Source organism: Typopeltis vanoorti, chromosome 2 (genome assembly GCF_054136105.1).
Source record: "Typopeltis vanoorti isolate ZY-2024b chromosome 2, IOZ_Tvanoo_1.0, whole genome shotgun sequence".
In the NCBI taxonomy this organism is placed as follows: domain Eukaryota; kingdom Metazoa; phylum Arthropoda; class Arachnida; order Uropygi; family Thelyphonidae; genus Typopeltis; species Typopeltis vanoorti.
Window position 1 is genome coordinate 83,857,549 of NC_143550.1, and position 1,153,433 is coordinate 85,010,981.

The 1,153,433-nt window shown below is 35.5% G+C and overlaps 2 protein-coding genes and 1 pseudogene across 2 annotated transcripts; all 3 read right to left on the minus strand.

Annotated features, from left to right (window-relative positions):
• Window positions 1-204,720: 204,720 nt before the first annotated feature.
• On the minus strand, window positions 204,721-876,822 carry LOC150109219 (uncharacterized). Its single transcript, XM_090401856.1, has 36 exons — window positions 876,731-876,822; window positions 876,416-876,473; window positions 841,271-841,360; window positions 811,731-811,788; window positions 811,535-811,641; window positions 802,288-802,374; window positions 786,661-786,698; window positions 772,613-772,753; window positions 753,299-753,367; window positions 711,597-711,702; window positions 702,479-702,646; window positions 694,556-694,693; window positions 685,056-685,142; window positions 662,087-662,169; window positions 632,202-632,295; window positions 616,364-616,417; window positions 612,697-612,798; window positions 590,128-590,256; window positions 577,471-577,605; window positions 556,353-556,481; window positions 535,666-535,767; window positions 535,486-535,551; window positions 521,358-521,465; window positions 502,032-502,139; window positions 488,603-488,650; window positions 462,515-462,751; window positions 446,246-446,404; window positions 430,904-430,993; window positions 391,700-391,831; window positions 367,936-368,031; window positions 351,424-351,513; window positions 315,359-315,542; window positions 276,751-276,805; window positions 240,677-240,797; window positions 222,422-222,520; window positions 204,721-206,459 (listed from the first exon to the last, which is right to left on the minus strand). The coding sequence occupies exons 1-36, from the start codon at window positions 876,820-876,822 to the stop codon at window positions 206,337-206,339; spliced, it is 3,783 nt and encodes a 1,260-aa protein (XP_090257982.1). The 3' UTR covers window positions 204,721-206,336.
• Window positions 762,798-762,967, minus strand: LOC150109220 (U2 spliceosomal RNA; annotated as a pseudogene).
• Window positions 876,823-891,154: 14,332 nt separating the features above from the next.
• Window positions 891,155-963,896, minus strand: LOC150109221 (early endosome antigen 1-like). Its single transcript, XM_090401866.1, has 4 exons — window positions 963,798-963,896; window positions 933,345-933,401; window positions 919,827-920,030; window positions 891,155-891,196 (listed from the first exon to the last, which is right to left on the minus strand). The coding sequence occupies exons 1-4, from the start codon at window positions 963,837-963,839 to the stop codon at window positions 891,155-891,157; spliced, it is 345 nt and encodes a 114-aa protein (XP_090257992.1). The 5' UTR covers window positions 963,840-963,896.
• Between the last annotated feature and the right edge of the window lie 189,537 nt (window positions 963,897-1,153,433).

Genomic DNA, 1,153,433 nt, shown 5'->3' on the forward strand with positions numbered 1-1,153,433 from the left:
AATCCACACTCATTCTGCAGATGTGTCCAAATAAATGCATATTCTGTTGTATAATCTTCTGCATTAGATTCTCCTTTGGTTGTATCTTCCGATAGAGCTCTTCATTTGTGATTTTCTGTACCCATCCCTTTCTTAGACTCTTCCTATAACAAGTTCTTTCAAATGCCAAAATTATTTTTCTTGATACCTTATTTATTATCCACGTTTCAGATCCATACAGTACACCGCTGATGATGCATGTTTCCAGTACTCTTGGTTTTGTTTGCAGGCTGATCACTTTACTTTTTCAGATGTTATCCATGGTCTTCAGATTTGTTCTTCTCTTTGCAATCCTTATCTTTATTTCTTTTTTACAGTCCAAATCATATGTCATTTTACTTCCCAAATGTGTGAATTGTTCTACATCATTTTCTATATCAATTCCATCCACTTGTATCTTTTGTTTCATATTCTTCTCACCAAATACCATTGTCTTTGTTTTTTCCAAGTTCATAAGAAGCCCAAATCTCTTCTCTTCTTCATTTAACAGTTTCAATGTTTTTTGTAGTTCTCTTTTGTCTCCTTCACTAATAACAGTGTCATCTTCAAATCTCAGATTGTTAATTCTCATCCCATGTACTGATATTCCTTTTGCATCTTCTTTCATTTTATCCATTGCTCTTTCTAAATGTGCAGTGAAAATGCTTGGTGATATTATAAACCATTTCCCCCAGTCATCACCTATTCTAACTGTTGCAACTGCATTCTTTTACACATCTTTTAATATAGCTATTAGTTTTCTATCAATTCCATAGGATTCTAGCACCGCTAGTGTTACTTTCTGGTCGATACTATCAAATGCCTTCTGAAAATTAACAAAGCAAGTATATATGTTGTTGTTTTTCCTCCTAGCTTTCTCTGCTATTAACCACATTGTCAAAATCTGTTGAATTGTAGTTCTATCTTTCCTAAATCCTGCTTGCTCATCTGCTTTGAATTGGGTTCTCAATCTTTCTGTCAATATCATCTTCACCTTACCGAGGTGACTTGTCAAAGCAATTGTTCTATAATTTTTACATTCTAGCTTATTTCCTTTCCTGTATAATGTTACTAATATCGATTTCCCTTCTGGCATTTTCCCTTCTTTCCATAAAATATTACATAGTTGGGGCATTTCTGTAACCATTCTTCTGCCACCATATTTAATCATTTCTCCAATGATGTTATCATTACCAGGACTCTTGTTAAGTTTTAGCCATCCTATTGCTTTTTCTGTCTCTCCTCTTACATGTCCATATCATACACATTACCTGGTGATGATATCTGCTTCAGTTCTTCAGCCAGTTTCCCAACAATCTAGTTTTCAGATACTTTTCCACTGCTGTACAATTTTATCTTTATTCATCAATACTTAGCCTTTCTCATCTTTAATTGTGGTCTGTTTTGGTTGCCACCTTTTATTAATGGTTCTAATAATTTTGTACACATCCCTAGTTTTATGCTATCTATAGTGCTGTTCTGTATTATTGCATTGGGCTTCTAACCTTTTCATCTTATCCATTCTGACTGCTTTTTTCACCTCATTACACTTTCTTCTATATTGCTCTATTTGTTTTGATGTATCCCTTCTTATCTTCAACATTCTCTTCTCCTGTACTAATTTCAATCTTTCTTGTCTAATCCACTTCTTCTTCTGGTACTGTTTCTTCAACAGCGTCTTCTATTGCCTTCGATACTCATTTCACTCTTGGATTCAAATTTTTTTTCTTTGTCTACACTTTTAAGTTTCTCTTCTAACACTGTTCTGTACCTTCCTCCTATTTCTGTTTCACTTATTCTTGCTGTATCTCTTCGTTTCTGATGATGGAGTTTATATTTTCTTTTTAATTTCAACTTAATGTTTGCAATCACTAAACTATTACCCGAATCTATATTCATTCCTTGAAAAGTTCAACACTGCTGTACTGATGTTATCTTCTTTTAATCATAATCATATTGATCATGTTCTTGGTTTCTCATCATTTGATTGCCACATCCATTTTTTACACTCCTTTTGCTAGAATCTTGTGTTTCAGATCATCATCTCACGGTCCACAGCAAATTCTGACATTTTTTCACCTCATTCATTTCTTTCTCCAAAACCATATTTTCCCATTATGCTTTCCCAACCATCATTATCTATTCCAACTTTGGCATTCCAATCTCCTTCAATAATTAGTACATCTTGTTTTGGTATTGTTTCTATTGTCTCTGTCAGATTTTTGTAAAATAAGTCAATATACTCATCTGTGCTGCAGATGTGGGTGCATATATCTGGACTATTGATATATTAAATGGTTTTTCTTGAAATCCTTCTACTATGATTCGTTCATTGACAGGTTTGTAGTCTAAAGTTTTTTTTAAGATGGAAATCAACTCCTGTTTCGTTCTTGGTGTCATACCCTGACCATATGATTTTGCATCCATTTATCTCTCCTGATGATGTCCATTGCATCTCCGCCACTTCTAGTATATCACACTGATATCTCTTCATTTCCTTGTGAAGTAATTCTAGTTTTCCCGACATCCAAAGTGTGTACATTCCATGTTCCTACTGATAACAGTTCTGTTAGTTTCAGTTTCTGTTTCCTTTCGGGATCCAATCTCGATCTCTCGATTGGTGTCGCAGACCTTGTTCATCCAGGCAACATCTGAGCAGGCATGTTTTAGCTGTTGATCGTAAAGGCATCAGATAACGGTTGTATTTTTTTCTTTATGGGCAGAGCAGTGACACTCATCTGACAAACCCTTCTCCTTTATCCAGGCTTGGGACTGGCATGAGACCCCAAAGGATCCCATGTCGGGATAGTACCATGTCAGTTTTTTAAATTACATGTTACATTCAGGTAGTGAAAATGAAATAAATATTCAAGTCCACTCTATTTTGTTTCTTACATGACAACACACAAAGTATATGATAAAATTAATATAATAGTAATATTGTATATCATTTGTTATCACCTCTCCTCCTCTGGTTGTAAACATGCAGAAATTAAAAGGAATAAGTGAAGAAGAAAATATTTCCAAGATTTTAGAACTTGATAAGGAGCATACAACCATTACAAAAATAATAATTAAAAAAAAGAAAATCACTTTATTATAGATACATATGTATCTATAATACTACAAATGATATTTATAGATACATATCATCTGGTAATATTTATTTGTACAAAAAAAAAAAAAAACTTCCAAAAAAATTCTTGCTATTCAATTTTTATGTTTTCAGCAAGACATGGATGCTCTCCATGTCTTGTCATCTGTTACTATGAAATCCTTACAAATTGCCTGTTTTTCTGTGAGGACTACTATTTCTGAAACTTGTTTTTAAATATAAAATATTTAATTTCGCCATTGTACCATCATATACAATGACAGAATTATCATCAACATTTGTTGTGCTCAATACTTACTTTTTAGCTGCTAATCACGTTTAAAAAATGTACTTTTCAATGTTGTAAAAAATACAGTTGTCTCTCACTATAGCATACTCATAGGGTTCACAGAAATAGTTTACTTTAGTGAATGTGTTGCTACAGTTAACTTTTTAGCATAGCATTAAGCTTCTGGGACTTTGGTTGGTACTTTTCAGTAGTTTCTAACTACTGAAATTTATCAACTGAAAATTCTATAGTGAGAATTAGCTGTACTTGTATTAACATGATTTTTTTTTATAAAGTTTGAATACATTCAAAAAGTTAGGCAACTAAGTCATATGTTTGACTTGGTTACAGAGGCATTTGCCATTTCTTTGACAGTTGTCAATAATCAAATGACTATTTTTTTTATAAAAAAAAATCCACATTTCCTTCTTAATTTTCTGTGTACATATACAAATATTATGATTTTAGGGATAACTGGCATGCAACAGCTGAATTATTATGGGGGATTTGTTTGGAAGTCCCTTGCCTTCAGGGCATTACAATAATGGAACACTGGAAATTGTAAACTTAAATCTTGCATTAAATTAAATTACACATTAAGAGTACACAATACTGGCTCCATATTTTGCAGGAAATTTCATTTCCTGCAGAGAAAAAAAAAAAGACCTAGAAATGTTATGGACCAAAAAAAAAAAAACGTTTTCTTCTCAGTGTGCACATGTTTATGCCACATATTTTGGATAGAAAAATAATTTATAGATGCAAAATATATTTATTATTATTAATATTAAGAGAGACCTCCAGAGAGTCAGAGACTCATCAAGAGGAAACCACATACTACATGCTCCAGCTATCATTCTTATTCTTGAATTCATTTGCACTGCTTGCACACAACATCCAATGGCAATCTATTCCAATCATGCACCACTCTATAAGAGAAAAATCTAGCCCCTCACTCCTTCTTAGTGGCATATCATACTTGTTCTTGAATTCATTCATACTGCTTGCACATACAACATCCAATGGCAATCTATACAAACCATGCACAACTATATGAGAGAAAAATCTAGATTTCATCCCCTTCTTAATGGCCTTCATTCTCAGCTTCCAAGGATGCCTTCTTGTCCTTTCCCCACCCTCCATAAAATGAAAAATTCCATCAATTGAAATCCTGTAATGACCCTTTTAGAAGTTGTAAGTCTCAATCATATCACCCCTCTTTCTTCTGTTTATCAGTGTCTGCAGTTTAGAAATTTTCAATCTATCTTCATGATCAGTATTCCACAATCCTGATATCATTTTTAACACTTTGGTTGCACTCTTTCCAATATATCAGAATCACAACGGAAACCAGGAGACCAGACTTGCGCACAATTTATTAAATCTTCTATGTTACAACTTGCAAATAGTTAGTTTTACATAGTGTTATTTGTTTTTTTGCAATGTCAGTTATATCCTCAGTTTAATTTTTAGCTATTTCATTTTTAATTGATATAATTTCAAATGATGATAAATAGCCAACTGTAATATGTTTTATTGCAATGTCCATATGTATGATTTTATTTTGTAGTAATTTACTGATAATACTAGACTACTACTACTTCAGAGTAATTCATATGAATCTAGGTTCATATGTGGAAACATACCACAGAATTGATTGGAAAAATACCATGTCCCTACACCGCACCAAAACCTGGTTCAAGAGGAAATTCAAAGAAGCATGTGAAATGCTCAAACATAACCAAAATCTGAACAAAAATGATGGCCTAACCATTCCAAGAATGTGGAGGACCCATCTGCAACCTTCATAGCAGAACAAGCCAAAGAAAAATCCCCATACAAAAAGACCTTGGTGAAGTGTTTGTGTTTTTTTTCTTCTTAATATTCCATAGCAACTTGAACTGTAAAGGCCTGAAGAAAATCATAGTATAACAATCGGAACTGTACAAATCCAGAAGAATCTTAGTACATGAGGACTTTAGCAGAGTTAATTGTAGTTTTTTATTTATTTTATTTATTAATTATAATTTTTTTATTTATTTATATATATATATATATATATATATATATATATTATTTATTTATTTATTATTATTTTCTCAACTTTTATTTTATTTTATTTAATTATTGCTAGAGGTCAGGATAAGAAAAAGATTAATTAACAGCTTAGATTTAATTTACCAGTACAGAGGTGCAAGAGCATGTAGCTTGGTTCCCTATACACATGTATCCTTCTGATGATGACCTCAATACAGGGATTGAAACGCCAAATTGTTATTTTATTAATAATAAGTAAAATAATCATTTCAACATGTGTGTTTTGTGTCTCTAAATTTGGAAATATGAATGCTGATCACCGTGTAACCTTAAAAGAAAGAGTCATCATAATCCATGAGATGTGACCCACAAGCAGTGCAGCCTCTATGGTAAGCTAAAGATACATGTTTCCTTGTTAATCAATCTACTAGCCTTTTTGAAACGATGTAGAGACAGCAACTTAAAATCCAACTGCAATACAGGGATTGAAACGGCAAATTGTTATTTTATTAATAATAAGTAAAATAATCATTTCAACATGTGTGTTTTGTGTCTCTAAATTTGGAAATATGAATGCTGATCACCGTGTAACCTTAAAAGAAAGAGTCATCATAATCCATGAGATGTGACCCACAAGCAGTGCAGCCTCTATGGTAAGCTAAAGATACATGTTTCCTTGTTAATCAATCTACTAGCCTTTTTGAAACGATGTAGAGACAGCAACTTAAAATCCAACTGCAATACAGGGATTGAAACGCCAAATTGTTATTTTATTAATAATAAGTAAAATAATCATTTCAACATGTGTTTATGAGATGTGACCCACAAGCAGTGCAGCCTCTATGGTAAGCTAAAGATACATGTTTCCTTGTTAATCAATTTACTAGCCTTTTTGAAATGATGTAGAGACAGCAACTTAAAATCCAACTGCATTAAACTAAAGAAGAAGTTTAAATCAGCTAAAGAGCTCCATATCTATGCCTGGTTGGAAAAAGCTTTGTTAAGAGAACAGATCCACGAGGCACGAAAAAACCTAGCTTCAACCCAAGCCAAAGTTCTTCAACTTAAATTAGAACTATCCGACTACTACATTAATCCAGAAATTTGGGATATTTTAGACAGGATCGCTGATGACTTGACCAAACACCTATTACTGAAAAACAAGGAAAAACTAATAAAGAAGTTTCGATCGCTACAACAACATGAAAGCACAAGACGATCAGGACGACGCCATAACGAAAGGAACAGCCATCACCCACAAGCAAAGCCAGGAGCAACCAACCTCCATCGGACCAGGGCTTGGTTATCAACCAATCAAACTACAATCTCACCCAAGGTGAACTCTCAGTGCAGGAGAAAGGTCTAAACTACGCCATTGCACCCAGGTCAGTAAACAAACTTGATATCATTTATTATATCGAGAGAGATTTAAGATCCCTCCCTGCCAATTTAGCTGATAAAATATGCATGGATACATCCTGTATTCTATATTCAAACAAAAAACTAAGTAGCAACATAAACAAAATGGAAAAAGGCTCTAAAATCCTTAAACTACCTACATAGAGAAAATGAACCACTTGATATCGCACCACAACACCTACCAAATGGTAAATTACAACCCCACGAAACGTATCAAAAAGAAAACAACTGAATTAATTAAATCCATTAACACATGGCTGGAAGAAACAACAAAAAAACTAATACCTCATTATGGCCTGCCCAAAATACACAAAACAAGCACACCACTACGTCCGATTGTTGAAGGAATCGACAGCCAAAAAATTAGCGGCCACACTCAAGGAATTGGTAAGCCAGTCCCCTTCCTACATAAAAAACACACATTTCATAAACAAAATTAAAAACATTACACTCAACAACCAAGATTTATTAGTCAGCTTTGACATAACTTCCCTTTTCACCAATGTCCCGATCAGTGATACTATCTTACTCCTACAGAACATATTTCCACACGACATCATGGCCCTCTTTGCCCACGTACTCTGCTCCGCATATTTCGTGTGGCAAAACAATTTTTACCTTCAAAAAGACGATGCAGCCATGCCCTCCCCCCCAATTGTTAACTTTTATATGGAGGACTTTGAGCAACAAGCTCTAGAGTCATCGTGCCTAAAGCCCAAAATTTGGCTCAGATATGTTGACGATATTTTTGCCATTTGGCCCCATGGCTGTGAAGCACTAAATACATTCCTTAGCCACCTGAACAAACAACACAAATGTATCCAATTCACCATTGAAATTGAAAAAAAACAACTCTCTTCCATTCCTAGACACTCGTCTTACTCCTTACTTCCCTCAGGCTGTCTCTCCTTCTCAGTCTACCGCAAACTTACACACACACACACACACACACACACACACACACACACACACACACACACACACACACACACAGGCCAGTACATACACAAAATTTCTTATCACCACCCAACACAAAACTAGGTGTCATAAGCACCCTTAAACACAGAGCTCAAACTATCTGTTCAAATGAACAAGCTCTAAACCTGGAATACAAGATCATCAACCATACATTTATAAAAAATGGATACGGTAAAAAAAACTATTCACAAGATCCTTCATAGAGATACTAGTAAAAACAAAAAAGATTTCAAGAATGCATATGTTAGAGGCATCTCCAAAAAAAATAGACAGAACACTACACAAATACAACCTCAAAACCACCTTTAAACCCCCAACAAAATTAAGACACCTACTCAGTTCTTCCAGAGATCCTCTTCCACACCTAGCCCACCCAGGGGTATACAAAATACAATGCACATGTAACCTACCATACATAGGGGAAGCAGGGCAAACCATCCCAATTAGGAAGGACGAACACAACGACACATTAAATATCTCAATTTTGGAAAAACCGGCCTTTCTGACCATGCACTCCAAACATACCACAGAATTGATTGGAAAAATATCAAGTCTTTACACTGCACCAAAACCTGGTTCGAGAGGAAATTCAAAGAAGCATGTGAAATGTTCAAACATAACCCAAATCTGAACAAAAATGATGGCCTAACATAACCCAAATCTGAACAAAAATGATGGCCTAACCATTCCAAGAATCTGTAAGACCTGTCTCAGTGGCGTAGCTAGGGGGAGGGATGGGGGGCATCTGCCCAGGGCGGCACTTTGAACCTTTTTGAATTTTTTAGTTAATTCTAAAATACAGTCTCGAGAACTCAGTTCCAAACATTGTAATACTACTGGAAATTTTCTTCACAGTTGCTGTAAGTGTTACTAGTTGTGAGAAGAGTTTTTCTAAATAAAACTGATTAAGAATTACCTACATTGCTATGAAATAAATTTCACTAATATCGTTGACGATTTTGTTAACAGAAAAGCAAGAAAAATAAGATTTTAGAATGTTGAAATTAAAGTTTTACTTCAAAAATAAACATAACGTTTTAATTTATTTCGCTATATGTCGTTTTGACTTTTTGTAGTATTTTTGGTGTGTGTTAAGAGGGGCGGCAACCTAAGAGACCACCCCGGACAGCAACAGCTATAGCTACATTACCGACCCATCTGCAACCTTCATAGCAACCAGAACAAGCCAAAGAAAAATCCCAATACAAGAAGACCTTGGTGAAGTGTTTTTTTTTTTTTTTTTTTTTTTTTCCTTAACATTCCATACCAACTTGAACTGTAAAAGGCCTGAAGAAAATCATAGTATAACAATCGGAACTGTACAAATCAAGAAGAATCTTAGTACACGAGGACTTCAGCAGAGTTTATTGTAGTTTTTTATTTATTTTATTTATTAATTATAATTTTTTTTTATTTTTATATATATATATATATTTTATTTATTTATTTATTATTATTTTCTCAACTTTTATTTTATTTCATTTTATTTAATTATCTCTAGAGGTCAGGCTAAGAAAAAGATTAATTAATAGCTTAGATTTAATTTACCAGTACAGAGTGCAAGAGCATGTAGCTTGGTTCCCTATACACATGTATCCTTCTGATGATGACCTCAGTACAGGGATCGAAACATCAAATTGTTATTTTATTAATAATAAGTAAAATAATCATTTCAACACATGTGTTTTGTGTCCCTAAATTCGGAAATAGGAATATATGAATATACGAAGGCATATATGAATTTTTTATATTTACATTCTGTACCCATCTCTAAGTGTGGAGCCCTATGCACACCCATGAAGCAAGAACAAAGAAGCACATGCACAGAATTGAAACAAGAACTAGCATCTGCACTAAAAAGCTAGAACAAATATAATATATATATATTGATGAACACCATTAGTATATGTACTAAATTACAAAATGAAGTATAAAAGCTAATGCACTTAATTCTTAATTTTAAAATATGATATAATATGAAATCGTTGAAATGTACAACTCATTCTGCTACTTCTGAAGCTTATTAACCCTTAAGTACTGTGCTATTGAGTTGCAGAACAACATTATGAAATTTCATTTTTTAAACACATTAATCAACTTCTGGAAATTATCAGTATGGATAAGGTTTGACTAATGAATGCTTGTATGCTGCATATCATGACTGCAGAACGTCCTTCTAAGGTTACCATCTCTGTATGATAGTAACCTTTATAAGGACTTTTCATTTGACTTTTCATTGCAAGGTTGTTAGCTGGTTTCCTCTTGGAATCTGGTATTTCATCACGTATAACATGCTCCAGCTAGGGAAAACACACTTTGCAGATGTAATACATCATAGCCTTGAGTGCTTTGTTTAAATAACTAACCAACAGGAAGAACATTTTGTTTTAAGGTTTTTAACTTAACATAACTTCTGCACTTTTATGACCTTATACACTGGTCTGTTGAAGAATAGCTTTGGACACCCTGGAATTGCTGCCTTGCCAAGGATTTACGAGGCTAGTCTGAAAAGTTCTCGGCCTTCACCACAGATTGCAACACTGTCGGCAAGATTTTTTTTTCTAAGTTGGTACATCTGTCATAATCATCTATGTGAAATTGCAAGTCATTCTATCAAGTAGTTTGTTTTATACAGCTGTCTGAAGCAAAAGTGTTGTCTGTATCCCTTGAAATGGATAAAATTGAGTATCGTGCAGTTATAAATTTCTTTGTAAAAGAAATTCATTCTAAGTTCATAAAAGTTTATGGCCACTCTTCTCCTTCATTTTCGACAATTAAGAAATGGTGCAGGACACCAGAGTGTACAGAGGATTTGAAATTGGAAGTGATCATTATTTAATCTTGAGCAGGATAAAATTGAATTTCATATTGAAAAGAATAACATGTAAGAAAGTTTTAAAGCAAATAAAAGTTGAGCAGCTTTCAGATGTGAACTGTAGACTAAAATACACAAAGATTATTGAAGAAAAAATGAAAGAGTTTGAGAACAAGAACCAAACCTTGGAGATTCAGTGGCAAGCCTTGAAGAAAACTCTGATTGATTCAGCCAGAGAGGCATGTGGTGAGGTTGTCTGCAAGGATAAAAAATCAGAACTCCATGGTGGACACAGGAAGTTAAAGAGGCAGTAAAAGTAAAGAAGAAAGCATATCCAAAGTTCCTGGCAAATAAGTCAGCTTTTGTTCTTAGAGAATACAGAGACAAATGTAAGAAAGCGAAAGACTGTGTAAAACTAGCTAAACAAAAGTCATGGGAGGACTTTGGTAAGAACATAGAAAATAAATATCAAGAAGGTGGTAAGATATTCTGGAGGTTGTTGAAGAAGCTAGAAATGGAGGAAAGAGTGCTGTAAAAGGAGTTAGAGATGATAGTAATTCCAGTTATGTATGACCAACGTATAAGCCTTGCTATACGTTGGTCATACATAACTGGTAATTAGCTTATGGAATTAACAACGCATATAAAGGATATTAATTAAAGGCAACTTTAATTAACTTCAATATTTCAGCAGCGTCATGTTGCAACTTTAATTAACTTCAATATTTCAGCAGCGTCACGTTGCCATCTTCAGGAACATAAAAATATGGTATGTGCATGCAGGCACTAACAAAAGCAAATGAGGAAGAAGGCAAGAAACTAATATTGTTCCTAAAGCCCTAATGGTGCCCTCTGGTGGGATAACTGGGTTGTATTGGCCGTTAGGCTGAAGTTCTCATAATGTAAGTCTCCCAAATTTGGGGTAGTTTCGTGCACCCAAATTTGTTGAGGTTTGGAATGTTTTTTAGAGCTGCTGATGATTCCTTGAATAATCTTTCGTACTTGAACTTGCTGCGGTGTATTATTTTAGTTTTCTTCCAACGAATTCTATGGCAGGTATCTAAGGCATCGTCTGCTAGCCCAGAGGGGCTGTACAGGTGAAACCGGATGTAGTCTTTGTGTTCTGAAATCCTGATATTTGCTGTCCTGCCTGTTTGGACAAACAGGCAGGACAGCCCTCACAACAATACGGGGTTATAAAAACACTATATAAGTGGGCAAAATTAATCTGCTCAGATGATGATGTCCTAACCACTGAACTAAACCACATCCTCAACACTTTCTTAGCCAATGGCTATAATCCTCCAAAAAAAAAATCCAGAAAATACTAAAACCAAACCCCCCCCCTCCACAATAAAGATTACACTAAATCTATCACCATCCCCTACATCCGGGGCACCTCTGAGAAAATAACCAAAAAATATGACCTGACTTCTTATTGTAGACCATATAAAAAGTTGGCATCCCTTATCCACTCTACCAAAGACCAACCACTTTCCCTAGACCTACCTGGTGTATACCAGGTCCCTTGCAGCTGCAAATTGTCCTACTTTGGCCAAACAAGTAGGACAGCAAATATCAGGATTTCAGAACACAAAGACTACATCCGGTTTCACCAGTACAGCCACTCTGGGCTGGCAGACGATGCCTTAGATACTCGCCATAGAATTCGTTGGAAGAAAACTAAAATAATACACCGCAGCAAGTTCAAGTACGAAAGATTAGTCCTTGAATAATCATCAGCAGCTTTAAAAAACATTCCAAACCTCAACAAATTTGGGTGCATGAAACTACCCCAAATTTGGGAGACTTACATTATGAGAACTTCAGCCCAACGGCCAAGACAACCCAATTAGCCCGCCAGAGGGCACCATTAGGACTTTAGGAACAATATTAGTTTCTTGCCTTCTTCCTCATTTGCTTTTGTTAGTGCTTGCATGCACATACCATATTTTTATGTTCCTGAAGATGGCAACATGACGTTGCCGAAATATTGAAGTTATTCATTAAAGTTGCCTTTAATTAATATCCTTTATATGCGTTGTTAATTCCGTAAGCTAATTACCAGTTAGAGATGATAAAGGTGACATGACAATGGGAGAAAAAGATATCCTTGAAGTATGGAGTAATTATTTCGAAAAATTGCTAAATGTGAAACAAGCAGTGATAGCACAGTGGTAAAAAACACTCAACAGGAACACATTTCCATGCTTGAAGTAGAAAAAGCCATCAAAGGCTTGAAATGTGAAAAAGCAGCAGGAGTAGATGATATTCGACCAGAAATGCTGAAGTATGGTGGTATAAAAGTCTTACAGTGACTGCACTGCATGGTTCAGAAAGACTGGACAGAGGGACGAATTCCCGATGATTGGAGTAGAGCTCTAATAGCGCTCTACTCTGAATGTGAGAATTACAGAGGTATTTCCTTACTGAGTGTTCCTGGCAAGGTCTATGCAAGTATACTTGAGAAACGGTTGAGAAGAATGGTGGAAGAAAAGCTTGGTGAAGAACAAGATGGATTCAGGCCAAATAGAGGCTGCCAGGATCAGATCTTCACTTTACGACAAATAGTCGAGAAAGCATGGGAATATAACAAAGATCTGTATTTAAGTTTTGTCGATCTGGAAAAGGCATATGACAAGGTGCCAAGAGAGAAGCTATTCAATACGCTACAGTTATATGGTGTCAATGGAGCATTATATCAAGCAATACTTAGTCTTTATTTGAGTTGTAAGTCAGCAGTTAGAATTGAAGGAAGTACAGGAAGATTGTTTAATGTTAAATCTGGTGTGAGACAAGAATGTACATTATCCCTTCTGTTATTCATTATCTATATGGATCACATTATGAAGGAAAGTGATATTAAACATGATATCTGAATTGGAGATGTTAATGTCAGCTCTTTGATTTATGCAGACGATGTTATACTTCTAAATAAATCCACTACAAGTTTGCAATATTCACTGACTAAATTGAATAACTGTTGTAATAGATATGGTATGAAGGTCAGCAATAAAAAGACAAAGACAATGAAAATAGGTAGAATTGTTGAAAATATCAACTGTGTTGTGAATGGGTAACCTGTGGAACAAGTAAAACATTTCAGCTACTTAGGCACGATTTTTACTGAAGATGGCAAATTAAATATGGAAATAGACAACAGAATCAACAAAGCTGGTATGGTAGGAAGTCAATTGAATAAATTCATATGGAATAAGAGAGAAATTATTCGGAACACTAAATTAACTGTATATAAGACAGTGTTCAAACCAGTTTTAACTTATGGATCTGAGAGCTGGGTCAGAAGTAAAAAACACTTGACAAAAGACTAGAGACTGTAGATATGAGAGTCCTGAGAAAGATTAGAGGCGTGAACAGATGGCATCAATGGCAATATTATATTAAAAAATAAGGATATTAGGAAAGAACTCGACATTGTTAGTATCCAGAAATGCGTTAGCAGAGCTAATCTCTGGTGGTATGGTCATTTAAACAGAATGGGCATGGAAAGATTAGCAAAAAAAGTGTTCTCTGCCAGTTTGGCAGGAAAACGACTCAGAGGAAGACCAGGATATAGGTGGATTGATACGATACAACGTGCCTTAAATGATAAAAATATAAGATCTGATAATGTTGGAGTTTACAAGTAACAGACTGATTTGGAGGAAAATTGAAGATAGGAAGTTAGTGATGTAAATTTTTCATGTAGTACTATCATATCCTGTACACCCCTTGAGGGTACATGTCAGGAATTTGATGATGATGAAGAAATGGGCTGCCGAGTTTAAATGTGGCTGTACCAGCTTTGAAGATGATCCATGGGAAGGACGTCCAAGAAGTGTACTAACACCAGTAATCATTGATCAAGTGCACGATATAGTATTTGATGACTATAGGCATTTCAAAAGAACATGTAGGATATATTTTACATTAAGAATTGCAAATCAAAAAGGCATTCGCATGAAAATCTCTGCACAGTGCTTGGAGCGTTTTAACAAGAATAAAACTGATTTTGTGTGTTGATTTAATACTATGGATGAGACTTGGATTCACCATTACACACCAGAATCAAAACCATGGACAGAAGCCAGTTGTTCAGCGCCAAAGAAGACAAAGTCGGTTCCATCAGCAGGAAAGGCATGATATCGGTGTTTTGGGATGCTAAAGGCATTTTTTTTATTAATTATCTTGAAAAAGGTAAAACAATAACCTAACTGGTGAATATTATTCTGATCTTTTAACCAGACTAGATGAAAAAATTCATGAGAAAAGACCCAGTTTGCAGAAGAAAAAAATCATCTTTCATCAGGACAATGCACCTGCCCACAAAGGTGTTTTGGCCTAAGTTAAGGGATCTGCACTATGAATTGTTGGAACATCCACCCTATTCCCCACATTTGACTCCCTCTGACTTCTGTCTCTTCCCAAAACTAAAACTCTTCCTTGCCTGTCAGCGTTTTCTTCGAATCAAGAGGTGATTGCAGCTGTAGAGGGATATTTTGCAGATCTTACTGAGAACCACTGTAGGGATGGGATAATGCACTGGAGCATTGCTGGAATAAGGGTGATTGTTGAAAAATAAAAATACTTTTGAAATTATAAATTCGTTTTTTCATTGTTATACTGAGAACTTTTCAGACCACCCTTGTAATTTGCCAATGTCTTCATGAAGTGATGTTGAAGACTTATGGGCATACCCAGCACACAAAAGGTTACAAAACCTTATCAGTGTCATTTGGGGAGGTAGTTAAGGAGAAAGAAGAAACTGTTGATATATATTGAACAACTGGAGATTATTGTTTTGGGGGAAAATGTGAACACAGTTGTTCCAAGGAATAGAGATAGAAGTAAAGATACTAAAATTAAAGAAAAAATAGCTTTTCAAAATAGAAATATTTGGTATATATAATATATAAATATGTAAAAAACCTTTGGTTGGTATTTAAAAATCTTAAATGTAGATTTAAAAAAAAAAAAAAAAAATCTTTTGGTCTTGATGTATCTCCCCAAATGTAGTCCAAGGTTGTACTCAGAAAAACTTAAACATCTGTCCTATGTAATCTTTGCATATTTTAAACTCAACTGCATTTATTCCAATACATGAAGACATGGATATATTCAACCTATTCCAAAAATATCTGCCATCAAAAACAACTACTACCCCATTGCACTCAGCTCAGTCCTCTTTAAAATTAATGCAGAAAGTCATTAACAACTTCTTCACTTTCTTGAAGGGCTACCAGTTAACTATTGACCAACAGTATAGATTTTGCCTCTCTAGATCGACAACATCTTTCTTAGCCTACATTATCTACTACTATACATGTGATTGAAAGACTTGAATAAATATATGCTAATGCTCTTTACATTTAAATAGCATTTGATCATGTTTGGTATCAAGGCCTAATCAGGTGACCATTTTTTGAACCATCTTCAATAATTGGATAACTTTCTCTGTTTGAGTATCTCTGCCAATTTAGGAATGTGTCTGGTCTGTCACCCTATCTGCTTTCCTCTATCCATAAATGTCCTCCTCTCATTGACCAATAATCTTATCTACAGTTTTTCTGATGATAGTACAAATGATGGTGACACTGATAGTACTTTCCATTCCTCCTACTCATTCAACAAACTCTTCACAACCCGAGAGCTTTCTTCTGAAACCAGTGCCTTAAACACTAATATTCATGCCATACTTCAGCAGGATGAAGATAACGTCATTTTCAATGCTATCAAAATGCAGTCCTGCCTTATTTCTTGCAAAATGATTTCAACAACTTGTCTTCCATTGCCTTCAGTAATACACAAATCACAAGACAGAATTAGATCTCTCTCCCCTTGGGCTGATATTTAGCCTTTGCTGGCATAAACACACATCAGTAGTTTCCTTGGCCTCTGAAAACTAGATGTCCTTTTGTGTTCAAGATGTTGCTTTACTTTTCATCCATCTCCAGTTACTAACTCTATGCAAATCTACCCATTGTTAGAATGGATGGATTTGCATAGAGTTAGCATCTGTTTATGTGTTGGGATGGTGCACCAAAACCTCCTTAAAGCTTTTTAATGCTGTCCAGAGGAGTGACTTCGATGATAATGATCCTTATCTAATTCACCTCAGCTGTCTTTCCTACAGGCACGTTCATGGACAGTACTTCACCAAAATGATAGTTCATTTCTCTGCTTTTCATTGGACAGATACTGCTTATTAAAACATGAGCACATCTGTCCAATATCCCTTTATAACCCAACTACAAATGCACTACTAGCTTCGGTTCTTCTTTTCCCCCCATTGTTTTTGTTCTTTGCAAGTCCTTCTAGTGAAGTGTTCTGAAATAATTATAACCTCTTGCTTTTCAAGAAATCGATATGTTCCTTCTTTCTCAACTGTGGGCTCTGGTGCCAAGGTGCTATAGATTTCTCCTCTCCTGTATGGGTTGATATTAAAAAAAAAAAAAAAATTATAAATGTGCAGTGAAAATAATACACTATTAACTAGCGGTAATGGTATTAGTACAAAACAATATATAGTACATAGACCAGAATAAAATAAAGCTAAGCCATACATACAAATACACTAACTATATTTACATGCTTGGGTAATATAATAATTATTCTACTATACTAGCAGAATTCCTTTGATTAATATGCACATATATACAGGTGGTCCTTGACTTACAACGATTTGCACTTACGACGGCCAAAAATTATTATTAAAAATTCTCTGATTACTTTGCCGCTTGCATATACATACATATATCACATTGCAGAATTCTATTGCTGCTTGACAATACTCCAGGACATTCTCTTCATATCAGTGATTTGAATGAAAATATAAATGTGATGTATCCACCGACCAATACAACAGCTGTGATTCAACCTATAGATCAAGGTCCGATTGCTACATTCAAGACATATTATCTGAAAACTACATTTTCTCAAGCAATAACAGCAATGGACAATAATGCTATAACATTACGCTAGTTTTGGAAAAATTACGATATTAACCAGTGTATCCAGAACATTGGAACTTCATGGAAGGAAGTATCGGAATAATATATGCGAGGAATTTGGAAGACGTTACTACCGCAGGAGACACTCGAAGAGTACAATGAGCATAGTATGTTAGAACAAATTGGTGAAGAAATCGTTGTTATTGCAAAACTGGATGTAGAAATCAATATTACCAATATAGAAGAATTAGCATATCATGAAGAAGGTGAACTGACTGATCAAGACTTGATTTCCCAAAATGAAAGAGTTGTAGTAAAAGAAAGGAATAATGAGGAAGATGAAGAAGAGAAATCATTAAAAAATTTACTGTAAAAGGATTAGCTGAAGTATTTTCTAAATTAATCAAGGACTTCAGCTACTCGAAAATATGGATCAAGACACTGATCGCTTTGCCAAAGCCGAAAAGCAAATTCATTAAGCAGTCAGATGTTATTGCAAAATATATGAAGAAAAAAAGAAAAACCCAACAGACAACATTAACCAATTTTCTGATTAAAAAAGCTACTCCCAATCGCAAGAAATAACGTATCGTCCAAATGAGTAACAGTTACTTAAAGACACTGTTTAATAAATTTAGTTTAATCCTTTATCCAAGTGTGAGCAAACAAAGTTTGCGCCTGAAAGTATCTTCAGGACTGGGTTAAGGTGGTACACACCAGGGCAACTCGTTGCAAAGGTGGAGCAAGCTACCAACACTCCTATCTCAGTATCTCCTATAATGCAAAACACATCTCCTTGCGGATATGTCTAATGTTATGCATTAAGGGAAGGGCCACTACCCAGACTAGTTTCGACCTTTATTGAGGTCTCTTCAGTGGGAGCCAGGCCCAAGTGGAGATATCAGGCAGAAGCATTAGCAGGTCATCTCTACCTATAGGAATTGCCAATTGGTGTGCCACCCTTTTTTAAAAATTTACTCTGGATTTAGAGAAAGATGTTGAAAGTTTATTTTTCACTTGGTTAGAGTATAATAAATTTAGTTTAATCCTAAGGTAGTGGCCCTTCCCTTAATGCATAACATTAGACATAACACATCTCCTTGCGGATATGCAAAACACATCTCCTTGCGGATATGTCTAATGTTATGCATTAAGGGAAGGGCCACTACCCAGACTAGTTTCGACCTTTATTGAGGTCTCTTCAGTGGGAGCCAGGCTCAAGTGGAGATATCAGGCAGAAGCATTAGCAGGTCATCTCTACCTATAGGAATTGCCAATTGGTGTGCCACCCTTTTTTAAAAATTTACTCTGGATTTAGAGAAAGATGTTGAAAGTTTATTTTTCACTTGGTTAGAGTATAATAAATTTAGTTTAATCCTAAGGTAGTGGCCCTTCCCTTAATGCATAACATTAGACATATCCGCAAGGAGATGTGTTTTGCATTATAGGAGATACTGAGATAGGATTGTTGGTAGCTTGCTCCACCTTTGCAACGAGTTGCCCTGGTGTGTACCACCTTAACCCAGTCCTGAAGATACTTTCAGGCGCAAACTTTGTTTGCTCACACTTGGATAAAGGATTAAACTAAATTTATTATACTCTAACCAAGTGAAAAATAAACTTTCAACATAAAGACACTGTTAATAAGTTTTTTGCTTATGTTAACTAATATTTAAAGGAATTTCAAATTAAAGTAAGTGCACCATTTTTGATATGTGTTTATGTATTTTTTGCTTAAATTATTCTTTCTTAATTTTGTATTTATGTATTTATATAGTATATGTGCTAATAAATAATTTATAAATGTTTATGTAAATTTATACATTTTTAACCATTTTAAGTTAAATGAAACCTAATTTATGAAAATATTATAAGAGAAATCAAACAAATCAAGAATTTAAAAAAGTCCTTACCTTATGTCAGAATTGACTTATGACGGAGACGTTGGAATCGAATCCCGTTGTAAGTCGAGGACTACCTGTATATTAAATCTTAGATATGCTAATACTCTGAGAAGTGGGGAGAGAATGAAGAAGGAGGTTAACATAGGTGAGCACTCAAATGGAGAACATAGTGCTCATTACATTATAAACAAGTAGCAAATGTAGTATTTTTATTATTATACTGTTCTTTGAGCAGTTGTTAGCAGCATCATCATCATTATTATTACAGATTATGTGCATAACTAAAATGTATAATATATTAATTCATTCATAATGTAACAGTGAACTATTTTAAAGGAAAATGAATTATGTATTGTAGTTCTACAAGATTCTACAAGAATATTTTCTCTTATTTTCTGCACATTTTTTTTTATCCCAATTCTTTATGTAAATCTAGGAATTTTTCTGTTTTTATAATTTTTTTTTTCTTGCTTCAAAAAATTTTTTTTTTTGGATATTTCCAAAATTATTATCAAATGCAGTAGTTTTTGCAAAGATTTATTAGGGGGAAAAAAATAAATTTCTAGTGTGCTTAATTTGAAAAACAAAAATTCTAAAGACACACACACACACACACACACACAGTCCATTCCATAATGTGCATGCCAAATAAATCAGTAGCTAGCCTGCCTCTTTCTTTCTTCTCAGCTATTCAGTTTTTTCTGAATGGTGGATTATGTACAGCATTCATTGAAAAGGATTTGGGGATTAAGTCCCTATCCATCTGTCTAAGAATAAAATTTATTAAGAATAATACTAAACATTTCAGTCTCCATGTTCAGACTGTCTTCATGTATATACCATCATCAATTCTTGATAGATGTACAAGATACTGTGATAGTGCTACATTATTACTACTTCCTATCATAAGTTTTCTTCCAAATTAATCTGTTGCTTCTCAGGTCCCTCATACTGTCATATCTTGCATTTCAGTATTCTAAGGCACTGTTAACTGTATCCATCCACCTAGATCTTGGTCAAAAAAAAAAACTACTATTTACTAACCTTTTTTTCCTTCCTTTTTTTTATTTTTTATTTTACATGACACCTACAGGTAGTCCAAAGACTTATCGAGAGATGGCACCACACAATCCACCAACTACAGCGAATCGCATCATCCACACCAATGCCATCTACTGCCCACCACCACTAGTATTTTCACAGACAATCGCAAACATCTATGCCCATGGCGAGATTTGCAGCCTTTTGGCTTCTTGTAGAAGGGCTTATACGTTGGTAACACATGACTATTAAATTATTTAAGGAATTTACAATGTGTACTGGAATATTAATTAAAAGAAACTTTAATAAATACTACCTATATTTTGGCAATGTCACATTGCCATCTTCGATGGGAATATACAACTATGACACGTGCACGCAGGCACTATAAAAAGCAGATGAGGTAGAAGAGAGAAACTACTGTTGTTCCTAGAGTCCTGTGGGGCAGAGTTTAAGGCTTTCTCTTCAAAAGTTTCCATAAAGAAGTTGGCCAGGGGTGGGGAGAGTGGTGAACCCACTGTCATCCCCTCTATCTGTTTGTAGAATTTTCCTTGTGAAACGAAATCGTCTGAGTTCATTGTGAACTGAAATAGGACAGATATTGGGAGGACCACAAAAACCCACTGTTTGGCTTTGTTACGTTGATGATGTGTTCACTATTTGGCCACATGGCTCAGATACATTCCACTCCTTCTTAACACACTTAAACAACCAACACCCCAGAATCCAGTTCATCTTGGAAAAAGAGGAAAATAACAGTCTCACTTTCCTAGACACTTTAATCACTCACCGGCCTGATGGATCCTTGGTATTCTCTGTTTACAGAAAACCCACTCATACAGGCAGATACATTCACCAGCCCCCCCCCCCCACACACACACACACAACAATATGGGATTATAAAAACACTATATAACAGGGCAAAATTAATCTGTTCAGATGACAATGTCCTAACCACTGAACTAAACCACATCCTTAATACTTTCTTAGCCAATGGCTACAACTGCCAAAAAATATTAAAACCAGATAACCATACCCCCCCCCCCCCCCTTCATAACAAAGATTACACTAAATCCATCACCATTCCCTATATCTGGGACACCTGAAAAAATAACCAAAATCTTAAAAAAAAAAAAAAAAAAGACCTAACTTCTTGTTACAAACCATATAAAAAATTGGCATCCCTTATCGGCTCCACCAACCACTTCCCATAGACCTACCTGGGGTATACCAGGTCCCTTGCAGCTGTAAACTGTCCTACTTTGGCCAAACAGGCAGGACAGCAAATATCAGGATTTTAGAACATAAAGACTACATCCGGTTTCACCAGTACAGCCACTCTGGGCTTGCAGACCATGCTCTGGATACCCGCCACAGAACACATTCGAAGAAAGGCACGTTAATACACCACAGCAAGTTTAAATATGAAAGATTGTTCATAGAATCAGCCTCAGCTCTGAAAAACTTTCCAAACCTCAATAAATTTGGGTGCATGAGACTTCCCCAAATTTGGGAAGCTTGCATCACGAGCACATCAGCCCAACAGCCAAGACAACCCAATATAGCCAGCTAGTTGGCACCATTAGGACTCTAGGAACAACAGTAGTTTCTCTCTTCTGCCTCATTTGCTTTTTATAGTGCCTACGTGCATGTATCATAGTTGTATGTTCCCATTAAAGATGGCAATGTGACATTGCCGAAATATAGTAAATATTTATTCTTCTTCTTCATTTAGCTTCCTAAGTGAGAGGGTGCAGCACCATGTCCTTCCAGTTCTCTCTGTTGGTGGCTTTTCTTTTTGTTTCTGCATAGCCATGTGAACCTGTCCATGATCTTATATCTTCAAGCCATGTCCTTCATTTTTTGCCTCTTGATCCTTTTCCCATAATTTTTCCTTCTAAAACTGTTAATATCCTCTGTCCTGCTGAACCTCTCAGTACATGTCCTGCCAATCTCATCTTTCTCTGGATCATTTCCTGTAATAAAGATTTCTGTGTTCTCATTCTCTGTAGGACATCTGCATTTGTCGCATGTTCTGTCCATGGGATTTTCAGAGCTCTCCTACAGCACCACATTTCAAAGGCCATTATCTGTTGCCTTACTCTCTTCTTGAATATCCAGATCTCACTTCCATACGTGAAAATTGGCCACACTAATGCTCTTATCATTCTTTTCTTTGTCTTGATACTCACAGAACTTCTGAGCAGATCTTTATTTTTCCAGAATGCATCTTTAGCTATGGCTGTTCTTATTTTTATTTCTTTATCTTGCTTTCCATCCGCAGTAAAGTAGGTGCCTAAATATTTGTATTCTGTTGTATGTTCAATTTTCATATTGTTTATGAATATTTCTGGTTCAGATCTGCTTTTGAGATTTCATAAATTTCGTCTTTTTTGCATTAATATCTAATCGAAATTCTTTACCTTCTTCAATTAGTAGCTGCAGTAATTTGATTAATTTGTTTTCTGCTATTAAAATGTATCATCAGCATATCTAAGATTGTCGTATTTTATACCATTGATTCCTGTTTTTTGTTTTTCAGTCTTTTTCATCACTGTCTCACTATAGATATTAAATAGATTTGGTGAAAGGATACAACCTTGTCTAACTCCTTTTTATTTTCACTTCAGAAGTCTCAGAGTTGAACAGCTGCATTTTCTGTTTGGCATAAATCATTTTTATAATCTTAAGTACATGATTTTCTATGTCTAATTTATCTAATATATTATGCATTTTATTATGTTTTACCTGGTCAAAAGCCTTCTAAGTCTATGAAGCATATGTAAATGTTCCTATTTTTTTCAAGTGATCTTTCTATTGGTATTTTTAGTTCCAGGATAGCATTAATGGTTCCCATTCCTTTTCTGAAGCCTTTCTGTTGTTCACTCAATTCACTGCTTATGGCTCTTTCAATTTGTTTGTTAACGAAGGTAAAATAATTTTAGATGCATGGGATATTAGGCTCACAGTTCTGTAATCCTCGCAATTTTGTGCATTATGTTTCTTTGGAATTGGTATGCAGATAGATGTTGTAAAAACTTCAGGTAATTGTTATGTTTTATAGATGTCCTGAATGGATTCCACTGAATAGTTATTATTGCCAGTAAAAGCTTTCAGCAGCTCAGCCGGAATATTATCACGCCAGGGGATTTATTATTAGGAAGATTCATAATTATATGTTCTACTTCCTTTCTTGTGGGTAGAGAGGTATCTGTTGTTACGTTTAACTTAAGGTGTCGTGAATCATCCAACATGTTACCATTATCATCATCATAGAGATCTGATAAGTACTCCACCCATCTTCCGTTTAACTTTTCCTTATCAATGAGTGTGTTTCCATCTTTGTCCTTGATGTTATTAGACTGTGTGCATTTCTTTTTTCCATTAAGTTCTTCTGAAATTCTATTAAAGTCGATCTCCTCCATGTATTTTTAGGAAGGCTACACCTCTTTCCTTGTGGATTCCATTCCAGGACTGTGTGACAGATTTCTTCATGATCTATAAAAAAGCAACAGTTATTTATTAAAGTTATTATTTATTAAAGTTTCTTTTAATTAATATTCCAGTATACATTGTAAATTCCTTAAATAATTTAATAGCCTTTTGGTTGGAGAGCAGATGCTCTAACCAGTTGTGCAATATTCTTAGTATTGCTCTGCTCAGAGGCTTAGTATCTGATTTTTTTAGTCAGCAAAACTGTTCTTCTGAAATTCTATTAAAGTTGATCTCCTCCATGTATTTTTAGGAAGACTACACCTCTTTCCTTGTGGATTCCATTCCAGGACTGTGTGACAGATTTCTTCATGATCTATAAAAAGCAACAGTTATCACTTAGATATGATTCTCTATCAACAACCACAGTGGCCTTGGATTTCAGTTGAGCAGCAGTCTGTTGAGATATTTCAACAGACTGCTTTGACATTAAATTCATTTATTTCACAAAAATATATGTAATTATTATTGAGCCATGCCACATAGATGATAATACGATACCAAATTTCATCATATTTTGCTATTGTGACAAATTCTGCATACATGCATGATTACTTGAAGATTTATTAAGGAATTAATAGGGCTGCAATTTCAGGCGTTCTTTCTTTATAATTACTTTCAATAACAATTTATGACTTATGTGAAATTAATTAGAAAAATTCTTGCCCACATATCAGTCGTTGCTAGTACAAAAAAAGGGAACCAAATAACATGCATAACTTACAATGAAATTCAATCTTGTGCCATGAAAACTTTAATAAGGTAATAAATGGTCCAGTAATTCCTAGAAGGAAAAAAAAAATGATTAGCAGATTATAGAAAGATAAACTAGGCATTCAGATTGAGATGATGCAATATTGCTTCATACCTTCATAATGAATCTACTCTTGTGCAGCAGTTTTGTGTTCATTGAAAGGACTGTGTTTAGTGAAGTTTTTTTTTTTTTTAATATGGAAAACCCATCCATGTTACTATAGTACTAGTACCAAGAATGGACAAGAAGGAACTTATTCACGTTTATCTTGAAAAGCTGTGGATTATATTCCTTGAGAAACACATAAGATGGCCAACTATTCCAGAGGGTAGCAGTGGACGGGATGAACAAAGAGGAGGAGAAATTTGTTCTGTGAGTTTGGAGATGCATTCTGAGGGAGAGTTGGTTAATTACTGCATGCATTTGAACTGATTTGACAGAGAGTGGGAGTATTATTGATGCTAATTCTAATGAACGGCTAAGAATTTGTAGGAGATGCAAGCAGAGGAAAGTGAGTGATGGAATCATTGATCAGTCTGACTAGTAGCACACTCAGGATTTAATATTAGGGAAGGGGTGAGTTGAATAGATGATTTGAGAATACACACTATGCATCGCATACAACCTATGACTGAGCATCTGCAATGATTGCTAATTCATAAGTAGTATAGAAATAGAAGACACAACATAAAAATAAAAAAATGAATTTTAATTAAGAAAAGATTTTTGGAAAGTTTTCTAGTGTTTTTTCCTTTTTCTTTAGGGGGAAAGGCCCCCTCTGAGTGTGCCACTGAGTCTGACTGCCTTTTTCTGTACAGAGTCCAGTATCTTTAGGGAACTCTTGGGAACAGTATTCAATGGTCATGCAGATTTGTGATTTGTATAAAGTTTGGAGTTGTTTGGAGGCTTCAAGCGATAAAGGAAATGGAATTTTTTTGGAGGCAATGTTTGTAATATGTTTGTCAAGAGAGATTTGAGGTTAATGTTATCCCAAGAAGATAAATTTCATCATGCATAGGGATTTGGGTGTTGTCAAAAGTAAAGGTGAAAAAGTTTTTTTTGTGTGTGTGTGTGTATGTAATATAAGATAGAGTTGTGTTTTTCTTAGATTGAAATTGACCAGATTATCCGAACTCCACCGATGAATGCTTGGGAGATCTGTATTGAAGGTGGTAATGGTTAGGCTCTGGAGATTGTGATGATTTGTGCATTGCTGGATTTGTCAAATGAAAGGGAGGAATGCAATGTGCTGTCATCAGCAGAACTGTGTATTGGGTTGGTAGTCTTCTGGAGTAAGTCATTTTATATGTAGAAGAAATAGAGTGAGTGAGAGAGCAGAGCCTTGTGCATTGAACTCCTGCATTGGTTGTATACGTAGATGATGAGCAACTGTTCACCACCAACCGAAGTGAGAATCCAGTTAGAAAGCTGGCAGTCCAAGCAAAAGTCAGGGGATAGACCAGATAATCAGAGTTTGCTTAACACTTTGTGCCAGATTCGATCAAAGGCCTTGGAGATATCAAAGGTCACTTAGGACTTGCCAGACTTTCCATGGTATTTGTCCAGATGTGGCTGAGATAAGTGAATAGATCAATCACCTGTTGACTGTCAGTGACAGAACCCATATTAGTAGTCATTCATTAGCTGAGAGTCTTTGAGATAGCATAACAGTTGGGTATTGATAGTTCTTTCCATTACTTTAAAAAGAACTGAAGTAAGAGAAATCGGATGGTACTTTGAGGGTATTGATTTGTCTCCTTTTTTAGGGATAGGTTGAATATGAACTAATTTCCATACTGCATTGGAGATAAAAAGATGACACAGAATGGGAGTCAACTGTGGAGCACAAATCTTTAGGACAATTGGAGGAATACCATCAGCACCAGGAGATGTCTGGTATCTAATTTGAGCAAAATTCTCCTGATCTCTTTTTGCTGAAAGGACACACTGGGCTTTGTAGAGTGCTTGGGATGTTTGGGGATATTTACCAACATCAGCAGTACAAGAATTGGAGGAGAATTTGGAATCCAGGAGATTGGCTTTTTCTGTGGATGATGATGCAATAGTGGTGGGAGCAGTGTTGGGCAGAAGTTGCAACTAATGGCTTTGGTTAGAGATAAAATGCATGGCTGCCATGTGGGCAGGATGCAAGTTTCCTGCTTTTAGCTTATTCAAAGTCATTTTCTGATAGTTTGGATAGTTTTTTCCAACTATTCTGGGCTTTTATAGACTGTATAGGTGGATGGATTTTTTGGATGCCAGCCAATTACAGTATGCACAACTCTTCTCTTATATAGCTTTGGCACACCTTTGGGAGAACCGAGGCTTAGCTAGAGAATGGGAACTTAGGGTGGAATGGGGAGTAAATGTTTACATGCTGATAAGAATTGTTTTGGGTGATACGTTCAATACATAGGTTTGGGTTAGATAGCTAGAAGCAATAATTGATCCAAGGAAATATGGCATAGTAGTTGCATAGATCATCCCACCTGGCTTTCTTGTAATGCCATACAGTGCATGGATGCGAGTGACTGTATTCGTGTTGTTTCATAGGAGAAGAAATTAGCACAAGATTGTAGTCTGAGCTACCTAGGAGACAGACTGCATTAATAGTGTATTTGGATAGGTCATTAGTGAGGAAGTGGTCCAAGGTATTTGGAGAGTGGTTGGGGGTTGTCTGGTATTCAAGTAGGCATGTGTACTATTTGTGTAAGGTTGTTGGTGATGGCAGATGACAGCCTTTCTACCCGCTTGATATGTATATAATTGGAGTAGGAGAGGTCAAGACACCAAATGAATTTGATAGAATAGGACTGTTTATGACATATGCTATTTATGATCATCATTCTATTAACAAGTTCACCAAATTCTGTCTCACTCCTGCAACCCATAGACCAGAGTGTTATTGCTGCCTTCAAGATGTATTATTTAAGAAATACTTTTGCTCAGGCTATTTTCGCTACCAAAGACAAAAGTCTCAGAGACTTTTGGAAGGATATATTTTCCATCGCATGAAGAATGTGGGTGCTACATGGAGTGAGGTGACAGCAGAGTATATAAATGTCATTCAGAAGATGCTGGAAATATATGTTCATACATTCCCAGGATTGACAAAGGCAAAACTTACAAGTTTATGATAGTGCTAACTGAAGATTTGGAGATTGACAGGGAAGAGAGGTTGTGAAAGGTATGGATAAAGAGGTTGCAAATGAAGACTATATTGAACTAGAAGCACATAAAGGTTGCAGAAGAAAGAAGCTGAGTCTCCAAAAGTTTTTTCCCACTCAGATTAAAAATGAAGAGATTTAACAAAGTAGACAATGATGTAGGCTACATTCACTAGCTATAGAGAAATTTATACAGAAAAGAAAAGGCAAAGTGTGTCAACTGAGTAGGATGTAATATACAAATTTTTAAAGAAGCCCACTCCTGCTGTCAGCTCACCTCCTGAAAGTGAACCTAGACCTACAAGTTATGCATCTGGTGAGCCATCCTCAGAATACTTTGTTGCATTTCCTGAATTAGAAGAATTTGTTATTGATGACTTAGACTCCCTTACCTCCTCTAGTGAATTGTCCAATTAATAAAGCAGCAGCTTTAGAATTATTCTTTTTCTATGGGTGTTTCTAGCTGATTATTTCACTCTCAGCATACACAAGCACCATGCACATTCATGTTTCGTTATTTATTATGATACTATGTGGTAAGTTTATGGTATGATTTGTACATTGTATTATTTTACCATAAACAAAGAGTAAAATCAGTTAAATATAACAAAATAGACCTACACTTACGGCATGTTTATTATTACCATATCCTTATGTAGAAATAGAACATTTCTTCACTTGGTTAGAAAGTAAATTATAGCCAAAAATTATATTCTTGTTTAATTCTTTATCCAAGTGTAATTAAAGTTTGCAAGCCTCATGACTAGGCTACTTGTATATAGAGGCTGATGACTTCATATCAGTTCCCTTGGCATCCCATAATTCAAAACACACTCCTTTCAGAAGTGCATAATACTATGCATGAAAGGAGGGTCATTACCCAGACTGGTTTGCTTAGACTTGAATAAAGGATTAAAAAGAATATAATTTATTGCCAAGTAGAATTTACTTCCTAATCAAGTGAAAAAAACTTTATACAGATATCTTTGAGCCAAAATATTTTATAATAAGGCAGAATACTTTTTTTTTGCTACTTCTACGTGAGAAATATATCACTTCAACTTTAATGTAGCCTTGGTATCTGACCACAAATGTATTAGTATTCCACAAGTGACGATCTTTTCTTGAGTGTTTGTGAGAAACAGTAGCTACTTAATGGGCAAGCAGTAATTTAAATTATGAAAAATCTTAATATAGACGACTTAGTTCAAAAGTTGGACAAAAATCTAGCACTCATTCTCCTTAAAAAACTATTAAAGAAATTTGAAGTCAAGTGGCCGAATTACTATAACCTATATTCTGTGACAAGTAGTGACCTTGAAGGTGATGACATGGGAGCAGAGAGGGAAAAGATGGGCCTGGTGGTCTCGCCACCTAAAGAATTCCAGGAAAAACATGCACATAAAAAACATAGAACTTGAAGAGGTATGTAGAGATGACAAAATGGATGACAGCATTCCTGAAACAAATACTTATAAGGAGAAGATGCCGCCAGTCATTCTGTGATAAGGGCAAATGGACATCAATCATGAATGACCACAATATTGCCTGCTCATGGGCAAAAAATACAGATGACAAAGATCCAGCCCATCTTTTGGAGACTATCATCATCTAACCAAAGTAATGGATAATCTGGCCATACAATACCATACACATGCTCCCTCAGTTCTGAAAAAACCTAAAAGTTGTTCTGAGGAGATAGCCGCAGATCTCAGCTATCATGGTTTGCCTCCTGTTAAAGTGAGCAGGATGCACAGAACTGACAAGAGACCGATGGCGCTTGTGTTGGTGGAAATTCACAACACCCATAAAAATATCTCTGAATTAACATCGACCTATGGGCTCAAGATAACATCTGAACCTTTAAGAAAAGAACAGGAGGGCAATGCCACAGATGTCAGAAATATGGTCATGCTCAGAAATTATACAGAGCTGAAAACCATGCAACTGACACCTGTGCCAAACCTAGAACCATACCAGCCAGATGTGCCAATTGCAACGGCCCTCATCCTGCAAATTATAAAGGATGTAGCTTCGACCCAAAAAATAGATGGATAGTGAGAAATAAACAGACTTCCTCTCAATCTCCCACCAAAATCCCATGGCAAACAGGAACCAAATATCTTGGGTTACTACTAGTAAATTGTGTTTCAATAATCATATCAGGCACATCTGTGCAAAAGTATCCAAAACTATTGTTGTACTCTATACCTTGATTAGTCGACACAGCAAAATAAACACAAACTATTACTCTATCAGATTGTGATTCATCTTTTAATTACCTATGCCTCTCCAGCTTGGCGCCATATACCTCCAAAGTTGACATACTAAAATTACGAGTGCAAAACAAGTGCTTGAGGTGTGATGATATTAGCTCCATGGTTCATCAGAAATGGACATATTCATCGTGATACCAATATTCCACATATCTCCTCATTCCTTCACTCTCCAGCAGTAAAGTTCTTTTCAAATGTGGCCACTCACCCTAATCAACTGATCCAACAAGCTACATATTACAATGAATATGATCTCTACAAACACAAAAGAACTAAAGCCATTTTACTTTCCAGATATCATTTAATCTCTCAGTCCACCACAGGGTCAGCTTAATGCTCATAAATTACTCTGAACAACACATCCGTTTCAGATAACTAGGAGTATAAAAAGTGGTATGCTTCATCCTTTTGCAACAGTATCATGCATTATGTCTTGGTATCTGTCAACTGGACAAAACTAAAGACTTCTCTACATAAATCTATTTGTCCAGCTCCTTCAATTTTTTCCTTTGAGGAAAAAATCGACGACTCAGTTTTGAGCTAAGAAAAGCAAATAGCAGATAACTGCAAGTTTGCACATGCAAACTTTGACCAACTTCTGGATGAGATTAAAAACCTGATCCATGAAAAGAACAGAGCCATGTGCCAACACTACAAAACACACTGGCCCTAAGGCACTGAGAAGCACTCAATTGAGCTACAAAGGAAGTTCGACATTCACTTAAAAACAATTGAAATTGACATTGGAAGACAAATCTGCAGTCCTTAAACACGACGGGCCAGACTCTCTGGAAAATGACCAAACCTCTATGCACAGACTATAACCCCCCCCCCCCAATAATCCATGGTGAACATGGTCTGGTTTACTATGATGTAGACAAAATTGAAGCATGTGCTGAAGGTCTAGAGAAGCAGTGTAGTCTAAACTACACCCATGTGGATCTAGACTTCATCAGTAAAGTACACACCTAAGTACGCTGTATGCTAAAATGCACAGAGTACATACCCCCCCCCCCAATCCAACTGACATTACCTGCTGAGGTACATTAAATCATAACCAAACTTAAGAACAGGAAAGCACCAGGCCCAGATGGAATTTCGAAAAAAATCAAATGTCTGCCACCTAAAGCTGTAATGCACATTTTTGCTATTATTAATACCGTATTGATATATCACTACTTTCCTGAATAATGGAAAGTAGCAGATATAATCCTAATCTCAAAACCAGGAAAAGTAGCACAGCTTCCCTAAAACTGTCACCCAATCAAGGAATAACAGCTGAGAGGATAATACTAGCAAGACTGCAGAAAATCACTAAAGAATTAAATCTCATCCCAAATGAGCAATTTGGATTCTTGGAGAACACTCCACTGAACAAGTTCTCAGAATCGTAGATAACATCAGTGTAGGGTTCAACTGGAAGCAGCACATGAGAAATCTTCCTAGACATTGCCAAAGCATTCGACAAAATATGGCACAATGGACTTCTTTTCAAACTGCTTCAGGCCAAATTTCCACTTGGACTTAACGAATCATACCTCAGCAATCACAAACTCCAGAGGAAATTAGATTGTCTAAACACAACACAACATCACTGCCAGCATTCCCCAGGGCTCCCTACTACAGTGGCGGATTTAGGCATTAAGGGGCCCCAGACGTTTGCGATTTTCGGGGCCCTTTACATTATTAAATTACAAACAATTCATTTTAATTTTTTTTAAATATTTTATGTATAATTGCACAATGTATATACATACATAACAATAATTACTTCACAACAAAAATTATAAAATGTTTTGTATACATATAAATATGAAAATAGGTAGATAAATTTAATTGTATATTACCTATAAGAAAATCGATGATATTATAATCAGATTCAGGTACAGTCTGTATTTTGTACATAAGTATTTTATGAAATTATACTTGCACTTTTCTACTTTTTGCAGCAGCAAATTTGTCAATTATTAAATCAAATTCTAATTCTTGTAATAATAAATTTTCAATAAGCATCAGTGACAAATTTGATAGTCGATCTTGTCCCATTGAATTTCTTAAATGATTCTTGACACGCGTAAGGACGGAAAAAGATCTCTTTCTGCAGAAGCATTATAAATAGGCATTGTTAAAATTTTTTTGAGTATTGTTTCTACATTTGGAAAAGTTGATTGCAATCCGTTAATGATTGTTTTGTACATTTGAAATGGACATGTGATTTTTTCCATGTACACCCCTTGAGGGTACATGGCAGGAATTTGATGATGATGTGATATTCTTTTATGTATTTTAAGAAATGATGTACTTCGTCATTGAAATAGCTAATTTCAATATCATTCTTATATATATTTCCCAATTTAGAAATGCAATCGTTTATGTCGTCTTTACTCATATCGTGATCAAAAAATAATTGAAAATGACTTAACACATTAGAATACATATTGATTTTGGTGAAAATTTCGGTACTCAATCTATCACAAATCATATTATGAGTTTCTACGATGAACAATTTGCTACCTGTTAGAATTGTCTCGTTCGTGTTATTTGATGCTGTATTTAATTCATCAAAATGTCTTTTTTGTTTCTTTATCCGGTTTATTTCATAATTTGTTTAATCAGTTAATAGATTTGCTTGTCGTTCTATGGTTTCAAAATCATTTCGTACATCCATTATAAAATTATGCAAAGATTTTAAAAGTTTTACACATTGCAACAAATGTGTTTGAACTTCTTGAAGTGAAAGACTTGTGTTATTTATTCTTTGCAATAATCTATCCCATAATATTTTTAACACTGCAATTTCGTATTTATCGAATTATTTTAACAATGTTTTGGCTTGCAATCTATTATCTGGTTTTTCAAGTTCATTTTCGTCTATTTTAATAAGAACAGTTTTAATATGTTTATAATTTAATCTTAAAGCATATACGGCATCAGCTCATGATGACCATCTTGTGTCACTGATTCTTTTAAAATGTTTGGAATTTGTATCGGCAAAACTGTCTGTAAGTATATTCCATCGTTGCGTACATTTAGAAAAAAATTATATACGTTCTGTACGAAATCGAAATAACAAACAGCCTCTGAACAAGCTTCTGCAGCAGAGTTTCCAATAATGTTAAGTGTGTGAGAGTGGAATATGGAATGAAAATTGCTGATTCGTTCAACATCTTAACTCTTGCTTGTAGACCATTATATTTGCCGCATTGTCGTATGTTTGGCCACGACAATTTTTTATATCTAAAGATAGAGCATTTAAATTTTAAAAAGGAGTTCCTCTAAATTTTTTGCGTAATGGTTATTTAATTGCAGAAACCAAAAAACCGTTCCAGCACATCTCCTTTACTATTTACATATCTCAGTATAAAACTTAACTTGTCTGTATGGCTCACATCGGGTGTGGAATCGACGATCAACGAATAATACAGAGCATCTCTAACTTCCAAATTTAATTTCTCCTTTACTTCAGTCCCCATTAAAGCAATAAATTCATCACATATCGTATGAGATAAGTAATTAACCTTCCCGCTTCCGATATCATATCTTGTTAAATGATTTTTAATAAACTCATCAAACTGTGATAAATACAAGTTATAAAATTTCCTCTTTTGTTAACACCACCACACTTTCATCTTCTCTGTGCCCCCGAAATCCTAAACCCAAACTTGCTAACAACTTTACTGTTGCTACAATTCTTTTTAAAATATCGCGCTAATATTTTTGTTCAATATTAATCTGATTAATCAAATGAGAATCAATTGCATGTTTAAGATTTTTCATGAATCTAATGCATGTTTAAGATTTTTCCAATCATTGTATCCTGTACTAAATTCAGTAATAGAACGTGCAGTGGTGGCCCATGCATAAGCACTGCGACACTGCAGTACCCTCAAGGAAAAAATGAAAAAATTAAAATTTGTTTTGTGTTTATAAATAATAACAATGCTTACAACATTATATAAATGCAGTACAACATGTTAAAGGTTACAGCTTATGTTTTGACATTGATTGAATAGTTAATAATTGGAATTGTTCGCTTTAGATTACGAAACAAATGCACTGCGATCTAACGCCGATAGTTTGTCATTGCACATTACGTCATTCCCAACTGTAACTGCTCAAATGGCAGTGTATTTTTAGTATGCTTATGCGCCTTATTTCTGTGAGATATGAAACGTTTATTATTGGTACACGTGCGTGGTGAACTATTTTTTGTAAATCTTATTTTATTTTGTTAAAATAACATATAATTATTTATTTATTATAGATACAAGGCTGAATTATGACGAGTGCCACTGTTGAAAATATGAAAAGAGCAATATTTTTTCAATTTTCGTTACATGAAACAAATGCACTACGATCTAACGCCAATATTCGTTTGCCTTGTCGTTGCACGTTACGTCATTAGATACACTGCCGCTTGGGCAGTGTATCTTATGCCTGTGCTCGTTATTTCTGTGAGATATGAAACGTTTATTATTGGCGCGTGTTCGTGGTGAACTATTTTTTGTAAATTTTATTTTGTTAAAATAACATATAATTATTTATTTATTATAGATACAAGGCTGAATTATGACGAATGTCACTGTTGAAAATATGAAAAGAATTAGTTTTTAATTATCGTTACACGAAACAAATGCACTGCGATCTAATGCCGATATTCGTTTGCACTTGTCATTGCTATTGATACGAAACTTTTATTCTTAGTGTTTGTTCATGTTCAGGAAATATTTTTAATAAAGCAATTTTTACTATGTAAATTTATTTATTAATAAATTCGTTTTTACTGATTAGGAAAAAAAGTTTATATATATATATATATATATATATATATATATATATGCATCACACCGGCCGCTACTGAGAACGTGTAAAAAGTTTGCAAACATAGCAGTAAATCATTTTGTTACTTTCTGAAAAAATAAGCCATTCTCGATATTCTTTTGTGCCATTTGCTTTTTCACAGTAAAAATGAACACGTGAAATATTTCTGTAGTACGTCTGATTTCTGTCATTATATTCAACTTTTAAAGATGTTATGTCTCCGATATTGCCCGGTTTGTTATTTATAAAGTAATTTACCATTTTCTCCGATATTTGGCACGGCCATAAAGCGATACCTTTTGGAAAATTATCGGAGTCTGGTTGTTTATGTTGATCTGCATCAGCATCTCGTTCTTTTTCTTCTTCGGCATTTTCCTCTGTGTCTTGCACATCTCGTTCAAGTTCAGCATTGTCGATTGTTTCGTCATATTTGGCACCTTCTTCCTTCGCAGAATTTTCTTCATTTCGTTCCCGTTTTCTATTATGTTATAATTTTTTAGACTATCTTCTTTTTTTTTTTTTTTTTCGTCTCGTTCATCACGTGTTGGTTGACGATCTTCGTTGCTCTGAAATTTAGATGAAGATGAAGTCAAAAAAACCTCCAAGAGTTTTTTGAGCGAACGATAATTTTCCTTTTTCCTTTAGTCGTTTTCTTTTTTCTGCCCCGGATAAGTACGTTCGTTTCATGGCTAAAATATTAAATATGCATATATATTCAAAACAATTATTTTATAAAAACAATTATTTTATAATTACAATTACAACAACCGAACCACAGCAAAGGATAAAGGATACTGAAGGTTACAAGAATTTCATTGGTTCCTTAACCGTTTATACGCCTTTATTTGAAGCGGTCGATTTGGAAAACAAAAATGAAAATATAATTTATTTTATTATATAGTTACGATTAAATAACAGTACAGACAGTAGTTCCAAGAATTAAGACAAAATTGAAAAAAATGGAATATTTTTCAAATTTTTACTAAAAAAAAATATATATATATATGTATAGTGCGGGGCGGCCCTAGCCTTGCTGGGCCCGAGGCTTCCTCCTCCTCCGCCTGTGCCTAAATCCGCCACTGCCCTACTATCACCTCACCTCTGCTCCTTGCTATGTGGCTGACATCCCACGTACAGTTGCCACTCCAATGGCCCTATATGCAGATGATATTGCAATAATGGTCTGTTACTTGCAACCTAGAAAACTGCAAAATGCCGTCTCAATAATTGAACAGTGGTTCATAAAATGGAAAATTGATGATAATGCAGACAGAAGCACTACAGAGCTATTCACAAGAAGACTGGTGTCCCCAGAGGGCAAAGTTGTCATGTTTGGCACCCTGATTCCATGGCAACCAGTAGCCAAATATTTAGGGGTACAACTAAATAAAGGGCTTCGCTTTACAATTAATTACAATCATGTCTGCCCAAAGCAAATATGACAATGGGGCAGCTGAATCGTCATAGCCAGCTACGCACAGAACTTAAACTGTTGCTATACAAGACACTGATCAGGCTAGTCCTGATATTTGACTCATCTCCATTCAATCACACAGTGGATTCAAAAGTTAGCAAACTACCGACAATCCAAAGCAAGTGTTTACAATAGCATTTAATGTACCATGGTTTGTAAGAAACGTACAGCTTCACTAAGAAACTGATATCTCTGATATGAAAACTTTTCTACACAAAAGGGCTGCAAGATCTTTGCAAATGCTGCTATCTACTCTAAACCATTAATCTGTGGACTAGTGAGTATGTTTCTGCAAAATACAAACATTCCAAAACCATACTGAACAGATAAATTTTTTAAAACGCAGTGCCAGAAGCTCAAAATGGGAGAGCCAAAGGCTCAATAAAATAATATTTCTAGCCTGTTGCAGGCTATCACATAGCAGTAGATTAAAACAAATATCTCAGGATAAACATCCCAATAAACTATATCAAACTGTTTTTTTTTTTTTTTAAGGGGTGGGGAACTCACTTATAGTCAGTAGCCCACAATGGCAAGCATTGTTGACGATTAAATAATATTTGTCTTTGAGCTTGCATGTTCAGAGTAGTGTGATTCTGCTTGGTGGAATGTATTTTTGCTTGTTACTGAATGGATCCACTACTGAGTCCTGTCCTGAATCAGGTGAGAAGTGATGAATTTAGTAATCCTTTTGGGTTGTAGATCATTCATAGTTTTTGGAGAGGTATCCCTCACACTTTAACCATATCTCAATAAAAGTCAAAACCTATCTAGCTAGTGATCCTCTCTTAATGCATAGTATTATGCACTTCTGAAATGTTTGCATTATGGGAATATGGGCTTGCATCTTGGGAGTAGAGTGGTTCTGCTCTGTGGAATGTTTCTTGCCTGTTACTGAATGGATCCACTACTGAGTCCTGTTCTGAATCAGGTGAGGAGTGATCCTTTTGGATCACTCAGTGATATTTAGTGATCTTGTAGATTACTCATAATTTTTGGAGAGGTACTCCATACTTTAACCATACCTCGATAAGTCAAAACCTATCTGGCTAGTGATCCTCTCTTAATGCATAGCATTATAGACTTCTGAAATACTAAAGCAATTGATATGAAGTCATCATCCTCCAATATACAAGTATACTAATTGCAAAGATACTTCATGCACAAACTTTCTCTGCTTACACTTAGATGGAAGATTAAACAAGACTTATTTTTTTGACAAGTATATAATTTAACATATCCTTATGGTTCATATAGTGATTTCCAACAGGATCTCAGAAACATAAACCACTTGAGGACTGGCTAATTCAGATTTCGACTCATGTCACATGTTATTCTGTTTTATTTTTTGCACTTATGATGCCTGTGATACATGGACAAAAAATTATTATTATTATTATTCAGGCCTCCACGGAGTCAAGAGACTCATCATGGGAGGGCCTTCCTAGGAAACACAGAATCTATCATACCACTCATTGATCGTTCTTGCTCTCACCACTCTATCATGTAATGCATTCCACGGTTCAGCCACCCTCCGCACAAAGAAACTACTCTTCATCCTCTTGCTCACAGCTTCCTTTCGTAACTTAAAGGGATGGCCCCTTGTCTCCTTCCCATTGTTCCATCAAGTGAAAGAACTCCCCAGTGTCAACCCTGTAACTGCCTCTCAGCAGCTTAAAAGTCTCGATCATATCATTTCTCCTTCTTCTATTCACCAAACTCTATAGTCCAAATTTCTCAGCTGATCCTCATAACTAACATTGTACAGTCCTGAAACCATCTTTGTTATCTGCCTGTTATCTGTACCCTTTCCACAGTTAATTTATCCCCTTCGAATCCTGGGGACCAAATTTGAGAACAATAGTGTAAGTATTGTCTGATCATAGTCTTATACAATAGAATGATAACTTTTATCTCTGTAGGTGTCAGCGTCCTTCTCAGTATTGCAGCAATCCTCTGGGTTACCTTCACCACCTTTGCAATATGCTCCCTGAATTTCAGTTTTCTATCAATCATCACCACCAGATCTCTCTTGTCTCCATTACTTCCTCCAGTACAGCTCCTCCAAGTGAGTATGCAGCCTTCCATCAATGTATCCCAAACTTCAAGACTTTACATGTTGCTGCATTAAACCCATACCCCCATTCATTTGCCTATCTGTCTAGTTTATTCAAATCCTCTTGTAGGGCTGCCACATCTGCACTATTACTAATAACTAAAAAATAACTAATAACATCTGCACTAATAACTAATACTAAAATGTAAAAAAAAAAAAAAAAATCAGCTAACCCCTTTTTATTCCCGTATACGGGAGTAGGCGAGGCCAAAGTATTAATAAATAATCTTTTGTAATTGTTATTTAATATTTAATCTAATTATGTTTACTTATGTAATAGTTGTATTTTAAAACAAACATCGTGACATTGAACATCGTCTAGAGAGGAGTTGGAGGTTATCTAACACTTAATCTACTGACAGTAATAAATGTGCTGTAAGTTACTAGCCCTTCTTTCTCATTATTGACATAACAAAAAAAAAGAAAAAAGAAATGTTTGTTTCCTTTTTCCTCCTTTCTTCTTCGTTTAGCTTTTATTTTTATTTTATTTATTTTTTTGCTTTATTATTGGGTACAGTGCCACCTGTAATGATTATTTGTAATATATTTGATATTTTTAATTATTGTTTTTTTTTTTTTTTTTTTTCAATTTGAATGCATTTGACATCATATCCACTTGTGTGATTGGAAAATGCAGTAATATGATATATCACAACAGTTTTAAAATGTGTGTCAGATGCAAGAAGTGACCACAGAAGTCTTGTATCAAGTAATGGGTGGATTTCAGGTCCTGTTAAGTTTTCCTGAAGTGGAGGCGTGTAAACAATTTTTGATTTATTATACAGTGATATTAGTCATTATTACCAGTGTCAGCTGCAGAGGATTAAGTTAGTGTATCTCATTGTTCTTTGATATATGGCATTTTTCCTAGTTCTCTGCAAGAGTTTAACAGTGATCTTGGTAGTTGGTGTATAGTGCAGAGGTATTAGGTAATGCACACACCCACACATTAGAACCTTCAGTGAAACTCTATCTTTGGCTATTCAAATGGGTATTATCTTAAAGGGGAGATAATAAACTCTGATAATAAACTGTAATCTTTAGCTGACCTTCATTAATTTCATTCATACTTAAATAACAAATTAAGTGTTTAAGTAGGTGGTGTCCCAAAAGTCAGTACAAGAATAATTAATAATTACCCAATATATATTAATAATAAAAATATAATTAATAATTTATTAAATTCATTATGTTTATTAGATCGCACGGTTAGCGTAGTGGCTATGCGCTTCGCAACCATATGCCTGGGGAAGGAGTGTCCTAGCTTCGATTCGCGTGAGTGACATGAGGAGCTGAAGGAGCCAAGTTAGCTGGTCTTGGGAGTGGACAGTATGTTTTTTCCCCAGTTTACTCTGGGGTTTTTGATCCCGCAAAGCAGGCAAACCGGCCTTGAGAACTCAACACTATGGACAGAGGATACACCAGGGCTTAGGGCTGACCACCTTATTTTGTGAACGGTTTGAGGTCTGATGATCAACAAACCCTCGACATCACAGACATCACACCGCAAGGTAAAAGAGGGAAAAGGAAGATGAGATGAGATTATGTTTATTAAATAATTTATTCTAATCTTTCAAAAGTGGAGAAATCTGTTTTTTCTTTCTCATCCAGGTATTTCATTATTCTTACCTGCTAATCTATCTCTGGTCCTAGAAAGTCTTGCAACTCATATATTAAATTATTCTCTGTAAATTTATTGAACACTAATGCTGGATTTGAAAGCGAATTTTAACTTTGTTACTTCACACACACACACACACACACACACACACACACACACACACACACACACACACACACACACACACACACACACACACACACACTCTCTCTCTCTCTCTCTCTCTCTCTCTCTCTCTCTCACTCACAATATTCTGTATATCATTTTAAAATAATGACCAGGGACATGTGTACTGTATCTTTTCTGGATGAAGTCTTTTAAACCAACCCAAACTGCTCACCAAAAGTAGAGCTTTACTTCATGCAACCCTGTAGCGGTGTGTGTGTATGTTCAGATTGTATGGGAAGGTTTCAGAGAGCATGGGTTATTCCTACCAATATCTAGATAAAGCTGCCTGCTTTGTGTATTCTAACACATTACATAATTTGGGGGAGGCATCTAGGCAGTACTGGTGTTTTGTGAAGTAAATAAGTAGTCATTTTCTAAACTTCTAATTCTCTCAATTAGAGAGCTGCCATCTAGTTTGAATTCACTGCTCTTAGTACTTGCCTATGATGTTAGCAAGATTTATTTAATATATTGGATATTGATTTTTTATCAGGTTCTTATTAGTTATAAAGCAGATAAATTGTTTTTTTTTCCTTTTAAGACACATTATGTAATATATATAATAAACTGCAAAAACATAATGTTATAAGCAGTGCTTTTTTTCTAGAAAAAAAGGTGCTAGTATTCACCATGATGATGTTATTACAGCAACTTCCACACTTTTAACATATCCTCCGATATACCTTCGTCGTCTCTAGATCGCTTCTTGCTTTTGGTATCAACTGCTGAATGACGACCTCGGAGCACCATGAGTCCACATATTTGCTAGGGTTGAACTGAGTGAGAGGAGGTCCTACTATCCTGATGAGCATCGGTGCAGAAGTTGTCTGTACAAGCTTCACATTCACATTCACTGGAAGATATTGCAATTGTGCCCAAAGTGTGCTTTAGAGAAAGTAGTATGTCCAGGACTTAATATTTTCTTGAAGATATTCACGGAAACCACGAACTGCTTCTCTTTCATTTAAGCGAAATTTGTGCTAGCTTTTTAATTTCAGCCTCACCAAATGTCAGATGCTTCCCAGGATTTTCTGGCTAATACTTAGAATCTAAAATCCTGGGAAGCATCTGACATTTGGTCAGATGCTTCCTTGCTTTGTACAAGTCAATATTTCTCTTGTAAATCTAGACTGTTGTTTTCTTTTGCTTCCAGAAAGTGATGGACGAGGGCTTCAAAGTCTTGCCACACTGCAGAAAGTGCGAAAGCTAGATGGAACCCAGCGAGTGCTTAAAATTCTGCCAATTTTAAGAAGTTGAAGTTCTGGAGTCGTTGCACATTCCTGTAGTTCCCTAGCATTCTTATCCATGAAATTCTTAAAGCGATTCACTCCTGCCACATTGTTCACTGTGTCACTAACAGACAATTCAAGGCGATGGCTAGCACAATGCCAGAAAATAACACTAGGAAACTTCTCTTGCATTAGCCTCCTTACACAACATGGCTGCACCATCACAAGATACAGACAATAAATACTCCTTTAAGTAACTTCAGATAATCCTAAACTCTCAAGATGACTAATCAAAGAGTTTAGAATTCCTCTAGCAGTTACATCTGATAATTCGATCAAATCTAAGAAAAGACTCATAGGAGCCGAAAGCTCAGGAAGAACTACACGAACAATAACAATCAATGTTGTTGTGTTACTCACAGTTGTCGATTCATCAATAAGTAACAATATTTTGTTCTTGGAGTTCACTATATTGTCTATTAATGTTTTTCTGATTTCATTTACGATATGGCTCACAATGTTAATGCAAGTATTTCAGAATGAAGAATATATCCCATGTCCAGGTCATTACGTTCCTGTAAATTTATTGTCTTCAAAGTTATTAAATGATTGATTTCTCCTTGCAACTTTGTAAGCGGTTCGAAACACTTTTCCTGTTATTACGTCTTTATTATGAGACAAAGTATTTAGGAAAACTTTCTCTAATGTTTCGTTTTTGCTTCAGATTTTATTTTTTGGCACGCTTCGTGCGCTGCACTCTCCATATCGTAAATATTTTTTTCTTAATGACATTAACTGTTGTTTGCGAGATTCTCCAAAATAGCAGGAGAAATAGGATTGCCCATTGCTGTTCCTTCGATTTGTTGATATAACTTGTTTTTAAAGGAAAAATAACCAGAATGTACTACAAAATGAAATATTTTAACAATGTCAAGGAAATTCTTGTTGCAGTAATTCAATGCTGTCAGATAAAGGAACATTAGTAAATGTTCTTGACCGATAGCATGGTTAACGGAATACCTGGATTATGAACTTTTGGAAGACCATACAATCTAGGTGGACGACCGAAGAAGGTTTTAAGTTTTTTGTTTTGAACTTCATCTCATGTAGATACATTATCTATACGATCATTTAGTTTTTTTAATTGACTCCCGGTAGGATCCGATGTGAGGGGCTTGTAAATTGAATAGTCGCGGAGTAATAGAGACATTTTTCTCTCATATTTTCTTCTACCTTGAATAACTACATCCTTCCCTTTGTCAGCTTTCGTAATAATTAAATTATTATTATTATTATTATTCAATGATTTTAGTGCTTTAAATTCAGTAAGATAGATTAGGAGGAGGAGGTTTGGCTTTAAAAATTTTTTTTTGCACATTCAAAACGCTTCCTGTTGGCTGTTTTTGGGATAAGCATCGAATACCTGTCTATTTTATGAAAAAAAATCCATCAGGGGTACCTTATTCGGAACAACGGCGAAATTATGTCCTTTTGATAAAACAAAATGTTAACTGTCTGTTAGTGGACGACCGGAATTGATAACTACTTTATCTGTATCTCAGACATTAGTAATGGATCTAGGGGAGGCTCACCAGTGAATCAAACATACGCTTTAACTTATCACGAGAAGCATTAAAAATCTTTAGATATGAAGTCGGTGATATGCGCAAAATAGTGTTAAGAGATTCAGCCACTAATACAGATATTAATTATTTGCCAGTTGTTGTTTAATTAGTTTTTTAGATGTACTGAAGGCCTGTGATACTTAGGCGAAAATTAGTGAATTAATTCCGTTATTATAATTTTAATTATAAATAAAGATGTTTGTGAATGTCTTTAGGGAGGGAAATGAATTTCATTGCCCAGAATGAGATCGCCATGCCTATCAGAAGCCTGAAGTTGAAAAAGTTCCATGTTTAGTCCTTACAGTTGAGTTTTAGATTATGCAAAAAAAAAAAAAAAATCTTATCTAAAATGTTCTGTTAGCCTTTTGATGGGAGTATGTATACGTCTGGTATCATTTCAAGAAATATTTTGTAGGTGTAGATTTGCTCCACAGCCTAATAAGGAAGATGCACAAGTAAGAGAAGTTTTTCAAACTTCTCTTACTTAATTCCACTCCACCCTGCATTATATCTTGCAAAGGGTCATGCAAAATATGTAGCTGTCACTGCACATCACTTCTTGCTTTATACCTAGGAAAATGGATCCTCCTTCCTCTCTCTCTCTCTCTCTCTCTCTCTTATATCTTATGCAATATAACGTATTTAACCTTGTAAGTCATTTGCATTATGTAGCTCAACAATCTGTGTCAATTCATTCCTATGTTCTAGTGTTATACTTTACAATCTTTTCTAATACACACATTTGATACTCGCTTATTTCCTATAACCCTTGCAAGTGAAATTTCATATATAGCATATCAGTGCCGTCATTCTCATCATTCTAGCATTGATATCACTGGCTTCTGCTCTCCCAGTCTCATCTGCAGTAGTGCCCAGATCTTACTTGCTCTGTAATAAATTTATCATTTCTCAGTCTTATTAACTCATCTTCGATTTTATTATTTTATTTAATCCACTTTCATTAGATCTCATTTTTGGCAGTGTTTACAAAGTCATTCTTGCTTCCCCGAGCATTAATGGATCTTTCTGCGTTTTCTCTGAACGCGCGCTCACGCATACGTTCCCGTCTCTTGTCCGATATACCCACTTAAAACAACATTTTCTAAATGCCTCCAATGTTTACTCCTGGCAAACCAAAGTATCTCCCAATGATCACATTGCAAGCCAGCTGAAGTCTGGTGTGTGAGAGAATGATCAGTATCGATTGTTATCTTAAACACACGTTCATTCGTTCATATTGAAATAACAATCGAACCAAGTAACAGGCTGAACTATTAGAAATACACAGAAAATACACTGTAATCAAAATATAAAATAATAATGTCACATACAAAAATCTAAAAAGAAAAAAACTTTGTCAGGAAATTTTTATTAATTTCTTTTTTTTTTTTTTTTAATTTGTTGGATTATTAAGAAAACATGTAGCTCTGTGGAAATGAACATCCATAGTACTAGGCTCCCAAAAGAAATACCATTGTAAGTTCGATTCTAGTCGCTGATCTCTGGCTACCTTTTATACTCCAAAAAAATAGGTGCCAGAGAATTTAACTTAAAGATTTCCTTTTGGAGAATAAAAGGTGTCAAAGGATTTTTATTTTATTATTTATTATTATTATTTTTAAATTTAGGGCTTGTGTACAGTGCTGAGCTTTTGAGACCAAGAATCTATTAAAATCAGTCTTGTTTTAGTAATCTAGTCAGATATTATCATAAAGTAATAGAAGTGATCGATGAAAGATGTCTGTACTGCGATATTCTTGGATTTTTCAAAAAGTATATGAGGCTAGTGCAATGACAAATTCTGGTTGAATTTCTATTCAATGATTGGATCGAGATATTATGTTAATGAATTTGATAGGCAAGCTGGCATATATATCAAAGAGATGTGTATTTGAGAGCACAGTTAAAGTGATAAGTTTCGACAGGACTTCTTATTTTATAGCAAGAATTTTTCTTGCTATAAAAGGCATATTTTACTTTGTTAATTCTTTCTTTTATTTCCATGTCACATTTTCCATTTTCTTGTATTATACTACCAAGGTATTTGTATTGTCTCACTTGCTCTACACTTTCTCCATTCATCATCACCTTGATACTTCCTGGTTTCCTGGAGACTCTCATCACTTTTGTTTTCTTTGCGTTAATTTTCATACCATATTTCTTGCATATATTTTCAAATTTTTGCATTAGGTGCTGTAATTCATCTTCGGTATTAGCTAATATTACTTAATCATCTGCAAATCTAATATTTTGTATTGTTCTTCCTCCAATAGTGATTCCTCTTTCCTCTTCATAAAATGCTTCTTTTATCATTTCTTCTGCAAATATATTGAAGAGCGTCAGTGACAGGCAGCATCCCTGTCTTACACCTCTGCCAATCACACATTTTTTAGTTTTTCCTACTTTTGTCTTTATTATGGCCGTCTGGTTCATATATAATTCAGCTATTAACCTTCGGTCTCTCCAATCTAAACATATTTTGCGTAATATTTCCATCAGATTTTCCTATTTCACCATGTCAAATCCTTTTTCAAGGTCGATGAAACAAATATAAACTTCTTTATTTACTTCTATATTCCTTTCGCATATGGTCCTCATTACTCCAATTGCATCTCTGGTTGCTCTGTCTTTTCTAAATCCAAATTGATCATCCCCCAGAAAATACTCCACTCTATTATACAATCTTTGATTTAATATTCTTAGCAGTACTTTGGAAGCATGTGAGAGTATGCTTATAGTTCTGTAGTCACTGCACTTAGCAGGATTGCTTTTCTTTTCAATTGGTATAAGAATACTCTCTGTGAAATCTTTAGGCCATACTCCTGTTTTGTAAATGAGGTTGCAGAGTTTCCATGTTTCTGTTATACCTTTGTTCTCCAGTTGTTTTAGGATTTCACTAGGTATTCCAACTACTCCTTCCATCTTTGCACTTTTTAATTACTTAATTGCTGTTTCTACTTCTCTCTTTAGTATTTCAGGACCTCTTTCTTCTGTTGAGATTTCATTTTGCTCTTCCAATTAAATTTTTGTTGGTCTTTAATTTTTTGCGTAAAGTTCTTCGATGTATTCCTTCCATCTTTCACCCTGTATTTCAATATCATAAATCAGTTTTCCTTGCTTATCTTCTAATGGCAGATTTCTTATGCTTTTTTTTAATATTTGTAATTTCTTTTGCTTTTACCAACATTTTATCATATTGCCCCCTTTTTTCCATTTCTTCAATTTCTTTGCATTCTGTTTTCAATCATTCCTCTCTTGCTTTACCAGTTTCTCTTCTCAGTTCATTATTTAATACTTTGTATTTTCGTCTTCCCTCTTCAGTGTTTACATTTTTCCATCTTCTTCTTTCTTCCATGTTTCTTATCATTTCATTTGTAATCCATGACTTTTTAATTCTTTTCCCTTCCACAAACCTATCTCTTCAGCAGCTGTTTCATATATCAAGTTTTTCAGTTGATTCCATTTTGCATTAACATCCATAGTTTCTTCAGATATATTCTCTTTTTTCCTTATTATATTTTCCAGTTCTTCTCTGAATTTCCTACCTGCATCTCCTTTGAGTTTTTCTAAGTTCCACCTTTTCTTGCTTTTACCTTTGTTTATTTTCTTCTATCGTATTCTTAATTCCATAACAAGCAAATTATGGTCTGAGTCAATATCAGCTCCTGGATATGTTGATATCCTTTTTACACTGTTTCTGTACCTGTTTTGTATTAACATATAATCAGTCTGGTATCTTGCGATATCACCTGGCATTTTCCATGTATATCTTCTCTTTCGAAGTTTAAACCAAGTATTACCAATGATTATTAGTTTGTGTCTTTTACAAAACTATATAAGTCTTTCACCTCTCTCATTCCTTTTTCCAAGGCCATAGCTTCCTGTTATTTCCTTCTTTACCTTTTCACCTAACACCGCATTCCAGTCTCCCATCCAGATGGTACACCTTTTAGTTCTGTCTTCTTCCATTATCTCCTCTATTTGATTATATATCTCTTCTAGTTCATTTTCATCATGGTCACTTGTGGGCATATATATCTGTATAATCATTATGTCCACAGGCTTTGCTTTCAGTTTAATCATAATCACCCTGTCACTTTTATATATTATTTTTTCTACTGAATTTTTAACCTTTTCATTCAAAACAAACGCTACTCCAAATCCCCCCCCCGTATTCTACAGGAATATATAATTCTATAACCATCACTTTCAAAATCTCCTATATATTCCCATCTGACTTCACTTAGACCAACCACATCCAATTTATTCCTCTCCATTTCTTTCTTCAACTGCTCTAATTTACCAACTCTTAACATTGTTCTTACATTCCAAATTGCAACATGTATGGTTTCTATCTCATTCTCTCTTGGATGTCTTATTTTCTTCCTATTTTCCTCAATACTTAGGGTCCCATCCTCATTGTCCATTTGAGGATTTCGTTGGTTAACGACCTGAGAAGCCTTATTTCTTCTTCTGCCGGGCATGACATCCATCGTTTGCCGATATACCCCATTTTTGACAGTTTGGAAACTAAATTTGCCGAGTTCACCATATTTTCTTGGAAATAATACTGAGGTGGTTTCCCGTTGCCTTCCTCAGGAAACCATTATGGTATGGTTTCAAACCTGGGAGAGCAGCAGACTCCCACTGCTTAGAATAGGCTACTCCTCTCACTACTAAAGGTAGAAAATAAAGTAAATAGAAAAGATTCACCTCTAGCCCTCGAATTACTCTAATAGCATCGGGGGGGGGGGGACAACAAGAAGAGAGGAAGTATAAAGAAAGAACACAGGGACCAGTCTACAGATAATATAACAGACGTACATTACATGAAGTAAGGCATGGTCCAGCATCAGGTACCTCGGGTTTCCCATTCCCGTACTCACTAGAGTGAGCCCTTGAGGACTCCTATATATTTCGCTCAATATGTCACGAGCTTCTTTCAGAGAGAAGACAGAAAAACTGGTGTAACAACATATATAAAGGTAATAAATTATATTTTGTTTTCTCTTATGTCTACAAAGTCGTTATTCAAAAAAAAAAAATCAGTATGTCTAACACGCATGTCTCTATTAGACAACCAGTAAGGGTTGTACAGTCTAAAAGGACAGTTGAGAAACCTTTCTTTTACAGATCATGAAGGCTGAGCAGTACGGTCTTAACAGTATTGTATGTCCCTGGGCAAAGCGATGCATTGAGGCTCTCCACCTGCGGGAATAAAAAATGTAATTTATACACTCGTTTTTTTATTCTTTAATGACACTTTGTGATATAATGATTATTAAATATATACACGTTACACAAGAATAATATACAATTTGACAAATATTTCGGTCTGAATATTACAGACTACCTTCAGTGGCTACATAGGAATTGTTTTTTTAAAAAAAAACCAAGGTGAATAATTGATCATTCGAACAATTCGAGCAATACGAACAATTGATCATTCACACATAGAACGAGCCGCGTGATGTCATATCGCAAAGTATTAGAAGAGTAAACATTTTAAAGTCATAATTAAAGATATTAATTCAGAAATTCATGTAATAATCATAAATAACATTAGACTAATATAGGAAATTTACATTAAAAAAATTAATGTGTTATCCTGATTAAACTTTCCCAAATTTTTGATATAGGTATACAGTGATTACGATTCAAGTTAGGACGTTGAAGTAAGGCCTCCACACTTTCTTTAAATAAACGCTCAAATTTGTAGCGACATCTGTGTAGGAGGAAAGTCTTGGACCAAAGGATGTTGTGGCTTGTTTCTAATCCATGCTGAGCTAATCCAGATTTCTCGGGTTTGTGGTGTTGAATTGATAATTGATGCTCTTGAATTCTTTTTTCCTATAGAACGTCCAGTTTGTCCAAAGTAGGAAAGATTACAGTTGCAAGGAACTTGATACACACCAGGCAGAGACAAGGTTGAGCGTTTATCTTTAGATGAAGGAAAATGGGTGGATAATTTGTTAATAGGTGTATAAGTGGCTGTTAAATCATATTTCTTTAGAATTCTTGAAATTGGTTCTGAAATCCAGGAAATATAAGGAATTGAACTCGACGTATTGAATCTTTGCTGCTCTTTATTGGATTGTAAGAATCGAAAAGATGTTGTGTACTATTTTCGGAGAAGCCATTTAGTTTCATGTGATGTTTGATAGTCGAAAGTTCTTTCGGTAATAAATGAGAGGTTGAACAATTAGTTTTGGCTCGTCGGATTAAACATTTTATGATTCCTGTTTTTTGACAAGGATGATGAGCAGATTCTTTGAGAATATAACGACTTGTGCAAGTTGGTTTACTCTAAACTGTGGTTGTAAGAATACCTGAAGGTGAACGGATGAGAGGGACGTCTAAAAATGATAACTTGTTGTCTTTTTCAATCTCCATGGTAAACTTTATACGAGAATGTAAGGAATTGATACTGCTTAAAAAAGGAAGGTAAGGAGTCTCTGTTGTGAGGCCATACACTAAAGATATCGTCTATATATCTAACCCAAAAGGATGGTTGAGGGAATATAGATGAGAACAGGACTTCTTCTGGATGTTCCAAATAAAAGTTGGCAAGAGCAGGAGAGAGTGGACTTCCCATGGCTGTTCCTTCCACTTGGTTGTAAAATTTGTTTTGACATAAGAAATATCCAGAGTGCATTACGAGATCAAATAACTTTATAATGTCTTGAGGGAAGATGTCAGCAAGTAATTCTAGTCTCTTTGAGAGGTACATTCGTATATAAAGATTCTATATCAAGGCTAACCATAAGATCTGTAGGTTGTAAAGCGATGTTTTTCAATTTATTTAAGAAATCAGAAGAGTTTTTCAAAAACGAGCGTGAGTTGCCAATGTGCGATTTCAATAATTTAGATATTTGGCTATGCGATAAGTAGGAGAATCAATACAATCCACTGTAGGGCGAAGAGGAATATCTGTCTTGTGTATTTTAGATAGACCATAAAACCTAGGAGGCCTTTCAAAATGAGTTTTTTGTCTTTCAATAGTGTCTACATCCAAACGTATGACCTCATCTAGCAGGGAATTTAATTTCTTCAGTTGTCTGTTGGTTGGATCGTAATTGAGTTCTTGGTATGTTGAGCGATCTAGAAGTAAAAAGGAAAGTTTTTTCCTATAGTTTGATGAGTCCATAATTACTGTCGCTTTCCCCTTGTCAGCTTTAGTAATGATGAGCTGACTGTTGTTTCTTAAGGAATGTATAGCTTTCTTTTCAGAAGGAGATATGTTCGAAGGAAGACGCTTGGGTTTAAGTAGCGAAGAAGCAACTTCTAGACGCAGAGCATTAGCTTTTTCACTTGAAAGATGAATGAGGTTCCGTTCGATGTTAACTAGAAAATCTAGATATGGAATCTTTTTAGGGACTATAGAGAAATCATGTCCATTTGAGAGGATGAGTGTTTCACTATTAGTTAAAGGCCGACTGGATACGTTGACGATCCACTTATCTGGAACTTGGAACGGCTTCATTTGTCTAGAAACAAGAACATCATATTTGTGGTATAGATTTTGATTCTGTTTTTTATACGAACGTTGTATAGAGCATTTAGCTACATTCAGAACTATGTTTGAAAGATGTGGTTCTAAGTTTGTGGAGATATAGGTACGGAGATCAGAAACTTGATGAATGTTAATAGCCATATCATGTTTAGCTGCTCTGAGTTGATTACGAATTAAAGATAAACTGGTGTTCCATGAGCTCCAGGATATTTAATGGTTTCTTTAATCTTAGCGAAATTAGGAATTATCTTGTTGTCGTGGCATGTTTTTAAAAAGATGATCCTCTCGCACCTTTCCTTGAGTTTTTAGGTTTTATGGCCTATCTAAAATACACAAGACAGATATTCCTCTTCGACCTACAGTGGATTGTATTGATTCTCCTACTTATCGCATAGCCAAATATCTATCTAAATTATTGAAATCGCACATTGGCAACTCACGCTCGTTTTTGAAAAACTCTTCTGATTTCTTAAATAAATTGAAAAACATCGCTTTACAACCTACAGATCTTATGGTTAGCCTTGATATAGAATCTTTATATATGAATATACCTCTCAAAGAGACTTTAGAATTACTTGCTGACATCTTCCCACAAGACATTATAAAGTTATTTGATTTCATAATGCACTCTGGATATTTCTTATGTCAAAACAAATTTTACAACCAAGTGGAAGGAACAGCTATGGGAAGTCCACTCTCTCTCCTGCTCTTGCCAACTTTTATTTGGAACATCCAGAAGAAGTCCTGTTCTCATCTATATTCCCTCAACCACTGATATATAGATGACATCTTTGCTGTATGGCCTCACAACAGAGACTCCTTACCTTCCTTTTTAAGCAGTATCAATTCCTTACATTCTCGTATAAAGTTTACCATGGAGATTGAAAAAGACAACAAGTTATCATTTTTAGACGTCCAACTCATCCGTTCACCTTCAGGTATTCTTACAACAACAGTTTACAGAAAACCAACTTTCACAAGTCGTTATATTCTCAAAGAATCTGCTCATCATCCTTGTCAAAAAACAGGAATTATAAAATGTTTAATCCGACGGGCCAAACTAATTGTTCAACAGAAAGAACTTTCGACTATCAAACATCACATGAAACTTAATGGCTTCTCCGAAAATAGTACACAACATCTTTTCGATTCTTACAATCCAATAAAGAGCAGCAAAGATTCAACACGTCGAGTTCAATTCCTTATATTTCCTGGATTTCAGAACCAATTTCAAGAATTCTAAAGAAATATGATTTAACAGCCACTTATACACCTATTAACAAATTATCCACCCATTTTCCTTCATCTAAAGATAAACGCTCAACCTTGTCTCTTCCTGGTGTGTATCAAGTTCCTTGCAACTGTAATCTTTCCTACTTTGGACAAACTGGACGTTCTATAGGAAAAAAGAATTCAAGAGCATCAATCATCAATTCAACACCACAAACCCGAGAAATCTGGATTAGCTCAGCATGGATTAGAAACAAGCCACAACATCCTTTGGTCCAAGACTTTCCTCCTACACAGATGTCGCTACAAATTTGAGCGTTTATTTAAAGAAAGTGTGGAGGCCTTACTTCAACGTCCTAACTTGAATCGTAATGACTGTATACCTATATCAAAAATTTGGGAAAGTTTAATCAGGATAACACATTAATTTTTTTTAATGTAAATTTCCTATATTAGTCTAATGTTATTTAAGATTATTACATGAATGTCTGAATTAATATCTTTAATTATGACTTTAAAATATTTACTCTTCTAATACTTAGCGATATAACATCACGCGGCTCATTCTATGTGTGAATGATCAATTGTTCGTATTCCACCTCGCTTTTTTTTTAAACTATTCCAATGTGGCCACTGAAGATGGTCTGTAATATTCAGACCGAAATATTTGTCAAATTAAATATTATTCTTGTGTAAACGTGTATATATTTAATAATTTGTGCACTCTGCCAAGAGATCTCTCATGAACAATATGATAGCTTGGGACCCCTGGACAATTGCTTAGTGCCTTAAGACGGTCTTTAAGCTGAGGTGTATCAAAAGTAAGGATGATGTTCCTGTTTTGGATCAGATGACCATCCCTACTGATTCGAATGTGCCTCACCTTTCACTTCTTGACCTTAAAGATAGGAATATCACTTCAGCAACATCAAATAGATTCCATTATGAAATTTTTGCTAAAATATTATGGCAAAAAGGAAGATGTGTTGAGTGTTTTATGAGGTGTTACTGTAATTGGTATTCTACTCGTTGATGTTACTCTGTGCAGTTTTCAAGAATGTTGTAGACATCATGTTTCTACAAGGATATCATCAGAACGCAGTTTCTTGACAGTTTTCTGAGAACATGCTATTCCTTCTCAACCCTTTTTGAATAAAGAATGATGACATTTTCCCTATTCACTTTCACCAGTTGTATGAATGATCACAAAACCTTTTACTTTTGTACTATTTTCACATGTCTATTATTTCTTTCTTTTGTTATAAATGATGTATTTTCGGTATCATTACTTGGGTGGGAACTTGTTACGGTTCCTGCAACATTCGAGGATGTAGAATTCATGCTCAAGGGGGTTTTTATATTCGGCGCCAAAGCTCCGCACTGACTGCAAGCAATGACATTCGGGAGTGGAACGTCAGGGCTACCCTGGACGCCATACCAGAAGTACAGCAAGCTTGTGGTCCCTACCCAGGATCATGGAGTGAGCGACTTCTGCAACACCGTTTATCCTTATCGGCAACCCACTAAGCTGACTGATCCGGGCTAGGCAATCAAGGTTTGCCAGTCTTTCTGAAGCAGAAGTCAAAGTATTTCAATATTACCAGGTTCCCTCTTTGCAGTTGTCCAAGGATCGCATCGCACAGCAAACACGATTGCGGGGTATTGGTTCCTAGTGATGGTGGTCTGAAAGAAAAGATAGAACTTTTTTGATGTTCATGATACCAATAAATGAATTTACTTTTTCGTAATTTCTTATAGTTTGTGCTTTAAACTGTTAGTTATCGTTACCCCTGAAGATGTTACTCTGACGACTAACGAAATTTGTCGGGGTCGTTTTTTAGTACTTGTTTAGTTTTAAAAAACAGTCTTTTTTAATAAAAAAAAATGTGGTCACAAAACCGGAATGATTCGATTTTGCATTACTTATTTTTAGGAAGTTGCTTTTTTTTTTAATATCCGAAATAAAAACTGTTCTTATTAAAAATAATAATAAAATAAACCAAGTTTAATATAGAGGAGAAGCAAGATAATTTTTTTTTTTTTTTTGTGAGGGAAGAGATGTAAAACGCTTCTTAATAAGTCTTCTCGAGTTAGCCAATTTCCCCCCCCCCCCTTCACAATAGTATCTTTATCTAAACTATTTTGCTTATAGAAAAGTTAGCGAATCTGTGTTGCTTGCCAGTTATAAATCCAATGGCTTTGAGACTACAGCGAATATGTCACCTGTATTTATGATGCAAAACTGAATTCTTATAAGAATCCTTCATATGGAAACATATATTGCCGAAACACAAGGATATTTATTTACAATGAACGCATCAAGTCTTTGTTCGAAAGCCAAGATGCATTTATAAACAAAAGCTGTTCATCGGAATGTAAATGCATGATTGTTCTCCAGAGAATCTGTAGGAAAATCAGAATTAATAAACTCCAAAAAAATCTGTCAAAACCATTGTAAATCACGATTTGCAAAGGTTAGTGTTTACAAAATAAATTAATAGTAAATAATAATAATAAAATTGCAAGAATTATCGAAACAAGGTGTTGTTCTGTATAAGAGAAGGTTTTAAATTTTCAGCCTACATTTCAAGATTTCAGTTTGTGTTTTTGGCAAGCTTCGGATCGCTAACGAGTTCCTTGAACTCTGCTCAAGTTACCAAATAAGGTATTCGCATATGTGCCGAGACCCCGTAGTTTAGTCAGGTTCAACTATGCCTTTTAGTTAGAAAGATCCAGGCTCAAATCTCATCTAATACACGATGATGATCCTGTATTAAGGTTTTTCAACTAAAGGTGAGTTTATTGGAAACTCTGGTTTTTCAGAATTAGTATCTGAAATTAGAATTAGTATATATGTACGTTTTAACCACCCCCTTAGATATCGTATACAACCGTTGGCCCATACGTATGACGCCCAAATTAGGTCCCACATTACATCCAAAGTATAACAGGTATTCTTTCTTGGTTCAGAGAACTAAATATTTGTTTTTCAGATTTTAATCTCACTACGCGCACGCACGCACGCACGCACGCACGCACGCACGCACACACACACACACACACACACACACACACACACACACACACACACACACACACACACACACACACACACACACACACACACACACACACACACACACACACACACACACACACACACAATGTTTGGAAATATAAGTCTGCTCATACAATTATGAGACAGAGCAATTGTAACTTTAAACAGCAGTCCAAACCACCCAATCTGTCCTTTGGATCATAGTAACAACAACAACAAATGATCACTACATCGAAATGCACTCCACGAAATTATTTTAAAGGCACAACAGGTTAAGCAAAAAGAAATGCTCAATTACATGGCCAGAAAACCTGGAGTGGCCCTAAGAATGGTAGCAGCAGATCTTTCTGCTTTTATTCTTCATGCAAGTGCGATCACGGTAATGAACAGAGCTACATCATTGAACACTCAATGCAAATGAACTATGATTTTACATAATCCTTGAGCCATTGATATGCTTTGGATAGCCCCTCCCCCTTCCGGGGAAGGCAAAGATTATTTGAATTAAAATTGCCTATTTTTATAAATGTAATGGCTGGCAACTTTAATGAATTAAAACATTTTTTTTTCATTTTTAAGCTTTTATATGTGTTAGGATGAGTTATCTAAATTTTAACTATCCAGGGATGCTCGTAAATTTTTAACAACTCGCTCTCTAATGAAAGAAAAGAAAAGAAAAAAAAAAGAAAAATCGCTGCGGATACTACTCCCTTTTTTGAGAATTACACTCCCTATTCCTTCGAAAGTCTAAACCAATTTCATTATCAGCAAACATCGGCTTAATTTTTCCTTGGAGAAAGGAGTGGAGAAAAGGAGCACAAAGGACAGCGCGTACCCCTCAGCTGGATTTTGCTTTTCACCGTATTCAAGCGCACGGCCCAAATTTCGCTAGCCATAGTGGTTGAAGCATGTACTGCTGTATACAGTTAACAACTATCTCGCAAAATTCTTGAAAATTTAACAAGCGGCTCGCGCAAGCCGGCACAGCACACCCCTGAATACATCTACTACAGTGATGGCGAACCTATGACACGCGTGTCAACGGTGACACGCCAGCGTTTACCAACACCCGACAACAACAATTCTCTCTGTTTGAGTTCATTTCAGCTTTTGCATTGGTGTGAATAAGAAGTGCGTTGAATTATTTTGTGCCAGTTTAACAACACTGCTGCAGAGGTAAGAACTTTTAGCATCCTTAAAAATCTAGCAATACTATTTAACTCTACATACTCTTGCGAGATCTTATTCTCGGCGTTAAACAACATTAGAGCGACAAAAAAACGGACTGACAGATGAAATTAGTTTGAATACTTGAATTGTTATTGGACCTGTTTTTGTTACTTGAATTCTGTTTGACAGTAATTCCTGAACCGGCGTGTAGCTTTGCAATGATGGAGTATAATTTGTCTAATAATATTCGATGGTCGAGAGCAGGGCCGCCGAGAGGGGATGACATCTGAAACTTTTGTCACGGTTCTGGCATCGAAAAGTGCCCGACCGTCGCGCCCCGACGTGGCACATAACTGTGTTTATAATGCATGGTTTTAATTCTCGTAATAATACAACAATGATAAAGGATAATGGCATATCGAGAATGATACTGTATTTTGTTTTAGACAGACGGCTACGCGCTCTTTAGCTCGCCGTGAGTGTCCGGAAGACATTGTTTCTCTCGGCGCGGATCGCTGTAGTTATAGCGGGTGATGACGTCAATAGGCGTTCGTGCAAGGTTGTTGCAGTTCGCTGCGCTAGCTAGTAATTGCATTCACAGTAATGTTCCCTGCCAGAACGCTTCATTCTTGTTAGTATTTTGATAGACGAAGGTTTTGTGATTGTTTGTAAAGTGTGCAACAGTATAGTGTAGGCCGTGCGCTAAAAAATAAAAGTAAGTATTCTTATTAATTTGATTTTTTAATTATTAAAATTATATTTTTAATAATAAAAATTTGACCAACAGAAATGTATCATCATAAATCTGGAAATCAAAAACGAAAGGAGAAAAGGGATTGTGAGAAGGTAAAAGAAGATTTAAAAAACAAGCATTTACTACTGAAATATTTGAAGATGGAAGAACACCAAGATATTGAAATTTCAAGTAAACAATGTGCATAGTTTAACTGCTGACTTTTTTTATTAAACAAAAGTGATGCGCTTTTTTAAGTGGGGCCTGGACTTGTCACGGACCCGAAAATTTCTCTCGGCGGCCCTGGTCGAGAGTATCGAATGCTTTTTTTTTATGTCGTCCGTAATATCTTCTAGTAATGCGGTAGTTTTTTTTTTTTTTTTTGAATCCGTATTATTATTTTTGTGAGATATATATTGTATTTTTTCAAGTAATTTTAGTCTAGTATGGATTATTTTTTCTAGAATTTTTGAGACGACAGATAAATTGGCAATGGGATTACAGTTTTGTATGTCATTTTTTTAACCTGGTTTTCAATTGGGTGTGATTTGACTTATGTCTCTCTCTCTCTCTCTCTCTTGATTAGTGGAATTTAGTTTACAAAGCTTTGGTTGGATAATTTTGCTAGGTGTTGTGGTTCCGTGTCATTGGATCATCCGAACAGTAAACTGTTCCAACCTGTGTGTTTTTATGAAGTCGTCTATGATATTTTTTACTATGTTGGTCGAGTCTGGTTTGCTATATAGAGTTCCGTTGCTAGGGTTTGTGGATCACTTGGCGGTTGTGCTGTGTAAAGTGGTAACTGTTAGGTAATTATGCGCTATTTTTAATATTCATTTTAATTTAAATGCTATTTTTAATAATAATAATAATAATAATAATTCCCATGCAATATTTCTTAAGACTTTATGCTACACATTAGCAGAGCGACTGAACAAGAAGTATCTAAGTAATAACAGCGTGAGTTGTATAATCTTCTGTAGGAAATTCGATCTTCCTGGAGAAGCTACTTTCCCGACTAACTCGGGTACCAGTCGAAGAAAGGCATAAAAAGGTGCCTCTAGTCGGAGACTGTAATCGATCTTGTACAAGTGAGTTTTTCATCTGGATAACTATCCCTATGGATACAAATGTTAATTCCTGGACTACGTAAGCTTCCAAAGCTTAGAAAATGTACAAAATGTTTCAGTTACTGAAGCTGATTTAAAACGTTTTGTCCAATTCATGTTAAATGAGTGGAAACGAAATGTAATTATGCTATTTTCGCTTTTCGTTATAGCAGCTTGTACCTGAGTTTTGTATAAATAGGAAAACCTTAGAAGTAATCTTAACATGTAGTGTAGAAAAGAAAGAATAAATTCATACATGACATGGTATTAGCATTCAGTTTATTATTATAATATTTTTATTCCTTGTTCGTAATCATTTGCCATAATTTAAAATCGTTTGCTTTCCGCTTCTAGAATTCTCCGATAGTCAAAGAGAGTGTTTCAATTCTGGAATTTTTCTGCTTCTTTTTATCTAGAAGAAAAATAAAAAACAAAGTGTTAGTAAATAATTTTAGAAAGAAAAGCCATTTTCTTTCTACAGCCTCATTGCTGTGTGGAGGCACATGTATTTATACAGCTTATTTATTTGTTGCTTTATTACATCTAGTTAATTTTTTCCTCTGATATTTAGGTTTTCAACTTTAAAATCTAGTTTAAAATCTAGTTAGGGAAATGTAGTAATCAATCTGTATTAAATGCCAAAAAGTGCACGGAGTTTCAATTTATATTCAGTATCATCAGAAACAAAATTCTATCTCATTTGTTTATATAAGATTGTTTTCCTTATTTCAAAAACGTGTAAATTTTTGTAGCGTTAAACTCGCCTGAGAAATGTGCTAAATAAATATATATATATATATATATATATATATATATATATATATATATATATATATATATATATATATATATATATATATATATATATATATATATATATATATATATATATACGGCTTCATTGCATTAGTGTAATTTGTACTATGCAGTCTAGAGGAGTCATCAAATGACAAACCAAAGTATTCTTCACAAATCATGGTTGAGTCCTGCTTACTCAATAATCTCTATGTAAAGTCCAGTTTTTACATTTTTAACACACGTCAGCATCCATAGAGCTAGGTTGCCGAAGAAAGACCGTTCTAAATTCGACTGTAGTCGACAAGTAGTGGAACTTTTTTAATACGGTCTTTCACTGGTTCTTGAGTTAATCCAAATGTGAAACTAAACTAGTTTTTTCTCATGGAAATTTTTTTTTTTTTTGTTCTATACACTCAAGAAACTTGACCGTGGAATCCACACTATTTTGGACAATAAAATATTGTTGGGGGTAAGGAACCATGAGATCTCAGCACTTGTCAGGTTTCTCTTCACCAGATGCTGTTTATAATTATTGATAGCCTTGGACCAGCAGCCTCTGATATGCTGACGATGGAATTGGACTGCTCCTTTCATGTTCGAAAACTTAGATAGGCTAAAACGGCCTCGCCTACTTCCTATGAGAATAAGTGTAAATGGATTTGTTTTTTTACAGGTTTTTGTATGATATTGGTATTTTTTGATCATTTGTATTCGCATATATATTTTTTCGTATGCTATTTACATAATAAAAACTTTCAATCAGCGATGTAAGAAAGGCGAGTTAATTAAAATTTAAGTATGGTATGATTCTGAATTTCCCTAATATCTGTTGAAGGCTATGTAGCTATGACTATAGTGATAAATAAAATAAATACACCCTCTAACACTTTTCATTACCTAAAGGAGAACTCCTTTAGTGTCATCTAACATTTTTGAAGACATGCATCATCGCTAAGGTTTTCATGGATAGTGATAATTTCGTCATTTCTTTCGCAGCGATAAGTATGATTGCTAAATATAAATTCACTTCATGTATCTTTTTAATAGCATGCAAGCACAACAGCATATATCGGATGTTGTATGCGAGGATGCAACATCTAGTATAACTATATCTCCATACTTCAACAGTATGGAGGAACACTGACAGAAACTTATTTCATACAATTAGCTGTTCCAAGAATATGAAGATTAGGTGATAGCAAGATTGTTCTAATTTAGCTTAGAAGTTGAACTATTTTAGAGTTTAAATTTGGTTAGAGGTGTAGTAGATCGAAAGATGGTTCTGATTTGATTTATAGCTGCGCTTTGTCATCGTAACTCTTTAAGATCGTTAACGTTTTATGAATGCTTCTACAAAATGAGACGCTAAATGCTTTCCGATACTTTATGGTTTCTATAATATTGTAGAGAGAGAGAGAGAGAGAGAGGTGCAACATTTTTTCATTTGTTTTTCATTGCAGCCATTCCTTGTGAGTGCATCTTTTACTACATGAAGAAAGATCTCAGTGATTTCTTTACAATTAACAACGCACAGTACTTCAAATTTTTTGCTGTACTTTTCTGACGTAAGGTAGTTTGACTTCTCCTGTAAATACCGCTGGGTGGTCATAGCTTTGCAAAGAATGGAAAGTAATCCCTCTCAATTCTTCCTCATTGAAATACAGAAAACGAATATCTTCTCTTTCACATGCATTGGTTACTAGATGGTTGGATAACAACTGCTCAGAACGTCAACAAAGTTTATTACTAGCATAATATTAATATAATATCATCGTAACACGGTATCCAAATCGTAATTTCTGTGGCAAATCTAACATTCGAGATTCGAAAACCGGAGAAACTGATATAACGTCCAATCTCAAATGAAAAATGGAAGAGGAAGACTTTTTTTTTATTTTTCTGAACTCGCTTCTTTTATCTGGAAAGCAGTCAAACTGGCCAGAATGACACGATAATACAGGCATCGCAGCCTTAGTTGCTTCAGCTTCACCTTAAAAACAACCCTAACAGTGTCCTGAACGAGAATGTTGATAAAAAGTTAGATAAACTGTAAGCTACAAGAAGAGTTTTGTAATCGTCAATTTTTGTATTGTGGAGAAAACAGCCTTCGATATTTTTTTTGTTTTGCTTTATTATTATTATTTTTTAATATAAAGGATTCATTCTTGTTCATATGAAGTTAAAGAAGTGTTTTGTCACCAGATAACAAGCTCTCTCTTCCTCTTTATATGGGAAGGTAGGGTTAGGTGTCAGTCGAGAAGAAGATGACGTTTCACACGCTGTTTTTCATAAACAGTCAGCATCATGAAAAACAATATAAAGAGACTGCGAAATATATCTTCTCCTCTGCCACCAGAGATCTTTCTCCCTCTCCGCTGTCCTAAGAATGACAACAGCGCATGTCATGCACATCTCACCACCTTCTACAGAGCTGCCCTGCAAAGGCAGGAAAAGCCTCGACTATAACGCACAGCAAAAGTAGCTTAATTTCAGGAAATACTCATGGAGACCCTCTTTCACAATAACATGATAAGACGTTCCACCACTAACCAATAGCGTTTCTTGCCTGCATGGAGTGGGCAAAGAGTGAGAGTCACAGCGGATATTTTATCCCCAAATCTCACTAGGCGTTGTCCTGAATCGCTAACTGCATATGAGAAACAAGTTGAACAGATGGATGCCATCAAATCTTCGCTTCGGATAGCCATGCCAGATATTGCATCTGAAACAGGCCTTCAAGAACCAACAGCAGAAAAATCCAACGCCTGCATATCTTTTGAAAACAAGCAGTACGGTGTTGGCGCTCGACACATCCAACATGCGCAAAACGTATGAATTTTTAATCGGAAGAACACAGCAATCAACTTCACAAGGGAAGCTTTCTTCATCTCACCAAACTTCCATTAAATGGGTGCCTTACCGAAGAAGAGCCATTAGACCTGACGCCGACATACAGTGGAGAATGTGGCACAGTGCCCTCCCCATCCTTAATAGACTATACAGACTTTACTTTGAATCATCAGAGAATTGCAACAGTACCGGAACAGTTTGTCACATCTACCTTGAATGTCCAGTAAAGACTTAAAGAGTTACAACAAACTGATCCGTTCTTCTCGGGAAACTGCAATTCTATTCTGCCGCAGGGTACACTCAGAGGAAGAATACTTCGACATTATCCATACACAGTCTATAAACCACCCGGTTTGTAACTATCTCTTTATCACTGCTTTCGCAGTGATATATAACTTCAATCTCCGACATACCAGTGTAAAAACTCGATGTAGCTTAAAAATACCAAAGCGCTTTACATCGATTTTTACATAGATCAAGTCCCATGAGAACTGTAAATAACCTTGTTTGTTTCTATGTTTTTTATGCTAAATATTTTTGTAAGTAACCCTATGAGAATTAATTGTATTTACTCCTTTAACTAAAGTTTCTAGAATGTCAAAAACAAAGGCAATGCTTTGCCATCGGAACCTTGTGTAACAGCTATGTATAAAGAGCACAGTTGTTTTTCGATAAAGTGTGTGTGTAAGAGGTGGTTGCAGGCTCTGAACATAAACATCTTCGGAGTTTGTATCAAAGAGATCCGCTAGTTTCAGAAAAGTTTCCGCTGCCTGACAAAACAAAGAAAAAGAGAGCACGGACGAGATGAAAGAACGGTCCGGCCTTATCAAAAGGATAAAGGAGAAATGCCAATTTTCTTCGGGGTTTACAACCATTAGTGCAAGGTCCCGCTATTGCAAAATAAAAGGGGACTGAGCCGAACATCGAGAGGCAGAGGCAAGGTCCCAGTTACAGAGGAGAGGTAGTCGTCGGCAGAGAGTCATCAGAAGTCGGCAAAAGAGGAGAGGAAGGCCCCAGTTACTAAAGAGAGAGGCAGTTGGAACCACAACAGAGGACAGTCGGAACCAGAGCGGAGTCCGAACCAGAGTCAGTCAGCAGAGAACCAGAAGTTATGGCGAACCCGAGCCAAGAGTGTCGGATGTTCTTTTTGCCGTGGAAGTCAACCGGAGTCAAAAGCCGCAGAACGATCTTCAAGCCTGTATGCTGAAACTTCTTGCCTGAGCTTTTTGAATACCGGAAAAGCTGCAGTCCAAGGCCCCAGTAATCCGACGAACCCCCTTGAAGCAAGACTCTCCAGATGAAAGTCAAGGCCTGAGGAAAGAAAAAGGCATAAAAACTTTAATGCAAAACCATTCGAAGAATGTGTGACAAAGAGCCTCTGTAAGTTCAATCTCTAATGTAGATTCTTTTTTGTAATCTAGGAGATATGTCAGTCCATCTATGACATAACTCCTAGATTCTATCTATAAGAAATAGAAATAAGAAATAGCTAATCTTTAGAGGTCTCTGATTTGATGTTAACTGGAAAATAAATTTGTAAGATAACTTGCCATAGCTAGCTAATCTCTTTATGAGAAAATTGATCTCTGCAATTTGATTTTATTTTAGCAGAGAAGTACCAGAGTAATTATATTGTAAAGTCAATTAATATTGAAAGAGGAAGTTTGTTTCTTTATACCAAAAGCATAAAGGATAGGTAGAGAAGAGTAACCTCCCTATCGCTAATTTAATGTACTTTATTTAAAATGTAAATAAATGTGTTTTAATTATATGTCAATTGAGTGCCGCTTGATTGTTTATTTTACGACGCACTGTTCCTATAAACAATATCGGACTTGTGAGCGGGAAACCAAGTGAGATAGCCGAAGCGTAAAGTTAAGTGCAAAATAGACCACGACTGTTTGTGTAAAGTTTTACTGAAGGAATTTGTGTTAGAGAAAGAGAAATCAACCGGCCGTGTTACTGAGTTTTATGCCAATTAAAAGATATTAGTGGCACAGTCTCAACAAAAGATATTAGTGGCACAATTTCGGCAAAAAACTTCCATGTGGTGAAAACAAAAATCGAGCAGTGGCGTACTTTTCAATACCCTTTGCGTTTCTTTTTTCTTGCCCTTTGTCATCCACGCGGGTGGTTGTACAGGGATGTTATTATCCGATATACAACACTTACTTTTCCCAGGACTACTTCCGTAGGTACTAACATTTCCATGCTCGACGTCTGTGAAAGATTTCGCGTTTTTAGAATTGTCGAAACCTGATACGGATATTACTCTGAGAAGAAATGGCCCAGGTAAAAATTGCAGATATTTACTTTACTGGGAATGAATTTGTTTACACCTTCGAGGTGGGGGTGAACACTAATTCTCACAAAGGGAAGAGAACCTGGAGCATTTTTTAAGACTGAGTCGAAAAGAATGGAGTGCTACATGATTTTTTCCCCTTTTCATTAAAGTTGTCAGCCAGGACAACAACAACATGCCTGAACAGCCACTGTATTATTCTATTCTTCTTCTTCAGCTCATCCCTTAGGACGGGTAGAGGCTCCTCATTAATGGTCACGACGAAATAGCGCAGCATCTAAGAGCAAGTATCTATGGCATATAAATTTTCTAGTATCCATATGCATAAGACTTGTAGTGCGAAAGGTAGATAAACATAGTACGCGATAGCATAAGCAAGAAAGATTACGAGAGAAATGCGCGCACTGCTAAATAAAATATAAAGAATAGAGGAAAGATAATAACAACATATGCCAAAATAACACGATATTCGTTTACACCAGAGCAGACGTAAGAATGCCTTTACTTAGAGAAGCAAGTGAGTCTCAGCCTTTAAAGAAAAAGTGAGAAGCTGTCTTCTCCACGACTCTCATCATCACCGTGAAAACAACACTCTTGTCCTCTTCCGATAACGCTGGAATAAGAAGACCCACTTCCTGACTGGGCTACAGAATAAGAAGAGGGAGAAAGAGATTTTCCCGCACTTTAATGGCCTAGAACCAAGCAAAGAACTGATCCAAAAAACTGACTTTACTATTTTCACCAATTTGGTAAATATTACATTTAATATTTATGCAGAGAAATCCAGTGTAAATAATCAGGTTGATCTTTTGTACATCAGATTGCTTTATTTAATAAATAAAAAAATAATGGTATCCGTGAACACAGATCTACAGCCATAGATACTTGCTCTTAGATGCTGCGCTATTTCGTCGTGACCATTAATGAGGAGTCTCTACCCGTCCTAAGGGATGAGCTGAAGAAGAAGAATAGAATAATACAGTGGCTGTTCAGGCATGTTGTTGTTGTCCTGGCTGACAACTTTAATGAAAAGGGGAAAAAATCATGTAGCACTCCATTCTTTTCGACTCAGTCTTAAAAAATGCTCCAGGTTCTCTTCCCTTTGTGAGAATTAGTGTTCACCCCCACCTCGAAGGTGTAAACAAATTCATTCCCAGTAAAGTAAATATCTGCAATTTTTACCTGGGCCATTTCTTCTCAGAGTAATATCCGTATCAGGTTTCGACAATTCTAAAAACGCGAAATCTTTCACAGACGTCGAGCATGGAAATGTTAGTACCTACGGAAGTAGTCCTGGGAAAAGTAAGTGTTGTATATCGGATAATAACATCCCTGTACAACCACCCGCGTGGATGACAAAGGGCAAGAAAAAAGAAACGCAAAGGGTATTGAAAAGTACGCCACTGCTCGATTTTTGTTTTCACCACATGTAAGTTTTTTGCCGAAATTTGGCTAGCTATAGTAGATTGAAGTGAGTACCGTTGTATACAGTTTATAGCTATTGGTGGTTTAACAACTAGCTCGTGTGAGCCAGCTTCAGCACAATACTGGATATATCTAATAATGGGTATTAAAGGGTGTCCCAAAATTCACGCGAGAAGTAATTTTGATAGAAAACACAGGTTTTTAATTAAAAATTGTAATTTCTTATTGATTCATAAAGTATGCAGTATAGGGTTATGCATGGAATAGCATATCGGGTAAATGGCCTCCACGGCTTTGCTGGCACATACGCCCTCTTTTGAGGAAATTTTCCATGACCGTTTTGCATAAATATGGCTGAATTTCGTTGATACAGCGCTCAATTTCCTGCTTCAAAGCGTGGGTGGTCGTGGGCTTGTTGGCATAAACCTTAGACTTCAAAAAACCCCAAAGAAAAAAGTTCAACGGCGTTAAGTCACATGATCTGGGCGGCCAATTCTGATCACCAAAACGGGAAATTACACGACCAGGAAATGACCCATGCAGTAAATGAATTGTTTCTCGGGCTGTATGGCATGTGGCACCGTCTTGTTGAAAGCACATGTCGTCCACATCCATATCTTGCAATTTAGGCACAAAAAACTGGATTATCATGTCGTGATAGCGAGCACCATTAACTGTTATTGCTTTACCAGCCGCATTTTCGAAGAAGAATGGAACCGATGATGCCTCCAGCCCAAACTCCGCACCAAACAGTGACACGTTGTGGATGCATTTGTTTCTCAACAATCACTCGTGGATTTTCTGAACCCCAAATGCGACAATTTTGTCGATTAACGAAGCCATCAAGATGAAAATGAGCCTCATCGCTGAAGATGATTTTGTTCGAAAAATAAGCATCCGCTTGTTGTTGTTCCATAATCCATTCAACGAACTCTCTTCGCTGTGTGTGGTCAGTAGGCTTCAGTTCTTGAGTCAATTGAACTTTGTAAGCATAAAGATGCAAATCTTTCGTGAGAATACGCTGTAGAGAGCTTCTCGAAATGCCCAATTCAAGACCACGGTGCTGAATTGATGTTCCTGGACTCTCAGCAACACTCTCACGAACTGCTTCGATGTTTTCTGTTGAACGACTTGTTGAAGGACGGCCAGAGTGTATAAGATCACTAATTGATCCAGTTTCCTTGAATTTTTTAATAATTAATCTTTTCACAGTTGATGAAGTTAAATCACTATTCCGACCATATTTTGTACGAAAATTGCGAACTGTAGCTGCCAAACCGTCATTATTTTTAAAATATTGCTCAACAATGAAAACGCGTTGTTCTTTAGTATAGCGCTCCATTTTTAATAACCCTGAATTGTCATCTGTCACGCTGTCTTTTTTTTTCTCGTTGGCAACACTTTACCGCACAAATGGCGCTAAATTTAAATCTTGCGTGAATTTTGGGACATCCTGTATAATATTATTAGTTTGACGGGGAAAGTGGAATTTGATTTAAATAGCAATTAAAATTCAAATATTATTATATATAATGAGATAAAAAAAAAAACCTTTATTTTGGACAGTGTTTTGTTATACACTTCTTCATTTTGCTTCCAAATCCGACTTCTTGTAAGACTCCCTAGAGAAATAAAAATGGTATTTGATTAAACGAATCAGGTTGAAATCAGAATCTATTTTCATACTCGCATAATGCACATATTCAAAGAGTTACTTAAGGGTCAAAACTTGAAGGAGCCATTTACACAATCTCTAAGGAATGCAAATAACCGATTGGAGCTTTGACCCAAGGTACAACAAATAATCAAATAAGGTATAATCAAATATACAAAGAAAAAATGAAAGAGATTGCACCCAAGGACGAAATCTTAGAGAGAGGCAATAAAATATTTCTTATAGATTCGATATTTGGAATTATTATAATATTTATTAAATATTATATATTAAATATTGAAAATAGTCAGTATAAAATATTAGTTGTACATTTTTACAATAAATCGAACTTTTCCAAAATACTAGTTTCAAGTGGTTTTATATAATTATTTTATAATTGTTTAGGAAAAAAAAAATATTTTTTGTTTCATTTGAACTTTAAAATTGAACACAAATGAACAATGAAAACAGTATAATGAACTGTATTTTTTTATATATATCTTTACTTTTAATAAAATAAAGTTTTTTATTATTAAAAATTTTATTAATTTTTAATAATAAAAATTTTATTAATTAAAAATTAATAAAATTTTTAATATCTTGAAAAAAACCCTTTTCAAGATAATTAATAAACAAACTGCCTTTAGCATCCTAAATGCTATCATTGTTCATTTGTGTTCATTTTAGTGTTTGAATGTTTAGAGGAAGTGTGTACATCAAGATTACGGTAGGGGGAGCTGTTGTCGCAAAAAAGTTTGGGGACCGCTGCGTTACAGGGATTATTTTTTTTTTAATTTATTGACAAGAAAGTGACTTATTTATTATTTAATTATTATATTTAACGATAGAGAAATTTATTATTTTTTATGCGGATTTATTCGCTCAGGAAAGATTGTAACTTTTATCACACTGGCACAGTGGACCACCATGGATTAGTTTATCTGTAAACTCTGTTTAAAGATAAAAGATGGTCTTTGATGCCACTTACCCCATTAATACTGGAGTGATACTCGTGTTGCTTCACTGATATGCACTAAAGAAATTGATCCTTCTCTAATCTTTAGATGAAGATTTCGTTCCTTATTGAGAAAGTATATTTGTGACACGTATATAACGTAAATACTAGAAAAAAAATCAACTCACCGGTTTATCCGCCATGCATTTCATTAACTGGAAATAGAAAGGTAAAGTGAATGATCACTGAATTGTACTGAAACACAGATGTTTTATTGAAGTTTATGAATGAAAACTAATTCTAATGTACAGTAATGAACATTTAATATCATTGGACTATTGGTATTAAAATATTTACGCGAAAATAATCCAACTCGGTCGAAAAATTAATGAAAAGAAAAACATGCATGGCAACTGGAATCAGGAACTCGATTGAATTACATGGAGTTCCTGATTCCAGGAACTAAATGGAAATTGCATGAAGAATTACATTCTTCATGCAAAATATTGCGTTTTTGATCTGATGTGAGCAAGCTTTGCGCAAGATCGGTGCCACGCTTGATCACAGCAGATCAAAAACGCATTCATGAAAACCTCTGAACAGTGTTTGGAGTTTTCTCAAAAAAAACTGATTTTGTGAGTCTATTTATTACTATGGATAAGACTTGGATTTCACAATTAGACACCAGAATCCAAAAGCAGTCAAAACAGTGGAGAGAAGCCGGTTGTTTAGCGCCAAATAATTTTTTCGTGTAGTCTGGTTAAAAGATCAGAATAATGTTCTCCGGTTATTGTTTTACCCTTTTCAAGATAATTAATAAACAAACTGCCTTTAGCATCCTAAAACACCGATGTCATGACCTTTCCTGCTGATGGAACCGACTTTGTCTTCTTTGGCGCCGAGCAACCCGCTTCTGGCCACTGTTTTAACTGCTGTTTGAATTCTGGTGTGTAATGGCGAATCCACGTTAATCCATAGTAATAAATCAACGCACAAAATCAGTTTTATTCGTGTTGGAACGCTCCAAGCACTGCTCAGAGATTTTCAAGCAAGTGAGCAAGCGAGACACCCATCTTGCGCAAAGCTTGCTCACAGCAGATCAAAAACGCAATATTTTGCATGAAGAATGCAATATATCGTACAGGTTCTTTTGAAATGCCTGTAGTCATTTCAAAAGGATTTCATTGCCATCTGTGGTCGAGGACGAGAAATTTTCAGACCACCCTCGTATGTCATTCTATCAGGCTTCTTTCTGCTCGTCTGTTACTTACGTCTGGACGATTTTATCTTTACTTTTTTCTTCCTCTAAGCATCTCCTTTCAATCATTTCTTTTGCTTTGTTTCCTTCGCTCCATGAGTCTGCTAACTTTTGTGTTCCTACCCCGTTCTCTAATTGTCAGTTAGTTTCCACCTTAATTCTTTCTTCAGCTATTTTAATCATTCATCCTATTGACATGTCCAAATGATCGTAGTCGTTTGATTTTTAACACGCTCCTCTCCAGATATACTGTAAATGCCCCACTCTCATTAGTTTCCTTGGGATGACAACTATGACTTACACTTTTACTTTCCACTACTGTTTCTGTTTTTCTTATCCAAACAAGTGCGGAAAAACAGAAATAATCTTCACTGGTAACTGCGCTATTGCAAACCAAGCTGACATTCGGCCAATTCCAATTTTTTAAAGCACTTTATTATGTCTTGCATGCATTATAAAATTATAGAACTTACAAAATTTAAAAATTCTAAAAATTACATAAATATAATAATAATAATAATAGTAATTTTTTAAATTAAATTATTTTTATTATTAAAATTATGATTGCATATTACGCATTTACAAAACATGTTGTTATATATATATGTATATATATATATATATATTTTTTTTTTTAACAATGAATTTCATACAAATTTTCCTTTTTTTTGTATAATATGTTATTAATAGTTACTATAGATGGTAATTTATACTTTGTAATTGAATAAGATTACATTTTTAACACCATTTATAGTATAACAATATGTTATATTTTACACTTTTTGCTTTTAATGTATTTAAACGCTGTTAAATATTCGGATAGGAAGATTGGTGTGTTATCTTGCAATGCGTTCAAGACCTTGGCAACTGTTTTTTTTTTTTTTTTTTCTGTCTGCTGGCTTTTATGATATTATCTCTTGTGGACTTGCTTGCAAGGCGAACTATGACTGGTGTAAGTCGAGGCAAGCAGTGTTTTTTAAAGCTCTTCCTAGGAATCCGATTTACGGTCTGAATGTCGTTAAGCTGTAAGGGGATATCAGTTGCATGGCCTGATTTTAAAACTACGTCTCTGAGGTTTTCTGTAGGTGCAGTTTCAGGAAGACCGTTTACGACAAGATCTTCTTTATGTTATTGCTGATTTAAACGTTCGTATTGTAGTTTTAGAGAATGAAGTTCTTGACGGAGTTCGGATGTCTCTTTCATCAAATTGTGTTGCCTGTCATTTAGTACGTGAATGCTCATTTTAATGTCTTTTACTATTTGCAACACTTCTATTCGTTAGATTTTTTGGTTATTTGTTCGTTCTGTTTGTCAAAGAGTTCTTGCACAAGATCTACTAAGCTGGCTTTTATAGTTTTCTATTAGTATATTTAAGGAGTTCTAATAATAATAATAATAATAATAATAATAATAATAATAATAATAATAATAATAATAATAATAATAATAATAATAATAATAATAATAATAATAATGAAATTCCTAAATATAATATTAAAATTTCCCATCTGTTGTATATGGATGACTTGAGGTTATATGGAAAATCGGTCCAGCAAATAGACTCTTTACTGAACACAGTTCGCATTTTCAGTCAGGACATCAAAATGGAATTTGGTTTAGATAAATGCACAATTTTATCTAATAAATGAGGAAAAAATAATTACACTAGCAATTTTAATTTTAATCAAGAGAAATATATAAAAGCAATTTCAGCTGAGGAACGCTATAAATACCTAGGAATATTAGAAGCCAATGATATTCTCCACTCGAAAGTTAAACCACAGGCAGCATCCGAATACATTAAAAGAGTCAGAAATATTCTGAAAACAAAACTAAACGGATTAAACACAATTAGAGCAATGAATTCTTGGGCTACACCGGTGATCCGATACACAGCTGGCATAATAAATTGGACAAAAGAAGACCTGGACAAACTGGACCGCTAAACTGGACCGAAAACTAATGCACTGCATCATGCATTACATTCACGAAGTGTTGTTGACCAGTTGAACCTCAGGAGAATAAGTGGACGGGGTATGCTGCAAGTGAGACAGACCATGGAAGAAGAAGAAATTACCTTATAAAGTTTCAACGACAATAGCTCTGAGCAAATGATTCAAGCACTTACACAGGAGGGTCTTCTGAAAGCAACAGGAAACAAATCCGATTACAAAAAGGAACAGCAAAATAACCGATATATGCGCTGGAAAAATAAACCTTCCTTAGTATTTTTTCCCTAATATAAATCAGGTCCCCTTGCGGAGATGTATGATGCTATGCATTAATGGCAATGGTCACTACCCATACCGGTTTCGACATTTATTGAGGTCTCGTCAGTGGGAGCCAGACCTGAAAATGCTAAGGTTGAAGTAATGCAGAGCTTATGAATTTTACCTAAACAAGTTGCCACAAGGTGCTTTGACTTATTAAATAAAATCTCAGGATGAGAGATAGATGTTCTACATCTATCTGCACGATATGCAATTGGATGACCGGCGAGCCAAAGTGCGTGAAATTGCTGACCTACAGGCATTTCAAAAGACCGTGCAGAATATATTTTGCATGAAGAATTGCAAATTAAAAAGATTTGTTCAAGATGGGTTCCTCACTCGCACAAAAACGCATAAATTTGTGCGCGTCGGTCTCCACCTTTGTTATCATTATTACCAACAATTGTGCATTTCTTTCGACGTGCCAGACAAATCCTCCTAATCCACATGAAACTCCTTGAAACGTTTCCCCAGTCAGTGAAAAGAATCGAATTTACTCCAACGGTGTCTTCATCATGCACTTTATCGCTAAGCAATGCAGCAATTTTTGAATCATTTATTGAATATTAAATAACTATTAATAAGAATATGAATAGCTTTGTTTTTTTTTATCATTAACTAATTTCCAATACCTTAACCGCTTCGCTAGTGTCTTCTTTATAACAAAAGTCGTCCATAATATCTTCATAAGGTTTGTTTTGAGAACACTCCGGGAAAAATTTAGCACCCTGCATAGAAATAATGAATCAGTTATTGGTAAAATGAAATAATTTACATCATTTGTGACATTATGTTATAAAGTAAAGTAAGAAAAGAATTTATCGTTCATGCTCCTTTTGGGAGCATGAGATGGCAGCACTTGTCTGCTTCTCTTCGGATGCCATTTAATATTAGTGATATTCTTGGGCCAGCTATCTATATTGTGTACGGTGGAGACTGACTTCCATTCAGTCTCCAAATTTAAAACGGCCTACTAATTGGATGAAAGGTTTCTTTCTTTCTTTTTTTTTTGTTATCCTTTTGCTCCTTGATTACTTTCTTTTCTTATTTATTTATTTATCATTACTATGTAATTCATTAATAAATAAATAAAGGTATAATTAATATGAAAATGGATATGAAAATGTTATTAATGTGAAAAAAGGGAAAAAAAGAACTTAAGATGACAGGCTTATCATATTCTATGCAAAGACTACATGAACAGTTTAAAATATATAGCTATGTCAAATTTAGGGACAGTAAAACACACACACACACACACACACACACACACACACACACACACACACACACACACACACACACACACACACACACACACACACACACACACACACACACACACACACACACACACACACACACACACACACACACACACTGCACTAAGAAATAAAGAAATAATGAAAGTAATAGAAATAGAAAAAAATAATTAAATACATTTCGATGGAATATATCGATGTAGGTAGAGTATAAAATGAAATTAAAAAAAAAAAAAACTCATTCCATAAAAGGCCAAAAGCCACTAACTGTGGTGATGATAATGATGAATTTCTTCATTTTAAATATATTGACTTCATGACAATTGTAGATGACTGTCTTTCCACCATTTTTAGATCTAGTGCTATCAAGAATAACTTTTAGTTCACCGACAGCTTCTTCGTAATTCACACTGTATCTAACAATAGAGGAGGAGACCTGGATGGAAAACCATGTTTCTGGAGTTCTAGAGGTCCCGTTTTAGTGATCATAATGATTATCATCATTTCCTGATTTGTAGAGGATATTGTGACAAATCAACGTAATTATGTTTATGCTATCACTAGTTTCCTATCAACAAATTTCTTTAATCTATAATTTGTTAGATTTTTCCAATATGGGAAAATATAACATTTTGATCTTCTAAAGTACTAATATTTGTATCACTCCACTCACATCTGGTTATCATTCAAGTCTTTCGTTCTTTCATTTTTTTTCTGCACTTCAGGCATATTTTTTTTTTTTTTTTTAGTTTTGTCATCAAACACTTGTTTTCTTCTAACTTCTTATTGCCTATTCCAAAGGACGAAAAACCCGAGAATCCGGATGAAAAAAAACTTTACCTCCACATGAGACCGACTAACTCACCTTTAGTAGAAAGAGACCAAATAAACATTTCTCACGTCTCTGGCGGAATTCGAACCGAGGTCTTTCCGACCAAAGGGCTTCGTCTATACCGCCTGAGCTACGGAGGGTTTACCTGCCCTTACTCCCTCAGGGTAATTCTAGTATTGAAAGAAAACAGGCCATTGTTGATGATGATGATGATGTCAAGTTGTTTTCTAATTATTTCCTTTTTTGATATATTTCTACAAATGATTCCACCTAATCATTGATCTTATTTTTCTCAAAGCTTTCATATCTGTTGTATCACACTTAAAATTTATTCAACTTAAATTAATACTTTGATAGTCCGCGCGGTTAGCCTAGTAGCTTTGCGCTTCGCAACCATATGTCTGGGGAAGGAGTGTCCTAGGTTCGATTCCCGTCGCCGACGTGAGGAGTTTAAGGATCTTCCTCAGCCATAGCCAAGTTAGCCGGTCTTGGGCGTGGACAACAGGGTTCCCCACCCCCCCAGTTTATCTGGGGTTTTTCATCCCGCAAGCAGGCAAACCGACCCCTTGAACACCCACAGATCTACAGCCATAAATATTTAACCCCCCATCGGGGAGAGGGCTCAACTCGTCTCAATAGGGACGGGGGAGAAAAGGGAGGGAACTCCATGCGAATAAATAAATAAATACTTTAATTGTTATTTATCGATAATCAATAATTATTTTATATTATATTGAAAGCTGGCCGCTAGCATGCCCTTATTAAGGGTTGTCGTACACGTGTTGCTGAGATAGGGCATTATTTTTTAGTAGATATCGGCAATATGGTTAAATATAATTGTTGGTATTTTGTTTATTTCTGACGGTGGTGTTATTAAGTCTTGACTGTTATTAGGCGATACTCATTCGAAAACGTTCTTTTTTATGGCAAGATGCGTACGAGAAAAATAACAACCAAGACATCCATGTTCACTAATATCAACGTGTGGGATGGCATGAGATAGGAGAGCGAGAACTGTATACACTCTGATACTGCCTCACTGAAACAATCTTCATCACTTCCCATGCACTAATGACATTCATTCCGTGTAGTATTTTATGACATGGTCCTGTTCCAAGTTGTCTTCTAAGTTTGTGGTTCTGCATAAACCATTTGGTGACTGAAAACTTCGACATGTTGAGCACTCTCCTAGGACAAGATTGCATGGGCACTTTCCCCAATCGGAGGTGGAGTTAGTACTACAATTATACATTGATCTTTTGATACTATTACCCGATCCAGCACTCTCAAACCCATGGTCTCTTTCATCACCTGCTATTGCAGGCAATTATCTCTTAGTAACTTATAAATTCCATTTCAGTTTTTCCATATGTCATTTATTCCTTCCAGTCTATATCATCATAGCTGAAGTCTCTCATGATAATTGCTCGGCTTGTACTCGTTGTGCTAATGTGCTAATATATGTCGTCCACATTTTCTTTTTTGGACTCTCAGGTTTATAGCAGCAACCAACAACATATTTTGTCTTATTTGCTTCTATCTCACACTAGACAGCCTCACGTGAACCATTTCCATTAGATCTACAATTTTCTTTAATTTCTATTTTTCTTGGTTGAAGTTCTTCAGCAATCATTAATAATACTTCTCCTCCTGCTCTGTTTCCTCAATCTTCTCTGAAAACGCAGTATCCGTTACGTTCTATCCCTGTAACAACAGCATTATCTGACCAGCAGGTCTCGCTGATGCCAATAATGCTGGGCCAAATTGAGCTGACAAATGCCAAAAACTCCTCTCTTTTATTTCTGATACTTCGAGCAGTCGTACACATGCATATTCAACATCCCGTTAGGCTAGGCCAGTGATGGCGAACCTATGACACGCGTGTCAGCACTGACACACTTGAGGATTTCAGGTGACACACCTTGGATGTTGAAAAATATTGGTATTCTGATGGAAAAAACTGCGATAAATCGTGTAAGATCGCTCTCAGTTCAGGCGAAGTAGGTTTGTTCATTGAAAGAACTTTCTACCAGTAGTCAGCAACAGAAAAGTCATTAAATGTAATGTAAGTTTGTAATTTCAGTTTATTAAATTAATTGCATAATATGAATTCATGAATTTTATATCAATGTCCTATTAAATAAATAGTCTAATATGATCGTATAAGTCACCATCTATGATTATGCAGTTACATTTATAATGCATGTATGCAAGTGGCACATCAACAACGTCAATATTTAAAAAAAAAAAGTTTGACACGCACCTGGGTAAAAAGGTTCGCCATCACTGGGCAAGGCTGACCATACGTACCGTTTTGAACGGGACAGTACCGGTTTTTTTTTTTCATATTTCCCGGCGGTCATCGTTTTTTAATAAAAATGCCAATTTTGTTCCGTTTTTAATAAAACCTATAAATATACTTTAATATTGGTCAATCATAAATTATTATTCATAACCTTTAATCGTATATCGATATCATGGATATACCAGTAATTTGTATAACCATGGAGTCGCATTGTTCGATACTTAATATCGACCAATGCGACTCCATTGGCCACATTCGCGTGACTCAGACGCGGCGTCTGTTCTGCTGTAGCGTAGCGTTAGTTTTTGTTTCGTCTCTATGCCAACCAGTGACTTTGTTATTCAATGCCGGTGGTTTAAATTTCGTATTTTTTTAAAGATTTAAGTCTATCTTTGCAATGTCAAAGAGTCGAAACTGCAGTTTTAATGAGGATCTCCAGAAAGAATTCAAATTTATTAAACTGGACAAGCTGTGTAGTGATAGAATAAAAGTGGTATGCCAACATTCCATTTTTCAGTTGCTTATGGATATCAACCAACATCTACGTAGCCAGAAACATAAGGATGCTGAAAACACTCTAGCTTCAGTTTAAAAAAAAAAAATAATTAATTTAAAAATTAAAAAAAAACATTAGCTTGTTTATGGTGAGACGTGATAGCGAAAGTGATAAAATTGCAGCAAGAGAAGCTCTTGTTGCTTATCATACTGTAGTTGCAGCCAAAGTTTTCGTGCAAATGACTGCTTGTCGACATTGATCAATAAAATTTATGAACCAAAATTTTTCTTCAGCACGTATACCAAATCAGAAACAATAATTACCAACATTTTATCACCATACATATTGGGCAAAGTAAAACTTTTTTTTTAATCGTCTTACTATTTCATGAATATAAAATATTACAGTTTTAACATTACAGAAACAATCATTCCTGCACTCACACTCATTTATTCCAAGGGTAGCTAAACACATGTTCGATTGTTTTCTCCCTAACATAGTTTCCCTGGTTTTGCACTTCCAAACTCTACTTGAACAACCCTTTCTCCAAAGCACCTACATTCAAAACTATTTAAGTGCAGTTCATCAGGCATACATAGGTCACAAGTTCCATCAAATTCACTCTGAACATCTATAAACTGCACACTATTCCTCCTGCATAATCGTCTCATTGACTCATTGGCTCTTCTCAATTCTATCCTATCATACTGAGCCAGCAGACTCACACTCTTTACTTTCCTACTCCTCATTCTTGCTTCTTCCAACTGTTTCTCTCATTGAATATTTCTCACCTTTCAAATCGTTTGTGCCTGCCAAAACAATTCACTCTTTTTTTTTTCTTCTGCAAACGTACAGCTTCACTAACATCGTTCATCTTCGCATCTGGAAAATACGCTTTCATCACTTTCTCAATATTTCCTACCGCTTATCACGGAATCCTCACACACTACTGTCTCTTTTCTCCCAGTTTCTTGCACTTTTATGCTTTTACCATTCACGCTTTCTTTCATTCTCTATCCTTCTGTAAAACACGTCAATGGTTTTTCCAGTCACTCGAGTTCTCGTATTGTCCTGTGAAGGAGTCTGCGCAATTGTGAAATTTCTTTCCGCACTGGCATCTTATCATCCATTTTATTACTTTCGACTATTTCAAACTCTCGTATTTCATGTGGTATCATTCACTACTGCCGCTACATTCCCCACAACTTTGACAATCCTTCCTTATACCATAATATCAGTAACTTCATTTTTTTCCCCACTTTCGACACGACTCGCATTTCTTATGCTCGCTTAAGAAACATTTCCTACAAATATTTTCTCCATTCTCGTTCCGAGAGTGAATGGTTTGTTGTATCACCCACAAACCATTCACTCTCGGGAACAAATACATTAAACACACGCTACATCGCAGTAAATCCGTAGGTTGATGTCAGTCAACACGGATGTCTTGGTCGCCATTTTTCTCCTACGCATAATTATCATAACGGAGAACGTTTTTGAAAGAATATCGCATAATAATAGTTGAATAAAGAACCCTACCTACTAACAAAATTAGAAGTTAAAGAGGATATTAGGTCTGAAGGAGATAGTTCATTCGAGGCAGTCTTGTGTGAGATAGAGGCAAATAGAACAAAATACATTTTGGGTGCTGCTATAAGACCAGGAGTCCACAGGAAGATGCAGATGACATGTATTGGCAGATCTCCACAACGAATATAGGCCGAACAATTATTATGGAAGATTTTAACTATGGGGACATCGAATGGACGGAGGAAAGGGGCATAGCAAGATGGAAGTGAGATGTATAAAGCATATTACATGAAACAACATGTTACAGAGAGGACAAGGGGGTTTGAGAATGATGGATCTGATAATAGCATCACAAGATATATTCATACCCAAAGTAGATACTCTGCTTCCAACTGGGGAGAGTGACCATGCGGTCTTGTTCTGGGTAGTTGCCAATCATGTAGCGTTTTCTGTCAAGAAGGAGGTTTTTATGTTCATTTATAAAGCTGGTGATTATGAGAGACTCAGGAGTGAGAGACTGCTTGAGAGTAGCAGTCTGCATGCCCAAGGCTCAAACCAAGTTGGAATTAAGTGGATGATTAGGGATATACAGAAGAGCTGAAAAAAAAAAGAGAGAGAGAAGACAGAAAACTTGACGAAATATAAAGTAGAAAGTGCTCAGCATACAAAGCGCAAGGAAGATGGGTGATTATTATGGTAATGGAAGCCAAATGAGGCTATGGGAGAGAATTAGCCAAACAGGCCAAAGTAAACCCTAAAGAGTTTTTTTTGTTATGTTGCTTGCAAGCAAGAAGAAAAATAACTATGGCAGAATGACTTTAAGCCATTCTCATGATTGGAAGATGACTGAACCAAAAGAAAAAGTTGAGTTTCTGAGCGTCATTTTGCAAAGGTGTATCATCCAGGTGGTGATTTCACAGTTGCTGATGTTACAGAGATGTACACCAACATTGAAGTAGATGAACAGGAGGTTTTCAGCATATTTTTTAATATGAACACAGCACAGCAGTAGGACTGGATGGCATATTAGCCCATGTACGATGCTAATGTACAAGAGAATTGCCTCTGATGAAGTTGTTCGATATAAGCCTAGGCTCTGATAGGGTTCCAATGAAGTGGAAAGAGGGTAAGGGAGTACAATTACATAAAATTAGCTCAAAGACAAAATTTGTAAATTACGGACCAATTAATATACCAGGAGTGGTTGTTCAAGTATTGGAAAAGTTGGTGAAAGGTAAAATACAACAAGCTTAACCATTTGAACACACACATGCACGCACGCACGCACACACACACACACACACACACACACACACACACACACACACACACACACACACACACACACACACACACACACACACACACACACACACACACACACACACACACACACACACACACACACACACACACACACACACACAGTACTGAGTGTGGTATAGGTTTTGAAGTCTCTCTCTCGTAAAATCCTGGCCCAAAATTACCCTGTTTTGTTATGATGTAATCCAGTTTTGATAATGAAGTGAGTGACTCCACTCCTATTTCTTGTTTGAGACGTCAAAGTTCTGCACTTTAGAATAAATGGAATGATTAGAAGAATAAGTTCTTCGAAATACGGTTCAAAAAGTGAAATATTTGAAATGGAAGAAAATACTTCATTTTTTTCATTTGTTTTAAATGAAAAAAAGTGAAATGCCACTAAATGGTTGCTAGGGAGTGCTTATTTTCTTTACATAATGTAAACGTTAAGGGTGAAATCTTGTCACTTACCGTTGGATGCTTTTCCACGGCGCATTCACAGAACAAATTTATTTTTTCTGGAGGACAAGCGCCCTGTTCTGCGAAAAAAAAAAAAAAAAGAGAGTATTTTTTTTTTTTTAAATTGTACTATGCTAAAAAGGATAGATCATCCATATGTAACACATTTTATTTAGTAATTATAAACAGAACTTTAAATTAGACTAATTTCATTTTTGGCGATTATAAATGAATCAGTAGATTTGAAGGATGAGGGATGCATCAACATGAATTAAAACTAAAATTTTATTTAATCAACGTTCTGTTGTTATTAGTGACTTTTTTGAACGATTTTCTAAGCCGTTTCTGTTTCTTTTTACTGAAAAAAAAAAGTATTCCGGAATATTAAAAGAAATCAAAAAAATATAATTTAAACAAGTACATGTCCGCTCGGTTAGCCTAGTGACTTCGCACTTCGCAACCATATGCCTGGGGAAGGAGTGTCCTAAGTTCGATTCCCGTCAACGACGTGAGGAGATTAAGGATCTTCCTCAGCCATATTCAAGTTAGCCGATCTTGGGCGTGGGCAGCAAGGTTTCTCTCCCCAGTTTATCTGGGATTTTTCGTCCCGCAAACAGGCAAACTGCCTCCCCCTCCCCCCTGAACGCACATGGAGTACAGTCATGAATACGTCCCAGCCATATGCCGGTCCTGAGCTCGGATAAAATGGGGAGCTTGGGGAAAGCAATGGTGAACTACCCTGTAAAAATCTCACCAGGAATACCTTGAGGGCAATGCCTACAAAGTAACCTACGGTCCGAAACGAATGAAATGGGAAAATCAGTCAAACAAATATATTAAGTTATCAACGAAATCATGTCCCTTGTCAAGTCAAATAGCATTCTGTTTGTCATCTGATTGTAGTCGTTTAGTTCAATTTTGTAACCTCAGATACAAAATGCCTTGCACATTTTGTATCTGAGGTTACTTTTCCACACATCATAATTTTAAGAGTTACATGTTATAGAATAACCTCCGTGGACTCCATAAATACTTCGTAATATAGAATTCATTTATTATTCCAGTCCATATCATCTGCATTCCATATTATGAATTTGGAATATTCCTAATATTCTATATTCATATATATGAATATGAATAATCATATTAATTCTGCAAGTACTGCACATCAACCACATTCCTGATTATCATACCTGTCATTCAATCATCAGCAAATAACTGTATGTCGCCTGTCAAATCCTTCCCGATATCATTAATGCACGGATTGAATAACAGTGAACCAAGGACTGATTCTTATAGACCATTAGTTAAATGTTCTATAAGAATCTTGCAGACTCACATTCCTTGTATACCACTTTTTGAAATCTGTCAGTTAGCTATCTTCTTATCCTCGCCAATTCTTCAATTTATGCAACAGTCTATCATCCATTCTGTCAAAAGCCTTAGCAAAATCCAAACGTATCATGGTGTATCCCTTGTCTAGCTCAATGGTAACATTATTATAGAATGAGAGCAAATTGCTAAAACCTGACCTTCCGTTAGTAAACTTATGTAATTCATTCAAAGTAGAGATTCACTGTCAATCCATTTCTGATTGAGAACCCTAACCAGCTTTTTCAAAATCTTCACCGCCATTAGTGAGATACGGATTGGTCGATAGTAGGATATATCAGTCTTTGCACCATCTTTGTGCAATGGGACTACCATACTTTCTTTCTACACTTGTAGAATCTTCCTTATTTTGAGATTAAAATTATATAGCCTGTTTAAAGGAACAGCCAGTTTAGCTGAACACCCTTTTAGCACACTTCCTGATATCCCATCAGCTCCTATTACTGAATTTTTATTCAGTTTGTGCAACAGCTCTAATATCTTTTTTTCATACACCTCATATTCTTCATTCGATGAAGGGGGTAGCAGTGAACTCAATGTTGCATACATCAGGTTGATAGCATTTAGCAAAATGGGTACTCATTTGTTGGGCAATCCCTTCTGCATCTGTAACTCTCACGTCATGTGGAATTAGAAGAGTTATTTTTACATATTCATTCTTTCTTTTACTTGCAGGATATCGATAGAATTTTTATGGATTGTCTTTAACTTTCAGAGCAAGGTTTTTTTTTTTTTTTTTTTTTTTCATACTCAGACTTTGCTTTCTGTACAATACTTGTGGCTCTTCCGGCCTGCTGCTTATAATTTTCGTAACGGACATCATCCTTATGCACACGGTATTCCTTCCACGTCATCTTTTTCTTACGAATCTCTTTCTTGATAAGACTACACATCGATTTGACTTATTTATTTATTTTTCGAACTCTTGGGATACATTCTGATATTGTATATTCAAGTACATTTTAAATGCTTCCCATCCAGCTACCGATGCCATTACGTTGAACTCAGTATACTCTTCAGTTGTTCATAATTTCCTGCTTTGTTGTTCAGCATGTAACCTTTTCTGAATGGAACATTCATAAACTTTCCCAAGTAGTATCGCATAACCACTGTGTATTCTTGTATACCTGAAGTTATTTATTATCACAATACTCTAAACTAGAACCGTTTTTGAACTCCAGTAGATGTCAATGTCTTTTGTTCAAGTTTGTCAGTAGAAATGAATCAATTTAAACCAAAACTGAGTTTAATCCACACATTTCAGTAAAGACTTCACATAACAAATTTTTAATGTCCAGCCATAGATGATTTTATTTTATTTATTTATTTTTTGTATATAGACAGATAAAAAAAGAGAAAAATTACAATTGAAAGATTACAGTCAAGAGGAGTTGCTGAACTATTTTACTTGGCAACACATAATCATTTTTTTTTTTTACCCGTCGTGAGTTTCATGCTTATGTACAGTAGGAAAAGCTTACCTCTTATAATATGACCATAACCATATTGTCTAACAGGCACTTAAGCGCCTCCGACCTTCCAAGTATCCTTAATTTCGTAACCATAATTCTAACATAAGGCACTTTGCTCTATGCCTGTAAATATCATTTGTGTGTCAATTGTGTGTTCGCCTGGTTCAGAAGTCTTAGAAATCAGAAATTTTTCTTTAAAGCGACTTTAAAGATAAAGGAACTACTTCAAAAAGAAACAATAAAAAATAAAATAAAATAAATAAATAAAACAATCCTGAAGAAATTAGTTCCATAACATACAGCAAAAGTATTAAAAAACAAACCAAAAAAACCTTTATTAGGTTGTTTTAATGAAAGATATTTGAAATACCACAATCTGTACGAATAAGTTTCATATTACATTCCAAGAAGTTTGAAAATATTCAAAATCGTCTAAAAAAACTGTTCTGAAATAAAGCATGAGATTAAAAAACATTAACAACGATATTATAAAAGAAATATTACATGTAGAGGAGGACAATTTTGCAACAAAAATAAACTTTAATTCAACTCTTACTGAAGATGTATGGGATGAAAATATTGAACATTGGTGATAATTGTGATGAGACCGTTATTACTGTTATCGAAAATTTTAAATACTGCAAAAAAAAAAAAAAGAAAAAAAAACTTTCACGAGGTTATCGGTTTAAAACAAACTCAATTTGCATACACCATCACACAATGTTCACTTTAAGCCTATAAATATGTATTAACCTTATCTTCAAGCCAGGCACCTTATGAGATAATCTTTCTGAAACTAAAATACCATCTTAACAGACTGAGAAAGTGTCTTAGAGTCACATTGTGAACCCTCGTGTTAATTAGTCCCATAAGGGGAAAAAAACATTCATTAGAATCATTTAACAAAGAAATCAAAGAAATAGCGTCAAAAGGCATTTTTCTAAAAATAAAAATAAATTACAATATATATTAATATTTTAAAATAATGTATAAATACTCATATAACGAGGTGTAAACACTCGTTTCTTGTTTGGCGTATTTGGCATCTAACCAAGAGGCTACCAGTTGGAAACCCGTTGTAGATTAGGATTATCTCTAAGTAGGAAATGAATCCTATTCTCATGCGTAAGAAATACGTTCCATTTATTAAAAGCTTGAAGGGGCTTGAAAAAAAGTTTTACGTTTGGTCAGTACAGCAAGGTGTCCATTATTATTTTTTTCTTTTTAAAAAACGGCTACCGTATGTGATGGAAAAAATCCATTAATATCTTTTATTTCTTATGGCAGTGGCGTAGCTAGAGCTGTTGCCTCCCGAGGCGGTCCCTGAGTTTGCCGCCCCTCTCAATACACACCAAAAATACTACAAAAAATCAAAACGACGTAGAGGGAAATAAATTAAAACACTATGTTTATTTTTGAAGTAAAACTTTAATTTCAACATTCTAAAATGTTATTTTTCTTGCTTTTCTGTTAGCAAAATCATTGATGGCATTGGCGAGGTCTATTTCATAGTAATGTAGGTAATTCTTAATCTATTTTATTTAGAAAACTCCTCTCACAACTAGCAACACTTACAGCAATTCTGAGGAAAATTCGGAGTAGTATTACAATATTTGGAACCGAGTTCTCGAGACTGTATTTTAGAATTAACTAAAAATTTCAAAAAGGTTCAAAGTGCCGCCCGGGGCGGAACTCCCCCTCCGCATCCCCCTAGCTACGCCACTGCTTATAGGAGGTAGGCGAGGCCGTTTTAGCGCTGTGTAGCTTCAAGAGACTTAGGGAAAATTTCAGTCGCCACTGGTAGCCAATCAGAGAAAGCTGGCCAAACCGAAAACTATGATTAATTTTGAGCAGTTTTCTGTGGAAGTTTCGATGAAAACGTCACTTCCACTGAGCCACACAGGCCATCATGCGAGGGAAATTATAATTTAATTTACAATAAATTCTTATATATGTTCATCATCTCGCAGTTCCTAACCCCAATACAATATGTCATTGTCTTCATTTTACCTGATTGATAAACAAGCTACAATGATCAAAATATATAGAAGTTTATATTAAATTCGAATTTCTCTTTCTTGTTTTTTAAATATATGACTATTTTCAACAGTTTTTGTACTTACAAAAATATAAAATTGATAAAAATAGAACAAATATTTGTATTATATATAATTAAAAAATACCGTATGGAGTGATAGACTAATTTGGAAGAACATTATCGATAGGACAGTAACAATAATGTAATCGTGTTGTACTGTCATTGTTGATGATGATAAAAAAAAAATGTTTTTATAAAAATATAATAAATAAATCCCTTTGTCCGCTCACACTATTAATGTATTATAGGGTTCAAAACCTTTCGTGAAAAAAACGTATCATATTAATTATGATAATATCATGCGAAAATGAATTAATCAAAGAAGCAATAAGGATTAGTGTCGAAAAGCATTTTTAATGTAAACATAGACCATTCTGAAGTAATTTCTTGGGCCTTTGTTTTCCTAGTCGCACAAGACAAGACAGTTTCATTAAAAGCTTTTAGAAGATATAAATGACATCGATTTTTAACATAATTTTTTTTTAATTGCATAAATAACAAATCTTCGACATTTCCATTTACTAAAAGTAAATTTAAGAATTGAGAAACAGTGCGAGCAGTTTTATTCTGTTACTTTACAAGTGAGAACGTACTGCTTTATTATTATTATTATTATTACGTGACATCGCCACAAGGACTCATCGTGGGAGGGCACACTATTCCAATAAACCCAACTCGCCGTCTTTCTTACTTAATCTTCAAACTACAACACCACCACCACTAATATGTATTGTTCGTCAATTGTGAGTTATCACGTCCGATTTATCTGCATGCAGGATGAAAAACCCGAGGTTTTCGGGATAAAAAATTCTAATATCTCAGTGTGAGATCGGCTAATTCACCTCAGTAGCGTGCGTCAGTAGTGTCTGGCGCCTGTGTGCAAAACTTTAGTTGGCGCCCCTATCCCCCCCCCCCAATAAAAAATCACTTTATATAAACGTATCAGCGAGTAAAATTGAAATATATTAATTATAAGTTTATTGAACAAAAAGCAGAAATTACAAAAAAAATGTATAAAAAACAATAAACATACAAGAAGGGTATAAAAACAAAAAAAAATAATAATTTGGAAAAAAATAAAGTAATTTATGTTATTTGCCAAGAAAATCATTTGTGAATTGCACCTTATACTGTATATAATAAGATGTTAAGGAATAATAACAAATAAGTGATTATAAATAATTTGTTTAAGACAAATCTATAAAATAGAATTAAAATTTAAACAAAAATGTAATTTATTTTGATATAATTTATGAATAATATTTTTTTAAAGTATTTCCTCCTAGCCTGAAATCTTTGGCGCCTGTGTGAGTCACACAAATTGCACACTGTGCCGGCGCGCCCCTGACTCACCTACGACTGAAAGCGCCCATCGAAAGATTCCTCTCGTGATGACGAGAATCGAACACTTGCCTTTTCCAGTCGAAGGGAACAATGGCTCATTTTTCGTCAATTGCGCGACTGAGACGCTTATTCTTATAAAACTTTATATAAATCAATAGGAATAATTTTCCATTAGGTCTACTTGTGTTGTACACAGAGGATCAAGATATATATAAAAAAAATCAGCTAATCTCCTTTTATTCCCTTATAGGGAGTAGGCGAGGCCTTTATACACTATCTAGCTTTTGGAGACTGAGTGGGCAGTTCAATTTCCACCGGTAGCCAATCAGAGATAGCTGGCCCATGTCTCTCAATAATTATAGCAGCTACCGATGAAGTGGCTGGCAAACAAGTGCTGCCATTTCTTGGTACCTAACCCTAACAAGATATGTTACTGTCTGAAATAATGTGGGTACTAAGGTCGATTTTCTTGAGTTTACGGGATAAAAAATCCCGAGTTTCCAGGAGGAAAAACCGGCTTGCCCGTACCAGAGATCGATTAACTCGGGAATCGGTAGGAGAAAGGCTTAGAAAAAGTTCCTTATATATATATATATAAATCTATCCTCCTACGTCTCGAGGAACACCAGAGAGACATTGCTTACAAGAGAACCAGAGCTACTGCCCTATCAGACCATGTCCTGTTTTCAATAAACGCGAACAACGAAAGCCGCCAACATGAAGTAAATTGGACAACAACTCCAAACCTACACAATTACCACGATGAGGTAGAACGCCGCATTGTGGAGTCAAAAGAAATCACATTGGACCCGCTTCATATGAACAATAATCTCAGCTATAATTTGCCTGACTCTTTCAGCTCTACTATCAGATACTGGAGATCGCGTGGTTCCACACACGCACAAGTGTACAACAATAGAACTTTAACACGGACTATAGCTCAAGTTCATAATAACTGTAATTCACAGTCGAATATTATAACTTTATAATTGTATAGCTTTAGAGTGTCTCAATGTTATTTTCAGTGTCTTTTAATAGCTTTCTATGTTCTTAACGCCTGATGAAGTCAATCCCGACGAAACATGTTGCGTTTGCAAATAAATCTCAATTTGTTATAATTCTCGGATTTTTAGTCAGTTTATATTAAAATGAATATATATATATATATATATATATTTATTTATTTATTTTTTTCTTCTAAACCAGCGATCTGAGAACCTACAGAAATAATCTTCTTCATTTGACTCTTGGTGGGACAGTCCAATCATAAGGCCTTGTTACTTACAACTGTTCGAGAATGTTATCACTTATCTGAGAACCGTAGTTTTAAAATGTTATGGACAGCACGTAAATTCCGCCAATGACTCAGCCCTTCAGAGATTTCTAGCATGATTTAACTCATTTGTGAATGAAACCGTTTCAAATAGTTCCTAAAATAATTACTAAAAATCATATCAATAGCAATATTTTCCTAAGTAGTACAAAAAATAACAAATAAAGTGAGAAAGCGTTTAAAATTGTTTTGACTTATTAGAGTAGAATGATCAAAATATTCGTCAAGAATACTTACTGAGGCACATGCCCTTAATTATTTTCAAAGCAGATTGCAGCATTCCGTCGGAAAGACCCCCCCTTTTTTTAGCTTGTGCAAAATAAATGACACAAAGCAACAAGAAAGTAGATTTTATAACGCAGTTCATTTTTAACAGATTCTTGTGTGTTGTTCTTGACAGGATTCGAATCGTTTCACATAACCTTATATACAGCACAGCAGCCTCTGCACCGGATATGACTGCGTAACGTCATCAGCAAAAAAGGAAACAGGTGAGTTGATAGGACGGTCAAAACAAACTGCATTTTTTTCCCCCCCTTTTCTTTCTTTTCTTTTTTTTTTTTTTTTTTTTTTTCCCTCTGTGCGACAGAAGCTTTTGCGTTCAAATATCTTCTGGATCAGTATCGAACACAGGAGACATTAAAAAGATTACACTTTTTATTTTAGAAGAGATTGAATTATGCGTACTATTTTTATTGTTTTAAAATCCGATTTATATATTCACAGAAAAGGAAAAATTCAAGATCACCAATTTTTACTGATTTCAATTCAATTTTTTAGAATCTATACTAATTTATTTTTTATTACTTTAAAATTAAAACGGGAAGTTCAAAATCACCGATTTATAGTTAAATATCAATAATATATTAATATAAATTTCTGTGTTCGATACACACTCAGTCAGTCCTTTCCCTCCCGGTGCGAAAGAAGCTTTTGTGTTCAAATATATTCTGTATCGAGCAGAGCAACGTTTAAAGGCCGGCCTGGTTGGCCGAGAGGTTAGCGCACCGTTCTCCAACTAACAGTCCTCCAACTATCGAATCCCGCCGTGGGCATGGATGTTACGATTGTCTTTAGGTGGGAGATGAATTTGACCGTCTGATGTGAGACCACCATCCCTCTTATTGGAGGACTGAAATGGCTTGAAACAGTTCCAGGTTTTGTCTCTAGAGCAGGGTTTCGGATTATGTAAAAGTAAAAATAAAAAAAAATTAAAAAAAATTATAAGAATCTCATAAAAAATGCAGTTTACAAAACAACAAAGTAGTACCATCTTTATTAGTTACTTTTTGCCAGGTTATCCAGGGCCGGCTCTACCGACGGTGCAGAACGTGCATTTGCACGGGGCGACAGTTTTTGAGGGCGGCAAAATTCGCATAAACTATACAAAAAATAAGGGGGAAGGGGCGGCAAAATATGCTATTGCACGGGGCGGCAAAATTCCTAAGGGCAGCCCTGAGGTTATCGTATTTCGGCTTTCCCTTTAGTGGCAGGCCTGGTTGGCCTAGCGGTTAGCGCATTAGCTCTCCAGCGAAAAGAGGATGCGGGTTCGAATCCCGTCATGGGTATGGATGTTTACGAGTGCCCTTCTAACTCTGTGTGAAAAGGACATTTTTGAATCTATCGCTTCTTCCAGCAGAGAGCTTCATTCTCTCTAAATCCTATGAGGTACGGAAGCGACAATACGAGGTCACCTTGACATTACATGTGAATAAATAACTTTTTAGCGGCTTATAACCTCTTCCTATTAATCTAAACATCATCTCTAAGAATGTATATATCGGCTGCCTTCTTTTTTCTTTTTTATTTTCCCTTTTAGTATGTTTATAATCCATTCGTTATATCTCTATGCCTATCCGAGGAATTTCATTTTTCTTTCGATTATTGTCTTGGTCAATGCTTGGCTGAATTGAAGTGAATGAAAAATCACTGATTTTTCATTCACTTCAATTTACTCCAAACAATACTCTTCAACAGTATATTTTGAAAGCTTCAATTCTTTTCACTGTCGTTGTCCAAATCTCACAACCATATAATAATATGCTCCAAACAAATGTTTTTATAAATCTTTTCCGTAGATCTTTATTTATCTTATCGTAATATATCGTAATAAACGGTCTATTTTTTTAATACTTCTTTTGTTATGTTATATAGCGATAAACCATTAGCAGTTAATATATACGAACAGTTTTTCTTGTTCAATATTCTTACGTCTAATTACTCTTTTATATTTCTTTTTTGTTCCTCTTTATATTAACACTAAGTTTTATTTATTTATTTATTTTGTTCCTTTGAAATACTTTTGAAATACATAATGCATCATCAGTCCTACATAACATTTGTGTAAAATCCTATTCATTATCACCTAATAAAGCTATATCGTTGGTAAAGCTTATCACATGTATTGTGGACATGTGCACAGAATGGAGAATTAGAGATATCAGAGGAAGGACTGGTAATCAAGAGAAGAAGAAAACACCCATTAGAAGACCTATGTAGACATGGAAAGATAATCCTAAACTACTGAAAGAGAAAAGTAGGATGAAGCAATGCGAAGGTAGAGATCGGAAGAAGTAGGGTACTCTTTGTGTTGTCACTATTCTATGAGGTATTTCAGATCGATTAAATATGTAAATAAAGTATGGAAGTTTTCGAGTAATCATTACATGCTATGTTATACTGTATATGATATGTTGTGCATTATGTATTAGTTATGTTTTGTTTCATGTGAAAAATTATCATAAATACACTCGTATGAGAAATGATATCCAATGCAGTCTATGATTTTATGTTGACCACACACACACACACACACACGCACACGCACACACACACACACGCACACGCACACGCACACGCACACACACACGCACACACACGCACACACGCACACACACACACGCACACACACACACACACACACGCACACACACACACACACGTTCTCCTTTCTCTCTATTCTTATTTTCCTTTCTTTTTATTCTTACTTTGATTATTTTTTTTCATTCTTTATATTATCACATGCATGGTACTTATAACTGTATTATTTATCATCATTTGTATATAGAATTTGTTGCAGGTCATATCAAATACGATTCTGCAATAGTTTAAAACTGGGCGAATTGTTCATTTATCTGGCTGTTGTTTACACGGCTATGTACAGACTCCTTTCTCCTGATCAGTTAATGCTGCTGTACTACATACTTTATCGGCACTTTTTTTATCCCAATAAAAAAAAAAAAAAAAAAAAAAACAGAGGAAGGGGATGTTTCATCTATGTTTTGGCTTTTGCAATGAGAAATTAAAAAAAAAATCGAAAGTGATAAAACGCAATACTGATATTATGACTGATCGAGATATAATGATTTCTGGCTTTTGATTTAAAATATGTGGAAATATTCTTCTTCTTCTTATTATTATTAAGAAAGACCTCAGGGAGTCAGGGACTCATCGAGCGAGGTCACGCACTACACACACCAGCTATCATACTTATTCTTGAATTCATTCACACTGCTTGCACTCACAAGATCCAATGGCAATCCATTCCAATCACACACCACCCTCTGAGAGAAAAATCTAGCCCTCACCGTAAACTTCTTAGTGGCATTCATTCTCAGCTTCCCAGAAGAACGCTCTCTTGTCCTTTTCCCACCCTCCATAAATTGCAAAATTCCATCAACTGAAATCCTGAATGACCCTTTCAGAAGTTTGTAAGTCTCAATCATATCATCCCTCTTTCTCCTATTTGCTAGTGTCTGCAATCTACGAATTCTCAACCTGTCTTCATAATCAGTATTCTACAATCCTGATATCATTTTTAACGCTCTCCTTTGTACTCTCTCCAATATATCAGAATCACGATACGAAATTGGATATCTAATCACGCCAGGAGACCAGATCTGTGCACAATAATCCAAGTGAGGTCTTATCAACGTCTAAAGAGGCAAAATAACATCCTTATCTTTATATGCGAAAAGTTCGTTTCAACGTTACAAATATCTTTTGAGTTGTATTTGCAATCTTTGCTACATGGCCCCTGAACTTCAACTTGCTATTTGCAAACACTCTAAGATCCCTAGCCTCATCAGTTTCTTCTAGCCTAATCCCACCAATATAATACGACATTGAATATCTAATCAAGCCGAAGTGTATGAACTTTACGTTTACTGATATTGAACTGACATCCATTTTCACAATTCCAGCCTATTCAAGTCATTCCGCAAGTACTGCATATCAGCAAGATTCCTGAGTATCCTACGTATCTTTGCATTATCAGCAAAATAGCTGTATGTCTCTTGTTAAATCCTTCCAAATATCATTAATGTATAGATTGAATAACAATGGACCAAGCACTGATCCTTGTACACCACTGCTTACCTTAAATCTTGCAGACTCACATCTCCCATAAACTACTTTTTGATCCTCCTATCCACGCTAATATTCTATAATCCAAACTCATACTCTCCAATTTATGCAGCCGTCTACCATGCTGCCCTCTGTCAAAAACCTTAGCAAAATCCAAAAGTAAGATGGTGTTTCCATTTCCTTTGTCTAGTTCAATGGTAACATTGTTATAGAATGTGAGCAAGTTGCTAAAACATGTCTTACCTTAGTAAACCCATGTTGCTCACCGCAAATTAGAGATTCGCTGTCAACCTATTTCTGAATGCAAGCCCTAACCAATTTTTCCAAAATCTTCACCACTACTCTTGAGATACTAATTGGTCGATAGTTGGGTATATCGGTTTTTGCACCACCCATTCTTTTGCAATGGAATTACCATACATTCTTTCCATTCCTGTGGAATCTTCCCTGTTCTAAGACTCATATTAAACATCCTAGTCAAAAGGAATAGCTAGTTCAGCTGAACACTCTTTTAGCACACATGCTGATATCTCATCAGTCCCTATTGCTGATTATTCAGTTTGTGCAATAGCTCTAATACTTCGTCTTCATACACCTGAATTGATTCATCCATTGAAATGGTATCAGTGAGCTCAATGCAGCATACAGCCGGTTGATAGCTTTTAACAAAATAGGCACTCATTAGTTCAATAACCTCTTCTGTATTTAGAAGAGTTATTCTTTCACATTCAATCTTTCTTTTACTTTCAGCATATAGATAGAATTCTGGTGTGTTCTTTTTAGCACGCAGTTCCAGTTTCTTTTCATACTCAGATTTCCATAGTTGTGACTATTCTAGCCTGCTGCTTATAATTTTCATTATGCACATTATCCTTATGCACACGGTGTTCCTTCCACATCCTCCTTTTCTTACGAATCTCTAGCTTAATAAGATTACACATTCATTTGACTCCTATCCAAGGGTAGGAGTCAAATGGATTTATTATTTATTTATAGTATTTATTCTTCAAACTCTGGGGAATCACTCTAATAGTGCATCACTTAAGTATTGTTTAAATGCTTCCCATGCACTCTTGATATTCTTCCCATCCAGCAACAGATCCCATTTCACTGAACTCAGTATACACTCTCTCACTTGGTCACAATTTTCTGCTTTGTAGTTCAGCAAGTAACCTTTTCTGAATGGAGCATTCATAAACTTAGTCACTTCCCAAGTGAGTACAGCATGATCACTGTCAACAATCGGAGGCAGAATAGTTACGTCTTTAACTGAAATGCCCTCTGACACTATAATCAATTCTAACACTCTTTGACCTCGAGTTACTTCTGTCACATGCTGCTTGAGAAAGTTATCCCGCCATAAATAGCATAAATGCATTTTCATTCTTCTCATGAGATTCTACTGCTACAATTCAATATTTGGATAATTAAAGTCTGCCATTATGATTACTCTTTTCGTGCTAATCTTGTCTATTTGGACAAGATTATCTATACAGACCTGATGGATCGGTTTGTAACAACACCCCACTATGTAATTGATCATGTTAGATTCCACCTCACATCAGATGGCTTCAAACTCATTGCCACATGAAATACTGTTAGTATTAGTACTACAATCATAGGTCTCAACTCTAACTGGATTCACGTCATCCGACATCATTAGCAGCACGTCCTCTCTTCTCCTATCCTTCCTAAAAATTGGGTACCATTTACACTTGATACCAGTTAGTATGTCTGATTCTGATAGCCAGGTCTTTCTATTGTCTATTGCCTAATTTGAGATCCAACATATTCATTAAGGCAACAAGCTCTACCCTTTGTTTCTGACACTCCTAGCATTCGTGTACAGACATAATAATCTACTTGCGTGTTCTTTTGTATACTGTTCTCTGCAGTCTGCATGAGACAGTTGGGAAACTTGCAGATCTCTATTCTTCTCTAGTGTCTTATACAAGTAGACATATTTGCACACAAATGATGGGTCTGAACCAGACGAACATAAACCCGAAATCGTTCTCTCCTCGTCAACATTTCCATGACAAAGCCCATTCCCGTCATTAACACAGTTATATACTGCTGTCTCTCTTACACTCACATTCACACCATTCCGCCCTTTATCATTTAGTTTCCCTGACTCTCTGTGTTAGGTCTCATACCAGTTATTAGTTTTTCTAGACACCTTATACCAAACGCATTCAGGTGTAGGTCATCCCTCTTATACAAATCAAACTAATAATAAAAAAAAATGCAAATTCAAACAGTCAGGATGTTAATATTGGCTCTTTGAATATTTGCAATACTGGATACTACTTCTGTTTTCTCTCAATCCCCAATTTATTGTCAGATTTGTCATAACTGATTTCCTTAACCATAGTATACCTTTTTCAGCAAGTGATCTACGCAAAGAATATCCTGAATTTTTCCTACCCTCCCCATTACTTTGTTTTTAATACTAAGACTGGGCTATAAAATAAATTTCCGCTTTATGTGACCAGTTACCGGTTAAGAATTAATAGGACAGCATTAATCGTAATGATTTTGTAGTGTTTCTAACGTACAGATACACAGAAGTATCCATAATCCAACATCAATATACCAGACAAAAAGTCAACATTGTCCACAATTATGATCATTCACAGCGATGACTATTCCATCCTAAAAATATATATATATATATATATATATATATAGTCCACAATGGTATCTGCTTCGACTATTTTAATTTCATAATGATGAGCTGCAAATACAAATCACTTTTGATATACGTTCACGCCGTGTGTGTTGTTGTGGCCGGTACGTTTGGTTGTACGGAGTGAAAAACCCAGTCACCATTGGAGATCGGCTCAAGATATTAAGCCGAAATTTAACTTGCATTTTGTAGTGATGACTTCCAGGAAGACAAACTATTCTTTAAGAATGGTTTCACTTACCAAGTGAGTACCAATTTTCTGACCTACTGAATATTCTTAATCTCATGTACTTCGTATTTTCCTAATAGCTGATAAGCCTGCCTTAACAAGATCCAAGTTCCAGGTCCAGTGTTCTTCAGCATAAGAAGTTCCTGACATTGTTTCCTGCAATTAAAGCTTCGTGAAATCTGCATGTCCCTGAGCAAGACAACCACAAGGTCTACTGATATCATAGTGTTTTCTGCAGTATTCGATAGTTCTTCATTCAAAACAGGTATCGAGTAGAAAACATTTATTATGCTGTTGAGTTATTATTTACTGAAGTTAAGTGAGGATTATTAAAAAACGAACAAACTCTTAAACCAATTTTGCCGATCTCTTTGGTAGAGTGATTATTAATTTCCGCTCTTTTCCGGCTACAGACTATGAGTTCGAATCTCACTATGTCACCGAGATTTGTGAATATTGTTAGGTGATCGATGATTTTTATGATATTCCGAGTGCTTATAATAGTTGGCCCCTAGGATTTTCAAATTATCCAATGCTCAGCAGATTCACAGTACTAATGCATTATACATTAATAAACTTTAATACATATGATTCACATAAAAATCTCTCATAATGCGATTTCCAATTAGTTTCTCCCCATATTTTCTCATTATTCTCCTTTAAAAGAAATATTTGTAAATCGACGTGAACTAACAGATGTGGCCTATATCAACCTATCCGTGAGTTTTTGAAAGACTTAGCAAGAACAGTACATAGGAAAAAAAAAGTTATGTTATTTATGGCGAGCCCTTTGTAACGACTAGGCTTAAAAGTTAAAATTAATAGCTTTTTTAATTGAATGATATTAATTAACGTACTTGTGTAAAAGTCTTGAAGGTAAAGATAGTGTAAACTTTATAAAATACTTGATTAGAACCGAGACGGTATTTAAAGACGGTAATTAAAAGTGTTGAGCACAAAATAGAGGCAACTGAATGATGCAGAAAACACACTAAGATCAACAAAGGCATAAAAACACCAATGACGAAAAAGTTAACACCAAAAAAGAATTAGGTAAATTTTGGATTTTGAACTGAAAAAAAGATGATGATAAAAACTGAGAATAAAAAACCTTAACAGGTTTTTTATTCTCAATTTTTATTCTCAGGTGAAAAAAAACTTGAGAAAAGCCGAAAACCCTGTGAGCTAGTGACCTGGTATTTTGTAAAATGTGTTGGGAGGAGTTTGGTTTGTTCGAGAGTATTCGGAAAATGAGCTGGTTTGAGAGAATATGGAGTAATTTATTTATTTATTTATTTATTGCCATGAAGGGGATAGTAAACACGGCCCTTCTGTGTTTATGGCACATCGAATGGTTTTTCTTGCTAGCGATTCAGAACAACGCAATTTGGATTCATTTTCTTGGAAATTGATGATGATGATGATGATAACATTTGATTTCAGGAGTATCTTTACATTGTATTGCATGCAAGGATATTTCAGTACTAAGACTTAATAGAATGAATGGTTCTATCTTTCAATTAAAATCTTATTAAATTTAACTTTTAAGCCTAGTGGTTAGAAAGGGCCTGCTCCATCACCACATATAGCATATTGTTTACCTATATACTGTAAACATTTTAGGAGCATCATGATTTTTTCAGGAAGTTTATAGTATTGATAAATTGTTTCTTTGCTGTCTTCATATCTCCTTTTACCTAGACTATCTTGCAATTTCTAACACAAAAAGCTCTGCAGAAAATTTTAGTATGAGTTTGCCGTTCCTTGCTATCACTTGCATAAACCAATGCAAAGAGCACCATACTAACATGAGTTTAACAGATTCCAAGCAGAAACAACCAGTAGCGGATTATGTTCCTTTGAGGCTCTAGGAGCAATTTTGTTACAAGGCCCTTTAATTAAACGTTCACTAAATTTTTAGAGGTATATAATCTTTTTGCTATGTAATTTTTGAGGTCCCTCGAATCGACGAGGCCCTAAGCGCACCTAGTGCGCCTAATTGGGTATTCCGCCACCGGAAACAACATATCCAATTTTTAAACAAATGCCTTTCCCATCACGTCATATCAAAGTTTGCAAAAGAACAAGAAAATAAATCCATCCCTCGTAATAATAAAATTTGCTTCCATGCCTCTATATCTCTCATAAATCAAGCACTCAACTATAGATACAACATAAAAATACGAACATATAGTATATCCAGAGGAATAAAAATTGGATAAAATATTTAGAAAAGAATGGGGGAGGAGTGTTATTGATGATAGCGGATGAACTGCAGCCAAAGAAAATAGAAGTTCAATTTCAGGATAGTGAAAATAGCACATTTGAAGCTATCTGGTGTGAGATTGAGGTCAGCAGAAAAAATTTACAGTTGAGTGCTGATATAGACCAGGCGATGGCATAGATGATGGAGACAATATGCATAGGCAAATAGACTCAATGAGTGGAGGACAGGTAATTATTATGGGAGGATTTCAACTATGGTAACATTGATTGGAGGGAGGAGAGGACAAATGGAAGGAAGGAAATTAATTTTATGCAGTTACTAAGGGATAACTACCTGAGACAGCATATAATGGAATATACTAGGGGTTCAAGCGTGCTTGATCTAGCAATTGCATCTGACAAATTGACTATTATGAATATGACCATATTGCCACCAATTGGTGAGAGAGAGATCATAAGGTCTTGACCTGGGAAGTGGCTAAATGTGTGGAATTTTCAATTAAGACGGTACATGTGTAATTACCGGGCTGGTAAGTATGACGAGCTTAGGAGATTGCTTGGATCAGTGCCATGGCATGTTAAACTGCAAGGGCTGGATGTTGATAGTGCATGGGAAGTGGTTAAGGAGCGTTTGATGGAGGTAATGGCTGACTGTATACCTAGAGTGCGAATAATAAATCAAGTGTTAGTTAAATGGATGAATAACACCATTAAGCTTGAGCTGCAAAAAAGAAACAATTGTGGATGAAATTTAAGGAGAAAGGTGACTTGCAGGCACAGGCAAGAAGGATAACTAGTGTGGTAAGAAAAGCTAAAGCAGATTATGAAAGTAAATTAGCAATGCAAGCTAAAGTGAATCCCAAACAGTTCTTTCGATATGCTGCAAATAAAAGAAAAAATGTATACGGCAAAATGATTCTAAAGAATGCCGATGGCAGGGAGGTAACTGAATCAGATGAAATAGTAGAATTACTAAGCGAACACTTTGCAAGAGTATATCATTCAAGCTGTGATATCGCAGGAATGAGAGAACGAACGCTGATACAGGAATTGAAATGAATGAAATGGATGTGAATAGTGTATATCAGAACCTTAATGTAAATACATCTGTGGGATTGGATGGTATACCCGCTCGAGTATTAAGTGAAGCGGCAAAGGAATTGTCAGTTCCCTTGACCATATTGTTTAATTTAAGTCTCAGCTCTGGGTTAGTCCCGAGAGGAGAAAATAGTTCTATTGCATAATGGAGGTTCCAAGACTGCTGTTGCAAATTACCGACCGATCAGCATATCAGGAATCATTGTAAAGGTTTTGTAGATATTAGTCAAGAGCAAGAGCAAAATACAGGAATGGATAGATGAAAATGGGATACTGTATGGAGGACAGCTTGGTTTTGTGAAGGTTAGATCATGCCTTAGTAACATGCTCACGTTTGATAACACAGTGATGGCTGAACTGGATAAGGGTAATAGATTTACAGTGATACTGTTGGACTTTTCTAAGGCCTTTGACAGGATACCACATGGAATTCTAATCAGTAAGCTGCAGCGCATGGGGATGGATATATGGTTGTGGGATGGATAGGAGGATGGTTGATGGAGAGATATCAGAGAGTAGTTTATTCAGAAGTGGAATCCAAAGGAAGGCCTATTACTAGTGGTGTGCCGCAGGGGTCTGTTCTTGGACCAATGCTATTTAATTTGTTCATTAATGATATGGGAAAGTATCTGAGAGGAACTGTTTATTTATTTGCTGATGATGAAAAGTTAGGTAGAGCAAGAGTGAATGCACATGATGTCAAAATTTTGCAGGATGATTTGGATAGATTGTTAGTCTGGGCTAATAGAATGGATGTCAGTTTAATGTAGCAAAGTGTAAGGTTATGCATTTTGGGGTGAAAAAATTAGCAGCAGTATATCACATTGGTGGAACTGTACTCCAGGAGGTTGACGAAGCCATAGATTTGGGTGTTGGTGGATAGGGAGTTGACGTTTAGGGGCACATAGCAAAAGGGGCTACATCAGCTCATCAGACCACTTGGTTACTAAAGAATACTTTGACGAGCAGAGATAAGCAAGTTATTATTCCTCTTTATCGAGCTTTGATGAGACCCCATCTTGACTACTGGACCCCTGGGTTTCTTCTTGATGAGGAGGAGGTAGAGAGGATCCAGAGGAGAGTGACCAAGATGATAGCTGTTCTATGGAATGAACCTTACGAGAACAGATTGAAGATCTGTGTGTTACAGAAATTGGTTGTTAGGTAGAAAAGGGGTGATATGATTGAGACATTCAAATTAGTGAGTGGTTTTTACAAGATTAATTCAGAGGAAAGTTTTCAGAACAGGGTCTGGTGATGGGAGAACTAGGGACTATCCTAGTGGGATAAGCTGCCAGAGTTTGTTGTGGATGCCATGAATGTGAATGAGTTCAAAGCAAAGTATGATAGATACTGTGCGAATGCCGAATTGTTGTTCTTGTTATGATGTTTAGGGCCTCCCTTGATTAGTCTAAAGACAGCTTAGTCTAATACAACTCCAAGGATTCGCCGTAATAATAATAATAATAATAATAATAATAATAATAATAATAATAATAATAATAATAATATCTTTCAGGCCCCAAGAATGGCGAAATTTTTCCAATAAATTACAATAATTAATTAATAGTGGTTCTTACTTAATAGAAGAACGTCATAATAAAAATTAGAAAAGTCTTACAAATGCATCAACACAAACTAGCATATCCTATCCTCCCCCCCCCCTAAACACTCACTTCCTCCACACCCAAAGAAAATAAACATAATACCTTTAGCTTATTAATAAAGTTATCAAACTATACACTTTCTTCGGACGAAATATTAAATAAAGGTCAACAGTTTGCTATCTCCCCAAAAAAACTTTTCCTTAGAAAACAATACATCATTGAAGCCCAAACTAAACTGGAAAATGATCCAAGCAAAGATATGTTTTTCGAAAAAAAGATTAATCAATATCATCAACAGTAAAATAATTCCTACAAAAAATCCGTCACCACAACTTTCACATGCTATAAAAATTTCACCTTCTGTCACCCTTACAGTGTCAAAAAATCGATCATATTAACATAATTTATTAATGCCTACAAATACCCATATTCGAAGATATGGGTATTTGTAGGCGTGAATTGCTGAAGATAACTACATTGAAGTTATCTTCAGCAATGTAGACTAGCTTACTTTCTTGCTGGAACTTGCTGGTAGTTCCCAAAGCAAACAAAGAATTTTTTTTACAAATCATTTGAGTGTTTATCAATAACAAGCAACAATACTAAGTACTCAATTTTAAACGCATATTATAGAAAATTACTCTAATTTACAATAAATTTGGAGTTGTGGTGTTATGCTCTATGTTCTTAGTGGAACACTTCAATTCCTTGGTACCAAAGAATGGCTGTATGAGTCCATCTGCAGTGGGCAGATAAATATGAATGGAAGACACTGGGATCATTTAAGTGAACATGCTAAAGATTTATTGAGAAAGATGCTACTGTTAGACCCACTAAAAAGAATTACTGTTGAGGAAGCACTGAATCATCCATGTCTTAGGGAAAAAGAAATCTATGCACCAAAAGTCCATCTTCAAGAGACTGTAGATGAGCTTCGTAAGTTTAATTCAAGACGAAAGTTAAAAGGTGCTGTTTTGGCTGCTGTTCCAAGTCCTAAATGGAATAATTTTTACAGTGATCCAAGTGGTATTTGTGACTTGGGATTAGATGATGATGTAACATCTGCAGACCTAAAGCAAGAAGCAGCAACCTGCCACATGCTGAAACATCCTCACATTGTAGAGCTACTAGAAACATATAGTTCTGAAGGAATGCTGTACATGGTGTTTGAGTATATGGAAGGAGCAGATTTATTTTATGAAATAGTGAAGAGGGCAACTGCTGGATTTGTTTATAGTGAAGCTGTAGCCAGTCATTATGTGCGGAAAATCTTAGAAGCCGTACGATACTGCCATGACAACGATATCATTCATCGAGACATTAAACCTCACTGTGTATTACTGGCTACAAAAGAAAATTCAGCACCAGTCAAACTCGGAGGATTTGGTGTTGCAATTCAGTCAGGAGAGACTGTTTTGAATGGTGAAAAAGTTATCTCCACATACTCTAATTGTCTTACCTCATTACGTCTCAATTATTTTCGGAATGCATTCGTGTGCCATTATAGATAGTCTTTTTTTTTTTAGTGACTGTATCGCGTATATTGTATTTTAACAGTAACTAGTATGGCTATGGCCCTTGGTTACACATACTGTACAGTACTTTCTAATCTATTTACTGTCTGCTAGATAGCCTGAATAGCTTAGCTTTTTTCCATCTACTGCAAACATTTTTTTAGGAGCATAACGTTTTTTTTTTTTTTTCAGAAAATGTAGATGATTAACAAGAACATTTTTTAAATGAAAGTAATTTTAGATTCACAAAAGGGTGCTTGTATATAATCCTCAGTGGAACATTTTGGTCACGAGTTTGATATTACACATTTAGTAAAGCAGCTAAGGCGTCTGAAGACGTCTTTTATTTACAGTTTTTTGTTGTCCGGAGCAACTCATATTTTGTGTAAAATAAAAACTACTTTCATCCCCCCCCTCCATCTGAGACCGGCTAATTCAGTCTTGTTTGAAAAAGGACATGAAAAAATCCTTAATTTTTTTTTTTTGTTTACTTGGTTCTTGATTTATTACAAGGTTCAATCGTGTAATAAATCCCAATAAATAAAGAAATAAATGACAATTGCTATTTCTTTATTTTCATTCTATTCGTCAGTGCCTGTCGGCGAAATGAGTTAATCTTCAAAAAAACAAACCAACTAAAAACAAAAATCATTTCTTTTTTTTAGTATTACAGTGAGTGTTGAACAAAACTATATTTGAAAGAAAGGGGTCGCGTGTCTTGGCTGAAAACATTCCGTAATCTCAACCTGGAAGTACATTTCTATTTTTTTAGAAAAGCATTGTTCATTCGTAAAAGAGTGTGCGTGCAGAACTGTGAAATATTTGACGGAAAATCCTTGTGTAATCTTTTACCAGCGAGTTGTACAACATAATGGGAAAGATTACTGAGCGTGATTTACTGAAAACCACTAAAATTTACTCAGCTGCACAGGTGGGAGTTGCATACATAAAGTACGTCAATGTTCATGGATAAGCAGTTTTTTTCTGTGAACAGTTTAACAAATATTATTTTGTCTCGTAGAAAGGGCATCTCTGCCGTTGGACAGCGGAAGATGATGTGGAATCAAAGTCCGTTTTATTAAGTATTCAAAGTGGAGCGAGAGGAAAGAAGGGAGCGAAGAGCGAGCCCTTATTGACATCCTTTATTAACAGGATGTAATTAAGGCTTGTGTGGCCAATATATATTTTCTGTTAATTGAGAATATTTTAATACTTTTGAAATTGAATTTATTAAGACTCGAAGAAGTAGCATAAACGATAACATAATACACTAGTGTTGCTGTTACAGCAATACAAGTGATAATGATAGATAGAAAAAAAAAGTAAAAACTGAATAAGAATTCTGCAATAAGAACTGATGGGATTAGCACGTATGCTAAAAGAGTGTTCAACTGAACTGGCTTTTCCTTTTACTAGGCTATAATTTGAGTCTCAGAACAGGGAAGATTCCGCAAGAGTGGAAAGAATGTATATCCCATTGCACAAGTAATCCCATTGTACAAGGGTGGGTGGGTGGGTGGGTGGGTGGTGCAAAGACTGATGTGTCCAACTATCGACCAAGTAGTATCTCAGAAATGGTAGTGAAGATTTTGGAAAAATTGGTTAGGGCTAGCATTCGGAAATGGGTTGACAGTGAATCTCTACTTTGCAATAAATAACGTGGGTTTACTAAGCGATGGTCATGTTTTAGCAACTTGCTCACATTCTATAATAACGTTGCTATTGAACTAGACAGGGGGAATGGATATACCAAGATACGTTTGGATTTGACAAAAGACAGCATGGAACACAGTTGCATAAATTGGAGAATATAGCATTGTATTGTGGACTATTGGTATGAATAAAATGATGGCTGACTGACAGATATCAAAAAGACGTATTCGGAGGATGTGAGTCTGCAAGGTTTAAAGTAACTAGTAGTGTACACTTGTTCCACTGCTATTCAGTCTGTAAATTCACGGCATTGTGCATGATTTGATAATGATATACAGCTATTTGCTTGTGATGCAAAGATAGGAAGGATAATCAGAAATGCTGCTGATATTCAATACTTTCAGAATGATTTGAATGGGCCGGAATTGTCGGCATGGGAAAATGGATAAATGTAAATGTAAACTCATGCATTTTGGTTGATTAGCTATCCAATGTCGTATTATATTGGTGGGATTATGCTAGAAGAAACTGATCAGGGTAGGGATATTGGAGCATTAGTAAATAGGAAGTTGACGTTCAGGGGCCATGTAGCAAAGATTGCAAATACAACTCAATTGCAATGCTGAAACGAACTTTGACATGTAAAAATAAGAAAGTCACTTTGCTTCCTTACTGGGCCTTGATGACACCTCACTTGGACTATTGTGCGCAGGTCTTGTCTCCTGGTTTCCGTTGTTATTCTGATATATTGGAGAGAGTGCAAAAGAGAGTATTAAAAATGATATCAGGATTGTGGAATACTGATTATGAAGACAGATTGAGAATTTGTAGACTTCAGACACCAGAAAACAGGAGAACAGATAGAAACTTCTGAAAGGATCATACAGAGATTTCAGTTGATGGAATTTTTCAATTTATGGAAGGTCGGAAAAGGACAAGAGGGCATCTATGGAAGTTAATAATGAATGCTGTCAAGATGAGTTCAGTACTAGATCTTTCTCTCATAGAGTAGTGAGTGATTGGAATGGATTTCCTTTGGATGTTGTGTGTGTGTGTGTGTGTGTGTGTGTGTGCAAGTAGCGTGAATGAATTCAAGAACAGGTATGATAGCTGGTGCGAATAGAATGGCTGACGTCGATGAGTTCCTGACTTCCTGAAGGCCTCTCTTAATAATAATAATAATAATAATAATAATAATAATAATAATAATTTATTACATAGGATACATACATTACATAGTTTTAATTACATATGAAACAACATTACTTACATTTGTTTACGTATGATACAATAAGACATACATTTCTTTACATTTGATACATTCATGTATTCTGATAATAATAATAATAATTTTTTTCGCAATAATAATTATAATAATTTATAACATATGATACATACATTACATACTTATCATTACATATGATACAACATTACATACATTTGTTTACATGTGATACGTACATTACATGCATTTGATTACACACGATGCATTTATGTTTTTATTTATTTATTTATTTATTTTTATTTATTTATTTATTTTATTTATTTATTTTTTTTATCTTCAGATTTATGTCATGTCATATTTGTTTGGGCTATGCTTGCATTTTTATGGATGGATATTATCGCTGTATCGTCTGCGTATTGGAATATCTTACCTTTGAGTGGTAGCTGATTAATATCGTGCGTGTAAATGTTGAATAGAGTTGGGGAGAGTACAGCTCCCTGTGGTACTCCACAGGTTACTGGTAGCTCTCTGCTTCGGTTTCACCCGATACGTGTGATATGCTATTTTGGAGGTAGTTTGTAAACCACTCAGCTTTTCTAAGAAGGTTTGATGCATGAGTGTATCGAATGCTTTAGTTAGATCAATAAAGACTACCATGGCAATTTTGTTTTTGTCTAAGGCGGTATTAATTACGTCTGTAAAGTCTTCCAAGAGAGATATTGTTCCCTTATTTTTCTGAAAACCATATTGTGTTTTGGGGATAATATGAAATAATAATAATAATAATAATAATAATAATTATTATTATTATTATATAATAATATATATATATATATATATATATATATATATAATATAACCACTTGAACAGTAATGTAGAGAATGAGATGCTAAGGAAAATACGACACTAAGCAGGAAAAGGAACCGTACAGTGGGTGTAACCAAGGGACGTAGCTGTACTGGTTACTAGAAAAATTAAATTTAGGCGTACAACCACTACAAAATGAGATGACTGCATCTGTGAGGTGTCACGTTACATATAGTATAGACTTAGTCATAATCTGTGAAAATTATATATAACATAAATATATAACACTTATAGTGAAGACTTATGATATACCGATATTATTTCTGGGACAACTCCAATGTTACTCCTTTTAAAAAACTATTTTTTTTTTTTACACCAAGCCGACACGTCATAGCATCCAGTTTCTCCATGAGTTCATATGACGACCTACACGGTCGAAACGGCACGCACCCCGTCAACCCTCTCCTCGGCTCCCTTTTCCTATAAACCCTTCCCCCTTCCTCTAAAAAACAGTTGCTATTTTCAGCCCCCTTTTTCATCTTTTTCCCACCCTACAAAAAAAGCGCTCCGCCACCCTTAAAAATAATATATTATACAAAAAAAAAAAAAAAGACATACTGACTACAAACTGGTGAATACCAGTTTGTAGTCAGTATGTCGGAAGATGTATTTGTGGTTTAGTATGTGTTCTGGATGTATCGCAGTTTGATAACTTTTTGTGTTGGGAAGTTTGTTTTGGTTGTTGGGTTGTTTTGACGGATTTTTGCTGTCCGTTTGCATAATTTATTAGCTGTGTGGGATAGTTGCGATTTTTAAAAATCTGTGTTAGTTTTTTTATTTCTGTGTTGAGATAATTATGGTTAGTTGAAAACTTGTAAGCATTTATGAATTGTGATAGGATGACCGATTTTTTAACAGAATATGGATGGCATGGAATGAGTAGGAATGGAGGTAGTTTCCGATATGCGTGGGTTTGATATATTTTCGTGGCTATTTTGTTGTTTTTTCTGGTTAATGTCAAGTTTAAGAAATTGATGGATTTGTTCTGTTCGGTTTCTATGGTGAATTTCAGTCTGTTGCTGTAACTGTTTAAGGACGCTTGCAAGGTGGTGATGTGTGTGTAGGTTCTGCAATGCACAGAATATCGTCCACGTATCTGCCATAAAAGGTGATGCCGTGGGGGGGGGGGGTGGAATAGGAGTGATTCTATGTGTGCTAGAAATTATACCACTAGTTGTCCGCTGATGTTTTGGCCCATACGGAAATTTGAATATACTTGTTGTTGTTGTTGTTGAACTTGAAGAAGTTTGCCGAGATTATTAGTTTGATTAAGTTCATAATATCTCTTCTTCTTCTCCTTCTTCTCTTCCGTCTAAGTATCTAACTACTTTCTTGAGTAGGCTCTTCCAGCCTTCTTTATTCCTTGCTGTTCGAAAAAGTTCCTTATATGTTCTTCATCCCTTAATGATCTTTATTAATTTCAGAGAGGTAATTCTTGGTCTTCCGGGTCTTCTTTTTTCAGTTGGAAAAGTATTGATTACGACGTTAGGAAGTCTGTCTGCGTACAGTGTGGCCAAACCATCTCAGTTGTTGTTTTCTAATTTTTCTATTATTGTCTTTTTATACAATAATTCTTGTCTGACTGTGCTGTTTGTTTTCTTTTCTATCCAACTTGTTCTATTTATTTTTCTTAAGCATTTCATTTCAAATGCCAGCAGTTTTTTCTCCTCTCTTTTCTTATCTGTTCACGTTTCTGCTCCATAGATGACTGTTGGTATAATTATTGATTCACATAATTTGATTTTGTCTTGCTTAGATATCTTGTTTGTTTCCAGATTTTTTTTTGTAATTTTCCCATGGTGGTCCATCGTATTGGTATTCTATGTTTGATTGTTTCGAGTTCATCTATTGTTTATGTGAGTTTTGATCCAAGATATATGAAGTTGTCTACTTGTTCTCCATTTAGAGTGGCTGAAATTAGTTCTGTTCCTCCCTATTTTCATCACTTTTGTCTTTTGTATATATTTTGTCATGTCATATGTTTTACAGGTTTCGTTGAGCTTGTTTATCAATCTTTGTAGTTCATTTGGGGTTTTTGCAATAAGGACGAGATCATCCGCATATTTGATATTATTTCAATCAATATCAATGGTTTGAACATTGACGTTGATTCCAGGCTCATTGTCTATTGCCTTCTTTACAACTTCGTCTAGATATATGTTGAATATGCATAGGGATAATGGGCATCCTTGCATTACTCCTTTTTGGATCTCTATGGGTTCTGCTGTGAGTGTGTCCTTTTTAGTTATTGCATTTGTCTTAGAGTAATATTTTATCATAAACTGTATTATATATTTTTCTATTGCTTTTTCTAGTAGAACTTTAAGAAGGATTTTTCTATTGATGCTATCAAAAGCTTGTTTAAAGTCCACAAAACAACAGTATAGTTCTTTATGGTCTTCCCAGCTGAGCTCTGCTAGTTGGTGCAATGTGAAAATCTGGTCTATTGTTGAATAGTTTCCACGGAAACCAGCTTGTTCTATGCCTATCAGTTCTTCATAGGTGTTTTTTAATCTATTTTGTATAATTCTTACGAATATTTTAAAAGTGAGAGACAGTAAATTGATTGGTCTGTAATTTCTGCAGTCTCTTTTGTCTCCTTTCTTGTATATTGGGATGATCTTTCCAGTTCTTCAGTCATCTGGGATCTCTCCTGTTTGTAGTATTTTATTGAATAGGGTTGTTAAATATTCTATTCATGTGCTGTCTCCATATGACCACAGTGCAATAGGGATAGTATCAATGCCTGGTGTTTTATTGTTTTTTCATCTGTTTTATTGTGTATCTAACTACTTCCTGTAAAATTTTTGGGTGTCATTATTTTCTTCTATTGTTGGCATTGCAGTTTTGTTTCCTTGGTAAAAGATAGTCTTAAAATGGTTTCACCAGATTTTTCTTATATATTCAATATTCCCAGTTTCAGTAATCTTGTTGTTTATTATTGTTACTGCTTTTGCTGAAAATTCCTTTGTAATTTCTCTTATAGTGTCATGGAAGACTTTTAGTTTATTTTGCTGGTATGCCTCTTAGCATTTCTTAGCTTTTTCTTCTAACCATTTTTCTTCGGCTTTTTTGCACAGGTTATCAACTTTATTTTTTAGTGCTCTGTATTTTTCTCTATTCTATTCATTGTTGTGTTGGTTTACAAGTATCTTGGCCTCTCTCATTTCTTCTATTGTAGCTAAGATTTCTTGGGTTATCCACTGTTTGTTTGTTTATTATAATATCATTAGGTGTTAATTTTGTACAAGAGTGTAGGGTGTGGTCTTCTGTGAATAGTGTGTGTACGATATAATATCATTAGGTGTTAATTTTGTACGAGAGTGTAAGGTGTTGTCTTCTGTGAGTAGTGTGTGTACGATGTGACACATCTTACACACACACTACTCACAGAAGACCACACCCTACACTCTCGTACAAAATTAACACCTAATGATATTATAAACGTAATCAAACTAATAATCTCGGCAAACTTCTTCGAGTTCGACAACAACATGTATATTCAAATTTTCTGACTCCCTATGGGCCAAAACACAAGCGGAAAACTAGCGGAATTATTCCTAACACACATAGAATCACTCCTACTAGAGCCGGAAAGTTTTTTTGGGGCTGCAAAGTTGGCATAAACTATACGAAAAATAAGGGAGAAGGGGCGGCAAAATATGCTACTGCACAGGGCGGCAAAATTCCTAGGGGCGACCCTGACTCCCCCCCCCCCCGGCATCACCTTTTATGGCAGATACATGGACGATATTCTGTGCATTGGAGAATCTGCACACATCACCACCTTGCAAGCCTCCCTAAACAGTTACAGCAACAGACTAAAATTCACCATAGAAACCGAACAGAACAAATCCATCAATTTCTTAAACTTGACATTAATCAGAAAAAACAACAAAAAATAGCAGTTCACGCCCTTGAACAGAAACATACCCCGCAAATCGACAAGGCCATCATAATAGACAGACAAGACAACGAAACAATGCTTAGAATATCGGAAATGATAGCCATAAAATGTGACGAGAACTCAATCAACGTCCACCGACCCTACATAATCTCCGCGTGTTGGAAGCTTCTCAACATAAAACTTAGGTCACAACTCCTACCAATAGGCGATAACACAAACACTTCAAAGGCAGAAACACCAAGCCGACACGACACAGCATCCACTTCCACCATGAGTTCAGACGACGACCTACACGGTCGAAACGGCTCGCCCCGTCAACCCTCTCCCCGGCCCCTTTTCCTATAAACCCTTCCCCCTTCCTCTAAAAAACAGTTGCTATTTTCAGCCCCCTTTTTTCATCTTTTTCCCACCCTACAAAAAAAAAGCGCTCCGCCCACGCTTAAAAATAATATATGTATATATTATACAAAAAATCCAGGTTTTTTCAAATTAATTCTCCCACATTGCCTAAGCGCGCCACCCCCGTACTCCCCTTTCAACACCATAACTGCAGAAGTATGCACACATCAGAAAGAAGACAGGCTACAACATTCCAAGAAAAGGTATGTGCGAATTTTCTTCTATTATGCTACACATATTTGTCTCTAAAATACATCTGCAATTCCCTAAGAATTCTTGAGTAAAAAGCCAATGGCATTAAAACAGGGCACTCCTAAAGAAATGCAGGCAAAATAGCTGTAAAAATAATACATGATATACATTTAAAATAATAGCCAACGCTATTTAGATCAATGTGGTAGTCTCTCAATCTTTTGCTTGTTTGTTTGTTTGTTGTTGTTTTCTAAAAGCATATTCTGCGGTTACTGACTTTATTTCATTTGGCCGTATATTATAGCCGCTGGTTGCTAGGTATTCAAAGAGTTTATTAATTTTTTTTGTTTGCCTTGTAACCACCAGCAAGTTCTGGCTACAGCATAAACCATTGTCTATGTTATATATGGAAAATTATTTTACAACAGTTTTATTTCTTACATATAACATTCAACAATAAAGATGGAGTTTCTCGTAAAATATTATGAATCGCAAACTGGTCATTGGTTGAATATGCGAAGTTAGTAATGACTATACGCCTATTCTATTTTTTTATTCGTATCAAAGGAAGCAGATTGTAGTGGTAATCACTACCCTAACAGCTGATACCATATTGTAGTGAGGAATTTACCCCATAATAGCATAAGCATCTTAAGAAATGCTGCATTTATAATTTTTTAACATAATATATTCTGTTAATTAGGAAATTCAACTTATTTGTTAAAAACGAGATATGGGAATTCCATTTTAGATTGTTGTCGATATGGCGACCCAAATACCTGACTGATTTTTTATTTTTTTTTTGACTAAGCTACGGCTACTATTTTGAATATCTACATTTCATTTGACCCTTTTATAGTTATATTGTGAGCTTATCTTTCAACGTCCGACAATACTTGCTATTTATGAAGGCGAAAAACTCGATTTTCCAGCAGGAAAAAAACTCAGTCTACTATGATACCTTATAATTCGCCTTTAGTTGAAAAGTCCTAATAAAAGGATCTCATATACTAGACACGATTCGAACTCAGGTCTTTCAAACCAAAGAACAGCTATGACATCATCCTCGTAACTGCGCAAACGAAGTGCTTCCTAAATCTGATACCCTACAAGGCAATCATTCGCATTCGCGTAAACAAACGTGACTGTATAGCTTTGCACACAAAGTGCAAGTTGTCCAATAACTGAAGTTAGAAGAGAAGACTTCATTCTTGACAAGCTGCATTGGATCGAAATGGATCCTGGCTTCCTTCCAGGCAGTCTGAGAAAAGCAATCCACACAACGCACTCTAAAAAACTCACTGAACCGACTGTGTGTGTGCAGTGATTGACTCTTCGGAGTAAGGAATGATGTTATTTTGATCCCATCTATTTAAGAGATGATGTGTTTATCATTTGGTATATAAATTATCTGTTTATCTTTTTTTTCTTTATCACTATGCATATTTCTCATGTACTGGATACGTTTTTTTAATTCTTTTAATTGTTTATGTTTTAATTTTAATAGTTTTTTAATTTTAATTTTAAAGCATATAAAAGTTTGTGAAATTTTAGCAGAAATCCAACTTTCAAACAACTTCATTTTATTATTTATGACAATTATCAAAATATCGGTTGTTCGGTAATGCAGATGGAAGCTTGCCGGAGATATGGAGAAAAAAAAAGTTAGCATTTATTAAAAGTTCTTCAACTGTAATTTCATTTCGCTGCATATAATTTCTTTAATATATAATTCCAATTTTAGTTTGATCTCTCTGAGCTTTCCTCAGGTAACTGAAATTAGGATATGATGCATACTTCTACCTTGCAGCGTACCACATTTCTCGATCCCATCCACTTTCCATTGCGTAATGATGCTGTGCGGATGTTTGCTTTAGGGTTGATTTGTTCAGCTGAATTGCTGCTAGATGATTTTTGTAGCAATCACGTTTATGAAAGTTTCTAAACTTACATTACTAAAATTATTCTCGCTGGAATGAATTTCTTATGTCGCTTTAATCTTGTGTTTTATCCAGACAAAATGGCGTTGAAGAAAAGGACGAAATCGATACAAAATGAAAGTAAAAATATAGCTTTTTACCTTCCAACATATTTCTACTCCGTCCTATTATTTTTACACTGAATCACGCCATAATTCCAAATAGGTTTTCAAGAAATTCCAAACGGATTTTAAAGAAGCTAAAATTACATATTTGTAATGTTCAAATTGCAGTCCTGTATTTTTTGGCTAGAATTATGGTGCTGGATTGCTTTTGTCACTTAACGGTTATTTCATTCATTGCTAGAGAAGAAGAAACTCTCCTGGCACTTACATCTCTTCTTACATATTGACTTTCCAAGTAAATAACATCCTATCCAGCACAATCCATTTCTAGTCCTTTATCCATCCATCGAGCTGAGGGGAAAAATAATGCATTCTACTTTTACTTTATTTGTAATTTTCTTTCTTTGGTTTTAACTTGCAGCTATAATTTCTCATTTCTGAGAAAGAAGAGCATTATTCTTTCCGCCTCACAGATTTACAATGAACAATAGGAGTTTCATGAAGCCTTCAGTCATCTTCTTAAATACCAGACTTCATAATTTTCTAGTACTTAACATTGCCAACAACTTTGATGTGGCTAACATTGCACTCCTATTAAGCCTCTCTCCCTCTCTTTCCCAAAAAAATTACCATAACTTATTTCTCTTTGAAAATACTCTGATGTTTATAGCCCAGCGTAGCCGCATGTAAAAGTTTTACATCTCCATACTTGCACATTTCTGGTCGAATATCATTTACTCCAGCTACCTTTGCATTTAGGCTTTTGATAGCTTTTTTCTACGTCAAGTATTGATAGGTACTCCTGTCCTGTTTGCATTCCTCTTGAATGTTTTCTCTTACTTTTTTATTACTTCATGTTTCATTTAGCAATATTTCAAACTAATTATCCCATGGACGCCTAGAATATATTCGTCTTCAGTTTTCAAAATTATTATTTCTGATTCCTTTTGTAGTATTATATCCTCCGCATTTTACCTGTTCCAACATCCTTCAGAACATCTTGTCCCTTTCTTAATACAGCAAGTCCCCGACTAACACGAATTTGAGACCCCCGAATTCGAAGATACGTGGTTGCTGTACTTCGGCTCCGACTGGCAAATTTCGAAACTTTTAAGTTTTTGCACTTGGCTATAATATATAAATGGATCCATAATATCCTTCATTTTAATATCTTACTTATACCAAATTGAGCCCTTTATGGCAAAATACTTTAGTAAATAACAGATAACTTTTCTTCGATCGTAAAAGAACTGAGCTCGACTCTCGTCATGAGCTGATCTCATACGAAGGTAGTTTTCCCTCCCGGAAACTCAGGTTTTTCGTCCCGCATACAGGCAAATCAGCCCAAGAACACACGCAATTTACAAACAAAAATACTATGGATGGTAGTGATGGTGTGCGGTAGTAGACATTTTGTGTTGATGGTAGAGTTCAAATGGAGAATTAAGTAGGGAAGATGGTAAGTTTTGTGTAAGGAAGTAGAGTGAATCCATATTCGTAATGAATATGCAATACATTTAACACTGTACGTGTTAAATGAATATTCATTTAACATTCAATATATGTAGCACTGTGTGTGTGTGTGTGTGTGTGTGTGTGTGTGTGTTACATATCCATTATGAATATGTAACATGTACAACATTGCATATTTACGAGTATAATAAATATGCAATACCACGTGTAATATTTTGTATTATTTTTTTTTGCAATTACATATGCTTTTATGTTTATGTACTCAATAGGATACTGAATAAACTTTAATTTTCTCAAAAATTTATTTTCATAAACGGAACCTACTTAGCTTTAATTATCCTTTGAAACGAATATGTTGAAATATATGTTTATATGTTGAAAATGCATAGTTTTAAGCACCATTCGTTTTACGTATTATTCAACTTACACCAAAGCCCTTTGAAACGAATTAACCGCATAAGTCAAGGACTTACTGTATTTATCTTCTGTATTCTATTCTCATAGGTCTTCCCATGACTTTTTAAAACACCTTTAAACGTTGATTTGCTTTCTTATATTCTTATAAAGCGCATGGCCGCCCCTAGGAATTTTGCCGCCCCGTGCAGTAGCATATTTTGCCGCCCCTTCCCCCTTATTTTTTGTATAGTTTATGCGAATTTTGCCTCCCTCAAAAACTGTCGCCCAGTGCAAATGCACGTCTTGCACCGTCGGTAGAGCCGGCCCTGATAAAGCGCATGCTGACTTACTTGCTAGAAACTTCCGTTGTGCCAAGACTGTTTCTTTTACTTACTAATTCCATCGTGAAGTACCGAATTTTCTGTTCTTATAAAAAACTTCATTAAATTCTTTCCTGGTTGAATCGATCAATGTTACCTTCAGAGCCTGTCACTCCATCACCATGGTCTGATTCTTGTTACCAAACTCATTCCTTCTTTCTTGAATAATATTTGTATATTTGATTCTACAATCGATTCGCCTCTGATCGCTGTTGGACACCGATTATTTTTTTAAATTTCTTACATACTTTTATTTTATTTTTTTTTAAATATGCTATTTAATTTTATTCTGCGCAAAACTAAATGGTGATCCCATTCTCTTTAAAAGCACTTCGATACTCTTCTGTCCTAAACCAGCGTGAAGACATGAAGATAACATTATTAACAATAAAATACCCAACGAACTTTTTTTTTTATTTCTTGTGTCTTCTCTTCATATAAATTTGCGCACAGAAATTTATCAGGTACATATCGTTGTTATTAACTTTTGTTTATTTCTCCAAATTTCCCAGAAACATTTCTACAGGGTGGCCCATAAATCATGGAGTTTAAAAACATTTAATAACTTTTTTATTTATTGATTATTTCGATTGTCATTTTTTGTTATAATAAAATACAGAACCTGGAGTTTTTTAAAAATTAGTTATGAAAAATATATCAAGTAAAGGCCATTCATTTCGGCTTCAAGAGACGGACCCTTTCTACAGCATATTCCATGACAGCTGTTAATGTTTCTTTCTGGCTGCAGCGGCCTAATTTCTGCAGGATGTTCTCCTTCAGCTGCTGGATTGTCTGAGACTTGTTCACATACACCCTTTTCTACAGGTAACCCCATGGGAAGAAGTCCAGAGCCGTCAGATCTAGAGAACCTGATGGCCAATTAATTGTAGATCGTAAAATTATTTGTTCGCCAAAAACATGCTGATTTTCAAAATGAAATTGCAAGATTTTGGCTTCTTGTTGGATTGTGAACTTTTGCATTAGTAATTTCCCAAATTTCCCCTAGAATAGTTGAAAAAAATAAAATGAACAAAAATTAATAATCAAAACAGTAAGTTACATTTGAAACCATTTCTTGACTTATGGGCCACCCTTGTATGTACAGGGTGGCCATAAAATAACTTTCCCTCTTTGGAGGCATCTGTAGCTAAAACCAATAAATGGAATGAGACCAAATGAGACAGTTTAAGACCTTAAACAGTGCAATACCATAGCGGCCCTCCGGGAATTTAGGTCTTCATAACCAGCGTACAGGTCCTATGTCAGATGTAGCATTGAGAGCTATGATTAAGAAGTTTGAAGAAACTGGATCACTAGGAGTTAGACCTGGCAGAGGATGGAAAGCAGTGCAAGAAGAGACAGTAACAGACGCTCAGCTGTAGTGCATGTCGCACACCGGATGCAATTTGTTGTACACAAGAAAGGTCAGCACATTGAAAATCACGTATGTGGTCCAGGGGACTCTGATTCTGATGAATGAAACATTATTTCATTCATCAGAATCAGGGTAATATTACAATGATAATAATAATAATAATAATTAAACCAAAACAACAACTTGCAAGAGACACAGAAATCATTACATTAATTTCTGTGTCTCTTGCAAGTTGTTGTTTTGGTTTAATTATTATTATTCTTATTATCATTGTAACGCGCCACATATCCAGCTGGAATGAATGACGCGGCTGTCGCTTACACCGTCGAAATGTTATTGTTCCATTTTATCTGCCTTTAATTTTATCAGCTTGTTTTGGCTCCTCCAGCGCCAAAATTTCCCCTATCGGCGACTTTTGGTACTAAATCTTTTTTTCACGGAAATCATCTCCCCATTCCCTCAAAAGTCTCAATATAAAATTTGGTCTCATTCCGTTTATTGGTTTTAGCTACAGATGCTTCCAAAGAGGGAAAGTTATTTTATGACCACCCTGTATATCTCTGGTATTCCTATCCTGTTTGCTATTAACATATGCAACACCGACCAACCTATCTTTTCCCTCTCATATTAGTTGCCTTCGCTAATGACTCAAAAAATTTCTGTGGAATCATTAGTAGAATAAATCTCTCATTATTCAATTTCCTACTTTGTCTTTTCCCACACCACTCTACTTGAAATTGCTTGCCTTCCAAAAAGATTATCCTGTATTTAGTGTTGATTAGTGTAGTTATTTCTTCCTCTTTCTTATCATTATTGCATGAATACAACGTTCATACTTAGGTTGATGGTGCTATCTTTAATGCTGCTAGCATTGAGTTGGAATTTGTTCTAATAACTGACTTTTCGCTGTTTGCCCTAGTTCTCTGACAAACAATGTGTGTTAATATAACTCAGTTAAACGACTTCTTTTTTGTTTGTTTAAGCTGATACAAAATACAATTTAGTTAAATATAGAATTCTCAGCTCATAGTGGTTCGTTTAGTATCCAGATATCGTACATATTTAGTGTGGGCGCATTATGGAAAAATGAGAACTGGACGTTAGATCAGAACTTGAAGTAGGTTCTCTGCTTTCTTTAAAAGTGCTATGTGAAGATCTTCTCTCAGTTATCTAGATTAACCCTTAAACAACTCTTTTCAATTACGCTTTTTAAAACAAAACATTAAATTATTTTATAATTCAAGGCAAACAGTTTTTACTGTTCTTTATCCGTCACCCTTTGAAACTGAAGAGGTTGTGATCTAGAACCTTGCTTCGATGAAGATTAGTAGCAGTATAATATTTTGCAAAAAAAAAAGTTCTAAGGCTAAGAGAAACCAAATAATCATGCGACTAAAAATTTCAGTATAATCACATACACATAATTGGCTGAGAAATAAAAAGATATTTGACGACCTTCAAATTATTTAGTTTTTTTTTTTTTCAGATTTGTTTCATTGATTTGCTATTTAGAGAGAGGGGAGGTTGGGATGACACAAATTAATATATTCATTTAATGTATAAAATGTGGGTTTTATTTGCCAACAAGCATGAACAGATTCCAATAATTCAAATTGCTAAAATGCCAAATTTTATGCAAAAATATCAAGTGATATCAATGAATATACTTCTATACTACATTTTATAGAAGAGCGTTTAATAAGCTTCTCTAGTTAGCACTGGAATTGAACTTATACAGTCCTTTACTTTCTTTAAGTGGCCTAGTGCTATGGAGGCAAAAGTCATATCCTCAGGGAAAACTTTTTTCTTATACATAAAATCGATTAGGCCATTATCTTTTCCTACATAAATGGAAACAACTTGGAAATAATATTTTCTAGCAAAAAAAAAAAAAAAAAAAAGAGAGAGAATGCCAATATTTGGGCATTCTGTAACAATTTGGATTTTCAGAAAATTTTGGAAAACATCAATTTTTTTTTTTTACATGAGTAAAACCCCTATTTTGTATACTTTTATGCAGTAAATTTTATATACCTCAAAAAAATCCAGAATTTTATGAAACAATGTCAATATTTTAAAGCTTCAAATGTGAAAATGCCAATTTATATAAAATTTCAATAATCATATGTAAAATTATCTCTTAAACTCACATCCCAGAATGGTCTCATTTGTTATTATAGATCATGCGAGTGTAAAATCCCTTTTTCAAAAATTTAGTCAATGATGGCTTTAATCTTATCAGCACTTACAGGAGCATCTCGTATTTTATTCCTCAAACATTAGGCAAGTTAATCAGGAAACGCATTAGCTGAATTAAATATCATGTAATCCTCGATAATTGATAAATAAATGATATATAATTGTAAAAATTACCACATCGATTGTAAATTTTATTATCTATGCAATGATATAAATTTCAAAGTTTCAAACTATATATATATATACAGTAAACTCTTGCCGAACGGGGGGTTACGTCATTAATACATTGCGAGCACGACAAAATCGCATTCCGCAAAGTTAACTTTCTATGGAAAAAAATGTGTTTTTTAGGTATAGTTCAAATTAAGAAAGTATGTATGTATAATTTAACTTAACCTAAATATTGTTGTAATTAAAAGGGAAAAATGAAACAAATGTTAATTGAAAGGATTTTTATTACTGCTTAATAAGTAGGTACATGATACAATTATTTTTTTAAAAAGCTAGCGATTTTTGCTTGGGACAATGACTGACGCAACTCTTTAAAAGTTTCGCGGTAAGGAGCGCAGAGTTTTTCAATGCCTTTCATAAAGTGTCCTCTTCTTTCTTCATTTGGGTCAATCTCCATTGCAAAATCAGACAGTTCCTGTGCCTTTTTTAACAATTCGCCTTTAAGCGCCTTTAACTTCTTGTAAGTTAAAGGCATTTTATTTTCTTCACTATCGCTGCTTTCACTGTCGGCTGGTGTTACAAGATCATCTAATTCTTCATTCGTTATTTCTCGATCGTCATCATTCTCGATTAATTCTTTGACTTCTCCTTCTTCCATATCAGAAAATCCTTCGCCGCCAATTGCTTTTGCAATTTGTACGATTAATTTGTACAATTCAAGCTATTAATATATTTTACGTCTTTTCCAATTCTGGAATTCTTCTTGAAACTTGAGCAACCTTTGCCGAAGTATCGCCTGAAGCTTTGACACTAGACCGAATCTTTTCTTCATTCTCCCGTATTGTTCTTATGCTTGATTCGTTTATAGCTAGTTCTCTTGCAAGCGATGAAACACGTCTACCATTTTTCAACTTATCTAAAATTTCAATTTTCTGAGATAATGTCAAAACTTCGCGTCTTTTTGTTGCTTTATCATCTTCATTCTTCCTCTTAGATGTCATATTGAATTTTTGAAATTAAAAGAAATACAAATACAAAAGGAGAAGAGGATAAACACTGATAAATACGTGATTACAGCTCTGCTAACGTAAGTGAAATAGGTCAATCAGCCAGCGCCAAGCAAGGTTGCCGACCAACGCTCTGCAGTGTACCGCGTATGAATGAAATTTTAGCGTTGGACAAATTAAATGGAAACAATTAAGATAACGCGTATGTGCAAAATCACGTTCTGCAAATCCGCTCTCGGCAAGGGTTTATTGTATATGTCATCATCATCATCATCATTATCATCATGAAATTCCTGCCATGTACCCTCAAGGGGTGTACAGGATATGACAGTACTACATGAAAAAATTACATCATTACTAACTTCCTATCTACAATTTTCCTCCAAATCAGTCTGTTACTTGTCAAGACTCCAACATTATCAGATCTTATATTTCTATCGTCTAAGGCACTTTGTACCGTATCAATCCACCTATATCTTGGTCTTCCTCTGGGTCGTTTTCTTGCCAACCTGGCAGAGAACACTTGTTTTGCTAATCTTTCCTCTCCCATTCTATTTAAGTGACCATACCATCTGAGATTAGCTCTGCTAACGCATTCCTGGATGCTGACAATGTCAAGTTCTTTCCTAATATCCTCATTTTTAATATGATATTGCCATTGATGCCATCTGTTCACGCCTCTAATCTTTCTCAGGACTCTCATATCTGCGGTCTCTAGTCTTTGGTCAAGTGTTTTACTTCTGACCCAGCTCTCAGATCCATAAGTTAAAATTGGTTTGAACACAGTCTTGTATACAGCTAATTTAGTGTGACGACTAATTTCTTTCTTATTCCATATGAATTTATTCAATTGACTTCCCACGATACCAGCTTTGCTGATTCTGTTGTCTATTTCTATATTTAGTTTACCATCTTCAGTAAAAATTGTGCCTAAGTAGCTGAAATGTTTTACTTGTTCCACAGGTTCTCCATTCACAACACAGTTGACATTTTCAATGATTCTGCCTATTTTCATTGTCTTTGTCTTTTTATTGCTGACCGTCATACCATATCTATTACAACAGCTATTCAATTTAGTCAGAGAATCTTGCAGACTTGTAGCGGATTTATTTAGAAGTATAACATCATCCGCAAAAAGCAAAGAGCTGACATTAACATCTCCAATTTTGATATCAGGTTTAATACCACTTTCCTTCATAATGTCATCCATATAGATAATGAATAACAGAGGGGATAATGTATATCCTTGTCTCACACCAGATTTAACATTAAACCATCTTCCTGTACTTATTTCAATTCTAACTGCTGACTCACAATTCAAATAAAGACTAAGTATTGCTTGATATAATGCCCCATTGACACCATATAACTGTAGCGTATTGAATAGCTTCTCTCTTGGCACCTTGTCATATGCCTTTTCCAAATCGACAAAACTTAAATACAAATCTTTGTTATATTCCCATGCTTTCTCGACTATTTGTCGTAAAGTGAAGATCTGATCCTGACAGCCTCTATTTGGCCTGAATCCAGCTTGTTCTTCACCAAGCTTTTCTTCCACAATTCTTCTCAACCGTTTCTCAGGTATACTTGCATAGATCTTGCCAGGAACACTTAGTAGGGAAATAACTCTGTAATTCTCACATTCAGTTTTATTTCCCTTTTTATATATGGGTACTATGAGAGCTCTACTCCAATCATCGGGAATTCGTCCCTCTGTCCAGGCTTTCTGAACTATGCAGTGCAGCCACTGTAAGACTCTTATACCACCATACTTCAGCATTTCTGGTCGAATATCATCTACTCCTGCTGCCTTTCCACATTTCAATCCTTTGATGGCTTTTTCTACTTCAAGTATGGATATGTATTCCTGACTGAATGCCTGGTCAGTGTTTTTTATCACTGTGCTGTCATCACTGCTTGTTTCATTTAGCAGTTTTTCAAAGTAATTACTCCATACTTCAAGGATATCTTTTTCTCCTGTTTTCATTTCACCTTTATCATCTCTAATTCCGTTTACAGCACTCTTTCCTCCATTCCTAAGCTTCTTCAACAACCTCCAGAATATTTTGCCACCTTCTTGATATTTATTTTCTATATTCTTACCAAAGTCCTCCCATGACTTTTGTTTAGCTAGTTTTACACACTGTTTAGCTTTCTTACATTTGTCTCTGTATTCTGTAAGAGTAAAAGCTGACTTATTTGCCAGGAACTTTTGATATGCTTTCTTCTTTTCCTTCACTGCTTCTTTAACTTCCTGTGTCCACCAGGGAGTTCTGATTTTTTTATCCTTGCACACAACCTCACCACATGCCTCTCTGGCAGAATCAATCAATGTTTCCTTCAGAGTTTGCCACTGAATCTCCAAGGTTTGATTCCTGTTCTCAAACTCTTTCATTTTCTTTTCAATAATATTTCTGTATTTTAGTCTACAGTTCACATTTGAGAGCTGCTCAACTTTTATTCGCTTTAAAACTTTCTTACATGTTATTCTTTTCAATATGAAATTCAATTTTATCCTGCTCAAGACTAAATAGTGATCACTTCCAATTTCAAATCCTCTGTACACTCTGGTGTCCTGCACCAGGGAGAAAACATCACTATCAACAATAACATAGTCAATGAGACTTTTCTTATTCCTAGCCTCTTCTCTCCATGTGAATTTGTGCACATTTTTATGTTGGAACATGGTGTTAGTAATAACCAGTCCATGTCCTGAGCAGAAATCCAACAGATATTTGCCATTATTATTAGCTTTGCTCTTTTCTCCAAATTTTCCCAAAATATTTTTGTATGTCTCACAATCATTTCCTACTCTACTATTTAGATCCCCAACAAGGACCAACTTTTCCTTTTTCATTGTGTCAGTTGCTTTTTCTAAAGCCTCAAAAAATTTCTCCACTTCTACCTTAGTAGAATCTTCTGTGGGACCATAGGCACAAATAAGTCTCATTGTCCAGTTCCCCATTCTCATATTTGCCCACATTACTCTACTTGAGACTGACTGCCATTCAAGAAGATTAGCCTTGTATTTTGTGTTGAATACTATGGCTACTCCTTCTTTTCCTTGATTGTCATTGCCTGAATATAACATTTTGTATTTATTGCTCAGAAAGATCTCATCAGTTTTGGTCTTTTTTGTTTCAGTCACCCCTATTATGTCGATCTGGTACTTATCTAATTCCTCAGCTAGCTCCATTTCTTTGCCATTCAGGCTTCTTACGTTGATAGTACCGATCTTTAACTCTGGTGATGTTGAGTTGGGGTTTGTTTTCAGATTTGTTCCAGTAGCTGACTTTTTGCTGTTCGCCCTGGTTCCCTGGCGAAAACAACGGGGGCCTTGTTTAACCGGGTGGCGCCCCAGCCGGCATGAAATTTTGTCATGTTGTACCATCATTTTTTATTTTGGTTTAACCAATAAGAATACAATTTGATCGGCTAAATCCCAAATTGCAAGCCCATCCTCGTTCGTTCAGTATCAAAGTAGATACCCAACAGGGTGCACCACGAGAAGGTGAGGATTGGACATTAGGTCAGAAGCCCTGGTCGGTTCTCCGCATTCCTTTAAAGGCTATGTGGAGGTCTCCTCTCAGTTATACAGCTTTGACCCTTAAGCACCTATATATATAAAGCAGCTAACGTCTTTTATTCTCCTATAGGGAGTACAAGACGCCAATATTAACCCTATCTAACTTTTGGAGACTGAGAGAAAGTTTAATCTCTACTGGTAGCCAATCAAAGATAACAGACCCAAGGCTATTGCTAATGATACATAGCATCGGTGAAGAAAGGCGGCTGACAAGCACCGCCATCTCGTGGTCCCTAATCCCAAGACTATGTTTAATTTCTGAAAAGGGTTTTACAGTCGATTTTATGGAGTTGACGGGACGAAATACCCAAGTTTCCGGGAGAAAAAAACCCCCTTTCTCCTGCCAAATATCGACTAATTTCTTCATAGGTTTGCTTTAAGCAATATCCCTAATAGACGTGTCCGAATATTTGACGAATGAGCAATTATACTTGTGAGGTTCCGTCACTCTGCTCTGGTGACATGAACTTATATCACCTGTTGCGTAATTTTATTACGCAACAGCCTTTGCGTAATAAAACCAGTCTGCTGTTTACATAATATATTCATATACAATATTATGCTAAAAGTTGCAAAAATGATATTTTTTAGCGAATGTGTATAAAATGTATAAAATGAATGCGTATAAAATGTAAAATGCAAGTGTTAATTTTCACTAATCTTTTGATGGTATCTGTTTAAGGATTCTATCTATTGCAATAGTCTAAACTTTTTTTGATTTATTCTACCCAAATGACATGCAGTCACATTCACCAATTATATTTGCTTGCTGTACAGAAAGATATATGTTGTTTGGCTAAATACTGTGATGTTAATAATATAGATTATTACTACTATAAGGAGAAAAAAAACAAACAGACAATGAACACTATTTTGTATGCAATTTATTTATCATTTATAATCACATTCATAATGATAGTCTTCACTTTTATTTGTAAAACATTTTGCACCAACACAGAAATATATGAATTATTTGAAATATTTGAAATATTTTTATTTATTTGCATTCTTCCAAGCGGAAACTGGGTCCAAACAAGATCTGGGGTTGTTCTCCAAAACTTACCCTAATCCACCTATTCCACTCTTCGCTAAAAATCAAAAATATTCATTTTATGAAACAAACAAGTATTCAACCAAGATTCAAGAGAATGTCAATATTTAAAGCAAATTTTTGGAAAACTTCCATTATAGAAACACAAAATATTGTGAAATAAAGTATTAAAATTTCATTTTTGTTTCTAATTTGAATTCAGCGTATTGATATATAGTTTATATTGATATATAGCCAAGTTAATATATAGATATTAACTTGGCTCCTAGCACGTGAACTTCAATACTTTCGTAGTAACTGTACTTACAGATGCTATAGTTTAGCCATTCAGTTATTTCAGTGAAATTAGTTTTGGGGGTGATACTTTGATCGAGTATTACTAAAACTGATTACCAAATGTAACGGGATTCTCAAGGGATTGATAATCAAAGTTAAATTAGAAATTCTTCATATAATCGGAAACAAAACGCAAATAATCTGTTTTCTAATAATTCACACTTTTCAAATACTAAAAAACACGAACTAGATGATTTCTATTATTTTAAAAGAAAATCAGTACAGATATTCTACTGAAGAATAAAAGTTAGGCGGGCGGTTAATATACAAGTTTGAAAGTTAATCAGAAGTTTTTCTTAAATGAGACCCCAATTAAGGGATATAAGGAATAAAATTCTAGAAAACTATTTTATGGTAGGAACAGATATAATCTAGACCAATCTCCAGCTACAAACAAATCAAGGTTCTAAGTAAATCTGGAAAATTTCCGAAAGCAGTACCTCAATATTCCATTTCAAATATTAAAATTTAATTTAAAAAAAAATGGAAAATTTCTGATTGTAAATATAATTTGATTACTAATATATCGTTGGACTACAAATTTAGATGCCTTGCATAAGTCCAACCCTACGTCCGAGGAATTTGCCCACGTGCAAGGCGGAAGTGGCAAGAAGTAAGGGATTGCTTTGTACGGTGAAGCGCCAATACGGTAGCATGAATTTTATTTCATCTTCCAACTGTCTATTGGTGCTAATAGATAGTGAAATATCACTGATTTAAGCGGTACAGTGACGAGACTGATCAAAAGTGCCACCATCTCGTGGTCCCTAAACCTATTTTTAATGATTGAAATAGTGTGGATTCCACGGTCGATTTTCTTCAGTTTACGGGATGAAAAACCCTCTTGCTTGTGCCATAATAGGCAAGAGGAATAGGTCGCAAAAAAGGCATACAAAAAGTTCCTCCAGTCGGGACTAGAATCGAAGTGACGACGCTCTTTCTTCGGATAGTCTAGCACACTGAGGAGTGCAAACACCACTTCCATTTCGAAAAAATATCAGAATTTGAAAGAAATATAATCTCTGCATTGATTCCAAAACCTCATATGAAGAAAGTTGCTCTTATCCACTCTCCTAAAGATTTACCCCCCTCCCCGTTCTGTTCCAGGTGTGTGTATAAGGTTCCTAGTTCTTGCAACTTCTCATATTATGGACAACCGAGAGATCTGCCAACATCAACTTTGAAGAACACAACAAATACATCTGCCACTGTAGCTACAGGTGGAGATTGAACTCCAAAAGTTAGAGTTAAAAGGTCTCGCTTATGGGAATAAAAGGCATTAGCTGAAAAAAGATAAGCGAAATTTGAAACGTTTTTTGTCTTACCGGCTCTTACAGGCTTACCAGCGCGAAACTCGGGGGGGGGGGGGCAGATCCCTTCCCTAGTATATATATAACGAATAAGAGTGAAGACAACATACAGAGCTTAGCTTTACACGCTTATGAGGAGATTGCATGTTGATGTTACATTAAGCATCTTCCTCTTCCTCCAATTCTAATAGCTAATCTGCACTTTAGTACAACTATATATTACTCTGCATAATGTCCCATTTACAGGTATTTAGCATCTTGAGGTGGGGGGGGGTTCCCGGTACCTCATCCTTTTCTATATCTACAACAGTAAAACACAGGTCCTTGATGTATTTCCATGATTCTGGATCATTTACCTTACCGTAAATGACGAAGGAAAATAGGTGCACTGCAATCAGCAAGACTCTGAACGGAAAATTTAAAATTTAACGTCCCGAGAAGACACTTCTGCATTCGAGGGAGAAACTCCAAACTGAGAGAGCGAGAGAGAGAGAGAGAGAGAGAGAGAGAGAGACGGGGGGGGGATCTGGCAAAAGTTTACAAAGAAAGCAAGACACAGGTCCGCAGTTCTTGCTGAGCATTGCCTAAATTGCTCTAGAAATATTAAATGTACTCGTAATTGTATAATTTTCTAAAACCTTTCTATGACATGTACTTAGAGATGGGTGATGTAAGTAAACATATTTCATACAGATATGGTGACGAAATAAATACTTTTTATCGAATTATAAATTCGTTGCATAGACGCACTTGAAACATTTGTTGGATAATCTCTAAAACATTCCAACAAATTATCTTTCGAGGTATGTCTTAAGTATCCCTGCGCTGAATTTTCGTGAAAATAATACTTAGTAAATTGCTAAGATGAAACAATTATTTTTAATTTAAATATCTCACAAGTTAGATAGGGCTAAATGGCCTTGCTTACTCCCGTATACGGGAATAAAAAGGCGTTAGCTGATTTTTTTTTTTTTTTTGATATCTCACAACTATTTCAAATACCCGATTTAAACTTCTGCATGAAATTAAGCATTCTTTCAGTTGACGAACTCCAAATGAATGGATCGAAATGTCTACCTATGAACCGCAACGAGTATCGAAATATAACGAATATCAGCCTGTTATTTGATCTCCTCGATTATTGTAGGTTTCTAGGTGGACTTCACCACTGTTTTCATACGCATGAACATTACTGACGAAACATTTGGTAGGAATTTAAATTTAAACATACGTAATCATATTACTTTCTGCTGACCCTGTGGACTGTGTAATTTTCTCCTGTTGCTATAAATTTGCCTCACAGTGATACGATCATTGATGGGTTCAGTAGATGAATCCTAAATTCTTTCTTCTTGAGGAGTGTTTTTTTCCTACAACAATCTACGTATGAACTATTATCCAGGATTCCTGTTTTAGAGCCTAAACATGTAACATTTCAAACCACTTCAGTACGGACTCCAATAAGCAGAGTAGAAGTCCCATACAATGACAGATAAAAATTCAACCAGGACGTATTTTTCTTGATTTCCGAACCTGATTTGTGTACTAAAATGATAATCAATAAATAAATGGAGGAAGATGAATCTATAGCATAAGTAAAATATAAATATGAAGTACATTTATGATTACCTGTCTTTGGACATACTTGCAGACAATCTAGCAGAGGGCCTCCGTTTTCATATAATTTTGACATTTCCTGGAAAAAAATAATACAGTTAAGGTACATACTGGTTAACTTTTGAAACCGAATGCACGTTTCAAGTATGTTACCAAGTAGTATAATACTTCATTAATAATAATGAGTTTTTCTGAGAGGGAAAAAAAAAGAATATGAAGCAGTCTTCAGAAACTACAGCTTTTTCAATGTTAGTATCTGTTTTATACCATAAGAGGTTTTGGTGACTAACCCGGAATTACTTAACAATGTGTTTCATGAATCCCAGAAAATGCAACGAGAGATTTTTCCTCCTCATCATCTTTTTCATTTAAGAGAATCTGTGAACTTCTGCGCTTTTTTATGAATGTATCATCGAGGGATGGAAAAGATACACACTATGCTGAAATAAGTATTAATATTCATCATTATCATCATCATCATCATCATTAATTTCCTGATATGTACCCCCCAAGGGGTGTTCAGGTAACTATGACAGCACTACATGATTGAGTTTATATTATTATTAATCTCCTATATACAATTTTCTTCCAAATCAGTCTGTTACTTCTCAGCCCTCCAATATTGTCATATCTAACATTTTGTTCTTCTAAGGCATTTCTGACTGAATCACTCCACCTAAATCTTGGTCGTCCTTTAGTTCTCTTTCCTGTCATCTTGGTATCAAACATCTGATTTTCTGAGCTTTCCTCATCCAATCTATTTAAGTGGCCATACAACTTGAGATTAGCTCTGCTCACACATTCACGAATGCTAACAATGGCAAGTTCTTTGCAAACATTTTCATTTTTATGATTCTACTCCCCTAATTTTTCTCAGAACCCTCATATCTGTGGTCTCTAGTCTTTGATCAAGTGCTTTATTTCTAACGTAACTCTCAGATCTATAACATAAAACTGGTTTGAACACTGTCTTGTATATCTGTTGTATACTGTACTGTCTTGAAAACTGCTAGTTTGGTACGTGTTGTGGCTCGTATTTTGGCTAATTTCTCTATTATTCCATAAAAATTTATTCATCTGGCTACTCACCATACCAGCTGTGCTTATTCTGTTGTCTATTTCCATATTTAACCTGCCATCTTCAATAAAAACTGTGTCGAAATAGCAGAAATATTTTACTCGTTCTATAAGATATTCATTCATAATGCAGCTTACGGTTCGATATTTCTACCTATTTCCATAGTTTTTGTCTTTTTATTGCTGATTTTCATGCCAAATTTGTTATAACTGTTATTCAATTTCGTTATTTCGTTAGAGAATCCTGGTGTTTAGGAGTAAAACATCATCTTCATAAAGAAAAGAGCTAAATTTGACCTCTACAATTCTAATATCAGGCAAAATGGCACTTTCTTTCATAATGTGATCCACATAAATGATGAATAAGAGTGGAGATAATGGGCATCGTTGGGATACATCTGATTTTACATCAAACCGTCTTCCGTATTTCCTTCAATTCTAACTGCTAATTGACAACTGTGTATTGTTCTATATAATGTTCCATTCGTCTCCCACATAATTACAGTGTTTTGAAAAACTTTTTCTAGGCACCTTGTCGTATGTCTTTTCTACATCTGCAAAACTTTCGTTGTCATATTCCCACGATTTCTCCACTATTTTCTTAAAGTGAAAATCTGATGACGATAACCTCTATTTGTCCTGAATGCAGCTTGTGCTTCTCCAAGTTTCTCTTCCACAATCTTTCTCAATCTCTTTTCTGATATGATTGCATAAATCTTACCTGGAACACTCAGCAGATAAATTCTCCTGTAATTCTCACATTCAGCTTTATTCCCTTTTTTACAGATGGATACAATGAGAGATCTTCTCCAATCATTTGGAATTCCACCTTCTGTCCAGGCCCTCTGAATTGTGCAGTGTAAAAATGTACTGAATTGTGCACTGCATACCTCTCTAGGTGAATTAAACAACATCTTCTTCAGAGTTTGCGACTGAGACTCTAAGGTTTGGTTCTTGATTTCGAACTGCTTCAAATTTTCTTGAATAATGTTTGCATAGTTGAGTCTACAATTTACCTGTAAAAGCTGCTCAACTTTAATTCTGCTTAAAACTTTCTTACATATTGTTCTTTTCAATTTGATATCCATTTTTATCCTGCTTAGTACTAAGTAATGGTCACTTCCAATTTCGAATCCTCTCGTACACTCTTGTACCCTGCACCAGCGTTATGATATCACTATCAACAATGACGTAGTCAATGTGGCTTTTCGTATTTCTTGTATCTTCTCTCCATGTGAATTTGTAGACATCTTTATATAGAAACATGGTGTTAGTAATGACTAGTCTGTTTCTTGAGAGTCCAGTAAATACTTATAATTATTATTAGCTTTGCCCTTTTCTCCAAATGTTGCTAAAATGTTCCTATATGTCTGGTGGGATTCATTTCCTACTCTGCTGTTCAGATCTCAAACAAGTACCACTTTTTCCATTTTCTTTATGTCAGCTACCTGTTCTAATGACTCAAAAAATTCCACCACTTCTTTAGAAAAAACTTCTGTAAATAAAAATAAGTTTCATTGTACCACGTGAATTATATCCACGTAGTACTTTTCCAATTCTTCTGAAAGTTCGAATTCCTTTTCATTAATATTCCTTGTATTGATGGTTCATCTTCTGATGTTGGGTTTATTCTTCTTCTTCTAGGTGATGAGTTGGAACTTGTTCCAATAGCTGACTTTCCACTGTTCTCCCTGGTTCCCTGACGAAAACAGCGGATGTGTTGTTTAACCGGGAGACGCCCAGCCGGTATGAAATTTCATCATGTTGTACCATCACATGCAGTTATGGATTAAGCCATTAAAAAGCACAACGTGGTTGTCTAAGTCCTAAATTGCCAGCCCATCCTCGTTCGTTCAGTATCCAGTAGATATCTTCTAACGGGGCGCATCACGTGAAGGTGAGAATTGGATCTTAGGACAGAAGTCCCATTCGGTTCTTCGCATTCCTGAAAGGCAATATGGATTCCTACTCCCCAATTATTTAGCTTTGATTCATAAACAACCCCTTCTTTTGCTTGCCTGTATAAAATATAATAATGAAGTACATTTATGATTACCAGTGTTCGGATAGATATACTTTCAGAGGCTCTAACATAGGATCTACTTCATTTTCATATATTTTTGCAATTTTATGAAAAAATATAAACTTAATGAGCAGACTGGTTACTTTTGAAACCGAATTTATGTTTCAAGTATGTTACCACGTAGTATAATGCTTCATAAATTTTTTTTTTTTAAAAATCAGCTAACATCTTCAATTTAAATTCGAAACCAAGAAGTCTTCCTTTGTGCAGTCAAGCGCCGTGGAATGCAAACGCCACATCCACTGAGTTACACAGGCATAATGCTTCATTAATAATAATAAGTTTCTCTGAGAGTTAAAAAAAAAGATGATTATGAAACAGTCTACAGGAGCTGCAGTTTGTCATATGTTACAGTAGTATATCTGTGTTATACATGAGGGGTTTTGGTGACTAATCCGGAATCACTTAACGATGTGTTTCATGAATTCTAGAAGAGTTCGGTTCAACACAGAAATCTTTTCTGGTCTTTGGATTGATAAACGTACGTTAAAAATGCACCGTAACGAATCTCCGATACCAGTTCTCTCCTTTGTTGAAGAATGAAGAGTTCTTTGAAATAGTAATAGAGGTGCTTAAAAAATTCCTCTTTTTTTAAAATCACATGCACCACACAAAGGATTTTTTTTAATATGAGAAGCAGACCAGAAATCTGACTAATCTGATAAACCATACTGTGCTACGTACAGTTTATTACATAGCGGTTCGTGATTTCATTTTTCGAGTTAAGTGTACCTTGATTTGATGTTGTTATTTAAACAAAAATGCAAGGAGGTAATTTAGATCTTCTTTTTAAGAGCATCCGTAAACTTCCGCGCTTTAATATATATATACTGTATATATATATATATATATATATATATATATACCGGGTGATTATAAAATAACGCCAAGTGTTCAGTGCCCTGTAGCGAGTAATGTATTGGACGAAACACACCAATATTCGGTAGACGTACACAGTGGAACATGGGGATTCGATTTAACGAAAAAAAATAGTACCAAAAGTCGCCAACAGGGGAAATTTTGGCGCTGCCAAAATAATTTTAGTAGGTGTGACTAATGAATGACTAAATGGCAAATGAGACAGTACACATCAATTTCATGACGTTTATTGTTAATTACAAATGAGGTTCAATATGGCCACCATTCTGATGTTCCAGGAACTGCATACGGTGCACGACATTTTCCACAGTGGCTCGCAACATATCGGAATTGATTTGTCTCACGTGTAACGTTATTCGATCTTTCAAAGTTGGAATATCGGGTACATGTCCTTGATACACAATGCTGTTAAGAAATCTTCACAGACATAAGTCACAAGGATTGAGATCAGGTAATCTCGGTGGCCATAGCGTGGGAAATGCACGACTAACGATTCTTCTGTCAGAGAAATGTTGTCGCAAAACACACTGTATCTGAAGTCCGAGGTGGGGTGGTGCACCATCCTGCATGAAGATGGTCGAATCGAGACATCCTCTTTGCTGCAGTTGTGGAACCGCAAAGTTCAGAAGCATATTGGCATACCTGTTAGCATTGACGGAACAGGTCACTGGTCCATTTTGGCGATTTTGGCGAGTGGATAGGCATCTAATGCGACAGTTGCGTGTGTTAACATCGCCGTTCAAATAAAAGTGCGCTTCGTCACTCCATAAAATCTGCCACGGCCATGCATCATCCACGTCCATGCGCGCTAAGGATCTCAAAGATAAGTCGATTCGTGTGATCGCATAACCAGGGCGCAATTCTGAACACGACTGATTTTATATGGGTAAAATTTCAACATCTGATGTAGGATTTTCCACACCGTTGTGTATGCGATATCCGATTGCCGGGATATTGCTCGTGCACTGCTGGTACCCTGCACATTCGTCATCTCTTGTTCCACAATAGCAGTTGCAACTTGTTGGTGATTGATTGGTTTGCGTCCCCTGCCTACCTGCAGTGATAGAGTTTCAGTAGTTTCAAATCGCCGAATCAGTTTTCGTAAGTTTGTTACGCTAATCGATCCTTTTCGTAAATTTTTCATACGCCGAAAATCACGAAGACAAGCACTGGCATTATTGTTCCGCTGATAATAGTTTGACTAACAAAGCACGCTCGCGTAAGGTAAGAGGCATCGAAAAGCAATTCGTCTACGAATGTTAAGAAATCTCACAGGCTTTCCTTTTATTGCATGATCGCTCACAAGAAACGCGATAATGCAAATTAATGCATTTTACTCGGTAAACGGCGCCAGAGTTTCCCCTATTGGCGACTTTTGGTACTATTTTTTTTCATTAAATCGAATCCCCATGTTCCACTGTGTACATCTACCGAATATTGGCGTGTTTCGTCTAATACATTACCCGCTAGAGGGCTCTGAACACTTGACATTATTTCATAATCACCCGGTATATACATGTAACCCAAAAAAAACCTAACACTAGGTTTAATAGGTCGTAACAGATATTTAATTAAATCAACTAGTTTCGTTACCTTGGCTTTGTCTTTAGGAAGACCAAACAAATATACAATAAGCGATAAACGCGAACCAGTACATAACTAAAAGCCGAACACACACACACACACACACACACACACACACACACACACACACACACACACACACACACACACACACACACACACACACACACACACACACACACACACACACACACACACAAAGAGAAAAAAAACAGAAATAAATACGCGGAGCATGGAGGCTGGCAGGGGTCAGTTATCGTTCAGCAGGGGTGCACGAAAGCTGGTAGAAAAGTTAAACTCTGATATGTTGAAAGATCTAATAAGTGACTTCCAAATGTTACACAAACTCATCTCTTGGTTTCTGTTGAGAGTGCCTTGTGAGTGGATTACCAGTGTGGCCTCTTTGATCTTGTGGGAGCTGAAGTTGTCTTCTATATACGGCATGGAGCTCTTGTCCCATTCAGTGTTGTGGTGAGTGTGTGAGAAATAGAATGCCAGAACTGAGCTATCTTCTTTGTAGTTACTGACGTCTCCAATATGCTCCTTTTGACTAATTTCCAAACTTCTAGAAGTTTGGAATTTAGAAATTAGGCAAAAGTGTTAGTTATTTTTTTTTTACAAGTACTAATATTTTTATTACAAAATGAAACATACTGATATGTATGTTTGTTGTACAAGTGGCAACATTTTATATAGTACCATATTCCCAGTGATGATGATGATGATATGTAAAACAAACAGATATATCCTAGATTTGCATGATAATCTGTATACGGTTAATGCACGAGGACAAATATTTTCAGACTTCTAAATAGATGTGTTTATCAAAGAATACCATATTTCGTCTATTTATTGGTAATACTGGTTTCTATTTATTGGTAAAAACTGCACTGGGCATAATCAACGGTAGGCAACATTATCAGTTGATGGATATATATATATATATATATATATATATATATCCATCAACATCTACTGAAGAAAGCTGAATGCACAAACCAAATATCAACCATGGCATTCAACAGAAGAGTCTACCATGGTGTCAAAGCGGTATGGAGCCACAGTCCACACTACGCTATTTCCTAATCGGATGGAGGGAGCGCGAGTGCGACGATGCATGGAAACCTTCTCATTCTTCGAATGCATAATCCAAACTGTGATCATTGAGAGAGAGAGAGAGAGAGAGAGAGAGAGAGAGAGAGAGAGAGAGAGAGAGAGAGAGAGAGAGAGAGAGAGAGATGGCAACAATTTTACCCCCCCCCCCCCCGCAGAGGAGATTCGGATTTTATATCCGCAAAACACAACCAGAAGAAGACGAAGAAAAGTAATCTACTCATCTTTAATAGACATAATACACTAGCCTTATAGATTTAGTTACGCTGGCCATGATTCCAAAGAATCCAGCTGAACTCTGAGATTTGGTGGAGGTGTAATTGTCTGTTTCTCCTGATATTGACTTGATAACATTTGGAACGAACTAGAATATCAAGCACGATCAAACCAATAACAGCATACAATTCCTACTACCAAATATAGTTTCAATACTTATTTCAACACAGTGTCCTTAAAAAGTACATCAATAAACCGAATTATTATTGTAGGCTATCAGAATTATATTATGACAATACACTACCCTAAGAAACCTGATCCCTCATCATAAGGGACTCTAAAATTAAAACAATTCAATTAATTTGCATTGTTTAATTAGTTAATGAAAACTAATTTGTAAACAATTAATTAATTTTATTTACATATTTTAATTAATTAGATAAACTTTTTATGATGTTTATAATTTAATTTATAATTCATTTAAAATTAATTTGGAGAGGATGATGTTTAGTTAAGAAAGCTTACTTTTTAAGTGCAATGAATCCATTATATAAAATTTTCAAACGAAGCTTGCTTCTTTAATTTCGAAAATAATTAATTTAAAATATTCTGTAAACAACCATTCTTGGTCCGTTTTAAATTCCTTTTGAACAAAAGCATGAAGTTTATGTTGATTCGTCTAAGTGTTTTATTTTTATTTTATATTAAACATGAATAATTAATATTGAATAAAAATAAGGCAAGTTATAAAATAGAAAACGTAGACTTACCGGAAGGCTACCGTTTGCTAAGATACACGAAAACTATAAAGAAAGAGAGTAAAAACAATTTTGTAGGTATTTATATATGTAAGATATTTGAAATGATTATTTTAAATTTTTGTTGTTGTTTTAAAAATTCTATTTTTAAAAATTTTTACTTTATAAAAAAGATGCTGTTAAACTATGCTTTTTGACAACGTAGCTAAGTAATAATAATAATAATAATATTAATAATAATAATAATTTTTTTTCCTGCATTTCCCCACTTATGAGCCTTCGTAACTACGTTTTTCAATGATGTCCTTTCGTTGGGAAGATCCTTTATCCAGATTTTTCATTTCAAGATGAGTGTTAACTGGTTTCCCCCTTTAGGAATCTCGGATTTTTCGGTCCACAAAACAGGCAGATTGGCCATAAATCTACACAATATACAGACATGGGCGACTACGCTAATAAGGGTTAACCACTTTATTCCGTTGAATCTGGTTTCGATGCCTGCATGGTATGGTGTGGGTGTACACATTTGCGTATAACTGAAAGATATATTGACCCTACCTACATCTTTCTCGTTCTCTAGATATTTTGTCTGTCCTCTTTTTGAATCAAACAGTTATTCAGAAAATCTTTCATCTTACGTTGTTTAATGTGGGCCTATTTCCACGCTGTAGGATACACACCAGTGGAATTAAATGAGCCTAAATAGATGAGATAAAGCTGGCGTCAACTCAGGAGCACAAACTTTTAGAACGATCAAAGAAATATCATCAGGTCTAGATGACCTTTTGGTATCCAGTTGGAATAAAAAGTTTCTGATATCTTTCTGGCGAAAAGTCTTTGGAGGCAGCTTGCTAAGATCATCTGTGCAAGAATTTGAGAAGTAAACAGTTTTTGAGATTGGCTTTTTTTTTTCTGTGGGTACGATAGAATCATACGAATTGAATAGGACTGCGAGCAATGCTCGACGTAAGTTACGGTCAGTAGTTTTGACAGCAGAGCAGAAAGCATGACTGCCATTTGTATAGGATGCAAGTTTCCTGCTTTTTTATCGCTTTCGAAAACGGTTGTATACGTGTTGATAATTTGCTTTCAGCTGTTTAGGATTTTCTATAAGCAGTAAAGGAAGATAGAGTTTTAGAAGAAATGCAGTTACACCATGTTCGATTTTTCTCTCGTTCAGCTTTGGGTACACCTTTTGGAGAACGAAGGTCAGAGTATGGAAATTTAGAGGAACGAGGAATAAATGAATTTCTTTGATAGGTTCAGTACATATGCTTGTGGTAGAAGGACGGAAACAATCATCTAAGCAAGGGAATGTGATATAGAAGTTATTACGAAGACTATTTTATCATTCTTATAATGCCATACGACACGTGGATGAGAGGAAGGTTGTGTATGTGCTGCTTTGTGGAGGAAAACGACCAGCCCTAGATTGTGGTATGAATTATCTAGAGAACATCCGCAGAATCTTAGGTGGGTAGGGAAGAGCTCTAGATTGTTTGGAGAGAGTGGTTAGGATTGACTGGTATTCTAGTAGCAATGTGAGTAATTTGTGTAAGATTATTGGCGATGGCAAATGTCTGTGCACCTCTTATCTACTTGATCTGTGAGTTAAGGGGAAAAGGTAATTATTGAGAGAGAGAGAGAGAGAGAGAGAAATGGTATGTGTAATATCTAATATACGAGTATACCAAATCGAACATTCAAAATGATTACGAGAAAGAATTAAAGGATCATCAATTCCTTTTTTCAAACTTACACATTTCTAGTATTTATTTTTTGTTTCTCTTACCTTATCCATACGTTCGGGGGGTCCGTAACATAGAAAATTCAGACACTGAACGCAGTTTTCATCCTCCTTTTCATCCTTGAAATGTTCCATCTTCTTACAGGCTGTTAGAAATTCATCAATCGCCTGAGGAATTATTTGAAGTATAAAAGGCATCAGTCTTTTTTTTTTTTTTTTGCTAATTATGATATTCGTTACATACAAAATACTGTAAGGTATAATATGTTAATACCTAATACTGTATAAACATCAACCAACATTAGATAACAATTGTAACTGGAAATTGCTATTAAAAAGGATATACTTTTTGAAGCTTAAATAAATAAACTGAAATGCTGAAGCAGCCTTAGATTTTGCTAGAGTACAGCATTTTAGGTGAATATAACAGTTTAAGTCGACTGGAACACGTAAGGCCCCCCTTGGTAACCTTCTTGCTCTAAAGTCAGTCCTCCGAAAATGTATCTAATAAAAATGATTGCAGTGTTGCAACTATTATGCGTTTCAACACATAATATATTCTTTATATGAAACCTTTATAAATCTGAATTTTTTTAAAAAAAAATAATTTTTCACACATAAAAAAATGCCTTAGTTCAAGGAAAAATACACGAAAAAAAAAAATGCAACAGTACCATTCATAATAGAAAATCTTGCCCTTTTTTTCACCCAGAAAGTCACATTAGAAAGCTAAAGCTAATAAATATCATTCTTGCAAACTGGAATGACTATGTAATTAATAACTTTGTGCTTTCAGATTGCTCCATTTTATGCACCTTTTTTTTGTCTTCAAAAATGTTATTATGGATGAGTTGCTCGATTGAGTCTTTTGGTTTGGAGGGAGGGATGGTCTTTTTTAATTATATTATTCACTTATTTAGGTGGAAGAGTTATCGTAATCTCTGATATGCTCCATGGCTCAAAAGCCGTCTAGAATTTAAACTGCGTTGATTCCATTTTCAGCAATCTTGGCATTCATTTTATAAAGGATATTGTTTCTCTCTCTCTCTCTCTCTGTGTGTGTTTGTGTGTGTGTATGTGTGTGTGGTTAGCGCGCATGTGCGCAATCTCATGTGTAATGGTGGTGTAGTGGTATCTCGTAGAGGAATATCTTGTGAAATTCCTCCACGATCATTTCAATGAGGCAATTAGTCAAATACATCAAGAAATCAGTGCTTCGTAATCAATTCATGATCGCCTACACTTACATACAAATTTCCCACAAACCTTCAATAAGAAATGATGCTCTTAACAAATCTGTTTTTATATCATAGAGAGCTTCCCTCCTCTCCTTAGTTATATTACAAAATTCAGCTAATAGCCTTGAACTATCGAAAACCCATACCCCAAAGTACAACATAATTTGATTTTTATTCATTAAATAATTCTGCGATTGCATACTTAATGATATATCAGGGACAGATTTTGAAATGTTCCTCCTCAAAACACGAAAAAAAATCCTTATAAAGCCAAATAAATATCATACTGTTGACCAGGGTCGATTCCGCGCTCACGCACGCACACACACACACACACGCGCGCGCGCGCGCGCAATATCATTTGCGGAGTAAGCACCAGGATAAATAATTGCGAAGTCATCTAAACAAGACCAACTCTAACATGCTTGCTTTTCAGAGCTACAGAGTTTGCGGAGTTCCCCTCGTACAGGCATAGCAAAATACAGTATAAATAATAAGAATGATTCCAAACTAAAAGAAATAACTGAGCTAATCCATCCATATAGAATATTATATGTACGTAAAAGAGATAAATCTGAAAACATATCAAAAATCTCTCTCTCTATCTATCTCTCTCTCTCCTTCCCCACTGTGGGCATAGAATTAAGATCCATTTCTTATCTCCAATATGGTTCACCCAATGCGCGACAATATAAAAATTACATTGGACATCTCAAACATGATCACTATCATCACCAGGGCAAATATTCGATCCTCTTGCACAGTTAGTTCCATCATGTGTATGTTTTGGATACTGACTGACATACCTATGTACATAGCGTTGTATGTGCGTGTGTATGCATTCATGCTTGTGCGTATCCATCCTTTTATTTAATCCAAACTGTACTCCTGCTGCCTTGCATTTTGCTAAAACATGGCTACAGTAGTTTATGATTTTTGCTGATCTCAGTTTGAAGATGTTAAAGACAAAATAAGTGAAGTTCGTTTTTTTTTTTAATTGAGATCTTCCGCTTCCCTTCTTCCTCCTCTTTCCTAAACTTTTCTATTCCATCCCCTCTTTCCTTCCTCCCTTTTTTTCCATTCCTGAGTCCTTTAGACCAAGAGTTTACTCACACTAACTCCATCAATGGGTCCTCCTGTACGAAGAAAGATAAAGCACAGATGAGCACCCATTCCTTCATTCATGTAACTTTCAATCAAAATCATTCAATGTATGGGTGCTTGAAGATTAATCAAAAATAAAATAGTCTTGCTTGTAATGTGCCTGAGAAAATCTGAGTATGGTGATCCTACTTGAGTCTACGAAAAACTACAGGAAATTGTCAAGCAAATTTGTTAATATGTTACGTTGTTTCAGTTGTAGATACAACTTCTGTACGGAAAAATAGATCAGGGTTCTTCTAGAGATTGAAATGTAACAATTTCATATAATCCTATGACAAAAAATATATTTATAGAACATGATCATGTAATTCTCTCATATTTATTATTTTCTTTTCTTCTCCATTATTTCGCCTTCATGGGGAATTTTAATACTTATTTATCTGCCTAATAGATATGTTAAGCATTACAAATCTCTTTCAATTAATTATTTTTTATTGATTATTCGTGACACTTCCAAGGAGTCCGTAGACTCATCGGGGGAAGAAACCTACAACTCCCGTCTTCACCACCACACCAACCTCTACATCAACGCCATCCACCGCCCACCACTAACCATAACTAGTATTTTTTGTCTGTAAATTGCGTGTGTTCTGAAGGGCCGATTTGTCTGTATGTAGGAAATATCATCTTCTTCAACTCACTCGTTCCTCTAGAACGAGTACCCTGACACAGAGAATTCATGCATATTGTAGATCTCTGTGTGTGTGTGTATGTGTGTGTGTGTGTGTGTGTGTGTGTGTGTGTGTGTGTGTGTGTGTGTGTGTGTGTGTACCAAAGCCGGTTTGCCTGTTTTAAGGGACTAAAAACCCCGTATTTCAGGTAGAAAAAGCCCTTCACCTCCACACGAGACTGACTAACTCAAATTTGATTGAAAGGGGGGACCTAATAATTATTTGCGTCAGAAATGAGATTCGAAACTGGGTCTTTCCAATCAGAGGGCTCGTCTATATCAAATGAGTTAGTCAGTCTCGTGTGGAGGTTAGGTTAGGTTAGCAACATACGAATATTTCCTCAAGAGAACTACTTGAACTAAAACTGCAGATAAATGCTCCTTAAGATATAAAGTTGGTCGTAGGAACAAGTCGAAACAGAGGCTTAGTCTCATTTTTCACCAACATATTATGTCCTGTTACGCTAAGAACCTTAACATAACTAATAGTACATGAGCATAAATTAAAGGATAGAAAATATGCATTCTCCTGTGCAGTTTTTCTTTGAATGTCAGTTGTATGCTCCAAAATATTTTTACTAGTCAACGAACTAACAACTTCTAAAGAATGATCAAAGAATATACCAAGATATTATTAGTAATATTTACCTCATATATTGTATTCTATACTTACTTCCTTAGGATATTTTTTGAAGGCGCAGTCGCATATTTCTTTCTTTTTTTCCTCAGAGCAAGTATCTTTATCTAAAAGCACATCGGCACAGATTTAGTACACGAATAACTCTCTCTCTCTCTCTCTCTCTCTCTCTCTCTCACACACACACACACACACACACACACACACACACACACACACACACACACACACACACACACACACACACACACACACACACACACACACACACACACACGGTTTAATAACACCTAAAATTATTCAAATTAAATCATGTTTTTAATCTTTGAAACAACAATGAAAATAGAAAGTAAAAATCCGAAACGCAGCTTTCATTATTGCTCCGTCAAAAGAAAATCAAACAGATTAAACGAATAATGTAATAATTTTAGTAGAAAATAGAATACTTATTTCTGCAGTTGAAGAACAGAAATTCCATTATTAAAAAATATAAGCCAATCTTGAAAGTAAGTTCATTTGGCCATTGAAGGATGACAAATATTTCCCATCAGATTTCCATCCAGCTGCTCAGCTTATATATTTTCTCAAGCAAAGGCAAACTCCACGAAGTCTACTTCTACGCTACTTGGAAGGCTTTCAACCAATAAACGACGTCAGGTATCTATGAAACAAACCAAATAGTGCCTTACTTCATCTTTCTATCAAGTGTCTCCCGTCGAATAGATGAATAGGGTGACTTTCTTGCTTATGTGATCCATCTTTCCATAAATGCCATAGAAATATTTGGAGAAATTTTAGTGGTTACTCTTAATATCTCTCTTAGCACAGTGACAATAAGATGGGAGCTTACTAAAGATAACTCATCTTATATTTCTCAGAATCCATGATGTGGATCCTGACCTCTGCAATGTGATGCCAGTTTTTTCACTGGCGGCACATTATATTTGAATGGTTCTTTATCTTAACTCTTTACAAGTAATTCTGGAATGCTACATTACTCCGTTCTTCCACTTACTCTTTTATTTTTTTATATTAAAGATCTTCTCCGTTGACAAATTCAATCCATTTTGCTGATAATATGCTGCATTCCACTTTTGCAATGATATATTTAGCACTACACAACAAATCGCCACAAGTCATTGTTATTATTATTATCGTCATCATCATCAAACCACCATTGAGTCAAATGACTAATCGCGGGAGGTCCCCCTATTACACACAGTTTATCATACCGTGCCTTAAATATATTCACTGTCTTCACATTTTCAAGACTCAAGCAATGCATTCCAATCATTATCCATGCAAAATCTGCTCCTCACGCCCTTGCTCACATATTCCTTTTACAGCTTCTACAAATGACCTCTTGTTTTCCCTTTGTTCTTTCCCATTCTATGTAAAATATCATCCACATTAATCTGGTAACATCCCCTTAATAACTTATATGTCTCAATCACATTCCCTCTCCTTCTCCTCCTATCCACTAGTCTACAATTTACATTTCCTCAATCTGTCTTCATACCCAACAGTCCAGAGAACAGAAACCACTTTAGTCCATGTCTCTGGTCCTTTTCCAGTATCTCCTAATCCTTTTGAAAACCAGGTGACCAAATCTGTACACAGTAATCCATATGTGACCTAATCAAAGCCATATATAGTGGAACTATAACATCCTGATTTCTACACGTTAGGGTCTTCCGCATTATTGTCATAATCCGTTGTCCTGTCTTCAAGATTCTAGCAATGTGTCCTCGAAATTTTAGGTCCTTATCCACAATCACTCCCAGAACTCTCACCTCCACCACATCCTCCAAGATAGTGCCGCCAATTGTATACTCTGAATCCATCTTTGCTAACCAAAATTTTCAACTGTTCAACATTGATCTGGTAACCCCCACTTGCGTATTTAGCCAGCGCATTCAAGCCCTCTTGCAAAGCCACAACATCAGCTTCATTTCCGAATGATCTTCCCAACTTTTCATCATCTGCAAACAACTAAATATCATCATTTAGACCTCCTCCCAATATCGTTGAGATACAAGTCAAACAACAACAATAGCCCCGAAACAGACCATTGGGGTGCACTGTTAGTAACTTCCCACTTCTGGGATATCGCTTCTTCATAAACAACTTGTCGATACTTATCAGACAGTCAATCCCTTATCCAACGTACTAACCCAATATCCAACCCCATGCTTTCCAGTTTAATCACCAGCTTATCATGTGACAATCTATCAAAGACCCTTGCAACATCTAAATATACCACTGTGTATGCATCACAGTATATTAATTTAGGTTTATATTTGATAGGTATCTATGAAATGATATAATCTTTAGTACTGGAAAGTAATATAAATGTAAAATTAATCTAACACTGAAATTAAGAGATACTGACAATAATTAATTTTATTATAATTTAAATATATAGATATATATATTATATAAAAATGTGTATTTTAATAACCCGTTTTTATGCGTTTTTTAATGGTTTGAAAATTATTTTTATCTCCAGTTTCTTTGGAGATAAAAATAACATGGAGATAAAAATAAAATAGCATGGGCCTTTTCCTATCCACCACTATCGTTTACAGACTTTTTTTGGGGGTTGGGGTGGGGATCAGGGCTTATAAACTTTATTATTTATAAACTGGCAACACAAAATTTACAGTCATACACCAATAGTTTTCAATACTTTGTTGTACGCATAAACAACTGCCAGTGGCATACTAGAGAAATTTTAGGAAAGATTTCTAATACCAATGAACCTCCGTAGCGCATTCAGTATACACGACGTTCTTTGGTCAAAAGAAGACCTGGGATGGACCTTGAAACTGGGTTCGAATCCAGTCTAGAACGCAAAGAACCTTCAAAAGGACTTTTCAACTGAAAGTGAATTAGCCAGTCGCATACGAGGAGAAAATGCTTTGTGTTGACTACTTATTATGCAGCATTTCTCTATGACATAAAACACTTTCCTTTGAGATGGATGTGACGCGATGTTTTCAAGGAACAAGCTGCTTCTTTTTATATGGTAAAGTTGTCGGTGTATGTTTTATTGAAAATCAGCAAGGTGTCAGAGGATGAGATGTACAGCATTAGTTCATCTCTTTCTGTATTCTTTCGTTTTTTTAATGTAAACAATTAAGTAAAGAATTGAACTAATGCTGTACATCTCATCCTCTGACACCTTGCTGATTTTCAATAAAACATACACCGACAACTTTAATGTGTTGTCGGTGTATGTTTTCTCTAGTGAAAGGGACGAACATCCCACTAATAATACTATAGAATAATCGTATAAGGCCTTTTTCTGTTTGAAATTACTCTAAAGGCATCCAGCTTTTATATTACAAATATGGTTATCCCGGTGGATAGCACACCCACTCTCCAACCAATACGTTGTGGGTTCGAATCCCGCTACTAGCATACATCTTTGTGATATCTCTCATAGCACCATTGAAAGCTTACTGGGAGGTTAAAGTGGCCTGACAAAGTTCCATATTTGGCCTCTAGAAACAATTTAAGACTCAATGGACCTTTAAATACTGTATTAGCTTCCGGATGGAGGACGTTTGTATCGAGTGTCCTTTTTTTCGTTGAAGATTTTGATTGCATTATTTCCGATGAGCTTTTTTCCTTTTTCTTTTCTTTTTTTCTGACAGTCTAGAAATATGGAACAAGCTACATAAGTCTTAATTATGCACGTGTATGTGCAAAACGTTCTTCAATTTATAAGTTAGAATTTAAACTGAAAAAAAAAAAAAAAACACCACAGACATGATTTCAGAATTTTTTTTTCAACTTTAATATCATATATTAGGATTCCAGATAAATCCGATAATATCTCTCGCTTAAGGAAAAGTTTATGTTCTTAAAAGCTTTAAGATATTTGACAAAACAGTTAATTTCGAGTTTACATGTATATTATAAAATGACCAACGCATAAAAGGATACAAAGTTTTCAGTCATGATTCATTTCTGTACGTCTGAAATAATGGATTACTGTCTTGCGTCGATGAACCCTTGTGACAGGAGTTTTATAAACAAAACTCGTCATTATAAGTATTTAAACTAAAATTAATGGCTTCCCCATTTTGTCCAGCAAATAGGTTATATCATTTAAAAGAGAACTTATCTTTGGAACAATACTTGACAAGACACGATGACCAAGGAACAAATTATTCTTTGAGTTTGTTCAAATGGCATTGATGTTTGAACAAATGCAAACGCGGCGTCTGCCACAGATTTGAAAGATACGCTTTTATGCAATTTTGAGTTAAATGTCGAACTTGGTTATAATATTCACATTTTGTGACTTCGAAATTTCGTTAAGCGAGAAATTCCTGTTATCTAGATGAAAATATGAAATTAATAAAATATAAAAATATACTTAAAGTAGTATTACTGACCAGGGCAAAATGGTCGTAGTACATTTCCAAAGCCTTTCTTTTTAACGTCCATTATTCCAAAAGAACATATTAGAGATGCGTAGTAAATGATGCAGAAGATCTGACAAATTAATCGAACCTCGTGATTCATATTGACGACGATCATCTACTTGATTTCTCTGTTGGTGTTCAAGTAATGCACCATACGACATTATATATAAATCCTCTGACAAAATGCTGAAATCATCAATCAACAAAAAAAAAAAAAAAAAAGCAGATGTGATAACAAAGAATAGACGTGGTTGTAATTGGTTGGATTTAGCAGGAAAGAAACGAAATGACACTGTTATTGGCTGTCGATATATATATTATTATTTGCTTCTAAGCGAATCAACTCCTTTCGTAATTTTGGAATGTAGTTTCTTTCTGGATCCAGTTACAGTTGTAATATTGTTTTAACTTTGAAGATGTATTTTGAGATTGAATAAAATCTTCTAATTTTGATTAAACTGCTAAATACAGGATATATATTTTTTAAAATAATAAAACTATGCATTTTATATTCCAGTGCGTTTACAATGTAGGATAAGTTCAATGAGAAAACATTTCGGAATGAATTCCCGCCACAGATTTCGATAACTTTCTTCAGCGATAGAGACACTTAAGCCAGATACTGTAATACTCAACTTCAGCTCATGTTGAGCATTATTTGGCTTACAACTTTTATTTGACAGAGGTATTCGACATAATACAACTTACAAAAATTGGAGCATTAGATCCAATTAATTTTAAAATAATAAAATATTTTTAAAAATAGCAAAAGCATGTAGGAAAAAAAACATTTTCAAAAATTGTGTTCCATAATTGTTTGTTGTATTGCTGAAGTTCACCTATGAAATTTAGGCTAATCGAACTAAAAGAGAGAAGAGGGAGATGGAGAATTTCGAGGAGGGATATCTACTTCCTCAAGTAGACATCTCTTCAGGGCGAACCTTTTGAATAAACTTGTAACATAGTTGTTCCATGTGTTATTTTTGCTCCAAGGAGAATTTCAGGCCAATCGGAGAGAAACAGAGACACTGTGAAGACAGATATTTCTGCAGGTCATCGTTAAATCGATGACTGAATTTGGCTAAATGTGTGCGCAACTAAAAGTGTTACGTAATAGTTATCGAAAAATTTGGATAAAATGAAAATCAAATTGTAAACAAGAGAAAGAGAGAGAGAGAGAGAGAGAGAAGAAAGGAAAATGCCACTCTTACACTGCTACTGATCGCACTGTTCAACTTTGGATCGGTTTTTCGTATGCTGTTTTATCATCGTCATCAGTAAAATAAGTGAGATATACTTAAAAATAAAATAAAACATATGATGTAAATTGAGAAGTACTGTGACAGCAGAACATTGGCTGCATTCTGCTTGAAATAATGATGTTAGTTACTTAAAAAAAAAAAAAACAGCTGTTCAAAATATAAATCCCATTCTGAAATTCGAGTAGTACCATAACTGCACCCAACAAACAACAGTACCACTAATTAGGTAGTCGCTTCTAAATTGCAGCCATTCCTCCGCTTTCTTAGTAGGTTTCTGATTATTATTATTATTATTATTATTATTATTATTATTATTATTATTATTATTATTATTATTATTATTATTATTTTAAATGAGTGTTGTTTCGCTCATTCTGAACAGATTAATTTCCAAGATTCTCTATATTATTAAGATAAGAAGGAATAAAGAAAGGATTTGATTGAATGCAAAATATTTGGGAATTGACGAACAGTATTGTAATCCGCATTGACATTAAAGAGTTTACTGGTCACATTTCCTAAAAAACAAGCGGTTTTACTGGCCTGTTACTTTTTTTCTGGACTCTTGGAGTAGGCAAATCGTTCTACCCTATTAAACAAATACACTCTTCGATATTTCTGCAGGAAAAAATTAGGGAACACTCATATTATAGAGATTTATTGTGTAAAGACAAATAAAACTAAAGAATAATCAGAGTGATCAAATTAATTGGAAATTCTTGTTCGTTAATAACATAACTTCAAAGTCAAAATATGTTTTATCAATGATCGACATTGATTAAATTTAAATGTGATTTGGTGTATCTGCGTCTTTGAATCATAAATTCTCAGGAGCGATACTCGTAAGTTAAATTTTTGTATTAGATGTAGCATTTGGCTACTGGATTTTCATCACCAGCGAATTCCTATATAACAGTAAATTTGTGCTCCATACTTTATTAACATTTAAAGTGATTTTTTTTTCTTTTTTCAAGGAGATTAATTAATCGACTTAGAAGAAGGAATAAAGAAAGGATTTGATTGAATGCAAAATATTTGGGAATTGACGAACAGTATTGTAATCCGCATTGACATTAAAGAGTTTACTGGTCACATTTCCTAAAAAACAAGCGGTTTTACTGGCCTGTTACTTTTTTTCTGGACTCTTGGAGTAGGCAAATCGTTCTACCCTATTAAACAAATACACTCTTCGATATTTCTGCAGGAAAAAATTAGGGAACACTCATATTATAGAGATTTATTGTGTAAAGACAAATAAAACTAAAGAATAATCAGAGTGATCAAATTAATTGGAAATTCTTGTTCGTTAATAACATAACTTCAAAGTCAAAATATGTTTTATCAATGATCGACATTGATTAAATTTAAATGTGATTTGGTGTATCTGCGTCTTTGAATCATAAATTCTCAGGAGCGATACTCGTAAGTTAAATTTTTGTATTAGATGTAGCATTTGGCTACTGGATTTTCATCACCAGCGAATTCCTATATAACAGTAAATTTGTGCTCCATACTTTATTAACATTTAAAGTGATTTTTTTTTTCTTTTTTCAAGGAGATTAATTAATCGACTTAGGAGAATACTATCTTTGGCTCCATGGTATCAGTTACCGAATGGGGAAAAATGTCAGCAATGCATGGGAATCATTGAAAAAGTGCTTAAATGAGGCGGTATCTGGATATATCCCCTAGTGTTCGAAGAATAAACAGGTTGGAAGTGAAATGGAAGTGCTAACTTATTAAGTAAGAGATCCACAAGAAGAAGATTATGTGGAAAGAGTGAGAGGAGTTATATACGAGTATATATAATGCTCTGGCCAGAAAAGTAGCGACTATTGTGCGGAAGGCTAAAACAAAAAAAAAATGAAATATTAAAAGAAATTGGCTTTGCAGGCTAAAGGCAATCCGAAAGAATTTTATCGTTATGCTGCAAGCAAAAAAAAAAAAAAAAGAATGAATGTGGAAAAATAACTACTGAATGCAGATGGTACTCTAGTCTAGGAAACTAATGAGATTGTTCAATTAATGAGTGCTCACTTTACTAATATCAACCAGGTGTATGTAACATGGTGCACAGTACTACAAAATACATTGGATGAAGAGTTAGAGATGTAGGAAAATGTGGTTGAATAACTGTTACATAACATGGATAAGAATTTGTCAATACGGACAGATGGAATATCAGCCCGTTTTCTAAAGGAATGTTCATCTGAATTGGCTAGGCCTTTCACGTGTTTGTATAACTTGAGTCTCAGCTCAGGAATGATACCACTGGAATGGAAGGAATGGATGATAGTTCCATTGTACAAGGGTGCTGCAAAAACTGATGCGTCTAACTGCCGACCTATCAGTATCTCTGGCGTGGTTGTGAAGATTTTAGAAAAGTTAGTAAGAACTCGCATACAGAAAATGAATGCACAAACAAGCCATACTCTGCAAGGAGCAACATGGGTTTACTAAAAGAAGATTTCTAGAAGTTCGTAGTCTCAATATTAAGACTCAGTTTCGTGTTTATGTTCTTAGGCATTTCCTTCGTTAAAAAAAATTCTTGAACATTTTTTGATGAAGCCATCTTAAGTTCCAAATCGGTACTAGTTTCTTGATTGAGGAAAAGTTCTCAACTAATTTTGCCAATTGAAATTTTAACTTCGGACATTTTTCATCAGCAACGAACCCTATTAAAGAGAATATCCCAGTAAGTTAAATGCTAAGACGTGGTCTGCTACGATGCAGAAATTCCTGAAAGCTTACGAAATTAAACTTTTTGTATGAGTTACCTTCGCATTTGTTACTTAAAATTCAGTCTATTTTTTTTTTAATTGAAGGGGGTTATTGGCAGGAAAGCTGCCTTAAAGATTTTCAGAGACTAGGTCAGTGATTAGTAAAACAATAGTCTGGATAAGTGCTTATGATTAACCACGCAGGGTAAACCCTCAATCATAAGTGGAAGACCTTTAATAAGACTTAAGTGTTTATTCTAAACATCACCTAATATACAGGAAAAACATAACAAGCATAGGAACATGGAATGTAAGAACTCTTCACCAGGAAGGAGCATTGGAAATACTACTGCATGAATTAGACAACTACCGATGAGAAGTGATTGGACTCTGCGAAACCAGATGGACTGGAAAAGGAGAATTCCACCATGGACAGTACATAATCTTAACTTCAGGCAGGGAGGACAACAAACACCAAGAAGGAGTAGCACTTATATTAAAACCAAAAGCTCAAAACTCTCTATTGTCCTACAATCCTATCTCACCTAGGATAATTAAAGCAAGATTTAAAACATCGATCGGATATCACTAACTATTATTCAAGTATACTCACCAACTTCGACTTCAGAAGAAGACATTGAGGAGTTCTGTATAGATTTGCAAAAAGCAGTACAGCAGACATCAAGTCAAGATCTCCTAATTGAATTGGAGGAACTTAACGCAAAAGTAGGCAAAGACTGGGATAGCTGGCCAAGAGTAACGGAAAGTTAGGGTATGGAGAAAGCAATGAACGTGGCGAAAGACTGCTAAACTTCTGTTCAAATGATAGACTAACAATAACCAACACTCTATTTAAACATTCAAAACCCCAAAGAAAATAGACTTGGATATCACCAGACAGACAAATCAAGAATATGATAGACTATATTATTGTAAACCAAAGATGGAAATCAAGTATCCTAAATTGCAGATCCTTCTCTGCAGATTGTGGATCAGACCATAAGCTAGTATTAGCAAACCTAAGAATAAAGTTAAAATCTGGAAGCACTTTTAGAGTCAAAAGGAGAATGAATGTAAAACAACTACAAGACAACAATATTCTAAGAAAATATCAACTAGAACTAGATAAAAACCTGAAGGAACTACCCAAACAGAATATAAACATCGAAGAACATTGGTGCAAATTAAAGCAAATAACTAAATTCGGTAGAAAAAACAATAGGTTACACAGAAAGAGAAAGTAAAAAGGATTGGATCTCGAATGAAGTAAAAAGGTTAAGCGAGCAAAGGAAAAGCATGAAACTAAAACAGAACTATAACAGAAATGAATATAATAGATTAACCAGAGAAATTAGAAAACTAGTCAAAAGAGACAAAAATAACTGGTTAGAAGAAAAATGCAAAATGGCAGAAAAGCTATCAAAAGAAAATAACCTTCATGGATTATATAAATAAATAGACCAAATTAGTAAGACAACAACAAAAATTATAATGATCAAAAACAAAGAGGGACAACTAATTGAAAGTAAAACAAAAAGAATGGCCAGATGGGAAGAATACTTCATAGATTTATATAATAAAAACAGCTCTCAGGATATTACGATTCCAGCCATTGAAATGGAAGAGGAAACAAATATCTTTACCAAAGAAATAACAGCACACAGCATAGAAAAATCCAAAACTAGGAAAGCATCTGGCATTGATCAAATACATGAAGAATTCTTAAAAGCAGGATAGAAACAACTTTTGGAACCATTAAAAACATTATTTGAAAGGATCTACAAAAACGAAGCAGTGACTACTGATTGGACTAAATCAGTCATAACTCTTATATACAAAAAAGGAGACAAAACAGAATGCAATAATTACAGAGGCATTAGCCTCCTAAGTATTCCAAGTAAGGTTTTACGAAAGTACTCCAAAAACAAATTAAGCCATACATAGAACTGGCACTAAGAGAAGAACAAGCAGGTTTCAGACCAAGGCGAAGCACAATTGATCAAATATTCACCTTAAGACAGCTAATAGAAAAGACACTAGAGTACAACCGAAGATGCTACATAAATTTCATAGACTTTCGTCAGGCATTTGATTCAATCCGTAGAAGAGAACTATGGAAAACTATGGAAGAATTTGGAATTCCCAACAAAACCATAAGAATAATAAAGAATCTGTATGAGAAATCTGAAAGTGCAGCACGAATGGAGGACACCTTGACGAACTGGTTCCACACAGAGAGCGGAGTAAGACAGGGATGCAATCTGTCACCAGACCTGTTCAAACTTACACTGGAAAAAGCAACCAATAAGGTCTTAAACAATGGAGATTCCAGAATCAAAATATATGGGGAAAATGTGAAAAATTTAAAATTTGCAGACGACATTGCATTACTTGCAAGCAGAAGAAAATCTACAGCGAATTTCTGATAAAATAAAGGAGGAGTGTATAAAATCTGGATTAAACATAAATATAGACAAAACAAAACTTATGCAAATAGGAAAAAGAAGCACCAATCTGAAAATTGAAATTGATAGTAAGAATTTAGAGAAGGTAGAAAACTTCACCTACCTTGGAGAGTTATTGAGTACAATGGTGAAATTATAAAAGATATAAACAGACGAATCAATCAAGCATCCCAAACTTTTGGATGACTTAATAAAATATGGAAGTCAAGAGACATCAAACAAGTAACAAAAGTAAGAATCTAAGAAACAATGGTTCTCCCAATACTCCTCTATGGAAGTGAATGCTGGAATCTCAAAAAGGCTGAAGAGAAAAAATTATTAGTTACTGAAATGGATTGGCTAAGAAGATTACTTGGAGTATCTCTGCTGGATCGACTAAGAAACGAAGACATAAGGAAACAACTAAAACAAGAAATAACAATAATAGACAAAATCCAAGAAAGAAGACTGCGATGGTTTGGCCATGTGACCAGAATGGGAACAGAAAGCCTACCATCTAAATGGTAGTCTTTCTGAATACACGATGGAAGGTAAAGGATCCAAAGGACGGCCAAGAATTAGATGGATAGACAAAATAAAAGAGGATCTGAAAACCAAATCACAACAAGCGACACCAAACTGGACAGAATTGTTCGGACTCTCCCGGGACAGACAGAAGTGGAAAGAGTTCATTCTGCCTTTTCATCATCCACATAGATGATGGAAGAGAGAAGAAGAAGAAGAAGTTTATTCTAATAAGTTATGAAAACTACACAAGGTTTTCCTTTTCATAATACATAAATCCTTAAGCATACAGTATTTGAATAAGAAATGTAACTTTATGCAAAATCTTGTAGCAAGTGGGATTTAACTAGTCGATCGCCATTTAAATATCTACTCGAAGAAATAAGTTAACTCATGAACACACACTTGTGCCCATCCGACTGTGTTGCCGAGTTGGATAAAGGGAATGGATACACTATGATAATGTTGGATTTTTCTAAGGCATTTGATAGGACACAACACGAAAGGCTGTTGCATAAACTGGAGATATGGGATCAGAGAAAGGATATGGGACTGGAACATAATCTATTGACTTGGATCAGTGGATGGTTAACAGACAGAAATCAAAATGTGGTGTAGGGTGGGTGTGAATCTTCCATATTTAATGCGACCCGTAGTGTTACCTCAGGGTTCAGTCTTTTTGCCATTGTTGTTTAATCAATATATTAATGTAGATTAATATTAATAGTTATTAATATTAATATTAATTAATAATAGTAATCGCTGCATTGAGGGCCACTACTCAACTATACTGCGTTTCGTATCGTTCAGTGTTAGTTGTTCTCTGAGTCGCTGATCGTTTCTGGCGCCACTTATATACTTTTTTATATAATTTTTACTTTTTATTTTTTATGTGACTCTCACCCATGCAAGGAATTTTTGTGCTATTTTTCTTATTAATTTTAGATTTTTCTCCCCATTTTAATTTATATATATAGTCCGATGCGTATATAGTTCCATATATATATGTGGAACTCTTTCCAGCTGCTTCAGGCCTCCAGTAAGCGAGGCGTTAGTCTCACATCGCTCGATGAAATTCATCTCCCACCTTAAGACGATCACAAATATTCGTGCTGATAGTGGGATATGAAGCAACAGAGGATTGTCAACAAGCTTCGCCGGCTTGTCGACGATCCACACGAGAAGCAAATCCAGTCAAAGAAAACTGTTTCGTTCGAACTGACACTTGTTAAAAATGTGCTGGTTTTATTGGATGTTTGGAATTAATTCCACGAGGTATTACTTTGCTAACATCCATGAATTACACGCATTTCTGAGATAAGTTTGTCTATTTACAGATGACAACCATCTCTTTTGAAAAATATGCATAAAAACTTTCTGATGTAGTCATTAGTAGCGCTTGTGTATTTGTAGATTAGACTTCAGTGCGAATCATATTGCATAATTAGATGGTAGTTGTTCCTAGTGAAAATCGCTGTTAATGATTCAAATAGAGAACAAATAGGAAGATATAGGAAAAAAAAAAGATTTATCCTACCCCAAAATAGCGAATTTCAAGTTTTTTACACTAGGTATTTACTTTTGAAAATATAAAAGCATTCAGAAGCACCGATATATACCTAGACCATGATTTAAGTGCAATCTTGGATTTAAATGAAGTGATTTTTTTGGGAGAGGGGGGTATACTTTAATCGGAAAACTGTTTCAGAAACATTTAAAAGGCATTGTGAACAAGCATTCACAGTAACGTAACTGTTCACAAGAGTTTCCATACAGTCAAAAAAGAGGACCGGGCAGGAATGGACTGAATAAAAAGCGTCGAATTTTACCATTACCTTTCCCTCTTTTTTTTTTTTTTGCTGAAAACCTTGCAAGGTAAAACAGACTTGTAAAAAAGAGAAAGGACAGGAAGTGCATGCCAATACTGACTGACTGACTATGCGTGTGTGTGTGTTCAGTTACCAGCACATCACGCATTGTTTGTTTTTCTGCCATTATACACATAAAATCTTCCAAACATTTTGTACGGAATATTTTTTTTTATTCAGGAAGAGACACGTAAAACTATTGATTTTGTTAAAAGTGCGTGATATCAAGAACTAACATTGATGTTACAGCCACCAGTTATCTTCAAACACAACGCTGCGATTTCTTCATTGTAGCAATTTTTATTTTCAAACTTAACTGCATGTTAAGTTTGAAAATAAAAAATTATGACTGCAGAAAATCGCCAGTATTCTGAAATTATGAAGACAATTATGATTAGGTCAACATATACCATCTAGCGATATACTAGAAACAGCAGCGTTAAGAGAAGGTACGGTGTATTGAGAAGATTGTGAGAATTATCTGATATTCTGGTGATTTGTGTTGGGGGGAATCCCCCCAACACTAATCGCCTATTTGTGTAAATAGGCGATTTGTGTTGGGGGGAAAAATGAGTTAATATCCTAACTGCAGACGAAATACTAGTGGAATATGATTCTGAAAAGGCAGCAAGAAAAAAAAAAGAAAGAAAAGAGAAATGTCTGGAGATCAGGAGACTCTTCTTAATATAAAGTCTCTTATTATTATCTTAATTGGGTCTGTCTTTTCTCTCTTCCTAGAAAGAAATCAAATAAAGTATTAAATAAAGTGAGAACTTTATTTAATACTTTATTAAATAAATCATGCTTTTTGCAGTGACTATCTTGTCTATTATTGAACTCCAGGAGGCTGTTATCAGAGCAGCAGTTTATTTACTGGTTCATCTGGAATATTCCTAAAGCATTACCATTAAATCGAAGTTTACAAAATAACTACTGACTATTTTAACCTTAATGATATGATTATTGCCAGAAGCAAATACACTATACTGCAAAAATAATCAGTTCAGCTCAGTGTTTTACAAACATTAACACACTGCTGACCTACCTTTCACTGTTATTACAGATGCGACTACCATTCTTTGTAGATTTTTCTACTAAATGTAGTTAAAATTACATAGGTATTTTTAACCATTCTTTTTATCATAATGGCTGGGAGTTTAGCAAATGTTGATATCTTGGTATTGCCCTCACTCGATATTCTGTCCTCAAAGACAATCTGCAGGATTAAGATCAAGGCTCTGTATAGGCCAGTCTGATTTTTTTTGTTCACATCTCAAATCTCAAACTTGGTGTAGCCCTACATGTGAATTGGCACATATTATTATTATTATTATTATTATTATTATTAGTAGTAGTAGTAGTAGTAGTAGTAGTATTAAGAGAGACCTTCAGGGAGTCAGAACCTCGTCGAGGGAGGACACACACACACACACACACACACACACACACACACACACACACACACACACACACACACACACACACACACACACACACACACACACACACACACACACACACACACACACACACACACACACACACACACACACACACACACACACACACACACCAACTATCATACTTATTCTTGAATTCATTCATACTGCTTGCACTCACAATATCCAATGGCAATCCATTCCAATCACACACCACCCTATGAGAGAAAAATCTAGTCCTCACCCCCTTCTTAGCAGCTTTCCTTCTCAGCTTCCAAGGATGCCCTCTCGTCCTTCCCCACCCTCCAAAAATTGAAAAATTTCATCAGTTGAAATCCTGTATGACTCTTTCAGAAGTTTATATGTCTCAATCATATCTCCCCTCTTTCTCCTGTCTGCCAGTGTCTGCAGTCTACAAATTCTCAGTCTGTCTTCATACTCAGTATTGCGCAAACCTGATATCATTTCTAACACCTTCCTTTGCACTCTTTATCAGAATCACAACAGAAACCAGGAGAGCAGACCTGCGCGCAATGTCCACGTGACGGCTAATTAACGACTTATAAGGAGGCAAAATAACATTCTTATCTTTACATGTGAACGTTCGTTTTCCCATTGTAATTATCTTTTGAGTTGTATTTGCAATTTTCGCCATATGACCCCCGAACTTCCTTATCTATTAAAAGCCCAAAATCCGTAGCCTCATCAGTTTCTTCTAGCCTAGTCCCACCAATATAATGAGACATTGGATATCTAATCACGCCAAAGTGAATGACTTTATATTTACTAACATTGAACTGACACCCATTTTCCCATGCCCACAATTCCAGCCTATTCAAATCATTCTGCAAGTACTGCATATCAGCAGCATTACTAACTACCCTACCTATCTTAGAAACATCAGCAAATAGCTGTATGTCGCTTGTGAAATCCTTCCCAATGTCATTAATGTACAGATTGAATAACAGTGGACCAAGCACTGATTCTTGTGGTGCACCCTAGTTACCTTAAATCTTGCAGACTCACATCCCCCGTATGTCTCTTTTTGATATCTGTCAGTCAGTTATCCTCTTATCCATGCTAATATTCTATAACCCAAACTCATTTTCTCCAATATATGCAGCAGTCTGCATATGCTGTATTCTGTCAAAAGCCTTAGCAAAAATCCAAAAATATGATGGTGTATCAATTTCCCTTGTCTAGTTCAATGGTAACATTGTTATAGATTGTGAACAAGTTGCTAAAACATGATCTTCCCTTAGTAAACATATATTGTTCATTGCAAAGTAGAGATTCACTGTCAACTCATTTCTGAATGCGAGCCCTGACCAATTTTTCCAAAATCTTCACCACCACTCCTGAGATACTAATCGGTCGATAGTTGGATACATCGGTTCTCAGACTCATATTAAAGATCCTGGTCAAAGGAATGGCCAGTTCAGCTGAACACTCTTTTAGCACACGTGTTGATATCCCATCAGTCCCTATTACTGAATTCTTATTCAATTTGTGCCACAGCTCTGTTACCTCGCCCTCATAAACCTGGGTTTCGTCATCTAGTGAAGAGGTAACAGTGAGCTCAATGTTGATAGCTTTTAACAAAATGGGCACCATTAACTGAACAACCTCTTCAGCATTTGTAAACCTCATGCCATTTGGATTTAGAAGTTATTCTTTCATCTTCATTCTTTCTTTTACTTGCAGCGTATCGACAGAATTCTTGTGGGTTGTCTTTAGCACGCTGAGCCAGTTTCTTTTCATACTCAAACTTTGCTTTCCGTACAACAGTTGTGACTATTCTAGCCTGCTGCTTATAATGTTCATAACGGACATCATTATTATGCACACCGTATTCCTTCCACATCGTCCTTTTCTTAAGAATCACTTGCTTAATAAGATTACACATCCAGTTGGCTCCTACTCTGTTTATTTTTCTTACTCTCTGGACATATTTAAAAATGCATCATTCAAGTATAGATTAAATGCTTCCCATGCACTCTTGATATTGTTTCCATCCAACAACCGATCCCAATTCACTGAATTCAGTATACTCCTCAGTTGGTCATAATTTCCTGCTTTGTACTTCAGCATGTAACCTTTTCTGAATGGAACATTCATAAACTTAGTCACTTCCCAAATGAGTACCGCATGACCACTGTCAACAACCGGAGGCAGAATAGTTACATCTTTAACTGAAACGCCCTCTGACACTATAATCAAATCTAACACTCTCTGACCTTGAGTTACTTCTGTCACATGCTGCTTGAAGTAGTTGTCCCGCAACAGCTCAATAAATGCATTTTCATTCTTCTCATGAGATTCTACTGCTACCCAATCAACATTTTCATAATTAAAGTCTCCCATTATGATTACTGTTTTCGCGCTCATCTTTTCTATTTGGTAACGTATTTCTTCATCTCTAGCAACCTATCCATCAGTTCTGTAACAACACCCCCACTATGTAATTGATCTTGTTAGATTCCACCTCACACCAGATGTCTTCAAGCTCACTGCCACATGAAATATTTTAGTAGTATTATTACTACAATCTTAGGTGTCAACTCTATCTGGATTCAAGTCATCTCATGTCATTATAAGCACGCCCTCCCCCTCTTCTCCTATCCTCTCTATCCTTCCTAAAAATACTGTACCCTTGACACTCGATACTAGTTAGTAGGTCTTATTCTGATAGCCAGATGTCAGCAATACCTGCAATCTGAGGTTGCAACATATTGACTAAGGCAACAAACTTTATCCCCCCTCCCCCCCTTTGTTTCTGATACTCCTAGCACTCGTGTACAGACATAATAATCTACCTGCATGTTCTTTTGTATACTCTTGTCTGCAGTCTGCCTGACATAGTTGGACAACTTGCAGATCTCTATTCTTTTCTAATGCCTTATACATGCAGACATCTTACAAACACAAACGCGAAATTGTTCTCTTCTCGTCAACATTTCCATGGCAAAGCCCATTCCCATCATTAACACAGTTATATAACATTGTCGCACTTACACTGATATTCACACTATTCCTCCCTTTATAATTTATAACCCGACTCTCTGTGTTAGGTCTCATTCCAGTATCTGCTGTTAATTAACATTGTTTAGCTCACCAGACCCCAAAGCCTCTTATTTGATATGGAAAGTATATATTCTGATTCATCATGCTACGCCACCGGTTTCTGGCAAGCTCCTGTCCAGTCAAGATAAGCTTTTCCCCACGTGCATCAAACACATGTAGGATTATGCTTGGCTTATCTTCATGAGATCATGAAGTTCAGTAGAGTACTGTCTCTTATCACCTTATCATTTTCCATCCGTTTATATTTCTACCTGGTTATATCTTTATGTTAGACACAGTTGATATCGAAGATGATCTAATCATGCTGCAAGTGAACGAATAATATAGTTTTGACTATATTTCTTTACAATTTCGAAAACACACTCTATTTCAAGAACTGTAAAGAAAGATTGTGATTTTAGCGTGCACCCTTGCGTTTATATCTTGCTGTGCAAACCTTGTACGTTATATTCAAGAAATATAACGTGTGTGTGCGTGTGCGTGCGTGTGCGTGTGTGTGTGTGTGTAGTATTCCAACAAACACGTACATGTATACGCTATGTATATTATTATTATTATTATTATTATTTCAAGACCTCGATAGAGTTATTAGATTTACACCTCTTTCAATGTCAGAGCTCAAAACTCATTGACTCAAAAACATTTCGCTCACTTATTGTTCTCTACGGCAGTGATCCTTAAATTTTATAAAAATGTGGACTCCTACATAAATATACTCGTATTTCTTTTTTTCTTTTGCTAGGAACCTCAATATGAATATTTTTACGAAAAATTATTGGAAAGGAATTATGACAGTGAACTGGTACTGCAAAATGCTTTAATCAAGAAAGCATATGAAACATAATATTACAAATAATAAAATAACCGAAGTCTTCCAGAAATAAGTCAGTTTAATAAAAATGAGAATTATCCATATTCTCCGAAGTTTTTTTATTTTAATTTTATTTTTATTTATTTATTTTTTTAGGAGGTGCATGTAATAAAAGCTGTAAATGTGTTTATGCTGTGGGGAACCAGTACAAATGTTTGCGAAAAATAGAATTTAAGAAACCTTCTGGGACACTTCTGATCAACTAACTTGGATTTTGTTCTTTCTCTGAGCCTTTTTCTTCATTTCTAGCATAAAACCTGCTTTGCTAACCTTTCCCTTCTGTTTGTGAACGTACCGCCTTAGATCAGCTCTGCTCGGACATTCTTGAATGATAACAATATCCAGTGCCTTCATAATATCATAATTTTTACAATGATTCTGTCATTAATTGCATCCATTAATCCCTCCTCCTCCTTTTTTTCCTCATTCAGAACTCACATCTGTGGTCACCAGTCTTCGATCGAGTGTTTCATTTCTAACCCATAAGATTCATAAGTTAAAATTACTTTCCAAGCTGGCTCGCATACAACTAGCTATATTTGACTAATTTCTCCTTTATTTCATATAAATTTATTCCGTTGACTCCGTATCATATCAGCTTTGCTTATTTAATTTCCATATTTAAATTTGCCATCTTTACTAAAATTTATTTAGTGAATATGACAAATTAAAGAAGGATTAAAGAATTGAAAAATAGAACCTATAGAACAAGTAAAACATTTTACTTGCTCTATAGATTTCTTTTTCAACATGCAGCTCATGTTTTCAGTACCTGTCTACTTTCATAGTCTGTATTTTTTATTGCTAAGTTTCATGTCATTGTTAAAACAGTTAATCGGTTTAGTCACGGATTCCTACAGACTTTCACTGGATTTATTAGAAGTATAACATCATCTGCATAAGAGCTGAGATTAACATCTCGAATTTTGGTATTATCTGGTTTAGTACCAGTTTCTTTCATAATCCACATATATGATGAATAACAGTGGAGATCATCTGTACCATTGTCTCATACTTGATATGACATCGAACCATCTTGCTGTGTTTCCTTCATTTCAAATATGGACTATGTATTATTTAATATAATGGCCTATTTTTACCATATAACTGTAGCTTTTCGAACAGCTTTCTCTTGTCGTATGCCTTCTCCCGATCTATTTGTCTTAACGATCTACAACTATTCTTAACGTGAAAATTTCATCCTGACTACCTCTGTTCGGCCAGAACCCAGCTTGTATTTTTTAGCGTCTGCCTGTACGAGTATATACATTGTCTGTTAACTGCGTCGTAAGTTTTCTGTCACATGTGTTTCCTCTGCAGAATAGCTTTTTCTTTGGTACTTCGTTATGAGATCCCAGTAACTCAGTGAGCTAGGGAGGCTTGATTCCATTAGGTGTCATTTTTTTTTTAACTGAAATTTATTCCTTTCATACTTTTTGGAATATTTTAATATGAGTTGGTCAATAGTAATATTGAAAATTGAAATTATTGCCATGTAATTGTCCTTTATTATTATTTTGTAACCTGTTGTGAGGAGTGTAGTGGCAGTTTCTAATGATTGCATATCCGATTGTTCAATAAATACTGTATTATGAAAGTTAGAAACTATAAAACAAGAGGGAGACAGTTTTTGTTATATGTGTAGTTTGTGTGCAAGTGTTGAAGCAGCAACTTTATTTGAGCGGTAAAGACTGCAACCCAAATATTGTATTGGGTCTGAATTGAGGATTAAGATAAAAGCATGCTTCTCTTTACTACTGCACGTCCTGTAAAATCATTTGACTGTGGATCCGAAAAAAAGGACCAGTTTTGGTGCCAGTTATTTAAAGGATAACCAAAGCACAAGTAATTAATAACTTACGTTTTATGTTTATTTTTCATCTGGTACGAAAAACAAACACTCAGTTTGGTACCCAAATTTTAACTTTGGTGAATAACAAAACTTGATAAGTTAAAAAGAAAAGTTCCTGTGTTTTAATCCTAGTTACAAAATCAAGTTTGAACAATGTTATCGTTGTTAACATTATTCTTTGAGTAAAAAAATACAAATTATCTTTCTTCAAGGGAGTAAGCAGAGCGAGTTTCTTTAGCCTTAACTAACGTTTTGAAGATCGATTGGAAGCCAGTCGTCATCCTTCGGCCATCACTAATAATGAGAGTCTATCAATGAATCAAAGGTTTCAGAAGAAAAATTACTGCAGACATATAATGACGCCATTATTTAGGTCTCGTGGACCTAAACTCTAACAGGTATATACCATGTTTAAAATACCTTGAATTTAACGGTAGATTTTTTGAGCTGTGTGGTTAAAAACGGGAATTTCCGGGAGGAGGAGAACCTTCATTTGTTTGTGCTGAAGATCGACTAACTCGGGAACCGATTGAATAAAGGCCTAGGAAAAGTTCTCTCATTCAGTGACTAGAATCGAATTTATGCCGGTCATTCGGTGGAGGAATTTTCACTACGAAAGCAAACGTCCTTTCCAGATACCAGTTACCAGATAGTCTATGAATTATATATTGCAAATTAAAAGTTCCTTTAAAAAGAAAGAAAGAGAAAGACTAAATTTTGGTTGCAGATGAAGTGATATATTTGATATGTCTGTACCGAGAGAGATTTGAAATTTGAATTATTCTGGATACAATCACACCTTCTGAGGGATCAACTATTTACAAAACTCATATCTGCCGGACTTAAGAATACACTATCAAAAAAAAAAAAAAAAAAAAAAAAGTTGAATAATACATGTAACTTCTCTTTTTTTTTTTTTTTTTTTTTAAATTGGGAACTTCTAAATATAAACTGGGGTATGCATTTTTTTTTCTCTCTTAAAATTCACTCCATCCTCATCCATGGTCCAGGATTGCCAAGGCTAGCCCAATTGCTACTTATAAGACATCCTGGTTTGTGTATTTACTTCCTTGTCTTAGAACAGTGTTTCCCAAATTGTGTTCCGTGGAAAATAGGTAAGTGTTCCGTGATGTCAGTGACCAAGCCGTGTATTTTTAAACATGGAAGTAATTTATGAAAGGGAATACCGCTGTTTATGACCGGTCATAAAAATTGCCTACAAGCCGATTACAATGGGCGGCGTATCGTCTGTTCTCAAAACTGAACGAAATAACATTTGTGTTGCAAATGTTAGTGACCAATCAGCAAGGAAGTAAAAAGAAAATTTTTCCACTGAAGTTGAAGATCAAGGTAGTCAGTATCCGGTTCTCAAATCTAGTAATACTGAATACTTTCTTCGCAAGTTCGTATTGTAGGGTGAAAGTGCTTGTTTCGAAACCGTAGTGCCGTGATTTTTTAAAAGTAATAGGTCTGCAGATTTTAATTTTAATATGAATAAGAGACAAGGGACTTTGTTTATTTTTGGTGTTAAGAAATCTCTTATTGAAGGTGTTTGTGAAGCAACAGCTAGTGAGTCATCCACCTCCAGCCTACAAAGCGATCTCCAGGATGTACAAACGAGGGGAAAACTACCAGAACAGAGGAAAGCAGTCTGCATTCACTCGTAAGTACTTATATTATAAATTTTTGGTGATCAAAATGGGATATGCCAATGAAAATCAGCACAAATTATTTTAATGATGTTGGCCTGAAGAAACTACAATATGCTACAAGATTTCATTAGTCCAGTGATTGATAACTGATTTAAATGTAATTTTATATTTGTCAACATGCCACACCATATACATAAGTATACTAATATTCTTTATAATTATGCCATAATTAATTATTAATACATTACCAAATAACCAAGGTGTTCCGTGAAAATTTCAGGATTGTGAAGTGTTCCGTCGTAGGAAAAATCTGGGAAACGCTGGCTTAGAACCACGAAAGTAGTAGCATCTACAGGAACAACAGGCAACAATGTGGGATTGCAATATGATAGCCATTCTGAAAAACTGATAAAAGCAGCTGTAATTCTGTGGCGATCTCTTCTTTATCGTCGCTGATGAGTGTACGCTCACGGGTTCCTATAGCAGAAATAATACCAAACTTTTGAGGTTGATAATGATGGGACTGAGCATGAAGATATCTGTTAGTGCAGGCATTCTATAGATGACGATTTTTAGTTTTTCAGACGAACGAGTACGTTTTTTGATGAAGTAATTAATACTTCCTAAAGAAAAGGACGTTAATTGTTAACTTCAAGTTCTGTTGCAAATTTTATCCTATGATGTTGCCAGCCTGGTTGACCGAGTGATTAGCGTATCCACTCTCCAGCCAAAAGGCTCCGGGTTCGAATCCCACCGTGGGCATGGTTGTTTGTAATTGTCTACGAAAATCCTAGTGGTGGCGGTGATGGGCGATAGATGGCGTTGGTGTAGTTGCTGTTCGTTGTAGTTGGTAGAGACAGAGAGTTGGAGAGTAGGTACCCTCCCTCGATGAGTCTTTAGACTCCTTAGAGGTGTCACGTAATAATAATAATGTTGATTGCTAAGATACTCAAGAACTCTTGGAGTGAATTTGGACCATGGCTCCAAATCAAGAAAATATATCTTTTCCGTAATCTTGGCTTTCAATGGAAAGGAGTTTATTACTTTTTCTTCGAAAGCTTCTAAGTACAGTCATCCCTCGACTTACGTCCGGATTCCATTCCATCTGGCAGGACGTCAATCGATACATTAAATCAACAGAGTTATAGGGGTTAGGGACTTAACTGTAATAGGTATACTGTCATTTAATTTTTAAACCTTATTATAAAGCTGTGCTGCGCGTTACTGCCACTATAAAACAGGAGAATAATCGCCCAAATCTTTCTCCACAATCAAATCTTCATTACCTTCCTGTGTGAACGATCGGGCTGTGGGTCTTCTGGTGTAACCTTTGTTTTTTGAAGAAAATATTTTTGAAGTTTTTTGAAGAAAATTGCAATGTGCTTTGCTTATTCCTCTTCTTCTTTTCATCATAAATTTGTTTATGGCAAACAAACGCATCATGTACTTTCCTTTCTACTAATAAGTAGAGTTCAACATTGGGATCCATGTTATTAACCATTTTGAGAACATCATTAACTGCAGAGAACATTTCTGCAAGACCCCTTCACTGTGAATTGTTTAACTACCTCTTCTTTTTTTTTCTCTTTTCCCTCATCCGTTTTTCGTTTTTCCTCTTGTTCCTCCAGTTCGACCAATTCTTCGTCGGTCAACTCTTCAGGGGCAATTTCTATGAGTTGAATTATGTTGTCATTATTCACTCCGACATTCAGATTGTTTGCTAGGCCCACTTACAAACTTCCAAAATCGTGCACAAACCTTTTCAATGTCTTTTTCCATATACCACTCATACATTGAGGTCACTTCATCCCAAACAACAATAATAGTTTTAACCACCTTACCGGCCATTATGGATCATATACGCATCCTCATACGTTTCGTATCCATCATATATTTCAATATAATATCAATGGGATTACAATTTTTATATGCACTTCGCATCCATGATAACTTCGACGTCTATAGAAGTCTTGGCCAGTAGCATGGTTAATAGCATGATAAATATTGAATGTTTTCCAGAATTGCATAAAAGGCTGATCATTTCCTTTAGTAGCAGAAATGGCTTGTGAAAACGTTCTCCGTAGCCTTAAACACTGCAAGAACTCCCTGATCTATCGGTTGGATCAATGAAGTAATGTTTGGAGGAAGAAACATGACCTTGAACTTGATGAAAATCACCTGTATAAGACGTACGACCTGTAACATTATCTAGAATTAATAAAATTTTAAATTCTACATTTTCTTTCACACAATAGCTTTCCATTTCACTCGCATAACAGTTGATTAAGGCATCCGCAAATAATTGTTGAGTCATTCACGACTTCTTATTGCTCCGATAATGAACTGGAAGAATATGCTTCCTAATGTTTTTGAAGGCTCGTGAATTCTCACTTGCCGTTTCACAAATGGTTTCAGTTTATTTCCAGCCACATTACCCCCTAACAGAATCGTAATACGGTCTTTAAGAACTTTAAAACCAGGCATAGATTTTAGCTTTTTGTGAATGAATATCCGCTCTGGCATTATTTTTTCCGAAAAAAGGAAGGAGATCTCATCCATATTAAATATTTGCTGTAGCAAATAATCTTTCTTCGCAATAATTTTATCCAATTTCTCCACAAACTCTTTGGCAGGCCTCTCATCGGCACTTGCAGATTCACCGTACATTTTCACATTATGCAGCGCAAAAGTCTGCTTGCATCTCATGAATCGACCGGAAGAAGCGCTGGATTCGAAGTCGCAATCGGGCCCTGCTATCTCCTTCAACATGTTGAAGAGACTTTGTGTCTTGGTGGTTATGGTCACAGTGCTAAGGAGTATGCGCTTTTGCTTCAGGTCCTCTGTTCATGATGCAAATAGCTTTTCCATATTTTGCAACTTCGTTTCAAAATGAACTGCTCGCCTCTTTTTCTGGTCTTTCGATTGTGGGCCTTCTGGGACCATGTTTCACAAAACATTCCGAAATATTTAACGATAAATACACAAATAACCCATTTCTCAAACCAAAATCAATAGAGGAACTTATCGAGACACGTTCCGACTGCCGATGTAGGTTGCCGCTGAAAGCGCTGTAGCCAATGTACATACTCTGCCTTACGATCGCTTGCGTCTTGTTCGAAAGTGTTATTTACCTCTTTACTGATGTACCTACAGAGAAGGTTTTAATTCTTTTTAATTCTTATCGTTTTAATAGAAAAAAAAAGTGTCACTCCTAATCCACTGCATAAATTTATAAAATGCGCGTACACACACAACTATATATATATATATATTACATAATAACCTATGGAAAACAGTATAATTCGTTCCTCAAATTTCTTTTTTTAACCTTAATTTTTTCATAAAAGAATTAAGGGATGTCTCAGAGCCTAGTTAAAGGAAAATAATGAAGCTGAAAGACAATAAAACATATTTAGAATATAAATTTTATTATTCTACTTCTTAACAAAGAATTGAGCTAACGTAGTTTGGCGGGCATTTTGTTTCTTTTTTTCATACAACCGACGGTATGGCCCTATTGCCTCTTCTACTCTTCTGCAAATTTTGCTGCTTCTCTCTTCATCATCGAATCTTTTTCACACATCCACTTTTTTGCTCACTAATTCTTTTTCTCATGATTAAAGCTTGGGAAAATACTTCAAAATAAAAAAAGTAAGGAAAACACACTCATATAATTGCAAAGGAGGAACGAGATAGATACGACCATCAAACAGCTATGTAATTATAGTACGTCCACACTTTTGTACAGCTTCGCTTGTCTTGGTGCAAAGAATAGTCGATTCATGCTGAAGAGGAGAAAGAAATGAAGGACGTATGAATCGGTCGCCAACACGCGAAATCACGTGCTTTATAGATAAAATTATTATTATTATTATTATTCGTGACACCTCCAAGGAGTCCGAAGACTCATCGCTGGAGGACACCTACTATTTATACAACTTCTCTCAACCATTACACCGAACCTCTACTACCAATCATCTCCATCAACGCCATCTACCGCCCACCTCCACAACTAGTATTTTTTTGTCTGTAAATTGCCAACTGTTATATAAGCAAAATAGTTATCACTTTAAAAACTACAATGATCATAAAAGAGAAGTTAATTTTCCGACGTGTAATAATAAACAACTCATCCCAGAAGACGGATTGATTACCCTGTTATCGGAATGGATTCTCCTTTTTGTGACATGCGCAGAAGTCGAAGGGTCTCGAATCTGTGGGCGTTCTATAGCAGACGACCTAAATATTGGCGGTAAATTTTGTAACATAGTATACATAGTATACATGGAAGCAGTGTAGTATGCCATTAAAAATAACTTTGTAAAATGTTTTAAATCGGTAACTAAATTATTTCATTCTAGTGAGTGATTTTTTAAAATAGTTAGTCATAAAAATGTATAGATAGAAAATTTTTTAAATCTGTAACATTTATTTTTAAGATGTATATAGGCGCACTAATCGAATTTTAGAGGCGCACTAATCGAATTTTAGATGCGCACTAATCGAATTTGGGTATCGAAAAAAAAACGACGCACTAATCGAAAACGCACTAATCGAGGAATTACTATATTACATTACTGTACTTGTAGGCAACTGTAATTTCATCCCATTTCATTTCAGGAAGTTCACAGAGTAGCGTTATTTCTGAGGCTAATGTTCTGTTATTTCCTGAAGTGCCGTTACTTCGTAAAGTGAGCTCCCAGGTCAGTGCATCTAAAATATTTTGTCACTGAGTACCTGATAGATTAAATGGGAAATCTTTCAATTATTTATATTTAGAAATAGCTCGGTACGCATTGGTTTCTGAATAAGAATAATCATGGTAAGGTTAACATTCGTTAACCTTACCATGGTTAACATTTGACAAGCAACTTGAAGTATGGTACGAAACACAGATATTAATATCAACGCCTAGCAACAATTGCGTTTCTCTGATTGGCTTACCTATTTCGTGGAACTCGGAAGTCTCACAGAAGGAGGAAATTGGTGATATTGTCTGTTTTCGTTCATGTCTCATATCTCTGTGATTGCAATTAGGAATGTGCGTGTGTGTGATAAAAAAAAAGAAGAAAAAAGGAAACAAAATTTCAGTGCAGATTAAATTATCCTTTAAGTTCGAATGAATAATTTATGAAGAACCTGGAGTTTTCTTCTTCTTCTCTATGCCCTTCCTTTATGTTTATTCTGGAAAGTTAATTTATTTCTCTGATAGCTATCTACTTCTCTATCGCTTTTCTTTTCTTTATTTTTTTTTCCTTTAATTTTTTTTTTTTTAAGTGCACCATTTCATGAACTTGAAGGAAACCTAGATAAACACTACATGTGGATAATAACGAATCTACTTGACTGCGAGAAGGTTAGCGAATGAAACACACAAATATATAACAATTGAACCACTTCATCAAGTTTAAAAGGCATGTTTATTTACTTTTTCAGTGGTGTAGCACGCCTAATTTTTCCATAGTGTTTTCGATATCATATTTGACGATACAGAAGTATTACCGATTTATCTTTTTAATATACGATATAATATATCGTACCTCTATAATATACATCTATACGAGAGAAGGCCGGCTAGACTTCAAAAGAGGATATTAGATGGATAATGAGACAGGAACAGACCAATATGGTTTATATCCGTAATTAGCGTTATGATGAGATTATAATAATATTTGGTTACATTTTTGTCCTTTTTTATGTAGTTAGGAATTTTCTTATTTTATTCAGTTTTTTACATTTAGCAAAGTTTCAAATTGTAATAATGTTTCAAATCCAAAATAGAATAATGCAAACTTTTTAAAGAAACTTCCGCCTTTTTTTTTTTTGTAAAAAACTTCTTGCACCCACTATACTATTCATTAAAAAGTAGAACTATATTCTTATCAAGTACTTGACGGAGCTGCGGTCGAAATTAAACAAGAATACTGAGTATTGCTTTGTGCTCTCCAAAAAAGGATCTCCTTCCCATTGATGGGGGAAGTTCTGCAGTTTGAAAACCACTGGAGTAATGTAAATTACTCCAGTTGGCTGCCCATTGTCTTCTAATTCCATCAATGTATATTCAATTTTACAATCAAATCCATCGTTTTGGCTTCCTGAAAAAGATGAAGATGCTAATCTGAAAAACATTTGGACGACTGTGGTTGTTATTCAAAAGCCAGTTATCACCATGCCCGAAAAAGGAAAGTATTCTCGCTATACTGACATATAGCTCTGACACATGAAAAATCAATGAAAGGAAACTCAAAAACAATTTAATATCGTAAGATGCATGCTAAGTATCACAAAATACATTGCAAAAGAAGTCGTTCAATAAGAAACCAGTCCAAGATCTGTGACCTATAAGAAAGATTGAAACTTCTGAAATGGCAAAAGACTACTCCTATTGTTCAAAGACAAGAACGACGGACAAAAAAGTGGTGGATTCGATACCACAGAAAAATCACGAGTGACCAATGCATTGCTGAAGTCGTTAGATATGGAGAGATATGAGGAAGAAAAGCCTTTGACAGTTCTTGTTGGTCACCTAGGAAAGGCTTTTATTTATTCAGTGAATCAAGGACTTCTGCTGCTGAATAAAATTAATACCAAACAAAAAAAACAAAAAAACATAACGGGTAAATATGAATAACATAAAATATGCAGATGATATGGTTCTAACAGCATGTTCAACGAAGATATTAATAGAGCGTATTTTTTTAACATTTCTATAAAATTTTCATTTCATTTTAAAATTAAGCCCAGAAAGTCCAAAATTCAACCGAAATATAAATGCTCAAAAGATTCAAGTTTTCTAGAAAACTACTTTAAATTGCAGTAAATAACTTTAATTATTTAAGAACAGAGCAGGTGAAATAATGTCTGTTGATGAGTGAATTATAAACTATTAGTAGGATAAAGAAATTTTAATAGCTTAATTAAACATGGGGATGATTAATATATTTGAATGTAATAATAAAGCTAACGACTTTTAACCCTATCTAGCTTCTGGAGACTGAGTGGGCACTTCAGTCTACACCGGTAGCCAATCAGAGACAGCTGGCCCGTGACTATCACTATTTATAAACAGCCGCTGATGAAGAGACCGGTAAGCAAGCGCTGCCATCTCTTGGTACCTAACCCTAACAGGATATGTTATTGTCTGAATTCATGTGGGTTCTACGGTCGAGAATGTTAAGCTATATAATTCAAATCTAATGCCAACATTTTATGGCTAAGAAGCATGTATGCAATAAAAAAAGAAGCAAAACTAAACTAATTACGAACGTATGAAATGAATTGTTTCAGAAATAGCGAATTATATACCGTATATCATCATCATCATCACGAACCATGAGCGAAGCGCCCGTAGGTGTCTGATGCCATGTTGACTCTGTTGTCCCAGTGACGTTTGTTCATTGCAGCATGACTTAACCACACCAGTCTTTAATATTGTCGGTCCACTCACGATGAGGACGACCTCTGACATTTGTTCTGCTTATTAGGCCAAACACCAATGACTTCAAATTTCTGTCACTTGACATTCTACAAATAGGTCCAAAGAGTTTTAATTTTCTTTGTATGACTTTTTGAAACAGAATCTCTTTTAATTGTATCCGTCTGTACACTTCATCAAAGATCTCAAGAACGTTTAGTTTGATTTTTAAGCTGATATTTCTACTCTTCCAAATTTTGACCATAGATTTTAGGGCTGTTAAAGCCTTTGTAGTGCTAATTTTAATTTCTTTTTTTTTTTTTTTTTTTACAGTTTAGACCAGGGGTCGCCAAAGTCATTTGCCCGTCGACCCCTTCAAGCGTTTCTTGACTTTTTATCGACCCCCTCTATTTTACTATTACGTAATTATAATAGGACAAGCAAAAAAAGACGCTTATGTGAGTTTTTAGATTGTTTATTTTATAGTTACAGTGTTTATTGTATGTATAATATAGTATATATTATTATATTACTATTACTACTACTATTACTATCACTAGTAATATCACTGGTATTACTACCAGCGCTGCTCAACTCTTCAACATAGAGAAGTTTAGTTCGTGAATGAATAACGATTGAATTATAATAAGTATATTGATGAATTTTAGAACATTAACGCTCACTTGTATGTCGATGCGCAAAAATGAGACTGGGATCGAATACTTGTAAGTATCAGTAAATAAGAACCACGCACGTGTTGCAATCTTGCTCCCGCTGCGCCGGGCGGCAGGAAACAACAACAACAACATCCGTTTATTGGTAAATACGTCATTTTGGCCTACTTGATTGGCCTCAGTAACTATTTTCATGACCTCACTCCATCTTACAGGTCCTAATCATGGAACTGTAAGATGGAGGTACTGATCCCATGATTCACTCTTAATTGCGTTGTCATTACCTCCATGTCTTTTGTCATGGAGGTAATCCAAGTTAACCGAATTAAATATTATCTATACAATGATGTATTATATTTTTCTGTCGACCCCTGAGCCCGAATCGACCCCTAACAATGTCATATCGACCCCTTTGGCGACCATTGGTTTAGACCATGTACAAATGAAACTTGACAAATGTATCATTTGTCAAGTTTCATTTCGTCTTCTTCAAGGGAAACAATGTCGTCTGCAAAAAGGTTGAGTCTTATTCCACCAATGGAGATTCCTGTGTCCTAATTTCTGATTCTGTCCAACAATCTCTCTCTCCAGGTATGAGATGAAGATACTTGGTGATATTAGATCTCCCTGTCTTGTGCCTCTATTAATGGTGAACTCCAAGTCTGCTTGCTATCTTGACAGACGCCCGTGCATTCGAGCTGATTTCTTTCAATAGGAGAATTAGCCTGGCATCAGTGGCGCACCCAGAGGAAAGAAAACACTAAAAGAATTTCCAAAAATCTTTTCCTAATTAAAATTCATTTTTTTTAAAAATTGATGTTGTGTCATGTCTTCCATTTTTATACTACTTATGATCATTGCTGATGGTCAGTCATAGGTGGTATGCGATGCGTAGTGCGTATTCTCAAATCGCCTTCCCCCCCCCCCCCCAGATTAAATCCTGAGTGCGCTACTGCCTGACATCAATACCGCACGATTCCAATATAGCACAGGTGATGTTTTGTTCAATGCTATGGAAGGCTTTTTGAAAGTCCACGAAGCCTGTAAATACTTTTTTTTTTTTTTAATTTCTTTCTTCGTGCCTTTTCTGCGATGAGTCGAAGGGCTAATAATCTGTTGTATGGTAGTACTCCTATCTTTTCGGAACTCTGCTTGTTCATCTGCCAGATATTTTTCAATCTGACTTTCAGCTAGTATAATCATCAAAACTTTACACAAGGTTCTGCAATTGTCGCATTCCAAAGCATTTCCATTTTTATATGTCTACCAGCATTGACTTTTTCCATTCTTCTGGGATGCATCCGATCTTCCATACATGGTTGCAGATTTTATGTATTACCTGTACAAGGGTATCGCCTTTTTTTTAATCATTTCTCACGTTACACCATCATTTCCAGGACTTTTGTTGTCTTTTAATTTCATTATTGCCTTTCTTACTTCGTTTTCTAAGATATTCTTCTCGAAATCTGTGATTGGCGGTGATATTTCCTGTAACTCATTGGTTACCTGTGTTATAGTGTTTGGGTCAGTTTGTGTTTTATGTAGGTCACTGCAGTATCTTGTCCATCTCTGTAAAATTTCTTCAATGTTCATTAAGGTCGTGCCTCTTTCATCATTGATAGCCGTAAGTCTGGGTTGCCATTTTCTGTTGATATTTTTGATCATCTTATATACTTCTCGTCTTATATTCGCCATAGTATTTCTCAATGCCGTTACATTGGTTTTCCAACCAATTGTTTTTTGTCTATCCTTGCTGCTCTTCTCACCTCATTACACTTCCTTCTATATGCTCTTTCTGCTGCCTCAGAGTTGTCACGTTTCAGCCTTCATTTCCTTTTTTCTTGTACCAATTTTAGGGTGTCTTGAGTAATTTATTTTTCTTTTTTTTTAGGAATTGTTGTATTTACTGTTTCCAGTATTATTTCAGTTAGTTGTTCAAATTTTTTCTTTATGTTTCTTCCAGGTCTTTTAATTTTTTGTCAAGTGTTATTCTATACATTCTGATATTGTCATAAGAGAGTTTTAATATTGGCTACCTTCAGGGGCATGTTCCTATGAATCGTTTTGAGTTTCAGGTTTACATTAGCCATAACCAATCTGTGATTTAATGGATATCTGCTCCTTGAAAAGGTTCTGCATTTTTGTACTGATGTGGTCCATCTTTTATCGATTAAGAACAGATCTATCATATGCTTAGTTTCCATCTGGGGAGCACCCTGTCCATTTATGGCAGTCTTTCTGTTGAAATCTGGTGTTACAGATTATTAATTCATTATCCACAATAAATTCCGGTAATCTTTCTGTGCGCTGATTTCTATTTCCATGTCCAAATCTTCCCATGACATGCTCCCATCATGTATTATCACTCCCTATCTTTACATTCCAATCGTCGGTAACAATGAGGATGTCTTTTTTTGGAGTTTCATCGATTTTGGATTGGACGGTTTCATAGAATTTGTCTACTTGTTCTTCTGAATTATCACTTGTGGGTGCATATACTTAAATATACTGTATATAGCGAATTTATATTTGCTCGTTTGTAATGAACTTCGAGATGCAAAGCATGATTATTCTATTAAAATATGCCGCATGGATGATTTTCAGCTATTACGCAGTTGATAGTTATAACGGTTGCAAATCCCCCCCCCCCTCCCTCTCCGATGTTCATTTACACAAGCGGCGTTTAGTTAGCAAATTCAATGTTCTTGTTGCGAACATTGAATCAACATCCTATTGTTCCAGATAACTGGGTAGTACATATCTCAGGAAGCCCTTTAACTGAAAATGAAATTCTTATTATATAAAAAGGAGATGAATTTGCTATACTTCTTAAGATTTCGTCTATAATACTGAACATAATATGTCAGCTCTCTCTAGTGAGGACGCCAACAAGCTTTATCTGAAAGTCTCTTCTGTACTACTGAAAGCTGTACTCTCTGCTTCAATATTCCTTTAGTAGAGATTAATGCCCTACAATCTCTCGCAAGTCATCTCATTATTACAAAGCCCACTGTGGTTATGAACTCTGCAGAATACAAAATACAAACGCAAAATTTGTATTTTGCGCTTGTATTTTGTCGCTTACTAAGCAAGAGATCTACTTACCAGGAATTTGTCTATAATCTCACCAATAATCAACTCAGAAAATTACATTTAGTATTAGATGAAGTCACAAGCCTTGATGGGAATACTATAAGTAAACATAAAACTTAATTTGCCACGCATCTGTGTTTTGCCAAAGATCCACAGGAAAGACATTCTCCTATGCTCTATTGTGGATTGTATAGAATCTCCTACAATTATCAATTAGCTAAGTTATTAGCACCTTTATGGCTTACACTGGTGACTCATTCTGTCATAAAAATTTCTTCCAACTTTTTAGATGAAGTATTGAAAAATCAATATTGATTCCCTATTAACTACCGTATCTCTGGAAGATTCCCTTCACCTGCTCTCACAAGCTTTCTTCTGGATATAGTCAAATTATTCGACTTTGTCATTCACTCAGGTTGTTTTCTTCTTCTTCTTCTTCTAGAATACAAGAAATGCTTTTCTCATCCACATACCCTGTCTTTGATTTGGATACATTACATAGATGACGGATTTTTCGACTCTCCCCCCCCCGTCCCAATGAAATATATTACCTACCTTTTTAGCAAACATAAAGAATTTACACTTACAAATTAATTTCCAATGGAAATAGAAAAAGAAAGCAAATTAGCTTTCATAGATATATATTCTCCCGCTCTTCACATGACCCAATTACTTCCATTTACCGAAACCTACCTTTCTCGAAGCAATATTCGACAGCAATCTGCTCACCATACTTCTCATAAGATTGGAATTATAAAAAACTCTTACTTTATGCTCAGGTTATATACTCCAAACCAAATACAATACAACTGAGTATTCTTAACTTCAGGATTTTATTGGGAAAGGTGTAAAGTCAAATGGAACTCTCCGTTTGTTGAAGTTTGCTGAACACAACCTTGTCTTCTCCAATGCATTTATTCTTCAAAGAGAACAAATTCAAGACATCATAGGCACATACCTAACTAGTCACTGGCATCTCATGAATTGTCATTATCCATGCTTGTCGTAATTATGTACTTCTTACAAGTGATGCCGATTTTTGAAAAGTAAATCACACAGGCAGACTAAATGATGCACTGAAAGATTTTGCAAAGTGCATTCTTCAATAATTGTTCAATGATAAGTTACTGAATTTCATGAAAGTGTTGAGCAGGAATGAAGTCAATTAAGTCTGCAATAATTATCTGCTAAGAAACATGAGACTCCTTTGATGAAAATGCAGGAATATCTAGCTTCTGATCGATAAGAAACGATATTTCCACGTGTGGCAGAATGATCTCAAGTGTCTTTTAAAGAAAAAAATGCATGACAAAGAATAAAGCAGAAGTACAAAGAATGTGATATTTAAAAAAAAAACCAGTAGTGTTCGCAAAAAAGCTAAGGAAATGTAATGGCTCATATTAGATGGACACTCAGGTATTTTTCAGGCAATCAAAGTGGAGCTCCTGCTCATGGCTCAAATTGCAAGTGTAAGGAATCGATCACACCTCATCAAGAATTGTTACCAATCCGTCTAGTGAAGCAACAATTCTAAACATCTCCTCAATCTGAATACCATTATTCGTTATTTATTTCGCAACATTCTCCAAGAGCCAATGATGCCCTATGTTATACCCTACCTTTGACTGAAGTTGAACATCTATTAAGCATATGAAATTTATCCAACTGATAATTCCTCGTGATGAAATTTTCAAGGAAGAAAGCGTGGAATTCCAGCATCACTTCCAGTCTGTTGTTCAGGCTTTGGTTGTTTCAGATTTAATGCTGAAGCAATCAAGCCAGCATATTATGTATCAACAGCCGGTGCTCCTTCTGGCTTGTTTACCTTCTTTGTAACTTGAAGAATCTGTGAAAAACCATGCTGCCTCTTTGTGAGACCAGCTGACTTACCTGTTTTTTTTTTTTTTTTGTCCACTGCAGTCTTTTGGTTAGCAAGCAGATATATTAACCACTTGGCCAACCAGGCTGGTGGTTGAAAAGCACTTAGGAAGGTTTTCATGTCCTAAATTGTTGTAAACGTATATCTTTTCAACCAAAGAGCATCATTGATATGGATAGAGCAATTGGATTTGGAATACAGAATATATATTTCTTCTTGCTGACCTTAAAGATGCTTTGCGATTGTAACCATCTTCAAAAAGGTGAAAGGTCAAACTGCAGTTACTGAGGCATCTATTATGGATTAATGGAAACACCCTTGCTTGCATTCTAGCTACTAGACTGCTTCTTCTTACCAAAATAATGTTTTCAGAATCTTAGTAAGGCACTATACTATAGAACAGACATGATCTTCGCCGAGACCTCAGCCCCAAGAGAAATGTCTTGAGGTTGAGGTGGATGAATATCTTACTTTTCATTGTCTTTATCTATTCAAACTATTTGACCTGTCAACTGGGAACCTCTCTGAAAAATTTATTTATAAATATATTTATAAATATATTTATATATATATATATATTTTTTTTTTTGCTTGTTAGTGATTGGGAAAAGATATTGAGGGTGGATATTTAGTAAAATTATGTTAGTGAAAGCATCGCGTAGTGGCGAAATTGCAAAACACATTATGATGTGTAACATTTATTTATTTTCTAAAAGAGACTTCTGAAATCTAGAAAGTATTTTTTTTTAATGTTTAAGTTTTTAATATATAAGTTTATAAGCTGGTTTTGCAATGGAAATTAAAAACATATTCATGAAAATACTTCAAAATGTTTTTGTGTTAAGTGAAATGTCCATAAGTCATTTTGTTGTTGTCGTTTTTGGGAAAGATTTTGAGAGTTGATGTTTAGTAAAATTGTGTTGGTGAAAGGATCGCTTAGTGTCGCAATTGCAAAATCACTTTATGGTGATTAACATTTATTTATTTATAAGAGATTTCTGAATCTAGAAAGTAATTTTTTTTTTAAATAGCGATAATCAGTCATTCGGTTTGTTAGTGGTGGCATTGTGCATGATCATGCACCAGTTATTATCGAAGTTGATTTGACAGATTCATCTGTAAGTGAAAATGAACAACACACAGGTCATGGCATTAATCCACATGTTTCTCTTGCTGGTGTGGCTAGAAGTAGTCATGACCCCACAATTTTTACATTCTGAATGTGAAACTAAAAGCTCTTCTACCACTACTGACCCCTCACTCTACAGGAATTTTTATACTGTTTCAGTGAGCCGATCACGTAATTCTATCAAATATCAAACTCGTTAAATGAAGTATCAAATTAGATTTCATGATCTTGAACTCCTCCCACCAGAGCCTTTTTTTTTTTTTGGAATGTTTTGAGATATGCTTAATGAGATCATTCAGCATTTATCGAGTTTAGGAAATTTTTCTCACGTTCGGTCGGGCATTAGCGCATCCACTTTACAGAACAACAATAACCTACCCTTTATGCTGCTCACTGAATTAACTATCCAAAGGATAGTTGATGCATTTTATGCTGTCGCCCAATCGAAATGAGAGTTTCTTTTGGCAAATGATCTGGTTATCGATGTTGTACTTATCCATATAAGTAACAGTGGTGGTAGTGATAGAAAAACCAATGTAAAAAGAAGAACACTGCTTAGCCTGGATGAATTTGCAAAAATAAAAAAGCTATTGTGGAAATTAACAACAAAGACAATCTTTGCATGGCCTGAGCACTTGTTCTGGGTGTTTCTGCACACACACACTGATGATACCCAAACATACAGACAAGTGTGGTTAGATTGTAAAAAGATACAAACAAAGAGGGATTTAACTCTCCACAAAATTGCAGGGGTTCTGGTCACTTCTTGTGTTATTCCAGAAGCAGCTCTCTTTCAAAAGCATTTGACTCCGGAATACCAAATTGTAATTTTTTTCGGTAGATGCTGATTTTTCTGTGGTGTTTCAGGGACCAAATGCAAATAAACAGATCTGTCTTTTATACCACAGCTCTTATTATGATTTAGTGCATAGGGTGCCAGTTCTGTTTGGGAATAGCTATTATTTCCCCAGCTGTTTAAAATTCAAACAATCTATCAAATTGCAAATGCATAGATGCTGAATTGTGTGCATCCACTGCCACACAAACGCCAATCTGCAGAACCTTCTTATGTGTGAGTCATGCAATAGACTTTTCTACAGCAATGAATGTCTGAATTTTCACATACAAAATAATATTTGTTCAAAATTCCATCATTGTGGACAGTGTTTGGCTACTTTCTCTTCAGATAAAAAACACATCTGTCCACCTGAAAATGATTGCCGACACTGCAAATCAGAACATTTTCAGCAGATGTGTTTTGTGCAAAAAAATCAGAGGTCTCAAATAAGCAGGTTTCTATTATTTTTTTGACACAGAAACTATTCCTAAAAGCCATCGTCATGTTCCAGTATTATATATAGCTGATTTTGGTAGTCACAAACACGAGTTCTGGGATGAAAACTGTGTGGGTCAGTTTCTAGATGGGTTGTTTTCTGTCAAGAATATCATGAAAGGGGAACAAGATGGTAGGATCCTTTGGACTATCAAACCAAAATACAAAAATGTCTGTGTGATTGCACACAGTTTTTGTGGTTTTGATGGGTACTTTATTTTGGAATATCTTTTTGCCAACAATTTCCAACCCCATGTAGTGTTTGATGGATCAAAGATACTTGCTATCTATTATGACCCATTAAACATCATATATCTCGATAGTTTTCCTACATTAGTGTCCCTCTAAGGAAACTACCACCCATGATCGATGTCCCAGAAGTTTGTTAGGATTTCTTTCCTTATAAGTTTCACACATCCAATTCTCTGGATTATCGTGGGATCATCCCCGAAAAATCATATTTCCAGATGGAATTTATGAACAAAGAAACTCGTACAGATTTCGAGACTTGGTACAAAAATCGGCTAGACAGTGAATACTGTCTGAAAGCGGAACTTTTAGCTTATATGAAAGATGATGTGCATGTTTTGAGTGACAGTTGCAATACTTTTTGCACTCTCTTCCTACAGCTCACCAAGATTGATCCCTTTCTCCATGACATTACAATTGAAGGAGTATGTTTGAGAACATTTCTCCAAAACTTTTTGAAACCTAACACTTTGGCAATACTTCCTGCTTGGGGTTACATAGGGGCAAACATGCAATGTCGAAAAGGCTTTGGCTTGGCTCAAATGGCAAGAACAACAGAACAACATAACCATACAATATGCACGTTCTGTGGTGGGGAGGAGTCCACATTGGACCTTATTTTGTCGATGGGAAATGTGGAAGCTTTTTATATGAATTCTACAGCTGCTTCCACCATGGATGTCAGGAATGTTATAGAGTAAATACTTTCCAACCATACAGAAACACAAACATGATCACCCTTTTTGAGCAAACAAAGGATCGCAAAAACTATTTTCGTAGCCTCGGATTCGATATGATCTCAATTTGAGAATGTCAATTTAATACAGAAATTTCAGAAAACACAGACATGAAAAACTTTATTGCTGCTCTTAAAATTCCAGATCCCATTTTACCTCACAGTGCTCTGCATGGTGGCAGAACCGACTGCTACAAAATGTATCACAAAACTCAGTCAAAAGGGGAAGTTATTCGCTATTTGGACTTCAATAGCCTTTATCCATGGGTGATGAAATACAAGGTATTTCCTAAGGGGCATCTCGAAGTTATTCTCGATAATTTCGACTATTCTCCTGGGGAATACTTTGGTATTTGCCAAGCAAAAGTGGAAGCACCTGCTGAAATCTTTTTACCTGTTTTGCCCATCACAGTGAACGAAAAATTGATCTTCTCCCTATGGAATCTGTGCTTCCAAAATGGCACTATTGTGCTCTCATACAGACTGATCTTTTACAGGTTTTTGGTGCACTCAAGAATGAGATTTAGCACATGCTCGCAGTTATAAAGTTATTGAATTTTACGAGGTGTGGCATTTTCCTCAAAAATTTGAAGGGGAAGAAAACTTCTTTGCTCACTACATTGATACCTTTCTCAAGCTGAAACAGGAAGCACCAGGATAGCCTGAAGGTAAAAACCGACAGTCTTATCTGGATGAGTTTTTGCTAAGGGAAAGTGTTATGTTAAATAGTGAACACATTAATAAAAATCCTGGTAAATGTTCAGTTGTTAAGCTTTGAATTCCCTATGGGGAAGGCTTGGTATGAGAATGTTGAGAACTCAGACTCAGGTGTTGAACTCTGAATGGTCTTGGCTTATAGTATCAGCAAATCATTCAGAATTCAACAAGCATAACACAGCAAACTAAATATTTAAAAGAAGAAAACACTTGCATTTCGTCAAAACCAAATTAGAATGTATTAAATGTGTTAAATTATATAAGGTAATGAAATATAAAACTAAGAATGTATCAGATTATAAAATGGTAAAGAAGTATAACAGTGTAGCAATGTAATGTGTTATTCAAATTTTATTTGAGTGAAGTGAAGAACAAAATTTTCTATTATACCATTCAGCTAAGGTTAACTTGAATATTCCACTGAACAAATTGTAAGAGTGGGTCCAAAGGTCTCGTATGTGCTGGCATAAGCACCCAAGGCTGTGTAATACAAGGAAATAGATCTGCATAATAGCATTTCCATGAATCCTACCACAGAAGAAAATGCTGACATCATTGGAGATCGAGAATAGCATAGTGCCGTATAGGGGTTTCAGGAGAAAATAGGGGGTGCTATGTAATGAAAAATATAAGTGATTACAGGGGGAGAGAAAAGGGTTTTTTTCCCCCTGGGATTCGAAGTTGTGTGGACGTACCCGATCGCGAATTTTCTGCATAGACAGCTTACAGGATATATTTTAGTTACTTTACTAATTCTGGTTGTATTTTTACTAACTTGTCATTTCATTTATTTTACTAACCTTTAACATTTGCTGGTAGCGATTTATAGCACTATGGTATTACTTTTAGAGTCTTCGGACTCTAATTCTTTTTATTCTTTTTTATATAAACACAGAGACCAAGAATAAGTTGAGTGATCCCTGTTCCCCCCCCCCCCAGGACCTGTACCTTAGGAGTGGAGATTCCAGGGTTAGAGAACCCCAGAGTCCTAACCAAAGTCCTTAAGGAGCTAGTAGGAGCTCAGAACATCTTCTACTTCACCACCTACAGAGGAGGACGATTTCTGTTCATCGTGAACAATGTGACGATGAGAGATAAACTTTTAGAGGGTTTCCAACTCCAGGGGAAGCAGGTGACCTCCCACCATGGTTGGGTCCCAAGTGTGCCAGTTAAGAATCAGCTGCTTCCCCATGGAGTACATCGAAGCTGGAGACAACGTGCTCATTCAAACATTCAATAAGTGGGAGAAAGTGAGCAACATAAAGAAGACCATCTCCCAGGAAGACCCCGCCTCGTTCTCCAGTGAAGTCACCTTCACCATGGACATGTGACAGCCTGTGCCAAATCTTGTTACCATCGACACGTCGCGTGTAATGGTGAACTATCCCGGAGTGCAAAGACAGTGTCTGCAATGTGGCTCAGTGGAACATCTGGGTAGTGACTGCACCCAAGTCAAGTGTTTCACCTGTGTTGGCATCAGGCACATCTCAAATCAGTGCCCACACACCCCTGCCGAAAGTGCTCCAGCACAGAGCAGAAAATAACATCTTGCTCTCTGTGCACATTTGCAGAGAGGGCAGGGGCACTGATTAAACCCTTGAACCCACAGCCTGCAAAAGATGCCAGTGAATTTCCGATATTACCCACCACCACCATGGGGAAAAGATTTTCCCAAACCATTCTGGGAAAATTTAAAAAGCACCCAATTGCAACAACACCAGCAGAAGAGACTGTTCCCCCCAGCAACAACATCCACTGAGGAAGCAGTCCCCCCCACACATTCGACCACTTCCATCGTTCCAACTAACAATGGAAGAACAACATCCAGCTGAGGGTATTACAGAAGAAGCAATGGATAACACAACAACAGCTATCTCCCCTTCAACAACATCCGAGGAAGCTACTTTTGTGGATGCTGCACTGACCTCCCCTGCAGTAGCCAGCATCCTCCCCCCTGCAGAAGAGTTGAACACCAGAGAGGGGGAGCAACATCTTCCACCCCCCAAAGACTGCCCTAAGAAAAGAAAAGAGGCAGCTTCTCCAAAGCTGGAGAAAAAACATAAACGAAGTTGCCCAAGGGAGGTCTGGACTCAACAACATCAGAGTCAGAGATGGAGGTGGAAACCTCCTCTCACCACAGACACAGTGTCAACTCAAAAATACAAAAACTCACTGGCTCCCAGTTCAACTTGTAGGACTATGAAGTGAAAGACAATAAGATCATCAGCTTCAAAATTATAAACACCCAGTATGAGTTCGAGGTTCTCTCGAGCTCATGTACAAGGCTAGAAGCCAGTATGCAGGACGGGGGATATTCTACCCCCCCCCTATAGATCGAAGATCTCACTAAGTACATAAGGAAATTACGTATTAAAGATTTAGGCTGGATCTAACTACACCATAATGTTGCCACCCCTCCTGTGTTGCCTCCCTCAACACCAGAGGACTCCGCTCACCATCTAAGCAAGAGGAGGGGTAGAAGTTCATGCTAGCATTTAACATCCAGCTTTTGTTCCTGCAGAAAACCCACTTTTTCCATTATAGGGACATGCACAAACTAAGCCATAAGTACCTCATAACATCTTTCTGGAGCTTCAGCACAAGTCACATCGCTGGGGTCGGAGTACTTATGCTATCCCCCTCCTCGGAGCCTTGCATAACATCCAGAGGGACACAGAAGGGAGAGTCCTCGCCATCGACTGGAAGTACCGGGGCTGTACCACCAGGTACATTAACATCTATGCCCAGCAGACTGACCATCTAGGCCAAGATTCTTCCAGTCGCTACACAACAACTATATGGTGCCCATCATGTCATCCTGATGGGGGACTTTAACTGTGTGGCAGATCCGGCCTACGATAAAGTAGGGGCAATCCCAACACAGGTACAGCTGGCTACAGGGAATTGGAAATTCACCTTAGGAATCTCCAGGAGGGCTCACAACCCCTACTGTCGGGATTATACTTGGACAGGCCAAGGCATCAGCACACAGATCGATTGCCTCTATTTATCACCTTTCGTTGTCTCCAGAGCAGAGACAGTAAGGCACGTTCCAATCAACTATGCCATCTCAGACCATAAATTAGTCATGCTCAGGTATCATCCCTTAGAAGCTGTAGATGTTGGTCTGGGCCCCTGGAAGTTACCACCTGACTTCCCATCCCTGTTCTTGGCCAAGCTTAATCAACTGTGCTCCACCTGGAGCACCTCTGGCTGGGACTGGGATGCCTGGGTATGACTGAAAATTAACATCAAAGACAGCTTGAAAAAATGGGGCCAGGAACGTGCCTTCCTCAGAATAGCTCGGCTGCAGGATCTTTACAAGGAGAGGAGCTGGTTCGTGGTTTGCCAATGCCAAGGCTTTCCATGTCACAATGCCATTTGTGACATTAATCTCGACATTGAATTGGAGAAACAAAAGCAGGTGGAAGAAAAGAACATTAAGATCTGTCTCCACCTCTGCTCGGTAGACAGGCATTCGGCCACGTTTTACAACCGGCGATACGTCAACTTCTGGCAGGAGCGAACCATTATTAATATCACTGAGGCGGGTGTAACCATACCACTACACCTAACATCATGAATGCCTTCTGGGGGTACTACAGTCCTCTACCAAGACAACAGTGCACCCAGGATTACTCCTGTTGGAACGTTGACCCCTTCCCTGCATACGTCCAAGCAGGGATGGACGCACCTTTTACAGTGGCCGAAATAACATCAGCCTTCAAACAATGCCATACAAAGAAAGCACCTGGGCCAGATGGATTAAGCACGGAACTCTACCGAGAGTCCTGGGACCACATCCTCCCCATTCTTGTGGCAATATTCAACACCTTCCTTACCACCAGAAACATGCCATGGGAATTAATGGAATGCCATACCGTATTCATCCCGAAAACCAACAGGGACCCTTCCAACATCAAGAACTGGCACCCCATCAGTCTGTCAAACATGGACTATAAGATCCTCGCCCATGTTCTCAACAACAGACTGAAGATTGGGATGAGGTATGTTATCAAAAGTACACAAGTGTATGGTGTTCTGGTCGATCGATGGAGTTCACTCTCATCCTCATCAGAGAAATGCTACATCTGGTTAACATCAAGAACTACTCTATGGCATTGTTGACTATTGATCTCAACCGAGCGCTCGGTATTCCTTTCTCTTCAACATCTTGGAGAAAGTAGGGGTCAGCAGTAGACTCCTCATAATCATCAGAGGAGGCTACAACAGCTCCACTTACCTCCTCATTAACAGACACCTATCCGACCCCATCACCATCCAGAAAGGGGTTAAACAAGGGTGTGTCCCCTTAGTCCGCTGCTCTTTGCACTAGCCCTTGAACTGTTCCTGTGGGCTGTCAACAACTCTCATGTGGTTAGAAGAATTCTACTATCTTTCACCATGGATGATTCCAAGGGCCTACGCAGATGATGTGGTGGGCACTCTTAGGGACAATGACTCCATACTAAATTTCTACATCCTAGAGAAGTTTAAAGTGTTGGGGCTACATCAAACAAAACCAAGATCAAAACATATGGAGTCTGGGACCTGAACAACAACCCTACAGGTCTCATCCCTACTGCTGACTCCTCACCATCCTGGGGGTCCTGCTTGAAGAACAGTCCGTGCTCAACATACAACATCTCAACAACAACATCGTCGAGAAACTCAAGGACTGGAAAAATGGACAGCCGTCACTCTCCTCCAGGGCCTCTCTCATCAAGACCATCATATGCCCTGCACTTCAGCACATCCTGAACATTACCAACATCAGCGAAGATCAGGAAATCTGGCTTTACAGGAAGCCCCTGAAGTTCTTCTGGGGCAGTCTATGCCACGAAGTTGACATTAAGATCCTTCAACTTCCAGAGAAGCTGTGGGGCTTCGCCTCCCCTCCCTTAACATCAGATACCTAAGTAATACCACTTTCCATCTAAACATGGTACTGCAGACCACACATCCCTGCAGCTATCCTGTGCAGTATTTCTTAGGTTTCAAGCTTCCCCTTTTTGGGATCCCAGTCCACCAGGGTCCCAAGGCAGACATTGTTCCAGAAGATTACAACAGACCATGCCAGCTTATGCAACAACTCCGCTCGTCGGGTGTGTACAACGCCAGGATCTGGAACAGCTACATATGGTATGAAAATTTCTTTAACATCCTTCGTACCGATGTTCCGGATCTGGGGATCAACAACAACGAGATCCTCTTCAGCCACCTCTCCAAACATCAAGGCTACCTGTCGAGAAAGGACTTGGCATGGAGGATTGCGTATGGACACCTTCCAGTCAACATCAACATCTGGCATTTCCACAACACCCGGAACCCCTATTGTGACTTCTGCAGGAGCCCGGACACCATAGAGCACTGTTTCTACTGGTGTCCAGTTTCCATCTTCATCTGGAGGAGGCTAAGTGACATGCTCCACATCCCCTCCTACTGCAGGAGCAAGTCATCTTCCTGCAGTTTGCTCTCAGTAAACAACAAGCAGAAGTTAGTGGTATTTATAATTAATGAGCTTAAGTACCACATCTGGAAGGTAAGAAAGAAATTTTCTAATCCTACTAATCCTCCCAATCTGTTGGATCTCTCTCGGATCGTTCTCTACAAGTTCTATGGTTCCTTAAGGAGATTACTACATCTTGAAAAGGAGGCTCAGGGTGACACCACATTTAAGAACAAGTGGTGTTCACCTCCAATCCTGTGCAATGTCAGACACAACATCATCAAATTCTGCCTGCTGCTGCTTTAAGATATCCATCTGCAGCAGCAGCTCCACTTCTAGTAATTTCCTTGGTCTCTGCATATACCCCCTGAGGTCTGCTTTGTTCCCTGGTCTCCCATGGAGGTAGTTCAGAGGAAAAACCCAGGCAGCTCAGGCCTACTCGAGGCGGGTCACCTGGGCACTGGCTACCTCCGTGGTCCTTTCGATCTTGTGAGCCAGGAGGTCGATCGGGGTGAAAAGATATCATCTGATAGCGTGGAGCTAGCAAGATGTGAGATATCAGCTGAGGCCTACACTTCCTTTTCCTACTCCCCCCCCACCCGCCCTTCCCATCCTATTCCCCTCTCCCACCCCCCCCCTCAACCTCTCTGTTACTTCCCTTCCTTCTTTCTTTTTCCTACTGGGGCACTCTGATCCCGCCTTTTTTTTCCAGTAGACCAATGATGAGACCTCCCTTTACTTTCATCCCATCGAGGTAGTGGTTTTCAGGCCGTGCAGCAGGCGAGAATGAGTGGCAGCGGGAAATTTGAATCAAGCAGTCCGTGAAGCTATGGACAGAGTTCCAGAGCAACGCAGCTAACGCTTTCATTGCAAGCGGGTGCTATGTCGTGGATGTTCCCCTAAAATTCTCACATGACAAAGGTAGCCATAGAGCGGATAGAGAATAGCCCACATAGCAGGAATCTGACGCCACAAGTGATCCAGGCATGGAATCAAACCTTGGGAACTACTAAAGCAGTATTAACCAGTAGACCCATTCCATGACAGTGAAGAAAATGTAAACTTTTGTTGCTAAAATTTTGAAGCCTATTGGTATGAAGAACTTTAGATACAGGAAGTGTATAATGTCAGGACAATTCAAACCTGTGAATTCTTAAGTGACTAATGCAGTAGGCTATAGCCAAATGTCCAGATTACTTAAATGGTTTTAATAGCATTGTAAAGAGAGAAACTAAGAACCATATATTGAGGTTAATTTAACTTAATGTCCCCAAGATTATAAAGGGGGATTTCAGATGAATGAATTGTATTAATGAAGTCTGTATTTAGCACTTTGGAATATATTAACTTTTCCTATCTTAACCTTATGTATGATTTTAACCTTTAGTAAGTGTGATTTTATATTATTGTGTATTGTACTTAACGTTGTAAATAAACATGTATTGTTTACCTCAAACTGAGTTTTGCCTGACTAAGAGCGTCAACCCACCGCTAAAATTTACGAACTTGTCGAGGGAGGATAAAATTTAGTTGAGGGATTTGGCCACGACTGTCTGAAAGAGTGAGGGAATAAATATGTGTTGGATTATTGGAAATGTCTCCCTGAATAGTGTATTAAATTATCATAGGGCATAGACTGGCGCAGTCAATAAAAAATATAAATTCGTTTATGTCTAAAAAGGAGATATGACCAAATATAAATGTCGTTTATTTATATTTGCATAAATAAACGACACAACACAGGTGATTTCCTCTTATGAAGACCTCGTAGAACTATTTTTAGATAATAGTAAAGTTATCCAAGATGCCAGGTTAGTTTTAGAAGAGCAGATGATGGTTGCCTACTCTCCTATTGAAGGCGCCGAGCCTGAAAATAGGAAAGGAATGCTGTCATCTCCTCATTTGTAGCTACCTACGGTAGAATAAAGTTATGACATATGGAACCTTTGCAAAGATGGCCTTTATACACAGATACCAATTCTGTCATTTTCAGTGAAAAACTGGGCGAATACTCACCGTCCACTGATCACTACCTTTACACTGGCCAGTAGTTTGTCGCCTAGCTCGACGGTGACTTCATAGTTGAGTTTGTTACCACAGGCCCAAATCTTATTCCTACAGAATGCGGAGGGGGGATAAGATTGTGACCTAATGCAAAGGCATTACTTTAAATTCCCGCGCGGCCACTGATATTAATCTGGAACCCATGATAGCAGCAGTAAGGGGTAAGCCACAAAACATCCAAATTCCTGTACCATTTTTTGTCCATAGAGACAAATGGAGCTGTCAACTGAAAACGACTTCAGTAACAAAAAGATTTTGATACACTTTTGCGAAGCACATAGTGTCAACAGACACATGCACTTTTCCCTATGGGTATTTTAAAGGATAATTCTTACACTCACAACCCCATAAGCAAAAGATGCCATCTATGGGAAAGAAAACTAAAGAATATTCTACCTGGTAGGTAAAAATCCATGATTGTTTCCCAACACGATAATTTACAGTGTCGCCCTTCTCTTGTGCAGTTTTCACATCAATGTTACTGTTACTATTATTCCACAATAGCTTCTTTTTTTTTTTTTTCCTTAGAATTTAAAAAGAAAAAAATGCGTCTTGGTATGATTACATCGTGACTGTGATAAAAAAAAATCTTGATGGGGAGATTTTTTTGATATCAAAAACAAGTATCTATCTGTTTTTACATGATCTCTGATTATATAAAAATAATCGCAGTCCAATTGTTATAATTTTCGCTATGTTCATACATCTATTTACATTATTTTGGGAGCTATGCAGTCAGGAAAAACAACATTCATGTTGTCTCTCATACAACATTGTGATCAACTAATGAAACCACCACCGGAGCGAATCGTTACTGTTACAGTGAAAATCAGGATAAATTTAAAAAATTTACGAACATAGAATTCGTGAATGGTTTGAAGTTACCTGAATTTGATTCAAATGTGAGAAATTTATTCATAATCGATGATTTGGGTTCACCAAGCTAAGGACAGCATGGAAATAGCTGATGTTTTCATAAAAGGTTCACATCAGTGTAACCTCAGTGTCATTCTACTGACACGACATTTATTCTGTAAAGGAACACATTTTCGGAATTTCAATTTCTCTCAATAGCCATTATGTTATTGCTTTTAAAAATCCCCGAGACTCTTCAGAGTTTTCTCATTTAGCTTCCCAAGTATTTCCAGGACAAACGAACGTATTAGTTCAGATTTATAAAAATGCAACACGGGAACCCCACTCCTATTTAATTTTAAACTTTAGACAGGAAACACCTGATATTTTACGCTTAACGTCACGGATTTTGCCAGGAGAAGAACCTAACATAGTGTTTATCCCTGAATGGCTGATAGACTCAAACGCTCAAATATCTCATCCCTCTCCCAAACAAGCAAATGATGCTTTAAAACATTGCACCTCCAGTTAAATCACCACCCTCTGTGAAATTTGCAAAAATGTTTTATGTGGAAATATTCCACTAAAAAACCACCAGAAGTCATGCCTACGAAGGAAAAAAAAATTATAAGAGCACTAAGCAACAAATTGCTTCCCTTCATTACTAGAAGGAAGCTGGTTTTACAGCACAGGGGGAGCACTCTTCCTATTATTAGGCAGTATCATTGTTCCTTTATTGAGTTTACTTATTAGAAAATGAAGCATATGTTTGAAAAATTTACGCTCCTCCAATCACCAGAGGAGCGTGAACTGTACACACTAGATGATGAAATGAGTGCCATTTTAAAAATAAGAAATAAACATGCAGATGAAAGAGTAAAAACATATTTAAATGTTCTGCAAAAGTATTTAGGTTTGAAAAATCTAAATACTTTTGGCTCATACTGAAGGAGAGCAACAGGAACATAGACTGTCACATCCAGAACCTACACTGAACAAACCGAATACCCAGAATCATTCCCGTCAACCATCAACGTCAGCCAGTCCACTCCCCATGAGGAAAATGCTTCCAGTGCACTCGCCGACCGCAGGAGAGAGCGAAGAACCAATAGCAACTTCGTCTTTTTATCTCCCCGAAAGCTGCATGGGAATAAGAAACTGGTGTGGAAAAAATGGTAAGTGAATAAAACATTTTTTAAAATTATTTTTAACTTTCAGTAAATGATCTGTAAAAGCATAAGTTACTACAATATTATTTAACCACAAATCCTTAGAATAACATTTGCTAATAATATTTTGCATAGAAAGACCACATCTCAATATTAAAAAATATACAGCGCAAACCACACGCGACAGAATCATTAGCTTGTACAGTTACACTATTATAATGCCATATATTAGTGTTGATATTCAGAAAGATAACAATATCGCTTTCAGATGGATGACCGAAGATATTGAAAAAAATCAGCGTTTGTCTTTGATATAGATAGCTTGCCAATGTTGTCCTGGCAACCAAGTCAGATCTGTGGCAATTCATCACGAGCACATCTCAATACTCCTAAATCCACTTTTCTTGTGGTGGGTTCTAACTCTAGTATGCTTACTAATTGTTCAGTGTTCATAGTCCAGTAACACAGAACGATCCTTTGTTATGGATAACGTACACTCAAATTCTGCATAAAGAACCACTGTAATGTTTTCAGAAAGAGGTTGAGCAAATTTAACTTCAAGGGGCACACTTCCTCTTCTTAACCAACTGACATGGGGGGAAACTGCATTTTGATCTGGCGATAAGTCATCCATAGAGAACGTTTCCCTTTATGTATTCCTCATAAGAAATGTCATTATCACAGTCTCTGTTCCATTTGCCTAGTGATATGAACAGTGACATCTAACATCTGCTGTAATGCCTTTCTTTGAAGTTTGGAGTCAAAGGTTGCGAGGGATACTGAATACCTTCAGCTGTCACCACAAGAAAATTCCGATTGAAATGATGAAAATTAAATGGTTTTCTGTTGAAAGTGCCATTAAATCCATCACTAGTGACCAGCCCAATAATCAATCTAGATGGTATTTCGCCTAGATACAGATTGTCTCGTGTGGCATCTGCCATACCCTTGGGAATCGAAAAATAAGACACTTGCACTCGATTGATGGGATATACCATGTTTGACTTGTCTAACACAGACAGGTGAGCCAGTTGAATCGTTGGGTTTATTTTGACTTTGCAGACAAAAAGTGTAGCCTCTTCAATTTGCACTTTACCCTTAGCATCAGCATTTGCAGTCAGTAAACAAAATTCGGGAGAACTGTGAACCAAACGAACACGGACAGATACCTTGTTGATCAAGTACGGTCGTGATGCATGTCAGCGTGTATTCGCCCAAGCATCTCGACACTCTTCGATTGGTTTATTAGAGCTTGTCGTCTACGCATCCCACATTCACTTTTGGTAAACACATCACCAACATCAGCCACGGCATCTTTAATAAATAGTTCATTTGTCAGTTGACTGTTTTTAGCATCTGTCATAATTTAGTAGGTTTTCAATATAAGCCCTATAAGGATACGTGTCTGATGCCACATTCACTAGTTTATCTTGGAGAAAAAAAGTCAATTTGAGTAAACAGGGAATGGAAAAATTTGTTCACGACACCAACTTAAGAATCTTCGATAGGTTTACCATCATTGTCAGTGATGCGCACACGAATGCGTAAGTATGATTTTCTCAAATCCAAGTATTCTTCAGATTTACCTGGTATGCAAAATTCTACAGGACTTCCACTGTCAGTACTGGATATTGGTTGGTAGGTGACATAAGAACTTCTTTCCACACACACGTTGACACGAGGTTGGGAAAAAAGATCTAACTCTGACATCATATCCTCAGCAAAAGGTGTCATCTCGCTTGCGCTTTTTAGTATTCGTTTTTTAATTTCTTGCTTCCTTGACCTCTCTGAAGTAATCGACTCTGAACCTTTTCAGCAATGGTTTTTCCAGCTTCTGATGCTCTGTTTATAAAGGCTCGATGTACAGGTACCCCTTCCAATACATCTATCATATGCTGACCGGCTTTTAAGGCTTGACGACCGACAAATTGGGCTGCAGGTTTTAAAAGTAGACTTAGAAAGGAGAAGGCACTTCTGAAAATGCTACCTAATCCGTACCCACGCTGTATTGCAGGCCCCGTAAATACTTGAGCCCCACCTGCCTGCAGTTTGTAATATCTGAGATAATCAGTCATCCTTCACTTGTCAGAAGTGTAATTTAACTATTGTCTTGCCTCCACGAAAATGAAACAATTCGTCGCTGTCAGAATGAATTTCGATGCTGATTGACTGAAATGTTTGTTTTCATAACGGATAATAATCAGGGTGAGCAAAAACGAAGGAACACTTGGTGCTGCACCGTACAACTCGTAACAATGGTGCACATGTATCACCAACTATCTGCTCTTGAATTAAATCAGAATAAACAAAATATGCGGCTACACCCCTATTTATATCAACTGGATATTTCCCAGTGATTGTACCTTTCAGTTCAACACCAATCTGATTAAAACCCAGTAGAAGGCCCAAACCGGGGCTTCCCTGGGAAATAACAGGTTGTAATCTTTTGGTACTGTCAGAGAAATGGTGTTGTTTTGGTTCTTTTTTCCGGTAATCACAGAACTCACACCAAACTGCTTGAAGAAGTTCAGAGGGTGAATTGTAACTGCCATGGGGAATCTTGTACACTTTGTAAAATCCTTCTTTAGACTTTTCAAAGGCAACTGGAACGATGTTATTAAATTCTCCTGGAAGATGAATTTCAGCAAGAGCAACTTCCCATTTACCTTTGTCTGATCTCATAATTCCACTTGAAATTTCGTTTGCATGTTAGTAGGAAACATTTTCATACTGTCATTACTGGGAAGGGTTAAGTAAAACATCTTCGCTACGAACCCAAGAATTATACGATGAGGGATAACCGAGCCACTTAACAAAATACTGAAGCTTTCCTTTCTGCTTGCGCTGTTTAAGTACTTGTTCGATTAGATACACGTCTTCTGGAAGTTCATTTGGTATATCAGCCATTTGCAGTTGAGGTTCATAGAAAGTTCCCTCCACTATCTCTCCGTCCGGACCACGAACTCTATATACCATATACTACAGGGTTTCTATTAATAACCTGAGCAATAGTGAACAGTTCTCGTGTCTCCAGTTACCCCAAAACCCTTTTCTAAATTGTGGGTATCATCACTTAAAACCATACTATCACCTACGTGAAATTTTGGTTTGGTAGTCTCCTCTTGGGTTCCATACAAGTGTTTGCACGATCCTCGTTGTGAAGGTTAACTTGCAAAGGAGCCATACCGATGGTGTGGTGTGAGGTTATAAGTATGTACACGGGTCGGCAAAATATTCGTATAACTTTTATATTTAGTATACGTCATCCATTTATAGATCTTTGTTTTTAATGTTCTGATAAATCTTTCTGCAATGGGTGCTTTCATTTCGCTCCTGGTCGTATAGAAATGAATATTATGGTTCTTAAACAGTGCACTTCTTTAAAAATAGACTCGAAAGCATTAACAACAGAGCCTGCTGATTTCTTCTTCAGTGTTCGAACCCATACAAATCGGGAAAAACAATCAATGCATACAAGAAGGAAACACATGCCCCCATTCTCTTTTGCATGGGATGACATATCTGCCAAATCACATTGAAATGTGTGTAAAAGTGTCGGACTTTGATTTGATTGCGTTTAAACTTTCTTCTAATGGGTTTTTGTCTCACATAAGTAGGCTGTGTTGCTAACCAACTTTTCACAGTTTCATGTGGAAAATTTGTATGTTTCTGTAAAGCTTTGATACTTCCAAAACTAACTACTGTATTAGGATTATAGTAATCTGCTAACTTTTCCATCACTAAAGATTTTTTTTTTTTCTTTGCAGGTGAAAATCAAGAACGATGGCAAAAGTAGCAGATACTTGCTTTTATAGCAGTGCTGCTAATATTAGCGTATGTGGAAATTGCCATACTCATCTGGGAAGCAGTATTAAAATCAGCCAATCGTACATGCCTCATCAAAGGAATGTTACGACAAGAAAAATACCACATGCATTGGTGATATCTGTAAATTCCTATTTCTGCATATTACATTGTAAATAATATCTGTGAAATAAAATGTGTAAACTTAAATGAACAAATGGTTTCGTTGATGTGCTATGCATATTTAAGTAAGATCACTTTTGAAATCACAGTGAATTCACACACTATTTATTTATTGAACTTGAAGATCTTAAATTTAGACAAATCAAAATATTCGGATAAGTTATGAATAAAATATGAATTAGAATATGAATAAAATATGGATGAGTTATGAAATAAAAAACTGTGTGTTCGAGGGACACCAGTATATAATTAAATTATTCAGAAAAGCTTAAACGCTGTTGCCATCTAGACTTGACTATATTCTAAGAATTCCCAGTCTTTTAACAGGAAAGAAATACCCCAAACTGTATTGGAAAATTAGTACTGCCATCTATAGACAAAACTTGACAATGACAGATGTTTGTCACCCTGGAAAATTCCAAGATATCTTATCTCAAAAACATCACCCACAATTCCATAGGCAATCCAAACACACCACATGATGTCCCTGACAGAAGGGGGCCCCCAGCGAAATTCCAAACTCTATCTTATCACTATCCCTCACCCATAATGCCATATGCAAACAATTTGCTTATCTACAGCTCATAACAGCACACATCCACGACAGTGACGTCACTTCCCCCATTCACCCTACCCCTATTTGGTTTAAAATATCCCACCAATCACAACACGAATCCTTATCCACTAATAATCTTCCTTTTCCATTCAAAACAACGTCACTAATCTTCATCTGATAACAACACACATCCACAACACCATCCTTATCTTATCTTGTTCAAAGTGCCCCACCAATCATGATACGAATCCTTATTCCCTAATATATCTTCCTTTTCCATTCAAAACAATAACGTCACTTATTTACAACTAACAAATTATGTCACTTATCTACATCTGATAACATGCATCCACAATGTGATTCCTTATCTTGATCTTGTTCAAAGTGTCCCACCAATCACGAACGAATCCTTATCTCCATCACCCATAATTCCATATGCAAACAAAACAATGTGACGTCACACACAGATGTTCCCCAGAATATTCCAAACTCATGACGTCACACACACACAATGACATCATCTCTACAACCAATCACGTCACGATTCCTTATCTTGTTCAAAGCGCCTACCATACTACTGGGTGCCTATGTGTCCCTGTGAAAATGGAGTGGACGTCTATAGTAAGGTTGCCTGAAAATATACCATTATAGGTTTGATCCGAGTTTACAATTAGAGGAACTTTTTCTTAGTCTTTCTTCAGTCCGAATTACTTAATCCTTGTCATGGGATAGGGAGTTTCTCCTCCTTATCCCAGAGTTCTTTCATTATGTGGCAAGTAAGAGGAAGAATGACTATAGAAGATTAATAAGTGATGATGGTCAAAAGGTGGCAAAAGCAGATAAAATAGTCGTTACTGAGTGGTGTATTTTGAATGCACACCTGGGCTATTAATGTGAATGCAATGGAATGTTTACATGTCATCGCATTCATGTAATGCGATGACATGTAAATATGTTTGAGTGAACATATCACCTTAGTTTAATTCAATGCTAACAATGTCAAGTTCCTTCCTAATATCTTTAATATCTAACATACGATTCTGCCAATGATGCTATCTGTTCATTCCTTTATTTTCCACTCCTAATTGTGCAAGAGCATTGTTAATAAAGGTCTGTAAAGTAGATATTTTGCAGGGAGAGTGGTGAATGACTGGAAAGCATTGCCAGAGTTAGTTGTGAGTGCCCTGAAAGTGAAAGAGTTTATAGAGAGGTATAATAGACAGGTATTGTATCATGATGACCTTTATTTGCTTCCTTATCCAATTATTCTTCTTTAACAGTCTAATTCCCAAAATGGCTCTTTCCATGTTTCACTGTGTGGCTTTCAATTTCTCCAGCTGCTTTTTTTTTTAGTCAGGCTCTAGGTTTCACTACCATAGATCACTGTTGGGGATATACACTGGTTGTTGTTATTATTAATATTATTGTTGTTGTACGAGCACCTCCATGGAGTCCAAAGACTCATCGTGGGAGACCCAATTTATCTACAAAAGTGATCATACCTCTACTTGAACCCATACTAACCATGCCTTTATTCAACTTCCAGGGATGACCCCCCTTGTTCTGGCTCTGTGCAGTGTTGAAATATCTCCCCTCTTTTTCTCCTATAAACCAACTTCTGCAATCCACACACTCTCAATCTATCCTCATAGGTAACATTCCAAAGACCACTCACCATCTTGGTCACTCGCCTCCAAATATTCTTCACAGTTTCCTTATTCCCAAGAAGCTCAGGAAACCAGACTTGAGCATAGTAATTCAAATGTGGACGTATCAAAGTCTTATAAAGAGGAATAACAACTTCCTTATCTCGACTTGTTGAGTTCTTCATTTGCCAAATAATCTTATAGGCTACCATAGATATATTTCTTCTAAACTTTAACTCTCTTTCTACCACCATCCCTAAATCTCTGGATTCATCTATTTCCTGGAGTACAGTGCCATTATTGTGATACAGAGCTTGTAATCTATTTATCCCAAAATGTTTAGATTTCTCCACATTAAACTGACACCCATTATCTTTTGCCCATAGTGACATCCTATTTAAATATATCGTCCTGCAAGTTCTCCACATTGCCTTGATTAACTATTACTCTACCTAATTTTGAATCATCAGCAAACAATTGAATTTCCTTTCAGGTTATTTCCTATATCTTTTATGTACAAATTAAAACAAATTTTATGTACAAGGTTTGGTGCTTTTTCCAGCACCAAACCTTGCAGTACACCATTAGTTACCTGTTTTCACTAAAATTCTCCCCTCTATATATCACATTTTGATATCTGTTCAGCAGTCGCCCCCTAATCCACGTAACCAGTGTCACATCCATCCCCATTTATTCTAATTTGTGTAACAGAGTACCAAGTAATATTCTGTCGAATGTCTTTGCAAAATCCAGCAGAATCATTGTGTAGCCATTTCCTTTATCCAACTCTGCTGTTACTCTATTAGAAAAAAATAGCGAATTACTAAGGCATGACCAACCCTTCACAAAGTCATGTTTCCCCCTCATATAGTAACATATTTTTATCTGCCCATTCTTGAATTCTTTTTTCACCCAATTTTTCCAGTACTTTTACCACCATCTGAGATACTGGTTGGTCTATAATTTGCTATTACAGTCTTAGAACTTCCTTTATATTTTGCCATTTTTCCACTCCCTTAGAACTCTAACACAGCTGAGACTTAAATTAAAGAACCTAGTTGGAGGCACTGCCAGTTCCCTTGCACATTTTCGCAAATCCGAGCTGATATCTCATCTAATCCCACAGCTGTATTTACATTGAGATTTTGCAATATCCTAAGAATCTCCAATTCATCCACCACCATTCCCACATTAGTGTCTCTCATATATGTTAAAGCAGTAAACTCAATAAGATGATTTACTGTTGCAAAATGGTCACTCAGTAACTCAACTATTTTATCTGTTTCTGTCACCTCGTGACCATCATAATCACTTGTTAAAGTTAATCTTTCATAGTAATTCTTCCTCTCATTTGCCACATAATGAAAGAACTCTTCGGGATTTCCTTTGGCCTGCTTGGTTAGATTTTTCTCATAATCTGATTTTGCCTTCCTTGTCATGCCAGAGTCTTGTACTGTTCATGAGTTTGATGGTCACCTTTCTTGCCGAGTCTTATACTGTTCATGAGTTTGGTCACCTTTCTCATTATATATACCCTCTATGCAAATTCTGCTTAATGATATTACTCAACCATCGAATTCCTACCTGATTTAATATTGCTCCCTCTAGATGACCCTTAACTATCTCCCATGCATTACTAACATCCTTATCCTGTAGTGTTTTATGCCATGGTACAGATTTAAGCTTCTTCCTTTTGGCTTCAAATCATCCACTAAAATCAGCAATACTCCATTCTATCTTCTCTATAATTGCCTTCCTTGTAGTTCCACATATACCCTTTCTTGACAGAATATTCCTGATGTTTAACAATCTCCCAAGTCAAGACCACATGGTTACCAATTGGAGGCAATGTGGTCACCTTGGTTATGGATAGCTCTTTTGATCCTATGACCAGGTCCAATATTCTCACACTATTATTCCTCTCCATCACATGCTGCCTCAAATAATTACCTCCTAGTAGGTGTATAAATTCCATTTCTTTCCTGCCATGTGATCTTGTTAAATCTTGAATGAAGATATTTCCCTAAGAGCTATCTCATGCAGGATTTAACAAGTTTAAAACACAAAAGGAATATACTTGTATCTAGGTAAAAATTTGAATAACTTAAAATTCTGTAAAGTAACGTGTTCTGACAATTTTTGATAAGTATATACATTGAAATTACTACCTAATTTTGTAATGTTAGCAATGGAAGAAAGTTTTGTAAATTATGTATAACCAAGTAGTAATACAAGTTCAAAGTTCGCGAGCCAGACACCGAGATTAGTGAAATAGCCTCAAGCAGTCACATACGCACAGAGCACATAGCACGCGTGGGGGTTCTCGGAAAACGCTACAAGAGAAGGCAAGACCTGCGCGCAGAAGAATTCAGTACCATGTGGAACTATGTGATGCAGAAAGGGTGCCATTAGGGGGTTAATATAAAAGAGCCAGAATCCCCCAGCAGTGCTCTCTCTCTTGCACTCGGGTTCGACATAGGTGCCCATCATTCAAGGGTCGCTACCGGAGCCATTCACGATGGCAAGCGGATGAAAGGTTCAACATAGTGGTGTACAGATGGAGAAGTAGTGGCCAGGTAGTGAGCTAAATGAGTGCAGTTTCATCAGCATGCTGAGAAAGTCTGTGTGTAAGCTGATTGATGTGCAGTAACATGTGGACCAACCTAGGCTAAACTATTCCCATCTACACCAGAGATGAAAGATCGTTATACTGAGATCCAAGCCAGGCCCAGGAGAATCAACAGTCCGGACAAAGAGTTAATATGCTGAAGACAAGAAATTAAAAGTTGAGAGACAAGCATGATGAAATCACGGATCTGGTAAAGTACAAACCTTTAGTTATTGTTTTGTATGGAAAGAAGAATAGTTGTGTTAGAGACCAAGAACACTCATTAATAGAACTCTAGTTAATTTAAAGGCAGGATCATATATATATTCAAATAGATGAATGCTTCAGATCTACTAATGTGTTTCAGTGTATGTTGTGAATGTTAATTATGTTTGATGTGTTATAGCATAACCATAAGCACAGATAATTAAACTAATGCCTGAAGGAAATTGTAGATAAAGGAATTGAAAGGGCAAACTACTAAAGTTTAATAATATTGTTTCTAGATAAGGTCTTACTGTATAGATTACAGTTTGTTACATGTTAATTTCTATAATCTCAGAATACGTTATCTTAATTAAGTGTAAATATTTTGCTAAAGTGTATAATATGAATTTATTAATAAACCCTTGTGCACCTAATTAGTTGCCTGATTTAATGAATCCAATGCACCACTCAAAAATTCGAACCTAAGCGGAAATTAATTGTTTAGTTAAGACCACGACTGCAAACGAGGTTAGATACAGAAGGTATTGATATGTGGAAACCAGATATACATGTAGAACGATCAAGTGCCTGTCTGAGAGTTCACTCCTTGACTGAGAAGTTTTACATATCTATGGGCTCTGGGTGGCGCAGCGGAACAAATAAATTTTCTCAGGACCTTAAGAGGAGGTAACTCCAGACTTTTGCAACTAAGGAATTGGCTCTACTCAGAGACAATCTCTTTGTTAATTTAATTTGCACCTGTGACAATCTAAGCGGCAGTAGTACCATAGATCTCCATATAACCAAATTGCAAATTATAATTAAGGACAACCAAAGAAACAAATAGATAAAATTAAGACAAAAAAAAAATAAAGAGTTGATAACAATCTTTCTTCCTTCCAGTCTACATCTCCATAGTTGAAATTCCCCATAATAATCACTCAACCTGTACTCATTGTACTAATTTAGCAATGCATGTCTTCCAGATCATTCATGGAGCTTAATCTCATTAAGCCAGACTGCTTCAAATGAACAGCCACTCTCATGCCCATCTCCTATTCTTTTTAGCCACAAATCATCCATTTAAATCAGGCAGTAATCCATCCTATCTTCTCCATCTTCCCTGAAAATACAACACCCTTCACATTCAATTCCTATAACTACATCATCTGCTGTTATCCAAAGTCTCACTAATGCCTATAAATATTGGTGAAGTTGCACTGTCCAATGCCCCAAACTTCTTCCTCTTGTTCCTGATACTTCTGGCATTACTATATAGAAACTGCAGCATCCCTTTATGCCCCACCTACCTTTACTTCTTGAACTGACTACCCTATTCAATATTTTTGCTTGAGAGACTAGATTCCACACTTGGTCATTCTCACACTCACCCACTTCATGGGCACCTTCACACAAACGCCCCTGCTTCTTCCCTAATTGCTTAAGTTTGCCTGTATTTTTGTCATTCAACTATATCGATAGATGTTGAAAGTTTATTTTTCACTTGGTTAGAGTATAATAAAATTAGTTTAATCCTTAATCCAAGTGTGAGCAAACAAAGTTTGCGCCTGAAAGTATCTTCAGGACTGGGGTAAGGTGGTACAACACCAGGGCAACTCGTTGCAAAGGTGGAGCAAGCTACCAACATTCCTATCTCAGTATCTCCTATAATGCAAAACACATCTCCTTGCGGATATGTCTAATGTTATGCATTAAGGGAAGGGCCACTACCCAGACTAGTTTCGACCTTTATTGAGGTCTCTTCAGTGGGAGCCAGGCCCAAGTGGAGATACCAAGCAGAAGCATTAGCAGGTCATCTCTACATAGGAGTGTTGGTATCTTGTTCCACCTTTGCAATGAGTTGCCCTGGTGTTGTACCACCTTACCCCAGTCCTGAAGATACTTTCAGGCGCAAACTTTGTTTGCTCACACTTGGATAAAGGATTAAACTAATTTTATTATACTCTAACCAAGTGAAAAATAAACTTTCAACATCTTTCTCTAAATCCAGAGTAATTTATTAAAAAAGGGTGGCACACCATTTGGCAACTCCTATAGGTAGAGATGACCTGCTAATGCTTCTGCCTGGTATCTCCACTTGGGCCTGGCTCCCACTGAAGAGACCTCAATAAAGGTTGAAACTAGTCTAGGTAGTGGCCCTTCCCTTAATGCATAACATTAGACACATCCGCAAGGAGATGTCTTTTGCATTATAGGAGATACTGAGATAGGATTGTTGGTAGCTTGCTCCACCTTTGCAACGAGTTGCACCACCTTACCCCAGTCCTGAAGATACTTTCAGGTGCAAACTTTGTTTGCTCACACTTGAATAAATGATTAAACTAATTTTATTATATCGATAGAGGCTTCAGCATGCTTGGAACAAGTCTAGACAGAGCTTTGTTCCGAGCATGCTGAAGCTAGACATTTAACACTAAAACCATTTAGATGCAGTCCATCAGCATTGTACAAATCCTTTTTTTCGTCAAACACAGACCAATGATCCACAAATCCTACATCATTCCTTCTGCACAACCTATGTATAGACTCATTCGCTAGCATTGCCCTCTTCCTCAGTTTGACTCTTCTAACAACTCCTTTACATCCTCCCTCATAGAATACTTCTTGTCTCTCAAATCATTTATGCCAACCAAGTAAATAATTTCTGTCACCTTACCTTTTTTGCATCTTGATGGCATGACTAATATCATGAATACTTGCAAGGAAACATGATTCTGTCACAGTTTCATTAAGTACTCCCCTGATTACTGAGTCTCTATACATACTTTTCTCCAGTACTGTCGACAGGGTATAGAACAGAGGCAGCCTGCATCATGGCGCGGCTCAATAAGGATGCTCTTTCAGTCATTTTGCAGTAGGCAGAGTAGCAAGCGCGTTTTTTAAGCTTAAACTGATTAAAAATTATTTGTGAACAGCAATGACCCAAGAAAGACTAGTTGGTCTAGTAACTATATCGATAGAGGCGGACATAGCTTATAATTTAAATTTGGAAGAGCTTATAAACAGTTTTGTTGTGTGATATTCCTGTAGAGCAAACTTTTAATATTATTATGTAATCGTTTTTCATTAATGTTTCTCTTGTAATAAAAACAAAATAGCAATTGGAGATTTTCTTATATTTTTGTATTATAATCCATCAGAAGCGATATTTAATTGTTTGCCTCAGGGTGCGATCTAATCTGGCGATGGCTCTGCTTTTCTCCTTAACTTGTTCTTCTTGTTTGTTTGCTTGGTCTTTATTATTACTTCAGACCACTTTCTTCTTTCTCTTTTCTTCAGCCCTGCTAATCTCTTGCCGCTTCGGCAATTTTCAATTTCACGCTTTGTCTTGTGAAGAATAACATTCAGGCATGCTATTTCATTATTGATGTCCTTTTCGTTTTCCTCTATTTTCATGGCCACAAGTTTGACATTAATAACATCATTTTCCATCCTACTGTCCACTCTACTAACATTTGCTGCATTCTTGTCAGGTAATAGGCACTTACTTTTGAAACATTAATGCACTCTCTCTCTCTCTACAGTTTCAATTTCTTTCCACATATCCTTTAATTTTCCTGATGAATACATTTCATACACACTGAACTGCAGAAAATCCTGCAAATTTTTTTTAAGAAGTTTGGTAAATTGCTTTTAAATATATCTCAATAATGGGTTACAAACTTCCCACCCACTGTTATTCCAGCTGAAATTTTATCAAGTTTATGCTTGTTTGTTATGATCTGTCCTAGATATTTGTAGGAAGATACCATGGAGATACATGAATAATAATAATAATAGCAATAATTTTTTTTATTAAAAGCTCAGAAGCCATATTTGAATATGGCTTGTGAGCTTTTACATTTTTTGCAGAATGGTAATTTTTTCTCCAAGGACTGGTATTGGGATACAGACTACATATCAAGAAATGTTAATCTATATAATGCTGGAATAATACACTTAACTATCAACAAATTCCATCTCATTCTTCAATCTTTGAATCATCTATGGCAATTTTATTGTATTAAAAGGTTGTGAAACAACATTTTCTGTGTAAAATTAATTGCTGTTAAAAAAATCATACTGTAACAAATTGGAAATTGGATTTTTGAAAAGAAAGAAGACACATTTTATAAAGCCAAAAATAAAACACCAGACACAGTGAAAGAAAACTATGTATATAATGTTGGCACAGGTACATATAATCTTTATAAAACTGTAATACAAGCATTAACATAAAATGCATGAAACATTTTACACTATTAACATTTTTTACATCAGCATAGTTTATGACAAACACAAAACATGAAAGGCCAATTACTTCAAAAGCAGTGCTAGCATAAAATAATACATTGAACATAAAACCTATCTCTGAAATTATAATAAATAGACTATACAAATATAGTGAGGTATTTCAACAAATTTCTAATATAAAACTATATAGATTTACATATATCTTCCATATCAGCAATTTTCACTGTTTTATAATGGAAGAAAACATATCTCAATTAAAACACAGTAACAAATATACACTTCTAGAAATAATGTCTCCTTAAAGCACCATTAAAGGAATTTAGTTTAGAAAAATAGATCATTCAATCTACTTGGAATGACTAATCTATTTAATCTGTGTGTTTGTGTGTGTGTGTGCGCACCACAAATAAATATAATGATGTTGCTTTAAGATAACATTTCAGCTGCAAAAATAAGTCTAGTTTCTTTAAATTTATAATTAATCTGATGTCACTTTCTATACAAAATTTTTCTAGGCCATTCAGTAATCAGAGAACTGAAAAATTTGTCATTTGATATTTATATATATAAAAAGTAAATTAGATAAATATTATTAGTAATATATGCATTGTGATTTGTGTATAAAATTACTATCTAATCTCTCTTTATTCAGAGGCTTGGTAATTTATTTAGGCATATTCCTTCTTCTCTAACATGGAAGGAACATGGCTTAATAAAGTGCATGACAGCTTATTTTTCCATAATCATACTTAATGCAGATGAAAGAGGGTAACAGCTGAAGATGAGTAGGCTGATGAATTATTGAGTGATGATTTTGTTGGGGCTACTGTCTGTGTGGAACTAACATGGCATCTGATTATACAGATAAGAGGATAGAGGCACATGAGTGAGACATATAATACCACAACATCTTGACAGAAGTAGTAAGGTAAAGGTATTAAGGGAATGCATGCATTAATGCATAATGTTTGACCTTGCTGTTTACGTTTTAACATAAGCAAGTTCTGAAGTAATGGACAAAGGGCAAGGTAGTCTTGCTGCACAAGATTAGTGTAAAAGAACAGGTATGAAGTTATGAGTCAATCAGCATCTGTGAATTAATAGATAATTTAGGAAATGATAAGAGTTCAAATTCAGAAATGGGTGAACAAAGTGTCGATTCTATGTAAGGAACAGCACAATTTTGCTAAGAAAGAGTCTTGTCTTGATAAATAGTTAGTGTGGGTGTCCCACAATGAGTCTCTGCACTCCATGGAGATACCATATAATAATTATAATAATCTACTCTCATTTTACAATAATTATAATTAAGTAGGAAAGGGGAAATGGATACAACATAATATTACTGGACTTTGTTAAAGGCATTCAATAGAATGCTACATGGAAAATAAACTAATGGAATGGATAAGAGGATAGCTTATCAGCAGCGACATATCAGAAAATATATGGAGGAAAAGAGCCAAAGAGATTGAGGACTCCAGTGGTTGTACTAGATTATGTCCATGGATCATTATTGTTCAATTTGTACATTAAGAACATTGGAGTGGCTTAAAGGAAATAATCATTTGTTTGCTAATGATGCAAACTGGATATGGTGATAAAGAATGTTTCTGATATGATGCCTGTAACAGGACCTGAATATATTGGTGCTATGCTCAAATGAATAATGGATGCTAATTCATTGTTGTCAAATACTGTCATGTATTTTGGGTTGAAGAGATTCCAGTTTTTTTTTTTTTTTTTGTTTTTTAATTATTAGTTAAAAATAAAATATCTGGATCAATGGCATATCATATTACTGGGATTAAAAAACAACAACATAAGGCTAGATCTCACGGTGATTGTGTACAACTAACTATACAACTTGATAAAAGGATTCTATTATAAGCTCAAAAAATAGTGTGGCTAGGAAGAGTGTGCAGGGTAATTTTTATTTTTTTTTGTGATGAATGAGCAGACTAGGTTAGTAGTGGATATGTTAACTTACTCAAAGAGTTATTGGACTCCTCCGAGATTCTCTTATAATAAATAAAATCTAGTTTCAAGAGCCTATTACAAAAAACATACGTAGAAGAGGAATGAAAGCAAATCAAGTTATTTCTAAATGAGAAATTCATGGACAGGAAGAGAAAGAATATGTGGAAGCCCATATGTTTTAATGTTTTATGTGCATATTTCAGCATAAATTAGAATCTACAGTTTTATTTTTTATAGCTAAAAAAAAAAAAAAAAAATTCTAATTTATTCTTGAATATACACACTTGACCATATAATATTAATTTCATAAGATTAAAAAGAAGAAGCACTAATCCCATGCAAAGCAGAACTGAGCTCACATATATAAATATAAAACATAATTGCACTTCGAATTGACAAGAAGAATTTCAGTCAGTTACTATTTTTGGAGAATGAATTCACTGAATACTCTTATATGGCAATAGCTATTTTCATATATAGTCATTGACAACTATTAAAACCAGAGATCAAGAAAAGAAAAAAGTAAGGAAAAATTAAAAACATATTTTCATCTCCCTAGTTATATCAATCTCCTAATATAATTATAATTATATTGGTCTCTTTAGGAACACTAAATCTAATTAGTCTCTTAAGGAACACTTAAGAGACTAATCCATTTATTGATGCATAAAGAATGCATCTCTATCTCTGGGGAAGTTTGTCAGTTTGTCTGAGTCTTAGTCCAATTCAGTACTGATGTGTCAGTTTAGTTTATTGATAATTTCCAGCAAGATTATCATAAAACAAACAAATAAAAACTAGCAACTGTGAATGAGAGAATTTCATGACGTGTTTTAATTCCATATAAGATTTGAACACTGAAATCTGTTATCAGTTTTGAATGATACAGTATTAAACTGTAATAAAAATAAATATATTTTTATTTTAATAGATTTTGTAATTTCCCATACATATGTGGAGTTAATTATGAAAAAAAAAAAAAAAAAAAATATATATATATATATATATATATATATATATGAAACAGCTTTCTAGTTGGTGTAACAAAAAGCTAAATGATGATATAAATTACATTCAATTAAAATTTTAATGGTATGAGGCAAATGGAAAATTTGAGTTTCAGGAACCTGAGGAAAACTACAAAACATCTCTTGTAAAAGTAAGGAAGATTAAACTTAAATGAGTGCAATCTTAGGGTAGGTGATTTTCATTACCAGGCAATGACATAACCACCTTGTAGGGCATATAAGCATAGTCATGTCTGTTCTTCACAACAGGATTTTGCTAACCCTTGGTCCATTCATGATACTAAAGTACTATAACCTATCACTGGTAAGATGGGGATAAAAAAAGAAAATGAATTAAAGGGGGAACTGCCCTTTTCTCCCATTTATTTTAATTATAAATTGTTTACTGTGACATTCTATGAATAAATATTTCATTTTTTTTTATAGTATAAACAGGTTTGCAAATGAAAACATAACAGAGAAAATGTCTTTCTGATAGTGTATTGACAATGAGTGTAAAATGATCACTGCATTATTACATATCGATATGCATACATATATTTACAGTATAAAAATTTTCTGGGCTACAAGTTAAGATGTATGAAGCTCTAAATTGAAATAACTGCATAGCTTCAGTATGCAAAAGTGTTTAATGAAATTTATGAAATGTTTCTTAAAAGTTTTGGTCAAAGTTCTTGTTTACAAAATGACATTATATACTATTCATTTTACATTTACAATCCCCACTTGAGATGACTGAACATAATAGTATCACACATTTTATTTTACAACAGAACAGTATTCAAGAAACTAGACCACTAAATATCCTAATCTTCACACACAATTCTGCTTATATGGTTGGACTTGGACTTATCATATGAACACTTAATAAATAATTGCACATCTCCTGAAAATAGGCAAATAATTGTCTTGATGATCATCGCATCTATTTTATCAACAGAAATTGTTAAGTTTATAAGATTCTATTACATGATGTCCTTGGTCAATCTTAACTTGTTAAGATTGACTTGACAGACTAGAATTTTCAAAAAAAAAAGTAACAACAACAAAAGAATCAATATTATACAGGCTTTAACCAACTTACTGGGAGACTTGATTATTAGATAATATCTCAGATTATAATAACTAAATAAGCAATGGCCACTGTTAATGATATTTTGTAAGAAATGATGAACTGCTGCAAAATAAAGCTGGTTAATCAAAGCCAAAAAAAGAAAAACATATGCAAAAGATCATGTTCATGTAATATACCACTACTGTTCACCTATCTTACTAATTTTTGAAATAAAAAAACATTAAGGATATAAATATTTTCATAAATTATAGCAATTTTTTGATGTTCAATGAAAACATATATTATACTAGGAAGAAATAATTTTGAATCCAATGTTAATGGCTTATACTTTTAGAGGCTGCATGTCACAAATATTCTGTAAGAAAAGTATATGTTAGATTAATGACATAGGTTTAATCATTTGTCACTAAGAAATATAAACTATACTATGATTTCCAATAAATTATCCTTCTGTAAGTGTTTTTTTTTTTTTTTTTTTTTTTTTTTGTAGAGCTTTGCATAGAAAGCAAGGCATAGCCTATATGATATAATGGGCAGAATAGAAATGGCAGAAACATGTACATTTATTTAGTGACTTCACCATAACATGGATCACAGACTCTTGCAGGCTTCTTTGATGATGCTATTGTGGCAGTTCTCGCAGAACACTCATTGCAAAAAATATTACCACAGTTGCGGCAATGATGCTGAAACAAAAATAACATGATGAATGAAATAAAGTAGGAATTTAATATTTAATAATAATTATTATTACTATTATTCAGGCACTTCAATAGAGACCTGGACCCTCAGTGAAGGAAGTCCATACTAACTCATTACTTTTCCTTAAACTCATTCACTGACAATACACTTACCACTACTTTACAGAAGCCATTCTATTAATTTCCTCCACTCCCTATATGAAAATTCTAATCGTCACATCTTGTTAACAACATAGACAATTTCCAGAGATCTTGTTCTGTATTGAAATCTTTCTCATAGAAACATATAAATTGCTACACAAATCTTAATAGGATACCTATTAAGATTTGTGTAGCAATTTATATGTTTCTAACATATCTCGTCACATCTTGTTAACAACATAGACAATTTCCAGAGATCTTGTTCTGTATTGAAATCTTTCTCATAGAAACATATAAATTGCTACACAAATCTTAATAGGATACCTATTAAGATTTGTGTAGCAATTTATATGTTTCTAACATATCTCGTTACCCTTGCTCTATTATGCTAATTACATTCCAGAAACTATTTCATTGTCCACTACTGAATTATTTTTACTCCTTCCTCTTCTTCATAAAATACAGAAACCAAGTCTTAGCACACAGCAGTCCGGATGTCCTGATTAAGAGGAACAATAGCTTTGCTACTGCCCTCCACAGCTTACAACTAAATATCCCTGTGTAGGTTTCATGAGGCATTTGAGTAAAACAAAACAGTATGGTTAACTAGAAGGAGGGAAGGGTTTGATATGATTGAGACATAAATGATTAAGAGTTTGTATTAGATTATTGTAGATACGATTTTCACAGAATAGAAAGAGACAAGTAAAACAAAACAGTCCTTGGAATTTTTATAAGGAAGGTGAAAATGTTGAAAAAGTTTTAACATGGAGAGAAGCACCTAAAGAATGCATTATCTGAGTCTGTGGTAAGGTCAAGCAAGTGAATGTGATTATGGTTTAAGGAGCATTCTACATGATACTGAGGACAACTCATAACAAAGCTTTGGCTTTACAGATGTCTGATTATGATAATAAGTATCAGTCTCCATGTGGTTTATCATAATTTTGTTTTTTAGCAACATTTCAAGGATCATTCATGTAAAGAATTACATTGAAAGAAGTACAAATATTCAACTGAAATTAATAATTAATGTAATAGGTTAGACACCACATGCCAGTACTTTCTATACTGTTATACTCAAATACCAATACAGTCACATCACATTTTTTCATCTTGGAGAACAGGCAAACCTATTAGAAGAATACGCACACAATTAGCAGTCATAATGCATTATTGGCTTCGTAGCTTGGTCTTAATTTCAAAACACATCGCATCAACAGTCATCAGCCGTATTGTTATCACATCTTCAGATATGATCTAATTTTGTTTTAAAATGCGGCTGTTTCACAAGAAAGTCAAGACAAATTACATGAGTCCAGCATCTAAGACTATGCTTTTAGAAGTCTAAAATGCTGATGGACTGATGTTCAGGCATTAACAATGTGGTATATGCTAAACTTCTGTGAAGTTCCAGTTTACAGCAACTAAATCCTTACAGGATGTAACAAAGAGGTTAAGCTTGTTGATTTGGGGAATATGTTGTGGCATAAGACTTAGTGAATACATTGTGGCCTAGCATTATTGACCTTAGTGAAACTTGGCTTTCAGAGTCAGTAGTACCTAAGATCAAGTGTAAAGGGTATACTATTTTAAAGGACAGAAGAGAAATGAGATCAAGGGGATATTACTTATGATATAATATTATTTCAGTCCAGTTAGGGGAGAAACTCAGGAAAGCATTAATAAAAATAACCTTTTATGTAGCAGGCAAGTTTGAGGCTATCTGGCACGAAGTGGAGGTTAACAGCATGAAATATATGTGTTTGGGTATTGCTACATACCCAACCATATTAATTACATTAACTCAATGACGAAATGCATTGCCATATTACCCTGATGGATACTAGATGGGTAATCATTATGGGTGATTTAAATTATCTAAACACTGATTGGATAGCAGATAAATCTCACGACAAGCACAAAGTACAATTTATTGTCCTTGTGAGACAACTTTCTCATGAAAGAAGAAACTCAGGGTCAAAGAGTGTTAAATTTGATCATAGTATCAGAAGAGATCTCAGTTAACGATGTGACTGTCTTGCCATCAGTTGGTGACAGTAATCATTCTGTAATAACCTCAGAAGCAGCTAAATATATGGATGTTCCAATCAGGAAAAGGTTCCATGCTGAATTATTAAGCTGCAAATTATGATATGACAAAGGTTTGTCCAGCTGTGCATGGAAAGCTTTAAAAAGATACTTAAATAATATACTATCTGAAAGTTTCTTAAGAGGTAGAATAACAAATATGGTGAGAATGAAATGTAACTTTATTAACAAGAGATCCATAAGAAGAGGAAGATGATTTAGAAGGAATGTCATTAAAATCAGTCTGAGAGATTTTCTAAAATATATAAAGTGCACCAGAACATTATAAAATATATAAAGCTCTGGTGTCATAAAAGTTTTGAGTATTGTATGGAAAACTAAGTGAGAGTTTAAAAAAAGAAATATAAACACGTTAACACAAGAATATTTTAATATTTGCCAAATATTTCAGTCTGTCCTCAGTGGTTTGATAGGAACAGTTTTTTTACAAGGTGGAATACTAACAATTGATCATTCAAAAGCAGAAAGAGCAGCATGACGTTACATTGCTAAGCACTAAAGAGAGGTAAATTTCATCAGAGTGATGAACAAATTATAGGTATTAATTCACAATTTCATATAATAATCTTAATTTATAAATTCAATTAAAGATAACATTAGACTAATGCAGGACTTAGAAGGTCTCAATAAAAAAAATTGAAAAAATCTAGAGTGTTATCCTGATTAAACTTTCCCATAATTTTTGACAAGGATAGGCAATCATTTCGATTCAAGTTAGGGCATTGAAGTAAGGCCTGAGCACTCTCTTTGAATAGGCATTAGAATTTATAGTGACATCTGTGTAGAAGGCGAGTAGTCCTGGACCAGAAATGTTGGGACTTGTCTCTATCCTGTGCTGCACCAATCCAGACTTATCGGATTTGTTGTGACGAAGGTATGATTGATGTTCTTGTATTCTTTTTTTCTATAGAGCATCCGGTTTGTCCAAAGTATGACAGATTGCATTTATAAGGAACTTGATATACACCAGGCAGAGACATAGTTGAGCGTTTATCTTTAGAAGATGGTAAATATGTGGATATTTTGTTAATACGGATATAAGTGGCTGTTAAATCATATTTCTTCAGAATTCGTGAAATCAGTTCTGAGAATTGGAGCTCGACGTATTGATTTGTTGTTGTTCTGGATAGGATTGTAGGAATTGAACAGATGTTGTGTTAAGAAGCAACAGTCACCTTGTAATCATTGAAGCAGACAAAGGAAAAGCGACAGTAATTATGGATTCCTCAAATTACAGAAGAAAAATTTTTCTTTTACTCCGAGATCGCTCAACATACCAAGAACTTCAACCAACAACAGACAACTGAAGAAATAAAATTCCCTTCTAGATGAAGTTACAACTTTAGATGCAGACACTATAGACAGGTCAAAAACACATTTTGCAAACCTCCTAGATTTTATGGTCTTCCAAAAATTCACAAGACTGACATTCCTCTCCCTCCTATAGTTGACTGTATTGATCACCTATTTGCCGCATTGCCAAATATTTAGCGAAATTATTGAAATCACATATAGGCAAAGCATGCTCTTTTTTGAAAAACTCTTCTGATTTCTTAAACAAATTAAAAAATCTCATTACAATCTACTGATCTTATGGTGAGCTTCGATGTAGAATCTCTATTTACCAATGTACCTCTCAAAGAGACTTTACATTTACTGGCTGACATCTTCCCACAAGATATAGTAAAATTATTCAATTTCATGATGCACTCTGGATATTTCTTGTGTCAAAACAAATTCCACAAACAAGTGGAAGGAATGTAATGGGAGGTCCACTTTCACCTGCTCTAGCCAACTTTTATTTGGAACATCTAGAAGACATTTTTTTTTCATCTATATACCCTCAACCATCCTTTTGGGTTAGATATACAAACGACATTTTTTCAGTGTGGCCTCACAGCAGAGATTCTTACCTTCCTTTTTAGCCAAAATCAATTCTCTACACCCTTGTATTAAGTTTACCATGAAGACTGAAAAAGACAACGAGTTATCCTTTTTAGACATCCTTCTCATGTGCTCAACTTCAGGTATTCTGACAACAGTTTACAGAAAACTCACTTTTATTGGACGTTGCATTCTTAAACAATCTTCCCATCATCCTTATCAAAAAACAGGAATTATAAAATGTTTAATTCAACAAGATAGAACTAACTGCTCAACTCCCCACAAATTACAGAAAGAACTTTCAACTATCAAACATCACATGAAATTAAATGGCTTCTCCGAAAAGACTTGGGAATATATTTCCATATATTCCATACAATCTTATCCAGAACAACAAAGAATCAATACTTCGAGTTCAAATTCCATATATTTCCAGAATCTCAGAAAGAACCAATTTCAAGAATTCTGAAGAAATATGATTTAACAGCCGCTTATATCTGTATTAACAAAATATCCACATATTTACCATCTTCTAAAGATAAACGCTCAACTATGTCTCTGCCTGGTGTATATCAAGTTCCTTGTAACTACAATCTGTCGTACTTTGGACAAACCTGATGCTCTATAGAAAAAAGAATACAAGAACATCAATCGTATATTCTTCACAACAAATCTGATAAGTCTGGATTGGTGCAGCACGGGATAGAGACAAGCCACAACTTTCTCTGGTCCAATGCTCGTCTTCTACACAGATGTCACTATAAATTTGAATGCCCTAACTTGAATCAACATGATTACCTATCCTTGCCAAAAATATGGGAAAGTTTAATCCGGATAACACACTAGGTTTTTTTTTTTTTTTTTAATTGAGATCTTCTAATTCCTACATTAGTCTAATGTTATCTTTAATTGAATTTATAAATTAAGATTATTATATGAAGTTGTGAATTAATACCTATAATTTGTTCATGGAATTAACACTGTGATGAAATTTGCTACTCTTTAGTGCTTAGTAATGTAACATCAAGTGGCTCATTTTACTTTTGAATGATCAATTGTTTGTATTCCACTTTGTAAAAAACTGTTCCTATCAAGCAACTGAGAAGGGTCTGTTAATTTCAGACTGAAATATTTGGCAAATATTAAAATATTCTTGTGTTAATGTGTTTATATTTCTTAATTAAATGTCACAAGTATCTCTCAAGAATAGAAAAGTTTAAAAAGAAATTGGCTCTGCAGGCTACAGGTAACTTGAAATAAATTTACCATAATGCTACAAATAAAAGAAAGCATGCATGTATAATAACTTTATTGGGTTCAGACAGTACTCTTGTGTCAGATGCAATTTTTTAAATAATGAGCAGATCATGCTGTTCAAATAATGAGTACTCACTTCACTAAGATTCTATCAGCCTTTACAATTGTATAATATATTGTTGGAGGTGGAAGAAATAAGAGATCTGGTGGTGATAGTGCATAAGGATCTAAAATTTAGGGGACACATTGCCAAAATTGTGAAGACAACACAAAGGCTTCTGGGAATGATGCGGAGGACACTGACGTGTAGAAGTAGGGAGATTCTTGTTCCACTGTATAAGGCTTTGATTAGGCCACACGTGGACTATTGTGCCCAGATTTGGTCACCTGGTTTTCAGAAGGATGAAGAGATGTTGGAAAGGGTCCAAAGGCAATTGACTAAGGTAGTTTCTGACCTCTGGAATGTCGAGTATGAGGAAAGATTGAGAAGATGTAATTTGCAGAGTCTGATTGGCAGGAGGAAGAGGGGAGATATGATAGAGACCTACAAGTTGGTAAGGGGTTGTTATAGGATCAATGCTGGAGAAGTTCTACAGAAAATAGTGGAGATCGGGGGGGGGGGGGGGAACCAGAGGTCATCCCTGGAAATTGTACAAAGAGGGTATAAGTAGGGGAGTGAGAGGCAGGTTTTTTTCGTGCAGAGTTGTAAATGATTGAAATGCCTTGCCTGAGAGTATGGTGTCTGCAGGGAGTTTGAATGTGCTGAAGGCACGGTATGATGAGCTGTGTGTGTGTGGTAAAAGGACCTCCCAGATGAGTCTTTGACTCCATGAGGTCTTGGGGTATAATAATAATAATAATAACCTACAGTATGTAACAGTGTACAGTGTTATTATTACATTAGAAGAATAAATAGTAGAAAAGAGAGTGCATAAGAAGGAGTTTCTAGAGCTGTTGAATAACATGGATAAGAATTTGGCAATAAGAACAGATGGGATATCATCATGTTTGTTAAAGGAATATTCAGCCAAATTGGTTAGGCCTTAACATGCTTGTATAATTTGAGTCTTGGCTCAGGAATAATGGAAAGAATGCATGATAGTCTTATTGTACATGGATGTTGCAATAAAAAATGAGTCATCACTACTGACCTATCAGTATCTCTGTAGTGATGGTGAAGATTTTAGAGAAGTCAGGAAAAACTCACATGCAGAAATGGGTTGAGAGAAAAGCTTTCTTATTTTATAATAAAGCTGTAGAGTGAGATGGATAAACCATGCTACTGTTGAGGATATCAGATGAAAGGCAGTTGCATAAATTGGCAGATAAACTACAAGCAGGTGGCTGATGGACAGGTATCAGATCAGAAAGTGGTATCAGCCATATTTAAGGTGATCAATGACCAGTGGTGTACCCCAGGGATTAGTTCTTGAACCATTATTGTTCAATCTATACATTAAAGATTGGGAAGGATCTGACTTCACCATGACAGGTGATATTCAATTGTTTGGTGATGATGCAAAGATGGGAAGGGCAATCAGGGATGCAACTGATATACAGCATTTACAGATTGCTGTATATCATTTGCCCATATATTTATATAGGCAAATAATAATGGCTGCCAATTTAATATTACAAAGTGTAAATAATGCACTTTGGTGGAATGATGAGATTTCTAATAATATATATACTAGTGGGATTGTGCTCAGAGAAACTGATGAGGCTAGGGATCTTAAAGTTATGGTGGGTGGGGAGTTGAATTTCAAAGGTTATATAGTTGCAAATACAACTCAGAGAACAACTGCATTGCTGAAACAGATACTGACATATAAGGACAAGAAAGACATTATCCTTTACAAGGCCTTGATATGAACACACTTGAATTACTGGGTGCAGAAATGTTCTTCTGGATTCTAAGGGAATAAAGAAGATATCCTCCATACTTCGAGGATATCTTTTTCTCCAGTTTTCATTATCACCTTTATCATCTCTAATTCCTTTTACAGCACTCTTTCCTCCATTTCTGAGCTTCTTCAACAACCTCCAGAATATCTTGCCACCTTCTTGATATTTATTTTCTATGTTCTTACCAAAGTCTTCCCATGACTTTTGTTTAGCTAGTTTTATGTTGTGTTTAGCTTTCTTACATTTGTCTCTATATTCTCTAAGAGCACTAGCTGACTTATTTGCCAGGAACATTTGATATGCTTTCTTCTTTTCCTTCACTGCCTCTTTAACTTCCTATGTCCACCAGGAAGTTCTGATTTTTCTATCCTTGCAGACAACCTCACCACATGCCTCTCTGGCAGAATCAATCAATGTTTTCTACAGAGCTTGCCACTGAATCTCCAAGGTTTGATTCCTGTTCTCAAACTCTTTCATTTTTTCTTGAAAAATGTTTGTATATTTTAGTCTACAGTTCACATCTGAGAGCTGCTCAACTTTTATTTGTTTTAAAACTTTCTTACATGTTCTTCTTTTCAATATGAAATTCAATTTTATCCGGCTTAAGACTAATGGTGATCACTTCCAATTTCAAATCCTCTGTACACTCTGGTGTCCTGCACCAGAGAGAAAACATCACTATCAACAATAACATAGTCAATGAGACTTTTCTTATTCCTAGCCTCTTCTCTCCATGTGAATTTGTGCACATTTTTATGTTGGAACATGGTGTTAGTAATAACCAGTCCATGTCCTGAGCAGAAATCCAACAAATATTTGCATTATTATGAGCTTTGCTCTTTTCTCCAAATTTTCCCAAAATATTTTTGTATGTCTGACAATCATTTCCTACTCTGCTATTTAGATCCCCAACAAGGACCAACTTTTCATTTTTCATTGTGTCAGTTGCTTTTTCTAAAGCCTCAAAAAATTCCTCCATTTCTATCTTAGGAGAACCTTCTGTGGGACCATAGGCACAAATAAGCCTCATTGTCCAGTTCCCCATTCTCATATTTGCCCACATCACTCTACTTGAAATTGCCTGCCATTCAAGAAGATTAGCCTCGTATTTAGTGTTGAATACTATGGCTTCTCCTTCTTTTCCTTGATTATCATTGCCTGAATATAACATTTTGTATTTATTGCTCAGCAAGAGCTCACCAGTTTTGGTCTCTTTTGTTTCAGTCACCCCTATTATGTCGATCTGGTACTTATCTAATTCCTCAGCTAGCTCCATTTCTTTGCCATTCAGGCTTCTTATGTTGATAGAACCAATCTTCAATTCTGGTGATATTGAGTTGAGGTGTGTTTTAGGATTTGTTCCAGTAGCTGACTTTCACCCTGGTTCCCTGGCAAAAACAGCTTGGGCCTTGTTAAACCGGGTGACACCCCAGCCGGTATGAAATTCTATCATGTTGTACCATCATTTAATATTGTGGTTTAAGCCAATAAGAATACAATTTGTTTGGCTAAATCCCAAATTGCCAGCCCATCCTCGTTTGTTCAGTATCCAGGTAGATACCTAACAGGGTGCACCATGAGAAGGTGACGAATGTCATTATTCTAGCTTGAAACATTTATGAATATGGAACTGATTGCTGTATATTATACTTGTAAAGAAATTACATTTTGGTTTAATCCTTTACCTAAATGTAAGTAAACAAAGTTTGCATGTGTTTGTTAACATTTGGGTAAAGGATCAAACAAGAATCTAATTATAATTTTTTGGCAAGTTTAATTTACTTTGTAACCAACTGACCAAACAGTGAAAAAAAATTTTACAACTATCTCTGATTGCTGTATCTTTTACCTTTTGAATTTTGTCTATCACATAACTTCTAATGGGCAGTTAGTTTGTCCAAAAATTCTGATTTTAGATTTTATCACTTCGTTTTTTGTCTATGCATGTTCAGATCTACATTAGCCAAATCTTTGGTTTACACCTTTATACTGATAAGCCTGTTAGCAGACTGGATGTATTCCCTAGTGAACAGACATTAAACCGTCAAACTTGAGGGAACTATTAGAGGCAAAGTCTGCTGCACTATTGTCAAAACATAGTTTTTGGTTACTTCAAGCTTCTGATAACCACGTCTGGACAGAGATAAAAATAACTGATTTACTTTATACCCATTTTTATATGTGATATGAGTGATGTTTTCAGAGTTATGTCAGAAATCATGAAGAGAGCTAAGATTTCTTCTTACAAGGGTAAAACTTTAAAATAGTTATTCTGCAGATTGACTACTAAACAGTGTATTGAAGAATCTAAGGTTTCCAGGTGAGGTGGTGAAGTAGAAAACTTCTTATTCTATCACTGTTTTGGCAAGTGTGTGCTGGGCAGATGGCTGAGTAATGATATCTAAGGTGAGAGAAAGCAAGAACATAATTTGCTGAGGAGCTGGGTGAAATTTTCTAAGGCTATGGCTTAGCAAAAGAAACCATTACTATATATTACATGTCTCTAGCTATTTCAGCTTACTTTAAACTGCAACCATGATTGAAAAGTCAAGCAAAAAGAAAGAGATGATATGGCTTAAAGGCAAACTATTAAAAACATTCTGGATTCACTTTCTCAAATATACTTGGTCTTAGTTCCGCCAAGGTTTAATAGCAGAAACTGAAATTTTAGCTTCTTCAAGCACCATTGTCTCAGTTTTCCCAATTACACCCTTATTGATACTTTTCATATCAAAGGTGGCATTCATGCAAATATGCACCTTGATCTACCATGTCAGAGAGTTTCCAACTAGAATCTTCCTCTTTTTGATCTTCTTTAGTTAAAAGATCTATCTGTTTCATTCTATCATTCATTTACTCTTTCTATCAATCAATGGTTGATGACCTAATGATGTCATCAACCATTCTGAGCTTAAATTAAAGATGCCAAGAAATTATATTTTTGGTTCAATCCCCTATTCAATCGTAGGCAAAAAAAATTTGCATGTGAAGTATCTTCAAGACTGGGATACTTGTATATAGAGGCTAATGACTTCACATCAACTGCCCCAGTATCCCATAATGCAAAGCACTTCTCTTTTGGACATGTATGGGAAGTGGACCTCCCATAATGGCTGTGCATTATGGGAAATCCACCCACATAGACTGCTTTGGACCCCAATGAGGTATGTTAAAGTGTGGGGATACCTCTCCAAAAACTCTGAGTGGTCTACAAGATTACTCTAAATCTCACTGAATGACCCTAAAGGATCACTACTAAACTCATCACTCCCGACCTTAATTGCTCCAGGACAGGAAACTCAGCAGTGGCTCCACTCAGTGACAGTCAAAAACCAGTCACTGAGCAGAACTCCTAAAGCAAGCTACCATCAGTGGGCCAGACCCAGCAAAGGATACTAAGGTTGAAATAATGCAACAGTCATATATTTCCCATATACAAGTAATGAAAAGGTATATCACTTTATTATTAAAACTAATCACTTAATTACAGTTTATACTACTGTTTCAATAGAGCCAAATCATGTGTTCAGAGGATGAGTCAACATATCACAGTATGGCAGCTGCTCTTCTAAGCAGAGTATCACACCTAGAGTGTCTGTGGACATGTGGTGCCTGCATGTCACACCTAAATGGTGCAGCATTGGAAGCAGTGGCCACATCACCAGAGTGATCATAATGAAACAGTGTGAAAACAACTATAGCTAGTGTTGCTTTTCAAAGAATGAGGCAAGGCTTTCCTTACCCACATTAGTCTATTGACTAGAGGCCATTCACTTTGGAGACCTGCCGTCGATTTGGGTAGAGTCTGTCATGAAGATTGCTTTCTGACTGACAGTGCACCAGACACCTAAGGAGGCAAAATGCTTTACTTTAAGGCTGACAAAGGTCATGCAGTTATTGTTCAGGATAAGAACAATTACTTCAAAAAACTTAATTTTCTACTTTGAGATCATACTATGTACAGAAGCATTGATAAAGGCCCAATTCCTAATAAAAAAATATTGGAAGAATACCAAATGAACAGAAAGTAACAGCTAAAGAACTTTCTAATATTCTTCAAATACCTGCAAATTTTGTATCTGAAGTACAAGTAAGAAAACACACACATTCAAAATTCATTTTGAATCTGATTATGCTTTAAAAAAGGCAAGAAAAGTAAATATTTAATTATTATTTGTTTGTCATTATTTTATTATTACTTTCCATCAGAAAAAACCTGAAGATGGCCCAGAGCTTCCTGAACTTGTGCACCCAGTATCTTGGAAAGAGGTACAGGAAGCCTTAAAAGTCACCAAGAATGGAAAGGCTGCAGGAGTGGAGGGTATCCTCCCTGAGTTCCTAAAACATCTTGGCCAACAAGGTCATACATGGCTGGCCACCCTTTTCTCAAAATTTATAACAACTGGAAAACTACCAAATCTGTGGTGGGAAGCCAAAATAATTGCAGTGTCCAAACCAGGGAAAGATCCAAATGATGTCAAAAATCTATGACCTATCTCCTTGCTTTGCTCTACCTTTAAGCTCATTGAAAGAATTCTTAAAAGAATTTCACCACTCATTGAAAGAGCACTCCAGATTGAACAAGCTGGCCTCAGGTTGGGAAGAAGTTGCTGTGACCAGGTCCTGGCCCTGACAACACAGATCGAAGAAGGCTTCCAGAAAAAACTTAAATTTGGAGTTACTTTCATTGACTTAACATCAGCTTATGATACAATCTGGATCAGGGGCCTCCTCCTAAACCTAGGCAATATTATAAGGTGCAAAAAAACTTTCCAGCTTTTTGAATCCATTCTCTCCAACAGAAAGATCGGGATCCATATTGGCGGAAAAAAAAAGCAAGTCCAGATTCCCCGACAAAGGTTAAAGAGTAAAGGGGCTAACACAGAACCCCTTTACTATATAACATCTACGTGTCCGACTTACCACATACCAGCTGAAGCAAATATATATATACCGATGACCTAGTGATCCTACACCAATCTACCTCCTTTGCCAAACTGGAATCAACCTTGAACACAGACCTGAACATCCTGGAAGAGTACTTCAGGAAGTGGTACCTGAAGCCAAATAAAAAAAAAACTGTGTTCATGGTATTCTACCTAAACAATGCAGAGGCAAACCGATACCTCAACCTCTCTTTATGTGGCAAAATGGTAGAACACGAGCCTCACCCGAAATACCTTCGAGTAAGCCTGGACAGAAGCCTAACCTATAAAAGGCATACCAACCTGCCCAAGAAAATTAAAATGAGGAATAATATCATTTCAAGGCTTGCTGGAACAACCTGGGAAGAAGTGCTAAGGTCATCTGCACTAGCCCTCACATTCTCTGCAGCAGAATACTGTGCTCCCATCTGGGGAAGAAGGGCGCACACTAACATTATAGATACCCAGCTGAACTCTACCATGCACACAATTAGTGGGACACTGAGAAGCACCCTCTCCCCTAGTTGCCTGTCCTATCTAACATTGCTCCACCAAATATACAATTTTTTGACATCCTCTTTCCTGTTCTTCTCATTCATTCACTCACTCAACTTACACACACAGCCCTGTTTACTGAATTATTGAGATTCTTTTTTGCAGATTTTATAAATAATAGAATATAAATGCATTAAACATTCATATTAAGTTTTCAATAGTACTGACTCACAGTAATTCTAATTCTGCAAGAAAAAAATAGATAAGCATCTTATTCATTTTGCTACATAAATATTAAATCATTCCAGTGTCTTGGATTCCTGCTAATATTTTGTGCTCCCTGTTCTGTGACAAGAGTACAAAATTGTCTTGTCACAGAACAGAAGAAATCAAGTAATTAAAAAAAAAAAAAAAATTCAAAATTGGAATGGACAAAATGCTCTCTAGGATTTAAAGTAGTCATCATCCATTGCACTGTGAAATAGTCTTAAAATGACTATCTCACAAATTTTTGATAAATTAATGCATTTATACTTTTTGATGTTCTAGGAATTCATTATTGTAGTCCTAGAACCTCATTAGTGAACTCTAAAAACAGTCTGTCAACTTGTAATGGCTTCCATGTACTACTGCAATTTTCTTATTCTATCTTGCTACAATAATGATAACATATGTATTTATCAATATGACCACATTGCCACCAACTGGTGAGAGTTGTTATATGGTCTTGATCTAGGAGGTGGCTAAATGTGTGGAATTTTCAGTTAAAGGGGGGGGGAATTACAGGACTCTTAAGTATTACAAGCTTAGGAGACTGCTTGGATCAGTGCCATGACATGTGAAACTGCAAGGGCTAGATGTTCACAATGCATGGAAGTGGTTAGGAGTGTTAAAGGGAAGTAATAGCAGACTGCATAAATGAATGAAAATCATCATTAAGCTGGAGCTACAATAAAAGAAAAATTTGTGGAGGGAATTCAAGAAGAAAAGTGACCAGTAGGCACATGAGCAGTACACAGCACATGCCAGAAGGATAACCAGTGTGGTAAGAAAGGCAAAAGAAGAATATGAAAGGAAATTAGCAGTGTAGGCCAAAGATAATCCCAAAGAATTCTTTCAGTATGTTGCAAGTAAAAGGAGAATTTTATGGCAGAATGATTTTAATGAATGCTGATGGCAGAAAGGAAGCTAAATCAGGCAAAATAGTAGAATTACTAAGTGAATACTTTGCAAGATATATCATCCAGGTGGAGATATTGCAGTAATGAGAGGCTTATATGGAAACTGAGGTAAATGAAATGGAGGTGCATAGCATATTACAGAGCCTTGATATGCATACAGCTATGACATTAGATGGTATACCAGCTCGAGTTTTACGAGAAGGTGCTACAGAATTGTCAGTGCTGTTGACCATGTTTCATCTAAGTCTCGGCTCTAGGTTACTCCCAAGAGGCAAAATGAGGGAAAAATAGTTCCATTACATAAAGGAGGCTCCAGGACTGATGTAGCAAATCAGTATATCAGGAGTCATTGTCAAGTTACTGGAGAAGTTGATCAAGAGCAAAATACATGAGTGGATAGACAGAAATGGGATACTATATGGGGGACAACACAGTTTGGTGACAGGTAGGTCTTGCCTCAGTAACTTTTTAACATTTTATAATACAGTAACTGCTAAGCTGGATAAAGGTAATGGGTTTACAGTAATACTGCTGGACTTTGCAAAAGCATTTGGCAGGATAACAGCAAGGCCATTCTTACACCATCCCGATGCAGGCAGTGTCTGAGGCATTAAAGTGCTCTGGGGCCTCTCCCCTCATTGTTTGGGGCTCTAGAGCCTTGTGTGCATGGGCATAAGTACAGCTCATAGGGATGGATATAAAGTTGGTGAAGTGGATAAGAGGGTGGTTGATGGAGAGATATCAGAGAGTAGTATTCAGAAATAGAGTCCAGAAGAATGCCTGTGACTAGTGGTGTACCACAGGGCTCTGTTCTTGGGCCACTACTATTTAATTTGTACATTATTGATATAGGAAAGGATCTGAAAGGTCCTGCAAACAACTATTCAGTTGTTTGCCGATAGTGCTAAATTGGGTAGGGCAATATTAATACAGATGATGTTAAAATTTTGCAGGATGATTGGATAGACTGGAAGTCTGGGCAAAGGAAAATGGATACCAGTTTAATGTGACAAATGTAAGGCTATGTATTTTGGGGTGAAAAGATTATTAGCTCTTTACCACACTGATGGAACTGTACTCATGGAAACTGACGAAACGAGGATTTGGGAATTTAGTGGATAGGGAGTTAAAGTTTAGATAAAGCATTGCAAAAGTGGATAAAGTAGCTCATCAGATTAATTGGTTACTGAAGAACACCCAAACAAGCACAGATGAGCAGGTTTATACCTCTTTATAAGGTACAGGTAAGATCATCTCCCCCCCCCCATCTTAACTACTGTGCAAAGATCTGGTCACCTGGATTTCTTGGGGATGAGATGGAGACGATCCAGAGGCAAGTGACCAAGATGGTGGCAGATCTATGGTATGAACTTTATGAGGACAGGCTGAAGATTTGTGAGTTATGGAAATTGGTTGATAGGCAGAAAAGGGATGGGAGGATGATTGAGACAGAAATTACTGAAGGGTTTTTACAAGTTTAATACAGAGGAAATTTTTGAGAACAGGCCTGGTGTGGGAGAACTGAGGGCCATCCTTAGAAACTGAGCAAAAGTAGTTAGCAAGGGTATTAGAACTAGATTTTTTGCTTGGGGAGTTGTGACTGAGTGAAATGGGTGCTAGAGTCTGTTGTAGGTGCCATGGCTGTGAATGAGTTCAAAGCAAAGTATGATAGATACTGCACAAATATTGGATGATGGCATGATGCTTAGAGCCTGCCTAGATGAGTCTGACTCCATGGAGTAGCCCGTAATAATAATAATATTTTTTTTTTTTTTTGAAAATGTAAGAAATTTTTATGTAAGAAATATTTATGAAAATGTTTAACAAATTACTGATTCCAAATTTACCAACAGATATGTTGGTAATTTCGGAATCAGTAAATTAGTAAAGAACAAACTTTATTAAGTAAAAGAGCTACTCAAAAATAATTATTCTATTTTAATTATTGAGTTAATTTTTATATGAAACAGAGTGTTTTGAGGATTAATGAACTGATTACATATAAATATTGAAATACTAAACTGCTTGATAAGAAACTAAAACTTACCTTTCTGATAGTAACAGTAAACTGCTTACCACATGCTGTACAATGAGTAACAACAGCATCATTTGCCCATTTCCTACTTAAATGCTTTGTATTTTCTATCTAAAATAAGATTAATTATTAAAAAACTTTAAATCTGCTACTGTATAAAAAAACAAGAATTTTATGAATATAGAATTTTATATTTTTTAAATAAAAACTATAATGAAAAACAATGTCTATGCCAATTTAATAAACTAGATTTGCCTGAAACTATTAAGAGTTTTTAAGATTTTGATAATATATGGGAAAACAGCAATTTCATGAGTGACTTCAGTATCATACACAAATAAAAGACACAAACATTTCTAATAATCCATATGTTGATTTTATCACTGAATTAATTAAATTTCTGTTCTTTATTTGAAGATTATATGGAAAACTGAGATAACGAATTTCCATAATCAGATTTCTGTAGCTGTTGTAGTGATTCAGGTTGAAGTTTCTGAAAGTCAAACTATGTAGAAACAGAAAATAAAATAAATCATTTACTAACTAAATTAAATTAAATATTCACAAATTCACAACTTGAAGTTTCACCAGTTCAGTTAGCATTATCAAAGGTACTTTGAAGGCAAACAGTAAGCGAAGACTGAAAACAAAATCTTTTTGTCATTTTGTATTTTATTTTCAGTCTTTACTCAGTGTATGTCTTACTCAGTTGGGGGTATAGCTCAGATGGTAGAGCACTCGCTTACTATGCAGGAGATACCAGGATCGATGACTGGTGCCTCCAAAGGTGTTAAATTTTGCGAGCCTGGTTGGCCGAGTGGTTAGCATATCCACTCTCCAGCCAAAAGGATGCGGGTTCAAATCCTGCCATGGGAATGGATGATTGTGATTGTCTGTGAAAATACTAGTGGTGGTGGACAGTAGATGGCATTTGTGTAGATGATGATGGTAGTTGCGGTTCATTGTATAGTTGGTGGATTGAGTGGTGGAGATGGAGAGTTGTAGAGTAGGTGCCTTCCTCAATGAGTCTTTGAACTCCTTGGAGGTGTCACATAATAATAATAATGCTAGCTTGAGTTGGTGAAATGTTAAGTTGCATATATTAATTTAGTTGGTAAATCATTTATTTCCATTCCTACTTCTACATAGTTTTTATTCCAGAAACTTCATCAATGAGATATAATGAAAGTTTTTATTATTATTATTATTACTACAGGCGACTCCAAGGAGTCCTTAGACTCATTGAGGGAGGCCCTAAACATCATGTCCACAAAACTATTCGACATTCTCACAGTATCTATCATACCTTGCCTTGAACTCATTCACTGTCATAGCACCCACAACAGACTCTGGCAGCTTATTCCACTCATTTACCACTCTAAAAGTAAAGAACCCAGCGCTCACACCCTTACTAATCACACTCTTGCCCAGCTTCCATAGATGTCCCCTAGTCCTCCCACCACCAGTCCTGATCTCAAAAATATCCTCTGAATTAATCCTGTAGAAACCCCTTCAGCAATTTGAATGTCTCCTCTTTTCTGCCTATCAACCAATTTCTGCAACCCACAAATCTTCGACCTGTTCTCATAAGGTTCATTCCACAGACCTGCTATCATCTTGGTCACTCGCCTCTAGATCCTCTCCACCTCCTCTCCATCAAGAAGAAACCTAGGTGACCAAATCTGGGCACAGTAGTCGAGATGAGGTCTTATCAAGGCTCAGTACAGAGGAACAATAACTTGCTTATCTCTGCTCGTCGAAGTATTCTTCAGCAACCAAGTGATTTGATGAGCTGATTTAGCCACTTTTGCAATGTGCCCCGTAAACTTCATCTCCCTATCCACCCTTTCATCATTTATCACAGTTGTCTCCTTAAGTAGTGAATATAAAGTAGTGACTGAAATTGTGAATATAAAGAAGAACCAGAAGGGTTTATTTGATGATAAAAATCTATGAAAAGGCAGAAAAAAGCAAACACTCTACCCCAATCATCAGGTGAATTAAATTAGTCTATAGTTTTTAATGACACTTGTGATAGTAATGATTATTAGACACATAAATTCACAAGAAGAGAGAATAATACTTTTATTACTACAAATATTTTGGCCAGAAACTAATGGGCCATCATCAGTGTATCAGTAACCAAAAGGTGAAGCCAGAACAAAGAATGAGGAAGTGTGAATGAGGTAGCATGTGATTTGCAAGTGTTGCTAAAGACAGTGAAGCAAAAGAGTGTGAGAGAGCTGAGCAATGATCACAAATGGCATGATAGCTAGAATGTGCAGGAAGAGAGGACTTGAGTTTGTTGATGTGTAGGATAAATTTGAAGGTAGGAGAGCTGTTTGCTGCAGATGGTTTGCATTTGAGTGAGAGCAGTAGTGTAAAGCTGGGTAGATTGCTGATGAGAGGAGGAGAGTATGTAGCTAGTAAGGGAAACAGAAACTAGATGGTGGGACCTTGAGTGTAAGATACCAAAATTGGTGTAAGACATGGGACAAAGACAAGATAGGAATGTAGGGATGGCTTCAATGGGACCAGAGTCAAATTACTTGAATAGTGAGATAAGGAATTGTGAGAAGGAAAGGGGAAGTGAAGCCTTTCCTTTCCACAAATAAGGATGCAGAGTTTGTGGCCTTGATACAATTAGTCAGCCTGCGAATCATTAGTATCAGTGGGACATGGTTAGAGGAGGACGATGTGCTCACAGGAATAGCTTGTGATAGTTATATAATTTTTTGAAAAAAAAAAAAAAGGAGGTATTATTGATGATTTCAGAACAGTTATGTCCTCTCAATGTGAAACTCAAAGAAAACAACGATGATAATGGATTTGAGAATATTTGGTGTGAGGTTAAAGTTAACACAATATTTTAAATATTTAGTGGGATGTTGCTACAAGCTAGGGAATGTAGAGGGAGATATTCTAAAATGTTAGACTGATGAGACTAGTGAGTGACAGGAGGGTGATAATAACTATGGCAGTATTAACTGGAAGCAGGAATATCATGTCTGAGTAACACTGAATTTTTTTGAACTACTCAAGGACAATTATCATATGCAGCATGTAAGTTGAAGCAACACGTGGGACTCAAGTTAATAATTTAACACTCGATTTAATAATATCATCTTGCACAGTGAGGACAGAAGATTTCATATTGAGAGGGGAAAAAAACAACAACAACAACGTGAGACTCAAGTTAATAATTTTGGATAGGAAGTTGAAGTTTAGTGGATACATCACAAAAGTGGCAAAATCAGCTCATCAAATCACTTGATGAGTTGGTTGCTGAAAAACACCTTAACGAGCAGAGACAAACAGGTTATTGTTCCTCTGTATCGAGCCTTGATAAGACCCCATCTACACTACTGTGCCCAGATATGGGCGCCAGGGTTTATTCTCGATGGGGAAGAGGTGAAGAGGATCCAGAGACGAGTGACCAAGATAATAGCAGGACTATGGAATGAACCTTATCAGAACAGTTTGAAGATCTGTGGGCAGCAGAAATTGGTTGATATGTGGAAAAGGGGTGATATGACTGAGACATTCAAATTACTGAAGGGTTTCTATAAGATTAATTCAGAAGATATTTTTGAGAATAGGACTGGTAGTAGGAGGACTAGGGCCATCCATGGAAGCTTGGTAAGAGTGTGGTTAGCAAGAGTGTTAGAGCTAGGTTTTTTACTTGGAGAGTGGTAAATGAGTGGAATAAGCTGCCAGAGTCTGTTGTGGGTGCCATGACTGTAAATGAGTTCAAGATGAAGTATGACAGATACTGTGTGAATGTTGAATAGTTGTTCTTGACATGTTGTTGGGTCTCCCTCAATGAGTCTAAGGACTCCTTGGAGCTGCCCATAATAATAATAATAATAATAATAATAATAATAATTTAACACTCGATTTAATAATATTATCTTGTACAGTGAGAACGGAAGATTTCATATAGAAAAAAAAACAACAGAAAAAAAAAATTTAAAACAAAGAAAGTTTTAAAATGTGTGTAAGAAAGTTTTAAAATGAATCAAAGGTGAGCAGCTTTCAGAAGGTGAGCTGTAGACCCAAATACACAAACATAATGGAACAAAAAATGAAAGAGTTTGAAAACAAGAACCAAACCTTGGAGAATTAGTGGCAAACCCTGAAAACCACATTCATTGATTCAGACAGAGAGGCATGGTGAGGTTGTTTGTAAAGAGAGAAAAATCAGAACTCCATTGTGGAAGAAGCTACAGAAGAAAGGGGAAAAAAAAAAAGAACGTATATGGAAAGTTCCTGACTGGCTTGTGTGCTCTTAGAGAATACAGAGAAAAATGTAAGAAAGTGAAGAACTACGTACAGCTAGCTAAACGAAAGTCAGAAAATCATGGGAAGACTTTTATGAACAGAAAATAAATATCAGGAAGGTGACAAAATATTCTAGGCTATTAAAAAAGCTTAGAAATGAACAAAAAAAAAGTACTGTAAAAGGAATCAGAGATGATAAAGGTGACAGGAAAACAAGATAAAGATATTCTAGATGTTTGGAGTAATTACTTTGAAAGATTGCTAAATGAACAATCAGTATCAGCATGGTGGTAGAAAACTTCAAACAAGAATACATATCCACACTTGAATTAGAAAAAGTCATGAAAAATCTGAAAGGTGGAAAGGCAGCTGAAGATGATATTCGAACAGAAATGCTAAAATAAATATTTATAATAGTTTTACAGTGGCTACACTGCATAATTCAGAAGGCCTAGTCAGAGAGTAGAATTCTGGACGATTGAAGGAGAGCTCTCATAGCACTTATCTATAAGACGGTGGTCTGAAAAGTTCTTGGCCTCGACCATAGATGGCAACACCATCGGCAAGATTTTTTTTTTAAGTTGGTACATCTGTCATAAGCATCCATGTGAAGCTGCAAGTCATTCTATCTAGTAGTTTGTTTTAAACGGTTGTCTGAAACAAAAGTTTTGTCTGTATCCCTTGAAATGGATAAAATTGAGTATCATGCAGTTATAAAATTCTTTGTTAAAAAAGGTTTAATGACAAAACAAATTCATTCGAAGTTCATAAAAGTTTATGGATACTCTTCTCCTTTGTTTTCAACAATTAAGAAATGGGCTGCCGAGTTTAAACATAGCCGTATCAGCCTTGAAGATGATCCACATGAAGGACATCCAAAAAGCGTAATACCACCAGAAATCATTGATCAAGTGAATGATATGGTATTGGACAGTCAAAGTGGATGAAACTGCTCAGACTATAGGCATTTCAAAAGAATGTGTGGGATATATTTTCATGAAGAATTGCATATGAAAAAGCTTTGCGCAAGATGGGTGCCACGCTTTCTCACAGCAGATCAAAAACGCACTCGCATGAAAATCTCTGAACAGTGCTTGGAGCATTTTAACAAGAATAAAACTGATTTTGTGCTTAGATTTATTACTATAGATGAGATTTGGATTCACCATTACACACCAGAATCCAAACAGCAGTCAAAACAGTGGAACAGAAGCTGGTTGTTCAGTGCCAAAGAAGACAAAGTCGGTTCCATCAGCAGGAAAGGTCATGGCATCTGTGTTTTGGTATGCTAAAGGCATTTTGTTTATTAATTATCTTGAGAAGAGTAAAACAACAACTGGGAAATATTATTCTGATCTTTTATCCAGACTAGACGAAAAAATTCGTGAGAAAAGACCCAGTTTGCAGAAGAAAAAATTCATCTTTCATCATGACAATGCACCTGCCCACAAAGGTGTTTTTGACAATGGGAAAATTAAGGGATCTGCACTATGAATTGTTGGAACATCCACCTGATTTCCCCATATTTGGCTCCCTCTGACTTGTATCTTTTACCAAAATTAAAACTCTTCCTTGCTGGTCAGTGTTTTCCTTCTAATCAAGAGGTGATCACAGCTGTAGAGGGATATTTTTCAGACTTACTGAAAACCAATACAGGGATGGGATAATGGAGTTGGAGCATCACTGGAATAAACGTATTAGTCTTAAGGGGGATTATGTTGAAAAATAAAAATAATTTTGAAATTATAAATTCGTTTTTTCATTGTTAGGCTGAAATACTCAGAATTCTCTACTGAGTATCCCTGGTAAGATTTATGCAAGTATACTTGAGAATCTAAGAAAAATTGTGGAAGGGAAGTATGGTGAAGAACAAGCTGAATCCAGGACACAATGTTGTCAGGATCAGATTTTTACTTTAAGAAAAATAGTTGAGAAATCTTGGGAATATAACAATGATTTTTAAGTTTTGTTGATCTGGAAATGGCATATGAGAAGGTGCCAAGAAGAAGAATGCTCTTCAAAACGCTACAGTTATATGGTGTAAATAACGAGTGGGTAAGAAAAGCAAAAAAGGATTATGAAAGAACATTGGCCATGCAGGCTAAAGAGAATCCCAAACAGTTTTTTCAATATGTTGCAAGTAAAAGAAAAAATGTATATGGCAGAATGATTTTAAAGAACACCGATAGTAGGGAGGTAACCGAATCAGTTGATATAGTTGAATTACTGAGCGAGCACTTTGCAAGAATATATCATCTAGGTGGTGACATTGCAGAAATGAATGAACCAATAGACTATATGGGAATTGTGGTGAATGAAGTGGAGGTGAGTAGTCTATTGCACAACCTCAATGTCAATACATCTGTGGGATTGGATGGTATACCAGCTCGTGTCATACACGAAGCGGCTAAAGAATTGTAAGTACCCTTGACCATTTTGTTTAATTTGAGTCTCGGGTCTGGGTTAGTCCTGAGGAGGTGGAAAGAGGGGAAAATAGTTCCACTGCATAAAGGAGGTTCCAAGACTGCTGTTGTAAATTACCGACCGATTAGTTGTTGTCAGGAATAGTTGTCAAGGTCTTGGAGAAATTAGTCAAGAGAAGAATACAGGATTGGATAGATGAAAATGGATACTGTATGGGGTACAACATGGTTTTGTGAGGGGTAGATCATGCTTCAGTAACTTGCTCACGTTTTATAACACAGTGACGGATGAACTGGATAAGGGTAGTGGGTTTACAGTGATTCTACTGGACCTTGCCAAGGCCTTTGACAGGATACCACATGGAACTCTAATCAGTAAACTGGAGTAGATGGGGATGGATATAGGGTTGGTGAGATGGATAGGAGGGTGGTTGATGGAGAGATACCAGAGAGTGGTTTATTCAGGAGTTGAGTCCGAAAGATGGCTTGTGACTAGTGGTGTGCCGCAGGGTTCTGTTCTTGGACCACTACTTTTCAATTTGTTCATTAACGATATAGGAAAGGATCTGAGAGGAAGTGTTCACTTGTTTACTGATGATGCAAAGTTGGGTAAAGCAATTGTGAATGCACAGGATGTCAAAATTTTGCAAGATGATTTGGATAGTTTTGGAGGACTGGGCTAAGGAAAATAAATGTCAATTTAATGTGGCAAAGTGTATGGTTATGCATTTTGGGGTGAAAAGATTAGCAGCAGTATATCACATTGGTGGTGTTATATCGTCGAGTGCTCCCTTTATTATTATTATTTTAACCTTTTTTGCTTTATCTCCGTTATACACTCAATCGGGTAACACGTGGTACCTCTGAGGGACAATGGAATTTCCTCGAGATCAAGGCAGTACCAGAGTATCAGAGTGTCTGAGATTTATCTCTCGTAAAACACCAAGAGATTTATTTTTTTCGCTGCGCCACTTAGCGCTATTAGATTATTAATATTAACAACCAAGAGGTAATCTCAGGACAGTACTTAATGATACCAATCAACACTGCAGACGTGGCCTAAATATACCCTTTTCTAATATCCCGCATAGGTTCGCATTAATATTTTATAAGAGGTGCATCGGATTCCAGAAATCACAGAAAATCTTTGTTAGAATCAAAAGCAAGGTTTATTAATTCTCAAAAGTAGATACACTTAATAACATTAATTCAAATCCCATCTTAAGGGAGATCCATACAAAGCATAAAGCATCCAAACACTACTATTATACTTATAACATATTATGTAGCAGCTATCTAAAGTAAGAACTATATTAACTCTCTAATGCATTATATATGTATTATTATCACAGTTATTCCAAAACTCCGTAGCTCTCTCAGACTACTCAAGATAACATTCATATCTTTCACAATCTCTTTATAATTTGTCAATTCTTCACTCTAAACATATCCTTAATTTCATTCAATATAAAAGCAAACTTTAACACATCAACAGAGAATAAGAATAAATTCAATATCCTTCTAAAGTGATAGCAATACAACCTTATCCTATAGCATTAATGTTCATTTTTATAACATATTAACGTGGCATAAATCTTTCATTCATATTCAGTGAAACACAAACAAAGTCTACTTATCTTCCTTTATGTTTCTTTATGGCATCATAGGTTCACAGGAAACTGGCCTTCTGTGGACAGCCGGACTTGCTTTTTCCCGCGGAGATACTGCCGCCGAGACCCGTGACTGCCTTAATCGGAATCCCTCCGGTACGGGGGGGGGCACTGGCACCCTTCGCCACCACGAGAGGGGAACACACAGGAGATCCAGGAACAAAAAAGTCTTGTTTCAGGGTCACATGACCCTTATATTTCCCTTTTTCTTCTTGGTGTTTCTCGCCCTTTTCGATGTCCAGCGAACTCTCACGTATTACTATGTCATGGCGTCCATCCTCTTCCCCGCTTATCGCACATACGCTGACGTCACGTTGTTTGCTTGGGGCGAGCCGCTCCCTCGCGTACGGCTCCGTGACCTTTGGACTTCACTCCCCCCCCCCCCCCAACTGTTGAATTTGTGCTTACATTCCATAATTCTTTTATACATGTTAATTTATAAAGCTCTGGTAATGTTTTACATTTTCAATATTAATTTAACCTCATTCTCGAATGGCACAAAATATATACTTATTTAATCTTTTCATAACAGAACATACTTGATATACATATACATATTACTTATTTTACACTTAGAGGCAATTTACTGTATTTATCTCCCTTTTTTGTTTGGAAAAGCATGTTAGATTGTGATAAGATAGGAGTTCATAAAATTCCACTCTATCATAATCCAACAGTGGAACCATACTCCAGGAGATTGATGAGGCCAGGGATTTGGGAGTGTTGGTGGATAGAAAGTTGAAGTTTAGGGGGCACATCTCAAAAGTGGCTAAATCAGCTCATCAAATCATTTGGCTTCTGAAAAATACTTTAACAGGCAGAGACAAACAAGTTATTGTTCCTCTGTATCGAGCATTGATAAGACCCCATCTAGACTACTGTGCCCAGATATGGGCCCCAGGGTTTCTTCTTGATGGGGAGGAAGTGGAGAGGATTTAGAGACAAGTGACCAAGATGATAGCAGGTCTGTGGAATGAACCTTATGAGAACAGGTGGTTGAAGATTTGTGGGTTGCTAAAATTGGTTGATAGGCAGAAAAGGGGTGATATGATTGAGACATTCAAATTACTGAAGGGTTTCTATAAGATTAATCCAGATATTTTTGAGAATAGGACTGGTGGTGGAGGACTAGGGGGCCATACATGGAAGCTGGGCAAGAATGTGGTTAGCAGGGATGTTAGAGCTAGGTTTTTTACTAGGAGAGTGGTGAATGAGTGGAATAAGCTGCCAGAGTCTGTTGTGGGTGCTATGCCGTGAATGAGTTAAAGGCGAGGTATGATAGATACTGTGTGAATGTCGAATAGTTGTTCTTGACATGATGTTAGGGCCTCCCTCGATGAGTCTGTCGACTCCTTGGAGTTGCCCGAAATAACAATAATAATAAAATAAAATAATAATAAACGGGACATTATTATTATTATTGCACCATCCATGGAGTCATCAGACTCACTGTGGGAGGTTCATTCAACTGCAACAACATATTCATCATATAGAATTTTAAAATCCTTAACACTTCTTGCATTAGCAAATATTCTGGTAATGCATTCCATTCACTGAAAATTCTCCATGTAAAATACCTACTCCTCACACTCCTCTTCACCACACTTTTACATAACTTCCAGGGATAACCTCTGGTTCTTCCCCTCTCACCTTCTACTCTTTTTATAATCCCTTCTGGATGAATCTGATAAAATCCTCTCACTAACTTAAATGTCTCTATCATATCAACTCTTTTCCTCCTATCCACCAAACTCTGTAATCCACATCTCTTCAATCATAGCCAGCATTCCAAAATCCTGACATTGTCTTAGTCACTTGCCTCTGCCTCTGAATCCTCTCCAATGTCTCCACATCACACTGAAAACCAGGCGACCAGATCTAAGCACAACAGTCTAAGTGTGGTGTGACCAGTGCTTTATACAGTGTCACAACCACTTCCTTACCCTTATATGTTAGAGTACTTATCATACAGCACTACGATGTGCAGCCTTTGCAACACTAGCAATATGTCCTCTAAACTTCAGTTTACTATCATCACGCCCAAATCTCTAATCTCATCCACTTCCTACAACACGGCACCATCAATATAGTACACAGCTTTATATTTCTGCATTCCAAAATGCAACACCTTGCACTTATCGATATTAAAACTACAACTCCACTCTCCTTTGTCCCAGTAAAAAGTGTATCCAGATCTTCCTGAAGGGAATTAATATCAGCAGTGCTACTTATAATTCTTCTCAATGTTACATCATCAGCAAACAACTGAAGATCCGCAGTTAGTCCACATGATATATCATTTACAAACAAGTTAAACAGCAGGGGTCCAAGAAAAGAACCCTGGGATATGCCACTGGTTACCCTCATTTTTTGACACTGCTCCATCACACACAACTTGCTGGTATCGTCCAGAGATCCAAATCTCCAATCCATGCCTTCTATTCTCATCCTCTGCAGCTTGTACACCAACTTATTATGTGGTAATCTATCAAACACTTTTGCAAAGTCCAAGAATATCACTGTATATCATTCTCCCTTATCTAATGCATTTGTTACCTTATCATAAAATGCAAGTATATTGCTAAAACAGAACCTACCCTTTACAAATCTGCCAAATACATGCTGATCATCATAAAGAATGCTAGATCCATCAAGCTAATCCTGTATTCTATTCCTTACCAATCTCTCCAACACCTTGACCACAGCAGCAGTTATACAGACTGGTCTATAGTTGAAGACTTCTGTCCTTATATCGAGCAATACATAGTCTCTATTTAAGATGTAAGTCAGCAGTTTGAATTGTACAGGAAGATGGTTTAATGTTAATCTGGGTGTACTACAAGGATGCGCATTATGAAGTAAAGTGGGATTAAATCTGATATCTAAACTGGTGATGTAAATCTTAGCTCTTTACTTTATGCAGGTGATGTTACTTCTGGATACACAAGATAAGTCTTCAAGATTCCGTGACTAAATTGAATAACTGTTGTAACAAATTTGGTATGAACATCAGCAATAAAAACAGAAAGGCAATGAAAATGGCAGAAATATTGAAAATCTCAACTATCCTGAATGGTGAACCAATAGAACAAGTAAAACATTTCAGCTATTTAGGCACAATTTTTAGTGAAGATGGCAAATTAAATATGGAAATAGACAACAGAATTAGTAAAAAACTGGGTGAGAAATAAAACACTTGATCAAAGACTGGAAACCTGTGATATGAGAGTTCTGAGAAAGATTAGTGGAGTGAACTAGATGACTTCAATAGGAGTATCACATTAAAAATGAGGATATTAGGAAAGAACTTGCTTTAGCATTCAGGCATGTGTTTGTAGATCTAATCTGAGGTGGTATGGTTATTTAAATAGAATGGAAGAAGAAAGATTAGCAAAAGAAGTGCTCTTTTCCAGGTTGGCAAGAAAAAGATCCTGAGGAAGACCAAGATGTAGATGGATTGATACAGTAAAAAGTGCCTTAAAAGACAGAAATATAGGGTCTGATAATGTTGGAATTTTGACAGATAACTTAATTTGGAGGAAAATTGTTGATTGGAAGTTAGTAATGGTGTAATTATTCATGTAGTACTATTATAAGATCCTGTTCACTGCCTGAGGGTATATCTGAGGAATTTAATGATGAATGTTCTGTATTAACTTTAAGACGATAATGTTCAGGTATATTTTTTCCCCTTCTTCTTATTGATATTCATAAAAGTGATTATCATGAATATACATTTCAACAAAAAAAAAAACGAAAAAAAAAAAGTGAAAGATTTATTTTGTTTTGCTGCAATGGTTACAATTTTAATTTTGTAGTGCTTAAGTTAACTTTCCCAGCACTAGATTGCAAAGTACTGTGGTCAGTATAACTATGAAATTCACATCACAACACTTTCAGAATAAAATGTCGGTTTTAATGGTTGACTAAATTATTATGACTTTAGCATATAATTGTAATGCAGACTGTTTCTTTGTACATACAGATGATGACCTTGATATGAAGGTCAAAATGTCAAGTGATTATTTTGATTTATATTAAACTGAAGTTTTACTATAACATGGTAGTTGTTTGAATAATTAATTATTAATTATGAAAGCTGATCACTGTGTATTTGTATTTTGGTTTAAGCCAATAAGAATACAATTTGGTTGGCTAAATCCCAAATTGCCAGCCCATCCTCGTTTGTTCAATATCCAGGTAGATACCTAACAGGGTGCACCACGAGAAGGTGAGGATTGGACATTAGGTCAGATGCCCTGGTTGGTTCTCTGCATTCCTTTAAAGGTTATGTGGAAGTCTCCTCTCAGTTATATAGCTCTGACCCTTAAATAGAGTAGGAAATGATTGTCAGACATACAAAAATATTTTGGGAAAATTTGGAGAAAAGAGCAAAGCTAAAATAATGGCAAATACCTGTTGGATTTCTGCTCAGGACATGGACTGGTTATTACTAACACCAATGTCCAACATAAAAATGTGCACAAATTCACATGGAGAGAAGAGGCAAGGAATAACAAAAGTCTCTTTGACAATATTATTGTTGATAGTGATGTTTTCTCTCTAGAGTGTACAGAGGATTTGAAATTGGAAGTGATCACTATTTTGTCTTGAGCAGGATAAAATTGAATTTCATATTGAAAAGAATAACATGTAAGAAAGTTTTAAAGCGAATAAAAGTCGAGCAGCTCTCAGATGTGAACTGTAGACTAAAATACACAAAGATTATTTAAGAAAAAATGAAAGAGTTTGAGAACAGGAACCCCCCCCCCCCACTTCCTCCTGTCCACCAGACTCTACAAATTACATCTTCTCAATCTTTCCTCATAGTCATCATTCCAGAGGTTAGAAACTACTTTAGTCAGTCATCTCTGGATCCTTTCCAACATCTCTTCGTCCTTCTGAAAACCAGGTGACCAAATCTGAGCACAATAGTCCATGTGTGGACTATTGTGCCCAGATTATACTTCTACAAGTCAGTGTCCTCCGCATCATTCCCAGAAGCCTTTGTGTCGTCTTCACAATTTTGGTTATGTGTCCCCTAAATTTGATCATTATCCACTATCACCCTCAGATCTCTTATTTCCTCTGCCTCCAACAATATATCCTCACCAAGCATAAACTTTGCATCCCATGTTTGTTTTTCAAATTTTAAAACCTTACATTTTGCAACATCCCCATTTCTGTGCCCAATCACTCAAGTTATTCAAGTCTTCTTGTAAGGCCACAACATCTTCTCTACTCTTCATGGTTCGTCCTAACTTTGCATCATCCGCAAACAACTTAATATCTCCATCCAGATCTTCACAAATATCATTAATATACAAGTTAAACAGTAATGGCCCTAAAAAAGACTCCTGAGGCACTCCACTAGTGACTTTCCTGGATATCGCTCCCTCATACACAACTTGTTGATACCTATCAGATAGTCAGTCTCCAATCCAATGCACTAATCTAGTATCCAACCACATCTGCTCTAGTTTGACTGTCAACTTATCATGAGGTAATCTATCAAAAGCCTTCGTGAAATCCAAGTATATTACTGTGTATCCTTCTCCTCTGTCCAAGGAAGCAATCACTTTATTGTAATAAGTAAGTAGATTACTAAAACATGACCTACCTTCAGCAAATCTATGCTGTCCATCAAAGATAATATGATTGTTGTCAACCCAATTAAGGATCCTAAGTTCTCACATGCTTCTCCAACAACTTAACCACAACACGTGCCACACACAGATAGGCCTATAGTTTCATGCTTGAGTTTGATCACCTCCTTTATGAAGTGGCACAATCTTGCCCTCCTTAGAAACTTGACCCAGTGCAAGACTCGTATTAAAAAAATATGTCAAGGCAGGTGTCAACTCCCTGGCACATTCCTTCAGAATATGTGGTGATATATTATCAAGCCCCACAGCCTTATCAACATCTAGTTTGCTCAACTCCTCATACACCTCTTGCTCACTTACAGTCAGTCTCTCCTCCCCATCATCAACTGCTCTCATGAAGTCACATTCACAAGATAGAAAGATCTTTATGAACTGCTTGTGAAGTATCTCCACCACACATTTTGCAACAGCTGTCTTTATACCATTTTCTCCAATCAATGTCATCCTTCCATAATCATTCTTTCTTTTGCTGGCTACATATCGAAAGGACTCCTTAGGATTCTTTTTGGCTTCATTAGCTAACTGCTGTTCATACCTCACTTTAGCTACCCTCACCAACCAAGTCACCCACCTTGCCTGGTCTTTGTAAACCTCATGGAATTGGTTATTTCCACTTCTCTTATGCTGCCTCCATAATGCCCTTTTTCTCTGTATCACATGCTTAATCTCTTTATTCATCCATCTCACACCTACCTTATTTAACCTTCTCACCCTTGGAATGCATTTAGACATTGCATCTACTAGATAGTTTTTGAAAATCCCAAACTGCATTGATCTCTTTTCCAGCTAACTCCTCATTCCGTGCTACACCCGCAAGCTGTCTCCTGAGCTCTTCATAATCACCCTCCTTGTAGTTCCACATATACCCTTTTCTCACAGAGGTCCTCACACTGCTGGCAACCACCCAGGTAATCACCTCATGGTTACTCTCACCAATTGGTGAATGATTTGATGCCTCATTTATAATTACATCCTCTGATGAGATGAATAAATCTAAGACCCTCAATCCTTGCGTGCCCTCTGTTACATACTGTCTGAGGTAGTTATCTCAAAAATTAGAGAAACTCATTTTCTTTACTTCCAGTTGCTATCTCATCATTCCAGTCTATATTGCCATAATTAAAATCACCTTTTCTCATTTTATTACTATTATTATTTTTACTATTATTACGGGCAACTCCAGGGAGTCATTAGACTCATCGAGGGAGGCCCCAAATCATATTCATCACAACTATTTGACATTCATACAGTATCTATCATACCTCGTCTTAAACTCATTCACTGTCACAGCATCCACCACAGACTCAGGGAGCGCATTCCACTCATTCACTATTCTAAAAGTAAAGAACCCAGCTCTAACACCTTTACTAACCACACTTTTGCCCAGTTTCCATGGATGTCCCCTAGTCCTCCCACAACCAGCCCTGTTTTCAAAAATATCTTCTGAATTAATTTTATAGAAACCCTTCAGTAATTTGAATGTCTCAATCATATCTCCCCTCCTCCGCCTATCAACCAATTTTTGCAACCCACAAATCCTCAACCTGTTCTCCTACGGTTCATTCCACAGACCTGCTATCATCTTGGTCACTCGCCTCTGGATCCTCTCCACCTCCTCCCCATCAAGAAGAAACCTAGGTGACCAAATCTGAGCACAGTAGTCGAGATGGGGTCTTATCAAGGCTCGATACAGAGGAACAATAACCTGCTTGTCTCTGCTTGTCAACTTATTCTTCAGCAACCAAGTGATTTGATGAGCTGATTTGGCCACTTTTGCAATGTGTCCCCTAAATTTCAATTCCTTATCCACCAACACTCCTAAATCTCGTGCCTCATCAATTTCCTGGAGCACTGTTCCACCAATGCAGTAAACTGCCTCCAATCTTTTCACCCCAAAATGCATAACCTTACATTTTGCCACATTAAATTGACATCCATTCTCCCTAGCCCAGACCTCCAATCTATCCAAATCATCCTGCAAAATTTTGACGTCATCTGCATTCACTATTGCCCTACCCAACTTCGCATCATCTGCAAACAAATGAACTGTTCCTCTCAGATCCTTTCCTATATCATTTATGAACAAATTAAACAGCAGTGGTCCAAGAACAGATCCTTGTGGCACACCACTAGTCACAGAGGTCCTCACACTGCTGGCAACCACCCAGGTAATCACCTCATGGTCACTCTCACCAATTGGTGGATGATTTGATGCCTCATTTATAATCTATCCAATCTATCTTGGCTAATATGATCATACATTTCATTATCACCACGATCCACATTACCTGGTCTATAACAGCATCCAACCAAGTATTTGATTCCATTCACCTCTATCTCACACCATACTGCCTCAAAACCACTGGCACTATTTCCCTCTTGCATCTCTACTTTATATGGGCATAACTCTTTCTCTATCATCAACAGCACTCCCCCCCTCCCTTTTTACCCCTTCTATCCTCACGAAACACATCATACTCCATCTTTATTCCTGTCAGGAGGTCATCCTCTTCCAACCATGTCTCACTTATTTCAACAATCCTTGGGTGAACAGACACAATTAGTGCAACCATTTCATCTGCCTGTTTCTTATACTTCTAGCATTGGTATACAAACATAACAACTCATTTCTGGATCTACAGCTAGTTCCACTGATACCACTCACTCGATGTGATCTCTCCATGCTGGACTGGGGCCATTTCCCTTTCTGCTTCTTCATTTTAGAACCCTTTGCAATTCCATCTGTTTCCTCTTGATCCCTGGTCATCCCATTACTTTCCTGCTTACACGTGTTCTCACCTCCTCTTGGAGCATCCACCTTTCTCACGCTGTGTACCCCTGTCCACCCTGAGCCTTTCCGTTTCCCTGTTCCTCTTGCACACCCATTCTCTCATTTTCTATACTCATGCCACTCACTTCCACATTCATAACCACCTCTTCAATCTCTCCTGTCTTACTCATCACTTCCCACTTGATCTGATTCATTCTCTCTACTCACTTCTCTGCCTTCCAGCAGCAGTCTCTCCAAGCGACTCACACCATAACCACTCAAATGCAGTCCATCTCTCCCATACAGTTCACTTCGTCCTTCAAACTCATTCCACATATTAACAAACTGTACTCCTCCTCCTCACATATTTCAGCCAACATATCATTCATAATCCTTGTTCTCCGCCTTATCTCACGGCAGTCATACCTAGGCAACACGCTTACAAACCTTGGTTGTAAGCGTGTTGCCTAGGTATGACTGCGGTGAGTTCCTTCCATCCACAAATCATTTATGTAATCAAAAGAATACATGTAGCACACCTCACACTTAATGAAATGACTGAAGTCTAAGTTAAAGTCATGGAATGACAAAGTAGCCAGCCGCCATGTTTCCTCTGCCGGTTACTACTCTAAGGGTTAATAATAATGAATTAGTAATTAAGTTTAGGCAAAATATCCCGTACACTAATAATACTAGTAGTACTAGTGATTTCATGACTAGCTTATCTCAGTCCGGAGCTCTTCTTACACACATCCACCATGCTTGCCTCCCGAGCACCTTCTCAATTATGGAAGAAAGCTTGGGGAAGAACAAGCTGGATTCAGGCCAGGATCAGGTCCTCACTTTATGACAAATAGTTGAGAAATCATGGGAATATAACAAAGATCTGTATTTAAGTTTTGTAGATCTGGAACCCAAAACAATATGATTGTTGAGCTTGTATAAGTAACAGTGTAGACATGTTGAAAAGGAAATTTTGTGAGAGTGAATTTTGGTAGGTTATCTATTGCTATGTTGTATTGGTTTGTGTTTCTAAGGAGCTACATGAATATTTTTTTCCGAAATATAGTGACTTTATGTCTAGGTAATTCTGCTTTTAAGTTTGAAAAAATGTCTGCATGCAAGTTATTTGGTTAGCAAATGAATTATTACATTGATAAGCATGATATAGCTATTCTTATAGATGCTCTGATTTTTAAAAACAGATGACATACTGTTACTGTGAAATTTATTGATTAAGTGATGTATTCCATTATTACCAACAGGTTGGATGGATTATCAACTTTTACAGTAGTTTCACAGAGAGTAGAACAGGAAAACTCCTATTCTCTCTTCTTGGAATGAATAATATACATATCATAGCTAAGTGAAAGAAAACAAAATAACAAAAATATGGTGAATTCTTTATATTAAGTCAATAAGGTTGATTTATTTAAATTTCAAAACAACATACTAACTTGCAAAGTCTGATTTTCCCTTCCAAGTTCATGTAATGCAGCTACAGCATCATCTAGTTTTCTCCTTAAGTCGCCTGTAGTAGATCGTAATTTTTCACATTCTCCTTCACTTTTCAAACACCTAAATTAAAAGTAGTTCAAAATATTAATTGAAACTAGAAATATTAATCAAAATTAGTACAAATTAGTCTAAAAACAACAGATTACATGATAAACACAATAATTAAATTTAATAAATGAAAGTACAGATATTTCCTTTCATACTGAATATAACAGTACATCATCATCGCATAGAAACAAGCAAATCAAAGAAGCGAGAATACAAGGTACATACAACAATCATTTTAGACAAATTATGGAAAATACAATTGTGGTAGAAATAATTACTTTAATTTCCTGACATTTTGACCTTCATATTAAGGTCATCATCTGGAGTATATATATATATACTACACACACACACACACACAGAAACAAGCTATATTACATTTCTAACAGTACCAAAGAGACAATGATTTGATCAAATGTTATTCTACTAGCCTGATATCTAGTGAAAAAAAAAAAACCTACATCAAAGCTATATTCTAATTATAACAACATCAGAGAACAAATTCATATCGATAGTTTTATTACAGCAAAAGTGGTGTCCTAATTTAACATGAGAGTTGTTATATTAGAGTTAAGATCCTGGATTACTTGAAGTCCTATTTATGATTAACTCTCAGACAAAAAAAAAGTTATGTGCCTTTCATATTCTTGGGATTTTTAGACCATCATTATTGTTAAGATTAGGGTGGTTGATAATTTCACAGGCCAGCTTAAATTTACGTTCATACCACATTTTGGTGTGATCAAATACAGGTGCCTTTCCAGTCAATTCTATGTAGAGTATTCAGGGCATGATCAGAAATGCCAGATTTACCAAAGTTATTAAATTTAATACGTTGTTTATGTTCCTTTTTTTCAGATAGAAATTGTGGGTCCTGATTTACCTATAAATGCAAATTACAGGTGCAATGAATACAGTATACTCTAGGGTGGACCAGAGAAGAAGTGAATTCTTGGATGAGTTGAATAAGTTCTTTAATTTTGGAGGTGGTTTAAAGGTGGCATTAAGGTTGTATTTCTGTAGTATTCTATTTATTTTTCTAATATTCCTTTAATGTATGGAATGGTTATAGCTTTATTGTAATGTAGTTTATTTTTGTAATTTGCCGTATATAAGGGTGGTCTGAAAAGTTCTCGGCCTAACAATGAAAAAATGAATTTGTAATTTCAAAATTATTTTTATTTTTCAACATAGTCTCCCTTAAGACTAATACATTTATTCCAGTGAATGCTCCAGCATCATTATCCCATCCCTGTAGTGGTTCTCAGTAAGATCTGTAAAATACCCCTCTACAGCTGCAATCACCTCTTCATTAGAAGAAAAACTCTGACCAGTGAGGAAGAGTTTTAGTTTTTGGGAAGAGATAGAAGTCAGAAGGAGCCAAATCTGGGGAATAGAGTGGATGTTCCAACAATTCACAGTGCAGATCCCTTACTTTTTCCACTGCCAAAACAGCTTTGTGGGCAGGTGCACTCTCCTGATGAAATATGTTTTTTTTTCCTACAAACCGGGTCTTTTCTCACGAATTTTTTTTGTCTAGTCTGGTTAAAAGATCGGAATAATATTCCCTGGTTATTGTTTTACCCTTTTCAAGATAATAAACAAAATTACTTTAGCATACCAAAACACCAATGCCATGACCTTTCCTGCTGATGGAACCGATTTGTCTTCTTTGGCACTGAACAACTGGCTTCTGTCCACTGTTTTGATTCTGGTGTGTAATGGCGAATCCAAGTATCATCCATAGTAATAAATCTAAGCACAAAATCAGTTTCATTCTTGTTAAAATGCTCCAAGCACTGTTCAGAGATTTTCATGTGGGTGCGTTTTTGATCTGCTGTGAGCAAATGCAGCACCCATCTTATGCAAAGCTTTTTCATATGCAATTCTTCATGCAAAATATATCCTATACATTCTTTTGAAATGCGTATAGTCTCAGCAATATCATGCACTTTGACTCGCCAGTCATCCAATACCATATTGTGCACTTGATCAATGATTTCTGGTGTTGTTACACTTTTTGGACGTCCTTCACGTGGATGATCTTCAAGGCTGGTATGGCCAGGTTTAAATTCGGCAGCCCATTTCTTAATTGTCAAAAATGAAGGAGGAGAGTGCCCATAAACTTTTATGAACTTCAAATGAATTTCTTTTGATGTTAAAGCTTCTTGTACAAAGAATTTTATAGCTTCACAATACACAATTTTATCTAATTTCAAGGGATACAAATAACACTTTTGCTTCAGACAGCTGTATAAAACAAACTACTTGATAGAATGACTTGCAATTTTACATGGATGCTTATGACAAATGTACCAACTTAGGAAAAAAAAATCGTGCAATAGTGTTGCCATGGTCGAGGCCGAGAACTCTTCAGACCACTCTCGTAAGTAGGAACATAAATGGCACATTAAATTTAATAACTATTATAAATCCTGCCTTTCCGATCATACCTTGAATACTCTACATAGAATTGTAGAGTATTCAAGGTATGATGGAAAGGCACCTGTTGTTTATACACACCAAAATGTGGTATGAATGTAAATTTAAGGAGGCCTGTGAAATTCTCATCAACCACCCTAATCTTAACAATAATGATGGTCTAAAAATTCCAAGAATATGGAAGCACATATTCTACTTACATAATCTTTCCATCCAAGAGTTAATTATAAATTACTGCAAGTAATCCAGGATCTTAACTCTAATATAACAACTATTGTGTTAAATTTAGGCACCCACTTTTGCTGTAATAAAACTATCTATATGAATTATTCTCTGATGACATAAATAGAATATAGCTTTCATGTAGTTTTTTTTTCACTAGATGTCAGGCTAGTAGAATAATAGTTGATCAAACATTGCCTCTTTGGCATAGTGTTTGAAATGTTATATAGCTTGTCTCTGAATTTGTGTGTGTGTGTATACTCCAGATGATGACTTTAATATGAAGGTCGAAACATCAGGAAATTAAAGTAATTATTTCTAACACAGTTGTAGTCTCCATAATTTGTCCGAAATGAATGCTGATCACCGTGTAACACTAAAGGAAAACATATATACAACAATTGTTTTACCAATTAAAAATCATTGCTGTGTGCTAGAAATTCATATATTAATAAATATTAAAACTATTTTTGAGGTTTACATTGAATGAAAATCTCCCAAACATTTTTTTTTTTTGGGTGGGGGGGACAGAGAGAGAGAGAGAGACAATCATTCTGATTCAGATTGCGCTGATGTAAAAGGGCTTTGCAACTTTTTTTGAAAAGGCATTCATATTTAAAACTGCTTCTGTGGAGAAGACAAGCTTCATCGCACCAGATACTGTTTTTAGTGTCAATGCTATGTTGTTCCAGACCCCTTTTGAGGTTTGATGCATTCAATATAATACTGATGTTCATTAAATTATTTTTTTCCACAGAATGCCTGTCTGCCCAAAGTATGTCAAATTACATTCACAGGGTATCTAGTAAACACCATCTAATGATAGAGGTGACAGTTTGTGTTTTGTAGATGGTAACAGATGAGAAATTTTGTTGATAGAAAAATATGTATGAATAAGGTGATACTTCTTCAAAATTCTACCATAGGTTCAAAGATGTCAGAAACATAAGGGATTGGAACTCTATGGTCTGTAGAAAATCCTTAGGCACTGGAATGCAGGAATCATTTATCTGCTGGATTTGATGAGGGTTGTAACCATTAAATTCCATTCAAGTTTTGATAATGAGAAGTTCTTGTTGTAAGCTTGAGGGAAAGGAGCATACATTATGTGCTCTATTAATTAAAGACTTAATATCACCAATTTTTTGAAAGGTGCGATGAGCAGACGTCTGATGAATGCATCTGCCAGTAAAGGTAAAGAAGCAAAGAAGGATGTCCAAGAATGGTAAACTACCAGCATTTTCTTTTTCCATGGTGAAATGAATGTGTAGATGAAGACTACTGATACGTTGTAGGAAAGTGGTAAATTCATTTTCAGAATGAGGCAAAATAGCAAAAACATCATCAACATAATGAAAGCAATGAGAGGGTTGTGGATGAATGGATGAGAACAAGGTATCTTCCAGATGGTTCAAAAAATAGTTTGCCAAAGGTGGAAACAGAAGGCTTACCCATGGCAGTGCATTCAGCCTGTCTATAGATCTTGTTTTTCCAGCCGAAATATCCAGATTCTATAACAAATTCAGAAATCTTCACGATATCAGGAGGGGTAATCATCATATAGTAAATTAACAGTGTCGGATAACAGAATGTTAGTAAAGAAAGAAACATCAAACGTCAAAGCTGACTAACAAATCTGAACATCTGAATATTTGTATTTGAATATCTTTGATTTTCTCAAGAAAATGTGTGGAATTCTTGATGAATGATCTGGATTGTCCAATACGGGCAGTTAATAAACATGAAAGAAATTTAGAAATAGTCCTATATCACATGCTTTGGCTGATTATTTTATGGAGCATTTAGAGGATCAGATTTCTAACACCATTTCTCTTTGACCTCACATTTGACTACATTTTTTGGATGATATCTTTGCAATGTAGTCTCACTCATAAACAGAACTACTTCAATTTCAGGATAAAATTAACTCCTAATATACTCGCATCAAGTTCATTATTGAATGTGAATACAACACCCCCCCCCCCCCCTCTTTTAGGATACTTTAATACATCATAACTCTGCTGGCGGTACTAAATTTTCTGTTTACAGGAAGCCATCCTTTACAGGCAGATATATTAACACATCTTGACATCATCATCCTTCACAAAAAATAAGTATTATCAAAAGCCTTGTACAAGGAGCACACACAATTTGTTCTTCTGAGAAGAATTCTATGAGAAGAATTAAATAAAATAAAACTTTGTTACTTAATGGATACAGTGAGACCTTGATGCAGAAAATATTAGATAACCCATATTGCAATCTGATGTTAAAAGGATCAGCATACCCTACCTTAAAGGAACATCTGAACAAACAGCAAGGACTCTTTGCAGATATAATTTGTATACCACCTTCAAACCAGCCTGGAAGTTGTCTTCTTTCTTACCATCTATCCAAGATCTACTATTACATCTATCTTTGCCTGATGTTTATCAAATATTCTTGTCATCTTTGCTACTTTGGACAGACTGGCCATTCTGCTACAATTAGAATCCAAGAACATCAACATTATATAAGATTTTTGGCTCAGGAAGGTTCAGGCTTTGCTTCTCATGCCATTGACACTAGACAGAGTTCACTGGAACCATAACCAAGATGGTACACTACAGTAAGTTCAAATCTGATCATCTAATTTTTGAATTATGTGAAGCCCTACACCACTGTCTTAATCTTAATCGGACAGACTGTATGCCTATCACTAAGATTTGGGAAGTGATTGCTATGAACTGTTTATATATTTTTTAATTAATTAATTAATTAATTATACATATATATCCGCATCTCTGAACGCTTATAGTGCTCCCACTGTACAGCTGCAACTGAGACATGTGATACCACATGCATGCTGATGACTCATTTTTGTATTCAGAATTTAAAGGTTGTTATCATTTTATCAGCCTTCTTGCTGAATGAAGCTCATGACATATTGAGTGAAATATACAGGAATAATAAATAATTCTATTTAGTCAAATTAAGTGGATATTGAATCCAACATTATTTCAAAGTCGAATTGAGAAACTACATGAGTTTCAGAGAAACTACAAGAGTTTCATGCGAATATAGAGACTATAAAAGTTTCGGCAGATACAAGCATAATAATTGAATAATTTTACATTATTCAATTATTATGCTTGAATTCAATAATTATTCAATTATTACATGAAGCCTTTTGGCTCTCTTTTTCAGTAATTCTTGGTGCCTTTTGCAATGTGATACCTTTTTTTAGCAATCCGTATGGTAAAGTATAAGTTCTGCATCACTGCATCCTGAGTATTCTTGGTCTGGCTCCCACTGATGAGACCTCAAAAGAGGTCAAAACTGGTCTGGGTAGTGACCTCCCCCCATAATGTATAACATCATACAGCTCTCAGGAGATGTGTTTTACATTATGGGAAAATACTGTGGACCGTGATCGGAGCTTACTCCTCCTTTACAAAGAGTTGCCCTGTCATGAAAGGTGTATCCACCAAAACTTTTATGGTCTCTATATTCGACATATAACGCTTAGTAGTTTCTCTGAAACTCATGTAGTTTCTCTATTCTGCTTTGAAATAATGTTTAATTCAATATCCACTTAATTTGAATAATTTTACATTGTCGAAGTGAAGCCTTTTGGCTCTCTTTTTCAGTAATTCTATTTAGTTTTCTCTTACATGTGTGAAGTTGCTGTTTAAAACATCATACTATGTCTAACGTACATATCTCTATTAAACCTCTAGTATCTGCAATTTAAGCACAGGATTAGAACTGTCCACCTGATCTCAAGTCATTTTCTGATTTCTACTGTAGTGTGAAAGAGGTACAAATAACTACTTGATTCCTTAAAAATCTTTATGTTCTTAAAAATATATCTTTGTTTGATTAATCAATAGTGAACAGCTTATGCGTCTGAAAATTTGGTGTAACAATGAACAATTTTATGTATCTTAAAGGGCAGTTACTTAGTTTTTGTTCATTTGTTTATTGTTCCATTAATTTTTCAAACATGCAACTCTTTCATAGCTGCTGCATTTGACTCTCATTAACATGATTACTGTCAAATTTTTTGTGTTGCCCATTCATGAAAGATGATAAAACCCATAGTTCATCAGCACTGTAGGTAGGCTAAACATTTTTTTTCATAATATTTTAGTTTTATTTATTTTTTGTATTTTTAAATTTAATCTTTATAATCTGCTCTAGAGATTGAATATGGAAGTTTTCAAGCCAATTCAGAGGTGTAAAAAGCAGGGCAGTTGTCTCACACTGGATGATGAAATTCAATTCACTAAATCACAAACATCCATTCCCATGGCAGGATTTCAATCCACAGCCTGTTGGTTGGACAGCAGGTATGTCAACCACTTAGCCAACCAGGCTGGAAAGTTCAAATACAGTACATCCCTTCTTTATAACTGCTCCCTTTATGAACTCCTGATTTTATGACCAGTCTAAATTCTGTTACGACAGTATGAAATGCTGGGCCACATAAATGAGTTGATTGAGATGCATATGTTTTTACAGTAGGTTGCTGACTTGAATGACTGATACCACAGAGTAGAATTGAGAATAAAACTTGATATGTATGCATGAGTTCTGATAACTGAATCAATGTGGTTTACTTTTCCAAACAACTAAGCATTATATCATAAAATATTGTCTACATATTTGCAATAAAAAATTGCTATGGATTACTGTGTGCAGATCACTTCACAGGTGAAGAGGAGAATTTGAGGACAGTTGTATCAGTATAATTTCATATCATTTGCCATGAAGTACGTATTTCAGCCCTCATAAAATCTGGAAAGAGGTAAAGTGAATATGTGCAATGCAAAATATAGTATAAAGAATATTACAAAGACTTACAAACACTTTTGTAAAAAGTGATTCTGGTCCAAGAAATTTGTAAAGTTCAAAATTTAGAAAATTTTGAATGGAACTCAGAGATGGTTAGGAATGCTTTGTCATTTTATAGAGAAATTTGTCAAGTTCAGAAAAAACCAGAAGCCATTTTTTTTGTTAATTTTTATTTTAAGCTAAAAAGCAGTAAATTCCATAACATTTTTAAGTTTTCACTTTTACATAATTAAAAAATTTATTTATACATCATTTCATTATGATGTATAACTTGGTTTGATGGCCATTTCAGTGTGATATATTATAGTTCAACTGTATTTATTATTATTATATTCCTGATCCCCATGGAGTCACAAGACTCATTGCAGGAGGTAAACACTAATGAACACCAAGTCTATCTCATACCATTTCTTAAAATCATCCAGAGTCTGCACATTTACCACCCTCTCAGGCAATGCATTCCATTCTCCTACTACTCTCCATGCAAAAAACATAATTCTTACCCTTTTACTCACCACCTCATTTTGCAACTTTCAGGGATGGCCTCTTGTCCTTGTTGCTTTCCCTCGTTCTATCATATGAAAAATCTCCTCAGTGTTAATATGATAATAACCCTAATTATTTACTATATGATAATAATATAGTATAGTAAAGGTATGTAAGTTCTTTTCCCTTAAACCTTGTTATCTTCCAGGTCTACCTACTCACTGATGAGACCTCAAAAAAGGTTGAAACCAGTCTGGGTAGTGACCTCTCCTCATAATGTAATTACAGTATTACATCTCCTAGGGGCTGTGTTTTTACATTATGAGAAAATATCAAGGATAGTGAGGGAGCTTGCTCCACCTTTGCTTTGAGTTGCCTTGGTGTTGTACTACCAAGTGGTCATTTACACTTGGATTCGTCGATAGTTTTTCGGTATATATGAAACTCATAGATTCGTAGTTCTCGATCTTAGAGTTTTGCTTACTGGCAGTTGAACAACAAGGGATTTGTATCCCCTTAATTATGATAATAACCCTTCAACAGCTTAACTGCCTCGATCATACCTCCCCTTTGCCTCCTACTCACCAAACTCTGCAGTCCACATGCCCTCAGTCTAACCTCATAATCAACATTGTACAATCCTGACATCATTTTTGTTATCTGTCTCTGTACCCTCTCCAGTTGCTTCATCTCCTTCAAATCCCAGTGGTCAGATCTCAGCACAGAAATACAGATGTGGCCTGATCAAAACTTTGTACAATGAGACCAGCACACTTTTATCTCTTGTAGTCAATGCTCTGATTAGTCAGATTTAGTCAAAATTCTCAGCACTGCAATTCTCTGAGATGTATTCACAACTTTTGCAATATGACCTCAGAACTTGAAACCTCTATCTATAATCACTCCAAGATCCCTTGCTTCCTCCACTTCTTCCAGTATAACTCCACCAAGTAAGTATGAAGCATTTCATCTGTGGAACCCAAATTTTAAAACCTTACATTTATTTACATTAAATTGATATCCCTATGCCTTTGCCCATCCTTCCAGCTTATTCAAATCTTCTTGAAGAGCCTAAATATCAGCACTATTACTAATAACTTTTCCAAAGCTTCTGATCTTTTGCAAACAACTGAACATCTCCTTGTAGTATTGTGACAATATCGTTGACATAAAGATTGAACAGTAATGGTCCCAGACAAACTCCACTTGTAATCTTCCTACTCCCTGATACTGCAGCCCAATATACAAATCTCTGACATCTATCAGAGAAGCAATCACCAATCCGATCCACTAACCTGATATCCAAACCCATATGATACAATTTAAAAATCACCTTATCATGTGACACACTGTCAAATGCTTTGGAAATATACAAAACAGTGTATGCCTTACCTTCATCCACTGCTCTTATTTCTCTATTGTAAAAGGTAACCAGATTACTAAAACAAGAGTATCCTTTAACAAATCCATGGTGGCCAGCATAAATAATATTACCCTCATCTGCCCAATTCTGTATACGAGTTCTTACCAATTTCTCCAAAATCTTAACAACTACAGCAGAAATACAAACAGGCCTTTAGTTTGATACCTCCATTCTATGAGAACCCTTATGCTATGGTACTATCTTACCCTCCTTTCACTCTCTAGGAACCTGCCTCATTACAAGACTCATTAAACAGCCAAGTTTAATGAGTGCATTTTTTATAGTGCATTCCCTTAACACGTTCATTGCCAATCACACGATGCGAGTTCTCACCAAACGGCCGATCACGCGTTATCGCGTGGACATCGCTAACTAAATACAAAATTAAAAAAAATTTGGCCACCACACGAAATTCCAATTTTCAGCTTGGCAATGAAAGTGTTAAAACATGTGATGAAATTCCATCTAGTTCTCCTGTCTTATTGACATTTAGTGTACTCAGTATTCAGAATACATCATTCACTTCTAACACTTGACCAATCATTATCCTTCTAGAAATGGAGCCTGTAGTATCAGGATGGAACACTCTAATAAAGTGATTATTAAATAGCTCAACTATGTCATCTGATTTGGTCATCCAATTCCCATCACCACCCAGCAAGATAATCTGTCCACTATCCTTACTCACCACATAGTGAAAAAACTCCTTGGATTGCAGTGCCAGTATCCTTTTATATTCTAATTTTTCTCCCCTTACAATACTAGTCACTTTCCTAGGCTGAGCCTTATATTCTTCATGCAACTGTTCTCCACCTCTCTCTTTATTTGCCTTCCATAATCTCTTTTTTCTTCTGCAATTCTACTTTTATTCCTTTTGTCATCTATTTGACTCCAAATTGCTTTATAGTCTTCACTCGAGGTATACCATCTGTCACTGCTGTCAACAATTTTTTTCTCAAGTATCTCGATGCACTAACGATCTCTCTTCTTTTAAATTCTTTCATTCATTGTACTGCTGCAAGCTGGTTTCTAAGTCTATGATAATCACCTCCCACATAACTTCCTTTTGTTTTGATACCTCCACATGCCTATTCATCCTCCAAGTCAGGACTACATGGTCACTCTCACCAATGGGGGGGGGGGGAGTGCAAGTATTTTTGGATTTCTTGAGAGACAACTATCTTAGGCAGCATGTGGTGGAGGGAACACAAGGATCGAGAGTTATGACTGACATGACATGTCAGTCACAACTGGATCCTCTGATGATATGACCAGATTCAGAACTCTCGATCCTTGTGTTCCCTCCACCACATGTTGCCTAAGATAGTTCTCTCAAGAAATCGAAAAATTCAATTTCCTTATAACTGCATTCCTCTGCCCAGTTTATATCACTATATTTGAAGTCTACCATAATGATTGCTCGCTTTGAGCTTGCCAAAATAATTTGCCTAAACATTTCCTATTCCTCACCATCTATATTCCCTGATCTGTAGCCACCTCCCACTAAATATCTTGTCCTATAAACATCCATCTTAAATCATATATACTCTCAAAGTCATTAGTATTATTTCCTCTCTCCACTCTGACAGTGCACAATTCACCTCTTATCATGAGTAACACTCCACTGCTATGTTTATCTTCCCTATCCTGCCAAAATATGCTATATCCTTCAATTTCTAACCCTGTCAGAACATCCTCTTCAGTTAACCAAGTTTAACTGATGCCAACAACCTTAGGAGAGACTAAGTCAATCAATGCCACAAACTGATTCCATTTATTCCTAAGGCTCCTAGCATTTGTATACGGAAAAACCAGTGTATTGCCAGCCTTCTTATAGCCATTACTACTCCCCTCATACTCCACCTGGCTCTGTAATATACAGTGCACACCCTTCATTTCTCAAGCCACTATTCCCCATATGAGGCCATCCCCTGCAACATTCCACCAGCTTACAGACTGTTACTCGAGCAGAAAGAATAGATCTATAACCCCCTCCCCCCAACAAAAAAAAAACAAATGATTATGTAATATATATGCGCCTTTTCTTTTAAATAATTCAAATCTTTTTTTTTTCAAGATTACTGTATCAAATTATTTATAATTTTTCGATAATAAAAATGAAACTGATCACTATAAATTAAGAAATCATTTTGGTATAACTGTTGTATCAGCTTGTAAAAGATATGTCAGTATATCTGTGTTAGGATGTCTGTAATGAATAATGGAAAACAAAACAAGACATTCTTGATGTATTCTGCAGTAGCTAGGCAATTTAGTGTGATTTCTGGGGAAACTTTCACTCTTGTCTTTCTCGATAGCAGTGAGAGTAATCCAAGTGCAGCTTTTCCTCCAGCTAAGAGGATTATTATGGAGTATTTCAAAGACATAGTAATATTTAGAATTAAAAAAAATAAATAAATAAATAAATATCAAAAATAACACTACTGAAATTTCAGCAGACTGCTGAACAACTGATTTCAGATTGCAAAGAAATAGTAAAGAATTAGAAGCTTTGATGGCACACCAATATTATTGCTTTATTTTTTTTATTTTATTTTATTTTTGTCAAAATGGCAAAGTGAAGTAACAGATTTTGAATGCTGTGTGAAAGCTTTCAAACCAATAGAAATTTAAAGTAATTATGTAATTGAGTTCCAGGAGAGGGGAAGGGAGGTAGATGCAGTAGAAAATCTTCAAAATGACATAAATTTTGAATTATTTCATATAGGATATCCTTCATATTATATTTTCAGCATATCTACAGTGGTTACACTGCATATTATAGTAATGCGGATCCTAAAAAAAAAAAAATCTGTTGGTTTTAAGCAAAAGACAAAGGTGAAGAGTCTCTGATAAAATACCATTGGATATAAATTTTTGTTATTAAAAACTCACAATCCCCGAGTAATGCAGTTTAACATCATTTGTTGTTCATAAAAAAATAATCGTTCCTACAATTGAAATGTGCAACCCATATAATCTTATTTTGCAAGGAAAGAAAGCAAAATGTCATTTATTTCAATAAATGTTATTTAAAAAATATAAATATTTGACATATTTCCAATGCAAACAAACACTTTGATTATTTATTTTTGCACATGTGAAATTCGTTTTTATTTTGGGAAGAGACACAATAAATAAATTGTGCAGCAAAAAAGGGTCAAATATCATAGCACGGTAAAGGAAATTCCAAGTAATATAGTGCACATAAAGACAATAATCCGTTAACAGCAGGGGAAGGGGGGGGGGGGTATTTGCATTTTAACAGATAGAATGCTGATGAAGTTTCATCAGCATTCTATTTGCTTAACAGCAGGGGAAGGGGGAGGGGTATTTGCATTTTAACAGATAGAATGCTGATGAAACTTCATCAGCATTCTATCTTTTTATTAGGTCAAAGGGATTTTGAGTATATTTGTGAACAGATATATCAAACATAACTTAGCCAGTTTTGTTGTAAAAAGTGCTGCATTTGAAGAAATATTAGCGGCATAATAATAAAATAGCAAAATTCATAATGTTTCAGAATAACTTGATAATTTTGATAATACCAAAACAAGATGAGACATCTGTAGAAATCTATTATTATTAGTCCTTTTAATTATGAACTCTATAAAGATATACTTAATAAATTGGTTGTATTTTTGTGTTTTTACTTAAATAAACTAGTTTCATTTTGTCACAGATGGTTTTCGCTTCTGGACAACCTGGACTTTTTGACTATTGTTCTTATCAATATTACTAAATTCCAATCTCCTTCGCTGGAAATTTTCTCTTAGTAAATGTTTGACGTGTTGACCAACCACTGAGTGACTTAGCAGTTTAATCCAGAGATTAAATATATGGTTGGTTTAATCCATAACGTTCTTAAGAATATTTCACCCTGTGATTTCTCAGAATCCTGTTAAGAAAGAACAGATTGCTGAGTATTGAACATGCGATCATTTTGAAACACGTTCCTCAGACAACAGAGGGTTTTTTGTGTGCTGATGCTATTTGTATTAATTAGTTGGGTAAGAGCAGTTTCTATATCATATAAACAGAGCATTTGACTTTCAAGTTTATTATTTATAAATTAAATTGTTTTTTCGTTTCATTTTTTTGTACATCAAGATTCTAGGTATTTTAGGATAAAATGTCGAGTAAAAAGTGGATGTTAGTGAGCATAGCAAGTTATCGTTACTACTTATTGCCTCTACGTTTTAAATAAAGCTGAAATTATTATGCTTATTACTGCAACTTAAAAAAATCAAAGCTGGAGTTGAATAAATCTTAATTGTGCGATAAAGTTGGAACTGAATTAATCCTCTATATATATATATATATTTTTTTTTTATTTTATTTTTTTAAAAAAAACTGTTATATATATATATTTAAAAAAAAAAAAAAAAAAGACCGATGAAGGCTATTAAAGCCGAAACTAGTCGTGTTTTTATATTAAAACCTTTTTACTTAAATCTCGGTTCTAGTCATTCAATTCTTTTTAAAAAGTATGTATTTTAACCGAGTTCATGATCATTCTTTCACACACACACACACACACACACACACACACACACACACACACACACACACACACACACACACACACACAGGACCAGTGCTAGGCTGGACATCACCCGACTGCAAAGCTGAAATGGGCGCCCCCAAACAAATGACGATTTATTTATTTTTATTTTTGTCTTCATACTAACACTTCAAAATGGCACCCACCTTGTAGTGGTGCCCACCTGCAATGCAGGCCTGCTACTTCCAGCCCTGTATATATAAATATATATATATTATATGCTTTTATGTGAATCCCAGGCCTCCAGTCAGTAAGGCAACAAAATTTACCTTTCACCTAAAGTTGGATGGTTGGAAAGTAGATACATTAACCATTCTGTCAACCGGGGAGGCATATGCATGTTACTGCAAACTGAAACGTTTTATATTTATATTTAGATCCATGTTGTAAATCTAAATATGACGATTTTTGCTACAATTTTTATTACACAATTTCAACATTTTTACCTTGATTAGTAAGCTTAATTTGATTGCATTTAAATTCTTAAATGAAAAAAAAAAATTTGTTTTTTTATCGCTTTACTAAATTATTACCATACCTTTTAATATTTTTTGGTATTTAGAATTTTTGTAGCAACTATGATGCTTATCAACGAAGCTTGTGAAACAAAATCAACCTCCTCAAAATCAACAATCAACACTGAAATTGAAATCTTTCACAGAAAAATTTTAATTACATCTTTCTTTAAATTAATTACGATTCAATTACATGGAATATTTAAAAGTGAAAATATAATATATATTTAGAATTACATTAAAAGATTTTAAACTATTTAGAAAATTTAATATTAAATATAAAGTGTCGTAGAAGTTGCATAATTATTTATAATCCATTGATATAAGTTAGTTATTTATTTATATAAACTGACTTACAACGTTGCTGGTTTAATATTACTAAGATTTTTTTAATATTAATATTTATTGTATACATGTGAAATTCGTTTTTATTTTTGGGAAGAGAGACAATAAATAAAAGGAAATTCCAAATAACGGTAACTAAACTGATAGTTTAGTTACCGTTATTTGGCTAGTATTTGTAAAACAGTATACAAGTGTATATACCTAATTATATGGTTAAAGTAGTTGCCACAGTCGGTAAGAATATATTTTTCAATTAATTTATTATTCTTATTTTACTGTTGCTCGTTTATTTTAACAAAACCAAGATACTACTGTTTCTATTTTTTTTAGCTTTTAACGTAATTGTTTATTTCATTTATGTTTATTTAAAAAAAAAAAAAAATCTTGGATTTAATAAATATTTATTTTGCTTTTGATAAATTAGTACACATAATATATATATTTAGAATTACATTAAAAGATTTTAAACTATTTAGAAAATTTAATATTAAATATTAAATTAAATATTTAATATTAATATTAAATAGTGCAGGAAGGGAGAAAACGAGGGGCCATCCCTGGAGATTATGTAAGTGTGTGGTTAACAAGGGTGTTATGACTAGATTTTTTATTTGGAGGGTTGTGAAGGGGTGGAATGCATTGCCAGAGGTGGTTGTGAATGCTTTGTCTGTGAATGAATTTAAGGAGAAGTATCATAGGTATTGTGTAAATAATGGCTAGTGTGTCAACGTGGAGTCTCCCGCGATGAGTCTTTTGACTCCATGGAGACACTGTTATAATAATAATGACAAGAAAATTTGAATCCGGAGCTAGTAAAAGAAAACGACTCAGAGAAAATGAAAAACAGCTAAAAGTCAAAAGGGGGAAATTTGGTCTTTCTTGTGTTCTGAAAATGAAGAATTTCGTAGAACTGAAGTGTACTTCACACTTCTCGGAATGAAAGCGAAATATTGGTATCATTATCAGGAGGAGATGAAAGTGAAAATGAAGAACATCAAAATGATGTGGAAAACACAGAAGGAGAGAAAGAAGTAAATGAAACACAAGAGGGTTCTGAAGAAATTTTTAATCGGAGTCTATACTTACCAGCAAGCAAGCTTTCTCGTATCCTATCGATATAGCAGTGTGGCCACTTACTATTAATGAACAGTTTATCGGGCATATTTTAATAAATATCCCTCAGAATGTTGGTAAAATTGAAAATTTAAAAAAGAATACACAGAAAGCAATAGAATATATGTCAGATATGTAAATGAATCACATTTTTACTGTAAAAAGGTGAATGGAACAAAGGAGAAACAAGAGTGGCTAATTTTTTATCAGAATCCAGAAAAGCAATTTACTGCTTTGTTTGTAAATTGTTTTCTAAGTCAAATAATAGCTTAATGAAGGGATTTAATGTCTGGGGATATATAACACGAACCTTATGTGATCACGAGCATTCTACTGAGTATATACGAGCGATGTGCACATTTCGCAAAAGAAATCAAGTTCTGTAAATAGTCGAATTGATCAAACAAATACAATCTGAAGAAAATTATTGGAGAGAGGTTTTAAAAAGAATTATAGCTACCATTAAGTTACTGAGTAAAATAGAGCTAGCATTTAGAGGAAATACAAATGATATTTTTTCTGATTTTTGCGGAAATTATTTATCGTGTTTATATTATTTAAGTGAATTTGATGATTTTTTAAAACATCACATGAAAATGTATGCCAACTGTGATTCTGGCAGATCAAATCATCTTTCTTACCACATTTGTGATGAATTCATTGCATTAATAGCTAAAAAAACAAGAGCAATATTAATATCAGAAATTAAGGAAGCTGCTTATTTTGCAATAATACTTGATTCATCATCTTTCTTACCACATTTGTGATGAATTCATTGCGTTAATAGCTAAAAAAACAAGAGCAATATTAATATCAGAAATTAAGGAAGCTGCTTATTTTGCAATAATACTTGATTCAACACCAGACACTACCCATAATGACCAATTAGCTATGATATTTAGGTATATTGCCGCAAATTCTGACATTTGAGAAAAAAGACACAAAAAATCTTCTGGCCCCAATGGCATTCCTCCAATTGTCCTGAAGGTTTGTGCATCAGAACTGACTGCTATCCTATGCTACCTGTACATACTCTCTTACTCCACTGGTATCTATCCCACTGCCTAGAAAGTAGCCTATATTCAACCCATTCCCAAGAGGGGCAATAAATCACTGCCATCCAACTACAGCTATCTAAAGTGATGGAGAAAACCATCAATTCCCAACTCCTACACTACCTTGAAGGCATCCAGCTATTAAATGACTATCAGTATGGATTCAGTCACTGTCGATCAACAAGAGATCTACTGTCATATATCAGCCATCTCTGGACAAATGCCATAGAGAAATCTGGCAAATCTCAAGTGATATCTCCAAAGCTTTTGAACGGCTCTGGCACAAAGACTTGCTAAGCAAACACTTCCATCATTTGGACTCAGGCCTTCTGCAGTTGGATTGCCAGCTTTCCGTGATGGTAGAGGATTCCTTATCCTTTCACCATCCAACTAATGCTGGGATTCAACAAGGTTCTGTTCACTCACTAACTCTCTTCCTTCTGTATATCAATGATCTACTTCAGTTGACCTTCAACCCAATACACAGTTTTGCAGGTGATAGCACATTGCATTCCTCCCTTTCATTTGATAAACCATATTCTACACACCTCATCTCAACCTACAGAACATCAACCACCACCGTCCTCAATTCTGATCTCCAACCCATCTTCCAATGGGGCTCAGATAACCTCGTCAATTTCAGTGCTGGTAAAACCAATTCTGTCTTATTTCTCACAAAAAAGAACCATTTTCCCCCAGTATTACTTTTGATAACACTCAAATTTCCACACAAGATGAGATTTCTCTTCTTGGAATTACCCTGACATTAAGCTTCTTCTGGTATAAACATATCACAACCATTGCATTCCCAGCTTCCAAAAAACTAGAATTTCTCTTTCACTCAAGACATTACTCCACCTCTGAACTGCTGTTAACCTTATCATCATCATCATTCATGATCGGCTCAACAGCCCTGTGTGGGTCCTGGCCTTCTTCAGAAACTTCTGCCAGCCTTCCTTATTCAATGCCAAACTCCTCAAATTTTTGACTCGTAAAACATTAATATCTTGCATCACTCCATTTTCCCATCTCAATTTAGGTTTTCCAATTTTTCTTTTCCCTTCCGATTTAGCATTAAACATCATCTTAACTATTCTATTATTATCCATGCATATGTGTCCAGCCAAACTTAATCTATTTATTTTTATGCATTTAATAATGTCTGGCTCATTAAATAATCTGTATAGTTCATGGTTATATATTTTCCTCCACACACCATTCTCTTGTACTGCTCCAGTACAAGAGAATGGTATGCGGAGGAAAATATATAACCTCTAAATATATCTGACAACGCTTCTTTCAAAACAGACCTAGCAATCTTTCATCTGCAATTAATAATACCTACTTTTCAGAAGCATAAGTTAATGCTCGTCTTACCAGTACTTTGTACATCATTATCTTTGTTTTTCTTGAGATCAGATGTGACTTTAGGTGTTTCCCAAGTCCACAGAAGCATCTATTTGCAGAAAGCATATGTTAATATTCTTTCACATATTGAAAGAATATTAACTGCTTTCACACGTAGAGTGGGAGCTCCTAAAAGCAACATTAAATGCTTGATTCAATACAGAGGAGAGCAATTAGATTGATAAATGAATCATCTCTTACCAACTCACTCTCCCCCGCTTTCACACAGATGTTCAGTCTCTACAACTTGTGTATTCTATAAATATTTCCATGGCAAATGTTCATCTGAAATAGTATCAATAATTCCCCCATTCAGTACTAAGCTCATTGGAACATGTACAGCTGCTGCCCAACATCCTTTCACAGTACACCTTGAACTCCACAGGACAAGTTTCTTTTCCTCCTCCTTCATCCCTGCTACTACTGTATTGTGGAACAGTCTTTCCCCCTGATGTATTTCCCAAGGAATACAATCCACAGGCTTTTAAATCAAATGTAAACAAGTTTCTCCTTTCCCAACCCACTACCCATATACAGTACTAATGTACTATATGTTGAGCAACACTCTATAGGTAAACACATCCATCCAGATGGCAATGTAAAAACCCTAGTCCACAGGGCTGAACTGATTTGTTTTGATAACACTGCATTCACCACAGAACCACATACAAAACTCCTTTTAAGCCAATGGCTACACCACCTACAAGATAAGAATATTAACAAATCCATCACCATTCCATTATGTCCATGGCCTCTCTGAAAAGGTGATTAAGATCTTCAAAAAAGTACAAGCTTGTGACCACTTACAAACTACATAGAAAGTTAGCAACTCTCCTAAAGACCAACTGCAACTTCTAAACACATTCCTGAAGTAGACATAACTGCAAATGTGGTGAAGGACTTATGAAATTCTTAGAGATTATGAAGACATCATACGTATAAGAATAGCGACCATTCTCATTCATTCAAAGCCTCCTGCTAGAAATATCTTTGCTGAATACAAAGCAGCGAGAAATCTTCAAAATAATTCAAACATCTTGATACTGAAAATAGACAAATGAAACTGTAGTACTGGATTGAGATATGTACAAAAAGAAGATAAACGAGATACTCAGTGATGTCAACATTTATAGACAGACAGTGACCCCACATGAATTATTCATAACAAAACCATTGCTTTCATAAAAGATCATTTCAACTGGCTTAAGGAAATCACAGAACAGATCACTTCAAAACATTCCATCATCCAGCATATTTATGAAGTTCCAAAAATACACAAGAATGGTATTCTGCCAATCAGATGTATAGTGACTGCCAGACATTCACCAACATATTACATTTGTATATATTTATCCACTCTTATGTCTCCACATATAGAAAAAACATTGACATATATAAAAAAACTCCAAAGGCTATATAAAAAATCAACAAAAAAGACATTAAAATGGATTCCACAGACATAACGGTGAGTATGGATTTCACAAGTCCATTTATCAATGTTCCAAGAGAAGACACTATCAATCTTAGAAGATATTTTCCCACCTGCTACCATGAAACTCTTTAAATTTTATATAGAGAACACTTTCTTCAAGTTTCAAGACCTTTATTAGGAACAGAAATGAGGCCTAGCCATGGGTGCATCCATCTCACCACACTTGGCAAATACGCACATGTAGATATTTGAATAAACAGCCAACCATATGTATAATGCAAAACCAAGACTGGCTTAGGTATGTCAATGACATCTTTATCATTTGGTCAGTTTAAACCAAAAAATCCAATTCACATTGGAAGTAGAAAAGGATAGATCCCATCCTTTCCTGGATGTTCCCATCTCAGTAGAAAATTATAGCAATCATTAATTTGAAGTCTACAGGAAAAGCTCAATACCAGACAATATCTACATGCCACATGACACCACTACATGGTGCAAAAACAAGGTATCATCAAAACTCTTAAAGATGGGACATTCACAATATCAAGTGATGATTACAAAAAAAGAAAAAGAAATAAGATATCTTAAAGACATTCTCCTAAAAAAATGAATACAATGTCAGAACCATCAATAGCATCTTAAATTGCCCATCACACATTCCAGAGCATATACAACAGCAAGACAACTACAAAAGTGCTGCTTCTTTACTTTACATTAAAAATGTTACAAATAAAATAATGAAAGTTTTAAAAAAATCAAACTTAAAAAATGCCTTTTGACCACTGCCAAAAATATCAACAATGTTAAGATTGCTGAAACAACCTCACCCATCACTTAAATGACCAGGAGTGTACAAAATTTACTTATGGAATCTGCTATGTTGGACAGATAGGTCGATCTGCAGAATGTTAAAGATGTAGAAATAAAACGGGCACACAAATCAGGACTGGCATTTCACACAACCAAAGAAAAACACTAAGTGAACTCCCAACTCACTAAACTGCCATACATAGAATTCAAGAGTTATGCATGCAGATTGAAATAATCAAGCAAAATGATATGATGTACTATTCAATATAGTAAAAACCAAGGTTTCATCTTTTATTATTATTATTATTTGACACACCTCCAGGGAGTCCAAAGACTCATCGAGGAAGGTCATCTACTCTACATGTCTCCATTTCCACCACTCAATCCACCAACTGACTGCAACTACCATCTACTGCCGACCACCACAACTACCATTTTCACAGACAATTACAAACATCCATGCCCACGGCGGGATTCGAACCTGCAGCCCTTTGGCTGGAGAGCGGATACGCTAACCACTCGGCCAGCCAGGTCTTAAATCGATTATGGGCAGCATATATAACAGATCTGCATATTAATGAACTGGGCTATGAGAGAAATTATACAGCACATTGCAACAATGAGCCACATGTTTGACATCTTGCTACACTTTTCAACATGTACTTCAAGAATAATAACAGTTATTAATTCAGAAATCTCTGTGTGAATAGCTTTTTTCTATTTGTTTTTTAATCTAAGGAAGTACACAAAAATATTGTACGTAACTAGTAATTAAATAATTTCTTAAAAAAGTTGCATGTTGTATTTGCCAGACACAAAAGCATGGAAATATCAAACCACAGTATCAAGCCATTGTTTACCTCTAGATTTACCTGGGTCTACCAGGCATCTTGTGGCTACATCAGTTTATACTATGGCCACACAGACTAGACAGCCAACATCAGAATATCAGAACACCAAGAACCACCACAACTGCAGCCACTTGGGTTTAGCTGACCATACCCAGGATGCATGCCACAGGGTCTGATGGATGAAAAAAACTTTCTCTACCAAAACAATTTTAAATGATTCAAGGCTTTTCTTCAAATCTGCTTCTGCCTCTCATATGGCAAACTTCATCTGCAAACAATCAGCCCAATGGCCAAGAACCCAATAAAAGCACATAATTTTAGGACTACAGGCTTTCCAATATTTTTCATGTTCATAATCTTTTATTAAAGTGTGCTGCATGCACATATTGAACCAAGTGTAGTAATTCCCTGAAGTCTAATTAAACTTTGGTGAAATATTGGAAACATGTGATTTTTTTAATTATTATTTAATTATTTAGTCTATGTTGTCAATTTCCTGAAACAACATTCTGTATTCAATTTCAATAGTTATATACTAAAAAATTTCCTCTGTATCAATCCAATAAAATCCTTTCAATAACTTATGTCTTTAAAATCATATCACTATTTTTCTTCATCACATGGTTTCTGTAATCCACAAATCTTTGATCTATCCTCACAAGGAGTATTCATTAGATCTGCCACAATGTTTATCACTTGCCTCTTGATCATTTATTTATTGTATCACCTTATCTACAGCTTGTAGGGAATATTTTGCTTGTGTTACCCAATATTATCATTTGAATTCATAACCGAAGCATAAGCAAATAAGTTTGTGTGTGAATTTCTTTGCAACTAGTTTATTTGTATACAGAGGCTGTTACTGAACACTTAGGCAACCGATATGAAGTTAATGGCCACTATACAAATGACGAACATAAATCGCCCTCACGTATATCTTGAACACCCCTGATTTTACTTTACGGAAAAAGAAATGAAAAATTTTGCATATAGTTCACACACGAAAAAAGTCTAAAACTTTAAGAAACAGATAGTGAATGTTGTTATGGCAGTTTTGAATATTTTGGAATTCGGTTGAAGAGAATTAGCATTTCAACTCCAGAACTGAATTAATTACAGAAGCATAGTTACTAAAAAATTCAAATATATTGTGTAATGAAGGTGAGCAGCTGATCATGTAAATAACATTAATAATTAAAATTTAAATGCATTAATTTTATAAATAATATGGGCAATTATAAATTATAATGAATAGCGAGGATTTAATTATAAACGTCAATTTTGTTTTTTCCTGAAAAACTTTGGTTTCCGAAAATCTCTGCATATATCTTGCAGCACAATTTTTTAACTTTAATTTGGGGGGAAAAAAAAGTGCGAGTTATATTCAAGTAAATACAGTAGTTGTGAAATACTTGATGTGCAAACTTTGTATGATTATGCTTTATCCAAGAATAAGCAAAGAAACTAGAATATACCGTATTTGCCAGTGTATAGGATGCACTGTTTTTCTTTGAAAATAAGTCTGAAAAACAGGGTGTGTCTTATACGCCGATATTCAGTTTTTTATTGCTCTTCATTTCTGGAAATTTTCTCTGTTCTGAGTTATGCGATTTCTTTCTTGCTTCCTTGCAGTGTGTGAGAGTATTCCAGTTACACAGAGTTCAGCGGATGCCCATGCGCTGTCACAGCTGTGTTCCTGTTCATTTAAACTTTCCAATTGTTGTCGCGGTTGTTGTGAATGGTGATAAATTTCTGCTGTTAATTTTTCTCTAATTTCTTGGCAAATTATGGATGAAAAACGTCAGCATTACTAAAATATTGCATACAAGCTACGTGTGGTTGTGTATGCTAAAGAACATAGAAACAGGACTGCAGAGAGGCATTTTGGACTACCCCCAAGTGAGAAACTGATAAGAACTTGACGGAATCAGGAAGTGGATCTAAAAAAAGCAACTCACAATAAACATAATCTACGAAGTGGAACTGCAAAATGGCCAGAACTTGAGACAGAACTGAATACTTGGATTTCAGACCACAGAAAAGCGGGACTTTCAGTGTCTACAAATTGAATTTCATCGATTCATCATTAACGCAAGGAAACGAGAAAATTTTGAACTTGCGCAAATAGGAAACATGAACGAGGTTCCGCTGACTTTCGATGTGCCCTCAAACAAAACTGTAGATTCCAAGGGCACAAAAAGTGTTACTGTTAAAAGTTCTGGGCACGAAAAAACTCACTACACGGTTGTTTTATCCTGCTGTGTTGATGGGATAAAATTGCACATCACTATTGATTTTTAAAAGGAAGACGCTACCCAAAGAAAAAACTGCTTAAAGGAGTGTTTGTACATGTTCATGCAAAAGGCTAGATGGATGGAGAAGGAATAAAGTTATGGATAGATAAAACTTGGTCTAGGCACCCTATAGGACTGTTGAAGAAGCCTGCTCTGTTAGTATGGGATCAGTTTCGTTCTCACAGAACAGAAGATGTTAAAAACTTAGTTAGCTGCAATTCCAGGAGGTCTAACTAATCAGTTTCAACCTTTAGATGTCTGTATTAATAAACCATTTTAGGGATTTATGAAGGGGAAGTAGAACAGCTGGATGTAGTCTTCAGATTTTGAGGTCACGGCATCAGGAAGAAGTAAGAGGCCTAGCAGTTCGCAAGTTTGTGAGTGGGTCAAAGCTTCATGGGATGCTGAGAAAACTGAGACAGTGGGTAAATCATTTAAGAAGTGTGGAATTAGTAATGCACTGGCTGGTACAGAGGACAATTTGTTGTACGAGGACTCAGATTCTGATTTAGAAGAGGTTTCAAGTGTCTCTTCATTTAGCTCTGGAGATGAATTTCTGGGTTTTGACGAAGAAGATTAAAAGATGGGACTCTTTCCTAGTTAGATTAGATATTTGTTGAAAGTAGACCTTATTATTTTATATTTGAAATACTGTAAATTCATTATAATATTCAGTGATAAAGTTTTTTTTCCCAAAAAAATGTGTACAAAAAAGGGATTGCGTCTTATATGCCGGCAAATACGGTAATTTCCTGTCCCATATCCTGTCCAACCACAGATATGAAACCTCAGCTGGCAATGTGCCAAGAAGAGTCAATTCATGTTAAAGGGGAGAAAGAAATAAGGTGATGTATGAATTTGTCATCAACACGTGAAATCACGTGCTTTATACGTAAAATTTTCTAACTGTTGTACAAACAAAATAGTTACCACTTTAAAAACTAGAATTTTCATAAAAGAAAAGCTAATTTTTCCGATGTATAATAATAAAAACTCATCCCACGAAATGCATTGATTATCCCATTAGGAATGGATTCGTCTTCTTCTGCCATTTGCAGAAGTGTAGGGATCTCACATCTGTGGTCGCACAGTAAAATAGAGTTATCTTTTTTTTTTTTTACAGCCTAAATCATGTTGCTTCCTAGGTATGTGAAGGGTGTGATCTCTTCTAGCTCATCCACTGACCTTTATTTGCTTCTTTCTCTTATCCCCGACTATCACTGTTTTAGTCCCCCCCCCCCCGCTTTTACTCTTTCATATTCCCTCTTTTCTCCCACCGTCTCTTTTATTTCTATTCTCTGCTACATGCTAGACATGTCTACCATTGTTCAAAGTAATGCTTAGCTTACACCAAATTCCAGACTTCATGAAAGAACTCTGTTTTGTGCATGAAGTCTGGAATTCTGTATGTTACTGAAACATGTCATTATTCTCATCTTCTATCATTTCTTTCATGTATCATTTTTCTGATATCATATCACAAAACTAAATAATTTTTTTTTCTGAATTTCTGATCTAACCACATACTATACCAGCAATCAACTAAAACCAAACCCCTTGAAGACCCAGACTGGCCTTTTCCACCTTAACAATAAGGAAGTCAACAGGAAGCTAGAGATTTCTTGGGAAGGCTCTAATATAGAATATTCCTGGAACCCAATTTACCTTGGTGTGACTCTTGATCGCACCCTCTCATATAAAACCCACATAGAAAAAACAAAGGCAAAAGTAAATGCAAGAAAAAATATACTAAGAAAGCTTACCTCCTCCAAATGGGGTGCAGACCCTAGCACACTGAGATCTTCTGCTGAATATGTCTGCACAGTATGGTCCAGATCCTGCCATGCTGAAAAACTTGTTCCAGCATTGAATGAAAGCTGCTGCTTAATTACAGTATGCCTGAAACCAGTTTTTCAGCATGGCAGGATCTGGATCTATGTCGGGATCATAGTCTTTGGCTGGTATTGCATTCCCTTCAATTCGAAGATCTGCATTCTCAGCTGATGAAAGAAGCAGACAAATGAATGATGAATGCCACCCACTATTCGGCCAGACCTCAGTGCCCCCAAAGACTAAGATCCCGACATAGCTTCCTGGCAACTGTTGAACCACCTAAAAACCTCCCAGAGACAAGACTTCAACAATGGCTTACACTATATCCTGAAAATAATACTGGTATTCCAACAGCCGAACATCTTCCACGTGGTGCCCACTTGGACTGGAATATTTGGAAAAGCCTCAACAGACTTCGAATGACAGGATGCTGCAAAAAACCCTCATCAAGTGGGGGTTACCTCACTGGCCCAGACAATTGTGAGTGTGGGACAACCCAGTCCATGGAACACCTTCTTTCTTGTCCCTTTCTTCCATCACCTTGTACAAAAGAGGACCTTATATCCTGTACAGAAAGAGCAGTTGATTGTGCATGATACTGGAGGAACATCTGACCATATTTATTGTATATAAGTTATGCATAGTTTCTTTTTTTCATATTTAATTATTATTCCCTGTATAATTCATCTACCAAATCTAAGCCGATCTCATTGTAATGTATCCTAATTTGGTGTAAATCATGTACCACTACTGTACTTACTACTGTACTACTTGTGTTTGGATACGAAATAAATAAAATCTAATAAGGAGAAACTTGGAGAGGCCCAAGGGCTATGGACATTAAATTTCCCCAAGTTTGAGAAGAAATTCTGATAAGCACTTAATATTAGTATTTATTTATTTTTTACAATTTTTATCTTTTGTGTTTCTAATCTAATCATGTGGCTTCTGCTTTAAGAGGGTTACAGCTGATGAAAAGTCCGTTTACATGCCTCTCTATCTCTTGCTTCTGTAAGATTCTTGCCCGTCCAATCCTTGATGTTGTCCTTCCATTGCAGTTGGGGTCTTCCTCTCTTTCCCTCCACCATCCCCTGCAATACTATTCTGGGAAGCTCTCCAGAAGAACCCCTCATCAAATTTCCTGCAAACGCTATTTTTCTTCTTTGAATACTAGCCATATAGTCTTTTTCATTTTGAATCATTTAAGAACTTCTTCATTGCTCACTCTTTCAGTCCAGCTGAAATGATTCATTTTATTTTCTTTTATTCCTATTTTATGCAAAATATCAAATAATACAGAGCGGTTAACATTATCGGTAGCTTTTTCATAGTCCACAAAGCATGGATATAAATCTTTATTGCACTCGATCATTCTTTCCCCCAATATCCGTAGTGTTGTGATAGCTTCCCTGGTTCCTCTGTTTCTTCTGAAACCAAACTGTGCTCCATTTAATTCCTTCACTATCATCTGTTCCATTCTTCTATATATTATGTTGATTAGGACTTTTGCAATGTGGCTAATCAAGCTGATAGTTCTGTGCTTGTTGCAGTCCATTGTTCCTGTAGTTTTGGGAATAGGAATAAAAATAGATCTTACGAAGTCTTTAGGTATTATATCCTCCTCCAGACTTCTATTAAAGATGATGGATAGAAGTTTTATTCTTTCCTTTCCCAAGGCCTTCAGCAACTCTCCTTGAATATCATCCACTCCTGGAACTTTCCTATCGTTTATTCTTTTGTGTTTACACACATAATAATTCCTCAATTTATTCTCAGATGTTGGGAAATTGATTTCATCTAACAATGAAAAAACAAATTCATAATTTCAAAATTATGAATTTGTTTCCCCCAATATCCGTAGTGTTGGGGGAAACCTAATCTCCCTTAAGACTAATACATTTATTCCAGTGATGCTCCAGTGCCATTATTCCATCCCTGTAATGGTTCTCAGTAAGATCTGCAAAATGCCCCTCTACAGCTGCAATCACCTCCTGATACTAAGAAAAACACTGACCAGAGAGGAAGAATTTGTTTTGGGAAGAGATAGATGATAGAGGGTGTCAAATCTGAGGAATATGGTTGATTTTCCGACAATTCCTAGTGCAGATCCCTTAATTTTCCCACTGCCAAAACACCTTTGTGGGCAGGTGCACAGTCTTGATGAAAGATGATTTTTTTCTTCTGCAAACAGGGTCTTTTTCTCATGAATTTTTTTGTCTAGTCTGGTTATAAGATCTGAATAATATTTCACAGTTTACCCTTTTCAAGATAATTAATAAACAAAATACCTTTAACATCTCAAAACACCAATGCCATGACCTTTCCTTCCAATGGAACAGACTTAGTCTTCTTTGGAGCTGAACAACCGGCTTCTGTCCACTGTTTTGACTGCTATTTGGATTCCGGTGTGTAATGGTGAATCCAGTAATAAAATCGATGCACAATATCAACTAAATCTCATTTAACAAATTAATAAGTTTTATTCTTGTTAAAATGCTCCAAGCACTGTTCAGAGATTTTCATGCCAGTGTGTTTTTGATCTGCTGTGAGCAAGCGTAGCACCCTTCTTGCACAAAGTCTTTTCATATGCAATTCTTCATGCAAAATATATATATACACTACATCTTCTTTTGAAATGCCTATAATCTCAGCAATTTTACACACTCTGACTCGCCGGTCATCCAATACCATATTGTACACTTGATCAATGATTTCTGGTGTTGTTTACACTTTTTGGAAGTCCTTCACGTGGATCATCTTCAAGGCCATGTTTAAACTTGGCAACTCATCTTAATTGTCAAAAACGAAGGAGAAGAGTGCCCATCAACTTTTATGAACTTTGAATGAATTTGTTTTGGTGTTAAACCTTCTTTTACAAAGAATTTTATAACTGCATGATACTCAATTTTATCCATTTCAAGGGATACAGATAAAACTTTTGTTTCCGACAACTGTATAAAACAAACTACTAGATAGAATGATTTGCAATTTCACGATGCTTATGACAGATGTACCAACTTAGAAAAAAAAAATTGTGCAGATAGTGTTGCCATCTATAGTCGAGGCTGAGAACTTTTCAGACCACCCTTGTAAGTAGCGCAACTGAAAGCATGATGAAACACTGCACCTTTCAGATGGAAAACACCCGAGTTTGATTCTTATCATGATTGAGAAGGATCTTTATATGGACTTTTTCAATTGAAGAATTAGCTTATCATATGGAGGAAGCAGGGTTTTTTCCCTGTTCAAATCGGCTGGAGAATACACACAATTTACAGGAACAGAAAATACTGTTAGAGTGTAGTAGATGGTATTTAAGATGATAAATAGTAAATTGTGTGGAGTAGTGTGTCCATTTGTGATTCCAAGGTGTTCTTGAACAAGTCACATAATAATAATAATTGGACCAAGGGGATCATTATTCTAATATATAAGTGAGGCTCGAGAAGGGAGTGTAGTAACTATAGAGGAATAATATTATTGTGTTATTGTGCAAAGGTTTATGAAAGGATAATGGCAACAAGACTAAGAGATAAAATAGAGGGAGGTGTAAGAGAAGAGCAGTTTGGTTTAAGAAAAGGCAATCAACTGTTGATCTGAATTTTGCTGTATAAGAGAAATGATGGAAAGAGGAAAGACACTGGAAATTTGGGAAAAGCCTTTAATTGAATTCAATAGGAAAAAGTCTGGAAAGCTTGGAGAAGATAGGCATATAAAAAGAAAAAATACTTGTATAGAGAATATGCATGTTAAGTCTAAGAGCTGTGTGAAAACTAAATTTGGTAATTCAGAATGTTTACACTTAAAAGTGGATTATGATAAGTGTGTTATTTTCATTACTGTTCGTTATAGTGATCAATAGTGTCCTAGGTATAGTTAATTACCAAAAAGGAGAAACAGCTGTGTTTGCAGTTGATGCAGTGAATTGGGCACATTCAGTAGAACTATAGATGAAACTGGACAAATGGAATAGCTTGAAACAGAACTGTGTTTCTGCAGCATAAGCCAAAATGGGCAAAAAGTAATTTTTGTTAATCAAAAGCTTGCACTTAAATGGGTCCTCACTGTCACAGAGTAGCTATTTACACTATATAGTTTAGGGATAAAATGCATTGAAGAAATGCTTATGAATGCAGATTATTTATTAATAGTAGGAAAAGTGAGAACATGGTTTTAAATCATAGCAGAAATGTAAACATTAATGGTGTTAGACTCAATGGGGAAGTGATGAAGAATAATGAAAACTTCAAATATTTGGGAAGTATACTTTCTAGTGATGGAAGTTTAGACCAGGAGATAATGAGGAGGATTTCGCAAGGTCAAACTTTTTTTAACAGTGTAAGTAGTCTACTCTGGTGAGGACCTATTTAAGTACAAGCTTTTGTTTAACAAAAGTTACATTTTGCTCATTTTGACTTATGCTGCAGAAACACAGACACAAAAAGGGACATTAATAGAATACAAACAATGTGTAAGTAGTCTACTCTAGTGAGGACCCATTTAAGTACAAGCTTTTGATTAACAAAAGTTACATTTTGCTCATTTTGACTTATGCTGCAGAAACACAGACACAAAAAGGGACATTAATAGAATACAAGCAATGTCAAAAACAAGGGAAGACACAATAAGAAATCTGTACATTAGGAATAGTTTAGGGATAAAAAGTGTTGAAGAGATGCTTATGAACTCTTGCTCGAAATGGTTTGGATATCTAATGAGAATGAACTTAGAAAGAATACGAATAATACATGAAATGAAATTTGAGGGGAAGAGACCAAGAGGAAGACCATGAAAAAAGGTAGAGAGAGAGACCATGTAAGAGAAGATCTGGAAAAGAGAAACCTGAACTTCTACAGTGTTCATGAAGGAAGAACTGGAGAAGATAGAATGAAATGGAGAGATCTGATCTGCTTGACTGGATAGTTTCTATTGGAACAGGTTGCTAAAGAAAGAAAGAAATAATAACAATAATAACTGAGGGTTCAGTTAACTAAATGAACACTTACAAGATGCTGCATCTTGTAAGTATGGTTAGTGTACCAGAAGTCAACTGGTACACTAACCCATTCAAGGACAGTTAACATAAAGTCAATTATATGACATGACCTGTTTGGTCATGTCATATAATTGAGAGATCATTGTATTAAGTGAAACTTCAATTTTATGTTCTGTGATTTTAAACTTTCCCTGAAATCACCCACTTTGTTTGTGTGTGATTTCAGAGAAAGCTAAATATTAAATTTTACCCAATTTTAAGTTTCTGCAACTATACAACCGTTCTCTGAAAAAATTGTAAAGGTTCGAAACACAAAATTTACACTTCATTTTCCCTTGTCCTGATGACAGAAAACTTGATCCAATTTTATATTTCATAGTTCATTTATCAGAATTTTGAATCCTCTCCTGACAGAAAAGAAAGTCCCCAGCAATGGGCTGCTTTTTCTGTTAGATGTCAATGATATGGTGCATATGGCACTTCATTATAGTTTTGTTCCTGATGTGTATTATATAAACCATGACTGACCAGCTTAATGTACGGTCTTGTAAAGACTACATCTAATTTTAATGTGGACCAAGCCATGCTCAATCACATACACTATATATTTTATATGCATTTATGTTGTAAAGCTGTGTTATAAAAACAACCAATGTTTTAATTTATGTTGTATAAATTATGCTTTTCTAATTTATCCCCTCGCCTCAAGAGTTCACTTAGTGAGTACTGATGCTGGACCATGCCTTATTTCAATAATGTAGATCTGCTATATTATCCATAAACAGGTCCCTACTCGTCTTTCTTTTCTTCTTGTCCCTCCCCCATCTTTACTATTTTACTTTTCTTCATCTCTTGCAGTAGTTTGGTTAGCCTTACCAAGAAAATCTTATGAACAGTGGCCTTATCCCATCTTCCAGCACTTTATTGTGATACAGTGCTAGAAGATGGACACTCAGGTCAAAAGGCACTGAAATGGCTACTGGGAAGAGCAGACAGGAACATCCAATGAAGTTAACAAGAATGATGAAGCTGGATAAAAGCCTTCTGGAAGTTCAACTTCTGATAGAGCTAATCTCAGAGGAAGAGGTCTCCACTTTACTGATTTACATAAAATAGGAACATGGAATGTAAGAAGCATGTATTAAGGAAAAGTTGAACTCATAAAGAAAGAAATGAGAACTCAACATAAGATTTTAGGAATCAGTGAACTGAGATGAACAGGAATGAGTCACTTTGATACTGATGATTTCATGATGTATTAACTCTGGACATGAAACCTTCGAATAAATGGAGTAGCATTCATAGTTAGAAGAGAATACAAGAAAATATATTTTTGGGTTACAACCCAGTGTCCAATAGAATAATGCTAATCAGAATAAAGGCATATCTAGTGAATGTTACACTCATACAGGTGTATGCACCCACTACAGATTCAAGTGAAGATGAGGTAGAAGAACTTTAGAGCAGCTTGCAACAAGTAGTATACAGTATTGATAAAACAGATTTTCTCTTGATAATAGGATTGGAATGTAAAAGTGGGTGAAAAAGAAGAATGAGGCATCACTAGAAAATTTGGTTTAGGACTGAGGAATGAAGTAGGAAAAAAGATGGAGTTTTGTGTTGAGAACAGTTGCTTAATTGCAAATACTTACAACAACATAAAAGAAGATTGTACACATGGACTTCACCTAATGGAGAATACAGAAACCAGATAGATTATACTGTTGTTAGCAGAAGGTGGAGGAGGAGTGCTATCCAAGCAACAAAAACAAAATACTACCTGATGCAGACTGTGGGACAGATTGTGAATTATTAATAGCTGAAGTTAAATGAAAATTAAGGGCTGAGAAGAAACAAAAGGACAGCAACAGTTTAATTTAAATCCAATAAATAAGCAATAAATAGTTAGCCTGTGTAGCTCAGCGGATGTGGCATTTGCACACCGCCGCGCTTGGCCGCACGAAGGAAGACTTGGTTTCGAGTCTAGTCGGCGACTAGAGGAAATTTTTCTAAGCCTTTTTTCGACCGGTTCCCGAGTTAGTCGATCTCTGGCATGGGCAAGCAGGTTTTTCCTCCCGGAAACTCAGGTTTTTCGTCCTGTAAACTCAAGAAAATCGACCGTAGAACCCACATTATTTCAGACATTAAATATATTGTGTTAGGGTCAGGGACCACGAGATGGCGGCACATTTGAGCCGTCTCTCTTCACTGCGTACCGCTTAATTAGTGATAGCCTTGGGCCATCTGTCTCTGATTGGGTACCAGTGGAGATTGAACTGCCCACTCAGTCTCCAAAAAGTTAGATAGGGCTAAATGGCCTCGCCTACTCCCGTATACGGGAATAAAAAGGCGTTAGCTGATTTTTTTTTTTTTTTTTTTTTTTTTTAAATAAGCATTTCAAGTAGAAGTTGGAAAGAAATTAAAAAGTCTGGAGAAGGCAGGAGGAGAAGTAGAAGAACTATGGAAAGAAACAAAATTTACAGCCTTAGAAGCAAAGATGACTAAGTAAAGCAAGATTGTAAATGGTTGTCAGAAGAAGCTATTCAAGAGGAATGAAGAAAAAAGAAACTTTGAGAAATAAAGGAAGGATTAGGCAACTGAGTGTAGATTTCCAAAGACAAGCTAGAAAAGATAAGGAAAAATATCTAAACAAAGGGTGTAAGGAAATGGAAGAAAGCAATATTGTGGGTAGAACAAGAGATCTGTTTAGAAAAATAAATGAAGTTACAGGGAAGTTTATCCCTAGATTAGGAGTTATAAAAAGTAATTTGGAATAAGGAGAAGAAGCAGTGAAAAAAAAAAGATGGAAAGAGTATATAGAGGATTTGTATGAGAAAGATAAAATATTGAAGGAGAATTTGAAAGGAGAGAATTTGTTAAGGAATCCATGATAATGAAAAGTGAAATGATATCAGCAATGGAACCCTGGAGCTGAAGGTGTGTCAATGGAATTATTGAGAGCAGCTGGAGATGAAGTATATTGACTGAAATTTGTCAACAGGTTTAAAAAAAAAAAAAAGGTACTGGCCTAGAGATTGGGGAAAAAAAAAATTGTGAGAATTATAGAACCATCGCTTTAATTTCACATGCAAGTTAAGTTATGCTGAAAGTGATCCAACATAGGCTGCAGCCATATGTGAATAGAGAAATGCCTATGGAAAGAACAAGAAAGTTTCAGCAGGAAGTATTCATCTGTTTTATTGATTATAAGAAAGCTTTTGATTGCATGGATAACAACAGACTGTGGATTGTAATAAGATCCATGGGAATACCTGAACATCTAATTCTCTTGATAAGAGAGTTATATGACAACCATGAAGCTTCAGCAAAACCATTCTTTGGAGAAACAGACAGTGTTCGAAAAAGTGGAAAAAAGGGGTGTGGCAGGGTTGTATATTGTTACCCTAACTTTTTATCATTTATAATGAACATATTATGAGAGTGGCTGATTTAGATCCAGCTAGAATTAAGACAGGTTGCAGAAAAATGAATAATTTAAGATATGCAGATGATGCAACCCTCACAGCAGAAACTAAGGAAGATCTAAAGCGGTTGATTCTATTGGTAAAGACCGAAAGTATCAAAGCTGGGCTTAATTTAAACATCAGCAAAACAAAAGCGATGGCTTCTGGCAATTTAAATAAATTTATAATAGAGGGAGATAAAATAGAAATCATTGAAAGTTATGATTTACTGGGATCCATAATCAGAAATGATAAATGTGAAGATGAAATTAAAAGGATAGTCATGGGAAAAAAGCAATGTCAAACTGGACAAAAATTATGAAAGATAGAGGTGTGAGTAAGTCCACAAAATTAAAATTGTCAAAACAATGGTATTTCCAGTAGTAATGTATGGATGTGAAAGATGGATTATTAAGAAGAAAGACAGAAAGCGAATTGATTCATTCGAATTATGGATGTGAGGAGACTATTAAGAATCCCAATAAGATTTTAGAGAATATAAAGACAGAATGCTCCTTGGAGGCAATGTTCGCTAAACAGAAGTTGATGTACTTTGGACATATTATGCAAGCTGATGAATCATTGGAAAAGGCAGTTATGTTAGAGAAGATTGAGGGAATGAGAAGAAGAGGAAGACCACAAAAGAGTTGTATGGACAACATAAAAGAACTTACCAACTTGAACTTACAATTATTGAAGAAAGGACAAGAGGCCGAGTGGATGGTGAGTTTTTGTTACAGGATCACAAAGAGTCGAAAATGACTGGATGGCACATAACAACAATTTACTTCCTACTCTACTTTTAGTTTTAATTTAAGATGTTATTTCAAAGTCTAAAACAAAGTTTCTCTCTATACAGGGTGTTCCTGAATTCATGGCCCAAACCCAAGGAGATGGTAGTACTCACCGAAACCAGCAATATTCGTCATAGAATATGCGGCTGCAAAAGCAGTGAGGAGTCAGAAATGAAGACAACACAGGTTTCCAGAGTCACATTTATTGGAGATAATTACAACAAATGTTCAAAGTCTGCCCACCAATGTTGAAACACGCAGCACAATGATGGAGTTGTGATTGGCGTACCTGCTCGTAAACACCAGGCTAGTCGCACACATCGCCGGATGCGATGGACAGTCAGGCATCTGCTCCCACCCACCTACCGGCCGCGGGCTGAGTTTGTGGCCACATATTCTATGACGATTATTGGTGGTTTTGATGTGTACTACCATCCCCTCACGTTTGGGCCATGAATTCAGGGACACCCTGTATAAAAGTTATCTTGTCTGTTTCTAATTCTTATTGGATTCTAATGATAATCATCAAGCTTTTCAGCAGCATCACAAAGCTTCATTGTTGTAAATCTCATCTTTCCCATCAACATATTGGGATGAATGATCTGCTAAAGGTAATTTGGTTAAATAATAAGTCTAATTAAAGCAATGAAATATTTTAACTGAAACAATAACTTTTTGTGAAAGTGAGGCTTTTTTTTTGGAGGGGGGGGGGGGGCTTTTTGAGAATGAGCTAACTGGTTTCATAAGCAAGTTGCAGAGTTTTCATAAAAAATGATTGAAATACCATATAAAATTTTAATAAAAACTGAAAAGTGTTCACCATTCAAACCTATATCTTTTCAGAGAACACCATTGCTACAAATTAAGATATGGAAGCTCCAAAGTGTACATTTATTTGAAAATAATATTCTATTCAGACTCTTATAACATGTCTATAATCTGTTTGAATGAATGACCACTAGATTTGGGCAAAAATTCTATAATATTAATACTATTAATTTTTATACTATTTGTCATTTCTGGGATTCATTCCAAGCATTTTAATTAAAAAAAAAAAAAAAGAAGAAGAAGAGTTACCTATCTAATAATGCTCTTCTTTCATCTAATGCATTTTCTAGTTTGGCTTCTAGTTCTGAAAAAAAATTTCAAAATTTTAATGAGGCTAATAATTGTGTCATATTTAACTTCAATATAGTGAAATATAATCCCTCTATATAGGGCTAGACATGCTGATCATGAGGAAAAAAAAAAAAAACTTAACACAAATAGTAACCTTTTTTTTTTTTCTGTACCACAAAGTTATATTAAGCAAATTATTAGATACTCATAGACAATGTGGGAATTATAGAAAGTTAAGTGGCATTTAAAGCAACATATGGAGGATAAGAAAGTTAAATGAAAAACAACAAAGCATGAAATCAGGTAAGCCAGTGTGTAATGTAAATCGGATAGGTAAAGTTGATTGTAAAAGGGATATTATTTGGTATGGTGATGGTATCATAAAACATGCCATTGATGAGCTGGTTCAAGTTTTCTTGGAGCAAAAATTAAAAATATAGCACATGCAATTGAAAAAACAGAAAATCAGAGTAAAAGAGATCGCAATCCTGGTAGGCATAAACAAATTAACTAACGATAGGTTTAGTAAGAGAGCATATCAAAAGATTATTGGAAGTGAGAGCGACGAATGAGAAAGCGAAAATCGCATAGTATATTATCTAGATATGATAGAAAATAATTAAGAAGAAGAGCTATGATAGCAAATGATTTGATAAATAGGCTGTGTAGAAGGAATGGATGCAAGTTTTAGGGTGTGTGGAGTGAGTCTGAGAGAAGAATGGATTTTATAAGAGGGATGGATTACATTTGAATGTGTTTGGTCAGGAGCTCAGATAAATTATTATTAGTTCGTATGACCTAAAACAGAGTCATGGAAACTAAATTATGATAGGAGGAATGGTGAGAATCTGTGTGTGAGAGCAACAATGTTATGTAGCTGTGTTAATGACGAGAATGGGAATTATCATGGAAATGATTATGAGGAGAGAATGATTTTTGTTCATCCAGTTTGAATTTATCAAACATGTGTAAGGATGCATGCAAAATTAAGATACTAGATAAGAAAAGAGATCTGCAAGTTATAAGGCAACTATAGAGAAGAGTATACAAGAAACACGGATAACTTGTAACTTAATATGTCTGTACATGAATGCAAAGAGTGTAAGAAAAACAAAGGGGAAGGATTTGTTACCTTGGTCAATATGTTGGGCTCAGATTGTAGGAATTAGCAGGACCTAGCTAACAGACATGCATAACTGGTATCAAGTGTAAAGGGTACCATATTTTTAGAAAGGACAGACAGGACAGGAGAGAAGGGGATGTGTTGCTAATGACTTTGGATGATTTGAATCCAGTTAGAGGTAAGACCTATGACTGCAATACTAGTAACAGTTTTTCATGTGACAGTGAGTTTGAAGCCATCTGGTGTGATGTTAAGTCTTACAAGATCAAATACATAGTGGAGTGTTGTTAGCGGATCAGTTGCAAGTGACGAAGAAATGCATTTAAAAAATAACGATGATGGTGTGAAACAAGTAATCATAATGGGAAACTTTAATTATCTGAAAACATTGATTGGACATCAGTGTTCGGATAATTGAGCTATTGCGAGACAACTTCCACAAGAAGCATGTGACAGAAGGAACTTGAAGTCAAAGCACATTAGATCTGATGATTCACTTGAAAAGTGATTAAGTTTAGGAATGTTAATACATGAAAAGATTTCATGCTGAACTACAAAGCAGGAAATTACAACCAACTGAGGAGTATGCTGGGTTCTGCACCATCGTATCAGTTGTTGGATAGGAAGAATACTGACAGTGCATGGGAAATGTTTAAAAAATGCTTAAATTATGCAATGCAATATCAAAATGTGTCCCTAAGGTTTGAAGGAAAAAAAACAGAGCAGGAGTGAAATGGATGTATAATTTTATTAAGCAAGGGATTTAGGGATTTATAAGAAAAAAGATGATGTGGAAGGAATACTATGTGCATAAGGATGCCAGCTATGAAAATGAGAAGGAGCAGGCTAGAACAATCACAGTTCATGTACAGAAAGCTAAGTTTGAATATGAAAAGAAACTGGCTCTGTAAGCTAAGGACAACCCTAAAGAATTCTATTGTTATGCTGCAATTAAAAGAAAGAATGAGTCTGAGAGAATAACTCTACTGAATGCAGATGGTATGCAGGTGACAGATGCAGAAGAGATTGTTCAAGTAATGCACATCCATTTTGCTAAAAGCTATCAACCTGGTGTAAGTAACATTGCACTCTCTGTTACTGCTTCACTGGTGAAGAAACTTGGGTGTATGAGGAGAGGGGGGGGGGGCATTAGAGCTGTTGCACAAACTTAATAAGAATTTGGCAATACGAACAGATGAGCATGAGTGCTAAAAGATTGTTCTGCTGAACTGGCTATGCCTTTTACCAGGCTACATAATTTGAATCTCAGGCTGGTTTATTTAACTATCAACACCTATCAGAATCTCTATAACGGGGATGAAAGTTCTAGAAAAGTTGGTCAGGGCTCACATACAGAAACAGGTTGACAGAGAATCTATACTTTGCAATGAACAGCATGGGTACTAAGTGAAAGTGATGTTTGAGCAACTTGTCCACATTATATAATAATGTTGCAAATGAGTTAGACAAGGGGAACAGATACCCATTATACTTTTGGATTTTGCTGAGGCTTTTGACAGAATACAGCATGGAAGACTTTAGCATAAACTTGAGAATATGGGCTTGGATTATAAAATATTGGGGTGGATAAGATGATGGCTAACTGACAGATATAAAAAAAAGTGGTACATGGGGTGTGTGCATCTGCAAGATTTAAGGAGCTGGTGGTGCCACCACATGCATCATCATGGTCCATTGTTGTTCAATCTAGACATTAATGACACTGGGAAATATTTGACAGGTGACATCCAGCTATTTGTTGATGATGCAAAAATAGGTAGGGCAATCATGAATGCAGTTGATATTCAGTACCTGTGGAATGTTGGCATGTGAAAATGTCTGTCATTTTAATGTTAATAAATGTAAAGTCATGCACTTTGGTGTGATTAGATATCCAATGTCGTATTATATTGGTGGGATTATGCTGGAAGAAACTGATAAGGATACGGATCTTGGAGTTTTAGTAGATAGGAAATTGAATTCAAGGGCCATATAGCAGAGACTGTAAATCATTTCATCTCTTTACAAGGCCTTGATAAGACCTTACTTGAGCTACTGTGTGCAGGTCTGGTTTCTGTGAAAATTCTGATAGTGGATACAGTACAAAGGAAAGTGTTGATACAAGGATTTGGAATAATGATTATGAAGCCAGTTTGAGAATTTGTTGACTGTAGACATTAGTGCATACAGGAGAAAGAGGGGATGATATGATTGAGACTTACAAACTTCTGAAAGGGTTATACAGGATATCAGTAGATGGAATTATCATTTTATGGAGGGTAGGGAAAGGAGAAGAGGGCACCACTGGAAGTTGAGAATGAATGCCATCAACAAGGGGAGGGGGAATGAGAGCTATATTTTTCTTTCACAGAAAGAAAAATATAGCTCTCATCCCTCCCCTTGTTGATGGCATTCATTTTGACGACCAAAAATACACCAGGTAAGACAGCTGATGTGGGTAGTATGTGGCCTCCCTGAATGAGTCCCCGACTCCTTGAGGTATCATTTAATAATAAAAAAAAATAACCCTGTGGGACTTCCACAATTTTAAACAAAGATGTGTATGCAACAGTAAAAATTAATATTTATTATTTTCACATATTTCATTTTGCTTATCATGAAACATCATCAGCTGAAGAACAATAGGAATCTGTTCACATAACATACTTTTGGTTATGTTTGTGCGTGTGTGTGTGTACACTGCTCAAAACGATTAGGGGATATTCTTGTTAAAATTATTTCATGGTAAAATTTATAATAAATATCGATTATTTAAACAATATCTCATCAATTACACCCTATCCATAAGTAAGAAATATTTATTCATGTATAAAGTACCCAATAGTTATAATTATTTGCAGAAATGTATAATTATCTGACAGAAACTAATATATATATATATATATATATATATATATATATATATATATGTGTGTGTGTGTGTGTGTGTGTTTAGAAAGTTTTTTACCTTAGATATAATATATGTTAAAGATGCCAAGCTATTTTAAACCTGGTTTTACTCCATTTCCCAAGTAAGCAAATAGACAAATAATCAAGTTTGTGCCTGCATGTATTGCAAGTCTAGGCAACTCGTGGTAAAGGGTGGAATTAGCTCTGATCACTATTCTTAATATTTACCCTTAATGCAAAGCCCATCTCCTTGAGGAGATGTATGATGCTATGAATCAAAGGCAAGGGGCCACTACCCAGACCGGTTTTGACCTTTATTGAGGTCTCATCAGTGGGAGTCAGGCTTAGAAATACTTACTTAACCTTGGTATTTCTAAGCCTGGCTCCCACTGATGAGACCACAATAAAGGTTGAAACCGGTCTGGGTAGTGGCCCCTTGCCTTTAATGCATAGCATCATACATCTCCTCAAGGAGATGGGCTTTGCATTAAGGGTAAATATTAAGAATAGTGATCAGAGCTTATTCCATCCTTTACCACGAGTTGCCTAGACGTGTACTACTTTATGGATCACCTAAACTTGCAATACATGCAGGCGCAAACTTGACTTATTTGTCTGTTTGCTTACTTCAGAAATTGAGTAAAACCAGGTTTAAAATAGCTTGGTATCTTTAACATATATATTATACCCAAGGTAAAAAACTTTCTACATCTATCTCTCATCCTGTGATTTTTATTTAACGCGTTCACTGCTATGCTACTTCGGCATAGTCTGTTCCCATACGCCAAGCAATTTCACTTCTTCAAGGTCAGTATGATAATCCTGTTGCCGATGGCAAGCGTCATATGAGTATATTCGTAGTTGGCTTGCGCAGAGCATATACCATCTATGAGAATACACAGTTTTGAGGCTAGCTCCACAAGCCAAGCATTTTCACTTCTTCAAGGTCAGTACAGTAATCTCGTTGCCGACGGTAAGCGTCATACGAGTATACTCGTAGCTGGCTTGTGTAGCTGGTTTACCAACTATGAGTATATGCGTAGCTGGCTTGTGTAGCTGGTTTACCAACTACGAGTATACGCGTAGTTGGCAGCGAACGTGTTAATAAGGTCAAGCACCTTATGGTAACTTGTTTTGGAAAAATACTTATAAGCTCTGTATTACTTAACCTTGGTATTTCTAAGTCTGGCTCCCACTGATGAGACCTACCTCAATAAAGGTAGAAACTGGTCTGGGTAGTGGCCCCTTGCCTTTAATGCATAGCATCATACATCTCCTCAAGGAGATGAGCTTTGCATTAAGGGTAAATATTAAGAATAGTGATCAGAGCTTATTCCACCCTTTACCATGCGTTGCCTAGACTTGTACTACTTTACTTGACTTATTTGTCTGTTTGCTTACTTGGGAAATGGAGTAAAACCTGGTTTAAAATAGCTTGGCATCTTTAACACACACACACACACGCTTAAAGTTGGGACAATGGAGTAAGACTTCAGCACTTTCTTTAAATAAACTTTCAAATTTAAAAGTACAGTTATGCAAAAATTTGGTGTTATCTCATTGGATTCTATGGATAGTGTTATTAACACCATGAGTCAAACTAGACTGATAGATAGCAAATGTACCTACAAACACGGGTGGATTTTATGTAGACTGTCAAGAATAAGGAACTGGCTGGTAACTGGATAACTAGGGTGTCAAGGAAAGGCAGACAATTATTAGTGGTAATTAACAAGTAATCATTTCAGGCTAAAGAAAGAAGCTATAAAAGCCCCAGTCTTGGCCATAACTATGCAGTAACGGCAAAGGAAATATCAAGCCTGCAAATTATGGCAAAAATAGAACATAACATCTACAGCATACTTACTCACATCACCAATAATATATGGCTGGACGTAGCCAACATTTTAAATTTGACAAAGTCTTCAAAATGAAACTTATTCTATGCAGAATTCACTACACTTAAAAAAAAACTATACCAGAACCAGAATATTATTATTACCAAAGCGAATACCTGTGCTGTAATACTTGATTGCTCTAAATATGACCAAAAAATGTCGATTTTACTCAGAGATTGATCAAGATACTTCCTGATACCGACAAACTAAACATAGAAAAAGACTCTCAAAAAAATTATTAGACAAAGTCGTAACCTGGTCTCCTGAAACTATTCAAAAACTTAAATCATATAATCCTAGGCCTCCTGGATTTATGAGTTACCAAAAATACACAAACAGAATATACCCTTGATCTATAGCAAGCAGTATTGGTTCCCTTACTTCTAAAGTAGACAAACACTTTATCAAAGAGCTCTCTCTCTCTCTCTCTCTCTCTCTCACACATTACTCTGTACATATAATCCTCAGAGAGGCATTGATATCACAGTCAGTTTTGATATAGCCTCCCTATTCATTAATGTATCCTAAAAGAAATCACGAAACTCATTATGACTCTATGCTCCAGACATGTCAACCTTATTCACCTTCACCATGTACTCTGGTTACTGTGTCTAGCAAGGTAAAACCTATAAACAGATTGAAGGCACAGCTATGGGCTCCTTCCCTCCTCCACTACTCCTTATATGGAACAGTTTGAAAAAATACAGTCCTAAACTCTGTCCCTCTGAAAAAGTTTAGCATAGCCATATTATGGTTATGCTAAATTGATGACATGTTCTCCATTTAGACACATGGTGGGAAATGTTTTTAGCACACCTCAACAGCCAACACCCGAGGATCTGTTTCACCATTGAAAAGAAAAACAATAACAGTCTGTCCTTACTCGAGACTCTAGTTACCCAAGATACCAAACAGATCCTTACCTTTTTCAGTATACAAAAACATCCAGCCCCTATCACACTATCCCAGTGTTATCAATATCTTAGCAAACAGAGCTAGAACCACCTGCTTTGACCATAACAGCGTCTCCACCAAAATCAATCATATTTGGGACGCATTTTTAGCTAACAGCTTTCCCTTTAACAAAATCACAGAGTTCTCTGTCCATCCATCTAACCTTTGCAACAGCAACAAAAACAACAATCCAGAACACAAATAATCCATTGCCCTTCCTTATATCTGGGGCATCTCAGAAAAAGTTGCATTTATTCTTATAAAGTATAATATAGATATGTCCTTCATACCAGACCTTACTAAAAACTAGTCACTTTTATCCACTCTACCATCTGGATCATCCTGAGGTTTACAGTATCCTTTCTACTGCAAGCTTAAATATGTCAGAAAAACAGGAAGAACTGCAAATATCCATTTGGAAGAACACAGAAAATAAGTCCTCTATTCATGGGATGGCAGACAATGCCATGAATACAGATCACTGGATCCAATGGAAGGAAACCTTCCTCCTATAGAGAAACAGATTCAAGTCAGAGTCTTGACTTGAATCTGTTGTGGCTTTTTTGGAAGCCACAAAAGCACGCTAACATTCCTCAAACTAAAACAAATTTGGCTGCATCAAAAATCTGGCAAACTATCATTTTGAGACCTTCAGCAAGTGCTACTCACTGCAGCATACAGTGTCAGTTAGGATTGTAGGAGCTTGCTGTTACAATAAGTCTGTGTCTGTCTTCCTAGTAGTGTGCTTGTGAGCACATGCCCAATGTATTTCTTTGTGCCCAAGAAGATGCCTTGGTGATCAAATCAAAATATTGGCTGAGTAATTTAATTAGCTAAATACATTTAGTTAATTATTAGCTTTAGATGTTTGGTTTTTTTACAGTGAACATCAACATAATGTTCATATTAATTCATTCAAAATATGATACCACAGTTAATTAAACTCATATAAATGTCATTTTTTTGTGAAGTGATTCAGATTATTGATATCTACACTATTTAACTAAAATTACTATGGTACAAATTGCAATAAGAAAAACTTTTTTTAATGTATTTTCTTATTACTCATGAGTATAATGGTTTACTTATCACAACAGCAGGTTAAAAACAAAAAAAAAAAATATATATATATATTTCATTCACTATATCACCTAGGTTAGTGAGGCATTCTCATGGTTACTGCAACTGCTACATTGGATGAACAGTTAGAGGTGCACGAGGATGAAGAGCTCTTGCGTAATCTGTGTTGTGTCGTTATTTATGCAAATTCATTTAAATAGTATCTATCAAACTTACTAAGCAGTTGCTCTAAGTACTGGCCTGGATTTTTGGTCCTATCTCCTTTTTAGGGCATAAACACATTTATATTTTTTAATGACTGCGCCAGTCTATGCCCTATAATAATAAAATGCACTATTCAGGGATGCAATTCCAATAACCCAAATATATAAACACCTGCTAACTCCTTCAGACAGTTGTGGCAAAACCTCTCAACTTAACTTTTACCCTCCCGCAACAAGTTCGTAATTTTAGAGTGGTGAGTTGATGCTCTTAGCCAGGCAAGACTCAGTTTGGGGAAAAAACAGGTTTATTTTACAACTTTAAATACACTATACAATTATATAAGTTCACTCTTGCTAAGATTACAATCATACATAGAAACTAAGTTAGGAAACTTGATTCTTTCAAGGGCTGCCTAATGCATGCAAAATTTTATATCTAGTAAATTGTTAAACTTAATCTTCATTAACACAATTCACTCATCTAACAATTCCCTCTATAAATCTGGGGACATTAAGTTAAATTATCATTAATTTATGGCTCATAATTCCTCTCTCTACTATTCTGTTAAACTCATTTAAACAATCTCGATATCTGGTTATAGCCTACTGGAACAATCACTTAAGAGTTCACTAGTCAATGCTGTTCTGACATTTCATACTTCTTGAATCTAAATCTCTTCATACAAAGAGGCTCACAAAACATAAATAACAAATGTTTACATTACCTTCACTCGATTATGGAATGGGTCTGCTGGTTAAGTACTGTTGTGGGAGTACCCGAGGTTCAATTCCTTGTTTGGATCACTTGCAGCATTAAATTCCTGCTAAACGGCTATCCTCTATCCGCTCAATGGCTACTTATGTCATCTGAGGACTTTACGGGAACATCTACGACATAGCACCCGCTTGTAATGAAGGCGTTAGCTGCATTGCGCTGTAATTCCGTCAGTAGTTTCATGGACTGCCCGATTCAAATTTCCTGCTGTCACACATCCTCGCCCGCTGTTCTGCCTGGAAACCACTACCTCGATTGGACCTCCCTCACGATCTCGAATCCTGGGAAAAAAAGCCTTCTTCCTCCTCCTGCAATCACTTATATTATTCATCACATAATGCCCCTATCTCCTCCTGAAACCCCTGTGCAGCGCTATGCTAGTCTCGATCTCCGATAATGTCAGCATGTTTTCTGTAGTAGGAATCACGGAACTGTTATTACGCACACCTGTTCCTAGTGTTATGCAGCCTCAGGCGCTTACACTAACTTATAATTTCACACCTTTGGACCCACTCTTACACTTTGTTCAGTGGAATATTCAAGTTAATTTCAGCTGCACTGTATAATACTAAATTTTGATTTATAATTCATTAAACAAAATCTAAATAACACAATATAATTCCAATCTGTTATACTTCTTTACAATTTTATAAAACGATACATTCTTAGTGTTATATTTCATTATCTTATAATTTCACACCTTTGACAATATTATGTGATTTTGACTAAATGCAAGTACTTTCTACTATTAAATATTCAATTCGCTGAGTTGTGCTTGTTGAAATCTGAATGATTTGCTGATACGAAGTAACAAGACCATTCAGAGTTCAACACCTGGATAGGAATTTGGAAATAAGGACAAATGGAATATCAGCATGTTCAGCTGAATTGGCTAGGCCTTTGACATGTTTGTATTTTTTTATTTTTTTTTTTTAATGTGGTTCCCACCCATGAAAGATTATTAGTAAACCTATAGTACATTTGTGCTGTGGTTGGGCTAAGGATATTTTTTCTATTTTTATCAATTTTATATAATTTTTTTTATTTATTATTACAGAGTCCAGAGCAATATAACAATATTATGGTCAAGTTGGATAAAGGATAAAGGGAATGGATACACTATGATATTATTGAATTTTGCTAAGGTGTATATATAATAAGGTGTATATAATACAGGGCCGGTAGAAGCGGGCCTGCATTGCAGGCGGGCACCGTTTTGAAGTGTTAGTATGAAGTTTCATTCTTTCTTTAAATTTTTGTAAATGAATTAAGTAATAATAATTAGGCATGTCAATGTAATTGCTGCAAATTTACATATTCTGTATAAAAATAGATCAGATTTTCTCCCACTAAGATTGTCATGAACATGCCTTCTTAGGCAGCAGGGGCTTTTGAAAGATATTTTTCGAAACGATACTTCAAAAATTGAAAATCCTCTTGAAATTCTTAAATATATTGTGTCGAATAATTTATCTTTTCCAAATTTTGCAACTGTCTTAAGAATATTATTAACTATACCTGTTAGTATAGCAAGCGGTGAGCATTCGTTTTCAAAACTTAAATTGATTAAGACTTATTTACTAACAAGTATGTTACAAACAAGGCTTGAAAGAAAGTCTAGCATTAATAGTTATTGAAAATTATGTATGGGAAAACTTAGACATTAAGAATATAGATAATTTTGTTAATATCAAAATTAGGAAATTTAAATTTTAATTAATAAAATGTTTTCAAGAACAAATGTGTAATTTAATTTCTTTCTTGTACATTCTTTCCACATGATTATGACAAAAATAAAAATAAATAAATTAATTGCCATTTGTTTGGAGGCGCCCATTTCAGTTTTGCAGGTGGGCGACATCCAGCCTAGCACCAGCTCTGTGCGTGTGTACACACACACATGGTGGTATCCTTGTACAGGGGACTGTTTACATGGGATGAAATGGGTCCCCTGGTACATCTACCATCGTCCCTCACCGGCGAACGATACAGGGACCTGTTGTCAGATCATGTGCACCCATTTCTGCACCTACAGCACCCTGCAGGAGACCTGTACCTACAGCAAGACAATGCACCGGCCCACCGCTCCTGAATTGTAGCTGAGTGGGTGGATGAACACTCCACGGACATGAGAATGCTTGGCTGGCTCCCCGAGGTCCCCTGACCTTGATCCTATTGAACATATCTGGGATGCTGTCGAGAGAGATATACATGCCCTGTATATCTGACCATGCTGTGACCAATCTCCGTGCATTGTGGGAGGCTGTGCAGCGGTCATGGATCAGTTTGGCTCCCCAATGCTTCTGGTGCCTTGTGGAGTCCATGACATGCTGCATCGCCACCATCATCAAGGTGAAAGGGGGTGCTACCTGCTACTAGGCAGGTATCTCTAATTCAAATGCTCATGAGTGTGTGTGTATATATTGGATTTTTCTAAGGTATTTGACAGGATACCACATGAAAGGCTGTGGTATCCTGTCAAGGCATAAACTGGAGAATATGGTTTGTAATATAAATTTTTGACATGGACAAGTGGGGGACTGACAGACAGATATCAAAAAGGGATATATGGCAGGTGTGAATCTGCTAGATTTAAGGTGACCAGTGGTGTACCCCAGGGTTCGGTCCTTGGGCAGAACCACAGGGGTACACCACTGGTCAATATATGGTTTATTGTTCAAAGCATATATTAATGACATTAGGAAGAGTCTCCTGTTAGATGATACAAAGAAAGGTAATGCAATCAGGGATGCTAATGATATCCAGCATTTACACAATGATTTTAATAGGTTGGAAATTTGCACAAATGAAAATTGTAATTAGTTCAATGTTAGTAAGTGTAAAGTTATGCACTTTGGTGTGATGAGGTCTCCAATGGCATGTTATATTAGTCAGGTTATGCTAAAAGAAACTGATGAGGCTAGGGATCTTGGTATAATTGAACTTCAAATTCCTCATACTAAGGAATTTAAAGTTCAAAGGTAACACAGCAAAAATTGCAAATAAATACAACTCAGAGGATAATTTAGCTGGCCGAGTGGTTAGCGTATCTGCTCTCTAGCCAAAAGGCTGTGGGTTTGAATCCCGCCGTAGGCATGGATGTTTGTGATTGTCTGTGGAAATACTAGTGGTGGTGATATAGATGGCGTTGATGTAGTTGTTGTGGAGTAGGTGCCCTCCCTCGATAAGTCTTTGGACTCTGTAGAGGTGTTACGTAGTAGTAATAATAATAAATAATTGTGATGTTCAAGTGAACCTTAATATACAAGGATAAGGAAGTCATTTTAGCTCTTTACAAGACCCTGATAAGCCCACACCTGGACTACTGTGTGCAGATTTTGTCTCCTGGTTTCCTAGGAGATAAAGAAGTTGTGAAAAGAAAAGTTATAAAGATTATATCAGGATTATGGAATTTAGAGAACAGATTGCGAGTATATGGACTACAGACACTGATTAACAGGAGAAAGAGGGGTGATATGATAGAGGTCTACAATTTTCTCGATGGTTGTTATAGGTTGTCATCTGATGAAATTTTTTGTTACATGGAAGGTGGGGAAAGAACACAGTCATCTATGGAAGTTAAGTTTGTTCATGGTCAAGAAAGGTATAAGAGGATTTTTTTCTCACAGAGCAGTGAGTGAGTGGAATAGTTTACTTTAAGAGATAGTGAGTGCATCTAGTGTGAATGAGTTTAAGGGAAGGTATGACAGCTGGTTTAGGTGATGTATAGCCTGGAGATCTTGGATAATAATAATAACTATGTGGGCATCTCCATGGGATTCAATGGAGGATGCCCGTCAAACAATGGGCAGGATGATAAGCAGTAACAATCATTCACATAGAACCTATTATACCTCTCATCAAATACACTTATTCAAAATAAATATAAAAAATATTAAATTATTTGATTTTGTTATACATTCTGGTTATTTCTCCTTTAAAAACAAATTATATCAACAAATCGAAGGAATAGCTATGGACAATTTAATTTCTCCTACAATTGCCAACTTCTTCATGGGACAATTTGAACAATATATCTTTTGACGAGTGGACAGACTTATGTGTTCGTCGTACATGTTGTTTATTTCTTAACGGTATATATCAGAATACAGAAAAATAAGTAAATAATTAATTTATTAACTTATTGCTGATATTTCGCTGTCACATAAGACTAGAGTCCTAAATAGAGAAAAAAAATGAACTGGCTCACTTATGCCACACCTTCTTGGCCAATGGCTATAATCCCCATAAGATAAACAAATACTAAATGCCCCTAAAAAAACCCTCCCACTATCCGCCACAGAGAACTACAACAAAACAGTCACCATCCCATACATTAAAGGCACATCCGAAAAGATTGCAAGAATTCTTCATAAACATGAATTATGCACCACATTCAGACCGCGTGGCAAATTAGCAACCCTTATCCGCTCACCCAAGGACAGCATTCCCCCTCTAGCACATCCAGGAGTCTACGAAGTACCCTGCTCATGTAATCAAGCCTACTACGGTCAAACAGGAAGAACTGTGAACATCCGTATCAGCGAACACAAAAGATATGTCTGGCATTATCACTATGGCAAGTCGGGCCTAGTAGACCATGCTCTGGATACCTCTGCACACAGGATCAACTGGAAGAACACAAAAGTACTGCACAGAAGCTCTTCCAAGTCGGAGAGATTGTTCTTAGAGGCAACAGAAGCCCTGAAACACACTGGGAAAGTCATCTTAAGAAAAAACTAGTACCGGTTTTTTCTCTATTTAGGACTCTAGTCTTATGTGATAGCTGCAATTTTTTTAAAATTTTTTTTAGAGGGCGCCAAAATCAGAACTCTAGTCTTTGTGTTGCTGCTACAGTTTTGTTTAACTAGTCCATTGATTACACCATGTTGTTATAGTCTCACGTATTGTGACAAACTGTGTTTTGTGCTCTGAAGATGCTGGTTATATCACCAGCGAAATATCAGCAATAAGTTAATGAATTAATTATTATTTTTTTTTTTTGTGTTCTAATATATACCGTTAAGAAATAAAAAACAATATATCTTTTGATAACATTTTGCCTAGACCTACACATTGGTACAGAAATGTGGATGATATTTTTGCAATTTGGAATGGCTCTCCCTCTGAGTTGCAGCAGTTTCTTTCCAAATTACATGCACTTCATCCCAGGATCCAATTCAGTTTAGAAAAAAAAAAAAATAACCAAATAGGTTTTTTAGATATAAATTCTTCGTCAACCACATGGAAACTGCAATTAACCATTTTCAGTTCTTCAGAAGACTCATACAGGTCATTATATCCAGACTGAATCTCATCACCTAATCAAAAGGCTGGAACTATTAAGACTTTAGTACATCTGCACATTCTCTTTGTTCTTCTGATGAACTTTTACAGAAAGAATTACAATATATTAAAATCCACCTTGTTATCAAATTGTTTTAAGGATTCTTTCATCAAAAAAAGCTTTTAACAGTTATGGCATCTCTGCCTCTTCCAATATAGAAGAAATAACTCTCATTCCTATACGATATGTGCAAGGCACATGAATATATAGCACAAGTTTCAAAATGACTGAATATTTTGAAGAAGCTTCTACCTCTAGGTTTTCCAGGTATCTACCAGATACCTTGTTCCTGTGGATTATCTTGTTAACATTTAACCTCCATGGAGTCAGAGACACTCATCATGAGAGGTACACACTATTGAACACAATGCTCAGCCAACTGTGCCTTAAAATGATTCAATGTATTTACATTCACAACACACTCAGGCAATGCATTCCACTCACAACCACTCTCCATGTAAAGAACCTGCTCCCCACACCTCTGTTCGCACTCTTTTTATACAGTTTCCAGCAATGGCCTCTTGTCCCCCCCTCCCCTCATTCTATGAAAAATCTCTTCCATGTCAACCTGATAACACCCCCTAACTAGTTTATATGTCTCAATCATATCCCCCCTCCCTTCCTCTTATTCACAAGGCTTTGCACTTTACATTCTCTCAATCTGTCCTCATATTCCACATTCCAAAGACCACTGACAACCTTTGTGGATCTTCTCTGGACCCTTTCCAACATATCCTCATCACCATGAAAACCTGGCAACAGATCTAAGCACAATAATTCATATTGTTCTTCTGATGAACTTTTACAGAAAGAATTACAATATATTAAAATCCACCTTTTCCAGGTATCTACCAGATTCCTTGTTCCTGTGGATTATCTTGTTAACATTTAACCGCCATGGAGTCAGAGACACTCATCGTGAGAGGTACACACTATTGAACACATCACCATGAAAACCTGGCAACAGATCTGAGCACAATAATTCATATGAGACCTGAACAATGCCTTGGACAACTTGGTCACTCTCCTGGCTTGTTCTTTATACTCTTCATGTAACTGATTATTACCTCACCATTATTCATCTTGTACTGCCTCCAAAGTACCTTCTTCTTCCAGATTTCATGCTTAAGACCCTCATTCATCAATTTTACACCTACCTTATTCAGCCTTTGGGCCTTTGGAATACATTCACACATCATTGCTGTTATGTATTTCTTTGTCAGTTCTCAAGCAGCATTTATTTCCTTACCACTCAACTCCTCATTCCATGCTACAGATCCAAGCTGTCTCTTAAGTTTGTCATAATCACCAGCCTTATAATTCCACATATATCCCTTTCCTCACAAAAGCCTGCATATGGCTAGCCACAACCCAGGTGATCCCTTCATGATCACTCTCACCAACTGGAGGAAAGTGTGAAACTCCATTCAAAATTACATTCTCTGACGATATGATTAGATCTAAAACTCTTGATTTTCACATGCCCTTCTTTACATGCTGCCCAAGATAGTTATCTCTCAAGAAATTCATTTTCCTTATTCCCAAATGTATTTCTTCATTCTAATCTATACGGCATAATCAAAATCGCCCATAATAATTACCCTTCCTTTGTTTACTAATCCAAATTGTTTATATATTTCTTCATCACCACCCTCCACACATTCCCTGGAGCATTTTGGACAAACTGGAAGATCTGCTTTTATTCATCTAGAAGCACATAAGTCTTATATTAAATACCATGAAACTGAATAGTAGGGACTTGCTGAACATGCTATCATTACTCTACATAAAAGTTGTTTCCTCATAGAATATTTTTATAAAGAAATGTGTGAAACTACTCCTCCATTGTCCTAACTTAAACATATCCAATGGTCTAGGTCTATCCTCCCCTTTGTGGTAGATAGTACTTTATTAATCTGCTAATCTTCCCTAACTTTATTTATATAGAACAAATTAATCTGAACACTCACCTTTTAAAGAAAAATATTAATTTTGCAAGAAAATAAGTACAAAAATTAAACTCTAACTTTACTACCTAATAATTTATATGTGCTCCTATGTTCTTAATAAATTCATTGATTTGCTTAGGCATGGACTCTACTAACATAGAACACATTTTTCTTATTTCTGCATCTTGAAACCATATTTTTATAATGGATTGAAGTAGGTTATTCTTTGTATTACAATTTAATTTTCAAAGTCACTTTTTCACTATGGCTCACAAATTTTCTATTGGGTAAATATCAGGAGAGTTACTTTTTCACTTTTTCTGAAGTGTAGCATGGAGCGAGATCGTATTGGAAGATGAGTTCATCTTTCTGGATCTGTGGGACCATTTTTTTCTCCAATATTTTTATGTATTGACTACTTTTCATCATACTATCAACAGGCACATATTATCCATGATTGTCATGTGTAAAACAACTCGAGAACATCTTTTTAGCAACAAATCTTTTTAGCTTGGTGTTTAGGAGCTTGTTGAAAGTGAGCAGGAGGTCTTCTCAGCTGTTGATTTGCGAACATATAGTATTCACTCTTCTTTCACAAAGAAATGGCTCTCATCTGAGAATATGATCTTCTTCCACTTCTCAACGGTCCAATCTTTGTACACTTTTGCCCACTGGAGCCTCTTTTCTGCATAGCCTTCATCAAAGTTGTTTCTTTTTTGATCTGTGCAGTCCTCCCTGCTTTCAACAAATCTTTGACGGTCTGTCATGTCAGAAACGTTAATTCACTCTCACATTCTAGCTGCTAAGTCTCCATTAAGTCTACAGCAGACAAATTTTGCTTGGATTAATTTTGCTTTTCCTTACTAGTAAACGATCTTGAGTAAGTGTAGTTTTCCTTTTCTGTCATATGTATGTTAATATGATTTTAAACCTCTTTAAAATCGCATGAAGAGTATCCAAACCAATTCCACACTCATTGGCAATTTGTCTGAGTCATGGATACGTGCTGAAAAAGAGTACATATTTTTGAATGCGTTCTTGGAGATGTATCCATTTCATAACTACACAAAATGAATAAAACACTATGAATGTTAACTTGTTTACACTAATAAAAAGGCACATTATTCATAAACAACATAGAGACAGTTAAAACATACAGCACTCAATCAAAACAGTGAACTAAAACCAAAACCGTGAGGAAAATTGAAAATTTGGCTTGTTCAGATTGATTTGTTCTCTACTGTATATAACTATCTTTTTTTCCTTTAAGTTAGAAAATTATTCATAATTTTAAGCTATCTTACATTAGCTACTACAGTGCTTTTTTTTTAGACTAGTCTGTTATTATGTAACATTCTATAATCCTGTACTGAAGAAGACTATTACACTTAGGCAAAATTTTTATATTAAATAATTTTTTTACATGAGTTTTCCTCTTTTTTTTTCTTATTTATTTTGATTATGCCAACTCATGGTATTCCATTATGGAAACAATTATGCTAACTGAAAAAGTGCTCATGACTGGCTGTGGCAAACTGTTACACTCATTTATTACTCTCCAAGACAAAAAAAATGTAGTTCTCACATTCTTGCTAACCACACACTTACTCAATTTCCAGGGATGACTCTTGTTCTCCATACTATGTCATATACTGCAATATTTCTTTTGAATCAATCTACACACCTTCAATTGATCTTCATACAGAAATTTCCACAAACTTGTTACTATCTTGATAACTTTCCAATGATTCTCATAGTAAAATTTTGTTATTCCCAAAAAACCCAAAGTAATCAGATCTGAACATAGTAGTTCAGATTGCTCTATTAAAGCCTTATAAACATGATAATAACCATCTTATCTTTGATTGTCAGTGTGTTCCTTAATAGGTAATCCAATTAACTATTTTGCTCATTTTTCTAGTATACCCTCTCAACTTGAACTCTCCAGAATTAGCGCTAATTCTGGAAAGTTCAAGGTCAATAATAGCAGTGATGGTCAGCATAAATTTGTTAAAGGAAGTAATGTTTTACCAATTTACTTAAGTATTACAATGTGGAGTTGGATAAAAGAAATCCTTACTCAGTGATACTGCTGGACTTTGCAAAGGCATTTGATAGGATTCCACACAGAACTCTGTTCATAAATTAGAGCAAATGGGTATGGATCCAAAGCTGGTGATTTGGATTAGAGGGTGGCTGGTGGATAGATATCAAAGAGTGGTTTATGGAGGAGCTGAGTCCAGGAGAAGGCAGGTGACTAGTGGTTTACCTCAGGGCTACGTGCTTCATCCTCTATTATTTAATTTGTACAGCAATGATATTGGGAATACTTTGAAAGGAAATATCCACTTGTTTGCTGATAATGCAAAATTAGGAAGAGCGATACTCAATTCAGATGAAGTAGATATCTTGCAGGATGACTTAAATAGGCTGACAGTATGAACTAAGGTAAATGACTGTCAGTTTAACGCGGCTAAGTGTAAGGTGATGCACTTTGGGAGGATGAGATCACATGCTGTTTACTATATTAATGGAGTTGAACTGCAAGAACTTGACAAGGCAAGGGACTTTAGAGTTATTGTGGATAGAGAACTTAAGTTTAAAGGGCATATTGCAAAGATTGCCAAAACATCACATCAAATTACATGGTTGTTGAAGAACACACTAACAAGCAGGGATAAGGAAGTTATTGTTCCACTTTATAAGGCATTAATAAGACTACGTTTGGACTACTGCACATAGATCTGGTCACTTGGATTTCTTGGTGATGAAGAAATGGTGGAGAGGAATTAGAGTTAGGTTACAAAGATTACTGCAGGTCTGTGGGATGTTCCCTACGAGGATAGATTGAAGATCTGTGGGCTCCAAAAACTAGCTGATAGATGTAGGAGAGGAGATATGATAGAGGCATATAAATTATTAAAGGGATTTTATAGGATTGATACTGATGACATTTTTAAGACCAGTGCAGGAAGGGAGAGAACGAGGAGCCATCCACGGAGATTATGTAAGAGTGTGGTTAACAAGGGTGTTAGGACTAAATTTTTTTGCTTGGAGGGTTGTGAATGGGTAGAATGTGTTGCCAGACGTGGTTGTGAATGCTTCGTCTGTGAATGAATTTAAGAAGTATGATAGGATAGATAAATAATGGTTAGTGTGTCAGTGTAGGGTCTCCTGCGATGAGTCTTTTGACTCCATGGAGACACCTTTATAATAATAATACTGGACAAGTGAGATGCATATACAGTGGAAGACTTACCGTATTTTCCGGTGTATAAGATGCTCCTATGTATAAGACACACCCAAGAAATTTAATACAATTTTCTGGAAAAAACCTAAACTTTACCTAAACCAAAACGCTCACAGGCTACTTTGACTGCATGTGTATGAATCATTTTTATTGAAATGGCAATGTCATTTTGCTGATTTTCTTGCACTCATTTCAAAACTTTGGTCTCTAGTTCTGGCCACTTCGCAAGTTTTCCACGTTCTGTGCGCTTTTATTATGCAAATTGTACAAAATCTCCTTCTGACCACGCCAAGTTCTAATCATTTTTTCTGTAGGCGGAGGTCCAAAATCTTTCAGCTTCCCTATTCCCGTGTTCTTCAGCATATTTTACAACCTGCAATTTGTAACTTGAAGCATATGAATGTCGCCTGCTTTTTTCCATCACTAAAATCTACGGGGAAATATCAAACTGAACACAAAATATCTCAACACGTCAACTCAATACTGATAAACATCGGTAACTGATTACTTGGATAAGATATTATGAAACTTGAATAGGGACTCCCCATTCTTAGCCAATGATGCGCTAGAAGTTACGCGAAGGTCACGCATCAATTTGATTGCACCATTAACCGCCTACAAAGATCTTGGAACATAAAAGGGAGTGCGTATGACTTTGAAAAGAGGAAACAATCTTTGCCTTCATTATATAAGAAGCACCCATTTTTAAGATGAATTTTTAAGGTAAAAAAGTGCGTCTTATACACTGGAAAATACGGTAGATTTTGCAAAGGCCTTTGATAGACTGTCCCATGACAAGTCAGTAACTAAACTGGAATAGATGGGTTACATACAAGATTAGTGACTCGATAAGTGAATGAGTGCCACACAGGTATCAGCAAATTCTGGGGCAATAGATTCCTGAAAGGGGAAGATCATTTGGTGTGCTGCAAGAATCTGTTTTAGGGCCATTATTATTATTATTATTATTATTATTATTATTATTAAGAGAGGCCTTCAGAGCGTCAGGGTACTCACTGAGGGAGGTCACATATTACACGTACCAGCTATCATACTTATTCTTGAATTCATTCACAGTGCTTGCATTCACAACATCCAATGGCAATCCATTCCAATCACACACCACCCTATGAGAGAAAAATCTAGCCCCCTTATCTCTTAGTGGCATTCATTCTCAGCTTCCAAGGATGCTCTCTTGTTCTTTTCCTATCCTCCATAAAATGAAATTCTGTATGAACCTTTCAGAAGTTTGTCAGTTTCAATCACATCACCCTTCTTCCTGTTTGCTAGTGTCTGCGGTCTACAAATTCTCAATCTGACTTCATAATCAGTATTGCTGATAATGCAATTTCACAATCCTGATATCATTTTTAGCTCTTCACTGCACTTTCTCCAATATATCAGAATCACATCGGAAACCAGGAGCCAGAACTGCACACAATAGTCCAAGTGAGGTCTTATCAAGGCCTTGTAAAGAGGCAAAATGACATCCTTATCTTTACATGTGAACATTCATTTCATCATTGCAATTATCTTTTGAGCTGTATTTTCAATCTTTGCTACATGGCCCTAAACTTCAACTTCCTATTTACTAACACTCCAAGATTCCTAGTCTCATCAGTTTCTTCAAGCATAATCCCACCAATATAATATGAACATTGGATATCTAAACATGCTGAAGTGAATGACTTCACATTTACTGACACTGCACTGACATCCATTTTCCCATGCCCACAATTCCAGCCTATTCAAATCATTATGCAAATACTGAATATCAGCAGCGTTCCTGATTACCTTAGTTATCTTTGCATCATCAGCAAATAGCCATATGTTGCTTGTCAAATCCTTCCCAATATCATTAATGTATAGATTGTATAACAGTGGAAAAAGCACTGATCTTTTGTGGTACACCACTGGTTACCTTAAATCTTGCAGACTCATATCCCAATAGACCACTCTTTTGATATCTGTCAGTCAGCCATCCTCTTATCCATGATTCTATAATCCAAACCTATATTCTCCAATTTATGCAATGGTCTACAATTCTGTATTCTGTCAAAAGCCTTAGCAAAATCCAAAAGTATCATGGTGCATCCATTTCCCTTGTATAGTTCAATGGTAATAACATTGCTATAGAATGTGAGCAAGTTGCTAAAACATGACCTTCCCTTAGTAAATCCATGTTGTTCATTGCAAAGTAGAGAATCATTGTCAACCCATTTCTGAATGCAAGCCTGAACCAATTTTTCCAAAATCTTTACCACCACTCCTGAGATACTAATTGGTCGATAGTTGGATACATCAGTCTTTGCACTACCTTTGTGCAATGGAATTACCATACATTCTTTTCATTCCCGTGGAATCTTCGCTGTTCTCAGATTCATTAAACAGCCTGGTCAAAGGCATAACCAGTTCGGCTGAACACTCTTTTAGCACATGTGCTGATATCCCATCAATCCCTATTGCTGAATTCGTATTCAGTTTGTGCAACAGTTCTAATACCTCACTGTCATTTTGCTGAGTTTCTTCATCCTGTGAAGGTAGCAGCAAGTTCAATGTTACGTACACCAGGTTGATAGCTTTTAACAAAATGGGCACATTAGCTGAACAACCTCTCCTTCATCTGTAACCTTTATGCCATCTGCATTAAAAAGAGTTATTCTTTCTTTTACTTGCAGCATATCAAAGGAATTCTTCTGGGTTGTCTTTAGCCGCAAAGCCAGTTTCTTTTCATACTCAAACTTTGCTTTCTGTACAACAGTTGTTACTATTCTAGCTACTGCTTATAATTTTCAAAATGCACATCATCCTTATGCAGATGGTATTCCTTCCACATCATTCTTTTCTTACGAATCTCTTGCTTAATAATATTACACATCCATTTGAATCCATATGAATGGAACATTCATAAACTTAGTCACTTCCCAAGTGAGTACCCACATGATCACTGTCACCAACCACAGGCATCTTTAACTAGTTATATCTTTAAATGAAATGCTCTTTGACACTATAATCAAATCTAACATTCTTTGCTGTCGAGTTCCTCCTGTCACATGCTGCTTGGGGAAGTTGTCTCACAACAGCTCTATAAATGCATTTTCATTCTTCTCATGAGATTATACTGCTACCCAATCAATATTTGGATAATTAAAGTCTCCTATTATGATTACTCTTTTTGCGCTCATCATGTCTATTTGGTGTTGCATTTCTTCATCACTAGCAACCAATCCACCAGATCTGTAACAACACCTCACTATGTAATTGATCTTGTTAGATTCCATCTCACCCCAGATGGCTTCAAACTCACTGCCACATGAAATACTGTAAGTAGTAGTACTACAATCATAAGTCTCAAATCTAACTGGATTCAGGTCATCCGATATCATTAGCAGCATGCCCCCTCTTTCATTCTCATACCAGTTTATCTTCCAAATAGTATGTGTGTCACTCATTCTTTCATTAACATATTTGTTTGCTAGCTGTTCAAGCTTTCACTATCTACATTAGTATGTATGCCACTTGCTTTCAGGTTTCTTACAATTTCCATCACCAAATTATTTCCACAATCACTCCATTTCATGCCAACTTCTTTCTTATACCCATCTATTTCATTCTCCAGTGAAACATTATTTTCTGACTTTTTATCCTATCAAGAAGCCCCTCCTCTCTATCCTTCCTAAAAATAGTGCACCCTCTACACTAGATACCAGTCAGTATACCTGATTCTGATAGCCAAGTCTCACTAATGCCTACAATTTGAGGTCTCAACATACTGACTAAGGCAACAAACTCTAACCCTTTGTTTTTGATACTCCTCGTATTTGTGTACAGAAAATTGGTCTGTATAAGCATCAGCTCTTTTCACTGATTTTATGGTCAAAACAGATCCTCTCTATTTTCTTTGTATCATTATATGATGAATTTGGTTATAAGTTATTCCATCTGGTTGTTGCCCTGTTACTTTATGTATATTTTTATGCTTAAAGATGGATCGTTCCATTATTAATTCATTTGCCATGCAGAAATACAGTAACATCTCTCATTTATAGTAGAAAGTTTTTTACCTTGGGTATACTATACGTTAAAGATACTAAGCAAATTTTGTAACTTGGTTTTAATTCTTTTTCCCAAGTAAGCATACAGACAGGTAAATCAAGTTTGCACCTGAAGTATTTTCAGGTTTGACGCAACTCGTGCATTAGGGGAGATACTAAGGGGAAAGTGATTAAAGCTTATTCCACCTTTACAACGAGTTGCCTCAGACTGGAAAATACTTCAGGCACAGACTTGACTTACCTGTCTGTTTGCTTACTTGGGAAAAAGGATTAAAACCAAGTGATAGAATTTGCTTGGTATCTTTAATGTATAGTATACCCAAAAAGTAAAAACTTTTTACATCTTTCTCTCATCCTGAGATTTTTATTTAATAAGGTCAAAGCACCTCGTGATAACTTGTATAGGTAAAATTTATGAGTTCTACATTACTTCAACCTTGGCATCTCAGGGACTGGCTCCCACTGACGAGACCTCAATAAAAGTCAAAACCGGGCTAGGGAGTGGCCCTTCCCTTAATGCATAGCATCATACATATCTGCAAGGAGATGTGCTTTGAATTAGGGGAGATACTAAGGGAAAGTGATCAGAGCTTGCTCCACGTTTGCCACGAGTTGCCTCAGACCTGAAAATACTTCAGGCGCAAACTTGACTTATCTGTCTGTTTGCTTACTTGGGAAAAAGGATTAAAACCAAGTTTATAAAATTTGCTTGGCATCTTTAATCTCTCATTTATATTTCCAAAATTTGTTTTCTCATTATCATTTCACTATCCGTATGGTCGTTTCCTATTTTAGCATTTAGATTCCACATTACTATAATTATATCTCTAGGATTTGTGTCATCTATTAATTTTTGTAACATGTTATAAAATTAATATTTTTTTTTTCAACTGCATTAGTTTGTGCATATATATGCATTTATAATTGTCACTTTGTAGAATCTTGAGTTAAATAGACATAAAGATATAAGAAGAATCGACCATACCATCCATCAGTTACCATACCATCCTCGATTAACTATGTTTCTCTAATAATAATTTTTGGCAGAGTGATACAATTAAGATTCGGTCTTTAACGTAGTGGATTATATTCACTTCAATACCAAACAGCAGTTACTCTAAATGCAGCACATCTTGTGCACAGAGATTCTTTTTCATTTCCGCATCCAGAACATCCATTTACAATTTTTTCTTTCTTGTTCCTTACAGACTCTTGATATGATTTCATTCATAGTATTCACTTCTCAATTCAAAATCATCTCCATGTCAAGATTACCAAAGGGAAACACATCAAAAACCAATGCATTTCTTACTAAACTGTTGTACCATGCTACTATTTTTCTTAAATTTTTTGCTACATGATTTATGATATACATTAAAGAAGCCAAGAACCACACATATGCAAAGCACACATTTTCTGCCACCCAAAAAATGTGCGCTTTGCATTATGGTTTCACATCAATTACCTTGGTATCCCATAATGCAAAGCACACATTTTTTGGGTGTGTATAAAGCTGTGCATTATGGGAAGGGCCACTACCCAACATCTATCAACATCTATCTCTGATCCAAAGAAATTTAATAATAAGGTGATACACCTTTTCACTACTTGTATATGGGATATATATGACTTCCGCATTACTTCAGACTTGTTATCCTTTCTGGATGTGGCTCCCACTGATAAGACCTTAATAAAGGTCAAAACCAGTCGAGGTAGTGGCACTTTCCATAATGCATAGCTTTATACACACCCTAAAGGATGTGCACTTTGCATTATGGAATATTAAAACAATTGATGTGAAGTCATAAGCCTCTATATACAAGCAGCCCAGTCATGAAGATACTTTGCGCAAACTTCATTTCCTTACATTTGGATAAAGGATTAAACCAACAATATAATTTCTTGACATCTTTAATTTATAGTATAATCAAGTGAAAAAATGTCAACATCTATCTATGATTTATGATGCCTCTTAGATCATTCGTTACTGTCACACACAATGTCATTATTTCATCCATATCTACACCTTCTTTATTGCTAGAGTAAAATATCCCTTCCCTACCCAGAGAAAGCATTTTTTGGGCCACTCCCAGTTATCAAATCACCATACAACACTTTATTTAGCATCCTACTTGCACAAGTATTATTAGCCTCACTGATTATTTGGGCATTTGTATCTATCACTTTCATTCTCAACATTCTCATACCAGTAGTCTATCTTCCAAATAGTGTGTGTGTCACTCATTCCTTCATTAACATATTTGTTTGCTTGCGGTTCAAGCTATCATTATCTACATTAGTATGTATACCACTTGCTTTCAGGTTTCTTACAATTTCCATCACCAAATTATTTCCACAACCCTCCATTTCATGCCAACTTCTTTCTTATACCAATCTATTTCATTCTCCAGTGAGACATTATTTTCTGACTTTTTATTCTATCATGAAGCCTTTTACTCCCATTTTCATAATATGCTTCGGACTTCCATGAAAATCAAGCATCTTATTCATAAGAGTTCATCTTTTAAACTTCCAGCACATTCCTCATAATAGCACTTCATGGTATAAACAACAACAAAGGAGAAAAAATAAAATTAATTTATTGAACCTATTAATATTTTGCTGATTTTCTACCAAACATCTTCAGAGCACAAAATTACAACTGTGACAAGCACACAGAACTTAGCTAAATCATTGCAAAAAATAATTAAAATCGTAACTAAATATGAACTAATGCTCTAACATGGCATCCTTTGTGGGCTGGATAACCATAAAGTTAATTTGGAGAGATCAGGCTATCCATACATGCAGTGGCTGTGCTAGAGTCTTTGCCGCCTGCATGCAATTTCTATCTAAGCACCCATGTAACGATCCAGGTGTGTGTGTGCGCCCTGGAGACGGCACCCCCTTCGTAGCGGCACCCGCATGCTCGCTTCCGCCAGCCCTGCATATATGGTACTAACATACTATAGAGATTGACCAACCAACCTCTCGTGTATGGGCTCAAAATAAAAAAAATCTGGTCTTAGAATGACTGTCTCCCAGATATTTGGCAAATGAATGCAGCCATACTTGTTGAGGTTGGGGAGAGTGCTTCATAACTGATGTTAATTCTAAAATAGTGCCTCAGATCTATAGCAACTTCTATGCAATACCAATGTTTTCTTCCATTTCTCCCAGATCTTTGGCAAATTAATGCAGTCATGATTTTTTGAGTTGGGGATAATGCTTCCTAGCTGATGTTAATTCTGAAAACAGTCACTCAGATTTATGGCAACTTCCATGTAATACTGATGTTTTCTTCCATTTAATCCTATGTGAAGGAGTATATCCAGAGGGTGATCTGCCAGTCCCAACTTGCCATACACATAATTGTGGATATAATTTTTGTGTTCTTCAATATATGTATTTATGCTGATTTACCAGTCTGTCCAAAGTCAGCTAAACTGCAGGCACAAGGAACTTTACACATTCCAGGAGAATAGAGTAAAGGTAGCTAACTGATGAATGGTTTGAAAATGGCATGGAGATCATATTTACAGAAAACTTTAGCTATCTTTTCTGATGTACCCTGAATGTAAAGGATGGAATGCTTTTGCTCTGATCTTGAGTGTTGGTTATTGGAGGGATGATGGGTACATGCAGTATTTTATCTATTTCATAGAAATTGTAGCCATTAGCTAAAAAAAGTGTTGCAAAGGTATCAGAGCTCAATTTCATTTGAAAAAATACCTTAAAACAGATTTAAAATTAAAAATCTTTTGCCATAGTACAGGAAAAGATTTTGAAGATGGTTACTGAATTAAAAGCTGATCACTAATAGGCATCAAAAGATTTCCTGGAAAATGACAGATGTGATGTTACAGAAGCAATGGTTTGGAGCAAGCTATAAATTCAAAAAAATCACTTCTCATAATTCTTCTCAACTCTTTTAAATATAATATAAAAATAGGCTAAGTCAAAGCCTTGTTCTCTAAAGGTTTTAGGCCTTAATCAGTCTCAAAGCTTTTTGACTTCAAAAATTTTAACTACTACATTCTGCACAAACAGAATCCTTAGATATGGTAAAAGGCTGTGTTGCAGGTATTTGTTGTAAAATATTGTTTGATATAGGTGCTTTTACTTCAGTAGTAACATGGCAATACTTTTCCTTACTTAAGGATATTTATCAGGATGAAGTTAATATACTGGATACAGATATAAAATATTAAAAGGAATTTTTTGTCAGGAGATTAAAGCTGTTCAGAAATTACCTATTATTATTGATTTTAGTGATTTGGGTATAAAGTTGTGTCATGAGGAATTAGTTTCTCCTTCCATATCCAGTAATAGTTTTGATATTTTGCTTGAAAAAGAATTCTTATCACGTAACTGTTATGGTTGCTATTATGAATCAAGTATTTTGTTAGGGGTAGAATATATCAAAAGCCCTCATATTCTGCTACTCTTTCTAGAGTTCCTGATCCAATTTACCCTCATTCCTTAATTCCTGAGGTTTGTTCTTTTGAAGTAGAGAATAAGGAATCTTCTTGTGAATATTTAAATGAGGATTCTATTCCATTTGAGGATTTGTTACAAAATTCTTCAAGGAATAACATCAGAGGATGATAAGATGAAAGTGATGAAATGCACGAATACTTTGAAAAAGAAGTTTGGTGACTATTTTTCAGAAGGAATATTGGGACTATCTCAGACCAATATTGTAGAGCATTCAGTCACAGTTAAGTCTGAAAAACCAGTATATGTTAAGCAGTATCAAACACCTCTAAAATATGCAGAATATCTAGAAGGAGGGATTATAAAACCTTCAACATCTTTGTGGAATTCTCCATTTTTAGTCCAAAGGTAGAAACAAAGTTGAGGAGAAAGAATATATAAGGGAAGTTCAACAGCAAGATCCATTTTAGTGAAGGCTTTATTTCAAAGTCAAACAAGGAGATGTCATCACTGACAAAGTTCCTTTTAATCCTTCTCTTCTTTTTCTTGACTCTAAGGGATGTTGTGTTTTTTTAAGGTGGAAGATTCCAGAGTCAGTCAATTCAAAACTGACTGTTCCATTTGTAATGATAAAGTGGGTACAAAACCAGTACCACTCATCATCATTGGCAGATCACATAAGGTATGCAAAAACTTTGCAAAGAATAGGCTGGGTTAGTCAGTCGAGTTGTTAGCGTATCCGCTCTCCAGCCAAAAGGCGGTTCAAATCCTGCCGTCGGAATGGATGTTTCTGATTGTCTGTGGAAATACTAGTGGTGGTGGTGGGCAGTAGATGGCGGTGTAGTTGGTGGCGACAGAGAGTTGTAGAGTAGGTGCCTTCCCTCGACGAGTCTTTGGGCTCCCTGAAGGTGTCGCATAATAATAATAGTAGATTGATATTACTAGACAGGTTTAGCTAAGGATGTAAAGGATTACATCCAATCTTGTCATAGCTGTCAGATAAGAAATGTTTTTGTTAGTAAGGCTCCCTTACAGTCAGTCCTATTACCAGTTTGTCCTTTTCAGCTTCTAGCTGTTGATGTTGTAAGTCCTTTGCAAACTTCAAAGGACTTACAAGGCAGAGACCCATGCTAGATGTTTTGTAGATGGGATAATCTGTAGATAATCTAAAGATTCTGGATTCAGAGAAAGATGTTGAAAGTTTATTTTCCATTTGGTTAGTGGAAAATACCAGACCAGTTTCGACCTCAATAAAGGTCAAAACTGGTCTGGGTAGTGGCCCTTCCCTTAATGCATAGCATTATACATATCTGCAAGGAGATGTGCTTTGCATTATGGGAGATACTGAGACAGGAGTGATAAGAGTTTGGTCCACCTTTGCAAAGACTTGCCTCAGTCTTGAAGTATCTTCAGGCGCAAACTTCGTTTGCTAACACTTGGATAAAGGATTAAACTAAATTTATTATGGTCTAACCAAGTGGAAAATAAACTTTTAACATCTTTCTCTGAATCCTTTAATAATAAGGTGGTATGCCTTTTGGCAACTCGTATAAGTAAAGATGACCTCTCCATTGCTTCTGCCTTAGTATCTCCACTTCTGGGCCTGGCTTCCACTAACGAGACCTCAATAAAGGTCGAAACTGGTCTGGGTAGTGGCCCTTCCCTTAATGCATAGCATTATACATATCTGCAAGAAGATGTGCTTTTCATTATGGGAGATACTGAGAGAGGAGTGATGAGAGTTTGGTCCACCTTTGTGACGACTTGCCTCAGTCTTGGAGTATCGTCAGGCACAAACTTTGTTTACTAACACTTGGATAAAGGATTAAACTAAATTTATTATAGTCTAACCAAGTGGAAAATAAACTTTCAACATGTGTTAAGTTTGTGGGCCTTGTTTTCTCATTAGGAGATATTTATAATATACACTAATATTAACTATTTGTAAATAAAGATATTACTTTTGAATTTTTTTTTTCTCTCACTCAATCTCTTAACTTATATAATAATAATAATATATCCTGGATCTGAATCTGTAACATTAACCACTCAGGCAAGTCAACTCTGATATATAATGACAACCAGGGAAAAGCCAGAGACAAACAATGCCATCCCACATTGTACACGAGAAGTGGAAATACCTCTGAAGCCTGGGGATATTAATCAAATTGAGTGGAAAGCAGGCTTCCTAAATCTCAACCCCATAGAACACATTTGTGATGAAATAGGGGAGATGTATCACAGCTCGAAATTCCCCTCCAGAAAACAAACAAGGCCTTATATTTGCTCTGAAGGAGAAGTGGGTCAGTTTTACTCAAGAACTCTTGAATCACTTGGTGCTAAGTATGGTATGATGTAAATAAAAATAAATGAAAGAGGAAAGGATAACTTTTCGTTTTATTATTCAGCATGTATGTAAGAGCTGCATCGCAGTTCAGGATGGATATATTCAATACTAAAATGTCTTTTTGCATAGTTTTTTTGTAAGTTCAAGTAATTTTTTTAAGTACCTTACATTAATTTCTTAACCACGTCCTTAGGAAATTTGTAACTTTGGCCAAAAACATATTACAATTTAATTTGTACAAAATTTATAACACATTTTTTTGTGTAATATAATTTATTAGTATGCTGGCAGTAAATTTATGTCCACATTTGGCTGTAGACATGAAAATTTTTTTGTAATGAACACATTTTACACAGTGCACTGCACAAACTCTCCCATATTAAATTTCAAATATGAAACGTGTATTGTCTACCATTGCACCATTAAACACTGTTGCCATACTAACAATATCTGGTATATTACAAAATGCATTTTTCTTAAAAGCTAAACAGTTACATGAAATTAACCTAATATGAATAATTAAATTCGTAAAAACTATTTATTATTCTGCACCTCTCTAATCACTTGTTCCATGCACATTACCTTTGAGAAGACATTTTAATTTAATAAAAACCTTAATACAACATACATCGATACACTACTTATGATTGAACAAATATCTAATTTTAATGTATATATCATGCAGAATATCCCCCCCCCCTAGTATTATCTGAAGTGTAATAACTATTCTTACGAGTGAAACACAAATTTCAAGATGGCTAAGAGTGATGGTGATATACATCATAATAATTTGCCATGAACATCATCATCACTCTGCTATCATGCATTTTACTCTCCTCCATACAATTAGCACAAAATCTCTCATATTAAAATCCCAATACCAAACATGTATGGACCATCGTTGTGCTATTAAGTACTTGTGCCATACAGACAATATTTAGTATATAACACACTATACAACTTCACAAAATATTCAACTTTTTATTTTCTGATAACAGGCTGCCATTTTGCAGTCAGTTATCAGGAAAATTGGCAAGTATAAGCAAGAAGAAGACAGAATCTCTTGTCTTGTCAGATGTCATCTCCTTTCAGGAGGTTGACTACCATGAGCTTCCACCATGTATGATTTTGTGCTTCTCTCTTGCATTCTTCATAGGACAAAAAGGTCCAGTCCTTAATATTTCCCATTCAATCTGTTCTTTGCTTTCCTCTTCTTCTTTTTCTTTGTATCATTCCTTCCAGAAATGTTTTTTGTAGGGATTCATGCCTTGGTATATGACCAAGGTATTAAACCTTGCTTTTCCTTTTCTTAATAGTTTTCAACAGATTCTTATCTTCTCCAATCATCTCTAATATTTCTAAATTAGATTTTTTTGGCAGTCCATGGGACTCTAAGAATTCTTCTGAGGATCCACATCTCAAAGGCTTTTAGTTTAGTTTCACAACATTTCAATATTGTCCAGGTTTCTGCTCCACATAACAGTGTTGACCATACGTAGCATTTGGACAGCCGAATTCTTTTTTTGTGTGAATTTCCATTGAGGTCAGAATGTTTTTCATGCTAATGAAGGTTAATCTCATCATCATCAAATTCCTGCCATGTACCCTCAAGGGGTGTACAGGAAATGATAGTACTACATGAAAAATTTACATCGTTACTAACTTCCTATCTACAATTTTCCTCCAAATCAGTCAGTTACATGACAAGACTACAACATTATCAGATCTTATATATCTATCATCTAAGGCAGCGCTTCCTAAACTGTGGGCCGTGGCCCCCTTGGGGGACGTAGGTTTTATTGAGGGGGTCGTGAAATAATGAAAACAAATTTAAAATGTTTTAAGACTAAGTAGATTTTTTTATTTTATTTTAAAAGAAACATATTTAACTTTTATTATTTATTATTTATTTTTTTGTTATTTTTTATATTTTAATGGAAAAAAATCACACATTGGTGTTGGTTCACAAACTTTGCTTCCTGCGTATTTCGGCGCTTAATGAATATTAGTAAATATTGCTTATTCATATGTTTCATTTCAAAGCAGTGGTTAATTGTATTTACTTTGTATGCTCTCCAGGGAAGCTCCACGTGTTCGTAATCAGGGACTATTGATATTGACTTTATATACATATCAAAACTTGTTTTATATTATCACTGTCATCCGAGCTAGTTTTCTGTTACCAATAAAAGTTTTGCATATACTTCACACATGAAAAAAAACTTAAACATGTTCATGTGAGAAAACAGTAACTCGCTTGCAGTGGTAAACAACACGCCCTCCCTAACAGCCACTATACTGCAGAGACAATAAAAACAAGTACTTTTATTATGCCAGTGAATAAGGTATGAGCAGTCTGTGTAATATATTTCTCAACAAATAGTGCAATTAGAGACAACTGGGATAAAAACACTAATTAATGAATCACATGACCCCTCATACAGAAACTATGCTATATAGACTGAAACAAAACCATATGTTGCATGGGCAAACACAGTATCTAACTAAAAACTATTGTTATTAATCAGATGTGTGCGAGTTCGATTTCCCAAGGCAGCAATAAAATTCAACCGAACGTGTTAAAATTCGTGAAAGTGTTAAAACTAAGTAATATATATATAATGAATGTTATGGCAGTTTCACATACGGAATTCGGTTGAAGAGAGTTAGCATTTCAACTCAATTGTCAGCTATGCTTTTATCTTTTGATTGCGCGATCTTTTGTTAATATCTCACCAATCATATGCACGTTTTAATAACCTGCCTTTGCTGTCTGTTTTGCGTTAGGCTTAATTACCATAAAGGGAGAAAAGTCAGAAAAGAGAAAAATGTTCCTGGTCCAGGGATTCCCTTATTCAGGTAATATTCACTAATTTCATGTTGTCAGTCTGTGTTGTGCCAGTATCGGTAAGTGGTGATATTATTTGATCTATTCTACGTTAAAAAATTTAACCCTGAGATGGATAAGTGGCTGATAAAAAATAAAACAAAATCCTGTGAACAATCAGAAGAAGCAGAAACAGACTAAAAAAAAAGGACAGTATTTCATATTTTACCAGAACAGAACGTATCATCTTCAGAACCAAATGGTAAGAGGCTAAAAATGTAATACATGCATTTGATTTTTGCTGTGTATGTTTTGTATTGAATATAAATACAATAAATATTATAGTAATATAACTCTCTATTACGATTTTTTTTCGAGGGAGGGGGCTGTGAAATATTTTAATTTTTGCAAAGGGAGCCCTGGAAAACAACCCAGAGGAAGACCAAGATATAGGTGGACTTCCTCTGGGTCGTTTTCCTGCCAACCTGGCAGAGAACACTTGTTTTGCTAATCTTTCCTAGCCCATTCTATTTAAGTGACCATACCACCTGAGATTAGTTCTGCTAACGCATTCCTGGATGCTGACAATGTCAAGTTCTTTCCTAATATCCTCGTTTTTTATTTGTTATTGCCATTGATGCCATCTGTTCACGCCTCTGATCTTTCTAAGGACTCTCAGAGCAGCAGTCTCTAGTCTTTGATCAAGTGTTTTACTTCTGACCCAGCATATCCATAAGTTAAAATTGGTTTGAACACTGTCTTGCATACAGCTAATTTAGTGTTCCGACTAATTTCTCTCTTATTCCATATGAATTTATTCAATTGACTTCCTACCATACCATATTTGTTGATACTATTGTCTATTTCCATAATTAATTTACCATCTTCACTAGGGCACTTTGTAGCTGAAAGTGCCTCAGTGAAGCTAAATGTGCCTAAGTAGCTGAAATGTTTTACTTGTTAAACAGGTTCTCTGTTCACAACACAATTGACATTTTCAATGATTCTGCCTACTTTCATTGTCTTTGTCTTTTTATTGCTGACCTTCATACCATATCAATTACAACAGTTATTCAATTTAGTCAGGGAATCTTGCAGACTTGTAGAAGATTTATTTAGAAGTATAACATCGTCCTCATAAAGCAAAGAGGTGATATTAACATCTCCAATTTTGATATCATGTTTAATACCACTTTCATTCATAATGTGATTCATATAGATAATGAATAACAGAAGGGATAATGTACATCCTTGTCTCACACCAGATTTAACATTAAAATCATCGTCCTGTACTTCCTTCAATTCTAACTGCTGACTTACAACTCAAATAAAGACTAAGTATTGCTTGATATAATGTCCCATCAACACCATAAAACCGTAGTGTATTGAATAGCTTCTCTCTTGGCACCTTGTCATATGCCTTTTCCAGATCGACAAAACTTAAATATAGATCTTTGTTATATTCCCATGCTTTCTCAACTATTCGTTGTAAAGTGAAGATCTAATCCTGACAGCCTCTACTTGGCCTGAATCCAGCTTGTTCTTCACCAAGTTTTTCTTACACAATTCTTCTCAACCGTTTCTCAAGTATACCTGCATAGACTTTGCCAGGAACACTCAGTAGGGAAATACTTCTGTAATTCTCACATTCAGTTTTATTTCCCTTTTTATATATGGGCACTATTAGAGATCTACTCCAATCATCGGGAATTCGTCCCTCTGTCCAGGCTTTCTGAACTATGCAGTGCAGTCACTGTAAGACTTTTATACCACCATACTTCAGATTTCTGGTCGAATATCATCTACTCCTGCTGCCTTTCCACATTTGAAGCCTTTTTCTACTTCAAGTATGGATATGTATTCCTGATTGAATGCCTGTTGAGTGTTTATTACCACTCTTGCTTGCCTTATTACTTATTACCTATCATGCTTGTTTCATTCAGCAATTTTTTGAAGTAATTACTCCATACTTCAAGGATATCTTTTCCCCCCATTTTCATGTCACCTTTAACATCTCTAACTCCTTTTACAGCACTGTTTCCTCCATTTCTAAGCTTCTCCAACAACCTCCAGAATATTCTACCACCTTCTTGACATTTATTTTCTATGTTCTTGCCAAAGTCTTCCCATGACTTTTGTTTAGCTAGTTTTACACAGTGTTTAGCTTTCTTACATTTGTCTCTGTATTCTCTAAGAGCACAAGCAGACTTATTTGCCAGGAACTTTTGATATGCTTTCTTATTTTCCTTCACTGCCTCTTTAACTTCCTGTGTGCACCATGGAGTTCTGATTTTTCTATCCTTGCAGACAACCTCACCACATGCCTCTCTGGCTGAATCAATCAGTGTTTTCTTCAATGCTTGCCACTGAATCTCCAAGGTTTGCTTGCTGTTCTGAAATTCTTTCATTTTTTCTTAAATAATCTTTGTGTATTTTAGTCTACAGTTCACATCTGAGAGCTGCTCGATTTTTATTCGCTTTAAAACTTTCTTACATGTTATTCTTTTCAATATGAAATTCAATTTTATCCTGCTCAAGACTTCCAATTTCAAATCCTCTGTACACTCTGGTGTCCTGCACCATTGAGAAAACATCACTATCAACAATAACATAGTCAATGAGACTTTTCTCATTCCTTGCCTCTTCTCTCCATGTGAATTTGTGCACATTTTTATGTTGGAACATGGTGTTAGTAATAACCAGTCCATGTCCTGAGCAGAAATCCAACAGGTATTGGCCATTATTATTAGCTTTGCTCTTTTCTCCAAATTTTCCCAAAATATTTTTGTATGTCTAACAATCATTTCCTACTCTGCTATTTAGATCTAAAGCATTAACAAATTCCTCCACTTCTACCTTAGTAAAACCTTCTGTGGGACCATAGGCACAAATAAGTCTCATTGTCCAGTTCCCCATTCTGATATTTGTAGAGTGATGTGGGAACATCACTCTACTTGGGACTGCCTGCCATTCAAGAAGATTACCCTCGTATTTAGTGTTGAAACTATAACTACTCCTTCTTTTGCTTGATTGTTATTGCCTGAATATAACATTTTGTATTTATTGCTCAGAAAGATTTCACCAGTTTTTGTCTTTTTTTGTTTCAGTCACCCCTATTATGTCGATCTGATACTTATCTATCCATCTAGCTCCATTTCTTTGCCATTCAGGCTTATTATGTTGATAGTACCGATCTTTAACTCTGGTGTTGTTGAGTTGGGGTGTGTTTTCAGATTTTGTTGATCTAGCAATTTCTATTCTTCTTAATATTTCCTTATCACACTTTCCATTCTCTGTAATTAGTTGACCTAAATATATATAACTGTCTACTTGATCTAAAGTATTTCCCCTGATCTTAATATTTATATCAGGTATTTTCCCTTTTTCTCTTGTTACCAGCATGATTTTGTTTTTTTTGAAGTTGAAAAAAAAGTCCATATTTTTCACTCAGCTTCAGAGGCTCTTCTATTAGGTTTTGAAGTTTTTTTTTTTTTTTTTATTTTCAGCTAGCAGTACTGTATCATCTGCATATCTTAAGTTGTTTAGATTTCTGCCTTGTATGCTGACTCCATTAAATTCTTCTAATTGCTGGAAGATATTTTCAGTATAGAGGTTAAACAATATAGGAGAAAGAACACAGCCTTGTCTGACACCCTTCTTTACTGAGAATTCCTCTGAGATTTCTCCTGATATTTTTATTGAGGCAGTTTGCTCTCAGTATAGATTTATCAGTAATCTGGTATCTGTACCATCTACTCTTAAATTTCTGATGCATTTGATTAGTTGTTCATGTTGTATATTGTCAAAGGCCTTTGTGTAGTCAATAAAACATAAGTGGACTTCTTTCTGTTTCTCCAGTTATTTTTCTATAATAGTTCTAATGCTGAAGAGTCCTTCTCTAGTTCCTTTATTTGCCTGGAAACCAGATTGTGTTTCATTAATTTCCATTTTGATTTTATGTTTATTTCTTTCTAGGATGATATATAACACAGCTTTTGATATCTGACTGATCAGACTAATTGTTCTGTACTTTTCACATTTGATTGTCTTCGAATTTTTAGGTATTAGTAGGAACTTTTAGTAGGAACTTAAAATCATTTGGCAGGTGTCGAGTTTTGTATATTTTGTTACATATGTCAGTCAGTGATCTTATAGATTATCATCTAAGGCTTTTAGATATTCTGCCATAATTCCGTCCATTCCTGGAGCTTTTCCTGGTTTCAGTTTCCTAATGGCATTTGTTACTTCCGAGGGAAGAATAGTAGGTCCCTCCAAATCTTTTTGCATTGGCTTATCTATTCTATCATGATTGCAGAGTTCCTTTGAATACTCTACCCATCTATTCCTTATTTTGTCTTTCTCCATTAGGATGTTTCCACTGGTATCTTCAATGCAGAAGACAGAATACTTCCCTAGTAATATTAAACTTTTTTTTTTGTTTGTTTAATTTTAATTAAACTAAATGTTTCCCTTTTTTGTGATCTCACCAATGAAAGGTCAATGTTTTACATTATACCGGTACTGCTGGTAAACAAGGGCTGGGAACACAAGAATAATAATTCATCTTTGTTTTTCTTGAAAGCTTTTAGATTGCTGTGGTGGGAAACATTGAGGCTCTAGAATCAGTGTTAGAAATGGACTATGCAACTAAGTCTGTTGCATAGGACAGAAGCAGAACTGAATTAAGAGGTGCACATCACTTCTTAACTTTTAAAGTAGAGTAACAGAACTATAAATGAAAATTATGAATACTGTGTGTGTGGAAGTATTGGCAAAAAAGAGTGAAATCAGTATGAGCAGAATTGATAATCAGTGTGACTGTTTTCAAAAATGAGGAGTGTAAAGAATTGTCATCAGGAAACCTATGAACCAAGTTGATTGGTAGTTCATAAAAGAAGAGCATTGATACAGGCAACTCACATAGCAAACTCATGGGAACCACAGGAATAGTTTGTTATCGTGGATTGTTCACCATAGCAAATTTACTTTAGAATATCAGTGTGTCTAAGGTGGTTTGGTTGGTATGTTTCAGTAATTTTTTATATTGAGTGAATTTGCTATAATGATGTTTGGTATGGTATGAGATGACTATACAGAATGAAGAGAATGGTAGAAAGTGCAGAAGGCTGAAGAACTCTAGCACTAATGGGAAAGTTGAACGATTGACAAACATCCATTTCCTACAAGCAATGAGTAAATTGGGTATAAGCCAGATATCTAATTATAATATGCAGGAGGAAGAAGGTCAATATGATGGAAGTTTGATGTGGAGACTTTTGTCAAGAGAAACAATTTGGGAGTTCCTCCAAATCTTTCCATATCACCTGTGCAGAAGTGAGTGGCACAAGATATCCAATAGAAGCTTTATTTCTTCAGAATTCTAGATAATAAATTATTTTGCTTGGACTAACCTAATTTATCTCCACTAAGCTCATCTACTTTCCTCTCTAGAGATTCTCTTCTATTTTGTTCAGAATGTAAATCCTCTTGAAGAGTAGAAACATTTTCATTCATAACACCTATTTGTGCTTGATAATGAGCTTCTTTTTGATCCCATTCTTGCTGTTTTCTCCTTTCTAGCTGGGATGCTTCTTTCTAGAGATACAAGGAAAAAAAAAAATTCTCTCAGTGACATGGAATATGCAACACTATCATTTATATATAAATATACTTTATTTCATGCTTTCACGGTGATCAGAATACATTATGAAAATTATGGACACAACTACCATGTTAGAGTAAAATTTTAGTTTAATATAAACCAAAATATACACTCGACGTTTCGACCTTCAAATTAAGGTCGAAACGTCGTCTTCTGGAGTATACGTATATATGCAAAGAAACAAGCTGCAATCTACAAGGCATGCTAAAGTTACTGATCAACCATTAAAACTATTTGCCTGACCTCTGGTGCGAAAAAAAAAAAAAAAACCCTCACTACATCAAAGCTATAGTCCTATTATTATCTATTAGGTTACAAAGTTAAATTAAGCTGGAGAGTAACATGTTCATACAGAAAATAATAGATAAATAAATAAACAGAAATTAAAATTACTTATATAAGTATACATATAAATTGCAACTGGTATGGATAGTGGTCAATAAAAAATTGCTTAGTCCTAAAGTCGGGGTTTGCCGGAAACTAAGTGGGTGGGCTAAATGTGTGCCATCCAAATTCTTGGGATTTTTAAGCCCCAATTATTAAGATTAGGGTGGTTAATCAAAATTTCACAGGCTTCTTTAAATTTCTGTTCATACCAAGTTTTTGTATAATGCAAAGAACAAGTACTTTTTCAATCAATTCGAAGTAGGGTTTTAAGAGCATGATCTGAGAGGCCTCCTTCACCAAAATTATTATATTTAATGTGTTGTTTGTGTTCTTTCTTTTACAGATAGGGATTGTACGTCCAGTTTCCTCAATATAAGATAAGTTACGGGTGCAATAGATGCAATAAACTTCAGGGTGTGCCAATGGGGGAAGAGGATCCTTAGAGGTATTGAATATGTTTTTTTTAAATTTTAAAGGTGGTTTAAAAGTGGCATTAAGATTATAATGATGTAGGATTCTATTAATTTTTTCTGATAACCCTTTAGTGTTATGGTTTTACTGTAATCTGTATTACTTTTTGATGAAGTTTTATGAAGAATTTTATTAATAGTATTTTTGCTATATCCATTATTTATAAATGCATTGCTAATAATTTTTAATTCTTCCCTCAGGCAGTCTATCCTTTTAATAAAGGATAGACTGCCTGAGGAAAGATGTGTGACTAGTGTATTCAGGAATGGGAGTGAGTTCTGATTTTCAATTTCAATAGTAAATTGTATGAGCTCATGTTGCTCGTTCAGGTGGCTAAGGAATGTGTTTAACGTTTGGCGACCATGTGGCCAGATAATTAAAACATCGCCAACATATCTAAGCCAAACTGTAGGTTTTAGAGTAAAGGAATCAAGAGCATATTGCTCAAAAGCTTCCATATAAAAATTAGCAATTAGGGGGTGATAGTGGTGAGCCCATGGTCATACCTTCTTTTTGTAGGTAAAATTTATTTTGCCACAAAAAGTAACCGGAATGTAGTTCATGGACAAAGAGAGCTGTAATATCTTGCAGAAATGTCCAACTACTAACCGCGTTCAAACTTGCTTAACTTTTTGCGTGAGCCATTAGTAGCAGAGGCTCTACCAATCGACCAACCTTTATATATATGTTTATGCTGAATTTCATATGTAAGATAGTTGTGAACATGCAGTACTTTACTGACAGTTGTGACTTATTTATTTTTGTAAGTTGTGTTATTATCTTATTCATCACACCTTGCTAAAATAGTAGCCATGTTATGCACGAAATCTGGCTCACTGTCACCATTCAAGGATTACATTCTGGATAACACAGTGTAGAAGTGTGTATATATTTTAAGAAACCAGAGGGGAAAAATGGGCTGGAAGTGTTACTTATGTTAGCAAACAAGTGATGTCCTCTCAGGGTAGACACTAGAAGAGAAATTGATGGCTTTGATATAGTAGGCAGGAGAGGATCTTTAGTGGGATAATTCAATAGGAAGAGAAACACAGAGAGTAACAGGTGGGAAATGTTTAAGCAAATCAAATTAGAAATTAAGCACCTCTATTGTGAAATTGGAAGGATGATGTTTTGCCTTTTGATTGGAAAAGACCTAAGTTCAATTCTTGTTTTGACAAGAGGAATCATTATATGAATTTTCAATTGAAGGTGAGTTAGCCGAATTCATATGGAGGTAGCACGTTTTTTTTCTTCCAAAAACTTGGGTTTATCATCCTGTGTACAGATGCATACAGCAATGAGAACACACACAATTTACAGACAAAAAATATTAGTGGTTGTGGTGGTGATACATGGCATTTTGGGTGCAGATGGAAATGGAGCTCTATGCAGTTGGTGGATAATAATAGGTAGTGGAGATCAAGAGTTGTAGATTAGCATACCCTCCCTAGATGAGTTCTTGGAGGTGTCAGGTAATAATAATAATAAATTATGGGAGATTTCAACTATGACGTTGTAGATAAGACAGGGTAGGCAATTCTTGTATTAACACGTGATAATACAAGAACTTAATTTCTGGAATTCATAAGGGACAATTATCCCTATTATCCCTAGCAGAATGTGGTGAAGGGACCACAAGAATGAAGAGCTGTGAATTTGGCCACAGTGTCAGATAACTTGACTGTGACTGAGATGCATGTTTTTGCAGAGTTGGCGAGAGTAATCACACAGTCCTTGTGACTTTCGGAACAAGAAGACAGGTAACAGGAGGAATGACATTATGTAGAATTATGGACTATAGGCAGATTATGACAGATATAGGAATCAGTTTGAGGAAATATCACAAGAGAGATCCATAGGCACAGGAGCCAGTTAAAAAATATCTATTCACAATAGTGGCAAATTATAAACCACAAGTGGGAAAGATAACTAACTGGAGTGAAATGGGTGACCAGAAAAATCAAACTGGAATTGTAGCTGAATAAGAAGTTAAAGGAAAACTATAAAGACTTGAGAAGTATAAGGCTCCTGCTAAGAAAGTGATAAGTATAATAAGGAAGATGAAATTAGAATACGAGATGAGACTAGAACTCCGCCTCAAGAAAAATTGTGGATAAATGATCTTGATGGATACTTGATGTGGATAGGATATTAGAAAGGATGTTAGGTAGTAGAAATTCATTTTATCAGAATACTTCATTCTGATGAAATTGATTTTATTTCTAGATGCATAAGGAGTATCGAGGAACTGGAAGTGAAAGAAACATATCTAGAATTTGTCATATGTCATGTCAATTGAATTCAAAATGTGTTCATTATGTGAATGAACTAAAGAACTGATAACCATAGCATAAGGATGAGTAAAACGAAGGCATTAAACTATAGACATGTCAGTATTTCTAGAAAAGACATTTTTAATATTTAAGGTTTTGGAGCTTATATAAAGAATAGAGTAGATAAGGGTAATATATTTATACACAGACCAACCTATACACGGGGCAATGAATATTTTATTGCAGATGCTGATTTGATTACAGTGGTGATTATTGAGTATATAGTTCCCCTGCTGTTCATTCCCCACACAGCACCTGGTTCAGTTTTGGGTTCTAAGGTTGGTTTTCGTCAAGTGTTCCAGTTTTCTCTTTACTAAAAAAAAAAAAAAAAAAAAAAAAAAAAAAAAAAAAAAAAAAAAAACTGATTTTGAGCACATTTGGTAGCAGTATTACTTATGCTACAAGTTAGGTAGTAGAAATTCAGATGATTCATGAAGTTCATGCTGCTGCTGTTATCCCAGATGCACTTATGTCTCTGGTGGAAGGCCGGCTATAATAAAAACAATGCAACCTTTCATTCAAATATGGTTTCATATTTAAACAATAAATAAATAAAAGGCACAGTTCTTAAATTTTTTTACAAATAGAGACTGTCTATCAAACAATACTGCAACCAGCTTTTAAAGATATCTGAGTAATAAAATCATATTTAAATCAGACTGGCCTGGCAAATTTTTGAAATCCAAAAGTTTTGTAATGAAAGCATAGTGATCTAGATACCAGCTGCATGAAAGTCAAAAATGTTTTGATGAGTAGTTTGAAACTAACTATTCCCCAAAATAAAGCAATATTTAATTAATTATATTAATAACAGCAAACATGGTTGGTGTGCAAAGATTTGAATCCCACAGGTTGTGGGTTCAAATCCCACTGAAGTATATGGATATTTGTGAAGGTGATTTTCATCATCTGATATCACTGCCCCAGCCTGCTTATTGGCAATCTGAAGCAACTTGAATAAAATATGTTGTGTCAGCTCTGGAGGTTTACAGATTATCTAATACTTATCCCACCTAACCATACTAATATGCTATGGGGGATTCTGTTCATGAGCAGAAGCCATATAACAAGTAGGAAATATTGTCACTTTTTTCTATATTCAACATATCTTTGAAGAGGTGATATATTTAATAAATTCCTTATTTAAGTTAAAATACACTTGAGCGATGCAGCTAGGATTCAACTGTAAATAGCTTCATGGAAGACATCAAGAGATTTTATGTTATATACACGTGTCCCTCGCTTTACGCGATTAATTGGTTGTATGAAATAATCGCATAATACAAAATCGCAAAAAATGAAAACTTTACACCTGTGAGCTAAAGAAATTTTAATGAATGAATGGCTGGATGAATGAATTTAATTAATACAATGTCATAAACACCTAAACACTTCATACTTCTGACAGTCTTCAATCGGATAATGAATAGATTGGGTCCGGTGAGTCTGGATCATCGCTCTCTTGAAGTCCCTGGGATGATAGGCTGATGATCTTTAACTTTTTTTTAATGAAACAGTCGAGACTCGACTGATGGGCAGCATTCTTCCTCTCTCTCTATAAAGTTCTTTGTAGCAAGTCAAAGAATTCTGAATTTCTATTGCAACTTTGAGACTTCTAGTCTCATTAGGATCATTTTCTTCAATTATTATGATGGCAGTGTCAATGTGCTTAAAAAATTCAGTCATTTGTTTTTTTGAAAGCTGTTTGATGGGCTCCTGACTTTCATCATTCAAGTTGTTTCCCATTTCCAGAAGATCTTCATTAGTGAGCTCTGATGAGTGGGACTTGAGCAGTCCATCCACATTTGCCTCATCTACATCCTCAAATCCAACAGATTTTGCCATTTCAACTATGCCATGTTTTGAGTCGGCAAGCTCACTTTCAGGATCAAAATCATTAGAATCAGAAACTCCAGACCAAATTTTCTTCCAAACTCTCTTCATGCAGAACTACTTAACTTCTGTCCATGCTTCTCCAATGTTGTCAATTCGCATTTTTATATCATATTTCTTCCAAAATTCTTTCACTGAAATTTTATTTTCACCGTCAGCATATGTAGCTTGAAATAGCTGTGAAAATGTTTTGCAGAGATAATAACTCTTGAAAGTTGCAATAACACGCTGATCCATAGGTTGAATGAGGGATGTTGTGTTTGGTGGCAGAAAAATAACTTTGATATTCTCATCAATTTCAGTGATGCTTGGAGGATGTCCTGGTACGTTCCAGAAGGAGAAGAATTTTGAAGGGTACATTTATCCTGTCACAATAAGCCTTCAATTCATGATGCAGTTCATTGCAAAAGTAGGACTCAAACACAGCTCTGGTAATCCATGCTTTTTTTATTTGACTGCCATACAACAGGCAAATCCTCCTTTGAGTAGCCCTTGAGTGCGTGTGGGTTTTCGGAGTGATAAACCATCAGTGGTTTAGTTTTATGATCTCCAAATGCATTGCCTCCTAACAGCAAAGGGAGATGGTCCTTGGAAGCTTTAAAACCCGGGGCCCTCTTTTCTTGCACTGATAGAAATGTTCTACTAGGCATACGCTTCCAGAACAACCTCGTTTTCGAGATTGAACACTTGCTGAGGCAAACAGCCATGTTCCTGAATTACACTTAGAAATTTTGCTGGAAAGTTCTCAGCAGTAACATCAGCTCCTGTAGCCTAGCCAGTCAGCTTGAGATTATGAAATCCATGTTTCACCTTGAAACATTCAAACCACCCAGCACTTGCAGCAAAAGACTGCACTTTAGGATCAGGTTCTATAGCATTCAAAATCAAACAAACTTTTTGCTTTAGCCTGGATAATCAAGTGAATAATGGAACAGCACGTTTTTGTTTTAGCCTCGATAATCAAGTGGATAACGGAACAGCACGCAGATTTTCATGTTGAATCCATTGGGCCAACATCCTTTTCAATTTCTCCTGTTATCTGTGTTATCTTAGTTGTCGACATTCTTGTAGCACTTTTACAACTTTTTATTTTCTCTGCTTGATTTCTTATTGTTCTTAAAGTCGATTCTGAAATTCTTGTAGCTCTGACTATGTCGGCTATGTGCTCATTACATTCATACCTCTTTATAACTTCTAATTTTTCCTCCAGTGTTATAGCTTTTCTCTGTTTTTTAGTCTTGGAAGTGTTTTGATCACAATTACCTCTTTTTTCCATAATGTTTGCATTGTAGAAGACTCCAACAATGAAGCTTATTAGTTCTACACCTTCTGTGAGACTGACATACAGCACGATGCCCTTGTCAAAGCGATGCACGAAAAAAGTCATGTGACCACACACAGGGTGACTGCAAAATTGCTACCGGTTGCAATTTTTTAAATTAACTTTTTAAAATCATGTTATAGTGAAAACGCATAAACCTGTATATCAAAAGGTTCATATGGCATGACTTGAGAGTCACACTACAGGACTTCAAAGCATAGGTATTCATCTCTTGATTTATTTATGTAAGTAAAGGACAGAGAAATAAGTGAATTTCTTCTTTTATTCATTAGTGAATAAAAGAAGTTGCTATTTACGTTCTAAAGAAGTGTTCGAGAAAACTCCGATTAGGAAGTTTCATCTGTCTTAAGGACGCTGCATCTAACTATTATTTCTACTAAAAAGAGACAGAATTGAGTTAGGAAGAATTATCGTGTGCTACATGAGTGATGAGAAAGGATCCTGTGAAAATGAAGAATAAAGTCATATATCTTCGGAAAAGGGTCTTGACAGAGAAAGAAACTGGCTATGAACATTTTGTGATTATGCAAACAAAGTGTTTAGTCTAGTCTTAAGTGTAAGTTTATTTTATAAAAAGGACTTGGATCCAATTAAATTTGTAGTTAGTTATGTAATATTGTTTGAATTGTATATATATATTGTTTTTGTTTTATTAAATGTGTTTATTTTGTATTTTGGTCTTGAGTCAGTGACTTTTTGAATTCTGAAAGAAATAGTAAAAAAAAAAAAAGCCATTGCGCCAATCGGAGTGAACCCTTGTGCAATAAATAAAAACACTCAGAAAAAAATAATTGTTGAACAGAGATCATCTCTATATACAGGATTAAATAAATAAAAATCCTATATTTAAACAACGGTGCAGCCAGTAGGATTAATATTAGGATAATATCCTCTATATAAAAATCTCACTTTCAATCTCACTCTCTTGGGCTTGTCGAGAGCTCCTGAAAAGATTAGTAGTATTTTGTGTTAACATTGGCCATTTTACTAGAATTTTAAGTAGTATTGTTTGCTTTTTGTGTGTTTTCTGTTATTTTAATTATTATTTTTAAAATAAGATAGCGTACATATGGCACCGATAAAGAAAAAAATGGTGGCCAGGTCACCATGTTTGTTTAAGAGTTTTGATGTAAATGAATTTATGCAATGTGCTGTCTGTGAGATGTATGCTTTGCGAAGAGCGGTGGGAGTCTGGTTAGAGGGTGATAGTGGAGTTAATATGTGCAGAAAGTGTAAGGAGAATGAGGATCTCAAGCGTGTTTCGGGTGGCGAGAGAGATATCGTTAACGATAGTCAGAATGTAGAAAATAGTGGTGTGATAGAGAATTACGTGGTAGTGCCAGATAGTTGTGAGAGCGTCGTTGAAAGTGTAAATGAAGGTAGAAATACAGAACGAATGGATGATTTGATTGATAATGAAAATGATGAGATAAATGCGAGTAGTGAAACTGCACATTTGAACGGTGCAATACACAGAGCAAAAAGGCAACTGGAACGTATGGAAAAATGTGTGCTGAACGTACCGACTAATAACCGGCAAAAGTCTGTGACGACAAATAATAGAATGTTCATAAATGTCAATAAAATGAAGGAGCATGGGGATTTGCTATTAACAGCTGTGATAGTTGAGAGCTTGACGAAGTCGTACCAGCCGGGTGCGAACATAAAGGATGTCAGCGAATCTATTCGAGTGCAAAAACAGAGGGTGAAAGAGATGATAATCGTGGCAGGAACAAATGATTTGAAAGAGGACAAAATGGAAATGATAGAGGATGTGAGGGAATTACTTGAGGTAGCAAAAGAGAAGAGTGAGAGAGTTAGGATGGTGAGTATTTTACCGTGGTATGACAGTGAAGTGTTTAGAAGGAGGGCCATAATTGCCAATGACTTTATGCGTGGGATATGCATGGAGAGTGGTGTGGAATTTCCTCACATTCCACACTTGTGGATATGTGGAATGAGTTTGATGGGCGAAAGGACTTATATAAGATGGATGGGTTACATTTGAATGGAGTTGGTGTATGGAGGCTTGAAAAAGTGTTGATGAATGATGTGGATGTACAGATTCAGGGAAACTAGATTTATTAAGAGTGTGTGTGGGGGGGGTGATATGCAGACTTTAGGGAGGCAGTTGAGTGTATGAATGAGTATATTATGCCCGAGCAAGTACGAAGGACAACAAATCAGAATGGGATAGTTAGTATAAGGCATCAAAGTAGGGATGGGACAAATGGACTTCTGCAATTCATGTACACTAATGCCAGGAGTATTAGGAACAAGAAGGAAGAGGAGTTTTTGGCCTTGGTTGGCACTTCCAGGCCACAGGTTGTTGGTATTAGTGAAACATGGCTGACAGAAGAAGATAAAGCTAGTGGGATTGAATGCGACGGGTATAGTGTGTTCAGGAGTGACAGGGTGAATAAAAAGGTGGGGGAAGAGTGTTATTGATGATAGCTGATGAGTTGCAGCCAAGGAGTATAGAAGGTGAACTGCAGGATAGAGAAAAGAGCACATTTGAGGCTGTTTGGTGTGAGACAGAATCTAGCAAAACAAAATATACAATTGGGTGCTGCTATAGACCAGGTGATGGAATAGATGGTGGGGATAGTATGCATAGGCAAATAGAAGAAACGAGTGGAAGGAGGGTAATTATTATGGGTGATTTCAATTATGGTAACATTGACTGGAAAGAGGAGAGGGCACATGGCAGGAAGGAATTGGATTTTATGTGGTTATTAAGGGACAACTATCTGCGGCAGCATGTAGTGGAAAATACCAGGGGGGGGGGCAGAGAGTGCTTGGCCTAGTAATTGCAACTGAGAATGTGGCTGTAATGAACATGACCATGTTGCCACCAATTGGTGAGAGTGACCATAAGGTCATGACTTGGGAAGTGGCTAAAGGAGTGGAATTTACAATTAAGACAGGGTACATGTGGAATTACCGGGCTGGTAAGTATGACAAGCTTAGGTGTGTGCTTGGCTCAGTGCCATGGCATGTAAAACTGCAAGGGCTGGATGTTGATAGTGCATGGGAGGTGGTTAAGAAGTGTTTGCAGGAGGCAATGGTTGACTGTATACCAAGAGTCTGGATAATAAATCAAGTAGGGGTTAAATGGATGAATAACACTATTAAGCTTGAGCTGCAAAAAAAGAAACAATTGTGGAGGGAATTTATGGAGAAAGGTGACCAGCAAACACAGGAACAGTATAAAGCTCAGGCCAGAATGGTAAGAAAAGCAAAAGCGGATTACGAAAGAAAATTGGCCATGCAGGCTAAAGAGAATCCCAAACAGTTTTTTTAATATTTGCAAGTAAAAGGAAAAATGCTCATGGCAGAATGATCTTAAAAAATGCTGAGGGTAGGGAGGTAACCGAATCAGTCGATATAGTGGAATTACTCAGCAAGCACTTTGCAAGAGTATATCATCCAGGGTGACTTTGCAGGAATGGAAGAACCAACAGCTTATACTGGAATTGTGATGAATGAAGTAGAGGTAACTATATTACAGAACCTCAATGTCAATACATCTGTGGGATTGGATGGTATACCAGCTCGTGTCGTACGTGAAGCGGCTAAAGAACTGTCAGTGCCCTTGACCATTTTGTTTAATTTGAGTCTCGGGTTTGGGTCAGTCCCAAGGGGTTGGAAAGAGGGGAAAATAGTTCCGCTGCATAAAGGTAATTTTCAACACCAAGGCTGCTGTTGAAAATTACTGGCCAATCAGCATAAACAGGAATCATTAATTAAGGTCTTGGAGAAAATAGTCAAGAGGAAAATACAAGATTGGATAGCAGAAAATGGGATACTGTATTGGGGACAGCATGGTTTTGTGAAGGGTAGGTCATGCCTCAGTTACGTGAGCAAGTTACTGAGGCATGACCTACCCTTGTGACGGCTGAAATGGATAAGGGTAATGGGTTTACAGTGATTCTACTGGACCTTGCTAAGGCCTTTGACAGGATACCACATGGAATTCTAATCAGTAAATTGCAGCATATGGGGATGGATATAGGGTTGGTGAGATGGATAGGAGGGTGGTTGACGGAGAGATACCAGAGAGTGGTTTATTCAGGAGTGGAGTCTAAAAGACGGCTTGTGACTAGTGGTGTGCCACAAGGATCTGTTCTTGGACCACTGCTGTTTAATTTGTTCATTAATGATATAGGAAAGGATCTGAGAGGAACAGTTCATTTGTTTGCAGATGATGCAAAGTTGGGTAGGGCAATAGTGAATGCAGATGACGTAAAAATTTTGCAAGATGATTTGGATAGATTGGAGGTCTGGGCTAAGGAGAATGGATGTCAATTTAATGTGGCAAAATGTAAGGTTATACATTTTGGGGTGAAAAGATTAGCAGCAGTTTACTACATTGGTGGAACTGTACTCCAGGAAATTGATGAGGCACGAGATTTAGGAGTGTTGGTGGATAAGGAGTTGAAGTTTAGGGGGCACATTGCAAAAGTGGCCAAATCAGCTCATCAAATCACTTGGTTGTTGATAAATACTTTGACGAGCAGAGACAAGCAGGTTATTGTACCTCTGTATCGAGCTTTGATAAGACCCCATCTTGACTACTGTGCCCAGATTTGGTCACATAGGTTTCTTCTTGATGGGGGAGGAGGTGGAGAGGATCCAGAGGCGAGTGACTAAGATGATAGCAGGTCTGTGGAATGAATCTTATGAGAACAGGTTGAGGATTTGCGTGTTGCAAAAATTGGTTGATAGGCGGAGGAGGGGAGATATGATTGAGACATTTAAATTACTGAAGGGTTTCTATAAAATTAATTCAGAAGATATTTCTGAGAACAGGGCTGGTTGTAGGAGGACTAGGGGACATCCATGGAAAATGGGCAAAACTGTGGTTAGTAAAGGTGTTAGAGCTGGGTTCCTTACTTTTAGAGTGGTGAATGAGTGGAATGCACTCCCAGAGTCTGTGGTGGATGCTGTAACAGTGAATGAGTTTAAGGCGAGGTATGATAGATACTGTATGAATGTCGAATAGTTGTGATGAATATGATTTGGGGCCTCCCTCGATGAGTCTAATGACTCCCTGGAGTTGCCCGTAATAATAATAATTAACAAGTTCCAGATTGCCAATAACACAGTGGTGAGCACTAATATCGTACGGGGAAAAAAAAAAAAAAACTCCATTTACTGGGTTTCTACAGAAGAGCAGCACCACACACAAGCCGAACATGACAGCAATGAACAAGCTGGCATCTGGCTTGGTGCAAAAGGCATGTGAACTGGACAACTGACGAGTGGAAAACGGCGCTCTGAAATGATGAATGAAGGTTCACCTGTTTCTAGTCTGATGGCAGGGTGCAGATGTGGAGGCAGCCTGGTGAATGTTTGTTACAGAAGTGTGTTGAATCCAGAGTGAAGTTTGGTGGCAGAGGGGTAATAGTGTTAGGTGCATTCAGCTGGTTTGCAGTGGACCACTGGTCGCTGCAGGTGGTTCCATTAAGGCAACTCAGTACTTTGATATTCTGGATAATCAGGTGCTACCTACACTGTGGAGTTTTTATGGAATGGACTAGTGTTACTATCAAGATGACAATGCCACAAAGCTGCAGCTGTAATGGAATGGTATGAAGAGAAGGGTGTTAAACGACTGCCCTGGCCTGTGAAGAGTCCTGACCTCAACCCCACTGAATATCTGTGGGATGAATTGGGGTGGCGATTGAGGTCCAGAGCAGCAAATCCTTTGTCTCTTACTGAACTCGGTGCTGCTTTGATACAGGAATGAAGACAAATTCCACTTGATGTCTACTGCACATTGGTGGAAAGCCTCCCTCAAAGGTAGCAGGAGATGATCTAAGTCAAAGGTGGACATACCCAATATTAGGGTTCACCTGCTGGTATCAATTGTAAATTGCTAAAGTGTCCAGACAATTACTGGAAGATTGTGTGTGTGTGTATATATACACACACAACTCATTATTTACTTGATTAACCCTTTTAGCTATTAAGAAACAGTCTTCAAAAATATGAGCAATGAAACAAATACAAGTTACCTTTCCCTGCAACAAACACCACTATAATAAAATCTCTCACCACAACAAGCAACTGAAAGTTCTGACCAAACCCCATAAGTACTATGCTAAAAGCATTCATCACAGCAAATGATCTGCTATAAAACTCTTCTAGATCCCTACGTGTTTGCTATAGTGAGGAGTCAATTATGTCTTTAATTTGCAAAAACATATACACATATATATAGCAGAAAATTATTAGAACATAACTACACAAATGTCACTATACAATTAATATTTGGACCAATAATTTATTATTAAAACACTTAAGGAATAGAACAACGTAGTTAAGAATATAAATTAAATTAAACTTTAATAAATATTTGACGATATTTTGGCAACATCACATTGCCATTTTCTAAAGGAACTTACAAAAACGTTACGTGCACGTAGGCACTATACAACACAGAAACTGGGAATGAAGAGATGAAGCTATTGTTCTCCTAACAGTCCTGATGGTGCCCTCTAGCGGGCTAAGTAGGTGTTCTTGGCCGTTGGGCTGAAGGTCTGAAGATGTAGGCCTCCCAAATTTGGGGCAGTCGCATACAACCAAATTTGTTGAGGTTTGGAGAATTTCTTAGGGCTGAGGTTGATTCCATAAAGAGTCTTTCAAATTTGTATTTGCTATGGTGTATCACTGTAGCTTTCTTCCACCGTATTCTGTGGCGTGTATCCAGAGCATGGTCCGCAAGCCCAGAATGACTGTATTTGTGAAAACGGATGTAGTCCTTGTGTTCCAAAATTCTGATATTTGCTGTCCTGCCTGTTTGGCCAAAGTAAGACAGTTTACAACTGCAAGGGACCTGGTAAACACCAGGTAGGTCTAGGGGAAGTGGTTGATCTTTAGTGGAGCGGATAAGGGATGCCAATTTTCTGTAAGGTTTGTAACAGGAGGTCAGGTCATGTTTTTTTTAAGATTTTGGTAATCTTTTCTGAGGTGCCTCGGATGTAGGGAATGGTGATGGATTTAGAGTAATCCTTGTTGGGGGGGGGGGGGATCTGTGGTTTGTAGGTTCTAATATTTTTTGGATTTTTTTGGGGGGGTAGCCATGAGGATGTGATTTAGTTCAGTGTTTAGGGCCAAGTCGTTTGAACAGATTAGTTTAGCCCTGTTGTATAGTGTTTTCACTAATCCATATTGTTGTGAGGGGGGGGGGGATTGTTGGTGAATGTATCTGCCTGTATGGGTGGGTTTTCTGTAAACTGAGAAAACCAAGGATCCATTAGGCTGGCGAGTGACTAGTGTGTCTAGGAAAGGGAGGCTGTTGTTTTCCTCTTTTTCCAGAGTGAATCTGATTCTGGGGTGTTGGTTGTTTAAGTGCGTTAAGAAGGAGAGAAGTGTTTCAGAGCCATGTGGCCAAATAGCGAACACATCATCAACGTAGCGAAGCCATATGATTGGTTTTTGTGGGGCAGAGGCTAAGGCTTTTTCTTCAAAGGTCTCCATAAAGAAATTGGCCAAGGGTGGGGAGAGTGGTGAACCCATGGCTGTCTGATTCCATATAGACTCTTTATGGAATCAGCCTCAGCCCTAAGAAATTCTCCAAACCTCAACAAATTTGGTTGTATGCGACTGCCACAAATTTGGGAGGCCTACATCTGCAGACCTTCAGCCCAAGCCAAGAACACCTACTTAGCCCGCTAGAGGGCACCATCAGGACTGTTAGGAGAACAATAGTTTCATCTCTTCATTCCCAGTTTCTGTGTTGTAGTGCCTACGTGCACATAACTTTTTTGTGAGTTCCTTTAGAAAATGGCAATGTGACGTTGCCGAAATATCGGAAAATATTTATTAAAGTTTAATTTAATTTATATCCTTAACTACGTTGTTCTATTCCTTAAGTGTTTTAATAATGCATAACCAACGTATAAGCCTGTCTACGAGAATGGACCAATAATGCACACATAATTCTTTCCATTAATATTAGACAAGAAAAATATGTTCAAACAGATTGGACCAGACTTAAGTAAGAAAAATTCATAGTTTACAACAACAACAAAAAAATCACTTGCTTTCTATTGTCCCTTTGAACTACAAAATTTAACAGTTTCTATCCTTTATGAACGAAAATAAGGAATTTTAGTCTTGTTTCAGAATTTTCACTGCTTTGAATTCACAGCACAGATTCTGCTCTTATCCATATAGTAGCAACATTGATTAAATGAGATTTTCTTACATCTTAAATCAAAGAATAAGGAATCATCCAAAGAGATTTCAATAAAAAAACAATTACAACCATATCAGGGATTTCAAGTCATTTTTCAAACTGAGAATCATAAGTAATACAGCAACAAAGTTCATGACTCACAAAACAGACCTTTCCTAGACCTACTTCTATATGAATATGAAGACCAAATTTCTTTCAGTTTATTTAAATTAAATAAATCCTATATGAACAAACTACTATAACAAACTTTTACATACTTCTAATTTTTTAGGAAATGACAACATAAACTAAATTATTAATTATAAAAACTTTAATTAATAACTACCTCTATTTCGGCATGTGTTACACTGTCATCTTCAGAGATCACAAAACAATGATATTTGCATGCAGGCACTAACACTAAGCAAATGAGGTCAGTCCTCAACTCCTAAAAGGTGCAATCTAGAGAGCTAAACTGGGTTATCTTGGCTGCTGGACTGACGATCTTAGAATGTAAGCTTGGCAAACTTGGGACAGTCTCATGCACCCAAATTTGTTGAAGTTCGGGAAGTTTTTCAGAGCTGAGGCTGATTCAAGGAATAATCTTTCATACTGTACTTGCTGCGGTGTAATAAAGTAGCCTTCTTCCAGCATAATCTGTAGTGGGTGTCCAATGCATGGTTTGCAAGTTCTGAGTGGCTGGATTGATGGAACCAAATGCAGTTCTTGTTCGAATATATCCTGATCTTGGCTGTCCTGCCTGTTTGTCCATAGTAGGACATTTTGCAACTGCAAGGGACCTGGTATACTCCAGGTAGGTCTGAGGGAAGTGGCTTGTCTTTGGTGGAGTGGATAAGAGAATCCAATTTCTTATTGTTTGTAACTAGTTGTGAAGTCATATTTTCTTAGGAGTTTTGTTAGTCTTTCGGATGTACTCCTTTATCTTTTGTTAGACTTTCAGAATGGTGGTAGATTTAGAGCAATCTCTGCTATGAAAAGGGTGGGGGGGGGTTGCAGTTAACTGATTTTAATATTTTCTGGGGGTTGTAGCCACTGGCTAAGAAGGTGTTAAGGATATGGTTAAGATCAGTAGTTAGGGCAGGGTTATCTGAACTGATTAATTTTGGCCTGTTATACAGGCTTTTTATAATTGCATATTGTTGGGATGTGGGGGATTATGACTGATGGCGACTGTATCTACCTGTATGTGTAGGTTTTCTGTAAACAGAGAAACTAGGGATCCATCAGGCTGGTGTGTAATCTGAGTATATAGGAAAGGGAGACTGTTGTTGTTGTTTTCCTTTTTCCAAGATAAACAGGATCCTTGTTTGTTGACTGTTTAAGTGTAGTGAGAAATTGTGGAGTGTATGCAGGCTATGTGGCCAAATGGCAAACAGTGGATTTATGTGGGGCAGAGTTTCAAAGTCTCCAAAAAAGAAGTTGGCCAGGGGTGGAGAGAGTGGAAAACCTATAGCTGTCCCCTCTATCTGTTTGTAGAATTTTCCTTGCCAAATTAATTTTTATCCTCTCACTCCAATATACTGACAGCTATGTCAGTGTATTGGTGTGAGAGGTTTTCTATACTGGCTTTAAAGTAGGTTGAGTTTTATATGTGTGAAGGTGTGTTGCCAGTATACTGTGTGAGCACTAAATGTTTTGCTAATTTATATAAGCCAAACGAGTCAGTGTCTCAATGCAGAGAAACTAGAATTCCCAGGATGGATGGTAGCAGGGGTGACCTCTTGTGGGAATGGGTGCTTGGGGGGAGGGGCACATCAGGTAACACTAAGTCCAGTGGGGTCTAGAGGGGATAACAATAGGTATAGAAGTAGTGACATTTTTATGTTTTATAGTAATGTCAGGAGTATCCGAAATAAAGGAGATGAATTGGTGGCGCTGACAGCATCCACCTGGCCAAAGATTACTGGGATCTCTGAGACGTGGTCGACAGAAGATAATATAATAACAGGAATTGAAGTAGCAGAATACAGCATTTTTTGGCAAGATAGAAAAGGAAAATGTGGTGGAGTACTGCTTATGATAAGTGATGACTTATGTCCTCTAAGAGTGGAGGCTTTGGAAGGCAGTGACACTAATGGTTTTGAAAGCATATGGTGTGAGGTAGAAGTACCCAAGAAAGGATATTTAGTGGGGTGTTGCTACAAACCAAGCAGCACAGAGGGTGGGGGCATGATTGTTATGGGAGATTTTAACTACAGCAGTATAAATTGGTGGGGAGAGGAAGATGCATAGCAATAAGGGAATGGAATTTCTAGAATCTTGAGGGACAAATGTCTTAGGCAACATGCAATAGAGAGAACAAGAGGTTCAAGAGTTTTGGATTTGGTCATAGCATCAGAAGAGTTGATAATAACTGAGATGACATCTCTCCCACCAGTTGGAGAGAGTGACCATGTGGTTTTGACTTGGAAGACATGCAGGAGTATCAAAGAGACGGGAATGTATGTGGAATTATAAGGCAGGTGATTATAATAGTCTTAGATATCAAGTTGGGGAAGTTTCATGGAGGGAGGAATTGGAAACCTGGGATATCATTAGTGCCTGGGAAATTGTGAAGGAATATTTGGCAGCAATAGTAAGCTTTATTCCACAAGTGAAGAAGAGGACACAATTTGGTGTAAAGTGGATGACAAACATTATTAAGCAGGAATTACATGTGAAAAAGAGACTATGGAAGAGATATAAGGAGACAGGTGAAGAGCAAATGCATGAAGAATACAAGACACAGGCCAGGAGAGTGACTAGTATGGTAAGGAAGGCAAGCCTGGAATATGAGAAGAGATTGGTCCTAAGATCCAAAGAAAATCTTAAGGAATTTTTTAGCTATGTAGCCAGCAGAAGGAGAAATGACTGTGGAAGAATGACACTGTGGGGATAAAAATGGGAATAGAGTGACTGATGCAGAGGACATAGTGGAATTGTTCAATGAACACTTTATTGAAGTATTTCATCCTGGAGGAGTAAATTTTAATACCAGAGGGATAGGGCAGGTTTGAGGTGCAGGAGGAGAGTGTGTTCCAAATACCGAGTAATCTGGATGTCAGTAAAGCTGTGAGACTGGATGGTATTTCTGTTAAGGTCTTGGAGAAATTAGTGAGGAACTATATATAGTGTTGTTCTATTTTTAAATGATCTATTGTTAGTATTCCACCTTATATATTTTTTTAAACTGTTCTTGTAGTGCCACTGAAGATGGTCTGCTATTTCCAGACCGAAATATTTCGTTAATTAAATATCTTTCTTGTGTTAAGTGCTTATATTATTAAGTGACAAGAACAGCTGATGAGGGAAAGGCATATACTGCCATTGTTTTGAATTTTGCAAAAGCATTTGACAGGGTGCCATGATAAGCTGTTATTTAAGTTGCAGCACATAGGTTTAAATGTCAGGTTAGTCAACTGGATTCAGGATTGGCTGTCTGATAGGTATCAGAGAGTTGTGTATGGTTGGGCAATATCAAGGAAGCAGAACGTCACAAGTGGGATTCCACAGGGCTCAGTACTGGTACCTGTATTGTTCAACCTTTATATCGATGACATTGTCAATGGATTGCAAAGGGATATTCAGTTGTTTGTGGATGATGTGAAGCTGGGAAAGGTTATCAGTAATAGTGCAGATGTAGCAGCCCTGAAAGAGGATTTGAATAAACTAGACAGATGGGCAAATGAATGGGGTATTGGTTTAATGCAGCAAAATGTAAAGTGTTGAAGTTTGGGATCCATCGATGTGGGGATGAATTCTCGAATGGAGGAGAAAGTAGGGGAGACAAGAGATCTGGTGGTGGTGATGATTGATAGAAAACTGAAATTCAGGGAGTATATTGCAAAGGTGGTGAGGGTAACCCAGAGGATTGCTGCAATACTGAGAAGGGCACTGACCTACAGAGATAAAAGAGTTATCATTCAGTTGTATAAGACTCTGATCAGACAACACTTAGACTATTGTTCTCAAATTTGGTCCCCAGGATTTGAAGGGGATAAATTAACTGTGGAAAGGGTACAGAGGCAGATAACAAAGATGGTTTCAGGACTGTACAGTGTCAATTATGAGGATCGGCTGAGGGAATGTGGACTGCAGAGTTTGGTGGATAGAAGTGAGAGGTGATATTATCGAGACTTTTTTTTAACTGTTGAGAGGCAGTTACAGAGTTGACACTGGAAAGTTCTTTTACTTGGGGGGGAGGACAGCAGGAAGGAGACAAGGGGCCATCCCTGGAAGTTACGAAAGGAAGCTGTGAGCAAGAGGGTGAGGAGTGGTTTCTTTGCATGGAAGGTGGTTGAACTATGGAATGTATTGCCTGAGAGAGAGAGAGTGGTGAGAGCAAGAACGGTCAATGAGTGGTATGATAGACTTTGTGTTTCCTAAGAAGGACCTCCCATGATGAGTCTCTTGACTCCATAGAGTCCTGAATAATAATAATAATAAATAATAATATATGTGGGGGAATCAATGCCATCCACAATGGCATGTAATGGTACATTTTGCTTATGGATTTTTGTCAGTCCACATATCTGGGCAGGGAGGGGGGGGGGGGGTCAAAAGATTTTAATCTTTTGGTCACTTCCACAGGCTAAGAAAGGAAAACTACAACAGTTTTCCTTTCCTAGACACTCTGATTATACGCCTGCCTGATGGATCCCTTTCCTTCTCTGTTTACAGAAAACCTACACATACAGGTAGATACATTCACCAGCAGTCACTCCCCCTTCCCATCAATATGGGATTATAAAAACGCTATATAACAGGGCAAAATTAATCAGATCAGATAACAATGCCCCAACTAATGAATTTAACCATATCTTTAACATCTTCTTAGCCAATGGCTACAACCCCCAAAAATATTAAAACCAGTTAACACTCCTCTTCATAGCAGAGATTACTCTAAATCTATCACCATTCCATATATCCGGGGTACATCCAAAAAAGTAACAAAAATCCTAAGAAAATATGACCTCATAACTAGTTATAAACAACATAAGAAATTGGATTCTCTTATCTGCTCCACCAAATACCAGTCCCTTCCCCTAGACCCACCTGGACCTTGCCATTGCAAACTGTCCTACTAAGGCCAAACAGGCAGGACAGCCAATATTAGGTTATCTGGACACATGGACTACATCCAGTTCCACCAATCCAGCCACTCATGACTTGCTTACCAAGCATTGGGCATCCACCACAGAATATGCCGGAAGAAGTCTATTTTATTACACTGCAGCAAGTACAAGTATGAAAGATTATTCCCTGAACCAGCATCAGCTCTGAAAACTTTCCCAAATCTCAATAAATATTGAGATTTGGGAAATTTATTGAGATATGGAGATATGGGAATATATATATATGGGAATATATATATGGGAGATATGGGAATATGGGAATAAATATTGAGATATGGGAATATTGAGATAAATATTGGGTGCATGACACTGCCCCAAATTTGGGAAGCATACATTCTAAAATCGTCAGCCGAATAGCCAAGACTCTAGGACTGACTTCAGTTGCCTTTCTTCAGCTTCATTTGCTTAGTGTGAGTATCTGCATGCACATATCATCATTTTATGATCCCTGAAGGCGGCAACGTAACATCGCCGAAATACAGGTAGTTATTAATTAAAATGTTTATAATTAATAATTTCGTTGATGTTGTCATTTCCTAAAAAATTAGAAGTATATATAACCAATGAATAAGCTTATCTGCATATAAATTAAAGATGCCAAGAAATTATATTCTTGGTTTAATTATTTATCCAAATGTAAGCAAACAAAGTTTATGCCTGAAGTATTTTCTGGACAGGCAACTCATACATAGAGGCTAATGTCTTCACATCACTTACCTCAGTATTCCATAATGCAAAGCACACACATTTCCTTACGGACATTATAATGCTATGCATTATGGGAAGAGTCATACTCAGACCAGTTTCAACCTTTATTCAGGTCTCATCAGTGGGAGCAAGACCCAGAAGTGCTTCCAATGTTTAAGTAATGCAGAAGTTATATTTCCATATACAAGTAAGGCCTCTATATACAAATAGCTCAGTCTTGAAGTGACTTGATGCCAAAACTTTGCGTGCTTACATTTGGATGTATAACCAAGTGAAAAACCTTCCTATAACTATCTCTAATCCAGAGTAATTTAATAATAAGGTGTGACATTTTGCAGCTACTCATATATGAAATATGACTTCTGCATTACTTCAATCTTGGTATCACCTCTGGGTCTGGTTCCCACTGATGAGACCTGAATAAAGGTCAAAACCAGTCTGGGTAGTGACCATTCCCATAATGCATAGCATTATACATGTCCATAAGGATATGACTGCTTTGCATTATGGGATACTAATGCAAGTGATGTGGTCATTAGCCTCTATATATGAGTTGCCCTATCCTGAAAATACTTCAGGTGCAAACTTTGTTTACACTTGGATAAAGGATTAAACAAGAATATAATTTCTTGGATTTTTAATTTATAGTATAACCAAGTGAAAAAACTTCCAACAAGCTTACCTGCAAGAATAACAAACTTTTACAAAGTTTCTCGTAGACAGGCTTATACGTTTGTTATGCATTATTAAAACACTTAAGGAATAGAACAACGTAGTTAAGGATATAAATTAAATTAAACTTTAATAAATATTTTCCGATATTTCGGCAATGTCACATTGCCATTTTCTAAAGGAACTTACAAAAAAGTTACGTGCACGTAGGCACTACAACACAGAAACTGGGAATGAAGAGATGAAGCTATTGTTCTCCTAACAGTCCTGATGGTGCCCTCTAGCGGGCTAAGTAGGTGTTCTTGGCCGTTGGGCTGAAGGTCTGAAGATGTAGGCCTCCCAAATTTGGGGCAGTCGCATACAACCAAATTTGTTGAGGTTTGGAGAATTTCTTAGGGCTGAGGTTGATTCCATAAAGAGTCTTTCAAATTTGTATTTGCTACGGTGTATCACTGTAGCTTTCTTCCACCGTATTCTGTGGCGTGTATCCAGAGCATGGTCCGCAAGCCCAGAATGACTGTATTTGTGAAAACGGATGTAGTCCTTGTGTTCCGAAATTCTGATATTCGCTGTCCTGCCTGTTTGGCCAAAGTAAGACAGTTTACAACTGCAAAGGACCTGGTAAACACCAGGTAGGTCTAGGGGAAGTGGTTGGTCTTTAGTGGAGCGGATAAGGGATGCCAATTTTCTGTAAGGTTTGTAACAGGAGGTCAGGTCATGTTTTTTTTAAGATTTTGGTAATCTTTTCTGAGGTGCCTCGGATGTAGGGAATGGTGATGGATTTAGAATAATCCTTGTTGGGGGGGGGGATCTGTGGTTTGTAGGTTCTAATATTTTTTGGGGGGGTAGCCATTGGCTGAGAAAGTGTTGAGGATGTGATTTAGTTCTGTGTTTAGGGCCAAGTCGTTTGAACAGATTAGTTTAGCCCTGTTGTATAGTGTTTTCACTACTCCATATTGTTGTGAGGGGGGGGGGATTGTTGGTGAATGTATCTGCCTGTATGGGTGGGTTTTCTGTAAAATGAGAAAACCAAGGATCCATTAGGCTGGCGGGTGACTAGTGTGTCTAGGAAAGGGAGGCTGTTGTTTTCCTCTTTTTCCAGAGTGAATTTGATTCTGGGTTGTTGGTTGTTTAAGTGTGTTAAGAAGGAGAGAAGTGTTTCAGAGCCATGTGGCCAAATAGCGAACACATCATCAACGTAGCGAAGCCACATGGTTGGTTTTTGTGGAGCAGAGGCTAAGGCTTTTTCTTCAAAGGTCTCCATAAAGAAATTGAGGGAGTGTTAATCTTGTAAGTAAGGAGTGTTAATCTTGGCCAAGGGTGGGGAGAGTGGTGAACCCATGGCTGTCCCCTCTATTTGTTTGTAGAATTTTCCCTGCCAAACAAAATAGCCTGAGTTCATTGTGAACTGAAATAAGGCTGAGATATCGGGAGAAAATTTAGCTTGGATTAGCTCTAAAGTTTCCTTGAGTGGGACATTTGTAAATAAAGAGGACACATCAAAGCTGACCATTATGTCAGTATGTTGAAGTGTAAGGTTTTCTATGCTGGCTTTGAAATGGGCTGAGTTTTTTTATGTGTGATGGTGTGTTGCCAGTATAGTGTGTGAGCTCTTTGGCCAAATGTTTAGCTAATTGGTATGTGGGGGAATCAATGCCATCCACTATGGGACGTAATGGCACATTTTCTTTGTGTATTTTTGGGAGTCCGTAAATACGGGGGGGGGGGGGGGTTATAGAGTTAAACGGCTTTAATCTGTTGGTAACTTCTACAGGCCAAGAAGTGACTCTCTTAAGGAGCCTGTGGGAAAAAAAAAGCTTTACAAAGTTTGTTATTTTTGCAGATATTTTTTATATGATTTCCTTTATCAGTCTTTCATCACTTCATAATATTAGAATATTTTTCTGATTTGTCTGCTCTCAAAACTGTTAACTGACGCTAGAATCTCCTTCCCACTTATACTAATTTCTAGGAAAGGAGTGTATGGAGCAGTCAACAGTGATACAATGCACAGTCTGCATAGCACAGCATGTTCAAAAAGGCAATGGTGAAATTCCCACAGATTCAATCTGCTTCAACAGCTTTAAAGTATTGAGGCAGACTGAATCCTGGTAATTTGATAGTCGGATCTGTGATCAGGTGCTTGTTTGTAGTTCATTTCAGAGACTTCTCCATCAGTCCTGAGGATCATGATGTGGTAATTCTACAAGCAATATGGGAGACCTGGAGGAAAGGTAGCGTGCTGGAGGTGAAAAGATATCTTGATGAATAGGACGATACATATTACTTCTGATTTTCTTTATTTCTTTGATGATAGCTTCTTCTCTTCTGAAGCATGGAGGAGTGATGTGGGAGAGGAGTAGATCGTAGATACCAGAGAAGGCTTTTGATTGTAAAGTTAAGCTATGTGTCCACGAGAATTGTGTGGTGACTTTGGATTCAAATTGGTGAATCAATAGTCTATAACAGGGAAGATTAGAGCCAGGGTAGCTGTTCTAAGAGTCTAAGCATTACAACCCCAAGTTGTGCCTGTCAGCTTGCTTATGATGTTGTTCCTGTCATTCTTTAACCTAGTGCTTTCCAAATGTCTTCGGTAAATTAGACTATGGTAAAGTGTGACACCATGGTAACAAGGGTTACTTTCATGGATTAGAGTCCTGTTGCAGATGTTTATTGTCAGTTTTCTATGATCCTCATGGCCGTTTAGGTGGAGAGCAGAAACAACAGTTTTGCTGGGATCAGGAGGTAGTCCTCAGCATTCAAGGTTATTTTGTAATGAGCTCAGATCTTTACTCATTGTTTCCTCCAGGCCTTGAAAGATATTATCATGGGGTGGCAATAGCTATGTCATCAGCATAGATAAACTTTCGACTACCTGTTGGAGGGGGTGTCGCTTGTAGCAATCCATCTTGTAGGAGAAAAGTTCTGCTTTTTTTGCAAATTCGGATGAACCTTTATTTTCTTATTAGACAGCATTTGTTCCAGTTATTTTAGTTTTTTGGCAGTTGATTATTTTGGCTGCTTTATACAGTAAACCTTTCTTACATATGGTGTCATAAGCTGATGTTAGGTCTATGAAAGCAGTACCTGTTTTGAAACTCTTTTGGTATCCAGCTTCTATATGGGTTGTGAGAGCTAGGACCTGGTTGCAGCAGCTTCTGCCACACCTAAACCAAGCCTGTTCACAGGATGGCTTCTAGTTTTGGAGAAATCCTAGAGAGGATAATCCTTTCAAAAAGTTTGTAAGGAGTGCAGAGTAATGCTTTAGGGGAGTAGTTATTAAGGCCATCAGTTGACTTATTGGGTTTTGGCAGGGCTCTTATCTTTGATTCATGCCAAAGTTTTGGAAACTGTTCATCATTTATTATTGTGCAGAAGAAATTAGAGTTTTCTCTTAGACCAAGGTGAGTAAGAAAGTCTGGAAGGATGCCATCAATGTCAGGAGCTTTACCTGTTTTAGTTAGTTTGAGTGCTGCATCAATTTCATTTACAGTTACTGGATTGGAGTTTGTTGTAGATGTAGGACATGATAAAATTTTTTTTTTTTATAAAGATGATGGCTTTCTTTTATAGTGTCTGAGAATTTTAGGTTTAGCTTTTTGTGCTAAGGTTTTTGCAATATCATTAATGTTTACTTTTCCATTAGTTCTGTTTGGAGTGTTGGTGCCTCCAAGTCAATGGAGCAGTGACCAAGCCTTGTGGCTTGATCTGGTAAAGTTGAGGTTGTTCATTTCTTCATGCCAGCAAGCTCTTATACCATCATCCAAGGACTTTAAAAGGGCAGAAGCAGTGTCTGGATGGATTTGTTTTCATACTCTGTCATATGAATACTACTTTCATTCGACCAGCATGGTGAGTAGATTTTTCTAAATCCTCTCAGGATGTGTTTCTTTCCAGATGCTATGAGATCTTTAGTGAATCTTTTGTAGTTATCATGTTGTTTTCAATGAATTCAGTAAATTTTGGCCAGTGTGCTTTTTTGAGATTCCATTAGGGTATTGGGAAGATGTTTATTCTGGGGATTATAAGTCCTACACTAATTAGGCAGGGTCTGTACTAACGGTGGGTAAAAGGAGGCAGTACTTGATAGGTTGAGATAAGAGGGGTTTCACATCGGCTGCAGTGGTAAAACAGAGTTCAAGGTTGTTTCTGATCTCCATCTTCCAGATTTAAAGGTTTGGAGGGTTGCTTGCTGTCACAGAGGAGGTGGAGGTTGTTTGCTAACATCCAGTCTGTCAATTGCAGGCCTGGGTTGTCATTATCATATCTCTATTGAATATTATAGAGTTGAAATCTCCAAGGAAGATGCCAGGATTGACTGGCTGAGGAAGCGCCTAAGCCAGTCAAGTATAGAAGGCTTACATACATTGTAGAATGAGAAGTTATTCAGTTGGATGCCAATGAAAAGCCACTTTGTGAATGGAGATTCTTTCCAAATTTGCTTTTGCTTAGATCAGGGCTGTTCAAACCACTGCCTGTGGGCCACATGGTGCCAGTGATGCGATTTTGTGCAGCCCACCTGTGGTTTTGATTTTTACAAGCGAATAGATAAAATAACAATTTGAATAGAATGCGTATTAGATATTTTAATTCTATCACTAATCGATAATCTCGATGTTGGTAATTTTATTTGGTGTTTTTACATCACTATATACCCACATGTTTTTCAAATATTAGATGTGTCAAAGAAGCGTTCTTACACTGTTTCGTTCCAAAGCTCATGCTCTGGGCGCTCATGGGGAACATGAGTGCACGATTAGTGTGCATTTAGTGTTGTTCGTTTGTTCAACTATCGAGGTTGTGTTGCTGCTGCTCACCAATTACTAGATACATATTGTGATGTGGCCGTTGAATAAATTTTTTATTTGATTTTAATGTGGCCCTTGGATTACCTAAGTTTGGAGAGCCCTGGCTTAGATCACCAGGCCATTGTCTTTCATCAGGTTTACCAGTGACAATGTCTACTTTATGCTTGGTAAAAATATTATTTAATAGCTCTGATTTCGATCTAGTGAATCCGTAATATTGAACAGGAGGATATTCAAGTATTCCCGATATTTCTTGTTTATTGTATTGGTTCCTACTTCCCACAGTCAAGTGCATATTGTATAGAATCAAAGAGTGATTGCTTGTTTTGAAGATTTTAATGTCACTTCACCATGCATGCAAACATTAAAATGAGTTTGTAGTGCAGAATTATCGGTGTGGAATCTGAATCTTACTGTCTAGATTGCAAGGCTACAACTACAGTTCTTCAAAAAAAAGGACATGGCATGACAAGTAACTAATTTTAAAAGCATCAGTTTAAAATTATTTTATCCTCTGAATAGGGACCTTATGTTTAGCAATAATATTTGTGAATATGCTGGGGAGAAAACATGATTCCAATGAATGGCACTTATGGGTAGATTATTCATTTAAATATATACGGTCATCCCTTGACTTACGTCCTTTCGAAGATACGTCCGTGATCCCATACGGGAATAAATAACATTTTCGGCTATACTTTCGAACAGGATGCACGAGGGCGAAAGGTAAAGCATGCACAGTGGCAACAGCGCTTTCAGCGGTAATCTCCCTCGGCAGTCAGCATGTGTCTTCAACAGTTCCACTGTTGATTTTGTGTTTGAGAAATGGGTTATTTGGGTATTTATTGTTAAATATTTTGCGATGTTTGTGCAACATGGCCCCTACACGCATAATCAAAAAACCTAATGAAGAATCACAGAAAAAGAGGTGAGCAATTGATCTTGAAAAGAAGTTGCAAGTTATAAAGCAACATGAAGCTGGTAAGCCCGTCATTGTGATCGCACATGACTTCAGATGGTCTCATTCTACAGTGAAGACCATTTTGAAAAATAAGAATAAAATCGTAGATGCTATGAAAGGATCTGCTTCCATTAAATCAATGATACTAAAGAAGCAACGACAAGGTCCTATCGGTGATATGGAAAAGCTACTTGCATTATGGATAGAGGACCTGAACCAAAAGTGCATACTCCTTAGCACTGTGACCATAACCGCTAAGGCACTAAGCCTCTTAATTGAAACAGGGTTAAAAGTCACATGATTGAGAGAGAGACAGAGAGTCAAAGAGATGATCAAAAGAATAGTAGCATGATGGATGTAAAGAATGAAGAGTTGGCTGTAATGAGGGAGAGAGTTTGGTTATGTGGAGTGATACACAGGACAAAGTGGGGACTGCAATGTGAAAGCATAAATGTCTGGCGAGGAAATCATCTGATATCAGAGAAAGAGAGAGAAAAGTGCAAGAAAAGAGAAATTAATACTTGATTAAGATAGAAGGAAAAATCAAGGAGCGAGTCTTGTATGGCGATTCTATCAAAAGAGATGTGATTGGTGAGAGATTAACAAAATAGTGCTTCCTGGGTGCAAAAATTAATGATGTTAGTGAGGCTAATAGAGCATAAAAGGGTAAAGTGAAAGAGTTGATCATTTTGGAGAAAATGATCAGGAGAAAAGTATGGCATGAGGGAGAACATGAAAGAATTACTGGAAGTAGAAAAAGAAAAGAGTGAGAAAGTGAAGATAGCGAGTCTGCTGCTGTGGTATGACAAAAGTAGAGCTGAGAAGAAGGGCCATAATGTCAAATGACTCAATGTGTAGGTTATGCAGGAGGAATAATGTGGAATTTGTGGATGTGTGGAGTGAGTTTAATGAGCAAAAGAACTTATACAAGAAGGATGGTTTGCATTTGAATAGGATTATTTGATGTTCAGAGTATGAAAAACGTATTGTTGAATGAAGTGAAAGTGGACATGCAAAATCAGGGAAACTAGAGCTTTTAAGGGAGGGGGGGGGGCTGTTTGAGGGATATGCAGATATCAGTAAGGCAGTTGAGTGCAAGAACATGCATAACATGTTTAAGTTAGTACCACTCATAACAAACCAGAATGGGATAGTTAGCATAAACTGTCAGGATAGCGGTTGGCCTAAGGGGCTTTTGCACTTTATATACACTAATGCCAGGAGCATTCGGAACAAGAGAGAGAAGTTTATGCCAAAGGACAGTTCATCATGGCTAAAGGTTATTGGCATTAGTGAGATATGGCTGACAAAAGATGATAAATTTAGTTGAATAGAATGTGAAATATAGTGTGTTCAGGAAGGATAGAGAGAAAAGAATAAGGAGAGGAGTGTTATTGATGATAGCCGATGAACTGCAATCAAAGAGAGTAGAAGTTCAACTGCAGGCCAGTGAAAATAGCACATTTCATTTGAGCCTACCTGGTGAGAGATAGAGGCCAGCAGAACAAAATATACAGTTGAATGCTTTACCAATGGATGGAAAGGATGATGGGGATATTATGCATCAGCAAATAACCTCAATGAGTGGAGGACGATTAATTATTTTGGGGATTTCAACTATGGGAACATAGATTGGAAGATGGAGAGGACAGTATGGAATTTATCCAGTTACTAAGAAATAATTACCTGAGAGAGTGAATGATGGAATATACTATACTAGGGATTCAAGAGTGCTAGATCTAGTAACTGCAACTAGGAATTTGTCTATAACTAATATGACCATGGTGATAACAATTGGTGAGGGTGATTATATGATATTGAGCTGGGAGGTGGTAAAATGTGTGAAATTTTCAGTTAAGAGGGGGGGGTATATGTGGAATTACAGATACATTCAAACTCTCATTATCATAACAAATTCCCACTACAACAAACTATGGCAAAGTTCCAACAGAAGCGCATAAATAAAATGCTACACTGAAAGAAAACAACCTAGCCAACGATTACTTATTATAGGAATCGTTGCAATGGAATTTATCCAGTCACTACACAGAAAGTTGACATTTACAGAATATTTGGAAAGGGAGCAGAACAGAAAAGTCAAGGATGTTGGAAGGATGGTGAGAGTTATTTGGAATTCTGATTAGTAAACAGCAATTCGCATTAAATCACTGCTAATAATAACTACTCAGCATCCATTCTGGCTTTATCAGTGAAAGCACAGAAGGGAAATCAGTATGGAGTTGTGAACACTGAAGTTTAGAAAAGAATATGGCCTTACTATTTGGATTGCAGAAAACTGGGCTTCAGAGATAAATACCTACAAATTGGAGTGGTTACTGAAATTTTTAGAGAGATAAAGACAGCAGCAAATTAACATTAAAGAACATTTTAAGGAAATTTTGAGAAGCATAGATCAATAAGCATTATTAATCTGTAAATGAGCTATGATGGCAAACGATTTAATAAGTAGGCTATGCAAAAAGAATTTGTTGCAAGTTTTTGAATGCATGGAGTGAGTTTGAAAGAAAAAGGATTTCATCCAATGATAATCTTATTGGATGATTTGAGTCTGGTTAGAGAAGAAAACTATGATAGCAATATTAGTACCAGTTTTCTATGTTACAGTAAGTTCCAAGCTATATGGGTGTGAGGTGGAGTGAAACAAGTTGAAATACATGGTGGGGTATTACAGACCAAGTGAATAGGCTGCTAGTGGTGATGATGAAATGCATCATGAACTAAATCTAATGGGTACTAAATAATTAATCATCATTGTTGACTTTAATTATGTGAACGTTGATTGAATAACAGTGAAATCTCATGAGAAGTAACTGGCTGAATTTATTAAGCTATTGTGAGACAACTTATTTAACCAGCATGTGTCAAAAGAAACTCAAGGTCAAAGAGTATTACAACTGATTATAGAGTCAGAGAGGGTATCAGTAATGGACAAGAGAGAGAGAGAGAGAGAGAGAGATGGATAAGATACTGCTCAGAGTTATACAAGATGCAGGGAGATGCTGAGGTCCAAAAGAAGTCAATTAATGAATTGAAAGAAATATCACTACCAAGCACAGAGGAAAAAATAGATATAATCAGAAATGAGGTTGTGAAGCCAGTAAAACATCCAAAAAAAAAACAATAAAAGCGTTGGAAGTGATGAGATCACTGGAAAGATGTTGAAACATGGTACAAAGTGATAACAGACTAGCTGTACTGGTTGTGTAATGGCATCAGAGGAAGGCAAAACACCAAAAGAATGGAGAAGAAAAAGGAAGCAAAATGGATTGCAAAAATTACAGAACAGTTCTAATGAGTGATGCAGGAAATGTACTTATGATGATATTAACAGAAAGAATAAGGAAACTAACGGAAGGAAATCTATTAATGTTAAGATTGATTGCGGAAAAAGCTTTACATACAAATAAAAATGTTTATACATGTTTTGTTGACTTTCAGAAAGCATTCGACAGTATAAATCATAAACTGGCATGGGTTGTACTCAAATCTTACAGAGTGGATAGGAACTTGGCATGTTTCTTGCAGAAGATCAATGACAATGCAGAGAAACTGTGCAGAAATAGGAAGATGGTTCTGGACAACAAGAGGCATGAGACAAGGAGATCTGATATCCACAAGCATCTTTAATCACATTTTTGGAAAGAACAATGGATATCATCAAGAATAATCTAAGTGGAACTTTGATTGAACATACAAAAATGAACAATTTGTGATTTTCAGATGACAGTCATTATTGAAGATGAAGAGGAACTAGAAAGAACAGTGCTGAAGCTTAGTGAAACAGGAAAGAGATATGGACTGATAATGAACACTGATAAAACAAAAAACAATATTTGGAAAGAAGTGCATGACAAAACAAATAAAGGTCAACAGACAAGAGCTGGATGAGGTTAGGAACTTCACATTCCTAGGCAGCAACATGACGTAAGATTCAGACTTTAAATAACACAAGATTTCGGATAACAAAAGCAAAATTAGCCTACAGGCAATGGATAAGATATGGAAAGGTAATTCAGTGACCTCCCCATAAAGCTGAGACTACTGGAAGCATGTGTATTTCCAAGTGCTCTCTATGGCTGTGTGCCAAAGACTCTGTAAGACAAATATTGGCTTACGAAAGAACATGTCATAGAAAGATTCTAGGAATTGAATGGGTGCAAAAATAACAGATTAAAAAACTGTATTGCAAAGTAAACTCCAAAGAAAATCTAATGCAGAAAATGATTCAAAGGAAACTAAAGTTTTTGGACATTTCTGCAGAATGGATAACAGTAGAAAGATCAAAACCTTGCTTGGTACAATTAATGGTATAAATAGAAGAGGGGCAGCCAAGGCGATATTGCATTGATAATGTGAAAAAGTGGTGGAAAGAGTTTTTTTGAAGGATTTGAGTCAACGGATTTTTGATTTGAGTTAATGGACAGGAAGAAATGGTGAAATAAGCATCAGATACCAATGGGCAGACCCATGAGCAATGATGCTGATAATAAATTTGAATATCTTCACAATATCCAGAGGAAAATAGTTTATACAGAACACAAAGTGTGCCAGTCAAGGGGATGTTAGTGAACAGAGAAATGTCAAAACTGACTAAAATATCAGAAGCCCGTATAAAAGAAATATCCTTTTTTTTTTTCTTTTTTCAAGAAAATGTATAGAATTCTTGATAAATGATCTAAATTGACCAATATGTGTACTTAAGTTAGAAAGGAACTCAGGCATTCTGCATGTAGGAGAGCTAATGCAATTACAACAGATCTCACAGAACGGCATTATGTATTTTTGGAAGACCATATATAATTTGGTCCATTATTGAGTCCATTTGGCCAAAAATGAGTGCCTTATTTCTTTGTTGTACTGTCATCCCAGCAGAAAAAATTCAGCAAAGAGCTTATTCAATTATCCATTCTGTGTTTTGGCAGAGTTATAACTTATTTCTTGATAAGTATATAGATGTCTGTAAAAGGAGATCTTTCTTTCTCCATAGTCATCTTTAATCATTACCACTATAACTTTTCCTTTTATATGCTTTAGAAATAAATCTGTGGTTCTTATGTTTCAATGAAAGCAGTACATGGAATTCAGTCATATATAAATTATTATTATTGTTGTATGGGCACTTCCATGGAGTCTGAAGACTCATCATGGTAGACCCAATTTCTCCACACACTCACTGCACCCATTAACAGACAAAGTGCTAACAATTGATTCTGACAACCCATTCAACTCATTTACAGCTCTCCAAGCAAAAATTCTAGTTCTCATGTCCCCTATAAACCACATTTTTACTCGACTTCCAGGGAAGACCTCTTGTTCTACCTCCTCTAGCTAAGTGCTGAAACATTTCATAAATGTTTCAGCACTTGGCATAAAACATTTTAAGTAACTTAAACGTCTATCAAACTTCTCAATCTATCTTCATTGGGAACATTCCCCAGACCACTTGCCTTCTTAATCTCACCTCTTAATCCTCTCCACCACTTCCTCATTCCCCAAGAAAGCAAGGAGACCAGACTTGAACACAGTAATCGATGAGGACATATCAAGGCCTTATAAAGAGGAATAACAACTTCCTTATCTCAACTTGTGCATTTCTCGATAGTCAAGTAAGCTTATGAGACACCTTAACAACTTGAGCAATATGTCCTCTGAACTTTAACTATGGCACAGATTTAAGCTTCTTCCTAAGCTTGTCATAATCACCTGCCTTGTAGTTCCACATATACCCCCCCCCCCCTCCCAGAATATTCCTCATGTTGTACAATCTCCCAAATCAAGACCGCATGGTCACTTTCTCCAATTGGAGTCAATGTAGATACCTTGGTTATGGATAGCTCTTCTGATCCTATGACAGGTCCAATACCCTCCTGCCCCTAGTCCCCTCCATCACATGCTGCCTTAAGTAATTATCTTTTAGTAGTTGTATAAATTCTATTTCCTTCCTACCATGTGATCTTTCTTCCTTCCACTCTATATCTCCATAGTTGAATTCCCTCTTAATAATCACTTGATCTGCTAATTTGGTGATGCATTTCTTCCAGATCATCTGTGAAACTCCCTGGCCTATAACAACAACCAAGGATATATTTTATCCTTGGTTGTTGTTATAGGCCAGGGAGTTCCACAACTGTATATTTTGTTTTACTTGCCTTAATCTCACACCAGATTGTTTCAAATGAATAGCCACCCTCCCACCTGTCTTATATTCTTTTTGGCTGCAATTCATCTGTTTTCATCAGCAGTACTCATTCCCCCATCCTATCTTCTTCTTCTGCAGCTTTTCTCACTTACGTAGGATCGCTGTTTGTAGTGAGTCTCCTCCACAACCTCCTGTCTTGGGCTGTAGCCACATCCAAGTTCTTCATCCTCAAGTCCTCCTCCACCATCTCTTCTTTGGCCACCTGCACTTCCTCCTTCCATGCACATCCATCTGAATGAACTCTCCCACATACTCATCCTCATCACATGACCAAACCATCTCAATCTTGCCTCCTATATCTTTGCTCCTAAGCTCGTAACTTAGGAGCAAAGATAATGACTATGTAAGGGGGAACGGTGATTCCCCTTACATAGTCATTTCTCAGACGATCCTTTCTGGTCACACCGCACATCCACCTGAGCATTCTCATCTCTGCTACCTCCATCCTGCTGATGTTATTTTTCCTCAGGGCCACAGCTTCCATAGCATACATCAGAGCATACTCATTTCCCCATCCTATCTTCCCTGAAAATACTAAACCCTTCACTTTCAATCCCTGTAACTACATCATCTGCTGTTAGTCAACTCTCACTAATGCTTATAACTCTTGGCGAGGTTGCACTAACCAATGCCCCCAACTCCTACCTCTTGTTTATGATACTTCTGGCATTAGTATATAGAAACTGCAGCATCCCTTTAGTCCTCCATCAACCTTTACTTCCTGAACTGACTACTTGGGTTCATTCATACACTCACTTGCCTCATGGGTGCCTTCACACAAACTCACTTGCTTCCACCCTAATTGCTTATATTTTCCTGAATTCAGCATGCTCAGTGAACAAAGCTCTCTCTCTCTCTCCATACACCTAACACCAAAACCATTTAGATGCAGTCTGTCAGCACTGTACAAATCCTTCTTTCCATCAAACACAGACCAACAAATCCTACATTATTCCTTCTACACAATCTATTTATAGACTCACTGACTACCAAAGCCCTCCTCCTCAGTTCGCCTCTATCATAGCATGGTAGGAGACTTACAATCTTCACCTTCTTGCTCTTCAGTTTTGCCTCTTCTAACAACTCTTTTACATTCTCCCTCATAGAATACTTCTCGTCTCTCAAATCATTGGTACCAATCAAGACAATCATTTCCTTCAACTTACCTTTTTGCATCTGAATGGCTTGGCTAATATCGTGAAATTTTGCACATTCTCACTTTCATTTAGTAGTCTCCAGATCAGTGAGTCTCCATACATAATTTTCTCCTTAACTTGTTTATCTTGTTTCTTCAGTCGGTCTTTATTATTACTTTGGACCACCTGCTTCTATTTCTTTTTAGCCCTGCTAATCTCTTGCTGCTTCTGCATTTTTCAATTTCATGCTTTGTCCTATGATGGATAATATTTAAGTGCGCTATTTTTTTTTTTATTAATGTCCATTTCATTCTCCTCTACTTCCACAGCTGCAAGTTTGACATTAATAACATAATTTTCCACCTTACCATCAGTATTTGTTATGTTCTTGTCACCTAACAGAAATTCACTTTTGAAACACTTAAACATATGATTTCCTCCCCCCCCCCTCTCCAGTTTCAATTTCCATCCACATATTCTTTAATTTTCTTTATGAATACATTTCGCACACACTGCATTGAATAAAATCCTTCAAATCATCGGACAATGTGGTCTTTGCTTCCATTATTCATCGGCATGTTGACAATACTATAAAAAAATATCACAATAAAAATGTTATAAATACACTACATACTAAAAACACGAAAAGCTACACTAATTTTCTAATGAAAAATAAATAAAAAATAAAACAGACAAAATCAACTTTACACGAGCGCTAAATTACACAATCACTCACAATATAACCTTGAATCCGATATGCCTGTAATTTCTTGGCAAGTTTAATTTAATTTCTAATCAAGTGGAGAAACTTTCTGTAGAAAAATACATGCATACATTGTCAATTTCTTGTAATGTCATGAGAGGTTAAATTCATATCAAAACTTTAAACACACACACACAACAAAATTTGACTGGAGCACACTCTAAATAAACAAATTGTCTTTTACAGTTGGCAAAAGATGGCATAAACACATTTTCAGTGGATGTAAATAAGTTATGTTATGGCTGTTCTTCAAAGATTTCTTTAGGATATCATGATTTATCATAAATTAGCATCTCTGAAAATGAAATAGCAGTATATTTTATTTTTAAGCCAAATTTTTATTATATTAAAAACTTACATTTAACATCAAAATCATAATTGAAACAGAAAATATTTCACATTGGTCTTCATGCCCTTGAACTCATTGCAATATAGTTTAACTGGAACACTTCTAACATAGGGATGAAAATTAAAAACAAATCATGTTAAAAAAAAAAGTGAATAATTGCAATTATCAAAGTTGCTCTTAAACAACCTACCTAAATGAATTACAACTGATATCAGGAACATCGTGCTTCTGGTGAAACATAATAGGTAGCTCTTAAATTTGTAATTCAATTATACAAGGTACTTGGTAAACTAAGGTTTGGATAATACAATATATACAGTTCGCTGTATATACATTAATAATGCTTTCAGAAAGAACATGCATAATCTTAAACTTCAGCAAATCTTTCTTTTTAGTGTTAAATACCTATACAATTAAGTAAAAGTACTAGGAATAGTTAAACAGAAATTACCAATTTGTTTTTAAGATCTTCATTTTGTTCAGTCAAACTGTCAGTCCAATCTTTCATTTTTTTAATGGCAAGCTGGTGCTTAGCTGTTTCCTATAATGATAGTACACCATGTTATTATCATACACACACACACACACACACACACACACACACACACACACACACACACACACACACACACACACACACAGAAACAAGCAACCATTGTGGTCTAAATTGCTTAGCAGGCGAATATTAATAAAACATTGGATCAACATTACATTTTGGCACACAGTCACAATTTCTTTTATTAATTATTACTGAGTAATAATAGACATCTAAATTACTTTATAAATCTAAGCAATACTTAAAGACAAAAATATATTTCTATTTGATACTTATTTTCCCCAAATAAGAAACTGAATTTGTTGTCAATATTTGTAACAAAAATTTATAGATATTTATCAGTTTATTACTGAGAGTGAATCTTGTTTTTATGAATTCCATGTTCATTCACATTATGTACAATTGGATATTTTGACAAATACATTTATAGCATGAATGGCAGAAATTTCATTAGTGACAAGAAGCTCTGAAGGCCATTCAAACAGGCTTACTTCAACTGTGACCAAATATGCTAAAGATCATATATTAAAATAAAGAGATTTGAAAATATAACGTGAAACTTTATAAAGGGGTTATTGAATTAGGTAATTCACCCATGGTCAATGTTCCTTCTAAGCTATGCACATGTGTTTTTACACACTGGTCACAAATGTCTGGTAACTATGAGCACAAAATTTTTACTTCAGAATTTCTAATCTATAATCAATAAATTTTTAACATATTATAAAATCAAATGCCGGCCTGGTTGGCTGAGTGGATAGTGTATCTGCTCTTCAGCCAAAAGGCTGTGTGTTTGAATCGTACTGTGGGCATGGATGTTTGTGATTATCTGTGGAAATACAAGTGGTGGTTGGCAGTAGATGGTGTTGGTGAAGATGCAGTCAGTTGGTGATTGAATGGTGGAGACAGAGTTGTAGAGCAAGTGCCCTCCCTCGATGAGTCCTAGGACTCTCTGGAGGCGTCAAATAATAATAATAATAATAAAATCAAATGGGGAGCTTAAGGGTCAAAGCTGAATAACTGAAAGGAGACCACCACATGGCCTTTAAAGGAATGTGGAGAACTGACCAGGGTTTCTGACCTAATGTCCAATCCTAACCTTCTCGTGGTGCACCCTGTTAGGTATCTACATGAATATTGAACATGAATGAGGATGGGTGGGCAATTTGGTATTTAGCAGACCAAGTTGTATTCTTACTGGCTTAAACCAAAATATAGAATGATGGCACAACATGACAGAATTTCATGACAGCTGGGGAGTCACCAGGTTCAACAAGGCCCCCGTTGTTTTCGCAAGGGAACCAGGGTGAACAGCAAAAAATCGGCTACTGGAACAAATCCTAAAATACACCCCAACTAAACATCAGCAGAGTCCAAGATCGGTACTATCAACATAAGAAGCCTGAATGGCAAAGAAATGGAGATAGCTGAGGAATTGGATAAGTATCAGATCGACATAATAGGGGTGATTGAAAAAAAAAAAAAATACTGGTGAGATCTTTCTGAGCAATAAATACCAAATGTTATATTCAGGCAATGACAATCCAGGAAAAGAAGGAGTAGCAATAGTATTCAACACTAAATATGAGGCTAATCTTCTTGAATGGCAGGCAGTGTCGAGTAGAGTGATGTGAGCAATATCAGAATGGGCAACTGGACAATGAGATTTATTTGTGCCTATGGGCCCGCAGAAAGTTCTACTAAGGTAGAAGTGGAGGAATTTTTTGAGCCTTTAGAGAAAGCAACTGACACAATGAAAAAGGAAAAGTTGGTCCTTGTTGGGTGTCTAAATAGCAGAACAGGAAATGATCGTCAGACACACAAAAATATATTGGGAAAATATAGAGAAAAGAGCAAAGCTAATAATAATGGCAAGCACCTGTTGGACTTCTGTTCAGGACATGGACTGGTTATTACTAGCACAATATTCCAACATAAAAAATGTGCACAAATTCACAAATGGAGAAAAGAGGCAAGGATTAAGAAAAGTCTCATTGACTATGTTATTCTTGATAGTGATGTTTCCTCCCCGGTGCAGGACACCAGAGTGTACAGAGAATTTGAAATTGGATGTGATCACCATTTAGTCTTGAGCAATATAAAATTGAATTTCATATTGAAAAGAAGAACATGTAAGAAAGTTTTAAAGCAAATAAAAGTTGAGAAGCTCTCAGATGTGAACTGTAAACTAAAATACACAAACATGATTGAAGAAAAAAATGAAAGAGTTTGAGAACAGGATCCAAACATTGGAGATTTAGTGGCAAGCACTGAAGTAAACACTGATTGATTCAGCCAGAGATGCATGTGGTGAGGTTGTCTATAAGGATGGAAAAATCAGAACTTCATGATGAATACAGGAAATTAAAGAGGCAGTGAAGGAAAAGAAGAAAGCATATCAAAAGTTCGTGGCAAATAAGTCAGCTGGTGCTCTTAGAGAATACAGAGACAAATATAAGAAAGCTAAATGGTAAACACTGTGTAAAACTAGCTAAACAAAAGCCATGGGAAGACTTTGGTAAGAATATAGGAAATAAATATCAAGAAGGTGGCAGGATATTCTGGAGGTTGTTGAAGAAGTTCAGAAATGGAGGAAAGAGTGCTGCAAAATGAATTAGAGATGACAAATGTGATATGAAAAACAAGAGAAAAAGATATCCTTGAAGTATGGAGTAATTACTTCAAAAAATTGCTAAATTAAACAAGCAGTGATGACAGCACAGTGGTATATTTGGATTAGAAATCAACTAGCAACCTATTATTTGTTTAAGAACATCGTAGTAACAAAATGACGGATCCAAGGCATAGGTTAAGACGAAATAGGATCCAACAAAATGGTGCAGCATTCGACAGGATTTGATTTCACTAACAAAGATTGTAATATTAAGTATTAAATTTTGTAAGAGCATCAAAAAAAGTGATCCCAAGAACTTTAAAAGTAGATTAAGTGAATCAAGTGAATTAGTTGTAAATTAGAATCAGACAAACATAGAAGTTGTTTTAGAATTCTGATTTTTTTAAAAAATTGTTGTTAATAGATTAATATGGCTGTTTCATCTAGTACTAAAATGGAAGATAGTGAATTTTTTCGTACAGTGAACCCACAAGAAATTTTTCCTCATTTTCGGGTGAAGAATCAGATGATGTACTATTTTTTTTTTACTAATTGAAAAACTTAGAGAAATGGCAAATTGGACAGATTTTCAACTGTTAATTTTACTCAGAAGTAAATTAATAGGCAAGGCTAGAACATATTTTAACTCATCTCCAATTCTCAAAGATACATTGGATTATCAAATATTTAAGGACAACCTTATTTCTCAGTTTTCAAAGTTAAGAAGTATTGGCCCAAACTTATGGAAGCTACAGAGAGTTTCACAAAAGGATAGGGAAACTGTCTCTGATTTTTACAATCGGTTGTTAACTTTATCTAATAGCTTGAATGGCACAAGTGAAGATAAACCTCATTTAGAATGGGCTGTGTTCCAGCAATTCCGCCACGGTGTTAGAACAGAATTGAGGGAAACAGCCTATAAAAGAAAAATTTCCACATTGGAAGAGTGTTTTAAAGCTGTAAAGGAAAAAGAGTAGATGATAGGGGATTTCTCTTCCTCGTCCAATATAAGCCATATAAATATCTTAGAAAAGGATAATTGTTCCTCTGTCATTAACAAGACTGAGAAGGAGAATAAAAAAAAAGGATATTGGGGAATATCCTATAAATTATAATCAAATGTCAAACAGTGAAAATCAATCTGACAGAATGAAATTAATGGAAGAAATGAAAGTTCTAGTTCACTATGAAGTGAACATATTGCAGCAACCAGTAATAGATCGTCTCGATCAGGTGGTGACACAGCTTGCATCTATTACCTTGAAATCTCATGAGAATAACAACCTCTCATCAGATAGGATCAACAAGATGATAGAACAAGAAGTACAAAGACAAAATCTGCCCATATTAACAAATCTGGATAGGGTGATACAAAAACTAGAGGGTTTTAGTCAACAAGTACCTAATAACTCTCAATCTCAAGAAAGGAAGGAATATCTCACTAGCCTTAGAGATCCTCCTAAATGCTTCAGGTGCAACAAAAGTGGACATCTTGCTAGAAATTGTTATTTTAACAAGAAAGATTACTCTATCAAAAACTGGGATTCAAAGTTTGGGTACATACCCCACAGAAGAAATAATAGAATTCAGAAACACCAAGCTTCTAATGAAAGAATGATGAAAGTTAGAGGAGAAATTCTGGGTTCTAAATGTAATATTTTGCTTGATACAGGATGTAATGCTTCAACTATTAGAAAGGACTATCTCTAAAGTATGAGACATAAATTAAGGAATAATATTGCCAAACTTAGACAACCTGTAAGAATTACTACTATTTCAGATTCAAACGTCGTAGCATATGAAAAGGTTCGAGCAAGAATCTACCTACCAGAATTTAAGCTAAGTGTCTGGCAAGACTTACTTATCATCCCCTCAACCACTAACATAAGCTCCCACATCATACTGGGAACAAATTTCTTAGAAAGATATCAGTTCTCCTGTGATTTTTTTTAAAAAGGAAATATGCCTAATGAGCAGGAAAATAAGCAGAACAAATGGCAATTATATGCATAATAGAACAAGGAGACAGAAAGAAAGGTTTTATATACCTGAGAAAGGATTTACCGAAATAAAGTAGAACTGTCTGTAACTGAACCGACTGTGGAGGATAGTAATACATTCTGATATGCCTTATCAACCAGAATCAAAATGTAACACCGATGAACATTCTCAACAACTGATAGCCAAGCCTGAACCTGAAGTTATCAATAAGGAACAAACAACAGTTGAGGTAAATTGTGTTAGGGTGACTAGTCTATATAGATTTATATCCTAAAGGGACATTTCCACACAATAAATACAAAATATATTTAATTACTAGTGTATGGAACAAGAGGAATCCAAGAGAAGTAAAAGAAAGCAAGTGCACAAACTGGAATAGCAGGTGTGGCAACTATGTAAGATCTCATGGAGAAAATATAAGATCTGATTTCTCCACAAAAAGGCCTAGTATGAAAAATTTTTCAAAGGAAGAGTAAGCCTTTGTTGGATTCTGAATATATAGAGATTTGAGTAATTAATATTTGCTTCAGAATCCAACATGATCTTCCATCACATAAACTAAACTTGTAATTATTATTTAATGTAAATCACTTGTTTATAAATTAATATTCATATAACTACCTTTAAGTTTATTTGATATTTAATTATTTAATCAAGGATATGTATTAATAGTGAAAAGACTCTGTATTAAAATATTATTAAGTTTATTTTATTTATTGCTATGTTAATATTATAAGAATTTGTATTCAACATTTTAACTGCGTATTAATTGAAGTGTAAACATTCCTTATTTGTTCCGTATGTAGAGGTATAACGTTATGCAATGCCTCAGTTTTATTATATTTTGTTTTGGTTGTCATGGAGACATATGTAAGATAGCTAGCACGAGTTTAGAACAGAGCGTGATATATTAGTATCGAAGGGCTGAAAAGGATTTTAGTAGAAGTAGAGCACGAGAACAATTTCGGCGGGAAGAGGGGATATATAAGCGAAGAATGGAGAAAACGATTCATTCGGATGGAATCAGAGGAGATTGATTCGGGGAATCAGAGTGCGATAACAGCAAGTCACTCAAGTAGCTAATTAAAATTTACTAGTCGAGGAGCGAGTTAGCTAGTAAGTTGTAGAACAACAAATAAAGCAATGGAAGATAGCAAGGTGACAACTGGATGACTAGCTATACTTTAGTTGGCATTTAAATTCAGGCTCAACTTTTCGGGGACACACGGAAACTTGAAGCTTAGCACGGAGTAACTAAGAGAATAAGTAGAGGCAGCAAGGTTGAATTTAAACGATAGCTGTGTTAAGAGATATAGTGCCTAAAAGATTAATTAAATGCCAGAAGTATAGGCAACTGTGCGTAAAAACTTCAAGTTAAAGAATTACTGTGTGTTATCTTAGTTCAAGAGTTATTAGTAGAATACTAAATTGGTCAAGTGATGCCAAAGATAGTACAAACCTTTTGATCTGAGCAAGAACGTTTAACCATGTGAATTGCGACCATTAATTTATTCAGTTATTACTAATAAGATTTGTTTTAATGAGTGTTGTTAATTGTTTTAAGTGTATACAGTTATAAGAAATGTTCGTATATAAGTAGATGAACAAGGAAGATTACCGGTAAGAATCATCCAATTATTAATATTCCTATGCGGAGATGTGTGTGTGTTTCTTCCTAAAATATCCCTACATTAACAGTAACAATTTTTGGAGGAGATTAACTGGAGTGTGGATTTAAGAGTGTAAACTTGTGAAGAAGTGTTGCCGCCCTTTTGTAGTATTTGTAACTTAAGTAACTATGAGATATTTACGTAATTGGTTACTAAGGAACTTTATGACTTTAAACTTTATCAAATAGTTAATTGAATTTTGTGAAAGCTGTATTTCAGATAACAGATTAACCATTGCCTGAAATTATATGACTGTATTATCAGATGAGCTAAAATGTTTATAATACCTTATTCAGTGATTTAAACTAAACTGTATAATTTGTAATCCTAAATTAAATGTTTGTTTTACTGATCTAAAGTTGTATTTTGCCTGAATCTCTTTTACTGTATCGTTCATAAAATATTCGAACCAAAGCGGGAGAAATAAATAAGTTAAATAAACTCGGTCTGTATACATAATAACAACATACAGAAAGAATTAGTTGAGTTGGTTTTACTTCAATTTTTGAACAAATTCAGATATAGAGTGGCGCAGTCAATAAATACAAATTTTCTTTATATTTGGATTAGAAATCAACTAGCAACCTATTATTTGTTTAAGAACATCGTAGTAACAAAATGACGGATCCAAGGCATAGGTTAAGACGAAATAGGATCCAACAACTGCATAGTTGTGAGGGACTGGACAGAGGGATGAATTCCTGATGATTGGAGTAGAGCTCTCATAGTACCCATATATAAAAATGGAAATAAAACAATGTGAGAATTACAGAAATATTTCTCTACTGAGTGTTCCTATTAAGATTTATGCAAGTATACTTGAGTAACGGTTGAGAAGGATTGTGGAAGAAAAGATGTCCAACTGTGTCAGGTAGACTGCAAACAAGAATATACTAAAGAACATGCTAGAAGTGTCAGAAACAAAGTGCTAGAGTTTGTTGCCTTAGTCAATATATTGCGACCTCAGATTGTAAGAATTAGCGAGACCTGACTTACCAGAATCAGACCTACCAACTGGTACTGAGTGTCATGGGTACAGTATTTTTAGGAAGGATAGAATGGATAGGAGAGGATGGAGGCATGCTGCTAATGATATTGAATGACTTAAATCCAGTTAGAGTTGAGACCTATGAATGTAGTAACACTACTAACAATATTTCATGTGGCAATGAGTTTGAAGCCATCTGGTGTGAAGTGGAATCTAACAAGACAAATTACATAGTGGGGTGTTGTTACAGATCTGATGGATCGGTTGCTAGTGATGAAGAAATACATCACCAAATAGAAAAGATGAGTGTGAAAAGAGTAATCATAATGGGAGACTTTAATTATCCAAATACTGATTAGGTAGTAGTAGAAGCTCATGAGAAGAATGAAAATGCATTTATTGAGCTGTTGCGGGACAACTTCATCAAGCAGCACGTGACAAAAGGAACTCGAGGGCAAAGAGTGTTAGATTTGATTATAGTGTCAGAGGGCATTTCAGTTAAAGACGTAACTATTCTGCCAGTTGGTGACAGTGATCATGCGGTACTCACTTGCGAAGTGACTAAGTTTATAAATGTTCCATTCAGAAAAGGTTACATGCTGAACTACAAAGCAGGAAATTATGACCAACCGAAGAGTATACCGAGTTCAATAGAATGGGATCGGTTGCCGGATGGAAAGAATATCGACACTGCATGGGAAGCATTTAAACAATACTTAAATGATGCGATATCAGAATGTGTTCTGAGAGTTCGAAGAATAAATAGAGTAGAAGTCAAATGTATGTGTAATCTTATTAAGCAAGAGATTCGTAAGAAAAGGACAATGTAGAAGAAATACTGTTTGCATAAGGATGAACATTATGAATGTTATAAGCAGCAGGCTAGAATAGTCACAACTGTTGTATGGAAAGCAAAATCTGATTATGAAAAGAAACTGGCTCTGCATGCTAAAGACAACCCACAAGAATTCTGTTGATATTCTGCAAGTAAAAGAAAGAATGAATATGAAAGAAAAACTCTTCTAAATCCAGATTGCGTGATGTTACAGATGCAGAAGAATTTGTTCAGTTAATGAGTGCCCATTTCGTTAATAGCTATTGACCTGGTGAACACAACATTGAGCTCACTGTTACCTCTTCACTAGATGAAGAAACACAGGTATGTGAGCCTGAGGTATTAGAGCTGTTACACAAACTGAATAAGAATTCAGCAATAGGGGCTGATGGAATATCAGCACGTGTGCTAAAAGAGTGTTCAGCTGAACTGGCTATTCCTTTGACCTGTATGTTTAATATGAGTCTCAGAACAGAGAAGATTCTGCAGGAATGTATGGTAATTCTATTGCACAAGGGTGGTGGTGAAGATTTTGGAAAAACTGGTTAGGGCCCACATTCAGAAATGGGTTGACAGTGAATATCTACTTTGCAATGAACAATATGGGGTTTACTAAGGGAAGGTCAACTTGCTCACATTCTATAACAATGTTACCATTGAACTGGACAAGGGGAATGGATACACCATGATACTTTTGGATTTTGCTAAGGCTTTTGACAATACAGCACGGCAGACTGCTGCATAAATTGGAGAAAATGGGTTTGGGTTTTACAATATTAGCATGGATAAGAGGATGGCTGACTGACAGACAGGGGATCTGAGTCTGTAAGGTTTAAGGTAACAAGTGGTGTACCACAAGGATCAGTGCTTCGTCCACTGTTATTCAATCTATACATTAATGATATTGGGAAGGATTTGACAAGTGACATACAGTTATTTGCTGATGATGCAAATATAGGTAGGGTAATCAGGAATACTGCTGATATGCAGTATTTGCAGAATGACTTGAATAGGCTAGAATTGTGGGCATGGGAAAATGGGTGTAAGTTCAATGTCAGTAAATGATGGCTTTTTTTCCCACTTCAAGTATGGATATGTCTTCCTGACTGCATGCCTAGTCAGTGTTTTTTACTACTGAGCTGTCATCACTGCTTGTTTAATACTGGAGAGAGTACAAAGGACAGTGTTAAAAATGATATCAGGATTGTGGAATACTGATTATGAAGACAGATTGAGAATTTGTAGACTGCAGACACTAGCAAACAGGAGAAAGAGGAGAGATATGATTGAGACTTACAAACTTCCGAAAGGGTCATACAGGATTTCAATTGATGGAGGGTGGGGAAAAGACAAGAGGACATCCTTGCAAGCTGAGAATGAAGGCTGCCAAGAAGGGTGTGAGGGCTAGATTTTTCTCTCAGAGGGTGGTGCATGATTGGAATGGATTGCCATTGGATGTTGTGAGTGCAAGCACTGTGAATGAATTCAAGAATAAGTATGATAGCTGGTGTGTGTGTAGTATGTGGCCTCCCTTGATGAGTCTCTGACTCCCTGCGGGTCTCTCTTAATAATAATAATAATAAAAAGCTTGGTAAAGAAGCTGGATTCCGGTTAAATAGAGGCCTGTTAGGATTAGATTTTTATTTTATGACAAACAGTTGAGAAATCATGGGAATATAACGAAGATCTGTATTTAAGTTTTATAGATCTGGAAAAGGCATATGACAAGGTGCCCAGAGAGAAGCTAATGAAAACGCTACAGTTATATGGTGTCAGTGGGGAATTGTATCAAGTAATACTTAGTCTTTATTTGAGTTGTAAGTCAGCAGTAAGGATAGAAAAATCAGAACTCCATGGTGGACACAGGAAGTTAAAGAGGCAATGAAAGAAAAGAAGAAAGCATATCAAAAGTTCCTGGCAAATAAGTCAGTTTGTGCTCTTAGAGAATACAGAGACAAATGTAAGAAAGCTAAACACTGTGTAAAACTAGCTAAACAAAAGTCATGGGAGGACTTTGGTAAGAACATAGAAAATAAATATCACGAAGGTGGCAAGATATTCTGGAGGTTGTTGAAAAAAGCTCAGAAATGGAGGAAAGAGTGATGTAAAATTAATTAGAGGTGATAAAGGTGACATGAAAACAGGAGAAAAAGACATCCTTGAAGTATGGAGTAATTACTTCAAAAAATTGCTAAATTAAAAGCAGTGATGACAGCACAGTAGTAAAAAACACTGACCAGGCATGCAGTCAGGAAGACATATCCATACTTGAAGTGGAAAAAGCCATCAAAAGCCTGAAATGTGGAAAGGCAGCAAAAGTAGATGATATTCGACCAGAAATGCTCAAGTATGGAGGTATAAAAATCTTACAGTGGCTGTGCTGCATAGTACAGAAGTCCTGAACAGATGGATGAATTCCAGATGATTGGAGTAGAGTTCTCATGTTTTTCAGTTTATTTCCCTTTTATAAAAAGGGAAATAAAACAATGTGAGAATTACAGTAGTATCTCTACTGAGTGTTCCTAGTAAGATTTATGCAAGTGTACTTGGAGAAATGGTTGAGAAGGATTGTGGATGGGAAGATTAGTGAAGAACAAGCCAGATTCAGGCCAAATAGAGGCTGTCAGGATCAGATTTTCACTTTACGACAGATAGTTGAGGAATCCTGGGAACATAACAAAGATCTGTATTTAAGTTTTGTAGATCTGGAAGAAAAGGCATATGACAAGGTGCCAAGAGTGAAGCTATTTGAAACACTACAGTTATATGATGTCAATGGGGCATTATATCAAGCAATACTTTGTCTTTACATGAGTTGTAAGTCAGCAGTTAGAATTGAAGGAAGTACAGGAAGGTAGTTTAACCCATTTATGCTGGAGGTTGATATTTTTGTCTTTGTGCATGAAATTCATATGTTATCTAGAAAAATTCAAGAAACAAGAATTTGAAGGAAAAAAATTATTTCATTCCATTTTTAGTTATGTGGCATTCCAAAAATGGAACACTAGGCAAAAACATTGTTATATTGTACACAATGTATAAAATCCTGTTTTTTGTCTCAGAAGGCAGGTTATTGAATATCACACTCAATAACCTGGTATTGAGTGTGATATTCAACTGAACACTTCACATGTAAGACATCACATTTTTCACATTGAAAAGTGGTGTTCTTATGACATTCAGCACAGCATGTTTGCATTCCCTGATTATCACATGATTCATGCCATCATAACGTGAGTCAATGTTATGCTTCTGAGAAGGTCTTCATTTTCGGCCAGGTTCTGTAGGATGACCATGGGTCTCCAGATAATGGCATGCCACACGTCAACAAAACTCCAGACGATCCATTGGCTTCTCATCGTATGCTTTATGCAGTTGCCAAGCATTTTGTAAGACCAATTCGAAACAAAACAAAAGAGGGCTTGAATATTTCTTTCCATGGATTGATGCACAATACTTATCACTGTCTTAATCAGCTATACCTCCAATAAACTGGTTATACACTTTGATCATATTTGGCTGCTGACTATGATCTTTTTCTGTTTCTGGGAATAACGATTTACAAGATGCAGAGGACTGATACCAGCACCAGATGATGCAACAGTGACAACACTGTTATCATGCCATTTGCAGACAATATTGCTTTTGCCATCAATTCAATAATTGAATGTGCCTCTTTCTTTTTTCCTTAGATCATTATCTGATTCCAATGGAGCTTTGTCAATGCGATCTTTTCTCACTGTACCTGTTGCCTGATGTTCCATTGAACTGAGCTTATCAAGAAGTGCAATACTGGAGAAAAAGTTGAATAGAAAATGGTATATTGTCCAGGGTGTGCCTCACTAAACTGAAGGACAACTGATCCACCGACACCGTATTCCACATGTTTAGTATTTGGGTTTTTGCCCTGATATGGCTGAAACCAACAAATTTAGCCTAGACGTGTTGCACCACACCAAAACCTATAGCTGGAGAAAACCGAACAGGCTTTCCTTGAATAAATTGTTTGGACCCATGATGACCAAAGTAGGGAACTATGGATTCATCAAAGCTGAAACATGTTTCATTTGGAACAAATTTCATACATCTCTCATTTAGTTTGCTTATAAGAGGTCACAACTTAGAAAACTTTTCCACTGGGTCCAAATTTGCATTGTCAGCAACATGCAAATGAGAAAATATAGTTTCAAAGTGGTCAAGTCTCATGGCAGCACTAACGAGTACATTATGCACATTTGTTCTATGCTCCCAGAACATACGTTGCCTAAGAAATGAGATGTAACCACTCAGAAAAATAATTCCCAGAAAACATTTGAATTCAGAGTTAGTCAAGCCTAGATTTACACCCTTACCTCAGCATGTAAGTTGGAGTATGTGACAATGAGTTCAACGACCTCGTCATCAAGAAAAAGTTCAGAATTTCTGTGGGAATTCTCATTTCGGTGGAGAAATTGTTTCGTAGTTGTGTAACTCTACCTGCTATGGGCTGTGCATTTAGGTCAGCTTTTTTCCATTTGCAGAAAATTTTTGTGAGTTTCTTTCTCTTTGATAGAGAAGGTTGCTGCACAGTAGAGGTAGATGCAACTTCATCGATGGGAGGGTCATCTTCAGGTATGTATGAGGGATCATCTGGGTCAGAATCAGCATCAGAGCCATCTTGAATAAGATAAGCAGGTGCTCGCAGCAAAGAAACTGACAGATAATTTATTGTTCCACCTTCTTCATCTCCTGAGTCCTCATCAGAAACAGGTGCTGTAGCAATTTCAGGTGGTTGTATCACTATGGCACTTCCTTCTATGCTGTCATCTGTCTCTAACAGGTCATTTATTTCACGTAAACTTAGAGTTCGGGGCATCTTGAGACTTTTAAAATAGTTTCAACTAAAAAAGGCAAGGGAAAAGAAAAATAACCCTAGTGGTACTGGTATTGCCTAGTGTTCCAAAAATGGAACACTGAAAAAGTCAAACCTATAACTAATACAAGAATAATAACTTCTGTATTTTCTTTTTACAGAACAATGGTATAACTAGTACACAATAGAAAAAAAAAATACAAGTAAAGTGTGTGCACTAAAGTTGTATTTAAATGCCCTCAATGATTCTTCAAAAATCTTTTTTGAAAATCAGATCACTTTTTGACATTCCTGCACCTCAGTATCTGCAGCAGTGAATAACTCTGTGCAGTACGTGATAACATCAATCCTTAAAAAACAGACAGATGTGAAAAATCAGACCTCGTTGATGACTTTGAGCAGTAGGATAAATAACTTCCACGTGACCACGTTCCAATAATGGAACATGAGGCATAAATGTTAAATCTGGTGTCAGACAAGGATGTACATTATCCCCCCTGTTATTCAATATCTATATGGATCACATTATGAAGGAAAGTGGTATTAAACCTGATATCAAAATTGGAGATGTTAATGTCAGCTCTTTGCTTTATGTGGATGATGTTATACTTCTAACTAAATCCGCTACAAGTCTGCAAGATTCCCTGACTAAAGTGAATAACTGTTGTAATAGATATGGTATGAAGGTCAGCATTAAAAAGACAAAGACAATGAAAATAGGTAGAAAAAATGAAAACATTAACTGCATTGTGAATGGAGAACCTATAGAACAAGTAAAACATTTCAGCTACTTAGGCACAATTTTTAGTGAAGACGGTAAATTAAATATGGAAATACACAACAAAATCAACAAAGCTGGCATGGTAGGAAGTCAATTGAATAAATTTATATGGAATAAGAGAGAAATTAGTCAAAACACTAAATTAGCTGTATACAAGACAGTGTAACCAATTTTAACTTATGGATCCGAGAACTGGGTCTCTAGTCTTTGGTCAAGTAAAACACTTGACCAAAGATTAGAGACTGCAGATATGAGAGTCCTGAGAAAGATTAGGGGCATATTGGCATCAATGGCAATATCATATTAAAAATGAAGAAATTAGGAAAGAACTTAACATTGTCAGCATCCAGGAATGCGTTAGCAGAGCTAATCTCAAATGGTGGTCACTTAAACAGAATGGGAGAGGAAAGATTAGCAAAACAAGTGTTCTATGCCAGGTTGGCAGGAAAAAAAGACACAGAGGAAGACCCAGATATAGGTGGATTGATACGGTAAAAAAGTGCCTTAGAAGATAGAAATATAAGATCTGATAATGTTGGAGTCTTGACAGGTAACAGACTGATTTGGAGGGAAAATTGTAGACAGGAAGTTTGTAATGATGTAAGTTTTTCATGTAGTATATTATAATATCCTGTAAACTCCTTGAGGATATATATCAGTAATTTGATGATGATAATTGTTTAGTTATTAATCAACTATTTTAATTAACCCAGCTCTCAGATCCATAAATTAAAATTACTCTGAACACTATCTGAATCTAACATTTCCAATTCTGATATCAGATTTAATGTCAATTTCCTTCATAATGTGATCTGTATGGACGAAGAATAAGATTGGAGATGTGCAACCTTATCTCATACTTTATGTCAGATTCTTCAATTCCAACTCTGATCATCATCATCAAATTCCTGCTATGTACCCTCAAGGGGGTGTACAAGATATGATAGTACTACATGAAAAATTTACATCATTACTAACTTCCTATCTACAATTTTACTCCAAATCAGTCTGTTACTTGTCAAGACTCCAACATTATCAGATCTTATATTTCTATCATCTAAGGCACTTTATACCGTATCAATCCATCCCTATCTTGGTCTTCCTCTTCATTTTCCTGCCAACCTGGCAGAGAACACTTGTTTTGCGAATCTTTTCTCACCCATTCTGTTTAAGTCTGGATGCTGACAAGGTCAAGTTCTTTCCTAATATCCTCGTTTTTAATATGATATGATATTGTCATTGATACCATCTGTTCAAGCCTCTAATCTTTCTCAGGAATCTCATATCTGCAGTCTCTGGTCTTTGGTCAAGTGTTTTACTTCTGACCCAGCTCTCAGATCCATAAGTTAAAACTGTTTTGAACACTGTCTTGTATACAGCTAATTTAGTGTTCCAACTAATTTCTCTCTTATTCCATATGAATTTATTCAATTGACTTCCTACCATGCCAGCTTTGTTGATTCTGTTGTCTATTTCCATATTTAATTTACCATCTTACTAAAAATCGTGCCTAAGTAGCTGAAATGTTTTACTTATTCCACAGGCTCTCCGATCACAATGCAGTTGACATTTTCAGCAATTCTGTCCTATTTTCATTGAATAGCTGTTGTAATACCATATCTATTACAACAGTTATTCAATTTAGTCAGGGAATCTTGCAGACTTGTAGTGGATTTATTTAGAAGTATAACATCATCTAAACTGATTCAGAACTTAATTAAAACTATATATTGCTCTGTATAATCACCATTTACACCATATAATTATAGTGTTTTAAGCACGTCTTCAGAAGAGGTTTAATTGCAATGCAGAGAGACTGTACTTTTTTTTTTAGAGATCCAGCTAATTTTTCTGAGGTGAACTGAATATAAGAAACAATGAGAGCATTACCATAGTCAGCATGTTCAGATGAATGTGAGGAGATTGGAGAAATTAATTTCTTGGTCCCCCCCCATTGTAACTAGTGTTCAAGGTCTGGCAAATACAAGAGAGCTCAGCTTGGGTAGAACAGAACTTATCATATTATGGTAAATTGGGAGATCTGCTAACATCTGCCTAGAAGAAATTCATCTGCCGTCATAAGTATGGTCAGTCAGGTGTAGCTGACCATGCTTTTTCTACCTTACATAGAATCAAATGAAAGAAAACTACCATGTTTCACTATAACAAATACAAACTCGAAAGAAATTTTTAGAATCAGCAGCAGATTTAAAAAAAGCAACAAAATCTTAATAAATATGGTTGTATTAAACTTACTAAGATTTATGAACCTTAACTCTTAGGCTTTCTGTCCAAAAGAGGCCAGCCATGAGCACCCATAGAGGAAACCCTCATAAGAGTTTAGGCTTATAATGTAATTTTTCCACTTATTCTTTTGCAAATTTTTATGTGTGATTTTGCAATTTTAATATTGTTTCCATGATGATATCTCAGTGACTGAGATGAAATATAGGATTTATTAAATGTGTGTTTAATTATTTATTTGGCAGAGAAAGTCTCTTTAGAAGAATTCCTTAGATCTGGTTAAAACTAGTTGTGAGTGAGACTCAATTATTCTAATTTCATGACATAAGGTCATGGGATGATAATAATAAAACATGGAAACAAATAAAAGTCTCTTTTAAGGAAATGTTAAAAGAAATAACTTATCATAAAAACAGACTTACTTTATTTCTTTCTTCATTTATTGAATCAATGTTATTTTGGAGTGAAAGCTTCTGATTGATTAAAAGCTGCTTTGCATCTTGAAGATCTGCTACTTCCTGCAGTAGTAGTAATAATAATAAATGAATAATGGGAAATATATTTTATAATTTGTACATTAGGAAATACAGTATTTTACAGCATGTATTTTACAAAAGTAAAAATTGGATTTGAATAACAGTGGACTGGTTGTCTCCTGATGGAAAGTTGATAATGATGAACAACAACAACAACTCAGACTTCTTATGTAATGCAAGGAAAATTGTTGGGCTTGTACTTTCTGACCAAATACATAGAGAAATTTTAGGTTCATTTTTTTTTTTTTTTTTTAAATTTTTATTTTAAATGCAATATTTAATACATCATCTGATATGTCAGGGTCAGTTCTTGTGTTTAATTTACATTCAGTGAATAGATACAAAGGCATCCAGAGTTTTGGTATTAATGAATCAGGACTATCTTATCCATCTTGCCAAAGCATGTAGAACAAGTACTGAAAGACTACCCAAATCATCCTTTCTAGATGTCCAAGTGTCACAGCATGTGGCAAACATGATAGCAGGATGTTGGATTCCAGTGATTATGTCTGGACCAGTGTTTCTTAAACTGTGTTCCACAAAAACCCTAGAATTCTGCAAAAACATGGAAGAGTTCCCAAAGGTATACACATGCTACAGATCCAAATATAATACAAGTTTATGACCTGTATTATAAATGCCTGTATGCATTGGGGAATAAAATTAAATTTCTGAAAAAGAAAAGCCTTCATTGAATGGAGAAGATACAATTTGGCAAAACTGCATGTGTATGTGTGTGTCGGGGGGGGGGGGGATTGGTCTATCATTGCTAGCAGCCATGATTTACCAATTATTATGAAGCAGTGAAGATGTTAGTATTACTGTAATTATTTACTAAGTTTATTTATGAATAAACTGTATAAGTTAGGTTTCTATTTTTAGAATGACAGAAATTCCCAACAGAAGGTTTTTGTGGGTTTTGGATTTGTAAATTATTTTGGCAATAAAACAAATGTTCTATCCATGAATAAAGAAAATCTTTCAATCTTTCCATAGACATAACATTGAAAAATTTGAAGAACAATTATTATTATTATTGTTCCGGGCAACTCCAAGGAGTCGACAGACTCATCGAGGGAGGCCCTAACATCATCTCAAGAACAACTATTCGACATTCACACATATCTATCATACCTTGCCTTGAACTCATTCACAGTTGTAGCACCCACAACAGACTTTGGAAGCTTATTCCACTCATTCACAGTTGTAGCACCCACAACAGACTCTGGAAGCTTATTCCACTCATTCACCACTCTCCAAGTAAAAAACCTAGCTCTAACACCCTTGTCTACTACGCTCTTGCCCAGCTTCCATGCATGGCCCCTAGTCCTCCCACCACCAGTCATATTTTCGTATAGAAACTTATAGAAACCCTTCAGTAATTTGAATGTCTCAATCATATCACCCCTCCTTCGCCTATCGTCCAATCTCTGCAACCCACAAATCTTCAACCTATTCTCATAAGGTTCATTCCACAGACCTGCTATCATCTTGGCAGGTCTGTGGAATGCGACCATAGTTGAAATCTCCCATAATAATTACCCTCCTTCCACTCATTTCTTCTATTTGCTTATGCATACTGTCACCACCATCTTTTCCATCACCTGGTCTATAGCAGCACCCAATTGTATATTTAGTTCTGCTAGCCACAATCTCACACCAAATGGCCTCCAAATGTGCTCTTTTCTCTATCCTGCAATTCAACTTCTATTTTCCTTGGCTGTAGCTCATCAGCTTTCATCATCAGCAATACTCCTCCCCCCATTTTATTTTCCCTGTCATTCCTGAACACACTATACCCATCACATTCAATCCCACTAGCTATATCATCTACAGTCAGCCATGATTCACTAATACCAATAACCTGTGGTCTGGAAGTGCCAATCATGGCCAAAAACTCTTCCTTCTTGTTTCTAATACTTCTAGCATTAGTGTACATGAATTTAAGACCCCCATTTGCCCCAACCCTACCTTGATATTAACTATCCCACTCTGATTTGTTGTCCTTATTCGCTCGGGCATATTTTATTCATTCATACATTCAACTGCCTCCCTAAGGACTGTATACCTACCCCTCCCCTTAATAAATCTAGTTTCCCTGAATTTGCACATCCACTACATTCAGCAACACTTTCTCAAGTCTCCTTACACCATAACCATTCAAATGCAAGTCATCCATCTTATATAAGTCCTTTCGCCCATCAAACTCATTCCACACATCCACAAATTCCACACCACTCGTCATACATAACCCACGCATAAAGTCATTCGTAATTATGGCCCTCCTTTTAAACATTTCACTGTCACACCATGGCAAAAGACTAATCATTCTAACTCTCTCACTCTTTTCTTTTGCTACCTCAAACAATTCATTCAGGTCTTCTATCATTTCCATTTTATCTCCTTTCAAATCATTCGTACCTGCCACAACAATCATTTCTTTCACCCTTTCCTTTTGCTCTCTAATAGACTCAGTTTTATTACTTAAATTTTCGATTACAGCTTTAATGGAACATGTGCACTAAAGATATTCATAAATTTACACATACTACAAAATTTTGAATAGAATTTATTCGAAAACTCCAGCATATTTCATCCAATGTTATATTCAGGAGAAGGGACATTTTCAGGGAGATAGAATGTTAACTACATTCAAAAGATGAATCAAAAGAATGTGCATATCAGCTTGTGTTTTGGTTGCAGCTGAAGTATGTGATATCTCATGCATAACACATCTCACATGATTAGAGTTCAAAGGAACAATTGTAGTAAGTTGCATAAATAAATTAAAAAAATATTTAAAATAATTATTAATTACTAGTGATCACCTCCCCAAACTCACTATGTCCAACACTGGACTGTATTGGCTCTCCAACTTGCTACCATGCAAAACATTTTTCTCTCATCATCTTTAGAATCTCACCAGCCATACCAGCTCTTATATCAAAAACAGTCTTCACTTCAAAGAGAAAGCAAAAGATCTACATTCCGTCTAATCACGAGATTATGGTTTCTTTTGATGCAGTTTCCCTATTCACCAACATATCATTACAAGAGACTTTTCAGTTTTTACAATCTGATTACCCAGAAGACATTGTCAAACTATTTAAATTTACCATCAATGCAGGCTATTTTACATGGCAATGTAAAATGGCACAATAAGTTGTTCAAACAAATAAAAGGAACAGCAAAGGGCAGTCCTATCTCACCAGCTTTAGCTGATTATTTCATGGAGCATCTAGAAAAAGAACTCTGACATTATATGCCCTAAACCTCGTATATGGTTACTGTTTGATGATGATACATTTGCAACCTGGTCCTATACTGAGTAAGAATTACTTCAGTTCCTAGAGAAAATAATCTCATACTCCATATCAAGTTTACTACTGAATGTGAATACAACAACCAACTACCATTTTTGGATACCGTAATAATTCATAATCCCACAGGTCATGGTGAAAAAGGAAGCCAACCTTTACTAGCAGATATATTCACTCATCCTACAAGAATCATTCATCACAAAAAATGGGTACTATCAAGATTCTTGTACAGAGAGCTCTTCTGATCTTTTGTTAGATTAAATGAATAAAATTAAAAAAAAAAAATATTGATAATTATCATCCTTCTAGCAAATTACAATCTAATGTGAAAAGAATTTCAATAATTATTTTAAATTGTTCCTTTTAGCTCTAATAGTGTAATATCACACATTTCAGCTGCAACCATGACACAAGCTAATATAAGCATGATTTATGACTCATTATTCTGATTCATCTTTAGAATGTAGTTAATGGTCTATCTCTCTCTGAAGTTCATGTAATCCAGGTGAAATATATTGGAGTTTTTGAATACATTCCATATAATTTTTGTTACATATGTAAGCCACGAAACTTAATTTAAAATTAAATTTCTGATCTGTCAATATGTTTTCTTCATTCATGGATGGAACATTTATTTTACTGCCAAAAAGGAATAGATCCAAAAGAGGATTAAAAATTTACAGCAAATATACGTGTTTAAAGTGTAACAGAATTCAAGATGCTACTATGCTGCAGAGACTGTTGAGAATTCACCTTCACTTATGCGAAAATTGATTCTCAACAGTCAGTCACTGCATTCCTAAGAGAATATCCAAATACATTGAATTTGACGCCTATTTTAAGATTATCTTGAACAAACATTACACCAAAAATCTGATTGGGCAACTGGACAATGAGACTTATTAGTGCCAATGGTCCCACAGAAGTTTCTACTAAAGTAGAAGTGAAGGAATTTGAGGCTTTAAAGAAAGCAACTGACAATGAAAAAAGAGAAGTTGGTCCTTGATGGGGGATCTAAATAGCAGAGTAGGAAATGATTGTCAGACATACAAAAATATTTTGGGAAAATTTGGAGAAAAGAGCAAAGCTAATAATAATGGCAAATACCTGTTGGATTTCTGCTCAGGACATGGACTGGTTATTACTAACACCATGTTCCAACATAAAAATGTGCACAAATTCACATGGAGAGAAGAGGCAAGGAATAAGAAAAGTCTCATTGACTGTTATTGTCGATAGTGATGTTTTCTCCCTGGTGCAGGACACCAGAAAGTACAGAGGATTTGAAATTGGAAGTGATCACTATTTAGTCTTGAGCAGGTTAAAACTGAATTTCATTTTGAAAAGAAGAACATGTAAGAAAGTTTTAAAGTGAATAAAAGTTGAGCAGCTCTCAGATGTGAACTGTAGACAAAAATACACAACGATTATTGAAGAAAAAATAACAGACTTTGCAAACAGGAACCAAACCTTGGAGATTCAGTAGCAAGTCTTGAAGAAAACCCTGACTGATTCAGTGAGAGAGGCATTTGGTGAGGTTGTCTGCAAGGATAGAAAAATCAGAACTCCATGGTGGACACAGGAAGTTAAAGAGGCAGTGAAGAAAAAGAAGAAAGCATATCAAAAGTTCCTGGCAAATAAGTCAGCTAGTGCTCTTAGAGAATATAGAGACAAATGTAACAAAGCTAAACACAGCGTAAAACTAGCTAAACAAAAGTCATGGGAAGACTTTGGTAAGAACATAGAAAATAAATATCAAAGAAGGTGGCAAGATATTCTGGGGGTTGTTGAAGAAGCTCAGAAATGGAGGAAAGAGTGTTGTAAAAGGAATTAGAGATGATAGAGGTGACATAAAAACTGGAGAAAAAGATAACCTTGAAGTACCAAGTAATTACTTCAAAAAATTGCTAAATGAAACAAGCAGTGATAACACTGGTAAAAAACACTCAACAGGCATACAATGAAGAATACATATCCATACTTGAAGTAGAAAAAGCCATAGGCTTTTTCTACTTCAAATCAAAGGCTTGAAATGTGGAAAGGCAGTAGGACTAGATGATATTCGACCAGAAATGAGGTATAAAATTCTTACAGTGGTTGAACTGCAGTTCAAAAGGCCTGGACAGAGGGACAAATTCCCGATGATTGGAGCAGAGTTCTCATAGTACCCATATATAAAAAGGAAAATAAAAATGAATATGAAAATTAAGATGTATTTCCCTACTGAGTGTTCCTGGTAAGATTTATGCAAGTATACTTGAGAAAAGGTTGAGAAGAATTGTGGAAGAAAAGTTTGGGGAGAAACAAGCTGGATTCAGGTCAAATAGAGGCTGTCAGGATCAGATCTTCACTTTAAGACAAATAGTTGAGAAAGCATGAGAATATAACAAAGATCTGTATTTAAGTTTTGTTGATCTGGAAAAGGCATATGACAAGGTTCCAAGAGAGAAGATATTCGATATGCTACAGTTATATCGTGTCAATGGGGCATTATATCAAGCAATACGTAGTCTTTATTTGAGTTTTGAGTCAGCAGTTAGAACTGAAGGAAGTACAGGAAGATAGTTTGATGTTAAATCTGGTGTCAGACAAGATGTACATTATCTCCTCTGTTATTTATTATCTATATGGATCGCATTATGAAGGAAAGTGGTATTAAACCTGATATGAAAATTGGAGATGCTAATGTCAGCTCTTTGCTTTATGCAGATGATGTTATACTTCTAAATAAATCCGCTACAAGTCTGCAGGAGTCCCCAACTAAATTGAATAACTGTTGTAATAGATATGGTATGAAGGTCAGCAATAACAAGACAAAGACAATGAAAATACGCAGAAGCATTGAAAATGTCAACTGCATTGTGAATGGAGAACCTGTGGAACAAGTAAAACATTTCAGCTACTCAGGCACAATTTTTAGTGAAGATGGTAAATTAAATATGGAAATAGACAACAGAATCAACAAAGCTGGCATGGTAGGAAGTCAATTGAATAAATTTATATGGAATAAGAGAGAAATTAGTAGGGATACTCAATCAGCTGTATATACAAGACAGTGTTCAAACCAGTTTTAACGTATGGATCTGAGAGCTGGATCAGAAGTAAAAACACTTGACCAAAGACTAGAGACAGCAGATATGAGAGTCCCGAGAAAGATTAGGGGCACAAACAGATGGCATCAATGGCAATATCATATTAAAAACGAGGATATTAAGAAAGAACTTGACCTTATCAGAATCCAAGAATGCGTCAGCAGAGCTAATTTCAGGTGGTATCGCCACTTAAACCTAATGGGCGAGGCAAGATTACTAAAATGAGTATTCTCTGTCAGGTTGTGAGGAGAATGACACAGGATTCATACAATAAAAAGTGCCTTAGAAGATAGAAATATAAGATCTGATAATGTTGGAGTCTTGACAAGTAAAGACTGATTTGGAGGAAAATTGTAGATAGGAAGTTAGTAACGATGTAAATTTTTCATGCAGTACTATCATATCCTGTACACCCCTCGAGGGTACATGGCAGGAATTTGATGATGATGATGATAAATCATTAGTAACCAGAGCACACAATTTCTACTCGTCTGAAGAATCTCTAAACCAAGAATTGGAAATAATCAAAAATACAGCCATACTAAATGGATACAATCTTAAAACAATTCAAAAAATCATCAGTAACTTCCCCACACATCAACTTAGCCAAGAACAAGCCCATAGGATTCCCGTACTTTATGTCAAAGGCATCTCCGAACGTTTTTCAATAATTATGCAGAAATACAAACTTGCTACTACCTACAAACCATTGAACCAGATCTATAACTTGTTACCTTCTCCTAAAGACAAACTCACCTCTGATGCTAGCTGGCATGTACAAGGTTCCATTCCTCAAATTGTCTTACTATGGACAGACATGTAGATCTGTTCATAAACGCATTTTGGAACATCAAGACCATATCCACCTTATCAAGCCACAGAAATCTGGCCTCGCACAACACGGAGTTGAAAACCCAAACCATAGGTTACTTTGGGAAAAGACCAAACTTCTACATAGATCTTTATATAAACGTTCATGTTTATATAAAGAAAGTGCTGAAGCCCTACTTCACAGACCAAATCTAAACCGTAATGACTTTCTTGTTATTCCTAAAGTATGGGAAATTGTCATACAAAATTGTGTAAAATCATTTTTATGAGACCACACTCCCACCAGGCGCATCCCCCGGGTAGCGGATGGAGGAAACCCAAATGGGTTGCTCTGAATAAAGAGCCGTGGACCAAAGGATGTAGCAGAGGCATGGCAAGCTGGCTACATTATTATGCCAGTAACTTTCATGAGCAGGTGAAAGTCTACAAACCGAGATAGTGCTACTGCGTATGGGACAGCCGATGCGCCTACTCAAAGACCACACAGAGTAGGTGAGAAATCAGCAATGTGGTCAGCCAAGGACGTGAAACATGTAGCCACCCTCAACATAAGATCACTATACCGACCTGGAAAATTTAAAAATACTGAAATGGAGTATTTTAGGTTTATCAGAGACACATTGGTGTGGAGATGGATTTACCAGAAGGAAGACTATACTTCTCAGGAAGAAAAGATAACATATACAGAGAAAGAGTTGCATTACTAATTGAAAAGAAACTTACACACTCAGTAATTGAAATAAAACCGGTGTCACCTAGAATAATCACAGCCAAACTTCAAGCAAAAGAAAAAGGTCAAACAATTAAAATAATCCAAATATATGCACCAGACAGTAATCATTCAGAGGAAGAAATAGAAAATTTCTATGAAGAACTACAACAGGAAATAGATAATCCCAAAAATAGAGAACTCATGATAGTGATAAGAGATTTTAATGCTAAAATATGACAATTCACAGCAGACTAAAACGATGTGATGGGGAGATTGGATATGGAGAGCTTAACGACAGAGGAGAACAATTACTGCACTTCTGTAAAGCAAATGATCTAATGATTACAAACATTGTTCTATCAACGCCCTAATAATAGATATACATGGACATCCCCAGATGGTAATATAAAGAACTGCATAGACTATATCATCATAAACAAACATTGGAAAAGATCAGTAAATAATGTACGAACATTAAGAAGTTTTGATTTCGACACTAACCATGAAATATTAACTGCCAAAGTAAAGATAAAATTCAACAGGAAAAACAATATCAGAAAAGAAGAAAACATCAACCTATTAAAACTAAAAGATAGCTCAAGCAGAAGTTGATTTTTAGAACAGATGTGCTTGAAATTAAAACCCTCCATCTTCCAGAACAGCAGAAAATACTGGGAAGAAGGAAAAGAAACAGTGTTATCAATTGCAAAAGACACTCTAGGTACCAAACCCAAAATAAACAAACAGTGTATAACCCAAGAAATCATAGCTACAATAGAAGAGAAAAGAGAGGCCAAGATACTTGTAAACCATCAAACTATGAAGAGAATAGAGAAAAATACAGAGCACTAAAAAATAAAGTTGATAACCTATGCAAAAAAGCCAAAGAAAAATGGTTAGAAGAAAAAGCTAAGAAATGCCAAGAAGCATACGAACAAAACAATCTAAAAGTCTTCATTATACTGTAAGAGAAATTACAAAGGAATGCTCAGCAAAAGCAGTAACAATGATAAACAACAAGATGACTGAAACCGGGAATATTGAAGATATAAGAAAAATCTGGTCAAACCATTTTAAGACTATCTTCCACCAAGAAAACAAAACTACAATGCCAACAATAGAAGAAAATAATGACTATCCAAAAATTTTACAAGAAGAAGTTAGATATGCAATAAAACAGATAAAAAACAATAAAGCACCAGGCATTGATACTATCCCTACTGAACTGTGGAGGCAGCATATCAATAGAATACTTAACAACCCTATTCAATAAAATACTACAAACAGGAGAGATCCCAGATGACTAAAGAACTGGAAAGATTATCCCAATATACAAGAAAGGAGACAAAAGAGACTGCAGAAATTACAGATCAATCAATTTACTTTCCCACACCTATAAAATATTCGTAAGAATTATACAAAATAGATTAAAAAACACCTATGAAGAAATGATGGGCATAGAACAAGCTGGTTTCCGAGGAAACTTTAAACAAGCTTTCAATAGCATCAACAAAGAAATCCTTCTTAAAATTCTACTAGAAAAAGCAATAGACAAATATATAATACAGTTTCTGATAAAATATTACTCTAAGACAAATGCAATAACTAAAAAGGACACACTCAAAAATTGAGATCCAAAAAGGAGTAATGTAAGGATGCCCATTATCCCCATGCCTATTCAACATATATCTAGAAGAAGTTGTCAAGAAGGCAATAGACAATGAGCCTGGAATCAATGTCAATAGTTTAAACATAAATAATATGAAATATGCAGATGATCTCACGTCCTTATTGCAAGAACCCCAAATGAACTACAAAAGTTGATAAACAAGCTAAACGTAACCTGTAAAACATATGACATGACAATAAATACACAAAAGACAAAAGTGATGAAAATAGGGAGGAACAGAACTACCATCTTAGCCACCCTAAACAGAAAACAAGAGAATAAATAGAACAAGTATACAACTTCATATAACTTGGATCAAAACTAACAGAAACAATAGATGAACTCAAAACAATCAAACACAGAATAGAGATAGGATGGACCACCATGGGAAAATTACAGAAAATCTGGAAAACAAACAAGATATCTAAGCAAGCCAAAATCAAATTATTACAATAATTATACCAACGGTCATTTATGGAGCAGAAGCGTCGACAGTTAAGAAAAGAGAGAAGAAAAAACTGCTGGCATATGAAATGAAATGCTTAAGAAAAATAAATAGAACAAGTTGGATAGAAAGAAAACAAACATTACAATCAGACAAGAATTATTGTATAAAAAGACAATAATAGAAAAAATTAGAAAACAACAACTGAGATGGTTTGGCCATACTGTACGCATGGATGCAGACAGACTTTCTAAAGTCCTAATCAATACTTTTCCAACTGAAAAAAGAAGACTCGGAAGACCAAGAATTACCTGGCTGAAATTAATAAAGAACATCTCAGGATGCAGAACATATAAGGAACTTTTTCGAACAGCAAGAGATAGAGAAAACTGGAAGATCCTGCTGAAGAGAAGACTCGACCCTTCTTAGACGGAAGAGAAGAAGATTTTATTTTAATGTAATCTGTTTTTTTTTCCATCCAGATACATTTTAATTGAATTCTATAACACGTTACTGCATGCATATTGGGATTCCAATAATCATGTGCCCTAACTGTATGTTATTCCTGGTATTGTTTGAATTAACTATATTGACGATGTCCTAAGATACTTAGGATGAAATATTTACTTATTAATACTTATTACTGTGGTTATTACGTGTGTTTGTTTAGTCATGAATTCAATAAACATTAAAGAAAGCACCCACTTAAACTCCATAACAGAACTTCATAATAAGACAGCAGACAAAAAGAAATGACAAAAATTTGTCTTTGAGGAACTCAACCCGCTATGAGTGGAAGTGAAGAAATAGAATAATTTTAATGAATGGGTGACAGTAGGGAAGTAACAGAAGCAGAAGAAACATTTAAAAGTCTATCATCCAGATGGAGATAACATAGTCATTGATGTGAAAGGGATCAAGATGAGGACAAAGTAGATAAACTGGGTGGGTGTTTACGATATTAAGAAATCTCACTGTGAATACAGTTATGGGGGAGGGGTTTGATGAAATATGAGCCTTTGTGTTATGTGAAAGCATAACACAGATGATGCTTAACTAAGGAGAGTAACAGATTATAAATTTGATAAAGAGATCCACATAAACTGATAGTTTGGGCAAAGGATAATGTTTACCAGTTTAGCATGTCAAAATCTTCAGCATGACTGAAAATTTTGCAAATTATGTATTATATAATGATGAGATTGCACTTCAGGAAATTTATGAAGCTAGTGATTTTTAGGACAGTGGACAGGATATTTGAAATTCAGAGGACATATTGCAAAAGTGGATTGTGTGGATGCTAAGAAATATACACTGATAATCAGAGATAAGGAGATTATTATTCCTCTTTGTAAGGCTTATCTGAATACTGCTCACAGAACTGGTCACCTAGTTTCTTGGAATGTGGAAGTGGTGGACAGGATTCAGAGGTGAGTGAACAAAATGGCAAACCATCTGTAAAATGTGTAAATTGTGAACACACTGAAGATTTGTGGGTTACAAGCTTAGATGACAGGTGAAAAAGAAGGGGATATGATAGCTACATATAAGTTACTAAATTGGGTTTTAGATAATATATGTCTGAACAGGAGAGAATAAGAGTGAATCCCTGGAAGATGAATAATGGCTTGGTTATCACGAGTGTAAGGACTAGATTTTTGTTGCATGAAGAGTAAATAAGTTGTTGAGTATCTGATGAGTTTCATTCAGATATACAATATTTTTATAACGTGGTGTCTTTGATTCACAAAGAGAATACAAAACTAATATTATGTAATGCATTTTGTAAAATGTTATTAAAATTAATTGTAATTTAATTTATGTTACAAAGTATGTGCAGTTGACAATATAAATAGTTCCAGTACTGCATTATTTATGGCCAATATCAGCAGTTTCAAGCTGGCATACATATGCACAGGTAAAAAAAATTGTGGAGAGTGAAGAAACATGACTGAATGCGAGATTATGGGTAGTCATAATTGAAGGGAGAAAAGGTTATAGGAATGTATTCAGAGACATATGGATTTATCTGAAAATAGTTAATTCTTCCAAATTGATGTAAGAACACCAGAAGATAATACAGAAGGCCTTGAATACTGTTGTAAAGAAACATACTGTACCTCAAGACTGGAAAGAAAAATTCCAACATGAAGTTTGTCTACTGTTTATGTAAATCTGCATTTGTGTCCTATCAACAGATGAAACGAACAGTTTATCTCAAGCAAAAAGTTTGTGTGTTTCTTCTAAGCAGTGTTTTCATAGTGTGTGTATTACAAATTACCAAAGACAAGAAGAAACTATTATTCAGACAAGGGAAATGATCTGAATTAATGTACTGAAGATTGTGTTTAGATAACTGTATGTAAAGCAAACAGTTTAAAGTATTTTATGTTCATACTTAACTTTCTGGATTAAAGTAATTTTCCTGAGAATTATTTTGTACCAAAGCTACAGAGGTGGGATGAAATTTTTAAATCTTATCCCTTTAATTTTTATTTAATTAAAATTCTTTAATTGCCTAAACCTAGAGAGGACTAAAATCTTTATTGTTAAATCCTAGAGAGGACTGGTAAATGAATTTGTTTCCTTTGTTTGTTGTTGGATTTTTTTTAATTGTTGAATTTAAATTCAAGTGGGTGAGTGTGAGAGAGGAAGTATATCTCTTGCAATTTTTTTTATGTAATTATATTTGTACAGTTGTTTAATTAAACAATTGTTTCTTTTGTATTATAATCTCTCCTGTCTTATTTTAGAGATAAAGATAAGTGAATGCAATATATGAATTTTAATAATTTTGGAGAAACCTAGAATTGTTTCAAGACAGATGAATATATTGGAAAGAAATCAGAAATACTTAAATGGTACTCATACACCAAGCCTGTAAATTTAATCCAAGTGATTTTATAGTCTGATTTAATATTTTTCTCATTTAAAAAAGTAGAATGGGTTGTCAGAGATGATCCTTTTTTTTTTTTTGGACAGAAAATGAGCTTAAAGGGAGACAGGATAGACACTGTGTCAATGATGATTCTATTATGATGATTTTCTTAACTCCATGGCCATGGAGATACCTATGTAATAATAATAATAAATGTTATTCTTTGTGTAGTCCTAAACCTATAAATTCTACACTTTCTAAGTGTTCTGTTTGTAGATTGAATACTTAATTCATTACACATCCAATCCTGGGTAATTATTAGTAGTCCAACGAAACAGATTTCTCTGACACTTTGCTTTGGAAATCTGCATTGCTTTTATCCTAAACTGTTTTTAACTTTTTTTTTATATATGAGGAAAAATAAATCTATATGTGCAATAACCCAAGAAATAGGAAGTCACAAAGTTTTGTTTTACACACACTATTTGTAAGTACGTGTCCTTCATAGTAACATTCTCTAGCAAAAAGAATCCAATTAAATAATTTTTTTTGACACTTTACTTTTGGAAATATGGATCACTTTTATCCTAAACTCTTTAGATTATACTCAACAAAAATTTGTATATTTTTTTAATCCTATACCCAAGTGTAAGTTTGATGTATCTTCATGACTAGGGTACTTGTATATAGAGGCTATTGACTTAATGCAAAACATGTTGAGAAGGGTCACTACCCAGACCAATTTCAACCTATATTGAGGTCTCATTAGTGAGATTCACACTCAAGAAGATAGACACTAAGGTTAAACATGCGGAAGTCATATTTTCTATATACAAGTAGAAAACAGGTGTATCATCTTATTATTCAATGCTCTGAATGAAAGATAATTGTGGAAAGTTTTTCAACTTGGTTACAATGTAGATTATGTTTAATAAGAAATTTATATTCCTGTTTTAATTATATCCATACATAAGCATAAAGTATCTCCACAACTAATTTAAAATCTATTTGTATGTAGAGGTTGTTGACTTCATATCGGTTGACTTATATCTTTCATACTTACATTTGAGTACAGGATTAAATCAAGAATATAATTTCTAGTCAAGTATAATCTGCATTGTAATCAAGTGGAAAAACTTCCCACAATTATCTCTCATCCACAGTACTGAATAAGGTGATATTCCTTTTTCTACTTGTATATAGAAAATATATGACTTCTACACTGATCCTGGTATCTTCTTGAGTGTATGGCTCAAACTAGTCTGGGTAATGACCCTTTCCATAATGTTTTTGCATTAAGGGATACTGAGGCAAATGATGTGAAGTCAACAGTGTCTATATACAAGTAGAGTAGTCATGAAGATACTTCATGCTTATGCTTGGGTTAAAAGGATTAAAAAAGAATATAATTTCTTGTCATGTATAATCTACATTATAACCAAGTAAAAAACTTTACACGATTATCCTAAGCTCTGTTTATTCTATGTTTCCTTTTCTCAAAAAAAAAAAAAACATGGTTGTAACAAATTTTTCTTTTTATACACCATTTGACAGTGGATGTCCTTTACAATAAAAACATTCTTCAGAATGGGAACAAAGCAAATTGTATATTTAAATTTTGAAGATCAATCTTTGGTTAATAAATACATACAAGTTAAAAATTAATATTTAATAACAGAATTTACTGCAAATTTTGTGATTTCATGACATCAGTTAGAATAAGGAATAGTAATAAAAGAATATGGTACAGTGTGAAAAAAATGTAAAAATAATTCAAAATCACACACACATATTGCTTGCTTGAATATGTAAGTTCCTGTGGTTCAGCAGTTCAGTAGAAGTTCATCATCATCATCATCATCAAATTCCTGCTATGTACCCTCAAGGGGTGTACAGGATATAACAGTACTATATGAAAAAAATTACATCATTACTAACTTCTTATCTACAATTTTCCTCCAAATCAGTCTATTATTTGTCAAGACTACAACATTATCAGATCTTATATTTCTATCGTCGAAGGCAATTTGTACCGTATCAATCCACCTATATCTTGGTCTTCCTCTGGGTCGTTTTCCTGCCAACCTGGCAGAGAACACTTGTTTTGCTAATCTTTCCTCTCCCATTCTATTTAAGTGACCATACCACCTGAGATTAGCTCTGCTAATGCATTCCTGGATGCTGACAATGTCAAGTTCTTTCCTAATATCCTCATTTTTAATATGCTATTGCCATTGATGCCATCTGTTCATGCCTCTAATCTTTCTCAGGACTCTCATATCTGCGGTCTCTAGTCTTTGGTCAAGTGTTTTACTTCTGACCCAGCTTTCAGATCCATAAGTTAAAACTGGTTTGAACACCGTCTTGTATACAGCTAATTTAGTGTTCCGACTAATTTCTCTCTTATTCCATATGAATTTATTCAATTGACTTCCCACCATACCAGCTTTGCTGATTCTGTTGTCTATTTCTATATTTAATTTACCATCTTCAGTAAAAATTGTGCCTAAGTAGCTGAAATGTTTTACTTGTTCCACAGGTTCTCCATTCACAACACAGTTGACATTTTCAATGATTCTGCCTATTTTCATTGTCTTTGTCTTTTTATTGCTGACCTTCATACCATATCTATTACAACAGCTATCCAATTTAGTCAGAGAATCTTGCAGACTTGTAGCGGATTTATTTAGAAGTATAACATCATCCGCATAAAGCAAAGAGCTGACATTAACATCTCCAATTTTGATCTCAGGTTTAATACCACTTTCCTTCATAATGTGATCCATATAGATAATGAATAACAGAGGGGATAATGTACATCCTTGTCTCAGATTTAACCAGATTTAACATTAAACCATCTTCCTGTACTTCCTTCAATTCTAACTGCTGACTTACAACTCAAATAAAGACTAAGTATTGCTTGATATAATGCCCCATTGACATCATATAACTGCAGCATATTGAATAGCTTCTCTCTTGGCACCTTGTCATATGCCTTTTCCAAATCGACAAAACTTAAATATAGATCTTTGTTATATTCCCATGCTTTCTCGACTATTTGTCGTAAAGTGAAGATCTGATCCTGACAGCCTCTATTTGGCCTGAATCCAGCTTGTTCTTCACCAAGCTTTTCTTCCACAATTCTTCTCAACCGTTTCTCAAGTATACTGGCATAGATCTTGCCAGGAACACTCAGTAGGGAAATACCTCTGTAATTCTCACATTCAGTTTTATTTCCCTTTTTATATATGGGTACTATGAGAGCTCTACTCCAATCATCGGGAATTCGTCCCTCTGTCCAGGCTTTCTGAACTATGCAGTGCAGCCACTGTAAGACTTTTATACCACCATACTTCAGCATTTCTGGTCGAATATCATCTACACCTGCTGCCTTTCCACATTTCAAGCCTTTGATGGCTTTTTCTACTTCAAGTATGGATATGTACTCCTGACTGCATGCCTGGTCAGTGTTTTTTTATCACTGTGCTGTCATCACTGCTTGTTTAATTTAGCAGTTTTTCAAAGTAATTACTCCATACTTCAAGGATATCTTTTTCTCCTGTTTTCATGTCACCTTTATCATCTCTAACTCCTTTTACAGCACTCTTTCCTCCATTCCTAAGCTTCTTCAACAACCTCCAGAATATTTTGCCACCTTCTTGATATTTATTTTCTATATTCTTGCCAAAGTTCTCCCATGACTTTTGTTTAGCTAGTTTTACACACTGTTTAGCTTTCTTACATTTGTCTCTGTATTCTGTAAGAGTAAAAGCTGACTTATTTGCCAGGAACTTTTGATATGCTTTCTTCTTTTCCTTCACTGCCTCTTTAACTTCCTGTGTCCACCAGGGAATTCTGATTTTTTTATCCTTGCACACAACCTCACCACATGCCGCTCTGGCAGAATCAATCAATGTTTTCTTCAGAGTTTGCCACTGAATCTCCAAGGTTTGATTCCTGTTCTCAAACTCTTTCATTTTCTTTTCAATAATCTTTCTGTATTTTAGTCTACAGTTCACATCTGAGAGCTGCTCAACTTTTATTCGCTTTAAAACTTTCTTACATGTTATTCTTTTCAATATGAAATTCAATTTTATCCTGCTCAAGACTAAATAGTGATCACTTCCAATTTCAAATCCTCTATACACTCTGGTGTCCTGCACCAGGGAGAAAACATCACTATCAACAATAACATAGTCAACGAGACTTTTCTTATTCCTAGCCTCTTCTCTCCATGTGAATTTGTGCATATTTTTATGTTGGAACATGGTGTTAGTAATAACCAGTCCATGTCCTGAGCAGAAATCCAACAGATATTTGCCATTATTATTAGCTTTGCTCTTTTCTCCAAATTTTCCCAAAATATTTTTGTATGTCTCACAATCATTTCCTACTCTGCTATTTAGATCCCCAACAAGGACCAACTTTTCCTTTTTCATTGTGTCAGTTGCTTTTTCTAGAGCAACTGACACAATCAAAAAATTCCTCTACTTCTACCTTAGTAGAACCTTCTGTGGGACCATAGGCACAAATAAGTCTCATTGTCCAGTTCCCCATGTTGATATTTGCCCACATTACTCTACTTGAGACTGACTGCCATTCAAGAAGATTAGCCTCGTATTTTGTGTTGAATACTATGGCTACTCCTTCATTTCCTTGATTATCATTGCCTGAATATAACATTTTGTATTTATTGCTTAGAAAGATCTCACCAGTTTTGGTCTTTTTTGTTTCAGTCACCCCTATTATGTCGATCTGGTACTTATCTAATTCCTCAGCTAGCTCCATTTCTTTGCCATTCAGGCTTCTTACATTGATAGTACCGATCTTTAACTCTGGTGATGTAGAGTTGTGGTTTGTTTTCAGATTTGTTCCAGTAGCTGACTTTTCGCTGTTCGCCCTGGTTCCCTGGCGAAAACAATGGGGGCCTTGTTTAACCGGGCGACGCCCCAGCCGGCATGAAATTTTGTCATGTTGTACCATCATTTTTATTTTGGTTTAACCAATAAGAATACAATTTGGTCGGCTAAATCCCAAATTGCCAGCCCATCCTCGTTCGTTCAGTATCAAAGTAGATACCCAACAGGGTGCACCACGAGAAGGTGAGGATTGGACATTAGGTCAGAAGCCCTGGTCGGTTCTCCGCATTCCTTTAAAGGCTATGTGGAGGTCTCCTCTCAGTTATACAGCTTTGACCCTTAAGCACCCCAGGGAGAAGTTGGTATTGAGATTACATGTTTTTATATGAATAATGAGTTTAATAAAATAAACAAATATAACCCTATAAGTCTTCATCATCAGGGGTACTAGTAAAATTATTAAAAAAAAATACTAGAAACAATTAATTACACATATTGTCATCAGTACTTCATAACTGATAAATACAAATAAGTAATCAGAATCAAAAACCATTAAATTAATTACTGTATACGTGTTGGAACAATGCTAGTTGTATCCTAGGTACACAACAGATTTTTAATGAAAGCAGACCAAATATGGTGTAAGATTATCGATTTTTGTTATATTGTTACACTAATTCTACACCTCTGCTTTCATTAAAAATCTAACTGCTACAGATCATGATGGCAACAACTAGTATTGATCAACATGTACGCAGTAATTAATTTAATATTTTTTTATTCTAATTACTTATTTGTATGTACCAATTATGAAGTTCTGATAACTAATATGTGCAATTAATTGTTTCTAGTCTTTTTTGAGTATAACTTTTGCTAGTATCCTTGACGATGTAAGTCTGATGATATACAACAATTGTAGGGTTATATGAGGTGTGACAATTTAATTCCTGGAATGGCCATGTAGTGTCACCTGTGTGGTGATTTGGCTGGAGACGTGAGTAATCATCTTTGTCCATGTTTTAACTAATGCGTGCATTAACCTTAAGCCGATAGAGCCATTTGCTAGTTGCTATTGTAAAAATAATAGAGATCTGAGTGTAAACTTTGGCATAAAAATGTGTGATCGAAATTTGGAGAAGCATGTTAACATCAAATTTTGTGTGGAAATTGGCAAAACTGCTACTGAAACATTGGAACTGTTGAAAGTTGCATATGGTGTGGATGCTCTGAAAAAGTCAAGTGACTTTGAATGGTATTAAAGATTCAAAGGTGGGTGAGAAGATGTGAACGATGATCTCAGAAGTGGGCAGCCAAAAACAAGAATGATGAACGCAAATGTGAACAGAGTGCGAGATACTAGATTACAAGTAGATTACAAGAATGAATTAGAAGACGATGCTGACGATAAAGAGCTCAAAGAAAAAGAAGTAAAACATGAAGAGGCAGTTGACAGTTTTAATGTGTGTATAGAATAGGCTAAGCAGAATGATACGCCATTCCACAAAATTTTATTGCTAATGCAACTCTGAGAAGAAGCATTCGAAAAAAGTTTAGCTTCCAAGAAGCAAAAGAAAATCCATGACTTTTTTTGTATTGTGTAAAAGAAAGGGATATTTTTACAAAAATTAAGTTATGTACTGAACTGTGCAATTTTATTAAATCAGAATTCTCAACAATACAGGTACATACAAACTAATTTTTTACTAAAATAATCTTGTGTACTGTATTATTTTTTAAGTTTTACATTATAGTACAGTAGCTTTTTTGCTATCAGTTACTTCATTTATTTACAGAATTAAATTGATGTACCATTAGAATCTGATTATTTTTGTCTTAAACGCTAGTTATTGTTGTCTCTTGGGGAAAATTCACTCATCCGAACGAGTACAGTTTTTATTAGTTCCGATTAGCGAGATACCATTGTATATATAAATAAAAATATATAAAGAATATATAATAAGAATATCGACTTCAAAATTCTATTAATTTCAGATAACGCACCAGGCCACCCAAAAAATTTAAGTCATCTGAATATTAAAATAACTTTTTTGCCACTTAACACTACTTCACTTATTCAATCCCTCGACCAAGGAATAATATTAGTATTATTATTACGGGCAGCTCCAAGGAGTCCTTAGACTCATCGAGGGAGGTCCAACATCATATCAAGAACAACTATTCAACATTCACAGAGTATCTATCATACTTCACCTCGAACTCATTTACAGTCATGGCACCCACAACAGACTCGGGCAGCTCATTCCACTAATTTACCACTCTCCAAGTAAAAAACCTAGCTCTAACACCCTTGTAACCACACTCTTACCAAGCTTCTATGGATGGCCCCTAGTCCTCCCACTACCAGTCCTATTCTCAAAAATATCTTCTGAATTAATCTTATAAATAAAAACCCTTCAGTAATTTGAATGTCTCAATCATATCACCCTTTTTTTTGCCTATCAACCAATTTCTGCAGCCCACAAATCTTCAAACTGTTCTCATAAGGTTCATTCCATAGTCCTGCTATTATCTTGGTCACTTGTCCGTGGATCCTCTCCACCTCCTCCCCATCAAGAAAAAACCCTGGCACCCACATTTGGGCACAGTAGTCTAGATGGGATCTTATCAAAAGGCTCGATACAGAAGAACAACAACCTGTTTGTCTCTGCTCGTTCAAGTGTTTTTCAGCAACCAAGTGATTTGATGAGCTGATTTTGCCACTTTTGCGTTGTGTCCCTATCCACCAACACTCCCAAATCCTTGGCCTCATCAATCTCCTGGAGTACAGTTCCACCAATGTGATATACTGCTGCTAATCTTTTCACCCCAAAATGCATAACCTTACATTTTGCCACATTAAATTGACATCCATTCCCCTTAGCCTAGTCCTCCAAACTATCCATATCATCCTGCAAAATTTTGACATCCTGAGCATTCACTATTGCTCTACCCAACTTTTCATTATCAGCAAACAGATGCACAGTTCCTCTCAGATCCTTTCCTACATCGTTAATGAACAAATTAAACAGTAGTGGTTGAAGAACAGAACCCTGCGGCACACCACTAGTCACAGGCCGTCTTTTGGACTCTACTCCTGAATAAACCACTCTCTGATATCTTTCCATCAACCACCCTCCTATCCATCTCACCAAACCTATATCCATTCTCATATGTTGCAGTTTACTGATTAGAATTCCATGTGGTATTTTATCAAAGGCTTTAGCAAGGTCTAGTAGAATCACTATAAACCTGCTATCCTTATCCAGTTCAGCCGTCGTCGTGTTATAGAATGTGAGCAAGTTACTGAGGCATGACCTACCCTTCACAAAACCATGCTGTCCCCGATACAGTATCCCATTTTCATCTATCCAATCTTGTATTTTCCTCTTGACTATTTTCTCCAAGACCTTGACAACAATTCCTGATGTGCTGATCAGCCGGTAATTTTCAACAGCAGTCTTGGAATCGCCTTTATGCAGTGGAACTATTTTCTCCTCTTTCCACACCCTTGGGAAAAACCCAGACCCGAGACTCAAATTAAACAAAATGGTCAAAAGCGCTGACAATTCTTTAGCCGCTTCTTGTACGACACGAGCTGGTATACCATCCAATCCCGCAGATGAATCGACATTGAGGTTTTGTAATAGACTATTCACCTCCACTTCATTCACCACAATTCCCGTATAAGCTGTTGGTTCTTCCATTTCTGCAATGTCACCACCTGGATGATATACTCTTGCAAAGTGCTCACTCAGTAATTCTACTATATTAATTGATTTGGTTACCTCCCTACCATCGGCATTTTTAAAAATCAAACAGCGTATACATTTTTTCTTTTATTTGCAACATATCGAAAAAACTGTTTGGGATTCTCTTTAGTCTGCATGGCTAAAGTTCTTTCATAATCCGCTTTTTGCTTTTCTTACCACACTTGTTACCCTTCTGGCCTGGGCTTTATACTGTTCATGTGCTTGCAGGTCACCTTTCTCCTTAAATTCCCTCCACAGTTGTTTCTTTTTTTTGCAGCTCAAGCTTAATGGTGTTATTCATCCATTTAATCCCTACTTGATTTATTATTCGGACTCTAGGTATACAGTCAGCTATTGCCTCCTGCAAACACTTCTTAACTGCCTTCCATGTACTATCAACCTCCAGCCTGTGCAGTTTTACATGCCATGGCACTGAGCCAATCAAACTCCTAAGCTTGTCATACTTACCAGCCTGATAATTCCACATGTATCCTGTCTTAATTGTAAATTCCACACCTTTAGCCACCTCCCAAGTCAACACCCTATGATCACTCTCACCAATTGGTGTCAATGTGGTCATATTCGTTACAGTCAAATCCTCAGATGCAATTACTAGGTCAAGCACTCTCTGACCCCTAGTATTTTCCATTACATGCTGTCGCAGAGAGTTATTCCTTAATAACCGCATAAATTTCTATATATCAACAAGAAATCACATTATACATTATATTCGTCAAACATTTTAATTAAATTTTGAAAAATTGGAATCTAATCCAAACATAACACTGCCACAAACGTGGAAAGAGTTTTTTTTCCATATTGAATTGTGTGAAAATCATTTCTCTGATCATTGAGGAATTACAACCCTCTACACTGAATGCTTGCTGGAAAAAAATATGGACTAAAACCGTTCTGGAACAAAATTTTGCAACTACAGTGGATACCGAGCTAAGTCGTATAATAAACATAGCATGCATTTTTGGTAGAGAGGACTTTTGCGATATGGTTGAAAACAAAATTAGTGAATTAATTGATGGGTAAAAACAGATTTAAATGAAGAGGAACTGGTACAATTAAAAGATGATGTCGAACCAAATGGAGAGGAAAATTCTGCCGAAGATTCTGATTGTGATGAATCCGTTAAAGAATTCAGTTTAAAGAAATTAGCAGAAGAATTGGACTTGGCAAGAAAGTCAGGAAGTTATTTTATGGATAATGATCCCTCAATGGAGCACTCTGGAAAATTCGCAAGACAATTGGATATTTGTTTAGCTACATATTATGAACTTAATAAAAAATTGCAGCATAGTGGTAAGCAAGGTCTTATTACTGACTTCTTGATAACTAAACCAGCCGAAGTATGCAATGAGAATTACACAAATAATGTCCAGGAGATTTCAAGTGATGACGACGTTCAGCCACTCGTAAATAAAGAAAATCTACGAAATGTTATAAAACATTTATGCATTATGTGTAACGAAGTTTATGTACAATTTGCAATTTTTATAATTTTATACTATGTATTTGTTTCATAGTTTATATGTTTTCTTAACTTACACGAATTACCTGAATTTAAAAATATATTTTTGTTGGATATATTGGTGTTTATATAATTAAAAAAAAAAAAAAAACGATTTCAGAACATAACCTTACTTTTTTCTATGTGATCTGAGTCTCGCATAATGCAATTTATATAATACAGCATTTCTCCGGAACCTAACATTCACATTATCTGAATTTCAAATTTCTGTATGTACTACATTTGTATGCCACTATCAATAAAGGTGCTGGTATGTCATTCTGTTGTGTTTCATACCAAAAAAGAGCACTGTGTATATATTTACACTTATTAACCCATAGCTCTTTGAAGTCTATCAAAAAGAACTATCTAATTAGCAAATTAAATCAAGATGATTATGAGAAATTCAAATCATTTTTAAAATTCTGAGCATTTCTTAGATTAATTTTTAAAGGTGACACTTGTAAAATGTAACAGTACTTGTTTATGAAAAAATGTAGTGCCAGCATTACCAGATACACTATTTTCACCACTAGATACTTTTTGTTTTTGTTTAATAAATTCACTAACACTTACCCTTTGTCTGGCATCCTTTTCAATGTGATAGTTTTCTTGTAATTCATTTACTTTTTGCTCTAATAATGTACACTGTTCTTCTGTTTCTGCTAAACGGATCAATTTGACTTCAAGTTCCTCTTCAAGAGTGGCCTAATGGCATAATACATTTTAGTTCTACTATGAAAGCACAGAGAATGATATGAAAAAGCGGGGAAGAATGAGTCCTTAATTTTTTAACGACTCATTCTTCCCCACTTTTAACAAATATTAGACGAGTTTAGCTTAAGTACTATAGCAATTATGAATTAAAATATCAAAGAGAACTAGTTAGCATATTAGAAAACAATAATTATCCAAAAAGCCTGATTATTTCATCATCTCTATCCATAACAGCATTCAAAAAAAACAGAGAACACCCTGGTAAAATAAACACATGGTTTTTGATATTCTCAGCCCTTTCATAGCACTATCTTACAAAGAAATAATAATTTAATTATCCAATATTCAGGGATTCAGAGACTGCGGAAAATGTTTTATATTTTTTAATAAATATAAAAAATTATGATATCATAATTACTTACTGTTGAATTAAAAACTGCAATCATTTCCTAAAGAACCTCCAAGAATCTGACATAATTAATATTCCCCCCCCATAATTGTTCCCAATATTCTTTATTGTATGTATATTCATTAATCAGTTAGAAATCAAAATCACTTTAAAAAATAATTGCTTATTTTCTGCCCTTATACAGTTGCTTTCTACATATATTAAAAAACTTTACACATTAATAAGCCGAAAGGCTGTTTTACCGGTGAACATGTTAATAGAAAGGGGGATGGTAAATCCCTTTATGTTTCTACAGCTGGGTACGAAACTCGGATCGAAATCCATCAAAATCCATAGAATTTCATGCCGAAAAAACTATCGGCAGGCCCAAGTGTAAATGATCACTTGGGTAGTACAACACCAGGGCAACTCCATTCAAAGGTGGAGCAAGCTCCGTCACTAACTTTAATATTCTCTCATAATGTAAAACCCAGCTCCTAAGAGATGTATATATATATATATATATATATATATATATTGTTTTACATTATGAGAAGAGGTCACTACCCAGACTGGTTTCAACCTTTTTTGAGGTCTCATCAGTGAGTAGGTAGACCTGGAATATCAAGGTTTTAAGTGAACACGAACTTACATACCTCTACTATCGAATTGCTGAAGTGGTGTACTCCTATATTTATTGTTAATTACTAAGTTAATAAACCGAAAGGCTTATTAACTTAGTTTTATATCATTACTGCATTACTAAACGGATCAAATTGATCCATTTAGCAGAAGCAGAAGAATAGTGTACATTATTAGAGAAAAAAGTAAGTGAATTACAAGAAAACTATCACATTGAAAAGGATGCCAGACAAAGGGTAAGTGTTAGTGAATTTAAAATAGCCTTTTGGCTTATTAACTTAGTAATTAACAATAAATATAGGAGTACACCACTTCGGCAATTCGATAGTAGCAAGTTCGTGTTCACTTAAAACCTTGATATTCCAGGTCTACCTACTCACTGATGAGACCTCAAAAAAGGTTGAAACCGGTCTGGGTAGTGACCTCTTCTCATAATGTAAAACTATATATATATATATATATATATATGAAACGTACTATTAACTCGGGGTTGGGATATGTTCATTTTTTAAATTAACTGACTTAAACCCGAGAATTATAACACAATGACATTTATTTGAAAAAAACGCAACATGTTTCGTCAAAAATGACTTCTTCAGGCAATAAGAACATAGAAAAGATAATAAAAGACACTTAAATTAATATTGACACACTCCAAAGCTATACAATTACAAAGTCATAATATTCGACTGTAAATTACAGTTATGAGCTTGAACTACAGTCCGAGTTAATGTTCTATTGTTGTGCACCTGTGCGTGTGTGGAATCACGCGATCTCCAGTATCTAATAATAGAGTTGAAAGAGTCAGCCAAATTATAGCTAAGATTATTATTCAAATGCAAAGGGTCTAAGGTGATTTCCCTTGACTCGACAATGTGGCGCTCTATTTCATCATGGCAGACGTGTAGGTTTGAAGTCAATGTCCAATTTATTTCATGTTGGTGGCCTTCGTTGTTTGTGTTTATTGAAAGCAGGACATGGCCCGACAGAGCAGTTGCTCTGGTTCTCTTATAAGCAATGTCTCTCTGATGCTCTTCGAGACGTAGTAAGATAGATTTTTCTGTCTGCCCATAGTAAGGCTTTCCGCATTCACAAGTGACCTTGTATACACCTGGGAATTGTAGAAGGTTGTGAGGATGTTTATAGTTCTTGAAGCGTGATATTATTTTTGGCAGAGTCGAGAAGCACGTTTTTATGTTAAACTTCTTTAGAATTCTGCTCAGCTTTTTGGATAGTGTGCTGATATATGGCAAGACGATATGACCTTTGGAGTCGTCCTGTGTCTCTACGTTGTTACGTTGACGTCGGGATAATTGGTTGTTAATACTTTTTAGAGAGTAGCCATTGTTTTTAAAGGTCCATTTAAGATGTTGTAGTTCCTTTTTCAGTTCTTCTTCATCTGACAGTACAGATCTTGCACGATTCGCTAGAGTTGATATAATACCCAACTTTTGCGCTGGATGGTGATGGGAGGACGCATGCAAATATCTGTCTGTGTGTGTTGGCTTTCTAAAAATAGAGACTTTAATTGATTCAGGCGTCTTGGTGATTGACTATGGAGATTGAAGAAAATAGTTCCATCTGCTTCCTAGATGTTAAACTCACCAAGACGCCTGAATCAATTAAAGTCTCTATTTTTAGAAAGCCAACACACACAGACAGATATTTGCATGCGTCCTCCCATCACCATCCAGCGCAAAAGTTGGGTATTATATCAACTCTAGCGAATCGTGCAAGATCTGTACTGTCAGATGAAGAAGAACTGAAAAAGGAACTACAACATCTTAAATGGACCTTTAAAAACAATGGCTACTCTCTAAAAAGTATTAACAACCAATTATCCCGACGTCAACGTAACAACGTAGAGACACAGGACGACTCCAAAGGTCATATCGTCTTGCCATATATCAGCACACTATCCAAAAAGCTGAGCAGAATTCTAAAGAAGTTTAACATAAAAACGTGCTTCTCGACTCTGCCAAAAATAATATCACGCTTCAAGAACTATAAACAACCTCACAACCTTCTACAATTCCCAGGTGTATACAAGGTCACTTGTGAATGCGGAAAGCCTTACTATGGGCAGACAGAAAAATCTATCTTACTACGTCTCGAAGAGCATCAGAGAGACATTGCTTATAAGAGAACCAGAGCAACTGCTCTGTCGGGCCATGTCCTGCTTTCAATAAACACGAACAACGAAGGCCACCAACATGAAATAAATTGGACATTGACTTCAAACCTACACGTCTGCCATGATGAAATAGAGCGCCGCATTGTCGAGTCAAGGGAAATCACCTTAGACCCTTTGCATTTGAATAATAATCTTAGCTATAATTTGGCCGACTCTTTCAACTCTATTATTAGATACTGGAGATCGCGTGATTCCACACACGCACAGGTGCACAACAATAGAACATTAACTCGGACTGTAGTTCAAGCTCATAACTGTAATTTACAGTCGAATATTATGACTTTGTAATTGCATAGCTTTGGAGTGTGTCAATATTAATTTAAGTGTCTTTTATTATCTTTTCTATGTTCTTATCGCCTGAAGAAGTCATTTTTGACGAAACATGTTGCGTTTTTTTCAAATAAATGTCATTGTGTTATAATTCTCGGGTTTAAGTCAGTTAATTTAAAAAATGAATATATATATATATATATATATATATACACATCTCTTAGGAGCTGGGTTTTACATTATGAGAGAATATTAAAGTTAGTGACAGAGCTTGCTCCATCTTTGAATGGAGTTGCCCTGGTGTTGTACTACCCAAGTGATCATTTACACTTGGGCCCGCCGATAATTTTTTCGGCATGAAACTCTATGGATTTCGATCCGAGTTTCGTACCCGGCTGTAGAAACATAAAGGGATTTACCATCCCCCTTTCTATAAACTTTACACATGTAAGGATAAATAGCATAACATTATTTAAAAGAATTTATATTATTATCTGCATTACTCTCAGCAGCAGTCCCCTTGCCCCAAGAATCAATTATTATGTACTGCAATAAACAGTTATGTACTGGCAAAGCCCTGTGTGTAGCACAGAGCTAAAGCAAAATTAACATCATTCTTAATTATTTTTGATGTTCAGTTAGTGAAAAAAAAATCAATAAATTAAAAAAAAATAAAAAAAATGCCAATGTAAATAAAAATTTCTGAAAAGATCATGATTCATGAAGAAGAAATTTTGCATATTTGAAAAGAAATAAATATACTGCTAGTTTTGATATTATGTTGCATTTTTGAAATAACTTTACTTTTACTATTGTTTTGCATGAAAAAAAAATGTATATACTCTTAAAGTGAAGAATTAACAATGTCTTCACTGTACATTGAAGAGTCAGTTCTCAACTTACGATTATCTTGTATTTATGATTGCCATCCGATTAGCACATTCATCAAATACCATCTTATCCCTGTTATCAATGGAGGTGTTATTGCTGCCTTCAACACTTTATTTAAGAAATTCTTTTTCTCAGGCTACTGAGGGTAAGAAACTCCTCAGAGACTTTTGAAGGAACATATCAGATGCAGCACAGCGTGAGGTGACAGAAGAGTGTATGAATAGTGTTTGGAAGAAGCTGATGAAAATGTATGTTCATACATTAACAGGATCTGATAAAGACAAAGCCTTAGAAGAGATTGGTGATGTGATAGTGCTGTTTGCTGAAGATTTGGAATTGATGGTTGATAATGAAGTTTAAGAGAAGTTAGTGGAAGCTGTGGTAGCTTCTGCTAACTACTCTTCAACTATCTGTAGTTAGTGAAAGATTACAATTGAAGATCCTGTAGAGCTAGAAGCACAGAGAAGTTGCAAAAGAAGAAGAGAGAAAGAAGCAGAACAATAAGAACATGCTAGATTACTCTTAATCCAAGAACTTGTGTGATTTTTTATTCTACTGCTTTAAATAATTATAATACCGGATAAAAACTAAACATAGATTTCATTGGAATAAGACACAGTTCTTCATAAAAGTCGGCTTTATAAAGAATTGTGTAAAACTTTACTTTCTTAACTTAAGCAGATCTGATGGTCTATGTCTATCCCCTTTGTGGGAAATAGTAATTTTTAAATCAGCTAATCTTTCATAACTTTATTTTGTCTAAATATATATATAGTTTTTTTTATATTATTATTATTATTTTTAAATAAGTGAGGAAATTTACTGACCTTTTTAGTTATCTTACATTAGCTACTTAAGGTGACACTTTTTAATGTCTGTTAATGTTCAATTGCCTTTATGTGTTCTTGTACTGAAGATGCCTATAATACTTAGGTGAAAATTTTACACTAATAAAATATATTACGTGAGTTTTTATCCAGTATTATAATTATTTAAATGTCTACTGATGTATTTCAATATTGAAACAAACTACTGCTTTGTAGTTCCATGTAATATATAGAACTACAAGGCAGGAGATTATAATAATCTGAGAAGGCAGCTATAAGTAGTGCCTAGCCTGGGTTAAAAAATCAGCAGTGCATGGGAAGTACTCTAAGAATATCTGAAAGCAGCTATATGACTGTATATCCCAAGGGTTAGGAAAATACGAGTGAAATGGATGAATAATACTCGCATGCAAGCAAGGCTACATAAAAAGAAAATGCTGTGAATCCAGTATTGGGAGAAAGTGATGGCCAGTCCCAAGAATAGCATAAAAAAGAAGCCAAGAAACAGTAGCTAAATTAAATTATACTTGTCAAGAAATTATACGCTATTCTTGTTTCTTTCACCAGCATGTAAGCAAAGAAAGTTTGCGTGACTAGACTACTTATATATAATGGCTTTTGCCTTCACACTAATTGCACTCAGTACTCCATAATGCAAAACACATTTTCAGACATGTATATTGCATTACATTATGGAAAGGATCACGACCCACTTTTGATCTTTATTGAGGTATTATCAGTGGGAACCACACCCAGAAAGATACCCAGGTTGAATTAATGCAGAAGCGAGATTTTACAGTTTGTGTCACATAGGCTGGAATCCTGGGATCATGATTGAAGTAAGGATGTTATTAGGAAGATAATGATGCCTAGGTTCTTTTCAAGATATGGGTGTGTGGAATGCAATACTATTTGATACTGTGAGTGCATCTTCAGTAAATGCATTCAAGAAGACATATGACAGTTATGTAGGCACTGAGCAACATAGAAGGGTCTCTACTTCATTGAGTCCTTAGATTCACAAAGGGACTCACATGTAATAATAATAATAAAAATAATAATTACATTGAATTTTATGAACCTTGTATTCTCTTTCTCTCTTTTTTTTATATTCAACTGTTTGTAATATTTTTTAAACATGATCTAATAAAGACCATATTAAGTTAGTTTTTGTCTTACAAGAAAAAAAAATCATAATTTCTATTTAATTCATTTTGTGATTGTATTCTAGATATATCAGCTCTTGTCAACATACTTTTTGACCTCATTCCCTATAAGACTGTTTATAGGGCACAAAGTAATAAGCATAGCCTTTTGCACACTTAAACATCTTTAATTCAAACATTCTACAATAACAGTATAATTTTTTTGTTTGGGCAGATAAAAGTAGTTATACTTGACAAGAAATTATATTTACACCACTTGGAAAGAAGTCAACGAACCCCCCCCCCCCCCCCATGGTCAAGGTGCGTCATGCCATGTGTTTGTAACCAGTATAAATTGGAGGAATGTGAAGCTTCTAAGTCAGTGTAACTGTGTCCAGGTGAAATGACCACGAGAAGGGAACTGATAAACTTTAAAAAAGGCATTGTGATAGGATGCCATGTTGCAGGCCATCTGTTGGGCAAACTGTTGACAAATTGGGTCAACAATTCAACAATCAATGATACCATACTGATATGGAAGCACAGGGAGTCAACTGCAAGTGCTATGCACAGTGGATGACCCACAACACTCATTGAGTGTTACCGCAGGGTGCTACAAAGGATAACATGTAAAAACCACCATTCATCGACCAACAAGTTGAATGTTAAGTTCCAGGCATAGACTGGAACACGAATCTGCACAAAAACATTCAGAACCAAGACTTACAACATGGATTTCTGTGGTACAACCGCAACATGCAAGCCCCACATTACTCGAAACAATGTGCAGTACTGTCTTCAGTGGTGCAAAGAGCGTGTATGATGGGATATGGAAGCTTGGAAAGTGTTATGAAGTGACAAATCATGCCACACCTTCTACTGAGCAGATGGATGGGTGGGGATATGGTGGACACCTGGTAAATATCTCTTATCAGAGTGTGTAACCCAACTATGAAATTCGGAGGTAGCGGTGTAATGGCATGGTCTTGTTTTTCCTAATCTGGCCTTGGGCCTCTGTTTGTGGTGCCATGAACATTGAACTCTGGGAGGTATCTGAACATTCTGGACAATGCAATGCTACTTTGTGGCATTTCTAGTCTCTTCGTAGACATGAATGTAACCACACTTGACTGGCCTACAGGGCTCTGACATCAACCCTACTGAACATCTGTGGGATGACGTGAAGCGTCAGGTGAGGTCAAGGGACATTGTCCACCACAACAGTCTAGGACCTAGCATGCCACAGGAAGAATGGTCCAAAATTTCCATTGATCGCTATTGTACTCTTGTGAAAAGTAAGTTTTGTAGGATTGTTGCAATAATCACAGTGAAAGGATGTCCTACATCTTATTAAGGTGGACGTGATGGCTGTTTGTTACTCACACTGTGGTATCTGTTGATTTCTTTTGAAGCAGTGTATGTATGTATATATTGTAATGCTTTACCCAAGCATAAGCAAAAAAAAGTTTGCATGTGAATTCTTTACATCATGAAGGTCAAACCTGGTCTGGGTAGTGAATCTCCCCAAATATTGCATCTGAAAGGAGGTTTGCTGACATTCTGAGGATACAGAGAAAATCAGATAAGAAATGGGATGCCTCTGTATACAAGTAGCCTTGTTATGAAGATACTTCAAATGCAAACTTACATATGCTTCTGCTTGAGTAATAGATAAAAATTTCTATTACTTTCTTTAATAATTTCTTTTCAAATATGATTTTATTCTACAATAGTGTTTTCCAATGCAAAGAAGGAACACTGTATAAATTAGGTTGTTTGAAAGTATGTATTACATTCTTCCAGTGATTATTATTATTAATATCATCCCAAGATCTCAATAGAGTCAAAGACTCATCACGGGATGCTCCTTTCTCATACTCACAGCTCATCATATCATGATCATTCAAATTTCTTGCAGACAGCACCTGATCAGGCAATGCATTCCAATCCTTCACATCTCTCCATGCAAAAAACTTGCTTCTCATTCCCATGCTCCCACCCTACTTAGAGCTTCCAGGGATGACCTCTTGTTCTTCCCTTCATTTCCCACCATATCCTATAATATCCTCTTACCAACTTGTATGTCTCTATCATACCACCCTTCTTCCTCCTATCCACTAGTCTGTAAATTGCATCTTCTCAAGCTTTCTTCATACCCAACATTCCAGAGACCAGAAACTACCTTAGTAAACTGTCTCTGGACCCTTTCCAATATCTCTTCATTCTTTTGAAAACCAGGTGTGAAACCTGTGCACAATAGTCCATATATGGCCTGATCAAGGTCTTATACAATGGAATCAGTACAAGTCAGTGTCCTCTACATCATTGCCAGAATTCATTGTGTTATCCAAACAATTTTAGCAATGTATCCTCTAAATTTCAGCTCCTTATCCATCATTAACTCCAAGATCGATCTCTTATTTTCTCTACCTCCAACAAACAAACTACACGAGCAAAGGATGAATGCAGCAGAGATGAGAATGTTAATGTGGATGTGCAGAGTAACAAGAAAGGATAAAATTAGAAATGAATTTATGAGAGGTAGATTAAGAGTGGTGCCAATAGTTGAAAAAAATGAGGGAAAACAAGTTAAGATGGTTTGGACATGTTGAATGGGGCTCAGCAGCTGAAAGTGTAAATAGGACTATGAATCTGAATGTTGATGGGAAGAGATAGAGGGAGAAAGACATGGAGAGTAGTGGTGAGAAGAGATATGGAAGAGTGTGGAGCAACTGAAGAAATGGCACGAAGATAGGAAAGAATGGAAAAAGAGGACTCGCAAGGCCAACTCCCAAATAGATGGGATAAGGCACAAGAAGAAGAAGAGTAGACTGTTCATAACATTGAATTGGCATCCCCACTCCCATGCCCATTTTCTCAGTCTATTTTAGTCTTCTTGTAAGACCTCAACATCTGCTCTACTCCTTATAGTTTGTCTCAACTTTGCATCATCTGCAAACAACTGAATATCCCTATTCAAATCTTTCCAAACATCATTAACATTAACATACAGGATGTTTGGAAAGATTTGAACCCAGCCACTGGGGAGGGCAAATTAGTCTTCTCGGTGCTGGTCCCAAGCCCGGATGAATGGGGAGGGTTGGCATCAGGAAGGACATCCGGCCATAAAAAAAAAACCATGCCAAAACCAAGGATGAAATGTTGAATAACAGAGAAAGGACCACGGCTAGGGCGTAGCCCATAAGCGATGTGCAGTTGTCGCCCTAGGACTGTGAGAAGTGGGCTAGGGCTACTGAACCAAGGACGGGTTCGGCTAAAGAAGCGAGTCCAACAGAAAGAGAGTGTGTGTAAAGTAAGAATCGGGTCGCTGAATGTGGGTACGATGAATGAGAAGAGTAGGGAGATAGTGGACATGATTAGAAGAAGGAAGCTGAAGATCTTGTGCGTGCAGGAGACAAGGTGGAAGGGCAATAAAGCAAAGGAGCTGGTGGAGGGATATAAACTGTTTTATAGCAGTGTGAATGAGAAGAGAATTGGAGTTGGAATTATCATCAATAAGGAGCTGAAGGGTGGAGTCTGTGAGGTGTGCTGGAAGAATGATCGGATTCTGAGTGTTAAGTTTGAGATGGGAGGAAGTGTGGCTATGCCCCACAAGTAGGTTGTGATGAGGAGGAGAAAGAGACATTCTGGAGAGAACTTGACCAAGTAGTAATGGGAATCCCTGATGGTGAGAGAGAGTGATCGCCGCAGCAGATCTGAATGGGCATGTAGGAATGCGACGAAGTGGTGAAGAAAGGATACATGGGGGTTGGAGTAGTGGTGAAAGAAATGAAGAAGATAAAAGAATCACAGAATATGCTGTGGCCTTCGATCCGGCTATAGCTAACACGTGGTTCAAGAAGAGAGTTGGGCATCTGATAACCTATAAGAGCAGGGATAGAATGAGTCAGATTGACTATATTATGTGCAGTAGGAAACATCTGAAGGAGGTGAAAAACTGTAAAGTGATTAATGGAGAAAGTGTAGCGGCACAGCAGAGGTTGGTTGTGGTAGACTGTGATATAAAAGGGGAAAAGAAGAATAGACGGAAGTGGCAGATACAGAGGAGAATAAAGTGGTGGAAATTGGAAGGCCCAAGGAATAAGTTTAAAGAAAAGGTATTGAAAGAAATGAAGTTACCAGAGGATGTGGAAGAACGGTGGGATGTTAATAGTCGGAATATTAGAAAAATTAGAGAAGAGGTGCTTGGTATAACATCAGGAAAGGGACCGCCTGAGGATAAGGAGGCATGGTGGTAGAATGAGGAGGTGCAGTTGGAGATCAAGAAAAAGAAAGAGGCAAAGAAAAAATGGGACATGACTGGAACTAGAGCCGACAAGGAGGCATATAGATTAGCGAAGAAAAATGCAAAGAAAGCTGTGGCAAGGGTGAAAGCAAGGGCAGTTGATGAGGTTTATGAAGAACTGGAGAGAAACGGTGGTGAAGCTCAGTTGTTGAGAATAGCGAAAGCCAGAGATAAGGCCTCAAAAGCCATAACACCAGTCAAGCAGATAAAGGATGCCTCAGGAGTAGTGTTACAAGAGGAGGACAAAATCAGAGGAAGATGGAAAGAATATTTCCGTAAACTACTAAATGAGGAGAATCCGAGAAAGAGGTGTGAGGATGGAGAGGCAAACGAGAGACCGGTGCAAGACATAAGTAGAGAGGAAGTGGATTGGGTATTGAGAAAATTGAAGAATGGAGAGGCTGTGGGGGCAGACCAGATACTTGGGGAAAGTGTGGAAAAGTTTGGGCAGTGAGGGTGTAGATATGTTATGGGATCAGCTGAGGAAAATAGCCCAACAGGAAAAGATACCAGAGGAATGGAGGAAAAGTATTCTCGTCCCAATCTACAAAGGAAGAGGAGATGTTCAAGACTGTGGCAACTATAGAGGGACAAGCTGATGTCACACACATTGAAGATATGGGAAAGAGTAATTGAAGGGAGGATAAGGCAGGAAACAAAAATTGGTGAGGAGCAGTTTGGATTTATGCCAGGAAGAGGGACAATGGATGCAATATTTGCGCTAAGGCGATTGATGGAGAAATATAGAGAGATGCAAGTAGAGCTACACATGGTGTTTATAGACCTGGAAAAGGCATATGACAGAGTGGCCAGGCAGGAGGTATGGAGGTGTATGAGGAAGAAGGGGGTGTCGGAGAAGTACATGAGGATGGTGAAGGAGATGTATGAGGGAACAGAAACTCAGGTCAGGTCTAGTGTCGGCATGACAGAAGGGTTCCCATTGTCATAGGGCAACACCAAGGGTCAGTTCTGAGCCCCCACCTCTCTGACCTGGTCATGGACGTACTAGTGGAGGATGTCAATAAGGAGGAACCATGGCGCATGCTGTTTGCCGACAACATTGTTCTATGCGAATCATCCTGAGAGAAGCTTGAAAATACCCTGGAAGAGTGGAGAAAGGTATTGGAGGAGAGAGGCATGAAAATTAACTGGGAGAAGACTGAATATATGTCAACAGGAGTGACGAGGATATGATCATACGACTTCAGGGTGAAAGGCTAATTTCAGGGAAGAAATTCAAGTACCTTAGGTCGGTCGTCGAGAGGAATGATGACCTGGATGAGAAAATACAGCACCGAATAACATGCAGCTGGATGAACTGGAGGAAGATGAGCGGGGTCCTGTGTGACAAGAGAGTGAGTTGTAAGAGGAAAGGAAAGCTGTATAAGATGGTGGTGAGGCCAGCGATGCTTCATGGCACAGAGACATGGCCTATAACAAAGGCACAGGAGAGGAAGATGGAGGTAGCGGAGATGCAGATGTTGAGATGGATGAGTGGTGTGACAAAGAAGGACAGGATAAGGAATGACTACATCAGAGGGACGGTTAAGGTGGGACCAACTGGCAAGAAGATACAAGAAAGTAGGCTGAGGTGGTTTGGACATGTAGAGAGGAAGGGTGAGGAGTATGTTGGTAAACGAGTGGAGTATATGGAGTTGGAGGAAAAGAGGCAGTCCCAAGCTCAGGTGGAGGGATAAGGTGACAGAGGATCTTAGGGAGAAAGGATGGAGTCTGAAGGACGCCCTGGACTGGAGAACTTGGAAGAGGAAGGTTAAAGATCGGTGCACCGACCGCGTTTAACATGGGCTAAGGCATAGTGAAAGAAAGAAAAGATTAACATACAGCTTAAAAGCAATGGCCCTAAAGCAGACCACTGAGGCACACCACTAGTGATTGTGCTCTTCCAGGATGTTGCTCCCCCACACACAACTTTCTAATATCTATCAGACAGCCAATCTCTAATGCAATGCATTAATCAATACCATCCACTCTATTTGACTATCAACTTATTATGTAGAAAGTATATTTAACTTGGGTATAGTTATGTTAAAGATACCAAGCAATTTTAAACCTGGTTTTACTCCATTTTTTCCAAGTAAGCAAACAGACAAAATGTCAAGTTTGCGCCTGCAATTTATGCAAGACTAGCTGATCCCACAGGTAGTGCAAGACCAAGGCAACTCGTGATAGACGTGGAGCAAGCTCTGATCACTAATCTTAATATTTACTCTTAATGCCAAAACACATCTCCAAGAAGGGGATGTATGATGTTTTGTATTAAAGGCAAGGGGCCACTACCCAGACCGGTTTTGACCTTTATTGAGGTCTCATCAGTGGGGAGCCAGGCTAGAAATACTAAGATTTAGTAATGCAGAGCTTGTAAGTATTTTACCAAAACGAGTTACATAAGGTGTTATAACCTTATTAAATAAAAATCTCAGGAGGAGATATAGATGTAGAAAGTATATTTAACTAGGGTATAGTTATGTTAAAGATACCAAGCAATTTTAAACCTGGTTTTACTCCAACCAAAATTGCTTGGTATCTTTAACATAACTATACCCAAGTTAAATATACTTTCTACATCTATATCTCCTCCTAAGATTTTTATTTAATAAGGTTATAACACCTTATGGTAAAATACTTACAAGCTCTGCATTACTAAATCTCGGTATTTCTAGCCTGGCTCCCCACTGATGAGACCCCAATAAAGGTCGAAACCGGTCTGGGTAGTGGCCCCTTGCCTTTAATACAAAACATCATACATCCCCTTCTTGGAGATGTGTTTTGGCATTAAGGGTAAATATTAAGATTAGTGATCAGAGCTTGCTCCACGTCTACCACGAGTTGCCTTGGTCTTGCACTACCTGTGGGATCAGCTAGTCTTGCATAAATTGCAGGCGCAAACTTGACATTTTGTCTGTTTGCTTACTTGGAAAAAATGGAGTAAAACCAGGTTTAAAATTGCTTGGTATCTTTAACATATCAACTTATTATGTTGTACTTCATCAAAAGCCTTTGCAAAATCTAAGTATACTGTATGCATAAGTATACTCCTTCGTCTAATGCAGCTCTCTCACCTTATTGTACTAAGTAGATTACTAAAACATGACTTCCCCTTTGCAAATCTATGCTGTCACTCTAATATAATGCCACTGTTGTCAACCCAATTCTGGACCCAGGTTCTCACTAACCTCTCCAACACTTTAACCACAACACCTGACATGCAGAATGGCCTATAATTTGATGCTTGGGCTCTGTCACCTTCCTTATGAAGCAGTAAACCCTTGCCTTCCTTCCACTCGTATGGAACTTGATCTAATGTAAGACTCATTAAATAAATATGCCAAGGCAGATATCAAATGCCTGGCACACCTTCAAAATATGTGGTGATATATCATCAAGTCCAGAGTCTTATTAATACCTAGTTTACTCAATTCTGCATATACCACTTACTCACTTGGGAAATCAGTCTCTCTTTCTCATCTACTGTACTCAAACTCTCCATGATGTCACATTCATAAGGATGAAGGACCTTTACAAACTGCTCATTAAATATCTCAACCATATCTTCCTCGATAGCAATTATTCTTATACTATTTTCTCCAATCAGTGTCATCCTACCATACCCATTCTTTTCTTTTTTTTGCTGGTCATACTGCACTTTTGCTACCCTTATCAAGGATAATCAAGGAGTCAATCCTCCTTGTCTTTTCTTTGTACTCCTTATGGAATTGATTATTATTGTACCACTCATCGTATGTTGATACATAATGCCTTCTTTCTCTGTATTACACACTTAATCTCTTCATTAATTTCATAACTACTTTATTAAACTTTCTGACCCTTGGAACACACTTAGACATTGCTTCTACTAGATAGTTCTTTGATTTTCTTGGAAATCAATAATGATGACCTTCTCAATTTCAGGGGATGTCTTGATTTGCATAGCATGTAATGATATTTCAGCAGAGAGATTTCTGTAACTACTAGTGCGTTTTTGTTTGTGTTTTTTCTTAGTGGGAGAATGTAAGTAGTCTGCTATAGGAATATTGCAGTCTCTCACTCTCTCAATAATGCTTGAATAAATAGGTATAAGGGATGAAAAGTGGATCCATTGTAACAGGTGCTGCATCCTAACTTATACACAACATTGTGTCATAAGTAATATGTCAGTTTGGAGTTGTTTTGTTTTTTATTTAGTAAGTTTTGTGGTAGTGAACACAATTTTGTAATTAAAATAGCTGGATATATGTTATGGCTTTGTGAATATTATGAATATAAGAGAGTTTTAAGATACTATAGGATTCAAATGTGTTGCTTTTGAAAGAAGGTACATGATTTTGGCCCGAGTGAAGTGGCATAATATACTGGTTGTTGGGGATATTGTAGAAAATGGAAGATATCTTTTTGAGAAGTTTTAAAAAAAGTTAATCATTTCCAATGTTAGTGGGTTGGTGGTTTAGTTCAGATTTATTTTCTTTTTATTTTCAGTAGAATATTATAATCTGTGGTCAAATGCATTAAGAGAACAAAACAGTTCTTTCTTTTTATGGCATTTGTGTTTTCAATACACAGGACAATGTCTAAGTATTTATTGTAGTAAGAGATGACAATGGGAAAAAGATAGGAATTGCGTTTCCAGCAAGTTAACCGCTAATGTTTTGACTCATGGGAGGACTGAAAATTTGTAAAGATCGTTGTTGTACACCTAAACCTCTTTTTACGCGATAGATGCGTTCCTAAAACTTACGCGTAAATAGAATTCGTGTAAAAAGAACTATTGACTCCATAGAAAAAGTGAAGATTGGTTCCAAACCTGAAATATAAGCAAAATAATGAACAAAACAAAAATTAAATTCTTTAGGATCATAAGATTTTTATTTACATTTCATGGAGAACACACATACATATAATGAATTTTAATAACTTAAAAAAAAAAAAAAATCCATTTCAGTTGTTTGATAAGGATTCTATAAAAAAATTATGTTATTTGCTATCAGTTTCTGACAATAAACGCGAAAACTTTCGTTTTTGTGAGACTGTAATATCATTAGAACTGCTATATATTGTATTATCATCATCGACTTCCACCTCAACTTGTGGAATTCTTCTTATCATGTCTTGAACAAAAGTACCACTGGTTGTTTCAGTAGTTTTAGGCATGAACTCAGTTATTAATCGCTGTGCTGATGCTTTAGATAAGTCAGGATATAATTCTCTGTATGAAGACATTAACAACTTAAGCTGACGTGAAAACTTCCCAGCACGTTCTTCGTTTGGATCATGTCGGACAAAATAATTGCCTAAATTACTGGCCATTTTAAGACCTTCTTTAATAATATCAGCAGTAAAAGTAGGATTATCTTGATCATTATCATTAACTTCTTCGCTTTCAGGAGTATCAGAAACTAGCTCCATTATTTTGTCTTCGCTAAGAGGTTTATCAATTAACAATTCTTCGATATCTACCACTGTAAGATCATCGAATCCTTCTCCACCAATTTCACATGCCAAACTTATTATATTGTGGAACAGGAGCATTCTCTTTAACACATGCGGGCCAAATAGCTTTCCAGCATGCATTCATAGTTTCTGGTCTGAATTCAGATAATGATAATAGAACCTGATCAATACAATCCATAATTGAAAATTTTTATCCACACATCCTTAACTGACAGTGTTTCATCATCATTTAGCTTGTTCAAAACGTACTGAAATGTTTGTCTGACATAATATGTTTTAAAAGTCGCAATTATACGCTGTTCTAGAGGTTGTAGCAATGATGTGGTATTGGGCGGCACAACAAAAAATTACACATTTCGGTGTTCTATGGCAGGATGACCGGGTGCATTATCAAGAATCAAAAGCACTTTAAATTCAAGACCCTTGTCATTCAAATAGCGTCTAACTTCTGGCACAAAATGTTTGTGGAACCACTCAGTGAAAATATCAATGGTCACCCAAGCTTTTTTGTTGGCCATCCAATGAACTGGCAATTTTTGAAAATCTACGTCTTTTCATTGGCCGTGGTCTTAATGATCAATTTATGAGCAGTGGTTTTAAGATCCGATATCCTAAAGCGTTCGAACAAAATAGGAGTGTTATGCAATCCTTTGCTGCTTTGAATCCACCAACAGTTTTTCACATTTTTGATACGTAAGTTCTGTTTGGCATTTTTTTCCAGAAAAGGCTGGTTTCATCCATATTCTGAACTTGTTCACGAATGTAACCTCCATCCTCAATTATTTTAGCCAGTTTCTGTGGAAATGCTTTAGCAGCTATTTCATCAGCAGAAGCTGTTTCACCTTTAATTTTTATATTATGAAGAGCATGTCTTTTAATAAACTTAGCCAGCCAACCATTGCTTGCATGAAATTCATATTTCGTCCTCGATTGCGATGAAGTATCTGGCTGCAGTGTTTTAATCTGTTCATAAAATCTCAATACTGATTGCTTGATGAAATTTCCATCAACTGGCATTCTTTTTTGTACATTATCTTCTATCCATATCACTAAAGCTTTTTCGGCCTTTTCTAGAACAACATCTCTTGTGTATGATGGTAATTCTGCACTCGATTTTGTACCAGAACATACCGCTTTTCTAATAGCCACTTCATTTTTCTTTACAGATCTGACAGTTGATTCATGGACTCCAAAATACTCACCCACAGCCGTCGCACCTTCCCCAGTTTGAAGACGATCTAAAATTTGAATTTTTATATTCAAGGAAACCGCTTTCCTTTTTTGTTATCGGCAACATCATGTGAGGGCTGGATTAAAATCTTCGGTTAATGAAATGAAAGTTTGAAAATTACATATAGCTTACCATTTATTATTTCTTGGCAAAATTATTAATTTTATAACGCGATTTTTATTTTAATTAATAAAAAATGCAAATACAGAATTTGGGAATTCCCCGAATTACATAACTGTGTTGTCTACTCAAACACCAAATTCAAACTGCTAAGAACTGCTTTTTTATACGCAGTCAGTTATGTAATTCGGGGAATTCCCAATAAATGAAATTCGTAAGGATTTAGAATTTTCTTAATTGAAATGAGAATGCAAAAAAAAAAAAAAAAAAAAAAAAAAACTCAGAATTTTCTAGAATTGAGAATTTTCTTAATTGACGAGAATATAAAAAAAAAAACCCTCAGGATTTTCTAGAATTTAGAATTTTCTTAATTGAAATGAGAATGCAATTCTAGAAAATTCTCAGAATTTTCTTGAATTATGGATTTTTTTCCTAACTTAGGATTTAGGTTGGTTGCGTAAAAGTAAATAAAAATCGCATAAAAAATTATTTTTGATATCCCAATTCGCGTAAACAAAATTCGCATAAAAAGAGGGTTTAGGTGTATATAAAGAAATTTGCTAAAGCTATTATTTTAATTAGTGAGACATCTAATTATAGGACATTTGAGAGAGATATGCTCTCTCAGATACAAGCACTGTCAGGCTGTTGCACTTGCTGCATATATAATAGGTTTTGTGTTTCTTTTTTAAATTTTTAATTCTTAATTAACCTATTAAATTTATAGTTTATTTTATTCATTTTCTTCATTATCAATTTTATTAATGCATTATTTTGGCAATTTGATAAATATTTCAACACTCACTTGTTTTTCATCTTCAATATTTTTTATTATAATAAAAATTCTATCTGAGCTTAATGAAGTAATATGTCATGCTTGGTTTCAAAAAATACATCCACAGATATGTAAAATTAATAATTCTTTTTAATATAATAAATTCTATTTAGTTAAAATTTAATTTTAGCCTAAGATGGTTTATTTACAGAGACATATACATTCTCATAAACTAGTTGTTCTTTCTAGTTTATAATCAAATATTAGAACCTATATGAAATTTTCAAATAAATTCCTAAGTGTTTATTCATTATTTCATTCAATTAAATTTTTAATTAGTAGTACGAATGATTTCTAATAACAGAATAACATGGTTTATATTTTATCAATGATAGAGTTTTACATCACATATTACTGAATTCAAATTTGTGTAAAAAATCTATCACAGTGATTAAATTTGCCCATGTTGGCAAGCTTATTTAACATAAGCTTGCCCAGCAGGTTAAATCACAGCAGCAAACTGTTGTAATTTGACCTGCTCTTCATTTATTATGAATTCAGCTTAAAATATCAGAGTGCAGCACACATGCATGCCCTCAAAAGAGAAAAATTTAATTTGAGAATACAAAATCCTTAAAGTGGAAAGCAATAACAAAAGAAGGAATGCATGAAATTTTTAGCCTTCAGAAATCCAGAATGAAATTAATGGAACCTGCTTAGTTTCAGTTGTCCCATTTTACAATAAGCACCATATTAAAGAAAACCCAAAAAGTTCACAATATTAGTCACGCCATTCAGATGTAAAAAGCTAAGCCAAAGGAAATGATTGTCTTGGTTGGCACAAATGATTTGAGAGGCAAAAAGTATTCTATGAGGGAAGATGTAAAGGAGTCAGAAGAGGCAAAACTGAAGAGCAAGAAGGTGAGGACTGTAAGTCTACTAGTATGCTATGATAGAGGCAAACTGACGAGAAGGAGGGGGGGGCAGTGCTAGTTAATCAGTCCATACATAGGTTGTGCAGAAAGAATGATGTAGGATTCGTGGATCAGTGGTCTGCATTTGATGGAAAGAAGGATTTGTACAATGCTGATGGACTGCATCTGAATGGTTTTGGTGTTAGGTGTCTAGAGGAGTGCTTTGTTCATTGAGCATGCTGAAGTGAAAATTCAGGAAAATTTAAGCAATTAGGGTGAAAGCAGGTGAGTTTATGTGAAGGCACCCAAAAGGCTTGAGTGTGAGAATGACCAAGTGCAGAATCTATAAAGAAACTGCAGGATACTGCAGTTTCTATATAGATTATAGAAACTACACTGGTTAGCGCAACCTCACCAAAAGTTATAGGCATTAGTGAGACTTGGCTAACAGCAGATGATGATAGTTACAGGAATAGAATGTGAAGGGTTTAGTATTTTCAGGAAAGATAGAGAAGACAGGATGGGGGAAGGGTACTGATGATGATGATGATGATAGCAGATGAATTGCAGCCAAAAAGAATAAGAGATAGGCGGGAGGATGGCTGTTCATTTGAATCAGTTGGGTGTTAGATTAAGGCCAGTAAGACAAAATACACAGTTAGTTGTTGCTATAGGCCAGGGAGTTCCACGATGATCTGGAAGACATGCATTGTTAAATTAGTACAATGAATACAGGTCGAGTGATTATTATGGGGGACTTCAACTATGAGGATATAGACTGGAAGGAAGAAAGATCACATGGGAGGAAAGATGGAATTTATACAACTACTGAGAGATAATTACTTTAGGCAGCATGTGATAAGAGGAACTAGGGGTGTGAGAGTATTGGACCTGGTCATACAATCAAACAGCTATCCATAACCAAGGTGACCACATTGACTCTGATTGGTGAAAGTGACCATATGGTCTTGACTTAGGAGATTGCACAACACAAGGAATATTCTGTCAAGAAGGGGTATATGCGAAATTACAAGGCAGGTGATTATGACAAGCTTAGGCAGAAGCTGAAATCTGTGCCAAGGCATATGAGGATTGTTTAAAAAATTTGGTAAAAAAATAAGTTAAACACATTTTTTTGAAAAGAAATCATCTTTATTTCTCAACACAATCTCCATCGAGGTCTACACATTTGGTCCAACAAGTTTCTAATTTTTTTTTCTCTTTATTTTTATACTCATTTTCTTTCTCTTTCAATACTAAGGAACTCAAAACATCAGAGAGGTGTATTTTTTGTAAGTGAACTCTCATTGGTGAGTAAAAGTATTTACTAAAATAAAGAGCCAAAAGGCTTCAGTTCAGCGATGCAAAATTTATAAAAATCAAGTGGATATTAGATCCAGCATTATTTCAAAGCCGAATGTAGAAACTATGAAAGTTTTGTAAAAATATCTACTGTAAATTGTTTTATAGGTTCAGCTGAATGGAACTTATTGAAATTCAGTATGCAGAATCCTTTAATAGAACTTAAGATATTCTGATTTTTGCATAATTTGTACAATATGAAGGGACATAAGGGAATAAAATTGTCAAAATTACATACCAAAAACCCACATATGGTTAGATGGCATTTGGAATTTACGATGTATTTAAGAATTCGGGACTCTTACATAGATTTTGCAATATTGGCTGTAGAGAGTGCATTTGCTCCAAAAACTTTGAAGGAAATAAGCAATGAACCATTCGCTTAAATACAAAATGTATAGGTAGAACAAGCATTACTTTTCCTTCATGTAATGAATGACTTACTCTAATACCTATTACAGTAGTAGATACTAATTTCCTAAACAATTATGTAATTCTCATTATACGGATATTAAGCAAATTGAATTTCTCTTTCTCTGAGAAGTAATTCAAAGTCTTTCTAGAAACCACACTTTTAATTGACAATTCAAAGATATGCCAAGTCTGCTCAGTAATTTTCCAATATGTCAAAGCCTTAATGACTTAAAGTTAACCACAGACCTTCTTTCAACATTCATGGCCTGATAATGAACAATAATCATATGTGTCAACACTTGGATAGTTTCAATGTTCATACTCCAAATTGGATTCCCTTCTCTAACTTCACATTATCAGCTAAAAGAGGTGCTGAGGTATCTGTTGTCAGTAATGATCTAACACAAATTCTTCACTTACTAACCAGAAGAGTGCATAATCCTTATACTTTTCCCAATACCCTGTGCCTTTCTCATCCTGCTTTCCTTGTTGTTTTTTTTAACTTCAAGTATAACTCCATCATGTTTCCCTCTCTATGGAACTTTCACCCAACAGATCTAAGTCAGATATCCTTTGGTACTAAAATGGTATCAATTAGGATGACCACCATAATTTAATCTCTTTCTCCCATGGTTTAATAGCTTGCAGTATTTTACAGTATCCTAATCCAAACACCTGCTATGATAAATGAAATAATTCTTGCTGGAATGAGGGAATTCATTCCTCACTCCACATTACAAAATTCCTGACCACTACCAATCCATGGTTTTCCAATAAGTGCAACAAAGCAGTATGAGATAAAAATTCAGCATATCTCAAATGGTCAAAGATCCCATGTACTCAGCCTACTCTATGGCATGAAACAACTATATAAAAAATATATCATTACATCCAAATGATACTTTGAAAGGTAAAAAACTTACATCTGCTCAAATGGCAGTTAAGCCTTTTGGTATTTTGCTGTGTACTGAACACAACTTCTGCCCATCCATGCTTCACTCTATCTCTGACATCCTGATGGTCCCAGGCTCACATCATCTGAATATAAGGCTGATCTCTGGAAATCTTCTATCCCAACTTTTGTACAGATGATTTTTGTGATCTTTTTCTGATATCAGAAGGTATCCTGGCCCAGATGCTTTCCAATTATATTTGAACTTTGTGTCCCAGAATTAACACTCGTCTCACATTGCCTATTCAAGCTTTTATACTTATCTGGCAGATACCCAACATCATGGAAGGGCAAGTAAACATCCAAACCATCCCTAAAAATGGAGATAAAACAAACAAACAAACATTTAATATTGTTCCATTATCCTCACTCAGTCCTCTAGAAAACATTGGAGAATGTCATAAACAGCCAACTTCTTACCTACTTGGAGATGCGCCAATTAATTAGAGAACATCAATAAGGATTTCACCATTCTGTTCCACAGTATGTCTCGTCAACCTTACCTACCTTTTGTTTACACACAATGCGAAAGTCTGAGAAAGTGATGTGATTACTTGACATTTCCATGGCATTTGATTAAGTATGACAAAGATACTATGAAGCAGCCATCTGCTTTTATCCTTTGTGATTAGGGTTGCCAGTTTCCTCTATGGTCATTCAACACATCATGGTGAATGGCTTCTTTTTCTCCCACCTCATGAGTGATCAGTGTATCCTATGGTTCTGCACTTTTCACTCTTTTCTTTCTATACAATATAAATGACCTTCTCAAACTGATCACAAATCATATATACAGTACATTCCATTCCTCTTCTTCATTTGAACAGACAAACATTGCAATGCTCAAATGAATCAAACTCCAAGATACCTCATAGCCAATATCATAAACAATCTGCTTAACATTCTCCAGCTGGGGGGGGGGGGGGTGAGAATAATCTAGTCAAGTTCAAAGCTACCAAAACAAAATCCTGTCTTATTTCTCACAGGAAAGATCTTATTTCATTCCTCTTTATATCTGATAATATTCAGATCTTATATCATTTCTCTTCTTGGGCCAACTTACAGATATAGTCTTTTCTGGTGAAACACATCAAATTCACACTCTTGCTTCCAATAAAAAAAAATAAACATCCTTTTCTATTCAAAATGCTACCTCTTTACTGTATAATCCAGGATCCACTCAATTAGAGAGAGCATTGTTCTCACATTTGGGATGGTGCATTTAAAACCTTCATCAGAATGCTTGATGTTATGCAAAACAGCACAATCAGTTTAATAGATAATTATTCACTCAAAGATTCCCACCATTCACTTTCTCCTGGATGCTCTCCTTCTGCATTATGCCTTTTCATGATTACTTTTGACAGTACCACTCTCTCACCAAACTCAGACTACTATTTACTTCTCTACATTTTTCTAAAGGCATGTAAAAGAAATACAGATGCTGGTAAATATCAATATACAGTTAACTTCTCTTCTCATTCTTCTCTTATGCACAGCATAGTTGTATTCCACAGAAGAAGATCTTCAAACAGAGTTTAACTTCTTAAATAATGGATATTCATCTCGTAACATCACAAGAAGATGAATCCAACCCTATCACTCATATACAGTTACCATTTATCAGCTCTATTACCCCAAAACTATCTAGGATTATGAAGAAATTCAACATAAAGACTGACTATACTACTCTGCCAAAACTTCGTTCTTTTCTGAGTCGACCAAGACCAAAAGACAACCAACTGCATTTTCCTGGTGTTTATAAAGTTATGTGCGACTGTGGTCGACCTTATTTTGGCCAGACAGATAAATCTGTTTCACTTCGTCTTGAGGAACATAGACGTGACATCTCCTGCAGTAGAACACGAGCGAGCGCCCTTTCCAGTCATGTGCTCTTCTCCGCAAACTCTAACCTCGAAGAATGGCCACACCAAGTTGATTGGGATTGCACAACCAATTTATATATATGTAAGGATGAATTTGAAAGACATATTATAGAATCAAAAGAAATAGTTCTGGACCCTTCACACTTGAACAACAATCTAAGCTACAATTTGCCTGATTCACATAGGGCAGTAATCCAATACTGGCGCTTGAAAATTAGCTGTCACACACATTCTGCTCATGCCAACAGTAGTACGCGGTCACCTATTCAAATATGACTGTTACTATTCTGTTTCTTTTTATTAAGCTATAAAGTCAATGTTTTTTACCTTGTTATTTTTATAAGTCTTAAGTTATTTCTTACTCACCTGAAGAAGTCGGAATACCGATGAAACTAGTCATGATTTATTAAAGGTTTTTGTTATACTTTCTCGGGTTCTAGCCAGTTAAATTTTAATCTTATAAATGTATATATCCCGAGTCGATCCTAATTTCAACACACACACACACACACACACACACACACACACACACACACACACACACACACACACACACACACACACACACACACACACAGGCTGTTCAATAAGTTATAAGACTATATTTATACAGAAAACAGATTACTTTTAATCTGTCATCATTTACATGGTCTTTTTCGAAGTAACTACCACTACCGTGAGATGTGATGCATTTGTCCCAACGTTGCATCCACTTCTTAAACACGTGTGAAAGTCCTTTTTTTGAGAGTTCTTTCAAAACCGCCTCCGCAGCTTTTACACACGCTTTGTTGCTTTCGAAATGGTGGCCTCTTAGTGGTTTCTTGAGCTGAGGAAACAGCCAGAAATCGCATGGTGCGAGATCAGGACTGTATGGAGGGTGTGGTAGGATATCTATATTGTTCTTTTGCAAAACATCCACTACACAGCCAGCAATATGTGGCCTTGCATTATCGAGGTGCAATAAGAAGCCATTCTTCAGCAATGGATGCTTTGACATGCTGTACCATTGTCCGTAAAACATCCGCATAGTATGAGCCATTTACAGTATTCCCGGGTTCTACAGCGTGTTGGTAAACAATGCCTTCGTAGTCAAAAAACATTATGTTCATAACTTTACCAGCCGATTTTACAGTTTTTGCTTTCTTGGGGTAGGCGAAGACAGATGCTTCCATTCACTGCTTTGCTGTTTCATTGTAGGGTCATAGTGATAAAACAAAGCTTCATCTGCTGTAATGGTGCATTTTAAGAAGTTGTTGCCTTCTTGTTCCAGTCTTTCTTTCCATTCTGTGCACACATCCACTCGATGCTGCATTTGCTCCGGTGTCAAGAGTTTGGGAATCCATCCATGATTGAGTGAACACTTCCCACAGAAATATTCAGGACAACATGCAGCTGGCATACTGTAATTCTGCGATCCTCCTTGATGATAATTATCATTAAGGAGGATCACTTGTAGCGATTATAATTCAGCGATTATAATCGCTGCTGTGTTGATCATTATCTCTGTGATGGACATTGAAGGTCATGTTAAAAGTGTCCGATGCTGATTTTTGCAAATGCACACAAAATTGAATCACATAACGCTGTTCCAAGGACGCTTCCATTTCGACAACTGGTTGCGTCTGGTAGGCGCGCTGAAACAAGCTTGCATTTAGTCACGTGACACTGGCACATCAGCCCGTATACACCATCTATCAACCTCTTTTGTTAATACAGACAGCAACATTTCTTTATTCCACAGAAATTAATATTGTGATGAGTGGTTTTGCGACAGTAAAATTAGTCTTATTACTTATTGAACAGCCTTCGTAGAATATTGTAATCTTGAATAATGCTTGTGTTACATAATGTTTAGAACATGTATAGTATAATTTTGCCTTATATTAATTGTAATGAGAGTAAGGTTATGTGTGTGCTAAAATCCATCCACGTGTCTAATAAGTTGAGTGTAAATAATTTTCTTGTCTAATGCTTTAAGTGAATTGTTTAGTGTGGAGAATCAGGCACGTGATATGTCCTATTTCCTTTGTATTTTAATTATCTTAGTTAGAATAAGCATGTTTGGTGTTGTTAATAGCGTGTCTGATTTTTGTTAGCCAATGCACTGTCTCATAAAAACGAATCGAAACTGAGTGACCTAAGTAAAGTAACAGCCACAATCAAGAAATTCGGAGTTGCTTGAGATAAAATTAATTTAAGAGTTATTATACGTGCTTAGCTAAATTATTCTCTTGTATGTAAAGGAAAGATAGAAAATTCTTTTACACGATCCTTAATGGTATAATCGTTAACAAAAATAAATTTTTAAGGATTAATACATTTGAATTATAGCAACATAGATTAAGGATTTGGTCCCAGCCAGAGGCTTTTCCTGAAACTACGATACAAGCATGAGACTATACTTTAGGGTCTTGAAAGGGGTGGGGGTGTGTGTGTGTGGGGGGGGGGGGGGTAAGCTAAGTAGATTACAAAAGGAATAAAGTCAAATAATAGTATTATATGTGCGTTAGAAATTAGAGCATATAGCCATTTTATATAAGCTCAAGCAACCACGAAAATTACGAAATAAGAGGGGGAAAACACTTTGAGTTAAAAAGTAAAGTAATAATCAATATAATAAATGATAAATATAAAATATTAAAATAATTACAAATGGTGCAGCATTTAGGATTTAAATTCACTTAAATAACACTGAGAATATTGTGGATTTTGAGACAGTTTTGGCTAAAGGAACAGGTAGTTAGAATTTAAGCAATTGAAAATTTGCATAAAAATGAGTACTGACAAGACTACACCTGGTCGTTGACTTATGACCTATGCGACTTACGACCACAAAAAAAATATAATAAATTGATATATAAATTAATAATAAATCAGGCAGCTGTACGTATGATAACTATGGGATACGATAGTTATTGTACGATAACCTGTGTTCAATAACTATCTCTCACATACACTCAGTCACTTTCAAGCAAGTGTTGCGTGTGGTGTGTTAATTAAAATTCTACTGAAATACTACCCATAAAATGTCTAGTAAAAGGAAAATGCATTCATCTACAAATATGCCAGCTAAGAAGTCAAGGAAAACTATTGATTTAGAGTGCAAAATGAAAGTTATCCAGAAGTATGAAGGCGGAAAGAAAGTGAATACGATAGCACGTGACTTGAAGTTATCACATTTTACAGTATCGACGATAATTAAGGACAAAGAAAGAATTCAGGAAGCTGTGAAAGGTTCCGCACCTATGAAGTCTACAATTTTAACCAAACAACGACAGGGACCCATCCATGAAATGGAGAAATTGTTGTTTCTGTGGATGGTAGATTTAATACAGAAAAATTCACCCATGAGCCTTGCAAGTGCAAGTAAAGGCTAGAAGTCTGTTTCAGAGTCTAAAATCACGTGCTAGAGATGATTACACAGAAGATTTTCAGGCTAGTACGATGGTTTAAGCATTTTAAAAAAAGATCTGCTTTGCATAATGTATGTGTCACAGGAGAAGCAGGAAGTGCAGATGAAGATGAAACCCAAAAATTCGTTGATAGTTTCGACTCTTTAATCAAAGAAGGTTATCTACCAGAACAAATATTTAAATAGATGAAACTGGCTTGCAATGGAAATGCATGCCTAATCGTATGTACATACACCAAGAAGCAAAAAGGATGCCAGGATTCAAAGCTTTTAAGGATCGGTTGACTTTGTTGCTTGGTGGGAATGCCGTGGATTTTAAGCTGAAGCCTTTTCTCATTTATCGTTCAGAAAACCCTTGTGTATTTAAGCACATCAACAAGCACACACTGCCTGTTTACTACCATTCAAATCCTAAAGCTTGGATGACTGAAGCACTGTTCGAAGACTGGTTCATGAACTGTTTTATTCCCCAAGCTCGTGCATATTGTGCGGAGAGAGGTATCCCTTTCAAGATTTTATTGATTATGGACAATGCTCCTGGCCACCCTCCTCATCAGGATGACCTTCAACATGATGTTAGAGTGGTTTTAATGTCACCTAACACAACCGTTCTCATTCAATCCAGGGTGCTGTTTCAGCATTCAAGGCTCACTACCTCAGAACGACATTCGCACAAGCCATCGAAGCGACAGATTCTGATGATGATTTACCTTTGCGAGACTTTTGGAAGCAGTACAACATTCTTCAGTGTATCAAGAATATTTCGACTGCATGGAAATGTGTAACAAAGAATTGTATGTCAGGAATTTGGAAAAAGAGTCTAAAATGTTATGCGAATACATTTGAAGGATTTGAAAAAGGAGAGGAACTGGAAGTGATTACAGAAAAAAAAAAAAGTTAAACTTGCAAAAAATCTTAAATTAGAATATGAAATAGAAGACGTAGAGAAGTTGCTAGATTGTGAAATAAAAGAACTTTTGGATGAAGAGTTGATTGAATTGGAAGCACAGAGAGTGTCAGAAGAAAAAGCGAGAGAGGAAAAAGAGAAAGAAGAAGAGGAGTCAGAAAAGAAATTCGTGGCAAAGAGTTTATCAGATTCTTTTTCGCAACTGAATACAGCTCTAGCCAGTTTCGAAGCAATGGACCCTAATGTCGAACGATTCACAAAGTTTGAACATATCATTCAAGATGCTGTGCGTTGTTATCATGAGATATATGAAGAAAAAAAGAAACAAACTATTCAAACAAAGCTCAGTATGCTCCTCATTAAGAGAACATCTCCTACCTCAACCCAAGAACATGACCCCAACGATTCACAACCCAGCACAAGCAAAGATTAAAAATTGATTTTGTAAATTTCATTTGTATTAATTTTTACATTAATTTTAGATTGTATTTTTGTGTTTACAGTACAGTATGTACAATATACATAATTATAAATTTAAAAGATTATAAAAATAAATTATAAAGATGATAAAAAGATTAGGAAAGTTAAAGAATACTGTTAATAAATATATGGCCAACATACGACCAGATCGACTTACGACCTGTCAGCCAGAATGGAAGTCGGTTGTAAGTCGACGACTAAGTGTAATTGTGGACTTAGCACTGACATAATGATGGATAACAAGGAATTCTTTAAAATGATAAATCCTCAACCTTGTTATTCCATCATTCTCCGGAGAAGATAATAATGACATTCATTCGTATTTCAGTTTTGTAGATGAGTTAAGAAAAATGGAGAGATGGTAGGATTTCCAGTTTCTGATTCTTCTTAGAAGCAAACTGGTCGGCAAAGCAAAGGACTTTTTTTTTATTTTTCCACCATACTTAGAAATACCTTGGAATATACAGCATTTAAGGATACATTGATATCTCAATATTCGAAGGTTAGAAATGTGAGTCCAACCCTGCCGAAATTATGCAAATACATACAAGAGAGCAATGAGAGCATGTTGGAAGTCTATAGTAAGTTATTAAATGTAGCCAGTGGCTTCGGAGTGTCAGATGATGAGAAGCCTCATCCAAACTGGTTGGTACTCCAGCAATTTGAGTCAGGCTTAAGAAATGAACTGAGAGGGAGGTAGCATACAAAAGGCAGGCCAAGAACCTGGATGAGTGTTACAAATTGGCCAGAGAGAAGGAGAGGAGGCTAGGAGATATTTATCATTCTTCTGCCCTAAGACAAGTGTACCTCATAGAACGAGTCAGTTCCTCTAAGGATAACTTAAGGATAACTTAAGGACTTTGCATACCCAGTATGCAAAGAATAAAGGGGGATCCCGATCGAGTTGGATCTAGAGGTCTAACTGAGGACCCTAAGTTAAAATCTGAAGCACTTATCAGTCCTGAGCAGCTAAGGAGTCTAATTAAATTAGATGTAGAGATTCATCAAAAAGGAATGCTGGAAAAACTGGATCATATACCTGATATGTTAAAGAAGGCATAGAATGAAAAGCACTCCTGGTAGTTATCCTGACAAAATAGTGAGAGATACGAACAGGACAAGAAATAGAAATTTTAAAGGGCAGAGGGTTGAAATTAGTTCAGAAATGAAGCCTATGCTCGTTAACCTTGTTGCACACCCTGAGACACCAGGAATTCATGTCCATGCAAAAGAGCCTGAATCATATAAGCTGCAAAGTGTGGCGGCAGTAAATAGAAGGGGTAAAATTCTCCTAACAATTGTGCAAGGCCTAATCTAAAATTTTCCCTATGAGGTTCTATTTGATATAGGAGCTCACATTTCCATTATTTCTTGGACACTGTTTTCAAAAATAGAGTCTAGACTCGAATGACATTACAAAATTACCAAGTCCAATTAGAATAACAGGGATAGCAAAGACTGAGTTTTCCACTTCAACAAAAGTAAATATAATTCTCACTATTATACCTTGCTTTCCTGTGAGTCTATCACATGAACTAATAGTCCTTCCTGAAACCTCAGAACAAGCGATCAGGTGATCCTAGGTCTTGATTTTTTGGAAAGATATCAGTTCATATACAATTCTGCTGAGGGTACAATCTCTCTTTGTGGAATGGAACACCAGCCCACCCTTAACAGAGGAAGGAGGAATGAGTGAGACTCTAGAGGTTGAAGTGATGAAATCTGACAAGGAAAATTATGATTGGAAGAAAACCATGATAAATAGTGCCACTAGCTTGGCCACTTCAGTGGATGAAAAGAAGAAAATGGAGGAATTTTTCTCCGTGGTCTTCACAGAAGAAATAACCTCCATGTCCTGCACAGACCTAATCGAGTATGCTGTCCAAATCACCTTGACTTCCCCTGTACATGTGAAGCAGTATCAAACTCTCATGAAACACATGGAGTAACTGCAGAAACTATTGCAGAACCATGAGAGGCAGGGATCATTGAGAGATCAAGCTCTCAATGGAACAGTCCATTTATATTAGTGGAAAAGCCCAATGGGAGTTTGAGATTTGTGTTGATCTAAGGGAAGTTAACTAGGTCACAAAACCAATCGACTTCCCCCCTATGTAAAATTGAGGAGCTGTTGATAGGTCTAGAGGGTGCTAAATACTTTTCTAAACTGGATCTAAACGCAGGCTATTTTCAAATCTCCTAAGAAAGGAAGACAGGAAGTACTTTGCTTTAACAACAAGGTGGCAAAAATATCAACTTTGTAGACCTCCTAAAGGCGCGAGAAACTCCGCCATGTCTTTCCAATCTCTAATGAGCACACACACTGTTCTTTCTGACATGCTAGGAAAGGGGGTAATCTGCTTTCAGGATGATCTGCTAATATACTCACTGGATATAAAAACACACAAGGAGATTCTAATGTGCGTCTTGACAAAGTTAGACAGAGCAAAGCTCTCATTAAAATGTTCGAAGTGTCAGTTCTGCCTGAGAGAGGTAGAATACTTGGGTCAAAGTCAGCGAAGCTGGGATACTCCCCACCTAGATGAACATGAGAGCCATTCTTAAGGCCAGAGTTCCAAGGACCGTAAGGCAAGTTCGTCGATATATCGGGATGATAAACTTCTACAGGAAGTTCATTCTGAATTGTTCAAGGTTGATGTAACCTATAGTTAAGTTAACAAAAAAAGGGATAAAGTTCAGATGGAGAGATAAGCAGCAGAGTGCACATGATTCTTTAAACCTTGCCCTAAGTCTCTGGTATTTGCCTATCCTAGGTTCGGGGAAACGTTCTTCCTCTCTGCTGATGCCTCTGACACCATAGCCTCTGTGCTGCAGCAGAAAGAGGTGGATGACTTCCGACCAATAGCTTTTATCAGTTGGAAGCTTTCATCCTCAGAAATAAATTAATCTGTCATTGAAAAGGAAGCATTAGCGATAGTGCTTTAATATTTGCTACTGGGACAGCATATCATCCTGAGATCAGACCACCAACCCCCTATCCTTCTTGTCATCAATGAGGGATAAGAACAAAAGAATAATTAGATGGACACTAGAGCTGCAGGAGTACATCCATGGGAAAAAAAAATGTAGTTGCTGACTACTTGTCAAGATCCTTAGATTCGGACCAAGAGAAGGAGAGCCTTCTGAGAGAGGAAAATACTATCTCAGAGGATATAGTTATAGATATAGAGGATGATGACAAAGTTAGACAGAGCAAAGCTCTCATTAAAATGTTCGAAGTGTCAGTTCTTAAGTGTCCGCATGGTTAGCCTAATGGCTTTTGCACATCGCAACCATATGCCTGGGAAAGGAGTGTCCTGGGTTCGATTCCTGCAGCCGACGTGAGGAGCTTAAGGATCTTCCTCAGCCATAGCCAAGTTAGCTGGTCTTGGGCATGGACAGCAGGGTTTTTTCCATCCAACAAGCAGGCAAACCGGTCCCATGAACACATGGATCTACAGCCATAAATACTTAACTCCCCCCCCCATGAGGGGGCTCAACTCGCCCCAATAGGGATGGGGGGAAAAAGGGAGGAAACTCCATATGAATAAATAAATAAATAGAGGATATAGAGAGAAATAGGAATAAGCCTCATCTTCAGAACTGGGAAAAACTCCTTATTATTGAGGCTCAGTAAGTGGACCCTGTGTGGAAGGATGTGTATGATAGAAACAGGACGTCATAGGGAAGTGGAAAGACAAAATCCTGGTCCCTGCAGTCATGATACCATGGGTACTTTACAACTTCCATGACTTGGATCTGGCAGGACATCAAGGATTTAGCTGAACATGGCAAAGAGTAAGTGACAGGTATCTGTGGAAAGGTATGAGAGACAACTTGCCTCTTATGTGTCCTGCTATCACTTGTGCAAAAAGAAATCTAACTTTGGGGGGAAGGCAGCATTATAAGTTCCCCATCCTGATCTGTCCCTTTTAAGCAGTGGCTATTGACATTGTTGGGCCCCTACCTACTACCTCGAGAGGAAACAAGTACATACTTGTAATTATAGATGTTTTATAGATTTTCTGAGGCAACGGCAATGAAGGATCAGACTGCGAGAACAGTAGCCAACAAAATTTTTAAGCTGGTGATATCCAGATATGGGACACCCCAGAAACTTTTGTCAGATCAAGGTGCGAACTTTACAGTTGCGATTATGTTGCAGCTATGCAAGCTGCTAAAGATAACAAAAATTGTTCACCACACCCTATCACCCCCAGGGAAACGGGATGTGTGAAAGGCTAAATAGGACACTAAAACATACTCTCGCCAAATTAGCAGACAGCCAGATATCAAATTGGGATGCATACTTATCACACACCCTATTCACTTGCAAAACGGCTATTCATTCTGCAATCAGAGAGGCACCTGCTGTCATCCTATATGGGTTTGAGCCAATGTTCCCCAGTGAGTTTAGGAGCTCTCACATCAACACTGGATTCACCAACATTGATGAGTACTTAAATAACTTAATTGAGGGAAACAAAGTGGCTCACGAGATAATTGCAGAATCCAGTAGGAAGAGTTCTCAGAAGACGAGAGTGTATGTAAATAAACTAAGAAAATACAAAGACCTAAGACCAGGGAATTTAGTCCTTCTTGAACAAAAGACAACAACAAAAAAAAAAAAAACAGAGGGGAGAATTTGGGAAGAAGTGCTTCGGGCCCGTATGAAATTCTAGAAAAAAACTTTCCCCAGTAAACTTTAAGATTCGGGATAAGAAGGATCCAAAAAAGATAATTACGGTGCACTCTGATAGAATAAAACTATATAAAAGTAGAAATAACAGATTAGTATGCCTGGGAGACTTCTTGGAAAGGGTGCTGGGGAAGCACCCCTCCGAAATAAATCTAGAGCTAATGGAGATTATACAAAAAAAAATCCCCACCGCACAAATGCCGACTGCTCTAGGAATCAGAGTGTGAGAGACTCCAGGCAGAATAATGATGGAGTGAGAAGTCCTGTACACTGGAGGAAGAATTATGAAAGAGGATGCACCAACAACCTGGATGGAGGGAATAACATATCCCTAGAGGAAGTAATTGCGAAGTACCATAGATTCGCAGATCATGACTTCCAGGATGTCAGAATTAGAGATTCCCCTGAAATACCAAGCAAGCAAAGAAATAAATTAAATGATGAAAATAGAGAATCTGTTCAAACGCGATACAACTTGAGGTCAAGGAAAAACTAAAAAGATGAAATAAGTCATGTCTAATATAAGCAAGTTAATGAAACAAATTTTTATAAAATAGTTAATTTGGTGTTGGTAACACGTTCGCTGCCAACTACGAGTATACTCGTTGTTGGTAGATGAGCCTCACAAGCCAACTAAAAATATACTCGTATGACACTTACTGCTGGCAACTAGATTACTCGTACTAACCTTGAAGAAGAGAAAGTGCTTGGCTTGCGGTAACAAACTATGCCCAGGAGTGTGGCAGCAAACGTGTTAATACCATTTAAAATAAGTCTTGAAGGCTATAAAATGTAGGTCAATCTGTGTGTCTGAAATGTTAGAGAGGTTGGTGCAGACCAGGATTTCACTATTGGGTTGATAATTGCACTATTTCTAGGATGTTAGCATGGTTTATTAAGGTGTTATATTTTAGCAGTCTGTTTACGGTTTATCACACACACACAGTCATCCCAAGACTTACGTCCGTTCGAAGATTTGTCTGTGATCCCATAAGGGAATAACATTTTCAACTATATTTCGAAAATTCTTGGAACAAGAAGGAAGTGAGCGTAAAAAGTTTCCATTTTGGAACAATGCGCAGTGGCAACAGCACATTCAAAAGCAACCTCCCTCAGTAATCAGGACGCGTCTTCAACAGTTCCTCTGTTGATTTTGTGTTTGAGAAATGGGTTATTTGTGATGATAAATAATCATTAAATATTCACAATACTTTGTGCAACATGGCCAATCAAAAAACTCAGTGAAGAATCACAGAAAAAGAGGCAAGCAATTGTTCTTGAAATGAAGTTACAAGTTATAAAGAACATGAAGCTGGTAAGCCTGTCAATATGATTTCAGATGGTCTCATTCTGCAGGGACAACCATTTTGAAAAATAAGGATAAAATCGGAGAGGCGTCCATTATATCAACGATAGTAACGAAGCAAAGACAAGGTCCTATCGGTGATATGAAAAAGACCTGAACCACTAAGGCACTAAGTCTCTTCAACATTTTGAAGGAGAAAGTAGGGCCTGATTACGACTACAAATTCAATGCTTCTTCTGGTTCTCTCGAGATCCAAGCAGCATTTTGTGCTGCATAATGTGAAAAATCTATTTACAAAGGTCTTCATTTTTTTCAAAACTTCCAAAATCGTGCACAAACCTTTTTAATGTCTTTTTCCATATGCCACTCAAACATTGAGAGGTCACTTTATCCCATTCATAGCAATATTTTTAATAGCATGATAAATATTGAATGCTTTTCAGAAATGCATGAGAGTATGATCATTTCCTTCACCTGCAGAAATGGCTTGTGAAAAAGTTCTCCATAGATAATAAGCCTTAAACACTGCAAGAACTCACCGAAGTAGTGTTTGAAGGGAGAAACATAACCTTGAACTTGGTGAAGATCACCGATATAAGACGAATAACCTGGAGCATTTTCTAGAATTAATAAAATTTTAAATTCTACATTTCGCATAACAGTTGATTAAGGCATCCTCAAACAATTTTTGAGTCATCCATGAGTTCTTATTGCTCCGATAATCAACTGGAAAAGTATGGTTCCTAATGTTTTTGAAGGCTTGTGGATTCTCGCTGTGCCATAACACAAATGTTTCAGTTTATATCCAGTCATATTACCCTTAACAGAATCGTAATATGGTCTTTAAGAGCTTTGAAACCAGGCATAGGTTTTTAGCTTTTTCTGGATGAATATCCACTCTGGCAGTTTTTTCCAAAACAAGGGGGGTTTCATCCATATTAAATATTTGCTGTGAGAAATAATTTTCTTCCGTAATAATTTTATCCAATTTCTTTACAAACTCTTTGGCAACCTTCTCATCAGCACTTGAGACGGAACAAAACCCTGATGTAAGTCAGAGGATGACTGTGTTTTGAAAGGAGAAATCTGTTTACATTTTTTTTTGAACAAATTTGAACAAGCTGGCCTGGTTGGCCGAGTGGTTAGCTTGTCTGCTCTGCAGACAAAAGGCTGCAGATTCGAATCTCGCAATGGGCACGGATGTTTGTGATTGTCTGTGAAAATACTAGTGGTGTGGTTGGTGATAGATGGCGTTGGTATAGATGAAGGCAGTTGCAATTGGTGGAGACGGAGAGTTGTAGAGTAGGTGCTCTCCCCTGATGAGTCTTTGGACTCCCTGGAGGTGTTACATAATAATAATAACTGAAGGTTGTATTCCTTGGGGAAAACCGAATGAGAGATGTTGTTCCAAAGAACAGAAGTAGATGGAATGAAGGAAGAGGCAGTGAAGTTGGTTCACTGAGTTTCAAGATGGACTGTAAAAGGGTGTTTAGAAGTAGCTCTCATTCTAATGACTTTCGAGAAAAGTGGAGGAATAATATTGGCCAATTCATCAGAGCGAGCACTGTCCATTAAAGTATCTGTAGAAAAGACACAAAGCAGAAATTGAATGTGTGTGTGTGTGTGTGTGTGTGTGAGAGAGAGAGAGAAAGAGAGAGAGAGGAGGAGGAATCATTAACTAACTGGATTACCCACTTCTGGATAGAATCGCAATCTTAGAGAGAATTTCGATGCACATCCCAAATATGGGAGCAATATTCCATGGTTGGGTAGATTTTGAATTTGTATAGAGTTAGCAGCTGTGAAAATGTGAAATAGTCTCGTGCAAAAAAAAAAGTACACAAAATTTTTTGGCAGCTCCAGAAGCTATGATTGAAATGGGTTTATGCCAGGAAAAGTTGTGGGTAGGTCAGTCCAAGGACAATCTGACGGTGTTTTGATATCTGGGTATTATTGAAAGTAAAGGAAAGGCATGCAAGTAGGTAGGTAACTGGATGGTTCAGAAGTTGATTGTTAATGACCTTCTCCATAATTTTAGAGAGAATTGAAGTGAGAGCAATTGGGCAGTAGTTCATTATTGACTTTTATCAACTTTCTTTGGGATGGGCTGGATGTGGGCCTGTTTCCATGCTGTAGGGTAGATGCCAGTTGAATAGGATAGATTGAAGAGGTGATACAGGATAGCCATTAGTTCTGGGATGCTAGCTTTTAACACAAGAGGTGGGATATTATCAGGACCAAATGCTTTGTTTGTGTTCAAGTTATTAAGGATTCTTTGGATTTCTTTCTGGCAGAAGACTATGGATGATATGAAGAGATCATTCTTGGCTGAGTGGGAGGAACCTTTTGCCCATGTCATCAGTGCAGGAATTGGAAGAGAAGAGTGATACCAGTAAGTCATCATTATCTTTAGATGAAGTGACTACAGTATACCATCCAGATGTGAGAGTGGTGGAAACTGGAGTAGACAAAAGTTATGTCCAGTGGCCTTGGTAAGGGACCAGAAGGAGAAACTGTCACTTGGACGGACAGGAGGCAAGTTGGCAGCATTTGGCCCTTTAAAAGTCTGATTTGGATTTGGTGAAGATTCTTTTAAAGCTGCAGAGTGGGCAGCTGGAGTTTTGGTCTCAGGCTAGGTGTGGTATGCAAAGGGTTTTTTTTTTTTTTTTTTTTTACTGCATTGGCACATTTTTTTTGAGAACTAAGGCTTGGATGGTGGGATACCACCCAAGCCTTGGAATTGGGATGGAATAATGGATGAAGGTCTTCATTCCTGTGAGAATCATTTCTGTTATTTGGTCTGGGTAGGCGTTTGGATCAGGAGAATTGAAACACTATTCAGACCATGAAAAGTAGGACTAGAGGTCATCCCATTTGGCACCTCTGTGGTGCCAGAGGGCACAAAACAGAACTGGTGAGTGAAGGTTGTTCTGTGGCAAAAGGGACTTGTATGAGGTTGTGATCTGAGTTACCAAGAGGAGAACTAACATCCACAGTATACCTGGAAGGAGAACTTGTTAGGATGAGATCAATTGTGTTGGCAAATTAAAGGGGATTGTCAGATATTCCGGTATGGAAACTGACGATCTGTGTTAGCTCATTGCTAATGGCAAACACCTCAGCATCCCTACCACTTGATTGGTGAAACTGGAGAAGGAAAGCCAATTTGAGTTGAGTCAAAACAGCTTAATAGTGAGGATGACTTCGCTATTAAGATATTTTGACTGTAGAAAGTCATGCTTTAGAGAGAAATAGTTGAATTATTTTAGATAAACTTATACGTTGGTTGGACATACTTCAAATTTTTTAGGAAATTACAGTGTAAACTAAATTATTAATTATAAGTACAGAGGTTGTATGCTTTTAAAATGCTTGCTATTATGGAAAATAATATAACTCCCTTTCCCCTCTCAGTTTCTGGTGATGTTCCTTGTTCCTGCAAAAGACTGGAAGATCAGGCTACAACCACCAGAAAAACATCAAAAATACATCTGTATTCAAGGCTGTGATGGATACTCAGGACTAGCAGACCATGCCTTGGACACCACACTCAAATGAAACAAAAACACTATGATTTATATATATTTCAGAAAATTCAAATGTGAGGACTTTTTTTATAATCAAATGTCCTTAAAATTTTATCAAGTTAATTTAAATAAATATGGTTCTGTGAAACTTCCAAAGATACGAGAAACACTAATTCTTAGGCATTCAGAGTTATAATCAGGTTTCCTAGTACTGTTCTGAATCCATTCAAATTTTAACATGAGTTCCCACCAGCACTTAGTCAAAATGAACAGGGCAAAGCAAATTTTTGCCTAGCAAGTTCTGTTCTTGAAATTTGTCTAATAAACTGTGTTATTTAAAATTAACCTCTGAATCAAAACTAAACAGTTCGTGAAAATTCATTCTGTGTTCAAAAAAGCTTGCTAATATAGCTATAAGAGAGGACTGTGATGATATTTACTTGCAGCTGTATTAGTTTTAGCATAAGTTTTGTTTAAGAGAGAGAGAGAGAGACAGATGATGTCATATATTCACCTAAAAGTCTGTCCTTCAATTCATACAGGACAGCTGAAAATGTCAAACTATTCAATAAATGATGGGGATATTAAATTATGTGGAGTAAAAGAAGGCTGCTATCAAATGAGCATGACTGATTTTTTTTTTTTTTAATTGAAACTCAACAAGAAATTTAAAATATGACAAAAAATTAATTTTGAATATAAAGTATAATGAAATCTAAAACAGATGCAATACTGGCTTTGTATCTTTTTATTTTCTTTTTAAATGAAACATGATTCATAAAATTAATTTAATTATCATAATTTTTATCAGAAACAGCTCTGGTATGTTAACATCTGTTTTTAAACATCCATCATCTCAGAGTGAACTGAATCCCCACCTCTTCAACAAATCAACTAATTACAAAGAGCTTAATATTTATACATACACAAACAAAATAGCAAAACTAACCTTCTGTGAAGCAAGAAGGTTCTTGGCTTCTTCCACTTCTTTTATCTGTGAATCTAACTGTAAAACTTTGGCACTTAATTCTGATTTCACCTGCCATAAAACAATAAATTTAATTAAATTAAAAAAAAAAAAGCAGATATATAAAACTCTTCACTACATTTTTAAAATTTTGCAATTATCCACATTAAATTTAAAATGAATGTTTTTGTTTCAACTTTGAAGGCTCTATTTTATATTTATATTTTCATCATCATCATCAAATTCCTGCCATGTACCCTCAAAGGGTGTACAGGATATGATAGTACTACATGAAAAAAATTACATCATTATTAACTTCCTATCTACAACTTTCCTCCAAATCAGTCTGTTACTTGTCAAGACTCCAACATTATCAGATCTTATATTTCTATTGTCTAAGGCACTTTGTACCGTATCAATCCACCTATATCTTGGTCTTCCTCTGGGTCGTTTTGCTGCCAACCTGGCAGAGAACACTTGTTTTGCTAATCTTTCCTAGCCCATTCTGTTTAAGTGACCATACTACCTGAGATTAGCTCTGCTAATGCATTCCAGGATGCTGACAATGTCAAGTTCTTTCCTAATATCCTCATTTTTAATATGATATTGCCATCTGTTCACGCCTATAATCTTTCTCAGGACTCTCATATCTGTGGTCTCTAGTCTTTGGTCAAGTGTTTTACTTCTGACCCAGCTCTCAGATCCATAAGTTAAAACTGGTTTGAACACTGTCTTGTATACAGCTAATTTAGTGTTCCGACTAATTTCTCTCTTATTCCATATGAATGTATTCAGTTGACTTCCCACCATACCAGCTTTGCTGATTCTGTTGTCTATTTCTATATTTAATTTACCATCTTCACTAAAAATCGTGCCTAAATAGCTGAAACGTTTTACTTGTTCCACAGGTTCTCCATTCACAACACAGCTGACATTTTCAATGATTCTGCCTATTTTCATTGTCTTTATCTTTTTATTGCTGGCCTTCATACCATATCTATTACAACAGCTACTCAATTTAGTCAGAGAATCTTGCAGACTTGTAGCAGATTTATTTAGAAGTATAACATCATCCGCATAAAGCAAAGAGCTGACATTAACATTTCCAATTTTGATATCATGTTTAATACCACCTTCCTTCATAATGTGATCCATATAGATAATGAATAACAGAGGGGATAATGTACATTCTTGTCTCACACCAGATTTAACATTAAACAATCTTCCTGTACTTCCTTCAATTCTAACTGCTGACTTACAACTCAAATAAAGACTAAGTATTGCTTGATATAATGCCCCATTGACACCATATAACTGCAACGTATTGAATAGCTTCTCTCTTGGCAGCTTGTCATATGCCTTTTCCAAATCGACAAAACTTAAATACAGATCTTTGTTATATTCCCATGCTTTCTCGACTATTTGTAGTAAAGTGAAGATATGATCCTGACAGCTTCTATTTGGCCTAAATCCAGCTTGTTCTTCACCAAGCTTTTCTTCCACAATTCTTCTCAACCGTTTCTCAAGTATACTTGCATAGATCTTGCCAGGAACACTCAGTAGGGAAATACCTCTGTAATTCTCACATGCAGTTTTATTTCCCTTTTTATATATGGGTACTATGAGAGCTCTACTCCAATCATCGGGAATTTGTCCCTCTGTCCAGGCTTTCTAGACTATGCAGTGCAGCCACTGTAAGACTCTTATACCACCATACTTCAGCATTTCTGATTGAATATCATCTACTCCAGCTGCCTTTCCACATTTTAAACCTTTGATGGCTTTTTCTACTTCAAGTATGGATATGTATTCCTGACTGCATGCCTGGTCAGTGTTTTTTTACCATTGTGCTGTCATGACTGCTTGTTTCATTTAGCAGTTTTTCAAAGTAATTACTCCATACTTCAAGGATATCTTTTTCTCCCGTTTTCATGTCACCTTTATCATCTCTAACTCCTTTTACAGCACTCTTTCCTCCATTCCTAAGCTTCTTCAACAACCTCCAGAATATTTTGCCACCCTCTTGATATTTATTTTCTATATTCTTGCCAAAGTCCTCCCATGACTTTCGTTTAGCTAGTTTTACACAGTGTTTAGCATTCTTGCATTTGTCTCTATATTCTCTAAGAGCACAAGCTGACTTATTTGACAGGAACTTTTGATATGCTTTCTTCTTTTCCTTCACTGCCTCTTTAACTTCCTGTGTCCACCAGGGAGTTCTGATTTTTCTATCCCTACAGACAACCTCATCACATGCCTCTCTGGCAGAATCAATCAATGTTTTCTTCAGAGTTTGCCACTAAATCTCCAAGGTTTGATTCCTGTTCTCAAACTCTTTCATTTTTTCTTTAATAATCTTTGTGTATTTTAGTCTACAGTTCACATCTGAGAGCTGCTCAACTTTTATTTGCTTTAAAACTTTCTTACATGTTATTCTTTTCAATATGAAATTCAATTTTATCTTGCTCAAGACTAAATAGTGATCACTTCCAATTTCAAATCCACTGTACACTCTGGTGTCCTGCACCAGGGAGAAAACATCACTATCAACAATAACATAGTCAATGAGACGTTTCTTATTCCTAGCCTCTTCTCTCCATGTGAATTTGTGCACATTTTTATGTTGGAACATGGTGTTAGTAATAACCAGTCCATGTCCTGAGCAGAAATCCAACAGATATTTGCCATTATTATTAGCTTTGCTCTTTTCTCCAAATTTTCCCAAAATATTTTTGTATGTCTGACAATCATTTCCTACTCTGCTATTTAGATCCCCAACAAGAACCAACTTTTCATTTTTCATTGTGTCAGTTGCTTTTTCTAAAGCCTCAAAAAATTCCTCCATTTCTACCTTAGGAGAACATTCTGTGGGATATTTGCCCACTGATATTTGCCCACATTACTCTACTTGAGACTGAATGCCATTCAAGAAGATTAGCCTCGTATTTTGTGTTGAATACTATGGCTACTCCTTCTTTTCCTTGATTGTCATTGCCTGAATATAACATTTTGTATTTATTGCTCAGAAAGATCTCACCAGTTTTGGTCTTTTTTGTTTCAGTTATCCCTATTTCGATCAATCCTAATTTATTTATATTTTCATATAAATAAATTAGGATTGATCAAAAAAAAAAAAAAAAAAAAAACTTTGCATCTTCACAATTAGGCTACTTGATACAGAAATCGACTTCATATCAAATTGTCTTAGTATCCCATAATGCATAGCATACTTCTTTCAATTGTGTTCAAAGTTGCCATGCAGTATTGGAAGGTCACTATCTAGACAATATATTGGTTTTACCTTTACTGAGGTGAAAAAGAAAAAAAAAAGCGAAAGGGGAAGGGGCTGTAAGTCATAGGCCAAGAGTAGTAGTGGAATGCACAAGAGTCTGAAAGTATTAGGGTAAAGAAAAGGCAGTGAGATAAAAACCTCATCTCCTTAATATCATCATCATGTAGTTAAAGTCTATCCTTTTCTTTTTTTCACAGTATCATGTAACTAGAACCAGAATCAAGGTAAAAATGGAAGCGGTTAGCCTTATGTAAGCTAACCACCTTGAATTGGCCTTCACTGTCTGGGATTACTGTCTAAGCAATCCTTGAAGTTGATAATAAAAATCCTCTCAAAGTAAGAATAGAGATATATACATTTTTATCTCTCACTGATGAATATTGCATAATGTGGAGAGCCTGCACTACCATGCCAAAAATTTGGTATCTCTTAGGTTGCTTCTTTCTAAATAAAATAATTGACTCAACAACAGAAGTTTCATAATACTATATTGTAATGCATATATGTCATATTCCTAGTTTTCAAAACGAAATTTTTTTTTCTAATTTTCCATAAATGATATTTAGAATTAACAACTTCTATGAACTGTGGGAGGGCATAAAAAAAGAACTTCTTCTGTGGGTGACACATTACATAGTCTCTTTTAAAACCTTAATCACTTTTCTAGTCTCTTCATATTGTGGAATTTCAATTCCCAGTGTTCATAAGAGTACCATTATCTCAAAAACATCTTCAAAACTTTGCATTTTTATTAAAAAAAAAAAAAAAAAGAAAAATTTTCAATCATAAGACTGAAAGTAAAGAAAAAAATATCCCCATGATACAGAAACAATGCTACACCAACAGCATATGTACCTGAACTATCTACTGTGAAATTATGGTGGTAATGATATATATATATATATATATATATATATAAAAGCAGTGCAGATATAAATTACACTACCAGCAATTAGTAGATAACTTCTGCATTCTTATGAATGCCTGATTAAATAATCTTGCGCTAGTAGGGGGCAGCATTAGCACTAACAACAAAGTTAAAACTATCAAAAAAAAAGAAAGAAAAAAGTGTCCTTATTCCAAATGCTATTTCTATAGTCATGTTTGAACACTTATAATACACTGATATCATGAGTGTAGAGTGTGCTTAGAAAACTTTTCATGGATGCTGTAGAAGTTCATGCATAACAAGTTCAAAACTGACTGTATTCACTAATGAATGACCTAGGTGGCTGAGTGAACAACATCTGAGTTCTCTAATCTACAGGTTATGGGTTCTCATTCTGTGGTGCATATTTAATGTGAAAATCTTTAGGCAGTATATGTTTTCATCATTGCTTCCTAAAGTCCTTATTTTGTCAAAAATAAAAGTACTATATGTGCTGTTTAGCTTTTACATAAAATAAGAAATCATTAAAAAAAAAAAAAATAAATAAATAAAATAAATAAAAAATAATATCTTGTTACAATAGACCAGAATGGAGAATCTGCATTCCTCCCCTCCACAAACTGGACTGGCATTTTGATGACTCATGATATTCTATGAAATATTATAATTTAAATTCTAATATCACCTTTCTAATATTATCCTTTTAACACGGTTCAACCACTGAACCCACATATATCCAACTCAACATTTTCCTAAGCACACTTTGCTGTGATGTCTTGTTTTGATATAATATGTTTCACTGAGATCTTGAATAAAGACAGAAAAACTTGTATGAACAATATCTCATATACTACTTACAAACTACTTAGGCAATTAAATATGGAGATACACAACAGAATTATTAAAGGTGGTATGGATGGAAATGAACTGAATAAATACATATGCAATAAGAGGGAAATTAGTCAAAACACTAAACTAGCTGTATACAAGACAGTGTTCAAACCAATTTTAAGGGACTGAGAGCAGGTTAGAAACACAATCAAATGATATAATCACGTAATCACTTCTTGTGATTACGTGATTATATCATTCAGGTTAGAAACACACTTGATCAAAGACTGCTACAGACAGGAGAATAGTGAGAAATATTAGGAGAGTGAACACATATCAGAAGCATATTAAAAATGAGGATATTAGGAAAGAATTTGACATTGAAAGCATTCAGGAATGTGTAAGTAGAGCTAATCTCAGGTGGTATGATCACTTAAACAGAATGGGGGAGGAGGAATGTAAGGTTAATAAAACAAGTGTTCTTTGTCAGGATGGCAAGAAAAGGACCTAGAGGAAGATCAAGATCTATCCTTTACACCTGCTGAGGGTACATGTCAGGAATTTAATAATGATGACTGCAAAGTAGGAAATTAAGGATAATAATGAAATTATTTTTTTATCACACACACACACACAGGGTATATACAGGATATTACATAACACTACATAAAAAAGTTCGATCATTATTAACTTGCTGTCAACATTTTTCCTCCAAATCAATCTGTCACGACTCCAATATTATCAGAAAAAATTATGTAGACTATGTGAAGGTCTCCTATTTATCTCCTTAAAGCATGCCTGCCCCATGATACTACCACAGCGATGAAATAAGAATCACTAATATATGTATTTATTTTTTTTTAGGTACATTATGGGCAATGAATAAGCACCTATTACGCCTGTTTCTCCTTGGTCCTGGATGGATCCATTTTATTCAAATTCAGCATTTGGGATTGTCAAGAAAATTTGTTAAACTACCTCAATTTTCATTTCATTTTACAACTGAGAGAGAAAAATAAGATACATCTTACACAAGGCATTAATGTGGTATAGATTTCCAACTTCTCATGTGTCAAAATGATATATAAAACATATTCCTTAGAAGAATGATGTGTTCAGTCCTTCAGTAGGTATTTGTCAGTAAGGGGAGCAGACAAGGGTACTTTCCAAAAGTTGGTATACAGAATGTCTAGGGAGGGTAAATGCAATAGTTCTGTTCTTTAATGTGATCTAAATAACAGTTTACAACACACACAGAGAGAGAGAGAGAGAATGGATTCCCAATAGCAGTATTCAATGTATTGGTAGATCTTGTTTTTCAGCTTTGGTATACTCTATTTTACAGTCTACTAAGCTCCACACAGATGGGTGCCCTTTGAGACCAACTGTGATTTTTATATACAGGGTGATTCAGAACTCTTAGGCCAAACTTTAAGGGGTAATAGAACATATCACCTTGTTTAGGTATGTTCTACCTAAACAAGCTCTTTTCGTCATACAATGCATGGTCCAAACTCAAGCGGGTTAGCAACAACTGTATCAGGAAATGAAGAAACACAAGAATGACAGAGAAGATTTGAAATAATTGCAGGAATTGCAGAACATAAATTAAAGACATTGAACAAATTACAGAAACTGCTCAAAAGATCAACCGCCAACATTAATGGCTTCACACCTTCGATGTAGCAATTGGCATACATTGGCGAAAACACCAGGCATTTCTTGTACAGCGGTAGGGACAATAGAAATCCTGGCAATAAGGTCCTCATTGGAATCAATGGGGCTATCGTAGATCAGGCTTTTCATATGGCCCATAGGATAAAGTCCAGACATGAGAGATCGGGCGATTGTGGCGGCCAAGTGATGGGACCACCTCGACCAATCATAGTCCTGGAAATGTTGCATCCAAGGCTGCACATCCATGTTGAAATGGGGTGGGGCTCTGTCGTGTTGGAACCACATATGTGTTTGAATGTTTGCTAGAACAGGGTTCAGTAATTCTGGCAAGACCTCTTGTAAAAATACAAGGTATGTTCTCCCGTTCAGTCATGAAGGTATGGGACAATCAAATGGTCATGTAGGATTCCCGCCCAAACATTTATGGAGAAATGCCACTGGTACAGATGTGGACGTGTGGCATGTGGATTTCTGCTCGCCCACACATGATAATTGTGGGTATTAAAAATGCCCTCACGTGTAAAGGTGCATTCGTCAGTGAATAAGAAGTGCATCAAAGTCTGGTGCAGGAGAATCACTGTGCAAAATCCACACGAGGCCAGTAATCAGCAGGTATCAAGGCATGCACCCTCTGTGCATGGCATGGGGTGTAACCGTTTGTCTCATAGAACTCGCCACACCATCGATTGGGGCACCTGCATGACATGGGAAATCGCTCGCGTGCTACATTCGAAATGATCTGCAACCCTACGTAGAATTTTTTCTGTAACACGTGGCATCCTCACACTCCTTGCACAGCCTGTATCCTGCATGACCCTGACAAAGGAGCCCATTTCCCACAGATACTGGTGCAATCGCTGAAAGGTTTTATGATCAGGCACGCATCTGGTTGGAAAGCGTTCTCGGTACAGTCTTTGGGCTTCTCGCTTTCCTGTCCACAGCTCCGTAAATGAAATGCATGTCAGCTTTCTTCTGATTTGTGAAAGAATCCATCCTTTTTGCACTCCACAGTAGAAATAACGATGACTGCAAAAATCAGCACGTACAAGTCTTCACTAGAAAGCGCCCTCTAGCGCTTCACCACTTGAGTTCAGACCATGCATTGTATGATGAAAAGTGCTTGTTTAGGCATGTTCTATCACCCCTTAAAGTTTGGCTCAAGAGTTCTGAATCACCCTGTATATGACTATCAACATAATAGTGAAAATTATTATTTACTATTATGTTGATAATAGTGAATAATAATTCACTATTATATAACCAAAGACAGGTTAGTTCAGGAATAAAATGTTTCAGAACAACTGGAGAGATGACATCATGACCAGAAGACTTTTTTTAGTGTCCAAAAGATACAGCAGTTTTCAATGTCTTTTTTTTTTTTTTTGTCAAAAAACTACAGGGGCCATTTGGTGCTTGAATAATGGTATGGCAAGAAATGATTTCCCTTGCTAATTTTTGTAAGAGTTTGAGGAAAAGAGTGATGCCAGGCAGTCAGCTTTATCTTTCAATGAAGTAACAGTAGTACCATCAGGAGGAGGAGAGAGAGAGGGGTGGAAGTGCAGATGAGCAGAAGTCACATCTCATGATCTTCACAAGGGAACAGCAGACACAGCTTCCATTTGGACAGGAGGAAGCAAGTTTTCTGCAACTGGTCTTTATAAAGTCTGATTTGGATCTACTGATGAGTGTTGTGTATTTAAGCTGGATTCTTGATACAAGCCACCTGCAGGAAGCTGAAGTTTTTTCTTCAACTGCTTTGATACACCTGTTGAACCAGGGCCTGGTAAGCAGATGAATGTTCTGCATTTATACGTGTTTTGGTACAGGTAGAATATGAAGCATGAGTTCTTGATGCGATCCACCTGCAGAACGATGAAGTTTTTTCTTCGAATGATGCACTTTCTGTTGAATGAGGGCTTGGGAAGCAGATGAAGATTTTGGATAGAATGGGAGATGAAGGCCATCATGCCAGTGAGAATAATTTCTGTGACCTGTTTGGAAAAGGTTTTGGGATTGAATTCAAGATTGGGAGTGGTTTGAGGAGGTTTTCTGTGAGAGAAGACTTACACAAGATTATGGTCTGAAACTGCTGAGAGGACAGATAACTTCTATGGTGCATATGGAAGAACTGATCAAAAAGAGATCCAGAGTATTTGGAAAGTGAAGACAGTTATCAGAAATTTGAGTAGGTAGATGCATGATTTGCATCTTTGCATTACTTATAGCAAATGGTTTTTGCTTCCAGCTTGGTTGGTGGTGTTGGAAAAGGGAAGTCAGCTGAAATTGTGGACATTAAGGTCACCTAGGAAAATGATGTCACTATTTAGATAGCTGGTCGAGCTTCATGGAGAGAAAGGCAAAGAGGTCAGTGTGATTTTCAGAATTTGAAGGCTAGTAAATGCAGCAAGGAAACTTTGATTCAGATAAGGTCAAAAATCAGGGGATTCTAAATTAGCCACTCTCTGAAATGCAACGACTGATCTTACAAAGGCACAGATGCCACTTTTGTGGTGAAAGGAATTGTGTAGTATGTAATTTGGACATTGGAAGTAGATAGTAGTGGATGTAGATGCTATTTGGGTTTACATCAAAAGTAGGAGGTCTGGTCTGGATGACTGTAAGTGATGTGAATGTCATTTATGTTGGTGTTAATGCCACAGATTTGTTTTAATAATGCCACTGATGCTAGGAAAGTGAGTGTTTATAGAAGAGATTCTGACATGGTTTGTATGATGTGATTGGTGATGTGTGTGTGTGTTTTTTTTTGTTGAGCATTGGTTTATGAGAGAGAGATTCATTATTGTTGCGGTGTCAGTGTAATTTTTTTAAAGTTTCTTCATGGTTTGTAAGTTTAAACAAGGTTAGAAGGAATGGATACTGTAGAGACTGGACAGGACATCCATACAGAGAGTGACCAGTCTCCATGCCATAATATGGTCTCAACAGTGCCTCCAACATACAGGACACTCTCTCCAAGCATGTGACAATGGGATTATGCACCTGTTGACTGGGAAGCACCTCCTGACTTATTATTGACAAGTTCAGGCCTGTGCAATAATTGGCAGCTTGTCTGCAGCACCACCATTTTAACTGATGTAATTTTGATTCTATGGAGGTATGATGAGGATGGTGGTGATAGTAATATGTATTCTGACATATCTAAATGCCTTCTGATTATCACCTCATCATAACTAACAAGGCTCTGTGTTGCCTACATATAATTATTTTTAGATGTGCAACTGTTGTGGAAAGTTATGCAAGTGTATACAAATGACCACTTCATTGGCTAGTTTGAGTGGGCCAAGAGGTTAGCATATCCCCTCTCACCAAAGAGCTGTGGGTTTGATTCCCACCATGGGCATGGATATTTATGAGCGTTTTTAGGTGGGAGACAAATTTCACTGGTTGGCCTCCAATAAGTGTCACTTGTATTTACTGGAGATCTGAGTGGCTTAATAAATTCCATGTCTGGTGTTTAGAGCAGGGTTTCTAAACTATGTAATCCTTAGCCCACCCACATTATACTAACATACTATAATCTAATAACCCTTTTATGAATAGAATTTACATTAAAAAATAATAATAACAAAAAAATCACATACACATGTACAGGATTGGCCAAATGTCCCACGATAGTTGTATTAATTACAGTAGATTAGGCTTATGTTGTGGTTAGAGTTATTTAATATATTTCTTTACATTTTCAGAAATAAAATTTATAGAATGAATAAAAAAGATAATAAAGGTCAAGAGTTTTCCTCAATGAGAATAAAGGTCAAAAATCAGGCTGAAAAAAAAGCTGAAAGAGTAACAGAAGTGTTGGAAGAAGAATATCAAGAAAATGCACCACACACATGGAAACAATTTATAAATTAAGATATAGGTTCCAAAAACACAGACAACTGTTCTGACCTGTTATGCACATGAAGACCACATTCTTCCAGAATCTGGAAACAGGGAAACAATTTATAAATTAAGAGATAGGTTCCACCAGCACAGAAAACTGTTTCTGACCTGCCATGCTCATGACCATGATTTTTCCAGAAGAGCTGAAAATTCTCATAATGTTGCTGTGACAAAGTTCAAAGAAGAATGGGACATCTGTAGGAGCTCTTTAAGAATAATAATAGAATGACTACAGATCTAAATCTTATCAGCCTTGATTGATTTTGTCTTCATTAACACCTTGCCCTTGTGACTTGAAGCCCATGGAGTTCTATTTCTGAAGGATGAAGTTTATGTGAGAAAGACCAAGACCCTTTTAGAATTAAGAAGAGCAATTCAGTCTGAATTTGTCAAAATAAATACAAAGAAAGAATTGTGTTACATAATTGCTATTCAGTAAGAGAATGGAAATGAAAATGTGTTGAGGTAGAAAGCCAGTCAATTTCAAGTTCAATTTTAATCTCAACTTTTTTTGTTTGATAAATGATCACTTTGATTATGGATGTATTATCAGTGCAAGACGAAGGTCAGTCTATCGCCCAAGTGGTAAGAACGCTCGAGTTTTCGGGGGCAACCATATCAAGGGTCTATAGACATACCAATGCCCTGTGAGCAAGTGGTGGACAACCACATGCCACTGATAACCAGGATCAACAGAGACTGTCCAGGCTTGTACAGACCAACTGCAGGGCAATGGCAGCACAAATCACATTCAGTTCCAATGCCAGAGATCCAAGCAGTCAGTGGGCGAATGGTGCAGAGTATCCTGCATACCATGGGCTACACGAATCAAAGCCCTAATTGTGTACCACTATTGACAGCTCATCATCGGGCACTGTGCCTCGCCTGGTGTCGGGATTCATCAGACCACACAACTCCTGTTATCAGTTGTACCGAGCCGATGGGAGGTTGCAGGTATGGTGTTGACAGCATGAGAAAGTGATTCTACTGGGCTAGTTAGGTTCCCTTAGTGAGGTCCTTAAACACTGCAAGCTACCAGAATGTGGTAGCTGATCACTCACACACTTTCATGGCCTTCACACATCCTGCAGCGGATGGCCTGTTTCAACAGGACAATGCGGCACCCCACTGGGCTACTCCCAAACTCAGATGAGTGTTCCTCAAGCTAGGTGGTTGTAGCCCAGTGGGGTGCCGCATTGTCCTGTTGAAACAGGCCATCTGCTGCAGGATGTGTGAAGGCATAGCTTGGGGAACACTCATCTGAGTTTGGGACCATCCAGTGGTCCCCAGGGTCCCTGGATTTAAATCCAGTCTAATCTCTCTGGGAGGTGTAGAGCGAGACATCAGATCCACGTATCCAGGAATGATGTCTATGGCACAGCTGTGGACAATGCTGCAACAGGCATTACTGGAATTACTTCTGGCAACTGGTGAAGCCAATGCTTCAGAGAGCATAGGCTGTTATTAGTGCTTGAAGAGGAGGACCAACATGGTATTAAGTGGATATCTTTAACGTTTTGTCCACTGAGTGTATATCTTCATGTGCAACTTGTCATCTAGATTTAAAGTGAGACTTGGAAAACCCACAGCCAAACCATTTGCTTCTTGACCACAACAACTTATCTACCCAGAAAAAATAGCAGCAAAAAACCTGTTCCTGTTTCCCTTTTCAGGAAAGTTGAGTTTCCTCCATTATTTCTCTTCAGATACAGCAGTCTCACACTACAGTGATCACAACTATAATCCTGTACTATAACGAATTACAGAAAACTCCCAGCCAGCATAAGAACCAAACCAATACTATTTTAAGCTCCCTATTACAAACAGTGAAACTTATAAACCTTCACAACAGTGAACTGAATTTCATAGCAAATGACTTCTAAATCATTAGACATAGCAATGGCAAGGAAATGGCAGAAATTGAACCCTCATCACGGAACAATGTTTATATATGGCAGTAATTATACATTAATGGAAAGGGTTGGAAATACAACAGAACAAAAAAAATGATGGGAAATATATCTTCTTCTCATCTTCTGCCTTGGTTCTCAAAACTGTTGTGAATGCCCATTGCCATCTGTTTCCACTATTTTTTGGTTTTCAAATTGATCTTCAACTATATAGTTTCCATTTTTCTATTTGTTTTATTCTTTCTTTTTGCATTCTCTTGTCATGCTTTTGCTATTCCTTTTTCTTGTATGCTATCAATTCATTTACTTGCTGTAAGGCACACTTTTTGTATATTTCTTCATTTCTGATTTTATCAAAATTTTATTTTTCCTGCAATTTTTCTAAGAGTTTTCTACTACAGAAATGTAAGATCTTAACTGCTTCATCTCATCTCACATGCATAAATTAAAACTCGTCTTGTTCATTGTTAAACTATATTTGGTCACTCAATTAGATAATTTAAACTGAATAAAAAATCTGCACAGGGCAGTGAGAGGGGACTGCCCATAGCTAAGCCATTTAGTTGTTCATATATCATGTCATTCCATTTAAAATAATTAGATTTGAGGTAATGATGAAAAAGGTGAGCCGCATCTTCTGGAAAGAGATTGTATAGAATACTGATAACTTCTTTTACTGGGACGTTGGTGAATAAAGACACCACGTTCAAGCTAGCGAGAATGTCTGTCTTTAAGATTGGGATGCTTTTTAATTTTTCAATAAAGGGCTTTGAGTTCTTAATGTAAATGTCTAATTTTCTGATATGTCCTTTCAGGAGGCTGGAGAGATGTTTGGACAATAAATACGTAGGAGAATTTTTTCCACCAACGATCGGGCATAGCGGGAACTCCACTTTTTTGTATTTTCAGGGCACCATACAATCGTGGTGTCAATGGGTGTAGTGACTTCAGATTCCGTTGCAAGTCTGTGGAACAACTAATCATGTTCTGTAACAGGTTATTAGTGACCTTATGTGCAGATCTGTTCATGGAAAAGCCAGAAGCAGACATCCTTTCAAAATTAGACTCAAAATCTTTAGTATGGTGGAGGTATGTAGATGATGTCTTCATAATTTGGAGGGACACAAAAACAGTTCTTTTGGACTTTTTAACAAAAATTAATGCTTTCCATCAAAAAATACAATTCACTTTGGAAGTGGAAAAAGATAATCAACTACCATTTCTAGATACTTTAATTAAGAATCTAGCAGATGGACAAATCAAACTAACGGTGTACTGCAAACCAACACACACACACACTGGACGCTACCTTTATTTCAAATCAACTCACCATATTTCCCAGAAGCTCAGCATAATACATATGCTCAAAAATAGAGCCACTAACATCATCTCAGAAGAAAAAGAACTCTCTATGATGAACTTACTCAAATATCAAAGACATTAATAAACAATGGCTATCCAAGGAATTTAATCAATAGGATTCTTCATAGCAATCCCCCACAACAACAACCTACCGCCACTCAATACAGATCTTCCATAGTTATTCCTTATGCAGGTACAGTGTCGAAAAAGATCGCAAACCTTCTTAAGCCTTTCAACATTAGAGTTGAGTTTTATGCAGGTACAGTGTCAAAAAAGATCGCCAACCTTCTTAGGCCTTTCAACATTAGAGTTGAGTTCAAACCTGTAAAGACTGTCCACCATGTTTTAAGATCACCAAAAGACATTAATGCTTTCTTCAAACACACTGGAGTGTACAACATCCCATGCCCTTGTGGTCTAAACTATATAGGACAGATGTCGAGAAGCGTTGAAATCCGAAAATAAAGAACATAGAGGTGATGTTAGTAACAACAGAACAGATAATTCAGGTCTAGCCAATCATTTCACGATGGCAAACCACACCATTGAGTGGGATAGGAGCTCCATACCTTATCTAGAAGACGTCCATTGCAGAAACTTCAAGGAAGCCTTAGTAGTCCTCCGTTCTGGAGAAAATCTTAACAGAAATAATAAGTTCACACAATCACAAATGTGTGAACACATTTGTGATTGTAAAATCACAAATGTGTTGTGAATTAATATTCCACACTTCTTTATTTCATTTTGCAACAGCTGGCTGACCAAGCTCTTGATAACAGTGACTTGTTCTCTAAGAGTTATATCCCTGAATTTTTGTAACATCACTGAAAAAATGCTTATAATGTGTTTTTACTTATATGTTCAGTGTTCATGATTTGGGAAAGTATAACTGTAGGCTACATGCAGCTACTTTACAACAAGCACTTATTTAATATGGTAAAATAGATACATATACGTTGTATTGTGGTTACTTTTTATGCAAACAAGCATTATGCAATTAAATGTTATGATCTTAAATGTTATATCAGAGTTTTTAAAGATAGAATAACAATAGTAGAAGATCGAATATAATGCTGGTTATAATTTAAGCACTAGAATTAATAAAAATTATGACAGTATAACTAAGGCTATGAGTCCAGTATATCATGACTGCTGATCATGGGCATATCATGTTCTCTGACAAGTCACCAGTTGTGAAACATAAAATATCCTATCACTTCAATAGTATTGTATTTATCATACAGATAACATCATTTCATATAATTTATAACTGCTCTTTATGTCATATATGACAGAATTTTATTTATTTATTTTCCTGTATGGTAAATGCTAGTACATAATCACAAACAGCAATTTTGGAGAATAATCTTAATGTTCATCATTTAAAAATGTACATTAGTCGGATTTAGTTTGACTGTTCATAAAATAACTACAGAATATATAAAAAAAGTTCATACCTCATTTATATTTTCTAATGAAGATATAAGCTGTTGCTCATTACTGCGACTTTCAGCTAATTCATCTGTAGTAAGTTTCAGCTTTTCATTTACTGAAGCCTGGTTGCTTATACTTTCTCGCAATTTCTTTTCAACATCACGCAACTTAGAAACAACATCCTGCAGAAGAAGAAAAAGATCATTCATTTCAATAACAGTACTTTTGCTAATTAACAAACATAGTAACAGTGACCAGAAATAAATTGGTTGTTGAATCAGAAGAAAGTGACATTATACCTTGAAATTAAATGGGAAATTAATTTCAGCATATAGTGTATAATAATTAACAGCATCCATGTGCGAATGTATTCTGAAGGTGAAAACACAGAATGAGGTAGCGTCAAGTAGATGAATGGAGAGATATGTAGGAAATTTGGTAGAAATAAGCACTGTGGAGGCAGCAAAAGATAAATGTGGAGTATAAAGAACAGGCTCAAGTGCAGTTTGATCAAGAAATTAGCAAATCAGAAAATAATACCAAAAATACCAAATACCACAAGAAAATAGCAAAAAATAAAAATCCTAGAGAGTTTTTTTATATATATATATATATATATATTATTACTAAATAGTTTAGGGAAATAACAACGTAGACTAGGATATACATTAAAATAACTTTTTAATACAAATCCAATATTTCGGCAACGTCACGTTGCCATTTTCAACAGGAACTTGTGAGATATATATAGTTGTTATTCATTTTCACTCATAGAAAATATTATAAATTATTTTAAATGACTGATACTAAGAAATAAAGAGATGACATGGTTTATTTAAAAAGATACTACTAGTTTACTAGTTTCGTTGAATGGATCAACTTCTTCAGGTATCACAATCAAAGAAATATACAAAAAATAACAGACTTAAAAATTGCATTAACAGTACTTGTCCAAAAAAAAACAGTAGTACATTTTGAAAGCAATAATGCGAGCTTGAGTTCCAAATAAAAGTTGACTACGCGCTGCCACGAGTGCGCCAGTATTGAACAGAGGCAATGTGTGCATCAGAAAGATTGAAACTTAGGGAGTTATTTATATGGGAAGAATCTAAGGCAATTTCTCTGGATTCAACAATCTTTCTTTTAAGTTCATTAAAGCGCACATGAATATTAGAAGTTTGTGTCCAGTCCACAATGTGTTGCCGGCCTTCATCTGAGTTAATGGAGAAAAGAACATGGCTAGAGAGAGAGCCGGCTCTAGTCCTGTTGTTGGAAATATCTCTACAGTGTTCTTCCAAACGCAGAAGGATGGATTTAGCAGTTTGGCAGTAGTATGGCTTTCCACAATCACATAAAATCTTGTAGACTCCTGGAAACTGAGTTGGAAGATGTTTCTCTTTAGGTTTACTAAGTATGGAGTGAAGTTTTGGGAGCGTAGTGAAGCAAGTTCTGAAGTTAAATTTCTTGAGAATTTTAGCTAGTTTTGGTGAAAGAGAGCTGATGTAAGGCAAAGAAATAAAGGATCTGGGGGAAAGAGGGATCTTCAGAAGCAGTTGAGTGATGGAGAGAAAGAAAATTTTCAATCTTATTAGGAGAGAAACCATTACTGATAAATCTTTTTAAGAAAAAGGAGTTCATTTTCAATTTCTGCTTCTTCTGTTAGTAAAGATTTGGCCCGGTGTGCTAAGGTAGAAATAATACCAAATTTTTGCGGAGGGTAGTGATGGAAAGAAGCATAAAGGTATCTGTCAGTATGAGTAGGTTTTCTAAAAATTGAGATTTTAATATTTTCAGAACATCTGGTAAGCTTCAGATCTAAAAAGGGGAGGCAGTCATCTGATTCCAGTTCAAAGGTAAAAGTGATTTCTTCATGAAACTTGTTTAGGTGGTCCAAAAATAAATTCAGGTTGTTGACACCGTCTTCCCAGATGAAGAATATATCGTCTATATAATGATACCAAAATTTTGGTTTAAGGGGAAGGAGTTAATAGGTTTTTCTTCAAAATCATTAAGTTATATATCGGTGAGAATCTGAGAGAGTGGGCCACCCACGGCTAGACCTGAGTTTTGTAAGTAGATCTTATTGTCATATTTGAAGTATCCTGACTTTATGCAATGGGAGAGTAAAGCAAAGAGTTTTTTGGATAATTTGTTCTTAAGAAGATCGAGTACTTCTTGAGTAGGAACATTTGTGAAGAGAGACACAATATCGAAACTAGCCATTAAATCTGTTTTTTAAGTTTGATGTACTTGATTTTTGATACAAAGTCAGCAGAGTTTTTAATATGAGAAGAGGAAATTCCAGAAAGATTTCTTAAAAAAGTTGCAAGGTATTTAGAAAGGTTGTAAGTAGGTGAATGTATCCCTTCAACTATTGGTCTGAGTGGGATGTTTGCCTTGTGTATTTTGGGGAGACCATATAATCAAGGGATTAAAGGATGAAGTGATCTAAGTGAAAGATGGATGTTTCTTGGTAACTCCAAGGTGGTTTTTAATAAATTATTAGTTCTATTGTGTAATTCAATTGTAGGATCACTGTTAAGTTCAGAGTAAGTATCACTGTTTAAAAGTTCCAAAATTTTATTATGGTAATCAGACTTATCTAAAATGACAGTCTCATTCCCTTTGTCAGCAAGTAGAATCACGATGTCATTACTATTTTTTAAAGACTTAATAGCGGCTCTTTCAGAGTAAGAGATGTTGTCTGGAGGTGGTCTAGCATGATCAAATGATATATTGATAACTGCTACACAGAACATGGGCATAGTCGAGATATTCAGTGAGCAATTTATCAGGTTGTTTCATCCTCATGAGTGTGAAATCATAAGAAGCTCAAGTGTAAAGGGAGTAGAGAAAATAGCTGATGAGTGAGAAGAGGTGGATGATATGCATCTACAAATGTACAAACAGCAGTATACTTAATGATACAAAGGCTTTTGGCAGATTATCACACAACAATTTGGTAACTAAACTGGAACAGATAGTATTTAGTGATATGTAGTTTCAAGTTGTATATAGGGATGTGGTATCCCAGAAGATGAAAGTCACTAGTGGTGTGCTTGCTGCAGGATTTGTTTTAGGGTCATTGCCATTTAACTTGAATATTGATGACACAGCAGTGGGTTTAATAGGAGATATGCAACTGTTTGCAGGTAATGCAAAAACTGGTAAGAATGATAAGAAGAGAAGCAGATGTTGTAGCCTTAAAGGAGGACTTAATCAGATTGTATGATTGAATTGAAGGGCTTGTTTAAGGGCCAAAGCTGTATAACTGAGAGGAGACCTTCACATAGCCTTTAAAGGAATGCAGAGAACCTAACAGGGCTTCTGAACTAATGTCCAATCCTCACCTTCTGGCAGTGTATCCTGTTAGATATCTACTTAGATACTGAACAAATGAGGATGGGCTGGCAATTTAGGATTTAGCTAAACAAATTGTATTCTTATTGGCTTAAACCCCAATATAAAATGATGGTACAATGTGACAGAATTTCATGCTGGATGGGGTGTTGTCCGGTTAAACAAGACCTCCCCCCCATTATGTTTGCCAGGGAACAAGGGCAAACAGCGAAAAGTCAGCTACTGGAACAAATCCTGAAACACACCAACTCAACATCACCAGAGTTCAAGATCAGTACTATCAATATAAGAAGCCTGAATGGCAAAGAAATGGAGATAGCTGAGGAATTGGATAAATACCACATCGACATAATAGGGGTGACTGAAACAAAAAAGGCAAAAACTGGGGAGAGATTTCTGAGCAATAAATAGAAAATGTTATATTCAGGCAATGTTAAGCAAGGAAAAGAAGGAGTAGCCATGGTTTTCCACACTAAATACGAGGCTAATCTTCTTGAATAGCAGGCAATATCAAGAAGAGTGATTGAGCAAATATCAGAATTGGGAATTGGACAATGAGACTTATTTGTGCCTATGGCCACACAGAAGGTTCTACTAAAGGAATTTTTTGAGGCTTAAGAGAAAGCAACTGACACAATAAAAAATTAAAAGTTGTTCGTTGTTGGGGATCTACATAGCAGAGTAGGAAATGATTGTCAGATATACAAAAATATTTTGGGAAAATATGGAGAAAAGAGCAAAGCTAATAATCATGGCAAATAACTGTTGGATTTCTGCTTAGGACATGGACTGATTATTATTAACAAATTTTCCAACATAAAAATGTGCAAAAATTTACATGGAGAGAAGATGCAAGGAATAAGAAAAGTTACACTGACTATGTTATTGTTGATAGTGATTTTTTCTCACTGGTGCAGGACACTAGAGTTTACAGAGGATTTGAAATTGGAAGTGATCACCATTTATTCTTGAGAAGGATAAAATTTAATTTCACATTGAAAAGAAGAACGTGTAAGAAAGTTTTAAAGTGAATAAAAGTTGAGCAGCTCTTAGATATGAACTATAGACTAAAATACACAAACATTATTCAAGAAAAATTGAGAGTCTGAGAACAGAAATGAAACCTTGGAAATTCAGTGGCAAACCCCGAAGACAACACTGATTGATTCAGTCAGAAAAGCATGTGGTGAGGTTGTCTGCAAGGATAGAAAAATCAGAACTCCATGATGGACACAGGAAGTTAGAGAGGCAGTGAAAGAAAAGAAGAAAGCATATCAAAAGTTCCTGGCAAATAAGCCAGCTTGAGCTCTTAGAGAATACAGAGACAAATGTAAGAAAGCTAAACACTGTTTAAAAACTAGCTAAACAAAAGTAATGGTAAGACTTTCGTAAGAACATAGAAAATAAAAATCAAGAAGATGGCAAGATATTCTGGAGGTTGTTGTAAAAGTTCAGAAATGGAGGAAGGTGTGTTGTAAAAGGAATTAGAGATGATAAAGGTGACATCAGAACAGGAGAAAAAGATATCCTTGAAGTATGGAGTAATTACTTTGAAAAATTGCTAAATGAAACAAGCAGTGATAGCACAGTGGTAAAAAACACTGACCTGGAATGCAGTCAGGAATACATATCCATACTTGAAGTAGAAAAAAAAGCCATCAAAAGCCTGCCATCTCCACATTTCGTGGAGAGGCAGCAGGAGTAGATGATATTCTACCAGAAATGCTCAAGTATGGAGGTATAAAAGTAAGTGGCTGCACTGCACACAACGAATTCCAGATGATTGGAGTAGTACTCTCATAGTACCCAGAATTACAGAGGTATTTCTCTACTGAGTGTTCCTGGTAAGATATATGCAAGTATACTTGAGAAACAGTTGAGAAGGTTTGTGGATGGGAAGCTTGGTGAAGAACAAGCTGCATTTAGGCCAAATAGAGGCTGTCAGGATCAGATTTTCACTTTACGACAGATAGTTGAGAAATCATTTGATAGTTGAGGAATATAACAAAGATCTGTGTTTAAGTTTTGTAGATCTGGAAAAGTATATGACAAGGTGCCAGGAGAGAGAAGCTATTGAAAATGCTACAGTTATATGGTGTCAATGGGGCATTATATCAAGCAATACTTAGTCTTCATTTGAGTTGTAAGTCAGCAGTTAGAATTGAAGGAAGTACAGTAAGGTGGTCTAATGTTAAATCAGGTGTCAGACAAGGATGTACATTATCCTCTCTATTATTCATTATCTATATGGATCACATTATGAAGGAAAGTGGTATTAAACCTGATATCAAAATCGGACCATGTTAATTTCAGCTCTTTACTTTATGCGGATGATGTTATTTCTTCTAAATAAATCTGGTATTTTTCTGCTTATTATCATTGTCTTTGACTTGTTATTGCTGATCTTCATGCCATATCTATTGCAACAGTTATTCAATTTAGTCAGGAATCTTGCTTGTACCAGATTTATTTAGAAGAAATAACATCATCCGCATAAAGTAAAGAGCTGAAATTAACATGGTCCGATTTTGATATCAGGTTTAATACCACTTTAATACCAACTGAAAATATTAACTGCACTGTGAATGGAGAACCTATAGAACAGGCAAAACTTTCAGCTACTTAGGCATGCTTTTTAGTGAAGATGGTACGGTAAATATGGAAATACACAACAGAATCAACAACGCTGATTATGGTAGGAAGTCAACTGAATACATTTATATGGAATAAGAGAGAAATTAGTTAAAACACTAAATTGGCTGTATACAAGACAGTGTTCAAACCAATTTTAACTTATGGATCTGAGAGCTGAGTCAGAAGTAAAACACTTGTCCAAAGACTAGAGACCGCAGATATGAGAGTCCTGAGAAAGATTAGAGGCTTGAAACAGATGGTATCAATGACAATATCATATCATATTAAAAACGAGAATATTAGGAAATAACTTGATATTGTTAGCATCCTGTAATGTGTTAGCAGAGCTAATCTCAGGTGGTATGGTCACTTAAACACAATCGGAAAGGAAAGATAAGCAAAACAAGTGTTCTCTGCCAGGTTGGTGGGATAAAGACCCAGAGGAAGACCAACATATAGGTGGATTGATACAGTAAAAGTGCCTTAGGAGACAGAAATACAAGCTCTGATAATGGTGACAAGTAACAGATTGATTTTGAGGAAAATTGTAGATAAGAAGTTAGTAATGATACAAATTTTTTCGTGTAGTACTATCATATCCTGTACACCCCTTGAGCGTACATGTCAGGAATTTGATGATGATGAACATAAGTGAGCAAGTGAATGGTACTATCAATTCAATGTTGCAAAGTGTAAGGTTCTGAAATTTGGTATGTAAAGTATGCACTTGGTAGAGAAATTCTGAAAGAGGTAGAGGAGATGAGAGACCTAGGCGTGGTAGTAGCGGACAATGTACTGAAGTTCAGGGGTGAAACTGCATAAGTTGTGAAGTCATCATATCAGATTATGGCAAAGATGTGGAGGATCTTGACATGCCGAAATAAAGAGATTATAATTCCTTTGTATAAGTTCTTGATCAGGCATCTTATGAATCACTGCACACATATTTGGTCACTTGGTTTTCATGGTGATGATGATACATTAAAAAGGGGTCTAAAGAAGATTGATTAAGGTGGTAACTGGTCTTTGGAGTGTAGGTATGCAATAGGAGGATGAGAGAAGTAATTTACAATGAATAGATTTACATCAACTTTAATAATTAACTCGTATACTTTTTTTATTTATTAAAACCTGAATGTTTCTCTGACATGTTTCTTGTCTATCTGGCTGATAGTGTCGTCAGAAGGATATTTAACATAAACAAAACACAGCAAATCACTCAGATGTTTCCCAACAGCAATTATTTTTGTAAATTGAAAAATACTTGATTGTTAGTTAAATCACTTTATCATTATGCACCCTAGTCTATACGTTGTTGTGTGATGGCTGCCATGAAGGTGGTATGGTCACGAAGTGATGCTCTATAAGGATATGTGCTGCATATCCTTACAGCGAGTGCTGTTTTCTTCTAGTTTCAACATTACTTACATGTTCTTTTTTGTTAATGGATTTTTTTTTTTAAAACTTCTCCCAGTTTGACCTATACACCTTTCTGCAAGAACAAGGATTCTTGTATATCCCCCCCCCCCCAACAAAGATGTCTGAAGAATAGTTTCCTACATTTCCATAGAGATAACATTATAGAAAACTTTGTAAGATGTTAACTGGTTTGAAAGCCATCTGTTGTTGGTTGAAATCTGTTGTTGGTTGAGCTATTTTTCTTGGTGTGTTGCCAACATATGGTAAGGAGACCATGTTTTGTAGTGTAAGTTTTTTTCAGTAACTTTTTTGAGTAGTCATTTTGGAGGACTTGACTAAATAGGATTTGAAGTTCTTTTCTTTTAATTTAATCATTTTTAAGTACATTAAAAACTGTATTTTTTAAGGTTTTGATGATACTTAATTTTTGGTGAGGGTGATGGAAAAGCTTGCATGTAGATATTGGTCCATGTGGGTATGGACAGATATCTACATGCAAGCTCTTTCCATCACCCTTGCCAAATTTCAGCAGAGTCATCATGCCTCCTCTTCATCCAGCTCAGCTGTCACACTCTATTATAAAAATTTTGTCGATCACTAAGTTAAGTATCAAAAAGTTTGTCGACCTTTCACAAAGGTGTGCTGTCCCTTGGAGAGTATCATATTCTTATCCATCCATTCCTGAATTCTCTTTTCACCAACTTTTCCAGTACTTTTATCACAACTCCTGAGATACTGATTGGTCTATAATTTGCTGCTACAGAGTTAGATCTTCATTTATGAAAGGAATTATTTTGCCCTTTTTCCACTCCCTCAGGACTTGGCCAGAGCTGAGACTTAAATTTAACAGCCTAGTCAAAGGCATCACCAATTACCCTGCACATTCGTGAGACAATATACCTTCCAAATCCCACAGCTGTCGTTGCATTCAGATTCTGCAATATCCTAAGTACCTCCAATTCATCCAACTCTGTTCTCACATCAGTCCCTGTCACCTCTGTTATAATATCTTCACTTGGATGATATATGCTTACAAAATGTTCACTCAGTAGCTCAACAATTTCATCTGCCTCTGTTATCCCTCTACCATCTGCACTCATTCAAGTTACCCTTCCATAGTCATTCTTTCCACATAAAAAAATATTTTTGGGATTTCCTTTCATCTACCTGGCTAATTTCTTCTCTCATAATCTGATTTTGCCTTCCTTACCACACTGGTCACTTTCCTCATTATATACCCTCCACATTCATTCTCTTCATTTTTTGCAGGTCTTGCTTAATGATATTCATTTAACTCTTACCTGATTTACCTTACCTTATTACAATATCACACTGTATACCTTGGGTATACAGTGTGATATTGCTTCCTCCAGATATCCCCTTGACTATCCCCCCATGGAGTGATGCTCTGTGAACATCTTTTCCTTGAAGATCTTTATGCCATGGTACTGGTTTAAGCTGCCTTCTAAGTGTATTATAATCAGTTGCCTTGTAGTTCTACATATATCCTTTCTTAACTGGAATTTCCTTCCTGCTATATGATCTTTTTCTCCATCTAATCTATGTCTCTGAAGTTGAAGTGCTCCATAATAATTGCTCGACTTGCACTCGTACCAATCTGCTCATGTCTGTCTTCCATATCATCCCTGGCAACCCCAACCTATAAGCAGCAACCAATTTTATATTTTATCCTATTGCCACAAATCTCACACCACATTAACTCAAAAGAACTGCTAACTGCCTCCTACTCTTGTTGGTGGCAATTCATCTACTATCACCCTGTTCTGTCTATTCTATCTTCTCTGAAATTACTAAATCCATCATATCCCTGTTGTTAGCCAAGTTTCTCACTAATGCCTATAACTATAATAATACACTAACCGATGCCAAAACTCTTTCTCCTTATTCCTGATGCTTCTAACATTAGCATGCAAAACCTGTAGCATCCCCTTAGGCCCAATCACCATTGCATCCTGAATTGACCTCCATTTGATACTGTATATAGTTTAGTGTATCTACTTACTTCTCTCTGACACCATATAAATGTATTCAATATTAACTCCAAACCTTATCACATTTACTGATTTTGTTGTCTATTTTCATATTTAATTTACTATCTTCACTAAAAAGTATGCCAACTGATGAAATATTTTACTTGTTCTATTAGTTTTCCATTCAGAATGCAGCTGATGTTTTCTGTGGTAATTTTGTTGATGATTTATATGCTAAATTTATTACAGCAGTTATTTAAGTTAAGAAATCCTGTAGACTTGCAATGAATTTATTTTAAGTGTATAACATCATTTGCATAAAATAAAGAGCAGATATTAACATCTCTAATTTTGACATCAGGTTTAATACCACTTTAACAGTGTGCACCTCTGTCTTAATGCCTGATTTTACATTAAACTATCTTTTTGTACCTCATTTGATCCAAATGCTAACTTACTTAAATACACTATGTACTGCTCAATATACTGTCTCATTTACACAGTGTAATTGTAGAGTTTTGAACAGCTTTTCTCTTGCATCTTGTCATGTATTTACCAAATCTACAAAACTTAAATATAGATCCTTGTGATATTTCTATGATTTGTTATTCATCTTAAACTGAAAACCACTAATGAAAAAGAAGTATTACAGTTATGTATGAGTTGATCTTAGGATAACATTCTTCCAAATTTTTGGCAAATTCATGCAACCATACTTGTTAAGGTTACTTAACATTAGGAGACTGATTCATAGCCATTGCCGACTTTAAAACTAATCTTTCTGACCTATAACGATTTCTGTATAGGACACTGATTTTCTTCCATCTAATATATCTGAAGAGGTATTCACAGCATGGTCTGCCAGCCCAGACTTGACATAATAACAGTAGTGAATGCATTTCTTATGTTCTTCAAGGAAGATGTTAACTGGATCTTCCATAACAGCCTAGGTCATTATCTATAGTAGCCTAAGTCACAGTCACAGGGAACTTCATTCATTCCTGGATGTATCTCTGGTAATGAGAATAGTGATGTTTTGTTCTTGTGTTCTAATAGACAGGTGTTAAATGTTATTCATAACATATTTTTAATAGTATTACAACACCAAACCAATTAAATTCTAAAAAAGAAGTTTATTAAGTGGCTTATATTTATTCATGTGTGTTTGAGGAGGGGAAAAGTAGGAGTGCCATGTAGTATTTTGTCAATTTAGTATGAACTGTAGTCATTGGACAAGAAAGTATGGCAAAGATAGTTGAGTTCTGTAGAAAAGGCTGCATCATTGGAACAAATAGCCTTAGCTCTGAGTGTAAGTGCTTTCTGAATACCATACTGTTGGAATGGATGATGATATGATTGTTTATGCAGATATCTTCCTGTATGTATATGTGTGTGTGTGTGTAGTCTTTCTATAAATGGAAAAAGATAGTCAATCAACTGAAAGGTGAGTGACTGATGTGTCAAGAAAAGGCAAACAGTTGTTAGATTCTTTTTTTTACTATGAAGTGAATTTGGGGGTGTTGACTGTTTAGGTAAGCTTAAAAGAATACAAAGGGTCTTGCCCATGGGGCCAAATGGCAAACACATCATTAATAAAGCATAACCACACCAAGGGTATGTAAGTAGCCGTGGTAGGTATTTTGTTCTCAAAATATTCCAAGTGCAAGTTAGCTAAAGGGGAAACCCATTGCAGTATCATTAATCTGTTTGTAGATGTTTCCTTGCCAAACAAAGTAATCTGCACACATAGTAAATTTGAGTAATTCAGAGATATTGGGGTTGGAGTTAGACTTTATTAAATCATGAATGTCTGTTAGTGGTACATTAGTACATAAGGAAGTGACATTAAAACTAACCATTATGTTTGAATTTTTAAGGATGTGATTTTTAACCAGTGATTTAAAATTGACAGAATTTTTTTTTATAAAAGTAGAGCAGTTACCAGTAAGGACAGAAAGCAACTTAGCTAACCGCTGAGTAAGTTTATAAGTAGGACATCTATGTTAATAATACAAGTAAATTTGTGGATTTTAGATACCATCTAAATATCGGGTGGTTTAACATGTACAAGTTTTACTTTGTTGATGATTTCTTTGGGCCAAAAAGTCCTCTTTTTCAATACTTATGAATTTTTTATCTTTTGAGACATAGTGGGGTCTCGATCTATGATTTTGTAAGTAGAACTGTCACCTAGGTGATCTGTCATTTTTTTGTTATAATGTTCTTGATTCATGATCCCCTTATCAGCTTTAGTAATTACAATATGTATATTTCTATATAACTTTTTTTTTTTTTTTTAAAGCAGCTATTCTATAGTATATTACTTTTAGGTGGTTTAGATTTGTTTAGGATTTGTTTTGGCTACTGAAGGTGGAAGACTGCAAATGCTCCCCCATTCCATGTTCATCATAATTTCTAGTTTTGAATGTTTGTAGCTTCTTCTGTAAGTATCTGTGATGATAAATTTATAACTACACGATCTCGAGGAAGTTGTGGTCAGAGTGTAGTGTGCTTACTTTGTTGGAGAATTACATATTTCTTCAGCTGCATGATTTTAATATTTGTGAATTCATTTATTGCCAACACTTTGGAGGTGTGATATATGATGGTCCACAGTTCAATTGAATAGTTTTTCATGTGGAGCCTATTTAACTTACTAAGCTTTGTGTAAGTAGCAGCAATTTGTTCACATAGGAGTGCTAAACTCGCCCGTGTGTGTAAATATGATATATGTCTTAGACGAAAGAAACTTTTCTCTGAATTTGAGAAGAACATGAACTGTATTGCTATCACAGCATTGTTTAAAGAAGGCCAGCCTGTTCAGTTGTCTGGTCAATTTCAGTTAGATGTAGAAATCTTTAGAGGTTAGAAAGATTATTTTTTAGAGTCAGCAATGGCTACGAAGCATTCTCCTAAAGTATGGCTGCATTAATTTGCCAAAAATTTGGGACACTGTTTACCTAAGATCAACTACTACACAACTGTAAGACTTCCTTTTTAAAACATTAGAGGATGCCAAATTAGGACTTTAAAGTTACGAATAACACCCAGTATCTAAGCTTATTAATTAGCATTTGATAATCTGACATCCCTTTCTGTTTTTACAGAAAGTCGGGTGGAAAGAAGACTGCTATCCATCATTAAAGAGGTTTATGTCAATACAACTACTCGTCGCCAAATTAATAGGTTCCTATCAGACCAAGTCAAAATTCAAAAAGGAGTTGAGCAAGGTTGCTTGCTTAGGCCCTTGATCTTTGCATTGATTCTGGAAATTTTCTGGCAGGAAGCTGGCAATTTGTATGCTGTATGAGAGATAACAGTTCTCTCTGCTATGAAGGAAAATAAAATATTAGCATATGCAGACAATGTAGTAGTAGACACATGAGGGATAATGATTCATCTTAATCTTACAGATATATAAGACAAAATTAAAAGAGTTTGGAAGATGGGATCTTGGAGGCATTCGCTTTAGACTGACCGCTGAGAGAGAACCTCAGGCCATATTTAGAATTCCTTTTTCCACCTGTTCAATATTACCAGTTTAAGAAATTATACACAAAAAAAATATTGAAACCTTAGTAGACTTGAAAACTTGGCAACTCTTCTTTTCTGATGACAAATTACTTAAACCATAATCATCAACTGTACATAATAAATATTACAGACAGTACAGAAGTTGAAGCAAAATAATTATACAATACACCTGTACATATTTTTGGTACAACTGATACCAGGAAGTTAAAAGGGAATTTCTTCAACTATTAAAGAAGCATGGAGACTCAGAGCTTCCAGTATTAAAACTCCACTATTTAAGAAATACAGCCTCAAAAATCCATCAAATATTGTAGAGCAATCAAATATGTATAGACCTTCTCAGTAGTACCTGGGTTATCATTTCCTGCTATTTGGAACAGATGATTACAATAGCTGAACAGTCAAGAGTTTCCTGAATACTACAATGTGCATCCACATGCATTCTTTGCTTAACTGTAAGACTGCTAAAGAATTCTAGCACTGAATCTTTCCATTAATAACAGCACAACTTTGCATAAGGAAATCATTAACTTTTTCTGCCACAAATTTCCACAGTTGGGTACTAACAATGGAGGGATAATGATTCATCTCTGTTTAATAACCTACAGAAGTTCCACAGTTACCCTAACCACAGGGATCTTGCACAGAGAATTGCATATGTCGTCTTCAAGCAAAAGCCATCAAATGGAGGTACTTTAACATCAGAGATACAATTTGTGACATCAACTACAGATATGAAACAGAGAACAAGCTTTCTGTATGATATACTAGGAAGAAAAGGAAAGTAAGCAAACACTGAATTAAATGCAGTAATTAACAATGGAGGAGTAAATTATTTGAGAATTTTATTTTCCATAAAATTTTCATATAAAGTATCAAGGGCATTAAGGTATTTAAGTATCAAGGTTTAATTTGAATTTCATACTGAAATTCAAATTAAACAAGGATACATGAAGAAATGAAGATTCAACAATGAGAAAAGCTACAAGAAAATGATGGGGAGTACAGTCTACAGTACTTAGAGATCCTAATGACTTTCTCTAAACAAATTATATATATATATATATATGACTGACTATAGCAGGATGTAAAAGTGACATAAAAGCAAGAATAGAGATGGGAAGAGATGCCTTTAATAGAAAATGGAATTTATTCAGAAGTAAAATGGATAGAAACCTGAAGAAAAGACTAATAAAATGTTGTGTGGAGTGTTGCTCCCTATGCAACTGAAACATTGAAGAAAAAAGAAATTAAGATTTTGGAAAGCTTTGCGATGCGGATTTGGAGAAGGATGGAGAAAATCAAATGGAAGATTAAAATAACTAACAAAGAGGTCTTAAAAAGAGTCGAAGAACAAAGAAGTCTGTTAAGGAGGATAAAAAGAAGAGAAGGAAACTGGATCGGACATATTCTGAGAGGGAATGGAATCATCAGAGATGTCATCGAAGGAAAACTAGACGGAAAATGCTAGATGACATGCTGAATGGAGATAGGTACAGAACCTTGAAAGAGAAGGCTCAGAACAGAAGAGAAGAAGATAGCAGGATGTATGGAGAAGAACAATTTCCCACGGTCTACTATTTCCATTCAGACTGGGATTATGAACTAAGACTAAGGTCTTGCAGCTTTTGTTCTATGAGAAAATGGTTTTTGGGTAGGACTTCTTGAATCTTTCCAAAGGATCTGATGTTCGATGGAGATGGCAGATCCACAAGTTCAGACTTCAACATAACGAGACTAACAGCCACAGACCTGCAAGCTGCTGAAGCAAGAAAACACATAATTGCAGGGAACATGATAAACAAGAATGTAGGCTATAGGTGGAAATTTACCCTTAGCAGAGCCTAAAAAGGAAAAAAAAATTGTTCACTGAGGGAAAAATCACACTGATTACAACAAATTTAAGTAGTTTTGCAAACCTCTAAGAAATTCGAACAAGCAGCAGAGGAACTTTATAACTATCAGTTACCTTATTAATATAAGACTCAGTGAAGCTGTTTGATTAAAAGGTGGTCTTAATAAAATTTATTTCTTGTGTCAACAATACCTCATTAGAGCACAGCCTGACGGATGACAGTCTGAATGGTTCTAGATTTTTTTGGCAAAGACAGTGATGTGAGCAAGCATGAATATAAAATAAAGTGTAGTTTTTTTTCCAAAAAAACAGAAAACTGAAGACTATCTGGCTAACAAAGGATCATGAGGACTAAATAAGGAAATATGATAGCTGTTTTCTACTTAGAGCAAACTGTGTATAAGGATGAATAGCATTAATCTTTATAATGAATTCCTGAACATTTTGAACGCAGAAAACAATTATTGTATTTCCTTTTTAGACCTCATTATTTTTGTCAGTCAGTTTTCTGTTTTTTGAAAGAAAACAACAACAACCTAAACTGGACTTCATGTTCAGTCACATCACAATCCCTGTCAGATATGTGGCATTATTAAGAGTCTCGTCCATAAGGTCATTCTCTATTGAGGTAGTTTTGATGCAAGAAATAAATTTTATTAAGCACCTTCATCTCTAATGATTTCACTGAGTCCTATGTTAACAAAGTTATTAATGGTTAAAGAGTTCTTCTGTTGCCCGATCCCCAAGAAGCTGTCGATCATGTTGTCATTCTTTACATAAAGAATGTTTCTGAGAGAATCACTGTTAGATCTGTTGGATGCAATGAGAATTTCTGCCTATCAATAAACTTTCTTTCTTCCTTCCTAAGTTTTCATTCTAGTCAATCACAGTGTTTATCAAATTCTCAGGAATTGTAGGTTATCTTACTTACAAATAGCCACAGATTGGGCAAACTGGTAGGTCTGTGGCTATTTGTCTCATCACGTTGAACATCTCAACTACATTAAATTCAATGAGCCTGAACATGCCATCTTGACTAAACATCAGATCCTTTGGAAGAAGACACAAAACCTGTTTTCTCACAGAACATTTGTACAAAGAAAGCTACTACGTTGTCCCAATTTGAAAAAAATTAAGGGATTGAAGTTATATCCTTTATGGGAAATTGTTCTTTTTCAAACATCTCTCCATAGTAAACAGTTTGCATATATTAGCTTGTTTAAAATGTCATTTATATGAAACTCATACTCTCATTGTTGAATGTCCATTTCGTTATTTGTGCCTGCTTAATTTGAATTTCATACTGAAGATTTGTATATCAAACACACTAACACTCTAATGGAGTTGACTGCGCCATTAAGAGTAAAAACAAAAGGGATACTCTCAGACAATATACTATTCATGTAATCATACTTAAGAACTGGCAGAAGAAATAAGTATGGATAAGTACTTTTAGTTCAGTTGCATAACATGATAATGAAAATAAAAAAATAACCAACCTCATGAGTGCTTCTTAATTGCAATAAATCTCCCTGATACATATCTGACTTTTCTTGCATTGCTTGCATTCTCTGTTTATTTTCTTCTGACCTTGATTCTAGTTCCTTTATTCTTTCACACTGTTGTGATGCCTCACTTCTAAATACCTTTTCCAGTTCTTTATGATGCTCAATTTGGGAAGTATATTCAGTAACATGCTTTTTAATTACTTCCAGTTCAGAACTTAAATGCTGAATCTTAAAAAAAAAAAAAGGAAAAGAAATATTTGTCATAAGGCATGTAAGCTATACAGACAGATGCAAAATAAAGAATATGTTTAAGAGTAGCAGGAGTAAAATATCCAAAAAATATAAATTAAAAATATACTGAAGGTAATAAACTAATTTTAGGATTTTTTTTTTTTCATGTGATTAACAGATTCCTTACTGTATATGGTGGATTATAAAAAAACACAAGTATCTGATGCTTTTTAAAAAACAACCACTCCTAAAATGAAATATTGTCATCAGATATCTGCAGAGTCAAGACACATCAAGGTCACTTATCCGTTTATATAAATGGAGTAAATCTTAACTTTATTTATTTATTACTTTTTTTTTTTTGCTACAAATACTCATAGTGGCATTACATATAAGAATGACACAATTTAAAACACAGTAAGATATTTTTATATTATAACTTATTTTACCTGCATGCCTATTGAGGATACACATCAGAAAATTGATGATAACTTCATTTCAGTATAATTCAATGTGAAATACACTGAAACAAAGTTCGTGAAAAATGTGCAAATAAACTTTAGTAGCATTACCAATAATCCACTGAGAAATTATATGTTCAAAGCAAATTACAAAGTCTCTTCATTGTTAGGTTTCTGACTTCAGAATAAAAACAAGGATGCAACAGTAAATATTCAGTAAAATTTACTTTGCTTTCATAATTGATGAACTTTAGCTTTATATTACATACCTACAAACATTGATTATTACAGTGAAACTGATTTTATAATCCATGATTCATGCCTGCATGTGATTTGCAAATGCACCCAGTTACTTTACTAAACATTTGTTTCTACATGTTCTACTATAAAGACAAACACTGACTAATCAAAATTAACCCAAAGAGTTTAGTAATGGCTAAATTTTATTATGTGCTAAGCAGTGCTCAATCACATACTGTATTTTTAATGCTTCTTGTATAAAGACATCTGTAGATTTTTCATAATTTTAAACAAAAACAAGTATGCCACAGTAAAAATGAATATTTACTAATCACAAATACTTTATTTTAATGTTAGCTGACGAACAATGACAGAAATTTAAATATAAAAGAACAGAAAAATGCATGTGGTTGCATAGTAGTTAGAATAGTATAATATCAGGATATGTATGTATGTGTGCGTATGTGTGTACATCAATATTAAAAAAAAAATGTTTACCACAATTGAGAATAAAATTTTGCAATCCTTTGGAATAGAAAGGTAAAGATAAGGCTTTAGAACTTTCTTGAATAAGCATTTGAATTTAAATGTACAGTTGTGCAAAAGTTTGGCATTATTCCACTGGATTCTGTGGTTAGTGTTATCAATATTATATTGAGCCAAACCAGATTTATGAGGATTGATAAGATAGATATGGTTCTGGATAAGTGAAATGCATTTTTTGATTGATCTTTCTATTTGACCAAAATAAGACAAGCTACAAGAACACAGTACTTGGTAATCATCAGGTAGTTGCAGTAAAACTTTGCCTTTGGAAGAAGGCAAGAGTTGTGAATTTGGTTGATGGTCACGAAAATGGCAAAGAATAAGACTTTTTTCAGAATCTTTGCCAAATTCCTATTCCTTATATCAAAGAATCTTCACAGTATTCCTATTCCTTATTATTATTATTATTCAGGCCTCCATGTAGTCAAAAGACTCATCAAAAGAGGTTCTTCCTAGGAAACACAAAGTCTATCATACCACTTCTTGAACTCATTGACCATTCTCGCTCTCACCACTCTATCAGGCAATGCATTCCACAGTTCAACCACCCTCCATGCAAAAAAAAAAACTCCTTACCCTCTTGCTCACAGCTTCCTTTCATAACTTCCAGGGATGGCCGCTTGTCATCATTCCTTCCAGCTGTTCAACCAAGCAAAAGAACTTCCCAGTGTCAACCCTATAACCACCTCTCAACAGTTTAAAGTCTCAATCATATCCCATCTCCTTCTATCTACCAAACTCTGCAGTTCACACATTAACTCAGCCAACCCTCATAACTAACATTGTACAGTCCTGAAACCATCTTTGTTATCCACCTCTGTACTTATTCCACAGTTAATTCATCCCCTTCAAATCCTGGGAACCAAATTTGAGAACAATAGTCTAAGTGTGGTCTGATCAGGGTCTTATACAATGGAATGATAACTCTTTTATCTCTGCAGGTCAGCATTCTTCTCAGTATTGCAGCAATCCTCTGTGTTACCTTCACAATATGTCCCCTGAATTTCAGGTTTCTATCAATCATCAACCTAAGATCTCTTAACTCCCCTACTTCCTCCAATAGAGTATGAAGTGTCCCAAACCTCAAGACCTTACATTTTGCTGCATTAAACCCCCCCCCCCATTCATTTGCCCATCTGTCTAGTTTATTCAAATCTTCTTGCAAGACTACCACATCTGCACTATTACTAATAACCTTTCCCAGCTTCACATCATCTGCAAACAACTGAATATCCCGTTACAATCCACTGACAATGTTATTGATATAAAGGTTAAACAATATAGGTCCCAGTACTGAGCCCTGTGGGACCCCACTTCTAACTTTCTGCCTCCTTGAAACTGCCCCACCATACACAGCTCTCTGATACCTATCGGATGGCCAAGCATGAATCCAGTTGACCAACCTGATAACCAAACCCATGTGCTACAAGTTAAATATCAGCTTATCGTGTGGCACCCCGTCAAATGCTTCACTAAATCCAAGAAAATGGCAGTATATGCCTTTCCCTCATCAACTGCTCTTGTAACTTTATTATAAATGCTAGCATATTACTAAACAAGAGGAGCCCCTTAACAAATCCATGTTGACTCTCACAGATAACAATACCCTCATCTGCCCAATGCTGTATACGGTCCCTCACTAATTTCTCCATGATCTTAACAACTACTGATGACACACAAACTGGCCTATAATTAGACATTTCTAGTCTGCTACTACCATTATGCAATGACACTATCTTATCTTCCTTCCATTCCCTGGGCACCTTTCCTGTAGCCAGACTTTCATTGAAAAGCCAGGTCCAAGGAGCTGGCACATTCTCTCAAAACTAGTCGTGAAATACCATCCAGTCCCACAGCTTTACTGACACCCAGAGTCCTAAGTATTTGGAACCGACTCTCCTCCTGCATCTCTAAACCTCGAACCTGCCATATCCCTCTAGTATTAAAATTTACTCCTCCAGGATGAAATACTCAAATAAAGTGTTCATTGAACAATTCCACTATGTCCTCTGCATCAGTCACTCTATTCCCATTTTTATCCCACAATGTCATTCTTCCACAATCATTTCTCCTTCTGCTGGCCACATAGCTAAAAAATTCCCTAAGATTTTCTTTGGATCTTAGGACCAATCTCTTCTCATATTCCAGGTTTGCCTTCCTTACCATACTAGTCACTCTCCTGGCCTGTGTCTTGTATTCTTCATGCATCTGCTCTTCACCTGTCTCCTTATATCTCTTCCACAGCCTCTCTTTCACATGTAGTTCCTGTTTAATATTGTTTGTCATCCACTTTACACCAAACACTATGTCCTCTTTTTCACTTGTGGAATACAGTTTACTATTGCTGCTAACAAATATTCCTTCACAATTTCCCAGACACTAATGATATCCCAGGCTTCCAATTCCTCCCTCCATGAAACTTCCCCAACTTGATATCTAAGACTATTATAATCACCTGCCTTATAATTCCACATACATTCCCGTCTCTTTGATACTCCTGCATGTCTTCCAAGTAAAAATCACATGGTCACTCTCTCCAACTGGTGAGAGAGATGTCATCTCAGTTATTATCAACTCATCTGATGCTATGACCAAATCCAAAACTCTTGAACCTCTTATTCCCTCTATTGCATGTTGCCTAAGACATTTGTCCCTCAAGAATTCTAGAAATTCCATTCCCTTATTGCTATGCATCTTCCTCTCCCCAATTTATACTGCTGTAATTAAAATCTCCCATAACAATCATTCTTCTTGCACTTGCCAGGCTCAACTGTCTACACATCTACTGTTCCCTACCCTCTGTGTTGCTTGGCTTGCAGCTACACCCCACTAAATATCCTGTCTTGCCCACCTCTACCTCACACCATATGTTTTCAAAATCATTAGTGTCACTGCCTTCTAAACCCACCACTCTTAGAGGACATAAGTCGTCACTTATCGTAAACAGTACCCCACCGCCAAGTTTTCCCTTCTTATATTGCCGAAAAATGCTGTATTCTGCTACTTCTATTCCTGTTATTATATCCTCTTCTGTCAACCACGTCTCAATGATCCCAATAATCTTTGGCCAGGCTGATGCTATCAGCGGCACCAATTCCTCTTCTTTATTCTGAATACTCGTGGCATTATTATAAAGCATAAAAATGCCACTGTTTCTATACCTAGCATTATCCCCTCTAAACTCCACTGGGCTCAGCATTACCTGATGTCATCCCCTTCTCCCAAGCACCCATTTCCACAAGAGGCCACCCCTGCTACCATCCACCCTGGGTATTCTAGTTTCCCTGCATTGACATAACGAGTCATTCAGAAAACAGCAATCTAAATCCAGATAACTACGTCCTTCCTCATTCAAAGTGTCTCTCGCATACAATTCCTTTCTGTCCTCAAACACCCTCCAAGCATCCACATATTCCAATCCTCTCTTCTGACATATTCTAGCTATTACGTTATTCAATATTACTGCTCTTCTGCTCAGTTTGTCACTATCATTCCTTATATTAAAGGCATTCAGAAATGCCTTTAATATAAGGAATAGGAGTTCTGCAAGCTTTCTGCTTCTCTTGGAGGATGTTGAGGGAAACTGTCAATGCTTTTATATTTATGTAATTCTTGGGTCATAACTATTTAACAGGCCATTTGCTTGATAATTCCCAATTTCTGTTGAAGAAATACTTTTGGAGAAGCAAATTTTATGTTCTTTAGATATCAAGGATTTTATAATTCTATATTTCTGAGATGGTCAGTGTGCAAATGAAAGCAGAATACAGCAAACTGTAAAAGTTAGTTTATGGTAGACAGAAACTGAAAGCAAACTATCATTTTTCATGTTTGAGGTATATATCTAAAAAAGATATTCCTCCTGGCAATTCTTACTTTAAAGTAAATTTGATATGAGGATGCAAATTATTAATTTTAAGTAGAAAGAATAGGAGCTCAGATTCTGTGCAACTTCAGATAGTTTAAATACCATCTACATGGTACAGCCAAAGAGAAGATTCAAGACTGGGAGTTTTTTTTAAGTTGGGCACATAATAGAAGTCTGTTAGTCATCCTCTCTTGTACGGAAAGAAATTTGAGAAAGGAGGAACTTGTTTGCGTTAGATTTGAAGGCCTGCACATTGTATCCTTTGAGAACGCATAGGAGGGGAGGCTGTTCCAGAGTATAGCATTAGCAGGAATGAAAGAGGAAGAAAAACCTGTTCTATGAGTTTGGAATTGGACTGTGAAGGGATGTTTGGCCTGCAACTGCATATACTTCAATGCATTTGGTAGAGAGAGGAGAAATTACTGATGCTAGTTCTGAGGGCCATTACCATGGAAATATTTATAGAAGATTCATGCAGCAAATACTGAATGCCTATGGGAAAGTGGCTGGAGCAAATTGGTAAAACATGAGTCCTTAATCAGTCTGATTGCTCTCTTCTGTACTGCACCAAGTATTTTTAGGGGGCTCATGGAGGCAGTGCCCTGAATATGTGAGCAGTACTTGATGGATGGGGAGGGGATTTGTATTGAGTTAACAGCTGTTCAGAGATAAAGTAATGCCTTGAATGAAAGAGGAATCCTAATTTTTTGGATGCTGAGGAGGCAGTTATTGCAATGTATTTATGCCAAGAAAGAGTTATGATGTCATGATAATCCCAAGAGAGAAATCTCATCTTGCCTAGAGATTTGGGTGAAATCTCTAGGCAAGAGTTTTTGTGAAAGGCAAGACAGGAAGAATATGGTATTTTGTGGAAAATAAGGCAGAAATGTGTTTCACAGCAAATGAAATTGACTAGGTTATTCCGAGCCTTCAAAGAATGATTTGGAGATCAGAATTTAGGATTTCATAGGTCGTTTCTCTGTAACTAGTGGCTGTTTACGTGGTACTGCATTTGCAGCACTCCTCCAAACCATTCTTTGATGAGGCTCAGAATAACCTTGTCAATTTCATTTGCTGCAAAACAGAGTTCTGTCTTATCGGTAGAAGATTAGTGGTATTGGATTGTGGCCAACTGGAGCAGGTCATCAATATACAGAAGGAAGAGGTGAGTGAGAAAACAGAACGTTGCAGGATCCAGCATTAGTTGCATAGCAACTAATCCTGGGAAATAGAGAACTGTCAACATCACAAACACATGTATTGTATGAGAAAATTAGAAACCCAGCTGCAGAAATCACAGGAGAGAAGACCAAATGATGGAAAATTACTTAACAGACTCTTGTGGCAGACCCAGTTGCAAACCTTGAAAATATAAGGTATTTTCCTGGAATTTGCCAGTCATTTCCATTGTACTTATCCATAGATGGGTGGACATAAGTGAGCAGATCTCCTATTGATCACTGTTGGCATACTGGTGGTCATTAATTAGTTGAATATGTTCAAGTTAAAATAGGAGTTTGGCATTGTGGTATTGGACTGTGGTCAGGATCAAAGTGAGAGTGATCGGGCAGTAGTTTGATGGTAAGGATTTATCATCCTTGATAGGAATGGTTGTACATGGGTTAATTTCAGGGTATAGGGTGAGTAGGGTGAGTACTAGTGAAATAAGAGAGCATAGAAAGATAATTTGAAGAAGAGTCAACTCTGGAGAGCAAATCTTCAGTACAACTGGAGGAATATCATCAAAATCAGGGGAATTTTTGGCATCTAATTTGGACAAGAATTTTTCTGATCACTTTCTGATCAGAAAGGTCAAGTTGGACAAGAATTTTTCTGATCACTTTCTGATCAGAAAGGTCAAGCAGGTATTGAGTGTTGATGTTTGGAAAGGTTGGGCAACATTTATCAAAATCATTTATATATGCATTTCAGGAAAAGTATAATGCAAGAGATTGGTTCTTTCTGTGGATGATAATGAAATAGAACCATCTGAGTGTAGCAGAAGTGGGAGAAGCATTGGGCAACAGTTATAGCTAACTGCTTTGGCAAGAGACCAAAAAGCACTATTGACATTTTGGCACAATGCAAGTTCCCTGCTTTTTTTTTGGCTCTTCTGGAAATTAGGTTTCAATATACTGATTTTATTACAGCTGTTTCAGGCTTTACTGTAGGCAGTGAGGAAAGGTGAAATTCTTGATGATAGCCATTTGCAGTATGCTTGGTTCTTCTTGTGTCAATGTTCAACATAGCCTGGTGCATCATTTAGAGAAACAAGGATTACTTAGGGGATAGGAATACAATGTACAATGGGAAATATACCTCCATACCAGTGAGGATTACTTCAGTGCATATGCTTGGATTAGAAGGCTAAAAGCAATAATCCAACCAAGGGATTGAAGCATACAAGTCATGGAGGTCATCACACTTCACATTCTTATAATGCCAGAAGACTCCTGTTTGGGAATGGCTATGTGGGTTGCTAAATACGAGAAGAAATAAGCACAAGGTTGTGGTCTCAATTACAGGAGATAGAACATTCACAGCATAATACTTGGAGGGATCATTAGCAAGGAAAAGGTCCAGAGTGGAGAGTAGTTGGCGTTATCTGGTACTCTGGTGGGCATGTGAACAATTTGTATAAGGTCATTTGTGATGGCAAACTCTCATTGGCTCCATGCTTGGTCTGTGCAGTTGGAGAAGGGAAGCCTGTTGATACTGTGACTGTTAAAATCTCCAAGACAGATAACTTCACTGATAGGAAAGTTGGACCAAAGGACATTGAGATTTGAGAAAAGGAAGTTAAAAAGTTCAAAATGGTTGGTAACAATAGGAGAGTGATAGCATATGAAGATTTACAGACCACATCGATCATAGTCAGAAGATTCTAAGTCAAATGCTCTTTGGTGTGGTATCACAAATACCACTCTAGAGCTGAATAGTGTTGAAGAGTGTACTTGGAATACTTGAAATTGGCAGAGCTTAGAGAAGTTCAAATGTGGGTTTCTTTCAAGAAAAGATGGTGGAATTTTGTAGAGTGGAGATGGAAATATACACTGTTGAAGTTGAAGATGATATATGTATATTTTTGAAGTGGATTTGGAAGTCTCTGTGAAGTTTGTTGTTGACCAAGTAGGTCACACATTCCCTATGCAGTACTTGTACTTTCCCCAGGATGGCTATTGGTTGATTTCTGCACAAGTATTCCTTTTTAGTTTTTGTGTCAATGTTCCACATTTCATTACTGCTTTGCCATTTTTATTCCAGTTACTCGCAATGATATAAGTAGTATATCCCGCTATCCTAAACTTCCACATTGAAAGTGACAAAAACAATGAAGGATGATATCACTGAACTCACTGAAAATTTCAATCCCAGGAAAATTACCAGATACCACTGCTTCAGGCCCACAAGTGAGTGCATCAAATTAATGGCAACCATGAACAGCCAACCTTCAAGACAGACACTTCTCCCCTATCACATTATGAGACCAAGCTGACTTTACTTTCAGCTGAGATGAACAAGGTCATCGACTGGCTGGCTGGTATTGGTAATTGATTTGATTTTGAGGGAGAAAGTTTTGTCAACAGTAACTAGGTACTGATACCAGCTTTTAATGCATTTTCCTAAATTCAGGAACTGTTTAACTGAAACAAGGCACAATAGACAGAAGAAAGGCTAGTTCAGGTTTTTGCAAAGTTTATATGCCAGAGTCTTCAATTTTTATGTAGTGAGCAAGCAATCAACAAAAATTGCATAGAAGACCTTTGTTGCCACCATCTTTGCTTTTTAAGTTAAGGGGATATTAAATCCCACATTGTTTTAAAACCAAATAAGAAACTCAAAAATTGGAATCAGAGAGTTTCATGCCGAATATAGCATAATAAACTATAAAAGTATCGGCGACTACTAGCGTGAGCTATTGCAAGTAGTCCAAGTACGTAGTACAAACTCGGGGAACTCGCAGAAAAGGTAGTAAAGTTCTGATCGCTATTCTTGGTATTTTCCATAATGTAAAACACATTTCCTAGGAAATGTATGCTGTTATTACATTATGGTGGGAGGTCACTACCCAGACCGTTTTCAGCCTTTATTGAGGCTTCATCAGTGAGTAGCTAGACCAAATTAATACCAAAGAGTATAGCGAAAAGAACTTATATACTCTGCTATATGAGTTGTCAAAAAGGTGCACCCATTAAGTTACTTAAATATTGGCTGCTTATATTTAAGTAACTTAATGCGTGCACCTTTTTGACAACTAGTATACTCTTTGGTATTAATTTGGTCTAGCTACTCACTGATGAAGCCTCAATAAAGGCTGAAAACGGTCTGGGTAGTGACCTCCACCATAATGTAATAACAGCATACATTTCCTAGGAAATGTGTTTTACATTATGGAAAATACCAAGAATAGCGATCAGAACTTTACCACCTTTGCTGTGAGTTGCCAGAGTTTGTACTACGCACTTGGACTACTTGCATTAGCTCATGCTAGTAGTCGCCGATACTTTTATAGTTTATTATGCTATATTTGGCATGAAACTCTCTGATTCCAATCTTTGAGTTTCTTATTTGGTTTTAAAACAATGTGGGATTTAATATCCCCTTAATTTAAATAAGATTTAAGATTCTTTTCTCATGGTATTCCAAATAAAAATTAGCCAATTCAGTGGTGGAGGTGACTCCGCAGTCTGCAAAGTTTTTCTTTCTGGGAGAAATATCCAGAAGTGATCATAAATAAATAAAATATCCAGTCAACATAAATTTAAATAAATAGAATGTCAGATGGAATTTCATGGGATAAAAATTTTTATGTCTAAGCATGAAGAATATGCATGAAAAGTGATATAATTTGACATGTAACATTATATCACACAAGAACATCTGAAGAATGATGTTTTATGTCTTTAATTTTTAAGAGAAATTCTGTAGAATTTTTTTATTTTATTTTTTATCAAAGACCAATCAGAGGATGGAGAATGGTAGACAAAAATTGAGAAGTTTTGTAGGTAGGACTGACCATGTAAACAACAGGTATAAGTAGACGATTTTTTTTTATGTACCTTAGGTACCACAAATTATAGGAGGCCTTGCATAGTATGTTCTGAGTTTTAATAGTTGCTTGATCAGTGAACATAGTCTTATCTAATAACTTGTTTGCTTATTAGGCTAACTTTTAGGGATCTCTACTAATCACAAAATGAGTATTTTGTCTCCAAAGAAGCAAATCCAGCTTTTGAGTCTAAAATAACACTGGTGTTGCCTTTGTCAGCTTTCATGATGGCAATTTTCTGTTTCAGAACACCAGAGCCATACTGAGTTTATCAAGCCTAATAAATCTGGTCTGGCTCAACATGGTACTGACAACACTAGTCATGGGATCCAATTAGAGAATAACAAACTTGAGCAAAATCTGTACTTTTAAATTGAATGTTTACACAATGATTCTCTTCAGTCCCAACATACATTGTAATGTTCAATGACTACCTTTCTATTCCAAAAGTTTGGGAAATTGTTATCCTCATTTGTATTAAATAACTTTTTTAATACACATCCAATCATCCAACAGTTGTTACCTGAGATACTAAATGACTGCGTATTTTGAAAAATTCAACTGTAATGGATGCATTTTTCAACTGTTCTTTTGTATTCAAATTTCTATTTTGTTCTAGATAGCTATATACACTGATGATGTTTTACAATAGATAATATAAAATACTTGTGATTAATAAATATTAATTTTTACTGGATTTTAAATTACTAAGTTTAGGTAACTCATATTTTCTTTAGGAAATTGCATAAGTTTCATTTTGCTGAATTTATGTTTTCCTGAACTGTATACTTAATTTAATGCAGTCCCTTCAAGCATAAAACAGAGATTTTAATGGATTTGCTGAGTGAGGCAATTCTAGTATACATAATATTTATCACACCTCTTTTTAAATTCACTCAGAATCAGTGCTTACTTCTGGTAGCATATTCCACTCACTCATTAAATTTTTTTATCATTCTGTAATGAGAAAAATCTGCTTCTTACTCCTCTGACTACTAGAAATGATCCCTCATTCCTTTTTCTCCTACCATGTATTGAGAAATTATTTCTGCATTTCTATCACATCCTTTTTTAATTTCCTAAGTGCCATAGCTACAAAATTTCTGGGCTTCATACCATCTGATTCAGCAAATGCCTAGAAAAATTTCTCCAATGTCTGGTCAAAAAAAAAAAGATGGCCTTGAAACATCTGCATTTAAGCTATGTTTTTAAACTAAACTCTGCATTTAAACTATGAAGTAAAAGCAGTCAGTCAGAAAGGGATGAATGAAACTGCAAACCTGTCTCATTTTTTCCTTAACGTGTTAGGCTCAATGGCTTGTCATAGTTAAATAACTTTCAGCTTTATAGAAGCCATATTAACATTATGATAGAGAATTAAATTCTATCTGCATAGTCTCCATGCCTGTGAATTGTGTGTATTCTCTAGCAATTTTGTAACATGGTTCACAATGCTACCATGACACTGGGTAAGAGCTAGAGGTGTGCATGAGAAGGAGATTCTAAAGCTGTTGCACAACCAATTCATCAGTAGACAGAGGGGATAACAGCATATATGTTAAAGGAATGGTCTGCCAAAATGGTTATGTCTTGTTTTAAGGTTAATGAATAAAATTATCTGAGTTTATCTTACTTTGTGATAAGCTTGTGTTTCAGTGTTTATATATATGCCTGCAGACAGCCTGAAAGTAAAGGCTCAAACATTGAGTGTAGTAAGTTATTTTTATTCTCCAGATGGTAGTTTAATTCCTACTTCTTTTATAATACATGTAGTATACTTCCAATATTATGAGAGAAAATGCAAGGGTACTTCTGTTATGTTGCAAGAAGAAAGAATAAGTATGGAAGGGTGATACTAGAGAATGGTATAGTACCAAAAAAGGATTACTGTAGGAGAATGATTTAATTAGCACTTTGCAAGTGCATTTCACAGTGATGTGAGCTACGCATTACCTAGAAGGGAGGCAAATACTAGAGACCAAATGTATACAAGGTATTAATAAGGATAAGAGTTAACCGAGCCCCTTGTTGTTTAATGAGTCTTGCAAGAAGTTTCCTCATATAAGACTGATATATAAATTCCCCACACACATTTACAGAAATGGTGCATGCATAAGCAAGAGTTAAGAGAGGAGGAATCTAGTGATTATCATCATCATTATTATTGTTGATATTTTATGTTTTCAGAAAGCTGGAGGATGTAATTTGTGGGGAACACTTCATGAGATAAGGCTGATCCACAAAATATAGCCAGATGGGATGATGGAGGAAGAGAAGCATGTGTGATGCTTATGAAGTCGGCCTAAAACGCTGTTGGGAAGATAGCTGCTATTCCTTTCTTACCAGGCAGAGGACAATGGATGAGTGATGGATACCAGTTCAGTGGAGTAATGACCTTGAAGTATATAAGGATATAGAACATATATCAAGATGAAATAGACTGTCTCTTAGACAGTGGATGAAAGGAATTAGTAGGAACATAAAAATAGTAGATGAAAGGAGTAAGAGTAGGAATGTTAAACAGCTGGACTATCATCTGTGCAGAGAACCAATGAACCAACATTTTTCAGAAAGATCCTTGGTGCATCACTCAAACATGATAACAGTATTCTAAGATTTGGCAGATATGAGATTTCTACAGTATTAGTTGATCAGTGGAGGAAAAAAAGCATCTTGAGTGGAAAAAGATGACAAGTTTTTAAGATGCTGACTCAACAACTGATGTGATATATATTTGTACCAGGAAAGACTAGAGGCAAATATTAGTCTGGGACAGAAGATCTGAATTTGTCACCCGGTGATTTGTGTATTATCAAGAACAGAGCAAGGCTAATTAAGAACCATTTGTGTAAAAAAAAAAAAAAAAGAAAAAGAAGCAGAACTGAATGCTATCCTCACTGCTTCAGAGGATAGTATGAAGTACCAATTTAGAAGCTCACCTTGGGGAAGGAGGGGAGGGGGGGGGGGGTTCCAGTTACAGACTAGTCTGTATATATCTACTACAGTAGAGGAGAGATTGGTCAGGAAGAGAATACAGGATCGATTGATAGACAAAGGATTCGCAATGATGGTCAGCATGGATTTGTAAATGTAGCTTTTACTTTAGCAATCTAAGTACCATCATACTGTATGTGTGATTTAAGCCAATGCAGAAAACAAACTGGTTGGCTAAGTGCCAGCTCGTCCTTGTTTGTTCACTATCTGAAAAGATATAGTACTAAATGATGCACCATAGAAGACTGGACACCAAGCCAGAATTTTGATCCTTAACTCAATATTTATAAACTGAAAGCACAAATAATGTGCCCATAACAGGAGGCGTGTCCAGAAAGTAAGGTCTGTTCAGTATTTATCACCAAATAAAATATGGGAGAGGAGTCGTGCATGCATGCATACAGTAGCATACAGTGACTCATTAGCTAGCTGTTGACCATTTTACTTTCATTCTGTTATTGTTTGTTCTCTTATAAAAAATTCAGCCTGTTGTGAAGTTTGTAATGTGATATGGTTTTTGTTGGCAGAAAACAACAGTATTCAGAAATTCACTGACGACTGTGTAAGGTTTACAGACATAATGTAACGAATGTGTGACAGTAAGGTTAGGCAATGGTGTCATTTGCTTAAATAAAGGCACAACAATATTCATGATGAAGAGCATAGTGGCAGACCAAGTGTCATGACAGATGATTTGGTGGAAACAGTGGATACAAAAATTAATTGCAGCTCCCATCTGAAGAAAAATGAACTTTTTTTTCTTGAAAACAATTTTTCATATCCCAGCTTTTCTGTCACAATTTCATGAATGACTGAGTGTGAAACTTCCAGGAATTCAAAATAAAGTTCCATAATTGTGAAAAGGTGATTCTCATGAATTTTTGTATTTACTGTTTCCACCAAATAGTCTGTCACAACATTTGGCTGGCCACTGCATTCTTCATAACGAACATTGTTGTGCCCTTCTTTAAAAAAACTACATCATTGCCTTACCCTATGGCCACTCATTACATTAGGACCGTAAACCTTAGTTATCGCTGGGGATTTTTTTTTTTTTTTTTTTAATCACAGCACTCATCATAAATTATTTGTAGAAGACAAAAAATGATAATGGAACAAAAGTAAAATGGTCATGAGCTAGCTAATGAGTCACTCTATGCTACCACGCATGCTTAACCCTTCTCCCATATCTTATCGTGTGATAAATTCTGAATGGATCCTCTGCTATCCAGGCTTGAACCTGTGAAACGTACCACGTCATTATAAGGCTAATGCTGCTAGGATAGAGTACAATATCAAGAACATTCTTCTTCAATACCCAGTTGTAGAAGAATATTTTTTATTAGAAAATTATCTATAGTAATATTATTATTACCTGAAGACTACATGAAGGCAAAGACCCAGCTAGGAGATCCTTTTGTCATATACACAGCTCATCATACCGTGCCTTAAACACACTCAAATTTCCCTGCAGACACCACAATCTCAGACGAGACATTCCAATTATTCACAATTCTGCAAGCAAAAAAACTGCTTCTCACTCTCGTTCGCACCCTCTTTATACAGCTTCCAGGGATGACCTCTGGTTTTCCTCTGATCTCTCACTGTTTTCTGTAAAACCTCTTGAACACTGATCCTAAAACAATCCCCTTACTAACTTGTAGGTCTCTATCATATCATATCACCCCTCCCAATTGACTGTAAATTGCATCTTCTCAACCTTTCCTCATACTCAACATTCCAGAGATCAGAAACTACCTTAGTAAGTTGCCTCTGGACCTTTTCCAACATCGCTGCATCCTTTTGAAAACCAGGTGACCAAATCTATGCATAGTAGTCCATGTGTGGCCTAATCAGAGTTATACAATGGAACAAGAATTTCCTTACTTCTACAAGTCAGTGTCATCCACATCATTCCCAGAATTCATTGTGTTGTCCTCACAATTTTGGCAATGCACCCTCTAAATTTTAGATCATTATCCACCATCACCCCAAAGACTTTATTTCTTCCATCTCCCACAATATATCCCACCAAGAATAAATTCTACATCCCATCTTTGTTTCCCAAATTTTAAAACCTTAGTTTGAAACATTGCACTGGCATCCCCCACTCCTGTGCCCTACTTATTCTATTCAAGCCTTCTTGTAAGGTGTGTCCAGAGAATTCATTACGGAGACATTATTATTATTATTATTATCCAGGCTTCCATGGAGTCAAAAGACTCATCGTGGAAGGTGGTTTTTAGGAAATACAAAGTTTATCATTCCACTTCTTGAACCCATTGACCATTCCCGCTCCAACCACTCTCTCAGGCAATGCAATCCAAGGTTCAACCACCCTCCATGCAAAGAAACCACTCCTCACCCTCTTGCTCCCAGCCTCCTTTCATAATTTCCAGGGATGGCCCCTTGTCATCACTCCTTCCCGCCATTCCACCAAGTGAAAGAACTCTCAAATGTGTACCCTGTAACTGCCTCTCAACAGTTTAAAAGTCTCTATCATATCACCTGTCCTTCTATCCACCAAACTCAGTCCACATTCCCTCAGTTGATCCTCATAACTCATATTGTACAGTCCTGAAACCATCTTTGTTATATGCCTCTGTAAACTTTCCACAGTCAATTTATCCCATTCAAATCCTGGGGACAAAATCTGAGAATAGACATCATGTGGAAAATTCATTGTAAGAAAATATCTTGTGAAAAAATTCTTTGCAAGAAAATTTGAAATCCTATGGTTATGCCACATAAAAAAAAGAAAAGAAATATTTTATGTATTATTTATTATTTTGATTATACAGGGTGTTCGGGATAAATTTGACAGTTTCGTAAGGAAAAAGAAAATCTTCTTTGTATCTATTAAATTTAATGAATTGACAAAAAAACATTACAGGCAGAGTTAATTACAATACTATCAACAAGATTTACTCAAAATAACCACCATTAGCATCGATCACAGCTTCAATTCTGCTTCGGAACCTCGAACAAGCTGATGCTACAGTCTCCCTGGGAAGGGCCGCAAAAACTGTTTTAATTTTATCCATTAACTGGGCTTTTGTATTACTGGAAGTGCGATTGGTGTCTTTTTCAACTGCGCCCCATACAAAATAATCCATGGGGTTAAGGTCTGGGGAGTTTGGAGGCCAAACATTTGGACTGGTGAAGTCGTAGAAATTTTCAGACAACCATTTTTGACTTTTCCCAGAGGTGTGGCAAGGGGCCGAATCCTGCTGCCATACATACGGCCTACCATTGGCTACCCTTGTTATCCAGGGCTTGACTACAGTTAGCAACTCCACGAACAAAGCCCGAATTCCAATGCCAGGGTTCTTCAACACCTGTTCCTGCAGATTTGCGAGGAATTCTGCTGTACGAACGCAATCAGATCGTCTGCTAGGGATCTTTCTTCTTGCTACATCCTCGTAGTAACCATTGCAAGTCTCTAGTTCATGCCTGATTGTTTTTACTGTATTCAGGGAGCATTGGGCAGCAGTCGTAATATCCTTATTTTGATGGCGGGCACGAATCATCATGATACAAGTTATTCTCTTCCATGATTCAGGTGGGTTCCAGCTATCCATCCTTTCTGACATCTTGTATATGAATGAAGAAGGGTCCAAACTTTTAAATGAAGAGAAGTGTGTGTTAATACATGTCACTTACGGAAAAATATAATTAATTATAAATATGTCAAATTTATCCCGAACACCCTGTATTTAGCACTCTGAAATTTTTTATTCTGTATAAAGTTATTAATATTCTTTCTTACTACAGGCTCTGCAGATGGAAAATTAATTTAAAAAAAATTAAAATAGGGTCGTTACGGAGAAAGAGCATCATATTTAAGGATAATAGTTATTTCCAATATTTATAGTTAACTATTAATATATTCCTATTAATTATTCTAACTATTTATAGTAGAAGAGTTATTAGGAAGAATAAAATATTTAAGAATATTTATTCTTCTAACTGATCACTCTTTTTCTATTTTGCACATTCAGACAACCATCAAGGTGTGATATATATATATATATATTTTTATCTGAACTAATTCAGAAGGTGACGTGTTTCGGTTATTGAATACATGTGTATTTTGAAAATCACTGCACTTTCCTGCACAGTAAAGGCATCTTGTACACTGCTATCATTTGCAGAGCTAGTTAAAGATCATAGGTGCACTTCTGAGTAATTATATTAAAGAAAATGATAATAAAATTACATAAATCCTATCATCGTTATATAAATCAGCATAAGCTAAATTGCCATCTGTGGCTGCATTACTAGTTTTCAATATGTATCTTATCACACTAAGAAATTTTAAAATTTATATTTAGTCTACTTTTCCGAAAAAAAAAAAAAAAAAAAAATATATATATATATATATATTCATATTTATATATGCTGACTTAGAACCGAGAACTAGAATAACAATTAAATTAATTCAAAACGCAACATGTTTCATCGGATTGTCCGACTTCTTCAGGCGTGGGAACATAGAAAGCAAATAAAAAACACTATAAGAAACAACGTATCACTATAAAAACGACTATTATAAAATTCAGTTAGCTTTGAACTGTAGCTACAGTCCGTGTTGAAGTTCTATTGTTGGACACCTGTGTGCATCTGATTTCACGAGTGTGCCAATATCGGATAGCAGAGCTGAAAGAGTCCAGTAGATTATAACTAAGGTTATTATTTATATGATGAGGGTTCATAACAATTTCCTTAGACTCTATTATGTGGCGCTCCACCTTGTCACGGCATATATGAAGGTTTGAAGTTGTTGTCCAGTTTATCTCATGTTGACGGCCTTCATCATTTGTGTTTACTGAAAACAGTACATGGCTTGACAGGGCACTTGCTCTAGTTCTTTTGTAGGCAATGTCCCTCTGGTGTTCTTCCAGACGTAGGAGAATGGATTTTTCAGTTTGGCCAGTATTGTTTCTCACAGTCACACACGATTTTGTACACTCCTGGAAAAAAATGGCCAAACTGAAAAATCTGTTCTCCTACGTCTGGAAGAACACCAGAGGAACATTGCCTACAAAAGAACTAGAGCAAGTGTCCTGTCAAGCCATGTACTGTTTTCAGTAAACACAAATGATGAAGGCCGTCAACATGAGATAAACTGGACAACAACTTCAAACCTTCATATATACCGTGACGAGGTGGAGCGCCGCACAGTCGAGTCTAAGGAAATTGTTATGGACCCTCATCATATAAATAATAACCTTAATTATAATCTACTGGACTCTTTCAGCTCTGCTATCCGATATTGGCACACTCGTGAAATCAGACGCATGCAGGTGCCCAACAATAGAACTTCAACATGGACTGTAGCTACAGTTCAAAGCTAACTGAATTTTATAATAGTCGTTTTTATAGTGATACAATGTTTCTTATAGTGTTTTTTATTTGCTTTCTATGTTCCTATGCCTGAAGAAGTCGGACAATCCGATGAAACATATTGCGCTTTGAATAAATTTAATTGTTATTCTAGTTCTCAATTCTAAGTCAGTATATATAAATATGAACATATCCCAATTCCGAGTTAATATTACAGATCGTTTTATATATATATACAGGGTGTTCGGGATAAATTTGACAGTTTCGTAAGGAAAAAGAAAATCTTCTTTGTATCTATTAAATTTAATGAATTGACAAAAAAACATTACAGGCAGAGTTAATTACAATACTATCAACAAGATTTACTCAAAATAACCACCATTAGCATGGATCACAGCTTCAATTCTGCTTCGGAACCTCGAACAAGCTGATGCTACAGTCTCCCTGGGAAGGGCTGCAAAAACTGTTTTAATTTTATCCATTAACTGGGCTTTTGTATTACTGGAAGTGCGATTGGTATCTTTTTCAACTGCGCCCCATACAAAATAATCCATGGGGTTAAGGTCTGGGGAGTTTGGAGGCCAAACATTTGGACTGGTGAAGTCGTAGAAATTTTCAGACAACCATTTTTGACTTTTCCCAGAGGTGTGGCAAGGGGCCGAATCCTGCTGCCATACATACGGCCTACCATTGGCTACCCTTGTTATCCAGGGCTTGACTACAGTTAGCAACTCCACGAACAAAGCCCGAATTCCAATGCCAGGGTTCTTCAACACCTGTTCCTGCAGATTTGCGAGGAATTCTGCTGTACGAACGCAATCAGATCGTCTGCTAGGGATCTTTCTTCTTGCTACATCCTCGTAGTCACCATTGCAAGTCTCTAGTTCATGCCTGATTGTTTTTACTGTATTCAGGGAGCATTGGGCAGCAGTCGTAATATCCTTATTTTGATGGCGGGCACGAATCATCATGATACAAGTTATTCTCTTCCATGATTCAGGTGGGTTCCAGCTATCCATCCTTTCTGACATCTTGTATATGAATGAAGAAGGGTCCAAACTTTTAAATGAAGAGAAGTGTGTGTTAATACATGTAACTTATGGAAAAATATAATTAATTATAAATATGTCAAATTTATCCCGAACACCCTGTATATATATATATATATATATATATATATATATATAGACAGATATATACTCATGCTCCCAAAATGCAATACATAATTAATTACTTCTCTGTGAACCATTCAAAAATAAACTAATCAGAAATATCATGTTGTTAACAACCGACTAGATAGCATACCCTCTCCTACCAATGAGCTGTGGATTCGAAACTCGCAATAGGCATGGATGTTTGTAATTTTTTTTCGGTGAGAGATGAATTTCATTGTCTGATGTGAGACCACAGCACTGCTTATAGGAGGCCTGAATTGGCTTGAGCGGTTTCCATGTATGGTCTCTAGAGTAGGTTTCCAGTTCAGGTTAAAAGGATTAAAAATTATAATGAAAAGTAAATAAAATAATGAAAATGCTAAAATCCCCTAGGCAGCCCATTATTATACAGCTATAGAACATTTCGGTAGTAGCATAGAAATATATACCACTCCACAAAAAAATTAGTGGAATAACCATGCAACATAGCTGCACTTTGTTTTTCTTCCAAAAAGATGATTCATCACATTAAAAGGTACAAAGCAACCACTTCTGATAATTTATAAGGAATAATTTGTTTAGAATTATTCAAAAGAATGGAACTGGAAAGTTCTGATTTAAACTATTTATTACTTGCAGCTCTTAAGTGACTTCTGAGAACTGCATCATCTTAAAGATCACAATTGAGATAAATAATCTCATGTAACTTTCAGCCTGGTGATTGTTAAGACTATCTTCTAATATATCTAATATCTAAGGATTACTGCTAGTAACCAGAAAGGATTATCATATAGATTATTAAAGATCTCAGATTTCAGAGATGGCAACAATCAGCAGTTGTAATAATTGAAACTATTTTTAGTAGGTAAAAGAACACCATAAACGATATTATATATGAAAAGATAACATCAAATCTATTTTTATTTATTTTTCTTTGTAATTTTTATACATTTTAACCTGGTCTGAAAATCCTGCTCTAGAAACCAAACATGGAAGCCACTCAAGTAACTTCAGGCACCCAATAAACAGTTCTGTAGTCTCATATCAGACAACAAAATTCATCTCTCAATTAAAAACAATTACAAACATCCATGCTAGATAGTGTACCCTACCAATTTGAATCATTGGTAGGGTACGCTATCTAGTTAGTTGTTAACAGCATCATATTTCTGATTACAGTTTATTTCTGAATGGTTCACAAGAGAAATTAATTATGTACTTCACTTTGAGAGCATGCATCTATCTATCTATCTATATTTTTTTTGTAAAGAGGATTAAATATAAAATTTAAAATTTCTTAGTGTCATAAAATACTAGTATTGGAGGAAAAGGTAAACACTAGTATTGCAGCCACAGATGTCAATTTAGATTATGCTGATTCACATTATAATGATAGTATTTACATAATTTTATTATCATTTTCTTTAATATAATTACTCAAAAGTGCACCTATGATCTTAAACTAGCTCTGTCAATGATAACAGCATTCTACATATCTTTCCTATGCAGAAAAAATGGAGTCATTTTTCAAAATACATGTGTATTCAATAACTGAAACACCTCATCTTCTAAATTAGTTCAGATAAAATGTGTATATATATATATATATATATATAAGATCTGAATGGGTGTCTGAGTATGCAGAAAATAAGTGAATGGTTCACAGAATAAATATTCTTAAATATGGTGCCCTTTCTCCTTAAACCATCCTATTTCAGTTTTGTAAATATTAATATTCCATCAACAGAACTAGTATTTAAGTAATAGAAGTAAAAAAGAATATTTACAACTTTTTAAGATGAAACAGAAATTAGGAAACTCACCGATCAATAAAATATTACTTTCAACTGTATACGAATAAAAATATTATGAAAATCTAAAATAAATAATACATAAATACATAAAAAAACTATATTTTGTGAAATTTATCTTGCACTGCATTTAGTTTTCATATATCAGTATCAATGCAATATCATTTCAATTTTCTAGTGAATATCATTTTCAGCAAATTTTTTCCCTCAATGAATATTTCACATCATGAATTTTTCTGCGATGAATAGTTTGCACAATGAATTTTCCTGTAATGAATTGGCCGTGTACCCTTGTAAGGTCACAACATCTGCTCTACTCTTCATTGTTCGTCCCAACTTTGCATCGTCTGTAAACTATTGAATATCCTCATCCAAATCTTTGCTAATATCATTAACATACAAGTTAAACAGCAATTTCCTTAAAACAGACCCCTGAGGCACACCACTAGTGACTTTTCTCTTCTGGGATATTGCTCCATCATACACAACTATCAGATAGCCAATCTTTGATCCATCCAATGCACTAATCTAATATCCAATCCCATCTGCTCTAATTTGACTATCAACTTACCATGCAGCAATCTATCAAAAGCCTATAATCTAAGTATACTACTGTGTATCCCTCTCCTCTGTTCAATGAAACCGTCACCATACTGTAATAAGTAAGTAGATTACTAAAGCATGATCTCCCTTTAGCAAATTCATACTGTTCCATAAAAGATAATACCACTGTTGTCAACCCAATTCTGGATCCTGGTTCTCAGCAGCCTCTCCAAAACTTTAACCACAACATCTGACACACAGATAGGCCTATAATTTGATGTTTGACTTCTATCACCTCTCTTATGAAGCGGCACAATCTTGCTCTCCTTTGGAACTTGATCCAGTGGAAGACTCATATTAAACAAATATGTCAAGGCAGATGCCAACTTTCTGGCACATTCTATTTCTGGCACAATATATATGGTGATATATTTTGTATATATATTATCAAGTCCCACAGCCTCATTAGCATCAAGTTTGCTCAATTCCCCATATACCTCATGCTCACTTACAGTCATCATCAACTGCTCTCAAACTCTCCATGATGTCACATTCACAAGAATGAAAGACCTTTATGAACTGCTCACTAAGTATCTCAACTATCATCCTTCCATAATCATTCTTATTTTTTTTTTCTTTTGCTGGCTACATAACGAAAGAATTCCCCAGGATTCTTTCTTTTTGGCTTCATTAGCTAACTGCTGCTCACACTTCTTTTGCTACCCTTATCAACCAAGTCACCCTCCTTGCCTGTTCTTTGTAATCTTCATGGAATTGATCATTACCACCCCTCTTATGCTGTCTCTTTTTCCTCTGTATCACATGCTTAATCTCTTCATTCATCCATATCTACCTTATTTAACTTTCTGACTCTTGGAATACATTTAGACATTGCTTCTACTAGACAGTTCTTGAATATCCCCCAAACCGCATTGATCTTCTTTCCAGCTGACTCCTCATTCCATGCTATACCTGCAAGCTGTCTTGTGAGTCTCTCATAATAACCAGCCTTGTAGGTCCACAATATACCCTTTCCTCACACTGCTGGCAACCACCCAGGTAATCACTTCATTGTTACTTTCCCCAAATGGAGAGTGATGTGACACCTCATTTATATGACACGATCACCTCATCAGAGGTGATCATCTCATATTTACTTCTACTATCTCATTACCCGATTCTACACCGTCCGTCCAAAAAAGAAACCGAACTTTTCGAAAATAGAAGAAACTAGTGGTGCCACCTGTCGTATCTTTTTGTTGTCGAAAGCAGCAACCTTCATTAGTGTTGTGTCAACTGTTTATGACATTTGTTTCATTAGAAGCCGAGTTATAGTACCAAGACAGACAGTGTGTTTTGACAAATGGTCAGAAAATGAGTTTCAAATAGAGCTGCAATTGACTTTTGTGTTAAACTTGGTAAAAGTTTTACCGAAATGCATCAAATGCTTCAAAAAGCATATGGTGATCAATGCTTATCCTGTACTCAAGTTTAAGCAATTTCAAAGTGGTCATGAGATGCTTGAGGACGACAAAAAGCCAGGCTGTCCAAAAACTGGACTGAGCAAAGTTAACATCCAAAAGTGTGTGCTTTCATCAAAGAAAAATCTGAAATCGGCCGTGAAATTGATTGAAGATGAATTGAGGATTCCAAAACCAACTGTGCACAACAATTCAACTGAGAGTTTGGGCCTTTGTAAATTGAATTTGTGATTTGTTCCCCACAAGTTGGCTGATGACCAAAAAAATGCATCGAATTGAACACTGCAAGGAACTCATTAAAACCGCTCAAGGACTCAAACTTCCTTGAAACGATTGTTACAGGCGATGAAACATGCTGTTTTGAGTATGAGCCTGAAACAAAGCGCTAGAGTGCTGAGTGGAAACCACCAGAAGAGGGGCATCCGAAAAAAAAGTCATTTGGAGAAGTCAAAAGTAAAGACAATGCTCATTTGTTTCTACGATTCAAAGGGTATCCAAAAAGAATTCGTTCTGCCTGGTCAAACAGTCAATGGTGAGTTTTATCTTGAAGTTTGAAGCTATTAATAGCGAGAATTTGTCGCATACGGCATGAATAATGTGATGCAGGCAGTTAGTCACTTTTGCGCAATAATGCACCATTTCATCATTCGAACATTGTGAGACAGTTTTTAGGCAAAAACCAAGTTGTCTGTTGGATCACTAGCTGCATTCACCTGATTTAGCCCTGTGACTTCTTTCTCTTCCCTCGCCATCATTTGCTGATGAAAGGAAAGCAATACGACACCAATGAAAATGTTCAAGTGGCAGTAACCACGACCCTCAAGAGTAACCCAAAAACAGATATAAAAAACTCATTTAAGGAATTAATTGACCATGCCAAATGTTGTACTGAAGCTGACGGAGAGTATATTGATTGAAATAAATTATTTGAATAATTATAATTGGTCTGTGTTTTATTTTCTATCAAAAGTTCGGTTTCTTTTTGGACAGAGGATGTATACTGCCATAATTAAAATTGCCCATAATGATCATCCTTTTCTTATTTGCTTGGCTAATTTGATTATACATTTCATGGTCACTACCATCCACATTTCCAGGTCTATAACAACATCTGACTAAGTATTTCAATTTATTCATCTATATCTCACACCATACTATCTCAAAACCACTGGCACTAGTTCTCTCTTGCATCTCTACCTTGTATGGACATAACTCTTTCTCTATCATCAATAGAACTTCCCTTCCCTTTTTACCCTTTCTATCTTCATGAAAACCATCATACCCTTCCATCTCTATTCCTATCAGGATGTCATCCTAATTCAACCATGTCTCACTTATTCCAACAATTCTTGGGTGAACATTTTTCACACTTACAGCATTTGTATACAAACACAGCAAGCTCATTCATGGATCTATAGCAAGTTCCAATGATACCACTTATTAGATGTGACTTATCCATGCTTAACTCGAGGAATTTCCTTTTCTCCTTATTCATCTTAGAACCTTCTTCAAATCCAACTGTTTTCCCTTAATTCCAGGTCACCCACTTCCATTTTGTCTACACATGCATTCACATCCTCTTGGAGCATCAACCTTTCTCACGCTGTGTTCCCCTGTCCACCTTAAGCCTCCCTGTTTTCTGTTTGTCTTGCACACTTCTTCTGTCATTCTCTATATTCATGCTACTCACTTATTCATTCATAATAAGTTAAATACCACTTGAATCTCTCCTTTCTTACTACCCCGCTCTTTCACATCACTTGTTACTTGATGAGATTCATTCTCTGCACTCATTTCTTTACCTTCTAGAAGCAGTCTCTCCAAGTGACTCACACAAAAATCATTCAAATGCAGTCCATCACTTTTATACAGTTCAATTCGTCCTTCAAACTCATTCCATACATTAACAAACTACATTCCACTCTCCTCACACATTTCGGCTAATATCATCCATAATCTTCGCTCTCCACCTCATTTCATCACTGTCATACCTGGGCAACACTGACTACCTTTCCTATCGCACTATTATCTTTTATCTGGCTCAACAACCTCTTGATATCCAATTTGTGTTCTTTGTTCCCAGTCAAATCATTTGTCCCTATTACAACTATCAACTTTTTTTGCTCACTTACTTCTCATATCCAATGCCTCATTGGATACTCATTTTCATTCATTCTATTCATTCTACCTCCAGTAAAACAAACTTTGTGCATCCTCTCGTCCACCACACCTCTAATAATTGAATCCCTATATAATGCCACTCATGAGTCTTTCCTTAATGATCAAATATGATTGAAAGAGCTAGTTAACTTTATATTTCAGGTTAATAGACAGAATTACTGAAAAATTCGTACCTTTGCTTCTGAATTTTCATTATCTTTCAGTAGTGTTTTCATTTCTTCCTGGAAATTAAATAGAAAAATAAATAAGAAACTAAATATGGAATAAATAAAAATGGAACATATTTAATTATTACTTGTGACTCATTACAACAATAGTGGACAAACCAAAATACAGGATGTGTTTTGAATGGCAATACTTCTTTATGGAAGTGCTATTGGCAAAACCATACAATTTTTAAAAAAAAATATATATATATTTTTTTATGGGCATGACCGTGATAGTGTGTTTTTAGCTTTTAAGAAAAAGTTTGGAAGAAGGCTAGTTTAGAAGCCTTAAGGTAGCAACCCTACCACCGGATTATTCATCGGCAGGCTAGTCACCTGACATGGAGAACATTAATCTACTTTTAAGCCAACAGAGAAAGGTAATTGAAATGAATCTATGGAAAAGGTAAAACAAAAATGGAAACAACAAAATATAATACATATAGCAAACTGGAATGTAAGAGGAATAGCATATAAAGAAATAGAATTAGACCAAATATTAAATGAAAAAAATTTTCAAATAGTAGTAATCACTGAAACAAATTAAAAGGAACCATGAGAACTGAAAAATTTAATGTAATATATAGGGGAGTTGACAGAGCACAAGCAGGTGTTATGATTTGGATTCATAATTCCCTTTCAAAACAGCTAAAATATTATAAATTATGGAATGAACGAATAATAGAAACTAGAATAAAAACAGATAGAGGTTATTTAACAATAATTGGTTTATATGCCCACAAGAAGGAAGAGAAGATGATAATATTGAATTTTATAATCAGTTACAAAATATATATAATAAAATAAATAAATTATTATCTAATATTAGCAGGAGACTTAAATGCAAGAATTAGAAACACAAAAATTAATAATAATATACAAATATATGGAGAACATACTAGAGTATGTTTTACCATTCCTAAACAGGAATGGTAAAAAATTCATCGACTTTGTAGTTTACAATAACCTTAAAATAATGAATTCTTTCTATAAACATAAAGACATACATAAATATACTTGGGCAGAAAGAGGATGGAAATCAATATTAGATTATTTTATCTTAAATGAAAATACATCAAAATTCTCTTTAGACGTTAGAGTTCAACAGAGGATATGAAATAAGTAGTGACCACTTCCTCCTTAAAATAAAATTAAGATTACCACCTAAATGGCTACAAATAATAAGAACAGAAAGAAAATTTAAAACATTTGTTTATAAAACTAGATTATTAAATGACACAAATATACAAATGACTATATGAACAAAGAATTAACCAATATTTGGATAAAAGAAAACAAAATGAAAAAGTAGAAATAGAATGGCTCAATATAAAAATGATACTAAATACAGCAGCAAATGAAAACTTCAAATGATGAAGGCTTAGGAGAGAACAAAAAATCCAATATAAAGAAAAAACTGAAAATATGGAATGATACAATCAAACAAATAATCAAAATGAAAAAAGAAGCATATCATAAATGGTTAAGCAGGAAAAGATTAGAAGATGAAATAGAATATAAAAGAATAAGAGCCATAGCTAAAAGAGAAGTCAGAAAAAGATAGAGAATCATGGAACAAATTTCTTTCTAATTTAGAACATGATTTATATAAAACAAGACCCAGTGTATATAAGATTTTGAAACACTTAAGTACAGATACTAAAGAAAACATAAAATTAAACACCTAATTGAAATGAGAAGAATTTCTAAATTTTTATACAGAATTGTGGACAGATAAATATTTTAAAAAAGATAACTGGCAAACATTTAATGAAAATGAAATAACTAAAGAAGAATTAGAAATCAGCCTGAAAGAACCAAGAAATGGAAAATCACCCGGTGAAGATATGTTAGGGCCAGAATTATATAAATATGCAGGAATAAGGTTCAAAGAAAGACTCCTATTATTTTTAAATAAAATCTATTCACCAAGTAATCCACCAATAGAATGGAAAAAAGCAATTCTGATCCCTATCTTTAAAAAAAGGTAGTAGAGATGACCCTAAAAATTATAGAGGTATAAATATTCTAAATTCCTGTTACAAAACATATAGCAGAATTTTAAATAACAAACTAATAAAATATTCTGAAAACGTTATTCTAGAAGTACACAATGGATTTAGAAAAGGACGGTCATGTATAGACTCGGCCTTTTGCTTAAAATTAATAATTAAGAAAAGAAGACAATACAATTTAGAAACATATATATTGACTTTGAAAAAAGCATTTTACAAATTTGTAACAAGCAATTTATTTAACATATTAAAAGACAAATACCAAATAATATTCTAAAAGCTAACATAAGTATATATGAAAATAATCAAATACAAATAAGATTATATTATGAACTATCATGTATGAGAGAGATAAACCAAGGAGTCTGACAGGGATGTCCACTTTCAGCAACTCATTTTAATATTTATCTAAATGAAATAACGATAAAATGGAATAAAGATTTCCATAAAGTATTAAACTTTCTCCTACTGTGAACTTAAACACACTCCTTTTTACTGATGACCAAATAATAATTACATATTTTGAAGATATCTTACAGAAATAAATTTTAAATTTAAACAAGATAGCCAAAGATTATGGAATGATAATATCAACAAAAAAATCAAAAAACAATGGCCTTTAAAGGGCAAGATCCAGAAAGAACTAAAATAGTAATAGATAATAAGATTTTAGAACAGGTGAATTCCTTTAACTACCTAGGATGTATGATTACATATGAAAATGAAAAAGATATAAACCTGTTCCAGTCATCTGTCTCGCTTTCTTGGCTTTCCAATTCGTCTTTTTTCCATTTGTTTTATATCCTTATATTATTTTTGGCAGTCTGCCATTGTCCATTTAATTTAAATATTCTATATTATGCTAGATATTGTTGGTATGGTGCTAATGCATAATAAAACAATGGCAGTCAAGAAAAATGTATTAAGAGTTTAATATGAGAGATTTTGTTTAGCACAGTGTGTGTGTGTGAAAAAATGTAAAACATTTATAGAAGAAAAGCAAATATGTAGGACATGTTTTGAAAGTCTATGCCGTTGTGTTAGGAGAATAAACTGAGTAATAGTGGAGTACAGAATATGGACAAAAGATGAAAGGAAATCATGAAAGAAATAGTGCACTTATGTGAAGCCTTTCATAGGACAAAGTGAACAACTGAAGAAATGTCAGGTGACAGAGCTGAGAAGAAAAATAAAGAAAGAAAGAAGTGCAATGTAAGAAACAGGAAAGTGTGACAAAGTGAGAGAAGAAGAGTAAATAGAAATATTTTACTGTGATTCTATAATATAAGGAGTACTTAATGAACGAATCACTAAATCTTATTTAGTTTTTACAAAACAAAGCCCTTCAGAGATTCATGTGCGCATAACTAGAGTTTATAGAATGAAGTAATTTGTTCGCTTATTGGATATTTATTTGAATGTAACTAATCTACTTTTGTACCTATTCTTTCACATGTGCCAGTCATATGCAAGATGTGCATATCTGATCAATGCAGATTAAAATATAATTATTTACAACTTTAGAAATTTAAAAATACAAACAGTTATAGAATTTTTCTCAATTATCACTGAAAAGCAAATAAAGTCTTTTCCCTTCTAATGTAAGTTTGGTTTAGGAATGAGCTGAAGCATGGTTTAGCCAAATAACCAAATACTGAATAAATTTTATAAACACTTTAAAAAAAAGAGAGAGAAAAAAAATGTACACTCATTAAAGTTGATAAAAAAATTTGATGTGTGTATATTTTTTTGTTCAAAACATTTGTTTATAAAACTTAATTCAGAAAGTTTAGAATTTAATGAAGTATGCTTTGGCCAACCAGAATGAAGAAAGATAAAAAATTATTTGTAATAATACTTCACTTAAGCATGTAAATGTATGAAATTGTGAAAATAAAATAACTGAATATATACATAAAAATTAGATAGTTTCACAAAAAAAATCAAAGAGCTCATCAGAATTTAACTTGCAGCATCGGAGTTGCCTTATCTTGCAGTACTTAAAAGACATGAGTGCTGCCAAAGCATCTGTACATTCACCTTTTATTAGTGCATTTTTTGATTAAAGTTTTGCTGACCTAGAGCTGTATATTGAGCAGTTGATTCTTATTACAGATCACACAGAAACCTTAAGAGGACAATCCTTTCCTTTAGTGTTACAAGGTGATCAACATTCATTTCAGACAAATTATGGAGACTATGTCATGTTATAGTATGCCCACATATACGAGACCCTTCAATACTTCTGCACATGGAGAATCCATTCCGATAATAGGGTAATCAATTCATATTGTGAAACGAGTGTTTATTATTACACGTTGGAAAATTAACTTCTCTTTTATTATCATTGTAGTTTTTAAAGTGGTAACTATTTTGCTTGTATAACAGTTAGAAAATTTTACGTACAAAGCACGTGATTTCGTGTGTTAGTGACCAATTCGTACATCACCTTATTTCTTTCTCCCCCTTCAACATGAATTGACTCTTTTTGGCAGTCTGCCGACAACAGCTCTCTAAAGTGTGGGCATACTATAGAAATAATTACTTTAATTTCCTGATGTTTTTACCTCCATATTAAGGTCATCAACTGGAGTACACACATAAATATACAGACACAAGCTATATTACATTTCAAACAGTATGCCAAAGATACAATGATTTGATCAACCATTATTCTAATGGCATCACCTCCAGTAAAAAAAAAAAAAAAAAAAAAAGCTATATTCAGCAGCAAAGGTAGTGTCCTAATTTAATAGAGTTGGTATATTAGAGTTATGATCCTGGATTAAGATCCTAGTTTTGACGTCTCTGCCCTTTTTACAAATGTCCCAATCAATGACACAATTCTTCTTTTATGGGACAAACTCCTGCCTGATATCACATTGCTCTTTGCACATGTAATAAGTCTGGCTATTTTGTGTAACAGAATACTTTCTACCTACAACAAAAAGAAGGCACAGCCATGGGCTCACCGTTATTCCCCCCCCCCCAAATTGCTAACTTTTATATGGAAGCTTTTAAGCAACGTGCTTTAGATTCCGTTACTTTAAAACTCAAAGTCTGGCTTAGATACATTGACAATGTTTTTGCTATATGGTCCCATGGCTGCCAGACATTAGACACTTTCCTCAGCCACCAAAACAAAACACAAACAATTCACAACTGAGATTGAAAGTCAGAACACATTTCCTTTTCTAGATACACTTGTAACACGTCTTACTTCTGGCAGTCTTTTCTTCACTGTTGACTGGAAGCCTAAACATACTGGCCAATATATACACATAAACTCCTGCCACTATCTAACACAAAAAAACTAGGTGTCATTAACACACTAAAAAAGCATGGCTTTGAAGATTTGCTCCAATGAACAAACACTTAAAGACGAATTAAAAGTTATCAGCAATACCTTCCTAAAAATGGCTACAGCCAAAACACTATCAACAAAATTCTTCACGATACTTCACTTAAAAACAAAAATAAACTAGATTACAATAAAACTGCAATCATTCCATACATTAAAGGGATATCATATAAAACTACCGAAATACCACCTTAGTGCCACCTTTAAATAACCTGCAAAATTAAAGAAACTTATTCAACTCATCCAAGAATCAACTTCCTCCGCTGGCCCACCCTGGAGTATACCATATTCATTGCAGCTAATTTGTCCTATATAGGTGAAACAGGATGCATAATTCCTATCCAAAAAAAAAGGAACATGAATGCCACATTATGTTTAATAACTATGGGAAATGAAGCCTTTCTGATCATGCCCTGAATACTCTACATAGAATTGACTGGAAAGGCACCTGTTGTTTGCATCACACCAAAACGTGGTATGAACATAAATTTAAGTAGATCTATGAAATTCTTATAAACCACCCTAATCTTAACAATAATGGTCTAAAAATCCCAAGAATATGGAAGGCATATATTCTACCTACATAACCTTTCCATTCAAGAATTAATTATAAACAGGACTGCAAGTAATCCAGGATCTTAATTCTAATATAACAACACTCTTGTAAAATTAGGACACCACTTTTGCTGTAATAAAACTGTCCACAAGAATTGTTCTCTGATGATGTTAAAAATAGAATATAGCTTAAATGTAGTTTTTTTTTTTTTCCCCCACTAGAGATTAGGCCAGCAAAATAATGATTGATCAAATCATTGTCTCTTTGAAATACTGTTCAAAATGTAACATAAGTTGTCTCTGTATAGATATGGGTATACTACAGATGATGACCTTAACATGAAGGTCAAAATGTTGGGAAATTAAAGTAATTATTTCTAACATGGTTGTAGTCTCCATACTTTGTCTGAAATGAACTGCAGAGGACAAAACATTCACTATTAAAGCATTCCTGTGTCAAAGCTCAATCAACATACATCAATAGAGTTGTTTTTCAAAAGTGAATCATGTGATGCATAAGAGTAATTATCATGGAAGAGCCTCAAAGTCTTCATTTCAGCATTGTAATATATATATATATATATATATATATATATATTACAATGTAGAAATATATTATATAATTAAATTATATATTATATTTATATATGTATATATATAAACTTAGAAAGTTTTTTGAAGTAGTGCATGCTAAGGTAACCCCAATGCAGCAGATAGTATTATCATAAGCTCTCTGGTTTTTATATATAGTTATGAACTAAGGATGATTATTTAATATCTCCCATTTCTGTTAATTTTACATTGTTGAAATGAAGACATTATTATTAATATTACACTCTCCATGGAGTCGACAGACTCGTTGTGGGAGGTTCCTTCAACTGACAACATATTTATCATATAGAATCTTGACATCCTTAACACTCTTTGCATTAATAACACATTCTGGCATTGCATTCCATTCAATGACAATTCTCCATGTAAAAAATCTACTCCTCACACCCTTCTTCACCACACTTTTACATAACTTCCAGGAATGGCCTCTGGTTCTTCTCCTCTCACCTTCTATTCTTTTTAGAATTCCCTCTGGATTAATCTGATAAAATCCTCTCACTAACTTAAATGTCTCTATCATATCATCTCTCTTCCTCCTATCCACCAAACTCTGCAATCCACATCTCTTCAACCTCTCTCCATAGCCAGCATTCCAAACTCCTGATATTGTCTTAGTCACTCATCTCTGGATCCTCTCCAATGTCTCCACATCACATTGAAAACTAGGTGATCAGATCTGAGCACAACAGTCCAAGTGTGGTCTGACCAGTACCTTATACAGTGGCACAACTACTTCCTTATTCTTGCATGTTAGAGTACTTCTTATCATAGCAGCACTACATTGTGCAACCTTTGCAACACTTATAGACTAAACTTTAGTCTACTGTCAATCATCACTCCCAAATCTCTAATCTCATCCACTTCTTGTAGTATGGCACCATCGATATACGAGGGACGTCCAGAAAGTAAGTTCCATTTTTAAATATTTTCACTGCAGCGCTGCGATCGCAATGGTCCACATGCATGCTGAGTTTGTTGATTCGTCAGCAAGGCATTGGTGTCATTTTCAGACATTCTCGCAGTGCATATGCTTCTTGGTGTGTGTGTGTGTTTATAATGTCTAAGAAAATTGAATCGCCTGCTGCATGTGAAATAAGGTCAGTTATCCATTTCCTGAATGTGAGGAACGTTAAAGCAGCAGAAATTCATCAGCAAATTATTGAGGTTTATGGAGAACACACAATGAGTGATCCAATGGTACGAAGATGGGCGTAACACAATAACTTCTTGCCACCTTCGGCTGGGAACAATTCCATCATCCCCATATAGTCCTGACCTTGCACCAAGCGACTTTCACCTGTTCAAACATCTGGAATCTTTCCTTGGTGGCTGGCAGTTTCAAGACGACGACAAGGTCAAAGAAGCAGTCAATACGTGGTTTGCATCACAGGCGGCAACCTTCTACGACACAAGGTATACAACCCTTGGTGACCCGTTATGATAAGTGCCTGAACAATGGTGGAAATTATGTAGAAAAGTAGTGAAAATGTCTACTTTAACTTCCAATAGTTTTTTTTGTAAGTATATTTTTGTTTCTCTGACAGCCCATCGGGACTTACTTTCTGGACATCCCTTGTAGTACACAGACTTATATTTCTGCTCTCCAAAATGCAACACCTTGCACTTATTGATATTAAAACCCAACTCTTTTGTCGAAGTAAAGTCTATTCAAATCTTCCTGAAGGAATTCAGCATCAGAAGAGCTGCTTGCAATTCTTCCCAACTTTGTATCATCAGCAAATAACTGAAGATCCCCAGTCGGTCTACATGATATATCATTTACACACAAGTTAAACAGCAGGGGCTCAAGAACAGAACCCTGTGGCATGCCACTGGTTATCCTTTTTCGAGACACTGTTCCATCATACACAACCTGCTGGTATTGTTCAGAGAACCAATCTCTGATCCATCTAATCAATATACTCTATTCCCATCCTCTGCAGCTTGTACACCAACTTATCATGTGGTAATCTATTAAACACTTTTGCAAAGTCTAAGAATATCACTGTATATGATTCTCCCTTATCTAACACACTTGTCACCTTATCATAAAATGCAAGCAAATTACTGAAACAGGACCTACCCTTTACAAATCCATGCTGACCATCATGAAGAATGCCATGTCCGTCAACCCAATTCTGTATTCTATTTCTTGCCAAACTCTCCAACACCTTGACCACAACTGCAGCTATACAGACTGGCCTATAGTTGGAGACTTCTGTCTTAGAACCATGCTTGTATAATGGTATTATTTTGCCTTCTTTCCACTCCTTAGGAACTCTACCCACTGCAAGACTTTCATTAAATATACCAGGTCAAGAGCATAACCAACTGTGGTGCACATTTTCCTTAAGCATACGTGGTGATATGTCATTCATTCCCACAGCCTTATTCACATCTAACCCAACCAACATCTCATACACCCCTATTTCTTTCACTTCCAATTCTCCTAATACTGGCCTCTCTTCTATATATTGCACCAGATCATTTACACCAGTATGATATATGCTGATAAAGTGCTTGTTCAATAATTCCACTATATCCTTTGCAGCTGTTAGTCTGCTGCCATGACTATCCACCAATGTTAGTCTGCCATAATTATTCTTCCTCTTGCTTGCCATGTAGTGGAAAAATTTCCTCGAGTTCACCTTAGCCTGCCCAGCCAATCTCCTCTCATTGCACCTTTTCTTTCTTTACCGTGCTCATCACCTTTCTAGCCTGCACCTTATACCCTTCACGGATCTGATCACCACGAACTGTCTTGTACCTCCCTATTACAGTTTTCTTTTCCAGCACAGCTTGCTTGATTTTGCTGTTCATCCATTTCACTCGCACTCTATTTACTCACTTAACCCTCGGTATACAGTCATACGTTGCTTTTGTCAGATACTGCCTTATGAGTTTCCATGCATTTTCAACATCTTTTCTGCTCAGCTCATCTACCCAACCTACTGATGCTAACTGACCACAGAGATTCTTATAATCACCTACTCTATGCTTCCACATCTATCCATTTTTGGCAGTGACCTTTTTTTGTTTCATCACTTCCCAAACAAGTACCTGATGCTCACTCTCACTATTTGGCAGCAGTGTCAATACCTTATTAACAACTACATCTTGTGAAGTTATCACCAAATCTGAAACATTAAAGCCTCTAGTTGCTTCAATCATGTGCTGCTTAAGATACTTATCTCTCAGAAATTCTACAGACTCACTCTCCTTGTTCCCATACACTATCAGATATACTAACCTGCTTATACACAGATTCAAAATCTATGCATGCACCATCAACTTCCCCATTTTGCAGACACAATTCCTCTGCAAACATTAACAGTACCCTCCCCCCTCCTCTTTTCTCATCTCCATCCTTATGGAAAATTATATATCCCTCTAATTCTTTTCCTGACATCACATCCTCCTCAGACAACCAAGTTTCACTTATTCCAATTACTTTTGGGCATTACTTATGAAGGTAATTCATTGATAAAAAGTAAAAATAAAATCTTTCCTTTCCATAAACATAATAAAACTCTTAAATGTTAAAAGTATAGAGCTGAGAAAATACTTATTTTCTCAAATAAAAAACTAAAAATATTAACAGAACATACAGAGAATTATGGAGAATTTTTTGAAGAATACTTGTTTCTTAATTAATATTGCCAAATTCTGGAGAAAAAAAAATCTTTTTGATGAATATGCTGGTAGCTGGTGTCAAAAGAAATTTCCCTAAGAAATAGTACTGTGGAAAAAGTTTACTCATTAGTCTTAGAAATGCAGCAGATAACAGGCCATACTCAAGAAATCCTTCTTGAGTATGGCCTGTTATCTACTGCAGTCATTTCAACTACAATGCAATGTAAAGATGTTGCTTTGTCATCTGCATATTATTATTAACATCTAACCTCCATGGTGTGAAAGGACTCATCATGAAAGGTCTATACTCTCTCATGTAAAAAAGATCAAACCATGCCTTAAACCCATTCAGTTTCCACACTCATTTTATTTTATATTTTTAAAGAATATTCCTTAACATAAAATAATGATTGTTGTTTTGGTATATTTACTTTAGATCTAAATGCTTACTTATTTTTGCATTCTGGTTTGATATTTCAGTTTCATTTTGTTTTACAAATTCATCACTGCTTGTGTTTTTGCATGATTACTTATAGATGTGCACTTTCATTTCTCTGTATCACCCAGATATTTTGTTTTTTTTTGCATGTTTAACACATGGAAATTTTGAATCTTCACATAAATCATAAACTTACAAATATATATATATATATTATTATAACTGTAATCTTTTTCAATATTTTAAGACAAATTTTAATGTTTCATGATATAAACAACTTAAACTAAAATAAAGACAGAGCCTATAGCAAATGCAACAGTCGAGCAAAAGCAGGCGAGGCTTTTCTTGATTCACCACCACATTTGTTACGATGCACATAAGAGGAATTTTTGTGCTTGGGCAGACTGAATACTGAATATTCAGCATATAGCTACTTTAGTTTTCTCTAGAAGGCACAAGTAACAATTCATTGTGTGACTGACAGATAGTATACTGGATGCATGAGACAATTTGTCACATCCCACCTTAAGGCACCACCATCATTTATTATTTGTCTCAAAGTGAATAATGAATGATATAATCTGTGTTGTGCCCAGAATTAATGTATCTTAAGTCTCAGCTCTGTTAGATCCCAAGGAAGTGGAAGGAGGGCAAAATAATTCTGCTGAATAAATGAGTTCACAAGACTTAGGTAGCAAATTATAAACCAATCACCGAAAAGATGGGTCAAAAATAGAATTAGGAATGGATGAATAAGAATGTGATAAGCTATGAGGATATATGAAGGGTAGGCCATGCCTTAGTATATACTCACTTTTTATAATATAGTGACAGTTGAGCTGGATAAAAGGAATGGTTTGGATGATGATGGGCAAAGACATTCAATCAAGCTCATGATATGAATATGAGGGTGACTGATGGACAGATATCAAAAAGCAGTACATGGAGAAGCCGCATCCAGAAGAAAGTAGGTAACTATAATAAATTTAGCTTAATCCTTTATCCAAGTGTTAGCAAACAAAGTTTGCGCCTGAAGATACTTCAAGACTGAGACAACTCGTAGCAAAGGTGGACCAAGCTCTCATCACTCCTGTCTCAGTACCTCCCATAATGCAAAGCATATCTCCTTGTGGATATATAATGCTATGCATTAAGGGAAGGGCCACTACCCAGACCGGTTTCGACCTTTATTGAGGTCTTGTCAGTGGGAGCCAGGCCCAGAAGTGGAGATACCAAGGCAGAAACAATGGAGAGGTCATCTTGAGACCTCAATAAAGGTCGAAACAGGTCTGGGTAGTAGCACTTCCCTTAATGCATAGCATCATACATATCCACAAGGAGATGTGCTTTACATTATGGGAGATACTGAGACAGGAGTGATGAGAGCTTGGACCACCTTTGCTACGAGTTGCCTCAGTCTTGAAGTATCGTCAGGCACAAACTTTGTTTGCTAACACTTGGATAAAGGATTAAACTAAATTTATTATTAAAGTAGGTACTAGTGTAACACAGAGCTCTGTGTTGGAACATGCTGTTTACTTAGTATATAAATGATACAGAAAACGACTTGAGAGAAAATATTTCATTGTTTACTGATAATACAAAATTAATGAGTTTAATGAGTTAAATTAAACTCATTTAAATAAAATTTAAACGAGTGGATTAAGCTGCCAGAGTCTGTTGTGGGTGCTATGACAGTGAGTGAGTTCAAGGCAAGGTATGATAGATACTGTGAGAATGTGGTATAGTCAAATGTCGTTGTGCGGACATGATGTTTAGGACCTTCCTCGATGAGTCTAAGAACCCCTTGGAGTCGCCCGTAATAATAATAATAATAATAAAGTAGTGCATAAGTTAATTGAAAAAAAAAATAACAATGTACAGAGCTTGCAGGATGATTTAAATATTCCTGACAGTACTGAAAAAAGAAAATATGTTCAATTTAATGTGGAAAAGTGTAAATTTATGCATTTTGGGATAAAAGTGTTACAAACTCTGCACTACATTTATGGAAATGTATTGAGAGTAAGCTGATGACGGAGCAGTAACAGGTTAAAGTGGAGCAAGATCGTCAGTAGGATGGTAACAATAATATTAATGATAAATGCCTTCAAGGGATGTACAGGTACTATGATAGTATTACATGAAAAGTACACATTAACAGTCAAATATATTAATGAATAACAAAATAAGCTAATTACTACTATTTGATGCATATCTATTTAAGCTTGCCATGTTGTGATGTAATGTAAACATACAAAAAACTATTTAAGACATAAAATATCAAACAGAATTGACGCTATGCTAATAAAACTGACAATTAAAGTGAAACTCCATTCTGATTTTTTTTTACTTCTCAACCAAAAATTCTCCCTTGTCACAGATGAGTGCTTTTTTCAAGCCCTGATAATAACTGTTAAAGTGATGCATTCAGTGCAAGTAGATGGGATCAGAAGATGGGAAATAATAATTCCCTAAGGAAATGAAGTAGAGATATGATGACTGTTCCACTTGATATTCTTATAATGCTGGACAACACATTGATGAGAGTAACTGTGCAAGTGTTTCTACAATAACGATATCTTAATTTTATATCTCTGAGGCAGTTCTTACTACCGAATTGTGGTGTAAACTGCCTTACAGATGCCAAGAAAAGTTTACAGTATACCTGTGATGAATTTTCAGTAATAAAAACATAAAAATTGTGCAGAAAAAAACAACAACAACAACAACAACAACAAAAAATGTTCCATGGTTTACACAAATCAGCATTACAGATACCTTACTGTTCTGAAGATGATGTTTAAATTCCTCAACACTTGACATGAGCAATTTAATTTCTTCATCCTTTTCCAGAATTTTGCTGTCAGATTCTTTGCATAAAATTAGCTAGAATACAGAAAAATTCCTAATAATTATTATTACATATTGATATTTATATTATTAATAAAAATAATAAGCTATTGATATATCATCATGTTTGCAAATTTTCTGAGAGTATCCAAGCACTAATATTCATTTGCCTACTTGGTGAGAAAAGAATATTATAGAATATTTATTAAGAAAAGAATATTTTGCCAATATAGATTGGCAAAACAGCTCCATGCCATATCTCGATGACGACTACAGGCATAGTGTATTTAAGGAAGCCACAATAGTACTAATAACCGGCAGAAACCTCAACAGAAATCAGGGTGTAATTCTAAACAGTTTGTGGAAAAAACCTGATCCTCTCTCTCAATCAATCTGAACTACAGCTAGCCAGTAATCACATTACAAGTCTACAACAAACACGCATGCGTGATAATGAATAAGAACAATAAGTCATCTCTGTCACGCGAAACGTGTAACCATAGATACTAGTTTGGTTTTTATGTTCCTTTTAATTTGCATTTACTAACTTTCATATCTCCGTAATGCCTTGAAAAAGCCAGACAGTTTGCTGGCGAAACTGGTAGGTTTGAATAAATGTTTTTATTGTAAAATATTGGTCTGTATTAATAAAATTGTATTTCTATTATAAAACAACCAAAAATGTATAATTTAAATTAACATATCCTTTTAAAAATAAGATAAGAAATAAAAAAAATCAGATAATAAATTATCCTAAGAATCACTTCTTCTCCTATAGTCCTAAATGAACCATTGGGTCATTCATGGCTGGTAGGTGATATTCTTTGCTAGCCTCCTCCAGTCGTCTCGGGCTCTTGTTCTTGATGTCAGTTGAGAAAGGGAGGAATTTGACCATTTTTTTGATGTTATCAGTCCATTTTAATCGAGGTCGGACCCTAATCCTTGATCCCGGAATGATTCCTTCTAGTGCTTGCTTTGGAATGCCATTAGCCCTCTCCACATGTCCGAACCATTTCATGTCTTCTTTTGATGACTGTCAGAATATTTTCCCTTTTTCTCTCATCTATTGAATCAATCAGTTTTCGGAGATTTTCACTGGTTTCATGAGCGGTATAGGGAATTCTCAAAAGTCTTCTGTAAGTTTCCATTTCGAACGACAGGAGTCTCCTCTCATCTTCCTTCAATAAAGTCCAGGCCTCACAACCATACAAGAGGACAGAATTCACCAAGGTGTCGATTAGTCTTAGTCTGGTTGTGACTGCTATTCTGTTATCTCCCCCACAATGGTTTTAACTTCTGTAGGGCCACAGTTGCCTCAGCAGTATTTAATGTCGGTTTTTGAACGACCATCTTGACTCAACATGCTTCCTAGATAAGTGAACTTCTTTACATTCTCAATTTGCTTTTCAAGATTCTCAAGAATCACTTACCAGTCATTTAATGAGAACATGTGGTAGACATAATGCTATTTTTTAAGCAACGGTTTCACTCACGTAAAGGAAACTAGAATTTATTAAATACTCCTATGTATGTTTGTGTGTGTGTGTGTGTGTATATATATATATATTATATATACACACACGAGGGTGGTCTGAACAGTTCTCGGCCTCGCCCATAGATGGCAAAACTATAGGAAATATTTTTTTTTTCTAAGTTAGTACATCTGTCATAAGCATCCATGTGAAATTGCAAGTCATTCTATAAAGTACTTTGTTTTATACAGCTGTCTGAAGCAAAAGTGTTCTCTATATCCCTTGAAATGGATAAAACTGAGTATCATGCAGTTATAAAATTCTTTGTAAAAGAAGGTTTAACGCCAAAAGAAATTCATTCGAAGTTCATAAAAGGGCACTCTTCTCCTTCGTTTTTGACAATAAAGAAATGGGCTACCAAGTTTAAACGTGGCTGTACAAGCCTTGAAGATGATCCAAGTGAAGACATCCAAAAAGTGTAACAACACCAGAAATCATTGATCAAGTGCACGATATGGCATTAAATGATCGCTGAGACAAAGTGCGTGAAATTGCTGAGGCTATAGGCATTTCAAAAGAACATGTAGGATATATTTTGCATGGAGAATTGCATATGAAAAAGCTTCGTGCAAGATGGGTGCCGCGCTTGCTCACAGCAGATCAAAAACGCACTCGCATGAAAATCTCTGAACAGTGTTCGGAGCAGTTCAAGAAGGATAAAACTGATTTTTTGAGTCAATTTATTACTATGGATGAGACTTGGATTCACCATTACACATCAGAATCCAAACAGCTTGGATTCACCATTACACACCAGAATCCAAACAGCAGTCAAAACAGTGGACAGAAGCCAAACAAGACAAAGTCAGTTCCATCAGCTGGAAAGGTCATGGCATCGGTGTTTTGGGATGTTAAAGGCATTTTCACCATCAACTTCCTGACATGTACCCTCAAGGGGCGTACAGGATATGATAGTACTACATGAAAAATTTACATCATTACTAACTTCTTATATACAATCTTCCTCCAAATCAGTCTGTTACTTGTCAAGACTCCAATATTATCATTATGAGATCTTATATTTCTATTGCCAAAGGCACATACTGTACCATATCAATCCACCTATATCTTAGTCTTCCTCTGCATCGTTTTCCTGCAGACCTTGCAGAGATCACTTGTTTTGTTAATCTTTCCTCGCCCATTCTGTTTAAGTGACCATACCACCTGAGATTAGCTCTGCTAATGCATTCCTGGATGCCGACAATGTCCTAATATCCTTGTTTTTAATATGATATTGCAATTGATGCCATCTGTTCATGCCTCTAATCTTTCTCAGGACTCTCATATCTGCAGTCTCTAGTCTTTTGTCAAGTATTTTACTTCTGACCCAGCTCTCAGATCCATAAGTTAAAACTGGTTTGAACACTGTCTTGTATACAGATAATTTAGTGGTCCGACTAATTTCTCTCTTATTCCATATGAATTTATTCAATTGACTTCCTACCATGCCAGCTTTGTTAATTCTGTTGTCTATTTCCATATTTAATTTATCATCTTCAGTAAAAATCGTGCTTAAAAGTATTTTGTTTATTAGTTATCTTGAAAAGCGTAAAACAATAACCGTGGAATATTATTCTGATCTTTTAGCCATACTAGATGAAAAAATTCATAAGAAAAGACCTGGTTTGCTGAGACCAGGCAGAAACTTTGAGAGAACAAAAACTCTCGTTCAGTATGAAGGAACTCAAAATGTCAGACAAATGTATTTTTCATAAGCAAACTCTCTGTTGATGCATAAAAGTATTTTCTAAAATAAAGAGCCAAAAGCTTCAGTCGGCAGTGAAAAATTATATAAGTAAAATGGATATTAAATCCAGCATTATTTCAAAGCCGAATGTAGAAATTATGTAAGTTTCGTAAAGTAAGTTGACTAGCTGTCTGGTCAACTTACTTTATGAAACTTCCATAGTTTTTACATTCGGCTTTGAAATAATGCTGGATTTAATATCACCTTTACTTATATATCTATTCTAATATGTATCTTAAAATTAAAAACATAAGAAACTAATAGAAGATAATATATATATCTTCTATTACTTTCTTATTTTTTTCTCTTTGTCTTTCTGAATTCATCATTTCTAGCTGCAAATATTCATCATATGCTTACCTGGCTGAGTGTTCAAGGTTTGGTTCTTTAGAAATACCATCTGTTTATGTATATATATATATATTTAAAAATTATTAACTGACTTAAACACTGAGGTTCTCAGGTGTTTAAGTCAGTTAATAATTTTTAAACATGTCAATTAACCGAGTCAATCACTCTGTAAATAAATAAATATATATATATATATATATATATATATGAAAAATAAATTAGTTTGAATGACTATAATACCGAGAATAAAAAATAATGAAGTTTAATGCTGAGATACTACTAGTTTCGTTGAAAAAATCAACTTCTTCAGGTATCAAAGACAAATAATCATATAAAAAATAACAGAGAAATTGTAAAATTACATCAACAGATGTAATTTTACAATTTGCACTCCCATTATGCATAGCACACTTCTTTTTGGATGATTATATATTGCTATGCATTATATATATATATATACACGCAGTTCTGCCATAAATACTGTTACAACTTCTACATCTCTCCACACTGCTCACAGAATTTTGTGAGCCTGGTTCTGTTAGTGGTGGTGCTGTGTGCAACAAATTCGCATGTGCATATCAGTAAAGGGAGAGTTGTCTAGCTGTATGGTTTAACATGCAGTGAGGAGATTATGTGAGCTGTGTACCTGTAATAGCACTTTACAAGGTTGAAACATGCTCCCTCCCCACTATTTTCAACATGCTAGAAACACTCTGGATCAGTAGGATGTTTGTCTATTGGACAATTAACCATTATAATGACCCAGAAGACACATCTGATTGGCAAAGAACAGGTCGAGCACACTGCGTTAGGACACAGCAGCTTGTGAGGGCTGTGAAGGCACGTCTCTGTCATAATCCTGTGAGAATGCAGAAAGTGATGTCATGAGAGATGAACGTTTCACAGAGAGCAATTGCATGTATATACAAACTGATGACTTGGGGGGGGGGGGGAGTACTGTTGTTCTACTAATGCTTCCTAACAGTTCAACTTATGTGGTAGAGGATGATAAAATCAAAGGTACTTCTCTGGCAGTACACAAACAACAGACGCAGAGATATCCTCTTCACAAATCAGAAGATTTTCACTATTGAAGAGTCATTTAACCACTAAAATGATTGGGTATATGCATCAGATAGTCGCACAGCATGTACCATAGCACCTGTGACCCTGTGCATCAGTGATGGTTTGGTGTGTGTGGGGGGGGGAAGACATATCAGGGAGTATCCAAGTGGCATTTCTGAGAGAAAGGGGTCAAACTTGACCAAAGTGTATCAAGACACCGTACTGTAACATGTGGTATGGCCCCATAAACAACACGTTTCAAGGTAGGCAGTACACCTTCCAAAAGGACTCAGCCAATGTACGCAAGGTGAGGACCTTAACAGTTGTTTGTCCAATCAACTGTGTCCAATGACATATCACTATCTGATTGGCTGTCTGGAAGTCCCAATCTGAATTTTTGAACTTCAAATTGGGGTCAGAGCTTGAGAGAGTAGCCTGTAAGAAATGACACCCAGCATCACTAGCCTGAGAATTTCCATTAGATGTTGTGCATGTTGCAATCGATATGTGGCCTCTCAGACTCAGGGCATGCATGAGTAAAGGCAAAAGGGGAAAATTTCGAACACTGAGTGCTACTATATGCATGTTATACATATGGTTTGTATGTGCTTAAAGCTGTAAATGATTTACTGATAGATTAAAGGTTTATTGGCTGTTCAAGTTGTAACAATATTTATGGCTAGACTAGGTACATTATATTGTATGTAGGTAACCAGTCTTGAAGATATTTCACATGCAAACTTTGTTTGTCAAATATAATTTACTACATAACCAAGTGAAAAAAAACGCTCTACAACTTCCTCTGAGCCAGAGTATTTTAACAATACAATGATACATCATGTGCTATTCCTATTCCCTGTTGGGTAGCACCTTGTATGTTGATAGTACTAAACTACATGAAATTGATGAGGCCAGGGATTTGGCAGCAATGGTGGACAGAGAATTGAAGTTAAGCGGGTTTATTGCAAAAGTGAGCACAACAGCTCAAAGGGTTACTTGGATTGAAAAATCTTCTAACAAAGAGAGATGGGGAGGTTATCATCCCTCTTTATAAGAGATGTGACATCATCTTGACTACTATGCACAGATTTGATCACTTCTTTATTTCTAATTTGGCCATAACAGCAAAAGCAAGTAAAATAGGTTACGTGGGTTTTTTTGGGATGAGAACATAATGAAATTCAGAGATAAATGACCAAAACTGTAATAGGTCTGCAGAATGCTCCCTATAAGCATAGATTTAGCTGACAGTTGGAAAAGACAGACATGATAGAAACATAAAAGTTGTAAATGGCTTTTATAAGCTTCCTAAAATTTGCAGAAATGTCAAGTCGATGTTGATCAGCCCCCCCCCCCCCCCCCGAGGCATCGTCAAACAAAGGAATTCCCCCCCCCCCCAATCAAACTATAAATGCCATGTAGAGTTTTGAAGCAGTTAAGGAAGAGCAATTTGGTGCAAACATCCCAATAAGTGGAAGAAAATGACTGGGTTCACCACACATCACTCATTGTTTGACAATTTCTGGCTTTCAAAAACACAGCAGTCATTCCCCATCCCCTCTATTCACCTCACTTTGCCCGTTTGAAACCTTTTCCTGTTCCACAAGATAAAATTCCAGCTAAAAGGGCATCGTTTTGACATGATTGAGAACCTCCAGGAATGTATGGAATCATGGAAAAACCATTACAATCACTGAATACTTGCTCAACTGGGACTACTTCAAAGGAGATGGTGGAAACTAAGAGTTAAGTTGTTTTTTTTTTTGTCAAACTGCTGGAACTTCTGGGTAATATCTTGTAATACACAGTATGTAATCTTTTCATCCCAAACTGAATAACTTTACATTTTGCCGATTAAACTGATAACCATTATCCTTTGTTCACACTGCCAATTCATTTAAATCATCCTGCAGGATCTCTACATCACCTTTACTGACCATTTGCATAAGCAAATAACTGAATACTTTCCTCAAATTATTCTCAGTATCAATTAACATACAAATTAAACAGTAATAGTTCTAGTGCACAGTCCTGAGATCCTGTTCTTTATTCCTGGATTCTATCCCAATACTAACCACCCTCTGATGCCCCCCCCCCCCCATCATCCATGCTGCCAGCTTCACATTTATTTCCATTTTCTCCAACTTAGTTATAATCTTCAATGTGGTATTTTATCAAATGCCTTTGCAGAATCAGTCAGTATCATGGTGTAGCCATTTCTCTAATTCAAGTCAGCTGTCACTGTTCAATAATTGTGGTGAATACCTAATGGACAGATTTTGTTACTCTTTTTTAAATACTGGAATAGTAATGTGCGTCCTCCCCATTTCTTCAAGAGTCTTTACTTAAAGATATGTCTGATTAAAACTTTTGCAAATTAAGTTTTCAGTCATTTCTTTACATTGTTATTTTAGCATGTCCTTATAAATTCCACAAATATCAAGTTACACCTGTGTTGTAACATTTTTGACAATTTTATTTCTTCTTGTTTCCATATAATTTGGCAAAACAATTTCCCCCACTGTTTTCTTTTTGCCTGATATATTCATCCATTCAAAGTTTATTTTCTTTAATTTTGGATTGTTCTTCAAATTTGTTATGAATCATTTCCATCATCTTCAAATTGTTTAGAGTGGCCTTTCCAATATTTTTGTTTGATAAGTCTTATTTTGTTGTTTATTTTATTTATACACTTTATATTTGGCTGTATTAGTCTTGTAAATGTTTATTAAATGTCTTTTTTTTTTTTATTTGTTTTTGATAGTGCATTTATTTCTTCACCAGGGATCAATTTTCTTTTGCATTTTCTTGTTTGTTTTCTGTTCTAGCATTTTATACTTGCTTAATGTTTGTTTTAAATTTTTCTCAAAGGGACTTTATATCTTCCTCATTACTGATAATTTTTTTTTGAACTTCCTCTTTTAGTCTATTTACACCTTAAATTTTCAAGTTTCCTTACTATGCTTTTTCACTTTATTTATCTTTTGATGGAAATGAAACTTCTATGATCACATCTAATATCTGCAGATATCGAAACTCTAATATCCAAGATTTCTTCTGGTTTTACTGTTTCATTTGTTATTCTATAATCAGTGGTAGACACACATAAGTCTTCATGATTTCCTGGTACTGTGTTAATTTGTGATTAAAGACATTATTATTTATTTTAAATCTGTTGCGTATACAACTCCAGAACAATCTTATTATATTTGAGTTTTGAGTTGTTTCTAGAGAAATTGCTTTGAAAAAAAATATTAAATGAAACATGCATTGACAAAACAATTGCTAGCAAACAGCTAGGAGAAATGAAGTCACAAGTGCATTTTATATCGTGAGGCAGAAAAAGGTATAAGAATCTGAAATGTGGAAAGGCAGCTGAAGTAGATTGTATTCAACCAGAAATGCTCAAGCATGAAAGTATAAAAATTTTACAGTGGCCAGACTGCATGATTCAGTAGGTCTAGTCAGAAAGAGAAATTCCATATGGTTGGAGTAGGGTTATCATGGTATACATGTACTGTAACAAAAATACAACTGCATGTGAGAATTACAGGGAAATTTCCTTACTAGACATTCCAGAGCCTCTTCTCCACTTGAGAAGAGGCTCAGAAAAATTGTGGAAGAGGGATTTGGGGATATAACAACATGGTTCAGTCTAATGACGAATTGTCAGGATCAGATATTTACTTTAAGACAAATAGGTGAGAAATAATGGGAATAGAACAATCGATTTGTATTTAAGTTCAGCAAATCTGGAAAACGTATAATAAAGTACTGGGGATAAATTTGTCATTTTTTATTTTTTTTATTTTATTTATTTTTGGGAACAAAATATAAAACAAAATACAAAAATATTTTGGGAAAATTTGGAGAAAAGAGCAAAGATAATAATAATGGTACATACCTGTTGATTTCTGCTCAGAACATGGACTGGTTATTACTAATACCATGTTCCACACAAAAATGTGCACAAATTCACATGGAGAGAAGAGGCAAGGAATAAGAAGCGTCTCATTGACTATGCTATTGTTGATAGTGATGTTTTCTCCCTGGTGCAGGACACCATAGTGTACAGAGGATTTGACATTGGAAGCGATCACTATTTAGTCTTGAGCAGGATAAAATTGAATTTCATATTGAAAAGAATAAAATGTAAGAAAGTTTTAAAGCGAATAAAAGTTGAGCAGCTATCATATGTGAACTGTAGACTAACATATACAAAGATTATTGAAACAAAAATGAAAGAGTTTGAGAACAGGAACCAAACCTTGGAGATTCAGTGGCAAGCCTTGAAGAAAACCCTGATCGATTCAGCCAGAGAGGCATGTGGTGAGGTTGTCTGCAAGGATAGAAAAATCAGAACTCTATGTTGGACATGGAAGTTAAAGAGGCAGTGAAGGAAAAGAAGAAGAAAGCATATCAAAAGTTTCTGGCAAACAAGTCGGCTTTTGCTCTTAGAGAATACAGAGACAAATGTAAGAAAGCGAAACACTGTGTAAAACTAGCTAAACAAAAATAACGAGAGGACTTTGGCAAGAACATAGAAAATAAATATCAAGAAGGTGGTAAGATATTCTGGAGGTTGTTGAAGAAGCTTAGGAATGGAGGAAAGAGTGCTGTAAAAGGAGTTAGAGATGATAAAGGTGACATGAAAACAGGAGAAAAAGATATCCTTGAAGTATGGAATAATTACTTCAAAAAATTGCTAAATGAAACAAGCAGTGATAGCACAGTGGTAAAAAACACTCAACAGGCATACATATACATATAGTCAGGAATACATATCCATACTTGAAGTAGAAAAAAGCCATCAAAGGCTTGAAATGTGGAAAGGTAGCAGGAGTAGATGATATTTGACCAGAAATGCTCAAGTATGGTGGTATAAAAGTCTTACAGTGGCTGCACTGCATAGTTCAGAAAGCCTGGATAGAGGAACGAATTCCCGATGATTGGAGTAGAGCTCTAATAGTGCCCATATATTAAAAGGGAAATAAAACTGAATGTGAGAATTACAGAGGTATTTCCCTACTGAGTGTTCCAGGCAAGATCAATGCAAGTAAACTTGAGAAACGGTTGAGAAGAATTGTGGAAAAAAAGCTTGGGGAAGAACAAGCTGGATTCAGGCCAAATAGAGGCTGTCAGGATAAGATCTTCACTTTACGACAAATAGTCGAGAAAGCATGGGAATATAACAAAAATCTGTATTTAAGTTTTGCCGATGTGGAAAAGGCACATGACAAGGTGCCAAGAGAGAAGCTATTCAATACGCTAGAGTTATGTGGTCTCGATGGGGCATTATATCCATCGATACTTAGTCTCTATTTGAGTTGTAAGTCGGCAGTTAGAACTGTACAGGAAGATGGTTTAATGTTAAATCTGGTGTGAGACAAGGATGTATATTATCCCCTCTATTATTCATTATCTACATGGATCACATTATGAAGGAAAGTGGTATTAACACGTTCGCTGCCACGCTACTTTGGCATGGTCTGTTCCCCTACGCCGAGCAGTTTTACTTCTTCAAGGTCAGCACGATAATCTCGTTACCGGAGGTAAACGTCCTACGAGTATACTCGTAGTTGGCTTGTACAGAGCATATACGGTCTATGAGAATACACAGTTTTGATGCTAGCCCCACAAGCCAAGGATTTTCACTTCTTCAAGGTCACTACAATAATCTCGTTCCCGGCGGTAAGCGTCATACGAGTATACTCGTAGCTGGCTTGTGAAACAGGTTTACCCACTACGAGTATATTCGTAGTTGGCAGCGAACGTGTTAAACATGATATGAGAATTGGAGATGTTAAAGTCAGCTCTTTGCTTTATGTGAACGATGTTATACTTCTGATTAAATCCACTATAAGTTTGCAAGATTCCCTGACTAAATTGAATAGCTGTTGTAATAGATATGGTATGAAGGTCAGCAATAAAAAGACAAAGACAATGAAAATAGGCAGAATCATTGAAAATGTCAACTGTGTTGTGAATGGAGAACCTGTGGAACAAGTAAAACATTTCAGCTATTTAGGCACGATTTTTACTGAAGATGGCAAATTAAATATGGAAATAAACAACAGAATCAACAAAGCTGGTATGGTAGGCAGTCAATTGAATAAATTCATATGGAAGAAGAGAGAAATTAGTCGTCACACTAAATTAGCTGTATACAAGACAGTGTTCAAACCAGTTTTAACTTATGGATCTGAGAGCTGGGCAGAAGTAAAACTCTTGACCAAAGACTAGAGACCGCAGATATGAGTCCTGAGAAAGATTATAGGCGTGAACAGATGGCAATATTATATTAAAAACGAGGATGTTAGGAAAGAACTCGATATTGTTAGCATCCAGGAATGTGTTAGCATAGCTAATCTCAGGTGGTAAGGTCACTTAAACAGAATGGGCGAGGAAAGATTAGCAAAACAAGTGTTCTCTGCCAGGTTGGCAGTAAAATGACCCAGAGGAAGACCAAGATATAGGTGGATTGATACAGTACAATGTGCCTTAGATGATAGAAATATAAGATCTGATAATGATAATATTGGAGTCTTGACAAGTAATAGACTGATTTGGAGCAAAATTGTGGATAGGAAGTTAGTAATTATGTAAATTTTTCATGTAGTACTATCATATCCTGTACATCCTTGAGGGTACATGTCAGGAATTTTGATGATGATGATGATGGGTAAATTTGTTCAAAATAATTATATGGTGCAAGCACAAAGATAGCTATATACAGTTAAATCCTAATTCAGCAGTTAGAATTGAAAATGCACAGAAAGGTTAGGTTGGGTTGTCTAACTGCAGCAAAAGTCGCTAATATTGAGGCTGGTGGTGTGCTTATGCACATATTCATCTGCCTGGTTTGTCTATTTTGTAAGAAGAAAACTTTCCCACCTCCATATGACACTGGTAACTCACTTTTAATTGAACAGATCTTATAAAAGTTCTTTCTGCCCTAGATAGGATTTGAAGTTGTTGTTCCTACTAATGGATAATTGTGGAAGAGAAAAGGAAAGTGTACAGGAAAGTGCTCTGATGTAAAATTAGGTATAAGGCAAGGATACACACTATCAACTAGTTCTATTCATCACCAACATGGATCACATCATGAAAGAAAGTGGCATTAAACTTGATATCAAATTTGGAGATATTATACTCAGCTCTTTACTATATGCAGATGATGTTATATTTCTAAATTAAAACAGTAACAAGTCTTTAGGATTCCTTATTTGAATTGAATAACTGATGTAACAAATTTAGTATCAACATCAGCAATATAATGCCTATTATAATAAGCAACAACATAGAAAACATCCACTACATTTTCAATGGAGAACATATGGAACATGTAAAAAAAATTTCATTTATCTCAGTAAAGATGGCAACTTAAATTTAGATATGTGCAGAGCTAGTACAAGGTTGTTGTTGTTATCAGCCTGTTGCATACCACTGCTGGGCAAAGGTCCCTACCAATTTTTTCCAGTCTTATGGGATGTTTTCAATTGAGCTGGTTCCGATTTCCAATGATCTCATCTTACCACTTCATGCTGTGTTTTTCTCTGAGAATTTTAACTGCAGAAAGGCTGTCCATCTATCATCATTCATCCTTGCTACCAACCTAGTTCTGCTTTAGTTATTTGGACTTGTCAATAATCAACAGTTTTATGATTTGTCTAATTGTCAATATTTTTTCTATTTGAGCTTTTTAATTCCTAAAATACTTCTTTTCTTTGCTAAGTTTCTGATGTTATATGTCTGTCTAAGACCAACTCGGGCATAGGTTTCCTGTTAAGTAACAAGGCCTGTCAGGCAATGATAGGAGACCTCATTTTTACATGACGTCACCATTCCAGAATCTAACAGTAAACATAAAATAAATATGCATATACTTATCTTTTAGCAAAGTATAACTATGTTTTTTTTGTAAACAAGATCTTGTATATTATACTTTGAATTATGTGAATTAAAATTAATGTATCTGCGTGTCAAGTATAAATGTAAGTCAGCAAAAAGGGGCAGTTGTAAGAGAAATTATTAGTGACTTTCTACAAGTGAAAGAACGCAAGTTATTCAGCAACATAAGGCAAAGATCGCCCTAACACTACAAGAGCAGCATAAGCACCCACAGGCATCACATCTGAGAAGATATCGTGATGCATACATTCTCAGAAATAGAAAGTCCCATATGTTGATCGGTGAAGTCACCCAGTCAGAGACTAATAGGCAGAACAATAAGAGAAATTCAAATTTAGAAAGGTGGCGCTCTTGGGGAGCGCATAAAACCCGCGACACGGAATTGAATTCTCCCCGTTTTGTTTGTTCCTGCATTCTCTCCATGTGCTACAAGTGTTCATCACAGTTCAGCTCTTATTTTTAAGAGCTGACTTTCAAGAAGTTCCGGCATGGCACCGCAGCAGAGCTCGGCAAGATCGAACGTAGGCCGTCAATGAGAAGGATCATTGATGTAAACCCTTAGCAGAGAAATAGTGCCTGGCCCAGGAGAGCATGTGTATCCCACATGGCGAAAAAAATCGAGACAGCCAGAATCGTAACAAAGGAGGAAGGACGGAAAGAAACCGATAAAGAATAGATAAGTACTTTCACATGTTCTAGCCCCTTTCTGAGAATTGACTAACAGTGCAAAAAGAGTGTATCTTAAACTTGTAATAGAAGGAAGTGTGAAAGACTGAGATTTATGTAAATGACACTATGACTTTTGAAAATGAATTTTAAGAACTTTCAGTTAGATACAGATTTTGTCGTGATTCATTCGAGAGAGATTATCAATGTGCTAAATGACCAATTGAGTTGTAGATAAGAATGTAAAAAATGTTAAAATATTTTATTTGCTAACATTTAGAAATCAATGCTTAATTATTTTAAGAATGAGAGAGTGAGAGAAAAGTAGAAGTTTAAATTAGAATTAATAATTGTTCTATTTTGTATTGCATTGCATAATGAGTTCATTAAATTTATTTGATACTTTACATGTCTGTATTTCTGATCATGCTGACTGACCCTTCATAAAATACGAACCTGTGATTGTATGTGTGTGCGGGGATATCCCAATTAAGAATAGTAGGGCAAGACTGCAATAAACAAGAAAACCTAAGGCTTCTGAATTTTAGCTAAGATTATTAGTAGCACCTAATATCCTATGACTATTCTTAGGCTGAGTTTAACTCTACCCTTAAGACCCAGGATGGCGCAGTAAATAAATTTGCCTGAGTGAATAGGATAGCTCATAGTATTCAGGGAACAGGTAATTCTTGTGGCTGTTAGAAAGTTAAATTACGTAAGAAATAAAATAAAATGGATAAAGAATAATATGATAGAACAAAGGCTCAGACCAGACGATAAGTATAGAATAAAAGAAGGATTGTAAAGATTTGATAACATTAACACTAAGACGTGATAAAAGTTAAAATTTAAATAAGAATAAGAAAATACAAGAATAAAAGGGAAACATAACAATAAAAATAAAACAAAGAGAAGGCCACATAACAATGGCGCAGCCGACATAACGAAAGGTGCAAGCGGTAGGATTTTGATAGAAGAGGTTGAAGTAAGAAAGGATATAATTAAATATAGAGCATCGATATAATAATAGCAAATATATATGCATAACAACACAAACTAGTTAGTGAAAGAATAATGGTTGCAAGATTCAGTGCCCAACCATTTAATATCACAACTATTCAAATATATGCGCCCACTGCAGAGAGTGCAGATGAAAACATTGAGAGATTTTACAGGGATCTACAACTAGTAATTGATGAGGTGCCGAAGCAGGATATACTCATCATTGGAGGAGACTGGAATGAAAAGATTGGCAAAAATAACACAGGATGGGAAAAGGTAATGGGAAAATTTGGATATGGAGAAAGAAATGAACGTGGAGAGATGCTTCTGGAATTTGCCACGGATAACAACCTGATGATTTGCAATACCAAATTCCAACAAAAAGATTGTCGTAAATGGATGGTGCTCCTTTGATGGCAAACACAGGAATATGATCGACCTGATATTAATAGACCAGAAATGGAGAACCTCAGTACAACAGTGCAGATCATTCCAAGGAGCTGATATTGATTCGGACCACAGATTAGTGATTGCGAATATAAGACTAAAACTGAAACAGAAGTACAAAGGAAAGTTCCAAAAAGCTAGAGACATCTCAAAACTAAATGAAGACAGGCTAAGAACAGCATATCAGAACATATTGGAAACTAAGCTTAAGACCCCAAGTGAAAAACAAAATATAAATACAAGAGCAGAATGACTGACTACAGTGCTAAAGAAAGCAGTAGAGGAAGTAATTCCTGAAAGAGAAAAGATCAACAAGAAATGGATAACCCAGGAAACCCTAAAATTGGTACAAGAGAAAAGAGAACTGAAACTTAAAAGAGATAATTCAGAGGCAGCAGATGAGTTATACCATCAAAAATGTAATAAAGTAGGGAAAGCAGCAAGATCTGATAAAAGCCAAATGGTTGTGGGACCAGTGCAAAGAAATTGAACAGTACTATGGAGAACACAAAACTAGAGAGGTCTACAAACTTATAAGAAATGTCAATAGGAAGTGGCAAACAAGATCACTAGCAGTCAAGGATGAAAATGGTAAAGTATTGATGGACAAGACAGAAATCATACACAGATGGACAAGATATTGCAGCGAACTATATAAAAATCAACTAAATGATACAGCAACAGAAATAATCAAAGAACTAAAAGCAATCTCTCCACCAGCAGAGATCTTTGAAAATGACATCTTAGAAGAGGAGGTGAATAAGGCTATAAAACATCTCAAGAACAACAAGAGTCCTGGAGATGACAACATAATAGGCGAGATGCTAAAATATGGGAGAGAATCAGTTGTAAAAGAAATGCATAAGCTGTGTAATGAAATATGGAGATCAGGGTATGCCCCCGAAGAGTGGAAAAAATCGGTCTTGGTTGTTCTTCATAAGAAAGGCAGTGCTTTAGAATGCACCAATACAGAACTATTGCATTGAAATGATGAAAGTGCTGATGAAAATATTAACAGAACGCCTGAAGGGGAATATGGAGGCACACCTTCCAGATGAGCAAGCCAGATTTCGACAAGATCGAAGTACAGTGCAACAAATACTCGCACTAAGACTAATCGCAGAGAAAGATCGAAGAAAGAACAAAAAGATATATTGCTGTTTCATGGACTTCCAAAAACCAATTGATAATATTGACCAAAACATAACATGGGCTGTCTTGGAATCCTATGGTGTGGACAATAAATTGATCCGCCTGCTGAAAGATATAAACAGCCAAGCACAAGCAAAAATCAGAATAGCAGGTGAGACTGGAGATTTGTTTGCCACAAGTCAAGGGGACCCAATATCACCAATCATCTTCATCACACACCTGGGAAGAACACTAGATAAGATTAAAGAAGAAGGTGGAGGTATTTCAATAAATGGCATGAGAATAAACTACCTCTGCTTTGCAGATGGCATCGTCCTGATTGAAGAAGACGCAGCAAGGCTGGAACAGACATTGCAAACACTATACACAGAAGGAAAAAGATATGGACTAAATGTCAACTTTGAAAAAACTAAAAATGATATTCGGACAATAGGAGTTACTGAACAGAGTTACCATAGACAGATTTGAACTGGAAAATGTGGAACACTTCACATATCTTGGATGCCGCATGACTTGGACCCCAAAATAGAGATAAAAATGAGAATAGCCAGAGCAACAACTATTTTAAAAGCTATGGACAAAATATGGAAGAGCCGAGCTATAAAGATGCAAACTAAACTGCGCATTGTAGAAACCTGTATCTTCAGCAGCATGCTCTATGGATGTGAGGCCTTGGTACTCCTGAGAGAATCTGAAAGGAGGATATCGGCATTTGAGAGGAAGTGCTATAGAAAGATCATGAGAATAAGCTGGATAAAGAAAGTGAACAATGAGGAGATCTACAGATGAATACAACCAAAAGAAAACCTGATCCAGAAAATAATAAAAAGGAAACTATGTCTATTTGGCCATATATGTAGAATGAATGATGAGAGAAAATTAAAAACGTTGCTGTCTGGAATGATTGAAGGAAAGAACAAAAGAGGAAGACCAAACAGAGAATGGGGCGATGACATCGTCAAATGTGCGGAAACTCTATACACAAACTGAGTCATCTTGCACAAAATAGAATGCAATGGAAGAATCATATCAAGATGGTAGCAGACACCTATGGGCACTGGACCCATGGTTGTTGATGATAATGAAGACCAACTCTTGGCATTATATGTTCATATGGACAATATAATGGAATCCATCATCTTCCTTTTAAGAGAGATGAGCAAATCATCTTTCATCAACTGGCCCAGTTTCTAGTAATTATTTCATACTTTGGTAACCCCTTCTTTCATGGTGAAGGAAAGGATTAAAAATTATGGAAACAATTACCATTTTATAATATAACTTCAGTTTAATATAAACCAAAATAATCACTCAACATTTCGATCTTCATATCAACGTCATCACACTTTGGTAATTCTGGATTGTATTTCTAGGTCAATTGCCAAAGGATATTATTTATCCCTGGCGATAAGTATCAAAACTCTGGAATGTATTTAATTTTTGAGCAATAGGAAGTTTTTGAATTTTTGAGCAATTACACTTCATTTTTGTTTTGTGTTAACCTTTCTTCTCCCATCCTTTATTAATGCATCATAAGCATTTCTGTATTTTGTATGATCACTCCACCATCCCTCCTCTTTAGAGATATGCTAAGCTCAGCATATTCAATTTTATTTTTTGGGAAGTCATTCCCACTTTTGAACAATTAACTCTCTTTTTATTAATAGTTCAGTATTTTTGGTGAGAACTGTGGTTTTCCTTTATAATTGCTTTACATGAAGCTTTAATTTGTTTTTCTGTTTTGAAGATATATTTTGTAGTTCTTTGTTGAGATTAGTTTTTGTAAGCATTAATATTTTTAGATTACTATGGGATCATTTTTTCTTCAATTTATTTCTGATTTGGTTAAGATAAACTAGAATGATGGTATGATAACTTACACAGAATGGGAGAAGAAGGATTAGCATAAAGATTTCTTTCAGATAGTGGGATGGCAGGAAAAGGAGGAAGATGAAACTCTAAGTAGATTGATGTAGTTAGTAATTAATTAGTATTAAATGTAAGATTTGAAAATGTTCGAGACCTTACAAATGACAGCATCATTTGAAATAAAAGTGTTGATATGAAGCTAGTAATAATAACATAATTTTAATTATGTACTACCATCACAGCAATATATATATGGTATATCAGGAAACAATATGATAATGCTGAATGATTCTCAATCTTTTGTTGTTAGCTAAAGTCTAGCTGTGAGAATTCGTATGTGGTTTACACTCAGCTTCTTCTACACCAATTTTCGCTTGAATAGTTTTCCCAAAGGTTCACTTAAGGAACTTGCTTCATGGTGGACAGGAATTTGATGTTCAACGGTCATTTAGGAAAAGTTACAACTATAACTCATAGCAAAATTGCACTGTAAATGAACCTTGACAAGATCACACCTTGGCTACTGTGCACAGATTAAGTCTTCTAGGTTCCATGGAGATAAAGAAGCTGTGGAAAGGCTGCAAAGAAGAGTTATAAAGTTACATAGGGATTATGGAATGTATATTATGAGGACAGATTAACTGTAGCTTACAGACCCTGTCTAACAGGAAAAAGAGGAGTGATATGATATGACAGTTCTATAAACTTCTGAAAGGGCATTATAGGATATCACCTGATGAAATTTTTCTTTACATGGAAGATGGAGAGAGAACAGGCGCATCCATGGAGATTAAGTTTGTATGAAGTTAAGAAAGTTGTAAGAGCTAGATTTTTCTCTCACAGAGCAGTGAGTGAGTGGAACAGTTTGCATCTTGAAGTGGTGAGTGCATATAGTGTGAATGTGTTTAAGAAACGACATGACATCTGGTTTGAATGATATACAGCCTCCCTCAATGAGTCCTTGACTCTCTGGAGGACTCAATAATAAACTGCTGAAAATTCCAGATCGACCATAGATAAGACAAAGCTCTATAGGAACAATGCTATAATAAAGGAAATTCATTTGATCAAACTATCCACTATAACAAATGATCCCCATAAGTTTGCTATAGTGAGAGTTGATTGTATTACAATGCTCTTAGCTCACCAATTCTAAGCAGATAATACCAAATTTAAAAAGGCATTTTTGCATAAAAATAATTATGTTCAAAGTATCAATATTTTTACATTTTTTATAAAGTATCTCCCATGAATGAAAGATTACAAACCTACAGCACATCAGTACTGTAGGTGGGCTACTGAGCGAGTTATTTATCATTTTATTTATTTTTTACAATAGTCCAGATGCAATGCAGTCTCATGCAAAGCAATGAAATTCATACCCCACTTAAAGATAGTCATAAGCATCCATGCCCATGATGAGATTTGAATCCACAGCCCGTTGAGTGGAGAGCAGATATGCTATCTATTTTGTCAACAAAGATGGCAATTACCTAATCACACAATTACCTTTTCTTTTTTAAGTTGTTCAACAATGGCTGTAGTAGCTTCCAGAGAAGACTGAATATTCTGTACTTTATTTTGAAGCTCGATTTTATCTTGCTGTTCCAGGGATAACTAAAAAAAAGAAATAAATAAACAGATCTCTTAAAGGTTAGGTCTCATTCTAATAAAAATATATCCCTAAATTTAATAAATAATCAATGCATTGTTAGAATTTTACAGATTTCTGTTGCAATATTTTGATCAGTGCATTAACATGTATATGGTTATGGATATAATGAAAAAATAAAAAATAAATAACAGCATGCCAAAGATATATATAAATATATTACTAAGACTCAATACCAATCTTCTGCTGGCATTTTATTTTAATAATCAAGCATTGAGACTATAAGTATCAAAATGCTTCAGAAATACTATATTGTTACAAGGAGATAGTAAGAAAAATCTTAAAATTCATGGTAAAACTTTTTTTTTTTAAGTTACTAATCTTAACTGGGATGAGGAACACATGCAAGTGAATGAATTCTACATTGGTCAGTTCTACATACAAGAAACATCAGATTCCCCACATTATTTTTCCATAATTTTCAAGGGGATGTTGAAATGCATGTACACGAATGCTAGAAGTATCAGAAATAAGGAAGAGGAGGTTTTGACATTAGTCAGCTTGCCCTGGCCAAAATTACAGGCATCAGTGAGAACTGGTTGACAGAAAATAAGAGTAACAGGGATAGAATGTAGAGGATACTGTATTTTCAGGGAGGATAGAAGGAATACAACAGGAGGCAGAGTATTGCCAATGATACCAGAAGAATTACAACAAAAAAAATTAGAAGTTAAAGAGGATTTTAGGTTTGGGAAGATGGTTCATTTCAGGTTATCTGGTGCGAGATAGATGACAAGAGGACAAAATATACTGATGGCTGCTGCTGCTGCAGCAGACTAGGTGTTCCACAAGAAGATGTGGATGCTATGCATCAGCAGATTTTTTACAGGCTCAGCAATTATTATGGGACATAGACTGGGGAGAGGAAAGGGGGCATGGCAAGATGAAAGTGGAATTTCTACAGTTGCTAATGGATAATTACCTGAAACAACAAGCCATAGCAGGGATGTAAGAATGTTGCATCTGGTAATAGTATCAGAAGATACCAACACTTTGCTCCCAACTTGGAGAGTGATCAAGCAGTGTATTTCTGGGAAGTTACTAAATATGTGGAATTCTCTGTCAAGAGATTTTTGTTGAACTTTAAAGCTGGTAATTATGAAAGACTTATGAGGCATCTTGGAGGAGGCTTGAGCTGCTACAAGGAAAGAATGTCAGTAGTGCATAGGAAGTGATCAGGGACTGTTTGAGAGAAGTGGTATCAGATTGCTTACCAAGTCAGGAGGATAAACCAAGTGGAGATTAAGTAAATGAGTTAAAGCTATGAAGCAAGAACTTAAAAGAGAGAGAGGAAAAAAAAACTGTGAAGTGAATACAAAGAAAAAGTCGACAGTACACAGCAGCACAAAGTGCAAGCATGAAGGGGAAGTATGATGATGTGCTGAAAAGTTGTGATAATCACCATGAAGGATTTTAGATAGAACCATGTAACTTACACATTATTCTACATATTTCCCATGAGGTGTTATACATTTATTACAACACTGCTGCATCATTTGCAATCCTCTGAGAAAAAAGACTTCCCCTTGTTAAAGAAACCAATCCTCAGCTGCAGATATGACTTCATCATCTGTGGTAAATTTTGTTCCTTTCAAGTGTTTTTTAAATTTGGGAATAGGAAATGTCATATGGGACCAGGTCTGGTGAATAGGGTGGATGAGGCAGACATTGAAAGCCCAAGTTGTGTATTGTCTGTTAGGTATCATGAGAAGTGTGAGCAGGTGCACTGTCCTGCAAAAGGAATATGCCTCTGCTCAGTTTCCCTGCTGTGTTTTTCTTTCAGTACTTCCTTTAATTCCTTCGGAGCTGTTGAATAAACTGCTACTCTAACAGTTTCACCTTTTTTTTGAGATACTTGGTAAGGATTACACCATCCATATCACAAAAGACAATGGCAAGAACCTTCCCTGCTGACCTTTGGGTTCAGAACTTATTTGGAGAACCTTTGTGTCTCCACTCCATTGATTGTTGTTTGGTCCCTGTGTCATAGTGATGAAGTCATGCTTCATCAACAGTTACAATTCTTCTTCTTCTTAATCCTCCTCTTTTATCTTTATGGTGTTGAGGTTTGTTTTTTCTTGCAACCACAACCTGAGGATCAGGTGGTTAGCCCTATGCCTCCCCAGTGACTGTAGATGCATGTGTTCACAAGGTTCATTTGCCTATTCTGGGGGGACGAAAAACTCGAGTTTCCATGGGGGGGAAAACCCTACCTCCATATGAGACCGGGCTAACTTACCTTTCGTCGAAAGGACCAGATAAAGGTTCCTCACGTCACTGACAGGAATCAAATCTCAGGTCTTTCTGAACAAAGGGCTTTGTATATAACAACTGAGCCTACAGAGGCTCTAATAGTCACAATACAAGCCAAAAAATTGCACCTGATTTCTCAAAATTACTCAAAATCCCTTCAGATGACAGTAGACGTTCTCTCTTGGTTGGCATTCAAACATTTGGGGACCCACTTCACTGAGAGCTTCTGTATTTCTAAATGTTGGTGGATAATGACCCGATCTCTTTCCCTGGATATTCACAAAGTTTGGTGAATCTCAGCTGCAGACTTTTCTTGCAGCACAAAAAAATTTGATGGAGGTTTGGGAAGGCCCAAACCTCCATGTCTTCATATGTCAAAATTGAGGCAGATGAACAGGTGGTGCTCAGCATATCGAAAAATATCAATGTGAATACAGAAGTATGAGTGGATGGCATGTCAGCAAGTTTAGTATGTGAATGTGCAAGAGAACTGTCATTGCCTCTGATGAAGTTGTTCAATCTAAGTCTCACCTCTGGTAAGGTTCCAAGGAAATGGAAAGAGGGTAAGATTCTATTACATTAAGAGAGCTCCAAGACAGAAGCAGAAAATTACAGACCGATCGGTATCTTAGGAGTGGTGGTTAAAGTACTGGAAAAGTTGGATAAAGATAAAATCCAAAATGGGTGGTTAGGAATACAATACTCTACAGTGGGCAGCATGGTTAGAAAGGGTAGGTCCTGTGTTAGTAATTTATTCACATTTTACAATAAAGGCACAGCAGAAATGGATACACCATGACACTGCTGTACTTTGCAAAGGTATTCGACAGAATACCATGGAAAAACTATTACAAAAGTTGGAGCAAATGGGAATGGATACAAAACTGGTAGTATAGAAAAAAAAAAAAGGGGGGGGGGAGCCTGACAGACACCAGAGAGTAGTATATGGTGGAGTGGAGTCTAGGAGTCTACGAGAATGAAGTATTTCAGGGTTCTATATTAGGGGCACTGTTCTTTAGTTTGCATATCACTGATATGATATACGGAGAGATTTAGGAGGGAGAATATTCAGTTGTTTGCTGATGATGCAAAACTGGAAACAGCAACAGTTGCAAAATTGTCATTTTATTTGCAATTTAATTGCATTAACTTTTATTTTAAATTAAATAATTTTATTTGTATTAAATTGACAACAGTCATTGTCAAATAACTGTTGTAAATTTAATACAAATACAAATTTTTATTCCACCTACTGCTGTCCTGCGGAACAGATTTCCTGATGAAGGTTTCCCAATAACTACAACATCTAACTCTTCAAGAAAAATGTCAATAAACTTCTTAATTCACACCTATACTCCATACAACTGATGTGTTCTTCTACCTCTTGTGTATTGGCTCAATTAAATAAAAATGACCTAAAAAAGCATTCCACTGACAAGAGAAATTATTAATTTTGACACTTTCCTGTTTGCCTCCTTGATCTCTTATATTCTGGATTACTTTTCTCTCTAGGTATCCACACCAGAAGATTAGCCAACATCAGCTTGGAAGGCACATCAGGAATTTGATGATGACAAACATTATTATGACAGTCTGGTGGATCTGCCTTGGACACCATCCACAGAATCAAATGGAGTAAAAACCACTCTGCTCTATCACAAGTTCAAATGCGAGGGACATTTTTTTAAACTTTTATTTAAATCTGTACCTTCCTTTAAAAACCAACCTAATTTAAATAAATGTGGTTGGATTAAACTTCCTAAAATATGGGAAACAGTAATTCTTAGGCATTTTGATTTACAACTCAGGCTGCTCACACTAGTGCTCTTCCTAGCTAGGACTCCAGACTTTGTTCTACTAAGTTTCTTATTTTTTCTAAGTTTTTTTAATTTTTTTTTATGGTACTGTGTGAATTTTGTTATTGTGTGTGTGTGGTACTGTATGATAGGAATTATTTGAATAATGAATCTCCAGTGATGAGTCTTCTGACACCATGGAGATATAATATGATGGTTGTTTGAAAAGTTTGGTAAAAAATAAGTTGAACACATTTTTTAGGAAAAAAATCACCTTTATTTCTCAACATAGTCTCCATCGAGGTCTACACATTTGGTCTAGAAGTGTTTCCAATTTTTTCATTCCATCTAAAAAGTAGGATTTTTCAAATTGTGCAAAACAGTCATTAACAGCCTTGATGACATCCTCGTTCTAAGAAACTTTTTACCCACTAAGTCAAATTTTAAAGTTTGGGAACAAGAAGAAGTTTGGGGGCAAGTCTGGAGAATACGGTGGATGTGGAACCAATTCGAACCTAATTCGTGCAATTTTGCCATTATGACAGCCGATGTATGGGATAGTGAATTGTCTTGATGAAAGAGCACTTTTTTTGTGACCTAATCTTGGCTGGTTTTCTTCAGTTCTTCTTTTAAACAGTCCAACAATGACACATAATAAACCCTTGTTATTGTCTTACCCTTTTCCAAATAGTCTATCATGATAATACCTTGGGAATCCCAAAAAATGGTGGCCATCACCTTTCCAGGTGACAAAAAGGTCTTCACTTTTTTCGGTGCTCTTTCACCGGGAACTGTCCACTCTTTTGACTGCTGCTTGGACTCAGGTGTATAGTGGCAGATCCACATTTCATCTATAGTCATGAATCGACACAACAAAATCACGTGAATTGCAATCAGCAAACATTGCACCGAAATGTCTTTTCGCATGTGTTTTTGATGGCAATTTTTCGCGAAGGAGCTCATTTCATCCTCGATGGATTAACAACCACATTTAAACATATTTATCCAAAAATAAAGATCTTTAATGCTGGTGCAGAGTTCCCATGAACTGCAAGTAACTCGGCTTTGATCTGCATGGTCGTTCACTTCTTCAAATAAAAGTGTTTATCATTGCATGAAACTCGTTTTACTCCATTTTTATGAAAAATGCGAACATGGCCATTTTAAATGTTTGCCACACAAGAACTACGTATCGCATGTGGCTAAAATTTTGCCAGGGGTCATGAAAATGATGATATGTGCAGACACTTGCATCAATAAACAAATTGTGTCGCTGTCTATTGGAAATTTACCACGCTTTTCAAACAACCCTCGTAATAACATATCTGTGACAGAGCTAAAACACTGGTTAGCATTAAATGGCTGTTTAATTCTTTCCTTTTCTGGTTTTAATTCCAATAAAAATCCAACATAATAATCCCTGTAGGTTGACTTAAATAGACTGGCTATCTATGCAGGACAATGAATATTAGTTTAATGTCTATGAGGTTTAAGAGTATTGGTTATACATTTCAGACAGAGGATATGGGTAGCAGAGTATGATATTAATGGGAATTTGCTGTAGGTAACATTAAAATAAGAGACTTAAGGATTATAGGGTATAGAGAGTTAAACTTCAAGTTTAGGGACTGCAATGGCTAAGGATGTGGTTATGAAAATGTGAAGTGAAGTTTCTTTCAAAGGGGTGTGGTGAACACGTGGTTTGGGCTACCATTAGAGTTGCGAGTGTGTTTTCAGTAAAAGTGTTGAAGAAGAGATATCAGTGTATCTAGATACAGGGTGTTCGGGATAAATTTGACAGTTTCGTAAGGAAAAAGAAAATCTTCTTTGTATCTATTAAATTTAATGAATTGACAAAAAAACATTACAGGCAGAGTTAATTACAATACTATCAACAAGATTTACTCAAAATAACCACCATTAGCATCGATCACAGCTTCAATTCTGCTTCGGAACCTCGAACAAGCTGATGCTACAGTCTCCCTGGGAAGGGCCGCAAAAACTGTTTTAATTTTATCCATTAACTGGGCTTTTGTATTACTGGAAGTGCGATTGGTGTCTTTTTCAACTGCGCCCCATACAAAATAATCCATGGGGTTAAGGTCTGGGGAGTTTGGAGGCCAAACATTTGGACTGGTGAAGTCGTAGAAATTTTCAGACAACCATTTTTGACTTTTCCCAGAGGTGTGGCAAGGGGCCGAATCCTGCTGCCATACATACGGCCTACCATTGGCTACCCTTGTTATCCTGGGCTTGACTACAGTTAGCAACTCCACGAACAAAGCCCGAATTCCAATGCCAGGGTTCTTCAACACCTGTTCCTGCAGATTTGCGAGGAATTCTGCTGTACGAACGCAATCAGATCGTCTGCTAGGGATCTTTCTTCTTGCTACATCCTCGTAGTCACCATTGCAAGTCTCTAGTTCATGCCTGATTGTTTTTACTGTATTCAGGGAGCATTGGGCAGCAGTCGTAATATCCTTATTTTGATGGCGGGCACGAATCATCATGATACAAGTTATTCTCTTCCATGATTCAGGTGGGTTCCAGCTATCCATCCTTTCTGACATCTTGTATATGAATGAAGAAGGGTCCAAACTTTTAAATGAAGAGAAGTGTGTGTTAATACATGTAACTTACGGAAAAATATAATTAATTATAAATATGTCAAATTTATCCCGAACACCCTGTATAGGTGAGTCTTCAGGAACACACTCTATCTCTCTCTCTTTCTTTGTTACAAGATTGTTGAACAATCAAGTCAAAGTTCCTTTAGATATTCCTTTAATGCATACTAGATACCACATTGTATCTAGTCCTACAGCTTTATTAACACTGAATGTTCCCCAACTTCCAGTTTATTGTATCTTATCCCTTCCCCTAACAACATAATTACATTATTTGCTAATATTCTCCTTCCCGTGCAACATTAAAAACACTGACAACTGAAACAATGATCAAATATTTACGCTATGACATTATTTTCTGCATCACCATAGTACAATCTAGAAACTTTTTTTTTCTATATTTACTCTTCCTTATTTTGGCTGCAAAACTTACAAATTCTTTTGGATTGTTGTTTTGGATATAATATAAATATCAAATACGAGGGTGGTCTGAAAAGTTCTCGTCATCGGTTAAAGATGGGCACACTATTGGCAAGATTTTTTTTTTCTAAGTTGGTACATCTGTAATAAGCATCCATATCATCATCATCAAATTCCTGCCATGTACCCTCAAGGGGTGTACAGGATATGATAGTACTACATGAAAAAAATTACATCATTATTAATTTCCTATCTACAATTATCCTCCAAATCAGTCTGTTACTTGTCAACACTCCAACATTATCAGATCTTATATTTCTATCGTCTAAAGCACTTTGTACCGTATCAATCCACCTATATCTTGGTCTTCCTCTGGGTCGTTTTGCTGCCAACCTAGCAGAGAACACTTGTTTTGCTAATCTTTCTTAGCCCATTCTGTTTAAGTGACCATACCACCTGAGATTAGCTCTGCTAATGCATCCCTGGATGCTGACAATGTCAAGTTGTTTCCTAATATCCTCGTTTTTAATATGATACTGCCATTGATGCCATCTGTTCACGCCTATAATCTTTCTCAGGACTCTCATATCTTTGGTCTCTAGTCTTTGGTCAAGTGTTTTACTTCTGACCCAGCTCTGAGATCCATAAGTTAAAACTGGTTTGAACACTGTCTTGTATACAGCTAATTTAGTGTTCCGACTAATTTCTCTCTTATTCCATATGAATTTATTCAATTGACTTCCTACTATACCAACTTTATTGATTCTGTTGTCTATTTCCATACTTAATTTACCATCTTCACTAAAAATCGTGCTTAAGTAGGTGAAATGTTTTACTTTTTCCACAGGTTCTCCGTTCACAATGCAGTTAACATTTTCAACAATTCTGCCTATTTTCACTGTCTTTGTCATTTTACTGCTGACCTTCATACCATATCTATTACAACAATTACTCAATTTAGGCAAGGAATCTTGCAGACTTGTAGCGGATTTATTTAGAAGTATAACATCATCCGCATAAAGCAAAGAGCTGACATTAACATCTCCAATTTTTATACCATGTTTAATACCACTTTCCTTCATAATGTGATCCATATAGATAATAAATAACAGAGGGGATAATGTACATCCTTGTCTCACACCAGATTTAACATTAAACCATCTTCCTGTACTTCCTTCATTTCTAACTGCTGACTTGCAACTCAAATAAAGACTAATTATTGCTAGATATAATGCCCCACTGACACCATATAACTGTAGAACAGCCTCCATTATCATATTGAACAGCCTCCATTATCATATGCCTTTTCCAGATCTAAAAAACTCAAATAGAGATCTTTGTTATATTCCCATGATTTCTCCACTATTTGTCGTAAAGTGAAGTTCTGATCTTGACAGCCTCTATTTGGCCTGAATCCAGCTTGTTTCACCAAGCTTTTCTTCTACAATTCTTCTCAACCGTTTCTCAAGTATACTTGCATATATCTTAGCAGTAACACTCTTTAGAGAAATACCTCTGTAATTCTCACATTCAGTTTTATTTCCCATTTTATATACGGCTACTATGAGAGCTCTACTCCAATCATTGGGAATTCGTCCCTCTGTCCAGGCTTTCTGAACTATGCAGTGCAGCCATTGCAAGACTTTTATACCATCATACTTCAGCATTTCTGGTCGAATATCATCTACTCCTGCTGCCTTTCCACATTTTAAGCCTTTGATAGTTTTTTCCTAATGCTAGTTTCTAATGTTTCCAAACTATATTTTGAGTCTGTTATAATCTCTTATCAAGAAGGTGGCAAAATATTCAGGAGGTTGTTGAAGAAGCTTGGAAATGGAGGAAAAAGTGTTGTAAAAGGAGTTAGAGATGATAAAGGTGACATGAAAATGGGAAAAAAAGTTATCCTTGAAGTATGGAGTAATTACTTTGAAAAACTGCCAAATGAAACAAGCAGTGATAGCACAGTGGTAAAAAACACTCAACAGGCGTACAGTCAGAAATACATATCCATACTTGAAGTAGAAAAAGCCATCAAAGGGCTTAAAATGTGGAAAGGCAGCAGGAGTAGATGATATTCAACTAGAAATGCTGAAGTATGGTTGTATAAAAGTCTTACAGTGGCTGCACTGCATAGTTCAAAAGGCTTGGACAGAGGGACAAATTCCTGATGATTGAAATAGAGCCCTCGTAGCACCCATATATAAAAAGGGAAATAAAACAATGTGAAAATTACTGAGGTATTTCCCTACCGAGTGTTCCTGTTAGATTTACAAGTATACTTGAGAAATGGTTGAGAACAATTGTGGAAGAAAAGCGTGGTGAAGAACAAGCTGGATTCAGGCCAAATAGAGGCTGTCAGGATCAGATCTGCATTTTACGACAAACAGTTGAGAAATCATGGGAATATAACAAAGATCTATATTTAAGTTTTGTCGATCTACAAAAGGCATATGACAATACTTAGTCTTTATTTGAGTTGTAAGTCAACAGTTAGAATTCAAGGAAGTACAGATAGGTGGTTTAATGTTAAATCTGGTGTCAGACAAGGATGTACATTATCCCCTCTGTTATTCATTATCTATATGGATCACATTATGAAGGAAAGTGGTATTAAACATGATATCAAAATTGAAGATCTTTGCATCATGCAGATGACGTTATACTTATCAATAAATCCACTATGAGTCTGCAAGATTCCTTGACTAAATTGAGTAACTGTTGTAATAGATATGGTATGAAGGTCAGAAATAAAAAGACAAAGACAATGAAAATAGGTGGATCATTGAAAATGTCAACTGTGTTGTGAACGGAGAACCTGTGGAACAAGTAAAACATTTCACCTACTTAGGCATGATTTTCAGTGAAGATAGTAAATTAAATATGGAAATAGACAACAGAATCAATAAAGCTGGTATGGTCGGAAGTAATGTGAATAATTTCATATGGAATAAGAAAGAAATTAGTCGGAACACTAAATTAGCTGTATACAAGACAGTGTTCAAACCAGTTTTAACTTATGGATATGAGAGCTGGATCAGAAGTAAAATACTTGACCAAAGACTAGAGACTGCAGATATGAGAATCCTGAGAAAGATTAGAGGCGTGACTAGAATGCATCAATGGCAATATCATATTAAAAATGAGGATATTAGGAAAGAAGTTGACATTGTCAGCATCCAGGAATGCGTTAGCAGAGCTAATCTCAAGTGATATGGTCATTTAAACAGAATGGCGAGGAAAGATTAGCAAAACAAGTGCTCTCTGCCAGGTTGACAGGAAAATGACCCAGAGGAAGACCAAGATATAGGTGGATTGATATAGTAAAAAGTGTCTGAGAAGATAGAAATATAAGATCTGATAATACTGGAGTCTTGACAAGTAACGGACTGATCTGGAGGAAAATTATAGATAGGAAGTTAGTAATGATGTAATTTTTTCATGTAGTACTGTCATATCCTCTACACCCCTTGAGGGTACATGGCAGGAATGTGATGATGATGACCGATAATCTCTTGCTTTGTTGTAGTTCCACATATCCCCTCTTTTCACTGAAGTATTTGTCTGACTCATACAAGGGTTGTTTAAAAAGTTGGGTAAATTTCCAATAGAGTGACACAATTCGTTCACTCACACCAGTGTCGTTCAAACCAGTTTTAACTTATGGATCTTAGAGCTTGATCAGAAGTAAAATACTTGACCAAAGACTAGAGACCGCAGATATGAGAATGCTGAGAAAGATTAGAGGCATGAACAGATGGCATCAATGGCAATATCATATTAAAAATGAGGATATTAGGAAAGAAACGGTGCTAAATTATCAGCAAGTATCATCCTTTAAATGACCTCTGCCAAAATTTTAGCCACGTGCGATTCATAATTCTCGTTTGGCAAACATTTAAAATGACCGTGTTAGCATTTTTCATAAAAATGAAGAAAAACAAGTTTCATGCAGTGATAAAATACCTTAGATGCAGTTTCATGGGAACTCTACACAGCATTAAAGATGATTTATTTTTGGATAAATGAGTTTAATTGTGATCGTAAGTCTATCGAAGATGAAGCACGCTCTGGATGCCTGACTGAGGTCATTATGAAGGAAACGATTGACAAAATCCATAGTATCTTTATGGAAGAACACTGAGTGAAAGTGCGTGAGAGTGTAGGCATCTCAGCTGATAGGATGTATAATATCCTACACAAAAAAATTGCACACGAAAAAGCTGTGTGGAAGAAATGGGTACCGCAATTGTCGATCAAAAACGCATGCGAAAAGACATTTCAATGCAGTGTTTGGCGATGTTTAATTGCAATTCGCAGGATTTTTTGCACCGATTTGTGAATGAATGCAGATGAAACTTGGATCCACCGCTAGCAAGCAGCAGTCAAAACAGCGGACAATTCTCAGCGAAAGAGCATCGAAACAAGTGAAGACTGTTTTGTCAGCTGGGAAAGTGATGGCCACTGTCTTTTTGGATTCTCAAGGAATTATGATAGACTATTCGGAAAAGGGTAAGACAATAACAGGAGTCTATTATGTGTCATTGTTGGACTGTGTAAAAGAAGAACTGAAGGAAAAAATGGCCAAGATTGGTGCACAAAAAAGTGCTTGTTCATCAAAACAATGCACCATCCCACACATCAGCCATCGCAATGGCAAAATTACACGAATTGAGGTTCGAATTGGTTCCACATCCACTCAATTCTCCAGACTTGGTCCCCTGTGACTTCTTATTCCCCAAGTTAAAAATTTGGCTTGGTGGGAAAAAATTTTCTTTGAACAAGGATGTCATCAAGGCTGTCAATGACTATTTTGCACAATTTGACAAATCCTACCTTTTTTTCAGATTGGATGAAAAAATTGGAAAGTCGCTGGACTAAATGTGTAGACCTCGATGGAGACTATGTCGAGAAATAAATTTGATGGTTTTCAATTTTCAAAAAAATGTGTTTAACTTATTTTTTTACCAAAATTTTCAAACAACCCTCAAAATCATCTATTACATGTTCAGCAATAGCCCCAAAGAAACTCAACAGCTATATTTATATGATTTTTCCAATCAATACACAATTTAAACTTGTACATTGATGACAATGATGTCTTTGTAATGTAACCTTATCCATCTGGCCATCTTATTATCTTCATTGATATTCCAGACCCCCCTCCAGGAACAGCCAATCATATAGTGTTAAAGGGATCAAAATCCTATGCTGTTATATAGCCAGTAAGTGAAACTCAAGATCGAGAACTACGATCTATGAGTTTCAATGCCGAAAAACTATCGGCGAAGGCAATTCGAAGCAAAGGTGGAGCAAGCTCCCTCACTATTCTTGATATTCTCTCATAATGATCTCCTAGGAGCTGTGTTTTGCATTATGAGAGAATACCAAGAATAGTGAGGGAGCTTGCTCCACCTTTGCTTCGAATTGCCTTCGCCGATAGTTTTTCGGCATTGAAACTCATAGATCGTAGTTCTCGATCTTGAGTTTCACTTACTGGCTATATAACAACATAGGATTTTTATCCGTTTAATATCAATTAAGTTGCCAGAAAACTAGCCATTTGGCTTTTCATTTTAATTACAATCATATGGTGTATCATTTCATAGCATAAATGCTTCACCGCCATTGTCAATTTTTCTCCTTGATCACCTCCATATTCTATTTTCATGAACTGATCCACCTCTGTCGGCCAAATCTGACTTATGCTTACAATCTCAGGTCCAAATGGCTATCAATGTGTCAATAACTGCTTTTCTTTTCTCTTAATCATTCTGGCATTTGTAAATAAAAATAAACTATCTCCAACTTATATGATGAACAAATATTATTGTCTTTATCCAGTTAATCATTAGCTTTACTTGAACCATGCAACTCTCCCCATTTCTTCCAATATTTTTCATTTTTTATCCTTTTCCTAATTTAAGGAAATTAATTAATTCTCCTGTAGTAATCTCTCTCTATCAACTCATCTTACACTCTCTTCCATAAGATTCTGACCACTGACACTGACCATTTACAGACTTCTCTTACCCTGAGTAAGCACAGATCTGATTGAAATTCTCACACTTGAAAACAGTAAAAATCATATAATCTGCTTCTACAATATAACATTTGGTAGTAAGGGAGAAAGTTTTTAATTTCCATGAGTATATCATGGATTAGAAAAGGCTCTTTGATTGAAAAGGCCTACGCTTGATTCTTGTCAGAATGAGATGAATCTTGATATGTTATTATTATTATTTTTTTTTAAATAGAAGGTGAGTTAGCTGATCTCATACAGAAGTAGCAGAGTTTCTTCTCCCAGAAACTTTGAATTTTCATCCTGTATACATACAAATCGGCCTTGAGAACATGCAATTTACTGATAAAAAATACTAGTGGTGGTGGCAGCAGGCCGTAGATGGCATTGTGTGTTAATGAGGGTGGTAGTGGTGTTATGTGTAGTTAGTGGATTAAGTGGTAGATGGAAAGTTGTAGAGCAGAATGCTCTCCCTTGCTGAGTCCTTGGACTCCTTGAAGGTGTCACATAATAAGAATATCTATCTCTGTTAACCAGGTTCCCCATTTGTAATAATGTTTGGACAACTTAGTATTATCATATACTAACATGCTGAAAGTCAAAATTAAAAATATTAATAATAACTTTTTTTTTTAGTTATAACTTTTTAAGATTTTGTTGTAAATAACTACATAAAGCTATCTGAAGCTACATGAAGAAGAATGGAAAGGAATTAAAAATCTTGAGGAACACTTACAATAGACAGCTAATATTCAAGTGATAATCATTATAGAAGAAGACATGAAAGTGAAGAAAGGAAAGGAAAAAAATAAACACCGACTAATAAAAAAAGGTTACTGTGCAAACTTACCTTCAGTTCTAATGAGGCTTTCTCAGCATTAAGTTGTTTCACCTTTTGATTAAATGTAACTTCTTTCTGTAAGTGTATTAAAACTGGTTAAAATTCAACTAGATTACAATCTTTACATAACAGACAGTTGCTCATTCTTGCACAGAAAAACTCTGAAGCATGACTTTATAGGATATTTACCTTTTGTAGTTCTTCTTCCAAATAGGATGACTTTAATTTTTCCTCTGTTATATTTCCTCTCAAGTTATTTATTTCACTCAGGGAAATTGCAAGAGATTCACCCTAAAAGAATATTTTCAGACTAATTTAATGAAAAAAAAAGTTAATCATAAAAACACCTTAAAAAGGGAAACTTTGTAAAACCATTATTTGGAAGAGTATAATATGGTATTTACTTACAAGGAAATAATAAAGCAAATACCTCAATTACAAATGAGTTGAATTCAAAAAGCTTGTTTCTACTTTGTTCAAAACTAAATTTCTCATAGGCACAATGATATAAATTATGGTTAGATCCCTAAGCCAAGGTAGCACAAAAGCAAAAAGGTCTAATTAAACTAAATGGATTCTCTTAAAAATCAAAATTAAATAACTAGGATAAGATCTTCAAATAGCCTATAAGGAAGATGTAGAACTGATGATGGTACTGACACAACAATAGATTTTCATATTCCTACAGTTTACCTTGTTGGTAGGAATCCACTTATATACTGAACGAATGAATGAATGAAAATGGGATGTGAGGCATCTGAGAATATTAGCCAACCAAACTGCATTTTGTGCTGACTGAAACTACACATGATGGTACAACATCATCAAATATCATGATGGCTCAGGGACAATGCTTAGTAGGGCCTAATGGGAGGCTAATCTTAAGGCATCTGCAACAGTTGCAGATGCCTTAAGAAAATATAGAGAAAAAAGTAGGAGGGCTAAACTATGCAAAAAAGTTCTTAAACAAAAGTCTTAAGAAGACTTTGATAAGAATATAAAAGATAATATAATAATACCCAATTATATAATAATACTCTATACCCAATTATAAGAATATAATTGGGTACAGAAACAATGGCATTTATATGTTTTATACTAATGCCAGGAGTATCCGGAATAAGGGAGAGGAATTGGTGGTGCAAATAGCATCAGCCTGGCCAAAAATTATTGGGATCACTGAGACATGGTTGACAGAAGGGGATATAATAACAGGAATAGAAGTCGCTGGGTATAGCATTCTTTGTCAGGATAGGAGGGGGAAAGCGTGGTGGTTGGGTACTGCTTATGATAAGTGATGACTATTCCTCTAAGAGTGGAGGCTTTGGAAGGAAGTGAGACAAATGATTTTGAGAGCATATGGTGTGAAGTAGAGGTAGGCAAGACAGGATATTTAGTGGGGTGTTGCTACAATAGGGAACACAGAGGATGGGGACCAGGAGATGTTTAGACAGCTAAGTTTGGCAAGTGCAAGAAGAATGATTGTTATGGGTGATTTTAACCACAGTAGTATAAATTGGAGAGAGGAAGATGCATGTAGCAATAGGGGAATGGAATTTCTAGAATTCTTGAGGGACAAATGTCTTAGGCAACATGTAACAGAGGGAACAATAGGTTCAAGAGTTTTGGATTTGGTTATAGCATCAGAAGAGTTGATAATAACTGAGATGACATCTCTCCCACCAGTTGGAGAGAGTGACCATATGGTTTTGACTTGGAAAATGAATAGACATGCAGGAGTATCAAAGAGACGGGAACTTATGTGGAATTATAAAGCAGGTGATTATAATAGTCTTAGACGTCAACTTGGGGAAGTTTCATGGAAGGAGGAATTGGAAGGGCGGGATATCATTAGTGCGTGGGAAATTGTGAAAGAATATTTGTTAGCAGCAATGGTAAGTTGTATACGAGTGAAGAAGAGGACACAATTTGGAGTAAAGGGGATGACAAACAATATTAAAAAGGAATTGCATGTGAAAAAGAGCCTATGGAAGAGATATAAGGAGACAGGTGAAGAGAGGATGCATGAAGAATATAAGACACAGGCCAGAAGAGTGACTAGTGTGGTATGGAAAGGGAAACTGGAATATGAGAGGGTTGGCCCTAAGGTCCAAAGAAAATCCTAGGGAATTTTTTAGCTATGTGGCCAGTAGGATGAGAAATGACTGTGGAAGAATGACATTGTGGGATAAAAATGGGATAGAGTGACTGATGCAGATGACATAGTGGAATTGTTCAATGAACACTTTATTGGAGTATTTCATCCTAGAGGAGTAAATTTTAATACTAGAGGGATATGGCAGGTTCGAGGTTTAGAGGTACAGGAGGAGAGTGTGTTTCAGATACTGAGTACTCTGGATGTCAGTAAAGCTTTGGGACTGGATGGTATTTCACCACGAGTTTTGAGAGAATGTGCCAGGGAACTGATAGTGCCTTTAACCTGGCTTTTCAATGAAAGTCTGGCTTCGGCAAAGATGCCCAGGGAATGGAAGGAAGGTAAGATAGTGCCATTGCATAAGGGTGGTAACAGACTGGAAGTGCCTAATTATAGGCCAGTCCGTGTATCATCAGTAGTTGTTAAGATCTTGGAGAAAATAGTGAGGGACCGTATACAACATCGGGCAGATGAGGGTATTGTTATCTGTGAGAGTCAACATGGATTTGTGAAAGGGCCCTCTTGTTTTAGCAATATGCTAGCCTTTTATAATAAAGTTACAAGAACATTAGATGAGGGAAAGGCATATACTGCAATTTTCTTAGACTTAGCAAAGGCATTTGACAGGGTGCCACATGATAAGCTGATATTTAAGTTGCTGCACATGGGTCTGGATGTCAGGTTGGTCAACTGGATTCATGCTTGGCCATCCGATAGGTATCAGAGAGCTGTGTATGGTGGGGCAGTTTCAAGGAGGCAGAAAGTTAGAAGTGGGGTCCCACAGGGCTCAGTACTGGGACCTATATTGTTTAACCTTTATATCAATAACATTGTCAGTGGATTGTAGCGGGATATTCAGTTGTTTGCAGATGATGTGAAGCTGGGAAAGGTTATTAGTAATAGTGCAGATGTGGTAGCCTTGCAAAGAGGATTTGAATAAACTAGACAGATGGGCAAATGAATGGGGGAAGGGGTTAATGCAGCAAAATGTAAGGTCTTGAGGTTTGGGAAACATCGATGGGATGCAGCATACTCTATGGGAGGAGTTATGCTGGAGGAAGTAGAGGAGACAAGAGATCTGGGGTTGATGGTTGATAGAAACCTGAAGTTTAGGGGACATATTGCAAAGGTGGTGAAGGTAACACAGAGGATTGCTGCAATTATGAGAAGGACACTGACCTGCAGAGATAAGAGGGTTATCATTCTTCCGTTGTATAAGTCTCTGATCAGACCACACTTGGGCTATTGTTCTCAGATTTGGTCTCCAGGATTTGAAGGGGATAAATTAACTGTGGAAAGGATACAAAGACGGATGACAAAGATGGTTTCAGGACTGTACAAGGATAGTTATGAGGATCGGCTGAGGGAATGTGGACTGCAGAGTTTGGTGGATAGAAGAAGGAGAGGTGATATGATTGAGACTTTTAAACTGTTGAGAGGTGGTTACAGGGTTGACACTGGGGAGTTCTTTCGCTTAGTTGAACAGCGGGAAGGAGTGATGAGAAGAGGCCATCCCTGGAAGTTACGAAAGGAAACTGTGAGCAAGAGGGTGAGGAGTGGTTTCTTTGCGTGGAGGGTGGTTGAACCGTTAAATGCATTGCCTGATTGAGTGGTGAGAGCGAGAACGGTCAATGAGTTTAAGGAGTGGTATGACAGACTTTGTGTTTCTTAGGGGGGGGGGGGATCTCCCCTCGATGAGTCTTAACAGACTTTATGTTCTTAGGAAGGACCTCCCACGATGAGTCTTTTGACTCCATGGAGGCCTGAATAATAATAATAATAATAATAATAATAATAATAAACATCAGGAAAGTGGCAAAATGCTCTGGAGGCTAATATTCTTCCTCCATTTCTAAAAAGCTTATATAGTTGGAGAAAAGAGTAAAATGAATCAGACAACAAATGTGACATGAAAACTTAAACTGAAGATATTTTGGATATCAGGAATGATTACTTTGAAAGACTTAAATGAAAAAAGTGTCAGAACAGTAGCAGAAAATATTCAAGAGGAATGTAATCAGGAGTACATAACAATAGTTTAAGAAGAAAAAGCCATGATCAGGCTGAAATCTGAAAATCAGATGAAGTAGATATTCAACCAGAAATACTCAAATACAGCTGTATAAAAAGTTTTGCAGTTGATACAATGCATAATTCAGAATGACTGGTCAAAAGGTCCAGATGATTGTAGAGTTCTCTTAGTACCCATCTATAAAAACAGAAATAAAATTGAATGTGAGAATTATAGAGGAATTTCTCTACTAAGCTGCTTCAAGTAACATTTATGTAAGCATACATGATAAGAGTAGGCTGGAATTAGCTCATATAGATATTGTTTGATGTTCAGTTGGCAAAAATACTGAGAAAAGCTTGTGCACTTTCTTAAACAAAAAAGAAAAAAAAAGAAAGAACATTGAAAATAACATTTCATTCTCAAATGAAACTCAACAAAAAATCTACATATTTTTCTTATTAATTGGTATATTTATGCAGTATACAAAAAATAAATCGCTCCATATTTGAGAAGAAATAATAAACATTTATAAGTACACGATACAAGAGTTATTTACATTTTTAAGTATCTTATGAGTGGTTCTGAAAATAAATTATAATCTACAGAATGAAGTAGGTATCCCCTCCCACCTAAACCGTGTGCTGAGGCTTAAGTGCTGTGAAAACATCATGTTGGAGGTTTAATGGAATTATCAGCACTGGGAAAGGATTAAAACTAATTTTAATGCTTCCAATATTTTGTCTCAGTCACTGAGACATCATCAAGGATTACAAATAAATTTTGTAACAACACATTCAAATACAATACAATACAATACTAAGTGAAACATGTGGGTGAGGTGGTGCACCCTCTATAGGCATTTGCAGGTGGCCTAAGATGACATTAATTATCAGAAAACTAGGAAATTACCAGGAAACATTAACCATGTGTTTCACTTAGTATTGTATTGTATTTGAGTGTGTTGTTACAAAAGTTATTTGTAATCCTTGAAGATGCCTCAGTGACTGAGAAGAAATATTGGAAGTATTAAAATTAGTTTTAATCCTTTCCCAGTGCTGATAATATTCAATTAAACCTCTAGCACGAGCCCCCCCCCCCACCTAAAAAAAAAGTTGAATGTTTACGTGCATCTACACTCAGACATTCAATTGTTCATATTGTTCTTTCTTTTCAATATAATTGTATCAGTAACTTATAATTTTCAGTAATAAAACTGAAGCTATCATTATTATAAATTAAGAAATTATTTGACATAAGTACTGTATCAGCCTGTAAAAAATATCTGTATTTCTATTTAGGATGTCTCTGTTTTATAGATTTACCTAGTATTCCACTACCATTACAGTTGGCACTAGAAATTACAATATGAGTATAGATAAAATAAAATCTTATTTTAATAAAAATAAAATATTTTTCATAAAAATATTTGTGAAAAATATTATTATGTGATCCCTCCAGGGAGTCCAAAGACTCATTGAGAGATTTTGAAAGTTTATAGGTAGAGATGACCTTGCTAATGCTTCTGCCTGGTATCTCCACTTGGGCCTGGCTCCCACTGAAGAGACCTCAATAAAGGTTGAAACTAGTCTGGGTAGTGGCCCTTTCCTTAGTGCATAACATTATACATATCCGCAAGGAGATGTGTTTTGCATTATGGGAGATACTGAGACAGGAGCGATGTTAGCTTGCTCCACCTTTGCACCATCTTACCCCAGTCCTGAGGATACTTTCAGGAGCAAACTTTGTTTGCTCACACTTGGATAAAGAATTAAACTAAATTTATTATACTCATTGAGAGAGGGCACCTACTCTACAGCTATCTGTCTCCACCACTCAATCCATCATCTACTGCCCACCACCACTAGTATTTTCACAGACAATCATAAACATCCATGCCCACAGAAGGATTCAAGAACCCACAGCCTTTTGGCTGGAGAGTGGATATGCTAATCACTTGGCCAATCAGGCTGGCCAAAAACTCATTCCAATCCTAATGAAATTATTATTATTATTATGTGATCCCTCTGGGGAGTACAAAGACTCATCGAGGGAGGGCACCTACTCTACAGCTCTTTGTCTCCACCACTCAATCCATCTACTATAATGAACCACAACTAGCATCATCACCTACACCAACAATATTATTTTCACATAATAATTTTAGTTTAATCCTTTATCCAAGTGTGTGTGTGTGTGTGTGCAAACCAAGTTTGCGCCTAAAAGTATCTTCAGGACTGGGGTAAAGTAGTACAACAGGCGACTCCTTGCAAAGGTGGAGCAAGCTACCAACACTCCTATCTCAGTATCTCCCATAATGCAAAACACATCTCCTTGCAGATATGTATAATGTTATGCATTAAGGGAAGGGCCACTACCCAGACTAGTTTCGACCTTTATTGAGGTCTCTTCAGTGGAAGTCAGGCCCAAGTGGAGATACCAAGACAGAAGCATTAGCAAGGTCATCTCCTCCTATAGGAGCTGCCAAATGGTGTGCCACCTTTTTATTAAATTACTCTGGATTTAGAGAAAGATGCTGAAAGTTTATTTTTCACTTGGTCAGACTATAATAATAGTCTGACAGACTATAATAATAATAATAATAATAAAAAAGGTGGCACACCGTTTGGCAGCTCCTATAGGAGGAGATGACCTTGCTAATGCTTCTGCCTTGGTATCTCCACTTGGGCCTGGCTTCCACCGAAGAGACCTCAATAAAGGTCGAAACTAGTCTGGGTAGTGGCCCTTCCCTTAATGCATAACATTATACATATCCGCAAGGAGATGTGTTTTGCATTATGGGAGATACTGAGATAGGAGTGTTGGTAGCTTGCTCCACCTTTGCAAGGATTCGCCTGGTGTTGTACCACTTTACCCCAGTCCTGAAGATACTTTCAGGCAAACTTTGTTTGCACACACTTGGATAAAGGATTAAACTAAAATTATAGTCTGACCAAGTGAAAAATAAACTTTCAACATCAGTATTTTCACAGACAATCACAAACATCCATGCCCATGGTGGGAGTCGAACCAGCAATTTTTTGGCTGGAGAGTGGATATGCTAACCACTTAGCCAACCAGGCTGGCAAAGACGCAACATCAAACAACAAAAATATTCCAAAAAATCCATGAAACCAATAAAATTCCAGGTAAAAAAAATCCCTTCCAACTTCAACACTGACTTGACTTTGCTGACATCTAGGGACTCAATATTAATATTAGCTACATCTACCAATACTTAGACATCCTACACTGATCTGTTATTCATCACTGAACTTCAGCTGGCTTCCTGAACAACCACAGCTCATCTCACATTATGCATCATGCATACTGCCGTCGATAAAATGGGCAGGACACACACACACACTGCTGTCAGGCCTGTCATTCCATCTCTAAGATTATCAGACCTGGAATCAGCCTTATATATGATCTGGAATGATATGCTCTGGTTCCAGACTTTTTTTGCCTCATTTTATTGCAGTCATATGCTGTCTTCTTTCTCTTTTTTTTGGCTTCACTATTCTCCTAATTCGGATGACATACACAGACCATTTTGATGATTTTGATTTATCTCTAAAAATTTGATCACAGTCTAATTATCCAAACAGCGAGATAATTCTCCTCAGAGATTTCAATGTCCATCATTACTGCTGCAGACGATATGGATACTGTCACTGTTTCAGCTGCTCTGATCCATGCTTGCTCCAATCAAATATTCTTGCTGCAATGATTACCTTTATTCTCCACTCCACTTACAACCCCTGCTCTCAAGCACCACTTCCACTGAGCTACACAGGCCTATATGCAAAACAGGATGGGTGTTTAAGCCCTAGTTTGTCAACAAATGTAAAAAAGCAGCCCAAAATCTTCAGCATACATTCAACAGTTCCAGTTAAAAACTTCAGCTTCTCAGCTTAGACTAGCTTGTAATTTAAAAAAAAAAAAAAAAAATCCAAAAAAAAAACAGACTTTAGGACCAAATACACTACGCTTGCCTCCTGCTGAAATGGCAATTGAGCCTTCTAGTTCATCACCAAAGTTGATAGGCAAAACTTCTATCTTACAGTTTCCATACACTTCTTTCATTCTGATAGGGTATCTCCTAAAGACAAAACACTCCTATTGTTATCAGTTTTTTACTCCGCTTCTTGTTTAGATTACCAGGGCAAATTTCCTCCCACTGTTCCACAAACTACCCAGAACAAGGTTTTTCTAATCTTTTGTTAGAAGAACAGTAAAATAATATTCAACAGCTTTGATACTAGCGAGTCTCCTAGTTCAGATGTTATCCCACCAGATGCTGAAAACTTGTGCTCCAAAATTAACACCCATCCTATTTTGCTTATAGGTCTGTGTAGCTCAGTGGAAGTGATGCTTGAATCCTTTACGCTAGGCCACCCAAAGACAGACTTAAGTTCAAGTCTTGTTGCCGACTGGATGAACTATTTTTAAGGCTTTCTTTGACTGGTTCCCAAGTAAGTCAATTTTTGGCATAAATAAGTGGATTTTTTCTCCTGGAAACTTTGTACCCATAAACTCAAGAAAATCGACTGTAGAACCCACATTATTTCAGACAGAAACAAACATATCCTGTTAGATACCAAGAGATGGCAGCACTTGTTTGCCAGTCACTTAAACTGCCACTTACAATTAGTGATAGTCATGGGCCTGCTATCTCTGATTGGCTACCAGTGGAGACTGAACTGCTCGCTAGTCTCCAAAAGCTAAATAGGGTTAAGAGGCCTCGCCAACTCCCTATAAGGGAATAAAAGGCATTAACTGATTAGTATTATGTTTTGCCTATATAAGATGTCATACTCATCTGGCATCTACTCAACAGCATGTAAGCAACCTTTTATCGAGTCTGTCCCTAAAAAAAAAAAGGGAAATAAACACCAGCCATTAAACCATTATCCCATTGCGCTTGCCTCAAATACTTTCAAAAGTGATGGAAAAGGTCATCAACGACAAGCTTCATTGTACTATACACTGAGTGACCACTTTATTAGGAAAAGTTCCCCATTTAGGAAATGGGGAATGGATTCCTAATAAAGTGGCTACTCAGCGTAGACTGCAATACAATACTAAAAGTATCATATTTAAAAACACTTATAATTACAACAATTCATCCATAATCTTGGTTTTTGTCTAAGTTATTTTTAGCATGCTTTTCTTTCTTTCTTTTTTTTTTTTTTTAAATGAAAATGCCTGCTTTACTGACATTTCTAATAGCAGTCCATTTAAGCAACCATATAACCTTAAATTGGCTCTGCTCACGCATTCTCGGATGGTAATAGTGTCAAATTTTGTTTCCAATTTCTTCAGTTTTCATATAAATCTGTGATGCTATTTGTCCATTCTAATTTTCTTCACATCTACGGTTCCCAGTTTTCTTTGATTCAATTATTTTATATCTAATATTGCCAGCCTGGTTGGCCGAGTGGTCAGCATATCCACTCTCCAGCCAAAAGGCTGCGGGTTCGAATCCCGCCATGGGCATGGATGTTTGTGATTGTCTATGAAAATACTAGTGGTAGTGGTGGATGGTAGATGGCGTTGGTGTAGTTGTGATTCGTTATAGTTGGTGGAAACAGAGAGTTGTAGAGTAGGTGCCCTCCCTCGATGAGTCTTTGGACTCTCTGGAGGTGTCATGTAATAATAATAATATTCAACTCTAAGATACATGCATTAAAATTAATTTCTACAGTGTCTTATAAGTCATTGCTTTCGCTAATTTCACTCTTATTTCATACTAGTTAACTTGCAGATCACCATACTACTCTTGCTTATTTTGATATATATACAGATAATTTTATATTTAGACTGTATATACTGTCTTCACTAAATTGTGAATAAACAGCTAAAAAGAGCATTATTTATAATGAATTAATTATCTTTGATTTTGACATCAGAGGCGATAACAAGCATCCTTTCCTTATAAGATATCATATCAAAAGCAATTTGAACTGCTTATTTAAAACTTAAATGTCTTTTTTGTAATATATGAAGGTTGCAGCACCATGGGTGAGCAACGATAGTCTGGAAACTTGGCTCTAAAGAACTGTCAAGGAACTTTTATCCAATCGTTTTTGGACTTCTAACAGCAGGATGTTCTCATAAAGGGCATAGACCTCATCCAACTATGCTGGCCTGGTTAGCATATCTGCTCTCCAGCCAAAAGGTTGTGGGCATGGATGTCTGTGAAAAGACTAGTAGTGGTGGTGGTGGGTGGGCGGTAGATGATGATGATGGTGGTGGTGGTTGCAGTGCATTGTAGTTGGTGGAGACAGAGTTGTAGAGCAGGTGCCTTCCCTTGAGTCTTTGGACTTCCTGGAGGTATCACGTAATAATAATAACTGCAGGCATTACACAATTCTGTATAATGCTATGCTCTATTTTATTATTATTATTAGATCAGCATGGAGTCAAAAGATTCATTAAACAAAATCTCCATTGTCACATAGACCTCACTAAACTATGCCTAATTTACAATTCCATACATCACAATATCAGACAATGCATTTTGCTTGTTAACTGATGCAAAGAACTTGCTCCTTCCCCACTCAAATCCTCTTTCTACTGCTTCTAGGAGTGGCTCTTGTTTTCTACTTATCTTCCTCCATTCTATAAAATCTCTCTTCTTCTTCTTCATTTAACTATTACTAATTCCTTAATAAATTTAATATGGCTCAATCATATCTCGTACTTCTCCTTTTAGTTACAAGATGCTGCAAATGGCATTCCCTCAATGTCTTCAATATCCAATATTCCAGAGAATAATCATCCCCCCCCCCCCTTCCAGTATATGTCCATCACCTCAAAGTCAGGTGACTAGAGTCGTCTGCACACAGTAATCCATAAGTGGTTTAAAAAAAAAAGGCATATACAATGCAACCAAAAACTGCTTCACTTTCAAATAAATATTATATAATACCAGCATAATTTTTCTCTTGGCATCTTTCCATATGCCCTTTCCAGGTCTATGAACTATAAAATGCAGTTACTTATTATTTTTTGCATCATGTCTGCAAGAGTAAAGACTCATCATGGGAAAACCTTACCATCACACACAGTGCTCATTAAACCACACCTGTAATTGTAATAGCGATACTCTCAGGCAATACATCCCACTCAACACCCACCCTCCATTCAAAAATACTGTTGCATGCTGCCTTGCTCACACCATCCATATACATGTGTTGCAAGAATTCATAGGGCAAAGTGTGAGCTAGTGCATTTGGCAAAGCATCTGGCAAGTGGTTTGGAAGAGAAGAGTAAGAAATGAGAGGGGCACAAGATGAGCACATGATGAAATCATGCCTTTCTGGCATGAAGACTCAAGATATTGATGATATCAATTTTCGAAATGAGAAAGTAAAAAGTTTGCTAGAATGAATGATTTAAAAAAGTGAAACATATAGAATGTACAAGGATTTCAAAGAGTTACTGGAAGATGGAAAATAAGAGTGTCTCTTGCAAAGGTATGATGGCAGTGAAATGAGAAAAACAGCAATGATTGAAAACGAGTCAATGCTATATATATATAGAAAATGTTTGGAGTTAATTTGATGGATGAAAGGAAATCTATATGCCTGATGGATTGAACTTAAATGGATTTGACCCAGGAGTCTCGAAAAAGCCTCATTCACTGAAAAATGGATATGCAAAATCAGAGAAACTAAAGTTATTAGAAAGGATGTAGGTGAGTGGGCTCCTTTGAGTAAGAATGCAAAAGATGAATGCTGAATTCAGTTTCTCAAGACTTAAATTGGAATCAGACACTCGTTAAAAGATCCAAAGATAATTTAAAACTTAAAGTGTCACTTACGGCAATTTGGGATTTAGCCGACCAAATTGTATTCTTATTGGTTAAACCAAAATATAGAATGATGGTACAACATGACAAAATTTCATGCCGGCTGGGGCGTCGCCCGGTTAAACAAGGCCCCCGTTGTTTTCGCCAGGGAACCAGGGCGAACAGCGAAAAGTCAGCTACTGGAACAAATCTGAAAATAAACCCCAACTCAACATCACCAGAGTTAAAGATTGGTACTATCAACGTAAGAAGCCTGAATGGCAAAGAAATGGAGCTAGCTGAGGAATTAGATAAGTACCAGATCGACATAATAGGGGTGACTGAAACAGAAAAACTGAAGAGATCTTTCTGAGTAATAAATAAAAAATGTTATATTCAGGCAATGACAATCAAGGAAAAGAAGGAGTAGCCATAGTATTCAACACAAAATACGAGGCTAATCTTCTTGAATGGCAGTCTCAAGTAGAGTAATGTGGGCAAATATGAGAATGGGGAACTGGACAATGAGACTTATTTGTGCCTATGGTCCCACAGAAGGTTCTACTAAGGTAGAAGTGGAGGAATTTTTTGAGGCTTTAGAAAAAGCAACTGACACAATGAAAAATGAAAAGTTGGTCCTTGTTGGGGATCTAAATGGCAGAGTAGGAAATGATTGTGAGACATACAAAAATATTTTGGGAAAATTTGGAGAAAAGAGCAAAGCTAATAATAATGGCAAATATCTGTTGGATTTCTGCTCAGGACATGGACTGGTTATTACTAACACCATGTTCCAACATAAAAATGTGCACAAATTCACATGGAGAGAAGAGGCTAGGAATAAGAAAAGTCTCATTGACTATGTTATTGTTGATAGTGATGTTTTCTCCCTGGTGCAGGACACCAGAGTGTACAGTGGATTTGAAATTGGAAGTGATCACTATTTAGTCTTGAGCAAGATAAAATTGAATTTCATATTGAAAAGAATAACATGTAAGAAAGTTTTAAAGGTAATAAAAGTTGAGCAGCTCTCAGATGTGAGCTGTAGACTAAAATACACAAAGATTATTGAAGGAAAAATGAAAGAGTTTGAAAACAGGAATCAAACCTTGGAGATTCAGTGGCAAACTCTGAAGATAACATTGATTCTGCCAGAGAGGCATGTGGTGAGGTTGTCTGTAAGGATAAAAAAATCAGAACTCCCTGGTGGACACAGGAAGTTAAAGAGGCAGTGAAGGAAAAGAAGAAAGCATACCAAAAATTCCTGTCAAATAAATCAGCTTGTGCTCTTAGAGAATATAGAGAAAAATGCAAGAATGCTAAACACTGTGTAAAACTAGCTAAACAAAAGTCATGGGAGGACTTTGGCAAGAATATAGAAAATAAATATCAAGAAGGTGGCAAAATATTCTGGAGGTTGTTGAAGAAGCTTAAGAATGGAGGAAAGAGTGCTGTAAAAGGAATTAGAGATGATAAAGGTGAAATGAAAACAGGAGAAAAAGATATCCTTGAAGTATGGAGTAATTACTTTGAAAAACTGCTAAATGAAACAAGCAGTGATGACAGCACAGTGGTAAAAAACACTGACCAGGCATGCAGTCAGGAATACATATCCATACTTGAAGTAGAAAAGCCATCAAACGCTTGAAATGTGGAAAGGCAGCAGGAATAGATGATATTCGACCAGAAATGCTGAAGTATGGTGGTATAAGAGTCTTACAGTGGCTGCACTGCATAGTTCAGAAAGCCTGGACAGAGGGACGAATTCCCGATGATTGGAGTAGAGCTCTCATAGTACCCATATATAAAAAGGGAAATAAAACTGCATGTGAGAATTACAGAGGTATTTCCTTACTGAGTGTTCCTGGCAAGATCTATGCAAGTATACTTGAGAAACGGTTGAGAAGAATTGTGGAAGAAAAGCTTGGTGAAGAACAAGCTGGATTCAGGCCAAATAGAGGCTGTCAGGATCAGATCTTCACTTTACGACAAATAGTCGAGAAAGCATGGGAATATAACAACGATCTGTATTTAAATTTTGTCGATCTGGAAAAGGCATATGACAAGGTGCCAAGAGAGAAGCTATTCAATATGCTGCAGTTATATGGTGTCAATGGGGCATTATATCAAGCAATACTTAGTCTTTATTTGAGTTGTAAGTCAGCAGTTAGAATTGAAGGATGTACAGGAAGATGGTTTAATGTTAAATCTGGTGTGAGACAAGGATGTACATTATCCCCTCTGTTATTCATTATCTATATGGATCACATTCTGAAGGAAAGTGGTATTAAACATGATATCAAAATTGGAGATGTTAATGTCAGCTCTTTGCTTTATGCGGATGATGTTATACTTCTAAATAAATCCGCTACAAGTCTGCAAGATTCTCTGACTAAATTGAATAGCTGTTGTAATAGATATGGTATGAAGGTCAGCAATAAAAAGACAAAGACAATGAAAATAGGCAGAATCATTGAAAATGTCAACTGTGTTGTGAATGGAGAACCTGTGGAACAAGTAAAACATTTCAGCTACTTAGGCACAATTTTTACTGAAAATGGTAAACTAAATATTGAAATAGACAACAGAATCAGCAAAGCTGGTATCGTGGGAAGTCAATTGAATAAATTCATATGGAATAAGAAAGAAATTAGTCGGAACACTAAATTAGCTGTATACAAGACTGTGTTCAAACCAATTTTAACTTATGGATCTGAGAGCTGGGTCAGAAGTAAAACACTTGACCAAAGACTAGAGACCGCAGATATGAGAGTCCTGAGAAAGATTAGAGGCGTGAACAGATAGCATCAATGGCAATATCATATTAAAAATGAGGATATTAGGAAAGAACTTGACATTGTCAGCATCCAGGAATGCGTTAGCAGAGCTAATCTCAGATGGTATGGTCACTTAAACAGAATGGGCGAGGTAAGATTAGCAAAACAAGTGTTCTCTGCCAGGTTGGCAGCAAAACGACCCAGAGGAAGACCAAGATATAGGTGGATTGATACGGTACAAAGTGCTTTAGACGATAGAAATATAAGATCTGATAATGTTGGAGTGTTGACAAGTAACAGACTGATTTGGAGAAAAATTGTAGATAGGAAATTAATAATGATGTAATTTTTTTCATGTAGTACTATCATATCCTGTACACCCCTTGAGGGTACGTGGCAGGAATTTGATGATGATGATGAAGTGTCACTTACATAGCATGACAGATGAAACATTAGCAAAACAAGTATTTGATAATAGATTGACAAGAAAAAGACTCAGCAGGTGAATGGATGAAGTTAGCACTACTTTAGAAAAGCAAAATATAAAATCTGACAACAGTGGAGATCTAACCAATAACATGATTGTTTTGAAGAAAGCTAGAAAGAAAGGAAGATAATAATGTTATCATTATTAGCTTCTTTTCTCCACTCAATGTGTTGTATAATTAAAGGACTTCTCTTTGTCTTAAAAATCATGGGAAAGAATACTTCTGGTGCTATTCACCCCCCCCCCCCCCCACTGCTGCCATTCATTGTTAGATTCTATTCCTTATGTGTGTGTGTGTGTTGAGCCTATACATGAGATATTGGTTAATCAACCTATAGTTAGTATCATGTATGGGTAGTGGGTCAGGAAAAGGAGAAACTTGTTTACATTTGATTTAAAAGAATGTATCTGTTTCCTTGGGAAACACATAAGGAGAGAGGGGAAACTTCATCGCTGCTACTGCTGTATTGTGGAACAATACAGCAGTAGCAGGGATGAAGGAAGAGGAAAGAAAATTGTTCTGTGGATTTCAAGGTGTACTGTGAAAAGATGTTGGGTGGCAGCTGTAAGTGTTCCAACAAGCTTAGTGCTGAGAGAGGGAATTATTGATGTGATTTCAGATGAACATTTGCTGTGGAAATATTTATAGAATACACATGCAGAAACCAAATGCCTGTGCAAAAGTGGGTGGAGTGAGTTGGTAAAAGATGGGTTATTAATCAATCTAATTGCTCTCCTCTGTATTGAGTAATGGATTTTGAGAGAGCTCTTATGGGCCCACTCTAAATGTGAGAGCAGTATTCAACAGCTGAGCAGATTTGTGATTTGTTTAAGGTTAACAGCTGTTTGAAGGTGAAGTAATGTCTTGAGCGAAAGAGAAATCCTAGTTTTTTTTTTTTTTTTTTTTTTTTAAGAAGCTGAGGATACAATGATTGTGATGTGTTTATGCCAAGAGAAGCTTGATGCCAGGATGATTCTGAGTTATGGCCAGAGCAACTTAAGCCATAAGATCATTATATTATGTCTATAAATAGTGTGTGTGTGTGTGTGTGTGTGTGTGTGTGTGTGTGTGTGTGTGTGTGTGTGTGTGTGTGTGTTCTGTCCAATTTGCCTGTTGTGAAAACTGAAGTTTCAGGGAGGAGGAAACTCTTCCACCTCTACATGAGACTGCTATCTCACCTTCAGATGAAAAACACCCTTATAAAGGTTGTTCATATCCTATACAGGAATAAAACGCAGGTCTTTTCTGATAAGAAACACAAACATTTTAGGCTATAAGTGATCCATTTATATGAGGAGTGTGCAACTGACTGGTCAGTTGCCTGCTGATTTGCAAACTATATGGTCTGTTTAGCTCATCATAGCAATGCCTAATGAGAAGATGCAATTTGTTTTGCAAATTCATGCAATGAGATCTTCACTTATGTGGCTCTTTGAACAGGGGCGGCTCATGCATAGGCACTGCAGAACTGCAGCACCCCCAATTTTTCTCAATATATTTATTAATTTATTTATATTGGCCTGTAATATTTAATTTTATTATCAACAATCCTATACAATTCTCTTATTTTGTATAAAAAATAAATAAAACTTCATCTTGTAGAACTGTGATGTGAATTGAGATGTGAGCTATTAGCTTAACATGGCACTGTCTGTTGTGCAATTCCACTGCTGTTTATATGCAGTTTGCACCAACAGTAGAGTGTTCATAGTGCTTATTGCGTTTACTCCGTCTCTTTAAATATTTGGACATTACAATTAGAAGAATGGATTTTATTTTTAAGTAATTTTGAATTATACTAAATTGTATAATTTTATCGATAATAAACAATATTTTTTCATGAAACAAAATAAGAAGAATATATTTTATTTTTAAGTAATTTTGAATTATACCAAACTGTATAATTTTATCGATAATAAACAATTTTTTCATGTTTAATTTTTTTCAATTTTTACCATAATTTTGATATTTTATCCAAACACATATACACTGTACTCACAGTGTATATGTGTTTGGATAAAATAAGTGTGTATGTATATTTTGAAAGTTGCAGCAACCCATAATTTCAAGCAACAAGCTGCCACTCTGTAAACTCAATGTACAATTGTGTGATCTGTGGGAGGATTCTGAATATTTGATTCTAGTCATCAGTTGAGTAGAAAGGAACTTTTTCTAGAAATTTTTTTCAGATAATTTCAGAATTAATCTCTAGCATGCTCTCACGTGCTTGCATGTGCAAATACACAAACACAGGTTTATAATCCTGTAACTCAGCAAAACTAACAGTGGAATAAGTAGAAGATACACAAATATATACAGATCTTAATACTACACAGAATTCAGAACACCACTTCATATCTAAGAATACACTTAACCCTGGCAATGGCCAGAGGTCTATTAACTGTCTGCTGATTTACAAAATAAAAAAAATAAATAAATAAATAAATAAATAAAAAAAATGTACAGTTTACTCTGGATGGTGTAAAGGTGTAGAGGATTTTTATATTTATAAAATTAAATTAAATCAGCAAACAGTGCAATGAACTTATTGAACAGGAAGCAGTTAAGAATTTTTGAAACACAGCTTGGCTATTGTCTTAAGCATTGGAAGGAAATGTGGTGTATACAAGAACACTGATGCTTATTAAATTTAATAGTGCATATGAGAGAGAGGATGACATATAAACTAATTTCTGTGGTCCATAGCAAAGGTTAATTGATAACAAAGGACTTTATCTGACATTCTGGTTATCCTGAGTAAAGTGGCATTGTTGGATTCTGATTATGTAGAGATTAAAGTAATTATTATTTGCTTCAGAATCCAACATGATCTTCCATCACAAAGGCTGGACTTGTAAATATTATTTAATGTAAACAACTTATTTTACAATTTAATATTCATATAACTACCTTTAATTTTGCCTAATATCTAATTATTTAATCAAAGATATATGTATTAATAATGAAAAGACTGTATTAAATATTATTAATCTATTTTAATTATTACTATGTTAATATTATAAGAACTTGTATTTGATAATTTAACAGCGCATTATTTGAAATGTAAATATTCTCTATTTATTCCTATTTGTAGAAATTTAATGTTATGTAATAGCTCAATTTTATGTTTTGTTTTGTTGTCATGGAAACGTATGTTAGATAGCTTGCACGTTTTGCAACACCATGTGAGGAGAAGGTTTATTGAAAAGAGTTTTGGATGACGTGAACAATTTAGGCGGGAAGAACGGATATAAAAAGCGAGGAACGCTGGAAAAGGGAGAATTAGAGATTTATAAGAGAGAGATTGGCATTAGGTTGGAATCGGAGCATTCGGGAATCACAGTACGATAATAGCGAGTCGGCAAGTCACTCAAGCAGCTAAATAAAGTCTACTAGTCGAGAGGCGGTTAGCTAATAAGTTGTAGAATAACAATTATAGCTACGGAAAACAGCTGAGTGACTACTAAGTAGACTAGCAATACTTGAGTTGAGATTTAATTTCAGGGCCGACCTTTCAAGGACACACGGAAACTTGAAGCATATCACGAAGTAACTAGAGAATAATTAGAGGCAACAAAGTTGAGTTTAATGATAATGGTGTTAAGAATTATGGTACCTAAAGGATTAAACTGATGTCGAAGGAGTAGGCAACTGTGCATATTAAACTTCAAGTTAAGGAATTATTGTGTGTTACCTTAGTACAAGAGTTGTTAGTAGAACACTGAATTAGTTAAGTGATGTCAAATGTAGTGCAAGTGGTTTAATCTGTGAAAGAACGTTTGATTGTGTGTATTGTGATCGTTAATTAATCCAGTTATTTCTAAAAAAGATTTTTTTTTAAACGAGTGCCGTTAATTGATTAAAGTGTATACAGTTACAAAAAGTGTTCGCACATAAGTATATGAAGAAGGAAAGTTGTCGGTAAGAATATTCCAACCATTAATATTCCTATGCTGAGATATGAGTGTGTTTCTTCCTAGAATATCCCTATACTAACAGTAACTATTTTGGAAATTAGCTGAAGTGTAAATTTAAAGGTGTTTGTGAAGAAGTGTTAATGCAAATTTTGCAGTATTTGGAACTTAAGGAACTGTGAGAAGACTGTATTATAGAGACAACAGATTTACCATTGTATGAGTTGAATGATTGAATTTACCTGCGGAGTTAAAATGTTTGTGATATCTTAATTACTGATCTAAACTTAAGTGTAAAATTTGTGATTTTAAAATTAAATGTTCGTTTTTGTTTATCTAAAGTTGTATTTTGCCTGAATCTCTTTTACTGCACCATTCATAAAATATTCGAACCAAAGCAGGTAAATTAAATAAGTCAAATATACTCGGCCAGTATATATTTTAAGAAGAAATAGTTGAAGGTTGATTTTTCTTCAATCCTTGAACTAATTCAGATATAGAGTGGCGCAGTCTTTAAATATAAATTTTCTCTATATTTGAATTAGAAATCAACTAGCAACTATTTTTTTGGTTAAGAACATCGTAGTGACTAACATGTCGGATCCAAGGTACAGATTAAGAAGTAGGATCCAACAGCATCATGATTAATTAGCTGGCATTCGCCACCATTTCATCTGTCAGATGCATACAGGATTTAGGATGCCAATCATCCTTATGGCACTGTATAAAATATGCACAAGAATTCCAAAGTTAATGTGCTTGTCCTGAAACCTGGAAAAAGTCCATTCTTCTTTGCAGTGCCAACAATCACATCTTTAGTATATTTAGATATGCTTGGGATGTTTTTCATGATTCAGTTTAAAGAAGACTTTCTGAACAGTGATAATATTTTCCAAAAAAGTTGAGGTTCTGGCTCATTTGGATTTCATTTCACCATTTGATTTTACTTCCTCATGACATCCTAATGGGTAGGTGGAAAAAAAAGGGAGGGGGGGGACATTGTATGGCTTTTGAGGTCCCTCAACCTTAGTTCATGTGATTTCTCACTGTGGGATATGTGAAGGATAGGGTTTAGATACTACCATAACTGCAAATCCTACAAGACCTCATAGAATGGATTCGCATTTCCACTGACACAATTACACAGGATGTTAGAGAAATATTTTAATGAATGACTATCATTTTGATGTCTATTACGTAAATGGCTGGCTTTGGCATGCAACACTTTTTTCTCATTTCAGTTTTTTGCTTCATATAACTTCTTGATACTACATAATAAAACTGGAAAATGAGTTACAAAAAAACTGCATATTGCAATTACATCGCAACTATTATTTATATAATATTATTATATTACTCTATCCACACCTAGGCAGAGGAGCTTTCTATCAAATTAGTATCAAACTCTTATTTTACACACCTCACATTAACATACAACTTGGCCTGCCTCTTGTTACAAAGTGATGCTATACAATTATTACAAGAGAAGCATTATGGCACAATACAATTTTTTTTAAAAGTAGATAGAGCTTTGCACACACATACACCACTTCAATCCACCAATAAGTTGTTTCAATATCACTAATAAACTCTGATACTGAGTGAAAAAATAGTGCAGAAAGCATCTTTTTAATTAAACAATATTTTATTAATGATCACATTTTTTTTGACAAAAACAGAAGATTAAAATAAAAAGTTAAATAGAAGTATAAAATGATTAATAAATCTCAGCCCACCTTTTCACATAATTTAACTTCAAAGTTTTCACATTTATTCTGCAGTTGAGAGCACTGCATTTTCTGTTCAGTAAGTTCAGATTCAAGAATGGAATACTCCTTGCTTCTTGTATTTAACACAGAGGATAGCTGAAAAACAGTAAAAATAAAGTTAAAACTCATGAACTACAAGGATTATACTTTCCTGCTATGATCAGAAAATATATGCACTGTTTGGTATTAATTATTTCACTCCTGACAGCAAGGATTAGTTCAGGTTTGTGCAAACTAGATCGATCCTGTCTAGGACTTTTTCCACTTATGGATATTGTTCAACTGATTTCAACCAGATATGGAATATAGTTGTTTCTTATATTATTTAGGGTATCTTGAGAATTCTGACATGAACAGATTAACATGAAGGGTATTATAGGAAATGTTGGAGATTCACTTCCTGTACAGACAGCTCTAAAGGTCATACCTTTCAAATGATTTTGAGCAAATTCAGCAAACATACCATAATCAGACAAAATGTTGCAGATGTCTTTGCAAGCAGGACTGTTTGATCAATTTGATTTAGTTATTTCTTGATTGTTTTCACCTGTTTCATTTAAACAAATGTAGAAGCTAGCAAAAACAATATAATGAATTAAAATAATGTCAGCTAATTCTCCAACCAACAGGCTGCAGGTTCAAAACCCACCATGGGCATGGATATTTGTCAATACCTTTAGGTGGGAGATTAATTTAATTGCTTAGTGTGAGATCACCATTCCAATTCAGGAGGTCTGAAGTGGCTTGAAAAAAAAAAAAGTTCCATGTTTGGGTGTCTTGAGGAGCTGTTTTTCCTGGACTAAGTAAAAAATAAATTAATAAAAAATGTAGACAAAAGTTTTTAGCCCACCCATGGTATGAATGTACTATAGGTTTACAAAAAATTTTTTGTGGGTGGGAAAGAGAAGGCAAAAGCAAACCCCAGGAGATTTTTGTTATTATTATTACGTGACACCTCCAGGGAGTCCAAAGACTCATCGAGAGAGGGTACTCACTTCACAGCTCTGTCTCCACCACTCAATCCAACTTCAACTAACCACAACTACACCAATGCCATCAACTGTTGACTACCACCATTAGTATTTTCACATACAATCACAAACATCCGTGCCCACAGCGGGATTCGAACCCTACAGCCTTTTGGCTGGAAAGCGGATAAGCTAACCAGTCCGGCTGATTGGTTGGCTAGCTGGTTGAAAAAATGATTAATGGGAAAATGAACATAACAGATGGAGTTAGTAGCAATGTAACTGGTATAAGAAAGATATAACAGAAGCATTTAGTAATAATTTTGTTAAGGTGTTTCAAGATAATGAATGAAATAGATGGATTTCTAGAGAGAAAGAGGAGAAGAGCTGTAGACAGGAGTGGAAATGAATGAACTTTGGTGTTTAGTATAGTGAGTAATCTAGATGGTGATAAGAATTTAGAATTGGATGGAAACCTGCCTCAAGTGTTTTAAAAGGCTATGCTAGGAAACTGACTGTATCCTTAACCTCTTATTTAATAAGAATTTTACTCTTGGAAGAGTAACACTGGAGTAGAAGAAAGGTAAAATAGGGCTGCTATACAAAGGTACAGCAAAAGCTGATGAACTGATCTACAGACGAGTGTGCATTTCTCAAGTGACAATTAATGTTTTGGAGAGTTTAGTTAAGACTAAAATATATAAATGTGTGACATAAACATGATCTTAGTGAGAACTAGCATGGCTTTGTTAAAGCACAGTCCTGCTTTAGCAATTTAATTGGCACTTCATAATGCAGAAAAAGTAGGAAAATACAGTGTGGTATTTGCGAATTTTGCAAAGGGAACACATACTGAAAATTAAACCAAGTATTCACTCTTTAAGTGCAAAACACATTTATGAAAGACCCAGTTTTCACTGTGGTATGAGAATAAATCTATTCAACAAATCTGAATTAAGCACATAAGAGAACAGCTAGGATACTACTCGTTCTTACTACCCCCCCCCCCCCACACACACAGATATTTGGAACATAAATAGACAATGTTATCATAAGCAAATTGAATGCATTGAACAAAACCTGAAAGGATTGCTCAAGTAGAATTTTTAATCATCCTCTACTGGATATGTTAAAAAAACATACATTTTTCTGGCAAAAAAATTTCAATTTTTTTAAATTAAGTAAATTCTATCAAAACATCTATTCTAAAAAAGGTTTAGATTCACTGTAACTTCTGAAACATGTCAAAAATTAATTTAATGGCAAGGGATTAAAGAGACAACCATGCGCACATGCACACAAAAAATGGCAAGTGATATCAGGCTCAAACATACTACTAAATGCCACTATTCCAAAACATAATATAGCAAATCTGTAAAAGAAACTTTGAAACTTAGAAAATAACAAAGATAATGAATTTTATTTTGAAAGCTTATAAAGGAAATACAAGAGGTCTCAAAACATAAATAAATGAATATAAAATGAAGTTTCATAATCAGTTACAGAATGAAGAGAAAAATCAAATTAATGAAGCGAGAATGATGAAATATACATTGGAAGAAAGTTAAAATGAAAACAAAATCATGATCAATGAAGAGAATAGGAAGGTGGCAAAATGAGTGAAACAGAACACCATATGAAGACTAATTAACAGGACTAGGAAGGAGCTAGAGCATTTGAAGAAGCTCTAATAAGTGGTATAGTTGAAAAGGGTAAGAAATGAATGGTAAGGAGAAAAGCAAGGAGAGTATTAATGAGTGAAAAAAGGAGAATAGGGAGCAACACAATTATGATTAAGGGCACACTTGATGAGTACACATAATGAAATCATGCTTTCCTGGTGCAAAGATTAAAGATATTACTATGCCCTCAGTCTTCAAAAATGAAAAAGAAAGAGTTAATAATTTTGTAACCTAGTGTGTATAAATGTCAAATATTATTATTATACAGGCAACTCCGTGGAGTCTGTAGACTCATCAAGGGAAGCCCTAAACATGGTAAGCACCAGCCAATATTTGTGTAATAACCTATCACATTTTGCTTTGAACTGATTCAGTCATTTCACCCACAACAGATTCTAGCAACCTGTTTCACCGATTCAGCACTCTCCAAGCAGAAAAGTTAGTCTTCACGTTCTTACTCAATTCTCCCTCCACTAGAGTTGTTTTGAAAAATGTCCTCTGTATATTAACCTTTCAGTAATTTATATGTTTCAATCACATCATCTCTTTTCTGTCATTCAACCAATTTCTGGAACTCATAAATCTTCAACCTATCCTCATAAGTGCATTCATAGATCTGCCACCATCTTGGTCATTGCATCAGGATCTGCTCCTCCCTATCCTGAGAAACAGGTGATAGAGCTGTGTATAGCAAGAAGGGGGGTCTTATCAAGGCCTTATAAAGAGGTATCATAACCTGCTTATCTCTGCTCATCAGATGTTCTTTAGTAACCAAGTAATCTGAAGAGCTGTTTTAGCCACTTTTTCACATTGCAAAAGTATGAGGAACAGACAGCCATGGTGGCCACCTTAATAAGATGTAGGATCTCCTTTAACTGCGATGGCTACAGCAGTCACAAGGGGCACACTTTCCACAAGAGCACAATAGCAATCAATGGGAATTTTGGTATATAATGTGGAGTATAATGAGATCCTGGAGTGTTATGGGAGCATATGTCCCTTCACATCACCTGATGCTTCAGTTCATCCCACAGATGTTCAACAGGGTTGAAATCAGATTGCAAGCTATGTGGAGGCCAGTCAAATGTGGTTAGGTTCATGTCCACAATGTTCAGAGCACCACAAACAGAAGCTTGAGCCCAAACTAGGAAAAACAGAACCATACCATCGCATCACCACCTCCGAATTTCATACTTGGGGATACACACTGGTAAGATACGTTCACTGGGCATCTGGCACATCCCCCCACTTGTCCGTGTGCTGAGGCTTAAGTGCTGTGAGGACATCATGTTGGAGGCTTAATGGATTGTATACAGCACTCAGAAAGGATTAAAACAGAATTTAATTCTTCCTATATTTCGTCTGAGTCAATGAGACATCTTTAGGGAGTACAAAAAAACTAACATAACATATAAACAAATAACAAACAATACTAAGTCCAACCACATGGGTGACACTAAAGTCCTATCTAAGTGACTAAGTCCTATCCACCTAGATAGGACTTTAGTGTCACTCATGTGGGTGGGCTTAGTATTGTTTGTTATTTGTTTATGTTACATTAGTTTTTTTTTGTAATCCCTGAAGATGTCTCATTGACTGAGATGAAATAATTCTTCCTATATTTCGTCTCAGTCAATTCTGTTTTAATCCTTTCTGAGTGCTGTATACAATCCATTAAGCCTCCAACATGAGGATCCCACTTGTCCATCTCCTTGGTAGAGAGTGGAGTGATTTGTTGCTCCATAACAGATTTTTCAAGCTTCCATGTTCCACTGTACATGCTAATTGCACCACTGAAGATACTGCATGTTGGTTCAATGTGGAGCTTGCATATTGTAGTCCTGTGATGGAAATCCATGTTGTGAACCTCATTTCTGAATGCTTTTGTAGAGATTTGTGTTCCAATCGATGCATGGAACTTCACATGCAATGTGCTGATGACAAATGGCGGTTTTACATATTACCCTTCATAGCATCCTATGGTCATGTTTGGTGAGTGTGGTGGATCGTCCATTGCGGTAGCATTTGCAGTTGACTTCCTGCGCTTCCATCTCAGTATGGTATCACTGACTGTTGACCTGGGATGGCACAATTTGTCGAACAGATAGGCCTGCAACATGGCATCCTATGAAACTCTAAGTTCCCTTTTCACAGCCATTTTACCCAGACACAGTTGGACCGAGTTGGGAATATTACATTCCTCCAATTTACACTGGCTACAAACACATACTTTTTTACACAGCACGATGCACCTTGTCCACTGGGGGGTGTCCATTGACTTCTTTCCAATCAGTATATCTTAACTGTCTGATATATTCGATATATGAGGGTGTGCTGAAAAGTTGTGATAATTACAATGAAGGAATCGTGCAACATGGATATCAGTCCCCACCCCACCCTCATATATATTGATGAAACATAGAACTTATATGGAATTATATGGAATACTTACATGGAATTTATATATGCTCTTCTTATGGTTATATAAGTTGCTTTAATATCATTTTTTTTCTAGGTGTTTATCAGAACTTTTCAGCCCCTCCCCACCCTCATATCTTGTCTCTTGGATATTATTATATTATCCTACTGGAAGTAACCACTGCCAAATGAATAATCTGTGAGAATTTGATTCTTTAGAGACACTTGTGACATTAAGTTTATAACATATAAGCACGTTTACACAAGAATATTATATTTTAATTTGCCAAATATTTCAGTCTGAAAATAACAGACTATCTTCAGTGGCTATATAGGAATGGTTTTTAACAAGGTGGAATACCAACAATTGATCATTCAAAAGTAGAACAAGATGAGTGATGTTATATCGCTAAGTATTAAAGAGAGGGAAAACATTTTTTATCAGAGTAATGATTAAATTAAAGATATTAATTCACAAATTCATATAATAATCTTAATTTATAAATAATATTAAACTAATGTAGGAATTAAAAGTCTTAATTTAAAAAAAAAAAAAATTAATGTGTTATCCTGATTAAACTTTCCCAAATTTCCGATAAAGATATACAGTCATTTCGATTCAAGTTAGGGCATTGAAGTAAGGCCTCAGCACTTTCTTTAAATAGATGTTCAAATTTATAGCGACACCTGCATAGGAGACTAAAAATAAAATACACAACACAGATATTCCTCTTCGTCCTATAGTGGACTGTATTGATTCATCTAGTTATCGCATAGCCAAATATTTAGCGAAATTACTGAAATCACATATAGGCAAATCACGCTCTTTTTTGAAAAACTCTTCTGATTTCCTAAATAAATTAAAAATTATCTCATTACAACTTACTGATGTTATGGTTAGCTTCAATGTCGAATCTCTATATACTAATGTACCTCTCAAAGAGACTTTACAATTACTTGCTGACATCTTCCCACAAGACATTATAAAATTATTTGATTTCATGATGCAGTCTGTATATTTCTTATGTCAAAACAAATTCTACAATCAAGTGGAAGGAACAGCCATGGGAAGTCCACTTTCACTTGCTCTAGCCAACTTTTATTTGGAACATCTAGAAGATGTCCTGTTCTCATCTATATTCCCTCAACCACCCTTTTGGGTGAGATATATAGACGACGTCTTTTCAGTGTGACCTCATAACAGAGATTCCTTACCTTCCTTTTTAACCAGAATCAATTCCTTACATCCTCGTATCAAGTTTACCATGGAAATTGAAAAAGACAACAAGTTATCCTTTTTAGACATCCTCCTCATCCATTCACCTTCAGGTATTCTAACAACGACAGTTTACAGAAAACCCACTTTCACTGGACGTTATATTCTCACACAATCTGCCCATCATCCTTATCAAAAAACAGGAATCATAAAATGTTTAATCCAATGAGCCAGAACTAATTGTTCAACTCCTCATGAATTACAGAAAGAACTTTCAACTATCAAACATCACATGAAACTAAATGGCTTCTCCGAAAAGAGTACACAACATCTGTTCGATTCTTACAATCCAATCCAAAACAGCAAAGATTCAATATGTAGAGTTCCAATTCCTTATATTTCCGGAATCTCAGAAAGAACCAATTTCAAGAATTCTGAAGAAATATGATTTAACAGCCACTTATATACCTATTAACAAAATATCCACCTATTTCCCTTCTTCTAAAGATAAACGCTCAACTATGTCTCTGCCTGGTGTGTATCAAGTTCCTTGTAGCTGTAATCTTTCCTACTTTGGACAAACAGAATGCTCTATAGAAAAAAGCATTCAAGAACATCAATCATACATTCAGCAAAACAAATTCGATAAGTCTGGATTAGCTCAGCATGGAATAGAGACAAGCCACAACATTCTCTGGTCCAAGACTCGCCTCCTACACAGGTGTCACTATAAATTTGAATGTCTATTTAAAGAAAGTGCTGAGGCCTTACTTTAATGTCCTAACTTGAATTGAAATGACTGTATATCTTTATCGGAAATTTGGGAAAGTTTAATCAGGATAACACATTAAATTTTTTTTTTAATTAAAACTTTTATTTCCTACATTAGCTTAATATTATTTATAAATTAATTTTATTATATGAATTTGTGAATTAATATCTTTAATTTAATCATTACTCTGATAAAAAATGTTTTCCTCTCTTTAATACTTAGGGATGTAACATCACACGGCTCATTCTACTTTTGAATGATCAATTGTTAGTATTCCACCTTGTTAAAAACTGTTCCTATGTAGCCACTGAAGATAGTCTGTTATTTTCAGACTGAAATATATGGCAAATTAAAATATAATATTCTTGTGTAAATGTGTTCATATGTTAACCTGGTTTGGATCAATGTTTGATGTGTAGAGATTCAAATGTTTCTTCACCAGTAATAGGACTTTAATGTGTCGAAAGAATTCTCTTCAGCTGAACAACTATCACCACATCCAGATTACAGTTTCAATATTTTAGACCTTCATTGTGGAATTGCAAATCAGATTGTCAGACCATGTAATTTTTTCCCTACTCCTCAAATATTTAGCCACTGTTTTTGTAACTGCTGCTGTGCTTAGCTACTTATTTTCAACAGGATAATTCTCAGTGTTTCTTACTGTTAGAATTCCATGATTTCAATTATACATGACATTAACGTTAAATGCTCAAAAGGTGCCAATTGTCTAGTTTCCTGTAGGTCACTGATCAGCTTTAAAAATAATTTGCATTTTGTACACTACTGTCCAGAAAAATGTTCTATGCATGTACAGGATGTAATGCTTACATTTCTGTGACATTTTCCAAAAAAAATAATGACATTTTCTTTAAAGACAAGCCTTATAAACTCAAGGAGCCATACAAGTTGTCAAGAACAGGCTTTTACAAATATCCATGTCTATGGCTGGATTCAAACCCATAGCCTGTTCATTGAAAAGCATGCATGCTATCTGCCCCCTGATTATGATATTCAGTGCAAAGGTTAGAACATTCATCATCATCATAAAATTCTTGATATGTATATCCTCATGGGATACAGGATAATGATGATAGTACTACATGAAAAAATTACATCATTACAAACTTCTGATCAACAATTATTTCCAAATTAATCTATTATCTGTCAAGACTCCATATAATAGACTTATATAACATATAAGAAATATAACATATTTCTTATATGTTATATTTCTGTCATTTAAGGCACTTTTTACTGTATCAATCCATCTACAGCTTGGTCTTCCTCTGGATCTTTTTCTTGCCAACCTGGCAAAGAAAATTTTTTTTTTTTTGCTAATCTTTCATCTCCCATTCTATTTAAGTGATCATACTACTTGAGATGAGCTCTACTAACATATTCCTAAATGCTAACAATGGCAATTACTTTCCTATTATTCTCCGTTTTAATGTGATACTCCACTTGATGTCATCTGCTCACTTAACTGATCTTTCTCAAAACTCTCATATCAGAGGTCTCAGATTTATAAGTCAAAATTGGTTTGAACACTGCCTCTTGTATGTATCTAATTAATGTTATAACTAATCTCTTTGCGACTTTTTTTTTAGATTTATTCAGCTGATTTCCTACCACACCAGCTTTATTGATTCTGTTGTCTATTTCCATATTTAATTTACCATCTTCACTCAAAACTATGCCTAAATGGCTGAAATGTTTTACTTGTTCTAAAGATTCACCATTCAGGAAACAGTTGATGTTTTCAATGTTTCTGTCTATTTTCATTGCCTTTGTCTTTAGGGAATCTTGCAGACTTGTGTTGGATTTATTCAGAAGTATAACATCATCTACATAAAGTAAAGAGCTAAGATTAACACCATCAATTTTGATATCAGATTTAATACTGCTTTCCTTCATAATGTGATCCACATGGATAGTAAATAACAGTGGAAATAATGTGCACAAACCCATGTCGCAAACCTGATTTTACATCAAGTGTCAAAGCTATATAACTGAGAGCAGACCTCCACATAGCTTTTAAAGGAATGCAGAGAACCGATCAGGGCTTCTGACCTAATGCCCAATCCTCACCTTCTCATGGCGCATCCCATTAGGTATCTACCTGGATACTGAACAAACGAGGATGAGCTGCAAATTTGAGATTTAGCTGACCAAATTGTATTCTTATTAGCTTAAACCAAAAAAAAAAAAAAAATGATTGTACAACATGACAAAATTTCATACAGGCTGGGGAGTCACCTGGTTAAACAAGGCACCCCCCCCCCCCATTGTTTTTGCCAGGGAACCAGGGTAAACAGCGAAGTCAGCTACTGGAAAAAATTCCTACCCCCCCCATCCCCAATTCGATATCACCAGAATTCAAGATTGGTACTATCCATAAGAGGTCTGAATGGCAAAGAAATGGAGATAGCTAAGGAACTGGATTCGATATAATAGGGGTGAATGAAACAAAAAAAGGAAAACACTGGTGAGTTCCAACAAAATGTTATATTCAGACAATGACAATCAAGGAAAAGAAGGAGTAGCCATAGTATTCAACACTAAATACAAGGATAATCTTCTTGAATGACAGGCAATTTCAAGTAGAGATGTGGGCAAATATCAGAAAATATCTGCACAATGAAACTTATTTGTGTCTATGATCCCACAAAAGGTTCTACTAAGGTAGAAGTGAAAGAATTTTTTGAGACTTTAGAGAAAGCAACTGACACAATGAAAAAGAAAAAGTTAGTCCTTGCTGAGGATCTAAATAGCAGAGTAGAAAATGATTGTCTGACATACAAAAATCTATTGGGAAAATTTGGAGAAAAGAGCAAAGCAAATAATAATGGCAAATACCTGTTGGATTTCTGCTCAGGACATGGACTGGTTATTACTAACATAATGTTCCAACATAAAAAAGTGCACAAATTCACATGCAGAGATGAGGCAAGGAATAAGAAAAGTCTCATTGACTATGTTATTGTTGATAGTGATGTTTTCTTCCTGGTGCAGGATACCAGAGTGTAAAGAGGATTTGAGATTGGAAGTGATCACCATTTAGTCTTGAGCAGGATAAAATTGAAAAGAAGAACATGTAAGAAAGTTTTAATGCGAATAAAAGTTGAGCAGCTCTCAGATGTGAACTGTTGACTAAAATATACAAACATGATTGAATCAAAAATGAAAGAGTTTGAGAACAGGAACCAAATCTTGGAGATTCAGTTGCAAACCCTGAAGAAAATACTGATTGATTCAGCCAGAGAGGCACGTGGTGAAGTTGTCAGTAAGGATTGAAAAATCAGAACTCCATGGCGGACACAGGAAGTTAAAGAGCCAGTGAAGGAAAAGAAGAAAGCATATCAAAAGTTCCTGGCAAATTAGTCAACTTGTGCTCTTGGAGAATACAGAGACAAATGTAAAAAAGCTAAACACTGTTTAAAAACTAGATAAACAAAAGTCATGGGAGGACTTTGGTAAGAACATAAATAAATATCAAGAAGGTGGCAAGATATTCTGGAGGTTGTTGAAGAAGCACAAAAATGGAGGAAAGAGTGCTATAAAAGGAATTAGAGATGATAAAGGTGACATGAAAACAGGAGAAAAGATATCCTTGAAGTATGGAGTAATTACTTCAAAAAAATTGCTGAATGAAACAAGTAGTAACGACAGCACTGTGGTAAAAAACACTGACCAGGCATATAGTCAGGAATACATATCCATACTTGAAGTAGGAAAAGCCATCAAAAGCCTGAAATATAGAAAGGCAGCAGGAGTAGATGATATTCGACCAGAAATGCTCAAGTATAGAGGTAGAAAAGTCTTACAGTGGCTGCACTGCATAGTTCAGAAGGCTTGGACAGAGAGAGAAGAATTCCAGATGATTGGAGTAGAGCTGTCATAGTACCCATATATAAAAAAAGGGAAATAAAACTTAATGTAAGAATTACACAAGGTCTCACTTTAGCGAGTATATGCTTGGCAAACCGAGGAATGAACTGCAGGGCCATCTGCAACCCTCCCACTTTCTTCTTGCAGTGATGACTTCACTCCAAATTGCTAATATAGTTGTGCCTTATAATGCATTTCATGCTGCACCAGTTGTTGCACAGAATAATCAGAGCCCCGTTCAGAGCTTAGGAAGAGGGTCCTGTTCAAGAAGTATATTACAGTCTCCATCAAAAATCAGTGATATTGTGAATGAGCAACACAGAAGATATAATATTAATCTTAAAAGGGAATTTTACATTGGCATGTGGAATGTTCGAGGTCTACAGATCGGCACTCTTGAGATTGTCTGTAAAGAGATGGATAGGTATAAGATTCACATCCTGGGAATTACAGAGACCAGATGGAATGGAGAAGGTCACTTCAAAAGACAGGATGGTAAGCTAGTTATTTACTCAGGTGGTGACTCAAAACATCATGGGGTAGCTTTGACATTGAAGACAGCTCAGGCAAGAAGCCCTTGTTTATAACCCCATTAATGATAGGATACTTTCTATTAGACTTAAGGCTCAGTCTACCAATGTATCAATTGTGGTACCACACAGATAGGTCTGAAGAAGAGAGGGAGAAATTCTATGAAAAATTACAAACTATTTTGGATTGCCTACCAAGGAGAGACATGCTTTACATCTTAGGGGACTTAAATGCAAAAGTTGGAAAGAGTATGAGAGTTAGGCCGGAGTGTGGCATGTTTGGTCTAGGTGAACGCAACATCCGTAGTGAAAGACTGTTGGAATTTGCCCATGCTAACAGATTAGTTATTACCAATACCTGCTTCCAGAAACACCCACGATGGATATATACTTGGATATCTAACATTGATGGATCAAGGCACCAGATTGATTACATCCTGGCTCTCCAGTGATGGAAGACAAGCATCTCTGATGTGGACACTTGTCCTGGAGCAGATTGTGATACAGACCATCAGCTAGTAAGAGCCAAAGTAAGACTAAGACTCCGAAAACTTCCAAGGCTGGCACATTCCACTAGATTGGATGTTAGAGTAATTCCTAGTGGATTCACAGAAGAAACATCAACTCAGATGGATGATTATCTAGAGACAAATGAAGAGAACTTACCAGAAATGCTTTGGGAAGAAATCAAGGTAATAATATAGGATACAGCCAAGAAGTATCTTGACCCAATAAGAAGACCAAGAGAACCATGGATATCAGATTCAAAATGGGAACTAATCAAAAGAAGGCAGTTGGAAAAATGAAGAGACACAGAGACTGAAGAATATAAGAGATTATATAGAGAAGTCAGAAGAGCCATCAAGCAGGACAAGGAAAATTCTATACTAATAAAGAGTTCCAGATGAGGAGGCTCAATTATAAAAGGATATTTTATTTAGTTCGTGACTTAAAGCAAAATTTTAAGCCCAAATTGAATGTCATCAAAGACAGGAATGGAGCATTACTAACTGAAGAAATGGAAATCAAAAACAGATGGAAAGAATACTGTGAGGAACTGCACAGTAGAGTGGATAAAGAAATGTGGAGGAGCCCCTCTCACCAGGAAAATTTTGATTTTGGAACCTCCTCCACTTAGGCATGAAGTTGAAACAGCAGTTCAGCAGCTTAACAGCAATAAAGCATCAGGTGCAGATGAAATCCCAGCAGAGTTAATTAAAACCACAGGGGGAATGGAGGTATAAGAGTGTTTCATAGATTGATTACAAGGATATGGGAGACAGGATCATGGCCTAGAGACTGGAAGAAGTCTGTTTTCATACCACTACATAAGAAAGGAGATATGAAAGCGTGCAACAACTACAGAACTATTAGTTTAGTATCACATTGAAGATCATGCTAAATAGGATTGAGGCCAAAGTTGAAGCAGAGATGACGGAGGAACAAGCAGGTTTTAGGAAAGGTAAGGGCACCAGAGATCAGATCCTTTGCCTTAGACAAATCATAGAAAAATATAAAGAATTTAGACTTCCTCTGGTAATGTGTTTCTTAGACTACTCTAAAGCTTTTGACTGTGTTCAGCATGTGAAACTGTGGGGAGTAATGAAAAGAATGGGTTTTCCTCAACACACTATGTGGTTGATAGCCAACATGTACAGGGAGCACAAGAAGCCACGGTAAGAACAGGTGTTGGATTGACTGATTGGCTTAAGGTTGGAAAAGGAGTAAGGCAAGGATGTTTACTTTCTCTTCACTTGTTTAGTATATATATATATATATATATACGGAGGACATCATGCATGATGTATTGGATAAGCCCAAGACAGGAATTAGGATGGAGGTAGATTGATCAGCATTCTGAGGTATGCTGATGATACAGTACTCCTCTGTAATGACATGGAAGAACTAGGACAAATTCTTGACATAATTAACAAGATCAGTAATAACAGAGGACTTCAACTAAATCCTAGCAAGACAAAGATTATGGTTCTCAAAGGAAATACAAACAGGGAAGCTCTTGAGAAACAAGTTTACATTAATGAAAAAAGAATTGAGGAAGTCAGCAAGTTTGAGTACTGGACCCATTATTAATGTGAAGAATTGCTGTTCAGAAAAAGGTTAGGAATGGCTAAAACAACAGTCAGAGACTTGTTTAAGATCTGGAAGGATGGATCTATCTCCATGGGAACAAAGTTGAGGATTTTGGATGTAGTTGTTTTTCCACCAGTGACTTATGGATGAGAGACTTGGAAACTAAAGAAGTCAGATAAGAAAAGGATATCTGCTTTTGATATCCTTTTCTTACAGAAGGCTGTTGAGGATATCGTATACTGAAACGTGTACAAATGAATGGATGTTAGAAAAGATCAGTATACTAAGGTTCCTTAAGGATATTGACAAAAGAAAGTTAAAATATTTTGGACACATTGAAAGGATGGAAGGAGGACTTCTCAGAACAGTAATAGAAGGTAAAGTTCCTGGAAAAAGAAGAAGGGGGTAGACAATCAATCAGATTGATGGATGGTGTGTGTGTGTGGAGCAACTAATCTTCAGAGAGTTGAAGTCTCCAGAAAAGCAAACAACAGGACTACATGGTGAGGCCAGGTGTGGCACATCACTGAGCATTGGAGTGACCATATGGCATCTGTGGATGTCCAGTGAACATATAAGATAGATAAGAATCACAGAGGTATTTCTCTATTGAGTGTTCTTGGTAAGACATATGCAAGTATACTTGAGAAACGGTTGAGAAGGATTGTGGAAGGGAAGATTGGTGAAGAACAAGTCGATTCAGGCAAAATAGAGGCTGTCAGGATCAGATTTTCCCTTTACAACAGATAGTTGAGAAATCATGGGAATATAACAAAGATCTGTATTTAAGTTTTGCAGATCTGGAAAAGGCATATGACAGGGTGCTAAGAGAGAAGCTATTCGAAACGCTACAGTTATATGGTGTCACTGGGACATTATATCAAGCAATATTTTCTTTATTTGAGTTGCAAGTCAGTTAGAATTGAAGGAAGTACAGGAAGATGGTTTAATGTTAAATCTGTTGTCAGACAAGGATGTACTTTATCCCTTCTGTTATTCATTATCTATATGGATCACATTATGAAGGAAAGTGGTATTAAACCTGGTATCAAAATTGGAGATGTTAATCTCAGCTCTTTGCTTTATACATATGATGTTATACTTCTAAATAAATCCGCTACAAGTCTGCAAGATTCCCTGACTAAAGTGAATAACTGTTGTAATAGATATGGTATGAAGGTCAGCATTAAAAAGACAAAGACAATGAAGATATGCAAAAACATTGAAAATATCAACTGCATTGTGAATGGAGAACCCATAGAACAAGTGAAACATTTCAGCTACTTAGGCATGATTTTTAGTGAAGATGGTAATTTAAATATGGAAATAGACAGCAGAATCAACAAAGCTGGTATCATAGAAAGTCAACTGAATAAATTTATATGGAATAAGAGAGAAATTAGTCAAAACACTAAATTAGCTGTATACAAGACAGTTCAAGCTCTTTTAACTTATGGATCTGAGTCAGAAGTAAAACACTTGACTAAAGATTGCAGATATGAGAGTCCCGAGAAAGATTAGGGTCATGAACAGATGGCAATATCATATTAAAAATGAGGAAAGATATTAGGAAAGAATTTGACATTGTCAGCATCCAGGAATGCATTAGCAGAGCTAATCTCAGGTGGTATGGTCACTTGAACAGAATGGGAGAGGAAAGATTAACAAACCAAGTATTCTCTGTGCAGTTGGCAGGAAAAAGGCCGAGGAAGACCAAGATATAGGTGGATTGATATGGTAAAAAGTGTCTTAGAAGATAGAAATATAAGATTTGATAATGTTGGAGTCTTGACAGGTAACAGACTAATTTGGAGGAAATTTGTAGATAGGAAGTTAGTAATGATGTAATTTTTCATGTAGTACTATCATATCCTGCACACCCCTTAATGGTATATACAGGTAACCCTCATATACAATGAGGCATCCAACAAAAATATTTTTATTTAAATCAGGTAATTCATGTAAGTTAAGAAAACATAAACTATGAAACAAAATACATAGTATAAACTTATAAAAATACAAATTGTACGTAAACTTAATTGCCCATAATGAATAAATGGTTTTAGGCAAAATAAAAATAAACTGCATGTTTTAATCGTCATCACTGTCTTCAAAACGAAGATTTCGTAGATGTTCTTTATTTATGAGTGGCCGGATGTCGTCATCACTTGAAATCTCTTGGACATCATTTGTATAATTCTCATTGCATTCTTCGACTGGTTTAGTTATCAAGAAGTCAGTAATAAGACCTTGCTTACCATTATGCTGCAATTTTTTATCAAGTTCATAATATGGAGCTAAACAAATATCCAATTGTCTCGTAAATTTTCCAGAGCACTCCATTGAGGGATCATTATCCGTAAAATAACTTCCTAACTTTCTTGCCAAGTCCAATCCTTCTGCTAATTTCTTTAAATCGAATTCTTTAACAGATTCATCACAATCAGAATCTTCGGCATAACTTTCCCCGCCTCGTGAATTTTCTGGAGCACTCCATTGAGGGATCATTATCCGTAAAATAACTTCCTAACTTTCTTGCCAAGTCCAATCCTTCTGCTAATTTCTTTAAATCGAATTCTTTAACAGATTCATCACAATCAGAATCTTCGGCATAACTTTCCCCGCCTCGTGAATTTTCTGGAGCACTCCATTGAGGGATCATTATCCGTAAAATAACTTCCTAACTTTCTTGCCAAGTCCAATCCTTCTGCTAATTTCGTTACATTGAATTCTTTAACAGATTCATCACAATCAGAATCTTCGGCATAACTTTCCCCGCCATTTGGTTCAACGTCATTTATTAATTGTGCCAATTTCTCCTCATTTAAATCTATTTCCCCATCAATTAATTCATTAATTTCATTTTCAACCATATCACAAAAGCCCTCTAAATGGCCATTGGTATAAAAAAAAATTTACATAAAAAAGCATTACATATTGTATGTAACTCACCAGAAAATAAAGTGCTCAGCTTGAGATTAACACACACATACACTTATGATTTTTTAGTATACTTTCCTGGCAGTAAACAAAGATAATTTTCAATAATAAACACTTTATATGGTAAATACAAGGGTTACTACAATTTGTAGACCGTGTTATATGAGGGTTACCTGTATTAAGAATTTGATGATGATGATGAACTATAGTGTTTTGAAGAGCTTTCCTCTTGGCACCTTGTCATATGTTTTTTCCAGATCAATAAAACTTAAATACAAATCCTTGTTATATTCCCAAGATTTCTCATCTATTTGTCTTAAAGTGAAAATCTGACCCTGACAATCTTAATTTGGCCTGACTCAGGCTTGTTGTTCATTAAGCTTCCATTCCACCATTTTTCTTGGTGGAATGGAAGCTTGGTCGTTTCTCAAGTATACTTGCATAAATCTTACCAGGTAAGTTAGTAGGGAAATATCACTAATTCTCACATTCAGTTTTATTTCTTCCAGGGAAATAAAACTGAATAAGACATGTCAACATGGTAGTATTAGAGCAACAGGAATACAGGCAGAAATACATATCCATACTTAGCAGAAAAAGTCATCAAAAACCTGAAATATGGAAAGGCAGCTGGAGTGGATGAAGTTCAACCAGAAATGCTCAAATATGAGATATAATAGTTTTACAGTAGCTTCATTACATAATTCAGAAGACCTAGTCAGAGGGTTTGATTCCATTTATAGATGGGTATTATGAGAGACTGTCTCTCTGATGATGTCCATATAACGTTGGATGAAATATATTGGAGTTTTTGAATAGCATTCATGTATTTTGTGTTACATATGTAAGCCATGAAAGTTTTTTTAAATATGCCATTACTGGAAGTTGTGAAAAAAGGTGATGAGTAGGCGGGTGATCAAAGCATGAAATTTGCTGACTGACAGAGTGATGAATGTGAAAATGGTGAAATGATTTAAGGAGTGGTATGACAAATTTTGTGTTGTCTAAGATGGGCCTCCCACAGTAGGTCTTGTGACACCTTGGTTGTTAACAATAATAATCATAATGGTGAAGATGGTAATAATAATAATAATAAAGGTTACAGCACACTGACATTAGTACTGCTAATAGGTGAGTCATTTATTCCACTGTCCTGCCTCAAAGAAAAAAAAAAAATCACTATGTATTATATGTATAATACACACACACATATATATATAAGTATGTAGACTTTGTGGGTTATGGTGAAATATGTAAGAGTTCATAAGGCAGTAAACCAGAACAAAATATTAATAATTACTTTAATCAATATTTCATGTTAATTTCATAGGACTTCTTCAGGTGTAAAAAGAAAACTAGTAGAAAAAGAAACAGAAATGGTTGTCACTTTATTAAAAGTTTAACAAGTGACAACCATTGAATAGTTATATAGGAATCCGATAATTTGAAAAAAGAAAATCTAGTCCTGAGTTGCACTGTTGAGCATGCTGTGTGTGTTTAGCCCTGTGTTAGTAAGGTGCGGTGTCACAGACCCCAAAGATATAGAAAGAAATAACTTTGACACCAGCACCTTATTAACGACAGGTTAAGTGTTTGGCCAAACAAGTTGACCTCTCTCATGTACTCTCTTGTAAGTTCCCAGAAGAGAACCATGATTTTCTTTCAAAATTATCGTGTATGAAGAGTTCCTCAGTTAGAACTTTAGTAAACAGACTGACTACATCAAAACCTGCAAAAATGTCCTATTTATCAAGGTCAATGTTGCTAATGCTGGAAACAAAGTATTCATGAATACTTTACATGGCAAAAAAACCTACTACAAATAACTTACTGGATTAGCCACAGGTAGCCCTCTCTCTCTCCTTCTTGTGCCGACCTATTCTAAGAAAATTTGGAAACTCAAATTTATCCCAAATTACCCCAAAACCAACCACATGGTTTAGGTATATTGACGACATCTTCATCATTTGGAATCATAAAAAAGAAGAACTAATAGATTATCTAAACAAAATTAATTGCTTCCACAACACTATCAAGTTCACATTGGAACTAGAAAAAAAGATAATAAACTTCCATTCCTAGACGTCCTTATTAAGAAACAAACTGATAATAGCATCAACCTGTGGGTATATAGAAAACTTGCTAACACTGGACGCTACCTCCATTTCGACTCGTCTCACCACATGTCCCAGAAACTCAGCATTATCCATATGCTCAAAAAAAGAGCTATACAGTGTACCACAGACCCTGGCGACTTACAAGAAGAATTAATGAAAATATCCAGAGATCTATCCTAAATGTCTACCCTACAAGAATCATCAACAAGATTCTCTTTAATGACAGACTATAAAGACAACGAGATGAAACCCAATACATCAGCTCTATAACAATTCCATTTGTTAGTACTATATCCAAAAAATTAGCTCTTCTTCTTCTAAAACCATATAATATCAGAGTAACATTCAAATCTATTGAGACCATTCAAAAGTTTATAAGATCCCCGAAAGATAGCCATCCTTTGTACAAATACTCTGGAGTTTACAGCATACCCTGTTCATGTGGTATCAGTTACATCAGACAGAATCTAGAAGTTTTGAAACAAGAAAGAAAGAACACACAGGCTATGTAAGGAATAACAGACAAGATATATCAGACCTTTCTTCCCACTTCGCCTCTACTAACCATAATATTGAATGGGATATGAGTCATATGTCCTACATAGAAGAGAACTACCATTCCAGAACATTCAAAGAAGCTGCTACAGTCGCCCGTTTAACAGGTAACTTAAATAAGAATCAAGGCCTAATCCTACCATATATATGGAAAACTCTAATCAGACCATTTAACCAAACAGAAATGAACTTTCATGAAAATTACAATAAATATCTCAGCAAATAAAATGTTGTACTTGCGACACGCGTATTGTATCATGCACAGTGATAACTTTATATAATTTTTAGAATTGTCGGTTAGTTTCCTAGTTTTTGTTACTTTCCATTGCTTACCAGCATATCCTTGAAAATGCTGACAGATATTAGTCAGTGAAACATGTCGGATATTAAACTATTATTTACTTCACTAACATACAGAATTAAGTCTTTAATTTATTAATACTAGTAGTCAAGAAAAAGGTCATAATACAAATTATGACCTTTATACAATATTCATGGTTTTTAATGAAGGATAGTGATGCTAAACTACTAAGCAAGAAGGTATCAAAGAAACTACACCTTATTAAAAGATTAACAAGTGACAACCTTATTATAATTGTAAGATATAACAAATAATTTGTTATTGGTTTGTCAGATAATTTTTTTACCGTCAAAACATTTTCACACAAAATTTGCCAGTGATGAGTGGATGCAGAAAAAAAAAGCAAATAATTTTTGCACAAATATAAAATATTGAAGTGCAGCACTACAACTTTCTGCAGAAAAATCGCCAACTAAATTTAAAGAGTGACCAGCGGCACAAGGATTGTAGACTGCACTCAGACTGTAGTCTGTAATGCATGCCTATGTTAAGTTTGGGACCCCTGGTACCTGCCAGATCCAACACTCTCTTGATCTGCCTCTCTCTCTCTCTCTGTGCGTGTGTGTAACTTATATGACTATACAGCCTTGTTATATTCCCAAGATGAGAAATCTTGGGAATATAATAAGGATTTGTATTTAAGTTTTATTGATCTGGAAAAAAATAGAAAAAACTGTTTATTACTGAAAAGGCAATACTAGTTTTGTCCTGCAAGAAGACTTCATACAGTATAAAACATATACAAGTGAAAAAAATCAGAGGTACATAAAAACTTACTTGAATAAAATTGCCATAGTATTAAATTAAAAATGGTTTGCTAACATATGAAGGTACTCATGGACTAGCTACATTGTTGTGCACATCTAACTTGTTCATTTGCACAACAATGCAGCTAGTCCACGAGTACCTTCATATGGCAGCAAACCATTTTTAATTTAATACTATGACAATTGTATTCAAGTAAGTTTTTATGTACCTCTGATTTTTTTCACTTGTATGTTTTATACTTATGAAGTCTTCTCGCAAGACAAAACTAGTATTGCCTTTTCAGTAATAAACAATTTTTTTTCAGATCAATAAAACTTAAATACAAATCCTCATTATATTCCCAAAATTTTTCACCTTGGGAATAACACGGCTGTATAGTCATATAAGTCACACACACACAGAGAGAGAGAGGCAGATCAAGAGAGTGTTGGATCTGGCAGATGCCAGGGGTCCCAAACTTAACATAGGTACGCATTACAGACTACAGTCTGAGTGCAGTCCACAACCCTTGCGCTGGTCACTCTTTAAATTTAGCTGGCGATTTTTCTGCAGAAAGTTGTAGCTCTGCACTTCAGTATTTTATATTTGTGCAAAAATTATTTGCTTTTTTTCCTGCATCCACTCATCGCAGGCAAATTTTCTGTAAAAAGTTGGAGAAGTGTGAAAATGTTTTGACAGTAAAAAAATTATCTGACAAACCAATAACAAATTATTTGTTATATCTTACAATTTTTCAAGAAATGACACCTTTAATAAATACTACAAAAAAGACTTACATTTTCTACTTCATGCTTCAAGTCATCAACTTCCTGACATTTATCTTTTAAGGTAGATTTAGTGCTTTCTAAGTGATGTTCATAATCTGCTTTCTGGGAAGTGATTGCTGCTTCTGTTGCTGCTAATGTTTCAGTCTAGTTTATGAATGCAACAAAACAATCATTCAAAATTTCAATTAAATTATTGAAGAAATGTTAACTATCGAAACAGTGACAGCAAAAATCACAGCATTTCAAGATTTCATAATAATATTTATATTGGCAGTACAGTGATTCATATAATCTACTTACATTTCTATATAAAGCACATATCTAGAAATTAGTTGTCATCATATCTGCCTGATAATTGTGCAAATGTTATTGTCAAATACTAGCACATTATAGGGTAAAGACATTCCTTTTACTCAAATAAAATCTACTACAGGACTTTGCCACAATGAAACACCTAAAAAACATAATACACTTTCCTAATAGTCTTAATTGATGTAGCATAATTCTAAATAAACAATATATTTGTAGGACTTTTCCTCTTTAAATTTATGATTATAAGTTAAAAAACTTAAGGACTTGTAATTAATGATAAAAAGAGTTAAACTAGATTTGTGAAAATTCTTTTGTTTCACATCATCAAGAGAAATAGATGAATAAACTAAAAAACAGGTCATAAAAACCCAAGTATGTAATGAAATATTTGAAAACAAGAATAACAATGGAAAGTGCGCTGCAATGAAGTTCTTTGCTGATTTACGCTCTGCTGCAAACTACTGGTAACCGTGTGTATGTATGTGTGTAGTGTTGGATTAGAGAAGACAAGACAATGTAAAATCATTCCTTGTTTTGAGAAAAACGACTGTAACCTATGAGGAGCAATTTAGTTTGTTGCCCTAATATTTGATGTTTGATTTCAGTTGCATATGTGGCCAGTCTGATTTGTGTTTCCTTTTGTTCTCTATATCTGATGTGTTCAGATTGACGTACTTCTCTACACCTCTCTATCTGTCAACAAGTATTTAGACATGGGTGCTGGTTTATACACAATACAGTTTAATGGAATAATCATAGCACAAAGAGAAATAATTAAACAGCAAGTTTAATCATTTCAGTATTTCAATATGAAGACATTTTCAGGAATACAATGATAAAATTATAATAACACACACAAGAAACATTAAGTGGAAGAAATGAAATTAGACTATATAAAGACTGAAGTCTTATGAGGGGCACCTCTATGGTTGCTGTTGGCTAGCCTTAGATGTTTTGGGTGGAAGGCCTAAGAATTAAAGCTTCCCAAATCTTGGGAAATTTAATACAACCACATTTATTAAGATTAGGCAGGTTTTTTAAATCTGCTACATTCTACAAAGAGTCTTTCAGGTCTGTATTTACTGTAATGGAGCATGATAGTTTACTTCCATCAGATTCTCTGCAAGGTATTCAAGGAATGGTCTGCTAGACCTGGCTGAGCATAGTTCTGGTGGAGGATGTATTTTATGAGTTCTTCTAGGCTGATGTTAGCAGATCTCCCAGTTTGACCATAATAGGATAAGCTGCAAGAACAAGGAACCCTGTAAACATCTGCAATAGAGAGGGAAGGAAGTGAATCCTTAGGAAAGCTGAGAAGGGAAGCCATTCCCTATATCTGGGACACTTCAGAAAAAATAGTCAGAACTTTAAAGAAATATAATCTCTGCACTGTTTTCAAACATCATTTGAGGTTTTAAAATATGCCCCAATCCAAATAGGTTATTGGATTGGAGCATACCAATGCTTTTGCAAAAATTTATTTATTTGACTATATATCACTTTCATTTCTTCACTCGAGGTGTACAATCTGTATTGCTGTCAACATTTTTTTTTCAAAGTATATCCCATGCAATACTAACCTCTCTTCTTCAAACTGTTTCATTCACTTTACTACTACAAGCTAGTTTCTAAGTCAAAATAGTTGCCTGCATTATCGTTTCATATAAATTCCTTCTATCTTGATACCTCCATATGTGTATTCATCCTCCAAGTCAGGACTACATGGTCACTCTCAACTATGACAGCTTAGTTACAATCATTTTCTCTGATGTTATGACCAAATCCAAAATCCTTGATCCTTGTGCCCCCCCCCCCCACTGCCTATGACTTGCCTCTAAAGAAATAGAAAAAATTCAGTTCCCTTAGTACTGCATGCTGCCACCTCTGCACAGTTTATATTGCTATAGTTGAAGTTCTCCATTACGAATGTTTGTTTTGCACTTGCCAAACTAATTTACCCAAACATTTCTGCTCATTACTATTTACATTCCAGTCTATAGCAAATCCAACTAAATATTTTGTCCAAATCTCTTATAAACATCATTCTCATACCATATACTCTCAAAGCCATCAGTGTTATTTCTACTGTGATTCTCCACCGAGATGGAACAATTCATCTCTTATCATGAATAACACTCCAACAGGTTTACCTTCCCTATCACGCTGAAATATGTTATATTTTTCTATATATTGTATATGCCTGTTATTTGATGGCATTTGTGCAATATTGTCTATAATAATATCTAACTTCTAAGAGGCACCTTTGCAAACCAAAGGATTATATGGTAGTCGGATGAGTGTTGTACAGATTTTCCCACTTAGGACAAAATAATAGTTGGCCATATGGAATGGTCTGGCGGGGAATTAATTTTGGTAGCACATAATAGAGACAGCTGTTAGCGGCAAAGTGACAAGCATAGCTTTTTTCCTTTTGGGCTCATAAAGGAAATTAAGTTTATAGTCAAATATGAGCCCAAAGAACTTTTCCCCTGGTACAACTGGGATTAAACAATTAGGGTAAGTCACATTCAGTTATTGAGTTAACCTTGATGCAAAAAGCATGATACTTAAAACTGAACCTTGAGGGATGCTCCTCTTGGTATACAGTCATGAGAGAGCAATTTCCACTCAAGACTTGGAAGATTCAGTTAGATAAAAAGTTCTTAATAAAAAAGAGGGAGGTTCCCTCTGACACCAAAGTTGTGTAGGCCTTTCAACATTCCAAAACTCCAAGCAATGTTATATCCTTTTTTCCATACCAAAGAAAACTAAGTGCTCATGTTTTAGAAAGGCATCTCTGATGGATGCTTCCAGTTGGACTTGATGATCAGCTATTAAATGATATCTGTGAAAGCCAGTTATGTTCTGGAAAAAATTGGTGGAGCAATTGGTTGATAGTGATAAAGGATTGTGGATTCTTCCCTGGCTCAGGAAAGGCAAAAATAATGGCATATTGCAAGGTGTCGTGAAACAAATTCTATGAAATTTGTTTCACAACAGAATTTGTCTGTTTAATAGGTATAGTAGTTGATCCATGATAGATAGTGACAGATCTTTGATCATCTCATAACAGATATTATCTAGCCCAACAGCAGTTGGGCAACATTTTAGCAAAACAGCTTTCATTTCTTGTTTTGTGAATAGCCTGTTATAATCTTCTGTACAGCTCAAAGAGAACAGAAGTTGGTGTTTTTCTTCTTTATATGTTTGGGAAAGGAACTCCGGGTAATAGGAAGATATTACTGACATATAGTTGAAAATCTCCCCATAGAGTGTCAGCAATTGCAGTTGGTTTGTCAATTGCAAACTCAATTCAAGAATCAAAAGTGGAAGGTTAGCACATGGTGGCTGATGAGTCATGAATAGGTTTAAACATTTAATGACTTTTTTATTTATTATTTTTATTATTTTTTGTTATAAAGAAATACAGAACATGGAAATTTTTTTATCATATAAATGCCTTCCATTTCACAAACACTGGCCCTTTCTATGGCATGTTTCATGATAGCTGTTAATGTTTCTTGCTGCAGAACACTAATTTCTACATGAATGTTCTCCTATGGGGATTACCTGAAGGAAAAGATGTATGTGAATAAGTCGCACACGATCCAACAGCTGAAAGAGACATTTGTAAAGAAATTAGGGTGCTACAGCCATCAGGGAACATGCCAAAGTGGAAGGTACATATATGTGATATAGCTTTTCATAACCGATAAAAAAATTCAGGTGTTCTATATTTCATTATAAAAAATAACAATAAAAATAATAAAGTTAATAAAATTATTAAATTAAAGGGATAAAAAATACCTCATTATTTTTAAGCCAGATAAAAAATTTGGAGATCGAAATCTAAGAGTTTCATGCCGAAGAACTTTTGGCGAGTCCAAGCGTAAGTCAACACCTGGTAGTACAACACTATGGCAACTTGGAGCAAAGGTGGAGCAAGTTCCATCACTATGTAAGTTCAGTTCACTTAAACCTTGGTATTATTCAGGTCTACTTACTCACTGACGAGACCTCAATAAAGGTCGAAACTGGTCTGGGTAGTGACCTTCCTCATAATGTAAAACAGTAATACATCTCCTAGGAGCTGCGTTTTACATTATGAGAAAATATTAAACATAGTGATGGAGCTTGCTCCACCTTTGCTCCAAGTTGCCATAGTGTTGTACTACCAGGTGTTGACTTACACTTAGACTCGATGAAAGTTCTTCGGCATGAAACTGTTAGATTTCTATCTCCGAGTTTCTTATCCGGCTTTAAAATAACAAGAGATTTATTATCCCCTTAACTTAATTTACTTCGCCAGAAAAAAAAAAAAAAAAGCCTTTTGGCTCTTTATTGTAATAATAATATGGGTACACCTTGCTGACAATTCATATAGTAAAGGTATGCAAGTTCAGTTCACTTAAACTTTGGTATTATCCAGGTCTACCTACTCACTGATGAGACCTCAATAAAGGTCGAAACCGGTCTGGGTTTCGACCTTTATTGAGGTTGAAACCCAGACCGGTTTCGACCTCAAAAACCTTCCTCATAATGTAAAACAGTAATACATCTCCTAGGAGCTGCGTTTTACATTATGAGAAAATATTAAGTATAGTGATGGAGCTTGCTCCACCTTTGCTGCGAGTTGCCCTAGTCTTGTACTACCAGGTGTTGACTTACGCTTGGACTCGCCGAAAGTTCTTCGACATGAAACTTTTAGATTTCAATCTCCGAGTTTCTTATCCGGCTTCAAAATAACGAAGGATTTATTATCCCCTTAACTTAATTTATGTCGCCGGAAAAAATAGCCTCTTGGCTCTTTACTGAAAGTTATTAAATGTTTACACCCCTTTGTTACTTATGGGCCACCCTGTTTATATGCTCTTCATTTTCCAGATTTTATCCCTGACTTCTTTGCTGTTGGTTCCCTTCATTGTAGATGATGTGTTTCGATCCAAGAATTCTTTTGGCTCTGATGACAAATATGTCTTGTTTGGGCTCTGGCAGGTTTGAAAGAAATGAGGTTTGTTGTTATGGGATATCTGCAGAAGATACTCTATGTTTTCTTCTGAGTTTCCTTGACTGTTGTGCAATCAGCATTCCACCACAGTATAGGGAAAAGTGGAAACCAACAAGAAGTTTTATGAATTGCAGTTGTGCAAGTTTGTGTAGAAATTGAAAGTTTTTAGACTTAGTTATAAATTAAATTAACGATGCCAAGAAAATTATATTCTTATTTAGTCCTTTATCCAAGTGTATGCTTCATATTGCATGTGAAGTATCTTGATATTAACTGCCTTAGTAACTGAAGTCATTAGCTTCTATATACAAGTAGCCTAGCAATGAAGATACTTCATGTGCAAACTTTGTTTATTTATAGTTGGATAAAGGATTAAAGGGGTGCTTAAGGGTCAAAGCTGTATAACTGAGAGGAGACCTCCACATAGCCTTTAAAGGAATGCGGAGAACCGACCAGGGCTGCTGACCTAATGTCCAATCCTCACCTTCTCGTGGTGCACCCTGTTGGGTATCTACTTTGATACTGAACGAACGAGGATGGGCTGGCAATTTGGGATTTAGCCGACCAAATTGTATTCTTATTGGTTAAACCAAAATAAAAAATGATGGTACAACATGACAAAATTTCATGCCGGCTGGGGCGTCGCCCGGTTAAACAAGGCCCCCGTTGTTTTCGCCAGGGAACCAGAGCGAACAGCGAAAAGTCAGCTACTGGAACAAATCTGAAAACAAACCCCAACTCAACATCACCAGAGTTAAAGATCGGTACTATCAACGTAAGAAGCCTGAATGGCAAAGAATGGCAAAGAAATGGAGCTAGCTGAGGAATTAGATAAGTACCAGATCGACATAATAGGGGTGACTGAAACAAAAAAGACCAAAACTGGTGAGATCTTTCTGAGCAATAAATACAAAATGTTATATTCAGGCAATAACAATCAAGGAAAAGAAGGAGTAGCCATAGTATTCAACACAAAATACGAGGCTAATCTTCTTGAATGGCAGTCAGTCTCAAGTAGAGTAATGTGGGCAAATATGAGAATGGGGAACTGGACAATGAGACTTATTTGTGCCTATGGTCCCACAGAAGGTTCTACTAAGGTAGAAGTGGAGGAATTTTTTGAGGCTTTAGAAAAAGCAACTGACACAATGAAAAAAGAAAAGTTGGTCCTTGTTGGGGATCTAAATAGTAGAGTAGGAAATGATTGTGAGACATACAAAAATATTTTGGGAAAATTTGGAGAAAAGAGCAAAGCTAATAATAATGGCAAATATCTGTTGGATTTCTGCTCAGGACATGGACTGGTTATTACTAACACCATGTTCCAACATAAAAATGTGCACAAATTCACATGGAGAGAAGAGGCTAGGAATAAGAAAAGTCTCATTGACTATGTTATTGTTGATAGTGATGTTTTCTCCCTGGTGCAGGACACCAGAGTGTACAGAGGATTTGAAATTGGAAGTGATCACTATTTAGTCTTGAGCAGGATAAAATTGAATTTCATATTGAAAAGAATAACATGTAAGAAAGTTTTAAAGCGAATAAAAGTTGAGCAGCTCTCAGATGTAAACTGTAGACTAAAATACAGAAATATTATTGAAAAGAAAATGAAAGAGTTTGAGAACAGGAATCAAACCTTGGAGATTCAGTGGCAAACTCTGAAGGAAACATTGATTGATTCTGCCAGAGAGGCATGTGGTGAGGTTGTGTGCAAAGATAAAAAAATCAGAACTCCCTGGTGGACACAGGAAGTTAAAGAGGCAGTGAAGGAAAAGAAGAAAGCATATCAAAAGTTCCTGGCAAATAAGTCAGCTTTTACTCTTACAGAATACAGAGACAAATGTAAGAAAGCTAAACAGTGTGTAAAACTAGCTAAACAAAAGTCATGGGAGGACTTTGGCAAGAATATAGAAAATAAATATCAAGAAGGTGGCAAAATATTCTGGAGGTTGTTGAAGAAGCTTAAGAATGGAGGAAAGAGTGCTGTAAAAGGAATTAGAGATGATAAAGGTGAAATGAAAACAGGAGAAAAAGATATCCTTGAAGTATGGAGTAATTACTTTGAAAAACTGCTAAATGAAACAAGCAGTGGTGACAGCACAGTGATAAAAAACACTGACCAGACATGCAGTCAGGAATACATATCCATACTTGAAGTAGAAAAAGCCATCAAAGGCTTGAAATGTGGAAAGGCAGCAGGAGTAGATGATATTCGACCAGAAATGCTGAAGTATGGTGGTATAAGAGTCTTACAGTGGCTGCACTGCATAGTTCAGAAAGCCTGGACAGAGGGACGAATTCCCGATGATTGGAGTAGAGCTCTCATAGTACCCATATATAAAAAGGGAAATAAAACTGAATGTGAGAATTACAGAGGTATTTCCCTACTGAGTGTTACTGGCAAGATCTATGCAAGTATACTTGAGAAACGGTTGAGAAGAATTGTGGAAGAAAAGCTTGGTGAAGAACAAGCTGGATTCAGGCCAAATAGAGGCTGTCAGGATCAGATCTTCACTTTACGACAAATAGTCGAGAAAGCATGGGAATATAACAAAGATCTGTATTTAAGTTTTGTCGATTTGGAAAAGGCATATGACAAGGTGCCAAGAGAGAAGCTATTCAATACGCTGCAGTTATATGGCGTCAATGGGGCATTATATCAAGCAATACTTAGTCTTTATTTGAGTTGTGAGTCAGCAGTTAGAATTGAAGGAAGTACAGGAAGATGGTTTAATGTTAAATCTGGTGTGAGACAAGGATGTACATTATCCCCTCTGTTATTCATTATCTATATGGATCACATTATGAAGGAATGTGGTATTAAACCTGATATCAAAATTGGAGATGTTAATGTCAGCTCTTTGCTTTATGCAGATGATGTTATACTTCTAAATAAATCCGCTACAAGTCTGCAAGATTCTCTGACTAAATTGAATAGCTGTTGTAATAGATATGGTATGAAGGTCAGCAATAAAAAGACAAAGACAATGAAAATAGGCAGAATCATTGAAAATGTCAACTGTGTTGTGAATGGAGAACCTGTGGAACAAGTAAAACATTTCAGCTACTTAGGCACAATTTTTACTGAAAATGGTAAACTAAATATTGAAATAGACAACAGAATCAGCAAAGCTGGTATCGTGGGAAGTCAATTGAATAAATTCATATGGAATAAGAAAGAAATTAGTCGGAACACTAAATTAGCTGTATACAAGACTGTGTTCAAACCAATTTTAACTTATGGATCTGAGAGCTGGGTCAGAAGTAAAACACTTGACCAAAGACTAGAGACCGCAGATATGAGAGTCCTGAGAAAGATTAGAGGCGTGAACAGATGGCATCGATGGCAATATCATATTAAAAATGAGGATATTAGGAAAGAACTTGACATTGTCAGCATCCAGGAATGCGTTAGCAGAGCTAATCTCAGATGGTGTGGTCACTTAAATAGAATGGGAGATGAAAGATTAGCAAAACAAGTGTTCTCTGCCAGGTTGGCAGGAAAACGACCCAAAGGAAGACCAAGATATAGGTGGATTGATACGGTACAAAGTGCCTTAGACGATAGAAATATAAGATCTGATGAAGTTGGAGTCTTGACAAGTAACAGACTGATTTGGAGGAAAATTGTAGATAGGAAGTTAGTAATGATGTAATTTTTTCATGTAGTACTGTCATATCCTGTACACCCCTTGAGGGTACATGGCAGGAATTTGATGATGATGATGATGATGATAAAGGATTAAACAAGAATATAACTTCCTGGAATCTTTAATTTAAGGCAGATTGTGTAATACACTCCACTGCTGATGGGAGATGAGATGATCACTGGAAAATCGAATTCTACTAAAAAAAAGAGAAGGTGAGCAAGTAAACTAACATGATTTTCCATCATGATATACAAGACAAGGTTGCCCATACAAAAATGTGATATCACAGGAAAAAATCACTCCTCAATAAGCTGTTATCAGTTTCCCACTTAAATAATGAGAAGACAGAGGCTGTGCAGCCAGTTAAGTCAGGGCAGTGAATGTTTAGGCAGGGACATGAAAGAAGGTGTTGATTATTATGTTCAAGAGGAAGATTACGAGGCTGGTCTGAAAAGTTCTCAGCCTCTACCATAGATGGCAACACTATCGCAAGAGATTTTTTAAGTTCATACATCTGTCATAAGCATCCATGTGAAATTGTAAGTCATTCTATCAAGCAGTTTGTTTTATACAGCTGACAGAAACAAAAGTGTTGTCTGTATCCCTTAAAATGGATAAAATTAAGTATCGTGCAGTTAAAAAATTCTTTGTAAAAGAAGGTTTAATGCAAAAAGAAATTTATTTGAAGTTCATAAAAGTTTATGGGCACTCTTTTCGACAATCAAGAAATGGGCTGCCGTGTTTAAATGTGGCCGTATCAGCCTTGAAGACGAGCCACGTGAAGGACTTCCAAAAAGTGTAACAACACCAGAAATCATTGATCAAGTGTACGATATGGAATTGGATGACCCGCGAGTTCAAAGCGCATGAAATTGCTGAGAATATAGGCATTTCAAAAGCACGTGTAGGATATATTTTGCATGTAGAACTGCATAGATGGGTGCTGCGCTTTTTCATAGCAGATCAAAAAAGCACTCACATGAAAATCTTTGAACAGTGCTTGGAGCATTTCAACAAGAATAAAACTGATTTTGTGCATGGATTTATTATTATGGATGATACTTGGATTCACCACACACCAGAATCCAAACAGCAGAAGCGGCAGTTAAGTGCCAAATCAGACAAAGTCAATTCCATCAGCAGGAAAGGTCATGGCATCAGTGTTTTGTGATGCTAAAGGCATTTTGTTTAATAATTATCTTGAAAAGAGTAAAACAATAACTGGGGAATATTATTCCGATCTTTTAACCAGACTAGATGAAAAAATTTGTGAGAAAAGACCCGGTCTGCAGAAGAAAAAAATTATCCTTCATCGGGACAACGCACCTGCCCACAAAGGTGTTTTGGCAATGGGAAAATTAAAAGGGATCTGCACTATGAATTGTTGGAACATCCACCGAATTCTTCAGATTTGGCTCTTTCTGAGTTCTATCTCTTCCCAAAACTAAAACTCTTCCTCGCTGGTCAGCGTTTTCTTCAAATCAAGAGGTGATTACAAGTGATTGCAACTGTAGAGGGATATTTTGCAGATCTTACTGAAAACCACTTACAGGGACAGGATAATGGTGCGGAAGCATCACTGGAATAACTGTATTAGTCTTAAGGGAGATTATGTTGAAAAATAAAAATAATTTTGAAATTATAAATTCGTTTTTTCACTGTTATGCTGATAACTTCTCAGGCCACCCTGTATTATTGTCAAGCATCTGCTACAACTCTTCCTATAATCAGATTGGGTACTATCCCAGAGAGTGGTGTGTCTGTTAAAATCCCATATTAAAAAGTAAATGGGATGGTGACTACAATATGATGCAATCCAGATCATCCTGAGCAACAGAACAAAGATCGATGCAGCATACTATTATAATACATCTGACAGAGTTGGCTGAATACTGCCTCTAATTATTATAGGATACATTTCGCAATGACAAATCATTACTCGCAATGACAAATCATCACCACTGGGTTTCTGGTTTGCCTGTAAGAGACATAAGCACAATAGTTTATATGCTTCCGTTAAAGTCTTGATGTTGAAATTTTGCCAGAATCCATGACAATTTGATTGTAGCAATTTTTTCATTGTTCATTTTTGGTGACATCACCTGGCTTTGGATGTTATGTGGTCTTGTTTTAATTTTTTTTATATTTTTTTGTTTACGGAATATTGTAGACAACCAATGTCCATCGTTTCCTCAAGAAAAACACCCAAGATGACATCAAACTGGACTCTCTTTAAGGGAATAGGTATATGATTTATCTTTTTCATCATATCTATTAATGGGTCTGGAAGAATGCTTATGATTCCCTAAAGTGCATGTTCCATTATTGTTTTCGCTAGCTGATTCACACATAGTAGGAGTAGTTTTAGTACATCATCAGGAGCAAGCACATATCAATTTTCTCTTTGATATGCTCTAAAGAAACAGTGAGCATATCAAACCATTCAGGGGAGGCAGGACCAACATATTGGTCAATGTTCCTCTTGATACTTTCTTGACATTTACCTTCTCAATGTACAAGAGTTTACCAGATGCTACTTTTGTGGTATATAGCCTTTTTGCATCAAGATAGGGGATGCTTTGCTCAGTCATAATTTTCTATATTACATTTCATCCTTCCACCTATGGCATGCTCAGGAGTAAGCTGGGTGATCTCCCTCACAATTGGGTATTTCAGTGTTTTGCACTTAGTCTTTGTTCTCATGATCTTTACTGTCACCCTGAGCACAGTTTGACCTATTATACTGAAGATGTTCAGAAGAAAATGTGGACATTTCAGCATGAATTTTCAGACTTCATATCCTGTTATTATAATCTAAACCCATGCATACCTGAGTATAATGGTTTGGGGAAGTTTCATGTGAAGGAATTGCTCCTCTCAGTTACCTCTGAGGAATAAATGAATGTCTATTTACAGCTGTCACTCTCCCAATGATTGAATATTTTAGGATGATAATGCTATATTTCACAGAGCTGGATATAAAATATGCTGAAGGGAAGTGTTCCAGACCACCCTACCTGATTTAAATCATACAATTGGGGAGTGCAAGTGCAACCAATTAGAGCGGCATGCATTACAAGGATTATTAGCAAAGATTAGCATCTTATAGATCTAATATTAGGATCTATACATAATACTGTTTATTGTCACAATCATCAGCAAATGCCAGTCCTCCCATTTCAGTAAAGTCATCATCTTACCTGACATGTAAGGCTTAATGGCCTGTCACAGTCAAGTAACTTGACTTCTTAGAAACCTGATACTACTTCTTATGATTGGGTGGTTAATCCTATCTGGATTGTGTGATATTGATGTAAATGTCTTGGATTGTGGCAAACTTAACTTCATTTTAAAAATCTGATAAAAAGTTTTCATGCTCTGGATGAGATTTGAACCCAAGTCCTCAAACCAAAGGAGTTCATCTATACGGACTGAGCTAAGGCTGACATCAATATTACAGTGATTTTTGATGTGTGATAGTTCTAATCACAAAAAAAGTAGCTCAATTACTTTCTACTTTTTTCTCCTTTTGTTTTTATTTTGATATTTATCTTTAAGGTGTGTGTTTAACTGATATGTAACTTAAAATTATGCAATTACAATGTAATGTACATAAATGCACTCCTGAGAGTTAAATATGAAACTATTTATCTTTAAGGAGTATTGATCATAACAAATAAGCAAAAAAAGTACCTTATTCCTTAACTCTCCATCTAAGCAAGTAATTTTTTCTTGGGCATCAGTGAGACGAGAAGTGATATCAGAAAGACTTGAGTCTAACTTCATGCAAGAATCAGAGGCACTCTGAAGCTTTGTTTTGTTCTAGAAACAAAAATTGATAGGTTCTGATTAATTTAGTTTAATGGCATTAAAAACAATACACATACACAAAAATAAATAGAAATTTATTAATGCTTTATTAAATTTCCAACCAGTACTGTCAGAGTACTACATAGTGACATATAAAAGGTGTAATAATAAGCAAGAATATGGTGGATGGTCATGATTGAAACTGAGATGATAAATAAATATATACTAACACTTGCTGCACCATAAGGAAAATTTAAATGAATATGAATTGAGTAATATGACACAGCCATATTTGTTAACATGAAGGAAAAAAATTTTTTTTACAGCTGACATGGTCTTAAAAGAAGTCTTTTTTAATGAAATCTTATCATCAGTGGTGAGCTATGGAAATTTTAACGAGCTTGCATCGTCGAGCAAAAAAAAAAAAACTATATTTCACACAAAAACTTTTATTAATACAGCTTGTGTACAAATGCCAATCAAAACGTATGAGAGGACAATCAACCTGTAAAGGCTATAATTTTTAAATAAATATTTCATGATCTAAACATGAAATATTTGCACACAATCATCTGTGTTAATTTATCTTACATAAGAAAAACGTTTTTTAACTATCAAAATATAATAAGAATAAAATCTTTTATAATCGCACATATGAAATAGTACATTTTTTATAAACAAAATATAATTTCTTTTGTTTGCGATAGAAGTTTTTAATAAATATTATCTAAACACAATAATATTGAAGTACGCTATATTTCTCTTTTGTTTTTATACTTCAAATGATAATCAACGGTACTAATCAAGGGGCATTATTTTATAGTCCTATTTATTTATTGTGATTACCAAAAGTGAATTCTTACTTGTAAAATGGTAGTAACAGTAACTATAATATTTTATTTAATAAAATTGCTTTGTCAGGTTGCCGTATGACTTTCTCGCTTAATATATCAGAAAAAATTATTTTTTTTTTTTTTTTGAAAAAATAAAAAAGTAAACAAGAAGAAAAATCACAAATTTGAGAAAAAATTAACAAAGGGCTCAGGTGAGCCCCTTATAGCTCACCACTGCTTATCACTGAAGACTAGAACTACAGAGACAGTGAGAATACTCAATGGCAGAAGTTTTATTTCTCATATATATATATATATATATATATAGCAAAATGTAATATCATATTTTTATCTTGGCTTAAGCAAACAAAACATTGGATACGAAATATCTATCCTGATCATCTATCTGAAGTATGTTCAAAATAATCCATATCTCCATGGCATACCTCCACTTATGAGATTCTAATAAAAGGATCAAACTTGTGTGCAAAGCGTCTCTCTGCTATCAACAAAAAGCATAGTCTGCAAGTCCACATGTACCATAATAAGTGTAGCAGATATATTTTTTCAGTGAAGCAATATCAACAGAAATGGCAGAAGAACTAGAGAATTACCATGGACAATAAATGGTGTTACTGAAATGAAGTGGAATAAAACAGGTGAGGTTCCACTAAATAATAAATACAGTGTGTTATATTTTGGAAATAGCAATCAGGGAAAGAAAGAAAGAAATAGTGACATCATTCACCACTAAACACAAAAGAAAACTCCTTGACCAAGGAAAGTGATCAGAACTCAGTCCATCTTTGCCATGAGTTCCCCAGTCCTGAAGATACTTCAGGTGCAAACTTTGTTTGCTTACACTTGGATAAAGGATTAAACTAAATATATAATTTACAGTCTAACCAAGTGAAAAAAAAGCTTCCAACATATCTCTCTAATCCAGAGTAATTTAATAATAAAGTGTGATACGTTTTGGCAACTGGCATATGGAAATATGACTTCTGCATTGGTTCAACCTTGGTCTCTGGGTCTAGCTCTCACTGAAGAGACCTCAATAAAGGTCGAAACCAGTCTGGGTAGACCCTTCCCATAATGCATAGCATTATACATGTCTGCAAGTGATGTAAAGTTTGTCCACCTTTGCTACGAGTTTCCCCAGTCCTGAAGATACTTCAGGTGCAAACTTTGGATTCTTACACTTGGATAAAGGATTAAACTAAATATATAATTTATAGTCTAACCAAGTGAGAAAAAAAAAATTCCAACAGTCTTTTTTTTTTTTCCTGTTTTTTTTTAAAAACCATAGGTCAGGCTAGGATAAATGTATAACAAACATTTAGATTCATCTTACTTTTGTATAGTGCTGCGTCATGTAGGTTGTAACTTGCTCATATATATGTTTTCCTGATGATGACCTGAATACAGAGGTTGAAACTTAGATTGTTATTTGCGTAATGTTAAGTAATTATTCTAACATGTGTTGTGTCTCTGTAAATTCTTCACCATCATTAACACAGTTACCTAACACTGTCACTCTTGCACATAAATATCAAAATATTAAACTGTTTACTTTATGCAGATAATGTTTTATTCCTAATTGAATAATAACTGTAACAAATTTCCTATGTTCCTATCTGTTTTCATACCTTTGGTATTTGTATTGGTTGTTTTCACAGTAAGTTTGTTACAGCTATTATTCAATTAGGAATAAAACTTATCTGCATAAAGTAAACAGTTTAATATTTTGATATTTATGTGTAAGAGCAACAGTGTTAGGTAACTGTGTTAATGATGGCGAAGAATTTACAGACACACAACACATGTTAGAATAATTACTTAATAAAAACATCAACTGCATTCTCAATGGAGAAACTATAAAACAAGTGAAATATTTATTTCCACATTTTTATTCATGTCGAAGTTTTTGGAACAGAAAACTATGTATACATGAAATGCAAATAAAAAACCGTAAAAAATTTATGTAAAATATTGAAGATGTTTAGGCACATTTCAGGGAAGATGGCATATTAAATATAGAAACAGACAACAGAATTAAGCAATTAATTCTAGGTCTATTTAAATTATATAGATAAGAATGTTTGAATAAACTGACATGGTCAAGAGAGAAATTACACAAATCACTAAACTAACAATATATAAAACAGTGTTCAAGCCAATTTTATCTTACTGACCTGAGATTTGGGTATGTAGTTGATCAAAGATATGAAAATTATGAAAAAAATTAGGAGATTTAAAAGATGGCATCAGTGAAAGATCATATGAAAAATGAAGACGAGGAAGAAACTAGACATTACCAGCATCAAAAATGTTTGAGCAGAGCTAATCTAAAGTATGGTCAGAGTAAAACAGGAATAGTTATCCTAACTGGTGTTTGATGCCAAGATTTCAGAAAAAACAGACTCACAGAAAAACCAAGATCCAGGTAGTTTAATGTATCAGTAGTACCCTAGAACATAGAAATATAAGATCAGATAATATTGGAGTGCTGACAAGTAAGAAATGAAGTTAGAGGAGAATTGTTTATAGGAAATTAGTAAAACGTAAACTTGATTGTGCAGTACCATCACAGTATCCTCTGATAATATTTTTTCATGTTCTTTGGGATGGAAGTAAACATTTACTTTTATATAAAGCATGATAGTTTACAGATAACCTCTAATACAATTTGCACCAAGAAGTGATCTTTGGTGAAATGGATAAGGGTTGTTAACTTAATCTGAGGCATGTGTTGTATCACAGGTTATGTCTGTGTGTCATTTTTTTGTGTGCAGTTTGTTTTTTTAGTAAACCGGATATTTGAAAATCTGAAAACACACCCCAACTCAACATCACCAGAGTTAAAGATCAGTACTATCAACATAAAAATCTTGAATGACAAAGAAATGGAGCTAGCTGAGGAATTAGATAAGTACCAGATGGGTATAATAGGGGAGACTGAAACAAAAAGGGCAAAAACTGGTGAAATCTTTCTGAGCAATAAATACAAAATGTTATATTCAGACAATGACAATCAAGGAAAAGAACGAGTAGCCATAGTATTCAACACTAAATATGAGACTAATTTTCTTGAATGGCAGGCAATCTCATGCAGCGTGACGAGGGTAATATCAGAATGGGAAACTGGACAATGAGACTTATTTGTGCCTACGGTCCCACAGAAGGTTCTACTAAGGTAGAAGTGAAAGAATTTTTTGAGACTTTAGAGAAAACAACTGACACAATGAAAAAGAAAAAGTTGGTCCTTGCTGAGGATCTAAATAGCAGAGTAGAAAATGATTGTCAGACATACAAAAATATATTGGGAAAATTTGGAGAAAAGAGCAAAGCAAATAATAATGGCAAATACCTGTTGGATTTCTGCTCAGGACATGGACAGGTTATTACTAAAACCATGTTTCAACATAAAAATATGCACAAATTCACATGGAGAGAAGTGGAAAGGATAAGAAAAGTCTCATTGACTATGTTATCGTTGATAGTGGTTTTCTCCCTGGTGCAGGACACTAGAGTGTAAAGAGGATTTGAAATTGGAAGTCATTACTATTTAGTCTTAAGCAGGATAAAAATTGAATTTCATATTGAAAAGAATAACATGTAAGAAAGTTTTAAAGGAAATAAAAGTTGAGCAGCTCTCAGACGTGAACTGTATACACAAACATGATTAAAGAAAAAAATAAAAGAGTTTGAGAACAGGAACCTGGCAAGCCTTGAAGAAAACCCTGATTGATTCAGCCAGAGAGGTATGTGATGAGTTTGTTTGTAAGGATAGAAAAATCAGAACTCCATGGACACAGGAAGTTAAAGAGGCAGTGAAGGAAAAGAAGAAAGCATATTGAAAGTTCGAGGCAAATAAATCAGCTATGCTCTTAGAGAATACAGAGAGAAATGTAAAAAAAGCTAAACACTGTAAAAACTAAATAAACAAAGTCATGGGAGGACTTTGGCAAGAACACAGAAAATAAATATCAAGAAGGTGGCAAAATATTCTGGAGGGTGTTGAAGAAGCTCAGAAATCAAGGAAAGAGTGCTGTAAAAGGAATTAGAGATGACATGAAAACAGGAGAAAAGATATCCTTGAAGTATGGAGTAATTACTTCGAAAAATTGCTAAATGAAGCAAGCACTGATAGCACAGTGGTAATAAACACTCACCAGGGATATAGTGAGGAATACATATCCATACTTGAAGTAGAAAAAGCCATTGAAGGCTTAAAATGTGGAAAGGCAGAAGGAGTAGATGATATTCAACAAGAAATGCTGAAATATGGTAGTATAAAAATCTTACAGTGGCTGCACTGCATAGTTCAGAAAGCCTGGACAGAGGGACGAATTCCCAATGTTTGGAGTAGAGCTCTCATAGTACCCATATATAAAAAGGAAATAAAACTGAATGTGAGAATTATAGAGGTATTTCCCTACTGAGTGTTCTTGGTGAGATTTATGCAAATATACTTGAGAAATGGTCGAAAAGAAAAGCTTGGTGAAGAACAAGCTGGATTCAGGCCAAATAGAGGCTGTCGGGATCCGATCTTCACTTTACGACAAATAGTTGAGAAATCATGGGAATATAACAAAGATCTGTATGTAAGTTTTGTTAATCTGGAAAAGGCATATGACAAGGTACCAGGAAAGAAGCTATTCAATATGCTACAGTTATATGGTGTCAATGGGGCATTACATCAAGCAATACTTAGTCTTTATTTGAGTTGTAAGTCGGCAGTTAGAATTCAAGGAAGTACAGAAAAATGGTTTAATGTTAAATCTGGTGTGAGGCAAGGATGTACATTATCCTCCTCTGTTGTTCATTATCTATATGGATCACATTATGAAGGAAAGTGGTATTAAACATGATATCAAAATTGAAGATGTTAATGACAGCTCTTTGTTAATGTTAATGTCAGACGATATTATACTTCCAAATAAATCCTTCACAAGTCTGCAAGATTCCCTGACTAAATTGAATAAATGTTGTAATAGATATGGTATTAAGGTCAATAAAAAGACAAATTCAATGAAAATAGGCAGAATCGTTGAAAATGTCGGCTGCATTGTGAATGGAGAACCTGTGGAACAAGTAAAACATTTTTTCAGCTACTTAGGCATGATTTTTAGTGAAGTTCGTACATTAAATATGGAAATATTAAATATTCATATGGAATAAGAGAGAAATTAGTCGGAACACTAAATTAGCTGTATACAGGACAGTGTTCAAACCAGTTTTTACTTATGGATCTGAGAGCTGGGTCAGAAGTAAAACACTTGACCAAAGACTAGAGACCGCAGATATGAGAATCCTGAGAAAGATTAGAGGCATGAACAGATGGCATCAATGGCAATATCATATTAAAAACGAGGATATTAGGAAAGAACTTGACATTGTCAGCATCCAGGAATGCATTAGTAGAGCTAATCTCAGGTGGTATGATCATTTAAACAGAATGGGTGAGGAAAGATTAGCAAAACAAGTGTTCTCTACCAGGATGGCAAGAAAAAGAGCAAGATATAGGTGGATTGATATGGTAAAAAGTGGCTGAGAAGATAAAAATATATATTTGATTATGTTGGAGTCTTGACAAGTAACAGACTGATTTGGAGGAAAATTGTAGATAGGAAGTTATAGTAATGATGTAAATTTTTCATGTAGTACTATCATATCCTGTACACCCCCTTGAGGGTACATGGCAGGAATTTGATGATGATGATAAATTGGCTATATATGAGATGGTAATATATTTCTTTCGAGTGATAGGTATTAAAGTGTGATATGTGGAATTTCAGCCAATTACTAAAACTTTAGTCAGCACTGGCTAAAAAACATTAAATGACAAGTTAAGGAAAGGGTACTATACTGTCAGCACAAATGGCTTCCTAGAGTTCATTTGATATCATACTGCTAAGTAAAGAGAACATATGACTGTGAATGTATGCCATCATGTGCATATAGAATAGTAAACTGAAAAAGTTAATGAAATTTGGAAGATTAGTGATAAATGTGTATAAGAAAGATACCAATTGTTAATTTCATTCTTTTATCTTCCCTGTCAACAGTTGGGTAATATTAAAATCTTGATCCATCTAATTTATATATTATGATCCACAAATGCCTTGTTGCAAAAGGAAAATTACAATTTATCAAACCATTTTTCTTGCTAATAATTATAAGAGTCATTGATTAGATATTCAAGGATTGATATCTTCATTCCTTACAAGTCAATCACAGAACCTCTATTCCTTATATGCAAGGTATTTTGGAAAATATAATAAATTTAGTTTAATCCTTTATCCAAGTGTTAGCAAACAAAGTTTGGGCCTGAAGATACTTCAAGACTGAGGCAACTCGTAGCAAAGGTGGACCAAGCTCTCATCACTGCTGTCTCAGTATCTCCCATAATACAAAGCGCATCTCCTTGCAGATATGTATAATGCTATGCATTAAGGGAGGGCCACTACCCAGACTGGTTTCGACCTTTATTGAGGTCTCATCAGTGGGAGCCAGGCCCAGAAGTGGAGATACCAAGGCAGAAGCAAGGGGGAGATCATCTTTACCTATAGGAGTTGCCAAAAGGTGTACCACCTTATTAATAAATTACTCTCGATTCAGAGAAAGATGTTGAAAGTTTTTTTTCTATTTGGTTAGACTATAATAAATTTAGTTTAATCCTTTAGGGAGACCTCTCCCTTGGTTCTGCATTGGTATCTCCACTTCTGGGCCTGGCTCCCACTGACAAGACCTCAATAAAGGTCGAAACCGGTCTGGGTAGTGGCCCTTCCCTTAATGCATAGCATTATATATCCACAAGGAGATATGCCTTGCATTATGGGAGATACTGAGACAGGAGTGATGAGAGGAGCTTGGTCCACCTTTGCTACTAGTTCCTCAGTCTTGACGTATCTTCAGGTGCAAACTTTGTTTGCTAACACTTGGATAAAGGATTAAACTAAATTTATTGTAGTCTAACCAAGTGGAAAATAAACTTTCAAGTATTTTGTAAAAAAACACAACCAAACTTCTACATTTGATAGATATGGCAGTAATATTTGAACAATTTTGTTTATTTTTAGTGATAGTATTATTCTGAGTTTGTTTTGTCATAATTTTCATCTTTGTAGTTATGTGGATGTGTGTGTACACAAACACATAAAGGCAAAAAGCAGTACTTTCAAATCAATGTGGGCATTAATAAAATTTGTAGTTAATGTTACATTAATTGCATATTTACAGTAGATGTAATTTGGATGCAATTTGTTATTTCTTCTGAACTAATGAAGGGAGACTAAAATATTACTGACTTTCCTTGGATACAAAATATATATAGTAAATCATCTACTTTTGAATTATCACTATCACACTGTTCATTATGTTTCAGTTCTATTCAAACTCTTTCAATCTAAATTAACACTAATGCTTAGTAAACTTAGTAGCTCGTACAGGCTTATGTTTGTTAATTATCCAATAATAAAGCTTAATGGTATAACTAACACCAAGCAAAAAAATACATTTATTAAACTCACTAATATTTCACTGATTCTCTATCAAGCATCAACAGAGTACAATGAAACTGTGACAGGCACACAGCACTAAACCAAGCAATGGTAGAAACAATTACTTGTGATTATGATGGGTAGAAAACATTGCAAAATATTAGTGAATTTAATAAATGTCTTTTTTTTCCCCTCTTAGTGTTAGTTATACCATTACGCTTTATTATTACGGGCGACTCCAGGGAGTCCTTAGACTCATCGAGGGAGGCTCTAAACATTATGTCCACACAACTATATGACATTCTCACAGTATCTATCATATCTTGCCTTGAACTCACTCACTATCATAGCACACACACAACAGACTCTGGCAGCTTATTCCACTCATTTACCACTCTAAAAGTAAAGAACCCAGCTCTAACACCCTTGCTAACCACACTATTGCCCAGCTTCCATAGATTTCCCCTAGTTCTCCCACCACCAGTCCTGATCTCAAAAATAACCTCTGAATTAATTCTATAGAAACTCTTTAGCAATTTGAATGTCTCAATCATATCTCCCCTTTTCTGCCTATCTAACAATTTCTGCAACCCACAAATCTTCAACCTGTTCTCATAAGTTTCATTCCATAGACCTGCTATCATCTTGGTCACTCGTCTCTGGATCCTCTCCACCTCCTCCCCATCAAGAAGAAACCTAGGTGACCAAATCTGGGCACAGTAGTCGAGATAAGGTCTTATCAAGGCTTGCTACAGAGGAACAATAACTTGCTTGTCTCTGCTCGTCAAAGTATTTTTCAACAACCAAGTGAGTTGATAAGCTGATTTAGCCACTTTTGCAATGTGCCCCCTAAACTTCATCTCCCTATTCACAAACACTTCCAAGTCCCTGGCCTCATCAATCTCCTGGAGTACAGTTCCACTAATGTGGTATACTGCTGCTAATCTTTTCACCCGAAAATGTATAACCTTACATTTTGTCACATTAAATTGACATCCATTCTCCTAAGCCCAGGACTCCAATCTATCCAAATCGTCCTGCAAGATTTTTACATCTTCTGCATTCACTATTGCCCTACCCAACTTTGCATCATTAGCAAACAAATGAACTGTTCCTCTTAGATCCTTCCCTATATCGTTAATGAACAAATTAAACAGCAGTGGTCCAAGAACAGAACCCTGCAGCACACCACTAGTCACAGGCCGTCTTTTGGACTCTACTCCTGAATAAACTATTCTCTGATATCCCTCCATCAACCACCCACCTATCCATCTCACCAACCCTATATCCATTCCCATATGTTGCAGTTTACGGATTAGAATTCCATGTGGTATCTTGTCAAATGCCTTAGCCAGGTCCAGCAGTATCACTGTAAACCCATCACCCTTATCCAGTTCAGCCGTCACTGTGTTATAAAACTTGAGCAAGTTACTGAGGCATGATCTACCCTTCACAAAGCCATGCTGTCCCCTGTACAGTATCTCATTTTCATCAATCTATTCCTGTATTTTTTCCTTGACTTCTTTTTCCAAGACCTTGACAACTCTTGATATGCTGATCGGTCGGTAATTTGCAACAGTAGTCTTGGATCCTCCTTTATGCACTGGAACTATTTTCCCCTCTTTCCACAACTTCGGGACTAAACCATACCCGAGACTCAAATTAAACAACATGGTCAAGGGCACTGATAATTCTTTAGCCACTTCACGTAAGACCCGTGCCGGTATAACATCCAATCCCACAGATGTATTCACATTAAGGTTCTGTAATAGACTATTCACCTCCACTTCATTCATCACAATTCCCGTATAAACTAATGGTTCTCTCATTTTTTCAATGTCAGCACCTGGATGATATATTCTTGCAAAGTGCTCGCTCAGTAATTCCATTAATCGACTGATTCAGTGACCTCCTTACCATCAACCTTCCTTAAAATCATTCTGCTGTGTACATTTTTTTTTTTACTTGCAGCATATTGAAAGAACTGTTTGGGATTCTCTTTAGCTTGCATAACTAGTTTCCTTTCATAATCTGCTTTTGCTTTTTTTACCACAGTCGTTACCCTTCTGGCCTGCGCTTTATACCGTTCATGTGCCTACAGGTCACCTTTCTCTTTAAATTCCCTTAACAGTTGTTTCTTTTTTTGCAGCTCAAGCTTAATGGTGTTATTCATCCATTTAACCTCTACTTGTTTTACTATTCAGACAATCAGCCATAACCTCCTGTAAATACTCCTTGACCATTTCCCATGCTCTATCGCCATCCAGCCCTTGCAGTTTTACATGCCATGACACTGAACCAAGCAATCTCCTAAGCTTGTCATACTTGCCAGCATGGTAATTCTACATATTATGGATAAGCTTAGTGAGCATGATAGAAATTCAACAGCAAATTTAACTAAAATGATGAGTAGAAATCTACGCATTGCACAAGATGTAGTTTCCTGCTATTGTCTTCATGTAAAAGTCATATTTTGAAACAGCACGTGCAATTTTTTTGATTATAGAACATCCATATCACAGGTTTATGTATATAAAAAAAAAAAAAAATGCAAATACTGCTGATATAGGACATCATATTGAATTATGATTTGATCACAGCATTCATTTTCAACAGATAATTACCTTGGCGGTTAAGTAGTGGATAGTGTCTTTGCATTATAATCACAGGTTTGAAGTTTAAATTCCACATTGCATAGATGTTTCTGAAAATATTTGGGTGGCAGATGATTTTCATCACTCAGTGAGAGACAACTCTGTGAAACTGCAGAACATGGAAAAGTGCATGTTTAGTCTAAAGAAAGGATCCCATATTATCTAACCTAGCTGACTTATTTATGAAAAACTTCTTCAGTGCCACAAACTTCTTCTTTAATCCCACAGCAACATAAATTATATATTTAGTTTAATCTTTATCCAAGTGTAAGCAAACCAAAGTTTGTACCTGAAGTATCTTCAGGACTGGGGCAACTCGTCACAAAGGTGGACAAACTTCACATCACTTGCCTTAGTAATCCCATAATGCAAAGCACATCTCCTTGCAGACATGTATAATGCTATGCATTATGGGAAGGGTCACTACCCAGACCGATTTCAACCTTTATTGAGGTCTCTTCAGTGGGATCCAGACCCAGAGGTGATACCAAGGTTGAAACAATACAGAAGTCATATTTAACTATACAAGTTATCAAAAGTAACACTTAGATAAAGGATTAAACTAAATATATAATTTATAGTCTAACCAAGTGAAAAAACTTCCAACATCATTCTCTAATCCAGAGTAATTTATTAATAAGGTGTGACACCTTTTGGCAACTTGTATAGGTAAATATGACTTCTGCATTGCTTCAACTGGGTATAACCTCTGGGTCTGGCTTCCACTGAAGAGACCTCAATAAAGGTCAAAACTGGTCTGAGTAGTGACCCTTCCCATAATGTATAGCATTAAACATGTCCACAAAGAGATGTGCTTTGCATTATGGGATACTAAGAAAAGTGATCAGAACTCAGTCCATCTTTGCCACGAGTTGCCCCAGCCCTGAAGATACTTCAGGCGCAAACTTTGGTTTGCTTACATATGGATAAAGGATTAAACTAAATATATAATTTATAGTCTAACCAAGTGAAAAAAATGTCCAACCTACAGCAACCACTTACCAACTTGTATGTCTCTATTATATCACCCCTCTTCCTCCTATCCATTAGACTCTATAAATTGCATCTTTTCAACCTTTCTTCATATTCAACATTCCAGATATCAGAAATTACCTTACTCAATTGGTCTGGACCATTTCCAACATCTCTTTGTCCTTCTGGAAACCAAGTGACCAAGTCTGTGAACAGTAGTCCATATGTGGCCTAATGAAGGCCTTATAAAATGGAACCAGAATCTGCTTACTTCTACAAGTCAGTAGACTCCATATCATTCCCAGAATTTGTTGTTGTGATCACAATTTTGGCAACGTGTCCTCTAAATTTTTGATCCTTATGCACCATCACCAGAAGGTCTTTTATTTCCTCCATCTCCACCAAGCGTAAATTCCACATACCATCTTTGTTTCCCAAACGGTAAAACTTTACATTCTGCAACATTGATAAATTCATTCAATCTAATCAAGTCTTCTTGTAAGCCAGAACATCTACTCTACTCCTCATACTCATAGTTTGTCACAACTTTAAATCATCTGCAAACAACTGAATATATCTCCATCCAAATCTTTCTCAATATCATTTGACATACAGGTTAAACACCAATAGCCCTAAAACAGATCCCCGAAGAACACCACTGGTGACTTTCCTCTTCTGGAATATTGCTCCTGTGGATTTCCATTCCATGTGCTTCTTGTGCTATGGAAAACAGACAAAATAGTATGCAGATATAACTTGCATGCCATTTTCAAGCAACATATCAAACTGGCCACCATCATTTCATGCATATAGATGTTGCCTGGTTTCTAGAAAGAAGCCAACTTGTACTTGTCTGCTTGTAGAAGCCTTGAAAAACAGTAAATATATCTTTGTGTGTGTGTGTGTGTGCAAGAAGACACATGCACGAATATATATATATATATATATATATATATATATTGTAGTGACGTTCTATTTTCATGTTATGTTCTAAATCCGCCATCTTGGTTCAAGTCACTCTTATCAATATAACAACTAATCGCAAATTGATCACAGATCCAAAAGTAGGGAAATTTATAATTATACTGCGCCACCCTATTTTTAGATTAGTCTATATAAAATAGTAGGATCAATTCTTAATTAAGTTAGCAGTCTCCTCATTTATTTAGGCCGAATTATTTACTATTCCACTTGGGGTTCCTGCAAGATTCGAATATTTATGAACGGTGCAGTAAAAGGGAATTCAGGCAAACACAATATTTAGATTAACAAAAATAAACATTTAATATATGATATATATAACAAATACAAGAATACTGCTTTAAAATGAAACAATACAATCAACTTAATACATCTTGTTAAGTCACTCATGCCAATTCAATGTTCTAAACTTTCACATACAATTCACAGCTTCAAAATCACAAGCTTTCTTAACTCAAGTTAATAAAACGAAACTTCTTATTGAATCAGTCTCCACATATCTATCAGCTGTACTTAATGTTTAATTTCACAGGAAGCACTAATCAAGGTAGACAATATTCCAAGCAATCTTATTTCGGACTTTGAACTTCGAAGATATGTTAATGTTAGAATAAACAAACAAGTATGACTACTCTTACCAGATACAATCTTCAATACATCAATTTATTGTGAGCACACTTATGAATTAACTTATTTAAGCTAGCGGAACACATTAAATAAAATTCTCCAACGCTTTAACTGAACTACTGTTAATCGCGCTTCACTACTCTAAACAACAGCAATAAGGTACTGATATCTTTCCTTGTTTACTTTTCTCCAACTAGTTAATTTCATTATAATTCTTCTCAGGGCAACATAGAATTAAGACGTAATCCTAGACTAACTGGAACTAATCAGAATTTCCCATTGAATGTCCAGTTCTTTATTTATCCGATTACGACATCAATTTTCCTCTACAACAACAGCTGATTTCACTTGCAGCTGAGTATATGATTCACTACGTTTTTGCTCACTTCTAAGCACTATTTTCATGAATTTCTGCCCTAAAGAATTTATAATTTTCCTTCACTTCTTTGCTTGTATCCTACCTTCCTTCAGGCTCTGCAAAACTCTCTCTTTTCCTCTAATTCCAAAATTCTTATTTATATCTTTTTTCTCCTTTCAGTCCCAAGGTCACGCTCTATTCGACTCGTGCTTGTTTATTTCATGCGTCTCCATGACAACAAATGAACGCAAACATTTCGCTAATGTAATACAATGCTCTACTACTACATGAGTGATTACATAACGTTAAATTTTCACAAATAAGAATAAACAGAATATTTAAGCTACTTAATCAGCTTTTTCATTACGTATAGAATTAATTATAATAATACTTTTCGTTACATCATACATATATTTTAGTTATTATAAATTCTGCACATATTATTGCTTAATAAATTAATAGTAGGTTAAATTTAGAATAAATATTTAAATAGTAATCCTAAATTAAGGAATAATAAATAATTTTTATTATTTAAAATTCATTATTCAGCTCCCCTAATCCCCTAAGAGGGATTAGGGGAGCTGACCTCCCGCGTTGTTCGAAAATCCACGTATAACTTTTGACTCCCCAAAAATTTGACTACTGATAGCCCACTGTTGACTGGAAGCCTTACCAATAACATAAACGGTCAATTAACACATGTTTTGTATGATATGCATGTATTATATAATATATTCTTACAATGAAGTAAGCTAGAAAAAAGAGAATGTTATTAAAGAAAATCATAAGGAAGTGAAAATACATTTATAGTACTGTATTTATCGGTACTGTAAGTGTACTTCATCTGTTTACAAGATGAATCATACGTCTGTTAGTACCTACATCAATATTAACTTATATGATACAAAACACTGTAGATGTTATATGCATTACTAACATTAAACATCAAAAATGAAAAGATAATATGAAAAAGAAATTATTCATATTTATTTACAGGTACTGTATAAAGTTTGTGGCATTGCCCACAAAGTATTCTTGGTGAGATTCTTACAGGGTAGTTCACTGTTGCTCTCTCCTCCCCCAATTTTATCCGGGTTCGGAATTGGCATATGGCTGGGTTGTATTCATGACTGTAATTAGTGTGACCAGATAGAGGTTCTTCGTGTCACTGACAAGAATCGAACCCAGGTCTTTCCGACCAAAGGGCTTCATCTATACTGACTAAGCTATGGAGGCTCAGGGTTTATGGTAGCATAGTGCAACCGATATGATTGCTTTGCAGTAGCCTAGCCTATACACTAATGAATGAATGGTTATAAAATTTTTCTTTTATGCTAATTTAGCTAATTAATTAATAAGTTAATTTTATACAGTTATGATTTAATATTGCATCTTTACGTTTGTTTACATTTCTCTCAACTGCAAATAGCCATATTCAGTCTGTAAGTGTTTGTGTGTATAAGTTTCATAAATTTTAACTTTTTATAATAGATTTGTGTATATTTTATGGTAGTAAATGATAAAATAGACTAGTATCTACATATATTTTATACATTCATGACATACCTAACTTTTCCTTCATATTTTCGATATTTCTAAGCTACAAGGTTTGTTTGTGAGTTTTTTCAAATTGTCAAAATCTTTTAAAAATTTTTCCAATAAATTGATTAAAAAAATGGATCCACACAGTTCAAACCTGGGTCAACTGTATATGTGTGGGTATACACACACGCATATATATACAAGGGTTCTTCAAGATCAACTGTGTGTGTGTGTGTGTATATATAAATATATATAATTATTATTATTGCGATCATCATCAGACTGCCAGGAGGTCGTGGACTTATCAAGTAAGGCCATAACATCACCCACACTAGCTGTCATACCCTTTTATACTTATTAATACTAGATGCAATTGCCATTTCAGCAGGAAAACTGTTACACTCATTTACAGTCCTGTGAAAGAAAAATATAGTTCTTACCTCTTTCTTAACAACACACAAACTTAACTTCTAAGGAACTTGTACTTGAAAGTTATGATTCTACCTACCACATAAAGAAAAATTTCATCAACAGATATTCTAATCCCTCTTGGAAGTTTACAGATTTCTATCATATTACCCCTCGTCTCCTGTTTACCAGTGTTTGTAGTCCACATATTCTCAATCTGTCAATCTACATTCCATAATCTCAATACCTTTGCTACTCTTCTTTGTCTTTGCAAGCTTTCCACAGATTCATTATCCCTTTGGATAATTAATGTGAAATGAATTCATTATCTGAAGAATCAGGAAAACTAATGCTTTTAGTGGGGGAGGGAGGGAGGGAGCTGTTAAGTGGATATGTAGACATCAGTGGGCCAGTTGAGTGTAAGAATGTGTATATCCCTAAGTTAATACCACTGGTAGCAAACCAGAATGGGATGGTTAGTATAAAGTGTCAGAATAGCAGTGGGACAGGTGTTTTTCCACTTTATGCACACTAATGACAGGAGTATTCAGTACAAGCAGGAGGAATTTTTGGCATTCATTAGTTCATCCTGGCCAAAAGTTATTGGTATCAGTGAGACATGGCTAATAGAAGATGATATAGTTAGTTAAAAAATGATGGTACAACATGACAAAATTTCATGCCGGCTGGGGCGTCGCCCGGTTAAACAAGGCCCCCGTTGTTTTCGCCAGGGAACCAGGGCGAACAGCGAAAAGTCAGCTACTGGAACAAATCTGAAAACAAACCCCAACTCAACATCACCAGAGTTAAAGATCGGTACTATCAACGTAAGAAGCCTGAATGGCAAAGAAATGGAGCTAGCTGAGGAATTAGATAAGTACCAGATCGACATAATAGGGGTGAATGAAACAAAAAAGACCAAAACTGGTGAGATCTTTCTGAGCAATAAATACAAAATGTTATATTCAGGCAATAACAATCAAGGAAAAGAAGGAGTAGCCATAGTATTCAACACAAAATACGAGGCTAATCTTCTTGAATGGCAGTCAGTCTCAAGTAGAGTAATGTGGGCAAATATGAGAATGGGGAACTGGACAATGAGACTTATTTGTGCCTATGGTCCCACAGAAGGTTCTACTAAGGTAGAAGTGGAGGAATTTTTTGAGGCTTTAGAAAAAGCAACTGACACAATGAAAAAGGAAAAGTTGGTCCTTGTTGGGGATCTAAATAGTAGAGTAGGAAATGATTGTGAGATATACAAAAATATTTTGGGAAAATTTGGAGAAAAGAGCAAAGCTAATAATAATGGCAAATATCTGTTGGATTTCTGCTCAGGACATGGACTGGTTATTACTAACACCATGTTCCAACATAAAAATGTGCACAAATTCACATGGAGAGAAGAGGCTAGGAATAAGAAAAGTCTCATTGACTATGTTATTGTTGATAGTGATGTTTTCTCCCTGGTGCAGGACACCAGAGTGTACAGAGGATTTGAAATTGGAAGTGATCACTATTTAGTCTTGAGCAGGATAAAATTGAATTTCATATTGAAAAGAATAACATGTAAGAAAGTTTTAAAGCGAATAAAAGTTGAGCAGCTCTCAGATGTAAACTGTAGACTAAAATACAGAAATATTATTGAAAAGAAAATGGAAGAGTTTGAGAACAGGAATCAAACCTTGGAGATTCAGTGGCAAACTCTAAAGGAAACATTGATTGATTCTGCCAGAGAGGCATGTGGTGAGGTTGTGTGCAAAGATAAAAAAATCAGAACTCCCTGGTGGACACAGGAAGTTAAAGAGGCAGTGAAGGAAAAGAAGAAAGCATATCAAAAGTTCCTGACAAATAAGTCAGCTTTTACTCTTACAGAATACAGAGACAAATGTAAGAAAGCTAAACAGTGTGTAAAACTAGCTAAACAAAAGTCATGGGAAGACTTTGGCAAGAATATAGAAAATAAATATCAAGAAGGTGGCAAAATATTCTGGAGGTTGTTGAAGAAGCTTAGGAATGGAGGAAAGAGTGCTGTAAAAGGAATTAGAGATGATAAAGGTGAAATGAAAACAGGAGAAAAAGATATCCTTGAAGTATGGAGTAATTACTTTGAAAAACTGCTAAATGAAACAAGCAGTGATGACAGCACAGTGATAAAAAACACTGACCAGGCATGCAGTCAGGAATACATATCCATACTTGAAGTAGAAAAAGCCATCAAAGGCTTGAAATGTGGAAGGGCAGCAGGAGTAGATGATATTCGACCAGAAATGCTGAAGTATGGTGGTATAAGAGTCTTACAGTGGCTGCACTGCATAGTTCAGAAAGCCTGGACAGAGGGACGAATTCCCGATGATTGGAGTAGAGCTCTCATAGTACCCATATATAAAAAGGGAAATAAAACTGAATGTGAGAATTACAGAGGTATTTCCCTACTGAGTGTTCCTGGCAAGATCTATGCAAGTATACTGGAGAAACGGTTGAGAAGAATTGTGGAAGAAAAGCTTGGTGAAGAACAAGCTGGATTCAGGCCAAATAGAGGCTGTCAGGATCAGATCTTCACTTTACGACAAATAGTCGAGAAAGCATGGGAATATAACAAAGATCTGTATTTAAGTTTTGTCGATTTGGAAAAGGCATATGACAAGGTGCCAAGAGAGAAGCTATTCAATACGTTGCAGTTATATGGTGTCAATGGGGCATTATATCAAGCAATACTTAGTCTTTATTTGAGTTGTAAGTCAGCAGTTAGAATTGAAGGAAGTACAGGAAGATGGTTTAATGTTAAATCTGGTGTGAGACAAGGATGTACATTATCCCCTCTGTTATTCATTATCTATATGGATCACATTATGAAGGAATGTGGTGTTAAACCTGATATCAAAATTGGAGATGTTAATGTCAGCTCTTTGCTTTATGTGGATGATGTTATACTTCTAAATAAATCCGCTACAAGTCTGCAAGATTCTCTGACTAAATTGAATAGCTGTTGTAATAGATATGGTATGAAGGTCAGCAATAAAAAGACAAAGACAATGAAAATAGGCAGAATCATTGAAAATGTCAACTGTGTTGTGAATGGAGAACCTGTGGAACAAGTAAAACATTTCAGCTACTTAGGCACAATTTTTACTGAAGATGGTAAACTAAATATAGAAATAGACAACAGAATCAGCAAAGCTGGTATCGTGGGAAGTCAATTGAATAAATTCATATGGAATAAGAAAGAAATTAGTCGGAACACTAAATTAGCTGTATACAAGACTGTGTTCAAACCAATTTTAACTTATGGATCTGAGAGCTGGGTCAGAAGTAAAACACTTGACCAAAGACTAGAGACCACAGATATGAGAGTCCTGAGAAAGATTAGAGGCGTGAACAGATGGCATCAATGGCAATATCATATTAAAAATGAGGATATTAGGAAAGAACTTGACATTGTCAGCATCCAGGAATGCGTTAGCAGAGCTAATCTCAGATGGTATGGTCACTTAAATAGAATGGGAGAGGAAAGATTAGCAAAACAAGTGTTCTCTGCCAGGTTGGCAGGAAAACGACCCAGAGGAAGACCAAGATATAGGTGGATTGATACGGTACAAAGTGCCTTAGACGATAGAAATATAAGATCTGATAATGTTGGAGTCTTGACAAGTAACAGACTGATTTGGAGGAAAATTGTAGATAGGAAGTTAGTAATGATGTAATTTTTTCATGTAGTACTGTCATATCCTGTACACCCCTTGAGGGTACATGGCAGGAATTTGATGATGATGATGATGATAGTTAGTGGAATAGAATGTGTGTTCAGGGAGGATAGAAAGAGAAGAATGGTGGGAGGAGTGTTAGTGATGATAGCTGATGAACTGCAACCAAAGAGAGTAGAAGTTCAACTGCAGGACAGTGAAAATAGCAGATCTGAGACTATCTGGTGTGAGATAGAGGTCAGCAGAACAAAATATACAGTTCAATGCTGCTATAGACCAGAGGATGGGAAAGATGAAGATAGTATTCATTGGCAAATAGACTCATTGAGTGGAAAACAGGTAATTATTATGTGGGATTTCAACATTGAGAACATAGAGTGGAAGGAGAAGAGGACACATGAGAGAAAGGAAATGGAATTCATGCAGTTACTAAGGGATAATTATGAGACAGCATATGATGGAATATACTAGGGGTTCGAGAGTGCTTGATCTAGTAATTGAATCTGGGAATTTATAATGAATATGACCATTGCCACCAACTGGTGAGAGCGATAATATGGTCTTGACCTGGTAGGTGGCTAAATTTGTGGAATTTTCAGTTAAGATGGGATATATGTGGAATTACAGGGCTGATAAGCATGACAAGCTTAGGGGATTGCTTGCATCGGTGCCATGGCATGTAAAACTGCAAGGACTGGATGATGATAGTGCATGGGAAGTGGTAAAAGAGTGTTTGAGGGAGGTAATGGTAGACTGTATACCTGGAGTCAGAAGAGTCAATCAAGTGGGAGTTAAATGGATGAAGATCATCATTAAGCTGGAGCTGCAAAAAAAAAAAAAAAAACAGCACAAGGCACAGGTCAGAAAGATAACTAGTGTGGTAAGAAAGGCAAAAGCAGTGAAGCTTTTGCCTTTGCAATGAAGGCTACAGAGAATTCCAAACAGTTCTTTCAATATGCTGCAAGTAAAAGAAAGAATGTATATGGCAGAATGATTTTAATGAATGCTGATGGTAGGGAGGTAACTGAATCGGTCGAAATAGTAGAATCACTAAGTGAACACTTTGCAAGAGTATATCATCCAGGTGGTGATATTGCAGGAATGAGAGAGCCAAAGGCTTATACGGAAACTGAGGTAAATGAAATTGAGGTACATAGCAGAACTTTAATGTGAATACAGCCGTGGGATTGGATGGCATACCAGCTCAAGTTTTACGTGAAGCAGCAAGAGAATGGTCAGTGCCCATGACCATGTTGTTTAATATAAGTCTCGGCTCTTGGTTAGTCCCGAGGGGGGGAAAGAGGGGAGAATAGTTCCATTGCATAAAGGAGGTTCCAAGATGTTGCAAATTACCGAACGAAATTATGAAATCAGAAGCTGTTGTCAAGGTATAGGAAAAGTTGGTCAAGAGCTAAATACAGGAATGGGTCAATGGAAATAGGATAATGTATAGGCAGTATATTATAATTTTATAATATACTGCAAACAGCTGAGTTGGATAAAGGCAATGGAATTACAGTGATACTGCTAAACTTTGCAAAGGCCTTTGACAGCCACATGGAATTCTAATCAGTAAACTGCAGCACATAGGGATGGGTATAGGGTTGGTGAAATGGATAGAAGGGTAGTTGATGGAGAGATATCAGAAAGGAGTTTATTCAGTAGTAGAGTCCAAAAGAAGGCCTGCAACTAGTGATGTGCTACAGGGTTCTGTTCTAGGCCCACTACAGTTTTAGTTTATACATTAATGATATAGGAAAGCATCTGAGAGGAACTTTTCAGTAATTTGCCAATGATGCAAAGTTGAGTAGAGCAATAGTTAATACAGATGGTGTCAAAACTTTGCAGGATGATCTGGATAGACTGGCAGATTGGGAAAAGGAAATGGATGTCAGTTTAATGAGGCAAACTGTAAGATTTTGCATTTTGGGGTGAAAAGATTACTAGCTGTATACTACATTGGTGGAACTGCACTCCAGGAAATTGATAAAGCCATCTTGACTACTGCCTGCAAATCTGGATGCCAGGGTTTTCTTAGTGATGAGGAGAGGGGGTGCAGAGGATCCTTGCTACAGAGAAAGCACAGGCACATATGGAACATTGTTACTTGTAACATTCTTAACAGTTTGTTATAATAAGCAAGTTAGTTATAAAGGTGTTTGTTACAATAAGACTTTATCATACTTTTTAGTAATATACATATTTATACTTCAATATAATACTCTATTCTTTTATATTATCACACAATTCCCCCCCCCCACACTTATAACTATTTAAGAATTGCACATATCACATATGCGACAGACTGCAAGTATCAGTAAATAATACAGTTAGATCTCAAGTTATGCAGGACTAAGCTCTTGGAATTTATGTGAATGAAAACTATATATAACTTGAACCATATAATATATAGAAAAACAAGAGAAGGGAGAGCTGCAATCAAGATTCAATAATGACTACATTTTCCAAATAAAAATGACAACAAAAAATGAAATGATTACATCCTTAACTGACAGTCACATGATAAACATTTTATTTTTTTAAAAATTAGGCTTAAGTGAGGTTTGGCTTTTCTGCAACTCTTGAAGTGAATTCTTGTAGAGAGGATTATGGAAACAAAAAGGGATTTGCTGGCTGGATGCAACCAGTAGACTTCAGTACTAAATTCCAAAACTGAGTAAACATGTAATAGGATACTGTATAAATCAAATATTTGATCACATTATATAAAACATACAGAAGTGAATCTTCATAACTCAAACAATGTCACTTGAGGTCCAAGTCACATTGTTTCAGTATTATATTATTTATATTTTATAAGAAAAATGCAATTAATCTTATTATATTTCATTTCTTAGAACAGCAGCTTACATCTTGCAGCTGTTTGTACAGTGCTTCTATTTTGGCAGAGCTTTCCTGGGCTGCATTATCAGCATTTTTTTGTTGTTGCTGCCTCAATTCTTGAAGAATAGCCTAGAGATAGAAAGAAAGAGAGAGAGAAGAGATAAACAGCAGTTATTATAATAGTAATCAAATTCTGGTTATGTATTTACCCTTAAGGGATGTATAGTATAGTATGATATTGTAAAATCTCATGGTTGTTTTATGTAACATGTTTGCTTTTTACAAGTTTTGTTTGTGGGAAAAAAAAAAAAAAAGACGTTCAGATATGTAAAAAATATCTGAACCTCTATTTATAATGCAAATTATGTGTTATTCAAATTTGCTACGTACAAGCTGTGAATCTCGGGAAATGAGCATGCACATAAGGTATAAAACTTTATGTATAAAAGCTTTCGCTTTTGAAGAAAAGAGGTGTCACAATATAGGTCATCTCATGGAGATCATTTCATACAGGGCATCATAATGTAGGCTGTCTCATAGAAGTCATCAAGAAGTTGTTAAAGAAGCAAAGATGACAGGAATGTGTGTGTTGGCGAGAAAAATATTTGTCGGTGGAAAAGGCATTCATTGTCGACCATGGTCGTCCTTGTTGCCAGAAAAGGAAAGTTCGTCGATAGAGGAAATCGGCAACTAAGTTAAGAGAATTAGCAGGAAAGACAAAACAGAAAATGGCAGGAAGGTAACAAACATTGTTGTTCAAAAGAAAAGAAACTGTGCAGCAAATGTATGCTGAAGTGATAATTATATTTCTGAAGAATTCAGAAAATGTAGTGAATGCCAAAGAAAGTTGAAGTTAATAGGCCTATATCAAATCATCTCTCTTTCTTGTTTACCAGTATATGCAGTCAATATTCAAGCTGTCTGTATACATTGCATAATCTCAATATTTTTGTATTAAAGTTTCCAGAGCTTCTTTATTCCCTCAGAGACTAACTTGTGCATGCAGTTATCAAGCCCTTGTAATAAGGCAAAATTACTTCCTTATCCTTACATGCAATGTTTGTTTCAATATTGAAATTATTCTCTGAGCTGTATTTGCAATCCTTAGTATATGACTTTCAAACTTCAAAATATTTATCCACCATAACTTCAAGATCCTTAACCTCATCAATTTCTCCAATCCTACTATAATCCTACCAACATAATATGTTGCTGGAACATCATGCGAAAGTACATAACTTTATACTTACTAACACGGAACTTAGTCATTATCATTTGTGCATACTTCTGGCTTATTCAATTCATTTTTAAGTGCTGTATATCAGTAGCCTCCCTGATTGTCCCGTCTATCTTTACATCGTGTTTTAGTGACATTCAAATTCAGCAAGTTGTCCTCAACTCGGAATACAGCTAGTTCTCGTAGACAGGCTTATACGTTGGTTATGCATTACTAAATCACTCAAGGAATTGACAACGTAGATAAGAATATAAATTAAATTACACTTTAATAAATATTTCCATCTTCAAAAGGAACTTACAAAAAAAGGCACATGCACGTAGACACTACAACACAGTAACTGAGAATGAAGTGATGAAGCTATTGTTCTCCTAAAAGTCCTGATGGTGCCCCCAACGGGCTATGTAGTGTTCTTGGCCGTTGGGCTGAAGCATCTGATGATGTAAGCCTCCCAAAATTTGGGGCAGTCTCGTGCAACCAAATTTGTTGAGGTTTGGAGAGTTTCTTAGGGCTGAGGCTGATTCCATGAATAGTCTTTCGAATTTGTATTTGCTATGGTGTATTACTGTAGCTTTCTTCCACCGTATTCTGTGGCGTGTATCCAGAGCATGGTCTGCAAGACCAGAGTGGCTGTACATTTCGGAACACAAGGACTACATCCGTTTTTCACATGTAGTCCTTGTGTTCTGAAATTCTTGTGTTCCATGTACAGTCACTCTGGTCTTGCAGAGTGATACACAGGGGGGGGGGGCGTAGGTGTCAGAGCCCCCTAGTATATATATATATATATATATATATCTTGTATATTTTTATGAATGTCTTCCCATGATTTTTTTAACTACTTTTACAAAGAGCTTTCTTATGTTTTTCTCTGTATTCTTTCAGGACATTTACTGATTTACTCACTTGAATTTTTCAATATGATCTGAAGTTTCACTAAGCCAATGATTAGTGTTTCTTCTGATTTTGCAAACGGATCTCCACAGTGTGGTTCCTTTCCAAATTCTTTCCTTTTTTTATCCAAAAAATATTTTTATATTTGAACTACAATTCATGATTGAAAGCTGCTCAGTTTTAATTAGTTTTAAAACTTGTAGATATTTCTTTTCAGTATAATAATTTTTATCCTGCTCAAAACAAAATAACATTCACTTCCTATTTCAAATCATCTGTATAGACTTGCAGATACTGAACAAAGTGAAGACTGGCTTAGGATGTATGATGTTATTCTATCAATGATAACATCATCCATAAGAATTTTAATATTTTTTGTGTTTTCTCCACATGAATTTGTGTGCATTTTTATGGTGGAACAAAGTTAGTAATGACTAATCAATGTTGTGAACTACAATTTAGTACCTACCAATATCAGTTTTGCTCTTTTGTTCATAATTTACAAAAACATTTCACTGTTGTTTAGACTTCAAACAAAGAACCAGTTTTTTTTTTTTTTCCCCTCTCTCTGTCAACTGTTGCCTCTCTAATGGCTTGGAAACTAACTCTATGTTTTCTTTCTAGAACACTGTGTGGTACTATAGGCAATTTCACATTTTGAAAGTTGACCAATCACTGTACTTCCTACTATTTCTGAAGAACATTATCATACTTAGTGTTGAATACTAAGACAACTCCTTTTTCTGATCACTACTGCCTGAATATATCTTACAGTAAGTTTAGCAGTGTTCCTCTTGTTTCATTCATTTCATGAACATAATTTTTGTTGATATTAATGACCAATCACTAATTCTTCCATTAGTTCCACTTCATATCTCTTCATGGTCCCTATTTTCAGTTCTGCTTGAAGTTCAGTTTATTCCAAACTTATTACTGTGTGTCCTAATTCCCTGACAAAAACTGTAGTGGCCTTGTTTATCTGGGCTCTTTCCCAAAATAAACAAGACATGACATTTCATCAAACTATAACATTGTTTCTGTTCATGGTTTAAGCTAAATCCAGTTTGGTCATTTAAGTATCATAGTACTAGCCAATTGTTCAATCACCATCCTGGCATATACCTAATAATAGGACACACCATGATAAGGCAAGGATTCAACATTCAGTCAGAATCCCTGGTTGATTTTCTTTATTCCTTACAAGCTATAACGAAGCTAGTGATCTAGCTCTGACTTAAGAGTTCTATGAAGAAAGATTTAGATTTAAAGTTAAAAATATATTTAAAACTAGTTTCTTAAATTAACAGTTGTCAACATTATGCAAGCACTGTAATATTTAAATAAGATATCTATAAGCTACTATGTTATCAAGAGAAAAGATATTTATTATAAAAATGTATTGAAAATGAAAAATTAACTAAAAGCCTGTTTTTAGATTAACAAATTATCAACTCAAATAGTTTCCATTAATAGTCAGAAAATTTTAAATTTATTTTGAAGATATTACTTTAACAAATTTCTATTTCTTATTATTGAGATAACCAAAAATAATACCATACATACATTTTCTTGTTTCAGCTGCTGAATAGCAGTACTTATTCCTTCACCTGCTTCAATCTGATAATATATAAAGCAAGACAGATAATCATCTAATGATGTGAAACAATTGCAGAAGTCACTGTATTAAAATAAAGTTACTTATTATGACTAGAATTTGACTTCTATAGAGGAAAAAGATTCAATACAAATGGTTCATACAGATCACCACAGTTATAATATTTCGATTTAATTCAATCAGCATCAATACATTACAATCTTTTTTAACAATTCATTTTATTTCCACTCACCATGCAAAAAGCTCAACTTGCTAAATATATTAAGTTATAATACACTGCCATCATGTTCCAATTTCTATTTACCAAACTTTTTAAATTGCATGTTCCCTCAGTCAACCAAAATAGCTATTTTTCAGCAGTTCTGATTATTTTGATAATGTACCACTGAATATAATCCGCTGTTTCTTTCTCTCTTCCTAGATGCATTTCCACAGTTAAGTTATTACTGCATCAGTATGATAAATGTATAGATATCATATGTGATATCACAGTATGATAAACAATTAAATCTGGCATACATTCCACATGGAGATTGCATCTGAACAATTATTTTATTGGATTTAAACCTCTACTAGTTTCTAATGCATTACAGATTACAGTACACTTCATCAGACTAGAAGAAAAAATAAAATAATAAATTAGAATGACTGAGTCAAGTAAAAGCAAATTAACAATAACAGTAATACAAAGGATTTGGAAAAGACTAACAATGGCGAGCGTGCATAATTCATGTTGTATTATGATGACTAGTAATGGATTCAATAGCAGCATCTACGTAAATCACCAAAAGAGACCACAAATTTAATCTGCATGCTCACAGCAAGCCATACTTGTCAAAGCCAAAGAACCATGCAGAAATATATCAAAAATGAAACATTTGGTGCTCCAGAAAATATGACAGGAACATAAGGCATATTCCAGTAATTGGACCACATTTTTTTTTATTAAGCTAAAAGCACAATAAAGAAATAAAACCCGACAAGTTTCGTAAGTCGTTCGACTTACATCTTCAGGAGTAAAAGGTAACTGAAAGTTAAAACAACAAAAAAGAGAAATTAATAGTTCATACTATACCAGTTGTAGCCGTCTGACTGTTTATAAAATTAAAAAATCAGAATGCAGATTCAAAGCAGTGCTAAGTTTAAACAATGCTGGATGAAGCCGCATTCTGTTGTTCACGATCATAATGTCTGAGGTCTGACTGAGGTATATTTTTTTTTATCAAAGCTGACCAAACTTGGTGTAGAAATAAGCCTTGGTTCTTATTGCATTGTGTTGGAATTCTAAGCATGTTTGCAGCTTCTTTAAATTTCCTTATGTAACAGTTTTTTTTCTAGATAAGACATGTTTGTTTTCTGCCAGAGTACACTGTGGCCAGTGGAAGTGGTATGGAAAGCTAGACCTGATTTGTGTTCTCTTCTGTTTTGTACATCCTTTTGTGTTTGTTCATGCATATTTCCCCAGATCTTCCCTTCTGTCCTACGTAGCAGATGCCGCAAGAGCAATAAATTTTATAAACACCTGGTAACTAATAATTAAGGACGCATATAAAGTAAATTAATTAAAGATAACTTTAATGAATCACTTCCATATTTCGACAATGTCACATTGTCATCTTCAGGAACATAAAGATATGGTATGTGCACTACAGGAACTAACAAAGCAAATGAGGCAGAAATTAAGACACTAATTTTGTTCCTAAAGTCCTAATGGTGCCCTCTTGCGGGCTAATTTGGTAGTCTTGGCCGTTGGGCTGAAGTTCTCATAATGAAAGTCTCCCAAATTTGGGGCAGTTTCATGCACCCAAATTTGTTGAGGTTAGGAACGTTTTTTAGAGCTGCTGAAGATTCTTTGAATAATCTTTCGTATTTAAACTTGCTGCGATGGATTATTTTTGTCTTCTTCCAACGAATTTTATGGTGGGTATCTAAGGCATGGTCTGCCAGCCCAGAGCGGCTGCCTCAGGAAATATGACCTTACTTCCTGTTACAGACCATATAAAAAGTTGGCATCCCTTATCCGCTCTACCAAAGACCAACCACTTCCCCTAGACCTACCTGGTGTATACCAGGTCCCTTGCAGCTGCAAATTGTCCTACTTTGGCCAAACAGGCAGAACAACAAATATCAGGATTTCAGAACACCAAGACTACATCCGGTTTCACCAGTACAGCCGCTCTGGGCTGGCAGACCATGCCTTAGATACCCACCATAAAATTCGTTGGAAGAAGACAAAAATAATCCATCGCAGCAAGTTTAAATACGAAAGATTATTCAAAGAATCTTCAGCAGCTCTAAAAAACGTTCCTAACCTCAACAAATTTGGGTGCATGAAACTGCCCCAAATTTGGGAGACTTTCATTATGAGAACTTCAGCCCAACGGCCAAGACTACCAAATTAGCCTGCAAGAGGGCACCATTAGGACTTTAGGAACAAAATTAGTGTCTTAATTTCTGCCTCATTTGCTTTGTTAGTTCCTGTAGTGCACATACCATATCTTTATGTTCCTGAAGATGACAATGTGACATTGTCGAAATATAGAAGTGATTCATTAAAGTTATCTAATTAATTTACTTTATATGCGTTGTTAATTCCGTAAATTAATTACCAGTTATGTCTAACCAACGTATAAGTCTTACCACTAGAATAATAATTAAGGAATTGACAGCATACACTAGAAATATAAATTAATTAAACTTTAATATATACTTTCCGATATTTCGGCAAACGTCGGAAAATTAAGGGATCTGCACCATGAATTGTTGGAACAATCACCCTATTACCCAGATTTGGCTCGCTCTGACTTCTATCTCTTCTCAAAACTAAAACTCTTCCTCGTTGGTCAGCATTTTTCTTTGAATCAAGAGGTGATTGCAGCTGTACATGGGTATTTTGCAGATCTTACTGAGAACCACTACACGGTAAGGATAATGGTGCTGGAGCATTGCTGGAATAAATGTATTAGTCTTAAGGGAGATTATGTTGAAAAATAAAAATAATTTTGAAATTATAAATTCATTTTGCCTGAGATCTTTTCAGACCACCCTCATATATATTTCACTATGAAAGGCTTCTGTCATATTGTCCCAGCATTAATACTGTCCTGACTATATATACATGTAGTCTGGACAATCCTATATAATCGGGACATCTCCTATTGTCCCGACTATATGTATATAGTCTACATCTGTATTTAATATTTCGGCTATATTGCATATACAGTAAGCAACTACTTGTTTCATCCTACTAAGTCATCCTGTGTCTGAAAAGAAGGCTCTGAACGAGAATTAACCTCCCAACTGGCCAGAATGTACATATATGTCCAGCAAAATCTGGATGTAAGCATGCTATCTGTTTGAAGAACATGGATAAGAAGTGCAATTTGGCCATCACGTCAATTAGAAGGTATGATAATCCTTCAAGATGAAGAGAACACTTAACTAGATTAACTTGCATTCATAGCTGCATCTCGGTTGTTTATAACAAGAAACGCAGTTCCTTGTTCTATGCTGGGTAACTGGATGCTTAGTTCTATTGGATAGACTAAAAATATACAAATTATTTTTATTTTTGTTTTCTCCTTCTATGGTACAATTTTCAATGTTAGGACAAAATAAGATATCCTCATACTTTCTTCAATTAAATATTGCATTATCACCTAAACCAATGTAATTTTTATTTTTTTTTGTTCTAATTTTTCTAATCACTCAGTTGACAATACATTTTATTTAATTTAACTTAATTCAAGATAATTATTTGAAATATTAAAAAAAAGGGTGTCGATGTTCCAAATTATGTTATTTTTATATTTCATAGAAACGGATTGTCTTAAGGACAATCCGTGTAGTATTCTATGAAAGTATCTCAGTGGGGGGGGGGGGGTCCATAATCTCCGTTAGCTTACGGTCTATTACTGGACAGAAAGGAATATTAACAAATATATCCAAGACACAATTCATTTCTGAGATGGTAAGTAGCAGCATTAAGGACATGCTTTGACAACTTTGCTTTATAGATAAATAATATGAAAATATTTAATCATATCACTAAATTTATTTTCTTTATATCATAATCTACAGTTCATTGCGATTTAACGTTTTTGGTTTCATTGTATAATTGATCATTAGATATTGAAATAAGTGGTTATGAGGTAAATTGATATGTTTATATTTTCTGTTAGTTTCAATATTATGCTCCAATTTTAAAGTGATACTTTTGCTTATAGTCATCATCATCATCAGATTCCTGCCATGTACCCTCAAGGGGTGTACAGGATATGACAGTACTACATGAAAAAATTACATCATTACTAACTTCCTATCTACAATTTTCCTCCAAATCAGTCTGTTACTTGTCAAGACTCCAACATTATCAGATCTTATATTTCTATCGTCTAAGGCACTTTGTACCGTATCAATCCACCTATATCTTGGTCTTCCTCTGGGTCGTTTTCCTGCCAACCTGGCAGAGAACACTTGTTTTGCTAATCTTTCCTCTCCCATTCTATTTAAGTGACCATACCATCTGAGATTAGCTCTGCTAACGCATTCCTGGATGCTGACAATGTCAAGTTCTTTCCTAATATCCTCATTTTTAATATGATATTGCCATTGATGCCATCTGTTCACGCCTCTAATCTTTCTCAGAACTCTCATATCTGCGGTCTCTAGTCTTTGGTCAAGTGTTTTACTTCTGACCCAGCTCTCAGATCCATAAGTTAAAACTGGTTTGAACACAGTCTTGTATACAGCTAATTTAGTGTTCCGACTAATTTCTTTCTTATTCCATATGAATTTATTCAATTGACTTCCCACGATACCAGCTTTGCTGATTCTGTTGTCTATTTCTATATTTAGTTTACCATCTTCAGTAAAAATTGTGCCTAAGTAGCTGAAATGTTTTACTTGTTCCACAGGTTCTCCATTCACAACACAGTTGACATTTTCAATGATTCTGCCTATTTTCATTGTCTTTGTCTTTTTATTGCTGACCTTCATACCATATCTATTACAACAGCTATTCAATTTAGTCAGAGAATCTTGCAGACTTGTAGCGGATTTATTTAGAAGTATAACATCATCAGCATAAAGCAAAGAGCTGACATTAACATCTCCAATTTTGATATCAGGTTAAATACCACATTCCTTCATAATGTCATCCATATAGATAATGAATAACAGAGGGGATAATGTACATCCTTGTCTCACACCAGATTTAACATTAAACCATCTTCCTGTACTTCCTTCAATTCTAACTGCTGACTCACAACTCACATAAAGACTAAGTATTGCTTGATATAATGCCCAATTGACACCATATAAGTGTAGCGTATTGAATAGCTTCTCTCTTGGCACCTTGTCATATGCCTTTTCCAAATCGACAAAACTTAAATACAGATCTTTGTTATATTCCCATGCTTTCTCGACTATTTGTCGTAAAGTGAAGATCTGATCCTGACAGCCTCTATTTGGCCTGAATCCAGCTTGTTCTTCACCAAGCTTTTCTTCCACAATTCTTCTCAACCGTTTCTCAAGTATACTTGCATAGATCTTGCCAGGAACACTCAGTAGGGAAATACCTCTGTAATTCTCACATGCAGTTTTATTTCCCTTTTTATATATGGGTACTATGAGAGCTCTACTCCAATCATCAGGAATTCGTCCCTCTGTCCAGGCTTTCTGAACTATGCAGTGCAGCCACTGTAAGACTCTTATACCACCATACTTCAGCATTTCTGGTCGAATATCATCTACTCCTGCTGCCTTTCCACATTTCAAGCCTTTGATGGCTTTTTCTACTTCAAGTATGGATATGTATTTCTGACTGCATGCCTGGTCAGTGTTTTTTATCACTGTGCTGTCATCACTGCTTGTTTCATTTAGCAGTTTTTCAAAGTAATTACTCCATACTTCAAGGATATCTTTTTCTCCTGTTTTCATTTCACCTTTATCATCTCTAATTCCTTTTACAGCACTCTTTCCTCCATTTCTAAGCTTCTTCAACAACTTCCAGAATATTTTGCCACCTTCTTGATATTTATTTTCTATATTCTTGCCAAAGTCTTCCCATGACTTTTGTTTAGCTAGTTTTACACACTGTTTAGCTTTCTTACATTTGTCTCTGTATTCTGTAAGAGTAAAAGCTGACTTATTTGCCAGGAACTTTTGATATGCTTTCTTCTTTTCCTTCACTGCCTCTTTAACTTCCTGTGTCCACCAGGGAGTGCTGATTTTTTTATCTTTGCACACAACCTCACCACATGCCTCTCTGGCAGAATCAATCAATGTTTCCTTCAGAGTTTGCCACTGAATCTCCAAGGTTTGATTCCTGTTCTCAAACTCTTTCATTTTCTTTTCAATAATATTTCTGTATTTTAGTCTACAGTTTACATCTGAGGGCTACTCAACTTTTATTCGCTTTAAAACTTTCTTACATGTTATTCTTTTCAATATGAAATTCAATTTTATCCTGCTCAAGACTAAATAGTGATCACTTCCAATTTCAAATCCTCTGTACACTCTGGTGTCCTGCACCACGGAGAAAACATCATTATCAACAATAACATAGTCAATGAGACTTTCCTTATTCCTAGCCTCTTCTCTCCATGTGAATTTGTGCACATTTTTATGTTGGAACATGGTGTTAGTAATAACCAGTCCATGTCCTGAGCAGAAATCCAACAGATATTTGCCATTATTATTAGCTTTGCTCTTTTCTCCAAATTTTCCCAAAATATTTTTGTATGTCTCACAATCATTTCCTACTCTACTATTTAGATCCCCAACAAGGACCAACTTTTCCTTTTTCATTGTGTCAGTTGCTTTTTCTAAAGCCTCAAAAAATTCCTCCACTTCTACCTTAGTAGAACCTTCTGTGGGACCATAGGCACAAATAAGTCTCATTGTCCAGTTCCCCATTCTCATATTTGCCCACATTACTCTACTTGAGACTGACTACCATTCAAGAAGATTAGCCTCGTATTTTGTGTTGAATACTATGGCTACTCCTTCTTTTCCTTGATTGTTATTGCCTGAATATAACATTTTGTATTTATTGCTCAGAAAGATCTCACCAGTGTTGGTCTTTTTTGTTTCAGTCACCCCTATTATGTCGATCTGGTACTTATCTAATTCTAATTAGATAAGTACCAGATTGCTTATAGTCTATCATTCAAAATATGTATAGGTGCATGTGTCGAATGTGAAATTTCTTTTTCATAGTTTTTACAAAAGAAATAGAACTGAACTCGTATATCACCTTTGATGGCTTAACCCCCCCCCCCACAACACTATCATAAACCCAAAGATTGCTATGAAACATAGCTGCAATTTTTATTTAATTTGTTTTTTCCACAGTAATTGTTCAACATAACTTAATTTTTCGATACAGAAACTAGGTTGTGATTATTATAAATTAGCAAATTATAAATCAGAAAATATACATATTATTTCCTGATTATTATGAATCAAGAAATTATGTGATATTGGAAAATTTAGAAAATTAATATTTAAAAATACTATTTTGATATTGCATCCAACAAATGCAATATCAAAATAAAATGTTTTTAATCAATCCGGAAAATGGAACAACAATAAAACAAGAAATTTCTGCCTGTAAGATATTCAGCTATTACTTGGCGCTATTTAATGTACTGCCTACTGGGATGTGTTCTTTCTTCTGTTTCTCAGTGGGGGGGGGAGGTCTGTAATCTCTGTTAGCTTACAGTCTATTACTGGACAGAAAGGAATATTAACAAATATATCCAAGACACAATTCATTTCTGAGATGGTAAGTAGCAGCATTAACATTCAGGGTAAGAAAAGGAAAGTTCACAATTTGGAACATTTGCCTTTCGAGCAGGGAAATGATGACGAGGAAATTTTTCTAGCTCTGAAGATAGTGATTCTGCCTCTAGTTCAGATATGTTTTCATGCAGATGGGTGATCGCCACTGAATGAACACCAACTTGTCCACAGTTTCCATTCATAGATAAGCCAGGAATTACTGAAGACTGAATCGTGCAATATTTTAAGCTCATTCCATCTATTTTTTGATGATGATATTCTTTCCTTCATAGTGGTACTTTTACTCTAAGAGATAAGCTTAGGTGTTTATGGTTATTCATGACTTATTTTTCACGATATTAACAACACCACAAACACTTTTATCAACAAAGATGTTTTATTAGCGCTTATATTTCGCTGATTTTCATCTCAGCATCATCAGAGCACAACACACATGTAAACGCAACAGTGAGTGAGTGAAACAATATAATTGCAAAAGGCAAAAGATCTAAAGTCCTATTTTTTGGCGCCTTCTAACGGGGGGGAAAAAAAAAAAAAAAAAAAAAAAAAACCAGCAGTTATCCAGGAGTTTTTCTTAGGATAACTGTCTCCCAAATTTTTGGCAAATTAATGCAACCATATTTGTTAAGGTTGGGAGAATTCTTCAAAGCCATTGCTGACTCAAAAAATAATCTTTGAGATCTATAACGACTCCTAAATAGCACATTCGTTTTCCTCCATCTGATCCTGCGTGAAGTCCAAAGCGTGGTCTGCCAGTCCCGACTTGCCATAGTAATAGTAGCGAATGTATCTTTCATGTTATTCCAGGCGGATGTTCACTGATCTTCCTGTTTGCCCATAATAGGCCAAGTCATAGTCACATGGAACTTCATACACTCCTGGGTGTGCTAAAGGGTGAAGTTTATCCTTAGGCGAGCAGATCAGAGTTGCCAGCTTGACATGAGGTTTGAAGGTGGTGCGAAGGCCATCTTTGGCAATCTTTTCCGATGTACCTCTGATAAAGGGTGGTACCTTTACACTTGCCAACATCTTCAGTATACTTTGGAGCCAAATAGATATCAATATGCTCCTTATATTTATAGGGCTCTTGAAATGCATTAGTCTACAGACTGGATTCTGAACATGCCCATGTTTTGTGATGTTATGATTGAGAAACAATTGCGTCTCATCATGAAGTATTTGCAGTTTCAGAATAATGGTCTGGTTGGCCGAGTGGTTAGCGTAATTGCTCTTCAGCCAAAAGGGTGTAAGTTTGAATCCCATCGTGGGCATGGATGTTTGTGATTGTCTGTGAAAATACTAATAGTGGTGGTCGGCTGTAGATGGCGTTGGTGTAGATGATGAAGGTAGTTGCAGTTGGTAGAGACAAGGGTGTAGAGTAGGTACCCTCCCTTGATGAGTCTTGGACTCCCTGGAGATGTTATGTAATAATAATAATAATGAAGAATATAATCAGGCAACATATCCTTGCTCAGTCCTCAACTAAATTTATGATTTTCTGCTAAAAATTCATCAGAAATATAGATCATTATACATTCCTAAGAGAGACTTGAGTATTGATGAAAGACTCTCATGGCATTCAAAGGCAGACTGAAATGTAAGCAGTATATTTCCAAAAAGAAAGCAAAGTATGGAGTAAAATTTTTTATGCTTTATGAATCACAAATTGGATATCTTTGGGATTTCAAACCTTATGTGGGAAAACTGACTGTAATCGAGCATAATAAATATTTGGATCTCTCCTTGTCGATGGGTGCAGTAATGCAGTTACTAGACCCTTTACTAAGGAAAGATTACTGCGTTACAATGGATAACTACTATGTGTGTCCTGAACTTGCCAATTTGCTTTGATAGTATCATACAAATAGTTATGGTACTGTATATGCAAAAAAAAAAAAAAAAAAGCGAGATATGCCTCCAGATTTGACATTAGGAAAGCTATTGAAGTGGAAAATGCTAACTTATTTTTATTTTTGTAGAAAATCATATTTCATAGAATACTACATAGATTGTCTTAAGGACATGCTTTGACAACTTTGCTTTATAAATAAATAATATGAAAATATTTATATCATATCACTAAATTTTTTTTTTTATATCATAATTTGCAGTTCTCATGCAGAGTTATCATATCATAACTCTGTCTCTATTCCCTGCACAATCCATCAATGAAATCTGTGAAAAAGCATGGTTTCAAGAAAAACAAACCCACTGCTGTATATGCAAATACGGATACTAGGGGTGAATTTGATTTGATCAGCAGCAGCATTTGTAAAATATTACAAAAAAAAGTGTCTGGACATATATTGGATTTTTGTTATTTGGAGCAGTCTAGATTACAAAACAGAAATCGCAAAAGCATTGCTACAAGCATATGCTTGTACTTCAGTAAGCAGAAAAAGAGCCTTCCAGACTTCTAATGTTGAATACTGCTAACTAACCATTTTCCCCCAAACCTCTAACACTCACAGCTAATTAAAACAAAACAAAACAAACAAAAAAAAAACTACACACAAATGTATGCTATAACAAATTTATAAAAAATCAGAAAGGACACAATAATATGGTGTCCTGAATGTAAAACTGCTTTGTTCATTCACCATCGTTTTAGGGTGTTTCATACTGTTCAAGATTTTTGATTATAACAAATAAGTAAGTGAGCTAATACCATCTATAATCAGTTGAAGAGGAATATTAAGGCATTCCATATGGAATGCCCAAAGTACACTAAACTAATGATCCTCTTCAACCGATTATAGATGGTATTACTCACCTACTTATTTGTGTGATCAAAACATTTTGCTAATCTTCTAAAGGAGTACATTAGACACCCAGATGCCTGATTCAAAAATATGCAGCACTTTGTAAAAAACTAGGAGAAATTTCTATCTCACCAATGGACATTCTAGCTAGTCTGGATATTGTATCATTATTCACAAATGTTCCTGTAGACGAAGTTATGGCACTTATAATCTTGTCCCTCAGGACATCGCTCAACTATTTAAACAGTGTCTCAATTCAATTTTTTTCTGATGGAAAGGGAAAATCTACAAACAACTTTCGGGCTTCGCAATGGGAAATCCTCTTTCTCCTCCCTGTATGGACTTATTCATGGAAAAACTTCGAAAAAGATGTTTTGTTATCTAGAAATCCTGAACCATCACTTTGGTGGAGATATGTAGATGACATAATCATAATATGGAAATACAGCATGGCTGAGTTATCAGATTTTCTGGCATCTATTAACTCCTTCCTCCATAAACTCAAATTCACTTTAGAACTTGAAAATGAAGGAAAATTACCTTTCTAGATGTTCTAATTATGAAAAATGCAGATGTAGGCATTTCTCTTGGAGTGTATCATAAGCCAACTCATACAGGTCGTTATCTACATTTCTCCTCGTTGCACCATATTTCACAAAAATTAGATATTGCATATACTCACGGTGGCCAAACTGCGGCTCGCGAGCCACATATGGCTCTTCTTAAGTTTTATTGCTGCTCAACTAACAAATAAAAAATATTTATAATTTTTCTTAATTTTCTATTGTTTTTGCATTTTTGGAAATTATGGAGACAACTACCGTGTTTGAATAAAAACTTTAGTTTACTATTACTAAAATTTTACAATTCGACGTTTCGACCTTTATGTTAAGGTCATCTTCTGGAGCGTACAATTATACACAGGAAACAAGCTATACTACAATCATACTGGTTCGTTAAAGACACTGACTAACCGCTACCACAATTGTTGGCCTGACCTCTGGTGGAAAAAAAAAAAAAAAAAAAAAAAATTATACATCAACGCTAAAGTCCTATTATTTGTGTTGTCTACTATATACATATATTAACATTATATTAACATCATTCCAGCCAGTTGGAGTGGAATGGTTTCTAATAATAGCAGATTGGCTAGAGTCCTGACTTGTGTTGAATCTTTCAAATTAGGTTGGCTGAATGTGTGCCATCCAGATCCTTGGAATTTTCATACCATCTTTATTGTTGATATTTGGGTGGTTTATCAGGATTTCGCAGGATTCTTTAAATTTTCTTTCGTACCATGTTTTTGTACGGTGTAGGGAGCAGGTTTTTTGGAAATTATGGAGACAACTACCATGTTTGAATAAAAACTTTAGTTTACTATTACTAAAATTTTACAATTCGACGTTTCGACCTTTATGTTAAGGTCATCTTCTGGAGCGTACAATTATACACAGGAAACAAGCTATACTACAATCATACTGGTTCGTTAAAGACACTGACTAACCGCTACCACAATTGTTGGCCTGACCTCTGGTGGAAAAAAAAAAAAAAAAAAAAAAATATACATCAACGCTAAAGTCCTATTATTTGTGTTGTCTACTATATACATATATTAACATTATATTAACATCATTCCAGCCAGTTCGAGTGGAATGGTTTCTAATAATAGCAGATTGGCTAGAGTCCTGACTTGTGTTGAATCTTTCAAATTAGGTTGGCTGAATGTGTGCCATCCAGATCCTTGGAATTTTCATACCATCTTTATTGTTGATATTTGTGTGGTTTATCAGGATTTCGCAGGATCACATCGCAACACATCAATCACATTGTCCCTTAAATGCATTTCTCTCAACCACACACCAACCTGATTTACAAAGTGGTACCTCCTCCCCAACCAACAGGCTGCAGGTTCAAATCATATTATGGACATTGATGTTTGTGATTGTCTTTAGATGGGAGATAAATTTCATCACCCAGTGTGAGACCATCTTCCTGTTTATTGGAGGCCTGCATTAATTTGATGTTTGGTCGCCAGAGCAGAGTTTTCAGACTATGTAAAAAAATAAAATAAAATTTAATAAAAAAATAATTATTATTGCCGGCCTGGTTGGCTGAGTGGTTAGCATATTCACTCTCCAGCCAAAAGGCTGTGGGTTCGAATCCTGCCATGAGTTTGTGATTGTCTGTGAAAAATACTATTGGTAGTGATGGGCAGTAGATGGCAGTAGACCAATCCTCATAAGGAGCATTCCACAGACCTGCAATTTTTTCAATAAGCTGTGCATGTGTATGCATACACACCTGTCAAAAAAAAAAAGGAATATACATGCATAGTAACTGTGCACACAAAAAATACAAGTCGTGTATTGTGGAAGAATGAAGTGACTAATATTAATGATGTAAGGAAAGACAGCAAAAGTGATCTGGAGAATATGGGTGGAAGGAGTGAATGATAGCGTGTAAAATATAAATTAGAACAAGAAAGAAGTGGCTGAAAGTAATGTGGATGATGATCTTTTAGTAAGGAGAGAGAGAGAGAGTATTGAGCATTCTTCGTAGGACAAAAACAGAAGCTAGAGCAACTGGAGAAATGATTGCCATGTGATACAGCAAGAGAGTGAATGAAAGAAAAAGTGAGTAGGAATGTACAAATGCAAGAAACTGGGATTAAGGAAAAGGTGTGTAGATTTCATGATAAGAGAAATTGATGAAAGCATGTTTCCCAAGTGTCAAGATTAAGGATAATAGTGAAGGTATTAGTTTGCTGCAAAAAGAAGTAGTGAAAGAGTTGTTTGTTTTGGCAGGAACAGGTGATTTGAAAGGTGAGAAATGTGCAATGAGATAAGATATCAAAGATTATTGAAAGAAGTGAAAGTGAAGAGTAAGAAAGTAAAGATTGTGAGTCTGCTGCTTTCATATAATGGTGTAAAAATAGTCATAATTTAAAATTATGAATCTTTTTACAATTGTTTCTTTATGTTAGTATACTATTAATTTCGGTTTCGTAACATATATGACTGGCAGTTGTGATCTGCCCAATATTGATATGTTGAAATGAAATTTTTTCCACTTGGTTATACTATAAATTAAAGATACCAAGAAATTATATACTTAGTTTAATCCTTTATCCAAGTGTGAGCAACAAGTTTGCACTGAACTATTTTCAGAATTGGGGCAACTCGTATAAAGAAGCTAATGACTTCACATCACTTATATGAGTTGCCCCAGTCCTGAAAATAGTTCACGTGCAAACTTGTTTGCTTACACTTGGATAAAGGATTAAACCAAGTATATAATTTCTCATCATCATCAAATTCCTGCCATGTACCCTCAAGGGGTGTACAGGATATGATAGTACTACATGAAAAAAAATTACATCATTACTAACTTCCTATCTACAATTTTCCTCCAAATCAGTCTGTTATTTGTCAAGACTCCAACATTATCAGATCTTATATTTCTATCGTCTAAGGCACTTTATACCGTATCCATCCACCTATATCTTGGTCTTCCCCTGGGTCGTTTTGCTGCTAACCTGGCAGAGAACACTTGTTTTGCTAATCTTTCTTCGCCCATCCCATTCTGTTTAAGTGACCATACCTCCTGAAATTAGCTCTGCTAACGCATTCCTGGATGTTGACAATGTCAAGTTCTTTGCTAATATCCTCATTTTTAATACGATATTGCCATTGATGCCATCTGTTCACGCCTATAATCTTTCTCAGGACTCTCATATCTGCGGTCTCTAGTCTTTGGTCAAGTGTTTTATGTCTGACCCAGCTCTCAGATCCATAAGTTAAAACTGGTTTGAACACTGTCTTATATACAGCTAATTTAGTGTTCTGACTAATTTCTCTCTTATTCCATATGAATTTATTCAATTGACTTTCCACCATACCAGCTTTACTGATTCTGTTGTCTATTTCTATATTTAATTTACCATCTTCACTAAAAATCGTGCCTAAGTAGCTAAAATGTTTTACTTGTTCCACAGGTTCTCCATTCACAACACAGTTGATATTTTCAATGATTTTGCCTGTTTTCATTGTCTTTGTCTTTTTAGTGCTGACCTCCATACCATATCTACAGGGTGTTCGGGATAAATTTGACATATTTATAATTAATTATATTTTTCCGTAAGTTACATGTATTAACACACACTTCTCTTCATTTAAAAGTTTGGACCCTTCTTCATTCATATACAAGATGTCAGAAAGGATGGATAGCTGGAACCCACCTGAATCATGGAAGAGAATAACTTCTATCATGATGATTCGTGCCCGCCATCAAAATAAGGATATTACGACTGCTGCCCAATGCTCCCTGAATACAGTAAAAACAATCAGGCATGAACTAGAGACTTTCAATGGTGACTACGAGGATGTAGCAAGAAGAAAGATCCCTAGCAGACGATCTGATTGCGTTCGTACAGCAGAATTCCTCGCAAATCTGCAGGAACAGGTGTTGAAGAACCCTGGCATTGGAATTCGGGCTTTGTTCGTGGAGTTGCTAACTGTAGTCAAGCCCTGGATAACAAGGGTAGCCAATGGTAGGCCGTATGTATGGCAGCAGGATTCGGCCCCTTGCCACACCTCTGGGAAAAGTCAAAAATGGTTGTCTGAAAATTTCTACGACTTCACCAGTCCAAATGTTTGGCCTCCAAACTCCCCAGACCTTAACCCCATGGATTATTTTGTATGGGGCGCAGTTGAAAAAGACACCAATCGCACTTCCAGTAATACAAAAGCCCAGTTAATGGATAAAATTAAAACAGTTTTTGCGGCCCTTCCCAGGGAGACTGTAGCATCAGCTTGTTCGAGGTTCCGAAGCAGAATTGAAGCTGTGATCGATGCTAATGGTGGTTATTTTGAGTAAATCTTGTTGATAGTATTGTAATTAACTCTGCCTGTAATGTTTTTTTGTCAATTCATTAAATTTAATAGATACAAAGAAGATTTTCTTTTTCCTTACGAAACTGTCAAATTTATCCCGAACACCCTGTATTCATCCTAATTCGCCTACAATACTATACTATACTGTGCTCCAGGTTTGAAATATTTTGAAGGTAGAATTAACATGGGAACAAAGAAAAGGAAAAATACAAGTTTTCCTTTTCTTTGTGCATTTATTATTATGAATGCAAATTTTTTATTCTTTTCATGTTTATTTCATTACCAATTAACAATTTTATATTTATGTGGAGAAACTAGATATCTACCTTTGCATATAGCTCTGTTCTCTCAGATTCTAATCGTGAAATAGTCTCTCTCATTCTACTAAGGTCTCCCTCTAATTCTTTAAGTTTTGTTTCTCTGTAAACAAACAAAAAATACAAATGAGTATTAATTAACCAACAAACCAACATGATGTAAATAGAATGCGTTGAATTTTATCTATTTGTAAAATATTTACATAAATATTTTACAAATGCAGTGCATTTCAAATAAAATTAAATTAAAAACCCACAACATTTAGATGATTCAGAAGTACTAACAATGATCTCTTCATACATAAAAGAACAGGCATATTATTTCTTCATAAATGAATGTTTACCTCCACTTGAAGGTAAACATTAATTTTATTAATGTTTTTTTATTAAACATTAATGTCATGACCACATCCGATCTATACCTATCTTAGCTTCATAAATCTTAAATAACTTTCTTCTTGATGCCAAGATTGCCTCCTCCTTTTCTTGAAAAAAAAAAAAAAAAAGGGTAGCAAATCCTCTAAATTCTTTTTTTTTTACTATTGTGCCTTTTGGTGCAGCTGTCTTCAGGACCATCTTGCTGTCTCTTCACCTTAGTTTTCCTCTGCTCCTTTCTTGTTGGTAATCAGTTACTTTTTTTTTTTCTTGCATTATTTCTACGACTTTTCCATTCTTCTTTTTGTTTTTTGATACAACAATCAATTTCAGTTATTTACAATTTTTCTAGTTTGCATGTTCCTAATTTCTTGTGTTAATGTCTCTCTCTCTAATGTCTAATTCCTTTGCACATTTTAATTTCTGCAGTATCTCATTGTTTTGTGTTTATTATAGATTTGTTATTTGTGTGTATATTCTTAATTAGTTCTGAAACTGGTGTTAGTATTTTTATCTTTAGTGTGGTTATTATATCATTTAGCATTATTTCAAATGATGTATTATGGAATAAATTTAAGACTATATCATGAAAAGTCAAATTGTTTAATACTTGTAAAATAGGCAATTTTTTTATCAGTTTTACAGTTGTTTTTTTTTTTTTTTTCTCCCTGAGAAGAATTAATCTTCTGTAATATATTTTGACTGATTTTTCAGTTTCAATGTATTGCATATGCTTCCTAATAGTATATTTCTTGAGATATGGCAATATTAAAATAATACCATAAATATTTTTATCATCATCAGACCTCTATGGAGCCAAGGCATCATCAAGGGAGGCCATACATGACTCACACTAGCTTCATACCTGCTCTTAAACTTATTCACGCAAGATACACTCACTATTTCAACAAGCAAACACTGTTTCGTTTGCTCACAGTTTTCACTCACCCTTTCTTAACCACATATAAACTTGATTTCTATGCATGCCATCTTGTCCTTTCCCATCTTCCATATAATGAAAAATTTTATCAAATGATATTCTATTTGAGAGGGTGTAAGAAGGATATCATTTGATATCTTTCTTACACCAAATCTGTGCACAGTAGTCCAGATGCAATCATATCAAGGCCTTATAAAAAGGCAAAATGACTTTCATATCCTTACATGTCATGTTCATTTCAAAATATAATTGCTATATTTGCCAGCCTGGTTGGCCGAGTGGTTAGCGTATCTGCTCTCCAGCCAAAAGGCTGTGGGTTCAAATCCCACCATGGGCATGGATGTTAGTGATTGTCTGTGAAAGTACTAGTGGTGGTAGTCGGCGGTAGATGGCATTAGTGTTAGATGAAGGTTGGTGGAGTAGTGAGATGACGAGTTGTAGAGTAAATGCCCTCCTCAACGAGTCTTTGGACTTCCTGGAGGTGTGATGAAATAATAATAATAATAATATATTAAAGCTATATGCTACATAAAAATATACAAAAGATATAATTACAATACAGTAACAATTTTCCACATAGCAGTGAGTTTGAAGCTATGCTATTTGGTGTAATGTGGAATGTAACAAAATAAAATACATAGTGGAGGTACACGTGTGTAGAGGCTTAAGTGCTGTGAGGACATCATGTTGGAGGCTTAATGGATTTTTTACAACACTCACAAAGAATTAAAATAGAATTTAATACTCCTATATTTCGTCCTAGTCACTAGGACATCTACGGGGATTACAAAATCAATTAATGTAACATATGCACAAATAACAAACAATACTAAGCCCAACCACGTGGGTGACACTAAAGTCCTATCTAGGTAGAGCGCCCTCTAAGGGCAGTAGTAGGTGGCCTGGAATGTAAGGTGGGAACTCTGGTGATGAGTGTTTCCCAAATCTTTGGAAGCTTAATGCAACCATATTTATTGAGATTTGGTTGGTTTTTGAGAGCTGCTGCTGCTTCTAAGAAAAGTCTCTCTTTCTTGAATTTGCTGTGGTGGAGCATGGTGGTTTTCTTCCATGATACTCTGTGGGTGGTGTCCAAAGCATGGTCAGCCAAGCCTGAATGGCCATAGTTGTGTTTGAAGATGTAAGACTTGTGTTCCTCTAGACGGATGGATGCTGATCTGTTTGTCTGTCCAAAGTACGCCAGCTTACAGGAACAGGGTACTTTGTAAACTCCAGGCAGAGAGAGAGGAGGGAGCTGATCTTTCGTAGAACGGATAAGGGTAGCCAGCGCTGACGGCATCAACGACGATGCCGTCAGCGCCCTTTGCCTTGGCCATAATTTTGCCGTCGCTCCGAAGGAAGTGCCGGTACTTGACGTAATGGTGAACATTGAACATGGAATCGGTCGCTTACCGTCGGAGATAGCTAACAACATCAGACTTGACGTAGCCAACATCCTCGCGCATTCTTCTCCGCCAAAAAGTAATTTATCATATGCCCAACGCACGGCTCTCCTGAAACTACGTAAAGAAAAAAGTATCGTCATCACCAGAGCGGATAAGGGTAATGCCACAGTGGTTCTTAATACCAGTGAATATAAGCGAAAAATGAACATTATCCTCCGCGATCGCGCTACCTACATCCCGCTAGAACACGACCCCACAAAAACACAAGTTAAGAAACTTAAAATTTTACTCAAAAAAGTATCTTCCTGGCCCCCTGATGTCACGAAAAAACTTAAACCTTTCCGCTCCCATCCCCCCCGAATATACGGTTTACCAAAAATCCACAAACCCAATTCCCCACTCAGGCCTATAGTAGATGCTACCAATGCACCTTGCTATAGACTATCTAAACAGCTGGCCAACACTCTGATCCCCCTCACCGGAAGGTCCCCTTCCTATATAAAAAACTCGACCCACTTTAAAGCCCTCACAGAAAATTTAACCTTGAAGAAGACAGACATATTGGTAAGCTTTGATATCTCCTCTTTGTTTACCAATATTCCCTTAATTGACACCTTATCTCTCTTAGAAAACGTTTTTCCCTCTGACATCTTAGATCTCTTTTCCTTTGCCATTAACTCTGGATATTTCTCTTGGAACAACAAAATCTACAAGCAGATAGAGGGAACTGCCATGGGTTCCCCCCCTCTCACCCCCCCTTGCCAATTTCTATATGGAAGATTTTGAAAAACGAGCCATAGACTCAGCCCCACTCAAACCTTCTATCTGGCTAAGATATGTAGATGATGTGTTCTCTATTTGGCCTCATGGCCCAGACACGTTAGACTCCTTCCTCAGTCATCTCAATAGTCTACATCCAAGAATCCAGTTCACTATGGAAAAGGAAAAGAACAAATGTTTACCCTTCCTAGACACCTTAGTCACAAGCCTGCCTAATGATACACTTACCTTCACCGTATACAGAAAACCCACACACACAGGCAGATACATTCACAAACTCTCCCACCACCACCCCTCTCAACAATATGGCATTATTAAAACTCTTACCAAGAGAGCCCACAATCTTTGTTCCAGTGGAACCGCCCTCACTAATGAGCTTAACCACATACACAGCACTTTCCTCTGTAATGGCTACAGTGATCACAGTATCAAAAAAATAATCAACTCCTCCCCCATTCCCCTTCCTTCTCGTCAACAAGATTTTAAAAATGCCATCACCATACCTTACATCCGTGGCACTTCTGAAAAAATAGCCAAGATACTAAAACAGTACAATCTACACACAGCATATAAGCCACACCGCAAACTGGCTACCCTTATCCGTTCTACGAAAGATCAGCTCCCTCCTCTCTCTCTGCCTGGAGTTTACAAAGTACCCTGTTCCTGTAAGCTGGCGTACTTTGGACAGACAGGCAGATCAGCATCCATCCGTCTAGAGGAACACAAGTCTTACATCTTCAAACACAACTATGGCCATTCAGGCTTGGCTGACCATGCTTTGGACACCACCCACAGAGTATCATGGAAGAAAACCACCATGCTCCACCACAGCAAATTCAAGAAAGAGAGACTTTTCTTAGAAGCAGCAGCAGCTCTCAAAAACCAACCAAATCTCAATAAACATGGTTGCATTAAGCTTCCAAAGATTTGGGAAACACTCATCACCAGAGTTCCCACCTTACATTCCAGGCCACCTACTACTGCCCTTAGAGGGCGCTCTACCTAGATAGGACTTTAGTGTCACCCACGTGGTTGGGCTTAGTATTGTTTGTTATTTGTGCATATGTTACATTAATTGATTTTGTAATCCCCGTAGATGTCCTAGTGACTAGGACGAAATATAGGAGTATTAAATTCTATTTTAATTCTTTGTGAGTGTTGTAAAAAATCCATTAAGCCTCCAACATGACATAGTGGAGGTGTTGTTACAGACTGAATGAATCAGTTAGTGGTGATGACAAAATGCATCACCAAATCCATCTGATGGGTGCTAATCTAATAGACTGATTGGGTAGCAGTGAAATCTCATGAGAAGAATGAAGTCAAATTTATTGAGGTGTTGCAAGATAACTTTCTCAAGTAGCAATGTGATGGAACTCGAGGTCAAGGAGTGTTAGATCTGATTATGGTGTTAGAGGGAGTTTCAGTTAAAGTTGTAACTTCTGCCTCCAGTCAGTAACAGTGATCAAACTGTACTTACCTGGAAAGTAGCTAAACCACCTCTCAGTCAACCATCTCTGGAGCGTTTCCAATATTCCTTCGTCCTTTTCAAAACAACGTGACCAAATTTATGACCAAATCTTGATCAGATCATGTGGTAATCATGTGGTCTGATCAAGGAGTTATATAATGGAACAAAAATCACCTTACATCTACATATTACTGCCACAATCAATTCTACTGTCCTCACAATTTTAGCAGCATTCCTTAAATTTTAGGTCCTTATTTGCCATCACCCCCAGATCCCTCATCTTCTCCATCTTTCTAAGATAACCCAATTATACACCCCGAATCAACCTTTGCTTCCTAAATATTAAAATCTTACACTTTGCAAAAGTGAATTTGCAACCCCACTCACATGCTCATCCATACTCTATTCAAGTCTTCTTGCAAGTTCTCAACATCCGCTCGACTTCTCCTAGTTTTTCCTAACTTTGCATCACTAACATGCAACTACATATCACCATTTAAACATCTTTCCCAATATCATCAATATACAAGTTAAAAGAGTTCAACACCACTAATGACCTTCCTTCTCTGAGATACTGCTCTTTCATACACCATTTGCTGACACCTGTCAGACAGCCCATCTCTAATCACATGCACTAATCCATTATCCAAGTCCATCTGTTCCAATTTTGCTACCAGCTTGTCATGTGGCGATCTATCAAAAGGTCTTTGCAAAATCTAAATACACCACTATGTATGCATCTCCCTTATCCAATGCATTTATCATTTTATGAGCAAGAAGATTGTTAAAATAATCTTTAACAAAGCCTCATGAAGATGTCCAGCATTCTCTTTCATGGACATCATGGAGGTTTGCTAAAGAAAACCCACAAGACGTCCATTAAGGTATTCTCTTTAGGATATCATGGGAGCTTTCTTAAGCAAAATCCATGATCTCCATTAAAGAGAATACCGTGTTGTCAACAAATCCTGAATCTTGGGCCTTAACTAACCTTTCCAACAACTGCAGACACCCAGACTGGCCTCTAATTCAAAATCTTGGTCTTATCACCTTCCTTATCACATGGAACAATTTTGCCTTCTTTCCAATGCAAGACTCAGCTTTTCAAGTCTACCAAAGCTTATTTTTAACTCAATCCATCAAAATATGTGAAGATATACTATCAATCCTTAACTGAAAAGGCTCTATCCTCCTATCCATCAAAACTCTGCATTCTTCAACCATTTGTCCATAGACAACGTTCCAGAGTACTGATATTGTCTTAGTCACTTGTCTCTGGACTCTCTTCAATGTTTTCATATCATACTGAAAATTAGGTAACAAAATCTGAGCATAATAGTCCAAGTGTGGTCTGGCCACTGACCACTGCTTTATGCAGTGGCACAACCACTTCTTTTTTATCCCTACATGCTAGAGACTTATCATAGTGGCACGATATCGTGCAGTACTACTATGATGATAATAGTACTTCTTATCATAGTGGCACTATGTTGTGCAGTCTTTGCAACACGCCCTCTAAATTTCAGTCTATTGTCAACCATCCCTCCCAAATCTCGAATTTCATTCACTTTCTGCAGTGCAGTACCATCAATATAGTACACAACCTTATATTTCTGCACTCCAAAATGCAACATATCAAGACACTTACTAACATTAAAACTACAATCCCACTCCTTTGTCCAAGTCAAAAGTCTATTCAAATCTTCCTGAAAGGAATTAACATCAACAGTGCCACTTATAATTCTTCAACTTGGCATCATCAGCAAACAACTGAGGATCCCCAATCAGTCCACATGATATATCATTTACATGCAAGTTAAATAGAAGGGATCCAAGGAAAGAACCCTGGGGAATGCCACTGGTTATCCTCTGTTCCATCATACACAACTAGCTGGTATTAAGAGAGCCAATAACCAATCCCTGTCTATTCTATCTATCATGTGGTAATCTACCAAAAGCTTTTGCAAAATCCAAGAATATACTGTATACGATTCTACCTTATCTAAAACACTCAAACCTTCTCATAAAATGCAAGTAAATTGCAAAAACAAGACCTATCCTCTACAAATCTATGCTGACCATCATAAAGAATGCTATGTTCATCAACTAAATCTTATCTTCTAATCCAAACCAATCTCTCCAACACCTTGACCACAACTGCAGTTATATAGACTGGTCTATAACTGGAAACTTCTGTCCTAGAACTATGCTTTTGGAATGGTGCTATTTTGCCTTCTTTCCACTCCTTAGGAACGTTACCCACTGCAAGACTTATTAAATAACCAGGTCAGGGGCATAGCTAACTGTTGTGCACATTCCTTATACGTAGTGATATCATCCATTCCCATAGCCTTATTTAACATCTAACCCAAGTCAACCTGATACACCTCTGATTCTTTCACTTCCAATTCTCCTAATACTTGCCTTCCTTATATATTGCATGGCATCATTTACACGAGGATATATATATATGCTCATTAAGTGCTTATTCAATAATTCTACTATATCCTTTGCAATGGTCACTCTGCTACCATGACTATCCACCAGAGTCAACCTGTGATAATTATTCTTCCTCTTGCTTGCCATATAGCAGAATTCCCTTGAATTAACCTTGGCCAGACCAGACAATCTCCTTTCATACCATACCTTTTCTTTCTTTACCATGCTTGTCACTTTCCTGTCCTATGCTTTATACTCCTCATGGATTCAATCGCAACCAACTATCTTGCACCTCTTCTATAACATTTTATTTTCCAACACATCTTGCTTAACTTCACTGTTCATCCATTTTACTTCTACTCTATTTGCTTAACCGATGGTATTATGTAGTTATACACTACTTGTGTCAGGTACTTCCTTATGAATTCCCATGCATTGTCAGTATCTTTTCTTCGCAGCTCATCTACTCAATGTATCAGTGCTAGTTGACCACAGAGCTTCCCATAATCACCCAATATAGTTCCACATATATATAGTTCCACATATATATCCCTTCCTGAAAGAAATTCTCATATGTCTGACCACCATCCAGTGATCACTTCATGGTCACTCTCACCAAATGGGGAGAAGTAACACCCCACATATAACAACATCCTCTGATGACATGATCAAATCCAAATTCTTGATAATCTTGTGCACTTCAGTAAATACTACTAAGGAAGTTGTATTTGAAAAACTCAAGATATTCATACTCTTTTCTCCTCAGATGCCCATATCAACCAATCTATATTGTCATAAACTCACCCTTAACGATTACTTGTCTTATTTGCTAAGCTAGTTTGCCTATACATTTCTTTCTCACTGTGCTCTGCACCACTGGGTCAACAGCACAATCCAACTGGATATTTCATCTTGTCCACCTCTACCTCAAAATCACTGTCATTATTTTCACCTGAAATTTCCACATTGGATGGACATAACTCCTCTGATATTAACAGCAGCAGCATCCCCCCTCCCTCTTCTCTGTCTATCTTCACTAAAAAGATCATGCTCCAATCCTATCAGGATCTCATCCAATTATATCTAAATTATTTTCAACAATTTTGGGGCAAATGTACTCAATTCAATAAATTCATTCTCCTAATGACAATATTAATTATGGAATAACATAAGGAAAACATTTGTTTAATACAAACAGAATTTTGGGCAATGTTTCAAAGCCATTGTCGATGCATTCATAGGAAAAGAGATAGACAAATTAGAATAAACATTCAAAATCTAAGTAGATGTGACAATTTAATGCTTGGAATACATCTGTAAAAAAAAACCCATGTTCGGAGCAATACATCAGTGGCCATTGTCACCCGAAATAGCTCCTTGTGCTCATTTTTGGAAAAATGCCTGGAACTCTTTTTTTTGGAACACTCGAGTTCCTTTATCACATTATACTGGGTGTCAGTGATGTCAGAAAATCGTTGTCCTTTTAGCACATTCTTTAATTTTGGAAACAGCCAGAAATAAAAGGGAACTAAGTCGGGTGAATAAGCAAGATGACCTAATTCAGTAATCGATTTTTTGGCCAGAAACTTTCTCACGATGAGCGCACTATGACTTGCCGCATTGTTGTGATGGATGATCCACTTAGGCCACAATTTGAGTCTTTTTCTCTGAACAGAATCCCGTAGTCTTTTATGGGATTCTGTTTTCACTAAATAGCATTGTTGGCTGACTGTTTGTCTCTGTTTAATGAATTCAGAGCGGACTATCCCTTGTGATGAAAAAAACACACTAGCATATTGAACTATGAACGCGATATGCGCTTTTTTTTTCGGACATGGCAAACTTGGGGTTTTCCACTGCATGCTCTGGTGTTTGTTTTGGGATTGTACTGGAAGCATCGGGTTTCGTCAGCGGTAATTACTCTCGGAAACATGCTTATATGTAGAAAGATCAGTCGCAACTTGAATCCATAGCTGCTTCTGTTCGTCTGTCAAGATCGGAGGCACAAACTTTACAGAAATCTTTTGCATACCCAATTCTTCAGTTAAAATTACGCTGACTGTTTCTTGATTCATTTGCAATTCATCAGCACTTAATCATCAGTTAGACCATACCAAATTCGCACTCTGTTCACATTTGCATCTGTCATTTTTCTTTTTGGCTGCCCACTTTTGGGGGTCATCTTCTCGCCCACCTTTGAATCTCTTATGCCACTCAAAGAAACTTGACTTTTTCAGAACAACATTTCAGTAGCAGTTTTGCCGATTTTCATACAAAACATTTGATGTTAATACGCTGCTCCAAATTTCAATCACACATTTTAATGCCAAAGTTTACAAGCAGATCTCTCTATTGTTTTTGCAACAGCCAACTAGCAAATGGCTCTATCGGCTTGAGGTTTATGCATGCATTAGTTGAAAGACGTACTAACACAATTACTCATGCGACTCCAACCAAATCACCAAATGGGCGACACTATGCAGCTGTTTCAGGCATTAAGTTGTCACACCTCATATGTTATTGTCCTTCTATCATTTATAAAAGTGTTTTGACAAGAAAATAATGTGTTTCTAAAGAAATCAAGTAATTTTACAATATCAGAAGGAAAATCATTGCATTACATAATTCTACAGAATCTGCAAGAGAGACATTTGTGAAGAGCAAAACTACAACAAAAATAATTAAAAGATATGGTAGCTGCAAAGATATTCCTGAAACTTTATTCTTCACATCCTTTCCTTTAGTGTTACACGGTGATCAGCATTCATTTAAGCAAAATTATGAAGACTACAATGATGTTAGGAGTAATTACTTTAATTTCCTGATATTTTGACCTTCAAATTAAGCTCATCATCTGGAGTATACACATATACAAAGACAAGCTATATTACATTTCAAACAGTAAGCCAAAGTGACAATGATTTGATCAACCTTTATTCTACTGGCCTGACCTCTAGTGTGCTTTAGTGTGTTAATGACACCTAGTTTTTGGGTTGGATGATATATAAAGGCCAGTATGTGTAGGCCTATGGTAAACGGTGAAGGAAAGACTGCTGGAAAGACGATGTGTGACAAGTGCATCTAGAAGGGAAGGGAGTTCTGACTTTCAATTTCATTTGTGAATTGTATGCGTTTGTGATGTTTGTTTAGGTGGCTGAGGAAAGTGTATCATGTCTGGTGGCCATGGGACCAGATAAAGAAAATACTGTCTAAGCCAGACTTTTGGTTTTCAAGTAAAAGAATATAGAGTACACAATTCTTCCTTTAAAGATCAAATTCTTGCTGACATCACAGCACTCTTTGACCATGTACTACATTCTGATTATTCTGTGTGGCAAAATATAAAAAGAAGGCACAGCCATGGGCTCATCATTATTCATCAATTGCTAACTTTTATATGGAAGATTTTGAGCAACATATTCTAGATTTCCCTGAATACTTCTATAAATAGATTTTCTGATTCTGTACTTCCAACCTTTCAGTGAACAAGATCCTCCAAACATCTAACTCCAAATGATTCAAATGTAGTCCATCATGCATATATAAGTCCTTTTGTCCATCAAATTAACTCAATACATCTATAAAGTATACATACACTATTCCTCCTGCACAATCTTCTCATTGACTCATTAACAATCATGGCCCTTCTCAATTCTGCACTACTGTTGTTTTTTTACATTTATTATAATAAATGATAATTATCTGGAAGAGCTGATGGCTGCAAATTATCAGCCATCAGCTGTTCCAGTTATTTTAAAAAATCTGTCAGCTGTGCCATTTATGTTATTTCACGGTAACTAGATTGTTTTTTTACAGAGTATTAAGTAATTTCACAAGAGTTCAATCTGATTGCTGCAATGACTTTTAACTCTATTTCCTTTAGAATATCACTGACTTGAGAAATAAAGGAAAATCATTGATTCAAGAAATAAAAAATATATATACAGTTAATGAAACTAAAACACTATATACATTTTAAATAAAAGTAAATAAATAACTACGAACTGATTGGATCCAAGGCCTTCTAAAATAAGTCTATACTTTAGAGATCTCCTTATTTTAAAAGAATAAAATCATTCATTCTGACTCATTCTACTGCTTATTTGTATAGCATACTTTATCGTATCTACTACACTGAACATTTTTGTTTTCACAACAAATTTCTAAAAATAACAAATGTTCATTAGACTCAGTTTCTTTGTTAGGCTTTTTCTGAAAATATAAAACAATCTCTACACTTCCATGGGATCCTTTTCAATTACCTTAAGAAACACATTTGTTTTTAATCATTCCTCCTGTTTCACTGGAGTATAAATATTCTTACCTCTTGCAATTCAATACGACACAAATATCACCAATATATTTAAATTAAACATATTTGGTCTTTTGATAATTAAACATACAAATTTATCGTTTTAATACTGACCATACTGTAATGCGTACAAACATCTTACATTCTTTGGCTACGAACTGTTCAGAATAGTACCCTGGTTTCTGTTGGTTATTAACACTATTGTGGCTTCTTTGAATAACTGGCAGAAACCTCAACAGAAATCAGGGTACTATTCTGAACAGTTCATGCAAAAACCTGATCCTCTCTCTAAATCCATCTGAACTAAGCTAGCCAGTAATCACATTACGCATTTACAACAAACACACATGCGTGATAATGAATAAGAACAATAAGTCCTTCCAGTCTCTGTCACGTGAACGTGTAACCTTAGCTACTAGATTGTTCACAACGTTTTTATGTTCCTTCAATTTGCATTCACTAGTTTTTTATGCTTTTCTGTCAATGCCTTGAAAAAGCTAGACAGTTTGCTAGCGAAATAGGCAAAGAATGTAAGATGTTTGTACGCATTACAATATGTCAGTATTAAAACAATAAATTTGTATGTTTATTTACAAACGACCAAATATGTTTAATTTAAACAGTTTAATGAAACACAAAATTCGGTGCATGGAAAGAGAAAAATGCAGAAAGGCCAAATGTTGCAGGGAATTCTCCATCATTAAAAAGTTCCTCGTAGTCAGAGGTCATATCAACACTATATCAGCTAAAAAAATTTATCTACGAACTCCACCGGCGCTTGTAAGAGAAAGGATTCAACACACTAGGTACGAACTAAATAAAAGTGATATTAATTGCCGCAAGTTCTTTGATGACATTTCTGACAATTTAGAATATCCTATATGGAACCAAATAAATCAAATGATATAATGCAGTTATGAAAAAACTTTCAAACTTTATAAAGACAAACAAATTAGGAAATTCAATGAACTTTACAAGAAAAAATATCGGACAAAACAACCTCCCAGACGACAAAGTAATCATTAATTTGTCGAATCATAGTCTCACTAAAAATGAATCTGACATTCTCAAAAAAAAATGTTTTAACTTTGCGATTACGCCCAAACACATTCCTAAAATAGATTTCTTGTGAGGAATTGAAAAAGGCCTATATCCACTACTGCAAAACGTAGCCAACACTAGTAAATTCAAAAGTACCATAATCCTAGCCAAAGTCAAACAACCTATTCTCAACACGTCTCCTTATGATAGAAAGCCAATCCTCAACTTGAAGAAAAACAAAGATATCATCATTACAAAGGCTGGTAAGGGAAATTCAACAGTTATCCTTAACTCTAAAGACTATCATGATAAATTAAACGTATTACTATCAGACAACTCTACCTATAAGATCCTAGACAGAGACCCCACCATAAAAAATCATAATGAAACAAATCATCTAATCAGAAATTGTAACATTTAGCCAGAAGAAGTGAAGAGAACACTAAAATCATCACATCCCATCACTCCCAGATTATATGGGACACCTACAATACATAAAAAGGATATACCTCTTTGTCCAATCGTTGATGGAAGGTCATTCCCAACTTACCTTTTGGCCAAGCATCTTGCAAACTTATTAAATAATAAAATAACATACTATTTAATTTATATTTAATAACATATATAACAAAATAAAATAAAATAAGAAATAAAACAACAGAATCCTATATCAAGAATAGTCAGCACTTTGTAAATAAACTCCAAGCCATTAAGATTGCACCAACAGACATGCTAGCCAGTCTAGATGTTGAATCCCTTTTCACCAATGTACCAGTAGAAGAGGTAATAAACATCATTCAAGACCTCTTTCTTTCCTCTAGACATCACACAGATGTTTAGACACTGCCTTCAGTCTAATTTCTTCAAGGTTAACAACACTATATACCAACAATTAGAAGGCCTAGCAATGGTAAGCCTGCTATCACCATCTTGTGCAGACCTTTTCATGGAAAAACTTGAAAAAGAAATTCTCTCCACAATCTCCCCTAGACCAACTATATGGTGGAGATATGTAGATGATATCTTCATTATATGGCAAGACAGTTTAGAAAACCTAAAAATTGTTTGTGAATAAAATCAATTCAATACATAACAAGATAAAATTCACTCTGGAAGTGGAAAACAACAGCCAACTGCATTTTTTAGACATCTTGATAAAGAGACAATCAAATAGTATCAAATTATCTATTTATAGAAAGCCTACAGACACTGGAAGATATTTTCCAGTGAGCATTATCCACATGTTGAAAAATAGAGCCCGAAAATTTATATCAGAAGAGGAGGATACACAGACTGAACTCTCACTAATAGCCAACACATCACAAAATGGATATCCCCTGAACATCATCAAAAAATATCTATATGGTGACAATGCCAGACAAGAAGAATAAAGCTCCCAGCACATTTCTGCTGTAGTGATCCCTTTCATCAGGTCAATTTCTTATCAAATAGAATACTAAGAGCTTACAACATCAGAGTGGTCTTCAACCCAACCACCAGCATCAGACAGGTTTTAGGATCCCCAAAAGATAAGGTGCCATTCTACAAATATCCAGGAGTATATTACATTCCTTGCTCCTGTGGTCTTGCCTACATCGGACAAACTTCACGGAGTTTAGAGATCAAACAAAACATGTTGGTGATGTAAACCACAACAGACGTATTTCTTCCGGCTTAGCACATCACTTCTGTGTGGCTAACCACACGATAAAGTGGCAAAACAGTCCATGCCATATTTGGATGACAAGACATCGTTTATTCAAGGATGCCACAATAGTGTTAATAACCGGCAGAAACCTCAACAGAAATCAGGGTACTATTCTGAAAAGTTCGTGGAAAAACCTGATCCTCTCTCTAAATCCATCTGAACTACAGCTAGCCAGTAATCACATTACGCGCTTACAACAAACACGCATGCGTGATATTGAATAAGAAAACAATAAGTCCTTTCAGTTTTTGTCACGCGAATGTGTAACCTTAGCTACTTCACAATGTTTTTATGTTCCTTTCAATTTGCATTTACTAGTTTTTTATGCTTTTCCGTCAACGCCTTGAAAAAGCTAGACAGTTTGATAGCGAAACTGATAGGCAAAGAATGTAAGATGTTTGTACGCATTACAATATGGTCAGCATTAAAACAATAAATTTGTATGTTTAATCACCAATATATATATATATATATATATATATATATATATATATATATATATATATATATATATATATATATATATATTTTTTTTTTTTTTTTTTAATAAATATTTAATGACTTTAAACAGAGATAAATTATTAAGTTTTAATGAAAATGATACAACTAGTTTCAGCCTTTTACAGCCTTCATTAGGTATCCACTAAAGGTAGAACACAATAAAAATTGAAGTTACAAAAAACTGAGAATTACAGGCAAAAAATGCAATATATAATTGACACAGAAAACGTATTTTTCAAGTTGTTCTATCTAATGCGCTATTGTTTGTTGCAAGTTCTCATGAACGTCAGTATTGAAGAACTGCAGCATGACTATCAGGGATGTTGTAACTCAAATTGCTGTTCAAATGTTCAGGATTAAGGAGGATTTCCCTGGACTCCACGATTTTCCTTTCAAACTCATCATTGCAGCGAAAAATGTTTTCGGATTTATCCCAGCAAACTGAGTGACTCCGTAGATCATCATGAGGATAGTTTGAGAAAAGATCATGACTGGATAGCGCAGATGCATGTGATCTTTTATAGGAGATGTCTCTCTTATGCTCCTCTATACGTAGTTCAATAGATTTGTTAGTCTGTCCAAAATAAGGAATATTACAATCGCACCATAACTTGTATAGACCTGGATATTTCAGGTTGTGATGAACAGGCTTCGGATGGCTTATAAGAGAACGGATTTTAGGGAGTGTAGTGAAAAACGTCCTGATGTTGTATTTTTTAAGGACTTTAGTCAATTTATTGGAGACTGAACTAATGTAAGGGATTGAGATGCTACCTTTAAAATCAGTAGTTTCCATAGTACACTGCCTAGGAGGATCCAGAAGAAATTCCTTAATCGTTTTTTCAGAATATCCATTTTGTTTAAAGATAAGAGAAACGTGATTAATTTCTTTTTGTAGCTCATCTCGTTCATTTAAAAGAGAGCGTGCTCTGTGTCCTAAGGTAGAAATAGTTCCAAGCTTTTGTGGTGGAAAGTGATGAGATTGACAGTGCAGATATCTGTTAGTATGAGTGGGTTTTCTGTATATAGAGATTTTAAATCTATCAGAGCATCGTGTAAGAATTACATTAGGAATGGAAGGGCAGTTATTTTGTTCTAGTTCGGCAGTGAATTTTATATTAGAATGCTGGTTGTTAAGATGATGAAGAAAATCCATGAGAGATGTGTGTCCGTGACTCCATATAATGAAAATGTCGTCAACATAACATCTCCAAAGTTTCGGAGGTTAAGTGAGGACGATGCGGCTTTCGTTTCAAAATTTTAAAGGAAAATGTTTGCTAGAACCGGGTTGCCCATTGCTAGGCCTTGGTTTTGTTTGTAAATGGAGTCCCTATATCTGAAGTAGCCAGATTGAATACAATGCTTTAATAAAGCAAATATCTTTTTAGACAATTTGTCCTTTAGTAATGTTAATACCTCCTCAGTAGGGACGTTAGTAAATAATGAGATAATGTCAAAACTTGCTATGATATCATTTTCACTGATTGAAATATTTTTGATATGAGAAACGAAGTCTGTGGTGTTTTTGATGAACGATGAAGATTTATTGGAGAAACACTTGAGGTATTCTGCAAGATGTTTCGAAAGCTTATAAGTAGGACCATCAATTCCTTCCACAATTGGGCAAAGAGAGGCATTTTCCTTGTTGATCTTCAGAACACCATAAATGCGTGGCATAGAGAGCGTAAAGAAAGGCGAATATTGTGAGGAAGTTCAATTGTAGTCTTTAACAGATTGTTTGTGCAGTTTTGTAGTTCCCTTGTTGGATCATCCTGAAGAATTGAATATGTAATGTTGTCTTCAAGCAATTGAAGCATTTTATTGTGGTAATCTTCAGAATTGAGGATGACTGTGGCATTGTCTTTATCTGCAGGTAAAATAATGATGTTTTTGTTCTTTTTAAGATTCCTTAAGGCCTGTCTTTCGGCAGGAGAAAGATTATTTCTTGGAGGTTTAGCATTATTGATAATGAAGATGGATTCAATATGGAGAAGTTTTGCCAAATGATTAGGAATAAGTGAACTGGCTTTTTCTATTTTAGTAAGTAGAGATTCTTTTGGAATAAACTTAGTGAGGGAATGAAATTTAGACCTTTGCTTAGAATATCTTTTTCTGCAACTGTTAAAACATGTGACGAATTGTTTACTACAACTTTGTCAAGATTAATACAGGCTTTAGTAGGAACAGATGTGTTTTGTACTCTCTTAAGAATCTCAAACTTCTTGATAAGATTAAGCTTATTATTATTTTGTATCCGTGTTGCTTGTGCTTCACTGTTAAAGATAAAATTATGAAAATTATCATTATCCATAACCTCTCCAAGTTTTTGAGTTAAAGACCTTTTACATTGAATAAAAAGGCAAGACAGCATTTTGTATCTGAGATTCTTTCGCTGAGAAGATATAACTTTGCTTTACGATAAATTCTTTTAGCGCGTTCTGTTGTTATTTTTTCCTGAAACGATATGAAATTAGGAAAAACTTGATTGAATTTACACCATTTGAGGAAAACTAACCTATTGATTCTCAGTCCTATTTTCTTCAATGTTTTTTTATAATTTTTTTTGATGTCAGTTAGAGATGCCTCATCATTTAGGCTATAGATGTATTCCTGAGCTTCTACTCAGTTGCTATGGTACATTTTAAAAAATAAATATTTAATGACTTTAAACCAAGATAAAATATCAAGTTTTAATGAAAATGGTACAACTAGTTTCAGCCTTTTACAGCCTTCAGTGGATACCTTTAGTGGATACCTGATGAAGGTTGTAAAAGGCTGAAACTAGTTGCATAATTTTCATTAAAATTTAATATTTTATCTCGGTTTAAAGAAAGTCATTAAGTATTTATTTTTTAAAATGTAACATAACTGAGCAGAAGCTCAGGAATATATATATATATATATATATATATATATATATACACACAGTATATATTGTAAAGGGTATTTACTCGGATTATAGACATTTTAAATCATAATTTCACTGACTAGAAACACTGAGATAAGGTAAAATAAAAACTTTAATTAAAACACAACTAGTTTCGTCAGAAAGCCTCAGGTGTACAAATTATCACAAACTGGAAAATAGCAAGATAAAATATGGACTTCTCATAAAAAAGTTAGGAATAAACAGTCAAATTTGAACTGGTGTGAGGTGTTAGTGAGTGGAACTATCTTCAGAGCACCAGAACTGAATTACTGTGCTGAATTTCTTTTGATATTACCACTAATATCCATAAATGCGCTGACAAACTAAAAAGGTGCATCTTAGAATCAAAAGAAATAGCTCTGGACCCCTTGCACATAAACAGCAATTTAAGTTATAGCTTACCTGACTCACACAACAGAGTAATTCAGTTCTGGTACTCAAGATAGTTCCCACTCACTAACGCCTCACTCTAGAAGCCACGCGAATGCCAGTTCAAATTTGACGGTGTTTATTCCTAACTTTTTTTATGAGAAGTCCATGTTTTTATCTTGCTATTTTTCCAGTTTGTGATAATTTGTACACCTGAAGAGGTAGGCTTTCCAACAAAACTAGTCGTGTTTTAATTAAAGTTTTTATTTTACCTTATCTCAGTGTTCCTAGTCAGCAAAATTATGATTTAATATATATATATTTTTATACCATTGTAAAACAGTTTCTTCTACTATTTCATAAGCAACATATCTAAGTAGAGCTCTTCAGGTACACAGAATAATAAATAGATCCGGCATTCTTAACACAGAAGATGAAACCTTCTTTAGGTTTTGAACATTTGAATTAGAACATCTACTCAAATACATTAATTTATTTCTAATCACTTTTGAAAGTCTCAACTTTTCCAGTTGAAAGATTCATTTAGTTAGTTTCCTTTCTGGAATCTTCTATTAATATTTGTCTAACTGTCACGTTTTCTTAAAACTTCTTAAAAACAAATTCTCTGATCACCGTTCTCAAATTTCCCTTCTCTTTTTCTTGTTTTATTTTCACTTCCAAGTACTGAACCCTCTCCTTATCAGATGTCAATTATTCATCAATCTCTCGGTGAGCACATGCACATCATGTAAATGGCGAGCGAGAATTTAGGTAGTAATGGTTGAGAAGCTGTCATCATTAGCAAAAAGAGAATGTCTTTATAAAGAACGACAGATATTTCAACACTTAACAACTGTGAATTACAATACAGAAGACTGGAATTATTACAACTATCAGAATCTAGTAAGTATGTGAGTCTTAAATGCTGTACATTCCATTTCATAAATTAAACACTACACACCAGGGCTAAACTTACCTGTTCAAATGAGAATGCCCTAACCACAGAACTAAACCACATTCTCAACACTTTCTCAGCCAATGGCTATCCCCCCCCCCCAAAAAAAATCCAAAAAATATTGAAACCAATAAACCACAACGTCCCCTCCCACCAACAACAAGGATTACTCTAAATCCATCACCATACCCTATATCCGAGGCACCTCGGAAAAAATTATGAAAATCCTAAAAAAAACATGACTTAATGTCTTGTTACACACCATATAAAAAATTGGCATCCCTTATTCGTTCTGCTAAAGACTACCCCCCCCCTCACACCTACCTGGTGTATACCAGGTTCCTTGCAGCTGTAAGCTGTCCTACTTTGGACAAACCGCCAGGACAGCTAATATCAGAATTTCAGAACACAAGGACTACATCCGGTTTCACCAATACAGCCACTCTGATCTTGCAGACCACGCGCTGGATACCCCCACAGAATACATGGAAGAAAGCCACGATAATACACCGTAGTAAATTCAAATACGAAAGGCTTTTCATGGAATCAGTCTCAGCTGTTTCCATGAAAAGCTTTTCGTATTTGAATTAAAATCAGCCTAAGAAACAATCCAAACCTAAATAAATTTGGTTGCATGAGACTGCCCCAAAGTTGGGAAACCTACATCAGAAGACCTTCAGCGCAATCGCCCAAGAATACCAACATTGCCTGCTAGGGGGCACCATCAGGACTTTTAGGAGAAAGAATAGCTTCCTGCTTCTTCCTCATTTACTATTTGTTGTGCTTGCGTGCACGTGTCTTGTTTTCAAGTTCCTGTGAAAATGGCAACGTGACGTTCCCAAAATATTGGAAGTGTATTAAAATTTATTTTAATGTATATCTAGTATACGTTGTAATTTCCTTAAGCTATTTAGTAAAAATGCATAACCAACGTCTAAGCCTTTCCACGAGAATTATGATAATCCACGGAGATGCCACCACACGTAAGGCATGCCATTACGGTAAAATGAAGTTAAAGCTATAAAGACAACTGAATCGTCTTGCCTTCCTAAAACGCTGCTGGGATATCCAGGTAGTAACAAACTGTGTCAAATTTAAGCACTGTTTCTCTTTACAAAAGGCTCTTTGTATTTATAACCGCACCAGCCAAGCTTTGGTGAGGGAACAAATCACTACGACTTACTGTTTCCTGAATGATGCTAACTTAGCATTTGAAGATGACCTTTCAAGCACCTTAAGCCATGAAATTTGGTCTATTTTATACGACATCTCGTGCACTGCTGTGGAGAAAGAATTAAAAAAAGTAAGAGATCGACACATCAAAAAATTTGAAAATTTAAAAAAGAACTTGAACTCGAAACCACAACTTCCTACCAAAACGGTAGTCGACTTTTCGTCAGTTAGTGTGAAACCTGAAGCACTCGACGCTCTCTCATGTGGCCACAATTTTGCCATTACGCCCAGAAGAATACTTGCTGAAGATATTATGATACGAATTGAACGCGGGATACGACACCTTCCAAACCACGTCGCCAACGATATTAAACTGGATGTGGCTTTGTGTTCTGACCAAAGCAAAACCACCAAAAACTAACATGCCCAGTAAGGAAATTAAATCTCTACTAGAATTAAAGAAAAACAAGAAAATAATAATAATCACCAAAGCGGATAAAGAGAACGCCATAGTATTGCTTAACCAAAAGGATTACACAGGTAAGCTGAATGCTCTATTGTTAGATCGGGTTACTTACCTCCCTATCGAGTACAATCTCACCAACTCACAAATTAGAAAACTCCACAGGCTCCTTAAGAAGGTCACTTCTTGGCCTGTAGAAGTCACAAACAAATTAAAACCATTTAACTCCCCCCCCCATATTTATGGACTCCCAAAAATACATAAGGAAAATGTGCCATTATGTCCCTTAGTGGATGGCATTGATTCTCCCACATACAAACCAGCTAAACATTCGGCCAAAGCTCTCACACACTATACTGGCAACACACCTTCACACATAAAAAACTCAGCCAAATTCAAAGCCAGCATAGAAAACCTTACACTCAAACACACAGACTTAATGGTCAGTTTTGATATCTCCTCATTATTCACAAATGTCCCACTTAGAGAATACTTAGAGCTAATCCAAGGTAAATTTCCTCCCGATATATCAGCCCTATTTCAGTTCACAATAAACTCGGGTTATTTCATTTGGCAAGGAAAATTCTACAAACAAATAAAGGGGACAGACATGGGGTCTCCACTCTCCCCACCCTTGGCCAACTTTTATATGGAGACTTTTGAAGAGAAAGCCTTAAACTCTGCCCCACAAAAACCAACCGTATGGCTTCGCTATGTTGATGATATGTTCACTATTTGGCCACATGGCTCTGATACACTCCTCTCCTTCCTAACACACTTAAACAACCAACACCCCACAATCAAATTTGATCTGGAAGAAGAAAAAAATAACTGCCTTCCTTTCTTAGACACACTGGTCACTCGCCAGCCTGATGGAAAATTCGTTTTCTCAGTCTATAGAAAACCCACCCATACAGGTAGATACATTCACCAACAATCCCCCCCCCCCCACACACAACAATATGGAGTCATTAAGACACTACACAACAGGGCTAAACTTATCTGTTCAAATGACAATGCCCTAACCACAGAACTAAACCACATTCTCAACATTTTCTCAGCCAATGGCTACCCTCCCCCCAAAAAAATATTGAAACCAATACCCCCCCCCCAATCACAACAAGGATTACTCTAAATTCATCACCATACTTATATCTGAGGCACTTTGGAAAAAATTACGAAAATCCTAAAAAAAAAACATGACTTAACATCTTATTACAGACCATATAAAAAATTGGCATCCCTTATCCGGGTTATCCGTACCAAAACCGTACCAAAAAAGTAAAGACCAGCCCCCCCCATAGATCAACCTGGTGTATACCAGGTCCCTCGCAGCTATAAGCTGTCCTACTTTGGACAAACAGGAAGGACAGCTAATATCAGAATTTCAGAACACAAGGACTACATCTGGTTTCGCCAATACAACCACTCTGGTCTTGGAGACCATGCGCTGGATACCCGCCATAGAATACAGTGGAAGAAAGCCACGATAATACACCATAGTAAATTCAAATACGAAAGGCTTTTCATGGAATCAGCCTCAGTCCTAAGAAACAATCCAAACCTAAACAAATTTGCTTGCATGAGACTGCCCCAAATTTGGGAAAGCTATATCAGAAGACCTTCAGCTCAATCACCTAAGAATACCAACATTGCCCGCTAGGGGACACCGTAAGGACTTTTAGGAGAAAGAATAGCTTCCTGCTTCTTCCTCGTTTACTGTTTGTTGTGCTTGTGTGCACGTCTTGTTTTTAAGTTCCTGTGAAAATGGCAATGTGACGTTGCCGAAATATTGGAAGCGTATTAAAATTTATTTTAATGTATATCCTGGTATACGTTGTAATTTCCTTAAGCTAATTAGTAAAAATAAAAAGTAAAAATTCATAAATTAAAGATACCAAGTAATATATAGGGGGTGCTGAAAGCTGTATAACTGAGAGGAGACCTCCACATAGCCTTTAAAGGAATGCAGACAACCGACCAGGGCTTCTGAACTAATGTCATATTCTCACCTTCTCATGGTGCACCCTGTTGGGTATCTACTTAGATACTGAACGAACGACGATGGGCTGGCAATTTGGGATTCAGCCAACCAAATTGTATTCTTATTGGTTAAACCAAAATAAAAAAAGACAAAACATAAAAAAAATTTCATGCCGGCTGGGACATCGCCTGGTTAAACAAGGTCCCCGTTGTTTTCGCCAGGGAACCAGGGCGAACAGCGAAAAGTCAGTTACTGGAACAAATCTGAAAATACACCCAAACTCAACATCACCAGAGTTAAAGATCGGTACTATCAACATAAGAAGCCTGAATGGCAAAGAAATGGAGCTAGCTGAGGAATTAGATAAGTACCAGATCGACATAATAGGAGTGACTGAAACAAAAAAGACCAAAACTGGGGAGATCTTTCTGAGCAATAAATACAAAATGTTATATTCAGGCAATGACAATCAAGGAAAAGAAGGAGTAGCCATAGTATTCAACACAAAATACGAGGCTAATCTTCTTGAATGGCAGTCAGTCTCAAGTAGAGTAATGTGGGCAAATATGAGAATGGAGAACTGGACAATGAGACTTATTTGTGCCTATGGTTATACAGAAGATTCTACTTAGGTAGAAGTGGAGGAATTTTTTTGAGGCTTTAGAAAAAGCAACTGACACAATGAAAAAGGAAAAGTTGGTCCTTGTTGGGGAGCTAAATAGCAGAGTAGGAAATGATTGTGAGACATACAAAAATATTTTGGGAAAATTTGGAGAAAAGAGCAAAGCTAATAATAATGGCAAATATCTGTTGGATTTCTGCTCAGGACATGGACTGGTTATTACTAACACCATGTTCCAACATAAATATGTGCACAAATTCACATGGAGAGAAATGGCATGGAATAAGAAAAGTCTCATTGACTATGTTATTGTTGATAGTGATGTTTTCTCCATCGTGCAGGACACCAGAGTGTACAGAAGATTTGAAATTGGAAGCGATCACTATTTAGTATTGAGCAGGATAAAATTGAATTTCATATTGAAAAGAATAACATGTAAGAAAGTTTTAAAGCAATTAAAAGTTGAGCAGCTCTCAGATGTGAACTGTAGACTAAAATACATAAAGATTATTGAAGAAAAAAATGAAGGAGTTCGAGAACAAGAACCAAACCTTGGAGATTCAGTGGCAAGCCTTGAAGAAAACACTGATTGATACAGCCAGGCATGTGGTGAGGTTGTTTGCAAGGATAGAAAAATCAGAACTCCATGGTGGACACGGTAAGTTAAAGAGGCAGTGAAGGAAAAGAAGAAATCATGTCAAAAGTTCCTGGCAAATAAGTCAGCTTGTGCTCTTAGAGAATACAGAGACAGATGCAAGAATGCTAAACACTGTGTAAAACTAGCTAAACAAAAGTCATGGGAGGACTTTGGCAAGAATATAGAAAATAAATATCAAGAAGATGGCAAAATATTCTGGAGGTTGTTAAAGAAGCTTAGGAATGGAGGAAAGAGTGCTGTAAAAGGAGTTAGAGATGATAAAGGTGACATGAAAACTGGAGAAACAGATATTCTTGAAGTATGGAGTAATTACTTTGAAAAATTGCTAAATGAAAGCAGTGATGACAGCACAGTGGTAAAAAACACTGACCAGGCATGCAGTCAGGAATACATATCCATACTTGAAGTAGAGAAAGCCATTAAAGGTTTGAAATGTGGAAAGGCAGCAGGAGTAGATGATATTCGACCAGAAATACTCAAGGTATGGTGGTATATAAGTCTTACAGTGGCTGCACTGCATAGTTCAGAAAGTCTGGACAGAGGGACGAATTCCCAATGATTGGAGTAGCGCTCTGATAGTACCCATATATAAAAAGGGAAATAAAACTGAATGTGAGAATTACAGAGGTATTTCCCTACTGAGTGTTCCAGGCAAGATCTATGCAAGTATACTTGAGAAACGGCTGAGAAGAATTGTGGAAGAAAAGCTTGGTGAAGAACAAGCTGTATTCAGGCCAAATAGAGGCTGTCAGGATCAGATCTTCACTTTACGACAAATAGTCGAGAAAGCATGGGAATATAACAAAGATCTGTATTTAAGTTTTGTCAATTTTGGAAAAGGCATATGACAAGGTACCAAGAGAGAAGCTATTCAATACGCTACAGTTATATGGTGTCAATGGGGCATTATATCAAGCAATACTTAGTCTGTATTTAAGTTGTAAGTCAGCAGTTAGAATTGAAGGAAGTACAGGAAGATAGTTTAATGTTAACTCTGGTGTGAGACAAGGATGTACATTATCCCCTCTGTTATTCATTATCTATATGGATCGCATTATGAAGGAAAGTGGTATTAAACAAGATATCAAAATTGGAGATGTTAATGTCAGCTCTTTTCTTTATGCGGATGATGTTATACTTCTAAATAAATCCGCTACAAGTCTGCAAGATTCTCTGACTAAATTGAATAACTGTTGTAATACAGGGTGTTCGGGATAAATTTGACAGTTTCGTAAGGAAAAAGAAAATCTTCTTTGTATCTATTAAATTTAATGAATTGACAAAAAAACATTACAGGCAGAGTTAATTACAATACTATCAACAAGATTTACCTAAAATAACCACCATTAGCATCGATCACAGCTTCAATTCTGCTTCGGAACCTCGAACAAGCTGATGCTACAGTCTCCCTGGGAAGGGCTGCAAAAACTGTTTTAATTTTATCCATTAACTGGGCTTTTGTATTACTGGAAGTGCGATTGGTGTCTTTTTCAACTGCGCCCCATACAAAATAATCCATGGGGTTAAGGTCTGGGGAGTTTGGAGGCCAAACATTTGGACTGGTGAAGTCGTAGAAATTTTCAGACAACCATTTTTGACTTTTCCCAGAGGTGTGGCAAGGGGCCGAATCCTGCTGCCATACATACGGCCTACCATTGGCTACCCTTGTTATCCAGGGCTTGACTACAGTTAGCAACTCCACGAACAAAGCCCGAATTCCAATGCCAGGGTTCTTCAACACCTGTTCCTGCAGATTTGCGAGGAATTCTGCTGTACGAATGCAATCAGATCGTCTGCTAGGGATCTTTCTTCTTGCTACATCCTCGTAGTCACCATTGCAAGTCTCTAGTTCATGCCTGATTGTTTTTACTGTATTCAGGGAGCATTGGGCAGCAGTCGTAATATCCTTATTTTGATGGCGGGCACGAATCATCATGATAGAAGTTATTCTCTTCCATGATTCAGGTGGGTTCCAGCTATCCATCCTTTCTGACATCTTGTATATGAATGAAGAAGGGTCCAAACTTTTAAATGAAGAGAAGTGTGTGTTAATACATGTAACTTACGGAAAAATATAATTAATTATAAATATGTCAAATTTATCCCGAACACCCTGTAGATATGGTATGGAGGTCAGCACTAAAAAGACTAAGACAATGAAAACAGGCAAAATCATTGAAAATATCAACTGTGTTGTGAATGGAGAACCTGTGGAACAAGTAAAACATTTTAGCTACTTAGGCACGATTTTTAGTGAAGATGGTAAATTAAATATAGAAATAGACAACAGAATCAGTAAAGCTGGTATGGTGGAAAGTCAATTGAATAAATTCATATGGAATAAGAGAGAAATTAGTCAGAACACTAAATTAGCTGTATATAAGACAGTGTTCAAACCAGTTTTAACTTATGGATCTGAGAGCTGGGTCAGACATAAAACACTTGACCAAAGACTAGAGACCGCAGATATGAGAGTCCTGAGAAAGATTATAGGCGTGAACAGATGGCATCAATGGCAATATCGTATTAAAAATGAGGATATTAGCAAAGAACTTGACATTGTCAACATCCAGGAATGCGTTAGCAGAGCTAATTTCAGGAGGTATGGTCACTTAAACAGAATGGGATGGGCGAAGAAAGATTAGCAAAACAAGTGTTCTCTGCCAGGTTAGCAGCAAAACGACCCAGGGGAAGACCAAGATATAGGTGGATGGATACGGTATAAAGTGCCTTAGACGATAGAAATATAAGATCTGATAATGTTGGAGTCTTGACAAATAACAGACTGATTTGGAGGAAAATTGTAAATAGGAAGTTAGTAATGATGTAATTTTTTTTCATGTAGTACTATCATATCCTGTACACCCCTTGAGGGTACATGGCAGGAATTTGATGATGATGAGAAATTATATACTTGGTTTAATCCTTTATCCAAGTGTAAGCAAACAAGTTTGCACGTGAACTATTTTCAGGACTGGGCCAACTCATATAAGTGATGTGAAGTCATTAGCTTCTTTATACGAGTTGCCCCAATTCTGAAAATAGTTCAGTGCAAACTTGTTTGCTCACACTTGGATAAAGGATTAAACTAAGTATATAATTTCTTGGTATCTTTAATTTATAGTATAACCAAGTGGAAAAAATTTCATTTCAACATATCAATATTGGGCAGATCACAACTGCCAGTCATATACAGGGTGTTCGGGATAAATTTGACAGTTTCGTAAGGAAAAAGAAAATCTTCTTTGTATCTATTAAATTTAATGAATTGACAAAACAACATTACAGGCAGAGTTAATTACAATACTATCAACAAGATTTACTCAAAATAACCACCATTAGCATCGATCACAGCTTCAATTCTGCTTCGGAACCTCGAACAAGCTGATGCTACAGTCTCCCTGGGAAGGGCCGCAAAAACTGTTTTAATTTTATCCATTAACTGGGCTTTTGTATTACTGGAAGTGCGATTGGTGTCTTTTTCAACTGCGCCCCATACAAAATAATCCATGGGGTTAAGGTCTGGGGAGTTTGGAGGCCAAACATTTGGACTGGTGAAGTCGTAGAAATTTTCAGACAACCATTTTTGACTTTTCCCAGAGGTGTGGCAAGGGGCCGAATCCTGCTGCCATACATACGGCCTACCATTGGCTACCCTTGTTATCCAGGGCTTGACTACAGTTAGCAACTCCACGAACAAAGCCCGAATTCCAATGCCAGGGTTCTTCAACACCTGTTCCTGCAGATTTGCGAGGAATTCTGCTGTACGAACGCAATCAGATCGTCTGCTAGGGATCTTTCTTCTTGCTACATCCTCGTAGTCACCATTGCAAGTCTCTAGTTCATGCCTGATTGTTTTTACTGTATTCAGGGAGCATTGGGCAGCAGTCGTAATATCCTTATTTTGATGGCGGGCACGAATCATCATGATAGAAGTTATTCTCTTCCATGATTCAGGTGGGTTCCAGCTATCCATCCTTTCTGACATCTTGTATATGAATGAAGAAGGGTCCAAACTTTTAAATGAAGAGAAGTGTGTGTTCATACATGTAACTTACGGAAAAATATAATTAATTATAAATATGTCAAATTTATCCCGAACACCCTGTATGTTACGAAACCGAAATTAATAGTATACTAACATAAAGAAACAATTGTAAAAAGATTCATAATTTTAAATTATGACTATTTTTACACCATTATATGAAAGCAGCAGACTCACAATCTTTACTTTCTTACTCTTCACTTTCACTTCTTTCAATAATCTTTGATATCTTATCTCATTGCACATTTCTCACCTTTCAAATCACCTGTTCCTGCCAAAACAAACAACTCTTTCACTACTTCTTTTTGCTGCAAACTAATACCTTCACTATTATCCTTAATCTTGACACTTGGGAAACATGCTTTCATCAATTTCTCTTATCATGAAATCTACACACCTTTTCCTTAATCCCAGTTTCTTGCATTTGTACATTGCTACTCACTTTTTCTTTCATTCACTCTCTTGCTGTATCACATGGCAATCATTTCTCCAGTTGCTCTAGCTTCTGTTTTTGTCCTACGAAGAATGCTCAATACTCTCTCTCTCTCTCTCCTTACTAAAAGATCATCATCCACATTACTTTCAGCCACTTCTTTCTTGTTCTAATTTATATTTTACACACTATCATTCACTCCTTCCACCCATATTCTCCAGATCACTTTTGCTGTCTTTCCTTACATCATTAATATTAGTCACTTCATTCTTCCACAATACACGACTTGTATTTTTTGTGTGCACAGTTACTATGCATGTATATTCCTTTTTTTTTTTGACAGGTGTGTATGCATACACATGCACAGCTTATTGAAAAAATTGCAGGTCTGTGGAATGCTCCTTATGAGGATTGGTCTACTGCCATCTACTGCCCATCACTACCAATAGTATTTTTCACAGACAATCACAAACTCATGGCAGGATTCGAACCCACAGCCTTTTGGCTGGAGAGTGAATATGCTAACCACTCAGCCAACCAGGCCGGCAATAATAATTATTTTTTTATTAAATTTTATTTTATTTTTTTACATAGTCTGAAAACTCTGCTCTGGCGACCAAACATCAAATTAATGCAGGCCTCCAATAAACAGGAAGATGGTCTCACACTGGGTGATGAAATTTATCTCCCATCTAAAGACAATCACAAACATCAATGTCCATAATATGATTTGAACCTGCAGCCTGTTGGTTGGGGAGGAGGTACCACTTTGTAAATCAGGTTGGTGTGTGGTTAAGAGAAATGCATTTAAGGGACAATGTGATTGATGTGTTGCGCAAAATCTCTGGCACTGAGCTAGTTGACATTATGGAGGTTTGTTAATAAAGTTTTGATAGCAGGTTATATACATATATATTGCTTAAACCCTAAAAAAAGGAAATATCCTATATGTCCTCCATTCTTTTGTCCTATGTTTCAGGGGCTGTCCAAGATGTGATTGTTAACTTATGCATGAATTCAGTAAGATGAAACCAAGAATATCATTCCTTGTATGCCCTTAATAATTTCTATATCAACCAACAGGGGCATTCAAATTTCAAACATTAAACCTAGATGTAGTAATATTCTTTAAAATAGTTTTAAGCTGATCACATAAAATGCGACAATATGCATAAGGTGCAACAACAACATACATGAACAGGTAGCACAATTTGTTCATAAATGTTGATTTTTTTTTTAAATTTTAGAGATAGAAAGATTCACAAATAACATTGTCACTTTAATTATTGTTACCTTATTTCACTTAATCTTTCATAATCTTCTAAAATAGTATTCTTATCCCATAGCTGACTTTTCAGGTCATCATCATACTTGCACTAAAAAATGAGATTTTAATATTAAAATATATATATTTGTTTAAAAATTATTAACTGATAAAAATTATTAACTGACTTAAACACCGAGAAAAAATACAAAAAAGTTCTGGTGAAGTTAGCATTTCTCAGTTAATTTAGTCAGTTAATAATTTTTAAACATATCATTTAATCGAATCAATTACTCGGTAAATAAATAAATAAATATATATATCAATATATATTACTGGGAACATGTACATATATACAAAGCAAGTATTTGTTATAAATACTTGCTATATACTTATTAGTTTATGTACTTGCTAAATACTTAGTTTATGTAATGTGTTGTCTGTGAGATGTATGCTTTGCGAAGAGCGGTGGGAGTCTGGTTAGATGGTGATAGTGGAGTTAATATGTGCAGAAAGTGTAAGGAGAATGAGGATCTCAAGTGTGTTTTGGGTGGCGAGAGTGATATCATTAACGATAGTCAGAATATAAAAAATAGCGATGTGATAAGGAATTCCGATGGCTAAATAATGGGATAAAGAGAATCCCAAACAGTTTTTCAATATGTTGCAAGTAAAAGGAAAAATGTTCATGGTAGAAGGATTTTAAAAAATGCTGAGGGTAGGGAGGTAACCGAATCAGTCGATATAGTGGAATTACTGAGCGAGCACTTTGCAAGAGTATATCATCCAGGTGGTGACATTGAAGGAATGGAAGAACCAACAGCTTATACTGGAATTGTGATGAATGAAGTAGAGGTAACTAGTCTATTACAGAACCTCAATGTCAATACATCTGTGGGATTGGATGGTATACCAGCTTGTGTTGAACATGAAGCAGCTAAAAAATTGTCAGTGCCCTTAACCATTTTGTTTAATTTGAGTCTTGGGTCTGGTTCAGTCCGAAGGGGGTGGAAAGAGGGGAAAATAGTTCCACTGCATAAAGGTGGTTCCAAGGCTACTGTTGAAAATTACCGGTCAATCAGCATAACAGGAATCATTATCATGGTTCTTGGAGAAAATAGTCAAGATGAAAATACAAGATTAGATAGATGAAAATGGGATACTGTATCGGGGACAGCATGGTTTTGTGAAGGATAGGTCATGCCTCAGAAACTTGCTCACGTATTATAACACAGTGATGGCTGAACTGGATAAGGGTAATGGGTTTACAGTGATTCCACTGGACCTTGCTATGGCCTTTGACAGGATACCACATGGAATTCTAATCAGTAAATTGCAGCATATGGGGATGGATATAGGGTTGGTGAGAAGGATAGGAGGGTGGTTGACAGAGAGATATCAGAGAGTGGTTTATTCAGGAGTAGAGTCCACAAGACGGCCTGTGACTAGTGGTGTGCCACAAGGATCTGTTCTTGGACCTCTACTGTTTAATTTGTTCATTAATGATATAGGAAAGGATCTGAGAGGAACAGTTCATTTGTTTGCAGATGATGCAAAGTTGGGTAGGGCAATAGTGAATGCAGATGATGTCAAAATTTTGCAAGATGATTTGGATAGATTGGAGGTCTGGGCTAAGGAGAATGGATGTGGCAAAATATAAGGTTATGCATTTTGGGGTGAAAAGATTAGCAGCAGTTTATTACATTGGTGGAACTGTACTCCAGGAAATTGATGAGGCACGAGATTTAGGAGTGTTGGTGGATAAGGAGTTGAAGTTTAGGGGACACATTGCAAAAGTGGCCAAATCAGCTCATCGAATCATTTGGTTGCTGAAGAATACGTTGACAAGCAGGTTATTGTTCCTCTGTATCGAGCCTTGATAAGACCCCATCTCGACTACTGTGCCCAGATTTGGTCACCTAGGTTTCTTCTTGATGGGGAGGAGGTGGAGAGGATCCAGAGGCGAGTGACCAAGATGATAGCAGGTCTGTGGAATGAACCTTATGAGAACAGGTTGAGGATTTGTGGGTTACAAAAATTGGTTGATAGGTGGAGAAGGGGAGATATGATTGAGACATTCAAATTACTGAAGGGTTTCTATAAAATTAATTCAGAAGATATTTTTGAGAACAGGGCTGGTTGTGGGAGGACATCCATGGAAACTGGGCAAAAGTGTGGTTAGTAAGGGTGTTAGAGCTGGGTTCTTTACTTTTAGAGTGGTGAATGAGTGGAATGGGCTGCCAGAGTCTGTGGTGGATGCTGTGACAGTGAATGAGTTTAAGGCGAGGTATGATAGATACTGTATGAATGTCGAATAGTTGTGATGAATATGATTTGGGGCCTCCCTCGATGAGTCTACGGACTCCCTGGAGTTGCCTGTAATAATAATAATAATAAAGGAGAAAAATAAAAAGTTTTTTAAAAAACATTTCATTAGTAAGATTATTAAAGAATATTAAGAAAAATGTGAAAAATTTCACTATCTACTACATAGTCATCTATGACAAAATATTATTATTTAAATTAAGGGGATATTAAATCTCACCTTGTTTTAAAACCGAATAAGAAACTCAAAGATTGGAATCAGAGAGTTTCTTGCTGAATATAGTAAACTATAACGTATCGGCGACCACTAGCGTGAGCTAATGCAAGTGACCCTAGTACGTAGGACAATACCGGACAACTCGGTATTGTACTACGGAGAAAAAGTGGCAAAGGTGGTGAAGTTCTGATCGCTATTCTTGGGTATTTCCCATAATGTAAAAACACATTTCCTAGGAAATGTAAGCTGTTATTACATTATGGTGGAAGGTCACTACCCAGACCGGTTTCAGCCTTTTTTGAGGCTTCATCAGTGAGTAGCTAGACCAATTATTATTATTACTGCACAGGAATCTCCAGGGAATCCAAAGACCCGTAGAAGACCACACTATCCATACATTATCTATCACACCCTCTCATCGAACCCAGTGACTGAGAAAACACTCACTAAAGACTCTGGCAACCTATTTCTCTCTTACAACTCTCCACAAAAAATCCAGTCCTGATTTACTAACAACATTCTTATTCATTTTTCAGGGGTGATCTCCTGTTCTTTCCCTACTAGCCAATTTTATAATCCTCAATTATTCATAGGAAGCAGACCATTAACTACCTTCATCACCTGCCTACGGATCCTCTCCACCACTACCTCATCCAAAGAAACCCAAGTGACCAGACTTGAACAAAATAATTCAGATGTGATTGCAGGCGTAGACTTTTGTGGCTAATTGGTTCAAAAGATATTCGGTGATTACACTACATTTTTTTTATTATTCGGTTAGATAAAACACTGTAATAATAGTTCCCGACAAGTTTCATAAATCATAGGATTTACATCTTCAGGGGGCAAATAGTATAACTTAAAGTTTAAACAAGAGAATTAATAAATACAAATCATACCCGTCTGGCTATTCATAAAACTCAAATAACAGAATCTCACTCTGTTATTTATTAATTCTATTGTTTAAACTTTAAGTTATACTATTATAACTTAAAGGAATAAAAGTAAATCCTACGATTTACGAACTTGTCGGGAACTATTATTTCAGTGTTTTATATAACTGAATAATAAAAAAATGTGGTGTAATCACCGAAATATATCTTTTGAATTCAGATGTGGTTATATCAAGGACTTAAATGAATAATAACTTGCTTATCAATACTTATTAATGTGTTCTTCAATAACTAAGTAATAATATGAGTCACCTTGGCCACCTATGAAATACACTCTGTTCATTTCAACTTCCTACCCACTCCAAATCCTTATTTCAATTTCCTGGAGTGCACTTCCAACATGTGGTATGCAGCTTGTAATTTTTTTCATCTCAATATGCATAACATTTTTTCACATTACAATGGCATACAATATCTTTTTGCCTATATTGTCAGCCTATTTACATTATTCTGCATGCTTTTGGCATCAGCTTAATTAAGTATTATGCTACATAATTCTGCATCATTGACACACAACTGAATGGTCATCTCCCATATCATTTACATACACGTTAAACAGCTGCAGTCCAAGAAGAGAGCTTCACGATACACTGCAAGTCATCTTCTTTCTCCTGGATTCTGCTCCTATGCATACTAATCTGTGGGATCTATCTATCAAATATTCCATATTTCCAACATCATATCCATCTCCATTTATGGATAGATCTGTGATCCGATCTCACTTTCAAACTCCAAATCCCTTCCATCACATGCTGTTTCAAGTAATTATTATTACTTAGGAAGTGAATAAATTTCATTTTCTTCTCACAATATTATCTTTCCTCTTTCCAATCTATATCCCCATAGTTAAAGTTCCCTAAAATAATTACTTGACCTACACTCATTGTATTAATTTGCTGATGCATATCTTTCACATCATCCCTATCACCCTCCTCCTCTCAACTTATAGCAGCAACCAGCTGTATTTTGTTCAACTAGCCTGTATTCTGCACCAGATTGCCTGAAATGAACTGCCACCCATGCCCCCCCCCCAATCTTCTAACTCTTTTGGTTACAATTCATTTACAATCATGATTTGAATCCTTCCTGAAATACTATCCATCTAATTTTATCTCTGTAACTTCATCATCTGTTGCCATGTCTTATAATGGTTATAACTTTTGGCAAGGTTGCACTTACAAATGCCATAAAACTTCTCTCTCTTATTCCTGATATTTCAAGCATTAGCATATATAAACTGCAGTCCTATAGGTGCTGGCCTATCTTTACATCTTGTACTGACTGCTCAATATGATTCTGTTACTTGAGAAACTAGATTCTACATTAGGTCAGTCCTATGCTCACTCACCCCCATGGGTGCCTGCATTCCGACTAACCTAATCCACCCCAACAGCTTACTTTTCTTGACTCCACACATCTATACTCAGTGAATGTACTTTCTTGAAACAACTAATTCCAATTCCATTTAGGTGTAAGCCATCAGCACTATATAATCCTTCAGTCCATTAAATGCAGTCCATAGGTCTTTCAACATTGTAGACTATTCCTTTTGCACAACCTACACATTGATTCATTTGGAATAACTGCTGTTCTCCTCAACTCACCATTGTTATAGCATGTCAGCAGATTTACAGTCCTAGAAAAGAAAAAATCATATCAACAGTTTCTATTAAGCACTTGAGAGATTACAGAAAAATATCAGAAAGAACTATGCATTAAAATTAGCTATAGAATGTAAATGGGAAGACTTTGTAAGAAGACAGAAGATAAATATCACGAAGACAGAAAAGTACTGAGATGATAAAAGTGACTTAAAAACTGAGATAAGATGGATAACTGGAATAGTAATTGAATGGCCTACTTTTACTGAACTCAGATCCTGTTCACAGTTTTGGTGATAATAGAACTTTCCACTCTTCCTATTCATTTGGAAAACCTTTTAGTGGTAAGACATCACATACTTCCAGGTCATTTATAGTATCAATTTATATGCCATTCTGCAATAGTATTTCTATGAAAATGCCATGAGAATTGCACAGAAATGCAGGATGACAATCAACTGGTCACTTTTAGTGCATACAAAAGACAGTTTGTCTTTTTTTTCCTCTAAAAAAAAAGACCTTAGGTCTTCGTCTTCTCCCGTTTCCTCTGATAGTGCTCAAATTGGCAGTCAGGATCAAATCTCATAGACTAATAAATGCCATAGGTATTTATTTGCTATATAGGTCAACCTTTCTTGTGTGACAGTGTATAAGGCAGAACACTGAAATAAGTCGATAACATTTATTTACTTTATTTATTTATGTAACATGACGTTTCATCCCAATTGCACAGGATTTTTTCAAGTGTAAATAAGCAAACTAGTAACACACACACACACACACACACACACACACACACACACACACACACACACACACACACACACACTGGTGTCCAAAAGCTAAGAATGAACTACATTTTTACCTGTATATGAAAACATTTTTATGACTACAGCTAAATGTGGACATAAATTTATTGCCAGCATACTAATAAATTATATTACACAAAATATGTGTTATAAATTTTGTACGAATTAAATAGCAATACGTTTTTGGCAAATGCAAATTTCCTAACGACATAGTAAAGGAATTAATGTGCAGTGCTTACAGAAAACAATGTGGAGAGACATTTCAGTATGGAATATGCCTAATCTGAAGTGTGGTGCAGCTCTCACAATGTCGTACCACGCCTAGCACCAAGTGATTTAGGAGTTCGTGAGACAAACTAGCTGAATCCTGCTTCAGAGCAGGAATAAGGTGTCTGTTTTCTGGAAGGGAATTTCAAGCAGCAATGCGTCTTCTTATTGCTTCCCAAAAGTGTTTGTTCTATGGGATTGAGATCGGGGGGAGGTGGGGGGTGCTGGCCACTTGATTTGATTAATATCCTTGGCCTCCAGAAGTATCTCCACTGCTCATGTATGATGCGGTGGTGGTGGTGGTGCATTGTCATCCATAAAAATGAATTCTTCACCTACAGCACCATAAAACAATCGCACATGATGTTGAAGAACTTCTTTGCAATATCGTTCACCAGTCATAGTCCCTTTTTCCAGCACTTGTAGATTGGTGCGTCCATTAAGAATAATGCCTCCCCACACCGTGACCCCAGCACTATTGTATCTATCCCTTTCCAGAACATTCTCATGATGGGAAGCAGTGCCACTTTCACGTCAGATCAAGTGTCGTCCAGAATTGGAGAAGACTAAAACAACTGTCACTCGTAAAGAGCATGTTAGCCCATTCACCAATGGGCTTATCCAATTTTTATGGATACAACACCACTGAAAATGTGCTCTAACGATGAGGTGTGGATAAAAGGATACAGACTACAGGCCATCAGGCATACTTGTCGCAGATGTTTTATCACAGTTTGTCGAGATATCCGTGTACTTGAATGGAGCTGATTTGCAAGCTAACCTGCCATAGTGAATCTATTACATTTTGCTGTTATAACCAAAAATCTGTCTTAATGATCCATCACAGAGTGAGGACGACCTCTTAGTAAATGTCTGAAACACATTCCATTTGTTTGAAATGCTGTCCGGAGCATGATGCAATGCTGTGTGAAATTCCAAACTTTCTGGCATTATCACTAATTCTGTGGCCTCCTTCAAGCTCTCCAATAATTCTTCCCAGCATGAAATCATCTAGATCAGGGATTCTCAACCTATGGTACACGTACCATATGGTACATCTAATATCTTGAATTAAATATAGTGGTACACCACTGAAAAAGGTTGAGAACCCCTGACCTAGATAATATTTTTGAGACATTACAAGACATCCAAGTTTGCAACTTTATTCCTTAACAAAAAGAGCTTCCTCCAAACACAGTGCAGCCTTTTTCCTTTTATCCTGTTGAGTGCTACAGCATGACCCCATTGCATGTAATGCAAAAATTTGAATGTGTACCCACTTTCTACTCGAAATCTTCAGTCATAAAAATTGTTACAAACTGATTTGTCTGAATTTCAGAAATAGTATTTGCCCTTAGGTTTTGGACATGTATATATATATATACTTTGAAAGATTATTAAATAAGAAAAGCAGTTACAGAACACTAGTAGAAAATACTCAAGAGGAATGCAATTATGAGTACACGTCCATACTTGAGAAAGAAAAAGTCATCACAAATCTCAAACATGAAAAGGTAGCTGGAGTAGATTTTATTCAATCAGAAATATTCAAATATCGAATGTGAAATTCTGGATGATTGGAGAATATTTCTGATAATATTCATCTATAAGCATAGAAATAAAACAAAATATGAGAATTACAGACAAATTTCCCTACAGAGAGTTTTGAGGAAAGATTTATGCAAGCATACTTGAGAAGAAGCTACGAGAAATTGTGGAACAGAAATTTGGGAAAGGGTTTTGGTAAAAATGGAGGCTGTTATGATCAGATTTTAATTTCAACATTGAGAAACCATAGGAACATAGCAAGGATTTGTATAAGATTTTTTTTTAGATTTGGAAAGGATAAACATGTATGATCAAGTATAAAGTGTATCTGAATGTGTCCATAGAGTTCAAAGAACAAACAGAATGGGAGAGAAATGGATGTGTAACCTTATTAAAAAAAGAGATCCACAAAAAAGATGATGATATGAAAGGAATATCATGACAACATGAGGGAGAGATGTTACAAAATATATAAATTGCAACCTAGAAAGTTATGAGTATTGCACAGAAAGCTAAATCAGAGTATGAAGAGAAATTGGCCAAACAGAATAAGGCAAACCCAAAAGAGTTTTATCACTATACTGCAAGTCAAGAAAAAAATGAATGCAAAAGAAGTATTTTGATGAATGCAGATAGCCCTTGTATCAGAAGCAGATGAGATATATTTTAGCACTAATGATAATATCCACAATCCTTACCTTCTTGTGGTACACCCTGTTGGGTATCTACCTGGATACTGAACCAACGAGGATGGGCTGGCAATTTGGGATTTAGCCGACCAAATTGTATTCAAGTAGGTATTTCCCTACTGAGTATTCCGGGCAAGATTTATGGCTGTATTCTTGAGAAATGGTTGAGAAGAATTGTGGAAAAAAAGCTTGGTGAAGAACAAGCTGGATTCAGGCCAAAGTCCGGATCAGATCTTCACTTTACGACAAATAGTTGAGAAAGCATGGGAATATAACAAAGATCTGTATTTAAGTTTCGTTGATCTGGAAAAGGCATATGACAAAGTGCCAAGAGAGAAGCTATTCAATACGCTACAGTTATATGGTGTCAATGGGGTGTTATATCAAAAATTAGAATTGAAGGAAGTACAGCAAGATGGTTTAATGTTAACTCTGGTGTGAGACAAGGATGTACTTAATCCCCTCTGTTATTCATTATCTATATGGATCACATTATGAAGGAAAGTGGTATTAATCATGATATCAAATTTGGAGATGCTAATGTCAGCTCTTTGCTTTATATGCAGACGATGTTATGCTTCTAAATAAATTCGCAACAAGTTTACAAGATTCTCTGACTAAACTGAATAACTGTTGTAATAGATATAGTATGAAGGTCAGCAATAAAAAGACAAAGACAATGAAAATAGGCAGAATCACTGAAAATGTCAACTGTGTTTTGAACGGAGAACCTGTGGAACAAGCAAAATATTTCAGCTACTTAGGCATAATTTTTAGTGAAGATCTTCTTCTTCTTCTTCTGCAGCTTCTCCCACTTAAGTGGGATCACTGTTTGTAATGAGTCTCCTCCACACCTTCCTGTCTTGGGCTGTCACCACATTCAAGTTCTTCATCTTCAAGTCCTCTTCTACTAGCTCCTCCATCTCTTCTTTGGCCGCCCACACTTCTACCTTCCTTGCACATTCATCTGCATGACCCTTCTTCCCACATATTCGTTCTCCCTCCTCATCACATGACCAAACCATCTCAACCTTGCCTCCTGTATTTTCGCTCCTAAGTTCGTAACTTTCACTGTTCCCCCTGACAGTCATTTCTCAGACGATCCTTTCTGGTCACACCGCACATCCATCTAAGCATTCTCATCTCTGCTACTTCTATCCTGCTGATGTTATTTTTCCTCAGGGCCACAGTTTCTATAGCATATGTCATAGCTGGCCTCACTACTGTCCTATAAATTTTGCCTTTCAGATTGATCGGCACCCTCTTATCGCATAACACTCCAGCCATCTCCTTCCAGTTCCTCCAACCCGCTTGTATCCTGCATCCCACTTCCTTCTCAGCTCCTCCATCTTCTTCCACTATTGAACCTAAGTATCTAAAGTCTCTCACCTTCCTGATGACATTTCCTTCCAGCTCCAGATCTGTCTCCTGGCTGCCGCCGCTCACTGCGCAACACATATACTCTGTCTTACTTCTGCTCAGTCTCATACCTCTCTCTTCCAATACTTTTCTCCATCTTTCCAGTTTAGTTCCCGCTTCTTCTCTTGAATCTACACACAGCAAGATGTCATCTGCATACAACATTGTCCAAGGCACATCTTCTCTCACCTCCATCACAATATTAAACGGAAACAGACTTAATGCTGACCCTTGATGCAAGCCAACTGTTACTTGAAAACTTTCTGTCTGTCCCAAACAGGTCCGAACACTTGTCTTCACATTTCTGTACATTTCCCGCACCATGTTGTCTATTTCCATAAATATGGAAATAGACAACAGAATGAACAAAGCTGGCATGGTAGGAATTCAATTGTTAGGAATTCCTACAATGGTAGGAATTCAATTGGTAGGAATTCATATGGAATAAGAGAGAAATTAGTCGGAACACTAAATTAGCTGTATACAAGACAGTGTTCAAACCAGTTGTGACTTATGGATCTAAGAGATGGGTCAGAAGTAAAACACTTGACAAAAGATTAGAGGCTGCAGATATGAGAGTCCTGAGAAAGATTAGAGGCGTGAAAAGATGGCATCAATGGCAATATCATATTAAAAACGAGGATATTAGGAAAGAACTTGACACTGTCAGCATCCAGAAATGTGTTAGCAGAGCTAATCTCAGGTGGTATGGTCACAAACAGAATGGGTGAGGAAAGATTAGCAAAACAAGTGTTCTTTGCCAAGTTGACAGGAAAACGACCCCGAGGAAGATAAAGATACAGGTGGATTGATACAGTACAAAGTGCCTTAGACGATAGAAAAGTAAGATCTGATAATGTTCGAGTCTTGACAAGTAACAGACTGATTTGGAGGAAAACTGTAGATAAGAAGTTAGTAATGACAAATTTTTCACATAGTACTATCATATCTTGTACACCCCCTCCCCCCCTTGAGGGTACATGTCAGGAATTTGATGATGATGATAATTTCCAGATGGGATATTATCATGTGCTAAAAGAATGTTAAGTCGAAATGGCTTGGCCCTTGACATGTTGGTGTAACTTAAATCTCAGCTAAGGAAAGATCTCACAGCAATGAAAAGAATGTATGGTTATTCCAATGTACAAGGATGGTGCTAAAAATCAATGTGTAACTACTAACTTATCAGTATCTCTGGAGATGTTGGCTGGTAAGAACTTCAATACATAAATGGGTTGACAGACACACTATAATTTGCAAAGAACAGCATGGGTTTATGAAGGGAGTTCATGTGCTAGCAGTTTGTTCATAATTTATAATAATGTTATAAGTGAATTAGATATGGAATGGATACACTATGGTACAGTTGTACTTTGCTAAGTCATTTGATAGGACACCACGTGAAAGGCAGCTGCAAAAACTGGAGAACATAGGATCTGAATATGCTACCAACTTGGATAAGTGGGTAGCTGATAGATGGGTATCAGAGAGTGGTATATGGTAGGTGTGAATCTACTAGATTTTTACGGTAATACGATTGGTTTTCTCCAGGATCAGTACTCGGACCATTGCTGTTCAATCTATATATTAATGATGTTGGGAAGGATCTGATAGGAGTTCAATTGTTTGCTTATGATGCAAGGGTAGGCAGGACAATCAGTATGCTATTGATATATAGCACTTACAGAATGACTTAAATAATAAAACAGTATGCAAATGATAATGCTATCAATTCAATATTAGCAAGTGGAAAGTTATGTACTTTAGTGTGACAAGATTTCAAAGGCATATTATATTGATGGGATTATGCTATAAGAAAGTGATGATACAAGAGTTCTTGGAGTTATGGTATGTAGGAAATTAAAATTTAATGGTCACATTGCAAAAATCACAAATACAATGCAGAGGATAACTGCAATGTTGAAATAAATAATGAATGTAAGGAGAAGTAATCTCCTTACATTCAATATCTTACAAGATTTTACCTGCCCACACCTGGACTACTTTGTGCAGATTTGTTTTTTCTCACTTCATAGAGAATAAAGCTGTGGAAAGGGTGCAGAGAAGAGTAATAAAGATGATGTCAGGATTATGGAATGCAGGTTATACTGGAGAAAGATGGGATGATATGATAGAGATCTATAAACTTCTGATAAGATGTTATAGGTTATCATCTGATGAAATTTTTTGTTATATGGAAGGTGGGGAGAGGACTTGACTTCCACAGAGGCATCTGTGGAAGTCAAGTTTATTTGTGGTTAACATGTGAGAGCAAGATTTTTCTCTCATAGAGCAGTGAGTGATTGAGTGAGTTAGCGGAACAATTTTCATACTGAAGTGGTGAGTGTATCCAGTGTGAATGAGTTTAAGAAATGGTATGACATCTGGTATAGATGATCTATGACCTCTCTCAATGAGTCCTTGACTCCCAGGAAGTCTCTGATAATGATGATAACAACAATAAATAATAATAATGCCAGACTGGTTGGCTGAGTGGTTAGCGTATTTGCTCTCCAGCCAAAAGGCTGTGGGTTCGAATCCAGTCGTGAGCATGGATGTTTGTGATTTTCTGTGAAAATACTAGTGGCGGTGGACAGTAGACGGCATTGGTGTAGTTGGTACAGACAGAGTTGTAGAGCAGATGTCCTCCCTTGATGAGTCTTTGGACTCCCTGGAGGTGTCATGTAATAATAATAATAAATTAATAGGTTACATCATTCTGTTTGTACTGTATCAAACAACATTATACAATGCAATACAGAAGTCTATACTTAACACTGAATCAGCAGGAAGGAAGTGTTGGATAACTTATGAAAATGCCACTTTATGTTAAATCTGGTGGATGACAAGGATGCATGGTATCTCCATTAAATATATCCAAGTTGGAGATATTCAGTATGATGTTTACTTTATGCAGATGATGTTATACTTGCAGATAAATGCAGTAAAAGATCCTCAAGATCTTTTAAAATGAATAACAGCTATAATTGATTTGGCATTAAAATCAGCTATAAAAAGACAAAAGCTATGAAAACAGGTAAATCATGGAAAACAAACTGAATTCTTAGTGGGGAGCCTATAATACAAGTAAAAAAAAGTGATTATTGGGATAGATCTTACTGTATCACATGGACAGAACTGCCATGACACTTGAAGTGCATGTGTTGGCAATATGAATTTCTTCCATATGAATGTAGATAGAGATTTTAAGTGATGACATATTAATAAATATACAGCATAAATAAATAAATACATTTTCATATTTTTTGTATCTTGAAAGCACAAAAATGCAAATACTTTATAATATCTAGCATAAGTAAATCCATTTTTCTGATATTTGTAGAAGTATATATTACCTAGATGGTGCATACCAGAGGAGGGGTCACTACATGCTTGTCGTTCGGACTGCAGAAAAGATAAATGCTATTTTTATTTAATGACATTTTTTGGTTTCAGGGCAGTTTGTCCAATTATTTTCATCCAATCAAAATCTCGTCCAGTAGGACATTTCATCCGAACTTTATTCTGAGATTACTTGGAGCGAGTGGCATTATCTTCTCTGATGGCACATTTAAAACTGCATCCTCACAATTTGCTCAGTTGTTTACTATGCATGGAATATTTCGAGAGCATGTCATGCCTCTGGTGTATGCTCTAACTCCCACAAAAACTGAGACTACATATCGGTCAATATACCAGCATGTTGTCAACACTGCAAAACAAGCAGAAATCATTGTGAATCCACATACTGTTATGATGGATTTCGAGCTGGCAAACATGAATGCTGCATGGGAGATATTTCCTAATGCAAATATAAAGGGCCTGAGTACTTTTCTCAGGCCCTTTGGCAACATAGGGCAGCGTTGGGTCTGTCACAGCAGTATAAAGTTGCAGGAAGCCCTATAAATGAAGAAGCATCAATGCTGTTGGGCTTGCCATTCGTGCTGATCGACGATGTACTCGAGGTATTTGACTACATTGCAGAGATAGTTTCGTAAGACCTGGAAGGAATGATAGAGTATGTTGAACGTGTTTACATCAGAGGGCATCGAGCTCAAGGGCGTAGGGGTGGAAAACTCTCGCTTTCCACCCGAGGTATGGAATATCCATGATTTGGTCATCAATGGGATGCAGAGAACCAACAATTCTGTAGAAGGTTGGCATAACAGATTCCCTGAAGGAGGAACAGAGGCAGAACGAACAAGATACAACGTCTTCTTGGACAAAAATGTCGACTGGACGATTGTTCCCTTGGACAAACTTATAAAAGGACAAAAAAATCTTGGACTATCTGCCCTCAAACCCATTTTTTGAATGGGTTTTTGAATCTTGCCTTGAATGGAACACAATAACAGTACTCATGAGGTCTACGCAGTGTGAAGATTAAATGTTGTTAATGACAAAGACTTTTTGAAAATGGTTCGATATCATGATCGCACGTGTATGCATGACAAAATCTGAAAGATGTGATTGTGGAGAGACTGAACAAGAGAAAGTATGGATTTGTAGAAAGTGATATATTTTGTTAGACTATGAGATATCAACAAATGAGAAACAGACTGATGGAATGAAACTTATAAATGTGTAAATGAAAGAAATGTAAATGGAATGAAAGCTAGTGAGAGTGAAAGTAATGAAGATGCAAAATTCACTGTGCAGAATTTATGGAGGCAAGACACGTGCTAGAGTAATTACTTTACTTACATAACTGGTAATTAGTTTAGAATTAACAACGCATATAAAGTATATTAATTAAAGGTAACTTTAATGAATAACTTCTATATTTCGGCAACGTCACATTGCCATCTTCAGGGATATAAAGATATGGTATGTGCACGCAGGCACTAACAAAAGCAAACGAGGAAGAAAGCAAGAAACTAATATTGTTCCTAAAGTCCTAATGGTGCCTCTGGCGAGCTAATTTGGTTGTCTTGGCAGTTGGGCTGAAGTTCTCATAATGTAAGTCTCCCAAATTTGGGGTAGTTTCATGCACCCAAATTTGTTGAGGTTAGGAACGTTTTTTAGAGCTGCTGATGATTCCTTGAATAATCTTTCGTATTTAAACTTGCTGCGGTGCATTATTTTTGTTTTCTTCCAACGAATTCTATGGTGGGTATCTAAGGCATGGTCTGCCAGCCCAGAGCGGCTGTACTGGTGAAACCGGATGTAGTCTTTGTGTTCTGAAATCCTGATATTTGTTGTTCTGCCTGTTTGGCCAAAGTAAGACAATTTGCAGCTGCAAAGGACCTGATATACACCAGGTAGGTCTAGGGGAAGTGGTTGGTCTTTGGTAGAGCGGATAAGGGATGCCAACTTTTTATATGGTCTGTAACAAGAAGTAAGGTCATATTTTTTGAGGATATTGGTTATTTTCTCAGAGGTGCCCTGGATGTAGGGGATGGTGATAGATTTGGTGTAATATTTATTGTGGAATTGTATACCAGGTCCCTTGCAGCTGCAAATTGTCCTACTTTGGCCAAACAGGCAGAACAACAAATATCAGGATTTCAGAACACAAAGACTACATCCGGTTTCACCAGTACAGCCGCTCTGGGCTGGCAGACCATGCCTTAGATACCCACCATAGAATTCGTTGGAAGAAAACAAAAATAATACACCGCAGCAAGTTTAAATACGAAAGATTATTCAAGGAATCATTAGCAGCTCTAAAAAACGTTTCTAACCTCAACAAATTTAGGTGCATGAAACTACCCCAAATTTGGGAGACTTACATTATGAGAACTTCAGCCCAACTGCCAAGACAACCAAATTAGCCCACCAGAGGCACCATTAGGACTTTAGGAACAATATTAGTTTCTTGCTTTTTTCCTCATTTGCTTTTGTTAGTGCCTGCGTGCACATACCATATCTTTATGTTCCTGAAGATGGCAACATGACGTTGCCGAAATATAGAAGTTATTCATTAAAGTTACCTTTAATTAATATACTTTATATGCGTTGTTAATTCCGTAAACTAATTACCAGTTATGTATGACCAACGTATAAGCCTTGCTACTAGAATTACTTTACTTACAATTAAGCAAATAACACTTAATATTTTGACTTCTATAACTGAGGTCTTCTTCAAGTGTCATCTCCTAGGAGGAGGTTGGCAACCATGTCACGGAACTTAAGATATTTCTGATTCTCCATGGTCGACTATAGGATAGTAGTAATGTGGTGAGCCGGATCTCTTCCACGTCTGCAATAACCAGCTAATTTGGCTCAAACTACCAGCCATTGATCTGTATTCAGATTTTTCCGCCTGCTAGTTGTTTCACATTGCCGTTGATATATGAATTTTCTTCCACCAATGATGAAACAGATGTCACTGCAGTCCTAACATCGTCACCAGCCCCTTTAGTCAGGCATTTTTCAAGGATCTCTGTAAGCCTTCACAGCTACCATATCAGCCCGAGGCAGCAAAGTCTCCACCTTGACCCTCCAAAGTCCACCCTCCACGATGTGGGAAATGGACTTTGGAGGGTCATAATCAGGAAAAACATACATATGCACAGGACATTAGATAGATGATGACACTAGAGTAAGCTAAATCTAAATGCTTTGTTAATCATTTACACTAACCTGAACTCTGGTGGAAAAATATATATATATATAATAAATAAAAATTACTTATTTAATTTACATAAATAAAATTATTTTTGAAATAAAAATAAGTATAATAATATACAGATGATTAAAAAAAATTACAGTGGAATGACATTAAACATTTCTAACTCCCTCTTATCTTAAGGTTTTCTTGTGTTTGGGTTCTGCTATCATGTTCTGGATGTTATATCGATTGATCATGGATAAGTTTCCAGATTCTTGGAATTACTAATCTATCATTCTTGTTAAGATTAGGATGATGCTTCAGCATCTCACAGGCTTCCTTGAAGTTTCTTTTAAACCAGGTTTTGGTGTTGTATAGGGACTTGGCGCTTTCCAGCTTTGTGACATTTACGAAGCATGTGGTCTGAAAGGCCTGTTTTTAGTGAAGGAATTTAATGTACAGTTTATGTTTGTCTTTTCTTGTAGGAATGGTGTGCCCTGTTTCTGCTATGTAGGGTAGGCCGTTGGTGCACTGGATTTTGTAAATCCCCAGGTGGGCAAGGTAGGGGATCTTTGGATGAGTTGAGTATACTTTTTAATTTTGCAGGAGAAAGTTGCCTTGTTGTATTTATGTAGCGTTCTATCTATTTTTTCTGATACTCCCCTAATGTATGGTATGGTATGGTTATGGCATTCTTGTAATCTTTTTTTTGCTTTTCATGGTATTATTGTGGAGGATCTTGTGAATCAATTTCAAATTCCTTCTTCTAGTCACACAAGGGTGAGTAGAAATACTTTCAACTGGCAAAAATAATATTAATAATTAACATCTGTGATATTATATCTGTGTTCTGTAAGTTGCTGGGTGGAACAAATAGCATATGATCCTATAAATTCTAGACTTGCATCAGTGAATTTATGATGTTATAATTTAGAAAAAAATTATGAGGAGAAAGAAAAGAAATTTTTTTTCAAAGTATAGATAATTAATCGATAATAAACAATTGTATATACATCTGATAGTTCAGCAAATACCTATAGGGAGAGGTTAATTCGATGAAGAAATGATGATCAGGTGATTCATTTAGGAGTGGGTTGTTAGGAATATGTGTGAGTTGATGGAGATGCAAATTGTCTTATAAAATTTGTTGTGCTTGACATGTGCATTTATTTCTGATTTATTTATATTTTGCTTTATTTTCTTTTGTTTACTGATACATTTTACACAATAATAGTATAATTTCCAATCAACATCAGAATTATCCATCTTTCGCAAATCCTATGCTCATTACCCCCCCCCCTTTTTTTTTTTGTTAGTGGCGCTTCTGTCTTATTAACAATAGATAACTCACATATACTAGAATTTTGTTGTAGATTAACCACTTATATTACATAGAATTATTAATTTTTATTCAGGAAAATTAAAAATTTTACTTCATCTGTTCTTTCCAAAGAATGGAATAAAAATGTTCCTATACCATGAAAAACATTCCAACCTGAACAGATGCTATACTGAAGAAGCAAGAAAAAACAAGTAGCTTTATTTATCACTAAATACAGTACAGAACATTTAGCAACAATTAGTGTAATTAGAAATAACTGGAATGACACTCATAATGGAAAAAAATCCCCTCTCACAGATCGATGCTGCAAAACAGATTTATTTCAGCACTAAACAAAGCAGCTAACTAAATATATTAGTCCTAATGTCCTAAATAACAGTTCCACAAAATACTCATAACAGATATTTATAATGCAGTCTTTGGATAAAGAAAGCACACAATTTGAAATCAGTTTGAATTATATTTGAGATATTCAATATCATCCAGACACTACAAATGCTAAGTTTACAAATAAAATTCTACCGAAAAGTTGCAACTAACATGGAGTATAAGCTTTGTGAAAATGCAAAAAAGTTTATGCAGAAGCAGCATATATACATTATAGGTAGTTACTGCCAGCAGTTTATGCATGTGCAGACACTGCCTGGCATAAATGTGTCCACAGAATGGTAGAGGAAAGATTAGCAAAACAAGGCAAAAAAAGACCCAATGGAAGACTAAGATCTAGTTGGTTTGATAAAGTAAAAAGTGCTTTAGAATACAGAAATATAAGATTTGATAATATTGGAATCTTAATAGATAACAGATTAATATGGTGGAAAATTTCAATCAGAAGTTAGTAATGATATAACATTTCATGTAGAACCATCATAATATTCTGTATCCCCCCCAAACATACATGGAATTTGATAACGATGATGAATAAGTGATGATGCTGTATTGAACAATGAGAGAGGCCACAGGTTAAACTAATCTCGCAATACTGTTACAGTTGTAAAAACAAACATCAAGTTCTAATGGAAGTGAAAAGTGATACAACAGTTAATGTGACAATTTTACTGCTAAAATGGAAAAATGTTTAATGATGTAGAATGATGACCAAACTGGTTGGCATGTTTCCTTAAGTCAAGCTATTCAGAATAACTTTTTTTGTTTGCGAAAATTATCCTAAATTTTTCATTTGCATACCTCACATAAATAAATGCTTTGTCATTTATGTACACGTGTTACTGAGTAAAAATGTTATTAAATCATTAAATATATCTACAAGTGAAAAAAGGCAGTGATTCACTATACAACGAAATTCATTATATGATGATGGTCCAGAAACTAATGTGTTATGTGACCGGAGCATGACTGTTTAAGAAAAAGGAGGATAAGAAGTTCAAGAAGTTTTTAAGCCTGTGTATGGATGTAGACAAATGCTTGCTTGGTTCTTACAGGCTTATAGAGGAGGAGAGATGATAGTAGACAATACAGCAAAACAGAATGTCTATGTCCATGAGAAAGCTAACTGATGCCTCACCTTTTCACATTCAGTGGTTGGGTGAAGCTGGAATTTATATAATATTGGCAGCTGAATAATGGAAAGTACTCTCTTGAGCAGAAAAAATTATAAGTTTTCAGGGGCTGAGCACCACAGTTTCAGTGGACATCACACAAAAGGTATTTGAAGAAAGAGAATGTTACATGGAAGGCCACTGTATGAGCTACAGCAGATGGAGTGGAAAATCTTTATTTTGTGTTACCACCAGTCTGATTGTCTAAGTGATTAGCAATCCACTCTTCAACCAATGGAGTTAAAGATTCACATTCTGTAGCAGGCATGGATATTTGTAATATCTTCAGCTGAAAGATGAATTTCACTATCCATCGTGAGACTACAATCTGGATCATTGGAGGATTGAAGTGGCTTGAAAAACCTCCAAGTTGGTCTCTAGAGTAAGGTTTATGGATTATGAAAAATAAATAAAAAATGTAAAAATTAATAAAAATAGAAAAATCTTTAGCCCTCTGAAGGTATAAATGTACTATAGGTTTAGAACTTTTTGTGAGAAGGAGCAACATAAAAAAATTGCAAAATCTTGTAGTGCAGAGATAACTCAAGCTTCAAGATTTTTCACGTCCAATGGAACGCTGGTCCTCTGGTCATTCTGAAGTACCATGAAGCTAATTTATTGAATTTTAATGTTACCAAAACACATTCCTATCTTATCCTAGAAGAAAGACCATGTCTTACTCTTTTGTACCATTTGATTGCTTCTGATAACATTCCACTTGCCAACCCAGTTTACTCAAAACCTTGTGTGTAAAGTTAAAAAAATAGATATAGCAGTGCTCTATATGGAGGGACAGTGTCTCAGAGGATGAGACACAGTTCATTTCATTTTTGTCTCTTGGGGCAACTTCTTGAAGACGTTTCTTCTTAATTCTCCACAAATTCCCCACAAGGGACCATCTTTGGACCTGTGCTAATGTGAAGTTGCAATTTAACTAAAACATGGCACAATTATAATATAGTCAGCTCTCACTATAGTAAACTTGTATGGGCTGCAGAAATAATTCTTGATGATGAACAGTATGATATAGTGAATTAAGTCCCTTTAGAGCAGCATTATGTATGCAAGTCTCAAGTTGGAGACTTTTCAGTAGTTGTTATACACCTCCAAATCAAAATATTAGAATAATCAAATAAAATGTGTTGAATGATTTGCAATTTTAATTTATTGCATAGAAAATAATTATTATTACCAAATATGAATTAACATAATTCAAATCTAAATACTTTGTAGATTATATTACCATGTAAACACATAAAAATGCAATATAATTATAAGAAAACTGCTATTTGAAAAAATTCACAAAATTAGAATAATTTTTAACATGGTTCAAAATATTAGATTAATGCAAAAATAAATGCACAAAAATTACATGGAAACAACATTAATAGTTTGTTGCATCCCCCTTAGCTTTTGTGACAGCTTGTAAATGGTTGGGCATATTATTTACCTGCAGTTCACAGTCTCTTTTTTTTTTTTTTTTTAAATCGAAACATGCCTATATGGTGAGCAGACTAGAAACAAGTTGATTTTTGTCACTTGGTGCAACTTCTTGAAGACATTTCTTCATAATTCCCCTACAAGTTCTTGCAATAGGGTTTAAATTTGGTGAGTTTGCAAGCCTACATTGATTTGACTTTCTTTGAGTCAAATCAATGTGTGACAAGAAGCTGAATCTTGCTGAAAAAAGGAAATCACCAGCACATAAATCTTCTGATGCTGGTAACATAAAGTGCTCAAGAATTTCTCAGTACACTTAGGAATTGACTCTTTCGTACATAATACACAGCCTACCTGGACACTCTCCAGTCATACAAGCCCATGACAGTACCATGACAAAGGTTGCAAATTTCACCGAACATTTAATGCATTCTTTATCAAATGCTTCTTTTGGCATCTTCTTCTAAGATGCCAAACATGCCTCTGGATGACCATAGGACACAAAACATATTTTCATTGCTTAATAAAAAGTACCTTTTCCAGTCCTGTTGACCCCACAACAATCTTTGCTTATGCCATCGCACTCCAGCTGCCTTTTGCTTGGAAATCATATGCAGCTTTGTCTTAGGCACATGTGATTTAAACCCAATTTGTGAAGTCTTCTCAACATCGTAAATTTAGACACATCAACACCTAGTTCGTTCCTTCTCTTGTGAAAATACCTTACACTTTAGAAGCGGTTTTTCTTACTATATTCTTCAATCTCCTCTCATTGTACTTATTACCTTTCAATTACTATTGCAGCGATTATTTTGAAAACTCCATTTATTAGATTACTGCCTCAATACTCTACTCATACTTGCTTGAGAACATTTCAACTCCTTAGCTATAAACTGTTGAGTTTGGTTTTCTTTGTGTAGAAACACCATATGAAACTTCTTAGTTCTGATATGTCAATCATTCAACCAATGTTTAGCAAATGATTAATTTAAACCCATGAGCAAACGATTCCTCACACACGGGTCAGTCCCACAGCTACTGAAATATATGTTATTTCTATGCTCTCCTCAAAACCAATTGGAAAAATTTAGAATATTCTAATATTTTGAATAAGGTTAAAAATTATTCTAAGTTTGTGAATGTTTTCAGATAACGGTTTTCTTATAATTTATATCACATTTTTATGTGTTTACATAGTTATATAATCTACAAAGTATGTAGATTTAGATTATGCTAATCGATATTTAGTAATAATTATTTTTTATGCAATATATTAGAATTGCAAATCATTCAACAAATTTTCTTTGATTATTCTAATTTTTTGATTCAGAGGTGTAGTGAGTAAATTTGTGACAGTAATGTCTGCTATAGTGAATTTCGAAAGTATGGAGTTTCTGTAGTAAGATTTGAACAGATTAGTGATGTGGACAAATGATAAAAGATAGCAGTTGTGCCTTGTCAGGTGCACGATTAAGCCTTCTTGATTAAAGAGATTGAAAAATGCACACTATATTGTTTGGAATTTACTGGAGAAAATAAGGCCAAGGATCTAGGTATTTTAGTGAATAGGTAGGTTGGGGTTTAGTAGTCTCATTGTAAACATAATACAAATGACTCCAGCATTGAAGAAAATAGGGATAAGAAACTATTCTTCCATTTTATAAGGCTATAATGTAATGAAATGCGACTTCTCACAGTTGTCTAGATTCTGGCAAGGATGAGGAAAGAGAAGAAAGATTCAAATATGTTGATTATGTTAAGAGATTAAGGGAACGTTAGCTGTGTAGCTCAGACTTTTCATAAATGACAGGAAGGAGAGAATACAAAGTCATCCCTATTAAATTTGCAGAGGCAAGTGATTACTAGAGAGAGAGAGAGAGAGAGATGAAGTTAAATTTTGATACATATGGTTAGCGTTAGCAGCAGAATACAATGCTAATGGGGAGAGGGAATAGCAAGTACATTAGCTAGTCACTAAAAATGTATTAGTGAGTTAAGAAACAATATGACATGTACTATGTATGCCAGAGGAAAGAGTTCCTGCACAGGCGCCAGGATAGTAAAGGCGCCAAAGAGGAGGAAATAGTTAAAAAAAAAAAAAAAAACACGTTTTTTTTAAAGTGATTTTTTTATTGGAGGGGGGGGGGGGGATAGGGGCGCCAACTAAAGTTTTGCACACAGGTGCCAGACACTATGATTGTCTCTACTGGTGTACTTAAAAAACAATCAACAATAACAATAATTAATTACATTTAGCACAAAAAATTCTTACTAACCTGTTCCTGATAAGTAGCTTGTAGATTAGCTAGCTCACATGTTATGTCATTCAAGCAGGATTCTTTCTCCTTTAATTCAGATATCATCTAATAATAATAATAAATGCAACAATGTAAAACAATATTTTTATAAAATTTAATAGCTATAAAAGCACATACAGTAGGAAGCTCCTCTATTTTTCTTGTTGAGAGGCTTATACGCTGGTTAAACATGATAACTAATATTTAAGGAATTGACAGCGTATACTAGACATATAAATTAAATAAACTTTAATATATACTTTCCGATATTTCGGCGAACATCACGTTGCCATCTTCTTGGGAACTTATTACAAAAACACGTGCACACAAGTACTACATAACAGCAAATGAGAACTGAAGCTAGGAAGGTAACGTTTTCCTAAAGTCCTAGTGGTGCCCCCTGGTGGGCTATATTGGTGGTTCTTGGCCTTTGGGCTGAAGTTCTTCTGATAATTGTTTCCCAAATTTGGGGCAGTCTCATGCATCCAAATTTGTTGAGGTTTGGCATGTTCCTAAGGGCTGAGGCTGATTCCATGAATAGTCTTTCATACTTGAACTTGCTGCGGTGTATGACTGTGGCTTTCTTCCATCTTATTCTGTGGCGAGTATCCAGAGCGTGGTCTGCAAGCCCCGAGTGGCTGTACTGGTAAAATCGGATGTAATCCTTGTGTTCTGAGATTCTGATATTTGCTGTCCTGCCTGTTTGGCCAAAGTAAGACAATTTACAGCTGCAAGGGACCTGGTATACACCAGGTAGATCTAGGGGGAGTGGTTGGTCTTTAGTGGAATGGATAAGGGATGCCAATTTTCTATGTGGTCTATAACATGTGGTTAAGTCATGTTTTCTTAAGATTTTGTTGATTTTTTCTGAGGTGCCTCGGATGTAGGGAATGGTGATGGATTTAGAGTAATCTTTTTTGTGAAGGGGAGGGGGGGGTGGGTTGTGGATCACTGGGTTAAGTATTCTCTGGATTTTTTGGGGGGGGGGGGGGTAGCCATTGGCTGAGAAAGTGTCATGGATGTGATTTAGTTCAGTGGTTAGGGCTTGATCATTTGAACAGATTACTTTTGCCCTGTTGAATAGTGTCTTAATAACTACATAACAGCAAATGAGAACTGAAGCTAGGAAGCTAACGTTTTCCTAAAGTCCTGGTGGTGCCCCCTGGTGGGCTATATTGGTGGTTCTTGGCCTTTGGGCTGAAGTTCTGATAATTGTTTCCCAAATTTGGGGCAGTCTCATGCATCCAAATTTGTTGAGGTTTGGCATGTTCCTAAGGGCTGAGGCTGATTCCATGAATAGTCTTTCATACTTGAACTTGCTGCGGTGTATGACTGTGGCTTTCTTCCATCTTATTCTGTGGCGAGTATCCAGAGCGTGGTCTGCAAGCCCCGAGTGGCTGTACTGGTAAAATCGGATGTAATCCTTGTGTTCTGAGATTCTGATATTTGCTGTCCTGCCTGTTTGGCCAAAGTAAGACAATTTACAGCTGCAAGGGACCTGGTATACACCAGGTAGGTCTAGGGGGAGTGGTTGGTCTTTAGTGGAGCGGATAAGGGATGCCAATTTTCTATGTGGTCTATAACATGTGGTTAAGTCATGTTTTCTTAAGATTTTGTTTATTTTTTCTGAGGTGCTTCGGATGTAGGGAATGGTGATGGATTTAGAGTAATCTTTTTTGTGAAGGGGAGGGGGGGTGGGTTGTGGATCACTGGGTTAAGTATTCTCTGGATTTTTTTTTTTGGGGGGGGGGGGGGGGGTAGCCATTGGCTGAGAAAGTGTCATGGATGTGATTTAGTTCAGTGGTTAGGGCTTGATCATTTGAATAGATTACTTTTGCCCTGTTGAATAGTGTCTTAACTCCATATTGTTGTGAGGGGGGTGATGGGATTGTTGGTGAATGTATCTGCCTGTACGGGTGGGTTTTCTATAAACTGAGAAAACCAAGGTTCCATCAGGTTGGCGGGTGACTAGTGTGTCTAGGAAGGGGAGGTTATTGTTTTCCTCTTTTTCCAGGGTGAACTTGATTCTAGGGTGTTGGTTGTTTAAGTGTGTCTAGGAAGGGGAGGTTATTGTTTTCCTCTTTTTCCAGGGTGAACTTGATTCTAGGGTGTTGGTTGTTTAAGTGTGTTAGGAAGGAGAGGAGTGAATCTGGGCCATGTAGCCAAACAGCAAACACATCATCAACGTAGCGAAGCCATATGGTAGGTTTTTGTGGGGCTGAGTTTAAGGCTTTCTCTTCAAAGGTCTCCATAAAGAAGTTGGCCAAGGGTGGGGAAAGTGGTGAACCCATGGCTGTCCCCTCTATCTGTTTATAGAATTTTTCCTGCCATACGAAATAGCCTGAGTTTATTGTAAACTGAAATAGGGCTGAGATATCGGGAGGAAATTTAGCTTGGATTAGCTCTAGGGTTTCTTTGAGGGGTACATTCGTGAATAGGGAGGAGACATCAAAACTGACCATTATGTCATTGTGTTGCAGTGTAAGGTTTTCTATACTGGCTTTGAAGTGGGCTGAGTTTTTTATGTGTGATGGTGTGTTGCCAGTATAGTGTGAGAGCGCTTTGGCTAAATGCTTTGCTAGTTTGTAAGTGGGGGAATCAATGCCATCCACTATGGGATGTAATGGCACATTTTCTTTATGTATTTTAGGGAGCCCATATATGCGGGGGGTCTAGAGTTATAGGGTTTTAGTTTGTTGGTAACCTCCACAGGCCAAGAAGTAACCTTCTTAAGGAGCTTATGGAGTTTTCTAATTTGTGAGTTGGTGGGATTGTAATTAATAGGGAGGTAAGTGGATCGATCTAATAGCAAAGCCTTGAGCTTACCTGTGTAGTCATTAAGGTTGAGTACCACAGTGGCGTTCCCCTTATCCGCTTTGGTGATCACTATTTCTTTGTTTCTCTTCAATTCTTGTAGTGATTTGTATTCACTAATAGATATGTTGGATTTTGGAGGTTTTGCTTTTTTGAGAACACAGGCTACATCCAATCGAATATCGTTGGTGATGTGGCTTGGAAGTTGGTGAATTCCGCGTTCAATTGGGATCATTAATTCCTCGGCCGGTAATTTCTTAGGAGCAATGGCGAAGTTGTGACTACGTGATAGAGCGTTGAGTGCTTCAGGCTTCAGGCTAACTGAAGAAAGGTTAACTACAGTGTTGGTTTGTAGTTTAGGTTTAGATGCCGAGTTTAATAATTTATCAAACTTGTTGATATGTCGGCTCCATATTCGATCGAATTCTTTGTTAGCTGCTGTACACGAGACGTCATGTAGGACTGACCAAAGCTCGTGATTAAGCGTATGTGAAAGCTCATCCTCTAGCGCTAAAATAGCTCTGTTTATGTCGGCTAGGGAACCGCGTGTAGCGGTAATTTGCTCCCGAAGTAAAGCCTGGCTTGCCCGGTTGTAGATACGGAGAGCTTTCTGTGAGACGAAGCGGTGTTTAAATTTTACACAATTTGGGATAACTTGATTATCCCGGCAGCGTTTTAGGAATGCCAGACGGTTAAGTTGTCTGGATAACTTAAGCTTCAGTTTGCCGTAATGGCGGGCCTTGCGTGCGAAGGAATCTCCGTGGATGATCGAAGCTCCTCTAACTTAACAACATATATATAATTCAAATGCATATATAATACGATCTGAACATTATACTGAATAAATGATGAAACAACACAGAACTGTCTCTTTGTATGTATATAAAAATGTATAAATATGCATCAATATTTATAAAAATATTAAAACTTGAAAAGCTAAACTAGGATTATCATCTATCCTCTTTTCTGTCCTGAACTCTGAGTCTAATCCAGGACTGGGATATTATCCTCTCAGAATCACTGCAATTATCCATTACATCTTAAAATACTTGTTTAATCATTATTTTGAAATGGCTATGCCATCATCTTGGGCTCTGATTGCATCAGTTAGTAGTAGCAAAGATCTATACCTCTTGATTATTGTCTTTGCTATTTTTCTGTTGTGCTATCTCTTACAAGTCCAAAGACTTTTCTATGAATTTTACTTTTACAATATTGCAAGATTTTATATCTTGGTCTATTATGCTCTTTAAAAAAATGATAGGTCTAATCTAATGATTGCTTTATATATTTACATTTAAAAAAAAATGTTTGAGAGAATTTTAGAAGATAATAAATGATGTGGTGAACGATAAGCTGTGTAACTCCTACCATGAAAGGTTATACACCTAAACAGGTATTCCCGTATTTATGAAGATTTGCTTTTATGAGTTTTTTCCCACCAGTGTATGTTATGGCACTATCTATACACTGCCATGCATGTGCGCAGCACAGTGCACATATCTGTGAGTTCAAAATTCACTGCTGACACCACTTTACAAACAGAGGACATTAGTTCGATACACTTCCAATGCTATTGCTTCCACACATTTATTTATTACAGGCTCATTGGAAGTTTTCCCATTTGGTTGTATTATAAATTAAAGATACCAAGAAATAATATACTTGGTTTAATCCTTTATCCAAGTGTAAGCAAACAAAGTTTGTACCTGAAGTAATTTCAGGACTAGGGCAACTCTTATATAGAAGCTAATGACTTCACATCACTTGACTTAGTATCCCACAATGCAAAGCACATATCCTTATGGACGTGAATAATGCTATGGATTATAGGAAGGGTCACTACCCAGACCAGTTTCGACCTTCATTGAGGTCTCTTCAGTGGGAGCCAGACCCAGAAGTGATACTAAGGTTAAAGTAATGCAGAAGTCATATTTTCATATATGAGTAGCCAAAAGGTGTCACACCTTATTATTAAAATACTCTGAATTAGAGATAGTTGAAAGTTTTTCCACTTGACTATACTTTATCTTTAATCTTTAATAAATTTTATCTATAATCTTTAATTTATAGTATGTAAGGATCTGGGTAGTGACCCTTCCCATAATTCATAGTATTATATATGTCCATAAGGGTATGTGCTTTGCATTATGGGATACTAAAGCAAGTGATGTGAAGTTATTAGCTTCTATATACGAGTTGCCCCAGTCCTGAAATTACTTCAGGTGCAAACTTTGTTTGCTTATACTTGGATGAAGGATTAAACCAAGTATATAATTTCTTGGTATCTTAAATTTATTTTCTTACAGGCTTAAATGCATAGAAAGAAAACTGTGTTCACAGTATGTTATTTATTTTCACGGCATTGATGACAATACAGAATGATAAGCAATAATATTTATTAACTTATTTGCTGATATTTCACTGGCATTATATCCAGCATCTTCAGAGTACATAAACAGTTTGTCACAGTATATAAAACATCAACAATTTGGTATAACAGTGGGGATATTTAAAAAAATTCTAACGGATCACAAGGAACTAAAGTTAAGTCCTAATTAGACAACATCTATGTTGAATAAAGAGAGAGAAAATCAATATTAATTAGATCTTAAAATTATTGTGTCCCTAGACCATGCCTTTGATAAATTTATACAGCCATACTTCTTGAGGTTTGGAGTATGTTTTAAAGCTTCTGTTGATTCCAAAAACAATCTTTCTGACTTATGACTTCTGTGGTGCACTTTTGTTTTCTTCCAATTGATCCTGTGCAAAATAGTATCCAAGGCATGGTCTGCTAGACCCAACTTGCCATAATATAATTCTGTCCCTCTTTCGTTAAAAATTCTGTTCACCTAAAAAGTATTTTAGAAAATCATATCTTAAAAAGGTCAGATGTAATGATTAGTTTTGATATCATTTTACTACTTACAAATGCATCATTAACTGAAACCCTTGATTTACTAAAGTCACATTTTGCCCCTGTTCTAAATTTACAGTACATGCAGGTTATTTTATATGGAAAGGGAAGATATACAACAATAAGATGGGACAGCAATGTACTCCCCACCCTTTCTCCCCCATTAGCCAATTTCTACACAGAACACTTGGAAAAGTAGCTATGAATACAGCCACTCTCAAACAAGTGGTTTGGCTACACTATGTTGATGATGTGTTTGCCATTTAGTCACATTGTCCAGACACGTTGGATACATTTTTAGTGAATACATTTTAAGTGCATTTAAATAGACATCCTAAAATCCACTTCACAATAGAACAGGATGCTAACAACTGTTTGTCCTTCCTGGATACACTAGTCACACATCTTTCAGATAATTATTATTATTACATGACACCTCCAGGGAGTCCAAGGACTCATCATGGGAGAGCACACTACTCTACTTCGCTAAATACATCTCATACTCTCCACTACTAAATTATCCAACTACTACCATCAACACCATCTATCGCCCATCATCACCAACAACAGCATTTTTTTGTCTGTAAATTGCGTGTTCTGAAAGCCAATTTGTCTGTACGCAGGATGAAAAACCAGAGTTTCCACGAGAAAAAAATGTGCTACCACCATATGAGATCGGCTAATTCACCTTCAACTGAAAAAGTCCATATAAGGATTCCCCTAGTCATGACAAGAATCGAACCCAGGTCTTTTCCAATCAGAGGATTTTTTTTTTTTTTTTATTTTTTTTATTTTTTTTTTTAAGATGATTCCTTGTCTTTTTTTGTTTATAGAAAACCCACACATACAGGGAGATATTTGCACAAACGGTTCACCCCATCAACCAGCTCAACAGTAGGGTATCTTAAAATCACTAACTCACAGAGCTAGGGCTATTTGTTTCAATGACAAAGCTCTTACTGCTGAACTCACTCACTTATGTCACACCTTTTTAGCCAATGGCTATAATCTCCATAGAATAGAAAAAATACTAAATGTTCTCCAGAAATACCCTCCATTGCCAACCAGACAAGACCACAGCAAAATTGTTATCATTCCATACTTTCGAGGTGCATCTGAAAAGATATCTAGAGTGCTCAATAAATATCAGCTATGCACCATATTTAAAACTTATGTCAAATTGGCAACTCTCATCTGTTTACCAAAGGACAAATTCTCTTCTTTATCACATCCAGGAGCTTATGAGGTATGCTGTTCTTGTGACAAGGCTTATCAAGGACAGACAGGAAGAACTGGTGACATTTGCCTTAGTGAACATAAAAAATATATCTGGCAAGTCAAGTTTAGCAGACCATGCCTTGGATAATTGGAAGAAAAAAAAAGTACTACACAGAAGTCATTATATGTCAGAGAGATTGTTTTTGGAATCAACAAAAGCTTTAAAACATACTTCAAACCTCAACAAGTATGGCTGTATAAATTTATCAAATATCTGGGAGTTCTAATTAATATTTGTTTTCTCTCTTTTTACAACATATATGGCACCTAATTAGGACTTTAGTTCCTAGTGTTCTCTGTTACGATTTTTTTAAACTATATCAAACTATACTGTTATACCAAATTGTTGATGTTTTGCATACTATGACAAACTGTTTTTGTGCTCTGAAGATGCTGGATATAATATCAGTGAAATATCAGCAAATAAGTTAATAAATATTATTTCTTATCATTCTGTGTTTTCGACACTTATTACAGGCTTAACTGCACCTTTATTACACATATCAATAAGACTAGAAAGAAAAGTCAGAACAATGAAGATATGCCAGCACATAAAAAGAAGCATGCTGTTATCAATTTGGATACAAAGTTAAAAATATACAAAAACTTGAATTTGTTTTTAAGATTGGTGATTTCGCACATGAATTTAAATTAAGTGAGTCAACAATAAAAACAGTCTTTAAAGAAAAGTATAAAATTAAAGAAAATGTTACTCCCTTCTTGGCAAAGAAAATCATCCATTGCCATAGTGAAACCATCTGAGAATTAGAAAAACTTAATTGCATGGATCAAAAGGTTACCCAATAATGCACAAATAATAACGAATAAAGCTCTCAGTCTGTAAAAAACAGAAAAAAATATATAACAGTCAAATAAAGTAAAAAAAAAAAAAAAAACATATCCCCATTTTATGGGGATACATTTTTATAGGGAAGTGGTCACTTCTTCCTCTGTAATTTGTGTAGAAATTTACTCTATACAAATTTCTTAGAACACATCTCCTACAATTAAATGAGGGTTACCTTTAGTACATTAGTATTATGAGTAATTACTACAGATTTGAAAATAAAATTTATTAATTTCATTTCTTATATTTTTATACATTTTATTTATTTTTTTAAATAATGTAGAAACCATATACTCTAGAAATCAAACATGGGATTCTTTCAAGGCACTTCAATCATCTAAAGACACTCACAAATATAGCCTGATGACAGGAGAGCGTATCATCCCTAGGACAAACAACCGTACAAATCTGATGTGTATTTCTGTACAAATTTCATTATTAATGTCCTAATATAACTGAAGATAGTAACATTTTTGACTGTCTGGTTAACAGCAGCAAATAGTAACTTTAATAGTAAATAACAATGGTCACTTATTCCTCGGTAATTATTTCTACATAGTTTTAAATATTCACTCTTATTTTGATTGGTTTGTAATACCAATTTTTCACGCAGAGTTTACACAGAATAAATTTAAATTCTGGAAAAAGTGACAAACAAAATTATATTTGTTTGGCTACTAGAGAGAAACAGAGAGAGAGAGAGAGAGAGAGGGTAATAAGTTAGTGCCTGGAATATGGGAATTGAATTGTAAACAGAAAAATTACTTTAATATGTTCCTCTATTCTGACCAGAAAATAGGCAAAGACGTGCACCTGAAGAAGTCTTCTTGAAGATGAAACTAGTCGTGTTGAATTAAAACAGTATTTTACATTTTATCTCTTGGCTTTCAGTCATTTAATCTCTTTAAAAAAAATATATATATACACATATTTATTATATCAATCTGAAGAAGTACACAATAGTGTTGTACAAAACATTTCATTGATTTATTAAATTGTTTACTTTTTTTACATGTTTTTTTGCCACTATTAATTTAATAATTATAAATATTTGTGAATGCTGTTTGATACTGATAAGTGGCGAGGATCTGTGTGGTCATTGCTGATAAAATAAAGATTTTCTGAGCAAAGAATGAGTAAACGAAATGAATAAAATCAAAGAATACTTCTTTTCAGTGAATTGTCACAAACTAGTCTCAAAAAAATTAAAAGAATTTCTCATCCCTAATTCGTGTACCATATCTAATCACAGCATAATATACTTCCTCCTCTTAACATTGGAAATGAGATTATCATTCACTTTTGCAATGAAATAAAAGATCTCAATTTACAAAAACAAATGTTGCTGTAATGTCTAGAGTTTGATTTATCTGGAAGAATAAGCAAGAAACAACACTCAAAACAACCAAAAAATAAGGGAAGCGCACTTGCAGACTAAATAACAAATAATACCTAAATAGCTACTGTATTCTTCTTTGAAAACATTTACTGAGGACACAATCATAATCCGTTTAGTGGTTCACACACCCACATTCACACACACACCATGAAAAGAACCACACACCTGCTCATATCCAAGAATTAAATTAAATTGATAACAAGATTTTATTTTAATCTTACCTTCTCAAGTTTCAAATTCACTTGCATCATATTTTGATCCATTTGGTAAGCATCATCTTGTGATACTTTCTTTTGTTCAGCAAGGATAAGTTCTAATTTATTTTTATCATCTTGAACTTTTTTAATCATGGAGTTAGCCTACAAAATTGCAAAACACGTTGACTTTATTAATTATAGACAAAAACTGTTAACATCCTTTGGCATTCATCTGGTTCAATATATGCAATCTCTGTAGATTGCATATATTGAACCTAAATACACAGAGTTTGATAATACAAAATTCTGAGTATTAGTTGTGTATTGTCTAGTCACTTGGAAGTTTATACTCTAATTTTTGTGTTAATGTTTCAAGCACACACAAATCAGTTTGGACTTTGATAATGGTTAATCTTCTAAAATTTAGTTTTCTAAACAAAACAATTTAGAACATTTTAAATGAAAATGTTCATTAGCCCTTTCACTGCTGAGAATATAGAAACTAACCAAACTCTCCTTGTTGACTTACTTTTTTTGTATAATTAAAAAAAAAAAAAATTATTTTCAATTCAAAGTTAACCAAAAATGAGATATGAAAGGTATGTTTTTATTGAAAATCTTGCTCAGTATTTTTTATACAATACTAAAATTACTATACTATGTCATTTGCATTATACATTCACAATTTAGCAAAAATTTTTTTAAAACAGAGGTAGATAAAAAGGCATCCAACACATCTCTCTCCCCCCCCCTTTTGTCTCTTCAATATTTGGACCTGTCCTGCAACAACTTGTGGAATTTTTTTGAGGGTATGGGGAGAACCAGTGTTGGGAAGCATCTTCCTCTCAGGCTGGGAAGGGGTTGGTCATCTGGCGATGCACATCCCATTTTAGTGGTTGCTCTCAGCATATGGAAGATTTGAAAAAATTCTATTAGTGTTAGCTGAAAATTTGAAAATATTATGTTTTTCCTTGCATTTACTTCATATACAGTGTCTGAGAATTTAGAAGTATTATGTGCATAAATGAAATCACAACTTTCTGTACCACTGCAGGTCCTTGTACAAACATTCAACTAAACAACTCATGCCTGACCTGTCAACTGCTTGTGTTATTTTCTTATTGCATTTTATTATACATTGGGGTTTCACTATTAGCAGACTGGTCTGTCTCTTCCTGCTGATTTCATGCAATTTTCTTGACTTATATATGCACACTTCTGACTAATTTGACTATTACTGCAAAGATGGTAACCATGTGACACATCAGCCAAAAGGTTTCTTCTGCTATAGGCAAAAGTGCAAATATTTCTCTGCAGATAGCAGATAAAGATAGAAAAGCATGCATTTGATTGAATTATATTCATAACATGTCTCCACATGCTAGTAAAATTCAAATGTGTTTAAAAGTTGCTTTGGAAAAGATTTTTTTAAATGCAAATGTATGCTTGAGAATACTGGAGCTCAGCACGGATGCTATTTTTAGATTTTAAAATGCTCAAGATAACTTGAGCTTAGCAGGGAAAAAAAGGTTATAATGGTTGGCTGAGTGGTTAGCGTATCTGCTCTCCAGCCAAAAGGCTGAGGGTTCGAATCCTGCTGTGAGCATGAATGTTTGTGACTGTCAGTGAAAATACCAGTGGTGGTATAGATGAAGGTAGTTGTGGTTGGTGGAGATGGAGAGTTGTAGAGTAGATGCCCTCCCCTCAATGAGTCTTTGGATTCCCTGGAGGTGTTACATAATAATAATAATGATTAATATCTCAACAAATTACCATCTTATGGATTGCCTTCATCCTTGTGTAACTGGATTATCCATTTTTTTTCCTTTCAGATCACCTCTTCACATTTTCCTGTTAATGCTGATGTCCCTCAGCGGTCTGTAATTTCACCCATCTTCTTCCTAATTTATATAAATGACATGCTTTCATCGACTGCAAACCCTATTCATAGTTTTTCTGATGACAGCACTCTTCACTCATCCTGCTCATATAACAAGCCTTGCAGTGCTCAAATATCTCAAGCTTCAAGATCATCTGTAATAAGTGCCCTGAACACTGATCTTCACAGTCATAACACAATCATATCACTTCTACAGCATCATCAACTTCCAAAAGCCTTGGCACCCTTTTCTTCTCTTCTGAACTGTTACTTACTCCGTATAAATCCCAAATCTGGCTAACCTTGGAATATTGCTCTCATGTTTGGGGTGGTGCATACCAAGGCCTCCTTAAAAATTGTCGATGCTGTTCAGTAAATGGCAAATCGGTTGATTAAAGATATATTTCTTACAGACTCTCTTCAGCCATTTTTCCATAGAAGAAGATCAATTTTTGTATTGTGTCTCTCTTCTACAGATATTTCCATGCTATTTAGTAGACTAGCATCCATTATGCCTCCCATTTCTGTCAGATCTACAGGAACTCAGCAACAGCTGCTCAACATTCCTTCAACTTGGAAGTAATTCCTTCCTTGGAATTCCTTGCATACTTACCTATTTGTAAGAACAAAAATATCAGGAAGGGGAAAAATATTCTGGAGGCTATTGTAAAAGGTTAGAAATAGAGGAGGGAGGGGGAGAGAGAGAAAGAGAGAGAGAGAGAGAGAGAGAGAGAGAGAGAGAGAGAGAGTAATGTAAAAGGAATCAAAGATGACAAAAACAGAATGAACACTGAAGATAAAGATATTCTAGATATCTGGAGTAACTATTGAAATACTGCTAAATCAAACAAGCAGTGACAGCATGGTGGTATAAAATATTCAACATGAATGCAATCATGAGTATCTCTGAATACTTGAGGTAGAAAACAACCCATCAAAAACATGAAAATGTGGAAAAGCAGCTGGAGTAGATGATATTCAATCAGAAATGCTCAATTACAATGGTATAAAAGTTTTATAACAGCTACACTACATAATTCAGAAGGCCTGATCAGATGATTGAATTCCAGATGACGGGAGTAGAGTTCTCGTAGCACCCATCCCGAATTTCTTTCAGGGTTCAGAACTGTTCAATTAATTGAACAGTTCTGTACCCTGAGTATCTGTTGTGTCTGCTGTATGAGGTCACTTAATGTCAGACAACTGGAATAAGCCCTCAAGAGAGCATTTTAAGGGCAAAATATTCTGGAGGCTATTGTAAAAGCTTAGAAATAGAGGAGAGAGAGTAATGTAAAAGGAATCAAAGATGACAAAGATAGAATGAACACTGAAGATAAAAATATGAAATTAAGAACTTTTATTGTTAAAAGACCATAAGATTTAATGATTAAAAATACAAAGAGCCAACAAGTTTCACTAGCCACTGTCTAGCATTTTCAAGGCTGTACTGGTGAGAAAACAAATGCATCAAGTTACATGAAAACATACACTTTTGTTGGCTCTTTGTATTTTTAATCATTAAATCTTATGGTCTTTTAACAGTTACTAAAGTGTGCGTTTTCATGTAACTTGATGCATTTGTTTTCACACCAGTACAGCCTTGAAAATGCTACAGTGGCTAGTGAAACCTGTTGGCACTTTGTATTTTTAATCATTAAATCTTATAGTCTTTTAACAATAAAAGTTCTTAGTTTTAATACATTAGACCAAATATGAACAATTTAAAAATATGAAATGTCAGCAGAGAACCAACTGCTGCTGACCAGATGTCCAAACAGATACTTACTACAGCATACTCTGTAGTAAGCATCTATCTAGATACTTAATTAATGAGAATGGGCTGGTAACTTGGGATTTAGCTCATAAAATTGTATTCTGTGCTGGCTTCAACCAAAAGACAATGATGACACAAGAAATGAAATATCATAGTGGCTAAGGTAATGAACAATACCTTAGTCTGTTGAACAATGACCCCCCCTTTTTCTCTGTTCACACTGATGAAAACAGAGAAAAATTAGTTACTGGAACAAACTCTGATTAAAAATCAGAAGAATCCAAGAAGATAGACACCACCACCAAGAGACAGAACTGGAAGAAGAAGAATGAGAGAAGTACAACAACAACATGATTACCAAAAGAAAGGCAACAAACAGAGGCAGGAATCTTTGAAATAACTATGTTATTGTTAACAAATGACTTATGTTACTGCTGATAGTGATACCAGAGTATACAATTGAAATTGGATATAATCAGCATTTAGTTCTGAGCAGAAAAAATAAATTTCATATTGCTAAGAAAAATATGTACAAAAGTTTTAAAAGGAATCTAAGTCAAGCAGTTACAGCAGTAAACTGCAGACTGAAATATATAATAAATAAATATAAATAAAAAACAACAACTATTATTCAAGAAAAACATGAAAAGATTCTGAAAATAAGAACCAAACCTTAAAGATTTGGTGACAAACTCCAAAAAAAAATATAAATATTGATTGATTCAGAAAAGGAAGTAAGTGGGAAGTAGTCTGCAAGAAAAGAAAAGTGAGAACTCCATGGTGAACTTAGGAAGTTAATGTAAAATTGTAAGAAAGCAATGCAATGCATTAAATTACTAAATAAAAGTCATGGGAAGACTGGAAAGAATATAAGCTGGTCTGGTTAGCTGAGTGCATGGCATATTTGAATCCACAATCAAGAGGTTGTGGATTCAAATGCCACCATGGGATATGTTTGTAAAACCCTGTTCTGGATGAACTTATATAGCTACTTCAGTTTATAAGGCTTGTCTTAAAAATTAAAATAAATAAATAAATAAAAACTAAGGGGGCTAGTAAAATTTAGTCTGATAGCTAATGAAAAAATTAAGAAATGGAAAGAGAGAGAGAGTGTACTGTAAAAAGGAATCAGAGATGCTAAAGGTGACATGAAAACTGAAGATAATGATATTCTACAAGTCTGAAGTAAGTGCTTGGAAGACTGCTAAATGTAACAAGAAGTGATAGAAAGCACTCAAGAGGAATGCAATGAGAAACAATTAAAAACTTGAAATAAAAGGCAGCTGGATTAGATGACATTTCACCAGATATAGTCAAATATGGAAGTATAAAACATTTACAGTTGATTCTCTGTCTAATCTATTAATATATTTTTTTTTCTAAGTTGGTATATCTGTCATAAACATCCATGTGAAATTGCGCAAGTCACTTTATCAAGTAGTTTGTTTTATACAGTTGTCTGAAGCAAAAGTGTTGTCTGTATCCCTTGAAATGGATAAAATTTGAGTATTGTGCAGTTATAAAATTCTTTGTAAAAGAAGGTTTAACGCCAAAAGAAATTCATTCGAAATTCATAAAAGTTTATGGGAACTCTTCTCCTTCGTTTTTGATAATTAAAAAATTGGCTGCCAAGTTTAAATGTGGCCATACCAGCCTTGAAGATGATCCATGTGAAGGACATCCAAAAAGTGTAACAACACAAGAAATAATTGATCAAGTGCACGATATGGTATTGGATGACTGGCGAGTATAAGTGTGTGAAATTACTGAGACTATAGGCATTTCAAAAGAACGTGTAGGATATATTTTGCATGAAGAATTCCATATGAAAAAGTTTTCATATGGAATTGTGCAAGATGGGTTCCGTGCTCACAGCAGAACAAAACTGTACTCGCATGAAAATCTCTGAACTCCAAACAGTGTTTGGAGCGTTTTAACAAGAATAAAACTGATTTTGTGCATCAATTTATTACTATGGATGAGACTTGGATTCACCATTACACACCAGAATCCAAACAGCAGTCAAAACAGTGGGCAGAAGACGTTTGTTCAGCGCCAAAGAAGACAAAGTTGGTTCCATCAGCAGAAAAGGTCATGCATTGGTGTTTTGGGAAATGCTAAAGGAATTTTGTTTATTGATTATCTTGAAAAGGATAAAACAAAATTAAGGGATCTGCACTATGAATTGTTGGAGCATCCACCCTATTCCCGAGATTTAGTTCTCTCTGACTGCTATCTCTTCCCAAAAATAAAACTCTTCCTCGCTGGTCAGCATTTTTCTTCGAACCAAGAAGTGATTGCAGCTGTAGAGGGGTATTTTGCAGATCTTACTGAGAACCACTACAGGGATGGAATAATGGTGCTGGAGCATCGCTGGAATAAATGTATTAGTCTTAAGGGAGATTATGTTGAAAAATAAAAATAATTTTGAAATTATAAATTCGTTTTTTCATTGTTAGGCCAAGAACTTTTCAGACCATCCTCGTACAACATGCATACAGCAGCACTCAATGTTCAAAATGTCCCCTTTTGCCTTCACGCATGCCTGAAGTCTATGAGGCCACATATCAATGGCAGTATGCACAACATCCAACAGAAATACTGTCACTGCTCACTCTAAATCCACCTTCCGGCTGGTGATGCTAGGGTGTCATTTGTTGAATACTATTCTCTCAAGCTCCGATCACTATTTGAAATCCAAGGAATTGAGATCAGGACTTCCAGACTGCCAATCAGATGGTGATATGTGGTCAGACACATTTGCCTCCAACCACATGTGGTCCTTGCCTTGCATGCAGGGGCTGAGTCCTGTTGGAGGAGCCACTGCCTACCATGAAACAAGGTGTTGTTCAGGGCCATACCATAGGTTCCAGCACGGTGTCTTGATACACTTTGGTGGAGGTTTTGACCCCTTTCTTGCAAAAAATGCCACTTGGATACCCCCCCCCTAGTACGTCAACCCCACTAAACCATAAATGCTGCAGGATGATGACCTCTCTGAATCCTGAGTGGTATGCGACCATCTGAAGCATACACCTGATTGTTTTGGCAGTTAAAAGACTCTTCAATGGTGAAAATCTTCTCACTGTGAAGAGAATGTGTCTGTTGTTCAAGTGCCACAAGAGAAGTGCCTTTGATTTTATCATCCTCTGCTGCATAAGTTGTGGTGTTAAGAAGTGTCCAGAAGAATGATGATAGGTTTTTACTCCCAGTTTATCGATTAGTACATGTTACATTGTTCTCTGTGAAACATTTATCCTTCAGGACATCACTTTCTGCATTCTCACAAGACAACAGCAGAGACATGCCCTCAAGAGCTGTTACTTCCTAACTCAGTGTGGTGAATCTGTCCTTTGGTGGTCAGATATGTCTTTGGTATTTTTATAACAGTTACTAGCCTGATAGACAAACATCCTACTCATCCTGAGTGTTTTTAGCATGCTAAAAAAAAACAGGTGGCTGCATTCCAACCTTGTGAAGTGCTATTACAGCTACACGGTTCTCATAATATCCTCACTGCATACCAGTACAGTTAGACTCTCTCTACTGATAAACATGGAATTGTTGGCTGTGCACAGTGCCACTAACGGAACCGAGCTCACACAAATCTATGGGTAACGAGGAGGTGTGCAGAAGTTGTAATGGTATTTATGGTAAGACTGTGTATATACATTCGTGATATTAGATATAATGAAAATTTACCAAAGTACAGAGTTATTTGAGAGAATTGTAATTAAAAAAATATGCATATATCGATAAACGGAACCGAGCTCACACAAATCTATGGGTAACGAGGAGGTGTGCAGAAGTTGTAATGGTATTTATGGTAAGACTGTGTATATACATTCGTGATATTAGATATAATGAAAATTTACCATAGTACAGAGTTATTTGAGAGAATTGTAATTAAAAAAATATGCATATATCGTCAAGTTAGATGAATATAAAAAGCAATGCATGAAGTGAAGAAACTTAAACAGCAACACTCTATTAACCACGCTACTGGCCAGGATGTATATATACGTCCACATTACCATGGATGTGAAGTGAATATTAAAATTGTAATACCATTGATATTACAATGAAATTTATGATGGATACGAAGCTTTTGAGGTCAAGGTCAACTACATTAACCACCTTACCGGCCATTAAAGATCAAGTATTTGATCTTTAATGGCCGGTAAGGTGGTTAATGTAGTTAATTTTATATTAACTAAACTTATAGTACAGGCAATTTTAACATAATGCATAGATTTTTGAAATCAAAATTTTAACACAACATGGACTCACATACCTCTTGAAGCTGTCTCTGAAGTTGTTGGGTCCTTTGTATTTCAGCTGTTAATTCTAATTGTGCTTTTTCTAGATGTACAATTTTTGATTCTAGTTCTTCTTGTAGCTGGTGTTTAATGCTTTGCTGCTCTTCCAAATGATGCTGCAATTCATTCAGTTCACTCTGAACCTATGAAAGTTAATATTTTATATATTAAAATCCAATATTAAACTTTTAAAATTAAAACCAAACATATTAAAATTTACAGGCTGACAACTCAGGAGTAATGGTTAAGCTGGAAAAGATGTTTAAACGTGGAATTCCAGGATGGACTGCAATATGAATATGATACACTATATGAGGGGGGGGGGAACATCATGGCTTTGCAAAGAAGATATCTTATCTTAGTGATTTATACACTTTCTATTATAAAGTGACAGCTGAGTCGGATAAAGGCAATGGCTATAGTATGATACTGATGGACTTCGCAAAAGCATTTGAGAGGATACTACAAGGAGTATTATTACATAAATGAGAGCAAATGAGGGTCAGACAAAGCTGAGGAGAAGGTTATGCGAGTGACTAATGGACAGACATAAGAGAGTAGTACATGGTGGAGGTGAATCAAAGAGAAGGTAGATGACTTTTGGTGTGCACAGGCCTCCTTACTGAGGATAGTCCTAGTGTTGTGTGTACATCAATGATAGCAGGAATGATCTGAGGGGAAATATCCAGCTTGTCAATGGTGCTAAATTGGACGGACAGACAGAGACAGAAATAATTAATAAAGGTGATGCAGAGATCCTGCAGGATTATGCACTTTGGTATGAAAAAAAAATATATCATCACTTGGATCTTAAGAAACACACTGACAAGCAGGGATAAGGAGGTTATTATCCCTTTCTATAAGGCTTTAATATGATTATGTCCAGATGTAGTCATATTTGGTTGATTGTTGGACAGACTTGGTTGCCAGGGTTTCTTGAGGATGCAGATGTGTTCAGGAGGATTCAGAGGGGAAGTGACTAAAGTGGTGACTTATTTGTGGAAAATAAGAGGTTTGCAGGTTACAAAGTTTACCTAATAGGAAGAAAGGGGTTTTGAAGTGTACATGTTAGCAAAGGATGTTAGGAGTAGATATTGTATATTTTTTCCTTGGAGTGGTAAATGAATGAACCCAGCTGTTTTTTATTTATAGCTGAATTAAGGCTACAAAACTAGTGTACTATGTCTATAAATTGTTATTGTTCTTCTAACCAGTCTGCCTGTTTTGCAGGATAAAAAATAACCCTGAATTTCTGGGAGGAAAAAAACTTCTCATCTCCAAATGAGAGCTAACTCATCTTTAATTGAAAATTCATTACAAAGTTCTTCATTTTAAACAGGATTCAGACTCAGTTCTTTCCATACAAACAGCATTTTCAATATTGACTGATATGTCAATATTAAAATATGGGCTCATTAAATGAGAGGAATAGGTTGGCAAGAGGCAGTCCTAAGTGCTTGGTCAGTGAACAACCTTAAGGAGAGATGTGATAGGCATATGTCAATAATGGTTAGTCGTGAAGTGACTTCACATGCAAATGTCATTTGCTTACACTTTATTCAAGTGTAAGCAAATGAAGTTTGCTTACACTTGAATAAAGAATGTAACCAAGAATATAATTTCTTGCCATCTTTAATTTATAGAATAACTGAGTAAAAAAAAAAACTTTCAACATCTATCTCAAATCCAGAGTATTTTAGTAATAAAGTGTGGCACCTTCTGATTACTTCTATACATGGAAATATGACTTCTGCATTACTTAAACCTTGAATCACTTCTGGGTCTGGCTACTACTGATGAGAACCCAATAAATGTCGAAACTATCCTGGGTAGTGGCCCTTTCCATAATGCATAGCATTATACATTTCTGTTAGGTTATGTGTGTTGCATTATGGGATATTAAGGCAATTGATGTGAAGTCATTAGCCTCTATATACGAGTTACCCAATCATGAAGTTACTTCACAAACAAACTTTGTTTTGGTTACAATTGAATAAAGGATTAAACCAAGAATATAATTTTTTGGCATCTTTAGTTTATAGTAACCATGTGGAAAAAATTTCAACATCTATCTCTAATATGGAGTATTTTAGTAATAAGATCTAACATCTTTTGGCTACTTGTATATGGAAATATGACTTCTGCATTATTTCAACAATGGTATCACTTCTGGGTCTGGCTCCTACTGATTAGACCTCAATAAAGGTTGAAGCTGGTCTGGGTAGCAGCCCTTCCCACAGTGCTTAGCATTATATATGTCCATAAGGATATGTGCTTTGCATTATGGGATACTAAGGCAATTGATGTGAAGTTAAAAGCTTCTATATACAAGTAGTCCACTCGTGAAGTGACTTTATGTGCAAACTTGGTTTGCTCACATTTGGATAAAGGATGAAACCAAGAATATAATTTCTGAGATCTATAATTTATAGCATAACCAAGTGAAATAACTTTCAAAGGCCATCTGAGAGATATCAAAAAACTCATCATCAGGTTCCTGACATGTATCCTCAAGGGGTGCACAGGATATGATAGTACTAGATGAAAAATTTACATCATTACTAACTTCCTATCTACAATTCTTCTCCAAATCAGTCTGTTACCTGTCAAGACTCCAACATTATCAGATCTTATATTTCTTTCTATCTTCTAAGGCACTTTTTGCTGTATCAATCCACCTATATCTTAGTCTTCCTGTAGGTCTTTTTCCTGCCAAACTAGAAAAACATTTGTTTTGATAATCTTTCCTCTCAAATTCTGTTTAAGTGTCCATACCACCTGAGATTAGCTCTGCAAACACATTCCTGGATGAAGACAATGTCCAGTTCTTTCCTAATATCTTTATTTTTAATATGATATATTGCCATTGATGACAATATCATGTTCATCTGTTCATGCCACTAATCTTTCTCAGAGCTCTCATATCTGAAGTCAAGTCTTTGGTCAAGTGTTTTACTTCTGACCAAGCTCTCAGATCCATAAGTTAAAATTGTTAGTTTTGAATACTGTCTTGTATACAACTAATTTAGTGTTTTGACTAATTTCTTTCTTATTCCATATACATTTATGCACTTGACTTCCTACCATACCAGCTTTCTTGATTCTATTGTCCATTTCCATATTTAATTTACCATCTTCACTAAAAATTGTGCTAAGTATCTGAAATGTTTTACTTGTTCTACACATTCTCCATTCATAATGCAGTTGATATTTTCAATGCTTCAGCCTATTTTCGTTGTCTTTGTCTTGTTATTGCCGACCTTCATACCATATCTTCTACATCAGTTATTCAATTTAGTCAAATAATCTTGCACTCTTGTAGTGGATTTATTTAGAGGTATAACATCATCTGCATAAAGCAAAGAACTGAGATTAACATCACCAACTTTGATATCAGGTTTAATACCACTTTCCTTCGTAATGTGATCCATATAGATAATGAATAACAGAGGGAATAACGTATATCCTTGTCTGACACCAGATTTAACATTAAACCATCTTCCTGTACTTCCTTCAATTCTAACTGCTGATTTACAACTCAAATAAAGACTAAGTATTGCTTGATATAATTTCCTGTTAACATCATACAAATGTAGCATTTTGAATAGCTTCTCTCTTGGGAATTGTCATATGCCTTTTCCAGTTCTACAAAACTTAAATACAAACGTTTATTATATTCCCATGATTTCTCAACTATTTGCTGTAAAGTGAAAATCTGATCCTGGCAGCCTCTATTTGGCCTGAATCCAGTTTGTTCTTCACCAAGCTTCTCTTACACAATCCTTCTCAACTGTTTCTCAAGTATACTTGATTAAATTTTACCAGGAACACTCAGTAGAGAAATACCTCTGTAACTTTCACATTCAGTTTTCTTTCCGTTTTTATATATGGGTACTATGACAGCTCTACTCCAATCACCTGGAATTCGTTCCTCTGTCCAGCCCTTCGGAACTATGCAGTGCAGCTACTGTAAGACATTTATACTTCCATAGTTCAGCATTTCAAGTCGATTACCATCTACTCCTGCCGCCTTTCCACATTTCAGGCTGTTGATGGCTTTTTCTACTTCAAGTATGGATATGTTCTTGACTGCATGCCTGTTGAGTGTTTTTTACCATTGTGCTACCACTGCTTGTTTCATTTAGCAATTTTTCGAAGTAATTACTCTGCACTTCAAGGATATCTTTTCTTCAGTTTTCATGTTACCTTTATCATCTCTAATTCGTTTTACAGCACTGTTTCCTCCATTTTTTACTTTTGTTTAGCTAGTTTTACAGAGTCTTTAGCTTTCTTACATTTGTCTCTGTATTCTCTATGAGTTCACAAGTTTACTTATTTGCCATGAGCTTTTGGATTATGCTTTCTTCTTTTCTTTTCTGCCTCTAACTTTCTGTGTTAAAAATCAGAACCCATGGGGATTCTGATTTTTCTATCAGTGTAGACAATCTCACCACATATCTCTCTGGCTGAATCAATCACTGTTTTCTTCAGAACTTGCCACTGAATCTCCATGGTTTGGTTTCCTGTTCTCAAACTCTTTTTTTAATTTTTTTCTTGAATAATGTTTGTGTATTTTAGTCTACAGTTCACATTTGAGAGCTGCTTCTTTTTATCAATATGAAATTTAATTTTATCCTGCTCAAGACTAAATGGTGATCACTACCAATCTCAAATCCACTGTACACTCTGGTGTCCTGCACCAGGAAGAAAACATCACTATCAACAATAACATAGTCAATGAGACTTTTCTTATTCCTTGCCTCTTCTCTGCATGTGAATTTGTGCACATTTTTATGTTGGAATTTATAATTTTATGTTGGATTAGTAATAACCAGTCCATGTCCTGAGCAGAAATCCAACAGGTATTTGCCATTACTATTAGCTTTGCTCTTTTCTCCAAATTTTCCCAAAATATTTTTGTATGTCTCACAATCATTTCCTACTCTGTCATTTAGATCCCCCAACAAGGATCAACTTTTTCTTTTCATTGTGTCAGTTGCTTTCTCTAAAGTCTCAAAAAATTCCTCCACTTCTACCTTAGTAGAACCTTCTGTGGAACCAGAGACACAAATAAGTCTCATTGTCCAGTTGCCCATTCTACTATTCACCCACATCACTCTACTTGAGATTGCCTTCCATTCAAGAAGATTAGCCTCGTATTTAGTGTTGAATACCATGGCTACTCCTTTACCTTGATTGTCATTGCCTGAATATAACATTTTGTATTTATTGCTCAGAAGGATCTCACCAGTTTTTGTCTGTTTTGTTTCTATCAATCCTATTATGTCAATCTGGTATTATCCAATTCCTCAGCTAGCTCCATTTCTTTGCCATTCAGGCTTTTTATGTTGATATTACCAATCTTGAACTCTGTTGATGTTGTGTTGGGGTGTGTTTCAGGATTTGTTCCAGTAGCTGACTTCTCGCTGTTTGCCCTGGTTCCCCTGGCGAAAACAATGTAGGGCCTTGTTTAACCGGGTGATGCTCCAGCTGGCATGAAATTCTGTCATGTTGTACCAACATTTTATATTTAGTTTAAGCAAATACAATAAGAATACAATTTGGTCAGCTAAATTCAAATTTCCAGCACATCCTTGTTTGTTCAGTATTCAGGTAGATACCTAACAGGGTGCACCACAAGAAGGTGATGATTAGACATTAGGTCAGAAGCCCTGGTCAGTTCTCCGCATTCTTTTAAAGGGACATTTGGTTGGCTGCAGTTAATACAAAGCTGAGCATTGGTGCTGATATCAATAGTAGTTCTTCAATAGTATATGAACAAGCTGAAAATAGAAGCGAAATCAAAGTGGAAGGCTTTATATAATCTTGGATTCATACATATGGAAGGTATGTATTCTATTTATATGACTATACTGGAGAAGGCAAAGAAAATTGGAGTGATGATTAAGGGATGTGAAGTTTAGGTGACATATTAAAGGTAAAGAACTGAGTAGAAGATAACTCAGATGAGAATGACAGAAAAACAAATTGAAAATACAAAGAAAATAACTGTGAATGACAATTTAAAATAGCTAAGAGTAAGATTTTATATAATTTTGGATTATATATTTGATGCAAGAGATTTACTCAGCTATATGACATAATTAAATCAATAGTTAGAAGTCGAGAGATACCAAAATAGAAAAAATACTATTTATCTTTTGAGTGCACAACTAATTTCATCTTCTTAGAAAACTTCATCAGGTGCATAACATGAAAAGGAGAAATACAATAATATACCTTATGAGATAAAGAACAAAAGAGAATCATTAACTTCTAATTCTAAGGTAAACTATTCATGAGTGTTAACTATTGAGATGGTTCAGGAACTCTTTTAAAGAATCTAGGTCATGATTCCAAATTAAGGAAACATTATCAATATACCTTTTCCCTAACCTTGGCTTTAATGGGAAGAAACCGATTACTTTTTCATCAGCTTTCTAAATATAAATTTGTTAATTTACCACAGAATTGGAAGTTAATGTCTCTCTACCATTCCTGGATGTCAAACTCGTTTATGTGTCAGGAATACTGAGGATCTCTATTTACATAAAAACCACACATACACCTATCAGATAATTGGCTATCCTAAACAGACTGTTCATTAGCATATTTTTAATCCACCTACTCACCTCACTGAAGATAGTACTGATGTGAAAAGCTTTATATCTCTACTGTATATCAGCTCCATTTTACCAAAGTTAGCTAAAATTCTCAAGAAATTTAAAATCCACACTTTTTCTTACTCTTCTTTTCAAACTCTGTTCCTTACTAGGTACACCTAAACTGAAACATGACAGCGTAAAGTATCCAGAAGTTTGCTGTCTTAGGTGTAACTGCAATGTACCCTATTTTAGTGAGACAGAGAAATCCGATGAGTTGTGTATGGAAGAACATGTGAGAGAAATCCGATGAGTTGTGTATGGAAGAACATGTGAGAGACATTACATGTGGCAGAACTAGAGCCAGTGCACCATCTAATTGCATTTTTAATTCTGTTTATTCTAAAGAAGAAGATTCTGTCATTCATCTAGTGATCTGGAACAAATCAGAAAACATTTTTAGATGCTACAATGAACTGGAGAGAAGAATTATGGAATCAACAGAAATAATCCTCAATAGTAACCTTAGCTATAACCTATCTGATTGTCACTCTTGAGAATGTGCCCACAATACTATGACATCCAACACTTTCTCTTTCTCTTTTCATGTTATGTACCTGATGAAGTTTTCTAAGAAGACGAAACTAGTTGTGTACTCAAATAATAAATAGTATTTTTTCTATTTATTATTTGATTTCTATTTAATGCCAAGGTAACCCTTGGCATTAAATTTATTTAATTTTATATATATATATATATATATATTGCTCAAAGACAAGATTGACAATGGATAAAAGCAGTAGCGAACTGAATTCCACAAGAGAAAAAATGACCATAATGCCGACCCAAATCATGGCGGATTGATGATATCAGATTTGAAGGGGTGACATGGGAAAGGAGAGCTATGGAGAGACAGTTTTGGAGTAATCTTGGAAAGGCTTTTATTTAGTCATCAGCAGGCAGAAAGTATCAATGTAATATCTTATAATAGTCTGCACTAGCATCAATAGTAATATCTGAAGAACAAAATAGAAAATGTTTTCCTTGTGCTATAAAATCCATCAATATATATCATGAACACAATCAGAGACATTCAAAAATACAACTAGCTAGTTGCTCATTATTATTAGGATTGTAGCACAATCCTAATAATAATGTAACACACAGCAAAGTGACAGCAACTGTCTTACCTTAGTAGACAATAGTTTTAGTTGTAGAAAATGCTTTTCTTCATAATTTAGAGTAATACATTTTTTAAATCCACCACAACTACACATTCCTACTTGCACATGCTACATTACATTAATCTCCACAATCATTGGGGTCCAATGGAAAATTACAAACAAGTTATATAAATAACTCCTGGAAAATTTATACATAGCTTAAGCAAATAGACCACTCTTGCATCTTACCAAAAACCAGATGAATTCATGAACATTTTAATGTTGAAACATGATGCTAGTGATGACTAGTCCCTGCCCTGGGCAAAAATCTAGCAGGCTTGTCACTGTTCCCTTTTTTTTTTTTTTTAGATGTTTCTTTCCCAATTTAGTGTTTAGGCCTTCAATATGAACCAAGTTCTTTCCTTTTTCTTTTTTTGGTCAACTCTTTCTTATGACAGAGAATTCCTTGTATTCCCTCCTGGAATGTTATATGGAACCAGAGACACTAAAATAAGTCTTATTGCTCAATTTTCTATTTTGAAATTGCACGAAATATGATTCTACATGAAATTGACTTCCAGTCAATTTTCCAGTAAACACTACACCTACTCATCCCTTTTCCTGATTTTCAGTGCCTGAATAATTATCCAATACTTACTCTTTATAAGGAGCATTGTTAGTTAGTCCCAATAACACAAATTATGTTGGCAATATATTTTTCTAATTATTCAGCTATTCTACTTCTTTTCCATTAATAGTCTTACATAGATGATGCTTATGCAAAAAAAAAAAAACTGAAAATATTTAGTTCTATTCTGTTGAGATGGCTTTAATAACTGACTTTTCACTGATAAAAATAATACTGGTCTTGAGGACTATACACTGAGTCAAAAGCCTGCAGCTGGTTCTCCACATTCCCAATAGGTTATGTTTGTCTTCTCCTTACCTAGCTCTAGCACTTAAGCAACCCCAATTTTAAGAAAAGTTTACAAAAATAGTCATAAAAATACTCCTATGAATTTTATTCTTTCAAATAAAATAAAAAAATATTACTTAAATATCTAGTTTCACTCAATTACATTGAAAAAAAAAAATGGGGGGGGGGAATCGGCAGTAAGTAAAAATATACGTTACAAGAATTGATATCATGTAGAATTTTTTGAGAATGCAGATGCAATATTTTTTCTAGATTGTCATGCTAAAAGTATATAGTTAAGTACACACCCAAACTGAAGTTTCTACCCCCCCCTACAATGTATATTTACATTGTAGGGGGGAGAGATATTTTTATTAACATGCATGAAATAAAAGCAAAATAACATGAATACCTTGTTTAAATTCAACCGAAGATCTAGTATATCCTTTTCTTTTTGCTGTAGTGCTTGCTGCATCTCTGAGCTATTAGATGATGAGTCGGACAACAATGCCTGCAACCTAAAAAAAAAAAAATTATAATTTAATATTTAATAATTATCCATCTTATTAATATAATTCAATAAAAAATATTGTATATAAAATTTTTGCTGGTATGGTTAGCCAAATGGCTAATGTGCCCATTCTCCAATGAATAAGCTAAAGATTCAAATCCCTCCATGGGAATGAATGTTTGCGAATTTCTTCCTATGGACGATGAATTACATTGTCTAATGTACAAAAACCACAATGCTTCTTGCTGAAGGCTTGAAGTAGCTTGTAAAAGTTCCATGTTTGGTCATGTTAGTGGCTAATTGGAGACAATACAGCACAAGGAAAGAATTAAAGTGTTTATTGATGCTTCCAACATCTTATTTCAGTTACTGAGACATCAAAAAGTACAATATATATTGTAACACACCCACAAGAAATACAAGGTCAAGTGAAACTTAGCAGACTAAAGTCTAGAATCCTAATTAGGAAGGTGTTAATTGGAAACTTAGGTTGTACAACTGGATGTCTAAGAATTAATGTTTCCATATTTGGAAAATTTAACATATCCATATTTATTTAAATTAGGCTGTGTTTAAGTGTAGCTGCAAAATCTAAAAAAAAAGAGTTTCACTTTTGAACTTGTTGAGGGGAGTGTAGTTTTCCCCCCTATTTGATCTGTATTTAGTGTCCGACACAGGGTCTACTATACCAGACTGTCTACAGTCATAATTATAATTATATAAATTAAAGATACCAAGAAATTATATATCTGGTTTAATCCTTTATCCAAGTGTAAGCAAACAAAGTTTGCGCCTGAAGTATTTTCAGGACTGGGGCAACTGGAGGTAAAGGTGGTACTGACTTCACATCACTTGCCTTAGTATCCCATAATGCACATCTCCTTGCGGACGTGTATAATACTATGCATTATGGGAAGGATCACTACCCAGAGGTAATACCAAGGTTGAAGTAATGCAGAAGTCGTATTTTCCAATACCAGTTGCCAAAAGGTGTCACATCTTATTATTAAATTACTCTGGATTAGAGAAAGGTTGTTGGAAGTTTTTTCACTTGGTTATACTATAAATTAATGGTCGAAACCAGTCTGGGGGTAGTGACCCTTCCCATAATGCATAGCATTATACATGTCTGCAAGGAGATGTGCTATGCATTATGGGATACTAAGGCAAGTGATGTGAAGTCATTAGTTTCTATATATGAGTTGCCCCAGTCCTGAAAATACTTCAGGCACAAACTTTGTTTGCTTACGCTTGGATAAAGGATTACACCAAATATATAATTTCTTGGTATCTTTAATTTATAGTATAACCAAGTGGAAAAAACTTCCAACAGTCCTAATTATATATTTATTTAAATTTTTTTATATTCTTCTAAGTGGATGGTAGCTGAATCTTCCAGTCTATCCACAGCAGGCCAACTTGCACAAATATGGAACTCTATACATGGGAACTGAAAGGAAAGAGCTGGCCCTTAGAATGAATAAGAACAGCCAGTCTCAAGAGGTTCTTGAAAGCAGTGCACAACTGTTTTTTTTTTTTTTTTTTTTTTTTTATTCTGAAGAGAATATTGAGGATTGGGAAAGGATAAAGTATTTTGCTGATTCTGTGGAAATTGTAGCCATTAGCTAGGAGAATGTAGTGCATATGGTTAATTCAGTTGTAAGGGAAGCCTTGGAACAAACACTAATGGTTTACTGGTTATAGTTTTAATAATATATACTGTTGAAAGAGGAGAAAGATAGAAAAGTTTGTGAATATATCTGCTTTTATGAGCAGGCTTTCTGTATACAGTAAAAGAAAGATTATCATTAAGAAAACATGTAACTTAAGCATCTGGCCTCTACAGACTGCTATTAGTTTCATTTTTCTGTAAACAGTCTTAGATGTTGAAAAAAACTTCAAGATTTGTCAAATGAAATTGAGGAGTGCAGCATGCTGTCATCCACAAAACTGTATATTGGGTTGGTGGACAATTGAAGTAGGCCGCTGATATACAGGAGGAAAAGGGTTGGTGAGAGATAAAGCTTTTGGAACCATAACATTAGTTGAATAGTGAGAGGATAAGGTACTATTGCATGTAGCATGCATCCAGTCAGAAAGCTAGCAATCCAATTGTAGAATCATGAGATAGACTTAATAATGGGAGTTTGATTATTAGGCCCTTGTGCCAGACCAAGTTGAAAGCTTTGGAGATGTACAACTGCTTGAATTTCACCAAACTTCTCCATGGCATTTGTCCAGAGATGGGTGATGTATGAGCAGATTTCCAGTTTATCAGGAGTGGCAGAATCCATACTGGCTGTCATTTGTTAGCTGGCTGACTTCAAGGTAGTGTAGGAGATGAGATTTTAATAGTTCTCTCCATTACCTTAGAGAGGACTGAGGTGAAAGAGACAGTGTGACAGTTTGATGGTAGTGATTTGTTACCCTTCTTGGGAATGAGTTGAACATAGGTCACTTTCCAGGCTGTGGGATGGATGTCAATGGAGAACATAAACAGACAATACATGAAAGGAGGTAGTTCTGATGCACAAACATTGAAGATAACTGGAGGAATGCCCTCAGGACCAGGAGACTTTTTAATGGCTAATTCGTACAATATTCTTTTGATCTCTTTCTGGTTAAAGGAGGCATTGAGTATTGAGCAGCTGGAATAGTTGGGGAAGGGGAGGGGGGGCATTTACCAGGATTAATTATGCATGCATTGGAGCAAATGTATGAAGCCAGCAGATTGCCTTTTTCTGTGGGTGATGATGCAACGGAGAAGTGTTAAGCAAAATTTACAACCAGTTTGGCAGGAGATCAAAAGGCCTAGCTGCCATTTGGACAAGATGTAAGTTTCCTGTATTTTACTCTTTCAAACTCTGTTTTGGAAGCAATGATAGTTTTCTTGAAGCTGTTTCTGGCTTGAACTTAAGCACTAAAGGAAGATGGATTTCATGATGTAAGTCAGTTTTGGTATGCTTGATTTTTTGCTTGTACAGCCTGAGCACACCTTTTCAAGAACTAAAGCTTGGTTATGGGATGGCAATTCAGAGTAATGTGGGAATGCATGTTTCCTTGCCAGTAAGGATTACTTGATAATTCAGTGCATACAATTGGACTCTAAGGCCAAAAACAATAGTCACAGATATGGAGTCACCCTTAGGTCAAAAAGAGTCAAAGAATGTGTAGTTGAGGAAGCTGAAGGCTTGGTAAACTGGAGATGGTAGTGGACACTATCAAAGTTATAGCTGAAGCCATAGATGTTGAAATGAATATAGAAGGCTCCATGGGGCATACATTTGACTGCATGGATTGTGCATATTTTCTATACAGTGCATTCATACTGGTTTCCATTGGCTAATAATAGTGCCACTTGATTTTTGAACACTTTCATTGTTTGTAGTCGTTGATCTAGCTGTTGTCTCCATTTTGGCATTATTCTTCTGGTAGTTTTGCAGTTAACTTTATTCTCTCTCTGGGCAAAAGTTAGGTCAAGCCAAGTTTGTATGCACAACTGGGGGCAAGTGCCTTTGGACTTGTTAATCACTGTTATTAGTTTTTATGTACTTGTCAGTGTAGGTCTCAAGTCACTTACATGAAGCAGGAAGTTCATTCCATCCTTTCTTTTATTCATGGATTTGAAATGGTGGTACCTAACAATATTTCTGGGATCTAAGCTGCATTTTCCTATTAACTTAGTGATATCATCCTTTAGTGATTCACCAGTTTCCAATGGAAAGTTCAGAATGATGCTATTGAATTTCTTGTTTTCAGCTTCAATCGAGTCATGTACCATTGACAAGATGAGGTTACTGAGTTTGTTAATGTCACTAGGGAAGAGTGCATGTGTTGCAGAACTGTTGTCAAGCAATTGGGACATAGCTTTCAATATTCTGATTTAGTAGAATGAATCTGTGTTAAGATGCCATTTGTGCTTTTGATGCATTTTCCCAGGTTCATAAGCTGCTTTACTGAAGGGAGACACAATGAACAAAAGAAAGACTGCTGAGGTCGATGAGTTGTTTATGTGCCAATTCTTCTATTTTCTTGCAGCAAGCATGCAGCCAGTTGCAACAGAAATCATACACAAGACGTTTTTATTTGTTGGTAATATCTAGTTTGCAACTGTAGTAGTTTATATCATTAATGGGTTTGTCTGTGTTGGTAAAATCTGAAGTGTCTGCTGTTGCTGTCATCTTTGATTTGCACAGTGGACAGAGTGCCTGAATGTGACTGATATTTAATTGAGCAAGTAAACCGATGATGCATTCTAAGTACATATTCAGCTCATTAGTACCCGCTATTGTGATTTCTGTTTATTCAATATTTTGGAGGGAAAATATAGGAGCACAGGTTTAGATGAATTTGTTCCCAGGTGCCACCTGCGTAATATGTGGAATATACAGATCTCTTTTCATATCTAATGTCTCACTTATGCAAACATTCATGACATGCATAAACTGGACGAACACACAATCATCTCCATGATTATGTATATTTGTATCATTAATATAGCTGCATAATGTAGGTACTTTTTTACATATATTATTATTATTCCTCTCATCATTACCGTATTTACTCAAATATAACTTGCACCCCTAATTTTACTTTATGAAAAAAGAAATTAAAAAGTTTCACACATACCTCACACATGAAAAAAAATAAAAAATAAAAAATAAACACTTTCATGTTTGGGTGATAACTTACTCCCCGTGATAAACAACAGCTGAAGTGAGTCATAAAATGCTTCTCTCTTCATCAGTGTGATGAGGTGGGAGCATATATTTGGATGATCCTGATTTTAAGCTGGGAGTTTATTTTAAGTGTGATTTCTATTATTCTTTCATCTGTATAATTAAATTCTTCTATAAGGTGTGTAATCATAATCATCATCATTGTGCATATCAAGGATTTAGGCCTAGCATGGCCTGTTCCGGCCTTAGAAGTCATCGTTGAATCGTTTAAGAGGACGTCCTGGTTTTCTTTTTCCTAATGGCTTGTACTTTAAGGCTTTTTTTTTTTTTGGTATGTAATTGTTTTCTTAATTAGAAATCCAACTCAGTATTGTCCTTTAATTTTCCCATAATAGTATAAGTAATTTCCATTTTTTAGTTTAAATGTTCATCCTACCTGCGAACTTCACTTAAACCTATGATGTCCCATTTAATATGTTTTAGTTATTGCTGCAATATGGTAAAGTCTTCCTCTTCTTTAAGTGTTCGACAATTAAATGTTCCTATATAGAAGAAAAGAGGATTGCACTGATTATTGTTATATTTCTGAATTCTTGGGACTTTTCCAGTATTGCTTATTATTTGGGAAAGCTTCTCCACTGCATCATGCTCTGGCCTCCATAAATGGTTTCGATCAGAGTAGTCATATAGTTGGGGAAATTTACTCACATCCAGTGTTTGCTCATTTTGGCCATGGGCTTTATGGCCTTTCTTTTTTCTTCTTGGCATTATAGTGGAGGGGTTGTGGCCTAATCTTCCATGCTGGCTACATAACGTCTTGGGAGATAGATTTTAAAGCTTTCTGTCAGTTCTTTGCTCAGTATCAACTTTGCCATTGCTTATTATGACACCATGTTTCCCATGGAGGCATGATACTAAGACTTCCTGGGTATGGCCCTCCAGACTTCACTGAAATATTGGCAGTGCCATCTATATCAGTTCCATCAGGGTTTTTAACCATGTTGTAGGTTGCCAGCCCACCATGGAAATCCATCCGAGGCTTAACTGTGCTAAACATGCTTCAAGCATGACTGATGGCTAGTCAGCTAAGATCCTGGTAGGAGAACACAGTTAACCCTTCACAATTTTTGTGAAGATGCACGATTATTTAAAATAGACAGTGAGGTAGAAACAAAGCTGGTATGATGAATATCCAGCCAAATAACTAAACAAGCAGTATAGACAATGCTCAAAACAATTTTAAATTATGGATCCCAGAGTTTCGATAAAAGCTAATCAAAGACCACAGATCAGAGAATGAGAGTTGTAACAAAAAAACTCGTGGCACTAATGGCAAAATCACATTAAAAATGCTGTTTAAAAGAAATTTAGAATACAAACATTTAGATGTGATTATGGTGGAGACCTGACAAGAATCGGATTAATTTCAGAAAAAATTGTTAAATAGGAACCTACTAATAATTCACACTTATTCATGTATTACTATCATAGAATCCAATGCAGCATTTGAAGGTATGTATCAGGAATCTGATGGTGGTTATAATGAAAATCTGGTTAAGCTACAGATGGTGCTGAAAGAATAAGTAATAACACTTATGCAGTCCACTGCAAAATAGCATTGACTTCATTCTGTTTGAGTGTTAGAGACAATCTCTACAAAAAATTCTCAACATTATGCATTTTGATGTTTCAGTTCCAGATCATGTGTTTGTCTAATCCAATGTAAGTGTGGTCTTCTATGCTTTACCTATTTAGCTTATGAATGTGTAATTATGCCAATTTTGTATCTTAGTCATGGAGTATGAACTCATCATGATGAATTTTTCACATATGTAATATGTCCATCAATATTTGTAGTACATATCTTCTGATCAATCACAACCCACTATAGACTAAGATCATGACTCTTCACTCTATCCGTTTCTAGAAAGTAGGAAGAAACTGCATCGACCTTTTTTAATAGCAAGGATGGCCACAATAAAACATATTTGGCACACTGTCAGGACCACTTTTGAATGCTTTTACCAAATGGAAATTTTCACAGGCAATGCTACTACTCTGCAGGCTTTATATATATAAACACACATTCAACTTATTGGCTTTAAAATATGTAAGAAAGTTTTAAAGCGAATAAAAGTTTAGCAGCTCTCAGATGTGAACTGTAGATTGAAATACACAAACATTATTCAAGAAAAAAATAAAAGAGTTTGAGAAAAGGAAACAAACCTTGGAGATTCAGTGGCAATTCCTGAAGAAATCATTGATGAATTCAGCCAGAGAGGCATGTGGTGAGGTTGTCTGTAAGGATAGAAAATTCAGAACTCCATGTGGACACAGGAAGTTAAAGAGACAGTGAAGGAAAAGAAGAAAGCATATGAAAAGTTCCTGGCAAATAAGTCTGTCTGTGCTCTTAGAGAATACACAGACAAATGCAGGAAAGCTAAACACTGTGTAACACTAGCTACACAAAAGTCATGGGAAGACTTTGGTAAGAACATAGAAAATAAATATCAAGAAGGTGGTAAAATATTCTGGAGGCTGTTGAAAAAGCTTAGAAATGGAAGAAAGAGTGCTGTAAAAGGAATCAGAGATGATAAAGGTGATATGAAAAATGGAGGAAAAAAGATATCCCTGATGTATGGTGTAATTACTTTGAAAAATTGCTAAACGAAATAATCAGGGACAACACAGTAGTAAAAAACACTATGAGAGCTCCTCTCCAATCAGGAATATATATCTATGCTTGAAAAAGTCTGAAATGTGGAAAGGAAGCTGGAATAGATGATATTCGACCAGAAATGCTCAAGTGTGGAGGTATAAAATTCTTACAGTGACTTCACTGTATAGTTCAGAGGGCCTGGACAGAGGGATGAATTCCAGATGATTGGCGAGGAGCTCTCATAGTACCCTATTATAAAAAGGGAAATAAAACTGAATGTAAGAATTAGAGGTATTTCTCTACTGAGTGTTTTGGTAAGATTTATGAATGTATACTTTGTGAAAGATTGTGGAAGGGAAGCTTGGTGAAGAACAAGCTGGATTCAGGTAAAATATAGGTTGTCAGGATCAGATTTTCATTTTACGACAAATAGTTGAGAAATCGTGATGCACCCTGTTGGGTATCTACTTGGATACTGAACGAATGACTATGGGCTGGCAATTTGGGATTTAGCCGACCAAATTGTATTCTTATTGGTTAAACGAAAATAAAAAATGATGGTACAACATGACAAAATTTCATGCCAGCTGGGGCGTCGCTTGGTTAAACAAGGCCCCCGTTGTTTTCGCCAGGGAACCAGGACGAACAGTGAAAAGTCAGCTACTGGAACAAATCTGAAAACAAACCCCAACTCAACATCACAAGAGCTAAAGATCGGTACTATCAACGTAAGAAGCCTGAATGGCAAAGAAATGGAGCTAGCTGAGGAATTAGATAAGTACCAGATCGACATAATAGGGGTGACAAACAAAAAAGACCAAAACTGGTGAGATCTTTCTGAGCAATAAATACAAAATGTTATATTCAGGCAATAACAATCAAGGAAAAGAAGGAGTAGCCATAGTATTCAACACAAAATACAAGGCTAATCTTCTTGAATGGCAGTCAGCCTCAAGTAGAGTAATGTGGGCAAATATGAGAATGGGGAACTGGACAATGAGACTTATTTGTGCCTATGGTCCCACAGAAGGTTCTACTAAGGTAGAAGTGGAGGAATTTTTTGAGGCTTTAGAAAAAGCAACTGACACAATGAAAAAGGAAAAGTTGGTCCTTGTTGGGGATCTAAATAGTAGAGTTGGAAATGATTGCGAGACATACAAAAATATTTTGGGAAAATTTGGAGAAAAGAGCAAAGCTAATAATAATGGCAAATATCTGTTGGATTTCTGCTCAGGACATGGACTGGTTATTACTAACACCATGTTCCAACATAAAAATGTGAACAAATTCACATGGAGAGAAGAGGCATGGAATAAGAAAAGTCTCATTGACTATGTTATTGTTGATAGTGATGTTTTCTCCCTGGTGCAGGACAACAGAGTGTACAGAGGATTTGAAATTGGAAGCGATCACTATTTAGTCTTGAGCAGGATAAAATTGAATTTCATATTGAAAAGAATAATATGTAAGAAAGTTTTAAAGCGAATAAAAGTTGAGCAGCTCTCAGATCTGAACTGTAGACTAAAATACACAAAGATAATTGAAGAAAAAATGAAAGAGTTTGAGAACAGGAATCAAACCTTGGAGATTCAGTGGCAAACTCTGAAGAACACATTGATTGATTCTGCCAGAGAGGCATGTGGTGAGGTTGTCTGCAAGGATAAAAAACTCAGGTTAAAGAGGCAGTGAAGGAAAAGAAGAAGGCATATCAAAAGTTCCTGTCAAATAAGTCAGCTTGTGCTCTTAGAGAATACAGAGACAAATGCAAGAATGCTAAAGAGTGTGTAAAACTAGCTAAAGCTAAACAAAAGTCAGGGGAGGATTTTAGCAAGAATATAGAAAATAAATATTAAGAAGGTGGCAAAATATTCTGGAGGCTGTTGAAGAAGATTAGGAATGGAGGAAAGAGTGAGACAAATGCAAGAATGCTAAAGAGTGTGTAAAACTAGCTAAAGCTAAACAAAAGTCAGGGGAGGATTTTAGCAAGAATATAGAAAATAAATATTAAGAAGGTGGCAAAATATTCTGGAGGCTGTTGAAGAAGCTTAGGAATGGAGGAAAGAGTGCTGTAAAAGGAGTTAGAGATGATAAAAGTGACATGAAAGCGGGAGAAAAAGATATCCTTGAAGTATGGAGTAATTACTTTGAAAAATTGCTAAACGAAACAAGCAGTGATGATAGCACAGTGGTAAAAAATACTGACCAGGCATGCAGTCAGGAATACATATCCATACTTGAAGTAGAAAAAGCCATCAAAGGATTGAAATGTGGAAAGGCAGCAGGAGTAGATGATATTCGACCAGAAATACTCAAGTATGGTGGTATAAAAGTCTTACAGTGGCTACACTGCATAGTTCAGAAAGCCTGGACAGAGGGACGAATTCCCGATGATTGGAGTAGAGCTCTCATAGTATGCATGTAAAAAAAGGGAAATAAAACTGAATGTGAGAATTACAGAGGTATTTCCCTACTGAGTGTTCCTGGCAAGATCTATGCATGTATACTTGAGAATCGGTTGAGAAGAATTGTAGAAGAAAAGCTTGGGAAAGAATAAGCTGGATTCAGGCCAAATAGAGGCTGTCAGGATCAGATCTTCACTTTACGACAAATAGTCGAGAAAGCATGGGAATATAACAAAGATCTGTATTTAAGTTTTGTCGATTTGGAAAAGGCAATGACAAGGTGCGAAGAGAGAGATTTTAAATATACAGTTATATGATGTCAATGGGGCATTATATCAAGTGATACTTAGTCTTCATTTGAGATGTAAGTCAGCAGTTAGAATTGAAGGAAGTACAGGATGGTTTAATGTTAAATCTGCGGTGAGACAAGGATGTACATTATCCCCTCTGTTATTCATTATATATATGGATCACATTATGAAGGAAAGTGGTATTAAACATGATATTAAAATTGGAGATGTTAATGTCAGCTCTTTGCTTTATGCGGATGATGTTATACTCCTAAATAAATTTGCTACAAGTCTGCAAAATTCTCTGACTAAATTGAATAACTGTTGTAATAGATATGGTATGAAGGTCAGCAATAAAAAGACAAAGACAATGAAAATAGGCAGAATCATTGAAAATGTCAACTGTGTTGTGAATGGAGAACCTGTGGAACAAGTAAAAGATTTCAGCTACTTAGGTACGATTTTTAGTGAAGATGGTAAATTGAATATAGAAATAGACAACAGAATCAGCAAAGCTGATATGGTGGGAAGTCAATTGAATAAATTCATATGGAATAAGAGAGAAATTAGTCGGAACACTAAATTAGCTGTATACAAGCCAGTGTTCAAACCAGTTTTAACTTATGGATCTGAGAGCTGGGTCAGAAGTAAAACACTTGACCAAAGACTAGAAACCGCAGATATGAAAATCCTGAGAAAGATTATAGGCATGAACAGATGGCATCAATGGCAATATCGTATTAAAAACGCGAATATAAGGAAAAAACTTGACATTGTCAGCATCCAGGAATGCGTTAGCAGAGCTAATCTCAGGTGGTATGGTCACCTAAACAGAATGGGCGAAGAAAGAATAGCAAAACAAGTGTTCTCTGCCAGGTTGGCAGCAAAACGACCCAGAAGAAGACCAAGATATAGGTGGATTGATATGGTATAAAGTGCCTTAGACAATAGAAATATAAGATCTGATAATGTTGGTATCTTGACAAGTAACAGACTGATTTGGAGGAAAATTGTAGATAGGAAGTTAGTAATGATGTAATTTTTTTTTCATGTAGTACTATCATATCCTGTACACCTCTTGAGGGTACATGGCAGGAATTTGATGATGATAGTTGAGAAATCATGGGAATGTAAAAAAAATCTGTATTTAAATCCTTTAACAGAATGGGAAAGGAAATTTTATCAAAACAAGTGTTCTGAGCATTTTGGCAGAAAAAGACACAGAGAAAGATCAAGATATAGTTGGATTGATACAGTAAAAAGTGCCTTAGAAGATAGAAATACAGAGTCTGTCTAAGAAAAGTATACACATATTAAGAAATGTCATCTATGGACTTTTTTCAAAATTCAATTGAATTGCAATCATGTAGTATGATGTTCTCTCAAAATATGTTGTTACTCACATGAATACTAGCATCGTGACAGGTAGGACAGTCAAACAAAATGGCCGAGGCACGTATGTCATTGGAGGAACATGACCATTTTAAAGTGGTATTTCAAATTTGAGAGTGTTGTTGACGTTCAATGACAATGCAGGCACGAGTTTGCAACACAACCTCCAACATGCCTGACAATTGCATGTATTCATGATAAGTTTGAGACCCATTGTACCGTGTGTGATGGGCACCAAGGAAGATCTGGGAGGCCTCGCATAGCAACAAGTCATGCTTCCTCGGCTATAGTGTTGAAACAGTTTACATGCTCACCACAGAATTCTACCACACAATATGCATGTGAAACAGGAGTTAGCAGTGCAAGCATACGCTGCATTCTTAAAGTTAAATGGAAAGTTTACATCCTAAGATTATTACATGCAATGAATGAAGATGATCCTGATTGAAGAATGCAGTATTATGAGTGGTTTCAACACATGGTAGATGAGGATGAGGAGTATGTGAGGAAGATGGTTTGATCTAATGAAGCACAATTTAAGCTTAATGGAACAGTCAATTGGCATAATTGTGTTTACTGGGCTCCAGAAAATCCAGGAGTTCATGTGTGGCAAGGCAGTCAACTTACCAGTGCTCAATGTTTGGTGTGGATTTTCATCTAGGGATTTAAGGACCGTTCTTCTTTGAAGGTACTGTTACTGGCCAAGTGTATCTAGACGTTCTACGTACATTCATTTTACCTGCCATTCATGCACTTTATGGGAATGATCAATTTCTCTTCCAACAAGATGGCACACAACCACACTACAACTGAGACATGAGAGCTTACTTCAATGAGAGTTTTCAGGGAGGACAATGAGGATGTATTGGAGCAGTTGAGTTCCCCACGTTTCCCTGAATTAACACTCTTGGACTTCTACCTATGGGGGACTCTAAAGGATGTAGTGTATCGTGGAAAACCAGCTACACTGGTGGCCCTTCGGAAAGAAATTGAAATGGCATGCACAGCAATTCCTCAGGACACTTTGGCCAACGTCGCCCAAGCAGTAGTTCGCCATAATAATACGTGTCTAGACACTAATGGTAACCACTCTGAGCACCTCATCTAAATGTAGAAGTCAAAGGTAACTTGTATTCATCCCTTGATGTCTGTATAAATTAACTATTACAATTTTTATACAGGTTTTTCTTTTTCTGAAGTGATTGTCAGACATAAAAAAATATTTTCGGAAAATTTGGAGAAAAGAACAAAGCAAATAATAATGACAAATACCTGTTAGATTTCTGCTCAGGACATGGACTGGTTATTACTAACACCATGTTCCAACATAAAAATGAGCACAAATTCACATGGACAGAAGAGGCAAGGAATAAGAATATTCAAGAAAAATTGAAAGAGTTTGAGAACAGGAACCAAACCTTGGAGATTCAGTGGCAAGCCTTGAAGAAAGCCCTGATAGATTCAGCCAGAGAGGCATGTGGTGAGGTTGTCTGCAAGGATAGAAAAATCAGAATTCCATGGTGGACACAGAAAATTAAAAGAGGTAGTGAAGGAAAAGAAGAAAGCATATCAAAAGTTGTGGGCAAATAAGTCTGCTTGTGCTCTTAGAGAATACAGAGACAAACATAAGAAAGCTAAACACTGTGTAAAACTAGCTAAACAAAAGTCATGGAAGACTTTGTTAAGAACATAGAAAATAAATACCAAGAAGGTGGCAAGATATTCTGGAGGTTGTAGAAGCAGCTCAGAAATCGAGGAAATTCCTGACTGTATTCCTGAGTGTTTTTTACCACTTTGCTATCACTGCTTGTTTCATTCAGAAATTTTTCGAAGTAATTAATTACTTCATACTTCAAGGATATCTTTTTCTCCAGTTTTCATGTCACCTTTATCATGTCTAGTTGTAAAAAGAACTAGACATGATAAAGGTGACATGAAAACTGGAGAAAAAGATATCCTTGAAGTATGAAGTAATTACTTCGAAAAATTTCTGAATGAAACAAGCAGTGATAGCAAAGTGGTAAAAAACACTCAACAGGAATACAGTCAGGAATACATATCCATGCTTGAAGAAAGCATGGATATGTATTCCTGAAAAAGAAAAAGCTATCATGGATATGATAGCTTTTTCTATCATATCCATGATAGCTATCATAAGCTTGAAATGTGGAAAGGCAGCAGGAATAGATAATATTCGACCAGAAATGCTGAAGTTTAGAGGTATAAAAGTCTTACAGCGGCTGCACTGCATAGTTCAGGTCTGGACAGAGGGACGAATTCCTGAATATTGGAATAGAGCTCTCATAGTACCCATATATAAAAAGGGAAATAAAACTGAATATGAGAATCACAGAGGCATTTCATTACTGAGTGTTCCTGGTAAGATTTATGCAAGTATACTTGAGAAACGGTTGAGAAGAATTGTGGAAGAAGAGCTCGGTGAAGAACAATCTGGATTCAGGCCAAATAGAGGCTGTCTCTAACAGATCTTCACTTTATGACAAATAGCTGAGAAATCATGGAAATATAATAAAGATCTGTATTTAAGTTATGTAGATCTGGAAAAGGCATATGACAGGGTACTGTTGTGATGACTCTTTTCTGTCGTGTTCTAATTCTATCTAGTTTCAAGTCACTTTTATGAATAATACAACTAATTACGAAATGATCACCGATCCAAAAGTAGGGAAATTTATATTTATACTGCGCCACCCTATTCTTAGATTAGTCTATATAAATAGTAGGATCAGTTCTAAATTAAGTTAACAGTCATCTCATTAGGCCGAATCATCTATTATCATTTTTACTTGGGGTTCCCGCAAGATCCGAATATTTATGAACGGTGCAATAATAAGGAATTCAGGCAAACACAATATTTAGATCAACAAAATAAAACATTTAATATATGAAATGGTCAACAAATACAAGAACTCTATTTTAAAATGGAACTATACAATTAACTTAACACATCTTCTTAGGTCACTGATGCTAATTCAATGTTCTAACTTTCATATACTATTCACAGTCTCAAAAACACAAATCTTCTTATCTCAAGTTAATATAACAATTTCATATCTTATTCAGTCTTCACAAATCTATCAGCTCAATGTTTATATTCACAGCAGGCAATAAACTACGTAAGGTATATTCCAAGCAAATATATTCCCGGGCCTTGAGCATCGGAGGTATATTACAGTTAATGCTAGAATAGAGAAACTTATACAACTACTCTTACCAGACAAATTCTTCAATACATCAAATTATTGAGAGAGCACTTATGAATTAACTTAATTAACATTAGCGGAACACACATGACAAATATTCTCCATAGTTTAAACTGTATTACTGTAAGTCGCACTTCACTATTCCAAACAACAGTAATTAGGTACTAATATCTTTTCCTGTTCACTTTTCTCCAAGTAATCAATATAACCTTTTCCTAGGGCAACATAGAATTTAATCGTAATCCAGATTAACTAGAACTAATCAGAATTTTCGCATTGACTGTCCAGTTTCCTTTTATCTGATTACGGCATCAACCTTTCTTCATAACAACAGCAGTTTTCGCTTATAACATTAAACTTTATGTTTCACTACTTATAGGTTCACTTCCGAACACTATACTCATAAATCTCTGCCCTGAGGATTATATAATGTTGGTTCCGCAAAACTCTCTCCTCCTTCTTAATAATAATTCTTCACTATCTCTCTCTATCTTATCTATGACCTCCCTCTTCTCTATATATCTATCTATCTGACCTTCACTCCCACCTTACGTTCGAACGCCACGCTCTACTCCACTCGTGGTTGTTTACGCGTGCGTCTCCATGACAACAGACTGCACGTAAACATTTCGCTAATGTAATGTATGGTCTAATATTATTCATGAGTGATTACATAACATTAAATATTTCACAAAATAAAACAACAGAATATTTAAGCTACTTCTTTAACTTTTTGATTACGTATAGAGTTAAATATAAATTAACACTTTACGTTACACCACATATATTTAGTTATACAAAATTCTAAACATATTATTTTATAAACTAATAATAGGTCAAGTTTTGAATAAATATTTAATTAGTAATTCTTAATTAAGGAATAATAAACAATTTTATATAAACCATGATTAATATTTAATAAGCCATGTTAAATGTGAATGAAAATAATAAATTACATAACATAGCTTCATTCACAATTTAACATAGGCTCACCCTTTCTTTGAAAAATTTTTATTGTAAGAAAAATTTTTCTTTTTACACTAGGCTCTTTTAAAAAAAAAACTTGATTACAGATTTCTTTTTCGATTTTTTAAGTAATAGCCAGTTTTACTAAAACTTGGTTCTTTATTATGTTTTGTGCCTTTATTCTCTTTCACTTTATCATCAATTCTCTTATTACTATTATTATCACTTTCTGCATGTCTTTCAAGTTTGTAGTATAGGATTCTCTTCTTTGAATTAAATTCACGTTCTCCATTATTAGAATTAAGTCTTTGTTGTCTCACTACCTGGCGGTTTGTTCTACGATATAGATTAGGCATTTTACCAAAATTGACTTCAACCTTTAGTTTACTATCAGTGGTAACTTCTTATTTGGGCTTTGTCACTACTACTTTTTGTTCATCAGTAAAAAGAGGAGTATCAGATTGAATATGTACATAAGAGTTATCACCACTATCTCTATTAGATGATTGATTCACAGCTGATTTTTCTTCAGTAGATGGTCCTGATTCAAGTGGCAATCTAAGCTGTTTTGTTTGATACTTAGACTTATCATAATTATGAATTTCATTTCTTCTAGTACATCTCCTTTTGTTCATCAGGGTTATTTCCTCCTTAGAAAAGTCACAAGAAAATTTATATCTTGCTAAGAAGTTTGTTCCCAAGATAATGTGAGAACTTAGATTGGAAGTAGTGGGGACAACAAGTAGGTCTTGCCACACGTACAGTCCAAATTCTGGCAGGTATATTCTTGCTCGAAGCTTTTCATATGCCACAAAGTTTGAGTCTGAGAGAGAAGTAATCCTTACAGGTTGTCTCAGCTTGGCAGTGCTCTTCCACAGTTTGTTTTTTAATGTTAGGAAATAATCCATCCTGATGGTAGAGGCATTGCATCCTGTATCTAATAAGATGTCACATTTAGAACCCAGGATTTCTCCTCTAACTGTCATCATTCTTTCATTAGGTGCCTGGTGTTTCTGAATTCCATTATTTCTTCTGTGGTTCACATATCCAAATTTTGAATTCCATCTGTTGTTATAGTAATTTTCTTTGTTATGGAAGCAGTTCCTGGCATAATGTCCAACTTTGTTGCAATTGTAACACCTAAGAGGATTTCCTTGCTTTATCTCTGTCTTGGATTGAGGAATAGTAGACATTTGTTGTCTAACATCATTTAATCCTCGCATTACCCTATCTAGACTACTTAAAATAGGTTGACTTTGTTGTTCAATTTGATGTTTGATCATCTCATCAATTTTAATTGTAGTGGGATTTTGATTTTCTTGAGATTTCAGAGTAATAGCTGATAACTGTCTCACAACTTCATTAAGACTATCCATTATAGGCTGATTTAACTTATTCACTTCCTGGTGAATTAAAGTTTTTACTTCTGTCATCAGTTTCCTGTCCAATTGCTCTTTAGTCTCTGTCACGTAGTTTACACTACTTGAATTTTCTCCAGTATTCTTTGCTTTTCCCTTTTCAACTTTACTTCTCTTTTCTATTTCTGATTGGTTGAATGAACTATCAGTTTTATTCACGACATTCACAAGACTTGCATTAGTTGAGGGATAAAGGTCTCCTAGTATTTGTTCTTTTTCCTTAACACTTTTGAGACACTCTTCTAAAGTAGAAATTTTCTTTTTGTAGGCTGTTTCTCTTAATTCTTGCCTAACACCTTGTCTAAATTGTTGGAACACAGCCCAATCTAAGTGAGGTTTATCTTCACCAGTAACATTCAAACTGTTGGCCAATGTTAATAACCGATTGTGAAAATCAGTAACAGTCTCTTTATCCTTTTGAACAATTTTCTGCAATTTCCACAAGTTAGGACCTACACTTCTAAGTTTACAAAATTGAGACAATAAGGTGTCTTTAAATTTGGAATACTCAAAGATTTCTCGAAGTATTGGAGAAGAATGCAAAAATGTTTTTGCTTTACCTACCAATTTACTTCTAATCAGAACTAGCAATTGAAAATCAGTCCAACCTGCAATTTCTCTAAGTTTTTCAACATAGGTAAAGAAAAATAGTACATCATCTGATTCTTCACCTGAATATTGGGGAAAAAACTGTTGCGGGTTTACCGTACGAAAGAATTCACTGTCATTCATTTCAGAGCTTGATGTGACAGCCATAGTGATTAATAAATTACTATCTCAATTAATTCAATCTTTTTACTTTAAAATTAACTTATATCTTTGCCTGAGTCCAAATTATAACCAGTTCACTGTGATTTAATTATTTCACTTTCTAAAATTTCAGGGAGTAATTCTACGATTATTATCACTAAACTTAAATTCAATTTCTTATCTTATAGTTGTTAAATTTAATTCCTACCTATTAAATCACATCCTGTCGACTGCTGCGCCATTTGTCGTGACGGACTCTTTTTCTGTCATGTTCTAATTCTATCTAGTTTCAAGTCACTTTTATGAATAATACAACTAATTACGAAATGATCACCGATCCAAAAGTAGGGAAATTTATATTTATACTGCGCCACCCTATTCTTAGATTAGTCTATATAAATAGTAGGATCAGTTCTAAATTAAGTTAACAGTCATCTCATTAGGCCGAATCATCTATTATCATTTTTACTTGGGGTTCCCGCAAGATCCGAATATTTATGAACGGTGCAATAATAAGGAATTCAGGCAAACACAATATTTAGATCAACAAAATAAAACATTTAATATATGAAATGGTCAACAAATACAAGAACTCTATTTTAAAATGGAACTATACAATTAACTTAACACATCTTCTTAGGTCACTGATGCTAATTCAATGTTCTAACTTTAATATACTATTCACAGTCTCAAAAACACAAATCTTCTTATCTCAAGTTAATATAACAATTTCATATCTTATTCAGTCTTCACAAATCTATCAGCTCAATGTTTATATTCACAGCAGGCAATAAACTACGTAAGCTATATTCCAAGCAAATATATTCCCGGGCCTTGAGCATCGGAGGTATATTACAGTTAATGCTAGAATAGAGAAACTTATACAACTACTCTTACCAGACAAATTCTTCAATACATCAAATTATTGAGAGAGCACTTATGAATTAACTTAATTAACATTAGCGGAACACACATGACAAATATTCTCCATAGTTTAAACTGTATTACTGTAAGTCGCACTTCACTATTCCAAACAACAATCTAAGAATAGGGTGGCGCAGTATAAATATAAATTTCCCTACTTTTGGATCGGTGATCATTTCGTAATTAGTTGTATTATTCATAAAAGTGACTTGAAACTAGATAGATTTAGAACACGACAGAAAAGACACGTCACGACAAATGGCGCAGCAGTCGACAGGATGTGATTTAATAGGTAGGAATTAAATTTAACAACTATAAGATAAGAAATTGAATTTAAGTTTAGTGATAATAATCGTAGAATTACTCCCTGAAATTTTAGAAAGTGAAATAATTAAATCACAGTGAACTGGTTATAATTTGGACTCAGGCAAAGATAAAAGTTAATTTTAAAGTAAAAGATTGAATTAATTGAGATAGTAATTTATTAATCACTATGGCTGTCACGTCAAGCTCTGAAATGAATGACAGTGAATTCTTTCGTACGGTAAACCCGCAACAGGTTTTTCCCCAATATTCAGGTGAAGAATCAGATGATGTACTATTTTTCTTTACCTATGTTGAAAAACTTAGAGAAATTGCAGGTTGGACTGATTTTCAATTACTAGTTCTGATTAGAAGTAAATTGGTAGGTAAAGCAAAAACATTTTTGCATTCTTCTCCAATACTTCGAGGAACTTTTGAGTATTCCAAATTTAAAGACACCTTATTGTCTCAATTTTGTAAACTTAGAAGTGTAGGTCCTAACTTGTGGAAATTGCAGAAAATTGTTCAAAAGGATAAAGAGACTGTTACTGATTTTCACAATCGGTTATTAACATTGGCCAACAGTTTGAATGTTACTGGTGAAGATAAACCTCACTTAGATTGGGCTGTGTTCCAACAATTTAGACAAGGTGTTAGGCAAGAATTAAGAGAAACAGCCTACAAGAAGAAAATTTCTACTTTAGAAGAGTGTCTCAAAAGTGTTAAGGAAAAAGAACAAATACTAGGAGACCTTTATCCCTCAACTAATGCAAGTCTTGTGAATGTCGTGAATAAAACTGATAGTTCATTCAACCAATCAGAAATAGAAAAGAGAAGTAAAGTTGAAAAGGGAAAAGCAAAGAATACTGGAGAAAATTCAAGTAGTGTAAACTACGTGACAGAGAGTAAAGAGCAATTGGATAGGAAACTGATGACAGAAGTAAAAACTTTAATTCACCAGGAAGTGAATAAGTTAAATCAGCCTATAATGGATAGTCTTAATGAAGTTGTGAGACAGTTATCAGCTATTACTCTGAAATCTCAAGAAAATTAAAACCCTACTACACAAAAAATTGATGAGATGATCAAACATCAAGTTGAACAACAAAGTCAACCTATTTTAAGTTGTCTAGATAGGGTAATGCGAGGATTAAATGATGTTAGACAACAAATGTCTACTATTCCTCAATCCAAGACAGAGATAAAGCAAGGAAATCCTCTTAGGTGTTACAATTGCAACAAAGTTGGACATTATGCCAGGAACTGCTTCCATAACAAAGAAAATTACTATAACAACAGATGGAATTCAAAATTTGGATATGTGAACCACAGAAGAAATAATGGAATTCAGAAACACCAGGCACCTAATGAAAGAATGATGACAGTTAGAGGAGAAATCCTGGGTTCTAAATGTGACATCTTATTAGATACAGGATGCAATGCCTCTACCATCAGGATGGATTATTTCCTAACATTAAAAAACAAACTGTGGAAGAGCACTGCCAAGCTGAGACAACCTGTAAGGATTACTTCTCTCTCAGACTCAAACTTTGTGGCATATGAAAAGCTTCGAGCAAGAATATACCTGCCAGAATTTGGACTGTACGTGTGGCAAGACCTACTCGTTGTCCCCACTACTTCCAATCTAAGTTCTCACATTATCTTGGGAACAAACTTCTTAGCAAGATATCGATTTTCTTGTGACTTTTCTAAGGAAGAAATAACCCTGATGAACAAAAGGAGATATACTAGAAGAAATGAAATTCATAATTATGATAAGTCTAAGTATCAAACAAAACAGCTTAGATTGCCACTTGAATCAGGACCATCTAATGAAGAAAAATCAGCTGTGAATCAATCATCTAATAGAGATAGTGGTGATAACTCTTATGTACATATTCAATCTGATACTCCTCTTCTTACTGATGAACAAAAAGTAGTAGTGACAAAGCCCAAATCAGAAATTACCACTAATAGTAAACTATCGGTTGAAGTAAATTTTGGTAAAATGTCTAATCTATATTGTAGAACAAACCGCCAGGTTGTGAGACAACAAAGACTTAATTCTAATGATGGAGAACGTGAATTTAATTCAAAGAAGAGAATCCTATACTACAAACTTGAAAGACATGCAGAAAGTGATAATAATAGTAATAAGAGAATTGATGATAAAGTGAAAGAGAAAAAAGGCACAAAACATAATAAAGAGCCAAGTTTCAGTAAAACTGGCTATTACTTGAAAAATCGAAAAGGAAATATGTAATCCATTTTTTTTTAAAGGAGCCTAGTGTAAAAGGAAAAATTTTTCTTATAATAAAAATTTTTCAAAGAAAGGGTGAGCCTATGTTAAATTGTGAATGAAGCTATGTTATGTAATTTATTATTTTTCATTCACATTTAACATGGCTTATTAAATATTAATCATGGTTTATATAAAATTGTTTATTATTCCTTAATTAAGAATTACTAATTAAATATTTATTCAAAACTTGACCTATTATTAACTTATAAAATAATAATATGTTTAGAAATTTGTGTAACCAAATATATATGGTGTAACGTAAAGTGTTAATTTATATTTAACTGTATACGTAATCAAAAAGTTAAAGAAGTAGCTTAAATATTCTGTTGTTTTTATTTGTGAAATATTTAATGTTATGTAATCACTCATGAATAATATTAGACCATACATTACATTAGCGAAATGTTTACGTGCAGTCTGTTGTCATGGAGACGCACGCGTAAACAACCATGAGTGGAGTAGAGCGTGGCGTTCGAACGTAAGGTGGGAGTGAAGGTCAGATATAGAGAGATATATAGAGAGGAGTGAAGGTCATAGATGGGGAGATAGAGAAGAATTATTATTTAGAAGGAGGAGAGAGTTTTGCGGAACCAAAATTATATAATCCTCAGGGCAGAGATTTATGAGTATAGTGTTCGGAAGTGAACCTATAAGTAGTGAAACATAAAGTTTAATGTTATAAGCGAAAACTGCTGTTGTTATGAAGAAAGGTTGATGCCGTAATCAGATAAAAGGAAACTGGACAGTCAATGCGAAAATTCTGATTAGTTCTAGTTAATCTGGATTACGATTAAATTCTATGTTGCCCTAGGAAAAGGTTATATTGATTACTTGGAGAAAAGTGAACAGTAAAAGATATTAGTACCTAATTACTGTTGTTTGGAATAGTGAAGTGCGACTTACAGTAATACAGTTTAAACTATGGAGAAAATTTTGTTATGTGTGTTCCGCTGATGTTAATTAAGTTAATTCATAAGTGCTCTCTCAATAATTTGATGTATTGAAGAATTTGTCTGGTAAGAGTAGTTGTATAAGTTTCTCTATTCTAGCATTAACTGTAATATACCTCCGATGCTCAAGGTCCGGGAATATATTTGCTTGGAATATAGCTTACGTAGTTTATTGCCTGCTGTGAATATAAACATTGAGCTGATAGATTTGTGAAGACTGAATAAGATGTGAAATTGTTATATTAACTTGAGATAAGAAGATTTGTGTTTTTGAGACTGTGAATAGTATATTAAATTTAGAACATTGAATTAGCATCAGTGACCTAAGAAGATGTGTTAAGTTAATTGTATAGTTCCATTTTAAAATAGAGTTCTTGTATTTGTTAACCATATCATATATTAAATGTTTTATTTTGTTGATCTAAATATTGTGTTTGCCTGAATTCCTTATTATTGCACCGTTCATAAATATTCGAATCTTGCGGGAACCCCAAGTAAAAATGATAATAGATGATTCGGCCTAATGAGATGACTGTTAACTTAATTTAGAACTGATCCTACTATTTATATAGACTAATCTAAGAATAGGGTGGCGCAGTATAAATATAAATTTCCCTACTTTTGGATCGGTAATCATTTCGTAATTAGTTGTATTATTCATAAAAGTGACTTGAAACTAGATAGATTTAGAACACGACAAAAAAGATCCGTCGCGACAGTACCAAGAGAGAAGTTATTCAATATGCTACAGCTATATGGTGACAATGGGACATTATATCGAGCAATACTTAGTCTTTATTTGAGTTGTAAGTCAGCAGTTAGAATTGAAGGAAGTACAGGAGGGTGGTTTAATGTTAAATCTGGTGTCAGACAAGGATGTACATTATTCCCTCTGTTATTCATTATCTATATGGATCACATTACGAAGGAAAGTGGTATTAATTTTGATTTCAAAATTGGAGATGTTAATGTCAGCTCTTTTCTTTAAGCGGACGATGTTATACTTCTAAATAAATCTGCTAGAGGCCTGCAAGATTCCCTGACTAAATCGAATAACTGTTGTAACAGATATGGTACGAAGGTCAGCAATAAGAAGACAAAAACAATGAAAATAAGCAGAATCATTGAAAATGTCAACTGCATTGTAAATGGAGAACCTATAGAACAAGTAAAACATTTCAGCTACTTAGGCACGATTTTTAGTGAAGTTGGTAAATTAAAGATAGAAATAGACAGCAGAATCAACAAAGCTGGTATGGTAGGAAGTCAGTTGAATAAATTCATATAGAATAAGAGAAATTAGTCAAAGCACTAAATTAGTTATATACAAGACAGTATTCAAAACTAACAATTTTAACTTATGGATCTAAGAGCTGGTCAGAAGTAAAACACTTGACCGAAGACTAGAGACTGCAGATGTGAGAAACCTGAGAAAGATTAGGGGAATGATCGGATGGCATCAATGGCGATATCATATTAAAAATCATGCTATTAGTAAAGAATTGGACATTGTCAGCATCCAGGAATGTGTTAGCAGGGTTAATCTCGGGTAGTATGGTCATTTAAGCAGAATGGGCAAGGAAAGATTAGGAAAACAGATGTTCTCTGGCAGGTTGGCAGGAAAATGATCCAGAGGAAGACTATGATATAGGGGATTGATATGGTAAAAAGTTCATTAGACAATAGAAATGTAAGATCTGATAATGTTGGGGTCTTGATAAGTAACAGACTGATTTGGAAGGAAATTGTAGACAGGAAGTTAGTAATCAAGTAAATTTTTCATGTAGTACTATCATATCCTGTACATCCCTTGAGGGTACATGGCAGGAATTTGATGATGACATCCAGCAAACTGACAGCAGACATCTCACTCACTCTCTCTCTCTCTCTCTCTCACACACACACACACACACACACACACACACACACACACACACACACACACACACACACACACACACGATGTAATGGATTTATTCAGATATATGACATAACTGAAGAAACTTAAATGGCTAAAAGCTGAGGGATAACAAAATAGAAAAACTATTTATTATTTGAATGTACAACTAGTTCTTACTTCTTAGAAGACTTCATTGGGTGCATAACATGAAAAGAGAAAATAGAAATATAACATCACATGTGAAAAACAGCTATAAAGTAAGTTACAAGTGGATTGATGATATCTGAAGGCATTCTGGATATCACAATATTGTTGAGCATGTTCACATGTTTATGATCTTGTGTATGTCAAAGTTTGATTGGGCAGAGTAACAATCAGAGAGGTTATAGCTTAGGTTAGTATTCAGGTGGAGCGGATTGTGGACAAATTCTATCGCTTTAATAATTCTTCTCAAAAGCTCATTTAAGCATCTAAAAAGGTTTTCTGATAGAGCACTGGCTCTAGTTCTGCTATACATAATGTCTCTCATATGCCCCTCTACATAGTTCGATTTTTGCATCTGACCAAAATATAGCACATTGCAGTTACACTACTAGATGGTAAATGCCTGGGTATTTTAAGCTGTCGTGTTTAGGTTTTGTTGTGTGTGCCAAGAATAAGGTTTGGGTAGAAGAGTGAAGGAAGTCTGGATTTTATATTTTTTGAGTATATCAAACTCAATTTCCCTCAAGTTAGCCAAAATTCTATCATTCTCATTACTATCATTGTAATTCTCATTACAAAAATTATTACTATGATTTCTCTGTAATAAACTAACAACTTTTGCCTTCTCTCTTTTTCCATAAATTCTATCATTCTATAATTATCACTACTTAAATCATTAGTTCTAACAAGCACTACCAACCATCCCTTTTTCTTTTCTTGTTTCTCTATTGCATTCATCACATTCTTTATTTTATCTCCCAAAATTCTCAATGCAGTGACACCTTCCCTGAATCAGGTACCATACGCAATTCTTTTTTCTTATATTTTAATCGACTTAATTTACTATTATTATTCATTAATAACTTATGAATTTCCATGCTTTATTGCATTAGTTTTTGTAAACATTTCTCTGTTTTCTCTAACTTCCTAGTCAAATTTCTAATAATTCCTTTTTAACCTGGAAATTTTATATATATAAACAAACATCTACTCTATAATATAAAATGATAAGCTTTTTTTGTAACATTTTTGTGTCATGTTTTTTGTCAAGTTATTTGAAATGTTTTGAAACTCAGGGCTACCCCGAGTGTCGAGTCTTCAAAATTCAAGTCATCAGAATTCAAGGAGAACAGGCCTACCAGTCCGGAACTCAGGGGGGGGGGGGGGTTGGACGCCGTATGCACGGGGGGGGAGAACCCTTTTGATTCTTCAAACTTCGAGTCATCAGAATTCAAGGAGAACTGGCCTACCCATCTGGAACTCGATGGGGGTTGGGTGCCACGGGGGGCAGAACCCCCCCTAGTGTGTGTGTATATAAATATATATATATTAATTCATCTTCATTTACGTAACCAACATAAAGTTTTTTGAAAGTTTATTTTCCACTTGGTTAGAGTATAATAAATTTAGTTTAATCCTTTATCCAAGTGTGAGCAAACAAAGTTTGCGCCTGAAAGTATCTTCAGGACTGGCTTAAGGTGGTACAGCACCAGGGCAACTCGTTGCAAAGGTGGAGCAAGCTACCAACACTCCTATCCTAGTATCTCCTATAATGCAAAACACATCTCCTTGCGGATATGTCTAATGTTATGCATTAAGGGAAGGGCCACTACCCAGACCGGTTTCGACCTTTATTGAGGTCTCTTCAGTGGGAGCCAGGCCCAAGTCGAGATATCAGGCAGAAGCATTAGCAGGTCATCTCCACCTATAGAAATTGCCAATTGGTGTGCCACCCTTTTTTAATAAATTACTCTGGATTTAGAGAAAGATGTTGAAAGTTTATTTTCCACTTGGTTAGAGTATAATAAATTTAGTTTAATCCTTTATCCAAGTGTGAGCAAACAAAGTTTGCGCCTGAAAGTATCTTCAGGACTGGGTTAAGGTGGTACAGCACCAGGGCAACTCGTTGCAAAGGTGGAGCAAGCTACCAACACTCCTGTCTCAGTATCTCCCATAATGCAAAACACATCTCCTTGCGGATGTCTAATGTTATGCATTAAGGGAAGGGCCACTACCCAGACTAGTCCAGAGTAATTTATTAAAAAGGTGGCACACCATTTGGCAACTCCTATAGGTAGAGATGACCTTGCTAATCCTTCTGGCTGGTATCTCCACTTGGGCCTGGCTCCCACTGAAGAGACCTCAATAAAGGTCGAAACCGGTCTGGGTAGTGGCCCTTCCCTTAATGCATAACATTAGACATATCCGCAAGGAGATGTGTTTTGCATTATAGGAGATACTAGGATAGGAGTGTTGGTAGCTTGCTCCACCTTTGCAACGAGTTGCCCTGGTGCTGTACCACCTTAACCCAGTCCTGAAGATACTTTCAGGCGCAAACTTTGTTTGCTCACACTTGGATAAAGGATTAAACTAAATTTATTATAAAGTTTTTTGTTTTTAGATTCTATGCTATCGTTAGCTTTTGATGCTGCTTTACTATTCTGCTGGGTTTTGTGCACCATTTTAAAAAAACTATTCTATATTCGCAATATGTCTTAAAATATATTAGCAAATGTACTAAATACAATAAAATCAGTGATAATCACATGAATGATAAAAATACACTAATATATATATAAAAAAAACGCTAAAAACACACATATGAAGACAACACACACACAGGTATCCCTTGATTAACGTGATTAATTAATCCCTCGATGCTACCATGTATATCAAAATCGCATTAATCAAATATAACAATCAATGCTAAAAATTACAATTCGTTCATAATCGATTACTATATTAATAATTCGTTTCATATCGTACATTTTAGGAAAGATAAAAAATGAATACAAATTAAATGTTTAATAAATGTTTGTACCTACATTAGTTATTGCAATTTTTTTTTATCAAAAAAAAGTTATCAAGAGTCATTTGTACAGTTTTAGGTTTTTCTATCAGCATAAGTTCTACAATAACAGATGTTAATCGAAGCATTCTTCAATTAACATCTGGATCCATATCCATTACTTGCTGCTTAAGTGATTCTAAATGTGAAATATTCCATCCAGTTCTTTGATTATCTCCTTTGGAACCTCATCTTCACATTTCATTTATTCGTCGTCTTCATATGCACGTTGTTCAATTTCAAGAAGATCGTTGTCACTGAAATCTTTTCAATTTGAATCTAATAATTCTTTAACATCTTTTGCTTCAACACCATCAAAACCAATATCTTCACCAATTGCAACAATTTCTTCAACCACATTGTTCACAGGATTTTGAAAACCACCTAAGTCATTAGCGCATTCTGCAAAAGATTTTCCAAACAGCTCTCATACAGCTAGAAGAGGTACTTGCTCCCATGAGTCATGGATGTTTTTAACTGTGTTTAATGTTAAAAATTTTCCAAAATTCTTGGAGTCTAATTGCATTTTCTCCCGATGTTGTTTCTACTGCCTTTGAGAATGTCTTTTTTAGAAAATAAGCTATGAAAGTTGCAATGACGTCCATGGGTTGTAGCAATGATGTCGTATTTGTTGGAATTTTCGTAAATTTAAAGGTACGTTAATTAAAACTCTTGCCATGTATATAAAGGGATTGTAGCAATTAATTTCGCCGCATTCAGCAAGGGATACCTGTACACACACACACACACACACACACACACACACACAAAATGCCTATTTTATGGGAACCTCAAATTACACGTCTACACTCAAACAGCTGCAAAACAGATTAATTTGAGTTCTCTGAATTATCTTAAGGTATCTTATGCCAGATAGACTGCAAACAATAAAAGTTTTAATTATGTACATTCTTTGTGAGGAAGTTAACAATTATATTTCTTCAAACTATACTAACCAGCAGTAACTGCAACTCCTCAATTTTGCAATGCAGTGCAGTAAATGTTTTATTCAAGAAAGTAAGCTACTTTTGGACTGACCTTTTTTTTTTTTTTTTTTAATTTTTAAGATATTGAGGGTCTCCATTCTTTGACCTGCACATTTCCTCCTTTCATACATCATATATATATATATATATATATATATATATATATATATATATATATTTCTTATTTTCTTAAATTTTATACCTTTCATATATATTCTCTAAATGAATCCCATCAGTAGCTTTGCTAAAGACAACACATTACACTGCTCTTTCTTATTTTCAAATGTTATATCACACAAATATACACAACTTCCAGAATGTATATCTCTGTAATTTGAAATGTTAATTTTCAAACATTTTGTAATGGGTATCCACTAACCTTTCTATTATATGTGTTAGTAAAACTTAAATATGTCAAGAAAAACAATAATAATCAATAAGGAAAACAAAATTAATAAAATGGGTCCTCAACAGTTGAGGCTTTCTTGAACTTTACCTTTTAAAAAAAAATTCACATTTGACTTCCGTAGATGCTGTATGGTTCACTGCCATACCTCACATAGTTTTGGCAATAATGTCTTCTGCTAGAATAAGTGGTAGGGTCGCAGATTCCCTTTCCACACAAAGTTTGTAGAACAATCAAATACACCCATGCCCACGGTGGGATTCGAACCCGCAGCCTCTTGGCTGGAGAGTGCGGACACACTAACCACTTAGCCAACCAGGCTTTACCTGTAAACAATATAAATCCTAACAATTGTAAATCTATCCAACCACAGCATACTATTCTCATACCTAAGATAATACTTGGAATAGTAGCATAAAAATTTGTAATCCTATGCAGAAGACAACAATCAAGTTGATCAATAACCTTCAATAACCTTTCTTTCTTTCTGTCCCTCCCCACAATGACATTCCATTCCATCATGGATATCTAATTGCTGTTGCGCACATTTATTTCAGTTATTCATTGTAATTGGTTTTAGATCAGTCTACCTACAGAATATTCTATTCTATCTCCCTATAAAATATCATCCCCCAGCACCCAAATCAGAACACTCCATAGGCTCCTTAAGAAGATTACCTCTTGGCTTGTGGAAGTGACAAAAAGAGCAAAACCTTTTAACTCTAGACCCACTCACCCCCTGCCCTGCAGATATGGACTACTAAAAATCCATAAGCAAAATGTACTATTACATCCCATTGTGGATGGCACTGATTCTCCCACATACAAACTGGCCAAACATTTAGGCAAAATGCTAACATAATATAATGGCAGCACACCTTCACACATAAGAAACTCAGCCCACTTTAAAGTCAGTATAGCAAACCTCTCACTCCAAACACTAATGGTCAGTTTTGATTTCCTCCTTTTTCACGAATGTCCTGCTCAAAGATACCGTAGACCTCATCCAAGCGAACTTTCCTCCCAATATCTTAGTCAGTTCACCAGAACTCAGGCTATTTCATTTGGTAAGGGGAAAAATTCTACAAATAGATAGAGGGGGGGGACAGCCATAGGCTCTCCACACACACACACACACACACACTCTCTCTCTCTCCACCCCTGACCAACTTCTTTATGGAGACCTTTGAAGAAAGAGTCTTGAACTCTGCCCCACATAAACCCACTGTTTGGCTACGCTATGTGGATGATGTGTTCACTATTTGCCACATGGCCGAGATACACTGCACAATTTCTCAACACACTTAAACAATTAACACTGCAGGATCCAATTTACCTTAGAAAAGGAAAACAGTAACAGTTTCCCTTTTCTAGACACTCTGATTACATGCCAGCCTGATGGATCCCTGGCTTTCTCTGTTTACAGAAAACCCACACATACAGGTAGATATATTCACCAACAGTCACACCTCTCACTCCCAACAATATGGGATAATAACAACCTTATATAACAGGGCAAAATTAATCAGTTCAGATAACAATGATCTAACCATCAAACTTAACCATATCCTTAACACCTTCTTAGCCAATGGTTATAACCTCCCCAAAAAATTTAAAAAAATATTAAAACCAGTTAACCCCCCCCCCCCCCTTTCATAACAGAGATTACTATCACCATTCCATATACCTGGGGTATATCTGAAAAGTTAACAAAAATCCTAAGAAAATATAACCTCACAAATGGTTACAAACCACATATGAAATTGCCATCTCTTATCCATTCCACCAAAGATCAGCCACTTCCCCTAGACCATCCTGGAGTATACCACGTCCTTGCATTTGCAAACTGTCCTGCTATGGCCAAGCAGGCAGGACAGCAAATATCAGGTTATCTGGACACAAGGACTACATCTTCCACCAATGCAGGCATTCAGGACTTGTTGACCATGCGTTGAACACCCACCACAGAATACACTGGAAGAAGTCTACTTTATTACATAGCATTAAGTACAAAAGATTATTCCTTGAATCAGCCTCAGCTCTGAAAACTTTCCCAAACCTCAACAAATCTGGGTGCATGAGACTGCTCCAAATTTGGGAAGCTTACATTCTAAGACCATCTGCCGAACGGCCAAGACAACCCAATTTAGCCTGCTATGGGCACACATTTAGGGCTCTAGGAATAACTTCACCCTCATATGTTTAGTGTTAGGGCATGCACATATTGTTTTGTATTCCCTGAAAATAGCAACGTAACGTTGCTGAAATATAAGTAGTTATTAAAGTTTTTATTATTAATAATATAGTTTACGTTGTCATTTCCTAAAAAATTAGAAGAATTTCTAACCAATGTATAAGCCTATCTGCAAGAATCATCAGAATTGATATCTGTAATTCCTACAATTTCTCTAAGGCTTACTTCCTAATTTAGTGCATGTAATGTTCAACTACTACATTACTAAATTACTAATTTGAACTAATTCATAGTTCAAATCTAAATTAATAGAAAACTATTTTGTAATTAAAATAAAAAGCCAAAAGGCTAGTTTTCTGGCAATTGAATAGATATTAAATGGACAAGAATCCTATATTGTTATATAGCCAGTAAGTGAAACTCAAGATCGATAACTACGATATCTATTCAATTGCCAGAAAACTAGCCTTTTAGCTTTTTATTTTAATTACAAAATACAAGCACACCTTTATGGCATTCGTATAGTGAAGGTATGTAAGTTCTTTTCACTAAGCTTTGATATTTTCCAGGTCTACCTACTCACTGATGAGACCTCAAAAAAGGTTGAAACCGGTCTGGGTAGTGACCTCCCCTCATAATGTAATGACAGTATTACATCTCCTAGGAGCTGTGTTTTACATTATGAGAGAATATCAAGAATAGTGAGGGAGCTTGCTCCACCTTTGCTTCAAATTGCCTTCGCTGATAGTTTTTCGGCATTGAAACTCATAGATCGTAGTTATCGATCTTGAGTTTCACTTACTGGCTATATAACAATATAGGATTCTTATCCATTTAAGAAAACTATTTTCTTGCTTTTTGTTCATCTGCTTTCTCTACGGATGTTGTTCATAATTTCTAAGTATTTTCTAAAAAGTGAAATGCCAAAGCATTACTAACCTATACTTCATTGTGCTATAAAATAAACAACATTATACTTGCAATTACCAAAAATAAAGTGCATCTGTTAATGATTATGCCCACCGCCTATAAATGAAACGATCATTATATGTCCAGTGCTGACAGTGTTCATGTAGGTGATAATCTATACAAGAACTTTGACTAAGCTTATGGTAAACTGAGAAAGCAGCCTCAGACAGCCTTGGTAGAGGTTGTCTCAAGCTGGCTCTATGAAGAGCTCTTGCTTTAAGTAAATTATAGAATTACTAAAGCAAGTTGAGTAGGTCTTGCTTTAGTAATTCTATAATACAATGACAGCAGAAATGGATAAGGGAAATGAATATTCATAATATATTCTGGATTATGTCAAGAGAGTTTACAGAATTTCAAATTGGAGGTTGTTATATAAACTCAAAAGGTATGCACGAGGGTGGTCTGAAAAGTTCTTGGCTTAACAATGAAAAAACAAATTTATAATTTCAAAATTATTTATTCAACATAATCTCAGTTAAGACTAATACATTTATTCCAGTGATGCTCCAGTGCCATTACCCCATCCTTGTAGTGATTCTCAGTAAGATCTGCAAAATATCCCTGTACATCTGCAATCACCTCTTGATTTGAAGAAAAACGCTGACTAGCGAGGAAGAGTTTTATTTGTGGGAAAAGACAGAAGTCAGAGGGAGCCAAATCTGGGGAACAGGGTGGATGTTCCAACAATTCATAGTGCAGAGCTCATAATTTTCCCATTGCCAAAACACTTTTGTGGGGGCATCTTCAAGGAATACGAACTAGTAAGCTATATGAAGGTAACAGACTAGGTTATAACTGATGGTTCTAATTCATACAAAAATTAGTATTAAAAAGTATATCAGTCAAGAGAATCTTGTTGTAGAGTCTTTTTGGATAACCATTTAAAGATAGTTCTCTGGATATTGTAGTTAATTCCATTTGTAGGTCATTCTTATCTGTTGTGTACTGTATAGCTCTTTTTTTGAGCATATGGATAATGCTAAGTTTCTGAGCTATATGATGAGACGAGTTGAAATGGAGGTAACGTCCAGTATTTGTAGGTTTTCTATAAACAGATAGGTTGATACTATTATTTGTTTGTTTCTTTATTAGGATGTCAAGGAATGGCAGTTTTCCATCTTTTTCAATTTCTAATGTGAATTTGATGGTATGGTGGAAACTGTTGATTTGGTTAAGGTAATCCATTAGTTCTTCTTTCGTATGATCCCAAATGAGAAAGATATCATCCACATATCTGTACCAAATTTTCGGTTTTGGAATGATCTGGGATAAGATTTTTTTCTTCTAGATCTTCCATGAATAAGTCAGCACAAGGAGGGGAGAGGGGGCCACCCATGGCTAATCCGGTGATTTGTTTGTAGACAGTTTTTTGCCAAATAAAATAGTTAGAAGAACTTTATATAAAAAAAGTGTAAGTCTTATAAATAATAGTAAAAAAAAAATATTCAACACAAGATAAACCATATATTGTACAAGACATAAATATTATAGAGTAAGGTTAAGCAAAGATTACAGAATAGTCTCAAGCAAAATAGCAATAAACCTGAGAATGAAAAGACAAAAATTGATAAAGAAAACCAGAAACATCTTAGAAAATTGCAAATAAAAAAAGAAGAATTTCAAGTAAATTTAGAAAAAGACATGAAAAAAATGGATCCCATTTCAAATAATGAATATTTCAACAGTATCCTAACAAAAAGTATAACAAAGAATGTTGAAAGTTTATCTGGGAATTCAAAAAGAGCAAAAATAAAAAAGAGGAAACTAAAAGACCTAACAGAAAAAAAAAGAAGATACATGAAACAAGATGCACATGGTATAAGAAACAGAATATACTGCACTTTGCAAAACAATAAGGAAAAAGATAAAGAGGATATAAGATATTTTAATATAAAAATTATAAGAACAGCAACAGAAATTAGTATTAAAAAAAAAAGAAAATTTCTTGATAATGCAGGTAATCTTTATTTGATAGCAGAGTAAAAGATAAAAATGAAATACCGATTACAAACAGAACAAACATGTTGGAGATTATCACCAAACTTTATTAAGAATTATACATAAATTAGGGAGAGGTAATAGAGAAACGGATACAGAAAATTATAATGAATAGGTGGTGATAATGAAATATATAATCAAATTAGCCAAGGCAAATAAGAAAAGGGTGATTTTAATTATGGCAATATAGACTGGAATGATGAGATAGCAACTGGAAGTAAAGAAAATGAGTTTCTTGAGTTTTTGAGGGATAACTACCTCAGACAGTATTTAACAGAGGGCACGCGAGGATTGAGGTCTTAATTTGGTCATCTCATCAGAGGATGTAATTATAAATGAGGTGTCAAATCATCCACCAATTGGTGAAAGTGATCATGAGGTGATTACCTGGTGTTAAACTGTGAATGAAATTGTTTTGTATGTTTTATTCTTCATTCACATTTAACATAATCTGCCATATCCTAAGCAAGACATGTTTATATATTATTTGTTAGTCTCTTGCTTAAGATTTATTATTCATGTATTTTCCTTGAATTTTATCAGTTATTATTTAATTATATGATTTTAATATATGTTATGTTAATGAAAGGACTCTGTAGAAAATACCATATGTTTTATTGCTATATTCCTTCAGTAATATTATAAAATATTCTATGTAAGTAACTTTTATGTGCCTTATGCGAACTGTAACATAGGTTTTATTTATTATATTTGTAAATGAAAGTGAAGAAAAAATTAACTATAATATTTTTTGTTATTAATTTTCATTACTGAGTGTAATGAAAGTTTTGATCGTTGTCATGGAGACAGAAATAAAATAGAACATGCGAGCTTGGGGTGTGAGCTGCGGTAATTGGAGTAAGGAATTAATATGAGTTGGACGAGTGAACAAGTTTAGGTGGGAAGAAGGAAGGTATATAAAAGAAAAGGTGAAAGTTTTTTTTTTTTTTTTTTTTTAATTTTTTTTTTTTTATTATCCCATGGTATTATTACACCAGATCATAGAGGTCAAGTTCATGTATTTTATACAGCACCTTTTCTGGGTTGTTATAGAGTTCACATTTGGAAATGTTCATACAGTTCAGCAAATGCATTGGTGATGCTTCCTTGATACAAATTTTGCAGGTGGGGAAGACTTTTATGCCATTGCTAAACTTGATTAGTCTTGTGTGGCCGGTCTTGAGGTGAGAGATCATGGTAGTGGCACTGCGATTAAACTTGGAGTTGATGGGTTTTTCTGGATTTTCTGCTAAATACCAGTGGTGAGTCATGTCCTACAGAATTGTTCTTTTTATGTTTTCTTTTTGGGTGGTTTTAAAAAGATCGAAATCTGTGGTATCACTTGATGTTGGGGCCAATTTTGCTACTTTATCTGCAGTTTCGTTTCCCTTTAATCCTACACGGGATGGGATCCATTGGAAGATTACTTCGGAATCCTTATGTAATTTGTTTATGTTTTTTGCTATGTCTCTAAGTATTTCTTGATGGCTAGTGTAGCAGTTCATGGTATGAGTTGCATCCAATACTGTTAGTTGTCTTTAGTTCTATATTATGAGAGCCATTGATGAGTACGCCACTCCCAGAATTGCCATTTGGATTTTTGGAGCCATCTGTGTAGATCTTTATTGAGTCAGGTCCATATTTCATTATTTTTGAAAGGGCTAATGATCTCAAGATTTCAGGGTTTTCTAGGCTTTTTTTCTCATGTTTCCCTATTTCAGAGTTGATAACTATATTTTTCCTATCTTGATTTGGAGGAAATGCTGGGTAGTTGGCTATTTTATTTGGACAATCCAAGGGAATTTTATTTTCTATGATTTCATGCATTGTTGATTTTTCTTTATTCTGTTTGTTGGTTTCCAGTTCTTAAAAAGTTCACTTGTTTTATGATGTGCAAGGTTGGCTCTTTTTTCTACAAATTTGGTAAGATTTTCTTGCCACCTAATTTTTAAAGGAACAAGGTTGGATTCGAATTCAGCTATTTTTCCAGGAGTTGTATTCCAAGAAGGAAGGTATATAAAAGAAAAGGTGAAAGTAAACAAGGGCAGGACATTCAGGGGCAGGAACATTCAGACTTTATAGGTGGCTGAAAGTGAGGTCAGCAGTGGCAGTAATAGGAAATTTAGTGCCTTGATAGGATTAACAAAAGACTGGAAGCTTAACAGGATATCCAAAATAATTTTATTAAGTTCTAGAATTACTACGTATTCCTATATTGCTTTGAAGAAGGATTATGCAAAGCTTAATTTGTTATGCAGTAGTAAACATGGAACAATTATTCTGCCTTATAGCAAGTCCGTCAAGATTTGAGTAGCGCGATAAACATTAATTCAGTTATCTCCATGAAGAATTCTTTTAAATAGTAATGTATCGGAGTAATAAGTGAATAAAGTTTTGATATGTGCTTGCATTGAATCTGATATGCTAAGGATTAATCCCGGTAAGAACAGTCCTACTTTATTCTATTTCAGTGTGAAGATTTAAGTGATGGCTCCATCTCTAATATCCTAACATTTACAGTGGCGTTTCGCTGAGTTTAGCCGAAGTTTAAAACTTGAAAGTATTTCCTCTTGAGGTAATATCTGCTGCCATTAATAATTTAATAAGTGCTTGCTGACTGAGTGTTAAATTATAGAGTTCAGCTAAGTAATACTAGTAAATTTGTTTACTAAGAAATTCTGAAGTTTTGAAATGTACGAACAGTTTTTATTATTAGGAGAACTATGAATTTAGTGTCTGAAGACAGGATGTTTGATTCTATGCGAATGGTTTGACCTGAAGAACTAAGTCATTTGTATTATCTTATTTTGGGAGTTATAATTTTATGTACTTGTCATATAACCTTGTATTAAATGTTTTGTTTTATTGATTTCAATATTGTATGTGCCTGATTCTTTTTCATTGCACCGTTCATAAAAAGTTCAGATCTTGCGGGAGCCTCAAGTGTAAAATATTAATTTCGGCCTATATGATTAATGAGACTGCTAAATTAATTCAAGATTGATTTTACTATTCTGCATAGGCTATTCTAAATATAGGGTGGCGCAGTATAAACATAAATTTCCCTATATTTTGATTAGTAATCAACTAACAATTAATTAATTTTATTAAGAACAACTTTACATCAAGATGGCGGATTCAAAACCAGGAAGTACGTTCCAACACTGGGTTTTTGCCAGCAGTGTGAGGAACTCTGTGAGAAAAGGGTATATGTGGAATTACAAGAGGGGTGATTATGAAGAGCTCAGGAGACAGCTTGCGGATGTAGCATGGAATGAGGAGTTAGCTGGAAAAGAGATCAACGCAGCTTGGGGTATTTTCAAAGACTAGCTAGTAGATGCAATGTCTAAGTGTATTCCAAAAGTGAGAAGTTTAAATAAGGTAGGTGTGAGATGGATGAATAAAGAGATTAAGCATGCAATACAGAGAAAAAGAGCATTGTGGAGGCAGCATAAGAGAAGTGGAAATAACCAATTCCATGAGGTCTACAAAGACCAGACAAGGATGGTGACTTGGTTGGTGAGGGTAGCTAAAGAGAGATATGAACAGCAGTTAACTAATGAAGCCAAAAAGAATCCTAGGGAGTTCTTTCGATATGTAGCCAGCAAAAGAAAGAATGATTATGGAAGGATGACACTGATAGGAGAAAATGCTACAAAGACAGCTGTTGCAGAATGTGTGGTGGAGATACTTAATTAGCAGTTCATAAAGGTCTTTCAATCTTGTGAATGTGACTTCATGGAGAGATTTAGAGCAGTAGATGATGGGGAGGAGAGACCAACTGTAAGTGAGCAAGAGGTGTTTGGGGAGTTGAGTAAACTAGATGTTAATAAGGCTTTGGGACTTGATAATATATCAATCTGAAGGAATGTACCAGAGAGTTGACACCTGTCTTGACATATTTTTTTTAGTACGAGTCTTGCACTCTTTCAAGTCCTTAAGGAGTGGAAGGAGGGAAAGATGTGCCAATTCATAAAGGAGGTGATCAAACTCAAGCATCAAACTATAGACCTATCTGTGTGTCGGGTGTTATGGTTAAGTTGTTGGAGAAGCTTGTGAGAACTAGGATCCAGAGTTGGGTTGACAACAATGGTATTATCTTTGATGGACAGCATAGATTTGCTAAAGGGAGGTCATGTTTTAGTAATCTACTTACTTATTACAATAAAGTGACTGCTTCCTTGGACAGAGGAGAAGGGTACACAGTAATATACTTAGATTTTGCAAAGGCCTTTGATAGAGTACCTCATGATAAATTGATAATCAAACTAGAGCAGATGGGGTTGGATATTAGATTAGTGCATTGGATTGGAGACTGGCTATCTGATAGGCATCAACAAGTTGTGTATGGGGGAGTGATATCCAGGAAAAGGAAAGTCACTAGTGGAGCCTCAGGGGTCTGTTTTAGGGCCATTACTGCTTAACTTGTATATTAATGATATAGGTGGAGATTTGGATGGATATATTCAGTTGTTTGCAGATGATGCGAAGTTGGGATGACCATGAAGAGTAGTGAAGATGTTGTGGCTGACTTGAATAAATTGAGTGATTGGGCACGGAAATGGGGATGTGAGTTCAATGTTGCAAAATGTAAGGTTTTAAAATTTGGAAAACAAAGATGGGATGCAGAATTTATGCTTGGTGAGAATATATTGTTGGAGGTAGAAGAAATAAGAGACCTGGGGTGATAGTGGATAAGGATCTAAAATTTAGGGGGACATATCGCCAAAATTGTGAAGACAACACAAAGGCTTCTGGGAATGATGCGGAGGACACTGAAGTGTAGAAGTAGGGAGATTCTTGTTCCGTTGTATAAGGCTTTGATCAGGCCACACATGGACTATTGTGTCCAGATTTGGTCACCTGGTTTTCAGAAGGATGAAGAGATGTTGGAAAGGGTCTAAAGGCGATTGACTAAGGTAGTTTCACTCTGGAATGTCGAGTATGAGGAAAGATTGAGAAGATGTAATTTGCAGAGTCTGGTGGACAGGAGGAAGTGGGGGGGGGGGATATGATAGAGACCTACAAGTTGGTAAGGGGTTGTTATAGGATCAATGCTGGAGAAGTTCTACAGAAAATAGTGGGAGATCAGGGGAGAACCAGAGGTCATCCCTGGAAACTGTATAAAGAAGTTGTGAGTAGGGGAGTGAGAGGCAGGTTTTTTTTTCGTGCAGAGTTGTAAATGATTGGAATGTCTTGCCTGAGAGTGTGGTGTCTGCAAGGAGTTTGAATATGTTCAAGGCACGGTATGATGAGCTATGTGTGTGTGTGAGCGTGAGATAAAAGGACCTCCCAGATGAGGCTTTGGCTCCATGAGGTCTTGGGGTAATAATAATATATAGTCAAAGAGGATGAAGTAAAACATGCACTTACAAAAATGAAAAGGCACCTGGACTTGATGGAATAGTAATAGAAATGTAAAAAATGGAGAAGGTATCTCCCATGGAAAACTAGCAGAATTGTATGCTGAGTGTTTTGAGAAGAACAGAAGAACCCCCTTAAAGTTGGAATACTAGAAAAATCATTCTGTATAAGAAAATTGATAAAACTGACATTAGAAATTATAGACCTATAACTTTTCTCCCAGTCCTTCATAAGCTTTTTACTAAAATTACAGATAAAAGAACAAACAATATATTAAATTTTCATCAACCAAAAGAAAGTATGTTTCAGAACATTCATTTCAACTTTATATTATTTACAAGTCTTAAATCAAGTAATGGAAAAAACAGAATAACATAATATACCAATTTCTTTGGCTTTCATAGATTATGAAAAACCTGCAACTCAATTGATCTACATAAAATGTAGATCAATTGAGAAGATCAATTGCTTTGAAAGATAGGAATAGGTGATATTTATATTAACATATTAACTCATATATATGAGAGAGGTTCAGCAGTAATAAATTTAAATGGAAAAGAAAGAGAAATAGAAATAAAAAAGAAATCAAGCAGGGAGACATTTTCTCACTAAAATTATTTGCTACAGCCCTTGAATATGCTATGATAAAATTGAACTTGGGAAAAAAAAAAAAAAAAAAGTGACTGAATATTGATGGAGACCACTTCAGCAATCCATGATTTCCTGATGATATCATACTAAATGGCAGCATCACCAAAAGAACTAGAACTTGTGATTATTGAATTAAATGAAGTTAGTCTTGAGCTAGACCTACAAATAAATATGGATAAATCAAAAATAACGTACAGTGAAAATACTTAATGGTTAAAAACTTTCCATCCTGCTGTATGAAACATTGAGTTCATACAAATATCTAGGACAAATCGTTACAATCATAAACTTGATAATGAAATTTCATACAGCAGGATGGGAAGTTTTTAACCATTATAGATATATATTCAAAAGCAAATTACCAAACTGCCTAAAAAGAAAGATCTACGATATGCATGTCCCAACAATGACCTACAATAGGGCAACCTGGAATCTGACTAAAAAGCACCTAAAATAACTGAAAACAACACAAAGAAATATCGAAAGAGCCATTTCAGGAATAACTCAGTTAGATAAAAAGAATAATACTTGGAAAAGGAAGCAAACAAAGGTAAAGGACATTCTGTCAGTAATAGAAGGCAACAAATGGCATGACATGTGATGAGAATGTCTGACAATAGATGGACAAAGAACCAATAGAATGGACACCAAGAACTGGTTATCGGAAATCACGTAGACAAGTGATAAGATAGAACGAAAGATGTCATGGATATTTAGGTGGAGAGATGCACAAGATTGGCTAAAATTGAAGGAGCATGGAGTTGTCTTTGGATGTAGATGATAAGTCAAGGAGAGCGATAAGGAATGCAGCTGATGAAACTTTGCACATGCTAATCAGGACAGGTTTGTTATATGGGTAAATGAGAAAAAATGTCAGTTCGATGTTGCCATGGGTGAGGCAGACAGTTAAATTTATGAAGTACATTGCCAATGTGGTAAGTCATCTCATCAGCTAACAGTGCTGTTAAAGAGAGTACTAACTTGTAGGAATAAGGAAGTTATTGTCCCACTTGACAAAGCTTTGATTAGACCACTTCTTTACTAAGGTGTGCAGATATGGTAACCTGCATTTCAAAGGAGATGGGAAAGCAGTTGAAAGATTTAGCAAGTAAACAAGATGATAACTGTCCTATGGAATTGTACACATAAGGAGAACTGAATGAATGTATCTTCAAATTTGAGGAACAGATGAAAGGGAAGAGATAATGACAGAAACATATAAACTGTTAAGGGGATCTTAGCCTCCGTAGCTCAGTCAGTATAGACAAAGCCCTTTAGTCAGATGGAAGTGGAGAGTTTTTTCCACCGGAAACTAGGTTTTTTTTGTCCCTCAGAACAGTCAAATCAGCCTCTGAACATACACATCTACAGACATGAGTCACTCCTAGAATAAAGATTAACTGCCCTATTCCATAGGATTTTGGTTTCGAATGCCTACACGGTGAAAGGTAGGTCTACGCGTTAGCGTAAATCAACAACAACAAAGGGAGGGGGGGGGGGGTCTTACTAACTTTTATGTTTATTAACTCATACAGACACAAGTGAGATTTTGCAGCTTATGGATGGTTCAGGTCAATCTTAAAAGCTGGCCAGAGGTGTGGTTAGGAATCATATCAGATCCAGGCTCTTCTCATAGAAGGTGGTCAAGTGTGTGAAATGGTCTACCATTAGATGTTGCAAGTGAGCCTTCAGTAAATGCATTCAGAAGAGATACAAGTATTTCAATGTAAGCATCTAAATGGAGTCCTACTTTGACAACATCCCAGGACTCCTTGAAGGAGCTGTAATAATAATAATACTGCATAAAAACAAATTAAGTACCTTTCAACATCCTCCTGTTTAGGTCCCCTAGTAATATTTTCTTCTAGTTTTGCTTTCTCTGTTTCTAAACTATAAATTAAAAAGGGGAAAAAAATGAAACTATAAATCAAAACATATTATATGCAACTTTATTTTCACTTTATATTTTAGAAAAGCTACTACTGCTAAATAGTGAAAATATCAGTTTAATCTTTAATAACAAACTAGTTAATAGAAAAGGCCTAAAATGGGATCAAAGATATTCTGCTCAAGTAGTGCCGAGATAGCAGGACTGCAGTGAATACAGATAATCTACAGAAGTATAAAATGCTGATGAAATTGATACGGAGTGCAAAGAATGAGGGTTGTATGAAAAGTTCTCGGCCTCGACCATAGATGGCAACGTTATTGGCATGATTTTTTTTTTTCCTAAGCATCCATGTGAAATTGCAAGTCATTCTATCAAGTAGTTTGTTTTATACAGCTGTCTGAAGCAAAAGTGTTATCTGTATCCCTTGAAATTAGATAAAATTGTGTATTGTGAAGCTATAAAATTCTTTGTACAAGAACCTTTAACGGCAAAAGAAATTCATTTGAAGTTCATAAAAGTTTATGGGAACTCTTCTCTTTCGTTTTGACAATTAAAAAATTGGCTGCCAAGTTTAAATGTGGCCGTACCAGCCTTGAAGATGATCCATATGAAGGACATCCAAAAAGTGTAACAACACCAGAAATCATTAATCAAGTGCATGATATGGTATCGGATGACCGGCGAGTCAAAGTGCATGAAATTGCTGAGATGATAGGCATTTCAAAAGAACGTGTAGGATATATTCTGCATGAAGAATTCCATATGAAAAAGCTTTGCTCAAGATGAGTGCTGCACTTGCTCACAGCAGAACAAAAATGTACTCGCATGAAAATCTCTGAACAGTGCTTGGAGTGTTTTAACAAGAATAAAACTGATTTTGTGAGTCAATTTATTACTATGGACGAGACTTGTATTCACCATTACACACCAGAATCCAAACAGCAGTAAAAATAGTGGACAGAAGCCAGTTGTTCAATGCCAAAGAAGACAAAGTTGGTTCCATCAGCAGGAAAGGTCATGCATTGGTGTTTTGGGATGATAAAGGTATTTTGTGTATTAATTATCTTGAAAAGGATAAAACAATAACTGGGGAATATTATTCCGATCTTTTAACCAGACTAGATGAAAAAATTCATGAGAAAAGACCCGGCTCGCAGAAGAAAAAATTCATTTTTCATCAGGACAATGCACCTGCCCACAAAACTGTTTTGGCAATGAAAAAATTAAGGGATCTGCACTATGAATTGTTGGAACATCCACCCTATTTCCTAGATTTGGCTCCCTCTGACTTCTATCTCTTCCCAGAAATAACTCTTCCTCGCTGGTCAGTGGTTTTATTCAAATCAAGAGGTGATTGCAGCTGTACAGGGATATTTTGCAGATCTTACTCAAAACCACTACAAGGACGGGATAATGGCACTGGAGCATCGCTGGAATAAATGTATTAGTCTTAAGGGAGATTATGTTGAAAAATAAAAATAATTTTGAAATTACACATTCGTTTTTTCATTGTTAGGCTGAGAACTTTCCAGGATGCAATTCAAGTTAATGGTTTCAATTCTGATAATGCCAATAAATCAGTAAATTATCTTTATCTAGTTTACCCAAAATGTATTGGAATGTTCTTCTTATGTAGTAAGTTTTGAAGGTAGCGATCACACCCTGGTCTAGTGGTTGCATTAAGGATGGCAGCAGAAAACAAAATTTCACATTTGGGTGTTCTAAAACAGGATGACAAGGTACATTGTCTATAATCAATAAAACTTTAAAGTTCAGATTTTTTTTCCCCATCAAACAGCGTTTAACTTCTGGAACAAAACATTAATGAACATTCATTAAAAATTTCTTTTGTAATCCAACCTTTTTTGTTTGCCTACCACTGCACTGGTAATGTGTTAAAATCCACACTTTTCATTGTCCACAGTCTTAGGGGTCGATTAATGAGTAATGGATTTAATTGCCAAAATTGTGAGGACAACACCAAGACTTCTGGGAATGATGAGGAGGGCACTGACTTGTAGAAGTAGGGAGATTCTTGTTCCATTGTATAAAGCAGGTAGGTCTTCAACCTTTCACACAGTGAGGGCAGCATTAAAAATTCCAATGAAGTCCGCATGCCACTAAGCTATATTGCGGTGTTTAGAATTATAAGATGCTTCCAGATTCACACGGAACAATGTGCATTTGATACTTTACATAAAATTCTATAAAATTAAACAAACTCAGCTTCAACCATGCTAGCGGCCAGGACATATATATATATATACATCCAAGTTACCATGGATGCGAAGTGCATATTAAAATTGTAATACCGTTGATATTACATTGAAATATATGATGGATACGAAGCATCTGTGGATGTGTATTTGATCCATAATGGTTGGTAAGGTGGTTAAGAGCGTAGGTAGGAGTTGGGTTCATGATAAATAAATACAATCAATACTTGAAAAAAGATAACTTAATGAAGAAAACATTCATTTTTTAGAATGTCAATAGGCAACTTGGCAATGTTTTTCCTTGACCAGCTTGTCGATGTTGGAAGTCGCAATGTGCAGCGTATTCTCGAGATGTTGGTCTGTAATTTGAGTTCTTGTCTTGGACTTCACATGCTTCAATCTGGAGAAGAACTGCTCACATAAGTATGTGCTTCCTAACAAACCACACATCTTCAAAGCATGTCAGCAAAGATTAGGGAATGCATCCTCAGAAATGTAGTCTTTGTAAAATGTAAGCAAGGGCACATTGAATAATTTTTCTCACAAAGAAGAGTTGTTTTGGAGTTCAAGCAGCTCCATTTGTACTCAGCCTGGCATTTGGGCAGCATTGACACTGAATGGCATTGAAAATAAATCTAAAGAAGATTGTTGGTTACGAAAATCACTAAATCTCTCTTCGAACTCACTTCGCAACATGGCTAATTTTGTAGCGTATTTATCAAGAGATGAACAGTTGGACTCAGCGATAAGCTGAAAATGAGTTAAGTCTTTTTTTGCGAGTTGTGCCTCCCAAAGTTTGAGCTTGGCCACAAAAGCTTTGATGCGATCAAACAGAGTGTGAACCAGATGATCTTTGGATTGTAGCCACGTATTTAGGTCATTCATATGCAACAAGATGACGGTCACAAAGGCAAAGTCTGTCATCTACTTCGGACCATTAAATTCCACAACCGGCTTCCCCTTAGTTTGCATGAACTGCTGTATTTCGCTCTTTCAAAGACTCTTCCCTCTGCTCAATCAACACTCATCACTATAATAAACACATCGCCATGATCCACTTCATACTCTTGGGTCAAAAACTCTTAGAATTGACGATGACAATCCTCTTGCACTAATAATGTTGATGACAGTAACAATAATTTTCATGACATTCTCAAATCCAATAGTTTTCGAGCACAAATTCTTGTGGTGGATTAAAATGTGGTAATGGATGAAATCTTTGCCTTATAGTTCCGGTTCTTTCCGTAGCAGTTGAACAAACCCTTCGTTCTTTCCCACCATAGCAGGGGCACCATCAGTTACCACACCCTCGAGGTTGGGTGAGCTGAGGTTGAAACGGAGCGTTTTCTTGGTGGCTTCAAGAATATCAGTGCCTTTTGTCGTTCCCTTCATAGGTACGAGTGCTAGCTGTTCTTTTGTCACAATGAATTGTTGATCAATGCTATGGACAAAGATAGCCAGTTGTGCTGTATTCTTCACATCTGTGTTCTCATCTAAAGCAAGTGAATGTGACATAAATTTGGACGACCGTTTTTTTAAAGTTCCTTCAATGTCATTGCCAAGTTCTTCAACACATCATGCTACAGTTATCCCAGACAAAATCGGTTTTTTAAACACTTCCTTATTATTTGGGCACAAAATATTCCTGGCAGTGATGAGACACTCTTTCACAAATTCACCGTCCAAGAAGGCTTTTGATCTTTTAGCAATTTTTTCAACTATTTACATAACTTACTTCGATGCACGCTTTGCTCTCTTCCCTCTGCCTTTTAACACGTTCACTGCCAACTACGAGTATACTCGTAGTGGGTAATCCTGCTTCACAAGCCAGCTACGAGTATACTCGTAGGACGCTTACCGCCGGGAACGAGATTATTGTAGTGAAATTGAAAAAGTGAAAATGCTTGGCTTGTGGGGCTAGCTTCAAAACTGTGTATTTTCATAGATCGTATATGCTCTGTACAAGCCAACTATGAGTATACTCGTAGGTCGTTTACCTCCGGTAACGAGATTATCGTACTGACCTTGAAGAAGTAAAACAGCTCGGCGTAGGGGAACAGACCATGCCAAAGTAGCGTGGCAGCGAACGTGTTAAACGTACCTGCTGGCATTTTAAATCATGGAGATGGTTCGCTTTGTCCACACGAAGCCACTCTTGAAGGTGATTGAAATTGGATGCATGCTTTGTCTCATAGTGTCGTTTTATATTGTATTCCTTTGATACTGACACTGACTCATGACAAATTAGACATACTAGCAATCCACGATAAGTGGATCGACACAAAAAAGTACAAATTGGTCCACTTTTCATTAAAAACCCGACAAGAATCACTTGATTAATGCTTTTTTTACTCATAGATGCCTGAGTGATGGAAGGTGAACCCAAAAAATAATCCAAAATGGCCGTGTAACGATTATTATCCACTGAATATGTCTCACACTAATGAAAAAAGTCTGGCAATATAAAACCACAATAGGCTATGGCTGACACGATGAACCTGCGTGAGCTTATACAGAATATCACACTGTTCATGACTGACTGACTGTGGATGAGATCCTCTTGTATTTATATGAAAATAACAAAGTATTGAGAACCTTCGAGATGTATCTGGAAGGCACTAGACAGTGCACTCGAATGAACTACTGCTTCAACCATCTACCTGGGACATTAGTACTTGGCTGGCAGGCCATTGCAAAGAGCTTTGTGGGCTATGCTTTGAAGACCCCTGGTATAAGGATAGATTAGGCCACACATGCACGATTGTGGACAGATTTGGTCACCTGGTTTTCAAAAAGACGAACAGATGTTGGAAAGGGTCTAGAGGTGACTTAGTTAGTCACCTCTAGACCCTTTCATTAATCCTACATTAATGAAAGGGTCTCCAACATTAATCCTATGTTATAGGATTAATGTTGGAGAGGTTCTACATTAAACAGTGGGAGATCAGGGGAGAACTAGAGGTCATCTCTGGAAGCTGTATAAGGAGGGTGTGAGCAGGTTTTTTGCATGCAGAGTTGTGAATGATTGGAATGCCTTGCCTTGCCTGAGAGTGTGGTGTTTGCAGAGAATTTGAGTGTGTAAACATGTGCACTGTTCTAGGAAATCTAATTATAATACCTTTTTAACAGAACTGAATTCAAACAGAAATTTTTCAAATAAGTGCCATTTGAACCATGCAAAAAAAGAATCACTTTTCTTTTCTAAACCTGTCATTTCAAATTCATGTAAAAAAAAAAAGTGTAAAAAGAGAATTGCCTGTACAGCGATATTCATGGACATTACAAAGTGTTTGATAGATTACCACATGATAAGTTAGTGTGCAAGCTGTAAATGATTTTATATTTTAGATTCCTATTAATAAAAGAGTTCAATAGGAATAAAAGTAATAAATCAATAAACTCTCAATGTATTTTCCCTCTTCTAAAGATAAAAGCTCTCCTATGTCTCTTCCAGGTGTATACCACGTTCCATGTGACTGCTATCTTTCCTGCTTCAGACAAACTGGATGCTCAATAGAAAAAAATTATACAAGAACATCAATCATATATTTTCAACAAAAAACAGACGACATTCTTTGGTCTGAAACACGCCTTCTACATAGATGTCAATACAAATTTGAATGCCTGTTTAAGGAGAGTTCTGAGGCCATGCTTCACTGCTCTAACTTGAATCGGAATGACTGCCTATCCTTATGGGCAAGTTTGATTGGAAAAACACATGATTAAAGTTTTTTTTTTTTTTTTTTAAGACAAGAATGATATTTTATAAAGACATAAGGTCTTATTAAACCAACTACATACTACATCTATCTGATGATCTGTTGAGTATGATATTATAAGCTTTATATATATAATACATTTTTTAACTTGGGGATATTGTATATTAGGATAACCAAGTTATTTTATAAACTTGGTTATTGGAGTTAAAATAACCAAGTTTATAAAATAACTTGGTTATCCTAATATATATATATATATATATATATATATATATATATATATATATATATATATGCAATTTATTTTAAACTATTATGATTAACCTGTTCTTCATTGAAAGCATAATGCTATTGGCAATATAACATCACACGGCTCATTCTATTTTGAATAAATCAATTGTTTGCATTCTACCTTGTGACAACTGTTTTATAAGCCACTGACGATGGTCTGTTAATTTCAAACTGAAATATCTTCTTATTATTAAATTCCTTCACTTCTCTATTACAATGAGATGTTGAGGATTTTTCTACATTTAACCACTACTGTAGCGAGGATAAGGTGGTTAGCCCTATACCTCCTGGTGTGTCTTATGTCTGTGGACCACGGGCCAGTTTGCCTGTTCTGGGGGATGAAAAAACCTGAGTTTCCAGGTGAAAAAACACCCTACCTCTGTATGAGACCGCTAACTCACCTTTAGTCGAGTTAGCGATCTTTATCTGGTGACAAGATAAAGGTTCCTCACGTTACTGAGGAATCGAATCCAGGTCTTTCCGACCAAAGGGCTTCGTCTATACTGAGACCTATGGTGGCTCCAGACTGAAATATAGGACAGTATATATTTAATAAATAATACTTTTACCTCGTGTTTTCATGTATATATTGTATAGAACTATGGCATAAGTTTCTCTAAAAACAAGAAGTAAATATCTCTAAAATTCTCACATACAATTTTATTTCTCTCTTTTTATTTATTATCATCATTTTATTTTTTATAGATAGGTAGCATAGCAGCCATGAAATACATCAATAAAAAGGGAAGTTAAACTGGATGTGGTCTAATTCTGAATGATTGGAGGGCTCTAATCCAATCATCTTGAATTCATGTAGAAGACAGTTGCTTATCATTTTTTTTAATAATTTCTTGATGAATATAATATAATTTTTTTCATTTGGAATTCAATCTTCTAACCAGGTCTTCTGAATTATGCAGTATAGTCATTGTAAAACTCATATTTGAACATTGCTGGATAAGTATTATCTAATCCAGCTGCCTTTCCACATTTCAGCATTCTACTGGCTTTTTCTGCTCAAGTACTGATATATACATCAGTGCATTCCTAACAAGTATTATACCATTGTACTGTAATTGCTTCTGCCACTCTGATTCAACAATCTTTCAAATTACAGCAAACATCCAGAATACCTTTGTCATCTCTGATTCCTTTTTAAAGTATTCTCTGCTCCATTTCTAAGCCTTTTCAAGCAGCTCCAAAACATTCTGCTACAATCACAATTTTATTCTATCTATTTTACCAAAGCCTTCCTATGACTTCTGTATAACTACTATTATACATATCTCTGTTGTCTTACATTTTTATCTGTATTTTCTCAGGTGTACCTGATAGCTCACTTGCCAGGAACTTTTTGATATGAATTCTTCTTTTCCCAAGTTATCTCTAACTTTCTGAATCTACCATGAGGTTCAGTTTTTTGTCCCTGCAAACAATTACTCTGCATGCCCCCCACCCCTCTGGATGAATCAGTCAATCATCATCCTTGTCAAAAAACAGAAATCGTAAAATGTCTTATCAGAAGAGCCAAAACTAATTGCTCTACTTCTAATTTTCTACAGAAAGAACTTTCTACTATCCAACAACACATGAAACTCGATGGCTTTTCCGAAAAGAGTACTCAACATCTTCTCAATTCTTATAATCCACAACAAAACAACGAAGATTCAATGCGTCGAGTTCCAGTTCCTTACATCTCCAGGATTTCAGAATCTATTGCAAGAATTCTGAAGAAATATGAGTTAACAGCTACATATTCACCTATTAACAAATTATCTTCCCATTTTCCTTCTCCTAAAGACAAACTCTCAACTATATCTCTTCCTGGAGTTTATCAAATTCCCTGCAACTGTGATCTCTCCTATTTTGAACAAACTGGACGTTCGCTTGAAAAAAGAATTCAAGAACATCAATCCTCCATTCATCACAACAAACCTGAAAAATCTGGATTGGCTCAGCACGGGATTGATACTAACTACAACATCCTTTGGTCAAAAACTTGCCTCTTACATAGATCCCGTTATAAATTTGAACGTTTATTCAAAGAAAGTGAAGAGGCCTTACTCCATCGTCTTAACCTGAATTGGAATGACTGTACATCTATATCAAAAATCTGGGAAAGTCTAATCAAGATAACTCATTAATTCATATTAATTTTGTGTTATTTAATATTATTAATTAATATCTTTATTTCAATCATGTCTCTGCTTAAAAATATTCCCTTTAATACTTAGTGATATAACATCACGTGGCTTGTTCTATTTTTAAATGATCTATTGTTAGTATTCCATCTTGTATTTTTTTTTAAACTGTTCTTGTAGTGCCACTGAAGATGGTCTGCTATTTCCAGACCGAAATATTTGGTTAATTAAATATCTTTTTTGTGTTTACGTGCATATATTATTCAGTCAATCAACGTTTTCATCAGTTTTCTACCTGGTTCTCCAAGGTTTACTCTTTTTATCAAATTCTTTCTTTTCCCTTCAATAATATTCATCTATTTGAATTTACAGTTCATCTTTGAAAGTTGTTGGACTTGATTCTTTTTAGTTCTTAAATTTTTATTTTTTCTCCTAGCATGATATTCTTATTTCTCTTGCTCAAAATTGAATAGCAATCAATTCCTATTTCAAATTGCCTGTATACTCATGTAGTCTGAATGAGCCTGAAGATATGACACTCAACAATAACACTCTCTCTCTCTCTCTCCGTGTGAATTTGTGCACAATGTTAAGTTGGAACATGTTAGTAATGAGTAGTCCATGTGAGGAACAGAAATCCAGTAGGTGCTTAACACTATTATTAGCTTATACCTTTTTTCCTATATATCCCAAAATACTTCTATACATCTGATTTTCATTTCTTACCAGCTTTGCAAATGGAAAGATTTGTTGTGTTGCATGCCAACATATAACATAAAGAACTATGTGGTACAACACAATAAAGGTTATTTTGAATTATGACTAAAGCAACCAAACCTATAATGATTAGTCGATTATGTCTGTAAATCACGTGTGCTGCACTATCGAGTTTGTCTGTTTTGTGAAATGATAAACCCAAGTTTCCGGGGGGGGGGGGGGACCTTCCACCTCTGTACTTTCAGATAGATGGGATTCAAATCAGGTCTTTACAACACCAAAGGGGCATCATTATTACTGACTAAGCTATGAAGGTCTGAACATCTTAAATAAGAGGGGGGGGGGAGAGGAAAACCTTCCAACCTCTGTACTGTCAGATGGACAGAATTTAAATCAGGTCTTTGCAAATGCCAAAGGAGTTTAACATCCTGGGCTCCGATGGAACCCATATCAGATATTAAGCTGATAAGAACAGATACTACACTTTGATCTTAGCCAAAAGGCCAAGAAGCGATGGCGGTCATCGGTCGGAAAAAAGGGGGTCATTGCCGGGAATGACTGCACGTTTATGGTGTGGGCTCCTTCTGTCAGAAAACACCAGGCCTCACCTCCAGAAGACGGTTCTTTCGTTGCTCTGATCAGTAGAGGAAGCGGGCTTAAACCGGGTCCCAAAGTTTCCCCCATTGCATGGAAGCCTGCAGCTTCTTTCGTTGCTCTGACCTGTAGAGGTGGTGAGGCACGTGAAGCCCTTCTTATTAGAAGGCTGGCTTGTAGTAGCCATTCGTTCAGGAACAGATGCTATATGTATAGCAAAACACCACTTTGTGGACACCAAATCAACCCCATGACACTCCCCCCCCACACACCCCTTATCGTTTTCCCGTCCAGCAGAGGAAGCGGGCTCAACCCGGGTCCTAAAGCTCCCAACATGCGTTTTTCAATGAAAAGGCTCTGTGATCAGTAGAGGATTCTATAGAGGTGCCAGTGCAATAGAAGCTCTTCTTATTAGAAGCCAACAGATATCACTTTCTTGGGAGAAATACTGGGCATCACCTGCAGAATACGGCTCTTTCGTTGCTGTGTTAGTAGAGGAAGTGGGCTCGACCTGGGTCCTAAAGCTCCCAACATGCGTTTGCCGATCAAAAGGCTCTCTGATCAGTAAGCTATGTAGGCTCTGAACATCTTAAATAATCAGTACTGATGTAAATTGAAGACACTCTAATCAAACATTTATATTACATCTATTTAGGACAGGTGTTTCTAAACTGGACACCTTACATGCTGTAAACCAATACAAAAATAAAATTGCAGGTACTTTCCATTACTACAGTACTTTACCATTTATCTAGCCAAACAACAACCCATCAATTAGCTGATCCTTGCATGTCATCTGATCTCTGGTAGAGTCCCATATAATTGTATTTCAATTATACGTCTCTGCTGTTCATCATGAAAACAATACTTTTAAAACTTAAATCCAAGTAGAAATAACAAGGAATCAAAATGATAAATATCGTACTGATGTAAAGCGCAGTGAGTTACAATCAATAAGAAATCATAATAACCTCTTAAAATCCAGCATAGCTTTGAATTTCCTTATGTAAACACCACCACGGTAAAAAAAAAAAAAAAAAAAAAAAAAAAAAAAAAAAAAAAAAAGTACATTATACAAAAACCTCCTTAACCTACGAACCAGTCAAAGTAGATGAAATGCTCACACCACCTCAGGATTTTTCATAGATCAAAACATGATGAGCATTCCTTTTATCATGTAATTACCCTCCTCTACCATTAATCGCTTGAAGAACCATTACTGGATTAACTGTAAAGGAGGGATATTTGTGTCACTTGACTTAAAGTGTACTGTTTTAATTGGAATTTCCTTCCTATTTCAATATTTGAACTTTTTGTTACCCCATTTATTTATTGTATCTGTTCCCAAAGATAAAGACAACTTGCAGATGTGTGAAAATAAATAATATATTCTGAAACATTCACCTTAGCAATGAAGTTATTTAATAATAATAAATTTTGCTGTCTTTTATTCTTCAAATTAGTGCAATGGAACAAGTCAATTTGTGTTCTTTCATATTAATGACAACATTGCAGAAATTATTTTCTCATGAAAATAATTTCTACAATACTGACTAGTTTCAAATGCTTACATTGAAAATCATTATGTTAATTATTCATAAATAACGTGTTTATTTATGAATAATTAATAAATAAAGATGTTTTCAAATAACATTTATTGAAATAAATATGAAACTTTTTTTTTCTTTCCATGCAAAATGACATTATATGGATTGTCACACTTCAGTTTTAGAAATGAGTTTTTGTGTTTTTATGAACAAGTGATGTTTAATTGCATCAATCACTTGCTTTCCAACTGTGAGACTTTTTTCCCATACGAAAGTCTGACTTCAGCAAAGGTGCCCAGGGAATGGAAGGAAGGTAAGATAGTGCCATTGCATAAGGTTGGTAACAGACTGGAAGTGTCTAATTATAGGTCAGTCTGTGTGTCATCAGTAGTTGTTAAGATCTTGGAGAAAGTAGTGAGGGACCGTATACAGCATTGGGCAGATGAGGGTAATGTTATCTGTGAGAGTCAACATGGATTTGTGAAAGGGCGTTCTTGTTTTAGCAATATGCTAGCCTTTTATAATAAAGTTACAAGAATATTAGATGAGGGAAAGGCATATACTGCAATTTTTTTAGACTTAGCGAAGGCATTTGACAGGGTGCCACATGATAAGCTGATATTCAAGTTGCAGCACATGGGTCTGGATGTCAGATTGGTCAACTGGATTCAGGATTGGCTGTCTGATAGGTATCAGAGAGTTGTGTATGGTAGAGCAGTTTCAAGGAGGCAGAGAGTTACAAGTGGAGTCCCACAGGGCTCAGTACTAGGACCTATATTGTTTAACATTTATATCAATGACACTGCCAGTGGATTGCAAGGGGATATTCAGTTGTTTGCAGATGATGCGAAGCTGGGAAGGATTATTAGTAATAGTGCAGATGTGGTAGCCCTGCAAGAGGATTTAAATAAACTAGATAGATGGGCAAATGAATGGAGGGGTGTCAGTTTAATGCAGCAAAATGTAAGGTCTTGAGGTTTGGGAAACATCGATGGGATGCTGCATACTCTATGGGAGGAGTTATACTGGAGGAAGTAAGGGAGACAAGAGATCTGGGGTTGATGATTGATAGAAACCTGAAGTTTAGGGGACATATTGCAACACAGAGGATTGCTGCAATTATGAGAAAGACACTGACCTGCAGAGATAAGAGGATTATCATTCCGTTGTATCTCTGATCAGACCACACCTGGATTATTGTTCTCAGATTTGGTCCCCAGGATTTGAAGGAGATAAATTAACTGTGGAAAGGATACAAAGATGGATGACAAAGATGGTTTCAGGACTGTACAAGGATAGTTACGAGGATCGGCTGAGGGAATGTGGACTGCAGAGTTTGGTGGATAGAAGAAGGAGAAGTGATATGATTGAGACTTTTAAACTGTTGAGAGGTGGTTAGAGGGTTGACACTGGGGAGTTCTTTCAGTTGGTTGAACAACGGGAAGGAGTGATGACAGGAGGCCATCCCTGGAAGTTACGAAAGGAAACTGTGAGCAAGAGGGTGAGGAGTGGTTTCTTTGCGTGGAGGGTGGTTGAACCGTAGAATGCATTGCCTGATGGAGTGGTGGGAGCGAGAACGGTCAATGAGTTTAAGGAGTGGTATGATAGACTGTGTTTCTTAGGGGGGACCTCCCCTCGATGAGTCTTGACAGACTTTATGTTCTTAGGAAGGACCTCGCACGATGAGTCTTTTGACTCCATGGAGGCCTGAATAATAATAATAATAATAATAATAATAATAATAATATCATTTATATCAATGGATATTAATTTCCAATGATTCAGTAGAGACTCAGATTCCCCCTTTTTTTTTTGCATGATGCAAATCATATAATATCTAGTTCTTAACCATTAAAAAATTTTAAAACATATGAAGCACATCCTATACAGGTTGATTCAAAATTTATGCTCACTGAAGATTTCCAATTACATTCCCCCACTCCATTCCTGAAACTGAATTAAAAATACCGGCCTGGTTGGCTGAGCCAAAAGGCTGGAGAGCAAATACGCTGACTTTACGAATACGCAGCTTCGAATCTCACCATGGGCATGGATGTTTGCGATTGTCTGTGAAAGTACTAGTGGTGGTAGTCGGCAGTAGATGGCGTTGGTGTTAGATGATGAAGGCTGGTGGAGTAGTGAGACAAAGAGTTGCAGAGTAGATGTCCTCTCTCGATGAGTCTTTGGACTCCTTGGAGGTGTGATGTAAGAATAATAATAATTATTATCATGCGATACTTCCAAGGAGTAAAAAGACTCATCGAGGGAGGGCACCAGCTCTACAACTCCCTGTCTTCACCACTCAAATCCACCAACTATATCAAATGACTATTAAATTATTTAAGGAATTTACACTGTATACTGGAATATTAATTCAAAGAAACTTTAATAAATACTTCCTATATTTCAGCACTGTCACATTGCCATCTTCAATGGGAACATATAACAATGACACAGGCACTATAAAAAGCAAATGGGGCAGAAGAGAGAAAATATTGTTGTTCCTAGAGTCCTAATGGTGCCCCTTAGCGGACTATATTGGTTGTCTTGGCTGTTGGGCTGATGTTCTCGTGATGCAAGCTTTCCAAATTTGGGGCAGTCTCATGCACTCAAATTAGTTGAGGTTTGGATAGTTTTTTTTTTTTTTTTTTTTTTTTTTTTTTTTTTTAGAGCCGAGGCTAATTCTATGAACAATCTTTTATATTTATTTAAACTTGCTACAGTGTATTAACGTGGCTTTCTTCTAACGTATTCTGTGGCAAGTATCCAGAGCATGGTCTGCAAGCCCAGAGTGGCTGTACTGGTGAAACCAGATGTAGTCTTTATGTTCCGAAATCCTGACATTTGCTGTACTGCCTGTTTGGCCAAAGTAGGACAGTTTACAGCTGCAAGGGACCTGGTATACCCCAGGTAGGTCTAGGGGAAGTGGTTGGTCTTTGGTGAAGCGGATAAGGGATGCCAATTTTTTTATATGGTTTGTAAGAAGTTAGCTCATATTTTTTTAGGATTTTGGTTATTTTTTTTCCAAGGTGCCCCCCAGATATAGGGAATGGTGATGGATTTAGTATAATCTTTGTTATGAAAGGGGGTAGCGGGGGGGGGGGGGGGGTATCTGGTTTTAATATTTTTTGGGGGGGTTGTAGCCATTGGCTGAGAAAGTATTAAGGATGTGGTTCAGTTCAGTGGTTAGGGCATTGTCATCTGAACAGATTAATTTTGCCCTGTTATATAGTGTTTTTATAACCCCATATTGTTGTGAGGGGGGGGGGGGAGGATTGCTGGTGAATGTATCCCCCACATACAAATTAGCCAAACATTTAGCCCAAGCGCTCACACACTATACTGGTAACACACCATCACACATAAAAAAACTCAGCCCACTTCAAAGCCAGTATAGAAAACCTCTCACTCCAATATACTGACATAATGGTCAGTTTTGACGTCTCCTCCCCACTCACAAATGTCCCACTCAAGGAAACCTTAGAGCTCATCAGAGGCAAATTTACTTCCAATATCTCAGCCCTATTTAAGTTCACAATGAACTCAGGCTATTTCATTTGGCAAGGAAAATTCTACAAACAGATAGAGGGGACAGCCATGGGTTCACCACTCTCCCCACCGCTGGCAAACTTCTTTATGGAGACTTTTGAAGAGAAAGTCTTAAACTCTGCCCCACAAAAACCCACTGTTTGGCTTTGCTACGTTATTGATGTGTTTGCTATTTGGTCACATGGCTCAGATACATTCCACTCCTTCTTAACACACTTATACAAACCAACATCTCATAATCCAGTTCACCTTGGAAAAAGAGGAAAACAACAGTCTCTGTTTCCTAGACACTCTAATCACTCACCAGCCTGATGGATCCTTGGTATTCTATGTTTACAGAAAATCCACCCATATAGGCAGATACATTCACCAGCAATTCCTTCCCCCCCTCACAAAAATATGGGGTTATAAAAACAATATATAACATGGCAAAATTAATCTGTTCAGATGACAATGCCCTAACCACTGAACTAAACCACATCCTTAATACTTTCTTAGCCAATGGCTACAGCCCCCAAATAATATTAAAACCAGATACCCCCTCCCCTCATAACAACGATTATACTAAATCCATCACCATTCCCTATATCCAGGGCACCTCGGAAAAAATAACCAAAATCCTAAAAAAATATGACCTAACTTCTTGTTACAAACCATATAAAAAATTGGCATCCCTTATCCACTCCACCAAAGACCAACCACTTTCCCTAAACCTACCTGGGATATACCAGGTCCCTTGAAGCTGTCAAGTGTCCTACTTTGGCTATACAGGCAGGACAGCAAAGTCAGGATTTCACGAACATAAAGACTACATCCGGTTTCACCAGTTCAGCTACTCTGGGCTTGCAGACCATGCTCTGGATACCAGCCTCATAGGTGGAAGAAAGCCACTTTAATACACTGCAGCAAGTTTAAATATGAAAGATTGTTCATAGAATCAGCCTCAGCTCTAAAAAACTATCCACACCTCAATAAATTTGGGTGCATGAGACTGCCCCAAATTTGGGAAGCTTGCATCATGAGAACATCAGCCCAACAGCCAAGACAACAATATAGTCCACTAGGCGGCACCATTAGGACTCTAGGAACAACAATAGTTTCTCTCTCTTCTGCCTCATTTGCTTTTTATAGTGCCTGCGTGCATGTGTCATAGTTATATGTTCCCACTGAAGATGGCAATGTGACATTGCCGAAATAGAGGAAGTATTTATTAAAGTTTCTTTTAATTAATATTCCAGTATATGTTATAAATTCCTTAAATAATTTAAGGCTTATACGTTGTGTTACCAACGTATAAGACTTTCTACAAGAATAACTATATCAAACTGCATCATCTATACCAATGCCATCTACTGCCCACCACCACTAGTATTTTCACAGACAATCAAAAACATCCGTGCCCATGGTAGGATTTGAACCTGAAGCCTTTTGGCTGGAGAGCGAATATGCTAATCACTCAGCCAACCAAGCCGTCAAATAAAAAATAACTGCACAATCTAATTTTCTACTGGTCTGAAAGTTTTCACAGACAGTTGATTTGACAAAAGAAATAAGTCAATAATATTCTCACTTCTTTTCAAAGCAGATACTTCTAATACTGAACTATTTCTTTGTCTACAATGAGCTGTTTTCTGAAATTATTAAGTTTCACAAATACATGGTGTAATATTTTCCTCATATAAAAAATATTTATATTTATGCCACAAAAAAAAATTTCAGTTGTAGTTTTTTTTCTCTTTAAAAATTTCAAATAACTACTTGGAATTTCTTTTTTTGTGGCATAAATATAAATAATTTTTATATTGCTGCTGGTTGCCATTTCTGAAATAAGTAACATTTTAGAAACAATAGATAATAATCCTCTTAGCTTGAGGAAAAGGCTAAAAGCTTAGATCACTCTCACTGCTTTTGAGACCCAGAAGTTGCACTAAAGAGCCTCAAGTAGTAGCAGCACAATATACCTTAGCATTGTCTTGTTTCGTTGATTAACAGACATCCTAAACAGAAATATTAATATTTCTTTTACAGGCTGATACAATATTTTATGTCAAAATAATTTCTTAATTTATAATAATCACAGTTTTAGTTTTATTAGAAACAGATGGCTAAAGGTAAATTTGCAGAAGTAAAAAAAACCAACATACCATAGCATAACACAAAAGTTCAGAACACAAATTTCAAAAATTTAATTAATGATATGTTCTGATTCCAAGACTATGATACTTCCTTCTCTAATGAGGCTCTTTTTTCCCCATTTCTGGTAATGTCACACAGTACTAAAATTATGGACGTGAACATCAATATGTTGTAATGTAATAGCAGTCAGCCTTGTTGCAAGTAGTTAGTGTATCTGCTCTCGAGCCAAGAGGCCACGGGTTCAAATCCTGCCAAGGGTGTGGATCTTTGTGATTGTCCTTTCAACTCTCTGTGGAAAGGACATCTGCGACCCTCCAACTTCTACTATTAGCTGTAGTTTTCCCCCTGCCAAGGGGCTGTAAAACTAGACAAAAAACCAATGGACAAGTAGTCCAGCAGCACCCACAGCAGTGTATTGGGTTTGGAGGGGGGGGGGAGCAGTCCCATCTAGGCAACAGCTAAGGAATAAAATAATAATAAGAAGAAGAACATAAATGTCCAAACACTTAATGTGTGGTGTCCTGACTCTGGATTCTAGGATTGATTATTCTTATTTGCAGAAGTATAGGTAATTGGACAACATACCCAAATATATACATTCTTTAGATACCACAATGATACCTCACCTTGTATAAAAAATATCCCATCAAATTATGCCAACAAAATGAATCTTTCCCGAATAAGCATTTTCCAAACATACAAAACAGACTGAGCGAGTGGATTCAGTTGCAAAGTTTCCTAAGTCACTCCATGTGATTGTTGAGGCAATGTAATGGGATGTGCATGCCAAAATGGAGAAGGAATATGGCTATATTCTTCTCTTCCGTGTATACAACTCTATACATAGAGGAATTTCATGGCATGCACTCTATTATTTCTTTATTCAAATTTCTTATTGTTGTTCACTGTTTGCACAGATGATACATACAACAAAATATCTGCATAATAAATTTAAATTTTGCTGTGGTATACGTGTGATTCTGCACAGTCTTGCCATAAATGCTGTCACAACTTCCACACACACCCCTGCACTGCTCACAGAACTGAATAAGCCCTGTTCCATTAGTGGCACTGTGCACAGTCAACATTCGTTTGCTTATCAGTAGAGAAAGAGTTGTCTGTAAGGGTTAAGATGCAGTGGGAAAATTATGAGAACTGTGTAGCTGTAACAGCACTTTGCAAGGTTGGAATGTAGCCACCTGTTATTTTGAACATGCTAAAAACACTTGGGATTAGTAGGATGTTTGTGTATCAGACTATTGACCATTATAATGATACAGAAGATGTATCTGAGGCCAAAGAACAGGTCGACCATGCTGCGTTAGCAAGCAACAGCTTGTGAGAGCTATGAATGCACACCTCTGGTGTAATCCTCTGAGAATGCAGAAAGTGATTTTGTAAGAGATGAATGGTTCAACGAGAACGATGTCACATGTACTAACTGATGACATGAGGGCGAGAGCCTATCATCATTCTACTGGACACTTCCTAACACCACAACTTATATAGCAAAGGGCGATAAAATCAAAGGCACTTCTCTGGCAATACGTGAACAACAGAAACAGAGATATCCTCATCACAGATGAGAATATTTTCACCAGTAAAGAGCAATTTACCCACCAAAATGATCAGTTTGTATGCCCGGATGGTCACACAGCATATGCCATAGCACCCAGCATTTAGAGAGGTCATCACCCATTGTCAGTGATAATTTGGTGGGGGATGACATATCAGGGGGATATCCAAGTTGCATTTCTATGAGAAAGGAGTCAAAATCTCTGCCTAAGTGTATCAAGACACTGTACTGGAACCTGAAGCATGCCTTCTGACCAACATTTTGTTTCATGGTAGACAGTGTACCTTCCAAAAGGACTGGGCCTGTGCACACAAGCTGAGGACCACACAACAGTAACTGGTGGTGAATGTGTCTGACCATATATCACTATCTGATTGGCAATCTTGAAGTCCTGATCTGAATCTGTTGGATTTCAAATTGTGGTCAGAGCTTGAGAGTAGCTTTCAAGATTGCCAGCCTAAAGGTGGATTTGGAACAAGTAATGGTAGTGTTTCCATTGGATGTTGTGCATCGATATGTAGCCTCACGGAGTTTGGGCATGCATGAAGGCATTTCAAACCTTGAGTGCTGTTATATGCACATTATACATGTGGTTTGTATGTGTTGAAAGCTGCAAATGATTTACTGATAAAGATTTATGTGCTGTTCAAGTTGTAACAGTATTTATGGCTAGACTAAGTACAGTTTATGGATAATCCATGCATCATTATACAAGAAAATTCCACATATAAGTTTTACAATTGAAATTCGTAACTTACAGAAAATATTTTTCTTGGAGCAAAGAATAGTCTTTCTGAAGAGCTTCCTTCTCATCTTCCTTTTCTAAAGCTAATTGGTCCATCATCTTCTGCACTGAAACTAGTTCTTGGCGAAGAACTACAACATCATCGGCTTCAGGTCTGAAAAAGGTTTGGTTTAGACTGAATTAATTAAAAATATATGAACTTGGAATATGCAGTGAAACCTTAAAAAGAAAAATGACACAGTTATATCTCACCGAAGTGAATCTAGACATCAAAGGAACAGACTTTGCAGAAGAAAGTTACTATAGTATATATCTTTTAAAAGAACATATAACTAATGAGGGCAGGCAGAAGACTTTCCAGTACAGGTAACCCTCGTATAATGCGGATGCTAGGTTCCATAGAAATGCCGCGTTATATAAATCGCATTATGTGAGACTCAGATAACAGAAAAAGTAGGGTTAGGTTCCGAAATCGTTTTTTTTTTTTTTTAATTATATAGTCAATGACATACCAAACGAAAATATATGTTTATTTAATTCAGGTAATTCATGTAAGTTAAGAAAACATATAAACTATGAAACAAATACATGATATAAATTTATAAAATTAAAAATTGTACATAAACTTCACTGCACATAATGCACAAATGTTTTAGGCAAAATAAAGCGCATACTTTAATTGTCATCACTGTCTTCAAAACTAGCATTCCGTAGGTGTTCTTTATTTAAGATTGGCCGGACGCCGTCATCACTTGAAATCTCTTGAACATCATTTGTATATTTCTCACTGCCTACTTCGACTGGTTTAGTTATGAAGAAGTCAGTAATAAGACCTTGCTTACCACTATGATGCAATTTTTTTTTTTTATAAAGTTCATAATACGGAGTTAAACAACTATCCAATTGTTTTGTGAATTTTCCGGAATACTCCATTGAGAGATTATTATCCGTAAAATACTTTCCTAACTTTCTTGCTAAGTCCAATCCTTCTGTAATTTCTTTAAACTGAATTCTTTAATGGATTCTTTAATTTCATCACAATCAGAATCTTCTGCAGAACTCTCCTTATTTCAATGTCATCTATTAATTCTACCAGTTACTACTCATTTAAATCTATTTCCCCATCAATTAATTTACTAATTTCATTTTCAACCACATCGTAAAAGCCCTCTAAGTGGCCATTACTATAAAAATAATTTTTTTACACAAAAAAAAAAGCATTACATATTGTATGTAACTCATCAGAAAATAAAGTGCTCAGCTTGAGATTAACACTTGTGATTTTTAGTGTGCTTTCCTGGCAGAAAACGAAGTCAATTTTCAACAATAAATACTTTATACAGTAAACAATTGACGTACATGCATGCTAAAGGGTATTTCCCCTAATATAAATTCGCTACTTTACAACTACATGTGCGATACGGGCAGACGCAAATTTAATAAAGATAAAATTTGATTTTTAAGTTGTGCAGCGAAAAATGTATGAAAAGATAAAGGGTTACTACAATTTGCAGACCATGTTATATCGAAACCGCATTGTATAAGTACCACATTGAACAAGGGTTACTACAATTTGTAGACCACGTTATATCGAAACCGCATTGTATAAGTACCACATTGAACAAGGGTTACTACAATTTGTAGACCACGTTATATCGAAACCGCATTGTATAAGTACCACATTGAACAAGGGTTACTACAATTTGTAGACCACGTTATATCAAAACCGCATTGTATAAGTACTGCATTATACGAGGATTACCTGTATTTATTACTGAGTGTGCTATAACAGCATTTGCTAGAGGTGAGGTGACTGCAATACCTTTTACAATTTCTCAAATATCCACTTACAGTAAAGATCATTATTAGTCAAGTCAAGGACTTAGCCCACAAATGGCATTTATTTGCTATAGGACTGGGTGACTGATGTATAGGAGTTATATATATATAAAAAAAGGATTTAATGGATGCTAGCTAAAGCAAGTCAAGAGTAACTCTTGTATGATTCTGCACAAAATAAAATGTTATACAGCTATCGACCATATCAGGCAACAGCTATTTTTCAAAACACATCTTCAAAATCACATGCAAGGATCTTTTTCATCTAACAGCTATAAACAGTTTATAAATAGAATAAACACATTCACTTTTCCACATATAGTTATCTGTGTTTTATTTGTTATGAAATAAAAATATTAAATATAGAAAAGGATCAGTGTGCCCCTGTTTCCATGCATTCAAGTTTACTTGTGTTGGAAGCATAATGGAGTAAATTGGCACTGGGAAGGAGTAAAAACAGTATATAATTCTCCAATATTTCATCTCATGCAACAACTCAAAACTAACTGAAACCTATGGATGAAAGACTAGAGTCCTAACTAGGTGGCATGCCTTCTTTGGCCACCTGTTGAAGGCCTCAGTTGAAAACAGGGATCTCAATGAATTAATGCCTCTCATACTTTGGGAAGTTTTAAGCAACCATCTGAATCTGACTAACTGTTTCATATGTTTCATTTTCACAAGGTATCCTTGTGAAAATGAAACTGATCAAAGATTCTGAATGCAGTTTTTAGGGCTTCATGAGACATTCATTAAAAAAAGGAAAGGTACTTTTTGGTTAAAGGAATATTGTAATGTATGCATACTAATATCAGGAGCATCGAAGGATGAGGATTTTTTGGTACTGGATGCTGAAATTGGTCCAAAATTAGAAGCATCAGTGAAACTTAGTTGATAGAACAATATATTGTTCCATCCTTAATAATGTAATCCATAAAGCACATAAATAATAGTGGAGATAGTACACATCCTTATCTCACACCTGATTTTACATAAACTATCTTCTTGTACCTTCTTTAATTCTAACTGCTGACATAAAACATTACATACTGTCAAGACACTACATATTGAGCATTAAATGTAGACTATGTATTGCACAGTATGTATTGGCATTATGTAATATTGCCTTTTCTAAATCTACAGAACTGATATACAGATCCTTGTTCAATTCCTATGGTTTCTCGACTATTTGTCTTAAAGTAAAAATCTGATCCTTACAACTCTTATTTAGCCTGAACCTAGCTTTCTTGTTCTTTTCTGTTTCTCCTTCCACATTTTCTGCTTAGCCTATACAAGTAAGTTTGCATAAATCTTACCTGGAATATCAATAAGGAAATCCCTTTGTAATTCTCACATTGTTCTATTCCCTTTTTTTTTTTTTTAAAGATGGGTATTATAAAAGCTCTACTCCAATCATCTAGAATTCAACACTTATGAGGCATTTTGAATTATGCAGTGCAGCCAATGTAAACCTTTTATATTTCCATATTTTGAGAATTTCTGATTAAGTATTATCTACTCTAGTTGTATTTCCACTTTTCAGATTTTGATGGCTTTTTTTTAATCTCTACTATTGATATCAAGAGAGCATTCCTCTATAATATATCAATAGTATGTATCAATGCCTGTGAGATAGAGGCTGAAGTGAATCATTTACAAGAGGGATCATCTATGAGCCTACTAATTGCTCACCTCTGGAAGGTGTCAAAGATTTTAAGGAAAGTTTTAGGTGCACCACCCAAAACATGTGAGCAGTATTCTAAACATGTGCAGATTTGGGATTTATATATAGTTAAGAATTAGCTGGGTGTAAAATGGGCTCTTGAATGAAAGAGAATGTCAAATTTCTTGGATACTGAAGAGGCTGTTGATGTGATATTTATGTCAGGAACTGGAGATAAATGTTACTCCAAGCAATGATATCTGATCTTGTCTTATGCATTACTATGGGTAGGGGTAAGTAAGCTGGAATCTCTTTTGGATGAGTAAAGGCAAGACTGTATTTTTATTGGTATTGAACATGACAAGGTTGTCTGTGCTCCCCTACTGAAGAACAGTATGTAAATTAATGTTTAAGGCACTACACTCTTTTTCAGGTTATCTTGGAAGTAGCAAAATAAGCTACATTTCCAGCTTTTCTTACCATTCATACTATAGACTTATGATGCATAAAATAGTTCCTGAAATTTTTTTACATTATCACATCGCGTGATACTTTGTATATAATTATTTTACTACTTCCTTACTTGCCAATGCTAAAATTGTATGTTTTATACTATTAAATTGTTACAGGGAACTTATTTTTGGAAAATGCAATTATCTATCACGTGGTCTCCGATGACCAACGACTTTACCCTAAACATGGCAGAGATGACTGGTAGTGCTTGTTCTTGTATTCTCACTCACGGTAGTCCTAAATTAGTAACACATTCGAAAGGCAACCCTCTGAGAATCTCTGAAAAGTGCATCATACTAAATGTTTACACTGGTTTATGGACAAGAAATCCTGATGAAACAGTGGGCAATATCATGAAGCAAACAGTGTAACTGACAAGTGTAAGCAAGATAGCAGTATACCCATGAAGAAGGGTATACTGCCATCAGTATAGGAGGCACAATGACTATGACGGGACAATTGCGTACACCGGGGAAGAAGAGGCCTAGCACTATAAGACTATGCACAAGATCGGGGAAATACGATGACTTTGTGCTATCAGCAATTTGTCAGAAAGTGCACGATTTCTTCTGATATATAAGGTAATGACTGCTGTAAACAATGATGAAGATCTCCCTCACATTTCATTAACAACAACTTACTGGTTGTTAAAGGACCTTGGTTTTTTGTTTATGCCACAAGAAAGCAATCATTGGCATTACTTGAAAGGGAAGATATATAATTTTATAGCATTGCCAGTATTTCAGTTCTATCAGGAAATATTGTCATAAGAGACGAAAAATTTATTATACAGGCGAAACCTGGTCTTACCTGTACTAAAGTTCTGCAGGATACAACAGTAAAAAGTGCTCGTCAAGCAATTTTGTTGGGCTTAACGACAGGCCTGAAAGCACCGAATGGAAAGGGGTCTAGTATAATCATAACGTACGCTGGCAGTGAAGACGGATTTGTACCAGGGGCTCTTGAAATTTTACAAGCACAGAAATCAGAAGGAGGCACTGTGAACATTGGTTCACAAACATGTTTTTGCCAAATATTGAGCCTAAACAGCGTTATTGTAATGGACAATGCACCTTACCATTCTATTCAACTAGAAAATGTGCCATCTCAGGCTACATGCAAAAAGGACATTCAGAAGTGGCTGAAGGAAAAAGGAATCGGTTTTACTTCTGATATGGTGAAAACAGAACTATTGAACTTGTTGGCAAATGTCAAGAGTCAGTTTCAAAAATTTTGCATTGACAGTATTGGCAAACAAAACAAAAAATTCTGGGCTCTTGATCGAATGATAGATTTGATGAAAAACGTGTGTTTCACAGTAGATAACAGCTCTGAATTTTTATTTAGTGAAGATGCACAATCTGATGATATTACCTACAGCCTGAGTGGTGTTGAGGAGCTTCCTCAGTAAATTAATGCAGGGATAAGAGTGTTTATGTCTATAGTATTGTAACAAAATATGTCATGTTCGGAAATGTGCATTGTGACAAGTGATGTTCACTTCATAACGTAAATAATCACTGCTTATCTTAAGCCAGTTTATAATAAACTATATGGCATCTACTTCGTTACAGCCTATCAGTTAATTCCAGAAAATCCAAAGGCACACAGTCATATAGAGTCATCTTGGCTGTGCAATTTCACATTAGCAATCATAAAGTAATGTTATACATAGAATGGTGTGATTCACACAATGATGGCTTTTAGGGGATTTTTTACATACGTGCTTAGTTACAAACGTGACGTGCTTCACTGTTGCCATAGTAACAGCGAACTAATATCCCGTTACCTTCGGAAGCAGTACGGCCTGTAGTATATTTCTTTACTTCCAAGATAACCTGAAAAGAGGTTGTAGATGATCTCGTAGCCTGAGATCTCAGAGTACTGCATGTTTGTCAAATGAATAGTATGAGTGAAGAGTATTATCATATGCAAAGCTGTGGATAGGATTAGTGATTATTGTGAGTAGGTCATTTATGTACAGTAGAAAGAGAGTAGATGACAGAAAAGATACTTTAGGCATTCCAGCATTGGTGGTGAAGCTACAGAGGATGGCAATTTGCTTAGTAGGCCTCAATGTCATACATGGTCAGAAGTTTTGGAAATGTTGAGTGCGACAACACAATGTAAACTATGAGGTCATGAATCGGTGACCACCATCTTGAATGGTGGTTGCTGATTAATTGGTGGACCTTTAAGCAGTGGAGGAGTTGGTTATTGATGACTTTCTCTATTATTTTGGAGAGGACCTGGCAATTGGTTGTTAAAATCTGAATGAAACTGAAATTAATTCCATTTATGTTTCATTCAGATTTAACATGCAATAACATTCCCAAGGCCAATATTGATATATCAGAAGAAATAAAGCTAATTGTAATTTATAAGCAACATTAGTAATTTAAGTAAAACTTGTCTATGCATCATGTTCTAAATAATTATTGTAAATTTTCTAATGTTTAAACTTTGCGAATTTTGTGCAAATACTTGTGTACTGCTGGGAGAAAGATAATCGGATTAGATAGTGATGGCCTGAAACTAAACATGTGCACCAAGTAGGATGCAGACACAGGTTCCCTTCGTAAAGCATGCTAGGGGAGAGTGTGGTGCTAGGTGCTGGAAAAAGTAAGGTGTCGTGGGAAAAGGGAGAGAGCAGGATGACGTAGGGAGGAAACATTGGGAGCGTGATTTAAAAAGCGTAGTGGCGCTAGTTTGTGGCCTTTTTTCTCTCTTCCCCCTGAATTGGAGTGGTCATCAAGATAGAGGTTGTGGGAGCATGCTGAAGTGTCTATGGCAAGTTGGCCGGTCAACTAGTAGCCCAGCAGATCGGAGCTCCCGATCACCACGGAGATCAATACGTAAGGCTGAGAAAGTCGACCTGAGAGCGGTCAGCCAGATTTACCTTTTGGCAGAGATGTGTCTAGTTTGATAGTGCAGATGAAATCAATTAAGAGAAGAATCAAGGAAACAAAGTTCTGTCGAGATGTATGTGAAGGTCGAATAATTCCCCAGCCTTTGGTAATGTAGAATATGATCTATTATATAATTGTATTGAGGGGAACAACCTGTAATTGTAAAAAGGACTTTAGGTTTATAATGTTTCGGTTTCGATTAATGAAAGGACTTTAGAGATTATGCTACAGGAAGTAGAGGAACTTTAAGTTTTGGATGGAGAAATTATGTGGAAGCTCGTTGAGATAACTCTGTCATGATAAATGAATGACCTTTAGCATTGTTATGTGTAAAATGGATAATTGACCTTTGATAGACTTTCCTAATTGAAATAATGTTGTAACATATTACGGGAGAATTAGAAATTTTAGTCGAGTATACTCATTCCCTAACGTTTAGTGCAATTCTATGTCAGAGTTTGTTCATAAAGTGTAAATTGTCTGATTTTGTAATTAAATGTTTTTCTTTAGTATTAATTGATGACTTGCCTGATTTCCTTTCTATTGCACTGCTCATTAAGTTAGAACCAAGGCAGGAGGTAAAATGCAAGGGAGGCTACGACTGTGAAATGAATTTTAGTTATTTGATGGATTTAGAGTTTAACAACAGTGCTTAAGAGATATTAGACAGTGTTCTAAACTGAGTTCTAGTTCCTTGATTTTGCATTGTTCAATAGTTTAGGATTTAGGGTGGTGTAGTATAATAGAAATTTTTTCTGAATCTGAAAAAGGAACTAGCACCAGCACCAAAACAAAGGAATTGGCTATCCAATGGCAATCCCTTTGTCTTCAATCCACGTGCACTACTCTTAAGAAAGTTTAACGGCCCCGATTAAATATTGAGACTGCATAGGATTAATAGTATATTAACTTGACGCATTGAGCAAAGAACTTTTATTGAAATTAGGCTAAGGAAATTATATGAGGGAATAAGTCAGGATTAAGATCATAAATCACGACATTAGGAGAGAAAAGAATAAATATTATGGTTGGTAGTTTGACAGTAGACTTTTATCGCCCTTTTTTGGAATCGGATGGATATGAGATTGCATTTCATATCAAGCAGTTCCCCCCCCCCCTTTCGCAAGCAGCACAAAGAACAGTGAAGGTAAGGAAGGCAAAATCAGATTATGACAGTAAATTAATCAAGCACACCAAAAGGGATACTGTAAATCCTTTTGGCATACTAGGTATAAAAGGAAATCACAAAGAGTTCTTTTGCAACCTGTACACTGACAGTAGGAAGATGAGAGAAATAGAAGAAATAGAATTACTATGGGATTACTTTGCTACTGTGTATCATCTAGGCAGAAATAATGGAGTGACTGATATGAGAGTAATTGATTTGAAAACAGGATAAATGAAATGGAGGCAGTTAAGATGTTAAGAAATCTCAACATCTTAACTGCCTCCATTTCATTTATCCTGTTCTCAACCAGAGGAATGGAAGAGATATTAGCCTATGTGTTACCAGCAAGAGCTAGAAAATGCTAGTATCCCTAACAAAGCTGGCAAATTTATGTTTCAGCATTAATGGTGTCCAGGAGAGTGGAAAGGGGACAAAAACAGTTTCATAACATAATGGAGGCTCCAAGATAGAGGTATCAAATTATAGACCAATTCCCAGAGATAGTGAGTTAAGGTACTGGAAAAGTTGGTTAAGGGAAAATTCTGGAATGGGTTGATAGGAACGTTATACTCTATGGGAGACAGCATGGCACTGTAAAAGGGAGATCTTGTCTTAGTTAATTTACTCAGTTTTTACAATAAAGTTAGTAACAATTAAGTTAGATGGAGGAAATGATGGGAATGGAAATAGATAAGAAGGTAACTGATGGACATCAGTATATATGTCCATCATTGAGTTCTAGACCACTGATGGAGTGGTCTAGAAATCAAAGAGAAAGCAGGTGACCAGAGGTGTTCCTCATGGCTCTGTATTTGGACATGTACGTTTTGTTTTATACATTAATGATAATAGGAATAATTTGAGTGAAAACATCCAGTTGTTTGTAGATGCAAAACCAGGGAGAGCAATATTTAATAAAGATTAAAGAGATTCTGCAGGATCTCTTTAATATGAATAGAGTGATAGTGTTAACAAAGGATAATGGTTGCCAACTTAATGTGGAAAAATGTAAGATTATGCACTTTAATCTGAAGAGAATGCAAACTATGTATTCTATTGAGAGGATTGCACTGCAGAAAACTAATGAGAAGGTAGGGGTTGCTGCTAATGGTGGACAGGGAGTTTAAGTTCAAAGGACATAAAAAGTTATGCAAAATAGCTCAAATGATCACTTGAATGTTAATATTTATTGCCAGACCAAGAACAAATCTTCTTGTGCTATACTTGACCTTTTGGGAAAAGGGGAAGAGGGGATTATGGAATATCAATATACGTGGATAAACTTATATGTTCATCAGACATGTTGTAATAGGTTTCACGGTATAAAAGAACACAGATAGCTATTTATTAACTTAAAAACTAATATTTCGCTGGTATTATATCCAGCATCTTCAGAGAACACAACACAAACTTTGTTATAAAGGCAAGACAACCACAATCCGGTGTAACAGTGGGGATAGTATAAGTGATTGCAGCGTGCAACACAAGACTAAAGTCCTAATATGGCGCCATCTAGGTAAAAAAAAAAAAAAAAAAAAAAAAAAAAAAAAAAAAAAAATTCAAAGTTTTGAAATAGTAGTCCAAATGATTAAAAAAAATAAAATTATACCGTGAAACCAATTACAACATGTCTGACGAACACATAAACCTATCCATGCGTATAAATATTCTTCACGGAGATAACATCGTACGTAAGGCACGACAATATGGTAAGTGGAAAGTAAAATTGGCACGGCAACTAAACAGGTTAGCCTTCTTAAAAAGGTGCCGAGATACCAATTTGATACCAAACTGTATAAAAATTAGGAACAAGTTTCACTTGGCCAAAGCCCAATGTATTTATAAAAGAGCGAGTTTAGCACAATTACGGGAACAGGTATACGCTACTCGCCGAGAACTTTCAAAAATAAATTCCTCGATCAGTGTCCTTCGTGATACATTATCTGACATTTTGAACCCGCAGCTATGGGACATTTTGGATAGAATCTCCGACTCTACAGCCAATAAAGAATTTGCTAAAGTTAAAAACCGACACCAGAAAAAATTTGAAATCCTTCAGCAATGCAATGTTACACAGCGGCCGCATTTTCATCAAGATGGCGTCGTTGTGAACCTATCATCGACAACCTTATCCAAAGAGGCCACGAGTGCATTAAGTCTTGGACACAATTTTGCCGTTACTCCAAAAGATGTGCCTAAAACCAAAATAATGGATTCCGTTGAACGTGGGATTCACGACTTGCCTCCAGCCATAGCCAATAATATTAGGTTAGACGTGGCCAATATCCTTATCCATTCTAAGCCTCCCAAAAAATAATATCCCGCATAAAGAAATAATAGCTCTAAAAGAACTACGCAATAATAACCACATTACAATAACCAAATCAGACAAAGGAAATGCCACTGTAGTTATGGATACAACAGAATATGAAAGCAAAATGCATGCACTGCTCCAAGACCGGTATACATATCAAATCATAGATCGAGATCCCACCAACTCACAAAAGAATAAGGTGTGCAAGTTACTGAACAAAATCACTTCCTGGCCTAAAGAAATTGTCAAAAAACTTAAACCCATACACGTTAAAGCACCCAGAATATATGGTGCTCCTAAAATACACAAACAAGGTACACCTTTGCGTCCTATTGTGGATAGTATAAACAGTCCTACATATAAACTAGCCAAACATTTAGCAAAATTACTAACTACTTACACAAACAATTCTCCCTCTTTTGTTAAAAATTCTACCCACCTAAAAAGTATTTTAGAAAACCACACCTTAAATAGTTCAGACCTAATGGTGAGTTTTGATATCACCTCATTATTCACTAATGTACCACTGATTGAAACACTTAACTTACTAAATTCACAATTTCCCCCAGATATATTCCAGCTATTTAAATTCATAGTACAGGCAGGTTATTTTACATGGAAAGGGAAAATATACAAACAGTTAGATGGGACAGCTATGGGTTCACCTCTTTCTCCCCCCTTAGCCAACTTCTACATAGAACATCTGGAAAAATTAGCTAACAACAGAGCTACTCTCAAACCTAGTCTCTGGCTACGCTATGTTGACGATGTGTTTGCCATTTGGCCACATGGCCCAGACACATTGAATACATTTTTAGTGCATCTAAAAATGTATTAAATGTGTCCAGCCAGCATCCTAAAATCCACTTTACAATGGAACTAGAAACCAATGACTGCCTACCTTTCTTGGACACACTGATCACACGTCTTCCAGAAGGTTCCTTATCATTTTCTGTTTACAGAAAACCCACACATACAGGGAGATACTTACACAAACAATCACACCATCACCCTTCTCAACAATATGGTATCTTAAAAACACTAACCCATAGAGCTAGAGCAATCTGTTCCAATGACATTGCTCTCACTGCTGAACTTTCTCACCTACGTCAAACTTTCTTAAACAATGGTTATAATCCGCGTAAAATAGATAACATACTAAATGCTACCCATAAATCCCCTCTATCTACCACAGAAGACTACAACAAAACCATCACCATCCCATACATTAAAGGCATATCTGAAAAGATATCTAGGGTGCTTAACAAACACCAACTATGCACAGTATTTAAACCTTATATAAAATTAGCAACTCTCATCTGTTCACCTAAGGACAGATGCACTCCTTTATCACATCCAGGTGTCTATGAAGTGCCCTGTTCTTGCCATCAAGCCTACTATGGACAGACAGGAAGAAATGTGGACATCCGCCTCAGTGAACACAAAAAATATATCAGACACTTTCGCTATGGTAAGTCGGGTCTGGCAGACTATGCTTTGGATACCCCTGCACACAGGATCAATTGGAAAGAAACAAAAGTAATACACAGAAGCTTCTACAAGTCAGAGAGGTTGTTCCTGGAATCAACAGAAGCCTTGAAACATACTCCAAACCTTAACAAGTATGGCTGTATAAATCTACCAAAGATTTGGGAGACAGTCATCCTAAGACCAAATTAATATTTATTACTTTTATTTTTTATCATTTGGACTACTATTCAAAACTTAGAATTTTTTTTTTTTTTTAAACCTAGATGGCACCATATTAGGACTTTAGTCTTGTGTTGCATGCTGCAATCACTTATACTATCCCCACTGTTACACTGGATTGTGGTTGTCTTGCCTTTGTAACAAACTTTGTGTTGTGTGCTCTGAAGATGCTGGATATAATACCAGCGAAATATTAGCTTTTAAGTTAATAATTAGTTATTTTCTTAACCATCTGTGTTCTTTTTATACCATGAAACCTATTACAATATGGAATATCAAGACAATTGACAGAAAGTTATCAGCCATTATACACAAGTAGCCTACCCATAAAGATATTTTGTGTGCAAACTTTGTTTTACACTTTTCCTATAAAAAAAGGAAAAGGAAAAAGATCTGTTTGTGAAACAGAAATAACTAGAACTTGTATATATTGAACTGAATGCCATATATGAATCATCTAAGCATGGCATAAATTACATGTGCTTCATGGAGTGCATAGCAAGCAAATCACTATACAATTTGTTATACTTGCAATATATATTTCTTTTTCTTTCTTTTAAGTTATATTTTGCAATTTTTTTTTTCTATGAAGAATTTTCTTTTATTCAATGATGTCTGTTATGATCCATACACACCTTTTTTTTCTTACATATTAATAAATCCTGTATATGCTAACATTTTGATTTATATGAAGTAAGCACCAGTTTACTGTAAAGTTAAACAGAGGGATTTGTTTTTATTCACAGGAATACACATATTTTTTACTCATTATATAAAACACATTCCCTTCTCCATGAACATCAATCATACTGTATAGATGCAAGTGAAATATAGTCAAGTTTTATTGTCATTAAACACAATATAGAGACAAAGCTATAATATTTAGAGTAAAACAATTAAAGCAATCAGTGTAATTAGAGACAAATGGAATGAAAATTACCCTGTACAGTAATGAAACATCTACCCTTCCACACTATAACGAATATATGCAAGCAAACAAAGTAGAGATTTTATTGTAATGGTAAATACAGTATCTAACTAAATACAACATCCCAGCAACCTATTTCAAATTTTTATTGGCAGAAAATATGTGGTCATACATGTTCATAATGCAATCCTTGAATTTCTGTATCCAAGGACTAATTTATGTAATACAAATTTTCTAAAGCAAATAAAATTTCTAGAACTTGATATATGATACAATTACTTTTAGATTTTCTATGTCATTAAGACAGTTCACAAATACCGAATTTTACAAGTAAAATTCTACCAAAAATAAAAAATTGAAACTGGCATGCTATATATATATATATATATATTGAAAACTATAAATGCCCTTGCTTGATGTAAAATGAATTCACCAAACCATAACATATGGTTTAGTGAATTCTCCCCTGATGCACACCATGACACTTCTCAGCATGAGCATATTAAGAAACACAATAACAAGCAGGGATAAGCATTATAAAGATCCCTCTTTTATAATGCTTTAGTGAGTTAGGAAGAATGGAAGGACACTCAACCTGAGTTGAGTGTCTTTGCAGTTAATCATTTGATTTCCAGGGAATGGTCAAGAGGGCTGGCTTTTAATAGTGCAAGACTCTTCTAGTTTTGTACAGATCAAATTAGCCTGTTTTGCTGTTAGTAGGTTGATGCAGTTAATCTGCACGGGATGCATTTTGCTGAGACCAAAAGGTGTATAGACAAGGCACTGAAAGACCACTTTATCAACTGGCAAAATTAAAAATGCATATTCAGCTATAAAGCATCACTTCTATGCTTATAAAGCACCCTGCAAAGTTAAAAAAAACTTGTTTTTCTATAGATCTCATTTTTATCCCTTGCCCAACTATATCTCGAGAAAGCACTATTTACTATATCTGTTTATTAAAAAGAAAGGTGCAAGTATAAATAAGTCTTTCAGATCAATAATATCATGCCTTACCTCTGTTGAATTTCCATTTCTAGACTAGTAATCTTGTTCTGGTGGGAGGGAAATAAAAAAAATTAATAACAGCATACAGTCATTTTTAGTGTAAATTTAAAATTTACATAAATAAGTGTAGTTGGTAATAAAATAAAATTCTGCAACAATGCTTAAAGAAAAGCAAATATTACTGATAACTAGTTTACTTTGTAAAGCTAAAAAGAAATACACAAATGATGGCATTAAGATTGGATAAATGATTTTGGATTGCATTGTGGTGTCTATATTTCAATTTTGGAATGGGGAAAGCGAATCCCTTTCCCTAAGAAAGTAAGCCTTTCATCCTTCTAGTTTTTTCTACTACACTGATATATTTGATCTCTTATTACCTGTTACTGCAAGAGCTAGATGTTGTTTTCCACTGCTGAATTTCAAGACTAGTAAGATTTTATTATTATTATTATTATACAGGCACCTCCCAAATGGAGTCTGAACTATCCCAAACTATCCACGAGATCTATCATACATCTCCCCGAACCCATTAGCAGACAAAGCGCTAACAACTGACCATGGCAAACCCATTCTATTCATTTCAAATTCTCCAAGAGAAATATCTGGTCCTCATATCCCTACTAACCATACTTTTACTCAAATTCCAGAGATGATATCTCATTTTTTCCCCTCTAGCCCAGTGCTAAAATATTTCCCATGCATCAATCCCATAAACCTTTAAACAACTTAAATGTTTCTATCATATTCCTTCTCTTTCACCTATCAACCAAATTCTGCAGTCCACAAACCAATCAATCAATCCTCACAGACCACTTGCCATCTTGGTTGTGCACCTCTCAATCCCCAAGAAAACAGACCTGAGCACATATGTGGACATATGTGCTCAGGTCTTTTATAAGGGCCTCATATGTGGACATATGAGGACCTTATAAAAAGGAATAAGAATTTCTATATCTCTATTTGTTAGTGCATTCTTCAATAGCCAAGTAATATTATGGGCTACCTTAGCAATATGTTCTCAAAACTTCAACTTTCTGTCTAGCACCATCCCTAAATCCCTAGCTTCACCTATTTCCTGGAGTACAGCTCCATCAATGTGGTACACAGTTTGTAATCAATTTATCCCAAAATACATACCTTTACATTTCTCTACATTAAACTGATACCCATTATCTACTGCTCATACTGATAGCTTATTTAAAATCATCCTGCAAACCCTCTGCATTGTCTTCATTTACCATCACTCTACCCAATTTCGCATCATCAGCAAACAACTGAATATTTCATTTCAGGTTATTTTCTATATTATTTATGTACACCCCTTGAGAGTACATGGCAGGAATTAGATGATAAATTAAACAGTAGTGGTCCTAGCACTGAACCTTGCAGCACACCACTAGTCATCAGCTTTCACCTGGATTCTGCTCCTTTGTATATCAATTTTTGATATCCAGCAGCCATCCTCTCATTCACACAACCAGTGTCATATCCATGCCAATTTGTTCTAATTTGCATAACAGAGTTTCATGTGGTATTCAGTCAAATGTCTTTGCAAAATCCAGTAGAATCAGGTGTAGCCATTCACTCTATCCAACTCAGCTGTCAACTCTATTATAAAACGTTAGTAAATTATTAAGGCATGACCAACCCTTCACAAAGCCATGTTGCTCCTCATAAAGTACCATATTCTTATCTACACATTCTTGAATTCTCTTTTTGACCAATTTTTCCAGTACTTTTACTACCACTCCTGAGATACTGATTACTCTATAATTTCCTACTGCCATCTTAGAATCTCCCTTTTGCAAGGGAATTATTTAGCCCTCTTTCCACTCCCTTGGAATTCTATCTAACAGAGCTAAAATATAAAAAGCCTAGTCAGAGGCATTGACAGTTCCCTTGCACATTTCTGTGAAATGTGAGCTAACATCCCATCTAATCCCACAGCTGTATTTACAATGAGAATCTGCAATATCCTAAGAACCTCCTATTCATCTACCTCTGTTCTGACATAAGTTTCTGTCACATATGTCACAACATTAACTTCACTGTATGATATACCCTTGCAAAATGGTCACTCAGTAATTCAACTATTTTATCTGTTTCTGTAATCCTGTGACCATCGGCACTTATTAAGGTTATTCTTCCATAGTCATTCTTCCTCTTACTTGCCACGTAGCAAAAGAACTCTTTGGGATTTCCTTTAGCCTGCTTGGCTAGTTTCTTTTCATAATCTGATATTGCCTTCCTTACCATGCTGGTCACCTTTCTTGCCTGATCCTTGTACTGTTCATGAGTTTGCTGGTCACCTTTCTTGCCTGATCCTTGTACTGTTCATGAGTTTGCTGGTCATCTTTCTCCTTATATAATCTCCACAGCATTTTCTTTTCTGAAGCTCATGCTTAATGATATTATTAATCCATCTAACCCCTACTCAATTAACCCTCCTTATGTTAGATATACAGCTTCCCTAGATATACCCCTTAACTATCTCCCAAGCTTGTCTCCGTGTTTCAGCAATTTTTTCTTTCACATTATGAACCAATATATATGGTACTTGAAAATATCTTATGTTCTATGACAAGTTTTTATTTTTTTAAAAGGCACAGTATGGTCTATGATAAGTGCTTTTAAGGAAGGTTTGGAGTCCAGCAAATTATGGGAAGCTTAATGCATTATCATATTTATTTTGCTCTTGGTGTATTGTAATACTTTAAAATAATTAAAATGAATAACTGCTAAAACCTTTCTACACATTATTTAGGATGTAAATGTACATTTACTAATTAAAGTGATACAGACAAAAAAATGAACAAATTCAGGAACATGTGCATGACATGAAGGTGTGTTAAGAACTTTAACAGCTAAAACCAAAAACACCTAGATGTATTTCTACATACATAATTGAATGTAGAAATACATCTACATTAACACCTAGACCTACTCAAAGTGTTAATGTATGGATCAAAAAGATAGAATAAACTTAAAATAAATCTTGATCAAATCTTAATTATACCAGTCGCTAATTGGCAGAGTAGTCAGTGTATTTATTCACCAATGAAGCTAAATTGATTCAAATCCCACCACAAACATGGATGATTGTGATTGTCTTAAGCAGAAGATGAATTTCACTGCAAGGTAAGGGATTATCAGCCTACTTATTGGAGGCTTGTAGCTTGAAACAGTTCCACATTTGGTCTCTAGGGAAGTGTTTACAGATTATGTAAAAAATAAATAAAAAATACAAGAAATATATATAATATTAATAAAAACAGAATTCGTTATATGGGGTAAACAGAACAATCTGTAGTTTAAGATGTAAGTCAGCAGTTAGAATTGAAGGAAATACAGAAGACAGTTTGATGTAAAATCAGGTGTAAGACAAGGATGCACATTATCTCTACTCTTATTTATCATCTATATCAGTGGTTCTTAACCTGGACGGTAGCACCCCCTGGGAGCGCTGTGAACACTCGGGTGGTGGGGGTAAGCATTATAATACTACTAATATAATAAATGCAAAAATTCCGTATTTAATCTAGCAGCCCTATTTATACTGTATGTTTGGCAAAACTGTTCAGGATATTGTATGTCTGGCAACACTGTTCAAATTTATTTGCTTCTTATTTTTTAGAATTTTTACATTGAAAGTTATGTAATTGAGCCTACTTTTTGGTCTGAATTTTCTACATTCAAAATAATTAATTCGGGCTATTTTTTAGCAGAATGTACTATTTTTATAAGCTTCATCTGCTACTTTTCCTAACATCTATCCTGGTTTGAAGATTAAATCTAGCCCGTGGAATCGTGTGGCACACTTCACTGATATTGTATAGCACTGTAGCCCATGTGGATTCTGCTAAAAATGAATGAAAAAAGAAAGTGTTGTTAATATTCAAGTGAATATTTAAAATATGAAGTTATTCCATCTATAAAAATTGAGCAGTTATCAATGTGCTTAATATGTGAAAAAATTTTCTCAAACGAAGGAATGACGCCTTCAAGAATGATTGAGCATTTAAGAAAATAGTATCCAAATTAAGCAAAAATGGATGTAGAGTACTTTCACAAATTAAAGACTAAATTTAAAAATCGTCCTGTACTTAAAGGGTTCGTTGCAAATCAAAGTAACCAACAAGAGAAGGGACTTGTGTTTTGCAAACTTTCAAAATTAACTGCAAAATGCGGAAAGCCACATACCATTGGTGAAACTCTCATCTTACAGGCTATAAATGAAGTTACAGATTCGATGATTGGCTCAGGTAAAAGTAATATGACATCGTCAATACCTCTCAGCAATAGTTCAATATCAACAACAATTGATGAAATGCAAAGGACATTGAAAAAAAACTTTGGAAAGATTTTAAAAAACCATAGAATTTTCTTTGAAACTCGATGACACAACTTAACATGACAACGAAATTTTGTTAATGACTTGCATACATTATGAACAAATTATTGAAGGGTTTTGATCTGCTGAATATCTGAAAGTTGGCATGAAAGGTTCTACAATTTTCAAGGTTGTTAAAGACTTTATGATTGGTCGTCACCATGGATTTATAGCACATTTAAAAGAAGCAATTCCAAATATCTTTACAATTCACTGCATTCTTCATAGACAGCACTTACCAGTAGACTACACAAGACTTGGGATGATGTTATTAAAGCAGTGAATAAAATAAAAGCCCAGAATATAAGAATAAAATAAAATTGAATATCTGTATTTTTCGGGAACTTTGGCATGAAAATGAAGAAGAATTTGAGCATATTTTGCTTAACACTGAAGTTAGAGGACTCTCACATGGAAACTACGAAACTATTTTGGAATTTCTTAATTCGCGTGATGAGAACATATGTAATGGTCTAAAAAAGGAAAAGGTTGACATTGAATATACGAGGGTGGTCTGAAAAGTTCTCAGCCTAACTCATTGTTAATTTAAAAATGAATTTATAATTTCAAAATTATTTTTATTTTTCAACATAATCTCCCTTAAGACTAATACATTTATTCCAGTGAAGCTCCAGCGCCATTATCCTGTCCCTGTAGTGGTTCTAAGTAAGATCTGCAAAATACCCCACTACAGCTGCAACCACCTCTTGATTCGAAGAAAAAAGCTGACTAGCGAGGAAGAGTTTTAGTTTTGGGAAGAGATAGAAGTCAGAGGGAGCCAAATCTGGGGAATAGGGTGGATGTTTCAACAATTCATAGTGCCAATCTCTTAATTTTCCCACTGTTACAACACCTTTGTGGGCAGGTGCATTGTCCTGATGTAAGATGATATTTTTCTATTACAAACTGGGTCTTTTCTCACAAATTTTTTCGTCTAGTCTGGTCAGAATAATATTCCGTGGTTATTGTTTTATGCTTTCCAAGATAATCAATAAAAAAAATGCCTTTAGCATCCCAAAACACCGATGCCATGACCTTCCCTGATGATGGAACCAACTTTTCTTTTTTGGCGCTGAACAACCGGGTTCTGTCTACTGTTTTGACTGCTGTTTGGATTCTGGTGTGTAATGGTGAATCCAAGTCTCATCCATAGTAAAAAAATCAACGCACAAAATCAGTTTTATTCTTGTTAAAACGCTCCAAGAACTAGTGGTAAGACTTATACGTTGGTTAGACATAACTGGTAATTAATTTACGGAATTAACAACGCATATAAAGTAAATATATTAAAGATAACTTTAATGAATCACTTCTATATTTCGACAATGTCACATTGTCATCTTCAGGTACATTCACCAGCAATCCCCCCCCCTCACAACAATATGGGGTGATAAAAACACTATATAACAGGGCAAAATTAATCTGCTCAGATGACAAGGCCCTGACTATAGAACTAAACCACATCCTCAACACTTTCTTAGCCAATGGCTATAACCCCAATAAAATCCAAAAAATACTAAAACCTGAAAACCACAACCCCCCTCCCCCCCTCAACAATAAAGACTACACCAAGTCTATCACTATCCCCTACATCCAGGGCACCTCTGAAAAAATAACTAATATCCTCAAGAAATATGACCTTACTTCCTGTTACAGACCATATAAAAAGTTGGCATCTCTTATCCGCTCTACCAAAGACCAACCACTTCCCCTAGACCTACCTGGTGTATACCAGGTCCCTTGCAGCTGCAAATTGTCCTACTTTGGCCAAACAGGCAGAACAACAAATATCAGGATTTCAGAACACCAAGACTACATCCGGTTTCACCAGTACAGCCGCTCTGGGCTGGCAGACCATGCCTTAGATACCCACCATAAAATTCGTTGGAAGAAGACAAAAATAATCCATCGCAGCAAGTTTAAATACGAAAGATTATTCAAAGAATCTTCAGCAGCTCTAAAAAACGTTCCTAATCTCAACAAATTTGGGTGCATGAAACTGCCCCAAATTTGGGAGACTTTCATTATGAGAACTTCAGCCCAACGGCCAAGACTACCAAATTAGCCCGCAAGAGGGCACCATTAGGACTTTAGGAACAAAATTAGTGTCTTAATTTCTGCCTCATTTGCTTTGTTAGTTCCTGTAGTGCACATACCATATCTTTATGTTCCTGACGATGACAATGTGACATTGTCGAAATATAGAAGTGATTCATTAAAGTTATCTTTAATTAATTTACTTTATATGCGTTGTTAATTCCGTAAATTAATTACCAGTTAGCTCCAAGAACTGTTCAGAGATTTCATGAAAGTGCGTTTTTGATCTGCTGTGAGCAAGGGCAGCACCCATCTTGCTCAAAGCTTTTTCATTTGCAATTCTTCATGCAAAATATCGTACACGTTCTTTTCAAATGCCTATAGTCTCAGCAATTTCACACACTTTGACTCGCCAGTCATCCAATACCATATCGCTCACTTGATCAATGATTTCTGGTATTGTTACACTTTTTGGACATCCTTCATGTGGATCATCTTCAAGGCTGGTAGGGCCACGTCTAAACTTGGCAGCCATTTCTTAATTGTCGAAAACGAAGGAGAAGAGTGCCCCCATAAACTTTTATGAACTTTGAATGAATTTCTTTTGGTGTTAAACTTCTTTTACAAAGAATTTTATAACTGCCCAATACTCAATTTTATCAGTTCGAAGGGATACAGACGACACTGTTGCTTCAGACAGCTGTATAAAACTACTTGATAGAATGACTTGCAATTTCACATGGATGCTTATGACAGATGTACCAACTTAGGAAAAAAAAATCTCTTGCTGATAGTGTTGCCATCTATGGTTGAGGCAGAGCACTTTTCAGACCACCCTCATATTATTATTATTATTATTATGGGAAACTCCAAGGAGTCCTTAGACTCATCGAGGGAGGCCCCAAATCATATTCATCACAACTATTCGACATTCATACAGTATCTATCATACCTCGCCTTAAACTCATTCACTGTCACAGCATCCACCACAGACTCTGGCAGCCCATTCCACTCATTCACCACTCTAAAATAAAGAACCCAGCTCTAACACCCTTACTAACCACACTTTTGCCCAGTTTCCATGGATGTCCTCCCACAACCAGCCCTGTTCTCAAAAATATCTTCTGAATTAATTTTATAGAAACCTTTTGAATGTCTCAATCATATCTCCCCTCCTCCACCTATCAACCAATTTTTGCAACCCACAAATCCTCAACCTATTCTCATAAGGTTCATTCCACAGACCTGCTATCATCTTGGTCACTCGCCTTTGGATCCTCTCAACCTCCTCCCCATCAAGAAGAAACCTAGGTGACCAAATCTGGGCACAGTAATCGAGATGGGGTCTTATCAAGGCTCGATACAGAGGAACAATAACCTGCTTGTCAACGTATTCTTCAGCAACCAAGTGATTTGATGAGCTGATTTGGCCAATTTTCCAATGTGCCCCCTAAACTTTAACTCCTTATCCACCAACACTCCTAACTCTAATACCTCATCAATTTCCTGGAGTACAGTTCCACCAATGTAGTAAACTGCTGCTAATCTTTTCACCCCGAAATGCATAACCATACATTTTGCCACATTAAATTGACATCCATTCTCCTTAGCCCAGACCTCCAATCTATCCAAATCATCTTGCGAAATTTTGACATCATCTGCATTCACTATTGCCCTACCCAACTTTGCATCATCCACAAACAAATGAACTGTTCCTCTCAGATCCTTTCCTATATCATTAATGAACAAATTAAACAGTAGAGGTCCAAGAACAGATCCTTGTGGCACACCACTAGTCACAGGCCGTCTTGTGGACTCTACTCCTGAATAAACCACTCTCTGATATCTCTCCGTCACCCACCCTCCTATATATCTCACCAACCCTATATCCATCCCCATATGCTGCAATTTACTGATTAGAATTCTATGTGGTATCCTGTCAAAGGCCTTAGCAAGGTCCAGTAGAATCACTGTACGCCCATTACCCTTATCCAGTTTAGCCGTCACTGTGTTATAATACGTGAGCAAGTTACTGAGGCATGACCTACCCTTCACAAAACCATGCTGTCCCCGATACAGTATCCCATTTTCATCTATCCAATCTTGTATTTTCCTCTTGACTATTTTCTCCAAGAACCATGATAATGATTCCTGTTATGCTGATTGACCGGTAATTTTCAACAGCAGCCTTGGAACCACCTTTATGCAGTGGAACTATTTTCCCCTCATTCCACTCCCTTGGGACTGACCCAGATCCGAGGCTCAAATTAAACAAAATGGTCAAGGGCACTGACAATTCTTTAGCCGCTTCACGTACGACACGAGCTGGTATACCATCCAATCCCACAGATGTATTGACATTGAGGTTCTATAATAGACTAGTTACCTCTACTTCATTCATCACAATTCCATTATAAGCTGTTGGTTCTTCCATTCCTGCAATGTCACCACCTGGATGATATATTCTTGCAAAGTGCTCGCTCAGTAATTCCACTATATTGACTGATTCGGTTACCTCCCTAACCTCAGCATTTTTTTAAAATCATTCTGCCATGAGCATATTGAAAATATTGAAAAAACTGTTTGGGATTCTCTCTTTAGCCTGCATGGCCAATTTTCTTTTGCTTTTGCTTTTCTTACCACCCTTGTTACCATCCTGGTCTAAGCTTTATACTGTTCCTGCACCTGCTGGTCACCTTTCTCCTTAAATTCCCTCCACAATTGTTTCTTTTTTTGCAGCTCAAGCTTAATAGTGTTATTCATCCATCTAACCCCTACTTGATTTATTATTCGGACTCTTGGTATACAGTCAACCATTATCTTCTGCAAACACTTCTTAACCACCTCTCATACACTATCAACATCCAGCCCTTGCAGTTTTACATGCCATGGCACTGAGCTAATCACACTCCTAAGCTTGTCATACTTTCCAGCCCAGTAATTCCACATGTACCCTGTCTTAATTGTAAATTCCACCCCTTTAGCCACCTCCCAAGTCATGACCTTATGGTCACTCTCACCAATTGGTGGCAACATGGTCATGTTCATTACAGCCACATTCTCAGTTGCAATTACTAGGTCAAGCACTCTCTGCCCCCTAGTATTTTCCACTACATGCTGTTACAGATAGTTGTCACTTAATAACTGCATAAAATCCAATTCCTTCCTCCCATGTGCCCTCTCCTCTTTCCAGTCAATGTTACTATAATTGAAATCACCCATAATAATTACCCTCCTTCCACTCATTTCTTCAATTGCCTATGCATACTATCCCCACCATCTATTCCATCACCTGGTCTATAGCAGCACCCAATTGTATATTTTGTTCTGCTAGATTCTATCCCACACCAAACAGCCTCAAATGTGCTCTTTTCTCTATCCAGCAATTCAACTTCTATATGCCTTGGCTGCAACTCATCAGCTGTCATCAATAACACTCCTCCCCCCCTTTTTATTCTCCTTGTCACTCCTGAACATGCTATACCGGTCGCATTCAATCCCACTAGCTTTATCATCTTCTGTCAGCCATGTTTCACTAATACCAACAACCTGTGGCCTGGAAGTGCCAACCAAGGCCAAAAACTCTTCCTTCTTGTTCCTAATACTCCTGGCATTAGTGTACATGAATTGCAGAAGCCCATTAGTCCATCCCTACTTTGATGCCTTATACTAACTATCCCATTCTGATTTGTTGTCCTTCGTACTCGCTCGGGCATATTATACTCATTCACACACTCAACTGCCTCCCTAAAGTCTGCATATCTACCCACCCCCCCTTAATAAATCTAGTTTCCCTGAGTCTGTACATCCATTTCCACATCATTCATCTACACTTTTTCAAGCCTCCATACACCAACTCCATTCAAATGTAACCCATCCATCTTATATAAATCCTTTCGCCCATCGAACTCACTTCACACATCCACAAATTCCACACCACTCTCCATGCATAACCCACGCATAAAGTCATTGGCAATTATGGCCCTCCTTCTAAACACTTCACTGTCATACTGCGGTAAAATTCTCACCATCCTAACTCTCTCACTCTTCTCTTTTGCTACCTCAAGTAATTCTCTCACATCCTCTATCATTTCCATTTTGTCTTCTTTCAAATCATTTCTTCCTGCCACAATTATCATCTCTTTCACCCTCTGTTTTTGCACTCGAATAGATTCGCTGACGTCCTTTATGTTCGCACTCGGCTGGTACGATTTCGTCAAACTCTCAACTATCACACCTCTTAATAGCGAATCCTCATACAGCACTTGCTCCTTCATTTTATTGACGTTTACGAACATTCTATTATTTTTCGTAATAGACTTTCGCCTTTTATTAGTCGGTACGTTCAGCACACATTTTTCCATACGCTCCAGTTGCCTTTTTGATCTGTGTATCGCTCCACTCAACCTTGCGATTTCACTACTCTCATTTATCTCACCATTTTCATAATCAATCAAATCATCCATTCGTTCTGTATTTCTACCTTCATTTACACTTTCAACGACGTTCTCACACCTATCTGGCACTACCTCGCAATTCTGACATTTATTTATTTATTTATTTCATTCTGACTATTGTTAACGATATCACTCTCGCCACCCGAAACACGCTTGAGATCCTCATTCTCCTTACACTTTCTGCACATATTAACTCCACTATCACCATCTAAGCAGACTCCCACCGCTCTTTGCAAAGCATACATCTCACAGCACATTGCATAATCTCGTTTACATCAAAACTCTTAAACAAACATGGCGACCTGGCTGCCATTTTTTATTTTTTATTGGTGCCATATGTACGCTATCTTATCTTAAAAATAATAATTAAAATAACACAGAAAACACAAAAAAATTGCACAGACACACCAAGAAACAAAGAGCAAACAATACTACATAAAATTCTAGTAAAATTGCCAATGATAACACAAAATATTACTAATCTTTTCAGGAGCTCTCGACAAGCCGACAATGATATCAGTGCGACACCTATCTTCCGATATTTTCACCAAACTAAATGAGGTTAACATGAAATTGAAGGGAAGCAACATGAATCTTATTAAAGCAAAGGGAATTATAAATGCTTTTATCAGCAAATTAACATCCTACAAACAGAGCATTACAAGACGAGATTTTCTGCAGTTCCCAAGTCTACAAATAATATATGATGATTTAATATTAGATACAGATTTGGATTTAAATTGTTCATATTTGGTCTAATGTATTAAAACTAAGAACTTTTATTGTTAAAACACCATAAGATTTAATAATTAAAAATACAAAGAGCCAACAAGTTTCGCTAGCCACTGTCTAGCATTTTCAAGGCTGTACTGGTGTGAAAACAAATGCATCAAGTTACATGAAAACATACACTTTAGTAACTGCTAGGCCATCACATTTGAAAATTCGTGTTTGATGGTGTGCATGTGTTCAAATGCTTCAGTCAGAATCCGGTACATGACCATGTGGTGTGTAGTTTTTCGCATATTGTAGTTCTGTTAAGCTGAGAGAATTGATGAGATATTTCCATATGCCTTTAAGAATAGCACCTTGATTTCTATTTAAATTATTGCCTGTGCATAGCACCACTGCTGCTTCTTTGAAAGTTCTGTGTCTGTGGTCATTCTCGATGTTAGGCATAGAACATGTTTTTCCAATCTATAACATGATTTGATGTTGAGAAATGATGAGCTAAACCAGATGTGATGATTCTATCGTGATTGACATCCCCCACATGTTCCTTCTGTCTTATTTCAAAACTTCTAAAGGTCTGTCCAATGTAAGAAAAGCCACACATGTATGGAATTCCATAAGGAAAACCTTCTCTTGTTTCTTAACAAAATCAACTCGCTACATAATAAGGAGATTGTTATCTTCTCTCCTCACTACATAGCGAGGAGAGAAGATAACAATGTCCAACTGTCCATTTACAAGAAATCCACAGATACAGGTAGATATCTACATTATTCGTCTAGCCATCATACATCACAAAAACACAGCATCATTCATATGCTCTGTAACAGAGCCTTACGGTCTATTTCGAAAGAAATAGATGTACAGAGAGAACTGTTACAAATAGCTAACACTCTATCTCTGAATGGATACCCTTCTAACATTATAAACAAATTGGTTTTTAAAGACAACCTCCAACAACATGGAACGTAGTCCCAACATGTGTCCACAGCTGTCATTCCATATATTAATTCAGTTTCCACAAATTTGGCGAGAATGTTAAAAGCTCATAACATCAGAGTGGTTTTTAAACCAACTACCATGATCAGACTAGTCTTAAGATCACCCAAAGATGAGGTACCTTTCTTCAAATTTCTTGGAGTATATGAAATTTCATGCATGTGTGGCTTTTCGTACATTGGATATACCTCTAGAAGTTTTGAAATAAGACAGAAGGAACATGTGGAGGATATAGAATCATCACATCTGGTTTAGCTTATCATTTCTCAACATCAAATCATGTTATAGATTGGAAAAACAGTTCTATGCTTTACATCGAGAATGACTACAGACACAGAACTTTCAAAGAAGCAGCAGTGGTGCTATGCACAGGCAATAATTTAAATAGAAATCAAGGTGCTATTCTTAAAGACATATGGAAATATCTCATCAATTCTCTCAGCTTAACAGAACTACAATATGCGAAAAACTATACAACACGTGGTCATGTACCAGATTCTGACTGAAGCATTCGAACGCATGCATGCCATCAAACACGAATTATCAAATGTAACAGCCTAGCAGTTACTAAAGTGTATGTTTTCATGTAACTTGATGCATTTGTTTTCACACCAGTACGGCCTTGAAAATGCTAGACAGTGGCTAGTGAAACTTGTTGGCTCTTTGTATTTTTAATCATTAAATCTTATGGTCTTTTAACAATAAAAGTTCACAAATTTGGATTGTTATTATTCCCATCTTCTGACACTGAAAAAAGACTTGATTAGATTTCAAGACTTTGATGACCTTAAAATATCCGATTGGGTCATAAATCCATTTCTTGCTGAGGCCACTTCTTTTCATTCAAATTTGTGTGAAGAATTTACTGACTTAAAAACTGATTTTGAAGTTCAAATGCAATTTCAACCGCACGGGTATGAAAGATTCTGGCCAAACGTAATGCAAGTATCCTCAGCTTGGGCAAGAAATAAAATTACTGTTCATTGTTTTTCCTTCTTTATACTTGGTCGAGAAAGGATTCAATTGTTAGATAAGCAGCGAAATAGATTGCAAATAAGTGAAAGCGGAGACTTGAGAATTCGTTTGTCAAATATTGAACCTCATATTGAAAAATTAGCAGGATTTCATCAGACTCAAGGTAGCCATTAATGTTTGGCTTATTAAATGCAGTTAGATTACATCTTTTCTGAGTAAAAATTAATTTGTATCAGTCATTAATTTTTAATTAACCGTCAGTTCAAATATATTGATGGTAATTTAGGCTTGCCTATTAAATAATATATTATAATTATCTTATTGAGTCATTAACCTAGTGTAAAACTGAGTATGGGTCACCAGGACATACAAATAGTTGAAAGGGGGGGAGCACCTGGCAAAAAAGGTTAAGAACCACTGATCTATATGGATCACATTATGAAGGAAAGTGGCATTAAAACTGATATTGGAAATGGAGACATCAAACTTAGCTCTTTTAATAGATGATGTACTACTAAACAATATGCACTGCAAATCTCCAGGGTGTTTTTTTAACTGAATTGAGTAACAGCTGTAATAGATTGTAACATTAGCATGAAAATCAGCAATAAAAATACCAAGACTATGAAAATAGACAGGAACACAAAAAACTTCAGCTGTATTCTGATGGAGAGCCTGCAGAACAAGTAAAACATTACAGCTATTTATGCACAGTTTTTAGTGAAGATGCAAATTATATTTGGAAACAAACATGATATTCTGAAAAAGATTAGGGAAAGTGAACAAGTGGAATCATTAGCAGAATCATATTAAAAATGAAGACATAAGGAAGGAACTTAACATTGCTTGTATTCAGGAATGTGTGGTAAGGTCACTTAAACAAAATGGCAGAGGATATTTAGCAAAACAGGTGTTTGATCCCGAGATGGCAGAAAAAGACCCACAGGAAGACAGAGGTCTAAGTGGATTGATTCAGTCAGAAGTGTGTTAGAAGAATGAAATGCTAGATGCAACAATACTGGAGTGCTCAAAAGTAATAAACCAATTTGGAGGAAAACTGTTCAACAGCAGATTATTGATAATATAAACTTATTAACGTAGTGCTGTCATAGTAGCCTGAACATCCCTTGAGGATACATAACAGGAAATTGATGATGATAAAAACAAAAAAAATCTTACCCCACCCATGGTATTAATGTACTAGAGGTTTACAACCTTTTGTGAGCATCACATAAAACAAATCAAATAGAAACTGCAGAAATTAAATTCCCAAGGCAGCAATGGCTGGAAAAGATGCGAGTTTGATTTCTGTCATAGCAAAGAATCTTTATATATGTTTTTTCAACTGATAGCAATATGGAGGTAGCAGAGTTACTTTCTCTCAAAAAAACTCAGGTTTTTTTTTACTATTGTATTAGGTGTAAACTGACCAGAGAATTCATGTAATTAACAGGAAAAAAATGCATTTGGGGCTGGATTGCATAATGCAGACAAGCTTCTGTTGACAAGTCCTAAGACTTTAAAGAGGTATCATATAATAATATCGGAAAAAGTTATAATATGGACACCTAACTGATTAAACAGCAAAATACAGAGAAAAATGGGAAAATCATTACAATCATCAGAAGAATGATTACCAAAAGAAGTTCTATGCTATCATTGGAAAACAACACCATGAAAGAATTAGGTTGTTTGAAATTAAAACCAAAAGTACTAAGTTGAGACTGGTGTATGTGTGTATTAATTATGTTTTCTGGCCAGCCTGCCTGTATTGTAGATGAAAAACCACTTCCCAGATGATAGTGGGAAAGGGGGCTTACCATTAGCATACGAGACTGATTAATTTTCCAGCTGAAAAGACTATAAAAGTACTTCACATCTGAGATGGGAGTTGAATCTAGATTTTTCCAGGAAGGGTGAATTCTGAAGTCAGAACAAGAATACAGTTAATCCATGAAAGAAGATTAAAAAAAATATGATGTAAATCATTATTAACAGCTAATGAACAAGCTTTAATAAAATAATAATTTCAGATATTCTTACTTCTAACATCCGAAGCTCTGATTCCAATGTAACTTTCTTTGTATGTACTTCATCAAATACTGCTTTGAGATCTGCAAGTTCACCTGCCTAAGGAAATAAAAATTAATATACGTGGTAAATAGAAGATTTACAGTGACAAGATTTTTGAGTCTGATATAAAGTATCATGAACAGAGGAATAATGAAATCATGAAATATGAACATATGCTGTACTTAGAAAGTACAAGATAAGTTATATCTAGTCATGTCATATGCAATGCTATCCTTTCCAAGTAAACTATTTTCATGTATCCCCATGTTCTATAATCCTGTTAATCAAATACTGCTGAAAGCACCTTTCAAATGCAGCTCCCTTGTTTCATTACCTGGCTACATGTAAGTGTATCAATCATTCTGATAATCTGGTTAAGGATCTCAACACACTTCTGTTTCAACAACTTATGATACTCTTCTTTAGAAGGATTCATCAGTTGCTGCACTCCAAAGCATATCAAATACCAAAGAGATGATGCTGTTCTGTTTATGCATCACATGGACCTTGTGTGTGTGTGGGGGGGGGGGGTCAGCATGTAAGCACACACACACAAATATAGTGCCTGATTCTAAGCAATTAGAAAGCATGATGAATTTCAACAGAACCACATGCAACTTAAACAATATAATAAATATATAATAAATGTTGTTATATATAAATATAACAACATGAGACTTACCGTATCAAAATTATAATCTTATGATATCATATAGTAGTTTGTCCTTACAGAACTCTACTTTTACTACACACTAGATTAGGTATGGTTTATCAGAAAAACAGTCAAATTTTCTGATTAGACCTATACTGGTGCTTAAAATTCAGAAATAATCAGTATGAGTTTATATAAGTACAGTAAACCCTTGCTGAGCACGGATTTGCAGAACGCGATTTTGCACATATGCGTTATCTTAATTGTTTCCATTTAATTTGTCCAACACTAGAATTTCATTCATACACGGTACGCTGCAGAGAGTCGGCTGGCAACCCTGCTTGGTGCTGCCTGCTAGCTGAGTGACCCAGGCCGAGTTGCGATCATTTCACTCACGTTAGCAGAGCTGTAATCACGTATATATATATATCAGTGTTTATCCTCTTCTCCTTTTGCATTGTATTTCTTTTAATTTCAAAAATTCAATATGACGTCTAAGAGGAAGAATAAAGATGATAAAGCAGCAAAAAAACGCAAAATTTTGACATTATCTCAGAAAATTGAAATTTAGATAAGTTGAAAAATGGTACACGTGTTTCATTGCTTGCAAGAGAACTAGCTATATATGAATCAAGCATAAGAACAATACGGGAGAATGAAGAAAAGATTTGGTCTAGTGTCAAAGCTTCAGGCGATACTTCAGCAAAAGTTGCTCAAGTTTCAAGAAGAATTCCGCAATTGGAAAAGATGGAAAAAATATTAATAGCTTGGATTGATAATCAAGTAAACGAAAAAGGCTCAGTTGTGGATGGTGTTGCTATTCGAAACAAAGCTTTAGATTTGTTTTCTTTCGTTTTAAATAAAGATGGGCAATCATCAGAGAAAATTGACTTTCAAGCAAGCAAAGGTTGGCTTGAAAACTTGAAGTGTCATTTTAATTTGCACAATGTAAAGCTTCAGGGAGAAGCTGGCTCTGCAGATAAAGAAGCAGCAGAGAAATTCAAACCCCAATTTTTGAAATTCATTGAAGAGAGGGGGTTATGTTCAGCAACAAGTTTTCCATGTGGATGAGACGGGCCTATTTTATACGCGAATGGGACAACACACCTACATCACAAAGGCACAAAAGGTTGCCCCACGTTTTTAAGCTTTTAAGGATACACACTTTGCTTTTTTGTGGAAATGCATCAGGCGGCTTCAAGTGCAAGCCTCTGCTCATTTATTGATCTAAAACGCCTTGTGCACTGCAGGAAAATAATTTTGAGCAATTGCCCGTTGTGTGGAAGTGGAATAGAAAATCTTGGGTAACAAAAGTCCTCTTTAATAACTGGCTTGAAAATTCATTCGTTAAAGAAGTTAAACATTACTTAGAACAGCAAAACCTGTGCTTTAAAGTTCTCCAAATTCTTGATAATGCTCCAGGACACGATACTGAAGCCCTCACAACATTGCATCCAAATGTAGAGGTTTTATTCCTCCCACCTAACACCATTTCCTTAATCCAACCAATGGATCAAGGGATCATAAAACCATTCAAAGCCTATTATGTCAGGCATGTTTACACCTCTGCAAAGAAAGCACTAGACGAAGGAAAGCACGACACGCCAATGACATTTTGGAAGCGATTCAACATAAGCCACTGCATAGAAATTATTAAACTCGCATGGGAACAAGTGAATTCATCAACATTGAATGCTTGCTGGCATCGGCTCTGGCCAGAAGTTGTCAACAATTTTAAAGGATTTCCATCGAATGAAAATGAAGCCAAAGAAATCGTACAAATTGCAAAAGTAATTGACGGTGAAGGATTTTCAGATATGGAAGAAGGAGAAGTCAAAGAATTAATCGAGAATGACGATCAGAAATGACGAATGAAGAATTGGATGATCTTGTAACACCAGCCAATTGAAAGCAGCAATAGTGAAGAAGAAGATAAAGCACCTTTAACTTACAAGAAGTTAAACGAGTTGTTAAAAAAGGCACAGGAACTGTCTGATTTTGCAATGGAGATTGACCCAAAAAGAAAGAAGAGGACACTTTATGAAAGGCATTGAAAACTCTGCGCTCCTTACCGCGAAACTTTTAAAGAGTTGCGTCAGTCATTGTCCCAAGCAAAAATCATTAGCTTTTTAAAAAAATAATTGTATCATGTAGCTACTTATTAAGCAGTAATAAAAATCCTTTCAATTAACATTTGTTTCATTTTTCTCTTTTAACTACAACAATATTTAGATTAGTTTAAATTATACATACATACTTTCTTAATTTGAACTATACTTAACACATTTTTTTCCATAGAAAGTTAACTTTGTGGAACACGATTTTGCCGTGCGCGCAATGTATTAATGACGTAACCCACACGTTCGGCAATGGTTTATTGTATATAAAACCAGTAAACAAATTTATTCCAATTTGTTGGATAATATTTTCTGAAAAAATTGGTCTGACTTGATCAATTCTAATATAAACAAGCTATACAGAGTAGCATGCCTAATCACAAGTTTAATGAACTCTTTAAAGTACTGAAAGGATAAAAGTTGGTTAGCTTACCTTCCACCATGCATCAGGAGGAATCAATATGGAAAGGCACCATTCTGTTACAGGCAATTACTGAGATTTAATAATTTTACTTAATTTCCACTACAATAATTCATCCATGAAAGTTTATAAACTCATGTATGATATCATGGGTTGTTTAAGGATTAGATAATCTGGTGACAAAATATTTTCCTCCTCACCTCAGGCTTATAGTAAGCAGATGGTTTCATTTCAATAGACAAAATAAATAAATAAAATTATGTGTGACCTAACACATCTTCCAAATCTGTCATTATCAGATCAGGTTGTAGAAAAATTGTAGATAAAAGTACACACGTCTTGAAAGAATGTTTTTTGAGTTAGTATCCATTTGCGTGTGCATGCAAGCATTTGTTGTTTGAAAGATGATAGGTTTGGAAAGTTTATTTGGAAAGTGTAGCCATGAAATTATATACTGTTATGCTTTTTTTGTTTCCATGGTGAGACTAAATACTTATGATAGCTGCTCCAACATACATCACAAAAAATATCATAAATGCATGCTCTGTATTGTAATCATGCATTTATTTTCTATTGTGAGAATTAAGAGTTCATCACATCTGCCCTGTTTTCATGGGATAGGGAAATTTAAGCAGAGAGAGAGAGAGAGAAAGTGAAATAATACTTAGGTATCACGGTAAATATTGGATTAGGTGAAGATGATGATTTATGGTTTTAACAGGCAAGGACAGCAAAGGCCATACTGTGCCACATCAAAGTTTATAGCAGTGCACAAGGTAAGACCATCACAAACATCCATATCCGCAGCAGGATTCAAACCTGTGACCTGCTAGCTGGAGAGCAGGTATGACAACCACTCAGCTAACCAAAGGTAGAATTGGATTAGGTGAAAGCTTCTCTGAGGTGCCCATAAATGAGGTACCCATTATGTTTCTAACACATGAGATTGCTCATGCAATTCTGATTTGGAAGTTGACTAAGCATGTGGGAAGCAGTAATTATAATTACTGGTGAAGATATGCACGAAGTAACAAATCAAGTCAGGAACCTAGCAAATTTATCCAGTGGGGAAATAAAAAAACTGAGGTTCTGACTTTTCCTTTCATTAAAAATATTTTGACAGAGTCACTAAATGCTTCAAACTTATCTTGTGCAGTGGTTGTGTAGCTATGTCTATCAACAGATATGATTCAGTTTCTATTAGCTACATACCAAAAGAATCCTCAGTTTTTTTATTTTTTTACTTGACTGGCTAAGTGCTGTTCATACTGTGCTATCCCTTTTCTTATCAAATGCATACCTTCCTAGTCTATAAATACCTTCCTAATCTACTCTTCATATAATTTCTTTTTTAATCCCTCCTGTGCAAGAGAGGCTACAAAAGCCTATAGCAAATCAATGCTGTGTTTGAGGAATACTTCATGGAGAAGACTGTACTACAAAACTATGGTAGAGAGAATGAAAAATGAAATTTGCTAGTTTAGAGGGAAGTGATTCAACTGTAAAATGATGTGGACAGTGGATGCTCATGTTACTGTAGGTTTGGCTGAAATGGGGAAGGAGGGGCATGACAGATGACAATTCTGCTGAATAAAATCCATAGAAATGCCTGCAATGTAGAAATTATCTATAAGAAAGTAGCTGAAGGTTCTATAAAAGGGAGAGGATCATCAATTAGCCAAACTGTCCTCTTTTGAACAGCACCAAGAATTTTCATAAAACTTTTAGGTGCACCATCAAAAGTTTGAAGAGTATTCCAAGTTGAGGCAGATTTGGGATTTATTCATCTAGATCGGTGGTTCCCAAAGTGGGTGGTACTGGAATGATCGGGGGGGGGGCTCGTAAGCAAAAAGGGACAATGAATTGAAGTCAGGGGCAGTGAAAGCATATAGGAAAAAAATTAGGTGCTGTAAAACATTTATCATTAAAATTTCGGTACCTTAGTTACACAGATTACATACAAAGCATATTATTGTTATTCCAATAAAACAGCAGGTTTCACATGAGTATTTTTACACCTTTTCTTGTAAAAATAATTTGGTTTAGGTATGTGAGAAATTGCATTCTAGCAATTTTGTAAATTTGATCATGCTGAACCAAAGAAGAAATGTGGACAATATAATATTGAATATTTGAAATATGGTTTTATTCAGTTACCTGCAAACAAAACATTACCAATATGCCTGATTTGCCAAAAGGTTTTTTCAAATGAATCCATAAGGCCTTCAAGGCTAGAAGAATATTTGACAAAAATTCATGCTGATAAAAAAAGATAAGGATTTATTGTATTTTCAAGCACTTAAAGAAAATTTTTTGAAACAACTGACATTGGCAGGTATGTTTTCAGCAGCATCCAAACTAGGTGATGGGTTATGTGCCTCTTACAACATCATCTTACTGATTGCTAAATCGGGAAAATCGCATAATGTTGATGAAGAACTAATCCTACCGGCTGTTAGTGAGGTAATATGCACTGTACTGCACAAGCCAGCCTCTGATATCATCAAGAAAATTCCTTTGAGCAATAATACAGTGCAATGAATTGATGATGAAATGGCCCAGGATGTTGAAGGCTCATTATGTGAGTAAACAACCCAGCTCTCTATACAACTTGATGAGTCTACTTTACCAGGAAATGAAGCCTTACTGTTAGCATATGTACGATACATAAAAGAAGAAAAAAATTGCCAAGAATTATTATTTACTAAAATTTGCTAACTGAACTAAAGGAGAATCAATATTTCATGCATTGGAAGAGTTTCTTAAAGAAAAAGAAATCCCTCTGAATTATATCTTGTCAGTTGCTACCGATGGTGCTTCAGCGATGGTAGGGAGCTATCTCATTTTTAATGCATATTTCAAAGAAGCAGTACCAAATGTATTCACTGTACACTGTGTGATTCATTGTTAACATTCAGTTGCCAAATACCTGGGTGATTGACTACAAAGGTCATTACATTATGTAATTACAACAGTCAACAAAATCAAAAGTCATTCATTTAATGACAGATTGTTTGGACAACTTTGTATTGAAAAATAAAGAATTCAATCGCCTGCTGCTCCATAGAAGTTTATTGGCATCATACAGTGCCTGTTTGAATCAATTTCATAAACTATTTGACTCAGTGTTACAAGTTTTTAGAAAACGGAGTTGACTGTTAAAACTTTCATAGGGAATCAAAAGATGAAGGTAATAAAATTTAAATCTCCTAAAAAGTGCCAGAGAAAACATAGCTTTGAATGATTTTGATGTAGACGTTATAAGAAGAACTATACAAGAATTTTACGTGGTCGAGAAAAGAGTGCCAACTGTTCCGAAATCGATTCCTGTGCTAAAAGAAAAAATTAATTTTTCTTGGAAAAGAGAAACTTTAAGGAAAATACTTCATGAAATTGGATTTTGTTTCAAAAAGTCCCAGAAATAAAAGAAAACTTATCATGGAGCAAAGTGACATTATTTTATCTAGAAAGCAGTATTTGAGAGCAATATGACGTTTAAGAGAAAAGACTGATATATAGATGATACTTAGATTGACAGTAATTTAACTTCTGGAAAATGTTGGCAATCTAAAGAAGAATGTGGAGTGCTACAAACTGGAAATGCCTCATCAGCACATAATAATAATTGTGTGTGCAGGTGGAGAAATGGGTTTTTTACCGAATTCAAACTTACTATACAAAGTCAATTCAACTACTGGAGATTACCATGGACAAATGAATTCTACAATCTTCGAAAAGTGGGCAGAAGAAAAACTGATTACAACCCTTCCTAAAAACACTGTTGTTATAATTAATAATGCTTCATATCACTCCATTCAATTAAACAAAGTTCCAAATTGGTCTAATAAAAAGCAAGTTCTTATGGATTGGCTCTCTGCAAGTAACATTTCTCATTCCACAGATATGCAAAAAATTGAATTGAATTAAACTGAAGTCGGTCAAAAGAAACTCACCCACAACTAAACTGATGCTCAAAGAGCATGGATTCCTAGATGTTGATATGTCGAAACTTTTTAAGCTTTCAGAACAGGCGATTGAAAGTATTACAGTTCAAAACTGGGGAAAATATTGCTCTCATGTCACCTCATTGCAAAATATGTATTGGGACAGAGACAGAATTATCGAAGAATTATGCGAACCTTTGGTGATTAATTTAAGTGAAAGTGATGGCGATTCGGACACCGATTCAGATGACTTATGAAGATTAAAAGGATCTGATAATGGTATTTTTTTTTAACCTTTTTTTTTTTTTGCATAGTTTTGTTAAAGAGTCACAACAAGTCATAAATAATTAATTGGTTTAGGACATTAAGATGTCTCAGTTCTCTCAACTGTAAGTTTAGAATATCTAAGTTCATTTGAAAAAATTTGTTTTTCTGTATAATTATTTTTTATTTTATACAAAACTTTCTTAAAAATAAATTTCGTTAAATTTTTATTTTATGTTATACCTTTTTTTAATTTTGTTAATACTCTACGTACATTTTTTCCAACTGTTATACAAGCAAAATAGTTGCTTTAAATACTACTATGTATATAGGCTTCCATGCTGTAAAGTGGATGCCAGCTAAGTATAATATAGTGTATAGATGAAGAATAGGAGTAACTTCGTCCATGCAGTTAGCCTAGTGGCTATGCGCTTCGTAACCATATGGCGGAAGGCGTGTCCTAGGTTCGATTCCCATCAACGATGCGAGGAGCTTAAGGATCTTCCTCAGCCATAGCCAAGTTAGCCAGTCTTGGGCGTAGACAGCAGGGTTTTCCCCACCAGTTTATCTGGGGTTTTTCATCCCGCAAGCAGGCAAACCGGTCCAGTGAACACACACAGATTACAGTCAGGAATACTGACCCAGCCACAGATCTGATTCGTCAGCTATGCCGGTTCTGGAGCCCGGATAAAATTTGGGAGGACTAGATGGTGCTGTACCCTCCCGTAAAGGGAACTCACGGCTGTGTATCATCATACGATGATTATTATTATTATTATTATTATTAGGAGTAACTTCGGGGGGAGGGGGGGTACATCTCTTGTGCACAACTGGTAGGATTCCATCAGAAATTCCAGTTTGTTCATGATTATTCTGATGTCTTTCTGGAAGAAGGCTACAGGAGGCATGCAATGCAATATTCTGGGTAAAGAAGATGATTTGCCTTCATGTCTGCAGGAGTTAAATGAGAAGAATAGTTCCAGGAGATCAGCCTTATCTTCAGGTGATGTTGCAATGCTTCCATTTGAGTGAGAAAGAAGCAGAAGCACGGATGAACAAACATTATGACCAATGGATTTTACAAAGGATCAGAAGGCATGACTTGCTACTGGCACAGGCTAATTATTTTGATCAGCAACATAACACTGTAGTTCCAAATGACAATGTCAACCAGAGGAGAAAAAAAAAACTATATATATATAAAAAGCCAGCCAGTTTAATTGATGGAGTATACAGCAGCTCTGCTTACCAAAACCTACAGCCATGGTTCAAACCTCATTTTGGCAAGAATGTTGGTGGAAAAGTATTTAGGTGCCTGACAATGTTCATCACACTTCATGAAGGCATGAGGAAGCAGTTTGAAACTAGCATTTGTGGTGTCTAGATCAGGGCCCAAATAATCTTGTCTTGATTATTTGGGCCTTTGCTCAGTCTAAATGCACTACAGGTTCATAACCTTTTTGTACATACTGAAATTGACAAACAAAAAGCATTTAATATCCATTTCATTTGTGATGTGTGTGGTATTTAGGAAAAAAAATGGTACATTATGGAATATTTTAGTCCTAGTTTTATAATCAGAAAAAAAGTGGAGGCTGAAGTGGCTTGGAAAACAAAGTTCCACATATGATCTCTAGAGTAGGATTTCTGGAATTTCTTACCTTAACCATAGTGCATTAGCAATATTAAAACCTTTTTTGTGGATGGAACTGCCATTAAATAAATAAATAAACTCTTAGATAATGACATAAGTTAAGGAAAAAGTGACTCAGTTGTCTGTATTTATATATAAATAAATATATATATATATATATATTACCAGAGAGGCTGCTTTCTGCTCAAGTTTGTCCTTGTCTTGCCGGAGGATATTGCTAGTTTCCATATTCTCTGCAAGCTGCTGACGAAGTAACACAACTTCCGACGACACTATGAAAATAGGAAAACTATAATAAATAATGATTAAAATAAAAGCAAAGCAGTGAAAAAAAAAATTCATCTTTGAAAATGAACCTTACTTAATGCTTTCCCTTCTTCTAAAGCCCTCATCTGGCTTCTTAACATTTCTACTTCTGTCTACAATGGATATGAAGAAAAAAAAAGAAAAAAAAAAATCATTTTGGTAAAAACAAGATTTTCACAACAGTCTATTCTACTTTAAAAAAATTTAATATTTCAACAGAGAAAATACTCATTCTTCACAATATGTGCAAAAATATTTAAAAATTTTCTCACATATAAAGAATTCTGAAATGTGTTTCTTTAAATAAGTGCACTTAGAAGTCATATCACTTGTTTTTTCAACAAAACTTTTCAACTTTCTTTCCTAAAAATTTTAGTGTTTTAGGGTAATCCAGCACAATAATAACTGGTTCCCTTTATCCACTTCCACAAGGTGAGCTATAAATATGCTGACTCCCCCTGAATGGAAGTGGAATCAGCAACAATCTTTACTCAAATATTACATATATCAACCACAATCCTCAATAATGATTTTTAGCACCCAATATACTTCAAATTATGCTGCTCTGCTAACAGTCAATTCAGATCATAAGCTAGTATATCTCTTTCTCTTTTCTATAGAACTCATCAACCGGAATCATTCTCAAGCTCTGTTGCTTGTAACAGGTGTCCCAAAAAGAATGCAAAAAAAAATTTATAATATATATATATATATATATATATATATATCATCATCAGCCAGTATTGATCCACTGCTGGATGAAGGTCTTTCCAATTACTCCAAAACTGTCTGTCCATGGCTCTCCTTTCCCATGTCACTCCTGCAAATCTGATGATATCTCCAATCCACCATGATTAGGTCGGTGTTGTGGTAGTTTTTCCTCTCATGTAATCCAATATAGTACTTCTTTTGTTCATCGTTAATCTTGTCTTCAAGCAACATGCCCAGCCCATTGCCACTTCAGATGTTTCACTCTTCCTATGATGTCAGAGACTTTAGTTTGGTTTCTTATCCACATATTCCTTTTGTGATCCAGTCTTGTGATACCAAGCATACTTCTTTCCGTACTAAATCGTGTAGTTCTGAATTTCCTTTGCATTTAGTGTCTATGTTTCACAGCCATATGTCAATATAGGAAGAATATACTGGTTAAAAACTTTTCTCTTCAGGCATAATGGTAGCTGGCTCTTGCATATTGAATGTAATTATCCAAATGCTTTCCACCCAAGCATCATGTGTCTTTTAATTTTGTCCATGATATTTTGTTCAACTGATATCTGTTGTCCTAAGTATATATAATGATCTACTTGTTTAATTTCCTCATTATTGATTTTTAGTATTTCTGGTTTGACATCGCTATTGAACAAAACTTGGGCATTCTTTAGGCCAATTGTTTTGATAGCATTTTGGAGTTCATAGATACGAGTCTGTAATTCATGCATAGTTGAAGTAAAGATAACTAAGTCATCTGCAAAGTGTAAATTGCTTAAATATCTTCCATTTATCTTCAGCCATTTCCCTTCCCAATCAAGAAGTTTGAATATTTCTTCTAGGCATGCTGTGAATAATTTTGAAGATATTGTGTCACCGTGTCTGATACCTCTCTGTATTTCCACAGTAGAGATGTTTACATTGAAATGAATTGCTATGGTGGCATTGGTGTACGCTGATTTAATGGTCCTGATACATGGCACCTCCACTTGTTGGTTTCATAATGCTTTAAGTATTGCATAACTTTTTACTGAATCAAAGGCTTTTTTTTCATAATCAATAAAACCAACACATAATGGTAACTGATATTCATTACACCATTTAATAATCTGTTATACAACTTGAATATGGTCCAATGTACTAAAGCCCCTTCGAAAGCCTACCTGTTCTTTTGTTCTGTTAGGTCTACAGTCGTACAAAGCCTATGAACTAAGCCTTTTGTAAACACTTTGTAAACCACTGATAGTAGACTGACAGATCAGTAGTTCGTCAAGTCTTTTACCTCACCTTTTTTATGCATCAGAATTAGGATAGCCTTCTTCCATGTTCTTGGTACATCATTTTTCTTCAGGCATAAAGTACATAGTTTTGCTAAGAGTTTGTAGATTATTTCTCCACATATTTTTAGAGGTCCAGCTATAACTTCATCCTCACCTGCAGTTTTCCCATTTTGCAAGCTTTGGTGCTCCACATAACTTCTTGTAGAATCTGTGTTGTAGTTGTCATTTAATTCAGCAACCTGATATAATATTGAGTAAAATTCTTCAACTCTTTTTGCTATAGCATATCTATCTCTAGTGATGGTCCCATCTTGTAGTTTGACTGCAACCATCTGCTTATTGCTGTTTGGCTTTTTTGAGACTATGGTTGTTTTCAATTGTTTGTTATATGAATTTACAATTGAATTTTCTTATTTCTTCTGTGATATGCTTTCTGATCATTTCGCACAATTCGGTGTATTCAATTTCATTCTGTAGGCTAATTGATTGTTTCATTTCTATTCATTTCTTCATAAGCTTTTTGTTTCTTCAGAAATTGTTTGTTTCTGTTCTATGGTGCTAGCTATTTCAAATGAGCATTGTAAAAGGTTTTGGATAATGTCATTGCTTACTGATAGATCAGCATTGTCATCTATAATTAAATTATTAAAATTTTCGCATTTCACGTCCGTAGACGCTGTATGGTCATTACCATACCTCGCATGGTTTTGGCAATGATGTCTCCTGCTAGAATAAGTGGTAGGGTCGCAGATTCCCTTTCCAAACACAGTTTGTAGGACAATCACAAACATCCATGCTCATGGCGGGATTCGAACCTGCAGCCTCTTAACTGGAGAGCAGACATGCTAACCAGACCAGCACCATCTATAATAAGATGTTTAAATCTATTGTTTAGTTCATGTTGGAATATATCTTTTTTTAATGTTGAGTTTGTGTATATCTATGTTTTGCTTTGATCTTAGAAACATTTTTCTTCTTTCTTTTTGGATTTTACTGCATACCATATGATGGTCACTTCCAATGTTGAAGGCGTTTATAACAGAGCAGTTTCGAAGTCTTTGTTGCTCAGGATAAAGTCAATTTCACTAGTTTTTCCATTTGGACTTTTCCACGTCCACTTCCTGTTGTTGTTTTTTTCTAGAAAAAGGAATTCATGATGTACAGGTTTTCTTTTTCTGCAAATTCTATTAACCTTGATCCTCTATCATCTCTCATGCCATATCCAAAATTTCTCATTGAGCTTTTATCTGATTGTTGTATACCAATTCTAGCATTAAATTCTCATGTGATGACAAAGCCTCAGCTTTGTCATCACATGTTATTCAATATCTTCTTTGTTATTCAATATCTTGGATGTGTTATTTTTGTCTATCCATAGTAAGATGACCTGCATTCTCACCATAGCTGATAGATGTCCGGATATTTACACAGGCCATGTTGAGTAGTGATCTCTAAGTATTTTTTCCAAGTTTTATGAAAACAGAGCTAATATACAGAAGAGTGATGAAGCCTCTGTTTTCCTCATCATTGAAAAGATCTCTGATCTTGTATTGGTTAGGTAGTCTAGAGATAGTGTGGTCATTATAGCTATTTCAAAAAAAAAGTGTTTTTAAATATTGGAGTACTTCAGCTAGTTTATCCTACAACAATAGTCAGTGGGATTTGCTCATAATGGAGAAATAATACCCAATATTTCTGAAGTTTTTGAAGAATGAGCCCTCAACTGTGTTATCATATGTACTCTCATATGATGACACAGTTGAGATATTTCAACAATGAGACATCAAGTGTTATGGGAAATCTGAACTATTACATGTTAATATGACATAACTGAGAGAAGAATTTGGGAATCCTTAGAAATGGCATTGGATCCTAAACATCTAAATATAAATCCAAATATCAACTTGTCAGAATACAACCTAGTGATTGTTAGCTTAACATGTGTATGTGAATGCATACACATCTTTCAATATTGAGCATATGTACAATATGCTCAACAATGCAATGCACAATTAAAAATATTTTTAAAATATTCGGTCTCTTGTATAACTACATAGTGGTTGTCATCTTTGTTAGTCTTCACTATTTGTCTACTAGTTTCCCTGTTTTCATTTGAAGAAATCCTATGTAATTAGGATGAAATGAAAAGTAGCGTGTTTAATTAAAATACTTTTTACCATTTATTCTGTATTTTTGCTTTATAAACTCTTACTTTATAAAAGTTTATACAGCAGGTGTCCCCTAAAGGGACATGAGCTGGCAAAGTATATATGCTCGCTTGCTCGCTCGCTCGCTCACACATACACACAAAGGGGGGGGGGGACTAAAAAAGTTCTGATAAACACCTAGAACAAAAATGATATTAAAGCAGTTGATATAACCACAAGAAAGAACACATATTAAAACTCTTTAACCCCCATGTTTCATCAAATTGTAATAATTTGTTATTTTTCTTGTACGATATATAAGAAGACATGTCCGAGGTTTTGAAGAAATGCAAAGACACACACACAGGTGTGGTGCATCTTCAAATTTTTTGTGCTGCAAGAAAAGTCTGTAACTGAGATTGATTAAACTTTGTATGAGACATTAGAGGATCATGCTCCAGCATATCCAACAGTTGCCAGATCGGTGGCCAAGTTTAAAACTCATCTTGAGACAACAGCAAGTCAGGAAGACCTTCCGCAGCAATAATACTTGAAAACATCAATGCAGTGCATGCTATGATCGTTGATGATAGACGAATACCAGCCAACAAAAACTGCAAAGACTCTGGGGATATCCAGGGAACGAGTTAGGTTTCCTAGATATCCCCAGGGTTATCCACCAACATCTAGAAGCTCTCAGCAAAGTGGGTCCCCAAATGTTTGAATGCCAAAAAGAAGAGAAAGTGTGAAACTTTTCTTGCAGCACAAAAAATTTGAAGATGCACCACACCTGTGTGTCTTTGCATTTCTTCAAAATCTCTGACATGTCTCCTTATCTATCCTAAAAGATAAAGAACAAATTATTACAATTTGATAAAACACAGGGGTTAAAGGGTTTTAATATATGTTCTTTCTTGTGGTTATATCAAAATTGTTGGTCATCTCCAAGGATTTTGGGTCATTTTGAAAAGTTGCAAATATTTTGGCTCATATTGTGACTGTTGATGAAACATGGCTTCATCACTCTGACCCAGAGACCAAACAATAGTCAATGGAGTGGAGACACAAAGGTTCTCCATGGCCAAAGAAGTTGTTCCCAACCCAAAAATCAGCAGGGAAGATTCTTGCCATTGTGTTTTTAGGATATGGATGGTGTAATCTTGACCGTGTACCTCAAAAAAAAAAAAAAAAAAAAAGATGAAATTGTTACAGTAGCAGTTCATTCAACAGCTCTGAAGGAATTGAAGGAAGGAAAAATGCTGAAGGAAATTGAGCAGAGGTGTGTTGCTTTTGCAGGACAATGCACCTGCTCAAGCTGCTCATGAAACCCAACAGAAAATACATAATTTGGGCTTTCAATGTCTTCCTCGCCCACCCAATTCGCGAGACCTGGCCCCATCTAACTATTTCCGGTTCCCAAATTTAAAGAAACACTTGAAAGGAACAAAATTTATCATAGATGATGAAGTCATATCTGCAGCTGAAGACTGGTTTGTGCAACAAGGAAAAGACATTACTTAAATTAAGGGGATATTAAATCCCACATAGTTTTAAAACCGAATAAGAAACTCAAAGATTGGAATCAGAGAGTTTCTTGCCAAATATAGTAAACTATAAAGTATCGGCGACACTAGCGTTAGCAAATGCAAGCGATCCTAGTACGTAGTACAATACTGGGCAGCTCTGGGCTTCTTATTCGGTTTTAAAACTATGTGGGATTTAATATCCCCTTAATTTAAGTAATGTTTTCATTGCCGAAATGAAGCTTATTAGCTCTTTATATTTAAGGAAAAGACATTTTTCTCAGCAGATTGCAAATGATACAACAGCAGCAGCATTGTAACAAGTGTATAACACTTCATGGAAAATATGTGGAATAATGTGCAAGTTACATGGTTCTATTTCAATTCCTTCATGGTGATTATCACAACTTTTCAGCACACCCTCATATTTATTGAAGATCTTAAAAGTAAATAGTAAAAACTAAACAAGTGAAGAAAGTTTCTAATACATCATAATTCTTTACCAACACTTAAATCTTCACTTCAAAACTAAACATATCATTTCTAGACAACACATTTCCAGTGCGATGGAAATCTATCTCCAGATTAAACACAGTTAGATTTTCATCTATAGCACTCTGTTAAGTCTAAACATACCATAACATAACAAATAATTTTGGCAATGCCTTTTATGGCAAGTATTTGGCTCAAAAAATCAGATAAGAATAGCCTTACTCTTTAAAATGGAAATTACAGAGGTAATATACAAAGTATCTCAAGAAACATTGCAGAATTGGAACTATATATTCAGGAAGCCATCATAACCACCTCCCCCATCTGTACTAGGACATACCATTGAGGAATTTGAACAAAGAATTTGATTATTATAAATGATGGAAAACATGTAGAGGTTTACTAGTGTTTAGTAGTAAACCTTACTCATTTATTTCTTACTATTTATTTCTAGAAAACTGTCAAAAACAAATAATAATAATAATAATAATAATATGTATATTTATAAATAATAATAATATTTCTTTTTGAGGCATTCGTTTTCGGGATACCCTTTACATTACCCCTGTAATTTTCATTTTAAAGGGCAAGGCTATTCCTATCAATTTTTTGAGCCAAATACTTGCTGTAAAAGGTGTTGCCAAAATTATTTGCCCCAGTTAATCTTCATTCCTTTTTTTCCACCAAAATTCTTGTATTTCATTTTCCAACAGGCATGCCACTGAAGTTTATAATAAAGAAAATAACCATAGGCAATCATAAACTTTGTTTTGTAATCACATTCTTCTATAATGACATTGTCCATTATCATAACAACTGTACTTTAGACATAAGTTTGTTCTGTCGAATTTTGTCATTAAATAGTCATACAGAAAATCAAAACTGAAATGAACTATAAATTTTAACAGAGATCCTAAATACCAACTTTCATTATAATTCACCTAGCGGGAGGAATTGTCATTATCAATGAGATAAGAATTTTGAATGTATTGCCAATAAAGCAGATAAATCAAATTATGAAAAGAAATTAGCTGAAATGTATATTATTATATTTCCTTTTACTTACCATATAGAAAATTTCATTGCTATATGGTAAGTAAAAGAGAAAATAATCATGAAATAAGAAATTTAGTGAATATGGCAAACGCAAGAGGAACAGCTGTAAAGTATTCACTTTAGTAAGGTATACATTTCAGACACACCTAACAGTTCTTTCTGGAAGATTGAGAACTAGACAAAAATATACAAGTAGATAAGTAAAAGGTTATTAAAACTATTGCAAAGAGCTTAACTGAGATACAACAGTCAGACAGTATAGGATATCAGCAGAGTAAAGAAAGAATGTTCAAGAGAGTTAGCAAAACCCCTGACCTTGTTGTTCAACTTGAGTCTCACTACATGCATAATTATTCCCTAATGAGTGGAAGGAGAACAAAAGTGGAAGGTGTGGTCAAGGTATTAGAGAGAATGTTAGGAATCACATCTGAAGGTAAATAGACAATACTAGGATCCTCTATACAGGAGAGCATGGCTTGTTAAAGGTAGGTCATGCTTTAGCAATCTCTTCATGTTCCATTACAGAGTTACCTCAGAGCTGGAAAAAAGGCAATAGATATACTTTTGTAAAACTCGATGTAGCTTAGAAATACCAAAGCGCTTTACATCGATTTTTACAGAGGTCAAGTCTCATGAGAACTGTTACAAAAATAACCTTGTTTGTCTATGTATTTTATGTTAAATATTAACGTAAATAACCCTATGGGAAATGACTGTATTTACTGTTTTAACTAAAATTTCTAGAATGTCAAAAACAAAGGCAATGCTTTGCCATCGGAACTTTGTATATAGCTATGTATAGGAGCACAAGAAAGTTGTTTATGATTACATGTGTGAGAAAGTTGTTTGCGAGCTTCAGACAAGTTTCTGCTGCCCGACAAAATAAGAAAAAAAGGACTGCACAGAAGAGAAGAAAGAATGGAGCGGGTTTTATTAAAAGATCAAGGAGATGTGCCGATTTATTCAGGAGTTACAACCCTTGGTGCAAGGTCCTGGAGAATGGGGAATAAAAAGGGATTGAGCCGAACCTCGACGGAGGAGAGGTGAGGCGCAGTTACCAGAGGGAAGAGGCAAGGCGTAGCTACCAGAGGCAGAGAACCAGATGTTATGGCAAACCCATGCCAGAGGAAAAGAATGGGAGTAAGGAGAGAACAGCTGATGTAAATATCCGAGCCAAATGTCGGTCGGATGTCCTTTTTCTGCAGGAGGTCAACCAAAGCCAAGAGCAACCTTCAAGCCTGTATGCTGAAACTTCTTGCATGAGCTGTTCGAGTACCAGGAAAATTGCAGTCCAAGACCTGCCAAGATCCTGATTAGACACCCCCCTGAAGCAAGACTCTCCAGATGGAAGCCTAAGGCCTGAGATGAAAGAAAAAGCATAGAGACTTTAGTGCAGGACCTTTGGAAGAGTGTGCGACACAGCCTCTGTAAGTTTGTTCCATCTTTTGTTGTACATTACTTTTGTAATCTAGGAGATATGTTATAGATGGACTGATAAGAAATAGTAATAAGAAGTATCTATAAGAGAGTCCTCTGGTTTGTTATTAATTGGAATATAATTTGTGAGATAACTTGGCATAACTAGCTAACCTCTCTGTGAGTAAATTGGTTTCGGTATTTTTGATTTAATAGGCAGAGAAGTATTAGAGTAAATATATTGCATAGTCATTTAGTGTTGAAAAGTGAAAGTTTGCTTCTTTATACTAAAAGTCTAAAGGATAGGTAGAGAGAGTAACCTCCCTATCCCTTATTTAATGTACTTTGTTATTAATTAATCTAAATGTGTTTTAATTATATGTCAATAGAGTGCTGCCTGATCTTTTATTTTACAATGCACTGTTTCTAAAAAAATCGGACTTGTGAGCGGGAAACAATTAAGGCATTAAAAGCACAGTTTAAGTACTTAGTAACCACGACTGTTTATATAAACTTTGTTGAAGGAATTTACGCTGGTACGAGAGAGAGAGAAATCTACCAGTCGTTTTACTGAGTCTTGTGCTGATATTGATATACTGGTGGCACAGTCTAAATAAATGAATTTTCCAGTGTTCATAGGCATATGACTAGTAAATACAAAAGGCGGATAAACATAGTATGCAATAGAATAAGTAAGAAAGGTTATGAGAGAAAAAGTGTGCATTGCTAAATAGAATAAAGATATTACAATAGCGCAGTAACTAAGCAGGCTCATAAATAGCAATTAATAGACACCGTTACACTTTGATACCTCTGGATTCTGTCAAGACATCTGATAGGATTTCACACAAGAAAGTATTATACAAAATCAAGGGAATGGGTATATAACTTGTGACTAGGAGAGAAGAATGGCTAAATAACAGGTATCAAAAAGTGAAATGTGGAATTGCCAAGTTTAAAAAGAAAGGTTGCTTGTGATGCATCACAAGGTTCTATACTGGCCTGGATGGCCAAATAGTTAGCATATCCACTCTCAAGCCAAGAAGCTGCAGGTTCAAATCCCATCAGGGGCCTGGATGTTTGTGATTGTCCTACTAACCATTTATCATATGTGCTGCTGTAACTTGTGTCCAGGTGCAGTATGATCTTTGATGTCTTTGTGCCATAAAAATCAAAAATAATTATCTAACTAACAAGGTTCTGTACCTGAACTATTTGGCAATTGTCTTGATATTCAATTAAATGCTGGTGATGTATGTTGGATGAAAGATAAGAAACATGGCTAGTACAAGATGGCTTGCACACTAGACAAATGACATCAGTAGCAGTTTTAAAAGAAAGTGACAAAGTCTTACTCCACCTGAATTGGAATGACTGCCTCTCAATATCAAAGATGTGGGAGAGTCTTATTCTATTCACATCATTAATTTTTTTTTTAAATAATACTATATTTCCGTAGTTATTTCTTTGCATTGTAACATTTTAACATCACACAACTCCTACTAGTTTAAATAATCCATTGTTCATGTTCTACTTTGTATTCAATTGCCTGATGCCATTTATGATGCCCAAGGACCACTGATAATAATTTTCATGTTAAAAAAAATGCTATTAAATATATTATTTACTCTTTTCCTTGTGTTATCATGTTAGTTCGTAAAACCTTATCGCAAAAGTACCACTGAAACAACAATCAAGCAGTGACAGAAATATTCAAGAGGAATGCAAACAGGAGTACATATTACTACTTGAGGTAGAAATATCTACAAAAAACCTGAAATATGGAAAAGCAGCTGGAGTAGAGGATAACTGACCAGAAATACTCAAACATAGAGGTATAACAGTTTTGCAGTAGTTACACTACATAATTCAGAGAGCCAGGTCATAAGATCGAATTCTAGATGATTAGAGTAGAGCTTTCATAAGTTCCCATCTATAAAAAGGAGAATAAATCTGAATGAGAATTACTGAAGAATTTCTATGCCAAGTGTTTCAGGTAAGATTTATGCAAGCATACTTGAGATGAAGCTAGGAAAAAATGGAGGAAGAGAAACCTGTAAAAAGACAGCTGATTTCAGATCCAAACAGGGGGTTGCCAAAATGTTCACCTTTACAACAAATAGTTGAGAAACTGAGAATATAAGAAAAGCTTTTCAGAAAAAAACACTACAATTATATGGAGTAAATGGAATGTTATACAAAGCAATATACAGTCCATGTTTAAATTGTAATCAGCAGTTAGAATTGAAGAAAAGGTGGTTTGATGTAAACCCAACACCTCACCACTTTTACTCATCATCATCATCTGTGTTGATCACATTATGAAAGTGAGTGCCATTAAACCTGATATCAAATGGAAATATCAAACTCAGCTCTTTGCTTTATGCAGATGATGTGCTACTAAACAAATCCAGTGCAAGTCTCCAGGATTCTTTAACTAGATTGAATAACAGCAATATCAAATTTGCCATGAAAATTAAAATAAAATAAAAAAAAATAAAAAGACAAAATTTATGAAAATAGGTAGAAATACAAAATGATTCATTTGCATCCTGAATTGGAAACCTATAGGATTCCAATTCAGAATTACAGAATTAGCAAAGTTGGTATGGTAGAGTTGAATAAATTTATATAGAATAAAAAAGATATTAGCCAAAACACTAAACTAGAAATATTCGAAACAGCATTCAAAACCAATTCTAACTTGTGGTTCTGAGAGATAGGTTAAAAATTAAACAAATGATAAAAGACTACAAATAACAGATATTGTTCGCGCATCGATTAGAGATCCTTCGATACTTCGCATGTCAGAAAAAGGAGAGTCCATTCCGATAATAGGGTAATCAATCTGTCTTCTGGGATGAGTTTGTTTATTATTACAGGTCGGAAAATTTAGCTTTTCTTTTACGAACATTGCTGTTTTTAAAGTGTAACTATTTTGCTTGTATAACAGTTGGAAAAATGTACATAGAGTATTAACAAAATTAAAAAAGGTATAGCATAAAACAAAAATTTAACTAAGTTTATTTTTAAGAAAGTTTTCTATAAAATAAAAATAATTATACAGAAAAACAGAAATTTTTTCAAATGAACTTAGATATTCTAAACTTACAGTTGAGAGAACAGAGACACTTTAATGTCCTAAACCGATTAATTATTTATGACTTGTTGTGACTCTTTTAACAAACCCATGCAAAAAAATTGTTGGAAAAAAAATACCATTATCCTTTTAATCTTCAGAGTCATCTGAATCGGTGTCCGAATCGCCATCACTTTCACTTAAACTGATCACCAAAGGTTCGCATAATTCTTCGATAATTCCGTCTCTGTCCCAATACACATTTTCCAATGAGGTGACATGAGAGCAATATTTTCCTCAGTTTTGAACTGTAATACTTTCAATCGCCTGTTCTGAAAGCTTAAAAAGTTTCGACATGTCAATAGAATAAGTTTCATTCGCCATCCCCAGTTACGTTGGGATGGCGAATGAAACTTTTCACTTCTGCCCAAACATACTCAATAGAATTAAAACAAAATCCGATTTCATGAAGTATTTTCCTTAAAGTTTCTCTTTCCCAAGGAAAATTAATTTTTTCTTCAAGCACAGGAATCGATTTCGGAACAGTTGGCACTCTTTTCTCGACCACATAAAATTTGTGAATAGTTCTTCTTATAACTTCTACATCAAAATCATTCAAAGCTACGGTTTCGATGGTTTTCTATCTCTGGTGCTTTTTTTTAGGAGATTTAAATTTTAGCTTACCCTCACCTTTTGATTCCCTATGAATTCTTTTAACAGTCAACCCCAATACGCTTGCAATTGCACTTGCACATTTTATGGCTTGAGAAAGAGGAACAAGGAGACCCTTTTAACGATTCTTTTTTGCAGAATGTCAGCACATTATTCAATATTCTTTTGCAAGAGCTACCGAAACGTTTAACAACAGAATTTGTTGACCATACTGGATCCATCATACAAATTAATAAATGCAAAAAACGACAACAAAAATCAAGCTACTATACTAGTACAGCGACAGACAAGAAAGCATGTGATTTTGCATGTTGGCGACCAATTTGCACATCTTTCATTTCTTTCTCCCCTTCAGCATGAATCGACTATTCTTGGCAAAATGCCAAGGAGAGACCTACAAACGGTGGGCATACAATATACGAGGTGTGAAAAAATTAGGAGAGTGAACAGATAGGATGAACGACAGAATCATACTAAAAATGCAAATATTAAGACGGAACATGATTGTTAGCATTCAACAATTCATGAGCCAAGCCCATTTCAGGTGGTATGGTCACTTAAACAAGATGGGAAAGGAACAGTTAGCAAAACAGGTGTTTGATGCCAGGATGGCAGGAAAATGACAGAGGAAGACCAAAATTTTCATAAATTCATGCAATTAGAGATGAACTACAAACAAAATATCCAAAAGTATTGGAGTGCAAGCAAGTGAAAGACTAATTAATTTGGAAGAAAACTGTTGACAGGAGATTAGTAATAAAGTCATCTTAATCATATAGTATTGTTAACAGTATCCTACACACCCAATGATGGTACACACCAAGAAATGTATGTTATGATGATGGTGATACACACACACACACACACACACACACACAACATAAATTACAACTCACAACTCTATACTACTAATTTGCCCCAATGTTAACTCTTTCCAGATCCCTAGCGAAAAACATAAATCTTGTTCTCTGTAACTTTTTTGGATTTTTTACAACACTCAAAAAGAATTAAAATAGACTTTAATACTTCCTATATTTCGTCCTAGTCACTAGGACATCTACAGGGATTACAAAAACAATTAATGTAACATATACACAAATAACAAACAATACTAAGCCCAACCACGTCGGTGACACTAAAGTCAGCTCCCTCCTCTCTCTCTGCCTGGAGTTTACAAAGTACCCTGTTCCTGTAAGCTGGCGTACTTTGGACAGACAGGCAGATCAGCATCCATCCGTCTAGAGGAACACAAGTCTTACATCTTCAAACACAACTATGGCCATTCAGGCTTGGCTGACCATGTTTTGGACACCACCCACAGCGTATCATGGAAGAAAACCACCATGCTCCACCACAGCAAATTCAAGAAAGAGAGACTTTTCTCAGAAGCAGCAGCAGCTCTCAAAAACCAACCAAATCTCAATAAATACGGTTGCATTAAGCTTCCGAAGATTTGGGAAACACTCATCACCACAGTTCCCACCTTACATTCCAGGCCACCTACTACTGCCCTTAGAGGGCGATCTACCTAGATAGGACTTTAGTGTCACCCACGTGGTTGGGCTTAGTATTGTTTGTTATTTGTGTATATGTTACATTAATTGTTTTTGTAATCCCCGTAGACGTCCTAGTGACTAGGACGAAATATAGGAAGTATTAAAGTCTATTTTAATTCTTTTTGAGTGTTGTAAAAAATCCATTAAGCCTCCAACATGATGTCCTCACAGCACTTAAGCCTCTACACACACACACACACACACACACACACACACACACACACACACACACACACACACACACACACACACACACACACACACACACACACTTATTCTCTTTAAAGCGACAGTGCCCATTTGTTTATTTCTTTAAAGAAACTGTTTTTTTTTTTTTTTTTTAAACACATTTTGGAAACTGCCCTTCTCTCACTTTATCTACAATCATTATGTCAGGAGAATGAGTTTCATTGTAAGAGTTTACCTATTTAGTTTGTGTGAGGAATGAAATATATCTCAAAGTTTCTCCTCCTTTTCCATAACAAATTAATGACATTGCTCAAGATTTTTAACTTTTTTCTTGTATACTATTTCTTTTGAATTATCTCAAATGCCATATACCTAAATTGATAAAGCAGTAAAGAGAATCTCTTTTCAGATGGAACATTAAATTTGAGTAACACCCAAAAGTGTGTGGTAACACTCACTCAGAAACAGATTCCCTATTACTCTGAATGCAATGAATTTTCCATGTTTGGCCCTAATTCTTCAATATTTGAAATTTCTGATATCAGCAACAGTGCACCTTACTGTTTTCACACTGAGTATTAAGTAAATTTACAAGAGTTAAATCCAACTGGCACAACGACTATTAAACTTTTCTCTTCCTTTTAGGAGGAAATGGTTAACTCGATACCAAATAAAAAATATATTTTTTTAATGAAATTATATGTATGGTAAATATAATTAAATTAACAACTACACAACTATGTGGATCTAAGTTCTTCGAAAATAAATCTATACTTTATGATCTTTATATTTAGAGGATAAAGTCATTCTCTCACTGACTCATTCCATTATTAATTTGTGTAACATGTGCTTAATCAGTGCACCAGACAGCATTTTGTTTTTCACAACAGATTTCTACAAAACAAGAAATGTTCATTCGAGTCAGTTCTTTATCAGGCCTTTTCTCAAAATATAAAACTAACTTTCATAGGACTATGCAGTGTTTGCATATTTACCATATATTTTTCCATTCATCCTCACTGTTTTACTGATTATAAATATTCTTACCTCATGCAATATAATTACAGGGTGCACAAACCACATATTCATTACCAAAGAAAACATCATCATCAAATTCCTGCCATGTACCCTCAAGAGGGTGCATATAGGATATGATAGTACTACATGAAAAACTGTAATGGGTTGGCGAAGAAGATTACTTGGAGTATCTCTGCTGGATCGACTAAGAAACGAAGACATAAGGAAATAACTAAAACAAGAAATAACAATAATAGACAAAATCCAAGAAAGAAGACTGCGATGATTTGGCCATGTATTTGGCCATCTAAAGCCCTGAATACAACGATGGATCCAAAGGACGGCCCAGAATTAGATGGATAGACAAAATAAAAGAGGACCTGAAAACCAAATCACAACAAGCGACACCAAACTGGACAGAATTGTTCGGACTCTCCTGGGACAGACGGAAGTGGAAAGAGTTCATTCGGCCTCATCATCATCATCCACATAGATGATGGAAGGAAGAAGAAGACATGAAAAATTCACATCATTACTAACTTCCTATCTATGATTTTCCTCCAAATCAGGCTATTACTTCTCAAGAATCCAACAATATCAGATCTTATATTTCTATCGTCCAATGCACATTGTACCATATCAATCCACTTATATCTTGGTCTTCCTCTGGGTCGTTTTCCTGCCAACCTGGCAGAGAACGCTTGTTTTTTCTAATCTAAAACATTTCTTTTTAATACTTTATAAAATGTATCTAAAAGTACAGTCTCTTCATTAAAGCACTTTACAGTTTCAGATTTCTGCAATTCTGCTACTTGTTTTGAAAAAACAATTGATATCACCAGTGTTCTTAAGACAGAAGACGACGAAAATTTTCATTTTGCATTTCTTCTAATGTGAAAACAGAATATCTATTTAATATCTGATTTTATTATTATTTGCTTATTGACAGCATTAACTTTTCCAGTTAAGGAATCCAGCTTGTTAAGACCCCTTTTAGGAATCCTCTATTAATACTGTTGAAAATAAAATAACGATGTCAAGGAATTATATTCTTGGTTTCATCCCTTATCCAAGTGTAAGAAAACAAAGCTTGGGCACAAAGTAACCTCATGATAGGGAAACTCATATATAGAGGCTAATGACTTCACATCAATTGCTTTAGTATCCCATAATGCAAAGCACATATCCTTACAGATATTTATAATGCTAAGCAGTACTTTTTTCTGGAAAAAAAGGTGCCGGTACTCACCATGAAGATGTTATTACAGCAATTTCCACACTTTTAGCATATCCTCCGATATACCCTCGTTGTCTCACTTTGTTGGCACGCTTTGTGAGCGGCACTCTTCTTATGACTGTCAATCTTTTTTCTTAATGACATGAACTGTTGTTTGCAAGATTCTCCAAAATGACTGATTTTACCATTTGCCCACTCCGCTGAAATTTTCGTTCCCATGTGTTTATTGACAGCAAGACTTCCAACATCACGACACGATTTACAGCTCAATATTTTATTCTTGACATACACCCACTCATTTCTCCCACAGAAGTCATTTTTCTGCAAAAGTGTCCAATATTCGGGCGAATCATTATCAGAAGCTGCTTCCTTTTGACCACGTGGATCTTTGGTTTTGGTTTCGTGGTCCTCTTCGCCAAGTGTATTTTCTGTGCTAGTTTTCTTGTTTTACAGGATCACAAGTAGATTCAACAATTTTGGCTACTTCAGCCTTGCCTTTTTTACTCATTGGTATAAAGTAACTACTTATTTAACTCATTTTGAACAATGATTGCACTGATTTAACTTAGATTAATTCAAAACTCACATGAACACCTGCCTGTTGCAGAGTGAATATAGAACTGATAAACTGATATTGAAAGCAATCAGAAGTGAACACAACTTCTGTTTCCGGTTGCATACCAACCTATGAAACAGGAAAGTAGGGTACCAACTTATGAGTAATCAAAACTGAAAATTCAATTCGTGAACACAGTACCTTTTCTAAATCACTTAGGGAATTGAACAACGTAGATTAGAATATAAATTAAATTAAACTTTAATAAATATTTCCGATATTTCGGCAACGTCACGTTGCCATTTTCAAAAGGAACTTACAAAAAGGTACGTGCACTCAGGGACTACAACACAGTAACTAAGAAAGAATGATAGCTTCATATCTTCTCCTGGAAGTCCTGATGGTGCCCTCTAGCGGGCTAAGTAGGTGTTCTTGGCCGTTGGGCTGAAGGTCTGTTGATGTATGCCTCCCAAATTTGGGGCAGTCGCATACAACCAAATTTGTTGAGGTTAGGAGAGTTTCTTAGGGCTGAGGCTGATTCCATAAATAGTCTTTCGAATTTATATTTGCTACGGTATATTACTGTAGCTTTCTTCCACCGTATTCTGTGGCATGTATCCAGAGCATGGTCTGCAAGACCAGAATGGCTGTACTTGTGAAACCGGATGTAGTCCTTATGTTCAGAGATTCTGATATTCGCTGTCCTGCCTGTTTGGCCAAAGTACGACAGTTTACAACTGCAAGGGACCTGGTATACACCAGGTAGGTCTAGGAGAAGTGGTTGGTCTTTGGTGGAGCGGATAAGGGATGCCAATTTTCTGTAAGGCCTGTAACAGGAGGCAAGGTCATGTTTTTTTAAAATTTTGGTAATTTACCAACACCATAATCAATCTTTCTTCGGTCACCCTGAAGCCTGAAGCACTCACCGTGCTTTCGCGTGGCCACAACTTTGCCATTACACCCAGAAAAATACCTAGTGAGGATATTATGATCCAGATCGAAAGAGGAATCCGCCACCTTCCACATCAAATCGCCAACAGTGTGAGACTGGGTGTAGCCTGTGTCCTTTCCAAAGCAAGACTGCCAAAACCTACCAACATATCCAACAAGGAATTTAAAGCTCTACAGGAAATGAGGAATAATAAAGAATTAGTTATCACCAAAGCAGATAAGGGAAATGCAACTGTAGTACTTAAGGAAAAAAGACTACAAAGGTAAGCTTAATGCTCTTCTATTAGATCGGGCTACTTACCTCCCTATTAATTACAATCCCACCAACTCCCAAATCAGAAAACTTCACAGGCTCCTTAAGAAAGTCACTTTTTGGCCTGTAGAAGTTACCAACAAATTAAAGCTGTTTAACTCTATACCCCCCCCCCCGTATTTACGGACTCCCAAAAATACATAAAGAAAATGTGCCATTACGCCCCATAGTGGATGGCATTGATTCCCCCACATACAAATTAGCTAAACATTTGGCCAAAGAGCTCACACACTATACTGGCAACACACCATCACACACAAAAAACTCAGCCCACTTCAAAGCCAGCATAGAAAACCTTACACTCCACCATACTGACATAATGGTCAGCTTTGACGTCTCCTCTTTATTCACAAATGTCCCACTCAAGGAAACTTTAGAGCTAATCCAAGCTAAATTTTCTCCTGATATCTCAGCCCTATTTCAGTTCACAATGAACTCAGGCTATTTCGTTTGGCAGGGAAAATTCTACAAACAAATAGAGGGGACAGCCATGATTTCTCCACTCTCCCCACCCTTGGCCAATTTCTTTATGGAGACCTTTGAAGAAAAAGCCTTAGCCTCTGCCCCCACAAAAACCAACCATATGGCTTCGCTACGTTGATGATGTGTTTGCTATTTGGCCACATGGCTCTGAAACACTCATCTCTTTCCTTACACATAAACAACCAACACTCCAGAATCAAGTTCACCCTGGAAAAAGAGGAAAACAACAGCCTCCCTTTCCTTGACACACTAGTCACCCGCCAGCCTGATGGAACCTTGGTTTTCTCAGTTTATAGAAAACCCACCCATACAGGCAGATACATTCACCAACAATCTCACCACTCCCCCTCACAACAATATGGAGTGGTAAAAACACTATACAACAGGGCTAAATTAATCTGTTCTAATGACATAGCCCTAAACACTGAATTAAATCACATCCTCAACACTTTCTCAGCCAATGGCTACACCCCCAAAAAAATCCAAAAAATATTAAAACTTACAAACCACAGCCCCCCCCCCCCCCCCCCCCCACAACAAAGATTACTCTAAATCCATCACCAATCCCTACATCCGAGCCACCTCGGAAAAAATTACCAAAATTTAAAAAAAACATGACCTCACCTCCTGTTACAGGCCTTACAGAAAATTGGCATCCCTTATCCGCTCCACCAAAGACCAACCACTTCCCCTACCTACTGTATACCAGGTCCCTTGCAGTTGTAAACTGTCGTACTTTGGCCAAACAGGCAGGTCAGCGAATATCAGAATCTCTGAACATAAGGACTACATCCGGTTTCACAAGTACAGTCATTCTGGTCTTGCAGACCATGCTCTGGATACATGCCACAGAATACGGTGGAAGAAAGCTACAGTAATACACCGTAGCAAATATAAATTCGAAAGACTATTTATGGAATCAGCCTCAGCCCTAAGAAACTCTCCTAACCTCAACAAATTTGGTTGTATGCGACTGCTCCAAATTTGGGAGGCATACATCAACAGACCTTCAGCCCAACGGCCAAGAACACCTACTTAGCCTGCTAGAGGGAACCATCAGGACTTCTAGGAAAATGATAGCTTCATATCTTCATTCTTAGTTACCGTGTTGTAATGCCTGCGTGCACATACCTTTCTGTAAGTTCCTTTTGAAAATGGCAACGTGACGTTGCCGAAATATCGGAAATATTTATTAAAGTTTAATTTAATTTATATTCTAATCTACGTTGTTCAATTCCCTAAGTGATTTAGAGAAGGTACTGTGTTCACGAATTGAATTTTCAGTTTTGATTACTCATAAGTTGGTACCCTACTTTCCTGTTTCATAGGTTGGTATGCAACCGGAAACAGAAGTTGTGTTCACTTCTGATTGCTTTCAATATCAGTTTATCAGTTCTATATTCACTCTGCAACAGGCAGGTGTTCATGTGAGTTTTGAATTAATCTAAGTTAAATCAGTGCAATCATTGTTCAAAATGAGGAAAATAAGTAGTTACTTTATACCAATGAGTAAAAAAGGGAAGGCTGAAGAAGCCAAAATTTTTGAATCTACTTGTGATCCTGTAAAACAGAAAACTAGCACCGAAAATACACTTGGTGAAGAGGACCACGAAACCAAGACCAAAGATCCATGTGGTCAAAAGGAAGCAGCTTCTGATAATGATTGGCCCAAATATTGGACACTTTTGCAGAAAAATGACTTCTGTGAGAGAAATGAGTGGCCGTATGTCAAGAATAAAATATTGAGCTGTAAAGCGTGTCGTGATGTTGGAAGTCTTGCTGTCGATAAACACATGGGAACGAAAATTTCAGCGGAGTGGGCAAATGGTAAAATCAGTCATTTTGGAGAATCTTGCAAACAACGGTTCATGTCATTAAGAAAAAAATTGACAATCATAAGAAGAGTGCCGCTCACAAAGCGTGCCAACAAAGTGAGACAACGAGGGTATATTGGAGGATATGCTAAAAGTGTGGAAATTGCTGTAATAACATCTTCATGGTGAGTACTGGCACCTTTTTTTCCAGAAAAAAGTACTGCTTAGCATTATAAATATCTGTAAGGATATGTGCTTTGCATTATGGGATACTAAAGCAATTGATGTGAAGTCATTAGCCTCTATATATGAGTTTCCCTATCATGAAGTTACTTTGTGTCCAAGCTTTGTTTTCTTACACTTGGAGAAGGATGAAACCAAGAATATAATTTCTTGACATCGTTATTTTATTTTCAATAGTATTAATAGAGGATTCCTAAAAGGGGTCTTAACAAGCTGGATTCCTTAACTGGAAAAGTTAATGCTGTCAATAAGCAAATAATAATAAAATCAGATATTAAATAGATATTCTGTTTTCACATTAGAAGAAATGCAAAATGAAAATTTTCGTCGTCTTCTGTCTTAAGAACACTGGTGATATCAATTGTTTTTTCAAAACAAGTAGCAGAATTGCAGAAATCTGAAACTGTAAAGTGCTTTAATGAAGAGACTGTACTTTTAGATACATTTTATAAAGTATTAAAAAGAACTGTTTTAGATTAGAAAACACAAGCGTTCTCTGCCAGGCTGGCAGGAAAACGACCCAGAGGAAGACCAAGATATAAGTGGATTGATACGGTACAATGTGCCTTGGACGATAGAAATATAAGATCTGATATTGTTGGATTCTTGAGAAGTAATAGCCTGATTTGGAGGAAAATCATAGATAGGAAGTTAGTAATGATGTGAATTTTTCATGTCTTCTTCTTCCTTCCATCATCTATGTGGATGATGATGATGATGCCGAATGAACTCTTTCCACTTCCGTCTGTCCCAGGAGAGTCCGAACAATTCTGTCCAGTTTGGTGTCGCTCATTTTGATTTGGTTTTCAGGTCCTCTTTTATTTTGTCTATCCATCTAATTCTGGGCCGTCCTTTGGATCCATCGTTGTATTCAGGGCTTTAGATGGTAGTCTTTCTGTTCCCATTCTGGTTACATGGCCAAATCATCGCAGTCTTCTTTCTTGGATTTTGTCTATTATTGTTATTTCTTGTTTTAGTCATTTCCTTATGTCTTCGTTTCTTAGTCGATCCAGCAGAGATACTCCAAGTAATCTTCTTCGCTAACCCATTACAGTTTTTCATGTAGTACTATCATATCCTATATGCACCCTCTTGAGGGTACATGGCAGGAATTTGATGATGATGTTTTCTTTGGTAATGAATATGTGGTTTATGCACCCTGTAATTATATTGCATGAGGTAAGAATATTTATAATCAGTAAAACAGTGAGGATGAATGGAAAAATATATGGTAAATAAGCAAACACTGCATAGTCCTATGAAAGTTAGTTTTATATTTTGAGAAAAGGCCTGATAAAGAACTGACTCGAATGAACATTTCTTGTTTTGTAGAAATCTGTTGTGAAAAACAAAATGCTCAGTCTGGTGCACTGATTAAGCACATGTTAAACAAATTAATAATGGAATGAGTCAGTGAGAGAATGAATTTATCCTCTAAATATAAAGATCATAAAGTATAGATTTATTTTCGAAGAACTTAGATCCACATAGTTGTGTAGTTGTTAATTTAATTATATTTACCATACATATAATTTCATTAAAAAATATATTTTTTATTTTTTTATATTTGTGAATTTGTATTTGTGAATTACAATAAAGAACTACTGAAATTATTAGAACCATCAGACATCTGGTAAGTACAATAAATTTCACATTATAAATACCTAGCTCTAACACCCTTAGACAAGGATGTTAGAGCTAGGTTTTTTACTCGGAGAGTGGTAAATGAGTGGAATAAGCTGCCAGAGTCTGTTGTGGGTGCTATGATCGTGAATGAGTTCAAGGTGAGGTATGATAGATACTGTGTGAATGTCGAATAGCTGTTCTTGACATGATGTTAGGGCCTCCCTCAATGAGTCTGTCGACTCCTTGGAGTTGCCCGAAATAATAATAATAAATGCTGATCATATGCAGTTACAAAACCCAAACTAAATAAATACTAATGTACAGAAGCAATCAATTGTAAAAAGATTTATAATTATAAACATTTTTATATAATTTTGTAGATTATGACTATTTTAACATATATGTAGCCTCTGAAGCTCAGTCAGTATTGATGATGCCCTTTGGTCAGAAAGACAAAAATTTGAATCCCACAGACAAAATTAACCCTCCTGTTATATGCAGTAATCAGGTTTCTAAGAAAAGTTACTTGGCTGTGATCTGAGGCCACCAAGACTAACAAAAAAAGAAGGTAGGATGGGATAAATTGCACCAGTAGCTATTGTCAGTGCATTCATTTTAATTACCTGTTATCTTTAGACAGTGGAAGAACATTCTCACTCAGAATAATTTAGTTACTAGTCATTCTGTTATTTTCAGGCAGGTGGAGAATATTTTTATTCTGAGTATTAAAATCTTACTGTCAAGAGAGTTGAAGATTTATTGGTTTAGTGCAGCAACATCCCTAGATGGTGATGGACTAGATGCCTACTCTGAACTGTTATTCATACCTATGGTACCTAGAGTTCTGCAGTTGGAGATTGATGACCTAAAGTTTTCATTCATTTGTAAAATAGCAGACTTAGAGTCTTATTACTTACATTATTATTATTATTATTAGAGATGCATTAATTACACTATTATTGTTATTATTAGAGTATTTACTTATGTGTGTTTTCTCAACCACATGATTGGTGGGATAGCAATGCTACTTTACTAGGGAATTATAATAGTACAAGGTGGTTTCCCATTGTTTCTTATTCAATAGGATACTAAGGCCAGTTTGCCTGTTTTGAGGGATGAAATAAACCGAGTTTTCAGATGAAAAACTCCCCACCTCTGTATGAGATGGGCTAAATCATCTTTGATTGAAAAACCTTAAAAAAAATTTCTTCATGTCGGATATGGACCATGGTCTTTCCAACTCCTGAGGTTCCGTTCTTACTTATATGAAGAATATGGGTGGTCCATATTCAAATGAAATAACATCCTGATGTCTTGATCCAGAGAAACAAATTCAGAAATGTGAATTAATTGTTTCAGGATACCAAATAACAGTTCTTTATAATAGTATTTTAGATTGCCTAGTTCACAATTAAAAATAAATAAGGACCTGAGGTCACCAGCAATCTCTAGAACTCTATGACAAAATAATCTCAGCCAAATACAAATAGGTAAATTCATGTTAGACAAAAAACACGTGGCATGCATTAGCTGCCTGTAGTTAGGGATAGAAGATGATTACTGGCGAAGTCTTGCTAATGTTAAAAGATTTGATAAGAGATTTCTATATGCCACTTAGTATTAGTCCTTGGTTTTTATTCAGTGATGACCATAACAGATTCCTTCAGAAGTCTGGAATAAAAGTTCTTTTCTATATAAGGCATAGCTGAAAAGTTCCAATCAACTGCATAGTTGATAAGTATAGCTGGCCAAACCTGATGTTTTTTTCCCTTTATGGTCAACACTAAGAATGTATTAACCATCTGTTTATTATATTCTTAGTGTTTTCTTCATTCCATTAAACATAATATGAACTATTGATGTAATTTATATTATAGAAGGCTTATTCGGAAAATTTTCAAAATTTTGAATTATTGTGCCAACAAGAGCTACTAGCTGTGTGATTCATATGCTACAATATTGGAAAATAGCGTAATGAAAACTGCGAAGTGATATTTTGCTTTGTTATTTTGTGTTTCACGGAGACACCTGAAACATTATAAACAGCATTTGGGTATGAGGCTTTAGGCCGTGTTTGAAATGTTTCCACGAGTGGTGGAAACATTTCAAAGATGACCGAATTTCAGTCGATGATGATCACCATTCAGGACAACTATCAAAATTGAAAATTAACAAAAATATTGCAGTCATCTGTTGTGAAGTCATCTGTTCTAACTGCTGTTTAATTGTTCGTGAGGTAGCTGAAGAAGTAAACATTTCAGAAACTGTCTGTTACGAGACTCTTATGCAAAATTTAGGCATGCATTGCAATGCAGTCAAATTTTTGCCTCGCTTTCTGACTGACTGATGATCAAAAACAAATTCGAGTTGATGTGAGCCACGAGCTTTTAATTTGAGCTTACAAGGATGAAAACGTTTTTAAAACATCATTGCCGGGGATGAGATGTGGGTTTACAGTTATGACATAACAATGAAAGCTCAATCATCACAGTGGGTCCACACCCAACCCAAAAAAAGTGAGACAAGTGCAGTCAAACATCAAAGTAATGATGACAGTTTTTTTTTTAGATTCTGAGGTCATTATTCGCCATGGATTTCTACCCCAAGGCAAGACAGTGAACAAAGGAGTATTAGCTTGAGATAACACAATGTCCTCAAATGAGACTATCAGAAAAAAAAAAGCTTGATGCTTGGAAAGGAAAAACTGATGGATGCCTCATCATGATGATGTGCCAGCACACACATCATTACTAATCCATCAATTTTTGGTGAAAAACAAAGCAATGGTACGTCCACAGCCTGCTTACCCATGTGATCTTGCACCAGCAGACTTTTTTTTTTTTTAATTCCCCAAATTGAAATTGACATTGAAAAACCAACATTTTGAGTCAACTGACTCGATAAAGAAAAAAATTGCTCGCAGAACAGCGCAGTATCCTGAAAGAAGTGTTCCATAAATGTTTCAAAGGATGGAAGAAACACTGGCAGCAGTGTATACAAAGTGGAGGAGATTACTTTGAAGGTGACAAGGCCAAATAGCTTCTAAGTTAGACAGGAAAATTTTTATTTAAGAAGTTTTTTGTTTTGGAATTTCCCAAACAAACCTCGTATACACATGCTTTTTTATTTTATTTATTTTTTTCATCAGTTAGGTTATGGTCAATAGACCAAATCAGTAATGCTATAATAATGCTGTGATAATATACTGTGTGTGCATTTTCCTGCACTAGTGATGCCAGAACATCTCCATTTGTTGCCAACCATTGATTCTGAATGCTTCGGTTGAGCAGCAATGGCACGTATGAATGTGCCACTAATGTGACAGCCCACGATGGCACCCCTTCAAAGTCACTGAGTTCATGTCATGTTGCCATGCCACCTGCATTCAACTGCAAGGATGAAATACTGCTTTTTACTATCTGTACACCAGTATATATTATTAACAAACCTGAAATAATCCATAATGTCAAATAAGAGGGGTGTCTAGACAATTATTAGTAAATAGTGTGTATTTATATATATATATAAAACAGACAAAATCAATTAGCTGCTTTATTTATCAGTATATCTTTGTAAAGAACACTAACAAATTTAATAAATGAAAGTGAGAATGAATGAAGCTGTAATGACAGGCAAAACCTAATTTGATACCATGTATCAAGATTATGAATAATCACCACATTGGTATGTCATTTTAAACTCGCAAAGAAATTACATTCTTCTTTAATCCTTTATCCAATTGTAAGCAAATAATGTTTGCATGTGAGGTATTTTCACAAGTAGGCTACTTGTGTATAGAGGCTGTTGACTTAGCAACTCATAATGCAAAGCATACTTCCTTTTGGAAGTGTATATTGCTATGTATTATTGGAAGGTTCACAACCCAGACTGGTTTGACCTTTATTTAGGTCTCTTCAGTGGAAGCCAGACTCAAGAATATACCAACTTCATATTAATGCAGAAGTCAAGATACCCCATAAAAATCTAAACCAGGCTGGATAATGATCCTTTTTGTAATGCAAAGCAACATAAAGGAAGTGTGCTGTGCTGTTCATTATGGGATACTAAGGCAACTGATATGAAGCCAACAGCCTCTATATACAAACAGCCTAGTAGTGAAGATATTTCCAAGTATAATTCACTTTTATACTAAGTGAAAAAACTTTTTACAGTTAAAAAAGTGTGGGGAAGATAACTGAGTTCTGTGGTAAAAGCTATGTCAATAGAACAAACATTCCTGGCATTGTGTGGAAGTGTTTTAGGATTCTGTGCTGCTGGGATGAATTTCTAATTTCAAACACATACCAAAACACCATACCCAACTGCTTGAAATTTAAACAAAAGTTTCATTGTGCTAAGCTGAAACATATCCATATAGAATCACCTTTAGCATTCACAAGGGCATTAATTCTTTGATTGATGTAATTTATGGTAGCATCCACACAGGGCACTCTTAGCATCTTTGAAACTGCTGAAACTAAAGAAAAATTGGAAAATGCAGAAGATGCAGTCCATTGCCTCAGTCAAGATCATAATTTTGCATTCTCTCATTGTAATTGACAAAACATTATATCCTTGTCTCAATCCTTTAACCAAGCAAATCAAACAAAGCTTATGGATGAAGCATCTTCACGACCAGTCTTTTATTTAAGAGATTTACCCATTTACAAGGCCAATATAGTACATTGGTACTATGAGTAAGGATTTTTTTTTTTCTATTTCATAAATTTTATACATTTTTTAAATAGTCAAGAAACCCTGCTCTAGAGACCAAACATGGAACTTTTTTACATGTCCCACTTAAAGACAATCACATACATCCATGACCACAGTAAGATATGACCTGAAGCCCCAGTGGATGGAGCGTGGATATGCTAACCAAATTAAATTAAACTAACCAAAAAATTACATTCTTGTTTAAACTTTTATTCAAGTGTAAGCAGAGTTTGCTGGGAAATATCTTAACGACTAGGCTACTTGTGTATAGAGGTTCCCACTGATGAAACCTGAATAAAGGTGAAAACTGGTCTGAGTAGGTGGTCCTTCCCATAATGCATAGCATTATATATGTCCAAAAGGATGTGTGTTTTGCATTATGGGATATGAAGGAAATTGATGTGGAGTCATCAGTCTCTATATACAAATAATCTAGTTGTGAAGATGCTTCACATGCAAACTTTATTTGTTTACACCTGGATAAAGGTGCAAACAAGAATAGTATGTTTTGTCAAGTTTAATTTGTAACTAAGTGAAAAAACTTATTACAATATGCTAACCACTTGGGCAAGCAGGCCGGTACTAGTCTACTTGAGGTTGTTGACTTTCCATCAATTGCCTTGAGAAGACTTCGAGAAATTTTGAAACAAAGCAGAAAGAATACACTGGAGACGTCAACAACAACAAGGAAGACAACTCGGGCCTGACTTTTCATTTTTAATGCACACACCACAACACTGAGTAGAATAATAGTTCAATGCCTTACACTGAATACAACTTACTGCTCGCAACATAAAAGAATCTACAATGGTAATCGTTTCAAAAGGCACACTTAATAGGAATCAAGATTACCTGGAAATCACTTATAAGATCTTTCCATATATCAGACAAACTTTTCAGCCAACTACTTGCCCACAATGTTGATCAATAGCTAACTCATGCTACTTCCCATGTGGTTTTTGGTTAGTTTATATTGTATTGATTCCTACATAGCTTGTTTTATTAATGTTATAGTTTATGTTTGCTTTTATTGCATTTATGTACTTTTTAACCAGAAGAAGCCACAAGTTTTAGTGGCAAAACTAATAGGTTTCATTATCTTTGTAAGTTATCCATGACCAAATAAAACCCAGTTTTTTTTTTTCTTTTTCTAATTACAGTTACTGGTTGAAAGTCTCTGTATCCAATACATATGTTTTCTTGTTAAGTAAAGGGATAAGAGATTTTCATATTATGAGATAACAGAGAAGGAAAGTAGACTACACTGTTCAATACCAAGAAATGTAAATAAGAAACTATAGTGAATAACAGAGCTCTTTTTTTTCTTTTTTTTTTATTAGCAAAACTACTGTAAAGGAAGAATCTAAAATTTTATTCTGAGAGTCCAGTAGTACAGCAGATTGTGCTTCCTTCTTTTACTTATTAGTGTGATAGTGTAAGAGAGAATTTTCTCATCCCCCTTCCCCAATGTTGATCAATTTTTGAATCTCATAAGGTAAAATAAGCCAAGCTTCTTTTTTTCCCACTAAACAATGTAAAAAATATATTTCAGGCCTTAGCCAATGGTTATTATAAGAGTGATTAACCACTATGATTACTTTAATTTCCTTTAATTAATATTGGACATTAATTATCACTGGTATCAAAGCATATCTATTTTTTTATGAGCAAAACAGGAGAAAAGTATATTTAATTTTGCTGTTTGCTCAGTAAAAAAAAAAAAATCCATACCTTCAGCACAAAACTGAAATGAAGAAGGTATTAAATTTAGTAGAAGTTTTAAAAGAGGTAAACCGTGAGTAGACATATCGGTACACAATAAATAACGGAAAAAACTCACGTAGAAAGATTATTTATTAGTATAAATAATCTTAGGAAAAGAATTTTTTTTAGGAAAGTTATTGACCTTTTTAGTTATCTTACACCAGCTACTTAGGCGGCACTTTTTGGAATTGTCAGTTAGTGTTTAATTTTGAGCTTAATGTACTGAAGATGCCTGTGACACACTGGCAAAAATTATACTAATAAATAATCTTTCTAAGTGAGTTTTTTCTGTTATTTATTGTGTACCGATAAATTTAGTAGAAACGGTGGATCATGTAATGGACAGTGTATGTTCTGTGCTATATAGGAGGATCGTCTTCTGCAATGTGTTCAGACTCCATGCAAGTATCATGTAATAATAATAATAAAACATAAAAAAGGCACAATAAATTCCAAAATTAACAAAAGAGTTTTCTGAAAAGAGTTCATTATTGCAAACTTGCTTGGTCACAATGTTCACTAGAGTAGCTATTCAAAATAGTTAAATTTGAATTTATCCATGAAAACATAAGATTTTTCAAAAATTAGTAATAAAACCACAGAATATTTAAAATGAAATATCTAAAAACACTAAAGAAATTTCAGGTTGAATATGACACAAAGAGAAGAGACTAACAATATTTAATTTTCATATGAAAGTAATGGCAATGTGTTTTAATTCTTTTTTGTAATGTGATCCAATGAAAGTAAGTACCTGGTCAATACCTTTTTCTCCTCTGGCAGTAACAGTTACCTGCAATCTTTCTACTTCCTTTTTTAATTCTTCAGAATACCATTTTTCTTCCTATAAATAAAATATGAATTAGTTTTCTTATACAACTTAAACTAATTAATCCTAATTTAAAAAAGGAAAAGATTTCTAAAATTAGCTTCTCTGGCATAATTAGTAACAACATTGCCCTTGACAGAAAAGACCTGGATTCAATTAACTTTTATAACAGCTTTTCAAACTTAAGATATTAGCTGGTCTCATATGTAGATAGCAGAGTTTATGCTCTAGGAAACAAACTTGCATTTTTTCCTTCTGCAAAATAGACAAAACAGGATAATACTAATACAATACTTCATAATAGTAGTATTTATCATGTTAAATCCTGAATAAAGAATTTACTTGTAAAGCTCTCCATTCAGGATCTAACACCGTGGTTCCTGGATTTTCAATGACCATTCATACACTTAGAGCCCGCAAGCCTTTCTCATACATACAAGTTTCAATAACAATCTTTCTAAATACCACTGTTGTTCCGTTTGATTAGGTAATTGTTTGCACAGATAATTTTCTGATGGCCGGCAAATTACAATCAAAAGAAAGCGGAGGAGAACCAAAGGCGTGCCAAATTTGAAACTTAAGATGAAAGACTCATCCCGATTCTTTGGGGGTTGCCAAGTCCCTGTTCCAGAATTGCTGTCAGAGAGGAGGCCGCCCGGTCCAAAGTGCCATCAGAGAGACTGTCCAGATCCACGTTGCTTGAGAGAGGAGTTTCCCGCTTCCAGAAAGGAGCTTCTCAGTTCGAGATGTCGCTAGAAAGACTACTTCTAGGCTGAAGACAAGGTTTCAAATTGCCGAAAGGAAGAATTCCAATTGCTGGAGAAAAGTTTCCAGGCAGGTTAATGTCAGACATTCGCCAGTGTGTTGCATTTTCATTACAATTTGATGAATCAAAAGACTTCACTGATATTGCTCAGTTAATAGTATTTATTTGCATGGTATTTCAAGCTTATTCAAGTAAAGAACTTTTGAAAATTATACCATTATTGGGAAAGACTAGGGGAGAAGATATTTTTTCGGCATTTGATGAATTTGTGAGACAACACAAACTTCCGCTTTTTAAACTTGTGTCTATTACTACTGATGGTGCTCCTGCAATGATAGGTAATAAATCAGGCTTCATTTCATTATGTAAAAACGATGACAAATATCCAGATTTTTTATCATACCACTGTATTATTCACCAACAAGTACTGTGTAGTAAAAGATTAAACACAAAAGATATTTTGGATATTACATTTAAAATTGTAAATTCTGTTCGAGAACAAGCTCTGTAATGGCAGTTATTTAAATGACAGGCACATGATAGGGAACTTCTGTTGTACAATAATATTCGCTGGCTCAGCAGAAGTCAATTTTTAGAAAGATTTCTTGTATTAATTAGCAATATAAAAATTTTTCTTGATGAAAAAGGAGATATTTATCCACAATTGAGTGATAAAAGATGGTTGTTACACTTATCATTTTTAGATTTCTGTACAAAATTAAGCAATTTAAATTTAGAGTTACAAGGTAGAGATAAAAATTTAATTGACATGTTAAGTTCAATATAAACTTTCCAACAATACTTACTTTTATTAAAGAAAAATATAAATGACCGCGAATTTAGACATCTCCCATATTTATTAAAATTTTTTGAACAAAATCAAGAAATGCTTCGCTATGATTTAAAAGAATTTATTCGTGAAATAGAATTAGTTGAGGAAGAAATAAATTCAAGATTTAAAGATTTTATTAAAACTGAAATGATTGTATCTTTTATCAATAATCTATTTCAAGAAAACTTAAACATCACAGAAATTTCAAATAAAATTAGTGGGCTGTTTGATATAAACCAAGCTGAAGTAGAACTTGAGATAATAGATATTCAGAATAGTTTACATTCAAAATCAATAAACAATGAAGTCATTTGGAAGTATGCACATGAGAAATTCCCAATATTAACTGATATTGTGCGAAAAATTCTGTCATGTTTCGGATCAACATACTTTTCAGAATCAGCTTTTTTCAAATATGACCGTCTTTAAAAATCAATTAAGAAAACCAAATTATAAATGATCATTTGGATGATTGTCTGCGATTGGCCACTTCTTCATATCAACTTGACTATGAAAATATTGCAAGATCCAAACTGCCAAATTTCACATTAACTTTTTTTTTTTAATCAACCAGCATTTCCTGTAACTTGCGAGTTTGTTTGTAATAAATCTGTTGTTTTTTCTAACTTTTGTTTTCCAAAATAGAGAAATAAATATTTTATTCCAATATATATATATATATATATATATATATTTTTTTTTTTTTTTTGTTGTTGTTGTTGTTGTATTAAAATATGTTGCATTAAAATAATTAAAAGTGATAAATAAATTTTTAAATATACAAATAAAGTTTTTAGTTGTGTATTTTTTTTTTTAGTTTTATTTGTGTGTAATGAGATATCAGGTTGTGGAACATGATATCTCATTACACACAAATAAACAATGGGGAACGTGATCTATATAAGAGAGTAGATTGCCAAATAACATATATAAGAGAGTAGATTGCAGAATAACTTATTATAGAAAAGTAGTTCGCATAGTAAAAAAGATTGAACACCACTGGTATGATATCCTCAATGGTCTTCTGTAACACCATATCTCAAAAGAAGCTATCCTTTTCCTATCAGACTTTTATTTGGTTTTCCAAGTCTCAAATCCATAAGTTGCTGTTGGAAAACAAGCTACATCCCAGAATGCTCAACTTTGTTCCTCTGGAGATAGACCCATCCTCCCACATTTTAGATGAGTCTCTGTTATTTTAGCCATTCCTAATCTTCTGACGTCTGCTGAACAGCAATTCTTCACATTAATAATGGATTCCAGGTACTCAAACTTGCTGATTTCCTCAATTCTCTCTCCATCAAAAATTGAGGAGACAGGGAATCTCCTGAGAAACAAAATACACTTGTTTCTCAGGAGATTTGCTGTCTGTATTTCCTTTGTTGAATAACAAGATGCATGTATATACACAAGAATGAAGTTTACAGACAATATGAATTTATCTCAAAATACATTAAATATTTCAGAATGAATCAAACAGCCATTCATCACCAATGATATCAAGCCAATTCAAAGGCCAAATGGATTTCAAATTCGTGCACAAATCAAAGATAGCATGTGAACATATTAAGACATTGAGAACGACAATGTTGTTAAAAAAAAATTAAATTAAAACTTTTTTTTTTTTTTTTGCATTTACTGAGAATAAGAAATGTCCAAACTTCTGGTAGTTATGAAATAAGCTGAGTTGAGTAAACAAAGCCTTGCGACTCTCTTCGACTAAATGTTCATATCTGATACACACCTTCTGCAGTTTAGGCAAGCATTTATTTGACTATATTATGCCTATATTTGACCAAATCAGGTGGTGTGGCTAATTCAACCTAATTAGATATACATATAACAAGCAATTAAGCATACATCCATAAAAGTAATTTTAAATATGAATGTTTAGAGAGAGCTCTTAGATCTTATTGAATTGACTCAACCTAAATCAAAATAATTGTAGCTCCTTACCAAAAGGCTGGGAGATACTTATTCATAATAACTATAAATACTTAAAAAACATTATGTCATTATTTATGACCTCATGCATCACTAATTCATTGGCATGTGTAATGAATGAGAAATCCACTGTTCTATATTCTACCTTTTGAATTTGCCTTATATACTGATAATGAACTACTAGTTTTCAAGCTGAAATATTTTATAGATAACAAATCACGATAAACACAGTAATTAATGAAATTAAAGTACAAGATTGAAATATTTTATGTATTTTAAGATAATTTCGTGTTATCAATAAATCTCTCGTGGATGGATATTAATAAAAAGAGGGATCAGGCAAGAAGACGACTATTTTACGAAGTTTTTTTGAATATGTCATGAAAAAACTAAACTGGGAAGAATGAGGAAAAAATATAAGCAAGAATATTTTAGTAATTTATGACCTGATGATAAACTAATATCATCAAAATTTAAAATAAATAAATAAAACATGATTATAGAATTTAACGAATGCTAGTGATAAGCCTACCAATAAATATGGATAACTTAAAAAAAATGTACAGCAGAAATACCCCATATAAATTTCTGGCAATTCATTAAAGATGATCATAAAATCAGTTAGAATAATCAGGATGGAAAGTAATACAGAAATGTATTTTAAATTTATCCAACTGTTTAAGAAGAAAGATTTACAATGAGTATGTTCTCCTGAAAATGATGTATCGTAGAAAACTTGAAATCCTACTAAAAGATAATAAAAGGGACATGGAAAGAGTCATTAATATGTTTAATGGCTGTTTTCACGGATAAAAAAAAAAAAAATAAAATAAAAAAGGTAACAGAATAATAAAAAGATAATAAACGGCGATGAGCATGATATGTGATGAAAATTTCTGATGACAGATGGATAAAAAGAACAAAATGAATGCTAATATGAATACTAAAAATAGTTAGATGGGATGATGGAAGTTTTTTCACTTGGCTATACTACCAATTATATATTTGGTTTAATCCTTTATCCAAGTATAAGCAAACAAAGTTTGCACCTCAAGTATTTTCAGGACTGGAGCAACTCATGACAAAGGTGGTATCTCATCACTTGCCATATATCGTATCCCATAATACAAAGCACATCTCCTTGCAGACATGTATAATGCTATGCATTAAGGGAAGGATCACTACCCAGACCAGTTTCAACCTTTATTGAAGTGCTGTTTAAGTAAAGCCCTCTCTAAAAATTAGGCGGTCCCAGACCACTCACTACAAGTGACCGAAGGACCATCCAACTCAGCAGTGACTCCACTCAGAGACAGCCAAAAACCTACCCCCAAGCAGAGCCTCTCATATCTCAGGGGCAACCACTTCTGTGCAAAAGCACATCAATGGGAGCCAGACTCAGAGGTAGTGATACTAAGGCAGAAGTAATGGAGAAGTCATATTTCCCTATATGAGCTACCAAAAGGTGTCACACCTTATTATTAAAATTCTCTGGATTAGAGATAAGCTGATGGAAGTTTTTTCACTTGGCTATGCTACCAATTATTCATTTGGTTTAATCCTTTATCCAAGTGTAAGCAAACAAAGTTTGCGCCTGAAGTATTTTCAGGACTGGGACAACTCGTGGCAAAGGTGGTATAAGTTCTCATCACTTGCTTCAGTATCCCATAATGCAAAACACATCTCCTTGCAGACAGGTATAATGCTATTCATTAAAGGAAGGGTCACTACCCAGACTGGTTTCAACCTTTATTGAAATCTCATCAGTGGAAGCCCTGTGTTTGCTTATGGGATGACGGAATAGAGGCACTATGGCCATGTCTAAACAAATATGAACAAGATTAGTTAAAATAGAAATATGTAGAGACATTCCTCAAGCAGTGGAATAAAAAAAAAAAATGACGATATAAATGTTAGAGGATGGGATTAAATATTGCCCATGGAGTAAAACTAGATAATCAGAAGATCTCCACAACTTGTAAAGAATGCAGAGAGCTAACCAACACCCAATTTTGTTAATAGGTAACAACCCAAATACTGAATGAATGAGGATGGGATGGCAATTTTATACTTGGCTGATCAAATGGTTTTCTGTATTAGTTTAAACTACATATATTCATACGCGTGGATAGGCTTATGTCGTCAGACATGTTGTAATAGGTTTCACGGTATGATAAGAACACAGATGGTTAAGGAAATAACTATTTATTAACTTAAAAGCTAATATTTCGCTGGTATTATATCCAGCATCTTCAGAGCACACAACACAAAGTTTGTTACAAATGCAAGACAACCACAATCCGGTGTAACAGTGGGGCTAGTATAAGTGATTGCAGCGTGCAACACAAGACTAAAGTCCTAATATGGTGCCATCTAGGTTAAAAAAAAAAAAAAAATTCAAGTTTTGAAATAGTATCACTAAAAATTTATTAAGTTAATAAATAGTTATTTTCTTAACCATCTGTGTTCTTATCATACCGTGAAACCTATTACAACATGTCTGACGAACACATAAGCCTATCCACGCGTATAAATATTCTTCACAGAGATAACATCATACATAAGGCACGACAACACCTTTTTAAAAAGGTGCCGAGATACCAATTTGATACCAAACTGTATAAAAATTAGGAACAAGTTTCACTCGGCCAAAGCCCAACGTATTTATAAAAGAGTGAGTTTAGCACTATTACGGGAACAGGTATACGCTACTCGCCGAGAACTTTCAAAAATAAATTCCTCGATCAGTGTCTATCGCGATATATTATCTGACATTTTGAACCCGCAGCTATGGGATATTTTGGATAGAATCTCCGACTCTACAGCCAATAAAGAATTTGCTAAAGTTAAAAACCGACACTGGAAAAATTTTGAAATCCTCCAGCAACGCAATGTTACACAGCGGCCGCAATTTATCAAGATAGTGTAGTTGTGAACCTATCATCGACAACCTTATCCAAAGAGGCCACGAGTGCATTAAGTCTTGGACACAATTTTGGCCGTTCCTTCAAAAGATGTGCCTAAAACCAAAATAATGGCTTCCGTTGATCATGGGATTTACCACTTGCCTCCAGTCATAGCCAATAATATTAGATTAGACGTGGCCAATATCCTTATCCATTCTAAGCCTCCCAAAAATAATATCCCACATAAAGAAATAATAGCTCTAAATGAACTACTAACTACGCCATAATAACCACATTACAATAACCAAATCAGACAAAGGAAACGCCACTGTAGTAATGGATACAACAGAATATGAAAGCAAAATGCATGCACTGCTCCAAGACCGGTATCAAATCATAGTTTGAGATCCCACCAACTCACAAAAGAATAAGGTGTGCAAGTTACTGAACAAAATCACTTCCTGGCCTAAAGAAATTGTCAAAAAACTGAAACCCATGCACGTTAAAGCACCCAGAATATATGGTGCTCCTAAAATACACAAACAAGGTACACCTTTGTGTCCTATTGTAGATAGTATAAACAGTCCTACATATAAACTTGCTAAACATTTAGCAAAATTACTAACCACTTACACAAACAATTCTCCCTCTTTTGTTAAAAATTCTACCCACCTAAAAAGTATTTTAGAAAACCACACCTTAAATAGTTCAGACCTAATGGTGAGTTTTGATATCACCTCATTATTCACTAATGTACCACTGATTGAAACACTTAACTTACTAAATTCACAATTTCCCCCAGATATATTTCACCTATTTAAATTCATGTTATTTTACATGGAAAGGGAAAATATACAAACAATTAGATGGGACAGCTATGGGTTCACCCCTTCCCCCCCCCCTAGCCAACTTCTACATAGAACATCTGGAAAAATTGGCTATCAACACAGCTACTCTCAAACCTAGTCTCTGGCTACGCTATGTTGACGATGTGTTTGCTATTTGGCCACATGGCCCAGACACATTGAATACATTTTTAGTGCATCTAAATAGCCAGCACCCTAAAATCCACTTTACAATGGAACTAGAAGCCAATGACTACCTGCCCTTCTTGGACACACTGATCACACGTCTTCCAGAAGGTTTCTTATCATTTTCGGTTTATAGAAAACCCACACATACAGGGAGATACACAAACAATCACACCATCACCCTTCTCAACAATATGGTATCTTAAAAACACTAACCCATAGAGCTAGAGCAATCTGTTCCAATGACATTGCTCTCACTGCTGAACTTTCTCACCTATGTCAAACCTTCTTAATCAATGGTTATAATCCCCATAAAATAGATAACATACTAAATGCTACCCATAAATCCCCTCTATCTACCACAGAAGACTACAACAAAACCATCACCATCCCATACATTAAAGGCACATCTGAAAAGATATCTAGGGTGCTTAACAAACACCAACTATGCACAGTATTTAAACCTTATATAAAATTAGCAACTCTCATCCATTCACCTAAGGACAAATGCACTCGTTTATCACATCCAGGTGTCTACGAAGTGCCCTGTTCTTGCCATCAAGCATACTACAGACAGACAGGAAGAAATGTGGACATCCACCTCAGTGAACACAAAAAATATATCAGACACTTTCGCTATGGTAAGTCGGGTCTGGCAGACCATGCTTTGGATACCCCTGCAACCAGGATCAATTGGAAAGAAACAAAAGTAATGCACAGAAGCTTCTACAAGTCAAAGAGGTTGTTCCTGGAATTCTGTTCCCAGAAGCCTTAAAACATACTCCAAACCTTAACAAGTATGGCTGTATAAATCTACCAAAGATTTGGGAGACAGTCATCCTAAGAGCAAATTAATATTTATTACTTTTATTTTTTAATTTATATTTTTTCAAACTTTCTAAGACTATCATTTGGACTACTATTTCAAAACTTGATTTTTTTTTTTTTTTTTTTTTTTTTTTTTTTTTTTTTTTTTAACCTAGATGGTGCCATATTAGGACTTTAGTCTTGTGTTGCACGCTGCAATCACTTATACTAGCCCCACTGTTACACCGGATTGTGGTTTTCTTGCATTTGTAACAAACTTTGTGTTGTGTGCTCTGAAGATGCTGGATATAATACCAGCGAAATATTAGCTTTTAAGTTAATAAATAGTTATTTTCTTAACCATCTGTGTTCTTACATATATTCAATTTAACAGCACAACAAATCAAATGTTGTCATAACAGCTGTTGGATTAATCAGGCAATCACTGTTTTTCTGTGAAAAATTAAACGGCATTAGTACAACTTCATCAAAAAAAAAAAAAAAAAAGTGGAACTAGCAGAGAAATGATCAAAATACCAGCATAATCGGTGTTACTAAGATGTAGAAGAATAAAACAGTGATCAAGGTAAAGAAGGAGTATATAGCACTGAATATTAAACATTAAAATAAGCTTCCTGAACAGCAGGCAAGGCAACTTCAAGTAGACTGATGTGGGCAAATTTCAAAATAGGAAATACAAAAAGGTAACTTATATGTGCCCATGGGTTCCACTATTCAGCAAGAGTGAAGAAATACAGGTATTTGCCATTAGATAAAACAGCAGATATAAATAAAATGGTAAAGTTTTCTTTTGATCAATGGAGATCTGAACAGCATAGAAAGAAATGAATCAAACATTTTGGGAAATCTGGAGAATAAGGCAGAGCAAATAATGTTAATTATCTGCTGAATTTCTGTTCAGGACATAAGACTTTCACCATGTTCCAACAAAGATCTGTATAAATTCATATGGAGACCAAAAATTAAAGAAATTCTTACTAATTATTACTGATAGTGACATACATATCTGGCCTGGTTCAAAACATAAGAACATATGGAGAACCTGAACTATTTCAGCAGGAAAACGTATCATAATAAAAAGAAAAGCATGACAGTTTTAAAAGAATCAGATACTAAAGCAAATGATGTGATTATATTTTCTGTATTCTATTTTTCGTATTTCCACTATCCTGCTTTGTCCTTAATTTCTTTTTACTTAATTATTCATGAATAGTTGGCTGCCTTAACTACTGACATCTGCCATTTATCTATTTCTACTATATCTTATTTCTCACGCTCTATACTCTAACAAATTTAATTAAATTAATGACTGCACCAGTCAGACTATACATTGAGTATGAGAATATAAGATCTTAAATCAAAGACTAAGCAGATATAGTTTATATTCCCTGCTTACATTATTCTTACTTTAAATTAGTCGTGGCTTAAATATAATTCATACAAACTTCTATCTTATGCAGGTTCAAATTTTTTAAGATAGTGCACTAGCAGAATCAGTCCAATGTGTTGTTTACAAACCATTTAATTAAGTCAAACAGAAATATGTACAGAATGGGTTATATTTATATATATACACACGATGTCATTACAACTTTTTTGCTATTCTCAATTCTTTCTAATCCAACCCTAGTTCTAAGCTTATTCACAATCTAGCATAACATTAACTGAATATAAGACATACCTTGGTTAAGCCTAATTCACCATTAATATACATTAGTTCATAAACATAGATGCTTGACATACATTCTTGTGCAGTATTACAACTACTTACAATTCTTGTTCAGCAGACAGTCTTTCACATTAACCTTTTGTTCACACGTAATTCTTCTTGTCTTTCCTTCCTGTTGACACTGTTCCTGTTTTTCCGTTAAAATTCTTCCTTGTCAGGATTATCGACTATGCCTTGCCTTAAGAGATCCTTAACATGCTGGTGACGTACAGCTCCTTCACCTCCAGATGAACAACACAATATTTCTTGCATAGTGAAGTACCTAGGTAGAAGACTTAGATCTTAGGATGCTTCTCTTTCAACTTTTGACAGCGAACTTGCCGTGATGAGGACTTAGGTAAGAGAAAGCTTAGAAACCTTCAGACAAAATTTTCTCCCAACAAATTGCCTTATATAGGCCTGGACCTCCATTGTGCACATGCACACGCCTCTGGAAATTGGTCACGTATTTACCTTTGGACATGCTGATGTCATTCTTCATGCATCTTTGGAGTTCTTTATTCATGGCAACTATGGTCATGTGTTGATCTTTGGACATCATGTCATTCTTTGCATGTCTTTGAAATTTCCATCTATAGCAATTCTCAGAATATTTCACTAATCTTAGCATTAGGCTTACTGATCTAACATTACTTAATAGCTTTACATGATGACATCATGCACCACATTATTTTTTACAAAGGTAGATTATTTCATTCAAAAAAAGTAGCATTACTCTGAGTACATTCTCCTAAACAAAAAAAAAAAAAAAAAAACGTAAAAATGAACATAAGTTACGAAGTCACATGTCATGAGAGATTTTACAATGTCAAAGCAGCAGCCATAAAAGTCAAAGATATTTCATGTGCAAACTTTTGTATGCTTACACTTGGATAAAGGATTAAACCAATAATGAAAATTAACTATTATTTAGATATTGGTTAAGTGTAGATGAATCACTAATTTAATTACCATCTAGTTTTGCCAGCTTCATCAGGGTACAATCAGGAGAGCAAAGAAACGAAAATTACAAGCTAAACGTTAACTGACAATTCTATTTCAATAACAAAATAGTGGTGCGCATGAAACAATACGCTTGTCGTGGATACATGATTTACTTGTTGAGATGCATTTTGTAGTTTGCACAAGTTAATTTCTTGTGTGTTGATTGATCTAATTAAAGTCTTCCATATATCTGGTAGGATTAAACCTTAGTTCCTGTTGAGGTTATTTGTGGAAGGGGCGACTATAGCAGCTTCTTAGCATTTTTTTTTTTTAAGTATAAATTAATCAAATTTAAGCAGCATTCTGACTACACTACAGACTCAACCATATTAGAGAAAAAGAAAATAGTTTTTAAAGTACAAAAAAACTTAGAGATTGAAAGGCAAAATCTGAAGAAAACAGTGTTGTTTATTATTTTAACGGTATAATAGAACACAGAAACTAAGTAAATAATTAATTTATTAACTTGATGCTGATATTTCGCTGGTGTTATAACCAGCATCTTCAGAGCACAAAAACACTGTTTGTCACAATACGCAAGACTAAAACAACATGGTGTACTTAAACAAAATTGTAGCAGCAACACAAAGACTAGAGTCCTGATTTTGGCGCCCTCTATCTGAGAAAAAAAAAAAAAAAAAAAAGCTATCATATATTACTAGAGTCCTAGAAAAGCTAGTTTTTTCTTAATATGACTGTCTCCCAGATCTTCGGCAAGTTAATACAGCCATATTTGTTGAGATTTGGAGTGTGTTTTAGGGCTTCTGTCGTCTCTAAGAACAATCTCTCTGATTTATACGGGTTTCTGTGTAGTACTTTTGTGTTTTTCCAGTTGATCCTGTGTGCAGGGGTATCAAGAGCATGGTCTGCTAGGCCCGACTTCTCATAATGATAATTCCGGACGTATCTTTTATGTTCGCCGATGCGGATGTTCACAGTTCTTCCTGTTTGACCATAGTAGGCTTGATTGCATGAGCAATCAAGTGATTAATTCAACTAGGAAGGTATTTGGTGAAGCTGTCTGTAAGGATAGAAAACCCAGTTCACAGAGTAAACTGAAGTTAAAATTGCCCTAGAAAATAGAGGTCATATCAAAAGCTACTACTAAGTATTTTAATATATCCTTAGAGAGTATAGAGATAAATGAAAGAAAGTGCAAAAGTAGATAAATTTGTGGAAAGTCTTTGGGAAGAATGAAATTACCATTGTTAAAGTTTGTGATTAATAAAGTTCTTAAAAGGAAATTATTTTGATCACAATTTAACAAGTAGGAACCTTTAAATAAAGAAAGAATATACTTCCATCTAAGTGTGAAATACAACTGAGAATATTTGTTAACTCACATAAGAAAATTTCTTGTAATATGATGAAAATAAGATCATTTACTTACAGAATATTGGTCATAAGAATTTTTGCATGTAAAGGCTCGTTGTTAAACAATTGAAAAAAGGGATTATAAGTTTATGTCAATTCTTAGAAAATTTTGGTAAGCTGATAAAGTTTAATAAATGTGACTCATAGGGTTAGCAAGAAACAAGGTAAGGTCCAAGTTCCCAATTTTTGGACATTGCCACGAGTCAGTTGCGTGCACACGGCCCGCGGGAATTTCGGCAGAAAGATGCCACCCTAACTGGTCACAGAAAGCATATCCAGACATCGGTGGGAGGGGGGATTAATTGCAGAAGGTGCTGGTAGGGTTATGGTATAAAAGGGTTAGGACCCCCCCCCCTCGAGGCTCTCTTTTGTTTCTCCAGTCTTCGTATGGGTTGTCTTATGTGGTTTTCCCGAGTGACGGTCAGGAGTTCTCTCCTTCTCCATTACAAGGAACAAAGTAAGCGGGATTTCGGTCCAATTCCCTATTATAGAAAGGAGGGACACTGTACAGCTGAGAGAAGGTAACTACTGCATGATATATCAACCGTGTTCTTGGAAAAAAAAGAAAAATCTGCAGAGAAGTAGGTGCACGCGTAGTGAATCTCACGACTACAGAATCGCAGATCCATTGTGTTTCCTTGGAAGAAGCTTGATGTGCTAAAGACGTGAAGGCCCACCTTGATCCGAAAAATCTCAGATATGGTCCGCTACAGAAGAATTCATCTTCAGAAATTACAGACGCGTAAGAGCAGAGACTAGCATAGAAGATCCTTATCAAACGGTATTGTAAAATCTTATATTATTTCAAATCTTAAAGTAGCTGTGATTGTAGTTCAGTTACCGATCAATTGAAAGACTTGAATGAGAGTTGAACTAGGAGACTTTAGTGCATTTAAGAATAGAAAGAGAATAAGCTTGTCAGTGTTAATAGAAAAATAATCGTGTGTCTAGAAACTTATGCATGTCATCTATATTTTGTCTGAGAGCTGTTTGAAGAATTGAATGTGGTTACTATTGTAGCGATAGGACTGTTTAACCCATATTACTCTCATGAGTTAACGAGCGTAAACTAATTGTGTTTAATTAAGGTATTATATCATAATATTGTGCTCAGACAGATGAGAAGTTTTAGTCAATTGTTAACATTTGCGAGGATATCCTTTTATCGTAAGTGTGGAGTCTGGTGGCATAATCGCCCTTCCCACATAGAATTTTATAACCTATCATTTGTGTTTTGCTAGTATTGCTTTGTATTGTTTCAGCCTTAGTATTGAATTAAGTTTTAATGATTCTAATGTATTGTATTGTGCTTATATGTATAATAAACTTTTGCTCATTGAAAACTCAGTTGTCTGAAATTGCCATTCAATGCACCGCTTGTAATAACATACGAATCTAGCCCAGGGGGAGAGAGAAAAATTAAGTTGTGAGTTCAAGGTCATGACTGCATAATTGTTTCACACCTAAACATATTTAAAAAATTGCTTCTTGTTTTGATTCTTCATAAACTAAATGTTCTAAATGGTGCAGCTAGAAAATATAAATGTTTTAGGATACTAAGGGGAGCAAGAGCTTAGATACCTTGTATTTGGGTGATATCCCGTATAGTAAGAAATTTGTTACAAACAAGATAAAAAATAAACTTGTAAGAGGAATTAACAATTACAGGACGGTAAAAAGGGGACACAACACCATTATATGGGTATCTCCATGAAATCAGAAGACTCATCCTGGGAGACCCACACTAACCTCTGTGCACACAATACCTAGCATACCTCTCCTTAAACTCATTCACTGTTAGGGCACTCCACGCACTCACCACTTTTCAAGTAAAAAATCTAGTCCACAAACCCTTACTAACCACACTCTTACACAACTTCCAAGCATGACCTATAGTTCTCTCCCTCTCTCTATTTGTCATGTATTGAAAAATTTCCTTTGTGTCAATCTCATAGACCTTCCTTTAATGACTTATAAGTTTCTATCATGACCACTCTTTTCTGCTTATCCATCAACTATACTTGGGAACTCATGAACATTCAACCCATCCTCATAGGGATCATTCCACAGAAAGCAGAAATCATAAAATCACTCAATATCTCATTCTCTGTTAATTAATATACAAATTAAAGAGTATTGGTGCTAATACAGAAGCCATGAGGAACTCCACTAATCACCTTCATTCTCTGAGATTCCACTCCAGATCCACTTGAGAGGGAGGATGACTGTCAGTCAGTCATCCTCCCTCCCAAGAGCCTCTTCAATCTGTCAATTAACACCTTTGTAGTTTAACATGATTCCCTTCTTGACAGAGAATTTCATATTTATCAAACCTTCCAGAACAAGACCACATGGTCACTCTCCCCAACTTGAGTTAGATTGTCTACTATGGTTATGGATAAATTTTCTGATACTATTATGAGGTCCATCATTCTAAACACAATGTCCCCTCCACAACATGCTGCTTCAGCCAATTATTATCATCACGTGACACCTTCAGGGAGTCCAGAGACTCATCACCTACAACTCTCCATCTCCACCACTCAACCATCAACTACAATAAACTGCAACTACCATCATCATCATCATCTACACCAGTGGTTCTCAAACTTTTTTGTCTGGCGGCACACTAAAATCAATAAATAAATTTCACGGCACTCCTCGTATTATTTGCTTGTTATAGAGAGTAAAGTGCCAATTAATTGATTCTGAAAGACTCGCATATATAACCGATAAATAAATTGATATTATAGATACTAAAGATATGAAGGAAAGCGTGTTTTAAAGAAAACATATTTTATTTAAACTAAAAAGGAAAAACATTTGTTTACGATGTCTCTCATTATAGTTGGAATATATAACAATAAAAAAAAACTCTACTCACTGAATTTAATGACTTTAATATCGTACTTCGTTTATTCTCACCGATGACAAAAGACTCATGATTTTTGTTTAGGGGAAATGATCATGTATAATACTTGTCACACTGAACAGAGAAATACTAAAACAGACAGCAAGACAAATAACCATTCATTAGTTCATTTTCTCCAGTATTTATCTGCCGTCACATATCTAGTTACTACAACACGCGGTGATCTAATGAAATCCCAGGATATAATATAAGAGTGATACAAAAAATGATAATTTTTATATACGCTTCATCCATTAAAATCAAAATATATAATTTTTTTGTTTTTGATTTAGTTATTTGTGGCAATTGAATATTTTGCATTTTTCAAATAAACAATTCAAAATTTCGTGGCACCCAGTTTGAGAACCACTGATCTACACCAATGCAATCTACCATCCACCACCACTAGTATTTTCACAGACAATCACAAATATTCATGCCCATGGTGGGATTCAAACCCAAAGTCTTTTGGCTGTAGAGCAGATATGCTAACCACTCAGCCAACCAGGCCAACTTAATTATCCCTTAGAAACTGTATAAATTCCACTTTTATCTTACCATGCCCTCTTTCCTCCCTCCAATCTATATCCCCATAGTTGAATTCCCCAATGATAATTGCTCAATCTGCATCCATTGTGCTCCACATCTTCCTGTACATCTGATCTATGTTTGCCGACAAAGATAAAGTAGTGTTGGTTGCTGCTATAGATAATTATCCCTTAGAAACTGTATAAATGCCACTTTTCCTCCCTCTAATCTACATCTCCATGCTTGAATTCCCTCATAATAGCTCAGCCTGCATCCATTGTACTCCACATCTTCCTGTACATTCTCTGATCTATAGCAGCAACCAACACTATTTTGTTCTATAGGCATCTATAGGACCAGATAGCATCAAATGAACCACCTCTCCCAGACCTAACAACCATCTCAACTTCTAATTTTGTTGGCTGAAGTTCTTCGGCTATCATTAACAACATCCCACCTCCTGTCCTATTCTCCCATATCCTCCTTGAAAATACAATACCCTTTACATTCTGTCCCCTTAACTATATCGTTTCTATTTATCATCATGCTTGTCAAGGATTTAGGCCAAGAGTGGCCTGTTCTGGCTTTAGAAGTCATCGCTGAATCTCTTAAGAGGATGTCCTGGTTTTCTTTTTCCTAGTGGTTTGTAATTTAAGTTTTGTTCTGGTAATCTTTCAGTTTTCCCTCTTTCAACGTGTTCCATCCATTTATGTTTATATTTTTTAATTTTTTCTATTACTGATTCCTGGTTTAATTATTTCATGATTTCTTCATTTCTTTTAAGATCGAATAGAGTATACTTTGCAGTTTTTCTCATAAACTTCATTTCAGCTGTTATTAATCTTTACTTGTCTCTTTGTTTTACTGGTAGGGCTAATGTATTGTAAACTTTTAGTCTGGTTTATTTTTGAACTAGGTTAGGTTTATACACAGAGTTAATTACACCTGTTCTTTTTAAATATTTTGCAATTTAAGTTTATATCTCCTTCATTTTCATATGTAATCATACCTCCTAAAATTCACCTGTTCTAAAATCTTGTTATCTATCACTATTTTAGTTCTCACTGGATCTTGTCCTTTAAAGGCCATCATTTTTTATATTTTTGTTGATATTATCATTCCACAATTTTTGGCTATCTCTCATTTAAATTTAAAATATCTTTCTTTAAGTTATCTTCAGAATTTGTAATTATTATTTGGTCATCACAAAATAGGAGAGTGTTTAAATTCACAGTAGGAGAAAGTTTAATACCTTTATGCAAATTTTTATTCCATTTTATGATTATTATTTCATATTTAGATAAATATTAAAAAGAGTTGCTGTCAGACTCCTTGGTTTATCTCTCTCATACATGATAGTTTAATTCATAATTTAATCTTATTTGTATCTTGATTATTTTCATATATACTTATGATAGCTTTTAGAATATTATATGGTATTTGTCTTTCTTTTAATATGTTAAATAAAATGCTTCTTTTAACTTTGTCAAATGCTTTTTCAAAGTCAATAAATGTAATATGTGTTTCGAAATTATTATTTTCTTTTCTCTATTAATTTTAGGCAAAAGGCTGGGTCTACATGATCGTCCATTTCTGAATCCATTCTGTACTTCTAAATAAAGTTCTCAGAACATTTTATTAGTTTGTTATTTAAAATTCTGCAATATTTTGCAACAGGAATTTAGAATACTTATATCTCTATAATTTTTACGGTCATCTCTACTATCTTTTTTTAATGATAGGGATCACAATTGCTTTTTTCCATTCTATTGGTGGGTTACTTGTTGATTAGATTTTATTTAAAAATAATCCGAGTCTTTCTTTGAACCTTGTTCCTGCATATTTATATAATTCGGAATTTAACTTATCTTCCCCAGGTGATTTTCCATTTCTTGTTTCTTTCAGGCTGATTTCTAATTCTTCTTTAGTTATTTCGTTTTCATTTTCATTAAATGTTTGTCAGTTATCTTTTTTTAAAATATTTGTCTGTTCCACAATTCTGTATAGATGATGGAAGTTGTTTTCCACTTAGTTATGCTATGAATTATATATTTGGTTTAATTCTTTATCCAAGTGTAAGCAAACAAGGTTTCCCAAGTCCTGAAGTAATTTCAGGACTGGGGAAACTTGTGGCAAAGGTGGACTGACTTCGCATCACTTGCCTTAGTGTCCATAATGCAAAGCACATCCCCTTGTGGACATGTATAATGCTATACATTAAGGGAAGGGTCACTACCCAGACCGATTTTGACTTTTATTCAGGTCTCATCAGTGGGAGCCAGACCCAGAGGTGGTGATACCAAAGTGGAAGTAATGCTGAAGTCATATTTCTATATATGAGTTGCGAAATGGTGTCACAACTTATTAAAATTCTCTGGATTAGAGATGGAAGTTGTTTTCCACTTGGTTATGCTTACTTCTGCATTACTTCCACTTTGGTATCACCACCTCTGGGTCAGGCTCTCACTGATGAGACCTCAATAAAGCTTGAAATCGGTCTGGGTGATGACCCTTCCCTTAATGCATAGCATTATACATGTCTGCAAGGAGATGTGCTTTGCATTATGTGGCAAGTGATGTGAAGTCATACCACCTTTGCCAGGAGTTGCCGCAGTTCTGAAATTACTTCAGGCGGAAACTTTGTTTGCTTACACTTGGATAAAGGATTAAACCAAATATATGATATATAATTCTGTACAGAAATTTTGAAATTCTTCTCATTTCAATTTAGTGTTTAAATTTATGTTTTCTTTAGTATCCGTACTTAAATGTTTCAAAATCTTATATACATTGGATCTTATTTTATATAAATCATGTTATAAATTAGAAATAAATTTGTTCCATGATTCTCTGTCTTTTTCTGACTTCTCTTTTAGCTATGGCTCTTATTCTTTTATATTCTATTTCATCTTCTAATCTTTTACTACTTATTTATGATATGCTTCTTTTTTCATTTTGATTATTTATTTGATTGTATCGTCCCATATCTTCAGTTTTTTTCTTTTTATTGATTTTTTTGGTCTTTTCTAAGCTTTCATTTGTTGTTATATTTAGTATCATTTTTATATTAAACTATTCTATTTCTTCATTTCATCTAAATATTGGTTAACTCTTTGTTCATATAGCCACTGTATATTTATGTCATTTAATAATCTAGTTTTATAAACAAATGTTTTCAATTTTCTTTCTGTTCTTGTTATTTGTAGCCATTTAGATGGTAATCTTAATTTTATTTTAACGAGGAAGTGGTCACTACTTATTTCATATCCTCTGTGAACTCCAACATCTGAAAAGAACTTTGTCTTTATAATTAAGATAAAATAATCTAATATTAATTTCCATCCTCTTGCTGCCCAAGTATATTTATGTATGTCTTCATGTTTATAGAAACAATTCATTATTTTAAGATTATAAACTACAAAGTCAATTAATTTTTTACTATTCCTGTTTAGAGTATGCTCTCCATATATTCCTATATTATTATGAATTTTTGTGTTTCCAATTCTTGCATTTAGGTCTGCTGCTAATATTACATAATCATTTTTATTTATTTTATTATATATTTATATGTCATATACATTATATACGATTATTATATATGTTTCTATTAACTTAATAAATAACCAAGTTTTAATATAAAACTATCAAAGTGAACTCCGAATCTACCCTATAATATAAAATGATAAGCCTTTTTATGTAACATTTTTGTGTCAAGTTATTTGAAACGTTTTGAAACTCAGGGGCTACCCTGAGTGTCAAGTCTTCAAAATTCGAGTCATCAGAATTCAAGGAGAACCGGCCTACCAGTCTGAAACTCAGGGGGGGTTGGGCACCATAGGCACCAGAGCCCCTCCCAGTAGATTTATAAAAATAAAGCATTTTCTGTCAACCAGGTCTCGTTGATAAGTACAATTTTTGGCCAAGTTAACCAATGCCAAAACCTCCCTTTATTTCTGATACTTCTGGCATGGCATTTGTGTATATGAACTACAACACTGCCTTGCATTCACAGTTACCCTCACATAATCTTGTTACAAATCTATTTGGATTTGAAACCTGTCAACCTGCATTGGGTACTATATAATCATTTTTGTACACACACACATTCACTTGTCTCAGGTATGGCTGAAATCACACTTGACTGCACCCCCTCCCCTCCAATACTTCTAGTTTTCTTGATTCTGCACTTCCAACTACTCAATGAACAATACTTTCTTTAAACATCTAACTTCAAACCATTTAAATACAGTCCATCAAGCATATATAAATCCACTGCATACATCTATAAACTGCAAACTATTCTTCCTGCACAATCTTCTCATTTACTCATTTGCAATCTTGGCTCTTCTTTGCAATTCAGTCCTGTCATTCTGAGGCAGAATACTTACAATCTCTACTTTCTCACTCTTCTTTTTTTGCTTCCATCAGAAACTTTTTTGTATCTTATCTCAATGCATATTTCTAACCTTTCAAATCATTTGTGCAGGAAATTCCATACAATTATTATTTTGCTTCTCCCTTCTGCAAACACCTTTACTAACATCCTTGATTTCTGCATCTGGGCAAAATGCTTTTATCATTTCTCATTAAGTACATCTCTTATTGAATCTCCATACAATACCTTCTCTGTACTCTCAGTTTTTTGCACTTAAGTACTTTTCCCATTCATTTACTATCTCCCTCCTAATGTACCATAAGAATCATTTCTTCAGTGACTTTAGCTAATTTGTTCTGTGACAGATGATGTGTAAATGCAATACTTCACTTCTTACTGTCACCTCATCAGTCCCATTACCTTCAGCCATTTCTTTTATGCTGTAATTCATATTTTACACACTGGTGTTCATTCCATTTGCATACTCATTAAAGCTTTCACTACTTGCCTTACATCGTTAATAATAGTTACTTCATTCTCAAACATCCCACATGACTTGAATTACTTGCACATGAAAACTTTCTAACATTCTTTCTACTCTTGCTTTCATACCGTATATCTTTAATTCTTGGAAATAAGTACACTGAACAATGTACTTATTTCCAAGATTTTATATGATGTAGTGTGATACCACACCACATCATATGAAATTCCTCATGCTAAAACGTTTTTCTCTTTATCTTTGCCATAAATTTGGTTATTTTTCTTGGAAAACAAAATTTACAAACAGAAAAAGGGGGCCTACTATGGGTTCCTACCCCCTTACCCCCCCCCCCCATTGCCAATTTTTACATGAAAAAAAAAAAAAAAAAAAAAAACCAGCCATAGACTCAGATCCATCTGAAATCTTCTATCTGGCTAAGATATGTAGATGATGTGTTCTCTATTTGGCCTCATGGCCCTGCTACATTAGACGCCTCCTTCAGTCACCTCAATCTTGTCTTGTTGGCCATATATTGGATACCACTCACACGATCTTCTGGAAGAAAACCGCCATGCTCCACCATAGTAAATTTAAAAAGGAAAGATTGTTTTTGGAATAAGCAGCGATGCTCAGAAATCAACTTAATTTAAATAAATATGGATGCATTAAACTTTCCAAAATTTGGGAATTAATAATCATCAGAGGTTCCAGTTTACATCCTAGGCTCCTACAAATGCTCATAGAGGACACACCGACTAGATAAGACTTTAGAGTCACCCACGTTTCACTGACCATCGTGTTGTCTTTATGTGTGGTAGGAGTGTTATTTGCACTCCCTGAAGATGTCTCAGTGACTGAGATGATTTACTGGAAGCATTAAAATTATTTTAATGCTTCCAGTATTCCATAAAACTTCCAACATGACTGCAATCCTGATATACACTGCTTTTAGAGGTCAACACACATCCCCCACATGGGCAAGGTGAACTGTGCCATGTAACAAGTCATTTGTGTTTGGCTGGTATAAATTGGAGAAATATGATGCTCCCAAGTCAGTGCAACAATGTCCAGGTGAAATGGTTGTGAGAAGGGAACTGACAGAGTTTGAAAGAGGAATTGTCATTAGGATGTTATGTTGCAGGCCTATCTGTTTGTAGACAAACTGGGCCATCCCAGGTCAACAATTAGTGATACCATACTGAGATGGAAGTGGGGAGTCAAATGAAGTGCTGTCTGCAGTGGATGATCTACCACACTTGCCAAACAGGATAATATGGTGCTACAAAGGATAATATTAAAAACCTCCATATGTCGGCTGATGCACTTTATGAGGAGTTCTGGGCATCGACTGGAACATAAATCGGAACAAAAACATTCAGAATCAAGGCTCACAACATGTGTTTCTTGAACCAACATGCATAGTCTTTAGTGGTGCAAAGAGCATGTACAGTAGGACATGGAGGTTGGAAGATGTGTTATGAAATGACGAATCACACTATACCCTTTACCGAGAAAATGGACAGATGTGGAAGATGCCTGGTGAACATTTCTTACCAGCGTGTGTAACCCCAACTAAGAAATTCGGAGGTGGAGGTGTGACCATATGGTACTGTTTTTCCTGGTTTGACCTAGGACCTCTGTTTGTGGTGCCACAAACACTGAACTTTGAGAGGTACCTGAACATTGTGGACAATGCAATGCTTCCTACTTTGTGGTGTTTCTACGGAACTAACCATCATCTCTTTTCAGCAAGACAATGCATTAAGTCATATGGCTGCTGCTGTAACTGCATGGTTTGTGGACATGAATGTCAAAATACTTGATCTCCACAGCCCTGATCTCAACCTTATTGAATACCTGCAGGATGAAGTGGAGCATTGCATGAGGTCAAGGGATGTCTGCCTCACAACAGTCCACGACCTCATTACATACCTACAGGAAGAATGGTCCAAAAATTCCCACTAATCACTATCATACGTTTGTGGAAAGCCACAAATGTATGCGATGACTGCTGTAGGATTGCAGCAGTCATTGCAGCAAAAGATTCTACACCTTATTAAGCAGTGTATAATAGGTCAGTTTGGAAGAAATTATTATTCCAAGCAGAGTATAATAGTCAATTTGGAAGAAATGCTGATAGGATGCTAGTAATAATGTAAACTTAAATATGTAATACTACAGTTAACTGTTATTACATCAAATTAGCAAGAAGTTCTGAAAGAAGCACCATAGGTACGATGCTATTAAGAAAATTCACTACAGAAACTGATCAACTATAACACACTATTTCTGGTCCCCCACAAGTACTGTATAATGAGAGTTGACTATATTCTAGTATCATGTACACCAGGGTTTCCCAAAACAAGATCTGTGAATCTTGTATACAAACATTCACTTATTATAATCTTTTCCAATTAATGAATCAAATGCGATTCATTAATTTATGCGAACATATCTCTGTGAAAAGACTTTCTCACTATATGCAGAAAATGATGATATTACAAGTTACTTCCATCATACCAGACTTTGAGAAACTCAACAGTTCGAGATAACTGCACTAGTAACATAACTAGTAATTAAAATGAACTTAAATTTTTTTAAATATAGAGTACTAAATTGTAAAATGGTGAGTGTTTACTGATTTTTTCCTTTTCTCGTGTTTATTTTAAAAATTGAGTTCTGAGGGCTCTGCAAAAAAATGTTGCTTGCTTTAGGTCTCCACTCAAGCAAGAAGTTTGGAAAACCCTGCTGTACTCCCACCAACAGTACATATCAGGAAATGACATTAGAGAATATGGTTACATACACAGTCTTATATGTATCCATGTTCATTCTGGATACATTTTACAAAACATTTTACATCCAAATGTCAAAGTACTTTCTTTCAGTACTTTGACATTTGGATGTAAAATGTTTGGGTTTCCCAAATCTGAAAGCACACCCCCAACTCAACATCATCAGAGCTAAAGATCGGTACTATCAACATAAGAAGCCTGAATGGCAAAGAAATGGAACTAGCTGAAGAATTAGATAAGTACCAGATCAACATTATATGGGTGACTGAAACAAAAAAGACAAAAACTGGTGAGATCTTTCTGAGCAATAAATACAAAATGTTATATTCAGGAAATGACAATCAAGGAAAAGAAGGAGTAGCCATAGTATTCAACACACTAAATATGAGGCTAATCTTCTTGAATGGCAGGCAGTCTCAAGAAGAGTGATGTGGGCAAATATGAGAATGGGGAATTGGACAATGAGACTTATTTGTGCCTATGGTCCTGCAGAAGGTTCTACTAAGGTAGAAGTGGAAGAATTTTTTGAGGATTTAGAGAAAGCATCTGACACAATGAAAAAGGAAAAGTTGGTCCTTGTTGGGGATCTAAATAGCAGATTAGGAAATGGTTGTCAGACATACGAACAGCAAATATTTGTTGAATTTCTGCTCAGGACAGACTGGTTATTACTAACACAATGTTTCAACATAAAAATGTGCACAAATCCACATGGAGAGAAGAGACAAGGAATAAGAAAAGTCTCATTGACTATGTTATTGCTGATAGTGATGTTTTCTCCCTGGTGCAGGACACCAGAGTGTACAGAGGATTTGAAATTGGAAGTGATCACTATTTAGTCTTGAGCGAGATAAAATTGAATTTCATTTTGAAAAGAATAACATGTAAGAAAGTTTTAAAGCAAATAAAAGTTGAGCAGCTCTCAGATGTGAACTGTAGAAGACTAAAATACACAAAGATTATTGAAGAAAAAATGAAAGAGTTTGAGAACAGGAATCAAACCTTGGAGATTCAGTGGCAAACTCTGAAGAAAACATTGACTGATTCTGCCAGAGAGGCATTTGGTGAGGTTGTCTGCAAGGATAGAAAAATCAGAACTCCATGGTGGACACAGGAAGTTAAAGAGGTAATGAAGGAAAAGACGAAAGCATATCAAAAGTTCCTGGCAAATAAGTCAGCTTTTGCTCTTAGAGAATACAGAGACAAATGTAAGAAAGCGAAACACTGTGTAAAACTAGATAAACATAAGTCATGGGAGGACTTTGGCAAAAACATAGAAAATAAATATCAAGAAGGTGGTAAGATATTCTGGAGGTTGTTGAAGAAGCTTAGAAACGGAGGAAAGAGTGCCGTAAAAGGAGTTAGAGATGATAAAGGTAACATGAAAACAGGAGAAAAAGATATCCTTGAAGTATGGAGAAATTACTTCAAAAAATTGCTAAATGAAACAAGCAGTGATAGCACAGTGGTAAAAAACACTCAACAGACATAGTCAGGAATACATATCCATACTTGAAGTAGAAAAAGCCATCAAAGGCTGGAAATGTGGAAAGGCAGCAGGAGTAGATGATATTCGACCAGAAATGCTGAAGTATGGTGGTATAAAAGCCTTACAGTGGCTGCACTACATAGTTCAGAAGGCCTGGACAGAGGAAAGAATTCCTGATGATTGGAATAGAGCTCTAATATTACCCATATATAAAAAGGGAAATAAAATTGAATGTGAGAATTACAGAGGTATTTCCCTACTGAGTGTTCACGGCAAGATCTATGCAAGTATACTTGAGAAACGGTTGCGACGAATTGTGGAAGAAAAGCTTGGTGAAGAACAAGCTGGATTCAGGCCAAATACAGGCTGTCAGGATCAGATCTTCACTTTACGACAAATACTTGAGAAAGCATGGTAATATAACAAAGATCTATATTTAAGTTTTGTCGATCTGGAAAAAGCATATGACACGGTGCCAAGAGAGAAGCTATTCAATACGTTACAGTTATATGGTATCAATTGGGCGGTATATCAAGCAATACTTAGTCTTTATTTGAGTTGTAAGTCAGCAGATAGAATTCAAGGAAGTACAAGAAGATGGTTTAATATTAAATCTGGTGTGAGACAGGGATGTACATTATCCCCTCTGTTATTCATTATCTATATGGATCACATTATGAAGGAAAGTGGTATTGAACATGATATCAGAATCGGAGATGTTAATGGCAGCTCTTTGCTTTATGCGGACGATGTCATACTTTTAAATAAATCCGCTACAAGTTTGCAAGATTCCCTGACTAAATTGAATAACTGCTGTAATAGATATAGTATGAAGGTCAGCATTAAAAAGACAAAGACAATGAAAATTGGTAGAATTGCTGAAAATGTCAACAGTGTTGTGAACAGAAAACCTGTGGAACAAGTAAAACATTTCAGCTACTTAGGCACGATTTTTACTGAAGATGGTAAATTAAATATGGAAATAGACAATAGAATTAACAAAGCTGGTATGGTAGGCAGTCGATTGAATAAATTCATATGGAATAAGAGAGAAATTAGTCTGAACACTAAATTAGCTATATACAAGACAGTGTTCAAACCAATTTTGAAAAATGTGGAATTCTGACCCAGCTCTCATAACTTACAGATATGAGAGCTGGGTCAGAAGTAAAACACTTCACCAAAGACTATAGATCACAGATATGAGAATCCTGAGAAAGATTAGAGGCATGAACAGATGGCATCAATGGCATTATCATATTAAAAACGAGGATATTAGCGAAAGAACTTGACATTGTCAGTATCCAGGAGTGCGTTAGCAGAGCTAATCTCAGGTGGTATGGTCACTTAAATAGAATGGGTGGGGAAAGATTAGCAAAATAAGTGTTCTCTGCCAGGTTGGCAGGAAAACGACTCAGAGGAAGATCAAGATATAGGTGGATTGATATGGCACAATGTGGCTTAGACGATAGAAATATAAGATCTGATAACGGAGTCTTGACGAGTAACAGACTGATTTGGAGAAAAATTGTAGATAGGAAGTTAGTAATGATGTAAATTTTTCATGTAGTACTATCATATCCTGTACACCCCTTGAGGGTACATGGCAGAAATTTGATGATGGTGATGAATGTCAAAGTATTTAAAAATAAAAAATAAAAAAATGCATAGTTGTGACTGCTGAACCAATCTGATGTCATTTTTTTTTTAAGTTCATATTAATGATATCCATTAAGGATAAATAAGTTTCATTGCATAGTCTAATGAACAGGATGTGAGGTCAAGCATTAGCATGATGAAATATTATGTCTGATGATTATGAGTTCATTTGATGTTCTTCTGATATATTCTTTGTATATAAAATTTTGTTTCCTTTTTTTCAGTCTCACAATATTTATGCTTGTTGACAGTCTCAGAGGAATTTTAAAATCTCTCAAGTTTACTCGAGAGAGAGATCACAAATAAAATTTAAAAAAGGCTTATTTTATTTCATATTATTTATTTGTTTATGATTTTATTTTACAAGAAAGGGGGGGGGGGCACAAAAGTTCTGATAAACATCTGGAACAAAAATGATATTAAAGCAACTGATATAACCACAAGAAAAAACATGCTAGTAGCAGAGCTATGAAGGTAATTTATGTTCTTATATTCCTATATACTCGTAGGTGTTTATCAGAAATTTCCAGACCTCCCCCATATGATTGTTTTCGGGAGTGATACTAAGATTTCTTCAAGGTTATACATCTGAGTTGCATCTCCAGTGATGTAAAATATGAGTCTGGTGGTCTTCAAAAAAGTGAGGTGGATACTGCCATTATTTCTCTAAAAGATATGAACAAATCTTGAGTCCTGAATTTTTCATCTAAGTACCATGGGGTGGGCTAACTTTCATTTTGTAATATATATTTTTAATGAAATAAAGAGCCAAAAGGCTTCACTTTGGCGATGTTAAAATTATTTAAATTAAGCGGATATTTAATCTCACATTATTAGTTGGTCTACCTACTCACTGATGAGACCTCAATAAAGGTTGAAACCTGTCTGGGTAGTGACCTATCTTCCTTAATGTAAAACAACATACATCTCCTAGGGCAGTGTTTCTCAAACTTCAGATATCCACGTACCCCTTCTTAAATTTTCATTATTACCGAGTACCCTTAATTAACTAATTAAAATTAACAAATTCATTTAAAATATTAATTAAAATTAAATATCTATTTTATTTGAATTTATATGTTCATGTAAACAAAAAATATGAATTATTTTTTCAGACAACACACTCATCAATTTCATTTGATCCAGATGCAATATCAACGTTTTCTTGTTGCTGACAGCTACTTGTATTTGCTCTTTTGGGGATTTTATAAATCCAATCTTTAACCAATGATCCATACGTAAGAATTTGAAAGCTAAAAAATACTGTATTTACTTGAATATAACTAACTTTTTTCCCAAAATGAAAACTAAAAAATTGTGCTGCGCGATACGTGCAGGAATTTTTAGAAACTAAAGTTTTCAGAAAAAAACTGAAAATGGCGCGACTTACCAAGAACTTACTACTCGCTATCACTACTTTTGACATCGAGAACAGTTTCTTTGTATGCATCGTCAAAGTCATCTACCCAAATAGCGTCATCTTCTTTCCCATTATTTCAAGCAAAAAATTACCAGTAATTTAGAAGACTTGAGATACGTAGAGCAGCGAAGAACTGCATATGATTGGTGCGGTATTAACAAAAGATCGTGCGAACCAAAGACAAATTAGCATTTCAACAGTTGAGATGAAATGCTAATTCCCTTCAACCAAATTTCATATCTGAAACACATTCACTATATATTTCTTAGTTTTATTAACGACGGGGATGGTGTCAAGCAAAACCATATGTTCCACCTACAACATGTTTTTTTTATACATAGTTTCTTTTCCTTCTCATTCATTCCTGCTACTGCAGTACTGTGGAACAGTCTTTCCCCTGACATATTTCCCAAGGAATTCAATATGCAGGCGTTTAAATCAAATGTAAACAAGTTTCTCCTTTCACAACCCATCACCCATATGCAGTACTAACGTACTATAGGTTGACCAGCCAACCTCTTGTATATGGCCCAACATAAAAAAAAAAAATTTTTTTTAAATAAAATAAAATATGGTTTTGCTTGGTCTATACAGCAGTTTCTGTTGGAGAGGGAATGTGATTCATTAGTTAGTGCCGTTTTATCCCGGTTGTCTCTAATTGCACTGTTTGTTGAAAAATATAATGACTCCTTTAATTATGCATAGCCGAAAATTGCCACGTACCCCATAACGACATTTCGTGTATCCCCTGAGGGTATGCGTACCACACTTTGAGAAACATTGTCCTAGGGGATGAGTTTTACATTAGGGCAAATACTAAGAATAGCGATCTTAGCTTTATCCACCTTTGCAATGAGTTGCCCGGTATTGTACCACTTAGGTGTTTGCTCAAGCTTGGACTCACTGAACTTTTATAGTTTGCTATATTTGGCATGAAACTCTTTGATTTCTATGTTAGAGTTTTCTTATTTGGCTTTGAAATAATGCAGGATTAAATATCCCCTTAATTTAAATAAATATATTTTTATATTATCTAGAAACCCTACCCTGCTATTGAGACCAAAAATGGAACTTTTACAAGCTGTTTAAGACTTTCAATAAGCAAGGCAGTGGTCTCGTACCAGACACTGAAATTAACACTCACCTAAGGACATTCACAAATATACATGCCATAGCAAAATTCAAACCTGCAGCCTGATGGTAAGAGAACAGTTATGCTATCCAGTGAGTCAACCAGACTGGCCATACTTTATAATGTGCAGTTGAAATAGACATAAAAAAAAAAAACATTAAGAAAAATATCAAAATGTAATATCACTTTTACAGACAAGAAGGTTAAAGAGAAACATGAGGAAGAATAAGCTGGATTGAGGCCAAATAGGTCTTATGAAAACATTTTTTTTTACATTAAGACAAACAGATCTTCTTTTAAGTTATGTCAATCTGGATATATGATATGATGACAAGAGAAAATCAGTTCAGTACAATTTTATGGTGTAAATAAGACACTGTAAGAAGAAATATATATCATATTTCTTTATAATACAAGTGGATCTTCATTAGAAGACCCAAATGTTAGATATGACCATACTGGAGTTCTGACAAATAACAGATTAATTCAAAAGAAACCTCTTGTTAACAGAAAGCCAGTAATAATATACGCTTAATCATGTAGTACTATCCTGGGAACATGAAAAACATCAATTACACTTTCAGTGAAGAATCTATAGAACAAATAAAACATTTCAGTTATATAAAAAAATTTTTTGTGATGATGGCAAATTACAACAAGAAACAAATAACAGAATAGGCAAAAATGGTATGTTGAAAATCCAGCTGAATAAATTTATATGGTATTATTATTATTATTCAGGCTTCCATGGAGTCAAAACACTCTCGTGGGAGGTCCTTCCTAAGAACATAAAGTCTGTCAAGACTCATCGAGGGGAGATCCCCCCCCCTAAGAAACACAAAGTCTATCATACCACTCCTTAACCTCATTGACCATTCTCGCTCTCACCACTCCATCTGGCAATGCATTCCACGGTTCAACCACCCTCCATGCAAAGAAACCACTCCTCACCCTCTTGCTCACAGCTTCCTTTCGTAACTTCCAGGGATGGCCTCTTGTCATCACTCCTTCCTATGAAACACAAAGTCTATCATACCACTCCTTAAACTCATTGACCATTCTCGCTCTCACCACTCCATCTGGCAATGCATTCCACGGTTCAACCACCCTCCATGCAAAGAAACCACTCCTCACCCTCTTGCTCACAGCTTCCTTCCGTAACTTCCAGGGATGGCCTCTTGTCATCACTCCTTCTCGCTATTCAACCAAGTGAAAGACCTCCCCAGTGTCAACCCTGTAACCACCTCTCAACAGTTTAAAAGTCTCAATCATATCCCTTCTCCTTCTATCCACCAAACTCTGCAGTCCACATTCCCTCAGCCGATCCTCATAACCAAAATTGTACAGTCAAACATCTTTGTCATCCGTCTTTGTACCCTTTCACAGTTAATTTATCTCCTTCAAATCCTGGGGACCAAATCTGAGAACAATAGTGTAAGTGTGGTCTGATCAGAGACTTATACAACGGAATGATAACCCTTTTATCTCTGCAGGTCAGTGTCCTTCTCATAATTGCAGCAATCCTCTGTGTTACCTTCACCACCTTTGCAATATGCACGCTAAATTTCAGGTGTCTATCAGTCACCAACCCCAGATCTCGTCTCCCCTACTTCCTCCAGTATAACTCATCCCATAGAGTATGCAGCATCCCATCGATGTTTCCCAAACCTCAAGACCTTACATTTTGCTGCATTAAACTGACACCCCCAATCATTTGCCTATCTATCTAGTTTATTCAAATCCTCTTGCAGGGCTACCACATCTGCACTATTATTATTAATCCTTCCCAGCTTTGCATCATCCGCAAACAACTGAATATCCCCTTGCAATGTCATTGATATAAAGGTTAAACAATATACGTCCTAGTACTGAGTCCTGTGGGACCCCACTTGTAACCCTCTGCCTCCTTGAAACTGCTCCACCTAACACAACTCTCTGATACCTATCAGACAGCCAATCCTGAATCCAGTTGACCAATCTGACATTCAGACCCATGTGCTGCAACTTAAAAATCAGCTTATCATGTGGCACCCTGTCAAATGCCTTCGCTAAGTCTAAGAAAATTGCAGTATATGCCTTTCCCTCATCTAATGTTCTTGTAACTTTATTATAAAAGGCTAGCATATTGCTAAAACAAGAGCACCCTTTCACAAATCCATGTTGACTCTCACAGGTAACATTACCCTCATCTGCCCAATGCTGTATATGGTCCCTCACTACTTTCTCCAAGATCTTAACTACTGATGACACACAAACTGACCTATAATTACACTTCCAGTCTGTTACCGCCCTTATGCAATGGCACTATCTTACCTTCCTTCCATTCCCTGGGCATCTTTACCGAAGCCAGACTTTCATTGAAAAGCCAGGTTAAAGGCACTATCAGTTCCCTGCCACATTCTCTCAAAACTCGTGGTGAAATACCATCCAGTCCCAAAGCTTTACTGACATCCAGAGTACTCAGTATCTGAAACACACACTCCTCATGTACCTCTAAACCTCGAACCTGCCCTATCCCTCTAGCATTAAAACTGACTCCTCTAGGATGAAATACTCCAATAAAGTGACAATTCCACTATGTCCTCTGCATCAGTCACTCTATTCCCATTTTTATCCCACAATATCATTCTTCCACAGTCATTTCTCCTCCTACTGGCCACATAGCTAAAAAATTCCCTAGGATTTTCTTTGGATCTTAGGGCCAATCTCCTCTCATATTCCAGTTTCACCTTCCTTATCACACTAGTCACTCTTCTGGCCTGTGTCTTATATTCTTCATGCATCTTCTCTTCACCTGTCTCCTTATATCTCTTCCATAGCCCCTTTTTTGCATGCAATTCCTGTTTAATTTGTTTGTCATCCACTTTACTCCAAATTGTGTCCTCTTCTTCACTTTGGTATACAACTTACCATTGCTGCTAACAAATATTCTTTCACAATTTCCCATGCACTAATGATATCCCGGCCTTCCAATTCCTCCCTCCATGAAACTTCCTGAAGTTGACGTCTAAGACTATTATAATCACCTGCTTTATAACTCCACATAAGTTCCTGTCTCTTTGATACTCCTACATGTCTATTCATTTTCCAAGTCAAAACCATATGGTCACTCTCCAACTGGTGGGAGAGATGTCATCTCAGTTATTATCAACTCTTCTGATGCTATAACCAAATCCAAAACACTTGAACCTCTTGTTCCCTTTGTTACATGTTGCCTAAGACATTTGTCCCTCAAGAATTCTAAAAATTCCACTCCCCTACTGCTACATGCATCTTCCTCTTCCAATTTATACTGCTGTAGTTAAAATCTCCCATAACAATCATTCTTCTTGCACTTGCCAAACTTAACTGTCTAAACATCTCCTGGTCCCCATCCTCTGTGCTCCTAGGTCTGTAGCAACACTCCACTAAATATCCTGTCTTGCCTACCTCTACTTCACACCACATGCTCTCAAAATCATTTGTCTCACTTCCTTTCAAAAGCTTCTACTCTTAGAGGACATAGGTCGTTACTTATCATAAGCAGTACCTCACCACCACGCTTTCTCCTCCTATCCTGCCGAAAAATGCTGTACCCAGCGACTTCTATTCCTGTTATTATATCTTTTTCTGTCAAGCACGTCTCAGTGATCCCAATAATTTTTGGCCAGACTGATGCTATCTGCACCACCAATTCCTCTCCCTTATTCCGGATACTCCTGGCATTAGTATAAAGCATAAAAATGCCATTGTTTCTATACCCAGCATTATCCCCTCTAGACTCCACTGGGCCTCAGTGTTACCTGATGTCGTCTCCCTTCTCCCAAGTACCCATTCCCACAAGAGGCCACCCCTGCTATCATCCTCCCTGGGACATGCTGACTCGTTCAGAACAGGAATCTCTCCAGATACCTACGTCCTTCCTCATTCAAATGTAAGCGGTCCCTTGCATACAATTCCTCTCTTTCCTCAAACGCACTCCAAGCATCCATATATACCAGTCCTCTCTTGTCACACATTCTAGCTATTATGTCATTCAATATTACTGATCTTCTGCTCAGTTCGTCATTATCATACCTAGGCAACACGCACACTATTTATCCTCTCTCTGTCTTCTTCCGTACAGCCTCAAGCAAAAATCTCATATCTCTCGCTGCCCGACTTACATTACAACTCAAGTCATTTGTTCCTACCATCACAATCATCTCATCCACCCTTTCACCTCTCTTAATTGCCATAGCTACCCTTTCTATTGTCCCTCCTGGCAAACACTACTCACGCATCCTATCTTGAACACCACGGATCATTGAGTCCCCATACATTATCCCTCTTACCATTCCCTCTCTCCTATTGTTTCCATTCTCTCCTCTGTTTACATTCCCATAGGTCTCTCTCATTCCCTCTCCTCTAGCATTCCCGTACCTCTCTCTCCTCTTCTAGCACTCCCATACATCTCTCTCATTCCATTTCTCTACTGTTTCCATTCTCTCCTCTTCTAGCACTTCCATCTCTCCTACTGTTTCCATCCTCTCGTCTGCTAGCATTCCCATACCTCTCTCTCATTCCCTGTCTTCTACTGTTTCCTTTCTCTCCTCTTCTAACACTCCCAAAATTCTCTCTCCCCCCTACTCTGATTCGCCTTGCATTATCTCTTCCATTCTTCTAATCTTATCTTTCATACTTCTGCTCTCATTCACAAGACATTCCATCTCCTCTTTCAGCTCATCTATTTCCCTCTGCAGGTCAGTCACTCTTAATCTAAATTCTCTCTCCCAAACAAAACCATCTCCTAAACTTTCACTGTCACTCATGCCTTCAACACTATCAACTATTATTTTCTCATTCATATATATATATTTTTCATTCTCTCCTATCACACTACATGTCTTCCTACATTCATTCCCCGTTCCTGGAGCAACAAGGTCGGATATTGAACTCCGTTCTCTTTCACAAGCCACATATACAATTCCCGAGACGCATACATGCCGCAAGTACTGCATGTCACAAAGTCCCTTATGATATTGCTTATAATAGAGTTCTTAAATGGCGGAGGACTTGGCGATACGCCACTTGCGACTGCAGCTGAATCTGCCATCATTCCTTACTGCCAATGGTAGAAGAGAGGAACTGACCAAATACTAAACTGGCAGTACACAAAGCCATCTTCAAACCAATATAAACTTACAGATATAAGACCTGGGTTTCCCTAAACTCTCACCTAAACTATTATATCTATAAGATATAAGAGCTTAGGTGAGAGTTCAGGAGAAAATATTACCAGAGTGAACAGCTGGCATCATTGGTAGAAACGTTATAAAGATAATGGAAATGAACTTCACATTGTTAACATTCCAGAATGTGTGAGCAGAGCTAATCCATGGTATGGTCACCTTTGATGGCCATACCTTGGATTATTAATGAATGTTCTTAATTTTCAGTTACAGCCCTATGACTTTTCAAGACCAAGTCTAATGGCCTTTAATGCAATTTCTTCAGAGAGCAATCAGAACTAAGATTTTGCAACATGTTTTGACTGCCTACCTATTCTGTTCTTATAGCAAGTGTATACCCAACATCGGTTTGTCTTGAAAATGCCTTCAGGGAAAATGCACAGTGCAAATAGTATCTAAATACAAATAAAGTTGAGCTGTGGTGTTTAGAATTAGTGATGAGCTAACTACAGGTGGGGTCTCACCTGTAGTTATTTCTTATGAAATTTTGAAAATATCGATAAACTTAATAAAAATATTTTGTTAAAATTGTGGGGGAGGCAGTTTTTTTTTTTTTAGATGTAACTTAATCATGAAAACCGTATTAATAGGAAACATATCCTGAAATAATGAACAAAATGCAAACAGGATTTAACTTTATGTAACACTATGAACTTTACCCTTTGAATTTTACCTTCAGTGTTGTCTGCAGCTCAGCCAATTCCTGGCGTAAAGATGCAAGATCCCCATTTCTAAAAAAAATATATGTTTACAGTTATTTAGTGTACTGAATATTTGAACAATTTAAGTAATTTAGTACATTCAAAATATATATGAAGAACTGATCAAAATGAGCTTAACACACTTTCTGTATAGATTAAATATTCAACAAAACCTCTGCACAGTTACAAAACTCAGGATACAGATTTCAACTTATAAAAGAACATGTTATGACTACAAAAAAAGAAAATGAATGTCATGACATATTCTTATGGTATACTCCTCTAACCTGCCATTCTCCAAAAATGTTCTTATTCTCATGATTATTACATCTCTATAAAGGTTTATATGATACCCTTCGTAATTTTCCTGCAACTCCATTTTATGAATAATCTCTTTATAAAGGCTTATATGATACCCTTGCATTTTCCTGCAACTCCATTTTATGAATAATCTCTTTATAAAGGTTTATATGATACCCTTGCATTTTCCTGCAACTCCATTTTATGAATAATCTCTTTATAAAGGTTTATATGATACCCTTGCATTTTCCTGCAACTCCATTTTATGAATAATCTCCTCTGCATTAATCTGATAAAATGAACCCACCAAATTACTGCACTTGTCCATCAACTTACCAATTACTTTCTTTCAATATACAGCATCCAACAGTCTTATAAGAAACTTTTCTACCACTTATTCTCTGTGTGATTTGTGTGTATACTCTTACAATTCTTATATTCTGGCCCCAATAATGTTTCTGTGACAAAAAAAATACTGAAATCATTATCATCAGAATACAGCATGAAAGGCTGTTGCATAAGTTGAAGGACATGGGATTAGATATAAACTATTAGCAAGAAAAAGATAACTTTTTGATATCTGTCAGTCAGTTATCTTGTTCTTGCTAATAGTTTGGGGAAGGGTGAGTGTGTGTGTGAAATTTAAGCTGATAGGTTGTGCACCATACTTGGTCCACTGATATTCAATGATTACATTAATGACACTTGGAAGGATCTGAATGTGACCAATATTCCCTCCAATTTTTACTGGCTTGTGTATATGAAAAATATTTTATGCACAAGTTTCCAATATCAGACTCAATGTGTGCAGCACTGTGCTCATAACAGAGAAAGTCACAAGTCACAAATTCTTAATTTGACAGAAATATTGGCATTGCCTTTTCAACACATTTGTCCAGCCCTCCAAATTTAAACAAATCTTCCATTCTTTTTCCGCTTTAATTTGACAGTGATATTTTGAGGGTTTAACCCACTAAAACTTCTAATGTAATATTTCTCGATATTAATTGTGCCTTTTATTCATCTAACTATAAACTGTACAATTGCAAGCATTAAAATAATCTGCATAAATCCATGTCCATATACCAAAAATCCATTGCCATTTACATGAGTTCAAGTGACTGTACTGATTATTATTTGACACCTCCATCTACTGCCGACCACCACCACCACCAGTATTTCCACAGACAATTACAAACATCCATGCCCACAGAGGGATTCGAAGCCGCAGCCTTTTGGCTGGAGAGCAGATATGCTTTAGAAAGATAAACGAAGATGCAGGGCAGTTTATCTCTAGATTAGGAGTAACAAAAAGTAATTTGGGAATAAGTTTGATGGAAGAAGTAGTGAAAAAAAGATGGAAAGAGTATGCAGAGGATTTGTACAAGAATGATATTAATATTGAAGGAGAATTTGAAAGGAGAGAATTTATTGAGGAACCCATGATAATGAAAATTGAAATGATAACAGCAATGGAACAGCTGCCAAAAGAAAAAGCTCCTAAAGCTGATGGAGCATCAGTGTAATTATTGAGAGCTGCTGGGGATGAAGGGGGTGTAAGGTATGGGTAGTAGGGGTAGCACCTCTGCCTGATCAGCAGTCGCATCAAAATATTTGGTGGCTGGGTGGAATTGATCCCCACTGCTCATGCAACTCTCACTTATGGCTCCAAGTAGCTGGTAGAGTGCACCAGCAGCCACACCTTGGGACCTCGAATGGCATGCAAAATTAAGTGAGGGTATCAGCATTTTATGCCGTAGTGAAGGAGAGTGCCTTCTCCTTGTTGCATTTGAAGACCGGAATGGTTGTGTTAGCAGATGACCAAAATTTAATCTAACAATGATAATGAAGGCATGACAGCAAACTATGTGACATAGTCCAGGCATACTCCAAGACAAAACAGAGATGTGGCCAGTCACCGTGGAGACAGGAACCTCACCACGTAACTTTTCGTAGTAAACCATGAAACAGAGAACCATGTCGAATTTAAGCAATAGAGACAAGGTTGGACCTTCTGCAATTTTGTCTCTCATAAACATTACGGGGAAGAAGAGAAAGAAACTCTGTAACGTAAGACGGATGCTATGAAATTAGCATATGACGAAGATACCTTAAACCCTCCAGGGAGGGTATCTGATTTTGTTGGTGTTAGGAATCAAAACGTATGAAGGCAGTGTCTTGAACAGAAGAAGACACTAACTTTTTTGAAAGCTGAAGAAGGTATAAATGTGGTATCTTTATGCCAGGAAAAGCTAAATGTCTAAACCTGCCTAAGAAGAGAAGATAATCTGATTTTGAATGAATATTGTCAAAAGTAAAAGGAAGTGGGATCTTACAATAAGAAATTAGTCAAGACTATGATTTGGTAGCATTGATTTCTACTAGATTATCCTAAATGTGCGTGTTATCACCTTACATTACTGGAGATCTGAAATAGCTTTGAAAAAACAAACAAACAAAAAAAAAAACACTCTGTTTGGACTTTGGAGCAGAGGAACCAAATCATCTCCAATAATCCATCTAGAGTACTAACTGTACAAAAAGATTTTTGCAGGTGGGATTCACATAAAATATTGCAAAAGGAAGAGAGCAGACCATAAAATGGGAGTTTAGTAAGGAGGTCCTATGCTACACTTGATGGCAGAGCAATGGCTTGTTTACACAGGCAGGTAAGATTTGCCAGAAAATCTTCTGCAGAATGAGTGGACTTCAGGCAGTGAAGATGGCTGATGATTTCCTCCATTGTTAAAAAGAGGAATTAATTGAGGACAGTGGGATAACAGTTTGGTGGCTGAACTCCATTTTTTGAGATGTTGGGTACAGGTTTACTCCAATGCTGTTGGCTAGATGCCAGATAAATATGAGCCTATACAGAAGCAGTATGGAAGGAATTTTGAAATTCTGAACACAGTTGGAGGGAAAGAGGGTCTAGGGAACCTATCCAAACTAATGAGGATTCTTCTCATCTGTTTTTGATGAAAGATTAAAGAAGGCAAACAATGAGTTGTTCATCTTACAGAGGAACATTATTTCATTGATATTTATAACAAGAATTGGAGAAGACTGATGCCAAGAGGTCACATGAAGATAAGGTCAGTTGACTTTATCTTCTAGGTCAGCGCTTCCCAAACTGCGGGACGCGGCTCCCTTGGGGGCCGTAGGTTTTGTTGAGGGGGGCTGTGAAATAATGAAAACAAATTTAAATAGTTTTAAGACTAAATAGATTTTTTTTATTTTAAAAGAAACGTATTTAACTTTTATTATTTATTATTTCTTTTTTGTTATTTTTTATACGTTAATGGAAAAATTCACACATTGGTGTTGGTTCACAAACTTTGCTTCCTGCATATTTCGGTGCTTAACGAATATTAGTAAATATTGCTTATTCATGTTTCATTTCAAAGCAGTGGTTAATTGTATTTACTTCAAATGCTCTCCAGGGAAGCTCCAAATCTTCCTGTCCCTTTCATCGCACGTTCGTAATCAGGGACAGTTGATACTGACTTTATATACATATCAAAACTCGTTTTATATTAGCACTGTCATCCGATCTAGTTTTCTGTTACCAATAAAAGTTTCGCATATACTTCACACATGAAAAAAAGCTTAAACAAGTTCATGTGGGGAGATAGTAACTCGCTTGCAGTGGCAAACAACACGCCCTCCCTAACAGCCACTATACTCCAGAGGCAATAAAAACAAGTACTTTTATTATGCCAGTGAATAAGGTATGAGGAGTCTGTGTAATATATTTCTCAACAAATAGTGCAATTAGAGACAACTGGGATAAAACCACACTAATTAATGAATCACATGTCCCCTCATACAGAAACTATGCTGTATAGACTGAAACAAAACCGTATGTTGCATGGGCAAACACAGCATCTAACTAAAACCTATTGTTATTAATTAGATGTGTGTGAGTTCATTGCACCTAAGGCAGCAATAAACAACCGAATGTGTTAAAATTCGTAAAAGTGTTAAAACCAAGTGATATATATATATATATGATGAATGTTATGGCAGTTTCACATATGGAATTTGGTTGAAGAGAGTTAGCATTTGAACTCAACTGTCAGCTATGCTTTTATCTTTCGGATGCGTGATCTTTTGTTAATACAGCACCAATCATATGCACATTTTAATAACCTGCCTTTGCTGTCTGTTTCGCGTTAGGCTTAATTACTGTAAAGGGAGAAAAGTCACAAAAGAGAAAACTGTTCCTGGTCTGGGGATTCCCTTATTCAGGTAATATTCACTAATTTCATGTTATCAGTCTGTGGTGTGCCAGTATCGGTAAGTGGTGACATTTGATCTATTCTACATTAAAAAATTTAACCCTGAGATGGATAAGTGGCTGATAAAAAATATAAAAAAATCCCGCAAACAATCAGAAGAAGCAGAAACAGACTCAAAAAAAAAGGACAGTATTTTATATTTTACCAGACAGCCCGCATCGTCTTCAGAACCAAACGGTAAGAGACAAAAAATATAACATATGCATTTGATTTGTGCAATATTCGCTGTGTATGTTTTGTATTGAATATAAATACAATAAATATTATAATAATATGTCTCTCTATTACGATTTTTTTCCGAGGGGGGGTGGCCCGTGAAATATTTTAATTTTTTGCAAAGGGGGCCCTGACATCCAGAAGTTTGTGAAGCACTGTTCTAGGTGATATTCAAATACCATCTGAATGTGAGAAAAGTGGAAGAAATGTACCCAAAACCCTGGGGGGGGGGGGGGGAATAGGATTGGCTTAAAGTGCAGTTCAGGCAAGAGGTAAGTTTTCTACATTTGGATTTTTTGGTGTCTGAAAGAGTTTTTTTTTTTTTTTTAAATTAAAAATCACCTTCACACTCAGATCTTAGATCAGTTTTCTAGTGTGGAGAAGGCAAGAAAAGAGATTTTCATACCAGTGAAAATTATTTCAGTTGGAACAGATATTTAGATTAGGAGAGTGAAAACAGTGATCATATGATGGAAAAGAGGCATAAAAATCACAACAGTCACTGCAAACTAGTACCACTGTTGTGCCAAAGATTAAGAAGGTTGGGTGAAGGTCAATCTGTAGAAAAAGAAATGTGGACAAGAGGATGGAGTTTCCAAGAAGTTACCTGATTTCCAGTACATCTAGAAGGAGAGCTGGTTAAGAAAACAACGATGATGTTTGGTAAAAAATTAGGATCATGAATCGATCCTAGAAGATGATGAATCAATATAATGATATACTTTGGGAAAATAAATACTTCTTCCTCAATGCGCAACTTTTATTGTCTACTATTAAAGTGGAAATAGAGAATGAAATGGATATCAATAAAGGAATAGGCGCTTAAATGTTATCCTTCATAAGACAAAGCATGAAATTGAAAAACTGCAGAAGCAAGAGTTGAGTAGGGCTGAAAGACAGAAAGAAGCAGGTGATCCAAAAGAATAATAAAGACTAACTGAACAAATAAGAAAAACAAGTTAAGGAGAAAATTATATATGGAGTGATGATCAGGGAAGTACTTAATGAAAGTATGATGTTTCCCGGGAGTAAAAATTTACGATACTAGCCATGCCACCCAGATGTAAAAAGGTAAGATGAGGGAAATGATCATCCTGATTGGTACCAATGATTTGAAAGGAGAGAAGTATTCTATGAGGGAGGATGTAAAGGAGTTATTAGAAGAAGCAAAACTGAAGAGCAAGAAGGTGAAGATTGTAAGTCTCCTACCACACTATGATAGAGGCGAACTGAGGAGGAGGAAGGCATTGATAGCCCCCCCTCCTCCTCTTCAGTTAAGTGGAAAAGAGGGTAGCTGCTGGACAGATATCAAAAAGTGGTATATGGAGGAGCAGAGGAAAAAACAGGTGACTAGTGGTGTGCCACAAGATTCAGTGCTGGGACCATTGCTGTTTAATTTGTACATAAATGATATAGGAAATAACCTGAAAGAAAATATTCAGTTGTTTGCTGATGATGCAAAATTAGATAGAGTAATGGTTAATCAAGGCAATATGGAGAGCTTGCAGGACTATTTAAATAGGCTGTCAGTATGGGCAAAAGTTAATGGGTGTCAGTTTAATGTCGAGAAATGTAAAGTTATGCATTTTGGGATAAATAGATTAAAGCCATGTATCACATTGATGGCATTGTACTCCAGGAAATAGATCAACCTGGAAGTATGGTGGTAGGCAGAGAGTTAAAGTTTAGAGGACATATTGCTAAGGTTGCTCATAAAATTACTTGCTAGTGAAGAACACATTAAAATAGAGAGAAGGAAGTTGTAATTCCTCTTTATAAGGCATTGATATGCCCACATCTGGATTACTGTGCTCAATTCTGGTCCTCTGGGTTTCTTGGGGATGAGGAAGCAGCAGAGAGGATTTAGAGGCGAGTGACCATGATGGCGAGTGGTCTGGAATGTTCCCTATGAGGATAGAATGAAGGTGTGCGGATTGCAGAAGTTGGTTGATAGGAGAAAAAGAGGAGATATGATAGAAACATTTAAGTTGCTTAAAGGATTTTATAGGACAGAAGCAGGGTAAATGCTTCAGCAGTTGTTCTCTGGGTTTCTTGGGGATGAGGAAGCAGCAGAGAGGATTTAGAGGTGAGTGACCATGATGGCGAGTGGTCTGGAATGTTCCCTATGAGGATAGAATGAAGGTGTGCAGATTGCAGAAGTTGGTTGATAGGAGAAAAAGAGGAGATATGATAGAAACATTTAAGTTGCTTAAAGGATTTTATAGGACAGAAGCAGGGTAAATGCTTCAGCAGTTGGCTAGAGAGACCAGAACAAGGGGTCATTCCTGGAAGTTGAATAAAGGTGTGGTCAGTAGGGGTGTGAGGACTATATTTTTTTCTTGGAGAGAGTGGTGAATGAGTGGAATGTGTTGCCACAGTCAGTTGTGAGTGCTTTGTCAATTAATGGGTTCAAGGAGAGGTATGATAGATTGGGTCTCCTGCGATGAGTCTTTGGACTCCATGGAGGTGCCTGCATAATAAAAATAATAATAATCTATTTTAAGTTGCTGTGTCACAATTAACTGGATACCTGTGGTATGATTGTGTGCTCACTAAAGATAAAATGATGCAGACATATCCTATCCTTTCATCATTCACATTTCATTACATGTTTATAATAATTAACAAAACATATTTGAAATGGCTCACATTTCCCAATAGATGTTATAATTAAGGTAAACACACAAAAAACTGTTTACAATACAAAACAAGAAACAGAATTGATATCATGCAAATAAAACTAACAATTAAACAGAAAATCATCTTCTGAATTTTTTGTTACGCATTAAAAATTCTCATTTGTCATGGAAGAGCAAAGGAGCACATTTTTCAAGTCCTGGATATGAATATCATCTTGGAATCCTAGAAGTCATTCAGTGAGACCCATACTAATCCATACATATACTTAAACTCATTCACTGATAGTACATTCACAACTCATTCTGAAGAAATTCTACTTATTCACCAATTTTAAAGCAAAACAATGTAATCCTCATATTCTTGCAAATCATACACTTACTCATTTGAGATGTTCCTTTGTTCATTCTCCTTCTGTCTAAAAAATTCCTTCTGCATTTGACCTATAAATATCCTTCTCTTATATAAGAGCAATTTTCTATCAATAACTACAACTCCAATCCACAGTTTGCTGATAACAATATGCTATTCTTCTTAATTTTAAGCATCCTGTTTCATTTTGGTAATTTATGGAGACCACAACCGTGTTAGGAATAATTGCTTTAATAATTTCCTCACATCTCGACCTTCATATTAAGGTCATCATCTAGTGTGTGTGTGTGTGTGTGTGTGTGTGTGTTTATGTATGTATATATACACACACACACGCAAGGTGTGGCTATTAAATAACGAGACAAGGTGCACTGTGAATCATGTACTCATAGCAGTGGGATACGCTTGCACCATGAATGAACTTGAAGGTTCCAGAAGCAGCTGAGATAAGTATCGTTTGCTGTCACTCATAGGTAGTCTGTAGGCAGTTATAAAAGAAACACGTGTCAAGTCACTTTGCCGGAATAATGTCTAATGTTCAATTCGAGCAGTGCATTAATTTCAAATTCCTTGTGAAATTGAAGAAATTGCTGGCCAAGTGTTTGAAACTGTTGCAGGAGGTGTACGGTGATAATGTAATGTCATGTGCAAGAATGTTTGGATGACAAACGCTTTGCTGAAGATTGAGAAAATGTTGAAGAGGACAAACGACCGGATTGCCCTGTCATGGCAGCAACCAAACAAAACATTGTGAAAATTAATGAAATTGTCCGCAACGATTGCCAATTAAGCATTTGAATGATAGCAGACCTGGTGGACATTGACAAGGAGACTGTACGACAAATTTTGCATGAGCAATTGAACATGATGCACCAAAATGGTTCCCAAAAACTTGTATCAGGAGCAGAAAGACGTCCGGAAACAAATCTGCACTAACATCATGGAACAGCTGACAGCAGAGCTGGACTTGCAGGAGAAGATCATCACACGTGATGAGACGTGGATTTTCCAGTATGATCCAGAAACAAAGAGACAATGAATGCACTGTAAAACTCCCACATCATCACCGAGAATGAAAAAGCAAGAATGAGCAAGTCAAAACTGAAGGAAATGCTGATTGCTTTTTTTTTTTTTATATATATATATATCAATGGTTGGTAATGTTTGAATGGATATCAGAGGGGTCAGACAGTTAACCAACATTATTACCTTGAGGTTCTGGCCAAGCTGAGAGAGAGAGAGAGTAAGGAAGAAGTGACCTGATCTGTGGAAGAACAACCCTTGGATTCTCCATCAGGATAATGCTCCAGCCCACGGTGCATTGTCTGTAAAGTAGTATCTGGCTGATAAGAAGATCCAAGTGTTGGACCATCCACATTACTCGCCGGACTTTGCTCCATGCGACTTTTACCTTTTTCCAAAGTTGAAATCCACATTGAAGGGCACCCATTTTCAGTCAGTAGATGAGGTAAAGGAGAAAATGGCAGCACTACTGAAGCAGATAACACCTGATGGCTTGCAGCACCTGCTTCCAACAATGGAAAATTCATATGCAACAGTGTATAGATAGAGGAGGGGAGTAGGCTGAAGGGGGATAACAATTAAGTTATACCATTGTAATAATAAACCACATTTTTGCAACCAGTCTTGTTATTTAATAGCCATACCTTGTGTGTGTGTGTATATATAGAAAGACAAGCTATATTACATTTGAAACAGTATGCCAAAGCGACAATGATTTTGATCAACAGTTACTTTACTGGTCTGACCTCTGTGGAAAAAAAACTACATCAAAGCTATATCCTATTTATAATATAATATAAATACTTTTAATACAGCAAAATTGGTGGCCTAATCAATAATTTAACATAAGCATTTGCTATATTAAAGCTAAGATCCTAGATAACTACAGTCCTAATTATAATTAATTCTGAAACCAAAAGATTATGTGGGTAGAATATGTGTTATCCATATTCTTGGGATTTTTAGACCACTATTACTCTTAAGATTAAGGTGAATGATAAGAATTTCATGGGCCTCTTTAAATTTACGCTCATATCATGTTTTGGTGGGATGTAAACAACAGGTGCCTTTCAAGTAATTCTATGTTGAGTATTCAGGGCATTATCAGAAAGGCCAGATTGATCATAGTTATTGAATTTAATATGCCATTTATGTTCCTTTTCTTTTCTGATAGAAATTGTGCTTCTTGTTTCACCTATATAGGGCAAATTATAGGTGCAGTGAATACAGTAAAGGAAGCGAATCCTCAGATGAGTTGAACAAGTTCTTTAATTTTGCAGGAGGTTTAAAGGTGGCATTAAGATTGTATTTCTGTAGTACTCTGTTTATTTTATCTCTAATATCTCTTTAATGTTATGTGTATGTATATATGGAATGGTTACAGTTTTATTGTAATCAAGTTTATTTTTGTTTTTAAGTGGAGTCTTGTGAAGAATTTTGTTGATAGTATTTTTTCTGTAGCCAATTTTCAGGAAGGTATTGCTTATAACTTTGAATTCATATTTAAGTGCTTGCTATCTGGAGCAATTCTTTAAAGTCCTGTATTTTAGTGTTTTACACTCAAACCACTTTTCTGGCTTCTAGCTTTTTCTCCTATTCTTGCACAAGCTATAGTGCTTTAATTTTTCTCCAGTAAGAGATCAGAAGAATCTTGTCCAAACTAGATACCAAATGTTTCCTAATTAACATTTCTCTGATTATGCTGAATGTTTGTGGTACTCTACAGAAAGATGAGGTGACTTCCGTTCTATGTCACCTTTTTTATTCTCTTCTGTTCTTCTATAAATCCATCCTGTATATAGAAATAAGTCCATAATCAACACACTCTTAAAAGGGAGCAACATAACTTCCTGTGTGTGCAGCAGATGAGCCTGGAATCAATGTCAATGGTTTAAATATAAAATAATATCAAATATGCAGATGATCTTGTCCTTATTGCAAGAACCCCAAATGAACTGCAAAGGTTGATAAACAAGCTAAACGAAACCTGCAAAACATATGACATGACAATAGATATACAAAAGACAAAAGTGATGAAAATAGGGAGGAACAAAACTACCATCTCAGCCACCCTAAATGGAGAACAAACAGAACAAGTAGACAACTTCATATATCTTGGATCAAAACTAAGAAACAATAGATGAACTCGAAACAATCAAACACAGAATAGCGATAGGATGGACCACCATGGGAAAATTACAGAAAATCTGGAAAACAAACAAGATATCTAAGCAAGCCAAAATCAAATTATATGAATCAATAATTATACCAACAGTTATCTATGGAGCAGAAGCATGGACAATTAAGAAAAGAGAGCAGAAAAAACTGCTACTGGCATTTGAAATGAAATGCTTAAGAAAAATAAATAGAACAAGTTGGATAGAAAAGAAAACAAATAGCACAGTCAGAAAAGAATTATTGTATAAAAAGACAATAACAGAAAAAATTAGAAAACAACTGAGATGGTTTGGCCACACTGCAGGCATGGATGCAGACGGGCTACCTAACGTCCTAATCAATACCTTTCCAACTGAAAAAAGAAGACCCAGAAGACAAAGAATTCGTTCTCTGAAATTAATAAAGGACATTTCGGGATGCAGAACTTATAAGGAACTTTTTCGAACAGCAAGGAATAGAGAAGACTGGAAGATCCTGCTCAAGGGAAGACTCAACCCGTCTTAGATGGAAGAGAAGAATGACACAATCTTTAAAGCCCTGTATTTTGGAGTGTTAATGACACCTAGTTTTTGTGTTGGATGGCAATAAACGTTTATGTGTATACTGGCTAGTATATGTAAGCTTACAATACACACAGTGAAGCAAGACTGCCAGAAAGTGTGCCTAGTGTATCAAGAAAAGGAAGTACGTTATGACTTTCAATTTCAATTGTGAACTGTATGCATTTATGTTGTCTGTTGATGTGGCGTTAAAACCCAAGCCAGACTTTGAGTTTTAAAGTAAAGGCATCTAGAGCACATTGCTCACAAGCTCTCATATAAAAGTTAGCAATGTGGGTGGGAGAGGATAATGGTAAACCTTCTTTTTGCAGGAATAAAGTATTTTGCCACACAAAATAGTCAGAATGTAGTACATGGGCAAAGAGAGTCGTGATATTGAGCAGGAATTTGTTCTGTAAAAGAAGAATTGTGTCACTGATTTGGACATTTGTGAAAAGGACAGAAACATCAAAACTGACTAATAAATCACTTTTTTTCCCCGAGTGTGATGTCCTTAAATTTGTTTATTACAAAGTGTTGTGTGTTTTTAATATAGGAGGGAGAATGACCTACCAACTCCTTGAGCGTTGATGCTAGTTTCTTGGCTAGATGATAATTGGGGAGCAAACAAACAGTATGTTCTGTTTGTGAATCTTAGGCAAACCATAAACTCTTAGAGAATGAGCACAGAGTGGAAGTAGTTCTTTAACTGTATCTGCAGGCCAGGATCGAGTGATTTAAGTAATTCTTCTGTATTTTTTTTTTAATCTGATTAGTTGGGTTATTTTTCACAAGTTGATAGGTGCTGTTGTCTGAGACTAACTGATTCATTTAAGTTCAGTTTAAAATAACTGTGGCACTACCTTAATTGATGCTAGTAATTAGGATGTCCTCACTTGCTTTTAAAGATTTCACAGCTAACAATTCAGTTTTTGTCATACTAAAGGAAAGGATTGAAGCATCCTATGTTCAAACATTTTAAACTTTCAATGGAACTTGTGGTATGGTTGATACTCGCTGAGTTGGAAAGTGTACTCTTCACACGGTACCAACAGGAATGGGCATCAAATATTCCAGTTGATGGAACCATTCTTTGTGAAAGAGCAAAAATGACTGCAGCAGCTGAACACAGAAAATTTCACTGCATTCAATGGCTGGATAACAAGATTTAAGGGCTGACATGGCCTAGTATACAAGAAGTTAGCTGGAGAAAGCGCCACAGTGGACAACAGAAGCAGAAGTGTGGCTGGAAAGAATGCCATCTTTCTTGGAGGGATATATGATATTTACAATGCAGATGATATGGGTTCTTCTACAATATTCTTCCTGATAGAACCATGGCTCTCAAAGGAAAGTCTTGTCATGCAGGAAAAACTCTAAAGACAGACTTACTGTTTTGTTTTGTGTTAACAGTGATGGATGTGACAAACAAGTGCCGGTTGTTATCAGAAAATCTTCAAAACTGCAATCTTTCAAGAATGTAAAAAAATTACCCACCAAACACTACCTGAACAATAAAGCGTGGATGACCACTGACATTTTTTCTTCATTTATGCATTCATTAGATGCAAGCATGGGTGTGCGAAACAGGAATATTCTCTTCTTTGTGGACAACTATGTCGCACATTCAAAAGATACTGCATTGTTTCTAAGAAATGCAAAAGTCATGTGGTACCCAGCAAATTATACAGATGTGTTCCAGCTCCTTGATTTAGGGATAATAAAGTGTTATAAGCAGCTTTGTAGGATACACCTTGTGCAAACAGCTGTTTGTTTAATGGATACAAGCAAAAATATGAAAAAGAAGATAAACCTGTTGGAAGCAATGCACTACACTGTGGCATCCTAGCAATAAGTAACCCAGCAAACAACCAAGAATTGTTTTCGGAAATCTGGTTATATGCAGGGACAATCTTCAGGCAATAGGAACATACTGACCAACAATGACAATGATTTCAGCCAAGACTGGGAAAAATTCAGTGGCATGAACAAAGATAAATTCGAAGGCTACAATTCTGTGAACTGCCAAGTGGCAACCAGTGGTGTAGAAATGATGCAGGAGCTGTGTGGGAGTCTCGTGCCATCTGGGAGTGGAGGGGAAAGAAGGAGAAGAAGATGATGATAAACCTGCAGTTGTGTCAAACTTTGCTGAGATGCTTGAAGCACTGATGAAATTAAAAGCATTCATTTATTCACACAGCACAAGTGACAGTGATCGTGAACTTGTTCTAGGCTTGAAAGATGGTACTTTTGCACAAAACAAATGACAATCAAAAATTTTTCCAACAAAAGCAGTGTTTTAAAAATATAGTGCAACGTGTCATATACTGTATTTCAGTGAATAATAATCATTAAATTCTTCTTAACTATAATTTTTAATGATTTCCAGTACTACTGTTTTCTTGTATGTATAATTTTTGTTCTCCATCCCCCTAAAAAAAAAAAAGGGATGAATCGAGGTTTCACTGTATTTTTTATTTATATCAGTTATTCATTTGAAATAAATAGTCATGAACTGTTACAAATATCAAGACATTTACTGTGTGACTTTAAATATAATGCAAGTGTTACCGCTGAAGCATGCCTTGACTAGTCATATATCAATAGAGAGTAATGTTGTTCTCTATGCAGAGTCTGCAATGAAGCATCTATATGTGTCACACTTGTGCATACACACACACACACACACACACACACACACACACACACACACACACACACACACAGATTAAGATTTGCATGGAAATAAAAGGTGTAGGCTTCCACTGCTTCAATCTTCTGATCATAACAGAAGAGAAAGCTTTGTTTTACAAAGTAGATTACCTGCAGCCAAAAAGGGAAGTGGAATTAGTAATTCCTTGGGGTTTTCTTTTAGATAACTGTGCATTTTATTTCAAATGTTTATTATTAATCCTTCTCAATAACTCAAAACAGTGCTGAAGATATTTTGTGTAAATTTTTTTTTTTTAAAACTGAGAACACAAGGTCAAGTTTGTACATATTTAATGATTTTTAATAATGCTGCCTTACCGCAGCACACCCACTGGAATATTTAACATGCACCGCTAGTTAACAATGCATGGGAAATAGTCAAGGACTATCTGAAGGAAGCAATATTAGATTGTATACTCAAGATAAGGAGGATAAATCAGGCAGGATTAGATGAATGAGTAGTATCATTAAGCAGGAGCTGTAAAAAAAATGTTATAGAAGTATATATGGAGAAAAATAATCAGCAAGCTAAGGAAAAGCAGCACAAGACTCAGGCAAGAAAGATGACTAACATGATAAGAAAAGCAAAATCAGATTATGAGAAGAAATTAGCCAAGCAGGCCAAAGGAAATTCAAAAGAGTTCTTATGTTATGTAGCTAGTAAAAGAGAATTACTATAGAAGGATAACTTTAATGAATGCTGAATAGTGGGTTGACAAAATGGTTGAGTTACCGAGTAACCAATTTATATGGGTCTGTCATCCAAGTGAGTATACTGCTGTGACAGGAACTGATGTGATAATAGAGGTTGATGAATTTCAAGTGCATACAACATTGAAGTATCTCAGTGCAAAAGCAGCCATTGAATTATATGGGACACCAGCAACAAAGAAATTGATATTGTCTCTAACTAGGCAGGTAAACTTAAGTCTCAGCTCTGATATTATCCCAAGGAAGTGGATGGAAGGCAAATTCATTTCATTATATAAAGGAAGAGCCAAGACTACACCAGCAAATTATAGAGAAATCAGAATCTCAGGAGTGTTGATAAATAATGCAAAAGTTCATGAACAACAGAATTCAGAAACAGGAGGATAAGAATCTGATACTCGATGAGGACAGCATGGCTTTGTGAAAGGTAGGTCATGCCTTAATAATTTAATAATGTTTGACAATAGAGTGACAGCTCAGTTAGGTAAAGGGAATGGCTAACATGATGATACTGCTGGATTTTGCAAAGACATCTGACAGGATACTACGTGGAACTGTTACATAAACTGGTATAAATGGGAATATGATGCCATGATATGGAGACAAAGGTGACTGATATACAGATACCATAGAACAGTATATGGAAGAGTAGAATCCAGGAGAAAAACTGACTAGCAGGGTGTAGCAATGATCTTTGCTTAGATCACTACTTTTTAATTTCACGTAAGTGATACAGGAAAAAAGATTCAAAGGGAAATATTTAGTTATTTGTAACTGATGCCATATTAGGGTAGAACAATAGTTAATCAAGATGTACAGTGCTTGCAAGATGACTTAAATAGGCTGACAGTGTTGAAAGTTTATTTTTCACTTGGTTAGAATATAATATATTTAGTTTAATCCTTTATCCAAGTGTGAGCAAACAAAGTTTGCACCTGAAAGTATCTTCAGGACTGGGGTAAGGTGGTGCAACACCAGGACGACTCCTTGCAAAGGTGGAGCAAGCTACCAACACTCCTATCTCAGTATCTCCCATACTGCAAAACACATCTCCATGCAGATATGTCTAATGTTATGCATTAAGGGAAGGGCCACTACCCAGACTAGTTTCGACCTTTATTGAGGTCTCTTCAGTGGGAGCCAGGCCCAAGTGGAGATACCAGCCAGAAGGATTAGCAAGGTCATCTCTACCTATAGGAGTTGCCAAATGGTGTGCCACCTTTTTAATAAATTACTCTGGACTAGTCTGGGTAGTGGCCCTTCCCTTAATGCATAACATTAGACATCCGCAAGGAGATGTGTTTTGCATTATGGGAGATACTGAGATAGGAGTGTTGGTAGCTTGCTCCACCTTTGCAAGGAGTCACCCAGTGTTGCACCACCTTACCCCAGTCCTGAAGATACATACTTTCAGGCACAAACTTTGTTTGCTCACACTTGGATAAAGGATTAAACTAAATTTATTATATTCTAACCAAGTGAAAAATAAACTTTCAACATCTTTCTCTAAATCCAGAGAAATTTATTAAAAAGGTGGCACACCATTTGGCAACTCCTATAGGTAGAGATGACCTTGCTAATCCTTCTGGCCGGTATCTCCACTTGGGCCTGGCTCACACTGAAGAGACCTCAATAAAGGTCGAAACTAGTCTGGGTAGTGGCCCTTCCCTTAATTCATAACATTATACATATCTGCAAGGAGATGTGTTTTGCATTATGAGAGATACTGAGATAGGAGTGATAGTATCTTGCTCCACCTTTGCAAGGAGTCGCCCTGGTGTTGCACCACCTTACCCCAGTCCTGAAGATACTTTCAGGCACAAATTTGTTTGCTCACACTTGGATAAAGGATTAAACTAAATTTATTATAGGCTGACAGTATGAGCAAAACATAATGGATGCCAGTTTAATGTGGAAAAGTGTCAAGTTATGCATTTTGAGCTAAAAAGATTACGAGCTATTTACTATACTGATGGAACTGTACTCCATGAATTGATGAGGCAGGGATTTGGGGAGAATGGTGTATAGAGTTATAGTTCAGATGGCAAAATGCTAAGTTGGGCAAGGTAGCTGACATGATTAGTTGAACACATTAACAGAGATAAGGAGTTATGATTCCTCTTTATAAGGTGCTGATGCAGCCACATTTGAATTATTGTACTCAAATCTGGTCACTTTGGTTCTTGAGGATGTGAAAGTGGAGTGGATCCATAGGCAAGTGATCAAGATGATGAGGGGGTCCGTTGAATGCTCCCTATAATGATAATCTGTAGCTGCAAAAGTTGCATGAAGGATGGAAGTGAATGACTATGATAGAAACATTTAAGTTAACAAAAAGAGTTTTATAGGATTAGTGCAGAGTTCCAGAGTTGTGAGAACTAGATTTTTGCTTGGAGAGCAGTGAATGAGAAGAATGGGTTGCCAGAATGAGTTTGGTTCTCTCATGCAGTGAGCCTTTGCACTCTATGAAGGCACATACCTGTGCAATAATAATAATAATAACAGTAATTAAGCAAGGTTCTTGTTGAAAAGCTGAAGAAAAGGAATAATTCATGTGAAGTGTGATAACTAAAGTTTTAATGGCACCAATCTTCTGGGAAAAGTGAGCATCTGAATCTTGTTGAATGTATCTAACAGTGATGGCAGGTTTATAGTAAGTATAGCCAGACAATGTTCCAGAGGCAGTACTAATAAGCATGATATCAAGAATAGCAATCTATCAACACTCTCCTTTTCCAGAGTGAATCTGATCCATGGATGAAGGTAGTTTTTAGGATGAGAATCTCCCAAACTTCATCCATGGATCAGTGAATCTGATTCATGAATGAAGTTTGGGAGATTCTCATCCTAAACACTATTTAGGGTTATTTTATAGGTAATCTGGAAACCCTACTCAACCTTGATGATGCACCATTCATATGCACTGTGTGTCTGATCCAAATGCCAGAATTATGAGGAAATATCATCTTATACTGACATCCCATCCTATTAACAAACTTTCTAGTTTCCTGCCAACCATTGGCTAACCTCTCGCACCTCTAGGCTAAGAGTGCTGGAATCCTATAATAAAATTATCAGGGAATACTTTATTTAGTCATGAACCCAGTCCACTTCAGCTGGAAGAATAAGATCTATAAGCATATTGAAGAAGTGCCCATGAAGAATTGTCTATTCCCCACCTTATTCCAAGAATTGTCTATTCCACCTGTTATGCTGGCTTCTACTATGTGGATGATGATTTCATCATATGATCACATCTTAAAAATGAGTTATCACCTTCTTCCAACAAATTAACAATCATAACAAACTGATGGTATGTCATGCCTAGACACTGTGCTTACATGTACTGCCTCTGTCACTTTGTCCAATTATACTTATTTTTAAACCATTTCACCAGCAGTTACATACAAGATTTGGTTTATCATACTTTCTAGAAGACTAGTATCATTAAGACTTTACTTAGCAGTGACCAAATGATTTGCTCCTCTTCTTCAACTTTACAATAAGAAGTCTGCTTAGTTAAAACAGCTATACAACTAAATGGTTCTAATCCTTAAAAATTCCATCATATCTTTGATTAATGACATCTTACTTCTGTCACAGTACAGTTTCTATTTTATATGTATATGTGTGTCTGAACCAAATGGTAGAATTCTGAGGAGGAATCATCAAAAAAACTCCTCCCATGAAAACAAACTACCAAAAAACACTTGAAAATATCATCATTATCATCATGTGTCATCTCTGTCCAGGAGGTTGATTACCATGTCTCACAACCAACTTTGTTCCTGTGCCTCCCTTGAAAATTCCTCATATGCCAGAAATATCCAGTTCTTAAGATTGCTGCTCCAAGTAATTCTTTGCATTCCTCATTCCCTCTACCATTCCTTAGGACAGCTTTTGGTTGCTTTATGTCTTCGCAAATGTCAGAAATATTTGGGCTTTCTTCTTTTGAAAATATATATATATAAAAAATTAAAAAAAAATAGAAAAAAATAACAAATATCTATCAAACAATTTATTCAAAAAATTCAACAAAAAAAACTTCCAAACTGACTTTACCAACATCTGTCTCAATTCTAATATTAGTAACATGCACCATCCCCTATAAACGCATAAACCTAAAGTATTATACATCACCAAACCTCAGCTGGCATCCTCTGCCACTATATTAGACCTCAACATTCTTTATCACATCCTATATGAGAGCTTTTGGAAGAAGAAATGGATTTGCATATTTGTCAGGTCATATCTTATGCCAAAGGTTATTAGATCTAAAATACCCTTTATATGATCTGGTTTGGTTAAAGAATTCCTTACCTCACTTTGTTGCCTTTTTTCATTCAGAGAGCTGCCTCTACCACTCTCCTAACCCTAATAACATTATGAACATAATGGACTATTTTTTCTCTCTGAAAGTCAATCACATACAGTCTGATTACCCTAACAGTGAGATAATCTTCTTTGGTAACTTCAATGTCCATAATTCAGACTGGCTTCCCTTCTCCAACGTCACAGACCAAGCTAGAAGAGAAGCTGAGCTGTCTGCTAACAGCAATAATTTAACACAGATTGTTTACCAACCCACTACAAGTCCATATAATTCTCATCATTCTCCAAACACCCAGGCTATTTTCTTAACCAGCTCTCCCTCCAAATATATCACTGATGTTTGTTGTCCTCTTGTCATGTCTGACCATAACCTTGTTCATGTTTACTTTCTATAGCTGTTATCTCTCAGTAAATCTCGGCCTAATTTCCATGATGCCAATGGTGCTACAATAGGGCCAATTGGAAATAACCTTCAGATTTCTATAGCTAATTTCCTTCTTCTTCTAATTCCTTCCCTCCTCTTTTACCTTGCAGTGTCAAGGATTTTCTATTCACTTAACCGCTACGGTATCAAGGATAAGGTGGTTAGCCCTATGCCTCTCTGTGTATGCTATGTCTGCACTTGGGTACAAAAAAAAAGTGTTTCCGGGTGAACCCCCCCCCCACCTACTATAAGAGACCGGCTAACTCAACTTTAGTCTCTTTAAAAAAGTTCCTCAAGTCACTGATGGGAATCGAACCCAGGTCTTTCTGACCAAAGGGCTTCATCTATACTGACTGAGCTATGGAGGATCTTGCTAATTTCCACACAAAACCTGAACCCCTATCTAACCCTTGGTTCTCCAACAACTGTGCCAAAGCAGTCCATATCAAAAATTCAGTATACATCCAATGGCTCAAGTCAAAAACTCTAGCCTCTCACTCAGCTTACACACTAAAGCCTGCAACAACAACAACAAAAAAAACAGACTTTGCAAGGGCTACATGCATTAAGCTTGTCTACAGCTGAAATGGAAGTTGAGCATTCTCATCCTCATAAAGGTTGTGCTACATGCTTCTACTCTTCCATGATTTTCCTTTCTTGCATCCTGAGTCATACATCTCTTAAATATAAGGCAGAAGCAGTATATTTCTTCCAACTTTCATGTAGAAGACCAAGGCAAATCTCCTCCCATTATTCTGCAATCTTCTTCTGATCTTTCACCAGAAGAACATTAGAAAAATACTCAAATACGAGGGTTGTTTGAAGAAGTTTGGTAAAAAAAAACTGGATAACCATATTTTTTTTGGAAGAAATCACCTTTATTTCTCAACATAGTCTCCATCGAGGTCTACACATTTGGTCCAGCGAGTTTCAAATTTTTATATCCAATCCCACCTGGATTTGTTAAGGGGTGCTCTTGCTTTAGTAATATGACTGCCTTTTATAATAAAGTGACAAGAGCAGTTGTTGGGTTTTCATCCAACCTTATATTTGCTAGCTGTTGTTTGACCCCACTTTCAAACATAAAGAAAATTTTTATTATACTGCGCCACTCTATGTTTGAAATCACACAATTTTTTGTGAGGGAATCAAGCACCAATTAGCACTACAGCTATAAGAACTTACTACAGGCCAAAATTGTTTTACTTATATATAGGATTTCCTGTAAGATTTGTATTTTAATGAGCGGTGCAATGAAACCGAAATTAGGCAAGCACAAGAATCAAGTTAAACAAGATATTTAATTCTCTCACAAAATTAGAAAATAATTTATACATTCAATAAAGTATAAGATTCTACTCAGCTGAGTGCATCATTTACTGCTAGAACTTATGACTTTCACAATTCATATCCGTTAGGATTTCAACTTAGTTTCAATTTAAACAATATCAATATTCAGCAAAACATTCAAAAGTTAGTTCTTTTTAGTCTCAGTGAAATATTGGTAAACTTCAATTTATCAAACCTTAACAAGCATCATCAATATTAATCAGAGGATTAAAATAGTTCTTAAAAGGCTTAGTCTTGATTTTACATATACGTAGTGAGATAACACATTCAAACACGAACTAATTCTTCAATGAAGTTTCTCACATTAATTTCAAAAGGAGATGTTTTATAATATCACTCATTCAAGCTTGACTAGCTGGCTCCAGCAACACGAAATTTGACCAAGTTCTCCGGACACAAGTAACACTATCACACATTAGTATAGAATAGATATTTTTACCGGTATGATCATCACAGCTTGCACATTATGGAAAACTCTTACAACACTTCTAGGCACTCAATAATTTTCCACTATAGGGCAACACAAAACTTATGGTATTCCTGAGTTTAATAACTTATTTGTTAAGACTGGAAAATGTATTTTCTTGCTCATAACTTATCTTACGATAAATCTCGATCATATTATTATCGTTTCACTCGGTAAATTCCTTTACAAGATGACAGGAAACTATAAATAAATATGAGTTTGAAGTAAGATCCATTAAAATCGGAACAAGTTTCCAAATTTTTATTATGTCGTACGATCCTAGGTTAGATCACATCTCACAACCTTCCTACACTCTCTCCATTTTCCCTCTGACTGTTTCTTCCTATTTTACCTCTCTCCTTCCTTTTTCCCACCCAAACTTGTGTTTTTTTTTCACTCGTTCAGTTTACAACGAAAATTCTCACGTGAGCGTTATAGTTCCCCAACGCTAAATCACGCGCTATCTAAAATTAACTTAGTTTTCTGACAGAAACCAATCAAATCACACTAGCAGAATCCGTTAGAATTACTTTCACTTTCCGTAACAACAAATGAAATGCATATATTACAGTTCACTTAGGATACATTTACACGTTATATAAAGAATTCATACAGAATAAATAACAAAAAAAATTACAATTTTTTTATTTCAATAAAAAAATAACAGTAAGTATTTAAATTAGAATTTACTTAGGAGCAAAATTACCTCAGGGTATGGAATTCATGTTAAATCATGAATGAAGTATTAATAATCATAAAACCTGTCATTCCCAATTTAACACAGTTGATGAGGTAAAAGGCATATAGTGCCATTTCTTTGGAATTTGCAAAGGCATTTGATAGGGTTCCACATCATAAGTTGATACTTAAGTTGCAGCACATGGGTTTAGATGTCGGGTTAGTCAACTGGATTCAGGATTGGCTGTCTGATAGGTATCACAGAGTTGTGTATGGTGGGGCAATATCAAAGAGGCAGAAGGTTACAAGTGGGGTTCCACAGGGCTCAGTACTGGGACCTGTATTGTTTAACTTTTATATCAATGACATTGTCTGTGGATTGCAAGGGGGATGTTCAGTTGTTTGCTGACAATAAAGCTGGGGAGGGTTATTAGTAATAGTGCAGATGTGGCAGCCCTGTAAGAGGATTTGAATAAACTGGACAGATGGGCAAATGAATGGGGTATTGGTTTAATGCACCAACATGTAAAGTCTTGAAGTTTGGGATACATCGATGGGAGGCTACATATTCAACTGGAAGAGCTGTACTGGAGGAAATAGGAGGGAGACAAGAGATCTGGGGATAATGACTGATAGAAAACTGAAATTCACAGAGCATATTGTAAAGGTGGTGAAGGGAACCCAGAGAATTGCTGCAATACTGAGAAGGATGCTGACCAACAGAGATAAAAGAGTTATAATTATGTTGCATAAGACTCTGATCAGACCCACAGTTATACTATTGTTCTCAAATTTGGTCCCTAGGATTTGAAGGGGATAAATTAACTGTGGAAAGGTACAGAGGCAAATAACAAAGAGGGTTTCAGGACTGTACAATTTTAGTTAAGGATTGGCTGAGGGAATGTGGACTGCAGAGTTTGGTGGATATAAGGAGGAGAGGTGATATAATCGAGACTTTTAAACTGTTGAGAGACAGTTACAGGGGTTGACAGTGGGGAGTTCTTTCACTTGGCGGAAAAGCAGGAGGAGCAATAACAAGGGGCCATCCCTGGAAGTTACGAAATGAAGCTGTCAGCAAGTGGGTGAAGAGTGGTTGAACTGTGGAATGCATTGCCTGATAGAGTGGTGAGAGCAAGAAAGTTGAATGAGTTCAAGGAGTGGTATGATAGAATGTGTTTCTTAGGAAGGTCCTCACACGATGAGTCTCTCGACTCCATGAAGGCCTGAATAATAATAATACTTTATAAACTAAACATATTTGGTTGTTTATATAATTCAAATACAAAATTATTTATTAATTACTGACCATTTACGAAAAACTTAAACTACATCAGAGCCTACCAGTTTCACCAGCAAACTGTCTGACTTTTTCAAGGCGTTTACAGAGACATAAAAACTAGTAAATGCAAATTGAAAGGAACATAAAAAAATGTTGTCAACCAACTAGTAGCTAAGATTACACGTTCGCATGACAGAGAGGACTTATTGTTCTTATTCATTATCACACGTGTGTTTGTTGTAAATGTGTAATGTGATTACTGGCTAGCTGTAGTTCAGATTGATTTAGAGAGAGGATCAAGTTTTTCCACGAACTGTTTAGGATTGCACCCTGATTTCTGTTGAGGTTTATACTGGCTATTAACACTATTGTGGCTTCCTTGAATAAACAATGTCTATAGTCGTCATCCAGATATGGCATGGAGCTGTTTTGCCACTCTATCGTGTGGTTAGATGTACAGAAATGATGTGCTAAGCCAGAAGAGATACTTCTGTTGTGGTTTACATCACCAACATGTTATTTTTGTCTGATTTCTAAACACCATGAAGTTTTTCTGATGTAGGCAAGACCACAGTAGCAAGGAATGCAATATACTCCAAGATATTTGTTGACGATATCTTCATTATATGGCAAGACAGCTTAGAAAACCTAAAATCGTTTGTGGATAAAATCAACTCAATCCATAACAAGATAAAATTCACTCTGGAAGTGGAAAACAACAACCAACTTCATTTTTTAGACATCTTGATAAAGAAACAATCAAATAGTGTCAAATTATCTATTTACAGAAAGCGCACAAATACTTGAAGATATCTTCATTATACTTCAAACCCTCACAAGACACACAACACAAACACTGAACATTATCCACATGTTGAAATATAGGGCCAGAAAGTTTATATCAGAAGAGGAGGATACACAGACTGAACTCTCACTAATAGCCAACACATTATCACAAAATAGATATCCTCAAAACATCATCGAAAAATATCTATACGGTGACAACCTCAGACAAGAGGAATCACACTCCCACCACATTTCTACTGCAGTGATCCCTTTCATCAAGTCAATTTCTTATCAAATAGCCAGAATACTAAGAGCCTACAACATCAGAGTGGTCTTCAAACCAACCACCAGCATCAGACAAGTTTCAGGATCCCCAAAAGATAAGGTGCCTTTCTGCAAATATCTTGGAGTATATTGCATTCCTTGCTACTGTGGTCTTGCCTACATCAGAAAAACTTCATGGTGTTTAGAAATCAGACAAAAATAACATGTTGGTGATGTAAACCACAACAGAAGTATCTCTTCCGGCTTAGCACATCATTTCTGTACATCTAACCACACGATAGAGTGGCAAAACAGCTCCATGCCATATCTGGATGACGACTATAGACATTGTTTATTCAAGGAAGCCACCGTAGTGTTAATAACCGGTGGAAACCTCAACAGAAATCAGGGTGCAATCCTAAACAGTTCGTGGAAAAATTTGATCCTCTCTCTAAATCAATCTGAACTACAGCTAGCCAGTAATCACATTACACGTTTATAACAAACACGCATGTGTGATAATGAATAAGTCATCCTCTCTGTCACGTGAATGTGTAATCTTAGCTACTAGTTGGTTGACAACATTTTTTTATGTTCCTTTCAATTTGCATTTACTAGTTTTCATGTCTCCGTAAACGCCTTGAAAAAGCCAGACAGTTTGCTGGCGAAACTGGTAGGCTCTAATGTAGTTTTGTTTTTCGTAAATGGTCAGTAATTAATAAATAATTTTGTATTTGAATAATACTTTATTTCAGTTGTAAAGTCAGCAGTCAGAATTGAAGGAAGTATGGGTTTTGTTTTATTATTAATTTCTGTCTTTGTAAAGCATTTGTTTTACAGAAAGTTTAATTATACAAGGGTTCAAATCCAGTTAGTGCAATGACTTTTAACTATTTCTTTAAGAATCTGGAAAATCACTGATTCAAGACCAAATAAAAAAAAATATATATATATATATATATATATATATATATTTAATGAAACTAAAACATTATATACATTTAAATAAGATTACATAAATAACTACAAAATTAACTGGATCCAAGGCATTCTAAAATAAATCTACACTTGAGATTTTCTTATCCAAAAATATTAAAATCATTCATTCTCTGACCAATTCTATTATTGGATTGTTTGGCATATATTTAATCGCATCTATCAGACTAAACACCTTGATTTCACAACAAAATTGTTCATCAGAATCAGTTTCTTTTGTTAGGCCCTTTCAAAAATATAAAATTTTCTTCTTCTGCAGGAAATCAATTTTTTTTTTCTTTCTTAAGTAGCATACAATATTATTGCTCCCATCTCAATAAAGTATAAATATTCTAACCTCTTCAGTTCTATTTGATGCACAATTTACTAATCTTTGTGCCAGAGGAAGAAATTTCTTTCTTCTACTACTTCACATAAACAACATATCTAAGTTGAGCTGTTCATGTTATGCCACTTTATAGTTTTTTCACCAACTGCTTTTTCCATAGTAATCTGGTGTCCTTAAGACAGAAGACGAAACTTTCCCCTTCAGCGTGTCCTCAAACATTCAATTAGAACGTTGACTGTAATATCTTCTTTTATTTACCAAATAAATATTGACAGACTCAACTCCTCCAGTTTAAAGACTCACAGTTCTACGATTCCTTTTCAGTATCTTCTATTAATATACTCAGACCCTTAAAAACTTCCTAAGAACAAAATTCTCTGGTTGCTATTCTGAAATTTCCATTAGCTATCTACTTGTTTTCCTTATTACGCCAATGCTGAATGCTCACTCTGTCAGCTGTCAATCACCCATCTGTCTCTTTGGCGAGCATGCGCACTCCATGTAAATTGCAAGCAAGAAGCTATGTATAATGGCTGACAAGTTGTCTCCATTAGCGTAAAGAAATGTCTTCTCAAATCACAACAAATATTTCAACACTTAACAATTTTATATTACAATAAAGAAAATTAAAATTACTACAAACTATAAAACTCTAGTAAGTACATCAATTTTCAAATGCTTTACAATTTGTTTTGATAACGGGCATATCGCAAGTTTCGATATATGTTATGAAACCAAAACTAATGATAAATTAGAATAGAGAAACAACTGTAAAAAGATTCATAACTGTAAATTATGATTATTTTTACAGTTTGATGTTAAATCTGGTATCAGACATGGATGTACATTATCTACTCTATTATTCATTATCTACATGGATCACATTATGAAAGAAAGTGGTATTAAACCTGATATCAATATTGGAGATTTTAATCTGAGCTCTTTATTTGATGTGGATGATATACTTTTAAATAAATCCAGTATAAGTCAGAAAGATTCCCTGACTAAACTGAATAACTGTTGTAACAGATTTGGTGTGAAGGTCAGCAATAACAAGACAAAGAAAATGAAAATAGGCAGAAACATTGAAAATATCTACTGCATTATGAATGGAGAACCTATAGAACGAGTAAAACATTTCAGCTACCTAGGCAAAAATTTTAGTGAAGATGGTAAATTAAATATGGAAATAGACAACAGAATCAACAAAGCTAGTATTGTAGGAAGTTTATAAGGACCAAGAGTAAAATTAGTCAAAACAGAGTTCAAACCAAGTTTAGCTTATGGATCTGAGAGCTGGGTTAGAAATAAAACACTTGACCAAAGACAAGAGAACACAGATATGCGAGTTGTGAGAAAGATTAAGAGCATTAACAGATGGCATCAATAGCAATATCATATTAAACACGAGGATATTAGGAAGGAACTCAACTTTCTTAGCATCCAGGAATCTGTTAGCAGAGCTAATCTCAGGTGGTATGGTCACTTCACAGAATGGGAGAGAAAAATTTAGCAAAACAAGTGTGTTCTCTGCCAGGTTGGCAGAAAAAGACCAATGTGTAAGTAGACTGACAGAGTAAAAAGTGCCTTAGAAGACAGAAATATAAGATCTGATAATGTTGATGTTTTGACATGTAACAGACTGTTTTGGAGGAAAATTGTAGATAGGATATTAGTAATGATATAAGTTTTTCATGTAGTATCATAATATCCTGTACACCCCTTGAGGGTACAGGTCAGGAATTTGATGATGATGATGATATTATTCTTGACATAGTCATTGTATGACCAGATAGTTATGGGTGACCAAAATGAGATGACGGTAGGCATGTAATGAAGTCCTGCGGTGGACGTCCCTTGACCTTACCCTATGCATCAGTTCATCATATGTTCGACAGGATTGAGATCAGGGCTCTGTGGAGGCCAGTCAAGTATGGTGACATTCATGTCCACAAACCATGCGGTTACAGCAGCAGCCTTATGACAGGGTTCTTACTGAAAGAGACAATGGTCAGTTCTGTAGAAACGCCACAAAGCAGGAAGCATTGCATTATCAAGAATGTTCAAACCTCTCTGAGTTCAATGTTCGTGGTACCACAAACAGAGTTCCAAGGCCAAACCAAGAAAAACAGGACCATATCATCACACTGCCACCTCCAAATTTCATAGTTGGGGTTATGTACTCTGGTAAGAGACATTCACAAAGCACTGAGTATGAAACATGATTCGTCACTCTATAACACAGTTTTCCAAGCGTCCATGTCCCACTGTACATGCTCTTTGCACCACTGAAGATGATGCTGCATGTTGGTTCAGGTAATGCGTGGTTTGAATATTGCATCCTACCATGGAAACCCATATTGTGAGCCTCGGTTCTGAATGTTTTTGTGCAGATTCATGTTCCAGTTAATGCTCAGAATTCTGCATTCAACGTGTCAGCTGAGGAATGGCGGTTTTTGCATATTATCCTTCATAGCACCCTATGGTCACATTCAGTGAGTGTGGTGAGTTGTCAGCTATAAGTATCAGTTTTGCTACCAGGAAGTAGAACTTTTGCTACTGAGATAGAAGCAGAGGGAGTCGACTATATTCTCCTTGTGCTTCTATCTCAGTATGGTATTACTAATTATTGACCTGGGATAATAATAAACAGACCATGAAGAAAACTAAATGAAGATCCTTGGCTCTCATATACATATATATAAACACCAATATATATATGAAACTTACTCTCTATAATAAACACTATTCTAGTAAATCCCCTGACTGTAACAAACTACTGAAACTTCTACCTGAAGTCCTGTAGCAGCAATACTGTTTAAAAAATTGTATAATGGAATATTTCAAACTATTAAAGATAATATAATACTACTTACGATTTAGTCTTCCATCAGGAAAAAATGAACGATGGGGAGAAAAAAAAACAGAAATTAATAGATTGAAAATAAAAGAATCTGATGATATTTTAAATTATTTATAAATAAGTATTTCAGTTTTCATAATAAAAATTTCTTTATATATAACTTCCTTTAGTAAAATCACACACACACACACACACACACACACACACACACACACACACACACACACACACACACACACACACACACACACACACACACACACACACAAAATATAGGGTATAGGGTTATAAAATATATTTATAAAATATATAAGATGTAGAGAAAAAAATTCCAATTCCAACATGGCCTAGCAGAATTGAGTATATGAAAAAGCCAGCTGGTAATTTATCATGTCCTCACACAAATGCTAGGAGCATCAGGAAGAAATAGGTTGAGTTCATTGCTTTAATAAATACATTGTGGCCTAAGATTCTTGGCATTAGTGAAATTTGGCTATCAAAGTGAGATGTAACTGGGATCAAGTGGAATGGAATGGGCATAGTATTTTTAAAATGATAGAGAAGATAGAAGGGGGGGGGGGGAGAGGGAGAGAGAGCAGGAAGTACTACTAATGATATCAGATGACTTGAGTTCAGTTGGGTAGAAATGCATGAAAGTATGGTGCATGACAATATGGTGGAGTGTTGCTACAATGAAATGCATCTCCAGGGGTACGAAACGAGTAATCATTATGGGTGATTTAGGTAGGAGAGAAATCTCGTGATAAAATTGAAGGAAAATGCAAGATAACTTTCTCAAGAAGCATGTGAAGGAAGGAACTCGAGATCAAAGAATGTTAAATTTGATTATTGCATCAGAATGAGTTTCCATTATGAATATGACTATTTCACCACCAGTTGGTGACAGTGATCATGCCATACTTTCCTGGGAAGTAGTTAATTGTATAGAGATTCCAATTAGGATGGGTTACATGCTGAACTACAAAGCTAAAAATTATGAACCAGCTCAGAAAAATACTATCATGGATGGGAATCCTTGAAAAAGTGCTTAAGAATAGTATAGTATCTGCATAAATCTCTAGAATTTGAAGAACAAATAGGGTGGAAGTGAAATGTGTAACCTTATTAAGCAAGAGATGCATAAAAAGAAAATGTAGAAGAAATATTGACAGAATAAAAGTAAGAGGAGTTATCAAATATATAAAGGAAAGAAAAGTTATAAGTATTGTGTGGAAAGCTAAATTGGAATACATAAAGAAATTGGCTATGCAAGCTAAAGGCAATCCAGAATAATTTTATCATTATGCCACAAAGTAAAAGAAGGAATGAATGTGGAAGAATAATGCAGAGAGTACTCGTGTCAAAAGTTGATATTGTTTAATTAACGAGTGCTCACTTTGCTAAGATATATCAACCAGTTGTTTCCATAATTTCTAAGATGCATTCTGATCACCACGTGAGCATGAAGGAAAGGATATATCAACCAGGTGTATGTAACATGGTGCACAGTGCTACTAGTGTATGTGAAGAGATAGAGGTGCATAAGAATGAGCTTGAAGAGCTGTTGCATAAGCTGGATAAGAATTTGGCAATAGGAACAAATGGGATATTAACACATATGCTAAAGGAATGTTTCAGCCAAATAACTAGACTCTTGATTTGTATTATTTTGTTTGCATTATTTGAGTCTCAGCTCATGAACGATACCATCGCACAATACCATGGGAAGAATGTATGCTGATGATGGTGCAAAAACTGACATATCTAACTACCAACCTATCAGTATCTCTAGAGTGGCAGTGAAGATTTTACAGAAGTTGATACAAACTTGCATACAGAAATGAGTAAGTTGATAGGCAAGCTATACTCTGCAAAGAACAGCATGGGTTTACTAAAGTGAGGTCATGTTTGAGCAATTTGCTCATGTTTCATAACAATGCTACGGTGAGTTGTATAAAGGGAATGGATAGATATACTACGATATGTTGGATTTTGCATTTGATAGAATACCACATGAAAGGCTGTTGAATAAACTGGATAATATGAGTTTGGAATACATTTTTGACTTGGATAAATGGATGATTGACAGACAGGTATCAAAAAAGTAGTATATGGTGAGTATGAATCTGCCAGATATAATGTGACCTGGTGTACCCTAGGAATCAGTTCTTGGACCATTGTTGTTTAATCCATACATTAATGACATTAGAAAGGATCTAACTGGAAATGTTCAAATGTTTGCTGATGATGCAAAGAAAGATAGGATAATCAGTGATTTACTGATATCCAGCACTTACAGAATGATTTGAATAGGCTGGAAATTTGGACAATAATAATGGCTGTCAGTTCAAGTGTAAAATTATGCACTATGGCATGATGAGATTGCCACTGGCATATTATATTAGTGGGGTTAAGCTACAAGAAACTAACGAAGCTAGCAATGTTGATATTAAGGTGGATAGGAATTTGAAGTTCAGAAGTCACATAACATAGCAAAAATTGCAAATGCAATGCAGAGAATAATTGTGATATTGATATGAACTTGGACATGTAAGGATAAGGAGTTGTCTTGCCTCTTTACAAGGTCTTGATAAAACACATCTGGACTACTGTGCACAGATTTGGTCTCCTGGGTTCAAGGGGGATAAAGATGTTGTGGAAAGCATGCAAAGAAGAGTTTAAAGATTACAGAGGAATTATTGAATGTAGATTATGAGGACAGATTTAGAGTATGCGTAATATAGATACTAATTAACAGGAAATTGGTTTATTTAGATTGACAGCCAAAGAAAGAGGGGTGAAATGACAGAGTTCTATAAACTTCTTAATTATTGTCTGATAGAATATATTGTCTGATGACATTTTTCATTACATGGAAGGAGGGAGAAAGAACACAGGAGAATCCATGGAAGTTAAGTTTGTTCACAGTCAAAAAAGGGATAAAAGCTAGATTTTATTCTCACAGAGCAATGAGTGAAAGAGTTTACCTCTTGGAGTCATTAGGGAGTGCATCTAGTGTGAATGACAGCTGGAAAAGGCTATATATATTTGAATAATATATATAGCCTCTCTTGATGAGTCCTTGACTCCCCAGAGGTCTCAAATAATAATATTATATACAGTCATCTCTCAACTTACATCGGGGTTCCATTCAATCTGGCAGGACGTAAGTTAATATATTAAATCAACAGGGATTATAGGGATTAGGGACTTAACTGTAATAAGTATACTGTCATTTTAATTTTTAATTATAAAACTGTACTGTGCGTTACTGCCACTATAAAACAGGAGAATAATCACCCAAATCTTTCTCCACAATTACATCTTCACCTTCCCCATGTGAAGGCCCAAGGCTGCAGCTCTTCTCGTGTAACCTTTGTTTTATTGATGAAAATATCCAATGTGCTTTGCTTATTCCTCTTCTTCTTTTCATCATAAAGTTGTTTATAGCAAGCAAATACATCATGTACTTTCCTTTCTATTGATAAGTAGCGTTCAACATTACAGCAATCCTTCGATTAACATGCTCTTTAAAACAGGCGCATTAATCAAAAATGCATTAATCGAATATAATAACCTATGGGAAAAAGTATAATTCATTCCTCAAATTTCTTTTTTGAACACTTAATTTTTTTTTATAAAAGAATTAGGGTATATCTCAGGGGGCCTAGTTAAAGGAAAAACCATGAAGATGAAAAACAATAAAACATATTCAGAATATCAATTTATTATTCTACTTCTTAACAAAGAATGAGCTAATATAGTTTGGTGGGTATTGTTACTTTTTTTCATACAACTGACGGTATGGCCCTAATGCCTCTTCTACTACTTCTGCAAAGTTTATGCTTCTCTCTTCATCAGGGTCAGCCTCTCGGCATTGCTGCTTAAAAACTTTGATTGTACGAACATTTTTTTCGAATTGTTTCTGTGAAATCTCTTTGGGCTTCTCAGTGATTAAATTTTCTTCATATTCTTCAGGATCTTCCCGCTATGCATCTAAATTTAACAGGTCGGAATCACTCAATTTCTCAGAATGAGATTTAATTCACTTAGATTCATTTGAAAAGCCTCTAAAATTATTTGCAAAATATGGAAGAATGTGCTTCCAAATGGCTCACATATTGCTAGCAGTAATTTCATTCGACTTCGCAACTTTATAACCAGGCTAAGATTTCTCTGATTTGGGAAAAGTCTTGGAAGGCATTCATTCCCTTTCAAAACAGGCCAGTTTCATCGACATTAAATATTTGTTGGTCACAATATTCTCCTTCTTTCACAATTTTCTTCAAAATCTCTGGATATGCAGGCACCTCCTTATCTGCACTTGCAGCTTTGCCTGTGGTTAGAACATTATGTAGGCTATTTCTCTTTTTGAAATGCTCAAACCACCCAGCACCAGCATGGAATTCTTCTTTTCAATCATTGATAGCTCTTTCTTTCAAAGTTGCAAAGACATTTAATGCTTTTGATTTAATAAGGTCAATGTTTAGCAGGATCCGTTTTTGGTGACAATCTTTGATCCATGTAGAAAGAAGTTTCTACATGGATCAAATTCAATTCAATCATTATCATACTTTGATTTTGAGTGGTCTGCATGCATGATCAACTTGAAGCAACCTTATCTTTCTCTCTGTATTCAGCAGCTTTAATTAAAATTGCTCGTATAGTTGATTCACCCATTTTGCATTCTTGTCCAATCTTTGCCCTGGACTCACCTTGTTAATTTTTCTTTATTATTTCCAAGTTTTTCTTCCAATTAGATTACTTCTGAATCATCTTCACACTTCCATTTTTTTGCTCACTAATCCGTTTACTCATGATGAAAGGTTGGAAAAATACTTTAAAATAAAAAAAGTAAGGAAAACAATTGCAAAAGAGGCACGAGATGTGATTATCAAAATGCAATGTAATTAGCAGATGACATAAAATTTGGCAGTAAATTTGGAACATAGTAACACAGTGTACATGGAAATAATGTAGTATGCCATTAAAATGTAACTTTTTAAAATGTTTTAAATCGGTAACTAAATTATTTCTTCCTGTAAAACGTATAGATAGAAAAGTTTTAAAATCTGTAATATTTATTTTTAAGATGTATATAGGTGCACTAATCAAAACACATAACTGCAGAGAACATTTCTGCAAGACCCTTCACTGTGAATTGTTTAACTACCTCTTCTTGTTTCTCTTTTCTCTCTTCCTTTTCTAGTTCTTCATTTTCTGCAACATGTTCCTCCAGTTTGACCGATTCTTCGTTCATCATCAAATCTTAAGGCGCACTTTCTATGAGTTATGTCATCATCATCATCATCATCATTCACTTCAAGATTCACATTGTTTGCTAGGTCCACTATTTCTTCACTCAATTTACAAAGGTCTTCATTTTTTTCAAAACTTCCAAAATCATGCACAAACCTTTTAATGTATTTTTCCATATGTCACTCATACATTGAGAAGTCACTTCATCACAAGCCACAGCAATATTTTTAATAGCATAAATAATGAATGCTTTCCAGAATTGCATGAGAGTCTGATCATTTCCTTCAGTGGCAGAAATGGCTTGTGAAAAGTTCTCCATAGATAATAAGCCTTAAATACTGCAAGAACTCCCTAATCCATCGGTTGGATCAATGAAGTAATGTTAGGAGGAAGAAAAGTGACCTTGATCCTGAGGTGAAGATCACTGATGTGAGGTGGATGATCTGGAGCATTATCTAGAATTAATAAAATTCCAGATTTTCTTTCACACAATAGCTTTCTCCTTCAGTTGATTAAGGCATCCTCAAACAATTTTTGAGTCATTCACGACTTCTTATTGCTCCAATAATGAACTGGAAGAGTATGCTTCCTAATGTTTTTGAAGGCTAATGGATTCTCACTGTGGCATATCACAAATGGTTTCAGTTTATATCCAACCACATTACCGCCTAACAGAATCAAAATACTTTGAGAACTTTGAAACCTGTCACAGATTTTAGCTTTTTGTAGATGAATGTCTGCTCAGGCATTTTTTTTTCCAAACCAAGGAGGTCTCATTCATATTAAATATTTGCTGTGCAAATAATTTTCTTCGGTAATAATTTTATCCAATTTGTCCACAAACTCCTCGGCAGCCTTCTCATCAGCACTGGCAGATTCACCATACATTTTCAGATTATGCAGTGCAAAATGCTGCTTGAATCTCATGAACAACCACAAGAAGCATCGAATTCATAGTTGTAATTGGACTCTGCTTTCTCCTTCAACATATTAAAGAGACTTAGTGCCTTAGCAGTTATGGTCACAGAGTTAAGGAGTAGGTGCTTTTGGTTCAGGTCCTCTATCCATGATACATTAAATCAACAGAATTATAGGGATTAAGGACTCAACTGTAATAAGTATACTTCATTTTAATTTTTAAACCTTATAAAACTGTACTGTGCATTACTACTGCTATAAAACAAGAGAATAATCACCCAAATGTTCCTCCACAATTGCATCTTCACACCTTTCCCATATCACCGGTAAGACTTTGTCATTGCTTCATCACTATCATCAATTTAATGGAAGCAGATCCTTTCAGAGCCTCTATAGTTTTACCCTTATTTTTCAGAATGGTCATCACTGTAGAATGAGACTATCTAAAGTCATGTGTGATCACACTGACAGGCTTATCAGCTTCATGTTGCTTTATAACTTGTAACTTCGTTTCAAGATCAATTGCTCGCCTCCTTTTCTGTGATTCTTCACCAGGTAGGTTTTTTGATTGGTCATGTAGGAGCCATGTTGCACAAAATATAGCAAAATATTTAATGATAAATACACAAATAACCATTTCTCAAACAAAATCAACAGAGGAACTGTTGAAGACACGTGCCGATTGCTGAGGGAGGTTGCTGCTGAATGCAAATGTCACCACTGCACATGATGCATTGTTGCTAAATAGAAATCTCTTTACTTTATGCTCGATTGCATCTTGTTTGAAAATATAGTTGAAAATGTTATTTATTCCTTTATGGGATCACAAACGTATCTTTGAGCAGATGTAAGTCATGACTGTATATTATTATATAAATATGTTATATATATAACATTTTATTTTTATTTATTTATTTTTGAAAACCTTAAATGAAAGAAAAAACAAGAAGGTATAGCATGTAATAATGCAAAAAGCAGACCGAGGCGTATGTTCCAATGCCTGAATTGTCAGACACCAAACGAGTATGAGTTGACAGTTAACTAACCAAATTATATTCTGTAGTGGGTGAAATTATATGCATATTTATTATGATACAATATAATCAGGTATCATGCCAGATGGGATGTCACCTGGGTTATACAAGACCCCTGCATATTTTTATCAAGAATTAACAGAAATTGTGAAAATTCAGCTACTGGTGCGACCTAAACAAAACTGAATAGGCATCATCTATATCAGGCGTGGCATGAATAGGCATCATCTATATCAGGGCCAATATATGACGAGTGCTAGCGTCACGGGCCGCACACTTTTAGACAGAACTTAAACTCTGCATTTTTTCAAGGAAATAGTTATATATATTGAATTGCTATATTTGTTAAATCATTTTACTACTGGGAGAACAATACAAAATACTTGAAACTGATCACTGTAACCAGAACAAAGCAAGTGACTTTCAATGATGCGTTACTCTGGAGCACATAGAAATCTACCACTCTTTTACTACAACTCACACAGAGAAGCAGTAGATTTTATAAATTGAGTAATCTTCTAAAGCAATTCTGATTCCGTGTTGAGAATATAAATTGTTTCCGTCATCAGAAATAATGAATATGACTAGTATATCAATCAGAAAATCTGCATCATCGTTGATCTGTATCAATCAGAAAATCTGCATCATTGATAATACACATAATTTAATAGTTTTTATCCTGCCGCAGGCCTGCTGTTGACCACCTATGATCTATATAATAACTATCAATGGAAGAGCGGTTAACTAACAGTGAAATTACACAAATACCACATCAATATAATTGGTAAGACTGAGACAGAGTAAAAGCAATATCATCAACTAATTAGTCAGATCAGACAATACAGATCAAGTAAATGGAAGTAGTATTTATAGTCTTCACTGATAAACATGAAAAGGAATTCTTGAATAAAAGCAGTTTCAAGAAGTGATGTGGGCAAATTTCAAACTACAAAAATATTACTTGATGTCTAGGGTCTCACAGTAGGTGTCAGGAAGGAAGACAGAGTAATTGGAATAATTTCAAAGAGAAGATGATATGAAGAAAAACAAGATTCTTGTTAGGTGTAAACAGCAAAGAAGGAAATGCATCCCAGACTTCTCTTCTGCTGGTCTCTTATGCAAATAGTGTCTATTCAATTCTGTTCAGGTTACTCCAGCTGATTATTTTTACAGTTCCTCCTGGTTCTTGATAAAAGCAGTATGGGGGGGGGCCTGTAACCAGGTGGCATCTAACCTTGAAAAAATTACTGCAGTAAAGACAGTCATCCCCATAAGAGGTCTATACTCCATATATCTCTCATTGCACCACCTAAGGAGGTCACTTATTCCGTTAAGTATCTCCACTGTTAATGCACATAAAGAGGATATCTTGATTCTGTTGAACGTGCTGCTGTTTTTCCTGCCTACATGCTCTTCAATCAGATGTGATAGAGCAGCTTTGTACTATTTCGAAATGATACTTATATGCTAAGCTCGTGTGATATATTAGGCATCAACACATGAAAGAATACTATCAAAACGAATGATTTATACTGACTCATTCAGGTCTCTCAAGACCATCTGTTCTCTTATGCACAATCCACATCTAGTACTCAATGATGTTTTAGAGTTATTGTATTAATAATGGCCCTTAATTCTGATGTTCACTTGCGAGGGCTTCCCAACCCTGCCAACTTATACATAGCTTGGAAAGAAATCAACCGGACACTATACTGTGAAGAACAAACAACCATGTGTCCACCTTAATAAGATGTAGGACCTCCTTTTACTGTGATGACTGCAGCAATCCTATGAGGCATACTTTCCACAGGTGTACAATAGCAATCAATTGGAATTTTGGACCATTCTTCCTGTAGGCATGTAATGACATCTTGGATTGTTGTGGAGCAGACATCCTGTGACCTCACTCGATGCTCGAGTTCATCCCACAGATGTTCAATAAGGTTGAGATCAGTGCTCTAGGGAGGCCAGTCAAGTGTGGTGACATTCATGTCTGCAAACCATGCAGTAACAGTATCAGCCTTATAACGCAATGCATTGTCTTGTGAAACTGACAATGCCAGTTCTGTAAAAACAGTAAAAACACCACAAAGTAGGAAGCATTGCATTGTCCAAATACCTCTTAGAGTTCATTATGTTCCTGGCACCACACCCACAGCTGTCCAACTGCTCGGAAGAGGGTGTAGCATGATTCATTTTTCCATAACACAGCTTTCCAAGTTTCCACGACACACTGACATTTTCTTTGCACCACTGAAGACGAGGCTGAATATTGGTTCAGGTAATATAGGGCTTGCACATTGCAGTCTTACCATGGAAACCTATTTTGTGAGCCTTGGATCTGAATGTTTTTGTGCAGACTAATGTTCCAATCAATTCCTGGAACCCCGCATTCAATGTATCAGTTGACAAATGGCAGATTTTACATATCATCTTCATAGCACCCTAGTCACATTCGGTATCCGTGGTTGGCTGTCCATTGACGTCTTTGGTAGTATTTGAAGTCGACTCTCTGTGCTTCCATCTCAGTGCAGTATCGCTGATTATTGATTTGGGATGGCCCACTTTGTCAACAATTTGCTGAACAGATAGGATGCCATATTGCAGGCTTATCACAATGCCATTTTCAAACTCCATCAGTTCCCTTTTCATAACTGTTTCACCTAGGCACAGTTGCATCGACTTGAAAGCATCATATTCCTCATCACACAGAATGACACACCTTGTCCATGGCATTGTAAACTGACTTCTTTCCAAGCAGTTACCCAAGAAAGGTTATTTGCAAACTTATAGTATATTTTGTACCATGGATGAGCTTTTTTCTGTACAGTTTTAATTGTTCAGGTGTTATATAGGTCTTTATGTTCGTTGGGACTTAAATGTATTTGTAATCAAAGTTCATTGCTGATATCAACTAAGCTATGGAAGTTCACAGTGATAGGGCAAGCAGCAATTGAACATCAAAATTAGTCATGCACATAATTGAATGAAACTGTCTTAGCCATACCATGGCTGCAGCACCACTATATCTATCCCTTTCAAGAACATTCTCATGATGGTAAGCAGTACCACTTTCATACCACATCAAGTGTCCTCTAGAATCAGAGAAAAGACTAAAATAACTCTCACCTGTAAAGAGTACATTAGCTCATTGGTATCTTGTCCAATTTTTATGGATACAATACCACTGAAAATGTGCTCTACAATGAGCTGTGAATAAAGGGATGCAGACTACAGGCTTTTGGGCACAGAGGCATACTTGCCACAGTTTGTCAAGACATCCATGTACCATTAAAAGACATACCCTTTGAATGGAGTCAACTTATCGGCTGACCTGCCATGGTATGTCGATTATGTTCTGATGTTATAACCAAAAATCTGTCTTCATACTACATGGTAGAGCTAGGGCAACCTTTTAACAAATGTCTGGAACACATTCCATTGGTTTGAAACACTGCCCAGAGCCTGGATAGATGCTATGTGAGATTCCACACTCTCCAGCAATATCAGTAATTCTGCAGCTTTCTTCAAACTTTCCAATAATTCTTCCCAACATGAAATCATCTAGTGACGTCTTTGAGATGTTACAAGACATACAAGTTTACAACTTTATTCCTTTACGGAAAGAGCTTCCTTCAAACGCAATTCGCTTAACACAGCCTTTTGACTTATCCTGTTGAGTGCTACCCATGATCTCTTTGTGCATGATTCAAAAATTTGAATTTGTACCAGGTTTCTACTTGCAATCATCAGTTATACAAACTGATTTGTCTGAATTTGTGGTTGTAATGTTCAGAAGTAGTGTTTATCTTTAGGTTTTAGACATCAGTGTGTATAACAAAAGGAGAATTCTAGAGAGTTAAGCCACTTGGTTGTGGCCTATACAGGGAATTTTATATATATTATTATTATTATTTGACACCTCCAGGGAGTCCAAAGACTCCCTGGAGGTGTCAAATCTCGGAGGTGTTCCCAAGAGGGCACCTGATCTACAGCTCCGTCTCCACCATTCAATCAAAAACTGACCACAACTACACCAACGCCATCTACTGCTGACCACCACTGGTATTTCTAAAGACAATCACAAACATCCATGCCCACAGTGGGATTCGAACCCGTAGCCTTTTGGCTGGAGAGCAGATACGCTATCCACTCGGCCAACCTAGCCGACAATACATATAGTGCATTCCATAGAATTGACGTACCAACTAGTTTTGTTATCTCTCCACATCAGTAAAAACGAGTAAAAGTTTTTATAATTCTGCAATAAGCAAGCCACGTTTACAGATAAGATAACAGTAGTATTAACTAGTGTAGCACTTTTCACTTCACTAAAGACTGTTTGTTAACTACAACTGTAACAAAATTAATGCAATCTTCAGAAATAGTATTTGTTAGGTTTTGGACACCAGTGTTATTTCTTGGTTAGTGTTTACCATGGTTACACAATCCTGACTACCATATTTTCAGAAATTGATGTAATTCACATGCTCATCATATCTGAGAAAGGAAAATGGGTTGGATCATAGTGAGTGAGACCATGGAGGAATTAAGGTCAAGTGAGCATGGAATTCTATATACACTATTCTACATACTTTTGCACACACACACACAAATCAGAGATGTTTACAATTTAAATTTCTTGACTTAAATATTTGTTAACCACAGTGTTTGCTCTGATGATTCAAATCTTACATTAGAGAAATATTAGCTGTTAAGTTGAATAAACTAAGAGTTATTTTATTAATCCATTTTTCATCCTTAAAATGTTACAAGAACTCATAAGTATAAAATATATATGAATATCTTATATCTTTATACTGTATAAATAATGATTTAAGGCATGTTCTTGCTGCTATATCTCAATTATCAGGGTATACATAATAAATTATATTATGCCTGAACACTAAGAACAAGAAAATTTTAAAAAAAATAGGTTCTTGTAGGAATCTGCTGAGTAATGAAAGAAAAAAAAAAGTGGGGAAATGAAAGAAACTTCACTTTTTTCTCTTTGTTTTTCTTCCTCTTGATAAAGGAAAGGTCAAGTTAAATAATAAACAGTAGATTTTTTAACATTGAAAATAAATAAGTAAAATAAAAATTATCTGAAAGATTTTTAATATTAATGTTCATGTTAATAGAAAAGATCAAAAGAAGACAACTTCAATGGTATAGTTCGCCCACCATTTCTAGATCCCTTCTTGGCTTTGTGCCAAGAATAGTCGATTCATGCTGAAGGGGAGAAAGAAATGAAGGATGTACGAATTGGTCGCCAACATGCGAAATCACGTGCTTTCTTGTCTGTCGCTGTACTAGTACTAGCTTGATTTTTGTTGTTCTCTTTTTGCATTATTTTTTTATTATTAATTTGTATGATGGATCCAGTAGTCAACAAGTTCTGTTGTTAAACATTTCAGTAGCTCTTGCAAAAGAATATTGAATAATGTGCTGACATTCTGCGAAAAAGAATCGTCAGAAGGCCGTCTTCTTGTTCCCCTTTCTCAAGTCATAAAACGTGCAAGTGCAATTGCGGGCGTATCGGGGTCGACTGTTAAAAGAATTCGTAGGGAATCAAAAGGTGAAGGTAAGCCAAAATTTAAATCTCCTAAAAAAAAAAAGTGCCAGAGAAAGAAAACCATCGAAACCGTAGCTTTGAATGATTTTGATGTAGACGTTATAAGAGCTATTCACGAATTTTAAGTATTCAAGAAAAGAGTGCCAACTATTCTGAACCTGATTCCTGTGCTTAAAGAAAAAATTAATTTTCCTTGGAAAAGAGAAACTTTAAGGAAAATACTTCATGAAATCGGATTTTGTTTTAAAAAGTCCCAGAATAAAAGGAAACTTATCATGGAGCGAAGTGACCTTGTTTTATGTAGAACGCAGTATTTGCACGTATTAACACTCTACGTACATTTTTCCAACTGTTATACAAGCAAAATAGTTACACTTTAAAAACAACAATGTTCGTAAAAGAAAAAGTTAAATTTTCCGACCTGTAATAACAAACAAACTCAGTTTGTTTATTATTACATCCCAGAAATCAGACCGATTACCCTATTATCGGAATGGATTCTCCTTTTTCTGACATGTGCAGTAGTTTTGAGGGACCTCAAATCGGTGGGCGAACTATATAGACATATCGAGAGAATGCCATCAACAAGAGGTTACCCCATCTCGCTCTGTATGCAAGATTAGAAGAAAAAAGAAAAAAAATGAAGATCAAGAACTAAATGGATAACATTAATAAAGGTGATACATCAATAAAAACATGATGCATTGGCCCTGAATAGCATTAGTTGCATCAACCATTATTCCAATCAAATGAAAAGACATCATAAAAATTATGAGGTCTGAAGAGTTATACTGCAAAGCAGAGCAAAAAGAATAGTCAAACAAACTTTAACAATAGAATGGTATGTAAGAATTCAAATTTGTATAGATTAATTGATAACAGTTGATTTTCTTGCTTCATCTCCAATTCTGAAGGACTTTTAGAGTTTAAAAATAAAACTTACAAGAGTTTGTATGGACTACTTATGCCTTTCAACGAACAGGAATTATAAAACTGCTGATGTCACAATTTTTTAAAGGTTGTCAAAACTTAGTCTTTTTATTAAAATTTTGCTTGCACATCCTTCAAATTTATTCCTAGGATAAACCCATACAGTTTCTAGAATTAGAAGTTCAGTTCACAATATACATGCTGCTGACTACCCATGGAACACATAGACATCATAATTTTGGTTTCAACCAATATGAAAAGTTCCAACCATCCGCTCTTCCGTGATGTATCTGGTTCAAAGATAGGTTATGTCAATCAACAAGGCTGCTTATAAAAACAAATTTTGGTGTTAGCAACAGTGCAGGTAATCCTCTTCCCATAGTCATAATGTATTTGATCTTCAGCAGTTTAGAGATAGGAAGAAAGAGAGTTAAAATGAGCATATGGAAAGGGGAAAAAAAAGTCTACCACATTTCTATCAGACAAGCTAACGTACCTTCAGTTAAATCCTATAAGGAAACAAGAAATATTAATAAATGTTCCTTGCTTACTAGATGAATTTGAATTAAAATTTCTTAATGCAAAGCATATAATTTAGTCAAGTCTCAAATTTCTGCATGGTTCACTGGTTCAATATCGAAGTGAATGTTTATTCATTTTGTACAACCATCAAGGATATATAGCAGGAAGTTAATGATGATAATACAGTCATGTCTCACCATAGCAAATACCTTTTAACAAATTCATTCTCTATAACAAACAACTCAAAAGTCCCAACCCAAAGCCCTATGGGCAGAATGCTAGGTGCAAGAAAATCTGCTATAGTAAATTATTCCTGTTGTCCCTATGAGTTCTCCATAGTGAGAGTCAACTATGATGTATATTAAAAAAAAAAAAAAAACTAAAGATATTCACCTCATTTTTGTCTGATGAGTGGTGCCTGTTATAGTGTGAATGCAATTCCCTTTCACTACCCAATTTCATTTTACAAGCTGGACACATATACATTCCTCTCATGTCACCACCAGAAACTGTTCCTTCAGTATGAGTACTTTCATAATGATTCTGAAGTGATTCTGGAGATGGAAAGGCAAGCATACATGAAGGGCAGAGAAAACCCTATAAAAAATAAAATAAAAATAGAAAATTACATATAGAAATTAACACCATATTCTAGTTTTGAAAAACAAATAATAATAATAATAAAATAAAATAATAATAATACAGTTGAAGTCTAACATTAATTGCATTCCACCACTGAAGTGAATAATATATAGAACAATCTGTCAATTTCTACTGGAGCAAACTACTATCAGTATACAGAAAAGCCCAGACATAACTTGAATATAAATTATTACTTGCACATAAAAAGCAATATGAATGAAAATAAAAATTATTATGACATGACACTTCCATGGAGTCCAAAGACTCATTACAGGAGAGTATTCCCACAACACAACCCACTACCTATACTACTTAATATTAAATAATCCACTACACTATCTACTGCCCATTAATAATCTACATATTCCACCACCCACATACTATGCCATCTACTACCTGCTAACTGCATATGTTCTCTGGCTGAGTTGCCTGTATGTGGCAAAGCATATCATTTTTGTCTCTCTATACCACAAGAAAGTTATTTAATGACATTATATTCATCATATCTGAATACATCCACATATATGCACAAGATAGCAACCATCAGCAGCATCACAGAATGTTCAGTGATGCCAGACAGGCACAAACAAATCACAGCTGCTTTAATGATGTTATATGGCTTCAAATGACTAGTACTGAAAGCAGAAGAAGAAATTTTTGATCAACGTTACTGAATTTTACATTCCAGAGCAAAAAAAAACAAAGCTAAATATATCATTGGTAGAACTGCACTTAAAAATAATTAAGAGGCAATGACCAACATAGCAGTTAGCAGAGTACAACCATATCAGATATATCCCAAACCCATACAAATGTGATGTTCCAACATCACAATTGGTATTGTATTGATGTTGTATTGAAGGAACATCATTCCCATATTATTTCTGCATTTGTCATTACAGTAAACTAAGCACAAAAATAATAGGCATCCAAAGAAAATTGCACGTTGAAATAATTATCATCATATATGATTTTTGTAGTGAATATCCTATATAAGAGTGCTATCAAAGTAGTGTCATACATTCAGAAAAATGATGGGATTGTATAAAAGGATACTAATAATAAACACTATGTGTGTGAACCACTAATAATAAACACAGATTTGTTAGTAGGGGTATATGCAAGTTCGGTTCACTTAAACCTTGGTATTCCAGGTTTACCTACTTACAGATGAGACCTCAATAAAGGCCAAAACCGGTCTGGGTAGTGACCGGTTTTGACCTTTATTGAGGTCCTCATAATGTAAAACAGTAATACATTTCCTAGGAGCTGCATTTTACATTATGAGTGACGGAGCTTGCTCCACCTTTGACACGAATTGCCCTACTGTTGTACTACCCATGTGCTGACTTACGCTTGGACTCGCTGATAGTTCTTCGGCATGAAACTCTTAGATTTTGATAGAGTTCGATCTCCGAGTTTCATATCCTGCTTTAAAATAACTAGGAATTTATTATCCCCTTAACTTGATATCTTTTTTTCTCCCTTTTCCATGTCACCTTTATCATCTCTAACTCCTTTTACAGCACTTTTTCCTCCATTTCTAAGCTTCTTCAACAACCTCCAGAATATTTTGCCAACTTCTTGATATTTATTTTCTATGTTGTTGCCAAAGTCCTCCCATGACTTTTGTTTAACTAATTTTACACAGTGTCTCTGTATTCTCTAAAAGCACAAGCTGACTTATTTGCCAGGAACTTTTGATATGCGTTCTTCTTTTCCTTCACTGCCTCTAACTTCCTGTGTCCACCATGGAGTTCTGATTTTTCTATCCTTGTAGAAAACCTCACCACATGCCTCTCTAGCTGAATCAATCAGAGTTTTCTTCAAGGCTTGCCACTGAATCTCCAAGGTTTGGTTCCTGTTCTCAAACTTTTTCATTTTTCTTCAAAAATCTTTGTGTATTTTAGTCTACAGATCACATCTGAGAGCTACTCAACTTTTATTCGCTTTAAAACTTTCTTAACATGTTATTCTTTTCAATATGAAATTCAATTTTATCCTGCTCAAGACTAAATAGTGATCACCTCCAATTTCAAATCCTCTGTACACTCTGGTGTCCTGCACCAGAGAGAAAACATCACTATCAACAATAACATAGTCAATGAGACTTTTCTTATTCCTAGCCTCTTCTCTCCATGTGAATTTGTGCACATTTTTATGTTGGAACATGGTGTTAGTAATAACCAGTCCATGTCCTGAGCAGAAATCCAACAGATATTTGCCATTATTATTAGCTTTGCTCTTTTCTCCAAATTTTCCCAAATTATTTTTGTATGTCTGACAATCATTTCCTACTCTGCTATTTAGATCCCCAACAAGGACCAACTTTTCCTTTTTCATTGTGTCAGTTGCTTTTTCTAAAGCATCAAAAAATTCTTCCACTTCTACCTCAGTAGAATCTTCTGCAGGACCATAGGCACAAATAAGTCTCATTGTCCAATTCCCCATTCTCATATTTGCCCAAATCACTCTACTTGAGACTGCCTGCCATTCAAGAAGATCAGCCTCGTATTTAGTGTTGAATACTATGGCTACTCCTTTTTTTCCTTGACTGTTATTGCCTGAATATAACATTTTGTATTTATTGCTCAGAAAGATCTCACCAGTTTTTGTCTTTTTTGTTTCGATCACCCCTATTATGTCGATCTGGTACTTATCTAATTCCTCAGGTAGCTCCATTTCTTTGCCATCCAGGCTTCTTATGTTGATAGTACCGATCTTTATCTCTGGAGATGCTGAGTTAGGGTGTGTTTTCAGATTTGTTCCAGTAGCTGGAACAAATCTGAAAACATTCTCATATTTGCCCAAATCACTCTACTTGAGACTGCCTGCCATTCAAGAAGATCAGCCTCGTATTTAGTGTTGAATACTATGGCTACTCCTTTTTTTCCTTGACTGTTATTGCCTGAATATAACATTTTGTATTTATTGCTCAGAAAGATCTCACCAGTTTTTGTCTTTTTTGTTTCGATCACCCCTATTATGTCGATCTGGTACTTATCTAATTCCTCAGGTAGCTCCATTTCTTTGCCATCCAGGCTTCTTATGTTGATAGTACCGATCTTTATCTCTGGAGATGCTGAGTTAGGGTGTGTTTTCAGATTTGTTCCAGTAGCTGACTTTTCGCTGTTCACCCTGGCGAAAACAACGGGGGTTTTGTTTAACCGGGCGACACCCCAGCTGGCATGAAATTTTTTCATGTTGTACCATCATTTGGTATTTTGGTTTAAGCCGATAAGAGTCATCTCTGTAAACTAATTAATCTTGGTGGAGATATATTGTCAGAGGTGAAGGAAATAAGAGATCTTGGGATGACAGTGGATAAGAATCTGAAATTTAGGGGACATTGCTAAAATTGTGAAGACAACACGAAAACTTCTAGGAATGATGTGGAGGACACTAACTTGTAGAAGTAGGGAGATTCTTGTTCCATTGTATAAGGCTTTGATTAGGCCACACATGGACTACTGTGCTCAGATTTGGTCACCTGGTTTTCAAAAGGATGAAGAGATGTTGGAAAGGGTCCAGAGGCAACTGACTAAGGTAATTTCGGGACCTCTGGAATCAAATATGAGGAAAGATTGAGAAGATTCAATTAACAGAGCCTAGTGGATAAGAGGAAGATGGGAAGATATGATAGAGACCTACAAGTTAGTAAGAGGTTATTAGAGAATCAATGTTGGAGAGGTTCTACAGAAAACAGTGGAAGATCAGGGAACCAGAGATCATCCCTGGAAACTGAATAAAGAGGGTGTGAGCAGGGAAGTGAGAAGCAGGTTTTTTGCATGCAGAGTTGTGAATGGTTGGAATGCTTTGCCTGAGAGTATGGTGTCTGTAGAGAATTTGAGTGTGTTTAAAGCACGGTATGAAGCTGTGTGCATGATAAAAGGACCTCCTAGATGAGTCTTTGACTCCATGGGGATCTTGGGTGATAATAATAATTAAGGGTGTGGTTAGGAAGCATGAGGGATCTGGGTTCTTTTCATAGTGTATAGCAATGAGCCAGTGGATGTTGTTTAAGTGCCTCTTCAGAGAATACTTTTAAAGATAATGATATGACAAGTGTTTAGGCATTGTGTTATGTGACCTGAAAGGGGTATTCCTTCAATGAATCTTGCCTCTCTGGAAGGAGCTCTCATATAATAATAATACTGTTAGAGTTTAACCACAGTAGATAACAATTCTTCAAGTCCAAATTTCAGCTCAAGATTTATCTCATTTTTGACACAAGAATTTTTCTGTTTTATCATTTCATCGCATTCTCGATTTCAGTGCTGCTGATCTCTGTGATAATCAAGCCACTAGAGGGCTACATGGTGTGTAGTGTTTGTAGAGAGAGCTCCTGAACAGATAAGTATTATTTTGAGTATTAATTGGTAAATTTGCTTGAATCTTACATAGTATTATTTACTTTTCGTATCTTAGTGTATCTGGATGATTTTTGTGTGTTTTCTGAGTATTTTAATTAGTAAATTGATAGATACGATGATTTGTGCACATGGCTCCCATAAAGAGGAATACAAAGATGGAATCCAGGTCACCATCTTTGTCTAAAAATTTTAATTCAGTGTACTGTTTGCGAAATGTATGCATTGAGGAGAGCAGTTGGAGTCTGGTTAAACAATGATAGTGTGTGCAGGAAGTGTAACGAATGCGAGGATTTAAAGAGTGTTTCAGGTTGTGAGAGTGATATCGTTGTTGAAAGTGAGAATGTAGAAAATAGTGATATGCGAGGTATTAATAGTGATATTTGCAAGATAGTACCAGATAGTTGTGAGAGTGGCATTGAAAGTGAGAATGAAGGTAAACATACAGAATGAATGAATGAATTAACGGAAAATAAAAATGATGAGACTGATGCAATGAGTGAGATCACAAGGTTATGCAGAGCGATACACAGGGCAAATCGACAGCTGGAGCACTGGCAAAAATGTTTACCGAGCATACCGACTAATAAACGGCAAAAGTATAATAGGAAAAATAAGAGTATGATACCGAGAGTAAACAAAATGAAAGAGCGAGTATTGTATGGAGATTCTTTAGTAAGAGGTGTGATAGTTGAGAGTCTAACAAAATTGTACCAATCTGGTGCGAATGTTAGGAATGTAAGTGAGTCGATTAGAATGCAAAAGCAGCGGGTGAAAGAACTGATAGTAGTAGCAGGTACAAATGATTTGAAAGGAGACAAAATGGCTATGAGAGAGGATTTGAAGGAACTGCTTGAGGTAGCAAAAGAGAAGAGTAAGAGAGTTAGGATGGAGAGTATGTTTCGTCATGACAGTGAAGAGTATAGAAGGAGGGCCATAATTGCTAATGACTTTATGCGTGGATTTGCAGGAGGAGTGGTGTTGAATTTGTGGATGTGTGGAGTGAGTTCAATGGGCGAAAGGATTTATATAAGATGGACGGTTTACATTTGAATGGATTTGGTGTACAGAGACATGAAAAGGTGTTGTTGAATGTAGTGGAAGTGCAGAATCAGGGAAACACGAGTTATTAAAGGGGGGGGGGGGGGAGTAGATATGCAGACTTTAGGGAGACAGTTGAGTGTACGAATGTGTGTAATATGCCCGAGCGAGTAAAAAAGACAACAAATCAGAATGGGATAGTTAGTATAAGGCATCAAAATAGGAATGGGACAAATGGGCTTCTGCGATTCATGTATACTAATGCCAGAAGTATTAGGAACAAGAAAGAAGAATTTTTGGCGTTGGTTGGCAGATTATTGGCATTAGTGCAACATGGCTGACAGAAGATGATATAGCTAGTGGGATTGAATGCGAGGGATATGGTGTGTTCAGGAGTGACAGGGAGAATAAAATGGGAAGGAGAATAGAAGTGGAACTGTAGGATAGAGAAAGGAGCACATTTACTGCTATTTGGTGTGAGATTGAAATTAGCAGAACAAAATATACAGTTGAGTGCTGCTATAGACCAGGTGATGGAATAGATGGTGGAGATAGTATGCATAAGCAAAAAGAAGAAATGAGAAGGAGGAGGGTAATTATTATGGGAGATTTCAACTATGCTAACATTGATTGGAAGGAGAAGAGGACACATGAGAGAAAGGAATTGGATTTTATGCGGTTATTAAGGAATAACTATCTGCGACAGCATGTAATGGAAAATACTAGGGGTCAGAGAGTGCTTGACCTAGTAACTGCATCTGAGAATTTGGCTGTAACGAATATGACCACGTTGCCACCAATTGGTGAGAGTGATCATAGGGTCTTGACTTGGGAGGTGGCTAAAGGTGTGGAATTTACAATTAAGACAGAGTACATATGGAATTGTCGGGCTGGTAAGTATGACAAGCTTAGGAGTTTGTTTGGTTCAGTGCCATGGCATGTAAAACTGCAAGGGCTAGATGTTGATAGTGCATGGGAGGCAGTAAAGAAGTGTTTGCATGAGGCAATGGCTGACTGTACACCTAGAGTCTGAATAATAAATCAAGTAGGGGTTAAATGGATGAATAACACCATTAAGCTTGAGCTGTAAAAAAAAAAAAAAAAAAAAAACTATAGAGGGAATTTAAGGAGAAAGGTGACTGGCACATGAACGGTATAAAGCGCAGGCCAGAAGGGTAACGAGTGCGGTAAGAAAAGCAAAAACAGATTATGAAAGAACATTAGCCATGCAGGCTAAAGAGAATCCCGAACACTTTTTTCGATATGTTGCACGTAAAAGAAAAAATGTATATGGCAGAATCATTTTAAAGAATGCCGATGGTAGGGAGGTAATCGAATCAGTTGATATAGTTGAATTACTGAGCGAGCACTTTGCAAGAGTATATCATCCAGGTGGTGATATTGCATGGAATGAATGAACCAATAGATTATACAGGAATTGTGGTGAATGAAGTGAAGGTGAATAGTCTATTACAAACCTCAATGTCAATACATCTGTGGGATTGGATGGTATACCAGCTCGTGTTGTACATTAAGCAGCTAAAGAATTGTCAGTGCCATTGATCATTTTGTTTGAGTCTCGGGTAGTCCCAAGGGGGTGGAAAGAGGGGAAAACAGTTCCACTGTATAAAGGAGGTTCCAAGACTGCTGTTGTAAATTAACGACCGATTAGCATATCAGGAATCATTGTCGAGGTCTTGGAGAAATTAGTTAAGAGAAAAATACAGGATTGGATAGATGAAAATGGGATACTGTATGGGGAACAACATAGTTTTGTGAAGGGTAGATCATGCCTCAGTAACTTGCTCACGTTTCATAACACAGTGACAGCTGAACTGGATAAGGGTAATGGGTTTACAGTGATTCTACTGGACCTTGTTAAGGCTTTTGACAGGATACCACATGGAATTCTAATCAGTAAACTGCAGCATACGGGGATGGATATAGGGTTGGTGAGATGGATAGGAGGGTGGTTGATGTAGAGATATCAGAGAGTGGTTTATTCAGGAGTAGAGTCCAAAAGACGGCCTGTGACTAGTGGCGTGCAACAGGGTTCTGTTCTTGGGCCACTACTTTTCAATTTGTTCATTAACGACATAGGAAAGGATCTGAGAGGAAGTGTTCACTTGTTTGCTGATGAAGCAAAGTTTGGTAGAGCAATAGTGAGTGCACAGGATGTGAAAATTTTGCAAGATGATTTAGATAGTTTGAAGGACTGGGCTTAGGAAAATCACGTCAATTTAATATGGCAAAGTGTAAGGTTATGCATTTTGAGGTGAAAAGATTAGCAGCAGTATATCACATTGGTGGAATCGTACTCCAGGAGATTGATGAAGCTAGGGATTTGGGAGCGTTGGTGAATAGGGAGTTGAATTTTAGGGGTCACATCGCAAAAATGGCTAAATCAGCTCATCAAAAGCAGACCCAAACAAGTTATTGTTCCTCTGTATCGAGCCTTGATAAGACCTCATCTAGACTACTGTGCCCAGATATTGGCGCCAGGGTTTCTTCTTGTTGGGGAGGAGGTGGAGAGGATTCAGAGATGAGTGACCAAGATGATAGCAGGTCTATGGAATGAACCTTATGAGAACAGGTTGAAGATTTGTAGGTTGCAGAAATTGGTTGATAGGCGGAAAAGGGGTGATATGATTGAGACATCCAAATTACTAAAGGGTTTCTATAAGATTAATTCAGAAGATTTTTTGAGAATAGGACTGGTGGTGGGAGGACTAGGAGCCATACATAGAAGCTGAGCAAGAATGTGGTTAGCAAGTGTTAAATCCTGAATGAAGAAATCTTGCAAAGAAATCATTCATTCGGGATTTAACATGATAAATATTACTAATTAAGGGGAATCTGCACATCAGCTAATAATTATGAGAAATTTCTTTATGTTATGTGATAATGTGTAGTCCATATGTGCCATGTATTGAAATTTATTCCTGTATAACTGAAATGAGAAGCAGAGAATTTTGTGTCAGAATAGTAAGAATTATGTAAGGGGAATTGTTAAGCTATTTGTAAATCCCATTAAGCTGTCTAGTACATTACGAAATTTCCAGAAAGATAATAAGTAGTAATCTGGAATAATCGTGAATAATCTGTACGAGTCGAGCGTAGTGATGGAGGCTATACCTACACGGAAAGTGACGTCAGAACGACTACCTGGAATAGGTTAACCTAACAGATTAGGGAGAGTGTAGGATCACCCAAGGGGCATGAACGATGGGGTTTGTGGGTAAAAAACACATCGAATAGAGGGCGCCCGAAAGGATGAATAAAAGACGATGCGAGCCATAATACGGGGCTTTTTCTTCTTTCGTTCCTGGATTTAGGAGGTTTGTTGGGGGATTCGTGAGAGAGCGGTGGGTCGACTACAGTGATGTTGGACGACGAGGCCTATTTTTGAGAACGCTTGAGGATTTCCAAGCGAAGCTGATCATGTTACGACGGCCTATGCAGAATCAAGCCTTCGAATAAAGTCCCATCGAAGAGAACGGAGAAAATTTCCTGCTGAGCGGTAGACAGCAGGCCACAGTCAGGAAATGATTCAAACAGAAGCGTAGTGCATTGCCAGGCACAAAGACGGCCGATAACTATACAGTAAGGTAATCCAGATCTACATGAGATGGCTGCATGAAATCAGAAAGGATCCGGTAATGTTAAAAATCACTTAGAAGAATAAGAAATTTGTGTATGCTGTAAACTAAGGACACTAATAGAGAATTTTTAAGCGAGAATTTGACTGAATTAGTTAAGACCCCATGGAACAAAGAAGAATCGTTGATAGGCAGTATTTTGATTGAGAATGGCTAGGCTTGACTAATGAAATTTAGAATTAAGATGGTTATTGATGGAGTAGTAATGAAAGTTGAAAGTTTATTTTTCACTTGGTTAGAGTATAATAAATTTAGTTTAATCCTTTATCCAAGTTATCAGGCGCAAACAAAGTTATTAAACTTTGTTTGCGACTGAAAGTATCTTCAGGACTGGGGTAAGGTGGTACAACACCAGAGCACTCCTTGCAAAGGTGGAGCAAGCTACCAACACTCCTATCTCAGTATCTCCCATAATGCAAAACACATCTCCATGCAGATATGTCTAATGTTATGCATTAAGGGAAGGGACACTACCCAGACTAGTTTCGACCTTTATTGAGGTCTCTTCAGTGGGAGCCATGCCCAAGTGGAGATACCAGCCAGAAGGATTAGCAAGGTTATCTCTACCTATAGGAGTTGCCAAATGGTGTGCCACCCTTTTTTAATAAATTACTCTGGATTTAGAGAAAGATGTTGAAAGTTTATTTTTCACTTGGTTAGAGTATAATAAATTTAGTTTAATCCTTTATCTTTTTGTCTTTATCTAAATTGTCTTTAATCCCACCGAAGAGACCTCAATAAAGATCGAAACTAGTCTGGGTTGTGGCCTTCCCTTAATGCATAACATTAGACATATCCGCATGGAGATGTGTTTTGCATAATGGGAGATACTGAGATAGGAGTGTTGGTAGCTTGCTCCACCTTTGCAAGGAGTGCCCTGGTGTTGTACCATCTTACCCCAGTCCTGAAGATACTTTCAGGCGCAAACTTTGTTTGCTCACACTTGGATAAAGGATTAAACTAAATTTATTATAGTAATGAAAGTGTGTTCAATGCGTGTTCTATGAATAACTTGTGAAAGGAATTATATCCTAGTAGTGTTATGCTTACACTTAATCTTATCTTTTCGTAATTGAAGGATTTAGCTTACTCAAATTCATTGTTGTGATTTAGTATGAACCTTAACTTAGAGTGAGTTTTGTTTTATTGAGTATTTGAATTTTCTTAACTGTAAATGTTTTGTGCTTTTCCAATAAACATGTTTTGTACCTTATACCTGAGTTTATACCAGATTACGAATTCAAACCACCACTTATGAAATAGAACCTTTTGGTGGGAAGGAATTAGATATTATTGCTTAAGTGAGATTGCGGTCACGACTGCTAACTGAATCTGCACGTCGCTAGTGTAAGATTAATTATTGTGTGTATCCCTTTAGAATTTAGAATTATTTCTCTGAACAAGAGTCTCTTCTGTTATAGGATATTGGCTGGCGCAGCATAAAAATAAATTTTGCCAATATCTGAAGAGGAAATAAATCTGAATTAATATTTTAAAGGCACAACAGTAGATTAGAAAGAGGGCTATTTAGAGGTAGAACAAAAAAAAACAGAGAAAACAACAACATAACACAAGGGTGTTAGACCTAGGTTTTTTACTTGGAGAGTGGTGAATGAGTGGAACAAGCTGCCAGAGTCTGTTGTGGGTGTCATGGCCATATATGAGTTCAAGGCGAGGTATGATAAATACTGTGTGAATGTTGAATAGTTGTTCTTGACATGATGTTAGGGCCTCCCTCGATGAGTCTGTCGACTCCTTGGAGTTGCCCGTAATAATAATAACTTCTGGAGATTATCCAGTAACAGGCCCAGTGACAAAAAAGATGGAGTTAGAATGCATTTTATTTTTTATTTTTTTTTTTTTATTTTATTTATTTATTTTTTTTTACAGAAATGACTAGCTATTTTAAGATTTCATCTCAGCTGTTTGTAGGTCTTCTGCTTTCATTTCTTAATTGGTCAATTCATCTCTTGTCTCAGTAAGCACACTGCTGTCCTTTGCTATTTGTTAAGCTAGTATTATTTTTCAAGATATCCTTTATTAATGCATGTTAGCATTCTGCATGTCCATTCTGCTCTCCCTCTTTTCCAAATTTGTTCATTTCAGCACACATTTGATTTTATTTCTGGATGAATCATTTCCTATGCTTGAATAATTTTCTCCTTCCCTTTAATAGTCCTTCAGTATTTTTGGTGAGGAACTTTTTTTTTTTTTTTTTTTACTATATATATTAATGATTGGTTTATTGAGACTTTAATTGCTGTTTCCAAGTTCTGCAGATATATTCTTTAGTTCCTTGTCAAGATTAATTTTGCATACTTTAATATTATTCTTAATTACTTGGGGATTTTTACATATTTTATATATTATATATTTTTTTATATTTTTTTGGAAAACATTTCTCTTGAAAAAGGTTGGAATGATATTTCTAACTAAACTATGATCTGCATTTAAGATAAAATTAGTTACTAACCATATCATGTTCTTGCATTTAAGGCTAACAAATAGTTTTCAATAATTTGCCATGCAATCCAATTCACATCTCTTCCAATGGAAGCCACTTTCTTATCAAGGTGATGAATTACTAACAGAGTTTGAATGACTTCATTTATTGTAGCACCCTCTAAGCTGTAGAAATAACTTTGGTATTCCTAAGAGCTTGTAGGAGCACAGATTACCTGAATGATGATCATTACTTATACCTTTGAGTGTTCTAATTTTTTGAAGAATTTCGAGGTTCAGAATATTCCTTCAGTTTTAATTTTTTTTTTTTTTAAGTTTTATTTAAGAAGGCAGATATTCAGTTGTTTGCTGGTGATGCAAAATTGGGGAGGGCATTAGTTGATAAAGATAATATAGATATCCTGCAGGATGATTTTAAAAAAATGGCATAGTGAGCAGAGGGTAATGATTATCAATTTATTCTCGTAGAAAGGCTTAGACGCTGGTTAAACATGCTTATTAAATAATTTAAGGAATTTACAACATACACAGGATATAAATTAAATTAAACTTTAATCTATATTTCCAATATTTCAGCAATGTGACTTGCCGAAATATTGGAAATATAGATTATAGAAATATGGAAGAAAGCCATGGTAATACACCGTAGTAAATGCAAATTTGAAAGGCTATTCATGGAATCAGCCTCAGCCCTAAGAAATAGTCCAAACTTCAACAATTTTGGTTGCATGAGACTGCCCCAAATTTGGGAGACTTACATCAGAAGACCTTCAGCCCAACTTATAAGGTGGCAGAGGATCTTAGGGAGAAAGGATAGAGTCGGGAAGATGCCCTGGACTGGAGAATCTGGAAGAAGAAGATTAAAGATGGGAACGCCGACCTCGTTTAACATGGGATAAGGCATGGTGAAAGAAGAATTATGTAATCTTAATTGAGTATCTTTAGTCATAATATACAATAGAAAAAACAATTTTAATCATCTTATTAATTAAAAGAAATGATGCCCTTCAATATACTGTGATTCATTGATTAGAATGAACAGATTCTGTTTGTGAGTACTCTTGACTAAAAATTTGGAAGTGGATATGATTAATACCAGCAGGTACCTGTTGCAATCCCTAGCTTAAATTATTTGTTGATTGAAAGAATATTGGGAAAAAAAAATCTCCACATCTTTCATAGGATATCCAAATCTTTGCAAATTAAGGAAGACATGTCTCCTTTTGACTGCAATGCAGAAACAGCTTGTTTAATTTAAATGCAAATTTCTAGATAGGCAAACAAAAGTATATTCTACAACCATCAAAGAATGGAATTACTTTTTTAAAACTTAACAAGAAATCTATTTAACTTGAAATCCCTGATATATATTTGTTAAAAGATAAATATATCATATGGAAAAAACTTTCTAAAAGACAAATAATTGAGGGATGAGATAATCCCTCAATTATTCAATCACAGCAGGAAAGTGATTAGCTGGTTGGATAATTGAAGATTTGGATAAATGAAGGTACAATTACATAGTAGTGTACCAGAAGTTTGTCGACACACTCTAGCCAATTCGATGATCACTTGATTGAAAGTGCATTCATTCAATTGAAAGTCAGATAACTGAGAGAGATCACTGTATGTCACAAGGATTAGAGAAAAATAAAAAAAAAATTAAAAAAGATGTTTTCAGTTGAAGTTTTACACAAACGCTAACTATTAGAATATACAAAGAATGGCATAATTACCTCAGCTGATTGATTGGTCTCACCATTGTCTACAGAAGGAGAACTTCTTTCAGGGCTCTGGTAAAATATTAATAATACAGTGTTCACTAAGGATATGAAAACAAATTAAAAATTTAGTGACAATAATGGTATTAATTCTAAGACAAAATCAAAAAACAAAATAATAAAACATCCTCAAACTTCAGGCTCACCATAATGGTCATACTTTTTAAGTTACTATCAGAGATAAACAGGAATTTCATTAATATTTTAGAAATAATGTTCCATCTGCATCAATGGAAAGTTATTCAGATAACCCACACAGAGATAAATATGTATACCCATATACAGGATGACCATAAAATAACTTTTCCCTCTTTGGAGGCATCTGTAGCTAAAACCAATAAACAGAATGAGAATAAATATTATATTGAGACTTTTGAAGGCATGGGGAGATGATTTCTACAAAAAAAAGATTTAGTACCAAAAGTCGCTGATAGAGCCAAAACCAAGCAGATAATTACATTAAAGGCAGATAAAATGGAATAATAACATTTCTACAGTGTAAGCGACAGCCGCGTCACTCATTCCAGCTGGATATATGGCATGTTACAATGATAATAATAATAATAATAATAATAATTAAACTAAAACAACAATTTGTGAGAGACACAGAAATTAATGTAGTGATTGAACTCACAGGAAATAATGTTTTAATCATCAGAATCAGGGTCCCCTGGACTACATACACTATTTTCAGTGTGCTGACCTTTCTTGTGTACAACAAACTACAACCGGTGTGTGACATGCTCTACAGCTGAGCATAAGGAGTCGGATTGGATGTTCATAATAGCCCATTTTATGTTCTCTTTCAAGACATGCAAGTTGGGAATGCCACCAACATACACAACGGATTTCAAATACCCCCACAGCCAAAAAGTCACATGGAGTGATGTCCAGGGATCGAGGTGGCCATGCAGTCAGAAAGAATTGACTGATAACTCTCATTACTGAAATGATGGCATAAAAGGTTCTGTACTGAACGTTCAATGTGTGGCCATGCTCCATCCTGCATAAAAAATTATGGAGTCCGAACATAGTCTTTGCTGCAATGCAGGAATGACAAAATTTTCTAGCATTTGTCGATAAATCTCTCAAGTAACGGAGCAGGTTACAGGACCTGTAGGGGTAATACGCTCAAAAAAAGTATGGTCTTATTATGAAATCAGCTGTGAAGCCACACCACATGGTTACTGTTGGAGAATGTAATGGTACTTACTGGATTGCATGGGATGTTCAGATGCCCAAATTCTGCAGTTGTGAGTGTTGACCGACCCACTCAGATAAAAATGAGCCTCATCACCCCACAATATTCTCCAAGGCCAGTCATCGTCAACCTCCATTCAGGCAAGAAACATTAGCGCGAAGGGCATGCGCTTATCATAATCTGCGGAAGTTAGTGCTTGCACACGAGTGAACTTATACAGATAGAAGTGAAGCATTTTCTGTAAGATTTTCCAGACTGGACCATAAGCCATATCAAGTTTGCAAGCTATGGCACAAGTGTTTGGACCAATACTGGTCCCTGTGTCATCGAACACCGCAGTAGCAATGTCTGTTATGGTCTCTTCTTGCACTGCTTTCTGTCCTCTGCCAGGCTAACTCCTAGTGATCCAGTTTCTTCAAACTTCTTAATCATAGCTCTCAGTGCTACAGCTGACATAGAACCTGTATGCAGGTTATGAAGCCTTCTAAATTCCCGAAGGGCAGCTACAGTTTTGCACGTTTAAAGTAAAACAACAACAAGTAAGGCATGCTGAAGCAAGGTAGGATGCAATTGAGCACAATTCGTCAGTCATTCGAATAACTGCCTGAACGTTCCCAATCCCATTTTAAGTGGAATTGGTGGCGCTGCTGTCACATATGCACAGTAAAATTTGCATAATCCTTTTTACTTGCGTTTACTGTAAATATTCGACTACTTTCGGCTCTGCCAATGCCAAAATTTCCCTATCGGTGACTTTTGGTACTAAATCTTTTTTTTGCAGAATTCATCTCCCCATGCCTTCGAAAGTATCAATATAAAATGTGGTCTCATTCCGTGTATTAGTTTTAGCTACAGAAACGTCCAAGGAGGGAAAGTTAATTTATGGCCACCCTGTATTTATGTGACACACACATACAGTTAAATCCTCACTATAACAACTTTGTGAGATCACAGAAATTATTTTATAATAGGTTTCCTTCAGTGAATTTACTTTCTGATAGCACTGGGCACTATGTGATGTTAGTCAGGACTTTTTGGATAATTTTGCTACAGTGAGTAATTTCATTAAAAGAGTAAGCAAGGTTGATTAATTTAGAGATAAGTATCTCCTTAATTTCTCTTCAAGATATGGACTACTACTTCATCATCCATAGTTTATGAAGACTGTCAGGACACTATAAAGGCAACAGTCCTAACATTCTCTCTCTCTCTCTCTTTCCAGGTGTTTCTGTCTTGGGATCTCCTTAACAAGTGGAGAAGAACAAAGAATTAATCCACTTTCTAATATTATCTATCCAGGTGATTCTAGGTCATCCCCGATGTCTTGTAACAGAAGTCAACCCCTCAAGTGCTATTTTAAGTAAACTATCTGATCTAGCCACATGGCCCAGCCATTAGAGCTCTTTCCAATGTATTTTAGTGATGAAAAAAAAAAAAAAAAAAAAAAAAAAAAAAAAAAAAAAAACATTGGAAAGAGCTTTTCCTTCTAACCTCATCACTAAAAATGTATGATATCTTCAGGTTTTCTGTACCATTTTATCTTGAAGGCCAATAGTCTTTTCTCAATGTCCAACTCTCACATCTGTATAATAAGACAGTTAATGGATTAACAAGGGTATTGATGAGATAGTCTTGTAGTTACCTGCTACAGCTATTTCTAATCTACAGTATTTAAATAATGTGATAACACACCATTTTTTTATTTGTATATGAACATATGACCTCCACCACTCTCTCTTATGACCTTATGATGCATAGTAGCGTACACATCCAAGAGGAAGTGTGCTGTTCTTGATGATACTAGGGCAATTTGATGCAAATTTGTCTGCCTCCATATAAGTAGCCTAATCATGAAATTACTTCGTATGCAACTTTTGTTTGTTCATGATTAGGATAAAGATTTCAAGTAAAATTTACTTCTTCATGTGTTACTATTAGGATTGGTCCTATGCACTAATATCTATTGGTGAGGTCACCTCAAAATATACTGGGGGGGATTTCCCCCCCTCAGTATATTTTGTGTAAGAAAGGGGAGGATAACAGAAATGACTGAATATGGCAACTGCCACTTCAGATCTCCAATAAGTAAAGCACAGATGCAGGCAATGAATATCATATATTACCTGGATGTTCAGTTGGATTTCGTCAACTTGGGAAGGTACATATTTACAGTAGCTACATTTACCAACCTTCTAGATTCTATTCCATCACACACTGCTCTGTCTATCAACTTCCAGCATATCCATTTCATTAACTTCATATCGATTCCAATTTCTTCCAATTTACATAATAGCTTCCTTGTCTATAATTGAACTGTCACTTTATTAAAAGTGACAATTTCATAAGGCAAGACATCCCTTTCAAGAAGCCATTCTGTAGCATCACATTCCTATGCATCCATTCCTGAACTCAGGCCTAAACCAACAACTTTTTTAATACCTTACCCATCATTCCAAAGACTGGTCTATAATATGCTACTTCATCTTCTCTTCAAGGATTAAGTATTTGCCTATCTGGGTTTGCTGGTCTTCTCATCTTGCAGTTGGTATCTCTCTCTCTCTCTCCCCCTCCCTCCGTCTATATTTTTCCACTTCTATTGGTAGCTGATATCTTTCCATCCTAAATAGATGATCTTTCCATTTCTCTCTATATCTGTTGCAAATGCTACTTCCTTTATGTAACAAAATTATCTTGCTTTCTTTACGTTCTCTTCTTGACATCATATCAGTGCTGAGACTTAAAATGAACAACTTGGTCATAGGCATTTTTTTCTCACTTTCTTGTAATACAAGAGCAGTATGTGACATTACCATAAGTGACTGCTAATCCTATTGCTGTATATTCATATTATTATTAACATCTGACGTCCATGGATTCAGACTCATCATGGAAGGTAAACACTATTACACACAATGCTCATCCAACCGTGCCTCAAACGGATTCAATTGTCTACATTCACAACACACTCGAGAAATTCATTCCACTCACCAACCACTCTCCATGTAAAGAACCTACTTCTCACTCCTCTGCTCACACCATCCTTATAGTTTCCAGGGATGGCCTCTTGTTCTCAGTGGCATAGCTAGAGCTTTTGCTGCCCAGGGTGGTCCCCGAGTTTGCTTCCCTTCTCAATATGCACCAAAAATACTACAAAAAGTCAAAACGATATATAGGGAAATAAATTAAAGCACTATGTTTATTTTTGAAGTAAAACTTTAATTCTAACATTCTAAAATATTATTTTACTTGCTTTTCTGTTAGCAAAATCGATGACATTGTTGAAGTCTATTCCATCACTCCATTGTTGTTCATAGACAGTATGGCAAGTTTTCTTAAACACATGGTACTCATTGTAGATCTTAGGTAATTCTTAATCAAATTTAATTTAGAAAACTTCCTCTCACAACTAGCAACACTTACAGCAATTGTGAGGAAAATTCGTAGTAGTATTACAATATTTGGAACTGAGTTCTCAAGACTGTATTTTAGAATAAACTGCAAAAGTTCAAGGTGACTGTCCTTCCATGTCTCTGTTTCGTCTTGCATAGCAGCAACAGAAATAAAACTCTGAATTCTTTCTCTCAATGAGGAATTCTTCCTTATTAATGTCATCATGATCATGGTTTAGTTGACATTCGTATTTATCTATCATTCAAAAGATTCAATGGAGTAAGGAAGGCATAATTTCAGCAAAAACATGAAGCTGTTGAAATGATGGCAATTTCTCGGAAAACATTTCTCTCCTCAACTCAATTTCGTATGACAATTCAGCATCTCATGATTCTTCACCTGTCATCAGTTCCTTCTTTCTTTGGCATAAGCTACTGAATTGTTAACTAATTCATCCCTATTTTCAGTTAAAAATGTTTTTTTTAAAGCCTGGAGTTTTATGTCACATTATTGTATATTCAATTCTTTGGTTTGGAGGTAGACTTGGGTGTCGTTAATTTCTAGGACAGATTCCCACAGGCCAAGAAAGCACAGGAAGGAAAACAATTGTAATGCAAATGCAACAAGCAGCATTTGACCCAATTACTCTATTTTCTTCTTCACTAGTAATGTTCTACAGCACTTAAGATTTTCGATTTTTTTTTTTTTTTAACAACACTCACAGCATCTCCCTGTGCACTCCACCAAGTTTCTACTACATGCTTGACATTTGACCAGTGACTGAAGTCAGAATATCCCAGTGATGGGTTGACGGGGGGAAAAAAACACATGAACAAACACTCCACAGTTCCAAAAAAGGTAACAGAATTCACAGCAACAGAAGCTGCATGTACACCCGTCAAATTTAGCGAGTAATTTATACATGCAACAAATTCTGCTTTTCCATTAATTTCCTTGATGCATCTCCGAATGTCAGTATGTTGACCAGCTATCACAGCAGCATTATCATATGCTTGTCCTCTACAATTCTGAATATCAATTGTGTCGTTTTCTAATTTTTGTGAAATCATAGTTGAAATATTCTGGGCAGTTTCACCTTTTGTTTCAATGAAATCAACAAATGATTCCACAACCTTCAATTCATTTCCATCGATCATAATGCAGCATAAAACTTGGCTTATTTGATTCTTACAGAAAATATCAGTGGTGTTGTCAAATATCATAGAAAAATACTTTGCTTCTTTTACTTGCTTGACAACTTTGCTTCTTGCCTTTTCTCCCAAAACTTCTATAAACTCGTTCTGAATAGTAGGCGACATATAGGATTTAGCAAACTTTTTTTCGCAAGCTTAATTCTTAGAATATATTCAGTAGCATTGGATCATATTTCGCCAACAAATGAACTAATTCTAAAAAATTTCCTCTATTTCCCATTGATTCAGGTTCATCATCGGTCTCATAATGATTTCCTTCTTGGTGACCCCATAAAGCCAAATTTTGGAAGATATTTTTCACTTGGTTAGACTATACTAAGTTTAGTTTAATCCTTTATCCAAGTGTAAGCAAACAAAGTTTGCACCTGAAAATATCTTCAGGACTGAGGCAACTTGTGGTAAAGGTGGACCAAGCTCTCATCACTCCTTGTCTCAGTATCTCCCATAATGCAAAGCACATCTCCTTGCAGACATGTAAAATGCTATGCATTAAGGGAAAGACCACTACCCAGACATGTTTCGACCTTTATTGAGGTCTCATCAGTGGGAGTCAGACCCAGAAGTGGTCTGACAGAAGCAATGGAGAAGTCATATTTACCTATACGAGCTACCAAAAGGTGTACCACCTTATTATTAAATTACTCTGGATTTAGAGAAAGATGTTGGAAGTTATTTTTCACTTGGTTAGACTATAATAAATTTAGTTTAATCCTTTATCCAAGTGTAAGCAAACAAAGTTTGCGCCTGCATCATTCCATTATCCGATGTGATCTCTTCACAACTTGTGCAATATGGCACCTGAATTTCAGGTCCTTGTCCACCACCACTTCCAGATTTCTCATCTCCTCTACCTCCTTTAAAGTTTTCTCACCAAGTGTATATATTGCATCCCATCATTGCTTACCAAATTTCAAAACCTTACACTTTGCAATACTGAACCTACAGTTCCACTTACCTGCCCATTCAGGCAATCTAATCAAGTCCTCCTGTAAGGCCATAATATCTGCTCGACTCTGCACTGCTCTCCCCAATTATGCATCATCTGCAACTAGCTGCATATCACCAGTTAAACCCATCCCAATATCATTAATATACATACTAAACAACAATGGTCCAAAAAGGGTCTAGGTGGTGGTGGTGGGTAGTAGATGGCATTGGTGTGGTTGTGGTTCACAGTAGTTGGTGGATTGAGTGGTAGAGAACTGTAGAGTAGGTGCCCTCCCTTGATGAGTCTTTGGACTCCTTGGAGGTATCACATAATAATAAAAACTGACTCCTGTAGCACACTTTCCTCTTTCAGGATACTGCACCCCATATACAACTTTTTGAAACTTATCTGACAGCCAGTTACTGATCCAACTCAGAAGTCTATTATCCAATCCCATTCATTTCAACTTATTTAACAGCTTGCCATGCGGCAGTCTATCAAAAGCTTTTGCAAAATCTAAGTATACCACTGTAAATGCATCTCCCTTATCCAAGAGAGAGAGATGCATATACAGTAGTATACTTTGGTGATATATTCAATCATCTTGTATAGTACAAAAGTAAGTCAGTAAAACATGATCTCCCTTTAACAAACCCATTATGCTGATAACTACAGAGAATATTGCAGTTATCAACCCATTTCTGTATCCTACTTTTCACCAATCTTTCTAGTACCTTCACCATAACTCCAGATATACAGATTGGCCTATAATTTGTAACCACAGTTCTTATAACCACCTTTATGCAGTGGAACAATTTTACCTTCTTTCCATCCCCTTGAAAACTGAGCTGTTATAAGACTCTTATTAAACAGGCATACCAATGGTACTGCTAATTCCGTTGAACATTCTCTTAAATCACATAGTTATGTCATCAAATCCTATCGCTTTATTGACATCGAGGTTATTTATTCCCTCAAATTCCTCCTGCTCACTCACAATTAAGACAACCTCTCCAATGTCTTCTACACTTTAGTTTCTAATGATGAGGATGAAACACCCTTATAAGTTGATAACTGAATAACTCAACAATGTCTTCTACAGAAGTTGCCATTCTATTATTTTCATCCATTAACATCATCTTACCATAATCATTCTTCCTTCTACTTGCCACATATAAAAAAACTCTAGGTTGTTTTTTTTTTGTCCGATTTGCTAATTTCTGCTCATAATGCACTTTCATTATTTTTACTAACTGAGTCACTCTGCTGGCTTGTTCTTTATACTCTTCATATAACTGATTATTACCATTATTCATCTTGTACTGGCTCCAAAGAGCCTTCTACCAGATTTCATGCTTAAGCCCTTCATTCATCCATTTACACCTACTTTATTCAGCCTTTTGACCTTCAGAACACATTGATGCTGTTATGTATGTGTTTGTCAGTTCCCAAACATCATTTATTTCCTTACTGCTCAATAGAAATATGCATATGGCTAGCCACAATCCAGGTGATCACTTCATGATCACACTTTCCAACTGGAGGAAAGTGCCAAATCCCACTCACAATTATATCCTCTGATTAAATGATCAGATCTAAAACTCTCGATCCTCAGGTGCTCTCTTTACATGCTGCCTGAGATAGTTGTCTCTCAAAAATCCAAGAAATTCATTCTTCTTATTCCCAAATGCTATCTCTTCATTTCAATCTATACTGCCAGAATTAAAATTGCCCATAATAATCACTTTTCCTTTGTTTACTAACCCAAATTGTTTATACATTTCTTCATCACCACTCTCCACATTCACTGGCCTATAGCAACATCCAGTTAAATATTTTTTCCTGTCAATCTCTACCTCACATCGCCACTATTTCCCTCTTTCATGTCTAACTTATGTGGATATAATTCCCCTGCTATCAGCAGCAGCACTCCCCCTTCCTTCTTATTCTTTTTATCCACATAAAAAACACTGTAGCCTTCCATTTCTATTCCAGTTAGGAGATCATCTTCATACCATGTTTCACTTATTCCAATAATTTTGGGGCAAATAAACTCAATCAGTGAAACCATTTCATCTCCCTCATTTCTGATAATTCTGGCATTTGTAAATAAACACACACTTTTAGGTCCATAACCAGTCCTGCCACCTAAGTCACTTGTTGGTCGTGATTTCTCCACCATACCAAATCACCTTCATCTCAACTTATGACATATATCCACTTAGTGTCAACTTCCCTATTCACATCCCAATCTATTCATTTCATGATCATTCCTATACATACATTCATTCACTACTACTTCTAACATCCACTCTCCCTATGCCATGTCTCCCTGTCCACCCAGGCTTCCCCCATTTCCCTGTTCATCTTACATTACCATTCTCTTTTCATCTCTCATAGTACCACTGTTTCGCCAAACACTTCTGTCTCTTCAATACCACTCTCCTGATCTTTTACTTCATCTCTTGCTTCTGATCTCTTCCTTGCATCACACACCGCACTTCCATCTAGCAACAGTTTCTACAGTGCACTCACTCTAAAGCCATTCAAATGCAACCCATCATGCATTTCTCTCAAATTCCTTCTCCTCACACAACTCTGCTAGTATACCTTCATCATTCTGGCTCTTCGTCTCAGCTCATCATTGTCATACCTCAGCAGCATACTGACAATCTTTCACTCTTCTCAATAACCTGCTGATATTTGTCCTTACATTCTCCTCATATTCACATTAATCATTTGTACCTACAATCACCACTAATTTTCTTACTTCTTTCCTCCTCATGTAAGCACGAATTATCTTGCTTATTCTCCTTTCTGGATAGCAGACCTTACAGACTCATTAACCAATCCTCTATCAATGGAATCTCCATACACTGTTATTCTCAAATCACTCATCACTTCTTTTTCTTTCATTCTATCCTTTTGCACACTTCAATTGTTTCCACTAAACATCTAATATCATGTCACTGTACATATTCTTCATTTCATTTGTCATTTAGAATAACTGTTTCATCAAATCTTGCATTACGACAATTTCACTCTCTGTCACTCCCATATTCTCGCTACCTCTCGTTCTGCCTTACCTTACTTCAGTTTCCTCATTTATACTTCCTTTGCTCCTTTATCACTTACTTTTGCTTCTACATTCTTGCATTCTTTCACTCCCTCAGTCTCACTAGCTTTCATTCCATTTCCGTTTCTTTTATTTATGCTATCTTTCACTTCTTCTGTTTCACATTCGTTAACTCATAGTCTAGTAAAATATTGTACTTAATACAAATCCATATGTTCTTTCGTCTTCTGTTCAGTCTCTCCACAGACACATATCTCTCATTTTGTCATGCATGCAATTACACTCATGACATTGTACCATTTTTGAAAATGGTATGTTATTAACAGCACTTTATTTTCAGCGATTGCCTACACACATCCGCTGACACAAGTGCGATTGACCTCATGAGTACCACCATTGTGTTCTGTTCAAAGAAGGCATGATTATAAATCTCAACAAATGAAGTCAGTAAGAATTCCCCAAGGCCAAAAATCATGCAGACACGGTAAGTTATCAAAAATTCAAGCAATACTGCCAATTAATATGCAAAATAGCACTTATCTTTAGTGGAGCTATTTTCTAATACTACACACATTGTGGTTCTTAGTGATGTCAGGAATATCAAGAATAAAAAAAAATAGGATTTCATTTTGAAATATCCTCCACTTCCAGTTCATCTACATGAGGAACCTTTATCTGGTCTCTTTCGACTAATGGAAAGTTAGCTGGCCTCATATGGCAGTAGGTTTTTCTCACTCGGAAACTCGGGTTTTTCATCCCTCAGAACAGGCAAACTGGTCCCGTGAACACAAACACGGATCTACAGTCATAAAATACATATTTAATCTCTCATTAGGAGGGCTCAACCTCCTAAGGGACTGGGGAGGGAACTCCATACAAAATAAGTCCCATCATATTACACCATATTACCTTTACATGAATAATACACATATAGGTAGAGTTATTGCTCAGTTACGATTTAATCACTTCTGCTACTATAAACCTTCTACCATCTGTATTTACCTAAGTTATTCTGCTGTAATCATTATCCCTTTTACTTACCATATAAATACAAAGGAAGAATGCCAATTTCTTTACTGCCTTCTTCTCATATTCTGACTTTGTATTATTTATCATACTGGTCACTCTTCTTTCCATATCAACTTCATCTTGCTCATTACATTTCTCTATATGTTCTTTACAATTTTTTTTAATTTATTGTATGCAGTTCCTGCTTAATGATGCCCCTCATCTGTTTAACACCCACCTGATTTATCCTCCTACCTCTAAGAATCTTTTAACTAAAGGTGAGTCAGCCGGTCTCAAACGGAGGTAGACGGTTTTTTCCACCCGGAAACCCGGGTTTTTCATCCCTCAGAACAGCCAAACCAGCCCCGTGAACACACACTTCAACAGACATAAGACACTTCACTCCTGGAATAAGAAGTAACCATCCTATTCCGTAGGGATTTCGGTTTCAAAAGCCTACACAGTAAAGTGTGGGTCTACACTTGAGAGTAAATTAGGATAGGACCTCTAAGAATGCAGTCTTAGGTTCATCAAATACTTTATCATTTTCCCCTTGCTCCTTCTGCTGCAATGGTACTACATCAAGTCACTGTACTTTTAAGTTTTTTTTATAAAAAATTACCTACTACATGGTTCCATATAAATCCTCTTCTTAACTAAAAAAATATCGCAAGCTATCAAAATTACTCCATGCATCCACAAAACACACTCCTACATAATTCATATGACTCATCTGCTGGTATGGTCCTTCTTGATTTACTTTCATATTAGAGCAACATAAAAGGATATACACTTGCCATTATTTACAAGTTCTTAAATTTTACTCACAAACAAAGCCCCCACACACCACTTCTGACCACCCATTACACTTATTTTCCACCCTTTAAGCAAAAAAAAAAGTATATCCTCACATCACTGCTAACCTCACTTTGATGCAACTTCAAGGAGGGGAAACCCACAACAACTTTTGTTTCTATTGAATATTCTCTTTTATATCAACCAAATTTTGTAATCCATAAACCATCGTTCTTTCTTGATCACCTGCCTCTATATTCTTTCCACCATTTTTTCATCCCCCAAGAAATCTAGGCAACACAAACTGAGCTCATTCATCCAAATAGGAGTCATATGTATTCAAAGTTACAAAGAGGGATAATAATTTCAGTGCATTTTGCAACATCCAAGTGATCCTCTGTGCTAACATTTCCCTAAAGGCTGATATATAGCCTACCAGTTGCCTTTAGATAAGATTATGGTGCAAGCAGTCAAAAGAGAAAATCAAGCTATAAATGATAAAAAATAAAATTAAACAACAGAAATGTGTAAATATTAGACATTTAAGTTCAGTAACATGCACAAGTACACAGAAAATACTTAGTCTGCACCTACTGCCCAACCAATATCAATAAAAATATCAGATATTTTTTATTTGTATTAACAAATCGACTTATTTAACTGAAACTATCCTCAACAAGGGAAAGTAAGAAATGCTGCTTTGTGATATTCTCTCCACTTCTGAATATCATGTCAGAGGATAGCACTGGAAAAGGATTAAAAGACTATTTATTCTTCCAATATTTTGTCTCAGTTAAAGAGACATCTTCAGGGTGTATGATACAAATCTTATAACACCCCTCTCCCCCCCCAAAAAAAAGAAGTAATGTGTTGCCTCTGTGAATTACAAGTTTTGTATTGTACTCCCTGAAGATATCTCTATGAATGAAATGAAATACTGGAAGAATTAAAGTGTTTTTAATCCTTTGCCAGTACTGTTTTTAACTATTAAGCCTCCAACATGAGTTCCTCCCAGCACTTCAGCTGGGAGGAACTCATTCTCACACAGATTTCAAATATGTCCATGGAACTTCAAATTTTTTCCACTTCTTCTTTTCAGCCATTTTCAGTCCACTGCTGGACAAAGGCTTCCTCCAACTCTTTCCATATTCTTGGCTATGGTTGACCAATTTTTTCAAAAAATTTTGACAGTTCATTGTCCCATCTTCTTTTAGGGAGTCCTCAGCGAAGTTTCCCTTCTTTCGGAATCCACTTTGTTAGTATGCTGGTCCATCACTCGTCTTCTTTTCTGGATAGAGTCCGGCCGATTTCCATTTTAGTAGCTTGTGGTAAAGAATGATGCCTGTGATGAGTCTGGCTTCTTATACAGTGTTTCATTTGTTATCTTTTAATGTGATGCCTAGCATCAGCCTTTCCATTTTTCTTTGAGTTGTTGATAGTTTATTTGTCAGTGCTTTTCTCAGAGACGAAGTTTCGCAACCATATGTGATGAATGGAAGAATACACTGGTTATATGTCTTCCCTTTTAAACAGAGTGGGACATCCTTGTTTTGAAATATACTTTTCAATTTTCTAAATACACTCCAGGCCAATTGAGCTCTCCTTTTTATTTCGTTTTGGAGTCCACTGTTTAGATCAATGAGATGATCTAAGTATGCGTGTGAAGAGACTCTTTCTAAGAAATAGTTTTCTACTATGTTTTTTTTTTTTGATGCTACAAAATGATTAAACATGATTTTAGTTTTTACTTTCACCTATCACCTTTCAAATCCTGAGCCTCCTCAATACAATATGCAATTTTTTCAGCCCAAGGTACATAACTTTATGACGATCATTATTATCCCCTGTTCAAGATGACTGTTTAAATCATCCCATTATCTACATCTTCTTTATTAATTATTGCCCTCCTCATTTAATATCATCATCAGCAGCAAACACTAGATCTTTACACTTAAATCATTCCTCATTCATGTACAAATTAAATAGGAGGAACTGCGGTGCTAACTCATTAATACTCCATGAAAATGCACATCCCAAACTTCATGAAAGTATGGAATACTGAATTTTATAATCCAATATAATGAAATTATAAGACTATGCTGCAAGCTACATGCAAGTCTCGCTACCAATGGTTAATGCAGCAACTCTCCAACCAAAAGGCTGGAGGTTGAAATCCTACCATTGGCATGAATTTGTGATTGTCTAAGATCTGGTGTAAGACCCAACCTGTTTACAGGAGCCATGAAGCAGGTTGAAAAAGTTCTATTTAGTCATTAGAATGGGATTTCTACATTATGTATCATAAAAAAATTTTAAAATTATTTAAAAAGTCCTTAGCCTACCCAATAGATTTACAACCTTTCATGGGTAGAAGTTAAGTTAAAAGGGTGCAGTAATATTCCTACTACTTACATGCAAAATGAAAGCAAAGCAGCTGGTGATGCCCAAGGTCACAAGATTGTTAATATCTTGCATTGGACTTATGTGATGATATCTGTAAACTACACTCCATCCAGATATATCACTCTCACTATAACTGCCAAGGTCATATGCAAGTCTCTCATGAGTGCTTCATCAGTTAGTGCTACCTCCATCAATGAATTTAAGGAGAAGTGTGATTATGATAAACAGTGTGTGAAAAGTATTAGCATAGGCCTAAATGCATCATTAGACTTCACAGAGATGCCTGTTTAGTAATAATAATAGTACAGAAAAAGTCAGATAGGGTGTTCACTTCCTGTTCACATAGTGAAATAAGATAAACTCAATGGATAATGCACAATGAACAACTGTACTCAGTTTGCACACCCTTTCAAGAGATAACATACCAAAATTTAAAATAAAAGAAGTAACAAGCAGTTAAAGTGTCCCTGATTCGGTCCTCTGTTCACATCTACATCTCAGTACTTATCCCAGGAAGGTAATGCTAATTTCACTGCTGCAAAGTGTGTGTGTGGGGGGGAAAGAAACTTGCAAAGTATATCACAAATTTCGAAACTGATACACATGAATTGCTAGAAGTGGATGAATGAGTTACAGAATCTTTCCCAGCATTTAAAACATTATTATTATTCAGGCCTCCATGGCGTCAAAAGACTCATCGTGGGAGGTACTTCCTAAGAACATAAAGTCTGTCAAGACTCATCGAGGGGAGGTCCCCCCTAAGAAACACAAAGTCTATCACACTACTCCTTAAACTCACTGACCGTTCTCACTCTCACCACTCCATCAGGCAATGCAATCCACGGTTCAACCACCCTCCATGCAAAGAAACCACTCCTCACCCTCTTGCTCACAGTTTCCTTTCGTAACTTCCAGGGATGGCCTCTTGTCATCAATCCTTCCCACTGTTCAACCAAGTGAAAAAACTTCCCAGTGTCAACCCTGTAATCACCTCTCAACAGTTTAAAAATCTCAATCATATCACCTCTCCTTCTATCCACCAAACTCTGCAGTCCACATTCCCTCAGCAGATCCCCATAACCAAAATTGTACAATCCTGAAACCATCTTTGTCACCTGTCTTTGTAACCTTTCCACAGTTAATTTATCCCCTTCAAATCTGGGGGACCAAATCTGAGAACAATAGTCTAAGTGTGGTCTGATCAGAGACTTATACAATGGAATGATAATCCTTTTATCTCTGCAGGTCAGTGTCCTTCTCATAATTGCAGCAATCCTCTGTGTTACCTTCACCACTTTTGCAATATGTCCCCTAAATTTCAGGTTTCTATCAATCATCAATCTCAGATCTCTTGTCTTCTCTACTTCCTCTAGTATAACTCCTCCCATAGAGTATGCAGCATCCCATCGATGTTTCCCAAACCTCAAGACCTTATATTTTGCTGCATTAAACTGACACCCCCCCCCCATTCATTTGCTCATCTATCTAGCTTATTCAAATCCTCTTGCAGGGCTACCACATCTGCACTATTACTAATAATCCTTCCCAGCTTCGCATCATCTGCAAACAACTGAATATCCTCATGCAATCCACTGGCAATGTCATTGATATAAAGGTTAAACAATATACGTCCTAGTACTGAGCCCTGAGGAACCCCACTTGTAACCTTCTGCCTTCTTGAAATTGCCCCACCATACACAACTCTCTGATCCTATTGGACAGCCAATCCTGAATCCAGTTGACCAATCTGACATCCAGACCCATGTGCTGCAACTTAAAAATCAGCTTATCATGTGGCACCCTGTCAAATGTCTTCACTAAGTCTAAGAAAATTGCAGTATATGCCTTTCCCTCATCTAATGTTCTTGTAACTTTATTATAAAAGGCTAGCATATTGCTAAAACAAGAGCGCCCTTTCACAAATCCATGTTGACTCTCAACAGATAACATTACCCTCATCTGCCCAATGCTGTATACGTGTCCCTCACTACTTTCTCCAAGATCATAACAACTACTGATGACACACAAACTGGCCTATAATTAGACACTTCCAGTCTGTTACCACCCTTATGCAATGGCACTACCTTCCTTCCATTCCCTGGCACCTTTCCCGCAGCCAGACTTTCATTGAAATGCCAGGTTAAAGGCACTGTCAGTTCCCTAGCACATTCTCTCAAAACGCGTGGTGAAATACCATTCAGTCCCAAAGTTTTACTGACATCCAGAGTACTCGGTATCTGAAACACACTCTCCTCCTGTACCTCTAAACCTCGAACCTGCACTATCCCTCTAGCATTAAAACTGACTCCTCTAGGATGAAATACTCCAATAAAGTGACAATTCCACTACGTCCTCTGCATCAGTCACTCTATTCCCATTTTTATCCCACAATATCATTCTTCCACAGTTCATTTCTCCTCCTACTGGCCACATAGCTAAAAAAATTCCCTAGGATTTTCTTTGGATCTTAGGGCCAATCTCCTCTCATAATCCAGTTTCGCTTTCCTTACCACACTAGTCACTCTTCTGGCCTGTGTCTTATATTCTTCATGCAGCTTCTCTTCACCTGTCTCCTTATATCTCTTTCATAGCCTCTTTTTTGCATGCAATTCCTGTTTAATATTGTTTGTCATCCACTTTACTCCAAATTGTGTCCTCTTCTTCACTTGTGGTATACAACTTACCACTGCTGCTAACAAATATTCTTTCACAATTTCCCATGCACTAATGATATCCTGGCCTTCCAATTCCTCCCTCCATGAAACTTCCCGAAGTTGACGTCTAAGACTATTATAATCACCTGCTTTATAATTCCACATAAGTTCCCGTCTCTCTTTGATACTCCTGCATGTCTATTCATTTTCCAAGTCAAAATCATATGGTCAACTCTCTCCAACTGGTGGGAGAGATGTCATCTCAGTTATTATCAACTCTTCTGATGCTACAACCAAATCCAAAACTCTTAAACCTCTTGTTCCCTCTGTTACATGTTGCCTAAGACATTTGTCCCTCAAGAATTCTAGAAATTCCATTCCCCTATTGTTACATGCATCTTCCTCTCTCCAATTTATACTACTGTAGTTAAAATCTCCATGTAGAAACATCAGTTGAAAGAAGTACACAACATGGTCAAATTTCCTTCAGAAGTATGCTGCTTTCCCCTTTCTGTTCAGCACAACTGTGTTATGCATTCAGAACTGTTTATCATAATCATGCCTCTCCTTAAATTCATTAATGGAGGAAGCACTAACTGACAAAGCACTCATGAAAGACTTGTTATGTGACCTAGGCGGTTATAGTGAGAGTGATCTGTATCTAGATGGAGTGTAGTTTACAGATATCATCATTAAAATGAATCACTGAAAAATAATAAAGCATACTGTTGGCCTGGTTGGACAAGTGTTAATGTATTTCCAGCCAAAAGGCTGTAGATTGGAATCCCGCTGTGGCCATGGATGTTTGTGATTGTCTGTGAAAATACTGGTGGTAGTAGTAGTGGGCAGTAGATGGCATTTGGTATAGATGATGCAGTTTGTTGTAGTTGATGGATTAAGTGGTGGAGACAGAGTTGTAGAGTAGGTGCCCTTACTCGATGAGTCTTTGGACTCCTTGGAGGTTTCACATAATAATAATATATGTGTGCTATAAATTTCATCATGTGGACAAAAAAAAAAAAAATTCACTACAATTTCTATGTTAGTAATGAGTTTAGTACTGCAACTTGATATGTTGCCTTAAGTCAAAAGGCAACATCAAGCTTAGAATTCTACAAAAGATAAGTAATATTACATCTAAAAATAAAAGATCTAGTACAAATTCACAGGCTATTAGTGCATACAAAAAATCATAAGCCACTTAGTCTGAAGAGAAGCCAGAATCACCAAAAAGAAAAAAAAAAAAAAATAAATAAATAAAAAAATTGCATCTGAAGGAAGCAAAAAAGTTTATTACTTGTAGTCACTGACAATGAAGACATCTCTTAACTTATAAATCAGTACACATTCCTTTACACAATCTTTTTATTCAATTTTGGTATATACAGGTATCTCTTAACGCAGTTTTGCTTAGCGAGGGATTTGATTAATGTGGCAAAATTAATTGCGACAATCCCTTTATTTACACGGTAAGAGTTTTAATTAATATGCCTTTAAATTTACCAAAATTCCACCAAATACGACATCATTCCTATAACCCATGGACGTGGCCATCATTGCAACTATCAAAACCTATTTTCTTAAAAAGACAAAATGTAGTAGAAACAACAATGAAAGAAAATGCGATCAGGCACCAAAAATTGCAGAAAAATTTAACATTAAACACGCAATTGAAAACATTCATGACTCGTGGCAGCAAGTGTCTTCTAGCTGCATGAAAGCTGTTTGGAAAAACCTTTTGCCAGAATGCGCTAATGACCTAGGTGGTGGTTTTCAAAATCCTGTGAACAATGTAATTGAAGAAATCGTTGCAATTGGTGAAGACGTTTGTTTTGATGGTGTTGCAGAAGATGTTAAAGAATTATTGGATTCAAATTCAAAAGATTTCAGTGACAACGATCTTCTTGAAATTGAACAACAAAGTGCATATGAAGACAACAAACAAATGGAATGTGAAGATTAGGTTCCAAAGGAGATAACAATCAAAGAACTGTATGGAATATTTCACAGTTTAGAATTGCTTAAGCAGCAAGTAATGGATATGGATCCAGATGTTAATCGAAGAATGCTTGTTTGCCGAGGTTGAGAGTCATTTTGCTTGTTATCTTAGAATTTATTCTGATAGGAAAAAAATTAAAACTTGAACAAACAACTCTTGATAACTTTTGTGATAAAAAAATTACAATAACTAATATAGGTTTACACTGTATTCATTTTTATCTTTCCTAAAAGAGTACCATATGAAACAAATTATTAATACAGTAATTGATCATGGACAAATTGTAATTTTTATCATTGATTATTATATTTGATTAATGTGATTTTGATATATGCAGTAACATCGAGGGATTAATTAATCGTGTTAATCACGGAATACCTGTATGTTGGACAATGGATTCTATGACTAGTGATAACGAAATGGTGACTCCTTTTTATCCGATTTATCTGTCAAATAATATAATCCGATAAATAGTTGGAAGAGGATCAATCATTCGATGCTGTTGGCACACTCTCCCTCGATGAGTGTTTGGACTCCCTGGAGGTGTCACATAATAATAATAAGATCAGTATTTCTATTCATATTTTTGCCAATCCATCATGACATCAAATAACCAATGTCACATGAGCAAGGATTCTGGTATATCCTAGAAAATGTTAAGGCTGCAGTTTATCTTTAGGTCAAGGTAGATTCATGCAAATTAAATTTTAAAGGCTTGTAGACAGAAAAGAAATTAAAGTTCACAAGGACTTCTACCATGCTCTGAAATACTTTCTACACACAAGGAGATGGATGATCTTAAAGAGCCAAACTGTTAAAATAAAAGATAATGGAAATGTAAAGAGTCAGGAAAAAGGGTTGGTGCAAACTAATCACCTATCATACAACTGACAGATGGCATGTGATGATGATAACCACAACAGTGCTTCATGAATTCAAAACAATCTCTTATGCGTTCCCTACACTGCTAGTATAGGCACTTCAGAAGTGTGCATGCCATATTGTGCTTTGAAAGGTAGAAGCATTTTACAAAATATTTTAAGTTTCTATTTATTTATTTATTTTTTTAAATTTTTATTTAGTTTTAGATATTTGACATGCTATAAAAATATCTATTTTTATGTAAGCTGGAGCAAATGAGGATGAACACGAAGCTGGTTACATGGATAAGAAGGTGACTAATACATATTACAAGAGAAGAGACATGCAACCAGCCTATTACTCTATACTCAGTCTATTGATGTTTAATTTTACATTAATGATACTAGGTATGATTCAAGGAGGAATATCCAGTTATTTGCAGATAATACTAAACTGGAGAGGATAATAGAAGTAAAATTAATGTAGTGATCATATAAAGATTCTGCAGGAATCTTTATATGATTTATATAGTGTGCTCTTTCAATTTCAACAAGTTCATTTCAATAAAGGATAATGTTTGTATTTTCAATGTGACAAAATGTAACATATGCACTTTTGAGTAAAGAGATTGCAAGTTGTATATTATACTGATGAGACTTGCACTGCAAGAATATGACAAGGGTAAGGTTTCATTTATTTTTCAGGGGAGCAGTGAAATAATAGGAGATAAGGAGTCAAAGTTCAGTGAATGTATTACAAAAGTGGGGAAAGCAGCAGAAACGCTCATTTGGATGTTGAAAATACACTGCATGCTGACAAGTAGGAATCAGGAAGTCATGATCTTTCTTTATAAGTTCTGATACTAACATTTTGTTAAGCTCAGATTTGGTTACCTGAGTTTCTTGGCAATAAGAGTAGTAAAGTTTTCATTATTTAGTTTTATTTCATTTTATTTTATATCTAGTGTCTTAAATGTTTTGTTTGTACCTTTTCTTATATAGTTATACTCCCTAATACTTATTTAGCGTTTATTTTTGACACTAATTAGCGACACTATTTTGAATAATGGCGGCAATGGCAGTTAAAATTGCAAATGGCATATCGCCAAGTCCCCCCCCCCATTTAAGGACTCCATTTTACGTGATATCATACAGGATTTTGCAGCATGCAGGACTTGCGGAATGTATGCATCCTGGCAGTTGTATATGTGGCAGGAGAGAGAAGAGGTAATATGTATAATGCGCAAAATGCAGGCAATGGGAGGAACTTGGTGAGTTAGAGATGACCATAACTGACCTCATTGAGACTATAACAGACCTCGTTCAGTCAGGCATGAGATTCTCCAGGTAGAGAGATGAGTGGTATGATAGATGGCGAGAGAAATATGAATAAAATAATAAGAGTGGGGAGTATGGAAAGGTTGAATGGTTCTGAAGATTTAGGAGAATGGTCTCAATTGGGAGGATGAATGGCAAACAAGAGTGGCTGACTTAGAGAGAGAGATAGATGAGCTGAAAGAGTAGGTGGAATGTCTGGGGAATGAGATGAGAAGTGTGAAAGATGAGATTAGGTGAATGGAAGAGAAGAATGCAAGGCATTCAGAGGAGGAATGAGAGAAGATGAACAATAGTAGAAGAGAGGGAATGAGAGAGCGTTATGGGAATGGTAGAAGAAGAGAGAATAAGAACAGTAGAAGAGAGGGAATGATATAAGAAAGAGAATGAAAGAGTTATGGGAGTGATAGAAGAGGAGATAATGGGTGTCAGATATAGGAATGATAGAAAAGGAAAGAATGGATACAGCAGGAGAGAGGGAATGAGAGGAGTGCTCCCTTGCATAACTAGGGATAGAGTGATGTCAGGAGGCAGGTAAGTAGGGGAGTACAGAAAGAAAGTGTTACTCGAGAAAGAGTGAGGGATGCATGTGAGCGATCGAGGAATAGGGTGGTAAGAGAGGTGAAATGTATGGGGACTCAATGATCCGTGGTGTTCAAGATAGGATGCACGAGGAGTGTTTGCCAGGAGGAACAATAGAAAGTGTGGCTATGGCAATTAAGAGAGGTGAAAGGGTGGATGAGATGATTGTGATGGTAGGAACAAATGACTTGAGTTGAAATGTAAGTCAGGCAGTGAGAGATATGAGATTTTTGCTCGAGGCTATACGGCAGAAGACAGACAGAGGAAAAATAGTGTGCGTGTTGCCTAGGTATGATAGTGATGAGCTGAGCAGAAGAAACGGTGATATTGAATGGCATGAAAGTGAGAATGTGTTGGAAGAGAGGATGGGAATATGCGGATGGTTGGAGTGCATTTGAGAACAGAGAGGAATTTTATGCGAGAGACCGCTTGCATTTGAATGAGGAAGGAAGTAGGCATCTGGAGAGATTGCTGTTCTGATCGAGTCAGTGTGTCCCAGTGTGGATGGTAGCAGAGGTGGCCTCTTGTGGGAATGGGTACTCGGGAGAAGGGGGATGACATCAGGTAACGCTGAGCCCAGTGGAGTCTAGAGGGGATAATGCTGGGTATAAAAACAATGGCATTTTTATGCTTTATACTAATGCCAGGAGTATTTGGAATAAGGATGAGGAATTGATGGCACTGATAGCATCAGCCTGGCCAAAGATTATTGGGATCACCGAGATGTGGTTGACAGAAGAGGATATAATAACAGGAATAGAAGTCGCTGGGTACAGCATTTTTCGGCAAGATTGGAAGGGAAAGCATGGTGGTGGAGTACTGCTTATGATAAGTGACAACCTATGTCCACTAAGAGTGCAGGCTTTGGAAAGCTGTGACACTAATGATTTTGAAAGCATATGGTGTGAGGTGGAGGTGGGCAAGACAGGTTATTTAGTGGGGGTGTTGCTACAGACCAAGGAGCACAGAGGGTGAGGACTAGGAGATGTTGAGACAGCTAAGTTTGGCAAGTGCAAGAAGAATGATTGTTATGGGAGATTTTAACTACAGCAGTATAAATTGAGTGAAGGAGGACAGTTGTAGAGTGGAGTGCCCTCCTTCAATAAGTCTTTGGACTCCTTGGAGGTGTCGTGTAATAATAATAACAACAACAATAACTAAAGCTGAATCCTTACATAATTAATCAAAACTTTCTGATAATAGACATTTTTGGCATTTCAAAATTGTAGCTTCATTTCAATTAGTGAAATCAATTTGACTTTCATTTGAAAGTCAAATGAAACGCATCTGCTCTCCAGCCAAGAGGCTGTGGGTTCAAATACCACTTAAGCATGGATGTTTGTTTGTCTTCCACCTTCATTCATACAAGTGCATAAACATCTCCCAAAATGACGTGGAAAACCATGGGAGAAGCAGGCCCAACTCTCCCATGATGGGGGAGGCATTTATCCCAACAGTTGGGGAAAAGTTACAGGCTGGAAAAACATAAGCAAACTGGTAAAAAAAAAATATGTTACAGTACTGTACCAACTTATTTGTTCAATGTAAATGCCAAAAGAAATGAATGATGATATCACTTTTTCGAAAAAGTTACTATACCTTGAAACAAAGATAAAAAATTATCTTCTTTTTTTTTTTTTTTAATGCTTGGTCTGATGATCATATTCATCCAAATTTTTGCAATGACTGCAGGTTATGAAGAAGGCTTCTTGCAAGTACTTAATTTAGCCATATCAGTTTTGCATCCTTTGGCACTGGCACTACAACACCATCAAAAAGCAAGCCACAATTTCTACTTCTTTTCTGTGGTCAGATTACTATGTCAACTTTCTTAGGTAGTAGGGTTTCCCCCCTCACAGAAAAACTCAGGTTTTCATCCCATATACAGGCAAATCAGCCTTGAGAACACATGCAATTTACAGACACAAGATACTGTTGTTGTTGGTGGGTGGTGGATAGTGTTGTGTATTAATGGTAGTAATGTCATTGTGTAGTTGGAGGATTAAGCAAAGGGGACAGCAAGTTGTGTAGTAGAGTAGTGTAATCCCCCCCCACACACACACCCAATGAGTCCTTGGAGGTGTCATGTAATAACAATAATCATAATTATATCCTGGCTTCCTGAAACTGTTCAAAATCTTAAACCAAGATGGGGACCAGATTGCAAGTTTTACACATTTGACCCTTTCAGAGTTGAATTTGTTGCTGATTTTCTTGCAGCTGATGTGAGATTAATGTAGTGTGACTGTATAAATGGAGGCATTCTCCTGGACCATTTTTAGTATTTATTTATTTATTTATTATTTTTCCTCCCAATTAATGATTGTAGATCTACAGTACATCAGCACTATGGGTAGGTTGAGGGTTTTTTTTAATTATTTTTGATTTTACAGATAGATATTTTTATATAATTCAGAAACTCTGATATATCAAACATGGAGCTTTTTTTCAAGCCTTTTCAGAAATCCATAGAAATTACAAAGCTGGAGACAAAGTTTTTTTGGTGTAATTTTTTTGTGCTTCATCATACATGCACAGGCATGCATGTATGTAGTTTGTTGAATTAAACAGACTTGTAATAACAAATAATAAAAATCTTGGTAGTTTAACTGGTATCTGATATCAAGCAACAGGCTGTACTAAGACTATTTTCTGTGTATATGCAGATGTTATTAAATAAACAAACAGTGGCAGCTTGTACTTAAGCACTGGCACTGCAGCATCCCAAGGAAAAAATGAAAAAATTTAATTTTGTTTGTGTTTATAAATAATAACAACGCTTACATTATATAAATGCAATACAACATGTTAAAGGTTACAGCTTATGTTTCGACATTGATTGAATAGTTAATAATTGGAATTGTGCAATTAACGCTTTAGATTACAAAACAAATGCACTGCGATTTAATGCAGAGCCGGAATTATCACATTCGGCCAATTGCAGCTAGACTCGCTGATATTCGTCTGCACTTGTCACTGCACGTAACAAGCGAATCCGACTACAGATAAACTGCATGCTTGCACACTTTATTTCAGTTAGATACGAAACGTTTATTATTGGTGCATGTTCGTGGTGAGGGTGGAATATTTTTGGTAAATCTTATTTTATTCTGTTAAAATAACATTTATTATACATACAATGTATTCATCTATATACAGATATAGATGAATTATGACGAGCCTAACTGTTGAAAATACAAAAATAATTATATTTTATCAATTATCATTACATGAAACAAATGCAGTGTCAGAATTATTGTGTTCGGCCAACTGCAACTAGACTCACCGATATTTGTTTGGACTTGTCACTGTATTGTAACAAGTGAATCCGATACTGCTCGTTGAGCAGTGTCACTACAGATAAATTGTATGCTTGCATGCCTTATTTGTGAGATACAAAACTTTAATTATTGGTGTGTGTTCATAGTGAGGGTGAAATATTTTTAATAAAGCAATTTTTTAACAAGTAAATTTATTTATTAATAAATGTTGATCGATTGGTAGAGCCTCTGCTACTAATAGCTCATGCAAAAAGTTAGGCAAGTTTGAGCGCGGTTAGTAGTTGGAAGGGGTTCAATCATTCGATGCTGTTGGCATACACTCTCCTTCGATGAGTCTTTGGACTCCCTGGAGGTGTTACCATAATAATAATAAAAAAAAGAATTTTTTTTTTTTTATTTGGTACATGCAGCGCCCCTGCCTAAAATTTTCACAGGCCGCCACTGTAAACAAACAACACAGTCACACATTTCTGTTCTTTAATATTTTTCCCCCATCCCTTATAGCTTAATTTTTGTCTCATGCCATATACATATGAATTTCTGAGGAGACATAAGTATTTCCTCCCCCCCCCCCTCTCAGAACCAATACCAAATACTGAATCACACTTCAGGAAATGCACATTTTATATGAATCCCACCTACAAAGAGGTCATAAACCTACAGCAAACTAATATCACAAGGACTAAGAGTCAGAAATCTAGAAACCCTCCTCTTTATTAATTTTGTTTTCCTTTTGAAATGAAGACATTTTATAATGAACAAATGTCTATTTCTTATCGGGTATTAATTGTTAAAGAATGATGTAGCGTAAAAAGATTTTCAAGTTTGACCTCACCAATAAAGCAGAAAAAAGGCAACTCCCTAGCATATTAAAAATGCAATTCTAGATACACACAATTTACTATTTTTATAATTACCAAATATCAAATATGTGATATATATATATATACAGGGTGTTCGGGATAAATTTGACATATTTATAATTAATTATATTTTTCCGTAAGTTACATGTATTAACACACACTTCTCTTCATTTAAAAGTTTGGACCCTTCTTCATTCATATACAAGATGTCAGAAAGGACGGATAGCTGGAACCCACCTGAATCATGGAAGAGAATAACTTGTATCATGATGATTCGTGCCCGCCATCAAAATAAGGATATTACGACTGCTGCCCAATGCTCCCTGAATACAGTAAAAACAATCAGGCATGAACTAGAGACTTGCAATGGTGACTACGAGGATGTAGCAAGAAGAAAGATCCCTAGCAGACGATCTGATTGCGTTCGTACAGCAGAATTCCTCGCAAATCTGCAGGAACAGGTGTTGAAGAATGCTGGCATTGGAATTCGGGCTTTGTTCGTGGAGTTGCTAACTGTAGTCAAGCCCTGGATAACAAGGGTAGCCAATGGTAGGCCGTATGTATGGCAGCAGGATTCAGCCCCTTGCCACACCTCTGGGAAAAGTCAAAAATGGTTGTCTGAAAATTTCTACGACTTCACCAGTCCAAATGTTTGGCCTCCAAACTCCCCAGACCTTAACCCCATGGATTATTTTGTATGGGGCACAGTTGAAAAAGACACCAATCGCACTTCCAGTAATACAAAAGCCCAGTTAATGGATAAAATTAAAACAGTTTTTGCGGCCCTTCCCAGGGAAACTGTAGCATCAGCTTGTTCGAGGTTCCGAAGCAGAATTGAAGCTGTGATCGATGCTAATGGTGGTTATTTTGAGTAAATCTTGTTGATAGTGTTGTAATTAACTCTGCCTGTAATGTTTTTTTGTCAATTCATTAAATTTAATAGATACAAAGAAGATTTTCTTTTTCCTTACGAAACTGTCAAATTTATCCCGAACACCCTGTATATGTATATATATATATATATATATATATATATATATATATAAATAAATAAATCACAGGATACCACCAAAATGTGAAAACAAGCACTTGTAAACCCAATTACAACTTTGTAATTGTGTTTACTTTCAGAAAAACCGGCCTTTCTGACCACGTACTCCAAATATACCACAGAAATTATTGTAAAAATACCAAGTCCCTACACCGCACCAAAACCTGGTTTGAGAGAAAATTTAAAGTCATGTGAAATGCTCAAACATAACCCAAATCTCAACAAAAATGATGGCCTAACCATTCCAAGAATGTGGAGGACCCATCTACAACCTGTATAACAAACTAAACTAGCCATAGAAAAATCCCACTACAAGAAGACAACCTGGTGAAGTGTTTGTAACATTCAACAGCAACTGAAGGAAATCATATTATAACAATTAGAACTGTACAAATCCAGAAGAATATTAATACATGAGGACTTCAGCAGTTTATTGTAGTTGTACTTTTTATTTTTTTTATTATTATTATTTTATTTTTTATCACTAGAGGTCAGGCTAGGGAAAAGGATTAATTAACTACATAGATTTGGTTTACGGTATACAGGGCTAGAGTATGTAGTTTGGTTCCTTATAAATGTGTATCCTTCTGATGATGACCTCGATACAGGGGTCGAAACGTCAAGTTTTATTTTATTAGTAATTAATAAAATAATCTGTTCAACACGCGTGTTTTTGTGTCCCTAAATTTATAAATATGAGTACAATTTTAACTGTTTCAAGAAATCTCTTCTTATTTTAGTACATATAATATGCACTTTTAAAATGCAAGGGGGGGGGGGGGAAATGCACACATACATACAGTATATGTTAAAAGTTTTTTTTTACCTTGGCTCTACAATACATTAAAGATACCAAGAAATTCTCCATTCGGTTTTAATCCTTTACCCAAGGAAGCTTATATTCACGTCTAAGCTACTTGTATATAGAGGATAATGACTTCACATTATCCAATGCAAAGCATTATGGGATACAAGTCCCTTTCAGACTTGTAAATTGCCATGCATAATGGGAAGAGCCACTACCCATACCGTTTTTGACCTTTAGATTTTTATTAATAAGGTCTGGCACCATTTCGCTAGTTGTATATGATATATATGACTTCTGCTTTATTTCAACCTTGGTATCTCCACTGATGAGACCTTAATAAAGGTAGAAACTGGTCTGGGCCCTTCCCATTATGCGTAGCATATTGCACATCCAAAAGGGCGTTTACTTTGCATTATGGGATACATACTAAGGCAAGTGATATGAAGTCATTAGCCTCTATATACAAGCAGCTCAGACATGAATATATTTCACATGCAAAATATTATTTTGCTTCTATTGCACTTTTTTTATATAATGTTCATCAAGTAGCTTTATTTTATCGTCCTACATGTTTTGCCAATGTTTCTATCGGCATCTTCAGGGAATACAAACTAGTAAGCTATATGAAGGTAACAGACTAGGTTATAACTGATGGTTCTAATTCATACAAAAAATTAGTATTGAACGAGGCAATGCGCGTGTCTCGGGAACGTGATTTATTTGTTATGGCTCATGATGTAATTGTCATGAAAGTTCATTTCTTTGATGTTTAATGATCTGATTAAAGCTTTCCAAATTTCTGGTAAGGTTAGATCTTGATTCTTGTTTAGGTTTTCAGTTTTACAGGCGACTGTAGCTGCTTCCTTGAAGGTTCTTGAATGGTAGTTATCTTCTATATAAGGCATAAGGCTCTTATCCCACTCAATGTGATGGTTAGTAGAGGCAAAGTGGCAAGAAAGGCCTGAAATGTCTTGTTTCTGACATATCCTATGTGTTCTTTCTTTCACGTTTCAAAGCTTCTAGAGGTCTGACCTACGTAACTAATACCACATGAGCAAGGTATATTATATACTCCAGAGTACTTGTAGAATGGATGAGGATCTTTCGGCGATCTTAAAAATTTCCAAATAGTGTTGATTGGCTTGAATGCTACTCTGATATTATGTGGTTTTAGAAGGTTAGCTTTTTTGGAAATGCTGCTGACAAATGGAATAGTAATAGTACTAATGTATTGGACGTTATCACGTTGCCTATGTGGTATATCAGTCAAGATAATCTTGTTGTAGAGTCTTTTTGGATAACTATTTAAAGATAGTTCTCTGGATATTGTAGTTAATTCCATTTGTAAGTCATTCTTATCTGTTGTGTACTGTATAGCTCTTTTCTTGAGCATATGGATAATGCTATAGCTCAGAAACTTAGCATTATCCATATGCTCAAGAAAAGAGCTATACAGTACACAATATAGCTTACTAGTTTGTATTCCCTGAAGATTCCGATAGAAACACTGGCAAAACATATAGGACGATAAAATAAAGCTACTTGACGAACATTATATAAAAAAAGTGCAATAGAAGCAAAATAATGTTTTGCATGTGAAATATATTCATGTCTGAGCTGCTTGTATATAGGCTAATGACTTCATATCACTTGCCTTAGTATGTATCCCATAATGCAAAGTAAACGCCCTTTTGGATGTGCAATATGCTATGCATAATTGGAAGGGCCCAGACCAGTTTCTACCTTTATTAAGGTCTCATCAGTGGGAGATACCAAGGTTGAAATAAAGCAGAAGTCATATATATCATATACAACTAGCGAAAAGGTACTTGACGAACATTATATAAAAAAAGTGTAATAGTCTTATACATAATAGTCAAGAAAAAATTCCACACATTATTTTGCTTCTTTGGGTAAATGATTAAAACCAGGTATATAATTTCTTGGTATCTTTAATAGATACAGTATGTATGTATGTATATATGTGTGTGCGCGCGCGCAAGCGCGTGTGGAATTAATCGTAAAAAAAAAAAAAAGTTCAATGGCAATCATTCATGCAATCTTGTAACCATTATAAGGAATTTAAGTTTTTTTTTTTTTTTATCATATAATTATCACTATCCTACATTTTCTAAATATTTTATATTTATTTTACACTTTCTGCCACCTGACTTTTTGCTTAGCAACATACCTGTTGGCAGAAACCTTCGCATCAAAATCTGAAGAATATGATTGTGAATTGCGAAGATTGCATCGACTTCAAAAGTATAATGTTTACTTTACTGCACATTCCTAAGCATGTCACTTTCAAAGTTATTTGAAACAATATAAACTGATGAAGCCGTAAAATCGAATATACATGTACAAACATTTATAGCAGAGCATACCATACGCATAAAAGGGGACAGTCCTGTTATAATTTCAATATGAATATGCTTATATTTCGGTATATGCAAAACTGGTTATTGGCATGTCTGAATACTAATCTTTCACATGAAGTTTTTGATTAGTCTCATGACTCACGTACACCTTATACATAACTTAAAGAATCACACGTATATAACCTATTCACACCTCCCTCTCACAGGCAAAACGAAAGGCAGTATTTTCACGAATGAATTTAAATATATCTGATTCCAATTGATATAAAACTATCGTCTACCATATGAAACGAAAATTGAAATAATAGCGCTGGCTTGCTCATGACAGAGCTCGATGATAACAATTCATTAAGTATTTTAAGGGGATAAGAGAATATTAGAATTTGAATTGTTTCAAGTAATCAAACATGACAAAAGTATTAAGCCTACAGTGAAATCGTTTGGAATATGTTATGGAGAAATAAATGGAATGGATTATAATCACTGATTACTTCATTATAATGACTAACAAAACAGTCAATAACAGGGTCTATAACTCAAAAAATACGGGAGATGTTATTTAAAATATATTGGTATCACCTTAGTCTGGTCAACCCTCCTATTTAAAAGACGGTTAAACATCCCGTACACATGCAGAGCAGAATACACTTAAACTTTCCTACCGGAAGTTGAATTCAGAAGTCTGTACAGATTCGTTGTTATCGTCACTCGTTTTATTTATTTATTTATTTATTTATTTAACATTTAAAAAAAAAAAAGAAAGAAAATTTCGAAATCCAAGGACTTTATTATTCCAAATGGGGGAAAAAAAAAAAAAAAGATTAGCCAACTTTATCTTGATAATCGAGGGAAGATTGCGGGTAAAGATATAACAATTTAGGTGCTAGTTTCATTTTTACAACTTGTTATTGGTTAACTTAAAAAAAAAAAAAAATTGTTACTAGATTATGAAGCCGGAGGTTCAGCAGATCTGTCTAAGAAGGAATAATCACCATGTCAATGTACTAACTACTTTTAATGAGTTACTGTTTACTGAAACTTTTGTAGATGTGACTTTAGTATGTGAAGGTAAGAGACTTAAAGCACACAAAATAGTGTTGTCTGCCTGCAGTTCTTTCTTTCATGGCATATTTCTTGAAAACTCTTGTAAACATCCAGTTGTTATTCTCAAAGATATGAAATACACGGATTTAAAAATGATAATAGATTTTGTGTACAAGGGTAAAGGGATCATTTCGCAGGACCAACTTGCCACGCTGCTTAGTGCTGCTAAAAGTTTGAATGTTGAGATCTGTACAGAAGTTGCACAGAGGGATTCTTCCAGTACTGATATTCAGGAGAAGAGCGAACATGACTCAAGTAACCAGGCCTTGTTACTTGCTGAGGTGCAACAGAAAAAACGCAGCACAGAATTGCCACCAGTAATTAAGAAGAAAAGAGGAAGACCTCGAAGTAGATATTCTTTACTGATTCTAACAGTAAAGGCATGAAGGCCAATGTGTCATCAAAAGTAAATGAATTAGACACACCAGAAGATACCTACAGGTCAATAAAGTCGTTCACAAGTGAAGGAAGGTTAGAACTGTCGGGAACTGATTATCCATTAAATGAGATTTCTGTTTCTAATTCAAATATATATACTAGTCCAACTCAGAACTCATTTCCATCTATACAGAGTTCAGTGTTGATAAAAGGATCACAACAAAGTGAAGATACAATAATAGAAATTGAGGAATCACAGGCGTTGGCAACATCTTTTGACAGTTTGCTCTAAGATTCATTGTCAATCCCAGTAATGAATACGATGCCTATTCTTAATACTGTTGAGTTAATTGAGACTCACTCAAATAACATAGAATCAGGGCTAAGTACAGATAGCCAAATATTAGTTCCTTGTTCTGTATCACCTGAATTATCTACTTCTCTTCAAGTTGCACAAAGTATGATAAAAGATATCGAACCTGGTGTCTCACTCTTATTACCTGGAGCTGCAGTTTCACCTTGTGCCAGTTCTTCACATCAATACAGTATATCCATGATGATGATGATGTCTTGAGATACATCCAGGCCTACTACTGTTATGCCAAACATTCCTAAAATACATGATCAGCAGCTTCCATTACAGGATCAGAATGTTGCTCAAGAGAAGGAAAATGGGTCAGTTAATTATCCTTGGATATCCTCATCAGAAAATCATTGTGAGGACTGCTGTAGATGCTGCCAACCAAAAATATCTAAAGACATAATATGAAACTACATGAAAATGACAGACAGGAATATATATTGGATGTGGACATGAAAGCAGAGTTGATGGTGATGAAGCAAGATATGAACTGCATGGGAAATGAGATGAAAAGGATTAGAGACATACATGGAAGAGTGAATAAGAGCAGAAGGAAAGATGGGCATGCAAAAGATATATCGAATGATTCGAGAGTGGTTCTCTATGGAGATTCCATTATTAGAGGTGCGGTGAATGATAAGATGCATAAGGTTTGTTTTCCTGGTGGTAGAATGGAGAGAGTGATTGAAGCGTTAGACATGAGGAATAAGAGAGCACAAGAGTTGGTGGTTGTAGTAGGAACAAATGATTTGGATGGGAACAAGGAAAATGCCAGATTGGATATAAGGAGATTATTAAGGAGAGTAAAAGATAACAGTGTGGTAGGAAAGGTAGTCAGTGTGTTGCCAAGGTATGATAGTGATGAATTGAGGAGGTGGGCAAAGATTATGAATAATATGTTAGCACAGTTATATGAGGAGAATAGAGTGCATTTTGTGAATGTGTGAGAGGAATTTGAGGGATGGATGGAACTGTATAAAGAAGATGGGCTGCATTTAAATGGTTTTGGTATGAGTCTGCTGGAGAGATTGTTACTGGCAGGAGAAGTAATAACTGTAATGAATATATCTGACGTGGTGCGAAGTGATATGAAAGAGCAAAAAAGTAAGGTAGGGAGAGGTATTTGTTCACTTGCAAATGGGGAGGTGAATATTATGAATGAAGTAAATGAGAGAGTGGAGGTACAACACGAACAGGGAAACGGGGGGAGTCAGGGTGGACGGGGAGAAACTTTATGAAACATGCGGGTGCTGAATTCAGAAGTGAATGTGTAAGCGGACAAACACAGGTTGAGATGGCCTGGGATGGGTGGAAAGAGTTTAAGTGTGAAGAAAGTTGTAGAATTGGTGGTAATATAGAGGAAGTGACAGTGACAGGGGAAGGTATTGAAGAGTCACATCGCAGGAGTGATGTTCTTAGGACTTGTAGAAGCAGAAATGATTTCTTATGTTTATTCACTAATGCTAGAAGTATTCGAAATAAGGGGAACGAAATTGTTGCTTTGCTCGAGTCTGTTCGCCCCAAAATTGTTGGTATAAGTGAGACGTGATTAGATGACGATGACATCCTGACAGGAATAGAGATGAACGGATATGATATTTTTCGTGAAGATAGACAGGGAAGAAAGGGAGGAGGTGTACTGTTAATGGTAGCAGATGAGTTGTGCCCATCTAAGGTGGAATTTTAAGGTGCAAATAGTGGTCACGGTTTTGAGGCCATATGGTGTGAGGTAGAAGTATGCAGGATGAAATATTTAGTTGGGTGTTGCTATAGACCTGGTAATATGGAAGATTCAGAGATCCCACCTTACATTCCAGGCCACCTATTACTGCCCTTAGAGGGTGCTCCAACTAGATAGGACTTTAGTGTCACCCACGTGGTTGGGCTCAGTATTGTTTATTATTTGTGTGTATGTTACATTAATTGTTTTTGTAATCCCCGTAGATGTCCTAGTGACTAGGACGAAATATAGGAAATATTAAATTCTATTTTAATTCTTTTTGAGTGTTGTAAAAAATCCATTAAGCCTCCAACATTATACGTAAAGCTCAGGAAACAGCTTGCGATAATAAATTGGAAAGAGGAACTGGATGGAAAGGATATCAATGCTGCTTGGGCCATACTCAAGAACTATTTGGTGGAGGCAATATCAGAGCGTATTCCAAGGGTCAAGAGGGTAAACAGAGTGGGTATAAAATGGATGAATCAAGAGATAAGGTATGCAATCTGGAAGAAGAAGGTATTATGGAAGAAACACAAAATGAGTATATATATAACAGCAGTTGCATGAGAAGTACAAAGAGCAGGCGAGGAAGGTGACTAGCTTGATAAGGGTAGAAAAAATGCAGCATGAGCAGCAGTTACCTAATGCGGCCAAAAAAATTTCTAAGGAGTTTTTTCGATATATCGCCAGTAGAAGAAAGAATAATTATGGTAGGATGGGATTGATTGGTGAAAACGGAGGAATGATAACCGCAGCGGAGGATATAGTTGAGATATTTTGTGACCAATTTCTAAAGGTATTTCATTCTTGTGAATGTGGCATCATGCAGAACTTGAAAGCAGTGGGAAAGGAGGAGGAGGAGGAACTGTTAGTAAGTGAACAGGAGGTATATGAGGAATTGAATAGACGTGATGTACATAAGGCTGTGGGACTTGATGTTATTTCACCACGTGTCTTGAGGGAATGTGCCAGAGAGTTAACAACAGCTTTTGTACATGATATCTTTTCATTGTATCTTTGTATCTTTTCAACATGAGTCTCTCACTGCGTCAAGTTCCAAAAGAGTGGAAAGAGGGTAAAATTGTTCCAATTCATAAGGGAGGTGATAAGAGTAAGGCTCTGAATTATAGACTAGTCTGTGTGTCTGGAGTTGTGGTCAAGGTATTAGAGAAGTTAGTTAAGAATAAAGTTCAGAATTGGGTTGACAACAGAAAAATACTCTTTGGCGGCCAGCATGGATTTACTAAAGGAAAATCGTGCTTTAGCAACCTGCTTATATTTTATAATAAAGTGACAAATGCGTTGGATAAGGGTATTGCATATACAGTGGTATATTTAGATTTTGCAAAGGCGTTTGATAAATTGCCACATGACAAGCTGGTAATTAAATTGGAACGGTGGGGCTGAACAGTAGATTGGTTCACTGGATTGGAGATTGGTTGTCTGATAGGTATCAGCGAGTTGTCTATGGAGGAGCGATATCCCAGAAGAGGAAAGTTACTAGTGGTGTACCTCAAGGGTCTGTTTTGGGTCCATTGTTTAATTTGTGTGTAAATGATATCTGGAGAGGTCTGAATGGTGATGTGCAGTTGTTTGCAGATGATGCAAAGTTGGGCAGAGCTATCAGGAGTAGTGTGGATGCTGTAGATTGGGTAAATAAGCGGGGATGTCAATTCAATGTTTCAAAGTGTAATGTTTTGAAATTTGGGAAGCAGAGATGGGATGTAAAGTACACAATCGGTGCGAATATCTTGGAAGAGGTAGAGGAAATGAGATATCTGGGAGTGATTGTAGACAAGGACCGAAAATTTCGGGGACATGTTACTAAAATAGTGAAGACAACACAGCGGATAATGGGAATGATGCGGAGGACATTGACTTGTAGAAGTAAGGATGTTATGGTCCCTTTGTATAAGGCTTTGATCAGGCCACATATGGATTACTGTGCACAGATCTGGTCACCTGGTTTTCAAAAAGATGAAATTGCGTTGGATAAAGTTCAGAGGCGATTGACTAAGGTGGTTTCTGGTCTCTGGAATGTAGAGTATGAAGTCAGATTGACAAAATGTAATTTGCAGAAATTGGTGGATAGAAGCAGGAGGGGGGGGGGGTATGATTGAGACATATAAGCTGTTAAGTGGTTATTACCAGATTAACGTCGGGGAGGTTTTGCACAGAATGGGTGAGGATAGCAGGAAAACAAGAGGAAAAAATAAAGTTCAGAATAAATAAAGAATAAAGAAAAATAAAGAAAAAATAAAGAAAAACAGGAAAAAATAAAGTTCAGAATTCCTGGAATGACAAGAGGTCATTCCTGGAAGCTGTATAAGGAGGGTGTGAGCAAGGGAGTGAGGAGCAGGTTTTTTTGCATGGATAGTGGTGAGCGATTGGAATGCTTTGCCCGAGAGTGTGGTGTGTGCAGAGACAGTGAATATATTTAAGGCACAGTATGATAAACTGTGTGTATAACAGTGGACCTCCCACGATGAGTCTTTGACTCCATGGAGGTTTTTATAATAATAATAATAATAATAATAATAATAATAGTAATAATAATTCCAAAATGACTTATCAGTATGGGATATCCCTTTATTTGCTACTTTATGCTGTATACCTTCTCCAACTTTTGGGATTATACTTTTTTTTTTTTTGTACTATAAATCTAAATTACTATTATTATCGATTATGTCCTGAAAATAATTCAGTTACCAGTGGTCAATTTCTTGATGAGATTTCCGCCATTAATAATGATAATAACTCAGAACCGCTCAACCATTTATTATTATTATTATGTGACACCTCCATGGAGTCCAAAGACTCACCGAGGGAGAGTGCGCCAACAGCATCGACTCCTTCCAACGATTAACCCCGCTCAAACTTGCTTAACTTTTTGCATGGGCCAATAGTAGCAGAGGCTCTACCAGTCGACCAAATTTTTTATTTCTGCATATCTTTTCTTGTTTTTTATACACGAAAAAAACATTTATACATATAAGCACATATAGGATGTTTTGGCACATACAATCTAACCAACAATTTTAAAAAATAAAATAAAAAGTATCAAATACTATCCCTTGTTACATAAACGTTGTTATTATCCAAATTTATGCATTTTGCCAACTCACGCATTATCACTGACTTCATGTTATGCTGCAATATTTGTTTATCTGTATGCAATTAAAATAATGATGATATTATAATTTTTTCTGTCAACTTTCATTTTGTTTGCATGTGCTTTACATACTCATGGACATCAAAAACAGGTGAATCTTTTCAAGGGTTCCAATGATCATAATATTGCCGCAATGAGCACATTTTATCGTCGCCACATTCGATAACACACACACACACACACACACACACACACACACACACACACACACACACACACACACACACACACACACACACACACACACACACACACACACACACACACACACACACACACGTGTGCATGTGTGTGTGTTATAACATATATATGTATTCCCCACTTTTACTCCCTGTAACATATACTTCAAAATGAAAATAAAAATTCAGCTATTTTGATATATCTATAAACACTGGTAGATCCAGGGAAGAGCATCAGAGCACATATCCCCCCCCCCCCCACCACTACCCACAAATTGTCCAATTTGGAAATATGATAGCTGACATTCATTCAACTGTTTAGTAATGAAAACTGAACGGATAAAACCCGATTAAATTTATTATCCATTACTATTAAGTAGTCTGCTCAGCTCTTTTCTTGCAGTCATGTTACAAACAAATCACAGAGGAATGGTAATGGTCTATCGTGATTTAAAAGGAGGCAACTTGGAACAGTGGCATGGCATAAGAAACTATGTGGAATGGATGTCATTAGTGCATGGGAAGTGGTCAAAGATTGTTTGAGTGAAGCAGTATCAGAGTGCATACCCAAGGTTTAAAGGATAAACAAGTAGGGATTAAGTGGATAACTAGCAATATAAAGCAGGAACTGCAAAAAGGGAAAGCACTGTGGAAGGAATATAAAGAACAAGGTGATCAGCATGAGCAGTAGTTACCTTTAGTAAATAGTAAGTAACTACAGTAGTATGGTAAGGAAGGCTAAATCAGATTTTGAGAGAAAATTAGCTAAAGCCAAAGTAAATCTAAAAGAGCTATTTTCGTTACAGTGCAAATAAGAGAAAAAATGATTATGGAAAGATAACTTGGCTCATTTCTGATGGTAGGAAAGTGACAGAGCAGAAGAAATACTTCAGTTACTAAGTGATCACTTTGCAAGGGCGTATCATCCAGGTCGTGAATTTGCAGTTACTGAAGTGACAGAGATGGATGTGAGCATTGAGGAAGACGAAGTGGGGATACTAAATATATTGACAATTATTAATCTGAATACAGCAGTGGCCTAAATGATATATTTTTCTGGTGTGCTATAAGAATGTACACGTGATCTGACGGTTCTCTGACGAAGTTGTTTAATCTAAGTCTCAGCTATGACAAGGTCCTAAGAGAGTGGAAAAAGGGTAAGTTAGTTCCATCACATAAAGTTGGCTCCAAGGCAGAAGTAGCAAATTACAGACAAATTAGTATTTCTGAAGTGGTGGTGGTCAAAGCATTAAAAAGTTTGTTAAAACTAAAATTCAAGAATGAGTGCATACGAATATGATACTTTATAGGATACAGCATGACTTTATTAAAAGGTAGGTCCTGCCTCAGTAATTTATTCACATTTTATAATAAAGTGACAGAAGAATTGGATAAAGTAAATGGCTACACAGTGATACTGCTGTACTTTGCAAAGGCATTTGACAATATACTGCATGAAAAACTATTACACATGATGGAGCAAATGAGAATGGATATGAGACTGGATAGGGGGGTGGATGCTAGACAGACACCAGAGGTTTGTTTATGGTGGAGTGGAATCAAAGTGAACGAGGGTGACTAGAGGAGAACCTCTGGGTTCTGTACTAGGACCACTACTCTTTAATTTGTATATCAGTGATATAACAAAATTTCTGAAAGGAGACATCCAGTTGTTTGCCAATGATCCAAAACTAGGAGGGAAGAAATAGTTGAAAGAGGTGATGTAGATATCATACAAGATGATTTACATAAAATGCTGGTGTGGGCAATGTTGTTAGTTGATGTGTTATTGGATAGAATGGGTCTCGTGCGATTTGTCTTTTGACTCCATGGTGTGCCCATATAAATAATAATAATAATAATAATAATAATAATAATAATAATAATAATAATAATAATAATAAGGGACGGCTCGTGCATAGGCACTACAGAACTGCAGCAGCCCCAGTTTTTCTCGATATATAAATCTATTTATCAATTTATTTATATTTGCTTGTAATATTTAATTTTGTCATCAACAATCCTATACAATTATCTTATTTTGTATAAAAAATTATAAAAATCCATCTTGTAGCACTTAGGAGAGCGAAGGACGCTAGGAGCACTGTGTTTATCACAGTGTCATATTGCTACGCGCACAAGAATATGCACGTGATAGTGAGAAATCACAGTTGAGAAATCTACTCATATTACAAATCTACTTGAAGGGGGAGAGGGCTAGATTTTTCTCTCACAGGGTGGTGTGTGATTGGAATGGATTGCCATTGGATGTTATGAGTGCAAGCATTGTGAATCAATTCAAGAATAATTATGGTAGCTGGTGTGTAGTATGTTGCTTCCCTCGATAAGTCCCTGGAGGTCTCTCTTAATAATAATAATAATAATAATAATAATAATAATAATAATACGTCATAGTTTGGGTTCTCCTAGGTATAGGAAGAAATAATATTTTTGTCTTTTTTTTTGCGTGGCTGCCACTCACTCGTGAAAAATTTATTAGAAAACCTATGATGCATTCGTATAGTGAGTGAGCTAATAATTTTTTGAAATTTTTATTAATTTTTTAATATTTTTTAAAATTTATTTTCATTTAGTCTGGAAATCCTGCTCCTCTCTCTCTCTCTCAAGTCACTTTGGGCCTCTAATAAGCTGGGGTGGTAGTGGAAATGGATATCACAATTCTGCCTTTGGAATGAATGTCACAAACAGCCATTCCCAAGGCGGGATTCCAAAACGCAGTATGTTGATTGGAGGAGAGCTGATACGCTAACCCCTCAATCAACCAGGCCGTCTGTTTTTACTTTTCGTGGATTAAGTTCAGTCCCTTAGCTCTCTCTCTCTCTCTCTCTCTCTCTCTCTCTCTCTCTCTCTCTCTCTCTCTCTCTATATATATATATATATATATATATATATATATATATATACACACACACACACACGTCTTTGTGTCTTTTTAAAGAAATAGTTTGGGTTCTCCTAGGTATACGAAGAAATAATTTTTTTGTCTTTTATATATATAATGCGGCACTGTCTGCCGCGCAGTTCCACTGTTGTTTATATGCAGTTTGCGCCAGTTGCAGAGTGTTCGTAGTGCATATCGTGTTTACTCCGTCTCTTTAAATATTTGGACATTACAATTAAAGGATTTAATGGATTTAATTGTAAATCCGTTCCTTTAATTACAGTTAAAGGGATGGATTTTATTTTTAAGTAATTTTTAATTATACTAAACTGTATAATTTTATCGATAATAAACAATATTTTTTCATGTTTATTTTTTTTTTTACATTTTTACCCAAAAAAATCAGCTAACGCCTTTTTATTCCCGTATATAGGGAGTAAGTGAGGACGTTTAGCCCTATCTAATTTTGGAAACCGAGTGGGCAGTTCAATCTCCACTGGCAGCTGGGATAGCTGGCCCAAGGCTATCACTAATTAAGCGGCACGCAGTGAAGAGAGACGGCCCAACAAGTACCACCATCTCGTGGTCCCTAACCCATAACACAATATATTTAATGTCTGAAAATAATGTGGGCTCTACGGTCGATTTTCTTGAGTTTACAGGAGAAAAAACCCGCTTGCCCCTGCCAGAGATCGACTAAATCGGGAACCGGCCGAAAAAAGTCTTAGAGAAACTTCCTCTAGACGATGACTAGATTCGAAACAGTCTTCCTTCGTGCGGTCAAGCGCCGTGGTATGCAAACGATATATTTCGAAAGTTTCAGCACCCCCATGATTTCAAGCCCCAAGTCACCACCACTAATAATAATAATTTTTTTTTATTATTATTTCTCAGATAAATTACATACATTATATGAAGACAATTATGCATAACAAATACTTTCTTATACTTAAAGTTTTTTTTTAAATAATAATAATAACAATAACTGTTTACAACATATATTATTATAATATTCATAATGATAATTATTACAGATGTTTCTTTGCAATTTTACACTCTATATATACAATATCAATGGATATAATCACTCTATATTGCATACTTTTGTTACAGTTATTACATACATTACATACTTTTGTTACAGTTATTACATACATTACATACATTTGATTACATATGATACATTACTTACATTTGTTTACATTTGATACTTACATTATCCGAGGAGAAATGTTTTAGGTATTAAATGGATTTCAAATGTTTACATAAGACCCCAATATTTCATAGATCCCTATTGATCACACCTTATAGTGGATGAACCTTTACCCCTTTGGCCATCATCATATTTCCATCTATTCGTTCATCTTCACTTCTTCTTCTTCCTAAAGCTCTACAGCTCAGATTGAGCATTGGTCTGTGTATATGCTTCTCCAACTCTGTCTCTATAGTTTAGACATTGCGATATGATATTGCTATGTTGACATTTTGTTTTTGTTTTTTTGTTGGTTGTTTACCAAGAATTTTATTATAGCTATCTTAAAAATGCTGTCATTTTCCGAGCAGGACGGTCCTTCCCACTGCAACATTCTGAGCATGATTATACTAGACATTCTGAGTTCTTTATGGAATTGATATGTGATGGCCGATGTTCCCATGAAATGTCCATAGTCCTATGCTACCAGAAGAAAGAACTCAGTTCAATTCCAATTGCTGACTAGAGGATCTTTTTTTTTCTTCTAAGTCTTTCTTCGATCGTTTTCAGAGATATCGCGGGGGAAACTGGATTTTCTTGACGGAAACAAGGGTTTTTCTTCTGATTGACTCAAGAAAATTGATCGTGGAACTCACACTATTTTCTGACCATAAAACGTACTTTAGAAGCAGGGAGCCCAAGATGATGGCACTTATCAGCTGCCTGACACCGGATACCGTGTATAAATAGTCATGGTTTTTGATCAGCTGTTTCCCTGATAGGCCACTGTGGAAGATTTACTTTCCCCTCTCTCCAAAAGTTAAATAGGATTAAGAAGGCCTTGTCTCGTTAGTTGATTTTTTTAATATATCACTATATGTATTTAGAAATTTTTGAATGTCTCTAATTCAATATTACTCTAACCGATTCCAATTTAACACACTCTAGTTTTAGTCTATCCCACTGCCATAGTCCTATATATATATATATATATGAGAAAAAATATCAATGTGAGAAATAATATTATATTGACTGGTTTACTGTGTTAAACTCAATTTTTCCTAAAGGGTTTTTACAGCAGAGAATTTCCTATTCTGTAACTTGACATACTTTTTTTATAAACCATTTGTATATGCAAAATTTAAGTAGCTGAAGGAATAGTCATTTAGGTTACTCTTATAGAAATATTTAACCTCAACTTTGATTATATTTTAACGAAGAGCTTCCTACAAACTTCAAGCATATCAAATTATGAGTTTGTGTATTGTGAATTTCGCTATTGTCTGCACAGGCTACCCCATGCATTGAGTCTGAGACTGTCAACCTGCACACAGAGGGCGGTAAAAAATTAAAAAGGCACGTTGCTCAAAGTTGTATTTGATTTTCGACACCATTATCATTACTGGGCTAAAATGTTTCAAAGGATTTGACTTTCAAAAGCTAAAATCATTTTTTTTAAACAATTTAACAGTTTATTACTATTCACATCACGTATACAAGATATACATATTATACATATTATACTATTCAACTTGTATAGTTCAATGTACAATATTTCAGAATACAATTCAATGCACAGTACAATATTATACAATAAAATTCAAGTATTACTATCATATTCTGTTGGTACCAACACTTATTTTGGTTATTGTTTTATTAAAATAGTTAATAAAAGGTTTTCTCATATATGCAAGTAGAGTATAATATATTTCGAATGGTTTCATAGTTATGATAAGTTACTGGTTTTAGAATAATGTAAGTTAGTTAATGTATTTATGTGTAACTAAGGGCCGTAGCCATACTGGTTACTAGAAAAGTACTTAGCTCAAAACAGTCACTGAGAGTCTAGGGACCGCATCTATGAGGGCTACCTTACCAGTTATAATGATGTACATGTTGATATACATGTACATCATTGAATTGAATGAATCAATTTGTAAATCAATACCTTAATTGGCGTGATATAAGTTATAATGATCTCTCATACTATACGTTTAAAGTAATTGTCAACGTTATTTAATCCCATGAGGTAGTCTCTCAATTTTTTTTAATGCATATTCTGAGGTCATAGATTTAATATCATTTGGAAGTTTATTACAGCTGTTTATCGTTATGTACTCGAAGGATTTATGAAAAATTTCTTTGTTAGCCTTGGGTACTATCAGCATGTTTCGACCGCAGCGCAATCCATAGTCTACATTATATACCAAGAAACTTTCAGTGTTTCTTTTTACATATAACAGACAACCATAGAGATATAGTTTCTGAAGTGGTAGAATATTATGAACCATATACAGATCATTGGTTGAATGTGCGAAGTCGGTAGTAGTTATGACTATAATTATTCTGTTTTGTATTCTTATTAATGGAAGCAGATTGTTATTACAGTCTCCGCCTCAACAGGTAATGCCATATTGCAGTGAGGAATTTACCCAGGAATGATATAAACATCTTAAGAATGTTGGATTTATGCAGAACGAACGCAGAACGATACTGACTTGATGGCTGAAGCATAAATGCTTTTCATATTCCCCTCCATCTGAAAAGGAAAGTTCTTTGGGTGGAGAATTATTGAACTTTAAGCTCGCCCTGAAAGGACAGTGAGATTAACTGTGTTCAGCTGAGCATAGAATTGATTTGGGTCTCTTGTATTTGCAGAAATCTACTTCATTATAGTCTGAAGCTGGCTTGATCAGTGGGTTCGGATGATTAATTGTCTTGATGAAGAACGTTTCAGCTAGGTCGTGAAGGAGAGATGTGATGTAGGGAATGTTGACTTCTCTGTGAATTTGGGAGTTTCTGATAAACCACTGAGCATCCCAACTCATTCTCAGACATTTGTTCTGTATTCTCTGCAGCTTTTGAATATTTGTGTTCGAAGTACGACTCCATGCAAGAGATGCGTAAGTGATGACTGGGCGTATTACCATCTTGTATAGTAGTTTGTTCTGAGTATCGAATTTACTTTTTCTGTTGATCATGGGGTAGAGCTTCGCTATTACTTTGGATGTCTTTGAAAGTATGTGTTCTATATGATTGGTGAATTGTAGTTTTTTATCGAGAATTACTCCGAGATATTTAGCTGTATTCTGCCATGGGATTTTAACACCTAGTAAATGTACATCTTCCTTATTTGAGACTTTTTTCTAGTGAACAGTATGGCTGAACTCTTCTGTGGGTTGGCTTGGATAATCCAGTCTATCAACCATTTCTCTAGTGTGTGAATACTGTTTTGGAGTCTTTTGATAGCTAGTTTGGGGCTGAGAGATCTTACTAATAATGCAGTATCTTAAGCATATAATGCAGTGATTGTTGAGCTTGAGTTTTGAGGGATATCAGCAATATAGATAGAAAACAGCAAGTGGGACAACAGTGAGCCCTGCAGCACTCCCGCCAGAACCTTGCGTCTGGTTGATAGTTTCATTTATTTTGACTTGCATGTATCTGTCTCTGAGGTAAGAGTGAATTATTTTAACTAGATTAGTAGGCACATTGAATGTGATTAGCTTGTAGAGAAGACCCGGATGCCACACCTTATCAAAAGCCTTCGCAGTATCTAAAAAGACTGCAGCTGTATGAATGTTTCGGTTGAAGCCTTCAGAGATGTACTCGATCAGCCTGTAGATCTGCTGAACGGTGGAGTGGTTTTTTTCTAAACCCAAATTGCTAATTTGGGATTATACGTAGTTGATCCGTTTGTGATTGAATCATAGTAAGGATTACTTTTTCTGCGATCTTCAAGGTTTGACAGAAGACTGATAGGTCTGTAGCTTTCAGGGAGTTGGATGTTTTTTCCAATCTCTTTGATTGGTGTGACATCTGCTATCTTCCATGTTAAGGGGAAATACTTGAGTCTGAGGATGGCATTAATTATGTTGACTAATGTACAATGGCTTTTCTGGGGAATAGTTTGATTATTTTGTTTGTAATTCCATCTGAACCTGAAGCTTTCTTGTTGTTCAGGTGGGTTATAATATTTATAACTTCTGTTGAAGAAGTGGGTGTGAGAGGTTCTAGGTCATCTTTTTGTGTCATGGCCTGCCGGCCTGACTCGACAGTGAATCTTGTAGATGAGATTGATGTTCAAATTTTCATAAGATGGGTTTCATTGAGTTTCCAAGCTGTCAGCCAGAGCCTCTGCCTTTTCCTTGTCAGTATGGGCTATTCCTTTCGTGGTCTGAATTGGGATAAAAGTTGTCTTTTAGTACGGAAGGTTCTCAGAAACTTCAAAATGAAGTTGTCTTCTGGGTTTACTTTTGTTAGCTTAGATTCCTATTCTTGGTTTCGATGTTTTTGGAGAGCTTCTCGGACTTGTCTGTTTAATTTATTCAAATTTGTTTTATCTTGAGGGGCTCTGGTGTTATGATACCTCTTTCTGGTTTTGTTTTTCAGTCTGATTAAATCCATGATTTCCTCGGGGATCCGACCACGTGGGTGAAAGACTGTAGTTTGGGTAATTGACTTTATTGCATTTTTGATTTGACTGGTAAGGTTGTTTGCAACCAATTCTATCTCCTCTTTAGTGTGAATAGCAGGGACTGGGCCAATGTGATCAGGTAGGATTCTGGAGAGTTTGTCCCAATATATGAAAGAGTGGGGAGGGGAGAATTGTTCTTGTGTACCAAGCTGAAGCAGAATAGAGTTGTGATCTGATGAAAGTTCATTTATTGTTTCCAGCTGATATTGGTATCTGATGTTTTTGAGGACGACTATGTCAAGTACATCTGAACTTCCAGTTGAGCTGTCATGGGTGGGCTCCGTGGGTTCATTTACAACAATAGAATGTTGTGTTAAGTAATGGTTTAGAGTTCGACCTTTATCGTTGATTGTGGAGCTATGCCAGGCTGTATGTCTGGTGTTAAAGTCACCAGCCATGATGTGAAGCCGAGAATGGTGTCCAAGTCAGATACCAGTGATGGAATGCTGGGTGAATTATATACAGCATAGATTTTGATACTGCCAGCATTGTTGGTATGAACTTCAATGCCTGTTATCTCTAGGTTCTTGGTTTGGGGGATTGGTCAGAACATTGTGGCTTAGGTAGTTTTTAACGTATATAGCTGTTCCTCCTCTGCTGCTGGTGAGTCTATCTGTTTTGTACATAATATAGTTCCGTAATTTGGGATTATTAGCTGGCCTGAGATGTGTTTCATTTATCAGTACTATGTCAGGATTGTGTCTGTGAGAGAACTCTTGTAGTTCTAGGATTTTGTTATTGAGTCCGTTGGTGTTCCATGCAGTGATCATGAGAGAGTTGGGATGGAATTTTCTTTTATTCATTATTGAGGGCTGTCAGAATTGAGTGGGTACCTTGTAGGAATCTTTTCGTGGAGGACGGCGGAGGATTCGTCATACTGAATTCTTGTAACATGGTAGCTAGTGAGGCAGTTAGTACTGATGTTAGATTTGAGCTTATATGATCATGAGATGGAGCAGCCTTTGTTCGTGCTGCCGCTGCATACGTTTTAGGCATTTGTTTCCTTTCTTGAGTTATCAAGCTGGAGATAATTTGGATCGGGGTGTGACTTGCACGGCTGTCTTGAGCATCGCTGAAATGTGTTGGAAGGGTAGTTTTTGCTGACCCTCGGTTATTTGGGTGTGTAATGCATCTCTTGTAGTTGGCGGGGTGAGGTCCTCCACAATTGCGCATTTAGCTGGAGTGGAGCTTGGTTTTGTACACATGAGGGCCTATTGGCCCTCGCCATATTTCAAACAATTGTAATTTGCCTTGCAAAGTTTTTGAGCATGGCCAAACCTTTGGCTCCTATGGCACTGGCCAGCTGTCGATTTTTCCTTAGTGTTTCAGTAGAAATTCTGAGGCCACAGATCGTTGTCAGTTCATAAATCTCTTTCTCTGTGTTATCGATTTCTACGAGTACCAGTGACATTGGCCCTTTATCTGCCCTGAGCATCCTGCTCACTTTCACTGGTGTTAGGCTCCAACTCATAAGGTCAGCAGTGATTTATTCACAGGTGACACCTTCGGTTATTCCGCGAAGCACCACTTTGAGATTCTTTTCACTGGGTAAAGAAAAGTGTGATATGGAAGACTTTTGTTATCTATTAATCTTGTCAGCTGTCTGTAGTCAGTGATTGAGGCTGGCTGGATTTTGACTCCTTCATCTTGATTTTTAGCCCAGAAATATGAGAGTTTATGTTCCCTAAGGGCTGATGTGACAGTGGTCCATTTGTTCTTGTCCCTTAGTATAACTGGTGGAACCTTTTCGATTTTCCTCGGGACATCTGATGTTGGTATGTCTTCATCCATCTGGCCTTCTATAGTTCTTCTTTTGTTAGAGTGCTCCCCTTGAGAGATGTTTTGACAGGGGGATTTTGGTGACAGAGCAGCAATGAGTTCATCTTGTGAGATCTCATTCTCCTCCTTCTCTCCATCCTGATCATTAGAGTAAATATATTGTTTTATAAATCCTGGCCAGTCAGATTCTAACTTGCCTATTATGAGTTTCAGTACCTCTAGGGACTGCTCCTTATTAAGGATCTGGATCTGCTCTTTGATGTTTTCCATGTCAAAATGGTGATTTCTTGTCAGCAGAAATTGGTTAATAGCAGTACAAATAATCCCACAAGGCTAGGGGCCTGCAAGCAAAGTATCCTGCAGATCTAGATGGCCTACTAGTAGTCTATAATCCCGCAGGGCTTGAAGCCTGCCAGCAAGTGTCCTGTAGACTGAGTTGGTCTACTAGCAAATTAAGTCTTGTTGCAACCTATTAAATGGGGAAAAGTAGTATCAATATCTCACTTGGCCACAGTTTAGAAACATCCCTCCCTATAAAACCTTAAATCCACCACTGGTTCTCATTGCGGATGAGGCCTTCCGGCCATTTGACCTCTTGCACATTTCGTGCAGAGGGGGAGATAGTAGGAATCACACTGTGTTAGCACCAGTGCAATGTGAGATTACTGAGAAACCTTGTATGCAATGTAATTAGGCTCAGTCTAAAATAACACGTCCGTTCTCATCAAAAATCGCATTCCCTCCATCATCTAACTGCGTACTCCCTCATTCTTTTTATCGTTGCATTTACAAATTTTTTATCATAATATATTTTTTTAATTATGAACTTGAATTTATTTGTTAAGAAAGTGGTGTGGGAGTTCCACTTCAAATTGCTATCGATATGGAGGCCCAAATACCTGATGGATTTTTTTTTTTTTTTTTTTTTTGATGAAGCTACATTTACAATTTAGAACATCACTACATTTCCTTTCATGCCATTTTATAGTTATACTGTGGTCTAATTTCTCTGTTAATGTAAAGTACATATATTTCGTTTTATGGGTATTAATGTCAAGTCCATTGTTGCTAAATCATATACAGTACTTAGTTTAAACATATAACTATTAATCCGAATTTTTAGATCTTCAAGGGTTGTTTCGGTGTATACTAATGCCGTATCGTCAGCAAAGGATATTATTTTGCCAAAGAGTTTCTATTTACATTGATCATTAACATATATTAATTGCACTATTCGCTATTCGGTACATTGCGCCCTTCGATTGGAATAGGCCTAAGTTCGATTGTCGTCGCGACGGGAGGAATCTTTATCTGGTCGATTTCAATCGAAGGTGAGTTAGCCGATCTCATACTGAGGTAGCAGGGTTTTTTCTCCCTGAAACTCTCGGGTTTTTCATCCCGCATACGGACAAATCGGCCCTTCAGAACACACGCAATTTACAGACAAAAAATACTAGTTGTGGTGGTATTGGAGATGGGCGGTAGATGGCGTTGATGGAGATAATTCGTAGTGGAGGTTCGGTGTAGAGACAGTTGTAGGTGTCCTCCCACGATGAGTCTTCGGACTCCTTGGAGGTGTCAGGAATAATAATAACAATAATAATAATAATAATAATAATAATAATAATAATAATAATAATAATAATAGGATTGGTTCTAGTACCGACCCTTTTGGGACTCCGTATTTTATTATGTTTGTTGCGCCTTTAAATGTATCATACCTGGTATATTGTTTTCTATTATTCAGATAGGATCTGAACTAGTCATTAGTAATTCCTCTAATGCCGTATTTGGACATTTTAAAGTAGCAATAGATCATGATGAACACAGTCGAACGCCTTAGATATATCAAGAAAAACGGCTACTGTGTGCATTCCTTCATTTATTCCAGTATAGACCGTTTTATGAAACTCCAATAGAACTTAAATTAAGGGGATATTAAATCCCACATAGTTTTAAAACCGAATAAGAAACTCAAAGATCGGAATCAGAGAGTTTCTTGCCGAATATAGTATAGTAAACTATAAAGTATCGGCGACACTAGCGTTAGCCAATGCAAGTGATCCTAGTACGTAGTACAATAGAGGGCAACTCGTTGCAAAGGTGGGGGGAAGTTCAGATCGCTATTCTTAGGTATTTTCCATAATGTAAAAACACATTTCCTAGGAAATGTATGCTTTTATTACATTATGGAGGGAGGTCACTACCCAGACCGGTTTCAGCCTTATGAGTAAGTAAAGCCGTCTCTAAAAATTCGGACGATCCCTAGGCCACTCAATCGTGGGCGGAAGACCGTCCATCTCAGCGTTGGCTCCACTCAGTGATGGCCTTCCACTCACACTCCACCACCGAGCAGAACCGCTCAAATTCCGAAGAAAATCATTCACCGACAAAGCCCCTCAGCGGGCCGTACCGGAGAACACTTTCCCCGGAGACTCAAATTGCTCCCTTAAGGCAAAAACCCCAAGGGAGCGAACTCATAATAGCCCCCACCGGTTTCAGCCTTTTTTGAGGCTTCATCAGTGAGTAGCTAGACCTAATACCAAAGTGTATAGCGAAAAGAACTTATGTACTCTGCGAACTAGTTTTCCAAACAGGTGCAACCATTAAGTTACTTAAGTATAAAGAGCTAATAAGCTTCATTTCGGCAATGAAAACATTACTTAAATTAAGGGGATATTAAATCCCACATAGTTTTAAAACCGAATAAGAAACTCAAAGATCGGAATCAGAGAGTTTCTTGCCGAATATAGTATATATATATATATATATATATATATATATATATATATATATATATATATATATATATATATATATATATATATATATATATATATATATATATATAGTATAGTAAACTATAAAGTATCGGTGACACTAGCGTTAGCCAGTGCAAGTGATCCTAGTACGTAGTACAATAGCGGGCAACTCGTTGTAAAGGTGGGGGGAAGTTCAGATCGCTATTCTTAGGTATTTTCCATAATGTAAAAACACATTTCCTAGGAAATGTATGCTGTTATTACATTATGGAGGGAGGTCACTACCCAGACCGGTTTCAGCCTTTTTTGAGGCTTCATCAGTGAGTAGCTAGACCTAATACCAAAGTGTATAGCGAAAAGAACTTATGTACTCTGCGAACGAGTAAAGCTCCAATAGAACTTTTTCAGCATTGCATCCAGATCTAAACCCATGTTGATTAGTTGCGTAAAAGGATGTTGTATTTGAGTAGCTATTTAAGCGTTTTTTTTTTTTTTTAATCAGGATTTCGATAACTTTTGAGATTGTGAATAGATAGATATTGGTCTGTAATTTTTGATTTCATTTCTGTTTCCAACTTTAAATAGCGGTACAACTGAAGCAGTCTTTAAGTGTTCTATAAATTTACCATGTTCAAAGGATTGATTAATGATATTTGTGAAGAATTGTATTTATGTTTAATGACAATGTTTAGTTTTTTAACATTTATGTTGTCACATCCCACTTTTTTCCTTCTTTTTTTTTTTAAATCCGATTACTACACTCTTTACTTCATCTTCATTTACTGCGTGCATGGAATTCTTAATCCACGGAAGGTGACTCACATACTTTGCCCTTTCTACAGGGTCGAAAACACAACTGCCATAGTTGGTAAAGTGGTTTTCATTTTGTTAAGTATATCGGTGATGTCATTGCCCTCTGAGAATTCTCGAATTTTCTGCTTTGTGTTACCTATTATCATAATAACCAACCTCCATTCTTTACTTTTATCATTATATCAAGAAAGAAATTTCGATAGCAGATATTTTCTCTACAAAATACTTTTTCTACAAATATTAAGATTTCTCATCAGCAGTTAATAATTATTTGTACTTTAGTCTTACAATGAATATCTTTTGAGCTGAACATGTATGAGAGAGAGAGAGAGAGAGAGAGAGAGAGAGAGAGAGAGAGAGAGAGAGAGAGAGAGAGAGAGAGAGAATAAATTCTGATAAAAATTCGATTCATCACCCCTACCATCTCATTTTATTGTATTGTGATCCTTACTCCTAAATTGAATTGATCCACTTTTTTACGTCCAGGTAATAAGATAACTGATTCTGCCTGGTTAATAATTATTTTAGTTTTCTATTATTTAATGTTAGTCCTATCTGAAATATTGATTTTTGCAATCCAAATATTCGTCTTCTTTGTTTGATTCTTGACGCGATGTCGATGTCATTTCCATATACTACAATCTGCACTGATTTGTGTTTGCGGTGTCTTTAGTTTCTACTAGCAACGATCGAATAATGTGTTCTAAAGCTAAGATTAAAAGTATTTGAATCCTTGAATCTTTAAAAAGGGATATGCAAATCATTTAGTATTTTATCCTGGGATCATGAGTTTTCCATGATTAGTCTTTTAAGTCTTACTAGCTTATCTGATATTCCAAAGCGTATTATTTATCGTATAATTTCCTATATTAATATTATCACACCCTTCGAAGAATTTAACTAAAATCTGATGAATGTTTATATCAAAATTCCAAAATTTCTTTAATAATACTTCCTGCTAGTTTGAATAATCTGAGTTAGATGGTTTAGACAGTGGGACCTCTGTAACCCGGTGAAAATGACATTTTCATCCATAGTGCTAGATGACTCAAAAAAGCGCATGTTAGTGGGATTGGTTTGAACATTGGTGTGGCCCTTAAGATCCATCAATTTTAAAAGGCCCCTGTACTAATTTAAATTTAAATTTAAGTGCTTTTCTGAGACCGTTATAGTAATGTAAAGTTCATGCTATGGATTTTCTACTTTCCTGATAAATCTAGCCATAATTGTTGGTTCGATGGTTAGTTGCTGATTATCAGCACTTTTTCCTAAGCTTTACATCGAATGTAGCGTATAGTCAATCTCTGGAACTGGAAAGTAGGGGTTTATTTTACAAACACTCGATTTCAATACTACTTCTCAAAAACAGATCATATTACTCAGAATATTACAAACAAAAATAAGACTTTTATTAAGGGCAGTTAGAAGATGGAAGCTATTGGCTGTATGCTCTCTCTCTCTCTCTCTCTCTCTCTCTCTCTCTCTCACTATTTCTCTGTATCTCTTGGAAAGTATTGATTCATTGATAGCTTCCATTGACTATTGATAATCACTTGAAGGAAGGAGAAAGCGTTTCGTTGGTGTTTAGAAATTGAGGGCTAAAGGAGTTCTGCCTACTACCTTTGAGAATTAAATAGGCTTTAAAAATTTGATATATATTTTAACTCAGCAAAACAGCTGGCCCAAGACTATCACTAATTATACATGGCATCAGGGAAGAGTGGCAGCTGGAAAGTACCACCATTTCATGCACTCCAATCCTAAACACTACGTTTTACTGTGTAAAAATAGTGTGGATAATACAAACGATTTTCTTGAGTTTATTGGACAAAAACCAGACTTTCCGGAAAGAAAAAAACTAGCTTTTCAGTGCCAAAAATCGACTAACACCGGAACCATTCGATTAAAGGATTAGAACAGTTCCTCTACTTCGCGGATAGAATGATTTTATGACGCTTTTTCATCGGGTGTTCTAACGCTGTGCACTGCCCACACCAGATCAACGAAGACTAAATATTTTTAATACTGCATATCACTATATAGACGAATGACAAATTAAAATTTTATGTTTGAAGTAAAGCATATAATCTGGAAGAAAAAGGCATTGTGTGGAGGAGGCACACGATGAATGGAGAAAATCAATTACATGAAGAGTACAATGAGAGAGCAAGGAAAGTGATTCACTTAACAAGGTTAGAAAAACTACGATAAAGAGCCAAGAGGCTATTGTTTTCCGGCGTGGTAAATGAAGTTAAGGGGATAATAAATCCCTCATTTTTTAAAGCCGGATACGAAACTCGGAGATCGAAATCTAAGAGTTTCAAACCGAAGAACTATCGTCGAGTCCAAGGGTACTAGTGTTGTACTAACCAGGTGTTGACTTACTCTTGGACTCGCCGATAGTTCTTCTGCATGAAACTCTTAGATTTCGATCTCCGAGTTTCGTATCCGGCTTTAAAATAATGAGGGATTTATTATCCCCTTAACTTAAAATTAGAAAAAGTGCAGTATGAGCAATAGTTAACAAATGACGTTAGATGGCTACCATGATGTGACTCATGATTGATTACGGGGGACACCGACATGTGGTGAGAATCCTATCCTTCAACATATTGTCATAAGTAATCAAATTCTTGGAATGAAATTTCGAATTTTTTTAATTTTTCAACATAATCTCTCTTAAGACTAATATTAATACATTTATTACAGTGATACTACAAAGCCATTATCCCGCCTCTGTAGTGGTTCTCAGTAAGATCTGCAAAATATTCCCCTACAGTTGCAATCACCTCTTGATTCGAAGAAAAACGCTAACCATCGAGGAGGTGTTTTAGTTTTGGGAAGAGTTAGCAGTCAGAGGGAGCCAAATCTCGGGAATAGGGTGAATGTTCCAACAATTCATATGGCATATCCCTTAATTTTCCCATTTCCAAAACACATTAGTGGGCAGATGCATTGTCCTGATGAATGATGATTTTTATTCTTCTGAACACCGGGTCTTTTCTCGAGAATTTTTTCATCTAGTCTGGTTAAAAGATCAGAAAAATATTCTCCGGTTATTGTTTTACCCTTTTCAAGATAATTAATAAAAAAATGCCTTTAGCATCCCAAAACACCGATGCCATGACCTTTTCTGTGATGGAATGGACTTTGTCTTCTTTGACGCTGAACAACCGGCTTCTGTCCACTGTTTCGGCTGCTGTTTGGATTCTGGTGTGTAATGGTGAATCCAAGTCTCATCCATTGTAATACTCGTAAATCGACCCACAAAATCAGTTTTATTTTTGTTAAAACGCTCCAAGCACTGTTCAGAGATTTGTGCGAGTGCGTATTTTATCTGCTGTGAGCAAGCGCGGCACCCATCTTGTGCAAAGCTTTTGATTTGCAATTCTTCAGGCAAAATATATCCCGCAGGTTCTTTTGAAATGCCTATAGTCTCAGCAATTTCACGCACTTGGACTCTTCGGTCATCCGATACCATAGCGTGCAGTCGATCAACGATCTGGTGTTGTTACATTTGTTGGACGTCCTTCACGTGGATCATTTTCAATGTTTGTACGGTCATATTTAAATGAGGCCGCCCATTTCTTAATTGTCGAAAATGAAGGTGAAGAGTGCCAATATACTTTTATGAACTTCGAATGAATTTCGTTTGGATTTAAATCTTCTTTTACAAAGAATTTTATAACCGCACGATACTCAATTTTATCATTTCAAGGGATGCAGACGAACACTTTTGCTTCAGCCAGCTATATAAAACAAACTGCTTGATAGAATGATTTGCAATTTCACATGGATGCTAATGATAGAGGTACCAACTTAAAACAAAATCTTGCCGATAGTGTTGCCATCTATGGTCGAGGCCGAGAACTTTTTAGACCATCATCCAATAATTACCAACATCATCCAACGACGTACCAATAATTGTTAGGACCCCCATGTTATTTGAAGTTATGGAACATTCCAGGTTTATCAATAACAGAAAAATCAGTCTACAGATAGTAGGAAATAGTATTTCATTGTTGCAGTTGAATACAGGTGATATTCCAACGACGTGAACCCAATAACTTCAATAGAGTTGTGATCGTGGGCTGTCACATTGGTGACATGTACATATGTGTCATTGCCGCTCAACTGAAGACAACCCAAAATCAACGGGCGATGTGATCAACAAATGGAGCCGTTCGGGCATTATTAGTCCAGGAAAACAATCAGCGCGACTTCAGAAAATGCTTATTAGGGACAGGAAGGTTTTAAAACGGGTGGCAAGCAAAAGTCAGATACAATCGACACAGACCATCCGTGATGAGTTTCACAGCCCAGTAACACCATGTTGGGCACTAATGCTATACGAAAAGAACTCCATTTACTGGGTTTCCAAAGAAGAGCAGCGACAAACAAGCCCGCTTAATCAAACAAGGCCGTTAGTTGAGCTTGGTGCAAAGAATGTGTGAACCGGACAACAGACAAATGGAAAACGGTACTCTCGAGCAATGAATCAAAGTTCACTTGCTTCCATTCTGAAGTTGAGCGGGGTTTGATTGTGGAGGCAACCTGGTGAATATTTGTTACCACAGTGTATTGTACCCACAGTAAAGTTTGGTGGTGGAGGAGTAATGGTGTGGAGTTCATTCAGCTGGTTTAAAGTGGGACCACAGTCGTTGTCCATGGTTCCCTGAAGGCAGTACCTTGATATTCTGGATAATCAGCGCTGTTTACATAGTGTTGGAGATTTTATGGAACGCAGAAGTATTTCTCTGACGACGACAATGCCCCATGCCACAAATTTAGAACTGTTATGGAATGATATGAAGAGATGGATGTTAAACGACTTCCCTTGTCCACACAGTCCTGACCTCAATCCCATTGAGCACATGTAGGACGAATTGGAGCAGCGATTGAAGTCCAGAGCTGTACGTCCTCTACCTGTCGCTGAACTCAGTGCTGCTTTGATAGGGGAATGGAGAAAAATTCCATTTGATGTCTGCCGCTCATTGGTGGAAAGCATCCCTCAAAGGGTGCAGGAAGTGATCATTGCCAAGGGTAGACATACCTGATATTAGCTTTCGCCTGCTGGTATCAATTGTAAGTTTCTAAAGAGTCCAAACCATTATTGGTAGATAATGCATATATACCTGTCCTATCCTATCCTATCCTTCTCTCCGTCCTATGACGGGTTGAGTCCCCCTCCTAATGAGCAGATACTGGTGTATTAAGCAGCCGGTTCGCCACTCCTCTGCTGCATCCACTAAGGGCGATATTCATGACTGTAATCCATGTGTGTTCACTGGGCCGGTTTGCCTGCTTGCAGGAGGAAAAATCCCAGATAAACTGGGGAGAAAAACCCTGCTGTCCACGCCAAAAAAGACCAGCAAACTTGGCTATAGCTGAAGAAGATCCTTAAGGTCCTCACGTTGTTGACGGGAACAGAACCTGGGACACTCCTTCCCCAGGCAATTTGTTGCGAAGTACATAGCCACTAGGCTAACCATGCGGATATATATATATATATCAAAAAAAATCAGCTAACGCCTTTTTATTCCCGTATATGGGGAGTAGGCGAAGCCATTTAGCCCTATCTAACTTTTGGAGACTGAGTGGGCAGTTCAATCTCCACTGGTACCAATCAGAGATAGATGGCCCAAGGCTATCACTAACTAAGCAGTACACAGTGAAGAGAGACGGCTGAAATGTGCCACCATCTCGTGGTCCCTAACCCTAACACAAGTTATCTAATGTTTGAAATAATGTGGGTTCTACGGTCGATTTTCTTGAGTTTACAGGACGAAAAACCCGAGTTTCCGGGAGGAAAAACCCGCTTGCCCGTGCCAGAGATCAACTAACTCGGGAACCGGTCGAAAAAAGGCTTAGAAAAATTTCCTCTAGTCGCCGACTAGACTCGAAACCAAGTCTTTCTTCGTGCGGCCAAGCGCCGTGGTATGCAAACGCCACATCCACTGAGCTACACAGGCTCATATATATATATATATATATATATATATATATGTATGAGTGGGCAGGTCTATCTCCACTGGTAGCATTATCAGAGATAGCTGGTCCATAACTGTCACTAATTATAGGCTGAAACAGATGAAGAGATTGGCACGTGAGTTGTGTCATCTCTTGGTACATAACCCTACCAGGATATGTTTACTCTCTGAAATAATATCGGTCCTACAGCCATTTTCTTGAGTTTATGGGAAGAAATACCCAAGTTTCCAGGAGAAGAAACCTGTTTGCCCATGCCAGAGATCAACTAGCTTGGGAACCGGTTTAAGAAAGGCTTAGAAAATAGTTCCTCCAATCAGTGACCAGACTTAAACTTAAGTCTATCTTCTGGCGGCTTAGCGCATGGAAATTAAGTGCAACTTCCACTGAGCTACTACACAGGTCTCTCTCTCTCTCTCTCTCTCTCACCCCCTCCCCACACACACATTAGCCAACTTCCCTTAAAAGTAATACACTGCTTGGAACGAAGTCACTGGACACCATCCTGGGCAAGGTCCATCGGGATATGTAATGAGAAACGTGTTTGTGGCTAGTATAAATGGTACTTCTAAGTGAGTGTTCGGTAAAATGGATGCGAGAATGGAACTAAAGGAGTATGAAAGAGGCATTGTCAACAATTTTCCGAACAGATAGGCCTGCAACATGGCAACGTAGGATATCATGTTGCAGGCCTATCTGTTCGACAAATTGTAAACAAATTGGGCCATTCCAGCTCAACAGTTCAGTGATTCCATAGTGAGATGGAAAGGCAGGGATTCAGCTACAAGTGCTACTCACAGTGGACAACTAACCGCACTCACTGAACGTGAACGCAGGTTGCTACGAACGTTAATATGTAAAAACGGCCATTCATAGGCCGATTCGTTGAATGTGAAGTTGAGGGCATCGACTGTACATGAATCTGCACAAAAACATACAATCGAGGCTCAAACATGGGTTTCCATGATATGACTGCAATATGCAAGCCCCACATTATCCGAACTAATATATACCGTCGTCTTCAGTGGTGCAAACACATGTACAGTGAGATGTAGAACATTGGAAACCTGTGTTATGGAGCGACGAATCACGCTACACCCCCTATCGAGCAGATGGAGGGATGTAGGTGTGACGGAAACCTAGTAACTGTCTCTTGCCAGTGTGCGTAGCACCAACTATGAAATTCGTAGGTCGCGTTATGATGGTATTTTCCTATTTTTCCAGATTTGGTAATGGATCTTTGTTTGCAGCCACGAACATTCAACTCCGAGAGGTGCCTGACCATTTTGGACTATATAATGCTTTCTATTGCGTGGCATTTCTACGGAACTGACTTTTATTTCTTTCAGCAAGACAGTGCAGCGTGTCATATGGCTGCTTCTGTAACTGCATGGCTTGTGGACATGAACGTCACCACACTTGACTGACCTCCACGAGAGTCCTGATCTCAACTAGGGTTGAGATCAGGATTCATTACATAACTACAGGAAGAATGGTCCAAAATTCCCATTGATCTTTGTCGTACTCCTGTGAAAATTACGCCCCGTATGATTGCTATAATCATCGCAGAGAAAGGTCCTGAATCATATTAAGGTAGGCCCATGGCTGTTTTTCTTATTTTTTTATTATCCAATACGCAGACGACTTAGCCTTAGTTTCCATTCACAACCACGCGACAACTTACACAAATATGCATCGCAGCATCGATCTGATCACCAGCTGTCTAATTGAAAACGTCATATTCAAAAATCCTAACATAATGAAATGATATTCAAAAACACACAGACCCAACATGGAATATTTAAGCATCTCGAAATCTGACATACATTCCTTCTGTAAGCAAAGCGCTGATCTTAAAATCATAGCATCACACAAGTGAAAACATCAAGTATTTTGGACTTCATTTTGATGCTGATCTACTGTAGGTTGAAATAGCCATACAAATTACCTACGCGATACACTCCGGATAACAGCAAGCAAACTATACTGATTAAAAATTCATTGATTCCACATACATAAAAATATTAACTTATAGGGCATTATATGAAAAAATTTTAAGATATGCAATTACATTATACACATTCTGTTCAGACTACAAACTTAACAGATTAAATTCGTTACCGTATAAAATGGCAAAACTAATATTCTGGGAACAATGAGAAAATTCCACACTCATATGGGCTGCTAGGAGTGAACACAAAATACTTAAGAAAAAACATTTATGTCACTACACATGCTGAAATATTCCAAAACGATAGAAATAACCAGAACAGCATGTCAGATTACAAGATCACAGTCAATAAATCATATGTCACATAAATATAATAATCATTACAGAAAAGCAATCTAGAGTTTCTACATGTTTAACTTGATCAAGAAACTCATTCGTTAGGAGAAATCTAGGGACCTACAGAGAGCTGAAATGTGCGCCATATGCATATCACACACACACACACACACACACACACACACACACACACACACACACACACACACACACACACACACACACACACACACACACACACACACACACACACACACACACACACACACACACTTATATGTAATTTTTATAATTTTTAAATTTACTAATTTCTACAATTTTATAATGTAATTATTATATGTATGCAGGACAATAGTGTTAAAAATTATTATTTAAAAAAAATATTATGTACGTGCAAGTATCTGTTATGCACAATTGTGTTCGTGTAATGTATTATAAATATTATATACGTATAAAATTATTATTATTATTATTATTATTATTATTATTATTATTATTATTATTATTATTATTATTATTATTATTATTATTATTATTATTATTATTATTGTTGTTGTTGTTGTTGTTGTTGTTGTTGTTGCTGTTGTTGTTGTTGTTGTTGTATACACAGATGTTGTATACACAGATGTTGATAATACACAACCCAAGAATCATACGTCCTGCATCACTATCGATACATTGTCACACATACCGCTGCATTAACAGCAAAAATACCTGCCAATGTTCCGAAATCAAACCTGTAACACACGCAAAATACCTCGGTCTCTATATAGATTCCCACTTTAAATGGACAAAACATATAGAATACCTACACACCAAACTCCGGATCATCGCAGCAAAACTCTTCCAAGTTAAAGATATTATTCCACCCAACATAAAAAAAAAACTCCTATATCACGGTATCTGCGAATCCCTACTCAGATACGGAATAACAGTCTATGCAAATACATCAAACAACCACCTAACAAAATTAGAAACACTACACAGGAAAATCGTGTAAAGTGATCTGGACACCTTACACGCTACGACCAATATCAGACAAGCACATGGCGATACACAGAATTCTGAACATTAAAAACCTAAATCACTACATGACATTAACAAGGAATTATTTCAACATCACCTTTCGAAACAACAGAGACACATATCGTATAACACGACCTACAACAACTCTATACATCCCCATACCCTTCAACAACTCATACGGATCTTTTGTGAGATCACATCAGATACCCACGCAACTCAACAACCTACCAAGAAATTTAAAACACGTAGATAACTACGGAACATTAAAAAATGAACTCTGGAAAATATACCAACAAAGTTAAGAAACCATTAACACTAATATACACATCACAAATCTCTAGCATCCAATGCCTACATCCCATACATAAACAGTAGCAACAACACAAATAGTGAAGGCTAAATCCCACTCTCTTCATAAAAGCTAACCTAAGCTTTGAAGTAGGTGGTATTAACCTGTCTCACTCACACACACACAAGTAATGCTTATAAGCAAATGCAAAAATTTGTATGAGTAATCACTCTTTCTCAAACTTAAAAAAAAATAATAATAATAAATAAATAAATAAATAAATAAATAAATAAAAAAATTATACAAAATATTCTGTACACTCTTCATTGTTAATATTAGAACATGTATTGTAAATACATAACATAAAGGCAAAAAAGTATTACTAGAAATTTTTAATTGAAATCTAATGTCGGAATTGCAGCACTTAGTGCTGAACTCTGTAAAATTATAAGGTGCAATGTCACACAAGATGTTTATTGTATGTATAAATATTTCAGCAATCAATAAAAAAAAATATGTATGTTAAAAAAAAAAATATTATTATTATTGTTATTATTATAACAGTCGGAGTATACAAGTAAAACACGATGTACCTCAAGGTGGCATATTATCACCCACTCTATTCAACATATACATTAACGATGTTCATAACATATCCATAAAAAGTCAAATATTTCAATACGCAGATGACACTGCACTACTAGCAATCCACACAGACATTAACCCAGCTCTATGCAAAGCACAACAAGACCTAAACGAAATAACAACATACTTCCACCAAAACGCAATTTTAATCAACGGAACCAAAACACAGATGTTGATAATACACAACCCAAGAATCATACGCTCCGCATCACTATCGATACATTGTCACACATACCACTGTATTAACAACAAAAACACCTGCCAATGTTCCGAAATCAAACCTGTAGCACACGCAAAATACCTCGGTCTCTGTATAGATTCCCACCTTAAATGGACAAAACATATTGAATACCTACACACCAAACTCCGGATCATCGCAGCAAAACTCTTCTAAGTTAAAGACATTATTCCACCCAACATAAAAAAAAAACACCTATAAAAACGCATCTTTTGGGAACACAGAGAAAATAACGACCTTATATACATTACAATGTCAGAACACAAAATACTGATAGCAAACATTTATGTCACTATGCATTTTTGCTAAAACATTATTTCGTTGCCAACTACAGGACAGTCAGAAATATATACCTTATAACAAGACCTCAGGCAACTAATTATATCACATATAAATACAATGATCACTACGGAAAGGCCACGCAAAACTTCTACATGCCAGACATGATAAACAAATTACCTTTTGAACACAGAAACCTTACAAAGTACAATAGCCTTTAAAGAGCTCTAAGGACATACTATGAACAAGAAACACGCACCCAAAATACCATACAAACTTGATGACACACAATATATTCGTTCAGGTTTCTAGTTCAGTGACGCATCAATATATTCCAAGTTACCAAGTTATTGCGTGTGTGTGTGTGTGTGTGTGTGTGTGTGTGTGTGTGTGTGTGTGTGTGTGTGTGTGTGTGTGTGTGTGTGTGTGTGTGTGTGTGTGTGTGTGTGTGTGTGTGTGTGTGTGTGTGTGTGTGTGTGTGTGTGTGTGTGTGTGTGTGTGTGTGTTCGCGTGCGTGCGCGCGCGAATTTCTCAATCATAAATTTCGTACCTTCCCAACACAGCAAAGAAACCAATAAATAATAACCAACTGTTGTCGTCCTCAGACAAGCTTACAAATAAGCTTCGAGGATGAAAGCAGAGAAATTAATTCTCATCCAAGATGTATCATATGTATCCAAATGCATGTAATACATGTATTACTTGAAACCAATGTATGTAATGTAAGTATCATATGTAAACAAATGTAAGTAATGTATCATATCTAATCAAATGTGTGTAATAAATGTAACAAAAGTATGCAATATAGAATGATTATATCCATTGATACTGTATATATAGGGTGTAAAATTGCAAAGAAACATCTGTAATAATCATCATTATGAATATTATAATAATATACGTTGTAAACAGTTATTGTCATTATTATTATTTTAAAAAAAAACTTTATGCATGAGGAAGTTTTTGTTTTGCATAATCGTGTTCATGTAATGTATGTAATTTATCTGAGAAATATCTGATCTGAGAAATTATTATTATTATTATTATTATTATTATTATTATTATTATTATTATTATTAATATAGACGGAATATATAGACGGAATCAGACCAAAAGACAACAAGAAACACTCAACCAACCTCCTTCCAGTCATACAAAAATGTTAAATAAAATCTTCGAAACTGGACACATACCTGAAACACTGAAGACTGCATTAATCACACCCATACACAAACAGGGAAAAAGAAAATTATAAGTAATTACAGACCCATCGCCACGCTGTCTGTAATCAACCAAATCATGGAGCGCATTGTGCATCAGAAACTCTCCACATACGTTGAAAAATTTCAAATCATACCCAAAACACAATATGGCTTTCAAAAAAATAAAGGAACAGCAGCACTCCTGGAAGGTTTCACAGATCTAATAAACGCTGCATTGGATAAAAACAGAATAACATTAGTGGTATTCATTGACCTAACAAAAGCATTTGACACACTAACACACAAAACCTTGTTAACGAAACTAACCCATATCGGAATTGGAGGTCGCCTACTCCAGTGGTTTAAAGCATACACGAAAAACAGAAAGCACACCACACGTATAGGATCAGCATACAGCAAAGAGGTACATGTAACCTGTGGAGTACCGCAAGGAGCTGTCGTATCTCCCATTCTATTTAACATATACACACATGACATAATCCAACTGCCCCCCCCCCCAAAGTAAAATCTTCCAGTATGCAGACGACACGGCCATAGTATCCATTCACAACAATGCAAATATTGCTTACACAAATATGCAACACTACATCAATCAAATCACTAACTGGTTAACCGAAAACGCATATATATATAAACCCAGGTAAAACAAAGCTAATGGTATTCAAAAACCTCCAAACCCTGCCCATAGAAACTAAATATCTCACTGTCCAACATTCATCCTCCTATACACAAGGTGCAGAACCTAAAATCACAACCATCACACAGGTGAAAACAACACGCTATCTCGGACTTCACTTCGATGCTAAACAAAGTTGGAATAGCCATACAAACTACCTACATACCAAGCTTAGGATAATAGCAAGCAAACTATACAGATTAAAAGACATTGCCCCAACCCACATAAAAATATTAATCTATAAAGCATTATGTGAAAACATTTAAAGATATGCAATCACATTATACGCATTCTGCGCAGACTGCAGACTTAACAGGCTACAATGGTTGCAAGATAAAATGGTAAAACTGATATTCTGGGAACAACCCACTCTTATGCAGGAAGCACGGATAAAACACAAAATATTTAATGTGAAACACTCATGCCACTACACAGTCATGTTAAAACATTACTACAGTCCAACATATAGAGTAACCAGAACAACATATCAAATAACTAGACCACAGTCAACAAACTACATAACATATAAGTACAACAATCACAACGACAAAGCCACCTGAAACTTCTACGTACCTGACATGATAAAAAAACTGTCGTTCGACAACAGAAACCTGGGAATATACAGAGAGTTGAAACAGGCGCTGTATAAATATTATAGCGAGAATGAAAATTAGAGCAATTCCTTTTTCTCTCTCTCCCCTCACACACGCACGCACACACACACACAAACCTATGACAAACCCCCTCTCAAAAACTGTCACTACAAGAACACAAAGAAACAAACACACCATGTCTAAATCCAACTCTATTTGCACAAAAAAAAGTTAAACTGTAAAAGCAGTTGAAGTCTTCCAAGCACGTATCAACAAACAGTAAAATCAATACCTGGTTGTGACCAGCATAAGAACCTAACCATGAAACCACCACCATCTATCATCTATTATCTTCCTCGGATATGCTCTTCTAAGCTTGGACGAAGAAAATTATTAACTTGCAAGTATCCGTTAATCACAATTGTAATGTGTTATGAATATTATATATATATATAATTATTACAGCATCTATGTATGCAATTTATCTGAGACATAAAAAAAAATAAATAAAATAAATAAATAAATAATAATAATAATAATAATAATAATAATAATAATAATAATAGTGAGCCTGTGTAGCTCAGCGGATGTGGCGTTTGCATACCGCCGCGCTTGGCTGCACGAAGGAAGACTTGGTTTCGAGTCTAGTCGGCGACTAGAGGAAATTTTTCTAAGCCTTTTTTCGACCGGTTCCCGAGTTAGTCGATCTCTGGCACGGGCAAGCAGGTTTTTCCTCCCGGAAACTCGGGTTTTTCGTCCTGTAAACTCAAGAAAATCGACCGTAGAACCCACATTATTTCAGACATTAAATATCTTGTGTTAGGGTTAGGGACCACGAGATGGCAGCACATTTGAGCCGTCTTCTTCACTGCGTACCGCTTAATTAGTGATAGCCTTGGGCCATCTGTCTCTGATTGGGTACCAGTGGAGATTGAACTGCCCACTCAGTCTCCAAAAGTTAGATAGGGCTAAATGGCCTCGCCTACTGCCGTATACGGGAATAAACAGGCGTTAGCTGATTTTTTTTTTTTTAATAATAATAATAATAATAATAATAATAATTATTATTATTATTATTATGTATATTTTATATTCAAAAATTCTGTATAATCTTTATTGTAAATATTAGAAGAAAATGTGTTATAAATACATAATATAAAGGCAAAAAAGTATTTTTAAAACTTTTAATTGAAATCCAATGTAGAAAGTGTAGCACTTTGTGCTGAATTCTCTAAAACTATAAGTTGCAATGTCACTAAAGATGTTTATTGTATGTGTAAATATTTTATCAGATCAATAAAAATATTATCATATCAAAAAAATTATTATTATTATTATTAGTAAGTATGTATGTAATTCATCTGAGACATAATAAATGTTAAAAAATATTATTATTTATAATTAGTAGTCTTTGTAACTATTCTCTACGAGCAATACAGATTGATATTATTAGCAATACTTTTTTAATAATATCAATACAGACTGATGTTAATTACTAAGATAATAAACCGAAAGGCTATTATTTTTGCAGAGTTTCGTACCCGGCTATAAAATAAAACGGGATTTACCATCCCCTTTTCTATTAACAGACTGATGTTATTAAAAAGCATTGTTATTATATTGATATTATAATCATCACCACAGAGGATTCTGGAGCCATTACCTACACATTATATATACACGTATTTCTCTCTCATCATCTTCTAAGGAAAAAGAAAAAAAACCTCTCCTTAACTCTTGCAAATCACAATATAGTGCAATTTTTGGGAGTGATACCATGTTTTCTACCTTGCTACAATGTACTGAAAAACGTTTTCCGTGTCAGTCCTATAAAACACTTTTAAGAACTTATATGCTTCTATGACGTCCCTCCCCCTTTTACTAATCTGTTTTTTTTTATCACACAGACATTCAATCTATCAATGTATTCTCATAGAGAGCATTGCAATGACCTGCCACAATCTTGTTCGCTCGCCTCTGGATCCTCTTCACTACTTCTTCATCTGCCCTCATTATTTCTTGCATTTCATTTCCACTAATATAGAACACACAGCTTGTGACCCCTTTCCCAAACATCAGCTTACACTTGGCCATTTTAAACTGGCAACTATTTATTATTGCGCATGCAGAAGATATTGAAGTAATTCCGCAGGACTCCTACATTATCTTAATTAACTATCACTCTTCCCAGTTTTGCAATTAGCAAACAACTGAACGTTTCCTTTCAAATAATTTCCTATATCAATGATCTAGGATCACTGATACAGGAAACCTCATCTCCTCCATAAACCACTCTGTGATTTATGGAGGAGATGAACCACTCTCTTTTCATCATCAAACCTCTAATACAGATCTTCATATCAATCCTCGTTTGCTCTAATTTATGCAACAAGAGTTCCATGTAGAATCCTGTCAAATTCCTTTGAGAAGTTCTGCAGTATCAGTGATTAGACATTTCTTTTATGCAACTCAATTGTGACCTTATTACCAAAAGTAAGCAAATTACTAAGGCAAGACCTACTGTTCACAACAATGTTTCCCTCTCAAATGGCAGAATCAGTTAGTTCGGTCCCAGAACTTAGGCTTAAATTAAACAGCTTGGTAAGAGATGGTGCTAATTCACTTGTAAATTCTAGTCATACACCAGCTGATATATCACCTAAACCTATGGTAGGATTCACATTGAGGTTCTGTCTCTAAGCAACTCTAATTCATCAACCTCTATTCTCCATTCACTTAATGTCGCTTCTGACACTTCAATATCTCCACTTGGATGGTATCATAATTAACATCATTATTATCATCAATGGTTCTAACAACCACTACGACCTTCTAAGTATCACTGGATTTCGCAACTTAATTCGAGAATAAGATAGTTAGCCCTATGCTTATACGTATTATTTTGTCTGTAAATTGCGTATGTTCTATTGGACTTGCTAGCTGAAAACCCCAAGTTTCTCGGAGAAAAATCCCCCACCTCCGTAAGATATTGGCTGAATTACCTCAAGTTGAAAAGTCCTGATAAAGATTCTTCGAGTTCTAGGTGGGGTTCGAACCCAGATCTTTCCAATCAAATCGCTTCGTCTATACTAAAGCTACAAAGGCTCTACCTGAATGGTATATCCTTGCAAATGATCAAGCCATAACTCAATTATTTGGATTGCTTCTGATATTTCCTTACCATTAGCACTTTTTTCCTTCTTTCATAGCCATTCTTCCTTTTACCTGTCATGTAGTGAAAGAACCTTTTGCATTTCTATTGTTCTCGTCATTCAGTTTCTTCTTCTAATTAACTTTGGCCTTCCTTATCATACACGTTATCTTTATTGCCTGTGCTTTGTTCTGCATTTTGGTAAACTGCTGTTTATAAAAATGCTATTCATCCATTTAATACCTACCTGATTTATTCTTCTGACTCTGAGTATAGTACAGTCTGATACTTCTTTCTTTAAACACTCTTTGACCATGTTTCTTCCCTCAAAATTCTTATTCCAAGGCATTGCCACAAACTGACATCTTGGTTTGTCACAATTACCTGTTTTATAATTTAATATGACCAGAATTTTCACATGTATCACTGTTACGAAGTGGTACGTGTAAAAATTCTGTAAGTCATATAATCTTCCAGTCGAACATCATAAGATCACTTTCCGCAAACATATAGAGTATGGTCAGATTGCTTACTGCTAAGTTCTCTAATGCCATGACCAGTTAGAGTACTCTCGAACCTCGTTTCCTTCAATTACATGATGTCTTAGGTAGTCATCTTTTAGTCTATATATTGTATTTTCTTCCCTCCCTGTGACCATTCTTCCTGTCTATCTATCTGTGCTCCAGAGTTGAAATTTCTCATAATAATTACTCAACCTGCCTCCTTGTGGTAATTTGCCAATGCATGCTGTCTATATTTTCTCTTACTCCCAGGCCTGTAGCATTAACTAACTATATAGTTCGTCCTGTTGACCTCTATCTAACACCAGATGGCTTCAAAGAACTGTGCTATGCATCCCTATCCTCCTGATGTACTGCTATTCTTTTTTGGCTTCAATTAGTAATTAGTAAATTAGTAAAATCCCCCATTCCATACTGTTCCCACTGTCTTCTTGCCCTTTCCTTTTCGCAGAGGATAGTGGGATACTATATCCCTTGCATTCTATCCTTATTATCAAGTCGTGTCATTTAGGTCACACACACACACACACACACACACACACACACACACACACACACACACACACACACACACACACACACACACACACACACACACACACACACACACACACACACACACACACACACACACACACACACACACACACACACACACACACACACACACACACAGCACAGCAGCTTAATTAATAACTGTGTGGTGGATTCAAATCTCTCAATAAATCATTTATTTCGCTTTATGGAAACTGTTGTACTTTAAGTTTGAAATTGTTCACTTATATTTGCTTATATATAGTCAATGTTCGCCTTACCACATACGCGATTTACGACAGTCATTTCCTTAATACGCTCTCCGAATATCATATCAATCCTGCATTCCAGCTGTCTTCAAGACGTATTATTCTGTGCAAAATATTCTGTGCAAAATGCTTTTGCACAGAATATTGTTGCTTCCAAGGGTGAGGAAACCATCAGAGATGTTTGAAAGGAATATAATGTCTTGCATTGTACAAAGAATGTAGACAGCATGGAGTGAAGTGAGAAGTGGAATGTATGAATGGTGTTTGGAAGAAGCTGCTGATAATACGCGTTAATACATTCCCAGGATACTACAAGCACAAAGCCTGACAAGAGACTGGTGACAAGATAGTGCTGCTGACTACAGAGTTAGAGTTGGAGATAAATGTCTTCAAGATGAAAAGATGAAAAATACTTAGTAGAAGTAGATATTAAAAAGAAAATAGCACAGAAAGTGAAAGTGATTCTTCTGCTTACAAAAGAAGGCTTCCACAAATGTTTTGAACTTTTGTGGAAACATCATGGCAACATCGTTATTGGCGAAGCAGTGGAAGAAGATCTCGCAAACTCAGACTTTATAGAGCTCAAAACATAAAAAATTGCAAAAGAGGAGGGAGAAGAAGAAGAAGAAGAAGAAAGAGTGAAAGAAAAAAAAAACATGAAGCAGTGCATCTGAGCCTCCTAAAAACTTTAGCTTGAGGCACTTGCCTCTGTTAATAAAGGCAATTTTTTTGCGGGTGTAGACCTCAACATGGAGAGATTTAGCAAAGTAGACAGAATGATGCAAGCTGTAATTGCTTGCTACCAGAGGGTAGCAAGAAACTGCAGGAGACTGCTTCTGCTGCGGCCTTATCTCTGAAGATGAGGTAAGTATGTTATGTATGTGGTGAACCAGTTTTAGAACGCTTTGTTGCAATTCCTGAATTTGATGACTTTATTGTTGAAAACACAGTCTCTCCTTCCTCTTCCGATGAATCGGTAAATTAACAATGAATCTGCTTTGAAGAATTTCTCTCGCTCCAGCTGATTATTTTACTGTAATCGTGTAGAAGCACTGTACACCCATGTTTCATTACAATGTACAGCGATTGTTGTTATAATTGTATACTGCATTATTTCGCTATAAACAAAGAGTAAAATCCGTTAATATATATTAACTGTTAACATATCCTTGTGATTCGTATAGTGATTTCCGACTTACAACGTTTTCGACTTACGACAGAATCGTCAGAACTGATCCACGTCATAAGTTGAAGACAGGATGTATCGACATCATATTCTGTATTATATAAAGCAATTGTATTAAGCGATTTTGGTGATTAAGATGTAAGCAAATTAATCGGAAGCATCACAGGCGTTAAGACTGACAGAAATTTGAATGTAAAAAAATAAAACTCTTTTTATTCTTCCTGTTATCGTATTTAATGCTTTTAACCAATTATTGCAGTTTACTTCATTCATTATTTATTTATTTTTATTTTTATTTATTAATTTTTTTTTATTCACATCGCATCATCAGCGGAGCAAAACGGAGGGAAAAGGAATTCACTTGCTTAACGCGTTCAAGGTACACTTTATATGGTGTACATGGCTTTTTGGTAATCTTCACTTTCATCCAAATATAAGCATCAAGTGAATGCTTGATAGTTTCCTTACGTACGTAATGCTTTACTATTTCTTTTTCTCTGTAAACTACCGAAGAAGAAGAAACAGAAAAGAGTACTCAGAGCCTGAAGTGGCTTCCAATAGGAATTTAGCAAGTCTATTAATTTTTATTCTTATTTCGCTGAATCTATGGCAATTATACTGAGATATCTGAGTTGCCTCAAATATTGCTCAGTATTTCAGCAGTATGTTGTGTTTCACGCAATATCGTATGGTCTAGAGTGTGAAGCATTCGGTTCTATTAACGGCAAGACATGACATCAATAAAATTTAATATGCTCTGTACACACGCATTAATGGTTCTTCATGGAATATTTAATTACTGCTAAATATCGATATAGTATTGTAGACATCGCTAGGAAAGTTTCTTTTTTTTTCTATTTTGATCTTTAAAGTTGTGTGTGTGCTGATTTAATGATGAAATTTGATTATAACAGTTTTTAATGGTCATCTAAGTTAATTAGCACCGGCATTCGATCGTTCGATATTTTACTTCACTTTAACTTGAGAACATATTAGCAAGACTATTTCTGGAAATAGTCTTGCTAATATAAATCGCTAGTTGCTTACAGCCTATTTCATTTTTCATTTCGTTGCTATAAAGTTGACGAAGCACATTTTGGAAAGCCATGCTTAGTTTTAGGGATTATTCCAGAAAAGCTTTATTAAGCTCATTAATAACTAGCATTCCTGAAATTACGAAAATAAAGAATACACCGAGGAAGATTATTAAGTCAGTTGTGTTCTGTGTCTGCGTGGTGGGATTTTTTTATCAGACGTCTTCTTTCTTAAAGACGTATTGGTCATATCCTACCATAGTTAATCTCGAAATATTTATTCCCTATGAAGTTGAACCGCCAACAGTAACTGTATGCAACAAGAATGGGTAAGTAGGCTTATATCAAATAATAATAATAATAATAATAATAATAATAATAATAATTATTATTATTATTATATTATATATATTATTATATATTATTATTATATATTATTATATATATAAAAAAAAATTATTATTATTGTAGGGGCATCTCCATGTAGTCTGAAGACTCATCGCGAGAGACACAATCTATCCACACAATGTATCATACCTCTCCTTGAACCCATTAACAAACAAAGCATTCACACCTGACTAGTAATCCCATTCCACTCATTCACAACTCTCCAAGCAAAAAATCTAGTCCTCACACTCCTAATAACCATACCTTTATTCAACGTCTAGGGATTACCTCTTGTTCTGTTCACCTCTAGTCAAGTGCTGAAGTGACTAGCACTTAACTAGAGGTGAAATCTAGCATCCCCTGCATCATTCCTATACAACCCTTAGCAACTTAAATGTTGCTTAATGGTCACTCAGAATCTCCTGAATCCACTGCTTCCTCATCCCCAGGAATACCAGGGGACCAGACATGAGCACAGTAATCCATATGTGGGCGTATCGAGGATGTATAAAGAGGATTAACAACTTCCTTATCTCTACATGTTAATGTATTCTTCAATAGCCGAGGAATCTTATGGGCTACATTAGCAACTTTAGCAATATGTCCTCTAAACTTTAACTCTCTGTCTATCATCACCACCACCACCACCACCACTAAATCTCTTGCTTCATTTGTTTCCTGGAGTGCAGTGTCATCAATGTGATACACAGCCTGTAATATGTTTTTCATAAAATGCATAATTTTACATTTCTCGACATTAAACTGATATCCGTTAACTTCTGCCCATACTGACGGCTTATTTAAATCTTCCTGCAAGCTCTCCGCATCGCCTTGATTAACTATTATTCTATTTAATGTCGCATCATCTGAAAACAACTGAATATTTCCTTTCAGGTTATTTCCCATATCATGTATGTACAAATTAAATAGCAATGGTCGCAGCACTGAACCTTGCGGCACACCACTAATTACCTGTTTTCGCCTCGATTCTGTCCTTTCATATACCATTTTTTGATAACTGTCTAACAACCACTCTCGTATCCACTAAACCATGAAATTACCATGAAATTATGAGCCCATTCATGCCTTTCTGAAAGAAGTTCGTTAGTAACAAAGAATGCATAGTTTTTCAGAGGTTGAAGAGGTACCTATCAGTACAAAAGAGATCTTATCCTATTTGGTCATTTTTATACTACTAAGAATAAGGTAGGTTTGCTGAAATTCTTTTCACAAGAAAAGAGATGAAGACTGCATTTTGTGTCATTGAATGTGAACAGGTTATCTTCACTCCAGTGAATGATCGTAAGGAGATCAGCGTTTAAAAACAATGGTTGCAGATGATCTTGAAGCTTGGGAAGTTTGAGCACTATAAGGTCAGGTGAATAAGAAGGTAAAATGAAGGATACTCTCATCAACCAAGATACTGATAGGATTATTGGTGACTGAGAGTAGATCGTTTATATATTGGAGAAAGAAAGTATGATTGGGCAGAGCTCTGAGACTTTCCTGCATTGGTGACATGCATTTAACGGCATGACATGCATCCCACCATGACATGCACTGAACGGCACCAGAAAAGAAAAAAGCAGGCTACTGAGTTATTGGAGGATAATAGAAGGAAGGCAACTTTCCGAGCAAGTATCAATTCCAGACAGGATCAAATGATTTCTGGAAATGCCAAGAGCGTTGTTTATGTTGATCCAAGTATTTTGATTGCACTTGTCGAGTGCTGGGTAGATGTAGAGAGAGAGAGAGAGAGAGATGGAATCCATACAGATTAACTGGTAGGCCTCTAGATAGTTTAAAAGTAGAATTGTTGATTCTACATGGCTGTGTAGACCTGGGAAATGGTGTTTTACATCCCTCGCGTTAGGCGACCTGAAAGAAAGATCATTCCAAGTTCTATTCTAGTCTCCAGCTAGAAAAACTTTTCTAAGCCTTTCCTCGACTGGGTGCAGAGTAAGTAGATGTCAGCATGAGAAAGTAGGGATTTTTTTCTCCTGGAATCTCGTTTTTTTACCCTGGTAACTCAAAAAAATCAACCTTCAAACTATTTCAGAGAATAATGTTTGGAATCACGAGATCGCCACAGCTATGTACTGTATTCTTTTCCCCAATTTAAATCACTGATAGTTTTGAACCAGCTATTTATGATTTGTTAAGGGTCGCGTTCGGGCTTTATTCCCCTTTAGGGAATGAATCTTCCTGAAAAAAAGGCATCAGAAAGATGCTAAACAACTTGGACAAGAAACATCTTCAGATTTAAAGGTGAAGGTGATCAGTTGGTAGATTGATGGCAGACTTCTATCCATCTTTCTGGAGATAAATTGGATAAGTGTTATATGTTGGGAGAAGTGACAGCAGTGTATAGAAGATTGTAGGAACGATAGAGACAAGTCTTAGCTCTGGTGTAGAATGTTTGACTACAGTTAGAGAGATGCTATTTAAACCTGAAGATGTTTCTTGTCCAAGTTGTTTAGCATCTTTCTGATGCCTTTTTTGCCGGAAGACCACGGTAGGCATATGCCGACTTTCTCTGAATGCTTGTTTGTTTTATTTTGATTTTCATGACACAAGATGAAATAGTGGTTAACGTTATATTCCTACGACAGATTTAAAATCTGTGCGAGGAATCTTTGCATAAGTCAAAACGCAACTCTCATTCCCATCGAAACACTCTGAGTGCGGCTTTTTCGTCTTTAGATGAGTTGGTGGTCGATTCATGAGATTGGTCGCTTGCTAAATTGAATAGTATCCTCTCTCTCTTTTGCTCTTTGTTGACTATAATTTGTTCAGTCATGACTATCGAATAAAAACGAAATCGACCACACCTCTATCTCTACAATCTGCCAAGATTCTGTGCCAAAAATTCTGTCACGTGATCAAAATAAAATTCTCAGATGACTAGCTAATGCGCAAAAGTGATTTAGTTATTATTATGACTAGTATGGAGATGCCATTAATGATGCCAATCAGCAATAACATTGTCTTTGGGAAAATTAATGGAACCAATATTGTAAATTGGGGAAAAATACAGCAACTTAACTGAACAACGAGAAAGAAAAGGCAGATGTTGAAGATCCTTTCGGATAATTATTATCAAATACGCAAAACGAACTGCACTTAGTTAAACTACATTTGCAATCCTTAGTATCATAGGTACATTTCTGTGGTCTTAGGTGGATCAAGAATAAGCTTACTATGCGTCTTATGTTTACGTTAAAGAGACAGGAGAGCTCAATATAGCATGTTCATTTTTTTTCCTACTTTGTGGAATGAAAAACTAAAGTTTTAGGAGAAGAAAAAAACTTACTATCCAATGAGATCAGCTAATCATCTACACTTATGAAGTCCTTATGGACGTTCATAATATCCTATGCAGAATCCAAAGTAGAATACGCACTTGGATTGATTCATGACTTGTACTCTTTTATCACCAGATGAGTTAATAATTAATTAAAAATTTAAAGAGAGCTAGAAATTATAAATGCTGATTCTTATGAACAGAAACCATCGAAATATCTGTAGAACACGCACTCAGGGCATTCGGGCATTCGGCTGCCCATTACATTTTACAGTTCCGATTGACGGTACCTAACAAATTATAAATTCACAGAACTTAACTAGGCACTTCTAATAGAGGCTGTTCTTCGGCTACCTTTTCTTATACATTTCCTAAGGAGTAAAATATTCAAAGCCTCAAATCCAATGTTAACAAGTTACCTTTTTCTTTTTGAAGTTTTGCTTATCCGCTATACTCACTTTCTTTTTTGGGGGGGGGGGGGAGGGGAGGGGGAGGTACGTTTGCTCAAAGCATCACGCGGTTGAATTATCATGAAAATAACTAATAAGCAAAAATATTATTCATTATGGGTATTATACCAATTTTTACTTTATCTGTCTTGAATGGTTGGATTTTAGTAAGTGTTATGGATGTTTGCGAAAGTGGTAGGCGCAGGAATTTACTAATCTGAGGTGATGGGGAGCAAATAGACAGCCTTATATGGGATGTTAGAATCGAATGATTTCTGACATCCCATATGCGGAATTAAATGCAAGTAAATTTAACCTGCTTATCTGATGCGCAGACTGCATTTATTTATTTATTTTTATCATTTGATTCGAGTCTTCCGAAATTTCTTGATTGTATATTAAGATTTAATTGCAACCAAGTATGCATGCCATGTAATGAAGTGAGAGTATTTTCAATTTTCACTCCTTATATACTTTAAGTGCGAGAACTAATTCTAATTTACAGAATTTCTTCCATTAGCAATTGATATCAGGTTTGAAATTTATCTATTTACGCTATTTTATTATTATTATGTGTCATTTCGTTTATTTAGAGTTTCGCGGAGTCTTTTTTGTCAACATGACGAGGAAAACTGCAGATGTTTTAGGAGGTCAACATACAATAGATCCGGAATTTGCAATGTTACTAATATGGTAAGGAAAGTGAAATCATTAATGGTTTAATATTGATGTATAAAACTATTCTCCATGTATGTAGTATTCTGCAGTTTGTTTGATATTTTGCTTAACAATTCTATATTTTAATAGATACTTTGAGTTTATTTATTTGTGTTGGATGTGCATTAGCTTTTGTGTCATGACTAACAGATAACATGTATGGATTAATATAAACTACATTTGTCATGGTCGAAAACGAAGTTGCTTTCCGAAGGCTTAAGAGAAAATAAGGCATAACTTTCATTTGGATATGCGGCCACATTCTGCTTTTATCTTCTGTACTTCTTATATTCTCTGTACTTCGCGATGAATCTGCTCTGTGGTGTCCCTGCCCTTTCTGAAACCCTCATGTTCCTCAATCAACCCAGCCTCGACTTTGGGGGAGAGATTAAATTAATAGGGCTCCAGTTCTCGCAGTTTTTCACATCATTGTTCTTGTGAAGTGAAAAACTGAAAGAACTAGAGCCCTATTAATTTAATCTCGTTTACGAATGCTGGCTTTGGGGTATATTACTATATTCCATATCCTTACAATCAATCAATGAAATACTGTTATACCGTCTTCCTTAATTAATTCAGCTTAAATTCCGTTTGCATTAGAAGAATCTTATTGTTAATAAGCTTCTTTATTGTATTATCATATTTATGCCTCTCTGCAGTGGTTCTAATTCCAAATTTCCCTTGGTGATATCTAAATGTTCGTCATCTTCTCCTTTATATTTATTTTACAGTACACATTCCATCTCTTTTTTAATGTTATATTCTTCAATTAGAACTGTTCACTGTTCAGTTCCCATCATTGATTTCATTTAATGTGGACAGAGACTCGTTTCTTAGGTCAAAAGCTAGCCCAAGTATCCGCTTGTGATTATCCCTCATCTTTTGCAACACTATATCGTAACATTTGTATATCGCTCCTTCACATATCTAATGTGTTTCCTGATCTCTCTATTTATATTCTTTAGTTCGGAATTCCTTTGCTTCTCCGCCCTGCTGCTCTTGATCCAATCCTACATCGTCTTGTTATTGCCAATTTATTTTTGTGATTAGATTATTCTTTGATTTTCTCTAGTATTTCAGATATGCTTCATTCATTCATTAACATCCAGAATAGTCTCAAACAGCTTTAAGGTTTTTACTTTAGGAATCACTGTGACATTAAGGCTAATTGAGATGGACCCCATTTGGATGTTTCGAAGTGGGAATATTATAGATGCTTGTTTGCTTCCGTTGCATTTTACCATGTGCACTGCTATAATATTTATCATAGTTTAGTGTGATATTAACTCTCCTTTACCTCAAATAAAATCCTAATTTTACAGTGCCAGGTCGTAATAAATTTGGTGCTTTAAATAATGACAATATTTACCATACAAGTTTATGTATGTATATGTAGAGTGTGCTGTTGGAGGCAAGTATTTTCAGCTTGGTTGGCAGACTGGATAGCGTATTTGCTCTTCAATCAATAATTTGCAGATTCGAAATAAATTTAACCGTTGTGGAACCGTTGAAAATGTTCCATATTCGTTCCCTGCAGCAAAGTTTTTGGATCAGCTAACACTTAGCCCAACTACACTATTACTACAGTACAGTACAGTATAGTAATAGTGTAGTGGCTAAGTGTACTGTAGATTTACATATCGTGGATAGCAACATTCTTCCGTGTATATTCCATGCATTAATACCTAATCGATGATTAATCGATGATCTAATAGTCAACAGAAATGACTAAGAAGAAGAAGAAAATTTTCTTCTTCACTTCATTTGTAAGGGAGAGGAGAATGAATAGTATTAATAAGAAACATTACCACCACTCTGTCGATTTTGCTAATATTAGTAACAAACAGCAAGCTGATAGACAAAGTTTAAAATGAAAACTCACTAAGACAATTTGAAGAGATTAATATTCCGTTTATTAAACTTTTTTGTTCAGGTGCCAGAAAGTGACCTTCATCACTATATGAAATATGATGGACAAATAATTAATCAATCACTGCGTCAGCAAGGATTTCGTGTTTTTCGATGCATCAATCCTATCCGCAGTGAAAGGTAAGTTAACAGTGTCGAATAAGTAAATGCGAACGCTATGTACTTTTAGAAATAGCGTTGTTATCTTGAAAATTAAGTCAGAAATTTTAACAAGTAGAGGTGTCTAAATCATTATGGAAAGACATTTTAAAGGTATCACTACTTTATTAACGCTAGGGTACCCATCCGTCCCGTTTTGTGAAAATATGAAAATGTTTTGTAAAAATGGGACATTCCCATTTTCACAAAACTGTCCAGCCTTACCCAGCATGCTTTTTGGAGACCAATAGTTTCCAATGTGAAATGTTTTCACGTAGAAATTCCCAAAATGTATCTCTTGTAGAAATATGGTTATATTCTGATAGCTTGTTAGTAATATGTGGATTTATTTCTATTATCAAAATTTTAGATTTCTTTTTCTTTTCTTGCCAGTAATTTTCAAACACTTTCATAATAAAATTATTCCTTTTGAGAATATAAAAATATTTTAAAATTTATTTTGATGCTGCTTTCAATTTCATCAGCAGAAAACGTCTTGTCTTTTGGAATTGAAAGCAGCATCAAAATAAATTACAAATATTTTCATATTTTCAAAAGTTTGTCTTTTCTCAAAAGTGCAAGGATAAAAATCGATTGCACATTGACAGTAAAATGAATGATAATTATAAAACCTATTTCAAAGAATGAAGTACGATCATTTTCGAGTTTGTTTCTTGAGAAAGAAAGAAAGAAAGAAAGAAAGAATGAACAAATTTATAAAAAGATACATTCTTTTGAAAAGTAAATTAAGAGCAAAGCACATGCCACTGCGTTAGTTACCAAACCAAAAATTTAAGGAACGAAAACTGCTACCATTTAAGAAAGACAAACTTGGTAAATTTTGAGCAGGTTTGTTATGAATTAGACATGTATACACCGTTAATGATTAATTATAAAAAAAAAACTGACTTACTTTGCATTTTATTTAAATTTTACATTCTTATAATCGAAATGAATGCTATCTGTATTTATTTATTCAGTTATTTTTTTAAATTTATACATTAATTGCAGTTACTTAATTATCTGGTAGAAACAAAGGCAATTTTCATTCAAAAGAGTGGATTTTAGGCGTTTAAAAAAATATTTATTATGTTTTCTTTAAAAGAAAATCTCGACTCCCAGACAAGTGATGTCCCTTTTGAGTATCCTGATAATCGCTAATTTTATCAAAAATGCCTTTCAGAAAGACAAGTTTTAAATATATATATATATATATATATATATATATTTAAAACTTGTATATATACAGTATATATATATATATATATATATATTATATAGAGATTCATTACATATTATTTAACCAAAGTGTTTAAAAGTAAAAATTAAAAAAAATTCTTCCAGTCAGTGCTATCGGTGGAAGACATTAAGAGGACTTCACGGGCTTCCGTATCAATGTCTTACAGTCAACTATAAAAATTCGAATGGAACGCCAAAAAAATTACGAACGAGTGAAAGTAAGTTATGGTGTAAAATGTCGTTTTTTGTATTTTCACTATTAAATTTGGCTTTTACTCTGCTAAACCAATATATATGCACACACACTCGTGTGTGGGGTCTTTGTTGTACACCTCAGGTTTTTTATGTAGGGTTTTCAAAGGTTAAGAAATGCTAAGAAATGACAGTTTATTCACAGATCAAAATATTCACATAAAACTCCAAATCTGATTCAGTTACTTGGCTTTAATACAAACTTCTACCGAATAACAGCTCTTCGCCTTTAATGACTAATTTTGCAACTGCCTCTTCTTGCATTAAAATTTAATTGTAAATATTAAATTCATAACTACTAATTCAAACCTAATTACGACTTTGAATTTACCAATATCACATGAATTGCTTTTGTGCAGATTGACAGCCATAAATGAAAAGTAATGGGTCCAAGATGGCAAAATCAATTATGGAAATTTTTATAGCAAAGAACCAAACAAATAAACATTTACAATTCAGGAGATAAGAGGGAGGAATATGGAATATTGACAAAATTTGTGTATTATTACATAAACCGAGCACTAATTAATATCTCAAACTAGTAAAAATTTCAAATGAATTTCATCATATCCATATTTCATTTTTGATAGTTTATGAATTTTGAATTCATGAAAATTAACAAGTATTTATGCAGATAAAATGCATGACTTTAGTGGAAAAATAGACACACCTTTAAAGAATATTTTAAGATATTTTACTTGCTGTATTTCTCTTTTAACTAATACATGACATCATTCGTTAAAATTCTGGTAGGTGGTTAATTTCTCTTTCAGATATAACTCTGGAACTTGATCTTATGCATGATGAATATTTCGATCCTTATGAACCTGCTGCAGCTTATATAGCTATTCATTCTGCTGAGACCGAAATAAATCCTTTTGAGGAAGGTGACTGCATACGACCTAACCTCCATTATAAATTCATGATCAAAATAGTAAGCATGACTTTCAAAAAGACCTTTTTGTATTGATTGCTACATTTATTTTAATACTTAGTATGTTTCCATTCCGAAACCAAAGTGATATATATATATATATATATATATATATATATATATATATATATATATATATATATATATATATATATATATATATATATATATATATATATAGGAATTTAAATAATCCCTAATTTACCCTCAGCCAACCAGATAACAAGTATTTTATTTATTTATTCCCCCACCTTCTCGTTTCTTAATTCGAAAATAGAGTGAAGACAACTGAAATTATGTGATAACAAAAATAATACGTGGTGTTTATGCATGTATAATTTCATTTATATCTTTTCATTACATCACCATGATGATGATAAAATAAAACATTAATTCTAATTTCACTTTTCAATATATATGTGTGGTGTGTGTGTGTGTGTGTGTGTGTGTGTGTGTGTGTGTGTGTGTGTGTGTGTGTGTGTGTGTGTTTTAGCAGGAACTGATACCACAGTGCTTTAAATTTGTTTCTTTGAAATTAGAGTGAAAGGAAATTGCTTCCGCCTCCTTATCAAACAAATTGTGTCGATTATGTCGAATGGAAGAAAAGAGATGGAATAAAAGCTCCAAAATCGTATCGAGTTAGTATTTTTTTTTGTCAAATAATGACTATTATTTATACTTTTAGTTATCAAGTTTAATAGAAAGTGTGTATTAGCGTTCAACACAAATATTTTAGAATAGGTATGGAGTTGACTTTAGGAGAGTCGAAACTTTGCCCTGTTGATATTATTTTTGTATTTGACTATATAAATGCTGGGGTTCATTTAGAATTATAGCGCTTATTTAGACATGTGTTGGTAATACATGGTAACAAAGAACCTTAATTAACAACGTAAAAGTAAAATATTTAAGAGAAATACAGCCCGAGTAACTGAACTTATGAGGTCATGCATTATTCACGTGTTCTTTCCTGCCTATTTGCTTATAAGGCAAAATATGTGGAAATAAAACTGCATAAATGCAGCCATAATGGATGCTAATTTCTTTCTTTGCAGACGGATATTTTGTATTTGTAATGAAAAACAAATATAGGCGGACTCCCACTTAGATCTCATAAACTGGGACGAGTGAATAGGCTTCGATTAATACGGATTTCAATTTATATTATTACTTTATTTTTTGAGGTGGTCCATGTCTAATCCAGCACGAATGACATTAACCTCCATATCACTATACTGCCAAAAAAGGCTGCTGATAGGTTAGATTCCAGCTGCTGACTACGCAAACATTTTTAAGCTGGTTCTGTGATTAGTTGATTTGATACATGCAAGTAGTTTTTTCCCCCTGAAACTCTAGTTTTTAACTTCACATCTCAAAAATCCACTCACTTACTCACTGACTGTGAAATCATAGATAGCATCAGGTTTCAATGACTGCTAAGAGCAGAGATCAGCTTCTTTTGATCTCCAAAGTTAGGACTAAATGAGTTCGACCTATTCTCTCTCTCTCTCTCTGGGAACAAAGGAGGAGGAATGCATTCAACGGGAGAGTTTGATCTCTGTAAATGTGAATATATCGATTACGAAAAATTTACACTAATCATGCATCTAGATTAAGATCTGAATTTAAAAAAAAAATAGTTAAAATTTAAATAGCTGAAGTGTTATATGCAAGCAAATTTTTTTTCACAATGCTGAGACGTCCTTTATTGGAAAAACAATAACAACAAATATCTTCCGGTCTTTGCATTTCAGCAAGATAAAATACTACTTCATATAACTTGCAAAAATCTGTTTATGCAATTTCGAGAAATTTAGTTTATAATAATATCGAGATCACGGTTCGCTTTTGGTAATAAGATTCAGAACATGTGAGATATTAGGAACACAATAACTATTTTAACATTAGCAACTTCACAAGTTGTTATTTTGAATTATTTTAAAATTTATGTCCAATAATGAGCTTAAAAATGCTGTTATAAGAAATTTTATTTGGTTAAATTATCAATAATTTTTCATCAGATGGATAGTATAGATTATAAGCATATCACATTTCAAAGGCAGTCTATAAATTTCATAATAGCAACATGTTAATTTTTCCTCTTATTCTGTTACTTCTAGGTCACGTATTGTACAAGACGACTGCTTTCTTTCCCCATATTTGAAATGCTCAAAGTTTCGAAGATATCAATGTAACTGCTGACTCTCATAACAAATATAAAGCCAACAAATATAAGGCCGAATGGATCGACACTTAGATTACTTTTACAACCATTTATTTTCCATTTGTAGAAGGAACATGAGTTAAATGACTCTGGCTTATTCTCAGTATGCTCTGAAAGAAATCCCAAGGATTTCAGTAATAATTATAAATATATTTAACAATCCTACTTTCATCATAACAGATTTTAATAGCACTCTATACAGATAAAATACTAGGAATTTTTTTTTTTCATAAAAAAGAAAAATCATATTCCGTTTCTTACTTTAATTAAGCGACTCAGTATTTCTAATCTCATTAAATGAAATGTGAAATTAGCAATTTTGGTAGTGGTTGAAAGTATACTAACAACAAGAAATTAAAATAAATTATTACATCTTTCCACATAACTGATGAAATTTAAAGCAAAGATTTCGTCAAACTGATGTAAATAATATTAAAATGAACTTTTCGAAGAAATGAAGCCTATTGCTTTTTACCACTTCATGTAATAATCAAATAAAGTAGAATAATTATTGAAAATATTTATATATAGAAAAAATATTGAGGTAAAATAATTATTAAATCAAAAAAGCCTAATGGAAACTCGCTTTAAAATATTTATCATCATTAAAAAAATCTTAACATTTTTTGACTTCTCAGTTCATTACAATGTAACTTTCATTTATAGTACTTTCTTTCGATTTCAGGAGTGTCTCAAGATGTGTGAAAGCTATTTTGGCAGAAAACCTGCGAAGTCAAGATATCATAGCACAAATTCCTGCCAAGGTAAGTTATTCTTTTCAAAATATAATTAGCATTGTGTAAAGTAATGCAAAATATAATAAATAGTCGTATATAAAATATCTCGAAATTTGTAACATTTATATAAAATATAAAATAAAATGTATATAATGAAATATATAAATATAATATTTTACAGAACATAGTGCTTTTAAAATTTATGGTCACTATGCATAATGAATGACGTTTTAAATGACGGATCCGTTTCCGTCTTGAACGGAGTCGATGATACATAATTTTACTTTTGCTTAAGTGAAGCGCTATTCCATGTTGCGTGATTTTTTTTTTTTTTCCTAAACGATTTCAACAGCTTACAAATATCATTTGATGATTTTGTTAGTTATTTGACTGGAAAACTTCAAGTTTTGTTTCTGTAAAGTCAGGACTAGCAGTCCCACACTAATGAAACCTTTATTGTGGGTTTGCCATTTGCTGTCTTTGAGGTAAATAAAGCAAATCCTCTAACGCAGGTGTTCCCAACCTTTTTGTTTTCTAGAGCACATTCTAAAATACCGGTAGAGCGACGGGCACCATCTATTTTTTTCAAGCAAATTTTTTGAATTCGTTTGTTAAATGAATACATACAAAGTTAAATTATAACCAAATGTTTTGTTACTTAAAAGTTTACATTGTATAAAAATTTAAATATATATATGTAAGTTAGTGTGATCTTTGGCATTCCATTTCATTGGCCAGTGCTTCATAATTAGGAGAATATGATGATGATATTCCAGTTCTTAAACTGGAATGAACAACTTCGAATGCGCGTCTACTTTACATTCTATGCGTTTAATACTTGTCATGTGTCATTAACGCATGCGTCATATAGCATGTCATGAATTGGTGCGTGATTATTTCAAACTATACGGCACAAGGTTGAACAGCGGCGGGCACACACAAATTGTTTAACGGGCGCCATGGTGCCCGCGGGCATAGGGTTAGGAACCTCTGCTCTAACATATTTTATTCTCCAAATGGAGTAAGCAGAACTGTTTTAGTCCTAACTAACTGCCTTTGGAAATAAGTCAGCAAATGGTCGAATTTAAGCCATCACCGAATTAGTATGAGTTTAGCAGTTGAATTTTCGGAATTGTGGGGTTAAAAACCCTTTTTTATTTGAAAAATTAATTTGAAGAATTAATGATTTTTTTTTTTGAAAAAACCTTTCTAATAAATATCAAATATCCTTTGATATTTGATATTTATATTTATATCAAACGTTTTTAAATACACACTTTATATACGTAGTACAATGTCATTAAAATTTAGAGCTCACCAGAAAGCATCGCTACCGTCCCTTGCCATGAATATATCGTGCCCTCGATCAACTTTTGTTGAAAAAAAAATGTAATAAATGAACTTAGTTCAGTTTATTATTTCGGATTTATTAATTTTTTACAGAATGGTTATAGTATATTATTTTAATAAATAATTCAATTTAATTTTAATGAATAATTTTGATTAATTTCAACTGATTTAATTAATAAATAATATAATTTAATTCTAATACATAATTTAATTAATGAGGAAAAACTTATTCACCAAATATTCAGGCATTAACAGTATTTTTATTAAACTTATTCCTCTTAAGGAATAATGAAATCGTTCTTCAAAATTGAAAGCAAAACCTTTGGAAATAATCATTCACAAATCATTCACAGAAGAGCCTCCGTAGCTCAGTCAGTCCACGGTCGGGATCATCTCAGAATCATATTTCTGGAAACGTGCGCAATCACAGTTTCAGAATATGTCATCTTGATTATTTATGAAAGCGGCTAATAACGTCAGTAGAATTTTTTATAGCCATTTCTTGAATAAGAATATCTTTGAATGGTTTGTTTTCCCTTTCAGTTGTTTCCGACCGTAGGTGACTTTGTAGGCATTGTCCACAAAGTATTCTTGGTGAGATTTTTACAAGGTAGTTCATCATTGCACCGGCATATAGCTGGGACGTATTCATGACTATAATCCATGTGTGTTCACCGGGACTGTTTGCTTGTTCTGGGGGACGAAAAACCCAACTTTCCGGGTGAAAAAAACCCTGCCTCTGTATGAGACCGGGCAACTCACCTTTAGTCGAAAGAGACCAGTAAAAGGTTTCTCATGTCACTGACGGGATTCGAACCCAGGTGTTTCCGATCACAGAGCTTCGTCTATACCGACTGAACTACGGAGGCTTTTCTTTGAATGTGAATGGTTATTTACAAAGTTTTTGCTTTCAATTTTGAAGAACGATTTTATTATTGTTTAAGAGGAATAAGTTTAATAAAAATACTGTTAATGCCTGAATATTTGGTGAATAAGTTTTCCTTCATTAATTAAATTATGTATTAGAATTAAATTATATTATTTATTAATTTAATCAGTTGAAATTAATCAAAATTATTGATTAAAATTAAATTAAATTATCTATTAAAATAATTCACTATTACCATTCTGTAAACATGTAGCAAATGTAAAATAATAAACTGAACTACATTACATTTTTTTTTCAACAAGTTGATTGACGGTACAACATATTGATTGCAGGGGATGGTTTTTTTTTTTTGAACAGGTTGCGATAGACCTTGCATCAGCAATGATTTCTGAAGAGCTCTAAATTTTAAAGTGATATCGTGTTACTTATATAAAGTGTGTATTTAAGAAACTTTTGATATAAACTGTTTCTCGAACCATTTTTTAAATTAAAGATTCATATGAATACATTTCCTAATATTTACAAATAATTTCTATTAATTAGGCATTAACATTAACAGAAACTGATGCATATTTCCTAAAAATTAATCAATATATGTTATTGTATTTTAATTTTTTTAGAAACATCGCTCGCATGTGGCGGTTTTACAAGCTGCATTGCCAGTTGCCACCCAGAATGCTTGTAAGAAAATCGTAAATTTCATTTCATTTAAACAAGAATTAAAAATTGCATATGATATTTTAATTAATATTTAAATAGACATTCTTAGTATTACTATTTTCAATCTGAAAATTAAAGAAATGTGAAGAAAAGACTGAAGTTTCTGATCTAATATTCAGTCCTTAACTTCAAGTGGTGCACCACATTACTCAACTGATACTGAACAAAAATGATTATTTCGCAGTTTTGGACATAAATGACCAACTTATATTCTCTATTCGTTTAAACCTGAAGCAAACATCTTGGTATTACACAGAGAATTGTCATCATGGCTAGAGTGTCGCTCTGGTTAAATTTGACCCCTGCTGGTTTCGTCAGGGAACCAGGACGAACATCAAAAGACAGCTACTGCGAGAAACTCAACGTCAGCAGAATTGAAGTCAGGCATCTTCGACATAAAAAGTATCACAAAAGAAGTCAAACTGCAAAAGAACTAGAGAACTACCACATGGACATAAATAGGATTACTGAGATAAGTAAAACCAAAACGGATGAGATATTACTGAAGAATAAATATAAGTTGTTATATTTGGGCAAGAGGGATCAAGAAAAGGCAGGAGTGGTGATAGCGTAGTATTCAATAGCCAGAAGCTTATCTATACATATAGATAAGTTTCTTAATCTTCCGAAATTTCCAGTAAAGTTACGTGACCAAATTTTAGAATGGAAAATTAGACATGAAATTTATTTGTGTCTACAGTACCACAGAAAATCCTTCTAAGGAAGAAGGAGAAGAATTTCTTGAGTCATTACAGAATGCAGCTGACATAAATAAAATGGAAAGCTTGTAGTTCTTGAAGATATGAACAGCAGGATAGATAATGAATCCCAGGCATATAGAAATGTTTTGAGAAATTTCGCAGGCAAAGATAATAATAATGTCCTCTTCGATATTCGGGACTATGGACTAGAACACAAATATGTTCACAAATGCACGTGGAGAAAATAAGAAATAAGAAAAGTCTCACCGTCGACTATGTTATCAATCAATCGTGATATTGATAACGTAGTCAACCGTAACGATGATAACGTCGATAGTAATACCCTCACGCTGGTTCCTGATAGAAGAGTATATAGAGAATGTGAAATATGAAATTATCATTTAGCTTAAAGCAGGATAGATAATGTGAAAGTTTTAGAAAGAAAGTCGAGCAGTTTTTAGAGGTGAACTGTAGACTCAACTAGACAAATTTTATTCAAGAAAAAAATGAAAGATTTTGGCAACAAGAACCAAACTTTGCAATTTCAGTGGCAAACTCTGCAGAAATCCATTGATTTAGCCGGTGAGACATGTGCTGGCGATATTAATAATCAATAGAAAAATTAGGATTGTTTCTTGACTTTTAATTTTTTTCCTCAAAATATTAAAAACTTTCTTATTGTACAACATAGCAAAACTAATATTTATTTAGTACACTGTAATTTGAAACATTAGAAACATCCAGCATTAGTTCTGTTTCTCTGTAAAAACTTGTTAAAAACTTGGTGAACAAGCGTTCACCAAGCCTGCTCCACACCCACACCCTGCCATCAGACTGGAAACTGGTTAACCTTGATTCATCGCTGCACAGTACCGTTTTCCACTGGTCCATTGTCCACTTCACACGCTTTTTTGCACCAGGCCAGAAGAGACTCATTGTTGTGATGTTCGGATTGTGTGCCGCTGCTCTTCCGTGGAAACCGAGTAAATGGAGTTCTTTTTGTACAGTATTATTGCTCACCATGGTGTGTTAATGGCGCTCTGGAACTCATCACGGATGGTGTGTGTCGATTGTAGCTGATTTTTGTGTGCCACTCGTTTTAACATCCTCCAGTCCCTGTCAGACATTTTCGGCGGCCGCCCTAAGTGTTTTCCTGCACTAGTGATGCCAGATTTGGATGCTCAAATGTAGTACCCAAATTTTGGATTTTGGATGCTCCAGTTGAGCGACAATGGCACTTATGAATATGTCACCAATGTGACATGCTACCATTGTAAAAATTATTATTTTTATTGTTGTTGACACCCTGTTGTTCTAAATGAGAAATATATAATGTAATCTGCAATACAACGTCGTTATTATCTATTCTGTTCATTGTATTATATAGTAAATTCCTCAAATAACGTTACAATAATCTGATTATCAATGGTGATAATAGTTGTCGTATCAAAGATTCAGCAAATTTCGACATACGGTTTCATTTTGAGTGGGCAGCATGTAAACTTATAATTATTATTTATTATCGGCCATTCTTCAGGAGATTTAAATCTATCTAGGCGATCTAATCGATTTAACGGCATGAACTCTACGGCTACCCAAATTCGTGTATGCACCTGAACATGCACTGTTCCGGTGCATGTATGCGCATCCTTCGGTTTTCGGAAGAAAATCAGCGACGCATCCAGTTTGAGATCAACTAACTCATTGTAGGGTGTGGGAAAAGAGGAACAGCAGATTAACTGTATATTTTTGTAGTCACTATTGTATCGCCGATACGTGTAATATGACATCCACCATAGACTGATTTGTATATATTTACTTATATCTTATTCTCTCTCTCTCTGTCTCACATGCTTTTCAAAAATTCTTACTGTTTTAAATTTTTTATTGATTTAAATTTCTATTTTTAATGATTGTGTATACATCTTTATGTGCAAAACTACCAATGTGTTCAAGTCAGTTAATTAAAAAATCATTCTATACAAATTGTAATTAATCCATTCTCATTCTATAACAATGTGATTATTTATGAAATTTGCATTGATTACAGCTTTTGTAAAAAATCTGAGGTAATCTAACTCTACTTAAAAAAATTAATAATACTGTATTTTTTTCTCTTCAGCTCTCGGTTCTACCATTTTGATATTCATAGTTCTCCTTTCGAAGTCCCTAGGGTAAGAATTATTTCTTTTAGTGAAATAAGTATATACTTCTATCAGGTTTAATACCGGTTATTAATATGAAGTGATGTTTGAATTATATTCACTCTAAAGACGATCTAGAAAATGAAACATTTTTGTGTTGGTTTTAAGTAACTGTAAAACGGTGTAGTATTATAAAATTTCATTGCATTTTTTGTGAATATTTTGCAATATATATATATATATATATATATATATATAGAATTAACCTTTTATATTTTTATATAACCTTATATTAATTCTATATATATATATATATATTTTTTTTTTTTTTTCAAAAATCGGATATTTTCTGCTAATATATATATATATATATATATATATATATATATATATATATATATATATATATATATCGCGTGATATTTTCTGCTAATATATATATATATATATATATATATATCGCGTGATATTTTCTGCTAATATATATATATATATATATATATATATATATATATATATATATATATATATCGCGTGATATTTTCTGCTAATATATATATATATATATATATATATATATATTAGCAGAAATCCGAGATCACAATATCGTAAAAATCTCCTTTTTTGTTGAAGGAGGCATTTTCTTCTTTCCAAGTGTAATTTTTCAAGGAATGAATTATTTAAAAATTAAGCATTTTTAACTTGTTTAAAATTCTGATCACTGAACTACGGACTGTATTCCTATTTTGTTCTGTGAGAATAAACGCACTCTGACTACCCTGCCAGAATCTGTAGTTGCCTTGGAAACAATGTGAAGCCATTACATCACATCTAAACAAATGAAACTATTTTATTATGTAGAGATTATGTTGTTTTGTCTTTAAATTTTTTCTATAAATATAATTTCCTTCGTTTAAGTTTTATAAATATAAACACTAATATTCACCATACAATATTTTGAAATTATAACATAAGTCAGTTATGAAATTCTCGTTCGTATTCAGCAGTTTTTAACTTTGCTTCTTTTTTTATAAGAAGTAAACACGTGATTATTTGTCTTTCATTCTTGCGACATTTTTACCGCAACACTAAATTCCCTGATCTCATGCCGTAAGTTACTGTAATGCTTTTAACACAACATGTACATTACATATAAACAAGTAATGGATTGCAGAACGTGAAAATTGCTGATCAGTTGTTTTTTTCGTGTTACGCACGGATAAACAATCACAATGAGACATGACTCAGTAGGGGAGTAAAGTGCTTAGATGAGACTAATATGTGGAAGACTTGATTATTGTTTATTTATTCTTAAACCAGTTTTATAATTATGTTTTCATGCGTATCATATTACAGTAGACCCTACTTTTCGAACCGCTTGTTTAGTCCCCCCCCCCCTACTGGTATAAATTATATTATGACTATGGAATTCCGGATCACAAAAGGGAGGCAATGTGGAAGTATATCCTTCAACGGTAGTTTCAGACTGATTGAGATCACAGCGTACAGCCGAGAATAAATCTTAATGATTTCTAATACTGAATCAACGCGATATATATATTTTATCCAACAACTAAGTTCTACGTCATAAAAAAATATTGACAGTGGATTAATTCACTTGCAGAAGGGAATTTGTCTACTGCCTGCAATTGTAACTGTTGTCATTTTCATTTATTATCGGTATTATTTAAATTATTTTGTAGTACAGTACAGTCGTTGCGCATATGCGTAATATGTATATGTTCAGAATGAACTACACATAATTTTTTTTTCTTTATACATAAAAAAGCTTTAGAAAGTAACTTCTGTAACATTTTCATTTTTGCATTATTAAATAAATTATTCATTTCATTATTTAAGGCGACGTGTGTTAATATGGTGGCAATTTCACTATGTATTGTGTAGTTCAAACTGTTTCCAAGAAACGACGTCTCAATTTATAACGCTGAGCCTCATGGGAAATTAGAGTTCGATTTACGACGGCTCTTTTAACCCTCTGGAGATCGCGGTCGAAAAAATTGCAGCGTAGGTCGCGTGTATCTGAGAGACACATTCATTACTAGTATGTGCTAAAATGGGATAAAACCTAAAAAAAAAAAAAACACTGAAAATATAATACATGATGGTTTATTTATTTTTAGTTAAAATCTAGAAATTATTGTACAAAGAAACAAAGAAAAAAAAAATAACTAAACCGATACTATACTGACATCGGAGTTCGCGGTATCTCTCAGATACAATTTACTATAAAATATCACACACCTTTACATAACATGTGTTAAACCAAAACTGATCCCATAAACAGTGTGGAATATCACTCGTAATATATGCATGCGCAGCTATGACTTCTAAGCTATACACTGGATATGTGTAAGAATATTTATATTAAACAATTTATTTGTATCTGTCAGATCAGCTGCAGGGGTAAACGATACTTTTTAGGAACCAGTTAGGTTGTAAAAGCGGAGGTCTATTGTACTTATTAATATTGAAATTATATCTACTTTTTTTTTCTTATTGTAGGAAACTTGTGTTAATCGGTTCTCACGTGAAAAAATGTAAGCATATCTTTCTTTTATTCAGCAAATAAAGAATTCGATAACTAGCAGCTTGAAAAAAAAAATTATTTTTTAAGACGCTCCTCTTTTAACCAAGAGTGGATTGTCGAGTTAATTTATTTTATAAATTATAAATTTTATAAACTTTATCAATTAAAGAACACTGAAGTTCTTATTCTTCATTTATTAATAATTGAAATTTGTTTTAAATAGCTTTCCTAGATATCAGTAACTGAAATCGTTTCATGAAAGACAAAAGAAGAGGAAAAAGAAGAAAAAAGAAAACTTAAAAGTTCCTATATATCGAGTGTTGATCATGAAAGTTCATAAATGGCTTGATGACTTTTGAGATACTCAAAAAAAAAAAAAAATTCTCAGCTACATTTGGGCTGTATTTGAATAACGCATCACTTTCGTTAATAAAGCAAAATATTTCATAATTTTTAGCAATTATACAAGATTTGTAGAGGTCGCTTAAGGATCAAAGCCAAATAACTGAGATTCACATCTCCTTTAAAGAATGCTGAGGACCGACTGGGGCTTCTGACTTAATGTTCAGATAGTGTGATCCGTTAGTAGGTATCCACTGGATACTGAACGAACAAGGATGGGCTGGCAATTTGGGACTTAGCCAACCAAATCGTACCCTCTATCGGCTTAAACCACAATAATATGATGCTGCAGCATGATGAGATTTCATGCAGAGATGGGACGTCATACGGTTAAACAAGGACTGTTTTTTGTCAGGGAACCACAAGCAGTGAAAAGTCGGCTACTGGAACAGATTCAAGCTTAACATCTAGAAAAAGAAAAAAAAGAGCGGACTAACATCAGAAGAACTGAATACATCAACCATCAATATGAGGAGTATTAATGGAAAGGAAATCAAGCGTGCAGAAATGGGGAATCAACAATGGAACTTAATTGTGCCTATGGTCCCAAAGCAGGTTCTCTAAGTGCAGAAATTTTTCGAGTCACTAGAGCAGGAGGCTGATATAAACAAAATAGAGAAAGTGGTGTTTGATAAAGATCTGAACAGCACAGTAGGAAATTAATGAATGACACTAGGCATACAGAAATGTTTTGGGAAAATTTGGAGAAAAGGACAAGGCCAATAATGGTAAGTAACTGCTGAATTTATGCTCAGCATATGGACTAGTCATCAATAATACTATATTCTAACATATACAAAAGAAATACACAAATTCACGTGGAAAGAAGACACAAGAAATAAGAAAAGCTTTATTGATTGTATTAGTGTTGATGGTGATATCTTCATGCTAGTTCAGGATACAAGAGTGTACACAGGATCTGAAATTGGAAGCGACCATCAGTTACTCCTAAGCAGGATAAAAATGGATATCATATCTCATAGAAAAGAACAGCATTTCAGTCCATTCCAATCAATATTGGAATGGATTGCTATTGGATGGTATGAGTGCAAGCAGTGTGAATGAATTCAAGAATAAGTATGATAGCTGGTGTGTGGCCTCCCTCGATGAGTGTCTGACTCCTTGGAGGTCTCTCTTAATAATAATAATAATAATAATAATAAAAATAATTTACTTTTTTATCTTTTACAGAGTCCGGAAACACTTGCTCTAGAGACCAAAGATGGAACTTTTTCCTAAGTCACCCCATGCAGGAACTGGCAAATGGTCTCACACCCGACGATATCATTAATCTCTAATCTAAAGATAATCCCAATAATGTCTACAGCGGGATTTGAACCAGCAGCCTGTTTGTGGGAGAGAGGAATATGCTAACCACACCCAACTAGGCTGACTAAACGAATATTAATGAAAATCTTGTGAAAAGAGACGAAACTAAATATCGATAAACGAATTAAGAGTGAATCTATTCTTATATTTAAATTTTTATATATCAATTTATTTACTGTTTCGAAAAACTTGTTAATTAAGATTTAACAAATTAGGTGCGCCGTTCTTAAATTGGAACTGGATTTCAACGAAATGGAAATTAAATCTTATCGATACGTGCCTAAATTTGAGGTATGGTTTCTGTTACTTGCATTATTTAATAATAAATGAACAAATATTTCTATATAGTTTCATAGTTTCATTAATATAACTAAGATGATGTTTATAAATTAATAACATGATGTTTTGAGCAAAGAAATATAGTAAAGACCGCTGAATTAAGTAATTTCACGGACATCATATTAATCTGATGGGGGGAATCACATTTTTGAAGGAAAATTTTATTATATATAAAAGGCATCCATAGACATTTTGTTTATCTTTCGATAAACTTTCGTTCATTTGAAATTTAACAGAAATGAAGTTATCATGGACATAGTTTTAATTTTAATTATTTTTATGTGATCATCATTAATGCGAAAAAGGCACACTCATATTATATATTAAATATGCCGTGACGTATTTGATTTAATGCAGAGGATCATAGGTATTGCACCAGCAATACCTATGATCCTCTGCAGTTAGCTTACAATGAACAAAGCTTGCGTGATGTCATGCAGCCACCGTCTCCTTCCTGTATCCTCACAGGAAGAACTAGAACAACTGTACAGTAGAGAGTACATATAATTAGTGCCCAAAGAGTCTTAATCCATTTCTCTACTCTACTACTCTACAGCTTGTTGATGTAAATATTATTTCAATACTTGTTTGAAAATACGAGTGATAGGAAAGTTTTCATATGTGTGCAATGCTTTCTTGTTGAATAATTTCGGGAATTTGTAAGACCGGCAGTAAGGAACTAATAGACTGCTTAAATTGACCTCCTGGAAGGCCATATCGATAGTGTTTACGCTCTCTATCAATAGATTGTGGCTTCGAATTCCTTTCTTGGAGTAAACCACTGCCCTTGCTTCCTGGTGGTTCACAATTGGCTTGAAAAGGTTCCCTGTTTTGTCTCCAGAAGATTCTCACCCATAGCCTACCCAGAATTTTAATACTAATATTCAATAGGTTTATAACTTTTCGTGGGTGAGATTTATATGTAAGCGCTGTTTCAGCCAGCTTAAAAAAATGATACTTCAATGATGTATTTCTGATGATGTTGTGTGGATTATGAGGTATACACTAATGATGAATTTCTTAAAAATTATTTATCGATAAACTGTTCTTTTTGTAATACACCGTTCATAATTTTGTCTTCTTATTATTTAGTTGGTTCAAAGTGTTGTATATTGTTCTCTTTCTCTTTCTTATGCAGGATATCGAAGTGTTCAGTTACTTGGGTGGATACGTAGGGATATGGCTTGGAATTTCTTTGATTGCAATCTTTGACTTTCTGGAAATGCTGACTTTGTTTGCTGTGTTCCTATGTAGGAATAAGAAGAAAAAGGCCAAAAAGAAACGTAAAAGAAAACGAATAGCGCCAATTATGATTCCACATTCTCTCAGGGAATACTATAAAGAAGACAAAGTAAAACGGCTACATCACGTATAAATTTTTGCATAAAACGAATGCCTATCAAAGAAGTTCGTAGAGTAATATATTTTTTAGTAAACGCCACTACATATAACTTGTCATTATTAGCTGCATTTACATTTAAAATCTGAAGGACATCAGATGCCATTATGTACTTTTATTACATTGTTTTTGTTATGCCTTGTAGAATCGAGATTGTAGAAGGTACTATCTCCATTATTAATTAAAATTTATGTTAAATTTTGAATAACAGGAATGTTGTTTAATGAGAAAAAGGACTGGAATGTAATAATTCCCGTAAGCGTGAACATTTTTTTAAAATGGTCATGCATTTTGCAGAGGTCGAAAATATTTTGAAATGAAAACTTATCGCCATAAGTAACACTAAGATCACGAAACATCATATGTCTATCAAGCGTAGAAGTTCTTAGGTATTTGATAATTATAAAGGATCTTTTCTCTTGGTGAAAACAAAAGTTAATAAAACATGAAGTATTACAATTTATGGCTGTTTGCCTTAGCCCAACGATACTTTTCTGTTGCATTGATACCATCAGGTTTTGCAAGTTTTGAAGGTAAATCAGGATTTGAAATAATTAACCACCAGACGGTCAGTGGCACATTTCCACTCTTTTAGAACGAATGACTTGATTGATTTATACACATCAGCTATGAAATCAATCATGCAATTAGCATATTCATTGATAGAAAACTCTTACCATGTGACAATAATTTGAAACACCGAACAAGTGCGAAATTGTGGATCATTTTTGGAAAGTACTATATATAAGGGCTGATCAAAACAGATTTCCCTTTTTTGCAACATTTAAACGCGTTACAATGACCTTGATTCTTCCGTTGATAAAAATCGGAGACTCTGAAATAACCTCATTTTGAGGAAGTGAAAATTCACTAACACATTTTTAAACTACCAATGAGCTGTAACTGGAATATTTCATAACGATTATTCTATATGGATGTTTTAGCATCTTCTAGCGCACTATCTTTTCTTTGAAGCGTTAAAGAATGATATTTTTCTGATATCGGCTTATTAGTACTTATTTTCAGGACTTGTTTACAGTTTACAGCAAAGCTGCCTTAACTGCTTCCCCAGTAATATGACAAACCTTTTCTCGAAGTTTAACACAATAGGTTGTTTATCTTCTCATTGAATTTATAATCTGTTATGAAACCGGCTAGAAGAATACGCAGTTGACAGCCATAATACACTAAGAAGACGCAATTCAAAATCATTCGATAAATTTTATACCTTTGTATAGATCAGGACTCGGAAACCGAGCTTTGCGACCACATGCTACTGTTCATTGGCTCTATTATTAAATAGATATCTATTAGCTAATAATAAGATTGCTGATTTCTGGAGTAAGGTAGTGATAGTTAGTAGTGGTAGTGATAGGTAGCGCATTTCTGTCAAATCTCGATAATCATTTTGAGAATGAGTGTAGAATTAGCACAACGTTTTTTCTTATTAAAATGAAAGTAAAATTATTTGAGTTATTAGAACCAGTACACATAATGTAATTTGTAGCATTTGTGGAATGTATAGAAAAATTAAAATTGTTTTATTAACTTATTTAGCCACATCACAAATCGTTTTCCTGAAATCGTAATGTTCTTTTAGAAATCCTGGTTAAGTGGAAATGTCGAAATAAAGTTTGCAATTCAGATAAAATGTCATCGTGTAGTTAAATGTTTCATTCCTTAGCCACTTCACTGTTTCATTCGACAACTAGCAAATCACAATCAGGCTGAAACCTATAATAATACACTTAAGTTTTTCATTTTATAGCAATCTTTCTAAATCAATGGAATCTCTGATTTTTTATGCCTGGAATTTTTATTCAGATTTGTTTTTGGTTTCCAATAAAAATAGAGTATGGCTTAGTGCGATACTGGAAGGTAATAAGAATAACGGTAATATATGTATGTGCACGTTTCATTACTGTGCTTGTAGTACTCATAAATTGCAGTACTCACTATATTACCAAAATTATTCAGCGCATAGAAAAATAATTCCACACACACACACACACACACACACACACACACACACACACACACACACACACACACACACACACACACACACACACACACACACACACACACACACACACACACACACACACACACACACACACACACACGCACGCACGCACGTGAAAACCATTTTGATGACGTAAGGCATAATTGTCATTATGATGGATGGGAAACAATGCACTTGTAACTCCTCTTTGGCTCACTACTTCTTTGTGCAAATTAAAAACAAGAAAACCATATTTTGAATAATAATAATAAAAAATAAAAAAAACTGACCTTCACCTATAATTACAGTGACCATATTTTTTGGACAAAATAAAGGACAAATCAGAAATTGTTCATAATAAAAAAAAAGGCAGGTTGCGTTTATTTGTTTCACTAAAACTAAAAAGTTTTATAACATTTATTATAAAATATAAGCATATACATCGCATTTTAAACAATCATATTATTACTTAAAATTTTTTAATTTTGATACTTTTCACAAGAATGAACTTTTTTTAATAAATCAGGTTTGTGTTTTAAAAATTCATAAAACTGTATACGATTCATGTCAAAGTTGCATTTTGGTATAAATGCATACTTTCAATGTTTCGATTTTTAATTTTTAATTTTTTTTTTTTTTTCCACTGGTCCACATATTATTCACTAATGAAAATACTCGTTCAGCAGGGGCATCAGATCCAGGGAGACAAAAGAAAATTTAACGATTTTTAAAATGTTTAAAAGGACACGCGTTTATCTGTGAAATAGTTACAAATTTCAACCCATCAACGGTGGCAGGACTCGTCATTCTTCGATCTTTTCACTGGTGACATTACTTCACAACATGTAACACGCACATCAACAACGCAGCCATATATGCTGCGCAGCTAGCCAGTGCTGGTGAAATGACAGTTTCATGTTTCTATGGGCCGTGTGCTGCGTACCAATATTCAGTTTACTATTTCAATTCACAAAATAAAGGACAAAGTGGCCATTTTAGAAAAAAAAATCTAAAGGACAGAGCAGTGAAATAAAGGACGAGTGGTCACCTTACCTTAATGTAAGAATGAGTCTCTAAACATAAATGAAAAGAGCAAACGAACAATCATTACTGCAACTCTATTAATCTTAAAGCAGGATATGCCTACTCACGTTTGAGGCTGATAAATAAACTTTTACAACAATCTCAAAAGCACACAGTGCCTTTTTTTTTTTTTTTAATCTTCTGTCAATGACAACTGACTCTGTAAACCTGGAAATATGGTTTAAACCTATGGCGCTACGCTGTCCACAAAAGACTATCATATTCTCGATTCTAGCCGTCGACTACCGGAACTTTTTCTAAACTTTTTTTTTTATTATTTTCGGCTAGTTTTAATGAATTAGTTGATTTTTGGCAGAACATTTTTATTTTTATTTTTATTTTTTTGAGCAGGGGAAACTGGTTTTTAATTCCGCGTCTCAAATAATTGAACTTAGTTCTCACCCCATTACAGATCATAATACAAGTGTTAGTGTATAAGGTCACAAGATGGCGACAGGCGATATACTTTTTTGACAAGGCTGGATTCATTGATAGTTTGAACTCACCGTCTGTGAAGGTTTGAAGGATGTAAACTAGCTGCCTATTCTCTTCAAAAAACTAGTTAGCATCTAAAGAATCTCCACCTGCTTTCTTCTGGGAAAATAAAATGTGTTAGAACATTTATTTATATTTTATTTTGTGCTCCTTCACACCGTTTCTTTCTCACTTCCATAAAAGTCTTGTATTGTAGCCACCAATTCCCGATTTTTTTTTAATCAGCAGATAAGAAAAGCACTTTGAAAATTGTACTTTGAAAATTGCACTTTGCCAGATTAGTGATTACTGTTTCATGAAATATCATCGTTATTTGAAGTACACGTGTCATTGTACATCATAATTTAACATGCATCTAAACAGATGATAGATAACAGTCGATTTCACGTATCAGTTTTTTTTCCATTTGAATTTATACTTCGTACAAAATAGTAATAAATGGCAGAAAATCATTTCATGTGATTCCATTAGTAATAAGTAATAGATAAAACATAATATCCTTATAGAGTTTTGTGTGCAAATTTTATCTATGACTTTCATTTTTATAAATACGATATTGCAAATAAACTGATGATTTTGATTTCAATGAAATCCTCATGGCTGAGAAGCCTGTAGAAAAATCAGTACATTACAGTTAGAATGTATGACTGGTTACCAAGCCTCTGTTTTGCGGTTAATCTTGGTAGTGCTCAAATTTTCTAAAACAACGTCCGTTCATCTCATGGTTCAGAAAAGGAATTTGTTAGACAATGCTTCCCATGATAGGAAGCACTGTCTAGCTGCTGTCCTAAAAACAAACAATATAAAAAATAAATAACAGCGATATAAAACTTAAATAAAATAAATGATCATTTTCCAACTCGCTTTCCAGGGCACTACAAACAAGATTAAATAGTGAGTCTATTTTCTTTCTTATGTAATTATTTTGCCGGATATAATTTAAAATTCATCACATAAATCCTCTAACGCATTTCATTCCCGAAAGGCAACAGGCTGAGTTTACTTCGCTTTAAGTTTCTGAAAAACAAATAGGCAGCCAGTCATCAGAAATCAAATGAATCGAGGCTTTTCATGAGAGAGAGAGAGAGAGAGAAAGAGAGAAATCATGCATGATACATACGTATTGCGCTGATGATATCAGAAGAACTGCGACCAACGAGAATACGGTCTCGATAAAAGTCGCCATCTCGTGGCACTAAATCCTAATTGTCAAATATTTAATTCTGTTATAAATTCTACATAGAGATTGTTCGTTAACTAGTTAATTTATTGAGTTTAAACATCCGTCAGTTTCACGTACATTATAGCACATTTCATCAGGCGAGTGAAACAAAAATATGATAACTAATAAACAATAAACATTTGCTTATTTATTTATTAATAAATAATAAACAATTGCTTAAAAAATAAGCAAATTAGCGAAAACGATAAGACAGAATATTAGAGAAGAAAAAAAAACACTAACAGTAGTGAACGCGAAAGATTGATGTTGTATTATGACGGGCATGTTGAGAAGAGTATCCAAAATCTGCATGGTGCAAGTTTTTGATGAAAGATGATCACACGTGATGCAGAATACCTTGTTTTCTTGTTGCATCGATGTGAATTTTTTTAACATTTCTAATGACTCTTTAAATGCACTGATGCTCCTTTAGACTTTTTTTTAACCATTTTTATTAGAATCATTTGGGAGGATTAGACTGAGGTATTCGAGTTCTTGGCTTCTCCATACATCTGGAAATGACTTGTCTTATGACTTGTCTCAAAGGATTTTTATAACAACATTTTTTTGTGATGGATAGTGGTGCAATTTTGCATGGATACATTTATCAGTGTGTATTAGTTTTCTATAGATTGAATAGAATATGTTTATTTTACTCAGATACCTCCAGAAGAACGTCTAAAATAACATGGATCTATCTTTTTCTGATTTGATGATGAACTGAATACAGGGATAAGACGAACAACAAAGTCTTGTACTTTTTTGTAGATCTGGGCCATATGATGAACACATCATTCACATATCCTACCCAAACATTTTATTGGACAATTATTACCGACCGTTTATGAGAGATTAGATTTATAACCATATTATTATCATATTATGGGCGTGCATTTAATAAGGATGAAGATAAAAACATATTCATGATGCAGTACAAAATAAATAACAATATTTATTCATCAAAAAACAAAGACACTCATGGAATAGCATTTAAATAAATACTGTATACAGTAAATTATAAGTATCCTATCAATTCTTTAAAGTCAATATAGAGAACTGAAACGACAAAAATATCTTATCTGTTCCTTCAATGAAGTCAACAGGACGAGTTGAATTACTACATAAAAATATTATTTCAGTTCAGTGTTAATCATTGAGTATTTAGGGACTGGAACAATAATGTTTAATGGATTCAGTCTCTCGAAAAAACACAAAAGTAACATATTCATGATTTATTATTTTTTTATTACTGTTATTAATATTATTACTCGTCTACTGAAATCCATACTATTGCATTCAAAATAGATGAAATATGATACTTTTCAATCCATAAATAGCATTTAGCGAAATATATTGCCTGGTTAGAACTATAGGAATTCATTTTCTTGGCATGAAATTTTTGCAAAGGAAATCTTGATAAATTAGCGGATCACCTCAGATCGAGCCTTAAATAATACCATTGTATCGCCGTCAATTTAGAATTACTACCGAAGTAGCTAATGCTATGAGGCCAGGGTACTGTGCCTGTAAATAGAGCATTCTTCATGTCTGCATGCCAGTTTTACTGGATGAAACTGAGCTAAGAGACTTCCCACTCTGCCATGTGCAAAGTCCATAGTACATCCAGTTGGTGCCGATGTGCGAGAGAATTCATAATATAATGTTAGGATATTCGTAGATTTGTTTGTTTACTTATTTTCAAAGTTACATTCTCTTAAATATTGTAGAAAACGGTATTCTACTCTACATCCTATCTAGTAAGATTGCTTTCGCTGAATGACATAAAGAAATTACTAGTTCGGTAATTTCCGATGATACGGTTTAATGTAACCTTCAATATAATTCATTGCCATTAGTAGTGCGATGAGTGTCTAATAAATCCATCCATACAGAAAACTTTTTTTCTAAGAAAATAAGGAAAATCAAAGAAGGAAAATATATTGAACATTTTTATTATCTATTCTAAATTAGAATGTTTACCTACACTTTGCAGCCCTACACTCCGGATATATAAATAGTAAAAAAAGCGATGGTAATGTTGCCAGATTTACTCTGTCTAATTGGAGAAATCACTATAAAGTTGAATGCACTCGTGCAGTTATTTGTACTATTCATATGTGCTTAGTGCAACAATTTCATCGCAAGTAAAAACAATACTTGAAATAGGAAAAAATTCGAAACACATGAATTGCAACATCCATCATATATTTCAGTATTTTTCAGCAATTAATCTAGTATTACTATGGAATGAATCTTACTGGACACATCCTTATTCTGAATAGTGCAAAAATACTGCTTCCTATAGTGTTCAACACAGATTTAAATTCTTGAATATGCTCAGGTGTTAATTATTAAATTCTGTTTCAATGATGTCATAGCTTATATTTCATCACACACACACACACACACACACACACACACACACACACACACACACACACACACACACACACACACACACACACACACACACACACACACACACACACACACACACACACACACACACACACACACACACACACACACACACACACACACACACACACACACACACACACACACACACACACACACACACCTATTGTCAGGTCAGGTATCGTGACAAAAAATATTGACTTGGCGCTTTTAACTGTCACATAAAAAAAGTAGTAGGTTATTATATCGTCTGCTGTTTGATTACACACAAGAGATATGAGACACAAAATAGATATGTTATCAGGTAACGTGTGAAATAAAGAATACTTAATACAGTTTGATATGAGGTCGTGAAGTGATATCGACTTTTCGAGACTGTCGTGTTTTCTTTTGTTTCTGAAACCTTTTCTTGAAAATAAATATCAGAAGTAACACAATCATTTCAAGAAAATCAAACACCGCTAACAAAGATATTCCAAGCCATATTCCAATGTATCCTCCAAGATAACTGAAGACTTCAAAGCTCTAGGGAGAAGAAACAAGAAACACAGCATTAATGATTAAATGTTCATTTCCACACACACACACACACACATTAATTATAATGAATGCAGTAGTAACGTAATCAAAACTGTTAATTTTTATTAATAGTCTTAATTCTATACTATATATATATATATATATATATATATATATATATATATATATATATATATATATATATATATATATATATATATATATAAGTGGGCAGAGGGGGTGATGAAGAAATTATTGGCGAGCATGGCTTATGCACCTGAAATGAACAATAAGACCGCCTTGTCCAGTTCTGTTAGGAAGAGATCTAACAATTGCAAACACCTGGTTTAAACTTTCACCCAGAAGAATGTACACTTGGAAATCGCTTCAAGATAGCCGTTATAACATTGTCAGAAGTCAAATTGACTACATACTGATAAATAAAAGATTCCAGAGTAGTATAAAGAGTGCAAAGACTTATCCTGGAGCAGATATCTCATCAGACCACAATCTCATAGTTGCAGAAATACGTCTTAGATTAAAATCAGCCAAATCAGCAAAAATCACAAAAGAAGAAAAAAAAGTGACGTATAAAAGACCCGAAGATAAATAAAAGAGCCAAGACACAACTCAACCTGCAATTACAACAGAATAACATGGAAGAAAGTGAGAGACTGAAACCTGTTTGAAAGCTGTTTGGATCAGCTTAAAGAATGCCATCGTAACAACAGATATTGAAGAAGTAGGTTATGTGAATAATGTAAAACAACAGGAATTAATGACAAATGGGATTCTTTCTCTTATTGATACACGAATAATGTACAAAAGCAAAAACCTAGCCAAATGTACAGCCAAATATGCAGAAACAGATATCATAATCAAGAAGAAAATAAAAGAAGCAAAGGAAAATTGGATGAAAAATTATGTACTGGGATTGAACTGCTTCAGACGAAGCATGTTTCAATCTGTAAGAAAAGCAACGAAATGTCCGGAAAATTCAGAAAAAAGCAAGTAATGTCTCCAAGAGACGAAAGTTGAAAAATAGTTCCAGGAGAAGTGAGTAAAGCATACATTTGGATAAAATATATAACAGACCCCTTTAGTAATACTAGACAGAAGCCTATAAATCTAAAAGATAATATTCAAGGACCAGCAATTCTGAAATGTGAAATAGAGAATGCCATAAGATCAGATAAAACTGGAAAAGCCAATGGACCGGATGGTGTGCAAACAGAATTTTTAAAACTAATAGAAACAGATAACATCGAACTTCTTGAAAAACTGCTCAATAAATATGAAAGTGAGAATTTCTACCAGATTGTCTCGAATCTGCATTTATCACTGTCCCAATGAAACCCAAAGCGAAAATTTGTGGTGGCGACTTTCGACTTATTAGTCTAATTAGCCAAGCATTAAAAATATTTTTGAAAGTAATTCAGAATCGTATCTATAGAAAAAAGTGAAGAAACTCTGAGTGAAACGCATCTGATATGATATCTGACATTAGTTTGGCTTTCGGAATGGTTTTGGTACTAGAAAGGCCATTTTTGTCCACAAATATTGATACAAAAATGCATATAGAAACAGAAAACTGTCTTTACGTGTTTCATAGATTTCGAAAAAGCGTTCGACAAGATCAGATACACTAACTTCATAGAAGCCCTTCAACAAATAGGGCTAGACGAAAAAGGCATAAGATTAATAAGAAATCTGTATTGGAATCAATCAGCTACCATTCAATTAGACAGCGTTGCCACCAGTGATATTAACATCAAAAGAGGAGTGAGACAAGAATATGTGCTTTCATTATACTCTTGTTCAACATATACTCAGAGGAAATCTTTAAAAAGGCATTGGAAGAATGTCCAGAAGAATCACAATAAATGGAAAGATTGTTAACAACCTACGATATGCAGATGACTACGTGATAATTACAGATAACATCACGGATCTCCAAAAACTCATTGACAGAGTATACACAGAAAGCCAAAGAATGGGAATAAATATAAACATCAACAAGATGATATGCATGGTCATCAGCAAACATCCAATCTCATTAACCTCATCAATGAGGTTAATGAGATTGGGTTAATGAGATTGGATTCTTCTTCTTCTTCATGTTTTCATGAAGAAGAAGAAGAAGAAGAATTCCATTGCAGCATTTCGGGCAAAGAAAGATAGATCGAGATATCTCCATTTATCCTTTTTTTGTCCTTACTTTCATGCGTGCTGTCATTTAATCTACAAGGACTGCTGTTCATCAGGTTCGTCAAATGCTTCCTAGAAAACAAAGTGAATGGCGACGTCTTGCACTACGGCTTTGTTCTGCTACATTGAAATCACTGTACGTTTTAGTCGAACATCATATTCTGTAGCAACTGCGGTGCTCTTGTTAATTTTAGTTTTATAGTTATAAAATAAATTTAATGGATTTTGTATAGCATGTTGTGAACAAAGTGATGAAATAATTAAAACGCATGTGTAGATAGCAGAGAATAATGTGTAATATCATTTTATAATTATGCAATAAGAGATGAATAATTGAAAAAGAGTTGTAGGAAAAGTGATACGATACGATATTTGTTGTATGTGCTATTTTGTTTATTAAGCTAGTAGTTAGGAAGGCAGAGTAAAAATAATCCATCTGCTATTAAAAATCTACTACGAGTAAAAATAATCCATCTATAAGCCGATCTTTTCTCGTTATATTTTTCCCATCTAATGTACTAGCAAGCTAATAACTGAGAGGATAACTAAGCAATGCCTCCTCTCTCCAGTTTTGAACATCTATCATTTTATGGAACATTTTGAACAATGTTTCCTCGATACAGTTATCGTAAGCACTTTACATTAGGATCCAGCAGATAACCAGAAGGAAGTCAACAATCTTCACTGTATAGAAAAAACGATATAGAGAATATTACATGAATGTCACCTCCCATACTCAACATTGTCAGAAATACGCTGTTATCAAAAGTTCAGTCTCAGGATTATGCTCTTTATTCTTATGATTCCTTACTGAAAAATTTATTATTATCAAGTTCAACTTTGCTTTCTATGTGTACCATTTCCCTTCCTTACGTTTTAGGCAATTCATAAAGCATTGTGCATTAGTTCTTTCTATTAGTCTGTAAGTGAATTTCGTCTTTTCCAGAAATTAGTGATCATTCTTAACTCTTCGATAACTTATGATGGTATATACTGAACACCGTTCTATTATGGAGGTTTGCATTATTTTGAGCAATCTGATGATGGCTTCTCATCCTTATGATGCCAAAACCATCTCAATAATTGAAAGTTTTATAACTTTAGAGCGAAATAAATTAATTTGATGATATAACTTTCTACAACGAAAACGAAACGTAACGCTTTTTTAAGAAAATTGAATGCAATATAATACTTTGTACTTTTTCTTAGCTGATGGATCGCAAAATCATCGCAACAATAATGAATGGAATTAGCGTACCTCATATTTGGCTCGATATGTGTAGATGGTTACTTCTGTTCCTTTCAGGATAATGTTTATTTGCAAATCGACACAGCTGAAATCGGAAATAGAGCAATGTATTGATAACAACAAAAAATACTGATGAATAGTTAATGATTCTTGTGAAATTCAAATTTAAGTACTGTATAGAAATGAAAGTATTATTAGCTAATAACGCAAAGCGATGCAATAAAAATAGTAATTTTAAGAGCGATTAACTCTTTTTTTTTTGGGAAGAAATTACTTAAATGCTTTGAGTTTGTTAGTTTCTTATTAAATTAATTCGTTAAATTACTGAATTTAATGGCATATTCCCAATAATCAGTAAGTATGCATCAAGGTTTGGCAACCATAGTTGTTTCCCTCTTTCAGGGAAACAACTAAAAGAGTCACAGCTGCTAACAAAAATACTTCTCACTGCCAAAGGCAGCGAGAAATACGTTTCAATATTTTTTTCATTTTGGGTTAATCTCTTTAATTTATTATGCCATATTTAAGTAGTGAGCCTACGTAGCTCGTCGTACCCCACCAGCCATCGGGTTGAGGGAAAACACGGAGCCCTTAGGTTGTAAAGAACCGGTTCGAATACTATCTATGACGCTAAGAACCTTTATCAGGGCTTTTCAAAGGTGAGGTAGCTGTCGCTGGGCTCCACGAGAAACACTGATTTTTCATCTCTCAAAACAGACAAACCGATCCCGTGAACACACCTATCTATAGACATTGAATACTGTTTGACAGGAAACCATCTTGTTCTATAATATTTCCCTAGTAATGTAGCATTGTCACCCCACCGACCATCGGGTTGAGGGAAAACACACATATTTAATGTTAAAAGCTGTGCCGTCATCTTTTGTTATGACAGGGATTCGTTTAGAGGTGTAAAGTAACGAAACAACATTATTCAAGCTGTAAATTGGGTGTAAAATGGATGGAGAGTAGAGTCAACCAACACTCCCTCTTCTTCTTCTTCTCCATCATACTGTACGTTCAGTAAAGTTAATTTTTCTTATTGGGTTCAAGGAAAATACCAATCCAGTGTATAACATTTGGGTTGTCAGTACCATTCGGTGAGGGCCAAGAGATCATTCACCAGATTGTTTCTCCTATTGTCTAATGTATCTAAATTTTCTACCAAAAAGCAGTGTATTAAACTTTCCTGAATTTATAGATGAAACATTTGGAAATTTGGAGTAAAATAGTGAAACAGTGCGATACGTTGGATGATTATGGTAATAAGTTGTTTTCCTAACAGTAAAATATCCTTAAATGTTTTATTAATAGAAATGATAATCAAAATCTATAATTATTTTGTACTATATAAGTATATGTCTAAACTTGAACATTTTGAAACTGATCAAGTGCCTATGAGAACAGAATGTTCCATGAATTGGAAATGGTATGGCGCTACATAATTATAGCTTTAATTAGTTTAAAAGGAACTCTGGATAGTCGGATTCACATAAACTTACTTAATATAAATCGTGACACCAGTGCTTAACACGTTAAGGAACTATGATTGGAAGTATATTCATTAAAACTTTCGAGAATAGGTCTTCTACATTAAATCTTGAAAAGTGGATAAGTATTTTGTAAAGTTCTTCCACCTGAATGATCGGTTCCATTTAGACGTTTGGATCGTGCCTTTGCATGATATCTTTTATATTCTTCTCAAAGTGCTCCATAGGGTGTACTATGAAAGTTTATACAATCATTCTAATATTAAGGCTCCTGTTTCTTCAAACGAAGTTCCCAGATCCCTAGCATTCTGCAAGTCGAACCTCAAAATTGTTGTTTGGCTTTATGCCAGAACATTACTAAACTTCTTAGTGATTTATGATTTTGAATCATTTTGAAATTAAGCATTACTTATCAGTCCAAGATATGACAAAATTGCCTGAAATTCTGAGTGACAGGAAACAACCCTGCTTGACATGTCTCACATCTCACCAACATAGCCGAAAGAATTTGTTTAGAAAGAGCAACCAAAACCAGTTCCATAAGCGTTTCCACAGCACTATATAATGTACTATATTTTGCAATTTTTCACGGGAGAGCTGAGGCTTCTAAGCTATTGTTAACGACATTCAAGACACGTTTGAGTGACATGGACCACTACATTAAGAGAATAACAATGGAACAATAGAAATCGGTGCCGACTTGTCACGCTATGCACTCTTCCAGTTTGATGGATGTGTTTAGGAGGATTTGTGGAGAATGTTTTTTTCTCTTTTTTTTTTTTTTTAAATACGGGAATTTGTTGTCTCGGCAATAAAGCGGGGCAGTTCAATATTAAGGAATACCTTACTGTAGTAATAGATTAGGTCCACTGATAGTTGAGCATAGAATTATCTCTGCTACCTTTACATATTCCAATACGATACGATAATTTGTAAACAGGTGGCTAAGGGAATGGTATAAGAATATTACGTTAGCGAGATGAGCAAAAAATCACTGCCAGAAACTGAAAAATATCTTATGAGATGAACCGGAACTCAGAATAAGGACGCAGTCGACCGTCCTGTCCTGTTCATCGCAGGAACGTTATTAAGGCTTTACAAAAGAATGGACCACATTATTACGAACATTCTGGCAGGAATTAATAGTCTTTCACTACTTGTCGAAGGCAGCTGCAAGCGTATCCCATGACATTTAGCAGGACATCGTATGGTTAGGAACAGTCAGGAATAAGAAAGAGTATAATGGATTTATCGCAAGTGACCCGAGCGCAAGAGACGAATTGTGTGTCTTGAGAATCTGTGACTAGATCTTGCAAGGGTGATGTGGGTTCTTTAGGTGAAACCTGAAGTAGAGGATGAATAAATTGGGCAAATGAATTTGCTGCCGTGGTGCCTAAAGAATGAACATGACTATTACTCTTGAATACTTATTTGTAAGATAACCGGGCTCTGAAATTAAACATGAAATGAACTTCGCATCACATGTTTTTTTTTTTTTTTTTAATTAGAGAAAGGAAATGATGAAAGGCGGCGCTGCGTATCCTGATCAGCAAAAGCAACTGCGCTGCTAACAACTCCAGTAATAATAACTGTGAGCATTTATAACAATAACTAACAATTCCTTTACATGGTAAATTTAGGTTCCATTTTCATATGAAAATTAGTTGCCGAGCAATAAATATTCGAGTGTTAAATCATTTAAAACACCCTGTCAAATATTCTTTATTAAATAAATAATTGTACTATTTACCTCTTTTCATTAATTTCTTCTTCTCCACAGCTTTCCTGAAATGTTCAAATATATACATGTTATATTCTTATGTAAATATTTTAACATTTTATTGTTAAATTACACAAGCAAATATTTATTTAGTTTTTTTTTTAGTTTTTATGAATGAATTCTGCTCTGGTGTTCTAGTTTGTTTTAGTAATGTTACTTTTACGGTAAATGTTATTTTTACGGTGAAAATGTATTGGTTCGAATACATTTAGGAAAATATGAGATGAGATGAGATGACAGTTAGCAGTAATTGGACACAAAATAGCACTGGATTATTGCAGCTTCTGAAAACCTCATCATGAATGTTTTGGTCGAATATATTGTTTGTTTGTTTACTTGTTTTTAATTATTATCTTTGCACTTAGCGAAAGCATTTTATGTGTCAAGTGAAAGGAAAAACACATCAGGAAACTAAAAAGATCAGGTGGAACTGGATTCATTTATTCTAGAAGCAATGACAACCACTTTGTACGATATGTTATAAACGTCAGTGCTTCGGATAGCACTTCAAATAATATTTATTTTCTTTTTTAATTTTCGTATTTAGTGATTAGCTATTTATACTATAATTCTTATTTTAGAGAGAATTCAATTAATGAAACGTTTACTAGCTACGCTCTGCTGATGTTGGTCATTAATGAATCATATTTTAGTGTTCGTATGAAAGTGCCAACATGATCAAATTTCAACTGCAGCGCTGGCATAATCTCGTAATAGTTGTTTGGGAGTGTAGGAGGAGAACGCCATTTTGCATTTTACTGGCGTTCTTTTTGTTATTTTAATTAGTTATCAGTTTTTGAAAGTCATCAGCCATCAATGTTTATCGGTGCAGAGAAGTAGGCTGTACAATGATGAACATTTTCTCTGTTTTATGAACTGCATGAAAGATGTGACATTCCGCGTGCTTGTAATCAGGTAAGTCTGGAAACCATGCTCTAGAGAGCAAACATGGAACTCTTTAAAGCCATTTTAAATATATCCAATAAGCGTGGTAGGCAGTCATCTCACATTGGGTGATGAAATTCGTCTTCCACGTAAGAAAAATCAAAAACTCAGTATGTTCATAGAAGGATTCGAACCCGCATTGGAGAGAGGATGCGATTACTCTCAGCCAACCAGACAAGAGATTCGTTGCCGTATAAAAAATAAAGCAGTGAATCAGAAACGTTCAAGACAACAGAAAACATAAAGAGATGTAGAAATGAAAGAAGTAAAATATTTGATAATTAGAATGAAAAAAGCTTAAAAATATACTATATACACCAAAGGTTCTGGATCGTTTTTTTTTCTCTTCTTTTCTTTCTCTTCAACAGCAGCTATTGTAATATTTTCGTTTTGCAATCTAATGGAGATGATGAGAGGGTAGCATATGACTGTAGAGGATACTGAACTTGTAACGTGTTAAGAATCTCTTCTGCAGGTGAAGTATATAGAGAAGAAGTAGAAGAAGGAGAGAGAGAGAGAGAGAGAGAGAGAGATGATTATTGGCTCTTACCAAGGGTGATTCTTTATAATCAGCGATCACAGATGAAGAGCTAAAATTAAGTCAAATTTAAATTAAATTATCATAATAATTTTTACTTTACAAATTATAACTTTATAATTTATATCTTTATAATTCATAACTTCCTAGTTAGTATCTTTATATTTTATGAAAACATTATAAATATACATTGTATAATTTATAAATTCTTATTTATGAACTTTGAAATTTATTTTTCTGGTGAATTATTATTATTATTGTTATTATTTGCTTGGCAAATTGCGTGTTCTCTACATAACAGTGGACCAACACACTCTGACTACAATACGCGCAGCCTATCCTCCTATTCTCTTTATCAGAATGTCAGAGAACGTCGAATTGAATGTCTTCCCACGTCAAAATGACAATGAAAAATTTTTTTTAATTATTTTTTAAGTTTACCTTATTTTATAGTTTAACGTAAATAATACATGCATAACTCATTCTGAGCTTGTATTGTATGAATAACAGTTCACATACAATAACTAATGGTACGAAGACTAGAGACTTTGGCTTTCATAATTGCAGGTGGCAAGTCTAAATTACTTTGCTGGCGGAATGTGAAACTTTATACGGAATATAGAAATACTGTATAGCTTGCTTTTTTTTTTTTCACATTTCATTGTTTTGTCTTCGTGGAAATATCGAAACATTCTTGATGTCTTTTGTTATATCTATAGCAAATACATCTTAAAGTCACAAAAGAAAGGTAATTGAGCATGCACATATAAAAAGGAGAACAAATGAACTACAGCGATAAGAGATTTAATCATAACGACTAGCTCCAAAGTAAAACACGCCAAGTCTACTGCATTATGCGAATTTACAATGCACTAGTAGTCAAATGTACTAGTGGTTCGTTTCCTCGTGTAATGTAACAGAATATACTTGTATGAATAAAGTCAAACCAAAGTGTTAAAACTGGATTCGTGGGAAAGAACAAGGATATCGCAGAGTTCAAAAAAAAAAAAAAAGTGTATCACCACTAAGCACTCTGATTCGGATATGGCAGGATTAGCTGAGCTCCCACAATTTAATGCGTGTACACAGAATGGCTACAACAAACAAAGCCACCTCCCATCGACGAAGTAAAAGAGTACAGAAAGTTGAAGCTTGTCATGAGCGATGGGGTATAGTTGCGACAGCTGACGATGCAGTACATGTGGAATGCAGGAACAGTTTTTGAGATAATGATGATGATGCACTCTTGCATACAAGGGGAAGGACTACAGAGCACTGCGCACACGAAGCTCTTTCCTTACCCAAAAATCATCGTGGAAAGCGTATGCTGTGGCATCATCAGTGCGAAGACCTCTTCTTGGGATAACACTGATCTTCAATAATCCTTGGCATAAACTTTTACAAATGTTGCCTCTTTAACGTACAAGAAATTCATTTTACTCTTTAGTTCAAGGTGATTTAACATCTGAACACCCATTATACGAGTCATTGCACGTATAAATCGCCAATACTCGTAACATTCCAAAAGATTTTTTTTTTTAGCTCAGGAATAACTTTGTGAAGAACTTTGTATTTACATCTCAAAATGTATATTACAACTAGTTTATAATTATAAACTAGTTGTATTAATTAAAATACTTAATATTACAACTTTTGAATGCTGCTGCTTAATTATATTACTTAATTATATTTTTATTGCTTAATTATATTACTACTGTTGAAGTGATTTCCAAAATCTGGCATATTCTATTTATCTAGGCTTCAGTGACCGCTTCTGTATAATGGGTTTACAAACTTCGTTTGGTCTGTATTAACTTTATTGTTAATCCAATCTAGAAACAAAACAAGACACTTTATTTAAGGTCATTTCAACAATTGAATAAGCATGGTGATACTGTCATACTCGGAAATCTATATCATCTAAAGACATTCACAATTCAGGCTACAGCGGATTGGAACCAAATAACTGCTGGCTGGAGACGCTATTGACTCTGTCGTCCGTGCTTGCCATTTTATTATTCATAATAATCTGATATATTTATGAGAATCCCACAGCAAAGGGAGCCAGAAATAGTGCTTAATGTATAAGGTTCATATCAACGTCAATAAATAATGATGAAAATATTTCACAGTTTTGGCAGGTCGGCTTTAAAAATGTTTTATTATACAGGATAATTATTGCTATAAGGCAACACACCCTCCAATTTGAGATACCTAAATTTTAAAACTTTATGCACATATCGGCCACTGAGTTAGAAACTTTTATTTAATACCGTGTTGGACTTCCTTTAGTCTGAATTACATCATGTATGAGGTTTGGAATAGATTTCACAAGGTGTTGGATTATATCTACGTCAACATCTTACCTGGTGTTCACCACTCTCGACAAACATCCCAGTTCTTCGCAGAAATCAGTCGTTTCCTTATAGGCATGCGACCACCAACACCACTCCTCTTCAGTTCTCTTCAATTCTCAATTCATAGTTCGTTGAGACACGAGTCAAGAAAAACCTTCATTAAATACGTCGGTCAATTACTGCACTCAGGATGTTTCATTTGTCCGTACAAACTCTCTCAGACTACAGCGATCTCGTTCCTGACAGACTGTCTTAGGATCAGAGTTACGCCTCTCAGACAAGCAAGTGGGTTATTTTTACAGTGAATAAACACCCGAGATATCTCATCCTTTGAGAAATCAGGCAGACGGGCACCCGCCATGAGCCCTTTATTGAATTCCGAAAGATCCTTTGCTTTTCCCATTGCGATCAACAACACCATTGACGATTACTAACCAACAGCATCCTTAAACAGTTGCCAAGAATACGTGGCGATGCACGTGACCAATTATTCTGCATATACGCTGCGTAAATGACGTTTAGACACATGTGCTTAAAGGTTTCTAATTCAGTGACTGGTATATGTAGTGAGAAGTTCAGAAGTAGCTATAGATGAATGTAGCTCATGCTGTACTAGAGCTGAAACAAAGAAGGGGATGTCAAAAAAACAGCAAAATTTCGATTCCTAACTTGGTCACATTTTTAGTGGTAAATGGTTTGCTATTTTATTCTATCTTTACTATTCTTCTTTTCCTTCTTTCTTCTTTAAACTAATTTCTATTCAGTGTGAGTCTTATATATAGAATGTAGAATTCAAGAGAAAAGAGAACGAATGAAATTAAAGAGAGCAGAAATTGAAATAACTACTGAGCACAATAATAACATTACACTTAAATATCTTTGGAAAGATTATTTAAACAGGGTCTCCAAAATAATATGATAATAAATGGCTATATTACTACTAGTTTATAATTTTCTTGTGAATCCATACCAAGAGAAGTTTGTAAACCCATACAGTTCAACACTACTTTAACAGTTAACTGACTGTTGAAGATAACACCTGTAGGCAATGAATAGCAAACTGGTATTGTGTATTTGGAATGAACCAAAGTTTGGTTAAACAGTCAGTCATTTTTCTGCACAAATCAATGAATTGTGAGGGGGGCGGTTGTTCGAAATATTTCCAGGCAGACGCTAAATGATATCTGGATTCAGTTGCGTTGAGACGAACAGCAAAAGTTTTGTGTTGTTAGACAGATTCAGTCAATCGGATAATTTCTCCGATCAGCAGGTCGTTAAATCTTGCGATCCAGCTGCAAATTTACTTAAATTTACAGGTTTGCTTGCTTTAAAAATTCTTCCCTCCTCTACTCTTTCAGTAGTGAAGGAAACCTGCAACTTATGATCATTACTATTGCATTTTAAAGATGGTTTTTACACACATGAGAGTTGTATATCTCGCCTTCTGGAAATCATGATACCTGATTAATACACATCTGAAACAGGTATCTTGCATATCTGCAATTCAAACGACTCTCTTTTATAGTCTAGAAAGGTAAAGACAGTAATGCGAGATCTATATGTAATACTGTGCTATGGTACTCACATGTTCATTTATTTTCTCTTCTGTCCAGTTTTCACTGATACTTTTAAGAAAGGGAAATGTTAAATTACTTGTCCTACATTATTTTCCTTTAATAACGTGCTCGTATTGGTTCCTAAGAAGTAGAAAAATTCTAATTCGACTATCTTTTCATGTGATTATATCCAGATTTTTCCACAAGATTTCCTTTCTTGGATTAGCATCTACCTTTGTTGGCGGTAACTTTCATTACACACTAGAATTCTCAAAAAAAGTCATATTTTCTTCTTCTGCCTTTCGAGATGACTGTTGTAGAAAGTAATCACAACTTAACTCATCGAATTTCAGGATTTAACTGTTTTGATTTTTCAATAGGATGAATGAACGTTTATTTTTAATTGAATGCATCCGCATTTAATTAATACAGGTGAATACAGATATGACTATATTCATATAGGCATATCAAGATATGCCTATATGAATATATAACAAGATAGGCATATCAAGAGATATGCCTATCTTGATTTCTTTTCTGAAAAATTATAACTAAAATCAATTTAGAAGAAAAGAACATTCCTCTGATTGCTCCAATTCCAGAACTATTTATTTGTTTCAAAAATCGCTCTAGAGAACGTGGATACTGTATAGAGGATAATTTTATTAATTGATTGACTCCTATTCCCTCCAAATGACACAGACTCTGTTTCATCAGAAATATGATCTCTCTCTCTCTCTCTCTTTGCGTGTGTGTGTGTGTGTGTGTGTGTGTGTGTGCGTGCATGCGTGCGTTATGTCTTTTTCTATCAGAAGTTCCATGGATGCATTATAAAATTAACTAGAAGTATTAACCAGGATTCCTCAACTTTTCTTAAATAATTGGAAATATGAATATGAATATTTTTTGCAAATTTTAGAAAACGGTAGCTAATGAAATACTCATCAACATTATCCTAATTTTAGCTTAACTAATTTATCTAAGAAAATCTCTAATCGGAAATGTGTAGTTTGTTCATAACTACAAATTACAATGATGCAGTTTTGTGTGTGTGTGTGTGTGTGTGTGTGTGTGTGTGTGTGTGTGTGCCGGTTTGCAACGGTACCGGGTACCGGCACCTTTATTGACAGCGAAACCGTGACATTCGGATAACTTTATTTGCTAGTAAAGAGTGCGCACCTGCACCCATTGTTTCCCGAAAAAAAGTGCTCAAGTAATGTGTATTGTTTTCTTATAATAGTGCTGATGCATGCTAAGCATCATAAATAGGAAAAAAAACTCATAAGTAATTAATGGAATTAAGACTTTAAAAGAAAACACTTACATGCAGTCAGGTTTACATTGTGAATCACATTTTCTGAATACGTTGTCTTCATTAATGTTCTCTAAAATGAAAAATTATTCCAAGTTTGAGTTACTAAATTTATCAGGTAATTATAAATAATATTTATAATTAAATATTCGATTAAACATTTCAATTATAACTAAATAAGTACTTAAATATGTGTGTGTGTGTGTGTGTGTGTGAGAGAGAGAGAGAGAGAGAGAGAGAAACAGAAATCTATAGAAGGGTTTTGGATGCAAAGCCTAAATGAGAGAATAGTATACTAAATTCTATTAACGAGATTTGGCATTTCTAGCAACTAGACAGGTTGAGAGGTAATGACCAGAGCGGAAAAGGTCACCAAGTTCTTTTTTTCCCTTTTGTCCGAGGTTAAAGAATCTATGAATGTGATATGTGATGTGTTTGTTTCAGGAGATAGAGAGTTATGTCATTTCGAGAATAAAATGAAATGTATCGTGAGATCTTTCTTTCTTTCTTTCATGAAAGAACACGGAACTGAATTTTGGGAGCAGAATGAAGAGTTGAAGTGCAATGTCAGATACACTCCATTTTTTCTCCTTACTCGTCTTCATAGTACGGTATAGATTACATCTGAAGTCGGTGAAATAAGGCTGGTTATGTATTAACAGAGAAAGAGTATTAATAGAAGTAAGTGCAAAGCTGAAGAAAACCACGGCACTGGGGGGATTCGAAAAGAAGAAGAAGCTGTTCATTGACTCTTAACAAAATATAGTACGACCAGTAAGAAAGTGGTAACCTAATTACAAAAATTGGAGGGTATATTATAAGATGATCAAGGTCTGCTAAGCATCTGCTGTACCCAGTCAAATGACGTCGAAATATCATAAGTGACTACACACGTTTCTGACTACCTTTCTGTGGAATTTGTTAGGAAGTGAATGATATGAGTTTGGCGATCCGCTGTATATTAAGAAGACGTTGGAATGGATTGGCTGAAATTAATGGCGAAGTTAAAAAAGATTACGGGGCGTGGATTATTATGTTTGTTAACTGCGCGTATTCTTCGACAGGATTTCCTGATTTGTAAGATTAAAAACAACACTAACTCACCTTCAGTTTGTATTATTAGTAAAGGAATATATGCCAGATGTCAGATTAAGTGGTATGCCTGCAACTGAGATGAGGATGTTGAGACGATAGTTTGATGACCAACTTCCATTCCACTCCCTTCTTTTTCTTAAGTGGCCTGAATTTTTGTTTAGTTCTGTGTTGCCGGCTAGCATTGCTTCCATGTCAAATATGTATAAATGCTGCGCATTTATACATATTTCGGGAAAAATAAGGACAGCTTCTTAACACCCGATGACTTGTTATTCAAGTTCTTCAAAATTACTCTGATTTCTTATGCAAAATGTGGACAGATGCAAGTTATAGAGTGACAGGTGATTTATATAGGTCAGTTATGCAGCAGTTGGAGGAAAAGAAGGATGCAAGGAGGTTAAACCACAGCTTTTTGTGTAATGTTATAATGGTATATGTGGATACCTGAGAGAGAGAGAGAGAGAGAGAGAGAGACCTTGAATTTGCGAAAAATTTTATTATTGAAGATGAAACAAAAAAGCTTCATTTCGGTAATTATAAACTGATAGAAGTATGAGATATTATAAATCCGTACTTGTTTTGGTCCTTAACTGTCAGGCCAGTGACACCTAATCAGTACTGAGAAAAGATGAAAATATACGAAACCCCTAAGCAGAGCTCATGTCTTTTAAATACTGCAAGCCAAGACTGCATTCTCATAAGCACGCACTGGTCTGTATTTCAAACCTTTATTTAAGTTTCTGTACATTAGACTATGAAATAAGGATGGATCTATAAATATTTCCTATTTCTGTCTGTAGAACATAATCTTCAAACTACGCATGTGAAAGAAAACTCAGCGAATTAAAGCAAATGGAAGCGGAGGGAGGTATGGATTAATGATGAAAAAATGGGTTCGATGAGCTACAATTCCAAATGGCTTAAGCTCGAAAATTTTATGAACTTTAAGTGTATATAAGGATAGATATAAGGATTTATGGGAACATACCGTTTTCGCATGGTACCAACAGTCCAGCCTTATTAGAGCAGTTTTTCCCATCTTTTCCATGAAAACTCATTTTTATGCAGGCGTCCAGACAAGCCTGAAATTGCAAATTAATTAAGTTCATATATTTTTAATTTCTTTAGCGAATATTTCTGAATTTTCCTAATAAATATTAAAAACGTTGATCAAGTCAAAATTATTATTCAGAGAAATAGGAAGAACTATTTTACATATATTATTAACAACGGTAAACGTTAATAGCATTACTGAAAATAACAGGAACCAAATATCATCAACTTTGTAATTTACCATAGCGATAATAATTTCATAAAAAGTTCTATACATAATCACCTTCTTAACACTCTGGTTAAATAACGCAAACTTGTGATTGAGACTTCGAAAGTTTGAAATTTTATTGAGAACTCGATGCGCCTCGAATTTTTAAGTCCGAACCCGATACGGAACAGTTCGATACGGATATTTGAATAACCTTTCTTCTAATATCTACTCCAAAGGTAGTGGTTTCCAATCCTGCTATCCTCGCATGAATATTTGTAATTGTCTTAAAGGGAAGACAGTTTTTGTCGCTTGATTGAAGACCACCACTACCGAACTTACTAGTTCTGTAGTGGTGGTCTTCAATCAAGCGAAATGATCTTTATTTGTATCCACAGGAAATTTTGTTTCTAGCGTGATTGATTTCATAATTTGCATAATATACGATAATTACTTTTTTGGCATTATGAGAGCAGAGCATTAAATCTTTTGTAACAAGATTCCAGCATATTTTGTTGTTATTAGTATTATTATTATATTCAAATAATTTATACACAGTCAAAACAATATATTATTTAAACAACAATTTGAGTGGTGCTACAGAACAATTCAGATTCTATCCAAGAATCTAAGAATAGTCCGTCAGGTAGCGTCGTAAAATATGGACTGTTCCAAGTAATGATGTTTTTTTGTAGGTCATATGGGGGTCACTTCATTGATTTTTAATTGCTGTAAATAGTTGGATAACTTCTTTGAAGTTGCACCAAGCGCACCGATAACTATTGGGATGACTTCGCTGTGTTTAAGCAAGAGTCGGCCATCTTCGATTGTTAGATCTCGATATTTAGTAATTTTTTCCCGTGCTTTGTTTTAATGTTGTTATCACTGGGTACTGCAATATCGATAATCCAAACCTGTCGATGTTCAATAATTGTGATGTCAGGTCTATTGTGTTCCAAATGCCGATCAGTTTGTATTCTAAAGTCCCAGAGAATTTTTGCTGTTTCGTTTTCCAATACAGTCTCTATTTTATGCTGCCACCAGTTATCAGAAGTAGGAAAGGCATATTTTTTTGCATGCATGCCAATGAACTATTTTGGTCACTTGATCATCGTGACATTTATAGTCAGTTTGAGCTATTTAAATTGCTGCAGGCACTGATTAGATGTTCTACAGTCTCATCTTTCTGATCGCAGAATCTGCATTTGCTGTTATTATTGATGTTGAAAATTTTTGCTTTGATTGCATTAGTTTGCAATGCCTGTTCTTGAGCTGCTAGAATAAATACTTCTGTTTCTTTTTTTAATGTTTTAGCCATTGCCGTGTCTTGTTCACGTCAATTTTGTCCACAGTATCTCGAAGAAATTGGCAATGGCAATCCTCAGTCTCCAAAAGTTAGGCTAAAACTCTTGCCTATTCTCTGTAGAGAATAAAAGGCTTTAGCAGATGTTTTCTTCTTTTCTGTTTTACTGAGGAAGATAATCCTCCATTTCTTCCTTTGAATAATTGTTACCGAATAGTTTCATAAACTCTATTGAAATCACCGTATTCAGTCACTTAGAAATTTTAAGTGTTAATACAGTTTAATGATCAGTGAAGTCTTTTTAATACCAGAAAACTCATAGCTTAACTAAATTCATAGAACAACAGTACAGTATACTTACATCACGGGAGACTGGGCCTGAAGTACCTTTTTCCTTCATTTATTTTTTATAGTCGATACAGTCAGTACGATAAGGACTCGGTAAAAGATGTTTTACTGTCTAAACAAAAAAAATAAAAAAAAGGAGATCACAGATGATAAAAACAAAGATGAACTAGTTATTTGTTTCATGGATAATTTCACTTATTCCTTGCTCTGAGTGCGGAAAATGAATTATGAATTACTTCTCCTTATAAACGGATAAGATAATTCCTAATTCAAAAGAAACACATACTTTCTCTCAGCACAGACGGAAAATTACCTTCGCTTTTCTAAAAAAATAGTTCATGATATAAGAACTGACTTAAGATGATATTGTATTATTGTATACTCTTTGTTCTCTCAATGGGGACTAACATGAAAAGAAAAAAGAACGTACAATATATTCGATTAGCTCATATGATCATTACAGCATTTCGTGTTTTTCCTATTGGTCAGGAATGCTACCTTAAATTACTCTCTAAAATGGAAATGAAAATAGTGTATTTAATATATGTAAACTTTTCCTCACAAATCCATGTTCGAAGTCTATATCTGATACCGTTTTATTGGCAACAGGTATAGTATGAAATCGAAAACCACATAAAATACATCTTTGCCAATTCATGCCTGCTGATGCGACCCTTGAAAACAGTACTAGTGTCATCAAAAGTATTCAAATTTTTGGTCGTTTCTTGCAGGCTTAGTTATTATGAAAACGTTGGATACCTTTTCCTATCATCATTCCATATCATCATTTTCAATTCCGAACCACCGCTGAACGTTTTGTAAGTACTAAATTAGGAGAGCGAAGCTGTTAGCATTTAGAATTTAAGAGCAATCATGCGAAATTCTAGATTATGAATACCATAAGCGCTTTTATAGTTGTTTCGATATATATACCAGAACTTGGAGTATCTCAAATACTTCCATGGATTTCATTAAGCTCCATTAAAGCCATCTAAACTAATAAACGTACCCAGTAGTCATTCAAGATCAGCAGAAGGGATGCTTCTTCAAATCTTATTGAACATGCTTTCGGTAATTCTTTTTATCATCAGTTTTGGAAGTTTCTTCATATTATAGAATTACAGATTCCAAATATTAAAAACCATCAGTCAGCGATTACCCTAAATGACATCTCACATCTGTGCATGGTACGATATGTATTATTTTTATTTATTTTTTTAAGTGAACCCTACTCAAGAAAGAAAATATACCTGCCGTGCATTGGCATAATGGAAAGGATAAGAGATAGATAACTCAAAAATTGAACTTCTTAAAGTCAGTTCAGGTCTCCAACAATAAGGGGGGTGATCTCACGCTGGTCAAGGAATTCATTTTTTACCTCCTTTGATACCATACACAAGACAAAGCAGGACCAATGCGCACCATTTTAGCATTAGTGATGCAGATGAGGATTTGGAATGAAGACGAAATCCATTGACACTGTTTCCGTAAACAGTTCGAGGCTGAAGTTGTTTGAGAATACTTCATAGGAAGGCTGTTCCAGAAGATGCTAGTTGTTTAATAGAGACATGCACGTTAGATATGTTATATCTTTTGAATAACAGCATCACACATGTAAGAGAAAACTAAATATAACTTAATTCCAGAGGATAAATGTAGATGGAATAAAAGAGGAAGAGGAGAAGTAAGTTTGTTATGTTTGCAGTTCTAAGAAAAAGGGATGGTGATCATTTTTTTATGTTGCTCCCACCCACCAAATGCTTTTATAAACCTATAGTACATTCTTGCCGTGGATGGGTTAAGGATTTTGTTTTCTATTTTTATTGATTTTATATATCTTTTTTTTTGTATTTTTACCAGGTTCGGAAACCTTACTCTCTAGACCAGTTACGGAACTTTTGCAACCCTTTTCAGGCATTCCCGTAAATGGGGCGATAGTCTAACACCGGACATTCATAAACATCCCTGTCCACTGCGTATTCGAACGCGCAGTTTGTTGGCTGGAGAGTGGATACTAACCACTCGGCCAACCAAGCCAGCTTTTTCTTTAACAGGCCCAACAGAAAGTAAAGGACTGATGATTCCCATATCAGTGGAGTAGGGACGATGGAAGTTCATTTGGAAGAAACAAAACTAAATAGTGCGTCTGCGAGATAGACGTTGAAGTAAGGCTACGAGGTAGGTCACCTATGAGCCAAATTACTCTGCTATGAACAACATCAAGAACTTTTAGGCGCCCCACTAGAAACAAGTGAGCAATGTTCTAAGTACCGTAGGAGCTATTTTCACTCACACCAGCTACTAACTCAATACATTTCCTAAATCAGCACCTTGAGAGTTTATGCCAAGAGAGGCTGGAGGTAAATATCAGTGCTAGCAGAAAGATAAGATGCTGCCTCGTGATTTGGGTGTTACCGAGAAAAGGATAGGAGAGGTGAGATTCCTTTTGTGAGGGAATAGGAAAGAAGACTGTGTTTGTGGTCCCATTGAAGGGGACCACAATGTCGTCGCCACATTGAAGAATGATATCAAACTGAACTGGTTGCCGACGATCATGAAACTTGATGTATATATATATATATATATATATTAGCACTGCATGGTTTGTTGAATGAATAAGAAAATGAAGTGCAGTCTTATCAATAAACCTGAGGTTAGGATTGGTGGCGACTGAGAATAACTTGTTTATGTATAAAAGAAAGAGGACAAGTGCTTGAATCAAATTCTAAGGCACTCCTGCATTGGTTGTGAATGACTGATACAGATGTTAGCAGGTAGATCGAATGATAGCAATTCGCTTCGAAGACCTCATGCTTTACACTAACAGCTGCTTTAGAAATGTCATGAGCTGTATTTTGTTTCTCAAAATATTTCCATAGCACGTGTCTAGCGATAGGTAATGTAGGCTAAGAGGTGAACTGTAGACCTTTGATGAAATCCATACGAGTGGATGTTGATTGATTATTGAGCTTCTAGTTAGTCGAGAAGTTAACTGTTGATGTTAACAAACTTTCTCCATTATTTTGGAGAGGATTGAAGGGATGGCAATTAGTCTTTAGTTTGACGTTTGAATTTTGTCTCTCTTTTTTATTTGGGCTGGAGACATTTTTGCTTTCACACTTGGGGATAAGTGTCAATTAACTATAGGCGATTATTGCATTAGTCTGAAGCATAACATTTCAGTACAATTGGAGAGATGCCATCGATTGATCAGATGATTATGATCTAGATGGAAATATTTTATCATTCCCATCTTTCAGTGTCTTTCAGTGTCTTATATAAATATCCTAAGAAATCTATCGCTGGTCTGTTTGGCAGATAGGTCAGCGTATCCGTTATTCAGCCAAAACACTGCGGATTCGAATCCGATCAGGGAAATGGATGCGAATGATTGTCCTGCAAATTTCTTGTGGAAATCAGCATCTGTTACCTTCCCACTTCTCTCTAGCAGAAGGCTGCACTCCCAAAACTCGATAAGGTACGGGAGTGACCATTCTGAGTCAAAATAAGGTCACATGTGAATAACTAAAAAAAAAAAAAAAAAAGATTAATATGTTGTTTTTTTACATCTATATGTGTGATCTATGTTTTTTAAATTTCTTAAAAACAAGTTTGACTTATGATGTTGAATATGGCATATTTAAGTCACATAGCAATTCTCTAGCCACCTCTAGACTCTAATTAAAGTGTCAATCCTAAATAAATCCATGAACAAGCAATTTATACTAACTTTCTATCATCCTTAATAAGCTATTTAGAAAAATATTTTTGGTAAAGAATTCAAATTCAAACAGTTTTCTACGCAGGGTTTCCCAAAGCGAGCTCGGCAGAGCCTTGGGCTGCACAACTGAAATTCTAGGCCTCGCGAATCTTGTTAACAAACATTCATTTATTATTATTTTTAATTAATCAATCGATGGTATGATAAAATGATATGATGCTACAAATTACGTTCATCATACCAGACGTTGAAAAACTCTGCGCTTCAAAACAACAACTGCACTTTAGTGATTAAAATGAAAAATTTTTTTTTAAATAATTTATGAAGCACTAAATTGTAAAATGTGAGTGTTCATTGATTTCTTCCTTTTTTCATTTTTATTTTAATTATTAAGTTATGAGGGATCCGCAAAAAAATTTGTTTGCTTTAGGGCTCCACTTTAGCAATAAGTTTGGCAAACCCTACGCTAAGCTACCCTTCAAAATATTGCATGTCGGGTGGGATAGTCCATCGAGAGGAGAAAATGTATATGTTGGTTGTTAGGAAACACCGACTTATATTTAAAGTAAGTTAATCAAGCTTTTAGCAGAAACTGAAAAGATCATTAATTTTTTTTATAAAAGTTTGCAATATATTAACAGAATATACCTTTTTCAGAAAAAAATTGTACTTAAATCCTTTATTCAATGAGGTACCCTCACCAAATGGATTTGGTGTCAAACCTATTTTCGAATGATCATGGATAACAATGTAGGCATCATGTCCAGAAGAACCATATTTACTCATATAATAAGATCTTTGGAGATTTAAAGCCATTTGTATATCTAAATGAAAAACAACAACAATGTTAAATATACGATAAAGAGCCAAAAGGCTATTTTTCCGGCGACATAAATTAAGTTAAGGGGATAATAAATCCCGTATTATTATATTTAACAGCCGGGTACGAAACTCGGAGATCTAAAGCTAAGAGTTTCATGCCGAAGAACTATCGGCGAGTCCAAGCGTAAGTCATCACTTGGGTAGTACAACACTAGGCAACTCGCGTCAAAGGTGGAGCAAGCTCCGTCACTGTCCATAATATTTTCTCATAATGTAAAACGCAGCATCTAGGAGATGTATTAATAAATCTCCTAGGAAAGCCTGTGTTCCAGCACGAGAGCCTGTATCAATACATCTCCTAGGAGCTGCGTTTTACATTATGAGAAAATATTATGGACAGTGACGGAGCTTGCTCCACCTTTGACACGAGTTGCCTAGTGTTGTACTACCCAAGTGATGACTTACGCTTGGACTCGCCGATAGTTCTTCGGCATGAAACTCTTAGATTTAGATCTCCGAGTTTCGTACCCGGCTGTTAAATAAAATAATACGGGATTTATTATCCCCTTACCTTAATGTTAAATATATTTCGTTTTCACATTAAATCATACAAAATATAATCGAATTAATAAAGGCGCGCAGTTCTTTTCAATATAAATGTATTTATTTTAACATGAGAGCCTGTGTAACTCAGTAGAAGTAGCGTTTTCACTCTACGGCGATTGACCCCACGAAGGAAGACTTGTGGTTCAAATCTAGTCGCCGACTAGAGTAAATTTTTCTAAGCCTTTTTCCGACCGGTTCCCGAGATAATCTGGAGGTTGTTGAAGAAGCTTAGAAATGGAGAAAAGAGTGCTGTAAAAGGAGTTAGAGATGATAAAGGTGACACAAAAACGGGAGAAAAAGATATCCTTGAAGTATGGAGTAATTACTTCGAAAAATTGCTAAATGAAACAAGTAGTGATAACACAGTGGTAATAAACACTTAACAGGCATACAGTCAGGAATACATATCCATATTTAAAATAGAAAAAGCCATCAAAGCCTTGAAATGTGGAAAGGCAGCAGGAGTCGATGATATTCGACCAGAAATGCTGAAGTATGGTGGTATAAAAGTCTTACGATGGTTGCACTGCATAGTTCAGAAAGCCTGGACAGAGAGACGAATTCCCGATGATTGGAGTAGAGCTTTAATAGTACCCATATATAAAAAGGGAAATAAAACTGAATGCGAGAATTACAGAGGTATTTCCCTACTGAGTGTTCCTGGCAAGATCTATGCAAGTATACTTGAGAAACGGTTGAGAAGAATTGTGGAAGAAAAGCTTGGTAGAGAACAAGCTGGATTTAAGCCAAATACAGGCTGTCAGGATCAGATCTTCACTTTACGACAAATAGTTGGGAAAGCATGGGCATATAACAAAGATCTGTATTTAAGTTTTGTTGATCTGGAAAAGGCATATGGCAAGGTGCCAGGAGAGAAGCTATTCATTACGCTACAGTTATATGGTGTCAATTGGGCGTTATATCAAGCAATACTTAGTCTTTATTTGAGTTGTAAGTCAGCAGTTAGAATTGAAGAAAGTACAGGAAGATGGTTTAATGTTAAATATGGTGTGAGACAAGGATGTACATTATCCTCTCTGTTATTCGTTATCTATATGGATCACATTATGAAGGAAAGTAGTATTAAACATGACATCAGAATTGGAGATGTTAATGTCAGCTCTTTGCTTTATGCAGACGATGTAATACTTATCAATAAATCCGCTACAAATCTGCAAGATTCCCTGACTAAATTGAATAACTGTTGTAATAGATATGGTATGAAGGTCAGCATTAAAAAGACAATGAAAATAGGTAGAATTGTTGAAAATGTCAACTGTGTTGTGAACGGGAACCTGTGGAACAAGTAAAATATTTCAGCTACTTAGGCACGATTTTTAGTGAAGATGGTAAATTAAATATGGAAATAGACAACAGAATCAACAAAGCTGGAAAGGTAGGAAGTCAATTGAATCTCATATAGAATAAGAGAGAAATTAGTCGGAAAACACTAAATTAGCTGTATACAAGACAGTGAGTGTTCAAACCAGTTTTAACTTATGGATCGAGTGCTAGGTCAGAAGTAAAACACTTGACCAAAGACTAGAGGAAGGCCGTTATCATGGCTGTGCGAACTGTGTGGTGGCACAGGGCCCCGCAAAGCGCAAAATATTGAAAAAAGAAAATCAGTTAATTTTTTTAAATGATTATATAAATTAATGTTGTAATTATTATATAAAAATATTATTATATAGAAAAATATATGTACATAATTTTAGACCCAGCTATTGTTGTTATAGTAAGCGAAATTACGATCGTAGCGCAAGAGCAGTAGTATTTGAAACTACTCTAAGATATATAACAATATCGTATATCATGGTGTTAAATAGAAAAAAGTGCATTTTAAAACAGGTGTTTTTAATAATTTTAAGGAGATTTTTGATTTTAGTTTATGATTGTATGAACAAGTAAGTATACACACATACTGTCATGGCAATTGTTTTATGTGACATTACTTGCAAAACATCTTAAAAAATATATTTTTTAAACTGGTTTTAGGTTATCAGACATCAGAATTTTTCTTCAATAACAGTTTCAATCTATATTAGATTTATTTATTTTCTAATATCTATTTTAGATATATTTTATTTATCAGGTAAGTAAGTTTGTTTTAATTTATTAACTTATTTTATAATTAAATCTAGCCTATTTAATTCTAGAGTATGACTAGTCGTGAGAGAGAGATTATTATGGAAGAAAATACCCAAGTGGGCATGAAAAACGAAAGCGAAAACAAGAAAAAGAAGCGGCTGAGTAACGCCAAAGAAATTCACTGTTTAAATTTATGAATTTGAACTCATATATTTGTTCAGATATATCAGTTGATAACGGGAGTTCTGAAATAATTACAAACAGTTCTTTGGCTTCAACATTAATTAGTAATGAGAGTTCTGAAATACTCAAAGGAAGCGGAGAAAATGACGCGTTTGGTCAAACAATGAGTATTGAAGATCCTAAAATTGAGACACCAGAGGAAGGTGAACTATTTACTATTGATGATCCAGCAACATGGCCCAAAATTTTGAACAACGCAACACTAACACAAATTGTACAACGTGGTCCACCGTCTCCTCCGACTGAAAATGATTTTCCAAAAGATGAAAGCAAGAGTATTTTTCCACAGCTCACTATGTTAGGACAATTGCAAACGGAGAGAAGCAAAACAGAAGATAGCTTGTGTATTCAAACTCTTCCAACTCTATTTTTTGTTTTTGTTGCAAATTATTTTCTTCTGATGATAATTTTTTATCTAATAATGGCTTTTCTGACTGGCAACATGTAAATGAAAGATTAAAGTCGCACGAACGAAATCCAGTGCACATGAAATGCATATTCATGGACACAAATGGATGTAATTTAAAAAATCACAATACAATTGATCAGGCAAATCAAAATGTCATAAAATTTGAAGCAGAACGGTTAAAAAATGTTTTAAGACGAATAGTAGCAGCAATTCTTTTTTTATCCGAACGAAATTTAGCTTTTAGAGGTAATTTTGATACTTTGTACACAGCCCATAATGGTAATTTTTTTTGGAATCATAGAATTAACTGCAGAATTTGGTACACTTTTAAAAGATCATTTAATACGATGTTCGGGAAAAAAATATTGGTAAGAAACAAAATTCGTATCTATCACCCATTGTGCAAAATGAATTAATTGTTGATATGAGAACCAAAATTCAACAAAATATTGTTAATATGATACGACAGGCAAAGTACTATTCAATAATTCTCGATTGTACTCCTGATGTTAGTCATCAGGAGCAAATTTCAGTAATTTTTAGATTTTTACATATATTTGAAACAGATATTGAAATTCGTGACGTTTTTAACAACTAATGACACTACTGGTAAAGGTATATCTGAAAATATAAAATCACTTTTGAATAAATTAAATCTTAAATTGTCAGATTTTAGAGGGCAAGGGTATGATAACGGAGCGAATATGAAAGGGGTATATAAGGAAGCCCGTGCTTACATTTGAAATAAAAACGAAAGGAATTTTATATTCCTTGCGCCTGTCATAATTTAAATTTGATTTTAGGGGATGTCGCAAAATCATCAATTATAGCAATAAATTTTTTAAATGTTATACAAGAAATATATACATTATTTGCTGCCTCAACTTCACGTTGGGACATATTAAAGAAATTTGTTAAACAATTAACTCCAAACCGTTATGCGATACAAGATGGGAATGCAGAATAGAATCAGTTAGAGCTGTACGTTTTCAAATTCCAGAATTTTTAAATGCACTAAAAGAATTATTTAAAACTGCATCAGATAATATATATACTATCAAAGTAGAAGTGGTTTCAATATATGAACAAATAGATTCATTTGAGTTTATACTAAGCCTTGTAATTTGGTATGAGCTTTTGTCAAAAGTTAATTTAATAAGTAAAGTATTATAAAATGCAAAAATTCCCATAGACATAGCAATTAAGCATATTAAAGAGTTAGTGCAGTACTTTGAAGAGCAGAGAATATCAGGATTTGATAGCTGTTTTGAGATTGCTAAAGAACTGTCAAATCTATTAGAAATAGAAATTAAATTTAAAGAAAGTCCAGTACGTCGAAGAAAAGTATTTTTTGATTATGAATCGCCTGATAAATCACACATAGGTGATAACAAAAAGATAATTTTACGATAAATTTATTTTTTGTAATTTTAGATACTGCTCTACAATCTGTCAAAAAAAGATTTGAATTGTATGAAATTCACGAAAAATCATTTGGATTTCTTCGATATGAAATTAATAAGAAAAATGACAGAAAATGAATTAAAATTTTGCTGCAAACAGCTGTTTCAAAAATTAAATACAGATATTGATGAATCTGAATTTTACAATGAATTAATTATTTTTAGAAATATTGTTCCAGAAGATGCACACATTAATATTTTAAAATTCATAATTGCAAATAATTTGTCGGATATTTATCCAAATATTACTACGACATTTAAAATATTATTGACCAGTCCAGTTAAGGTCGCATCAGCAGAAAGGTCATTTTCCAAATTAAAATTAATAAAAACCTATTTGGGATCTTCTATATCTCAAGAACGTTTGTCGTCCCTGGCAATAATATCTACAGGGCATGAAATTGCAAAAAAAATTTGAATTTTTATAGAGTTATAAATGATTTTATTGATAAGCGCATTAGGTTAAATAAAATTTAATATATTAAGATTTCTTTTAAATCTTATAAGTTGTTATACATATATTTCATTCTTTATAGTAAAAATGGATATTTTTTCATATTTTTATATTATTATTTATATTATTAAATAAATCATTGTTCTGGCGTATTTATATGGTAATGTATACTTACATAATAAAATAATATATCATGTACCTACAAACAAATTTATTTTTTTAACTATTTTTTCCCCTTTACTTAAATTGATGCTAAAGAGCATACTTGTTTATTTATGTGCACAAATATTTTTCATATTTGATTTAATGAATTAAGTAACAAGATATTCTTCCATTTAAAATTTCCATAAATGTTACTAACTTTCAGGGGCCCCACTTTTTCATTTCGCACAGGGCTCCGCAAAATGTAGAAACGGGCCTGCACTAGAGACTGCAGATATGAAAGTCCTGAGAAAGATTAGAGGCATGAACAGATGGCATCAATGGCAATATCATATTAAAAACGAGGATATTAGGAAAGAACTTGACATTGTCAGCATCCAGGAATGCGTCAGGAATGCGAATCATTTAAACAGAATGGGCGAGGAAAGATTAGCAAAACAAGTGTTCTCTGCCAGGTTGGAAGGAAAACGACCCAGAGGAAGACCAAGATATAGGTGGATGGATACGGTACAAAGTGCCTTAGACGATAGACATATAAGATCAGATAATGTTGGTGTCTTGACAAGTAAAGACTGATTTGGAGGAATATTGTAGATAGGAAATTAGTAATGATGTAAATTTTTCATGTAGTACTATCATATCCTGTACATCCTTGAGGGTACATATCAGGAATTTGATGATGGTGATGATGATGATTCCCGAGGTAGTCGATCTCTGGAACGTGCAAGCGGGTGTTTTCTCCAAGAAACTCGGGTTTTTCCATCCCGTAAACTGAAGAAAATCGGCCGTCGAACCCACACTATTTTCAGACATGAAAAATATTGCATTAGGGTTAGGGACCACGAGATCGCGACACTTGCTAGCCGCATTCTTCACTGCTTTACTAATTAATTAGTAATAGCTCTGAGCCAGCTTTCTCTGATTGGCTACCAGTAGAGATTGAACTGCCCACTCAGTCTCCAAAAGTTAGATAGAGCCAAAACGACCTCGCCTGCTATGAGAATAAAGAGGCGTTAGCTTATTTTTTTATTATTTGTTTTATTTTAACACAGTGGCGCTGTATGCTTTTGCATTAATCGGCATTTTAAATAATAATAAAAATAATAACAACAACAATAATAATAATAATAATAATAATAATAATAATAATAATAATAATAATAATAATAATAATAAAAATAATTTTTATTTTTTTTTTAAACATTTTATTGTCTCAGATAAATTACAAAAATAGATACAACAATAGTTTTATATCCACGTAAATATATATATACATTATGTATAATAAAGTTTATAATCCATTACAATTGTGAATAACAAATACTGGCGAGTTATTAATCTTTTTAAATAATAATAATTTTTTTAAATAAATAATATTTTTGTTCACTGCTAAAATATTTACACATATATATATACAATAGTTATCTTGAGTATAATAATAATATTTTTTTTTTTTAAAACATTTCATTTTGTCTCAGTATATATTACATACAATAATATTTACAGTATTTACAATAAGGATTATACAGAATTTTTGAATTTAGAATATACATAATAATAATAATAATAATAATAATAATAATAATAATAATAATAATAATAATAATAATAATAATAATAATAATAATAATAATAATAATAATTTATTTATTTTATTTATTTATTTATTATTATTATTTTTTTATGTCTCAGATAAATTGCATACATAGTTGCTGTAGTAATTATCTATATATAATATTCATAACGCATTACAAGTGTGTACAACAGATACTTGCAAGTTAGTAATTTTCTTCCTCGAAGATTAGCAGAGCTTATCTGAGGAAGATAATAGATGACAGAGGGTGGTGGTTTCATTGTTGTGTTCCTATACTGGTCACAAGCCAGGTGTTGATTTTACTGTTTGTTGGTACGTGCTTGAAAGACTTCGACTGCTATTACAGTTTAACTTTTTTTTTTGTGCAACTAGTGTTGGATTTAGACATGGTGTGTTTGTTTTTTTGTGTTCTTGTAGTGATAGTTTTTGAGAGGGGGGTTGTCATAGGTGTGTGTGTGTGTGCATGTGTGGTGGGGGAGAGAAAAACAGGAATTGCTCTAATTTTCATTCTCGCTATAATATTTATATAGTGCCTGTTTCAGCTCTCGGTATGTTCCTAGGTTTCTGTTATCGAACGGCAGTTTGTTTATCATGTCAGGTACGTAGAAGTTTCGGGTGGCTTTGCCGTTTTGATTGTTGTACTTATATGTTATGCAGTTTGTTGACTGTGGTCTTGATATTTGATATGTTGTTCTGGTTACTCTATATGTTGGGCTGTAGTAGTGTTTTAACATGACTGTGTAGTGGCGTAAGTGTTTCACCTTAAATATTTTGTGTTTTGACCGTGCTTCCTGCATAAGAGTGGGTTGTTCCCAGAATATCAGTTTTATCATTTTATTTTGCAAACATTGTAGGCTGTTAAGTCTGTAGTCTGTGCAGAATGCTGATATGATTGCATATCTTAAAGTGTTTTCACATAATGCTTTATAGATTAGTATTTTTATGTGAGTTGGGGCAATGTCTTTTAATCTGTATAGATTGCTTGCTATTATCCTAAACTTGGTATGTAGGTAGTTTGTATGGCTATTCCAACTTCGATCAGCATCGAAGTGAAGTCCATGATAGCGTGTTGTTTTCACCTGTGTGATGTTTGTAATTTTAGGTTCTGCACTTTGTGTATAGGAGGATGAATGTTTGATAGTGAGATATTTAGTTTCTATGGGCAGGGTTTGGGGGTTTTTGAATATCATTAGCTTTGTTTTTCTAGGGTTTATATATATATGCCGTTTTCGGTTAACCAGTTAGTGATTTGATTGATGTCGTGTTGCATATTTTTGTAAGCGATATTTGCATTGTTGTGAATGGATATTATGGCAGTGTTGTATGCATACTGGAAGATTTTAATTTTTATGGGGAGTTGGCTTATGCCGTGTGTGTATATGTCAAATAGAATGGGAGATAGGATAGCTCCTTGCGGTACTCCACAGGTTACATGTACTTCTTTGCTGTATGCTGATCCTATACATGTGATGTGCTTTCTGTTTTTCGTGTATGCTTTAGACCACTGTAATTAGACGACCTCCAATTCCGATATGGGTAAGTTTTTTCGTTAAAAAGGTTTTATATGTTTGTGTGTCAAATGCGTTTGTTAGGTCAATGAATACCACTAGTGTTATTCTGTTTTTATCCAATGCAGCGTTTATTAGATCTGTGAAATCTTCCAGGAGTGTTGCTGTTCCTTTATTTTTTTGAAAGCCGTATTGAAATTTTTCAACGTATGTGGAGAGTTTCTGATGTACAATGCGCTCCATAATTTGGTTGATTACAGGCAGCGTGGCGATAGGTCTGTAATTACTTATTATGTTTCTTTTTCCTTGTTTGTGTATGGGTGTGATTAATGCAGTGTTCAGTGTTTCAGGTATGTGTCCCGTTTCGAAGATTTTATTTAACAGTTTTTGTATAACTGGAAGTAGGTAGGTTGAGTGTTTCTTGATGTCTTTTGGTCTGATTCCGTCTATCCCCGGTCCTTTGTTAGGATTAATTTGTTGAATTGCCAGTGATAGTTCTTCTTTTGTTACTGTGGGGAACCACATCGACTGGGTTGCTCGTGGACCTAGTGGAGAATGTTCGATTGTGTGAGGAAAGGCTGTTTCTTGTAGCTTTTGGACAGAGTTCACGAAGTGCTGATTAAAGTTGTTTGCAAACTGTTTGAGGGATTTAGGATCGCAGGCAAATCTGTGTTTTATTGTTTCTGAGGCAGTGGTTCTGTGTATATTGTCCAGCATTTCAGTAATCAGGTGCCAGGTTTCCTTTATGTCATTCTGTGCTGTTGTTAATTTGTTGCTGTAATAATAGTTTCTTTTTGCCGTTCTAATCTGGGTTGTTAAGAGATTCCGTTTTCTTTTGTATTCAGCTTTTAAAGCGATATTGTTCGGCGACTTTTTAAGTTGTTTCCATAGGGCATCTTTTCTTTGTATGTCTGTTAGTATGTTGTCTGTTATCTATGGATTTTGTTTCGTTTGGGGGCGTATTTTTATTTTTGTGAATGCTTTGTTATATATTTTGTTAAATGCAAGTTTAAGATTATTATATACAACTTCAGCAGAGTCTAAAGATGCTATCTGCATCCAGTCTGTTTTTCCGTTTCATCGTTCACTATTGCTTCGTTTACAATGCTATGATATTGTTTTGTAGTCTCAGTGATTTTTATGGGTTCTGGTTCAGTGTGTAACTGCAATGCTGTGAAATAATCGTCTGCTAGTTTGCATGTTATGTCGGCTGCTGTGTGGCTGTTTGGAGGGGCCCTTATATTTATATGATCAATGCAGGTTGAGGTTGTTGTGTTTCCGACTATCTCTTCTCCTGTATACGACTGTATGGATGGGGTGATGTTATATGCCAATAGTAGGTCTAGGTATTGTTCTGTGTTGTTATTTATGTTCCTAATGTTTATATTAATGTCTCCTATTATTATCAAGTATTTTGAGGTGCCTACTTTCGTGGCTGAAATCCATCTGTTTAGTTCTTCTAGGAATTTTGTTGTGCTTAAGTTGGGTGTCTGTATATTGCGTTTAATATCAGGGAGTTTTCTTGTTTGATGTTTTTAATTTCGATGCATATGTTTTCTGCGTATTCTAATTTATAGTTTATATCTGTTACTTCTAGTTTATGTTTGGTAAATATTATTATACCACCGCCTCGGTTTGTTTGTCTGCACTGTTTGTGTTGTTGGAAGTGTGGCATTTGGTAGGAGGATGCCTCTTCGTTTGTCATAGATACTTCAGTCAGTATTAAAATGTCTATTTCGTCTATATCTTCCTTCAGATAAGCTTGCAGGGTCAGCCAGTATTTTTGAATGCTTCTGATGTTGATGTGGAGAAGAGTAGTCCTTTTTTGGGGATTATCAGTTGTTTCCATTCTAATATTGATTTCAGAATGTGGCAATTATCATGTTCCGGGGTGATTATTTGATGGTGTGCATTCATGTTGATTGGTGTGCTGTTCCTTCTTTACGAGTTGTTAATATTCCTTTCAATGTGACAGCCTGTTGAGGTCATCTACGGATTTTATTTCGATTGGTTTTGCGTCTTGTTTCTTTTTAAGGAATATTTGCTGTCTCTTATCCATATAAACTGGTAATTGTTTTCTGTTTTTACTTTCCTTGCTTGGTAGAATATTTTCTGATAGTGTGGAGTAAGGTATTCAGACAAGTATATTGGGGTGTTGTCGTGGTCTCCTTTCAGATCCTTTACTACTGGATTTTTAATCCTGCTAGCTTTTATAAGTGTAGTTTTTGTTAGGATGTTGGTGAGTCGCACTAAGACGGGAGAAGGACGGGTATTATTTTCTCTTTTCCTTTTTTGTGGTAACCGATGCACTGACTGGATGTCTCTTGATTCAATGGGGGAGCCGATTTTTTGGCTTAGTTGTATTACAGTGTCTCTTAGAGGTTCCGTAGCTATTTCTGGGAGACCATTTATGAGGAGGTCATTTTTGTGCTGCTGTTGGTTTGAGAGCTCGTACTGTTGCTTTAGAGAGTTTAGTTCTTGCCGTAGGTCCGTTGTCTCTTTAATTAAATTATGCTGTCTTTCAGTTAGCTCTTTGACGCAATTTTTAATTTCTCTAACGGTCTGTAACATACCTTCTACCGAGTTATTATTAAATTTAATAAATTCCTCATATTGGTTGAATTTTTCTGTAATTTGTGCGGTATGTTTTTTAAATAGTTCTCCAACAAAATCGATTAAATAGTCTTTTAGGTTTTGTAATCTATTTTCAAGTAATGCATTTAAAGATGGCACACCTGGGTTTCCGTTGTTGTTTTCTTTGTTTTTAATTCCCTCTGTTGTTGATAGCTGTTTACTGCCTGCGGTTGTTTTCTGCATTGGCTGTTTTCCACCTGCGGTTGAAGGCTACATTCCTTTGTTGTCTCTGCAATGGGGACACTTCCACTCGTCACGATTCTTGTTTGATTTTCGCTGACAAGTAGTCACAGACAATCCTGAACATAAAAAATGCATGTTTCTTTGGCAGTTCCTACATGTTACGTGGTTTTCTTCCACCATTAGGTCTTCTTGGCATTTGTAGCACTTCATATTTCTTGTTTGACGATCTTGCTGTAATTTCTAATATGGCGTCTTCCTTTGTTCTCTTCTCGCGTAGTTGACCAACATATAACTTCGAACTTTGAATACTTATATTTTACTTATTACTTAACAGATACTTGCAGTTTTTACATCTATATGTTCGTCTTGAAGAACGGAGCTCACTGATGTACTTTAAATTTTAATTCACAAGAAAAGATCTACTTTGCAACTTAAAATATGGGAGCATCGAAATAGCGTGCTTGCGACTGCTTGCTGCTAAAGCGCCCTCTATTTGTTATATATAGTAATAATAATAATAATAATAATAATAATAATAATAATAAAGGAATAAATTTAAGCTGTAATCATTTATAATGTTGAGATTTGACAGAAAATCACATGTAAAGTGAAATTCAGTTGAAACATCTCAGCACAAAATAAACATGATGATATTGAAATTTTTGATTGGAGAAGTTTTGAAATATTAAACTATCGTCACATTTGATATGCTTTTTCCCATTTATCTGCAAGTTTTTAAATAACAGGTGTGCTCTGGATGAGTCAATTTTGCTGAAGTTTTGAATTTCATATATTTTTCCAACCAAGGGACCTTAGCTATTTGCTGCACAACATGGGTCTTTCTTAGATGATAAATGATAAAGAACCAATAGTAAAAATGATATTCCAATCCAGCAAAAAAAAAAAAAAACGGAATTGCCTTTAGCTTAAAGATTTACTGATAACCCTAACTTAACCAACTTAATTTAAATTTGCGCTCACACATTGATTACAGTTCCATTCCTCAAGGAGAGACTAGGCAGCACTTTATTTTATTTTGGTACTTTTATGCGACTCCCACCCACAAAATGATTCGTAAATGTATAGTACCGTTGTGGGCTAAGAATTCTTTTTCTATTTTTATTTAATTTTTCTATAGTTCGGAAAAACAGCTCTGTAGAGACCAAACATTTTCACTTTCGAACTATTTCAAGCCACTTCAGATCTGTAGCTAACCAATCGTTCGCTAACACGTCCGCAACTCATTCTAATCATTTATTACATTTCGGAGAAATGCTGGATGAAAGGCTGTATTGGTGATTCTAGACTATTATAATATGTAGAATTTGTGTGTTGTGTGCGGTCGATTTTGTGGAGCTGTGGGACTGATAACTGTAATTTCTTCCGTGTGGATAAACCTTACTTCTCTACTAAAAGGATAAAGTAAGCAACTCTGAAAAAAGCTCAAATTCCATTCTTCTAGTCGGTGACTAGAACAAGTCTTTTCTTCTGCACGATTAGCGACATGAAAGTTAGCACGATATTACACAGTTACCTAAGTAGAGCATTTGATTTTTCAAAGAATACGTGCATATTTACACCATTATGATATATTATTGAGAATATTACTATTTTTAGAAAATACTGCATGTCGATTTGTTGTTGACTGGATGCAATATTATTATTATTATGGCCATACCGTCCAGTAAATCTTTCAAAGATATATCAACCAGCATGGTTGCATAAAATCACCTCTCCCCAGTCACACCGATGATTTGTAACATTCTAGTAATTGAGAAAAAATTAAAAGCGCACATCTTAGTAAGTAAGTGAATGTTAATATCTTGTAAATAATTGTGAATGCATTGCGCAAAATAAAAGCTCTATTTGTGTGTGTATGTGTTCACACACACACACACACACACACACACACACACACACACACACACACACACACACACACACACACACACACACACACACACACACACACACACACACACACACACACACACACACACACACACACACACACACACAGAAATGCTCACTAACAAAATATTAATCAAAATACCTGCGATATGTCAAATATGAAAAATCTAATATGAGTTACCTTTATTTGTTTTTATATTTGAAAGATTACGAGCAGAATCAGGATCATTTATTGACAGACACGCATGGGGAAGTTTATCTGGTCCCGTAAATGGCTTACTCTTATTGCATGACCTATAAATTTTAAGGAAATTAAAGGCAATGAATCATAGGATGTATATACAGTTCAAAGTTCAAAGTAGTTAAAATTTAAGTTCTGATTTTCTCATATCACACAGTCATTAGAGGGATATAACGTAAATTTACCTAATAATTTGCAAAAAAAAAAAAAGAGGACAGAAATGATACCTACCTACTACTACTTTTTATTCTTTTCCGAAGGACAATGCTAGACTGTGTGTTATCCAATGGTTACCGATTGTCTGCTAATTTGTTATAAGATATTTGGAGCATAGGAAAACAGCACGAAACTAACAACTATCAGTATTTTCAACTAGTAACAAACTATCAACATTTTAACGATAAACGAATCTGTAACATTAAGGAACTATCAACATTTCATGGCTAGATTTGAAGCAAAATATTTCAAATATAGGAACACGAAATATCACCTGCTATTTTCCTAACGTCACATAAATCACATCACCAATCCTTCCAAACTTAGAAATCTTTCTTTAGAAAGCTTTATAAAGAAGTAAAGAGTTGGTTCAGTAGTTGTCAGCATAGACAGCGAGTGGATGTTGAAGAGCATCTGCAGGATTGTGGAGAAAAATTAGAAAAGAAAACAAACCAATGGTGGCGCAAAATTTGTTTTGTGGAGTAGTGCCAATGAAAATGCCCACAGAATATACATAATTAAACAAAGTTCAATTATTAGAATGAATTCTTCATGTGTGTGTGTGTGTGTGTGTGAGAGAGAGAGAGAGAGAGAGAGAGAGAGAGAGAGAGAGAGAGAGAGAGAGCGAGAGAGAGAAATGGAGAGAGAAAACGAGAGCGTGCTTGATGTACAAGAATTGGTATTCAAGTGAGAACAGTAAGAACCCGAAAAGAAAAGCAATTTTACTGCTTTTCACGCAAATTTTGTACGTTTTTCATATGAATTCCACTTACGAAGGATGTAAATCTATAGTACTGTAGTTTCTTCCGAGTGCATAAACGTTACATGTCTTCTAAAAGGGCAAACTAATTCTGAAAGAAAGAAAGAAAGAAAGAAAGAAAGAAAGAAAGAAAAGCCAAATAGCTAAGTAAATTCGAAAATCCCACACTCGAAACCAAACATGGAATTTTTTTTTCAAGGAACTTCAGGCCTCCAGGAAACAGGATGGTATTTTCACACCTTGCAGTGTAATTCATTTATCACCTGAAGACAATCGCAAACATCCATGCTTAAGGTGGGATTCGAACTCTGCATGTTGATTGGAGAAATGATATGCTAATATCTCCTAACTCAGTCCGACAAATGCGCCAATTTTCTGAATTTGCATAATTTAATGGAGGAAAAATATCCACAGAATTTTCTCCAGTGAAATAAACTTTTCACAATAGAAAAGAATTTTAAAAAGTATGCTTTTCCTTAACAATGAAAATCATGGTAAGCTTTAGAACCATTTCTTGTTAATTATAAGGCATTTGTAATCATATGGAATGCCTTGTAAAGAAAGATGTTCTCATGACAAAATGCAGTAGGTAAGCAATAAGAAACGAGACAAATTAAACGGAATAAACCTAAACATCTTGCTGTTATTAGACAAACGTCTTTTGTTGGTCACAAGCACCTGGGAATATAAAATATTTTGCATCGACACTCGTATGTCAATAACATACTGTTATATATCTGGAAGATAAGCCTTGGAAGACAGTCATTATTCTTACTAGTCCCATAGGAATAATGCTATTTTTAGGTAAACCAGGAACAGCGCACATTTCCTACTTCACAGGCATATAGATTATGTCACTCGTAATGTGGAAAACACATGGCAAGACGAATTCTAGCTTAGTATAACTCCTTCTAGTTTATTTATTTTGATTGTTGATATTTGGTCCTTTTTACTAAATATGAGACATTTTCTTTGGATTTTATTGGACCATGACACAAAATAACATATCGGAGATGTCGACAACAACAGAACAGACACCTCAGGATTAGCCCATCATTTCTCAATTTCGAACCATTCCATTGATTGGGACAACAGCTCCATGCCATACATTGAAGAAGATTTCAAATGTAGAAACATTAAAGAAGCTGCAGTGGTACTCTGTACAGGAGACAGTAGAAATCAAGGCATGATATTAAAAGACATTTGGAAAAGTTAATAAATTCACCATGTTTAGCAGAACTGAATTACGCGAAAAACTATAAAATGCGATCTACTAACAATAATTAATTCTCCACGCTTTATGCTCTTAATGTCGCGCGTCGTTTTCAATTTTTTAAACTAATTTTAAGGTGGTTACCGCATTCTTCTATTGTAGCATTTAATGTTAATATAACCATTCTAGTCCTGAAGAAGCCAGACAGACCCAAGTTGGCGAAACTGGTTGATTGTATACCTATATTTATATATAAAAAAACAACAACATTGTCCAATAAAATCCAAAGAAAATGTCTCATACCTTCTAGTTTAGTAATATAACTAATATGTGTTATACTTCATATTTGAATTTCTGTGTCCGTTCAGGAATAGGAGCAATACGAAATATTGCAAGTAGTCTGCTATGAACTGCTAGTAAGCTAAGCTGGTGTTATTTTCGATACAAAGGGGTGAAAAACATGTCAAGACACACCCCGTATCAGCCACAACACCATAGTGGTAGTCATTCATCATCGCATAGAGTCTTCATTTTTTTTTATCTGCAACCCCTTTTCATTTGGCAAAATTATCAGCGAACTCCCCCCCCCCCAGCAGTACTGGTTATGTTTTTTATAATCTAGTGTCATATAATCACGATTTTTATGACGGTTATGTCTTCAATAAACAAAACAAATATAGAATGAAAGACTGTAGTGTATAATGGTTTCAATAGTTCTGTAATAAATATTTCGTTAATTCAGGTTTATCGGTGTTTGCTGCTACCCCCGAATCTTTTTTTTGAGACACAGAGGGATCACTATAGTTAATTATGGAACACAACTGCTGCTGTGTCAGGGGAGAATTACTTGTGTGCCTGCGACTGTTGAATCCTATATCTGTGACAGCGTGACGCATCGTCATCTTCATCTGAGATATCGTTACTGCCTCACTTGTATTGTAACATTAACTGTGGCAGTATCACCTTCGCTCACAGAAACTACACTATCGTCAAAAGAAAATAGACGCCTTTATCGGAGACAGGGATATACGTAGAGACAAACGGATACAAAAACGATACTACTACTTAGTAGCAACCAATAAAACATCCTCAGGAAACAAAACAAAACACAAAAAGCTTTTATCTGAAACTCTACTCTAATCAGTTTATTCAATTTAAGAGGTCTACACTTGACCTTTGTGACCCAAGTTAATTCTGTCAAAAGTGCAAATATTATCTTCTGACACAACAGCCTGGACTCATAGTCTGTCTTGTTTTTCGCGTAATTCAAATAACAACCCCTTTCAACCAAAAAAGCACATAGTATCTCAGATGGAAGAATCCCCTGTCCATCCTCCACGGTCATAACATTTCCAAACTTTCTGATATCATTATTCTTCTCATTATTGCGACTTCATTTTCATAAACATTAACTAGCATATTATGCAGAACACGTCCATCTAAGTTCAAGATGGACGTGTTCTGCTCTAGACATGGATAGTTATTATTCAGTTTGTGACATAATACACGCCCTAAGCATCTTTCATTCAAAAATTAAGTAACGTTCCCATATTTATCTTTTAGGCCCCTCTCCCCAACTGACTACATCGTAATGTTTGAAAACTTCTTGTTGGAAAGTGAAAAATAAACACCTCCCGAATTAATTAATGACAGAGCATTAAACTACATTTTGTATATAAAATCAGTTTTAATATAAGATCTGTCCAAAAATGAGCGATGTTATCCTATCTTCCTCTCATGTATTAAACTACGAGTAAATATCCGGTCTTGACCAATAACTTGGATTTTATGGAAACCTAATCAACGCTGTCACATGGCAGTTAACCTTATCTATCATTTATGCCGATTGCATGTATTCGCTGGCCAGTTTGACTGCTCTCTAGGATGTAAAACCCGATATTCCTGAAGGAAAACGTTCCATTCCATATGAGACCGACATGGGATTGAAACCCAAGTCTCCTTTCAGAAGAAGAGGAGTGTTGTAGATAGCAACTAACAGGACAGTGAAATCAGTGTGAAAAGACGTTTTGTTTTTCCGAAATGCAAAACTAAACTAAATGAATATTAATAAGTTATATTTATCATCCATCTGGTCATCTAGTCAATTGAGGACTCACTCCAATCAACAGACATTTTGAGTGCCCTCTATTATAGAAAATAAGAATTATATACTTACTGATCATCACCTTCTACAACAGGATTTTTGCAGTTGAGAACCAAAATTCCAGGATCTAAGATCAATTCTTTGATATTGGTTTTATTGCTGTAATATGATTCTGGATATTTTAATTCCTGCAAACAGTACACACAAAATGGCAAGTAGTTTATATCATTTAGGAAAGTTCACCTTAAATAAAAAACAGCAATACAAACCTAAGTAAATGGTATTATAATATTATTGTTATGTAATTTATGTGCAACATTACTTAAGCAATGAGGCCAAGTGCCAGTATTCTGTTAACTGAGTGGGTTCTCTGTGCGGTTTGAAGGATGAAAAATCCCTAGTTTGGGAGACCAAACCTGAGAGTGCAATACGAAATTCTGTTAACAAATTTTGTTTAAATATTTCTAAACGACTTTTTGCGTTTAAGAGAGGATTCGAACCGAAGTCTTCCGCTATTCTCGCAACCGCTATGGTAGCGCTCACATTACTTAGACTGTTATGCTAACAATTTATTATTATTAGTAGTATTACTTGACACCTCGAGGGACTCATCGAGGGAGAGCACCTACTGCACAACTCTGTCTCCACCAACTATACCAACGCCATCTACCGCCTACCACCAGTATTTTCAAAGACAATCACAAACATTCATGCCCACGTCGGGATTCGAACCCGTCTTTTAGCTGGAGAGTGGATACACTAACTACTCGGCAGACCAGGTCGGCTTTTTTCTTTAGTCCTTAATATTTCTGCAATTACAATGAGCAAATTGAATGCTACACAGAAGATAATAATTTTCAATATTCTGTATGCAACTTCATTCGTGTTGCGTTTGTATTTAATATGGGCATTTCATTTTAAAAATAAATAAATAAGCGGATATGATCTTCAAATTAATAAAATAGAATTATGGTTTGTGTAAAGAACAGAATTCTTGAACAATTTAATATTTAACTGCGGAAACCAAAATAGAGTTGAGGTTTAAATATAAGTTATAGCACGCCATGTAATAAAGAATAAACATTAATAAAGTATAAAATGAATAATCTTATATCTAACGCCTTTTTATTCGTTAAAAAAGTAATATCTTTTCTCTCTAAAGTCTGAAAATCGGTGGGATACCTGGACTCCACTGCTAGCAAAATCAGCAGCTTCGTATTTCTGCCAGCATATTAGGACAATGGTAGCTAATAAAATGAGAATACTATCGTCACCTCGACTTTCAAATTCTAACGACAGTATTATATTATTATTATTATTATTCGTGACACCTCCAAGGAGTCCGAGGACTCATTGCGGAAGGACACCCACTGTCTACAATACACCGAATTTCTACTACTAATCATCTCCATTAACGCCATCTACCGCCCACCACAACTAGTGTTTTTTTGTCTGTAAATTGCGTGTGTTCTGAAGGGCCGATTTGTTTGTATGCGGGATGAAAAACCCGAGTTTCCAGGAGAAAAAACCCTGCTACCTCCGTATGTGATCGGCTAACTCACCTTCGATTAAAAAGTCCACATAAAGATTCCTCCCGTCACGACGAGAATCGAACTTAGGCCTATTCCAATCGAAGGGCGCAATGCACCGTCGTTCTTCAAATTGCGCTACGGAGGCGCTTATATGTATGTAAATATAACCGTGCTTTCAGAAATGTCATGAGAAGAATCGCTAGCGGTCACGTCCACTTGGAATGAACTGAAACAGAGAAGTATGATGAACGTATAGAATTCCAGAACATCGAGCTACTAAGATATAACCGAGCCTTAAATATTTTGGAGAGCAGTCATAACTTTGGTATTCTGTTACAATACCCAAGGCTACTACATAGCAGACAATGCAATCTCATAGGTCCAATCTCAATCCCTGAGCGAATGCTTTTTGGTCGGAAAGACCTGGATTCGAATCCCCTCTACGTTAAAAAAAGCGGATATAAATGAACGGTTAGAAATAAGTTAACAAAAGTACCCAAAATCACCTATAAAAACACTGACACTAAAAATAAGCCTAAAATTGTGTGAAGAAGAATGGAAGACATCTAAAAACGGATCAGTAACAAAATACTGTAATTCGTGTCAAAGATCAGGAAGACGACTCCGGCTGAAAATATCTCCCTCTCCCCAAGTTTAACCAAGCTAAAAGCGGACGTGGAAAATTAAGACATTATCCAAATAGATTCCATATTCTGCTTCTCTTGTCCATATCTTCAACAGACTGTTGATTACTTACTGTATGACTGTCAGCTACTGGACTTCATCGGATGCCCCTAATAAAACACACGATCACTTCAGGAGACGAGTGACCAGTGTTTAAAAGAGACTTATTCAAAAATATAACTCAGAATTATTTAATTTTGGCAATGCTTCAATTTGTAAACTACTTTTTTATAGTGTAAAATATGTAGCATTAAAAATATAAATCTAAGCATATGTAAATATGGATGTAAATATAGGAATACGTACATATCAATGTAAAAATATCAATGTAAATATGACTATTGAGCCAAAAATATCAATATAAATGTTATTCAATTGCTTAGAAGCTACATGTAGCATATGCATTGCGTGCAATGGAGTATAGGAAATAAATTATCTTCTGTTTCGGTTACTATTGGAAGGAAATCACACACGCACATGGGCGTATCTGTGTTTTTTAATAAGTACTTGAGAGAAAATGAAATAGTGATTATGCTTATTTCTGATGAATTCTATTATTCCGTGTGGTTGCATCTACACTGCTTGGAAAGAAGTCAATGGACACTATAGGAACAAACAGCCAAAAATGCAAGCCAAAAATGCAAACCAAAAAGATGACTGCAGCCCTCCTGGGCATACTTTCCACAAGGTACTATAACGATCAATGGGAATTTTGTACCATGGCATGTAATGAGGTGCTGGATTGTTGTAAGCAGACGCCCATTGACTTTACACGACACTCCAGTTCTTCCCACAATGGGTGGGTGTAGGTGTGGCGGATGCTCGGTGAATACGTCTTTTACAAGGTGCGTAACTCCCACTATGAAATTCGGTGGTGGTATGATGGTATGATTCTGTTTTTCCTGGTTTGGCCTCGGACCTCTGTAGTGCCACGAATGTTGAACTCCAAGAGGCATCTGAACCAGTGGCGCACTCAGGATTTAATCTTGGGGAGCCAAGCACTCAAGATTTAATTTTCGGGGGGGGGGGAGAGTTGAGTAGACGATTTACGAATACACACTACTCATATGACTACGCATATAACCTATGACTGAGCATCTGCAGTGATCGCCAATACATGATAAGTAGTATAGAAATAGAAGACAACATAAATAAAAAAAATGAATTTTAATTAAGAAAAGATTTTTTGAAAATTTTCTAGTGTTTATTTCCTTTTTCTTTTGGGGAAGGACCGGAGGCCCCTTGGCCCCATCCCTGGGTGCACCACTGATCTGACCATTCTGGTCAGATCAGCTCTGTGGAGGCAAGTCAAATGTAGTCACGTTCATATTCACAAACAACAAGCAGTTGCAGCAGCAGATTTATGACACAATGCATTGACTTGCTGAAAGAGACAACGGTCAGTTCCGTAGAAACACCACAAAGTAGGAGGCATTGCAGTGACCAGAATGTTCAGATACCTCTCGAAGTTCAATGTTCGTAGCATCACAAGATTTTTGGTGTTAGTGTGTTGAATGCTTTTGCTAGTTCAATAAAGGCAACTTATACTATTCTACTGTTATATAACGCAGCGTTTATTAGGACTGTGAAATCTTTCAGGAGTGTTATTGTTCTTTTTTTTTTTTTTTTTGAAAACTGTTTTCAGAATGATGTGACTTTTTTTTTTCATATATGAGAACAGTTTTGATATACGATGCGCTCCATAAAGTGGTTGATCACCAACAAGGTACAAGGTACCTAACAACACACAATATTGTTAGGTACAAGGTACCTAACAATATTGTGTGTGTGTGTGTGTGTGTGTGTGTGTGGCGGGGAGGGGACAATGTAGATGGTGGATAGTGACACTGTGTGTAGATGAAGAATTAAGTAGTGTAGACGATGGATTGTATGGAGTGCCCTTGGACTCCTTAATGGTCTCACGTAATAACGAATCCGTTTATTGCTATCAGGTATTATGCTACTCTTGGTTCTCTGGTAGAAACACATCACTAAAATTTATTTCGCCAAAACTTTTTAGGATGTCTAAAGCAGATGGTCTCTAGATAGCCTTCAATATCAAGGAGTTCTCTTATTTGTCAATGTTTACTTCGATGCACATGCAGATTTTCTGAATGTGCCAATTTAAAATTAGAACATTCAGGAAAATCAACCAGTTGAGAAATCTGCTTGTATTACAATTCTACTTGAAGAGGGGAGAGGGCTAGATTTTTCTCTCACAGGGCAGTGCACGATTGGAAAGGATTGTCATTGGATGTTGTGAGTGTAAGCAGTGTGAATGAATTCAAGAATAATTATGATAGCTGGTGTGTGTATTATGTGGTTCCCTCGATGAGTCTATGACTCCCTGGAGGTCTCTATTAATAATAATAATAACAATAATTTTTTTTTAATAAGTATATTTTTTATTGATTGCTAAAATATGTATACATACAATAAACATCTTGTGTGACATTGCATCTTATAATTTTAGAGTTCAGCACTAAGTGCTGCAATTCCTACATTGGATTTCAATTAAAATTTTTAATAATACTTTTTTGCTTTTATATTATGTATTTACAACACACGTTCTTCTAATATAAACAATGAAGATTATACAGAATTTTTTGTATACTTTTTTATTTTATTTTTATTTTATTTTTATTTTATTTTTATTTTATTTTTTTTTAAGTTTGAGAAAGAATGATTATACATACAAATTTCTGCATTTGCGTATAAGGATTACTTGTAGATGGGTGAGGCAAGTTAATCCCACCTACTTCGAAGCTTGGGTTAGCTTTTATGAAAAGAGTGGATTTAGCCTTCACTATTTGTGTTTTTGCTACTGTTTATGTATGGGATGTAGGCATTGGATGCTAGTGATTTGTGATGTGCATATTAGTGTTAATGGTTTCTTAACTTTGTTGGTATATTTTCCAGAGTTCGTTTTTTAATGTTCTGTAGTTATCTACGTGTTTTAACTTTCTTGGTAGGTTGTTGAGTTGCGTGGGTATCTGATGTGATCTCATAAAAGAACCGTATGAGTTGTTGAAGGGTGTGGGGATGTAAAGAGTTGTTGTAGGTCGTGTTATACGATATGCGTCTCTGTTGTTTTGATAGATGATGTTGAAGTAATTCCTTGTTAATGTCATGTAGTGTTTCAGGTTTTTAATGCTCAGAATTCTGTGTATCGCCATGTGCTTGTCGGATATTGGTTGTTGTGTGTAAGGTGTCCAAATCACTGTTGACACGATTTTCCTGTGTAGTGTTTCTAATTTTGTTAGGTGGCTGTTTGATGTATTTGTATAGACTGTTATCGTATCTGAGTAGGGATTAGCAGATACCGTGATATAGGAGTTTTTTTTATGTTGGGTAGAATAATGTCTTTAACTTGGAAGAGTTTTGCTGCGATGATCCGGAGTTTGGTGTGTAGGTATTCTATATGTTTTGTCCATTTCAGGTGGGAATCTATATAGAGACCGAGGTATTTTGCATGTGTTGCAGGTTTGATTTCGGAACATTGGCAGGTATTTTTGTTGTTAATGCAGCGGTATGTGTGACAATGTATCGATAGTGATGCTGAGCGTATGATTCTTGGGTTGTGTATTATCAACATCTGTGTTTTGATGCCGTTGATTAGAATTGCGTTTTGGTGGAAGTATGTTGTGATTTCGTTTAGGTCTTGTGCTTTGCAGAGAGCTGAGTTAATGTCTGTGTGGATTGCTAGTAGTGCAATGTCATCTGCGTATTGAAATATTTGACTTCTTATGGATATATTATGAACATCGTTAATGTATATGTTGAATAGAGTGGACGATAATATGGCATATTGGAATACACCTTGTTTTTGTACCTATTTTTGTTACTTTTGTTCAGTTTGAGAGGTAGTTCTTGAACCATGTATGCAGTGTTCCTCTTATACCTATTGAGTATAGTTTGGTGAGTCGTATGTCATGTTCAAGTGTGTCAAATGCTTTGGTTAGGTCCAGCAGTATAAGGACGGCGTATTTGTTTCTGTCGAGAGCTTTGTTTAGTGTGTCGGCGATGTCTTCTAATAAAGTAATGGTGCTTTTTGTTTTCTGAAGGCCATATTGGGTTTGTGAGATGATGTTGTACTTCTGTAAATAGTTCTGTAGTCTGGTGTGTGTTATTTTTTCTAGAATTTTTGAAATGACTGGTAGCGGAGCTATTGGTCTGTAGTTCTGAGTATCGTTTCTTTTGCCGTATTTGTATATTGGCGTAATTACTGCAGTTTTTAGTTGTTGTGGAATAATGCCTGTGTCGAATATTATGTTCACGAGTTTCCAAATTATTGGATTTATTTGTTGAAAGTATGTTATAATGTCTGTGAGTCATATTTTGTCTATTCATGGAGTGTTTTAGTCTTTTGTTTTAGTTGTAGGATTGCTTCTTTCAGTTACTGTTTTGTAATGGGTGGAAAATACATCGTTTGTGTTCAGTAGTTTTTTGTTGATCGTTGGTAGATTGTCTTTTTTGAGTTGTGTGATGTTGTTTGTGAAAACCCGGTTGATTGAGTCTGCTAGTTCCTCTTAGTTTGTGTCCTGACCGAAGCTTTTTGCAATAAAATCTTGTACTGAAGTTTTCTTTTTTCGGGTTACTAATTCGTTGAGTGTAGCCCATGTTTGCTTAATGTTGTCATTATATTCCATGAAATTTTGGAAGTAGTAGCGTCTTTTTGACCTAAGAATTTTTGTTGTTAGTTTATTTCTTGTGTTTTTGTACAAGGTTTGTAAATGTGTGTTACTGGGTGACTTTTTAAGTTTTTTCCATAGATTTTCTTTTTCAGTAATAGTATTTAGTATGTCGTCATTTATCCATCGATTGTTGTCTGTTTGTCGCCTCGTTTGTGTAGGTTTTGTTGCTTTTTTGTATATTTATGTGAACTTTAGTTGAAAATTCTCGTATAATGTTACAGGATCGTTTATTTTAAGTAGGGAATTACAGTCTATATTTTTTACTTGGTTATCGACAATGCTCTTTAGTATGATCGAGTTTTGTCGACTTTTGTGGTGGTGGGAGGGGGGGGAGGTAGGAAACGTAATAAAACGAAGTTGAGACAAAGTAGTGATCGGCAATTTTTACGTTAATTACTGATGATGTATATGTATGGATGGGAGCAGGTATATTGATATGATTAATGCATGATTGTGTTAGTGAGTTATTGAGTATTTCTTCTCTTGTTGGGGAGTTAATGGTAGGGTTTATGTTGTACTGACTTAGTATATCAAGATATGTGTTAGTGGTTGAAGAAGCGTGGTCAAGAGTATTTATGTTAATATCTCCTATTAGGATGAGCCTGTGTGTTGTACGCTGTTCGATGCCGCTTAGCCATGTTTCTTACTCGTAAATAAAACTGAGTGGATTATTATCTGGGGGTCTGTATATTGTGTTTATGGTGTATTTGATACTATTGTGGCTATTTGTGATTTCCAAAATTAGTGTTTCTGCATGTTCGAAGTGAGTTTGTTTTTCTGCCACATTTTATTTTTCTTTGATAAATGCCACAATGCCACCTCCTCTTTTGTTTGGTCTGTATAAGTTGGAGATTTGATAATTATTTATGTTGTATGCGTAAATTTCTGTATCGTTTATTGCAACTTCGGTCGGTATTAGCGCATCTGTGTTTGTCATGGTATGATTGAGCTGTGTTATCAATGTAAGCCAGTGTTTTTTATACTTCTTATGTTTGTGTGTATGACTGTGAAGTTGGTGTTGGTGGAAATGTTGTCTGTCCATTTCTTCAAAGAGTCAAAGACCTTGAAGTTTATGTTGTCTGGCTGGATATGTTCGCTATATCCAGTCAGACATAATAATAATAACAGTCAGATATCATAATAATAATAATAATAATTTTTTTAACATTTTATTATGTCTTAGATAAATTATATACTTAGATACAATAATAATTATATATAAACGTATATATATGTGATATTTATAATACATTACAATTGTGAATAACTTACTTGCAGGTATAATGTTTTTAAATAATAATAATAACTTTATTTTATTTTTTATTCTTAATAAATGATATTTTTGTTCATTGCTAAAATATTTACACACATATATATACAATAGTTATCTCGAGTATAAATTTACAAAATTTTTTGCATTGGATTTCAGTTAAATGTTTTAATAACACTCTGCTTCTGTATTGTGCATTTACACTTTACAACGCATGTTCTAATATTGACTGTGATGATGATACAGATTTTTTTTTTTAGTGAATCACTAATGTAATAATAATAGTTTGGGAGGCATTTCTGATTACTTCCTCGAAGCTTTGCAGAGCTTATCTGAGGAAGATAATAGATGGCGATGGTTTCGTGGTTATGTTTCTATACTGGCCTTAAGCCAGGTATTGATTATACTGTTTGTTGGTACGTGCTTGGAAGGCTTCAACTGATATTACACAGTTTAACTTTTTTTTTTTTCAAGTAGTTGGATTTGGAGATGGTGTGTTTGTTTGTGTGCATGTATTTTGAGAGGGGTTTGTCATAAGTTTTTTTTTTGTGTGTGTGTGTGTGTGTGTGTGTGTGTGTGTGTGTGTGTGTGTGTGTGTGTGTGTGTGTGTGTGTGTGTGTGTGAGGGAGAGAGAAACAGGAATTGCTCTAATTTTTTTTCTCGCTATAATATTTATATAGCGCCTATTTCAGCTCACTGTATGTCCCTAGGTTTCCGTTGCCGCACGGCAGTTTGTTTGTCATGTCAGGTACATAGAAGTTTCAAGTGGCTTTGCCGTAGGGATTGTTGTACTTATATGTTATGTAGTTTGTTGACTGTGGTCTTATTATCTGGTTTGTTGTTCTGGTTACTCTATAGGTTGGGCTGTAGTAAGGTTTAACATAACTGTGTAGTGGCATAAGTGTTTCACTTAAATATTTTGTGTTCTGTCCGTGCTTCCTGCATAAGTGTGGGTTGTTCCCAGAATATCCGTTTTACCATTTTATCTTGGAACCATTGCAATCCGTTAAGTGTGTAGTTTATGCAGAATGCATAAGATGTGATTGCGTATCATAAAACGTGTTCACATAATGCTTTACAGATTAGTATTTTTATGTGTGTCAGGGCTACATCTTTTAATTGGTATGGTTTGCTTGCTATTATCCTAAGCTTGGTGTGTAGGTAGTTTATATGGCTTTTCCAACTTTGATCAGCATCGAAGTGAAGTTCGAATAGAAATAATAATAATAATAATAATAATAATAATTATAATAATAATTTTTTTTTCTCAGACAAATTACATACATTATATGAAGACAATTATGCATAACAAATACTATCTCGTACATAAAGTATTTTTTAAAAAAATAACAACAATAACAGTTTACAGCATATATTATTATAATATTCATAATGATGATTATTACAGATGTTTCTTTGCAATTTTACACACTATATATACAATATCAATGGATATAATCACTCTATGTTGCATACTTTTGTTACAGTTATTATATACATTACATACATTTCATTACATATGATACATTACTTACATTTGTTTACATATGATATTTACATTACATACTTTTGTTTAAATATAATACATACATTACATACTTTAGTAAACATGTGATACGTACATTACATGCACTTGGTTGCATATGATACATCTTTGAAGAGAGTTAATTTCTCTGCTTTCATCCTCGAAGCTTATATGGAAGCTTATCTGAGGATGACACCAGTTGGTTATTATGAATTTGTTTTTTTCCCCTGTGTTGGGAAACTACGAAATCTATGATTGAGAAATTCGCGCGCGCGCATGCATGCACACAATAACTTGGAATGTATTGATGCGTCGCTGAACTGGAAGCCTGAACGAATATATTGTGTTTCATTAAGTTTGTATGGTATTTTGGGTGCGTATTTCTTGTTCATAGTATGACCTTAGAAGCTCTTTTCAGGCTATTGTAGTTTGTAAGGTTTCTGTATTCAAATGGTAATTTGTTTATCATGTCTGGGATGTAGAAGTTTCGCGTGGCCTTTCCGTAGTGATTATTGTATTTATATGTGATATAATTAGTAGTCTGAGGTCTTGTTATAAGGTATGTATTTCTGACTGTCCTGTAGTTGGCATCGAAATAATGTTTTAGCAAGGCTGCATAGTGACATAAATGTTTTGCTGTCAGTATTTTGTGTTCTGCCATTGCAATGTTTATAAGGTCGTGATTTTCTCTTTGTTCCCAAAAGATCAGTTTTGTCATTTTGTCATTTACTGTAGCGACATTAATGTATTTAATTTGTAGGGTGCACAGAAAGCATACGTTGTTATAGCGTATCTTAGTATATTTTGGCATAATGCTTTGTATATTAGTGTTTTTAGGCGTATAGGAACTGTATTTTTTAACCTGTAGAGTTTGCTACTTCGGAGTTTTTTGTGTAGATAGTTTATGGCCACATAAACCATCTACACAAGTTCTTATCTGCATGGAAGTAAATTCCAAGGTATCGTATTGTTTCAACCTGAGTGATTGTAGTGGTTTTGCTGTTCTGTGTGTTTTTCATGGAAAGTGGATGTTGGATGGTTATATATTTGTTATCAACTGGTCAAGTGAGTGGATTTCTGAATATCATTAATTTTGTCTTTTTTGAGTTTCGGTGTATGGAGTTTTTCGTGAGCCAGTCTATGATCAGATTTATGTCATGTTGCATATTTGTTTGGGCTATGCTTGTGTTACTATGGATGGATATTATTGCTGTATCATCTGCGTATTTGAATATCTTACCTTTGAGTGGTAGCTTATTTATATTGTGCGTGTAAATGTTGAATAGAGCTGGAGAGAGTACAGCTCCCGGTGGTACTCCACAGGTTACTGCTAGCTCTCTGCTTCGGTTGACCCGATACATGTGATATGCTTTCTATTTTGTAGGCAGTTTGTAAACCACCTGTGAAGAGGCCCGTCCATTCCAACATGCCTCAGCTTTTCTAACAAGGTTTGATGTGTAAATGTATCGAATGCTTTAGTTAGATCAATAAAGACAACCATGGTAATTTTGTTTTTGTCTAAGGCGGTATTAATTAAGTCTGTAAAGTCTTTCAAGAGAGATTTGTTCCCTTATTTTTCTGAAAACCATATTGTGTTTTGGGGATAATATGAAAGGTCTCTGTGTATGCTGTGAGTTTCTTCAGTATGATCCGCTCCACAATTTGATTGATAATTGGTAATGTTGCTATGGGTCTGTAATTGATGATTAAATTTCTTTTTCCATGTTTGTATATGGGTGTGATTATGGCGGTCTTTAGCATACTTGGTATCTGTCCTGTTTTAAACATTTTATTTATTAATTTTAGTAGGATAGGACTTAAACTAGTTGAATGTTGTTTTATATCTTTAGGTCTGATACCATCAATTCCTGGACCTTTGTTTGGTTTGATTTGATGTATTGCTTAGAGAAGTTGTGCTTCTTTTATGATTGGGAACCATAATGACTGTTTTGATCGCGGTCCAAGTGGAGGGTCTCGTTTTGTGATTGGGGGAATATTTCAGTGCAGGTCTTGGATGGAGTCTGCAAAGTATTGGTGAAAGTCATTTGCTAGTTGTTGGATAGGTTTTGCGTCTTTCATGAAGCTGTATTTTATGGTTTCGGAGGCGGTGGTGTTGGGAACACAATCTAGCATCTCATTGATCAGATGCCAGGTTTGTTTCATATTGTGTTGTGCAGAGGTTAGTTTGTCTCTATAATAGGTTCTTTTTGCATTTCTGATTTGTATTATAAGGCGATTCCTTGTTATCTTATATTCAGTTTTTAAAGCTCTGTTATTTGGATATCGCTTTAATTTTTTCCATAAAGCGTCCTTTCTGTGTATTTCTAGGATTACGTTTTGTGTTATCCAAGGAATTTTTATTGTTTTTGAACGAATTCTTAGCTTTCTTATATATTTCCTCCAGTGTGAGTTTAATGTTTTTGTATAAGATATCTGCTGAATCTGATGCCAGGTGGTCCCAGTCTGTTTTTTTCTTATTTCATGGTTGATTACTTCTTCGTCTGTTATTGTTTTATGTCGGTTTTCTTCTTTGGGACATTGCATGGATGTTGTCTTGGTGTTCAGGTTTAGAGTGGTGAAGTAATGGTCTGCTACTTTATGTATATGACTGATGCAGTGTAATTGTTTGGTGGTGCTCGGACGTTTATATGATCTAGACAGGAGGCAGTGATAGTATTTCCGAATATTTCTTCTCTAGTACTTGATGTTATTGTTGGTATTAGATTATACATGGATACCGTGTCTAGGTATTGTACAGTGTTGTTCTGGTTTTCCTTTCCAATATTTATGTACATGTCGCCAATTATCATTAGGTATTCGGATGAACATATTTCTTGGCTTGAAAGCCAGCAATTGAGTTCGTGCAAGAATTTTATCATGTTTAGGTTTGGTGGCCTGTAAATAGCATTTAGTATTGTGGGATGCTGTCTATTGGTGGTATTAGTGATTTCGAGGCAAAGGGTGTCAGCATGCTCAAACTGATAGGCCGTTTCTTTTGCTATTAATTTATGTTTATAAATATTAATATTCCACCTCATCTTTTTGTTTGGCGGCATGGCCTATGTTGTTGGAAGCCTGGAATTTGGAAAGCAGTCGCTTCGTCATTAGTTACGGGTACTTCTAATAGAATCAATATCAACAATATCAGCGTAATTCCTCAGATAAGCCTATAAGAATAACCAATGTTTTCTGATGCTTCTGATGTTAATATGCAAGATTGAGAGACCTCTCGCTTGTACTGTGTGTTTTTCCATGCATCAAGCGATTCAAAAGTACAATTACTGATGTATTCTAGTGTAATTACATCTATATGAATGTTCACATTCATTTTTGTTGTGTTGAGATCTTCTTATTGAACTAAGTTGGAGTCTTTTGTTTCACTCTGGCAACCTGTCTATATCTTCCGAGCTTTTTAATTGTATAGACTTTGAAGTCTGTTACTTTCTTAAGAATATCTTGCCGTCTTTGATCCATAAAAAGTGATACTTTTTTTCTGTTTTTTCTTTTCTTGCGTGGTTCAAAAGATTTTGATTGAAAGGTGTTAAATACTCCGATAGAAAGATTGGCATACTGATTTGCGATGCATTTAAATCCTTGACTACTGGTTTTTCAGTCTGCTGGCTTTTATGAGATTGTCTCTTGTAGCCATGCTTGTCAGACCGATTATGACTGGTAAGGGTGGTGGTTTGGGTTTCAATAAGGCTTGTTTTTTGTTCTTCCTGGGAATCCGATTTATGGTCTGAATATCATTATGCTGTAGGGGAATGTCAATTGCATGGCCTATCTTTAAAACTACGTCTCTGATATTTTCTGTGGATTCAGTTTCTGGAAGACCGTTTATGACAAGGTCTTCTTTATGTTGTAGATGGTTTAAAATTTCGTATTGTAGTTTCAGGGAATTAAATTCTTGACGGAATTCCGATGTTTCTTTTATCAATTTGCGCTGCCTGTCAGTTAATGCGTTAATGTTGGTTTTAATGTCTTTTACCATTTGTAAGACTTCTTCGACTTTTGAATTATTAAATATAACAAACTCTTCATATTCGCTAATTTTTTTTGATTTCTCTATTCTGTTTATCAAATAGCTCTTGGACAAGATCTACCAAGCTGGCTTTTATATTTTCTAAACCTTTTTCTAGTAATAAATTTACGGAACTCAAATTATAAGACTCACTGGTATTTTCTTGTCTGTTCAGTTCATCGTCCGATTCTGCCTCCGGCGCAATCCGTTGCGCCGTGGGTGGTGGCGTTTCTTTGTTCTCTCTACAGTTTAGACACTTCCATTCTTCTCGTTTAGCATGGGATTTGCGTTGCCATGTTGTTTCTGAAAGTTCGGACCATGTAAAGTGAAGATTACTGTGGCATTTCCTGCAAGTTATATGACATCCATCGGATGGTAATTCCTTCAGGCACTTGTTGCACTTCATGACTCACCTTTCTTCCTTTGGACATCTGTAAAGATGGCGACGTCCTTTGTTCTATACTCTTTAGCAACCGCGGTGTACGTTTCAATTTTTAGCACATTCAGCTTTTGGATTCCACTTGGCCGATTTCGATGAATTATATGTCACTGTCTTCAGCGTGACAATAATAATAATAATAATAATAATAATAATAATAATAATAATAATAATAATAATAATAATAATAATAATAATAATACGCCTTTGTGTCGTTTTTAAGAAATAGGTTGGGTTCTCTTAGGTATAGTATTTTTTTGTCGTTTTGTTTTTGCGTGGTTGCCACTCACTCCTGAAAAATTTATTAGTAAACCTATAATACATTCGTACAGTGAATAGCCTAAGCATTTTTTGAATTTTTTCATTAATTTTTTAATATATTTTAAAATTTATTTTTACCTAGTCCGGAAACACTGTTATCTCAACCACTTTGAGCCTCTAATAAGCGGGGTGATAGTGGGAATGGATGTCACAAACAGCCATTCCCAAGTCGCCAAACGAGGAGAAGAGGCTATTATAGATATATATTTTGATTCAATGGAACTTAATTCACCTAGGCGTTTCTTAAATATTCAGTTGGCATAGTTTCTTGAAGAACGTCGATAAGGATATCTACTTTGGTTGAATTAGAAGTTCAATCTGTTTGCACTTTTACCTGTTTTTAATTTCTTTAACAGTTATTATGGTTTTTGGTACCCGCATTATCTCATATTCATTAAAGTTTTGTGTGCTGTTTGTTTGTCATGAAGCATTTGTGCAAATGTGATCAAGCAGTCTTCTCTGTTTTGTGGTTTGTTCTCGAGTAATAAATTTAAAATAGACTCACCCATGTTTGTGTTATACTTCTCATCGGACATTTCCCTTGCTGTTGTTAGCTGCGTTAGTTGTTTGCGTCCCGCTGATGAAAACAACGTCGTTTAGTTTTCCTTGTAGTAGAAGACTTCTACTGGTTCCATTTCCATTTCGCATTCGATTTGCGTTGCTTCATACATTCCGAAAAAACTGAACAAGGAAAGTTCCGAATGAAGAACGTGATTTGATATCTAGACAAGTAAAGATTATTCTCATCTTCTTATGGCAACATTAAAAAGAATACATGTGTAATGTTTTAAATATTATGAGAAGATGAGGCACGAGCATTGATTACTTTTTCCATTCGAATAGGTGAGTAAAGTCATTCCTTTCGCTCGTTACTTTCTTACATCACATTTCATTCTCAACGCTCTGCATCTCTTTTATAGAATTTTCTCCGAAGTTTTTCGACTAGCAAAAATGACCTCACGGTCGCATTTCTTAACCTTTACCTTTGTGACTGAACAGTATTTGAGAAACTTCACACACACTCAATATATATATATATATATATGTATTCAAGATACCAAGTAATTTTATATAAACTTGATTTTAATCCTATTTCCCAAGTAATCAAACAGGCAAGAAAGTCAAGTTTGCGCTTGCAAGTAGTACAAGGCTAAGGCAACTCTTGGTAGTGCCAGTCGAGGCAACTCGCGGTAAAGGTGGATAAAGCTCTGATCATTTTCCTTAGTATTTTTCCCTTAATGTAAAGCACATCCCCTTGCGGAGATGTATGATGCTAAACATTAAAGGCAATGGTCACTACCCATACCGGTTTCGACTTTTATTGAGGTCTCGTCAGTGGGAGCCAGACCTGAAAATGCTAAGGATGAAGTAATGCAGAGCTCATTATGTATTTTACCAAAACCAGTTGCCACAAGGTGCTTTGACCTTATAAATAAAATCTCAGGATGAGAGATAGATGTAGAAAGTTTTTTTAACTTGGGTGTATATTATGTATTCAAGATACCAAGTAATTTTACATAAACTTGATTTTATTCCTATTTCCCAAGTTAGCAAACAGACAAGAAAGTCAAGTTTGCGCCTGCAAGAAGAGCAAATCCAAGGCAACTCTTGGTAGTGCCAGTCAAGGCAACTCGTGGTAAAGGTGGATAAAGCTCTGATCGCTTCCTTAGTATTTTCCCCTTAATGTAAAGCACATCCCCTTGCGGAGATGTATGATGCTAAACATTAAAGGCTGGCACTACCAAGAGTTGCCTTGGACTTGCACTACTTGCAGGCATAAACTTGACTTTCTTCTCTGTTTGCTTACTTGGGAAATAGGATTAAAACCAAGTTTATATAAAATTTATGTTCATTATGTACATTGACTCGGTATTTGGATATGTTCATCTTTTTTTGACTGATTGGAGCACACAACATGTTTCGTCAAAAGACTTCTTCAGTGTGGTAACACTTAAAGTAAATTAAAAAACAAATTAATTAACTACAGAATGGACTATAATTCTATTGTTGTGCAAATGCGAGCGTACGCGTACGCCAGTATCTAATGGCAGAACTATGCGAGATAGTTCTGCCATTAGATACCTTTAGAGACTATAACTGAGGTTGCTGTTAATGTGAGAAGAATCTAGGACAATTTCTCTGGATTCTACTATGCGCCGTTCGACTTCATCGTGACAGATATAAATTCAATCACGTTCAATCACGATGAAGTAGAATGGCGCATAATGGAATCCAAAGAAATTGTCCTAGATCCTTCTCACATCAACAGAAACCTCAGTTATAGTCTACCTAACTCGCATAGTTCTGCCATTAGATACTGGCGTACGTGTGAACTCATACGCTCGCATTTGCACAAAAATAGAACTACGGAACGGACTCTAACGACAATTCAAACTTAACTTCAGTTTACAAGTCTGTTATTATAATGGCGCAGTGGTTTTGTGTTTTTTTTTTTTTTAATTTGCTTTAAGTGTTACTACACCTGAAGATGTCGTTTTGACGAAACATGTTGTGTGCTCCATTAAATTAACTTGTTATCTATTTTCTCGGTTTCAGTCAGTCATAAAACGATGAATTTATATACAGGATGTCTCAAATAATGTATACACACTTCAACAGCTGATAACTCACTAAATTTGCGTTATTTTGCAGGTTTAATGGATTTGAAATAATGACTGAAACCAGACGAAGCTTTAAGGAAAGAAAATTTATCCTAAAATGCTACTGGAAGTATGAAAACGTAGTGAAAGTGCAAAGACACTTTAGAAGAGAATTTCACCCAAATTCACCTAAGAGACATACTATCACTCGAATTAGAGATAAATTTGAAGAAAATGGAACTGTTCAAAATGTCCACGAACATTTTGAGCAGTTCAGGAAGACCACGAACAGCTACGAGGTCCGCAATAGAAGAAAGCTTGATTGAAACGTATCGTCAGAGTTCAATAAAATCTGTGCGACAAGTGTCTCGTGAGATAGGAGTATCAAAATAAAGTGTCCATCGCATGTTGAAGCGCAGTCATTGGAAAAGTTACATTCCAAGAAGAGTACACGCTCTCAGCGAAGATGATCCGGATAGGAGAATGCAGTTTTGTGAGTGGTACTTGGAAAAATAGGAAGAGGACGCACAATTTCCAAGACAAATTGTGCGGAGTGATGAGGACACATCTAAATTAAATGGGTTAATAAACCGGCACAATTGCACTTACTGGGCACCTGAGAATCCGCATGTTATGGAGGAACATAATGTAAATTTACCAGGAGTGACGGTGTGTTGCGGCTTATCAGCACGCAGATTAATTGGACCATTCTTTTTCGACGGTACTGTAACTGGTGCCAATTACTCGATCTTGCTGCATGAAGCTGTCATGCCACGTATTCAAGAGGACTTTGAAGAGGGAGACTTTTATTTTCAACACGATGGGACACTCTCACACTACTATCGAGAAGTGAGGGCCTATCTTGATGAGACGTTACCCAACAGATGGTTGGAAGAAGAGGTTCTGTAGAATACCCCCCCCCCGCGTTCACCAGACCTCACGCAATGAACTTCTTCTTATGGGGATTTATCAAGGATAAAGTTTGCATTTCAAAACTGGCAACAGTCGATGCCTTGAAAGCAGCAATCGAAAGAGAAAGCGCCCAGCTACAAGACGAAATGATTCTCAGTGTTTGCAATTCCATTGCTGCACGTTATCAGCGGTGTCTGGACCAGCACGGTCATTAGTTTGAATACAGACGTTGAGGGATGAAAAGTACATTTATGTAGTGTACTTTACAATGTTAAAGTATTATAATAAATACCAACTTTATGATCATTCAAAGTGTGTATACATTTTTTGAGACACCCTTATATGTATATTATAATTATAACATTTTTATAATTTGTAAGTTAATTATATATAGTTTTATTAATAACTTCAGCAGAAATGAAGCTCAGCAAAACTGAAATAAACAAAAATACTCACATAGTGGCAGACTTCATCAAATGAATCGCAATCTGTTCTTTCATAATCTAAACGTCTGTAACAATCTATACCAGTACATGCAGAAGGAAGTCTTCTGCACACCTTACTTATTGTATCACTTGAAATATGACTGGGTGAGAGAGAGAAAAAAAAATTAACCGTCCTCTAACCTGCATTATTGAAACATTGACAGCAATTAACCAGAAATATATGATAAGCTGAAATTACATTGATGCTAAACACATAAATTACCCTGCAAAAATAACTCGGACACCTCAGTGATTCACAAACGACGTACAGTTGATTCACCTCTCTAGCGGTAATTTTAATTCACCTCTCTAGCCTTTCTCCTGAATTGTGTTTCAAATAAATAAAATTATTTTTTTTTATTTGAAATATATTTTGGTGAAGAAATGGATCAAACACTGGAAACAGGTGTTTGATCCATTTCTTCACCAAAATAACAGCCAATTCCTCTGGTAAAGTCGAATGCTTCTGCTTTAATCTCCCCTCAACTTTTTCGAACTCTTCCTAAACAGTGGTTCTATACTGTTCAAATCAAGACTGCTGCACAGTCTAACGGTTGCTCTCTCCCGTTTTCTCAAACAGTTCTGTGGTATGTTGCACGTCCCTTTATAACGTGATTCATCGTCATATTGATATTCAACTGACTTATTTCCATAGAAATAGCAAAGAAGCCTGTGGACATAGGATAGTCCATAATATCAATAATATACTGTAACATTCATTAAGTGTTAATTTTCCTGAGCATTACGATAAGAATGTTTTAGTTCAAACCCAGGAAAGCATCCCCACATCGTAACTGCCCCATTTTACAAGCGGAATGCGAATTTCAGTAGATAATGTTCTCACAACAGCTGCTGCTGAATTTGAATATCAAAATTATCCATTTAATTTAAGCTGTGTGTGTGTGTGTGTGTGTGTGTGTGTGTGTGTGTGTGTGTGTGTGTGTGTGTGTGTGTGTGTGTGTGTGTGCGCGCGCGTGTGTGTGTGCGTGTGTGTGTGTGCGTGCGTGCGTGCGTGCGTGCGTGTGTGTGTGTGTGTGTGTGTGTGTGTGTGTGTGTGTGTGTGTGTGTGTGTGTGTGTGTGTGTGTGTGTGTGTGCGTGCGTGCGTGCGTCCGTCTGCGGATCAGAATTTCTGGCTTCACAATACAGTTTACCAACAGGCTATAGACTACCGCCAAACCGGACAAGTTTTGTAACCGCACAAATGGAAAGTGAGCATGGACTGAGATATGGTTGAGTTATTCCCAGAAGTTATTCTCAATACGTAACGGTCTAGCACTACTTTCTGCTTTGGATCTCCTGAGCTCCTCGCCCAGAGCAACTTATTTCTTTTCATCATCACGTTTCCGTTTGTCAATGACGTAATTCATATTTGAATTTGGATGCTGTAATAGTAACTGATTCATGAATGATACACAGTCCACTCAAAATTTGTTAACGACTCCCGTTATCTCACAATTGCTATTCTACTTTCTCTTGTGGCAAGTGAACATGACACTGGAGGAGTACGACATGCTATTCATTCGAAGTTCCTGATCGGCAGGGCATAGATTATTTCACTCGTTTAATAGTACGGTTTCTTTACCAGTGCTTTCCCTCATATATTTTCATTTATTCTAAAGATAAGTAATATATTTTATTTAGTTGAATTTTTTATTACTTATTTTGCTGGTGCTAATGGCCGCCACAAACATCAGCCCAACAGCTACTTTAGCCCAAAAACCGTTAGTATTTTTTAAAAAGATCACAAGATTTCTTTTGCGGATTTAATACTTTGAGAAGTGCATCAAAACATGGTGATGTAGAACTTTTTTATGCAATGAGACAACCTCACACTTTCAATCTCGACAAAGTTGTCTTTCCTTTTTTTAATATTACTAGCGAGAAAAAGGGTACATATACAAGGAATTGAAGGGCTTAGATAAGATGAGTTAGAATACAAAAAAGCATTGAAGGAAACTGTAGGAGGTGACAAGATTTTCTCCTTCACGCCTTCCGACCGAGAGGAGTATTTTATCGTGGTAAAAGATGTGTAAAAAAGGGATAAAGTGTTTCTCAGTGAAGGAAATAACATAACGGTATTAATCAGAAGGCAAGTGAGAATTGTCAAAATAGAAATATTTTCTATGGATTATTTGAAAAGCGGTATTTGAGATTTGTATTCCGTCGCAATAAGCTTCACAATAGAAATTAACCTCTTTGTTTACCAACCTGTGGAATATCCAGAGATATGGTAAACTATACGGGGATTCAATGACTGTGTCTGCTCTCTTGCTTAATTGCTGGAACATTTGGAGGGCTACTTTACTGCCCTGGGTAAAAGTAGTTTAACCACACAGAAGTAGGGTATCTCCAGCCAATTCAAAAATGTACAAGAACTGCAAAAGCACAGGTTATCTACAATTTATGTTATGGTGTCAACACACAAGTTGTATTTCTTCGTTTTCCAAGCGAGATCAAATATCACATCTGAAAGGCAAGGAATCACCATCCTCCCAGTTTGTTTGTACTACTTCTGATTATTTTGTACAACTTCTATAGCTCCTTACTCGCTTTTTAAATTCCAGAAAAAAGAAATCATAAGAAAAGAATATTCAGAATAAGGTGGAGCAGTTTGCACATCTTGTATACTTTGAGGAATGGAACCATAAAATTCTGTCTCTTTGTGATGTAGCTCTTTTGTTCTTCTCAAGGAATATCTCCTTATTCATGGTCGTCTATATCCGGAGTTTTTTATGTTTTAGTTTCCATAATGAGGTGATTTTTCTATTCATGATCTACCCAGAGATTGCTCGGAGACAAATATATGCAGTACAAACCAACTCAAGGGAGTCATCGAGGAAAATCACGGTCAGCTATTATCAGTCACCCTGGTCCCAGCACACCAGTGATTACTCCTAATCATCAACGACTATGTTTACAGTTTGCATCTGAGAGAGAGATCACTGGACCATTGAAGGTCACAAGAAGGTTGCCTATTCGGATAAATTCCATTCCCAGTTATGTTGTATGGGTGGTTAGGTGGAGAATAGGCGAAAATCTTGGAAGATGACTCACTCCAATATCATAGTTCAAGACAGACGTGCAGAAAATAGTAGCATCATAGTATGGGATGCTTTCCTGGGAATCTTTTTGATCCCTTAAAACCTCTAGACCGTACTCTGAATATTACAGAGAGCCTTTCGATTGTGGCTAATGTGGGTACATCCCTTCATTGTGAGGAACTTCTCAGATGGCACAGGTGTGTTCCAGCAGGATACTGCTTATCAGTTTGCATGTATAATTGCAAGTATTTCAATTAAAGTATCATTCGAGAGTGGCTGACAGAACACTGCGGGTGAGATTTGAATCCCTAAAACAACTTTGGAATTATATGGATAGAGAGAGATTCTAGGTTTGAATTCTCTATCCCGAATACTCCCAAATTTACAAGAAACAGTTCTGAAAACTTGTTTCAGCACACCGTCCGCAATGGTCGTCTTATAGAGTGCGTGTCACGCCACGTTTCTGCAGTTCTGGAGGCATTAGGAGAATGCAATGTCTTTGGGTGGTAGAATATTTGGACTGGACTGTGTATAGCACCTTTTGATAATATCTCTAGGAAAGTCGTTAATTCTAAATACGCATCATTTTCAGTAATGCACAAATGACTTGCAACATAATCATGCGAACTGTATTCCTTTGCCTATGTACCTTGGTGTAAGATGCAGTTTATGACAGGTTCGCATTATTTCAGAAAAATTAGATGTCTGAATAATTTTTGCAACGTACATCCAAAAGTTCGTAAGAAATTATTGCTTACCTTTCCACCGTAGATCCTGTGCATTGAATTATGGTACTTTCGTAGAGACTTTTGTTAAATAATTCAGGTACGTTTTTCGAAAAATAATTAGTATCCTGTAAAGTAAAATAGGAACGATATTTAGCAGTTATGCACTTAGCGGAATATGATATGACAAGGAAAGATAAAATGCATTATAAGGAGCTCTAAAAACCTGTAATCAATAATTCATAAGGACAAAAGTAAATATCAGGAGATATAAGAAGAGATGAAAGGATAATTTCCTCTGGACATTCGTTTCCAAGAAGATTGGGGGAAATTTCTCTCTCTCTCTCTCTCTCTCTCTCTCTCTGTTTATGCGTTCTCAGAACTTCTTGATGTTTCTTCTCAAATGAGTTTTCCAAGTCGCTTTATAAGGCACAGAACTTGATACTCCAGCCCATACCTCGGATAAATCCAAGGTATTACCTGAGGAGGTGGAAGGAACTTCCTCTTATCTTCCTTGAAAGACTGATTCCAATTTAGAAGTGAAGATACCAATTAATCAAATTATTCTTCTAGTTTGGATTGGAATCAACGGAAGAGGACATTTATTTATCTTTAGTTTAAAAAAAAAAACTTCTGGAGTTCTTAACAGAATTCATGCTATAGTTCTTTCCGGCCAAATAAAATACGGAAGCGCATTCAGAACTAAATAATGAAAATATTAATATTTATACTTCATTAACATAATATAAGAAAAAAACATTTAACCTTTTTATATAAAATTAAAATAAAGCAGGGAAATATTCATGAACTATACGTTAAAATGCTAAACATAAAACTACGATCTAATAATTCAAAAATTACCGTACGCATTGATAATTGCCAGTTCCTAATGTTCAATACGCTGACTGAGAAGAAGTTAAGTCTTCCTCAAGACATGCAAAAAAAAAAAAAAAAAAATCATAATACATGTTAAAATCAGATTTTTGCTGATGCAGTCATTTTTAATATTGAAAAAAAAAAGCAATACGATTTCTGCAAATGACTCAATGCGTTTATCTGGTGGTGATATATATTATGATATAGTCAATGTGCAGACTGATTTCTTAAAATGAAACAGTGCTAGTGGGGGAAACTTTATGTATATGGAAAAATAATATAACAGTATTTCAATTCAAAGCAGAGAATACTGAAAGTGTAATCCTAAAATAGAGAAAGGTGTCCTCTGTTTTGCAAGCCGATGGTTCAAGCCTTCGTGCTTGGATAAATTTGTACTTTCGGCTTTTGAATTACGACGTAAACTCGAGGCATTCTTTTGGAGGATCCGAATCATAAGTGGGTATGGATATTTACGAATGTCTTTAAATAGGAAAGGAATTTCATCATTGGGGCCAGAAGTGGTTTGAAAAAGTTTTTTCGTTGTCTAGGTCACAGTTTACGGATTATTTACCCTTACTCGTCCGCGCGGTTAGCCTAGTGGCTGTGCGCTTCGCAACCATATGTCTGGGGAAGGAGTGTCCTAGGTTCGATTCCAGTCGGTGACGTGAGGAGCTGAAGGATCTTCCTCAGCCATAGCCAAGTTAGCCGGTCTTGGGCGTGGACAGCAGGGTTTTTCCCCAGTTTATCCTAGGGTTTTTCATCCCACAAAGCAGTCAAACCGGCCTTGAGAACTCAAAACTACGGACGTAGGATACACAGGGGCATAGGGCTGACCACCTTATCCTGTGAACGGTTTGAAGTCCGATGATTAATAAACCTTCGACACCGCGTAAAAGAAAGAAAGGGTAAAAGAAAGATGAGATGAGATTACCCTTACTCCATCTCCGGTAGTAATACTAACGTGTTGTAGTCTGACAGCCTTTCGTTGGCGGGAATCTCATAAGGGAAATAACAAAAATAGCTTTCACAGTTTCATTAGAAACTGTGAAAGTCGTGTTTGTTATTTATTGTAGCATCCAAGACTGTGAAAGTTGTGGACGCTACAATTAAAATTGGCACAGTATGTTAGTATATTCTAATGTGTTTCATGATAAACAAGAATTCACAGATTTGGTTAAAAGGTAGGATTTCTCTTGGATAACAATTGCATTTCTGTATAATATTTAATCATCGCACAAAAATATAATTACTTTTTTTTTAACCTGAGTATTTGCTGAAGAAATATCGTAAACGAACTTTGTACGGCATATGATTACATACAAATCCCGTTCATGAAATATTTAAAAAAATTGCATGTTTATTTTGTAGGGATCAGGAATAAAGGAACAATCTAGATGTGGGCTTCAGTTCTTGTGAAAAATGTAGGAACAAGAGGGAGAAGAGGAAAACCTACTCCAAAAGGATTTATGTAGAGAAGAGGAAAGAAAACTCAAAAGATGATCTATTAGAAAACAATCAAGAACAGAAGAGAAGCAAGTGTTTGAAAGGATTAAAGAAGACGCTTGTTAGAAGCGAACAGGGTTTCAGCTGTTCTATAGGGAAAAAATTCCCCATTGGATTCGCTATTGGAATTGAATTCTAAGATTGCTCATTAAATTAAGTTAAACCAATTGATTTCCTCCAGTTTTAATAATCGGAGAACTCTGGAAATGCCATGTAACCAGGCAGTTTATTAAATCCCATATGTTCATAAATCTCTACGACGGATTGAGTGCAGGAACCCTTAAGCAATAAAATGAAGAGATTTACATCGATTCACCAAAAGCATTCTTAATAATAGACAAATACTGAAATTCAAGTTTATTGGCACTGAAATAGTACAAATGAAAATTTGTACTATTTCAGTGCCAATAAATACTTGTTGCAATAGTTATGCAACAAGTATTTAGAACCACACGTGTGAATGACAGATAGTAAAAAGTAATACTACATATGTTAGAAACATATCCTACAATTACGTTTAGTGGTAATATAGATTAATAGTTTATAAAAAACTTAGGAATAAGGAACAGAAAATGGAAGTACAATGTGCGTAACCAAAGATGGTGGCCACACTCTTGGTAAACATTTACGAGTACGGTATCCTCCAATAATTTTGTAGATAATAGCAGATGTCCTGATTACGAGATAACATATTCTTTTAATGGAATAATTCAGAATGAACGTGATATTTCAAATTTTTAGATGACCATTAAGTTCGAAATTCAACCGCACACTGTCAGAGTTGCAACCATATTATCCCAGATAAAAGAGGCAGTTTTCAACACTACAAAAATAGGGTATTTTTGAGTACCAAAAAAATGGTGTTCTTCAAGACCGAAAAATGTCTTTTTAAATAACACAAAATAGTCTTTAAATACCATAAAATAGTATATTTCGAGACCACCACAGAGTTTAAGAGATAGCATATAGTACAAACATTTTAGTAACGTCGGCATTACGAAATAAACAAACCTTAAAATATAATATGGTCATTTGAAACCTGAAAATATAATGTGGTCACGTGACTAAAATATAAATCGTAAACAAACAGAAATAAAAATAAAGTAAAACATTTGCATCACATTTTAAAACCGAACAAAACAAGCTTCTACAAGTATTTTTACTGGATGTATACTTTTTTTTACCCACTAATGTACTTCAATCAATAAAAATCGTAAGAAAATCGTAATTTTTATGTCAATTTCTGGAGGGATTAGTTCTCGTAAATATAAGCCCATGCTGATTACTATAAAATACAGATAAAGGAGATACATTCAGTATAAAATTAAATGATTGTATCTGTGATGGTATATATTACATATAGAATATAATTGAGAGAATACTACATAACATTTAGATTAATTTGCTATATTGTGCGTCAAAGTCAACATTATTTTAAAACAAGAACAACCAATTTTATCTGAAACGATTGTTCTAACCATAAAATGGTTTGACTCTCTTCGATATAGTACTTCACCAGACAACAAAGAGATAATAAATAAATAAAGAAATAAATAAATTCCATGTTTTTTATTTTTATTATTATTTTTTTAAAGTCGGTGAAATCTCAAAATTATTATGATTATTATTTCCTGCATTATGTCATACAACCTGTGATACGATTAAGTGACGATTATTGTATGTTAAATAAATTTCCTGATCATTCTAATACAATTAGCTCTTTTAGGGATGATTTGGTATTCGAGTATGGAGATTAAATATAAATAAATTTCTTTACATTATTATTATTATTATTATTATTATTATTATTTCGTATGCCTACACAGAGGGCGCTGTGTAGGCATACGAACGGTTGCATGGTGGTATCGCTTGTCCCGTTTTTATAGTTTTAATGTGGTTCTAACTCCTGTTTTTAATTTAAAAGTGCCATAAAGAAACTCTGCTTGTCACGTAATTAATGATATTCAGAAATCCACTCACTCGACCAGTTGATAACAAATATATAACCATCCAACATCCACTTTCCAACACAAAAAACACACAGAACAGCAAAACCACTACTACAATCACTCAGGTTGAAACAATACGATACCTTGGAATTTATCTCGATGCAGATATGAACTGGAATAGCCATATAAAACATCTACACAACAAACTCCGAACAATAAGTGGCAAACTCTACAGATTAAAAGACATAGTTCCCATACGCCTAAAAACACTAATATACAAAGCACTATGCCAAATATACTAAGATACCCTATACCAACGTATGCTTTCTGTGCACCCTACAAATTAAATAGATTAATGTCGCTACAGTAAATGACAAAATGACAAAACTGATCTTTTGGGAACAAACAGAAAATCACGACCTTATAAACATTGCAATTGCAGAACACAAAATACTGACAGCAAAACATTTATGTCACTATGCAGCCTTGCTAAAACATTATTTCGATGCCAACTACAGGACAGTTAGAAATACATACCGTATAACAAGACCTCAGACTACTAATTATATCACATATAAATACAATAATCACTACGGAAAGGCCACGCGAAAATTCTACATCCCAGACATGATAAACAAATTATCTTTTGAATACAGAAACCTTAAAAACTACAATAGCCTAAAAAGAGCTCTAAGGACATACTACGAACAAGAAACACGCACCCAAAATACCATACAAACTTAATGAAACCCAACATATTCGCACAGGCTTCCAGTTCAGCGACGCATCAGTACATTTCAATTTATTGTGTGTGTGTTGGGGGGGTCGTGTGTGTGTGTGTGCGTGCGTGCGTGTGAGTGCGCTCGCGCGAATTTCTCAATCATAGATACCGTAGCATCCTAACACAGCAAAAAAAAAAAAAAAACATAATAACGAACTGGTGTCATCCTCAGATAAGCCTACATTGAAGCTTCGAAGAAGGAAAAAAAAATTAGTTCTCCTCCAAGATGTATCATATGTATGTAACGAAATGCATGTAATGTACGTATCACAAGAAAACCAATGTATGTATTATATGTAAACCAATGTACGTAATGTAAAGTAATGTATCATATGTAAACAAATGAATGTAATGCATATAATAACTGTAATAAATGTATGCAATGTAAAAAAAAAAATTATCTAAAAGTAAATCATGAGCTTACACCGTATGTTTGTGAAAATAAGGACACATAATATTCAGATTGCATATGTGTAAATACTGTTGTATTATCACACCTTTTCAAACTTGAAAAAAAAAATGGTAAACCACAACATGTAATATTATACAACTTATGTAACTCTGAACAATATAATTGTAAATTATTATTATGATTGTTATATTAAAAAAAAAAAACTGTTATCTTCATAACAATTTAAATCTCATTATATGTAGCACAAAGTGCTGAACCGTGTAAAATAATATACTGAATAGATGATCATTGTACATATGTAAATATTTCAAAGAACAATAAAAAAAATATTATTATTATTATTATTATACATATTGATGCGTCGCTTTTTGCACTATTAAGCACTATGCCAAAATATACTAAGATACGCTATAACAACGTATGCTTTCTGTGCACCCTACAAATTAAATAGATTAATGTCGCTACAGTTCAAATTGATAAAACTGATCTTTTGGGAACAAAGAGAAAATAACGACCATATATACATTGCAATGTCAGAACACAAAATACTGACAGCAAAACATTTATGTCAGTATGCAGCTTTGCTGAAACATTATTTCGATGCCAACTACAGGACAGTCAGAAATACATACCGTATAAATAAGTGGGGATGTCAATTCAATGTCTCAAAATGTAAGGTTTTGAAATTCGGGAAGCAGAGATGGGATGTAAAGTACACAGTCGGTGCGAATATCTTGGAAGAGGTAGAGGAAATGAGAGATCTCGGAGTGATTGTAGACAAGGACCTAAAATTTCGGGGACATGTTACTAAAATAGTGAAGACAACACAGCGGATAATGGGAATGATGCGGAGGACATTGACTTGTAGAAGTAAGGATGTTATGGTTCCTTTGTATAAGGCTTTGATCAGGCCACACATGGATTACTGTGCACAGATCTGGTCACCTGGTTTTCAAAAAGATTAAATTGCGTTGGAAAATGTTCAGAGGCGATTGACTAAGATGGTTTCTGGTCTCTGGAATGTAGAGTATGAAGACAGTTTGACAAAATGCAATTTGCAGAAATTGGTGGTAGAAGGAGGAGGGGGAATATGATTGAGACATATAAGCTCTTGAGTGGTTATTACCAGATTAACGTCCGGGAGGTTTTGCACAGAATGGGTGAGGATAGCAGGAGAACAAGAGGTCATTCCTGGAAGCTGTATAAGGAGGGTGTGAGCAAGAGAGTGAGGAGCAGGTTTTTTGCATGGAGAGTGGTGAGTGATTGGAATGCTTTGCCCGAGAGTGTGATGTGTGCAGAGACAGTGAATATATTTAAGGCACAGTATGATAAACTGTGTGTATAACAGTGGACCTCCCACGATGAGTCTTTGACTCCATGGAGGTTTTTATAATAATAATAATAATAATAATAATAATAATAATAATAATAATAACAAGACCTCAGACTACTAATTATATCAGATATAAATACAATAATCACTACGGAAAGGCCACGCGAAACTTCTACATCCCAGACATGATAAACAAATTACCTTTTGAATACAGAAACCTTACAAACTACAATAGCCTGAAAAGAGCTCTAAGGACATACTATGAACAAGAAACACGCACCCAAAATATCATACAAACGTGGTGAAACACAATATATTCGTTCAGGCATCCAGTTCAGCGACGCCTCAATACATTTTGTAGTTTCCCAACACACTAAGAAAACCGATAAATAATAACCAGCTGGTGTCATCCTCAGATAAGCTTACTTACATATAAGCTTCAAGGATGAAAGCAGAGAAATTAGTTTTCATTCAAGACGTATGTAACCAAATGCAGGTAATGTACGTATCACATGTAAAGCAATGTATGTAAACAAATGTATGTATCACATGTAAACAAATGTAAGTAATGTATCATATATAATCAAATGTATGTAATGTATGTAATAACTATAACAAACGTATGCAATATAGAGTGATTATATCCATTGATATTGTATATATAGAGTGTAAAATTGCAAAGAAACATCTGTAATAATCATCATTATGAATATTATAATAATATACGTTGTAAACAGTTATTGTTATTATTATTATTATTTAAAAAAACGTTATGTACGAGAAAGTATTTGTTATGTATAATAATGTTCATATAATGTATGTAATTTATCTGAGAAATAATAAAATGTTAAACAAAAAAAATGTAAAAAGTATAAAAGAATACTGACTTACATTGATAACACAGCTCAATTATACCATGATAAACATAGATGCGCTAATACTGACCGAAGTTGCAATAAACGACGCAGAAATTTACGCATACAACATAAATAATTATCAAACCTACAACTTATGCAGACCAAACAAAAGAGGAGGCTGCATTGTGGAATTTATCAAAGAAAAATACAATGTGACAGAAAAACCAACTCACTTCGAACACGCTGAAACACTAATTTTGGAACTCACAAATAGCCACAATAGTATTAAATCCACAATAAACACAATATACAGACCCCCAGATAATAATTCACTCAGTTTTCTTCACGAGTTAGAAACATGGCTAAGCGGCATCGAACTCCGTACAACATACAGGCTCATCCTAATAGGAGACATTAACACGCTTCTTCAACCACTAACACATATCTTGATATACTAAGTCAGTACAACATAAACCCTACCATTAACTCCCCAACAAGAGAAGAATTACTCAATAACTCACTAACAAAATCATTCGTTGATCATATCGACATACGAGCTCCCATCCATACATATACATCATCAGTAATTAACGTCAAAATTGCCGATCACTACTTTGTCTCAACTGTTTTATTACGTTTCCTATCCCTCCCCTTCAACCACCACAAAAGTCAACAAAACTCGATTATACTAAAGTGCACTGTCGATAACCAAGTAAAAAATACAGACTTGAATTCCTTACTTAAAATTATACGAGAAATTTCCACTAAAGTTCACAGAAATATAGAAAAAAAACACAAAACCTACACAAACGAGGTGACAAAGCGACAACAATCCATGGATAAATGACGACATACTAAATACTATTACTGAAAAAGAAAATCTATGGAAAAAACCTAAAAAGTCACCCAGTAACACACATTTACAAACCTTATACAAAAACAAAAGAAATAAACTAACAACAAAAATTCGTAGTAGGCAAAAAGACGCTACTAATTCCAAAAATTCATGGAATATAACGACAACATCAAGCAAACATGGGCTACACTCAACGAAATAGAAACTCGAAAAAAGAAACCTTCAGCACAAGATTTTATTGCAAAAAGCTTCGGTCAGGACACAAACCAAGAGGAACTAGCAGACACATTCAACCATGCTTTCACAAACAACATCACACAACTCAAAAAAGACAAACTACGAACGATCAACAAAAAACTACCAAAACAAAGTCAACAACAAACGATGTATTTTCCACCTGTAACAAAACAGGAACTGAAAGAAGCACTACTAAAACTAAAACCAAAGGCCACTCCAGGAATAGACAAAATAAGACTCACAGACCTTATAACACACTTTGAACAAATAAATCAAATATTTTTGAAACTCATGAACATAATATTCGACACAGTCATTGTTCCACAACAACTAAAACTGCAGTAATTACGCCAATATACAAACACGGCAAAAGAAACGGTACTCAGAACTACAGACCAATAGCTACACTACCAGTCATTTCAAAAATCCTAGAAAAAATAACACACACCAGACTACAGAACTGTTTACAGAAGCACAACATCATCTCACAAAACCAATACGGCTTTCAGAAAACAAAAAGCACCATTACTTTATTAGAAGACATGGCCGACACAATAAACAAAGCTCTCGACAAAAACAAGTACGCCGTCCTTATACTGTTGGACGTATCCAAAGCATTTGATACACTTGAACATGACATACTACTCACCAAACTATACTCAATAGGTATAAGAGAACACTGCATACATGGTTCAAGAACTATTTCTCAAACAGAAGAAGTAGTTCTTGAACCATGTATGCAGTGTTCCTCTTATACCTATTGAGTATAGTTTGGTGAGTAGTATGTCATGTTCAAGTACATGTCACAGTCGGGGTATACAAATAAAACTCGGTGTAACTCAAGGTGCCATATTATCACCCACTCTGTCCAACATATACATTAACGATGTTCATAACATATCCATAAAAAGTCAAATATTTCAATACGCAGATGACACTGCACTACCAGCAATCCACACAGACATTAACTCAGCTCTCTGCAAAGCACAACAAGACCTAAACGAAATCACAACATACTTCCACCAAAACGCAATTCTAATCAACGGCACCAAAACACAGATGTTGATAATACACAACCCAAGAATCATACGCCCCGCATCACTATCGACACATTGTCAAACATACCGCTGCATAAACAAAAAAAAATACCTGCTAATGTTCCGAAATCAAACCTGTAATACACGCAAAATACCTCGGTCTCTATATAGATTCTCACCTGAAATGGGCAAAACATATAGAATACCTACACGCCAAACTCCGGATCATCGCAGCAACACTCTTCCAAGTTAATGACATTATTCTATCCAACATAAAAAAAAATACAACTCCTATATCACGGGATCTGCGAATCCGTACTCAGATACGGAATAACAGTCTATGCAAATACATCAAATAGCCACCTAACAAAATTAGAAACATTACACAGGAAAATCGTGTCAACAGTGATCTGGACACCTTACACGCAACAACCAATATCCGACAAGCCCATGGCGACACACAGAATTCTGAGCATCAAAATCCTGAAACACTACATGACATTAACAAGGAATTACTTCAACATCACTTATCGAAACAACAGAGACACATATCATATAACACGACCAATAACAACTCTCTACATCCCCACACCTTTCAACAACTCATACGTTTTTTTTGTGAGATCACCTCAGATACCCACGCAACTCAATAACCTACCAAGAAATTTAAAATACGTTGATAACTACAGAACTTTAAAACACGAACTCTGGAAAATATACCAACAAAGTTAAGATACTATTAACACTAATATGCACATCACAAATCACTAGCATCCAATGCCTACATCCCATACATAAACAGTAGCAACAACACAAATAGTGAAGGCTAAACCCCACTCTCTTCATAAATGCTAACTCAAGCTTTGAAGTATTAACCTGTCTCACTCATCTACAAGTAATCGTTATAAACAAATGCAGAAATTTGTTTGTATAATTATTCTTTCTCAAACTTTGAAAAAAAAGTTATACAAAAAAGTCCGTATAATTTTCATCGTTAATATTAGAAGAACATGTGTTGTAAATACATAATATAAAGGCAAAAAAGTGTTATTAAAATTTTAATTGAAATCCAATGTAGAAATTGCAGCATTTAATGCTGAACTCTGTAAAATTATAAGGTGAATGTCACACAAGATGTTTATTGTATGTATAATCAATAAACAATCAATAAATTATTATTATTATTATTATTATTATTATTATTATTATTATTATTATTATTATTATATATAACAAATAGAGGGCGCTTTAGCAGCAAGCAGTCCCAAGCACGCTATTTCGATGCTCCCATATTTTAAGTTGCAAAGTAGATCTTTTCTTGTGAATTAAAATTTAAAGTACATCAGTGAACTCCGTTCTTCAAGACGAACATATAGATGTAAAAACTGTATCTGTTAAGTAATAAGTAAAATATAAGTATTCAAAGTTCGAAGTACACGTTGGTCAACTACTCGAAAAGAGAACAAAGGAGGACGCCATATTAGAAAATACAGCAAGATCGTCAAACAAGAAGTATGAAGTGCTACAAATGCCAAGAAGACCTAACGGGGGAAGAAAACCATGTAACATGTAGGAACTGCCAAAGAAACATGCATTTTTTATGTTCAGGATTGTCCGAGACTACCTGGCAGCGAAAATCAAACAAGAATCGTGACGAGTGGAAGTGTCCCCATTGCAGAGATAACAAAGGAACGTCGCCTTCGACCGCAGGCGGAAAACAGCCAACGCAGAAACAACCGCAGGCAGTAAACAGCTATCAACAACAGAGGGAATTAAAAACAAAGAAAACAACAACGGAAACCCAGGTGAGCCATCTTTAAATGCATTACTTGAAAATAGATTACAAAACCTAAAAGACTGTTTAACCGATTTTGTTGGAGAACTATTTAAAAAACATACCGCACAAATTACAGAAAAATTTAACCAATACGAGTTAAATTTAATAATAACTCGATAGAAGATATGTTACAGACCGTTAGAGAAATTAAAAACTGCGTCAAAGAGCTAACTGAAAGACAGCATAATTTAATTAGAGACAATGGACCTACGGCAAGAATTAAACTCTCTAAAGCAACAGTACGAGCTCTCAAACCAACAGCAGCACAAAAATGACCTCCTCATAAATGGTCTCCCAGAAATAGCTACGGAACCTCTAAGAGACACTGTAATACAACTAAGACAAAAAATCGGCTCCCCCATTGAACCAAGAGACATCCAGTCAGTGCATCGGTTACCACAAAAAAGAAAAAGAGAAAATAATACCCGTCCTTCTCCAGTCGTAGTGCGACTCACCAACAGCCTAACAAAACCTACACATACAGTATAAAAGCTAGCAGGATTAAAAATCCAGTAGTAAAGGATCTGAAAGGAGACCACGACAACACCCCCAATATACTTGTCTGAATAACTTACTCAACAATATCAGAAAATATTCTACCAAGCAAGGAAAGTAAAAACAGAAAACAATTACCAGTTTATATGGATAAGAGACAGCAAAATATTCCTTAGAAAGACACAAGACTCAAAACCAATCGAAATAAAATCCGTAGAAGACCTCAACAGGCTGTCACATTGAAAGGAATATTGACAACTCGTAAAGAAGGACCAGCACCCCAACCAACATGAATGCACACCATCAAGCAGACGTAATCACCCTGGAACATGATAATTGCGACATTCTGAAATCAATATCAGAATGGAAACAACTGACAATCCCCAAAAAAGGACTATCTATTCTCCACATCAACATCAGAAGCAGTCAAAAATACTGGCTAACCCTGCAAGCTTATCTGAAGGAAGATATAGACGAAATAGACATTTTAATACTGACTGAAGTATCTATGACAAACGAAGAGGCATCCTCCTACCAAATGCCACACTTCCAACAACACAAACACTGCAGACAAACAAAACGAGGCGGTGGTATAATAATATTTACCAAACATAAACTAGAAGTAACAGAAATAAACTATAAATTAGAACACGCAGAAAACATATTCATCGAAATTAAAAACATCAAACAAGAAAACTCCCTGATATTAAACGCAATATACAGACCACCCAACTTAAGCATCACAAAATTCCTAGAAGAACTAAACAGATGGCTTTCAGCCACGAAAGTAGGCACCTCAAAATACTTGATAATAATAGGAGATATTAATATAAACATTAGGAACATAAATAACAACACAGAACAATACCTAGACCTATTATCGGCATATAACATAACCCCATCCATACAGTCGTATACACGAGAAGAGATAGTCGGAAAAACAACAACCTCAACCTGCATTGATCATATAAATATAAGGGCCCCTCCAAACAGCCACACAGCAGCCGTCATAACATGCAAACTAGCAGACCATTATTTCACAGCATTGCAGTTACACACTGAACCAGAACCCATAAAAATCACTGAGACTACAAAACAGTATCATAGCATTGTAAACGAAGCAATAGACTCTGCTGAAGCTGTATATAATAATCTTAAACTTGCATTTAACAAAATATACAACAAAGCATTAACAAAAATAAAAATATGCCCCCAAAAGAAACAAAATCCATGGATAACAGACAACATACTAACAGACATACAAAGAAAAGATGCCCTATGGAAACAACTTCAGAAATCACCGAATAATATCGCTTTAAAAGCTGAATACAAAAGAAAACGGAATCTCCTAACAACCCAGATTCGAACGGCACAAAGAAACTATTACAGCAACAAATTAACAACAGCACAGAATGACATAAAGGAAACCTGCACCTGATTAATGAAATGCTGGACAATATACACAGAACCACTGCCACAGAAACAATAAAATACAGCTTTGCCTGCGACCCCAAATCCCTCAAACAGTAGGCAAACAACTTTAATCAGCACTTCGTGAACTCTGTCCAAAAGCTACAAGAAACAACCTTTCCTCACACATACGAACATTCTCCACTAGGTCCACGAGCAACCCAGTCGATGTGGTTCCCCACAGTAACAAAAGAAGAACTATCACTGGCAATTCAACAAATTAATCCTAACAAAGGACCGGGGATAGACGGAATCAGACCAAAAGACATCAAGAAACACTCAACCGACCTACTTCTAGTTATACGAAAACTGCTAAATAAAATCTTCGAAACGGGACACATACCTGAAACATTGAAGACTGCATTAATCACACCCATACACAAACAGGGAAAAAGAAACATAATAAGTAATTACAGACCTATTGCCACGCTGCCTGTAATCAACCAAATCATGGAGCGCATTGTACATTAGAAACTCTTCACATACGTTGAAAAATTTCAAATCATACCCAAAACACAATATGGCTTTCAAAAAAATAAAGGAACAGCAACACTCCTGGAAGATTTCACAGATCTAATAAACGCTTCATTGGATTAAAACAGAATAATACTAGTGGTATTCATTGACCTAACAAAAGCATTTGACACACTAACACATAAAACCTTGTTAACGAAACTAACCCATATCGGAATTGGAGGTCGCCAACTCCAGTGATTTAAAGCATACACGAAAAACAGAAAGCACATCACACGTATAGGATCAGCACACAGCAAAGAGGTACTTGTAACCTATGGAGTACCGCAAGGAGCTGTTCTATCTCCCATTCTATTTAACATATACACACACGACATAAGCCAACTCCCCCTAAAAAGTAAAATCTTCCAGTATGCAGACGACACTGCCATAGTATCCATTCACAACACTGCAAAAATCGCTTACGAAAATATGCAACACGACATCAATCAAATCACTAACTGGTTAACCGAAAACGGCATATATATAAACCCTGGAAAAACAAAGGTAATGATATTCAAAAACCCCCAAACCCTGCCCATAGAAACTAAATATCTCGCTATCAAACATTCATCCTCCTATACACAAAGTGCAGAACCTAAAATCACAACCATCACACAGGTGAAAACAACACGCTACCTTTCATCGATGCAGATCAAAGTTGGAATAGCCATACAAACTAACTACATACCAAGCTTAGGATAATAGCAAGCAAACTGTACAGATTAAAAGACATTGCCCCAACCCACATAAAAATACTAATCTATAAAGCATTATGTGAAAACATTTTAAGATATGCAATCACATCATATGCATTCTGTGCAGACTACAGACTTAACAGGCTACAAGGGTTGCAAGATAAAATGATAAAACTGATATTCTGGGAACAACCCACTCTTATGCAGGAAGCATGGACAAAATACAAAATATTTAAGGTGAAACACTTATGCCACTACACAGTCATGTTAAAACACTACTACAGCCCAACATATAGAGTAACCAGAGCAACATATCAAATAACAAGACCACAGTCAACAAACTACATAACATATAAGTACAACAATCACGACGGCAAAGCCACCCGAAACTTCTACGTACCTGACATGATAAACAAACTGCCGTTCGACAACAGAAACCTAGGAACATAAAGAGAGCTGAAACAGGCACTATATAAATATTATAGCGAGAATGAAAATTAGAGCAATTCCTCTTTCTCTCTCCCCCACACACATACACACACACACACAAACGACGACAACCCCCCCCCCCTCTCAAAAAACTACCACTACAAGAACACAAAGAAACAAGCACACCATGTCTAAATCCAACCCTATTTGCAGAAAAAAAAAAGTTAAACTGTAATAGCAGTCAAAGTCTTTCAAACACGTACCAACAAACAGTAAAATCAACACCTGACTTGTGACCACTATAGGAACACAACCATTAAACCACCACCCTCTGTCATCTATTATCTTCCTCAGATAAGCTCTGCTAAGCTTCGAGGAAGAAAATTACTAACTTGCAAGTATCTGTTATACACACTTGTAATGCATTATTATTATTATTATTATTATTATTATTATTATTATTATTATTATTATTATTATTATTATTATTATTATTATTATTATTATGTATATGATAATGCTGTATATAATGCTGTAAAAATTATGCTGTATATAATAATCTTAAACTTGCATTTAACAAAATATATAACCAAACATTAAAAAAAATAAAAATACGTCCCCAAACGAAACAAAATCTATGGATAACAGACATACAAAGAAAAGATGCCCTATGGAAACAACTTAAGAAATCGTCGAAGAATACCGCTTTAAAAGCTGAATAGAAACGAAAACGGAATCTCCTAACAACAGAGATTAGAATGGCAAAAAGAAACTATTACAGCAACAAATTAACAACAGCTCCGAATGACATAAAGGAAACCTGGCACCTGAATAATGAAATGCTGGACAATATACACAGAACCACGGCCTCAGAAACAATAAAACTCAGATTTTCCTGCGACCCCAAATCCCTCAAACAGTTGGCAAACAACTTTAATCAGCATTTCGTGAACTCTGTCCAAAAGCTCCAAGAAACAACCTTTCCTCACACAAACGAACATTCTCCACTAGGTCCACAAGCAATCCAGTCGATGTGGTTCCCCACAGTAACAAAAGAAGAACTAACACTGGCAATTCAACAAATTAACCCTAACAAAGGACCGGGGATAGACGGAATCAGGCCAAAACACATCAAGAAACACTCAACCAACCTGCTTCCAGTTATACAAAAACTGTTAAATAAAATCTTCGAAACGCAACACATACATGAAACACTGAAGATTGCATTAATTACACCCATACACAAACAGGAAAAAAGAAACATTATAAGTAATTACAGACCCATCGCCACGCTGTCTGTAATCAACCATATTATGGAGCGCATCTTGCATCAGAATTTCTCCACATATGTTGAAAAATTTCAAATCATACCCAAAACACAGTATGGCTTTCAAAAAAATAAAGGAACAGCAACACTCCTGGGAGATTTCACAGACCTGATAAATGCTGCATTGGATAAAAACAGAATAATATTAGTGGTATTTGACCTAACAAAATTTGACACACTAACACACAAAACCTTGTTAACGAAACTAACCCATATCAGAATTGGAGGTCGTCTACTTCAGTGGTTTAAAGCATACACGAAAAACAGAAAGCACATCACACGTATAGGGTTAGCATACAGCAAAGAGGTACATGTAATCTGTGTAGTACTGCAAGGAGCTGTTCTATCTCCCATTCTATTTAACATATACACACACGCCATAAGCCAACTCTCCCGAAAAAGTAAAATCTTCCAGAACGCAGACGACACGGGCATAGTATCCATTCACAACAATGCAAATATCGGATACACAAATATGCAACACGACATCAATCAAATCACTAACTGGTTAACCAAAAACGGCATATATATAAACCCTGGAAAAACAAAGCTAATGGTATTCAAAAACCCCCAAACCCTGCCCATAGAAACTAAATATCTCACTATCCGGTATCCATCCTCCTATACACAAAGTGCAGAACCTAAAATCACAACCATCACACAGGTGAAAACAACACGCTATCCCGGACTTCACTTCGATGCTGATCAAAGTTGGAATAGTCATACAAATTACCTACATACCAAGCTTAGGATAATAGCAAGCAAACTATACAGATTAAAAGACATTGCCCCAACCCACATAAAAATACTAATCTATGAAGCATTATGTGAAAACATTTTCAGATATGCAATCACATCATACTCATTCTGTGCAGTGTACAGACTTAACAGTCTACAATGGTTGCAAGATAAAATGAAAAAAACTGATATTCTGGGAACAACCCACACTTATGCAGGAAGCACGGACAAAACACAAAATATTTAAGGTGAAACACTTATGCCACTAGACAGTCATGTTAAAACATTATTACAGCCCAACATATAGAGTAACCAGAACAACATATCAAATAACAAGACCACAGACAACAAACTACATAACATATAAATACAACAATCACCACGGCAAAGCCACCCGAAACTTCTACGTACCTGACATGATAAACAAACTGCCGTTCGACAACAGAAACCTAGGAACATACAGAGAGTTGAAACAGGCGCTGTATAAATATTATAGCGATTCCTGTTTCTCTCCCCCCACACACACACATGCACACACACACACACACATAAACCTATGACAAAGCCCCTCTCAAAAAAACCATCACTACAAGAACACAATGAAACAAACATGCCATGTCTAAATCCAACCTTATCTGCACAAAAAAAAGTTAAATTGTAGTAGCAGTTGAAGTCTTCCAAGCACGTACCAACAAACAGTAAAATCAACACCTGGCTTATGACCAGTATAGGAACATTACTATGAAACCACCACCACCATCTGTCATCTATTATCTTCCTCAGATAAGCTCTGCTAAGCTTCGAGGAAGAAAATTATTAACTTGCAAGTATCTGTTATTCACAATTGTAAATGTTATAAATATTGTATATATATATATATATATATATATAATTATTATAGCATCTATGTATGCAATTTATCTGACACATAAAAAAAGACAATAAATAAATAAAATAAATAAATAAATAAATAATAATAATAATAATAATAATAATAATAATAATTATTATTATTATTATTATGTATATTCTATATTCAAAAAATACAGAGGCAAACATTTTTTTTAAAAATTTTAATTGAAATCCAATGTAGAAAATGTAGCACTTAGTGCTGAATTCTGTAAAACTATAAGTTGTAAAGTTGCAATGTCACTCAAGATGCTTTTTGTACGTGTAAATATTTTAACAGATCAATAAAAAAATTATTATTCTAAAAATTATAATACAAACAGTTGTAATACTGCTTTTTTGCCTACTGCAAGGATATTATAAAATCCCGAAACACTCACCGTTGTATTTGCTCTTTTTGTTGACGTGTCTGTGCAGTTCCTCCACAAGCATGTCGACACACATCGCATACATTTACATTCTTGAGGGTAACTTTTGCAAAGTCTTTCCATCACAATTCTTAAAAATAAAAATAAAATTATAATACAATCGAAATTACAATACAAAAATAGTATGCTACGATGTCTTCATTGAAATTAGTTTATGCCATAAGGCAGTAAACAGAAAATGTATATGAATAATTATTTTAATCAAAAACAAAAGGTTTCATCTTACTTAAGACTTCTTCATGTGTAAAAATAAAACTAATAGCAGAGAAAAAGCAAGAGATTGGTTAGGTGACAACCATTATATATTTATATAAGATTCTCATGACTTGAAGTTATGTTTAGACATGTGTTGCATTGCTGAGCATGTTGTGCGTGTTCGAGCTTCAGCATTTGCTTAGTTATAACTATAATGCATTCCAAAAAGTTAATACTATTATGTTTAAGTTTTTGGGTTCCAATGCCATTTCTAATGATATCCGAATTTTTCATTCGGTTTTGTCATAACGATGGCGTAAAGAAAAATAAGATTTGGTCACTCTCTCTCTCTCTCTCTCTCTGTCGAGGTGTCCTGTGGATCACCTAAATAAAGTGCATATAATGACAGAGCACAGGACTTACTTCTTTGGTATTCAATATCTTTAACATAGTCAACCCCCCCCCCCCCTAGATATTTTAATGGACCATATCGAGGTTAACGGATCGAAGTAGTGATCTCATCATGATACAGGGAGTGAAGACTGTACTTTTATGTCCTCTAAGGAGTTTTGCGAGTTTTATGGAAATAGAATTAATATAGGGAACAGTAATAAAGCCTTTGAATTTCTCTTCATTGTCTTGTGGCGTGTGGGTAAATAAGCTGAGCACACTGTAATCATTTTGTAGAAAGTTTTTTTTTCTTTCCGGAAACTGTAGTTTCCGGAAAAGAAAAAAAACTTTTTTTTTCATCACCCTCTTCAGTAACGAAATGTCGGGCCCCTTGTTCTTTTTTTTTTTTTAGGACATGAGTATGTCCTTTCAGAGACATTCTGAAACCTAAAATTTCATTACTGTTTTTTTTTTAAATCAAAATCACATCTAAAATCATCAGAATAGTAAATAACCATATGACGGTTGTAACCTTAATAATCCTTACTTTTTCTTTGTCTAAAGTTTATTTTTTAAAACCTGAAGAAGTATTATGTAAGTAAGAAGAAATCCTATAGTTCTCAGTAAATTAATTATTTATGTGCAAGTTGTTACTGGTTTTACTACAAGTTTTCGTCTTTACACCTGAAAAAAAATCCTACTTAACTAGGATGAAACTTTGTGTTTTTTAATTAATAATTGTTAATGTCTTATTCGTTTGATTTATCCAAGAATTATCCTTTACATCTTGATTGCGCCATATTATTAAACTATTCTCATATTTTTATTTTCCACTGGCAATCTTTTAACAGCTGTATGCCAAAGAAAAGAAAAATTTGGAAACAACCAGAGGTTTCATTGCTACATGGATACCCCCCCCCCCCCACACACACACATTTGATTTTTATGCTTTATATTAAAAAACGATTGTTGGAATCACCTTCAGTCATGCGCCAAAGTACGTGATTAAAGCTGCCTTTCTCAGTCCAAAAATACAGACAAAAAGTGTGGTTTATTTTTCTAATTTCTCTGTTACATTCTTTTTCCCGCGTATTTTAATTTCTCCTTCTTGCTTTTCCCTTTTCTTTTCTTTTACTATTTTAGGTTTTAGTTTTCGTTCACTGTTTTGGTTGAACATTTCTACCATGTTTATTAATAGTGCAAACCAGTGCCTGCTCATCCATAAGGTCTGCAGGACTACATTGAATGTAGCGCCAGCTTTAAGTATACCAGCTAGTAGTACTCTCTTGTATACTCAACGTTGGAGCTGCATTCAATACAGCCCTTATGGATGAGCCACCATTGGTTTAAACAAATTGATATTCTTACTGTTTTATTCATTTTGTGTAGCTACGAAGTGGATACATCCAAAAGAAAGCGTTCAAAAAATATGTACTCTTTCTCAGCACCCATCGGTGACTCAAAGACAAATTGCCAATGAGTGTGGTGTTGGTTTGGGTACTGCTTATGCGATTTTAAAGTGGTTTAATGAGACAGTTACCTTTTCTTCCGACAGAAAAGGAAAATATGGGCGATAAAGGAAAACTCTGTTATTCAAGATCGTTTAGTTAGGAAAAGCAAAATGAATCCAAGATTGCCTGCTGTAGACTTAAATAGATACATGGCAGCTAGTGGGATTGTTTCTGACATGACTGTCCATCGAAGATTGCTGGAAGCAGAGAGGACTGCCCATAGACCAACAGAGAAACAACTGTTGATGAAGGCTATGCAGAAAAAGTGGCTCCAATGGGAAAAAGATCGGGCTGTTGAGAAGTGGAAAATTGTCTTATTCTTAGATGTACGAATTGGTCGCCAACATGCGAAATCACATGCTTTCTTGTCTATCACTGTACTACTAGTTTAAAAACAGCAATGTTCATAAAAGAAAAGCTAAATTTTCGACCTGTAATAATAAACAAACTCATCCCAGAAGACGGATTCATTACGCTATTATCGGAATGGATTCTCCTTTTTGTGACATGCGCAGAAGTGTCGAAGGGTCTCGAATCTGTGGGCGTACGAAACCCTATGTTCGCAAATCAGCTGCTGAGAAGACTTTTCCCGCCCGCCTTCAACAAGTTCCAAAATGCACAGCTAAAAAGATATTCTGGGGTTGTTTTACATATGGTGGTTCAGGATCACTTGTGCTTGTTGACGGTATGAAGAAAAGTGACAAATACATAAAACATATTGGAGAAAAGAGTGGTCTCGCAGATTTAGAAAGATACAAAAACTCATCTTCTAACAGAATCTCGCTCCATGCCACACTTCAAAAAAAGTGTGAAATGTGAGTGTTCGGAGTAATTTGTTCACTACTGTATTTCTTTCCATTCCTTGTCTGCAGTCTTTCATACTAGCATTGATCTCTCGTAGCTCAGTGCATGAGAATTAATTTGAAACGCCACATTTCAAGTCCTGTAGAATCTTTAGTAGTGCTACTCAACTTAGGTGGGTTAACCGGTCTCATGCACAGGACAAAGGTTTGTGATTCAGGAAAAAAATATATAAATTAACAAACAATAGCTGTTTTTGCTTTTTGGTCGTAATTCAAACGAATGATTTCCAATAACGAGATCCAGTCTTCTACATCAATAAATATTACAGTTACATTGAATTCATATTCATATGTTCATATTATTAATATTATTTCGATTAACTGATTTCAAGTTAATTATGTTGTTTCTCACATTACTGCTAAATAAAATATTTTTGCTCTCATTTCATAACTTTTTTTTCTAATGGCACCCAATAAAAAAAAAGCATTGTTCAAAGATTGCTTCTAAGGAAAGTAACTAGTCTTTCCCGCTCGATATATATATAAAGGTAAGGAAAACTCTAAATAGTTATCGATGTAGAGCTTTCCATGTGCCCACTGTAGGTCTGTTGAAGAAGAAATAGGAAATTACTTTCCTGCACGTAATTCTCATAAAATAAATAATAATAATCCCGATTTTATTGTGTTTTATATCATTCCTTTATAACGTGAACCAGATTACAAAAAATAGGCTGTTTCTCAAATATAAACTCCTAAACAAACTTCTTTTAACATGAAATAACTCTTTGTACATCTGTCAATTTTAATGCTTACTTATTATTAAAATGCTTACTTATTATTTCACGCACATATGCTCCTTTAAGATTTTTCACTATTTAAATAATCAGCCAATTTTCAAAGTTTACTTAACTATTTTATCGATTTCCTACTATAACAACCTTACAAGAGCCTACGTAGCTCAGTCTATATAAATGAAGCCCTTTGGTCAGAAAGACCTGAGTTCTATTTCCCACCTATGCAGTAAGGAACCTTTATCTGGTCTCTTTCGACTGAATATGAGTTAGCCGGTCTCATACGGACGTACAGGGTTTTTTCTCTCTGAAACTAGGGTTTTTCGTCCCTCAGAACAGGAAAATCCGGTCCTGTGAACACACACGGATCTACAGTCAAAAATACATATTAGACGGTCGTCATTGGAGGAAACAACCTCAACCGGTCCTAAGGGACGGATGAGAAAATTTTTGTGGAGGGACCGACCCCAGACGAAAACATCAACAACTGTATAGGCGAGAGGTCACAAAATTCCAAATCCAATATTGTGGCGTGTAGAAAAGTGGTTACGAAGAATGAAAGAACTGGTTGATGTTTCAGTTGAAAAAGTAGAGGTCGTAGTCGTTCGGAAGAACATTATGAGGAAGGCTCCTCCAAAGAACTGACACAAATAGAAATGGAAGTTCAGGGATTAGAAATTGGTTAGATAACTTTGAATGCAGAACTGTTCGCGGACTTCCAACGCTCGTGTATTTACAGGCTTAGAAGAAAGTAGAGAAACGAACGTAACCAATTCAGAGCGAGTATTATAATAATGGAAGGTATGCAGATTGCAATTGGAAATTGGCCATCAGATTAAATTTGTTATTGCGATAACTGTTGTGCTAAAAGTCGGTACTGATTTTAAGTCATTTGCAAGTATCACAATGGCTTCAAAATTTCGTTCTCGATTGTAATTTACTGATTCATTGCATTAGTTTGGTAAAATGGATTTCTAATGACAGATTAATTCCGGTTATAATTAAAATATTCAACAGTACACAGGAAGAAGCTTTCACTAACTTAAAAGTGATATAAATTAATAGAAAAATACGGAAAAAGGGCAATTATTAAAAAAAAAACTTACGTTTTGCTGTTGCAAATAGTCAAAAATGGAACTGAAATCTCAGATGGAGTACCCACGTCTACATCAACCACAATGGGATAAGTCCAATAAACGTTCATGAAAATAGCAGCTTGATAGCTAAATCCGACAATACTCAAACAAAATACAAACAGCTTTATACATTTTCTTGGTTTATTCTTGATTTTAAAGATTTCCGGTAAACTTGTGATAAGTGAGCTCGAAATTAGCCTTTTAAAGTAGAGAGAAAGGGCCAGATCATGTACGATATTTCTTGCTGGCATATTTGGAACAAACAAACTGCATTTCGTAGCAATGCACGAAATGACGGATAGACTAATGGTAGACTACTCACGGTAGACTAACGGAATTCGATAATTATTTTTAAACAGCTTGGGATGGACCTTACTAGAATGTTCGATCAATATCAAACATGAGAACGGTTATTTGCTAGGTACATAATTTGCGAAACTAGGAAAACTAGAACAGTGGCGAGACCCCAGTTCATTTGCATTTAGCCTTGAAAATGACTAACACACACACACACACACACACACACACACACACACACACACACACACACACACACACACACACACACACACACACACACACACACACACACACACACACACACACACACACACACACACACACACACACACACACACACACACACACTTTCTGTATATCGAATATCATAATAGCATTTGATTAAGCTCTACCATTAAAATGGGTACATAACACGTACCGTTGTTTACAATATATAAATTGCTGCGAGTATCCGTATGAACGTTTTAGCCTCCATTCTTGTATTCTAGTTACTACCAGAGAAATATTTCTGCTGTTTAGCCACTTCCGAAGTCGGTTAGATCTTTGTTACTGTTACGTAGGGTAAAAGTCAGAAATACTGCGAATTCTACAGTCTTTTAGCTTACTTGCCTCTCACAAAGATCAAACCGATTTGGGAAATAGCTAAAAAACCTTTTATCTTACATACTTATTAGTCTTTATGACATTGAATCAGCCATTCTGGTATTTTTTTAAGCAATCGCTTAACCATAATATAATTCCAATGTCACATATGTTATCTTTTTTTAGATTTTAGATTTTGATTTTATCAAAATTCATAGCGAACCTAGGGCGATGGGAAAGAAAAACAAGCTTATTTTAATATTAGACATCAGGATTCGAATCCTGACAATAACAAAGAATGTTTATAAAAACTCCTCAAGTGAGGAAGAGTTATCTGATCATAGATGGAACCTTAAGGTTTCCCACACGTCACTTACCAGACAAACCACCCTGAGAACATACTCTTAACTAACTATGGAAATAAAATTTAACTGCATTATCCTTGTAAAAATTAGATTTAAGAGAACTAAGTTACTTCGAATAAACAAACGTAAGGGACGAACAAGCTCAAAATATAAGTCCTTAAATTTAAGGGTTTTATCTTTTCTATTAAATATACTTTAAATGACCAATGTTACGTGTGTTTAAACGAAATATGTTTTCATTACCGGTTTGAAAACACTTTGTGCAACGATAGATTTTAGGCTTAATCAGTTTGTAACGAATCTATCCAGCTTTTGCAAAAGCTGGATAGAGTCGGTTAAGCAAAAGGTTATTTTTTTTTTTTGAATTTGTTTACGTGAAACGTAGCTATTTTTTAATTTTTATTTATTTTTAGTCATTATTTATTTTAACAACGGCCGTGTCCCCTCCTCTTCTCTGTTATCAAGAAGCGCATATACGATAATATTTACAATGTCGTACAATAACAAAGGCATACTGAATCATGCATAGACATGAAAGAAACCGATCAGCCTACTCATTAAATGGCGATGTATATATATACATTTGATGACAATACCAAACTTCTTATCACTTGTTATATTATTCGTATTTATATTAATATAAAATAGAGGTCCTGAAGGTTTCTCCTGAGGATTATGCAATAAATTAAATAAAACCATACACACGCGCGCGCGCGCGCGCATACCTAGGTCATATGGCACGTTAGTTTCCAGACCACGGACGCATTGCGAAATACTGTTTTTTTTTTTCTTCACTTATAGATACATGTAATGGTTCAATAACGGTTTTAAGCAGTCGTATGTGCATAAAGCTCATAAACAAATCATTTATTTACGTCAGATATTCAAATGAAAAATTGAGAATAATTTTAGCAAAAACAAAATAGTTATGATGAATAGTTTGGCTTAAAGGAATACGCCAACCAGTTTATTCATCAATTTACACCGTTAATTTTTTCCCCGTTTCTGCAATCAGATTGCTACGTTTACGGATAACTTGTGTAGCACCTTCCACTTCACTAAGAACTTTATATTTGTTTTCAACAATTGTCACAAAAGTAGTCCGAGGTAAGTTTAACCTGCAGCCTCTTTGAGTGTTTGATACACCATCATCACAGAATTTAATAATCTTAATATTTATGTCTCATGTAATGGGTTTACGCATCTTCTTTTTTTTTTTCTGGAGCAACAACACCTTACACTGAATTTTATTTGGCATTGTTAACAACAGTAAAATAAAATAATAGTTGAGCACAGTTTATAATTCACATAGAAACACCTAAACACACCGCAATGAAACGAGCAACGACTCGTACAAACAGTTCATGAAAATTGCACATCGGTTTATTCACGGGAGCATCATGTTGCTAAAAGTGTCGTACCAGTAGGCTGACCATATTTCCTTGAGACAAAAACGGGACATTGGGATGGCAAAAACGGAACTGGGGGGTTATGTAATATTTTGTATTCATTAAAGAGTAAGACGATAAAAATTTTTTTATTACATAAACATATTGAGCTTACCATTATTCTTCAGTGACAGAACCCATACAAAAATTTAAGTAGACGTAGAGGGGGGACTGCATTTCAGGTAAGGAAATAAAGTCTATAATTTTGTCTTGAAAAACCACAGTTTCGCAAAAAGTACCGCACAACGATTGGAAAAAGTTTGATATCTATAAATGCTTCCCTGTTTTATTCAAATCCTCCATTACTTCTCCCAATATGTATGGTGCTAAAACATTGCTATTTATTGCTTCTGATTTGTTACGTGCTGATGAAACTTTTGGTTCATAAATTTTATTTGTCAATGTCTACAAGCAATCATTTGCCCGAAAACTTTGGCCGTGATGCACAGCATGATAAGCAACAAGAGCTTCACTTGCTGCAATTTTATCGCTTTCACTATCACCACGTCTCACCAATAAACGAGCTGATATTTTTAACTGAAGCCAAACTCTTTTCAGCATCATTATGCTTCTGGCTATGGATGTTACTTCTGCCTCCATGAGCAAGGGAAAAATATGAACAACACAATGTTGGCATACCACTTTGGTTCCATTGCTACACAGCTTGTCCAGTTTAATAATTTTGAATGCTTTCTGAAGATTGTCAATAAAACTGCAGTTTCTCCTCTTTGACATTACAAGGATTGCAAGACTTAAAACTTAAAAAAATATTAAATTTAAACAGGAAAAACAAAAACTAACACTACAGCAAAACAGACGCCGAGTCCGAAACGCGCAAGTGTTGCCGACATGCATTTTTTTATTTTCTCTGAATAAATCACTGCAGATATCGATATTTGCTATCGAACAATGCGACTCCATGATTATACAAATTACTGGTACCCATGATACTGATGTATGATTATAGATTATGAATAATAATTTATGATTGACCAATATTAAAGTATATTTATAATTTTTATTAAAAACGGGACAAAACTGACATATTTATTAAAACGACGAGACTGCCGGGAAATATGAAAAAAAAAAACGGTACTTTTCCGTTCAAAAAGGTACGTATGGTCAGCCTACGTATGAGTGATTGCAAACGTCGTATGAATGGATATTGGTCAGAACTAACAAGCATTACATGCTCGGATAGTCGTAAAGCGAAGAGTCAAAATGCGTTCTGTTACTATCCATATATATGTGTGTGTGTGGACGGAAAAAAGTGAAAAAGTTCAGGTGAACAATGACTGGATGTTAGCGAGGAGAAAATAAATCTTGCTGCATAATCATCGAGAATTTTCATTTTATAATTATTGTTTTCCGCAACTTAATAATAACAATAATTTTGCTCATCTCTATCATTCTTGACCGACAGGCGGTGCTCCTTGCGAGGCTAATGCTAGTCGAAATTACAGACGAAGTAATCAATGGTATGATGTCATTATAATTATGTATGTTAAATGTGTGTATGTTCCAGAGGATTTTTTTTTTTTTTTTTTTTTTGTCGAAGGGAAAAATCTTGTTATCTTTGGATGAGACTGACTAACACTTTCAGTTAAAAAGCCCTTATAAATGGCTTTCTCTTCACTGCTTTATCGAAGTGCCACTTATTATAATTAGATTATTTTTCTCTGCTTTTTTTTTTAATAGCGGTTTTACAAACGGAACATATTGCATGAAGTCACGGTATTTTATAAGAAAGTTTCGAAACATCCAGATTCAAAACAACAAATTTAGATTTTAATTAAATCAACACATTAATGAAATATACTTTCACAACTTTAATCGGTAACATCAGATTGCAGATTAATAGGATTTATTCTTATTCTTTCTACACATACCGGTCACTTAATTAGAAACCTTTATGCAAAATACTTGGTCACGTATCACTACGTGCTCAAGGCAACTCTTTAAGAATGCTGCTCGTCAGTACTTGTCAAATAGTGCTGATCACAAGGGGAAAAACGATCGTTTGGAGATCGATAAAGGGTTTATTGTTATTGCCCGTTTGGCTGAAGCCACAATTTTGAAAACAGCAGAGCCAAGTAATTTCTCAAAATGTGAAATATTCCGTGTATTTAATCGGTGCAAAAATAACTTATCTGCATGTCTAAGAGGCGTAACTGTATTCATAAGACAAGACATTCTGTCAGGAACGAGATCATCGTCATCTGATCTCCAAGAAAACACTCGCAAAAATGTGCATACAAAGTATACTTATATAGAAATAACCACCCTATCCTGGAATTATGATTACGAAATGTAAAGAGTCTTGGAAATAAATGCTGTTAGAATAACTGATGACGACGATGGTGATAAAGCCAACCATTTTATACTAACAAAATTAAGTTTAAGAAACCCAATGACACTCAGCCTGTTCATTGCAAACATGACAAGGTACATATTTCTCTGGGATTAAGTGAATCCCCGCCAGAATCTTCCATTAGTCCGTATAAAGAAGTTACATTGAGATAAATCAGAGCCTCCGTAGGTTAGTCAGTAGACGATGAAGCCCTTTGGTCGGAAAGACTTGGGTTCGATTCCCGTCTATGGCGTGAGGAACCTTTATCTTGTCTCTTTCGACTAAAGGTGAGTTAGCTGATCTCATTCGAGGGTAGAGGGATTTTTTTACCCGCAAAATGGGGTTTTTCGTTCTTCAGAGCTGGCAAACAGGCCCGTGAACACACACACACACACGCACACACGGATGTACAGTCATAAAATATAATAATATAATTAATCCCTCATTAGGAGGGCTCAACCTCTCCTATAGGACGGAGGAGGAGGAAAGTGAAACCCCCCATACGAAATAAAAAAAAAACTAAAATAAACTGCAAAAATTTAAATTAAACATAATTGAAATTAATTATAGTTTTTCAATATTTAATCATGCCGTCCACGACAACGTTGCATACAACTTATAATAAAACACCATTTTGTAAGGCCTAAAATTTCCCCCTGATCCCTCTGGTCAATCTTGATGAGCCTTTGGACTCCTTGGAGGCATCACATAATAATAATAATAATAATCCTTATAAAATAGAATGCAAGCAACACTAATGTGTTATGCCCTAATGCCATTCATATCCAAGAGACGCTCCAAGTAGTTATGCTTAAGTGCAATTAATATCCGAATCGCGCATTTGGACTGACGGAGTACGACGGTGATCATTTTCATTAGATTAGAACAGAGGAACAAGAAGCGGAATAGAGGATAGAGAATTTATACTGTGAGGATGTTGCTCATTTTCTGTTTGCTTATCTTAGTTAATTTCGGGACAGGTTTCCAAAACTATCAATATAGGTCAAGAAATCATTATTAAATTCGAGTGACTTCTAAAGCGATAACTTATAAAGATCTTTTATGTTTTAACTTTGCACTTTTATTCTATTTTTATTTTATCTAATTTCTACCTAATTTCGATTTTATTCTCTGGATAGATAGGTGTCTGCCGTTACTTTTAACTTTGTTTCAGGAATTATTTTCGAGATTTGTGCAGGTGTTTATGCTAAATTTACCACTTTCACCGCACGCTTTTCTTTTTTGTTCTTTATATTGACAACAGCAGTTTCTACAGTAACGAAGTTTCCAAACTATCCGTGCTCTGCTGTTAAGACATAATGATTAAGAACTTACTTTCTTCAACAAGAGCTTCTGAACAATTTCGAAGTCCAAGAGGAACACCTCTGGATAGATAAGTCTGCCATTACTTTTAACTTTTTTCAGTAATTATTTTCGAGATTTGTGCATTTCTTTATGCTAAGAGTGGATTTAGGCCTTCGTGTTTTTGGTGATATTTGCTCGTTTTAATAAGTTTTGAATAAATATCGCTGTAATCTAAAGTAAAATCTATCCATATATGTTGTAAATTGTATTTATTTATTTATTTTTTCATTTTTTTGTCAATATCTTGTGGAATAATAAAGTCGTAGTACCGATAAAAAAATAGTATCGGTAGTGGGTGAAATTAAGGCTGAATTAATGTTGAAAAAGAAAACTACGAAGCCGTTAATATCAAGTACGTAATTGCCTATGTTCTAGATCGAGTTGTTACCTGTTTACCATTCACGCTAGCCAGTTCATCTTTATTTGAAAAACACTCATAAATGTTTCGCATACTGAACAAGAGTTCTGAAGCAGACGATCCGCCATCCTAGCAATTGAGCAAAGAAAGAAAATCGTCACGCATCGTCATTCAACCAGTTAAGCGAAGTTATTCTCTTATACATTGAGAAATCATGTCTTCTTCAATTATTCCTTCCTTTAGCACGGGTAGGCTCCCCTGATCAGGGATCACCACAAGTTAATACAGGCGGAACGTCACTCCTCTGCTGCATCCCATAAGGATAAGTAAATCCGTGGCTGTAGATTTGTGTTCACGGGATGGTTTGCTTGTTCTGAGGCACGAAAAATCCTCTAACTCCGAATGATACCAGCTAACTAAACATTTGATCGAAAAAAATCTGAAAAATGTTGATCACGTCATAGACGGGACTCGAACCCGGGGATGATTTTTAACCAAAGGACTTGTGTGTGTGTGCGTGTGTGTGTGTGTGTGTGTGTGTGTGTGTGTGTGTGTGTGTGTGTGTGTGTGTGTGTGTGTGTGTGTGTGTTTATTTATTTATTATTAAGAAAGACCTCCAGGGAGTCAGGGACTCATCGAAGGAGGTCACATACTACACGCACTAGAAATTATATTGTTCTTGAATTCATTCACACTGCTTGCACAGCATGCAATGGCCATCCGTTCCAGTCGGGCACTACGCTATATAAGAAAAATCTAACCCTCATCCCCTTCTTAGTGACATTTATTCTCAATGGGCATCCTTCCAAGGATGCCCATTGTCCTTCATCCACACTCCATAAAATGAAAAATTCAATTAAGTGAAATCCTGTATACCCCTTTCAGAAGTTTGTAAGTTTCAATCATATCATCCCTCTTTCTCTTGTTTGATACTGGCTGCAGTCTACATATTTTCAATCTGTCTTCATACTCAGTATTCCATAATCCTGATATCATTTTAAGCTTATTCTAGCAAAATGCCACCAGTATAATACAACATTGAATATCTAATCACCCAAAGTGCATGACTTTGCACTTACTGACATTGAATTAACATACATTTTTCCATGCCCACAATTTCAGCCTATTCAAATCATTCTGCAAGTACTGCATATCAGCAGCATTCCTGATTACCCTATCTTTGCATCATCAGAAAATAGTTGTATGTGGCCTGTCAAATATTTCCCAATATCATTAATGTACAAATTGAATAACAGTGGACCAAGGACTGATCCTTGTGGTATACCACAAGTTACATTAAGTCTTGCAGACTAACATCCCCGGTATAGCAATTTCTGATATCTGTCAGTTAGCATCCTCTTTTCCATGCTAGTATTTTATAATCCAAACTCATATTCTTCAATTTATGCAACAGTCGTCCTTGCTGTATTCTGGCAAAAGGCTTAGTAAAATCCGAGTATCATGGTGAATCTATGCCCCTTGTCTAGTTCAATGGTAATATTATTATAGAATGTGAACAAGTTGAAAAAACATGACATTTCCTTAGTAAATCCATGCACTTCATTGCAAAATAGAGATTCACGTTCAACCTATTTCGGAATGAGTGCTTTGACCAATTTTTCTCAAATCTTCACCACTACTCCTGAGATGCTAACTGGTCGATAGTTGGTTAAATCGGTCTTTACATCATCCTTGTGCAATGGGATTACCCTACATTCTTTCCATTCCTGCGGAATCATTCCTGTTTCGAAACTCATACTAAACAGCCTGGCCAAAGGAATAGCCAGTTCAGCTGAGCACTCTTTTAGCACACGTGCTGATCTCCCATCAGTTCCTATTGCTCAAATCGTATTCAGATTGTGCAACAGCTCTAATTCCCCGTTCTCATACACCTGAGTTTCTTCATCTCGTGTAGAGGTAGCAGTGAGCTCTCAATGTCGAGTACACCAGGTTGATAGCTTTTAGCAAAATGGACAGTTATTAGTTGAACAACTTCTTCTGTCACCCTCACACCATCTGCATTCAGAAGAGTTATTCTTTCAATATTCATTCTTTCTTTTACTTGCAGCAAATCGACAGAAGTCTTGTGGGTGGCCTTTAGCTTTCCGAGACAGTTTCTTTTCATACTCAGACGGCTTTCCGCACAGCATTTGTTACTATTCTAGCAGCTTCTTATAATTTTCATAATGCACATCATCCTTATGCACACAGTATTCCTTCTACATCTTCCGTTTCTTAGGAATCTCTTGCTTAATAAGATTACATATTCATTTGACTCCTACCTATTTATGCTTCGTATACTCGGGACACATTCTCATATTGCATCATTTAAGTATTGTTTAAATGCCTCCCATGCACTGTCGATATTCTTTCCATCCAGCCTCGGTTGGTCATCATTTACTACTTTGTAGTTCAGCAACAGAGCCGGGACAAGGGTGAGGCAAACGAGGCACTTGCCTCAGCCGAACAATGGGAAAGGGCGGCAAATTGGTGAAAAATGAAAATTAATAACTTGCAAAATAAAATAAAATGCCAAATGTATCTTGCAATGTTCGTCAAATACTTTAAGCAAACTAACGATTTGCGTCGGACGCTCTCACTCGCTCGATACACTCGTTTCCTCATATGATATCGCCCTAGTAAGCGGTATGGTAAGCGAGTTTGGGCATGTTCCTTGTACATTAATGTGCATTATTTGAGCAGAAGGTATTATTTAAATACGTTAAACTTAAGGTAAGTTTTCATTATATAAATTTGTAAAAATGTTTCATTGTACGTTACATGATATTACGACTGCAATATTATTTTCCATTTTTATTTGTAATGTAATCAAAAGTGATTACATTACAAATATATATTTTTGATTTTTTTTTAGATGGACTAATGGCGTCAAGAAAACCCAGTGGTGCTGAATATAGGAAAAGAAGAAATTGAGAAATAAAACAAATCAACATAATGTAATACAGTTGTAAAATTGGCTAGAAAAACCGAGTACTTCAAATACAAGCAGTTCACTCGAGACAATACCGGTCGAGGCGCAAGAAAAGACGATTGAATTTGAAGAAAACACTATCATTGAAGATCAAGAAAAAGGAAGAGAAGTTGAAAAGAAGAAATTGAAATACGAGAAAATTCGACAGAACAATAAAAAGAGGTATTTAATTCTATTAATTTCAACGATCCTCCTTCATGGCTGCCTATTACAGATAAAATTAGAAGTGTTCTAATTGAACATGGACCCAGAACATGGAGAAGACGCAGATTTTAGGGAACCTGCTTCAGAGGATGGCAGGAGATTTTCAAAGGAATGGTTTTTTAAAAAATGTTCCAATGGAGAGCGGGTCCATCTTAAATGGCTCATTTTTTCAAAAAATGTCGATATTTTGTTTTCCATATATCCTTTTTGGTAAAGGAGTAAAACGGATTCTGCCATCTGCAATCAAAGTCGAGGATTTAAAGATTGAAAAAAATTTAAATCGAATTTCCGATCATGAAAATTCTCTATTTCATCGCGACGCGTAACTCCATTGGAAATGCTCTGAAAAGAAACTTAAAACTGGTGGTTTTATAGACGATTTATTTCAAAAAGCAATACAGACAGAAAAGGAATGATGGCGAAATATTTTACGTGTTGTGTTGGATGTAATTTTATTTTGTGCAAGGAATAATTTACCTCTTAGAGGTACGCAAGAAATTATTGACAATCCGAAGGCAAGAATTTTTCTAAACATGATTGAATTAATAAGCCGATACAATATGACCATCGCAGAACATGTTGCTAATCATAAGAAGGGGTCTGTTTCATACTTATCTAATAAGATTCAAGACGAATTTCTTTTACACTTAGGGAACCATGTTCGAACTGAAATTCTTTCTAGAATTAAAAAATCGAAATACTTTTCCTTAATGTTTGACTGTACACCTGATGTATCGCATCACGAACAAATGTGCCAAATTATGCGATATGTAGTTATTAGAAACGATTCTATTACGATTGAAGAAAGCTTTATAGATTTTATAGCGATAAAAGAAAAAAAATAGTAGCGGTTTAGCCTATGAAATTGTCAATAAAGTAGAAAAATATGGACTCGATATTCTAAGTTAGAGGTCAAGGATATGACAATGGGACGAACATGGCGGGTGTTTATAATGGAGTACAAGCCATAATTTCTCAAAAGAAATGAACAAGCTATGTACATTCCTTGTGCGGCTCACAGCCTTAATTTGGTTTGTAAAAATGCTGCTCTTTCAAATGCTAACGTGATCACATTTTTTGGAATCGTTCAGAGACTTTATTAGTTTTTTTGTTAATTCGATGACTAGATGGGATAAACTAATGTCTCTATTAAAAACAACTTTAAAAGATCATACAGACACACGATGGGCCTCAAGAGCAAATGCCATCAAGGAATTGTACCAACAAATACCTCAAGTGTATAAGATATTAATTGATTTAAAAAATGAGCAATCGTTGTAATGGGCTGAAATTAAAAGCATATTGAAACAAATAAATTTTAAATTCTTATGTTCGTTATCTACATGGATTTTAATATTGCAAGAAGTTGATAAAATAAAGAAAGCTTTGCAATCTAAAACGATAACTATAATTAAAGCTTCACGTTTAATAGAAAGGATTATCTAATTCCTTGCAGCAAACGACAGACACCAAATTATTAAATTAGATGATCAATCTCCGCAATCAGTTCCTTATAATGATAAATATTTATTTTCGGTAGAAATGAAAGGAGTAATAGATATTTTAATAGCACAACTTAGATGGAGATATAAAAAACTATATGGGATTTCGACTGACTTCGAATTTTTAACAGGTGAAAAATTAAACTCGATGGATACAGGAAATTAAAAAAAAGCATCTTGTGATTTATCCCTTAAATATCCAAACGATTTAAATTCTGTAGAATTATTATCAGAAATAATCAGTTTCAAAAATCAGGCAATGACGTTAATTCCAGACCTTAAAGCAGCGACAAGTTTAGATCTTTTAAAAACGATTCATGAATATAGTTTAGTTTAGTCCTATCCAAATTTAGAAGTTGCATTGAGAAAAGTCATAACACTACCTGTTACTGTAGCTTCTGGAGAAAGAGGCTTCAGTAAACTAAAAATTATCAAAACATATTTAAGATCGTCGCTTGCTCCGGAAAAATTGTTAAATATGGCAATTTTATCAATCGAACAGGAATTTACAAAACAAATTAATTTTGATAAAATAATTGATGAATTGGCTTCACTAAAAGCAAGAAAAGTAAAACTTTTAAAAAAGATTTTATATTAGGCATTTATTTATATAAGTATTATTAATATTATTTTGTCTCTATTATTAAATGAAATTACTGAAAAATTTGTAATATTCTAATTCATCTCATGTGTAATACTTATTTTGTTTTTCTTTTGTTAAGGTTGGTGTGATTTTATTTTTAATATGTGTAATTTTATGTTCCTACTACTATTGTACTATTACTGCGTTGTGTGACAATTTTATTTAATAATTAATAAATTTATTTTGTTCCCAACAAAATTATTTATTTATTTATTTTTATTTAATACTTATTAGAAATAAAAAAACTATATACATAGGAGCTAAAATTTATCTTCCTGCCTCGGGTGAAAATACCTCTAGACCCGGCTGGCTCTGTTCAGCATGTAACCTTTTCTGGATGGAACATTTATAAACTTAGCCACTTCCCAAGTGAGAACAGCATAGAATAGTTACGCCTTTAAGTGAAATACCCTCTGATACTATAATGAAATCTAACACTCTTTGGCCTCGAGTTTCTTCTCTCACATGCTGCGGAAGTTGTCTCGCAACAGCTCAATAAATTCAGTTTCATTCTTCCCACGAAAGTTTACTGCTACCCAATCAATATTTGGATAATTAAAGTCTCCCATTATGATTACTCTTTTCACGCTCATCTTTTCTATTTGGTGATGCATTTCTTTATCACTAGATACCAATCCATCAGGTCTGTAACAACACCCCACTATGTACTTAATCTCGTTATATTCCACTTCTCACATGAAATGGCTTCAGATTTACTACCGTATGAAACATTGCTACTACAACCATAGGGTCTCAACATTAAATGGATTCGAGTCATCCGAAATCATTAGCATTTCGGATGACTCGAAACTGAATTTCGCCCCACCCTCCTCTCCTATTTTCTCTGTCCTTTCTAAAAATACTGTACTGATTGTGATAGTCACATCCCACTAATAACTACAATCTGATTTTATACACTTCAGTACAACAACATAGATATAAATAAAAGTCACCAGTTTTAAAGGAGCTCTTAATTCAGCACCAATCATAATATAGTCTCGAACCCGAAAAATTTGACCTCACAGAATAGCACAGTTGAAAAAAGTCTACGGGAATATATCAGTATTTTATAACACTTTGAAGTGAATATGGAGAATTAGAACTGCAAAATAGCTTATTTATTCCTTCAATGATAATATTAGGAAGAGAGTTAAAACTGCGACAGAAAAAAAACGTTGCCTTATGGTACTGCAAAATTGTCCTTTTTGAATGCAGTGCAGTTATCAAATTCAATTGTTCACTCTTCTTAAACAAATAAACAAACAAAAATATTCTTAACGATTTTTTTTCAAACTATTTTTAGTAGTTACATTTTCTAGGCCTTCTGAATTCCCCTGGTGTACTCCCTACCAAAGAGACCTTTAAAACTATTGAGAACATTTGTAAATTATAACTGAGTAGTTCAAGTGCTGGAATGCCACATTCGTGTCATGTTTTTTTTTCATAGCAATTAATAACCGCATAAACGATCCCGTTTCTATAGTTAGGATATTAGGAAATTAAAAATAATCTTTCTTCATTTTAAGCTCCACCTGTTTATGAATTAGAACCTTGAAGCTGCGAGCCTCTGACTAATGATAGTATGGAAAGAGCGCATTTTTTTTTTTTTTGTATTTTAGAAATTAGTAAATACGAAGCCATCTAATATCCATTTTAAAAGCAAACCCTTTCTTTTATTCCAATGTTTAGATTGCTGTGAAATCCATAAATTCATAAACATGAATTTAGACAATCTGTTCTAACTATAACATAGAGATATTAGTAATATTTGAGATTAAATTATTTTCATTGTATATTATTCCAATCAATATACTAAATATATTTTATCCATTTCCCAGTGGCAGTGAATGTGTTATAGGCATCAGTCCTATCGGCTTACTGAGTTCTAAAATTAAATTAATTTGCAAATTTCTAGCAGTCGAAATTCAGTTTCAAAAAGCAACAAACGCTCACTTAGATTGAAAATAATCATGGAATAATAAATTATAGGTTCCTATATGTAATTTACTTTTGAGCCGTTATTCGACTGGGATAAGTGACTTGTATCTGTGTTACTGTCACTTTTTAAATATAGCAAATATATCTAAGGATAAATTCTGTAAAATGCACCACAGTACAGTCGCTGCAAAATAATTTGTTTCGGTTTAGTTTTATTCATTGAGTATTTAGTGAATGAAACAGCATTGTTTAATGACGTCAGTCTCGATAAAATAGAGAAGTCACATATTCGTGATTTATTACATTTTATTACTGTTGATAATATTATTACTCGTCTGCCACTGAAATCCATACTACAGGTTAGCAAAAGGCATCGCTTGGTTACAATCTTGACATCAAATGTTTGCAAGGAAATCTTGGTAATTTAGGGGTCACTTGAGTTGGTTCAATCACTGCATACTACCTTTGAACCTTTAAATAATACATTTGTACTGTTGTTGTTTTGAAGTTACAGCCGAAGAATCTAAGACTACGAGGAAAGTGTCTCTAAAAATTGCGTGTGTTATTCAGATTGGTTGGCAATTTTACGGGATGGGGGTAAGCTAAGGAGCCTCCGCCGTCTGCATTAGCAAAATCCATAATACTGTCAGTGTCTGATATGGGAGAATTCACAGCAGAAAAATAACTATGGAAATCAGTGAGTGTTTTGATATCCGTAGATCTGTTCGTGTTTTGTTATTCTCGAATTTACACTTTGTTACATATTATAGGAAACGATATTCAACTCGAAATTCATTCTGTTGAGCTTGCTTTGGCATATGAAGACATAAAGAAATAATTTGTTCAGTACTGCTTAAAGAAAGGAAAACAAGTAAAATACCGTTAAAGACTGCTTTAATTTAAATATTCCAATCTTTATTGATACATTTTAATGTAACCTTTAATTTAATACATTTTTAATAAATCTGATTCTATACAAAAACGTATTTTTCTTAGAAAATAAGGAAAAATATAACATGAAGGAAAATATATTGAAAATATTTGTGTCCTGTCTGCAGTGTGGAATTTTTACTTATGCCTTACAGTGTGCTACTCTGTATATATGAAGAGTAAAAACAGACGGCAATGTTATCAGGTTTACTATATTTCATTGGGTCTTTCGCTGTAAAGTTTATAACACTGGTGTGGCTATTTTTACTATTGATATGTCTAGTGCACAGCATTAACGACTTCATCATAAGTAAAAGATTCCAGTTCTTGAAAGGGGAAAAATGCTAAAACCATGAATTGCAAAAGTTGACCAGTTTACATTTCCCTAATTTGATCTGTAATCTAGCTTTCCTATGGAATCAAACTTACTGGACACACTCTTATGCTGAATTGTGGAAAAAAAATATTTTACTGCATATATTGCAAACACAGATTTAAATTGTTGAATATAGTGATAATTTGTTCAGTGCCAATTATTAAATTCTGTTTTAATGCCATACATAACCTATATTTCTTCAGAGAAATGCACACACACACACACACACACACACACACACACACACACACACACACACACACACACACACACACACACACACACACACACACACACACACACACACACACACACACACACACACACACACACACAGTGATTGTCAGATACCGTGACCGAAAATGATTGCCTCTAAGCTCTTAAAATGTAACTGTGGCATAAATAAAACAGTGTCTTCGAAGGAAGATATCGTATGCTATCTGATTACCCAGGAGAGATGAGAGAGAGAGAGAGAGAGAGAGAGAGAGAGAGAGAGAGAGAGAGAGAGAGAGAGAGAGAGAGAGAGAGAGAGAGAGAGAGAGAGAGAGAGAGAGAGAGAGAAGAGAGAGAGAGAGAGAGAAGAGAGAGAGAGAGAGAAGAGAGAGAGAGAGAGAAGAGAGAGAGAGAGAGAGAGAGAGAGAGAGAGAGAGAGAGAGAGAGAGAGAGAGATATGAGAGAGATATAGATTTGTTATCAGGTAACGTATGAAATAAAGAATACTTAATACAGTTTCATATGACGTCGTGAAGTAATATCGACTTTTCGTATTTTCTTTCGTTCTTGAAATCGTTTCTTGAAAATAAATATCAGAAGTAATACAATCATTTCAAGAAAGTCAAACACCGCTAACAAAGATATTCCAAGCCATATTCCAATGTATCCTCCAAGATAACTGAAGACTTCAAAGCTCTAGGGAGAAGAAACAAGAAACATTTTTAACATTAAATATTAAATTATAATAAATGCATTAGCATGTTGATTAATATTATTCTTAATTCCACAGTATACTTAATTGTTTCTTTAGTAGTGAGTAGTTGGGTTGCACAAAATATAAATACATTCTACTCTAAAGCTCTGAGATTAAGATCGGGAGCGATACAAAAATGTAGATATCTGCCGAATGTCTTCACCATTAAAAAGGTACAAATTTCAAAAACTTCAACTCTAATGAATATGTCGCACCAGCGATGTGTATACAATGATGAAGTAGCTATGCGACATGACGTCCAGTATTTCGAAGTACTAGCTTCAAGAACAGGTTAAAAAAAAACACATTCGTTCGGTCGTGATAATACCAAGAAGGGTGTTTTTTTTTAACTTCTCTTGTTTATTAGATAAATTTCGCATCTCCATCTTGTCGATTATATAATATAACCGATAAAATGGAGATGATATTTTGAGAACACCACTTCCAAGGCGTATTTTCTGGAATCCTGATGTAACCACGTATCCATTCATGAATACTGTTCATGTAACTTGTCCCCTCTGCTATCTCTACTATTTGGCATCAGAAACGACAAATATTATGCCCCACTTAACAGTTACTGAATGATTTATATTGTTATTATGCTTTTGGAGCGCTTGAATTCTGGATATCTCTATGTCCAGAGTTAATTTTCATGCGTCTGTATACAGGTATCAATAGTAGTTGGAAAGGACTGGATTCACGCATTTCGTTAAAGCTAGTTTGGTGTATTTCAAAATGGGTATGTATCGGAACGATAATGCTCGATCCATACCGAATGCAGTGTGACTCGTGTAAGTCGTTCGTTTCTAAATCATAAACGAATTTAAATATTTATTTCGGGGGTCTCCTTAAATCGGCTGATAGTTTTTGAAAATACTCTCGGTGATTAATAGATCATCCGATGGGAAACATCCTTCCCCCTTCTAATTGGAGAACGGAAATGAATTGAAAAACTCATGTTTAGAGTAGGCTTTCCAAATTATTTAACTCTTAATTCATCCACGATACTAGTGTGCCAAGCTTTACTTTCATTTTGCTATTTCGCTGCTCTAATCTACAGAGCAATTATGGAAATGCTTTTGGTCTGAGTCTGACAATGAAAGGAGCACGAAATGGGTGTTCCTCTAGCGAGTTAAAAAACAACCACAGAGTAGTTAAGAGGAAAACACGCAGGTAACAGGGTAACAGGCATTGTGTGTTACTGAGTACTTTAACTCTCTGGGTAATTATCTACAATGTAATGTATATATATGTAAGTAATTATGCATTAAGGGATGAAAGAATAGTAATTAGGAAGAACAGACTGTCATTTTATAGAGGATTTTGAACAACATTTTCTCAATATTCAACGGATTAATTAAGATTAAAATTAGAATTTTTAATTCAAGGGATCAATTCTATTCATTCTGCAATACAGTTTACTTTAGGACCTATCCGGACAACCAGAAGGAACTAAACAGTTTTCTATGAGTAGAAAGTGCTTCATGGAAGTCATCTCCCATACTCATCAAGGTCAGAAATCTGCTATTTTCAAATCTTTACTCCATCAGTTTTACATCCTTTATTCCTGTGATTTCTTATTAAAATATAATCATTGTAAAAAACGAACTACATATATACAGCAATTAGTGGGGAACTTTGTAAAATAATATGTTCGAATGTTACTCAAAATGATTAATGTAGAGCAATAATAAATATTATTTTTTTAAAAATAATAATTTAAATAATATTAATAATAATTTTTAACCGCTTTATTATGTCTTGCATTCATATAATAATTACCTTCAATGATTTTTATTATTAAAATTATGATTGCATATTATGCATTTACAAAACATGTTGCTCTAGGTTTTATTTTAGTTTTTTTTTTTAACAATGAATTTCATAGAGATTTTCCTTTTTTTTATATAATGTTTTAATAATAGTTACCATAGGTGGTAATTTATAGTTTGCAATTGAATAAGATTACATTTTTAACAGTATTTATAGTATAAAAATATGTTATATTTTATAATTTTTGCTTTTAATATATTTTTAACATAATTTTTGCTTTTAATATATTTTTAACATAATTTTTTATTTTATTTATTTTTACTGTTTAATTCCCATATATTTTATTATTGTATTATTATTATTGTAAGAAACCTTTACATCAAAGGATTAATTAATTAAATAATAATAATATTTTAACAGCATTTATAGGATAACAATAAGTTATATTTTACAATTTTTGTTTTTAATGTATTTAAGCGCTGTGACTACAACACTTCAATGAAATAAATAGATTTATTTTTCTTTCTGTTGATCTCGGTTGAGATGTAATGTCTCAGCTTGCATCTCGAAGCTTTTTAATAAGCTTATCTGAGGATGACACCGGTTATATATATACATATATATATATATATATATATATATATATATATATATATATATATATATATATATATATATATATATATATATATATATATATATATATATATATATATATATATATATATATATATACAGGGTGTTCGGGATAAATTTGACATATTTATAATTAATTATATTTTTCCGTAAGTTACATGTATTAACACACACTTCTCTTCATTTAAAAGTTTGGACCCTTCTTCATTCATATACAAGATGTCAGAAAGGATGGATAGCTGGAACCTACCTGAATCATGGAAGAGAATAACTTGTATCATGATGATTCGTGCCCGCCATCAAAATGAGGATATTACGACTGCTGCCCAATGCTCCCTGAATACAGTAAAAACAATCAGGCATGAACTAGAGACTTGCAATGGTGACTACGAGGATGTAGCAAGAAGAAAGATTCCTAGCAGACGATCTGATTGCGTTCGTACAGCAGAATTCCTCGCAAATCTGCAGGAACAGGTGTTGAAGAACCCTGGCATTGGAATTCGGGCTTTGTTCGTGGAGTTGCTAACTGTAGTCAAGCCCTGGATAACAAGGGTAGCCAATGGTAGGCCGTATGTATGGCAGCAGGATTCGGCCCCTTGCCACACCTCTGGGAAAAGTCAAAAATGGTTGTCTGAAAATTTCTACGACTTCACCAGTCCAAATGTTTGGCCTCCAAACTCCCCAGACCTTAACCCCATGGATTATTTTGTATGGGGCGCAGTTGAAAAAGACACCAATCGCACTTCCAGTAATACAAAAGCCCAGTTAATGGATAAAATTAAAACAGTTTTTGCGGCCCTTCCCAGGGAGACTGTAGCATCAGCTTGTTCGAGGTTCCGAAGCAGAATTGAAGCTGTGATCGATGCTAATGGTGGTTATGAAACTGTCCTTACGAAACTGTCAAATTTATCCCGAACACCCTGTATATATATATATATATATATATATATATATGTATGTATGTATGTATATATATATATATATATATATATATATATATATTTGGTATAAATATTAAACATATATATATGTTTAGGAGGTCAGTTCAAGTGTAATATGCATCTGAAAGGTCCTATCAAAGTGAAATTGCCGATATTTTCTGGTGTTATTGCCTCCTTCTTGATGGTTTACATTCATTTATATAGTGGTCTTCTTTTTGAGCTAATTAGGAGACTTTTATTTCACCGTGGCAGCTTTTCTATGTCTTCTGAGCTTTTAATTTGTATCGGCTTTGAAGTTTGTGACTTCCTCAAGAATTTTGTGGCATCTCTGATCCACACAAATTGGTAATTTTTTCTATTTTTGCTTTTCTTGATTGGTACAACAGATTCTGGTTGAATGGTGTTAAATATTCGGATAGGAAGATTGGTGTATTTTCTTGCAATGCATTCAAGTCCTTGGCAACTGGTTTTTCCTGTCTGCTGGCTTTTATGAGATTGTCTCTTGTGGACTTGCTTGTAAGACGAACTATGACTGGTGCAGGTCGTGACAAGCCTTGTTTTTTGCTCTTCCTAGGAATCCAATTTACGATCTGAATGTCGTTAAGCTGTAGGGGGATAAACAATTGCATGGCCTAATTTTAAAACTATGTCTCTTTTCTGTAGGTGCAGTTTCAGGAAGACCGTTTATGACAAGATCTTTCTTATGTTGTTGCTGATTTAAATGTTCGTATTGTAGTTTTAGAGAATGAAGTTCTTGACGGAGTTCGGATGTGTCTTTCATCGAATTGTGTTGCCGCTTATTTAGTGCGTTAATGCTGATTTTAATGTCTTTTACCGTTTGCAACACTTCTATCACTGCTAAATTATTATGTTTGACCAAATGTGTACAGTATAATGTACAGAGCATCAAGTGTAATATGCATTAATTCTAAATATATATATACTCTGTACGAAGAAAATAGAAAAATTGCTATTTTATACATAATGTGTAAACATGAAAAAAATGTCTATAATAATCATCTCTAATAATCATATGTATGTAATTTATCTGAGACATTAACATATTATTATTATTATTATTATTATTATTATTATTATTATTATTATTATTATTATTATTATTATTATTATTATTATTATTATTTTATGGGTTCTTAACCAGAACCCATAAAAATCACCGAGACTACAAAACAGTATCATAGCATTGTAAACGAAGCAATAGTGAACGATGAAATCAGAAAAACAGACTGGATGCAGATAGCATCTTTAGACTCTGCTGAAGCTGTATATAATAATCTTAAACTTGCATTTAACAAAATCTACAACAAAGCATTAACAAAAATAAAAATACGCCCCCAAACGAAACAAAATCCATGGATAACAGACAACATACTAACAGACATACAAAGAAAAGATGCCCTATGGAAACAACTTAAGAAGTAAACGAACAATATCGCTTTAAAAGCTGAATACAAAAGAAAATGGAATCTCCTAACAACCCAGATTCGAACAGCAAAAAGAAACTATTACAGCAACAAATTAACAACAGCTCAGAATGATATAAAGGAAACCTGACACCTGATTAATGAAATGCTGGACAATATACACAGAACCACTGCCTCAGAAACAATAAAACACAGCTTTGCTGCGATCCCAAATCCATAAAACAGTTGGCAAACAACTTTAATCAGCATTTCGTGAACTCTGTCCAAAAGCTACAAGAAACAACCTTTCCTCACACAAACGAACATTCTCCACTAGGTCCACGAGCAACCCAGTGGATGTGGTTCCCCACAGTAACAAAAGAAGAACTATCACTGGCAATTCAACAAATTAATCCTAACAAAGAACCGGGGATAGACAGAATCAGACCAAAAGACTTCAAGAAACACTCAACCGACCTACTTCCAGTTATACAAAAACTGTTAAATAAAATCTTCGAAACGGGACACATACCTGAAACACTGAAGACTGCACTAATCACATCCATACACAAACAGGGAAAAAGAAACATAATAAGTAATTACAGACCTATCGCCACGCTGCCTGTAATCAACCAAATCATGAAGCGCATTGTACATCAGAAACTCTCCACATACGTTGAAAAATTTCAAATCATACCCAAAACACAATATGGCTTTCAAAAAAATAAAGGAACAGCAACACTCCTGGAAGACTTCACAGATCTAATAAACGCTGCATTGGATAAAAACAGAATAACATTAGTGGTATTCATTGACTTAACAAAAGCATTTGACACACTAACACATAAAACCTTGTTAACTAAACTTACCCATATCGGAATTGGAGGTCGTCTACTCCAGTGGTTTAAAGCATACACGAAAAACAGAAAGCACATCACACGTATAGGATCAGCACACAGCAAAGAGGTACATGTAACCTGTGGAGTACCGCAAGGAGCTGTCCTATCTCCCATTCTATTTAACATATACACACACGACATAAGCCAACTCCCACTAAAAAGTAAAATCTTCCAGTATGCAGACGACACTGCCATAGTATCCATTCACAACAATGCAAATATCGCTTACAAAAATATGCAACACGACATCAATCAAATCACTAACTGGTTAACCGAAAATGGCATATATATAAACCCTGGAAAAACAAAGCTAATAGTATTCAAAAACTCCCAAACCCTGCGCATAGAAACTAAATATCTCACTATCAAACATTCATCCTCCTATACACAAAGTGCAGAACCTAAAATCACAACCATCACACAGGTGAAAACAACATGCTTCCTTGGACTTCACTTCGATGCACATCAAAGTTGGAATAGCCATGCAAACTACCTACATACCAAGCTTAGGATAATAGCAAGCAAACTATACAGATTAAAAGACATTGCCCCAACCAACATAAAAATACTAATCTATAAAGCATTATGTGAAAACATTTCAAGATATGCAATCACATCATACGCATTTTGCGCAGACTACAGACTTAACAGGCTACAATGGTTGCAAGATAAAATGATAAAACTGATATTCTGGGAACAACCCACTCTTATGCAGGAAGCATGGACAAAGCACAAAATATTTAAGGTGAAACACTTACGCCACTACACAGTCATGTTAAAACACTACTACAGCCCAACATATAGAGTAACCAGAACAACATATCAAATAACAAGACCACAGTCAACAAACTACATAACATATAAGTACAACAATCACGACGGCAAAGCCACCCGAAACTTCTACGTACCTGACATGATAAACAAACTGCCGTTCGACAACAGAAACCTAGGAACATACAGAGAGCTGAAACAGGCACTATATAAATATTATAGCGAGAATGAAAAATAGAGCAATTCCTGTTTCTCTCTCCCCCACCACACATACACACACACACAAACACAAACCACGACAACCCCCCCCCTCTCAATAAACTACCACTACAAAAACAAAAAGAAACAAACACACCACGTCTAAATCTAACCCTATTTGCACAAAAAAAAAGAAAAAAAAAAGTTAAACTGTAATAGCAGTCAAAGTCTTTCAAACATGTACCAACAAACAGTAAAATCAACACCTGACTTGTGACCACTATAGGAACACAACCATGAAACCACCACCCTCTGTCATCTATTATCTTCCTCAGATAAGCTCTGCTAAGCTTCGAGGAAGAAAATTACTAACTTGCAAGTATCTGTTATACACACTTGTAATGCGTTATAAATATTATATACATATAATTACTACAGCAAGTATGTATGCAATTCATCTGAGACATAAAAAAAAAAAAAAAAAAATTCTGTATAATCCTTATTGTAAATACTGTAAATATTATTATTGTATGTAACTTATACTGAGACATAATAAAATGTAAAAAAAAAAAAAAAAAAAAAAAATTAATATTATTATTATTGAATTGTGTGTGTATGTTGCATTACTGCATTGTATCGTGAATTGTGTGCACATTGGTGCCAATCCATATTTAGCTAGTTTAAAAAAAATGTATATTCATATTTATAAAAAGTACTCTGCATTTTGTATATCGAATTTTCGTACTGTACAGAAAAGATAATATGTTTTTCATTGTGTGTGTGTGCAGATACTCTGTGTGATAGTAAACCTTATCGTTTTCATTGTAAAAACAAATAAGTCGTTTATAAAAAAAAAAAATATTATTATTATTATTATTATATTCTAAATTCAAAAATTCTGTATAAACCTTATTGTAAATATTGTAAATATTATTATTGTATGTAATTTATACTGAGACATAATAAAATGTTTAAAAAAAATTATTATTATTATTATTATTATTATTATTATTATTATTATTATTATTATTATTATTATTATTATTATTATTATTATTATTATCCATTATTCAAAAATTCTGTGTAATCTTCATTGTCAATATTAGAAGAACAAGCGTTGTAAATATAGATGCAAAAAAAAAGGTATTATTATCAAACTTTTAATTGAAATGCAATGTAGAAATTGAATCACATAGTGCAGTACTTAGTAGTGCTGAATTTTATAAAAATTACAAGATGGAATGTCACTAAAAAGATTATTGTAATTGTTTAATATTTTAGAAATCAACAAAATTATTATTATTATTATTATTATTATTATGGGAACAAAGAGACAATATCCACTTTATATACACTGCAATGTCAGAACACAAAATACTGACAGCAAAACATTTAGGTCACTATGCAGCTTTGCTAAAACATTATTTTGATGCCAACTGCAGGACAGTCAGAAATACGTACCGTATAACAAGACCTCAGACAACTAATTATATCACATATAAATACAATAATCACTACGGAAAGGCCACGCGAAACTTCAACATCCTAGACATGATAAACAAATTACCTTTTGAATACAGAAATCTTACAAACTACAATAGCCTGAAAAGAGCTCTAAGGACATACTGTGAACAATAAACATGCACACAAAATACCATACAAACTTAATGAAACACAATATATTCGTTCAGGCTTCCAGTTCAGCGACTCATCAAGACATTCCAAGTTATCGTGTGTGTGTGTATGTGTGTGTGTGTGTGCGTGCGCGCGCGCGAATTTCTCAATCAACGGCTGCAGAGGAAATCAAACCTATTAAACATCAGTCCACTTCCCAACACAGCAAACAAACTGGTATCATCCTCAGATACGCTTAACAAATAATCTTCGAGGATGAAAGCTGAGATATTACATCTCATCCAAGATCAATAAAAAAAAAGGGGAAAAAATTGAAATCCATATATCATATTTAAGTGCCGTAGTTACAGCGCTTAAATATACTAAAAATCAAAATTGTAAATATATATAACTCATTGTTAAATGAATAAATGCTGTATTATTATTATTAATACATGGCAGGTAAAAAAAAAGAAAAAAATCTGTACAAATTTCATTGTTAAAAAAACAAACAATTAAACCTGTTGTAAATAAGTAATGTTATGTGTTGTAAATATGTAATCACAATATGTAATCATAATTTTAATAATAAAAAAAGGATTGAATTTTTTTAAAGAAAAATATGTAATCAAGCATGTATGACATGCAATCAAATGCATGTAATGTATGTATCATAGGTAAACAAATGTATGTAATGTATGTATCATATGTAAACAAATGTATATAATGTATGCATCATATGTAATAATAAAAAAGTTATTATTATTATTAAAAAATATTATTATGGTTTTGTGCTAAACATAAAATATGTTTTGTTAATTGTACATATTGTACACACTCTGTGTGATCATATTTTGTCAAACTTTGAAAAGAAAAGTAAGTTTTAACATGCAATCATATTTCCTTGTGTAACTGAGAATTATAATGAATAAATAATTATTATTATAGTATTATTAATAATAATAATAGTACATGAAGTATGCTGTTATATCAATGGCACCTTATGCATACTATAATCATATTAAAATATGTTCTTTAGTCACATGAAAATAAATGTAATATTATTGCTTAAATTTTACATTATATGAATGTAATTTGATCTGAGACATAATAAAGTGTTAAAAATTATTATTACTGCTTGTTTAAATTTACAGAGAGCATGATCATAGAAAGGTATTTATAAAATTTCTTACTGGATTCTTCTAACTATGCTGACTCTTTGAACTGTTAATTAAATGCAATTGTTGGAATAAGTTACACTGTGTGATATTGCATTTGCACATTTTTGATAATTACTGTTCTTAGTTTCAAAAAGCCATATGAGGTGCAATTCATTTGAATGGACTCCTCCTCGTGAACATAAGAAACATAATTACAGCTACGTAGACGGTTATATAAGGGATCTCAGACTGGTTTGCATCTTCAATTCAAAAACAGATGCGATTCTCATGGAATGTGTTAATTGTTGAAAATCTCTACCGAAAATAGAGGTTGGCCGGTACAGATCCACCACAGAAAGATAAATGCGATACAGAAAGGAAAGCTATTGACAGACAGTTTTGGAAACATCTTGAAACGGCCTTCATCCAGCAGTGGATCGAAAACGACTGCTGCTGCTGCTGATGATATTATTTAAAGTAATATGTATAAAACAGCTATTTGTAGATTAAGGCGTTTCTTGTGAGCATATTATTTATGTTTTCGATGCGATTTATATGCACGTTCACAAAATATGTACACCTAATTTGTGATGCGCGCTTGTCTCAATCGCCGTATTTTTTTATTTTTTTATTGAAATTGATACATAGGTTCAATCAGTGTTAACATTTATCGAGTGATCTCATTTTAGTTGCAAATTGATCTTTTTAGTATAAAAATTAGGCCACTATATTCATATTTATAAGTTAGAAATGAAAACAAATAATCTATAGCATACTAGCCTTATTAAGCAAGAGATCCAAATGAAGAAGATGATATGGAAAGAATATCGTGAGAACAACAGTGAGAGGAGTTACGAAATATATAAAGCTCAGGCCAAAAATGTAAAGAGCATTGTGCGGAAAGCTAAATCGGAGTATGAAAAGATAGTGGCCATGCAAGCTAAAGGCAATCCAAAAGAATTTTATCATTATGCCGCATACGAGAGAGAATAACTTTATTGAATGCAGATGGTACTCGAGTGTCGGAAGCTATTGAGTTTGTTCAGTTAATAAGTGCTTATTTTGCTAAGATATATCAACCAGGTGTGTGAATCATGGTGCACAGTGCTACTGCAACACTGAATGAAGAGTTAGAAGTTCATGAAAATGAGGTTGAAGAGCTGTTGCATAACTTGGATAAGAATGTGTAAATAGGGACAGTTGGAATATCAGCCCGTTTGCTAATGGAATGTTCAGCCGAATTGGCTACGCCTTTCACACATTTGTATAACTTGAGTCTCTGCTCATGAATGATACCACAGGAATGGAAGGAATTCATAATAGTTCCTTTGTATAAGGGTGGTGCAAAAAACGAATGTGTCTACTGCCGACCTATCAGCAACTCTGGTATGGGTGTGAATATTTTAGAGAAGTTCGTAAGAACTCGCATACAGAAATAGATAGAAAAACAAGCAAAGAGCAGCATGGGTTTAATAAAAGAAAGATCATGTTTTAGCAATTTGCTCATATTTTAGAACAATGTTATAGCCGAGTTGGATAAAGGGAATGAATACACAATGATAATGTTTGATTTTTCTAAGGCATTTGATAGAATACCATACGAAAGGCTATTACATAAACTGGGGAATATGGGATTGGAACATAAACTCTTGACTTGGATCAGGGGAGGGTTGACAGACAGATATCAAAAAGTGGTATACAGTGGGTGTGAATCGGCCAGATTTAAGGTGACCAGTGGTGTACCTCAGGGCCATCATTGTTTAGTCTGTACATTAATGACATCAGAGAAGGTCCAACATTATATGTGCAATTGTTTGCCGATGATTCGAAGATAGGCAGGCAATCAGGGATGCTACTGATATTCAGCAATTACAAAATGATTTGAATAGGCTGGGAATTTGGGCAACCGAAAATGACTATCAGTTCAGTGTTAGTAAGTATAACGTTATGCATTTTGGCATGATTAGAGTTCCAGCGACATATTATATTAGCGGGGATATGCTACAAGAAACTGAGGAGACAACGATCTTGGCGTATTGGTGGATAGGAATTTGAAGTTCAGAGGTCACATAGCAAAAGCTGAAAATACAACTCGGAAGATAATTGCGATGTTGAAGTGAACCTTGGTATATAAGGATAAGGAAATCATTTTGTCTCTTCATAAGGATTTGATAAGACCACACTGGATCATTGTGCGTAGATTTAGTTGCTAGGGTTCCAAGGGGGATAAAGAAGCTGTGGAAAGAGTGCCAAGAAGAGTTTAAAAAATTATATCCGGATTATAGGATTTAGATTATGTAGACAGATTGCGAGTATGTGGACTGCAGACTCTGGTTAACATGAGAAAGAGGGATGATATGATAGATCTATAAACGTTTGAATGGGTACTATAGAATATCATCTGATGAAATCTTTTGTTATATGGAAGGTGGAGAGAGAACACGGGGCATCCATGGAAGTTAAATTTATTTGCAGTCAAGATAGGGGTAAGAACTAGGTTTTTCTCGCAGAGAGCCGTGAGTGAATAGAATAGTTTGCCTTTAGGGGTAGTGAGTGCATGTAGTGTGGATAAATGTAAGGGAAAGTGTGACAGCTGGTTTGGGAGAGGCTCAGTTTACGATAATGAATGAATCACTATACAAGAATGGTTTGCGAAAGAATCTAGTTTTTTATGATTTCCAGATTATTTTCGCAATTGAGAGCCTTATCCTAATATAGTGAAATGCACTATATTGACATAGCGATATATATAAGGAAAAAGAAACCTAACTATTAAAAAGTGGAATGCAATATGATATTTGCTATTCTTGGTTGATTGATCACAAAAATGTCACAACAATAACGAAGTCATTTTAATTTACCTCATATTTGGCTCGATATGTGTAGATGGTTACTTCTGTTCCTTTGAGGATAATATTTATTTGCAGATCGACACATCTGTAATCCAAAAGAGAACGATGTATTTAACATCGTAAAGTATTAATAAGTTGTTAGTGATACTTATGAAGTAAATATCATAATTAAATAGAAGCTCTATCAGCCACAACAATGCAAACTAGTTTTGATAACAACAGCACGTATTTATATATTAGAGTACTTGTTTTTCCATCGTCAACCACTCCTTTTGAAATTATTAGTTTATTTCTTCTTAATTTTTTCCAATGAATTAGATATTCAAGTATCTTTCCTAATATGATACTTATTAGGAAATATCATATTTTGCTACAATAGGATAATGAATCTTCAATTCTTTTGTTAATTTAAATTTATTATAATAAAAATGAAAGCGTTTATGTTGCCAATAAACATCATCTGATTGAACACAAGGAATTTAGCGACCTTGTTAGTGATTTGAATTTTTTCCAAACAATCAAGTGAGTGCAGGTTTATTGTTTTAAAACAGTGGAATTTAGCTTCATGAATGAGAATTTATGTTAATGATCAATATTATTGTTTAATATTGATCAGTGAGCATGGCAAAGCAATGGTCAATATCACCTCTACTCAAGATTCCATTCCAGTCACTTATTTCAATATAATATAGCATTAAAAAACTTACAAAACTCATCATTAATACATTAAGTTAGAAATTTAAAAACTGCGATATTTTAAATAAATATCTATGTGTGCTATTTTGCTTTTCGTTTTGTTTGAAGTATAATTGTTTACTGTCAAAAATTGTAAGAACTTGTTGGTTCAGTTCAATATTTTTTATGAATGTGTAGGGAGGAACAAGATTTTCTTTTTATTTATTTACAAAAAAGGGAGGCATCTGTTTTCAAAAAAAATGAAAATCACTGGGTATGGTAAGAGATTGTTTTCCTAATAACTTTGTCGAATACTCTCAAATATCTTATTAATAGAAATGATAATAACATTAAGAAAGATAGTTTAAGATTTAAAACTTCCAAACTGGTCGAAAGCTTATATGAGAGTAGGAGAGTGGAAACTCAGATTTGCAAAGTTATTGTATTACATAATTAGTGCATTAATTAGCTTTATATGATATCAAGATATTTGGTTTCATATAGTTAATTATTTAACATAAATCTTGAGCGGTATCTGCTCATAACACATTATGGAACCATGATGGGAGGAAACATTCATTAAAACTCCCTGTGAATAAGCCTTCTTTTTAATGTACTTTCATTTAAATGGCAGTCAATTCCGTTGGATTTAAGGGTGGTGCTTTCAATTGACGTTTTTAACTTCTCAAAGAGGCTCCACAGGGTCAACGATCTCAACAACGAATCTCTAATGTGCGACGCTAATTTTAAGACCCTTGTTTCTTCAAACGATGTTCACAGAGCAGTCACTTAAGAGAAACTTAAGAATTGTTGGGAATAATGTCTGGATTTATACCAGAACATTACTGACTGAACTTCATATTTTGGATTTCAATGAATGGGCTGCACACAGGAATCTTATAAGTAGCAGCCTAAGTTGGCTGATAAATGCGATATGAGGAATTCAGCATCCTTTTAACCATTACTTAACAGTCTAAGATACGACAAGACGAGCTTACAATTCTGACTGACAAGAATGGTCTTGATAAGGCTAGCTCACCAACGGAAACAAAGAGATTTTGAATTTGGAGAGCAGCTAAAACTGCTTCACGGGTTTCAAGACAAACAGAATACTGCATATTATGCAATTTTTCACAGAAGAGTTGAGGCTCTTGGTTAACATTGAATTCATATTTAAGTGGCATGGGACAAGTATTTAAAACTCGCAATGGAAATCGGTGTAGTGAAACTATTCTTCACGATACACGTTCTTTCAGTCTGATAGATATGTTTTTGTGAGACGTTTTTTTTGTTGTTTATTTAACTTAAGTTTGTTGTAATGATATGAAACTGCTTCCTGTATGGACCGGTTCCATGAAAATTCATTGAAAAAAGTTAATCGAAAGAAAGTTTACTGAATGGCAATTCATCGAACCACAGTTCATTGAAAAAAACCAATTCCTGGAATAAACAATTAATCGAACCACAGTTTAACGAATGGTAATTCATCAGAAAAGGCATTCCATCGAATAAACGATTAATCAAACAACAGGTCATCGTTCTACAATTTGTTGCAAAAGCAGCTGATCGAAAAACAATTCAAGGATAACTTTTCGATGAAATCCTTTAATCAGCGAAAGAATAACTTTCTTACGAAACACTTAACAATTACCCAAGTTACAGCAACCGAAGTACGTGGTCATCTAGATACATAATTATTATTTTCTTGTATTTTGCAACAATATTCCGTCAGAGTAGCTGTTACTTCATTGTGTAGATGGTGATTCATCTCCAAACAAACAAACAAACAAACAAAAAACAATCGTTCTACCTAAAATTTTACAGCAATAATGGTCAGATCGAAATGAAAAGTGACGATTTCTAATACATCTTAACTACAAAATTTGTTCAAATTTAACCCAACCAAAGCAGGATTCCATTCAAAATTTTTCCAATTAAAGCGAGCCAGTTGTAACTAAAACTGAATTGTGAAGGCAATATCAAGTACTTTTTCTAATTAATGTAGCTTATCGAATTCCTCTTAGTCAAAGAGTTATTGCATATATAATTTTTCCACGTAGTCCCATTGTGGCAATGAATATAGTTGAACTGAAAATTTGACGTTCGACAAAATGTTTGTGAGAATTTCAAATAACAAATCTGAGTAAAATTTATGCCATTATAACTGGTATACGAGCGTCACAATAATAATAATAATAATAATAATAATAATAATAATAATAATAATAATAATAATAATAATAATAATAATAATAATAATAATTATTATTATTATTATTATCATCATCATCTAATTGCATGTCTTTAATTAAGAATTTAAGGATCCGCGCGAAGAAGCATCCAAACCTGCGTAGTGAACCATCTGGATCGATTATTATTTTGATTGTATTTACACTGTATACAGCCGTGGCTAAATTTTGTATTTCATATGTGAATATTGTCGCTTTTATTGTTTATAGTATTTTGTTTTCTTTTATGAATACCGACTGTTCTCTCTCCTTTATTTTGTTTCACCCCTCTATTTTATAACTTATTTGTTTTTGAACTCAAGTGACATAATCAATCAGCAAACTAAATCTACATTGTTCCCTATCAAATTATTCTGCAAATCATCAGCTAACTTCTCGCCATTACTGAAAAACAAACCAAAAGCATCAATCTGCCAATCTACAGAATCATTAGAATCATTACTTCTTTGATTAAAAATAAAACAAACAAACAAAACAATCTCTTTCTCAATCCACCTCAACTCATTATACT

What these genes read in the sequence shown, in the direction of transcription:
- LOC150109219 (XM_090401856.1), bottom strand. Translation starts at nt 876,822, where the DNA reads ATGGAGTTGCAGGAAAATTACGAAGGGTATCATATAAACCTTTATAGA. An exon ending in TGTACAAACAGCTGCAAGAT is followed by an intron (nt 590,257 to 612,696) that starts GTAAGCTGCTGT and finishes TTTTGTTTCTAG; the next exon opens with AACAAAACAAAGCTTCAGAG. An exon ending in ACCTTCTTGCTTCACAGAAG is followed by an intron (nt 391,832 to 430,903) that starts GTTAGTTTTGCT and finishes TTATGCCATTAG; the next exon opens with GCCACTCTTGAAGAGGAACT.
- LOC150109221 (XM_090401866.1), bottom strand. Translation starts at nt 963,839, where the DNA reads ATGTTTAACCGTCTTTTAAATAGGAGGGTTGACCAGACTAAG. An exon ending in AGACCAATCAATCAGCTGAG is followed by an intron (nt 920,031 to 933,344) that starts GTAATTATGCCA and finishes TATTTTTTATAG; the next exon opens with GGTTTTCTCTGCCCTTCATG. An exon ending in ACTCATCAGACAAAAATGAG is followed by an intron (nt 891,197 to 919,826) that starts GTGAATATCTTT and finishes TTTTTTTTACAG; the next exon opens with CTCCTGCTTAATGATACTAC.